General features: G+C 40.6%; 2 protein-coding genes and 1 long non-coding RNA gene across 8 annotated transcripts; 2 read left to right on the forward strand and 1 right to left on the reverse strand.

The window, feature by feature from the left end:
- Nucleotides 1-258,334: 258,334 nt before the first annotated feature.
- On the reverse strand, nucleotides 258,335-875,605 carry LOC146399572 (uncharacterized). Of its 6 annotated transcripts, XR_014818092.1 has the most exons (14): nucleotides 875,506-875,605; nucleotides 867,174-867,263; nucleotides 765,257-765,374; nucleotides 731,355-731,467; nucleotides 719,398-719,603; nucleotides 689,667-690,321; nucleotides 517,355-517,633; nucleotides 479,083-479,186; nucleotides 478,578-478,756; nucleotides 464,593-464,689; nucleotides 427,477-427,695; nucleotides 426,092-426,298; nucleotides 425,458-425,618; nucleotides 258,335-261,469 (listed from the first exon to the last, which is right to left on the reverse strand). XR_014818092.1 is itself a non-coding variant. In XM_084980513.1 (7 exons), the coding sequence occupies exons 2-4, from the start codon at nucleotides 867,206-867,208 to the stop codon at nucleotides 690,059-690,061; spliced, it is 411 nt and encodes a 136-aa protein (XP_084836639.1). In that variant the 5' UTR covers nucleotides 867,209-867,263; nucleotides 875,506-875,605; the 3' UTR covers nucleotides 476,785-478,756; nucleotides 479,083-479,186; nucleotides 517,355-517,633; nucleotides 689,667-690,058. The 6 variants fall into 6 exon arrangements, 1 of the variants encoding a protein (XP_084836639.1); XR_014818095.1 differs by lacking the exons at nucleotides 258,335-261,469; nucleotides 464,593-464,689; nucleotides 719,398-719,603; ... (2 more) ...; nucleotides 867,174-867,263; nucleotides 875,506-875,605 and having other exon boundaries at nucleotides 425,396-425,618; nucleotides 689,667-690,173; XM_084980513.1 differs by lacking the exons at nucleotides 258,335-261,469; nucleotides 425,458-425,618; nucleotides 426,092-426,298; ... (2 more) ...; nucleotides 719,398-719,603; nucleotides 765,257-765,374 and having other exon boundaries at nucleotides 476,785-478,756.
- On the forward strand, nucleotides 673,103-688,012 carry LOC146399573 (uncharacterized). The gene is made up of 4 exons (XR_014818096.1): nucleotides 673,103-673,228; nucleotides 673,629-673,723; nucleotides 676,440-676,556; nucleotides 687,880-688,012. It is a non-coding gene; the product is annotated as an uncharacterized LOC146399573 (long non-coding RNA).
- On the forward strand, nucleotides 833,539-834,149 carry LOC146399574 (large ribosomal subunit protein uL16-like). Its single transcript, XM_084980512.1, has one exon. The coding sequence runs from the start codon at nucleotides 833,811-833,813 to the stop codon at nucleotides 834,147-834,149; it is 339 nt and encodes a 112-aa protein (XP_084836638.1). The 5' UTR covers nucleotides 833,539-833,810.
- Nucleotides 875,606-924,211: the final 48,606 nt, after the last annotated feature.

Below are 924,211 nucleotides of genomic sequence, written 5' to 3' on the forward strand. Positions count from 1 at the left end.
CCTCGAGAGTTCTAATTCACTTGGAGTGCCGTGCAGTTGGCCAGGCCCGAGATTTCTGGGAGCTGTAATTGTGTCTCATTAATTCGTACAGTAATGGAGGGTAATTCTAAGGAACGTGCAATTAGTGGATTGGTCAATGAACAGAGCAGTTAATCAGCAGACAAAGGACGGGGCTCAGGGCCCATTAGGCTGAAAGGAAGTGTTAGCGCCTGTCTCGGGCTGAAGGAATGGACGAGAACATGCCTGCCCGTTGGACGGGCTGGAAAGACGATGTTTGTCTTTTTGCTAAACCAGCTCTTTTCTTTTCTTTTTTTAAATTGGTGTGGTATGTGTTTATTCAAACACTCGAGAGATTCCTGAGTATCCTGCCTTCGCCGGCCGTGCATTTTTTTCTCACCTCGTATTAGCTGGCAAAGGCTTTCCCCCGACCGCCACTGTGCAAATAAACCCCAGATCCACACACAACAAAGCAAAAACAAGCCCCCAACCAACCAACCAACCCTCGACAATAAAAAAGGAAGGGGAAAAAAAAAGCACAAGGCTGCTTTAGTGAAGCGTATTAGAGATAAAAGTCCTTAGCTGACCCCTCTGTCATCAGCGAGTAAATGAATGCAGAGACCAATAGCATTTAAATAAGCCCTTGTGTTGTCGTAGCCTCTATATTCATCTCTATGAAGTGGACCTTTATTCTCTGAATGGAGGTGTCTTAAGTACATGTAAATGTATGCAGATAAGCATATGGGTCTTAAAATGTTGCCGGCCCCATAGCTACAAGTTACCTCAATTGTCGTTTTCGGTGAGAACGTCTGGTCAAATTACTTTGGGGCTTTGCGTGCAAGAGTTAACCCATCATTAGAATAAGGGTGCTTTTTCCGGGCAACACGGACGCGGTGTCCTTGCTAGGGAAAGTTTACCGATGGAAACTGTGAAATGTTGTCGCTGTGAAGGGAAGATTATTAAGAAAATGGATTTATCAATAACACATGGCCCTGGGGCAGCTCTGAGCTCAAGCAAACAATTCTTCAAATAGAGCGACGGCTGTGCTCCTCGGGAAAGCATACATTTGGAAGAAAGCAGGAATGATTACATTTGCTTTTTAAAAATGAAACTAGCTTAATAATTAACCAATTTCCTGAGTCAAGTGCAGTCCTGAAGAGAAAGGTAGGGTTTTTTGTTTTTTGTTTTTTTCTTTCTCCAAACCTGTCTGCTGTTTTATCTTCTTGGGATTCAGTTGGAAACAAAGAAATGTTCAAAAAAGGATTCTCTTAGGCATGATGTTGGAGATTCAGCTATTTTTTTGAATAATTAGCTTCATTTGTTAAATATTTGAAAGACTTTTTACTCTGAGGTAAGGAAGAGCCTAGTGGAAGCTGGGAGTTACTCCATGATATGCATTTTTCAGAAGAATTCTTCTTATCAATTAATAAGGAGGAGTAAGCCTATTCCACCCCCTTTTTCTCTTATTGAGAGTTTCTTCTCTAAAGAAGTATTATCTTTTATTCAAAACATCACCAAGTTTCCTCGCTGCTTGAGTGACGTGCTCTGCGTTGTTCCAGAAACTGGAAGCCTAGGCAATGCCGGGCAGCAGAAGGTGGCATTTAACGCTTGGGGTCAGCATGAACGAGCTGTGTGCAGCCCAGAACCACCCTCTGGGCCTCAGTTTCCTCATCTGTAAAATGCAGATTTTTTTTTTTTTTGCTTTTTAGGGCCGCACCCATGGCATATGGAAGTTCTCAGGCTATGTGTCTAATCAGAGCTATAGCTGCCGGCCTCCACCACAGCCACGGCAATTTGGGATCTGAGCCGAGTCTGTGACCTATACCACCGCTCATGGCAATGCTGGATCCTCAACCCACTGAATGAGGCCAGGGATCGAACCCACGACCTTATGATTCCTAGTCAGATTTGTCTCTGCTGCACCACAACGGGAACTCCAAAATGCAGATTTTTAATTTCCATCTCCAAGATTCCTTTAACTGCACTTTTTTGGAATTTTTTTGAAAAACAGTGAAACTATTTTAAGTCATACTTGCATCTGGGAATTTTTTTCTATCTATCTATCTATCTATCTATCTATCTATCTATCTATCTATCTATCTATCTTTTTGGCCACGTCCACAGCATGCCGAAAAACTCCTGGGCTGGTTTTTCATACAGTGCATTATAAACTAGTGGCAAGGGGACCCAAGACCCTCTGCTGGACTGGTCGACGTTGTTGGCCGCACATCGCTTTATACAGCAACCTACTTGTGGATCCAGCTCAGAGCCATCATTGTGTTGCTTCTCATCAGGAAAGGTTTGCTTTCACCTTTAGGAACAAGTTGTTCACACACAGGGCGGCTGACCCCCTCTGGCTGGAATTCCCAGTCCGGCTCAGCCCTATAGTCCACTCCGTCCTTTTCATTCCAGGTCTTTTGCTTTTTCTTTTGTTTTCCTAGGGCTGCACCTGTGGCATATGGAGGTTCCCTGGCCAGGGGTCAAATCGGAGCTGCAGCTGCTGGCCTATGCCACAGCCACAGCCACACCAGATCTGAGCCATGTCTGTGACCTACACCACAGCTCAGGGCAACACCAGATCCTTTAACCCACTGAACGAGGCCAGGGATAGAACCCGAGTCCTCATGGATACTAGTTGGGTTTGTAATTGCTGAGCCATGATGGAACCTCCGGGTTCCACGTCTTAATGGGACCACTCCCCTCCCCCAGGTCTTTGACAGACTTTCAAATTCTTAGGGAGCCTTTCTTCTCATTCGATTGTACTGGGCAAAAAATTCTTAACATTTTTTTCTGCCAGAATTTTCTTCACGATCAGGATGAGCTTTAAAGACCAGGAAAAAAAACCGGTAAATGATAAATGTATTTATTACTTATTTATAGGTCAAGTACAGAAACTCTTATGCTAACATGGGCCAGGCAGATCGGTTAGGGGTCCAGAGAGCCAGACAGGAAATTACAGATGGTGGTGAGGCAGAGCGCCTTCAAGAGTCCAGCCTCTGCTAAAGAGGGAACGTCAATGATTACCATATGGGGAACTGGCTTGGTATTGTCAGAGGTTCTGATATTTAAAAAGAAGTTGGAAATGCATCTTTTATGTCAACTCTTCCAATATTTAAATACTAGTTCATAAAAGTCTACACACTGTCTTGGTCCAATCAACTACATCTATGTCCTGATCAGTTGCTGGGCTGCCAGTTGGTCCCCTTGGCGCCAGGCAACCACTGGGTCTGTCTTCTTCCATTAAGGAGTAGATGGGAAGCTGAGTTATCTGGTTATCTCCTTCCTTCAAGATTCAGATGCTCGACGTAAATGTGTATCTGTTTCACTGATTGAATAAGCCACTTTGATTGAATTCTTGTGAAGAAGTTTGAAGACCCTGCTCTGGAGGAAACTTGCTTTCTCCTATATTTCTTTTTTCCTTTTCTTTTCCTTTCTTTTTTTTAATGGCCACACCTGCAGCATATGGGAGTTCCCAGGCTAGGAGTCGAATTGGAGCTGTCGCTGCCAGCCTACACCACAGCCACAGCAATGCCAGATCGGAGCCACATCTGTGACCTACACCACAGCTCATGGCAACACCCGATCCTTAACCTACCGAGGCAGGCCAGGGATGGAACCCACATCCTCATGGAGACTATGTCAGGTTCCTAACCTGCTGAGCCACAGTGGGACCTCTGCTTTCTCCTATACTTCAGTGGACTTCATCTTTACTGTGAATAGGCTATGGTGGAGAGGACTTGACTTCAGGGTAAACACCAGGGCGGATGACAATTGCTTGGATTTTAGGGAGACCTCCCAACTGGTGTCTAGCAACTCACTTCTCGAACTTATTAGATGCCATGTAATTGCTGAGCACTGCCCGGATGTGGGCAGGAACTATTCATTTCAGAGGTGTCTGTGAAGACTAAATGCATCCTCCTCAAATCATGTGTTGAAATGCTAGCCCCCATGGTGATGGTGTTAGGAGTGGGGCCTTGGGAAAGCAATCGGATCCCATAGGTGGAGGCCTCATGCATGGGATTTGTGTCTTTATAAAAGGGACCCCAGAGAGCTCTCCCGCTCTCTTTCCACCATGAAGATACAAAAATTTGGCAGTCCGCACCCTGGCAGAGGGCTCTCACCAGAACCTAACCATGCCAGCACCCTGATCTTGGACTTTCAGCCTCCAGCACTTGAGAAATAAATTTCCGCTTATAAGCCACCCAGTCTCTGGTACTTTGTTATAGTAGCCCAAATTAAGACAATGCCTCTTGTTAAGTTAATTCAACAAAGAGGCCTACAGCTTGAGGTGGTTCTAATCCCTTAACGCCTACATAAGCGAACCCAAACCTAAGCCAGACATCTCACCCTGCTTGCTGAGCTCTGGTTATGGAGCCTAAATGTTATTCCAGAAAAGGAAGGTAACCCTGCATTAACCAGTCTGCATTTGCCTAGGGTAACTTCCTCATTCCTGCTTACGATGGGCTAGGGAGTGCCTTTCTGTTTTCTAGACTGGATGCTTCCTGACTCATGAAATCACTAAATAAAAGCCAACTAGATCTGGAAATTAAGTGTCTTTGACATTTTCTCTTATCATCTTAAAAAATGAATTTCAGTAGCAGTGTTCTGTTGTTTGGATATAGTTGCAACGATCAAAATCTTCCACTTTGCAAGTCCCCGAGAAAACAGGGCATGAGAGATCATTCGTTTCTACCTATTTTTGGTAATAAAATGTAAAAGAATGCTGATTATATTAAGATCTTTCTGCTGCGAGATTCTGGTTGGGGAGGGAAGGCAGACATCCATTTCTGACATTATTTCCCAGAAAGTTCATTTATTAGGTTTTACTCTTTCTAGAATGTTCTCAATAAACTGACTTGAAAGTCACCAAAGGGAAATAGGTTATGTGATGGAGAAGATATTACTGTGGCCAACATAACGGTCAAAAAGTCCTCGGATTGCCAAGGAGGGTGGGGTGAGTTACCCAGGAGGCCTCTGGAGAGAGACAGCGTCGCACACTAGCGCCTCCTTCAGGGCTCGTGGTTTCTAGCAGTGGTGTGCCAGACACCCCCCTCACACTGGGGTGGAGCCAGACATTATCTGCGAGATTTAATAAAAACGGGGAGAGGAGTTCCGTGGCTCAGTGGAAACGAACCTGACTAGTATACATGAGGATGTGGGCTCCATCCCTGGCCTCACTCAGTGGGTTAAGGATCCAGGGTTGCTGCAAAGCTGCGCCGTAGTTCACAGATGCAGCTCGAAATCAACTCCTAGCCTGGGAACTTCCATATGCCGCAGGTGCGGCCCTAAAAAAGGAAAAAAAAAAAAAAAAAAAAGACAAAAAAAGGAGAGCTGTTGAAGGATACAGTGTGTAGTTTTAATTTGTAAGTGGGACGAAAACGTGAAAACTGGTGCTCTGGCATGGGCCATGGGAAGCAGAATTTCAGGGTGAATTTAGCTCCAGGGAAGAGAGGAACCGAGGGCTTTGGAAACAAGGTCCTGCTGCGTGAGATTCCGCCCTCCGCCTCCCCCTGCTTTCCTCTCTGCAGCTGCCAGGAGCCTGCATGGTTTCAGGTTAGAATGGCCGTGGCGCCGGGTGGGGAGGGCAAGGGCTGGCTCTGACACTTTGGGGTCAGGAGAGGTTTGCAGAAGTTGGCTTGCCCCCCTTCCCCAGAATCGGCCTGGAGAGGGGCCCTCCGCTCTCCTTCCCCGCAGTGCCTCTTCTCCACTCTTTCTGCTTGTTTTGACATCCTTTGTGGGCCTCTGGCCTAAACCTCGGTGGTATCGACTGATACCAAAGATTCATGAAACTAATTTTTAATCTTATGAGAGGAGTTTATTTGGTTTTTGAAAGGGCAAGCGAAATGAGGAAAAGACCTTCCATTTATAGATGAGTTAATTGGTTGGCTTATTTCTTTAATTCTAAAGAGTTGGGAGAAATATTCTCTCTCCTTTGCCCATAAAACATGCAAAATGGTGATGGTGTTGTTTAATTATACCTGGGCTTACTAGGCTGATGGCGCAATTAAATGTCAGGTGTTGGTTTTTTTCCTTTAAGTCTCACACCACCTTGTAATATTCTTAAAGTTTACTCATGTAGAATCCGGGATTTGTCATGGAATTATTAGTAAGAGCCAGGTCCAAGTTCAATACTTCCTTGACTCCAACGTACATGCTCTTAAACCTTCCCTGCAAAGAAGTCTGGTGCCTTGACCTCAAAGATTCTCTGGCTTGACCTTCCAGGATTCCGTATGGGATCATCACCCTCTGGATAACACAATCACTGTCTATGTCCGAAAAGTTGTAATTTTAAGAAATTGAAAGTTTGCTAAATACTTGGTCGAGTGACCTCAGAGCAGGTGTGGACCATTTGGCTTAGTCCTGAGGGAGGTTTTCCCCTCAAGTCTCTGAGAAGAGGAAGCTTGAAGGGTGGAGCTTACTGCCTTAGTTGACAAGTGCTCACACTCTGTATGATTTGCTGGGTTGCCAAGGGCTTCCTGTCGCTTCCAGAATAATTCCATCCCCATGCTCCCCATGATTAGCCATTCCCACCCCTAGAAATCCGTCTCTTTGGGTTAAAATTGCCTCTAGAACTCCCTTGATCATCTACGAGTGGTAGAGACTGGCTGAAATAACCCATTTAAGCTTGAGCCTGAGTGATGTGATCATATGAGCAAAAGTTTGAAATAATAAGAAAAAGATAAATTATAAAGTATTCATTTTTTGGGGTCGCACCTGTGGCATATGGAAGTTCCTAGGCTAGGGGTTGAATCAGAGCTGCAGCTGCCAGCCTACACCACAGCCCAAGGCAATGCCGGATCCTTAACCCACTGATTGAGGCCAGGGATTGAACCCTCATCCTCATGGATACTAGTTGGGTTCTTTACTGCTGAACCACCAGGGGAACTCCATAATGTATTTAATTTAAAAGTATGCAACAGTGTCTAGAATCTAGGGGAAAAAAAAAAAACCCAAATATCCAAATACTGTTCAATGAGTGAAAACGAAGGGTGGGATTTTGGAAAAGGTGGGGAAGCAGAAGCCGGGTGTAGATGGAGTGGTGACCCGGGTGTAGACGGAGTGGTGACCCTGGTGTAGACAGAGTGGTGACCTGACAGGGAACGGGACCTCAGACAGCGGAGGGGAGGGGGAAAGGGAGGAAGGGATTTGACCGGCCACAGGGGCCCATTCAGCAGGTGCCCTCTCTCTGTTATCAGATCCGAAATCAGGCAGAAACTTGCTCGTGATTGGTTCTTACAGGCACTTCCTTGTTCCATGGTCTTAGAACAGTTTGACTCCCTTTGTTTAAACTCACCCATTTCAGACACGACAAGGACACACTTAAGGAAACGAAAGAAAGAAATAGATGTGATACTAAAAACAAAGGAGTAAAAATTCTAAACTTGTTCCTTTGTGAAACAGGAAAGCCCTAAGCCTGTAAACCCGAATTCTGGTGAAATCAGCAACAATGGGTTATTCAGAGAGTGTGAAATTTATGGGCCCCTCACGCAGAGGATTACTTAGCTTCCTGGATTTCCTGTTTCCAAATACTGTTTTAGATTGAAAATGGTAGAAAGAATAAATAATGTGATAATGAAAACTTCCTACTTTATTTATGCCCGAGAACTACTGTTTGCCTCTGTGTTTATGGGGCTTCTATAGCAATAGACCAAATGTTGGCAGACCTCAGGCTCAAGCACCTGAAAAAGCTGAAGCAGATATGAAGGAACCAGTACGAGCAAACTTGAGGAAGAGCAAGAGATATGCCTTGTGAATCTGGATCTTTGCAAAAGGGGCTCGTACAGGGCTAAGCCCGCAGTAGTGCATGAACAAGATTGAGATAAATGGAGCCAGGCTCTCCTGTGGATCATCCAGACGCTGGTCCCATCAGGACCCATCAGGGGCTAAAGGAGACCCGTTGTCCTGGAGGCTCTGAGCCTGGCTGGAGCCTTAGATGGGCTTCCGGAAGTGGTGGCCCAGGGCTGCCCTCTGCCATCTCTCTGCTGGGCGCAAACTTCTTACCTGACATGCTGCCTGTTTAGAGACTTTCCAGAAATTGAGCTTCCATGGTGGGAAGAAGAGTGAGTAAGAGTAGCCCTGAATGACTGACTCAGGATGGTCTTCGAAACCACCCACAGCCCTGCAGACTGATCTGCATCCCGCAAGCCTCAGTGTAAGGTGGGGAGAGCGTGGAAGCAAAAGTCTGGCTCCTTGCTTGTTAGGAACCGTCCACAGTGTGACAGTAACGCCAGGTAACGTCAGGCCAAGGCAACGTGACATCTGTGAGCATCTTGGTCCTTCTGATGTACCCACAGTTAGAAGAAAAACGTAGACAGCTCTACTGTTTGTTCCCAAGGCGGAGGGGCGGCAGAAGGAAATTGGTAGGTAACTCGAGATCTGTTTGGTGATCAAAGAGGAAGTGGATTCCAAATTTGGACCCGATTACAAATATCACCCCCACCTTTTGAAAGGCAAGGCCCAGGGGTGTGCATGTGCATGGGGCGTGGGGACACTTTCCTCCTCCTGGGAAACTGGCGTTGTCCCCTCCCTGAGGTTTGGTGAGCAGCTACTGCAGCGAATGCGCTGTGGGACATAATCAAACCCAGGTGCGCGTTTTTTACCAGGCGTCGGGGTTCATACCTTTGTGATTGGAACTGCCACCCGAATAGAAAGGGGAAGGAAAACCGATCTAGCTTTGTGTGCCTACTTTTCATTTTAATGAGTGGCTCTGAGAGCCGAGCGGCCCGCTAAACCATTTATTTTTCAGATAATACGAGGAACTGGCTAGAAATACATTCCGAAGGAGAACACAGTAATTAATTTGTCACTGAAACCTGAGGGGTCCAGCTCCACTTATAGGTGATAATGAATGTTTTGCATGTAATTAGCAAGAATAATTAGCACATTCCTGGTAACAAATAGACTGACTGGTACTCTGCAAACAAAATTAATTGTTGTGCTAACAGAGGCAATTGTGTCTCTTTATTGTCTGACAATGGCCCTTATTTTCACCGACATCTACTTCAGACCTCTGCGGCTTTGTGCAGATAGGAAGGGGAATCTACACAATTGTACCTCTTCCATCTGCTTCTCAGAAATTTCGGGACCACCAGGGGACTTGTTTGTCAAAACTTGTTAAACAATTTGTAATCTTTGACATGTGTTTCGCTGCATTAACGGATGAACCGTTCACACCAACTTACTGGTTAAGCCGGGAAAGCTACTCTAATCAATCAAATGCTGACATTTTAAACTCTGGGAACTATTTTTTTTTTTTTAAACCTTCCCTGGAAAAGGAACATATAAAAACTCTGAAGCAGAAATGCAGAAAGGGAAGGGGGGAAACGAAGATTTCCTGAGCTGATCTGTGCCATCTGGAGGGAGGGATCTGTATGCAGAAAAGTGCCCTTGCTCCTCTGGCTGCGAGACGAGATGCAGGTTGCTAGGATCCGCTTTAAAGTCCTTTAAACTGTTTACAACAACATGGAAAAAATTTATGCACACGATAGCCTTCTTTCCCTCTAACTTTGAAACCTGTTTTTTTTTTTTTTTTTTTTTTTTAAACTTCTAGAGCTTGTGATTTGGGAACATAATTTTAATGGCTGCGATATTCTGGTGAATCCTTGGATAGTCACAGCAACCGAGACACAGTTTAAAAAATGGCATGTCGGGAGTTCCCGTCGTGGCTCAGTGGTTAACGAGTCCGACTAGGAACCATGAGGTTGGGGGTTCGATCCCTGGCCTTGCTCAGTGGGTTAAGGATCCAGCGTTGCCGTGAGCTGTGGTGTAGGTTGCAGACACGGCTTGGATCCCACGTTGCTGTGGCTCTGGCATAGGCCAGTGGCTACAGCTCTGATTCGACCCCTAGCCTGGGAACCTCCATATGCCGTGGGAGTGGCCCTAGAAAAGGCAAAAAGACAAAAACAAAAAACAAAACAAAAAAAACCCTGCATATTGTGGGTACCCTCAGTAGACGATTAAAGGAACTGAGCAGAAACTGAACATGGGAAACCTTGGCTGGGCTCTTGGTGGGTGGGGGTGGGGGAGGCCATGAGAGTCTCGAGCGGACCCCTGGGTGGGGGTGCTGCTTTCCTGTGACTTCTTCTGGAAACTGTCTGCTCCCCATTCCTGCGACTCTGTTTCCCCCAAGCTCCCTTCCTATCGCCTTCAGCCCTTTTCAACTTCTGCCCTCTTGCTGACCTTGGCTACCACTGTTAGGGCACAAAGGTTGTTGTGTCGTAACTCCACTTCCATTTTGGTCTCACGTTTCCAACTCCTGCTTGGCCACTTTAATCCAGATGCATCCCCTTCCTCCCAAATACCAACACATTTATCTGGCACAGACGTGACTCTCCTCCTTAAGCTTCCCACTGCTGTTCACCAACCCACCATTTATCAGCCGTGACGTCTGGACCTCTCTGGGTTATCTATCTCTGTTTCCTGCAGTTCCAAGCAGGTTCTAAGCCAGAGCCAGTGATTTCTTTCTTTCTTTCTTTTTTTTTTTTTTTTTTGTCTTCTTGCTATTTCTTTGGGCCGCTCCCACGGCATATGGAGGTTCCCAGGCTAGGGGTTGAATCGGAGCTGTAGCCACCGGCCTACGCCAGAGCCACAGCAACGCGGGATCCGAGCCGCGTCTGCAACCTACACCACAGCTCACAGCAACGCCGGATCGTTAACCCACTGAGCAAGGGCAGGGACCGAACCCGCAACCTCATGGTTCCTAGTCGGATTCGTTAGCCACTGCGCCACGACGGGAACTCCTGATTTCTGAATAACGTCTCTTTGTTCTTCCTCATTCCATCTGCCGATGCCCGGCTCATGGTGCCCTTGGGCAACTCTACGTACCTCCTCCATGCTGGGAAATTGGGTTTCCTCCGATACAGGATGTATCTCTGCTCACACTACTCTTCCTAATGAACTGCTTTGTATCACATCTTCTCCTGGCTCAAAAATATCCAGTGGGCCTTAAAGTTCAGAACCCAAACTGCTTCCTTGATGTTCAGGATTCCCCATAGTTTAAGCCAAGCGGTTCCTGGGTATCAACGTGCTCCAGCCACAAGCTGCGTTCAGACACCTTTTGCACATTCTGACTCCATGAAGCCTCCTGGGCAGCCGTGCCCTCCCTTCCTCCTCTCTTCGAAATCTACCCGCCCTCCCAAAGCCCGGCCTGCTCTCACTTCCACGAAGCAGCTTCCCTGACCTCTGGAAGCCCCGGTGAAATCCTCATCTTCTCTTTTTACCACCTTGGTCTGATTGCTCAGTGAGGATTCAAAAAACTTTGCCACGGTTGGCATTTAGCTTTTCCACATGTAATTCTTATCTCTACAGTCAACCTTCTCAGGGCCAAGGACTGTGTCGTGTTTTAAAGTTATTGATGATTCAGTTTTGTATCAATCGTGTTTTTTAAAAAAATGTTTTTTTATTTTTAATTTTCATTTATCTATTTTTACTGAAGTATAGTTTGACTTACAACGTGTGAGTTTCAGGTGTATAGCATAGTGATTCAGTCATATGTATGTTCTTTTCCATTATTGGTTATTATAAGATATTGACTATAGCTCCCTGTGCTATTCAGTAGATCTTCGTTATGTATCTCTTTTATGTCATGATATGTTATGTTATTTTCTGGCCAAAACCCGGGAGTTGCCGGGTCAGGGATCATATCCAAGCTGCAGCTGCAACAAAGCTGGATCCTTTAACCCACTGCACTGGGCTGGGAATCAAACCCTTGCCTCCCGAGTGACCTGAGCCTTGCAGTTGGATTCTTAACCCTCTGTGCCACAGCGGGAACTTCTCTATTTTATATACGATAGTATGTATCTATTAATCCCAATCTCCCAATTTACTCCTCCCTTTCCCGCTTTCCCTCTTGGTAACCATACATTTGTCTTCTATGTCTGTGGGTCTGTTTCTGCTTTGTAAATAAGTTCATGTGTATCATTTTTTTAGATTCCACATCTAAGTAATATCATATGAATCTGTTTGACTCTTCACTTAGTAGGAAATCTCTAATCATGTTTTACTTTGATTTCAAAACTAATAATATCATAAAAATTGTCCCTACTGTCTAGCACATGGAACTACATCCAATCTCTTGTGATAGAACGTGATGGAAGATAATGTGAGAAAAAGAATGTGTATATATGTATGACAGGGTCACTTTGCAGTACAGCAGAAAGTGGCTCAACATTGTAAATCAACTACACTTTTATAAAACATTTTTAAAAATTGTCTTTGAAGATAATTTTTCCCTTTTTTGCGGGGGTGCTGTTTTAGGCTCTGAGTCTTGCTTCATCTTTTGCTTTTCCAGACACTGGGAGCTCTTGAGCAAGTATTTTCATTCATGCAGGAGAAAGGCCATGAGACCAAAGCTGTGTGTCCTGAGCTTCTGATGAGGCAGGAGTGGTTTGTTAGAGTGAGCAGGAGCTCTCTCGTTGGCTGGAAGACTTCCCAGGTCACACTGCTGGAGAGTGGAGAAGTGACTACCTGCCCGGAAATGGGTTCTGTTCCTCTCTTGCTGCTGACTGGCTGTGTGACTCTGAGAAAACTGCTTTGCCTCTCTGAGCCTTGCTTTCTCACCTGCAAAATCCATTCATTCAGTCATTCCCCCAGTATTCACCGGGCTCCTACTGTAAGTCTTTTTGCCTTGGGGGTTCTCCTATACTGGCGCTCACAGAATACACGATTCATACTTAGATAGCAACTTATATCACACTGACCTAAAATTAGCTCTATATTTGTTTCTCCTCTCAGATAAGTCAAAGCCTTAAGAGAAGAGGCCACATTCAATTATCCTCATATTTCCAGCACCGAGCAAAGTCCCCTTGAACCAGTGTTTTTTGAATGAATGATCATGTGACCGCATTGGAGCCAGTCGTTCCAAAGTGATGGAGTGTGGCTGTAGAAAGACAATCATTTTCCTTTTCCTTATAGGAACTGGATTTTTGAGCTCTTACTTTTGAGAGGTGAAACAAACATTTTGTAGAAATTTCCCGCCCTGGTAAATTGACTACCAACTTTACGCAGAATGAATTCCAGCTCGTTTTCTGGCCCTTAAGCTTTTTTCTCTTAGGTGAAAGCACCCTTGGACTTGTGCAGTTAGGTCACAGATTGACCACGTCTTCCACGGATGTCCCATCTACCCCCGAGATTCCCATTAATCTAGTTGAAATGGTCACATGCGTTTTGGAGGGCTGAAAACAGATAGCAATGGGGTTTATGTTCTTCCGCTGTCAGTCAGGTGGAGGAAGAGACCTCCACAAGGGAGAAAGCTGCATAAGCCAGAAATTCAACAAGTGGGAAGGAAGATTAACTCAAGATCGCTTCCTATGGTCGACAATAGGTTTAGTTTCCAGCTGGGTCTTGAGCTTCCAGACTGGAAGTGACTTCTTGTTTTCTTACACAGCTGGAATTTGCATTTCCTGTCTCCTCACAAACTTATTTGTAATCCTGATGAACTGAGAATGTGGCATTGACTAAATTCTTAAGGTAAATATGGAGATTTTTATCAGGCTAAAAATGAAATTATTTTACTTTTAGTGTTCAGGCAAGATGAGTGAATCAAGAAAGCTTTCTTTTGCATGGGAATAATCTCCAGTTAGGCTCCTACTGGGTGTTCAGGAAAAGAAATGTTTGGTTAGAGCTTTTTGATACAAGCCGTAGGAAGTTGAAGGGTTTTGAATATCTATGATAATAATATCCTAGAATTCAGCATTTTCAGGGGCCTAGGTAAAATGGTGTGTTTAGAAGTGCTTCCAGTTTGACACTATTTGCATGTGACCTAGCTTGGGTATGGATTTTCTTCTTCTTCTTCTTCTTCTTCTTCCTTAGTGGGCCACTCTTGTCATTTCCCCGTTGTGTGCCAAGGCATGAGACTGTGAGTGTAAGCAGCCTTCTTGGGTGAGAGGCTGTTTCTGGCTGCTCTGAGTTGCTGGGGCAGCTGGGGGACAGTTTTCTGGCTAGGATTTTTGCACAAGTACAGCAGGAATCCTTTACACATGCTCAACAGAAATGAAAAAGTTCATTTTTATGAGAAATAAGACACTATGGAATTTTGTCAGTTGAGAGGAGTATATTCAGGGCCTGTGCTTCAGAACTGAAACATCTCTCAGGCGAGGGTTTCTGGAAGGATGTGGATTAATCAGATCATCCTTAAGCTGCCTGCTATTTTATTTTTTTCACTCATGTTCAGACTTTGAGTAGAAGAGCAGAGTGAATGAGTAGAAGAAGGAGTTACGTGTAGAGGGTACAGACAGCAGACAGGGGACCTACTTACCTTTGGTTCATTTGAAATAAAACATACACGTCTGTTCCGGAAATTGGTGCATGTGAGGGAGGGAACCTTGAGGTCGAAGCAATTAGGTCTAAGAAGTTAGAAATAGCAGCTGACTTGAATTTGAATCCAAGAAGCTGCTGTTTTACTATCAGAATCCTTGTCCTACGAGAAAGGGCTTCATGGCGAAATTTTCAATGAGTTTCCATTCAGGGCGTGCATTTTCGGTGGCTTGTACACAGGGAATGCTCATTCCTCCCATCTGAGTTCTGATGAATGTAGTTTTAAGTAGGTGAACTCTTTGCCACGTTGTGATGGGGTGAGCGTGCTCTTAGGTTACGGGCGTGTGGCCCCGGCCCCCTTCCCTTAGCCCTTAACAGTGTCTCGAACTTAACTTATGAGTTTGACTTTCCCTGAACCAGAGCAGTGAACTCATAGAATGATTTTAAGGTTGAGTAATTATGTCTGCAGGTGTTTGACATTTAAACCTTGACACTGAAACAGGAGTCTGGTCTCTCTGTATCCACTTATGATGAATGTCCTTGAAATAGTCCACTTACATACTCTGCTGTAGTTGGCTTGCCCATCAGCTGTGGACATCATTAGGAAATGGAAAAAAAAGGAGTCTTTCTTCATTAATAATGGGGAGGGCAGCCCGTCTCTGGCAGTGGAAAGGCTCTCTCTGGAGCTGGCACAGTCCGATTTTTCCCCTTTGCACTCCTCTTTCCGAGACGCCGTCTCCAGTGGACCCTGGTGAAACCCAGCAAATGACTTTCCTTGCTGACGTTGCCCAAGTGTTGACGGGTATTTATGCACAATCACAGTGAGCAAGCTGCCAGGAGTAGCCCTCTGTGGGCTTCTTACTGGCCCCAAGGGTAGCTCAAATCTCCTCAAGCCCCGAACTGCACATGTAGTCACACCAATGGGCAGGTCTGTCTATTGCAGTAAACGATGTAATTTTTGAGGCAGGTTGAAATAAATATCTTAACAACGACAAGGCTGACTCTAAAGGCTGGTCCTTCCTTTGCTTCTCAAAGCCTCAAGGGACTGATTTGTTCTGACTGGGCGAATCTCACTGTCCAATTTGATAACTAGTTAATTTGAAAAATTTTCCTATGAATGGCAAAATCCCTTCCTTATGGCTATATTCATCCTCTTCTGAGGAGAAACACTTTTTTTCTTCTTTTGGCAATGCCCATGGCACTCAAAAGTTCCTGGGCCAGGGATTGAACCGGCGCCATAGCAGTGACAATGCTGGATCCCCAATCCGCTGAGCCACCAGGGAGCTCCGAGAAACACTGTCATCTCAAGGATGTGAACTATATCCTGTGGTGGTGCCTTCACGTACATCAGGCGAGAGGCTTGGTCTGAGGATGTGTGGCTCGGTCAGTGTGACCTGACCAGCCAGCCATGGAAAGGGTGGGAACAAAACGGAAAGGAATGGCTGAAGCTGCCCCAAAATCGGTTTAGAAGAAAAATATTAGTTTAGACGTTGAAGTCATAGCATCAGCACCAAGCTTCCAGGTGACCAGCATCTCCTTCATCTCATGTCTGTGTACCCCTGGGGTGTTGCCTTGGTTTCACAAGTGAGTTTGGACCAAACACTCGGCCTGCTTACACTAGATGGATGCCACTGTGAATCTGGAAGCACTTTTCAAAGTCTCCTCTTTAGCTTTAACTTTACAGTCGCCTCCCAGGATGGTGCTGTGCACATCAGCCATGGCACCTGCCGGGCACATGGACCCCAGGAGCTGTGCGCTAACCCGGCGCCCCTCCCCTCCCCCGGCTGCTCCAGAGCAGCCCCAGGCGTGGAGCTGTAATTGGCAAAAGGTGGCGATGAATGTATATTTTCATTTGATCCCCGCAACAAGCCTGAGACGAATGGGAGCAGAGATGAAGAAACCCAGACCCAGAGAGAAGGATGTGTTGCCACCAGCCACGGTGGGGGAGGTTGATGGAAACCGAGCCTCCAGTGGGGGTCATTTCAAGGCACTCCTGATGCAGAACTGTCATTAGCAGTTTAAAGAGTTGATTAAACAAGCGTGCAGGATGGTCTGGGAAAGGCCCTGAGTCTGCTTTCCTTCTTGTCTCCCATCCTCATTGACGGCGTAGTGAAATCACAGGCGCTGACCGGGAGGATGTTTTCTGCTCGTGGACTTGTTTATTCTGGCCACAAGCCAGGGAGGTGGGTGCAGTCGTCACCCTCAGGTCCCAGGTGAGGCAGCGAGGCTCAGTAGGGAGAAGACCTGGCCCAGGCGTCCTCAGTCAGGGAGTGGCAGGGCTGTGATGGGCGCTCAGGGCGGCTAGAACCTGTGCTCTTATGTTGGGCCCGAGCGCTTTTAGCCACGGGGTGGGGTCCATGCGGTGCTGACTTCTGCTGCCTGTGCCTCCCGAAGTCCGCTCGTAGCAGGACCCGAACACCCGCGGTTGAGGCTTTCTCAGGGGATCCTGACCTGGCTGGGAGCATCTATCAGGACGTGGCCCCTCCTTCCATACCCAGCACCCACCCCCCTTGAGGACTGTGCACAGAGGCATGGCCCTTGTGAGACCATTGCGTCTCTGCCCATGGTCCGCTGCCCCAGGCCCGCCGCCTTCACTTCGGTCAGCCTTGACTCTCTTCTGAATCCCCACCTGTCTTCCCGGCCCTCTGGAGGGGCAGGGACAAGAGCTGGACACAATGCCTTTGAAAGTCCATTCGCTTAAGCCCATCAGAGCCCTGGGCTGCTCTTCCCTGTCTTTCTCCTCTTATCACCTCCTGGGGCGGGGCCACCAGAGATGAACTCTGTTCCTCTACGTGTCCTGTTAGCATGGCCTTCTTTTTTGTTTTATTTATTTATTTTCTTAAGGCCGCACTTGTGGCATACAGAAGTTCCTAGGCTAGGTGTCGATTGGAGCTGCAGCTGCCGGCCTCTGCCATAGTCACAGCAACACCAGATCCGAGCCGTGTCCGTGACCTACATCACAGCTCGTGGCAACGTTGGATCCTTAACCCACTGCCTGAGGCCAGGGATCTAACCCGCATCCTCATGGGTATTAGTTGGGTTTGTTACCGCTGAGCCGCAAAGGGATCTCCTGGGCTGCTTATTAGCGACCTGACCTGCTGTGCTGATGTGGCTCATCCAGCATTTGAGAAAGGCTTTTTGACAAAAGATGCAATCTCAAATACATTTATAAATTATGTTATTTGGTATAGAAACCTAAACAAAAATGCCGAGACTGTACACTTTCTTGGGGAACACACACACACACACACACACACACCCACCCACACACCACACACACACATGGAGACACACAGAGAGACAGATGGACACACGCACAGAGATAGGCAGACAGATAGACAGACACACACACACACATACACACACACACTGGAGAAGGTTTTTTCCCACAAAGTCCAGGGTAAATTACAGCAAAATCTATATGCAGCTTTGTTTTCTGCTCTGCTACCAAGGGATGTGGTGAAAAGCCCAACCATTTGAGACTCACGACTGAGTTGGGAAAATACTAGAAAGGACAAGCAATTGCTCTGTTTTGGCATAAAGACAAGCAGATAATTCAGAAGGTTGTTGTGGTCTAGTCTACAAGTGTTGCATTCTTTGTGCCAAAGATTTCCTATTCAAATTTAATAGTATTCAATGGCCTACACAGAAATATGTTTTTTATTATATAGCTATAATTTGACTGTAAGTATGGTATAATAATGTGATAAAATGTTTCACTGTCTGTTTAGAGAGAGAGAATTTTATACTTACAAAATCATAATCATTGTATTCTCAAGGTACATAAATGAATTCATTACTCAGGACAGATTCAAGCGTAGAATACTGTTTGAATAATGTGAGCCCTTAAGAATATGCTTAATTATTTCTAAAATAAATTTAACATTGATCCAGCTTGTTTTCATGATTCAAAAAGTAGGAAGAGTGCAAGGAATATGAATATAGAAGTAAAATACAGATACATTTTGATTGTTGTTAATTGCTATGTTCAAATAATTATTTTGCTAGGAGGTGTGTTTGTGCATGTGTGGTGCGTGTGTGTGCATGGGGTATGTGTGTGCATGTGTGTGGCATTTGGCTGGCATGGGCACATGTAACCATACGTGGCATGTATACATATGTGTACAACCATGATGAACGCAAATATGCATGTACGTGCATGCGTGTGTGTGTGTGTGGGGCAAGTGTGGTGTGTGCCCGGTATGGTGTGTGTATGCACCTGAATGTGCGTGTGTGTGTGAATGTGTGTGTGTGTGTAAGTGTGTGCATGCCTTGTGAAGCCAGAAACAATGTGAGTTTAGGCATCTGATCTGGCAGTTGGCTCTGCCTTCCTGGCTCTTGCAGTGTTTTGACAGTGTCTGAAACAGAAGCTTTATTGCCTGAGGGCTACTAATTGCACAGACCACATTTTTCTCTCTGGATTTCTCATGACATTGCTGGTGACACACAACATTAATGTCCAAACTCTGAAAAAAAAATTTTAATGAGACGAATGCACATACAGCTGTTTCAGATACAGATGTTTTCTCATGGTGACCATTGACTCCCAGCAAGACATCCTGGAGAGGCAGGAGAAGTGGGAGGAAGTGGGATACTGAAGGGACCAGAGTTCCCAGCCAGCCTGACTGAGTCCCACCCAGGCCAGGTGCATCTCATCTTCCTAGTTTTGTCTCTTTGGTTTTGCCAATTTTTCTGGTTTTTTTTCTCCTTCTTATTGTACACGGTCCCTAATTCCACCCACCAATTCCTCAAATTCAAGCGTTTTTATAGTATAAAACCTGCCACAGCCCCTCTAGGCCACATTAATAATTGCTCTGTGTCCTTCCTGTGTGCCAGGCACTGTCACATGTACTTTCCATATTTTATCTCATATGATCCTCAAAATAACTCTATGAAGTAGGTACCATACCCATCTCAATTCTATTGCTTTAGAAAATAAATGCTGGCTAAATATTTGCCCAGGATGACATGGTATTGAGCAAGAAGATTGTGGTCAAACCATGTTATGTCTGCTGGCACTGCATCATGCTCCCCCCTCCCCCGCCCTGCACTCTGGTAGCATCTATATTAGTGATGCATATTCTAATTTTTGCCTTAGGCCATTCTGCTCCCTGGACCTTGCTTTTTTTCCTGTGACTAGATCCCATTTGTCCCATGAGGTTGCTATTGTCCTGTGTCTCCTAACTGGTGAGTTTTCCTATTCATCCTTGGATATTTTTCTGCCACTTTGGTTCTTGTTTGTCCTGCTTTTACTATGCCTCATCCACCCCAGTCCTTCTTGCTGTTTTTTATATGCCTCCGCAGACTCTATTTCATCTCATCACCTACTGTGCGAAAATTAAATTTTATTTCTATTATTTATTGGTTTCCTTTGAAGTTATGTAAAGTAAATGGAAAATGTAGAGTAAATCAGTAAATTTCTTCTTCCTCTGGAAAAATACAAGGACTCATAACCCCTTACATGTCCCTGTGTTATTGTTGCTCAGTCTTTGAGATTCATCTTCTATTTTTAAACCTCACAAATTAGTTGTTGCCAGTGTTGTTTTTATTGTTTAGAATTCTTATGTTTCATCTTATACATGTTCACTAATTTCTTTGCTGGCTATTTCTTTTTATACCATGGATTTTTTTTTTCCCCTCTGGAATCATCTCCTTTATTCCTAAAGCTCTTCCATTATATGTTTTTCCAGGTTTTTTGAAATCAGAAAATGTTTTGATGATTATCTTGTTCTTGCAAGAGAGAGTTTCACTTGATACATTGTTTTATTCTGACAGAAAATGTCACACCCGTTTGAAGATATTCCACTCTTGTTTTTCTCCCACTGTTGCTGCTGGAAAGTCTGCTGTCTATCTCACTGTCCTTTTGTCCTGATCTAGGTTATCTCTATGGGAGCTACTCAGCTCTTTTCTCTTCTCTCTCTCTTCTTAAAGTTGTTCCTCAATTTGACTATGTTTTGAAGAAATTAATGTTCTTGTTTTGCTTACTTTCTTGGTATACTTGTGTTTATTTGTGGTTTTGTGATTCTAGAAAATTTGAGCTGTTGTCACCTATGTATTTCTTGTACTCTATACCTTGACTCTTTTGCTAAGACTCCAATTAAATGCATATGTTGGAGCTTCTCATTCTTTCCTCCACATCTCATAACGTCTCACATTTCCCCCTCTTTTTCCTCCTCTATACTATATCTTGGTAATTTTTCAGTTTTATATTCCAGCCTGGCTGAGGCATATATTTAGTTTTCCAGGGTATTTTTTCATTTCTATTTTCTTATTATCCCACTTGTGATTTTCCTCTCACATTTTAACCTCTAAGCTTCACTGGCATGTATGTATGTGTGAGGCTGGGAATGTTGAAATAAATGCAGCTGTTCTGACTTCAATAATCAGGCATGTGAATACTGGCCCAGATTTTCATCCTATGTAACTTCATGGGAACTCTCCCAAGACATGATTCAGATGACTGACCTTAAACAACCACCTCCCTGTTCATCCATCAATCATTTACAAATCCATCTGTTTCTGAGTAGGTTACTGCAATTGCACCAAAATACCTAGAAACTACAGTCCCAGGGGAAATGTGTTGCAATCCTCATCAGTGGTAATTTTCTTTAAGGAAATGTTAGTGCAGAAACAAGCCTTTCATAGTAAATTGTAAGCATGACTTCCATCATCTACACTGCCTTCAGCAGAGCCAGGGACCATGACTTTGGTGATGACTGCCCACAATGGAGCTGGTAGTTCACCCAATTAGGAAAATATTTCTTGAAAGGAAAGAAAAAATTCCATATTTCTCATCTGCTCATGTGTTGACCATAAGTGCTTTGCCAAGTTACTGTGCTCATCTCAGGTGGCTGAGTTGCCAATTGTTTCCTTCAGTTGGGTCCACGTATCTTCATTCAGAAGAAGCCTTTGGATGGAGATATTTAGAAATGTCCATAATGTGGGAAGCTTTTGTTTAGGGGTGTGTGTGGTGTATGTGTGTGTGTGTGTGTGTGTGTGTGTGTGTGTGTGTGTGTGTGTGTTGAGTATTTAGGGACAGTGAAGGGCACAGGAAGAAAGAAGGAAAAGATGTGGCTTCTGCTGTTTTCACCTTCACTTTCATAATGACGTGGAATTCCATTTTGAAAATTAAATACAGCCACAGTCCCAATCACAGCACTGGATACCTCACAGGAACACAAGAATCCACCATTTCCATAGGTCTCCTTGATTCCCCTTCCTCTATTATCTCTTTGAGGATGGGACACCCCAAAAACCTTTTGTATTATTTTCTTTTTTTTTTTTTTGTCATTGTTGTTGTTGCTATTTCTTGGGCCGTTCCCACGGCATATGGATGTTCCCAGGCTAGGGGCCGAATCAGAGCCGCAGCCACTGGCCCACGCCAGAGCCACAGCAACGTGGGATCCGAGCCGCATCTGCAACCCACACCACAGCTCACGGCAACGCCAGATCGCTAACCCACTGAGCAAGGGCAGGGATCGAACCCGCAACCTCATGGTTCCTAGTCGGATTCCTTAACCACTGCGCCACAACGGGAACTCCCCTTTTGTATTATTTTCTAGCACCTCCCTCTACAGTCTGCCTCCCTCAGGGATATCATTTTATTTTCACAATTTTCAACAACACCTTTAAGCTATTAATTTTCAAATATGCATGAACCTAGATGCCACATTGCACATGACTAACTGGCCATCTTCATCTGGATTTTTTTAGCTGCTTCAAGTTCCAGAAGTACAAAATTGAAATTGTCTTCCTCTTCAAATTAATTTCTCTTCTTAATTTCCTCACTCTTTTAATCATTTAATAATTTAAGACTCTTATCTTCCTTTCTGCTCCTCAGCTAGGACCAATATATCCATTAGGGGCAGTAAACACAATGCCTAGGGCCTATGATAGTTTTCAGGGTCCATGAAAATGTTTAATTTCTTTTAAAATATGAAGAAAAAATTTAGGTAAAAAATCTTTTCTAATAAATAATACTTATATGTTCATCTTTATTTTAAAATATGAAGAAAAAATTTAGGTAAAAAAATAATCTTTTCTAATAGATAATACTTATATTTTCATCTTTATTTATGTATAGTTGATTTACAATGTTGTGTCAATTTCTGCTGTACAGCAAAGTGACCCAGCCATACATATGTATACACATTCTTTTTCTCATATTCTCTTCCACCACATTCTATCCCAAGAGACTGGATATAGTTCCCTGTGTTGTACAGTAGGACCTCATTGCTTGTCCATTCTAAATCTCATAGTTTACATCTACTAACCCCAAACTTTCAGTCCATCCCACTCCCTCCCCCTCTATGTTCATCTTTATACCAGTGAAGTCATTCTATTCACATAATGTACTATACATATAACACATTTTTTTTCTTTTTCTTTTCAGGGCCACACCTGCAGCATGTGGAGGTTCCTAGGCTAGGGGTCGAATGGGAGCTGTGGCTATCGGCCTCAACCACAGCTCACAGCAATGCTGGATCCTTAACCCACTGAGCAAGGCCAGGGATTGAACCTGCATCCTCATGGATGCCAGTCAGGCTCGTTTGTGCTTTGCCAGGATGGGAGCTCCCATATAACATATGTTTGATGAAAGAAGAGTTCCATGAAGGCAAACGTGTCTAGCCCTCAGTGACTAATCAGTCTTTGAGTCTTATTCTTTCATTGCGTTTATCCCTTTCTTTTTCATTTTTCTTCATTGTGATCAGCTTAATTTAGCCTCTCATTGCCTCACTTCTGAGTAATGCCTGTGTCCTTTTGGATCCCTAGGATAATGGGTCCGGCAGAGAGGAGATCTTCCATAACATCCCTGACCCAGAGAAGTAAGCAAGAGTAGGAAGAACACTGGTCTTGAAATCAAGGAAACTGGTGGCTGTAGTCCTGATACATCTGAGTTCATTTTCTTGTATATGGGTTTAATATTTGTTCTACCTTTCTTACAGTGTGGTCATGGGGCCAGAAGAAAGAATGGAACTGAAGTAATGGCGTGCAGTTGTAAGCGCCATCCTGTGGTTGTGTGGCTTCATGACTAACCTCAAGCTCCACTTCTTGGCTTCTCCCTTCTTGCCCCCTGTTCCCTGCAGACCCCCCCACATGCCTAGCTCTCCAGCCTGGGTCACCCCTCCAGCCTGGGTCACCCCCAGGTCCACACCTCTGCTCACAGCAGCCCCATTGCGGAGCTGCTCTCTCTGATCACCTCTATGTCTGCAATGCATCTCTAATTCTGAGTGTATTTTTCCAACCAGTCCTACTCCTTAAGGACAGATTTTCATCTCTCTGTTTATCCCACAGAACCTGGAGCAGCATCTTGCATCTGTTTTATGTAATGACTTGATTCCCGTACTTTGTCTGTGCTGTTTCTCCAGCCACAGTTTCCTCTCCTTTCCAACCACCTCTCTATAGCCCACTTATCTTTCAGAGTCTCACTCAAGGCCTGAATTCTTCATAAAGCGTTTCCATGACTGCTCCCCTGGGATGTCTTTCCTCGCTGAACTTCGGTTGCACTTCCTGAATAGTTTAGCACCTGGTTGCACAGCTAGAGCCTTTCTAGAAGTGAAAGAAGAGAATGTGCTTAGGTAACAGCACTGTCCACATTGTAAAGAGATTAAAAAAACATCTTGGATTGGCCTGTTTTGAGGGCAGCATATATTTTTCATGATGGAAAATGACCTGTGGAAGGTTATCTTCATTAAGAGATGCAGCCTGATGGGGATCTTGGAGACCCCAATGCAGATTCAAATAGCTTTTTTTTTTTTTTTTTCCCTCCGTGGTTACAGAGCACAGCAGCTTGGTATTTAAATTAAAATGAAGGCATCTGAGCTACAATCCGACCTTAAAGAGGCTGACTACATCAACATTCTGTGTAATCCCTGTGTGGTTACCTAACACGGCTCCAGGAACTGGGAGCCTGCCTGACACCTCCTTTCCCTGCCTAATTGCTGTGATTAATTTTTGCACTTGTAACACAATCCTTGGCGCTGCACTGTGAGAGGGACCCAAAGGTCTCAAAACGGTTCAGTTCCTGAATAAGGAAAGAAATTCACGAGGGACATGAAGGTGCGGGAATAGCTTTACGAATAGCAACTGGCTGTTTGGGTTGAACGTGAGATGTTTCTGGATTCCTGATGGTAGAGGTATGATGTTTGAATTCTTTCCGTGGTCCGAGGGAAATATCTAATGACAGCAAATTGCTTATTTTGGACTGTTTTAAGCCTGGTTTGAACATTAGGGAGAAAGACACACCACCTCTGCTCAGTAAAGAGCCAGACGAGGTGTTTCATTGCGTCTGGTCTGCGGGGTGGGTGAGTGCCATGGTCCCCCAGCCTGGGGAGCAGTGATGGGAAAGTCGCATAGAATGGGTTCTCCAGGGCACACTTCGGCTCGGGGCCTGGGAACTACAAAAGCCAGGGGAGGGAATACCTGCTGGAGGGGTGTGGAAGGGGGCACAGTTGAACTCATCTAAAGATAACTGAAGGGTAAGCCAAGGGGACTCTGGAGGGTGAAGCTAGGGTCCACTTTCCTGGAAAGACTTGGCTCTTGGGATAGACCACGATGGAAGATAATACAAGAAATGGAATGCATGTGTATGTGTGACTGGGTTACTTTGCTGTTTAGCAGAAATTGGCACAACATTGTAAATCAACTATACTTTAATTAAAAAAAAGACTTGTCGGGAGTTCCCGTTGTGGCTCAGCAGTAATGAACCCGACAGATATCCACGAGGACATGGGTTCAATCCCTGGCCCCGCTCAGTGGATTGAGGATCCGGCATTGCCGAGAGCTGTGGTGTAGGTTGCAGACATGGCTCGAATCCCAAGTTGCTGTAGCTGTGGCGTAGGCTGGCAGCTACAGCTCGCATTTGACCCCTAGCCTGGGAATCTCCATATGCTAAGGGTGCGGCCCTAAAAAGACAAAAAAGTCAAACAAAAACAGACTGGTCTATGCCCTCCCCAGTTCTCAAATGGCTGTCTCTTGAACACTTTCCAAATAGGCTTTCATTCCTGCTGCCCTCACTGCCTTGTTGACGTGTTATTATCAGAGGCTCCGAGAAGTGGTACCCACTGGGTGTCCATCAGTGCTCATCTCGCCTGACTCACCAGGCCCTGGCTCAGCTGATCACTCTCTGCGCTTGGCTTCCGAGATGCAGCTGCTCTGGCCTCCTCCCACCCACGCCCTCCCTTTCTCAGGCTCCTTTGTCAGTTCCTCCTCATCCTTCCAATCTCTCCCGCTTAGGACTTAGTCCTTGGACCTCTTCAAACCATTTAAAAAATTACTGTCTGTACTCACTTCCCAGGACAGCTCATTCAGTCTCCCGGCTTTAAAGCCCATTTACATGCTGATGAAAAGGAGGAAAGATTTTTGAGCAGCTGCTAGGAAAGCCAAGGTGGGCTTCCTGTCACATTGATTGATTGATTGGCCTCAAAGGCTGGATGAAGGTCAGGGGTTCTTTTTTTTTTTTTTTTTTTTTTTTTTTTTATTTTAACCTTTTAGGGCCACACCCACTGCATGTGGAAGTTCCCAGGCTAGGGGTCGAATCAGAGCTACAGCTGCTGGCCTACATCACAGCTACAGCCAGGTGGGATCCCAGCCACGTCTTCAACCTACACCATAGCTCACGGCAATGCCGGATCCTCAACCCACTGATTGAGGCCAGGAATTGAACCCATGTCCTCATGGATACTAGTGGGATTCATTTCTGCTGCACCACAGCGGAAACTCCAAAGTCAGGGGTTCTTAACATTGGCACTATTGAGTTGAGGACCAGCCATTTCTCTGCCATGTGTGTAAAAGGATGCGAGGCAGCATCCTTGGCCTCTAGCCACACCCCACCTTCCCCAGATTGTGATAATCAGAAGTGTCTCCAGACATTGCCTAATGTCACCTGCGGTGAGTAATTACTCTGGTTGAGAACCACTGGCACAGACAATGAAAGAGGAAGGCTGGAAATAATCCCCATAGAGAAAGAGGAAAGTATGGCCACCAGTGCTCAAGAAATTGGGCCAGTTAACAAATTAAATATAAAGAATATTCCATCTAAAGAAACAGGAGGATCCTGAGGTGGGGTTGTTAATCTGACTACAAAGAAACATTTTTGTGTATTGTTGTTCCAAACACCCTGAAAGGTCTCCAGGGGCCAGGCTGGCTGCTTATTTATTTCGTACACAGTTTCTGTGTCGGTGAAGGGAGGGAATGAGTTAAGTGGGTGTCGAGAGGAGTCATAATTCTAGAGGTTCATTTGCTTGATTGCAGACTCTCTTACTTTTTCCATGTACTTTGCCAAGTGAAACTGAGTATTCCTGATGGACTCATAATACATAAGCCCAGGCCTCTTTTCAGTTCAGGTGATATTTCTCTAGGGCCAGTCAATATGGTCAATTGGACCTGCTTTTAATGCATCAATCACAAAATGGTCATTTTAGGTCAACGCTGTAGGATTCACTGAGTCACTTACTGAGCAAAGCAAATCAAGGGTTGAAGGTTAATTACACAGAGTCACTAAGATTTGAGGTTTCCTCCTTTCTGCTTGCTTCCTTCATCGCTCTCCTTCTCAGCCCCCATTAATTTCTCTTCCTCTTTTTAAAATAATAATATTATTTTATGGATTCAGAGGAAAAGGCAAGGAGTGGATAGTTAATATAAGGTGAGGGCAATATATTTTTGGCAGAAATTTAGAAGGAATTGCAGTGTTTTAAACAAACACAATCTTGAAGCCTCCAGATAATCATTGGTCTCTTATGAAGAGAATTCTTTCTGGATTAGAAAGAGATGACAAATTCTTGCTGCTCTTAATATTTAGCTTTCGTAAATCTTGTATTTGACAGCCTGTGGTCTTATTATAGATTTTTTTTTTCCTTCGTGCGCTTGGACCAACTACTAAAGCAATCTGAATAATCTTGCGACTTGTTCAAAGTTTCGGTGCCTTGTTTTACGGGATATCCTGTAATTAAAAATCCACAAAATGCCTGCATTTTGCAGTTTTTTTTTTTTGTTGTTGAACCAGTGATTACTTTTATTTGAACTCACAAATATCAGAATTCAACAATATCAATCTGATTTTGCTTTATGTTCATCAGATGGTCTTGAAATAAAAGGTAAGATGGAAAAAATGAATGTAATGCCACATTTATTATGATGACATTGCATGAGAATGTTGAAAAGGAAGCAGGAAGTTTGAAAAAGTCTTGATTATGTTTCCATAAATATTTGTTCTGAAGATGCAGCAAATTCCAATATGCAAAAGCTATTAAAATAAATCTTTTCTTTTTCTCCTTCCCCAGGAGTTTTGCAAAAATTCTGACTACCTTTCCCCACCTCCGTTCAGTATTATACATCTGCATGTTTTGAGGCTAATATTTAATAATTTTGTAGAAGTAGAAAACTGAAGGCAACATTTTATGCCACAGGCCACAAGCCTTGTATGTCTCAAGTTGCTGATGGAATTGGAAACACAATGGGTTAGTGTCTTAGCCCCATTTGCTGCACCCTGATGACTTCCAAAAGGAAGTGGTCCAGACGTCACGAATTCTCATCGAAGACAAGAATCTATTTCAATTCGTAAGATAAAAATGAGCCTCGTGCACATTTATATTTATTTTGCTTAGGAGAACTGAGTTGTGCTTTCAAAGATAGATTGAGAATCTTTCCTGATGATCAAATTCTTAACCTATGGAATTTTTTTCGGGGTAAGACTTTACCCCGAAAAAAGTCTACATCGTTCAAATAACTTGGCCAAACTCCTTTGACCTTGCTTATGTTTTCTCTCAGTTAAAATCCACGAGTTAAAACATGCTCTGGAGATGCAGCTGGACGTTTCTCTGATGGAGGAACCGTCTTCCAGGAAGGCAAGGTTCATGGTGGAGGGAAGATTCCGAATCACAGCTCTGCCCAGTTGCCCTGGAATCTCCAGCTCCTTCTTAGGAAAGTCAGTGGAACTTCCACTGGCCCTTCTGGTGTCCCACGGTGACCTACTCTTGGAGTCTTGAAGTGGGATGAGTACCGCAAACCAGGGGAGGTTCTGAGGGCAGAAGAAGCTTTAGATCTTTGGGTCTAAATCTTAGACCAAAAAAATGTAGATCCCTTTGCTTTAAAGCTTCGTTCTTGAAACTTGTATTTTTAAAGTGGACTTGTATTTTTGTGACAAATTAATTTATGCCTAGGAGTGCCCATCTGGGCTCAGTGGAAACGAACCTGACTAGTATCCACAAGGCTGCTGGTTCGATCCCTGGCCTCGCTCAGTGGGTTAAGGATCTGGCGTTGCTGTGAGCTGTGGTGTAGGTTGCAGATATGGTTGGGATCCTGTGTTGCTGTGGCTGTGGTGGCAGCTACAGCTCCAATTCGACACCTAGACTGGGAACTTCCATATACCACACCTGCAGCCCTAAAAAAAAAAAAAAAAAAGGAAGAAAGGAAGAAAGGAAAGAAAAAGAAAAATTAGTTTCTTCCTCTGCCAAGGTTCCTTTGGGAACCTAAGTTCCAAAGCAAATCTAAGTTCTCTGCTTTTTTTCCCCTCTAAATCCTTCTCCTCCTTGAATTTTTCAGAAATGATTCTGATCATCATTTACTATTTCAGCCTTAGGGCAGAAGTGTAACTAGCTGAATAATGAGAATTTCATAAAAAATCATTGTCTCGTTGATAGATCTTGTTGCTACATTTTCTTGCTAAAGAGATAAAAAGTTTGCGGCAAAATGTGGCAAGAGTTAGCATTTTGGCATAGGACACTTTTTTTTTTTTCTTGTCCTGGGTCAGGGGCCGAATTGCAGCGCACGCCTATACCACAGCCACAGCAGTGCCAGATCCAAGCTGCATCTGTGAACTACGCCACAGCTTGTGGCAATGCCGGATCTTTAACCCACTGAGCAGGGCTAGGGACTGAGCCTGCATCCTCATGGATAATATGTCGGATTCCTTTTTTTTTTTTTTTTGTCTTTTTGCCTTATCTTGAGCTGCTCCCTCAGCGTATGGAGGTTCCCAGGCTAGGGGTCTAATTGGAGCTGTAGCCACCGGCCTACACCAGAGCCACAGCAACGCGGGATCCAAGCTGCGTCTGCAACCTACACCACAGCTCACGGCAACGCCAGATCCTTAACCCACTGAGCAAGGCCAGGGATCAAACCCGCAACCTCACGGTTCTTAGTCGGATTCGTTAACCACTGCGCCACAACGGGAACTCCAATATGTTGGATTCTTAACCCACTGAGCCACAGTGGGAACTCCCATAAGACAGATTTAGTAGACTCCAAAAAAAAAAAAAGATGTTTGTGTCTAGCTCTGAATCCAAGCTTCCGACGGAATGGATGAGGGAATATAAAATAGATTTTCGATTTGTCCATCCATTTCATCAATGAGCTTTGCCTGGCACAGGATATCTTCTTGTGGGTGACCACCGTCCACCCGCCTGTGTTCACCTTATTTCTCTGTGTCATCACCTAGACTCCTACAACTCCACCCACTTCGCAAAAGCTTTCTCAGCCAACTGGGGGAAGATGGGTGCATTCCGATCTCCTCTCCTCTCTACTCCCCTTCAACCTTTGTTTTTGATACAGGAACAGAAAAAAAGGGAATAGTATACTCAATAATACGCTCATTTTGCTTTGAAGAATTTTCATTCACCCCAATGCTTCTGAAAGGTTAAAAACCATTTTTGTGCCTATTCTGCTTGGAATAGAGTCTCCCTAAAGCTGAGGAAAATGTCCTGGAATGTTTTTAATTCAATTTTCCAAATGTGCGTTCTCCAAAATGAAATCCACCAACTCTCTGTTTTTCACCTTATTCAGTTTTCATCTACATATAAACTAGAGTGTGAAGAAGAGACTCTTTTCCCCCCATGCAGTCATAAACCAGACAGCACTGGACCGGATGTGACTAAATAATAACCACCTCAGTAACTGCTGGAGGAAGGATGCTTATGCTGCAAAAATGGAGGACCAGCTTTATTTATTTTTTTTATTTTTAATTTTTTTTGGCCACGCCCTCAGCATGAGGAAGTTCCAGGGCCAGGGATCCAACCCAAGGTACACAGTGACAATACTGAATCCTTAACTGCTAGGCCACCAGGAAACTCCAGAGGCCAGTTTTAGTTTTCACTTTTAAGCAAGAAGCAAGTCTTCTCTAGAAAACGATGTTGACCACCCCATGTCATGGTCCCCACCAGCCCTGCTGCCCTGCCAATGACCATCTGTGAGAAACTGATTTGATGGAGGAAACAGACTCATCCACTTTACATTCCCCTGCTAGAGGGACAGTCAGCTGCAGCAACACAGGCTCAGAATCTTGTTTTCCTTTTTAGGGCGACACCTGTAGCACATGGATGTTCCCAGGCTAGGGGCTGAATCTGAGCTGCAGCAGCCACAGCAACACTATATCCGAGCTGCATCTGCAACCTATGCAGCAGCTTGTGGCAATACCAGATCCTTAACCCACTGAGCAAGGCTAGGGATTGAACCCGCATCCTCATGAATCCTAGTCCAGTCCTTAACCCAATGAGCCACAACGGGAACAAAACCTATGTCTTCTTCTGAGCTGCTGTAACAACATGCCACAGTCTGGGCACCTTCTGAACAACAGAAATTTTATTTCTCAGAGTCTGGAGGCTGGAACTGGCGGAGGGGTAGTGGGGGCAGGGTGCCAAGCAGGGAGAGAGGTGGGGTGAGGGCCATCTCCCCAATAGCAGACTTCTTGTTATATCTGCAAGTGGTGGGAGGGAAAGGGGTCCTCTCTGGGGCCACTTCTAGAAAAGCCCTCATCCCAGTCCCAAGGGCATCCTGGAGACCTCATATCCTAATACCATCACACTAAGCATCAAGATGTAACAGGAATGTGGGGGGACACAGACCACAGCAGCCGGTGAACAAAACAGAAGATGACCCCTGAAAGTCAATCTGAAAGTTTTCTTTTCCTTAAGCCAGAGACAGGAGAGAGTTGTTTTTCCTTCTTTTCTCTTTATCGTTTTAGCCAGATACAATGCCGGCGACTACTACCGTTTAGGGATAAAGCCAATGCTAAGGGCAGAAAAATGGAGAAACATAAAGGCTGCTGCGTCTACCTGGAAGTTTCCTTACTTCTGAACTTCTTTTTTTAAATTTTTTCGTCTTTTTAGGCCCACACCTGCGGCATATGGAAGTTCCCAGGCTAGGGGTCGAATCGGAGCTGTAGCCACCGGGCTTACACCACAATCACTGCGATGCCAGATGCAAGCTGTGTCTGTGGCCTACACCACAGCTCACGGCAACGCCAGATCCTTAACCCCCTGGCCAGGGATTGAACCCAAGTCCTTATGGATACTAATCGGGTTTATTACTGCTAAGCCACAACAGGAACTCCTGAACTTTTTTTTTAATGTAAGAAATAGTTAAAAAGAGGAAATCCTAGTGTGATAGCTACTTTGTGTCAGTTTTCTATTATTTCCCATCAAAGTAACCCTTATACAGAGCTTCCTTTTTGTGGTGAAGAGCAGAAGTAAAATTTGAATAAATAATTCTTGTTTGCAGTCACTGCATGCAAGAAAAGCACTGGATTCTAAAAGGTGCGGCAACTACGGGAAAGGCGGGATTTGGGGTTGTTAATGAATTTCCAGTACATTTGAGATGAGCAATCTGGGATGAAAAGTGGCCGAGACTCTTCATGTTTTCAACAGCCCTCTGACACCGACGATTTCCTGTGAGCTACTGTTTTGTATGTTCTGATCTCTGTATTCAAATTTATCTTTTTGGTTTATTGCTGGGAGTTAGCTACTTCTGATGGTAAGAAAATATATGCTAGAAATGAAGTTGGAATGAGTCCAGGCCCTTTTGTCCATTTTCAAAATATCATTTTCCAAGAATATTTTGATATTTGCATGTAAAGAATAACATGTTTGCTAATTACAAACTCACTGTGCATCAGGCATTACTTCGTAGTCTGCTGATATAGCTGCTAAACAAACTTTTTTGCACATTTTTTTTTTTTTGCTGTAAAGAAATGAATTTGGAGGCAAATTTGCAACAATTCCATTGTTTTCTCCTTCCTTTCTATGTTAGGAGCTCATGGGTTGGAGCCAGTGATTGGCATTTATTGCATTGTTTTTTGCTTTTTTTTTTTTTTTTTTTTTTTTTTTTCGTTTTTACAGCTGCATCTGAGGGATATGGAAGTTCCCAGGCTAAGGGTCCAATTGGAGCTGCAGCTGAGGCCTATGCCACAGCCACAGGAACACCAGATGTGAGCCACCTCTGTGACCTATGCTGCAACTTGTGGCAATCCCGGCTCCTTAACCCACTGAGTGAGGCCAGGGATTGAATGCACATTCTCATGGACACTATGTTAGATTCTTAACCCAATGAGCAACAATGGGAACTCCTACTGCAATTTTTGAATTTGAGGCTTTCCTAGAAGCAGACGGTGACTGTGGGAATTCCAGCTCACAAACTGAACAGACCCCAAGTTCAGCCTTCTTGGCCTAATCTTTGATGAACTTGAGCCACAGGAAGCGCTGTTGCTCGTGTTGTCTTTCTTTAGAAAAGGACATCATCGTAAGGTGAGTAGGGATTGCCTGTATCCCTTCCTCCCCCGTAAGAAGTTTGCTTTCAGAGTTAATTCAGCATCGACTTCTTGCTGCATGAACCACATCAGTCAGTTTAGTGATAACGGAGAAATGCTTTGGGTTCATTCGTAGCCATTTGGAAAATTCCCAGAGTCAAGAAATGCAGCACTTCTTATTATGATTAACCTATAAAATGACCCTTTCACCGTTTAGAAATTGTGCAGACCATTACGAGGAAGTTTATTCCAGTTCAGGGCTTGACTGCCATCCTGCCTTCGGCAGGAAGAGTTTCCTTGTGGAACTCAGACCATGTGGTCCTTTTGCATGGCCTTTGCGGCACTTAGAGGACTTTGTTGGAGAAAATGGCCAATTAATCTCAGTTGCAACACTTCAGTTGAGTTCATCACTTCACCACCACGACGCAGCCGTAACACAATGCAGATGTTGCTGTGACCCTGGAGATGCGGGCATTCTTTATCCCGCAGTCTTCCAGCTCACTCGTGAATCTCATGCCTTTGCCAGAAAATTATATCATTCATGACATTTATTTTTATAGGCATTTTCCCTGTTCTTCAGTGTGCGGGAATTAGATAAATGCCTCTGTTTTTGGTTTTGCCGTGGATGCTTTTCTTGAGCCCAATATGAGAATAAATTCTTTGTTGTAGTTTCACCTATAAAATTGGGCAGTGGAGTGGCGGGGCATTCATTCGATAAATATTGAGGACCTGTTATATTCCGAACACTTTGCTAGGTTTCAGGGGACACAGAGGTGAGCCCAAGCAGGCACAGGTCTGTGGGATACTTAGATGGTCAGAACAGGGAAAAGATTGCCTCTGAAAACATCTGTGGTTTCTTATAATTAGCTCTGGTTCCCAGAAAAACGTAACGAAATTGATTAGCTAGATATATCCTAGGAAAAATGACGATGAAGCAACCCAGTTAAGAGAAGGAACGTTTGGCTGGTGTCAACTGGATAACATGGGACTCTGCTGGTCTCATCATGCATCACTCAGTCAACAGAAATGATGCAGCCTCTGGCACATGTCAGGCACTGTGCTTTCTGCTGGGGGTAAATAGACACCAAGACACAGCCCTTGCCCCAGGGACAGTCACAGTGTGGCCAATAACCAGACAAGTCAGCTTTGTGATGAGAGCTACAGTCAATGCAAGTAGGAAGAGATTTGGAAGTGTCAGCTCAGTCAGGTGGTAGGAGATTTTTTGGAAATAAGAATGTTTCAATTCAATCCTGAAGATGAAGAGGCATTCCCTGGGGGAAAGACCCTCTAGGCAGAGGGAATAACGCAAGCAAGGCACAGAGAGAGACGAGAGAATGTGACAAGTTTTGGTGAATGTCCAGAAATTTGTACCAAAGACATTCGTAAAGGAAGGTGTGTGTTGAAAAGTAGTGAAATTGGGGTTAGGAATGTAACCAGGGCAGGATCATTATACATAATGAAAGGATCTAGGAATGGTTGCCCCGAATGTGATGGGGAAGTGAGGAAGAGTTTCACGTGGCAAAGAGATGCAGTGGACTTTGGAAAGGCACGTCATAGTTCTCGTCGTGGCTCAGTAGTTAACAAATCTGACTAGGAACCATGTGGTTGTGGGTTTGATCCCTGGCCTCACTCAGTGGGTTAAGGATCCGGTGTTGTCGTGAGCTATGGTGTAGGTCGCAGACGTGGCTCAGATCCCATGTTGCTATGGCTATGGTGTAGGCCGGAGGCTACAGCTCCCATTAGACCCCTAGCCTGGGAACCTCCACATGCGGTGAGTGTGGCCCTAGAAAAGACCAAAAAAAGAAAAAAAAAAAAAAAAGGAAAGGCATGTCTCTGAAATGGTGGGATTAGAGCTGGGGGAACACATGGGGTTCAGGCACTGACATTGGCACCAGAGTTGGTGGACAGATGTGAGCGTAAGAAGGAGGCCAGAGAGGGTCCAGCTGCCCTGGTTAATGAGGATGGGAAGTGGGGATGGGGAAGGGTTAGAAGACAGGAGGCAGCTGGGTGAGGACTCGGTAATACAGATTTACAAGAGGTGGGAGGGACCAGAAGTGGGCTGGGGCTGGGGCTGGGGCTGTGTATTCCAGAGAAGGACCTTGCTCTTGGTTTAACTCGCTGCTTTCACTGCCTTGACATTCTTACTAAGTTATCTTTGAACTTTGTGTTATGGACGTGAAGTCTGATGGGACAGGGGAGTGCGTGTGTGAGGACAGGGGATCCTAGCAAGTCACTGTGGGCTGGTGCCAAGAAACTCCAGTTTTCTGATGACAGCTGCAGGGTGGGCTATCAACCTGCAGAGTGAAAAAGTCCAATTCCTCCTGGGGACACAGATGTCAGTCTCCCCTTCTCACAGCTGCAGCCTCGAATCACAGCAGATAGACATGCTGAAGCCCACCTCCTGTCTGCAGGGACACACTTGTACCTGGATGGGAGATGGGTAGAGTGCTCTTGGCTCTCCCAGCCCTGGGCTGGGGGCAACTGCTGCTGGACCCCATCCCTGAGATGCCATGGGGACATTCCTGATGTGGGAGCAGAGGTGGGGATGCTGAGAACTAGTCTCAGGGACAGGAGGCAGTGAGAGGGAGACCACGCTTCATTGTGGTCTTTGTTGTTCTGAGGGATTTCACTTACAAAACAGACTCAAAGATGTAATTGTAAAGAACTTCAAGGTGAAGGGCAGAGCGCTGTGACAGCAGAGAAGCCACCCCAATGGGGCAGCGGTTTCTTGGACTCTTCTTTTGTTTAAATGACAGTATGGCAATTGTTCAGTCTGTTAGCCTTTTCCCATCAAAGGAAAAACACAACACAGAAACATTCTTCCGCTACTGTTTCTCTTCTTTTCTTTGTGGAACAAGAGAACCACGAATAGATTTGAGAGTCTTGAGATCATATCTTCTTCGCTCCTCTAGGTAGGTTGTGGGGGGATAGGAGTTGCAGTAACACAGAGGTTCTCAGTCTGGGGCAATTCTGACTGCCCAGTGGATGCTGGCAACATCTGGACACACTTTTGGTTGTCACCAGTGGGGGTGAGGGTTGCTCCTGGCATGTGGTGAGTGGAGACAAGGATGCTGCTAAATGTTCTGTGATATGGTACCACCTTCCCAGCAAAGAATCAGTTAGGCCAGAATCTCAATAGTGATGAGGAACTTGTGCCACTTTATGATAACTATTCCAAAGGTTTATCATTGCCGAACTGGCACTTTTGTTTTGAACACTTGGATATTATGGAACTGACAAGTGGAGACACTTCTGCAGGCTCATAGAATTATCCAGAGCATAAGGGCTGGAAAGAACTTTGAAGATCAGCCAGTAGCGGTTTTCTTTTTTAACCTCCCCCATTAAGATGAATTCTTATGATATTTTTTGGTGCCAAATTCCAAAGAGAAAGGGGTGGAGCTCCTCTTGTGTTCTCAGGCAGTCTCTGGGGCACCTTTCTGAAATCCTAGGGTTCTGTTTAACATAGTTTTGAAAAATATTCATCTAGTTTAACAGTTCCTCAGTCAACCTACAAGCAAATGAAAGGTTAGAGAGACAAAATAATTTTTCTAGCATCTCATTGCTGGCTGGGGGCAGACTGAGGTCTTCCAATTCAATGCTCTTTTCACATAAAGTAGACAGACAAAGAAATCATGTATTCTCTTTTTAAGAATACAGTGCATCAAACTATACCTGGATGGTCCATTATAATAGATGATAAAATTATCTATATTTTTGGAAGGGCTGCGATATTTCTTCTGAAGTCTCTCTTTGGCATGCAGCTGCTCATCATCTTCTTGTTTCTTCATTTGGTCCTCCCTCTGGTCCTGTGTTCAAATTTCTTGTAAGGACATCGGACATACTGGATTCAGGACCACACTAATGACCTCATTTTAACTTAATTATGCCTTTAAAGATCTTGTATCCAAATGCTAATTGGAGGGGGCACAGGCCAGCCCATAATAACATGTAGGTATCAATTTTGTGTTTGTTGCAAAGAGTCACCACTTTACTCAAGTATCTCAGCAGAGTGGCTGCTGATCGGCCTCATTTGTGAAATGGGAAAAAAGTCACCTACCCTTTTTAGCCAAGTCACTGTGAGAGTGATCCATAGGAAGAATTGTGAAAACCTGATATTGGAAAGTCATCTAAAGAGACTTAATGTGCGGTGAGCTCCTTTGATAAAACTCTTGAAATACTTTTTGCACCCTGGCAGTCCTGAATTATAATTATCTTGCATTATCGTTCTTGCCATGAGCACATGGATGACAAAGCTGGGAACTCCCCAGGCACTTTCCACGTGCCCGGGATATAGAAAGCTGACTCGAGGAAATGGAGGGAAGGGATTCAACACTCATTAGCTTTTTGATTTGATCAGAAATGTGAGCGTTGAGATTCTATGCCTGCCGCTTTTTGCCTTCAGAAACCTAGGAGCTTATGTTCAAACTCCATGTTTGAACTTTGGAGAATGGGCTTTTTTCTTTTTCTTTTTTTTTTTTTTCTTTTTTGTCTTTTTTATTTGTTGTTGTTGTTGCTATTTCTTGGGCCGCTCCCGCGGCATATGGAGGTTCCCAGGCTAGGGGTTGAATCGGAGCTGTAGCCACCGGCCCACGCCAGAGCCACAGCAACGCGGGATCCGAGCCGCGTCTGCAACCTACACCACAGCTCACGACAACGCCGGATCGTTAACCCACTGAGCAAGGGCAGGGACCGAACCCGCAACCTCATGGTTCCTAGTCGGATTCGTTAACCACTGCGCCACGAAGGGAACTCCGAGAATGGGCTTTCTAATCTTGAACTTGAACTGTGTAGTTGAGAGCTTTCATGTAAAATATCTGTATTCAGTCGTACTGTGTGGGGTTTGTTCAAAGCCAAGTGATGCCTCCTAACATTGGGAAGATGTAAAAATCGAGCCTGGGAGAATTCTCTACACCAGAGGAATAAAATTTAGTGGTATTACTTCGCTTATGTCCTAGAAAAAGAAGGCCCCTGTCAGGTTACCATATTGACCTAAATTGACAAAATGGCTCTTTGGGAAATAAAGACTTTGTTGGACCTCAGAAGAGAAGTTTCTCTTGCTGGAGTCCATCTCCTACAACTTCTGTGCCTGTTTTCACTGTCCCAAGCTCTAGCCTGGTCACTGCTGAAGCCCTGGTCCTCCTGCCCACTCTTCCAGCCACATACTCTTCCCCTTGTCTCCTTGGAAAACTTGGATTGACTCCCCACTTCTTAGAGATTTAGGTTCCTCTCCTCTTGGTGTTCAAATTCCTCCATCTTTAGGCTCCCCCACCCATGAGCCATGAGATTTCACCCTATTGTTCCGCTCACTGTTGCTCTGATAACTTTTGTTCATCCTTTCCTCCAGCCCATTGTTCAAGTGGTCTTCTGTTCTTGGAATACTCTCCTTTCCTCCTTATAACCTGTCAGATCTATTTCTTTAATTCCAGACTCTGCTTCTCCCCGCCAAAGCCTTCTTGGTCCCCTCAACATGGCTGAACCCCATCCACGGCCATACAGCTCTCCATCTGCCTTGCATGTGAACACTCATTTGTGTGCAGTTTTCCTCCCTAGGCTGAGACCCAAAAGGATGGAAAGGCATCTCATTGGTTACCCTACAAGACCCAAAGGGCTTTGTGCAGAGGACACCCTCAACAAGTATTAGCTGAACAAATTGAGCCACTTCTAACTATAGATGACAATTCACATCATCTGTAAAAGCTTAGGATGCTGTGTGGTCAGAAGACAAAGTGAACTAGGACCTGAGTGAGCCATGGAAGCACTGAAACGTTAACTTGCTTCTCCAAGTAGATTTCCACTTAGGCTGCTCAGCTTGTGACTCATTATGGACTCTATATTTTACTTCCTTCCTCTGCAGTATATAGAATAAGGCTTTGGATTGAATTAATGTTCTCTAATTTCTGTTGTATTCATTATTTTACACAAACAGCATGTGTTAATGAGCTATACAGTAGGTCCTTGTTGCTTATCAAATTTATATATACTAGCATGTATCTATTAATTCCAAGTTCCCAATTTATCCTCCCCCCTTTCCCCTTTGGTAGCTGTAAGTTTGTTTTCTACTCTTTTGGTCTACTTCTGTTTTGTAAATAAGTTCATTTGTATCATTTTTAAAAAGATTCTGAATATAAGTGATATCATATAATATTTGTCTTGACCTTACTTCACTTAGTATGATAGTCTCTAGGTCCATCCATGTTGCTGCAAATGGCATTATTTCATTCTTTTTTTTTTATGGCCGAGTAATATTCCATTAAATGTATGTACCACATCCACACTCTTCTCCATAGTGACTGCACCAATTTACACTTCCACTGATGCTGTAGGAAGGTCCCCTTTCCTCTACACCCTCTCCAGCATTTATTATTTGTAGACTTTTTGATGATGGTCATTCTGACTGGTGTGAGATGATATCTCATTGTCATTTGGATTTGCATTTCTCTAATAATTAGTGATGTTGAGCATGTTTTCATGTGCCTGTTGGCCATCTCTAGGTCTTCTTTGGAGAAACGATTATTTAGATGATAGACCAAGTCTCGATGACATTATTCTACTGGCCCTGAGTCTGGTGTCCCTCCTGATGTCTCCTTTTTTTTTTTTTTTTTTTTTCCTTTTTGCCTTTTTGCCTTTTCTAAGGCTGCTCCTGTGGCATATGGAAGTTCCCAGGCTAGGGGTCTAATTGGAGCTGTAGCCTCTGGCCTACACCACAGCTCATGGCAATGCCAGATCCTCAACCCACTGAGCAAGGCCAGGGATTGAACCTGCAATCTCATGGTTCCTAGTTGGATTTGTTAACTACTGAGCCACAATGGGAACTCCCCAATGCCTCCCTTCTGATATGACTAGTACATCCTCTCTTTGCACTGAGGGTGGCTGGAGTTGATCTCAATTGGTTACAATACGAAGAATCCTAAGATGTGTAGCATCCAGGGAACCCAGGAATCTCAAGCATTTTTGTGCCTCTACCATGTTCCAGTGATTCTCACAGAAGGAGGATGGAAGCAGGCCAGGACCTGTGCATTCAGAGGATGTTGTCAGGGTGCTCTGTGGCCGTGTAGCAGCACACCTGGGGATTATTAGATCGGAAAACGTGTTTCCTTTAAAAAACATTTTCATTTAGAGGATTTTGATCAGTTCCATCATCCTGGAATGAAGTATGTACTAGAAGATACATTAAGACAAGAGGAGGAACCCTGTGTTTGGAGGAGTGGAGGAGAGGCAGGTGATGCCGAGGTGAGGTGCATCCTCTGGGTGGGGCTGACTTTCTGGTTCTGTACCCTGACTCTTTGCACCCCAGTTGTGGGCGGGTTCAAGCCTCAACCACCTGCTCTGTGAAACAGAGGTGATGGCAGTGTCCATTCATAAGGCCACTGAGAATAAAATAAGATGGTACCTATGAGGCACTGGGATCTGTGCTGAGGACATGGAGGTGTGCAGTAAATCTTAGCAATTTTATAATTTTTTAAAACAGGTAGCCTGAGGGCCATTTCTGTTTCATATTAACCGAGTGCTCTGAGAATGCTGGCTGGAACACAGCATTCGGCAGGGAGCTCTTAGGGATCTGAATTTCACAATTCTTCTCCTTGGAAGTCAAGTTCCCCTCAAATTAATATGAACAACCTACATGCATCTCCACATGCTTGTTACTTGCATGGACTCCTTTTGCTGTGAATTACCTAGAACAACCTACATGCATCTCCACGTGCTTGTTACTTGCATGGACTCCTTTTGCTGTGAATTATCCAGGAGAGACCAGAGCCTGACCTTGGAAAAAGAGGGGCTGATTGCTTAGAAACTAGTCTGAAGATGAAGCTGTTGACCAAGAGACACTTGCATGACTCTTGTCCACTGGGAGTCTTCAGTCCAGCCAGGGAGCCAAGATAGGGCCAGTGAGATGACACTGCAGAGCCCCGCAAGGCACTGAGGGTCAGGGCTGGGCTAGGCTGAGCTGCAGTGGGTGGTGGGAGAGGTGGGTCAGAGGAAGGTGAGCCCCTCCAAGCACTCCCCAGGCAGGGAGGGCTGGCTGGCTGGAAGGAATTCCTTAGTCACTTGAATTTTCTTGAAAACATTTAAGAGCCTGGGCAGATGCAAGAAGTCTTTATCCTTCAAATTAAGGAATGTATTCAAAAGGGGAAACATGATGTTTTGGGGAGGCTGGCTGGTCGATAAAAGAGAAGACAAATCCTTGAAAGTCTGGCCCAAGTTTTGGGAGGTCTGCCGCGTACCTTCAAATGCATTCCATGGATCTGGGTTTGGCATTTTCTCCTGGTCTGGTCCGCTCTCTGGTGGAAAAGAAGGAAACATTTTCCAAGAGATCTTTTGCCCCCAGAGGAATTTCTGTGGGGAAAGCATAGGAGAATCACTGAGAGATCATTGCTCTTGAAAAATTAAGCGTTACCTGGGCTTCGGAGCTACCAGTGTATGGATTCTCCTCTTTCAGGGGAGTTCTGGCTTTTGGTTCTGCAATCGCTACTCAGAGCAGGAAACTGGGAATGGAAGGAACTGGAACACTCTCCTTCCGAATATGCCCTTTGCTAGAATGCTGACCATTATAAATAAGCATATGTTAAGGGAAGGTGGGAGTCTGCCTGTGTTCTGCTCAGTAATGGGTTTTCTTGCTGAGGGGAAAATGATTTGTAATTAGGGAATTGATTGCATGGATGGAGTCCATAGTTAGAGTCTAAGGTTATTCATTTCAAATATATGCATCTTCTCCACCCCCCCAGTACTGGTGAGGACTAGTATGTTTATGCTTCTTGTTGGCTTAAAATGGTAATTGATGTCTACAAGCCACAAACTTGAGCTGTTTGTGATGAGCCAGTCAGGACGCTGGTCTTTCATGGGGGAACCCACAACTCCTCTGGTCCCCTCATGTCTCCAGTCAGAGATGCCAACCAGGTTTATGAGGAGAATGTTTTACTCGTCTTAGACCACTGCTCCGAAAAAAGGACTAGACAGGGTGGATTGTGCCCAAACCCATTTCTGCTGTGGACCAGGACAGACTTAGGACACATGAAACTGATAGAAGGATGAAGGTCGCTGGAATAATTAGTCCATCAGTCAAGAGTACTTTTTTTTTGGCCATGCTGGAGGACCCCTGGGCCAGCGATCAAATCCATGCTGTAGCGGTGACCTGAGCCACAGCAGTGACAATGCCGGATGCTTAACCTGCTGAATCACCAGGGAACTCCAGGAGTACATGCTAATGGATCATATTAAGTGTGTCTTAAGCGTTGTGATTATAACCCAATGGTCCTGTCTTTAGAAAAGCCTATGATTTGGTAAAAGCTCTTGAGGAACAGAAAGCAAATGAGGCAGGTTCTGGCAAAGGTGGTGCTGGCACCACAGTTGTGGAGTAACTGCCCTGAAAAGCACTTGCGGTGGGCGTTCCCATCCTCAGGGTGTTTATAAGTGGTGTCTGGGGGAGCAGACAGTAAGAATGTAAATGATAAAAATCTACCAGAGTTCTAAGTGGGGAGACTTACTCTGACCTCGTACAATGGGTCAAGTTTTCAGTGAAAATGTTGGCGTTTTGAAATTGCTTCTTGAGGTAAGAGTATAATTCAATGATGTGGGAAACATAGGCTCTTGAGAGTCGTGGGAGGTCAGGTTAGTCTCTGAGGGTGTGTTAGAATTCAGGTGCGCTGGCCCCAACCCCCTTTCTTGTCTCCAAGAGCCTGTGGGCCCCCCTTTTATGACAATGGCTGACAAGGTGTGTGATACAGACTAACATGGCTGGTAAGGCATGGTGAGGCTGATGAAATCTGACGGATTCCAGATAATACCAGGGGGCAGGTGTTATAAGATTTATTTCCCAGAGGCCTCTGTTAGTCAAGACTTGACTGATTCAGTCATGTTTGGTCTTCTGTGAAAAATGAGGATGAAGCTGCTTTAAAAATGTCTTGGCCAACAGAGCTGGGTAGGCAAACTTCTGACACGGTTTGTGGAAGATTTTATGCTCAAGGTCATGTAAAAGGAACCCCTGTGTAGCAGCAATTTTATTTCCCAAGCAATAAACAGGGGCCAATTCATGGGTCTGCTTGGAAAGAATTACTCAGTAAGAATAGGAACCTTACCTGCTTGCCAAAAGCAAAGAGAAAAGTGCAACAGATTCCATGGAAATAATGTGGCTCTGGCAGGAAATTCATCTATTTGAAGTTGGGTGAGGCAGCCACAGCAGAACAGCCTTCACCTGGGAAGCAGGTGAAGCCAGGCTGGGCATCCACACTGACCCGGTAAGGCCTCGAAATCTATAGGGACTTGCAGGCTCCCTGGGCCATTCAGACCCCTGTCCTGCCAGTCTCAAGACCAGCTGACCGCCAGGGTTTTTATTGTGTTAAGGGTTGAATTCTTTTGGTAGTAAATGGTTAAATTGTGCTGATAAATTCTCTTTGTATGGAAAAAGTCTAAAAAGTCAAAAGGAGAAAATAAACTTGGCGCCCAGTTGTGTCGAATACGTGGTCTCCCAACCCTTCTGAGGTTGGGGAAGAGAGGGAGAGGCGGGAAAAAAGGAGGGAGGGGGATTTTAAATTTCACTCCCCAAAACACCAAATACCAGGATGTAAATGTTATTATCACCTGAGGTAGTAAGTGGAATTTTCAGGACCCCCCCCCAAAATGAAATGTTCTGCCTTTTCCAGTGCAAAATGGATAACATCTATGACCTGCGTTTATTGGCTCCCTTTCGCACTTGTATTCCCATTGCAGTTCCACTTCTGTCACCTTTGCTCTCATGAATGACCTTCTCAAGGTTCTCAGTGGTTCCTTTGCCGCCTTTCTGCAGCCTCATTCTTCTTCCTGCTCCTTCCAGCATTTCACACCACCTTCTTCCTGAAACCCCATCTTCCCATCACTGCTAGGGCACTGCACCGACTTTTCATTTTTTCAGGCAGTTCCATCATCCTTTGTTATTTCTTAGTGAACCATCTCCCTCTGCTGCCCTCTAATCACTGAGGATTAAATGACATGATGTTTCTAAAGACATTCAGGAGGCTGTACAGATATCCAAGTGTTTGTAACTTGATAATGTTCTGACATTTGTTCTGTGTCTTCCCTTCTTGGCAAAGTCAGCCCACTTTTCAACTCCCTTTGGGTATCTGGCTCTTTCTTGTGCAAATCCACCCCCCCCCCCCATGCTGAACTGACCACACTCTCTCATGTTGGCCCCTCATTCTGCTGTATCATCTGTGCTCACACTAGACCAGGGCAGAGGTCCTGTGTGTCTTTTCCAATTATAGTTTGGTTAGGATATATGTCCAGGAGTGGGATAGCTACGTCATATGGTAACTCCATTTTTACAGTATCAAAATCATGAGCAAAAACTAGGATTCCTATTTTAAAGGTAAAGAAAATTGCTGTAATTCCAATGGTCAGTAGTGAATTAGAAAGAAGAAATATGCAGTGTTCACAACAGGCAAGTGTAAAGCCACAAAATTCTTAGTGCTGGGGAAATACGCTAATACATTTAGATAAAAACATTAAGGACCACTACCCCCCCACCACAGTCTATATCCTTGATAAACATAGATGGAAAAATTTTCAACAAAATACTAGCAAACCAAATTCAATAGCACATAAAAGGATCATAGAGCTTGATCAAGTGGGATTTATCCCTAGGATGCAAGGATGGTTCAATGATCCAAGATAAGGAAACACCCTAAGTGTCCATCAGTAGATGAATGGATAAAGAAGGAAAAGCTGCCATTTTTGACAACATAGATGAATGTAGGGACATTATGCTAAGTGAAATAAGTCAGACAAATACTGAATTATCTCAGTTATATGTGAGATCCAAAAAAATCTAAAATCTAAAGAAGTCAAACTCTATCTGGGGAAGCACTCCTTCCATTAAGCCTACTCATTGTTTGCTGTAAACTTGATTCAGGTCTTTCTTCAGTCTGGGGATTTCTTCCTCTCAACTCTTTAAGCCCTTCCTCTTTTTTTTGTGTGCCGGTTTCCCCTTCTGGGGTACTTCTTACCACTGTGAACTTTCTGTCTTTGTGGTTTTGGCTATCCATCATTGACCCTAGCCTGATTTCTTTTTGGGGAATTGCACCTCCCCCACTGGTTGCAGTCTGGGGGACTGTTTATCTGGGAATTCTGCCCTCCCTCAACTGAAGAATGTGAGTCTTCTTCTCTGGAATTCAAATTTTGAACAGAGTGATAAAAAGACCGCTCAGGGCTGGAGTTCATTTTCCTCAGTGATTGTGTCAGTATGAAACCATTAAGCTTCCCTGACCCAGGCAAGTACTCTGCTTCTGTCCAGCCTAGATCTCCAGCCGAGCTTGGATGACCCAGTGAGTTCCCTGGATCTTGCCAATAGCTTTCCTTTGGGCTTAAGTTAGCCAGAGCTGGTTCCGGAAACTTCAGCAACCAAAGCAACATAGCTGATACACTTATGCACAGGATGCATCTCTTTTTCTGTCCTTCCTGTTTATTTTCTAATTTTCCTGTCTTTATCTTTCATTTATAGAGTTGGTCTGGCACTTCAATCATTTTTTTTTTAGCTGCTTCCAAAACTTTAGTATGTTGCTGTCATGGGTTCAACATACTATTTTTCCCCACTTTTTAAAGTTTTATCGAAGTGTAGTTGATTTACAATGGTGTGTTAATTTCTGCTGTACAACAAAGTGATTCAGTTGTACATATACACATATCCATTCTTTCTCAGATTCTTTTTCCATATAGATTATCAGTGAATATTGAGTAGTGTTCCCTGTGCTATACAGCAGGTCCCTGTTGACCATCCATTCAATATACAATGTGCATATTGTGTTCACCACAATTTGGTCCCAACTTATTTCTTTTAGCTTCATCTTTAGCCATGGCCCCTGCTGCAGCCCATATTCTAGCCACAATAAATGAATTTTCTTCATAATCCTGCCATTCTCACTTTAACCTTCCTGCCAGTTGCAAGGGGGTATTCCCTTGTCCTAAAATATTCTTCTGCAAAATTTTGTTCAAACATCATCACCTCTTGGAAGCCCATCCTGGTTCCCTATATGAAAAAAGACTCCATTTTTCATGCTTTTCATTTTCCATCTCTAATGGGATCCTTTAGCACTTGGTCTTTTTTTGATCTGTCACTTGAATTAAAATTGTTCTCATCGTGTCTGTCTTTTCCAATAAAGTGTGAGCTTCTGTGCTTACCTCTCTCTCTGCATTCACTGTCTTGCACAGTGCCCAGCATTTTTTATGTCCTCGACAAATGTTTATTGAGTGCTGGAATGACTGAATGAATAGATGAGGGTTACTCACAGAATATCCATTCCTGGAGTGGAAGGCAGACTCATTCATTGGTTGGGTGCTCTTAGCCTATTGTTTTGCATGGAGCAAATTTGCTTGTTTAGGTGTGTGGCTCTTCTTGCGTGAATTGTACAGCAAGACTGATACTTGACCTTTGGATGGCTATTGGCTCTGGACCTCTGGCATCCCAATATTTGTTTTGCTTCTAACCTTACCAAAAACAACAAAACACTGATACACGTGTCCATCTCAACAATATTTATTGAGTATCTGCAAAGTGCAAAGCTGGTTATTACCTAGGACACAAAGATGCATCTGACATAGCAAAGTCCTCAAGGGAGACCCAGTTGAGTAAATGTGATATCACAGATGACCACACCCTAGGTGTAAAGAGTTACAACAGAGATATGCCTGAGGTGTTTGACCAGAGCCTTGGCCCTTGGTCAGTGCTTTAATGCCAGGAGATGCGAAGGAGGCAATTCTGAAGTACTTATTTACAAAGGGTACCTTTACAAAAAAGTAACGAAGTGTATGTTTCTGGAATTATAAAGATTCTGAGAGCAGAGAGCAGATGGTGAAGACACTGCATGAGGCTCTGGTGAGCTTTCTGCTCCAATGGGATTGCAGACAAGACACTGAAGGTTTGGAGCATGAGTGCAATGTAAAGCCTGCACTTTTCTTAAGTATGCATGTCATTACTGTCATAAAACAACACAAAACAAAACAAATTTAAAGACATGTTCGGAAGAAAGGCCAACCTATCTGAAAAGATTTCTCTAAAATATGCAGAGTGTCTGTTAGAAATACAAGGGCATTAGCCATTTGATGGCAGAGGGTAAGGAAATCATTTGAAAATGGTGTTAACTGGAGTATTTAACACAGACCTACAGTTTGAATGGTCAGGTGGTTGGAAATCTGGCATGAAGTAACAGAAGGTTTCTGTAAGTCAGATGCTCCTTGTTTACTGAAGCTGTTTTCATTTTCTGTTGAAGGGTGGACAGAGTTGCGTGGGTTTCCATTTCTTGTGGGTTCTGCAGCCCTCTTCTTCCTTTCTGTATGAGTAGAACTAATTTCTTCCATGTCTACTCTAGGTGGACGCTATGGGATCCACTCCTACTTCTGGATTATTTCCATAAGGACAGAATGCTTTCTGGGATTGTTTGAGTCATTATATAATGAGTGGAATTCTGGCATCCTCATTAAAAATAGCTATGATTATCATTAAGACTATTTTTTTTTTGGTTTGTTTTGCAGAGGTCATCCAAGCAATAATAAGAAAGCAATTAGAAATATAAAATCATGGAAACTCTCATACCATTAAGAGGTCATAAGCTTGGCAAGGATTGCTGTATCCAAAATTTTGGTCTCATTCCTTGGTCTTTGGATTACATTTTAAGAAAAGAGTGATTACATAAATTTTAATACAATAAATGATGTTTGGCTACATCTTGTCTTTCTTTGGGGAAAAGACAAAATCTTGTGAACCAAAGATGGAGAAGCCAGGTTGATTCATAATTGCTATTTGCTATTGTTTTGAATCCAATTTTTAACCACCAGAAATGATCTATTTTTGAGGGGATTGGAAGCTTATACAATTTTGGAGGCCCCTCTTTAAATTATGAATATAAAGTTAGGTATGAAATTGAGTATTTCTTTAGAATGGAAAAAATCCACACAACAAATCTCAAATTTGCAAAAACTGACAAAAGCCACAAACAGTACACATGCAGAAACAATGATATACTTATTAAGCGAATCCATGGGGAGCAACTAGAATGTTTTCTCCCCTTCATTTCCTTAATTTACAGTTTTCACCCTTCAGGTGGTTTGAAGGCTTGTCCTCCATCAGTTTCAAATCTTGTTTCTCATCTTCCATCACTGAGCACTGTGGGGCTTAGTCTTCGAACAATGAAACTTCCGGCCCTGATGCCAAGTGAGTCTTAACAGGTAGATGGTAGGATTATTCCTGGAAACCATTCCTGCTCTAAGGCAGGACATGACTGGAACTCTATAAATATGCCCCTTCTAGATCCAAATTAAATGTACCCTCAACTCATGCCCTTAACCAGAATCCTGAATGCCCATGATCCCTGAAACTCTGCCTGACATTTTGTGAGTGTGATGGGAGGGTTGGGGAAGCTGAGTAGGAAACAGAAGCTGCAACTGATTTGTTGAAATATCTCACCTGGTAAGGTTACCCAAGAGCCCATGCCCTTTTGAATGCACTTCTAGGGCACCTCCCAGGGCCTGGGGGGCCTGTGCAGCTGAGAGGTCCAAATGATGCAAAGCCGTCTCTGCTAATATTGTTTACCTTTCCAGTGACAATTTTTTTTTTTTTGCAAGAGTAATGTCAGCCAGCCTGCTGTTGGAAAGTTATCCTTGTCCCCTTCTGTGTCCCCCTCCTCCCAGAATCTAGCAGCTACAGGGAGGTGTTGGGCATTGGAGCTCACAGTCTTCCTTTCTCTGCTTCCATCCTTCTCCCAGATCCCGTCTCAGTCCTGATGACCTCAGAGTCCAGAGTGGTCCCTCCCTCACCTTGACCACTCAGCCTCCTCAGCAACAGCTTTGTCCACTTGACCACATTTACTGTGTATTTTCCCAGACCTGGACCATTCGGAACTGCTCTGCTTCTGATTTCTGCCATCTGACCACAATTTCCTACCCTCCCACTCTTGCGCATCTTCATCCCACGACCCCTGCTCTTTCACGCTGTAGAGCGTCCCACACTCTTGAGTCCTTCTGCTTCTCATTTACAGCAGCCCTTCCATGATCTCCATCTTTTCACTCTGGCAGCCTAGACTCTGAGTTCCACCACTTCAAACACTTTCAGTGCCTATCTCTTCCCTTTTAGCCTCTGCGTCCATCACAAACTCAGGGATCAGTCACTGCCTCGCCCCTTGCTCCATGCATTCTTCACCAGCTCCTTCAGGCCACGTCATGGTGTCATGTATATGGACATGAGCTCAAGTTTCCTCCACGTTAATCACAAGCCTTTATCTCAGTTTGGTCTCTCTCTTTAAGCCTCTGAAACATGGACATTCTGTGCCATTCCAAAAATTTACTCCGGCTAAAATCAACAATGACGTCTTAATTGACAAATCTCATGGACGCTTACTGTTTTAAATTATGAAATATATCAAACATTTTGAAGAACAGATAACAGTAGGTATTGTTTATTGTTATCAGATGCAGCAAATGCTATGTTTGCTTAGAGTATTTAAAGTTTTTATTTGTTTATTTGTTACATAGATGTGTTTGAAAAACTTTTTATTCATCCTTCATCCATTTCCTTCCCTCCATGGCAAGTTATTTGATATTATGAAGTTGGCATTTATTCAATATGTAGTGTTATCTTATGTGTTTTAAAAATTTGCACAAATGGTAATGCTTACGATCCATATTAATACAATGATATCTTTATTTTAATTTCTCTAAAGTGATCTGTTTTATGAACACACTGCCATTTATTTATCGTTTCTTCTATGGATGTTCAGATTGTTTCTAATTGTTCAATATTCAAGCAATGCAATAAAAATCAATACTAATTCTTCTAACAATATTCACAAGTCTTCCAGTATCTGCACCTTTACTACACCTTATTCTCCAAAGCGGTGTACCAATTTACACAACCATTAGAAACATGGGGATTTCTCTTTTCTTGCATACTTGCCAAAACTTGGAATTTAAACACTTTAAAATCTTGCTAATATGGGTATGAACTATTATCTCTCCTCAATTTACAATGACTTCATTATTAGAGGGTGTGAGTGTCTTTTTGTGCATTTCCTGTCGATATTCTTTATCTACTTTTCTATTAAGTACGTTTCTTTCTACGTCATGACTACTAATCTTTGATTGCACTGGAGTATTGCTCTTTCTCTTCAAAAATATTTTATCTATGATTCACATGCATATAAATACAGGAATGTTTCAAATCATGACCTTACAATGCTATCTTGACTAGAAGTTCTGCATGTGTTTTCTACTTCATGTTTCAAATAACTTTCAATCATACTTACACAGAAAAGTGTCAGGAAAAAAAAATATTGCCCATCTCTGGAGTAATCACTGATAATGTTCTGACATATTCTTGCCTATTTTTTCTTTCAGGGTATGGTTGTCTTTATTTATGAGAGACTTCTTTTTCACTCCATTTACTGACTGAGGCTCATGGACATGTTTTCTTTTGTTTTAGTGACTTCCTACTTAAACAGGTTTTATCAGCAAGGGAAGGCAGCTTTTTGGAAGGCAGATGCATAGTGATGGCTTATTTTGATTCCTTCATTGATTCTTTGTGCCCCCACATGGGAGGAGAGGTGCTGAGTCCCTGGATGTCCTGGGCTGTGTGACTCTCATCTTTCTTAGTTTGACTGGATATAACAAAAACTCAAAATGTTGTTCCAGAAAGTGTCATAGAGAGTGGCTAGAGCTTTCCATTGTGTCTTCTTTGAGGACTTTACTTACTAAGAGAATCTGGCTAAAAACACGCTTGCATTTAAGACACAAAGGCAGCCTTTTAAGCATCTCTTCAGATTCAGAGATTTTGTATCCTACAAGTAAAAATACATGAAGATATAAGCCAAGAAACATCTTCCCAAATATAAAAACATCACCGCCATCTCAAGTTCAAGTTCTTGAATTTGTTTTGTTAAAATTGAATTTTTAAAGACTAAATGATTCAAATAATTTAAAACCTTATACTCTTTTTCAGTAAGAGAAGTAAGATGTTATTCTGTTAGAATGGTTGTCCTGTGAATGAGTGGACCAGGTCTTAGAGTATGTGAGGAACATGAAAATCTTCCTTCAGCAGTAGCCCTCTTTCTGTCAAAGATGCTTTGTTAGCTGGTCCTATGGGAAACTGGTCCACCAGCCTCTTCTGTTGACATAGTCTTCTCTTGTCCCAGGAATCTGGGTTTCAGGAATATGTTGAACTGATTCTAGAAAGATTTGAAAGCTCTTTGTAGCCCAGGGCTTCTAGGACAAGGTTTGCTTTTTTTTTTTCCATTTTTTAATTATGACTGAAACAAGGAACTTAAGTAATTCCTTGAAAATGGAAATTGATTTGAAGTCTGTATGTCAATTGTCTTATTTCACCTTATTTGTAAGGTCCCCATAAATACCCATCTCAGGGAGTTCCCATTGTGGAGCCGTGGAAATTAATCCAACTAGTACCCACGAGGATATGGATTTGATCCCTGGCCTTGCTCAGTGGGTCAGGGATCTGGCTTTGCTGTGAGCTGTGGTGTCAGTTGCAGATATGGCTCAGATCTGGCGTTGCTATGGCTGTGGCGTAGGCCGGCAGCTGTAGCTCCAATTAGACCCCTAGCCTGGGAACCTCCATATGCCATGGTGTGGCCTTAAAAAGATAGGGAAAAAAATTTACCCACCCCAGTGGTTACTTGCCTACTGTGATCTTGGACCTTTATCACCACTCCCCAGGCAGTGTAGCTGAGTCAAGAGAGAAAATTTTGGAAGAACACCTAGATGCTGAATTGTTCTCTCCAACTTATTTTAGCTACTGATTGTCATCTCACTGACATTTTACTTTATTTTATTTTATTTTACTTTATTTATTTTTGCTTTTTAGGGCCTCATTTACAGCATACGGGAGTTCCCAGGCTAGGAGTTGAATTGGAGCTACAGCTGAGGCCTTCACCACAGCCACAGAAACATGGGATCTGAGCACAATCTGTGACCTATGCTGCTGCTTGTGGCAACACCAGATCCTTAACCCACTGAACGGGGCTAGGGATTGAACTCGTATCCTCATGGGTACTCTTCAGGTTCTTAACCAGCTGAGCCACAACAGGAACTCGTGACTGGAATTTTATATGGAAATCAATAATTGTGTTTCAGAAAATCTACTTTTGACCCTTTAGAGACATTGACTGAGCTTCCAAGGCAGCAAAGCTGAGTCTGATTTGGAGCTCACTTTTCAAAAGAATCTGTTCACACATTGAGCTTTTTTTTTTTTTCTTTTAAAAATGAATACTTTATTTATTTTATTTTTTTATTACTCAAATGAATTTATCACATCTGTAGTTGTATAGTGATCATAACAATCTGATTTCAAAGGATTTCCATCCCACGGCCCAAGCACATCCCCCCACCCCCCAAACTGTCTCCTCCAGAGACCATAATTTTTTCAATGTCTGTGAGTCAACATCTGTTCTGCAAAGAAGTTCAGTCTGTCCTTTTTTCAGGTTCCACATGTCAGTGAAAGCATTTGATGTTGGTGTCTCATTGTATGGCTGACTTCACTTAACATGGTAATTTCTAGGTCCATCCATGTTGCTAAAAATGCTGGTATTTCATTCTTTTTAATGGCTGAGTAATATTCCACTGTGTATATGTACCACCTCTTCTTGATCCACTCCTCTGTTGATGGACATTTAGGTTGTTTCCATGTCTTGGTTATTGTAAATAGTGCTGCAATGAACATTGGAGTACATGTGTCTTTGTGAGTCATGGTTTTCTCTGGATAGATGCCCAGGAGTGGGATTGCTGGATCAAATGGTAGTTCTATTTTTAGTTTTCTTTTTTTTTTTGTCTTTTTTTTGCTATTTCTTTGGGCCGCTCCCACGGCATATGGAGGTTCCCAGGCTAGGGGTCGAATCGGAGCTGTAGCCACTGGCCTATGCCAGAGCCACAGCAACACTGGATCCGAGCCGTGTCTGCAACCTACACCACAGCTCACGGCAACACCGGATCGTTAACCCACTGAGCAAGGGCAGGGACCGAACCCGCAACCTCATGGTTCCTAGTCGGATTCGTTAACCACTGCGCCACGACGGGAACTCCCTATTTTTAGTTTTCTGAGGAATCTCCATACTGTTTTCCACAGTGGGTTCACCAACTTACAATCCCACCAACAGTGTACTAGGGTTCCTTTTTCTCCACATCCTCTCCAGCACTTATTGTTTATAGACTTTTCGATGATGGCCATTCTGGCTGGTGTAAGCTGGTACCTCATAGTGGTTTTGATTTGCATTTCTCTAATAATGAGTGATGTTGAACATCTTTTCATGTATTTCTTGGCCAATTTTATGTCTTCTTTGGAGAACTGTCTGTTTAGATCTTCTGCCCATTTTTTGATGGGTTTGTTGTTTTTTTTTTTTTTGGTATGGAGCTGCAGAAGGTGTTTATAAATTTTGGAGATTAATCCCTTGTCAGTTGATTCACTTGCAAAGATGTTCTCCCATTCTGTGGTTTGTCTTTTCATTTTGTTTAGGGTTTCCTTTGCTGTGCAGAAACTTTTCAGTTTGATTAGGTCCCATTTGTTTATTTTTGTTTTTGTTGTCAATACTCTAAGAGGTGGATCTGAGAAGATGTTGCTGTCATTTATGTCAGAGAGTGTTTGGCCTCTGTTTCCCTCTAAGAGTTTTATAGTGTCTGGTCTTATATCTAGGTCTTTAATCCATTTGGAGTTTATTTCTTTGTATGGTGTTAGGGAGTGTTCTAATTTCATTCTTTTCCGTGTGGCTGTCCAGTTTTCCCAGCACCACTTATTGAACAAGCTGTCCTTCCTCCGTTGTATATTCTTGCCTCCTTTGTCATAGAAGAGTTGGCTGTAGGTGCGTGGGTTTAATTCTGGGCTTTCTATCCTGTTCCACTGATCTATATGTCTGTCTTTGTGCCAGTACCATGTGGTTTTGATGATTGTTGCTTTGTAGTATAGCCTGAAGTCAGGGACCCTGATTCCTCCAGCTCCATTTTTCTTTTTCAGGATGTCTTTGGCTATTCTGGGTCTTTTGTGCTTCCAAACAAACTTTAAAATATTTTGTTCGAGTTCTGTGAAAAATGTCCTTGGTAATTTGATAGGGATTGCATTGAATCTGTAGATTGCCTTAGGTAGTATAGTCATTTTGATAACATTAACTCTTCCAATCCATGAGCATAGTATATCTTTCCATCTATTTGTGTCATCTTGGATTTCTTTCATCAGTGTCTTATAGTTTTCAGAGTACAGATCTTTTGTCTCTTTAGGTAGGTTTACTCCTAGGTATTTTATTCTTTTGGATGCAGTGGTAAATGGGTTTGCTTGCTTAATTTCTTTTTCTGCTCTTTCATTGTTAATGTATAGAAATGCCGTCGATTTCTGTGTGTTAATTTTGTATCCTGTGACTTTGCCAAATTCATGAATGACCTCTAACAGTTTTCTGGTAGAGTCTTTAGGATTCTCTAGGTATAGTATCATGTCATCTGCAAATAGTGATAGTTTTACTTCTTCCTTTCCAATGTGGATTCCTTTTATTTCTTTTACTTCTCTGATTGCTGTGGCTAGGACTTCCAGAACTATGTTGAAGAGTAGTGGTGAGAGCAGACATCCTTGTCTTGTTCCTGATCTCAGCGGGAATTCTTTCAGCTTTTCACCATTGAGAATGATGTTTGCTGTGGGTTTGTCATATATGGCCTTTATCATGTTGAGGTAGGTTCCTGTTATGCCCACTTTCTGAAGGGTTTTTTATCAGAAATGGGTGTCGGATTTTGTCAAAGGCTTCCTTCCATGTCTCTTGAGAGGATCATATGGTTTTTATTCTTCAGTTTGTTAATGTGGTGTATCACACTGATGGATTTGCAGATATCGAAGAACCCTTGCATCCCTGGGATAAACCTCACTTAACCATGATGTACAATCCTTTTAATGTATTGTTGGATGTGGTTTGCTAGTATTTTGTTGAGGATTTTTGCATCAATGTTCATTAGTGAAATTGGCCTGTAGTTTCCTTTTTTTGTGGTATCTTTGTCTGGTTTTGGTATCAGGGTGATGGTGGCCGCATAGAATGAGTTTGGGAGTATCCCTTCCTCTGCAATTTTTTGGATTAGTTTCAGAAGGATAGGTGTTAGCTCTTCTCTAAATGTTTGATAGAATTCGCCTGTGAAGCCATCTGGCCCTGGACTTTTGTTTGTTGGAAGTTTTTAAATCATGGTTTCAATTTCAGTTCTTGTGATTGGTTCATCTTTTCTATTTCATCTTGGTTTAGTCTTGGAAGATTGTACATTGAGCGTTTAGTTGCTCTTTTTCCCTGGAGTTCACTCACCCATCCCCTCCCCCCAAGTCCCTGTTTGGCTTTTTGTTAGTATGTGTTATTCATTTTCCACAGGAAAATTCAGCTTTGGAGGCTGGGACAGATCTGATGCTGTGTATTGATGATGAGTGTACATTTCAGTTGCTTCTCTTCTCTGCAGTGAGGGTGAGGATGTAATAGCAGTGAGGCCCAGACTAAAGGCCTTTTGTGATTCTTTTAAGGTTTCAGGAAGTGCGTTTGTGTCATGTAGCACCGTTAAGACGAAATTAGATTTGTTTCTCTCATGCTAAGACATTCATGGGTCTGCTTGTTGCTAAACCACTGAACCATCCCAGGTCCTGATAAGGTCTGGGTGTGCTGGGCAGAGGTGAGAAGCTCTCCCTTCAAGCTTGTGACATTTTAACCAGGCATGGCCCAATTAACCTCTGACCTTTCTCAAGTTCATCAGGAAATAGACTAGGACTCATTGCTTAATGCTAGGTTTGTGGTTAAAATGACACATGACCAAAAGAAAATCTACTAACAGGAAATGTGTGAGAACTAATCCATAGAAACAAAAACAAACCTTTGACTTACCTACAGTTTTATTGGCCTTTCCCTCTTGACTCCATTTCCCTTTAAGTCAATAAAAAAAAAATGAGGGCTGCTTGTTAAAACTTCTAGAAGGCTTTGCCTTTCTTCAGGGGACTTTCCTGAGCCTAAGTGATCCTGGAAAGCTACTCAGTAATGCTTATGATAATCACTGTGGATGCTGGGTTTTTAAAATTTTTTTTGTGTTTTTTTTTGTTTTAACCCTGATAAGAACTCCCTAATGTAATGATTTTTACTTTAATGGTATTCCAAACAGTGTTGGGTCTATAAACAAATTGATCAGATCCCGTTTTGATATGGAGGTTTATCTCTGGCAAAGACAGATGCTTGCTGGTAGATACAGAACAAATGATAAAACAAAAGCAAACAGCACAAGAGCACATGCCTCACTGAGGGAGATGGAGAAATGTGTGTAGCTTCCTTCGTGAAGCCCTGGGTGACACCTGGGGATATGTTTCTATCCATCTTCTGCATTAATTTTAGGGTCATCAACTTTAGGTCCCCAGGTCTTTGCTTTTGAATTTTTCAAATGGAAATCATAGAGCATGCTAGCCTCTGAATTTGCCAGGATGTTTTGAGAGAAAGTAAATAATAGGTTTTTAAAGGCAGTTGCTAATCAAAAAGAGGTTCAAAGGCATGGTGGTCAAAATCCTAGGCTCTGGGGAGTTCCCGTTGTGACTCAGAGGGTTCAGAACCCAAGTAGCATCCCTGAGGATGCAGGTTCGATCCCTGGCCTCGCTCAGTGGGTTAAGGATCCGACATTGCCATGAGCTGTGGTGTAGGTCACAGGTGTGGCTCGAATCTGGCATTGCTGTGGCCACGGGGCAGGTCAGCAGCTGCAGCTCTGGTTCGACATCTAGCCTGGAAACTTCTGTGTCCTGAAGGTGAGGCCATAAAAAGAAAAAAAAAAAAGAAATCCTAGGCTTTGGAGTTAGACAAATTTGAATTTGATTTCTCCTTCTCTTGTTTACTGGGCTCTGTGTTCTTTACTCTCCTAAGCCTCAGTTCTAATGGGTAGAAGGCAGTCAGTCACATAGCCATCAGCTGGCAGGTAAAGCATCCAGGACGGTGTCTGCCATGCAGTAGGTATCGCATGCCTGGCAGCCAGTTCAAGTGCGTGGTGTGGATGGGCTGCTGATAGAAACAGTCTGTTAGGAGAGGAACTGCTGCTCTGGGGCCTGTGGCACAGGCTGTGTCCACCCCACCCCTCCTCTCCGCCACCCTGAGACGGGTGACTTTCTCCAACCAGTGTCCCTCCCTGCGTCCCCAGCACCACAGGCTGGGAAATTCCTGTCCAGGAGCCTGAGGTCTAGTGCTGAGCAAGGTGGCCCCGAGGCAGCAAGGCTCTGCCTCCTGCTCCAGGCTGTCACAGCCTCTTCCTCTGTCCCCAGCCCTCTCCTCCGGATACCCCCCTTCTCCCCTCCCGCCAGCACCCACCTAGTCACATTGCTGTCAAGCTCTCACTCTCAGCTGGTTGTCAACTAAGGTGCTGCCTGATAACAAAGCTATGAACTGATAAGGCTTAATTTCTTCAAGTGCTGTTTTAAAAGGCCAGGAAGCCTTGGAGAGCTAAAGAAATAATGAAATAATGACAGGCATTAAGTGTGTGTGTGTGTGTGTGTGTGTGTGTGAGAGAGAGAGAGAGAGAGAGAGAGAGAGAGAGGGAGAGAGAGAGAGATGAGAGAGAGAGAGAGATTGCTAATTTGAACTGGAAGCCTTGATTGTCACTAGAATAGGCCCTACAGAGGCTACCTGTGCCACCCTGGTCACAATAAAGCAGGTTTTTGAGTCTAAAACTGAACCTGATCCCACTTAGGAACGAATGGAAGTTGTGGTTTTTCTATTTTGGATTTAATGCATTCTCCTCTTAGCCTGGGAAGCCTTAGGACAAGCATGACAAAACTACAATTAATTAAAATGTTAAAATATGTATAGGCCACACTCTCCGTGACTTCACAAGAGACTAACTCACCCCATGGTCAGAAATAGGATCATCACAAGGAAGAAAATAAAAAAAGAAATTATTCTCTTAAGAATAAATGGGGAGTTCCTGTTGTGGCTCAGTGGGTTAAGAACCCGACTAGCATCCATGAGGATTCGGGTTCAATCCCTGGCCTCACTCAGGGGTTTAAAAATCTGGCGTCACTGCAAGCGACAGCTTGGACCCAGCGTTGCTACAGCTGTAGTGTAGGGCGGAGACTGCGGCTTCGATTTGACCCCTAGCCTGGGAATTTACATAGGCCGCAGGTGTGGCCCTAAAAAGAGAGAGAGAGAAAAAAAGAATAAATGACTTACCACGTATTTTAAGTGGAAGATGCCCAAGTTAACAAACCGGTCAGTAAAAGAAGGCAAGAAGTTCATAGTTTTCCTTGATTGGAATTTCCTCTCCTTCTTGACGTGCAGAAACCAAGTTGGATAAGAAGAGATAGCTGCTGTCTGCTCTCAGCTAAGCCATGAAATGCAATAATGTCACAGTACAAACTGGGGGAAAAGAAAAGCCTGGGGGGAACTCTCTTGTAGAGGATTTACAAGTCTGCAACTCATTTTGATGCAGGATAATTGCTATTGGATGTTGGGCAAGGACCTGCTGATGACAATGTGGCCACAGGTAAGCATGGATGCGGCCCCCTGTGTATGTGTGTATTGTCTTTTATATATTGATTATTATAGTGTTTTAAAGGTTGAAAGTAATAGCATTTTTTTCCTCTTTTCCACATTGCTCCCAGCTTTATTTTTCACCATTCGAAGCATGAGTAAGAAATAATGCTTAATGTTTCAGTGTGATTGAGGAAAATACCAAGATTTGTATTTCAAATTGTGGTTTAAAGAAAAAATGGCGCTCCAAGCATTAATTAATATTAGAGCCATGGAAAGATCAGAAATGAATTTAACCTCCTGGTGCAACTAATGGTATTTTGAGTTATATTTTGAACAATGAAAGTGAGGTGACGCTTGAGGTTCTGCTAGAAGAGAAGGAAAGTTCCTGTATCTCTGAGGACTGTCAGAAGGTTTCTCATCCTGGTGGAAGCAGCAGAGGTGAATTAGGAGAGGCTGTGGGAGGAGTGATGCCACAGGCCACTTTTGTGTGTGTATGTGTGTGTGTCTTTTTAGGGTGGTACTGGCTACATATGGAGGTTCCCAGGCCAGGGGTTGAAACGGAGCAGTAGCTGCTGGCCTACACCACAGCCACAGCAATGCCAGATCCGAGCTGTGTCTGCAACCTACACCACAGCTCATGGCAACACTGGATCCTTAATCCATTGAGCGAGGCCAGGGATCGAACCTGCATTCTCATGGTTACTAGTCAGATTCCTTTCCCTGAGCCACGACGGGAACTCCCACACGGGCCACGTTCAACCACAGAACAAGGTCCATCCATTCATTCATCAAATGTGTGGCACTTGCAGAGTGGGAGCATGCAAGGCACAGTCTCCATGCTCATGGGTACATGCTGCTCAGGAGAGGCCCCTGGGGCCGTGCTTATGACTGCCTCCTGCTGGGAGGTTCAGAAAGCTGCCTTGGGGAGACAACACTCTTAATAGCCTAGGGATGAAAGATAGTCAAGGAAGACAGGAGAGAACAGAGTGCCCCTTGCAGAGGAGAGAGCAAGGGGGCAATGTGTTTGGAGCAAGAGAAGGGCAGGGGCTGCCAGTGGGGGTGGGGGGACCCAGAGACTGGGGAGACCTTCAGACCCCTGGAGAAAACCCATGATTGCAAGAGACGAGTTGGAATCATCTTTCCCAATCCAATGGGAAGAGGGGGGCTAACAGGTACATTTAGAAGGGGAGATGGGGAGCTCCTGTTGTGGTTCATTGGGTTAAGAACCCAACATAGTGTCCATGAGGTTGCAGGTTCGATCCCTGGCCTCGCTCAGTGGGTTAAGGATCCAGCATTGCCATGAGCTGTGGTGTTGGTGGAAGACACAGCTCGGATCTGGTTTTCCTGTGGCTGCGGCTGTAGCTCTGATTCGACCCCTGGCCTGGGAACTTCCATATGCTGCAGGTGTGGCCCTAAAAAAAAAAAAAAAAAAAAAAAAAAAAAGGGGAGCTGGGGGTCAAAGACCATTATGGTAACCATCCTGGTTTCATTATCTGTAAAGCACCTTGAAAGGCCACTGAGAGGCACAGGAATTAATCTGCACTGAGGGTTTGGAGCAGTGCCTTGCATGGCGTAAATGCTACAGAATCACTTCTCATCCTCATCCCTGTGCTTGGCACTTCCCCAAGGATACTCTGGCGGGGCACGCACGCACCACGTCTGGCAGACTCACTCACAAAGGGTAGGTGTTTTTCACACATTTCATTTAATTCCATCATGGTTCCTGGAAATACATATTATTATTTGCATTTGGAGAAAAAAACTTGAAGTTCAGAAAGCACATCAAACATTTCACAACTGGTAGAGGCCAGATTTGAACCAAGAACTGTCGAACTCAGAGTCTCTGCTGCCTCCCAGCTAAGAGCCCTCTGAGGATTCACTACTGACTATCATGGGTTCTATATGCAGCCAGCTGATGATTAAAGGACCGTGGTCATGGGCTTGTGTTAGAGGAAACGTTTGATTTTCCCAGATTTCTGCTCGTTTTAGGGAATGAGGAAGAGAAGGGAGGTGAATGCAAAATACAATTTTCACTTTAATTATAGTGAATTTTTTTCCCCTTCAAGAGATGAAGCACTTCCCAAATAGTTGAAAAAACAATGATTTTCTTAGAAGGATGTCTGCTCTTCCAAGCTGAAGCATATAAAACCCAGAAGGTGTGCTCTCAGCTGACTTGTGAGCTCTCTACAGCTCTGAGTGCAGTAGATGGGTGTGTGTTGTTCTGCAAATAGTTCTTTGTGATGGAAGCAGACAAGTAGGGCTCTACGTCTGCTTTGCTTCCCCAGAAGCTTCGGAGTTATTGTGCTAGTACAAAAGTGGCTTCCAGAGAAGAACAGACTTGTCCTCCAGCTGCTCCCAGGTGGCCCACTCTGCAGCCAGGTGTGAAGGGCTGGCGAGTTCTTCCTGCAGTTGGAGATGCAAGACAGTCGAACATCAAACTATGTCTTCCCCATTTGGCTACGGAGGATGCTTCTGAAGGAGGAGCAGATATCGACTGAAAATTTCACAGAAGACAAATGGATTCACATTTCCCTGCAGATTTCTTTCTCTGTGGTCAGAGTTGGAGTTGAGCTGCCCATTCCTGTCAATCTCCTTGAAGCCCCATCCTGATGCTTCCACCTGCTGGGGAGCCAGGCATTCCACATGTCACCTGTCCTGAGGCTGCAGGAAACAACCACGGGCAAATAAGTCACAGGTCATAGATATACCATGGAAGTGCTTTCCATGGAAGGTTTTTTTTTGCGGGGGGTGGGGGGAGGTTGGGCTGTGCCATGGCATATGGAAGATCTTGGGGCAGGGATCAAATCCGAGCCTCCGCAGTGACCCAGGCTGCTGCAGTGGGATTCTTAACCCACGGGGCCACAGCAGGAACTGCCTTCCGTGGAAGTTTTGAAGCATTTTCATTAGGGTAGCTTGGCATGCTGGAAAGGTGGCTGGAAACAGAACTGGAAGATGCACCTGCTCTTTGCCACCATAGGGGCCCTTGTCCCCGTCTCTAAATGCAGGTGTCTGATTGGACAGTGGGAGGACCCTATGACCTCTCATGCCGTTCTTCTCTCTATGGTCCTTGCGGTACCCTGACCATCTGCTTCAAGGTTACTCTCACTTTGAAAGCCCAGTTCTTCCATCCACTTTTTTTTTTTTTTTAATGGGGAAACGCAGGCTCAGAGAGATTAAGGGGCTTGCCCCAAATCACGCAACCAGGTTGAGCAGCAGTAGTTGTACTAACATGTTGAGCCTAAACATTAGGTTACATGTCCTAGTAGGACAGTCATGCTCAGCAGTCTTTCTTTCAGCAGCTGCCTGACTTCAATAACTTTATTTCTTTCAACAACTCTTAATTTACCAATGTGGTTGGGACAAGCACATGGAACACCAAAGGAAGTTACGTGTGGACAAGAAATGTGCTCTTGAAAAGATCATTTTTGTCCCCAAAGTGATTCTGCCCAGGGTGGAAATCACAGGTGCCTTATTTATCCAGGAGACACTGATGTTTCTGAAGGCTTCCCGGCAAAGATCAACCTCCAGATGACAGAGTCTTAACTCAGCCTCCTGTTCTGGTGTCAGAATTCCTTCTGGGAATGGCTTCTTAGATGTTCTGCTCTGATGTCCCGCTGCCCTCTGCAAGCCTCCAGCTTTCTCTTCTCCCATCTAGAACCATCTCGATCGTGTCCCTCTATGCTCTACTGAATAAGTTTTCATCCCCCTTCCCTCACAAGCTTCTCCCCCCCCCCCCCAGCTCATCTCTCTGGAATTGTTCTGAACTTCTAGCCTGTGATGCTCCATCTCATGTTAGACATGGCAGTCTGTTCTAGGAGGCTGCTTCCTCCAGAATTAACCTTCCTCCATCTGCGCTGGACTCATGGGTCTGATGGAGGCTTTACTCTCTCACAGTCTAGTTGATCCATTGCAAGGGACCTGACACATGAGCCCTGCATCTTCAGACTCTCTTTGGATACGATGAGCCACAGGAGTATCCTCCTGGGTCCCCGAGGGGTGAATCTACCTCTGTCCTGGGACCAGAAGGGGAGATAGCAACATGTGTGTGGGAGTTTTGGGTTTCTAGTCCTTGGGCTGGAAGAATATTACATCAAGCGGGTTGTGCCATGAAAAATGATCACCCTTAGTTCTCACTGTGGCACAGTGAGAATCTGTAGTGGGTTAAGAATCGGACTGCAGTGACTTTAGTTGCTGAGGAGGTAAGTGCAGGTTCAATCCCTGGCCCAGAGCAGAGGGTTAAAGGATCTGGCATTGCAATAGCTGTGTGCTGCAGCTGTGGCACAGGTTGCATCTGTGGCTCCGATTCAGTCCCTGGCCCAGGAACTTCTAGATGCCACAGGTACAGCCATTAAAAAAAAAAAAAAAAAAAGCAGACATGGACAGGATGTTGTAAACCAGCTATACTTTAATAAAAACTTTTTTAAAAAAATTAAAAAAAGAGCATCCTTAACCTACACAGGATTTGTTTCCAAAATTAGTCTTGCAGACTCACGCTGGAAGAATTCAACAGAAGACAGATAGGTTTTAAAGGGCCAGCATTGTTCCCGGCAGGAGGAAGAGGGCAGACCTGCTGGGGTTGAGGCTGGGGTCCCCCCCAGGGGGGCGGGCAACACTCAGGGGAGCTGTGAGAGCTGAAGGGGAGGGGGAAAAGGAAGAACCGCCAGGGAAGAGAGGCACGAGGGACACCAAGCCAAATGCTTCCTTTCTAAAGACATATCCTAGAACGAAACCTAAGTGAAAAGACTGCAAGGTTTTCACTGGTTCGTATTTGTAGGGATGAAGAATCCTTTGCATTTGCAGAAAGGGGTGGGCGCCTCTGTTTCAACTCACTTCTCTGACCCCAGTGGCATGAGGTGGGACTGAGGATGCGAAGCCAGGCACCTCCTTAGCCATGAGGATGCTTCGTTTTGCACCTTTGCCAATCAAATCCTCGCAATAAAAACAGATCTTTGAATTGCGTTGGGAGTAGTGGCTACTCGCAGAAAAGTGTGGGAACTCTGTTTTCGGTAAAGTGGACAATCTTAAGTGCTGCCTGGCTGAATGGGCCAGGGCAGTTGGCTGGATAAATGATTCCTGACTAAGCCCTTGTGCAGGGGCTGATCAAGGCACTGTGCACTAAGCACCATACCAGCACTGACGCCAGTCATCACCTCTTCAGGAAGATGCTCCTGATGGACCTTTCATTTTTTGCAGTTCATGCTAGGACATCACCAGGATGTATGGTCTGCGTTTGCAAAACAGCCTCATGCGGGCTTCTGTTCATGTTTATTTACGTGGAAGCCCTTCACACCAAGGTAACGGCGGGTCTGGCAGAACGAGAGAAACTTTTCTGCTGAAGATACACCATGGACGCCGGAACTTGAAAGACTCTCTTCGATTCTTTCTTTGACTCGACATTGCCAAGAAAGCAGGTTTGGGGAAAACAATAACTTGAACAACACGGATAAAGTTAATCCTTAACTCGAGACCATTAAAGCCAGGAAATGGAGGTGAATTTAAAAGTCCTGTTGGCAGGGATTCTGGAATCACACTTGTAATTACTTCCCTTCTTCTCCATCTTCTCCTTTCTTCCAGCAAATACAGTGCCGGGGGGAGGGGAAGAGCTGAGAACAAGGTTTAATATTGGTGAGCGGCATCCTCATCTTTAAAGTCACTTTGCCACTGGCTTCCCTTCGGTGTTGAGTTCAAATCACTTTTGCTTGAAAGGTTTGGCTTGCTTTCTGTTAATTTCCCCCCCTTGCTCCTTTATTCTTCTGGGTGTATTCTTCTGCAAATCTCCCTCTCAAAAGAGGCCAAAGTAAAACAGTGGGCAGGCGTCCACATGGAGAAAATCCTGAGCTCCATCAAACCCTTCCCACCCTTCCCAGTGCGGGAACAATGATTCAGCATTCATTACAACGTGACTCATGAGCAATCACGACCATGTTCAGGGCAAAAGACAATGATCAATTTCATAGACTCCTACGTGACCAGGACTACTTTCAGGGACTTAGCAACGATCAGTGACCCATTCTCTAATTAATTATGAGCTTCATCTTCCCACCCATATAACGTAAACAATAGTGCACTTGCCAAGCTGCCTATTCTGTTTCCTCCGGACAAAGACTCAAGTGAGTGGTAATGGGAAACTCAGACCTGCCGCTCTAGATTTCTTGCCTCTGGAGCCAAATATAGTCAGCACGGCTCAGAACTCACAGCCTCTCACGTTTGCTCTGAGCTGAGATAATGCCCTTTTGCACAAAGCCCACATTGAACGTGCTTTGTCTTTGCGCCTCAGAAGCATTACTCTTTTCCACATCTTAACAAATAGCGAACAAGACAGTCTGCCGAGAGGGAGGAAAGTTCCCAGGTACCAAGCAAGGGTGCGGGTACTGATGCTTCCCTTCAGAGCATGGCTGCTGGTGCTGCCTTTCCCTTCCACCCTCCTCTCCTGCACGTCGGATGCTGAGGCTGCCAGGGGAGTGGGTCACCGTGGTCGTCCTGGTGTCACCCCTTTCAGACTCTCCCTTCCTTTTCTCCAAAGCCACCAGATTTGGGGTCCCGAAACCACCCACACTTTTTAGTCATCACCCCCTCCCCCAGCCCCAGGGGGTCCCCCTGGCTCATGGAGGGGCTTACCACCATGACTATTAGTGACCCTCTTCTTGGTGATTGAAATATCTGTGTAACGCCATCCTTTCAATGTTCTGTTCTCTCAATTCCTTGGCCCCTTCTCCATAGATCTCACTCCAGACACTGCCTGGTCCCTTCGTGCAGCAGTCACAGCCTACAGGAATGGCCAGCTTCCTCCTCCCACGTCAGGCATCCGCTCTCTAGCCACACCCTCCTCTCATCTCCTCCTTTACTGCCTGGGTCAAGATACTTTGACCAGCAGTTCATTTGTCCCGTTTCCTGCCTTGTCCTTCATCCCCTTCCAGCTTCGTTACCATCACTTTCCCCATATCACCATCTCTCCTTTCCCTTCTCTCTCTCTATTGGCTGTGCCTGGGGCATGCAGAAGTTCCTGGGCCAAGGATCAAACTTGCACCACAGCAGTGACCACACCAGATCCTTAACCTGCTGAGCCACCTGGGAACGAATCCTTGTCTCTTCCAGTCAGATCTACTTTGCAAAACCCAAACACTGGTTAAATCCACTTTCCATCTACTCTGTGTCTGAACGAGTAACAAAAAATAGGGCTGGAGAAAAAACAGGGGCTAATTTCACTCCCATGAGCCTCCCATGGGCCTTCAGTGCACATGGCAGGGAGAGCACGCTCTCTGAGCCACTCTGTCCTCCGGGCCCATGTCCATGACTCTTTCTCTTCTCTTCCTGCCTGTTCCTTCATCGCTCAATGGATGATCTTGCTCCCTGTCTCACTAGAGAGCGGAGCTGACCAGAGAGAACTCGTACATTTTTTATTTTCTCGGCCCCCCTTCCTGCATCTGGTTCAGGACAGCGTGTCTTTCCTTCTGCGGCAAAAAAGGCAATTGGCCAGGACTCCAGAGGCAGAGACAGGAGGATGCCTTGAAAAGCCAGGTGGGACCAGAGCCTGAGCCCTGATGGGCAGAGGCTGTGAGGGGGCAGCCAACATGTGCCTCCTTAGACCTCTATCTTCTGCCAAGAGGAGGTCTTGCTCATCCCCCCAGACCCCATCTCAGAGAGTTTAAAAACTTAACATTGGCCCAGAGTTACGGAGTTGTCCAAAAGAGATGACCTAAACCAGTACTGAGAGGGAGCTGAACCGTGAGTTGATTACTTATCTTAAAGATGATATTTATATTCCAGGAGGCTGTGCTCTTTTTAATTAGAAAGTTTGTTGTCCCTACTACCCAGGTGGAAACTCATGAGTTATAAAAAAAGCAAGGGAGCTACACTTTTTTTGACCTAGTTGGGGGACAATGGGTCCCTTGGTTCCACGCCTTTTGGCCGTTGCCTCTCCCTGGACATCTTCTCAAGCCCACTCAGGACATCATGATGGTCTCCTGCCTGCCTTGCCCTCTGGTCCCACCCACTCCAGGGCATCTTGCAGGGTGCTGCCAGCCCCTTCTGCTTAGGATACCGGTCGGAATGCTCTACTCCTTTGTTCACAATCCAGCCAAGGCGACTCTTCAAGCTCAGGGTTAAAGCCTGCGTGTCCAGCATGGCATGGAACTCCTGACAGGGCTGGCTCTTCTCCCTCACCTTTGTACCTCACTGTGGGCATGTGACACTTCAGGGGCCACGCCCTTCGGTCCTTGAAAGCATACACGTTCCCATGGGTCTCCTTCCACTGGCCTGATTCACCTTGCCTTTGTCCACCAGGCGAACTCCTACACATACCTCAGCATCCAGCAGGTCACCTCCATCATCAGGCTTCCATGAATACCCTGGATGGAGCTGACTGCTTTCTCTTTGGGACCTTCATGGTACCTTATCCACATGCTTCTTTGATAATGTGTCCTTCTTTCTGTGTCTTACCTGCCTCTGAGGGCGGGACCAATCCTGACTCATTACGGAGCATCAGTGGCTGGCAGGGGGTTTTGTGATGTTTGGTAATGCTCATGAATATTTGTTGAATGAATCAATGGACAGCGTGTTTACCTTTTTCTAGGTCTTGGCCTTACAGATCGAAGAGATAGTAAATGTAGCAATTTAAAAAAGTAAACAGTAAACAAACACAATGAAATGATAGCAACTCAGTGACATTTAAAATGTCACCCTTTTTAAACGTCTGTTTTTAGAATCAGTAGAATATGGGTAAGGCTTAACCAAGAGTGTTCAAAAACCCATAACAAAGAATCAGAGTGCCATTTGCAGCAACATGGATGCACCTAGCAATTATCACACTAAGTGAAATAAATCAGACAAAGACAAATGTTGTGAGATATCGCTTATATGTGGCATCTAAAAAAATGATGCAAATGAACTTATTTACAAAACAGAAGCAGACTCACTGACATGGAAAATGAACTTAGGGTTACCAAAGGGGAAAGAGGGGAGGAGCGATAAATTAGGAGTTTGGGATGCACAGATACACACTGACATATACAAAGTAAGGGAACAACAACAAGGACCCACTGTATAGCACAGGGAACTAACTCGATACCTTATAACAACCTAGAATGGAAAAGAATCTGAAAAAGAATATATCTATGTTTATATGTAACGGAATCACTTTGCTGTACACTTGCAACTAACACAATATTGTAAATTAACTATCCTTCAATAAAAAAAGAGTGTTCAATAACCATTGAAAACAATACCAAAGATTCGAACAGCAAGTTGTGCAGCCCATTAATAAATGAACAAAAAGCAAGGAGCCGTCACTTAGACGCGGGGATGTGCACACTGACGTGGTTGAAAGAGTGAGCTTCATCATCTCAGGCAGTAGCTGTGACCCAGGAGGGTACCGCCAGTCTTGCTGTAGTTGAAATTCTGCACTTGCTTGGCTGCGAGCTTGAGTTCTGTTCCACTGGTGTCTCAGATGCTTGTTGGAGCTGTTTTATGTCATGCCGCAGCTGTGTGGGGAAGAGAGCAGAGCGTGGACTTTGGTTAAATATGGAGAAAGCCCTTCTCTTGCTCCTGTAATAAAACCCCTCCACATTGTATTCAACCTGATATTATCTTATTCACTTCACTGACTATAGAATTGTTATACGTATTTTGCTCAAGTCCTATAAAAACTCAATCGAGCAACAGCTATAAATAATTAAACTTATCCTAGCTGGGACTTGCCAGTATAAAGATGTTACAAATTCAAAGCCATACCAGGGCCAGTAGAAAGTGATTTATCATCGCGAAGCCTAACAATTGCAGCTTCGGGGTCTGCGTTTCTCATTAGCTGGCTTGTGGCTGAGTCCTGCAGTCATTTGCAGCCAGGTGTCTCCATAGCTGGGGACACAGAAGGACTTGCAGTGGTTTCTCCTAACTGTCCTGTAAATGTGCAGGGGACTGGGAGATGCTTCAGAGCCAACACCAACTTATATTTCTGGAAGGTTCTTCACAATTAGAGTCAACGCGTTGCTCCTGCCTTAGTAGCAGAAGCCCACACATATGCCACCAGGGGACGTGGGCCTCGCCCAGGAGTGGCCCCTGCTTACGGCAGCGGATACACCTCTGATCTTTCCTATTTTCAAAACCTGATGGTTCACCATCAGCTAAGTTCACATCCAAAGGCGAGCACAGGTGTTACCAGATCCGGCTCAAACCCTTCCCTCCCGTGACAGGGCATAGTGACCATCTCTGCTCTGGAAAGAGCTTCTGGATGGTCTCTGTATTCATTCTTCTTAACTTGATTACCAATTCCGCAGGAGAATTCTTGGAAGGCGCTGCTCACGAAAGTAAACATGAAAGGAGGAACAATAGCCTTGACAATGAAAGTATCACCAGAGAGAGAAAGGGTGTGTGTCTATGGTTTTCCCGAGCGTGGGGGGCACGAAGCTGAGGTGAGCTGCTAACATCCCCTGGTGCCAGCTGTAAGTGACTGTGGGTGTCAGAGAAGGGGGCGCCAGCCGCATTCGTAGGACTGGATCTCATTTTTGCCTGAAACCAACCTTCGCCAGTGGCGACCCAGCCTTGCCTGTGGTTGAAGTGTCAGCTCCAAAATCCACTTTTTCCAGAAGACCCACTGTCTCCAGGGGCGAGGCCTGCCAACTTGGCTCCGGGTACCAGTGATGGCTAAGGAATGACAGCTCTCGAAGGCAGCCTCTTACTGGAAGGACATGCAAGCCCTGTGGACACCGATGCCGGCGTGGTGACTAATCCACCAGGACAGCTGGCTTCTCCATTCTCTTCTGTGAAGCCCTCTGGGGATGGAGAGTCTAGTGGTCCAGCACCGGCAGTAGAGAAATTTTTTTTCCTGCTTCAGTTGACAACTGTACCCATGGTTTTTCCTCCTCTGGGTGTGATGGAGCGACTCATCAAGTTCTCTGAAGGAAAACTTGCTTATATTTGGCATTATTAAAAAGCCCTTAGGTCACCATATCTGAGAAATTCCATTCTCTTTGCATTTCCCCTACGATTAAGGAAATTTATATTAAGTAAAAGGCATTGTGATGAGTAAATTACATATAAACACATCTTGCATCTGTTTATCAGCCACTTATCCAGGGCCTGCTACACATGATTACAGATGTCAATGGAAACAACCCGCTCTGGAATCAGTCGCGGGCTCCCTGGGGGCTGAGGCACCAATTTCTGAACTGCTCTCTGGGTCTCCCCAAGTTGCAAAATGGCCATGCTGATACTTACAGCCACGGGAACGTGGGGTCCGAGCCGCATCTGTGACCGATGCCGCAGCTTTGTGGCCACGCTGGATCCTTCAGCCACTGATCAAGACCAGGGATTGAACCTGCATCTTCATGGGCACTATGCCAGGTTCCTAACCCACTGAGCTGCAGTGGGAACTCCCAGTAATGATACCTAAATGATCATGGTGAGAACGAAATGCTTAAAGTGCATGACATGTCAACTACCTATTAGACGTATAATGAATTTTAGGTTTTAATTCAGGTGCAAAGGTTCGGAGGAAACCATGACTCTGACCCCGCCTCCAGGAGGGCACTGTGTCCCCAGGCAGAAGATGGATCTGGGGGGTGATCAGGATAGGCTCCCCAGAGGAGACCCCCTGTCTTATCACCTTCTTGTCACTTGTCCTGACGTTGCCTCGGAGATGACCAGCTGTCACCTGTCCCCATCCTCTCTGCGTGCACATCCCCAGGTGGCCCCAGCTCCTGCTGGGGTTCATGTGGACTGTGGCTGCTTTCACTCCCACTTCCCCACAACTGGCTGCTAAAGTAAAATTTCAGTGATCCTCCAAAGTTACCGTGGCCCAAGGGAGCCGAGCCGCGGAGATATTGAACAATTTAATTGCCAATAATGTCAGTGTCTGTAAGTCATGGTGTGCGAGCCATTAAAAAGCCAGGAGTTGCTGAAACTCCTACACTCCTGCAGATTTGTTGCCTTTCCGGGCCTGTATGACAATGTTTGCCCCCCCGCTGTCACTCTGCACGTCCCCGCGCCTCTTTGCATGGCATGTCATGATTTCTCCCTGCAGCGATGATGGAAATATGTCAGGGATGTCTAAGGCAGTGGCTCTGGCGGAAGAAGGCAGCTCCAAGCAGGCTGTGATCCCCTCCCCCCAGGACCTCCCCCCACCACCCGAAGATGTGGTTTCAGAGTATTTATAGCAAACCAAGAAGTTTTTAAAAATTGGGTAATTATTGGGGGTTCTCTTGTGGCAAAGCCGTGATCCAGGGTTGTCACTGCAGTGGCTTGGGTCACTGCTGTGGGGCAGGTTTGATCCCTGGTCCAGGAACTTCTGCATGCTTCAGGCTTCGGCCAAAAAAAATTAGGTAATTATTTTAGACAGGAGCCAAATACTTTTGGAGTGGATGAAACCTGTTAAGTTACAGTTCTTTAGGAGAAAACATATGTTTACTCTCTGTTGGTGTAACACTTAGAAAGTTCATCTCCCCCCTTACCCAGGCGACCTCCACAGTGACAGGTTGCACAAGTGTATTTGTCACATGCAGCTTCCTTCAAATTAATACTAGAAATCTCTACCGGCATACGAATAATGAGCAGCTGCAGGCGAGCTGAGGTGATGGGGTCGGGGGCAGTAATACCATGAGACCTGGTGCAGCACAGCTGCCTGTGTCTTTGCAAACCGTCCCGGAGACAGGCAGTGATGAGATGAAACCCATTCAACAGATGTTTGACTGAAGAGCACTGGCCCTGGGAGGGCAGGATGCAAGGCTACAACCATAAGGAGGGAACAAAAAATGTTTTGAACAAGTTGAGAGGTTTGTATGTACTGTTGGCACCCCAGCACCCTTGATGCCCCTAAAGGCTTTCTCTCAATCGGGCCCTTGGACCCGGAGCCACAGTAAATTGGACAGATGCTCCAACATGCTTTGGTTTGGCGTGTCTGAGGCAGGTCCCTAAAGGAAGCAGGGGGTTCTTAAAATATGCATCGGCAAGTGAAGGGAAGGCCCTTTCCCTGGGTTCTTCTCTCCATGCTGCCCATGGTGACTGTGGAAGAATTCGAGTTGACGTCACCGTGGGAAATTCAGGGTCAAAAATCCCACCGCAGAAGGAAGCGCGAAGCCCTGTGGGCCCCGCTGTTGCCCTTTTGATTCTGTGTAGTAGGGGTGCAAGGGCAGCCTCCTTGAGCAGTTTTGCTATTTCTTGACTCTTTTTAAAAATAATGTTGCAGTTGACTCGTTTATTTAGGGGGCGGGCTGAGGGATGGAGAGAAGAATAAAGGGAGGGGAAGAGCCACAGTACAGGGGGAGGAGGGCGGCTTTGGTAAAACCTTGCTATGAATTGGTGATTGATGGTGATGGATGCAGTTTGATGAATGATGGTGGTGGACCTGCTTTGACTGAAGGTCCCCTTGAAGTGGGTGTCATAACAGGGCCAGGATAAATGTGTGTATATTATTTCCTAGTTGAATTATGTTGACTCTTTGGATCATATATTTTATAAAAAGTCATATCTGCTATGTCTACTCTTTAATATTGGCCTACCTCTATCTCCTCAACAAAACCTTTTCTAAGCATCCCAGCCAGATAAGTTATTTTTTCCTTTTAGGGCTGCACCCAAGACATATGGAAGTTCCCAGGCTAAGGGTCAAATCAGAGCTGTAGCTGCCAGCCTACACCAAAGTCACAGCAATGCCAGATCCGAGCCACATCTTCGACCTATATGACAGCTCATGGCAACACTGGATCCTTAACCCACTGAGCGAGGCGAGGGATTGAACCTGCATCCTCATGGATACTAGTCAGATTTGTTTCCGCTGAGCCACGATGGGAACTCCAGCCAGATAATTTTTAGTTCTCTTTACATTTTTGGATCCTTTTATTCACTTGAATCTAATCCCGTGGAGCTCTGTCCCACACAATTATTTCCACGGATATGCGTCTCTCACGTCTCCCAGTAGCTGTTGTTCTTTGGGAGGGAGAAACCACGAATGCTTTATGCGTTTTCCTCGTGAGCTTCCTACACTGGGCTCTATCCCAGAGACGCTTGGTGAGCATTTGCCAGGAGCCTGGTATTTGGAAAGTCTGGCTCATTTTCAAGGCCATGCATTGTAATGGCACTGACAGAAAGCCAAAGTTATAGATTCCAATTAGGTATTTCATTGTCCAGACTTTATTTTAATAGGAAATTGACTTAGCGTTCAGTATATTATTTTCTCTTTTCTAGTGTGGATGGTAATAAACTAACTCATGCAAACGTTTTGAAAAATCATGAATGAATAAGTTTTGGCACCCCCAAAATAAGTACAAAGATGTATCTTAAATCGTGGTCATATTTGTGGAGATTGCTCAAATATACCATCCGGTAGGGATGTGTAAGTGATGAAATTGAAGTCACATTTAAATTCATGATGTGGGAGTTCCCGTCGTGGCGCAGTGGTTAACGAATCCAACTAGGAACCATGAGGTTGCAGGTTCGATCCCTGGCCTTGCTCAGTGGGTTAAGGATCCGGCGTTGCCGTGAACTGTGGTGTGGGTTGCAGACTCGGCTCAGATCCTGAGTTGCTGTGGCTGTGGTGTAGGCCGGTGGCTACAGCTCCAATTTGACCCCTAGCCTGGGAACCTCCATATGCCGCAGGAGCGGCCCTAGAAAAGGCAAAAAGACAAAAATAAATAAATAAATAAATTCATGATGTGAATAAAGACTTCTGCCAACCAAGTTTCCAGGGACTATGTGAAAATTGGTTTAGATGAAGTAGATGGAATTTTGTAGCTAATTCTGAGGTATAAGGGAAATTTTAAAAATTCTGAGGCCTTATGATAGGAATCTCTAAGACTATAATCCCCTCAGCCTCTTGCCCTGTGTTTAAATAGAGCAGAGACAAATGTTGTTGGAAATTTTATTTAAATATATATATATTTTGTCTTTTTAGGGTTGCGCCAGAGGCATACGGAAGTTCCCAGGCTAGGGGTCGAATCGGAGCTGTAGCTGTCGGCCTCCACCAGAGCCACAGCAACGCAGGTTATGAGCCGCGTCTGTGACCTACACCACAGCTCATAGCAAGGCCAGATCCTTAACCCACTGAGAGAGGCCAGGGATCAGACCCACGTCCTCATAGATACTAGGTGGGTTCGTTACACTGAACCATGACGGGAACTTCCCAAACAATTTTTCATTCGATAAGGCAAGTGCCTGGTGAAAAATTCATTGAAATGGAGTTTTTCTTCTATTCCTGTCTCCTCGGGAAATGACTATTTCTTGCGGGTTTTTTTAGACTTATTCTCTGTGGATACAAGCATATTTCTCCATGCACCTTTTCGCTTTTATGACATAAATGTTGGCATGCTGAAAAGAGAGTCTTATGTCTTGCTTTCTTTTCACTTACCAAGCTATCTGGAGATTGATCCACCTCAATGCATGTGGATGTACCTTGTTCTTTTTAAAATGGCAAATTCTTTGTTATAGATGCAGCATCATTAGTCAGGCGGATAAATCCTCAGCTTAACATTTTCAAGGCTGTTATACAATACAGATAATTTTTCGTGGGTATGTCTTCTTCAGGGCCGGTCTGAGCTTTTGATGTGCCGTATGAATTATTGCTGGAAATTTACAGCTGTGTTCTCTAGAGTTTCATTCGTATTCAAGGTCTCCATTATAACATTACCAATTATATTCCTGGACTCTTCTTCGCCTTCATGCTTCAATTTAGACTGGTTGTTATTCAGCCCCCCTCTACCACTATCAGCCTAGAAACTTCTTTGAGCAACTCTTGTTTTTGGATTTCTTATTTTTAATCCCCCCAACAGCAATGTATGGAAGAGTTTGTGGAAGTTAAATTTTTTTGAGTCCTTGAGTATCTGAGTATATCTTGAGTATCTGAGTATATCTTGATTCCATTCTCGTGATTGAATTGATAATTTGGTTATAGGTACCTAGGTTAAAAATAATTTTCTCCAAAACATTTTAGGCATTAATCAAGCATCCATTTTTTTTTTCTATTGAGAATTCTTATTTTTTTTCTTGCAATTAACTTATTGCTTAGATCTAGAAGTTTTAGGAATCTCTATCTTATTTTACAAAATACATCTGTTAGCTCATAATAGCCCAGAGATTAGATGTGGCAACTCTGATGGTGCTGATTCTGTAGCTGAGGAAGTCCAGTTGGGGTCACACCATTAGTAAGAGAGGAAGACCTGTGGAAGCCACTCTATAGGTCTCCTCCGTATACCATTCTGGTGTTTTCTTAGGTGTCAGGACAAAGAGGGCAAGAGCATCTCTGGCTGCCATGAGTGGGGACCACTGCTGGACTGAGACCGGCTGGGATTCAATTTTATGGTCCGAGAAATGAGACATTGGGGCAGCATCTCCAGTTTCCATGGGAGCTGGCAATTAGGCTGGCTGAGCTGAACTAAGAAAGTGCTATGCCGGTGTCCTGAGACCTTGATGGAAGGGCTGGGCTAGAGAAATAGTCTGTCCATTGAACCAGTAGTGACCAGTAGTAAATTTAATGGATTTAATTTAATCCATTAAAAGAAGATAAGATGAAATAGCCTCAAGTCACACCAGCCACATTTCAAGTGCTCAGCCGGGGGCCATCATTTTGGGCAGTGTAGATATAGTTCCATCACCTCAGAAGGTGCTATTGGACAGCACCACCCTGGAATGCAGACACCTTCAGCAGGCACTCAGAGTTAAGACCGATCACCAGCTACATGTGGTGTCTGGTCTTTGGTGCTGTGGATGCCAAAGCCTATATGACCTAGTCTCTGCCTTCCAGAAACTTGAAAAATCTGAAATCACATGAGAATCCATTAAAAGTACAAATTGTATTATATTTCATCTGCCAAAATACACAATACCATGTGCTATTGATTTGGGGGGTTCAAATATAAATGTCAGCAAAGCTTGACAATGAGAAGGAAGTGGATGAGTGGAAGAGACAGATTTGTTCATTAAAAGATGTTTCTTGGGAATCTACCACAGGTCAAATTTTTATCTAGGCACCGGGGATGCAGCAGTAAACAAAACAGGCGTTGTTCCTAACTCCCCCCTTTTTCTTTTTATGACTATGCCTGCAGCATATGGAAGTTCCTGGGCCAGGGATCAAATCAGAGCTGCAGCTGAGATCTATACCACCGGATCCTTAACCTACTGAGGGAAGCCAGTGATAAAACCCACATCCTCACAGAGACGACATTGGGTTCTGAACCCACTGAGCCACAGCAGGAACTCCTGTTCCTGAATTTATGGGTATGTGAGGACAGGGAAATAACAAGTCTTACTCCAGGGACAGTGAAGAGGTGCCTTTGCCCAGAACAGCATCCTCCAGTATGGTAGCCATTTGCCACATGTGGTTGTTTAAATTTGATCCATTAAAAGAAGATAAGATGGAATAGCCTCAAGTCACACCAGCCTCATTTCAAGTGCTCAACCCACAGCCGGGGGCCATCATTTTGGGCAGAGCAGATATAGTTCCATCACCTCAGAAGTTTCTACTGGACGGCACCACCCTAGAATGTAATTTTGGGGCTGAAAGCTGGCTTTAAGATGAGAAACCTGGTCTCAGTGGATAGACTGGGTTTGGGGGAGAAGAGGCTTGGCCTAGGGAGACCTTTTTTTTTTTTGTCTTTTTGCTATTTCTTTGGGCCGCTCCCGCGGCATATGGAGGTTCCCAGGCTAGGGGTCGAATCGGAGCTGTAGCCACTGGCCTATGCCAGAGCCACAGCAACGCTGGATCCGAGCCGTGTCTGCAACCTACACCACAGCTCACGGCAACGCCGGATCGTTAACCCACTGAGCAAGGGCAGGGACCGAACCCGCAACCTCATGGTTCCTAGTCGGATTCATTAACCACTGCGCCACGACGGGAACTCCTAGGGAGAGCTCTTAACCAGGGCAGTGGTGTGGGAACATCAAAGGGCTCTGCCGAGGGCAGGGTGGACAGAACCACATGTGACGGCCAGTGATGACTCAGAGTTCCAGCCTGAGTGACCAGAGAATGCAGGCACCTTCAACAGGCACTCAGAGTTAGGAAAAATAAAAAATAATAATTAAAAAAAAAGAGTAGTTGAAATACCACGTGATGAGAACAGTTTTAAACAGGGCTCAAAACCAACAAGAAAACAAGGGTGCCTATTTAACAGACAGCCGATGGCAAGAGACGGGAGAGAAGCCGGCTAAGTGGGATAATTGGCTTCTTCTGAGTCATTCACCCACATGTTGGACCGAATTGCCAATACAATCTAACTTCCCTAATTTTCTAGCTCCAGTGGTATTAAACATGAAGGGTTTGGAAAAAAATATTGAGCCCCATTTTTCAAACCTAAAAATAAGCATTAAAATGATGTCTTTGAGTCCTCATTAAGATGACCGTGGTAACGGAGTTCCCGTCATGGCTCAGAGGGTTAAGAACCTGACTAGTATCCATGAGGTTGCAGGTTCAATCCCTGGCCTGGTTCCATGGGTTAAGGATCCAGTGTAGTTCTCAGATGTGGCTCGGATCTGGCGTTGTTGTGGCTGTGGTGCAGCTGCAGCTCCTATTTGACCCCTCGCCTGGGAACTTCCAAGTGCTGCAGGTGCAGCCATGAAAGGGGAAAAAAAAAAAAGATAACGTGGTAATAAGTGCCTGGTGCCATTCTGGCCCTGCATGGGGACAGGTCCATGATGGCAACCCCCTTCCTTTCTATAGGTACATACGGCACCCCATCCCCGGGGAACACCTGACAGGATTCTGCAGTTATTTGTCTTCAGTGGGTGTGCCAAGCCTGGGGCAGTCATTCCTGATGGAGGAGCAGCCACTCCCCATCAGCCAGAGAGGCATCAGGGGCAGAAAGAAAGGCGCAGGGCTCCGTCTGTTTCCCTGGATGCTGGGCTGGCTGGCTTGGTTGTCCCACGTCTGTCAAGTGAAGAGTCTGAGCTGACTGATGCCAGAGGTTCCTTCTGATCTCGATTCTGTGATCTCAGAGCCCACACCCAGGAAGGGTCTGATGTTTGCTTTCAGAGTGTCAGCTACCAGATGGGTCTTATTTGGATCTGAGATTGAGAAGGCAGCTATGCCCATGGAACTTGAAATGCCTCTAATAAAAAGAAAAAAATTATTTATTCATCTAGACATATTGGGCACTAGACATTCAATAATGACAGAACCAAGGCGGAATGAGAATTGCCTTGTGACCTGGTGAAGCTATGGCTGTGCTCTCTGTTTATGGAACTCCTAAAGTGGACACTGATGAGTCTGTCTGTCTGTCTGTCTGTCTTCTTTCCTTCCTTCCTTTTTTTTTTTTTTTTTCTGCAACCATTGCATATGGAAGTTTTCAGGCCAGGGATCAGATCCAACCTGCAGCTAATGACCTACACCACAGCTGTGGCAATACCTGGTCCTTAACCCACTGTGCCATAGCAGGAACGCCTTTTTTTGGCGATGAGTTCTTTTGAGAGGCAAACATTCAGAACCTTTGACCGCTACAGTAGCTTCCTTGATCCAGTGGTGGAAGACGGAGGGGAAGTAAACCAGGTGCTGGGGAAAGGACCAGAGAGGCCCCTCGCAGCTTGGGTACCACACAGAATCTGGACTCTTTTATCCTAAAGCCCAGGAATCTAAATTATGATGGGGGGGTGTGGTGAGAAAAAAAAGTACATTTTGATGAAAATCCAATTAAAAGCACGATTAATTGGGCACTTACTACTCACAAAGCACTTTGCTTGATGACTTTAAGGAGGCGAGGATGAATCAAATCGGCTCTGTGCCCTGAAGGAATTTATAACATAAGGGAGTGGGGGTGGGGAGCTGGGCACAAAATCAACAACAAAGGGATGAGTCCAGGTTTCTAGAGAAGATTAGATGGGATCAAGACTCTGGACCTGCAGGTAATATCTGAGCTCGGTTCCCCCGGCTTGGACCAAGGAGACTCGGGGAGAGGGGGACAACGGGAGGTGCCGAGGTACCACCCGCCCCACCCCTCACTCCAATACACTTTGCTGCCCCCCAAAGGAATTGGAAAACTTGGGTAAGTGGTGACTCTCCTCCGTAAATCATATTTAAATGAGACAGCTGTATTTTTCTGCTTCATGCTTAGCCAAATCCTATTTAATTAACCTACTTAGACTTGTTGATTGAGGTTAATTAGACCCTAGGATTGATGTTAATTGCCATTGTACACTGCCAATGCTATAAGCGGTACATTCTGGATTAGCTTTAAAAAAATGGAGGTAGAGGTTTATTTTTCTTCCCTCACTGACTTTTTGCCTCTCCCCTTCCTTTAGATAAAAAGCCCCCCCCCCCATTGTATTGCCCTTTGTTTTGGTGGTGGGTGGATGTCTTATCGGAGGGGATGATTCATTTTAGTCAGTCATTCCTTGGGTAGAGAGGGAGTCTCTTTCTTTCTCTCCATCCCCCTCTTCTGATTTTGCCCCCCCAACACATGCACACACGCGTGTGCACACACACACACAGTCTATATGCACACACGCAGGCACACAAATGTACACATACCGCATGACCTACCCCGACTTTTCTCCAAACTGGCATGAATTTCTCTCCAGCAGCCTCCCACCCTTGTTCATGGCTGGGGAGATTGATGGACAGCCTCTGGCGATTTGATGGAAGCTTCAACGGACTGACAAAGATAATTAACTTTTTCTGTAACAAGTGCATATATGGGGTGGGGCTGGGGGTGGCATCTAGGGAGGCTAAAAGGGAGGCGCAGGTGGGTAGCCAAAGAGGAGAGGGAAGAGGCAGCCTTTTCAGAGTCAGAACATGTGAGGGGCTCGGTATTTCCCCTGTCGGATCTCGGGGAGAAGAGGTCAACATGCAGGGGACAAATTCCTGGGCCAGCGGCGCCTCCTCTTCAGCCTCGAGGTTTTCTTTCCCGTAAACTCAGTTGAGCTGAAGCTGTCCCACGGAGGGCTCTCTCCTCGCCCATGGGGTAGACATACCTACGTGTGTGCAAGGCTGGGTGGATCTGTAGATCTCCAAACACGTAATTACATTTGGAGCTTAGTGCTTCGGAAAGTGAGCAGCACTGGAGCCATTGTGATGTGCCCACAGCTTCTTCCCCCACCTGCTCTTCTGTTGGTGGGTCACGGTCCTCCGCCCCGAGCTCTGCCTCCATCCCTCGGCAGAGGTCGGATGGGTCCCGTGCCTCCCCTGAGGTGGGCACATCTGGCAGACGTATCAGTAAAACAGTAGCAGCCGAGACGGCAGGCTAATTCCCATCTGCTCTACTCCTCTCATGACACGGATCTCAACTCAGGAACGCTGTAGTCGTGAGACTGGAAGTGAGACCTCAAAACCGGGCAACGTGAACTTTCACAATGGGGGGAGACAGAGGGCATGTGTGTATATGTGTATTTATATGTTTCTGTCTATTGAAGTTGCCATTTTTTCAACAACTGGATGAGTTTGGAAATAGACATCTATGAACCATCGTTGCAAACTCTGCCGCACACATATACGTCACCTCCAAACATTTCCTCCCACCTCACCTTCTTTAGTTACTATTATTATGGGATAAGAACAGAACATAAAATTGAAAAAAATAGCGGAAATTGACAGAACATTGTAAATCAATGACAATAAAATATTAAAAAAAAAAAATCCCACAACGTAAGAGCTATCCTCTCAGCAAATGGTTAAGTATTTGATTCAGTATTGTTAACTCGGGGCTCTATGCCACTGTACACAGCTCATCCTGTATAACTGGAGCTCTGCACCTTTTGACTAATACCTCCTCATCTCCCTCCCTCTGGCCCCCGGTAGCCACCATTCTACTTCTATGAGTTTGACTATTTTAGATTCCACAAGAGGTGGTATCTGTGCCTGGCTTATTTCACTGAGCATAATGGCTTCTAGGTTCATCCATGTTGTCACCAGTGACAAGCTTTCGTCTTTTGGAAGTCTGAATAATATTTCGCTGTGTGTATAGACCCCATTTATCCACTCACCCATCAGTGGACAAAGAGGTTGCTTCTCTGTCTTGGCTACTGTGAATGGCTAATACCAAAAGCTTGGGAAAATGGCTAGAATCTTAGCATTTCACCTCATTCTCTTAACCATCTCGCTCTTCTCCCAAAGCCCATTGGCTCTTCTTCTTGTGTGTATTTTCATCAATGATCAAAAATTCTTGTGATTTTTCTGGGTAACAGTAGGGTTACCTGGGTAGTTCTACATTGGCGCTTAGTTAGATCACCCTTGGCCAAGGTTATACATCTTAAAATTCTCAGTGAGTAAGGTTCGGGCTGTCTCAAAGAATCCAGCATGGGTATTTTCTTTTTCTTTTTTGTTTGTTTTTTAAACCACAGACATTTATTTGCTCACAGTTCTGGAGGCCACAAATCTGAGATGGAGGTGTTGATAGGTTGGTTCCTCCTAAGGGCTGCTAGTGGAGGGCTAATTTCTTGCTGTAGTTCTTCATGCCATCTTCCTTCTATACATATTCCTATGTACAAATTTTCCTTTTTGATAAGGAAATTTGTCATATCGGAGTAGGGGCTCACTCCAGCGTGACCTCAACTTAATCGCATCGGCAGTGATTTTACAAATAAGGTCACATTCAGAGATACTGGAGGTTAGGATTGCAGTGTATGAATCTGAGGCTGGGGGATGCAAATCAACCCATAACATGTGCTCAGTCTCCCTCCCACCTCTCCAGCCATATGTACACGTCATGGCATGATTGTCTACATTTGGTTTCTGCAGAAGGCTTAAATTTTTTTTTACAGTATTTTCTAAATGAAACAGACAATCGTGTTTAAACATGCATTTTTCTACTTAGAGGGTTCTTACCTTATGTCTTTGATAAATGCGGATGCATGTGGTGACAGCATTGGTTTAAAACTATTTTAAGAGTGCACGGCTTAATAATCATGCCAATTCTCCTTTTATAAGGAACGAGATTGAGACGGATGCTGCGACAACATCCAAAAGAGCTCATTTATTTCAGTGCATGACTTAATAATTTAAGTTTCAAAGCCAGACTTTTGGTCTCATCGTCTTGACAAAGTTGCTTCCTGCTGTTAGGCGAAGTGGTGTGTTTCCATATTACTCTATAGCACTTTTTATGTCATTACTGACCCAATGCCTAGCCTGGGTGCTGAAACTTCAGAGCTAAGACACAGCATCTGGTCTCAGGAAGCACACAGGCTACGGTAGAGAAAGTTTGGGGTTGTGACAGACTCCGCTGGCTGCAGGGCAAGGGCTCCAGCTATGGCTAGAGTTCTGGAGAGTCAAAAAACTTCCTGGAGGTGAAAACTCCAGAGATAATTCTTGAGTAAAGAATAGAAACTAATTGGGAGTAGAAATTAGAAATTAGTCAAGTTCGGGTTCTGGGTTTGCTTTCAGGAGCTGCTGAAGACATTTTTAACCCAAATAATGTACATATTACCCTATGTTTTCAGGCCTTGCTATACCGTGTATAGGAAAGATTTGGAAGTGTAAGATCTATTTATTTATAATTTATTTTTTAACCTATTTCCAAAACCCCTTACATGGATGATGACGACGATGTGTGTACATTTACACACCGTACTTATATTTGAATGAAAAAACAAACAGCATAGGGTGAGAAAGGGAAACGAAATTAAAATTGCGGGCTAAGTTTGTGTACTTCAATACTAAATATACCTCAAATTGCAACGAGGCTAAGACATAGATGTGTCTTATGCTTTTATTTCCTTGATAAAATAATCAGTCAAACAGGCTTCTTCTTGGCTCTGAATTCTGAAAGGAATGGATTGTGTCAATCTCTATGTAAGGGACTTGAAGCCATTCTTTTTTGCAGTAGCCTTTGTTTCCATGGGCTTTTAGCAACACCAGGGAGAGTTCCAGCCTGTATTCTTTGGCAAGTGCCTGGAGGGCAGAGCCTCTGCTGCTGATTGGAGGTACATTCTAATTCATCAGACACCAGACACACAGGTGGCACAGCTGACATTTCTTTGTGAAGGCTAGAGAACCCTAGCTGAATAAGTCCTTGTTGGGAAAGCCATTTGCCCCTCAGCGTGGAACCCGACTGGGGCCACATTTTCCTGATGTATAGCTTTGGATCCGCCGCCTTGACTACAACCTCAATGTTCCATGACTGGGGCCTGGACAACGTCAAGGGCGTTGGTGTTGCTAGTTGGCCACCCTGACCATGGAAGAGCCTCGCCATGAATTCCTGCGGAACAGTTGATCTTGAGTATCCTTGCCTCCCTGAACTGGGAATTAGATGCACAATGTATCACAAAGGAACTAAACTAGACTCTAGGGTGGAGGGTTTTTTTTGTGATGGGGAGGGTCACACCCGCAGCATATGGAAGTTCCCGGGCTAGGGGTCGAATGGGAGCTCCAGCTGCTGGCCTACACCACAGCCACAGCAACATGGGATCCCAGCCACGTCACCACAGCTCGTGGCAGGGCTGGACCATTAACCCACTGAGCAACGGCAGGGATCGAACCCACATCCTCATGGATGCTAATTGGGTTCCTAACCCACTGAGCCACAATGGGAACTCCCAGACTTTTTTTTTTAGCTTTTGTAATATTTTTTTAATTGAATTATAGTTCATTTTCAATATCATGTTAGTTTTAGGTGAATGGGACAGTGAGTTGGCTATATATATATAATGAAATGGCTATTCATTTTCAAATTCTTTTCCCTTATAGATTATTGCAAGATATTGAGTATAGTTCCCTGTGCTATACAGTAGGTCCTTGTTGGTTATCTATTTCATATATAGTCACGTGAATGTGTATCTAACGTAATTAGATATTGATCTATTTTGTGATGAGAGAAAGTATTTGTGAAGATGCTCTTATGTCCTTGGAAACCATGAAAAGCTTTAGAGAGCACTTCAGGACTTCTGCTCAGCTACAACAGCCATCCTGTTCTCTCTGCTCCAGGAAACATGGTACCCAATGATGTCCCCTCAAGGAGTACATCTGTAGGGATGCGGTGGCCCTGAAAGAGATGGAAATAAATTTCCTTGGTGGCTTTATGGGTCAGATTCCCTGTGTCTTCCATTCCAGCAACTCTGGGAATACTTCATAATGTCACTGAATGTCAACAATCACCAGAGCTGTGCCCCAAAGGGACCAAGTATGCTCTCTTCCTGAAGACAAGTCAAGACATCCCTGTGCTGAGGTGTGATGAGCTGACAGAACAAAACCTCCGCCCTCTTACTAGAGGCTCCCCCTCCCGCCCACTGACTTCACTTGTAGATCATCTGTGTTTTCAACTGGTGTCAAAACCCCACGAGCCTTTTATTTGTCTGTCTGGATTGTTGATTCATGCTCAGCATCACAGAAGGACTTTCTCCCTTGTTCCTCCCTGCTCACCTTCCCTTCCCTGTGAAGAAGAGCTGTCACTACTTCAGGAACTATAAGCCACAGATCGTTTTATACTTTAATCCATAAATAAACATTTCTTTCTTTGAACATCATCAAATTTGGATGCGTTTTCACTTTGAAACAATCTGGCCTCCCTATCATTTAGACATATAAAACTCTAAAACTAGCAATTAATTTTTGTCTTTCAGAGCACTGGTGGTCTAGAAAGAGGGAGTCTATGCCAGCAAAACAAGTGAAAACCTCAAACATGTAGACATCACACTTAAATAAGAAAATCACACAGTGTCATGCTCAGTAGATGAAGGAGATTATATGCAATGTGTTCCTGATGGTTCAAAATTCCCGGCTTGTTTAAAGACTATTGAAGAGGGGCATTCTATTTCCTCAAATATTATTTGTCTGAATAAAAACAACTGTTCAATGAAAACCTGAAAATTAAGTTATGATTTGATAGTGTTTACCAGCAAATATCTTTCTAGGAATTGTGAATGCATTTAAGATCTGAGGGCTTCCTGGATACAAGCACGGTGCCAGATCCTACAAGGAAGTTATGGCAGTTTCTTCTTTCAAAGAATGTATAAACTGGTGAAAGAGAAGACACCCAACTGAAAGCTGTTATCTATTGACTGTAAAGCTAGCTCCCTAGACAAGGCATGCCTTCCAAACCTGGGTCATGGCAGCATCTGCCTTGGTGCCTTGGAGTCAGGGAGAGAGAGAGAGAGGTAGGATGATGACAACTGCTTGTCTTGGGGAGCTGGGGAGTAGCTCCAGGAGGAGGTGGACATGAGGGGGCTTGGAGGCCAGGGCCCTCCAAAGGATTCGGATAGGCAGAGCACAGGGGGAAGGGCACCCCAGGTAGAAGGAGAAAAATAAACAAAGTGGGAACAGCCAGCCATGCGTAGCATGTGGTGAGTGAATTGGCTGGGGCAGAATCGGAGGTGGGGTAGGGGCAGGGGGAGAAGCCTCAGGCCCTGGGAGAGAGACTTGGCTGCCTGCCTGGGAAGGTCTATTCCCGGACAACAGAAACCGTTGCAGATTTTTGAGTTGGTGTGGGGCTGTACAGGATTTAAAAAGTGGCTTACCACTTCCGGGAGGATTTATGAAACACCTGCTCTGTGTCTGCCGCTCTTGCCAGGCGTTTTGGGGACCCAATTAATAACAAACCACCTTTGTCCTCAGGGGATGTATTCGCACTGGAGATACAAAGTATGTACACAAGAGACAGAGCTTTGTGTCTCTGCTTAAAACGAGAAGGTGAAGTTCCCGCTGTGGTGCAGCTGGTTACAGATCTGGCATTGCTGCAGCTGTGGCTCAGATCCGTTCCTGACCTGAGAACTTCCATATGCTGCCAGTGTGGCAGAAAAAAGAAAAAAGAAAAACAGCAAACACACAAAAAACCACGAGAAGGCAGCAACCACTCAGAAGATCACTGTAATCCATGATAATAGCAAACACTTCTATTGTGCCTACTATGCGCTAAAGTCTATTCCAGGACTTTGTATATATTAATTCAATTAATCCAACACCTACACGGGGTCGGGAACATTAGTATCCCCATTTTACAGATGAGAAAACAGAGACATGGAGCGTTAACCCACCGGACATCTGAACCAGTGAGTAGATGAAGGGATTAAATCCAGACCATCTGGATCACAGGCTGTGACTAATCCTGCCCCTCAAATAGTAGGGAGACCTTCTGACGACTGGAATATCCCAACCCTTTCCATCCTCATTAACTTGTTTAATTTGTCGTCCATGTGAGCTGTTATTCGCTATCCAGTTTGAGGGTGTAGACCTCATATCAACTCTGCTGAACTCTTGTTTCCTTTCATGATGTGGATACGATGCCACTGTAATTGCTGTGGAACATTCTAGAAGTTGATGTAAATGTAGGCTGCTTTTTTTAGTGATTCATGACACACCTGTATAAGTTTTGTTTGTTTTTTTGCTTTTTAGGGCTGCACCCGCAGCATATGGAAGTTCCCAGCCTAGAGGTGGAATCGGAGCTACAGCTGCTGGCCTACACCACGGCCACAGCAATGCCAAATCGGAGCTGTGTCTGTGACCTACACCACAGCTCACTGCAACGGTGGATCCTTGACCTACTGAGTGAAGTCAGGGATCAAACCCGAATTCTCATGGATCCTAGTTGGGTTTGTTAACTGCTGAGCCATGACGGGAACGCCATATAAGTATTTTTTTTAAATGGTACGTATTGCGTTGGTATCCACAGTGTGGCAGGATTGATAGGCTATATGGAGCGTATATGCACAAAACTCAGACCCAGGAGTCAGAACCCTGAGCTCTAGTCTCTGCCTCTTGTTGGTGGTGTGACCCTGAGGGAGTCACCTTCTTGACCCTGGCTCACGGTGCCTGTGGTTCCCCGTGCCCAGGTGACTGAAGAAGGTCCCAACTCGGTCTCTTCAAGAAAACCACGAACCCGGGCTGGGCCCTTAATTCCCTGTGAAAAGGATCCTCTGTGAAAAGGAGAAAATCTCTTTTTTCACAGGCTTGTTTGGAAGATTCAACGGATATTATGTGTGAAACGCAATTACTGAACCAACATTAGCTACACGTAGACGATCCAACGTTAGACAAATGCAAAGTGGTATTATTTTTATTTTTCTTGGTTGTGTCTTACATTTCTCTGAAGTTTTCAGGCTGACCTGGGAAAGTTCTGGAATATCACAGTAGGGCTTGTCTAGTGTTTTCTTTCCACCCACTTGTTTTGAAAGCAGAAGTACTGGAAATATTGCACAAAAACCACGGGCTGGCGAGATTTCAAGCCCTATTTCTAGACCAGAGTGGCTTGGATCTGGTTGAATAAGATTCTGAGCATTTGGATGTGGAGACCAAACCGAACCTCAGCAAACTGAGAAATGACAACCCGAACATTTTCAAATTATGGGATGGTTTAGGGGTGATGGGCCAATGCCCATTAGCAACTAGGATGCAATTATCAAGCATGTTTTTAGACTATGTCCAAAGGACTAGTTTTTGTTTTCAGTTGTTCTCTTTTGAAGTGAAATTTCTGCTTGCCTAGGACTTGGCAGCAGTAACCATTAGAAGAATAACCTATTTTGGTCAGTTCCCTGTTAAATTTTTGCTTAAAAATTATTAAACTGGCAATGACTCGTTTGTGTTCACTTTATAACAATTTTTCTTTTTCAAAAGTTATAGTCATTGATGGACTAATCATCATCATATTTTCTTATAAGAGTTATGCAATTCTATGCATTCATGAATGATTCTAATTACATGTAATTATTTCATAAAAAGTAAAAGTTGTATCGAGGGACTTACCGTACCAGACAATGTTGAGCTGTGAGGGTGGAGGTGAGCAAGACCACAGCCCTGGCCTCAAAGAGCTTGTGCTTTGTAAGGAAGAAGCACAAACTGGTGGCCGATGGTGACCGCTGTGTAATTTGCACTGTGTTGCAGAGGCCACTGAGCCCTGCTCCCATGACGGAGGTGATGGAGGTGATGGAGGATGTCATTGAACATCCTTGAAGCCTCAAGACCTCATCTCTAAGCTATTCCCAATCCTTGCACTGTAACTCTGTGAATTTTGCAGAGGAGAAAACCGAGGCTCACAGAAGTGAGCAGCAAAATTGCAACGTGAATCCATGTGTATCTGTTTCCAACTTCTTCCCTCTCACTGGGTTTCAAATGTGCTCCTGGGTTCCCTGGCTACCTCTTTCTCTGGAAACCACGAAAGAGCTGGGCTGCCCACCTGGAAGACCCCGTACAGGGTTTGGCAAGGGGTGTTGATCCTTTTTGTACAAAGTGATGCTCCCGGGGTTGGGGGCGGGGGAGCGTTTCCATTAATCCCAGCAGGGGCAGCCCTGGCCCAGCGGCCACCTCTGTCCCACTCGGTCCTCGCAGGAGAGCAACGTGTTACATAGTCCCATGAATTTTTAATGACTTGGACTTGAAAAGTAGTTTCAGAAGGTGAGCAAAATACTAAGTTAATTGAGCGCTGCCACTCAGCCTTCCTCTCCCCATGTAGTTTTCAAGGAAATATGGCTGGAATTATCCGTTGTCAGATGATGAATATTTTAAAGAAAATTCTATTATGCATCCAAGGTTCACTCAGCTCACTAATGAGAGTAATGAGGACAGTTACCTTTAGGAAAGGAAGTGAGCTCACCCCTGCCACTTACCGGGGGCGGGTTTGACAGGCATCTGCTCTGAGCGCGGGGCTCTGTCTGGGGAAATCACAGCTGCTTCACCTGGCAGGCAAAACTCCACCTTCCAATCGTCTGGAGCTCTGTCTGTGGCAGAGAGCTGGCTGCAAACTATTTTTATTCCCTCGGCTGATCGTTGAGGTGGAATCCATCACCTGATGAATATTCAATGGATGAAGGTTAAAAAAAAAAAAAAAATCTCTGCTCTCCTGCAAAACCCTCTGTGGCCCAAATGGAAAGAAACCCCAAAGGCAGGAGAGGGAAAGCCAGGCAACACCCGCTTCCTCTTCAACAGTGCTCACAGCCATGGACTCCAGGAAAGGGCTGACCCAGGAGAGGCCAGGGAAAGGGAAGGCGTTGGCAAATTATTTCACAGCAACAGCCAGAGAGAAAAGATGACAGCCTGGAAATTAGAATACCAGGAAAGGTGGGAGTTCCCCTTGTGGTGCAGCAGCAACCGACTAGCATCCATGAGGATGTGGGTTCAATCGCTGGACTTGCTCAGTGAGTCAAGGATCTGGTGTTGCCGTGAGCTGTGGTGTAGGTCACAGATGAGGCTTGGATCTGGCGTGGCTGTGGCTGTGTCTGTGGCCGGCAGCTGCAGCTCCAATTCAACCCCCTAGCCTGAGAATCTGTATGTGCCATGGATGCCGCCCTAAATAGAAAAAAAAAAAAAAGAATACTGTGAAAGATCAGCCAGTGTATCCCCATTATAGTATAGTTGCTCCCTGTGATCCAATAGAGGCTTTCTGGTTTTTTTTTTTTTTCCCTAGAGTTTGGAACAGGGATTTGAGCACCTAGGGGAGAAAGAGAACTGCATTGTGTTGCAGCAGAGAAGGCAGTACCACTGGAGTCGGTAAATACCATACGATACATTGTTACAGAAAAGCTGAAGAGAAGTCTTTCTCCATAGGCTGGGTTAGGAAGTCAGTTTTGCTAGTTGTGCAACCATTACTTGTCAGGCTACCGTGGAAGGAGTTGGTATTTTTGCTCAGGCTGTTGCTGAAGGTTTTGCAGAACCGTGTGGCTGCAGAGTGACTGTCACCAATTCTGGATGAAAGGGTGAGGCGGGCCCTGTCTGTGTCTCTCACTGTCCTCCCTGCTTTGGCCATGCCGTGCTCACGGCTGTTCCCAACTCATCCCGCGTTATCCCTGCAGTTCCCACACCTCACTGTTACTACCCAGCCATGGTTCGCTTGTTGTGAGAGCAGCATGAAAAGGAACTGAGGGATAAACAGCAAGGACCTACATGTTCAATGTCCTGTGATAAACCATAATGGACAAGAACATGAAAAAGAGCACACACACACACACAAAACCGAATCACTTTGCTGTCTATCTGAAACTGACACGGCATTGCAAATCAACTGTACTTCAATACAATTATTTACTTATTTATTTATTTTTCTTTTTAGGGCCACACCAGTGGCCTATGGAGGTTCCTAGGCTAGGGGTTGAATCAGAGTTATAGATGCCAGCCTATGCCACAGACATGACCACGCCAGATCCCAGCCGTATCTGGGACCTACACTACAGCTCGCGGCAATGCCGGATCCTTAACCCACTGAGCGAGGCCAGGGATGGAACCTGCGTCCTCATGGATACTGGTCAGATTTATTTCCTCTGAGTCACAATGGGAACTCCCAATACAATAAATTTTAAGTAAAGAAACTGATAAGCCAGATATCTCTTGTGGGAGAGTGTAGAATATTCCTTTTCTTTTTAGGGCCGCTCCTGTGGCATATGGAAGTTCCTGGGCTAGGGGCTGCAGCTACTGGTCACCACCACAGTCACAGCAATGCTGGATCTGAGCTGCTTCTGTAACCTATGGCCCAGCTTGCTGCAATATTGGATCCTTAATCTGCTGAATGAGGCCAGGTATTGAACCTGTATCCTCATGAGTACATTGTTGTGTTCTTAATCCATGGCACCACAACAGGAACTCCTGGAACATTTTGATAATAAATTCATGGGTACTGTGCTCGCTAGATGTTATTATCTCTAGATGTTAACCTTTGGTATTATTAGACATATTACCGTTTACTGAATCCTCTCTGAAACACAATAGCCTATTTACAACCTTCTTTATTTTACAAATAAGATAAATGAGGCCCAGAGAGCTCAAGTACTTTGGACAAAGTCACACAGCTTTAAATGGAGCAGCCAGTATCAGACTACAATCCGTAGGCTCATTCTCCCTTCCTCCCAGCTTCTAGCAGCCGTCAGCCCAGTTTCTGTCTCTATGAATTTCAGTTATATGAGTATCTCATATAAGCGGAATCACACAGTATTTTTGTTCTTTTGTGATGGGATTATTTTACTTAACATGTCCTCTAGGTTTACTCATGTAACAGCAGGGGTGAGAATTTTCTTCCTTTTTAAGTCCAAATAATATTCCATTGTATGTTGATGCCACATTTTCTTCATCCATTCATCCTTTGATGGACACATGGGCTGCTTCTGCCTCTTTACTATTGTGAATAATGTGCTACAGGTATCTTTTCAAGACCCGGCTTTCAATCCTTGGGGTTTATAAACACAAGTGGTGCTAGATCTTACAATGATTCTGCTTTTAGTTTCTTGCAGACTTGCCACACTGTTCTACAAACTGTTTTGGGTTCAGTTGTGATAACAGAAGGACTCGGCGTATGGCCCTTTCTGACACAAGGCTACAGAGTCTCCCTGGATGGGCTTTCCAGAGAGCCTGCAGGAGCTGACACTTCCTAGAATGATCCGGTAAACTCACTGCTTATCAATGAGATATTACAGCTGGTAACTCACAGCCTTGTGATGTTCTGTTTTCACAAACAGAATAAGAAGCCCTTTAATGATAGAGATCAAGTTAGTATTTATTTTTTTCCCTTGCCATAGGATAGTCATTCATTTAAAAGAGGCAGATTGGCAAGAAAGAGCACTGACCCTGAGAAGGAAAACCCGTCTGTTTTTCCAGTGTTGGTATTGAGTCTTTTCTTTCCCTGATAAGGAAATCTGGGGCAATTTCTAATCCTTCAAACTACAAAAGTTCTATCCAGATTTTTCAAGGATGATGTGTTGTTCACATGCCACAGTTAGGAGTCCATATCTTATACTGACTGGTGGTTTTCTGAAGGAAGAGAAAGTGGGACTTCTTGATTTGTATCCTGATATATGCTGCCCCACACCCCTTGTGGTACCTGGGCCCATTTCTCCAAGTCACACTGAGAGACGACAGCTCTTGCAGGACAGTTTGAGGCAGAAGCCCCCATCTTTTGTTCTCAACTGACCTGGAGATTTGATGGGGGTGGGGCAGGGGAGGCAGGGGAAGGAGGTCGGGCCAGCAGAGGTAGGTGGAGTCCAGTTTTCCCTTCAGATTCTGGGATGACAGCTCCAGCTGCCACCTCTGCCTGTCTCAGCCACTTAGCACTTCACTGCTTCACCTCACTCTCCAATTAATGGCTCTAATCTGTGACTTAAGCTTGTATCAGATCAAATGACAAAAACCAGAGCCTTGGGCCCCACCCGACAAGCTGCAGGCCTGCCCTGACTCTGACTAGCATTTTTTTTTCCTGAAAAAAAAAAAAAAAAGACATCTCATCTTTGTTTTTAATTAATGCAGTCACCAGTTTTTCATCCCAAAGTGTCACATGCAGAAAATGAAAGAAGCCCTTGTATAAATGATAAGGAAAAAAGGTTCTGTCTATTAGTAATGGAGAACATTTGTGAGGAGAGCTTGACAGAGCTCTGGTGGGTTTGCTGCTTCCTTCAAGTGAAATCTCTCAAAAATCATAACATACATTATAGATTTGTCCAAGTCTTTTCATGATTAGATATTAAGTGTCTTGTTTTAATACTGTCTTAAGGAAAAAGAAACAGAAAACGTATAAGGACCTCTTATCTAGGTTATCACATGAATCCTCCTGACCCAACTAAAAATGTGAAAAACTTTTAGCTCTTTCTTTTAATTGGGTTTGGTTTTAGCTTAGTTTCAGGCTGGAAATGGATTCTGTGGAAAAGATCATTCTAGGGATTTTATTTCTGTTCTCCCACCAGTTTCTCTGGAAAACTTGATCAGGAAGGAAGAAAGCGTGATTTTTGTTGCATTTGAGCTGTCAGATCTGAATCCTCAGCCAGCGATGAGATGGAGGCCCTGAGTGTCCTCCAGCAATTTGTTAGCCATCAGTCACAAGGGTGAGGAGCTAGGAGTTCACACCCCTTTGGGGCTGGTTTGCCTCCTGTGTGTCTGCGGTGGGTTTTTTTTTTTGTTTTTGTTTTTGTTTTTTGTCTTTTAAGGGCTGCACCTAAGGCATACGGAGTTTCCCAGGCTAGGGGTCGATTTGGAGCTACAGCTGCCTGCCTATACTACAGCCACAGCAACGCCTGATCTGAGCCACGTCTGCAGCCCACACCATAGCTCACCACAATGCCGGATCCTTAAACCACTGAGCAAGGTCAGGGATCGAACCCTCGTCCTCATGGATATTAGTCGGGTTCATTAACCACTGAGCCACAACAGGAACTCCTGTGTCTGTGGTATTAAACCCACTGAAATATGCTAGCCAGAGCCCAATCTCTTTAACTCCTGGTCTCACTGTGAAGTTCGTCCTTAAGACTTATCAAGAGACCTCAGGTTGATTTCACTTCCCTTGGCAGCATTGCCTGATCACTAGTTGCTACCCACATCTTTATTCTTCCAGAAGAGGTTTCCTCAATCCTCACCCTCACCCTGCCATCTTACATCACCAGACCTGGCACTTCACTGAGTTTCCCACCTGTGGTTCCTCTCTTTACTTAGCAGGTGTCTAACCAAGCAGGACCCTGGGAGGCCCTCCCAGAGTGGACCCCGCAGATGTCCTCCACCTGCCTTTTTATTTAGAGAAAAATTTAAAGAATCAGTTTAACAGTAAAGTGAAAAAATACAGAGAGAAAGGAAAAGAGTCAAGCAAGACAGAATAATAGATTAAGCCATTCAACAAAGTCAAAGACCTTTGGTTAGTTCTTTTTCAAAGACTATAGATGATATTCTGAGCCATGTCCTTGGAGCTGTTTTGCAGGTGCTAAAGCCCCACCAAATGGAAGAAGACAACTGTATGTGCCCTCAAGTGCATAGACCCCAAACTGGCTGGAACCAGAAGGTTGATGACACTGACTGCCAATGACCTCCCCACCCACCAATCAGGAAAATGTCCATGAGCTGACCACGCCCTGCTTCTCAAACATTGTAAGATTCCTCACTACCCCCTCCAAGGAGGGGCACACAGTGCTTGAGGCACTAGGCTGCTGTGTTCCCCTCTTTCCCTGGCAATTAAAGCTACCTTTTCTGTTTCCTCCAACTCTGTCTCTGCGTTTCTAGTTGGCATCAGTGTACAGAGGCAGCTGAGATTTTGGCAACAGGTTTGGGGATAGTCTTGAAGCAGAAAGAGTAGTGTGGTCGGCAGTCAGGTCACAAACCCACCGGAATCCATTCTTAGCTTGGAATATTGTGCCTTGACATACATCAGCCACGTGCTCACTGCAGCCATAGGAGGCTGGCAGAAAGGGTGTGTTTTCTGCTACTATATTGGGCTGAATGTTTGTATCTCTCCCAGGTTGATATATTGAAACCCTCCCCCCATCCCACCCCTCCCCCATGTGATGGTATTAGGAGATGGGGCCTCTGGGGAGGTGAGGAGGACTAGAGGAGGTCATGAGGGTGGAGCCCTTGTGAAAAAGATTAGTGCCCTTACAAGAGTCCTGGGAGCTGGCTTCCCTCTCTGCTCCCCACTCTGTGGAGCTGGCAGTCTGCACCCTGGAAGGGGGGGTCTCCCCAGAACCTGACCGTCTAGGAACGCTGAGCTCAGATGTCCAGCTTCCAGAATCCCAAGAAATAAATTTCTGTTGATCACAAGCCTCCCAGTTTACAGCATCCTGTTACAGCAGCCTGAGCTGACGGAGACACCAACTTCCCATATGGAGGCGTTGCTGAAGGTCACTTGGCCAGCAAATGGCCAGCCCAGCTGTGAATGAGGAGAGATTTCTGAGTCCTGGTGTAGGGTCCTTTCCCGATGTGACATTACCTCTTGGAAATCAGTATCAGAAGTTTTGAGTAACAGATGGTCAGTGTGGACTCAGAAGACACAGGTTTGAGCGCAGTTCTGGTTCTCCTACTCCTGGGTCCTGAGCCCTGTTCTATTTTCTGTCCTGTGGGAAAGTCCAGGATCACTAGAGGGATTGGATAAAAAACGCTCGCTGACAAGCTCGTAAAGACCCCTGTGCCCCTCCGCAAACCCCACAAGGCTATTAAAAATATTTAAATTGGCTGCATTTTGCATCTGATAAGTTTATTAATTAAGCACTCTGTACGAGGGGTGGTCTGGAAGAACAGAGGGGTAGAAAGCCTGGGTTCAAGAGCTCTGGGAATGCTCTTGCCTTGATCTTTACCGTTATAGCAATAACCAAAAAAAAAGCAGCACATTCACCTAGAAAATAAAGCAATGTCCCAAGATATTGGGAGTAGTTCCTTTATTTGTGAATGAATGGGTGGAGTAACTAAAGAAAAGAGTCACAACTGCTTTCTTTGAATGTGAATTCAGTGATGATTTATCAGCAAATACTTAATGATTATGCAATATATCCCAGCCACCAGGCCAGGGGCAAGTTGCAAGCAGCCAAAAAATTCCTTTCTTTTCTGGGTCTTCCGTTCCAGTGAGGAAACAGAGACAGTAGTGAAGTCAAGCGAGAGTACACACGAAATCATGAAATCCCTCGCATTACGATGAGGACGAAACGGGGAAATCCCAGCTAGAAAGATGGGGAGGCTTCCTTAGCTTGGAAGGCTAGAGAAGACTTCTGCAAGGACGTGAGGTTTGCACCACATCCTGAATAGGAGGCAGCTCTCAAGTGATGGGGGGATCATGACAGCTGGGGAAGTCGGACAGGCATCTCAACTGTAGATGCCAATGGAGAGGAACATTGAAATGTGCTTTCCATACTGTATATAATACAGGTGACCAACAAGGACCTACTCCATAGCACAGGGAACTGTACTCAATATTTTGTAATAACATATAAGGGAAAAGAATATGAAAAAGAATAGATAAATATATGCATATAATTGAATCACTTTGCTGTATACCTGAAACTAACACAATGTTGTAAATCAAGTATATTTCAATTAAAAAAAAGAAATGAGCATTCTAAAATTGTGGCTAGTTTGCAAGTGATAAATATTTGTCCTTGAGTATATTGTTGAAGATACACATCCTGAAGGCTGATGTATATGTCCCCCATGGCATAGCTGCACTTGTATTTCAGAAACTCAAGTTTGGTTCACAGCTCCTGGTCCTGCCTTGGCAAGTGCAGGATGGGGGTGAGGTGTCTGTGGATAGACACGATTTTGCACCAGGTACAGCCAGAGTCCCCAGGAGTGAGACTTGTAAGGCATTCTAAAGGGTTAGGCTTCCTGAAGGGGTGTGTTATTCTCTGGAGTTAGGAGGCGAAGGACAGAGGGGCTGAGAAGGTAGCTTGGGCTGAACTAAGACCCAAGTTTGGCTGTAGCAACAGGTAAACAAAGTTGGGGGCTGATGAGTAGATTGGAATGTCTGAAGCAGGAGGTTTTCCAAGGGACCAAAGAGAAGGGGCCGTAGTGAGAAAGAGCATCCGAGGGTGAGCTGAAGCACTTGGTTTCGGGGTGGGGGGGGAGGCAGTGGAGAGCCTTGGGTAGTGCTTAGAAGTGAATTTGCTACCCGGGGGATACTTCCACAAAACCATCTCTCTGGAGGAGGATGCCCAGAGTCCTGTTCCCTCCCTCCCACACCCATCCCTCCCCTTCCTCCTTCCTCCACCAGTCTGCCCAGTCTGGGAGACTGGGCTCCTGCCTCAGTTGTCTGGTTAGATATTCTCCTCCTTCCAGAGGTAATCATCCCCTCCCCCAGTGCCCAGGTTTATAGCGTGAAGGTTTCTATGACAACAGCATAGCAGATATATCCAATAGAATTTAAACCCAGCCATGCCAGAGAAAGCTGATGTTTGGAGTGGCCCTACATGAATGGAAATTTGGGACAAGGCTCACGTTCCGGTCAGTCTTGCAAAGTAAACAGGAGCTTCCATTTGACAGGAAAAAAAAGCATCAGTAGCCAGGCCAGCACGCAGCCTCTGGTGGACATTGGTCAGGAAATTGGTTTCCTTGTTTATTCCCTTTCCAAAGTAAAAGTTGCTCTGTGGAGCTCCTCGCTGAAAAGCTTTCTCATTTCTATCCTGCTTTGCCCTCACTCACTCTCCCTCTTTCTCTGTATCACGCTGTCACCATTTCTCCTGGGATGAAATTCAGCCCATCCACATTTGCTAAGCCACTCCAAGCTCACCAGAGGTCAGGAGGGCGAACTGGGCTCCCCTCTCTGGTCTTCTTTGGTAGAGATGGGAATAAGCCTCAAATCTAAAATGTGGAGAGAAAGAATAATTCTAGCTACAGTTATTTTTCTAATTTCTTGGCAGGTCTCCTCCCTCTCCTCTGTCACTCATTCACAAAAAGAAGGAACTTGCTTTTAAAATTCTTTTGCCTCGTGGGCTCTTTTCAGGACTTTGGGGGAGCTCCCGCTGTGGGGCAACAGGATCGGTGGCCTCTCTGGAGCACTGGGATGCAGGTTCAATCCCCAGCCTGGCAGAGTAGGTTAAGGATCTGGTCTTGCCACAGCTGTAGCTTGGATCTGATCCCTGGCCTGGGAACTCCATATGCCCCCGGGGCAGCCAAAAAAAAAAAAAAAAAAAAAGGAGGGGGGGTTTGGAATTTGGCTCTTAAATGGTACATCTAAATTCTAATTACTTCGCTATGCTTGCCATGCAGCTGCAGGTGGGTCATGATTCTTTAGAGAGGAGAGGGAAGGATGGAAGGTTGCAGTGTTCGAGGGTTGCTGTGGTTTTGTCAGTGGCTGTTGAGGGAAATGCACACCATCGGCTGTGATACTCAGCCCTATGTCTCTATGTCTGTAATAAAGCGACTCACACTGTACTAAATGGTCGCCAAAGGGAACACATGCTCGATTTCTGCTATTTTACAGAAAAGTAACCTCAAGTGAATTATATTTGATTTGAAAAGTACCTAAAGATTTCATGTAAGCATATATCTCTTAATCTGCTGATAAGGCAAAATTACAAACCAGCTAGTTATATATCTTCATATCTCCTCTGTGAGCCCTCCTTCCCAAAATTCAATGCTGAATCTCCCTTTTTGGGCCAAGTAGTTTCATTCTGCCCAAATCTGTCTGGGCAGAAAATCAATAAATGATTAATTTAACAAATGGGCAAATGCGTATTCTGAGCTAGGTGATCTGATAAAATAATCCAGTTCACCCAGAAGTGAGAATCAATAGTAAATTTATCTATCCGAGAACTATTTGTATGCTAGAAATGGTACCTTGTTATAATAATATGTAACTATTATTGAGACTAACAAAAGAAAGAGGAGGATACATTATTTGCAAAAACAAAAGACTGAAAATACAAGTACTTATCAATACAAGGCAGAACTAGTTGAAAATTGTAATATATCTACATAATGGAAAATTATAGAGCTGTAAGAAGGAATGAGAAATATTTTACACACTGTTGCGAATTAATCTCTAAGATATTTTAAGTGAAAAAGTAAGATGAAAAAGCCCCTGTGTATACTATATCACCTTATAATCTAAGAAGGAGGAATAAGAATATATGTATTCTTCATATATATGTATGAGTGTGTGCATATATATCCATAAATATGTATGTATTTATATTTATATATAATAATCCCAAACCTAACAAAAATTCACTCAAATGGGAAAGAAAAAAGAGAATGGAAGAGATAGGGAAGGTAGACTTCTCTGAAAGTATTTTGTTCTGTAGCTATGATTTAGAAACCAACTGAGCGTTTTATCAAATTATAAAACAAAATTAAATTTGGTAAGCAATTCCTCAAACCAAAAAGAAAAAAGAAAACTTGAAATAAATGAGTGAACCCAACCATCTTTCAAATTGGTGGCATAACCACACTGAGAAGAATTATTTCAGGGGCTTTAAACTCAGTAATTTGTCTATACATCTGTAGAATTATAACCTAGAGACAAAACGACAAACCTAAAATCAATCTTGAGTGGTTTTTAGTAACGTGGGATCTGAGCACAATCTGTGACCTATGCTGCTGCTTGTGGCAACACCAGATCCTTAACCCACTGAACGGGGCTAGGGATTGAACCTGTATCCTCACGGGTACTCTTCAGGTTCTTAACCCACTGAGCCACAATTTTAAATGGAAATCAATAATTGTATTTCAGAAAATCTACTTTTGACCCTTTAGAGACATTGACTGAGTTTCCAGGCAGCAAAGCTGAGTCTGATTTGGAGCTCACTTTTCAAAAGAATCTGTTCACACATTGAGCTTTTTTTTTTCTTTTAAAAATTAATACTTTATTTATTTTATTTTTTTATTACTCAAATGAATTTATCACATCTGTAGTTGTATAATGATCATAACAATCTAATTTCAAAGGATTTCCATCCCACAGCCCAAGCACATCCCCCCACCCCCCAAACTGTCTCTTCTGGAGACCATAAGTTTTTCAATGTCTGTGAGTCAAACCTAAAATCAATCTTGAGTGGTTTTTAGTAACTGTATTCTTAGTAATCACATTGGTGCTGCTAGTCTAAACTTATTAAAGACATACTATCGGGTGGAGCGTTCACATTAATTTTGTTAATGTGACTAGGAACTAATCTCAGGGTAAGAAAATATGTGTACAAATATGTAAGCATAGGGATGAAGTAAAAACCTTGGAATCCTAAATGTGAACTGGTAACCTTGGTATGACCTCATGGAGTAGTTTCTCTTTGAAAAAAAATGTATCCCCTGGTGTAGCCCTGGACCTAGAAATAATGAGCAGCTCGTTATTAGCAAGTGCCTCTCGTGAGCTGATTGTGGTCTCTAACACCGCGTCGCACATTTGACACCCAGCATTTCTTAGATAAATGGCTGATTCCAGGTCTGGGCCAAACATATGGAGGGGGAACCAGGAGTGAAACTATCAAAAGTTATATCAAAAGGAACTCTGAGGTGACTTGAAGAGGTTACCAGCGGTAAAAGATAGGGCAATCTGAAGAGTGCAAGAGTAACGGTGGCAATGGATTGGAATATAGAAACGTACGAATCGATGAGATTGCAGTAACTCTAACAAAGGATGCTTTTAGAGGGCTGGTGAAACACCGGAGGACCTAAGAACGGGTAAATAAAGAGGTCTTGTCGTGGCGCAGCGGAAACGAATCCAACTAGGAACCATGAGGTTGCGGGTTCGATCCCTGGCCTTGCTCAGTGGGTTAAGGATCTGGCGTTGGCGTGAGCTGTGGTATGGGTCACAGACTCGGCTCGGATGTGATGTTGCTGTGAGCTGTTACACGTATAGGACAGCAGCAGTAGCTCTGATTAGACCCCTAGCCTGGGTACCCTCCATAGGCTGTGAGTGCAGCCCAAAAAAGCAAAAAAAAAAAAAAAAGAAATTGGTAAATAAAGAAGAATCAAGAACATTAGGCTCCTCAGAGGCACATTTCTCTTGTGTCTTCTACCTATTAGATAAAACAGAAATAGTAGAACTAGAATATGATGTTGAGACTCTGAATGCAGTCATGGATCCAGACAAGAATCTTCCGTGAAAGCTCAGATCACCACGTGAAAGGTAATCTGATATTGTGTGTCTCTGGATGGAAGTACGCAACATCACCTATGAAGTATCTTTGCCAAAAATGGAACCCGAACTTGATCAGGTATTTAGACCTTCAGACCAGGAAACCGAGGGAACAGGGAAGTACATTCAATGACACCATGTGGATGCAACCAGCAAACCCCCAAACAGACACAAGCAAAATGACTTAGACATACCAGCCATTTGTCATGTGTGGTCCTTATTTAAATTCTACTTAAAAAAAAAAAAACTGTAAAAAGTCATTTAAGACACTCTGGGACATTTGAACACTAATAGGATTTTTGATGATGTTGAGGAATTCTCGGTCGGTTTATTTTTGGTGGGATAATAGTGTGATGTGTTGAAAAAAGAAATCCTTCAGGAGTTCCCGTCGTGGCACAGTGGTTAACGAATCCGACTAGGAACCATGAGGTCGCGGGTTCGGTCCCTGCCCTTGCTCAGTGGGTTAACGATCCGGCGTTGCCGTGAGCTGTGGTGTAGGTTGCAGACGCGGCTCGGATCCCGCGTTGCTGTGGCTCTGGCGTAGGCCGGTGGCTACAGCTCCGATTCAACCCCTAGCCTGGGAACCTCCATATGCTGCGGGAGCGGCCCAAGAAATAGCAACAACAACAACAACAACAACAACAACAAAAAAAAAAAAAAAAAAAAGAAATCCTTCAGTGTGCCTGTCGTGTCTTGGCAGGTAAAGGACCTGATGTTCTCTCTGTGAGGATGGGGGTTCAATCCCTGGTCTTGCTCAGTGGGCTAAGGATGCAGTGGTGTAGACCTCAGCTGAAGTGCTGATTTGACACTATGCCACTGGTGTAGCCATTAAAAAAAAAAAAAAAAGGAAAAAGAAGTCTTAGAGATTCAAACAAAAGTGCTTAGAGATAAAATCCTGTTATTCTGCTTAGGGAGTGCAGGGCTGGGGCAGGGGCGGGGGTGGAGGCGAGCAAGGTTGGCGGTGGGTCAGAAAATGTTGCAGTTGGGTGATGCACAGGTGGGGTTTTGTTATATTATTTCCTCTGCTATTGTATATGTTTGGAAGTCTCATAATTAAACTGTTAAAAATAGTGTAACTGAGAGAGAGAGAAAACAATTTGACCCAGGGAACAGATGGCAACCCTTTCAGTCTGGGAGTCACGGGGAAGTTCACTTTCCTGGGGCCCTCCAACCCTACTAAGTGACCCAATAGTCTGTTTTTGCCTGGCATCCTTGCTCAGGAAATAGGTCTTCGACAGCTGTATTTCACCATGAGGTTCTGTGCTACTTTTCTGATTCCCTCAAATGTGGTGTCTGACCCTCTGCACAGCCCTGGGCCAACCCCACGCTTGCTGTTCATCAATTTGCTGAACCGTCACACCGTCTAGGGGTCTCTGAACGCCCCCTGCCCCACCCCCACCAGACTCTGCTCAGTTCTATTGATTCCTGCCTTCTGCCCTGTGGTCTTGTGACCTCCCACGGTGCCCTGTGGCCTGTTTCCTGTCCCTCCAGGGGAACTCCAGTGTGCTCCGTGGTTTCCCTTGCCGCGGGGAGTGCAGCATGATGCTTAATAAAAATCTCCGGAGCAACAGCAGGGTTCAAGGTTGGCTCCTCCTGCAGAGGCATTAAGCCTTAGCTGCTCTCGGCACCACTCTCCCCGCGGTACTTTGCCAGACTTGGGGAAGGTTTTCAGAGCCATTGGTTTGCAAGTTGTCCCTGCTAACCCTGGCTCTAGCCCCAGAGACGACCTTTCTCCAGGCTGGATTATTTCTGTGTATCCTGCAGCCTCACCAGGGAAGTGTGTTTTGGCCCCCAAACAAAGATTTCAGTCTCCTCTATGACCTCAAAATATTTCCTTGCACACAGCCGTCCACTGGGATGCTTTGCTGAAGTTTGCTGACTTTTTACTTTCGTTGCTTGAGATTGTTTCATTCCTAAGGTACCAGCGGCATCCCTTTGCAGACTGACCATACCTCATACAAATAAGTTCAACAATACGTGCTACGGACACGGGTGCAATTTTTCAAAGATGAGATCCAGACGTCTCTGGAACAGCAGACACTAGCACTGACCAAGATAAAGAGGATAGAATGCATTTTAGGATTTGGAACTCGTATGGCATAGTGTTTAGGGTCATGGTCATTGGCCAGCCTGACCTGGGTTTGGTCATCGCCTCTGTGATTTTGAAAAATCAACTAACCCTGTAAAGCTTGAATTTCCATAGCTTGATTATAGTACCTACCACAGGGGGTGTTGTAAAGAGTAAAAGAGCTATGATAGGTACACCTGCCACACGGTGACTGCTCCTTACCTCATAATTATTCAGATATCAGTGCAAAATTCATTAACCATGTATAGTCATAATTCATGACAGCTTTCAAAGCTCATAGTACTTCATACACACATCTACTATAATTTAATATTTTGCACTGTAATTGCTTTATTGAATAGTGTCCAAGCCTACACTAAATGGCAGACATGTGCTCTTATTTTTTTCTCTGTAGTTTTCAGCACGTGTGTTGGTACCTAACAGGTACTCAATATTTGTTGATGGAATGAATGGTTGCCATAGTTATCAGCAAGAAGTGAAACTGCCTGTTTTTTTTTTTTTTAATGTTTTTAATTTTTTTTTGTCTTTTTAGCACAGCACCCGCAGCATTTGGAGGTTCCCAGGCTAGGGGTCGAATTGGAGTTGTAGCCGCTGGCCTATGCCACAACCACAGCAATGCAGGATCCGAGCTGCATCTGTGACCTGCACCACAGCTCACGGCAACGCCAGATCCTTAAGCCACTGAGTGAGGCCAGGGATCTAACCTTCTTCCTCGTGGAGACTAGTCAGATTCCTTTCTGCTGAGCCATGACAGGAACTCTGAAATTGCCTATTTTTAAGTCATCAGACACAACACATGTGTGTACCCGCTTGTACCTCCACATCCGTGATAAAAATGTTGACCATCCCCAGACATGGGATTCGTGTCACTTCGCCCAGAAGTGGCTCTAGAAGGCGACTTTGAGGATTCCTATGATTCTCGCTCCTTCTTCTCTATCCTGGGAAGAGTAGTCTAAAGTGTGGCCATGCAAAGGCTCAGAGGAGAATGAGCTGCTGTTTTTCACATCTATAAAGGCTACTGAACCGTGGTCAGAGGACACGATTTTGTGGGTTTCTCTGTATTGTGGGCTTCCAAAGTTTTACACTGGCCTAGGATTTCCCTGGATTGTTCTCAGATGTGCTGACTTTTGCGTTTTGCCCTTCTGGGGTGGCAGAAAGGGAGCGTGCCTGTGACGGTGTCATTAGGTCAGTGGAGAATCTTACAGTGGGCTCGGATAACTGAGACAGGGACAAAGGCAGCTTGATTAGGCTTTCTCTACCAAAATCTCTCTTTTTAAAGAACATACCCATCAATAACACAACCATCAATCCTTAATTAACTGAAGTCACATAGTAGTTTTTCAGTTCGAGTGATCATACTATTTGAAGCAAGATTTAAAAAAATACATCTACTTTTTTTTTTTTTCTTTTTACACCGGCATATGGAAATTCCCAGGCTAGGGGTCAAATCAGAGCTGTGGCTGAAGCCTATACCACAGCCATGGCAGCACAGGATTGGAGCTGCCTCTGAGACCTATGCTGCAGCTTGTGGCAACGCCAGATCCTTAACCCACTGAGCAAAGCCAAGGATCAAACCTGCATCATCGCTATGTCAGGTTCTTAACCTGCTGAACCACAACGGGAGCTCCTACCCTTTCTTCTTGACTCTTAAGGCTTACCCACTTTATTCTCTGGGGGTTGGACATCTTCTAGATCATGCTTCTCTTCTGGGCAGAGGCCCTCTGTTGATTGGACCAGGTCACTCTGCAGTGAGCAGAGCCTTCATTGCACTTGAAGTGCTCTGGGGCGGGGGGGGGCGGTCTGGGTGTGAGTCAAATTCTCCTGTCTACTTACTGTAACACTACTACAACACAACAATAGACAAAACACAAAATACCTGCATAGCCCTTTATTCCAGGTACACAGGAGAAGCATAAAAGCGTACTGCCTCAAACTACCCTTGTCCCCCTACAGGCATAACACCTTCTTACACTTCATATTTTTCTGGGAAAAATGTAATTTCCCATTGCAATCTTTTTCCACTGTGCATCTATATCTTTAAACATGCGCCAACCCCAGTATAATAACTAGACAGATTTCGATCTTTTCTGGCATTTTTTAAACTTTTAGTGTCCACATTACTCTTTTAAGGAAGGAAGCATCTCTGAAGGGTGCAGACACTTGGCCCTAGAATCATTTCCTGCTGATGCAAATCAGGATCTTGTTGGATGGAGACAGATTTTCCTGAAATTCAGAAAGTCAGCAGCTTCCGGAGTTCCCGTCGTGGCACAGCGAAAATGAATCCGACTAGGAACCTGGAGGTTGCAGGTTTGATCCCTGGCCTCGCTCGGTGGGTTAAGGATCCTTAAGGATCCAGCTTTGCCCTGAGCTGTGGTGTAGTTCGCAGACCCAACTCGGATCTGGTGTCGCTGTGGCTCTGGTGTATGCTGGCAGCTGTAGCTTTGATTAGACCCCTAGCCCGGGAACGTCCATAGGCCACAAATGTGGCCCTAAAAAGCCAAAAAAAAAAAAAAAAAAAAAGAAAAGAAAAAAAAAGAAAGTCTGTAGCTTCCAAGTTTCCAAGTTCTTCTCTTCTGGAGATCTTACTCATCCAAGTTGCTTCCATGTTTTCTAAAGAAACACTCCTAGTATATGTAAAATAGACAATTTATTTTTTATTCTTATTTTTGCCTCTTTTAGGGCCGCACCTGTGGCATATGGATGCTCCCAGGCTAGGGGTCCAATCAGAGCTACAGCTACCAGCCTACACCACAGCCACAGCAATGCGGGATCCAAGCCGTATCTTCGAACTACACCACAGCTCATGGCAACGCCGGATCCTTAACCCACTGAGTGAGGCCAGGGATCAAACCCGCACCCTCTTGGTTACTAGTCATGTTCGTTCCCACAATGGGAACTCCAAAATACACAATTTGAAAAGCCAGTTCCCACAGTGCAGTCTCCAAAGACCGAGATATTCTCTGTTCATCTTGCCAACTCCACCACGGTCGCATTGATTCTGGTTTTTCCAGGAAAATGAGGGGAAATGAAGGAACAGGAGCCTACCACCGCATGATTTAGATGCAACCCTTACTGACAAGCCAAAGTGACGACTTCAAGGCTTTGCAGGAGAAAGTCCGGGGGCAACGTCCTGATGAAACATCCTCAGCTGAAGTCAGAGTTCGGCATCAGTGCTGTTAGGGGGTCCCTGCTGGTTTTCTCCTTTAGCACAACTGAAAAGAAATTGCTCGTCCTGTGCCCGTCGTTCGACCTTGAATGGGATTCTTCCAGGGTCAGGAATACCAGAGGGAGGGCTGCCTGGCCCCGTGAAAATATTGTGAAGGAGAGAAAGTTTATTTTTGCTCCCATCTTACCATCCCTCTCCTCTGTCCTGGTTTCCTGGAGTCATTCCTCAGGCTCTAGCCTGTGTCCGATTCCCAAGGGCCTCCTTGCTGACAGTTAATAATAGCTTTCCATGCTGTTATTCTTCTCAGAGTTTTTTTTGCATTTTAATAGGGCCCCCAGGGATTAAAATGCCTCCAGAACCAAAAGAGTGAATCTCTAATGGTGGAATTTTAGGTATCTATGACAGGCATGGTGGGAGATTTTATGGGGAGGGTTCTCTCAGAAGGCAGACGCCCTGACAGCCTTCAGCTCCACTGACTTGATAGCGCTGGCCCTACAAAGGAGCAGGGGGATGTGAATTTATCAGCAAGGAAGCACTGAACTTTATTGAAAAGAAAACATGAAACCTTTGCAAAGGATAACACTATTTTTTGTTTGTTTTTTGTTTTTCTCTTTTTAGAGCTGCACCTGCAGCAGATGGAAGTTTCCAGGCGAGAGAGGTTGTATTGGAGCTGCAGCTGCCAGCCTACACCCCAGTCACAGCAACACCAGATTTGAGCCCCATGTGTGATCGTCACCACAGCTTGTGGCTTCGCTGGATCCTTAACCCTCTGAGCAAGGCCAGGGATCGAACCTGTATCCTCATGGATGCTAGTCGGGTTCTTAACCTCCTGAACCACAACAGGAACTCCTATAACAGTGTTTTAATCACCCTTTCAATAAATGAATATGTGGGAGGCATTTTCCAGCTGGTAAAATTATACGTGATCTTTGAGAAACTCTCTTCAGTGTTGGGACAATAGGAAGTCGAGATTTTGGGGATGGAAAGGTTTAGGAACCTGTGTTCCAGGTCTTAGCCTCTTCCTGAAGGAAGTAATTATGTTGTCACAGCATAGAACCCTGGGATGAACTCTTAGGTACAGGCCTGAAATGATAATAGTGCACCTCAGCCTGGACTGTTGCTGCCAGCTTACATTTTGTATGTGGACACCGCCCCCGTCCCCGACCCCCCAAGAAGCCAGAATATCCTGCTCACCATTGTCCAGCACAAGAGGATGTCAGATTCTTGCACTTTATCTGGACCGCTCCATCACCCTTTTTTTTCTCCCCCTGCTAAGTAAACAGTGGCGCTTCATCCATTATTCAGCTATCAGAGACTGTCAGGCATTTCTGGCGGTGGGACTGGGGAGTTCTTACATTTCTTTAAAAATGTGGAAAAATGTATTTGCAAAACTGCTGGAAAGGGAAATGAAGAAAGATATCAACTCCTACAATATAATTAATCCTCATACCTCCCCCAGAGGGCTGACTTGAGTTTTCCTTTAGTAATGGGAATTTAGTTTTATTTCTTTTTGGGGGGGAGAGGGTTTGTCATTATTCGCACTTAAATACCTGTGGCAAGTACGGGAAGGAGAGAGACTCTTATAAACAAGTTTGGGGCGCAGAGGAAGGAAGGGCTTTGAAATGATGCCCCGTGAGAACCGGCACAGAGCAGCTGTGCCAGGCTCTACTTTAGAGCTGTAAACACACCCCCTCCCCACCAACCAAGGGTTACAAATTCTCCTTTTATAGCTCTGGGAAGGCTTCCTGCAATGTCTTCCATGCTGAAGGCTGCAGTTTGAGGTCTTTTTTTTGGAGAGCTTTTCCAGGTCATCAGCTGCAGGTATATGACTATTGAAAGGAATGTACAAACTTGGCCATGTCAATATGTGTATTTTATTGCGTTCCTCTGTGCCATCAGGAATGATGACCTCTGTACTTGGGAGTACAGGAAAGCCTCCCAGGGAGGGGATAGAAAGGCCACGGGGATGGGGAGATGATCGCAGCAGCCTCCCCAGACGCTTGAAAGGGGGCCCAGTCTCCACTTCCAGGGGACGGCGTCTACCTGCTTCTGAGAAACCACAGCGCCTGAGTTGCTGTCTTGCCTCCACGTTGCAGCCGTGGTGGGTGCAAGGGGCTCTGGACGTACAGACTGAAGACCTGGTTTAAGTTCAACAGTTCCATTTTCCGTGTCTTTTTCTTCTTCTTCTTTTTTTTTTTTTTAAAAAAAAAAAAACAAGGAGTGTAAATTAGTTAATGAAAATGATAATGGCTGAGTTGATAAAAGCATATTGCCCAGGTCGAAGAAGGGACAAATCCTTAGAGCTCAAAAATGACCAGACCCTAGATGAGGGACTGTAGCCTTGAGAAAGGTGATGAAGGAGAAGCATCTGGGGCATAAAGGAAGGATTCGGAAAGGATAGGGTAACAGCGCTAAAGGGGTCAATCGGGCATCTCAATGACTGTGCTCATTTGACTAGTTGAGTGATTGGCCACCCGGGCCAGGGATCAGCTCTGAGCTGCAGTCAAGACCTAAGCCACAGCTGCAGTAACACGGGATCCTTAACCCATGGTGCCGGGCTGGGGATCAAACCTGCATCCCAGAGCTCCCAGATGCTGCCAATCCCATTGGGCCACAGTGGGAGCTTCTCATTTTAATTCATAGAGGTGATCTAGTGGTAACACAGAGAGGCTACCGAGAGTGAAAGCAGATTTTCACTACTTACAGTTCCTGGGAGAAGGGGCTGGCATACCGTGCAGGGCCATGTGGGAAAGCACCAGTGCTGCTCAGGATGCTGCAAAGAGTGAGGGAAAGCCTTGGTCACAGCCTTTAGTGTGTCTTCCATGGGAAAGGCAAGGCAGAGCCGAGGAAACAGCTTGGGGCTGTCTAGTTTGAACAATTCCAGTAAGTTTGGGGGCCTGGGTGTGTCCCTAGTTGTCTGGTACCTGGCCTGGCCTCAGGTTGATTTGGGGCAGGGGAAATATTGGCTTGGTAGGTGGGAATTAGATAAAAGAGGTTGCTGGAGGTATGGACTCAGCATCTGTTGGTTTGTGTATGAAAAGCATGTGGAATTAGCCAGCTCTGGAAGGGGCAGTCTCTTCCTCCCACCCCCAGCCAGCTAGCTCCCCAAGATGTCAGAATGTCACAAAATATAGAAAATAAAAAATATGATGCGTACATCGGGATCCAACCTCTAACTGCAGGGTAAGAACTAGGAACCATGGGGAGAAGTTTTGGGGAGACAGGTTTTAGGGGAGAAAAGAAATCTTTCTATGAAATAGAGCTGTCTAAAAGTGGGAACAGCTTTTTTTATCAAAAAGGGAATGCCTGAAATCCAGATATATTTTGAGATGGAAAAACCAAGTTATTCATGCTGTAGGTGGGATTTCTGCTTTGGGTGGTAGGAATAAGTCCCAACTCACAGATTCTATGATTCTGTAGTTAATTGCATGCTTTGTCTGCGAAGGCAATTGCAGGGCAATTGTTTCTCTTCATGTTCTACCCCTTTCCTTCTCGGGGATAGAACTAATTTAAAAAGATGAACATTTAGCAGTGGGAATAAATGGCATTTTTTTTTTTTACATAGTTGTAATAACTGGGGCTCTGATGGGAAAGCTTGGAACCAAGCCACTGGAAAAAGAACCCCTATTTTAGTGCCAGTTAAGTGGAAGCCAAGTGGCCAGACGCCTTAGTTAAAAACAATGGGCTGACCTTGAGTTCTCTTGAGAAACCAGGGATTATAAGATTTGTATTGGCAACGTCTTTCCATGAAGTCATTCTTCCACGGAAGAAATTTGTAGAGCCCTTGCTTTGCCTTGTCCACCAGGGGGGACTTTACTGTGTATCAGACCCTCTTTTGGAATCAGTTTATTTATTAGTTCTCATTGAAATGTGGTCCCATCAAGTATTAAAAGATTTTAATGGATCGTTAAGATTCTCAGTTTCCTCTTTCTTAAAATGAAAGAAGGGTTGTACTAGGATGATCCGTAAGTTTCCTTTGATCCCCAAATTCCTTGACTGTTCTTTGAGGTACTCTGAAAATTCTGCTCCTTGGATCGACTCAAATCACACAAGCTACTCTTTGTTTTTGGCAGGAGACTCTGGGTCTGTCCAACCTTGTTTGGGTGATTTATGTGTTCTAAGGTAGGTAGGCTCTGATTTATAACCAAGGAAGCTGAGATTCAGGCAGATTAATCAAGTGTCCCAAGGTGTTCTTGTTGTGGTTCAGCGGGTTAAGAACTCAATATAATATCCATGAGGATGCGGGTTCAATCTCTGGCCTCTCTTGGTGGGTTAAGGATCCAGCGTTGCCACAAACTGTGGTGTAAGTCACAAATGTGGCTCGGATCAAGTGTTGCTGTCTGTAGCTCCGGTGTAGACCTGCAGCTGCAGCTCTGATTTGAAACCCTAGCCCGGGAACTTCCATATGCCCTGGGTGTGGACACAAAAAGAAAAAGAAAAGAAAACTCGAATGTACCAAATCATGAAGCTAATTAAAACGAATGAAAGGTATTTCTTTCATTTTAATGGCTGAAGGGAAAGGTTGGAAGAAGCCGGTGTTGCCTGTGTAACTCTCCCTGTCTCATTGCAGAGTTCTGTGTTACAGGATGAGCATCAAAAGTGGTCAGTGAATGAGGCTGGTACTGCTATTCTTTGCTTGACAGTAAAGTCACTGCCTTGTGGCTTGGAAGGCTTGATCATTGCATCTGAGATCTGAGAATTGAAGGTGGCGACTGGTTCTTTTGCTATCTTCCCCAATTAAGAGTTTATTTGTTGTTGCTGTTTTTCTTTTTCTGGCCCGGGGAGGGGGGGAGGAGAAAGCTGAAAGGAGAAAAGATATATTTGAAAATTCAAAGTATCTGGATTTTTCTTCCATTTCATTATGATTTTTCTCTCTGTTAAGTTTTACATCATTTTGTTGTGTGCTTCAGTTCTACTTAAGGTGAGAAGAAAACTCACTTTCACGTCTAAAATTCAACGTTTATATGCATGGGCTGGCATCTGCCTTGCTTTAAAAATTCACGTCAACTCAGGATGCCTTTAAAATTGGCTATCTACGACTATGAAGTCTGTTTGAGAATCCTGGAAATGCAGGATTCAGTTAGGGCATTTGAATTCCTACTCAACCCTGGGAAACAGGCTATTTCTATTTGCAGGGCTTCTGATACTCATAGAAACGGTAGAATATTAGCTTTTCCTCTCAGACATGGTTAGCTGTCTCTCCATTCATTTTTATGATTCATGTGGTTCCCATAATTGAAAATGTCATTTTAGTGTGTCATTGCCATGAAAACCTTCAACTCTACTGATTTTGCAGGCGACAAGTCAACTCTAGGGGGCTTGGTTCTCTGTAACACACAGAAGATGGGAGTGGGAAGCTCTGATAATGCTCTGGGTTGGTGCTATTTAGGCACAAATATCTGTTGAATTGTCTGGATATTAGAGACTCACCAAAGGGATTACACAGTTTGTGCAGCTGCGAGCTCAGAATTAAACAGGGAGCGGGAAGTTAGATTAATCATCCTAGAATCTGGGGAAGTCAGTCCTCTTTGACTGTGTCTGCATTTACTTTCAAACACTGTCATGAAAGCTTTCCACATCTGATTTCTACTCTATACTTGCGAAAATGAACTCTGAGATTGGGCGTGTGCGCGTGACACAGTTTTGGGGGGAGCAGAACGGGGCTGGGGAGACAGCGGGGTGGTCAGGCATCTAGGTTTTAAAGTGAGGTAACTTTTGAGGAGGACTATCTCACTTCTACTAACTGCAACATGGAGGGATAAAATTGCCTATTTCATAAGGTCTTAGAAGAATTAGGATAATTATTGCATGTAAAGTACTTAGTATCATGCCTGTCACCAGAGCACATGCCCATGTTTGCATAATTAAATGACCTGCTAGTCATTCTTCTTTATCAATATTCTTACCATCACCAGCATCATCATCTCCCTTCTTATCGTGTATCCCAATACGGAAGAAAGCTTTGAAATCAGTCAGGAATAGCTTTCTCCTTTAAATTCATCTTCTAATAGGTATTTACTGCATGAGTAGCCAATGAGGAGGTGGCGTGTCTATGAGTAAAAGTGTGTGTGTGTGTGTTTGCAGATCCAAGTGTTAAAAACTCTAGTCTTATTAGACTTCACTTAAATTAATTGCTTCCTAATGCCTGGTATTAGGAGAATAATATCTTTTCTCCCTTGTACATATACGAAGACACTATTGCATATGTTATGACAGTGATTGCTAAAATAATGACTAATACACAAGGGGCCAATTTAGCAGGAACCCTTAATGATGGCTTCCTGCAACCGGGCCTCTGTTGGAAACATATAATTATAAATCAGTGATTATAGATAACAGAGCGCTAGAGAAGGCAGGCCAGCAGAAACCAGCCCCCGAGCTCTTCTCCATATAGGTTTTAAGAAACTGAAGGTGTCTTGGGTATAATCTTGCTTTGTCTTTTCTCTTCCACGTCTCTTGACTTACAGTCCAACCTGCAACTGGCCAGAATGCTCAGTCAATGAATGACCACTCTCTCCCAGAGGTTCAATGCCTAGCAACCTGGGTTTCAGGAGGGCTTCTGTTGGGGGACAAGTTACAGCAAAACCACACACCACCTTTCTTTTTCACAAGGTCATAATCACAGGATGCAGCTCTATTTTGTGTGATAATTAAAAGATATGAAACATAACAGTTTGTCAGAGCAAAATATTAAGTATCCACCATCAAAATGGAAACGTTTTGCTTATGGTATATACAGAAGGGTGGCTGAGTGGACCCATCCGCTTGTACACTTCCAACAAACACATTGCCGGGTCAAAACCTGCTTCCAGTACCAAAGCGCTAGCTGATAACCTGGTTGGGTGGAATGAGCAGATCTTCCACCTTGGAGATCTGGATTCAAGGACCGTTTCTATCAGCCTAGGGGAATAGGGTCTGGACCTCTCGAGGAGCCTCAATTTCAAAATCCAGAGGTTGATGGCTAGATAATCCCTACCGATCTTTGATAACACCGTGGCTTGCCCGTGGCATTTTCAGGTGTTTATAATGGTCTGTGTGTAGCCGGGGAGCTCCGCTTGCGGGCCCCTCCTCCATCCCTTGCTCCTCCCTCCTTCCCGGCCTCCTTCCTGCCCTCCCCTCTTTCCTTTTTTTCCTCCCTTCGCTTTCTTTCAACACGTCGGCTGAGCAAACGCTATGTGTCAACAACCCTTGCGCTAGATCTCAGTGAACAGAACACACGTTTCCTTTGCTCTCATGGGCTTTACAGAGCAGATGTTTAAAAAATCATATAAATAAAATAATTTTATGTGTGTCGGGGCAACGAAAGAGAAGTTCACAGTGCGCGTGAGTTGTAACGGGGGACCTAACTTGCTCTGCGGTGGTCGGGTGAGGACAGTGGTCCAGGCAGGATGGCGTTTGAGCTTGAAGTTGGCCGCGGAGTGAGCTAAGAGAGGGTGGTGGGATGGGAGGCGAGCATCCTAATTAGAGGGACCAGCGCTTGTGATAGGAAGGCCCTGGGGCAGCGGGAAACTCAAAGAGCCTGGGAAGAAGAGGACCAGGAGGAGAGAGGGGGATCCAGGTCCAGCTTGGACGTTTTATCTTTATTCCAAGGGTGGTAACAGCAACTAAGTGATCTTTGAAGTGTTCGTGTTGAGATACAGTATCTCAAATACACAGAAAGTTCTAGAAGGTAATAAACAAAGATCTCTGCATTGGCCATTCAGCTTTATTAAATTTGGACAATCTGCCGTAGTTTCCTCTTTTAAGAGGGATGTGACGCTGTGGATGCACAGGACGCCTGCCTGTGTATTTTTCTGATTTCACTCTCTCTTTCCAGAGATCATCACATCACCCTGTAGCATTTGTAACCACCATTCCTATTCAGGCTTTTATGTTCCTGCTAAAACTTCCTGTAGCCATAAATAAAATACAGTATGGTTTTGCAAGGTTTAAAATTTTATATAATTAATGTGATACTCTATAATTTTTGCAGTTTGCTTTTTTTAAAGGCTCCACCCATGGCATATGGAAGTTTCCGAGCTAGGGGTCGGAGCTGAAACTGCTGGCTTATGACACAGCCATGGTGACACCAGATCTGAGCCGCATCTTGGACCTATGCTGTAGCTCAGGGCAACGCCAGATCCTTAACCCACTGACTGAGGCCAGGGATCAAACCTGCATCCTCACAGAGACCATGTCAAGTTCTTAACACACTGAGCCACAGCGGGAACTCTGCACCTTGCTGTTTTCCTAAAACTAAGTTTTTTGAGATTTATACATTTTGGCATATCAAGTCATTTATTTTTGACTGTATAATATTTTAGTGTGTGACTATACTGTTAATATCCCACCATTAATTTATACATCTTCCCATTAATAGACACAGGAATTTTTCCAACATTTCGCAGATATAGACAATGCTATTAAGAACATTCTTGTATGTGGCTCGCTGTGTAAACAAACAAGAGTTTCTCTAGGAAATATTCCTAGAAGTAGAATTGTTGGATTGAACAATATGTATTGACTGCCAACAAATTAGTGTCCATTGTCTATTTGTCAATCTCATTGCTATATAATGTTTTAATAATGAAAAGATACTGAATTCCATCAAATGCTTTTTCTTTAATCTGTTCATCTTCATTAATAAGTTTTTCAAATGTTGAAATATCCTTTAAATCCAGGGATACCTATTTGATCTTGATCATGGTTATATTATCATATGATATGTTATTTTCATGAACATCTAAACTTGACTTACTTTTTAAAGATTAAAATTTTCCGGACTTCTGGGGTTCCTGCTATGGCACAATGGGTTAAGAATCCAACTGCATTGGCTCAGGTCACTGTGGAGGCACGGGATTGATCCCTGGCCCTGCCCTCTGGGTTTAAGATCCACTGTTGCCACAGCTGTGGTGTAGGTTGAAGCTCTGGCTCAGATTCAATCCCTGGCTTGGGTTCGATCCCTGGTCAGGAACTTCCATGTGCCCGGTGGGGATGGGGCACGGCCATTAAAAAAATACAATTTAGGATTTCTGCAGGTGTGTACATACATGAGATTTATCTAGTTTTCATTTATGACATTGGTTCTCTTTTAGGTACTAAGGCTTTACCCATACCCCCAAATGAGTGCGTTCCTTTTCCTCCTTACCTATGTCTTGAAAAGTCAGTAGAAAAAAAATTATTTATTTCGTGAAAGTTTGGTAAAACTCTCCCCTAAAACACTGGATCTGATGACTTTTGAAGATGGAAATTTGACTACTAATTTAATTTTCAAATGGATTATTGATCTATTCAGTTATCTATTTCTCTTTTAAAATGAAAGCTGCTCATTTCTTTCACTGGGTAACCAAACATACCTATGTTAAAGTTTGGCCAGATGGTTCCACAAATTTCATTTCCTTGGGGACATATTCCTGTTTTGAATGCTGATTTTCTTGGCTGTCTTTCTCAGTATTAGATTTCACTCTCTGTTTTGGAATTTTGCTTTGCAGGCTTATTTTGAGTAGGAGGCTTTTGTTTTTGTTTTTCTTTTTTCTGTTTCCTTTGCAGTCACCCCTCCTGGGCCAGTGGTTTTGTGGCTACTTTTGCCCAGCTGCTCAGAACTCCCTGCCCCAAACCTGGCGTTACAGACCTTCTGTCCCACAGCGGAACTGGTGATACAGTGACTTGCTTCCTGACTTGATGGAAGACTACATTTCTAGCTTCTTTTTCCTTCCTGGGCGGGTAGCCTGATAAAAATGTGACACATCCCCCACCCCAGGAACAGTTAGCTACAGCTTTTTTTTTTTTTTTTTTTTTTTGCTTTTTTTAGGGCTGCACCTGCAGCATATGGAGGTTCCCAGGCTAGGGGTGGAATCGGAGCTATTGCTGCCAGCCTACAACACAGCCACAGCAACGCCAGATCAGAGCCACATCTGTGACCTATACCATAGCTCATGGCAACGCCCGATCCTTAACCCACAGAGCGAGGCCAGGGATCGAACCCATATCCTCATGGATACCAGTCGGATTCGGTTCTGCTGTGCCACAAAGGGAACTACAGCTACAGCTTTTAGTTTCTTGTAGGAGTGGCTGTTGGGGATTGGGATGGGAGTTGGTGACTGACACTGGCCTGGACTCCCACTCTCGAGTGGAGTAAATTCATCCTCTTTATTCCACTGAAATCCAAATGCAGTTTGCCTCCTTCCCAGATGGGCTCCAGCAGAGCCCCGTGACTTGGGCTTCGCTTCTGTTGCTGGTTCGTGGAGAGACTTACCTTGATTTTTGAGCCTCATTAGCGCCTTGAGTTTTCTGTTTTTCTATTTTATCTATTTTTGCTCTGCATTCTGATGGGGGGAGGTGTATCCATTAATGGATCCTAATTAGGGAATGACACCGATAGAATTATGCTTAAAAAAAAAGAAAGAAAAAGCTTTCTAGTTGTGGAAAACGATTTTGAGAGCATGGCTGGTGGGCAAGAAGACAAGTCAGAAGGCCGTGTCCTCATCGGGCAAGGTGACCTGGACTTGGACATGGGGTCAGCAGGGAGAAGGGGAGACGCTCGCTGATGCCACTTGTATCGTCTGCTAGAAACCATAGGAGCTTTTCATCAAATGAGGTGGAGCAGCATCTCCACCCAGATGTCCCTGGCAGGCATTACCGGCTCTGGTGAGAGGTCTCCCAGGTGAACCCCTCTCTCATTTTGCTCTTATTCCATCGCTCCTTTTTGAATTCCTCAGGTTTGATTTTCCAAATTCCCTCTTGGCTGATCTTCTTCTTCTGCACAGCCCCTGTTCAGCACTCATGGGCTGGTGGAGTCCAGGCTGTGTGCTCAGAAACAGGGTTTGGGCGGAGGTCCCCTGCCAGGTCTCTTCTCCTGGGGTGGGGAGGGTTAGGGGTTTGTTTGCAGCTTCTCCTACCCCCACCCCCTCCAAGCTTCCTTTGTTCTCCAAGGCTAAGTGGACTCTGTGCTGCAGGGCAGGTTCAGGAGCGGAGGAGGAGGAACTGCCCAGAGGCTCCTCCTCCCGTTCTCACTCTTTCTAGAGCCAGAGAACCTCCTAGGTGGCAGATCTGTGATGGACAGTTTGCACTCTCCCAATGTGACACGTGATTTCCTAGTCAACCGTCCTTCCAAGGAAACTCGGGGTGTGAGGGCTTCTAAACAGGTGCAGCTGCGGCAGTAAGTGAGGCCAGGGTGATGGTCAATGGTGGCAGCAGAGGACCCCAAAGGCTTTGCGTCCCCTTGTAGATCCCAAGAGAGGGTACGCTGAGCCTGAGGAAGCACACTGGCACAAAACGTGGCCTTAGAGCAACCTCTCTAATTTACTACAAAATCCCAAATCTTTACCAGTTGCAAATGGACTAAGAAACAACAATCCTGTCCCCTAGGGAGTCAGTGACATTTACAAGCCCCGACACACAGGTCAGAGTGATAGCAGGAGACGGAAGGGCACATGCTGTCCCCTTACTTTCAAAAGAAAACTTGAGTTGTTCCGAGTCACAGACCTAGAAAGTGTGCGTGATGGGGGAACAGTGCCCCCGCCCCCTGGAGAATCTTGCCCCCCGAGACTTTCAGGTCCATCCCTGGCTTTGGACAGGCTTCAGTGAGTCAAACCTGGGAGCATTTTAGAGTGAAAGAAGATCCAATTCTTTTGCTCAATAGCAAAAAAAAAAAAAAAAAAAAAAAGAGAGAGAGAGAAGAAAGAAAGAAAAAAATTAAATGCAAATAATTGTACCACTGAGACTTGAATCTGTGCCTCTGCCCCCTATGCTGGCCCTGAATATGTGTCTCTTGGGACCACTTGAAGAGGGGTTGTGAGAAACTCTTAAGGGTTTTCCATCCAGGTAAAGTCAGAGAGAAAGGGATGAAGGGAAAGAGAAATTGTCAACGACCAAAGTGCAGCCCAAGGGACAGGGGAACATTCAATGCCTGCTCTGTGCCCTCTGTGTGCAAAGTCCAAGGATGCGAGCAGAGAGAAAGCCCTTGGCTTCTCAGGAGAGCCCTCAAGCCTGGGAAGGATGTGGCGAAGAGAAGGTATGGAGGGAAGCACCTGCCCCTGGAGGTGAAGGAGCTTCAAGGCTGGGGAGGGTACCACTTCCAGCACCACTGGCCAGGGACCCCATGTCCATTCTTCCCGCCTCCCTCCCAGCGCTGCCAGCAGGGCATTCTGGGACCAGGCACATTTTGGCTCTGAGCCCACAGTGGGGAGCATCTGAGAATGATGCTTCAGCTGGCAAAGCTTCCCATTGATGACCAAAATCATATGCTCTGGGAAGCATTTCTTTTTTGCTTTTCTCTTTACAGGAGGGAAAAGGATGAGGAAGTTGAGGGAGGGCAGAAAAAAACCATGGCACTGAGTCCGGCGGAGGCTGGAATCCAACCAGCTCTACAGAACTTGCCAGTGTCCCTGACACTGACACTGATGACAGGTCTTCTGCAGAAGCCAACACTGACAGGAGCTGCAAGAACACTGGCAGAGACATAGATAAGCCAGAGCAGCAAAGAGCAAAATAGGTGCTTCACAAAACACAGAGTGATGGAGTCAGAGCAGGTGCAGGAAGCGTACTGCAGGAGCAAGTTTTCCTGTATCTGTGCTCCTCTCCTCAGTATCACGCCTCACGGCTGCGACCATCTCTGAGAATCTGTGTCTAATACTGATAATTCTGGTTCCAGTCTTTATGAAACTGCATAGGTCATTTGAAGCCTTCTGGTTCCAGTGAATATGGACACGCTACCAAACGCCAAGACTATCAGTGGAGGTTAGGCTTTCAGGGAGAAAATTAAATAATGGGAATGTTATTTATCTGTAAATATGTCAAGCCCATGATGAGAATGCATTTTATGAAGTGAGGAAAGAGCTCTCGAACTTGGCTGCTGCCCAGAGGGGTCTCTGCTCTGGGAGCCCCAAGGACCAGGCGTGTCCACTCACGTGCAGCCTGGACCATCAGACCTTGTTGGATTCCTAGGTGTTTACGGGGCTCCCTTTCAGCTTTGTGCCCTGCACATCTTCTCACGGGGGTGAGGAGAATATGCCCTTCCATGGACGTTATAGAAATGCCATCAGACGTGAGGAGTTAATGAGCACGAACAGGTGTGCTGAAGATTACAAAGCAGGCTGCCTGGCTGCGCTGTGCTTATTACTGCCCATGTCTAAAGCTGCTGAAACAAAGCAAGACATTCTACTGCTCAGGCATTTTTCTAAAAAAAAAATTTGTTCTTCTTCCCTAAAGCATTTTCTTTTCTTCCCCATGTACCTAATAACTCATTTATTAGCAGCTTTCCTTTAGGATCAGTTTCATCCTCGGCAGCTTTGCAGAGGGTTAAAATTGCTCATACATGAATCTCATCCTGGTCAAGCCAGACTCTGTAGTCAATGGCCTCGCTGAAAACCAGCCCCATCAGCTCGAAGTGATTTACAATCTCATGTTTCCGACCGGTGATTTACAAGGGGAAGCTTGCACAAGTGGTGGAAACGTTTCATGAGTCTTGTCCCTTTTAAGAAGCTACTGTGTGGACAGGAGCTGGTACGTTTGGAATGGATGGGCATTGGGGTTCTACCGAACAGCGCAGGGAACTGCGTATGACTGGGTCACTTTTTTGTACAACAGAAATTGAAGAAAACTTGTAACTCAACTATACTAAAATATTTTAAAAAATTAAAAAAAGAAGATACTGTAGATTAGTCTCAGAATTCTCCTACCTGTTTTTTTGGTGGTTGTTAAGGTGGAATTCCATGGTTGTTACGGCTGTTAAGGTGGAATCAGCCGTGGGATGACACTGCCTAATTTCTCTGCGTCACGTGTAGGACACCAAGCTGAAGACGCCTGAGGTTGTGCCCCTCCCACTGGGGGACCATCTGTAAAAAAATGTCTGATGGGATGTGAAGTGTGCAGAACACTGCTTTTTATTGATTTGATTAACCAATGGGGACGAATCTGTGTCACGTACAAGGTGCTAGGGATGGATGGGAAATGCATCTTCCCTTGAGGAACTTGCATTCAGAGGGGCAGACAAAGCCCTATTGTGCAAGGAATCCTAAAGAATTTCAGCATCTTCGTACTGCTGGAAGCATATGGGGTCAGAGGGGGATTGGCTGCTTTTTGGTGCCCCCCCCACCCACCCCAGGTCCGTCTGAGCTCTGACTTGGCTGATTTAGAGACTCCATTGGCACTTTCTCCCCTGGGAGTTGTCAGCTCCTAAATCTTGAGTTCGAGCTCCCCCAATTCAATTATGCCAAAAGTCAGATTGCTAAACTTGATGCTGAATATTCATTTATGGTGAGAAACTTGCATGCAAAGAAGACCAGGGTGCCATTTACAGAGCCTCACCTGGCACGTTTTCGCAGGACGGCTCTTCCTGGGAAAGCGGGCGATCGTCAGCCTTGTTCTCAGAAGGGAGCCTGTCTCCTTCATCCCAAGGACCCTCCTGTGTAAGCTTCAGGGGGTACCTCCACTCAGCTGATTCCTGACAGGTGCGGGGAGGGGAGAGGGGCTCCCAAGGGACTGGATGTTAGATTCTCAGAACATCCTTGACCTCAAAGACAGCTTTCCACAGCAGCAACTGGGTGAGGTCTTTTATCCATTGCAGGCAGCCAGGAAGGAGCACTTCTGGGGGTTCACTCCGAACCCTCATATCTGCCCACATTTCTTCTAACCTGCCTGTGAGGCTGGAAGCAGCGTTTCCAGACTTAGAACTTATAAGATGTAATCACTGGTCGAGGTGACACACAGTCATTCATTCCCAGTGACTTAGACGCATGCTGTATGTTGGGTATGAATGGGTTGCAGCCAATTTGCTTTTTAAACTCTAACACAGGGAATGCTAAAGGCAAAGAGTCTGGGCGGGGGGGATCTGGGCATCTGAACTCAGGGAGAGGAGTCACCAAGGGGGAAGTGGAAGATAAACTTCACCTCCAAGGTGATGATGGCGCTAGCAACACTTACTGGTTTACCTCCTGCCAGGCACGTGTTAGGCCCTTATCTCTGCTCAGTGCTTCCAAGAGTCCTATGAAGTAGATGTGGCTCGCTCCCATTTTATAGATGAGGAAGCTGAGGCTTCAGAAGCTACACAGTGAAAGCCCTCAGATTTCCAGGAGGCTCCATGGAGCATTTTGTCAGGCCAGTTACAGACCTTTGCAGCACAGCTTCCACAGTTAATACCTTTTTTCCCCCTTACTACTCTTGTACTTTGATTTAGAGAACGTTGCACCCCCAAAGCCTTAATAATTGAGATCTTTCTTTGTACTCAAGCAGTCCAGAGTTCACAGCAGGAAGTGCTAAGGGCCCAAAGCGAGTTGCTGACAATCCACGAGACGGGATACAGGAGCCAGGGAGGTCAGCTCCGGCCGAGGCTCCCACGAGGCATTCCGGAAGGCTTCCTGGAAGGGGAGAGGAGAGAGGACAAGCCCATCCATATGTGGGGGGGGGGGGGAATAAATGGGATACGATGACCAGGAACAAATAAAGAAATTGGTGAGGATGAGGGACAGGAGGGCTCCCCAGGGACAGAGGAGCTGGTGGTGGTTGATTGGAGAATGGTTGCAGTCAGACTGCAGCTGTAAATCTGCTCTTTAACCACGGCCACCACCGCTGTCCTCCCCTTTCACACTCCTTGTCCACGGCTTGCTCTCCTGAATCATTGTGCGATGTGGCATACTTCTGTATTTCATTAATTGCCTCCAAGGTCCCAGAACAGGGATAATTGTCATTTTGGCTTATCACTGTATCCTTAGAATTTAGAACAAAAAAGGGCCTAAATATTCTCTGTCTCTTTCTCTCTCATGTACGCATGTATATATCAATACATAGTGTGTGTTTATCAGAACGTTTAGTGGTTTTATATTTTATACGTATTTTTCCTTTTCAAAAAAGGAGGACATTTCCCTTGTAAGTTGATGGCTAACTGTGCGCATCATCAATACTTCCAAATCAATGTTTGGAAAAGAATGAGGGGAAATAAAAGGGTTTAGGGCCAGGAGAATAGACAAACTGACAAGCCTGTGTAGGTCGGGCTTGTCTGGGGCTGCCTGGGGAGCAGGGAGTCGGGTGATTTCTTGAAGATTTCTGGCACGGATGCCTGGGGGCAAGAATCCTAAGGAGCTCAGCAAGTGAAGCTGAAGAGCTCGTCCTGAGCTGGTGCCTTGTTGCTAGATGGGAGCGCGGTGCCAGCAAAATTAGTCATCTCACAGAGCCTTGATAGAATGATGGAAAAGAAATACTCCTAGGAACGTGAAGCTGCCAGTCTCTAGACGAACATAAATTGAGATCTTGGATAAGGAGAAATTAAAAAGGTTGGGTGTCTCCTTAAATCTCCCTGCACTGAATTAAAGCTATAGAGAAAAGCTTTCAGGACAAATAAGCCCTATAGTTACATGCACTCTCAGAACATGGGTAATCTCATTTTCTCTCTCTCTTGTTTGCTGATAAATATATTTGGAATTATAAATTGTAAATTTACTTTTGGAATGATACGTTTCCTTTTGAGGACTGCATTTGTTTTATCACAGACATAGGGACAGGAGGTATTTTTTATTATTCAGTTTTTAATATTTTAAAATTTTGTATAATTTCTTCTTCAAATAAGATATATTTAGCGGTGTTTTTGTTTCCAGACATAGACTTTTTTTTTAGCTAGCATTTTTTTTTTCGTTACTGATTTCCACTTCTATTCCACTGTGATAAACAGTCCCTGAGAAATGCATTTTTCCCCTATAATTTATTAGAGATTACTTTGTGGTCTGTACTAGATCAATTTTTGTAAATATTATGTGTATGCTTGAAAAAATAACCCCTTTTTTTGTTACATGGCTGTAAGATTCTACATGGATCTAATATTTCAAGCTTACTATTCATGCTGTTAAATCACCTGTGTATGCTTAGTTTTGACAGCTTGATTTATCACTTTCTGAAGAGTGTGTTAAATTTATTTATTTATTTATTCATTTATTTTAGGGCCACACCCATGGCATATGGAGGTTCCCAGGACAGGGGTCAAATGGGAGCTGTAGCCACTGGCCAACACCATAGCTCCAGCAACACAGGTTCCAAGCCTCGTCTGTGATCTACACTGAAGCTCATGGTAGTGCCAGATCCTTAACCCACTGAGCGAGACCAGGGATTGAACCCACATCCTCATGGATACCAGTTGGGTTTGTTACTAATGAGCCACGAAGGGAAACCTGACATTTATGATAAGCTATATTGTCAGATGCATATACATTCATAAGATTAATCAAGTATTTTGATCTACTTTTTTTCCTTTAAAAAAGTATATATCATTCTCCCCCCATATATGTATATATGATTTTTTCATTTTGATTTGTCTTTTGTCCAATACTAAAATTGGTACCAAAGTTTAGCCCATATTCATCTGACTTGTTTTTCTTTTTTTAATAAATTTTTTATTGAAGTACAGTTGATTTACCATGTTCTGTCAATTCCAGCTGTAGAGCATAGTGACCCGGTCATACACATATATATGTTCTTTTTTTCATACTATTGTCCCTCATATTCTAACCCAAGACGGGATGTAGTTCCCTGTGCTGTACAGTAGGATCTCATTGCTTATCCATTCTAAATGTAATAGTTTGCATCTACCAACCCCAAACTCAACTGACTTATTTCTCATCTCTGTATTTTCAACTTTCATACCCTTAAATTTTAAGTGGAGAACATGATCACCTGGTCTCTTTAATTTAATCTGTACAACATGTTTTTTGATTGGTGAATTGAACTTATCGACGTCTTAGCTATACCAATAAATACTTGTGTCGTGCTTACTGCATACCGCATACCAGGCAGGGTTCTCAGGATGTTACATATTACACAGTTAATCCCCCATTCACCCTGTGAGGTAGATGAAACACATGCTCTTTACAAACAAGGAAACTGAGGTAGAATTAGGCTAAGAAAGCTGCTCAAGGTTACACAAGTTCATGGAGAGGATATTGCTCAGAGAGTCTAGTTCTGGCTTCACGTTTTTTTTTAACTGTTATGCTATTGCATCTCCGGGTTATAACAAGGGCTTGTTAGGACTTACTTCTCTCCTATTCATGTTTTTTACTTATCTCTTTTTCCTCTTTTAATGCTTTCCTTTAAAGCCGTTTGATCAATTTTCTTCTCCAGTTTGATGGCTGTCAAACTAGAGAAGCCCCCCTTTTCTTCAGTACCTTTTGTGTTGCATTCAGGGTGAGAACCAGTAGCCCTCGTTAATTTCCATCCCATAGGAACCTAGGCGCCACCTTGTGCGGGACCTTCCTTCCGTCTTATTTCTGCATCTCTTCACCATCAGCTCTCTCCTCCGTTATAAGGAGTACTCACCGACGACTCTATTTTCTGCAAGTCTTTTTCCCCCCTGCCTTTTTTTTTGTTTGTTTGTTTGTCTCTTGTCAGCTGGAATTTCTTCTCTCTTTTTTCGGTTATTCAAATTCTACCCAGCTTTCAAAGTCTCAGCCCCAATTGCTTGTTTTCTATAACATCTTCCTTGGTTTCATGTGTCAGGGTTCTTTGATCCTTCTAGCTAATTTAGGCAGAAAGTGATTTAATAGCGAGTATTCCATGACTTAGATCAGAAACCAGGTTTGGATGCTGCACAGCTAGTGGCCACAGCAATCTGCAGATATCGGCACAGCCTCAAGCTCCTTCACATTTCTGACCAAGGGAAAGGGCACAAGAGCTCCAAACAGCATCACCCCAGAGGTGATGTGCTGGCAAGAATCCCACTGTGTGTGTGATTGCTTCCTTGAGCAGACACCTCCTATTGGTAGCACCTAAGACCATATCCAGAACCCATAGCTGCACAGGCGTCTGAGAAATGCAGGTTGCAGCTCTGGCCTGGGTGTTCAAGAAGTCATTTAGAAAGATAGTTGGGTGGTCAATCCATAGTATCTGTTATATTTGCTTATCTTGACCTGTGTGATTTGTGCCTCCTGTACATTTCTGGCTATCTTGTGCATCTTTTAATGCATTTTTCACTTATCACCTTTCTTTGGTCTCTAGCAAAGCTTATTTTTCACTCTTTTAACTAGACTGTTGGAAATAAAAAAAACTGAGGACTTTTTGACCTTAAAGAACTTGGGAAAATATCTTAAAATATCATATACACAACAAATATCTGTTGACTGAATAATGCCATTTCAAGAGGTGGGCTCTGTAAAGCTATGTCCTGACTGAAGACATTTTTTGAAGGCAAAACCAGGAATTTATAAATCTGAACACACATGAGAAGAAGGTGATTATTTGTTTTACAAAAGAATTCTTCACTTTAACAGACATTTACAGATGGTGTAGAGGACACAGAATGTGAAATGGGTGGTTGTGATTTATAGAAAATCCCATCACACGTGACATGGAAGTGCTGCATCTGGGACATCCAGCGCCCCACGCCACTGGACTGTCTGGTAACAGTCCTTAGACGTGACGGCGGACCACGTGTCCAAGTTCTGACAATGCCAGACCTGACACACCTCAAACAGCATTTTGCAATGATCTGAAGTCCATCTTAAAGATGGGTGCTCATGTAATTCAGAGCACGGTCCTGTCTGATCTCTGACACACATTCAGCACGGTTTTTCTGAGTATTTAGACAGGGAGATGATTTCTACCCATCATTTTGGCTTCGTCTGGCTGGTGGGACAGTGAAGTGTTTACCATTCATGCAACATATGGAGACAAACCCACCAGCATTTGTCCCTCTCTGTCCTCCCCCTGTCACAGCCAATTATGCACATTAAGGCATTCTCTCTCTCTCTCTTTTGCTTTTTATGGTTTGGACAAAAATGATAGTCTGTTATGTCTCTTTGATTCCATTCTTTTTCCCCTTAGTATGTTTAGGAAGGCTTTGGGCTGTGAGTGATAGAAACCCTTGGCCTCAACAGACTTAAACAAAGGAACGTTTATTATGTTAAATACCTGGGAGTCCAAAATCAGCCTGGCTCATGGTGCAGCATCACCAGTAGTTGAGCCATAAGAAGAAGAGCCCTGTCCTTCCACTTTCTTGCTCAGGATCAGCTTTATTATGGTGACATCTGAGCTGACTCACCGCAATGGGAACATCGCATGTCTGGGAGGGCGGGGCGTGTGTGTCAACCACTGGACCAAGAAGTGTTGTCAAGGGGATGCCATGTGCTGACTGGCTTAGACTAATCAGGACAGCCCTCCAGATGTGGGCATGGGGTGGCAGTCTCCATAGGAATCAGATGGCACAGTCAATTCTGAGAGAATTAAGTAAAAGGACAAGGAGTTTCCGTTGTGGCTCAGTGGTAAGAAACCTACTACTACTAGTATCCATGAGGATGTGGGTTCGATCCCTGGCCCAGCTTGGTGGTTTAAGGATCTGGTGTTGCCATGAGCTTCAGTGTGGGTCACGGATGCAACGCAGATCTGGTGTTGCTGTGGCGTAGGCCAGCAGGTGCAGCTCCAATTCAACCCCTAGCATGGGAACTTGCATATGCTGCCAGTTTAGCCCTAAAAAGACAATAAATAAATAAATAAATAAATAAATAAATGGACAAATGACTGAGATGGGGCAGGGTTAAGGGGGCCGAAGCTGGCCCCATCCCGAATCAGAGGTGCACAGAGAGGAAACCGTATCACTGAAACAAACCAAGAGCCGTGGCTGTGGGCAAGCCCAGCAGACAGGAGCTGTAGCCAGGATGCCTCCCACACAGAAGCCCAAGGGCAAGGAAGGCCAGGTGATGTGTAGAACGGGGTGACCAGGGGTCTTCCCAGAACTAGGAGGACCAGAGCAGCCTACGTTGCATGTTCCTGGAGCAAACTCTGTTGGGGACAGGGCTGGGGGATGTGAGAGGTGGTGGCAACCTCCATGCAGCCTCGAGTCCATTCTCCACCTTTCGGGCGGTGGGGGGGATGGGTGTCGTCTTAAAGGCAAACGTATCCAGGTCATTTCCAGGCTGCTCTAGGATCAGGGCTTTGGTGTGGGTGCCGGCGCTGCCTCCCTCCACCTCTTCCCTTCAGGTGTCCGCAGCTTTCTTCTCCCACGGGAGCTCCTTTGGGATCTGCCCCCTGTCCCAGTCGCCCACCCGCTGTTCCCTTAGGCCTGGTAAACAGTCCTCCTTTTGACCCTAAATGAAGATGAATAAAGCAGCCTTTAGCTCCACCTAGAAGAGCACAGCCTGCGGGGGGGGGGGAGCCCACATGACCTTGAGTGAATTCTTTACCTTCTGAGTCTATTTCCTCACTTACAAAATAGAGATTTAAAAACAAAACAAAACAAAAAACCCTTTTAGGGGATATTTTGAGGCAGTAATTATAAACCTTTTCCATACCTGCTGCCAGGTTCCTAATTCTTCCACCATCCAGTCCCAAACTACCCCCATCCAGGGTTCCTGCCAGCCTTTGACTATAGCCTGCCTTGGCTCCTAGGCAGAAGCCTTGACCTTGGCCCCACGGCCAGCCCTGCCTCCCAGCCCCTTCGGCCTCCCCCACCAACTTCACCTCCCTTTCTCTGGACTCCAGCTGTCATCAGGCTCACCCTGGAGGGAAGGAGGTCAGGAAACCCGCTTAGAAATTGTATCTAAAATAAAGGGGGCTCTTTTTACCCAAAGGTGAGATGTTGCTTGACCACCAAACCTAGTTCTACCACTTCCGGAAAGCAAAGGAAAAAGTCTCAAGCCAAGACATTTTTAAAAGCTAGTCATTGTTATGACAAAGCGATGCCCAAAACAGTTATCATTCTGTATATGAATTTCAATCTGACATAATCCACCACGCTCTCGAAATGAGAGTAAGGGCTTGGTTCTTTTTCCTCACCGTGGCCAAGAGCTGCCTGGTGTAATTGCTACAGAGCGGCACCAGCCCCCATCGCCCCCAGCCTTCCTCTGGCCCCCCTCCCCATTATTGTCAAATCATCCCCTTGCCCCCTTTGATCTTGCTCCTTGCAGAGAAGTAACTCTATTTAGGGACTGTCAGTCCGTATAAGATTTATTGTAAAACTGGATGGTAGCACACAGCTAAAGTCTCATTCTGCTTCAGCCTAAGATTTAGAAAATGGAGCAGAAATAAAAGATTCCAAAGGTATGAAATATTTGAATTGAATAAGGCCCTCTCCTCTGACCCCATCTCCCCCTCTCCCGCCCCCCTAACCTTCCAACTCAATACCTAGCCAGCAGCCCAAGCTGGGCTTGTCAGGCAGCAGTGCCCAATCCAGGGGGCTGCATAGTGCATTTACATAATTGCACAAATTAGAGATACTTGGGAATGAAAGGTTTCCTGGTGATTTTTCTCTGCCCTTTCATTTGCTGGTCGCAAAATTACCAGCGCTCCCGCGGCGCCGCAGCGTCTCCTCTCCCTGCCCGGCTGGGTCTGCCAAGCGCCCACGGTAGGGGGACCCTCCGGCGCCGCCCGCGCGCGCGCAGGTGGCTCCCCGGGCCAGGTGCGCGCCCTCCCTGCGCCTCCACCTCCGCCCTCACCTCCAGAATCTGCACAGCCGAGGTCGGTCAGAGTCGAGGGACCGGTTTTATTAGGGAGCTTATCTTTCCCACCTTGGGATTACAAATTACCCTTTAAAAAGTTCTGGGAGGTTAACTGCTCTTGAAATGATTTGCTGGAACCGCCTTCTGTAGATGGAAAGTAGTTAATTTTTGCAAGTTTTTAGGGCCTGGGGACCTAATGGAAAAACTGAATTCCATCTTGGTTTAAGGAGGAGTTCGTTTCTTGGTGACGAGATGCAGGCTAATTCTCCAGACCAGAACAGAGGTGAAAGGCTGCCCACCCAGTGCCAGCTGTTGTGCTCCCAGCAGACCTTTGCTGGGGGGCTTGTTTCCCCGTTTTTCTTTCTTTTTTTTTTAAGATTTTCATTTTTTCTATTATAGTTGATTTACACTGTTCTACCAATTTCTGCTGTAGAGCAAAGTGACACAGTTCTATATATACACACATTCTTTTTCTCACATTACCCTCCATCATGTTCCATCACAAGCGATTACAGTTCCCTGTGCTATAGAGCAGGATCTCACCGCTTATCCACTCCAAATGCAAGAGTTTCATCCCACTCCCTCCCTCTCCTCCTTGGCAACGACTTCATTTCGAAATTGCAAGACATCATGTCCACCCTACCTGCTCCATGAGATTGCTGTTAGAATCAAATAAAATAACTTTATGTGCGTGATAAAAGAAATTTATATTAACGCAGAAGTATAAAACCGTGCAGAAAAACGAGCATGAACTTGGGAGTCAAGAACCCTGGATGGAAGCGAGGGCTTTGCCATCTGCTTCCTGAGCCAACTCGGGTCAGTTCATCCATCTGATCCAAGCTTCATTTTAATTTGTAGAACGGGGGTGACCAGAATGCTGGCCTCGCCTGCCTGGTCTTGACATTGTCAGGATCATCTGGGCTGACCTGCAAAACTGTAAACATAGTAAACGACATAGAAATACAAGCCTGGTGCCAGGAAGGGCTCTGCTATGTCAGGTATTCTTTATCCTCACAACGACCCTTTCAGGGAAACACTGCTATGTGCCCATTTTCTGGTTAAGGACCCTGAGACTCAGAGAGGTGGAGCCAGGATACAAACCCACCTCTACCTGACCTCTGAGCTCTTTAAAAAAAATTTTTTTTAATTCGCTGTCCACACAGCCCTGTACTATTTTGCTGCTCTTATTGTTTCAGTAAATGACAGTGATGTGATGAGAGCACGTTGTTTTCTCAGGGAAGGGGCGCCCAGGGGGAGAGCAGCAGGGTGGGGGAACCCAGGAGAACTGCTCTGCCATGTGGCTCGCAGTCTCGGGTTTTAGGGGAATGGGGTTCTTTTGGGGGTTGTCTCTGGCCAATCGGCTGGCTGGGCCTGTACTTGGTCTGGCCCAGGGTCCTTCTTGGAGGCGTGCACATCTATAAGCCAGGGTGGATTCCAGCACCAAGGATTCTGGGAGGCTGGTCGTCTCCTCCCTCCTCTTGGCCTCTCGCCAGTCCTCCTGGTTGGTTTTCAGGTCAGTACTGTGTTGCTTATTGGGGCCTCCTGCTGTGAGACAACTCATGCAAGTGGCTGTTATGGTGCCTGGCTAGGGCGGGCAGTGTCAGTCAATGGTCCCCTAACCCTTGGGGTTGACCCGGTAACACTCCCTGAATGGAACAACTTTTATATCCCTCAAAAGCCATCATACTTAGGAAGCGATGTTAAGTAATACCTCCTCAAAAGGCCCCGAGAAGAAGGGAGACGACTTCAAGAAATACCCTCATTAACTAGCCCTATCACTCGGGGGGCCATTATGGCTAAATATGTGGATTATATTTTGGATCTAAGTCAGATCTTTGGGAAATGAATTGATCATGTAAAATCATCCTAGTCCAGGGAAGCAAATGATATCTCCTTTCTGTGTCCCATGGTCATTTGTAAACGGAGGAGGACATCGAGGTGTGCATAGCTAAGTTCTGCCAGAAGCTCAGTAGAAGATTTTTTTTCTCATAGTGCTGAAGTTACTGGTCAAACGTGGCTGCTCATGACTTATATGTGCATTTGTTCATTTTGGGTTGGAGCATCCACTTTCTTGTCATTAGATGAGAAATTTGTCACTCCTTCTGGTTCTTAGTTTACTTTCTCTTATGCCTGATGGCTTTTTGGGGAAATAGGGGGTGACCATCTACGTAAAACAGACCTGATGATTCTGAAGAGAGAATAATAATGACCAGAAAGAGGAGGGCTGGAGAGAAGAATGAGGGGATTTTAATATCTAAAATGCAGCAAACAAAAGGACCTGCTGTAGAACACAGGGAACTATATTCCATTTCTTTCTTTCTTTCTTTCTTTTTTTTTTTTTTAAATGGCTGCACTTGCTGCATATGGAAGTTCCTGGGCTTCAGGTGTGACCTATGCCACAGCTGTGGCAATGCCAGATCCTTAACCCACGGTGCTACATTGGGAACTCCATATATTCAATATTTTGTAATAAACTGTCATGGAAAGGAGTCCCCCCAAAATAAATATATAACTGAATCAACTTTGCTGGCTACCTGAAATTAACACAACATTGTAAATCAACTATTCTTCAACCACAAAAGAAAAAAATAAGGGGCCAGAGAAATGAGGTGACTCACCCAAGGTTACTAAGTTAAGTAAGTAGCAGAACTAGTTCTGTGCCCCTTTTATTACTTCACGGTCATCTCACACATCTCTGCTTACCCACCAGCAACCGCTGCCAAGTTTTCTATCATAGTTTACTGCCCATGAAAATACTTTTAGCCAAAGGGTGGAGACAAAAATTAAGGAGCCTTAATTGGATATAAAATTGCAGCGCGGGTTTAGGTGAAATGAGAAATAATTGATAAACAGCTAAAAGTGGTACCTAAATGAAACTCATGACCCTTTTCAACCATCTTTTCCTCCTTTATATTTTTTAAAGTAGAACTGAGTGGGTAAAGCTCTAGCAGGCTTCCTGCTACAGAGTTAAAATCTGTAGACCTGTAAACTCCAGTGTAATTCAAAATTGAAATGACCTCAGTGTTTTTCCTGGAAATAAAAAGACCTCATGAATAAAGAATTACTATTATGCAAAAAAAAAAAAAAAAAAAAAAAAAAAAAGGAGAAAAGGGTTTTCATTGAATAGAAGTGCTTCACGCTCTGGGGACAAAAACAACCTCTCAGTCATTTACGTGCACCTTCTCTGAACGTTAGGGACTCCAGGGGCTCCAGGCTGGAATTCCCTTTCTAATGGGAAAACGGTCTTGGATGAGGGGTGGGCGGTCAGTGAAGGGGTAGAAATTGCTCACTGGGGCCAGAGGGAGAGAAATGACTTTTGGAAGAGAAGAGAAATGTTCACTGGGTAGAGCTGTCAAGTCAGATAGTTTGAGAAGCTGGAAAATGGCGGTGACCTGCAGGGTGGCCCCCAGTTAGTCATCGGCCCCTCACCCCAGGATAGACAGCATCCTGGGTTGTTTTTATAGAAGCATGCAATTAATTCGCTGGGAAGGAGTTCAAGTTCTTGTAAGCTCCTGACGTCCAAGAAGTGCCTTTACCTTACGATAGACCTAAGGTATAATATTTTATATTTTATAACATTTTACAATACAAATATATTACAATATAAATATAGATAATGTATTAATATAATAATAATTTATATTTTATAATATAAAATTGATTCATAATAATATAAAATATAATACCTTATGTTATTATAAATAAACATAAGCTATTTTCTTTGGTTCTTCCTTGATTGGGCTTGACCCAATTTGGGTAGAAACTGAAGAAAATGCCCAGCGAAACTCATTTGAAGATCTACCTTTTTTTTTTTTTTCCCTCCATTTTTTAGGGCTGAACTTGCAGTGTTGAATCAGAGCTGCAGCTGTAGGCCTACACCTCTGCCACCACAGCAACTCGGGATTGGAGCCCCGAATATGACCCACAGCACAGCTCGTGGCAATGCTGGATCCTTAACCCAGTGAGCAAGGCCAGGGATCAAACCCATCCTCATGGATACTAGTCGGGTTCGTAACCCACAGAGCCACAACGGGAACTCCCTGAAGATCTGCCTTTTAATATTCTGCAGCTGTCTCTTTGCTTTCCTATACTCTCTCCAGCAACGGAAATGCACTATCGGCTTGAATGACGGGCCGTCTCCCTTCAGTCTCCATTTGGGTTTGTAGTTGACTCATGACCTCATGCTTAGGGAAATCCTTTCTCAGGCTATCAAGTCCCTGCTGACTTTTCTCACGACGGAATGAAGGCAGCAGAGCCATCAGATTCAGCGGGTTTTTTACGGAGACTTCCAGCTTGTAGCTTTCATTTCCTTACCTGACCTGACTTCACACCTGGGTCGGTTGTGGCAACGCTGTTTTCTGAAGCCATGAGCGGGTGATCCCCTTCCTCCCCACGAGCAGAGGTTTGCTGAGCTGACCCCACAAGCAGGTGGCTTCTGGCTGCTGCCCCCTCGCAGCCCCGGGGCCCCACCTCCTTGTCTCCCACCGCTGGTAATCTCAGAACCTAGCCCCCCCCGCCCCACCAACTCAGCACTCCTCCCCCAAAAGCAGCAGAATTAGGGGAAACCTGAAGTAGCTCTTCACCAGGAAAAGGGCCTTAAGTTGAAAGGACACGGGTGGAGGAGAGGATAAAGACCCTCAAGGCATCAGGAACTTCCAGCTCTGGGGTGGACCACTTGGAGGAAATAAATGCTCAGAGCCATGGAAAGCAGTGAATTTCAACTCCTGCCCTTTCCTGTCCCTGTCTTTTCCTTTCCCCTCTCCCTCTCTTCCTCCCCTTCCCACTTGTTAATTGCATTGGATGGTCCCAAAGTAGGACCCCAAAGGAGTGCGTGTGTTTTTGTCCTCTGTGTTCTGCAAACAGAGGTCCAGGTATGCATTCGCATTAGCGTTTTCCTTCTCTGCCTGGGCTGAGCATCTGTATCTTGTGGTTTATTCGTGGATTCGCACATGCTTTTCAGGTACTGGGCACATACCTTGTTCCAGTCCTAGTGCTTTCAAGAGAATAAAAGCAATGCTGCCTAAGATTTACTATTTTCTATTAATGGGCCCTCTACTAAGTGTGCAGCGTTCAAAAGGCTGAACGCATTCACTGAACTGTCCCTTATTCCTGCCTGTTTTCCAGATGGAGGTTGGGTTTTAAGGGACATAAATAACTGGTCTGTGGGTCTGCACCCAGCAGCTTGATGACAGACTTGAGCTGTGCTTCCTCTGTTTAGGCCAGTGGTTCTCAAACTTTAGCTGCATCAAAAAGACCTAAAGGGCTTTTTATTGCACACATTTCTGGCCCTAATCCTAAAGACTCTGATTCATAAGTCTGAGAATTTGCATTTCTAACAAGTTCCCGGATGGTAATAATGGGGCTTCTACCTTGAGAACTGCAGCATTAGGCTCCACTCCCCCTCGGTGGCCCCCTCTGTGGCCCAGTTACTTTAGCAAAGGTGAAATGTGTGCTCGTAGTTAATTTGCAGCTCACGTTCACTGCACCCATCAGTGGAAGGGCCAGGGCCCGAAAGTGCTGCTTCTCCTCGGCTCTATCCATATCTGTGCCGTGTCTCGGGGTCTCTTTGTCCCTCGGTGCTTCTGGGAGAAAGCAGTGATGAATTGAGTTGCTGGTTGTTCTTAGTGGCTGGCCAAAGAAGTTATTTCCTATGTCTCAGGATGTCCCTGTGTGCTGAGAGTGGCAGTTTTACCAACAATATAGGCAGCTGAATAGGTAACATCCCCTCGAGTCACTTCTGCTCCATCTACTGGGCCAGAGTCTAGCTACTCTGGAGCATCGGTCCGAATCTTGAAAGCCGATAGTAAAAACAGCAGCTGTACCGAGACTGTTTATTTATTTAATCCCTCGGGTAAACACAGCCACGATGACGGATCATCACTTGGCTCGTCAACAGGACCGAGCTCCACCAGGGGCCTTGTCCTCATGTGAGTCCACGGGCCTTTTCCTGTGTCTGCAAACAGTGGCAAAGAGGAAACGGGGGGGAAGTCGGGGTGAGGAAACAGCGTTGCATTGCAAAACTCGGATAACACAATTGGCATGGCAGTTCCCAGGACACACGGGACCCCGCCGGATGGCGGAGGTGCAAGCCCCGGAGGGGCGGCTCTGTTCTCTGGCACCGCGGGTGCGCACGTTTCGCAGCCTTGGACTTGCCCTGCCTCTAAGGAAGCTATTTACAGTGTTGCACAGTGGGACAGTTTTATGAGCCAACCCACTCATTTTTATGAGGGTCCCCGGGGTAAAGCAGTTATACAATCTTCCCCCAGCACACCCGGCATCTGTGAAGTACAAACAATATAAAGTAGGCCATCCAGGCCCGTAAAGCAGGCACTGCCCAGCCGTCGTGATTTAAGTTCAGTTCAGCGGTGACCTGGCTTATTACGATAAGATAGAGGAGTGAATGGCGCCTACGCAGGGAGAAGGCAAGGGAGTGGGAAATAAAGAATTCCCTGGGCTCCTTCCAGAAGCTGTGAGTTGAAGGGATCGGACTCTCGTTATCGGAAAAAGGACCCAAACTCAGTCGCTAGGATGTTCTTGCAAAGGACGCTGCAGATTTGTTGGTGGAAGGAAGTGACACCGCCTGCTACCAAATATTTGGTCAGCTCTCCATCACCAACTTTCTGATCTTAGTATGGCTTTCCGTGATCAACCAACTTTTCCCAGCGCAATGAGGTCTCTGGCTGCGCTTGTATTTCCAAACGAGTGTGCTGACCTTGGACTTCCTAAGGGGACAGGGTTAATTATGAACCAGACCACGGATCTTCAATTTATCAGCGGGCTAAGTAGCTGGTGACCGCGCCCCCATCGGAGTCAACTTCGAGGAAATGAAACGGGACTTATTTACATTTAGAGCGATGCTCAGCTTCTTAATCACCTCAAAGCATTTAAAAATTAACTTTCCTAACCAGCAGCTCGAGAGGCAAAATGAACCCTGGGAAAGCCTTGGCTACCCTTCTCTCTCTCCTCCTCTGGGGCTGCCTATTCATTATTTCAGCCTGTGTTCTTTGCCTGTGTTTTGTTGTTGTTGTTGTTGTTTTTGCTAAACCCTGGAAACTCTCTTGTGTTTGCTACGTCTCTGATAAAGCAGGTTTCTACGACCTCATCGGAATGGCCAACAATTGCCGGGAGAGCTGAGTGCATGGGCACCGGAAGACATGGGACCCAGTCTGTTCAACTTTGTGGTATAGGCAATGTTTCAGTGAAATTGGTTGGTTATCAAAGGGTTATTATGGATTGCATGTGCCGGACAAGAGGGGTAAGCCAAGATTCCAAGCGCTTCTCACCAGGCCGTGGGGTTCCTTTTAAGTGAATACTAGGAATGATTGAATCAATTGTGGATTAGAAGTTGCTAGTCAGCCAAGAGAAATGGCCAGAGGACTGGCCATTGATAGATGATGATCAATGCATGCATAAATGGCAGTTCCGTCACATTTTATCTATTTATTTCTTTTATTTTTTTATTTTTTTGTCTTTTTGCCATTTCTTGGGCTGTTCCCGCGGCATATGGAGGTTCCCAGGCCAGGGGTCTAATCGAAGCCGTAGCCGCTGGGCCTACACCAGAGCCACAGCAACACGGGATCTGAGCTGCATCTGTGACCTACACCACAGCTCACGGCAACGCCAGATCCCTAACCCACTGAGCAAGGCCAGGGACAGAACCCTCAACCTCATGGTTCCTAGTCAGATTTGTTAACCACTGAGCCACGACGGGAACTCCGGTTCTGTCACATTTTAGTTTAACGCAATCTATGATTCAGCTTAAAATTCTTATATTTAGACCTGCCCTCTCTACCTGTTTCATAGTTTTGAAGTCACAGAGGGATTTGCTGGGGGAAGGTAGTGACGGATGTCCCTGCCTTCCTCAAAGAGCTGTTGTAAAGATTGCTAAGATTTTTGTCAACTGAGGGGGAGCTGTGCACACCTAAGATAGTTCAATATTCCATTATTTAATATTTAATAACTTGTACCCACTGTTTGCTCCAGCTTAAAAATTGAATTATATAAAATAACATCCTTTTAAAATCATTACTTTTTTTTTTCTATTTTTTTTAGGGCCTCACCTGCAGCACATGGAAGTTCCCAGGCTAGAGGTTGAATTGGAAATACAGCTGCTGGCCCACACCACAGCCACAGCAAGGCAGGATCCGAACCTCGTCTGCGACCTACACTGCAGCTTTCGGCCATGCAGGATCCTTAACTCACTGAGCAAGGCCAGGAATGGAACCCGCATCCTCATGGATACTAGTCAGTTTCATTAACTGCCAAGCCACACTGGGAACTCCAAAATCATGACATGTTTCTTTTTATGCAATAACCTGAAATGCAAACATATTTTATTTGAAAGAAAACTATGGTTTTCTAGAGGAGGTGAATTTTAAAAAAGAAAAGGACCTAGCTGAGGCCTTGTCAGAGTGCCTCTCTGGTTTCAGAGGAAAAATGAAATATTTGTATTTAAAGGACTCGTGTGCTTTATATTCAGGAATTCGAAGCGGTGTGGATTCCGGTAGAAGCAAGGTCCTTCCTTCCCGTTAATTACAGCAGCTAAGAGGCCAAGGGGCATATTCTTGGAGTTTTCTCTTTGACCACGGAAGCCGGTTACCTACTATGGTGAAAGGAATGCTACCTGGGTTCTAAGAGGCCATTCTTGAAAAATAAGCAGAAGCCAAGTGACTCTGGATCTGTGTCTTTATTAGAAGCAGAACGCCCTGTACCTTCTGTTTGCCTTGTGCCGAGTCTGCAGAAGGAAGATTGGCGGCTACGCCTCTTGGGTTTTCCCGTAATAAGATCTTCATCTCTTGAGGCTCTCCCGGTGAGCCAGGCCGCCCAGAAATCCATTCTAATTAAATATGCTGCTCTCGAGGGGGGAGATGCCTTCATTATAGGACTTATTTCAGGGGATTATAGATATGTGCATATCTATATTTTTAGTGACAGACACCAGGGTCTGTCTGCAAGCACGTGGCTACACCATCCCTCCTTTCTCTCTCATCTTCCGTCTTACTCTCTGGAGACACACGCGGAACAGATCCCCTGGGATTGAACGTGCCTTCAAATACAGGAAGTTCAACCCTTCTCAGACCCAGGCATCTTCCCATCATGGGTACAATGAGAAGCTTTCTACAACTCTGCGTTTCTTGGTGCCATCTCTAATTGAAGCACCTGGCCCAATTAGGGCTTAATGAGTGCTTTCTGATAATAAAGATAATGAGAGCTTGCAGCCACAACCAAGAAGCGTGACTTTTTTTTTTTTTTTTTTTTTTTAATATGGTCCAAAGAAGGAAAGGAAACCTACAAGTTAGTGGTCAAAATATTTTTCTCCTCTTGCTTGTTTTTGTTTTTATTTATTTATGTACTTGTCTTCTTGTCTTTTCTAGGGCCGCACCCGTGGCATATGGAGTTTCCAGGCTAGGAGTCCAATCGGAGCTGTAGCCACTGGCCTGCACCACAGCCACAGCAACGTGGGATCTGAGCCATGTCTGTGACCTACACCCCAGCTCACGGCAACGCCAGATCCTTAACCCACTGAGCGAGGCCAGGGATGGAACCCACAACCTCATGGTTGCTAGTTGGGTTCATTAGCCACTGAGCCATAATGGGAACTCCTTGCTTGTTTTTAAAAACACAAATTACTGTCAAGTCTTAATCAAAAAGTTGTACTCAACCCACAAACTGACGCATTAACCAGACTCTGCTTCAGAAATAGAGGCGAGGTGGTGTTCCCATTGTGGCTCAGCATGGCCGTGAGCTTTGGTGCAGGTTGCAGAAGTGGCTTGGATCTGGTGTTGCTGCAGCTGTGGTGTAGGCTGCCAGCTGCAGCTCCAATTCCACCCCTAGCCTGGGAACCTCCATATGCTGCCGGTGTGGCCCTAAAAAGACAAAAAAAAAAAAAAATAGAGGCGAGGAGAGAAGACCCAAGAAGCACAGAACACACTGGGGACGAGTTTTGTCTCTTCCCTCCTCACTCTTCTGGAGCCATATTTAGACGTGAGCAGGATCTTGGGCAAGTCCTGGCAGAGATGGTCAGGTCACGTGACTTCCCTTCTCCCCTTCATGACATGATGCGTCAGCAAACCTCCGAAAAGTGCTGTCATCCTCTAATTCAAGGATTTAGTCATTATCGGATATGAGACGCCTGCCAAGACCGAGAGGCAAGCACAACACATTCAAATGATTTGTACATGTAATCACATTCGTAAGACTTCTGAGTAAGGCAAAAGCGGACTTGACTTTGATGTGGAAAAGAGTTAACTTCTGAAATTTATGTCATTGTTAATTTTATTTATTTATTTATTTATTTATTTATTTATTTATTTTTTTGTCTTTTTGTCCTTTTGTCTTTTTGTTGTTGTTGTTGTTGCTATTTCTTGGGCCGCTCCCGCGGCATATGGAGGTTCCCAGGCTAGGGGTTGAATCGGAGCTGTAGCCACCAGCCTACGCCAGAGCCACAGCAATGCAGGATCCGAGCCGCGTCTGCAACCCACACCACAGCTCACGGCAACGCCGGATCGTTAACCCACTGAGCAAGGGCAGGGATCGAACCCGCAACCTCATGGTTCCTAGTCGGATTCGTTAACCACTGCGCCACGACGGGAACTCCTGTTAATTTTTATGTTGTCAAAGTAACTATGAATTCGGTCAGAGGAATGTTCCCTCAGATGAAGAGAAAAATGATCGCTGCAATGAGCTCTGCGAAGGACTGAGTGGTCCGTTTAGTAGAGTGCAGATTTGCTGGTGCAGGATTTTCCTGTGTCTCTGGAAGTTATAGCTGATTTATTTGTCTTGTATTGATGATCTTACACTCTTTGTACCAGATCGTGTGCAAAGTCTCTGGATTTTTCCCTGAAGACCACACCCAGAATCCCATGGTCATACTGGACTTTACCAATGTTCTCCTGTTGGGATTAACTTGGGCTCATGAAGGACCTCCCTTTTGATGGACAGCACAGGTATTTCTGGGTCCTTGACAACGAAGAGGCATCCAGAAAGTCTTTTTCAAATTGAGATAACAAACTTTTAGTCCTATATGCATTTTTACTTTACTTTTAAAAAAAATTTGACTTTCACGTTAGGGATAACACCTCTTGTCTTCAATTAGAAGAGAACCTTGCAGTAATTTTTATTTCCGAACAACCAAAGTCAAGACCAAAACAACTCTTATGAAATGACTTCCCTGGGAATTTAAGGGGATAAACCTTTTGATCAGTGCTTTGTGGCGTTGCTAATTTCTTTTAGTTTATTGATGGTATATTAAAACTTATCACACCCTACTCTAACATTGCAATGGCATGTCTACTTTTTGGCGGGGGAAAATTGGAGGATCAAAAAGTCTGTTTTTGATCTGTGGTTTGAATTTTTTGAAAGCACTCTATGTGCCTTTGCTGAATTTTTTTTTAATTGATATGTTATTGACATGTAACATTGCATCAGTTTCAGGTATACGACGTAATAATTTGATATATGTATATACTGCAAAAAGACTACTGCCATACATTTAGTTGAAGTCTATCACCACGCATAGTTACAGTTTTTTCTTTTTTTCCTTTGAGGAGAATTTTTTTTTTTTTTTTTTTTTTGTCTTTTTGCCTTTTCTGGGGCCGCTCCTGCGGCATATGGAGGTTCCCAGGCTAGGGGTTGAATCAGAGCTGTAGCCACTGGCCTACGCCAGAGCCACAGCAACGCGGGATCCGAGCCACATCTGCAAACTACACCACAGCTCACGGCAACGCCGGATCCTTAACCCACTGAGCAAGGCCAGGGATCGAACCCAAAACCTCATGGTTCCTAGTTGGATTCGTTAACCACTGCGCCACAACGGGAACTCCCCTGAGGAGAATTTTTAAGATCTATTCTTGGGGGTCCTGTTGTGGCTCAGCAGGTTAAAAATGAGATGCTGTGTCTGTGAAGATTCGGGTTCAATCCCTGGCCTTGCTCAGTAGGTTAAGGCTCCAGCATCGCTGCAAGCTGCGGTGTAGGTTGCAGATTGTGGCTCGGATCCTGCGTGGTCTGGCCTGTGGTATAGACCACAGTTGCTGCTCTGATTCAACCACTAGCTCAGGAACTTCTATATGCCGCCGGTGCAGCCTTAAAAAAAACAAAACAAAACAACAAAAAAAAACTACTCTCTTAGAAACTTGCAAATATACAACACAGTCTTAACTATGGCCACCATGCTGCACATGACACCGCCAGGACACATTTGTCCTATAACTGGAAGGGCATCACTTCGGCCACCTTCATTTGTGTCACTCACCTCCTCCCCGACCTCTGGCAATTACCAGCGTGCTCCCTGGATCTATGAATTCATTTCAGTTTTAGATGCCACATATAAATTAGATCCTGCAGCATTTACCTTTCTCTGACGTCTCTCACTTAGCCTAATACCCTCGAGGTCCATCCATGTTGTTGCAAATGGCAGGATTTCTTTCTTTTTTCTTTTTCTTTTTTTTTTTTTTTAAAGGACTCATGTGTGGCACATGGACGTTCCCAGGCAGGGGTCAAATCAGAGGCAGCTTTGGGCCTACACCACAGCCACAGCAACATGGGATTCAAGCCGCATCTGTGACCTACACCACAGCTTGTGGCAACACTGTATACGTAACCCACTGAGCAAGGCCAGGGATCAAACCTGCATCCTCATGATACTAGTTGGGTTCATTACTCCTGATCCACAAAGGGAACTCCCAGGATTTCCTTCTTTTCTGTGGCTGAATTATGTATCACATTTTAAAATTCCATTCATCCACTGAGGGATACTTAGGTTACTTTCAGATCTCAGCTATTGTAAATAATGAACATGGGAGTGCAGCTATCTTTTTCAGGTAGTGATTTCATTTCCTTAGGATAAACACCCAGGAGTGCAATTGCTGAATCATATTGTTCTATTTTTAATTTTTTGAGACACCTCCGTATTTTTTGCCGCAGTGGCTGTACCAGTTCACCTTCCCACCCACGGTGCACCAGAGTTCCCTTTTCTCCGCATCCTCACCAGCACCCGTTTTTCCGTCTCTCTTTGATAATAGCCATTTCAATAGGTGTGCAGCGATATTTCATTATGGTTTTGATTTGCACTCTCCTTATGGTTAGTGGTATTAGAGCACCTTTGTATGCACCTGTTGGTCGTCTGTATGTCTTCTTCTTCTTCTTTTTAGGGCCTTGGCATATGGAAGTTCCCAGGCTAGGGGAAGAATCAGAGTTGCAGCTGCCAGCCTATGCCACAGCCACAGCAATCCAGGTCATATCTGTGATCTACACTGCAGCTTGTGGCAATGCCAGATCCTTAACCCACTGAGTAAGTCCAGGGATGGAACCTGCATCCTCATCGGTACTAGTCAGATTCTTAACCTATTGAGCCACAACGGGAACTCCCTGTATGTTGTCTTTAAAAAAAATGTCTATTCATATCTTCTGCCCATTTTTAAATTAGATTTTAAAAATTGAGCTGTATGAGTTCTTGGTATATTTTGGATATGAACCCCTTCTCAGATATTGATTCTCAAATATTTTCCCTCATTCCATAGATTGTGTTTTCGCTTTGTTGAACGTTTCCTTTTTTTGCAAGGAAACATTTCAGTTTGATGTAGTCCACTTGGTTATTTTTTGCTTTTGTTGCCTTTGCTTTTGGTGTCAAATCCAAAAAAATCCTCACCAAGACAGACGTCAAGGAGCTCACTCAGTATGTTTTCTTTTAGAAGTTTCATGGTTTCAGGTCTTATGTTCAAGTCTTAATCCAATTTGAATTGATTTTTTGTATGGTACAAGCTAGTGGTCCAGTTTTCCCAATAGTATTTATCGAAGAGACTCTCCTTTTCCACATTGTATATTCTTGGCTCTTTTGTCATAAATTAATTGACCATGTAGATGTGGGTTCTTTTCTGGGCTCTCTGTTCCATTAATCTGTGTCTGTTTTTGTGCCAATACCATTCTATTTTGGTTACTATAGTTTTGTAATATAGTTTGAAATGAGGAGGTGTAATGTTGCCAGCTTTGTTCTCTCTTTCTCAATTTCTTTGGCTATTTAGGATGCTGTGTGGTTCCATGTAAATTTTAGGATTGTTTGTTCTATTTCTGTGAAACATGCTACTGGAATTTTCATAGGGATTGCACTGATACTCTAAATTGCTTTGGTTATTATGGACACTTTAGCAATATTAATTCTTCCAAACCATAGACATGGACTATCTTTCCACATATTTGTATCCTCTTCAGTTGCTTTCATCCGTGTCTTATAATTTTCAGTCTAAGGGCCTTCACTTCCTTGCTTAAATTAATTTATAGGTATTTCATTCTTTTGGATGCAACTTGAAATAAGATTGTAATGACGAATATTCCTCTTGAAGGATGGGATGGGGGCCAGAGTTATGGGCTAGGGTGGACAAGTGAGGCTGGCAGGATCTGCTTTAGGGGATGTCCCAGAGTGGCAGCCTTATTTCAGGAAAAATGCATTTCCATAGAGCTCACCCCATAGGGGTCTCCCTCAGAGAAACAGCAGTCAGGGGGCCTGTGGGGGGTTGGGCAGGGAAGGCGTTGGGCCCCGTTTTACCATGATCTGACGTCAGCGTCAGCGTGAGGAGAACTCTTCCACTGTTTGTTTCTGCTCTTGCCCTCTCTGGTTAGACACTAAATCATCTTGGCAGGAACATTCTGTTCCTGCTTGTTTTCTAGGGCACTGGGCATGCAGAGCATCCTTGATAGGTGTTAACCAGCGATACCATGACAAAAGGCACAGACTGTGGCCTGGGGGTGGCAGGTAGAAAACCAGTGGGAAGTAGGAGTGTGACAATATATACAAACTTATATATGAAATACCTACATATACAAAACACTTACCTTGGCCATTAAGTGGCTTCCAAAGTCTACTGCATTGTGTGACAAATTTGCATGGGATATTATTCATGAGTGGTAAAATTGGTGCACATTGTAGCAAAATCAAGCCATGAGCACAGGAAATAGCATCCAGAGGAGCCCAGAGCACCAGGGAGCTGCCCTGTCACCACCCCCATGACCCCACCACCTTAGCCCAGCACCCAGGGAGGCTGTAGGTGGAGGATAGACCAGGACTGCAGGCTGGATACTGTCTTTTCCAGGCTGCCCTTTGTCTTTTGTCCTCATTCCTGGGTGAGGGAAGGTGGCTTTTGTTGACCAAAACACAGGATAAATAAAGAATTTTTTTTTTTTTTTTTTTAGGGCTGCACCCAAGGCATGTTGAAGAAGTTCCCAGGCTATGGGTAGAATGCTGCCAGCCTATGCCACAGCCACAGCAATCCCAGATCCTTAACCCACCAAGCCCACGGAGCCAGGCCAGGGATTGAACCCTTGTCCTCATGGATACTAGTCGGGTTCATTACCACTGAGCCACAGTGGGAACTCCAAAAGAATGATTTTTAAAAGAACTCATTCTGATCAGCTGCAAAAGTGGATTTGCTGTCATCAAAGAAAGCAGTCATTTGAAAATGTGTTTGCATCCCTTTAATACCCCAGCATGGCTCTTTGGATGACTTGCCTTTGGGAATTGAAAACATCAGGTAACCAGGAATTGGGGGCATGGTTCTCCAAAGCCCTGAGCAGTACATTCTCCCCGGACCCCTCGGCAGGGTGTGACCAGGACCTCCCATGTGCCTGGGGAACTTCAGCGTGGCTCTGCCATGAAACAGATGGCACCTCAGGGCTGATCCCACCCCGTGAAGGGGACAAGCACGTGGCGGCCTGCAGACACTGCAGGGGCTGCCTCTCATCCAGCTTCCTTGGAGACCACTGGGAGCCCCGGTCCCTGGCCTTTCCCGTGGGTGCCCATCCTTGGGGGGCTCTCTGGAGGAAATGAAGGGCAGCTTCGCAGACGTCTGCAGCTGGGCAGCTTCCTGGCTCATGGGGAGGCCTGCGCAGTGGGACTCCCTGTAGGGGTGGTGGGTGCCCGACCCCAGCCCAGCTCCCACCAGGCTTCCCCAGTGGCCGATCGCCTCCTGGAACTGAGCGCCCCCTGCAGCAAAGTGACCTTTCCCCATGCTCCTTCAGCCCCTTGCTTGGAGCTGCCGCACATTGCCTCACCCTGCCGTGGGTCATAACCATTCCTTACACTTGAAGAGAGAGCTCTTGAGACTTTTCCGAATCCCTTTGCACAGTTATTTGTTCTCTGTGGCCACCTGGAATGGTGGGTTATGTCTGTGTGAAGATGAGGACGCTGGGAGAAGAAGCAGAGAGCGCTTCCTTGGCGTGTTTGCTGTGGACCAGGCTATGCTTGCACCCAGGCTCCTCGCATCTGGCCCACTGCCTTGGGTCTGTCTCATCTCAGGGGTCCTGCACTCAGGGAGGCCCCCCACCCCACCCTGCCCCCATCCAGCCCATGGGCAGCGCACAGTCGGGGATAAGGACTGGCTTTGCGGAGTGCCTGGCTCCACTGCAGACCAGCTGTGTGTTCACCTATGTGCCTCAGTCTCTATCTATGAGCAGGGGTGGTGCCCGCGTCATAAGGTTGTGTAACACACACTTGTTACTGCAAGTAAAGTGCCTCTAATAGTGCAAGCAGTATTTTGGTGCTTGCTATGTGTTGGCATGAGGCTATGTACTGTAATGGGCATCATTTCATTGCATCATCATAACAAGCCTCGGGGTAAGTAATTATTCTCATTTTAGAAGAGAGAAAACAGGCACAGAGATGAAGCCGTTTCTCAGTGGTAGAAATATGGGAGCCACGCTCTTAACCACAGCACCAGGCTTCCTTTTAAACAGGGCTTGGCTCCCACTAAGTACTCAACACTCATTGGCCATGAGGGGGTATGAGATCAGGGTCCAGTTACCAGATGCCTCTACAGCTTTGTTCCCCGTGGCTGGAGCACTGGACTTCAGCTGCTTAATGTCCCCTGTTGAAAGGCCAAGTCCCTCTGGACCACTTATGCAAAAACTTAACTTGCTTCTAGCCTTGCTGTCGGCGAGGCCGGTGGCTGTTTCTGTTAACCTTTTGTTTTTTGGCTACACTGGCATGGGAAGTTTCCTGGGCCAGAGCTTGAACCCTCGTCCATGCTGGATCCTTAACCTGCTGAGCCACCAGGGAACTCTGGCTGGTGGTGGTTTCTGAAGTGGGTTTGATGGGGGAGAGGCAGAGAAATTGGACATGGCTTGGCGAGGTCGAGGTAATGAGGTACATTGTTGCCAGTGGGGTCTTGGCAGAATGAGGTAGACATTTTATATAAAGGGGGCCGAGGACTCATCTATTTTAGGATTTTTCCCAGCTGCTAAAATGCAGGACCTCATTAGAGTTCATTTCGGAGTACTCTTTTCATGATTTGCTTTAATGCTGCTATGTGATGGGAACCACAGACTAATAGGGCTTCTTTGACAGAGGAGGAACTCAGAGTATGGGGAGGTCATACAATAGACAGTAAAATCAGCGCCAGCACCCAGCATCCTGCCTCCCATAGGAATACAGTCTGCTTCCCAAGGCACCACTAAACCTTACAGAGAGGCATTGCATTATGACCCTGGCAATAAATTGAACACTTCCATGTTGAGTCTCCTCCTTGGCTCCACGTGGGGGTCCGAGCTCTTCCTTGCTGGTGTTGGCACCAAGCTGAGTCTTTCTGGTGGTGGTGGGGGGGGTGGGGGTTGCCACTTACCTGTAGCTTCCCATCTCCTCAACTGAAACTGGGTTCAAAGATGCTTCCCTGCCTTCCAGGTATGCGGGGAGGGTTAATTAAGGTAAGGCTTGCATAGGGCTTTGAAGATGAAAGCACCACACAACTGCCACCACAGAGCATCTCTTCCAGAAACCAGGCATGCTTCTACCTTGGGGACACTTAAATGTGTCTTCACATGCACAGCTCCCTTTAGGATAAAACTCATCTGGCGTCGCTTTACTGATGGTACCATGTAGAGCACGGAGGCTCGAACAGTCGAAAAGAAACAAAAGGCACTGAGAAGCCCTTGTATCACCAAGGAGCAGCTGCCAGCGCACTCATGATGGCGAGAAGCCCGCCCACTCGGTTGCCAACTGCCGTCAGGCTTCCCATCGCCTGGCTCAGCACAGGGAACGTGGACCAGTAAGAGAACGTCAGGACTCAGGAGGCCAGACCCAGGGAGGTGGGACATGACATTGGAAGAGCTGGGGATGGGGGCTGTCACAGGAGGAGGGGTTACGTGGAATGATGGACCTTCCTCACTCTGTTTGAACATGATTTCAGGAGTCCCCACCGGTGTCCCTGCCTCTCGTGTGAATCCGGTTCATGCTCCTTCCACGGCCGGGCTAATTGCCCTTTGCACCGTGGGCTGGGCCATGGCTTGTAGACTTGCGGTACATTCCTCTTGCCCGGAAAGCCAGGTCTCGTGCTGTCAAGCCCTTTCTATGACCTTCAAGACCCTTTGTCATCTGCCTCCTGTTGATTTGCCCGCTCTGTCCTCGCACACACTTCCTTGGACGGGAACTCTCCCCGAAGAGTGCATGGCACCCCACCCCACTCAGGATAAAACGCCTGCCCCTCCCGGCAGCTGTACCCATGCGAATCCTGGACATTTTGCACAGTTCCTGGTTCCTTCCTGCCTCTTTCTCTGACTGTGCTGGTCCCCTAAGAGCCCTCTTCTTTTTGTCAATTCTCTTTGCTGTTCAAGCCCATGACACGTCTCAGTATACATTTCTATTGGCATCTATTTCCTATTTGCTATTTGCACAGCAAAATCAGGGAGACCAGGGGTGGCTTCTTATATTCTCAGAGAACACTGGGTCAGCACGTTGTGAACTCCACAAGGCGGGGGAGCATCCTCAACACCTAACCCAGTGCCTGACCTACGCTGGGGACTTTTCTGACCTTCCATGGCTGAGCAACAAATCACCCAAACTCAGTGTTCTAGAACAATAACAAGTCTGGTGTGGGAGTTGAGGAAAAGGAGGTGTTGAGATTAAATCTGAGTTTTCTGTCTCAAGAGTTGGGGCGGCTGATGACACCAGTAGCAGATCTGGATGCCTGGGAACAGAGGGTGTCTCTGGGGAAAAGTCAGGGCTGCCCGTGACAAGTTGTACCCTCTTCCAGGAACACAATGCTCCTGAGTAAAGGACGTGTGCAGGTAGTCACTTTACAGCATCTTTCCCCAATCATTTCGTCCCATTAGAGGATGGTGGTTTTTAATTTTATTGAAGTAGAGTTGACTTACAATGTTGTGTTAATTTCTGCTGTACAGCAAACTACTCAGGGGATTCTTTTTCATATTCTTTTCCATTATGGGTTTCACTGGATATTGAATAGAGTTCCCTGTGCTGTACAGCAGGACTTTGTTGTTTGTCTTGTCTATAGATTATAGTTTGCCTCTGCTCATCCCAAAGGCTCATCTGTCCCTCCTCACTCCTTCCCTCCCTTGGTAACCACAAGTCTGTTCTCGTTTCTGTGAGTCTGTTTCTGTTGCAGAAGTACATCCGTTTGTGTTGAATCTTAGATTCCCCATATGTGATATGATATGGTATTTGGCTTTCTGACTTACTTCACTTAGCATGATCACTCTCTGGGTCCACCCATGTTGCTGCCAATGGCAGCATTTCATTCCTTTTTTAAGGCTGAGTAATATTCCATTGTATATATGTACCACATTTTCTTTATCCATTCCTCTGTCAGTGGACCTTTAGGTTGTTCCCATTTCTTAGTTATTGTGACTAATGCTTGTATGAAAACAGGGGTGCGTGTATCTTTTTGAATTAATAGTTTTGTCTGGATATACACCCAGGAGTGGGATTGCTGGAGCATATGGCAATTCCATTTTTAGTTTTTTGAGGAAACTCCATTTTCTTTTCATTAGTGGCTGTTCCAGTTTTATATTCCCACCAAGAGTGTAAGAGGGTTCCTTTTCGCCACATTCTCTCCAACACTTATTATTTGTAGACTTTTTTTTAATGTTTTGAGTTTTTACTAACAGAAACCACTGTTGCTACATACAGTATCAGTATACTGAGTGCAGTACAATGCATACAGTATGAAATTTATCTTTACAACAACTTGGTATGCTGGTCATAATTATCTTTCTTTTTATTATTTGTAGACTTTTAGATGATGGCCCTTTTGACTGGTGTGAAGGGGTCCCTCATTGTGGTTTCAATGTGCACGTCCCATTGGAAGAGTTTTGGCATCTGTCATCTCCTTTGGCTCTTTCCATCATCCCTTTAAACTTGGTCACTCAGACTGACCCTCAGCTCGGCCCATACTGGGGGGCTGGCTGGAAATGCACTCTCCCTGGGGCCCAGTGAGAAACCTGCACAGCCTGGGACCTTTGCCCTCTCATCTGCCACCTCCTTCTCTGCTCGACTTTTGGTGAATGTCGAAATCCCAGGCATCTTCTCTCCCTTTAAGAGGTCTGGGCTGCTTGCATGGGAAGGAGAAACCTACCTCGGGCTTCTCTTCCTGCTGCTCGGGTCGGGGTGGCTCCTGGAGGGAGGGGAGCTCTGAGTGGAGATGCTGGGACATCGAGCTCTCTTATCTCTTCCAATGGTGCCCCAGGGGCAGGGGGCCCTGCTCAGCCCCGTAGGTGGGCTTCCACTAGGAACAGCTTTGCACCTCCAAGACTTTCTTCCCATGTATCCTTGTATAATTGGGGCAAAACTGCTGCTAGGAAACCCCCTCATTCACCTTATGTTTGTAGCTCACAGAACCAGCACTTTTATTTCTCTGTATCTTCAATAACTCATCTCACCAGGGGGTGGACTAAAACCTGCTAGCTTCAATTTTCAGGCAAACTTACCCTTTACTCAATTTGGTGGTTTTTTTGCTTTTTTTTTTTTTTTTTTTTTTTCCTTAATGCTTCTAGGCTGTTCTTGCCTCACATAAATGGATGTATCACTTCTTATCAAGGAATGACTGCTTTTCTCAGTACTGACCTGCGGGCCAGTGGAGGAGTAGGATGATTTTATTTTGACTGTCAGGGGAAGCAGTTGTGCAGTCTGCTGAGTGGAGCTGGCAGGACGGATGGCCGTCCCCAGGACTGGCTGGGCTGCAACCCTGGCATTCTCTCCTGCAGTACAGCCGAGGGGGGCGGTGCCCTCTTTCCAAACACTCCCGGAATAGCTGGATCTGAGATGCTTTGTATGTCAGTCACATTAGGCTTGGTTGTTGAGGCTCGATCGTTATTCTGTAGCATAGCTGGGAGGACACAGGAACTTTCTAGCAGGGAGTCTGGCTTTTTCCTTCACAAATAATGGCAATGAATGTAGCAGTTTCTCTCTTGCACCAAAGATCTGGATATAAGTGATCTACCGGTTGGCTTGCAAAATTCCAACCAGTGTCTTCTCCTGTGTCCAGAACTCCTTGTAATGAGTAGAAAATGGGTTCTACATCATTTTACAAGTTAAGAATTGAAAAAACACATAATGACAAGTCCGCCATGGAGATGACAGCTCTTCTCTTTGGCACTCCATGCCCAGCAGAGGCCCTTTGCCATTCTAGCTTTTGAAGAAATGGAGTTGTCTAAAAAATAAAAATCCCAGTGGCGTTTATGGTGACTCAGTGGGTTAAGGATCCAGCATTGTCACTGCTGTGGCATAGGTTTCATAATTGGCCCTGGGAACTTCTACATGCCACGGCAAAGCCGGAAAAAAAAAAAAAAAAGACCCCAAATTCTGATTTCCTTAGTATCATTCCATTCAAGACATGTTTCAAACAATTCCTCTGTATATGACATATCCAGCTATTGGAATTTTAGGATTACTTTGAAAACATTGGCTTAGGATCATTAAAGCCAACAGCATTAAAAATAGCTTACACCATTAACAAACAATGAAAAAGTTGAAGCCCTCCTATCCCCACAACACACAAACAACAAACACACACGATGTAATTCTGCGCAGAGGGTCAGCTGGCTGTGTAGCGATTTAGCAGAAGGACCTATTCTCAGGACTGTTTGCACTGAGTTCATTTCCTGGAGCTGGAGCTCTTAGCTCACATGCAAATACCTGTTTCCAGGGGCTGAGGCCCCGGCTGCTTTGGGCCTAAATTGATTGCTGAAGTTACAGGATTGAAATGCCTCAGGTAAAAAATGCAGTCAAAAGAAAAACATTAAGTCGACAGCTCTGTAAAGCCTGCTGCCTGACAGCCGGGGACGCTCCGGGGATGGAGGAGCTGCAGCAAATAAGGTCAGCGGAATTAACACTCAATTACCCCTGACGCTGAAAGGGATGAAAGGCTACTGACGGGGGTGCCCCTCCCCCAGACCAATTTCTGACTTCAGTGAATTTCAGGTTAACCCCTTTCTTGACGCTCACCGTCCATACATGAAAAACAGGTCATTAATTTTTTTCTCCCCATCCCATTTAAAACGGTTCTCTTTATTAGTTGTAACTATTCTGGCCTCGAAGCATACACAATTGTATTCATGCTGCTCCCTGGTTTGGGTCCATTAAAAGAATTATTCCAGCCTCAAACCTTTTCATTGTTTGCCTTTGTCTCCCAGCTGCACCAGCTCCCATAGGTGCTCATTCCAGTAAGCCTCTCTCCTTCTACGTATGAACTTCAATGAAAAATGCATGTTCTCCCTATGCTCTGAACTTGATCTAAATACGATTGGACTATATACCAGGTTGAAAGTATATATATTTTTCTCAACATTGTTTTCCAGCTCTGTTCTTGGTAATGAATCATTTCTGGACCCCTGAATAGCATGTATACACAAACCCCACTTAGAAAAGACTTTCCCCTTATATTGCTAGTCTAGCAATCTTTATCCACGTCTCTGTGTTTATTGAGTTTTCTGGAGGCACGTATCTGGAAATTCCTGAGTTATAGGGCGTGTGCTAACACAGTTTCACTATCTACTGTTAGTTAGACTGCTCACCAAAAACGGTGGTGCAAAGTCACTACACGTGAAAGGAACTATTTCCCTTTATACTTTCTGACATTGGCTATTATCTGAAGGTTTATTTATTTATTTTTTTGGGTCATTGTGGTTCTAAGGTGATGTCTGTATTTTGGAATTCTCTGGTTACCCACCGGTAAGGACAAGCATCTCTTCATATCAGCTAGCCCCTTCCCACCTGAGCAGCTTGAGCGTTTTTAGCCTTTGTGCATTTTCCCATGGGGTTGGCCCTTGTTTTTACCGGTTCATAGGAGTTCTGTAAATATTCTGGGTATCAACATTTTCTTGATTGTATACATTGGAAATATCGCCTCTCATCATCTATCTCTTATCTTTGCCTATGGTATATTTAGCAGAGCAGAAATCTTTGATTTTGGTGTAACCAGATCTTTCTTTTTCCCCTTTTATAGGTAGTGCTTTTTCTGACACACTTTAAAAATCCTTCCTAATTTCAGGGTCATCATTTTATTCTCCTCCTTTCCCCTCTCCCTTTTACTTGTTTTAAACTGAGGTTTAAAATTTTTTTTACTTTAATTTTTTTGAAGTATAGTTTATTTACAATGTCGTGTTCATTTCAGGCGTATAGCAAAGTGATTACTTTTATATACTATATATATGTGCATATACATATATATTCTTTCGAGATTCTTTTCCCTTATAGCTTATTACAAGATATTGAATATAGTTCCCCGTGCTGTATAGTAGGTCCTTGTTGTTTATCTATTTTATATATCATTCCCCCTGCCCACTTTGGTAACCCTGTTTTCTATGTATGTAAAAAAAAAATTCATTTGTATCTTTTTTTAGATTCAATATATAAGTAATATCACGTGATCTTTGTCTTTCTCTGTCTGACTTCCTCCACTCAATATGAGAAAGACCCACGTACTGAGGTTTTAAGCCCATCTGAATTTATTCTTGCTTGTAACATGAGGTAAGGATATAACCACATCTTTTCATTACAACGAGCTACTCTCGCCAACCTTCCTGAACGCCGCCCTTGTTTCCTCTGCTCGTGTGTGATGCCACTTCTATTACAGCCCTGTCTGATAGGAGCCTGGGTCTGTTTTTAAATTCTCCATTCTGTTCCATTGCTCAGTTTTTAAATAACTGGACCAGAAATAGAATCTTTGAATCGTTATGGCATGTTCCATGTCTTAATATCTGGTAGAGGCATTCTAACGGCATGGCTCTCGTTTTTCAGACTCCAGATGGAATTTTGGTTGGGGCTGCATTGGTTTAACATGATCCTGGGTGGCTCTTGGCTTCTACGTCTGCTCATGTAGGATGTGGTCTCCAAAGAGCACAGAGACTCTGCAAAGTGCATTTCCAAAGGTCTGCATTTCTACAGAAGGAATGAATTTCTGTGCTGAATCAAGCTTTCCGTTTTTTTTAGTTGAATTCCTCTGAGGATGCTTTTAAAGTCCTTCCTTCACAGGTCCTCATTCATTTCTACCTGTATTCGCCCACTCGCCAAACGACAACTGAGCACCTTCTGTGTACGTAACGTATTATTAAGCATCATTGGCAAACATGTCCAAGCTTCTATTTCACTCACATGTTTTGGACAAGCCAGCTGTACTCCTTTGTCGTCAAGGGAGTTACTGCCTGCTTGGACGATGAGACTGGGGCATCCGTGTTTTGTATTAAATAACTCTGCTTGTGAATTTCAGTAATAGACCTTGACATCGTCATGGCTGAATGCTGTCCGATTTGGATCCAAATGTTGGCCCATGTTTACAAGAGGTTTGGGCTTCAGTCTCCATGCTGCCACCAACTCACAGATCAAATAAATGATCTAAGCCTCCATTTCCTCATTTGTAAAATTAAGACGTTGAGAGTTCTCGTTGTGGCTCAGTGGGTTACGAACCCGACTAATATCCATGAGGATGCATGTTCAATCCCTGGTCTCACTCAGTGGGTTAAGGATCTGGCGTTGCTGTGAGCTGTGGTGTAGGTTGCAGATGAGGCTCTGATCTGGTGTTGCTGTGGCTGTGGTGTAGGCCAGCAGGTGCAGCTCCCATTCACCCCCTACTGTGGAAACTTCCACATGCCATGGAAGCGGCCCTAAAAATAAACAAATAAATAAATAAATAAAACTAAGACATCAGACAAGGTAGTTTCTATAATCTTTTCTTCTGCTCTCAAATGGGCTTATGCGTCCTTGGCAAGTGGGGCATGGAGGCTGTTTGATTGCACGTGCAAAGGTGCCTAGGGTCTGGGGAGTGAGGTGACGGGCTTGAGGGGGATGCCATTCCAAGGGAGCAGACATGGAGCTGAAGGCTGGGGGGATTGAAGAATCTAGGAGGCGGGATGAAGGCAAAGACATGGACCACGTGGAGGGCGAATACATTTCAACAAGTTTCCTGGTTGAAATGTAGCTGAGCTGAGGTTGACATTCAGTGAGAGAGGGGAAGGTGTCAGTTTCGAATAGACCTGAAAATCATTAATATTCATGATAAGCTTCTTCACAACGATGCATGTCCTCTGTGTCCTTACACGGGGTGTGATCCATTTGATCTTCAGAATCCCGTCCTTACGCATGAGAAGAATTCTTAGCTTTCTTTTGCGCACGAAGCAGCAGAGGCAAAGAAGTTCAAGCTGTCTGTCGGCTTGTCATGGTGGGGCTGGCTTTCAGCCCATGGATTTTCTGATGCCTGTAATTCCACTTCATCACAATGCGCGGACCAGAGTTATCATTTGATGAGATAAGCATCTAAAAAGGGCCTAGGGCTTCCATATCCAGGGTCTCAGTATGAACCATCTTACACCTGGTGGGTTTCTTTGACCACCTTCAGCAACAAGGGCTCCAATGGAAGCCCCCTGATTAAGGAAGAATATACCCCAATCCCCTTTCAAATAGATCTCTGCATACACCTGTGGTTGAGATAGACCTGTCACCTCCACGTGTCTCCTGACTCTAGGATAAGGTGGGCATTGGGAAGGGGCAGCAGGAGAAAACAAAGCCCTGAATTCCTTTCTTCCTGCTTATGTGTCTGTGCTTTGCAGCTTCCTGATTTCAGAGCATTAGGAGAGTTCTTTTAGTTAGCATATAATTGACACATTTTCCAGTTAATGGTTACAATGGGCTCCTGTTCTTTAAATAGCATTGTAATAATAGGCGGAGACAGACTCAGAGCCTGGAGAGGCTCTCCTAGCGTTGGAGAAGCCAGGCAGGGAGTTGGAGATGGCCACATCCTGGAGCCTGGTCCCAGGATCTGGGGCTCGATCTGGTGATTCACTGTCCAGGACACATAGGGAGGTTGTGTGGGTCTGTGTTTCAGAACGTTCCGAATGGGTATACCTGGAGCGGCAGGGATTCTGTCTGTACTCCTCAGAATGTTAAATTATGCTTTTTTTTATATAAAGAGATTTCATTTTTTTCTTCCCTAATTCAAACTCTCTCTCTCTCTCTTTTTTTTTTTTTTTTTGTCTTTTAGGGCCATGCCTGTGGCATATGGAAGTTCCCAGGCTACGGGTCAAATGGAAGCTGTAGCCGCCTGCCTATACCACAGCCACAGCCACACCAGATCTCGCAGCCTCGTCTGCGACCTGCTCATGGCAACACCGGATCCTTAACCTGGCCAGGGATCAAACCCACATCCTCATGGAGGCTAGTCGGGAGTTCGTTAACCACTGAGCCATGACAGGAACTCCCAAACTCCTTTCTTTTTAAACCACCCTAATTGTCAATATCCTAAGAAAGAATTTCCCAAGAAAATAAAAGAGAAATACAACAGGAGAGAGCCTGTAGTTTGCTACTTTAAGTTTCAGTTGTTAGGTTGGCTAGAGTCTCTGTCTTACTGATCTCTATGTTGCCAGAATCATTGCTGAAGCCCCCAGGTACCCTAAGGGAGAAAGAAAAAGGGAGCAACTTTGCTTTCTACTGTGAAAAAGAGACATTTCATGCTGATGACAAAAGGTTCAACTTTATGATTTGGTTATATGGGATATTTTTTTTTTCTGTTGGCAAAACTAGATTTTTGGTAGTACGACAGGGTGTAAAAATTTTTTACCGATACCCATCAGCAGAGATTCGGATTCATTGTTATGAGAGTGCATCAGGGGATCTGAATGCACGGCAAGGTTGAGAGCCTTTAATACCGAGACGTCCCCATCCGCAGGAGCTTGTTTTGTTGGGAGCTCAGTGTGAAAACGAGACAGACCAAGGGGGCATTTTTGTTTACTCAAAACTTGCTCTGAGTCTTATGGTTTATTTAATTTATTTTTTATTAATGGAACAGTTTTAGATTTATTTAAAAATTGAGCAGATAATGTAGAGAATTCGTATCTACCCTGTACCCAGTTTTCTGTATCATTAACATCTTATACTTGTATGGTATACTTTTTTTATAATTAATGAGCCAATTTTGACATAATTCACCAAAGACTATGGTGTACTCAGATGACCTTCATTTTATCCAATGCCCTTTAAAAAAAATATCTCCGAATTCCATCCAGGATACTGCATTGCATTTAGTCAAGTTTCTTAGCCTCGACACTTTCTTAGACGTTCCTTATTTTTGGTGATCTTGACAGTTTTGGGGTGAACTGAGCCGATACACTGTAGGATGCCGGATGCCCTTCTGTTGGAATGTCTCTCTTCCTTATGATTAGACTGGGAATATAGGTTTTGAGGAGGAGATCACGGAGGTAAGGTGCCACTTTCATCACATCGCATGTGGGCTTCATACTATTCATGGTGGACGTTGACCTTGACTGCCTGGCTGGAGTAGCGTTTGTCAGATTTCTTCATTTTGAAGTTACACTCCTTCTGCTCTCCAGACAGTAAGTAGTCTTTGGAAGGAGGTTATGAGGCACAGCCCATGCGGAAGGAGCAAGGACTTATGCCCCGTCCTCTGTGGGGTGAAGGATCGACATGATTTCTTTGTTTTTTATGTATGAGATTTATCTCTATTGCCCCATTTATTAATTTATCCAGTTGCTTATCTATATCGATAGGGACTTAAGGCTATTTATTTTAGACTCTGGGTTATAATCCAATACTACTTACATTTTTTTTAATTAAAGTACAGTAGATTTACAATGTTCTATCCATTTCTGCTGCACAGCAAAGTGACCCAGTCATACATACATATACCATTCTTTTTCTCATATTATCATCTATCATGTTCTATCACAAGTGATTGGTATAGTTCCCTGTGCTATACAGCAGGCCCCTATTGCTTATCCATTCTAAACGTAATAGCTTGCATCTACTAAGCCCAAACTCCGCATCCATCCAATGCTACTTTGCTTCGTTGTTCAAATTGTACAAGATCATACAGCTGGTTGATGGGTGGATCCTGGTAGTCCTGGCAACTCAACGGTACCCTAGACCCAAAATCCAGTGATGAGTTTATCATGGCCATAGATCATCATAACATGAACCATCACGTTATGATTATCACTGTATCCCTGGTGCCTAGCATGTTGTTTAGCATCTTATAAATATTCAATGAGTATTCCTTCCATAATCAACTGAACAATGCACCCTGGGTGGCACTGAGAACGTCTAGGGTTTAGCAAATATTTCTTCGTAATGGAACATCCAACATCTATCTCTGGAGGATCACCGAAGGCCCAACACATGTCAAACTTTGGGCCAGCTGCCGGGGCTGCTCCTGCCGGCAGACGTGGCTAGGGCCTCTCCCAAGTCTTCACAGAGCTCGAAGCAACAGAAACACTCAAAATACAGAAACAATTATCAAAGAGATCATTGCTGTGAGGTGGAGAGACCGCCATGACGCAGGGATCTGACGGGTCGGGGAGGCTGGAGAGGGCTTCCCGGAGAAGGAGGCTCTGCTCGAGGTGTCAGGGAGGAGGTCGTGGCTGGTGAAAAAGATGGAGGCTCCTTTCACCATGTTTGTTCACGCTGGGAGTGAAGACGATCCCTGAAGGAATCGGGCTGTGTGTGCGTGTGTGTATGCGCGTGCATGCACCTGTGTGCGCCCAAGAGACAGGACCCGGACTGACTTTTACAGAGGGTTCTCTCCACTGCGGGGGTGTCAGTAGTTCTGCGGGGAGTGTGTGTGGGGGGGAAGCTAAATGGATCAGAACCTCAAGGTCACATTCAGGCCCAGACAGTGGCTTTAGAGGTCATTCAGGAGGCCGGGGACAGATTAGAGATGGAGGATGAGCCAAAGAGAGGTGCCCAGGTGTCCTCCCTCTTCCTACCACGAGCTGACCGGTGATTTTCAGTGCTGAGTCTTCTTCCAAGTCGAGATGACAAGAAGGTCACCAGGTCCACACACCAGGGTGGCGGGCCTAAGGCGATGGGTGGAATTGACGATCATATCATTAGGATTTAAGCATATCTTGAAATAGTACTTTCAAAAATTTTGGATTCGACCTTAAGGTATTGCGAAGTATTTTACAGAGTTACATACGAATTCTTCGCATTTAGATCAAGGTCACTGTGTGCGAGGCAGTGAGGTAGAGGGAAGAGAGAGCGTCTGGTGCATTTTATTATTGTTTCTTAATTTTTAAATTTTATTTTGTTTTGCTTTTTAGGGCCGCACCTGCGGCATATGGAAGTTCCCAGGATAGGGGTCTAATTGGTGCTACAGCTGCCAGCCTACACCACAGCCACAGCCACAACCATGGGGGATCTGAGCAGCATCTGCGACCTACACCACAGCTCACGGTGACGCTGGATGCTTAACCCACTGAGCGAGGCCCGGGATCGAAACGGCATCCTCATGGAAACTAGTGGAGCTCATTACCACTGAGCCACAGTGGGAACTTCTGCATCTTGTTCAAAGGAGAAGGCCCAGGACAGAACATACAGAAGTTTCATTTGAAATTTCGTGGATGTCTGAACGTGCCTTGAGGATTCTTGCTCCGTCCAAGGGCAGGAAACCGAAGCCAAGGAGCTAATCTGACTTAGGCTCCCAGCACATTATTCCAACCGCCTCCTAATTTCCTTGTTCTTGTTGCGAATATGATGTTTTTAACATTCAGTTGAGTTGAGTTCAGGTTTGGGAAAATTCTACGGAAAAAAAAGAGAAAGAAGATTCCTTTTGCCCTCATTTTTCCTGGTCATCCTTAAGCCTCCCTGCGGATCTAAAGGCTGATGAGGATCTTTTCATGCCAACCAACCAGCTCTGTTTGGGGCCATAAGACTTTAATGAGAAACCAATATTTTATCTGCTGTTTCAAATCCACACTCCAGAAATGTCTCGTGTCAGCATGTGGCCTCCAGGCTGGGCTCTGAAACACTTTTTTTTTCTGCTGTGGAGGAGCACTTAGAAATGTTCGATTTTTCTAGTATTGTGGAAATAGATTTAGGGTCTTGAATTTTTAAAACAGTCTGACCATATGATATTTGCATCTTTTAATCACAGGAAAATGATTCTGCTGAAAAGACGTAGATATTTTGGCTCTGTCTAGAAAGGCAGTGTGGGGGAGGAAGAGATGGGACACAGGTACTTGGGTAATTCGGTGGAAAATGTGTTTACTTCCCCAGTGGTTGACATAGCTCGTATTTATCGAAAAGAAAAACCGCATGTATATATACTTTTACTCTTATTTTCTCATGTAGGTTAAATGTGTTGGGTAAGGGACTGTGCTTATTAGCACACACTAAACAGTCAATTAATGCTATTTTTAAGACATAGAAAAAAAAGTACATGGTAATTCTAGTCTTTTCCCGTAGGAGTATGTATTAAACCCATGGAGTCAAGCCATGATAGCGCTGGGCTGATTATTTAAAAAATGACTTTAAAGTGGATGGGTCGAATTTGGTTATTCACCTATGGAAATTTAAAAAGTCACTTGGACAATACCTGAATTTATTATGCTTCTTTTACCTCAGCCCAAAGGAGAAGGCCCAGGACAGAACACACAGAAGTTTCATTTGAAATTTCGTGGATGTCTGAACGTGCCTTGAGGATTCTTGCTCCGTCCAAGGGCAGTCAGGGCCGTTTACACTGCAGGCTGAGAGGCAGTCATCCAGCGAGGTGGACTGAGGGGGGCCTAGAGAGGTCCTGGCTGCCCCCAAATATCTTAACCCTCTGTCCCCAGTGTGTGTGTGTGTGTGTGTGTGTGTGTGAACACACACATGTTTTTTGTTTGTTTTTGCTTCTTACTGGCACACCAGAGGCATATAGAAGTTCCTGAGCTAGGGGTCGAATTGGAGCTGCAGCTGCCAGTCTATGCCACAGCCACAGCAATGCTGGATCCTTAACCCACTGAGCAAGGCCAGGGATCAAACTGGCATCCTCAAGGACACTGTGTCAGGTTCTTACCCAGTGGAGCAGGTTCCAGGAACTCCATGATATATATTGGTTTCATAGTACCAAATAGATTGATAATAATTTTTTCCTATTGTAGTTGATTTACAATGTTCCGTCAATTTCTGCTGTACAGCAAGGTGACCCAGTCATACATATATATACATTCTTTTTCTCACATTATCCTCCATCATGTTCCATCACAGGTGACTGGATACAGTTCTCTGTGCTAGACAGCAGGGTCTTATACATTCTTTTCCATATAGGTTATTACAGATATTGAATATAGTTCCTTGTGCTATATACTGGAGTCCCTCGTTGGTTGTCTATTTTATAGATAGCAGTGTGTATCTGTTAATCCCAACGCCTCTTTTGTCCATCTCCCTCCTTCCCTTTGGGTGGCCGCAAGTTTGTGATGATGAGAACTTTGAATTTCTTTCTTTTTTTCCTGTCTTTTCTAGGGCCGCACCCACAGCATATGGAGGTTCCCAGGCTAGGGGTCGGACCAGAGCTGTAGCCACTGGCCTATGCCAGAGCCACAGCACCGTGGGATCCGGGCCGTGTCTGTGACCTTACACCACAGCTCACGGCAACGCTGGATCCTTAACCCACTGAGCAAGGCCAGGGATCGAACCTGCCACCTCATGGTTCCTAGTCGGATTTGTTAACCACTGAGCCACGATGGGAACTCCTGAATTTCTTTTTTTTTTTTTTTTTTTGTCTTTTTGCTATTTCTGGGGCCGCTCCTGCGGCATATGGAAGTTCCCAGGCTAGGGGTTGAATCGGAGCTGTAGCCACCGGCCTATGCCAGAGCCACAGCAACGCGGGATCCAAGCCGCCTCTGTGACCTACACCACAGCTCACGGCAACGCCGGATCCTTAACCCACTGAGCAAGGGCAGGGACCGAACCCGCAACCTCATGGTTCCTAGTCGGATTCGTTAACCACTGCGCCACGACGGGAACTCCGGGAACTCCTGAATTTCTTATTCATTTTTTTTTCTTAGCAACTCTAGAGTGTCTCATTTTATGTTATGTTTGCAGTGATCATATATTTTTTCCAGCTTTATTGAGGTGTAATTGACAAATGAAATTGTCAAATAAAACCAAAAACACAATTGTATATACACACACATGCACAGAAGTGCATGACTTAATATTTTAATATCCACTGTAAAATAATTACCTCCACGGAGCTAATTAGCATATCCATCACTTCACAGAGTTACCATTCCTTTTTCCTTTTTTTTTTCCTTTTTTTAATGTGGTGAGAACACTTAAGATCTGCCTTCTTAGCACATTTCAAGTATACAATACGGTATTGTTAACTGTAGTTACTGCTGTAAAAGAGACCTCAGACCTCCAGAATTACTCATCTGGCATAACAGAAACTTTGTACTCTTTGGCCAAAAGGGAGCACATGACTCAACAGCTGGTCTCCTAAGAGAAGAGCGTATGTGAAATACCTGGTAAGAGAATGTATTCAGATGTGAGCAACGGAACTCAACTCAGATGACTGAACAACAGTGGAGGTTATCACCCTCCTAAGAAGCTTAGAGGAAGAATGGGTCCCCGGGCAGTGAATTTGGTGGCTCTGCAGAATTGTCAAGGGCCAGGTTCCCTTCATCTCTCCTCTCTGCCCTTTGTCCTCAGGCGGCTCACTCAGGACCGTAAGGTGGCGGATTTGGCTGAAAGTGTCCTATGCTCAGATAACAGTGTCTTGCGGCCAGAGGGCCAGTGAGAGCTCCTTTCTTTTTTATGTCCCATCCTAAGAGGAAGGAATGAGTTCTGGAAGAACTCGCAGAAGTCTTATGTGTCACCGGCTGGAGCTGTGACTCACTCCCTTGCTGAGCCCTCAGGGCAAGGGGAACAGGGCACCAGGCTGGTAGGAGGCCCATGGTCCCTGAGCTGACTGCGATTCTGGAGGGAGGAGGAGGTGGAGGGCGGCAACCAACAGCTGTCTACCCCGTCCTTCCAGCCCTAACCTCTCTGAGAAGTCCACCCTCTGGTCAAGCTTTTCAGATAATTGCGTCACTGCCGAGAGCTTCCATTCTGCATTGGGGGAATCCACTTGAGAATGGAACAAGGGCTTAGAGGTGGGACCGTGGGGCCCCCTCTGCTCGTGGGGTCTGATCCAAGCCTCTCCCGACCTTACGTTCTGTTTGGGCAGATAGATGCTTCATGTGTGACCTCTGGCATTTATTCCAGGACTATCAGGGGTCTCCCCTCTTGTTCAAATGAGCTAAGTGACCATGAACCCAGCTAGAGGGGGCTTCTCAGGGACCAACCCACGGCAGCTGGTGTGGCTCCCATCCCGGGGCTGCCTGGTGTCAGGAAGCCAGATTTTCACTCCCAGGCTCTCTGGCTCACCTTCCAGGCTGCTTCGGCTTCACTTTGACCTTCCTCAGAGAGTCCGATGTGAATAGTACTGAAGACCCACTAATAATTTGAGGTGCATGACCCAGGGGGAAAATCTTACTGAATTTAGTTTCATAGAGGAAAGGCTTATAGAATAAGTTGGGATAACTCAGGCTCATAGGCTAGAAAGAGGGTTAAATCTGGAAAATGTACTTTTTTTTTTTTTTTTTTTGTCTTTTTAGGGCCACACTCATGGCATATGGAGGTTCCCAGGCTAGGGGTCTAATTGGAGGTGTTGCCACCGGCCTATGCCACAGCCATACAATGCAGGATCCGAGCTGCATCTGCGACCTACACCACAGCTCACGGCAATGCCGGATCCTTAACCCCCTGAACAAGGCCAGGGACCGAACCCGCAACTTTGTGGTTCCTAGTCAGATTCGTTTCCACTGTGCCACAACAGGAACTCCAGGAAAATGTACATTTATGTAAGAGAGCAGACCAGTAAAAAGTACAAAATAAATGTGAAGAAAATACTTGGATTTTGAGTTTTAGGATGTATGATGGATCGCATTCTAAATATGTAAATGCAATTAAGATAGAAATAGACTGTATAAAATTTTTACCTTCTCTCATCTTTTTTTCCTATAAGGGAAAAATAGTCTAACACAATGGAAAGCAAACAAATTCAAACAAAATTTCCCGTAAAGGAAATATGCACGAAGTATTTACAGAAATGCCCATAACGGTTTTAATTTTTCAGGTTTATGACACACATTCCCAGACACATTGCTTAATAATGATTATCTTGGACAGGCTCAGGTTTTTCTTGTCACTGTTTGCTTCTTTCCATGAAGCAAACATCTGGGGGAGACACCTCAAACTGGATCCTTTACTTCCTAAGAATAGTAAAACAGTTTCACGTCTGTTTTCACTTCTGATACTAAGAAATGGGTCCTTATACTGCATCTGTAGTTTGACTAGGGCTGTATCTCTTAGATAAACATTTCGTTTGAAAAGATTATCTAATTAATCTATTAATAAATATTTGAGCATTTAGTAGGATGGAAAACAAACATCTGGTTACATGCACCAAGCTCGAGACTTGCTCTGGATGCTTGCCACTGTGTAGATCTATACAAAATGCAATCGATAACAAAAATAGTATGGATTTTTAGCATAAATCAAGCCTAGCCTACAAATGCCACTTCTCAAATGGGTGACTAATAATTTCAAAGAAAGAGGAGCTTCATCAAAGTTGTCACGAATATGCGGCCCTGTTATTATTTCGGTCTACTCATTAGAATATTGGCTCAAGTTTTGGGGAAAATTTGAACCATTTGGAATCGGTAAGTTCCAGGTGAAAAAGCAGATATTGCTGCTATGTTACGGGCAGAGGTTCTTGGCTGCCCATCTGAAGACTGTCTCAGCTGCTAGTTCTTTGGCCCCTGCTGGATTTCAGATGGCCTGGCAGAGATGCTCAGATGAACTGTAGACAGATTTTACATACAAGCAGATGTTATATGTAACAAAACCGCAAGCCAAATCAAAGCTATGACTTGAACACAATTCCTAAATGTTGCCTTTCTGTTAGCTAATCTTGTCTACGCTCTGCTTTACGTTGCTAGGGGGCAGGGTTAAAAGTTCTGTAACATTCATTCTAAGTCAACAGCTGGAAAAGGCTTGAAAATTGATAAGGGGATATACTTTCTTTTTAGTGTCTTATTCAATAAATAACTGATGAATGTTCTAGGTGGTGAAAATATAGAATTGTTCACGATGCTATTATTAGTCAATAACAGTATTATTATTAGCCAAAAATATTATTTTAGTTGGAAAACATTTTATTCATCTTTTCTGGGCTCCGTGGTAATTTACTAGAGCAGGTAGTTGGAAAGTAAAGGACGATAAAAAAGACAATACAATTCTTACTCTGTCAACGCATCATTCTCCGTGAGATAATGGTTGTTTTGATGCTGTGAATACGACATTGAAAAGGCAAAACATTGCCGTACAGCAGAAACTGGCAAAACGTTGTAAAGCAAATAAATCCTAATAAAAAACTTAAAAAAAAGAAAAGAAATGAAAAAAACCACAAATTTTTAGAGACTGTGACGAGCCACTCCTTTTCCATGCATCCAGTGGGGTATGGAAGTATTATCTTCATTTGCAAAAAGAGGAAGTTTAGGCTCCGTGTGGTTAAATTGTTCGCCCCAATTCTCCCCACTAACTAGCACCAGTCCCGAGTTTTAGGCAAGCCACACTTGCCTAACGCCAAAGCATATGTCTTTGACATGCCATCCAGACAGGGCATGAGAAAGATTTCCTCTGTCATCAATGTTCTGAAAGGAATTCAGCGAAGTCAAATGTAAGCTACTGTGCATTCCTTTTCTTCCAGGAATCTCAAATTACAGATGCACAATCTGGTGTGATTGTTGCGATCTCATGCTCATTAAACAGAGTCACACAGTCTTCGGCCAGTCAAGAGAGGAACAGCCTGGAGCTGGGGGCACCTTCCCAGACAGCCTTAACGACCTTCTCAGAAGTGTGTTGAAAGGAAGACCGCGCAGCCTCCTCTGCTTCCCAGGAGGAAGATACAGTTTCTAGGGACTAACAATCACCCCTTTCAGACTTTTCTGAGGCTGTGCTCAACTCCAAAATATGAAAAACTGTATAATGCAGTGAGAAATAGTTTACTCTTTCTTTATAAACTGTGAAGGTTTCTTTTCAAAGCTTTGTAGGGTCTTAGGGGCCAAGGCCCAGCTGCCTAATTTCAGCACATGTGAACGTTTAGAAAGTAACAAGACAAAATATTTGTCATGTGTAGGTTAGACCACACAATAGAACGTTTAATCAAGCTAGCATGAACCCTGCGAAGCCAAGTCTCCTCTGTGTTTCTATGACTCAGGTGCAGTGTAAATAAATTCAGTAATCTCACACTTTGAGGCTTCATCTTTGAACATTTAATTTTTTTAATTAACAATGTTTGATTTACAATATTACATTAGTTTCAGGTGTACAGCACAGTGATTCGTTATTTTTACAGATTATACTCCTTTAAAAGTTATTACATGGTAAAGGCAATCATTCCTTGTGTTACACAAGGCTTATCTATTGTATATATAGTTGTTTGCACCTCCTTAAAAATTTTATATTATTGAAGTAGAGTTAATTTACAATGTTGTGTTAGTTTCTGGTACACAGCAAAGCAATTCAGTTACACACATACACGATAGTTTGCATCTGCTAATCCCAAACTCCCAATCCATCCCTTTCCCACTCCCCTCTCTGGACAACTATAAGTCTGTTTTCTATGTCTGTGAGTCTGTTTCTGTTTTGTAAGTTCATTTGTGTCAAACTTTAGATTCCACATGTAAGTGATATCATGTAATATTTGTCTTTCTCTTTCTGACTTCTCTTAGTTTGATAATCTCTAAATCCATCCATGTTGCTGCAATTGGCACTATTTCATTCTTTTTATGGCTGAGTAATATTCCATTGTATATATGTACCACATCTTCTTTATCCTTTCAACTGTTGATGGGCATTTAGGCTGTTTCCATGTCTTGGCTACTGTGAACAGTGCTGCTGTGAACATTGAGACGCATGTATCTTTTTGCATTATGGTTTTGTCCAGATATATGCCCAGGGGTTGGATTGCTGGATCATATGGCAATTCTATTTTTAGTTTTTTTGAGGAAGCTCCCTATTCTTTTCCACAGTGGCTGCACTGTTTTACATTCCCGCTACCAGTGCAGGGGGGTTCCTTTATCTGCACACCTTCTCTAGCATTTGTTATTTGTAGACTTTTTGATAATGGCCATTCTGATTGTTTGTTTGTTTTGTCTTTTTAGGGCCGCACCCTTGGCATATGCAAGTTCCCAGGCTAGGGGTCGAATCAGAGCTACAGCTGCCAGCCTACACCACAGCTCACAGCAACAATGGATCCCTAACCCACTGAGTGAGGCCAGGGATCATGGATAATAGTCAGATTAGTTTCTCCTGCACCACAGTGGGAACTCCCTCATTGTAGTTTTGATTTGCATTTTTCTAATAATTAGTGATGTTGAACATCTTTTCACGTGCCTTTTAGCCATCTGTATGTCTTGGAGAAATGTCTGTTTAGGTGTTCTGCTCGTTTTTTGATTGTGTTGTTTGTTGTTTCTTGTTATTGAGTTGTATGAGATATTTGTATATTTTGGATATTAAGCCCTTGTTGGTAGTGTCAGTTGCAAATATTTTCTCCCATTCTGTAGGTTGTCTTTTCATTTTGTTTATGGTTTCCTTTGCTGTGTGAAAGCTTATGTTTGATTAGGTCCTATTTGTTTATTTTTGTTTTTATTTCTATTTCCTTGGGAGACTGACCTAAGAAAACATTGGTATGATTTACGTCTGGGAATGTTTTGCCTATGTTCTCTTCTAAGAGTTTTATGGTGTCAAGTCTTATATTTAAGTCTTTAAGACATTTTAAATTTATTTTTGAGGTGGTGTGAGGTTGTGTCCTAATGTCATTGATTTAAATGTGGCTCTGCAGCTTTCCCAGCACCACTTCCTGAAGAGAATTCTTCATTGTATATTTTTGCCTCTTTTGTTAAAGATTCATTGACAGTAGGTGTGCGAGTTTATTTCTGGGGGCTCTCTATTCTGTTCCATTGATCCATATGTCTGTGTTTTTTTTTTTTTAAACCATACCGTGCTGTTTTGATTACTTTAGCTTTGTAGTATAGTCTTAAGCCTGGGGGGGGGTGGTGAAAACTCCAGCTTTGTTCTTTTCTCTCAAGATTACTTTGGCAATTTAGGGTCTTTTTTGATTCCATATGAATTTTAGGATTATTTGTTCTAGTTCTTCAAAAAATGTCATGGGTATTTTGGTAGGGATTGCATTAAGTCTGTAACTTTTTTTTGGTAGTTTGGTCATTTTAACAATACCAATCCAAGAGCATGAATATCTTTCCACTTCTTTGTACTATCCTTGAACATTTTAATTGTCTATTCTATCCGTTGCTGTGCATTTGTGTGTGCATGTGTGTATGTATGTGCATGTAGGTGTGTAGGCATGTACATATATGTGTATGTATGTGCTCATGTATATTTTTATAGGTGTGTGTGTAGGAGTATGTGTCTCTGTGTATGTATGTGTTTGTATTACATAGGTGTGTTTTTTGTATGTGCATGTATGTATATATGTATGTATGTGTATGTGTGGTGTGTATGCATATGTATGGATGTAGGTGTGTGTTTGTATCTGTGTGTATGTGTGTGTATAATTACCCCACTTTGTTTTACTCTGGCTCCCTCTTAAATTCAAATGACCTCACAGATCTTTTCCTACACCTTTTTAAACCAATAATTTCCTGACGATGATCTGGCTTCTTCTTGCGTTAGGAAGGCCATTACATAGGAAGCCCTAGAACCTGCTGTTTTCCCATGAATGGTGAAAATTCCAAGCACACGTGGATGGAGCTCTGGACCCGGAGTCAGAAGAGCTGAGCAGACCCTCATTTCTACCATTAACTCAATGTGTTAACCTGACAAAGGTTTCCTTTCTCAACCACAATTCAGGAGGACTGGATGGAGACTGAAGGGCTCCCTCATGTGAGCATCTCATCAAATATCTTTGCGAATGGCTGGGGGGAGAGAGAGAGAGGAAGCTGGACTTCAGAAGAGCAGTGGTTGTGTTAGCTTTACAATGGCTGCTGGATTTGTACCTGGTGATCTTCAGGGCCTCTAAGCAACTCAGAAGTCAACTCTAATGTTACAAAACCTGCACATTTACAAAAAGGACCCGTAATCTCTTCTGCTAAAATTGAGACCCTGTAATCATATCCTAAAAAATTGCACTAAATAAATACACTATGATCTGTGAATTTCAGGTTTAGAATTATTAAAAATTGAATAAGTCAATAAGTTATGAATTATTTATTAAGTATGAAAAACTACTGGCAAAATATGACATAATCCAATTCCTAAAAATACAAACTGGATATATGTGGGGCCATTGAGTGCCACACGGAGAAGACATTTCTGTTATACAATGTCTATTGTTACAACTTTTCCTGGATTTCCAGACATAGTGAAAGTATTTTTTAAAATTTCAAGTTCTTCACAGGAAAATCAAATCACATTGAGATTTGCTTTTTGGCCACTCTTGGTAACGAGATAACTGGAAGCAATAAACCCTTTTTCTTTAGCTCGGTATGGCTCTGACACATATGTTAATAAAAAAAAATCTTAATAGAATATAGAATTTTAAACTTTCTGAGTAACCTTGCTATAGCAGGTGCTCAAGAAATAGTCAGATTCAGATTTAATCGTTTCGAATTTAGTCAGTGTTAGACACCAGATGAGAAATGTTTGTACCCATGCTTGTCTAAAAATGTAGGTGTATTTTGTGTTCCAATTTTATAGATGAGAGTTGAAGAAATGAAATCTAAGTGATGGTGTTTCCTCTGTTCATTAAGAGTCTTAGCATCTAATTTAAATCCTGGTACCCATGGTAAAGAGGCTCTGTACATTGTTTATTTTATTCATCTTTTCTTACATTTACCTTATCCATGGTCATTTTTATCTTGTTTTATGGACCTCTGCAAATAGCTTCAGTTCCTTGTTTTTTCTTTGTTGTTTTAATTTTGTCTTTAAATGCGAGAAAATCAAATTGATGGCATAAATGATATAGAATGGCAGTGTTTGCTTAGCTTCTGATTTGTGTCTAGTCCTCGAGAGAGTCAGGGCTGGAACTCAGGCTGCCTGGTTCCCTTCCTTGAGGGCTAGATTCTGAATGATCACAGGAGTATCTGGTAGCTTTGCTCTTTTAAAAACTGAGAGTTCCTATCATGGCTCAGCGGTTAACAAATCCGACTAGGAACCATGAGGTTTTGGGTTAGATCCCTGGCCTCGCTCAGGGGGTAAAGGATCTGGCATTGCCGAGAGCTGTGGTGCAGTTTGAAGACGCCGCTTGGATCCCAGGTTGCTGTGGCTCTGGCGTAGGCTGGAGGCTACAGCTCCAATTGGACCCCTAGCCTGGGAACCTCTATATGCCCCAGGTGTGGCAGTAGAAAAGACAAAACAAACAAACAAACAAAAACCAAACAAACAAAAAAAACCCTGCAACTCCACCCTCAATAATACAGGAAATGGTTGGTGAAAGAGAGAGAAGAGGGAAACTGCCAATAGAAAACAAACATGCTGATGAGCCAAGAAGCCTCTCTAGTGGCATTCAAAGCAGAGAAGCTACCATTGCAGGCTTGCTTCCTTCTTCCCCTTCCCTGTTCAACTCCTTGAAGTGTCAGCCTTGATGCTGGAGACCAGATCCAACTTCTGAGGAATCATGGGAGAGAAGGCAAGTCTGGCCATGCAAGGCTCCCAATCAGGGGTCATTTCTTTCAAACGTGGCAACTGTTTTAACAAGTGGCACTTCCCTAGACATCAAAAGGCAGACAAGAGTGGAAAGAAAGTGCCAAATGCACTTACTTAACCTAACAGAACATAAAAGTTTTGTCAACCTGCTATCGTGATGCTGCTCGGGTTCATGCTGCCCTGTGCTACACAGTTGGTGTCACCATTCGCAGCTGCGCCTCTGTAACTGGCACCTATGTGTTTATACAACTCTAGGTAGACCGGACAACACGATTTTCAGTTTATTGACATTCCCCAGAGTGAAAAAGACGGAGAAATGAATTTCAAAACGCCTTCCCCACAGGTGTTTATAAAGTATCTGCTGACCATATACATAAGTAAATGGATGAAAAATAAATGATGAAGCAAGTAAAAGAGATTTTCTTGACCAAGGACCTGATGAGAGAACATGATACAACTTTCTCTAGAGAGAGAGGGTCCCAATTTATTCAGAGATAGAACTGATCCTTCTAAGGCAGAATAACAGGGCTTTAGGGATGTATTAACTTGGAAAGCTATGTTATTTTATACTAGAAAGACACAACATGATAGGGGACAAGTTATGGTACTAAGAATAATCCTCTTAAAAACAGAGCTCGATCTATGGTTTCCACAGGAAGGCGAGGCAGTATTGCTGATAATAGTGTGTGCTAGCTTGGAAAGAAGTGTAAGACGTGAGATTTGTGCTTGAGCACTGACAAAACCGAACCTTATTAAATAAACAGAGATGAGGACAGAGCAGCACGTGCATAGGGTATGCGTTGGACGTGTATCATCTGAAAGCTCTAGAACCTCAGAAGAGGTTGCTACTAGATGGATGGACCGTGAGGGCATTATGCTAAGTGAAGCAATTCAGACAAATGCTGCATGATCTCACTTATATGTGGAATCTAAAACAAACAAACAGACAACTAAGCTCATGAATACAGAGAACAGACTGGCGGTTGCCAAAGGCGGGGGTTAGTGGATAAAGGAGGTGAAGGGGGTCAAAAGTCTAAACTTCCACTTACAAAATGAATTAAGTCCTGGGCATGTGATGTACCCCTGGTGACTCCAGTTAATAGGACTGTACTGCAGATTCGTTTAGAGGAAAATGGCATCAACAATGCTGAGTTTTCTGATCTGTAAACACTGCGTATTGTTCCATTTATTGCGGTCTTTAAAAATGTTTTTAAAATTTGTTGTATGTTCAGGGGAAAGATCTTTCATTGTATTTATTTTTAGATATTTAATTTTCATACTATTTTAAACATTGTTACTAGTATGTAAAAATGCAAAAAAGACTATATTTACATTTTCAGGAAAACTGTCAAATTCTCTTGTTAATTCTAATGTTCTCAGTGAATTCTTTTGGAATTTTATGTGTACATAAACCATGCCATTTGCAGATAACAACTGGTTTAATCTATATTTTCAATATTCATGAAATAATATTAGATGGATATAGGATTCATAAATTTCCTTTTGCCCTACTGTACTGATTAGGATCACCAGTATAACAGATATTCTTGTCTCATTTCAGACTTTAATAAGCAAAGCGTTCACTATTTTACAATTAAGTATTCAATTAAATATATTAAATACTTAAAATAATAAAATAGTACTGTACTGCATATTTGAAAATCACTAAGAGCATAGATCTTAGAAGTTCTCGTCACAAGAAAAAAGGTTTGGTGCATGTGACACTGAGGATGGCAGGCAAGAGTCAAGGACCCTTACCGTGAACGACACAGCAGCTGATTTTTTCTTTTGTAACAGAAATTGGAGAGAGAAGCGAACTGAGTGGAGCAGACCCCAAGGCCTGCTTGAGTCTTAGATTACACAACCTTTTTTGTGTATTTGACCAAATTTTTAAGACAGGTGTGAGCATCAGACTTTTGGCCATCTCTCTTTGACGAGGAGAGAAAAGAGTCAGAAAGGAGGAGGGTTCAGGACTTGGGAAGATTAGGACCCTGGACAGATGAGAAGCCGGGGGATGTACCCTTTCCTATAACATCATCATCAGGGAGTTTCTTCTGGCCGGTGTGTCCGTTTCCACCTTGGCTTTGGGAATGCACTGCTTACTACCAATCAGGGATCTTTTGGTGTTCCCGCTGTGGTGCAGTGGGTGAAGGATCTGGTGTTACCACAGCTGTGGGGCAGGTTGCAGCTGCAGCTCGGATTTGATCTCTGGTCCAGAAACTTCCATATGCTGTGGGTGCCACCGAAAATAAAAAAAGAAAAATCAATAAATGCAAACTACTGTGTTTGGGGTGGATAAGCAATGAGATCCTGCTGCATAGCACAGGGAGCTGTATCTGTATCTAGGCACTTAGGATGGAACATGATGGAGGAAATGTGAAAAAAAGAATGTATATATGTGTGTGACTGGATCACTTTGCTGTACAGTAGAAATTGACAGAACACTGTAAACTGACTATAATGGAAAAAATAAAAGTCATTAATAAAAATTTTTTTTCCCAGACAACAAAGAGAAAAATCAGGGACCTTATGATGAATGAAGGACCCCCGAGGGCTAGGAACTGTGGACAACAGAGATCAATTTACTAATTTTTCTGGACCACAATTGTCTTTTGAGTGAATATAGAGTCACTATTTGGTAGGTGAACAGCCAGCAGTGGCAGGCATGGAAAACCCTTATACGGGAAGTTAACTAGAAGAATCATAGATAAAATACTGAGGGATTGGTGTCCTTGTAGGGCCAGTAAAGTCAGGAGTGTGGATGGGGGCTGGGCGCTACCAAACCCCTTCTCTTTTGTTGTCCTGGTTGCTGAATTTAGAAGAGAGAGTAATGAGGACTTTGAAGGCTTTATCACAGTGGGCAACCGGAACTACTCCACTTCAGCTGTGGTCCTTTCCCATCATTTTTAAAATTACAATTCTTTCCCTTCAGATGGACTTTGATCTTTTTTCCACCTTGTCTTTGCAAAAAAAAAAAAAAAAAAATGCAGTCTGCGTAATTTGTATCTAGTCTATATCCCATTGATGCAAAAGGCAGGTGGACATACATCCGCTTATTGGGTCGGCCTAATTTATCATTAGATGCTCGCGTCTGGCCTGGGGCCGGGTTGTAAGAGAGACAAAGTACTTCCACATTTCCTTCGGCTTGCCAAACATTTCTCTGTGTCCTATTACTTTGAGTCTTGGATTTTTTTTTTTTTTCTTTTTGCCGACCTTGCTTAACTTTATTTGTGAGCCGAATTCTTTTTGCATGTTTATTTCCATTTTGTTCTGAAAGACATGTTAGAAAATGTCTTCACTTTCTAGACATACTCTTCATTTCAAAGGATCCCTTATTTTTTTTCAGAATTTGCAAATTGTTTTGTTTTTTTTTTTTCTTTAAGTGACGAGAGGGCAGTTTTTTCTTATTGTGTTTTATGAAAACATTGTATTGTCAAGGGAAAACCCTAATTTAACCCCCATTCTATGTCCTAGCAAACTCTAGTTGAACCTTTATGCTTATTAAGTAAAGAATATGTAATACAACATTGTACACCAGCTGTACTTCAATTCTTAAAAGTCTAGATGATGCTAAACAAACAAACAAACAAACAAAAACACATAGAAGGCTTCCAGCTCCCAGTCCATCTACAGTGGAGGAAACTGAGAAACTGATGCTGGGAGCAGGTGTGTCTCTTGACTCCCTCCCATGTGCCCCCATGTCCCTCTTTCGAAGGCTGCCCCATCATCCTCTTTATGTGACTGCTGCAAGTTCCGTCCTGCTTTTTCTGCTATGCTGGTCTGGGTTTGTTGGATCTGCCTGGCTCTAGATGTTTGATCCTGCTCTGAGGGGCTTGAGAGCTTTCCTCAGGCTTTTTCATAGACAACGGAGATGCTTTCCGAGATTGCAGCTCGGTGCTGCGCTGTGCTTCCCACTAAGGTGGTGCTATCTTGGGCTACAACCAACACTCCATAAACATCCATTCCTGGGGCCCGTCTTTATTTCCTGTTTGCACTACAGTTCCCCGCTCAGATGGGGGATCCTCGAGCCTGCAGAGGAGGCACGTGTGGACATGCTTTTCCCTGAAACTTACTGGCGTCGGGTAAACGGTCAAATGGTTAAGTGCACATCTGATTTATAGCCTGGCTGATGCCGAAAATGTTGGGGGTTTTCCAGAACTGTGAATTATGCTTTGTGTGTTTGTTTCCCCGGCAGTGCTCACTTTCCTGACTTTATTTTTTTTGTCTTGATTCTGTCTCCACTCTTCCCGGGGTGACCTCTCAGTCACCCCGACTCGCCCTTGGTGATGCAAAGCCTCGCTTCCTCACCGTGGGGAATAGCATCTCTGCCTCTCATCCAGCGCCGTCCATCCTTCTCACTTAGGTTAACTGCCTTATTGATTCATCCTACAATTAAATGTTTTAGATTATTTTAAAGATTAATTGGATATAACTTTTTTTTAACAGCTGCACCCTTGGCATAGGGAAGTTCCTGGGCTGGGGACTGACTCCAAGCCACAGCTGTGGCAACGCTGGATCCTTAACCCACTGCACTGGGACCAGGGATCGAACCCGTGCCTCCACAGTGACCTAAGGTACTGTAGTTGAACTCTTAACCCCTCTGTATCACAATGAGAACTCCAAGTGGATATAATTTTAGTAGAAAGAAATCTTACAAAGCTCTGCATTTAAAAGCAAAACAAGGAGTTCCCATCGTGGCTCAGTGGTTAATGAACCTGACTAGGAACCATGAGGTTGTGGGTTTGATCCCTGGCCTTGCTCAGTGGGTTAAGGATCCGGAGGAACACTTATTCCCCACATCCTTTGTTTCTGGGAGGGAAGGTGTTTCCCTGAACACCCCGCTTCTTTCCCTGAAGGGTGAGCCTGGGGTGAGAAACCGGGTGGTCCCAACCTTGGCCCCTCCACCTCTATCCTCCCCTGGGGGCCAGGCTCTTCCACACATAATTTCCTGCTTCTCTGCTTGAAAGGCTTTCTGGGGACAAGGTCAGCATAAAGCCCTGTGGATGTCCTGTGGGTCTGTGACGAGGTGGTTTCATCTAATTTTGGCTGCTTATTAGAAAGCCCTTTTCTGCCACTTACAAAGGGCATGTTTTCCAGCCCAGCCTTCCATGGTCCTGGAACTAGTATTTTGATCTTCATTTTCCTGCTCCTTTCCTGTTTCATAACTGGTTCCGTATATGGTTATGGTCACCCCCAAATAAATATTTAACCTCTGTGAGGACACCACACACCCAGAGAGTGATGATAACAGGTATTCTATTCCCTCTTTGGTGCACTTATGTGTTCACTTTCAGTGAACATTTGTGGGTTGTGCAGCAGGACCTCTGTGGATAGATGCGTTTTGGTTTCCTCCATAGTATTAGGGCTGTACAATAAAAATGTTAGGGACTCAGGAGTTCCTGTGGTGGCTCAGAGAGTTAAGAAGCCAACTAGTATCAAAGAGCCAAAAAAAAAAAAAAAAAAAAAAAAAGCTAGGGACTCAAATATTTGTTGATAAGTTGAGCAAATCTGAGCTTCATTCCATGGTCCAAGCCAAGTAATCAAAGATATATGAGACAAAGTCTTCCTCCCCCTTCTCCCCATCTGATATCAGGTTTAGAAGCCAATGGAATACGGATCACACTGACTTAACTGCCCATGTATATGCAAAGACCTGGTCCTTTCCTACATACAGGATTTGCTTGGATTAAGGTAATGATGCCATGAAATAAATATAAGGAGTCTAGGGGGTGAGGAGTGATGGGTGGGTGCAGGAAAAGTTGGTTGGGAATATTTGAAACCTACTTAGGTCTCACTGAAGCATGGTGCAAGGCTTAGGCATTTTAAGTGATAAATAGGTCTTCCATAGGCCTGCCCTTTGCTGCTTCCTTATCTCCTTGTCAGGAACCCTAAAAATTATGATAAATAAACTAAAAGTGTTATTGATTTCTGCAGCCCTTTTCTCTTTCAAGCTGAAGTACTGGTCTCACCAGGCTATTCATCTGGACCAGCTCTCCCAAAAGAATACATTTAAGACTCTAGACCTGATCTAGAGTCTTAAATGCATTGTCTCAAGATACGGGTTATGACACCTGATACCTTGGCAGTAAAGTCATTGCCTGGAAGGCTCACATCATTGGGCTTATTTACAACAGGGAAGGCAACGCGTCAAGTCGTTACCTTTCAGATAAGTGGAGCTGGTGATGAGGGCGAATCACCTTTTCTCTGCCTGGGAAAATCTTAGCCCTGCTGGGTCTCGTCTGGGAAAAGATTCTCTCGGGCTTCCCTGCTGCTAGGAAGATTGGCCCAACCTGGGAGGGAATTCAGCTCAGAGTATGTGCGAGCCGCATAGACAGATTGTCCAGGCAGGGTCCCAGGGATTCCACCCCACATCCAGAGTCAGATGGCACAAACTGCTGAAAAACAGCTCCTTTTGACCAGAGGCATTTCGTGTAATCAAAACCACAGGCTTTGTGGTTCTGTTCGGAATGGTGTGCGACTTGTCACAATGTGTTTGCCAAGGCAGAGGGAGCTTGAGTGAACATGTGCGTGTCTAATCCCCAGCCACGTCCGCCTGCACAGCAGGGGCTGGAGCTCAGGGTGATATTGGTTTTCGCCAGCTGTTGGAGAACGAGACACCTAACAGGTGGGCAAGGCTGGCAGACTCAACAGCTCGCTTTCTGATCACCAAGAACTGGATGGGCCAGCCACAGACGGGGCTGGTCTGAGGAGCCGGATGCTTTTTTCTTGGCAACAAAAGAATGGCCACCCTGATAGAGACACTGACATGTCCTGGGAGGGCCTGGGTGGTCCTCAACCACTGCAGGTGCTGTCAGACCATGTGACCCACCTCTCCATCCCTGTGTTCTGATTCCAGGGCGCACCTGTGGGTCGACTGATAGGCCATGAGCAACCGTTCTTTCCTCCAAGTTGTTTTTAGTTGTTACAGATCTGAAATTCATCATTAAGAATTTGATGCTTGGATCTGGAAGTCTTTTGCAAAATGTTCCGGAGCTTCCATTAAAACAGCTGACTTCCTGAGTCATGACTAACAGAGGGTAAAGCTCTCGTTAGGGTTAATGGTACCAGAAGTAGAAGAAAAGCCATTTAGAAGTCTTGGCTGATGGGGCAAAGGAAGGAAAACTCAATCTCAAAGTCTATTCCATGGCTGCACCTAAACTAGGGCCGTTCTAGTTTCTTTGTCGACCTCACTGAGACAGAGTATACAAGCTTTGTTATTGATATAAAGCAAGATTTTGTATTGTTTTGTTAGAAACACTGTCTACTGTGTTGAAAAGTGCTAGACCGTCTGTGGTGGCTTTGACATTAGAAAAGCGCGAAGGCTCCTTGTGATGGAGACAGTGATGGTAAGATCTCCAAGCCCTAAGGGCCAGAAAACAAGAAGAGACCAGGACCATGAGATAGCACTGGTCACTGGTAGCACTTCATGTTGACTGTGGGCTGCGGACATTGCAGGAAAAAAAAAGAGCCACCTAGGTATCCATCCCTTAATTGTCACCATGCCACTGAACCTGCCCTTGCTGCTGCCTCCTACTTGCCAAAACAAACAAAAGAATTTCAGCTCTTTTCTTCAATGAACTTGCTGAGAGAACGATGCCCCTTTCTAATTCTCCTTCTACTGAAAAGATTACTTCTCACCAGGCTTTTGCACTGGCTTCCTTCTTGAACTCTTTGCATATTGGCATTCCCTGGGGGATTTTATTGTCCCTGTTGGTCCTCTTCCTTTCCTTGCTACTCCACTGTCCTGAACAATCCCACATGTTCCTGTGACGTCTACCTTCTGCACAAGGCTTGAGCCCCTTGACAAAGGCAAGGAAGGCTTCACATTATGTCTTTTTGTCTGACTTTCAATTTTCTCTCTCCCCATTCAACTCCGCATGTCCCAAACGATGGTGCTTTTGCATTATGTGCTGTTCTTTGCACAAATCAAGCTGCTCCCGCCCTCCGTGCTCTTGTCCTGTGTCCCCACGGCCTGGAGTCACTCCCAGCTGGCTTCGAGTCCTGGTGAACTCTGCCTGAAGACTCCTTCCTTTGACATCTTTTGCTCCTTCTTTGAGCTCTCCCCACCTTATGTTAACCTGTCGTGCAGCCTAAGTGCCAAATGCAATTTTCATTTCTCCTATTATTTTTGTATCTCCTGGCACTACAGTAACTATACTGACATGTATAAGAAACTCGACACAGCATTGTAAACAGAATGCATGAAGAGACCCTTCACTCAATGAAATGGCGACATGGGTCATAGTTGGTCTGATTTTTCTTTCTCCCATCTTATATCCCCCAATTTTAAGGACAATATGGCATTGTTTGAGCAGTTAATTGTGAACCTGCACTAACTAATTTCAGATGCATTCAGTCAACTGAAGAGAGATTGACAAGAATGGTTGGCTCCAAGTCCCCCCTGTTTATTTTGTAAATTGGATTCAATTAGATAGACCCCGTCTTGTCACACGTCATCAGAGGCATATAGGTTCCCTTTCAATATATCCCATGTGTTTGATAATCCAGATAAAACTCTCACCCCAAACCCTAACTCTTGGCTGATAACCACACTTTTTACTTTCCCAGGAAAATACAGCGTCTGCCCAATGTTCCATCTTTTCCTCCTCTTCTGTTGAAGAAAAGGTGTGAACTTCTCCTCTGACCCTTCTCCTCCCCCTCCCTTTTTTCTTTCTCTCTGTCTCCTCTACCTGCTCCATCTCCTCCTCCTCCTTCATCTAAACCTGGGCTCACTTCTTTCTACCTCTCCAGTTGTCCCTGGCCTTGTATTTTTTTTTTTTTCATTTTCAATATAGCCTTCTTTGCTGTTTTTTTTTTTCCCCTAGTCTCAAATATGCTCTACTCTGTCCTAAAAATACTTCTCCTCAAATGCACCTGCCTTTATGGTATCAGCCTGACAACCACCTCACCACCTCCATGTCTACCTCTGACCCTCGGCAATTTGCTCTCCGCCTCGTCACCTGCTATAGCTGTTTTTTTGGAAGATCTCTTAGCAATTACCTTTTTGTCAGGTCTCACCATTTTGGTCTTCCTGTGGAATCAGACCCTGTTGATGGTACTCTTCCTGCATGTTTTGGGCATGTTTTCTCTTATTCCTAGTTCTGATCTTTCTGATACTCCATCTCAGCTTCTGTATTCACTTGCTACGGCCACCATGATGAAGTACAACAGATCAGGTGCCTTAACCTTCTTGTAGGTCTGGAGGATAAAGGTTTAAGGATCAAAGTGTCAGAAGAGCTGGCCTTTCTCCTTGGCTCATAGATGGTAGATGGCCACTTTCTTTGAGTGTCCTCACCTGGTCACCTTTCTCTCTCTCCGTGTGTGTCCTAATCTTCTCTTCTTATGGAGACACCAGTCATATTGGACTAGGGCTCACCACACATGACCTAGTTTCACCAATTACCTCTTCAAAGGCCTTATCTCTGAATATAGCACATTTTGAGCTATGGGAGGTGGGACCTCCACATATGAATTTGGGGGGTTTCACAATTCAGCCCTGAGGAATTGTTTCAGACTTATGCTTCTGCTCTGTCTACATCAGTGTCTCTCAAAATATGGTCCCAGGAATCATCTGTCCTTCTGGCTACAAATATTTATCCCTGAGCCACAACCCCACCTCTTGGATAACAGTCTCTAGGGAATGGCCAGGGGAGCATGTCTTCTAAGAGGTTTTTGGCTGATCCTTAGTCACTTGAAAGTTTGAGGACCCTTATTCTGCATGGTCCCTGGTCCATTCATCTGCCACCCTGGCTTTAGCCCCTGTCTCTTTTTTGGTTTCTTTCTGTTTATGGTTCTTTACTATTTTTAAGCTTCAAGTACACTTTCCAGCTATCAGTGGGACAGATCCACTTTGATGTCTTATCGATATCTCAAATTCCATGTCTAAGGTGAAACACTTTATCATCTATCATCTGCCCCCAAATGGATGCTCCAAATACTGGGACTTAGCTGATGGCATTCTAGCTATACAGACTTCCAAGGGAGAAACTTCCAAATTACCCTCTGTTTCTCCTCATTGACCTCACCTCTTCCCTATAACATTCAGGCGATCCTTCCACGGAAAGCTCTCTTCATTCTCCCTGTAGAGCCGTATTCCGGGATCAGACCTTCCTTGGTCATGGCAACTCTTCCAGCAGACTTCCCTCCCCCTGCCACCACTGTTTTCGCCTCCATACTGCTTCTGCCATCACCTTTTCAATCTCCAAGCGCAATCACATCCCTCTCTTTATTTAGTCCCTTATGTGAGCTTCCCTGTTAGGTTAGGACAGTGCTTCCCAACAAGGCTGGTCATCACAATGATTGGGGTGGTTTTTAACAACTCAGACTCCCAGGCTCCACGGATCTCCTGATTCATTTATCTGGGCTGAGATCCTGGTGATTCCAAGGATCAGCAAGTCTGGGCACACCTCACAACTGGATTCTAGCCCGCAGGATGAAAAACAAACTTCTCAGCTTAGCTGCTTCCCCAGAGGACTTAACCTACTCTCCTGCCTCCCCCTCTGAGCCCCAGGTCCACGTGGACCGGGACTCAGGCTTTTCTGAACGTGACTGAGGTTCTCACCATAACCCTGCAGTTTCCTTCATCTGAAATGGCTTGCTCTACCATCATCAGCTGGCAAACTCATATTCATCCGTTAGAATCCAGTTTAGAAGGGCCCTCTTTGGCCAAGTTTCCCTGAGACCAGGGTGCCCATTAGCTTGTCATTCATATTTCTAGAGCACAATTATTATATTACAGTGCAATTTACCTGCACACATATGCGTCTCTCCAAAGCATCAGAAACTCAAGTGTCTAGTGTCTGATGATGCATAGCAGAAGCCGAGTAAGCATTTATTGGATGACGATCTGGGCTGGAATTTAACATTCTGGTGTCTGATCTTATAAGTAAACTTCTCCACAAGAGCTTCTTGGCATGACTGGAACGTCCTTACGTTTGGAACAGGATACCAGCTAGGGTACAGCTAGAGGGACAAGGCGCAGCCACAACCCAATAGGCTGAGGCTCAGGATAGGACTCTAGACCCAGAAGAATAATCAACGTCCATCAGAAAATGGCTTCGGTATCACAAAGGAAGTGGATTATGTAGCAGAGGGTATTCTTATGTCGTGAGCATGTTGTAGTGGATTAAACATGTTCACAGATTCTTTGCGGCTCCTCCCACCAAGACATGGGGTCTATTTCCCCGCCTCTGGAATCTGGATGGACCTCGTGAGTGGCTCTGTCCAACAGGACACAGTGAACACCACGCTGCGTGACTTCTGAGCCCTTGAAGCTTCTGCTCTTGTCCTTTCGGGATATTTCCACCAGCCTGAAAAAGAGCCCCGTCTAGCCGGTTGGAGGATACGAGGCCCCTGGAAGAGAAGCAAGGACAGTCCCAGACAGCTGTCAGGTGCCAGTGATGAGCCAGTCCCCAACTGATCTGCCAACACCACACATGGGCAGAGACCAGCCAGCCCGGCTGTAGCCCGCCCTCCCCATGAACCCCAAGAATTGTGCCCAGATAAATGGGCGGTTGTTCTAGACCACCAAGTTGTGGGGTGGTTGGTACGCAGTAGGAGATAACAGGTGCACAACTTGATGGGCGCGGCAGTGGCGTTTTCGAACATTGAGTTCTGAAATAACAGACATCTTCCGAAATTTCCACCTGGAGCAGCTCTGATGTTCTGTAAGTTGTGGGCAGCCCTGGCTCGGCGAGGGGATGGGGTGGAGCCTGAGGCTGACAACCAGGCTGCAGACTTGGCAGCCGAGAGACACGGGGGAATATAGGCTGACAGGAAAGGGGAGGGAAGAGCAAGCATCACGGGGCAGCGTGGCTGGTGGTCAGTGACCTTGTATGTGGACACCTGTGCAGAAATGGATGTTGTTGCTGCCAGGTATGTAAAACTGGAGCGACTCTAAAGGGCTCCTGAGAACTCTCTAAAAATACTTGCTTTTCAAGGTTGTCTTCTTCCTAATTTCTTATGTATTGTCTTTTTGTTTGTTTTGCTTTGGTTTTTTTGCTTTTTTTGTTGTTGTTGTTTGTCTTCTTTTAGGGCTGCACCTGCGGCACCTGGAGTTTCCCAGGCTAGGGGTCCAGTCAGAGCTGTTGCTGCCGGGCTACACCAGAGCCACAGCAACGCCAGATCCGAGCTTCGTCTGCAACCTACACCATAGCTCACGGCAACGCTGGATCCTCAACCCACTGAGCAAAGGCCAGGGATCGAACCCTCAACCTCTTGGCTCCCAGTTGGATTCATTTCCACTGTGCCACGACAGGAACTCCATTTTTTGTTGTTGTTGTTGTGTTGTTTTGTTTTTCTTTTAGGTATTGTCATTTTAAATGTCCTTCCTAATGCCACCTACAGCTGCAGTCTCATCTCTGAAACGGTGTCCTTCTGAGTGGCCGGTTCTGCGGCTCCATAGCTGACACGTGTCGTGGACTGGTGGCTGGAGACACAGGCATTGGCAGTGCCCCTGAAGGGCTGGTGGCCTTCGGCACCCAGGGCTGTGTAGCTTCCGAGGTGTGTAACACCCGCTGTCCTTGACCCCACCATGGCTTTTGTCTGTCAGCATGTCTGCATGCTCTTCAGAATTCAGCTTCTGTTGTAATTTTTTCACTCCTCTCTTTTAAAAGATTTCATGACATTTTCCATGTTTTAATCCAAACAGCCAATGCCAAAAAAAAAAAAGAGAGAGAGAGAGAGAAAGAAAGAAACTACAGCTGTGGTGAGTCATTAAAGTGATTCTTCCAGCTGTTTAACTATTATGTCTGGCCCCTCGGCAGCCTCTAAAGGCGAAAAAAAAGTCCTGCTTAGACTTTCTAGGGCTGAGAGTTTACAGATCACTGATTTTTCTTCCATTAACAAACCCTTATTAGCACCTCTCGGAGCAGTGGACCAGAGGAACGGGGGGAGGACACAGGATAAAAATATTTTAGTACGGTAATAAAAATCTTGAGCCCTGGAGTCAAAAGATGTGGGTTTAAATCGTGGGTCAGCTGCTGATTCGCTCAGGACACTGAGCAAACGCTTGAACCTCTCTGTGTGGTTATCAGTCAGGCGAGGATGTTATCTGCGATTGAATGCGTGGATATAAATTAGAAAGTGTGTCTAGGCAGTCACAGAGCCGTCAGGGATCCCACTGCAGCGGCTGTGACTGTGATTATTCTGCTGGTCTAGAGACTCTGCCTGCCCTCCTGCCCGTGTTCCATTTCTGTCCAGACCCGGGCTGTGCATTGTGTGTCCCCAGCAGTGGAGGGATCCGGGGGCAGCACGCAGCAGGCTGCAGTGTAGGGCCAGATGGCCCAGGTGTATTGCTTTCATGAAATGTACAACACAGGGGTCTTTACACCTGTCACAGCTGTCACTCATTATAGATGGATCAGACAGCGTTCCCTGAGAGGCATTCATGGATCTGTCACAATCCAGCTCCGCGGAAAAGCCTGGTCTCCTCCCAGCCACCTTGCAGAGGTGGGCACGTACCTTCCTGTCTTCCTTAGCAGCTGCACTCACCAAAAGGAAAGCCCACTCTGCACTCTCACGCTGTCTCCTGCCTTCCTTGGGGATTTAGGGGTTTGGAGGAGTTTCTTCCTTTAAGAGATTGCTGGATCTGTAGGAACAGAATCCTGGAGCTGGGACGCAGGGCAAGGCGCTGGGCTGGTGCAGGCTGGAGCTGCTGCTGGTTATCGATGGCTCCTCTTGGGATTGCCTTGCCTCTCCAGATGACAGCTCCTTTCTGGAAAGAAGAAACAGTAAAAGGTTTTGTTTTGTCTTGCTTTTTAGGGCCACACCTGTGGCATATGGAAGTTCCCAGGCTAGGGGTCAAATAGGAGCCGTACCTGCTGGCCTACACTGCAGCCACAGCAATGCAGGATCCAAGTGGCGTCTGTGACCTACATCACAGTTCACAGCAATGCTGGATCCTTAACCCTCTGAGCAAGGTCAGGGATCGAACCCCCACCCTCATGGATACTAGTCAGGTTCATTTCCACTGCGCCACAACGGGAACTCCTAAAAGTTTTGAATGTGAATAATGTCTAAGAAATCTACCAGTGCTATATACCTCTGACTTACATCGGAAAGAACTCACTGAGTTGCTAAATTAAGATGCCAGAAAGGAGAAGAAGGGGGGGGAGGGAGAGGGGGAGGAGGTGGAGGAGGGGGAGGGGAGCGGGAAGGAGCAGGTGGAGAAGAAAGGAGATCTCAGGAATACATTAACCATTCGGTTTCACCTCATTCTTATCTCCAAAGTTATCATCATCTTCCTGGCCTCAATTTAGCAAGAGCTTTTGGTTTGGAATGAGGGAATAGAGAGAAATCCCAATTAAGAACCGCTCTTAACAGGAGCGTGAATTCTTTTCTCCGCAAGTGTGAGGCAAAACGTCCGGATACAGATGAGAGAGAAATATAACTGGTGATGGTATATATGTTAGGAAAAAAAAAAAAAAAAGGATAAGGTTGTTTTACTAGGTGGTAGCTGGATATTAACAAAAGGGAGGAACACTTCTTGATTAATTTGAAGACCAATAAGCTCATGTTGTTTCTAATTTCGAATCGTTATTCTTAATCCTTGCTTTATCTCAGAAGAGGACATGTTACAGAAATGTAAAAACCTCATGTTCCCCCAAATTCTCGATCAGTGATAAATATTTGGCAAGGTCCAAGTTACCCATTCACTCAAATATTCATATGGTATTGGGGATTTTGACCACAGGAGGGGAGCGAATTCTGGCTCCATTGGGATGATACTTGATATTATATTTGATATCCGTTAAGGAAAGAGGACGAAAGTCATCAGTATTACATAAAATAGATGATTAATGAGAGCCTACTGCATAGCACAGGAAAAGCTACTCAATGGTTTGTAATAACCTGTACAGGAAAAAAAGATGGATATAGTTATATGTATGACTGGTTCACTTTGCTGTACAACTACTACAAAATTGTAAATCAACTATGCTCCAATAAACTCCAGTTAAAAATAAAATAAAATTTAAACGCTCTCAAGATTATTCATCAGAAGCAAATGTTGACGCTTCAGTCTTCCTAGAAGGTGAAGCTCTACTGGTTTGTGGTGTCAACTTTCTGACCTCACGGATGGCGGGGTGCTATGTTCATGAAAATGAACGGAATGCAGAAAATGTTGGTACGTGAGTAAGATGGCATCCTTCAGAACGTTAGGCCCTGCCTTTTCTCATTTCTGTTGGGCTGGGGCCTGATGACAACTGGCTACAGTCCACCAAACAGCATGGCTATGACCTCATCTAGCAAGCCAATCGGAGGCTTCTCCATGGGGCTGTCACAACTTCACTGCCGCCCTGAAAGCATGCTGAAATGGCACAGATTTCTTGTGGGTCCTTAGCTCCTGCATGAGGGACACGTTACGACTTAGAGGTTCTCATGAAACCCCCTTTCATCCTAGAGTCACTTTTCATCTAGTGCAATGCTAATACACCCCAGGGGAATAATTCAGCCTGCTCTGACGCCTGCTGCTTCTTTCATTTTTCAGGCTACATTAAATAAAGTTACTTACGTAACAGTACAATTGCTATATTTGTGTTACTGTATCCTTAGGTTTCCTATAAAACAAGGTATACACAGGACGATCAATGGAGAAATAATTAACAGGACATTTGGTCGGTGATGACTGCTGTGAATGGATGCATGATTCCCTCAGATAAGTCTATTAATGGCACATTCCCCTACTTTTGAGGAATGTTTCATTTCATAAGAATCTTAAAGTTGGAGTTCCCATTAGAGCTCAGTGGGTTAAGGACCTGACATCTCTGTGAGGTTGTGTGTTCGATCCCTGGCCTTGCTCAGTGGGTTAAGGATCTGGCGTTGCCACAAGCTGTGGCATAGGTTGCAGCTGCAGCTTGGATCTGGTGTTGCCCTGGCTGTGGCTTAGGCCCCAGCTGCAGCGCCAATTTGACCCCTGGCCTGGGAACTTCCATATGCTGCAGGTGTGACAATAAAAAGAAAAAAAAAAGAATCTTAAAGTCAATAAATCTTGAAATAATTTGAGACAATTCTCACCACAGACTTCTTTCTTGAGGATACTTTGAGATTGCAAGGTTTTTTAAAGCTAGTCATTTGATGACTTTGGAAGTGACTTTAAGTGACTCTGGTATAAATTCATAGAAGCAGATGGCCTCTGTTTCTCACGAAGCCGTAGGATAGCTGGGATCTTCCTGCACGGGGAGAGGTATCTCCTCTATTTTCACCAGTTCTCATATCCAAGTGGAGTTCGATTAATTAGTGACATAATTTCACACTCCAGAGACAACCATTGGTTCTAGGGAGATTTTCAGTTTGGGGACCGGCCCTTTTCAAGTTGGCAACGAAGTTGTACCTACTGGAGCCAAGCACACAGAGCTGCCGTCTCAGTTGGCCCTGACCTTGTCATGGTGCGTGTTCAGTGTGCGTTACTCTGTGCCTGGTTCGGTGGACTCGTAGATTTTGGCTTGGTCTATGTGCTGCTTTGCAGATGGTTGCTTAGTGATGTTTAGTTTGATATTCTTGTTTTTGATAAATGGTTTATTATCTTAGTTATTAATTAATATGCACACACAACTATATGTAACGACGGACTTTCTTTATTGTTGAAAGTTCTCCAGGAAAAGAGTAAATTTGACCTCGCACATATGGCAGTCAGGATCCCACGACACTGCCTTCATTTACACCAGGATTTCTCAACCTTGGTTCTATCGGCGGTTCGGGCTGGATGATTGAGAGAGGCCGTCCTGTACACGACAGGAGAGGCAGCATCGTTTCTGGTTTCCAGGCACCGTGGGACATGCCTTCCTCTGTTGTAACCACCACGATCTTTCTAAGCACTGCCAAATGACCCTTGGGGGAGAAAACCACCCCTGGTTGAGGAATACTGATTTAAACAATTGCGTTTCTATTACCATGCAATCACACGCAGTTTCTTAAAGATTCAGGTCTCAGATTACAGCAGCACAGACTGTGATGCTTAGAGACAGATTTTAATAACATGGACAACTTTATCATCAGCACTGTCAGGAAAGTAAGGTGTTATTTTTAAATATTTATCCAGATTTTGACTCTGAAACTCAGCACACTCTACTGCTCTAAAACCTTAAAAATTGAATGTTCACCAGTCAAGAAAATTAAGGCTCATGGTGTCAGATCACTAGGCTTTTTTTATTTTTATTTTTAATTTTCTTTCTTTCTTTTTTTTTTTTTTCGGCCTTTTCTAGGGCCGCTCCCGCGGCATATGGAGGTTCCCAGGCTAGGGGTCCAATCAGAGCTGTAGCCGCCAGCCTACGCCAGAGCCACAGCAACGCAGGATCCGAGCCATGTCTGCAACCTACACCACAGCTCACAGCAACGCCGGATCGTTAACCCACTGAGCAAGGCCAGGGATCGAACCCACAACCTCATGGTTCCTAGTCGGATTCGTTAACTACTGAGTCACGGCGGGAACTCCCTCATTGGGCTTTTTTGGTTTTGCTCTTTCCTTCTTCGGTTTCAATATTATCTAGGAATGTGGTTGAAGTCCATTGAGCAGCCTTTCCCATTCCTTCAATGTACTAGTCACTTCCATGAAGATGGTCTAATTTATTAGAGTTACCTTCAGTCACAAAGTCCAGAACACCCTTCACGTGTCAGAAGGACTGCAGCTCAAGAGCTCATATAAAGGAAATGACCCGGACCTGGGGGGAGCATGAGGCTCTTACAGGCTCAGAGGGGGCTCAGCCTGACAGCCTGTCGGCCAAGGAAGCCGGGGAGGATGAGGTGTCGTCTCCTTCGTGGTAAAGGCACCTTAATGGCTCTTGGGGACTCTCCATAGGTTTTCCTTGTTTTAAAGGTATCCGCATTTCAGTTGCTACCCCTTGGGGGAATGGCATTCCTACAAATCGCACTGTGTGAGGAGGGGCTGCCTCGTGAAGGGGATGAAGGCGAGTGCCAGCTAAGAGGGGTTCTCCACTTCTTTTTTCCCCAGTGGATCACCCAAGTGGTCGGGTCCAGGCTGGCTCCCTCGGGTGCCCCACAGCATATCCTATGACTCCTTCCCCTGGGTTCTCATCACAGTTCATTCCAGCTGGCACGGTGAGCTCCCTGGACGGCGAGCTCAACGAGGCAGAAACCGGACCTTGTTCACAATTAGCTTTTGGAACTCTTTTTGGCACTTAGGAATCTCTCGACCAGATTTGTAACATGAATGAGTCCCCCCCATTTAAGTCCAAACTTCCTTTTTTCCTTGGAGGCTGCTGCTGGAGCAGTTTCTGGATTTGTACATGGGCTGAGGGTGTTGTACTGATGGGTCACTTGCCCAGGTACCATGGGCAGGCTTGGGGAGGGGGTGCAGTCCCTATGGCTGAGCTGGCCACCATCGTTGCCCTTTGTAGGTCGACGTGTTTCAGCTGGCAGGCTCCAGTCGCCAAGTAGCACACTGGTACCTGACCTGTTTGCAAGCGGTTGGGGCATGTGGCTGCGTTAGAGACTGAGGGGTGTCCACGAGGCTGGATGATGGGGACTTTACACCCCTCCTCCCTCTTCCCTTCATTTCTCTCTTCATTCTGAGCCAACTGAGATCAGAAATGCCACCCAGCTGAACTCCGTCCCTTTTGCCTAAGCAGGTCACGTGGGTATGACTTTGCCCCTCAAAAATTAACTTCCAAGACTTAAAGCACCAAAGAACCTGTCCACTGTGAGCTGGGAGGCAGGTGCTTCCCTCCCCCACCCCAATGAAGCGGGATTGTTAGAGGCAATGCTTTGCCTTCAAGACAGAGTGACGGTTCAGTATATTTCTATCAAGCACATAGGACGCATTCACACAGACACACAGACACACACAGAGGCTAAGTCCTGAATACTGTCTCTCAACTGTTTGATTCAATGATTGTTGTTACGCAGTAAACCCACACCAACTGCGCAGTCATTGTGCTTCTAAAAACTATAAATGTCACTTTTTTGGTCTTTAAAAATTATTAAGCAGAGAGAAAGATAGCAATTTCCAGTGTTTGCTTGGATGGTAAGATGCAGGAGAATTAGCATTACTCTTGAGAGCTGCCATTGGTTCGCTGGAGGGAAAAGGGATATCAATTATACATAATCTAAGAAGCCTCTGCATAATAATCAGGCCCAGTAGGGGCTTTGGGGCAGCTTCGTTATTCTCTTGTAAACACAAGAGCCCAGATCGACATGTCAGTCAGGAGTAGGGGAGCAATTCTTCCTTTTAACACCTTCACTATCTATCGCTTCAATATGCAAACAAGGCTGTTTAGCGGAGGGTAGAGCCTTGCTAATGAGCTCCCTGCACTAACCCTGAAGTAAAAAGGTTCTGTTTCACAGCTGCTCCGAGACAGCTCCTCTGGGCATGCTCAGGTATTGGAAAATAATGCCTTTTACACAGCGAAATGCCAATCAGGATTTTGTGCATACTTTCCTTTTTTCCTATGTGCTAATGCAATTACCTCATAACTTGTGAACTTCCAGTCCATTTGTCTGGTGTTTTCTCTCTGAATGATATCTTTGGAATGTGGCTGCGGAGAGAAAATGCTTGGAAAAAAAAAAAAACACAAAACGCGGTAACTGTAAAAATAAGCCCTCCCTCTCATTCCTGGAGTGTGCTACCTTGAGTGACGCTCACATTTCTACCTTAAAAGTGGACTGTTCTTTTAGCTCATTAAAAAAAAAAAATATATATATATATATGTATATATATATATATGATACATATATGTGTGTGTGTGTGTGTGTTTACATAAGTGTGTGTGTGTATACACACACATGTTATTATTCCTCTTGGTCTTGGGGTCACTTGAATGACCTGAATGGACAATGCAGATCAAGAGAGGCTTCTCAAGCCGGAGGGTTTGCGCCCAGCCTCTGTGATTTGGGAACCATCGTGGGCCCTGGGCTCCGGGCACCACTGCAGCCGGACGACTCCCTAATTGGCTGAGCAAAGACACACGGGGCCGAGGCGAGGGGGGCCTGGAAGGGGGAGGGCGGGGGCTTTCACATATCCGTTGACAGTTTCAAATCAAGATACAATACATGATGGCTTTTCAATATCCAATTATTCTCATGAATAAAGAAATCCTTTGCCCAGAAATATTCCCCCAATCCCCACCGGGTTAATTTACCAGCTACAGAAAACACTCAGCTTTGCTGGCTAAATAGCATAGTATGTGATTTCTTGTGTAATTATAGGCCATCCTCCTTCTCTCCATTAATCCAATCTCAGGGCCACGACTTCCAGGTGCCTGACACAGCAGACAGGGCCTGTCCATTGTGCCTGATAAATGATGTGAAGTACAAGCACGGCTATCTTCAACTCTTAACCAGTGTTTTAACTCTTTTCTCCATGAAAAGAGGCGCTGTAGTTCTCATGCCTTAGTTAACCAATCAGCGGGCAGTTTCCTAAGCACCGTCTCCATTGGTGACAGCAAGGCCAGGCAGGACACGGTCAGCAAGAAAGCCTTTCTGCTGGAATATTTCGGTGTTTAAATTATTTATTACGTTAGCTTTATGGCATATCACAACCTATTTGAGACAGGTAGAGTGAGCTCCCTTCTGCCACAAGGAGGCTCATTAAATGGCCATCATGACTGGTCAGACTTAATTGCTTTACACCGGGTATTTCTCTGTCATGATTCAAATCCCTAGCAAGGCAGCTGACCCCAATTCTCAGGGTGATTCGCTTCCCCCCGAACTTGGAAAATGAGAGCAGGCTAAGAGTTTGCTTTTGCAGGTTTTAGCATCTGGTTAAAGAAAAATGTGCAAGCTGGTAAGGTGCTACAGGAAACAAAGCATTGGCAACTGCATGTGAGTCCAGTCAACTGAAACTTAAAATAAGTTGTTATTTTGTTAGTTTAGTTAAATTATCAGAAAATGGTTCAGATTATTTTTGAAGGCAAGCATGTTTATAAAACTGGGTTATAACCATTTACGAACTAATTGCGTTTAGGATTAGGACATGATGTGAAGAACAGATTGTATTCGAATTCAAACTCGAAGTCTGTCCTTTGGCTAGGATTGCTTGTACCTCTAATATTTTAACGCTATGCCACTGGTTCTGAGTAAAATAACGACACCACGGTGTAGAGCTTAGACTTGCTTCTGCTTTCTTATGAGAATAGTATAACATATGGATAAGAGGGCAGACTTTGAAGATGGACTCTCGGAATTCACAGGAACTAGCCTGTGAATTACTGGCTATGTGGCCAGATTCCTCAACTTCTCTGTATGTCAAAGTCCTCCTCTGTAAAATAGGTGCAATAATACTACTTATCGCAGGGTTTTTGAAAAGATTAAATGGGTGAATATATATAAAACTCTTAGAACTCAGTACACACTAGCTGTATTATCATGCGTTGCTTTGGTGCTTTGCCCAAAACCAATGGGAGAGGCATCTAGGTCTGTCTTTATACATGGCTATCACAGGGTAGTATCTGTGTGGACTTTTACCTTGCTGGCCAAACGCAAGTCAACAATTTGTCCTTCTGACGACAATTTACCCAATCGCATTTCTGTCTTTAATATCGCTATTTAGAAATCTGGACTGGATTAAAGTTTCTACCACTATGAAGCACCCACTGATGGATCCATCCATTGTTTCATGATAAGCATTTTGCAATGGCTAAAAAACCCCAAACTCTTCCTGCCTCGTTCTCATTTACATCATTCATACGCCTCTGACACTGCTGGATACTCCCCACAATGCACTATTGATATTACGAACAAAGAAAGAGTGGGGCTGTTTCCATGGCTTAATTTCCCTTGTACTATAAAGTGAATTATATTTTGATCCTATGTTCTGATTGGAAGACACGCTTAGCAGAAGGGTAATTATAACAACATAAATAAACACCCAAATCTGCTGGGCAGGAAGCAAGAGTTTCTCAGGACTATGCAATTTGAACGAGTTGCAGCATTAGCCTCCTTTTTTTGTCATATCCTGCCTATGAGTAGGAGGAACAGATGAACCCAAGAAGTTGGTATAAGTCGTTGTTAAAACATTGTTCTCATTCTTCTTTAAGCCACCACTTGCTCTGTAATTTGAGGGGTTGTTATGCGCAGATTGAGTCTGGGAAGCCCAACAACCTTCTCCACAAAGAGGGATCTCTGACAGCCTTGTAATTAACCGGATGATAAAGTAAAGGGGCGCCAAGATGAACATACTTTATTCCAAATATCAAAGGGAGAGAGGGAGGAAAAGGGGGAACCCCTGATGTTTTGCATTTTGATTGGCTCAGGGGCCTCCCTTTAACTGGAGGATGGATAGAACAGGAGGGTTGAAGAACATAGAATGCAAATGACTATTTTTGAAAGACAGTCTTCAAAAATAAAACAGTTATATTAAACAATTTAAGGATTTTTTCCCCCTAGCATCTGGAAGTTAATCATATGTAAAATTCCACAGGTTGGTTCCTTTGATTTTTTTTTTCCCTCCATCAGATTTGGCCACAAGTCTGGTGGGTAAGGGGATAAAGGTTACCTTCTAGTATGACTGCCATCCGGGCTTGCTTTGTGTTCTATGCCGAGACTCGCAAGGGTCCAGCCGAGATGAAAGCTCTGCATCACTATCTTCAAATTCGTAATAGCATTTTGAACCGGGGCTCCACAAGCTATGTGGCCAGACCTGGGGCAGCACTGTGGCTCCCCTTGTGTGAGTATGATGTGCGCAGGGTCCAGAGGTTTATGTGTCCCCGGAGGGATGCTGAGCTGCTGAGGCATTATGGGATGGATGGAGGCTGAGGTCAGAATGAGTCCCTTTCCAAGGGACTCTGAGATTGGAGGCTGAGAGTCGGGACCATAGACTCTACTCCTGGGAGCCAGAATGTCACTCTGCACAGGCAGACGGCACTGAGCCACGTGCCTCGTGGTGACGGACCAGAGACCAGATCAGAGGTGGCCCTTCCGGCAAAGGGCACCAAAGGTCCAGTGGGCACACATGCATCCCACACTGTCGTCTTCCCCATGATCCCAAGGACCATGTCAGCCAAGTGCAGGACCTTGACAAAGAGATTAGCTTTGCATGTTGAGTCCTTGTGAGTTTGTCAGGTTGTCTAAACACATCTGCTGGATCCCCTGTCCACACCCTCCTTCAACGAAGGTGCTGAAGTGGAAGATTAGGTCTGTCATAGAGAATAAAGGGAAAAGAAAGAAGGAAGGAAAGGAGGGAGGGAGGGAAGGAGAATGAGAGGGAGGGAGGAAAGAAGGAAGGAAGGAGGCGGCTCTCTCGATTTACACTTTGTGAGACAACATGCAACTCTGAAGCCTTTGTTTTAACTAATGACAACATGGTAAGCTTTGGTCTCTGCTGTATTTTATACTGTATTACATTATCCATCTCTCCTTTCCGCTCTTCTTTTTCCTTCCTCCTCCCCCATCCCCAGTTCTGGGAACTAATCTGGATGCAAGTGAGAAACTCCTAATCTTCATTGCCTCCTCATTTTAAAGGGACATCAGCTTCATTGTATTTGTTTGGACTGTAGTGGAGGGGGATTTGCATATGGAAGTTTTTTTTTTTTTCCTTCCTATTATCCTCTGAGTTATGCCTGCAGCGTTTTCCCCCCTGCACACCTGGGGTGCTATCTGTAGGGTCTTACACAGAACCATTGTGCTGCATGTTAGAATCACCTGGGGAGCTCTTAAAAGCACAGATGTCCAGGACTGGTTCCATTTCAATTAAATCAGAACCTGGGGTGGGAGTGAGGGGCAGGCACAAGCATCAGGAATTTTTAAAACTTCCCAAGAGGGCCTCACATGCAACCGAGACTGAGAACCAGAGTTCAAGATACAGTTTTCCAAACTTGCTTGATTATAAGAATTACCCGGGTCCAATTTAACTACACAAATTTCTTGGCCTCTTCCACAGGAATTTGGATTCAGCAAGTCTAGCTTTGGAGCTAAGATCGTATATTTTGAACAAATAGACAAAAGATACTGAAGGAAGAAGTTGTTTTGTGTGGATGAGAGAGCGTTTAGGGGGTTGGTGAAAACTTCTGGAGTGTTTTCTGTGTTTGTTTTGGAGAGGGACTAAATAATTAAGGAAGTGAGGAAAGAGAAGTATAATAAGGGCAGGGATAAGACATACGTCTATCTTCCCTTTTTATGCTTGAAGAGACATACAAGTGAAAGATGGTACTTACTTTCCAATTTCAGGCTGTGTTTTACTGAGTAAGACATCCCGCCTAAACTGGACCACATGGGTCTCAGTGTTCACCTGGGGCTATAAGGAAAAAGGAGGCAGTTATCTTAGGATGAAGGATATAGCGGTGGAGCTGGGAGCTTAAGGAACACAGGACAGTTTGAAGTAACTCCTGAGGAGATGGGAAAAGTTCTCACCAGAGATGTGGAATAGGGTTGTTCAGCGCACGAGAAAATGGTTACTCGACACGCTAGCATCAGTTTCTAGCAGCCCCCGGAGGAATGGCTCTGTCATTTTCTCCAGGAATGCTTAGCCATGCAGGTGTAACAGCAGAGGAAGCAGAAGCCAATTAATCAATGGATGGAATTTACCAGGAGGGTCATGTAGAGCATGGGGGCAAAAGAGCTGAGGGTGCAGAAAGAGGACAGTTACTTGGGGGTGGCAGTTGCTTTAGTATTGACACAAAAATGCTACCCGACAAACAGCCACAGTCCTCAAAGACAAGCAGCAGTAAGCTTTCATTGCTCCCGTGCCTGGGATGTGAGTAAGTGCTTCTGCTGGCCTTTCTGGGCTTCTTCACGTATCTAGGGCTTGCCGGCTGCTGCCAGCTCACCCTGGATGCCCTCAGCCGGAATGATAGAGACAAAGTGTAAGGACAAAGTTACATGGCAGAGTGTGGACCCTGGGCAGGTGAAGAATGGAACCATCTTTGCACATGACCAGAGGAGATGTCAATGAGTTATTAGCATCCTTGGAAATCATAAGGAAATAAATGCTTTGCGCACATAGGACAAAATATTGTGGAACAACCATTCAGATCATTTTTCTTTAAAATGTTTGCAATGACTCTTACCCCTATCTAATCAAAACTCATTTAATCACCATAAATGACTCTGACGAACTAGACCAAAAATACTAATTTTTCATTGTTCCTTTATTATAGCCCACGATTGTGCATATATATTTCACTAATCTCCATCAGAATTCATTAAGCATTTTCAAGATATACAATGTGAAGGTTAAAATTAAATTCTGCCTCCGTAAAATCATTCCTGGTATTATGTTTCCTTCAGGACATTCATTTTTCAAAAATGCATTAAGACTTGCAAAAGAACTTTGTATTTTGTCTTCACTGTAAAAGTGCCTGGAGTGAACTTTTTCTCAACTCAAGCTAAATTGTTAATTAGTTCAAGGTACACCAGAGATGTGAGCTTGGAATAGTCTGTTGGCAAATGTTTATTAAAATAGTAGTCCTTGGCCTTGCTTGGATTTACTGGGGGAAGAAGGGAAGGTTAGAGTGATTTTCCTCTTTTTTTTAGGGCTGCACATGTGAAAGTTCCCAGGCTAGAGGTTGAATTGGAGCTGCAGCTGCCGGCCAATGCCACAGCCACAGCAACGCCTAATCCAAGCTGCATCTGTGACCTGAGCCACAGCTTTTGGCAACACCAGACCCTTAACCCACTGAGGAGGCCAGGGATTGAACTTGCATCCTCATGGATACTAGTTCCGTTCTTTATCACATGAGCCATAACAGGAACTCCCAGAATGATTATAATTATGTCCTAAGATCAGTGCTGATGCATTTGGCTACTTAACGAAAAACACCAATACCATTGTATCAGAGTATCTAAAAAGTACCGTCTCATCTTAAGACATATGCTTTTTTTTGGCCACGGCTGGGTGCCCGAGATCCAATGCGCGCCACAGCACAGCAGTGACAAGCTGGATCTTTAACCGCTAGCCAAGAGGGAACTCCCTTAAGACACGTTCTTTTTCACTGTCATAGGTGCTGACACTTCCAGGGATGCTACTGTGTGCTCTTCTAGCATCTTACCCCTGTTTCCCCATAGAAATCTAGAATTTGCTTGTGGGTTTTGGCTCCATGATGTGGCAAGTTCCCCTCCCTCTGCCTCTTGAGGTCCTGGTCGGCGGAGCCCCGCCAGCATCTTGGCCTGCATCTCTGCAGGTGTGGAGTGGTGGGTGCTCAGAGAAGGTGATGCTCAGAGAGACCCAATAGGTAACTGCCTGCCTTGAATGATTCGAAGTTTTTTAAGGCGTACATGGGGCCCCTAAATATTTCTCTCGCGTGACCCCCACAAAGACCTCTGTACCGTTAAGAGCAGAAGAGCTGCTCACAGATTCCTGAAAGAAATTTTTTCCTCGGGCCCCAGGTGCTCAGCTGACTTTTCTTTCCTCCAGCTCCTGGTGCTTTGCCCAAAGGAGACTGGAAACCCCACTGACGTCTTGCCCTCGGCTCATATCTCTGAGGGTAGGTGTCTGCACAGCTCACCTTCCCTGCTTTGAGTTCTGGAGATCCCGTTAGAAAGGAACAGCGGCAGGTTGCATCTCTGCTTCCGTAAGGGGTGCGGGCCTGTTAGGAGCCTGGGCCTCTGGGGTGCCCTGACTGCCCGGCCTCTCCCAGTCCTGCCGGGCTCAGGCTGGGGGCTCTGTGCCACGGTCCTAGGGTCTTCATGTGCCCAGCACAGCCTGGACCAGAGGTAAACCCCACAGCACCAGGGCTTTTCCCAGGTTTGTTTGGACCCTTTCTTTGCAAAGTAAAGCAAAAACCTTTTCTGGTGTAGCTTATATAAATACAAAAATATATTTATATTATATAGTATTATATAAAATTATATAGAAATTTTACATATTATATAAAATTATATATGAAATTTCCATATAATTTTATATAGAAATTCCATATATAATTTTATACATTATACAGAATTATATGTAAATTTTATATATTGTATAAAGTATATAATAGATTTATACCATATTATAATTAAATCTATTATACATTAAATATATTATATATAAATATATTAGCAAACTATATATATTAAATATATTTATTTAAATAACTATATAACCTGTACATATATAATATATATTATGTATTAATGTATTAGCAAACGATATGTATAAATATATATTTTTGTTGTTGCTGCCACATTTAAAAGAAGAGATCAGAGTCATCCTTTTCCATATTCTTGTAGCTTGTCCAAAGGGCCTTCTTTATACCCTTGCTTCGAAAAAGCTGGGGAAACATGCACCCCTCCTTGGAGCTTTTCTAATTCTCAGTTATCTCCTGTTCACCTGCCTCCAGTACCGGCCTAAGCCCCCAGCAGCCCTGAGTGACCAGCTAGATCTGGCTCCAGCTAGATATGTGTCCACACCACTGTTGGGATTCTGCCTCCCTTTGAGCCGTAAATCAGCCACTGACAGATTTGCCACACAATCATGAGTAACTCTCCCAGGTATTTGAGCCGGGAAATAAATGAGATTAACACCAGACAGCAACTTTGGAGGCTGATGCACCATCCCAGGCTAAACTGGAGTCCATTTGGGTGAGTTTTCCCAGGGCTTTGGCTAATGATTTGGAGAAAAAGGCCAAATATTCTCCGACCAGTGTGTTTTATTTTCTGACAGTTGTACACAGGCGCATCCCAATAGGTGAGTGGGTTAAGGGGACTTCCTGTCGGCCGTAACTGAGCCAAAGAGATGGGTTGGTATTTCTGTCTCTCACTTGAGTTTTACCCGGATTCACTGCCTTCCATGATGAAAGGCCCAGAGAGAAATGTCATCTTTGTGTGTCATTGGCCCAGGTGGTGGAGTGAAAGAGAAACAGCCTTAAATAATATTAATATTATTATTAATATTATTATTATTAGCTTCTGGCCAGCTCCTTGTTTCCCCCCCATATCATCTTATGGGAGGGGGTTGTTGGGGAAGCTTGCTTTTCATTTAATTAAACCTGTCTTTTGTGGTGATATTGTTGCCAGAATCGGCCTCTGTCTGCTGGTGCTGAATTGAAATGCAGAGACAGAGTTTTGGGTAAAGGAGAAAAAAATAGCTTTATTGCTTTGCCAGGCAAAGAAGGGTCACAGCAGGCTAATGCCCTAAAGATGGTGACTCCCCCTCACCTTGGGAAGGATTTCGGTAGGTTTATGGTTAAAAGGAGAAAAACAGGTTTTCAGATAGGAATCAGGATTGGGACAAACATGCATTCTTTTTTCTTTGGGGGAATCTTAGTCATCCAAGCCGGAGTCAGCAGATCTCGGCCTGATGGTGATAGTGTTCTCCTGGGTTATTGCCCAGAAGAACAGCACTTGCAAAAGGGCACATTGATCAGAGATCAGAACAAACTAGGGAAGTTCCTGAAAAACCTCATGTGCTAATAACCCTGAACCCACAGGCAATTGTGCTGCAGGTGCCTCATCTTCAGCTTAGGGATGATTGTGTTTAGGGTGCAAATAGGGCCGCATCCGGTTTCAGTATCAATAGCAATAAGCAAAAAGAGTTGTCTATTAGGTACCTTGCCTGACATGAATTCATTATCCTGAATATCTTGTATTGTAATAAAGAGCACTCGTGGTTATCCACTGATGAAGTATTTATTATATTCCTATAATCTTTGCTGGGCCTTGTAGGGAGTACAGAAATGAATAAAATACAGTCTCCTGCCTTCAGGAAACTTCTAATTTAGGGAAGACAACCAAAGCATCTGTAAAAAAAAAAAAAATAACGGTACCAAGACAATTAGAATGCCCCGAGTGGTCCAGACAGTGAGTGTGGTTTAAGGGCAGCCCACGGACGCTGCAGGCCTGCTGACTCTTTTTCTCTGCTTGTGATCACCAGCAGTCTGAGGCCTGAAGCTTCTGTAAAAGTGTGAATCCTACCTCTCAGATCGCTGTTTGTAGCAAGGCTGTGAAATTCTGCACTAGCGAAGTATTTCAAAGTTCCGCAGGAAATCCCTTGAGGGGCCGTGTGAAAAGGACCCATATTTGCTATGGCTACTTGGAGTGAAATTCAGTGTCTGGCCAAAGATCCCCTCTGGGTGAAATATGGAAAGTGCTCCCGTCCTCCCTTCTCTCTTTTATTCTCCTTCCCTTTTGATCTCACCTCTCCCTCATTTCCCCTGACCCTTTTGCTCATTTCGGTAGATTTCCCAGTCTAATTGGGATCCTCTCTCACGGAGGGTCAGTGAAGCCTGGAAGAGAAAGGACAGATATTCTGAAGGCAGGCAGGACCCTATTACAAAGGCAATTTGCCCAGGAGTGAAATTTTATATCTAACAAATGTACTGCCCTATTTCGAATTTACTGCAATTAAAACTCAAGTACATCATCGAAGTGCACTAAGCCAAGGAACTCTTGGGATGTAGTCTTGAGTGTTCCCATTATAATTGCTAAATCATAAAATCAGTCAATTCACACTGGGTCTGCAGAGCATTAATAGCTAATCGTGAAATCCCACCATGGTGGGAATTCCACTCCTTCCTCCAAAAAGCAAAAGCCACTTCATTAACCCTTGTGGAATGAAATACAGAGGGTCACAAGGAGTCAGATTCTGCTGTTCTTCTGGATGCTGAATTCATTTGGATATGGAAATACTTGATTAAGATGATTGGGCGATGCTTCTGTAGGAGAGGAAGGGGCTGAAAGGAATCCACAGCAAAAGCACCAAGTTGCCTGGTTGTGGGCACGTGGGTAGGTTCATTTGATGTTAGAATCTTGCAAACAGCATCCAGCTGCAGGAAGGGTGGGGCATCTTCTGGGGGGGACTTTTAATAGGTAACAACAAAAGTTAGAGTTAAATTTTAGAATTCTGATATCTCGTCATGAGGCCAAGAATGGGGCAGTGAGATCTGAAACGTGACTCTTTTTCACACTATTGGTAGATGTTGCAGATAAAACGGAATCTGGTGTTTGCTGCGGAGATGGTTCATGTAGATGCTGGTTTTCGTTATGCAGCTTTTCCTTACATGTGTTCACAGCTATGGGATGAGAAGGGTCTTTTTTATTTTACAGTCCAAGTGTGTTACAACCCTCAGCTGCCCCGGGAAGGGGGTGGAATCTTAGTTAGAGAGGAAATCACTCTTCGTGTTTCTGGTTATTTCCAGAGTCCCCGGGGGTGGCAGATGCCACCACGACCTCAGAACCAGGATGGTTGACTCTCCCCTGGAGCCTGAGCCTTCGCCTTCGAAGACGGAAAAAGCTTTATTTTGCTAGTGGAAACCACAGCTTCACTTGGCTGTAAGGTCTTCAGGCAAACAACTGTGGATGGACTATGTGGGTGAGTGGGAGGCGGGTTGTGGGATGGGAGGCAGGATCAAGCTTGTCCCCAGGAGCTGTTCAACTATGACCAATATCTCAGGCTGACTACCTCCCTGTTTACTAGAGAGGAATTTTTTTTTTCCTTAGGGCCTCATCTGGCGGCTTGTGGAAGTTCCCAGGATAGAGGTCGAATTGGAGCTGCAGCCATGGTAACACCAGATCCGAGCCACATCTGCAACCTACACCACAACGTGTGGCAATGCCAGATCCTTAACTCACTGAGCGGCGCCAGGGACCAACCTGCACTCTCACTGACACTATGTCAGGTTCTTAAACCTGTTGAGCTACAATGGGAACTCTTTTTTTTTTTTTTTTTTTTTTTTTGGGTGTGTGAACTGCCCAGGTGGGTTGATTCCAAAACGAAGATTCAGGGAGTTACCTGGCCCGAGCTGTATTGTCCAATCCTGTGCAATTGGATTTGTGGATTCTCGTAGAACTGATACTAACTGGGATTTCTCTTTGTTTGTGTCTGTGCACCAAAGATCCCCACCAGGAGGAAACAGAGTGGCATGCCAACCCCAGACGCCTCCAAAGTGCTCAAGGAATGCTAGTTCTTTCCATCCAATCCTGGCTTGTTACCTGGAGAAGTGAAGAGATTTTGAAAGATGTGCCTGTAACCGTATAAATGCCAATGAGAACACCTGTTCATTTAACCTAAAAACGTAAAAAGGCACAGAGGCGCGATGATGGAAAAGTCGCTCATCTTGCAAACCTGGAATTACCAATTTATTTTCAGTGGCCTGGCTTCTTCACCATGCTTGTCACAGTGAGACCCTGGATAATGACTAATGGTCTCAGCAGGTGAAAAACGCCTTTATTCATGAACAAGAGTTTCATGACACTGCTCCTGCCTACGCTGAAAATTTTGCTGGCTTCAAGGAAAAGATTCGCTGCGGATAAATCCTACGGGTAAAAGAAAAAGTTTGTGTTCTCCTAATGTGCTGGAATTTCACGACACATACATTCCACAGCAGGACACGAGCTCTAAAAAGAAAAAAATAAAATAAATGTATGTACCCAGAAAAGTCATGTGATATTGCAAAATGAGTCTGGCTTTTCATTTCTTTCTTTCTTTCTTTTTTTTTTTTACCTCCCATTTTAAGCTGGTCCTTATTGTTGCAGCGTGCAGCCGTTTAACACCCCAGATTCATCCATATCCTGCTTCCAGTAGCACCCCAGAGAGTATGCTGCTTACTGAGGGGCTCAGGTTATCGCAGCCTCATCTGCCATGTGCACCATGGCTGCTTGGGGCCATTCACCCAGTGATTCAACAGACCTGTCTTGGCTGCTGCACCTGCTCAGACACTGCGCTCAAGTCCTTGTTCTTACCTAAGAGCTGGCATTTTGCCTCGCAGACGCTCTCCCAACCCCATGCAGAACCCAGGCTCTTGTTTTATTCTCTCGGTCTGTGCTCAGCATCTCTGCTTCCTCATGGATTGGTTCCACCTCGGATCCCCTCATCCTTGCAGAAGGGCGTCTGTGTGTGTGTGTGTGTGTGTCTGTGTGTGTGTGTCTGTGTGCATGCTCACATCCAGTTCCCTCCCTGCCGGGGCTGCCACCCCCCATCCTGGACCATTTACAGACTGTGCCACTGGACTCCTTGATGCCTGCATTTTCTTTGTTCATCATGGGGTAATTGTGGTGCAGGAGGAGCTCAAGGCAGAGGAAGCTTGTCAGAAGAGGCGAGTCCTAAGCGGACTTTCTCCTCTTGCCTCCTGTTAGCTGTCCTGGAAGCGAACCCTCTCTCTGCAGAAGCTTGGACACAAGCTTCTGAGCGGGGCACTCAAGGACCTTCATGGTTTGATGCTTTGAGGCTCTGCTCCCAGCCTCATCTCCCCCTGCTCTGATGCTTCTTCCTAAGCCCTGAAGTTCAGCTGAACTGAACTGCTTGTCATTTCCTGAGCACATCGTGCTCTTTTTTATCTCCTTTCAAGGGATAGTCAGTCCCCAACCCATCACCCATTTGGGGGGGGGAGCTATAGATGCTATACAAAAATTCCGTCCCTGGGGCCTTTCTGGGCTCTGGGTCCTGGCCACTGCTGCTCTCCCCTGTTTGGATCTTGAGCAAGCACCAGCAGTTAAAATCACCTGTCTCTTTAACGCTAGCCTACTGATCCCTCACTTTCCCAATGATAATAGTTGTCTCGACTGCAGATATAGCACTTAATTAATTATATGCCATCTTATTATTCTGTGGTAGTGTTAGGAACACTTTCTGGTGGCATGGATGAGGGCCTGCACTTCATTTATAGTTGCCTAAGACATAGAAGAACACAGAGTGAAGGCCTCGATAAAGACATGAGTAAATTATTTGGTACAGGAATCCCATTTTCCCTTCTTTTCAGGGATGCTTTGCTGGTTTCTGGAGCCCCTTTGACCTGGCATCTGATAATCACTGACTCACACTCTCTGTTTGCAACTTAGTATTTCTCATTATTACTGTTTTGCTTTTTTTTTTTTTTTTTTTTTTTTTTTTTTTTAGTCTGTTTCTGATGTGATTTGATGTAGCTTTTACATTTTTCTCCTTTTAGTTCACATTTTGAAAGTCAACTTTTAGGACTCTATTTTTCATTCCATTCTGAAGTTTTTTTTTCTTTAATCCTCTCTCTTTCCTGGGGAATCCCATTACACCTGTATGAGGCCACTTCCCCAATATCACTCATGCTCTGTTCTAATCTCACCATCCTTTTTCTTGATGTGTTCTTTTTTAGATAGTTTCTTTTGCTGTGTCCTCAAGTTCACTGATCTTTTGTTCTGCAGTGTTCAATACATTGCTACTTCCATCTAACTAGTCTTCATTCCAAATAGTTTAGTTTTCATCTATACAAGTAATGGGTATTGTTTATACTGCCTCTTTCTTTCCTTAAGGTATGCTTCTCTTTCTTTTTTTGAGCATACAGAGTAGATTTTTAAATAGCTATGCTAATGCCTTTGTCTACCAATCTATCACATGGGTCATTCTTGGTCCACTTCTATTGTTTTTTCTTTTTTTCTTTTCTTTCCCTTTTCCTTTCTTTCTTTCTTTCTTTCTTTTTTTTTTTTCTTTTTTGTATGCCTAGCAATTTTCAGTTGGATGTTAATTTTTTTGGTATTCCTTTAAATACTTGGGTTTTATTCTGGGACCCAGTTTTGATACTTAGAATTAGTTTGATTCTTGGAGTTCCCCTTCGGTTCAGCAGATTAAGAAACTGACTAGTATCCATGATCCCTGGCCCCACTCAGTGGGTTAAGGATCTGGTGTTGCCATGAGTTGCGATGTAGGTTGCAGATGTGGCTTGGATCCCGGGTTGCTATGGCTGTGGTGTAGGCTGGCAGTTGTAGCTCTGATTCAACCCCTAGCCTGCGAACTTCCATATGCCATAGGTGTGGCCCTAAAAAAAAAAAAAAAAAAAAAGAATTTGATTCTTTTAAAGATTGTTTTAAAGTATTTTAAGGTGAATCCAGATCAGCCTTTTATCTGTAGCTAATTTGTCCCAATTACTAAGGAAATAACTGCTTTGCAGAATTGACTTGATGACCCATATGGTTCATAAGCTTTTGCTATGGTGCAAATGTGACCTATTCCTCATCCTGTGTGTGCTCCAAGGAGTGTTCTGGCTTTTTGGTGGTTCTTTCTCTGGTGGTAATTTCCCTATAAGCGTGTGTAGATAGTATTTGGGCCAATGACTCAAGGGGACCCCTTTTCAAATCTCTGGAGCTTTTATTTTACGTAGTTCTCACCTCTTTGTTACTCCATCCTGTAAATTCTGTCTATATCCGTCTCGTCAAATTCTGAGCTCTGTCTCCTTCAGTTAGTGAGATGGATGGACTATATTTTGGTTCCTCCTTTTTGCAATGACGTCTGGCAACTCTCCATGCAGTGAGCTGGGGCGTTTCCAGAACTCCCTTCATTTGTTTCCCTTCTTTCAGGAATCACTGTCTCACCCTGCTGTTGTCCAGTGTTTGAGAACTGTTGTTTTATACATATTTTGGGTCATGTTTTCTAAGTGGTTAAGGCAGAAGAGTAGGTTAGTGCTGTTATTCCATCAATTCCATCATGGCCTAAAGCAAAGTGCTATCTCTCAGCATCTTAGTGTACATTCTTTAACTCTTCCTGGCTTCCATTGTTCTATTTGTAAGAATATATATATTCTGTCACATTGGGGTAATTCCATGCAGACTTTTAATTCTTTTCCCTCAAGTATGTATTATGAGCACTTTCATTTTTTTATTTTTATTTTTAAATTTTTTAGTCTTTTGTCCTTTTAGGGCCACACCTGCGGCATATGGAGGTTCCCAGGCTAGGGGTCCAATCAGAGCTGTCACTGCAGGCCTACACCAGGGCCACAGCAACACCAGATCTGAGCCGCGTCTCCGACCTACACCACAGCTCATGGCAACGTGAGTTGCTCAACGCACTGAGTGAGGCCGGGGATCAAACCCACAGCCCCATGGTTCCTAGTCAGATTCATTTCCACTGCACCACGACGGGAATGCTCATGAGCACGTTTATATGTTCTATTCTTATCTTTATGTATTTTCATTCTTCTTACCTGTTCTCCTCATAAGATATCCCCCCCTTCCTGTGACCATCTCTTTTTCTGGCTGTGCCTCTGGATTCTCGAGGTTATATAGGAGCCTGCTGTTCTTTCTGTTACTCCTGCTCTCTCCTTCCCTCCTTCTCTCCCTTCCTCTCCTCCCCCGCCCCCCCCTTAAGCAGGGATCTCTGCCAGGCCACGCAGTGAATATTGTTATGCTACTGATGAGGGGTATCAGCAGGGCCCTTACATCTCTGTAATTTCTCTTAGCTCTTTGTCAGGTAGCTTGGTATTTTCCCTGTATTTTAGTTGAGACTGTGACTTAATGAACTTAAGTTGAGAGGCTGTACAGTGGGGCGAGAAAGAGTGTGGGCTCTGTAGGTTGAATCTCCCCTGGTTTGATTCCTACTTCTGCTATTTCTTAGCTTTGCAATGTTCAGCACATTACTTAGCCACTTTGTGTTTTAGCTTTTTGGTCTAAATGAGGCTAATAAGAATACTTGCTTCATAGGGTTATTTTGAGTGCTGATGGCATCACGCACGCAAAGTCATTAGAGTAGATGAGTCTTCAATAAATGTGCCTTATTTACTGACTCTTCCAGGGTTAGGCTGGAGTAAACAGCAATCTAAGTTCAACCTTAGCTCTTCTAACTTGAAGCACATACATTTTCCTTATCATAAAGGAGATGTGACCATATACGCCATGGTCATTGAAAACCTTGATGAATTCTTATTCCTTTCTTGGTTGCTGAGCTCATAAGCTCAGTTTGAACTGCGCCTCAGGCTGTGTCATTCAGAGCTGTTCTCTGCTGACAGATTCCTTGCACACCTCTCCATCAAACATCTCTGAAATCATTTGTATTTTTGTTGTCCTAGGGATATCAAATAGTCTTTTCTATGTCTTTGATACCAAATCCATTCCCTTTTCTCACATGATGGCTGAGAAGGTTACTGGAGGTAACTAGAAAAACAATTCTTACACCTCCTGGTAGAAATTAACATTCAGGGTATGGGTTCAGCTATAGAGGAGAAATGATGTCAAGATACTCAGGATGGATTTGAGAGTTTTAAGCATCTCTGGCTTTTCATACCCACCCACCCCCAAATCAAGACAGAACTATCCATTACGTGTTCTATGTCTGGACAAAAATCTAATTAGTTAAATTGAAAATTTAACTTTGCTGGGGCCTAAAATAGTTTCCATGATGTTCTTGAATTGGACTGGTTTAGAGAGCTAAGCAATTATCCAAATTGAAAAAGGAAGTATTGTTTGAATTATATCTGACACCAACATTGGCTTAATTTTGGACTGTGGGTATATTTAGAAACTGAATTTACTTCTTTTCTCTCCTTTTTAAAAAAATTTAATCAAGAAAAAGGATATCAATGCCTTCCATATTAAAGGATGTAGAAAGTGAAACTTAGTCTACATCCATCATCTCTTAGCTCCATGGTTTTTTCTTCTCCTTAAGACTTTGCAAATAGTTTTTAATTGTGGAAGATACCACATATTGCTAATTTTATGGTGACAGAGAATCTTATCAATTGTCTCCCTTTAGAAAACAATAGAAGAGGATTTTTCTCTTTTTGCTTCAGAACAGGGTCTTCATATGTCAGGATGAGGGACCCTTGTAGACCTGCTTCTTTTCCTTCTCTTCTAGGGTAACAACTGCACCAGCAAGGATGGAAAAATGAGAGCCTCTGGTTGCCTTTGTCTACTTCCCCTCTGTCCACTCTATTTCCTACTTCCCTAGAGATGGAGCTGAGAATTTTCCTAGCCATTGTCAGTTACATCTCTGCTGAGATATGTAGAAGTGTTCTCACCCCCACTATGGTGTCTTGAGTATAGGACAGACAGTGCAGGTGAGCTGGAAACTTCTGCAGGATGTGCAAAGGCTTTGCTCACTCCCTGCTGGTCCTCTTGGGTGTGGACATTCTCGCTTTGGTTCCTGCACAGCCTCAAGCATATACCATGACCCATGAGCTATGGCACACCCCCACTAGACATGTACACCTCTTGGAATAAGACAGGGCTCATTAGCTCACTGTGATATGTGATACTGGTGATATCTGGCTTATTGCCCACAGGGTCATCACAACCTCCTGGGGTCAGTTCAAAACATCAAAGCAGAATGTAGCTTGTAGTTTGAAAACTTATCTGGGAGGATCACCTTGGGTTGTTCAGTAAGAGCAACAGCTAAGGAACAAATCTCTAGAAGTCATGGGGTCAATGGTCTCAGCCAAGTTTAGGAAGCATATGATCTCTTTTAAACTGATTAATTTTAGGAGTTCCCATTGTGGCTCAGTAGGTTAAGAACCTGATATAGCATCCCTGAGGATGTGGGTTTGCTCTCTGGCCTCCCTCAGTGGGCTAAGGATCTGGCATTGCCATAAACTGTGGTTTAGGTCACCGATGTGGCTCAGATCTGGTGTTGCTGTGGCTCTGATATAGGTCGGCAGTTGCAGCTCTGATTCAGCTCCTAGCCAGGGAACGTCCATGTGCTGTAGGTATGGCTGTAAAGAGGAAAAAAAAAAGATCGATTAACTTTTTGAAAGACATGCATAGATAAGTAGAACAGAGTCCCCTGGTGGCCTAGCGGCTTAAGGATCTGGCATTGTCACTGCTGTGGCTTAGGTCACTGCTGTGGCATGGCTTCTAACCCTGGCCCAGGAACTTCCAAACGCTGTGGGCACAACCAAAATAAGGAAAGAAAAGTAGAACAAAGCAGAAACTGGTTATTGAAACCACCGTGTGCCATGTGCCAGGACCTCCTCACGTCTGGGGACAGTGAGTATAAATCAGACGTGGCCTCAGTGTTCCTGAACTTCATAGTGCAGTGATGGAGAAAGATGTGTATGCAAGCTGGATTCTTTGCCCCGCTCTGGGCAGATGTGCCTCTGGGATGCTCCTTCAGCTTATGGGGGGAGGAGGCTCTGACACCCATCAGGCCTTAGCCTGTAGCTCTACTCAATAAAGGGTGTGTATGAGCGTATAAACGCTGATCCACGGGGGCAGGTCTGCAGGGGAAGCGCTAGTGCTGTTCATGGGATTTCAGATAGGACTCGCTTGGGACCAAGAGTCAGGAAGACTGCTGTTTGGCTTCCTTCCTCCTGATTCAGATGTTATATTTGCCTGTGGTTTGGAAAGCCCCCCACCCCTGACGATACCTGGTTCGTGCTGGGAGTTTCCAAATGTCCCGTCCTTCACATTTCCAGAAGAATTATATGGAGGTGCGGCCACTCTCCCCTCTATCCTGTACTTCCCTCGCCAATTAATTTGGGGTTAAGCGTTTTACCTCTTGACAAAGTTTTATGTATTTTGTGAGACTAAGATTCTAAATTGAGGTGGAAATATTTTTCTTCTATGGGAAATTACTCAGGATGCCATAAAAATCTGTTTTGCTTATGGCAGAATTTGCAAACCTTGGCTCCATGAAAAGGCCTTTTTTTTTTTTTGCTCCGTGATGAAGCTGGCAAAAAGTCAGATGTATCTGTTTCTCTCCACAGGGGTGATTTTTGACCATTTGCAAACCATTCGCTGCATGTGCTCCTTTTTCCTCTGGGGCTATAATTAGACCAACAGGGGTGAATATTTTAGCAGAGACATCAAGATTCAGGAAGCTAAGTACCCCGGAATCACACAAACCTAAATCTGGGGTGATTTCTCTGTGCCCTGCCTTCCTCTCTCCCACTCTCTTTCCATTTTAAAAGTGTGCACTTTTTAGTAGATTTCTATAAGTTACACGGATAATTTGAGCACTTGCGTTAAAGTGTGTGGTGACGTTCAAATCCAGCTGATCCTGTCTAAGAGCCAGTTGCCATCCCAGTGGATGAGGCAGCAGGCAGGTTAAAATATTAATGTTACAACTGCCCTAACTTATCTGGAGAAATGAGAAGTCTTCTTAAATTCAGACTGCTGCTAATTAATTTGCCTTGCTCAACTCAATCATAAAGCAAAAGCAGAGTTCCCGCTGAGGCTCAGTGGAAATGATTCTGACTAGCATCCATGAGGATGCAGGTTTGATCCCTGACCTCGCTCAGTGGGTTAAGGATCCAGCATTGCCATGAGCTGTGGTGTAGGTTGCAGACGCGGCTCAGATCTCCTGCTGTTGAGGCTATGGTGTAGGCTGGCAGCTACAGCTCAGATTCAACCCCTAGCCTAGGAACCTCCACATGTCTCAGGTGCAGCCCTAAAAAGATTTAAATAAATAAATAAAGCAAGAATTAAAATCATCTGAGGCAAATCTGACAAAAGGAGTTAATATTTCATTTGTAGGCTTCAAAGTAATGTTTCTCCAAAATTAAACAATCTATTTTGTGGAACAATTTGCCTAGCCACAATTAGTAGTTTTAAAATATGATTGGGGAGTTCCCGCTGTGGTGCAACAGGATTGGGGCATCTCTGCAGTCCCAAGACACAGGTTCAATCCCCGGACCGGCACAGTGGGTTAAAGGATCTGGTGTTGCAGCAGCTCAGGCATTGCACCTGTGGCTCGGCTCTGGTCCCTGGCCCAGGAACTCCGTATGACGAGAGGTGGCCAAAAAAGAAAACAGAAAGGTGTTTACAGGCTGCCACAAGTTAAAAGTAGTATTTTTTTCAGGCCCATCAACAAGAGAGCCAACATGTAGTTAGGAGCAGGGGACTCGGAGGTGGAAAAATGACTAGGAGGAACTCTGGCAACTGTGCCTTTTTCTCGGGAACTGCCGAGATGAGGGGGGTTTCCTTTCCAAGCCAGCCATTTCCACATTCGAAATAAAGAAAAAGGAGAGACCTTGGGTTTTGATTGGTTTTTGATATTTCAGACGTTCTGAATTGGGTGTGTGTGTGTGTGGGGGGGGAGAGAGGTACACACACATTCTCCGTGATGGTGTGTCTGTGGATGGGTGTTTCTGGAATCTCTCACCTTTCAGAACTGCTTTAAGATATTTAAGCAGTCTTTCCACTGCTCCTGCCAGGCTTTCCATCCTTAAAGAGGACTCTCATTAAAGAGAAAAGTTCCTATGGCTGAATCTTTTCAAGATTGTGTGTGTGTGTGTGTGTGTGTGTGTGTGTGTGTGTGTGTGTAAAAATGAATATGATGCTAAGCCCTTAAAAAAAAAAAAACCCTTATATTCAAATGACCCTTGAAGTAAAACATGGGGTAATTTTGACATTTTTGCCCACCTACGTTCTTCCCTGTCTCCTTAAGCATCCCTGAGAGTCTCAACAGCCTCTGTTTCCAGCCAGCTATGCAAACAACAAGGATGAGAACCTTAGGGATCAAAGCATAGCTCACACGGCTTCCCCCTGCGAGTTCAGAACCAGCGAAGACCTAAGAACCAGGCACTTCATTACTGATAAAGCCAGTTGAAGAGTGTGGCTCTCGAGTTGTAGGTGAAAGTGCTTGTGGACACATCCCACCTGCATGGAGGGTTTAAGCCCCTGGTCCCTGGTGGCTCTGGCATCTCCAGGCTGCCACCGCCAGGCAGGCCTGACTGCTAGGCAGAGAGAGAACCAGCATCGTGCCCTTTGCAGGCAGGCTGGCTCCCTGCAGTGCCAGCAGAAAACACTGATGTCCATTTCCACTACTGACTCATTAGGTAGCCAAGTCCCAGGCCACCTGCGGCTGAATGAGGCAGGGGACAGGGAAGAGGGGCAGGGAGGGCATGTCCTGCTTAAGTGCCTCCTTGTGGAAGCCGAAGGGTGGGGAATAAATGCTCCTTTCTAACAGCAAGGAGAGTCAATGAGTCTTGGACCCGCAATATGCGGGAGGAGAGTGGTTTCTGTAGAGCCTGGGCCTGGCCGTCAGGGCCTTTCTCCCGGGTAGGGTGCCTTCCTTTGTCCCAGCCGTCCTGTTTATACCTGGTGGCAGATGGGACTGCTCGTAGAGCTGCTTCGACTCTGGGACCTGTCTCAGTGAGGCTCTGCCGCAGTGCCCGCAGCTTCTGGATGTCAACGGGTCTGTAGATTTCACCTCCTTGCCCAGCCTGCCCGTCAGCTCAGGCTTCTGTTCTTCCAGGATCTCCATTGGGTGGAATTTCATCTGAGTAAGAACTGAAACTCCTCCCCGGCGTGAACAATACCAACAGTGTCTGCAGCCAGGCGACACCACCGCTTCCTGTGCCACCTGGGCAAAGATCTTTACCAACTGTCTATCATGAAGAGCATTTTTTTTCCTTTCAGAGATGGTGAGTTAAAGTGGATTTCCTCCCTTGCCAGGAGCACAGCTGCTGCATTTATTGACAGGTTTTGTCTTTTATGATATAAGGATTAGGGTGGTATTAAGTCTCCAGAGAGCACAGATTCCGGGGGAGGGAAACCTAGGAAATAAACTGAGGAGTTGGGGGGCGGGGAGAGGGCGGTGGACCCCCAGATGACTTTATGAGCCATCCCGGAGAAGTGACCCTGGCAGCAGGATGCAGGAAATGATCCTGGTTGCAGCCTCGGTGGAGACGAGCTGTTGTCAGCAGGACTGCATGTGCTCATTCATATACATGGCCCCTGGAGGACAAATTTAGACTGTCTCTTAGAAATGTGATTCAAGGTCAGGATCTGAGTTTCTACAATTACGCTGTCAGGAACCAGGTCTTTATCAGGGCTCCTAACTTTTTTTTTTCTCTTTTCTTTTTTGCTCTTTTAGGGCTGCATGTAGAGCATATGGTAGTTCCCAGGCTAGGGGTTGAACTGGAGCTGCAGCTGTGGGCCTACATCACAGCCACAGCATCGCAGGAGCCTTCACCCACTGAGCGAGGCCAGGGATCGAACCCACATCCTCGTGGATTCTATTTGGGTACCTTACCGCCTAGCCATGATGGGAACTCCCAGGCTGATCCTCTTAGGGATCCCCACCCCGACCTGCTGTGCTGCCGTGTTCGCGGCTTACCTGGCGTTTGAGAAGCACTTTGACCGCAGTGAGATCTTCTCTCACTTTGAGGTTCTCTCTAGAGGGAACTGAGGGAAACGACAAGGATTTGCACCCCGGGCGTCTCTTTAGAGGATGTGACACTTCCTCTACTTACGGAGGGAAGTAAGAAGAGAGGACGCGGCGGTCATGAGTTTATTTGTGTATGATTTGGGGCTCAGAGGCTCCTACCACTAATCTAGTCCGACATCATTTTACTGATGAGGCAACAAGATCCGAGACGCAAAGAAAGAGCAGGCAGCAGCCCCAGGGAGGAGGAAGGGGAGCCCCGAGGTGAAGGTGGCAGGTCGTGTTGAAGGAAAGAGAGAAATTGGATATGGTTAAAACAGTGCCCATGAGGGAAGCTGGTGGTGAATCTTCCAAACCTGGGGGTGTACAAATCTCTTAGAAGCCACAGCCGGATTTACGAGGTTATCCTAAAGGTGCCTGGGAACAGGAGGAGAGAAAGAAGCAGTGAGAGAGGGGCCTGCGTCGGGGGCTATCTGAGCATGTCACTCCCACCGCACTCCCTTTTAAAATACAATTTAACGCTGTAAAAAGAAAATAGTTTATGATATCACTTATAGGTGGGATCTAAAATCCAGCACCAATGGATTTGTGCAGAGCAGAAACAGACCCACAGACAAGAAGAGCAGACTTGCGGCTGCCAAGGGGGAGAGGGGAGGGAGGGATGGACAAGGATTTGGGGTTGGGAGATGCAAACTCTTCCATTTAGAATGAATAAGCCATGAGGCCCGATACAGCACAGGAAACTCTATCCAGTCCCCCGGGATAGAATAGGATAGGAGATAGCACGAGAAAAAGAATGTATCTCCATGTACAACAGGGTCACTTTGCTGGACAGCAGAACTTGGCACAGCGCTGCAAATCAACTATTCTTTCATTTTTAAAAATTTTAAAAATTAAAATAAAAAAAAAGGAATTTCGATAGAAGAGAACCAGATGGTTGGAGAGCAAGTTATCATTGGACCAGAGCTTGTGAGGAGTTCCCAGAAGCGAGAAAGGAAGCCAAGCCTAAAAACATGGAGAAGCAGGTGGCGTGAAGGATGGTCAGCGCTCATGTTCGCAGAACGCATTTTGGGAAAACGCCGCCACCCAACCGCAGACGAGACACAGGAAAGTTCCCACCCACATGAACCTGGGTCACCTGGCTTTTCATCACAAAAATAACCAAGGGTTATTAGATATTCCAGGAAGACCACCATCACAGATAAGGAAAAAAAGACCAGCCTCGTATGGAAAAAATGGAATGATTCAGGAAACAGGACTTGGGGGGGGGGGGAACAGTAATTTATTGAGCCTTTATTATGTGCCGGGTAATTTTCAAGAGCTTGGCACGAATGAACTCCTTCAGCCCTCAACAACTCCAAGACACAGGGACGAGCCATGAGCCCTGCTTTTTGTTGCTGTTGCCGCTGTTGTTTTGTTTGGCTGCATCCAAGGCATGTGGAAATTCCCCGGTCAGGGATGGCACCTGAGCCAAGCAGCAGCCCAAGCTGCTGCTCCACTGTCATGTGTGGTTAAACTTGGGAGTCAGCCTAGGCCAGGAATCAGATCACCAGGTAGAGAGACCCCACTCCAAAGACCTGGGTTCAAATCCTGTCTTTCCTTTCTGACTCTCGTCCTGTTTGTAGGAAAGGGGCAATGATGTGTGTTGTCCTGGGGGCAGGGAGGTTAAATGTGATGCATTTTCTAGCACGGTGCCTAGGGACTCTGTCTTCCTTTGGATGATAAAATGGGGGTTTCTAAGATTCTTGATGATTCTAATGTTCTGTGGCTCTTTTGAAGCTGGCGGGTGGGAAAGTTCTCATTTCTGTCAGGTACGCAGAGTGTTTGCGAGGGGAGCCTCTCCCTGATGCCTGCTAGATTCGATTAATTATTTGCTCTGGATTAAACTGGATATTAATTATGGGCTCAAAAAAGATCCTGGTGTGTTCATCCAAGGTAATGTTAAGAGTTCCCTTTTTTCCTAATGGTTCTGAGAAAGAATGGGGAAGGTTATTCTTGGAGCATGAAAAAGGCATAAATAGCCACGGCTGGTTTAATTACAACTAGGACAAGATCAGAGGGAAGAAAAAAGAAGAGGTATATGATCCCGTGATATGCTAATTAGAAATGTTCATATATGTTGCTTTGCAAAATGCTATTGAATACCTACCAGGTACTTTTGCAAAGACCTTGAAGAGGAAAATTGCATTTTTTTTTTTTTTTTTTGGATAAGTTTCTACTTTCTCTAAAGAGAGTAACTTTTCAAACTGCACAGGTCAGGGTGAAAAAACAAATGGACTTTTCTGCCATTGTTCTTGGCAATCACGGTGACTGAAGTGAAAGTGCTGATTAAGGGCTCGGCAGGAAGGTGACACGTACAGAATCGTAATAGGAAGGTGGCAGCGATTCAACCGTTGGGTCATTTACTTTGGCAACTCTCATGAGCGGGTGACAAGGCTGTGGTGGCAGGAAAGTGGAGGCATCCCAATTATGTTCCAGTAGGCTTTGCTTATTTCTCCAGTTACGCTCCTTATGTAATTTTGCTTTTTACTATGGTTGATTGTGCACCCGTCTCTCTGATAAGATTTGAAGCTGTGTGAAAGCATCAACTGGACATGTGTTAATCACTGATGCCGTCCACATGTTGCACAATATTTTGCAGTAATAGTTGCTTCATAAATGCTGACTGAATTGAATTTTCAAATATCTGGTGCTGTGTCAATATATACCATGGTTTCTAGTTTTTGGGGGCAGGTGGTTTTTTTGGTGGGGCGTTGGGGTTTTGGCCACCCCTTGGCATATGGAGTTCCAGGGCCAGGAATCAAATCTGAGCCGCAGTGGTGGCCTACCCCACAGCTGCAGCAATGATGGATCTTTTAACCCACTGTGCAGGGCTGGGGATCAAACCCTCATCCTGGTGCTGCAGAGACATGCAACAGTGGGAACTCCATCCACAGATTCTAATTTAAACAGTTGGCCCTGCGCACAGGCAGAGATGTGGGATGGGCTCTGGGCTTGGCTTGAGAGAGTTTGAAATGAACCCTTCCTTTAGCAGATTGACTCTTATTTTGCATTTGACAGAGTTGCTTGAATGCACTTCAGGTCAGGAGCTATAGTTGGGAGTGGTACCCAAACCAGTCTGATCCTTAAAACCCCCAAAGGAGCTGTGATCTGCTCTGAGGAAACTGATTCTAATTCTGAAAACCTCTTGGTAACAGTAAATACTTCTTTCTGTCTAACTCCAATCTCACAAGATGCATTTTAATCCCCTTTGTTCTTACCTATTCTCAGGGGAGAGATGGATTTAGGCCACTTTGCTACATTATGTGGAAGAACCGTTTACACTCTTTAGCACAGGCGTGATCTTACCTCTCAGCCCTTAGTGAGGCTGGCCCAAATCATTTGTTGGTCTGTTTTTCCCATTAACTGGTCAACTGCAGAGTTAGGACTCAGCATAGATTCCATTTTGAGACTTGGTCGTCAGTACACGGCTGATTCATTTCTTTAGCTCTAGCATTAGTCCAGATGCATCAAAAATGTTAACTGCCTCCTTCATTCGGGCTGATTGACTGGTGGCTGAACAGAAGGCATTTCTTCTGGCCCCAAATTAATGGAAATTCCACTTCAGATGCTCCCAGTGAAAGCATAAGCTTTGTGAGACTCATGCTAGGAGGGACCAGATCAGGTTTCTTCTTTTCTTAACCGTTCTTAACAGCTTTTTCAGAGTCTTCATTTTCTCCTTCTCCCCTCAGCCGGGAAGGAGAGCTGGTGACAAGGCAGTGACTTTGAATTGGGGGATGGGATTGGAGGCTGCTCCCACTCCTTCCGCAGTCAATGCATTAATAAACCGCTCAGAAAATAACATGTCAGCTCAGATTTCCTCTCTCCACAGAGAAGAACATTTCAGAAGCCTTCGGAGGTGCTCGCAACGGCAGCACATTATTTGCAATTGGTCCCTACTTCCCTCCCTAGCAGGCGAGTTCATTTCCTCTTCCTTTTCCTAAGCCAGAGTGGTCATGTTTCCTGCTTGCCCGAGTATCATTCTCTCAGGGAGGGAATCAGATCTTTGTGCTTGGGTTTCAGCTCTGCCATGTTCATGCTTGATGGAAGCATTTAACAGGACTGAATTTTAACCATTTAAATCTTGGGACCAAACGATGAAAATCACATTCAACCCACCTTTTTGTTGTTGTTGTTGTTGTTCTGAATGACAAGTTACCCAATAGCTATACTATCTTCTAATATTATTTTTTTTTTGGCCTTTTTTTTTTTTAGGGCTGCACCCACAGCATATGGAAGTTCCCAGGCTAGGGGTCGAATTGCAGCTGCAGCTCCTGGCCACAGCAATGTGGGATCTGAGCCACGTCTGAGACCTATGCTACAGCTCACGGCAATGCCGGATCCCCAATCCACTGAGTGGGGCCAGGGATCTAACCCCAGTCCTCATGGATACTAGTCAAGTTTGTTACCACTGAGCCACGATAGAAACTCCCTATTTTGTTACTCACATGTCAAGCTGAGTCTGTTTCCTGCTACTAATGCTGAAACCAGAGGTACTGAAAGGAATGGTATTACTTTATATGAAGAATTAAGCTTGGAATCTGAACTGAGGTCAATGTATAATAAGCATGGCTCACATTTATCAAGTGATTATGAACAAGGCCCTTGGTAATTTCCTTATGTGCATTATCTCATGTAATTCCAACAACATCCCTAAGTGGTGGGGGCTATTATTATTATTATTTTGCTGTTGAGGCAACTCTAGGTTAGAGAGTTAAGTAATTTGTCCCAAGATTAAATAGAGAAGGACATAGAGAAGTTAGGACTGAAACTCCTTGAGTCTCGATGAATATAGTACGCCTCGCACTGTGTCATGTTTTCTGGCAGACTGAGAGAGTTTGGAACAGACCTCTGTTGGCTGGCTTATCACCAGCTCCTGGGACCCTGTTTTCTCACTGCTGTAGTTGGTATAAGGACTGCTCCTCTCATCTTAACACTTGCTTTCCTTTATGTTCTACAATGTTTGCAAATAGACGTATTTCAGTCAAGGGGTAGGTGATTGTTTTAGCAGAAAAGGACCCTTTCACTTCCTGGAAGGAAGGACAGGGGCTTCAGATTGGTCTTGAAGAATGGGCGGGATTTGGAATAATTAAAAGGAGAGATGAAGAGTTGCAGTACCTGCTGCCCCAGGGGACAGTCAAGATGAACGGAGCCGTTGCAACATCATCTTGAAAAGACAGGGAGCAGTTTCCTTTAGCGAATGGAGAGCACTTTTCATTTAACCCAATGTAATGCCTTGAGTATAATTTTTATTTTCTTAAATTTTTAAAATTTTTTTGTCTTTTCTAGGGCCGCTTCTGAGGCATATGGAAGTTCCCAGGGTAGGGGTCCAATCGGTCCTATGCCAGAGCCACAGCAACATGGGATCTGAGCCTCGTCTGCAACCTACACCACAGCTCATGGCAACGCCAGATCCTTAACCCACAGAGCGAGGCCAGGGATTGAACCCGAAATCTTATGGTTCCCAGTTGGATTCGTTAACCACTGAGCCATGATGGAAACTCCTGTAATTTTTATTTGTAACCTTTTCTGGTATTGAGGTTTGCATTGTACATAGCGGACATATGCCAACTTTTGGCTCCAACATTTGAGCTCTTCTGTTAGGGGCCTTCATTGTGCAGATGTTGGTGGCAGAGAGAGCCAACATCCCCAACAGAGGCCAAAGAAGGGGGCAAATCCACCCCCTACCTCCACCTCTTGAACTGGCATGACCTGAACTTGGCCAGTCAGATGCCCCTGCCCAATGGTGAGACGCTGTCTGCAGAAATTTATAGCAATGGTGAGTGTCCAGGGGAGGCAGCACAGTACTGGGGCCCTAATCAGACTTTCTGGTACATTCTGAGCTGTCAGTCTCTCTCTGTTCTCTGTCAATATCCTGAGAGTATTCCTCAGACTTCTCAGAATTTTTTCCCACTACCCAATATTGCATACACATATATATTTAATAACAGCATTCTTGAAACATCATTGAAATACCATACAGTTCTCACAATCGGCTTTTGATACATGTAATAATGAGTCACGACAACATGAGTCCCCTTTAAGAAATGCACAACTGGGAGTTCCCGTTGTGGCTCAGTCAGTTAAGAACCCAACTAGGATCCATGAGGATGCGCGTTAAATCTCTGACCTCAATCAGTGGGCTAAGGACCTGGTGTTGCTCTGGCCTTGGCACAGGCCTGCAGCTGTAGCTCTGATTCAACCTCTAGCCTGGGACCTTCCCTATGCAGTAGGTGCAGCACTGAAAAAAAAAAAAAGAAGAAAAAGGAATGTACAACTGGATTTTAAATATATAATGGAACAGTAAAAAAAAAAAAAATACAAATCACAGTACAGAAAAGTGAAACAGAAAATTATAATCCACCATTCTAGTATAATTATTGTGTTTATGGTTTTTAAATTCCCTTTTCGTCACTAATACACATTCCTGTAGTTATGTTCATGTCTTATTCAGCTTTAAAAAAGATGCTTACGGACCATAATTCTTCCTGGGACCATGGTTGGTCATGCGATTCTGGGGATCAATCTAAAAAGTGTTGAAAAATGAACAACCAGGGTTGATAGGCTCCCTTCTCCAGTTAGCATTCATTGAGCTACTCATCAGCCCGCTTTAAAAAGTGATTTTTGTTTGTTTGTTTGTTTTGTCTTTTTAGGGCCGCTGCCGCTGCCAGCCTACACCACAGCTCACAGCAACATGGGATCCAAGCCACATCTGCGACCTACACTATAGCTCACGGCAATGCCGGATCCTTAACCCACTGAGCGAGGCCAGGGATCGAATCGAACCTGCATCCTCATGAATACTAGTCGGGTTTGTTACCACTAGTGAGAACGCTGAGAAAAGTTGTTGCTGGTAGATAAAGAATAATTGCATATTGAGGGCTCCTCTTTTAGACAAGGTTGAAAAATGCAAGAGCCATGAGAGAAGATGTGTTTCTAAGGGAGGTGTGTGGCCTGTTCGTGACCTGTTTGAATGCCTACATTCAAATAGGATGATTGCATTTACATTCAGTGATGCAGATATGTGTCCATGTGCTGGGTATAGGAAGGTAAAGAATTCCCTAGCGAAGACTCTTCTTCAAGTTGGCGTGATGGGACGTAACGTCAGACAACCAGATAATATAACACAAAGCATGGGTATCTGGAAGCACTGGAAGTTGAGGACCAGAAACTGGGAAAGATTTATTACATGGTTTAACGTAACAATGATAGATTCTTACAAGTTAAAAGAAGTAACATTTTCATGAAAAAAAAATCTACTTTCTAAAACAAAACATTTGAGTGAGAAGAGTGGCAATGTTTTTGCACATCTTTTTTTTTTTTTTTTTGTTTTGGCTGCATCTGTGGCATATGAAAGCTCCTGGGCCAGCGGCTAAATCCTAGCCATAGCTGCAACTTGGGCTACAGCTTCAGCAAAACTGGGCCCTTAACACACTGCACCAGGCCAGGGATAAAATCCATGTGTCAACATCTACCCAAGCCACAACAAAGACATTGCCAGATCCTTAACCCACTTTGCCACAATGGGAACTCCTTTTCTGCAAATCTTAGAAGACAACTGGTTTCTTTTATGTTCTTCTGCATTCAATCTGTTGTGATATGTTGTTTTGGTTGAAAGAGCTGGAGGAAATTTGGCCTCAGGTAGATAGGTGATTAGAAAGGGGAGAAATAATTTAATAACATTTGGGAGTTCCTGTTGTGGCTCATTGGTAACAAACCCGACTTGCATCCATGAGGACACGGGTTTGATCCCTGGCCTTGCTCAAGTGGGTTAAGGATCCAGTGTTGCTGTGAGCTTTGGTGTAGGTCACAGATGTGGCTTGGATCCCATGTTGCTGTGACTGTGGTGTAGGCCAGCAGCTGCAGCTCCGATTCAACCCCTAGCTTGGGAAATTTCATATGCCTCAAGTGTGGCCCTAACAAGACAAAAAAAAAAAAAAAAAAAAGTTAGTTGCTGTTGCAGAATTTGAAATCTGATCAATAAACTTTTCATACTCTGCTATGTAATAATCCACTGGCCCCTTTGCACTGTGGTCAGATCTTTTAACTGTGCGTGATTTTGTACCTTCATTCATCGGTTATTTGGAAAATATTGGTCCATCGAGTTGTGCAGATCTTCCAAATGCTGCCACTAAACAATATCCAAAGATCATGTTTGTTGCATCATCCATCCACCTCATTAGCAACGTCTCTAAATACTGGGCACCTCCCAGGCTCACAGTGGCAGACACAGTTTTCCAGCATCCTCGTTTTCACCTGAAAGCTAGAATTTTATCCTTGGCAGCACGTCCTGGAAGTAGTCTTCCTTGAAGTGACAAGGTCATGCCATTCTCTTTTCGAGACAATGCCTCACGAATACCCAAGTCTGAAGGCTCATCATTTGTCAATAGTCCTTTCAGTAAAACTATATCCCATGAAAAAAGTGGCTTGTTTGGCTCACAGTTCAAAGGATTGCACGAGGACTACTGGTCTAAGGGCTGTTTTGTCACACTGAATACCAAAAATCTCTGCATTCAAGAATCAAAGTTTAATGCAATTAATAAATGATTTCTTCGTCTCATCAAGGACATTCTTGAATTCTTATGTGGTCTGACTTTTCTTCAGTGACAGTGAAGCCCCCCAGGAAGGACCACCCTCACCATTGGTGTCTTGATCCATGTGAAGGCGTCCGTGGTTCGACCTACCTTTGCTGTTACCCTCTCAGTGCAAATGTCAGGCAAATACTTTCTTAGTGTTATTATGAAAACAGTTTTGGGAGTTCTCATTGTGGCTCAGTGAAAACAAATCTGACTAGCATCCATGAGGAGGTAGGTTCGATCCCTGGCCTTGCTCAGTGGGTTAAGGTTTCAGCATTGCCATGAGCCGTGGTGTAGGTCACAGATATGGCTCAGATCTGGTGTTGCTATGGCTATGGTGTAGGCCAGTAACTACAGCACTTATTTGACCCCTAGCCTGGGAACCTCCATATGCTGTGAGTGTGGCCTAAAAAGATTAAAAAAAAAAAAAGAAAGAAAAAAGAAAAGAAAAGAAAATAGTTTTGGCCCCATGACCCCTCTGCAATGGTCTTGGCGGTCTATGGAACACACTTTAAGAATCATTGACTTCGTTTTGTAAAGTGTGTCTCAGGTACCCGTCATTTTTCTGTGATCTAAACATATTAAATCACCTAGTTCTCATAACAACTCTCTTTAGGAGATGCTCTCTCCTACTTTCCCTGGGAGGATGCTGAGGCCCAGGGGTTGCTTTTCCAAGGTCACACAGGTAGGTCGTGGCAGAGGCATAATTTCTGAAGGAATTGTAGCGACTGGTTCACCATTTCCAGACCCCAGCTGCACATTAGAAACCCCTGGGGAGACTAAAAGTGCTGATTCCCAGGCCCTGCTCCCAACCAATGAAGAATCTGTAGGGTGTGACGCAGCACTGGGGTTTTAAAAGCTCTAGGACTATCCGAGTGTGCAGCCAGGGTCAAGGACCCGTGAGTTAGGTGGCCTCTGGAAAGAGGCAAAGGCAGTGCTGAGAAGGCACAAAGGCAGCTTCTCTTCCTGGGGCATCAAATGCAGCCACCTGTAAGGGACAAATTAACCAGGAACAATATTCACGCTGATTACACCTCTTCACCCCTGGCATTCACTGCCAGCTCACTGGAACTTTCAGTTTCAGGAAACCTATAATTTATGGAAGTCTTTGAAGATGCCTCTGTGAATAATGCATATCTGTCTACCGTCCATCAAATGATTTTGTCATTCTGAGTGGGTATGGCCAATATGAATAGTCGGAATGGAGCTCCTGCCGGACTTGAAGGAGGATCACCCTCTATTCATAATTACCTTGTGTCATTGGAAAAAAGAGCTCTGCCCTGGATTCACAAAGACATTGGCTTGACACGTTACCTTCCCTTAACCATGGGCTACTGTGCAGGCTAAAAAAAAATATAGTATCTTTTGAAACTGACTGGAATTACATTCATTTCCCCCCAAGATAAATAGACTCTGTGGAACATATTCATTTTTCAAAGCCCATTCAGTATCAAGAAATGTGCACCTGATCCTTAGGTGGGTGGTGCTGCCAGAGGGAGATGAAGTGGGGGAAAGCAAATTAGTGGAGGTTGTGCCCCAGGATGAAGCTCTCCTTGGTCTGAAGGGCGGTCCCATTGTTGCTGCCCAGCTTCCCTCTGCTAGAACCTTGGCTCTTGACCCTTGTCCTAATTTATTGAGGTGAAGCTTGGAAGCAGAGCTATTTTTTCTTCTGGGCACAATGGCAGGCAGCACCACGTGGAGACTGAGGGTGCCGGGGAGCAAAGTTGCAAGGGAGGTGAGTGTTGGCTTTTGTTCTCTGCCCATAGCGTTTGCTCCAGTGGACATTTCCCACTGCAGGTGAGGTGCCAGGCTGGGAAGGTGTGTGTACAAACACTTTGAAGCCGCCGTGTGCTGCTGTTCCCCTTGCAGCAATGCAACCTTCCACTTGCCACTGTCCTACCATACCCTCCGCCTGCAACCATGCTACCCCTTTGCAGAGTGTGGTCACCACAGGGACCTCATGCCATTCTCATTCTATCCAGGCAACTAAGAATATCATCATTGGGAGCAAAGGAAATTATGGACATCCAGTCCTGTGCCTGTCCTAACACAATTAGGGAATGGCAGCTCCATGGCCAGAACCCTGAACTACCTCCTATTTCAACCTCTTATAAAGATGCCATGAGAGCATCCAGGGTACTTTGCAGGTATTTACAGGTATTTCAGATTTACTTTCTGGGCTGGTCTTTGTGTTCATCGGGCAGTGCGAGTCTTAGGAGGGATACAGAATCAAAGAATACAGTGATCCAGACTCGGGTTTGTGCTTAGGCAGGGAGAAAGCTGAGCCACAGAGGACGATGACATTGGAACGCTTAGGAAACCACGACGCCCTTTGCTGGTGAGGTGGAGGGGGAAGAGTTGTAAGAAGTCAGTGGGCAGCAGAGGTTTTGGAATTCCTCTCAAGAGAATCCTTCCAGGCAGAGGGCAGATCCATTACTTTGATCTGAAATTGGACTTTAATCAGCCTCAATTGTTAAAACAGAATCGTAATATTTCATAGGTCATTGTTGTTATAAGGATCAAATCTACCATACAAATGCTGGCTCCATTAAATTTCCATTGAATAAATAAAGACTTCTCTTTCTCTTTTTTTTTAATGAGTGAAGGCACCATGGTGGGGGGTGCGGGGGAGATGATAGTTCTAGAAAGGCATTCGGTTCCTTTCCCTGTGCCGGAAAGGCTCTGGAGCCATACTGCACATGAGCCACAGAGCCCATGTTCCAATTCTTCTTCGTGTCCAACACTGTTTGACAAATTCTTAAGTCTCAGTCTCACCTGGATCATCTGGCAGGTTCCTGCTGCACATAGGATCTCTTCACATTTCTAAGGCTTGTTGTCTATAATGAGATTTTGTTGTTGTTGTCTTTTTGCCTGTTAACTCTGAATCCGCTGTGAAATTTCAAGCATTTGCCCTTTGTCTCATGAAACAATGAGCTGGTCAGAAGCACCAAGATCTATCTTGATGGAGAAAGACTGCTTCGCCTTGAGGTCTTGGGAGCAGGGCAGCCCTGACTTCCTCACAGTCTGTCGGATCGTCTCCGGAGCCCACTCCTCCTTTGGCAGGAAAGGGAGAGAAGGTCATCCAGGACACCGTCCTGCATCCCACTCTGGAATTCTCTTTAAGTGTGGAATTGCTGGGGGGAGGGGACATCAAGGTGTCTTAATCCCTTTTCTCTCCAAGGTATTGCGTGAGCATCAAAACGAATTAGCTAATAGGTCAGGGGACTGGATTTTCTGGCAGGGTCTCTCTGAAGCTGGAACAGTGTCCAGTCACTAGTGATGGAACATGATGAAAGATAATGTGAGAAAGGGAGTGTGTATAGATGAACGACTGGGTCATTTTGCTGCACAGCAGAAATTGACAGAACAATGTAAATCAACTATAATAATTTTTTTTAAAATCTGAGTTCTTTCATTTTTCCGGAGCAACTGGAGACTGGTTCTGCCATGGCTGAGGGATGGATGCTTCACCAGAGCACTGTATTCCTACATGATCAGCTCTCTCGGGAAGGGAGGCAACTAGACCGCTGGTAACAATCCTGTTTCGGGGAGCTGAGGTGCCATTTTTTTCCGGAAAGATTGGAGTAAAAATATCAGTGGAAAATAATAAACACAGGAAAACTGATGGTTTAGAAGACCTGTCAGTGTGTTTACTTTGACTGAAGCTTTGAACTCAGATGGTATACTAGGCTTCTTCTCTCTTCTTCAAGAAGTGTTTTCTGGAAGAACTGTCAAAAGATCGTAGTCTGAGGGGACAATGAAGACAGACCCTGGGGAGCAGGTGAAGCTCTTGTGCCCCCTGGTCCATCATACCTGCTAACCCATCACCGACGGTGAGATAGCAACGTTGCTGACAGACAGGGGAGGCAGGAAGTTGCTTATAACACCACTTAGCCCTATGCATGGAGCGCTCTGCCTTTCGTTTCTTTTTCTTGACTATGAGTCTGACATGGCACGAGAAGGGACCATGGGGTGTGGGAAGAGGAAATAATTACCAGATTTGAGCAGAAGTGAAGTCATCTCTGTTCGATCAAATGAAGAGAGGCTGCCGTGTGATGTCCACCATGGGGCAACGTGGTCTACTGTCTGGGAAGATGCCAACAACCGGAAGTGGGAGCTAAATGCTGTGCAGAAGCGGGGTACTTGGGGCGGGGGCGGTCCTGGACCTGGTGCTTGTGGTGGCATCTTAATGAACTGTGGAAGTCAGAATAATCAAATCTTTAAGCTGTGTCCAATTTCCCTCAAGAAGAGAGAGTGCCTGAGGCAAAACACAGCGGGCTTCAGGAGGAAGCAGCGAAGCTGGTACCTGGCACGGAGGTTCATTATCATCAGGGAAGGAGAGGTGACACTGAGCCTGTCACTTGCCCTGCCCAAGCAACCTGGGACTGTGTCATATGAGGGAGGGGAAATGAGCCTTTTATCTTCGAGAAGCTAGCCAAAAACTTTCTTTCTTTTGCCCAAAATATCCTAAAAGGAAGTCAATGCTGAGATGAGGAGAGCATCAGGGTTTGAGAAGCTTATACTAGTTGGGTAGTTGAACTAATTATCCATTTGACTTCGGGGCTTGAGTGTGTGTGTGTGTGTGTGTGTGTGTGTGCACGCGACTGTGTGAAGTTTAGCTTTAAGATAAAGCATACTGAGAACGTACTTAGGGAAGATTCTTTAAATTCAAAGGACTATATGCACAAATTTGCTCCTTTAATGGGTACATAAATTGAATATTAGTTCTACTGTATCTATATTGCTTTCCCAACTTTTATATTCCCCAATAGATATTTTTTGCTTAAATCAAAATCTATGCATATATGAAATACTCTCACATGTAACTCACACTCTACCTTTATTTGGGCAGAATAAAAGTTTTTATAATAAAATCATCAAAGAAATGATGTTAAAATGCTAAATGTATTAATTTCATATTACAATGGAAATGCATTAATATATTTATATAGATTTATGAATCACATTTTGGTGAATTTTGTCATTTCATCATTTGTAAAACATCCCTCTCTGGTTAAGGTTCAGCTTTCTTACACTGGGTTCTATTTTGTACACTATTATGTATATTATGACAGTGTGTTTTTTTGTGTGTGGTCTAGAGAAATCCACATTTTTCCTGGTTGATTTTGAGAGATAAACTTCTGATCCAGTCTCTAAGTTATATAAAACATGCCCTCAAATAGGTTTAAAAGTATCAAAATCAAAAGAAGATTTTTAAGAAATAGATTGAGTTCCATCGTGGCTCAGTGGGTTAAGGATCTAGAGTTGTCACTACTGTGGCTATGGTCATGGCTGTGGGTTCAGTCCCTGACCCAGGAACTTCTGTATGCTGTTAGTGAGGCAAAAAAAAAAAAAAAAAAAAAAAAAGCCAAATTAAAAAATAAGAAGATGCTATGTCTCTTTTCTTTGAATTAATACATATCACTAAAATCCATGTCAATGAATGTTTGATTATGCTCTTTAATTTACTTGATTAAAGATGTCATTTTCTTGATAAGCCAGGATGGAATGTGGAATTAGGAATTATTTATACAGACTTATAATAATGATTGTCCCCTCAGCTGCCCTGGATAACACTCATATCATGAAGCTGAGCCAAAGGAAATAAGAATATTTGGAGTGTCTCAGATTAGCCTTTCGAAGACCTTTTAGTGTCAAGGGCATCCAAGTGAAATTCGTTTTCCGCTGAATAATCATCCATTTGTTTTCCCACAGCCCACGCACGTTCCTCCACAGGGAACCCCCCTCCGCTAACCTCAGCGCCCAAGCACTCAGCCTCTTGGGTGCCACCCTCTGTCCTGACAACCATCCTTACCAGGCGAGAACAGGCCTCTGCTGCCCACTTTCCTCAACGTTAAGGTCAAACTTCAAGGGGTCCACCGTCTACAAGATACTTTCCCGTTTACACATGAGCGTAGCTTCTTTTTGGTCCCATTCCTGCAGAAATTGAATTTGGTCACATGACCCCCAGCACGCTGTATGTTTCTAGGGGAGAATTTGCACGGTTTTTACATTCTGTACATGGTGAACATGGCGAAGCTGGGAAGCCCACCGTTCACGTAGGGCCATGCTGAAAAGCCGTGGTTTTTGGAGTTCTCCTTGAGTTCACCCTAACCCTAACTCTAACCCCTAAACCCTAACCCCTAATCTCTAACCCCTAACCCTAACCCTATGAATGAAGCCAACCAGGACCCAGGAAGACGCAGGTTTGATCCCTGGCCTCGTTCAGTAGGCTCACAGTGTTGTGGTGAGCTTCAGCGGAGGTTGAAGAAGTGGCTCGGATCTGGTGTTGCTGTGGCTGTGGTGTAGGCTGGCAGCCGCAGCTCCGATTCAACCCCTAGCCTGGGAACCTCCGTATGCTGCGGTTGTGGCCCTAAAAAGACAACAACAACAACAACAACAACAAAAAAAAAAAAAAAAAAAAAGGAAAAGAAAAGTGGTGATTTTCCTATCTCTCTCCCACCCCAGCCCCTCACATCTGTGCACAGGTAAAACCAAGAGCCTTGAGCAGCTTAGAGGGGACAAGGGGTCTCACACGGATTGCCTGAAAGACGATAGGAAAGGGGGTGGCAACTCCTTTGGGGCTTATCAGCTGATCGTGCCTGTACTTGCAGCCCTGGTGGAAGCTGGCCTCCGCCCCCACGGGCTGCCTCTACTTGGGCTCCTCAGAGAGAGTCACCCTCCAGCCATAGGCAAGAGACAAAGGCCAGCATCCCCTTGGCCGGGCTGCTTCTCGCCACTTCTTATCCTATGGCCACTTCCGATGACAGGCTGCCATGCAGCAGAATTTCTAAAAATGGCACTAGAGGAGGAAGGAATGTGCTGTGGAATATTTAATAATTTAGGATATTCTATCTAAATCTGCGGGAGCTTATGAAAATCGTTGGGCAACTCCAAAAGGCAACGTCCCCAACTTCTGTAGGGTGGTTTCTGAAATGACACCATCACCTGGTGTTTGAGAGGGTGGCGTAGACAGAGGAGCAGGGACATGCTGAGATTATTGGTGCAAATTACAAAATGCAGCTGTGTCCTGTTAGTCTCTGAAACACTATGGGTTCTGCAAAGAATATTTGGTTTGAAGTCAAACATTGCTTTAATTGCCTGCTGTCGGATTTGGTACAAGTCAGCCAACTTTTCTTTTCCCCTGTCTTCCTGTCTAAACAATGGGGTGAGAATAGGACCTGCTCTGGTGAAACAGTAGCTAACATTTTTTTAATGCTCTTGTGACATGTCAGGCACTGTTCCAATAGTTTAGTACATATGAACTCCTTTAATCCTCCAGCCTACAAAATAAGGACTGTTCTTATGCCCATTTTACAGATGTGAAAGCTGAGGCACAGAGGGCAAGCCGCTTGTACGTGATAGAACAGATCCTCGGCTTGCAAAGCCACAAAGATCCACCTCATTTCCCAGGACATGTCACAAGATTGTTACTTCCGTCAAACCACTTCTTTGGCTCGGATGGAAAATGCACATATCAGATGTCGCAGCACTGAGGTCAATGTTGATATTAACGCATAGCGTGTATACCCGGCTTTCATTGGTTTGTGTGTAGTTGTATTTTGAAGGGTTTGATTTGATCCGTGTTCTATTCAAATCCATGGAATAATGAGGCACACAGTAATAGGATTATAAGCTTCCTGAAATGTAGAGCAGAAAGAGCACAAGCGATCTGTCTGCTGGAGATCAAGTTTAAATCCTTTTAGCACTCAGTTCGCGCCTCCTTCGTGCCAGCCAGTGATGACTGCGTGCGAGGCCGCTGGGGCCAGAGCTACTAAGCATGGGGATTTGAACCTCGGCTTTTCTGCCAGTAGTTCATGGCAGTAGCTGCATCACTTGATCTCTGTTCCTTGGTTCTGTATTTATAAAATGTGGGCAAGAGAGTTCCCTTCCTCATGGGGTTGAGTGCGGATTAAGAGAGTTACTGCTGTTTGACCAGCACTTGGAAACAGGTTCCGCACATAGTGAGCCCTTTCTGTAGATGTGAGCTATTAGAAGTCGGCATTTTACAGAATAATATCCCCACCCCTTTTTTTTACATGTTTTCAAACTTTCATTTTTTTTTTTTTAAGAATTTACTTTCTTGATGTATAGTAGATTTACAATGTTGCGTTAATTTCTGCTGTACAGCACAGGGATTCAGTTATACAGATATCCATTCTTTCTCATATTCTTTTTCATTATGGTTTATCATAGGATATTGAGTATAGTTCTCTGTGCTCTAATAGGGACATTGTTGTTCATCCATCCTATGCATTAGTTTGCCTCTGCTAATCCCAAACGCCTTTCAAAAGGAGGAGATACTGTATCTAACACAGGCAGAGAGAAGCAGATCTTTCCCTAATTGTGTGTGTGTGTGTGTGCGTGTGCATGTGCATGTGCACATGTGTGTAAGGAAGGTATGAGAGACGGGGTATGAGAGAAAAAATAAGAGAGAAAATATGAACTATATATGAATTAGGTAAAAATTCAGGGAAAAGAGAGAAAGAGACTTGGCAGAAAAAAAAAAAATGAAAACACATTCTAGGGAAGAGAAGAAACTTCCAGTAGGAAAGCCTGAAAGGACTCTCAAAAGTCCCATGGGCTGTCCCTGGCCTCTCCCAGGCCAGCCTGGGCCTCACTCAGACATAAGCATGAGACGATTTCAAAGGCAGGTGCCTACCACAGGCTAGGGACTCGGGGGAACATCTCTAACTCCTTGTCTCGGGGCTATGGAGCCTCTATTCCAGTGCATTTTCCTCTGTGACAGCTGGCTGGTGCAGGACAGATGTTCGGCATCCTCCAAAAGAAGCTTTTTTTCAATAGCGCATTCTGAGCAAAGCACATCTCAAAATCAGCAGAACTGCTCCTGCTCCTGTGCAGCATAGCCTGTGTTTCTTAGCATATTTACAAGCGTCAAAGGTACCCCTAGAATGACGTATCGTGATTAGCACCCTATTTTTAAGAGTATGGATTCAAGGCATTGAGATCTCCTCAATCATAACACACAAATAAAAATATGAAAAACATAAAATCTAAGACTCCACATGCCTTTGCGAATAAAGAAGAAAATCAGCTGGAGACAGTGAACTAGTGAAAATGCCTGTCTTATGGGAGATATTCACATTAATCATTTCTGATCCAAAGAGAGAGACATTTTCATCAAAGAAGCTTTAGGTCACATGAATTATTATTTTTTTTTCTGCACCAATGCCACGTGGAAGTTCCCTGGCCAGAGATTAAACCTGCACCACGGCAGTGACCTGAACCATTGCAGCAACAACACAGGATCCTTAACCTGCTGAGTCACAGGGGAACTTCATAGATCATGTGAATTTTGCTAAGCCTACTTTAATAAAAATATGGTTTTGAATTTTGTGAAGCCAATGCCTATGAAAATGATGGCATTTAAAAAAATCTTATGTATCCCCTTAACTTGGTTAAAAAGCTTAAATGATGTCATAAGCCTGAATGATTATCACGAATTCTAAATAGCAAAGTTTAAGTTAATATAATCTTATGTTTGCAAGAAAGGGGCCATGGTTTCTGAGTAGCAGATGGTTGAAAACAAACAGGTGGTGCATTACGTGTGATCAAAATGCCAGGCTTTTGCTTAAGGTTCTGTGTGTGGTTTGGGGAAAGGGAGAAGGTCAGCTGGTCGTGGGGCCAAACAGAAACCACTTTGGAGTCAGAGTTAGATGGACTGTATTTAAGTGCTGGCTCCGCCACTTTCCAGTCTTGATACTTTGACAAGTCAATGAACCATCAGTGCCTTGGTCTCCCCATCGGCAAGATGCAGGTTTGAGGATGAAGGTGAGAGAGTGTATATAACATAGCACAGAACTCAACACCTGTTAGGTACCAAAAGCTGGTCATTATCATCAGGGTAGTGCTGGTGGCTTTAGAGTATTCCCACAAAAATCTTCCCACAAAATTTCCCTTCAGGAGGTAGAATCTGATTCTCCTCTCCCTGGATGTGGGCTGGACTTAGTGACCCACTTCTATTAAATAGACTGCAACTAAGTGATGCTCTGGGACCTCCAAGACTACATCCGGAAGAGGATACAATGTTTGCTGACAGCTGCCATGTTGTAAGGATGCTCAAGCAGTCTGGTGATGACAGGTCCATGTGGAGGAGGCAGCCTTGGGGACAAACAGAGGCCTCTTGCCAGCGCTCAGCCCCAAAGTACCACTGTACAAGTCAGCTACCTTATAGGTGGGTCCTTGAACTCAGCCAAGCTTTCAGATGCCTGTGGTCCCAGACATATATTGTTGGCAGCCTGATGAGAGGTACTGAGTCAGAACCATGTTTATTGTTTTCAGTCACTACATTTTGGGGTAATTTCTTACCCAGCGATAGACAAATAAGTCAGTGAAGATGGCAGTGAAACTCACCCTAGAGTGAAATGAAAAAATCTGAATTTGTTAGCAGCCCATGCCTGTGTCAGGGCAGTTATAGTTTCTGTTGTACAGCAGAGTGACTGAGTCAAGCACATGTATAAATTATTTTTTTTCCATATTATTTTCCATCATGTTCTATCACAAGTGATTGGATACAGTTCCCTGTGCTATGCATCAGGAACTTATTGCTTATCAGGCCACTACAACTGATGCTAGAATTCAGTGAGGTAATTAATTTGTTAATGTAATCATTCATTCACCAGAGATCTTAAGTGCTAAGAAGGAGGCCCCTAAAGGTCTCGGGCACCAGCTGAGCTGCTGGAACCAGGATGTGTTACTGGACAGAGGCTGAGGCCTTATCCCCAGGGCTGCCTCCTAAAGGTCTTCTATTCTCCACTTTTTTTCATCTCACTGCCACCCAGGATCTTGGCTCTACCATGCTCGTCCTTTCCCAGGACCGACCACTGGCTTCCTGCTCACCTTCTTGTCCTAATTTGTGGTTGTGACTTACAAGTGGCCGTTAAGACCGAACCATGCAAACAAAATTAAATTATTTCCCTGCTCGAAACATGATGGTGTCTCTCCATCCACTTAGAAAACGATCGGACCTTTCCTGGCCTACAACACCCTGTGTGCTCTGAACCCTCCTTACTTCCCCTTTGACTGTATTACCTCCCACCACCTGCTTTGGTTGGTGATGCTCCCACCACATTTATCTTGGGATGTCCTTAGATGTCCTCTCCCAGGGGGTTCCCGCCCTGTGTTGACCCTGACTTGGCCATGAGACAAGAGCCATGTGGCATCAGAGGAAGCTTGATAAACACCACCCAGTGGGGGTCTTTCTCTGGCTGCTTGTGGAGGAAGCCTGAACCACCTACTCTTTGAAGAGTGGCCCAGGAGTTCCCACCGTGACTCAGTGGAAACAAATCTGACTAGCATCCATGAGGATGCAGGTTCAATCCCTAGCCTCACTCAGTGGGTTAAGGATCTCGTGTTGCCATGAGCTGTGGTGTAGGTGGCAAATGTGGCTCAGATCCCGAGTCGCTGTGCCTGTGACATAGGCTAGCAGCTACAGTTCCCATTCAGCCTTGGAACCTCTGAGTGCTATGGATGCAGCCCTAAAAAGACAAAAAAAATTTTTTTAATTGAAGAGTGACCCTTGGCTCCATTTGTTTCATCATCTCTGCCAACCTCCAGATGCACAGTGAGCTAAGCCGTCCTGGGAGGAGCCGCCACAGCCGAGCCCAGGCCAAACGGCTGAGCTATTGTGACCAACACACGATGTTGCTTTGTCAGTCGGTTTTGAGGTGGTGGGTCATTGGCACTAGATGGCTGGTCTACACCAGTCTCATTTCCGCCTGGTCCTATTGTCCCTCTGCCTGGGCTGACCTCTTCCTGCATCCCGTTCAGAGGGTTCCCTTTGGTCCATCGGATCTCAGCTTGGCCCCACCCCCCTGACCACTGGCCCGGCTGAGTCTCAGCTCCCCTCCCTGCTGTGCCATCAAGTTGGCCTCACATCAGAGCGCTTACCTGAGGTGCCTCGACCACATTTTTCAAAACAAAGACACCATTAGCTATAACGTATCCCCACTTCAGCAGTGTTAAAATGTGAAAAGAGATACGTTTGTGGCTTAGATGACATGCAAAATTCAATTGTTCATTTTTTGTCTTTGCCGAGAACACATATGCTCCACGAGAGCCGGAGGTCTTGCCCTCCTCCGGTCATTCTCCATACTGCTGTCAATATTTCTAAAGTGCTAATCCACGCACACCTCTTTTCTACTTGAAAGGCCTCTTTGGCCCCTCGTTCCTCACGGGGTGAACTCCAAAATCCTTGCATGGCTCACCTGCCCTTTGCGTCTGGTTTTGCCCCCAGGTCCCTCCAGATCCAGGCCTCCCTCCGCTTTGCTCATCCCCCGGGCAGCAGCCACCTTCATTCGGGTCCCAGGCCACGGATTCCTGGCCTTACAGCCACTACCAGGATGGCACTTGGCCTGATGTGCCTTCCCTGCCCCTGCCACCCCTCGACAGGGCTGATCCCTGCCAATCATCCATCCCCAACCCACACATTCTCTGCTCCCCCACCTGATTTAACTTCCTCCATCATGGAAGTTAAATGCCAATAACTATTTATTGCAATTATGAAATATCTGCACAATAGTTCATTTAATATATATTTATTGAGCACCTTCTAGGTACACAGTGTTGGGCACTGAGTTCACTGCAGTAAAGGAAACGGCAAAACCCCTGCCCTAATGGGGCTTCTGCTTCAGTGAAGGCAAACAGACGTTAAAGAAGATGAATAAGCAATATGGGGAACACGGGCTAATGAGCAATATGGGGAAAGTTAAGACCAAAAAAGGAAAATAGGAAATGCTGGTGGCCGAGGGGCTATAATTCTACGTGGAAAGCCCAGGAAAGGGTCCAGGGAGGGCCTGACAAGCTGGGCTCTGATGTAGGCCCTGTGGCCTGAGACACAGCCTTCTTCCTCTCCCCCGCGGACCGAGCCAGATGTGCTCTCAACTGGCTCACCCCTGGTGAGAGCGGCCAGGTGTCAGGGGCCAAATCACCCAGTATCATCTCCAGGGACCACAGAGGTAGGGACTGAACTGTTTTTCATATCAGTGGGGTCTAAGCCCTGAGGCTGAGGCGGCCGATGTGAACACAACCCACCGATTCTTTTAACATGTATAACCAAAAGCCAACCGCTCACATCCATTTCAGACATAGCATTAGTGCAGGAGCTGCTGTATTCGAAGCAGGATGCTTCAACCCGCTTTACATCTTAGGCCCATAGGCAAGACTTTGGAGTCTGATGACCAAAGAGGCGGACTACAAAGCAGAAGGAGATTATCGGAGCTGAACCTCGCCGAGACACCTGGGACGGGGAACAATGAAGGGGATTCATGTCAACATGGACATGACAGGTATCTAATACTTTCCTGAAAGTAGGTTTTGTAAAAGTGGGAGAGAATAGGAGAGCCTTGAGTGTTTAAATGTGAAATGGAGATGGGGGAGGGGGGGATGCAAAGCACACCTCTGTCAATGTCTACACTTTATTCAAGCAACTGCCCCGTTTGGCTGTTCCTCTTCTCAGCTCAAAGGGGATCTTGGTCCATAATGGTCATGTCAGTTTCTTATTTACCATGACTGCTGATGGATTGCTTTTCCTCCAGGTACGATGTATGATGTTTTTATGATGCTGTTCAAAACTGCCTGCATTTATTCATATGTATTTATATTTATCCAACACAAAATCAGTGCACTGTGATAAGGTCTACAGAGATGGATAAATGAGGTGCTTGGCTTATAAATCACTGGCTTCCAAACTTGACTGTGCATCTGAAAAGGCAATACATACAGTTAATAATAATTTAACCATCATAATGTTTATGTAATTAAAACACAGGAACACCTGTAAGTTAATAGTTTGGCGACCATCTTTCCAGAAACATTGATATTTTGCATGTTTTCTCTCTGTTTTTCGTACATTGATTTATTATTTAGATAGTTTTAAAATACATTTCAGGAGGTTCTGAAGCAGCAGGTTAAGGATCTGGCATTGCCTCAGCTATGGCACAGACTGAAACTGTGGCGTGGGTTCGATTCCTTGCCTAGGAAATTCCACAGGCCATGCGTGTGCCCCCCCCCCAAAGAAATACATTTCTGATAGGAAGATAAAGCCTTCTTCATTATAAATCTTAAAAAATATGTAAGATCATAGTCATAATCAAAATTTCTGAACCTTTGAACAAAGCACGATTTTGGTAAATTCTTAATAAAACTAAGCGATAGGTGCTTAGCTTTTAAACTGTTTTTGCTGCATTAAACAGTGCCATGTTTAGCATCTTTGTGTATTCATTTTCCAAATGTGAAATTGTTACACTACCCTAAGGCAAGGCTGCGCCCACCAACATTACAAAAGCCTCATCATGGTGTTTTGTGGTTCAAGTACAGTCGATTATTGTTGCTGTGTTTCTTCTGATTTTCTGTATATGTTCACAGAAATTGGATGTGGCACTGGCTAGAGGAATAATTGTTTTCTATTACAGTATGCTCTTATTTCTAAAGCAGCAACTTCGTATGAATCGACGATAGAAAGAAGGAAAATATGTCTAATTTGGGGCATAGATCCATGCTCAGTTTTGAAGCAAAGACCCTAAAAGTGAAAAGACTACAGACAGCAGCTAATGGCATGAGTGGGTCTGATGTCTGTGTGGTGGGGACGGCCTTACACTTTGTTTTGCTAATGCAAATAGCACGAGCAACCAAAAGAGCAGCTAATGCGGCTTTAGGCTAAATACAGCAATTCCTCTTCTTTAACAGGAAGTACCTTGGAGTAAGAGAGAAGTAACTTGAATTCACCAGTGGAACCAGGGTTTGATCTAGGTTTCACAGAGCCATGCTCTTGACCTTAGTTACCTTGACTTTGATACTTTATAGATGTGAAAATGAAAACAAGCTTTTAAGGGTGTATTAAACAAAAGGAATTTTTTTGTTGTTGTCTTTTGTCTTTTCTAGGGCTGCACCTGATGCATATGGAAGTTGCCAGGCCAGGGGCAGGGGTCTAATAGGAGCTATAGCCGCCGGCCTGCACCACAGCCACAGCAATGCAGGAACCGAGCTGTGTCTTCGACCTACACCACAGCTCACAACAACGCCGGATCCTTGATCCACTGAGCGAGGCCAGGGATTGAACCTGCAACCTCATGGTTCCTAGTGGGATTCATTAAACACTTGGCCACTCCAGGAACTTCTGAAACAAAAGGAATTTTATTTGAGTAAGATACTAAGGTATTGATACCTAGACAATCTTTTTTTTTTTAATTTAAAGGACATATGCATTAATTGCTTATTTATTTATTCAAAAATATGTGCTTTTGCTTCATATTTGCAGTCACCTGAACATGTGCTGGTGATTGAGACAGATGTGGGCCAGGCTTTCACAAAAGTGTTGGCCTGAGGAAGGGCCAGCAGGGCAGCAGACCGCTGTAGAACCACGAGGAGAAGGCTCAGGTGAGATTTGAACCTTAAGTCCAGGATTATCCTTAAAGCAGATGAAAGCTAAATAGAAGTGGTTAACTTCACATCTTGAAAACAAAATTGTGGCGTTCCTGTGGTGGCTCAGGGGGTTAAGAACCCAACTAGTATCCATGAGGATGCAGGTTTGATCCCTGGCCTTGCTCGGCGGGTTAAGGAGCTGGTATTGCCATGAGCTGTGGTGTAGGTCACAGATGCGGCTCAGATCTGGTATTGCTGCGGCTGTGGCGTCAGCCTGCCACTGCAGCTCCAGTTCGACCCCAAGCCTGGGAACTTTCATACGCCATGGGTGCCATTCTAAAAAGACAAAACCAACCAACAAACAAACAAACAAAAATTGAGTCTTAACTTAGAATCCTACTGGAAATACTAGACAACTGTGACATCCAAGGTTCATGGATAAGTTATTTTTTATTTTCTAGCTGGCCTCCTGGTATGAGCAGAATTTCAGATAAAGCTTAGGAAAATATGCAGCTTTTGGGAACTTGGCAGTTTTCTTTAGTTTAATGTTTCTCATAATTTATGGATCTCCTGGGAAAGTTGTTTCTCTCCGGTTTCTGGGATTTGCTAGAACTTTGTAGACATCTTCTGACAGGCAGCTTTCAGAGAGATAAAAATTTCCAAAAGCTATATTTTAACCTTTTTACTGAAGTCCCTTGATACTAGGTTTCCCAGCTGCTGAGCCAGATGCATGTAAATGGGCTTCACTGTGCAGACTGGGTGTGGCCAGTGGGGATGTTCACGGCCAGCTCTGCCTCCTAAGAGCCCCTGGGGAATGGCCTTGTCCCTTGGGTACCAGTGATCTCCTAGTGAAAAGGATTAGTCCTGTTTTTGCTGGGGATGTCCACTGTCTGACAAAGTGGCTGCTCGATGATTCTGGGTGGAATGAGGGACATGTCTATCTGAGAAGACTTTAAAAGATAGAAAGTTACAGCAGAAATCATTACAACCTTTGTAAATCAACTATACTGCAATAAAACTTGAAAAAATGAAAGAAAAAAAAAAGATAGAAGGCATTCCCGTTGTGGCTCAGCAAGTTAAGAACCCCACTAAAATCCATGAAGATGTGGGTTTGATCCCTGGCTTCGCTCAGTGGATTAAGGATCCAGTGTTGCCGTGAGCTGCAGTGTAGGTTGAAGATGTGGCTTGGATCCCACGTGGTGTAGGCCAGCAGCTGCAGCTCCAATTGGACCCCTAGCAGGAACGTCTATATACTGCAGGTGCAGCCCTGAAAGGAAAAAAAAATGAGAAAAAAAGAAAGTTACAGAAGAAATGTTCACAACTTTGTAAATCAACTATACCTCAGTAAAACTTTAAAAAATGGAGGAAAAAAAAAAAAAAGGAAAAAATAGAAAGGCGTTCCATGGTGGCTCAGTAGGTTAAGGTTAAGGATCCAGCATTGTCACTGCTGTGGAGCTGGTCACTGCTCTTGGCTGGAGTACGACCCCTGGCCCAGGAACTTCCACATGTCACAGGCCGAAAAAATTGTGTAGAAAGAGAACGGGGATTGATATGAGGCTGTCTGTTAAGGCAGCCTCTTCTCCATGCTACAAAGTCCCTTTGTCTACTTCTCTTGTACAACATCTGGCCACCTTGGGTGAACAAAATATGTTGCAAGAGCTAAAATTTCCACAGCTTGTTCTGTTCCCCGGGCACAAGCCACACCTCTCAGTCAGCAGCCTCACCATTTCTCGAAATACCCTGGAGAAGCACTTGGAACACCTGCTTTGAGGAAAGGAGCTTGTTTTCAAAATATGAAGTGTGTTTCTGCGTGTTTAGTCCAGCAGGATAACAGAGGGAGTCTGGCCTGTTTGCAATGCGCACGCGTTTCATCTCAATCTATTGTCACTGAAGGGAACGTGGATTGTGGGCTCTTCCGCTGTGAGCTGCTGACCTCAGAGGCAAAGCGCACAGCACGTGCTGGGTCTCAGCACCCAGCCCTTGCATCGCTTCAGCAATAACAGGTGGTATCCTCAGTCAAGCTAGATGATATCCACCACCTAATTCCTTTCCCTTCTTTTCGGGAAGACCCTGAAAGAACTGATTATAATCTGAGGATACCTCTTTCAAAGACATCTCAAGAGATTTCCAGGAACTAGAGAAGCTGAAAGAGATGAAAGTCTTTGTTACAAGCGGGAGAGCTTTAAAACAATGTAGGATAGGAAACGCGCACCTGGCGACCTCTCCCCGACCTCGGAAGAGAGTGAAAAGGATCTGATGGAGGTGGCGACTGTCACTGAGTATGGATGTGAGACTTACTGTCTAATGGAAGGACCACAAAGGGAGCAATCGGTGGGTATTCAGAGATCAGACACCACCGTCCAGAAGCACGAGGGTCCTACCTGAACATCGGTTCAAAGATGTGTTCTAGCGCCAGGAAACCCTTAACACCATCAGAGAAAGGAGGCTTGCATTGATGTTGGGTTGACTACCTAAAATGATCACAGGAGAGGTGTAGACGGAAAGTGATTCTGCACATTATTTTTCCCCCGGCAGTGTGGTATGGATTTTATAGGGCATGTTTCACTTAAATGTTTAGAGGGCACCTGCAAAACTATGGATTCTTTCATCCAATCATCTTACGTCAGGAAGCTTGAGCTTATGGTGACACCAGGGTGTATACGATACTTTCTAGTTTGTGTATGTGAGTCTGTGTGAAATTTTTAAACTATTAACTTTAATTCAGTTGAGTTAAAAATTATAAACAAGGAAGTGCAGAATGTACACATGTGTGTATTATGTGTTTGTTAGGAAGCTAAATAAGTTACTGAACATGAAACACGTTGTATTCACTATGAAAGCTGCCATTGTAGGAAACAGAATAAGCGAAGCTTATATGTCACTTGATTTAAATACTTAAAATTTGTGTATAGTAGATAGCTTTATTGGTGCCATGTTATTTGTGGTTGCCAAGGGAGGGAATGGGATGGACAGGGAGTTTGGGATTGGTAGATGCAGAATGTTCCAGGGCCGGCGCAAGGTGGGAGGCTTGGCTGGTGCTTAGTTCAGAAAATGAATTTATTTAACTTACCCATCAGTCCCTCTTTGACTTGAATTGGGTCTTAGACCCCTCATGTATAATTAGTGTTTTGCAATGTGATCCTTTTGTTTTTATTTTCTAGAAATTATACAGTTTCTGAAGCATCAATATGATCTTGTTCCCTGTATTTTTTCTAGTGCTATAATGCATGTGTGTGTGTGCGTGCGTGTGTGTGTGTGTGTGTGTGTGTGTGTGTGTGCCCTCTCATCATGTGCACACAAGAGAGGTACCCATCAATGGGACTTGGGAAAATGGGAAGATGAGTGTGGACTTGTCCTGAAGCAGAAGCCATTTACAAAGTTTCATTGTGTTTCGAGGAAAGATATGTTTAAATTAGAATTTTTTTCTCCGAAGCACATGAGATTATAAAATTAACAATCATAAAAGATCCAAGTAAATATTTAAAATGTAAAACACATTTTACTTTTAGTCCTGGATGTTACAATGTTAATAAAAATATCAAGAAGCATCAAGTCTCCTGAGTCATTATAGCTACAACTGTGTAAATAGCTCACTTCAGATGATATCAAAGGAAGAGTTAACCTCATTAGATGTAGTTCCAACAGTAAGAGAGCCAAAGGCATGGCAGCAATGGTATCTGAAGATTGAACTGGAAGGATCCTGTCTTTATACAATTCAGTGAAACTTGGTGAAATTTTCATTTGCAAGGTGATGTTTATTCTTACTAATATGACTATTTGGGGACTCCATAATCAATTTCACTATTCATGTTACAAAATAAAAGCCGTTAAAATACCAAATTTAGAAAAGCAGTGCAGTTGACCATAGGGACACTCTGGAATTGATCATATTATTTATGAGGCAACAGATGCAATGAACAGAAGGGAAAGGAGGCATATAATTTTGTGCATACTAAGCTGGGAAAAAAGGTGACAGAGCAAAGTCCTAGCCACTGTGCTTCGATACTAAATAATAGTATTCAATTTAGATTTGAAGTCTTTTCCATAATTAACAATCCCACTCTTTCAAAAGCATGTACCAGACTTTAGCTGGTTTAGGGAATAAAATTGAATTGCTCTCCCAGCATTTTTGAAAGAGGTTACTGATAAGACAAAAAAAAAAAAAAAAAAAAAAAGGAGGATCTAGGAGTTTCCAATGTGGTGCAGTGGCTTAAGTACCTGCCATTGCCACGGCTGCAACGTAGGTCACAGCTGTGGCTCAGATTCAATCCCTGGCCTCAGGAATGTCCACATGCTACGGGTATGGCCCCCAAAAGGAAGATCTACAATATATAGGTATTGAATATAGCAAATTCTACGAGGCTGATGGTATCAGTATTTCTGTGCCCGAACCACACTGTCAGCCCTCAAATGGAAACTCTGAAGCTGTTCTCAGGTTGGACGAGGCATTTTTATATAAGTAGCAAGATCTTTTGGCACTTTAGTCACTGAGTCCCTCTGAAAAGGATTCACATCCAGGCTTCTCCCAATATCTTGCCTACTGCATAGTAGTTTTAGTGAGTGACCAGGGAGGTATGCCATGCTAGCTGCTCCCTCCTCCCTCCACCCACTCTTCTCTGCCTTGCTCGGACCAGGCCGGCTGCCCTGATGGACCACACAGCCTGAGCGCCTTTGCCACTGGCCAGGAGGGAGGAGCAGCCGGGGGAGCCATCAGCCAGGGACAGCAGCAGGAGGAGCTGGTCTGTTCCTGTGTCTTATTTGGAAGCAGCCATGTCTCTCGGTGGCTGCAGCTTCTTTCTGTCCCCCTCCAGAGTTCCAGCTTGCAAGGGGTCTGGTCACATCGCCCACCACCCACCTTTGCCCCCTCTGCCCTGAGGGTGGTAAGAGCTTCCCACTGTTAAATATTTCTGGGTGCCTCCACATCCTTTGTATGTACTCTTAACCCTGCACACACCCCTGAAATTGTCTCATTAAAATCTCTTCAACTGAGTCATCAGAGCGGAATGCTTTTCCTGCTGTGACCCCGGCTGACAGAGGCACCATGACCCTGATCTCACGTGACAGACCAAATAGCGTGAAGCACTTCACAAGTGCTTACCTGCCCATCCGGGCTGTAGGCACGGCGGAGATGTGAAGCCATCCTGAGATCACTTTGGCAGCCCCACTCACTAATAGCATCTCAGTTATTATCACAATTATAAGGTGATTACAAGGAGCCGTGCCTGTTGAGAGGAAATGGGGTAAGGATGCCACAGATATTTATTCCATGTTCAGGCAGTAGCCTCAGGACAAAGGGTAGGTTGGGACCTCTGGACCAATAACCCAGCTTCTCCGTAGAATGGATCGTTCCATCGTTTCATTGCAGACCCCATAGCAGGAATGCTAATGTGTCTGTTACATTGTCTGAATCTCTTTCCTGGGTCATTTTAATGCAGAGTCTAGGTAACTGGAGGATGACAAGAGAAGAGTTCTTCACTGGACATGAGCTTATGAGGCGATAGTAAAGGGAAATAGGGATTCTATCCAGCAGTGGAAATACGTTTTTTTTTTGTTTGTTTGTTTATTTGTTTTTTTTTTTTTGCAGAAGAGCTGAAAATGGGCAGGTCCATCTGGGCTTGGATATCTGGTGCAGAGACATCTCTTGAGGTTCCTGGGCTCCCTGTTCCTAGTACGTGGGTAGTTTCGTCTGCCTCTGCCTTCACAGGTGAATTCCCCATTCTGGACGTCTCTCCATTGGAACCAAGAGGGTTCATTCGCTGGGATCTTTGGCTGGCAGTTTTTGCTTAGATTTGCCCAGTGGGAGACAATCGTCAGACGTCAGAGAGCAGAGGAAAGAGGAAGGTCTGGAATGATCCCCCTTCCCCGTCCCTCTCAGTGCTTGGAGCTCTTCCTGGTGTCTGTGCCCTGCAGGCTGACACCCGCCCTGGGCTCTGAGAGCATGTTTCATCCCCTGAACTTTCAATCTCTTGCTGTTAACAGTTTGCTGTTTTTCTTTTTGCTTTTTTAGGGCCACACCCATGGCATATGGAGGTTCCCAGGCTGGGGGTCGAATCAGAGCTGCAGCTGCCAGCCTACACCACAGCCACAGCAAGGCAGGATCCGAGCGGCATCTGTGACCTACATCGCAGCTCACGGCAGTGCTGGGTTCATAACCCAGCGAGCAAGGCCAGGGATCGAACCTGCATCCTCACAGACACTAGCTGGGTTCTTGACCTTCTGAGCCACAACGGGAACTCCTGGTATTAACAGCTTAAACCCAAGTTCCAAGTCTAGGTGTCTCAGCATTCCTTGCCATAACTGTCCGTGTAACTCCTTCCTTAAAATATTTTGTATTTCAAACTTCTGTGCTGGGTTTGTTCCTGTGCTCCTCTACTCTTTCTTGAATTTGTATTGTTCCTGTACCTTTAGCTCTGAGATAATAATGCAATTGCCTTTACTGTTACAGTGTTGGTCAGAGAAATGCTTAGCACGTCACTTTCAGAATCATAAAAAATAATACCATCAGAGGGGGAGTAAGCTTAGTAGCGTGTACACATGAGTTGAGCAGTGGATGCATTTTTGGTAATTGGAATAAAACAACTCCGAAGACCATAGAAAGCCAAGAACAAACCCAAGGAAGCCCTCTCAGTAGCTGAGAACATGCTGAGCAATGGTTCGTGGAGAAAGTCTTTGTAGCTGTCCAAAGACAGGAGACGGCTACCTTGCAAACACCTGTGCTGCCTGTAGCTTCACAGGCTAAATCCAAACAGGCTCTTTTCCTGGTTTATAAAAAGACAAACTATGTGACCTTTTGGATTTATGCTCTTTTTTTTCCTCCCAGCTCCTTTAGTCTAGTCTTTCCTTTTAGTCTAGGGCTCTATTTTAATGTAACACCTTGCTAAAAAGTACACTGTTAATCATGAATAGAATTATGTAACAATTTCACATATGTACATGATTATGCAAGATATTAAAATTTTAACACTTTGTTTTAAAATACACATGTAAATATATGCAATAGAGAGAAACAGAATTGGAAAAATATGGGCAGAGTGCCCTGGAAGATTGACTGAGAAAGGAAAAAAACTCAAGGCAAACAGGATGTGAGGCTTTGGCTGGCAAAGCAGAAGGATAAAGAGAAGAGAGAATGATTAGGTTTTGGGGTAAGACAATTAACGCACTCTTTCCTCCATAAAACCAGTAGCCATCTAATCGTGCTGAACTGTGGATTTACGAAAAGCTGATATAACGGTCGGCAATGAAAGAACAGGTCGTGGATTCTCAGGAGGTGGCAACAATAGCTGTTAGCAGATCAAAAATTCAGGAGATGAATTCATTGCAGCAAAGAGGGCAATTCCATAGCAATGTGGGGCATTTTGACAAGGCCATTTTAAACAATCGGTTTTGACATAACTCTATGAAAATGACCTTATCAAGGAGTAAAGCCATGTTTTAAAGTTATATAACCCTGCCTCTTTGCCTGCCCCCACTCATCAACACTATGGGGCACTTTTATTCATCTTTGTATTGTTATAGCTATTGTTTTTGTCTCTTTTAGTTTAAACTGCATTTTATTTATTTTACAGATATTTTGAACTATTTTTTATCATTATTCCCACTACTGAATTATGTAACATAATCACGATATATTATAACTTATAATTGGAAAAGATAATAAAGATATTTTTGTAACCCAAACCCAGGGACATGCCACTGATTGTTTTTCAATGGGCTGTAACAAATGAAGGCAGTTTCTCACTTTAGACACAGGCTGAAGATATCAGTGGTGCTTCGCTATCGAATGATAAAATGTGACAAGATACAAAAGATTTGCAACTATGCCACTGTGAGTTATGCAACTAGGTTGCTTTTCCATTTTTATTTATCGCAAAACTATTTTCTAATTTCCTTCTTGATTTTTTTAGACCTCTGCTTATTTAAGAGTGTGTTGATTTGCGCATATTTGTGAATTCCCCAAATTTCTGCCCCCCCAATTTCTTTTTTTTTTTTTTTCATTTTTGTTGTTGTTGTTGTTGCTATTTCTTGGGCCGCTCCCGTGGCATATGGAGGTTCCCAGGCTAGGGGTCGAATCGGAGCTGCAGCCACCGGCCTACGCCAGAGCCACAGCAACTCGGGATCCGAGCCGCGTCTGCAACCTACACCACAGCTCACGGCAACACCGGATCGTTAACCCACTGAGCAAGGGCAGGGACCGAACCCGCAACCTCATGGTTCCTAGTCGGATTCGTTAACCACTGCGCCACGACGGGAACTCCCCAATTTCTTTATGTTATTGATTTCTAATTTCTTTTCATTGTGGTAAGTAAACATACTTTTTACTATTTCTATCCTTGGAAATTTACGGAAGTGCTTTTTATGGCTTCGCATATGATCCATCGTGGAAAAGCCCACTCTATATGCTGGAGAAGAACGTGAGCCCTGCTGTTAAGTGGTGTGTTCTGTGGACGTCTATCAGGTCTGGGTTGTTTATCGTGTTGTTCGAATCTTCTGTCTCCTTCTTGACCTTCTCCCTGGTTGTTCTATTGCTTTTTGAAAGTGGGGTATTGAATTCTGCAGTGATTGGTGTTGAGTTGTCTATTTTTTCCCTTTTCTATCACTTCTTTGCTTCATGTATTTTGGTATTTGTTTTGTGTGTATATGCTTCCAAGATCTTCCTTATGAATTGATGCTTATATTGTTCTAAAATATCCCACCTTCTCTCGAGCAATATTGTTCCCATTTGAAGGTATATTTTGTCTGACATTAGTATAGCCACAGCAACCTCCACGGCTTGTGAGAGTGTCCTGAGGCTTGACCTTCTGTTTTAAAAGAAGTCAGTTCTCTGGGAAGAGAATAGAAGCTCTTTAGGGCCTCCTTTTCCTTGCTGGCAAAAATCTCTGAACCTTGGCTCAGGGCCTGGGACAAGACAGTGCATGCTTTTCTCTGTGTGACACCATGGCTTTGGGAGCCTAGCGTGCAGTGCTGGAGGCAGGGCCATAGCTTCAGCTCTTGCTGGCTTCCCTCTGAGAGTAGATCCGCCATCACTCCAGCGGAGACAAGGACAGTCAAGACGTGTGTGTGTGTGTGTGTGTGTGTGTGTGTACACAGATATCATAAAATATAAATTAATAACTTATATAATTATAAAATAATGTAATAACTTAAATAGCTTAATATATACTTAATCATGTGACCAGTTTTGCTGGGGTGTGGGGCTCACGCTGACAGGCAGAAATGGAATCTCATTTTAAAAGTGGATTTGCCTCCATGGGTGATGACCCCTAGTCTCCAAAGCCAAAGATGTTTTCTCAATGAACCATGTTATTGAGAGAAATGCTGCTGCAGATTTCTTGTGCAACCTGAATGGTGTATTTGCTTTAGATCATTCCCTCTAATTATTAAATAGAAGGAAGAAATCTGAGCAGCTGTGATAGGGAGCATTCAAAACATAAATGACTTCTCAGGGAAAAAGCAGACAGTTTGCTCGGAGCAGCTGGCAGTCTGTTTTGGGGGGAAGGGCTGTGGCTGAATATGACTCTGGGTGACCTGCAGTTTGTCCACCCAACTTCCAGCCCATCTCTGACTGTGCCTCCTTGACCCACTCCTCTGGCTGATGCCCACTTTCTAGGCTATAGGTCTGAAACAGGTGCAGAAGGCTCAAGGCTAGGGAAGCTTTGCACAGACATGACTAACATAAGAGCTTATCTTATAATATCTTATTTTTTGAGGTTGAGTCAAAATGTGGGGGTTCAGGATCCTGTGACAGGGGCAGAGAGCTTGGTACTGAAAGGGCTGCAGTGGAAATACCAAGTCAAAAAGCTACCAGCATGTTCCATAGAGAGAGTGCTTGGGGCAGCCTCTAGATTTTGGTGGTTTGGATGAGGGAGGAGAAGGACGGAGGAATGCATGCCAACGAGATGCTTGTGACAGGGGCAGAGAGCTTGGTACTGAAAGGGCTGCAGTGGAAATACCAAGTCAAAAAGCTACCAGCATGTTCCATAGAGAGAGTGCTTGGGGCAGCCTCTAGATTTTGGTGGTTTGGATGAGGGAGGAGAAGGACGGAGGAATGCATGCCAACGAGATGCTCGGAGTACCTTGCAGAGAGAATCAACTTCAGGGAATCCAGGAGAGTCTGGGTCAATGAGGAAACTGAAGCCTGTGTCTCCAGCGTTACACACGTGTTGAGGTGCGAAGACTTTTGAATTCGCAGCGATTCTTTGCAGTCCACACTAAATATTAGCAGATTGTGGCATCACGGATTTCTGTTAATAAGATCTTTCTATGTAACTGTTTACAAATTGTAAACATTTCCAGGAGGGATGGAAAAGGAGAATATAACATACCATGGCAGTATTCCACAGAACTACTTGCTGAAAAAATATAACACTGAAACAATATTACGCTATCTATTTATTGCATAAAATACCAGTTAACTGCCAAATTAGAATGTAACTGATGTTAACTCCTGAAAGTTTCTGCGTTCATGTGCAAGTCCAGGGGTTGTAATCGTCCAGTAAATTCTCTGTCCCCTTATGTTGGATGTTTAACAACATTTTATCAATGTAACTGTGCAGAGTCTTGCAATTTCCCAGCACTAAACAAAGATAAATGCTTAGAATTAAGTGGGTTTTTTTTTTTTTTTTTGGAGGTTTTAACTATACACAACAGAGGGGATAGATATTCTTCCTGATGTGGTTAGAGATGCATCAATGTCTGTTTTAGAGGAAATGGTTCTTCTTAATATAGCCCACAAATTGAAATGGAAATGGCCAATTTATGTCCAATATATACCTATACCCTTGTATGCATACACATATGCATATGCATATGCGTAATATACATATATCTGCATGTTTGTATCTTAGCAAAAGGCCAACAGTCTCTACTAAATGACTCCATTATTTTATAGGTAAAATACTCCCATAATCTTTTCCATTATGTTTTGTACCTCTCAGGACCCACAGAGACCCTGTGAAAGTTTATCCAGCACTTTCCACCCTGCGGTTATAGCGGTGGCTCAATCAAGCTAAAGGATGTCAAAGTGAGAATACAGGAGAGAGCGGAAAGGGCTGCAGCCTCTTCCACATTCATTTGTCCAATTGGAAGGCCTTGAGTTGGCAGGTTTTTTCAAATAATAGGATAATTTTAGGAATCATTTTAATGATCAAATCACGGTAAGGTGTCAAACATTCTCCTACTCACCGTTCTCTCCATGGTCACTTGCGAATCAATTTTTACTTTTATAATAATGTATGTGCAGCATATATTTCATTAGGCAGGACATTCAGAGAGGTTTTCAATGAGGATAAAGTGAATTCAGGCTTTTATTCAGAACAAGACCAGATGTTTTCCCAGGAGTCTTGCATTCCTCACCACAGGCCAGATTTGAGTGTTAGGTCTCAAAAACTAAACACACTGGGCTTAATGCAAATTAAATTAGAACGAGAAAAGTAATTATCCGGGACTTACAATGGCCAAGTAAAGAAACGAGATGACTGTCCTTCTTACCGGGAGGTGCTATTAACAAGGTATGTTCCTCTGAGATCTGTTTCTTGGGTTGCAGTTGTGAGGCGCTGTGCTGAGCTGGCCATGTCTTCCCAGGCTTCCTGTCCTCTTATTCCTAAAGGTACACTTGAGAAAACAGCTGGATGGGCTTAAGGGCTAACTTCCTTCACCAAAACTGCCTGACAGGAGATGTAGCTTAATACAGCCACAAAAATAAGCATCAGCTTGTGTGCTGAAAATAGGTCTGCTAGGTGGGAGGGCAGGCAGGTGGAGGCCATGCTGATAAAATGTAGGACAACCTCAGTCCAACAAATCATGGAGTGGGAGTGGGCTGAAAAGATTTGCTGCTTTCCTTTCTCTTTTGACTTTTTTTGTTTGTTTGTTTCCATAGGAATTTGGCAGGGAGAGGAGACCGAGGAGAGGGAAGCTGATGATTTACTGCATTTGCTTAACGTTGATTCATTTATTTATCTGAGCAAGCACTGATCTCACATCCTGAAGATTTACTGCACAGTTGGAGAGGGTGGAGGATAATCCAGGGCATGCTGGTGGGAACCCGTTGTGATGCTGAAATCTAAGGCTAGGTCTAATTCCCATGTAAATCGAGCTTGCTCTTGACATTGTTTTTGTGCTGTGGGAGACTTGATTTTGTTTGGGTTATATTTGAACTGACTGTATTGTAATAACAAACCAGTCTATGGCAGAATTAAACTTCATCTTCAAGAAAGCATTTGTTCAGGAGTTTCCCTTATGGATCAGTGGGTTAAGAATCCAACTAGTTATCCATGAGGATGCGGGTTCAATCCCTGGCCTCACTCAGTGGGTTAAGGATCTGGTGCTGCCACGAGCTGTGGGGTAGGGTGCAGATACAGTTGGGATCCAGAGTTGTCGTGGCTGTGGCGTAGGCTTCAGCTGCAGGTCCAATTCGACCCCTAACCTGAGAACCTCCATATACTGCAGGTGTGGCCATAAAAAATGTGAATTTGTAGGTGCAGAGTTAAGGAGTCACCAGATAAAGCAATGGCATGCCTTTCTATCCCTCCTCCGAAATCTTCTGCTCTATCTCGGCGATTTAATGAGTTTGAGGCAGGTAGAAATTGATGGGTAACTCTGCTCCACCTGTTGTATATTATACTAGCACTTATGGGCAGCTTTCTATGTACCTGACACTCATTTTTGCCACGAGAGGTTACTAAAAATCCAGGCTGAAAGGAGGGGAGTTGAGTTTCCAGAGCCATAGACCTTTCGAGCAGGAAGGTGCATTAAAGATTATCCATACGACGTCTCTATTGGGAAGTTGAATGATACAGACATGAGGCCACTTTCCCAGGATGTGGAACTAGGATTAGACTTTCCACAGGTCAGCCCGTGATCCTCCTCTCACGCCAGTGTCTTCTTTATTTGGTGCCTTCCTGGGTGAAACAGCGATTTCATAGTTAAGGATTTAAAAAGTTTAGGAGAACTATAGCCAATCTCTGAAAGAACATGATGGAAGATAGTATGAGAAAAAGAATATATATATGTACAGTTGGGTCACTCTGCTGTACAGCAGAAATTGACATAGCACTGTAAATCAACCATACCCTAATAAAAAAAAAAAGTTTGGGGAAAGTTCTATTGACGTGGGCTTTTTGGATACAACCAGCGTTTACATTCATACATGGCTGGTAGATGAGCTTTCAAAGCTGAAAACCTTGACAGAGAATAGACGTATGGATATGCGTGAGTCATTTTGCTTACACCTGAAACTAGCACAACATTATAAATCAACTATACTTCAATATAAAATAAAAATTTTAAAACAAATAAAAATTTTTTTAAAAACCTGAAAATGTATCTTTTTACTTCTCTAAAACAGAAAATATGGAAATAGTTTGTATCAACTTGATTTTTTTATAATAAAGCATTTGAATTGAATAGATAAATTCTTATTCTTCAGCAATTTGACAGACCACCAATTCTGGAGTGTTTCATTAATTGAAACTTTCTTCCTTTTGTTTTACCAACGAAACAAGACATCTATGCCTGCAGTGTTTTGGTTGGGTGGTTTTTTTTTTTTTTCATTTAATTTTTATTTTGTATCAGAGTATAGTTGATTTACAATGTTGTATTAGTTTCAGGCGTACAGCAAAGTGAATCAGTTATACATATACATTCAAATTGGTATTAAGGTAAAGAAGGTCATGATAGTATCTTGTAAATCCACTTCCAAAGAGAGTGAAGAAACACAGAAACTTCCGTGGAAGATTCTGGCTCTTTAGGACTTTCCCAGTGGACTTGACCCCTGAGTATATATGGGAAAACCCTTCAGTGTGGGATTGTGGGGTAAGACCCAGCAGCCATCTCATTCCTAATCCTTATTTCACAATGAGGATGATGGTGCTAAGAGAGGAAGATTGCCCGTCACCCAGCCTTTTCGTGCTTTAAAGGCAAAGCTCACTGACACTTCTGGTGTCCACTCAGCTCTCCACTCATGTGCTGTGTCCCTGCTCTAGTCAACGATTCCAAGATTCTCAAAAGTATGATCCAGCTGAACTTGTCTTGACGTAGACATTTTCTTCCTGGATCCAAAGACTAGGGGCACAGCCGTGTAGTTAGAAGGTAAGGTGGAAAGCCGAAATCTGTGGATGCCTCTTTTGAGTTCCAGGCCGAAGTTCCCAATGGACTGTCCTTGTATTGAGGCAGGCCGTCTTCTCTGAGAACCCAAACTTTTAAGCAGGAGTGAATGCATTTAATTGCTATTTAGAATTGAGTCTGAGTCCTCCAAGGATCCCGAATCCCAGCAGGTACCTGGACCAAACTACAGTCTTTGCCTAATCGAAGCTTTCATTTAAAGTTTTTCTATAAAATATGAATTTGTGAATGGGAGTTGATGGCAGGAGGCTGGGGAGTTACAGGATATTGAATGAGCTGTCACATTACCATAACCTGATTTAGAGCCCCAGAAGGCAATTGTGACTGGAATTTTCTGGGCTTAAATGATGATGGGAGAGTTCTACGCAGAGAGGTTATGACAGACTCGGCCTCGGGAGTGACTGTAAGGGCAACGAATTGTGACTGGAGGTGAGATTCATGGGGACATAAAGGAATGCTTGCAGGGAAGGACATGACTGGGGCGAAGAGGGAGAGTTAAATTTGGAATTTTAAGGGCATAGAGAATTTCAGGATCAGAATAACTTGTAGCGGGTGCACTGAATCATAAATCATGAATTAAAAAAATACAGTCACACGTCAGTCATTGCAGTAAAGTAGCTGAGGCGTTGATTTCAATGATATGTCTTAGAACTTTTTAGGAGGAAGAGCTTCAATTTCCAATTCCATGGGCAATCTTTGGCCAAGACTTCACATTTTCAAACTAAGGGAGCGTTCTGACCACTAGTGAGTAGATGTCTAATGATTGAACTATCTGAGTCAGCAGCTCAGCAACCTCCCTGGTTAATAGGAAAATGCTTGCAGCGAATTGCATATAACCTGCCTCACTTTAATCCTATGCTATGGTTCTGAAGAGGGACAAAGACCCTCCATTTACCCCCCCACACACACACCCCCACCCCGAGGGTCACTAATTCTGCTTGGGGAGCCTGCCTCACTCATCATCTTGATGGGGCAAATGGAATCTGGACACTTTGACCGTGGCCTCCAGCCTATGTAGGTGTGGATGAAAAGCTAACACTGGTTGATGGCTGGCTCTATGCCAAGCACTTTTCTAAGTCCTTCTATGCACAGCAACAAATTGAGGTCTCGGGATGCCTCTCTACAGTGGGCACCAGAGCTCCTGCTTAGAAATAAAGAAAATGTAAATGGCCTGCCTGAGACCCACAGTAGGACGGATGGGCCTGGGGATTGAACCCACGCAATTCCACTGCATAGCCCTAAGTACACAGTGTACTACTGCCATGTTTCCCAAATCCGTCTACACTCAGTTCCTTTATTCTGATGGGACATCTTTGTCCCTCCCTTCAGGCTGGGTTGGGAGGGGATCATGGTTCAATTCATACTTGTCTTGTTCTCCCACATGTAAATCATGCCCTGGAAATATTCATTTCCCAGCAGGCATTGCCTTATTCATAAGTATTTCGGAGCTGCTGCTTCAAAGAGCTCAACTGACGAAAGATCTACCATCACCTCCATTTGGATTGGAAAAGCCAAAACTAGACTGAAGGCCAATCATAAAAACAGAAGATTTAAGTTTTTGTTTCCCCCAAAGTTCTAAAATTGTACCATTTTGTCAACATCTTAGCTACTGGACTGAATTTGACTGTTTTTTTTTTTTTAATTCTTAATTAATGATATAATGTTCCCTCTACATCTTTTTTTTTTTTTTTCTTTTTAGGGTCGCACCTGTGGCATATGGAAGTTCCTAGGCTGGGGTTGAATCAGAGCTGCAGCTGCCAGCTTACACCACAGCCACAGCAATGACAGATTCTTAACTCACTGAGCGAGGCCAAAGCTCAAACCTGCATCCTCATGGATAGCTGGGTTCGTATCCCTCTGAGCCACAACGGGAACTCCCCTACGTGTTTTTCTGATGCTGAAATTATCTAAGCTCTTAACATCCCAACCTGGACTTTTCATTTTGGTACTAGGATTATTCCATTCTTCTCAACTCTACAGTCAAAAGAAACTCTGGAAAAGATAAAGACAGGAAACCAAAAGAAGGGAGCTAAAAATCCAGTAAGATATTAAACATTCATGTCCAGATTGTTCATTCTAGACCAACAAATTATGCTGCACGTAGTTGCTTTTGATTGACCTTTTATTGGCAGCCAGGGCCAGCCCATGGTCTCCCGTGGGGTCTGGTCTGACAAGTACGTGCATACGACTGTATTACTGAGTAGGCCATTTTGATTAGGCTTCACTCAGTCACATTTATCAATTCACTCCATATGTTTCCTGAGTTCCTAGTGTGGCTGGTGCAGGAGAGTCTGCTTGAAGAGGGTGTAGTCCAGCAGGGCCAGACGTCAACCGCAACCGCGATGCAATGGAATGCTTGAGAAAATTACAAATCAGGAATTATTTCTACAGTTTTCATTAATGTATTCACGTAACTGGGGAAAAAAACCCAAAGCATATGCATACTCAGCTTGAGAACAATGGTATCTCGACAGCTCCATTATAAATCTGTTATGTGGAGTCCCAAATGCATTGTCTTAGATCACAGAAACTGCCATTGAAGGACACCGTCCTCTACATTTAAGTCCTGGTGGCCATGAAGAGGAGGGTGGTAACGAAATAGAAAGCGGGGCATAGAGGAGAACAGAGGGACACGACACGGGGGCAGGAACAGGGCCTAACTCTGACCCTGGGCAAGTGATCCCTCTCAGCCTCCGTGTTCTTACTGCGCCAAGAGACGGTATTCCCCAAGTCTTGCGAGCATGCAGCATCTGGCGCAAGAGATAGTGTTCCCCAAGTCTCGCGAGCATGCAGCATCTGGTGCAAGAGGTAGTATTCGCCAAGTCTCGCGAGCATGCAGCCGTACTTCTTGAGCAGAAACTTTCTGCAGCTGCTCCATTTTCTAGTGCTCTGATTTGCAGACCTCCAAACTTCTCCATGGACAGGAGCCAAAGTTAGCCCATTCCAAAAGTCCATTAGCCCATTTTCAAATTATCTTTCACCAAAATTACCTGCCTTTCCTTTCCAGCTATTCCAAACTCTGATTAACTTAGGCTTGTTGATCTCAGCTAGCCATTAGGAAAAAAACAATCTGATTGAATCAAATCACACAAATGCATGGAGGGCTTCAGTCTCTCAACTCTCCTGGAGTTAGTTGCATTAAAAAAAAAAAAACACCCACCTGCTTGTTATCCAAAGAGTGTGTCTCGGTGAGGCAATTTCAGCCAGCAGCCCAAGTGAAGTCAAAACTCCAGGCACAGTGGGGGAAAGATATTTTTGGGCTGGCGAAGGTCAGCTCATTCTGTGCACCTGTCCCTGGTCAGCTCCATGCTGCATTTCCTTTTTCACAGTCTCGTTCCTTTCTTTGCTTCTGAACCTCCAATTTCTCTAAAGCTTTCTGCCTGCCCGGAATGGCTTTTTTGGCGATAGCGCCAGGGGTTCCAGAGGTGAGGAGAGGAAGGGAGGAAGGGGCGTTTGCACACGCTGTTCGTTTTTCTGAGTCATTTATAGGTAGGGGTTGTCTCTCCTAAGCACTTCAGTTGCCCTTTATGATTCTGCGATAATAGCTCTGAGATTGTTCAGATGTGGGTTTGGATAGCAATGTTCATTGGCAGTGAAAGTACAAATTAATGGAGCCTCTAAAGACTCTCCAGTGGCCTAAGAAGTAAGTTTTGTAAGAGTGATTGGCTTACAAATATTTTTCCCAAACTGCGAACCTTTCATGTTTGCACTGCTGTAGATCTTGGAGAGAGATTTTTGTCCTAGGTCCACATTTTAAAGGCAAGGAAACCAAATCCCAGAGACGTAAACAGGAAGGGACCCTGTCATTGCTCCAATGTCACCTTTCCTCTGGCCCTTCGCAGAGCTGAGCGAACAGAGCTGGCATGACAGTGGTGAGGTCAGTCCATGGTACCCACTGGAAAACAGGTGTCTCCCTCCCCACCCCCCGGTGAGTAAAGAAAAGCAGACAGCTGGATATGTGGCCAGCTGTCTGCAGTGTGAGGCGAAGCATCAGAAGAGAAATGTCCACATTTGCTCAGACTGTTAACTAGAGGGCATCTCAATAGTCAATACAGTCACTCACCTCCCTGCTCATGGTTGGAAGTGGTAGAAATGCCACGAGAACAACTGTTTGGGGGTGCTCGCCCCATTTTGTACAAGGCTGTTTCATCACGCCACGACATTCCCCATTCATATGCTAATTAAGAGGAAAGAATTGCAATTTGAAAAAAAAAAAAAAAGGCTAGAAATCCTTGATTCTTTAACTCACAGAGTGGCTGGGATTATCAAAGGAGATTTCTATGGAAGCATATTTCATAAACCGGAAGTGTACCTAAATGCAAGACCTCCTGACTCTGCTGACCGTCTTACCCCGTGGCTTCTCGCTCCATCAGAATTAAGTTTTCCTTCAGGCTGGCACAAGTCTCACGATGTCAATCCACTCGTGGAGGTTCGGTTTTTTATGGCTAGGACTTAAATGCACTGCCAGAGGGAGTGTGGAGGGTCAGAATCAAAGCTCGGTGGATTTCTAGTTATCACCGCTGCTTCATATTGCTCTGAAAAGTGCAGGTCAGTGGGCAAACGCGCTAGTGCCTGCTGGGGGTATCTGACCCTGAAAATCGTGAAAAAAAAAATTAAATTAAGATTGTTATTGTGCCCCCGGCAAAAACAGTTCCTGAGCCAGTCAAATGTTAGTGTGACCGAAGCCCGCAGTCATGAGCACTACGCCAGGCAAGTTCTTCGCCTTCCTCTTAATAAAAGTGTTTTAATTATATCACATAATTCTTGATCTTCCATGGAAAATGCTCTCATTTCTCCTAGTGAATCCTTGAATTTCCTCTTCTCTCTTGCTTGGCATTTTAATTGACTCAAAGAAAGTCACGAAGATCAGAGCGCTTTTCATTGCTTTGTCCTTCCGCGTATCAGTACTTGACCTGCGCTGTCCAAAACAATGACCATTTCTCCATTATTTGAAAAGTATATAGATGTATGACCCAGTCAGTTATGGAAACGATCCAAGAGTATATTCATTTTGTAATTACCCAATAATGGAGAGAGCGTATTAACTTATTTTCTAGTGTATGTGTGTTCAGAGATTTAAAAACTAATTACAACCATTTGTCTACTAGGTTGCTTAAATATATGTCAAGGCTTTATATAAGTAATTCATAATGTCTCTAGGGACCTTGATGATGCATGTGGCAAAAAAAAAAAAATCACAAACATTTTTAACAACTCATAGAACAGGAATCTTCTTATAGTAGGGTAGGGTTTGCCAGTCTGATGGAAGCGTGGCTGGGCAGAAAATAGTCAATAAGATCACAGAAGGATAATCTACCAGAGCCCAGAATCCAGGCCAAGACAGGCAATGGTGAAATGTGTAAAAGAGCCAGGGAGCAGGAAGATCTCGGGGTCAGACAAAGCCTGGCAGAGACAAAAGGTTAGCTGTCAGAGAGGCAAAAACAGAGCAGTCCTGGTCAGGACCGCTTTGAACATCCCGCTTCATTAAAGTTGAATTTTTTTTTTTTTTTTTTGCTTTTTAGGGCCACATCCACTGAGCGAGGCCAGTGATCAAACCAGCAACCTTGTGGTTGCTAGTTGGATTCGTTTCCGCTGCACCACGACAGGAACACCCATTAAAGTTGATTTGAACCTCCCTTGTGGTATTTTTCAAGTTTAATAAGTGCTATGGAGCTGCTCCTGAAACATGTCCACTTTTCCTGCAATTTGAGGGCATTCATCATTCGCTGATGGGAAGCTCTAAACACCTAAGTGCCCATGGACCCCACATAAAAATCATCTCCTTTGATGCCAAGTCTCTTTGAGCTGGGAGATGGACATCTTGCTGGATGGTTATGGGCAAAGGTTACTTGTCCTGTACTGAGTTTACCTGATCCTTAAGATAAATCAGACAAGGTCCTAGCTTTGTGGTTCCCTTACTGATGACAAATTTTCATAACCTCTTGCTGTTCCTTTCACTTATCTGAAAAGATTCCAAACAACACAAGACAACAACAAAAGACAACACCACAAGTGAGACAGGGAAAGACGGCTAAATTTTCTGAGGTTGTCCAGATACAAACTCTTCTTCATAAACCCGTTTAGCAGTTTGGAAGGTGAGTGTCTGGAAAGCGTGTCAGGAAAGTGAGTGGCATTTTTAGATTATTTGACGTGTGTTTGTACTCAGCCTATGTGATGATTTTGTAGAAACCTTCCTGTGCATTCTGGGCAGCAGAAAAGCAGTTCCTTCCATCACATGAAGTTCACGGTTCCTTACATCTGGGCTTCAAGGTGGTCTTAAGCCTCCCATCGGTTGTGTTTTGTCAGCACTGATTGGCCAGCCCTGGATTTCATGTGATATTACATTCACCTGAATAAGAGCAACTTTTTTTTTTCCCCCTGACTATCTCCCTTAAAAGAGGGGGCATTTCAGGACCCAAACTTAAGCCTGTCAAATTGCAGAGCCCGCATTCTTTTTAATTAATTTTGACTGTCAAGTACATTGTCATGGTCCTCATTTAAAGCTTCCCGTGCCAAATTCCAGTCTACTCAGATCTGGGAAAGACTGCCTTTCTCCTGCTGAGTCAGGGTAACTACAAGGTGATGCCCTTGCAAACACCCTCCTTTGGGAATTCGGTCTCAAGCACAGCCCTAGAGTCAGACCCACTCTGGTTAAGTCATCCTGCTCTAGTTCTTAGAAATCGTGTAAATCATCTAGTCCCTTTCAACTCCACTTCCCACCTCCGGATTCAGTGAGATAAGGCCTGCTGAGCCTCGAAGAGATACAACCACTCAACAAATATAACCTAATGGTTGAATAACATTTCGTTAGTAACTACTTCCCTTAGGTTTTATGTCATTGTCCATCTCTCTTATCTATGCTTGTTGTTGATTTTTTTTTTTCCAAATGAATCACCAAGAGTACTTGCCAGGGAAGGCTAGCTTATACGGTGACAAAACCCCCCAAATTTCCTTGGCTTTAGCAGAAGAGACAAAAGCCCTGTATCGGTCGGCAGACGCTCTGCCCATTCAGCCGTTTCGACCTACGTGGTCTCCATCCCTTCTTGCTGGGAGCTGACTTTGCCAGGAGAGGAGGACCCTGAGCATCCCACGTGGGGCGCCCGTTGCCTCCACCGGGAGCATTTCCCACAAGCCCCTGCGCGGAGGAGGATGGCTGTGGTGCCACCTGCAGCCTCCCCGGAGCTACATGCCTTCCTTCCATACCCACCAGCTGTCTTCTTAACCTTGTTTTGATGTCGTTTGGCTCTTTGTGTGTGTTTGTAAGCCACTTTCAATCTTCTTCAGGAAGAGCACTCGTGGAGTACAACCTCCCACGGGCTTTGCAGAGAACATCAGATTTGCTGACCCTTTTGCTGTTTCTACTTCATCGTATTATGTTATTTGAAGATAATTCTTTGACACTTTGAGAATTTACATCTTGAGGGCTTTGTTAGTTTCAAGGGATTTACGCCTGGAGTCATCTTCTAGAACTATTCCACCAAAACCACATCCTCCTATCACTTAGTTATGAGTACCGTTTACATTCTTTTTGGAATACTTTCTGGATATAAAACTTAACGGGAGAAGATTAATCTACATAGCGCAAGGGTGATAATGCATTCTTTTCTTGAAGCCATTATGCCAGACATTTGTGTATCCATCAAAATCCAACCTATTTGAGTTGTGGCTAGGCACTGTGAAAAACAAACAGGCGTAAAGCCCTGAAGAGAGCCGGTCCTAGAACATACACTTGAATGGTGCCAACAATAACGAGGAAATCCTTGCAAGTTTAGGATTTCGAAAATGGAAGTAGTGTGGCTCCGTTTGAAAAAGGATTCAGAACATCAAATACTTAATCTCCTTCTTTTTCTTTTAAGAAGGGGTCTGTAAACATGATGACTCTCGGTTTTCTTGTTATTTTTGCCTCCGTGTGATCTGAAACAGAAGAGATGTCTTATTTCTCAGGATATTTTGAAATGTCAGTTTCAAAATCCTCCTGAGAAACAGACACAGTGGAAGCAGATAAAAACGGAGGGCTTTGCTGTTATGCATTGTTTAAAAATGGTTTTCTTTTAACTGTAAGAATGATTTGATCTTGCACTCCATCTGAGTTTGGGTCCTCGGGAGCTAATTAATAGTCGTTGCAAGGCATTAGGTCCTGGAAAGGGGGACCTGTACCTTCACCTCCAAGCTCGGTGCTGCGCCTCTTTCCACAAAGGGGGTCTTGCAGACACAGCAGGAGCCTGGAGGCCAGTGGGGAGTGGATCAGTTATATGTAAACACCCGAGTCCCCTACACACACAAGGCAATTTGTCTACAAATCTGTTGATTCAGCTTCCAAAGCCACTCTCGAGTTGCTCTGTCCTCCCTGCCTGGAGTCAGCCACCAAGTTCAAGTTCCCTGTGGTCCTGTTCATTCTGCTTGTCTGCTAGGCAGCCCTGTGGTCTCCTGTGGACCTGCTCAGAGCAGCCTCCACCCTGAGGTCTGGGAGATGGCCGAGAGATGCTCCCCCACTGCTGTGCTCCCGGATCCCACGGGATAGGGTCTGCCATCCTCAGTTGCTGTGGCTGCGCTGGTCCTGCCTCCCTACCTCTCAGTTTGCAGCATCCCAGTCATGCTCCTCCCCTCGCCCCCTCCCAGCATCCCAGCTCTTCCTCTGACCTCTCCCACAAGCCACCTGTTCTGGTTGGGGTCCATGAGGTCAGCAGTCCAGGGCAAAGAAGAGGAACTAAGAGGATAAAAGTGAAAAACTTAAACTCTTTGGGTAAAGACACCGTGAGCTAGTGGACCATGACAGCAAAAAAAGTCAAACATTATTTTCTCTCAATTTCCACAAAATTCACCTGTTCGTTTAATCTGGTAGGGTGGAATAAGTCATTTGGGGCATGTTTCTAACTTGGGCGGTCTCTGTTTGGAAGCAGGGCGGCTCTGTGGAAAGCAGAGGGAAGACGTTTGACTCAGTTGCCGTGTAGAATGGGTTGCTCTAAATTCCTGACTTGGTTTCCACGTTTTTGTTCATTTTAGGTGGAGCTCTCAAGAGCCTTCTCCCTGTTTGTAAGGCAGGCCAGGTCAGGCTGGTATAGACAAGCCCAGAAGTGTGAATGGATCAGTCCCTGACCAATTAAACCCCGATTCTTAAAAAGTGGCCACCATCAAGGGCACGTCTGGCATTTATATTTGTGGATGGTGCAGCTGGGATGACTCAGTGGTTGGAAGCAGAAACCCTGGGACTCACCTGGAAGCTGCATTTGCACTGCAAGCACTCTGTGTCTTGTGTAGATTTTGTTTGTCTTCGGTGACGTACCAGGGAGCAGAAGGAGACGACAGCCCCCGCCCCAGCCTCAGCCGTTTCTCCATTTAGCAAAAAGCTTAGACATTTCCCCTCCTGTGCACCGTTGCTTCCGTATCAGGTTTTATCTCCTAATTGTACAACATTATGCTTTCTCATTTGAGGTCTGTCTATCTCAGATCCCTGTGCGTGCTGCCAGCAACTCCTGGGAGGAACTGCAGCTTGCACCTGCCTGTTTCTTAGCATCTGCTACGGTGTTTTATATCTGGCTGTATTAATAGTTCCCTAGCAAAATGTCTACTCAGTGGGAGAAACTGGCCTGTCCCTGTGTGCTGGGCCAGGGGTCTCAGAGCCAAAGAAAGTCTGGGAAGGGGAATTTAAATAAAATTTATTTCTGATGGTCTTGTTTTGGTCATTTAATTTTAGGTTTTTGGCCATATTACAGAAGTCATGTGGATTAGTTGCAAATCATCCTGACAGTTGAGAGCTGGAGGGATCTTAGATGATTCATCACGTGTGCAGATTCAGGGCTGGGGTAACTGGGCAGGTAAGTCTGGTCCCAAGGCCCAGAGTTGAGTGGTGTCTTGCGATTAAGGACCTGGACTCATTGCTTCCTCCCTGGGGCTTTGGTATCACATGGGAAATGAAAGTGGGCGCAGCTGAGCCCACCTCTTCTTTTAGTCCTGGCTCCATGGTGGCTTTTTTTTACTGGAGGTAGCTAGAAATATTATTTTGTTGTATTTGACTGTATTTTTAAAGTATCCTGTTTTGCAGAGAGGATCATTTGTGCCATATTTTAGATTCCACGTATAAGGGACAGGGCGAGCTGACTAGTGGTTACAGGAGAGGAGAGGGGAGGGAGTGGGATGCATGGGGAGTTTGGGGTTGGTAGATGCAAACTATTACATTTAGAATAGATGAGCAGTGGGGGCCTACGGTACAGCACAGGGAACTATGTCCAATCTCTGGAGATAGAACATGATGGCAGATGGTATGAGAAAAAGAATGTGTGTACATATGTCTGACTGGGTCTCGGTGCTGTACAGCAGAAATTGGCACAACGGTGTAAATCAACACTATACCATAATTTTTTTTAGAAGTATACTAATTAAAACCTCAGACACGATGAGGTCTATACTGGGAGAATCTGAGTGGTAGGACCCTTTAACATCCGTGTGTGCATTCAGAGCTCATGGCCTGTTTGTTTTCATCCTTCATATGAGAGACCAATAGGTCCAACCTGCCTCTAACCTGTGGAGAACAGGAAAGAATACATGTGGAGGAAATACCTTGTCTTTAAAAATTAATTAATGTTATTAACCCTAAAAGGAAGAAGTTTACACATTTAGTATAGTTGGCCATTTGACTCTGCAGTGTCTCTTTTGCTTATTTCTAAAGCAAAACTCTTTGCTAAAACAGTTCTTACCTGGGGTTTCTGACCACAGGCTTGACAATCTCCATAAGACCTGGCACTACTTTCTCAAGGCGAGGTGGCGGACAAGGATGCCTGCCTGCCTGCCTACTGTGAGTCTTCATTGCTCAAAATATTTTGATTATTTTTGGTATGGTGACTATTGGCAAATATAAAGCACATTTACCATGGAGAGCTTCTCCCTTCTGAATTTCTTGATCAGATTTCCTTACAGAAAAATGTGGAAATGACCTGAGATAATAGATCAGTACATGGATTCCGTAACAGATGGCAAGTGTCACCTTCAAAAAAATTCTCAGCATGTGCGTTTTCCCTTTAACAAACGTCTCTTAATCTGAGACTGGTCTTATTTTCAATATTTCCTGTCTGGTCTTGCTACTCTTTTTTAGAGGTCTAAGTTTTAAGCTACTTGCAAGAAGTCCACCATCATTCTTTCTGGGAGAATCATGGACAGGGTATAAACATTGGCTTATGTTTCTTCTTCTCTGAGGTTAGTGGGGTTTTTTTCCCCCTATTGTCACCTCTTTGGGGACATTTGGGCTAAAGTTTCATTATTATTCAAAAAGAAGGATTTATAAAAAAAAATGATAAAAGCCTAACATGCCCTCGAAAAAAAAAAGTGAGTTTTGCTAATTAAAAGGCTCTGATTCTTAGTCAGTGTTAACACCTGTCGAATACCAAACAAACATCTTAGTGTTAATCCAGGTGGTGGCATATCGGCTGATTGCAGAAATATTTCATGAGGCATAAACGAGAAGGCAAACATTAATTATTACTTACCGGGGTTGAATGAATAATTACTCTAGTTTCCATCAGCTTCAAATTAGAATTATTTTCAAAGTCAGACTGTTCAGAAAAGTGTCTCCGTGGGTTAGGGATAGTGATTTTGTAAAAGAATGTAGAAGGATGCTTATTTTCAACATCTATCATTGTACCCATGCTTAGAATTGTGAATAATACTGCTTAAAGCACTACCCTTTATCACCGAAAGATAATATTCAGAAGAACAGTGAAAGAGTGGCACTTGGGGTTGAGAACATTTTCTAAGCCATCCCTCTGACAACTTTATGAACATTTCATCCACATATTTATGTGTTTATTCTATCTATTTAATTTATTTATAGCTCTCCTCATTTTCCAAAGTATTTGCCCAAGAATTATATTAGCATCTAATACAAAAATAAATATGACGTCTGTGTTTTAAACTTAAAAATTGTAAGGAAGAAACATCTGTACCTGCTATTATGTTGGGTAAAACACATCCAATAATTATGAAGATCAGTCGTTATAAGGCGTAACCATGGAGATGATGTTAAGACACATCTGGGAGTTCCCGTCGTGGCGCAGTGGTTAACGAATCCGACTAGGAACCATGAGGTTGCAGGTTCGGTCCCTGCCCTTGCTCAGTGGGTTAACGATCCGGCATTGCCGTGAGCTGTGGTGTAGGTTGCAGAACGGCTCGGATCCCGCGTTGCTGTGGCTCTGGCATAGGCCGGTGGCTACAGCTCCGATTGGACCCCTAGCCTGGGAACCTCCATATGCCGAGGGAGCGGCCCAAAGAAATAGCAAAAAGACAAAAAAAAAAAAAGACACATCTGGAAATTCTTTGCACACCACCTTTGAAAAGATGGAGTCTAATTCCTATCTCCTAATGAGGGCTGAACCAGTGACTCAATGCTAATGATTAAAATGTGAGGGACGTGATGCCTGAGCTCCCGCCCTCACATGGAGACACACCTCCGAAGACTCCAGCCGACACCTGCGAAGTCCTGCTCCTTTGAACATATGCCCTGCTGGAGAGAGATCCAGGGAACAGTGCAGAGGAACAGGAGTGGACACCAAGGAACGCAGCTGCTTGAGTCTTCCCAGCCCTGGCACCAGATAGATGAGAAGAACCCGATGATGTTCCATCTTGAGCCACCACCTGACTGCATCCTCAGGATACACCAGGATGGGCCAGCCAAGCCACTCTGGAGGTACCAACTTCCAGAAACTGAGATAGTCAACGTGTTGTATTAAACTACCATGTTTTGGATGATTTTCTGGGCAGTTTGGTTCCCTAGAACAGCCAGCCCACTGAGTTGGGTAATCGTAGAAGGTTTTAAAAGCCAAAGTCATGCATGCTCCCACCCTGCAAAGGTGAAATCATCAGGAATATGTCTTTGAAACTCCATAGATCTTTACATGCCCCTTTGCTGGGGCTAAAGAACAATTTGGACTGTGTCAAGTAGAGTCTTTTCAAAGCCTCTGGTGACAGCTATTGGCAGGGTCAAGGTCAACCCTGGCCCAGTTTAATTTCAGAAAACTGCAGCAACTGGCCTTCTGGCTCAGGGCCTGGCCAACACTGAGCCCTTGATCAGTGACTGTGTGTGTTTGCGTCTGTCTGTGCTTATGTGTGTCTGTGTGTGCATGTAGGTGTTTTGTGTATATTCCTATTTTATCTGAAGGGATACATAATAGCACTGTGGTTCCTTTATGTATAAAGAGCCAAGTTCCTAGGAAGAAAGTATTGTTTATCAGCTGAGCTTTAAAACAGATGTGGGAGAACTCTGAAGAAAAGAATAGAACCAAAAGAAGAAGAAAAAAAAAAAAAACTCTGCCATTTCCCCCCTTTATCACATGCATTTTAAACTGAGTTAAAAATAATATTTAGTGGTCTAAAGGCCTAACTGAAACTTGAGAATAAATTGGTGGGAATTGTCACCATTACTCATAGAACTATAGTGTAAACTAAGATTGTAATAATTTAAAAAATCTGATCTAATTGACAATTGTCACAGAATCATATTCCTTCCAGGACAGGTTCGTCTGTGTTATGCCTATTAATTCGCTCTAAATTAAAAACAAAACCCTATCCCCCAAAGATAAAATTATTTATAGTAGGAGTAAAAGCTTGTTCTATTTCCTGAGTTGTGTGGGATTTCTCTCACAGTTTTAGTGCCTTCTGGGAAAAGATCCACAGAGCTCGATGGCAGAAATCTTTCCTTGTTCTAACTTCCCTTTCTCACTGGGGAATACACGTGTTCAGGCATCAGTTCCATTGCTTCCTTGTTGATTCACGGGAGCAAGAAAATGGGCTGTGTTAGTCACTGTTCAAAGATGCGTATGTTTGGAGTTCCTGCTGTGGTGCAACGGGATCAGCAGCATTTCTGAAGCCCTAGATGCAGGTTCGATCCCTGGCCAGCACGGGGGGTTACGGATCCAGCATTACCAGACCTTCAGCAGAAGGTGCAGCTGTGACTGAGATCTGATCACTGAGCTGCGGGGTGGCAAAAAAAAAAAAAATTAAATTAAATTTTAAAAATGTAGATGTGGATGTGATCAAGAAATTACTACGTTCCCAAATAGTCAAATAAAAATATTGTCATTAAATTGTTATTTTAGGTATAAAGGTTAGTACATTTATTATAAACCATGTATTTTGTAAACACATGGAAGGTTCCGTAGAGAACTGTAGGTATTCGCTAAATATTTGGCAAGGTGACCGAGCTGCATGTGCATGAGGGAGTGGCTGTCCTGCCCAAATGTGGCTCAGGAGAGTCGCCTCCAGAAAAAAGTACGCCCTTTCTAACGCTGGCTGCCAGATGGTGGAGGGATGCCATCCCAAAGCCCCTTTCCCTAAACCCACCTCTTCCTGGATGGAGCAGCATCTCCATTTCCAACTTTAGGAACGGCAAAGAAGTGCTTCATGTTGGCTTATAATTGAAAATACAATAATTTTAAAATCAAATACTGGCAAATTTTGACATAGAGTTATTAGGTTGATGTTTTCAGAGATTTGTAGAACTTTTTTCTTTTTCTTTTTTGGACTTCCCAGGCCAGGGGATCAGACCTGAGCCACGGTTGCCACCTATGGCACAGCTGCAGCAACGTGGTGGGATCCTGAGTCCACCATGTGGGACTGGGGGAGCAAACCTGCATCCCAGCACTGCAGAGATGCTGCTGATCCTCTTTGGACACAGTGGCAACTTCTATGAAACATCTTACTATGAAGACTTTTCACTGCAAGGAACAAAAGAGGGTCATTGGTTTGTTTCACAAAGACCATGGTTTTAGGCACAAGCGTGGCTGGATTTAAAGATGCTCTTGACACAGTGGAGTTCCCGTCGTGCGCAGCAGAAATGAACCCAACTAGCATCCGTGAGGACGCGGGTTCCATCCCTGGCCTCGCTCAGTGGGTTAAGGATCTGGCAATGCTGTGAGCTGTGGGTCGCAGACGTGGCTCAGATCTGGCCTTGCTGTGGCTGTGGTGTAGGCCGGCGGCTATTGCTCTGCTTCAGCCCTTAGCTTGGGAACCCCCATGTGCTGCAGGTGCGGCCCTAAAAAAGCCAAAAAATAAAAATAAAAAAATAAAATAAAGATGCTCTTGACACAGAGCCTCTTAATGCTTAGGGGTGGTCAGACCCGCAAGGTTTGAAATCCTGTGTGTGAGTGAGCCGTTGTAAAAGAGGCTCTGAGAACATGCTTTGGGTGTTTCTATCCATGATATTGGCTCTTCTGTATTGATCTCGATGCTGGGTGTTCATTTGAGAACCTGACCCTTTGTTATTTCCTTTGACCCTCGGCAAAGCCCGGAGGTCGTTATTATTATCTCCATTTTATAGAGGATGATAACGGAGGCACAGGGACGTTAGTGGATTTGCTAACTGTCATAGAGTCGCCTGGGAGCTTCGGAATGCCAACCCAGGCGACTCAACTGCAGACAATGTCGCCCCTGTATTTTCCATCTATGGGGGAGAGTGATGACTTCGGGAGGTAGTGATGGGTTGAGGAGGGAGGGGGAGGAGCTTGTAACTAAAACCAAACACAAACAGGAGGGCTTGGGCTCAGGTAACTTTCAGACCTTCTTTTACACAGACTAGGGGAAATTCATCCTGCTTCTTACTTGGCAATACCGACCCTGTGTGAAGACATCCTTTAAATCCCAATTTAGCAACAGCCTCAAGCTGTTCCTAACTAGAGAATACGGCTTGCTGACTCAAACTGAAGTGATGAATCTATTTTGGCTGACACTTTACCAAAATTGGGGTTATTTATCTCATTAATTTTTTTTTTTTTAGGCAAAATCTATTTGCAGTGCCCTTCCTATGTATAAAGTGGAAATGTTTCCTTTCCTGGGTCCAGTGACCCTCCGTGGCAGACAACTGAGACGCAGAAGGCAGGTGGTTTGGATGCTCTCTGAACACAGTTGAAAAAAAATGCCATTTCTTTGTCAAAAAAGATGTAAGTCTGATCTGGGGCAATGCTCCCTGTGTACCATTTTGGTTTTCTGAGCCGGAGTTGCCTGCATTTCTAAAGCAGGATTCCTGCCCGCACACCGCCATTCCAAACACAGCTCCTCAGAGCCGGGAGGAGACCAAACTGTCACAGTGGGTTCCTTTCTACAGACCAGGCTTCCCCAGGTGTGAGATGAAAGCTACAATCCAGCCCTGAAACAGATTGGGGCTCCTGGTGCTGAAGCTGTTTCATTCTTTTCTTCTAACTCCCCTCATGGGCTGCCTTCCTGAGAATCTTGTAAATAAGCCATATCTGGGGATAGATCCCTTTCCAGCGAGAAGATTCAAATACACTGAACATCCAGAGATGAACTCTGCATAGATCTTTTTAAAAAATTCTGAATATAACTTTTAAAAGTATTCTCAGGGCAGATGTGGACCGCAGACCCAAGTAGGGGCTTGGACATCCTGGTTGGATCATGTCCAAGCAGACGGAAGAAGCTGGGGGAGATGAGGTTCAAAAAAGTGAAACAAAATCCTTCATGAAAAGGAACATTCCTAAAGAGGAAATTCATGGTGAGGCCTTAAGAAAAGCTGAGTTGTCAAGAGGTCTCACACCGCGAATGTCAAGTTGATCTCTGTGGCCTGGATGGGTTAGCCAGGAGAATTTTGTACATCTGAAATCATTACCTCACCTTCACTTTGTTTCCAGGTAAACACTGACAAACAGAGACCTGGGGAACTGCTTTCCTCAAGTGCTTCCCCAGCGCTATCAGATGGCTCTCCCTCCCAGCTTCTAGAACACGGCAGAAGAGCCATCGCCATCCTTGGAGGTGTCGTCATGTTATGTGGGGATCCAGAGTACCTAAATGATAGGAGTTATGTCTTGGGCATTTTGATGGAGCCCGGGAGGAGGTGTGTGTGTTTGGTCAGGCACCTTCCTGGGCCCACTGTGTCCTGTGCTCAGACACAGACACACAGGATCACAGCACTGGCTGCAGTGGCTTTGCTGGTGTGTCAGCATCTCAGAATATGGCGGACCAGGTGGGGGGAGCGCATCGAGTTTGAAGGGTGAGGTGCTAAGATTCTGTGGGAGGGAGAAGCAGAGGTGCAGGAACATTCCAGGGCTTGTGATGAAGGTAGAATAGGAGAGGGAAGGTGGGGTCTTTGCAGGGGGGTCTCAGGGAGGCGTGTTGGGAGATGAGGCCTTGTGAGTGGGTGGGGGAAGGGACGGTCAAAGGTCAGAGAGCTTAATGCCTTCACCACCAGGTGAAAGTGAGGTTTTGCAAACGGGTGACGTGTAGGGCACCATGGAGAGTTGACAGTGGGAGTGTCAGCTATGGAATTTTAGAAAATCTTTCTATCATGGTTACGAGGCTTCAAATATGTAATTTGCAAATTTCTTTTTTGTTTTTTGGTTTTTTTTGGCTGCACCCATGGCATGTGGAAGTTCCAAGGCCAGGGATTGAACCAGCACCACAGCAGTGACAACCTTGGACCCCTAGCTCCTTAATCCTTAATTCCTTAAAAAGGAATGTGTGGAGTTTCCTGGTGGCTCAGCAGAGTTGGGATCTGGCATTGTCCCTGCTGCGGCTCTGGTTACAGCAGCGGCTCCGGTTCGATAGTGGATGCCAGTCCTTAGTGGATGCCAGGCCTGTGCTGAGTGATTTATATAGATTTGGCTTTGTGGCCACATAAATAGCTCATTGCGTTTATAAAAGCAATGGGTTAATTTTATTCACAGGGGCCCAAATGACCAGGTTTTCCTGGACCCCTGCGGGGCCAGGGGGACAGCGTGGTGCATCTCTTTACGCCCATTTAACCAAAGCAGTAAATTTTGTTCCAAAAGCCATGTGGCTGCAGAGAGTGTGAGCAGCAGGAAAGCCTTTTCACAGCTCAAGGGACATTGTTGCCTGAAATGAGAGCTGCTGAGGATGGCAAAATATCAAGCATTTCTTTCCGCAACTACTTTTTATTCAAATAAACTTGCCAACAAACCCGTCGCCTTAGCATCCCAATTAATAGCCTGTATCTTCATAGTCATGTGCAGGCAATGCTGTTTGAAAAATTATATTCTACCCGATTTTACATTCTTTTGTATCCAAGTGCACCAAAGGGAGGTTAAAATTCTAATTGGAAATGTTTTCAGTACAATCCATTCTCACTGATGAAATTAGGTAACCTTATTCTTTTTACAGACTATTTTTCTTCAAGATCACACAGGGGTTTTCAAATATACCGTCTTGAATGTCAAGTTTAATTCTTTGGTGCTGGACTAAAGACGAGATGATAGCAAATGAGAAGTGTTCAGATAATAACCAGCCACAAGAAGACAAAAGGATTGGCTTTAAATTGAAAAGATTAAAGAGTCTATATTCATTTAATCCCGAGAGAATGGTTACTTAATGATAATCTTCACATACACCTGCATGCTTGCTACACAGGAAATGGCCAGTCACTGTTTTCTATCTTTATTTGAAAAAATAATATGAAGAAACGGAATTAAGCGGCTGCATAAAGGATTGAATTCAGACTTTGAAAAGGACCTTGACAGAGGGATTATTGAATGTGACTAGAAGAGACTAGAGTGTCTCCAGAGGTTAAACAAAGGTAGGATAGACCGTTGTCCACTTGCTGAGTTCAGATATGGTCTTGTCTGATGGCGACAAGGTTAATTTAGAAAATTCAAAGATTTACTCAGGCTTCCGATACTTCAGTTTATTCTATTTTATGTTATTTTGCAATTTCAATTTTGTGAAACATAATACTCTTAAAAAACATTGGAGCATGGAAAGTAGATGGTCAGTGAGAATCATTTAAAAAAAATTCGTTTTTTATACATGGCTGATCTGAGATAGTCTCTTCCGTTTATAGGAGGTAGGGTAAACCCTGAGCTAAGTGGCATTTTCAGATGTTCATTTGAAATGATTTTTTAAAAATTGATCTCCTAAAAGTAATTGGAAGAAGATGAATTAATCTCATCACTGTAGTTGACTCCTTAAAATAAATACTCCTTCAAAATAGAATTTTGGATAGTGGTCTTTAGTACTACAGTGAAGTACTTGGAATAAAATTTAAAGATAACATGCCATTAGATACTTTTTTTTAAATAATTTTTTATTTTTTTATTTTTTTAATTTTATGATTTTTATTCTTCTCATCATAGTTGATTTATAGTGTTCTGTTAGTTTCTACTGTACAGCAAATTGACCCTGTCATGTATGTGTGTGTGTGTGTGTATGTATATATATGTATATAAATTCTTATCCTCTATCATGTTCCATCAGAAGTGACTGGATATAGTTACCTGTGCTATATAGCAGGATCTCATTGCTTATCCACTCCAAATGCAATAATTTGCATTTATTAACCCCAGACTCCAGTCCAACCCACTCTCTCCCCTTCCCCCTTGGCAACCAAAAGTCCGACAAGTGATTAATTTCTAAAATATACAAACCACTTATACGACTCAACAGCAAAAGAACCCAACAACCCAATTGAAAAATGAGCAAAAGACCTGAATAGACATTTCTCCAAACAGATACGGAGATGGCCAACAAACACATGAAAAAATGCTCAACATCACTGGTGATTAGAGAAGTGCCAATCAAAACTACCATGAGGTACCACCTCACACCCATCAGAATGGCCATCATTAACAAGTCAACAAATAACACGTGCTGGAGAGGGTGTGGAGAAAAGGGAACCTTCTTGCACTGTTGGTGGGAATGTAAATTGGTACAACCACTATGGAAAACCGTATGGAGGTACCTCAGAAAACTAAATATAAAACACCATATGACCCAGCAATCCCACTCTTGGGCATACAAATGGACAAAATTTCATTAATAATTTTTTAAAAGAAAGCTTTAGATTTGCAGAAGAATTGTGAGGATAGCACAGAGAGTTCCCAGAATTCTCCTCTATTAAAAATGTCTTAGATTAAGTTTGGGATTGGCAGAAGCAAACAATTGTATATATACTATGGATGAACAACAAGGTCCTACAACATCCTATGATAAGCTGTAATGGAAAAGATTATACATATATGTATAACTGAGTCACTTGGCTGTATTGCAGAAATTAACACAACATTGTTGAGTCAAACATCCTTCAATAAAATTTTTTTAAATGTTTAATGTTAGTTGGTGCGTTTATTACAATTAATGAATTAATACTGAGATGAAGATTGTCTCTTATTTGGATTTTCTCAGTTTTCATCTAATGTTCTTTTTCTGTCCCCAGATCCTGTCCAGGATACCATATCACATTTAGCTGTTAACAGCTCCTTAGGCTTCTCTTGGGTGTTGACAATTTCTCAGACTTCCCTTATTTAGATGACCTTGACAGTTCTGAGGAACACTGGTCAGATATTTTGTAGAATGACCCCCAAACAGGGTTAGTCTGTTTGTTTTTCTCATGATTAACCCAGAGTGATGGGTTTTGGGGAGGAAGGTCACAGAGGTAAAGTGCCATTTTTATCACCCCACACCCCCTACAGTCACAGGCCTAATTGTATTGTTTTGTATTGTCTTTCAGTAATTAATCCATTCTGAGTTGATTTTTGTGAAAGGTGTAAGATCAGTGTCTAGGTTCTTTTTTTTTTTTTTTGTAATTGTGGCAGAACCATTTGCTGAAAAGACGACTTTTTCTCCATTGGATTTCTTTTGCTTTTTTTTTCAAATATCAGTTGATTTTGTCTTTTAATTGAGAAGTTATATCAAGAAATATCGATTAGTGCTTTCATACATTGTAGGTTATTGATCATGTATAATGAAATTTTATTAGGTGTTTCGACCACCTGCTTTAGCATTGGTGAAAACAAAATGATGACGTGAAATAGGAAAAGAGAGATGTATAAAAAAATTAAACCAATCATGTCATATCAGATCTCTACACTTTTAGGTTAATAACTAGGTTTGTGGAATAAAAGTGGATTGATGTGACACCAAGTTGAAGAAGTGTGAAGAAAGGAAGCCTTTCTACACATTGTGAGTAGGAGCCAGGAGTGGACCAAGTGGACCTAGTCAGATTCGTCAAGTTAATTTTAATTCTCAACTTGACTGGGACATGGTTGTCCAAGTATTCAATCAGATATTATTCTGGCGTTTCTGTGAGGGTATTTTTGAATAAGAGTAACATTTAAATTGATAGAGTAAAGCAGATTCCCCTTCATAATATGAATGGGTCTCATCTAATCAGTTGAAGGCCTGGATAAAGCAAAAATGCTGACCCTCTCCTGGTAAAAGAGAATTTCCTTTGCCTCATGGCCTCCAAACTGGGACCGTGGCTCTTCCTGGGTTCTCAAGTCTGTGGGCCTTTCAACTTGAAGTGAAACACTGGCTCGTCTAGATCTTCAACTTGCAGACTCACCCTGCAAACTGTGGGACCTGCCAACTGCCATGACCATGTAAGCTGATTCCTTATAATAAGTCCCTATATCTATCTATCTACATCCATCACCTTACCTATCTATCTATCTTTCTACCTTATCCTATCCTATTCTGCTTTTGTTGTTGTTTTTACAGCTGCACCTGTGGCACATGGCACTTCCCAGGCTAGGAGTCGATTCAGAGCTGCAGCTGCCAGCCTACATCACAGCCACAGCAATATGGGGTCTGAGCCACATCTGAGACCTAAGCTGCAACACTGGATCCTTAACCCCCTGAGAGAGGCCAGGGATCGAACCTGCATCTTCACAGACATTATGTGAGGTTCTTTTTTTTTTTTTTTTTTTTTTGTCTTTGCTACTTCTTTGGGCCGCTCCAGCGGCATATGGAGACTCCCAGGCTAGGGGTCGAATCGGAGCTGTAGCCACTGGCCTACGCCAGAGCCACAGCAACGCAGGATCCGAGCCGCGTCTGCGACCTACACCACAGCTCACGGCAACGCCGGATCCTTAACCCACTGAGCAAGGGCAGGGATCGAACCCGCAACCTCATGGTTCCTAGTCGGATTCGTTAACCACTGCGCCACGACGGGAACTCCATATGTCAGGTTCTTAACCTGCTGAGCCATGGCAGGAATTCCAGTTCTGTTTCTAACAAATACATCAGGTTTACGTTTACAATCCTGTCCAGTAAACATGCATTTCTACTTTTTTAGAGCCCACTTATCATGTTGGAAGAGACAAGATTGGCAGAAGAAGATTCTTTCTGGTCCATTGGCTGAAGCCTACTGCCCTCAGCATCCTGCTTGCTAATATCTCAGGATCAGAAGCCAGAGCCATGCTGCCTGGCATTGCCCAAGTCGCATTCATGAGTCCATTTGGTTTGCGACCACTGAGCTGCCCGGGCTGTGTTCACTCTTCGGTGGTAAGTAATCCAATGAGGTTGTGCTGAAAAAAAAAACACGCCCAGGGCTCCCCAGGGAGCAGCACAGAACTTCGCGAGTAACACTTCACCCCTCTCTTGCTCAGGAACAGTGGATTTGACTGATTTCCGAGCTGCTACACGGGTAGCACACCTCTGCAATTAAACAGAATTTGAGCCTGGGAAGTGAAACTCGCTCAAGGCCGAGATCCAAGTTTTCCTTCTGCTTGAACGGAAGAGGAAGATTCAAAGAGAAAAATGGCTGCCTTGAGGACAGAAGACAGACCTTCATTTCACCCGAGTCTGTTTTAGCAGTTAATTTCTTCTCAAGAGGGACATTAAGTCTTTATACCTGGCAGACAGACGCTAGCTGTTTAAACCCAGTGTGGGCTGTGGAATGGAGTGAATGATTAGATTTTTGCATTAGTCATAGAAAGACAAGGTGTGTATTATTTTCCCCTGCATTTCGTCTTGAAATATAGACTCTCCTTCCACTGAGTATTTGCTTAACCAGGTCACAGGAATTCTTAACTCAGAAAGAGGAAGGAACAGCATCTGAGAACCAGGACCAGTGCATTTTAGGCATATGCAGGTGTTTCTGGACAACAGGAGATACCTGTCTCCCTGCCCTGCCCGACACCAGTATCTTTACTCACTTTGATCCACTGCCCTGGGCAGTACCTACCTTCAGCTTGGAAACCAAGCCTGTGACAAAGAATTATTGTGACTTTTTTATTTGTTTGTTTTGGAAAAAGACTCCATTTTTGTAGACAGTACAAGTGCCGTTCATTTGTATTTAATAAGCTTCAAATTCAGTCATTGAAGTGATGTCCTATGAAAATAACTGGAAATTACTTACTAAATGTTTCGGTTTTTACTTATATTTAAACTTGTCAAAATTCAGTGACTTAAAAATACTGTGGATTCAAGGAATGTCCTGCAATGTCCCCAACTCTTGCTTCCAGGAGTTCCCGTTGTGCCTCAGCAGTAATGAACCTGGCTCGTATCCATGAGGATGCGGGTTCAATCCCTGGCCTCGCTCAGTGTGCTAAGGACTGGGGTTGCCCTGAGCTGTAGCTGTGGTGTAGGTCACAGATATGGCTCAGATCCCTCATTGCCGTGGCTGTGGTGTAGGCCGGCAGCTGTAGGTCTGATTCGACCCCTAGCCTGGGAACTTCCTTATGCTGCACATGAGGCTCTAAAAAAGAAAAAAAAATTACTCTTGCTTCCATACTAATTTTTACATGTGGAAACACATTTTAATATTTCTGATACATTAATATGATCATAGAGCCTTACTGAGAACATTTAATTGTGTCACTCACCTCATTTTGCTAATAACTGTCCATTTATATTTTGCTTCAAATTTATACTGTACCTGAAGTAATACAACTTGTATTTCAGAGAATAGAAATATCTGGTCCCAATTAAGTCTGTGACCTTCAGTGTAACCTTGGTGTGGAGTTGATATGGCCGTGTGCCTAGTCATAGTACTTCATGCCTAAAAACATATCGGAGCAAAAAGAATCATCAGTAAAAACCTGTTGAATGAAGCTCTTCACCCCACCCAGGCCAGAATCCAGCGGAAAAATCGTAACCACTTTTTCTCTACTTAGAGGAAAGATAGTCTGGCCCACATTCCAGGAAAAGGTGCAAAAGATGGTTTTAGGAAAACGGTGGTGGTACTTTGTAAAATGGGAGTCCATTTTTGAATGTTAGAAGTGAGAAAATGAGCTTCGATGAAAAGGCAATATTCTGTCATTATTATGTTAGTGTCAAGAGAGTTTTTCTAATTTAAGTAAAACTCAGAAATGCTCACAGTCTTAGCATGTATATAAGAAAAAAGTGAAAAGAGCCCCCCTTATTTGTGGCATTCTTTTTAAAATGTCCTGTATGTTGCATTTTCTGTATTGACTACTTGTTCTCATTTTTACAGCCACACCTGCAGCCATAAAGGGGTCGAATCAGAGCTGCAGCTGCTGGCCTACACCATAGCCAAAGCAATGCAGGATCCGAGCTGCCTCTGTGACCTACACCACAGCCCACAGCAACGGTGCATCCTCAACCCACTATCCAAAGCCAGGGATTGAACCACATCCTCAAGGAAACTATGTTGGGTTCTTTACCCACTGAGCCGCAATGGGAACCTCTGTATTGACTACTCTTGATACCAAGGGTAGTGAATGTGTATGAATCTTGCATCCTCGAAGTCTGTACCTTTTGATGAGTTGTTTCTAGATGAAATTATGAAGAATCAAGAGGTTTCCTAAGGGTCCTTTGTTGAAGAGAGATGCTCATCTCATAGAAAGCAAGGAAATACCTCCTTTACAGAATATGCATGGGACCATTTTGAGATTTATAAAGCATGAAAGTCTCTATAAACATCTATAAAGCATTAACAGGCAAAACTATTTCTGGCGAGAGGCTTATTCAGTCTTGGTTTCAACAGGCAATGTAGTTGTTCATCCTGGATCAACACACAAAACTTCGCATAATTCCTGCAAGGTACATTCATTCATTCAGAGCATCGCCTCTTGTGACTCCCGACAATTTTGAGATGCAACGGCTGGAGTTTCAGTTATGCGTGATCAAATAAATAATATTCTCAGGTAACGCATTTCAGACTGCCTCTTAATTTCCTTTCCAAGTAGGCATGTGATTTTACATTTGGCTCCATATCAGTCTTGAAGGACAGTATTCATACGACTGAGCCTGTCCCTGCCCGTGACATTAGCCGGGGATGTCAGAGGAACAGTGCACTGGAGTGCTTGAGGCAGGGTTGCTTTTTAGAGCATTATTTGATTTTGGTTGTTGGCGCAGAGAGCTCATCTGAGATTTGCTATTTCCAGCTGCACTGCAAGCTGTCCCACGGTTTAATTCTCTGCTTATTTTTTTTAGAAATCCTCCCACCAAGCACCTCAGTTATGTGCCAAAGTATGAGGATGACTTCACACCTCAGCTAATTCCCATCTGCAAGGAGAGAAAGCAATTTGCAACTGAATCCAGCCTCACTAATACCGCCTAACAAACTCCTTTTGCTTGTCAGCCACCCTGCAGACTGTGGGGCAGGCCCAAAATTGTCGTGAAAAGCAAGTAGGAAGTGATATGAAAATATAATAAGCTACATATTTATTGATTTTTATATTGACATGTTTAGAGAGAGGTTATAGACAGCTCAAGTATTAAATCAAACCTCGTGCTAAAAAGCATCTAAGTAGAAAGATGATGCATATTTAACATTTATGCTGTACGATATATTCACCTCGGATACGCACATTCGTATATTCCTTAACCCCTATCATTGCCATGTTAACTCTTCAAAGACATTAGAATCAATGCTGTTTATATTAGCTGGTGTTAATATTTAAAGATATTCTTAAATCAACTGTCCTATTGAAAAATATAAATATTTATCAAGGACTCAATATAGAACAGTATAGAACCATCTAGAACAATATAGAACTAATCTAGACTTTGAAGATATAGTAGGGGACAAGGCAAGATAAGCAGAATCTTGGCTTTCTTGGAGTTTGGGTGTGTGTGTGTGTGTGTGTGATAATAAACTGAGTGAATCTTTATGCATAAAACTAGATGGTGATAAGTGCTGTCTGGATAACTAAAATTGCATTATGCAACAGGGAGTAACATTGTCTCCTTAGATTGGGTGGTTAAGGTTTTTGTGGCTGCATTTATACTCATTCAGACCAGAAGGAGCTAAGAGCATGAGGATCTGGATCTGGATCTGGAAGAACATTCTGGGTGGGAAGGACAACTAGTTTAAAAGTTTCAAGACAGCAGTGAACTTGGCTTCTTCCAAGAGCAGACAAAAAGACAAAGTGTCTGGAGAGTACCTGGTGATGGGGAGAGGAGGAGAAAGAGGATGGCATCCAAACATTAACCAAGCATTTGTGGCACGGTGGTAAGCATTTTGCACCTATGCACCTGTCATCATGACAGCCTATACAGAGGGCACCTGTGCATCCTCATTAACGGGGAAGATGAGGGAAACCATGATGCAGAATGTATAATACCTGGACTTAGGGCACCCTGTGTCATCTGGCTCCATGTTCTCCATTCTTAGACACTCCAAGTCAAGTCATGAGTTTGGATTCTATATGATGTGTGAAGAGAGGATTGTTCTGGTAGGTTTTACAGGATCACCATTTAATCCGTCTTACATTTAAAATGGACAGGCTCATGGAAACAACTTAAAGCCCATTGACAGATGAATGGAGTAAGGAGATGTGTTACATATACACAATGCAATACTACTCAGTCATTAAAAAGAACAAAATAGTGCCATTTGCAGCCACATGGATGCAACTAGAGATTCTCATACTAAGGAAGTCAGAAAGAGAAAGACAAATACTATACGATATCACTTATATGTGGAATCTAGAATATGGCACAGATGAACCTATCTACAAAACAGAAACAGACTCAGACATAGAGAATAGACTTCTCCCAGAGGGGATAGGGGAGGAGTGGGATAGACTGGGAGTTTGGGGTTAGCAGATGCATTTAGAATGAATGGGCAATGAGATCCTGCTGTATATAGCACAGGGAACTCTATCCAATCACTTGGGATAGAACATGATGGAAGATAATACAAGAAAAAGAATGTATATATGTATGACTGGGTCACTTTGCTGTACAGTAGAAATTGACAGAACATTGTGAATCAACTGTAATTAAAACAATTTTTTTAAAGACAAAAACATAAAATGGTCAGGCTAATGGTGAGGGGTGGGGGTAACCAAGTGTGGCTGCAGAAGGACTTTCTGGGAGGCAGTGGTGACAGTTAAGCATGAAGTCACAGAACTGGTCCCAGCATGGCACCGTGATAGTGGTGCATATGTGATGGGATTTGGAATACGTCTTGGAACAAATCCAACAGGATTTACTGAGGATTCAGTGTGAGGGTAAGGGAGAGAGTCAAAGATAACTCCTAGCTGTTTGATTTAAATAATTAGAAGAATCTGAACAAGACCAAGGATGAACATGATAATACTAAGTAACATTGATATGGTGTTGACTATATGTGCCAGGCACTGTTGAAAACACTTGTGCATATACTAACTTGAATCCTCATCGCACCTCTGCAAACATACTGTTATTTCTTGTCTTTACAGATGAGGACCCTGGGACACTGAGGGTGTAAGTCATTTGCCCGAGATCACGCAACCAGTAGAGGGATGGATTTGAATGCAGGCCCTGGGCTGTATTATCTGTACACGTTGATGCCGATCTATATGGCCTCTCATTCACTGCCATTTACCAGGTCTATTGGCACAGAGCTGGGCTTTTCTCTCAGGGAGGGGAGGAAATCAAGGGTCCTGTTGTTGCCTGTGTTAATTTGGAGCTAGCTGCCAGACATCCATGTGCAGACGAAATCTGTCTATTAGAAATACAGACTTGAAGTTCTTCAGAGAGGTAAGGACCGGTGACCTAGACTTGGAAGTTATGAGCAGGTAGCTGTCACTGAACACAATTGGGTCCAGATGACACAACCTATAGGAAGAGCTAACATTTCGGTAGCACTTTCTATGTGCCAGGCCTTGTTCTCAGGACTTTGTATGCATTTTCTAACTTAGTTTTTCATAACAATTGCTTGAGTTAGAACTATCATCTAACTACTGTTATTCTCATTTTTCGTAGATTAGAAAATTGAAGTACCCGGTTATACCTGTGGTTGTATAGCTAGGAAATGGGAATTTCACTGTGAGAATGATAAGAGGTGATTTCAGTTTAGTGCTGAGAACATAGCAAATCTTCAAAACTGGTAGCTGTTATTACTAGTAAAAATAGCAGTCATCTCTATTATGATCTATTATTATTATGTGTATCATCAGAGCCTAGCACAGCACCCAGGAAATGAACTGTCAACTGTGGGAAAGTCTCAAGAGGGTGAAAGAAAAGTAACAAAAAAAGAGCTCATCATTCACTATGTCTTGGCTGCTAAAAGACCCCAAGGAAGTAAATCTTTGAAGAAGGATCATTCTGGGATAGAGAAGCAGAATTTGGTAAAATAATAATAATAATAATAATAATTTAGGACCAGATTGTTTTGCAAATCATGATATTTATATATTCACATGGAGATGATTAGAAAATAATATTTTCTTCTCATTTTCTCATCTTCCTCTGTACCTTGAGAAAGTACTTTTGCTGATTTTTCCTTAAATCCCCATTGTGTCATGACCATCCTTTAAAAAAAAAAGTTTATTGGAGTATAGTTGATTTACAGCGTTGTGTTAGTTTCAGGTGTACGGCAAAGTGATTCAGTTGTACATATACATATATCGACTCTTTTTCAGATTCTTTTCCCATATAGGTTATTACAGAATATTAAGTAGATTTCCCTGTGCGGTACAGGAAGTCAGTCCTTGCTGGTTTTATCTATTTTATATATAATAGTGTGTATATGTTAATCCCAAGGCAAAATGGCACAAAATTTAGAATTGGAAAAAATAGGTTCCTTATAGAGTCCAGGTCTTTTTAATCCTGGGAAAATACATGGCGTGCTGGTGTCAAGGGATACGTTTTCAGAAACTTGTTTCCCTGTCTCCCTCCTTCTCCCCAAAGAGTCGTTTCTGGTTCTTCGTCCATCTGGCCCATGGCCTGATGGTATCACTGCAGGTGTTCTGCTGCTGACACAAAATAGATTTCCCTGGGTAGCGGTGCTGAGTGACTCCCTTCCTGGACTCATTCAAAACAAGACAGGCTATATAAACCCACTTGAGAATACACACTGTAGGAAGCAAGATTACATAATCATCTGTTGCATCTCTATTTTCTGCTTTTCCTCAAATGGCTGGTAACATGAGTGCTCACAGTTATGGATTACATTTTTTTTCAATGTATCATACTTACCATTGGGTTTGGATTTCTCAGGGAGTGAAAATGATAGTTTTTTTTTTTTTTAATTATTTTGATGTTTTGGGATTTTGCAGCCAAGAGTTCATTTGACAGAGGGACTATTAGTTTTCTGGATAAATGTGGATGGTAACACAAGCATGCCAGAGAAGGGAAGGTGCTCCAATGGTAGGTCAATGGTAGGTATAGCTTCCATTGAAGTTACAGGTTCTGCTCTGCATGAAGTTTTAGTTTTTTAAATTAAAATTTATTTTTATTGAAATGATATGCATATACTTTAAGACATCTTAAAACTCATATTTTAAAACGCATATTTTAAAACGCATATTTTAGCAGTTCCCATTGTGGCTCATCGGGTTAAGAACCCGATATAGTCTCCATGAGGATGCAGGTTCAAGCCCTGGCCTCGCTCAGTGGGTTAAAGATCTGGCATTGCTGCAAGCTGAGGCTTGGATCGCAGATGCTGCTCAGATCCGGTGTTGCTGTGGCTGTGGTAGAGACCGGCAGCTGCAGCTCCGATTCAACCCCCAGCCCCGGGAACTCCCATATGCCTCAGGTGTGGCCCTAACAAGAGAAAAAAAAAAAAAACCCTCATATTTTAAAGCACATATTTAAAAACGGTTTAAAACTCAGTCCTCCAAAGCTTGTCTTTCAGAGCATCAGTCTTCTGTCCACCCCTTCAAACCCCTGCCTCTTGCTTACCAGAGTGATAGTCTCTTTCATCACTTTTATCTGATGGTTCTTGTATTTTAGTATTCCTTAAAAAATGTGGGATTTTGATACTCTTGTTTAGGTTGCCATTATGAAGGATGATGATTTAGCTCATCTACACACATTCTTTGCTACACAAGTATGTCCATTCTCCATCTTCTCAATAAAAGCATATTATATTGAAAATTTTGCAAAAATAACATTCAGTGCTTTCAATTACGGCACTGCAGAGCTAACGGATAGGTTCTCTGACATAGATCATGGTGATGGATTCAGGGGTGTGTACTTATCTCCATACTCATCAAATTGCATGTATTAATTGTGTACACATTTTTGGTTATCAAAAAAAGAAATGTGATTTTTTCTGAAATATGCTTTCCTATAATAGCATTATAATTAAGGATATGTGTTCTGTACTATAATAGTAAATACATTGTGCTCAAGATCATTTTCCATTTCATTTTGTGGCTGGCTGTTTCTTAGGTTGTTGCTCATTCTATTTGAGACAGAGAGCATAAGAAATATATTATTTTAATATCTAAATATTCGCAGAATTAAGTTTACTATACAAGGTGAAAAGCATGTGCATGTACTGTGTTTTATATCCTTTGCTTCTGGTAAAGATATTGGTGGGTACCCGAATCTCTTGGGGGGAATAGCCTTTAGGAATAATATGAACACCTCTTTTTAAAAGCTGATACATTTTACATGTTTTTGATACATTTAAACATCGCAAGGTCCCGCTTTGTAATCAAAATAGAAAGTGTCCAAAAATGAATGAAAAAATAATGGCTGGGTTCTTCATAGCCAGAGCTGTGAAGAAAACCTCAGGATTTCATCCTAAATCGCCACCTCTATCTTACAGATGGAGGTAGTTAAAATTATTGGGGTAACTCGAGGTAAACAGCTCTCGGCTTAGATGCTTCCTGGAAATGAGCCTTTGCATCACAGACAGCTCCACGGGAGGAACACCCCTCCTGGTGTCCGGAGCCTCAGCTGCAGGTGCAGCCTTAGCAGCACCCAGCGTCAGAAGCTGGGAGGAGGGAAGTTCACCAGATTTCCTTGAATATATGTTTCAGTCTCATAAACATCATTTTAAATAACTCCTTATTAGGAAAAATACAGATCTTGGGGGAAAAAAATCAATTTCTTTTTTCTTGCTCAGAGCATGACACACATAATTTCCCCATCCTCTAGCCTGGAACATTTGATCCAAAGTAATGATTGTCATGACCCAAGCCTCTAAAAGTTAGTGACTTTTCCTCTTCTCATTAGTGATCCTCAGGTAGACCAGTCCACAATTCCAATGAATATAAAAAATGTAAGTAGGAAGCAATAACTGGTCAGTAGCTTTCATAAATGATGGCAGGATCTTTCAGTAAGAACGAAACAATACTTAGGAAAAACAGAGACGGAGGCAGAGGAGGACATAGGTATTTCGAGAGTGTGAAGGAAAAGATAAGGCTAGTCAATGTTTTAAAAAGCATTCTGAGTATATCATGTGAGCTAAAAGGGTTAACGGGAGATGGATGGATTTTTACTGGTATGAAAGGAAAAATGTGTCCTACAGAGGAATGTTGGCACCGCTTACCAATTTCACAGCGCTTTTCATCTTCAAAGAATTTTGCATGTTAACTAATTAATCCTTCCAACACCCTTGTGACGTAAACGTGACAAACAAGGACAGACGTGAGTCTAATATGACTAATCTACCAAGCTCAGGGGTGGAGAAAGAATTATGAAAGCATGCCAGTTACTAATGAGGAAGACTGTAGGTAGAGATTTCATACAGGATTGTGTTTGTGTGTGTGTGTGTGTGTGTGTGTGTGTGTGTGTGTGTGTGTACTTCCCAAAATTTGTTTCTGGAAACATACAGCAAATGATAGAAGTTGAAAGAAAGATGTTATCACTACCTGAGCTCAGTTCATGCTGGACTAGTGTGAAATTCTCCAATAATCCAAATTTAAACCATAAATATTAGCAGCAGTTAGGTATTTGCTTTTAATGCCTAGAGTTGACAAATTATTTAGACAATGAGCACCAACTCTCTGGAACTTCATTGGTTTAAAAGGCGTTACACTTGTTGTGGGGTTATTTTTCTGCCCAATTCTGTAATCTACATTTTTTTTCCTATTATTCACACACCAGGACAAACATGCAATGCCCAATTAAATGAGAGATATGACAATTTTAAGCTCTTATTCACTAGCCATGTATTTTGAAAACGTATAACTGTGACTATGGTTATTTTTTTAAAGACCTAAGTCTGTTTCCTTTTGCTCTGCCTGCTGGTGTAATACCAACAGACACCTGTCTGTTGTTACCCTGTTGCGACAGCAGAAAAACTTGCAAGAAAATAGCAGAGCTCATGACCACCCTGGAATGCTAATGGCAATGCTGTGCTGTTGGCACCCTGAGGTGATTGTAACAGGGAGATACATTATCCACTTACAGTAACAGCCATTCCATTCCAGCTTCTCGGGATAACAACAGTGCGTCTGATTACAAACCTGCTAACGCATGCACCATCCTTCATTCCTTTTGGTGATGATAAATATCATTGTGTGCATTATTGGCCTTACTGTGTTGCTCTTAATATTGTTACTATGACTTTGCAAAAAGTATTGATCTACAAATAGTCAATGGCAGATTATTCCAGAGAGAAGCTTGACTGCCTTTTCTGCACCACAGCTGCATTTTCCTTCCAGCGTTTCAGGACTGGAGGGCACAATAGGGTTGAGCCCTTACTCTTCTCTTTCTTCGAGTTCATTCCACAACATTATGTGAATTTCTCCCTCTTCCCTTCCTGCCTTCTGTCTTTCCCCCAAAATAAGCTTAGATTTTCATCTCAGTCCATAATTTCCTTAACAGTGTGTCTGTGTACCTAGTGTCATGTCGGTTATCGCCCAGGGGTTTCAAATATGGTACAAGGTTGTAGACACCGTGGATTTGGTCATTCAATTATCAAATATTTCTTGAGTACTCACTATCTACTAGTCACCGTTTTAGTCACCAGTGATACAGGAGTGAAGAAAAGTTCCCGCCTCTAGACACGACACTTACTGAGGAGGCTGATATGGGAGCATTCACAATGAAGAGCTCTCCTCCTCTATTTTGTCGTAAAATTCAATCATTACACTACATTGCAATCACTCAGATACATTCTGTTGTTTTAAATTTCTTCCTGCATTTTTGGGTTGCTACTAGCTGGGATCATTTTCTTTCTGCCTGAAAAACAACTATTTGTTTAGTTTCAGTGTCCTGGCAACAAATTCTCTCAGTTTGTGTATATATGCATTTTATATATACATATATATATATAAATTTGAATTTTATATGCTTTTAGTGTTCCCGACCATTTCATTTTTAAAAAATTGTTTTATTATAGTCGATTTACAATGTTTTGTCAATTTCTGCGGTACAACAAAGTGACCCAGTCATACTTTTATAGGCATTCTTTTTCTCACAATATACTTAACTTTTTGAAGATTTTTTTCTAGATATAGAATCCTAGTTTGGCTGTTGTTTTCATTTATCGCCTTAAAGATATTCCATTGTCTTTTTGATTTCATATTCTATAGAGACATCAGCTGTATGTCATTATTGCTCCTTGAAGGGTAATATTTTTCTTGAATGTCATTAACATTTTTTTGTCTCTGATTTTCAGTAACTTTTCTATGATGTGACTAGTTGTGGGGTGCATGTGCGTGTGCGTGTGCGTGTGCGTGTGTGTGTGGTTATCCTGCTTGGGGTCCACAGTTTCGCTATGATCTCTATCTTGATTTTTGTCAGTCTTTTTGAAATCTATTATCTCTTCAAAAATTTTTTCCTTTGTTGCTTCTTTTTTGTTTTCCTGAGTCTTTAATTGCATATATTGTAGTTTTTATTCATGTCAATTTAGTCTTAATCAAGTCAATTCCTGGTTGTTCCACACTCCTAGGGTATACATTTCCAGTTTCCACTGAGATTCTGAGGTATTCGCTAGGATTCGCCTCTCTGCTTCTTATTCCTAGATTCTAATTTCTGCATCTTTAGCCTGGTGCTCTTTAGTCAGTGGAACATGAGAACATCCTAAAATTTTAAAACCCTCTTTCCCTTGGGAGTTTCATTATCAGGACTACATATGGGAAGATAGAGGGAGCCTAATTAGGAAGTTACAGTAATAGTTTTGCTATGAGCTAATGGAGACTGATCCAGGGAGTTGGCAGTCTGAATATGTATATGAAAGGACATATATGGATGCTCTCATGAAAGAACGGGTGAGGAAACTTCTTGATTATGTGAAGGGTGATGTGTCAAAGCCTCTTCAAGATTTCGAGTCTACACAACTGACATACATGCCAAGGACTACAGGAAAAATGAAACCATAACTTAGAATTTAGAGTTGGAAATACATACCTGAGGGTTATACACATTTAGGAGGTAATTGTAGCCTGGGTTAAGAGTCTTCAGAGGAGGAAGAGAAGAGGATGGGGAACAGAATCAGAGTGCTCACATACATGTGGGGATGAATCTGGTGCCAGAGGAGTTCTCTTTGCACTTACTGTGCCCCTTAATAGCTAGGGCACAATTGCATCAAACGAAAATGCCTTGCATGTAAGGGTAGACAGAGTTTAGTACTCATAGTGGACTGCAGATGAAATTATACATGAAATCATTTAATTTTGGGTCTTTACCTCTTCTCTTGTGCCAGGAGAACTAACTAGTCTATCAGCAGGGAGAGAGCGCCATCAGTCCTTCATTATTAATGAAAGATGTTGTTAACTCTATCCCTTGCAGGATTGAGATAACAAAAGCAACTTGTTGGGAAGTATATATGGGATCCTTAATCCCGGAGAGTTTAGGGTACACGGGGGAGCAAAGGGAATGTTGTCAGTGTTGAAAGTAAATAGACCCTGTGTCAAAATGCACTGTGGAGCCAGTGGTATATGGTAAGATATGGAAGCTTGCTCCGGAACCCTTCTTGGGAGTGCTAGGATTGGGGGTTTAATAACATAACAATTTTTTCAGACTTTCTGACAAGGAAGGGTTGAAAGTAGGCAGCATTGCAGTGGGCTTACCAGTCAACTTCCAGGACAAATACAGCAAGAATGAATGCTTCTACGTTCACCTTCAGGCAATGCATTATCAGTTACAATTACAGAGAAAAACTAACTCTAGTGATCTTTGCAACATTTAGTAAGTTAAGAGCCCACTGGAATTGAAGGATCCCATCATTTGAATTAAAAGCAGTGACTCTGGGAGTTGCCATCGTGGCTCAGCGGTAACAAACCCAACTAGTATCCATGAGGACATGGGTTCATTCCATGGTCTCGCTCAGTGGGTTAAGGATCTGGTGTTGCTGTGAGCTGTGGTGTAGTCACAGACCCGGCTTGGATCTTGTGTCATTGTGGCTGTGGCGTAGGCTTGCAGGTGCAACTCCAATTCGACCCCTAGCCTGGGAACCTCCATATGCCGTGGGTGCCGCCCCAAAAAACAGAAGAAAAGCAGTAAATCTGGCTGGGTCTATTGGTAGTTTTTCAGCTGGCACTGATAAGTAATGTATGTGGCAAAAACAATAATGGGGAAATATGTACTTGAAATCTATACTTTGTGACTTCTCTGATGTAAATGTAAAATATACATGACTCCGTGTAGTTTTAATCCCTTGATTAAGAGCACAGATTTGTGGGTGTTTCCCCTTCCTAACAGTTGTGTCCATAAAACCCAGCCTGACAAACTTCACCAGGCTCCCATATTTGAAGATGGAGACTTTTCAAAACCCTTCTCATCTTCACTATTTTTCTTTAAGTTTTGTTGCAGTATAATTGAGTTACAAGGTTGTGAGACTTTCTGCTGTACAACAAAGTGATTCAGTCATACCTATACACACATCCATTTTCTTCCAGATTCTTTTCCCACACAGATTATCACAGAATGTTGGGTTGAGTGCCCTGTGCCATACAGCAGGTCCCCGGTGGCCAATCATTCCATAGACTTCAGAGGGCATAGGCCAATCCCAAATTCCAGTCTCTCCTGCCCATCACCCCACCCCCACCTGTCCCCTTTGGTAACTATAAGTTTTTCAAAGTCTGTGAGTCGATTTCTGCTCTGCGAATAAATTTATTTGTACCCTTTTTTAAAGATTTCCGCATACAAGGGATATCATGTGATGTTTATCTTTCGCCCACATCACTATTTCTTAGCCTTTCATTTATCTCCCATCAACCGCTGGAGGTGAATGTTCTTTTTTTCTTTTTTTTTTTGTCTTTTTTTTTGCCTTTTCTAGGGCTGCTTCTGCAGCATATGGAGGTTCCCAGGCTAGGGGTCAAATCAGAGCTGTGGCCATCGGCCTACGCCAGAGTCACAGCAACACAGGGTCCGAGCCACGTCTGCGACCTACACCACAGCTCACGGCAACGCCAGATCCTTAACCCACTGAGCAAGACCAGGGATCGAACATGCAACCTCATGGTTCCTAGTTGGATTCGTTAACCACTGCACCACAACGGGAACTCCTGGAGGTGAATCTTCTTATACGTCCGAAGCAAGAAGGAGCAAAAGCAGCCAAGCTTTTGCTAACATGAATGTCACTCAGCCTGGAAGCAGTAGCTCCATTTTCATCTTTTGTTTTCGTGATCACAGGGTAGCAGGTTCTACCAATCAGTCTAGAGCTGTGAGTCTCACCCTGGTCGCTTAGGATTCACTGTGGAGTCTTAAAACATGCAGCTGCCTGGGTCCCACCCAGAGGTTCGGGTTTAATCGGTCTGAGCTGCAGCTTGGCTTTTTAAAACTCCCCTGAGAGTTATAAAATGCAACCTAGAAGAAAACTCAGGAAATTCAATTCCCTCAAGTAACTCTTACAATTAACTTCTTAGAAAACCTTGCCTGGATTTTCATCTCATAAATAATACTTAATCTTGATGGTTCTAGGCATAGGTATTGGCTAAACTTCTTCAAATATGAATTCAGTGTGCTCTGGGGACTGGGAGTATAAAAAACACACGCCCTCTTTTATAGGTATTACAGGTAAATTTGCCAGATTTAGCGAATCAAAACAGAGGGTGCACAGTTATATATAAATGTTGTATAAACAGTGAATAATTTGGGGGGTATAAGTATGTCACCAGCAATATTTAGGACATGCGTATACTAAAAAATTTTTTTTGTTGTTGATCTGAAATTCAAATGAAGCTGGTGTCCTGCTTTTTTACTTGACAGTCCTAATTACAGGAGGACAGGCAGCAAATGTTTAGCTGTTCCATTTTAATCACAGCATTTTTGTTGACTTGTAACCAATTACCTATGAAATCATCTTATACCAGTCTAATCACAGTTAAGACACACAGAGCAAGCAATCTCGCCAGCGTGGCTGAACCATTTCACCCAATTCACTAAGCCCCTTGGCCTACTTGCTCCTTTTTAAAAAATCACTTTGTCTAAGATATTTATAGAAGACATCAATTTTAATTTCCCTTACCTCTTGAGGACACAGTTCGTAGTTCCTCCAACCGAGCCTTATCAGCTCTCTAATACAGTTCTGGGGTGAGACTGGGGTGCCAAGGGGGTTCACTTCTACCCCAGCCTAAGTTGTCCGAACTCTGTTAATCTGAGGGCCAATTTTCTCTACAGCCCCCTAAGGAAGGAACTTGTTGATTTTGGCCGTGTTTACCTTTCCTGCAAACAAATTCAACATTTTCCAGACCGGCTGGCTCTTAAAAGTCACATGAGAGCCGGGGAGAAACTGCCTTTACTCAGCTTCAGAATTCTCCCCAACCCCCCCTTCTGGGGAAAGCTTTGTGTTCCTTGCAGCTGTGGGAAGATAATCTGTAGAGTCAGGATTATTTAGAATCTGGGAAAGGGCTGTACAGTTCGCTGAGTTAGGTTCTTTTCTAGAAAGAGAATGGAAGGATCTGTCCGATAAGAAGATGCAATGTTCCAGCCTTAAAGAATGATATTAGAGACTTTTACAGGGAGAAAAGGGGGAAGAACTGATTTCATGTTTGTTTTCTCCTAAAAGTGAAATATTTCACAGTGTCCCGTGAAACACAAAAAAACAGCATGTAGTATATCATGGGCCCGCATGTTATTGGCTTTCCCTGAGTATCGTTACTCCTCGTTCTTTGGGCAGCTTGAATGGTATAGTGTCGTGTCTTTGCATCTCTTTCCTTCGTTAAGACCATCACGGAGTTCCCGTCATGGTGCAGCAGAAACGAATCCGACTAGGAACCGTCAGATTGCAGCTTCGATCCCCAGCTTCGTTCAGTGGGTTAAGGATCCAGTGTTGCCGTGAGCTGTGGAGTGGGTCACAGACGAGGCTCAGATCCGGCGTTGCTGTGGCTGTGGCGTAGGCCGGCGGCAACAGCTCCCATCAGATCCCTAGCCTGGGAGCCTCCATATGCCATGGGCACAGCCCTAAAAAGACAAAAGACAAAAACAAAAAAAAAGACCATCACCTCCTGTCCACCTCCCCAGGCACCTTCAGCCACCCCTTCCTGTACCTTAGACCAAAACCCATTTAGCATCACGTGACAGCAGGAGTAAAACCTTCCCCCATGAAGTTTTTCTCTGCAGGCACTGAGCGGAGGCTGGTGTCACTATTATTAAGGTAGTCCTACATGTTTTGCTAAAAAAAAAAGTGCATTCCAACTCCCTCATATCTGCCTTGTACTTATAAAAAATTTCAGATTTGATGGACTATTCTCCTAGGTCTGTGAGGGATGTGTTAGACATTATCATTTTCTTTAGCAAACTTTTCTTGAGCTGGCAAGTGTAATTTGCATTTATTTCCCCATGATCTAGTTCACTGGACTCTCTGGTGAAATGAGAATTATTTATCTATTTAACAAATACGTTTTTTTCTCCAGATGATCTCTTCGTTGCTTCTGATGTTTAACAACGGAAGGGTTAATGTCTCTGGCTCTCACAGCTCTTCCTCAACCTGCCAGAGCCCCTTTCCCAACCAGCACCTCCCACCTTCCCCAGCAATCTCCTCCTGGGAGCTTCCACTTCCAGGGCCCCGCAGGAATGCCCTTTGCCCCATTTTGTGTCTTATCTCTTCTGTTTTCTCTTCCTCCATTAATGTTTTTTCCAAGGTCAGAGCCCTCTACCAAATGCCTCTTACGATTTTGCCAAATTTAGGGGGGTGTTTAAAAAAAAAACCCCCCTTTTTTTTCTATGCCTGCTCTTACTCCATAATTTTGCACTGAAATGGCTCTTAACTTTCTCTTCCCAGTGTCTTCTTTGTTGGGTTAATTCCTTTCCTTCTTCAGTGCCTCGTCTTTGCTCCGAAGAGTTGTTAACAATGAAATTTACTGTTCTAATTCTTTGGCTTATTTTTGCCATTCGGCCCGGGTCCTGGCACGGCTTTGCTGCTGTCACCTAGATGAGATTGATTAAGGGGGAGAAAGGTGACTGATTTGCAATTCACTACTTGGGCTGTTCTCTAAGTTGGAACCCAGCCTGTAACATGTTGATTTAATGCTTCAGAATGAACTTGAATCTTGGCCAAACTCACCAATTATTTGGCTTCGTTGCACAAACCTGAGCTGCATTTAGCCTCCCCTGCGGTCCCCAGGGTCCTGGAGTGGAATCTCTGGGTGAAAGCAGAGCTGGTCTGGGCTTGGGGCTCGGCGTGGCTGCTTGTCATGGTTTGCGGTAAAGGCAGAGGCAGGATGGGGAAAGGGAAGCTATACCGTCTCCTCTGACGCTTTCACAGAATCCCTCCTCCTGCTCTCCTTTTTAAACAAAGCCTTGTCAGCACTGAAAGCTCCAGATTTTTAGTTTTTAAATTATGGGTAGTTGAAGTTAGGTAAGCTCTAGTTTGCGTCATGTTTTTTCAGCTAGTTTTGGAAAGATGGGACTCCGTTCAGGTTTGAGCTTTTGTGCTTGCTTGATACCAAATGCAGATCAAAAATGGTATGTCCCTTCCCACTCCTGAAAACTGTACAGTGGCGATCTCCTAGGCATATTTAGGAACTGAGCTTTCAAAATTCTTTCTCAGGTCCCACAGCACCCTTGACTTCAAATGTGGTCATGGGATTTTCTATGACATTTTCCCCCATGGAGGATCTCCCATGATGACTCTGGTGGTTGCCAAGGAGGAAGAGGAGGGAGTGGAGTTGACCGGGAGCTTGGGGTTAGTGGAGGCAAACTATTACATTTAGAATTGATGGGTAACGAGACGCTACTGTACAGCGCCGGGAACAATATACAATCTCTTGGAAAGAACATGATGGGAGAGAATATGAGAAAAAGAATGTATGTATGTGTATGTGTGTGTGTACAGCAGAAAGTGGCACAACGTTGTAAATCAACTGTACTTAAAAAGAGCTGTCTTGGAAGGCATACATCAGGTCCCTACACACTCAGGGGTCTGCCCTCTTGTTGGTGCATGTCTGAGGCCACAGACCTACTGGCTGCCAAATAAGTCAGAGGGGACAGTCTGGCAGGTTGGCAGAGATTTTTATGTGGAAGGATATTAAGAGCTTCCCAGACACAATTAACTCAGACCAGGAACCATATTCTATTCTGCCAAATTTATGTTAAAGTCAACTAGGTGATTGCTCATTCCTTATCATTATTTTATTTTTTTGTAAAGCTAAGTCAAATGTTTAAGAAAAAATTGTGCCCCTTCCTCTCCTTCTCCTACCTTTATTGCCTTTGTTCCAACAAAGTAACATTGATTTAGAATCTACCAGGCTAACGAGTTGCTTCTTAGCCAAACTAAAAGTAATCCTGAGCTGATTTTATAAATTGTTAGTTACAAAACACGTTCGACAAAACCCATGAATTTCCATAGAGAGACTCAACCTCCCCGTATAGATGCTTTGACCCATATACAGAAGCTGGCTCTTTGTAACAAATAGCCTTGTATCTGGAAAGTTTTAAACAGTCTGGCCAAATGTGGGGAAAAGTTAAGCATCAGTTTAAAAAAATTAGTGAAAATATTGAGTTCACTCACTTTAAAGAACATATGTGGATGGCAAGGTAAAGAAAGCTTTACACATTATATACATAATACACAAAATACTAAAACCCTGTAGAGGCTAAAAGTAGACATGAAGGCTTCAAGAATTTGTATTCATTCATTAAGAAATGCAAGGCCGTAGAAATATTTATTTGATGTATATTCTAAGAATGTAAATGTTGGATATGGCGGGTCAATGTCGGGGCAGCCAGGGGAGGGAATAGAAACAAGGCTTTGAAGGAAGAATTGACTGTAGGCACAGGTCCTAGAGAGGCACCATATGAGATGCAGGGCCACAGGGAAAGCACCAGTCAGAGAGAAGATTTTAGGTGTGAATAACTATGGGGACCCCTGAGCTATCGGATAGGCTCTCGGTGGTGGTACCCAGCCCAGGGATGAATTGGAGCTTGATAGAGAGATAGACAAGGGTGTGTCCAGGGCTCTGCACTTGGACTGGTTGGTTTGTGCATGAAAGATGGGCTCCATGCTCAGCCCTTTGCTGTCTCTAAGAAAGGGTTTGTCTCTTGGCCAGAAAGCTTTTGAAGGTGTCAGGACATCATACAACACGGAAAGTGAAAAGACAATTAATACGGCAGCTTCAGTAGCTTTCATACTAAATTAGATGCTATGCATGTTATAATATGGATAAGCCTTGGTCTCTGTATTTCACAATCCCAAACTGTATGGAACAAGGACATGGATAAGGAAAATATTAATCATATAGGAAAGGAAGAGATGACCCTATAATACATTTCTTGATTGAGTAGGAGGGGACAGGATCCATAGCACCCTCATGGTGAGGTTTGCAGTTCCAAGGAGCTGTTGCACCACTGCTGTACCCACTGCTTAATTTAATAAAATATTCCTGAACAATAAAATAATAAAATAAAAAATAAAGGAGTTCCCATCGTGGCGCAGCAGAAACAAATGTAACTAGGAATCTTGAGGTTGCAGGTTTGATCCTTGGCCTTGCTCAGTGGGTTAAGGATCCAGCGTTGCCATGAGCTGTGGTGTAGGCCAGCAGCTACAGCTCCGATTAGACCCCTAGCCTGGGAACCTCCATATGCCGCAGGTGCGGCCCTAAAAAAGGACAAAAGACAAAAGAAATTATTACCAATAGTTTAAAAACCTTCCCAAGTTCTCATCCTTAATAACATTCTTACTTTGACTCCCAGAGGTAAGTAACTTCTGTTACTCTCTTTCTTTTTTTCCCCCAAAGAATCTATTTTATTTTATTTTATATTTATTTATTTTTCTTCTTAGGACTGTACCTGTGGCATATGGAAATTCCCAGGCCAGGGGTTGAATTGGAGCTGCAGCTGCCAGCCTACACCACAGCCACAGAAACGCTGGATCCAGGCTGCATCTGTGACCTATGCTGCAGCTTGCGGCAAAACAGGATCCTTAACCCACTGAGCAAAGCTAGGGATCGAACCCACATCCCCATAGACACTTTGCTGGATTCTCAACCTGCTGAGCCACAACAGGAACTCCATTTCCATCTTTTTTTTTTTTTATTTTACTTTATAAAGTCTGAATAGGTTTTTTTTTAGACATTTTTAAAAGAGCAGTTTTAGGTTAACAGAAAAACTAAGAAGCTCCAGAGTTTTTCCATATGTTCCTGGCTTCCGCACTTGCAGAGTTTCCCCTGTTATCAGCATCTTCCACTGGAGTGGTGCATTTGTTATAACTGGCAAGCCAGGGAGTTCCTGTCTTGGCTCAGTGGTAATGAACTAGTTAGTATCCATGAGGACACGAGTTTGATCCCTGGCTTCATTCAGTGGGTTAAATATCCAATGGATCCAGCGTTGCCGTAAGCTGTGGCTGTGGCATAATCCAGCAGCTGTAACTCCTATTCGACCCCTAGCCTGGGAACTTCCACATGCTGCAGGTACGGCCCTAAAAAGCAAAAAAAAAAAAAAAAAAAAAAAGTCAAACAAAATTTGACACATCAGAATCACTCCATCCTAAAGTTAGGATGTACATTCTAATCTTAGGTTGTACATTCTGCAGATTTGGACAAATGTATAATGACAGGCCTTTATACTATAGTATCATACAGGGTATTTTCACTTCCCTAAAAGTCTTCCGTGTTCTGCTGCTACACTCTTCCCCCTTCCTCTAACTCTGCCATAGTTTTTTTTTTCTTTTTCTTTGCCAGAATGTCATGGGGTTGCTCTTGTGTAACAGGTGGGCTTTGCAGGTTGGTTTCTTTCACTAGGTCACAGGCACATAAAATTCCTTCCACCATTCATCAGATATAATGGATTTAGCAACAAGTATCATAAAACTCTGGTTTACCAACCAAAATGTAATGTATTATTTCTTGTAATAAAAAAAAAGAAAGATAAGGTACCCAACGCAACAGCTCATTCATTTTATCAAGAGTCCACGTTCCTTCCACTGAGTCTGCAATTCACTGTCTCCACTTTTGCCTTCATCCTGTAGTTGATTTTCTCTTGTGATCACAAATGGCTGTAACCCGGAGACAGTAGTCACTAGTGGCCGAAAGGGGCTTCCCCTTCCTTTTCTCGTGTCAGTAAGAAAGGGCAGCTCCTCAGGGTTCCCACCGGGTGCAGCAGGTTAGGGATCTGGCCTTGCTGCCGCTGTAGCATAGGTCACTGCTGCAGCTCCCATTTGATTACTGGCCCAAGAACTTCCATATGCCACCGATGTGGCCAAAAAGAAACAAGAAAGGGCAACTTCTTGTACTTGAAAAAATTTTCTCCAGTGGCTCGCTGGCCTGATTGTGGCCGCATTTTTTTATACCAGTCCTTGGCAAGGGTTAGCTGTATGTCCCCTGGGCTCCTTAGACTCCTCCAGACCCACTGCATCTGATGGGGTCAGCTTCCTTAGAGACACATGGCTACATGGGGGAAGGCTGGGTATGTTAAAACATGTACTCAGGAATTAGAGGAAGCGTTGAATAGGCAACCAACAGGTCACGTTCACACTCCTGTTTCCATTTATTGCAACTCCTGCTTTTTCCAGTCACTATCGGAAGTCATCCGTGGCCATGCGGATGAGCACAACTGAACAGTTAACAAGACAGAGCTTGTGTGTTCATGGTCCTTGTTTGCCTTGGGGGCAGGTCAGCGTAATACTCAGGGGTGTCGGCTCGGAAGCAAATGCCAACCTCACACAGCTGTACGATCTTGGATTGGTTACACCTTGTCTCTCTCAGCCTCCATTTCCTCGTCCATAAATTGCAGATAATGATAGAAGTAGTCACCTCCAAATATGTACACAGCAACTACGAAAATGCCTATCGTATTTTAAAGACTCAACACATCAAAGAAATAATATTTTTGTATATTTATTTTTGCACACAGTAGACTCTTAGTATGCACTGCTGACTGGAAATACTAAAACAACCACAACAAAACTGGCATAGAATAATATTAGCAAGGAATATCAAAAAGCGTTCTGAATCCAGGGCAAGAATTGAATACCACATAAAACCACCCACCTAAAGAAAGCTATTTTTTAATTTGACTACATTAAATTTGAGACTTTTTTTTTTTTTCTCACGAAAAGACACCGCAAAGGAAAATGTTGCCCCAAACTCATGGAGTTGCTTAATCTCACTAACAATGATGGAAATGCAAATTGAGTTGTAGTAAGTATACAAATGGCATTTTCTGATGCTTTCTAGGTCGAGTCAGAATAATGACTGAGGAGAAATGGCCAAAATTCTGCCAGACAAGGGATATATGGGGGTGGGGGCCACATACCTGTGACCTGAGGACAAAATTCAGCCCCTCCCCCACAAAGGGATAAAGCCTTCAGAGAGGCATTCTCTCTGGTCGCCTCAGGCTCACTAATTTATGTCACCCCGAGGGCACTGAAGGTTTGTGCTTCGTGGTGTTTCGGAATTTCCTAGGCTGAGGAAATTCATTCTGTCTCAGGTCACTTGTGTCATACTGCTGATTACAGGGCTTTCTGCCACCAGGTTCTCTGATACATTGATCAGGTTCTATTATGGCGTCTGGGAAACCCTCATTCACCATCCTTCCGTTGATGAAAGGTTTATTTCAGTTTTCCCACAGATACTTCAACATGCATCAAGTCAAGAGCCTCTAATGATTCATAATCTCCAAGGTCAAATTTGTTTCCCCCCAGCTCATCTTCCTTACAGCAATCTTCATAGGACCTTGAAGCATATGTAGGTTCATGCCTCCACGGAGCTTACCCATGGCAAACAAGCCAATTCTGGATCAACACACGTATTTGTCAGGATGTATCCTCCCTGAAAGTTTTTCATTAGCTTCCCTTACATCTCATAAGGAAAAATAATGATCCCATCTGAGGGTAAAAATTCTGGTCAGTATCTCCCCCTGACGGCACCAGAATTGCTCTTGGGTACATTTCCACTTTAAATCGGATATTATATTCAAATTATTATTTTGGATATTAATATTAAAATTAGCTTTTTTTTAATTGTTTAAGAACATTTAGGATATTTACCACCTCGAGGGACAAACTGTGCAATGCTAGCAATGACACTCTAAGGAGGGGTTCTCGCTGAGTCATGGGGTGGCTACTGCCAAAGACAGCGTGTCTGTGGCCTCGATGTCCAATGACTCCCCTGTAGGTTGTTTCCTATCCATGCAGACACCTGTCCATCCTTCAAGCGAATACAAGACTGACAAATAACTCCCAGAAGTATTTGTCTGGTTACAATTTTTAAAAGAAAAATGATTAACATTTCAATGAACACATCTTCATGGATAAAATCATCATAAAGATGGTAAAAAAAAAAAAATCCAAAACCTAATCTGAATTAATTACCTAAGAACCTAAAATCTGTCAGCCAATTCAATTTTGATTGGGGGGCACTTGAAATTGCATTATTTGGCAATGATGTGTGAGGAATGTAATTTTTTCTTTAGCTTTCCTGTCTCTTTTCATCAAAGGAGTTTTTTTTTTTTTTTTTTTTTACTATCAGAAGAATAGGACTTTACCTCATTTTCTCTTATTTTGTAAGCATCATCTTTCAAGGTAATTCTGAAATAGGTTCATCAAACAGATCTCAAGCATTACAAATGTTTTTGTTTGATTTGCTCTCTTTTTAAACTGATTCTAGCCCAGACCTCTCTCTTGCTTAGCTGTAAATAATTTGTTGATTTCCTTTCAACATGTCCATGATTTTTGAAAAAAAAAACAAAAACAAAAACAAAAAACCCCGACAATTTGATAGAGTTATTCTTGCCCAGAGCAATTCCTTTTCCTCCTCAATAACATTACTCATATTTCATGTAAACTTGGAAGCTCACCTTACGATACTTGCTGCTTGGACCACCCTCACGCTCAGGTACTGGCATCTCCCTGCAAGTGCATTGTGGTATCTGTCTCCCTGGGCTGATCCGGACCCCTGACCTTCTAGGTACCAGTACTGCACTTAAAACTTGCCATCTTTATCTGCCAATCCCATTCTCACTTGAAACTACGGTTTTCAAAGGATGTCATTTTAAAGATGTCAAACGAAGAATGACATAAAAGTCACAAACCTTAGAATTGCCCATAGTTTTTCCCTTTTCTTTTTTTACAGCTGCACCTGTGGCATACGGAAGTTTCCTGGGGTTGGGGCTTGAATCAGAGCTGCAGCTGCGGACCTACACCACAGCCACAGCAATGCCGGATCCTTCACCGACTGAGCGAGGCCAGGGATCAAACCCACATCCTCACGGACACTATGATGGGTTCTTAACCTGCTGAGCCACAATGGGAACTCCAGTATTTTCCACAGTTTTGAGTTACTGAGTGTCATCTGAATGTCATCCTGGGGTGAGAAGTGAATTATTAAGCCAATCAATATGTATTTTGTTCATCAGCTATAAAGTTGATGTGGATCCTTATGAAATTTCATTAAGGCATTAAAATTAAGATGGCTTTCTATTTTTTTAATTTTTTTAATTAAAAAAATTTTTTTTAGCTTTGTAGGGCCGTACCCGCAGCATATGGAAGTTCCCAGGCTAGGGGTCAAATTGGAGCTGCAGCTGCCAACCTACACCACAGCCACAGCAACACCAGATCTAAACCATGTCTGCAGCCTACACTGCAGTTCATGGTGATGCCGGATCCTTAACCCACTGAACAAAGCCAGGGATCAAACCCGAGTACTCATGGATGCTAGATGGATTCACTACTACTGCATCATGATGGGAACTCCAAAAAGACTTATTTTAAATTCCAATCTGTGATCCTCCCCCCATTTTCTGAGACAGCAGACATGTCAATGTCTCAGCATCAGCTGTGCAAACCAGCTCTCCTTCAAGTCCTCCACCACATATCAAATGCTTTTGCTTTCCCAGTTGGACAAGGTAACAAACATTTATATTAACTGGAAATAAAAAGTGGGAATTCCGCAGAAAGAGCTTTGATAGACGATTTCAAAATTTCCATTGCTTAAAATGCTGACTCTCCAGCTACAGTGAAATTCGGGGAAGTTGCACCACGTCTAGCCTGATGGAGGTGCATCCTGGCCCGTGAACAGATACCTCGAGGAATGTGTCCCCCTTACTGAGAGCAAGCATTGGGGGGAACGTGACCTTTAGAATGAAGCTGTCAGATTTCCTGTGGTGGCTCCTGGGAACCCGACTAGTATCCATGAAGATGCGGGTTCGACCCCTGGCCTTGCTCAATGGGTTAAGGATCCGGCGTTGCCATGAGCTGTGGTGTAGATCGTAGATGCGGCTTGGATCCTGGTGTTGCTGTGGTTGTGGTGTAGGCAATCAGCTGCAGCTCCAATTTGGCCCCTAGCCTAGGAACCTCCATGTGCTGCTGGTGCAGCCCTAAAAAGATACAAACAAAAAAGAGGAAGAACCACGCTGTTGATGCCGCTTCCTGGATATGTGATTGTAGGCAGCACACTTTGGCTCTTTGGGCCTAATGTTCTTATTTTTTTTTTAATTTTTTAAATTTTTGTGTTGTCTCTCCCAATTTCATTTATTTATTTACTGTGATTTTGATTTTGATTTTTTTCCTTTATGGCTGGTTTATAGTGTTCTGTCAATTTTCTACTGTACAGCAAGGTGACCCAGTCACACATACAAATAGACGTTCCTTTTTCTCACATTATCAGGCTCCATCATAAGTGGCTAAATATAGTTCCCAGTGCTATACAGCAGGATCTCATTGCTAATCCATTCCAAAGGCAATGATTTGAATCTGTTAACCCCAAGTTTCCACTAATGTTATTTTTAAGAGACTGAATGAGACAACGTTTGTCAAGTACTCAGTGATTTCCCTGGCATATAGTTGGTGCTCAATAAATTTAAACCATCTGCTTTCATGCAATTTATGTGTTCTGGAAGATTCCTCTTTTTAATCCCCTTCTGATTCCCCAATACATTTGTATTATTTATTCCCAATCTGGGCAAATCGTTTGAAATGGGTCATTCTTTGAAAAATTAAACGTAATTGCCATGATCGAACATGACCCATCTGGTGCTAGGTAGCTGTCACTGTTTGGAAACCGATGTCATTAGGTTCGGGGGTTGAGTTGGTGGCTCTCTTTCCTGCGCTTGCAACAATCTCTCAGTGACCCCCCACCCATTCGCAGCATCACTGATCCATTGACAGGGAGGCAGCACAGTTGCCTTGCAAGAAGTTTCGCCGCTGATGAAATCCCCAGTAAGAACTGCTGACAGCTGGAGTGGGCAAAGGAAAACCCTCTGTGAAAAGGTGGCTGTTTGATTTGACCGTGGCATCTTCCCTTCTGGAAGTGTCATGACAGACAAAGGATGGGATATCTGCGCTCAGGTTTTGTTGTATCCTGTCTTACAACTGACATAAAATGACATCTCTAATCCGTGTGCACTTTGGGTTACAACCCCACATGTCAAAATAAAAGCCGGCAGGGAGTCTAGGAAGTCTAACTAAATATCCTCTCTCATCCACCTCCCTGCAGACCGGCCAGTCCACACCTGTGGCAGCAACGTTCTGAGAGGTGAGAGCAGCTGGTTCCCAGCACGAGTGAGCCCAGCTTGGGCTTGTGTGGATCCTTAATGAGCTGTCAAGAGTCACAAGAGCATTTCAGCAAGAAAGAAATATATGTGAATGTCATAGTTCCGTGAATGTTAATACTGTGATAACTTATTGAAATTTTTGTGATTTTCACAGGCAAGTGGGGGGAAAAAGTTATTTTCTTGTATTTTTGCATATCCACACAATCAAAGGGAGCAGCATGGAGAGCATTCCAAAGAGTCCATGATACCAATGTTATTTTCACTTGGCTTTGGAATGCTGCTGGTAGTTTTCTTTGGGCTGCACATTTTTTATTTTTTTGAGGAGAGACTTTTTTTTTTAAGTTGTTTCCATTTTCTGAGCTTGGCTACTGCCCTGGGCTGGACCATAGCAGCAAACTAATCTGCTCGAAAAAATTTTGAAGGCTAACCTGCATGGAAATCACCAACTAGAAATAATAATGTGGGCAGCGAAGATGCCAGCAAGCAAGATCTATGGGTTGGCTGCTCACAATGGGCCTGGACCTTTCTAAGTCCTCTGCTTCCTCAGTTGTCCAATGAGGAGGACACAAGAGTGTGTTATCGCAAGGGTTTGCCGTGGAAATTGAGTGAAGACCCACAGGGCACCCTGGGTACAGGGAAACACGTGAGCTGTTGTGTGTGAGCTCTTTCCATCCTCATGGCCACTCTGTAAGGACCATCTCACAGATGAGGAAGCTGGAGGTCGGATGAAGTAAGTTGCCCAAAGTCACAGCAGTGAGTGGCAGAACCAGAAGTCAAATCCAGGGGGCCTGAGCCTTGACTACACCTCCTCCTATAGTTTGGGTCTCTCTATTTTACTGGACAAGCCCCCCAGTTCCAGAAATTAAGGACTTAGAACTGTTTGTAAGCAAGTCCTACTAGCTCTTCACATAAGGGGTATATAGACCATAAAATTGGGGAAGTAAGTTATATTTATATGTCAGAAAAGACTATGGCTATGATTTTAATCAAAATATATAACAGAATTCCAAGAGGATCATATGTTCTCAGAAAAATTGCAAGCAGCTCTGAGCTTAAACAAAGGCTCTTTCAAGTAAGATAAAATTCGGCTTTGGAATAATACAGATTTATGGTACCATCTTTTCATGTTTATTAATAAGAAGCAATGGAAATAAGTGGGAAATATATATGTGTGTGGACTTATGTTTCTTAAAAAATGGAAATACAAGTATTTGGGTAAATTTGGGTTTATTTTAAATGAACATATTTCTTTATCTCACTAGCTGGGATGTTAATGGCTATACCTGGTATAAGAGACTCTCTCTAGGTTTTAATCACTGTAACTCAAATTGTATTATTCTTGATTATGTTCAATGAACTCCCGTTTGTCTTATTCTACCACTGCCGCTACTGTGATTAATTTAAATGACTTGTAGAAACCATGGACCAAAACCTAAACACATTGTCTTAATAATTTCTTTAAAAAAATTTAGCAACCAAAGACATTAAAAATGTCTCTCCTGTACGTTGATCCACATCCCATATTCTGTGATTGATCTTCCCATTCCAGGCCAGGCTGACCTTGGCCATGGTAGGGTGAGAGCCATCTCTTCTCTCCATAAAATGAGAAAATATTCCATAGAGGACCATCTTGCTTCTTGGTCTAGAACTCTCCACCAGTGTTGCGTTCGGGCTACGTATTCTGAGGCACCAGAACGCACTAGTGTTACCTGGAAATGTGACATGTTAAATCACCACGGGCCTCTTCTTGCCACAGTGTTGGATTTGACAGTATGGACGTGAGATGGAAGGAAGGGAGCAGAGGTTCCTTAAAAAAGATGCAGTGGGCAACTCACTTTATTTCTTGAGCCACAATTTCCTTGTCTGAGAAGCAGATACCGTGGTATTTAACCTGCGGTGTTTTTGTGAACCAGGAACAGGTGTAAGAGGATGCCTGAGAAATAGCGGATAAGCAAGATCAGTGCTTTTTAGTTTTTCGAGGAACCTCCATCCTGTTCTCCACAATGCCTGTACCAGGTCACATTCCCACCATCAGTATGATGATCTGTTCTTACCATTACTCTCATTTCTCAGCAGAATCAGCATTTATTGAGTTCCTAGTACTCCATATGTATTCTGAAATCCCCGTGGCTTCTGACATGGCTTACTGAACCCTCTGAGTATTGTGAATCTATTCAATCCTGGAACCAGGTCCCCGCATGTTTTTATCAGAGCAGATGTAACCTGGGGAGGTGGCCCAAGATGGTTGCAGCCTCTTAGGAGACCTTCCCAATAGCAGGCTTGAGTCTCTCGCCGTTGTTTGGATGCATTACTTACCCTCTTCACATCTTCCTCTACTCTGGTCCCAAATCACCAGCTTGTCTCCCATGAGCTGAGCCCAAAATGAATGACCACTTAATATAAGTCGTGGTTTTGTTGGCTTTTTGCATTTCTAAATTTGTGGTGATGAAGATGGCATTACAGCTATTTGCATCTCCATTTATTTGCTTCCAAAATACCATCGATGCCGTCATTCCTGGGAGTTCCCTTGTGGCAGAGTGGGTTAAGGATTTGGTGTTGTCACTGCAGCAGCTCAGGTCACTGCAGTGGTGACAGTTCCATTCCTGGCCCAGGAACTTCCACATGCTGTGGGCACAGCCAAAACACAAACAAACAAACAAAAATACCATCAAAATACCATCGTTAGGAAACTTATTACATGATGCTGAGTTGAAACATCTCGATAATTTTGTGTAGTGTCTGATAAAAGATCGGTGTATGTAATCATCTAAATCCAAACTTTATGGCATCGTGTGCAGATATTTTAAAGAGATCGTATTTATTTATGATTATTTCATGAAAGTCACAACATTCTTGCTTACTGATTCTGAAATGTTTAGTTAGTTTGTTGTAAGAGCAAATGGTAAAGAATCCTATGGTTGCTGCTGTCTTCCTCATGTCTGTGTCACTCATACTTTACAGATTGCTACTTCCCAAGAAAACCCTGTAAAATTTCCACCCTACCTCTCCAAAGATACCCTGAAGTGTAAGGATTCCAGCAGAGAGATGGGATGGCAGGACACTCATGGTAAAAATCAAATACCATTGAATTAATTTAAAATTAATGTTAATTAATTAACATTAATTTAAAATAATTAAATATTTCAAGATTTAAATAATTAAATCTTTGTTCCAGGAAGTTGGACTTACTCAGTTGAGCTGGCTTGTGTGTATGAAAAAACCCAAATGAGGGCCCTGTAGCAAACCCAGGATGATCCCCCCACCCCACCACTGGCCTTTGTGGGTTGTTCGTTTGTTTTTTGTCTTCTTAGGGCCACTCCCGAAGCATATGGAAGTTCCCAGGTTAGGGGTCAAATCTGAACTACAGCTGCCAGCCTACACCACAGCCATAGAAACGTGGGATCTGAGCTGTGTCTGCCACCTACAACACAGCTCATGGCAACGCCAAACCCTTAACCCACTGAGCAAGGCCAGGGATCGAACCTGCATCCTCATGGATACTAGTCAGATTTGCTACCGCTGAGCCATGATAGAAACTCCTGGACTTTGTGTTTTAGACAGAAAAGCAAGTCATCAGCCCCCTGATTCCATGGGGTGGGTGGGGTGACTCCGTGGTCACCAGAGTAGCATCCAGTCGCCATGGCTTTGTCCACATCACACAGGGGCCACGGCGGGCAGTCTGCAAAACCTGCTTCCCCAGGCAGTCCTTAATACTTAGGGGTTTAAGAACGTACTCTTGTTTTGCTCTCTGTATTGCTGTATCCTCATTTTAATTAATTCCTTGCTTCATTTTCCAATCCTTCTAATCCCAGATTCATAACTGATCTGAATAAGCCACAGACTATAGCTCTGGGAGGTAAATGAGTGCTCAGACATACCAGCTTTTCAATGGAAATAACATGGCTTTGAATCCAAGCTGTATTACATTTAATTCCATTCACAAGGAGGCTAAAAGGAGAGTTTTGTGTCACCTAGAAACACATAGAAAACACAGAAGACACAGGATTGAAACAAACCAGGCCGTAAGCTTCCCTTGAGTTTCTGGAAAGCCAGCTGCTATAATTCTGCCTGGAAATCTTGTATCTCACTTGCTATTTTCATAAACAGCAACTCTTTAGAAACACTGGTTAGTACACATACACATGAGCCTGCCTTGGTTTCTGAACCTATTTAAGAGAGTTGATATCTGGTTAAAATAAAGCATACTTGTAAATCTTCATAAAATCTAATAGCATTTCATGTTTTCTCTTTCTCCTTCTGTCTCCATTCTGTGCTCCCTATGCCTCTGTGTGGTTGGTCATAGGCATGTAATGCCCCGAGCAGCACTAGAAACATGCCTTGTCGATGTGAACTCTTCAGGAAACAGAAAAAACATAAGGATCATGAAAATTTTCTTATGAGAGAATTAGAGTGTAAAAGGAGTACCCCCCCCAGATCTTATCATTATGATGGCCCCATTTTGTGGTTTTTAATGTGCGCAGCTTGTTGCCCTGGGTCCTTTTGCAAAAGGGCTGCCAAGGTCAAGAGCACTGAGGTCACCCAGGCAACCAACCTTCAGAAAAGAGCTACTCAAGAGGGCAGTTTGCTAATGCAGCCGAACTGGGGATGGTTAAAGGAGGGAAAGCAGAAAATGAGTCTTGGGCCCTGATTCAGTGGCTAGAGAAATAAAAAAAAAAATGGGGAAGAGAACATTAATTAGCAAATCTAGCAGAAGATGGAGCCGGTGCTGGAGTAATTAGCCTTTTGCTCTAAATTCACTCTTCCTGCCTCATGTTGGCTCTGCTGTGCTGTCTGGCTAATGAATTCTGCTGACCTCCTGCCAGATTCCTGTTTCATTCCCAACAGACTAAGGAATACTCCTGCTATATGTGCAGCGTTCCCAAGCCCATTGGGTTTCCTTGAGCTGCCATGACTTTGACTGACCTGGGCAAAGAGACAGGAGCGCTGAGGTGCAGCTTTTAGTGTTAGCATCTGAGTCTTTGCAGGGAGGCCTGCCCCCCAGTCAGAGGGCGCAAGTCAACCAGCACCAGGAGAAAATCACAAAACATGTGCGGTCCCATTTCCTACCTATTTTGAAATTGTCATAATTTACACTTGTTTTAAAATTATTTTTAAGACCTTAGGGTACTGATTATACAGTTCAGCAAAATCTAGATTTTTCTGGAGTTCCCATTGTGGCTCAGCAGGTTACAAACCCAACTAGTAACCACTAGGATGTGGGTTCGATCCCTGGCCTCACTCGGTGAATTAAGGATCCAGCATTGCCATGAGCTGCGGTGTAGGTTGCAGGGACAGCTCAGATCTGGAGTTGCTGTGGCTGTGGGCATAGGCTGGCAGCTGCAGCTCTGATTTAACTCCTAGCCTGGGAACTTCCACCTGCTGCAGGTACCACCCTAAAAAAAACAAAACAAAACAAAACAAAAATCTAGGACTTTCTTTCTGTGATTTGCTTTGTGATGAATAGATACCTTCTGAGGTGTCCATTGGAAAATAACATTCTACCTGCATGTGAGAAAAGCAGGGGAAGAAACCTCAGGATTCTAAGATCCATCAATCATTTTTAGAACAAATTTGTTCATGCTTATTGCTCGCATGACGCACTTGGGAGTTTATATTCAGAAATGACTGTTTTAGTAATGCATCTAGCTAGATAAACACTGACGCCCTTCAGTCAACAATTCTAAAAAGAATATTACATTGTGATGATATATTTTTTCAATAGCCCTTTTTTGAATTTTTCTAGTTGTCTGGAAGAACTCTACTTACAAGGAAGATTTATCTTAGCCATAAAGCAGAGATGTAGCCAATAAAACTGTTCAAAATTCTCCAAGCCCTTCCTTCACTGAGAAGTCATTAAACTCCTAGCCATCCGTGGAGGACATGAAAAGTGGGAATCCCAGACCTGAAGTTGATTTGAGTCAAAAGGAGGAAATTCACTTAAACCGGACATTTTACCATCTCGTTCCTCTCCATTCTCTCTCTGGGCAGATTTTAATAAAATGCATTTGCTTAAATTTACCTGTTTAGTTTGGTTTGTCCTAGAACTTGGTCTGGATATGAATGATGGGTATATTTTTATCAGGCAGGGGGAAGGCAGATGAAAACAGGTCCAGAAACACTGATGGCCATGCAAAGGGCTGTGATTCTGTTTTGCCAACTGATGCTCAGTGGATGCATGGACCACAGTGATGACAGCACTCAGAAACGTTAAACATAGCATCAAGCACTGTCTGGGATCTCACAGCCACGTATAAGCCTCTTCATTTTCTAGAACCTTGGTTGGGTCTGTATATCTATCTACTGAGATAAAGACATATAATCCACTGCTATTACAGAGGAATTAGAAGGAAATTACAAAACTATTCTTCTACTAGGTAAACCTGGGAGTTTTTCTTAGAAATGGTCCTGTTGAGAGTTTATCATTATGTCAAAAAATAATTTTCATTTATAAATAAATTCTTATTTCCTCCACTAGAAGTAAAACATACATGATCTTCCTATGGTATAGATCGAAGGTTGACAAACCATGGCCTGTACACTTAAACGGCCCCTACCTCACTTGTAAATAAAGTTTTATTGGAACACAGGCAGCTCATTTATTAACATACCATCTACGATAGCTTCTGCACCACAATGACAGAGCAGGTGTGACCGAGATCTTACCACCCAAACATATTTACCATCTGGCCCTTTATAGAAAAGGTGGCTCACTCCTAACTGTGAGTGATTTGGAGGAAATAAATTAGGTTTCTTTGCTTTTTATAAAACATAAAGTCAGTGGGTTTTTTTTTTTTTATGAATTGAGTCCCAATATCATAAAAATCTCAAACAATACAAGTGGGAATTATGGTTTTTTTGAAAGTAGAAAATGGAAGACTATGAAATGTTTCCAGAACTTGGTATTTCATGGACTTTTTTCTCTGTGTATGCTAAACCCCTCTTCGCTGCTTGTTTTCATGACAGGATATCTTGCTGATAGTTTAAAGCCTATGATGATGAGACCAAATCCAACAGTGTCCTATTTTTTGACTTTCGTTTTGTCGCCAAATCAACACAGATGAAGAACTAGACTTAGTTGATCAGCGGTAGATGCTGCAGCCTTCACCCTGGACTTCACTGCGGGTGTGAAACCTCTTTAGGGATTCTGTGGATAGAGACACCCTTCTGAATGGCCAATGTGATCACATGCGCACCGCTAGACGTAAGAGGACACTGCTACATCCGGTCTGTGAGGCAGCTCTTCCTGGTCCTGCCAGGTCCCCAGGTTGGAAGAGTGTGGTAGCAGGTGCCGGCACCTCATTCCTGCTACCTCAGCTTAACATGCTGCGGCTCGCCAGGCCCCCAAACCGAAAGGCCTGAGTCAAGCAACCTCCTGGTTAGGTCTTGATCACATCACTTCATCTCTTGTGTCCAGTTTCCTTGCCTATGTCAAGAATAATAACGATGCTTCTCCTACTGAGCAGCACAGGGAACTATGTCCAGTCTCTTGGGATGGAACATAATGGAAGATATTATGAGAAAAAAATGTGTGTATGTGTATGACTGGGCCACTTTGCTGCACAGCTGAAACTGGCACAACATTGTAGATCAACTATAGTTTAGTTTAAAAAGTTAAAAAACTATTTTATATATATAGGGTGGATAAACAATAACATCCTTCTGTATAGCACTGAGAACTATATCCAAAGTCCTATAATAAATCGTATTAGAAAAGAATATGTAAAAGAATACATATACAGAACTGAATCACTTTGCTGTACAGCAGAAATTAACACAACATTGTAAATCAACCAGATGTCGACCAAATTTTTTAAAATGCACAGGAAAAAAAAAAAAGAAGATGCCTCCTCAGAGGGTGAACATAAAAAACCCAGCACAGTGTCTGGAATATTCCAAGGATGAAATGTTACGGTGACTATCCTCTCAATGACCTGTCAGAAGCAAGTATGCGTCTTTGCAAAGTAATAAAATCAATTTCTGAAAAAAGAATTTTTCACATTTCTATATGGATTATAATGAATTCATCAGAATACACTTAGGATTTGAATATACCACTTCTGATAACAGAACATGCCTTGCTCTAATTTTTTTGGTTTTTAGGAAATAGAAAATGTCACAAGTGCAGTTTGGGACTTTGTACACTGTCTTAGCTGCAGCATTATCGGCCTTATTTTCCTCAAATTCACAGAAATGTATTTCTTGGCAGAAGTGGGAGATCTAGCATGTCAAACATGGCCATGGAAACCTGGCTGAGGTTACCCTGTCACTAGGCATGCATGTTTTTACCTGTACTATCTCTCTGTAGATGTGCAGGCTGTGCATTTGGCCATAGCTTTGGGTAACATAGGTAAAAAGAACATTTCAGCCAAGCAAATTAACATGACCTAAATATCCATCAACAAATGGTTGGTTAAAGAAGATGTGGTATGTGTATACAATGGAACATTACTTGGCCATGAAAAAGAATTAGATATGCCATTTGCAGCAACATGGATGGACCTAAAGATTATCATTCTAAGTGAAGTAAGCCAGATAAAGACAAATATCGCAAGATAGTGCCCATATGTGGAATCTAAAAAAAAAAAAATAAAAATGATCTTGTTTACAAAAACAGAAATAGACTTACAGACATAGAAAATAAACTTATGGTTAGCAACGGGGAAAGTGTGTGTGTCGGGGGGACAAATTAGAAGTTTGGGATTAACATATACACACTGCAATATATAAAATAGATACATAACAAGGCCTACTCTATAGCACAGGGAACTCGAGTCATTATTTTGTAATAACCTACAGTGGAAGAGAACCTGAAAAAGAAAAAATATGTATACATGTGTAATGGAATCCCTTTTCTGTACACCTGAAACGAACACAACATCGTAAATCAACTACTCTTCAATTAACAAAGAGAAAGACACATTAGAGCAAAAAAAAAAAAAAGAATACATTTGTATTGTGGGCACAGAAAGGCAAGTGTTAAACGGGCCAAAGTGTGCGGCGTCCAGAGGAAATGAGAGCATTGGGCAGAGTGATCTCTCATCAGGCCTGCATGCTTTAAGCATCACTGAGAGGCCAGCTTCCCCATGGGCTTTATTTTCCCAAAGAATAGTTTTGATCTGCAAATGTGAATTCCGCAGGAAGCGTCGGACGGCCAGGCTGCAATATAACTTTAAATCGACCCACAATTTAAATATACGGTGATGAAGCTCCCAGCTGGGAAAATGAATAGTAGAGCAAAACACCAATTTTGAGGATCAATTTGGAAGGAAACGCCAAAAAATGTTTTTAAAGACATACTTCCTGCCGCTTTTGTCTTTCCTTTTATATTACAGCGCGTTTCTTTCCTCACAGTGGGATTTTAAATTAATTTATAATTATACACACTTGCAGGGGATGAGAGAGAAATGACCTAATTATAGACCAAATGGATACCCTCTGGCCATCCTGCAATTAGAGCGACTGGGGCAGTCGAAGGGCTTTATCCTCTGGAGTGAATGCAGGGGGGAACCTGGCAGGGAGTGTGGAAAGTGGTCCACGCAGTCCACAGCATCATGTCGAAATCTGGGCAAATTATTTGGAAGAAAAATAAACAGATAAAACTAAACTTGCAAAGTGACTGTAGAACTGAAACTTTGCCTGCCTTGAACAAGCAGAAGCGCCAACTGTGACCATCAAGGGAGCAAAAAACAAGCAGAACGTTTTAACGCTGTCTCTGTATCTAACTAGATTCTAATTAGTTACAATTAGGCTGCCAGGGAATAACGGCTACAGTGACACTGAAGAAGAAAATGCCCAGTTCTAACATAATTCCCACCGTTTCTTTAGATTTCTCTCTCTCTCTCTTTTTTTTTTTTTTTTGCTGAGATTTTGTTAGAATCGGGAGAGGAAGCAAAAGGTCTTAACAGGTGTCTAACGGGGTCACCGAAGCAGCAAATTCCTTTTTAGTAATTCTCTGGCCTCCCTGCCTCTCTCTCTGTACACGCTACGGCACGGGGGATAATTGCTTGTATAATGTGAACTCAATTCTGTTCCCTTCTTCCAGCCAAGAGGCCATTTCCCCGCCTGTGCTTTCTGAACCAACCAGGATGCCTAACCTGCCATTTGAAAAGAGCCATGTTCTTTGTCTAGTTAACAAAAACATTCTGGCGAAGACGGAGCTCCTAAAACTCACGTGAAACAATGAAAATGATAGAAATGACAGGTCACTGAGGGGGAGGAGAGAAAGAACCAATAACCCACTTTGAATGCGTTGGCAGAAAAGCAACAGATCCTTGGCAATATTCAGTATTGTCCTGGAGTGTTCAATGGCTGCACTGTGTGTATCAGTGAGGGGAAGAGGTGGTGGCCAGGACAGGTGTACTGAGACAGATGGATGAATGGGGTCAGCAGGAGGCAATGCTTGCACTTCAAATAATTAATCATTTTGTGCCTTTTCTGTGATGCCTTCTATGTACAGTGGGAGCATTTAAGGCTGTGGAAATCCATGTTAAAGGGATAAGTATTTTCCTATCGCCATTGATACATTTACCTGGTTTTGTTAGACAAAATCATTTAATGAAATGATACATATTTTAGTGAGAGCTTTGGGTTCACAAATAATTTGTCTCTATATATCCTTTTTCAGATTCTTTTTCATTACAGGTTATTCCAAGATATTGCGTATAGTTTCCTGTGCTCTACAGTAGGTCCTTGTCATTTACCTGTTTTATCCAGGTAGTGTGTATATGTTAATCCCAACTCCTAATTTCTTTCTGCCCCTCCCTCCTCTGCCTCCACTGCTATCCACTTTGGTAACCATAACTTTGTTTTCCATGTCTGTGAGTCTATTTCTGTTTTATAAATATGTTCATTTGTATCATTTTTTTAGATTCCACATATAAGCACTATCATAGTTTGTCTTTTTCTCTCTATCATGTGTGTAACTGAATCGCTTTGCTGTACACTTGAAACTAACACAACACTGTACATCAACTATCCTTTGATAAAAAATTAAACTTGAAAAGTTGTCTGGATTTTCCAGCTGTAATTCTTGCGGGACTCTTTGTTTTCTGACTAACAAAAATTTTTTTCAAATGTTTACCCAAATCTCATGAATGACAAGAATTTCTGTTCTCAGATCCCTGTATAAGGGATGTATTCGAAAGAGAGGGATCATTCAAGCAAAGCAGACACATAGTTTCTTACTACAGAAAATGGGAGAGATGTTGAGTATTCAAATGGTGCTTTTAACTGTTACAAAGTGGAGTGACCTGAAAACATGGAATAGTAAGAGGAAATGAACATATATGCAAGGAACTCGGCAACTCAACAGAAGTAATGCAGATGGAGTTGGATATTTCCGAAAACCAGAGAGTAGATCTGATGACTATGCGTCTATACAACATTCACAATTATTTGTTGTGTGCCAGTGTGTGGGGGAAAAGAAAGAGCATAGAGCTTAGAGTCTACAGGGTAAGATGGCTTCAGAGTCTCCCACTCATGGAAATGAAGACAGTGATGGAAATTATAAGAGAATAAACACAGATTCTGCTTCCATTTTCCTGTAACTAAAGGTAAGTACAAATAGGTTTAGAGATGTGGGATAAAGCAGAGGATGAACTTCCAAATCAGAGAGAGAGTCCTGGAATCAGACCTATGCAGTCCTGCTTCCTGCCTCCATCATTTGAACTATTCCCCTTGGGTGAACTCTGAAATTTTTTGTGCATCAATTTTATCCTCTTTAAAATGGGTATGATAATGATACCAACGCATCTGTCCTAAGTATTAAATGTGTTAATACATGTAACACCTTTGGGGCTGTACCTCTCTTACTCCTTTAATAAACGTTGGATATTGATGTTGTGGTTACTAGAAGAAGGACAAATTGATTGGACAAGAATAATGGTGCTTGGCATATAGGCGCTTAATACATATTTTGAATTATTTAATGCATGATTATGGAAAAGTATGCTAATGTAAACCTGACAGTTTAATAAAGAAAAATGTGAAAATACTGAAAAAACACAACGACTCAAATAGTTGTAAGTAGAATATACTTCTCTGTTAAAAGACATGGACTTTTCTAGTAATAGAAAAGAGTTTAGATGTATTCTGTTTCCAAGACATGGCTCTTCCAGGAAAAGTGGAATAGCAGTGTTAAAAACAGAGGCTAGGCCATGCTATGCACCACCCCATGAAGATCCACAGAAAGCAGGTAAGCTGGTCAGTATGGGACTAAGAAGAATTCCAAGTAAACATATGGTAACTGGCAGAAAAGAATGCTGTCTTAAGTTAGATGTGCTTTGCAGTAAAGATGAGCAGATACATTACCACTCTGAACTAAAGCTTAATACCATATTTATGAGTAAAAACTCATATAAATACAAGGAGAAACTACAAGACCTTATAGTAAGAAGATATAACATGCTTGTCTTATATTTTTACCAATCGAGTAGCCCCAGATGATGATTAAGTGGCAATTCTTATAATTTAAAAAATCAATGCTGGGAGGGACCTGCAGTGCAGTGGCAATGAATCCGGCTAGTATCCATGAGCATGCCAGTTTGATCCCTGGCCTCACTTGGTGGGTTGGGGATCCTGGGTTACCATGAGCTGTGGTGTAGGTTGCAGATGTGGCTCAAATCCTGAGTTGCTGTGGCTGTGGCATAGGCTGGCAGCCGTAGCTCCTATTTGACCCCTAGCCTGGGAACTTCCATGTGCTGTAAGGTGCAGCCCTAAAAAGCAAAAAAAAAAAAAAAAAAAAAAAAAAAAAAAAAAAAAAAAAATCAATCCTCCCTTTTGATGAACATAAAATCGCAAACTCTCAAAGATTATTATAATTTTCTAAATAAATTGGACTATTATTAAAACAAATCAAATTGATGGTAAATATAATTTCTTCAAATTATAGACCTCATACAGTTTGATATACCAAGCAGGGGTTGGTAGCCACAAGCTGAAAAGTCACTGTTATAGAGTATCTGAATAATATAGTCAACTAAATTAATTTGATAAGCATACAGATAAACTACTTCACCAAGAAAACACATTATTTTAAAATATGTATGAGACGTACAAAAACTGGTAATAAGGAAAACTGAATACGTCTCCCAATGTATTTTGAAACATGCAAAACTGCTGTTTTCACACATCACAAAGCAACTTCACATAGAAAAATCTAGGCAGACGAGCCCAGGCTGGGTTCTCTACCATGGCAACAGAGCTGTAAATTCACAACTAAAGGTGAAAATACCTCTTCCCTTAGAAAATCCTTTTTAAACATCCTTTAAAAGTATATCGATTCGATGAGAACACAAAAACTAACATTTCAGTCCATTTAGATATTCATAGTGGGTGTAGCATAAAACACTCTTTGGTATTTGTTTCCAGTCTGTGCTGCCTTTGATCTGTTCCACTCTGTTTTTACTAGCACATCCATACTTTTTTTTTCTTATATTAAAGTTCTTGATAACATTCTGTTTGAATAGAAAGTTCTACTGCGAAGAATCAACTCCAGAACCTAGAGAGGACAATTTGTTCATTTAAAAATGAGTAAAACACTAAGTACAGGAAAAAATGAATTACAAAGGAGACTACAGTAGAACTTACAGCTAAAATCCAGAGCTAGAAAATCTAACAAGAAAGCCAAATGAAAACTCATGTTTCAACAACATTAAGAATGAGATTAGGAGTTCCTGCTGTGGCACAGTGGGTTAAGAATCTGACTGCAGGGGCTTGGGTTGCTGCCGAGGTGCAGGTCTGATCCCTGGCCCAGTGCAGTGGGTTAAAGGATCAGACCTCCGCTGCTTCAGCATAGGTTGCAGCTGTGTCTCGGATGCAGTCCTTGGCTCAGGAACTTCCATGTGCCGTGGGTGTGGCTATTAAAAAAAAAAAAAAAGAATCAGATTATATAGAGATCATCAATAAAAAGCACATATTATTTTAAGTTTAAGGCTAACATATTGTGAGTGTGTGTCGTACATATGAAATGTGTACCACTGAAAGTGAAGCAATCAGAGATAAAAAGAAACCCCTCAAACAAAACAAACCGTAACAAAAGAAAACACTCCTGAATAGAATCAAAACTATAGAAAATGAGAAAATTCATGGAAGAACCACTGTAAACCTTTGGTTTTAAAAATGAGTTCTCTCAAGCCCTCCAGGAACAGATGAATCCTTTGATATTAGAATAATATTGAAAGCTTTTCAATTTCCTGAGGCTTGATACTTCTAAACATCACTAAGATAGCATAGAGAAGAAAACTATAAACTATCTTCCCATAAGAATACAGATGAAACATTTCAAAAAATCATTAGCATGTTCAGCCAGAGACTATGTTTGAAGAATAGTGCATGATATATGTTTGAAGAATAGCACATCATGCAGTTCAGAGTAGTGGCTGATTTGGTGGGATAAAGTCAGGGGACCGACACATGCAGGTAGACAGAAGATACTGGAAATGCCCTTATTCCTAGAGTGGGTAGAGATGTGCGAGCTCTTTTGGAAGGTATGTTATATAACTTACAGATAAGTTACTTGTATTCTTTTGTATATATCAAATATTCCCTTAATGAACACAATGAAGAAAAAAGGAAAGAAGATTATGTATAACATGATTTACTTGGTCCAAGACTGTCAGGCTCCGTAAACACTGGCAAATACAGTCCACTGTGACACACTAAAAACAAGCAAGCACACATTGGATGTCATTCAGCATCCATTCCTATACTCATTTTTTTTAAAAAAAAGACCAAATCCATGGCGAACGAGGAACAGCTCTGTGATAAGGTGCTTTGGCTACGCCAGTAGCAGGTGTCGTAGTGAACGGTGATGGGCTTGAGAACTTCCTCTTAATGAGAGAGCAGAACACCAGCCAGTCCCACAGTTAGTGGGTAGCAGGGGTCTGAAAGTTCCAGCAAGTGTGAGAAGAAAGCAGAGAGAAATGAGGTATTCGCAGAACAGAAACAGACTCACAGACAAGGAGAACAGACTTGTGGTTGCCAAGGAGGGAGAGGGGAAGGAGAGGGATGGCCTGGGAGTTTGGGGTTAGTAGATGTAAGCTTTACATTTAGAACGGATAAGCAATGAAGTCCTACAGTACAGCACAGGGAACTTTATCCAATCTCTTGGGATAAAACATGATGGAAGATAATATGAGAAAAAGAAAAATATATATATACGTATATGACTCAGACACTTTGCTATACAGTTATGCAGATATTGGCATAACATTGTAAGTCAACTAAACTTTAATAAAAGATCCTAATGATAAAAAAAGAAAACAATAGAGCAAAAAACATGAAAAAGAAAAAAAGAAATGAGGTATTCACTTTGGAATGGACTTGTCACTACTTTTTTGATTATTTTTTTGATATTCTAGAAAACAGGAAATAAACAAATGAAGATCATTTGAACCAATACAATAAAAGTAGGTGGCTATTTATTTAGAAAACATACCAACATTCAATAGCTTTCTTATATACCAGTTAGAAAATAAAATAGAAAGCCAAAATTACACGTACTTTATTTTTTATTGAAGTGTAGTCGATTTATAATGTGTTGATTTCTGCCGTACAGCAAAGTGGTTCAATTATACATACTTTTCCATGTTCTTTTCCGTTACGGTTTATCGCAGGATAGTGAATACAGTTCCCTGTGCTAGACAGTACGTCCTTGTTCTTATCCATTCTGTACATGAGCGTTTGTATCTGCTGCCCCCAAACTCCCAGTCCCTCCTCCTCCATCTCCCCTCCCCCTTGGCGACCACAATTTGTTCCCCGTGTCTGTGAGTCTGTTTCTATTTGACTGGTATTGGGGGAGAGGGGTGGTCGGAGTGGAGCTCAGAAGAGATGATGGAATTAACATGAAGCCAGTAGGCTAAGCCAATCTGATTGACATCCTGTAAGAAGTAACCAAACCTGCCCACCTCTTGATCTTGGACTTCTTGTCTCCAGAGCTGTGAAAAAAGAAAAGTAAGTTTCTATCGTTTAAGCCCCCCACTTGTGATTATTATGGTAGCCTTTGGAAATCTAATACTATATGTACATGTATATGTGTGTATATATAAAATTTAAATGACACATATAATTTAAATTATAAGCATGCAACTAGGTATGTATTAACTATGTTTATATATAGACATATAATATTTTCCCAAATATATCTGAGAGGCTAGAATAATATATTGAACAATGTCAAATGAGTTTATTTCTAGACATTTTATATTTTAGTACATTTTTATAGATATTTTTAATTAGCATGTGATTTATAATAACAAAAATAAAGTCATTTTAATTTCAAAAAAAAAAAAGAAAATTTCGGTACTTGACTGATTCTTATTTTTTTAGTAGTATCCAATCCATGCCTTATGCATAGAAAAGGCGCAATAAAAATTGAGTGATTAAAACCATTAAAGACCAAGAGCTCCAGTCATGTTGCAGTGGAAACGAATCTCACTAGGAACCATGAAGTTGCAGGTTCAATCCCTGGCCTTGCTCGGAAGGTTAAGGATCTGGCATTGACATGAGCTGCGGTGTAGGTCACAGACACGGCTCAGATCTGGTGTTGCTGTGGCTGTGGTGTAGGCCAGCAGCTGCAGCTCCTAGTAGACCCCTAGCCTGGGAACCTCCTATATGCCACGTGTGCAGCCCTAAAAAATAAGTAAATAAATAAAATAAAATAAAATATAAACGTTGCAATTCTCACTTAAAAATATGTAAAAATAAAAACAAATAAAACCATTAAAGACCAGGTCGTACGAATCAACAAGTTTTTTGTTAAATGACTCTCAAAACCACAATAGACCTTCATGTGACACAGCATCTCCGGATTCTGTTTCCAGGCATTTGGGTCCCGTTTCCACGGTGCTTCCCCCCTTTTCCTTGTCCAAGAGGCAAATGCGTAGGACCAGAATTTCAATCTTAAGTATGTTTCTTCCTATTTTCCTTCTGAGCAGTTTCAGTTCTTCACCAGTTATAGACTCTATTTTAGGCTTGATTGTCATCCCTTTGATTTTTTTTTTCTTTCCTGACATTCGATTTGTCTTTTTTTCTGGCCTTGCATTTCGGCCAGGCCCCGTGTGGGCTTGTGAAATGGTCCCGACTGGCAGGTTCCTCTTGGTGGGGCCCACTGTCTCCCTGGTTCCAGCTCTGAAGCTACCAGGGCATATTGACAAGTGGGAATGGATAGAGCCCCAGCGTCTGACACAGATAAAGCTATCAAAAACACCCTGCAGGGGGAGGCCCCAGGTCCAAATAGGTCTTGTTAGATCTGTGGAGACACTTTACAGCTCCTCTCTCTGAATACACATTTAATCATTGCACAGATGCGAGCCGTTTTCCCTTTGCCCCTAAACTCTGGATCCTGAGATCACAAATCTGTACCTCCTGCAGGCATATATCTTTTATTAATGGAAACATCAAAATTCTGGTGCAGCTTTGGCAACTCGGTTTGCAGAGAATTATTAAGCTCTTTGGAGGGCTCCAGAAAAGGAAGATGCATATCTAGCATTAAAAAATGTCCTGCAGAGGAGGGAAATCTAATCAAATGTATTTTAGATGAAGGAACAAATAGCCTTTGCGTTTTACGTAATTAGTGGAAATACTTAATAGAAGCCAATTATGCCTATGTGTGATAGAGACATTATCAATTCATAGCTCCTGGGTTTTCAGTACCTTCTATCTAAAAAAAAGAAAAATCCTGTCTTTGGATCTAGACATCTTAAGTGTCAGAATTTTTTTTTTCCTCATTTTTGGCTCAATCATTTAAGCTTCCTCAAAAATACATTAAGGTAATCAAGGCAGTCCAAGAATAAGGGAAAAATCTCAAGCTTCTATGGCAGTGGAAAAGAGAAATTGTGCAACTAGTGTTAATAATCCAATAATATCCATCATTGAAGTTTGCAGACTGAGGGCTGCTGGATACAACCAGAAAACTGAAATGGAAGGTCATCCTGTTGGGGACATGCCTTGCTTCTCCCAGCCGGGCTTCCCAGGAGTCTGAACTCAGTACTTGATTGAAAAGGAGAGGTTTTGCCTGTACTATGTGCAACTGAAGGCACGATGTTGTGAAAAGTCATATTTCTCCAAGTAGGACCTTAATTTGTCTAATTTCCCACGGGCTGCCTAGGGGTGGTTTTGCTGCGCGCACAGTCGTTGTGGCTTCAGGGGCAGCACTGATAGGGTTTGGGTTCAGTGGCTCACTTTTGTGGGTCCTGTCGCACTGGATTTGCCGCCCCTATTGACTGTAATTAAGGAATTATAGACTTCTTCTGTTATGTGAGGAAGAAGGACGATGGAGCTTAAAAACTCAACTGCTGTTATTGACGACCTGGGAAATAGGCAATGGAACACATTCGTTTGAAGTAAAGAGGGATGTGCTAAATGGGAACTGTATTAATAAAAAGAATTCCTTTAGAGATATCCTAGGAAGGACATGGTTAGGCAATTTAAATCCAATCTAGTGAAGATCATACTCAGAGAAATAGGACTTTTCAGAACCACAGCTCTAACCACAGCTTTGTTCACTACAAAGTTGCGTGGTTTTCTTTAATTATGAAGGAATGGGAGAGAGATTTAATCAAGGCTGTGAGTCATGAAAGCACTCTCCGGTTTGCAAGTATCTCTTTTAGACCTGAGAGGGCTTTGCCGAATAGTTTGTGTCTTATACAATAATATTTTGGTCAAATATGCAAATACATATGGAATTTTCGGTTTGTTGTTAACAGGGCAGAAATTAGCCAAAGGGAACATTATTTTTTTAATTTAAAGGTAACTACATTCCTAATTCCTTCCTTTGTCCTTCTTTCCCTTCTTCCCTTTTTTATATTCTTATATTTGACCTTTATTCCCTGGCTACACAAAATTTAATTCTCTATTTCGCCAGTATCTCTAAGTCTTTAAAAAAAATTATTAGATTCTATTTTTAAGGCAGTATTAGTATACAGAAGAAAAAAAACTGAGCACAAAGCACAATTTCCACATGACCTCCCCTCTCCATCCCCAATTTCTTCTGTATTTAACATCTTGCCATTAGTTTTGGTACATTTGTTACAATCCATGAGCCAATATCGATACACTGTTATTAACCAAAGTCCATGATATCCCTTCTTCTTTAGTGTGGAGTGGGCACAGTGATTCACTCCTAAGGAGATGAGTGTGGACGTAACCGTGTGTGGCTTCTAAGACTGGGTCATAAAAGGTGTTGTAGCTTCTTCCATGTTCATTCTCTTGGATCACTTGCTCTAGGGGAAACCAACTGCCATGTCACAAGGACACTCTATGGAGAGACCCATATGGCCAACAGTCAGGTGAGTGTGCCATCCTGGAAGCGGATCCTCCAGCCCTAGATAAGCCTTCTGATGACTGCAGCCCTGGCCAACATTTTGATAGCAACCTCACGAGAAAAGCCAAGCTAGACCATTTACCTAAGCAGCTCCCAAATTCATGACTCACAGAAATGATAGAAGATAATAAACGTCCATTGTTATGTAAGCTTTTGATTTCAGGATAAATTTTTTTCAGTGGAATAGATAATACCCAAGGAGAGATGATTCATCAGAAAAGTCCCCTCCAACTCTTGAAACACCATTACAAAGGGAGAAGATGGGACGAAAACAAAGAAGTGAGGTCTACAGTGTATGGAAACACGAGAGGAGATGGAGCTCTGGGCTCAAGTTTAGATCACATCACAAGATCTTGAGAAATAGTAACGTTGATACTCTAGGAAAAATACTGTGATTTTAAAGATATAATATATACAATTTTAAGAATTTTTTTGGGGGGGGCAAGTTCTGTTGGTGTTTAGTTTTGTCTAGTGAATACATCCATCCACCCAACTTCCAAGCTGGAAACCCGGGAGTCAGGTAGACTCTGTCCTATAAACGTCTCCTTTGCCAACTGGACACAGAGGTGCTATGGACTTCACAGCTGAATTATTTTCAAGTCCTTCTACTTATTCCTTACCTCTGCCAGCTGCTTTATTTCTGGCCCTTCCTGCTTGCAGGAAGTAGCCTCCTGACCACCTCAGTGCATTCTTCACAGTGATGTCACAGAGCCGTTCTAGAACACAAATCCAATCTTGTCCTTCTCTTAGGGTGAAGTTCAAACCCATTAACTCTACACAGACTCTTCAGGAATTGGCTTAAAACTGCCTCTTGAATTTCATTTTATGATCGTCTCTCTGACCTATTCTCTCTTGTGTCACCAAAACTAAAAAACTGGCAGTTCTCTTAATGCAATTAGGAGATTGTTTCATATATCTTTATATCTATATCAGTGCAAACCCTAGCTCTGCTACTGAAGTGTGCCCTAGCCTTCTCGAAGCCTCCATAGCCTCATCTAGGAAATTAGGTCAATCATAGGATATTGATCTATGATCAGTAGAGGTTTTTTGACAATTAATGATTCCATGTATAGTTAGCATTTCATGAATATCTGCATGAGATCGTCCCTCTGCCTCTGCCCCCCTTCTTTGTTATGACTAACTCCTACTCTCTTTCAAGATTAATCAGGACGTTAATACCTTAGGAAGCTTCAGTCAACCTCTGGGTTGACTTTGATACTTCCTTTTTGTGTTTCTACAGACCCACTGCCATGGTACCAATCTATTTATTTTGTGTCCTTATTGCTTTGTTTGTCAAGCTCAGTCCCTCTAATCTTAGTCTTTACTGTATATTCACTGCCTAGCGTCTGTCTAGAGTGTATTTAGTAAAAAGGTCTACCAAATAAATGAATGCACCCAAGACCAAATAAAACTGGAAAGTATCTACACCTGAAGCTTAATGTAATTGTTCTTTTGTATTTTTGTGTTCTTAAAGTAGATGAAAATCAGTGAATACTTACCAAATTATGTATAACTTTGTTTTGAATACATATCTAACATCAGTTATAAGACTTCATAGTAATTATTATTAATCCAACCTGTATGACATATTTGACTTAGCAAATGCATTAAATAAACAGATAAGCTGGATACCAGTAGTCCATATTTGAAGGAAATTAACAGCCAAACAAGGATAAAAGTTTTTCTGTTATATGTACACCATAATATTAGACAAGGTAGTGTATTAATTTATCCATAATAGAAATGACATTATCAATGTTTTATAATGTGTATCAAAACTATTAGATAAAAACTTAATGTTTGATTTTTTTTTCTTTTTTTAGGGCTGCATCTGCAGCATATGGAAGTTCCCAGGCTAGGGGGCCAATTGGAGCTACAGCTGGTGGCCTACACCACAGCCACAGCAACTTGGGATCCAAGCCATGTCTGCAACCTACACCACAGCTCATGGAAATGCTGGATCCCTGGCCCACTGAGCAAGGCCAGGGATGGAACCTGCATACTTATGGATACTAGGCAGATTCATTTCTGCTGCACCACAATGGGAACTCCCAACATTTGATTTTATTTAGTATGATTTCACTCATTATATTTTTTGCCAAAACGTTTTTTGACTGATTCACTTTGCTGTACACCTGGAACTAATACAACATTGTAAATCAACTATACTCCAATAAAATTAAATTTAAAAAACAAATAAAATAAAATTGGCAAAATAAAAAATCTCCTACAAGCAATCTGTCAAGTATAAATCCCTACTACATATGTTTATATGCAATTCAAATCTACTTATTCCATAAACACTGGTAACTGTGGCACCCGAACATATTGCATAGATGCGATGATGTGCTACCTACCCCACCCCCCCAGAACCAAAACATCAATTCACTTTGCTGTCAGATCTCTCTAGGAATTGCCCTTGGTGGAGGAGAGCCACTTTTCCCAAGGTCATGGCCCCTCCCAGGGAGCAATCTGCATTCAGTAAGTCAGGGGTCAAATGTCTCAGCTCCCTCCTTTCAACTCAGTTCCATTTGGAAGGACCCTACCAGCCTCAGAGCAACCAGAGGGCTCTACGGAAGCTTTTGCTGTGACTGTAACACACCCAGATCTCCTGTGGCATCTTTCCCTCTCTCAAACCCTTCTTAATAAATTCTTGCATGCAAATCCATGTCAGGATGTCATCTTCACGGACAGCCTTTTCTATACCATGTATTAAATTCTCAGTTGCTAGTATGATTGAATTTCCAAGACAACATTTTTGACTTTTTATACCACACGTGCACTTATTAGAGCACGCATTCCATCACTCAGTCACTCATTCACAAATTCATCGAATATTAGTATCTCTTCACTAATTCATCTGGTTTTTTTTGGTGATACTACCTTTTGTGACATTTCTAAAGGTATTTAGATAACCATGAAATACTATTTGGTGAAAATGCGAAATCAACTCTGTTCTTCTTCCCCCACATTGTACCATCTCTGCAGTAAGGATGTTTCTTACAGTTGATAGAATCTTACTGCCTCTATTGGCCAGATTAAGTCACAAGGTAGTTATCTTGCCTATGAAAGTTCAAACCTGGTTGTTACTGTTGGCAATAGACTGGACAATTGAAACCCTCTAATAATTTCATTGATGTGTCATTTAGAACTATCGGAGTTAATGTGAATCCTAATTGTTGACCTAGAAACTTGGTATTTTTTGGTAAGATTAGGAAAACACCAGTATCAAAACTTACAGAATTATTAATTCTAATGTAATAACTGATTTAAATAGAGGATAATAATGAGAAATAAAGCTATTATGTAATAGGTTATTGGAGAAATGAGATATTGATAAGATCCTAGAGTATTTCTTAATAGAGAGTAATAAATTTTAAGGGCAATATTATCCTCTATAATAAGAAGTATTAGCCATTTGATTAACCAAGTTATTAGGATCAGCAATACTAATAGTGGAACAAACTGCCCATTTGTAGAAAGAATAGAATGATTAAACCCCAGTACATCACCTAGCTTTGACAATCACTAATATTTGTTCACTGTCTACCATCTCTTTTGAAATGATTCAAGAAAGTCAACTACTTATAGAAAATGGCAGGTCCAGTCCATCCATAGATGAATGGATAAAGAAGAGTGGTATATATAAGCAATGGAATACTACTCAGCCATAAAAAAGCATGTGATAATGCCATTTGCAGCAATATGAGTGGACCTAGAGATTATCATGCTAAGTGAAATAAGTCAGACAAAGACAAATACCAAAGGATATTACTTACATGTGGAATCTAAAAAAAAGATGAGTGGACTTACTTTAAAAATGTATTCAGAGACACAGAAAACAAATTCAACATTACCAAAGGGTAAGGGGGGGATAAATTAGAACTTTAGGATGAGGAGACATAGACTACCATATATAAAATAGATAAACAACAAAGACCTACAGTAGAGCACAGGAAACTACACTCAATAATCTTGTAATAAACTATAATGGAAAAGAATCTGAAAAAGAATATATATATATCATATACATATATATGATTCCATTATATATACAACTAAATCATTTTGTTGAACACCAGAAACTAACACAGCCTTGTAAATCAACTATACTTCCATTTTAAAATATTTAAAAAAAAATTTAAAGAAAATGGTAGAGTTCAAAGACTTCTTCGGGTTTCTTCTGGATCTATGAGTTTTCCAGCTTGTTACTTTAGTGAACATTGAATGAGTATGTATTCAAGATATATGCATACATGCCTACACATATGTTTGTATGTTTGCACTTATATTCTATGGGTCCTGTTTCATTGTGAGGAGCCAAAGAATGGAGCTGACATATACTCTAGGGAATTAAGGCATCTAAATGAGATTTAGGATTCTAACCATTCTAAGCTTTTATCTTGAATTTCCTGAAATCAAAGGCAATGATGACAATTCAGAGACTAATCTTACAAGTAAATAAGAAAATGATTAAAATAAACGTATAGGAAGCACAGCTTCTGTTAGGATGTAGTTTGGGAATCTGAAATAAACACGGGTTATTATTCCTTGTTTGAAAATGTAGAACTCTGGTAAATAAATGCATCATACTGTTGAGGACATCTGACTCCAAACTGATTTATATACCTATTATCTACCTATCTATTCACCTCTGCCTTGCATATCACGGTCTATTCGGTTAATGTGCATTCTTCTGTCTCTAAGGATTTATCAATTTGGATGTAGCTGGACATCTCCAATGTGAGTCAGTTTGAAAATGCTATTTTTACTCAGATTAAAGAATTTGGAATTCAACAAGTCAATAGCATATGGAGGCTGTCAGGCTGATTCACTCCCTGAGTAGTCTTTTCACATACCCTGGGGTATGGGATAAACTATGTATATAGATTATTCAGGCAGGTCTTACTGCACAACACTCTATTTTAACTCCATTTTATGTTAATAGCCATGTGGAATGTCTAAGAGCGACAAATCAATTGAACTACAAGGGATTTATTGAATCATTGATTTTGAACACAGCAGTCACAGTGCTTTGCAAGATATAAAATATTGATTAAAACAAACTAAAGCAATTTTTCTATTTTCTTTATTTAAAGTCATTTAACATTCTGATTTCACTAGTTAGATGGCGATATGCAAAAATCAGGAGAAATATTTGAGACTATTTGAGACTTTTTCAATGTTCATCAGTAAGAACCTATGAGGCTTTTATTAATATTTTTTTAAAAAAACAACTTTTTCTAAATGTTCAGCGTTTTGTTGATGAGTTTTTCAGAAATAATTTGCCAAATGATGCTTATTTGGCTCTGAGTCTTGGCAGACTGGGGTTCTGTTAAGGTTATATTAAAAAAAAAAACCAAAAAACAGAAATTGTCACATAGTGTCACTTAGAAAGGACAATTTTCTTGACAGTTTCACAATGCAATGAAAGAGACTGATCATTAACCCTCTTTACATGTTAATAGAGAGGCACATCTCTAAAATGCATAGTTTTTAAATAAAATTGAAATCATGAAAAGAAGCAGACACTATCAAAATAACTCCAAGTGCTTTAGAGAAGTTGCACAAAGGTTAAGGCCCCCAAATTATTTCAGCAATGATAGTTTCCTCTTGGTCCAATTAGGAAACCCGAATGCGGTTATGCTGTTGTGGTTCTCGGGGCCCTAATTGCACATAAAATCTCCTTCCAAATCATAACACATGTGCTGTTCCTAAGTCTCTTTCCATCCTAAACAAAAGACGAATTATTAAAATGTGGTGAGATTTCATGCAGAATTGGCAGTCAGCTTAGAGGGCAATAATGTAACACTTGCACCGTGAAATTAAAATTTACCTCCTCTCAGTGTAATTCCACTGACCAGCAGCAGGCAGTTGTATTTTTATTTTATTTTACTTTTATGGGAGCAGAGAGATTTAATTACTTCGGTTTAAACAGAATGGCCCACCACTGCCTGTTGACAGGGCCTCTGGTGCGCGAATTATGGCAGATAATGTTACTGTTCCAGCGAGCTTCCTAAGGGGCGCCGGTCTCTGCTCTGGGCTCAGCTGCACAGGGGGCCCCAGAGGCAGCAGCAGCTCAGGGTCTCCTGCCAAATGCTCACCTTCTTGCTCAAGAGAAAGATGCTTTGAGGATCAGACTTGCCGCTCAAATCCGCTACCTCTTGTAATCTCTTGCTCTTCAACTTTTGTAAAACCTTGCTTATGACTGAAGACAAGGTTTGGTCCCCTTTCTTTGTTTGTACAGAATAACAATAGCAGTAATGTGTAACTTCCCCTTCAAGGAGGAGAATGGACAGCTAAATAGGCATTTTGTTGTTATTATAGGAAATAATCGTAGCTTAGCTTTATTTAGGGTTGGAATGGTCAAACTCTGTCCCCTCAAACAAACAAACAGATTTAGAGCAGTGGATTTTAAATATTCCTTTTCCCCCAGTGGCAGTTCCTGGAGCAAAGAACACTGTCTTGATTCCCAGCTAAACAATACGTCCAGATTTTATTGCTGTTGAATTGAGGTACAATTCAGATTACAGTGTCTGAGCAGAAAAATATGGAAAGAATTAAACTGACTGGAAGTGTTCACTATACAACCAGATGCTTAAAAAAAAAAAAAAAAAACCCAAATTTAAAATGTATAGAATGTATCTCATTCATCTTTACACTTTAAATGCATGATGCCATGATAGCAAAATATGGATGATGGAAATTTTTTCCTTCTATGGGAGGCAATGCCATTTCATTGCATCTTAACGATTCAGCTCTTTAAAGGTACTCCTAGGCCCAGCTTCATGGTTTGTGACGTGTGGTTACCCAGGGCCCCACGGGAGAGGCTCTCACACTTGGTTTAGTGCTGCTGTCCTGTCTTGGAATCCTTGACCATTTTTGAACAGGAACTCCTTCATTTAAAATTCTTTTTATTTTTCAAAGTTTCACTGTAAGTCTAGTTGATTTACACTGTTGGGTGAATTTCGGCTGCACCTCCTCATTTGGTTATACACTATACACATATCCATTCTTTTACAGATTCCCTTTTCTATATAGGTTATCACAGAATATCGAGGAGAGTTCCCTGTGCTCTCTAGCAGGTCCCTGTTGACCATCCATGCCATATACGATGGTGTGCACAGGCCCCTCCCAACGTATTTTCATTTTGCACGGGGCCCTGCAAATCCCGGACCCGGCTTGGGTTTCCCTAACTGCGCAAGCGCTGACGCTGTAGTTGACTGGTTTACTTTTCCCTTCTTCTTCCTCCCCGTGTGTTGCATGGTTCTTGTCTGGGTTATGGGGTTTAGCCTATTTTTACCTTTCTGCACTGCTTCTTATGTTCCATTTTCATGGTGTTTAGATTATAGCAGACACGAACTTCCTGTGTCTCAGCGCCGGCCATGAATCAGGCTGGGAGCTGGGACCACAGGGCTGTCAGAGGAGCTGCCTGGTTCCAGCTTTAAAATAACAAGTGCTTGACAGCTTAGTTTACATAACTGCAAAATTGTGGCTCTATGCTGCGATGCAGTTCCATGTGACATAATAACTAGGGATTTAATTTATTTGGACTTTTTCCTCGCAATATAATTTCCAATAAATAAATCTCCCAGGGGAAGGAAGACATGACATTTCACAATGCTCACATTTCCCTCCTTCAGTTTGGACCTGCGTTCCGTTCTTGGTAGTTAACAAAACAAATACCACACCTCATATTTTGCCTTTCCCTTACTTGCAAAGGCTAATATGCAGGTCTTGCGAGGATGTAGGGAGATGCTGATGGGCTTTCCTAGAACAAGCTGCATTTCATTTTTAATGTCTTCTTTTCTGTTTTGTTTTTTTTTTCCCAATATTTTTCCTCAGTATCCAAAGCAGTATGGCCGATGATCTTCCAGAGTGTAACAGAAATTAGAATTTGTTGTTAAGGCACTAGAACAATATGCAGAAAATTAGATGTCATTTGTACATGCCTATTTCTCAGTTATCTTTAAAAATTAAAGGTTTCAGCTGACACATGTAAATAAAAAGAGAGGAGGGTGAAAGTAAATAGTGGAAAACATCCCCTTCCCTCCAGAAGAAAGAACAGTCATTGTCTTGCTATTATTTAATATTTATGTAAGGGCAGAGACATCTAGGGTCAAGCACAATGGATGAAATTGTGCCAAAGATGAGCACAACCCCAGCCTTGAGGAACTGTCTGCCCAGGGCTAGGTCAAGAGTGCATTCAAGGGAAGGAAGTGAGCTGAGGATTCTAGAATTCCACCGTGTGGTAAGTGCCAAGACACCTGCGGGCTTTGAACAATGGCTTTGGATGGGAACTGTTGGAGAAATTCTTCCAACATGTAGGAAAGCGTATGGTAAGGCACGAGGGTGAACAACTGTCATGAGGGTCCACGCCTGGGGACGAGTGGACACGGATGAAATTGCCGGTAGTATTTGCCAAGTGCTGATTATTTAGGTAGGAAGTGCTCAGGACATGGAGAGACAGATGCTGTGGATAACTATGAAGATCTCAAGGAAAAACTTCACCAAACTGCAGTTCCCAGCCTGAATGGCTGGTCAGAGAGAGTATCAGTGAGCACTTTTAAGAGTGAGGATTTCTCTGTCAAAGGGATTCAGTCTCAAGGATTCAGTCTTCTCAGATTATAGCCTGGATGATTCTATGTGCAATGAGTTATGTTAGACTGAGGAAAATTTATCCTTTCTTGGCTCCACATTTATAACTGTGTAAGTGATACAGTGGATGAAAATACTGATGGTGGGAAGAGAAATAAAGGCATACAAGGATGGTTTAAATTTTTGTGCAGCTCCTTCCATGTTTATTTTATTTTCATTGGGGAGACTTATAAGCAATAAGTATAATATGTCTCATGATGCAGAATTATATTAAGGGAGTCAAAGGCAGAAAACAGTAAGAGAATCATTTTTGGCTGTGTAATTGTCCTCAAAAAAATTAAGAAGTAATATAGGAAGAGCAATAGGATTCAACTCTTTAACCCAAGGGTTGGGTACTTGGAGACTTTCAATAGATTCTTATAGAGTTATTCATCTGGAGAGTCCCTTCCCTATTCTTTCCAGTCCATGAAATGTACCCAGAGCCTATTCTGGGTATTCTCCTAGGCAAAAAGTAAGACAGGCTCTTCCCACTACTTCACTAGGTCTGCATCTCTTTAAGTTTCAAATTTTTCTCTATTTGACCTCCTCTTTTCCACAGTGCAAAGTACCAGTTTATGTAGTTTCTTGGTACATAGAAAATAGTTTAAAAAAAAAAAAAGATACAGGTAAAATAGAGAGCCCAGAAATAAACTCTTGTATGTATGGTCAAATGATTTTAATGAGGCTGCTGAGACCTACTTTTCAATGAAGAAAGAGCAGTCTTTTCAACAAATGGTACTGGGAAAACTGGGTATCTCCATCCTACCCATCTATCTGTCTGTCTGTCTGTCTGTCTATCTGTCTATCTATCTATCTATCTATCTATCTATCTATCTATCTATCTATTTATATCTAAACCCTTAAAGGTAAAGGTTGTACATTATATACAACAATCAACTCAGAATGGATCAAAGATCTAAGGAGAACTAAACACTGTAGAACCCTTAGAAGAAATCATGAGGACAGTCTGCATGACACTGAGTTTGGCAATAATCTCTTGCGTACAATGACAAAAGAAAAAAATCAGGAAATTGGACTCCATCACAATCGCAAGTTTTGAACATGAAAAGGCACTACCAAAAAGATGAAAAGACATTCCACAGAATGGGAGAGAATATTTGCAAATCACACGTGATACGGTATTAACAACCAGACTATGTAAAAATTCCTACAGCTTAACAATAGCAAAACAAACAAACAAACAAACAAACAAAAAACAGAAACAAAACAAACAAACAAAAAAAAACAATTTAAAAATAGCCAAAAACCTGAGTGGATACTTCTCCAAAGAGGATATAAAAGTGATCGATAAGTACATAAAAAGATACTCACTAGCCATAAGGAAAATGCAAATCAAACTACAATGAGATACTACGTCACATCCATAAGAATGGGAATTATAAATTTAAAATGGGAAATAAAGTTTTGACTCGCATTTCTTTGATAATTAGCGATGTTGAGCATTTTTTCATGTGCTTATTGACCATCCATATGTCTTCTTTGGAGAAATGTCTGCTTAGGTCTTCTGCCCATTTTTCAGTTGGGTTGTTTGTTTTTTTGCTGTTGAGTTGTATGAGTTGTTTGTATATTTTGGAGATTAAGCCCTTGTCAGTTGCATCTTTTGCAACTATTTTCTCCCATTCTGTAGGTTGTCTTTTTTTTTTTTTTTTAAATGGTCATCATTACTAAGTTCACAATAACAAATGCTGGAGAGGTTGTGGAGAAAAGGGAACCCTTCTACACTGCTAGTTGGAATGTAAATTGGTACAACTATGGAAAACAGTGTGGAGGTATCTCAGAAAACTTAATATAGAACTAAAATATGATCCAGCAATCCCACTCCTGGGCATATATCTAGACAAAACATTAATTGAAAAAGATACATGCACCCCCATGTTCACTGCAGCACTATTCACAATAGCCAAGACATGGAAACAACCTAAATGTTCAACAGCAGATGAATGGATTAGGAAGATGTGGTACAGACACACAATGCAATACTACTCATTAAAAAACAACAAAGTAATGCCATTTGCAGCAACATGGATGGAACTAGAGACTCTCATAATAAGTAAGTCAGAAGGAGAAAGACAAATACCATATGATATCATTTATATCTGGGGTCTAATATACAGCACAAATGAACCTGTCTACAGAAAAGAGGCAGACTCATGGACATAGAGAACAGACTTGTGTTTGCTGGGAGAGAGCAGGGAGAGAGTGGGATAGACTGAGGGTTTGGGGTTAGTAGATGCAAACTATTGCATTTGCAGTGGATAAGCAATGAGATCCTGCTCTATAGCCCAAGAAACTATATCTGATCACTTGTGTTGGAACATGATGGAGGATAATGTGAAAAAAAGAATGTATATCTGTGTATAACGGGGTTATTTGCTGTTATTTGCAGAAATTGACAGAACATTGTAAATCGATTACAATAAAAAATTTTTAAATGGGAAATATAAAGTGTTGAGGAGGATGTAGAGAAACTGGAACACTTGTGCATTACTGGTAGGAATGTAACGTGGTATAGCCACTGTAGAAGACAGTATGGAACTTCACCAAAAAGTCAAACCTAGAATTACTGTGGGATCCAGCAATTCCACTCCTGGGTATATACCCCAACCAGCTGAAGGCAGGAATTCAAACATACACTTGTACACCAACGTGCACAGCACCATTATTTACAAAAGCCAAACGTTGGAAACAACTTGCATGTCTATCCACAGAAGGATGGATAAACAAAACGTGATCCATGTATACAGTGAAATATTATTCGGCTTTAAAGAGGAATGACATTTTGATACTATATGGATCAACCCTGAAGACAAATGCTAACTGCAAAAAGCCTAACACAAAAGGGCAAATATATATATATGTATATATGTATGTGTATATATATATTTATGTAACTAACGTACCTAGAATAGGAAAAATCTATAGAGACAAAGTAGAATGGTGGTTGAAGTGGCTGCCAGGGGCTGGAGGGAGGGAGAAGCGGAAAGCTACTGTTCAATGAATCTTTTCAGTTTGGGACGATGAAAAAGTGTATAATGGTGATGAGGGCACGACATGGTGAATATACTTAGTGCCACCAGACTGTATACTTAAAAATGGTTAAGATGGCATAAAAAAGTAAAAACACAAAAAAGTATACTTGGGAAATTTTCTTGGAGATATATTCTTTTTTCTGGCTTTGGCAGGCAAGGCTGATCTATCCTCTTTCTATTGTTGTGAGTAGGAAACAGGAGTTGTGTATTGACCGTGAGACTCTGCTACCTGCTGGAACCACATTGGCTTTATTGACTAACTTACCAATCAATAACCTACTTTAAAATAAAGTGAACCCAGTTAAATAATTAATTCCTACATTTAGATATAGCCTGCAGATCATGACTGCAGTTTTAGAACCAATTAGGTCTAAGTATCTCCTAAACCTTAACAGCATGTTATTCTTATCACCTTATCAAAATTGGATTGAAACAGTAAGATCCTAGGCAATGCACTGGGTAGACATGAAGGTTGAGAGAGATGAATATATGAAGCTGTGTGACTGTATGTCCATGTCTGTCCCCAACCAGATTGTGTGCTCCTGAGGGGGCTTATGACACTTTGGATCCCTCATAAATCTTAGCATAAAGCTTCGAATGATTAAATTCCCCCCCCCACCTCCTCCATCTCCCCACCATCTACCAAATAATGTTCTGCTTAAGGTATTGAAGGAGGGCTAGAGAAACGAAGATGAGAAAAACAGAAACTGAAACACACCACCACTAAAATCTCTTGCTTTACTAGCAGGGCCAAGCAATCATAGCCCTGCTGGTCCATTGACGACCTGGGAGAACGCTCCTCCATCAAGAATATTTGGGGGTTCCCGTTGTGGCTCAGGGGTAACGAACCTGACTAGTAACAATGAGGATGCAGGTTCGATCCCTGGCCCTGCTCAGTGGGTTAAGGATCCAGCATTGCCGTGAGCTGTGATGTAGTTTGCAGACGTGGCTCAGATCCCGTGTTGCTGTGGCCGTGGCATAGGCTGGCAGCTGCAGCTCCGATTCAACCCCTAGCCTGGGAACTTCCATATATCGTGGGTGGGGCCCTAAAAATCAAAAAAATAAATTTGGATAAGAGTTTGGGAGGATGTCACACCCAGACACGTGCCACAGGATCAGTAGGAGCAGCCAGACGAGTGATTGTCACGAAATGGAGCCACAGAACAGTCTGGGCCCCCAGGCCTCCAGGAGAAACCAGCCTGAACACTGGAAGGACAGCCTTGCCCCAGATTTTCTTCTATCTAGTCCACTCCTGATTCGTCAAAACTGTGTGTATCCAACAATAGTGGCGAAACATGACTTCTACACATATGTTACACGTATAAGGTGTTGTCAACTTATTCTCAGAAGTCCTTAGTTAAAGCTGCCCTTTCTCTTTCCTCCCTCTGACTTACTTCTTGCTCTGAACGTGTTTTCTAGGCTGCATGGTGCCACCTGGTTGCAGGTGACAATCAGAGTGGGGGAAGGGAAGTAAAGGCAGCCAATCGCGGATGAACAGACAAGACAGAAGACAGTGCGTCGTATGTGATTTTAATTATATTTCCCCAGGGCTTTCATGACGCAGGCTGTATTTCTTCTTAACTTATTATTTTGTAATTAAGAAATAGTTACCAGATTACCAAGATGTCTGCATCTCCAGAGAGGAATGGACCAGGTCTAACTGTAAATAAATCAGTGTTTTCACCTGAATGGGAGTGAACAGCTTCATTGAACAACACACAATTATATTCACACACTGTTCCATAAAGACCTTCCATTGTAAATATTGAGTATGATGGCATAAATCTCTTAGATAAGTAACTGAAAGCAATCTGAAGTATGGGTGGGCGCTGATGAAATTCCTAGATAGACTGTGATGTATTTACACAGGCAAAATGGATGTGGAATTTACGTGTCACTACCTTGAAGAACGTATTGCTTTCAAAAATAAATAGAAATGAACTGATTAAGCTGATAGACCATGTGAAGAGCATATGGATACCAAATATGGACTTTGCGCCCCTGGCCTAAAACAATTTTATGTTTTTATTTTTATGCATTTATTTGATACATATATTAACTGAATATATATACTCAGCTACTGCTGAAATCACAAATGTGAATGAAATATACCCTGGATTCTGGGACGGACATATATTAGAGCATAGGATGAGTGAAATAAACACAGTTCTCATGAGAGGACAAAGCTCATTTGGTGGGTAATCCAAAGGAGATTTATCCAAGCCTGTGACTTTGAACCATGACGTCTAAGAAAGAAAGGAAGGGAAACACATCTGGAGTAAGTGGCTTTTAAGAGTGGCCATTAAGAAACTGTAGCAGTTCATACCTAAAGGATGCTGCTGCTAATGTTCATGCTTGTAGGTCATTTCCTACCTGGCAGACACAGCTCAAAATATTTGGTGACATTCATTTTTTTGATTAATGTATAGTTGATTTATAATTTTGTGCCAATTTCTGTAGTACAGCCAAGTGACCCGGTCATACTCATATATATATATACACATTTCCTTTTTTATATTATGCACGGTCTTTTTTTTTTTTTTTTTTAAATCTTTACAATACCTCTGTGAAATAGATTCTTGAATCAGTTTTCTGTTGTGTTCTACCCCCAAACTCAGTGGCTTAAACGACCACCATTGTGGTCGTTCAAGATTCTCTGTGGGTTGGTAATTCAAGCTGGAAGCATTGGGAGGTTTTTCTGGTCCCTTGGGCTCCCTCGTGAGCCTCTGGTCAGCTGCTCGGTCATTTGGGGGCTGGCTGGTCTGGAATGTCTCGGCTCCGTGTGGTGTCTGGTTTTCAACATTCCAGCCTAAGCTTCTTCACACAGCCGTAGGGCAGGTTTTTAAGAAGAAGAGTGGACAAAAATTCTTGAAGTCTACATTCAGACTGGGCACCTGATCATTTCTTCTCCTTCTCCGTGGCCTGAAGCAAGGCGCGGGCACAAGAAGCCCCATTCAAGAGGGAGGGAAACTGACTCCACCTCTTGTGATGGGGAAAGTTGTAAAACCACATATCAGTGGGGCACAGATCCAGGAAGAGTATCGTGACCAACACTGCAAATAATCTCCCATAGCACTATTTTGGTCTCCACTTAACAGATGAGGAAATGGGAGACTTAACCTAAGAGACTATTATTTAGGCACTGAGCTGCCTCATGCCAAAGCCTCAACTCTGCTTTGCAATTAAAACAAACAAACAAACAAGCAATACAGGCTGGTGGATGGCCAGAGAGATGGGTAAATGGATGACAGTTATAAAGTTAATTGAAGAATCTAGTTAGCTAGTATCCCCACTACAATTCTTTCAACCTTTCTATATGTTAGAAAATGTCCATAGTAAAATCTTAGAGAACAAAATCTTGGACTCTGGGATTTTGAAACTAGGATTCGACATGAGGCTCTGAGGTTGAATCTGGGCTCTGCTATTTACTAGTTGTGTGACCTTTTTAATTAACTTATTTATTTGTCTTTTTTGTCTTTTGAGAGCCACACCCATGGCATATGGAGAGTCCCAGGCTAGGGGTCCAATAGGCGCTGTAGACACTGGCCTATACCGCAGCTACAGTAATGCCAGATCCAAGCCGTGTCTGCGACCTATACCACAGCTCAGGGCAACACCAGATCTCCAACCACAGAACAAGGCCAGGATCAAACCCCAAACCTCATGGTTCCTAGTCGGATTTGTTTCTGCTGAGCCACGACGGGAACTCCCTAGTTGTGTGATCTTGAGAAGCTTCCAGAAAGTTCTCAAGTCTCAGTGCCCCATCTGTAAACTGGAGGAGAGACTGACATCTAATCACTAAAACTGTGGATTAAACAAGCATGAACATTCAAATAACATGAATATGTAAAGAGCTTTGTACACTGTGTGGCATGCATAGATCTTAGCATTTCACATGCAAATATTTCAATAAATAATGCCTTCAATAAAATAATAACGTTCATGTAAGAACATAAAATATGCTTGAGATCCTTCCAGAATATCTATAATAAATAGATAATAATAGATGTCTCTTGGAATATCTATAATAAATCTTACCCTGATACATTGTAATCCTGTTGGACAGTCATGTCTATTTTTTACTGAACATTAGTTCTTTGCTGATTGATTTCAGAATGAGAAGTATTTTTCTTGACTTCCAACGTTATATTAGCAAGACACAGAAAAATCTAGAATCTTAAAAATTTTTGAAGAATATATTTTTTGAAGAGCCACTGTATACCAAGATGAAAGGATGCTCATCAGAATTTGATTTGAAGCCATTCAATAAAGAGGCATAAATAATTCAAATCTAGATTCTAAAAAAGTCTTTTGTTCAGCCTTTACAAGGAATGAAGTACTGATATATGCCACAACATGGATGACCCTGGAAAATATTATTCTAAGGGAAAGAGGCAGATCATAAAAGACCACATATTACCTGATTCTGTTGATATGAGACGTCCAGAATAGGCAAATCTATAGAGAAGCGGGAAGGAAGGCGGGAATGCAGAGCTAAAGACACAGAATTTCCTTTCGAGGTACTGAAAATATTCTAAATTTAGTTCTGATGATGGCACTTATCCATGTATATGCGCATATACAATAAAAACCACTGATGGGGGGTTTGGGAGGGAAATACTACAAAACTAGGTTGTGATGATCATTGCACAACTATCAATGTCACCAACTTCTTTGAGTTAAAAAAATAATAAAAAATAAAAAGATAGAGCCTGAAAAAAATATATAATTCCTAAAATCCAGCTCTTGCGGATGTTAAAAATGAAAAAAATAAAAAACCATTGAATTGTACCATGTAATTGTACACTCTGTGACATATCGCAATAGAGCTGCTCCAAACGAGAAGCTTTGACCAAGTATATACAGCAGTGAACACTGTAACATGTAAATGCTCACAGTATTTTTTAGCTCACAGGGTTTTTTTCCTGCAAAATATGCTCTTATTAATACAATATTTCTCTGTGAGACTCGTTTTTTAAAGTATTTTAAAGGAGATGACCTTTGTTCTCTATTTCACGAATATATTTTTCTGTAGTCCAATATAGTATTCTAACAGCTTATCAACTGAAATTAATCTATAAGATCATTTAAAAATTCCATAAAGTTTCTCATGAAAAATGACATGATTCTGTGCCATTAAAATGGAACTACAGGAGAAAAAAAAAAAAAAACAACCAGTTAAAAGAGTGATTTGAAATAACTTCCTCTTTTAAATTAGACACATTTCCCTAGGAATCACGGTGTTTTCAAGTATAAACCTCTCAACGATGTTGGCTGATAATATATTCTTATAATTGAAGGTGAAATAAACCTAAGCATAGTTTCTTTGCTTTTCCATATCATAATACAGAAAGTGCCCATTTTGACAAAGATATAAACAAGGAAACTCTGCGAAGGGAGAAAACCTAGAGCAAAGATAAAATTGGGTTAAATTATTAAAGTACTCCTCAATAAAGAGACTAGAAATGTAGGTGGGAAATAGAGAATGGAGATTTCTGCAAAATTCATCAGCATTAACTGAGTCTACAAATATCCCGGGAGCAGTACTCCAGACGGTCAGCTTGGCCTCCACTCTTTCCCCTGGTAAAACTTTTCCAAGTTTGCTGAGTGATGTCAATGCAAAGTTTTCCCAAACTTCCTGGAAATTTTACAGGCAATTCACTGGAGATACAAAAAATATCTGGGGCCGTAGCCAACAGCATTCCTCTGTGAATACTGGCTCTCAATTTGCTTTTTATTTTTCTTAATTGGGGTTATGCAATCTTAAAGATTTACAGTTAAGGAGACAAGCAAAATATAAAATTTAAAGAAGAACTAACAACTATGAAAATGATTATTCTTTTTAACCCTACTGTGGACAGGATTTTCTTTTATTCTTACGTAGAAACAAGCTGGATTTTTCTACGCAGGCATCCTTTTAATCAGCTCTAGTGTGTAATAAATTCTCAGATGAAATCTTAGCGGAGCTTATTAAACGAATGTTTTAATTTAATGGGTTAGTGAGTAAAGTGTAATTAGCATCCTTTAAGAAAAAAGGCATATGTTCTGAACTGGAAGGGGAAAAAGACCAAAGAAAAAATCATGTCTTTTTTTAAAAATTCAATTTAAAAATTTTTTTTGATCATCAGCATTTGATTCACTGGTTTTTCCCTTTTATATCCCCCTTCTAATTCCATTGTCTGGACATGTCTCAGTGCGAGTACTAAATATGAGATCGACTAGGCATTCGCTGCACCTCAGACAAAATCTTATTCTGGGTTTTTAGACAGTGTCTGATGGTGCCGACTTCTTCTCTCGGCCTGAGCAAGCACAGTCTCCAGGAGAAGCTTTTTTGGGGAAAGATTGGCCAGGAAAAAATGCGTGTCCTTGACAGCCGTTCCAGGTTGGGTGTCCGCGAACGTCTACGGGGTGGTGTCCCTTTAAGCACAAGGAAAGGGCAGGTCCCGCTGTTATCCTTGACCCTCTGACAAAATAGTCAGGCGCTGTTTGTAAAAGAGCCAAGTAATTAAAAGTATCCCAGGGTTATGGTGAAATAGGACAAGTAAAACACGCTCCTGGATACCAGCTCTCTTTCAGGACCAGCTCTTTTGTATTTTCTCTCTATTTTGTTTTCTTCTTTATTTCAATTTTTCATGGCACAGTTTCTCCTCTCAGACACTGTTCTCTGCCTGTCAGTTGGTAAAATGATAAGTACCATTATTCCTGCTCATCTAGCTTGAGGTCTAGAGCCGTTTGCTTCCAATCCCCAAGTCACCCCCAAATTCCAGAACTGCATTTTCCCCTCTCAGTTTCAGAAGAAATGATTAATTATTAAATGGACACTAGGAAAGGGTACAGAAATAGAGTGTTTCGGTTACACAGAGAAAGGATGAGACAGTTTTCAGAACTTCTTTATGGTGATGTTTCTAGCAGAGAAGAAGGCCTGGGGTGCTTCCCTTGGCTTCCTCTAGGTTGACCATTTAACCCAAACTGTCTGGGTAAGGGCTTGTCATGTTGGCTTAACGATTAGCAGGGTGTCTCTCCACTCTCAAAAGTGTTCTGACTGAGGGGATAGACAGTACAGACACCCCAGCCATCTCTTCTGCCGAACTGTTTGACTGCTCAAGAAATAGAGAAATTAGTTTGGATTTTGTTTAGAGAGTTCCCAAGCCATTTTGCAGCTGGTCGCTCTTGCTCCCGTTAGGACACAACTATGTGTACCGTTAGACTTTGGAAGGGAAACCATTTGTGACTATTGAGATATCCCCCAAATCTCTAAATGGCCATGCTATGGAGTAGTCAAATACCAAATCCAATGGACAAGGGCTGTGTCACTTAGGGTGGGTTTGAATCTCCTATGCCACCCAGTAACTGTACGACATTGGCCAACTCATCTAACTTCTCTGAGCCTAAATGTCCTTTTCTGTCCTGTGCACATAGGAATGGCTGCCACCCTGGACTGTCATGAAGATTAAATGATAGACGGTTATAGCTACATAATTATTTAATCTACACATCTGTCATCCATCCACCCATCAATCCATCCAGATATTTTATCCTTCTACAGATTATTAATTTTTTTTAGGGCTGCACCCATGGCATATGGAGGTTCCCAGGCTAGGGGTTGAATCAGAGCTGTAGCTGCCAGCCTATGCCACAGCCACAGCAACGCCAGATCTGAGCTGTATCTGTGACCTACACCACAGCTCACGCAAAGCTGAATCCTAACCCACAGAGCAAGGCCAGGGATCGAAACTTCGTCCCCATGGATACTAGTCAGATTCATTTCTGCTGAGCTGTGATGGGAACTCCAGATTACTTAGGCAAGATGCCTGATACTACAATTTGAAGTGGCTTAAAATAACAAGAAGGCATGATCTTGCTTAGACAAAGCTCTACATTTAAATAATGCAAGGTTAATTTACTTCTTAGATTGACTTCATCCTAAGGCTGGTTCCTCAGGATTGCAACCTGGCTGTAGCAGTTCCAGCCATCACAACAACACTCAACAACATCCAGAGACAGAAGAACACAGAATCTTGTGTCTCGAGCCTATGTCCTTGTAAGGAAACTTTATGCAGAAGCTCCACGTCACATCTCCTCTCCCTCCCACTTGGCCTGAATTATACTGCTTGCCAGTGCACTTGTCTGTTACTGGTAAGGAAAATGGTATCTTCGAGGTGAGTTGGCCAAGACAGCCCTTCCCAGTTGGAGAGAATTGGGTTCTATAAATTGGGGATCTTTGTGCCTATAGGAGGGTGTGCATATACCCAGGGTAGACGGATATCGTGTAGGCATCTGGATAGCTGAATTCCAGCCAAAGAGGTGACATCAGATTTCTTCATGAACCCGAGAAATTTATTTTCCCACCCAGTCTTCCATTTATGTCTGGGTAAAGATGTGGTATTGACTTCCTAGTACTAGAAGGTCCCTTCAACCACTAACAAGCTGCTGGGTCTACTCAAAACCACAGTCCGAAATCCACGTGGACACTCTCCCTATTTCATGGTCCAGATTCCCACACAATTTGTAGATATTGATGAACTGATAAGAATAAGAAAAAAAAAAAAGAGTACTAGAATAAGAATTAGAAGACCTGGTTTCAAGCCCAGAGTCACTGAATAAAGCTGTGACTGCAATTCATTAAAGTAAAAGCCCTTTGTAAGCTCTAAAGAGCTGTACAAATCCAAATGACGGTTAGAGTGCATTTGACAAACTGCTCTGATTAAAAAACACCCTTTCTTTTTCTCCAATTCCAGGTCCCTTTTGGAGTTAGTTTGCATACCTAGCTTGGGGAAGGTAGATCACTCAGGACTGTACCTTGAACTTGTTCCCACCTCTGCTTTTGGTTCCTTCCGGAGAGGGGGCAGGGGAGAAACAGACAAGTGGGGCTTTTGCTTAATCCACTCTTCCCAACAGGCTCACAGTTTACACGTGATTTTCATATACCGAGTTTAACCTTAGAACACAAATACGTTTGCATGATTTACATAAAGTTATAAAAGCAACCATTTGCCAACAACCATACTCTCTCTACCACACTTTGTCCTTGTCCTCTAGGGTCCAGGTTTAGACGTGGCCTTTATGAAGTGACCACACAGACTCCATGTTTCCCTGGAAGACTTCCTACAGGAAGACTACAGGTGTGAGGGGTGGTGGCTTCTTTCCAGCAAAACAAGAGTGAAGGGGGGAGGAGCCAGGAGGGGGGAGGATGTGTAGTGCCACGTGTCTCCCTCGTGGAACTCTGTTGCCGGGTGGGGCTGCATCTCCAGCTCCTTAAGTTTTACCATCTTCAGGAGATGCACATGGTGGGATGGACACTGAGGCACCAGTGCACTGACTTGGTCAAGATGCTGCGTTGTCTTGGAAGCTCGGCTTCCCCATGGAAAAATGTATGTGTGTGGTTGCGAGTGCACATGTGTGCATGCTGGCGGTTGATAGGGCTTGGGGCGGGACATGAGAAGTAAGTAGATCTCTAGCTTCTTTCCAGAGCCAGCCTTCTCATTCCAGGTCCTTGGAGAGCCACCGTGCAAGGGGCTACAGATTCAGGGAGAACTGCATAGGGAAGAATTACAGCTTCAGGATGTAGGAGACCAAGTGACAGTTGGAATGAGGGACGGGTGCTCAGAAAGCTGGTAACCACAACCAGTGGTGCCACCATGGAGCTGTGCCATGGGTGACTGGGCAGCTGCTGAGCAAAGTCAGTGGCAGAGAGGCTCTACGGGGCCCACCTGCCCACAGAGGGTGCTATGGGGGTCATCTTTGGGACTGTACCTGGGACTGTCACCGAGGACAGCAGGTTGACCTCATGCCAGGGAACAAGCCTGCCATGACCCTTCTACTCTCTGTTGTCTTTCTAGAACACGCCCAGATTTTTCTTTCTGCTTTGTCTTCCTTTCTTCTGATGTTGGATGTCTGAAACCACTTTAATAAAGGATCATGTTTTACATTTTTTTTTCCTATCCTGGGGGGTGAGGGTCTTGAAAAATAAATCTTGTTAAAAAATTAAACCACATATATTTATTCAGGAAGTTCCTTGAGCAGGTCAACAAGTGGCAGCCAGTTCTCAGTCGTCAACGTTCTTTATTATCTTCCTAGTAACTTGTTTCTTATCCTCTTTGTGGTCATTTTTCTGCTCATTAGCTACTTGAGCTTAGGGTGAGGAAGAAATGAGATGGAATTTTAAACCTGTCAAATTGAAGTCTGGTTAACAGCCATGTGGATCCACAATGAGCAGAGAGGAGGGAATAGATTCTATTATCTGCTAGGAGTCGTTAAGTGTGGTAGGAAAATTAGTTTTAACATTCTTTTCTTTCCCTGATGTTGGTGACTGGTTGTGGCCGAGTCTCCAGTATGTCCTGTGGGTGAGCCTGACTTTTCCTTTGTGTGTGGTTTTACTTTCTTAGCTGTGCCTGTGGCATGCAGAAATTCCAGGGCCAGGGAGGGAACCCATGCCACAGCTATAACCAGAGCCACAGAAGTGACAACGGTGGATCCTTAACCCACTGAGCCGCCAGGGAACTTCCTTGTTTTACTTTTTAATCAATTGCCTACACAAAATATAGATACGAGAGCTCCAAGAAGGCAGTGCTATCAACCAAACCTCTTGATTTACAGCAAACGAAACGATGATCTGAAGATATAAAGCGCTTACTTTTAGGATTAGGACCTTTGCCATTTAGGACAGGCTAGTGAGGATGGAGGCCACGGTCTAAAGCCCCAATGCGATGGCCTTTCCACCGGGATTGGCTAAGGGTCAGTGTGCCTGGGACAAACCAAGACCCAACTGGAGCACGTTTATCAAAGACCTTTTAAAGCAAATTTACTGTTAAACCTTTTGTAAGTCATAATTTCCCTTGAAGTAAAAAGGGTATCTTTTTTTTTTGCAACTTTGGTCTCAGTTGCTCTTTTTTTTTTTTTCATTAAAATAAAGTTGTTTACAATGTTGTGCCAATTTCTGCTGTCCAGCAAGGTGACTCCGTCACAGATATATGCCATACAGACATATATATGTCATATGCATACGCATACTTTCCTATCGTGGTCCATCCAAGGAGACCGGATATAGTTCCCTGAGCTATGCGGCAGGACCTTGTGGTTATCTATTCTAAACGTGAGAATCTGCAAAAACGGAAAGAATACAGCAATACTAAACCTCTCCTTAAAGAAATATTAAAAGGTCTCCTCTCAATAGGAAAAAGGAAGAAGACAATGGGATGGAGGAAATCACAACTGGAGAGGAAAACACTCGTTTCTAGCCGCCCTATTTCCAAGGCCAACCGTGGTTCTGGTACAGAGGAGACCCGCAGTAACTATTTGGTTGATGAAATGGATATTTTACTTCTTCTCCAGTCAAAGATTTGAAAACCTTGTATCAAAAGTTCAACGTTAAGGGAGTTCCCATTGTGGCTCAGAGGGTGACGAACCCGATGAGTATCCATGAGGATGTGGGTTCGATCCCTGGGCTCCCTCAGTGGTTAAGGATCTGGCCCAGCCGTGTGTCACAGACACAGCTCAGATTTCATGTTGCTGTGGCTGTGGCGTAGGCCGGCAGCTGCAGCTTGATTCGACCCCTAGCCTGGGAACGTCCATGGGCCACCGGTGTGGCCCTAAACAAAAGAAAAAAAAAGTTCATAATAAAGTACACATGGAATTTGAAATATTCATATTTTTAGTACCCATAAAAGTCAAGATGTTGATGTGACTGTCATTTTTGGAGATGTCATTTCACTGTCATGTGTGAGGCTGTGTCCTTGGGCCTTCCCGGTTACCATGGAAGCGCCAAGATTTCTCAATGCACAATAAACATCACTAGTACAGCTTTCTTTTCTTTATTTTTATACCAAATACTGAAAAGGTAATTATTGAATACGTAACTGCCCATGACCTTCACTGCCTGCTGTTCTTGGGATTATGTCACCATCGTGATTGTCGTATTTATCTGACATTACAACGCAGTGGAACAGTAACCTTAATTTCCCCCCACATCACTCTGTATGCTGCCTTAAAAGGATCTTGGTGAGCTAGAAATTGCACAGCCTTTGAAATCAAAACAAACACGGCTTCAGGGGTCCCTGGTAGCTCAGCAGATTAAGGATCCAGCTTTGTCACAGCTGTGATGCTGGTCACTACTGTGGTGCAGGTTTGGTCTCCGATCTGGGAAATTCCTCATGCTGCAGGTGCAGCCAAAAAAAAAAAAAAAAGAATAAGGACAAAAATTAAATTATGATGGAGGGTAATGTGAGAAAAAGAATGCGTGTATATAGAGAAAACTGGGTCACTTTGCTGTATGGAAGAAATTGACAGAACATTGTAAATCAACTGTAATAAAAAATAAACAAACATACCAGGCTGCAGATATGTGCTCTGTCACACTCTGCTGAGTGGTCTGAAAGAGCCTTAGTTTCCTCTCTGTAAAAATGGAGCCTGAACCATCCTTGCCCAGGAGAAGAATAGAGTATTAAGGATTAAATTGAAAAATCACATGAAATCTTAGAAACATCCCATAAGGCACACCGTCTGGGGCACAGAAAATGCCTAATCCATGTCTGATGGATAAACAATTGGTGCTCAATAAATATTCTTTGTTTCCTCTTCCTCACTTTCCCAAAGTTCTTAAAGTGGGGAGCACTGTGGCCGTAGCAGAACCTGCCAGCTTAAAGTGCCATCTTTTTTTTTTTTTTTTTTTTTTTTTTTTTTGGCTCTCTGCCTCTGCCGAGGTAGGTGAGCATCTCTGCCCAGTCAGAGAGGAGAGGAGAGAAGATGGGCAGGAAACACACTGTCCTGTCCATTTAGCCCTCAGCCTGTTGCAGCAGGGTTGGGTGAAAATGCAGCATAGCTTCTGGGGTTTTTGTTCTTTTGTTAGACCCTGGAGGGAAGAGATGAATTTTCCATCTGTTGCTGGCTGGGAATATTCGGCTAAGGAGGTGCCTCTCCGCTGGGGACACTGAGGTGGCCTGGCTCTGGGTCAGCACAGCTCTTCCTCTGGCCGCTCGGCTTGAGCCCGAGACTCCCAGGTGAGACATGGGTTATTGCAGATGTGAGAGTGAGAGCAGCTGATAGAAGCAGCAGAAGGCAGAAACGAGAGACCCCACATCCACACACACTCTCCTTATGTGATACACAACAGTGGTTCAGCCGGTTCAGGATCCCTGCATTGTTACTAGGAGGGGCTTGGGTCATCGCTGCAGCGCCAGTTCAATCCCTGGCCCTGGAACTTCCACATGCTGTGGGTGTGGCAAAAAACTACTGCTTTCTATTTTTTTTTTTTGTTTTTTGTTTTTCCTTTTTTTAATGGAAGGCTCAGTTTAGTAGACCTAGCTTGGAACTCCAGGGGCCTGGCAGGGACCCCTGGCCAGCTGGGCAACACTCAGAAGGGCCCAGACACTGCTCTAGACTTCAGGGAACAAACAAACAAACAAAAACAAGCAACCACCACCACCTCCCTGGTCGCTGCCCCAAGCCTCTGAGGGTTTTTTTTCATAGGGATCTTTCGGGATTCAAGTCAATGCAGTGAGAGTGGAGCAACGCGGGACTAGCCTTTCAGAAGGAGTGTCCTGCTCAGAATGGAAGGAAAGGGGACGATCAGGGCCCCCGCGCCTCCCACCCCCTCCCCATCCAAATCGAAAGCCTCCCTTCGCCGGGTTTGCAGTGCCTTCCCCGCTTGGAGGCTTGAAGCTGCCTGGGGCGGGAGAGAGGTAATTCCAAGAGGCAGGCTCGGGCTGCCGACGGCGCCTTCGGTTGTATGAATCCCAGCCCCCCGCGGAAGGGGTCCTGCTACACAGAGAAACAACGACGAGGATTGTTCAGGAAAAGCCCGGCCGGCTGGGGATGGGACCCTCTGTGGCAGCGCTTGGCGGATGCTGACAGCTCCAGCGTTCCCAGGGTGCCGGGATGGGATTAGAAATCCTTCTCCCGGCCAAGATTGCTTCCAACAGCTGGAGCGAGAGCCCCTCCCCGCCTCCCCGCCTCCCCGCCCGGCTCCATTTCTTGCTGGAGAGCATCCGAAAGCGGAGTTTAAAATGACTCAGTGTCTTCTGGGTAAAGAGCTTTTACTTTTCCAGACTGAACTGCCAAAGACCTTAAGGCAATGAAAGAAAGAAAGAAAAAGTGAGATGCTATGTCTGGCAAGTGGCATTTCTCTCCTTCGGTGGCTGTGTGGTTATTAAGCCAGAGCCGTTGGGTATTCTGAAGTGTTATTTATTTACCTTGGCGCCCAGGGTTAGATCGCGGAGCCTGTGGAGTGGAAATATGGTGACAGGATAAGGGTAATGAGAGGAAGCAAACCCACTGGAAGATAGCTGGGTTCTGAAAATCGGAGAGTTTGTTTTCCCAGAGGAGGGAAGCAGGAATATTACCTCATTGCAAAACAGTCATTAAAACATAATTGAGTGCTCCACAGACGACCAAAGCGCCCAGCTAACACTAAGTTCATTTTCAGTGAAAGTTAAAATCAAAATCAATGCCCTGTTGAAAAGCAATAACCCAAATTAGAGAACAATACAGAAAGCTTTTCTGGGAGGAGTTAGACTCTGCTTTGGTTAAAGGAAAAAAAGAAAGCAAAAAGGAGTCCTTCTGATCCTCTTCGGAGCGAGTTCTTAGAGTAAGAGCAGCTGCAAGGGACTCATTAGCCAGAGGGTGTTCTTGGAGAAACGGCGGAGGTGGGGTGTTGTGAGCAGAAAGCCTCTGGCCCCCTTCTCTCTTTCCTGAAGATCCACACATGCCCCTCCATCTGCGTTAAACCAGAACAACATGGAAGCCGCACCAGTCCGACGCATCCGCACCTTCGCACCAGCACTTCAAACTTTTTCAAATGCATATCAAAGAAAAGAGGTTGAAGATATTTTTCAGTAAATACATATTAAACGCGACGTTCAGAGGTAACTTTCCTGGATATAGTTGGGCGGGTCGAGTGGATGGACAAAGTCGTTATCCTGCTACCAGCCGTAGAGGATTAACTCATTTGAAGCTATTCTTTTCATGGTTTTCCATGACCCTGCTTTTTTTTTTTTTTTTGGGTGGGGGGGGGCTCACTCAGGAAGTTCCCAGGCCAGGGACTGAACTGCGCCACAGCACTGACCAGAGCCACAGCCGTGATCTGAGCCACAGCAGTGACAAGGCCAGATCCTTAACCCGCTGAGCCACCAGGGAACTTCATATCCTTCCACGTTTAATCTATTTGTATCTTTATATTAAAGTGGACTTCTTGTAGACAACATGTAAGTGTCTGGCATTTCGATCTATTTTAACAGTCTCTGTCTTTTAATTGGTGAATTTAGGCCACTGATATTTGAACTAATGATTGATAAACCTCAGTTTTTTAAAAAGCAAGGTGTTTTGAATGCCTCAAATATGACTACTTTTTCTTTCCCTCTGTTGCAGACAACAGACACAGGAAATGGTCAACATTGCATTCAGTGTTATTGAAATATATTTATTTGCCCAGTGAAAAGTTTGCTCAATGTACTTTCTTTGATTAAATAATGTATCAGCAGTATTTTGTTTGGTGAAGATACTCACCTACCTCATTTAAGGTCTAAACTGTTTCTGCCAATAACCATATAAGTAAATATTCAGGGGACAAATAAAATGAGAAATACTGATATTTCAGCTCACGGAAGTTGAAAGGCAAGATATTTAAATGCCTCTGGGAAACTGTACATCTAAAAAATGCCTTTTTTTTTTTTTTTTTGTCATGCAGGGGGAGCTTGAGGAACTTGGATAAAGAATAAAAGGATTCTTGGGGTTCCCGTCGTGGCGCAGTGGTTAACGAATCCGACTAGGAACCATGAGGTTTTGGGTTCGGTCCCTGGCCTTGCTCAGTGGTTAAGGATCTGGAATTGCCATGAGCTGAGGTGTAGGCTGGTGGCTACAGCTCCTATTAGACCTCTAGCCTGGGCATTGCTGTGACCTGTGGTGTAGGTTGCAGACTTGACTCGGATCCCATGTTGCTGTGGCTCTGGCATAGGCCGGCAGCTACAGCTCCGATTTGACCCCTAGCCTGGGAACCTCCATATGCTGCGGGAGTGGCCCTAGAAAAGCCAAAAAGCCAAAAAGCAAAAAAAAAAAAAAAAAAAAAAAAAGTGAAAGGATTCTCACACTACAATTGTACGTGCTTTCAGAAAAGGTACATTGTAAAGGAAGGTTTGCAGGGATGCCTTGAAGGGAATTGAAACTCACCAAGGTGTCTTCCTAAGGTCACTGCAAAGCAAGCTGATGAGAGTGATCAAGAGGGTGCCTCCCTCTGTGTCCAAAGCAAACTGAGAGTGTGAACCCCCAGACATCCGCAGGGCTTGTGCAGTGTTGGCTCTCATGGGATGGAGAAGGGTATTGCAGGCGGATCCCTGCCCCCAAAGTTCTAAAGCCAGGCCGACTCATTAATTTTACAACTTTGGAAAGTCACTGAATCTCCAGATGTCCTCACGTTTTCATCTTCGAGTGTGTGTGGTGGTGATGCTAGTGCGGGTGGTTGTGGTGGGTGATGAGGGTGAAGGTGGTTGTGGTGGCAGGGGTTCAGGTAAACAACCATCCAGACCAGTTTTAACCTGTAGCTTCTATGAGTGTATGGCATATGTCACAAATCAATTATTTCCATGAAGTTGTTTCTATAAATGATTATAAATTCTAGAGACCCTTGTTTGATGAGTCTTATCTGGTGTTCTCGTAAAGTCAAGTCCAAGAATGAAGACAGGGGAAGTGACTACCTCTGGACAGCCCTGAACATCTCCTCTTGGGTGCTCCTGTATTCCAGTTTGTTCTGCCAGAATTTAGGACTTGAGTCCTGGTTGCAGGGGGAACACCCGTGAAGTTGTTACCAAATTGTTAACGTCACTCAAAAGCCAATAATTCAAGAGGAAAGTACCAATAGAAGGGAAAGGTGCTTTCCTCAGAAAAGCGAGCTATCTGGGGAGAAGGTGTGTCCTGAGACCAGTTCTGAAGATTCTGCTCAGCCATGACAGTTTTTAAAGGGGAAAGGCGGGGGGAGAATCTCAGCGACTCACTGAGGCAGGAGGTTGGGTTTGCATCCTCCTCCATTGCCTGGCTGACTCCTCAGATGTTATGCTGCCTCCATGATCTGCCTGCAGGATTGCTAAGGGGGCTGTTGGGCATGGCAAGCTAGTCATCCTCTTAACTGCTTAATTCTTTATTCTTATTTATTTTTATCTAGGAAAAGAACCGACAGGTTAGGCAAGGCATAGTGTGCACTCAGGAGAGCCCAAGTCAGGAGTCAGGGAAGACTGCCTGGGATCTCGTTCCTATAATTAGCTTCTTTCAAGGTTAGAGGGGAGCAGAAATGGACAAACAGGAAAGAGCCAGAGGAGCGGCTTTCAAAGGGAGGTTCACTTGAGTTTTCAGAAAGATGTATTAGATAGGCAACTATTTTTAATTCTTAAAAAGCTACATATATTAGGAACATTATCTTATTGGTGTTTCCTAGGGAATCAAAATAGTTCATTAAGATAACTTTTGATTAAAAGGTGTTTATCATCTTTATATAAAAAATGAACCAAAATCTTGGATTCATGAACGCAGGCAAGATAAAATTCAGCGGGACTGATTTGCACATACATATTTAACCACTCAGTGCCCTCTTCAGTATTTCTTTGGTCCTTCCTTTAGTCCTCTTTGTGATCTTTTTATTTCTAACGTGGTGGAATTTTATGCGAATATGAGAAAGTTGAAGTCTACTGGCAAACTTAGGCCTACAGGCCAAATCCAGCCTACCTCATGTTTTGTAAGGCCTATAAGCTAAGAATGTCTTTGACATTTTTTAATAGTCAAGACAAATCAAAAGCATTCTATTTCATGGAATATGAAAATTATATGAAATTCAAATTTCAGCATCCATAAGCAAAATTGTATTGGAACGCTGCTCATTCATTTCCAACAGAATTGGGTAGTTTGAACAGAGACACTGCACCTGCACTATCCACTAGCCGGCTCTTTACAGGAAATGTCTGCTGACCCTTGGGGCCTTTCATCTGGGTTTCTCTCCTCCAAATGGTTAAAAACAAAAAATTTAGCATTGGTTTGCAAAATAATTTGCTTTATTAACTACACACAAAGACTGATATGCAGAATGTAGTATGTGGTATGCTGGCAACCCAGCTAGCAGAGGGCAGGGGAGCAATGCTGGTTAATATTTAACTTGCTGCAGAGAGATGGCTTCCAAGCTGATGGGACCCTCGTGTTAGGCTATTTTACAAAACATTCTATCCACCTCCCTTAAACATCCAAAGTTGCTGCTGTGTTGTCACCTGATTTAAAATACAGCTTGTAATTGACAGAACTACTGCTCTATATTTTAAAATTCATTCATATTTCCTACTCATTTAAACTAAGCATTCCTCCTAACAATGAGTGGGAATTAACTATATTGGCTTTGCATGGTTTTCTGACTTCGTTAAATAAAGGCAAATTGTTTTGATTCATTATTGTTCTGAAGAAAGAGATTTAAAAAAAATAAAGCAATTTACCCAAAGTTACTATGAGGTTACGATTTGTGTACCCCTTAATTAACTAGGTATGGATCATTCACTATTGCTGGAGGAAAAAAAAAACAAAACCCTGAGAAGACAGGGTTTCAGTCCTTGAGAATGAAAACCTTCCTTAATGGACAACAAAAAATTACATTAAAGACACAAAAGTGAAACTATCAAAAAGACCTATAAAAACAAACCCACAAAAGATGCCAGTTGTCCTAGTTGGCCAGAGCAGTAGATAATTCTAAGTCTGTAGATGCCTTTCCTTGTTTATACCAAATGGTCACAGTGGAAAATATTTTACAACTTGCTTGACTTAGATAAAAATTTAAATAAGCGTTGGCTTTGGAAATATTGATTAGCTATCTCACACAAATGTAATTTAATTCTGGTGGGGTTCATAGCCAAACATTTGCTAGTCAAAAAATGCAGACATGACCTTCTCACCCCATTTGGGTCAAGACAAGAGTTGTTCCCATTGATGAGCGTTCCATGATTCAACGCACGTGTGGTTGCAGTACGTTAGTCAACATTTTTGAGTACCTCCCAATTGAAAAGAAGCTTTCTAAGTCCTCAGACTTCTCAGGAAACTACTTGGCCATTAAGAAACACTCATGCCAAGGTTTGAATGAAGAAAAGAAGCCATCACACTTTTTCATAAATAACTTTATCTAAGTATTAGAACAACACAATCTGTTTTCTGATATTTTGAAAGTTACTCATGCTTTCAGTTCACTTAAGCTAGAAAACCTAGAGGTATAAATCTTTTATCTCTAATCCCCCAAGATACCCAACCCCAATAAAATAATAACTTTGGACTTCTGTTTCCTGAGGCTTTTTACAGATTTGCACTGGCAGTCACCTCTGTTGAGTTCATTCCTTGGGCACTATTTTATTTTACGGAACACAATCATAGCCCTGTTTGTTCTGCTGAAGTGATTTGACAGTCTGTGGACTATGTCTGCTATTTATTTGTAACACAGTAAGATATATTGTCAGCCTCTGGGTGGAAGTTATTAGGTTAGTGCCAGAGCCTGGGCCGGGAATAAGATAGGAAAAAAATTCAGAGCTCTCTAGGCTTTTACTTAGTATTTCTGTTTTGTCTACGAATGAGTCAGATTTGTGTTATCTAGTGTTTTAAGTGGAGAACTCTTGTTTTTCCACAGTGTTTAGAGTGCTCATCTTGCCACTCAGTCTGAAGTAAATGTCCTTTCACTCTTGGGGCAAGCATGTACTGGATTGAGTCTGTGAGTCGGGATGGGCCTAAGATCCTATTGATTTTGAGTGACCACCAAATGGAGTAATTTGTCTCTGGTTATTTACTGCATGGTAGAATGGAGAAACCACTTGAAAAGACAGGGCCAGAAATTCTGGGGAGTAATTAGCCAGTTTGATGGAAGATGTTTGTTCAACATAATGTAATTATATAGTCTGGGAGGAGTTCTGCCTCAGTAAGACTTATAAAGCTACCCCACATTCTTGTGTGAATTATCACTTTGTACCATCTTGATTTCTTTTTCTTTCTCTTTTTCTTTTCTCCATAACTTTATACCATATATATAGGTTTTTTTGGTCTTTGTTGTCTTTTTAGGGCCACACCCACAGCATATGGAAATTCCCAGGTTAGGGGTCAAATCAGAGCTGTTGCCACAGGCCTATGCCACAGTCACAGCAATGCCAGATCTGAGCTGCATCTGTGACCTACACCACAGCCCACAGCAATGCTGGATCCTTAACCCACTGATCAAGGCCAGGGATAAAATCCCTGTCCTCATGGACACCAGTTGGGTTTGTTAACCACTGAGCCATGATGGGCACTCCTAAGCAGTATATTATTTAATTTGTGTTTTTAAATTTGTAAAGATGATATCATACTGCAAGTGTTCTTTGGCTGCTTGCTTTTTAAGGGTCATTCATGTTAAAACTGTGTATCAGTCAGTATTCTGGCTGAAAACAAAATTTATCAATTTAATTTAAACACAAAGGGAGTTCCTGTCCTGCCACATGGAAATGAATCCGATTAGGAACCATGAGGTTGTGGGTTCAATCCCTGGCCTTGCTCACTGGGTTAAGGATCTGGTGTTGCCGTGAGCTGTGGTGTAGGCCAACAGCTGTAGCTCTGATTAGACCCCTACCCTGGGAACCTCCATATGCCGCATGGGTGTGGCCCTAAAAAGACAATAAATAAATAAACAAACAAACACAAAGATTTTAATGAACACACTAGTTGCAGCCATGGGGCAATGTTAAGAAGACAAACAGAATGATTTTGGGGGAGCAATAAGGAAGTATAACTTATTGCATATGTGCAGAGAGACAGCCAGGCTGCCTAAGTTCACATCTTGTCTCCACTCCTTACCAACTGTTTAACACTAGGCTCATCACATATTCTCCCTAGGGTGGCTCTGTATGCTCATTTGTAAAAGAGAGGTATAATATTTACTTCATAGAGTTGTTGTGAGAATTTCATGAGCTAATGCCTATAAATTACTTAGAATAGGGCTGGGTGAGGAGTGATATCTAAATATTAGCTGTTCTGTTGTTGCCATCTTTGTCATCATCGTCATCATCATTGCCATCTCCATCAAATAATACTGTTGTTTTAATCTCTGCTATGTGTATAACGTTTCCTAGATTTATATCTAAGTGGTTCATATTTTTGGTGCTATTAAAGATGGTCCTGTTTAAAATTTTTCTTTATATATTGTTCACTGCTAGTGTATACTAAAACAGTTGATTTTTGCACCTTAACCTTATATCCTGTGACTTTGTTCATTTCATTGATGAGTTCTAGGGACTTTCTTGTAAATTCTTTGGGACTTTCCACCCAGATCATACCCCCCGTGAAGTTTTGTTTCTTCTTTTCAAATCTATGTGTCCTGTGTTTGTTCGTGTTGCGTTTTTATACTTGTTAGGACTTCCAATAAGATGTTGAATAATAATGTGAGTTTTGATATCTTTGTCTTGTTCTTGATCTTACGATGTTAGTTGTAGGATTTTGTAGAAGCCCCATTAATAACAATAAACTCTCAGTTTTTGCTTACTTTCCTTTTGGTTTTGAATAATTTTGTTTTGAGAATGCAGCTCTAGATTGGCAGTTATTTTTTCTTAATATGTGGAAGATATTTTACCACTATCTTTTTTTTTTATTACTGCTGTTGAGAAGTAGGTTATTAAATTGTTTTCAATTCATTGCAGGTAAACTATTTTTCCTCTGGATACTTAAAAATTTTTTTCTTTTGTTGGAGTGGTTAATGAACCCGACTAGGAACCATGAGGTTGTGGGTTCGATCCCTGGCCTCACTCAATGAGTTAAGGATCCGGCGTTCCCGTGAGCTGTGGTGCAGGCTGCAGATGTGGCTTGGATCCTGCATTGCTGTGGTGCAGGCCGGCAGCTACAGCTCCAATTTGACCCCTAGAAATTTTTTTTGTCTTTCATGGTTTGTACTTAGACAAAAATATTCTGGATGTGTACGTCCTTTTATTTATGCTACTTTTAATATTTTGGACATTTTAATGATGAATACCTGTCTCTCTTAAATTCTGGATAAGTTTCAACCATTATCCATTCAAACATTGCTTTTTCCTCATTCACTGCCACAAAGCTCCATTTTTCTTTACTGTTCCTTCAGGTCAAATATATATATGCATATATATTTTTTACTAGGCATTCTATTTTGTTCTGATCTTTCTGGTAATTTTGATATTTTGGTAGCCTTTTTTTCATGCATTTTCAGTTTGAGTAGGACCCAGTGGGAAGATCTCATCTCCATCTCATCTGACATTGGCTAGATGAATGTCAGTGCAGTAGTAGCTACCTTTTTTCTGATTACAGATTTTTCTTCACATAGATAGCTCTGTAGAGCCATGTGACTTCCTCAGAGCATTACGTCTGAGTTCCAAGAAAGAGTATTCCAAGATATAGAAAGTGGTTGTCCCCGTTGCCTCAAGCCTGGCCCAGAAACTGGCATACCATCAACTCCACTGGTATTGCATTGGTTAAGCAATCTTCTAGGAGAAGATTTTGATCCCTGCTCTCAGTGAGGGGAAAGTCAGAGAACTTTGGGATGTGTTTCACACTTCTAAAGGTGTGCTGCCATCACCTGACATGTACTAATATCATATGACACGATACTATTCATTTTAGACTTTGAAAAATCAGAGAAATATAGAATGAAGAAATATCTTTTTAAAAGTTTAAAATGGGCAATTAGAATTGCTAAAAACAGCACTATTTATTTGGCATAATGGCCTTGAAGATTCACTTTGGGCTAGATACATAAAGATTGATGTATATAACTCTATGTAGCTTCATTTTGCCAGAATGCCCCTCTCCTCTTTTGTCTTTATGTGATACAGTCTTCTCTTAAAACATAACAAGTGTTTATACACTTGTCATAAGGATATAACATTTTCATTTTATCAAGAAAATTTCAGCATTTCTAGGGCCTTGGTGAATGTTTCTGATTCATTGGAGAACCAGCAAAGATAGTACAATATGACCGTTCAAGAAGGAGATCCATTGCTGAATGAATGGAAAATAGCAATAAATCCAATTTGACAGTAAAGCTCATTTTTTAAATCACGAAATACTTTAAAAAATTTCTGTAGACCTGCCATAAGAACTGTTTGATATTTAAGAGTATTGATATTTAAGAGTACTATTAACAATTTTAGAGCTACAGTTTCTCGCAGTCATTTTAAGGTCTTTGGAATGAATGGTTTTATGTACAGATAAATTTTCTAATTTTCATTTTAGTCAGTCTTCCTTTACAATGGAGTCTCTTTTGAGTTGGGAGTTTCAGTGCTAAATTTCATCTTGGGCTTCATGTTTTTACTAGACTTAAAGATGGTTTTGCAGTTGTCCTGCTGACAGGGCTTCAGAGACACAATTATAAAAAGGCAGGCAGTTGGTTACATGATCAGGGGAAGCAAGACAGGCTTTGGTGCAGTTTAAGGCTGAGCATCCTGAAAAGAGCACTCTAGAAATGACTCATAAATAGTCTCCAACAGGGCTCCAGTCGAAGGATGACAAAAATCTTTTAAGTCCCAAATATGTGCAAATGAATCCCAATTTGGCTTTGAATTATGCCTTTCCTTTCATTCGATTCATTTTGAAAGTCAGCATAGTGTCATCATTGTTTCAGAAGTAGCAAATACCTCTGAACTTAGACATATGGAATTATTGTGCTTCTGGTGGATGAATTAATCCCCCCAAAGCTTGAAAACTTAAAAGCCAAACTTTTGGCATATTTTCAGCTAGACTCAGAGGCAGCAGACTAAGTGGATCTTAATTCAAATGCATGGATATAAATCTAATAGAGAAGGCTATTTATGCATATTATAAATTACTGATGAACAGTGCATGAAATGCAGCCTGAATTGTCCATTGAAAATCCACATTCAGGTATTCGGAAGGAAATACTGTGACGTGTGATGTATTCACTAAGTGTTCTTGTTCCATGGGAAAAGAAACACACGTTTTCCATCTGCAGATCTAACCAGGTAGAAAATTATTTTGCAGACATGCAGACAGATGAGGACTGTTCCACCAAGCACCGTGACACCACTCTTCGAGCATTGTTGCGAGTTGTATTTAGCCTCGTCCACTCTATCCTCTTAACATAATTCTTTGCTAATCTGATATTGTAGGCTGATTGTATTCAAAATAAGACTAGTCTCCTCATTTCTGAAGCTCTCACTTAAGTTGGAACACTCAGAGATGGGCTTTGAATCCTCTTTCTTCCTCTCCTCTTGCCGATGCATCCAAAATTCTCTTGTCTTTGCCTCCTAAGTGTTTTTCTTAATTGAGCTCCTACTGTGTGCATTTTTAATTGAAGTGTAGTTAATTTACAATGTTGTGTTAGTTTCAAGTGTGTAGCAATGTGATTTAGTTATATATATATATATATATATATATTCTTTTTCAGATTCTTTTCCAATATAGTTTATTCCAAGACATTGAGTGGCGTTCTCTGTGCTATACAGCAGGAACTTGTTGTTTACCTATTTTATGTATAGCAGTGTCTATCTGCTAATCCCTAATGCCTCCTTTAAGTGTTTTAAAGTAGTCATTCAGTATCAGTTTCTTCTAAGACGGACCAAGTTCAGTCTGTTCTCATCTTGTGCTTGGATGAATGCAATAGGTTTCTTGCATGTCTCCTGGCATCCAGGTTTTCCTTAGTTTTCTACCTTTTTAAATTTTTTTTATTTAAAAAACTTATTAACCAGAGTTCCACGTGGCACATCAGGTTAAAGATCTGGCATTCTCACGGCAGCAGCCTGGGTCGCTGCTGTCATGTGGGTTTAATTCCTGGCCTAGGGAGCTTCTGTATGGTGCTGGTGTGTCAAAAATGTATTGACGTATAGTTGATTCACAGTGTTGTGTTAATTTCTGAAGTACAGCAAAGAAATATCCATTCCCACATAGGTTATGGCAGAAGAGTGAGCAGATGTCCCTGTGCTCTGCAGTAGGTCCCTGCTGTATACGTTCCATATACAATAGTGCAGGTATGCCAATCCCAAGCTCCCAATTCATCCCCCCACCTTCCCCTTTGGTCACGGGTTTGTTTTCAAAGTCTGTGAGTCTGTTCCTCATTGTTCTGGAAACTGAGAAGTTCGGGATGCAGGTGCCAGCAAGGTGGATTTATTCTGAGATGTCTCCTCTTGGCTTGTAGGTGGCTACCTTCTTGCCATGTGCTCAGACAGAGAGCAAGCTTTCTCCTGTCTCTTCTTATAAGGGGGCTAATCCCACTGGGAAGGCTCCACCCTCATGATCTCTTTACCCTGATTACCTCCCAAATGCTTCCTCTCCAGACACCATCACGTGGGGGATTCGGGCATCACCATATAGAGCTGGAGGGAACACAAGCCTTCAGTCCATAGCACACAGCAGCCTTATTCTACAGGTGAGGGAACTGAGGCTCAAGGAGTGTATACATGTCACACAGGCAGCATGTGGCAATTCTGAATCCAGAACCTACAGTCTAACTGTTTGGATATATTAGACCCATAACTCCTTTGGTACACCTCGTCTCCTTCTGCTCATTTCCAGGTGCCTAGCACGTATGTGATCATTGCCGTAGGCCAGGTTCCTGGGTAAAAAAATCTTAGTGACTTGTGTGCAGAGGTTTATTGGGGAGGGCTTCCATGATCAAGAGCGAAGGGAAAGAAGAAGGCAGGACAAAGTGAGGAACTGAATTGGGATGCATCTGTGATGCATCTACAGCAAAAGCCTCAGCTCATCCCTCAGTAGCCCTGGAGCTAAGATGGCTCTGAAGATTCATCTCATCTTGAGGCAAGCAAGCTGGACATTCATATCCCTGCTTTGATCAGCTATGGGTGTGGGTTGTCACCAGAGAGGGGGTGTCAACTTGTGCACGGTGGGTGTTTCATTTCAAGAGAGGGCCATCCACACCCAGGGCTTTCAGCACCTGAGGGAGGGAACTCCCCAGTTCTGGAAGGGCCCTGGGGCTCCCCACAGCACCCACAGTAGTTCCTCTGGCTCTCTCGTCTCCTTTTATACTTCCTGATGGATTGATCAAGTTCCCCTTTCCAATTTTATTTCCCCCTACTAGCTGGGAAGTTTTACATTCAGTATTTTTAGTGGAGAGGCTGACATTTTGAATATGCCGACTTGGCTCATTTGTGTTTGAAGTTAATCGCTATCTCTTTCCCAAGTCCCAGCTGACACAGGGACCCCAGAACACTTACGTCTAATCACCTCCTATTGTCTTATGTGATACTGTCCAGCACTTTCCTTCCGCTGTGTTCTTCTACATTTGTGACATGTCATCGTATTGCTGCTGTATTGGGTAGGGTCTCTAACATGTTTACCATTCCTCAGTTCTTGTATCTCACTCTTTTTTTCTGGATTCAGTTTTCATTTTCTTGACATATCTCTTTTAGGTGTTGTTTCAGAGAGGATCTGTTAAATGGACTTTGTCTCAGTCTTCACTTATCTGAACTTCTCTGGTTTGCCCTGCCCTTGCGGAGGCATTTAGCAGACGGCAGGATTTTAGCATGATGGTTATTTATGTTCAGCCCTGGAACATGTCCTTCCATCTGTCCTGGCTTCTACTGTTGCCTTTGAGATCTTCAGCTGAGATCAATTCCTCAAGAGGGATTCGGTGAGAGCTCTCAGCCTCAAGTTCCAAGTAGCTGGTGGGGAAGAATGCCTCAGTTTGGGGGTTGGTGGCGGGGGGGGGGCGGGAATCCCAGTGGCATAACATACCATCCACTAGGGTAAATAATATATTATAGGGAGGAAAGTAGGGAAGGAAGGAGAGATGGAGAAAACTCCCAGCTAATTGTTTCATATTAAAATTAGAGCTTGGGTGATTCTGAAAAGGCCCATCTTCCAGGAGACTTAAGTTCAGTGGCCAATATAACTAAGTTTTAAAATTCGGAGTTCCAGGTGTGGCTCAGCAGGTTAAGAACCCAACTGTTATCCATGAGTATGTGGGTTCAATCCCTGGCCTCGCTCAGTGGGTTAAGGATCCAGCGTTGCTGTGAGATGTGGTGTGGGTCATAGACGTGGCTTGGATCCCACGTTGGGGTGGCTGTGGCGTAGGCCAGCAGCTGCAGCTCTGATGTGACCCCAGCCTGGGAACTTGCATATGCTGCATATGCGGCCCTAAAAAGCAATAAATAAATAAATAAAAATAAAATTATTTCATTTCTAGGAAGTCCAATATTTCCTCCTCCCTCATCTCTATTGCTTCAATCAGCCCTTGAAGCAGCACAGGAATTAGTTATTTATGCTCTGGTTTAGCAGAGGGTAAACTGTATTTTCATATGAACTCAAAAGGGGAAGGCGTATGGTAACACTTGTAACCCCATTATACTCAAATAAGTTTAGACTTTAAAGAGAAGACCAGAGTAGTTCCTCATTAGTGAAACCTGGATAAACTCAGCAAACTCGGTATATTTAATTATTCCATTCGGTCCAGGAAATTTCCTTAGAAGAATCTCTGAGACTGTTATCTCATTATTTCTGCGAGGCAGAATAGGAGGAAATGCTTCCTCAAATAGGCAGTGCAGTGGATGCCCACAAGGAAGGAACATGACGGAGATTGCTCATACGCTCTTATTCCGGTTTGGTGCTTGTTCACATATTCTGTGACTACCAACCATGAATATGTATTGAATGTTACTGTAGGTAGAATATGTCTTATAATTTACACCCCACTGCTTCCATAAAGGATTTGAGACAATTTATATAAACACAAGATGATTTTTTAAAACTTTGAATAAACTTAAGTGAAAAAAAATTGAGTCAATTAGTGTGAAAGTTAACACACACAAATACCTACCCCACAGCTTGACACAGTAAATACAGGTGGACCTCATTACAGCTCTAGGCTTCCTAATGACTTATGAGAAGAGAAAGTCTAACAAGTACAAAATTACATTCATGCTTTAGATAATGACATGGAGCTATTTCTCTAGCAGAGATGTCTGGAAGAAAACCTTCCATGGATCTCCCGTCACCAAATAACATTTCCAAAAAATTTTTTTTAGAGGTTAATACTATACATTATCTAAGGTGCTATACTAGAAATATACATTTCTAAAATATTTCTGCCCGTAAAATAGGAACTTCAAATTTGTTATGGTAGGAAGTTTAAAAAAAATCAGGAAAAGATAGATGAGAACGTTCACATCAAAATGGCAAATAAATAAAAACACTAATTCCCTTTCCCATCACCTGCCTTCAAAAACCTTATGAAGGTGTTAAAATGCAAACTTACACCATAAACGTTGAGTACATACTGAAGGTAGGTGTGGCTGCATTGACAGGCCTTCTAGTTCTGTAACCCAAGGAAGAGCAGAAGGTGATAATGGAAAGTCTTGTTAATCCATTGTCACTATATATATTCTATCTTATAAAAGCATTTTTCTACATCAGGAAAACCTGATTGCTACTTATTTTTTTTGACTTTTCTCAAAACTATCCATCCATCCATCCATCTCTAACCACAGCCAGTCCTTAGGTTATGTATTGATCTCACTTCACTTTGCTGGTCTTTGCCTTTATTACCTGTACTTATTATGTAATGCCCTTATTACTGGCAGGACTGCACCTTTCAAACAGCTGCTGAGTAACTGTTTCCAAAATCCCAGGTCAAGCTGAAACTCAACATGGCAACCAAAACTCTTTTCTAACCTCATCACCTAGGATTATTCTATTGGAACTTATGCTACATATGAATTTTCATAAAGACGTTCATGGCTCTGGGGCACTGCATATGCTGTTTTCTCTCCCTGGACATGCTTCTCTTCTGACTACACGGCTAGCTTCTACTTGCTCTTCAAAGTGCATGAAAATGTCCCTCCCAAGAAGCCTTTGTGACTTCTGCCTCCCCCATCAAAATCAGCGTTCTTCTGCACCGCGGTGCAATAGCTGTCTACATACACACCTCTGCTACCGTTCTCACTGTCCACAAGTATGCCCGTCAGACCACGACCTTCTAGTGTTTTGAAACTGTTGTCTACTCCATAAGAATTTGCTAAATCCATGAAGAAAAGAAAAAAGTAAATTCAGCTTAGTGTTTTGGCTCTAATCAATGAGTGGTGGGAGAAGGATTCAAATGGGCCCAAAGCAAGATATAGGATTGAGTCTAGATTTGATTATTGCAAGTATTCCTTAAATTACCTTTATTAGAAGTAGTTGAAAATAAACGTATTCTCTCGCAGATGACCTTTCCATCATTTCAGGCAACATTTTCAGGTTTGCTTCTTAGCGATTAACTTGTATCAATTTTGGCAAGTCAGTGAAATTCCCTCCTTGTTCATCATTAAATGAAGGGGTCCTGGGAGAGTTCTTCTGTTAAACCTTTTTTTCCTCCAGCTCTAACAGTATCCAAGTCTGTTTCTGTAACATCACCCTATCAGTTTGTGCCCTTTTATAAAAGGATTTCAACGGAACTGCCTTTTTTTTTTTTTTTTTTGGAACTGCTTTTTAAATTCCCCCCTCACCCTGAGCCTGCCTTAGCCTAGGTTTAGTTTGATGAAACGTCATGTGTCTGCAAGGACTGTCCACCTGCATTTCAGAAAAGCATGATACAGGCTCCTGGGGATTCCAGGCTGCTCTCACAATGCCCTCCTTGTCCTGAGGTGTGACTGGCAGCAGGCACAAGGCAGTGTGGTTAATATCTGCAAAAGGTCGACGTCTCTTCTTAGCACTTTGGAGTCACTGAAGGTTAAAAATATTTGGTTTTCAATGGTTGCCATAGAGCTATACTGAGATGAGGTAATGTATATCATGATTTCTGACAGTTGACCCAACGCAGACTAAATAATTAAATATCCTTTTTTTATCAGTGAAAATATCTTAGAGTAGAAAGGTAATAATTCAAGTATAGCAAGAGTTAATGCAGATGGGATACATCTTACTTTCCTTAACACACTTCTGACTTCTGTTCTGGCCTGGATCATGCTGGCCTCCCAAGATGAGACGGTTTTTCTTTCTTTCCTTCTCCCCCCTTCCTTTCTCCCCCTTTCCTTTTTTTTTCTATTTTTTTCTTTATTTTTTATTTTACTTCTGTTCTCTTTCATGTGAGCTTGATGAAGGACATTTTTCTTTTGAATTAACCAGGCTCTTAGGGTGTGAAATGAAATGTTACTTTCTCATGAGCCTGCCCATCTCATATAACTTTTGTCTTTTTGCCTAAAGAAATAACATCGATAAGACTATTTTAAAAAGCACCTGGGTCTAAATATTTACTCTTGTTAATCTAAAAGATTCTTTAAGAGAAAAAAACCTCAAATACGGATTTACTTTATTCTGCCATCTCAAAGCAGTCTAGAAAATAAAGCAATAAATTGTGTATGTGGCTAGAAGAATCTAGGTTTGCAAATTAAATACCACGGAATAGCATTACAGATGGGATACTGACCCATCACAGTTTATGCATTTTTCTCCTTTGGAATAAATGTTTTCTGAAAAAAAAATTGTACTAGTGACTGACTAGACATGTGGGTAAGGAAAAGAGAATGAGCACTTGTTGGGCATCTGTTACCTGCCAAGTCGGCTAGACATTCACATTTAATGTTCACAACACTGATACAGTAGGTGTTTTTTAGGCACATAATTTAACTGAGGCACCAAATAAAAATGGAAGTCTACTTCTCTGTTCGCCTAATATTTTTCATTAAATATTATCACATTAACAATTTTGTGTGTATCACTAGGGAAAATAATATTTTTTGTATAAACCAGTGTACATAATATACTTTTAATATTCTCAAATAAAACCACACTACTTCCCCCACACTGCACCTTTATTTTTCAACTATTAAGTAATAAATGTTAGAGATGTTTTAATATCAGCATACATAGCCCTATCTCATTCTTTGTAACACAAAGTAGGATTTTATTTTATGAAAATAATATATTTTATTCAACAATTTTTGTACTGATGTACCTTTTGGTTGCTCTGTATATTTTCCGTACTCTAGGTTATACTATAATAAAATTCGTGTTTACATAGCTTGAAAAACTTTTGTAAGTATGTGTGTGTGTATATATATATATATACATGCATACATATTTTATATGTTTATATTTATAAAACCAAATGTTAAAAGTGAAATTGATGGATCAAAGGATATCTGCATTCAAAATGGGTGCTGTCAACTTGCTTTTCAAAATCGGTATAACAATTTTATGCTTCCAAATACCATTCCTCACATGCTAATTGACTCTACATCCATATTCTAATTCTATACCCATTTTATAGATGCAACTCCAAAAGCTTTTTGAAGATAAGAGATTGAAATAAGCTGATAGGAACCCTGCTCAGTATGACTGAAAACCTCTGGACACATCAAAAGATATACCTCAATGTAGTTTAGATTAATAGGATTTGAAAAAAACAAAAGGGGACATAATTAAACAACAGTATCAATGTGCTAAATAAACTAAATCATGTCAGTTTACAAATCCTACATTTGATTTTTAAAATTTCTTAAGGAGATTAAAAATCTAAAGGCAAATGAACACTAGTGGAGAAATTTTCCTCCCAGGAGAATGGAGAAGAAATTGAATGGAGAAACCATGAAGAAAAATAGGCCAAAACATGAGTTGTTTTACTTGCATTTAATTTTAACTGAGGCACTACATGAAGGGGCCTAGAAATCACAAGAAGCTAGAAGAGGGTTGTGATTCTCCAGGAGTTTACAGTACACATTCAAGAGTCATACTAAGTGAAGTCAATTAGACAGGGAAAGACAAACAGCGTATGAGATCACGAGTATGAGGAATCAGATAGGATAGATACAATAGAACTTACAAAACAGAAACAGACTCAAAGATTTCAAAACCGAACTATGTTCACCAAAGAGGAAATGCGGTGGGGGGCGGGGGGACAGTGGGGAGGGATAAATTAGGAAGTTGGGATTAACATATACACACTACTATATATACTATATATATATATATACAGGTAACAAGGACCTACTGTATAGCACAGAGAAATTCACTCAACACTGTGTAATAACCTATATGGGAAAAGAATCTGAAAAAGAATGGATATATGTATAACTGATTTACTTTGCTATATGCCTGAAATTAGCATAATTTTGTAGGTCAACTGTATTTCAGTAATTTTTTTTTTTTCAAAGAGTTAAAGAACTAGATTTCCCATTGTGGCTCAGCAGGTTAAGAACCTGACTAGCATCTTTGAGGATGTGGGTTCAATCCCTGGCCCTGCTCAGTGGGTTAAGGATCCGGCATTGCTTTGGCCCTCAAGCTGTGGTGTAGGTCGCAGATGCCGTTTGGATCTGGCGTTGCTGTGGCTGAGGTGTAGGCCTGCAGCTGCAACTCCAATTCGACCCCTAGCCTGGGAACTTCCATATGCTGCAGGTGTAGGCCCCCCGCCCCCCAGAAAGTAAAAAAAAAAGTAAAAAGAGTCTAATAAATAGCTTAAGAAAACACTGGAAAAGACTCTATGAATCAGTATGACTGTCAAATAAATAGGACCATAAATGAATGCCCTGGAGTTCAGATTTGAGATGTCTCAGATAAGGGAAGGCTTTACATACAAAGCAGCTAAGGTATGAACGGGGCTTGAAGAGCCTCTAGACTCTGAAGAGGCCAGGCTGTCAGGACAGTGTTCCTGGGACAAAACAAATCCAGTTACTTATTCTGACTCTTTCTCAACAGTATTATTTAATAGGCTAGATCCTTCAAAGTGAGTTGCTTCAAAAAGCTCATGTTTCTGTTTTTAGCTTTTTTGATTCTGCCTGAAGCCAGCTGCAGAGGGGGTTGGTTTGTTTAGTTTCTTTTCAGGTGCAAATACAATTTTTGTGGACAAACATTACAGGGAAGACCTGGCAGAATGTAATAAACACTCTAAGTCTCTTATGATCATAATACATTGCATTATATTTTGCTACATTACGTGGTATAGTTTATGTTCCGGGATTTCTTTTTTGTCACAGGAACATGTGACTTTTATCAGCAATGTTAGAAAAACACAGCCACACGTACTTGGCTGATGAGAACATAAGGTCAGCCTGAAATAAAGATAGACATCAAAGACTATTAAAAGGGCTTCATTTATCCATGTTATTCTTCATGGCAGGCCAAATTTTTATCACTAGGATCCTTTCTTGCTTGCTTGCTTGCTTGCTTTCTTCCTTTCTTTTCCCTCCTTCCTCCCTTCTTTCCTTGCTTGCTTGCTTGTATTTTCAGGGCTGCACCTGCAGCATATGGAAGTTCCTGGGCTAGGGGTCAAATGGGAGCTGCAGCCACACTGCACAGATCCTATGACACAGCCACAGCCACACTGGATCTGAGCTGCATCTGTGACCTATACTGCAGCTTGCAGCAATGCTGGATCCCTAACCCACCAAGAGAGGCCAGGGATTCAACCTGCATCCTCACAGAGACTACGTGGGTTCTTAACCCAATGAGCCACAATGGGGAACTCCTAGACTTTTGTATTTAAAGTATGGTCTGCCAACTATGGCCCATGCTCCAAATCTAGTCCACCACCTATTTTTGAATAGCCTGCAATTTAAGAATGTTATCCAAATGATTGGGAAAGAAATTAAAAGACTAATATTTTGTGACACACAAAAACTATAAAATCCAAATTTCAGTGCCTATTAAAGTTTTTGAAATTTACTTGCTACAATGGAAGAGTTGAGTAGCTATGATAGAAATTGTATAGCCCACAAAATAGAAAATATTTACTCTCTGGCCTGCGTCAGAGGATGGACTTTGGAAGGTCACAGTAAAAGTGCTGCCTGGGGAGTTCCTGTTTGTTGCCTGTGATAAAATTTGAGCTTTTCAAGTGAAAATTAGAATTTTGAAAAGGGTGTATCAGCTGCCACAATCTTGACAGCTTTCCAATACTTCAAGACTTTTCTAACAGGATCCATGATGATATTGATGAACGCAATTTTTTAAATATTACATTACGAATTGTGTTAACATTCCAAACAGAGGCATAGCTTAGTGAATGGGTATATTCCGTATAACCAATACTACAAACCATGCATGGATCAACTATTCTTTCAAAGTTCAAGACCAATGAATTTTGATGCAACCAACCAAAAAATGCATCAGTATAATTTCATATTACATATTGCAACTAACCTTTAAAAAACAATTGTCAAGATGTGCTGTGTTGCCACAATTATCTGAATACTATTAAATTATTACTCATTTTTCAACTATATTTCTATGAGAGAACAGGTTTTAATATATTTCAACCAAAACTAGCTATCACTACAGATTGAATACAGAAACAGATATGAGAATTTAGCTGTTTCCTATTAAGCCAGACATTAAAGAGTTGTAAAAATATAAAACCATGCTACTTTTTAACTTCTTTTTTGTTATGTTTTAGAAAATATAGATTTTTTAGAATGTTCTATATGATAATATGTTTATTATTTGGAGTTTTATTATGGCTCTTTCTAAATAAAATAATAAATAAATAATAAAAATATTTCTATTTTAATTTCCAGTTTGATAAATACCAATAGATACAATCCACATCTACAAAGTACTTTGGGGTCTGCAGTTATATTTAAGATTGTAGAGAGATCTTAAGACCACAGAGGTTAAGAGGTTAATGACCTAGTGGCCAGAGAGAGAAATTGGAGTAAGAAGAAACTATAATACCATGTTCAGAGCCAAGGTGTGGTAACTCAGCTGTGGTGGAAAGGAAAGGTTAGGATTGGCCTTAACTTTCAGGATATAAAGACCTGGGGATATAAGTGGAAGGCGAATTTAGTGACCCTGCCAGAGGAATGAGGGCCAGGTTTGGGAAGGGTAGGCTCTATGTCCTTCTACAGCTGCTTAGAAAAAGGTGGTTGTAGATTTCTTTTTAAATTGAGATATAACTGATGTATAACATTCTTTTGCATGTGCCTGTCCAGTTTTCCCAGAACCATTTATTGAAGAAGCTGTCTTTTCCCCATTATATATTCTTGCTTCCTTTATCAGCAGATTAATTGAACGTATAGTGCATGCATATATATCTGGGCTTTCTAGTCTGTTCCATTGATCTGTGTGTCTAGATTCGGGCAATACCATACTGTTTTGATTATTATAGATTTACAATATAGTTTGAAACCAGCACGTGTGATGCCTCCAGCTTTGTTCTTTTTTCTCAAGATGGCTCTTGGCTATTCAGGATATTGTGTTTCTGTACAAACTTTAGGATTATTCGTTTTTGTCCTCTGAAAAAATGCCATTGAAATTTGGGTAAAGTTTGCACCAAATCTGTAGATTGCCTCAGGGAACATGGGTGTTTTAACAATATTAATTCTTCCAATCCATGAGCACCATAGATTTTTCTATTTATTTGCATCTTCTTTAATTTCTTCCATTAATGTCTTCTAGTTTTTACTGTATAGGTCTTTTACATCCTTGGTGAAATTTATTCCTAGGTATTTCTTTCTTTTTGTGTGTGTGTGTCTTTTTTAGGGCTGCACCTGTGGCACACGTAAGTTCCCAGGCTAGGGGTCAAATCGGAGCTGTGGCTGCCAGTCAATGCCACAGCCACAGCTGCACAAGATCCGAGCCACATCTGCAACCTACCCTGCAGCTGATGGCACTGCCGGATCCTTAACACACTGAGCAGGGCCAGGGATGGAACAGGCATTCTCATGGATACTAGTCTGGTTTGTTACCACTGAGCCACAACAGGAACATCTATAATTTGATATTTTTGTTTCAACAGTAATATATATGTATACACATACATATGATGGCTAAAATATTAAAAGGGAAAAAAATACAAGATCTTTCATGTGAAAGTAATAGATTTTGGCAAACAGAACAGCAACCTATTAGTACGTAGTAAGCACTTATTAATCAGCCTTTGGGTTGTGAACTTCTCTTAGTAAAACCATTCAGTGATGTATTGAAGTTATGCTGAACGTGAAGCCTGGCAAAGGAGAGACGGTAAGGCACAGGCTCATCAAGCCACCAGAGGAGTAAGGCTGGGCAGTTATAAGCAACAAAAAAGTGGGTGAGTGCCACCCTCACTTTGCTCATTTATTTCTCCCTTCCCCATTGAGGGGAGGACTGAGAAGATGATGACGTGACAAGTCCTGTGTATGAAGGGTACTTGGAGTAGAAAAGGACAGGTGCCGTTGAGAGGGATTTCGTATTCCTTTTAGGAAGAGGGCCAGAAGAATAAGATCTACAAAGATGACTACCTATGTAGATGTGGCTGCTATTTGTTTAGCCTCACTATTTAAACTTCAAATTTTTATGTGAAAAGTGCATTCTTTTCAAACAGATTTCTTGTGTTTCCAGGCCCATTTGTAATTATTCTTTGCCAGTTGAAGCTGAAGCCCTGGGAAATGAATCAGAGCCTGTGTTTTGGGTGGTGTTTTGCACAATCTAGTAACCCACCCAGAGCCAGCCTTTCTGGGAACTTGGGGTGCTAGGAAACCAGGGGATTTTTTTTTTTTCTCTTACATTAAACAAAGTTTGTAGTGCTAGGTCAGTCACATACCTGCCATATACACATAGTCAGTGCTACATAATGCCAACACAGCCATGAAGGCGGTGAAAAATTGGATCAAACCACTGATTTATTACTTGTTTTATTGAATTCAGTTTTTTCCCTTCACATTTTCATTTACTTTCACTCTTTCCCTTAAACTCAATGAAATAGGTTCAAAGACCTAGTTTTTGCAATGGAGCTTTTTTTTTTTTTTTTTCAGGTCACTGGTAACATGTTTTCCACTTTTATTTTTGTTTGCTTGCTTGTTTGCTCTTTGGTTTTGGCCACCTGCAGCATGCAGAATTTCCCAGGCCAAGGGATCTAACCCTTGCCACAGCAGCAACCCGAGCACTGCAGGGAAAACGCAGGCTCTTTAACCTCTTAAGCCACAGGGGACCTCCATATGTTTCTCACTTTTAAGATTTTAAGGGAATAATTCAGTTGACTTTATTTTTGCACTTTAAATGATGTTTAATGGATGTACATTATGAGTTCAAAAACTGGTTTATCTTCCCAAGGGTGTCTAACCTAACTGAATTCCTTTCTAAAATTCAAATAAAATGTATATGATTTCTGAATGTGCAACAAACACTAGGTATGTCACTTTTGCTTTCATTCAAGCCTCCTGTTTACGAACAAGGTTTTGTCCCATGGGGGTGGGAGGTGAGAAGTTTACACTCCATCGCTAATGACTACCTGGCTACGCTGTGGGAGGTAACCCAGACAGAGACTGAAAATCTACTTAAAAAAAATACAGTTTAAAATCTCCTACCATTTTTGAATATTTTAATAGATCTAAACCATAGAAAAATAGACAGAAATACATCTGAAATCTCCTCCACCTATTAAACTGTGTTTTGTTTCACTTATTCCAATGGTATTAGGCTAGTCTCAATGCTTAGCTGTCTGTTACATGCTATGAAGGTATTTGACACCAACTTTTAGGAAAAACTACAAATGTCTGGTTTATATCATTAAAATGCCCTTACATCACGCCCAGCGCTGAACTGAACAACTGACAGGTACGTAATTTAACAAGGAACTTCCCCTTCAGGACGACTTCACATGTGATTACAGACACTGGCTTCGTGTCTGTGCTCCACTGTATAACCAAGGACTGTTTCTGTCTGGCTCACCAACCTATGGCTAGTGCTGCCTCAGCAGAGAGTAAACAATCAGTAAATGCTTATTTAAATATACAAACGAACAAGGGACTGAGCCCACGTGTGGGTGGGAAGAAGAAGGTGAAGCAAACAGTAAGACAGAGACATTAGGGTGTTTCTCAGAAATGTGGATGGGGTCACATGAGTCTATTGATTTTAGTCCCCCTGGGATCCACTGCACACATTTCCAGGGTGCCTGGTTGATGGCGTGGACTTAGAGTCTGTGGCCTTAGAAGATGGGGCAGCAGGACAGAACCCAAGACTTTATCTTCATCAGGACAGTGTGTAAGGCGACTGGAACACATATTTTTTTTTTAGCTTTACTGAGGTGTATACCTGACATTTTCACTGTTTTTTTGTTTTTTGTTTTTAGGGCCATACCTGCAGCATACGGAGGTTCCCAGGCCAGGGGTCGAATCAGAGCTGTAGCTGCCGGCCTACGCCACAGCACAGCAATGTAGGATCCGAGTCGTGTCTGCCACCTACAGCACAGCTCATGGCAACGCCAGATCCCTAACCCACTGAGCAAGGCCAGGGATCAAACCTCATGGATGCCAGTCGGGTTTGTTAACCACTGAGCCACGACAGGAACTCCTGCAAATTTTTAATCAGTGCAGTGTCTGTACAACTTGGTGAGCCTTATGCAGAAAAGCATTACTCTGTGCAAGGGTATTAATAAGTGATTCTTGATGATTACTGTTGCTAGAGTAGACTGCCCAGTTCTAATACACTGCAAAGAAAGGTTCAAGAATCCTTGATATTACCCCAACTATTTTAGTAAGTTAATATTTTTTTCTTCTCCATTCTATGGTGCTTGCCAAGAGCAGGAGTAAAAAATCTGAACTACTTGGCATTTATTGGGTAAACAGCATTTCATTTTTACACAAACGTTGACATTAATTAAGTCTTCTAACATCTGGGATGTAGGTGAGTGGTCTGCTAATTTTGCAGAGGAGGAAATGAAGTCACAGGGGCTGGCAGATGGCCAAGGTCACTACGCAAGCCAGAGTCAGAACTGGGAGTGCTACTCAGGAATTTCTGGCTGTGAATCTTCTGTTCGACTAAACTCATAAGGGAAAAGCACACTGGGGATATATTCCTGTTTTTGTGTTTCCTATCAACCCTGGAAGGCTCAATCATCTCATGAGAATTTCTGTTTCCAATCTCAGTTTAATAAGTAAGTGAACCACAGTAAGCCTCACGCAGGCATTTCCAATGTCCTACATCCATGTGAATTTGCATTTTGAAACATTTTTACGCTCTACTCTTTTTTTTTCTCTATATGATATTATTTGATTATGTTTCTGTTCCCTAAAAACTTATTTCCACCCATGGAAAGCAACACTTTAAAGAAAATCATTGATTATAAAATGAAGGCTATCCAAATAAACGTCACACTTTTTTATTCTAAAAGCCATTTTGTAGAGTGTGCTAATAGATCATCTTGCATACATCAAAGCTAGGAAAGAAAAAAACACTTACCCCTCTTGGAGAGAAATATTTCATCATAACTGCTTAAAAATTTAGAGTGTTAAGATGTATGAGTTTCTGTTGTGGCTCAGTGGTAACAAACCCAACTAGTATCCATGAGGATGTGGCTTGGATCCCTGGCCTCACTCAGTGGATTAAGGACATGGCGTTGCCATGAGCTGTGTAGGTTACAGATGCAGCTCGGATCTGGCATTACTGTGGCTGCAGTGTAGGCTGGCAGCTGCACGCTGGCAGCTGCAGCTCCACCTTGACCCCTAGCCTAGGAACTTTCATATGCTGCAGGTGTGGCCCTAAAAAAAAAAAAAAAAAAAAACAAGTATAGAGTATGAGACCTAGATAATGGAAGTCAACTGAAATATAAAATAGAGCCGTCCTCTTTTCCAATAATTCTTTTTGCTTAATTTGAGTCTATTGAAGACAGAGGGAAATTGCCATGGACAGTAACGAAAGGACTGAAGCAGCCTAGACTCTTGGGTGTGACCACCTGGATTCAACCCCAGTTCTGTCTGTTGCCAACACAGAGAGTGACCCTAGGCAAATCTTTTCCCTCTTTGTGCTTCAGTGTCCTCATCTGTAAAATGGGTACTCACAGTACCCACCTCATGGGTTAATGTGAGCATTCAATGAATTAGGCATGTAAGCCATTTTATTTAAAAAGTTTTCAATTAAAATATAGTTGATTTACAGTGTTGTGCTAATTGCTGCTGTACAGCAAAATGACTCAGTCAAACATATTCTTTTTTAATGTTATTTTCCATCATGGTCTATCCCAGGAGATTGGATCTAGGTCCCTGTGCTGTACAGTAGGACCTTATTGTGTCTCCATTCTAAATGTAATAGTTTGCATCTACCAAACCCAAACTCCCAGTCCATCCCACTCCCTAACCCCCGCCTTAGCAACCACAAGTCTGTTCTCTGTGTCTGTGCGTCTGATTCTGTTTTATAGATAGGTTCATTTGTGCCATATTTTAGATTCTGCCCATAAATGATATCACATGGTATTTATCTTTCTCTTTCTGACTTAGGTCATTTAGTCTGAGAATCTCTAGTGGCATCCATGTTGCTGTGAATGGCCTAAATTTGTTCCTTGATGTGCCTGAGTAGTATTCCACCACATCTCCTGCATCCATTCCTCTCTTGATGGACGTGGAAGGCGTTTTAAAAAGCATTCACACTTAATAGACAAAATGCATTTAGGAAGATGTCTGGCACACAGCTACACCATGTAAGTATCAGTTATTAATGTTGTTTGGGATGTAATCACTATGTCTTGCATTTCTAAAATTAGCCCCAGATAAATGTTCTAGATGCTGGAGAACACATTAAGTGCTGAAGAGGGAAAGAAATATTGTCAGAGCAGAAGAGCGAGATGCAGTTGGGCAGAAGGCCAGGTTTCCATTCGCAGCTTATTTCTGCAACATGTCCATAAACTTCCCCTGAGTACAATGAGAACCTGTAAAGCGATCCTCCTGGCTTTGAATGAATCCCCAGCACAAGGGAATTTTCACAGTAAAATGGACGAGGCCGGCTAAGAATGTTCAGCTACTTTGCCTTCATAAGAATGAATTCAGGAAAATGCGGGTGAATCATTTTTAGCATATTTTAAAACTGCTCTCAGACAGTAGCCAATTTTGATAAACATTTGCTAGGGGAATGGCAAGCGTGACTTTTCATTGTGTTGGGCTTCACCAAAGCCTGGTACCTCGGACAGAGCAGACTTCATTCTGTGACTGTGGAGATAGGTGGCGAAAGGTGTTCCTTGATAAATAAGAAAGTGTTTGAAGGGCACAGGCTTTCAAACTACAGCAGGAGGCCCCAAGACAGAATTTAAGATGGGGAAAACATCATTTCTTAATTTAGTAATTATCTATAGGCATTATCATTAAAAAATACAGTTCCAAATTCGGGGTTGCTATTTTAGACAGCACTTGAAAGAAAGTATGAAAACAACTAGAAATCTGCAAGTATCCAATGTGCTTGTATATGTTACCAGGGTAGAGGATCATGTAAAAATGCACTGAAAAAAATTCTATAGTATAGACATCAAGGTATAACCTTGTACCACATTAGAGAAAAATCGAAGCTTGGAGATACTCTGATTTAATCTCAGGGACAGATTAGCTAGTGTCTCCTTGAGTCTTTTACATTCCCCATAATGGCTGTGAAAAACATAGGTTTTAGGATGCTAGAACACAGAGTGGTTTTTTTTTGTTTGTTTCTTTGTCTGTTTTTGGTTTTTGGTCTTTGGTCTTTTTTAGGGCTGAACCAGCGGCATGTGAAGGTTCCCAGGCTAGGGGTCGAATCAGAGCTGCAGCCACCAGCCTACACCACAGCCACAGCAACGTGGGATCTGAGCCACATCTGTGACCTACACCACAGCTCATGGCAACACCGGATCCTTAACCCACTGAGTGAGGCCAGGAATCGAACCCACAACCTCATGGTTCCTAGTCGGATTTGTTTCTGCTACATCACAACAGGAACTCCTAGGATAAAGAGTATTTGGTATAAAAAAAGGCATAACTCATCAATCTAAAATGAAGTTGGCCTGTGCAACACAGGGCTCTATTTTGATTAGCTGGGTGGTTTTGCAGCATCACCCATAAGCTGGAAATAACTGTGCTATACTCAGCATTCATTTTAGGATTTTGAAAATTTCAACAGAGTTGTCTCTGGGTATGGACGTTTAAGTGCTGCATGAGAAATGTGTCAAATCATTCCATGCTATCTTCTCTGGGGTTTTGCTGTACAAACTTCACCTTCCAGATGGAAAACTCTTCTTGTGAAACTTCTGCTGAGTGGATCTGTGCTTTCAGGAAATACAATAGTTTTTTTTTTTTTTTCAAATATGACAATAGAAAAAAAATCCTTTAATAACTGTATGCAATTTTTAGAAAGCAAACACAATGTCAGGGATTTAAGCACCACTCAAATTTTAGTTGGCAACCGAAGTTGAATAGAGGCAATTGCCTATACAGGAAGAAAGTAGACCTTCTCACTTGATGTGGTCCAGAGAAGGCTTTCCCTGCTAATAGTTTGTTAATAGTTCGATAATGATTCCATGCAGCCTAAAAAGAGAACTCCATTCAGACTTTCCCACTCATTTAGTCGAGCCTTTTTTTCCAATAATGACATTCAATGAGCTACGAAAAATCCAAACTTCAATGGAAAATCTGACCCTGTTTAGAGTCTGCTCTCCTCTCCTATGTTCACAGCGTTGAAACTGGGACGCTGGCACCATCTTCCCTTAACTTCACGTGGCAGGTTAGGTGGTCTGTGGACCAGCACTGGTACCATCACCCCTTAGGAGTGCTGGATCCTGGGCCACCCCCTGGATCCCGAATCAGAATCTGTTCTAACAAGTTTGGGAAGTGCTACTCTAAGTGACTGGAGCCCAGACAGTTTCTACAGAGCTGATAGGTTGGCTACATGAACAAACAATTTCACAGGAAACTGGCCATTAAGAGAGCTTGAGGCAAAAAATAAAATAACAGCAACATACTCCCATGGAAAATTCTAATCAGTGCATAAAACCTGGTATTTTAATCCCAAGGTAACCTAAGGAGGTAAGATGTCCATTTCCAAGGATAATATTTAAAACGATTTCAGGAGTTCCCCTCATGGCTCAGCAGTCACTAACCCAACTAGGATCCATGAGGATTTGGGTTCAATCCCTGACCTCACTCAGTGTTTAAGGATCCGGTATTGCCATGAGTTGTGGTGCACATCACAAATGCAGCTCGGATCCTGTGTTGCTGTGGCTGTGGCATAGGCTGGGGGCTGTAGCTCCGATTTGACCCCTAGCCTGGGAACCTCCATATGCCATGGGTGTGGCCCTAAAAAGCAAAAAAAAAACACAACAAAACCAAAACCAAAATTTCATCATGAATGAAGCAGGAGTTCTTTCATCTGAGACTGAAAATTCATCATTTTCTAATGACTGGTAGGAGAGAAAGAAGGAAGGAACCCTAGCTAGGCCTTCAGAGACATCTTTTTTTTGGCAGCACCCGTAGCACATGGAAGTTCCTGGGCCAGAGATCGAATCCGAGCCACAGCTGTGACCTACACCACAGCTGTGGCAACCCTGGATCCTTAACCCTCTGTGGGTGGGAACTCCCAGAGACATCTTTTAAGTGCAACTTTTACCTTTATAGTTGTGAGACTGACACCCTGCCTCAGTGTTTGCATGCTTCTTTCTCCCAGGAGTGGTGATAAATTCTGACCATCGATTATCTGATGATAATCCATGTAGTAAATGAAGATGAATGGATAGTGTTGGCCTGTAACTCGAAAATGACCTTCCCAAACCTTCTTTAGTAGGCACGGACTTGGAACAGCTCTTCCCATGGAGAGAACTTGTCTATACCAGGCAAGCCTCCTCTCTCAGGTACTCTCTTGTGACACATGACCAAACTTGGGGTGCCGTCTGGTGGTGGACCAGCACACAGCCTGCTGGTGAGGGTGGGTGTTGATGCTGGGGCCCAGGTCTCTTTTTTTTTCAGACTTTTTAAAAATTTCCTTTAATTTTTATTTTACATTGGAGTTTAGTTGATTTACAGTGTTGTTAGTTTCAGGCGTACAGCAAAGTGAATCAGTTATACTTACACATACATCCCGTCTTTCAAGATTCTTTTCCCATTACAGACCATTGAGTAGAGTTCCCTGTGCTCTACAGGAGGTCCTTGTTGATTGCCTATCTTATGTATTAGAGTACGTATGTTAATTCCAAACTCCTAATTTATACCCCACCTACCTTTCCCCTTTGGTAACCAGGAATTTGTTTCCTATATCTGTGAATCTGTTTTGTAAATAGATTCATTTGTATCATTTTTTAGATTCCACATATAAGTGATATCATATGATATTTGTCTTTGTCTGACTTACTTCAGTAAGTATGATGACCTCTAGGATGGGTCCACATTGCTGCAAATGGCATTAGTTCATTCTTTTTCATGGCTGAGTGGTATTCCATTGTTTATATGTACCACATCTTCTTTATCCACTCCTCTGTTGATGGACATTTAGGTTGTTTACATGTCTTGGCTATTGCGAATAGTGCTGCTATGAATAGAGGTGTGCAAGTATCTTTTCGAATTATAGTTTTGTCTGGTTATATGCCCAGGAGTGGGAACTGCTACATTGTTTGGTAGCTTTATTTTTAGTTTTTTAGGGAACTTATATCCTGTTTGATTTGGGGGTTAGTCCTGACTGTGAAGAAGAATCTGGGAGTTCTTGGAAGGAGATGGGCCACTGGGCAGAAATGCTTGGCTTGTTGTACACAGTACTTATAAGGATGGTACTAGTTGGAGCCGATTCCTGAATTGCAACAACAAGAATTAGATGCTAGTTGATCTTGTCTCTTTCTGGGACCTCCCCAGGAGTTGCCCTGCTTTTGTATACTTCAGAATTCAGCTGCACACCTGACTGAATTCAGCTGCCATTCAATCAATGGCCTCTAAGGAGGGAGGAGCAGAACTTGGGGGATCTGAGAGAAGGGATCTTTCTCAATTCATTTCTCCCACATGATTTTATCCTGTTTACATAAAGGCGATAGATACTAAGAATTAAACACCAGCATCTGTAAAGACGCTGGTAAAGCCCAGGCTAAGCCTTCTACGGCAACATTGCATTTGATTCCGTTAGTAACCCCATGGCAGAGCTACTAGATTTAGCTCCCATTTTCTGGGAAATGGACTCGCAGGGAGGTTAACAAACACATCCAGATCATGCAGTTTGTCAGGAGCAGAGCCGAGGTTTGAGCTGCAGCCTGATGGAGCGTTCAGAGCAAATAGCTTTTGCTGTCTCCCTTGGAGCTGGCTCTCCCACTGTCTCCAATCACCTGGTAGCAGGGCAGCAATTACTCAATATAGCTAAAGAGACAGCAAACGTCCCTGTGAATGTTTGGATGGTACGGAACTTGTTTTATATCGTCATCACTTTCACAGAGTTGTGCCCCCTTAATTTGGTTGAGCTAATAGAATTCAAATAACATTCAAAGGAACATTGGCTACAGTGGATGATGTATGACTTTGTCCAGGTTTCTTAGTTTACAAACTGGAAGCAGCCCTGCACTCACTCAGAAACCTTTTCAGTGTTTGAAAAGGGGTATATATATATAATGCCATTACTTTTATCCCTTTAAGTTGTCTAATCATAAGTGAAAATAACCAGGGTGAGCTTTGATAGAACAACCCATTTCAGGCTTAAAACAGGACACTTGGGAGCACAAAGTTAACCCTACGGACACTTCACTCTCCCAGCGTCTCTGGGGCACTTGCTGGCTTAAATTGTAGAATAAGAGTGCCAAGTTCTTAAATTTCTATCACTGGCTTTCTGGAAACTAATTTGGATCAAATAAGAACACTTTCATGTGTTTTCCCAGCAGGCAAAAGTTAGATCCTAACTACTTACCTGACTTTCACCTTTATATTTGTTTTAAAAGTTATTTTTCCGGAGTTCCCATCATGGCGCAGTGGTTAATGAATCCGACTAGGAGCCATGAGGTTGCAGGTTTGACCCTGGCCTTGCTCGGTGGGTTAAGGATCTGGCGTTGCTGTGAGCTGTGGTGTAGGTTGCAGACTCGGCTCAGATCCCGCGTTGCTGTGGCTCTGTTGTAGGCCGGCAGCTGCAGCTCCGATTGGACCCCTAGCTTGGGAACCTCCATATGCTGCGGGAGCGGCTCTAGAAAAGGCAAAAAGACAAAAAAAAAAAAAAAAAAAAAAAGGTTATTTTTCCAAGAAAATTTGTTTCTTATATGTCCTCGGATAGTTGCCCACAGTTATTTGATCAAAATGTAGCAGAATTTAAGAGGCAAAATATTTGGAAGCAGAAGGTGCAAATGTTGGATCAGAATTTTCAGATTTTTGTTTCTCTTCACTGCGCTAGGATGTTTCTTTCTTTCTTTCTTTCTTTCTTTCTTTCTTTCTTTCTTTCTTTCTTTCTTTCTTTCTTTTTTAAGTTATGACAGTCGTAAAAGGAAAAAAAAACATCATGTAAGCTTGAACTTTATGAATGCCTACGGAAAATGTTCAGAAAATGCAAGCCTCTTCTTTAATCCAAGAACACAGCTCCTGTTATATAGACGTCACGGACTGGATTGACCAAAAGGACTTGAAGAAAAATTTCCAATATCTTGTGTTGCTGGGCCACTTGAACCATAAAGACTAGTAAGAGTATTTGTTGGCAAAACAGCCTCAGAATGACCTAAAGTGATCTGGCCTAAGAGAAAACTAACCCTTCAGGACAGCCTGTATGATGTATTTCAATATTAAAACCAAACTTTAGTCTATTTCTTTAAATGGACAAAAAAAAAAAAATCTATGTCCATTTAAAAATTAAACTTTAGGTTTTATCTTGCCACAAGCTCTCCCGTGATCTTGGAGAGTAACTCAATTTTCTGCATTTTCTACGGTTTGTCTCATTTTCAGTTCTCTGAACCGATGGTTATTTAGTCCTGAGAAGGAGGCCCCATTATTACAGAGATGTAGCCTGGATATTTACTTATCTTTAAATTCACCCTGTACTTTAATTGGATTCTTCTTTGGAAACTTGCTTCAAATATTGCCAACATCAAACTATCTTGTCGGGAGGTAAACACTGCCTTTGTAACAAGAGGATCAGTGGCTTTGATCCCTCATTGTACTTCCTTACGGAAAGTGGCTGGCATGCTTTCAGGAGTGGAAGGTGCTTAATATCTGTTTTGATGGGTGGAATAGAACTCTTTACATTCTCACAAAAGGAGGTTCAATAGCTCAGTTAATCTAGGGTTTGTCCTATAGTCCTGAATCTACAGACTCTGCCAATTTTGAATATCATACGTAAATAAAAGACTGAAGACATTCTAACTCTCAAATAGTCGGAAGCCAAGACAAAGAACAAAGCGAGAAGGAGCCAAATGCAAACATAATTACACACCAGGGTTCCCCGTGTACATCACGACATATCCAGGGCTCTCTGTGTACACAGTGTGTACATCACAATAGATCCAGGGCTCTCTGTGCACACAGTTGCACACCAGGGGTTCCTCCTGTACATCACAAACTATCCAGGGCTCTCTGTGTACACAGTTGCACACCAGGGGTTCTTCCTGTACATCACAAACTATCCGGGGCTCTCTGTGTACACAGTTGCACACCAGGGGTTCTTCCTGTACATCACAAACTATCCAGGGCTCTCTGTGTACACAGTTGCACACCAGGGGTTCCTCCTGTACATCACAAACTATCCGGGGCTCTCTGGGTACATCGTGACATCTCCAGGGCTCTCTGTGTTTTAGGTGTGGAATGAAACTGCTGCACGACTCACTCAGGGGAACTTTGTGGTTCCAAGTCAGTCTCTGGCACCATTTACTATTTCTATTCTATGACACTCTACCATTTTCGGCTTAACTGGGAGAGAGAAGTGAGTTTCTGAACAACTTAATTTTATGCTATATTTCTCATCTACCAATCAGAAACTTGACAGCCATGACAAGAACTTCTTCCCCGATCTACATTTTTATTCATGTCCTTTAAGAATAGCTCTGCCACATTTAAAAACTTCTCAGCAGCAGTGAGATATACAACATACACCTCTCCCTCTCCTTCTCTCTCTCTCTGTCTCAACTGTTCATTCACTCTCTAGATAATTGAGATTAAAAACATCTGAAATCAGAAATTGATGAAAAGAGACCATATTGTTTGTCCTCAATTTATAGAAATAAAACATTTTATGCTGAACATTTATGAACAAAGATACTCAATTGATACACATTCTTTTTCAAAATTCATCTTTATTATCTGCAACACTAATACTCAGGGACAGTCTCTTGAGAGGTTAACTATATTATCACCATAATATTGCTAGACTCTACACCAATTTAAACAGAGTTCTGGTTAAACATGGGGTATTGACATGTGTCAATCTCCTCTTCCTACCAAAACCAAATTAAAATGACAGCAAAGGAATTTTTCAAAAAGAAAAAAAAGTACGAACCCATAAAGACAATGAGATTTTAGCAAACTTTACACTAATTTTGGACAGAGCAAGAGTGACATGTGACTTAGCAGGGCAGGAGAAATTATAAAAATTATATTTTGCGTCTGTAGAGGTCAATTTGTTCCACAGAAACTCTGAAAGAGTCATCATTTTGAGAGTAAGATGACAGTAAGAATAACATCTTTTTCTCACTTGGACTTAAAACCATTCCCCCACAGACAGAAACCTGGAAAACCCCACCCTAGAGAAACTGTGTAGTTAAACAAACAAACTCTCAACAGATATTTGGGGTTCCCCTCAAGGAAATGGCCTGTGTCCTTTTGGCTACCCTACAGTGGCTCCTAGCCAACAATTTCTAGTTATAGGCTCAGGGCTTCTGACCAGCTCTTAAAACCTCACTCTTAAACATGAAATGATAGCTCAAATCACCAGACATTGAAGGAATGCCTCAAACTGGAAGGAGTAAAACCTAAACAAATTATGAAAAAGAGGGAAAGAAGGAAGGGAGGGAGGGTGGATGGAAGGAATGAAGGAAGGAAAGGAAGGAAGAAAATAGGTTACAGAGGGTTCAGAACAACAGAAAATTTACAATCACAACCTTGATATCATAACCTGACAAAAACACACAAGAAAAAAGTTGTTTTAAACACACAGTATCGCTCATGAAAACAGATCAAAAGTCCTTAATAAAATGCTAACAAGTTGAAGACAAAAATTATAAAAATAAAAACATCGTGACTTAGTGGACTGTATACCAGGAATGCAAGTTTGGTTTAACATTTGAAAATCAATCACTATAATCAATTACATTAATAGACAAAAGGAGAAAATCTCAAAAGATGTAGAAAAAGTATTTGACAAAACAATACCCATTAGTAGTTTTTTTAATTACAGAAGTAGACATAGGAGGGGTCTTCCTCAGTATTACAAACTAAAGGAAGCCATCTACAATTGAAATTAAACTAAATGACAAAAGTCTGAGCATTTTCCCTTTAAGATTGGGAATAGGCTTAACTATTGAAACAAGGTCCTAGCTAGCACAAAAAAGCAAAGAATAAAATAAAAAACTTCAGAATGGAAAGGAAGAATTAAAACTATGTCTATTTCCAAAAGACATATCTGTTTACATTAAACATCTAAAGGAATCTGCAAAGTGGCTATCAGAATTAATAATTAAATTGAGCAACATGACAGGATAAAGGATCAGTCAATAAACTTAGAGCAATTGTATTTATAAACTCCAGAATACTACATCAGAAAAAAATGTTAACTCCACTTTCAATATCTTTAGAAGACATAAAATACTTAAGAATAAACTTAATGAAAGTAGAGTAAGACCTTTACAATGAAAAGTGTAAAACCTTGATGAGAGAAAATAAAGAATATCTAATCAAATTGAGAGGTAAGAATTTTCATGAATGAAAAGATTCATTATTGTAATACTTGAATTCTTCCCAAGTTTGCTTATAGATTCAATGCAACACTGATCACAATATTATGGTAGGAAATTCCTTTTGTAGAATGGATTAAGAAGATGTGGTATATGTACACAATGGAATAGTGCTTAGCCATTAAAAGAATAAAACAATGCCATATGCAGCAACATGGATGGAACTAGAGATTCTTATACTAAGTGAAGTAAGTCAGAAAGAGAAAGACAAATACCATATGATATCACTTATATCTGGAATCTACTATATGGCACAAATGAACCTATCTACAGAAAAAAATAAACTCATGGACATGGAGAACAGACCTGTGGTTGCCAAGTGGGAGGGGGAGAGGGAGCGAATGGGATGGACTGGGAATTGGGGGTTAGTAGATGCAAACTATTGCATTTGGAGTGGGTAAGCAATGAGATCCTGATGTATAGCACAGGGAACTATATCTAGCTGCTTGGGCTGGAACATGATGGAGGATAATGTGAGAAAAAGAATGTATATATGTGTATTTATATGTGTGTGTGTGTGTGTATGTATAACTGGTCACTTTACTGTACAGCAGAAATTGACAGAACATTGTAAATCAACTATAATAAATATTTTAAAAAGGCAAATTGATTTTAAAATTTATACAGAAAAAAAGAACTTAAAATAGTCAGAGGAGTCTTCAAAATTAAACGGAGTCTTCAAAATTAAACGGAGTCTTCAAAATTAAACAAAGTCAGAAGACAAAATACCTGACTCTAAGGCTTACTATATAGCTAAAGTAATCAAAAATAAATAAATAAATAATCAAGACAATTTGGTACTGGGGTATGGAAAATTAAATAGTTCAAATAGGACAGAATATGTAGCCATAAATTTACTTACACACATAGGGTCAACTGACTTTAAGGGAAGGTATCAGAACAATTCTACAATAAAAGTTCTTTTAGCAATTAGAGCCATAGCCTATACGTCTACTATTAATAAAATTCCTTTGAAATGGATTATAGACCAAAATATAAATGCTGAAATTACAAGTCTTCTAGAATAGAGAAGAATCTTCTAGTTACAGAAGAATCCTCTAGTTAAGAAAGCTTCTAGTTACAGAAGAATCCTCTAGTTAAGAAAGCTTCTAGTTACAGAAGAATCCTCTAGTTAAGAAAGCTTCTAGTTACAGAAGAATCCTCTAGTTAAGAAAGCTTCTAGTTACAGAAGACTATCTTTATAATTCTATGTAGGTAAGTATCATACAGGACATGGAAAGAAGTAAGCAACAAAAGAAGAAAAAATATTAATTAGACTACTTTAAATTATAACCATCAAAAGACCACATTAAGCCATTAGCTAGAAGAAAATATTCTTAAAACGTAACTGACAACACACACACACACACACACACACACACACACACACTTGTATTCAGATAAAGAACTCCTGTACCTCAATAACAAAAAAAAGCAGCAAAACCATTTTCTGCAGTAGTTATAATGTTTGTTTGTTTTTGTCTTTTTAGGGCCACACCTGTGGCATATGGAGGTTCCCAGGCTCGGGGTCTAATTGGAGCTGTTGCTGCCGTCCTACACCACAGCCACAGCACATGGGATCCAAGCCACATCTGCAACCTACACTATAGCTCACGGCAATGCCAGATCCTTAACCCACTGAGCAAGGCCAGGGATCGAACCCGCAACCTCATGGTTCTTAGTCAGATTTGTTTCTGCTATGACACGACAGGAACTCCAGTAGTTATAATGTTTTATACAACCACAAGCAATGCATCCTCAGCCATATTTGTTGTCAGTCTTTTTTTGTTAAATCCATTCTAGAGGACATGTAGCTTATTGTGGCTTTAATTTGAATTTCCTTAATTACTAATGATTAAGCACTTATTCATTGGTGCTTAATGGATACTTGTATTTCTGTTTTTGCGAAGTGCCTGTACTAATCTTTGTCTATTTTCTGTCTGCTTTTTTTGTGTGTTGGATTATAAATTAGACAAGAACTCAAATAGTGTAACTGATATCAAACAAATGAAATGTCTCTAAATGAACATGCCATGGAAGAGGGGGACTTCCTAAAGTTTGAAGGCTTCTTATCTTCACAAAATTGTGTAATATGGCAAAGATGAACCAAATCTAGAGATTTATGCATCTCATTTTCTTGGTGAGAAAAAACAATAATCAGTTATTTTCTAAACGCTTCTAGGGAGTTCTAAACGTTTCTAGGGAGTTCCCTGGTAGCACAGTGGGTAAGGACCTGGAGTTGTCACTGCTATGGCTGGAGTCACTGCTGTGGTGCAGATCTGATCCCCAGCCCGGGAACTTCCACATCCTGTGGGCGAGGCCAAAAAACTATTTTAAAAAATAAATGAAAGCTAGCTTCTAAATGAAATCATATTAATGCACTGTCTTTACATTTTTCGATTCTAAAATCTCTCTACAAAAAATATAAAAAATAAAGTATGAACTTTTACTATTATACAAAGTTGTTCCTTCTAAAGCGAAGAACATATAAACACCTATAAAGGGAACAGTAGAATTTGGAACGTAATAGAATGGAGATTTTGAGGTTTCCCTGTATGTTGATATATATTATATCAGCAAAATGTGAAGCAAAAATTGAATGAAACTGATACATTCTTTAAATAGTTCTGGCAGTAGTCAGGCTACCCACAGGCTTGCTTATATTGTAAAATAATTTTGATTCTAGGTTGCAAAAACAGAGAGTAAATGTGCCCTCTGCTCTACATGTGATGCACTGGTTTGATTCAGGAGGCCCTGGGCCAAGAGAAGCTTGACCTGGGCTGTGGATCTGGTCCACGCTGACCCTGCTGACACAGCGAACAGGAAGCAGAGATGGAAATGCTGCATTTCCTCAGGCCACACACATGACCCAGCCTGCAGCCATCAGAAATGCATTCGGACAGGGCGTCTGGGGAGACAACAGCCAGCTCTTAGGTGGCGGGAGGGAAACTATTTCACTAGCAATCCAAGATACTCTTACTTACTCTTTTTAAAAAAAGAGAAGAAAGCAACAATAACAACAACAACAACAACAAAGACAAAAAGACAAAAAAAAAAAAAAAAAAAGGAGTTCCCGTCGTGGCGCAGTGGTTAACGAATCCGACTAGGAACCATGAGGTTGCAGGTTCGACCCTGCCCTTGCTCAGTGGGTTAACAATCCGGCGTTGCCGTGAGCTGTGGTGTAGGTTGCAGACACGGCTCGGATCCCGCGTTGCTGTGGCTCTGGCGTAGGCCGGTGGCTACAGCTCCGATTCAACCCCTAGCCTGGGAACCTCCATAGGCCGCGGGAGCGGCCCAAGAAATAGCAACAACAACAACAACAAAAGACAAAAAAAAAGAGAGAGAAGAAAAGTTATCTACTTCCAAGAGGGGAGTCAACACTTGCTGTCTTGGTTTATCAGTTTTGTAGCTCTAATGGCTCTACCTTAAAAGAGCTTGAGTACGGATCCAGAGACAGACTCTACAGCATGCGGCACACTTCAGAATGCCTGCCAACGTAAAGATCAGTTTACTTTGGGCACAACATTTCAAAGAATCTGTTGGTGAAGCTAAGAGAAGAACATTGACATTTGCTTAGGATATAAGATGACTCTGCCAGATGATCCTATAACAGTTTTATATTTTACTATACAATTCAACATACATAAAAACACTTACTTGCAACTGAGAATGCTGCATGAAAGAAGCTGAAACAACACAGCAAGTGGACAGGGGCTCAAATCTGGTGCTCCGCCCTGGTGCCCAGCAACCATGAGCTTGCAGCCATGGCTTCCAGCACGAGTGAGGAGATGAACAAAGGAACTAAGGAATTAATGCAGACAGTCTATGAAATGCAAGGGATTAAAACAAAAGAGTATCTTCCCATCTTAAAGAACATAACAATGGATCAGGGCACGTGAAGAGAAGACACATGCAACTACACAGGATAAGATAAAGTGTCTTAAGACCAAACCTCTGTGAAAACTCAGGGAACAAGAAACCATGTCAAGCCAAGGCTATATATGGGAGACGATGGGTCTGGGCTGGAGACCGATGAAAGGGAGCATTTTAGGAGGCATTTCTGGAGGAAGAAACCTAAACATGGAGGTTCCTAAAAAATCATACATCACATTTCTTCCAAGATAAAAACAAAAGTACTAATTTGTGAAAAAGGCATTAAAATGTTTAATGTGTGTGTATATATACACTTATATAGATCAGATTGTATAACGTACAAGGCACACAGTGAGACAGAACTGACAGGGACAGAATCGACACTAATAAACATGTTAGAAAGGAACAAATATCTGGTTTTCATGGAGGGAATGGTCATTTCATTTTTGGCGTTATTGGTACAAATGGTAGCAAATATTTGTCAAACTTTATTATGTACCACAATATGTAAGCAGCTCGCTTGTATTATCTCATTTAACCATTGAAGTGACCCTCAGAGGTTAAGTATTAACTCCATTTGACAGAGAAGACAGAAGCTGGGAAAGTTAAGTCACTCCTCCAGAGTCATACAGGTAGGAAGTGACAGAGCCATAATCAGACCCCTTGCCAAATGTCAAGGCCCAGGCAGGAAAGGATGGACGTTGGTCTCTGAAAGTTAAGAGCATAGAGATGGTTTGTGCTGATCTGTCCACATGGGGGAGATGAAGAGAATGAAGCCCTAAAGTTGAAGGAAAATGTTTAGTTTGTTGAAACATTAGAAATATTTTGATGAATAGTGGGAGAGATGTTGAAAGTGTGGTTTGGAATAAAAGAAACAAACAAGAAACAATGACAACAGCAATGAGAGAAAGAGAGAGAATGGAAGAAAGGAAGGAAGGGAGGGTGGGAGGAAGGAGAGAGAGAGGAAAAAAAGGAAAAGAGAGTATGAAAAGAGAAGAAATAAAGGAAGTTCCTGAATCTGGTCCAGGAAGTTGGACAGGCATGAAGCAATGACTAGAAATTGGATTAGGTACTGGGGCACAGTGGCTGTACCTTTCTTCCTACAGTATCTAACAAAATGCTTCAAATAGTTTGCATGAAAGTAAGAATTACCATTGGAATTGAATTTTAGAAAGGTTAATTTACAAGGGCCATACACATGGACACAGAAAAACAATTTTTAGAGACTATTACTTTAAACACTTTAAATGCTACTTTCACTTTCTTAAAATTTTTCTAGGCCAGGTTCATATTTCAGTTCAGAGAACAGCAAATTGTTCAGTAAGTGGTTTGTTGTCAGAAGATGGGGCCCAAACTGGTGTGCTTTTTGTTCATACAATTTTCCCCCTAAGTTTCAATCATTATTCCTGATCTTATAAAGATGTAGTTTTGCTTAAATCAGTCCTTAAACTGTGTTATTCAGTCACAAGTGATGGGTCATACAAAAGGTTACTGGAGCTCTGTTACTGTCAGGCCTGTGACCTCAGCATGTGATTCTGAGAATCTACTGTTACTTCTGGTACCTACCTCCCTACATCAAAATCACATCACTTCCTGCATTTCGCAATTGATGAAAAAAGAATTTTTTCAATTTCCACACGTCCAACAGGCCACTGGGCTAAATAGTTCCTGAGTATTTATGTTTCTCCCACTATCCACCTTTCTGGGCTGGAATTGAGGGGCCATCTTTCAACGTTCCTGACTCCTCCGTGAGTTCAGTTCTTCCAAAGTGACCTAAAGTGTCTTGTGCCTCAGGCTGCAATCTGGAAATGACAGTTGTTCCTACTTTCTGGTCATTACGGCTTAGAGAGATGTGCCAACATACCTTTATAAAGATGATTTATGTTTTTCAGGTTATGTTCTCCAATTACATATTTTGAATTCAAAATATTAATCAGCATTATCACTTGAGTCTACTGGAAATTTTGATTCATACTTTGTTCAAATATTTTTATAACAATTACAACTACAGTTTATGTTCTTCCAAGTGTATTTGAAATAAATGAAATTAAATATAAATTAGGAACAAAAATAGATTGATGTAGTTTGAAGGGAGCAGAGACGAAATATATGATCAGATGCTCAAATGGGCTGATTAATACAGTTCATTACTGAATCCAGTTCTCACTTTCCTGGCTACTAAGTGAAAGAGAAAACATGTCATATTGCTTGGGTTCTACTTCCTGTCGGATGCATGCATTCACATTTGGCTGCAGAAACAACATTTTTCCTTAACTTAAACACAAATAGAAAAATCTCTGTTTAGTCTTTATAGAATGACTTTTGAGTGTGAGAGTAGAAGATATTTTCTACTAAAATTTAATAAAATTTTATCAACAATCCTCTTTATTGACATAAATAGCTTGCATTACCTCAGAGGAATGATGTGGGGAGTTTTTTTTTTGTTTTTTGTTTTTTTTTCATGTTGACCTACATGTTTTGGTTTCTTGCTCAGGGGTCCAAGCAAGGGGAATCAGAATCAAATCTGTTAAGTGATACAAACAAGACAGGCCACCAAAGATCAGGATTTCTAACGCCCACCATGTGGGTTCAGCCACAGTATAGACAGTAGGGTGGAAGAGGAATAGGCAAAGCCAGTCTCCTCATTCAGACATGGAAAAACCAAGGCTGAGAAGATGGGCGTTTGGTTGTCCAGGGTGCTGGATGTGCCACTTCATCATCTAGACAACCTCACTCCCATCTCAGAACAGAGGATCCATATTTCCCTCACACTCCATCCTTACCACCAAGCCTTTATCTTTCAACCACTGAGAAGAGATTACACATCAAATTCTGAAAGAGGTATGAAGCTCAATATAGTTGGTAAAATCCAAAGCGTGCAATTTTGCTTTAAGTTAATACGACCCAAGTCTTTTATAATCTTGTCATATTACATGTTCATAATGAACTTTGGGAACAGTCGCAATGTAATATCATCTTTTCAGTAAAGGTGACTTATATAGCATGTAACTAAAGGTGATTTACTTTTAATACTTATCTCACAAATCAAGTTAAAAGTATCAAACCATGTGCCTAATTCTACGACACATATTAGATACTAGACATAGTGATATTTTCTTCCAGTTAGTCACAAACTACTTAAACCGGGTGCTCTTTCTCCCACTTCACCCAGCTTCAATTTGTCAGAGAAGTGATCTAGAAATTTCAGAATGAGGTTCGAAGGAATCCATGCTTGTATTTTCCCCCTTTCCTCCTTCTTCTCCTCACCTCCCACCTCACTCCAGTGCAGATTCCCTACAAAGCTTGTTCTCATAGAAGAAGCCCATGAAAACACCTCTTCATTACCTCGCATCTACTGACTGAACAACTGGAAATGAGCGAGTTCTTGACATTAAGATTCATTCCCACTTTTTAGAGCATTCTGTCTGCACGGAGTATAGCACTTCTTGTTCCTCAAAAAAAGCACGTGAGAATTACTAGTTTAGTTAAAAGCGTGACACTGAGCAGCTGCGCCATGAAAGCCCCCAAAATAGACAGCTCTTGTCTGTTTGCAGACACTCCTTTCTTCTTCCCTACCCTGCTCCTTGGCTTGCCAAGACACAGATGCTGGGGTTGGTTATTTAAACCACTATTCAGAGGGATTATTAAAATTCTCTTGAGCCAAATCTTCCAAAAAGGCAAATGGGTTTCCTAAATGTATATTAATCTGTTTAGCTTCAGATAATGACAACACAGTACTCTGGTAGGAATCAAGTGGCTGGTGAAGCCCGAACCCCGCCCCCAGGAATGTAACTGTAGGCTCTGAGCTATTGGAATGTGGCCTTGGTTCTTCCTGGGAGGTATTTTGAATGCGAGAAAGAACAGATCCAAATCAGAGACCTTTTAATTTGGGAATGGAAGCTGTGCTTCCTAAAGGACAGGAGAGGACAGCCTGGGTCGTGCCTGAATTTGCAAACCCAGTCTCCCATAGGACGGAATTTGAGGAAAATGCCCCAGCCCCGGTGGTTGCTGAATCACAGTGAGACTGTGGGGTGTATGTGTCCTTGGTTGGCCCTCCCTACCTTTCTTAGAGGCTTGCTGGACCCCTGGTGACCACCACACACATCATCGGAATAGAGCTGGCCCTTGGTTCCTGAGCAACAGACTTAGAGTCTATTCTAGAGAGTTCTCTGCAGAATCAGCCCAGGCTCTGGCTCCGAGAGTAAAGTCAGGCTGGGACTAAGTCAACAGCTCACTTGCTGAAGACACAGGACAACCAGTGACCCTGCCTTGGCCCCAGCCCAGCTACCTGGCCATCTTGAGCAACTGACTCGATCTCCAAGAGTCTGTTTCTCCTTCTGTCAATAGAGAAAATGACTATGGTCCTACACACTTCACAGGACTATGCTTTTAAAGTAAACAGAGAACCAGATCTCAATTAATTTGCAAGTATTAAAGCTGTAGGAATTTAAAGAAAAGATTATACATGAAACACAAGGGAATCAACCTATATAGTTTAAAAATACAAAAATTAGAAATTGAATATTTTAGATAGTAAATGGATTTGTAAAGAGATGGATATAAATGGGAAAGAAAATTATCTCAGGTTTATGATTTAGACCCATAGGAATATTTTAAAATAGGCTTATTTTTGCTGACTTGGAACCTGAAATGATGTACTTTTCACTAAAATACTCTAATCCTTCTATGTTTTGCACAATTGGACCACGTGTAATTGCTCACAGATCTCTCAAACTGGTTTACACAGGAATTTCTGGTTTTCTACAGCCTCATTTCCCCCTTTGGTTTATGTACAACATCTGCCGTCCATGAACCCTGGGGCAGCCAGGTCGCTGGCTGATAAGACAGACAAATCTGAGGCCAAATATAAATCAGACTGATCCTTACCTAGGATAACCTCTCACAGACAAGTGACCTTTAACCTTCTGGATGGTGACTCCGTCCAGTTCTCTCCATTGCCCTGGAAATTAATCCAAACTGACCTGCGTGCATGCATTTCAGAGACTTCCCAGGGAGCTATTTCTCTGTTGCTTATGTTGGAATGAGAACTAACCTCTCTGCTCTGGGGAAGGTCCCCTCGGTGAGCTTTAGAGGAGAGAGCTTCGGGGTGCAGACCTCACACCAAGTGATTACACAAGCGAGACGCGTGCATCCATTCCTCCCACCCGGCCGTCCAGGCAGGCAGTTGGATTCCGTCACTTTGCCAAGAACTGACTTTAGAACCCTTTGCAAAACTGAAATGCACCCAAGTGTATCTTTGCCGATTCTTTCAGAGTCACTGCTACAGGTTTCAATATTTAGGGTCCAACGTGTTTTCTCAAGTGGAACCTGTGTGACCCGCGTCATACTGCTAACATTGTCAGTAGTAGAAGTGACAGTCTTGGCTTTAAGGACAACAGGGGGAGGAGGGGCAGTCACTACCCGCCACATGCCAGACACCATGCCCAGAGCTCGAGTGGATTACTCATAATCTAGGGAGAGTATACAGATTGATTTCATCATCTTCCTCTTATTAATGAGAAAACCATCACTGATGTGAGCCTGCATTTTCATCGACTCCAAACCCCAGACTCCTTCTGCCTCTTAAATGCAGCCCCATAATCACCGAGGAATCATAAAAATGTATCTGGCTTGCCTGGATGGAGGCAGAGAATTCTAAAAGGCTTGTAGAGATGATGAAGGATCTTGCTGTCACGGACCTCTGCATCTTTCCTTGCGCTTCTGTGTGATCCGAGGCTCTTTCAGGTTGTATTTGTGTGTGGCATTGAATAACAAATTATTCTAGTGGCTGGTGGTTTGGTAGAGTCTAATGCTCAGGCCAGAACTATTAGAATGTGACAAGCAATGAGCTGCATGGTAAAGGCGGTTTCCTGTTCTTGCTGGGGGGCTGCAGCCCTGCCTCTGTGGGCCTCTTCTCTGGGTTTGTGTACCTTCTCCAATCCCTTCATGTAGCAATAGACATCTAACATGCTCATCAAGTGTCCTCCAGGGCAGAAGGCCCTGGGCACTAACAAAGCTGGGATGAAAACGATGCTAAGGAAAAAGCATGAGGAACACAACTCTGCAAACGGCACTGGGACCTTTTCCAACCCTACTTGCCTACCTGCCTATCCTCTACACCCGGATGGAATGGGAAGGGAGGTGGGTTGGTATGGGCTCTAAGACACCCAAAGTGTCTTAGAGGCTTGCAGCTCCAACCCTCGCCAGCTGGTGGACAGTTGTTACCCAACCATAGCTCTCTGAAGGCACTGATCAGATTACCGTCGGGACAGAATGCCACGAGTAAAGTCAAAGCCAATTTTTATCTGGGAAAAGAAGCCAGGAGAAGAAAACAGAAGGCTTCCTGACGAGAATGTGTTAATTATCAAAAGAAAAGTTAGGAGTTCCCATTGTGGCTTAGCGGGTTAAGAACCTGACATAGTGTTCCCGAGGATGCTGGTTTAATCTCTGGCCTTGCTCAGTGGGTTAAGGATCTAGTGTTGCCGTAAGCTGAAGCAGATGTGGCTCAGAGCCAGCATGGCTGTGAAACTCTGATTCAATTCCTGGCCCGGGGAACTTCCATATGCTGCAGGTATGGTCCCAAAAAGAGAAAAAGTGAAAAAATAGAAGAAAGGAAAGATAATCTAGCCCTACATACTACATGAAGGACATTACGTTTGACTCATGTCCTATTTATCTTCCATTCCACTCTTTAGGAAATAACTAAGAATTAAAAAAAAAAAAAAATGAGGGACAATCTGAAGTAGCCTCCTTGAGGAAAGCTGGAGAAGCAACTTATTCAAACACCAGCATCTTTGAAAGATTTCTCCCATACATGGCCTTGATGGGACATGGAAGGATGGAAGGCCAACGGCAAAGTCACCAGGAAGACTGACAGAGCTCCTCATCAAGACGTGGGACGGATTCACACTCAGGCGTTCTCACGTCAGTGGTGAAGGCCGAATGTGATGATTAATCTCACTGGGAAAGCTCTACTTCAATCCTTAGTCACTCTGAGTTGTGGGGACCAGAGAATGTAGGATGATAAATTGTAGAACTTTGTTAAAAAAAACAAACAAAAAAATCCAACTCCTTGATTCAAAGACAAAAGCAAAGTCATTAAATTCTTACTTAAATGGGAGAAGACATGGTTTCCATTAGTAAAGAAGTAAACAATGAGATGATATCAAAATAAATGCAAGTAAACTCTGCTGGATTAGAAACAAAGCAAAAGTGAGAAAGGAGCAGACAGTGAATAATAATAAAAAAAAAGAATAGTCTGAACTGAAATGGACACAAACACAATTTTCTAAGGCCTTATATGGAGTCGAATTGCAAAGTCAAGCTGTGTAGAAAATAAATCAGCAATAAAGATGTATTATCTTTATTTACAGAAAGCGTAATGGGGTAGGTTTAGCCAACCAGCTTGGTTCATGTATCCTTGACCTATGTTGTGCTATGTGACTGGTGTTTAAATCTGGTGGTTACTTGATCCACTTCTTCAGGTATTTCCTTCACTGTAGCTTAATACTAGTCAGATTTGTTTCTGCTGAGCCATGATGGGAACTCCAACAAGGTATGGTTCTAAACAAGATGATGAATGAGTTAAAGGAATACCATTGTGGGCAGAGAAAAGCTCTTTGTGGAGTGTTAGCCGCCACACTTGTTTCTCTTGGCAAAAGCAGCCACTGATTGTTTGCTGAAGTGGAGTCAATTTGCACTAGAAATAATTTTTACTTGTAGTTTACATATACGTTAATCAGCAGCAGATTTGAAAAAGGGCTGGCTCAAGACCAGTCTCAAAATTTGTATAACATTTTCTTAATTTAAACTCAAAATAAATTTTAAAACGTCCAGGCAAAGGCAGAAGGTAAAATGCACATACATAATATTTTCCCATTTTCAGCGTTCTTTATTGGGTCATCACACCAATCTTGATTATTAATCTTATTTTTGGATGTCCCAGTTTCTCAGCTGCTTTTTTTCCACTCTTTCCTCCCACATTGTCACAGGTATAAAAACATCCCAGACTCATTTCTGAACTGAGCTGCCAAAGAAAGATCTTTGAGTGGAGGCTTCGGGCTTTTCTCCCAGCCCTGGATGTGTCTCCTTCTCATAAGAAGAATATCAGCGTTTTGCTGCTCTGCTTTAGTTCTTATTTTTCTTCTCTGTTCAGTTATTGTTTATAGTTTTTGTGGAAAACAAAATCAAAATAAACCCAAGGAAGTCTTATGATGAGGCTTTAATATTGACAGAGACAGACTCAACCACGATATACTATAGATGTTTCACCTAAAAATCCTTATTTCTGAGCTTAGTCATAACTAGACTTAAGATGGTCACTCGTCTTCTGTCTACTCTTTCAAAAGTGGAGGAGTGCAAATCATACTTTTATTAAATCTGTATCCACAGATTTTTTTTTTAGCAGTCTAATACATGCCATCAAGTTTTCTTTGAATTAAACTGTCCTTCTCGAAATAATTTAAACATCTACAGATACTGTAAAATTAACTTTACTTGATCACCAGCAAGAGGGGATCCTAACCAATTTTCCTCCTTTCCAAGCCATTATTAGTACTATTCTACTGCAAACAAAATACATTTTCTATTAGCTTAACCCAATTCTATTCAAGAAATTAAAGATCTAAAAATCAACCTAGTCAGAAATTCCCTTGATTCTCAAATCCCTGCTTTACCTACACCTGTCTCTCCTCGGGGGGTTGAGATTATGTTGGTGACATGTCTGCCTGCTGTCCTAGGACTGGTGTCATAGATGATGGTGTCATTTTAAGGTCATATACATGGTACAGTGGGCATAATATTTCAGTGTTTCTAAATCCCATACTAGCAGGACCAAAGTACTGGAAAAAAAAATGATTCCCATTGTTAAGCAATGCTGAGGATCCATAAAAAAAAGGACGTTTAAAAAGTTATTTATTCATTTTAGATAGATAATTTTGGATCCTACTAAGCATATTTTAAGTAAAAAGCTAAGGAGGATACCACATCTGTGGAATTCCATCTGCTATAACACAACCCACCTTATGGCTACTTTTACATGAGGAAACATGTAAACATAGCATGTTTCATGCAGTGGTAAACTCTAAATTTTGAAACGAAGGTCCAGGTGAGTAGTATGCAGTTACGACAAGCAAGTGGATATCATACAAGAATGAGTAACTAACATGTGATGATTTTATAGTTCCTGTATCCTACGGATATCTCAGAGAGCATTATATGACAATCTTATCATTCAGAAGGCTACAGATAAAATATGATTTAAACCTTGAAAATTAGTGTCCAATTTTGAGGGTTTTTTTTTGCTGTTGTTGTCAGAAACTAGTTTGGATAACCTTTAATGCTGAGATTAGATGGCCTGCAGAATTTCTAAGAATTGAAAAAGAAAATGTCATAGGTAACTTTAGAAACCAGCATAGCATATCTGGGGATAAGAATATTAAATAAAAGCGTGTGCATCTAAACGAAAACATGACAGATTTTTGTGGAATCGGCCTCACTGTTTTAGGCAGATTCCAAAATGGAAAAGTCTTTCAGGCCAAATGAAACTAAGTCACAATGGTTTTTAAATGTGTGGTTAGGTTGAAGAATTCTTTGAAAGGAGGTATCCAAATATTATATTCTGTATCTTTCCTTTGCTGATTCATCACTATCCAATGTCCTCTCATGCAATGACATGGATTTCTTTACTGACAGGTTACATTTGCGTGGCTTTGGTCCATATAAAATATCACTGTCTCCTTTAAGCAAAATAAATAAATAAATAAATAAAAGTAAGAAGACTGCTTTACTGCCTTGCTGAGCCTACTTTAACAAATATTGGTAAAATAACCATGTAACAACATTACTTACAAAACCACTCATACTTTGAGGCAAGGTAATAGCCTAGTTGGTTGCCAAAGCTTAGGACCTACAAAATCCATGGAAAATGTCCTGATTTTCTGGTGATAAATTAATAAAATCTCCTAAATTATTAGTATATTACTTGGTCCACTGAATACAAATTTATGATAAGGAAAAAAGTAAGCCTCTCTATCAAATTCCAATGATGTCATCTAGGTTAGACATGCCTTTGTTTCTTCTAAGTAAAAAGTTTTTAATGGCTAAGACCCACCACAATTAACATTATTCTCAACTTACTATGTGTCATACCTGGTAGTCTCTTTGTGGACAAAAATACCTAAGAATGAATCTTTGCTCTCAGGATGCTCTAAAGCTTTGGGGATGATGATTCTTTCTTCTTTTCCGGAATACTTATCCCTTAATAATGATAATGACAACAATAATAACAGCAAGATCAATAGAAACAGCAGCCACAACAAACATACTTTTTACTTCACCTTTCATAGCCTGATGACAAAGATATTTTTGTAATGAGTGTGTGCACACAGGGGTGTGTGTACGCGCACGTGTGTGTGTGTGTGTGTGTATAATCCAAGGAACTGGACGTGACTTGTAATTCTCCAGATCTGGCTCCTAGTGCCAGATCTGGAACACAACACAGCAAATTCTGGGGAATCTTGAGCAAGTTACTTGCGCTCCATGTTTCTGTTTTGTACTTAATGAGGATGTCTTTAACAGTTAATTCCCTAAGATCTTACCTTCTTGGCCTGTTTGCCAGCTCTATTCTGTTGATGTCTTAAGGTCAGTCTCTAACTGATATCTCTTGCAAGAATTCAAAGAAAGGGAAGATCTTTGTGGACTAACTTGGGAAACTACACCAAGGACAGCAGGTAGATCTCATCTCTGTGCTTGCATAAAACAGACGGTGTTTTCTCCACACCCCCGACAGAAAATAATACTACTTAGCCATTCCAGTCACATCTTTCTTTTAAGAAATTCCTTGAAAGTCCCAGAATAATTGTAAATGAAATTCATAAAGAGGGGGCCACATAGTTATGAGGCAGGCGTCCATCAGCATGTGGGCAGGATTTAGCAGAGCCCCTTTTTCCTATTGAAGAACTGATCAGACGACTTGACAGCTGGAGTTTACATGATTGTTGTACAATAAAACAGGACGACTGCTACCTTCTGCTCGACTCCAAATGCCAAGTGCAATTTTAAATACTTCTTCTCTTTTATAAAAATGTGTTCACTTTGTAAAAAGAGGGGATAGATATGTCTTAGAAACGAGTGTGCTCTTACCGAATCCAATATGCATAAAAAATTACAGGGAAAGTAAACCTGTGACATATAATTAAAAAAGAAAGGAAAAACCTATTGAAGTTTAATGGCTGGAATTGTCAGAGAAGCCACACACACAACATAGTGGTCCCTATGAGGTCTGAGGTAAATGGACTGCAGGATGTGTAGCTGGAACTCAGCTGTGAACACTGTGATATTTTGAGAAAAAAGGATTGAATGCACATGGCTTTGTTGAAACTGTCTCAGAAATCCTAACAAATCTGACCATTTCAGATGCCAAAGATGGCATTAAGATGTGCAAAATACAAAATAGAGGTAATATCCAAAACGTCTAATGTAACTGAATCACAGCCCTTCCTTAGATGTTTATTTTACTCTTGTAAAAAGTAAACTCTTTTTTAAAAACAAGAGTTTACTCTTGTTGTTTGGGGTGGATTAAAAGAGAAATCTGCCCCCCCCCCCATTTTCCCTATTTGTATAGGGCTGTGATGGCATGATTTGGAACTTTTGTGAAATTGTGAGTGGGATAAATATATACTTTTAGTCCAAAACCAACTGGAGCTTAGAATTGAGTTTAAGTTTTTTCCTGGGTTCTTAACTACTCCAAAATATATTAGAACCTATTTCCAGTTAAGGCATTTTGGATTCAAGAAAATAGTGATAAGTTACCTAACTTTCTCAGTCCCTTTAATAATATGAGTATTCTCGAATTTATTCACTTGTTAAATCAGTACTTTTGTAGAACCTACTATACCAAACACTGCTTTAGGTGTTAGGGATACTTTACTGAATAAAACATATGAAGATTTTGATTCCATTCTTTAAAGGGGTTAGAAGGTTTAAAAATGGGAGTGGGTGGGATGTAATGATTAAATAATGTTAAGGGTGAAAATAAAGCAGGGGAAGGGCATGAAAGGTTAAAAGGGGGAGTTAAAATTTTAGATTTGATGACTAATCACTGAAGATAACTTTTAAAGGCACAGGAGCTAGCTGCATGTACATTTGTTGGGAGGGCACTCCGGCAGTGAGACAGCATGTGCTAAGGGCCAGAGGCAGAAGAGTGCCTAGATTCTGAGGAACAATAAGAATACATGTGTGGTCAGGTTTGGTCAGAGTCAACTGGAGGACGAGGGATATGGTCAGAAATGTAATATAAACCAGGCTTCAGAGGGCTTGTAGTTTATGGTAAAGACTTTGGTTTTGACTTTGGAAGGGATGGGACGTCTATGCCATTCTTTAAGTATTGTAACTTCTTCTAGGAAGAGCCAGATATTCCAGCATTGTGGGACACACACTCTTTATCAAACTCCCAACTCTGCAACTGTAGTATGAAATCAGAGATAATACACAAATGAGTGAATATGGCTGTATTACAATAAAAAATTATTTGCAAAAATAAATAGTAGAGGGGATGCTGCCAGCAAGACGGTAGAATAAGAAGCTGAGACTCTCAGTGAATGACAATATATAAACTATAATACTTCCGAGAGAAGTGGACAAGCTACAGCATCCATTGCCATTACAAAACCAAGAGGGGATTCCAATGAAAGGGGTAGGGAAATTTGTGTCATTTATTATATGTCTGTGCCCCTCTCCCAGCAGCCTAATGCAGAGCAACTTAAAGGAAACTCTTTGTAGGGAGTTCCTTTCTTGGAATGGAAACAAAAGAGTGGTCTGTGTACCCAACATTCTGCTAGCCTGGGGGCTGTCTGAGGGGCTGGTTTCTGTCCCACCTGATTGAGCCAGTGCCAGAGTTTGAGGGCTGCTGAAAGCAGAGGTAAGCATGCAGCACATTAGAACTGCTGTTCCTCAAGCAGATACCAGGGGAGTAAGATGTGAAAAAAGGCTTGAGAGAAACCTCTGGCTGGGATCATGGCTGAAAAATTCTTTCCCTGCACAAAGAATTTTCTTTTAAATTCCCAGATCCCAACAAAAGCTCACAAGGCATAGAAAGAAAGAGTTTGGCATGGCCTAAACAAAGGAACAAAATAAAACTCCAGAAACTGACACTAAAAAAATAGATCCATGAAATACCTGACAAAGAACTCAAAATAAAGACATTCATAAAGACATTCACTGAGCTAAAAGAGAACACATACAGACGACTAAACAAAACCAGGAAACAATGGATAAATAAAATGAGATTATTGGAGTTCCCGTCGTGGCTCAGTGGTTGGCAAAGCGAATCCAACTAGGAACCATGAGGTTGCGGGTTCCATCCCTGGCCTTGCTCAGCGGGTTAAGGATCTGGCGTTGCCGTGAGCTGTGGTGTAGGTTGCACATGTGGCTCAGATCCCGCGTTGCTGTGGCTCTGGCATAGGCCAGCAGCTACAGCTCCGATTCGACCTCTAGCCTGGGAACCTCCATGTGCTGCGGGAGCGACCCAAGAAATGGCAAAAAGATCAAGAAAAAAAAAAGAGAGAGAGAGATTATCAACAAAGAGGTAGAATTTATGTAAAAGAACCAAAGAGAAAATCTGCAGTAAACAGTACCATAACCAAATGAAAAACTCATTAGAGGGGTTCAACAACAGACTTGACAGGCAGAAGAGTCAGTGAACTTGAAGATAGGTCATTTGAAGTCCTCAAGAGAGAGGAGTAAAAAGGAAACACATGAGAAAAGTAAAGAGACCTATGAGACTTCTGGGACACTATCAAGTGGCCCTAACACACATTATGGGAATTCCAAAAGAAGAGCAAGAGAAAGGGTCAGAGAGCTTATTTGAAGAACGAATGGCCCCAAACTTCCCAAATCTGGGAATGAAATGTACACACAGATTCAGTAAGCTCAAAAAAATAAAAAATAAAAAAATACCCAAAGAGGACCATGCTGAAACATAGTATAATCAAACTGTGTAAAGTCAAAGACAAAGAAAGAATTTTGAAACCAGCAAGAGAAAAGCAATTCATTACATACAAGGAACCCCTATAAGACTAACAGTGGATTTATCAGAAGTGAAGAGACAGATATACTCAGAGTGCTGAAAGAAAAACAAAAATACTGTCAACTAAGAAAACTGTATAGGCAAAACTAGCCTTAAAAATAACTTAAAGAGTATTCTTGTGGCTCAGTGGGTTAAGGATCCAGTGTTGTCACTGCAGTGGCTCAGGTTTTCTGCATGCCACAAGCGCAGCCAAAAAATAAAAAATAAAGAACTTGAGACTTTCCTGGATAAACCAAAGCTGAGAGAGTTCAGGACCACTAGACCTGTTCTGCAAGAAATACTACAGAGGATCTTCCAAGTTGAAATGAAATTGTGGCAGGCGGCAGCACGGAATTGTATGGAAATATAAGATTCTCTGGTAAACTATATCTAAATTTGGACTGGCCACATTTCAACTGTTCAATAGCCATAAGTGACTAGTGCTACCATATTGGACAGCATAACTCAATTTTTACATTAGAAAGTCTAATCTCTTTCTTCCTTGCTTTCTTCCCTCCTTTCTCTTTCTTCCTCTCTCCCTCCCTCCCTCTCTCTCTCTTTCTTAATTGTCTACTGTGAAAACATGCACTTATGTTTGGACTGACAATCATGAGAGCTCAAAATAAATCCAGATTAAATCAGTGCCTCTGTGTCTAAATTTTAAAAAGTAGTACAGGGTATCCATGGACAATAGTTTGCCAATTCTTCTATCAGTTAAATGTGTGATTTCAATTGACAGATGAAATAATCAAGTTCCAGAACATGTAAGAGACATTCCCCAAATAACCTAACTAGTTAGAAATGCTGCTGGGACTCAAATTCTCAAGTCTTTATGATTCCAAATTCTTTCAACTACATTATATTTCCTTCATAAAGACCTTTTTGTTTTTGTAGACCAGTGGTTCTTAAACTGTGGTCTATGGAACTCTTTCAGTGGTTTCATGAGGTCAAAACTATCCTCATGATAATACAAAATCTTTGTCTTTCCCACTGTGTTGACATTTGCCATGGTGATGCAAAAGCAGTGCAGGGGTAGGGAGGTATGACCCTATGGGCACCCAAGTGCAAATCAGGGCAGCAGCATGAAACTGTACTGGTCCTCATTGCACTTTCTCCATCACATACTCACTGATGTAAAAAGCCAGTTTCATCTAAACATGCCCTTGATGTAACTGTGATAACTATAAATTTTATTATATCGCAACCCTTGAGTACACGTCATTGTAATATTCCATTTGACCAAATGGAAAGTACTTATAAAGTACATATGCTGCCTAACACAGAATGATGTTTTTCTTCCCGGAAAAGCACTTAAGTGGTTGAGACTGAGCTGTGAGCTGAACTGGCCATTTGTGTGTGGCTATGAAACAACATCCTACTGGAGAGGATGACTGTCAAACCATGATTATTTTGGAGGCAGAATTTTTTCAGCTTTATTGAAGTATAATTGACAAATAAAGTTGTAAGATATTTAAAATGTAAAATGTGATTATTTGATACCTGTACACACTGGGAAAGGATTCCCCTATCAGGTTAATTAACACATCGACAACCTCACATTTGATTTGGTATTTGGCTGACATTTTGGGGGGGGGGAAGAAATGATGCTATTACTTCAAGAAAACAGCTGCCAGTATTTGTGGCTAATGACTAAATTAGAACTTCCAAGTAAAAATCAGAATTTTGAAAAGTTGGTGTCTGCCACGGTGAGCTTGACAGCTTCCCAATATTTAAGACTAGTCTGATGACATCAGTGGCAAATTTAACAAGGGTAATTTTAAAATATCAAATAGAGAGCTATGTCAACAGTTGGAAGGTCCGTATAACTCAGCAATCAAATATTTTCCAAATTACCAGTGTATGATGTTACAAAATCATGTGTGAGTTTAAAGATTCCTGCAAAGTGTGAGACAGCCCACTGGACGTTAATGTATATGAGGGCAGAAGCTGACTGAAAGGGCTTCAGTCTACTTTGCAGTGAACATTTAAGCAACTACCACTCGTCAAGTTTTAACCCAACAGCTAAGAAAAATTTCCATAAAGATTCTTCAATAGATCATTCAATGTGCCTCCCTTTTAAAATTATATTTATATGTGAAACTGGATTTTTCATATGCTTTAAACAAAACAACATACTACAACAGATGGAATGCAGAACTAGATATGAAAACTTTGGTGTCTCCTACGTAGCCAGACACTGCAAAAATACACAGCGATGTCATTCTTCTTCCTAATACTTTCTATTTTGAAAAATAGTTGTTTTTCCTAAAATGCATTGTCCATGTAATGTATTAATCATTTTATTTTAAATGCATTAATATAATTTTTAAATAATACAATTTTAATTTCTAGTATTGTAAATATTAATTGCTATAACACACATAAATTCAAGCTTATTGTGTTCCTCAAGAATCCTTAGGGTGGTAGGGAGAACTGAGATAAAAAGTTTGGGAATTACTGTTGGGGACAGTTACAGAGGGTGTGTGTGTGTGTGTGTGTGTGTGTGTGTGTGTGTGTGTGTGTGTGTGTGTGTGTGTGTGTATGTGTGTTTGTGTTGCATAGTAAACTCTCAATTAACTGGAGGAGAGAGTGAAGATTGTCTATCAACTGCCTGTGTTTTCTTGGATCAAATTTTAGAAGAAAATGGAAAAAATAAACCAATGTTAAATGTCTTAATATAAAATCAACATAAACTGCTATGTGTACAACTATTTGTAATCAACTCTGATACAATATAGGACAGCAAAACATGTCTTTCCTACTTACAGGGATTGTCGTAAGGATAAATAAAGGACAAAGAAAACTGAGATATTAGACATAAAATCTTTTGTTACACATGAAAATGCAAATTTAAGGCAATATTATGTGTGCTGAAACCCTTCACAAATGTTGGCCATCAGAAACATGTAATGACTTAACCTGATAAGCACCTACTGTTTGCCGGTACGGGATTAAACTCCACGATTGTCTACACTCACAGACGATTAACACATATATTCATCATGTTGTTCTTATTTATGAATGATTTCCAAGCACGGTTTAAGCAAAATAAAGGTCTCTATTTAGTCCTTGGCTACTCAGGCAATTTTACGTCTAAGTCCTTGGGTTAAACACTTTTCTGCCTCATAAATTGATGTCAGTCCTCGCACGGTCTTTAAATTTTTAACCATCTAAACTTGTATATTTAGTGTCATGAAACAAATTACATACATTAGCCCCTCTGAAATCCTGAGTTCTTTTGCCATTTCTCTTGGAAATAAATGGCTCCTAAACAGGAAGCTAAGAAATGAAAAAAGTGTACTAAATGACCAGCAACATTCAAGCTATAAAACTTCTTTCTTTACACTCGGACCTGGACGGAGAGGGTGCTTTTTACTGTAGATTCATCCACGGAGACTCGGTCCTCTTAACACATGGGGGCCATGCTCTCATTCTGCCTCTGTCCTACTAGGAAAGAGTTTGCTTTGTTTGAGATATGGAACTGAAATTTCATAGTTAGCCCAAAGGAACAGATATTCTTTTGCAGAATCTTGTTCTGTCTTTCCTCCTCTGGAGAAAAAAATTCAGGTTTGGGGTTACACTTCATTTTGCTTTTAGAAGGATGCAGAGAAGCACTTTTTTTCCTTTTCTTTTTTTTATCACCCACAAAGCAGAGGTCTGGCAGATGCAAATATTAGAAAGTGAAAACTCCTGGGAATGATAGGAGAGTTATAAAAGAGCTCTAATTTTGGAAAGATAGTTTTAACATCTTTGGTTGCAGAGGTTTCCAGAACATTCAGAGACTTATTTGAGTAGGTGAACTATCATCTATCAGTTCAACCCATGGCCCCCAAAGCAATGAGTAAAAATCACAACTTCATTCACGGTAAGAAACCTGCCTGTGTCAGAAGACTATAATAGAGCAAAAATATCATTCTTGTTAGCTGTCTTAACTTTTTTTTTCCTTTTTTGGCTGATCCCTGGCACATGGAGTTCCCTGGCCAGGGACTGAACCTGTGTCTTGGTGCTGCAAAGATGCTGGAATTCCTGCTGCACCAACAGCGGGAACCCCTAGCTGCCTTAACTTTTGTTAGCATCTTCCAAAGCAGTAAAGCCTACTCTGCATTTATTAATTTACTTTAATTATAGCACTCGATTGCAAAGAAATACTTTGCAGACAGGAGAGAACTCTTACTAAGGACCAGGGCAGAATCAATCAGGAAACATTTATTACAGCCCAGGAAAGAGAAGCCATAGGGTTCCTGATGAGTAGATGAAATCTTGACCACAGCTGCTTTTCTTTCTTTTCTGTGCTGAGAGCTCATTAGACAGATGAATTTTCCCCATGATGATGACACCCACAAAAGGGCCAAAGCAGAGAGAAAAATCCACCTTTGCTCGGTTTCAAATTAATCTGCAACCCTTTGGGCCTCAGTAGGTGCCCAAGGCACAGTCTCACCCATGTTATTTTTAGTGGAGCGCTATTCTTCTGCTCCAGGCAGCAAGACTGAAAACTGTCCTGACTCTGAGCAAACCTGGTTATTTCAGAATGCAGGCTTTCACAGCATTTCCCTCTAATGGCCCAGATTAGAAAAGAAAGGTTGTTTATACGTTTAAAAGGCCAAGGTCTCCTGAACCATCAAAGCAGTGGCTTGTGGTTTTAGAGCAATACAACTTCCTGCTGAGTGTAATGGGTGAGCGCCTACAGTCTGTGCGGGAGCTGGGCTGCCACTGGGCACTGATGCTAATTGGCTTCTGGGAGGGACACTCAAGCAGGGTATGCGTCTGAGTACTTTGTTTCTTTTGGAGTGAAACATACCCTAAGTAACAAAGGACAACGCACACCTTCAATGCCTCCCATCTGGACATTTCTCTTTTTGGTGGATGGACTTAGAGATCAAACGCCATCTTGAAACCTCCCATTTCTAAACTGGCAACTCTCTCTAATATTTAAGGAATAATAATCACACTGACGATAGTTCTTGGTAATTGGAATTTCACTCTCTGGAAGGACTCTTAAGAGACACAGAATATGTCGATCGAATGTGTTTTAATAATCAAACTTTTGCTGAGGGAAAGACTGCAGGCAGGCACATCCTCTCCCATGCCTGATGACCTTTCTGACCTTATGGGCAACTTGGGACTCAGCCATGGTGGCCCCTAGCCCCCTCACCCTCTGTTTGTCTCTTCTATGCTTTGAGTGTTTGTGGGGAAGGTTAATTACCTGTGGGTTTGGGGATTGTTCTACAATTCATGCTCTGCTTACTTCCTTAAAACAAACATCTGTCCAAAATGATGTCATAAATATTGGGTAAAAGAAGAGTATCCTTCTCAATGCATCAGTGTGCTAAGCATCCATGAGAGACTTTTGTCTGAAGAAAGGAGGAGAAATCACAATGAAAAAAGGGATTGCCACTAATGTTAGTCTTAATCAATTTGTAAACTTACAGGGCTCCTTCTTTTCTTTCTCTCTTTCTCTTTCTTACTCTTTCTTCCTCCTTCCTTTCTTTCTTTCTTTTCTTTCCTTCTTTCTTGAGCTGCCCCAGTGGCATATGGAAGTTCCCAGGCTATGGGTTGAATCTGAGCTGCAGCTGAGGCCAACACCACAGCCACAACACAGGGATTCAAGCCGCATCTGCAACTAACGCTGCAGCTTGTTGTAAGGCTGGATCCTTAACCCTCTGAGCGAGGCCTGGGATCAAACCCACATCCTCATGGATACTAGTTAGGTTCCTAACACACTGCGCCACCATGGGGACTCCTGCAGGGCTCTTTGTATATGAAGCAAGAGCACAAATGAAAAAGCTATGACTGGAAACTAAAGCTGGGCTCTAAATATGGTCTCATTGGTGAGATAATTAACCAATAATGAGCCTGCAATATTAAAACTATGTGTAGTTATTTATCTCACACTTAGCACTAATCATTACTTTTTTTCTAAGAATTACGACTTTGGGCAAGTCATTTACTCTTTCTGGTCCTCACTGTCTTCGTGTGCAAGGGACAGAATGCTCACTAAAGCATCTTTCTGTCCCAATTATTGTAATGGTTCTATGATGTATACGCCATGTTAAAAATATTCCTATCATGTTGGAATTCTACTAATGTTAAGATTTAATTTGTGTCAGTTTCTGTTCTCAAATGTTAAGGTAAACCTAGATGATTCTTTCCTTAGAATAAAATACAACTATCCCGTTTCAAAAACTATCACCCCTCTCATCTTTGCTGCCACATGTTTCAAGGGTTGGGATGCTCACCTCAGCTAAAATTACCTTTAATTCATGTATTTAAAAAATTAGTCATATAGTATATTTTAGGAAAAGGAAGAAATGTGTCATAAAATTAAGAATCTGTTTACCAAAATGTTAGCATGATTATAAAAGGAATAATTTTCCATCACGGTCCATCCATGGTCCATCTAGCTTACTTAGGAATATAAAAGCCTGAGGCATTGAACTTCCTCTGTGTGGTTGTAGGGTTGGGATTCTCCAGAGCTGATGGCTGCCTTTGTCCTGTATGAGCTGCATTTTCAGCAACTTTCCTTGCTGTCTCTTGGCCACCTTCTATCAATGAACAATCAATTTTAAAGAATGTAGATTTCCTCATGGAAAAAACAGGGCATATGTTAATAAGCTTTAAATTTTAACATGGGGAGTTTCCGTTGTGGTTTAGCAGGTTAAGAACCTGACTAGTAGCCATGAGGATGTGAGTTCGATCCCTGGCCTCACTCAGTGGGTTAAGAATTGGCATTGATGCAAGCTGTGGCATAGGTTAGAGATGTGGCTTGGATCTGGTGTTGCTGTGGCTGTGGTGTAGGCCGGCAGCTGCAGCTCTGTTTGGACCCCTAGCCTGGGAACTTCCATATGCCACAGGTGTGGCCATAAAAAGACAAAAAATAAATAAATAAAATAAGTTTTAAAATGGGATTATATAAATACAGTGTGTGTGTATGAATGGATTGAGGCTGGGTAATAAATAAACAGAAGTAAAAAGCAGTGAAGTAACTTCAGTAGAGGTACGTGGATTCTAAGCAATGGAGTGTGTGTTCAGACTCTTGGCCTGGTGCTGGCCCATAACTTATTTATGATCCTCTTGGACCCGTTTTTGATTCGGACATCAAAGAAAAGCAAATATTTCATCACAATAACATATTTATTACCTTGTGGCCTCACTTATCCATACACAGTGTATCTATAGGGAAGCCCATTAAAAATTATGAGATGTGACCTCGGTGGACAAGGAACTTGGGAATATATACAACTCCATGCAAGAGACGTGGGTGCTTCGGAAAAACAGTGGGTTGGTCACGGCACAGCGACCCAAGGAGCCCCGTCTGCCATCTTTAATGTTTGCATTTCACCCTCTCAAGCACTGAATGTCCTGGTAAAACCCCAGCTCTGCAGGAGGCTTACCCAGTAAACACCAGATGCCCTGCCACTTCCCACTGAAAAGCTGCTTCAGTGTTGCCCACCTCGGCCTGTGTAAGCTCCGCTCTCTGATCCCCTGCATGTTTTTTAGATAGTTCTCTGCATCACTGTTTTCATTTCCATGCATTTGCACTGACACCATCCCCGCAGCAGGACTTGGCCCCACCCCTGCTGCCTGCGCTCTCAATAGGATCAGAAGAGCTCACATTGTCTTCCCCGGCTCCGGGGCTTTCAGCATCTGGCACTCCTGACTCCTCTCCCCAGGCTCTCGCCTGCGGACTATGGGACACAGTCCTCCTGTGTTCGGCATTTACCTTTCTGGGTCCTCCTTCTCATTCTCCTCAATGCCTCCCCAGCTCAGTGCCGAAGAGAACAAAGGCTGATTTCTCAGGGAGGCTGTGTAGTTGTCGTGTTGTCTCATCCGCTTCTGGGAGCCGGGCCACCGGGCCAGCCTCTCTAAAGCATGCAGGTCACAGTGGCAGAGGGAAAACTGAGCCCAGGAAAGAACAGACTGGCCACTAGAGCCTCTGCCACTTCATTGCTGTCACACGTCATTGGCCAAAGCGAGTCCCATGACTGAGCCTGACACCCACGGGGCAGGGAAGTACGACTCTCATCCTGGGAGTGGAGGGGAAACAGATGTTGGTGATGAATACCTCCACGGGCGCCTGTGGTCCCCTGACTAACGAGTTTTTAGGCCTCATGTTTCCTGCCCTCAATCTCCTCTCTTCCTAAGGCTGTGATCCTCACGATAGTTTATCCACAGAGGGGGCTGAAATTCTCCAAAATCTCTACTTACAATCGTCATCTCTTTTCTGAAGTACAGTCACTTTGTACAAGTGCACATCCATCCAAGATCTAGCCATCCTTCGTGCTTCGAGGAAGAGTGAGAAAGGGGAATAAGGCTGAGCTCGGGGTGGGCAGGCGGGGATTCCAAGGTAATACAGATCAAGCATTCAGACATTTGGCAGATTTCTCTCCAACTGGATGGTTTGTTGTAACCCTTCTGTTTATCTGTAAAATGGTAATAATATAATTCCTACTTCTGAGGACAGAGTTCAGATATGAAATATGTACAATGCTAAGAATGATGGTTGGCTTACGTAATTTTTTTTTTTTAACCTTGGAGTTTTAGCTTTGAGAGGGAGCTTAGGCATTACTTAATCTAACCCTTTACTTCTACAGATGAGAAAACGAAGTCAAGAAAAAGGACAAGATTTGCACAAAGTTGACAGCTGGCTGATGGGGGGACGGGCTGGCAATCAGCTCCCCAATGCTCCGCTCATCCACGTTTCTGGGATACCATATTGCCATTTTTTATAGGAACCATAAAAACTCAAAGGCAGAGATGCAGACCACTGTCATTGAGTCATAGCCTAGGTTTTTTTCTGACTGTCCTCCAGAGCTAGAATTTGACATGTCTCATTATAAGTGCCACCCCAGAGAGGAGTCATGTGCTAGAAACTTTGCAATCTATTGAGAGAAGCCAAGATCTTGTGGCAGGATTTGGTCTATTGGTTTAATTTGGAAAGCTGCACATAACTTTCTGGTATCCCGCAAATTAAAGTAGAGTTACTATAATTTAGTTCCTAAGTGTACTATGTAAAATCAAATTATATTGCATTACTCTTGCTGTAGCCATCCTTAAAAACATTCTTATTTTTTTAAAACCAATATCAATATATGGAAAAAGTCAGAACTAGTCCAACGCAGCCAAAGTTTCTGTTTGTCATAAACTGAGAAGAATGTCTTGAATGTTGGGCAAATCTGTTTTTGTCTGCTGTGACCAACTGTCCATTATATCCGTGTCCGTTATGGACAGCATATAATTTAAGAGTAGTGGTTTGTGAAGAATGAGGCAAATGCCAAACTTGGGAGGGAAACCAAGTTATTCTGTTAACCAAGTACATCTTAAAATACTTTTAATTTTTCAAGAACCTACTAATTTCTACATACTTGGCTTTGCAATGTTACAAAATCAAAATACTTTATTCAACTAAGATATATACTTTGTAGGGGTAAAAAGAAGATTTTTTTTTCCCCTTAGGCATACATAGCTTAGGAATTCTGTGTTGAGAAGATTTCAGAGAAATGTATGGGAACCCGCAATCAAGAATACATACCTAATAAGTGATTTAATTGAAGACTGTAATTGAAACCATGAGAATATGGAAGGAAAATATATTGAGATGTTAATATTTGTTTTCTATTTATCCCTGTAGAATTAAGAATAAAAGCAATTTGTACTTTTTTTCCCTATATTTTGACTTTTTCATTCCAAGAAAATCTGTCAAGCTCTTTTATTCCTTTGCCTCTTGAAAGACATAACAAGGGTTTATTGGAGAAAATCTCTTATCTTTCTGTGAAAGTATAGAAAGATTATCTAAAGTGTGTGGGTGTGGAAAACAGGGATGGCATGGACAGATGAATGGATAGAGAAGATGTGGTACATATATACGATAGAATATTACTCAGCCATAAAAGATGAAATAATGCCATTTGCAGCAACATGAATGGAACTAAAGATTATCATAATAAGTCAGATGGAGAAAGGCAAATGCCGTATAATATCTCTTATAATAATGTGGAATCTAAAATACAAAATGGACTTATTTATGGAATAGAAACAGACTCATAGGCATTCCAGATATGAGTGATATCATAAGGTATTTGTCTTTCCCCTTTTGACTTACTTCGCTTAGTATGAGAGACTCTATGTTGCTGCAAATGGCATTATTTTTTTCCATTGTGTATATGTACCACATCTCTTTAATCCATTCATCTGTCAATGGACATTTAGGTTATTTCCATATCTTAGCTGCTGTGTATAGTGTTGCAATGAACAGAGGGGTGCATGTATCTTTTTCAGTGAAAGCTTTGTGTGTATATATGCCCAGGAGTAGGATTGCTGGGTCATACGGTAATTCTATACTTAGTTTTCTGGGGTTGTTTCGGCATTATTTATTGAAAGACTTTTCTTTCACTCTTGAAGTGCTTTAATGCCAGTGTCAAAAATCAATTGACTGTATCAGTGTGGGCCTATTTTTGGAACCTATTTTGCTCCATTGATTTATTTGTTTATACTTATATTAGTAACACACTGTCTTGATTACCGTGGCTTTCTAGAAAGTCTTGAAAACAGGTAGTGGAAGTCCTCCAAATTTGCATAAAATTGAAAGTATATTTCTGGGTAAGCGTATAGCAATATTTGGATAACTGATTTTGAAGTATTAGCAGTGGTTATCTCTTTGTGGTATAATTTTATTTTATAGTTTTGGGGGAGTATGTTTATTTAAAAATTTTCTTAAACTGAGTGCATATTGTTTTGTCACAACCAGTAATGCTTTAAAAATACATATTGTATCCCTTTACTTAGTATGTAACTTACCAAACTCCTAAAAGATCTCTTTTTTGGCCCATTACACTTTGTAATGTAAAAGAGACAGAATCCATGATTGTCCAATATTTGAAGCAGTGTTCTTTCATCAGGAGTGTGAATGGATGGTAGTTTAGCAGTTAGCAGAGTAAAGGATGAAGCTGGAAATTGAGTGTTACATGGGAGTGGCAGGGAAGACAGGTGTGTCTGTGTTTGTGTTCCAGTGGGGCGGGTGTATCTGCAATGCATAAAAGAGTGAGAATGAAAGAAAGTAAAAGTGTTGACAAGTGTGTTTCCTTTTCTGAAATTCCAATGATAATGACACCCTTGTCTGAGCAAATAACACTTGTATTAAAAACAGAAAAGAGAACTAAAAGAATAGACCAAATTTGTTTGGCTAATTTAAAGCAGCTTATAGGATAAAGTACGGATCTGTCAATATCATGGGATTTCTTTTTCCTTCTCTATACTTTTATAAAAATTGGTTTAATGAGGATATAAGATAGTGCCCTACAAAGCCAAGTAGATCCGAAAATACACACACACACACACACACAGAAACGAACACTGACTACTACTTTTAGTAAGAATAAAAATTGTGCTTTAAAAATTATGTCTAGTAGGTCAATGTAAACATATATGGAGCAAGTTGTAAACTGCTTTGAGTTTTCTGGCAGTAACGGAGGACAGAAGTAGCAGCTTACCAGAAATAACAGCCGTCAAGTTAATAACCAAGGATCAAGCATTCAGTTAGGAAAGGGGCCCCAGCTGTGAGAGATGTGGTCTCAGAAGTAATACTCTAAAATATATCCTCTCCTCTTCCCTCGTAATTCCTCTCTACATGTGAATTACTTAATTTCTCATGGTTATTAAACTTCATTTTAATTGTCTTGAATGAATAGCTGGATGTAAAAAAAAAATAATTTGTTATCTTTCATGAAAAAAAAAAAAATCCTTGCCTAGTTTCCTTTATACCTTGTGGTACAATGGTGATTTAAAAGGTAAAATCTACTCATAGATTATTGTTGTTGTTGAATTTGGTGGGAGACCAGAGGGCGGAGAGGATTTCCTATGACCTCGTATAGTCTGTTCTTTGTAAGAACCCCAAGCTCGAAGTATGCATGCTTAGTAACAAGAAGAGTTACAAATTCTGTTTACAAATTAGGTAAAAATTATCCTATTTAGGAGTTCCTGCTTTTGCTGCAGCGGGTTAAGGATCCACTCTTGTCTCTGCAGGGGCTTCAGTGGCTGCTGAGGCATGAGTTCGATCCCCAGCCTGGTGCAGTGGGTTAAAGGATCTGGTGTTGCTTCAGCTGTTGTATAGGTTGCAGCTGCAGCTCAGATTCAATTCCTGGCCCAGGAACCTCCATATATCATGGGTGCGGCCAAAAAAAATTTATCCTACTGACTTTGAACTGTATAAAAGCAACATTTCCCTTTTCTTTGGTTCTCTCGAGCTGACAGCCAGGGATTCAGCTCATCTGTGGTGCCAGTAAATGTTTCGCAATTAGATTTCTTGGGGAAAAAAAAAGTTCTGATTTGTGAAAAGTTCTGATTTGTAGTATCTGTCAATCTCTCAGGTATATATTCTTCCACTAAACTGATTTTGAGATACCAGGATATTATCATAACAAGATAACACACAGCTGGATTTTTTAAGGTATGTGAACCAGCTTCAGTGCACTGCTAAACCCATCCACTGGAGCTATGCCCTAATCATAGGTGCTTCATGGCTTCTCCTGGCCTCACTTTTTCTGTCCTTATTTTTTGTTTATTTGTTTGACTTTTTGTTGTTGTTGTTGTTGTCTTTTTAGGGCTGCACCTGTGGTATGTGGAAGTGCCCAGGCTATGGGTGGAATCAGAGCCTGCAGCTGCCAGCCTACACCACAGCCACAGCAACGCAGGATCCGAGCCTCATCTGTGACCCACACCACAGATCATGGCAACGCCGGATCCCTAACCCACTGAGCAAGGCCAGGGATTGAACCTATATCCCCATGGATACTAGTTGGATTTGTTATCACTGAGCCATAACGGGAACTGCTAATTCGTTTGATTTTTGCACACCACATTTTTATCACGTTACTTTATATGGTTTGTATATGTTTAAACTACCTGAAATTCTTTCTCAAATACAACACAATAAAATAAAAACTAAGTGACATTAACTAATTAGCAGAAAGATTCATTCATACATAACTTCTGTGATACCCGTCCAAATTGAACATTCACCCTTGGTTTCAGTAGCAGTAACCATTGGAATGTATTAATTCCCATGAAGGATTCTCTCTAGTCCTTTTCTCCAGCTCTTTCTTCAAAAAAGAATATGAAAAAAGTAGCACAAAGCCTACTATGTGCATTAATTCATTCATCTTCCCATAGAAGTCCCATAAGCCAGAAAAGGAACATACTACTGTCTTCATTTTGTGGATGGAAATACTTTAAAAGTCTAACGACTTCACCTAGATTCATTGATCTTTTAAGTAGCAGAAGCTCCTTCCCTGCTTTGGGGCCACTGAGACCCCAGAGAACAAATCCTAATTCCTAGGAGATCAGGGAAGAACAGATGCTATTTCGGGTGTGGTTATTTTTCACAAAAAGTGAAAACTTTTCCTGCTGCTGAGTTTTAAGCATTGCTAGGATTATGAATCCTCAAGATAAAAATGCTTACCTAGTTTTTCAATTCCAAAGTATACTGTTGCTTTTAAATTATAAAATAATTAATTGGAGGAGAACCATGGAGCTGAGAGATGCTTTTGCAAGGAAATGACTGCCAACATGGTTGATAACTGCATAGTGGCAAAGTGGACCTGATTAGTATCTTCCAAAGTGCTAATAAATTCCACAGAACTCATGAAAGCTGTGGAAGCCACAGATGAAACATAGTGAATGAATGCAGATGAGCATTCAGATAGAACATCTTGAGTTAGTTACATCTTAACAGAAACCCAATCTTAGTATCCTCCATGGGGGGCTGTGAAGCTTTGTGTGCAGGGGGTGGTCTGCTCACCTTCTTCCAGGCCACCACAGCTTAATGGCCTGAAAACTACTCTGACCTGGGCTGCTGAACTGCATTTTCAAGTGTGTTTACAGCTCCAGTATTGATTGCTCGATTCTGTCCAACTACCCCTTGCAATAAACAACCCTGCCAGAGCCCTCGCTGTTGGGAAGTAGTGATGCATTATTTAACAGTAGCTAATCAATATAAAACAAGCCTACCCTTTGTTACGGCAGGGCTATTGATAGACTGCTTCTCCGTTTTAATTTTTTATTATTTTGCATTGATTTCTGAAACTCAATTCTGCAGCTTACTTTTTTTTCTTCCATCAGCAACTGTGAGCAGAGTCCTACCTGACTGGAAATCTAACATCCTTTTTGAATCACAAATTACCCAACTTAATGAAGAAACAATTAGCTGAGAGTTTTTAAAAATCATTCAACTTTGTGCTAATCAAATTTAATGAGTGTGACACATGAAATACAGGATTGGGGGGAGGATATAGACAGAAAAATCTGAAAAGACAGATTTTTTACTGTTGTATACATTCTAGCGAAAAGGCTTCTCAAATTTTCCCATTTAGTCTGGGTGAACGTGGGGGAAACTCAGGCGTGGAATTACCATTCAAACTAGTGGGAATCTGACCTCTCAGTCCGGCTCCATCAATGGAAGAAAGGGCCATTAGGGGGATTTTTTTCTTCCTTACTTCATTCTTCTTTTTCTTTTTAAATCTTAGCTGAGTTGGCTAGAATAAAACATTAATGGCAGCTCCACGGGGCACTGCTGTACCTGAGCACTAACCCCTAATCAGGCAAATATAAAGTAAGATCTTACCATCTATCTATGTAAACAGAGTGAGAGAAGGGTCAGGTGCAAGGGGGGGGTCACAGGTGCACATGGACTGGGCAGCTGGGCGAAGTGGCTGGAAGTAAACAGAGAGATGCTGGCAGCCCCACTGGCTTACTTCAGTGTGTTTATTTATCCTTTTTTCCCTAGTATCAAGAAATGACAAAATAAAAGTTGGGTTTCTAGATGATGCACAGAAGCTGAAGATTTATTTGCTAAAGATACTTCGCTGGGGTCAGCTATATCCATCAATAAGTATTTGTCTTTTAATGTGCGCTTTCTGATTACAAAAGAAATTCAAATTCTTTGCAAAATCTTTAGAAAATGCATGAGCATAAAAGGAAAATACCAACTGCGCCTACTCCTATCTTATCAGATAATAACTAAGTTGTTAGAATTTTCTAGTGCATAGCCTGAAATTCACTCATTCTCTCTCTTTTTCTCCCCATCTATAATTAATCCATGTTACTCGGATTGAAAATTATACTGAATATCATATCCGAACCCCACAGAATGTTGTGCAAGGGAACAGAGGCCAGGTTATGAATTATTTTAGTGGTGTTTCATTTTTGGTCACCATTATTTTAAAAGACATGGTAGTGTGACATACTACACTAAAATTTCATTGTGTGTTGGTTGTAAGAGTAAAATTATAGTTAATGTGCTAAGGGACAGAGTGTTGCCAATATTTATTCCCCAGTATAGGGCACGGATTCCAAAGCCAAATTATTAAATACAAAGAATAAAACAAGCCAGAAATGGAAGTGTGAGCTCTGGGTAATTGGAAGCAGGAAGCCAGGAGATCAGTAGCAGGTGGCTTAGGAACCAGGAGAGTTGAAACTCACAAATCAAAATAAGCTCTGAAAAGAGAAATCAAAAGTCCCTCAGAAAGGGCATGAGTCTAGGGGTAGATTTCCAGGTGTCCTATGTTGCCGCCATCCTAGCCTTCATTCAGCCACAGTCAACGTGCAGCACTAGCATGTGCCCAGCATCAGAGGTGGTTTCTAGAAAATGCGCAGTCTCTACGAAGTACACCCTGCTCTGGGATGTGACTTTTAAATCTCACGTGTTAATGCGTTCATCCTCGTGTTTAACTCTTAGTCATCTTTAAAAATGAACAATGTCCTCTATATCGGTGGCTAAATCACTGTAATAAGCTGTCTTACCTCCTATGGAATGGGGCTCAGTGGAGAAAGCACAAGACATACCTGCTCTTGATACGGAGGAGGTGGTTTCTCTTCACAAAGGAATGAAAGCCTCTAGGAAGCCTAACACGATGGGTGCTGGGGTCGGGGGGAGTGGTGGAGTTGTAACTTCCCCACATGCCTTCTGATTCTAACTTATTCCTCTCCTCCAAACATGCCTAATCGTAATCACGGCCAACGAGCTGTTTGGGGCAGCACTGGGTCATTTGCTTCTCCTTTGCGGAAGGGGCTTTAACAAACCTACTTGCTTAAAGAATTTCAACGGTTAAATTTTTTTAATTGAGAGAATTACGACAAAAATGGAAATGTAAGCGACGAGGAATGCAGTGGGTCTTTTAAGAGAACCATCAAATGCATCATCAGAGCTTAATGCCAGGTTTAAATGACTTGAGCGGAATTCTTAGCCCTTTAAGAGAAAATAAATGAGTTTAGATGAGCTAAAACTCTTAGAGGTGAAACTATTTCACCTAGATACAAGTGTAGTTAATTACCACATGTATGAAATAAATGTGGTTGTGCTTAATATCGTCTCAGTAGGCAAGGAGAAAGCTTAACATGCATGTGTCTAGAAGTAAATTTCAACACAGCTCAGTTCTCTTGTGAGCTGTCTGCTCCTTGAGATTCTTGTGTCTCCCTGCTGGTTGGCAGCGGGAGCTTCTTGATTAAAATTGTCTTCCTTTTCATTTGTTTGTTTAAATTCTGTAAGGTGTAACGTGCAGAGGGGAAGGTACACAAATCTTAAGTGTACATCTGAATATATCTTTACCCCGTCTAGCACCTGTAAACCTCCTTGTAGTTACCACCCAGATCAATACATCAAATATCTCCAGACTCCCAGAAGCCTTCCTTTGTACTCTTTTCCATCAATATTCCCTGATAGTAACTCCTATTCTGAGTTCTAGCCCCATGAGTTTTGCTTGTTGTTAAAATTAATACAATGGAATTATATAATATGTACCTTTATAGGTCTGAATTCTTTCGCTCAATAGGATTTTTGTGAGATCCAGCCTTGGGTGTAACTGTTGTTCTTTCTTTCTTGTTCCTGTATAGTAATTCTATATGCTGTAAATCATTCATTCATTCTGCTCTTGATAAATATTGGAATGGTATCAAGTTTTCAGCTGTTATGAATGTCTTGTCAGATTTTTATGTGGTTTTAATTTCACTCATTCTATCGTGTGGGTATGCATTACTTTGGCATTGTATTTTTCTTTTTTGAAAATTTATTTATTGACTTATTTACTTTTTTATTGAAGTACAGTTGATTTACATCATCATGTTAGTTTCAGGTGTACAGCCAAGTGATTCCGTGTGTGTGTGTGTGTGTGTGTGTTTTCTTCTTTCAGATTATTTTCCCTCATAGATTATTATACGATATTGATAGTTCCCGTGCTGGGCTTGGGTCCCTGTTGATTGTCTACTTTGTGTATCATAGGGCACCCTCCCAACGGGTCCCTCCCCACCTTTTGCCCTTGGGTAACTATACAGTTTGTTTCCTCTGTGGGTCTCTTTCTGTTTTGTAACTTCCTTGTATTTTTCTGATGGCGAATGATGTTGAGAAACCCTCCGTGTGCCTCTTCTGTGAAACGGCTGCTTCTCACCTTCGCCTGTGTTCCCCCTGGGCTGTCTGTCTCAGTGGTTTGTGTATGTTCAGTATCTGACTATCACAGAGCTAGAATCTGGTGCTTCATCATGTACCTTCTCTCCTCACGGCATAGCTGCCATCTCTGCTGCTGCTGCTGCTGCTGCTGCATTTTTCCCTCAGGTCTGTTGCTCTTATTCTTTCCTCTCCTCCCCTCCTGCAGCGATCTGCCACGACTCTCTGGTCATGGGGCTCTTGTGGCCACTTGCCAAACTTTCCAGGCTTCCGGGGGAACTCCACTGTGAGACTGCAGAGCCCAGGGCTGGTGACCCCTCCTCAAGTTCCATGGGTTGGTCTTCTCATTTTGGGCTCTGTGAGTAGCATCAATGGTTTCACTGCTGATCACACTTTTTGAATTCACTGACCCCGCTGGCTACCCAGGCCCCCATCGCCACTGGCTGATGGATTAACATATCTTTTAGATTTTCCCAGAATTCTAGGTCTTGATGTTCTGATCCTCTGCCCTCTATGGACTGAGCAGTATAACTGTGGATAGTGGGAAAGAATCTCTAGAAGAGTCCAACAGACACACGAATAACCACATAGCTTTACATGAATTGCTCTTTTACCCCTCTTTCCTCAGCCCCCTCTTCATTAGAGGTCACTCACAGCATTTCTATGACACATATCAGAGCTTCTTCTGATAGGAGAGATTGGTGACAGCCTTTTAAATGGCTGTACCACTCCCACCTTCCCTTACTCAGCAGACTGTACACAGATACAGAGCAAATGTAAGTCACGCCTTCCAACAAGGATAAACTCCATTCGTGACAGTAAACTTGGACCAAAACGATTCCTCTTCAGCAGAGAAGGCTGTAAACATGGATAAGCAGGGGAAACCCACCCAAGCATACAGGCGTCCACTCACATCCCGAGGGCCCACGATGGCTGGTTCGTTGTGCCAGGCCCTGGGGAGGGTTTTCAAAGTCTATGCATCTTTCTGTTCTGCAAACAAGTTCATCTGCATCCTTTTTTTTAGAGTCCACATATGAGGGGTATTATATTTTTAAAAGTTGCTCATTTCGCCTCCCCGGCTGCCATCATTTACCCCCTACAAAATAGCTGTTTTGATGATCATTTTTTGTCGAATTCATCCAACTGAAATGCCTTGATCCATTCAGTTAAGGTTTGAAGAGGTTTGTGTGTAGAGTCAGGGGTTAATTTCCAGGGACGTCATTTACAGTTTTCTTCACTGGAAGGAAATCTTCTCAGTGCTTAGACTTAACCTTATAAAGTACCTGGTTAACAGCTTTGCTTAATGAGCTGACATCTAGTTGTCTCTGCTGTGCCCTTTACCCACGTTTTCATCCTGAAAGGCCATCCCTTTGTTTTCGTATGCGTGTATATGCATATCTATTAGCTATGTGGAGTACTACATATATGTGTATAAACATATAACTACATCCTTATATAGTATGTTTCCAAGGAGCTCAACTTTTCTTCTTCATGGGTCATAAAAATTAAATCACATTTATCAACAGCCATTAGATTTTTTTTTAAGCCTCAGGGTTTTTCATCTTTTTACACGTTGGAACTTAACTCACAGGACGTCTGTTAGGTAACCTATTTTTTAAAAATTTCTGCGGTCTGTATCATGAGTGTTGACTCTTATTTTCATGATAGAGCCTGAAGAGTAATTTTGAAAAATGTCCAGTCTGATTAAAATATGTTCTGTGCCTAGCCTAAATATACAATCCTCAAGGAATAATAACAGAAAAGGGGGGAAAGACAAATGAAATAGAAACTATGATACCGCTGAAGAAAAAGCCCCACTTAATGGAGCCTGCATTACTACAGAATTCATGATAAAAGAGTGAACATGTGAAATACCCTTTCTGAGGCTACTTTTTGATGTGATAAGAATATATTATCGCATCTTCTCCTAATTCTAACAAAAGCATATTTCAGTGTCTTCACTTTGAGGGCTGGGAAATGAGGAGGCTTGGAGAGCTTATTCGGGTTGTAATCTACTTAAAATGCAGATTATGTGTCAGTTTATCAGAATTTTAATAGGACTATGAGATATAATAGAAGTACATCGAATTTTTTTTCTTTTTTGGACACCCCATGGCTACACTGCAAATTTTATAGGCCAGAAACGAAGCATATGTTTAAGATGGTTTTCTGCATAATCCTCCAGCCCACTTTTCACTAGTGCCTTTGATTTTTCTGAAGTTTTGTGTTGTTTCCAATTTTAATACTTTCTATTAAAATAGAATTATGCAGTTGTATACAGATAGAACTTTTAAAAAATTATCTTCAGACTTGATTTCCTTTTTCCTCCAAACTTTTCCTCTAGAAGCTATAAAATACTTCTAAAAATGCACATATTACCAAAGAAAACCTTTAATCAACTTCTAAACCAATTGATTGCTTAAGCAAATTCTCAACCAATGTATTCCATTAAGAAGTCTAACTAGAAGGAGTTCCCACTGTGGCACAGTGGGTTAAGGTTCTGGCATTGCTGCAGCTGTAGCATAAGTCGCAGCTGTAGCTCATATTCCATCCCTAGCCTTGGAACTTCTATATGCCATGGGTATGACCAAAACAGAGGAAAAAAAAGAGATCTAACCAGGTAGACACAGGTAAATACACAGCCAGGAAGTGAGAGGTGTTAGTAAATACACATATTATGAAGAGACAGGATTTATTGCTTAGTTACCCCAAATGGCTTCATAGATTAAAATACAAGTGAAGGAATACTACTCAGCCATAAAAAAGAATGATATAATGCCATTTGCAGCAACATGGATGGAACTAGAGAATCTCCTACTGAGTGAAATGAGCCAGAAAGACAAAGACAAATACCATATGATATCACTTATAACTGGAATCTAATATCCAGCACAAATGAACATCTCCACAGAAAAGAAAATCATGGACTTGGAAAATAAACTTGTGGCTGCCTGATGGGAGAGGGAGTGAGTGGGAGGGATCGGGAACTTGGGCTTATCAGACACAACTTAGAATAGATTTACAAGGAGATCCTGCTGAGTAGCATTGAGAACTATATCTAGATACTCATGTTGCAACAGAACAAAGGGTGGGGAAAAAATGTATACATGTAGGAATAACTTGACCCCCTTGCTGTACAGTGGGAAAATAAAAAACCAAAACAAAACAAAACAAAAACCACAAGTAAAAAACCGAAAGCAGATTGTCAAGTTTTCTTGAGCATCTTTTCATAGCCTCCTTTCTCTAGGGATAGTATGGCTAAGCCTTCGACATGGGGAAGAAGCCCAGGCACCTCCATCCTTGCTGAGGTGGTCAAGATATTCTGTCGCCTGGGGAAGACTGAGTTTACAGAGGCCAGGGAAACAAAGACGGCAACTCTTCCACTTTCTGTGTACATGTACCTTCTGCTTCCTACCAAGAACAAAAAAGGGAAAATCCCTTCCCTTTGCACTAAAACTAAACCTTTCAATGAAACATTTATTTCTTCTCTCAAAAGCATGCATCTGTTGGCTCTTCTTAGCCAATGGAGGTCATGGATCCCTTTAAGAGTATAAACTTAGGACCTCTCTAGCCAAATGTTATTGGCAGGTTCCATTACAATTAAGGCAGTTACAGAAAACGCTACGAACAGAAAAAAAAAAAAAATTCTCCAAAAAATATAATTCCCTAGTCCTGGTCGTAATCTAAAGTACATACAATCATATTTTGGACATAATTAGAGTTGATTGTAATGTGATTTTATCTGTCAGAATAATACACCCTGACAGAACCTTAGACAAATGAAATGTTTTATGCTATGGAACAAGCCAAGATTTACATGCATGGTTAATTGGCTGGTAGTTATGCACAAGGACCAGACTTTAGGATTCCTTGGAGAAACAAATCTGCTTGCATGTGCCCTTGAATTCATATTAAACGTCCTTTGGGGAGTTTGTGTATTTCATAGGCATTTTAAATTCTCTTCCCCAATTCTTTTCTCGAAGTGTTTTTACAGAGTCAGCAGAGCAACCATCCCCTGAAGCACAAAGGGACAGTGAGACACATGACTCGTCCAGGGTCACCCAGTGAACCCCACACAAAAGTGAGGGCAGAACCAAATCGCTGGGGTCAGAGAATCAAGGCCGTTCTGCTTTCTCTTACCCACAAAAGAAAGTGTTTCAATAGATTTAATAATAAAATTTGACCTAAAAGCACTCGTATAATGATCCTGAGCCAGGGAACAGCACATTGAACATAAAATTAGCCTATAACAAACTAATTATTTCAATTCCATTTCCCTTTCTTTGCTTTTACAATGGAGGAAGGACTAATCAACAGTAAAATTACCCAAGTGGACAAGAGGAAGGAAATACAGAACTCAAATGGCCATGTGAATTGTCAATGAGTTGGCTGTGTTTAGAAGCAAAGACAATGTAGCCTTTACCAAGCAAACATTTAAAGGAAAGACGCACTAAATAAAATATATATTCCAAAGCAATTTCCTTCCTTGCAGAGGCCGAATTTGAACAAATTAATCTCTTCCAACTTACATCCTTTTCAGAGCCAGTTGGCATTCCATATCTGTGAGCATAGGGGCCCCCTGTGAGTTTGAGCACTACGATTCTATGGCAGGCCTTGTAGGCTGGTAGTTCCAAACAAGATTTCAGTCTTCGCCTTGCTCTGAAAACTTCCTTTTTCCACCAGCGTCACTGCGCTTGCCAAGAGTGACATAACCTTGAAATTATTTGTTACATTTTCCAATGAACAAACCCAGCTTGTTAAGGAAATGGGCAGCCTATATCATTAGCAAAGAGTACAATAGCGGACTCAGAATTCAGCCTTGACTGGTGGGCCCAGAGTATTAGTTGTTTCTGGGAAATCTCTCCGATTTTAGAAACAATTCAGAATTTTCCCTGTGCTGGGGCGGGTGGGCTGGCCTCTGGAGGTTGTTAGGGAAAGCATGCCCCCTCCTGCACCGCCTGGGAGCAGAGGTTCTCATGGTCTTCAATACACCCCCTTCTGAGTCACATGTATGCTCATTTTAATTGCGCTTGTCAACTATAAGCAGTCTTTCTTTGAACTGGGTTTGTTGGCAATGACATAAAATCTTGACGGCCACTGTTAATGATTTTTTTTTCTGACCATAAAATTAATATACCCCTTCAGTAGACAAATGCAACATACCCTCAAGGATTAAGCAGAAAACCAAATCACCAACTCAAGAGCCAAAAATACAACAACGAACGCACACATGCACAGAATTATCCAACTAGAAGTAATGATCACACGCTCTCTGTGGTTTGTTTCAGGATATTTATAAAAATGATACAACACCTACTGGCTTCACAGTATTGACAGTTTAAACGGAAGAGTCAGTCCATTCATAGTCTCTCTGTGTATGTGGATAGCCTGTATGTGGCCAACAGATTCATCGAGGAAATACCATCATGAAAAACTCTGATCTGAGAAGGACCAAGGTGTGGAGTTAAGCAACGGAGAGGAGGGGCCTTCTGTTTTTCCTTTAAAATGCATATTATATGGGAGCTTTTGATGTTAATTTTGTTTTCGAGCAGGTCACAGTGCATGTTCCCCACAGAGAAAACTATATAAGAAGGAATGTTCTGAAATCACTTCCTTCCATTTTTACCTCTGCCATCTCATTATAACCCTGCCCTCTGAAGAAATGACCTTTACTAGTTTTGCAACTACTTTTTCAGTTTTCTTTATGCAAATATAAATACACATGAATAAGCTTATTTCCTCCCTGCTCTACATTAATAGTAGCTTACTGTATTGACTTTAAGCACTCCACAGTTTCTGCAGAACTTTCCATATAAGTATATAGAGAACTTCAACTGAATATATATGCAAATATTCAGAACTTCCATTCCTGTGCGTGGAAGTCATACAGTTTAGTTTAGTTTAGTCTTAGTCATACAGTTTTGATTTCCTATAGAAAGGCAATTCCTGTACTACATTTGGTGATTATAAACCTTGCTACGACCACAATAACTTTGTGCAAATGCTATCTGGTATTTTTGTAGCTGGACACTTAGGATATATTCCCTGAGCAGGATTACTGGGCCAAGGAGTAAATTCATCTATAATTTCGAAAGATATGATCTTTCATAAGGATTTCAAAATATGGCAATACCACCAGCAATGGAAGCATGCCGTCCTGCAGTCATACCAACATGCTGTGTTAGCAAACACTTAAACTTTTGTGATTCTCACAGGTGAGAAATTATACCTCATGGCAGGTTTTCATCTGCATGAAACTTTTAAAAGAGACTGAACATCTGTTTTACATGGTCACAAGTGCTGTGTGCTTTCTCTGGAAAATTATTTGCTCTGATCTCTGCTGATTTTCCCATGGGAGTCTTCCTCTTAATGTTCAGCTTATCACGCATCAGAGAAATTAACCCTTTATGATATGAATTGCACATTTTTTTGGTCTTCTCTCTTTATTTACTTATAGTATGTGTTTTGCAGTGTGAAGTTTTTCTTGCTTTGTTTTTATTTTTTCCATGCACTTGGCTTGAGTTTTTATGTGATCAAATTTATCAGACTATTCCCCCATTGTCCCCATTCAATCTTAACCAAAATTCTGTCCACTAGACTATATTAAATATTTTTAGTATTTTCTCTTTCATAAAGTATCCACTTAGAAAAAGGCCCCTTTGATGAAAGATAATGCTATCTTATCCTGAAGAGATGCACTGCAGATCTCTAATTTATTTAAAATTTAATATCATATTTCCTCTTACATGGAAGTGTTAACACTGCCAACTCCTGGGATTTGGCTATTTCAGTGTCTGATCCCGCATGTACAGTTCTGGGTTTTCTATGATCACGAAGAGTTGATGAATTTATATGCTTCTGCATTATGGAGATAAAGATCTTAATATCAATTCCAAAGGGTCTAAAATAGCTCCCTTGGAAGATTACTCTAACTCAGAACTTGTGATATTGAATTAACTGCAGAAAACCATCTGGGGATATACATAGATACATGTCTCATGTCGGCTAAAAACATAAAAATGACAGTCATGTCTTTGAGGTTAATGCCTGCCTCCCTTTGCGTTCAATATACAACGGGTGATACCTTGAGGTCGGTTACAGTGGAACATGCCGTCGGCTCTGGGCAGCTGGTCCAAGGGTGTGATGCTGTTTGTGATGACAGTCACTCAGTTTGCTTAGTCAGCATCAGCTGCCTTGGGTAAAAGTCTGAACATGTCTTAAGCTCTGCACGTCAGGGGTGTTGAGGACAGCTCAATCATTTATTTAGCTAGTACTGATGCTGCTCCTTGGCGGGTGGATTCAGAGCTAAGCTCCAAGGCTCCAGCTCTAATTGGAGAAATCTCTGATAAATTCCCAGAGCATTCCATCTGGATGCGTATTGCTGTTCTGTTATGAATGCTCTCTGCTCCGCCCCCACACGACAGCCCCGCTGCTATAATCCTGGGCTACAAACCGCTGTGGTGGACAGTCTATCTTTGGACTGATTTGATGGAGTCAGATTTTTCTTTCCTAGTCTCAGTGGAGATATTCTGCCAGTTCAGTTTTCCTCTTTTGCAGGGATAATGACAAGGCAAAGTGGTGATAAATGTTGATGGTAAGCCAAGTTACATTTTCTTGTTAACATGAAAATACTCATTCTAAAAGCATTTTTTTTTTTTTTTACTCAGTATTTTAAATTACTTGAAGAAAGCATTTCTACCCAGATGCTACCCCTGGGTCTCCTTTATCACCTCAAGGAGCTTCCTTTCTCACAAAAAGCCTCTTCATTAATTCCTTACAATGTGTGACGAGCTCCACGAATGTAAAACTATCCTACAAATACTTCATCTCTTCACATTAGTTCACAAACATAACTTCAACCTCTGCATGTCCTATTTTTTTGATTGCCTTGATGGATCTACCTACTGATTCATTAGTTTATTCACCAATAAAACATTTGCTATGTACCAGGCACTGGCCAGGTTCTGTGACTACTTGGAACATAAGACACAGGTCCCAAAGAGACGTGAATACGATCCCAGGACAGTTCAGATCGGTGGATGGTAGTTCTCCAAAGTCATGCTGTAGTATTGAAGTCGTTTGTTCCAGAATCATTTGCTTGATTATTCTGCAATCCTGGAAACCGACCAAAATCCATCCTCAGCCAGTGGATAGGGATCTGGCATGGATTCACTCCTGGAGGTGCTCCTGGGCCTTTCCTGATGTTGCTTTGGGTGGCTGGGGGTCCACTGGGAGTCGTCCCTAATAAGAAGCCTTGCACTCATTGCAGGCCTGTATCCTAAAACATGATCGTATTTTTATCTCCACTTTTCATGCTTGACCTTCTCTTCCTTGGGCCGCTAGTTCTTGGTTCTGTCCTTCTGCATTTGTCTTAGTTTACAGTCTTGTGAGTCGTTCTTGTCCCTTGGGGGACCAGCACATTGCTATAGAGGGACTAAGCCTTGGGTACTTGAGAGACAGGCATTGGGTTAATCACACTTTGATTTCAGTCCTGGGCCTGTCACTAGCCATGTGGCTTTAGGTAACATAAAAGGTCGGGTCCCTCCCCCTATTATATTGTTACTAATTTATTAATATTAGCAATCATAATTGCAGTCTTTTTCATTACTGAGGAGATACTCTAGTCAAGATGCTTTGTATGTACTTGCTTTTTCTCATGATGCTAGTAGCTTTTGATAAAATCACACATTAGCTTCCATCACTGAGTGCACAGTACACACCCTGCAAAACAGTCCACATATATTTTTTCATTTAAGAGTCACAATAATTCAGAGTTCCCACTGTGGCTCAGTGGGTTGAGAGCCTGACTATCCTTTTTTTGTTGCACCCATAGCACGTGGACGCTTCCAGGCCAGGGACTAAACCCACACCACATCAGCAACCCAAGCCAGTGCAGCGATAACACCAATCCTTAACCCATTGCACCACAGAGAACTATTTTTTTTTTTTTTTTTGGAACAGAGTACGATTTCAGTGTGAGCTGCTTTTCTCAATCTATGGAGCACTAGGAGAGAACGGTGTGGGTTAGGCCACCAGATTTGAGGGTGCAATATGAATTCCCGCAGTTAAATACATAAATGTAGCGAATCACTCTCCACGGAAAAAGCCAGCAGTATCATGCACCCAGGAGTTAAACTGCAAAGTGCATGACTGAAAATCACTCCTAAAAATGAAGAAAATGTTTACAGGGCATATCATCTCTAGCTACAGGTAATTCAGAATAATAATAACACAAAATTCTTCTCTAGCTATATTAAAGAATCATATAATGGATTCTATAATATATAAGAAGCAAAATACAATGCATTAATTCTCTAACATGTTTAGAGATGAGAAAAAGAAGATGCAGTGCAATAGGAGTAGTAGAAATAATATAATAGCCACAAGGAAAACTTATTGAGTACATAGTATGTCACAGACTCTGCTACAAGCATGTTGCATTTGCTAGCTTATTTCATTCTGTTAATGACATGAGGCCAAAAATATTATCATTACATGGAAAATCTGGAGCAGAGGGGTTAGGTGACTTGCCCAAGCCACACAGCCAGGAAGGGACAGACGGGTTTTGAATCCAAGCAGCTGGTCTCCAGAGTACGTGGGTTTTTTGTTTGTTTGTTTTGTTTCTTTGTTTTTAGGGCCGCACCTGAGGCATATAGAGGTTCCCAGGCTAGGGGTTGAATCGGAGCTGTAGCCACAGGCCTACACCACAGCCACAGCAACACCCAGATCCAAGCCACATCTTCAACTTACACCCCAGCTCACGGCAATGCCAGATCCTTAACCCACGGAGCAAGGCCAGGGATCAGATGTTCATCCTCATGGATGCTTGTCAGATTCGTTTCTGCTGAACCACAACGGGAACTCCTAGAGTCTGTGTTCTTAACCATTACATCACACACACGTGCGCGTGTGCTCCTGTGTGTATACGTGTCCATATGCATATATATTTACTACAGTTCTGATGTCTTCAGTCTGTGCCCCAGTCCTTAAGATTTCTGGGGTCACTCTCTTTAATATTAAACAAAACCTGCTGGACATCCCCCCATCATATATACCATGGAATAAAGCTTATCTTAAAAGAGTTTCTATTTTTTGAATCAATAAATTCCAGAATGCTTTGAGTTCCTAGGAACTGAAAGACCCATGGTCACCCTCATCCTAAGAACATTAATATCACTCACGCTGTTTTCCTGTTCCTTTCCCTTACTCTCTACCTAAACTGACGCCCTTCAAGACTGAAGAGGGAGTCAAGGTACTGTCCTAACATGCAGTCATCTTCAGTACACGTGAAATGACAGATTACAGAAAATCACTGCAGGCTGCCGTTTATCGTTGCTTAGGACCTATCTCCCCTCCTTGTCTTGCCCTCCCCCTCCTACCCAACCTCTCTGTGGCAGGCGCTTCTTTCTGAACCATGAGCAGTGTGTGTGTGTGTGTGTGTGGTATTTTTCCTGCCCTATGGTGGGAAGATTTGACAAAGCGATCTTGTAATGTCACACCAGAGGTGGCACGTACAGGTTACTTGACAACACAGAGTTCCCTCCGCCTCTTTCTATCTGCTGGTGCTCTGACTAGTGAAAAAGAACAGGTGTTTTCTCCTTCTTGAGTACAGGTATGATCCTAATATTTGTAAGGAGAGATGGAGCCAGGGCACCCCACCCCTTCTCCTTTGTTCACCTCTGCCTCTCTTCTGCACCCTAACTGCCAACCAGAGTTGCAGTATCCCTTTCTCCCACCAAACAAATAATGACCAATTAGCCAACCCCTTGCACCTCCATGTTGGTGGAGAGAGAGGCTGCCTCTAAAAAGCTGACCTGCAGATGAGGACAGCACTGCTTCTGGCAGTGGGCCCAGGGACATGTAGGAAAGTGTCCTGAAGCAGGACATCATAGCACAAGGACACGCAGCTGTAAGTTTATGCGACTACCTGGCTAACTTGGTGGGGCTTGTGAGAGTACCATTCAGACCTTTACTGGGAGTCCTATTTGGACGTGTTCTCATCCCCACCTTTTCAGATCCCCTACTGACACCCTCCCCTCCATGCCCACCAAGCCCAGCTAATCCTGGCAGCCCCACGATTTTTCACTATGATTTGTGTATCATAGGGTCTCCAGCCCTTCCTGGGACTTGTAACTTCTGCCTTTTCAGGCCCAAGTCCCATGCTAATATAAAGTTTCTTCCATACATATATGGAAATACATAGAGGGATATATATGTTATATATCTATATATATATTTCTTCCACACATACATGGAAATAAATATATTTATATATTTTATATAAATGTATATATGTACATATTTCTTTCATTTTGGGCTGCCCCACAGCATATGGAGTTCCCAGGCCAGGAACCAGATCCAAGCCACAGTCACGACCTAAGCCACAGCTACAGCAACGCTGGATCCTTAACCCACTGTGCTGGGCCGAGGATCGAACCTTCAACCCAGTGCTCCCAAGACACCACAGATTTATATTTATAAACCCCATAAAGTACAATAGCAGTAGTAGAAATAATAACAATATAATACCCATAATAAATTATATAACTATATAGCCATAATATATTATATAAATATAGATTTATATTTATAACTCCCCATTTATATTTTTACGGCTCTGAAATGAGGTCAGGAAAACCTGTTGCTGGTTTTACTCGTCATCGCTGCCGACTCCTGTGAACCATTTTTTCCTGAAGAAAGTCTAATATACCCTTCCATGAGGAAAGCATAGCCTTTTTTCACATAACTTAATCCAACACTTTGTTTAATGAGAGCCCTTGGATTACTACAGGTAATGTGCTTCTGCCTTGAACTGGCAAGACTACCTGTTGCCCCACGGACGTGGGCTAACAGTCTCAGATTTTTCACTGAATGAAAAGAAGGGGTCTCTCAGATCATCCCACAAGGGACATGCATGTACTCACACATGACAAACACAGATATACCCACATTCACAAATATATGAACATATACATGCCCTACATTTATATTCCCAATTTTATATTCAGAGGAATGGGGGTTTGCATCCCTTCAGCAAGAACAACTTATGGTGATAAATTGGAAATGTGAGATGGCAAGGAAGGTTCAATCTCATGATTAAACAAACAAACAAACAAACAAAAAAACAAGTTCCTAAATGAACACAGTAAATTGTAGAATGTTTTCTTGTTTAAGGGGGAATAATAGTCACTTGCATGTATATAACACATTGTCTTTATCCAGTGATCCATCAACATTTAGGTTGTTTCCATCCCTTGGCTAGTGCGAATAGGGCTGCAGTGAACACGGGGGTAGAAATCTCTGTCTGAGATAGCAACTTCATTTCCATCGGATACATGCCCACAGTGGAACTGCAAGATCATATGGTAGTTCTGTTTTTAACTTCTTGAGGAACCACCACCCTGGTTTCCACAGTACCTTTACTATTTTACTTTCCTACCAACATTGTACAAGGCATCTCTTTTCCCCACTAATCCTTACCAGCATTTGTTATCTGAGTGCATGTGTTTTTGATAATAGAGATTCTAATAGTTGTAAGGTGGTATTTCATTATATCTTTCATTTCCCTAATAACTGGAGAGGTTGAGCACCTTCTCACGTACCTGTTGGCCGTTTGTGTGTCTTCTTTGGAAAAGTGTCTATTCAGTTTCCTTGTTCTCTCTCTCTCTCTCTTTTTTTTTTTTTTGGTCCTTTTAGGGCCACACCTGCAGCATATGGCAATTCCCAGGCTAGGGGTTGAATAAGAGCTACAGCTGATGGCTTATGCCACAGCCACAATAACACAGGATCCATAACCCACTGAGTGAGGCCAGGCATCAAACCTTCATCCTCATGGATACTAGTTAGGTTCCTTACCACTGAGTCATGATGGGAACTTCTCCCTTGTTCTTTTTTTTTTTTTTTTTAAGGGCCCACAGCATATGGAGGTTCCCAGGGTAAGGGTCAAATCAAAGCTACAGCTGCTGGCCTGCACCACAGCCATAGCAATGCAGGATCTGAGCCTTGTTTGCATCCTACACCACAGTTCACAGTAATGCCAGATCCTTAACCCACTGAGCAAGACCAGGGATCGAACCCCACAACCTCGTGGTTCCTAGTTGGATTTGTTACTGTTTTGCCACGATGGGAACTCCTCCCTTGTTCATTTTTAGTTGAGTTATTTGCCTATTTTTTTTGAGTTATATGAGTTCTTTGTATATTTTAGACATGGCCTCTTATTATGCATGCAGTTTGTAAATATTTTCTTCTATTTCATCACTTACCTTTTCATTTTGTTGATGGTTTCCTTTATCGTGCATAAGCTTTCTGGTTTGATGTAGGCTCACCTGTTTATTTTTTTTGCAGGAAGGTCAGTAGGAGAAGCTGGCCCACCATGCAGGTACATCTGAGGCCCATACATTTTGGACCAGGCTCTGAGCTGATGGTCTTTCCAAATGAAGGCAGGGGACCCATCATACAGTCCTTGGTCACTGTACATACTTCTTTTCTAAGGGAGATTTAATAAAAGGGAATAGAAATGTCATTTTGGAAATACTAGCCTTTATTTAAAAGAAACATTCAAGGGGTATTATTTATGATTTACCATCTTGTGTTCTAGATATAAAGTATTATTTTTATGATTTATTTATTTTTTCCTTTTAGGGTGGCACCTGTGGCATATGGAAGTTCCTGGGCTAGGGGTTGGTTGAATCGAGCTGCAGCTGTTGGCCTACCCCACAGCCACAACAATGTGGGATCTGAGCTGGATCTGAGACCTACACCACAGCTCATGGCAACATCAGATCCTTAACCCATTGAGTGAGGCCAGAGATTGAACTTGCCTCCTTATGGATACTAGTGGGGTTCTTAACCCAATGAGCCACAACAGAAACTCCTGAAGTATTCTTTAAGGAAAAATATACATGATTAGGAAGCCATTTTAATTGTCATGTTTGAGGTCTTAGTCATGATTTGTTGTACCTTTTTCTGTCACTAAGACTCTGGGGGTTCAGTTGCTTCTTCTGATCCCTCTCTTTCCCCTTTGCGACTTCTTGCAGTTCAGTTCCCTGGGGGCAGCACTGGCATGTCATGTGTTTACCAGCAAAGAGGTCTTCTTGACAGCTTCCCTGAGCAAAATGCGCAGCTCTCTGGTCTGGAGGCTGCTTGATCCTATCACAGCCGTGCCATCTGTTGAATAAACACAGGCTACTGAAAGTTCAAAGTATAAACACATGTGAAAACATGCAGGGCTGCTCTATATGGACCCCTGCGATTCAAATGGCTCGAGTAATTTTATGCCATTTGAAAACATCTGATTAGACATGAAGTCTAGCAAACATAGTATTTTAAAGTTTGCTTTTCTAACTATTTTCTCTGACAGTAGGAGTAATATTCTTGGCAAAAGCTCTTACTGTCCTCCTTTCATTTTTCCTTATCTTGTCTGTAATCTCAGTGATGCCTCTTTCCCTACACCTTCCCTTTCCTAAGTGGTGTATTAGAGAGAAGGAAGGAGGGAAGGAAAGAAGGAAGGGAGGGAGGGAGGGAGGGAGGAAGGGAGAAAGAAACTTTAGGAGTTTGGTCCTCGATACCAGGGAAACAAGTCACATCTAAATTGGACATTTAGGTCCCATTCCTTGAGTAGAAATTTGAAGATCTTTTCCTGGTTTCTTGATTTTTTTTTTTTTCCTCTACTGTTTGAAAGCCACATTTTCTATGTGCCTAGAGTAAGGATCTTTCGGGGAGAAGTTAAACACTGCTTACGAACATGGGAGCCCAGGAGACTCACTTTTGGTAAAATCTCCGTAATACTTTTGCTTCACTGCTCAATGTTGGATACATTTTGGGGGCATTTTATTCTCAAGATGCATCCTTAACCAACCTTCCTGCCCGCTCCCTTGCTGGGCTGTCAGTGTCAACAGCAAATGACGAGTCCAGTGAACGGTGTGAGCCCAAGTAACCACACTGAGAGTGTGTTAACATCACCTTCCCTCCCAACGTACTGCTACACTTTTTCAAACATCTTTCTCATGTGACATGTGAACCAAGAACAAAGTCTTTTAAGTCAAGTAATACAGACCGGCAACTATATCCAGTATCCCTTTTATTTTTCTGAGATTTGGCCTTTGAGTTGTTATTTTCTCTTTGCATTACACGTGAAACATTTTACAGAAGAACAGTCTATCGGCTGTTTTAATATCCCTGGCAATCAGATACAGTGTTTAGTACAATAAAAACACGGAACATTTTGTGACTACTACTCTATGCCAGGCACTGTTTTAAGCACTGTATATCCATTAAAGCACTTAATTACCACAATTTATGAGGTGGGTAGTAATATTAAACCAAGGCACAAAGAGAGAACTTACTTGTCTTGGGTTCCACACCTAATAAACGGTAAAGTCAGAATTAGAACAGAGGCGATGCCGTGGAGATAGGAGGCTTGCTATTTTGTTTCCTCCCCAGGAAACATATTTTCAGTGCTGCTGGTGAAGTCCATCGCATCCTTCCCCTTCGCCATCCTCTCCATCACATTTGCCCTCATTTCAGGCTGCGCTGAAGTAACCCTAGATATTCTGGAGATCTGCCTAAGGAGCAAATGAATTGGAGAAACATTTAATTGGGGCTTTGGTGATGTATGTACATGATGTACGGTTACTTTGGGGCATAGTTAAGTTACTACTAGTTCCTCCTGGTTTAGAAATGAGTTCTAGAAATAATCTTATTGCCACTCTGCCAATTCACTTGGCAGGGCAACACAGAGGACACAGGTCAACATCTGCTTGACCTACTGGCACTCATTATGTAGCCCTAAAGCAGGTCACATGGGCAGGGTTTGAAATGTTCATAGACAGATGCTTGTCTTCCAAACCTTGCAGCTCATAAATGAAACTTAGTAGAGTTTTTCCTAAACTTGACAGCAATCCTAAAAATTTACGTTACGCTACTATTAACAAGTTGTGAAGCTGAGATACATTTTTCCTAAAACAGTGAGAAACAAGAAACACGTTTATCAACCAAGCCAGGAGGAAGACTAATTTATCCTTCTATGCTCTGACGGGAAGATGCTATGGCGATAATAAGCAATCAAGGGTACATGGCAGAAATACAGCCAAGGGAAAAAGTATTCTGAAAATGTTTCAATTAGAAAATAGAAACACACTGCTTTTCTAGATTTTATGTTCATAAACTTTTGTAAATGTGTAACTTATGGTGATTTCATTTTACATTTTAAAGAAGTATTGAGTTTCATACCTACTTTCGTAATCTTATTCTGTGTGTGTGTGTGTTTTAAGAGCCTCCAAATCTCTAGTAGCTTCAGGTTGGTAGAATACAAAATAAATTTGCTGGGAGGATCGACATTCACTCATGTACACACGTTTCACGGCACGTGACACAGGACAATCATTAACTTTTGGACCTCTTATTCCTTTTGTTTTCAAAATATTACTTAGTGACATAATGGAGTTTCTTTAACTGACTAGTCCCAAGGAGAATCTGAAGAAATTCTTTCAAAGTGAATCTTTTTAAGCATACAAAAGATAATTCCCTAGTTACCTAGTAAAATATGATAACCCCGTGGCATCATATTTTTCAGTGAGATTTCTGGGATTCAGGGGTGGCACCACAGGTAAAGAGGAAGAAGGGAATTCAACTATGTGGGCTATGGACTACATAGCAAATACTCAACAGACCCATCTAAGTGTTAAACTGTTTAGAAAAGACTTCATCTAATCTTGTTATATTTTTCTTGGTTTATCTATCCGAATAGGCTCTGTATCTACCCAGACATTGTAGAAATGGCCTGGAATAATATTTATTCATTGAAATAATTATTATGTGCCTATTAGATACAAACATTGTTCCAGGTGCTGGTGATGATGCATCAGTGAACAACCACGGAAGGTATCTCCTGCCCTGGAGCTTATATTCCATGAGAAAGGGTAGGCAATCAAGAAGGATCCCTTATAGGAGGAACGGGGACAAGGTCCTGGCTCCATGGACTCAAAGATCACCAAACGTGAACTACCAAAAACATCCTCAGATGGCCATCCATGTAATAAACAAGAAGCGGGAAAATGTTCAAATGAAAATACACACACTTGGTCATCAGGACCAGTAGCAAACACAGAATCTTGCCGGGACGGTGAAGAATGTCATGCTGTGAATTTTGTACTTTGCATCACCTAGGTCCCTCTCAGGATCCTCTCCACCTTTGAAGTCGCCTGTGGATTCACAGCGCTATGTTGAAAACATGTCGGATCTTATACAAAATCTCAGTTTTCCTCTTACAATTCAAAAATAAATGAGGAAGTTCCCTAGTGGTCCAGCACTTAAGAATTCAGCATTGTCACTGCTGTGGCTTGGGTTCAATGCCTTCCCGGGGAACTTCCAGGTGCTGCAGGCATGGCCAATAAATAAACAGATAAATAACTCAGACCCTGTATCTCTCTCACCTTATCATTTTTCTCTAGATTATCTAATGGGAAAATGGAGAAAGCACAGCATCCATTTTAAGCCCAGATCAACTACAAAGGGAAGATTCCAACATCTAAAATATGGAGGTATTATCACACACTGAGATAACACAACTGTTGTCTTATGCCAGCCTCTAGTCTTGTTCATGGGATACCCTTTTGGTGATAGAGACTGTGCCCTCTGTCACGGCTTATCTGGGTCAACTCAGCAAGTGTAGAAATGTCCTGAAGTTGTTATTGGCAGGGCAAAGTGAGAGATACAGGATAAACCTAAATTATTTCTTTGAGTTACATGTATGTATCAGCCATCTTCTTTTTATGTATTCTTCCACTGATGATAAAGTGAACACGTGGCACTGCAGAATGAATGGGGATGTAGAATAAAATCCTTTCCAAAATTTCAGTTCTTAGCGACAAAGTAATTCTCAAAATTAATAAAATGCGAAGAAAGAGGAAGGAAGGAAAAGAAATAAATTAAGAAAATGCAATTGAAAAATGCAATTAAGAAAATGCAATTGAAGCCACAATGACATACCATGTTCTACCTTTCAAACTGTTGAAAAATTTAAACACACACAATATTCTAGTCAGCTATTGCTTATAAAAATCCACCCCAAATTTTGTGCCATAAAGGAACCATCATTTTATTATGCACATAAATACTGTAGGTAAAGAATTCAGAAAATGCAACAATGGACCCAACTTGTCTCTGCTCCGTGGTGTCTGGGCGCTCAGCTGGGAAGACTCATAGTTCACATGTCTGATGGCTGACCTCAGATTGGATGTCACCGAATACTGAGAGGTGGCCTCCCCATGTGACTGGTTTCCTCACAACAGGGCAGCTAATTTCCAAAAGCAAGCGTCTCAGGAGAAGTCAGATGGAAACTCTTTCTTATGACCTGGTCTTGGAAATCACATTGCATCACTTTGGCCATTCAAGATTCCACCTACATCCAATGAAGGAACAAAAGACTTTACTTCCCGAGGGAAGGAGTGCCAAAGGCACATTCTAAGAAGATTATGGGTGATAGGAGACTTTTGCAGACTTCTTTGGAAAATACAATTGGCCACACACACACTAATAACCACTTTTTTTCATGAGGATTTAGGAAAATGAAGCACAGTAGTCCCAGAATACCATGGGGGATTCCAGGACCTCTTCCATACCAAAATCTATGGATGCACAACTACGTTATAGAAAATGGCATAGTATTGGCATCTAACCTACACACATCCTCTTGTGCACTTTAAATCATCACTTGATTACCTATAATACTCAATATAAATGCAATGTAAATAGGTGCTGGTGAGTGGCAAAGTTAAGTTTTGCTTTTTGGAACTTTCTTTTCTTCTGAATATTTTTGACCTGCTGTTGGTTGACTCCACAGATGCAGAAACTGGGGATAAGGTAGACCAATTCGTAATTACAGTTTTGTGCTATCAGTCTGGTCACTGGCTAAACTTAATAGAAGACTTAAAACACACATATCCCTTGACAAACCAGTTCAAGGTTTTCCAGCACAAAATCATGATTGTTTCTATGGTCCACAGGTGCCCCAGCTCACCTGCCTGTGCACAGCTGACTTTTCCCAATCATATCTGAATGACTGTAGCACTGTAGGGCGACTATAGGAAGTTAGGTGCCCTCACATGTCCCAGGTCCAAAGGTATGGCCCATGCTGTGGTCAGCATCAGCTCTCCATTCTGTGCCTGATCTTAAGACGCATTAAGTGACACAGAGTTCCAACACCTGGTAATGATGGAGGTGGCATTATGGACTGTTATAATTATTTTCTATACATTCTAAATTTTCCATGGCAAATTCGCTTGTAATCAGAAGAGGGTTATGAAAAGAAACCAAAAATTTTCAGTTCTTACCTTCTGCTAGTTTGTTAGGATAGAACATATCTTGGCCCCATACCGTACAATGATTTTGTTAAAGGAAGTTTAGATGGCTAGACAGCTAGATAGAAAGACGATAAATGAATAGGTAGATGATAGATGGATAGATTTGTATATAATCACATATACTGATGTATAAAATGTCATTTATAATATGTAATATATATAAAGGAAGTTTAGATATATAGATAGGTGATAAATGGATAGATGAATAGATCTTATATATAGATTTATATACAATCATATATATTGATATATAATGTCACATATAATATGTAATATATAGAATATATAATATTACATGATGTATAATATGTTATATAATATGTCATAAGATATACATATCTTAAATACTGCAACAACTTTCTAACTGATCCCTTTGGCAACAACTCTGCCCACTTCAATCCATGCTTCAGACTATATCCAACCAGAAAGAACTTTTGAAGATTCAGGTTTGATCACATCATTTCCTCTTTGAAATTCTTCATTGCTGTTAGCATACAGCATACATTTCCTCCCATAGCTTGCATGTGCTGGTAGAATCTGGTTCCTCTTATCTCTTCCAGTTACTGAATCTAAGCTCCTACTGCTCATTGACAGGCCAATAAATAAAGAGATGAGTTGTTGGGGCAAAGAGTAGCAACTTTATTTGGAAAGCCAGCAGGCGTGGAAAATGGTGGACTAGTGTCCTAAAGTACCATCTTTCCCCGGGTTTGGATGCTAGTTTCTTTTCTAAAACAAGGTGGGGTGTGGTGAGGAGGTAGTGTAGAAAAAGCGATAAGCTGTTGCAAAGATTTCATGGTTCTGGCCAGACTCTGGAAGAGACGGGTTAATTTCTTCTTGCCTACAGCCATTCACAGGTGGGCCTGGTCAGGCTGTTTGCTGTGAGCTAAACAAGGTATTTTAGTTTAAGGCTCAAGCATGGGAGGCCTGGTTCCTGGAGATGGGCCATTATGTATACTTTAAGCTATAGACAACACCTGTTTAGTAATTAACTTTTAGTGAAAGCAACAGAAAACAAAGATGAAGGAAAAGAAACAGATCCAATATGGAGTCATACTTGTTCTTCCCTATTACATTCCGATTACACCCGCCACCATATATAATCCTTGCTTTAAATATTGCTACCTTCCTTTGGCCTGTGGATATGTTTTCCTTGGCCTATGGTACATTTAAAAAATAGTTTTATATGTTGCTAATTTTTACTGTAAAAATAACCTGGGTTTTCAGATTTCTTTCAGATCTGACACAGTATGCTGACATTATGTTTACATTCCCGGTACCACCTTGGGAGGGCAAGGGATTTATCCGTTGCAAAAGAGGTGGCCCCTTAGCAGCTTGCTGATCCCTTACTAGTTCCCTTTATAAACATACACCACATTCCTCCCCCATACACACTGATGTTTGTGACTCCCGCCAAAAGGTATAACTAGCAAAACCCAGATAATATGCAACATCATTGTACTTTTTCACCTGAATGTTTTGACATCATTTAGAAGAAACGTAAATACTGCATCTTCTCTTGGTTAAGAAAGCTGAATTCAATTCAGTCCCTCAATTCCAAGGAGTTGTAAGATTTACCGATTAAACTGTGTTTTCTTTAGCCATTCTTCTCTGCCCTTCTTACAGCCTTTTAAGTGCTGCCTTCCAATTGAGCAATTTATTATACCCTTTCTCACATTGCTTGCTGTTTTCTGAGCATTAGTTTTGATTCTTCTACCCGATTCAAAACTCATTGAAGGTGGGAGCCATGTCAAGAAAAGCTCTCAGTATATTCTTGTTGATGATTTGATAAAATCTTATCATTTTTGGCACCGGAGAGTTATTTTGGGAGAATGTTATTCTGGTCACTGACAAGGCTGATTTAGGCCAAGTCAGTCAGTCCTATACGGCACTTTGGGAAAGGTCATTTTTCATTCCCCAAAAGGAAGAGAGAATAAAATAAGTCTTTATATAGGTTATAATCCAAATCTGCCTTCCTGCATTCATTTCTCAACCCAGGAGTTTCTCAGGATAAAAACAGCACTGCAGCTCCTTTCCTTCCATGGGGAAAAAACCCCAGTGAACAGCTCTCCGTGGGTTCCAGCCCTACGTCTTTGTCTTTCTGATGTCACTGTGATCTGCATGCCGAAGGGAAGCCTGCGGCAGAGTGGTCCTCTCTGGGGGTGGGTGTAGCCCAGAGCTGGAGACTGAGAGCTATTGGTTTCTGCACAGAGAAAGGCTGATTCTGCCAGCATCCCTGGCACTGTCCTCCAAAAGGCTAGATCCCCAGGGCAAGCCAGGAGCTGGAGGTCAAGGAGGCTGCTGGTTGCAAAGTGTAACTAAAGGCAGAAATAGTTTCTGCTCTAGGAACATTAACTTGTGGAGGGGCTGATAGAGTCATTAAATGCCTCTTCCTTGTGCCTTATTTTCTAACTGACACAGGGTACTGTCACTCTAGAGTCAGTTTCTGCTCTCAGAGGAAGATATGGTGAAGAGCTTGCTGACAGTTTTCAATGAAAGAACCTTTCCATAGACAATACTAAGGGACTCTGTGTAGCTACCACCTAAGAAAAACATATTGGTCCACATGATAGGTCACTAAATGGACTCAGAGGCACCTGAGTGCAGAACCTCAGAAGGGAATGCAAAGGGCAGCATCAGCCTCACCGGAGCAGGCGTCTACCTCTTCACGTTGGCTTAAAGGAACACACTGACCTAGAACAACGTACCTCAACCCACGAGTGATGGAAAACTCTGTCAAAATTCACGACAAACAAACGAGGAAAATGACAGGATGCTGGCCAGAAATTTCAGAGATCTTTGGTGATGAGTGATAAGACTTACAGGGTTTTTAGAAGCGATCCAAACGTTAAATGATAAGCCTTTTCAGTTACTACTCTCCTGATGCAAAAATCACCATTCTCCTTCTAGAATAACCTCTCAAAATAGCCTCACAAACTGACCGGTATATATGCCTGTGCACCTCTGTCTTTTGAACACACGCATACACGGGTGAACTCCTGGTGGGGCTTTGAGAGATGAGTATATTGATGGGCAGGTAGCAGCAGAGGAAGAGGGAAGAAAGAGCTCAGATCAGGGTTTGTTGGTGTCAGCGATATCGACCTTTTAAGCTGGCTCACTACTTGTTCTGGGGTCTGTCCTACGCACTGTAGAATATTTAGCAAATTTCTTGTCTCCACCCACTAGCCACCAGTAGCACACCCCCCCTCCCAGTTGTGATCATCAAAAACGCCATCACACAAATGAACTTATCTACAAAACAGAAACAGAGACATAGAGGAGGCTCTGCTCATTTTTAACTCTCCCCACAGTGTTCCTGAACCCTCAGGAAACGGCAATTGGAGATATTCACTTGCAACTCGCCCCCTCTGGAAGGGGGTGCATCTCCCACCTACTGCTCCTAGAGGGCCTTCCAAGGCCTCTGTCTCCTAATTGTGCTAAGACTTACTTGGGGAGCTGTTAGGACGCAGCTGTTGAGCCACCATTCTTGCTTCAGCTTTCCATGAATGCTTTAAAGCAGAAACCAAAAACAAATGTTTGAGACCTCCTCAAGTCTCTGACTTTGTCACCTAGCTCCACGTGGTTGCCAAAAGCTGTGCTGCTTTCTCTGTCCCCTGGAGCAGCTGCAGCCTCTGGGCTGCTGCACACGGAGTCAGCCAATGCCCCCCCCCCCTGCCCCACCCCAAGACACCTGCATGTGTTCAGTCCCTTCTTGAAGCTTCTTCTCAGGTTGGGCGGGGGGGGGGGGGCGGTTCTCCTTCTAGTCTTGACTGTCCATTCTCCAGATCCTTCAAGTAGAAGAGTTACTGGTTCCTAGCGGGTGGGAGCACTGGTCTGCTCTGGACACTCTGAATACGAGTGAATACAAGTCCAGGTCAGGGTCCTTAACTGGAGTAGACTGAATGGATTTCTGAGGAGAAATTTTTATGCATAGAAGACAACTTTGCTGGGTAGATGCTCAGACCTCTTTCTTGTTATTATTAATACTGACAGAGATTACTCGCAGAACTTAGAAAAAAATCAATACAAACTTTCATACAGCTTACAACCAACTCGAGGACTCATAATTTAAGAATAAGAAACCCTGCACGACTATATACAAAATAACCAATAAGGATCTACTATAAGCAGAGGGAACTATCTATGTTCAATATTCTGTGATAACCTAGAAGGAAAAAGAATCTGAAAAAGAATACATATGTATTCTGAAAAATAAGTATATCTTCTGAAAAAGAATACATAAAGTATATAAATACATATATACAACTGAACCATTTTGCTCTACACCTGAAACCAACACAATATTGTAAGTCACCTATACTTCCATTAAAAAAAAGGAATAAGAAACCTCTGAAGGGAAGCTAATTCTTGTGGAGGAGAACAGTGTGTCTGTGTCACATAGTGTGATTTAGGGAGGAAGAGCTTTTTTAACTTGGACATGTAGCTGCGAAGGAAATGACAGTGTGCAGGGAAAACAACTGAAGAAGGAGTGAGTTGAGAGGGAAAAGGTTTGGTTAATTCCTTTTTATCAGTATGTTGGGTAAGAGAGATAAATGCTCTGGCTACCCATTGTTCAGGTCCAATTTCCTTTCCGAGCGTCCTGGAAACGCTCTGTGAAACACTTACAATTGATGGAAGTTAAGAAAGCAAGCAACTTCATTTTTTGATTTAGAAACAAAAATCTCCTACCGTTTGAACAATATTATTCACTGGATTTCCTCTCTGCATCCTTAGGTCACATCCTGCATGCCCTTACCAGCCAGTGCCGGAGCTGTGTCATAGTTTGTTTTTTTAAATAGTCACTTTCATTGTTTTTATTTTTAAAAATTTTTATTGACATATAGCTGGTTTACACTGCTGCATCGATTTGTTGTACAGCAAAGTGACAGTTATCAATAGATACTCTTTTGCATACTCTTTGCCATTATGGTTTATCACAGAATGTTGACTATAGTTCCCTGTGTCATGGTTTTGTTGGCTCCTACTTGTTCAGTCGGAGATCCCATCTGTGCAACCAATCCCTTGCTTGGACAACATCAGTCTGAATCTGGGGGGAGGGGGCACTAAATAACCATACTATACGTTTAAAGTCCATCATATTTTTCACAAAGGAACCAAAAATCAATTTCACCCATGAGACAGTAGCCAATGGAATTTTTAAAGGTTCAGAATATCTAAAAGAAATGTACCACTACATCTTTAATGGTTTAAAGGTCATCCTGAGAGGAAGACAAGTGGGATAGCACTAAGGCATGTGGTTTACTTTATTTTATTTTTTTTTAATTTTTGCTTTTTAGGGCTGCACCCATGGCATATGGAAGTTCCCAGGCTAGGGGTCAAGTTGGAGCTGCAGCTGCTGGCCTACACCACAGCCACAGCAGCTCTGGATCTGAGAGTAAAAGATGGTAACAAATAGAAGCCAAAACATAAAGGTTTATGTCTAATCATCAACTTTTTAGAAATTTGTGCACAAAAGATGACAGAGACTACATGCAATATCCCCAAACCGGAGGGGAAAAAAAAAGTGTCCATGAACAAGTGGATCATGTGTCTGCAATGGGATAAATAAGTCAGACAGAGAGAAACAAATATTGTATGTTTTCATTTATCTATGGAATCTAAAAAATAAAGTGAATGAATATAACAAAACAAAAAGAGACACACAGACAGAGAACAAACTAGCAGTTACCAGAGCAGAGGCGCCAAACAGGCCAAGGGGATTAAGAAGCACAAAGTGCTAGGTATAAAACAAATAAGTTACAAGGATGTTACGTTCAGCACAAGGAATACAGTCAATAGTTTATAGTAACTTTCCATGGAGTATAATCTATAAAAATATTGAATCACTATCTTCTACACATGAAAATAAGATAATATTTTAAGTCAAATATACTAAAAAAATAAATTTTATAAAATTTTTTTCCTTATGAACATAGATGCATTAAAAATTATAATTTTAAATTCGATTTTTCCCATTGGATTGGAACTAATTTTTAACTTTTTCTTTCTGATTTTCTATTTGCTTACCCTCAAGAGTATGTAGGGCACTTTCACTCCTTTAAATTGGGGGGGAACCTGCTTCCACAGCAGCTATGGGCATCCCAGGCTGCAGCTTCCCTGCTTCCCACAGGCCCTGTGGCTGCCTGCAGAAAAGCTCCCATTCAAAGCCTGCTCTCCTATTTACAATAGCCAAGATATGGAAGCAATGTAAATGTCCATCAAAAGATGAATGGATAAAGAAGGTGGTATTTTTAAAAGTACTCAGCCATGAAAAGAATGAAATAGAAAATTACTCAGCCATGAAAAGAATGAAATAATGCCATCTGCAGCAACATGGATAGACCTAGAGATTATCATACTAAGTGAACTAAATCAGAAAGAGAAAGACAAATATCAGATGATGTCACTTCTACGTGGAATCTAAAATATGACAGAGGAGTTCCCACTATGGTGCAATGGGTTAAGAATCTGACTGCAGAGGTTTGGGTCACTGCAGAGGTGCAGGTTCAATCCCTGGCCCTCTGCAGTGCGTTAAAAGATCTGGCATTGCCACAGCTATGGTGTAGTTTGCAGCTGATGCTCAGATTCAGTTCCTGGCCCAGGAACTTCCATATGCTGTGAGTGTAGTCATTAAAAAATAAAATATGACACAAATTAACATATCTATGAGACTGAAACAGACTCATAGACAGAGAACAGACTTGTGGTTGCCAAGGGAGATGGCGGAGGGAGAGGGAAAGATTGGGAGTTTGGGATTAGCAGAGGCAAACTACTATATATAGGATGGATAAATGATAAGGTCCAACTGTACAGCACAGAGAATATAGTCAATATTCTGTGATAAACCATAATGGAGAAGGACATGAAAAAGAATATATGTGTATACAGAATCACTTTGCTATACAGCAGAAATTAACACAACATTCTAAGTCAAATACTCTTCAATACATTTTTTTTAAAGCCCTCTCTCTCTCTCTCTCTCTCTTTTTTTTTCATTATAGCAGAAATAGCTATATAGTAAAATTCTCCAGGATGTTTTTTTCTGGAGATGGAGAACACAATATACTCTTAGCATGCCAACTGTGGAAAACACCGCTCCAGATGACTTAAAAAATTTTCAATTGTATGCAAGGAACCCCCAGATTAACAAGGGGAGGTTACACATCACTTGAAATGTCATGGGTATGGTGGAAACATATGTGATTGTCTTCTTTCCAATTGCCTCATCGGATTCTTATTTTACTATTATTAATTAATACTTCATAAGGCTCATAACTTCCTCCTCCTCCCCCTGCCCCCTTCTCTTCTCCTTCTTCTCCTACTCCTCTTCCTCCTCCTTTTCATTATTATTATTGTCAGTTAGCTTTAAGATAGGATGCAATGTTTGGTCACTCTTATAGGAAGCTTTCAGTCTCAAGGTTCTGGCTGACATTACACACACAACTTGTCTGGTATGGTATTTTATGTCCAAAATGATTATTGTTGTTGTGTCAATTGGAGGTAGACATATCGAACTCAGTTCTCCATAATATGAATTTGAAAGTGTATTCTTGGGGAATTCAATTCAATGCTTTACCCTCTGCTTCTCCTAATTTTTGCTCAGACCAGAGAGGTATAGGAAAATCTGACAAATGAATAATGCATTTTGGGAGGAACCATTTCCACATTTCATTTGGCCTACACAGTAAGCAGATGAAAGCACAAGGACAGTGGTGATGTCCTTATTTCCAGGGCCTTCAATGAGGCCCAAGCATGCTGAATTACTTCACCAAAGTCACCAATTAACCTAGAGAAGACCCAAGGATTCCAGTTCAGATTTTTCTAACACTTAGTACTTTGCATCTTTTTCAACTAGATATCTGAGTGGGCCAAAAAAAGGTAATCTCCATGTAAGTAAATTATTTGTAGCATTTTATCCTGAGTACAGAAAGGTTCGACGGAGCTGATATTTCTTAACCTTGTAAATGCCAGTGGTTATTTTATGGAATTCTTACCACGGCATGTGAGATAATTATCATGATGTCCATTTTACAGATGAGAAACCATGATATAAAGTGACTTGTCTGAGATTGTGCAGTGTTTGGACAGTAAGGATGGAACCAGACCCACACCACGTCCTGGGTCATTTACCCCACAACACTTGGAGGCAATGCCAGTGATTTTATTGAGGATCATCAGAGTTAGGAAGGATGAGACTGTGTTACTCACCACTCCCTGCTATAAATCTTCAAGTCTCAAGTGCTACAAACACAGGTGTGCATGTTCTAATAGAAGCATTAGTGGAACTCAAGAACCTCACAGAAACTGCTAAAAGATATTCCTGCCAACCCAACATCCATTCACAGTCTTTCCCAAATTTGAAATTCCAAAGTTTCCCTCAAAATGCCTGAATATTAACATCTTAGGATGTACTCTCTTTCTAGAATGTATGTCCCGGCTTGTTGGGTCTGTACTACTGCTCAATAACTGTTGGTTGCTTACATGAATGAGCTATTTTTCTGAAAATAGAAAACATCAAAACTAACACAGTACAAAGAGTATGTCAAATCTAGTTGCTGAAGTCAAGAACCTTACCTACAATTATACAAAAAGCCATTGTCAGATCGGAGTATGAACTTCAGATTTTTAATTCCCTGGCTATTAGCACTAACATAGAGAGTACTTCCACTTCTGCTATTTCACAGAATGGTTTGTATGTGATAAATGGTCAATATGCACATAAACATGAATTAAGTAAAACGTCAGTCACAAGCCTCATATGGTTTTCTTTAGAAAAAGAGAGATTCATATGCAAGATCATTCTGGGTCAGATCTCACTAACACTCTGGCCATTCATGCCTGTGTCATTTGCCCCACAACCTGTACATTTTCATTGCTGCATTCAGGACATAATGAACAGACTTCCGTTTCACAGATAAGTTCCCAAGAGAAAACTGCACATTGTTCATAATGCAATGTTTGTTCCAGTCAATTTTTAAAATCTTTCTCTTTCTTCCCTTTCATAGCTTTCTTAAGTAGCTCTGTGAATAGAGTCAGAATGTTCTATATATAAGGTCATCATGTAATTCCTGCAAGCACTTTCTGGATAAGAACCAAGATTTAAGTGCTATGAAAACAGAGTATTTCAGTTTATGTATGGATTATGTAATATAATCTTTAATAGGATACAACTAAAGGCCAAACTTGTATTTTAGTCCATGGCTAAAGATACACAAAATAAGTTGTAATAGCTACAGTTCAGTAATTTTTTTCTGGTTTTAAAAAATTATCTTTCAGGAATTCCCGTCGTGGCGCAGTGGTTAACGAATCCGACTAGGAACCATGAGGTTGCGGGTTCGGTCCCTGCCCTTGCTCAGTGGGTTAACGATCTGGCGTTGCCGTGAGCTGTGGTGTAGATTGCAGACGCGGCTTGGATCCCGCATTGCTGTGGCTCTGGCGTAGGCCGGTGGCTACAGCTCCGATTCGACACCTAGCCTGGGAACCTCCATATGCCGTGGGAGCGGCCCAAGAAATAGCAAAAAGACCAAAAAAAAAAAAAAAATTATCTTTCAAACGTTTACAAGGTAATATTGAATTTATATACATTGGCTTAAATTGTACTCATCCTTTAACTGAAAACTTCAATTACTCCACAACATTTAGCACTTCCAACTTATTTTTCTAATGTATCATATTATTTTATCAGGTGCATATTCTTAAAACTTATTTAGAAATTTACTTATGGTCCACTATGTATAAGACCAAATACTTGACACATGGACTCAAAGCAGATACTCTTTGATTCTAAAGGCAAAAAATATCTCTCATTATTAAACAAAGAAAAAATTCCAGGTGAGAGGCAAGATGGCAGAAGAGTAGGGGGACGCACTTGCCCTCTCCCACAAACATAACAAAAAAATACATCTACATGTTAAACGACTCGCACAGAACAGCAACTGAATGCTGGCAGAAGAACTTAAACGTCCAAAAATGGCAAGAATCTCATGACATAACTGGGTAAAACAAGAGAAGAGACGAGAGTGAGAGACGGGGAATCAGGACCGGACTGGCACTCGCGAGAGGGAACTGTGAAGGAGAAAGGGAACCCACACCCTGGAAAGTCACCTAACCGACGGAAAGATCAATGGAGTTGGAGGGATCTCCAGACGCCGAGAAAAGCATAGCAGTAGGTCTGAGATCTGAAAAGCAGAGTGAGAGCTGAACAGATCATCTGAACTACTGGCACAGTCACCAAAAACCAAGATGCTCGGGTTGGGGCTCTGGGTACCGAGACCTAGGCTCTGGAAGTTAGTCCCCAGGAACGGCCTGGGGTTGGCAGTGTGGAGACAGCCTGAGGGACTAGGAAGTGGTGAGCCGTGGGTGGAGGGAGCAATACGTTAAGGGCTGGGGAGTGGAAAGCCACAACAGAGGGAACCTGGGAGAAGGTCTGGACTCACAGGAGAGACAAGGTGCCAGTGTTGGGGAGGGGAGAAGAGGAGGGGCGGGCCACTGTAGAATACTCCTTGCGCCCCAGGGAGCACACCTGCCTGCCAGCTAGCAGAGAGCAGTGCTTCCCAGTTCATGCCCCCTCCCCCACCCCGAGTGTGCCTGACTTGAAGCTGCCCGCCATCCTGGAGGACTGGCCTCACCACTCGCAGGAAGGCAACCACTTCCCAGGCTTTCCCCAGCCTGACCTGCCTGCCCTCAGGAGGCACTGAACTCCCATGGAGCAGACGCCCAGCACCACCTGCCCCCAGGAAAATCTCCGTGGCCCAGAAGCACCAGGGCAAGCCCTGCCCCGTCAGGGGAAGGCTGCCTCCATTGCAGTGTGGACCTGCCAGTCCTGCCCACCCTGGGAAGTGATCCTTTGCCTCGGAGAAACCAGGGCTAGCCCCGCCTGCTCTCAGGAAGCACTGCACTCCAGCAGAGCAAGCCACCAGCACCGCCCACCCTCAGGAAGAGCTCTGAAGTGCAGGAGAGCCAGGGCAAACCCTGCCCAGCCACAGGAAGTTTGCCACCACCACAATGTGGTCCTGCCAGTCCCACCATCCCTCGGGGAAGTCCTACTTTGCTTCAGAGTGACCCTGAGAGCCCCACCCACCGTTGAGAAATGCCCCACTGCCTCAAAGAAGGCCGGCCGACACCACCAGCCCTTGGGAAACACTCCACAGCAGTGCCAGGACAAACGATAAAGAAAATAACAAGGAAGGTGAAGAAGCTCAGAAACCATTCCCAGTTAAACCAACAGGAGAACTCACCTAAAGCAGTCAACAATGAAACAGACCTCTGCAGTCTGACAGACTTAGAGTTCAAAAGGGAGATAGTGAAAATACTGAAGGAATTAAGAGACGATATGAACAGTAATGCAGACTCCCTCAGAAAGGAACTAGAAAATATAAGGAACCAAGAAAAACTAGAAAATTCATTTGCAGAGATAAGAACTGAGCTAAGGGCATTAAAAACCAGAACGAATAATGTTGAAGAACGAATTATTAATGTGGAAGATAGAATAATGGAAATCACCCAAACAGGACAGCAGACCGAAAACTAAATGAAAAAACACGAAAGCAATAGAAGAGACCTGTAGGATAATATAAAGCAGGCCAATCTACACACAATAGGAATTCTAGAAGGAGAAGAAAAAGATAAGGGGATTGAAAATATATTTGAATAAATTATTGCTGGAAACTTTCCAAATCTAACAGATACTGATTTCAAGATACAGGAAGCACAGAGGGCTGCAAACAAGTTGAATCCAAATAGACTCGCACCAAGATATATTATAAGAAAAATGGCAAAAGTTAATGATAAGAGAGGATCCTAAGGTAGCAAGAGAAAAAAGCAAAGTGTAACTTATAAGAGAACTCCCATAAGGCTATAATCTGATTTCTCTACAGAAACTCTACAGGCCAGGAGGGAATGGCAAGAGATATTTAAAGCACTGAAAGGAAAAAAAAAAAAAAAATGCAACCTAGAATACTCTATCCAGCAAGAATATCATTTAAAATAGAAGGGGAAATAAAATTTTTTTCCAACAAACCAAAGCTAAAAGAATACAGCTGTACAAAACCTAGGCTAAGAGAAATATTGAAAGGGCTTCTCTAAACCAAAAAGAAAGGAGGGAAAGTAAGGGAAAAAAAATAAATAAAAGAGGGAGAACTAGGATGGAGGAAACCACAGAGAGCAGTCACTCAAATAAGCCAGCATACAGATCTAATCATGAACGTGTTTAAAACAAAATAAAATTAAAAAGAAAAAGAGACAACAAAATCACAAAATGTGGGCAAGGGAAGTAAGGAAATAAATAGATTCTTTTTTCAATTTTCTTTTTTTATTTATTTTATTTTATTTTATTTTATTTTATTTTATTTATTTATTTATTTTTTTTGTCTTTCTGTCTTTTGTTGTTGTTGTTTGTTGTTGTTGTTGCTATCTCTTGGGCCGCTTCCGCGGCATATGGAGGTTCCCAGGCTAGGGGTTGAATCGGAGCTGTAGCCACCGGCCTACACCAGAGCCACAGCAACGTGGGATCCGAGCCGCGTCTGCAATCTACACCACAGCTCACGGCAACGCCGGATCGTTAACCCACTGAGCAAGGGCAGGGACCGAACCCGCGACCTCATGGTTCCTAGTCGGATTCGTTAACCACTGCGCCACGACGGGAACTCCCCAATTTTCTTTTTTTAAATTTTATTATGGTAATGAAGTATTTGAACCTACAGGACTATCAGGCTAAAACACACAACTATAGCAAGGTGTTAACATACTTAAAAAACAGGGCTTGGAGTTCCCGTCGTGGCTCAGTGGTTAACAAATCCGACTAAGAACTGCGAGGTTGCAGGTTTGATACCTGGCCTTGCTCAGTGGGTTAAGGATCCGGCATTGCCATGAGCTGTGGTGTAGGTCGCAGATGCGGCTCAGATCTGGTATTGCTGTGGCTGTGGTGTAGGGCAATGGCTACAGCTCCAATTAGACCCCTAGCCTGGGAACCTCCATATGCCACAGGAGCAGCCCTAGAAATGGCAAAAGACAAACAAACAAACAAAACAGGGCTACCACAAATAAAAACCAAACATTACATTTGCAAAAAAATGAAAAGAAAAACACTCAAGCAGAAAATAATTGGAGACTATCCAACCAAAAAAAGAAAGAATGGAGAATCATAGAATCAACTGGAAAACAAGGTGTAAAATGGCAATAAATAATCATCTATCAATTATTGCCTTAAATGTCAATGGACTGAATGCTCCAATCAAAAGACACAGAGTGGATGATTTGATAAAAAAGAAAAAACCTTTAATCTGCTGCCTACAAGAAACTCACCTTAGGACAGAGGACACATATAGATTGAAAGTGAGAGGGTGGGAAAAAATATTTCATGCCAATGGACATGACAGGAAAGCAGGAGTTTCAATACTCATATCAGACAAAATAGACTTTAAAACAAAAGACATAAAGAAAGACAAAGAAGGACACTACTTAATGATTAAGGGATCTATTCAAGAAGAGGATATTACTATTGTCAACATATATGTCCCAAATATAGGAGCACCCAGATACATACAACAAATATTAACAGAAACAAAGGGAGAAATTGATGGGAATACAATCATAGTAGGAGACTTTAATACCCCACTCACATCAATGGACAGATCCTCTAGACAGAAAACCAATAAAGCAACAGAGGTCCTAAAAAAAAAAAATAGAAAATTTAGACTTAATTGACCTCTTCAGGACACTACATCCAAAAACATCAGACTACACATTCTTCTCAAGTGTGCATGGACCATTCTCAAGAATTGATCACAAATTAGGGCATAAGGTAACCTCAACAAATTTAGGAGCATAGAAATTATTTCAAGTATCTTTCTGACCACAATGGTAAGAAACTAGAAATCAACCATAGGAAAAGAAATGAGAAAAAAACCTACTACATGGAGATTAAACAACATGCTACTAAAAAACCAATGGGACAATTAGGAAATCAAGAAGGAAATTAAAAAATACCTTGAGACAAACAATAATGAAGGCACAACCTCTCAAAATCTATGGGATGCTGCAAAAGCAGTGCTCAGAGGTAAATTCATAGTAATACAGGGCTTTCTCAAAAAAGAAAAATGTCAAACTGACAACTTAACCCACCACCTAAATGAATCAGAAAAAGAAGAAAAAAAAAGCCAAAAGTCAGCAGAAGGAAGGAAATTATAAAGATCAAAAAGGAAATCAATAAAATAGAGATTCAAAAAACAATAGAGAAAATTAATAAAACCAAGAGCTGGTTCTTTGGAAAGGTAAACAAAATTGACAAACCTCTGGCTAGATCACTAAGAAGAGGAGAGAAAGAACCCAAATAAATAAAATTAGAAATGAAAAAGGAGAAATCACAATGGATACTGCAGAAATACAAAAAACCATAAGAGAATAATACTATGAACAATTATACGCCAACAAATTTGACAATCTGGAAGAAATGGACAACTTTCTAGAATCTTACAGCCTGCCAAAACTGAATCAAGAAGAAACAGACCAACTGAACAGACCAATCACTAGAAATGAAATTGAATACATCATAAAAACGCTCCCTACAAATAAAAGCCCAGGACCAGATGGCTTCATGGGCGAATTCGACCAAACATACAAAGAGGATTAGTGCCCATCCTCCTTAAACTTTTCAAAAGGTTGAAGAAGAAGGAACACTCCCAAAGACATTCTATGATGCCACTATCACCCTAATTCCAAAATCAGACAAAGATACCACCAAAAAAGAAAACTATCGGCCAATATCTTTGATGAATATAGACACAAAAATTCTCAACAAAATTCTAGCCAACTGAATCCAACAACATATCAAAAAGATCGTACACCATGACCAGGTGGGGTTCATCCCAGGTTCACATGCAAATAAATCAACGTCATACACCACATTAACAAAAGAAAAGTCAAAAACCACATGATCATCTCAATGGATGCAGAAAAAGCATTTGACGAAGTCCAACATCCATTTATGATAAAAACTCTCACCAAAGGGGGTATAGAGGGAACATTCCTTAACATAATCAAAGCCTTTATGACAAACCCACAGCAAATATAATACTCAATGGAGAAAAACTGAAAGCCTTCTCACTCAAATCTGGAACAAGACAGGGATGCCCACTCTGACCACTGCTATTCAACATAGTACTGAAAGTCCTAGCCATAGCAATCAGACAAACAAAAGAAATAAAAGGCATCCAAATAGGAAGAAAAGAGATAAAATTCTCACTGTATGCAGACGATATGATACTATACATAGAAAACCCTAAGGACTCAACCCAAAAACTACTTGAACTGATCAACAAATTCAGCAAAGTAGCAGGTTATAAGATTAACATTCAGAAATCAGTCGCGTTTCTGCACACCAACAATGAAATGTTAGAAAAGGAATACAGAAATACAATACCTTTTAAAATTGCACCCCCCAAAAATCAAATACCTGGGAATACACCTGACCAAGGAGGTAATGGACTTATCTGCTGAGACCTATAAAACATTAATCCAGGAAATTAAAGGAGATGTAAAGAAATGGAAAGATATCCCATGCTCCTGGGTTGGAAAAATTAATATTGTAAAAATGGCCATACTACCCAAAGCAATCTACATGTTCAATGCAATCCCTATCAAAATACCCATGACATTTTTCACACAACTAGAACAAACAATCCAAAAATTTATATGGAAGCACAAAAGACCCAGAATTGCCAAAGATATTCTGAGGAACAAAAACCAAGCAGGAGGCCTAACTCTCCCACACTTCAGGAAGTATTACAAAGCCACAGTCATCAAGACAGTGTGGTACTGGTACCAAAACAGATATACAGATCAATGGAACAGAATAGAAAACCCAGAAATAAACCCTGACACCTATGGTCAACTAATCTTTGACAAAGGAGGTAAGAACATAAAATTGGAAAAAGACAGTGTTTTCAACAAGAATTGCTGAGAAACCTGGACAGCTGCATGCAAATCAATGAAACTAGAACACACCCTCACACCATGCACAAAAATAAACTCCAAGTGGCTGAAAGACTTAAATATGAGACAAGACACCATCAAAGAGAACATAGGCAAAACATTCTCTGACATCCACCTTACAAACGTTTTCTCAGGTCAGTCTCCCAAAGCAACAGAAATAAAAGCAAAAAGAAACCAATGGGACCTAATCAAACTGACAAGCTTTTGCACAGCAAAGGAAACCAAAAAGAAACAAAAAGACAACTTACAGAATGGGAGAAAATAGTGTCAAATGATGCAACTGACAAGGGCTTAATCTCTAAAATATACAAGCAACTTGTGCACCTCAACAGCAAAAAAGCCAACAACCCAATTGAAAAATGGGCAAAAGACCTGAATAGCCATTTCTCCAAGGAAGATGTATAGATGGCCAACAAGCACATGAACAAATGCTCAACATCCCTGATTATTAGAGAAATGAAAATCAAAACTACCACAAGATACCACCTCACACCAGTCAGAATGGCCATCATTAATAAGTCCACAAATAACAAATGATGGAGGGGTTGTGGAGAAAAGGGAACCCTCCTGTACTATTGGTGGGAATGTAAGCTGGTACAACCACTATGGAGAACAGTATGGAGGTACCTTAGAAATCTATACATAGAACCATATGACCCAGCAGTCCCACTCTTGGGTATATATCCAGACAAAACTTTCCTTAAAAAAGACACATGCACCCGCATATTCATTGCAGCTCTATTCACAATAGCCAAGACATGGAAAGAACCCAAATGTCCATTGACAGATGACTGGATTAGGATGAGGTGGTATATATACACAATGGAATACTACTCAGCCATAAAAAAGAACAAAATAATGCCATTTGCAGCAACATGGATGAAACTAGAGACTCTCACACTGAATGAAATAAGTCAGAAAAAGACAAATACCATATGATATCACCTATATCTGGAATATAATATATGGCACAAATGAACCTTACCACAGAAAAGAAAATCATGGACTTGGAAAACAAACTTGTGGTTGCCCGGGGAGAGGGGGAGGGAGTGGGAGGGATTGGGAGTTTGGGGTTAACGGATGCAAACTATTGCTCTTGGAATGGATTTACAATGAGATCCCGCTGTGTAGCACTGAGAACTATGTCTAGATACTTACGTCACAACATGACAATGGGAGGAAAAATTATGTATACATGTATGTGTAACTTGGTCCCCATGTTGTAGAATGGAAAAATAAATAAATAAAATTTTAAAAAGATGAAAGAAAGAAAGAAAGAAAGAAATCCTAAGTTTGTTATGTTCTGTATTCATATGTATCTGTGTATATATTGTGTGGTATGTATACACTAATGAATGCCACATTTTGAAAAAACATTCTTCCATATGAACCACTAAAGTAACAAAATACAAGAAGGAAAATATGTTCAACTTTCTTATAGTTTGGGATAGGAATTTTACTTTTTTACTTTGAAGTCTTAGAAAATACTCACACATTCAGATTTAAAATAAATTGGTTGGGTAGACACACCAACAAACTGTCAGACAGATAAGACCATTTGATTAAAAAACTCTCTTCTCTATTTTGCGTCTCTAAGGTTAAAGCCTGAGATTTACACTGCATCATTAAAAATGTACTTCTCAAATGAGAGTGACATGGTTAGGTGTGTAATTTTGAAAGACTCCTTATTTCAGAATATAGAATGGAGGTGACCACGACTGAAAACAGAGGGAGACATGAAAGGACTATGTGATAATGGGTGCAGATATGTCATTGGCTTAGACAATGAAAGTAGCCATTTGCTTGGAGAGGAGGAGGCAAATTTAAAAATTATTTAGAAGTCACATCATACAGAAAAATGAACTCAAAACAGATCACAGCCTTGAATGTAAGAATGAAGATTCCAAAAATCCTAGGAGAAAATAGAGTAAATCTGCATGACTTTGGATCAGGCAAAGTTTTCTTAGCAGTGATGCCACAAGCAACAAAGAAAAATAGATACATTTAAATTTGTCAAAATTAAATCTTTTGCACTTCAAAGACTACCATCAAGAAAGTAAAAATTCAGCTTATAGCATGGGAGACAATATTTGCAAATCACGTATGGTCTGAGACTTGTAATTAGACTATATAGAGGATTTTTACAAGTTAACAATAAAAGTTCAAATAACTCAGTTTAAAAATGGTCAAAGTATCTGAATATACGTTTCTGTAGAGAAGATATATAAATGACCAGTAAGTCCATGAAACCATGCTCAACATCATTACCCATCAGAAAAAAATGCAAATCACAACTACTTTCTGAGATAACACTTTACATCTTCTAGGATGGCTAAAGAAAAAAGAAAGATGGGAGTTCCCACTGTGGTGCAGTGAGTTAAGAACCCAGCTGCAGCAGCTTGGGTCACTGGGGAGGTGTGGGTTTGACTCTCGCCCCAGTGCAGTGGGTTAAGGATCTGGCATTGCCACAGCTGTGGCACAGGTTGCAGCTGTGCCTTGGATTCGATTCCTGGACTGGGAAATTCTATATGCTGCAGGTGTAGGCAAAAAATAAAAAAAAGAAAGAAAAGAAAAAAGGCAGATAGTCACCAGTGCTGGTAAGACTGTCAAGAAAATAAACTCTCATACACAACTGGTAGAAGCATATCATGAAACAGCTACTTGGAAAACAGTCAGGCAACTTCTCAAAAGGTAAAAAATAGAATTATATATGACCCAGCAGTTTCACTCCTAGGTGTGTATCAAGAGAAATGAAAACAGATGTTCAAAAACTTGTACAAGAATGTTTATCATGGCATGATTTATAATGGTCAAAAAGCTGAAACAGTCCAAATGTCCAGCAACCGATAAATGAGGAAATATCCACACAATTGAATATTATTTGGCAATAAAAAGGATGAAGTTTTGCACATGCTACAACATGGATGAACCTTGAAACCTCTATGTTATATAAAAGAAATTGGTTATCAAAAATGAGTATTGTGTTATTCCATTTATATAAAATATCCAGAAAAGGAAAATTTGTAGAGCCAGCAAGTATGATTGTGGTTGCCTAGTGCTGGGGAGCTGGGGAGAAATAGGGATTGACAACTAATAGGTAAGAGGTTTCTTTGCGGAGTGATTTTAGAAAATGCTCTAAAATTGATTGTGGTGATGATGGCACAATTTTGTGAATATACTTTTAAAACATTGGGCTGTACACGGTAAATGGATGAATTGTGTGGTGTGTAAATTATATATCAATAAAGCTACTATGTGAAAGCGACTTAGTAAATTAATAAATCTTGATTATTTTTATTATGTGAAGTAAAAATAAGGGAGGGGGAAAAGGCCTATTGGTCAGTCACTGTGGTAGATGAGAGTGATGAGGAACAGAAAAAAGACCAGGTTCATAGGGAAGATGATTAGCTCAGCGTGGGACGTGGCAGTTTGAGAAGGAGAAGAATCCTTGGCACGGAAGTCCAAGAGCAATGTCTGGGCTGGACACTGTAAATTTGGGAAACCGGACCATTTAACTGGTAACCGAAGTCATTACTGGAGGTGGGAAAGGGGCCCAGAGCATAAAAGCCTTTGGACCCCCAGTGCTCAGGAGGCATGGCTGGGCAGAAGCATCAACTAAAGAGACAGGCGAGTTCTCGAAGTAGTTCATGTCCACAAGCTGTAACATCTGATACACGGAAAGCATGATCTCACGGAAGTCGTGTGTCACTGATATACTTGGCTCATCTTAATACCAGTAATGAAAATTAAAATAAGGAAAATACTTTTTTTCTTTCTCTAAGTGACTGACAGTCCTTCGTAAATGTGTTGTTTTGGAATAAAAACCGTTTTAACACATCAAATCAACATCATTTCAAAACCTAACTGTCTTAATACCTAAAACTGTCCCTTAACCGAACTTGTCACCACATGTGTAAGAGCTACTAGCTTACTGATTCCATCACTCTGCTATAAACTCTTTGGAAGAAGGATGCTACATTATTTTCCCTTTAGTATTCTGTATCTTAAAAGAGACAGTCTATAATAAATATAATTTATATCTGTTATTAAAGCAGTAATTTCCCACAAACTGGTTACTTTTCTAAAGGAGGTAGGTTATTGTAAGGTCGTCTATTGCTGGATAACTCAGATTGTCCCTGCTCGTTAGTGTTTATAATGTGCTGCCTGGAATGACCTAGTCCTCAGGATGAACTCACCACAACTATTGACTTGGCAGCCAGTTGCTTTCTAAGACTAATGCACAAACGAGATAAGAATAATCAACTTAAATATTTACTTGAAAACTTTCCAGAAGAATTACTGAAAGCCTCAAACCAGAACAACACAATGTGAAAAGCAACTACCAATACACTTTTTTCTCACATACTTTTGAAGACAAAGGACAGGGAATCCTAATATATTGGTCTTAGCACTGTGGCAATATTGCATAGACTTTTAGAATATATGTCTTGAGAATGGATGTGTATTTCTGTTAACTTATTTCCCAGAGGGCGTTTTAACTTTGCTTCCAGATTTTTAAAAATATGCTCGGTGCTCGAAATGGTTAGAGAAGAACAGTTAGAATGAGGAATGCCAGTATGGTGATATGGATATTGAATAGGAGATCATAGGTTACAAATATTTTCAGAATGTGATCTGTATTAGGACCTAAGAGGAGGAGGTTGTTAGTTACAAATTATAATTAAAATATCCCTTCCCCTTCAACCTCAAGCAACCTAACTGAATGTTTATTTGTCATTATCCTGCAGCTTATGTAACCCATAGTGTTTCTGAGTTCAAAATACTGATCTGGAATATTACTTGGAATTTCACATTTGCTTCTTTTGTAATCTTAAGGAAGGTCCTGAAAGGTTCAAAGGCATAACATATGAGAGAGTCATCAAGAGTCACTGGAGTGTGAGCATGTTGACAAGAGATGGAACTCTGGCTTGGAAAGGTGTACCCTGGAGTATTTTGGGCTCCCTTGACATTGGAGAGAGAAACTGAATCAGAGCAGATTTCAAGATGATGTGAACAGCAGGTAGCTTGATTTGTCCTTCAGGAGGGAGAGATTAAAGGAGTGTTTGATGTTTTCCCTGTGTTGTGTCTTCCTGGTCAGTAAGAGAAGGAGCACCCAGTTATGGGGCAGAGGCTGGAGTGTCTGGAGGCAGGGTTTCAGTGGGGAGGCTGTCTCAGCCACAATGGCTGCAGTCTGAGGTCAAGCAAACGTTGTCCCACTTTAATGGTAAGGACTTGGAAGGACATTCAACTGAATACAACAAATTTGAGTTTCTCTTCTGCTGGATGTGGGAATAAAGGAGTGGAAGGCTTCTAGGACTTTTTCTTAAACATAACTCTCTTCACATGAAGCAGACTTCTTGATTCATGGCTGAAACATATACCACTAACATTTGTTAGGTTGGTGTGGCTCTATGTTCAAATTTAAGATAATTTAATTTAGTATGGAAAGCTTTAGCATTCAGCATTGAAGTCAGTGATAATCTGAAGATTAACTATTATAATTTGCATAGTGGCCTATCTTCCTTTTGAAATACTTTGGAAGGAAAAGATGATAATGAAATACATCTTTAAATTATATGTGAAAGTCCATATAGTATGTACAGATTTGAATGATTGATTACATTTTTATAACATATGCACAATACTGTGCAGTTATTTTTAGCTGCTTTTTTTTTTTTAGTTCAATGAGGCAATTATACTAAGCTAAAGAAATAATAGTCTAGATCTTTCTCCTGTGCAATGTTCTCTTCACACACCAGACCCAGAGGCATTTGGGATTAAATACCCATTGGCTTTGCCATAGTTATCTCACACTTGCCACTTTCTTTGCTCATCTGTAAGAAGCAACTCTCATTTGTTTAAAGTTTCATCATGACATTGCGGCAGTTCAGTCACAGCTTCAGGCTCTTCTTTTTTTTGCCTTTTAGGGCCATACCCACAGCATATGGAAGTTCCCAGGCTAGGGGCTGAATCAGAGCTACAGCTGCTGCCCTATGCCACAGCCATATCAACACAGGATTCAAACTGCATCTGCAACCTACACCACAACTCATGGCAACGCTGGATTCCCGAACCATTGAGCGAGGCCAGGGATCAAACCCGCATCCTCATAGATACTGGCTGGATTCATTTCCACTGTGCCATAACAGGAACTCCCAGGCTCCACTTCTAATTCTAGTTCTCTTACTACTTCCACATCAGCAGTTACTTCCTCCGCTGAAGTCTGGAACCCCTTTAAGTCATCCCTGAGGGTTGGAATCAACTTCTTCCAAACTCTTTTAATGCTGATATTTTGACCTCTTCCCAGGAATCATGCAAAAATGAATGTATTAAATAATAAGACTTGAAAGTGGAAATTACTCCATGATCCCTGAGTTGTAGAATGGAGTTGTGTTTGCAGCCATGAAAACAACTTTAATCTCTTTGTACATCTCCATCAGAGCTCTTGGGTGACTATGTGTATTGTCAACAAGCAGTAATATTTTTTTTAAAAATCTTTTTTCTAAGCACAAGTCCCTTCCATTAGGTACAGCAAGCCTTCCATAGTACAGCAAGCCCCCATACCAACTTCAGCCACAAGGGGAGCAGACATCAGAAGCAAGAGAGGCTGCAAATCTATTGTTGGCAAAAAGGAGACCACACCAAAAAACTATACAAAATGAAAAGACAGAGAATTATAACTCAGATAAGGGAGCAAGGGGAAAAAAACAGAAAAACAGCTAGTGATCTGGAGATTATCAACCTCCATGAAAAAGACTTTAGACTGATGATAGTAGAGATGATTCAAGATCTTAGAAATAAACTAGAGGCAAAGATTGATAAATTACAAGAAACAATGAGCTAAGAAATACAAGATTTAAGGATTAAGCAAGCAGAGATGCAAAATTCAATAAGTGAAATAAAAAATTCATTGGATGCACCCAACAGCAGAATACAGGAGGTAGAAGAATGAATAAGTAAGGTGGAAGACAGACTAGTGGTATCACTGATGTGGAACAGAAAAGAGAAAAAGAGTGAAAAGTAATGAAGACAGTCTAAGAGAACTCTGTAATGATGTTAAATGCACCAACAACCATATTATAGGGGTGCCAGAAGGAGAAGAAAGAGAAAGGGCCAGAAAAAATATTTGAAGAGTAATAGCCGAAAACTTCCCCAACATGGGAAAGGAATCACTCACTCAAATCCAGGAAGTTCAACAAGTACCATATAAAATAAACCCAAGGAGGAACATCCCGAGACACATATTAATCAAACTGACCAAAATTAAAGACAAAGAGAAAATATTGAAAGCAGATAGGGAAAAAAAACAAATAACATCCAAGGGAACCCTGATAAGGTTATCAGCAGCTTTTTCAGAAGAAACTCTGTGGGCCAGAAAGGAATGGCATCATATACTTAAAGTGATGAAAGGAAAAAAATCCCAACCAAGATTACTCTACCCAGCAAGGCTCTCATTCAGATTTGAAGGAGAAATCAAAAACTTTATAAACAGGCAAAAGCTAAGAGAATTCAGCACCATTAAGCCAGCTTTCCAACAAATACTAAAGGAACTTCTCTAGGTGGAAAAGAAAAGGCCACAACTAGAAACAAAAATATTACAATATGACAAGGCTCACCAGTAAAGGCATACATATAGTAAAGGTAGGAAATCATTCACACACTAATATGCTACCAAAAGTCAGAAATCGTGAGAAGAGGAGAGTACAAGTGCAGGACATTGGAGATGCACTTGCAACTAAGAGAACAACAACTTAAAACATTCATATATATATGCATTCCTATATCAAAACTTCAGGGTAACTGCAAACCAAAAATCTACAATAGATACATATACAAATAAGAAAAAGCAATCCAGGAGTTCCCGTCATGGTTCAGTGATTAGCGAACCCAACTGGCATCCATGAGGACAGGGGTTCAATCCCTGGCCTCGCTCAGTGGGTTAAGGATCTGGCATTGCCATGAACTGTGGTATAGGTTGCAGATGCAGCTTGGATCCTGCATTGCTGTGGCTGTGGCATAAGCCGGTGGCTACAGTTCCAATTCAACCCCTAGCCTTGGAAGCTCCATATGTTGTGGGTGCAGCCCTAAAAGACAAAAAGAAAAAAAAAGAAGAAAAAGCAATCCAAATACAACAGTAAAGACAGTCATGAAACCATAAGCAAAGAGAACAAGAAAAGAAGAAAAAGGACCAACAAAAACAAATCCAAAACAGTTAATAAAATGGCAATAAGAAGATACATATCAATAATTACCCTATAATGTAAATGGACTAAATGCTCCAACCAAAAGACACAGACTGGTTGAATGGATACAAAAACAAGACCTAATATATATATATATATATATATATATATATATATATATATATGTGTGTGTGTGTGTATTGTCTTCAACAGATTCATTTTAGTTCTAGGTACACATACAAACTGAAACTGAAATTCCATGCAAATAGGAATCAAAAGAAAGCAGAAGTAGCAATACTCATATCAGACAAAACAGACCTTAAAATAAAAAATATAACAGACAAAGAAGGACATTACATAATGGTCAAAGGATCAATCCAAGAATATATAACAATTGTAAATATATATGGACCCAACATAGGATCACCTCAATATATAAGGCAACTGCTAACAACCTTAAAAGGAGAAATTGACAATAACACAATAATGGCAGGGAGCTTTAACACCCCACTTATAGCAATGGACAGATCATCCAGACCAAAAATCAACAAGGAAACAGAGACCCTAAATGACTTAATAGATATTTATAGAACATTCCATCCAAAAGCAGCAGAATACATTCTTCTCAAGTGCGGAAGGAACATTCTCTAGGATTGATCATATTCTGAGCCACAAATAAAGCCTTGGTAACTTTAAGAAAAGTGAAATCATATCAAGCATCTTTTCTGATGACAACACTATAGGACTGGAAATCAACAAGAAAAAAACTGCAAGAAACAAACAAGTGGAGACTAAACGTCATGCTACTAAACAACCAATGGATCACTGAAGAAATCACAGAGGAAATTAAAAAATACCTAGAAGCAAATGACAACAAAGACACAACACTCCAAAACCTATGGGATGCAGCAAAAGCCATTCTAAGTGGGAAGTTTATAGCAATACAAACACACCTCAGGAAATAGGAGAAAGCTCAAATAAACAACCTAACTTTACACCTAAAGCAACTAGAGAGAGAACAGACAAGACTTAAAGTTAGCAGAATGAAAGAAATCATAAAGATCAAAGCAGAAATAAATGAAATTGAAATGAAGAAAATCATAGAAAAGATGAATGAAACTAAAAGCTGGTTATTTGAAAATATCAACAAAATTGATAAACCCTTATCCAGACTCATCACGAAAAAAATGAAGACTCAAATCAATAAAATTAGAAATGAAAAGGAGAAGTTAGAACAGACATCACAGAAATACAAAGGATCATAATGGACAACCTAGAAGAAATGGACAAATTCTTAGAAAAGTACAATCTTCTAAGATTAAACCAAAATGAAACAGAAAAGATGAATGGACCAATCACAAGTACTGAAATTGAAACTGTGATTTAAAAACTTCCAACAAACAAAAGTCCAGGACCTGATGGCTTTACATCTTTCAAACATTTACAGAAGAGCTGACACTATCCTTCTGAAACTATTCCAAAAAATTGAAGAGGAAGGAACACTCCCAAACTCATTCTATGAGGCCACCATCCTGATAACAAGACCAAAGATACCACAAAAAAAGAAAATTACAGGCCAATTTCACTGATGAACATAGATGCAAAAATCCTCAACAAAATACTAGCAAACCAAATCCAACAATAAATTAAAAGGATTGTACACCATGATTAAGTGGGATTTATCCCAGGGATGCAGGGATTTTTCGATATCCACAAATTAATCAGTGTGATACACCACATTAACAAAATGAAGACTAAAAACCGTATGATCCTCTCAATAGATGTCTTTAACAAAACCCATGCTTTCGACAAAATCCAACACCCATTTCTGATAAAAACCCTCCAGAAAGTGGGCACAGAGGGAACCTACTTCAACATAATAAAGGTCATTAATTATAAACTGACAGTTAACATCATTTTCAATGGTAAAAAATTGAAAGAATTCCAGCTAAGATCAAGAACAAGATAAGGATGTCCTCTCTGGCCACTACTATTCAACATAGTTTTGGAAGTCCTAGCCACAGCAATCAGAGAAGAAAAAGAAATAAAAGGAATCCAAACTATCACTGTTTGCAGATGACATGATATTATACCTAGAAAATCCTACAGGCACTACCAGAAAACCCTTAGAGCTCATCAAGGAATCTGGTAAAGTTACAGGATACAAAACAATACACAGAAATTGACTGCATTTCTATATGCTAACAACAAAAGATCAGAAAGAGAAATTAGGGAAACAATCCCATTTACCATCGCATCAAAAAGAATAAAATACCTAGGAATAAACCTATCTAAAGAGACAAAAGACCTTTACTCCGAAAACTGCAAGATGCTGATGAAAGAAATCAAAGACAACACAAACAGATGGAAAGACATACCATGATTTTGGACTGGAAGAATCAATATTGTCAAAATTACTATACTACCCAAGGCAATCTACATATTCAATCAATCCCTATCAAATTACCAAGGACATTTTTCACAGAGCTACAACAAAATATTTTAAAGTTTGTTTGGAGGGCAACAGACCCAGAATAGCTGAAGCCATCCTGAGAAAGAAAAATGGAGCTGGAGGAATCAGGCTCCTGGACTTCAGACTATACTGCAAAGCTATATTTATCAAAACTGTATGATACTGGCATAAAAACAGAAATATAGATCAGTGGAACAGGATAGAAAGCCCATAATTAAATCCACACACCTACAGTTGACTAATCTATGACAAAGGAGGCAGGAATATACAATGGAGAAAAGACAGACTCTTCATTAAGTGGTGCTGGGAAATCTGGACAGATACATGTAAAAGAATGAAATGAGAACACTTCCTAATACCATACACAAAAATAAACTCAAAATGGATTAAAGACCTAAATATATGACCAGATACTATAAAACTTTAGAGGAAAACAAAGGCCAGACACTCTCTGATATAAACCACAGCAGTATCTTCTCAGATCTAACAAAAATAAACAAATGGGACCTCATTAAACTTAAAATTTCTGCACAGAAAACGAAACCCTAAACAAAATGAAAAGACAAACCACAGAATGGAAGAAAATATTTGTAAATGAATCAACTGACAAGGGATCAATCTCCAAAATTTATAAACACCTCCTGCAGCTCAATACCAAAAAAAAAAAAAAAAATGGGCAGCATATCTAAACAGACAGTTCTCCAAAGACATACAGATGGCCAAAAAAACACATGAAAACATATCACTAATTATTAGAGAAATGCAAATTAAAACTATTATGAGATACCACACTATACCAGCCAGAATGGCCATCATCAAAAAGTCTACAAACAGTAAATGCTGGAGAGGGTGTGGAGAAAAGGGCACTCTATTACACTGTTGGTGGGAATGTAAATTGGTGCAACCGCTATGGAAAACAGCATGGAGATTCCTCAGAAAACTAAAAATTGAATTACCATTTGATCCAGCAATCCCATTCCTGTGCATCTATCCAGAGATAACCATGACTTGAGAAGATACATGTACTGCAATGTTCATTGCAGCACTATACACAAGAGCCAAGATATGGAAGCAACCTAAATGTCCACTGACAGAGGAGTGGATAAAGAAGATGTGGTACATATACTCGATGGAATATTACTTGGCCAAAAAAAGGAAATAATGGCATTTGTAGCAACATGGATGGACCTAGAAATTATCATGCTAAGTGAAGTTAATCAGACAGTGAGACACCAACATCACATGGTATCACTTATATGTGCAATCTAAAAAAAAAAGATACATGAGCATCTTTGCAGAATAGGTACTGACTCACAGACTTTGAAAACCTTATGTTTTTCAAAGGAGACAGGTTGTGGGGTGGGGGGGATGGCATGGGGGTTTGGGATGGAACTGCTAAAAAACTGGGTTGTGATGATCATTGTACAAGTATAAATGTGATAAAATTCATTGAGTTAAATAAATATCTTTTTTTCTGAGCAGTAGATTTTAACAGTGTGCTTAAAATATTCAGTAAATCATGCTGTAATAGAAATTGTTGTTCCATTTATAGAGCACAGAGTAGATCGAACATAATACGGGCTCTAAGGTTGTCAGAATGGCAAGTGAGCACTGGCTTCAATTTAAGCCACCAACTACATTAATCCCCAACAAGAGAGTCAGCTTGTCCTTTGACGCTATGAAGCCAAGCATTGGCTTCTCCTTTCTAGCTATGAATATCTTAGATGGCATTTTCTTCCCAAAGGAGGCTGTTTTGTCTACACTGAAAATCTGCTGTTTAGTGTAGGCACCTTCATGAATTATCTTAGCTAGATCTCCTAGATAACTTGCTGTAGCTTCTACATCAGCACTTGTACTTTTGTGTTATGGAGACAGCTTCTTTTCTTAAACTTCACGAACCCATCTCTTCTCACTTCAAATTTTTCTTCTGAAGCTCTTCACCTCTCTCAGCCTTCACAGAATTGAAGAGAGTTAGGGACTTGATCCGGATTAGGCTTTGGCTTAAGGAAATGTTGTGGCTGGTTTGATCTTCTATCCAGACCACTGAAATTTTCTCTACATGAGTAATGAGGCTGTTTTGCTTTCTTATTATGTGCGTGTTCACTGGAATAGCACTTTTGATTTCCTTCAAAAACTTTTCCTTTGTATTCACAACTTGGTTAACTGTTTGGCCCAAGAAGCCTAGCTTTTAGCTTTTGGCCTATCTTGGCCTTCACCATGCCTTCCTCCTCACTAAGCTTCATCATTTCTAGAATAACAGACTGACTTTTACTAAGAGTGAGTGGCCACTTTTGCAGACTCAGCAGGTTTAAGGAGCATGGGCATTCAAAGTTATGTGCTGTGTCTACTCAGATATTTCGATATCAAGTCTCCAGATTTCACTAATCCCCTGTGGACCTTCGCACTGGCATCTGAAACCTGGCAGGACTGAGAACTTTCTCTGAAGCTTTATTATTTTGAAAATAAAACCCTGAGCCTAGTTCTTGGCTCTGTTTGCCCTCTGGCTCTAGGACAGTCATATCAAGGAGATCCACTGGCTTTCATATTTAGCCTAAATTAGTAATTAGCCCCCGTAAGTCTGATATTGTCTCTTTTAAGAAATCATTGGTGCTTAGCAACAGCTATGAAATCCTCCCATTCTTACAGTTATCATTTCCCTTCCACTGGTCGTACTACCTCAGGCAGCACATCTCCATTTACCTGTATTCCCTCTTGGCTTGCACTTTGAATGTTTAAAGCGTTAGTCTGCTACGGCACAGCAATAATTATCCATGCACCACCAACCTCAAGTGACAAGGGCCCCATTGCCAGACAGGCAAGTATAAAATCACATTTTAGAGTCTGCTTCCCACAAACACTCCTGGCAGTTCAGCTGTGCCGTGGAGGCTGTGGGGTGCTCCTTGGTCCTTCCTCTAGGCTGAGACACTTGCTCCCTCGGAGGCTGAGACTGGTACCTGCCGGTGGGCCATTCCAGCTCCTTGGAGGTTCCCCATCAGTGTGCCCAAAGCTACATTTAAGAATGCACTAAAGGTCAATTCTCCTCTATCCAGTCCTTCCTTCCTCACCCTCTTGGAGCTACATGTCCTCAGAATGCATCCCAACCAAGTTAAGGTCCAAGTTAGTCCCTGCCACCAAGCCCAGGATGTTCCTTTTTTTGAAAAGGAAAAAAAAAAAAAAAATTATTCCTCACTCAAACTTATGGGCACTTGTCAGCAGCAGCCTGCATTCAATGACAGTTCCTTGTGGATCTGGGAACAAAGGAACAGATCCTTTGCTTCAATTTAGGTCAACCATGAAAGTCCACCTCTGCTCTGGACTCCCTGTGGGTTTAGACAAACCTTTAAGGGCAACTGGATCACAGTTCAACTCTTTGGCCTGCTATTACTCCTTTCAAGGTACTGTTACTCAGAACATTTACAGAAGTGTTTCTGCATGCCAGCCTCTGGATCCCGTTAATACAGACCTGAGCCATGGGCCCCAACTTAGACATATAGCTCTAAGGGGATGAGAAAGGCCGGACTGGACAGAGGAGAAGTTGGCCTGCAGTGCATCCTCAAATGTAGCTTTGGGCACACCAGTAGGGAACCTCCCAGCAACTGGAATGACCCAAAATTGTAGTAAAAGAATGAGGCCAGTCATTGGCCATGGTCTGCCCCTTGGGAGAGGTCACAAACGTGAATGAGGCAGTTCCTGAATTTGGAAACACTTTTCAATGACGGACACTGCTGTGGGCCATCAGACACATTTATAGAAGCTGGGGGCTGACTCCACTGGCATCAGAGGGGATTTGGGAAGAATATCACAATATTCACTATGGTGTGTGAATGTGCACATTTGAGTATTCCTATATTAGCTAACAAAATATTGAAATCTATATACACTATTAAAGAGTATAACTTAGTATCAGTTTCTTGGCTTTCAAGTACTAGCAAGCATCCATTATAGTGCTTGTGAAAAACCCAATGATCTGAACAATATTCCTTGGGATGGAGTGGAGCATGTTCCCTTAGTGTATGATGGTTCTGCTTTGGCTTCTGAGCCATCTCACCGTGTCCTATGTGATGGTTAATTTTATGTGTCAACTTGTAGAGTCCGTGACACTCAGATATGCGGCTGGACATCAGTCTAGATGTTGCGGCAACAGCATTTTTAGATGAGATTAACATATAAACCAGTAAACTTTGAGTAAAGTAAATCATTCTCTGCAGTATGACTAGGTCTCGTCTAATTGATCGAAGCCCTTAAAAGAAAAACTTAAGGCCCTCTGAGGAAGAGAGAAGTCTGCTTCTAGATGCTCTTCAGACTCCAGTAGCAGTATTTACCCTTTCCTCAGTTTCTAGCCTATTTACCTGACCTGCAGACTGCAGACTTACCAGCCCCCACAAGTGCATGAGCCAATTCATTTAAATAAATTGCCTTCTCTCTCTCTCTCACTGTTTATACAAAATACACCACATCAGACCAAACCATGTATCCCCTTTCAATGCTATATCCACTGAAATACAGAACTGAGTCTTTTGCCTTGATTTTCTCATGCATCCACAACACACACATTCACATGAGGCCTCTGTAGAAGTAGCATAGTTTACTAAAAGTCCCAAAAGAAATACAGTGTGTTTTTTGCAACACAAATAACTTTAAGTAGAATATTGGAATTGTCTCTAAAATATTTCATATGTAATGTTTAATTCAATAAGAAAAATTATAATTGATCAATTTTTAAAAAAAGACAGGAGAAACAGACTTACAGATAATTCAGGGTTTTTTTTTTTACATTATCTATGACTTATGGTCAAGAAATACAAGAAGAATTGCATCAGAGAATTGGAAATTATAAAAATAAATCCAATGGAAATTTTTGAGCTAACAAATGTGGTAACACACGTTAACCAACAGTGATTTTAAAATCAGATTAAATAACTGAAAAGAGAACTTGTAAACTGAAACACAGGTCAGAAGAAATTTCTGAGTCTCTAGCACTGAGAGGCAAATGGAGGGAAATTGTGGAGAAAAGCATAAGGAATGTGTGAGACATTGTGAAAGATCTAATATTATTATAACATTAATTATATAACATTAGCATCTAACATTATTATAACATTATAAACATACATATAATTTGAGTCTGAGGGGAAGAGAGAGAAAGGAACAGCAGTAAAATGTAACAGGACCATTTTTTTAATTGGTAGAAAACATTAGTCCACAGATTTAAGAACCATAGAGAATCTTAAGCAAGATACATACAGAAAAGGCCACATCTAGGCAAAAACTGTAAAACTTCTAAGCAGCAAAGATAAAGAATTTCTTAAAGTAGCAGAAAAACAAAGATACATTAACTTCTGAAGAGCAATATGTCCAAAAGCTGACTTCATCACAAAAACAATGGAAACCAGAAAATATGTGTTTGGGACTAAAAGAACAAGCTTTAGCCTCCTTGCACACTCCTCTCCCCCATTAGAAGTATCATTCAGAATTATGCCTCTAGATGGGAGGGAGGGATGCATGAAGGAATCAAATTATGGGACTATATGGGGAAATCTGGATGAACGTCACTGTATAAAAATAATTATGTCTCAGTTAAAATATAGAGGGAATACAAATAAGTGAAAAACAACAGCCCAAGAATCCTGAGAGGGTACATACAGTTAGAGTTATAAGGTTTTTTTTCATTGTTTGGGATGCAAAGTATTGATTTATATTAAGCCTAATAAATCAAGAATGCAAACTATAATGCCCAAAAGAGCAACTGAAATAACAGCAGAGAAGAACATATAACTAACGAGACAGCACAGGGAAAATCTAGATCAATAAAACATATACACTAATCTACAAGAAGATGACAATGGAGAGCTAAAGGAACTTGAAAAGGTGGTCCAGTAGGAGATCGATGGCAAAGGATGCATTTAAGTCCAAATTAGAAAGTGAAATGATAGAAAAAGATATGCCATGCAACAGCCCCTTAAGGAAAGGAGGCTAGCTACACTCATTGCACACAAAAGTAGACCTCAAGGAAAGAACATCTGTACTGATAAGAAGGATGCTTTATAGAGTTAAAAGTATCAACTATCAGGAAGACATATAATTCTACATTTCAATGCTTCTAACAATATAGCCTCATGATACATAAATCCCAAATTTTCAGAAATAAAAAGGCAAATCCACACTCATAGTTGGCGACTTTAATACACTTCTCTCAGTAACTAATAAAACAAGTAGACATTAAAATATATACATATTCAACCTCATTAGTCCCCAGAAAATGAAATTTAAAACCACCACGTAAAGGCCTACACACCCAACAGCTTACTTTAAAATTCAACAATAATACATTATTTTAAATTGATGGAAGATGTTGGCAAGGATGGAATTCTCATGTGCTGTTGGCTGGGGAGAGACCAATAATAATCACTTTGGAAAATCTGTGTGGCATTAGTCATTAAATTTGAATATACGCACCCTATGGCCCAAAGAGTTTCACTCCCAGGACACAGTCAACAGAAACGTATGTGTATATTCATCAGCAAATATGTACAAAATATTATAGCAGCAATAGCTGTAAAAGACAAAGACAGCATGTAATTGAAGTGCTCATCACTTCAATGAGAATAAGGAAATCAATTCTAGTAAATTCAAAGAATGATTATCATTAGCAAGGAGGAATGATTAATACCATGCCCAGTAACCTAAATAAATCTCAAAAACATAATGGCAGGTGAAAGAAACCAATTCCAAATAATTCAAATCATACCATTCCATGTATATAAAAATAAAAAATACAGTGTTGTCAGTCAGAATAGCAGTTATCTTGGGAAGGAAAGAAACAGGAGTTAATTGAAGAGAAAACAAAGGCAGTTACTCAAGTGTAGACACATTTTTTTACCTGAATGGTGCTTTAATGGTGATTCATCCTGTGCTAAGCTATTGAGCTGTACATGTAAGAGTTTTGCATTTTATTATATATATGTTTTAATTTAAAAACCTATTTAGGAGTTCCCGTCATGGCGCAGTGGTTAACAAATCTGACTCGGAACCATGAGGTTGCAGGTTCAGTCCCTGGCCTTGCTCAATGGGTTAAGAATCTGGCGTTGCCATGAGCTTGTGGTGTAGGTTGCAGACTCAGCTCGGATCCCATGTGCTGCTGTGGCTGTGACGTAGGCCAGTGGCTACAGCTCTGATTAGACCCCTAGCCTGGGAACCTCCATGTGCCACGGGAGTGGCCCTAGAAAAGACAAAAAGACAAAAACAAAAAACAAACAACAACAAAAAAACCTATTTAGAGGAGTTCCCGCTGTGGCACAATGGGTTAAGGATCCAGTGCTGTTGCAGCTGTGGCCCAGGTCACAGCTGCAGCTTGGATGTGATCCTTGGCCCAGGGACTTCGATTTGCTGTAGGTGTGTCCAAAAAAAAAAAAAAATCTATTTACAATATTAAATACATAATGTTGTCCTAAAATTGATTTTCTTGATTAAATGAACTTTTTTTACTAAATCCTCCCATCTGAGTTTATTTCCAGGTCCCTTTCCTGCATCCTTGCAGAGTGTTCCCCAATATTGTGTAGTAAGGAAAGTCAAACTGAAGACTCACTGTCAAAGCCTCCCAGAAGTTCTCTGGATGACTTTCTGAAGAGTCGTACAGTCAGTTTTGCTTAAATGTGTAAGTCCTATATAGCATGTGTTACTACTTAGCAGGTTGTCTGTCCATATTTGACTGTCCAACAAAACATCTTCTGGGCTTTTTCAGGATTCCAGCCTTTTGTCTACACGATGTGACTTTAAGTTAGTAGTGAGGAATTATTCGTTCCTGCTTTGATACCTGAAATCTATTCGTACATCCTCTTAAAAAAACCCACCTTAAATATTGTAAGTTCCTTCTGCCATTCACTAACAGGGGCTAAGAAATCTGTTTGTCTCCCATCTTTGATTATTTCTCTCCTATCAACTTTTCCCTGCTGTCCTGTCTTATCAGACTTTTCCCAAATCTAGGATATAGGGTGTACGCTTGTGTGTGTGCGCATCCATGTGAGAGTGCACACAGGCTCACGTGTGCGTGTACATGCACGGGTGCGTGTGGTTTCCATGCAGTCAGAATCTCTCCTTTAGCAGAGATTCTGGCACCCTTGAATTTCTTTCTGTTGTATTAGAAATGGTCAGTTTCTGCTTTTATGGGAACCACTCCCATTTAAAAATACGATTTTTCTATTTATGTTAGTTTTTTTGGTCTGGTTTGTATTGGATACAACATTTATTCTCTTTCACACAGACATGTATGTATATGTGTATGTATTTTATTGCTTCAAAGACTTCATTCTTCATTCATTGTCAAGGATAAAGGAAGGTTTAACAGATGTTTGTTTTACTGCTCTGTCTGCAGAAACTATATTCAGGAAAGGTCTAAGTTGGTGATTCCTCCTAGTATAGAAACAAAGTCTTTGCAAATTTCATAAAATGTGGACTGTAGCTTTCAAAGTACTCTTCAGATTTTGCACAGGTCTGAGTATGCAGTCCAAAATTAGTTCTCTTCCAGAGCAAAAGAAAGAGGGAACGTGTGAGAAGGAGAGGGTTCTGGAGATGGGAACATTTTCAACTCCTTCCCGGGGGGCAAATATATTTCAAGAACTTGCTTATAGAATCTATTCTTATAGTGGGGGGCCTTCCTTTGGCTTTACTACTTGTTTGAGAAATGCAAGGCATGCAGGCTCTTAAAGGAGGTGATAACGACCGACTTGTTCCTATTTAGACATGCAAATCAACACTAGACGTTTCCCTGACAGGCCCACGTCCCTCAGCTGCGGAGCCAGGATGTTTTGGAAACCAGGGAGAACGCTGAAGGAGGGGCAGCCAGAGCTGGCTTATTCACAGGGAGTCTCCCCCTTGTTCTGGATTCTGTTTCTTCTAGTCCTTAAAATCCCTCCCTTGCTGAGGGTTCTTTTTCACATGAGCATGTCTCCATACAGACTTAAGATGCTGGCATCCTGCTTTTAAACAACAAACTCTGCAGCATAAAAAGAAAATGAAATGAGATACAAACAGGCTACCCTTCTCAGTTAATGTATGGGTATTTCTTCCAAAGTGATCTGATCTGCTTTCTTATTTAAAGAGAGCTTCCTGGCGCTCAGGCGCTGTCTAGTATATCTGAAAAAAGCACCTGATCCTGTTCCCAGGGTTTGATCTACAGGACCTGAATTTTTGCAACCTGTATCAGGTCCGCTCTGGTGTAATAGGATATGCCCTGGGGTCCTTTTTCTGATCTCTTCCCCCTTTCATTCTCCCGCACTCTGACTTTCCCTCCCTTGTCTCATTCAGAACCACAAGAATGGATTTTGTGTGCCGGCCCAGCATGAGGGTTTAGGTGCCAAGCTGAGCGGTGGCTTGCAGTCGCCCCAGCTTGCAACTAAGCAGGAAGACCCTGTCCAAGGCCTCTCGTGTTTGGTGGAGGAGGCCAGTGTCTACACACTAAGCGTGGGTTTGGGACCACAGCCTCAGGGCCATATCGCAACTGCTCCAAGCTCAGCTCCTGGGAGAAAAGGAAGTAGAGGCCTGTACGCAGGCCCTCGTTTTTCTTAAAAAAAAAAAAAAAAAAATTAAAGTATATTTGATTTACAGTGTTGTGACAATTTCTGCTGTACAGCAAAATGACCCCGGCATATATATATACATTCATTTTCTCATATTATCTTCCATTATGTTCTATCCCAAGAGACTGGATATGGTTCCCTGTGCTGCCCAGTAGGACCTCATTGCTTATCCATTCTAAATAGAATAGTTTGCATCTACCAACCCCATCGATCCATCCCACTTCTTCCCCCCTTCCCTTGGCAACCACGAATCTGCTCTCTGTGTCTGTGATTCTGTTTTTGTTTTGTAGATAAGTTCATTTGCGCCTATTTTATTATCTTTTTAGGGCCACGCCCACAGCATATGGAAGTTCCCAGGCTAGGGGTCCAATTGGAGCTGTAGCTGCCGGCCTACCCCACAGCCACAGCAACACAGGGATCCGAGCCATGTCTGTGAACTACACCACAGCGCACAGCAATGCTGGATCCTTAACCCACTGAGTGAGGCCAGAGATCAAACCTGCCTCCTCATGGATGCTAGTGAGATTCGCTTCTGCTGAGCCATGACGGGAACTCCCATTTGTGCCATATTTTAGATCACGTGAGCCCCTCTCTTGTTTGTGGTTTACAACCTGATTCCCCCCACGTGTGGCCTCCTGGTCAGAAGCCCACCTCCCCTCCAGACCCCTTTTTCTCTATCCTAAATTAAATGTGCTTCCATGTCCCAGAATATTCTCTACATCCCTCCACTGTGCTTCCTTCCATCTTCACGTATTTCTGTCCCTTCTTTTATGATAAAACACATGATGAGGGTTATGGGAGCTCATGTTGTCCACAGGGTTAGAAAACAGAATCTGAGACTAAAATTCAGGCCTTCTCTCCCTTCACCCAGCAGGCTTCTTTTTGATCAGTGGATGGGACGTTCCTCTACAGTAATTCTGAAGGTCCTTTTTCTTTTCTTTTCTTTTTTTTTTTTTTTTTTTTTTGTCTTTTTGCCTTTTTTTAGGGCCACTCCTGTGGCACATGGAGGTTCCCAGGCTAGGGGTTGAATCGGAGCTGTAGCCGCCAGCCTACACCACAGCCACAGCAATACGGGATCCGAGCTGCGTCTGCAACCTACACCACAGTTCATGAAAACGCTGGATCCTTAACCCACTGAGCAAGGCCAGGAACCTAACCCACAACCTCATGGTTCCTAGTCGGATTCGTTAACCACTGTGCCATGATGGGAACTCCAGAAGGTCCCTTTTTTTCATCTTACCCTCTACAGGAATCTGGAACCGCTCCCAGGCCCATTTTTGTTGTAGGTACTGATTTGGAGTGTAATTTACTTGGGCAGTACGAAAACTGTGATCTTATTCTAAAAATGTTCTATATCATCTTTAAAGGGTAAAACACGAGGTGGAGAAAAGCTGTCAAAAGTTTGCCTGTTTTCCATGTGATCTAGACAGTTGCTACCTTTACCAAAAACATCACCACCAAAGAGAGTAACCAACCTTGGAACTGAGACATCAGACGGGTGTTCAGAAGAGCTGTGGAACTAGATTAACCTGGAAGAACAAGGAAGTTGTATGGGAGGGGCTTATCTTGAATTTTAATTCTAGAATTTGGTCACCCCTAGTTATGTCTGTCTTACAGTATCTCGGGGACAGCAGGTTATCATGACCAGACCAGCAGAAGAGTTTGTTGCATGAGCTCATGTATAAAGAGCAGCTCAGTGATGCTGGGGACATTTATGAGGCTTATTTTGTTTCAGCTCTTGTTTAACGGCAAGGCCCTCCTTGGGCAGTGGAATCCTGCTGATTTACGACTTATCAGGAATAAATTACAGTTTAGAATTTGGATTTTTCATGGTTTGCTTTGTGTCAGCATAAGTAAACTTCGCTAATAGGGCTATTTCTCATTGCTTATTAGACTGGCTGTTAAGTACACGGCTCCCTGGCTTGTGAAGAGTATCGGCGAGCTGAGAGGATGGGACCATCCTACCTGAGTGTGTTTGTCCGGTCGAGGGCTCTGGGAAGTAGATGTCAAATGCCACACAATGTCCGCATTTCCTAACTTGTCCTTTGAGCTTCTTATTTCTTTAATCCTTTTTTAATGTTTAATTTTTTTTTTTTAGATTTTAATTTTTTCCATTATAGTTGCTTTACAGTGTTCTGCCAATTTCTACTGTATGGCGAAGTGACCCAGTCATACATATACATATTCTTTTTCTCACATTATCCTCCATCATGCTCCCTCACAAATGGCAAGGTACAGTTCCCTGTGCTATGCAGCAGGAGCTCACTGCTTAGCCACTCCAACAGTTTGCATCTATTAAGCTCAAACTCCCAGCCCATCCCACTCCCTCCCATCTCCCTTGGCAACCATAAGTGTGTTCTCGTTAGCATAGTACATAGTGCTTCAGTCTCACACTTTGAGCTTATATCTTTTATTTTTTCCATCAGCTAAATAATGTTAGTATTGAAGACGCCATTAGCCCTGGGCAATGAGAAGTCATTCTTTTTTTTTTTTTTTTTTTTTTCTTTTTCTTTTTCTTTTTCGGGCCACTCTCATGGCATATGGAGGTTCCCAGGCTAGGGGTCCAATGGGAGCTACAGCTGCTGGCCTACATCAGAGCCACAGCAACGCCAGATTCGAGCCGCATCTGCAACCTACACCACAGCTCATGGCAACACCGGATCCTCAACCCACTGAGCGAGGCCAGGGATCGAACCGGCAACCTCATGGTTCCTAGTCAGATTTGTTAACCACTGCGCCATGACGGGAACTCGGAGAAGTCATTCCGGATGAATTAAGGAGACAGAAATGCCCACTCATCCTGAAAAGCGGCCTAGGACCACCTCCATCTCTGCGTGTTGTTCTCCTGATAGACTCTAGAGTGATGCCTTTGTCAGCTTTGAGGAGAATTTCCCAGTTTTGTACTTACTGAGAGGGAAAGTGGAATGCCATCTCTAGGTCTTCATACAGAGTGACTTCTTGGCTCCAATTCCCCCATTTCATTTGCAGAGACAGCGTTTCGGTCTTAGTTAACATTCAAGGAATAGTTTCAAGTTTTACAACTGCAAAAGGGTCATTATTTTTATCAGTGTGCTGGAGGTTATTTTGAGTCTGACTACGGAGGGCCTGATTCAATAAAATCTCAGCCTGAGCCTCCCAGCAGGATGCTCAAGCCACGGGAATTCAACAGGAGAGCACACATGGGCTTCTATGATACTGAACCAGGGCTGAATTTCCATTTAATCATTCTCAAGAAATCAAAAGGCACTTTGGGATTAAATGGCAAACCTTTTAACTAGGAATTCCTCAGCCAAAATGGCCAATTAGCATTTAAACTGCAGAACTGCATTTATGTCAGAGGGAATGAATAACTGAAGAAATAAAATACCTTCCTTATTCGTTAAAAAGGTAAACCAGAAATAAGCATTCTCTTCCAAGACAGGGAAAGTAACATAGAAATTTTTGCTGCAAAGAAAAATAAAAAAGACCTGAATTATTTCTTTATTCTCCTGCTTTTAGTCTTAATTGGCAAAATTAGCTCAAGTGAATGATATTTGAAGCTGCCCACTGATTATATATTTTTACATCACATACAGCAAATGACTCAACAACTCAGTTTTGTTTTGTGTTGTCTTTTTTAGGGCTGCATCCACAGCATTTGGAGGTTCTTAGGCTAGGGGTTGTATCAGAACTGTAGCTGTGGCCTACACCACAGCAACGCCAGATCTCAGCCACATCTCCAACCTACACCACAACTCCTGGCAATGTCAGATCCTTAACCCACTGAGCGAGGCCAGAGATCGAACCTGCATCCTCATGGATACTAGTCAGATTCATTTCTGTTGAGCCATGACAGGAACTCCTACAACTCAGTTTTTATGTCTTAAAACCGATTTTAAAATTAAATTCTTGTCTCAAAACCGATTTTAAAATTAAATTCTTGTATGTACTAGAAAACAAAAATAATACATTATATTTAGAAATGGCCTAGATTCAACTTTATATATTCATAAAATCTTTGGCCCATTGAAATCTCCTTCCCAATCTTCCAGTATGCATTTCAGGGGCTTGGAGGCCAGAAAGAGTAAGAATTGGCCTAAAGGAAAAAAACACTCATTTCTAGCATGACTGCATATAAAGGAAAACTTAAAACCTTCCAGAAATGTAGTTGACAACATCTCTTAAGCAACTGTGTGTTCTGCTACTTCAATGAAGCGTTGTATATGTGTCCATTAGGGCAAGTCTGCGGGTTGATCTCTTCTATATTCTTACTGTTTTTCCTTCTACTTTTGGTTGACTTTTTTCTATTAATAACTGGGACAGAAGGATTGATATCACCAACTATCATTAGAGGATTTCTCTATTTGTCCTTTAATTCTCTTAGTTTTTCACTGTATGTATATTTTCTTTCATAAGGTGCACATATACGTCTCTATGCGGAACTGACACTTCTTTGATTATGAAGTGTCTATTTTGGGTAATATTCTATGCTTTGAAACATACATCTTCTAGCCACTCCGGCTTTCTTATGGCTAATGTTTGCACGGTACATGTTTACTCTTCGTTGCACTTTTAGCCTAGATGTCCTTGTATGTAAAATGAAACTCTTGGTAAAAGCATATAATGGGGTCTTGTTTTTTCTGTTTTTTTTTTTTTTTTCTTTTTTTTCCAGTTTGACAGTTTCTACCCTATATTGGAGTTTTTCATCCACTACATTAAAAATAACAATAGAAGTTGAGTTTACTTCCATTATCTTGTCATTTCCCCCCCTACTTGTCCCATCTATCTCTGTTTCCTTCTCCTTTCTTCTTTGCCTCTTTTGGATCAATAAATGTACCTTTAAAATCTTTTGTTGGGGTTCCATTTTATCTCGACAAGTATCTCATTTTCTGTATACCTTTGCTTAGTTTTAGGAGTTGCTCTGTGGTTTGCACCATGCAGTAACATATCAAGGTCTACTTCTGTATGAATGTTTGGCTAATACCACTTCCCAGATAAGGTGATACATTCATAGCAACATACCTTTACTACGCCTCTCATTCTTTATGTCATGATCGTTTTATAACTTGCTTCTTCATCAGTTAGAAACTCCATAATACCTGCTCTTATTATGTTTTAAATATAGCAGTCCCTTCCCCCCCACCTCTTATCTGCAGTTTCACTTTATATGGTTTCAGTTACCCAATGTCAATCGTGGTCTGAAAACATGAAATGGAAAATTCCAGAAACAGACAATTCATAAAATTTAAGTTTATGCGTAGCTGTTCTGAGTAGTACCACGAGTGCTCCTCCTGGCTGACCCCTGAATCATCTCCGTGTCCATGCTGTCCACGCTCCCTTCCCTTGGTCACTTAGTAGTCCTCTTGGTGAGAGTGACTGTGGCTGGACTGTGGAGGATTTGTGTTCAAGTGACCTTTATTTTACTTAACATTGGTTCCAAAGTATAAGAGGAATGATGCTGGCAAGTCAGATGCGCCAAAGAGAAGCTGCAAAGTGTTTCCTTAAGTGAAAAGGTGAAAGTTCTTGACTTAATAAGGAAGAAAAAAAATCATATGCTGAAGGTAGTTAAGATCTGTGGTAAGAATGAGTCTTCTGTCCATGAAACTGTGAAGGAGGAAAAACAAACTTGTACCAGTTTTGCTTTGATACCTCAAACTGCAAAAGTTACTGCCTCGGTGCTCAGTAAGTGCTTTGCTAAGATGGAAAAGGCATTAAATCTGTATAATAAGATATGTTGAGAGAGCACATAAATTTATTACAGAATGTTGTTATAGCTTTCTATTATATTGTTAGGTACCATTAATTTTTTACTGTGCCTAATTTATAAATTAAACTTTATAAGAAAGCATGTACAGGAAAACACCTAGTTTACGCAGAGTTCATGCCGTTTCAGGCACTCACTGGGGGGCCTTGAACCACATCCCCCCCCAGACAAGGGGGAACTACTGGATGAAACTTCTTCAAACGAATTTTAAAAAGAGAATGTCTTTCCTGTTTATCCACATATTTCCCATTTCTACTGCTTTCGTTTCTAGGTGTAATCCCAATTTCCATCTGGCGTTATTCTGCTTCAGCCTCAAGAACCTCATTTGACATTTTAGAGCAGGTCTGCGGCGATGAATTCCTCTAGCTTTTGTTTATTTTAAAATGTCTTTATTTCAACTTCATTTTTGAAGAATGTACACTGGTTACAGAATTCTAGTTTGACATGTTATTTTTTCGTTTCGTAGTTTTAAGATCTCATTCCAATGTCTGCCGGCTTGCATTGTTTCTGATAAGAAATACCATCCTTTCTTTCACTGCTTTTTCCCCCCCTCTACTTGTGATATCCTTATTTTTCTCCCACTGATTGTTTTAAGGTTTTTCTTTTTATCACTTTTTTTTTCAGCAATATGACTATGATAGCTCTCTAAGTGGCTGTGTATGTGTGTGTTTAATATGTTATTGAAGGTTTTTTTGGATCTCTGAGTCAGTATAACTTGAAGTTATTATTTCTTCAAGTATGTTTTCCTCTCCAGTTTCTCTTTTCCTCCTAGGACTCCACTAACATATCTGAGGATAACTGTTACTGTCCCACATGTCAATGAGACTCTGTTCATTTAAATTTTCTGCATTTTTATTCCATGTACTACACTTTGGGTATTGCCTACTGCTCTATCTTCAGGCTTTTCTGATACTTCTTCTACAGTATCTAGTTTACTACAAGGCACATCAGGTCATGATTTAATTACAGATATTTAATTTATTTATTTATTTATTTTTAGGGCCGCACTGGCGGCATATGGAGGTTCCCAGGCTGGGGGTCGAATCGGAGCTGTAGCCAATGGCTTACACCACAGCCACAGCAGCACGGGATCCAAGCTACATCTGTGACCTACACCACAGCTCACCACTACACCAGATCCTTGACCCACTGAGCAAGGGATCGAACCTGCTTCGTCATGGATGCTAATCAGATGCATTAACCACTTAGCCACAATGGGAACACCCAGATTTTTTTTTTTTAACTCTAGAAATCCATTAAATAGTTTCCACAGTTTCAATTTTTATGCTGTGCTGCCCTATTTGTTTCCTCATTCTGCACATCATTCCCTTTGTCTTTGTTTGCTGGTTAACAACCTCTCTGTCATCCCTCAGTTTATTTCAACGGCTTTTTAAAATAGAATTTTGACTATTATGGGTCACATTCTGTTTCTCCTTTGTGTGTCTAGTAATTAAAAACAAAATTTGGGGGGACATTGTGAATGCTACTTTTGTTATGTGCAAAGGGTTTTTGTTTTTTGTTTTTCCACATGAGTATTAGTTTTGTGCTGGCAGAGAGTTAACCTGCTAAGAGTTCTGCTTCAACTTTTCCTTGATTTTTAAAGATTTGGTAGGGTGCATATAAAGTAGCTCTTAAAGATCTGAATAGTCTAACTTCTAAATTGAGGCTCTGAGACCTCAGACAAATGCCTGGATTTTTCAGTGTCACCTCCGTGGGCCACTTGTTCTTCATCCAGCAACCTAACGGGATTCTTAAGTAACTTTCTATGCTGTCTTCTCAGCACAGTTCCCTCCTATGCTTTTCCCTTTCCCACAAATCCCAGCAGCCCCTGCAGCCCTGAACTTGATCTCTGCCATCTCAACGTGATTGCTCTTCTCTGCTGGGAAACCATATTTCTTGTCCAGAAAGTGTCTCCAGGTAAAAGGCGGGAGCAATCACGGGGCACACTTAACATGTTTTCATTTTCTACGGGAGCACAGTCCTGCACTGCCAATGTTTCGTCTTTGTAGCTGCTTATGCTGGCAGGGCTATTCCGACCCGAGTTACTCTGTCACGGTGAGAAGGACAGGATGTTCTTGAGCAGATTTTACTTTAGACTGTAGTTATTCTTATATATACCTCAGCACTCTTGCGAGACTGAAAGCATTGCAAGGGCAGAGTTTATGCATTATTCATTTTTGTTTCTCCTCTGGAGCACTGCATACAGCCTATATGCTATTTATTGTGTTAGATATTTAATTTGATTATATGTAATCAGTTAATATTTTGAGTGAATAATTGAAATGAACGAAATAAAACATAGCAGGAATTTTAGGGATCATTTCAAAGACCTTGAAATTCATTACACACACTGATTTTCTTTTACTTATCAGTCTTGTTACATTCTGCAATAACCATGTGGAAACCTGAGTTTCTAATTATCCTTTCTGCCTCCTCCTGATTCACATCTTTTATTCTCATCAGAAAGTATGTGAAGAACTAAGAAACACAGAGAAAACAATCACTGACAACTCTTTGGTAGTGTGAGTGTCTATCAGGTGCCAACTGGAATGTTTCTTTTCATTTGGGGGTTACTTTGTAGACTGTTATTCTCTATAGCTGCTAAAATCCACCTGGAAACATTTTTCCCAGTCACACAAGGCAAAGTCAACATTATTGACGACTGAGATAGCTTAGCGGTCAAGGAGACCCTGATGAAGAAAGGTCAACACAGGAGAACACCATTGTTCCACGTAACACGTGCCCAATCAAAAATGTGCTGCCATGAACAAAGATTTTCTTTTAAGCTGGGAAACTTAACTTCACATTCTTTTTTTAAGACTTTCAATCTCACCAATAGACAAGACACTAGGAGAAAAGACTGCAGCTTCACTTGTGTCATTTCTAGAAAAATGAGCTATTGCTAAGGAATTGCATTAGTGAATTTAAATGGTTTCATGCAGTTGAATTATTTAGACATTTCTTTTCCTGTCCTGTGATTCTCTCTTTCATCTATCTGAACACTTGCCACCTGCTAATGCTCATATCTGTATAACTCCGAAGGCTTCTTTTCTCTTCCTTTATTCCAAAAAATACAACAAACCCTTGGAGATCGAGCCTACTCCATAGGTGCCCTAACTTACCTGGGTCCTTACTTCCATTTTTTCAGTCAGTTCTTGCCAACTTTCTTGTAAATCCCACACAGCAATCATCTTTTATGCCTGAACTATCTCCTGAACCCCAAAGGCACATTTTTCTGCTACCTACTAAACTCTTCTACTTGGTTTCCCAGGAGAAATTTTTCTTATATGTGTCAAGTCACAAACGAAATGGAAACAAGCAATATAATGGTTTTCTTTTCTTCTTCTGCTCTTCCTTCTCATTCTATAACTAAGAGGTGAGCTTTGTAGGACTGGAACTCCAGAATCATGCTGACCCCTTTTCTTCCTCTCTGCTCTCATATTCTAGTGACTTTCCAATTCCTAAAGGGTTTCTGCCAAATGTCCTGGATACCCATTCTCTCCACTGATATTCATTTCCTTTCGAACGTTGGACTAAACCATCCTTCTCAGCTTCTATTGCATCTCATGGGTCCTGCTATCTCTCTAGGTCCCTAAACCTTTATGTGATTTCCATCTGGGCAGAGATTCCTTGACAAGTTCTAATGATGCTATTTTCTGCTTAAAAAATTAAAAATTTCAGTGTGTTCTCATAGCCAAGTCCAAGATCCTGATTCTGGCATTCAATGATTTCTAATTTTCCCTCCAAAATAGCCTTTTTCCTTACCCTCCTGTGACATAAACAAAGTGGACTATAGGCAGGTGCCTAATCTCCCACCCTCAACGACTTTCCCATCAATGTTCCACAGTTGATGCTTTATCTTTACCAGATGTGTCCTCTCTCCCCTTCCTCCTTCCTTCATAACAAACTGAGGTCTTACCCAGCCTTTAAAAATGCCTCATTTACTACAGTGAAGTACAACCTCATACGGGTCAGAATGGCCATCATTAATAAGCCTACAAATTACAGACACTAGACAGGATATGGAGAAAAGGGAACCCTCCTGCACTGCTGGTGGGAATGTAAATTGGTACATCCACTTTGGAAAACAGTACATAAGTTCCTGAGAAAACTAAATATAGAACTAAATATGATACACCAATCCCACTCCTGGGCACATATCCAGACAAAAGTACAATTCAAAAAGATACATGCACCTGTATGTTCATAGCAGCACTAATCACAATAGCCAAGACATGGAACCAACCCAAATGTCCAACAAGAGATGAATGGATTAAGAAGATGTGGTACATATACACAGTGGAATACTGCTCAGCCATAAAAATGAGTGAAATAATGCCATTTGCAGCAACATGAATGTAACCAGAGATTCTCATACTAAGTAAGTCAGAAAGAGAAAGACAGATACCATATGATATCACTTATATATGGAATCTAAATGAACCTATACATAAAACAGAAACAGCCTCACAGACATAGAGAACAAACGTGTGGTTGCCAAGGTGGAAGCCAGGAGAGACTGGGAGTGTGGGGTTAGTAGATGCAAACTATTACATTTAGAATGGATAAGCAATGAGGTCCTACTGTATAGCACAGAGAACTATATCCAATTTCGTGGGACAGACCATGATGGAAGATAATATATATAAATGAATAGCTGGGTCACTTTTCTGTATAGCAGAAATTGGCATAACATTGTGAATCAACTACTTTAATAAAAATAAGTTAATACTTTAATTAATAATAAATAATACATATAACATACAAAAAATTCCTCATTTTTCTAAGGTCCTTTGGTGACAGTACGGATGGGTAGATTTTCACCCTCCTTTGAAATTCATTATTCCATTAATGGCACTTTTGCTGTGGTACATCCTCATTTGAACAAATATTAACTTCGTACAAATTTCTGTGCTTTTATTCCTGGTATTGTGCTTGTATTGTATGTGTTGTACTTGTACTGGCCTTCTCTCAGCTCTTTGAAGGTTTATACTAGATTTTACTCATCTTTTAATGTGAAATTATAGCCTATATCATAGTGGATGTTGCACTATGTTGTTGTAGGTCTTGCCTCTCAGAGACGGTTTTTATCTTGACATCCCTCCCGACGGCATGGTGCTTACCTTGACCACCGCGTCCAACCATCGCTTTCATTGCAATTACACACGTTCCTTCTATAAAATACTTCACTCCAGGCTGACACCATATTTGGAGTCCCATAGATCTGCATCCATCTGGAATCATGCGTAGTGCCATCTGTACCTTTCCTTTAAAGTCCTGCTGGCTGTAAAAGATGTGAAACCTAATAACGGGTTAATATGTTAACTTCTCCAAAAGTAAAACTGTTGGTGTTCAACAGAACTTTGGGAAGATAAGGAGTGACTCTCCTCCAGAGAATTTCTGACTGAGTGGCATGCTGATATGGGTGATATTTTTGGTCTGGTACAATTTTCAATCCCCACAAATCACATCTTACAAGTGGCTGACAAGTTTATCTATGTCTGGGAGAGGACACGGACCCCTCATCTAAACAGGCACCCATGCACTCACTCACACATGTACCACGGCCCTCAGATCACGTGACAGCGAGATTCCCAGGACAATGGAAACAAGAGCTACAGGGCTCACCTGCCTTCAGTTCCACAGGAAGCTGACAAGGGCTCAGCAACTGCAGGGGTCTCCATCATACAAGATATTTTTTTTTCAATCCAAATCACATCTTCAATTTTGTCCTGTTAGGGGTTAGTAGATGCAAAGTATTACATGTAGAATGGATACGAAATGAGGTCCTACTTTAGGACCTCCACCCCCCAATACAAATGAAGAGACAGAGTTCCTGTTGTGGATCAGCAGTTAACGAACCCAACTAGTATCCATGAGGACACGGGTTCGATCCCTGGCCCTGCTCAGTGGGTTAAGGATCCGGCATTGCTGTGAGCTTTGGTGTAGGTCGCAGATGCAGCTCAGACCCTGCATTGCTGTGGCTGTGGCATAGGCTGGCAGCTGTACTTCCAATTCGACCCCTAGCCTGGGAACCTCCACAGGCTGCAGGTGTGGCCCTAAAAAAAAAAAAAAAAAAAAAAAAAAAAAGAAAAGAAAACATTTTTGTATAATATAATTACAATAATATAATATAAATATAAATGTATATTTCTCTTTCTACAAACCGCCCCTGACTTACTGTTGGCACTTCACATATTTCATGAGATAACCTTGGTGATAACCAGGTAATTCAAAAAACAAAGTCAACTTTTCCTTTAGAACTGTTGAAGGCTATTTTGCATGAGAATAACATTGTAAGACTTTGATATGGTAGGCAGGTGGTGACAATCAAAGTTTTATAAAAGGTCAAACAAATATAAGTTCACCTTATTTGGCCATAGTCTTAAATCTTGGGCGAGTTTTACTGAAATTAACAATGTTGGGCTAGTGGGAGTTTACTTGTGGCACAGCAGGTTAAGGACCCAGTGTTGTCATAGCAGCAGCTCAGGTAGCTGCAGTGGCACTGGTTTGATCTGTGGCCTGGGAACTTCCACATGCACAGGTTTGGTCAAAAGAAGAAAAAAATAATGGATTAATGAGCCACAGATAGAAATTTATATATAATAAATCTCTTAAGTAAATGATTTTAAAAAATCTTTGTCTTAAGAATATTTTGGGGAGTTCCCATTGTGGCACAGTGGAAACGAATCCGACTAGGAACCATGAGGTTGCGGGTTCAATCCCTGTCCTCGCCCAGTGGGTTAAGGATCTGGCATTGCCATGAACTGTGGTGTAGGCCAGCAGCTATAGCTCTGATTCGACCCCCCTAGTCTGGGAGCTCCCATCATGGCTCAGCAGTAATGAACTCAGCTAGTATCCATGAGGATGTGGGTTCAATCTCTGGCCTCACTCAGTGGGTTAAGGATCCGGCATTGCCGTGATCTGTGGTATAGGTCGCAGACACAGCTCGGATCTGGCGTTGCTGTGGCTGTGGTGTAGACTGGCAGCTACAGCTCCCATCAGACCCCTGGCCTGGGAACCTCCACGTGCCACGGGTACAGCCCTAAAAAGACAAAAAAAAAAAAAAAAAAAAAGAATATTTCGGAAAGTTATTGTAGAGGCTGAAAATAGAAATGTCTTACCGAGAACTAGTACAAGAAAAAAAAAATGCCCCATGATATGGAATTAAACTGTATAAATAAATGCCAAGACTAAAAATGAACATGCACCACTCACACGCACAGAGGTGCATGTGTCTATACAGTTTTTAATTTTAGTATGACTTTGGAAATATTGAGAAAAGGTTCAGCAACATTACCAGAAACATTCTTATCAATATAGAGACAGTTTGGGTTTTTGTTGAAAACAAAACCAAAAAAAAAAAAAAAAAGAAAAAAAAAAAACTGACATGAAACTACAAAAGAATACATACACATCCACAAATGAGAGAAAGGATTTCATTAAGACACATAATTCCATGATCATTCAGATATTAGTTTTGTATATCTTTCCTACCTCTCCCTCTAAGAAGAAAATGCTTAATACCAAAATGTGAGTAAATATAAAAAAGAAGAAGAAAATGAAACAATCAAATGGATCATTGATTCACTCATTCAACAGGTAGTTACTGAACACTCATTATATACCTGGCATTTCATAGTATTATTATAGCACTTAATATAAATTCTAAATTGCAAGGAGTTCTTAATTGTTTATTTTTTACTGAAGGAATGGCTTTCTTTGTTCAATTCACATCTTTATACGATTGTAAATTCCACGAGGAAAGAAAGTATATTTTATATACTGCAAAATGCTGCTCTTCTAGGGAATATATAAACATAAGATATGACTTTTTATAAGTAGTGTGAAGGCAATTTGGATAGATAGGATTAGCACAATTACAAGAGAAAGAAGAAAAAGAAATGAGGGAGGGGGAAAAGAGGGAGAAAAAGAGAAAGAAAGGAAAGGAAAGAAAGAAAGAAAGAAAGAAAGAAAGAAAGAAAGGAAGGAAGGAAGGAAGAAAGAAAGATGGAAAGAAAGGAAGGAAGGGAGGGAGGAAGAAAAGAAAAGGAAGGAATAAAGGAAGAGGGGAGGAAGAGAGGAGGAAAGAACATTCCAGGGAATGACATTTAAAGATCAAGATGTATAGCATAGATTCTACACTGTGCCAGAGCAGCCTGAAATCTTGGGAGAGGGAATTTCAAAAAACAAGTTGGATGTGAGTTGAGACTTAAAAATGAACTATAAAGTGGATGCCATTCCAACGTGGAAGAAAACGTGTGTAATAAATCTGGAGGAGAAAAAAAAATTGGGATACACTGAAAAAAATTAGTCTATTTAAAGAGTGGAGTGATAAATCTGGCAAGAAAAAAATGTGTTATAACTTGTATGACAGTCTTAAACAAATTGAACTTATCTGAGAAAAATCTTACAAAAACATGCAAGCTAGATTTCAAAGGAAAACCTTCCAGTTTGACATTGGCCTATTGGCTAAGGTAGAAAATTAATGCTCAATGGCCTCATAACAATATATTTTGTGAACAACAAAATAGTTGGGGTTACATGGGGTTAGCAAAGTTGGGCAGGTTTCTTTACTGCAGAAATTCCCAGAGCCCCTACTTTTTAAACACCCACTATTAATTAAATCTCCAACCATGGAAAACGTATGCACCACTTGGATACGTAATTGAGCACGGGACATGGGAGTGCAGTTCGTGAAATGCTGCTCTAGGTCTTCACTGAAACACGAAGGTTCCTAGGATCTCAAAATCATTTGGTGTCATTACCCGCCGCGGTGTCAGGGCCAGAGGGTCCTGTGAAATGCACCTGGCATTTTGGACAGACGACTTCTTCCTCTCCAATGGCAACTGCGAGTTTCCTCCAAGATGGCCCGTTCTGTCGTGACACAGTTCTAACATGGGGACCATCTCTGTATGTTATCTTTCTTTAATTCGATGCTCTGGTTCTACTATGTCCCTTTTTTAAGAAAAATTATTTGGTTTCATAATATTAACATTCCCGTTATTTCATTTCAACTTCAGCTGGATACTTGCTAGAAAAATTGTCCTGAGCAGTTAAGTTTTGGCCAGATTAAGGAGATGTGGTATCCTGGCCCGACAATACAGCGTGAAGGGTCATGTTATCCAGGTGTTTGCCATAAAATATATAGTTGGAACTTCTTGCTTGCAATTTTATCGTTATGCATTTAGACACTGGCGGAAAGTTTGTTTCTAGTGACTGCTGAAAAATTGAGCAATTCCAACTCCCAGATTGGGTGGTGAAGAGTACTGTGATTTAGCAATAATTTTATCCCCAAAATAGACTCTGTTCCATGGCATCCGACTGGAGTGTGGACAAAGTAGGTCGTGGTGTCCCTCCTCGTTGCTTGCGAGGTGGACCGTGTGAGGCCAGGTCCCTGGAGGCCTTTGTATGCCACTTCTCTGGCCCCATGGGAGTTTCAGAGATAACCTGATTTCACTTCTTTTTGCTCGGAAAGATAGAATATTTATCCACTCTCTGCATTTGAAGTTTCATTTCTGTTTAAGGCGACTGCTTTGACATCTAGACTCTGCACAGCACAACTGGGATGGAACTAGGGATTATCCAAAACTAGGATGTGCCTCAGAAGAACTGACAACCATTAACTTCATAAAACGGGCTGCTTTTCGATAACACTGTTCTGAATGATTTCAGAATTTTTCCTAAACTATTACTGTTACTATCTCATATGTAGATACATGTTTTGTCATGTGGTGATTACAATCTGTGAAAAGATGTATTTTGTAACCAAGGGGTTGGAGCTATAATTCATTTTAAGAGTACCAGGTTGGAGGTAAAACGAAGGATAATAGCCATTTATCCTGACATAACCATGTGAGTAAAAATATTTTCACAGCAATTTTGTTCACAGTATTCTGAGATTCGGGTTCCTTGATTTCCTATATTGTATGCATAACATACATGATTATATATAATATCATCTAATATATAGACAAAGAGAAAAAGATGGTTTCACTTCAAGAATGAAGAAAACTAGAAAAAAAGCAAAGTCCAAACTCGTGTGGAAGTTCTCTCGTGTGAAGGGTCCAGTGTTGCCACTGCTGTGAATTGGGTTGCTGCTGTGGTCTGGGGTTTGATCCCTGGCCCCAGGGAACTTTCACATGCTGCAGGGCTTGGCCAAAAACCAAAACAAAACAAACTAGTTTTGTGACTTCATTCAACACCAGAGAGAGTTCCATGGGTACCCTCATGTCTCAGCGGAGTGCCATGTGTGGAGCCGTGATACAGCCCAATCTGTTTGGATCCCAGGTTTGTTTATTATCACACACTCCTGCTTTTCTGAAAAGGGGAAACTTTTTAAGTCATCATGAAAACAGCAAGAAGCCAGATAATTATTGTAACGATAGCAATCGTTGGAAATCCAGTGTACAATATCATTTGAAATCAAAGTCAGAGTATTTTTTGGCCTGCTTTGCTAATGCCTTCTGCAACCGTAAAATCTGGCTGCAACAGGGCAATACAATACTGGTGAGAAAACACTGGGATTATTCCTGCTTTTTTTTAAAGGAGAAAAGAAGAGCCAAAGGAACATAACCAATACATGCAAAGCGGTGAATATTTACTCCCATCATGATTGAAGTATCGCAGTTACTTTGGGCTGGAACCGCAGCCTGTAGTCAGCAGTATGTCGTTTGTGTTAATGACCTCAGGCGCTGAAAGGCCTCACCTGGCAAGTGTCCGCAGGGCCAGCAGGCCACGCTGCCTGTGCTCTTGGCAGTGACCGCCCTGGCTCGCGTTCAGTGTAGAGCTCCTCGTTACCCTTCTTTGGAGGGGTGGGGAGCAGGAGGCATCGAAGCACATGTCAAAACAAAATAAAACAAATGCCCCGCTTCTCTTCCTGATGCAGCTCCCTTATCCACTCTGAAAGCCTAGGACTCACAACCCTGATGAGGGTCCCAGGGCCTGAAGTTCTGGAAAGGAGCCCTCCCTTGCAACGTTTTCTCTTCTCTTTCTTGGCCCCTCTCTTGGCTGACACAGTAATGGTTTATTTCCATGAGAGACTCTAAAAAGAACTTGACTTTAAAATATTAAGTTTGTTTTCCCTCCTGCTCTCCTTGGATTTCTTTTCTAGGAAAATAGAGAACAAAAAAATATATATGCTTGGTGCAAACTCATTGTTTCCTTGAGTCTAAAAGCCCATGTGGAAGTTTGGGGATGAGCAACCAATTTGATTTAAACAAATACTTTCTTATTTTAAGGTATATTTTCTCTTCAATAGAATTAATCTTGCCACCGTTTCCCCCTTCATTGGCTTGTGAAAAATGTGCTCAAAGTCTGTTTCAGGGACAATTTTCTCTGTCATACATTCTGCCAAAGTCCTCTGTTTATAAAGCTGGCAGAGGATCCCAATCCAGGGCTCATATGAACAATGAGGCGGATCCAGAGGTTTAAGCCCTTGGGAGTTACATTCTTTTGAATTTCATGCTTTGAATTGTTGTTTTCAGAAACAAGTTGAATTTTGGGTTGTTTTGTTTTTACCTTCAGTAAGTATGAGGTCTTTTAGAGCAAGGGTGGCTTTTGTTTCTACAGAAAAGTTAAGTCCTATCTAGTGGCTGCTTTTCCTGGAGTCAGATGAAAGGTCATCGCCCTCAAAACTCCGGACTGGGAGTTCCCGTCGTGGCGCAGTGGTTAACGACTCCGACTAGGAACCATGAGGTTGCGGGTTCGGTCCCTGCCCTTGCTCAGTGGGTTAAAGATCCAGCGTTGCCATGAGCTGTGGTGTAGGTTGCAGACGCGGCTCGGATCCCGAGTTGCTGTGGCTCTGGCGTAGGCCGGTGGCTACAGCTCCGATTTGACCCCTAGCCTGGGAACCTCCATATGCCGCGGGAGCGGCCCAAGAAATAGCAACAACAACAAAAGACAAAAAAAAAAAAAAAAAAAAAAAAACTCCGGACTGGCAATTGGGCTCTGTGTCATACATACCCTTGTTCTGACGGCTTACCTCTGTCTTGGTAAACCTAGCAGCACTTAAGGGCACCGTGTGGGCATCTGCACACAGGGCACCTCAGGGGAGGTGCGTGACGGCACGTTGCTAGAATGTGTGGGGAACTTGAGTGGCCATTTCCCTATACACAGCGAGCTTGTTGGGCCATTTAGTTGACAACACATCAGCTGTGTTCGAAACAGAAGGATAGGCATCTAATCATGTGCATAAAGGAGAGGCCAAGATCGCAACATCTGGTACTCAGGTGTGTTCCTGAATACCTGACATGGTCTTTCTCAGCGGAGACCATTCTGGACACGGGCACGGGGACACTCTCAGGGCTACAGTGACAGGGCTGAGCAGGGACACGGATCTCCCTGCCCTTTTTAGTCCTCAGGACTCAGGAGGCTGCTCTTGCAGTTCATGTGCACGTTCCTTCTCAACTTGTGTACAATGAACATCTGCATTTTTTTCATGTCCTTTCTTTCCAAGCTGAGCTGGCACCGAGGTGGCTGTGTGCAGAGCCCCTTTCCCGTGGCAATGATGCTTCCCTTTCCTGGGGTTTGTTGTCTGACGGGTCCGAGTTTCCTTCCCACATCCCACAGCCCCTTTTCAGGATGATGCGTTTATAAGGCCAGAAGGGTACTGGAGGGGCTGCCTTGAGAAAAAGGAGCTTCCACTGGCTGAGCCACGCCAAGAGCTGTGATTGGCCCATATGGTTACTCAAATTCTCTGATGACCCTCCTGCCCCGGGGGCGTCTAGACTTGGGAAACCTTGAGCTAGGAAGAAACGGAACTGTAGGCCAACCCAATTCTTCTGTGGTAGTCAAGGGGCCCAAAGAAGGGAAATCATTTGCCCAAATTCCCACACCTCCTTTGCTGAGCATGGAGAGTGAAACCAAAAAGAAAAAAATATATATAATCATCCTCCACATCAACCTGTTCCTCTGATAGAATAAATGCTTTTGTATTTGCAGACACATCTCTTTAGCTGCAACAGAAGCGAAATTCTATTTTTACATTCAGTAGCCAACTAACAGTTGTTCCCACCTGAAAGTCCACACATGACATCCTTTTAAATACATAGCTGTCCCATCGCAGGGGTTCCCCATACCCCCCCGCGCCCCCTCCCCCAGCCAAGTGTGTTTAGTATTAGAATTCTCTCCACTGTGGGCTCAGCACACTTTCTGGAATGACCCAGATTCCAATCTGTTTTCTGTTCACTGGACAAGGCTACTCTGAGACAGCGTGGGAGGTGAGCAGAATGGCAGGCAGTGTGGAAGCTGTTTGCATCTTGGCCCTGTGGCCTCTGCTCAGTGAGCCAGAAGGAGCTGCATGCATCAGTGGGAAGAAATATTGAATTACTTCTAAGAAAAGTATGGGAGAAATTAGTGGACAAGACGCTGTGGTAAGCAACACAGGGACTCTGACACTATCTTGGAACAGATGCTTAGAGACTTCTGGTGCAAGGAGGGGGAGGGGCAGAACAGTCTCTAAATTTCTTTGAACCCTTCTATTTTCAACACAATGGAATGAAAAATGTGGTCAAATATCTTCTACCCACAGGATACCACAGGGACACAGCAACATACCACATTTCCTAGTATTCTTTTTTGCTTAGTAAGTTCTCCTCTATGGTAAATTATTCATGATTTTGTCCTCCCTTTTTTTTTTTTTATAAATCATCCATAATATTTTCCTCTCTTTTAGGCTGATTCCAGGTCCACCTAGTCCAGGAGAATAATTTGCTATCCTTGATCACAATTTCCTCTTTCCTCCTAGTTAGCTTTTCTAGAACACCATGACCCTTAAACACACACAATCTTCCTTATTTGTCTCTCTCTTCCAAATTTGCCAGTATTTAAATTTTACCTCTCATACTGTACTTTCATTTTTGCATGTACTGCTGATTTGTGATCTGTGCTCAGATGTGTCTCTAGATTTACCTCTAGAGAACTAGACTGCAATATCCTGTGAGCTTTGTGACATCCTTTGGGCTGCATCTGTACCCAAAAGACTCAACATAGCACCCTGATGTAGTATCGTTCCAGAATATGTTGCAGAACAGATAAGACTGGTTAATTAAATATTTTTAGGGGCCAGCTCACATTTCCAACAAGATTGCAAACTGCAAGAGCTGTGCATTTGACTCTCTCTGGCACTTGGCAAATGGTAGATATTTAAAATAAATGTAAACAGGGGAGTTCCTACCGTGGCTTAGTGGTAATGAACCCAACTAGTATCCATGAGGATGTGGGTTCACTCCATGGCTTCGCTCGGTAGGTTAGGGATCCAGCATTGCCGTGAGCTGTGGTGCACGTCGCAGATACGGCTCAGATCTGGCGTGGCTGTGGCTGTGGGGTAGGCTGGCAGCTGCAGCTCTGATTCAACCCCTAGCCTGAGAACTTCCATATGCCGCAAGTGCAGCCCTAACAAAAAAAGACTAAAATAAAATAAAATAAATGTAAACAGGTTGACATAAGACAAGAGATGATCACAGTGTGGAATCATCTGTGTCGAGCATGTCCTGCTCTTACTACCAGCCACTAACATGGGCTAGACGGACTACTTGTTAAGACACCGGCTCAGGTAGATTTCATGCATCACATCATTTAACTATTTTTTTCTACCCTATGATAGAATGTAATTATTACCCCAATCGAGAGGCAAGGACATTGAAGCACAGTAAGTAATTTGCCCAAGTTCACAGTGCTCAAAACTGATAGAGTTGGTATTCGAACCTCACATTGTCTGATTCTAAGATTAAGCCATTAACCATAAGTACTCCAAGTAAATAATGTCTTAGAGAACTCACTAATAAATATTCACATTTTGTATTGTTAAAAATTACATGTATCTGGGGGAAACTATGGCTTGAAAAGATACATATACCCCAATGTTCACTGCAGCACTACATACAACAGCCAAGACAAGAAAGCAACCTAAATGTCCATCGACAGAGGAGTGAATAAAGATGCAGTACATATATACAATAGAATATTACTCAGCCATAAAACAAGAAATAATAGCATTTGCAGAAACTTGGATGGATCTAGAAATCACCATACTAAGTGCAGTTAGTCAGACAGTGAGAGACAAACATATGATATCACTTACATGTGGAATCTAAAAACAGGATACAAATGAACTTATTTGCAGAACAGAAACAGACTCACAAACGCTGAAAAACTTATGGTTTACCAATGGGGACAGGTGGGGGGAGGAAGGAGTGGATTGGGGGTTTGGGATGGAAATGTCCTAAAATTAGGCTGTGATGACGGTTGTTCAACTATAAATATAATAAAATTCACTGAAATATGTGAAAAATTTACGTATGGTAAAATTCAATCTTTTAGGCTATAATTATGAGGGTTTTGACTAATGCACAGTTATGCAACTCTCAACAGAATGAAGATGTAGAACAGTACAATCATCCAAAAGTGCCTCCCTGCTGCATTTTTTTTTCAATTGGGCCAATTTTTATTTTACTAAGACACAAATATTCTCAAGAAAATGAATGCAAATTGCCTAGCACAAGACTTGGTACCATATTACGTTAGCTTTCTTTCTCACCATCTTCTATACTCACTAGAAGCAGATGTACTCTAAATCAGTGAGAATACTTTTGGCTACAAGCATTAGGAAACCGATATGGCTAAAGATACTCTGTGTTGCTTTGAAGCCAGCCTTTTCATACATTTTCCATCCCTATGACTGTACAGTTTTCAAAATGGACCTATACAGTACGCATACTATATATTTTGGATCTCGCATCTTTCACTTGGAATTCTTTTGAGACTCATTCATGCTGGGGCTCAGATCAGGAGCATGCGCCTTCCTGTTGTTGATCAGTACTGCACTGTACAGACTGCCACCATCCGTCACCTCACCAGGTGAAGGACACCTGGGTAGATTCCAGTTTTTGATGATTATTTTAATAAACCTTTACTTACAAAAACAGGCTGTGGGCTAAATTTGTCCTGGGGACTGTACTCTAGTCCATTTACCTGTGGATCTGTTTTTATGCTAATACAATGCTGACTGGATTAACATAGTTTTGTAGTAAGTCTTAAAATTAAGTAGAGTGAATCCTTTAGTTTCATTTTTTTAAATTGCTTGACTCTTTGCCATTCCACCTACATTTTAGAAACAGCTAGTCAATTTCCACAACAAATACTCCTGGAATTTTGACTGGAATTATGTTGAATTTACAAATCAACTTAGAGGCAATTGACATCTTAGCAATTTTGAGTTTTTCCAACTCTAGACATGGCATCTCTCTCTCTCTTTTTTGTCTCCACATATGTCTTTAACATAATAGATTAGATTTATATCTGCTCCATATTTTGAATACTTTCAACTTTCAATTGTTCATTGTTAGTATACATAAATATGATTGAGATTTGCACACTGACCCCATATTCTGTGAATTCAAAAGCTCAAACATTACTTTTCATAGCTTGTTTATAGATACTTTAGAATGCTCTGACGAGATAATTATATCACTTACAGTAGATAATTTTCTTTCCTTCATGTTAATTTCATTATTATTATCTTCCTTATTGTGCTGGCTTGGACTTCCACTACGATGTTAAGGGAAGTAATAGGAGTACACAGCTTTGTTTTTTTCCATCTCATGGGAGAAGAATTCAATCTTTCACCAATAAGTATGATGTTAGCTATAATTTTTTTGTAGATTCATTTTCTCCAGCTGAAGAAGTATCCTTCTATTCCTAGTTTGAGTTTTTATTGTGCCAAACTTTGTCAAAATTTTTTCTGCACCTATGAAATTTTCATATTTTTTTTTTCTGATTCACTATGCTGATAAGGTGAATTACATTAAATTTTTAATGTTGAACTAGTCTTTCATTCTTGGATAAGCCCTACTTGGAATTATGTATTATCCTTTTATATGCTGCTGGATTTGATTTACCAGGCTTTTATTGAGGATTTTTTGCTGATTCTCTAAGTCTCATTTCATTTTCCTGTTCCTAGTCAGACAGAAGAGCTTTCTTTCCCAACCTCCCTTGTGGTTATTTTTGGGCCAGGCAATAGTTCTGGCCGATTGGACAGAATGATAAGATACCATTTTGAAGTGAAACATGAGGTCTCTTACTCTCTTTCAACCTCTGCCAAGGTGACTACGATGCTGTCATGGACCCTCAAGATGGAAACAGACTGGATTCCTGACAAGAAGGCAGCTTCTCCTGAGAGCCCTTTCACCTGCACACGTTTTTAGGGAATGGATAAGAAATTCTGTCAATAAGCTTCTGGGATTTGGGGGTTACTGTGTTAACCCAGTATAAACTAGCCTATTTCATAAATGTAAAAATATAGGATTTCAACTGATTACTATGTAAGAAGGAATAAAATAAAGATGACTATTATTTTAGGTAAAACAACTCAGTTCAAGATCATGTATCTGTTGTCCTGAATTGTAACCAAACTCAATTTAACATTTAATTTAACTGTTGGGCAAATATATATAAATAATATTTTATATATATAATATTATATATAACATATATTAATTTATCATTGCCTTCAAGACTTTGACAAGACTAAGAAGAGTATTTCCCAAAACTTTAAACTTTAAATTTAGAAAGAACTTTATTCTATTAGAACAACTCCTAGAGCAGTTGGTCCATTTCCAAGAGACGGAAGATTACAGAATTAAGATTTCCAACATAGTATATACCAGAGAGATTCAGTTAGCTAAAGTTAACCCTTGTCAGATCTCAAAATCAATGAGCATCTGATTATCAGATAGTCACTTAAGAAAAATGAACTCTCTCCAAACAACTTACATGAATCAGTTACTGATCACACCTAACAGCTGGAAGGAACAATAGGCAACTGTACTCTAGTGGACTTATCTTTCCGCCCTGAGTGAATTTTTAGCTTAAATCTGTAACATTTGGCCATTAAATGCCATATAAAAGAAGCAAGCGAATAAGTAAGCTTAACAAAGTGCCAACAATCCTAAACTGTTTATTTTGCATTAGGAAAATGAGAGTTAATGATAACCACCTTTTTATAGTTATACGCATTCCATTAAAAAAATAGAGTTAATGTACAGGGAAATTTCCGCCCAATTATCAACTGGCAAGTAAGATATTTTTCTTAATATATGTTTAAAAAATTGAATATGTGTAAGATGGAAATCATTAAAATCTCAAAAACTGGGATTTCACATAACATGCAAATTTCATTCTGTCATACAATATTACCTTTATCTAAGTAACTTAAATTCCAGCACTATTCACAATAGCCAAGACATGGAAACAACCTAAATGTCCACCAACAGATGAATGGATTAAGACATAGTACACATATACAATGGAACATTACTCAGCCATAAAAAGACAAACTAAAGCCATTTGCAGCAACATGGATAGATCTAGAGACTCTCATACTAAATAAAGTAAGCCAGAATGAAAAAGACAAATAAGATATGGTATCACTTATTTGTGGAATCTAAAATACGGAACAGATGACCCTATCTAAAAATAATTAACAAACAAAAAACAGAAACAGGTCCTGGCTAAGAAGAGCAGACTTGGGGTTTCCAAGGAGGAAAGGGGAGGGAGTGGGATGGATGGGCATTTGGGGGATTTTTTGGATGCAAACTGTTATATTCGGAATGGATGGGCAATGGAGCCTACCTCACAGCACAGAGAGCCGTGCGTGATTGCGTCACTTTGTTGTACAACAGAACTTGACAAAACACTGTAAATCAACTGTACTTTAATAATAATAATAATGTTTTAATTAAAAAAACAAAGTCCTAGAAAATAGATCTACATGTGATCATTGCAAAGATTTTTTTTAATAACTACATAAACATCGATATGACGGAAATTTTTTGACAATTCTATCCATTTTATTTCATCTCTCAGTGGATGAAGCTCCTACATATAGTCAGAACAGTCTTTGGGGTAAGTAGAGTTCTCAAACTGTCTTGGAGTTTCCCCCATAAAATGTAACTTCAATAGCAGTTCCATTGGGCATCGAATACATCCTAAGGAGTATGCAGCTTCTAAGGAAATCGGTGTGATAAGCACTGTTCTTACCTACACACACCATTTGGGAATACATAAGCAGATGTTGAGCTTGTTTTGGTTCAAAACTGTAAATCTCAGGCGTGAGAGTCAAGCCCTAGTCCTCAGAAGGGGTGGGCCTGTGACTCCCCACTGGACACTTTCCAGATGCTTCCCCCTGTCTGCCATTATCACCTTCATTCTGCCAGGTTATATTTCTCTTCACTTTCTTCCCCCAGTTTCAAGTAACTAGGAAAACTGTCCCCCCAAATTTAGACTTTCGTATGTTCTCTTCAAACTGATATGTCTTCAAACAACAAAGAATAAGATGTAGAGTTATACAAAGTCAACAGGGCTGGTGAGAATTTGATTGGAGAGGAATATGACGAATTTCCCCTCCTCTCCCATCCAAAGGGGAATTTCACAAAGTCCTGGGTACTTGAGTCTGTTAATGGATATCCACAACGTTCACTGTAAAAGCTTCCTAGAGATTCCTAAGATGAAAAGGCAGCTTTTGCTGGTGGTGTCAGGGAAGTCAGGTCAGACCTTCCTGAGCAGTCAAGTTACCTCCCAAACTTGTCTTTTTCTCCTTCCTGCTCTCTCTTCCTCTCTTCCATCTAATCCAAATTTGGAGTCAATGAAGCTATTGATCCCACACGACATTAAGGTGTGATTAGAGGCAGGGTAACCTATGGGATTCTATAATCCTTAAGAATTTGTTAAGCCAAATAAATATGGACCTTTCTAGAAAGAGATGGTTACGAAGTGAACATGCTGATGCTTACATTCGGCATTCCATCTCCCTCTCCACTGTCAGCAGGAAGTCAGTTACGATGTCAGCATCATTCAGTCACAGAAAGAAATATTCCTGCTTAAAGGTAATGCAAGTTATGAAGTGTTGTGAATCAAAAGGCAGTCACAGTACATCAGGGATGTTGGTGGGCGTGGACTGACATGAAGAATGCTCCACCCCCTGGGAAGAAGGCGGACACTGTGGGGACACTGTGGGGACACCGTGGACACCATCAGGCTCTACCCCCACGTGACACCTGTGACCACCTCTACCACTGGCGCGCTGCGCTCCTCACCATTAATAATACCTGAACAATGTGCGGCACGGTATGATTTGTTTTTAGAAAACACGAATTATTTTATTTAATATCTAGTTGTTTTTAAGTGACATAGAACTAAAAGCAGGGAGGCAGGGTTGGGAGAGTCCAAAACTCAAGAGTGCCTTTAATTTTCCAGTAGTGAGAGGGGAGAGTTTTTATGCTGCAAGCCCGCTGGTGGAATCGTAGCTCAATCATTAATATATGGTCTCCATTCTGGTTTTAATATCAAAACAGCAAAAGCTCTGAGCAGCTAACACACATTTTATACAAACCCCACAATTAGGTACATTGACTTGTCTGGGTGGTGAAAATTCTAAGTGAAAGGCCAGTTTAGAACTAATGCAATTAAAAAAAAAAAAATCACAGTTTCGATTTCAGTACTTGTGATTGGTCTGTTCGTCTTTTCTATTTCATCTTGGTTTAGTCTTGGAAGATTGTACTTTTCTAAGAATTCGTTCATTTCTTCTAGGTTTTCCATTTTATTGGCATAAAGTTGCATATAGCAGCCTCTTATGATCCTTTGTAGTTCTGTGATGTCTGTTGTTATTTCTCCTTTTTCATTTCTAGTTTTATTGATTTGAGTCCTCTCTCTTTTTTTCTTGATGTCTTTCCAAAGGAGACAGTTTGGGGGTTGGGGGAATATGCAGAGGGTGTGGGATGAAATTACTATAAAACTGGATTGTGATGATCATTGTACAACTACAAATGTAATAAATTCAATGAGTAATAAAAAATTACAATAAGAAGAAAAAAAAAAAAAAGAGCTAATGCAGTTAAAACAGCACAGTCGAAAACCCAATTGTACCTTCCATAAACAATTCTTGATTTGTCTCTGGTCGGATTTCTCAAAACCATGACTTGCCCTTACTTAATTCTGCCATTCATCAACGTCAAAGATTTTTCAGAGACTCCATATGCAGCTCTTTCAAAAGACTCTTGGCATCTCTAGCTCCCTGCTTCCCTCTGCCTCGGTGACCAATCCTTGCCTTTCACCCCAACCGTATATTCTCTTCATCCCGTTCTTCCAAAGTTATGACTGCAGTCTTTTTGTCTTCTCTAGACACACTCTCCCTTTGAAGATTAAGTTTTATCCTTGTCAGTTTTCAATATCTATTCAATTATGATATCCAGTTTAATCTACATTTCTGTACTTTTAAGTTTTCCTCCAACATTTCCGATGCATGCCGCATCATTAAATATTTATTGAACATACGCTATAATTATGGGAGTCATGGAAGAAGCATAAAACATAGACCTTAGCTTCCAGAAGCTTACTACACTTTCAAGGAGGGTTACAAAGGACAGATACCTGATATGTTTATCTTAATAAGCAATTTTCTACTCAGAACCAACTTGTATATAAAAAAGTAACTTGTCATCTCCCTATATTCACTAAAATCTCCATTCCCCAGGTGGTCTACTAAACTGGTTTGAGAATTACCTACTGCCTATTTCCTCTTCCAACTATTTAACTATTTATTTATTTACTTATTTGCTATTCAGGGCTGCACCTGCAGCATATGAAGTTCCCAGGCTAGGGGCTGAATCGGAGTTGAACCTGCCAGCCTATGCCATAGACACAGCAATGTAGGATCTGAGCTGGGTCTGCGACCTACATCACAGATCATGGCAACGCCAGATCCTTAACTCACTGCGTGAGGTCAGGGATTGAATCCATGTCCTCATGGACACTAGCCGGGTTCATAACCTGCAGAGCCACAACAGGAACTCTTCCTCTTCAAACTGTTACAGAAAATCAATATCTGATGTTCTGCTGATACTTTTTATGAAGTCTACTTGGAACCAACATTTTATCTCTACTTAAGCTGCTGTCCTCACACCTGGATTCTTGACAGAGCTTTCCAATAAATCGCTCAAGTTTTCCATCCTCCTCTTTCACACCAGCCTGTTCACTGGTGCTAAGTCAGTCTTCTTCAAAGTTTCTGAAACATCAGGAGTCCCTCCCGTGCAAAAGCATTATGCCTCCTTATTTTGTTGTATCATCTTATATACCAAAATCTGTTTGTTAAACATCAGCTTACTTATGTCTTTCGTTGTATTCAAATCCTATGTCTTTCAAAACTTGAGCAAGATTTAACTCCTCAAGAAAGATTTCTCAGGTGGTTTGCAGACCACATGGTCCTTGTCAGATCCTGAGTGATGATTTATTCATATTGATCTAAATGATCTCGAGTTATTTCACATAAAACTGTTTTGTCTGTCAATCTCCATATTATGTTCCTTAAAACTACACAATGTCTTTTCATTACCCATAAAATAGGTATTTATCCATTCCTAGATCGTTTTATCCCCTCCTGTTTAACATTTTCTTTTTTAAAATTTGTAATAACATAAAAAGAAAACGCTTGATATTAGCATGATTTCTTTGCTACGCTGATTTGTAAAGAGGTTTTAAATATAAAACACCTAAATAATCATTTACTATAATTTACTAATTTAGCATAAGTTATTCAACATACCCATATTGGCCTAGTTTGCTCGGATCTTGGATGCTATAAAAGTTATCTCATAATCAATGTCAATTCTGCAGGCAGTAAGGTATTTTCAACATTAGGGAGGCTCAGATTAGACTGACAGTGAGATTCATTTGTGAAAATCATCATTTGCATTCACATTCTATTATGAAAACAGAAACCACACATCTGCTAAAATTGGCATTCTCGTCTTAACTGACTCATGCAGATGGAGTGAAAAACTACAATTTGCCAACAGGTTCATGCATCAATTTGTGGCCTGGGTTGAAGTCACATGATCCTTCTCCTGTCTCAGTCTCTGGCGCATGCATCTCATGGAATGCCAGCTGTAGGTCAATGGACATTTCTGAGAAGACGAACATGGTGTCAAAGATCCAGTTCTCAAAATGTGTGAGCATAAAACACATTAAAAATTGATGAATGGGCTATGTTGGGTCAAATTAATCTCTGGCTTATGAATTCCTTTTTCTTCCCCAAATGAGTCAGTCAAGATAGGAGTCTTATTTCTTTTCCAGCAGACATACATCATTGCTACAGAGAAAAACAATTGTTGCTGTACTGAAACGTACCATCATAAATACCACTGTTAATAAACTGATTCATAAACGTGCTCCTATGTCTAACTATAAATACAGAAACATAAAATACAGAAATATCTGTCTAAATATAGAATGTCTCAGTATATTTTTCATTTGTAATTTATATAATATACTTTAATGTAAAAAAAAATCATGAATATACTCAGGTTAGAAAACTGAGGCCTTATACTTAAGCTCAAAAAGCTGCAGGTTGAAGCCATTTGGTTGCTCTTCTAAACGGAGGCAATTCACAAACAGGTGTAAAAGCAGACTACTGTCTTTTCATTATAGGGTAAATGGCGCACTCTGAAAGCTTCTCTGTAGATGACAGAGAAAGGATGGCCTTGGAGCCAAGGCAGTCCCATGGCACTGTTGATTGGGGTCTTATATATGGTAGGGCAGGGAAAAAAGGGGGGAAATTAGAAAAGAAATACTAGAAAGTAGGAGACAACTGTGATAACGGGGTGTCTTGGCTCAGTGACTACTGTAATGCTAATAACGTCTTAAGCCCTTTTAGTAAATTATTTCTTTTTTGGAACATGGTTGCTTATGTCTTCATTTTCCTTGACTCTATGTTGGTGTCTGCACTTTGGTCCTAGTCTTCAAGGACTGGCTCCATACAGGAAACAACCCCCACCCATCAGCACAAACAGATGTTGTGGGCACCTTTACCACTTTTTTCCTTTCCAGGGAGAATCAAGCAACTGTGTATTTTGTTCAGACACTGTGGGGACCTGGTAGAGTGCGCTATGGCATCTACCAGTCCAAGCTGCCATTGCTTCTCCAGGCTACCCCACCGTGGTGAACCCATCTGAACTCCAAGACTGACAGAACTACGGTCAGTCCCCCAGGTCTGCCTTGAGGAAGCTGGTGCACAGTGTGTGCTCCTCCTGGGGGAAGCTGAGAGCTGGGTGCACTCATTGACCCACTTTGTACTGGGGAGGAGCGGGGCTGTGGTATCTGTGGGCACAAACTCCTGTCTCATCCTTCCCCAGGCTGCTAGGCTGTGGTGAACCCGTCTGAGCTCCACAACTGGAAGAACTGAGGTCTCTCTGGTGAGCCCCTTGGAGATGCTGGCTCGCTGGATGCGCAAACCAACCTCCCCTCTCTATGGTAACAGCCAGGAATGTGGGGGCCTTTTTGGTTGCCTGGTTCTGTGCTAGGGTCAGGCCCTCCTGTGGGAGGGCCTTCCAAATCCCCTTACCTGCTTATGTAGGTCTGGTGTCACGGTTACCTGGAGGGCAAGAGTCTTTCATTTGGTCTCTGGATTTCTCATAAAGGAAATTTGTCTGTGAGTGCTGCTTAATTCACTGGAGGAGGCTGCTCCAGGTCCTTCTACTCTGCCATCTTGCTGATGTCATTCCATACCCCTTTCAATGAAAATATTGAGGGTCTATGTTTTTAATATCAGCCAATTATTCAGATCCTGTCTTACTGATGTATAATGAAATGTTGAATTAGCTGCCACCCGCTCTGTTTACCATAGCAGTTGATATCCACAGATCCCCTAAGCCCAGCCTGGATAGAAAGACAGTCTCACAGTAAGAGTGTGTGGTAGGCAAGGTTGATACCACGCATCTTGCCACCTCTTATTTCAGCCACTCTTTCCAATGTTTTGTATTTCAACATGTTCTTCCTGCTCATAGTGCTCTTCATCAGGGCTTCATTTGCTCTGTTTATAGAAATGATTTCTAATTTTAGTAGCATTACCATTGCAGAGTTTATTACTTGAAAACTTCTCTGTGTTACACAACACACAGTTCACTGTGTGTTGATGGGTGGTGATTTCCAACATATGAAAACAACATGTTCATAAGTAGTGAAATGCCACTCCCACCCCTAAATCCTAAAATCAGCAGCACCTATGTTATTAAAATGTGTCCTAGGATGACACGGAGATGTTCAAGTCACAATGTATACACACGGAGCTGGCAGGAAGATGAAAGTGCAAATTGGAAATCTCTGAAAGCTTTGATGAGTTATCGCTGGGAGCCTTGGCAACATTTTACATTTTTAGGAATTAGATTTTTATATTCTTTGTGTGAAAACAGTAAGCTCTGAATTGTCTCTCTATCTTCTCAAGAAGGGAACTCTCTGTTATCTCAGTTGAATTTTTTAGTGACCACAGTTTGAAAAGAATTGATGTTCTCAATAGCTCTTAGGAAATCCATGGAATTGACCTTTTATTTCCCCCTTTGCCTGTAATCTTTAAGAGAGCTATCTTAAAATTAATGTGAAATGCAGCGGAACCACAAACTGAAATCTGGTCACAGTTCCACATTACATGTGACATTTAAGGAGGTAATCATCAATTTACCATGGCAACACAGGGGGCAATCAGAAAATGGACATTTGAGGAGTTCCTTTTGTGGATCAGTGGGTTAAGAACCCAACTAGTATCCATGAGGGTTTTATCCCTAGTCCCCCTCTGAGTTAAGGATCCAGTGTTGCCACAAGCTGAGGCATAGGTTGCAGATGCAGCTCGGATCCCATATTTCTGTGGCTTGTGGTGTAGGCCAGAAGCTGCAGCTCCAATTTGACCCACAGCCTGGGAACTTCCATATGCTGCAGGTGCAGCCACCACCCGCCCCGCCCCCCCCAAAAAAGAAAGAAAGAATAAGGACATTTGAATGGTGTAAAGGGTTGAAAGTGGGCAACTCAATATATAAGATTTTGACAATTCTAAACAATAGTTGGTGCATAAAATAATTTTGAGATTAAAAATCAAAAAATTCTGACTAGTGTAAAACAAAAATAGCCAAAGACAAATAGCTTACTTCAAAACAATCCAGGTGGTTTTAGCTCAAAGGAGCAGCTCACTTGGACAAGATTCCCACAAGGATTCAAGAACTCTCCTCTTTTCAGTGGCGCCCTGGCTGCTGACCTGGATGAATTTCCTGGACAAAAACTAGACTGTGTCTTGCTACAGTATGTTGATGACCTCTTGCTGGCCAGCACCACGCAGGCTCAGTGCCTAGAGGGAACAAAAGCCCTCCTTTCCCTACTAATGGAAGCTGGGTATTGGATATCTAGGAAAAAGGCAAAACTCTGTAAGAAACAAGTCAGGTATCTGGGCTTTAACATCATGCGAGACCGATCAATGTGGAGACTGAAACAAAGCACGCAGTTTGTGCCATTCTGGTCCCTACCACCCATCAGAAGGTTCATGAGTTCCTAGGGGCAGCGGGATTCTGCAGGATATAGATCCCTGGGTTTTCAGACTTGGCCAGACCTCTATATGAGGCCCTGAAAGGAGGAGAAAAGGCTCCCCTGGAATGGGGACCGAGCCAGGAGGCAGCATTTCAGACAATCAAGACCAAACCCACTGAAGCTCCGGCCTTAGGACTTCCCAGTGTAACCAGAGAATTCAACCTCTTTGTTCATGAGAAACATGGAATGGCCTTGGGAGTCCTTACCCAAGAATTCGGGCCTTGGCAGAGGCCGGTGGCATATCTGTCTAAGCAAATTGACTAAATTGCTGTTGGATGGCCTCCCTGCCTCCAAGCACTGGCAGCTACCACCTTGTTAGTAAGGGAGGCTGACAAGTTGACTCTAGGACAGAACCTCAGTGTTCAAGTCCCGCATTCAGTCGTAACCCTGATGAGCAATCGGGGCCACCATTGGCTCATGCATTCACAAATGACCCAATATCAGGGGTTACTATGTGAAAATCCACAGGTGAAGCTGGAAGTTGTACGAACTCTGAACCCAGCTGCCTTTCTACCAGATGAAGCAGGGCCCCTAGACCATAACTGCTTAGAAGTCCTAGATGAAATATTTTCCAGCAGGCCTGACTTAATCGATAAACCACTTCAAAATCCAGACTGGGTTTTATATACCGATGGCAGCAGCTTCATGGAGGATGGAAAAAGGATGGCAGGATATGCTGTGGTGTCTGACTCAGAAGTGATAGAAACAGAAGTGTTTCCTCAAGGTTGTTGAGCACAGAGAGCAGAATTATGGGCCTTAATCAGAGCACTAGAGCTCAGCCGAGGCCAGCGAGTTAATATCTATAGTGACTCATGATATGCCTTTGCAACTCCACACATCCACAGAGCCTTGTATGAGGATCAAGGACTCCTTACTCCTGAAGAAAAAGGAATCAAAAACCAGGCTGACATCTTAAAGCTCCTAGAAGTGGTATGGGAGCCTAAAGAAGTGGCAGTTATCCCACTGTAATGCCACCAAAAGGGAGGCAACCTGGTGGCAAAAGGAAACCTCAGCACTGATACAGCCACCAGACAAGCAGTCCGGGGGCAACTGCCAGACAAACCCAAGGTCCTGCTGGCCCCAGAAGTGCCGACAGTCCCCAAGTACTCTCCAGCAGAAGAAAAATGGATAAGGGAGGAAGGAGGAACCAAAACTAAGACAGGATGGTGGGTCACATGGGACCACCGGCTTTATGTTCCAGAACAGCGGCCTACAAACTAGTCTACCAACAATACGAGTTAACCCACATGGGCAAAACTGCCTTAGAGACCTTACTGGGCTGGTACTATCTCATTGCACATCTTCCTGCACTCTGCTTCTCTGTCTCCCAACAGTGCATAATTTGTTTGCAAAATAATGCTTGCCAAGGGCCTAGCAGACCAGCTGGAACACAACACTGGACTGTCCCCATTTGAGGATATGGAAGTGGACTTCACTGAAGTCACCCTGAGCAGGAGATACAAATACCTGCTAGTTTTTGTCTGCACCTTTTCAGGATGGGTAGAAGCTTTCCCAACCCAAACTGAAAAGGCAAGAGAAGTAACCAAGGCACTCCTGGGAGACATCATTCCCAGATACGAAATGCCTCTGATGATCAGGTCAGACAACGGACCGGCATTTGTGGCTGAGACAGTGTAGTAGGTGGCAAAAGCCTTACATATCCGATGGAAGCTGCATTTGGCCGATTGCCCTCAAAGCTCAGGGAAAGTAGAATGCACGAACCAAACCCTTAAGCAGACTCTAGTAAGGTCATGTCAGGAGACCAGTCTGCCCTGGGTAGACATGTTGCCAGTGGCCCTCCTAAAAGTGAGATGCTCCCCCTGAGCGGAAATGGGATTCTCCCCATTTGAAATCTTATATGGGAGGCCACCTCTGTTGATCAGTTTGAGAGGAAACACCAGAGAACTCGGAGACTTAGATTTACATAAACAACTGCAAGGATTGGGGCTATCTCACAAATACACAAATGCGTCACAGATAGAATACCTGTGTCTTTAGACATAACAGTACACCCCCACAAACCGGGGGACCAGGTGTGAATAAAGGACTGGAAAAAGGAGCCTTTAAAGCCAGTATGGAAAGGGCCCTATACTGTAATCTTAACCACCCCCACTGCTCTCAAAGTAACAGGAATAGACACCTGAGTCCATCACTCCAGAGTTAAACCGGCTGGCCCAACTGATGACTGGGGAATGCAGAGCTGCCCTTGATCCAGAGGAACCTCTACGCCTGATAATACAGAGGAGGAGAGAATGATCTCAAAGCCCTGCTCTGACCACACTGGAAGCTGGTCAGTCAACGCACAGCCGAAGCTTGAGGAATCGGCGGCCCAGTGATGTTTGTTGGTTGCTGTCATTAACCCGGTCCCCCTTGACCCTGTCAGGATCCATTCGGAAGGGTGCACATGCACCCTGAACGTCAAGAGGGGGGAATGAAGTAAGAGTTTAAACTAGAGAAACAACCCCTCCCACCCCAGCTGAGGAGGCAGCTAAGGTGCCTGTCAGCAGCTTTTCTTACCACATACCACCCTTCTTGTAACCTTGTAGCAACAACGTCCCTTATGTCCTTGCTAGCAGCCCTGCTAACCATGCTCCAAGCATTGTTCATCAGTTTCACTTTTGTAATCTTGTTTGCTTAGCTTCTTAGGCAGGAACTGTGTCTGCTCAAGGAAGGGGGAGGGCCGGCACTGCTTGCCCCAGAAAACCTTAAGACCGGGAAGTCTGTGTTGTATAAAATCTACCCAGAACAAAGACCTAGTGCTCAGACTCTGGAGGCGACTCCTCTGTGCCTGCACCGGTGCTGAATAAACCTGGCTATTTGGCATCTCCGAGTGCCGCTTGTCTCTTCCCACTGCCGTGGTTTCTGCAACAGTATAACTGCCCTTTACGTGTCTTTTACAGATATTTTCTCCCCGTCTGTGTCTTGTCTTCTCATTCCCTTAACATCATGCGTTGAAGAGCAGAAGTGTTTAATTTTAGTGAAGTTCAGCTTCTCTCTTCCATGGATTGTGCCTTTGGTGTTGTATCTAGTAAGTCATCATCATACTTAAAATCATCTGGAGTTTTTCCAAGGTTATCTCCAAGGAGATTTACAGTTTTGTTTTTTAAGATTATAGTTAGTTTTGAACTCTTTTGCATTCAGAAATGCATTTAGGAGTTCCCGTCGTGGCGCAGTGGTTAACGAATCCAACTAGGAACCATGAGGTTGCGGGTTCGGTCCCTGCCCTTGCTCAGTGGGTTGACGATCCGGCGTTGCTGTGAGCTGTGGTGTAGGTTGCAGACGCGGCTCGGATCCCGCGTTGCTGTGGCTCTGGCGTAGGCCTGTGGCTACGGCTCCGATTGGGCCCCTAGCCTGGGCCCAAGAAATAGCAAAAAGATAAAAAAAGAAAAAAGAAATGCATTTACATAGATGTTATTCCTCTGTTGCTTCCTTTTAACTTCTTGCATCCCATTTTTCTTTTGCTTTGGGTAATGGATTAAGGACAGGAGTTGATGTGGACATATGTGGTATTCCCAACACCAAAATAATGGAACCATGTTTGTTGTTTTGAGGGCAGAGAATGGGGCCAAGATCCTTTGGCCCCAGGCAATGGAGGCTGAAACTTGCTGATGTTAGGGGCATATTTGGGTGTATGAAAACAAAATAACTAAAGGATAAGCCAACTTCTGGTCATGATTTGGGTGAAGGAAGCAGAGAGAAAACTCAAACGGCAAATGGAACCAAAAACGCCGATCTCTTCCGTGGATGTTAGCAAAAAGAAAAAGATCAATTTAAAAGTGGCCAATCTCAGTTCTTTCCTGAGCCCTAGAAAAAGGCTTGAGTTTTCAGGGGAAGGGAAACTAATAAAAGCTCAAGGGTTGTAGAGGGATAAGCAATTTAGTAAAACAGAAATCTGGAGTAGGAACCAAATGAGAAGCAATGTCAGATGTACTGTGATCCTGGGGCAGAAGTGATAAGTCTCGGGAAAAGAGATGGTAAGAAGAGAGAAGATGAGAAACACACTTTAAATATTTATAACTGTAAATCATGTATCTACAAATGGAAGCAGCTTTCTGTGCTGAAACAGTGACAGGAAAAATGGAATTCTAATGGGCCCAAAGAATTTAAGAGCTGCCTAAGTGCCTAACATTGTACCCAGGAGTGATTTTGGGAATACAGATTATATTTAATCTGTACTTTTGATCTTTCTTAATTCAAGAAATTGAGCAACAGAAAACTCACTTTTTTTCCTATTTAAAAAGTGTGCTTAAAAAGCATTAGTTGACAGTTATCTACTTGAACAGAGAAAATATCCTTTTAAAATTATGCCAGAACTCTTTTCCCCCCTTAAATCTTCATTATCCTGTAAGTATAGCTCACCATCCTGGCTTGCTTTGGGCAAAAATGACTCATACCTCAGGTGCTGAGAAGGCTGTTCATTCTACTGCATATATATATATATTCCATATTATTGCATCTATTACATACATATGGAATTGCTAATTAAGCCAACTCTGCATGCATGCATTTGGAAACTTAATTAGTAGGGTTGATTTTTAAAACAAATTATTTCTTCAATCACCTAGTCCGTAATAATATTTGTCCCTGTGGGCTGCAATGCTAAGAATTTTAATCATAATCTCTCTTTCAAAGACTCTGTCTCAAGTCTCTTTTCATTAAGCCAACTATTTATATAAAATGCTTGGCAAGCAAGAACAAATCCCAAGCTCTACTTAGTAAAAAAATAACAACAACAAAACACCTTTAAAGTCAGAGTTCATGCTTTTCAACACTTGTAAATCCATAGTTCACGTTTGATGTGCATGTTTGTTCCCAAACACAAAGGCTGGGATTTGGTTTGTTTTTCAACCTAGAGACATCAGGCCAGAAAGAAGGTGGAAAAGTGGGAATCAATGGAAGATGGTGACATACTTTCAATTCCAAAGCTCCCTTCTCTTTAGTGTCTTAACCGTCTACGATGTGATTGTAAGTGTGTTTCTGGCGGAGCTCAGAGACAGAGACATCACCCCCGTTTTGGCCACTCACTGGACGCGTCCCCTTGGTTGCGGACGACATGAGGAGTCTGAATAATACAGTCTCAATTTCTAGAGCTCGATGAATCTTAGATGCTCGCTTCTACTGAGCTGTGAACATGGGCTTATCTACTGAAATGGTTTCAGCTCCATTTATAAAGGTTAATAGGGTAATGTCTATAAAGACACTGAACTGCTCAGAGCACATTCTCCACTCCTGGCTTATCTCTTACAAGTTAAGTACGGTATAGACATCAACCACCTATGCCTGGTTATCCTAACCCCCCTGAACACACAGAAGACAAGCCCTTCCAGCCCTCTTACACAGAGGTAGAGGTGGTAAGAAGCCTATTCTCGCCCTGCAGCAAGAAAGGCCTTTGCGGTGACAGTGGAACCATGGATTGGAACTACATATTACTCACTGAAGAAGAGCTGCCCTGGACTGTCAACAGGCTTACAGTGGACAGGTTCTCAATGTCAAAATGCACATCCAGAGATTCATTTAGTTCCTCCACCCTGGTCTATGCGGTTGTAAAGAGGAAGGCGTTCAGAATGTTCTAACAGAACACGCCCTACACAGGTGGCTTAGAAACATTTATTTCTCATAGTTCTGGAGGCTGGGGAGTCCAAGATCAAAGTGCCAGCAGACTTGGTGTCTGGCGAGAGCCCACTTCCTGGTTCACAGATTGCCACCTTTCGGCTGTGCCCTCCCGCAGTGGAGGGGCAAGGAAGCTCTCCCAGGCGACTTTGACAAGGGCCTCAATCCTCTTTGTGAGGGCTCCATCCTCCTCACTTAATCATCTGCCAAAGGCCTCACCTCCAATACCACATCACCTTGGTGGTTAAGATTTCAACATATGAATTTGGGGGGACATAAAAGCTTAGCTACAATGCTCAAAAGGAAACTGTCACTGACTGAGTGACGGTAAAGTCATGACGCTATGTGAGGACTAACCAAAGAGAACAAAGTGCATCCAGGCAGAAGTTCCCGTCGTGGCTCAGTGGCTAACGAATCTGACTAGGAATCATGAGGTTGTGGGTTCGATCCCTGGCCTCACTCAGTGGGTTGGGGACCCGGCATTGCCATGAGCTGTGGTGTAGGTCGCAGACGCGGCTCTGATCTGGGGTTGCTGTGGCTCTGGCGCAGGCTGGCAGCTACGGGTCTGATTCGACCCCTAGCCTGGGAAACTCCATATGCTGCAGGTGTGGCCCTAGAAAAAGACAAAAAGACCAAAAAAAAAAAAAAAAAAAAAGAAGAAGGGATGAGAGGTCTGGCTGAAGCACCAAGCTTGTGAGCCACACTCTCCCCTGCACTCATCTGGCAACCTGGACACCACGTTCGACACTTCACTCATTCTCTTCTTTTATTAATTTCTTTCTTTACTCAAAATGCTGTTCATAGATTATTAAGTATACCTTTCTCTGACCTAGAGCATGGATGAAAATTGAAAATTTTGTCAATATCAAAATTCCTTTGTTTAGAAACCACTGGTTTAGAATTGGGAGTTCCCACTGTGACACAGTGGGTTAATGATCCAGCTTGCCTCTGTAGAAGTGCCAGTTTGATTACCAGCCCAGCACGGTGGGTTAAGGATCAGGTGTTGTTGCAGCTGTGGCATAGGTTGCAGCTCCAGGTGGGATTCAATAGATCCATGGCCTGGGAACTTATATATGGCCACAAGTATAGCCAGAAAAAAAAGAAAAGAAAAACTGTTTAGCATAAGCTGTATATTTAACTTATTTGTTTTAAATTTTGATTGTATTTGTTTTGGGGTCACCAGGACATTGTGACAGCATATTTACAGAACTAGAAACCCAGAAGTTAAATTTTAGCTTTTACTGTTTTTTTTTTTTAATTAATTAATATCATTGATTTTTTTGGGGGGGGGGTCTTTTCTATGGCACATTCACAGTATATGGAGGTTCCCAGGCTAGGAGTCTAATAGGAGCTGTAGCTGCCAGCCCACGCCAGAGCCACAGCAGTGCAGGATCTGGGCCACATCTGTGACCTACACCACAGCTCACGGCAATGCCGGATCCTCAACCCACTGATCAAGGCCAGGGATTGAACCTGCAACCTCACAGTTCCTAGTCAGATTTGTTAACCACTGCGCCACAATGGGAACTCCATATCATTGATATTATTATTATTATTTTTTTGACTGCTTTGGTGACTCCAACCATTCCCTTAGTCATTCTGTTCCAGTTATCTATTGTTGCCTAACTACACAAAAGGGAGAGGTGAAAAATTACCATTTTATTTTTACCTCACAATGTTGTGTGCCAGGAATTGCGATAGGTCTCACCTGGTTTTTCTTCCCTCTTGGGTGGTACCACCTCAGGTCACTCAGTGGCGGGACCCATCTAGAGAGGTCAAGAGGTTTTTGTGCACAAGGCCTGGTGCTTCCGCAGAGGCATCTGGAAGCCTGGATTTGCTTAAGCCCTTCATATATTCTTAGGACCATGTCATGGGTCTCTCCAGCAGGATGGTAAACAGGGTGGCTCAGGGCTCCAAAGTCCAAGGCAAAAGAGGCTAATCCTCTTAATGCCCAGAACTGTCACAGTGTCACTTCTGCCACACCCTAATGGTCAAAGCTGGTCCAGGTCAGCCCTGGGGTAGGGATGGGGTAGGGCAGAGAAATAGACTCTACCTCTTACTGGGAAGCTGAGGAGAAGGCATCAAAGAATCATGGCCATCTTTAATGAATCATGGCCTCAGACCACACAGAGAACCACAACAAACATGGAAGCATAAGCCCGAGTCACACTTGGAAAGCCTGAAGAACTGATTTAATTCTACAAAATACAGCACTCAAATAAACTAGTCCTTTTGTGCATTCCACTCAAGAGCTTTAAGTGTCATGAACAAATACAACATTAAAATTTAATGCTTTGTTATCAGAAAAAACAATGAATTCAATCTTTGAATCCACTTGTCCTTCACATTTATCTTATCATTCCTTTCTGTTCTCAGAAATAGTTTACAAGTATTCTGTTGCCATAAAGGGAAGAAATAGCATTAGCCAACACGTCTAAAGGTATGATGAATTCTGATGTCAAAGAAAGGACTAACATACTAAAGTACAATAATGTCAAATTAAAACAATCTAAAGAAGTGAGGGTGAGGAGTTTCTGTTGTGGCTCAGCGGAAACAAATCTGACTAGCAACCATGAGGACGCAGGTTCAATCCTTGGCCTCGCTCAGTGGGTTAGGAGTCTGGTGTTGCCTCGAGCTGTGGTGCAGGTCACGTAAGTCTGTACATGGCTTGGATCTCTGAGGTGCCGTGGCTGCACTGCAGGCCGGTGGCTGCAGCTCCAATTCGACCCCTAGCCTGGGAACATCCATGTGCCGCGGGTGTGGCCGAAAAAGTCAAAAAAAAAAAAAAAAAAGAAGAAGTGCGGGTGAAAATCCACTAGTACCTGCTATATCAGAGATTCATATTAATTCACTAATTAATAAAAATCCCTTTCATTACACCTTTGTCATCTTTCTCTAGTTCCGAACCCTTGTGGCATGTTTTGATGCCATATTAAAAACAAGAGGGAAATTTTAAGGTTACAAATAAAAATAGATTCTTTATGTTTCAAATTTAACAAAATATACGTATGCACACACATACACACAATAAATCTGTTCAGTATTATCCTCCTTCTATGTTTTATCATCAATATCACCATATTTTTTTGTTGTTTTTCAGGGAAAGTTAATCCCTAATTTCCATTCTGCACTATATGATGATGGAGCATACAGGGGAAAAAAGTTATTCTTTAAAACACACTGCTTATGTGATATAATAAGATGAATTCTACATAAAATATAGGTTATGATTTCTGAGAACGGAAATAGAACATTTGAAACTCACACGATGGATACTAAATATTACTGAAGATTATTTTAAAAATTCTGGTTATTTTTCTTATTATTTCAGCCTTACTGAAGAATCTGGATCATGCATTGATTTAAGTATTAAATAGACTATTTCAGAAATGTAAATTTAAGACATGCAAATATAAATATGTGATATATATAATTAATAAAAGGGGATTTTATTAAATCAAAAAGTACTATAAATGTAAGCATTTATTTATAGACTCATTAAGTGTTCTCCATTGCAGATTAATGAGTGGTGTTTAGTTTGAAGCTACAACATTCATATATATATTGCTGTGAAATATCATACAATTAATATTTTTAAAATGCATTTGAAAAGTATGGTATCATAACTAATCAAGTTGCTTATATACATACATAGCCATTATTTTTGATGTGTTATTCCTTCCTGTGAAGTAGGAATAATTATCATTGGTCATTTTATAGAGCACAGAGAGGTTATGTAACTTGACCAAGGTCACAGAGCTCGGAATTGCTGGTGCCGGGTAACAATATTAAAAACAGGGTATAAAGTTTTAAATACAGTGCCATAAAATATGAAAAGGCACAAAAATCTCTGACATAACTCTTTTACATAAGGCCTATGATCAAAGATTTGTTCATTTTCTTATTAAATCAGGATGATAAATGCTTCCAGAATATCACTCACTCACATTATGTATAGTAAACTTTAATCTGAATCACGCAGGTAGGACCAGGACCAAACAGACTTTAATTTCTTTCCTCTATTAAATTCAAATATCTTTTCACTTTTACAAAGGAGAATATTGGGAAGTATATGTATAAAGCTTACATTCTTTAGGATAATACAAAAATACATTGATTAATAGTAGAAGATGTAATCTTTGAAGGTTTTCCACCAAGTACAACATATGTGAAAAACCACTGATATTCAGAATGATTCTCCTTGGAGACAACCATAAGATTTTAGTTATTTCTTAGCAAGTACTTACTGAGCTCTGACAGTACCAGTGCTGGTTCTAAGTATTTTCGGTCAAGAGCTGGTTAAGACCCACTCTTCTAAGTAAGAGCTAGCCTCGGGAACAAGTCATTTCCATATTGTTACTACTGAGTGGAGGCAGGCCTTCTGTGACAGGATTATCATTCGGCTTTTATTTCGTGATACTACCTCTATTATAAAAGACTCCAAAGAAGTGGAGCTATTTTACCATCTGCAGTTAGAAGAAGGAGATTCTTCAAAGGTGATTGAGATTTTTTTTTTTTTTTCCTTTCTCCTCATTTAAGTAGGTTAAGGTGGATAAAGTAGGGGCAATAAATAAAAACTCTTGAAAAAAAGATAACTTTTATAGATAACAAGACTGGACAATAGCTTATTGTAGGAGGAAGTCTAAGCCATTCTTTTGTTTGTTTTTAATACTGGAGGAGACTTTAAGATATTTGAGAACTATGGGAAAGGAAACTGGGAGTTTCTTCAAAAGGGAAATATGGGATAATTAATAGAGCAAAGAAGAAAGAAGAGGTGAGAGCTGGAGCCTCTGAAGATCTCTTCTTAGATAAAGATAGAAATAGTTATTACTCTGAGATAACAGAGATACAGACAAGGTTGTAGTTGGAAGAGATTATCCTTTTAAGAGATAAAATATTCACTGAGAATGAACCATTTCTTCCCATGGCTTTAAAATCTAAGGGAAAGGGGAATTCGGGAAAGAAAGCAGGGAACACGGAAGCTGATTTTCCCTGAGGGCACCTGTTTACCAAGGAAAACTTGTACTCACAGTTTTCATGGCAAGGCAGACAGAAGGGATGCTGGCTGTTCAAGCTGGGAGACTGTGCTCACGCTGGGCTGGCTCACCATGGCTCCACGCTCGGGTCGAGGGAGTCTAAAATCTCACCCTCCATCAAGGGGGTTTCAGGGACTAACGAAATGCGACAGCTCAAAAAACTTACAAAGTCTGACCTTCTTATAGAAGAGAAAGGCTCCCAGATGAAAAGTCTCAGACCCCGTAAGGAGTGGGGAGAACAAAACTGACAAATATGTGATGGGTAAATAAATCTAAACAAATATTGGTCGTGCCAATAATGGTAAAGCTCTGTGAGATGAGCAGGAAAATAAAGGATGTTGAGAAGAGACTAAAAGATTTAAAGTGTTCTAAAATTCATGTGCTGGTTCTAGAGGATGGTGAAAGTATTAAAGTTACATTTTAATAAATAAAGGTTGCAAGTTTTCTGGTAATTGATATAAAAAAGTCAAATTTACAGATACTAATTTTTAAAACGTGGAATGATTAAAAATAGCAAATTCCAAAAGAAAGCATTACAGGAGAAGAAAGGAAATTGAACAGATATAATAAATATGTCAAAATGTATCATTAAGAGCAAAAAATATCAGTGGATCCAATCCTCTATGTAAAGGACAAACATTGTTTTTTAAAGATTCTACTTCTGTCTTATTTAAAACATAATGATACACAAATGCTGAAACAAAAAGGATTTTAAAAGAAATAGTAGCACTAAAATAATAACCATAAAAAGCTGGTGAACTTTTATTAATAGCAGACAAAGAGACTTTGAAGAAAACAAAAATATTTCTAGAAATAAAATAAGGAAATTATTAAAGATAAAATTTAATGTATCTCAAACCAGAGCATCAAAATGTATTAAATGAGATGTCGATATAAAACAAACAAAACAATGCAATTAAAAGATGTTAGCATATTTCCATCAATAGTTTTGAGAGCAAACATTAATAAAAGAAATTTGGATAACACAATTAACAAACAATGCCTAAAACACATTACTGAGCAGACTTCTTCATCCAGCAACTGTAGAATACACATTTTTTGGAACATACATTGCACAATCATAAAAACTGACCATTTCCTGGACCACAAATCAAATCTCAAGAAATTTCAAGTTGAAGTAATAGAGAACATATATACTCTAAAAATAATGTAATTAAGATGAAAATCAATTATGAAAAGAAAAATAGAAAACTTCTCATACAATTGAAGATTAAGAAATACAGTTCTAAAAATTGATTGATCCAAATAATAAAAATGACAATATTTTGAGCTGAACAATACATACAATACATACCTAAAGTCATGGGATGTAACCAAAATTATAGGCTTGGTGGTGGATATATTAAAACAAAATACAATGAAAAATTAAAGAAATACATATCTCAAGGTATTAAAAAAACTTAGAAAGAAAAGCAAAATAAACTCAGTGAAAGGAGAAGAAAGGAAATATCTAAGGTCAAGACAGAAACTAATAAACTAGAACTTGTACAATTAATAGGTAATGTCCACAAAGTGAAAAGATGGGTTTTTTTGAAAAGATTGATAAAAGTGAAATAACTCTATCAGTACCATTCATGGACAAGTGCAGGCAAAACAGCCTGTATCAGAAATTTATAAAGGAATACCCCACAAATATTGAAGATGCTAAATAGGTAAAGAAAGGACATCAAGAAAAGCTCTATGTCAACATTTTACAACTTCAATGAAATGAAAATATTCCTTAAAGAAAAAAGGAAATAATAAACGTGCAAACACACACACACACACACACACACACACACACACAATTTAGCAAAACTGACGCAGGAGAAAACAGAAAACCTGACTAGTCCAAAAACCATTAAGAAGTTTGACTCTTCCCTCACAGAAAACTCCAGGCCTAGATGATTTCATCATAGAATTTTTATAAACCAGGAAAGCAGAAATTAATCAAATTCAACACAGACAAAAGAAAAGATGAAGAGGAAACTTTCTGTGGCTAATTTTCTAAGGCTATTGTAAACCTAAAAACCAAAAATGCAACCAGGGAATAAGGGAAAGGAAATTACAAGTTCATGCCATTCATGAGAATAAAGGCAAAAAAGCATAAGTGAAAGGATAGCAGACTTAACTTAGTAACCTATTAAACTAAAAAACAAATATATATATATATATATATCATGACAAAGCCGGGATTACCCTAGGAATGTATAATTTTTTTTTCATGTTGGAATATTAGTAGATGTACTTGTCATTAAATGTTTAAAGTAAAAATCAATGTTATCTCAATATATACAGAAAACATTCCTGATAAAATTCAAAATCCATCCATTGGGAAAGCAAAACTCAAGTCCTCACAATAAATAACTGAAAGTCATGTCTTCCTATAAAGCATACCTACACAAACGTCACCACTGACATCACACCTACTGGCAAAACACTGACAGTGTTCATTTTGGGGATTAAGAACAAGATAAAGATGCGCAAAGCCACCATTTCAGTTCAATATTTTATGCAAGTCTTACATGGTGCAATAGCTTCCACTTCCTCTAGGGAAAAAGGAAAAAGGAAGAAAAAGGAAAAAAAGCAAAAATGTATAAGAGAATCCGCAGAGGTATTATACTAGCATTGGTAGATTAGAATTAGAGATTATAATTATTTAACTATTAAATCTAGAATTAGAAATCATTAATTTTAATAAGCTTGCTGGAAAAGAAACTAATAAGCCCAAATCCGCTCTGTTTCTATGTATCTACAAACAATAAAGGGGCAAAAACTATATAACTTTTATAATAGCAGCAAAATTTTTAAAGTAATAAGTTATGTATAATACTTCTAGAGAAAAAATTACAGAACATCATTTACAGAAATTAATTAAGACATATAAATTGATATGTAAATCATATTCACACTGGAAGTCAGATAATAATTAAGTTCTTGATTTCTCCCAAAAATACATTACGGAGTCAAAGAAATTACATTAAAAGTTATCAGTAGTTTTGGCTTATTTTTGCTTTTGCTTTTTAATGGAACTCGAGAAACATATTCCACCATTTTTATGGAAACGCAACAGACCAAGAACAGTTAAGACATACTTAGAGAAGAAAGCATGGAAGGACTGCCTTTTCACACATCTAGTCTTACTATACTTACAAAGTTTAGTATACTTAAGCAAGTGTAGATTTGCCACAGAGAATGAAGAATTGAAGAGAATACTAAATTTCTATTTGAAATTTAGACATCTCTCTGTTACTCAATATATCTAGTACTGGGCTTATAATTATCCCCCTAAAACCCACATGGACTCACTCTTATTCACCGCCCTTTTCTTTTGTACAACATACCAATCTATGTGTATACTCTGTTGGCTCTACTCTTAAAATATGCAGCACTTGACCTTATTTTTCTACCTCTCTTGGAACAACCTGGTTGGAACTATAATCAAATGTGATGTGTACTAGCACAATATCCTCCTAATTAATCTCCCTGCTTCTCTTCGTACCCCCGCCAGTAGGAATTCAGAAAAATCCTCTCGAAGAATTTCAGTAAAATATAAGAAAACAGGGATAGACAGCTAAAGGAAATTAAGAAAGCAATGCGTAAACAAATTAAGATGTTCAACAAAGAAACAGAAACCATTAAAAAAAAAATGAGAAATCCTAGAGTTGAAGAATACAAGGACTGAACGGAACAATTCAAAGAGAACATATGACTCAATAGCAAAAAAACAATAAAATATGATTAAAAAAATAGGTGGAGGATCTGAACAGATTTTTTTTTTCCAAGGAAGACACAGAAATGGCCAATAGGCACATGAAAAGATGCTCAGCATTACTAATTATGATATAATCACATATCGGCACTAATTATATAGAAGTATATATAAAACACAGGGCATATACATGTAATAAAGTATTAATGATCAGCAAAACACATATTAAAGTCCCAATTACATGCTACTGAAAGTTGCCTGGGATGTAAAGTAACTCATTACTGCTTGTGAATGTTTAAATAAGCAGGAGCACCTTGGGAATCTCTTTGTTATTATTCAGGAAATGTGAAGCTATACTCTCCTGAGTTAGCAATTGAACTTGGAAACAAACCCTGGAGAAACTCTCACATACGTACAGCATGCATAACAGAAAAGAACGTTCACAACTGTAACTCTCATAAGCAAATTGGGGGAGGATAATGCACGTGGGGACATTATTACTGAAGCTTCTTGAGGGTGACAGTGGTGATTAAGTGGCGGTGGCTAAAGCTTCAGCCATTTGTGATCCAGCAAAACTGTTTCTGTGGCAAAAGCTACCACATTAAAAAACAGGGCATCTACTACGACATGACATTTAGGTGTAAAGTCAGTGGCATTAAGTATATCACATTATAGTCTAACCAGCACCGCCACACACCTCCAGAACTTTCTGTGTTCCTGAACTGAGACTCTGCACCCACTAAACAACTCCCCATTCCCCCCGTCCCCTCTTTGTGACTCCTAAGAGTCTGAGCACCTACGGGATGAGTGGAACCGCACAGTGTTCGTCCTTGTGTCTGGCTTACTTATCTGTGTGGGTCAGAATGACCTTCCTTTTACTTACCCCACGGTGTGTCCATCCCTCATTTTGTTTATCCCTTCTTCTCTCAATGGACGTTTTGGTTATTTGGGCTATTGTGAATAACGCTATGAAACTAAGTGTACAAGTAACTGTTTGAATCCCGGTCTTCAATTCTTTTGGGTACACACCCAGAAGTAGAATACTGGGATCGCATGGAAACTCTACGGGTAATGTTTTGAGCAACAGCCGTCCTGTTTTCCATAACGGCGGCACCACTTTACATCCCCATGGGCCGTGCACGAGGATTTCCGCTTCTCCCGTCCTCACCAACATTTGTTATGCTCTGTGTGTGTGTGTGTGTGTGTGTGTGTGTGTGTGTGTGTGTGTGTTTTAGACAACAGCCATCTTAATGGCTGTCGAGTGGTATTTCATTGTTTTTGTCTGCATTTTCCTAATACCAATTATTTTTGAGCAGCATTCATCAAGCCCTAACCCTTGTACCCTACTCCTTTCCTTTTTTTTTTTTTTTTTTTTTTTTTTGTCTTTTTGCTATTTCTTTGGGCCGCTCCCACGGAATATGGAGGTTCCCAGGCTAGGGGTCAAATCGAAGCTGTAGCCGCCGGCCTACGCCAGAGCCTCAGCAATGCGGGATCCGAGCCGAGTCTGTGACCTACACCACAGCTCACGGCAACGCCGGATCCTTAACCCACTGAGCAAGGGCAGGGATCGAACCCACAATCTCATGGTTCCTAGTCAGATTCGTTAACCACTGTGCCACGACGGGAACTCCCGCCTTTCCTTTTTTAAAGCAAGTAACACCGTCAGTAACCAAATAACTCAGACTCTTCGCAGTAGATTTTCCCCTTAGTCTATGGAACTTCACCCCCCACCCCCAAAAGGCACTGCATGCCCAAAGAAAAAGTTTCAGTTATTCATATAATTTCACAGTACATAAGGTAACGCTGCTTGGATCCCTCCGCTAAGGTGTGATACGCCATCTACTGAAGTGAGAAGAGTAACCCCTTTTTACTTCAAGCTGTTATCCTGCACACAGAGCAAATGAAAGATACTGGAAAACCTCTAATGGATTCAAGGTTCTTTTGACCTTAGCTTGAAAATAAAAAAGAATTAGAAATTATTTTCTTGCTGGTTCAGAGCCAAAGACTCTTGGCCAGAACAACTCTGTGGAGTTCCTTTCAGCTGAATGTGAGGCTGAGCCTCCAGTGGAGGTCCCCGGGAGCTGAGGCCATGGTGAACCCAGCACCTCTCATCCGCTGGGCACCGGGGACCGCAAGGAGGCTGTCGCCTTGAACTGGATCCAGTTTAGAAAAGGTGACTGAGCATGGAGCTTAGGGAGAGTTTCCTCTCTCAGCCCGGCAGGCAGGGCGTGTGAGCTGTAACCTTCCTATCGGTTTATTAAAAACCAAAAAAAAAAAAACCCCAAAAAACAAAACCCTGATAGAAGTCAGCACATATTTTAAAACATTTAAGTCTATTGTTTCCTTCTTGGGGGAAAAAAAAAAAAAGTGCTAAAGAATTTTAAGCTTTTCTAGCAGCACCCTAACTCATAGCCAGATTAAATTTCTTTCCTTCATAGATTCCCTGAGGCATCATTATAATGAAAAAGTAGGCACCAGAAAAACACTTAACCTAGTCGTGTCTGGAAAAAATTTCACTTTTTGGATGACCCGTGTAAAAATCTCCACACATTTTACTCTATCACAGCTCTGCAAGCCAGTCTCATCTCCAGTGGATACTAGTGAACTACTGCCCTCTAAAGGTCATGACCTCAGGCATCCGTTGAGTGTTTATCATCAAAAACAAGACTGAAATAATACTGGCGGCTGTTTTCAGAAGTCTGAGCCCGAAAGCTGCAGAAGGGCCCCTCGTGCTCCCCTCTGCAGATTTACTCATGAGTTTTACTTATTTAATCTTCTCTATTGTCTATTGCTAGGTTGTTAGAACTCCTCTCTCTTTGGCCTCCTTATCTCTTGGGTTTTCTCATCCATTCTGGACTAATCCTTTTCTTCCTTCTTCCTGTCTTCAGCCAGGAGAGGAGATACACATTAATAGGGTTTTGAGGGTGACCTAGGATGGGGGTGATGCTATCATTTAATTTAAGTTCATTGACTGCCTCCCTCAACCGAAAGGACTGTCATATTTGCAAATGTCTCCTCTGAGCCAAGACCAGGGTTTGGCATGTATTAGGCTGCTGATAAATTCTTAAGTAAATTGTTTCTGTAAGACATATAAAATGTGGTTCCATTTTCTTGTACTTTTGCCATATAGTTATTTACTTACCTGTCTTTGTAGGCTTTTTCTATTCAAAGGTCACATTGGGTTTCTTCTTTTTTCTTCTACTACCTTCAAGTGCCTCAGTCTTCTCTCCTCTTCAGATCTCTGTTTCAGCTGATTCCTTGCTTTGGCATTCCTTACCCTGTCTTATTTTCACATTGCCTGAGAGTCTCCTGGGCACCACCACACTTGGTAACCATTTCTGATTTGTAAATTTGTCTGTATTGGCCAGCTTCCATTTCCACATGGTTAAATAGGCAAGCAGCTCAGTTGTAGACTTCCCCTCTAGAAGAAAAAAAGTGAAACAGATACAGATGAGAACAGAAAAGAGATTAAAACCTCTTAAACATAGTATTGCCTGGGGAAGGCCGCGCGTCTATGGGAACTGACTCTGACACTTGAAATTAGATGTTGAAGGACATGAATATGATTCATGACATGGTCACAGAGTTGCTTAGCAGTGAAACACTTTATCCTAGGACACCTTGTATTTTTCAAGAAACTTCCTTTTAGATTTCTTATTTTGCTTTTCACACCGGCTCTGTGTGGTAGCTACAACAGGTTCAAACATTCTTCTTTCACGGTAAAGGTACTGAACACAAAGACGTAAGTGTATCTCCTCCGTGGGCAGCTGGTATATTGCCTTATGTGCAGTAAATATTCACCATAGCCTCCAAAGGTTTGTTCATATATCAACAAACAGTGGTTTAGCTCTCTTGTCATACCAGGTTTCTTGCTAGGTGTTGTGAATATATATACACAAAAACAAATAAACACATTATCACTGGCTCTTAAAGTGATCATAGCTTATAAGGAAATTGATAATAATAATGACATCATAAGAAAGCTATTCAAACCACTATTATTCATTACATTTGTTGTTGAATACGGTGGCTGTTTAGGGAAATCATAAAGATTTTGTTGTTGGGTTGCAGGTGGTAAGGAAAACCCAAGTTGAAAGCTGAGAGAACAGTGTGCAAGGCCTCAAAAATATTCCATCACCTCAACTGCACTCAGCTAATGCAAAGACATCATCCCCTACAAAGGTCAGTCGTGAGGGATGAAGGGATATTATCCACGTGGATAAAGAGAGGTCCATGAAGAAAAAAAAAATTCTCAATTTTTACTGTATTCCAGATTGCTTCATTTTGGTGGGGTCATTCTTTTTCTTCTATTTGTTTTCCAAATACTATCAGGTCTCCCATCAGCCCAACATGACCTAGTTTTGTTCTTATTTCTTTGGCCGAATAGCTCACAAAGTGATCTGACTTTTTACAGCAATTTTTGCCACCTCTTTGAGAAAATCAAGGGTGAGCTCCATCTCTCAATAAAATACCATGTTGCAATTCTTTTGTTGCCTACTAAGGGTGATTATATCTAACCACTTATTTTGTAAAAAACGGAGCTGATATTTCGGAGAGGTCAAGTCTCTTCTGTGGAAAACTGCTAAAAATGCAAACTCACATCTCACTTCACCTAGAGTCAGAATGTCTCCTCCATAAAAACCCAGACTGTAAAGGATCCAAGTGAAAGTGGGCTTCGAACCAGGAAAAATGTTACAAATCTGCCAGGCAAGCCACTGTGAGCATGATTCCTATGAGTCATTAAACCAAATAATAATAATAGAACTTTCTTTTGGTAGAACTCTTAATTTTTCAGTGCCCTTTTATATGTTTCTAACTTGTTTTCAGATCTATTGTTCAAGGGAGGTAAAGTAGATACAGGGATATTAAATCGCCAGACAAGAAAACTGAAATGATTTGCATAAAAATCCAACATTCAGCTAATAGCGGGACCAGGACTATTTTCCTTTCAGGCAATATCTGTGTGGGCTTTTTTTTTTTTCCCCCTTTTCCACTTAGACCAGTTGGAGCCAGGAAGCTGACATCTTATACCAAACTCTCTCCCTTTCGGTAACTCTACAAAGTGGTTTTGGCTTTTTTTTTTCCAGACTCTTTAACAAAAATGTCTATCTACCCTCTTCTACTTTAAACAGTGAGATTATGAGCAAGTAATTCAAATTATATTTCAAAATCCGGATAAATACTGCTTTTTATATTTAATTCTTAAAGTTGCCAATTATACAATTAAGATCTCAGGAGGAAGAATGACCATGTCTGAATTCCTGAAGTCATATGATACACTGAGACACGACAGTGACCCTGCACTTTTGGAATGTATGAATGGTCCATAAATTTAATTTTGAAAGAACTCAACACGGGAAAATATGTTGCTTATAAGGGTGTTTTTCCCACCATTAAAATATATAAAATAGCCTTTCTATCATTGAGATTGGTATCTGATGTCAAAGTTTTAATTTTTACTGTGATAATGAACAAATAAATAAAAGTCTATTTCCAGGGAAGAGGAAACTCAAGATGGCCTATCTTCATTGGTTGATTGAGGCTGGTTTCAAAAAACTAAGTATATGCCAAAATGATGAAATTTCTTTCATCAAACGCCATTTCTTTTAAAGCCAATATCCAGCCTTTTCCTTCTCTCTCTCATTGCCAGCCTCTAACCTTCTCCCCAACCTGATTTTCCTTAATAATAATAATAAAAAAAAAACAGTAGGAGCATTAAAGGACTTTTCTGAAAATATACTTGGCATTACCTCCATTCTCAGAGGCTGACTCTCCAGAGCTGAACAATTATTCCCCTCTCATTCTTTATGCCTCAGCAAAGCTCTGTTTTCTGACCTGCTGGCTCTGGCATTGTCCAAACACATCAAGGCCTGGTGGTCTGGCACTCTTGCCTGCAATAGAAATTCTTATGGAGTGTGTTTTTCCACTTCCTTGTTCCTCCTGTAGGTAGTTCTTACCACGTCTTGTTAAAAGTACTCCTCAAAATGAGAAATGTGTGTGTGATTTCTCCATCCTTAACTACATGGATGTGAAAGAAAAGGATTTGAGACCTATAAGCACTGCTAGTATCCAGACTGCTGCTATAAAACAGAAGGGTAGTGGCTGAGAATCAAGGGAAACTTTCCATCCTCTCCAGGAGTCGGCCCTGCGAGTGTCTTCTCGCTAGGGAGTACCTGTTGCAGCCCTCCTCTTAAGAGTTTGAGATGATCGCTGTGAGTTGTGAGTGGTCCATTTTAGACGAAGGAAGTAATAGGTCACTGCAAGCAAACCTCTCTGAATTTGCAAATGTGCTGCTCTCCGTTGATGTATTCCTGAACGACAGCTGCTCCTAACCTCCAGATAATTGAACCTCTGTTGGCCACACAATCCATTTTCCCTTCATACTCTCCCTGCTTGAGTTTGTACCTAAACTCTCGCTTCCGTTGTTGTTGCTAAAAATCATCGTTCTCTCATCTGTCTGCTGCCTGCCTCCCCTGTGCCCTCAGGGGTCAGGCACGTGCGTGACTCAGCGTGGAGAGTCTCTGGGTTCCCACTCATTTCCACGGCAGCCTATGAACACTGCCTCTGAGATGGCCCCGTTTCCACACCCTTGAGATGCAAAGGCCTCATTGCCTCGCTTAAGGGCGGTGGGCTTTGAAATGTAAATTTCATAATTTTAGGTTCGTATGCTGAGATATAGGAAAATAGTTTCCTGCAGAAGGATTTAATGCGATACAAAGAAAAAATATACTCTCCAGGGGAGAAAGGAAAATTACTATCCTCATTTTAAAGAGAAGAGGACTAAGGCTTAGATAACTCTAGACATGATTTTTGACGTTGACTTTATACTCTGTCTGGCTACTTTCCATACAATCACACGAGTTTTACTCAATATCTGTGTGTAACAGTGAAGAACCTTCTGTTTGGCTTGACTTGTCTTCCCCAGAACAAGGATGGTGGGAGGCACGTGATCCGGACGGCAAGAGAGCGGAATCCAAGATGTTGACTCTCTAACATCTCCTGGCTGCTCCCAGGGAAACATGCAAACTGCAAAAGGGTCTCTTTGGGGAGAGAACATAATAAAATGTGACACGGTGGCACTTTGCTCCATAGTGGATGTGGCAGAAAAGACAACCAAAATTAATTTTCAGCCAATGTCATGCTAGTCTCTTGTACATCATTTCATTGTCTTCCTACCCTAAATTTATAAGTAGATTATTAGCCCCGGTTTTACAAAGGTATGTGCTGGTGCTCCATGAGGGAGGTATGCTTAAGGGCGCACAAATAATAATTGTCAGGCCCTGGATTTGAACCCAGCTCTTTTGACTCCAAAGTCAACATCTGTAGGAGCATCAAAGACATAGGCAGAGCAGTCTAGAGCAGCCAGACAAACCGTGTGGATGACAGAGAGGTCTGCCACTGCTTAAGGTCCAAAAAAGTCCCCAGTTCCTCTCCTTGGAAGTGACACCTATGAATGCCATCAGCATGCTCATGGCACACATCCGTGAGAGGAGCTAATAAAGGGTTTCTCTTGACGTTTCTATCCTTTAAGTATATATATTTTACTTCCTTCTGGTTAGAGACTCTCGTTAGAATATCTTGGACTCTTCTCAATACTGGACCATAGAAACAACAATTTAGCCATATTTTTGGTTCTCTGCCTATTTCTCTCTTAATTCCAGCTCTTAGTTAATTTTTACTGTATGCTGAGAGGAAAGTAAACATTAAATATTTATGAGGATAGGGATGCTTTGAAAGCAATAATATTTATAGTAGAACTGGAAGCATCAAAATGAAGTTAGAAAAAGGAGGTATTTTGAGAGCATGAACTAAATAAAAATCAAGAAAAACTTGATGAGATACTGTGTATGTTGGTAGAAAGACTACATAGACAACATGGGAGATCTTGGCTTCTGTAATTTCCATGAAACCAATGAAGTTTTCACTAAACTGTCAAATGGAAACAAGAAAATCTCTCAATTCCAACGAAAATCCATCTTTTTAAGGAATGTTGTTGCAGCAACTTTAGAGATTGAAATATTTTCCAACAATTTCTCCTGTGAACTTCCAATACCTTCTCAGATAAATTATGAGCTCTGTATCCACCCAGAAATAATAACAGAAAGGGACCAAAAGTTCATGCTACTAAAAGAAAAAGAAATGGAATCCCTTTCTCCATGAAAAAATCTCTTGCTAACTTATGTCTCTGTGGAAAACATTCATCTGAAATAAACAATCTCTAATATTTCCTTAAACATATTTTATACCTCAATTATAATGTCAAGCATTTCAATCCCAAAGAATGCCATTGATTAATTAATTTCCTAAATGTTTACTGTATGTAATATGCTAACAGAATTACTTCACTGAATTGGACATCTTAACAATGATTCGTTGTAAGGCTTTTAGAAGCTGCCCAGGATTATATCTGTGGAGCCCTCTGCTTCACAAGGCTGTTTTCCTCCACCAGCTACGCTCTCTAAATAATCTGTCATAAACAAGCTTTGGAAGAACACATTGTGCTGCATATATATTCAGACTTTCAAAATTTTAGGTTCTAAGCTTTCCATTTTAAGTTGAATTTCTTAGTACTGAAATCAGTGTGTTCCAAAGCATTCCATATAGTCTTGATGAAGGATGCTTCAAAATTTGAGATAAAGTCAGTAGTCAATATTTACTGTTCATTGTTAATGTGCAGAACCATGCTAAATGCTTCATGTGTGGGTTTTTATTTAATCCTCCCTACAACCCTATACAGTAGGGATCATCTTCATTCCTTTTATACCTTCAAAGAAAGTAAGAGTTCAGGAGTTTAACAAAGTTACCTAAGGTACAGGGTAGAACAAGGATTTGGACCTATGCTATTCTGGCTTCAGGGGCTAAGTTCCTACACATTTCAAGAGATCACCAGAAGGAAAATTATACTATAGTTTCTGAATAAGGAGCAGGTCCAAAAAGCATAAAGACACAACTATAGAATATCATCACCATCAACTGAGTGCTCCATTCATCTGGGTCCCTCTATGTAATTTTTATAATGTCTTATGTGGAGTTTCTCCAGAAGCACAACCTGAGATGATTTGGGGAGGTACATGGAGTTTCTTCGAGGAAGTTATGCCCTGAACTAGAAGGGGAGTGAATAAGTAAATAGGAAAGGAAAGAAGCCTTGAGAGGATGGGTTAATGTATAGGTTGCTGCTGAGAACAACTAGAGAATCCATACTGCTGGGATCTCAATGAAATGAGAGCAATTATTCCTCTCCAGGAGCCAGAAAATTTTTACATACTGACCAGATATTTACATACTGACCAGAAACTCTCACGAGTTGAGGACTATGTCCTGGACCCTCTAGTCTGCAGGTGCCAGCAGGCTCCAGGGGCCAAAGAAATATTTTGGACAGACAGTCACGCCTGACTGCCATAGGAATATTATGGAAAGTCGAGTGAAAGGGGAATATGATTGGACTAATAGCATTATCTGCTCACTGTATGACTTTCTAATTATTACAGATATAAAGTAACACTTCAAATGGATTTCAGATAACCAAAAACCTCAGAACCATGAGTATTTTTTGTTTTTTTCATCTTCCGTCACATTATTTTAAATCCCCATAGATTATAATACTTTAAGGGGTGGGACTTTGTATTATTTTTCTTTGTATTAGTTGAGTATAATAGATCCTTGGTAACTATTTATTGATTTTGATAAAATTTAATGAGCAGATATTTGTTAAGTATCCACTGTGTGCATTGATGGGTACACAGATTATTTCTTCACACTTCCTGCACACTCCAAATGTAGCCTTGAACTTAAAAAGTGAGTGAGGCACACAGAACTAAATTACAATGAGTGTTCATAGCTAAATGTAATAGAAAAAAATCAGCTGACTTGAGTTAACGTGTGCGGTAGGGGCTTCGAGCACTGGGAAAGACACCATGGAGGAAGCAGGGCTTTCTGAAAAGAGAGGTTGATTTCATATGGATGGAAAGAGTGGGTGCCTACATTCTCAGTAAGAGGTAGGGTAGTGGTCTATAGAAACACTGCTCGGTTCGTTCTTAAGGAAAGCACGTTAAGCTGTGGACGCTCACTTGGAATAGAGAGCAGCTATTAACAGGTCACTTAACATTTCTGAGTTCAGTGATCTAGGATGAAACCAGTATTTTAAGAAGTAATTTGACAACAATATACAAGGTAGGTTAGGAGAGTAAAATATATAATTTGGAAGCCTATTTAAGTGGCTATGATATTTTAAGCAATGAGAGTAATTAGGAAAGAACAGTAATCAAATATTTTTCCTTTTGATAGATGATGTGAGACGTCCTCATTTCTGCTAAGAAAGGGTATGAAGTCAGCGGCATGTTGAGTTTGAAGGAAGGATGAGCCCTCCAGACAGCAAGGGCGCTGGCGGTTGATTTGTAGAAAGTAAATATGATCTGCAGATACACATTTAGATGTTAAACAGGAATGAGTTGTGAAGCTGAAAATATAGATAAGTTATAGAAGGGAGGATGTACAGAGGAATAAGCTTGGAGTAGAGAGTCGGGATCTCAATGTCAGGTCTTACTTGTAAACTGGAAGCTTGCAAAAAAACCAGGGAAGGAGAAAAGGAGGGAGAATCTGACAATATAGTCATCCAGTCATCAGCTGAAATCAGTTTCAAGAAATACGAGATGGTTCTCAGTAATCGTTCATACTATGAAATATTTTGCTTTCTAGGATTTAAAATCATTAGTAAAACAGTAAAACGAACAGTACAAACATTCGCTGTAATTTAGACGAAGTAAGCAGAAAGACTCAAAGTTCTATTTCTGGTTTGATCCCAATCCACATTTCAACTCATCCCGTTTTCTGGCGGGCGGGCATCCGCAGCCATCCCCCAACATCCCCCACCCCCAATTCCCCTCAGCACCCTGGAAAGCAATCACGTTTTCCCTCTGTTGGGAAATCTAAAGCCTTCCGGATGGAAATCCTGTCCACCCCTTTGAAACTCACAGCGGCTGTGACTGCTGAAATTCATTCTGACTGCAAGAGCATTGAGATAAAATTGTCTTTTGACAAGTCTTTTGTTTACTTAAACACCTAGGTGAGCTAGGAGACAGCTTATAATAGAAGGCTGACTAATATTTTTTAATAGCATTCTAAAAAGCCTTCTTTAAAGGTGAGAGGTTCAGTTGATTTTAAAAAATAATTTTCAGATTTCAGGGAGGATTAAAAGCATTCAGAAGAATAGCTCTCACACTCCCCATTGAACCAGCGGTGTTATTCAGAAGTGTTTGCTACTTAGGGAAAAACAAGAATTACCTAGATTCAGTCAATGTGTCTCGAATTTTATTAAACTTAAAATGATGATTCTGTTGTAATCCTGGGTCCATTCTCTTTTAAGGATAATGCAGAAAAATACTTTTTCTTACAAACAGGATAGGGACTGAAGACAGTAAACACTATTTTCTGTTTTTCATTTTCTGGTCAATGTATTGACGCAGCATATGAAGAAACCACTGAGATTGAAGAATATTATATTTTGAAGTGAAGCAATTCATGCTGAGCTGTTGAATGCAAACTAAATATTGACTAAGTAGTTTGGGGGTTATTAAAAAAGCAAAGGAAGAACCAAAACAGTCAAGATTAATAATCACTAAAGTGGAGACATATCCTAATGCATACATTGCGTATGAGCAAACTAAGCCTCTTTCTCTCTACAGTCTTGTTGATGTTCCCTCAGCACCTTTTCCTCCTCCTCCATTCAACAGAGCACTAAGCACCAACTTCACTCTTGCTATGCCCCTCTGTTACCTGTGATTCAATCTCTGCCACTTGTCTAAAATCCACCCATATTCTTGCTGTCCCTTCCCCTTAATTTCTCTATTAGAATAACCTTTTAGAGGTCAGTCTTAGAGGGAAAAGGCACACTAATAGATAAATGGGTGCAGTTAGACAGCAAGTGTTGAGAAAATTTTTGAGTGATGGAATTGGATTATCCAGTGAATTTTGCTAAGACTGAAGAAGGATGGTACTTCCCAAATCATTCCACCTGAAATACCCTTTGCAGTCTGTCTTCTATTTTTTTTTAATTAAAAAAAAATTTTTTTTTGGCTGCACACACAGCATGCGGTAATTCCCATGCCAGGGATCAAACCCACACCACAGCATTGACAACTGCTAGGTCCCTTAACCCACTGAACCATCAGGAATTCCTTTAGTTTTTAAAATTATTTTTATTTTTTAAATTTAATTTTATTGCAATACAGTTTACTTACAATGTTGTATTAGTTTCAGGTGTATAGCAAAGTGAATCAGCCATGCATGTAAATATATCCATTCTTTTTTTCTCATATAGGTTATTAAAACTATGGAGTAAATTTTCCTGTGCTATACACTAGGTTCTTGTTAATCATCTATTTTGTACAGTAGTGTGTATATGTTATTCCCATCCTCCTAATTCTTCCCTTCTCCTAATGGTTTCACCTGTGGTAACCTTGATATTGGTTTTGAAATCTGTCAGTTGGTTTCTGTTTCATAAATAAATTCTCTTGTATAATTTTTATTAGATTCCACAAATAAGTGATATGTGATATTTGTCTTCGTCTGACTTCAGTATGATAATCTCTAGGTCCATCCATGTTGCTGCAAATGGCATTATTTCATTCTTCTTGTAGCTGAATAATACTCCATCGCATACATGTATATCTTCTTTATCCAGTCCTCTGTTGATAAACACTGAGGTTGCTTTCATGTCTTGGCTATTGTAAATAGTGCTGCAATGAACACTGGCATGACTGCATCTCTTCAAATGACGGTGTCCTCCATATAGATGCTCAGGAGTGGGATTGCTGGGTCATATGATAGTTCTATATTTAGTTTCTTAAGGAACCTCCAAACTCTTATCCACAGTGGTTGCACCAATTAACATTCCTACCAAGAGTGTAGGAGAATTCCCTTTTCTCCATACCCTCTCCAGCATATATTGTTTGTAGACTTTTTTTTTTTTTTTTTTTGTCTTTCCTAGGGCCGCACCTGCAGCATATGGAGGTTCCCAGGCTGTAGCCGCCAGCCTACGCCACAGCTCATGGCAACGCCAGATCCTTAACCTACTGAGCAAGGCCAGGGATCGAACCCGAAATCTCAGGATTCCTAGTGAGATTCGTTAACCACTGAGCCACGATGGTAACTCCAGTTTGTAGACTTTTTGATGTTGGCCATTCTGACTGGTGGGAAGCGACACTTCCTTGTTGTTTTGACTTGCATTTCTCTAATAACTCGTGATGGTGAGCATGGGTTCATGTGTTTTTTGACCATCTGTCTGTCTTCTTTGGAGAATGCCTATTATGATCTGCCCATTTTTTTTATTGGGTTTTTTGTCTTTTAATAAAGCTCCATGAGATGTTTGTGTATTCTGGAGATTAATCCCTTGTCGGTTGCTTCATTTGCAAAGATTTTCTTCCATTCTGTGGGTTGTCCTTTTGTTTTTTTGTTTGTTTGTTTTTGAATGATACTGACAACGGTTTTAGAGGAACAGAATTTTAACGATGTGTTTCTCAATTTGTTCTGGGGTTTCTAGCTTTGCTCTCTAATATAATTTGATTTAAAGATGCTAACGACTCAATTTCCAGTAGTAAAGACAGCTCTGATAGTGCCGAGGGTGAGCTCTTACAGAGATGGGTAAACTACCTGCCTGCGATCCTCCTCATCAACCATTTGTAAGAAGCAAGGAGTTGGGTGACTCTGTATATGCTACTTTTGAATATTTTGGGAAAATTAACGAGTATAATGATGTTGGTTGTTTGCTCTAATGTTGCTGGACAAAGTGGTGAAAGAAAACAATGAGCTCAGAGATTCGAATTCCTGGCTCAAATGCCTTCTTCACCAGTGGCAGAGCTCTTCCCACCCCTAGCAGGAGTAGCCTCCTCCCCTCCAGGAATACTGACCTCTCCACCCAGTGGTATCAGCCTTTGCCTCAGTCTAAGGTTCCTAACTCTGCTTTCCTTGCCTCCTGTGATGGGTGCCATACAAGGCAAGGCTTGCTTTCCTCAGGCCCCTCTTTTCTTCCACACCTATAATTCAAGTGCCAGCAAGCTCCTAAGGTGAGGTACAAGGTGAAACCCATTAGAACCAGTGTTATGTTACAAAAGAATGGCTTGAGTTTTCTAATTTGTACAGACAGAAAACCAGGGACCATGTCTGGGAATGGATATTCAGCATGTCAGATTATAGTAGCAAGAACCTAACATCAGGCTGAATTTGTTAACATGGGCTCTCTGGGCAGTGATGCAACATTGAATACCGCAGCGCCTTGGATGGGGTGTGATGGATTAGGAGTGACTCTGATGGTTGGTTGTTTGGTTGGTTGGCTGAAACCTGGACCAGGGGGAGCCAATGCCTGGCAGAGCTGGGCTAGGTTCTCCCAAAGACTGTATAAGCTCCGAATCAGCTCCACTCTATGGCACTGTTTCTCTGATAGCCAGGATTCACTAGGTCCAGGAGTCAAGGGGTAGAAATGGGATAAGCCATCCACTATTGCCCTTAGTGACCCATCAGCAAAGCCAGATTTGCACCTGACCTGGGAAAGCTGAAGCGGAAGGACCAGTTAAAGCTAAAAGAGCTGGGAATCCAAACGCTGTCCCTTGTCAGCCAGGTGAGCCAGGAGATGTGTCAGAACCTGTGTGAGATGCAACGGCACTTTGTGTCCTGCTTCAACCTCTGGAGTCTAAAAACCAGTAATCCCAAGTGTCTAGAAGCTTGAGAAAAGCCTGTTATTTTCCATTTCTTGGCATATATGACTTCTTCTATTTTGAAGTATACCTTATAATTTTAATGTTCTTCTTCCAAACCCTCTCTCTCTTCCTCTATTTTTTTCTTTTTTGGCTGAATCTACTGGCATACGGATGGTCCCAGGCCAGGGACTGAACCCATGCCATAGTAGCAACCTGAGCTGCTGCAATGACAATGCCAGATCCTTAAGGCACTGAGCCACAAGAGAACTCCTAAATCCTCACTCTCATTTTCAGACACACACACACACACACACACACACACACACACACACATCCTGAGGCCTCACACTTCCTTTAAATATTGCATCTCAACTAAAACACATCAAGAGGCTTTGGGTGCCATTAAGTATTAGCCATATCACTCCCCATGTTGAATAGAGATGTTTTATTTAATAGGGAAAGAGCAAAACCTCAGGCAGTGCCCTCCCCTTTCTATGGTTGCCCGAATTCCTGACAGAAACAGAAACATTATGGAAGAAGGAAGATAGATCAGGTTAAGAAGCAAGATGGGTTAAGCAATCTTTTTTGTTGCTGTTGTTCTTTATAAAAGAACATCCACGTTGTTTTCTTTTTCCAGATGCTCATACATAGAACTTGTGGTATCAGGCCTCATGCCGCAGGGTCAGAGAAGTAAGTTTTATAAAAACAATTATCCAATAAAAATTATAAGAACTCTAAGTCCGACACTTGTGGAGCCACTGAAACATTGTGAAGAATTACACTGAGAAGTAATGCTTGAAATCTGCTGTGCTGGGAGATTTTGCCAATGGGATTACTTACCCTACCTTGAAGAGGACTGTTCTGGGCTCTTTATCAGAATAATTTAATACCTTACAAGCTAATTTTAAGCTAAATGTAAGCAGCAATGAACTTAAGCAATATATCTCCGATAACAGAATGGCAGGCACTGCTCTGAACTGGAGAGGAGACATTTACTGACTCCAGGGGATTTTCTGTTACCATAAAACTACACAGATGGCTGGATGGCCATGGAATCCTATGATATCCCGTATATGTAAGTAAGAGTAAAGGAAACATGTGCAGGGAAGGTCACATAATTACTGAAAAATAAGAAATTATTTTGGAGAAAATCAAGAAATTATCAATTTGAAAGGATGAAATATCCACATACACCAGGATTACTGCCGAAGCACCTCATGCCAAGAAAAGTAATTATCCACTGCTTAAAAATCATGTGTTAGGAGTTCCTGTCGTGGCGCAGTGGTTAACAAATCCAACTAGGAACCATGAGGTTGCGGGTTCGGTCCCTGCCCTTGCTCAGTGGGTTAACGATCCGGCGTTGCCGTGAGCTGTGGTGTAGGTTGCAGACGTGGCTCGGATCCCGCGTTGCTGTGGCTCTGGCGTAGGCTGGTGGCTACAGCTCCGATTGGACCCCTAGCCTGGGAAACTCCATATGCCGCGGCAGCGGCCCAAGAAATAGCAACAACAACAAAAAAAAAGACAAAAAGAAAAAAAAAAAAAATCATGTGTTAAATTACTTGCAGATCATCTAAGAAAAGGTAATTCCAGAGGGAGTTTCTGACACCAAAGAAATAAGGATATAATTCATTGAGTAAATCTCAGTACATGTACCAATACTGACTTCTCCAGTGTGTGTGTGTGTGTGTGCGTTTTTTTTTCTTTCTTTTTTTTTTTTTTTCTAACAACCAATACCTCAAATCTCGGCACTACACTATGTCCTCAGCTTATTAATGAGTTAGCTTCTGAAAACTTATTTGTAAAATCAGGTGTTTTGAATTTTCATCAATTTTTCTTTTTTTCTCTTTTAAATGATGTTTATTTTTTCCATTATCACTGATTTACAGTGTTCTGTCAATTTTCTACTGTCCGCAAGGTGACCCGGTTACACATACATATACACATTCTTTTTCTCACATTACCCTCCATCATGCTCCATCATGAGTGACTAGATATAGTTCCCAGTGCTATGCAGCAGGAATCAATTTTTCACTAGAAACAATGTTAAGTGGTACTGAGATCCTCAGGCTGATTCACTAAAAAATCACCTATGAAGTATCTAAGATCAGGTATAGAAAACAGCACTCTGAGAACACTATCAACATTCAGCTGAGCGCTCTCAGTGTCTACATGTGCTCCCTGGGGAAGTGGGTTTGGGTGCTCTCATATGTTGACCTAGGAACGAACATGCCCAAGCTTTGCTGAGAAAAATAATTTTTTTATTTACAAAAACTGATGACTTGACATTATCCCATAGATTTGTTCTTACAGGTAGAGAAGTATGCTCATGCCAGAGTTTTCAGTTAGAATATATGCACCATACTTCTCAGGGCCTTTGTCCTTGACCCCCACTAAAACACACAAACCAGGAACGTATCCTTTCCTGCATTCCGACTCTAACTTTGCCCTATTCTTCTTTCCCAAACCCATTCTTCCTTTGCTTAAGTCCGACCAAGCCTTTCACCTAAATATCTCTCCCATTACCATCAATTTGCTCTATATTTTAACTTTTTACTGCATCCTCTGTCTCTTTTCTCACCTTGGCAGAAGTCTGGCTGTTCCAAGGGAACATTTCCTTCCCTGCAGCTCTTTCCAATTTAAGTTACTTACTGTCTTACTTTCCAAACAGTAAGACCAAGAAGAAGACCCAGAGCTGTCACTTTCCATGCTTACATTTGCTACTATGCAGTTATTTACTAGGATGCTTGGACAAAATACAAAGGGAAAAAAAAAAGAACAAATAAAACAACCTCTTATATTTTTGTCTGGGGTAAAAGCATCATTTTTCTTGCCATGTCTCTACTTTCTGGCCTTTTCTTCCATTCTCCCTGGCTCAGGGATGTCTCTCCAGCTTGATAGAGCTCTCAGGCCAATTTCTATCCAACCCCCTGGTGTAACCACTGAAGTCCTCCGTGGGGTGGTACCCACCCACTCCCTGGACTTTAACGCCATCTGGAATTTTTCCACCCCTGATATCTTATACTGTCACGCTCTGTGGTTATCTTCTTACAGCTCATTTACTTCCTCGTGCCCCAAAACCTACTATTCAGTTGCTCCAAAACCTTCTCTAACACACAGCAGAGAGAAATTAAATACAGTTCCCAGAAAACTACCAACTACATTTTACTCCAAACTGTCAGACTCACACTGGCTCCCCGAGTATGTTAGGTACTGACTGTCTACCCATTGATCTGATGTCTTGAATTTTCATATACAGTATCTCTGCAAAATATAATAGCTGAATAATCTAACATTCTCCTTTCCACTTGCAACCCAAGGCTACTAAGAAACAATCAAGTAATCAATCAAATAATCATGCAGACTTGCATTTGGATCAGGGCAAGCTCCTTCATGCATTTCTAAATTTCAACTTAAATGAATCCCTTTTTCTGAACGTAACTCATCTCCCTCTCTGCCTTAGATATTGTTTGCTACCTCGCTGAGAACTTATCAATCAGCTGCCCTGGTCCATACAAATAGGGTTGATTAACCTATGAGGCACAGTGCCCAGAACCCCACAATATTTTTAGAAGCCCACCAAAATACCTTAATTTCTTTTAAAATAAGAAAAAAAGAGAACTTTTAGGTTGAAGGACATATTTCATTGTATATTATCAGTATATTCACCTTTATATCAAATGTAATTTTTAAACATCTTTTATGGGGCCCATGAGGACAAAGTTCCAAGGCCTGTGAAAGTCCACGCCTACGGACTCTGGGCTCCGGCAGCTGGTTGTGGCACGGCCCCCCCCCCAGTGTAGACGGTGATCACCTTCAGGGCCCCATCTTCATCCTCCACCTGTGCTCCAAGCCTGCCTTGGTTTCCCCTTTGAAGACCTTCCAGAGGCCTGAGAGTTCAGCATTTCTGCTCTGTCAGCATGGACCCCTCAGCATGCACAGTGGGGTGTGTGCAGTAGTTACAGCAGTTGTATGAAGTCACCACCCACACGGAATTAGTGAATCCTAAACCACTGCTCCTAGAGAAAAACAGAGCTAGGCTCCTGGGAGCGTGTGGACCTAACACTATGTCAACTGACCAATATATGATCTGGTTTTATATGTGTTTTCATTTGAAGACCCAGCATTTAATATATCTTGTTGATTCAATAATGCTGAAATCATGGCCAACAGCACTGAAACGCAGGACTCACATAGTTGATCTAAGACGCATCTTTTCTCTACAGGGCACATCACAGCCTCATGCTCAGAAACACCAGCCCTTCAGCACTTTACATGGGCCATTTTAAACAGCAAATCACTACCAAAAAGCATGAACACAGTGGCATTGAATAGACCAAGAAAAGAACACTTGCTTATGGTATGAGAGCTGAAACAAGGCCATGATGCCTTGTTGGGACTCGGCTGGGAGCACAAGCTTTGAGAGAGTTAAGTTTTCCCCTGCTCGGCACTGATGCACAAATGGCCAGCGGACTGAAGTGTGCCTAGGCTTTGGGTTAAACATAAGTTTTTGATCATTATACAACTACAGATGTGATAAATTCATTTGAGTAATAAAAAGTGTAAAAAAAAAGATATTTCCATAAAAAAGAAGCACACTCTATGTTAAAAGCCAATACATACATAGACATATAAATAATAAATATACTCAAGATAAAAAGAACATAAATTTTTGTCAATAGGTGAATGAATAAATACGGGACTTCAGATTTTGGAACTGATAATGTGGGTGTTACGGACTGAATTGTGTTCCTCTGTAATTGCAGGTTGATGCTCTAAACCCCAGCATCCTGCGATGTGACTGTATTTGGAGAAAGAGCCCGTAAAGAGGTAATTAAGTTAAAATGCGGCTGTTAAGATGGGCCCTAACCCAGTCTTACCTGTGTCCCTATGAGAAACGGAGATTAGGACATATGGGGATGCAGGTGCACAGAGAAAGGGCCTTGTGAGGCCACAGTGAGAACAACACAAGGCAAGGAGAGAGGCCTCAGGAGAAGCCAGATGTGCCCACACCTTGAACTTGGACTTCTAGCCTCCAGGACTATGAAAAAATAAATACGTTGTGGAAGCCACCCAGCCTGAGGTTTGTTATGCGAATGCAATAGACCCAAGTCTCTCCTTTTTTTTTTTTTTTTTTTTTTTTTTTTTGGCATTTCCAGGGCCCAGGAACAATCCTATGTGTTTATTTTATTTGACTTCTCATTGGCATTGGATACACTGGACCAGTTATTTTCTTCTTAAATTATTTCCTTTGATGCCTTCTAGTTTTCCTTCTACAACTTTCGTTTTTGCTTTTCTTTTTGAGAACATCTGTATTTATTGGGCTCCTAAACATTGCTGTCATTGGAGTTCCTGCTGTGGTTCAGGGGTTAATGAACCCACTAGCATCGATGAGGATGCGGGTTCGATCCCTGGCCTTGCTCGGTGGGTTAAGGACCTGACATTACGGTGAACTGTGGTGTAGGTCGCAGATGTGGATCGGATCCCACATTTCTGTACTCTGGTGTAGGCCGGCAGCTACAGCTTCGATTGAACCTTTAGCCTGGGAACCTCCATATACCACAGGTGCAGCCCTAAAAAGACAAAAAGATCCCCCCCAAATTGCTGTCACTTAAGGAACTAGGTTCATCTCTCTGCCCTTTGGATGCTGCACACTGAAACTGCAGACTGTGGATCACAACCTCTTCTGAATCGGCCACTTCTCAGACTTGACCTTGGAGCACTTGCCCCTGCTTAATGATGACTGAACCACACAGGCAACTCTGTCCTTCAAGCTGGCTATTACTCCCTTGGGGCCTCTCTGCCCTGGGCAGTCACCCCAGGGTGTGCAAGGCTGACTCTTCCAAGGGGTGCTCAGCATCCCCCTTCTTTAACCAGACCCTCTATCATTTACTGGATTGAAAACTATACACATTTATTCCACTTATCTGTTTACTTATAGAGTATCTACCTAGAATATTAGGTCCATTGTGAAAAAGGGGTTTGAAAGAAGGGAGCTATGAAACTAGTTTCGAATTAAGAAGCTCTATCCTTTATGTGTTTTAACTTCTAGAACAAATCCAAAGCTTCAGTATTTTACACTGTTATTCTTAATGTGTGGTATAAAATAATATCACAAAACCCATTTAAAAATACTAACGAGAAGTAAAAATGCATGGAATTTACAGACATTTTATGCATGTATTTATTCATGCCATATAGGCGTACCAAATCCCTGTTATTTTCTGGTCCCAGAATCCAGCCACTCCCTTCTTACTTCTGTGAGATGTGACTAGACTCCCCCTGACCAACTTCAGCCAGGCTCCCCTAGCCTTCTTCTCCACAAGCCCTTGACTTTGGGCTTCTGTAATTATTCTTGCAGAGTCCAAAGCTTGCAAGAATCCTGCTTCTACATCAGTTTCAAGAAAACCCACCTCCCATCCTTGATATCTAATCAACCTTGATATTGGATCAAATTTCTGACACCCACCCGCCAACCCCACAATCCTCAGGTGAGAGCCGATCACCCCTGCCTGCCTTCGACAAGAATCCTATTAGGTAGGTCATCTAAATTTCCCTCATTTTTGCCTCCGAGTAACTGTCTATCCATCAACACCCCACCCCCCGCGTGCTCCTTGGCTACAAATCCCCACTGTTCCTGTTCTATTTGGAGCTGGGCCTGATTTGTTGCCCCTACTGCGATAGTTTGACACCTATCTCAACAGTCCTGAATAAAGAGGGCCTTACTGTCTTAACAAGTGTCCACAGATTTTTCCTTTAACAGATGATAAAGTTACACGTAAAAACCCTGATATATAAAGATCTCTTTTAAAAACATAATCCTTTTTAGTGTTTCAGTGAACTGATAATATGCGCTTTTTAACATTGCACATACAGTTATACTGAAGATCGATTCTTTGAAAATCTGCGTCAGGAAAATTTAGACCAAAAGAAGTCAACACATTCCACTTGGCTCAGAGGTGGAGGAGCTAGAGTGCTTTTTCTCCCCTTTGTGTCTTTGTGCCTCTGTGTTTTCACGATTCTAGAATTCCTGGCATGAAAAGCCAATCACCATGTGTATTCTTTGGGCCCGGGTATGCTGCAAAACACTAAGTTGAAAACACTTTTCTTTTGAATGAATGTGGCCTAGCTAATGGTCCTGTGTGGACATGAGTGTTATGTCCAGGAAGGAAGTGGTACCTCTGACCCAGAACAATAGGTTGGCTAAGAGCCACTGAGCCCTTTCTTGGAGATAGAGCTCTGCTTTCCTAAATTTTTATAGGTAAAGGCCTCATGGATAGATATAATGAGGGTCCTGACAGTTGCTTCTATTTTTAAAAAAAATCTAACAAACATCAAAAATTTTTATATTTTAATATTTATTCATATTTTGTTTTATTTTTTTCCTAAAGCAAGCACTATTTTCCAAATAAAGTTTTGATATAGTTGCTAAAAAAGACTGCCCAACACCAGATTAAAAAAAAAAAAAACTGTATTGTTTCTCCTCCATTCTCAATGGGTCATGTGGGTAATAAGCCAGAAAGTAGCTATTTTCCCTAAAAAAGGAGAGAGTCGGTCCACCTTCACCTAATACTGAAGGGATTCCTGGATCTAGAAATCACTGTTCCTTGCCATGTGTACATGAATTTCCTACAGTTTAACTTTTAAAACAACAATACATCAAAGTGTCTCCTTATGATCACCTTCATCCCGTCATCTTAAAATTCTGCATATACATGAAACAATATTTTCCTTTTTTGTATAGAAAACCTACACTGATCTCATGGTGTCCACAGTTGAATACACAGCTCTGAATATCTAGCCATGATGCTTGAATCACTAAGGCTTTAATAAAAATAGTGAGTCCTGGTAGATAAATTCGCAGAACATTTTAACAGTGTGATTTCTTTTGTGTCATTAGTTGTAAAATCGCCTCCAAGTGTTATTAAATGTTTTAGAAAGTTGCAAAATGCTCTAGGTTTAATGACTTAGGCAAAAATCAAGATCCACTTTCATAGTAACCTATCTTGCCATCATTTTTCATAAGCACTTACTGAATCTACTTAATTTTAACTCACTGGAAAAGGATCAGCAGAGTTTCTGTCTGTCTCTTCTGTCTCACAGCATTTTTCCAGACCATGTGTTTTAGAGCAACCTGTAGGAGGCTAAAGCCCTCACAATCATTTTTCAGTTGTGTTAACAATTTGTATGGTGCATCCTGAATGATTTCCTCCTAGTGGAACTGTTACAAGTTAACCTGAAAAATACCCAAGTTGTAGTTTCTGTCCTTTAAAAAATAATACAGTGTACACTGTCTTCTGTGCTGCAGAAAGCCGTCCTTCTGCCATATTCTAATCGGTTCATCTTCTTGAAAGTGAGCTGTCTACTTCCCCACAGAGCTTTCCTTGATACACACATTTCAGCAGGAAACAGCTACTCTCTCGGGGCAGATCATCGTGTCTTCAAAAACTAGGAAAGAATGAGAAGTGCGAGGCAGTTTGGGACCATTCACTGTGCAGACACCTACAAATGTTTGCAAAAAGGAGCTCAGTTGGAGTTCTCCCTATGGAAGCGCATAGAACATAGGGCAGCCTAAATCATGATGGCGTGTGGAAGATAAAGACATTTCACCTCATGAACAAACCCTAATTTTTAATTAGTGCACCTAAGAGTGATGAGTAGCCATCAACAAAGGGCCCGTCGGAGTTGTGGTTCTTCGTTCATTCTGCGCTTTGCTAAAGCTTGTGTATATTGAAGGAAAGGAGAGCAATATATTAAAAAAACAAACGAAACACAAAAAACACTTTTTCAAACTTTTAAAAAATGAAGTGGTACTATTTCTTCCCAACATCCAAGGGCCTTCAACACAGAAAATACACAGCTAACTTTCCAAGCTTAAGGAAAAATTTAAATAATGTGAGCTATTTTGCTATTCCCTTTCTCAGAACTTAGATCTTATTTTTTTGTCTTTGTGTGGGAGAGCTTCTTTGGTGGGAATCTGGCTTTTTATCACTTTGTATGAATTTGCTCTTGCATTTCAATTCTTGTAACTCTTAATTGTGACTTTGTTTGCCATTTGCTTTAATCCCTATTTAACCCAGGAAAAAGCCCGAGAGAAAACCTCCTGTTATGCAAGTCCTAGAACTTAAACTAACTTAATAAGATATTTGTCTTAAGGACTGGTTTTCAAGGTTGAAGAGGCAGTCTTTCCTTTGCTTGCTTACACGATTTGCAATGCTTGGGTTTAATTAAGTGACAGAATAAATTGACCACGGCCATCAGGAAGTGTTTTGATCCAGATTATTGGAATGGAAATTTTACTTTGCTTTCCCAGTAAGTTAGAAGCCAGAATCTTTCACCATTAGATCTGACAACAGGAATTTACTCCCTGTCCCCTGATAGAGCTTGTAAGGAGCAACAGGCCAGGGTGTATGCGACCAGAGGTTATAACATTCTGATTCATTATGCCGTAGTCATGAATCTGCCCTGTTAGAGACAAGCTCCATCCATCCATTTAGCTGTCATTCCGACCATGAATGTAATGCTATTATTGTGAGGGCCAAGTCCACTGCTCATGCCAGATGTTGTTAGGAATTCAATCCATCCTACATATGAACACTGGCTCCTTCAAACAACAAGATGTTGAGTGAATTACATATCAAGTTGTGAGTTTTCTTGGCATTTAATTATCCAGCTCAAAGAAACATACTCCCTAATTGTTCTTGAGGTTACTGCTCAGCACATAAGAAAAAGGGATTTTGTGAAGGAATGGTATGATATTGGCAGCTGTGAAAACATTGCCAGTTATTGTAACGTCTCTTTTTTGGTTGCTTTTATTTATTTGTTTTGCTTATTCCTAATTCCTGTATGTCAGGAGAAATTAGCCATCTTTCAGATGTGATACCACTGTTGGATAACATTTTAGGGAGAAAGGTCACTCATGAATTATATGACAATCCTTGCACACATATTAATAATATATATTACAACATGACTGCAAAGATAGAAGGTAACTTTTTTTAATTTGAGTAATCACAGCTAGAAGTGGTTCTCCTGGCTCATGGTCTATCTCAGAACGTACCAGGAATTAATTTTTCCCTCTCAAAAGTTATCGGTGAAGAAAGGACTGCATGGTTACTGTTTTTCTATTGTTCAGATGTTTCTCACTTTCATATAGGAAATGGGCAGCTGGAAGGACTACATGCTTTTATGACTTGACCTGTTCTAGCTGATCTTCGGGAACAATTCAGCTTCCTGAGCTAAGGATAATGAGTTCCTCCAGTCTGTTCCTAGGTTTTCTCTTCAGCTCGACTGACAGCTCCACACTCCGTCCACTTGAGGTGCCAGTTTCTCAGCATCCTGTGCTGACCTCTTCCCCCTCCTTAGACACTACATGTCTCAGCTGCTGCTGACATGTCCCCTTTGGATGCCTCCCTCCTGTGTCTCTTGCCACTGACGTCCCAACATCTCACATCTCAAGTTTTCACAAGGTTTTTCCTTCCTTTTTTTATTGAAATATAATTGACACACAGTATTGTATGAGTTTTAGGTTTACGATATAATGACTTGATATTTGTATACACTGCATATGTTGTGACATCATCACAATTAAGTCTATCAGCACACAGAATTTTTTTCTCATGATAATAACTTTTAAGGTCTATTTTCGTAGCATCTTTCAAATACATAACACCGTATTAGTAACTCTAATCACCGATCTACACATCACAGCCTGCGCACCTATTTATCTTACATTAGACTTTGTACCTTTTGACCACTTCACCCATTTTGCCCACTTCCCACCCCTTGCTTCTGGCAACTACCAACCTGTTCTCTGTATCTATGAGTTTTGCTTTTTTTAAGATCCCACATATAAGTGAGATCCTATAGCGTGTATCTTCTCTGTCTGACTTATTTCTCTTACCATAATGTCCTCAAGGTCCATCCATGTGGTGGCAGAAGGCAGGATTTCCTTCTTTTTTAATGGCTCAACAATAGTCCATGGTATATTATTTTTATATAATAATAATTATCATCATTATTTTATCAAATATGTCATAACTTCTTTATCCATTCATCCATGAATGAATATTCAGGTTGTTTTCATATCTTGGCTTCTGTAAATAATGCTGCAATGAACAGGGTTGTGGATATCTTTTTGAGAGAGTCATTTCATTTCCTTTAAATAAATAGCCAGAAGTGGAATTGCTGGATCATATGATAGTTCTAGTTTTAATTTTTTTGAGGAACCTCCATACTGTTTTCCACGGTGATTGCACCAATTTACCTTCCCACCAACAGTGCACAAGGGTTCCCTTTTCTCTACATCCTTTCCAACACTTGCTAGTTTTTATATTTTTTATAATAACCATTCTAACAAGTGAGAGGTGATATCTCATGATGGTTTTAATTTGCATTTCCCTGATATTTAATAATGTTGAGTACATTTTCATTTAACTATTGGTATTTCTTCTTTGGAAAAATGTCTATTCAGTTCCTCTGGTCATTTTTTTTGATGAAATTGTTTATTTTCTATTGAGTTGTAAGAGTTCTTTTTTATATCTTGGATATTAGCCCTTTATCAGCTACATGATTTCCAGATATTTTCCCCAGTCTATAGGTTTCTTTTTTTCATTTTGTAGATGATTTCAAAACATTTTAAAAAAATAAACCTGTAGCTCTTTTTAGAAAGGATTACAAAACCCCAAAATTGTAACTAATTCATAGGAGCTTGCTTGAGTCATCCACGTAACAATTAACGAACATTCCAGTTCATTTAAAAAATGATACCATCTAGGAATACCTGTTGTGGCTCAGTGGAAACAAACCCAACTAGTATCCATGAGGGTGCAGGCATGATTCCTGGCCCCGATCAGTGGGTTAAGGATCCAGCATTGTGGCTCCAAGGCATTGCTGTGGCTGTAGTGTAGCCTGGCAGCTGTAGCTCCGATTTGATCCCTAGCCTGGGAACTTCCATATGTGGTAGGTGCAGTGCCCACCCCCCAAAAAAAACTCAAAAAAAAAAAAAAGACACCATCTAATATAATGTGGTTTTATGTAATGCAAAATTCAAAATGGGTTGTCAAAACTGCCTTCTATCAATCTAAAATCCCATCAAAATTCCATCAGTTACAAAATAAAAATATTTATTCATTTTTAAAAAGAGAATGTCAAGGTCTTATAAATTAGGATTTATTTCATACTGTAATTGTCAGTCATTTTAGTAATAGCTTAGTAATAGTTTTATTTTTATGTCTATCAAACCTCCAAGGCCATCATTGATTTTCCTACTCTAGTTCATATATTTGCTACTAGAGTTACCAAAAAAAGCGGAAAAAAATAATATATTCATCCATTCTGGGAGTGTATTTGTGCATTCTCTAAACTAAGTAGTTGACAAATTCTTGAAGGTTCTTTCCTCTAATAACTAGAAATAACCATGCTCCTTGGAGGTAAACAAGTGGATACATTCTTGACTCGCCGCAGACAGCAGGAGGAATGATGGAGCACTCCTGCCTGAAAACATTTGGGAACATCACACATTCTCATCAGATACTGAGTAGGCTTTTACAAAACACACGATCTGGTAGATGGCTTCTTCGTGCGATTAAATAACCTTATCAATTATGTGGCAGTAAAATTTTCTGTGATCTAAATCATATTTAAAGTGTTATTAGTAAAACCTTTCATGAATTCAATTGGACATGAAACATAATAACTGCTAGAATCCAGGTTACTTCTGGTTTCACCTTCCAAATGAAAAGATGCTCAACATTATTTGTCATCAGGAAATGGCAACTAAAACAAGACTGAAAAAAATACCACATGCCTACTAAAATGGCAAAGAATCGAAAACAAAACAAAAAAGAAAGTCTGACAATGCCATTTCTGTGTGACTGTGAAGAAACAGGAACTTTCTATTTGTTGCTGATGGAAATGCACAAGGCACAGCCAGTATGGAAGACAGTCTGGCTGTTTCTTACAATTTTAATCATAACCATGCCTCACATTTCTGCAGTCATATTCTTAGAGGTTTACCCAACTGGTTTGAAAACTTAGGCATAACCTGCACAAATATTTATTGCAGCTTTAGTCATAATCACTAACAACTGAAAGCAACCAGGGTGTTCTTCACTGGTGAATGGGTAACTAAACTGGTACATCCATACAATGGGTGGAAAACAGAATGTTACAAAATAATTTACATGCCTCACAAAATCAGAAACAGCTTTACTGAAGCCAGTATGGGAAGGTGTGCTGAGCAAAGTGACTTTGGAAATGAATGTATCCTGTGAGACTATGGGCCAAAAGAATTGGACAAAACCATCCTAGTCTAGTTATTGAAGTCGGCTCCTGCAGGGTTACAGGTTAACAACTCAAACTATTACACTTCTATACTGAAACTTAACAATTAAGTAAACGGATGGTTGGTGGTGCGTTTTCTTCCTCTTGTAGCTAAGCAATGAAAAGAGACTAGAATGATCTCTGATGAATGGATTGGAGTGGAGACAGCAGTATGAATTCATGCTTAGCTTAAGGTAGATACAGATTGGTTACACACAGACATGTTTAAGATGTCTGCATAAATGCAGATTGGTATGTACGCATCTAATCCCTTGCTAGGTCAACTGAGAAGGCCTAGAATTAATGCTCCCCGGGAGCATTGAGTACACTGAGCACCCAGATCTTGGTTTCTCTCTTTTTCTTTAGGGCTGATGGTGTGGCAGAGGGAAGTTCCCAGGCTGGGGGTTGAACTGGAGCTACAGGTGCTGGCCTACACCACTACACCACAGCCACAGCAACAGTGGATCCTTAACCCACTGAGCAAGGCCAGGGATCAAACCCGCATCCTCATGGATACTGGTCAGGTGTGTGTCTGCTGAGCCACAATGGGAGCTCCAAGATCCTGGTTTCTAAAGTTATTCTGCAAAGGAAGAACTAGGTCTCTTTGGAGAAATGACTTATTCTGGGACTGGGGCAGGTAACACAGAAGTTAAGCCTGGAGCATGTTGCAGTGCCATAAAGAGAAAAGGGCTCAAAAGAAGGAAAAAAGAAAAAAAAAAAACCACAGTCATGGAGATATGTCAAATAGATACCAGATCCAACGGAAGCTAGAACAATTTGAGTGAGAAAATAAGTAAAATAGCATTGTACTATAATCCAAAACATAAAATAAATATCTCTGAGAGTCTTTATTGATAGAAATAAACGATTGAATACATTTAAAAATGGAAGAGAATAGGAGTTTCCTGGTGGCACATCAGGTTAAGGATCCAGCAATGTCACTGCTGTAGTGTGGGTTCAATTTCTGGCCCATGCCCTGGCATGGCCAAAAAAAAAGAGACTAGACAAAGCTCTTGTACAGAAGGATCCCAAGTCATTTGTGTAGATATTCTGCCCTGCATTAAGTGGAGCATGACTCTCCACTCCTTTAGTGTGGGTTGTACATAACGGCTTTCTTCCAAAGAGAACATTATGGAAATGGAGGGAAAAGGACTAACTTTAGGAGTTCCCATCAAGGTGCAGAGGAAACGAATCCAACTAGGAACCATGAGGTTGCGGGTTCAATCCCTGGCCTTTCTCAGTGGATTGGGGATCCAGCGTTGCCGTGAGCTGTGGTGTAGGTCGCAGACGTGGCTCGGATCTCACGTTGCTCCGGCAAAGGCTGGTGGCTACAGCTCCAATTAGACCCCTAGCCTGGGAACCTCCAGGTTGGGTGGGTGTGGCCCTGACAAAAAGCCAAAAAAAAAAAAAAAAAGACTAACTTTACAACAGAGAAACCTGACAAACAACCCTTGGCCAGGTGATCAAAGTTAACTTTAAATTAAACTTACATATGCCATTCTAATATAAGATGTTAACCATAGAGGAAACTGTGTGAGATATAAAGGAACTATCTTTATTATCTCTCCAATAATTCTGTAAACTGTTTCAAAATAAAACAGCTCTAAAATTTTAAAATTACTAAAAATGATTCCAGATATACCTACTTAATCTAACCATTCATTACTGCACTTTAACTATGGAAAAATCTGATGAAAATCCAAAAGTACATATTTTCTAAAAGTACTGAACAATAATGAAACAGAAGGAGTAAAGTTTATTTCAAATTTATGGAACTGCCACAGTGTTCTGTTCAAGTGGATGACAGGTATCCACACCTACTAGTTACCTCAAAGTATTTGGGGGATCTTTAAAACCACGGCCTACTCTAAATTTATTAAAGACTATGCTAATAACATTCTCATTTAACTTTCTGGATTATAAATAAAATAAAAGGCAACTGAAGTGTAATCAATCTCCACAAGTGTCTTTTATGCAATAAATAAGTGGTGACAACAAGGTTTTATACATTTTTAAGCATAAGCACAGTGACTGCACACTTTGATCAGAATTAACACGACTTTTTGTAAAACAACATTCATATTCACAAATCATTAATCACAGTTAACGTTATATTACTTTGGCACAATTAACTTGAATTTCTGAGTTGAATGAAAGCTCTAGAATATATATGACCTTCTAACAACCAACAATTTTCCTGAACCGGAATTCAGAAAAATTATGCTGGAATGAAACTCTTTTAAAAGATTTCTTGGAGTTCCCGTCGTGGCGCAGTGGTTAACGAATCCGACTAGGGACCATGAGGTTGCGGGTTCGGTCCCTGCCCTTGCTCAGTGGGTTAACGATCCGGCGTTGCCGTGAGCTGTGGTGTAGGTTGCAGACGCGGCTCGGATCCTGCGTTGCTGTGGCCCTGGCGTAGGCCGGTGGCTACAGCTCCGATTGGACCTCTAGCCTGGGAACCTCCATATGCCGCGGGAGCGGCCCAAGAAATAGCAAAAAGACAAAAAAAAAAAAAAAAAAAAAAGATTTCTTAATAAGTAAATATCCAAAATAGCCAATGAATACAATCTCCCAATCTCCCCTGGTCTTGGAATGAACATTTAAATTGTAATTAATAATGAAAAGGCATTGCTGTTAGAGTGAAAATACCTCTAATTTTATGCATTTGAAAATGAGATTCCAGAGCTGGTCAGGAGATTTGGAAAGCCTGACATTTTGTGATTTTACAAGGATACATGTTCCTCTTCCTTTGCTCTCTCTCCTTCCTTCTTTTTTATCTGTCCTGTTCCTAGAGATCCTAGTTTCCAGCAGGTGATGGTCATACTGGGTTGACAGTCCTGTATATTAGTAATGGGGCTTTAATCATTTTATCAGTTTCAGGGACAGTCTCTTCTGGCTTATAGAACTCAACCCCTGACTTGTGTGAAACAATAAAGTTGGCAGCCACTTTGTGACCTTCTGTCAGTAACGGTTCAACCAATCCTGCTCTCCCCTAGCGATACAATTTCTGAAACAAACAAGCATAAGGATGAATGGAGGTCTGTGAACTCTCTCCATGTTGCCTGGTCACCTTACTAGAGCATAGCTGATCTGTTAAGGGTTAGGGATAGGTATAGGGGTCTACCTCCTGAGATAATTATTTTCAAGGAATGGTTCCGGTCTGGAATATGTTCTTTCAGCCACCCACAGCCCCATCTCACACAGACTAGCTGCTCCACTGACTCACTGCTGCCATTTTTCCTTTAATCCTGCCACCATGAGAGCAGTTTTCTCTTGGCTGTGCCATGATCATTCTTGCTTTCCTGTCCTCAACAAGGATCTATTATGAGGAGAAAGAACAGAGGGAGGAGAGGATTTGAGCACCAGTGATCTGCAGGTTAATCTCATTTGGTGTTGCTATTAACCTCAGTTCTGCGGGTGAGAAAGCTTTGACTTGGAAAGGCTTAATAACTCATCCAAGGTGACCAACTTTTATGTACTTTCCCCACATGATCAATACAGACTGATTTCCTTATATGTTTTCCCATTTGAGGATGTCACTGAGATGATAAGCTTTCAACTTTTCAACAATTTTTTTTAAGTACCTTCAACATACCAGGCAATGGGAACAAAACAAGCAGAAACCCCTGCCTCCTTGACTTGAAGTCTACTAACCCTAGAAGCAAAAGCTAAAAACAAAAAGAACTCCATTCCTGCCCTGGTGCAGTGGGTTAAGGACCTGGTGTTGCCGCAGCTGTGGCTCAGATTCAATCTCTGTCTGGGAATTTCTATATGTCCCCTGAGCGTCCTAAAAAAAAAAAAAAAAAAAAAAAAAAAAAAAAAAAAAAAAGACCTCCAAATTCTCGGTTTTAGTTACTATACTTAGAAAAATTCATGATCAGGAAATAAGTCAAGGATGATGCTTGGATTTCTGGCCTCAGTGGCTGGACAAAGGGTGTCACCATGTTCAACAAAGAAGGGATGAAAGCACTCATTTTAATCTTTTCTGCAATTTCTTGATTTGGGTCCTTATCTCACTGTCACTGTATTTTTTGAGATCAGGTGAAATGCTCCTTCGTACTTCAGCAATCAGATCTTCATTGAGATAAATCAAATCCATATGTGATCTTTACTTTTCAAATCCATTCACTTCTATAGAAGACCTAAATTTGTCTCATTTAAACATTGATTTTTAAAAATGTTATTATTTTTCACAATGGTCCTATATATTTTGTAATTGAAAAAAGTAGACATAGAATGATTTTATTTCCAACTCTCATCTCCCAAATTCTCTGTATAGCTGATCTCATTCTGACCCTAAACTTATGTTTGCAGCTGCATCTCCACAAGTATTTCAATTCTCAAACCAAATATAACTTCCTAGAGTTATTGGCTGGATAACCTGCCAGAAAGCAAAAGAAAAGAGAAGTGGAGGAGAGGAAACTAGTCCTATGAGATTATTGATTCCAGATGGTCCAGTTACTCCTTTTGGGGACTTTATTGACTTAAGTTATACAAATCCTCCTCTATAAATCTTTACTCAGTCAGGTTGGCAAAGATTGTATTCTGTGTCTCCCTAAACACCTTTATAAGCCTTTAGTAGAGTTCACACCTAATAGAGGAGGAAGCATAAATGTCCCGGCAACATTAAATCTTATGGAGTTTTAAAAAGACACAGTTAACTGATTTAATTCTTGTCCACTGAGAGTGGGAGGCATGTCAGTACAGCCCAGCATTCAAAGGCATTTCATGTTTTTCACTTTTTCATAGAGCAGTAAAGCACCGAGCAAAGTAAACTTGATAGAAATGATGAGTCCTAATAACGTCTCCTGTCTTAAAATTCTTACACTTTATCTCAAGATCAGCCTCCTACATACTCTCCTTGACTGAGCTGAAGAGAAATTGCAGGAAATGCAGAGCCTACACATTTTAAATAATGATCATCAGATTTATTTGAAATCAAATGGATCAGTTGCATCAATCCTGCATTTTTTGTGTGTAATTAAATATGGGGCAATAATGTCTTAAAATGCTACCATTTTGTTGTTTTTGTCTAAAAATTCTTGATGAAATGGACCTGATTTTCAAATATTTTCATAATGTCATCCTATTAACTATAAATTTCTGAAACAAGATTAAAAAAATTCTGAACCTAGTTAATACAGAAGTGTAACAAATGATTATCCAATGTATCTTCACCATCCAAGGCATATATGTATCATGTACTTAACAATACATGTATAACTCACAGGGAATGAATGACAGACCTAATGTGTAAGTTACTGAAGGTCTACAAAAGTATCCAAAAAAAAAAAAACTATTTTTGAGAAATTGAAAGTTCTTACCTCAGGGCAGACATTCTCTAGCCTGCTTCTCTAAGGTCAAGAGAGAGCTTACTGTTCATCTAGTTGGAGATAATGTGAAAATTGAGAAAAATAAATACTCTTTCTCCTTACAGAGTAACAGCAGCCCTATGAAGTGTGGGAGCCTCAGCAAAGATCCACGTTCTGCAACACTGGACAACCCGTGGGAAGTCAGAGAGCTACCATCATTTGGAATCAATCTATTCCAGGTGGAAATACCAGATTATTTGATTTAAAGTTCTCATTTGTCTGAGGAATTCGAAGCCTTCAATTACATTACTGAGTCTGGGGAAGGGCAATGAAGAGCAGCAAAACGAATAGCGTTGTTCCTTCATCATCCAACTAAGTGGAGACTGGAGACAATGAGCCTCCATGGGACCAGCACCTGCAACACCAGCTGAGTTGGGAAACAGTTGGTCTTTTCGGGAAACTCTAGCAGAACTTCAGGTGCAGAGAAGGAAGCTGGCAGGGCTGCGGTGTTGTTCTGAATACACATTGACAAGGACATCTCTTGACACATGAAGAAGACAAGGGAGTAGAGATAAGCGGTATTTTAAGGGTCTCTTTGCAGGCACTACTGAGTGCTGCCTAATAGGTCAATTAAATATAATCGAAAGCCCAGAAACAGATTATAAAGCCAACTGATTTTTGATGAAGGAGCCAAGGCAATGCAATGGAGCAAAGACAGTCTTTCTTTTTTTTTTTTTTTTTTTAACAAATAGTGCTGGAATAACTGGAGATCCACATGCAAAAAAAAAAAAAAATGTATATAAACATAAACCTTGTGTCATTCACAAAGATGAACTCAAAATGAACCATTAACCTACACATAAAAGCAAAACTATAAAACTCCTGAAGAAAACATAGGATGAAACCCATATGACCTTGGGTAAGGCTCAACTTTGAAACATAATACTAAACGCAAGATTTATGAAAAAAAGTGATTATTTGGACATGATTAAAACTTAAAACTTCTGCCGTGCAAAAGACACATTAATATATGAGAAGACAAACTAAAGACTGGGACGAATTGATTGTAAAAGGCATATTTTATAAAGAACTCATACTTTTTATAAAAATATATAGAAGTTACCATCACGGCTCAGTGGTTAACGAACCCGACTAGCATCCATGAGAAGGCGGGTTCAATCCCTGGCCTCACTCAGTGGGTTGAGGATCTGGCATTGCCATAAGCTGTGGCATAGGTCGCAGGCGCAGCTCAGATCCCACGTTGCTGTGGCTGTGGCATAGGCTAGCAGCTACAGCTCTGATTTGGCCTGTAGCCTGGGAACCTCCACATGCCACGGGTGTGAGGTAACAGGAACTTTCATTAATTGCTGGTTAGAATGCAAAGTGGTATAGACACTTTAGAAGACACTCTGGCAGTTCTTACAAAACGAAACGTACTATTATGATCCAGTGATTGTGATTCTTGGTAATTACCCCAATGAGTTGAAAACTTAAGTCCACACTAACACCCACTCATAAGATTTACAGTACGCATAACTGCCCAAACTTAGAAGCAACCAAGATACCCTTCAGTAAGTAATGGGTAAATAGATCCTGGTATATCCAGACAGTAGAATGTTACCAATCCTAAAAAGAAATGAGTATCAAGGCATGAAAAGACATGAAGAGCCTTAAATGCACATTACTAAGTGAAAGCAGCCAATCTGGAAAGACCATCATGCTATGTGATTCCAATTACACAATATCCTGGAAAAGGCAAAACTATGGAAACAGTAAAAGGATCAGTGGTTGCCAGAGGTTGAGGGGCACAGAAGGATGAATATAAATAGAGAATTTTTAAGTCAGCAAAACTATTCTGTATGATAATATAACGTAGTGGATACATGTCATTACACATTTGTCAAAACTCAGAGAATGTGCAACACCAAGAGTGAACCCTAGTGTAAACTACGGAGTTGGGGTGATAACAATGTGCTGAGCAGGTCAGGGGTTGATACAAATGTACCATCTGGTGCAGAGTTCTGACGGTGGAGGAGGCTGTGTGTATGTGGCCTTCTACTCTGTACCTTCTACTTCGTTTTGCTGTGAACCTAGAACTGTTGTAAAAAATAGTCTCTTAAAAAGAAAACCGAAAAGATCATTCTCAGCCTGAGGTTTGATCTAGTACAGGGTGCCTCAACTGAAACAGTGAAAAAAAGTTTAGAAAGTTATATTGAATTCAAATTATGGTGGTCTTTTGGATACCAGAAAAAGGAATTTGACTTTTCACTCTGTTTTTTTTCTTGGTTTTGTTTTTGTTTGTTTTTGGTTTTTGGTCACACCTGTGGCATGCATTAAGTTCCCAGGTCAGGAATTAAACCTGCACCACAGCAGTGACAATACTAGATCCTGAACTGCAAGGCCACCAGAGAACTACTGATTTTCCATTCTGTAAACAATTAGGGGCCAATGAATGAACTATTTGTGCAATGGCCTCCTCTAAGATAAATGAAGTAATCAAAGTGATCATGTAATCTATGAATCCCGGATTCATACTTCATTTGCAAAAGGATTATTTTTAATAATATATTTCAGAATGAATTTCAGAATGAAAGTTTACCTTGGTTCCCTGGCAAAAATCATGAGTTGATTAGACAAAAAAGCTTACTGAATAATGCTTCGATTATTTGGATTTCTCTGTAGTAGCCAAAATCAATTCTGGACAGAACTGAATCAATGTGTTGTCTCCATGTATATGGGTATTTTTCTCTTTCTATTGTAGTCATGCAAAGTTAATCTTTAAACAGTGTTTTTTATAGTTTTCTTCAAGACTTGCTACGTATATATGAGGCTTCAGACAATTAGAGCTTTAAAATGCCTTTAAAATCATATGACTTGTTCACATAACAATTGAGAAAATTATAGGTACTTCATAAAATTGAGCCATTTCAAATGTACAGGACCTACAGCAGGCATTTAACAAATAGCTGTTGATAATTTAATTGGATAACCAAAGCAATCTCCATTTTTAAAATCAAGTGCTATTTCACCACCAGTCAGTGGAAGGAGAATGTATATCCAATAAATCTTAGATTTTAACTTACTTTATAATTGGTACATTATTTTTTTGATGTGATTATCATTTCTTTTCTTCTTCTAAATTTACATTTAATTTAGTCCTGTAACTAGGGTGTTCAGTTGTAAATGATGCAATTCCTGTTTCATCAACCCATAGGATGTTAACTCTCTGTGCTACCGACATTGGCTTTGTGTAGTTCTCCTAAACAAGACAAAACAACCACTGTCTGGTGTGCCCAGGTGTGACATCATCATTACCAAGTCACTTGTCACTTCATCAAGATATGATGTCATCATCACCAAGTCTCTTGCCACTTCATCAAGTGCCAGCTGAGCTTTTCCAGAGTTTGAGAATGGTGACTAAACATGCCTGTGTTGAAATGTTCAGCCCATGGTATACCGTACAGCGTCCACTGGAAGGAAGCTCTAAGGCAGAGAGAATAAGGGGATATTATGGGATACATAAGGATTAAATGAAATGATGTATGTGCAAGTGGTTCACATAGGGCCTTTACATACAAGATACTCAGTAGGCTTAGTTTGTTATCCTTTTCCTTTTTCTCAAATAAGAGGACAAGAAAGCTCTTTTACAAGATGTTTGTATGTTTATTGGTGGAAATTGGTCCCATTTGATTAGTTACTTGACATTTTAAACATTTATTACTTAGCAATGCTAAGGTTATGCCTACATGGTGTCAAAATACAGAAAGAATGTTTTCAGAAACTTAGTCCTGTATAGCCAGGGTGTCGTCAGACAACTAATGATTTGTTTTATCCCACCAAATTATCATATGCATATAAAAAGTCTAATGTAACATGGGAACCAGAGAGTCTATGACAATGTTGCCATCTGATGTTTAGATTTATGAAAGGTTTTACTGGAGTTGGAAATATCTCCACAGTGAGTAACATTTATACCAAAGCAATTAGTTTATGACTATTTTGAACCTAAGGGCCACCTAGTCATAAGTGCCACCCCAAGAGTGCAGGTGGAGTTCTGCCTGCTCCACTTGGCTGTGGTGGAGAGAGAGCCCCTTCATTCCATACTGCTTTGGTCCACCTTTTCCAAATAAGAGTTAAGAAAAAAAAATTCACATGCAGAGGTGAACTTTCTAAGGGTCAAATGTATGTAGCTCTCTGTGTCTCTGCTTTGAAATTTTTAAATTCCCAAGGTCTAATTTAGGAGACCATAGGATGTCATAGTACTGACTCAAGACTCAATACTTTACCTATTCTAAGTCCCTGTTTCTTCACGAAGACTCTATTTATTTATTTATTTATTTATTTTTACTACTCAATGAATTTATCACACCTGTAGTTGTACAATGATCATCACAATCCAATTTCACAGGATTTCCATCCCACAAATGAAGACTCTATTTAAAAACAAAGTATGTTCACTTGACAATTGAATTTACTTCTGCCTAACCACCTAATCAAACATCACCTAAGGATCTAAAATATTTCCTGTGTGTGTTATTTTCAGGAGTCTAGAGCAACACAACTCCATTACTTTAGCATTCTAAACACACAGTTCACTGCCTGAAAATTACTTAGTTGAGTAATGGAATTGTCTGATTTAGCTGGAAATTTGGCTTTTCTCTCATCATTCATATGTGACTTGGTTGTTCAGCACTTCTTATTTGTACATGTCTGACTTGGTGAACAAACCTGATACATAGGGAGGAAAAACACTACCTAGAATTCTAAAACTCATTTTACTTGAGAATTTAAGCACATCTATGCTACAACTATTGCAATGGTGAGAAACAGCAGCACTCTCCTGCTCATTTCCTTATTATTAGCCAAGTAAAACAGGCTTCATGTGTTCTAATTAGCAGACACACAAAAGATTCAAATTTCTGCTGTAGGAGCAGCATGTTTAATTAAGTTACAAAAGACAGTTTGCTATTAATTATATTCAGCCTACCTTATGGTATTCATTTAACAGTCAAAAGGCAAACAAAGCTGGTTGTCTAGTTTATCACTAACCTGAAGCTCAAAACAAGTACGTATCTTCCTGAGTGAGGGGGGTGGTCAAAGTTCGTTCTCATTATATTTTAATCTAATTTGAATTAATCAATCTGAGATAAGGTAAAGTTCAGTTCTAATGGCCAGGCCTAAGCATCTAGCACATATTAGGTATTCAATAAATACTGGAAATAAGAAAGAAAGGAAGAGAGGAAGGAAGAAGAGGAGAGAGAAAATCGAGAAATAATGAATCAAGTGAATAAATAATGGATCATTTGGTCTTCTTGGAGTGTCTTCTAAATAAATAAAGAGATTTTCAGAAAATACTCGATTGCAGATTGAGCCTATATTCTAGGTAAATAACATGTCTCGAAGCATAATAATATACTTTATATAATATTGTACAAGTCACTTTACATTTCCTAAATTTAATTTTCCACTGAACTTTTTTGGTTGTTTAGGTAGAACCTGAAACTCAATACATTCAAGGCTTTTCTCTTTCTTTTTAAAGCAAACCCCATTGCTCGACTTTCTATTAGTGAATTATTCTGTAGTAGATTCTTCACAAAAATGGCTGCACTTTCTCTCCTCTAAATCAGTCATCCAGGGGACAGGACTCTGCAGCTCCTTCGGTCAGAAAGCAGTCTATTCACACCTTTTGACTTGCTTTTTGTTTGCTTGATTTTTGGCCTTGTGATTTGCTTTAACTAACAGAATGTGATTGTGTACTAGGTTCTGAGCCTAAGGCTTACACTTTGTGCATGCCTCTGCTAATTATCTTAGAATCCTGCCTGGATTTCACATGGATTTCACTCCATGTGAAAAAGCCTTGACTAGCCTGCTGACAGACAAAGACCACATGGAACAGAAACTAGGCCTCTGAGCTCGGTCCCCAGCTGAGGCAGCCGCTGAGCATAGTTACATGAGCCGAGTTTGGAAAATGTGCAGTTGACCAAGATCTACGTGAGCAACAATAAATTACTATTGTTTTAAGTAATTTCGTTTTGGTGTGTTTTGTTACTCAACAAAAGCTAACTAAGACACCACCCTTCCTGAAACATGAGGCCATCCTTCACTCCTTTTCCTCTTTGATCTCTTCAAGTCAGGTACCGAACCCGCGTTATTTATTCATTTTTAAATTTATTTCCTTGTTTTACTAAAGTATAGTTGATTTACAATGCTTCTTCACCTTCTGTCAAACCCTCTTTATTTTAATTCAAATGTCTGTTAAATACAATTTTTCTTGCACTTCCCTGATAGTCTCCTAATTCTGGCTTTCTATTATTTATTGCCTGCTGATGTCAATGGCTTCTTACTGATTTTATTGCTTCCAATCTCTTGCTCCTCTAATTCAATCACTTAGATACTGTTTCAATCTACAGATCAAATTATGCGACTCCTTTTCTTAAAGCATCTTCATGGACTCTCTACTTATACGTGGTAAACAAGTCCAAATTCCTAAAAATGGTACATAAAGCCCTTCCTGTTTCTATTTCCACCTCTCTTACCAGACATACACCGTATTACTGTCATCAATGTCCCATACTCCAGCAACACAAAACCACTCTTTGACTTCACAGCCACAATTCTGAAGCTGCTGCCCGCGTTGTTCTTTCTGCCTGAATCCCCCCATCTGCCTTGTCTACGTGTCAACCTTTTACTTCTCCTTCAACATGTATCTCAGAGATCATCTACTCTGGAAAGTTCTCCCGATTTCTTTAAAATAGAGGGAATTACATCCTCTGCATTTCCATAGCACATCTTCCTAACCAAGAACTCTTATTCTCTACTTCCTCCCTTATTTCTGTCCTATCATCACTCAGAATAAGTGAGTTCTTTAAACGCAGAGATTCTACCTCAATCACCTTTAAATCTTCAGATACCATCACAGCGTCTTGCATGTAACAGGCATTTGACAGCTGTTTTTTTTTTTTAATATATATAGTAAGCAATATTAAGTCAACTCATCTAAAATGTAAAAAATCTGTTTATGAAGTTATTTTATAGATGTTTGAAATTTGCACTTGTCTTCAAATCTTAGAAACACTATTAATAACAGACTTTGCTATTAAAAAGAAAAACATGTGTGGATACTAGCCTATAGCCCTTCACTATAAGCACAGAGTTTAATAACAACAGATCGATATTTGTGTTGTAAGTAAAATGTCAAACTATAAGATCGTGTTTCACAGATGGACATTCTTTAGATCTTACGGCATCTGAAGAAGTCTATTTTTCCTTTAACTGATTTCTTGTTGAATTCAGATAAATCATCACTATAGTATTTCTTTAATTCAACAAATATATCATAAACACATACTCTCTAACAAACACTGTTCTAATTTTTCAAATCGTTCTCCAAAAAAGTAATCTTATCTAAATTAATTTATAAAATAAACCACACATGAGTCTTCGTTTTTCCCATGTTTTCCTTTTTCTTTGTTTCTTCTTTCTTTTTTTCTGTCCTTTCCTTTCTTTTAATTTTTTCTAAGAATACTCAAGCTTCCATTTTATTTTCAGAAACTCAGAATATTCTCAGATGATATTTCCAAACTCTCCATCATACATACTAGTTATTTTCTACCCAGGATTTTAATGCATGTAATTTTTAAGAGGGATAACTGCTTCAGAAGTCCGATTTCAGTAGCTATAACTCATATCTATTGTTAAAATGACACATCACTCATCATTTCTAAATCCTATGGTTGGGATTTTCAAAACATCAGGATCATTTATAATTCCCACTGAGAATATGAGTGTCTTCTAGGGCAGAAAATAAAATAATAAAATAAAATAAAATAAAATCTTTACATACTCATTATTTATAAAATTAAAATTATCATCTTGAAACATAGATGTTTTGTTTTTTAAAAATTCTTCCAAACAATTGGGTCTTATGTTAATAAGTTCTAAAAGCAAATCACATTTGTGTTTTTTTTTTTTTTTTAGTCTTTTTTTTTTTTTGCTATTTCTTGGGCCGCTCCTGCGGCATATGGAGGTTCCCAGGCTAGGGGTCCAATTGGAGCTGTAGCCACCGGCCTACGCCAGAGCCACAGCAACGCGGGATCCGAGCCGCGTCTGCGACCTACACCACAGCTCATGGCAACGCCCGATCATTAACCCACTGAGTAAGGGCAGGGACCGAACCCGCAACCTTATGGTTCCTAGTCGGATTCGTTAACCACTGTGCCACGACGGGAACTCCACATTTGTTTTTTTTTTTAATATTTGTTTTAGAAAAAGAAATCTGTATTTTTTTAAAAGAATGAGAATTTAAGAGTGAATTGTTGAGGAGAACAGTATGATTCAGTTAAGAGTTATTGAATACTAGACATATTTAAAATCAAACCAATGTCATGGGCAATTCTATTAGTTAATCATCAAATGAAAGTGATTCAAGCATTTATAAGGATTCTGACTGGCATATAACTGTATCAAATTTGTCAAAAGTCCTATTTGGTAAATCATGTCGGTCTCACCCTGACCAAAGAAAGCAAGACCAACATGCTTGGTCATTTTAAGATCAGTAAAACAGCCACAGGAATTAACCATGATTAACGATCTAATTTTTTCCTGAGCAAAATGTGTTTGAATTATACTTCAAATTTTTTTCATCTTTGATAGAATTACCCTATACATTCGTATGGGATTCAAATTGAGACCCAACAAAATAGTGTTTGGTTTAATCTGGGAATGGAATTCCAGAAGCATATTTTTGTGTTGAGGTTGATATTTTAAAATATTTTTATAAAACATCATAGAATAATGTTATAAATTCCTTTGGCCTTTCATCTTTCACATTTAATGTGAATGAAGATTCTTAAGAAGGGCAATTCAATACAACTGAATTATTCTCAAATTACTGTGACTATGTAGTTTGACTTGTAGTTAAGCTTGAGTCTATTTCTGTAATGTTTCTGACCCCTCTCTCAAAACATCAACACGCTCAGAGATTATAGGAAGAATCCACTTTAAATCTGAATTTGGCCTGAGTTTTGCACAGTTTGAATATACTCCTACTATTTGAAGGCATTAAAAACAAACAAATCATTATTTTGCTGTCCTTTTGGTGTTTCTTTCCTGGAAGCAATGTTTAGGATCAACTGTGATCCTAAATTCCCATACAGGCCTATTAAAAAGAACAAATTTATCAGTGTTTGGCTCAGGGACAAAGTGCTAAAATAACAGATGGAATCAATATCAAACTTTACAAAGAAACTACATAGGAAAATCAACAGTTCTTTGTAATGATTGATGATGATTGTGTAAATGCCTTTTTATGCTCTTAGCATTTTCTTCTTTTGAAAGAGTCTAAATAGATGCCATAAGTGGTTGTTGTGAAGTAGCTCCAAACAGGCATTAATTGAGTTCCATTCCAGGCTGTGATCAACTATAAATCAGCATTTTCTAAAACAGTCACAGAAAAAAGTAAAAACAGAAGTAATAACCTGGCTATTTTAATTACCCTCTTAAGAGAGGATTCAGCATTCTTACAATCAGACCTCCCCCAACAACAGACACACACACACACACCCACACACACCCCTTCCCTCAATTTCCAAGGATTGCTATAAACATATTGGTTAAATCCATGTGTTCAGTGGTCATGTTTATGACGACGAAAATACTGTTCACATCTAAGCCATATAATGCACTGTGATTACATTTCCTTTCTTGTGTATTTATGCCTTTTTCCAGTTACTAATTTGTTCATTTATTTGCTTAATTACTTTTAAACCAAACACTGTGTCAAGCTCACGTACATGTGGTATGTATATAGTTCATCTGAAGAAACATCTCCTGCCTTCTCTTTCCATTCTCTAGCCCCAATTTTTATCTTGTCTAAATCTAATACATCACCATTATCCCAAATTTCTTTTCCCTGTCATCCAGGTTCTGCCTTTGCTTTTTTAATTCTACATGTATTGGACTGATGGACTATATAAATTGTTATATTTCAAATTGCTCATTCCTTTTTTTTTTTGGCTGGAACTGTGGCATGTGGAAGTTTCCGGGCCAGGGAAGTTCCCGAACTCAGAACACAGCAGTGATACTGCTGGCTCCTCAACCCACTGAGCCACCTGGGAACTCCTCAGATTACTCATTCTGATAAAACCTATCTTCCAGGAGTAAAATTTTAGAGGGCTTACAAACTTCTATCAGTTAATGACTACTGAATTTGTAGCATGGCTTGGTACAGAATTCTAGGACAGAAAACATTTTCCCTCAAGTTAAAAGCTGACAGAGATCATTCCGTGGCAGCAGACAAGGCCAATGGTTACAAGTTGTCCCTTCTTCCTCCCAGCCTCCTCTCCATGAGATTCGACCGTGTGGCTTCCCTAGTTTAAAAGATGAACATAGAGAATTCAGTAGTGGATTCCAAGCTCCTTAGGATTAGCATAGCCTCCAACTGGAGAAGCCTGGCTTTCGGAGTAACTGGCCATGCTGGAGTGCCACCAATTCCCACACCTATGACATGCAGAAGAACAATCTTCATTGTTGGGAGGAACTAAGATTTTAAGAATCTTATCACGCTAAGTTTATTCCTGACTCACATGACATTACGTAAACTTTAATACTAGTCTCCGACAGAATCAGCATAGGAGGTAACTGTACTTCTAAAAAATCCTTTGGATGAAAGACAAATACACTGGCTTTCCCAAAGAATTCATAAAAAGTGGAATTAATTTCACTTTATTTTTATTTTATTTCTATTGTGAAATATAATGTATATACTGAGATTATAGATATGTAGGGTTTAATAAATGACTGTAAAGTGAACACCCTTATAATTCCCACGTTGGTCAACATATGGGACAGTAACACCCCAGCAGCTCCAAGCATACATCTTCCTTATCCAGCCATCTAGAGGTAACGACTATCCAGACTTTATTAAAATCTTTCTCTTTTTTAGTTCTAACTATTGCTTGTATCCCTAAACAATACAGTTTTGTTTAACCTTAATGTTTCATCGCTGAAACCCTTCTTTTATGTCTTATTTCTTTCAATCAACATTAGGCTTTACAAGGTGTGAAGATCAGTCTATATACTGGCATGTCTGTTCATTTTCATTGCTATTTATTCAGACATAATGGGATTTCTAACAATCCAGTTATTAATTTGCAGCATAACTATGTTTTGGGTAGAGAGCATTGTCAGCAAAAGAACTGGAAATTTATTAAGACTTGCTTGATAGTTCAGTATATGACTAATCTTGGTAAAGGTTCTATTCATGCTTAAAAATAATATGTATTCTTCAGTTATCTGCTGCAATGTTCTAGACACATTTACAAACACAAGTTTGTTAATCAACTTGATTAACTCTTCCTGGTTTTGTATTGTCCTATTAATTCCTGAGAAAGGTGGTTAAAATCTCTCATTATGGTTGTGGATTTATATATTTTGCCTTAAAGTTTGTCAAGTAGTACTTCATAGACATTTTGAGTAGCTGACATTAGATTCATATAAATTTAAAACTTTTCTTCTCTGTGACTTAAAACATTTCATCATCATTTTATGACTGCTATCATTCCATGATAAACATTTTATCATTTATCATTAAAAACTACATCTTATTAAATTTTGATATTAAAATAAAGATGTCATACTGTTTCCACTGTTTTGCTTTCATGTTTTCTGTATCTGCACATTTTATGCACTTCTGAACAGTGCACATTTGGTTTAAGAAACGTCTGTCTACTAACTGAAATATTTAGTTATTTTAACTATATGTTTAAGTAAACATTTTTATTTTGTCCTTGCAATTTATTTCACCTAGTCTACATTTCTTTTCATCTTCCTCCTTTTGGATGATTGATACATATTTCTTCATCAGTTTGGATATTTTTATACAGTTTACATATCTAATTTCCCTTCCACAGATTTTATAAATTAAAATTCTGCTTCTAAACGGATTAATTATCCCAGAAATTAAAACCTGCATTCATAAGTGCTCAAAGTCAAATTTTTTCCAGCTTTTCTGATATATAATTGACATATAACATTTGTGCAAGTGTAAGGTATAAATATGAACTGATATATGTATACATGTATATGTGTGTGTGGGGGGGGGTGTGTATATCAAAATGCTCACAATACAATTAGTTAACCCATCCTTCACCTCACATAATTACAATTTTGTTGTTACTGCTGTGGTAAGAATATTAAGGCCATATGCCATAACCATGGCATGTAGAAATTCCCAGACAAGGGATCAAACCTGTGCCACTGGAGCAACCCAAACCACAGCAGTGACAATGCCGATCCTTAACCTACAGAGCCACAGGGAATTCCCTTAAAGCTAAACTCATAATAACTTCCAAGTACACAATACGATTTTGCTAACTGTAGTCACCATGATGTAAGTAGATCCCTAGAACATACTAGTCTTATAACTGAAATTTCGTACTTTGAACAATATCTCCCCACCTTCCCCGCCCCTCAGCCCCTGGCAACTACCATTCTATTTTTTGTTTCTATGAGTTTGTCGTTTCTATAAATCACATATAAGTGAGATCATACAGGATTGGTCTCTGCTGTGTGACATTTCACTTAGCTTAATGTCCACAAGGCCTATCCATGTTGCAGTGGCAGGATTTCCTTTTTTATGGCTGAATGATATCCCATGTTATTTACATACATATGTATGCGTATGGCACATATATATGTGTATATATTTACAGAGAGGAGAAAGCACACACACATCACTTTATTAATTCATCCACTGATGAACACTTTGGTTATGTCCATGTCTTGGCTATTGTGAATAAAGCCACAAAAAAACCAGGAGGAGAGATATCTCTTCAAGGGAGCGATTTCATTTCCTTTGGGTATATACAGGAGTGGAATTGCTGGACTGTACACTAGCTCTATTTTTAATATTCTGAGGACCCTCCCTACTGTTTTCCACAGTGGCTGCACCAATTTACATTCCCACCACATCCTCTGCAGCACTTTTATCTCTTGTCTTTTGATAACAGTCCTGCTAACAGGCATGAGGTGATATTTCATTGTGGTTTCGATTTACATTTCCCTGATAATTAGTGATGTTAAGCACTATTCCATAACTGTTGGCCATCTGTATGTCTTCTTTGGGGAAATGTCCATTCACTTCCTCTGCCCATTATAATTAGCTTGTTTTGGTGGGATGGATTTTTGTTTTTGAATTATATGAGTTCCTTTCATGTTCTGTAGATTAACCTCTTGTTAGATACTTGGTTTGCCAATATTTTCTCATTCTGTATGTTGCCTTTGTTGTTAACTGTTTATTTACTGTGCAGATGCTTTCGGGTTTGAGGACTGGTGTTAATTCTTCTTTAAATGTTTTGTAGAATTTACCCATGAAGCCATCTGGTCCTGGGCTTTTCTCTGGTGGGTTTTCTGATTAATGATTCAATTTCCATAAACATTATTGATCTCTTCAGATTTTCTACTTCTTCATGATTCAGTTGTGGTAGGTGGAGGCCAGCAGCGAGGGCCAGTGTCAATCTGAAGCTCACTAGCAGGTGCAGTGGTTCTGCCTGTAAGCATGTTCTCCTGTGGCTAGATTTCCTCATGTGTACACAGAGGGCAGTGGAGACCAGTGGTGGGAGTCAGGCTGGGACTCTGTGTATGCTACAGTATTACTACATGCAATCAACATCAGGAATTAAGAGAACACTGTTTCACTGCAGACACTAAAACATACATCCTCCCAAGAGCAAGTACACTGGGCCTAGGTCCACCTTCAGCTCTGCACCACCTGCATTTATGGTAATTATTCGCTTTGGTTAAGGATGGTGCATAAGCTCTTAAGTAGATCAAGTTAACCAGGCCAGACTGGACATCTGTATGTATCCTGGTAGATCCTAGTTACTACTGCCTTGTCTATGTGAAGACACAAGTGTTACCTTCATCCTCTGCCATCTGAAGCACATATGTAACATTTTATCAAATAAGAAACAGAAAACACACTAGCAATGGCACTTTTGTATTCTGAGAGACCACCTGTGAGGCCAAGTGAAACATACAAGTGTTTATTTTTCTTAGTTACTCCAGGAACAGAAATTGAAAGATGCCTAGGGCAAGAAACTGTTTTTTATCCCTCCTCCCCTCTTTTTTCCATTTCCTTGTCCCTTGAGTCCACATGTCAGGAGTGATTTTTTCAAAAGAAATATTATATTATACTAGCCAATTTCCAAGAAATTAAACATAGACACAACATCATAAAATCACAGTATGAGGAAAGGAAGTCTTTTTCAGAAGCAAAAATGGAATGGATTTTTTTTTCTCTTTTCTCTTTCCTTTAGCCACCACCAACAGTAAATTTCGGGGGGGGGGGACAAAACAGGAGGAGGAAAGAAATAAAAGTCACAGAAGAGATGAAGAAAGAACTGAAGCAGTAGCTTTGTGTCCTCAGAACACTGCTTCACTGCAGACAATAAAATGCACATCCTCCCAAGAGCAAGTACACTGGGCTTAGGTCCACCTTCACTCTGCACCAGCTCCATCTATGGCAATTATTTGCTTTGGTTAAGGATGGTGCATAAACTCTTAAGTAGATCAAGTTAACCAGACCCGACTGGACATCTGTATATATCCTAGTAGATCCTAGTTGCTACTGCCTTGTCTGACTATAAGCAGCTGCCTGCATAGAAATGGCAAAGGTGGAGAGGAATTCTGGGAGAATTACAGAGAGAACATAAGCACATTTCTTTTCAGGGGGCTGTGAAACATGCCTTCTCTTCACTCTACCCCTCGCCCCACTCCAAAAAACTAAAAATCACAAACTTCTATATATACGGCAACAAGAGGCTTTTCGGAGACCTGTACTAATGTAATTGGAGACAACAAACCTGACAACATGTTAGATCTGTTTTTTACTTTAACCTTTTTGCTCTGTTGCCTGTGCTTAGTCTTGCTGGTTCTGTAGTATCTGTAAAAGAATGTTGCCTATAGCCTGAAATATATAAGCTAGCCCATTCTCAAGGCTCTGGCCTTTAAAGGTGTTAACACTCTTCCATTCATATAGACAGAAAAAGTTGAAGAACAGAGAATAACATTTGTCTTGTTGGAGGTTTACAGAAACATCATGGACAGATGCAAGAACAGAAGGATTCTGACACCAAAAAGTTTGTGACAACCAACCCAAACCCCTCCCCTTTTAGTATAAAAGAAGCCCGAATTTTAACTTAGGTAGGGGTGGTCCTCTAGGACATTAGTCTGCCAGCTTCTCAGTCCGCTGTCTTTCAGAATAAAGTCACTGTTCCTTGCCCCAACAACCCATCTCTCAATTTACTGGCCTGTCATGTGGCTAGCAGAACTCGGTAACACTAAGAAATTCTAATTTTTGTTAATGTGATTGCTGATAATATTATCTGTTACCTATTCCAGCTATCTTTATTTTAATGCTGGCTTTCCAAAGATACTGTGTGTAAATATAACTTTCCGCTTTGCAGAAGGTTGTTGCTCTTAATTAGAAAAAGCGGGTTCATTATCAGAGGCACTAAAGTTTGTTTTTCATACCAGAAACATTACCAAGAGAGATTTTTCATTAGTATTTATGTAGTATTAAAAACAACTTTTTATTATCGTGTTTGGAAATTCCCCAGTTGTTTGGCATATGAAGAATGTTTAAATTACTGTTTAAAAAATTCACCTTATGTTTTAGTGTCACACAGACATGACCCTAAATACTCTGTATTTTAAATTGTTAAAAGCTTCTTGGAGCGAATACCACTTCCTTCTTCTCAAGTGGTATTTGATGACTTCACTTAAAGAGGAAATATAAACCCAGAGTGTTTTGTTGTTATACCTTCATCCTTTATTAGAATATCTGCACTTCAATTCTGAAAAGTAAAAGCTCAAGTGACAAAGGTTTTAATAAGCATTTCTTCTGTTCATATTTGAGATCCAACAGCTTGCAGAGAGTCATCCATTAAAATAATCATGACATTAATGCTCTATAAATTTGGACTTGGATTCTAATGAGAATTTTTCTCAAGCAAGCCATTGGATCTTCTTGTTACAGAGATTGCAGAGATGGGCTGGGAGGCTTGGCAGACTTGGGGTCTTAGAGTTGCTATCCTAAAAACAGTATCAATTATGGAGAACCAAAAAAGACAGACATCCACAGCATCATTCTTTAACATGCGGTTTTTGTCTGCCACAGCTGTGTTCTATACATCAGAAATAAGAGGGTGGATACAGTGACAAATTCAGTGTGTTTTTACTCCTACTTGCTAATCTAAGCCAAAGTGGAATTAAAGCAATAACTGGCATCTTGCATTTGTCAATTTATTAATGAATGCCTTGTAATATTCTGTCTACTGTTGAGTCACATTATAATTAACTTGTGCACTATTCAACTTTTCCATGTTTTATGATCTCTTGCCCTAACTAAACTGCAAGTACTTTGGAGTTCCTTCATGGCTCAGTAGGTGAAGGATCCAGCATTGTCCCTGCTGTGGCTCGGGTTCAATCCCTGGTCTGGGAACTTCATGCTGTAGGCTCAGCAAAAAAAAAAAAAAAAAAAAAGCAAGTAATTTGTAGGCTCTGGAGACTCTACTTCTTGTATTCTCTATCTTCATCTTGTCTACAAATTTGCTTGGGCTTAGTAGTTCCTTGAACTTATTTGTTAAGTCAACTAAACAATTATGTGATTTTACAGGAGTAAAGTGGATCATGTAAGAAAAGATATCCCAGATAGTAGCCTCCCCTTAGGGTGGAGATGTTGCACTTAAGTGATTTTCTTCCTTAATAGGAAGACCCTTTAATATTTATAAATGATCTGGCTTGCATAAATTGTTCATTATTTGAAATACCAGAAATTTAAACTCTGAACCTCAACACAGACACTCATTTCCTCTATTCCAGGAATGAGAGTTGCTTTTATCAATGTATTGGAGCAATCAAGTTGTCTGAGAAGATGGGGTTTGATTGCAGTTTTAATAGCGAACAACTGCACTGCATCGAGCCAACATCACGATAGAAATTATAATATTTATTGGGTCTATTAATCATATTTTTTCTTACTCTCCTAATTTTAGCATCATCAAATGAATATCCCTAACTATGAAAAGATTTGGGCTGGCAAAGACAAAAATCACTCCCTACAGAACGAGCAATTACACACCATAACCTCATTTCAGTGGAATAAAATGGGCAACAAGAACTTAACCACAGTAAGCAGCAATGACAGCAGCATCAGTTATGCCACCACAGGCTCTAAAGTGGCAAAGAACAAGAAAACATCAATTTTTCAATCTTTATCTCTAGAGTCAAGCCGCAGTGCTCCTTGAATGCATAGACAATGTGTGTTAAGTTGGGTGTTCTGTTCCAAATCACAGACTTGCTTGAAGCATTATAAAATAAACCGTTAAGAAGTTGCTGTGTTTATGACCACAGAGCAAGGGTCAGAAAAGGAATTCTGGGAGCTGCTGAAAATTTACTTCATAATAATGCTTAAAACTGGCCTCGAGGGAGAAGAGAAAATGGAAAATGGCTCTAATTTCATCTTTCTCACTTGAAATTATGGGCCAGTATTTACAGTCCCGTCTCAGTCAACTGACAGCAAATCTTTTCCCATGATTGCAGAAGATTTCCTGACTTAAGTGAAGTGAATGTTTTAGGGGAACACATGGGATAGGGTGAGAGTTCAACACGGAGGAAAATGCTTCCATTGATACCAACTCATGACAAGACTTGACGATATGGCCGTAAAGCAAGTCTGAAACCCCTGAGACCTAACACACGAACTTGTAAAGTGTGAGACTTTAGGATCTGGTGACAAATGTAGTCATCAAGAAATTCTGAAATTCAGTGAATTCTGTCATCATGGCTTCAAAAAAAGGGCTACACAAAATAGATTTATTAAATGTAGGACTATATAAGAATTGTTGTGATGGGATGAAAAATCATTAAACCATTTAGAATTCCCTAGCACAGCTAATAGAAAGCTGAGATTTACTTCATATGAGAAAATCATGTAGAGTCAAGATCTGAGAAAGCAAGAGATATTAACTAAAAACAAAGAGGCCATATCACATTTTTATCACTAGGATATTCTTTTTTAAAGAATAACCATGATGGAAAAGCAGAAAAGACAGGGACCCAGAACATCATTCTCGTATTTTGGCCATACCCATGGCGTGAAGAAGTTTGTGGAGATGGATCGAACCTATACCACAGCAGTGACAATGCTAGATCCTTAACCCACTGAACCACCAAGGAACTCCCCATAACATCATTCTTTTTTTTTTTTTTTTTTTTTTTTTTTTTTTTTTTTTTTTTTTTTTGGCTTTTTGCTATTTCTTTGGGCCGCTCCTGCGGCATATGGAGGTTCCCAGGCTAGGGGTCCAATCGGAGCTGCAGCCACCGGCCTATGCCAGAGCCACAGCAACGTGGGATCCGAGCCACGTCTGCAACCTACACCACAGCTCACGGCAACGCCGGATCATTAACCCACTGAGCAAGGGCAGGGACCGAACCCGCAACCTCATGGTTCCTAGTCGGATTCGTTAACCACTGCGCCACGACGGGAACTCCACATCATTCTTTAATATGTGTTTTTTGTCTACTATAGTGGTGTTCTTTGTATTAAATATATAGTTGATATGGCTAATAAAATTACAGTATTTTCCTTAAACCACAGAAATTAAATGTACTTTACTATTATTAAGGAATTATTGAATGTTAAAATAAATCATATGGAGGGTAACAGCTTCCTTAAGGAAGAACCATTAGGTAAATCTGAATCATGGTGGTCTTATTCTTCTGATAAAAGGTTTAATTATTCATTAGTTTAAGTAAAACACTAGGCATTGAACAGAAGTATCACAATGAACAAATATTGTTTAATATTGGATTCTTCTGTGAGATGTATAAAATTTCAAAACTCTTGAAAGGATTAAAACATTTCAGTCACAAAAATATTTACTATATATCAAAAAATATTGGAGTCCCATGGTGGCGCAGTGGTTAATGAATCCGACAAGGAACCCCATGAGGTTGTGGGTTCGATCCCTGGCCTTGCTCAGTGGGTTAAGGATCTGGCATTCCCGTGAGCTGTGTTGTAGGTTGCAGACATGGCTCGGATCCCGTGTGGCTGTGGCTCTGGCGTAGGCCTGCAGCTGTAGCTCCGATTGGACCCCTAGCCGGGAACCTCCATATGCCGCAGAGAGCAGCCCTAGAAAAGGCAAAAAGTCAAAAAAAAAAAAAAAATTTAACTTGTAGGAGTCTATCCATTGAACATGCTGATTCACACCCTTTGTTGGGGACACAATTCTGTATTTGCACAATAGCCAAAACATATCTTAAAAACAGACTAGCCTGTAATTATTCCTGTGTTTATCATATTTGTATAGATTGGCCATATGATGGTTTATCCAAAGGTATTTCCAGATATACCCCTAGATGCATATCCATCAATATGCAACTCTTAGTCTTTTTTCCCTTCTTTTTACAGCTTCACCCATGGCATATGGAAGTCCCTAGGCTAGGGGTTGAATCAGAGCTTCAGCTGCAGGCCTACAACACAGCCACAGTAACACCAGATCCAAGCCACATCTGTGACCTATGCCACAAGTTGCAGCAATGCCAGATCCTTAACCCACTGAATGAGGCTAGGGATCAAACCCACTTCCTCACAGACACTATGTTGGGTTCTTAACCCACTGAACCACAACAGGAACTTGGCAATTTTGAGTCTTAAGTATAAAAGCTTCTTTAGAAATATGGTTTCTGTTTTAGTTAAAAGAATAAGACAGTATTTTTAAGCTCTGCAATTCATTTTTTATAAGATACTCTCACATATATTCTTGTCAATATTTATGGAAGAGAATAATTACATTTGCGAAAATTATCAGGTGACAGACCTGTCATCCAGCACATGTATGAGAGATCACAGGTGGTATGGTAGTGTTAAAGAAAGACTATGTGGGTAAGTTCAATAACACTGAATTTTATGCAGATAAGAATATAGAGCAAGCTGTGGAGGAAATGCTGATTGATTTTTTTCCCCCTTATATATAGAATAAAAAGTATTGTTGAGTATAGTGTGGACTGGCTTGTTCTTCCAATCCAATCTTGTTGTAATACAAGTGTTTCAAACTTTTTGACTATTATCCATGGCATGAAAATGCACTGATACACACAATAAGAAATACACTGGAACTTATTACCTAAGGAAGCAAAAGATTGGTACTCAGATAACTGTAAGATGCTGATGAAAGAAACTAAAGACAACACAAACAAATGGAAAGATATACCATGTTCTTGGATTGGATGAATCAATATTGCTAAAATGACCATACTACCCAAGGAAATCTATAGATTCAATGTAATCTCTGTTAAAGTACCAACAGTATTTTTCTTAGAATTAGAACAAATAATTTAAAAATTTGTATGGAAAAGCAAAAGACCCTGAATAGCCAAAACAATCTTAAGAAAGAAGAACAGGGGTGGAGAAATCATGTTCTCTGATTTCGGACTATACTACAAAAGCTATAGTCATCAAAACAATATGGTACAGCACAAGACCAGACACATAGACCAAGGTATCAGAATAGAGAACCCATAAGTGAATCCAATTAATCTATGGTGAAGGAGGTAAGAATACACAATGGTTTTCATAAAAGGCAACCTCTTCAATAAGAGAATGAAATTAGAACATTAAGAGAATTAAATTAGAACATTCTTTAACACCATTCTTTAACACTCAAAAATAAACTCAAAATGAATTAAAGACCTAAATGTAAGACCACATACTAAAACACTCCTATAGGAAAACATAGGCAGAACATTCTTTGACATAGACTGTAGTAGTATTTTTTGATTCATCTCCTAAGGTAAAGGAAATAAAAGCAAAAATAAACAAACAGGACCTAAGTAAACGTAATGGTTTTTGCAGAGCAAAGTAAACCACTGACAAAACTAAAAGACAACCTACTGAATGGTAGAAAATATCTGCAAATGAAATGACCGATAATGGATTGATATCCAACATATATAAAAAGCTCACACAATTCAACATAAAAAAATGCTGATTAAAAGATGAGCAGCAGAAACAATTTTTCCAAAGAGGAATGCAGATGACCAACAGGCATATTCAAAGATGCTCAACGTCATTAATCATCAAGGAAAGGCAAATCAAAACCACAATGAGATATCATCTCACACCTGTCAGAATGGTGATCATCAAAAAGAACACAAATAACAAATGCTGGCGAGGATGTGGAGAAGGGGAACCCTCATACACTGTGGTGGGAATGCAGGCTGGTGCAGCCACTGTGGAAAATAGTATGGAGTTTCCTCAAAAAAAACTAAAAATAGAACATATGATTGAAAAGACCCAGAAATTCCACTCCTGGGCATATATCTGAAAAAAAAAAAAAAAAAAGCAGTAATTTCAAAACATACATGCCACCTTAATGCTTACAGCAGCATTGTTTACAATTGCCAAGAGGCAAAAGCAACCTAAATGTCCATTAACAGATGAGTGGATAAAGAAGTGGTATATATACAATGAAATAATACTCAGCCATAAAAAATAATTAAATTCTACCATTTGCAGCAACATGAGTGGACCTAGAGAACATTACGCTTAGTGAAATAAGTCAAACAGGGAGACAAATACTGTATAATATCACTTATATGTGGAAAGTAAAAAAGCACGACAAACTAGTGAATATAACAAAAAAGAAGCAGACTCACAGATATGGAGAACTAGTGGTTACCAGTGGGGAGGCCAGGATGGGATTTAAAAACTACTGGGTGTAAGACAGGCTCAGAGATGTACTGTAGAACACAGGAAATGTAGCCAATATTTTGTAATAACTGTAAATGGAGAGTAACTTCTAAAAATTGTATAAAAATTAAAAAAAAATTTTTTAGACCTTGGCCAAAAGCATTGTTTAAAAGTGAACTTGAGGGAGTTCTCTGGTGGCCTAGCAGTCAAGGATCCAGCCTTGTCAATGCTGTGCTGCAGGTCACTGCATGGCATTGGTTCAATCCCTGGTCCAGGAACTTCCCATGCTGTAAGTATGGCCAAAAAAATTTAGAAAGTGAAATAGACATATTCAGGATATAAAGAATAACTGAATTAACTGAATAAAATAACTGAATTAAAAGAGGTTCTATCATCAGGTCTCTCTCTTCTTGCTAATGGCCTAAAAGACAGTGTAGCAGTACCTTAAATGTGAAGGAACTTATGAAAAATAAAGTATACAGCAAATAATACAAAAGGAACTGCAAATGAACTATGACCCAATAAAAGCTCTTTGTTAATGATTTAATTTTAATTTTAATTAATTAATTAATTTACCTTAGGCTGCAGCATACAGTGGCTTGGTGAGGGATCTCAGTCCCCAGACCAGGGATTGAACCCAGGTCATAGTGGTTAAAGAGCCAAATCCTAACCACTAGACCACCAGAGAGTTCCCTGATAATTATTATTTTTAAAAAGAAATTCATTGGTCTTTATTAAATCCAATAAACCCACATACACACAATTTAAAAGAGTTAGAAATATCAGAAAACTATACCTATGGTATGTAGAATCATGTTTTCTGTAGTATAGTTTACTATAAAAAATAAGGCATTCTCTACATTTTATTCTCATCTATATATGTTTTTAAAAGATGGATTTTAGGAGTTCTCATCGTGGCGCAGTGGTTAACGAATCCGACTAGGAACCATGACGTTGCGGGTTCGGTCCCTGCCCTTGCTCAGTGGGTTAACGATCCGGCGTTGCCATGAGCTGTGGCGTAGGTTGCAGACGCGGCTTGGATCCCGAGTTGCTGTGGCTCTGGCATAGGCTGCTGGCTACAGCTCCGATTCGACCCCTAGCCTGGGAACCTCCATATACCGCGGGAGCGGCCCAAGGAATAGCAAAAAGACAAAAAAAAAAAAAAAAAAAGTAAAAGATGAATTTTACAATTCTCTAGTATGTTGTGCCCTACACAATGTGAAGCACTATCTAATGCACTGATTCTCACCTGGGTGCATTTTGACCCCTGGGGGACCCCTGGCAGTGTCTGCAGACATTTTTGACCACCAAGTACTAACCCACAGTGGATATAGTTTACTCATCCTACAGTGCACAGTATGGCTCCCCAAATATTCATGCCACTAATGTTGTGAAACCTTGATTTAATGTACATTGCCCTGCAGAGCCTAAAATATTAATGCTATATTTCTTAGACCTCCTCTCATTTAGGGTTCTGACTGTGGTTTAAATTTCATTGATATACCTGGGAGAATTGAATTCAAAACTGGTTAAAGCAGAGAGAAGGAGGAAGGTCACAAAGCAACCATATTGAGAAAAAAAAATCAACCGGCAGAGATTGTGAATTTGCAACCAGAAGCTTCCTGACTTGGCAGTGTTCCTCCGTGATGGTGCATGACGTCCTGTTCACAGAGGCAGTGTAAATAAGGGTGTGGGAGCCTTCCTTGTAAACCAAGCATGGGGCTGATCCTGCAGTCTCTTCATCAATTATACTTTGCCTGGTAATGACTAGACAAGGGTCTAGTCAACAGACAAGAGCCCACAAAAGTAACCATTAAGTAAAAATAATATCTATAATTCTCCAAAAATAGAAATATACACATTTTATCTACCCCCAAAATAACCAAATGAGTTGACCAATGTGTAATCGTTCAATTACTATAGTATACAAAGATACTGGTACAAATGGAGAACATTTTGAAGCAGGAAAATATTGGGATAAAAAGTAATTATTTTGAGTTATAACATTTTTAGATGAAAAACTATAGCCAAAAATGGATATAAATAAGATATAAGTAATTAAAAGGCTGAGGGTTTTTATGGCTGCCCTCGTGACAGGTGATAGGTTCCTGGGCCAGGGATTGAACTTGTGTCACAGCAGTGACCCAAGCCCTAGCAGTGACGACACTGGATCCTTAATCTGCTGCACCGCAGAAGAACTCCTAAAAAGCTATTTTTGATGGCACGTCACTTAGCATCACCTCAGGTGAAGTGATCCCAAAGTTTCATCATCAGATATAATCTTCCTTTTAAAACGTCAATTTAAAAAATTAATGAAAAGTGTGTATCACAACATTTGTAACTTGTCCTGATGGTTCAAGATTTAACACTTTTGAATGTATAAAACACTGTTTCAACATCATATTAAGCTATAACTGTGCTTGGCAAAACAACTTTATCCACCCCTGGTGGGCGAAAGAGGCATGAAATGCCCCACTGGAAAGTGCTTTCTTAGGAGGGTTGCATATTTCTGGACATTTCCTTAAACAAATCTGAACGAGAGAGATAAACATCTTTTCAGAGTGAAAGAAGATATGTGTAAGTGCACAGTCTCTTGCTTCATGAAAAAAGGAAACGACCTGAGGCTCAGAGACATTGAGATATGCTTTCAGCCACACAACCAATCACCAAAAGGAAGATGTCATTCAAACACACCCTCTAACTTTCAGCCCAGGGCTCTCTTCAGCCAACCGGCACACCCTTCAGTGACTAGTGTCTGGAAGAGAGAAGCACCAAGTCGACCTTGGGTCTGAGGAGGTCCTTCACCCCCCAAGGATCCAAGTTGCCCCCTCTCCAATTTATATGAAGTAAAATTTGCCACCTCGGAGTTCCTGCTGTGGTGCAATGGGATCAGCTATGTTTTGGGAGCACTGGGATGCAGGTTTGATACCCAGCCCAGCACAGTTGGTTAAAAATTCTGCATTGCCACAGCTGTGACCTAGGTTGTGGCTGCAGCTTGGATCTGATTCTTGTCCCAGGAATTCCATATGCCTCGGGCAGCCAAAAAAGGAAAAAAAAAAAAAAATTTCCATTTCACCTTGATCATTGTGTTACTGCTTAGGATCTGCTTATGCATTTAACATGCAATTATGCTGGTGGTGCTAATGGTGACCTCAACTAGTTTTTCAACTTCTAGAAGCCTCAGTGTTGCATCTCTAAACTGGTGGTAACAATGCTATGAACCTTCTGATCCTGCTTGAGGGATCATTTATTTATATATACATAAATTTTGTGTATACAATATGCAATGATAACCATGATATACACATGAAAATATTTAGAATTACTTACAAATAAACATATAAGTGTACATGTAAGTTACACATATGTATGACAATATATGTAATGTGCTTATCACACAGTCAAGCCCATGGTAAAGACGGTATAAACATCATCTTCTGTTAATAAATCGTATCAACAATTTGCCTTTTGGCTGTCTGAGATGCTAGCTGGCTAAGATTTTTCACCAGGCGTAAGTAGTATATAAAAGCCACTGACCAGACCCTGAGAGTTTGCAGGATAGAATAAACAACTACTGACCAGAAGGATCAGCAGTATCCTACTCATGGAATACAAACAGAGTTTTATTCTGGGCTTACCAAAAGGACACCATTACCAAAAATACACTTGATCTTAGCCAAAAGGCCGAGAAGCGATCCATTACCAAAAATAAAACAAGGTGTTTGTAAATTAACAGCAAAGTGAGAGATGCAATTGTATGATAAAGGCAAAAAACTCTGTGTAAAATGTAAGAAGACACACATTAGAGAAAAAAATCATCAAAATATTCTTAGCTGCCAAAAATGAGAAAGTAGAAAAATTATTATATTTGTAATATTAGTCAAACTTTTAAAATACATATTTTAGGAACGTCTCTTTTAACAAATATTGGAAACATGTTGACAATAAATGAGGTTTGTAAAAACAGCAGTTATGAAATTGCACCATGGTGGTATTTTTCTCCTATATTAACCATTGTATTGAAACAGAATGGTATGTTGAGTATTTTCAAAATGCCTAAAATCAAACAGAGCAAAAGAAGAAAAACACAATCTCTGCTCTGTGAGTTCTGATATTCCTCCTATTGCAAGGTATCTTTTTGGAGTTTAGTCATCAGATTCTGCAAATCTGAGAACACTGAGGACAAACACTGAGAATACTCAGTATAATTTCCATTTTAGATAAACTAAAACTTTTAAAATATAAATTGTGTTCCAAATATTGTATGGGACATACTTATTTAGATTAAAAAAATTTACTCATTGCTTATCTGAAATTCATATTTAACAAGGTATCCTGTAGTTTATTCCAGGAATTTATTTGGTGGATGTTGTTTGATTTACAGTAATTCCAGCTGCTGTAGGTGATCACTCCCATTTGGGCAGCTCTCCACTCAGAAGGAACAAAAACTCCCTCTACAATGTAGTTCCATTTCCAAAACCTTGACTTGCAAATATAATCTGGGGGTGTCTCCATCCTAGACTCCTAGACAGGGAGCCTCGCTCTTGGCTGAGCAGGTGAGGCCAGGACAAGACTTACATACTTTTTGCTAACATTTTGTTGCCTAGAATTCAGATGCATGCCCCCACTTAGCTGGGAACCAGTCTATCCTGTGGCCCCAAGAAAGAGGAAGCAAGTGGAGTTGTTGCCTTGCAGTCTCTGCTGCCATGCCAAAAACGGTACAGAAAATGAGAATTGTATCGACAGAAGATCATTGCACCATTTACACATTCAAGAAAAGAAAAAAAAATATTAATGGGAATTCTAACAATAAAAAAAATAATTTATATAAAAGTTTAAAGATACATTGAGGAGTGAATTACTATTTATAAAAATAAGTCAATTAAGACAGATATGTGCTACATAGAGTTAATGATCAGTTGTGTATAAATGTACACAATACATATGCTCTTATTCTATTAATTTATGTCCTTAAGGACTTTTAGTGGAAAATGATACTAATTTCCCAATAACCCACTTATAAAGTTGCTTGTACTACCAGTTGTATTTGAAAGTAAGAAAACTGCTTGTCTTTAGTTCTCCAAAATCATACTGAAATTTTTCAGGTAACTGCAATTTTGTTTTTTATTGTTTTGTTTTGTTTTTTAACTCCTCCACAAGTATGTGAAAAAACGTAAATAAATACATAAATAAAATAAGGATCAAAATAAGAGACCTAAGATAGGCAACTAAAAATCAGAAATGATGAAGTATAGAATAAACTTTATATTCAGGATTCATCAGTTTAAAGAACAGAAGTTAAAGAGCACTTTCTATAAGTGATGTTTTAAAAATGTGTGTGGAAAGAAAAAGGTAAGAATAAAAAGTCAATAAAGAGGCTAAAAAAGGAGGATAAAAAAATCTTCAAAGCAAAGGTTAGAAAACAGTGGGAGATGAGACAAAGAGTCAAAGGAAGAAGTCAAAGAAATAAACAAAAACTAGTATTGAGGTTCCTCAAATGTATAAGCAGAGAGAGAAATGGGAATGACTTTAAATAATCTTTAATATTAAGCTGCTGCTTTTCATTACTTTTAAGTATGAGGAAGAAATTCAATTTCAAATTAAAAGAACAGCTGAAATACAAAGCTAGATAAGCCTTGAGTAGAAATGGATGAGAAAAAGGGCATTTTTTTAAGATACAGGTAATTAGCTTCCTGTAGCTTATTTGATGTAACTTTAACCTTAACAAGAGCTTTTGCAGTTGGCGCCATTATCTAATAACCTACTATTATCGATTTTCAGAGAAAACACACAATCTGCAGGAAAACTTTCTGAAAGTCACAAACAAGCATGAAGAGCCCAGAGGCAAAAGATTTGTAAAATCTTTAAAAGATAGCTAGAGGCAAGAGTTAGAGCAGTGGGAACAGATCACCAAAAAACTCGTCTGCCTAATAAATGTTCCACAGAACAAAATCTATTCAAAGCACAGCCCAGAAAACAGTATCAGCATTGTGCCACTGCAGAGAAAGCTGCGACCTTGCTAGAGGAAGCCACAGGTCTGCCCCAATACAGAATTATTCACAAACAAACAGTCTGCCTGCAGGAAGAGCAAAAAAGCACTTTAATAATCAAATCCAGTGACAACATAAATATTTCACCATGTCACTCTCAAGGTGCAAGCTGGTTTGTCTTCTAGAATAATTTAGGGAACAAAACATGTTTCTGTATAACAGAAAATATATTGGCCTAATGCTGTATTTAAAAAAACAAAAAACTATAACTGTTCCCATTGAAAGATACAAATTGTTCAAGACCTGTTCCTCATTTGCAACTTAAAAGCACACCTCCAAATACTAGCATACAATCCTGACTCATTTCCAGCTTCAAGAGTGTAGTCACTGTCAGATGTACAAGCCTCCATGTCTGTCCATTTGGGATGATGTTTTTTGTTTGGTTTTTTTTCCTCCTGGTGATTCTGAATGTAATCTCAGGAGAGACAAGGTGAAATGAAGCAAATACAAGAAAATTTTAAAGGTAATTTTACGCAATCTTCCATTATCTATACCCAGTTCAATGTTAATAGCAAGACAGCATATTGTACAAAATGTAAGTAGAAAAGTCTTCTCATGTCCCTCCTTTTCTTCCCCTCTCTCTCTCATACACACATACTCAAAATTCAATGATCCTGTCCTATTACCTTTAATTCAAGAGCTTGTTCTAAGCTGATGGAACAAGATGGCTTCTCTTTGGCTCCCAGTTTCCTCATTTTTGTGCATTTCATTCCTATGAGTCTTGCCCCTTTGGCTGCCTGCTGTCCTCCATTTGACCTATATTATCTGTTAATGTTATTTCTTTTGTAACTTCCCTTAATCAAACTTCATTGTTCTGAACCTCACTTTAATTTGAATTATACGTTATGATGAAAAGAAATTTGAAAATCATGTAATAAGCCAGAGTTTCATCATCAATTAATGCTAACTCCATGGAAACAACTGCATTCTAACTGGAGATGTCTAAAGAGACAAAACACTAAAGAGCAGGATATGTATGACCAGATATAATTTTACTCTTTTTAACACCAGAATTGATCAGTCTTGTCCAATTTCTTAGACTAAATCTGAAGAGAGAATGGCTAATCACTGCCTGACAGCTTACAAGTTGTACAGAAAAGTGATACAGGAAATAAATTGTCAGCAACTGTTTTATACTCTAATTCTCAGGGTTTTGGAAACTTGGTTATTACTGGATAAGAACATGGATATAATCTGCCAAATTTCCTAATTTTGCAGCAGGTATGAGGTAAGATATACCAGCCATGTGTCAACAATTACCCTAGGTACTTTACCATTTGATTACACTTTTACTACAACTCTTTTGAGATATTTACTGTCCTCATTTTACAGGTAAGAAAACCCAGGTTTGCTTGCTGAGTGCTGGAAAGTGCAGAGCTAAGATGCAGATGGAAGTCTACCTGACAGGCTCTTTGTCGTTTGCTGCAGTGCACACAGCAAGGGTGACAGAAGGCCAGTGGTTGGCATGTACCCTTGGCCCTGGTACGGAGCTCTCCCCCGCTGTTTACCATCCAACTTCACACCAAGGAGGTCACTTGGCTCTTGTTGTGTCTGAGCACCAGATTAGGTCAGTGAAAATCCACTCAGCTTCTCAGATAACAATTATCCTCTTGGGAAACAGAGACCCCACTTTCTAAAATTCCAACTGCCTTCTGAAGAGGCGTGAGTAGGGGGTCACATAACTGTCCTCGGGATTGTTTACATGATGAGCATCAGGGGTTATTTTGCATCATCAACACAGAAGAATATTCATATATTGAAAAGGCAAAGATTAGGTAATTTTAAAATGGCACGACAAATTTAGTTTTCTTCTGTCAAAACAATTACCCTAATGAACTATTTTAACCATTTAACCACCTGAGTTTATCTTGCTCAGGTAATAGAGATCTTATATGAAAAACATTACTATATTTAGGTACCTTTTCATTTCTGCTGTGACTGTTATTAAACTGTCAGCCATACAATCCAGGACTTAAAATTTTTACCTTCTTTTCAGATGGAATTTTTCTTCCTTATGTTAATCACCCCCCCCAAAAAAAAATCCACCAGTAGAATCTATAGATTGTGAAAGCACATTTTTGCAAATGATACTCAATTCAAGTTTCTATTTTTAAAGGTAAATGTTGTGAGGGTCTCTTAGTGGCAACACTATGTAAACAGTAGCCATCCTGCAATTACAAATCTAGTTCCTTCATTACTGCTGATGCCTCAAACCTTAGGGGACACCAGGGAAAACAGACAAAACAAAACACAAACAATCCATTTCCTTCAACCCTTCCTGCTGAATAATTACTTCCTGTGCTTATCTGGTATCCGCTTCCTTAGGCCCATGTCTATATGTCTTGCCCTTATAAATGGCCAATGGAAACACCAAATGGAAAGAGTTACACTAATTGCTGGCAAATCCTTTCATTGGTCTCATTTAAAAATGGAATTAAAATTAGAAAGGTAATACTACCCTTTACCTTTGGTTAAGTTAAGTCATAAAGTTATGATATTGGAATGAAATACGTTTTCAAGAAAAGTCCACCTAAATATTTAACTTACATTTTTTCTTTTGTCTTCGCAAGTCGAGGCATGCGTGTTTATCTGATCGTCTTTTTTGTGTTTGCATGCATATACATGTTCATATTCTTACCCATTTATTCAGTAAAAGCCTTTATTTTCCTTCCTTTTTTGAAATAAATCGATAAACCATATCTGACAATGTCTTTTTAAGAGTTATGAAAATACTATTTTTAACACATTGGTATACTTTCTGTGCTCTCTTTTTATTCAGAATGATTAATATAAGCAGAAAAATTAACTCCAAAATGTCTTGTTGTTGAAGTGCCCATTTTTCAGTGAGATGGCCCATGGGCCTCCTCTTTCAATTACTGATTTGGAATCTAGAAGTGTTTGCATTGAAATCATGCCCTCTCTTTTGCCAGGGGTTTTCTGGAGGCAAAAACTGGACACAAGTCAAAATCCAAGCTTCCCAAATGCTCTGGAGCCATTGCTCCTCAAAGGACTGCATACTAACACATGGTTACAATGACTTATTAAAAAGTTCGACCTGGTTTTAGTGCAGAACTTCTTAGCATCTGTAACACAGTAATGACATGCATGTAAATTTCCAAGTACTATCAGGTAAGAAGTAACAAGAGGCCTTTTCTCCCCCTACATCCTCATCCACAAATCACTTTGTGGGGCACATCTCTAAACCATCCTGGTTCTTCCTAAGCTAAATGTGGAAACAGTTCACAAAATGATAGCTCTTCAAGGACAAAATGGGACGCTTGGCAAAACCTCAGGAACCGCAGGCAGCCAGCGGCTGGATGACCCAGGCAGGAAAGGGCGTTAAGGGGGAGGGCAGCAGGCATCTTCCCACTGGCTAAGCATTTCTTCAGCACCTGCAGAATAAGTGGTCCATTAGCAATAAAGACGTGCTTCTGAGGATGGCATCATTCAAGCAATATGCGAGGGAAGGCTAGTGGTCATTTCTATTTGTGTATTAAGGGGGGAAAAAAACTTTTCTGGCAATTGTATAATGTTTTACAGCACAAATCAGAATTTACAAGCTAATTAATTAGTGGCCAATAACATTGGGGGTCGCTACTGGGAAAGAAGTTTATTCTTTAGCAGTAATATTAGGGGAGAAGACAAACCACAGATAACATTCCATTGCACTGACTGCATATCAGTGTAATCAATAGGAAACATCGTTTCTCCGGACACATGAATCTACTCCTCAGCATGTCATCACTTTTAAACCTTTTCCTAAAGTGTAATTAGAGATGGAGGAACAATCAATAAGCAGCCATTCTGGAAATCCTGGAGTTCTTCTTCTGGGAGGGCAACACTAATTTCATCACTAATGAAGTTATTAGTCTTCTCAAGTATAAATCACAGGTAACAGCTCTCTTTCAACTTAAGAAATGGGAATTGTCATCAATTTCAAAGCTTAATTTTATTGAAAAGCTCAAGGAATAGTTCCCAGTAAAGATCTTTTACTTTGAAGGAGAATTAGCTTCATTGTAGATGTTGAATTCATTTAAGCTCAAAGTATTATTTTTCCTATAATTTTATTAAAATGTTTGGTCTTAAAATATATTTTTAACTTCATATCTTGGAGTCAAAGTTAAATAATAAAACAGAAGCCATAATATCTTTTTATGAACAGAAAAGCTTTGGAGGACTGATATCTTTATATTGCTGTACAATAAAGGGCAAATTCCTAAGTTTTTAACTGCATGGCAATCGCTGCTTAATAAAAAGGTAGTTTTCCACTTTTAAAAAAAGGATATGAAAAAATAAAAAAGTATATGGTGATACATTTGATCATTTTAGTTTAATTTCTTTATTTTTAAAATTGCCAATATTTATAAAATTTCCATTGATATTATAGCTAAGTGCTCTGCATGGCTTACTTAACTTTGAAATTACCTTTAAAGTAGATATTCATGTTATCCTCATTTAACGAATGAGGAAATCAGGACTCAGTTTACTAAATCGGTAAGCAGTGGAACTGTGATTAAAATTTGGGTGGTTTGACTGCGGGACCTACCCTCTTAACTGCCCTGGCATTGTCACCATGGCCAGGTAATTCAGGTGCTGCTGGAAAAGTATCAGGTCTTCAGAAATCTGTATCTCATTCAAAAACTAGCTTGTCTCAGGATCATACTAAATTTTAACATAAATTAGCCGAAACAACACACAAAAAAATTAGCCTACATGACATATCACATCTTCTCTGTATTGGATCCCTTAAATGGCAAACAGCGTTAAATGTGCTATAGAGACAAACCCCTTCCTCCCTCCCTCCCTTTCTTCTTTTTTCTTCCCTTTCTTTCTTCTTCCTTTTCTTTCTTTCTTCCTCTTTTCTTTCTTCTTCTTCCTTCATTTCTTTCCTTCTTTTTTTCCTCTTTCCTATTTTCTCCCTTCCTTGCCTCCATTTTGTCATTTATTTTCCTTCTTTTAACATATATTCATTGAGCACACAACCTAGCACCAGAGCATGATACTAGGACAGAACTGAAGTTAAAAACATTTTTTAAAAAATTACATTTAACCACAAAGAAGGCATTGTCTGTTATTAGAGTACAGAGCCATGAAAAATAAGTGAAAACAAGTATTTATGTGCTATGACAGACTACTGTAGAATGGGTACAGGAGGCACCCAAGAAGGAAGCATTCACTCAACCCTACTGAGGAAGCAGAAGGTGAGGACAGGAAAGAATTCAGCAGGAAGAAACATCCCAAATAAGGCTTGAAAGATGAGGAGGTATTCTATAGAAAAGAGAGAAGGGACATTCTCAGCAGAGGAAAAAACATGAGCAGAGGTATGGGACCATGTATTGTAACTGCAGACAGGCGACTGGCTTGGTGGAGCAGGAGAGAAGGGAGAGAGAAAAAAGGAGAACAGACCAGAGAGGTAGAGACGGCAAGTTTCAAAATGGTCTTGTTTGGATAAGGATAAGAAGTTTAGCCTTTGTCCTTCTGGCAAAGGGAATTCATTAAAGGATTTCAAATAAGGCAATAGAATGATCAGATTTTTCTTTCTAGAACACAAACTACGGCATGAATGAGTCAGGACTGGAAGGATTGAGAACAGTTCACAACAGATTATTGCAATGGGTCAGGTTAGAAAGGATGAGGGGCTGTAAGGCTGCACCAGTGAGGACAGAGGGGCAATGATGGAATAGTTTGCAGACTGGATGTGGACAGTAATGGGGCGGGAAGTCAGTCATTATGTCATAACAACCATGATGCCTCCATACCTCGTCCTTCTGCCTTATTAAGGGTTACCGAAGGGTGACTAAATTCTTGGAAAAGAGGACATTGAGTGTTCATGCAGGACGTTGTTAATAAACATTTACCATATATACAATGAAATATTACTTAGTCATAAAAACGAATGAAATAATGCCATCTGCAACAACATGGATGCAACAGTCCCTGGCCTAGGAACTTCTGCATGCCACAGGTGCAGCCAAACAAACTAACAAACAAAAATAGTGAGAGATACACATGACTATATATATAAAATAGATGAACAACAAGGACCTACTACTGCATAGCACAGGGAATTGTACTCAGTATCCTATAATAACCCATAAGGAAAAAGAATCTGAAAAGGAATAAATAAATGTATACATGTATACATACATGTGTGTGTATATATATATATATATGTATATATATAAACTGAATCACTCTGCTGTACACATGAAACTCACTATAAATCAACTATATGTCAAGAAAGAAATGAAAAATAAATAAAAATTCACGATTAAAAAAAGAAACATTTACTATATGTGCACTTTGATAATCAGACGTAGTCTGGGGTCTCCTATCATATTAAATAGGTCCAATAAGGCTTTGACTGTATTTGTGGAAGCCTCAGTACAGCAGACACATGGTATCAAATGTAAATAAGCGCACTGGTGAATAACCTGGAGAGTGAGAAGGGACAGGGACAAGAAGAGAGCCCATGGAACTACCACCTTCAGCGCCACATAGGAAAACCTGGCCTCAGAGTCTGAGGTCAGCAGCCACGGAAGCCTGCGATCGGAAGCAACACGAGGGAGTAGCTTCCGCTACCTAAGAATTTTCCCGAAAAGTGAAAAGGAGCCCAGTCGAGTGGGATCAAGATGTTACTCTGCAACTTCCGCTAGAGCCGCCTCAGGGGAGGCGGGGAGTGAAGCTGAATCACAGGAATGCACGAGACAAGAAAATGCAGCCCGGAGAAACAAACATACCAACAAATGAAAACCTCCACAAATATCCGACCTACATAAACTTCAAGACTAATACTTGAGAAAAAAATAAAAATAAAATCTTTTGCCAGTACTCTGTAGCCTAGCCCTAAACTTATTTTATTGCAAAACTATTTTAAAAATGATTCTTGGAAAAAAGAGATGAAGAGAACGGTACAAGCCACAAAAGATGAATTTTTAATAAAAATAATTTAGACCCAATATAAATGTATATTGACAAGATTTCTGATTCTTAAATATATAATGATGTATCAAGCTATATTACTACATATTCTTTGCTTCAGCGCTATAAATTCTCTCATTTGATCAATAGCTCATTAAACAGTATGGCTATTTAGAGGCACATGGAATAGTTGTTCTAGGCATTAGGATTTCCTTGTAATTTTAGTTTAGATAGACGACTGTGAGATTGTAGTGAATGCCACAGAAACACATTTACAAATGACCTGGACCCCTGCCAGTCTGGGGCTAATGGATTATTAACTGGGGTGAATTCCAAGACAATTGCTCTTTCTTGTGGGAAAAGCAATGAATAGCATCCTTATCTTATTCTTTCATAGATATCAGTGTAATTTTTCTGTCCATGTTGGGTTTTTAAACCTTTTGACAAGAAATAAGAGCAGAACTCCTTGATGGAAGTGTTTGGTGGAATGGTTATCTCATAACTATTTTTCGGGGACACCAAAAGGTATAATACACTTTCAAGAAAAAGTCAAAAGAACCAGATTTGAGAGAAAAAAAAGTCTTCCTTCCTTCCTTCTTTCTTTCCTTCTTGAAAATTCAGCCCCAAACTCTGAGTGAGAAGATTCTGGGCAAAGTGTGAGAGTGCTGGGTTCACAATCCCAAGAGGAGGGGGACCAAGCCACCAGAGAGAGCTTGACAGGTGGGGCAGCCCAGGCGAGGAGGGCAGAGTGCAGGGAAGGAGCCCAGGAGAAGGCAGAGGCCTGGAGTAGTGACCCAGGTAACAGCCATTGATTACAAATGGGCAGCTAAGAAAATAGTAAGTATATGGAAGATATAGGAGGCATGTTTCTCACTGCAGGAGAAGGGAGTTACAAATGTGGAAAGAGCAAAACAAAAATGGACACTTTGCTGCTGAACTGGAGTTACGAGCATCAGTGTGAACTCACAGTTTTCAATATACATCTATAGATATAAAAACGTAAAAATATAAATGCTAATTATGGTATACACACACTTCTAAATGAGGATTTTGCTTTCTGAATCTTAGTCTCCATTAAATAGAACCTGGGTTCCTTAAAGAAATGGATGATTCTAGGGCTGAGGCACGGCAAGTGCAAGATCCTGAAAATCAAGAAGTGCTCCAAGCAGGCTGGAGGTATGGCAGAAGAATACGTTTTTGTTGGCCAAATCTGGGATGATTGGAATATCAAAATAAATACTGATAGCAACAAATTATAACTAGAGACTAAAACAGTAATCTGGAATTTCATACTAGCATGAACTAGATGAAGGAAAAAAGTGGGGAAAAGAGAAAGCTCTTCCTGGGATTTAATGCCAATTAATACATGTAAAATGAATAATGAAATTGGAATATCACAACTTGGCAACCATAAGAGTGATAACTGATTCTAGTAGGATGTTCACATTTCTCAAAATATATGCCCACAACATGCTCCTTGAATGAAATGGAAGAGTGTAGTGGGAACACCAGTGAGGCAACACTTCCTCAGGTCACTGAAATTCATCACTGTAACGGAACAAAGCTAAATCAGGTGCCACCTACAGGCAATGAAAAGAGCACCATAATCCCTTGCATGGTATTTCTGCCCAAGTGCACAGCCCGAGGAAACATGAGGAAAGATCCATACTGGAGGACATTCTGCAAGGTATTTGGCCTCTACTCTTCAAAGACGTCATGGATGTGAAAATTAAAAAAAAAAAAAAAAAAAAAAAAAAACTGAGAAACTGTTTCATACGGAAAGAAACTGAGAAGACATGACCGCTAAGTGTAATAAATGATTCTGAGTGGGAACTTTTTGCAGTTAAGGATATGGTTGACAAATCAGATGAAACTTGAACAAGGTTTAGATTGGTAGATAGTAAGGGATTTGTGTTTAACTCATTTTGATGGCTATGTTATGGCTGTGTAGGAAATGTTATTTGTTGGAGATGAGCACTGAAGTATCTACGTAGAGTGTGACATCATGTCTGCAATCTGACTTGGGATGATTCAGGAAAAAAAGGTTACTTTAAGCACTATTGCAACTTTTCTGTGGCTTTGAACTTCTTAAAAAATTAAGAAAAAATAATTCCATGGGTCTGTGTGTTTAGACAGTGCAGTACGGGAGTGAGTGAGGGTGGAAGGAGGCAGGATAATAAAACACAATCAAAAAGTAATCATCGTCGAAGCTGTATGAGAGGTACATGTGAATTCATTATAATATTCTATTCATTTCTGTGTATGTTTTTATAACCATGGGCAATTTGTTTAATCTTTCTGAGCCACAGCACAATGGAACAAATGTTAATTAGATATATTCAAAGAGTCCAGTGTTTTTAGTTCTGTAGTATGCTTTATTTTATTTTATTATCTTTTTTCTTTTAGGGCTGCAGTGACGGCATATGGAGGTTCCCAGGCTAGGGGTCGAATCAGAGCTGTAGCCACCAGCCTACGCCAGAGCCACAGCAACGCGGGATCTGAGCCGTGTCTGCAACCTACACCAGAGCTCACGGCAGTGCCAGATCCTCAACCCACTGAACAAGGCCAGGGATGGAACCCATGTCCTCATGGATGCTAGCCGGGTTAGTTAACCACTGAGCCATGACGGGAACTCCTGCGGTACGCTTTATCTAATTGATTTTGGTTAATGGGCTTATTGTATTTAGTAACCTGATGGCTTCTTGCTACATTAAACAAGGTAGTCATGGCAGATATGGGCTACTGGAAGGTTATAGGAAAGCTCTGCTCTGTGCTGGAGACCAGCCAGAGGGTACCACCCTTGGGGCCAGAGCTGTGTAGTCCAGAAGCTGATGACTTCTCACCATCCCTACCATCACTACTCTGGTCCAAGCCACCATCACTTTTGCTTGAATTATCCTTACAGCTTTCTAAAATTCTGTGTTGTGACTCCCCAACACATGCAATTTGCCTTGCTCTCTACAGTATGTTTTTAATATAGTTGGCCATAGAATCAACTTAAAACAGAGATGAGCTCCTTCGTTCAGAATGCTCCATTGGTTCCCCAATTACTCACAGGGAAAAGGTGTTTCTACAGGACCACCAACCTTCCACACACACACATCACTTTCAGGTGGCATCTCTTAATGTTCCCATTCCCTGTTTCCTCCAGCTACACTGCCCCTTTGCTGCTGAACACACAAGGCAGGCTTGGGCCTCATCCCCCATGCCCTTGTGGTTCTTTGCCTGGAACACATTTTCCATTTGATCTTTTTATGACTCCTTCACCTTCTTTAGGTCATAATTTCAATATTTTTATTCCCAAACTAATTTATTTGAAATTATTCCCTATGTTTTTTTCATGCTATTTATGTACCTATAGAACTTATTACCAATAACATGACATACTATATGTTTGTTTCTTTATTATCTTTCTTCCTTTGGCATAAGCTGCATGATGTCAGAGAATTTTTTGGGGGGGTGAAAAGGGAAGAGTCTGTTTTGTCCACTTTTGTATCAACAGCACCTAAAACAGTTCTTGACACAAGGTAGCTATCAACAAATCTGATAGCTTCGAAGAAAGAGAAACATTTTTTTTTTTAAGATGTATTGTCGGTCTCTATAGTTTTTTTTTTTTCCCACTGATTTTTTAAATTAATTAATTTATTTCTCCACTGTACAACATGGGGGCCAAGATGCACTTACATGTATACATTTTTTTCCACCCTTTGTTCTATTGCAATGTAAGTATCTAGACATAGTTCTCAATGCTACTCAGCAGGATCTCATTGTAAATCCATTCCAAGTTGTATCCGATAACCCCAAGCTCCTGATCCCTCCCACTCCCTTCCTCTCCCCCCCAGGTGGCCATAAGTCTATTCTCCAAGTCCATGATTTTCTTTTCTGTGGAAAGGTTCATTTGTGCTATATGTTAGATTATAGCTATAAATGATATCATATGGTTTTTGTCTTTGTCTTTCTGACTTATTTCGCTCAGTATGAGAGTCTCTAGTTCCATCCATGTTGCTATAAATGGCATTATGTCGTTCTTTTTTATGGCTGAGTGATATTCCATTGTGTATATATACCACATCTTCCTAATCCAATCATCTGTCTACGGACATTTAGATTGTTTCCATGTCTTGGCTATTGTGAATAGTGCTGCAATGAACATGTGGGTGCATGTGTCTTTTTCAAGGAAACTCTTGTCCAGATGTATGCCCAAGAGTGGGATTGAAGGGTCATATGGAAGTTCTATGTATAAATTTCTAAGGTATCTCCAAACTGTTCTCCATAGTGGCTGTACCAGTTTACATTCCCACCAGCAATGCAGGAGGGTTCCCTTTTCTCCACAACCCCTCCAGCACTTATTTGTTATTTTTTAAAAAAGCACAACTTAACAAAATTGATAAGAGGTAAAATTAAAAATATGAACAGCTCTATATCTAGTAAAAACACAGTTTTGGTTTTTTTTTTTTTTTTGGTCAACACCCTTGAGATTAAAAAAAAAAAAATCGAGGCTAGGTAAATTCTATCATATTTTTAGTGAAGAATTAAATCCAATATCACGTGATTTTTAAAAAAAAAAATACAGTACTAAGAAAGCACTTTGCAACTTTTTGTATGGAGTAAGTATAATGCAAAGACTTTACCAAAAAAGTGGTCCAGCTCCCCAGTGTCTGTGTTGGACAATGGCCGCAGGAGATAGTAGTTAAGAATATGTTGCAGTTGCTTTCCATGCTATTAAACTCAGAAGCCTAAGAATGTTCCTAGCATACTTTCTTCATACCTATCTCCTCTCAAATAAAGCAGGCCACATTCTACTTTGGCAAATACCTTTGTCATTTAAATCATGACGAAACATTTTTGGAGCAGGGCTTAATTTACAGTTTTAATGTGCTGTTTTGATGATTAATTTCTCTTCCTCTTTGATTTAAAAGTAAAAAAAAAAGAGCACATATGATTTCAAAGGCTTTAGGTGTATGAATGGTCCACTCACTTTAGTTCACCAACACAATAAGCCACAGAACTGTATTGTATGGATCATTGACATGGCCAGCGATACTGCCTCCCACGGAGCTACTGTGACCCGTCTTGTCGATGGTGGCTTCCTCATTTTAAAAGCAATGCACTCTATGTGGCCGCTGGTCCAGAATGTGTCTCAAAGAACAATAGGGGACCATGGATTGACTCTGACTTTTTTATGCCATTGTGACCATCAGAAACTTTTAAAAGTCAACTCCTCCTATTAGGATTTCATAGTCTATAATAGCTATGCATTTGAAGCAGCTCTGTTTAAACTCATATTATTGAGCTTTTCCTTAAATGCGCCTATCAAAATTAAACAGAAAACCGTGGTTACATAACATATAAATACTATATTGGATACTCAATTCTGAAGATTAAAAGATCAACTACAACAGCAAGAAGACAAGCCAGTGTTTCTCCATTTATGTTATCAAATATAAAATCATTTACACTTGTTGGCATGTTAGTAATTCTTACCTAGTTTGGAAAATTTACATCAGTGGTTCACCAGAACAGCATCTGGAAACCTGTTAAAGTTCAAATTCTTGGGCCACATCCTAAGATCCACTAAATCAAAAACCCTACCTGTGCAGCCCATCAAACTACGTTTTAACAAGGCATGCAGATGGCTCTGCTGAACCCCCAGCTGCATCCACATGGAGACCAAGTTTAGGGTGGTATGGAATGCTAAAATAGCTGTATCTTTGGTGGAAAGATATGGTTGCAAGCATTCTACAGTAATTCTGTTGCCAATTTTTTTTTTTAGAGGCCAGTCACAAATGCATTGATTAACTGCTTATTTAAACCAAGAAAGAAAATCTCTAGCCTTCTTCTTCCCCATGGTAGATGGGGTGCTTAGCTTTAACTCACCTCCCTCATTCTACAATGATTATCCAACATCATTTGGCCTGGTTCTACATGGATAATAGTGTGTTAGTTGGCTGCATTTAGGCCTATAGTGGAAACATCATACTATGAAACAACTGCATATCCAGCCCCCATTTGTATCCACCTTACTCATTTCCTATGAGCCTCTAATTTCCAGGAGCTACAATTATGAGACTCCATTAAGCTTTATTTTTTCCTCTATCACTATATGTTTTGGAGTCTCTTCTTTCCAATAACTCAAACTGGTATTAAGTCACATCCCCTCTGTATCCTAGAAAGAGATCGGCCATTTCAAATTAGCGTTAATGGCTAAGTTTTAACGCATTATCCCAAAGCAATAGTATCTATATCTTGTCACTTTATATTACCTCAAATCAGTGCAGTTATGAGAATCACAAGTTGTAAAGACCTTGTAAAGACCTTGGAGTGAGATCACCTAGGCTATTAACCCTCCTGTCATAACACATAAGTGTCTTTATCATTCATTCAGTGAGTATATATTCCAGGCATCATTCTAGAAGAGACGACAGAATTCAGTAGTATATGAAGGAAAGAAAATATAACTCTCCTTGTGATCAGACAATGGTGGTAACAGATGTGTTCCTAAATCTAAAGTAATACTCCAATATACGGAAAGATTTATGTCAGTCACACTAAGCAGAATCAGACAGGTGACTTTAAAAAGAGCCTTTAGAAGAAAATAGAAAATAGTTCCTGAGTCATCCCATCTCTCAGAATACCATCACAGTAATTGCCAAAATTAGACCCTGTGGTTACCTGCATCGTCTTTGAGACTTGGCTTACATGCACTGTGTTTCCACTGATGAAAATGCAACTTCAAATATGTTTCAAAACCAGTGTTGGGATGGGTTTCTATGGAGTCATGTCAATTCCAATAAAAGCACATTTTTCAGCTAATAGGCAGACAAGAGGACAAAACTTGGAACAAAGTACACCCTATGTCCTTTGGTGTCATTAAAAAAAGATTTGGCATCAATTACTTCTAATAAATTTTAAAGCAAATTATGTAAATTTGATGATGGAAATTTTTAATAATTATCGGAAATGTCAGCAATTAACCAATAAGCAATAAGGAAACTTTGAAAAAATATTGTCACATTTTTCTACAGATATAGTCCATACTTTGTAATTTACCCATATCAATATAAATATTACTTACGTGATATTTTATAATATTTTAACACTATAAAGAGACAAGATGCTTCCATCAATAACACTTGTAACAGGACCATTTCAGAAAAAAACAACTAACAATTCATGGTCAAACTCAAATAAGGACACAGAATTTCAGTAAGACTGTTACTTAATGAAAACACTGCCAAAACAGTCAGATAGTGTGAGTGTAGATGAAGCAGCTCTCATATGAGATCAGGGGTGTAAAGAACCCCTTTGTCCCTATAATGTTCTTATTATTGACCACGAATAGTACAAAGTAGGTTGTTTCAAAACTAGGCATAATGTACCTAGCCATTATGCAGCTTATTTTTCTAAAATTAAACTACTGTTGAGGCCCTTTAGTTTCAGGACTACTAATTTCCTGAAGTACAGTGATGAGAAAGGTAAACTGAGTATCTCAAGAGGTAAATTTTTATCCTGAATCCCTGTTATTGCCTCTTATTATAATGTTTATAGACCTTAAATTATCTGGGCTAGTGTTTAGTTGTTTTGTTTTGTATCAGTGAAGATAAATTCTAAAGATTTAAGTTATACGTCTTACAGGCAAAAGAAAAAAATGTATGCTTGAATGAAGTTTGTGTTATAAAAACTTTATTTGAATAAAAGCTCGTATTGGAATATCCATGTACACTGTCATGGAGAGATTCTTTGATGATGGTAAACGAAGGTGAAGGATAATGAGTGCTTATCAAATATCCAGGCGACTGACTTCATGTTTCAGCCTCCTTTATAGGAAGTTTTCAGAGATAAGACTCTTTCTAGCCAATGGACTGTAAGTGAAAGTGATGTGTGTCACCTCTGAGCAGAGACAGGTAAGCGCCGATAATGCCTCTTAGGCATCAGAAATGCCCTAGTGCAGTGGCCTTTGAGGTCATGTATTCCAGATGGTCTCAGTAAAATATGGAAGAACATCAGCTAAACCACAGCAAATTGTGACATGATTGAGAAATAACCAATGGCGCTAAGCCACTGAGATTTCAGGGTATGTGTCTTGTAAAAGCTGATACAAGTTATCCTTATAAATATTAAAATGAGTGAGTCAAGTCCTGGGAGAGTATCTAATATATGCATCTATGTGGTATAGTATAAAGCCTGGAAATGGTCTTAAAGCACCAATTTAAACCAGTAAGCAGCGCTGAGCACTAGCCTGTGGAAGCCAGCGGTCAGGGGTAGAGGTGGATGAAGGGCAGATGAGGGTGAGGATGAGAGACTTCCATTCTTAACTCTTACCAATCAATGCATCTTATTTTGGTTTACAATAAACACAAATTATTTGATATATAATCTATTTTTAACAGTTTCTTGTCATCATTATCATAATGACAAAAAATTCATGTATCATGTGACGAAATTGCACTCTTCAGATGCGAGATATTACTAAGTTTCTGTATAAAAAGTCTAAACAGAATTAAACAACTTGATTAAAGACAACTATGGTCTACATGTAACAGAGTAAATCTAATCAAGAAGCAGAATGCTGAGACTTTTGAAAAAGTATTCTGAAATTAGAATACTAGAACATCTACAAATTCAAAGATAAGGTATATTTTCTGAGCCACAACACAGACAGTGAATGACTATTGACTAAATGGCTCAACAAATGATGAATACAATCTGTTAGATTTTATATTCCTCAAACTCAGATTTTATATTCCTCAAAATTCCTAAAAACATGTGAAGAAGCCAAGAAGAAAATGCACATATACTTATCGAGGGGAAAAATGTGAAACGGACTTGCTTGTCACTTGACAAATGTCCCAAATCCATAGGGAACTGGTGGGTAGGAGACATCCAGAAGTAGGAAAGGCCCTTTCAGAGTAGAGGTAGTGAGATTTGACCTGTTAGATTTCAAGACTTAGAGCAAAGCTATTATAAAACTGTATAAAATAAGACTGTATGGAATGACCAGAGAAAGACAAAGACACTAATGAACGTAATACAAAATCCAGAAAATATCTGGGAAACACAAAATCTGGAAAATATAAGCCCTCTTAAAAATCTGGCTTTGAATGAAGTAGGAAAAAATATGGACAACAAATTAAGTGGTAATAAAATAAGTGATTTCCCACAGTGATGAAAAAGAAACTCCAACAGGTGGAATAAAAACTTGAATGGGGAAGAAATATTTTCAAATATTGCCCCCCAAAGTAGGAAACTTTGAGTATAGGCTAATTACTTAGATAAGAAACATAATTAATATATTTTGACTGCATTATAATTAAGCAACTATTCAACAGGCACCACAAAGAATTATCTTCACTATATAAAGACAAAAGAAACTAATGCAAAAGTGACAAAAACATAATTAGTCATTTTTTAGGAAGAAATCATGATTTTCATAACCAACTATGCAGATGTTCAGTCTTAATAGCCATCAGGATCAAGTAACACTTAGTAATTCCATGGCTTGTTATAAAATGTAGAATAACAGCATCCAGGAAAAAAAAAATTGGGAAAAACTAAAATACACATTGACAGAAAAATGAATAAATGACTGCACTACATTTGTAAAATATTCTGCCGCAGAAAAACAAATGTACAATGTGAAAGGAACAAATATACATTATTTTAAACAAAAAGACACATTCCACCAAAAGGTTTAATCACATCCATTTAAAATTTTAAAACATGCAAAACTACAGAACATTCTGTTCTGACATACATACATCATTATAAGTATGAAGGGAAGCAAGAGAACTATAAAATGTAGTTGAAGACAGCATTTATCTCTAAATTAGGAGGGATATAATGCACTTCAAAGATACTGGCAATGTTCTGTTGCTCACATTGTGTGTTATCATTATTCTTACTCCTTATATAGTTTTGCATTTGCAAACTATTACTATTTAAGATTAACATCTTTAAACATAAAAAATAAAGTGATTATTTCTAATTACTCTCCAATGGCCAGAACTCATCATATGATCACACCAACCCACAGGGGAACTTCAAAACTTAGTTTAGTTTTGCATCTCAGAATAGGAAAGAGGTTTGCAGTTCCACCATTAGTCTCCACAAAAGTCTGCTCTTCTTTTCATAAAATATCAATTTAACCACTTCCCACACACAGAACACTCTGATTCATTCCCCAACTGATACAACATAAAGTCCTATCTAATCGCTGCCTCTGGTTCAAAACCGGGCTCTTTAAAGCACAGTTCTCCCCATCAGGAGGAGGGGTTAAAAATCAATAAATGGAGGGAAATGTCTCTGAAGGAAATTCAAACCCTCCATATCTCCCGAAACTTCTAAAAGATAGCCAGGACGTGATTCTTGTGCTTTGGGGGCCCATTTCACATTATTTCTAATTATAAAAATTTTTTAAGTATATAATATATACATACATAATGAAATGTTTACTTCACTGAAGCTATTTAATATATCATCTTCTCATATAGTTATTTGTGTGATAAGAATTTACCTGAAATACACTCCCTAAGCAAATTCCCAGAATTCAGTACAGTATTATTAACTAAAATTATCATGCTGCTCATTAGATTTCTAGACATAATCTTCCTATATGACTGTAACTCTGTGCACTTGGATCATATCTCTCTTTTTTCTCATACCTGATAACCATAATCCTAGATTCCACACATAAGTGAGATCACATGTCTTGATTAGGGAATTTTTGTCCAATTAAATCTAAAGTAATTATTGAGAGAGATGGATTTACTATTGCCATTTCCTAAGTGCTTTCTGTTCGTCTTGCAGTTCTTTAGTTCATCTTTTCCTTCCTTGATGTTTTCCTTTGTGTTTTGTTGATTTTTTATTGATATATTTTGAATATATTCTTTTTCTTTTTGGTAACTTGTATAGGTATCTTCTTTGTGGTTACCATGGTGCTTCTATATATCTTATAGTCACTGCAGTCTATTTTAAGCTGCTAACAACTGAAATTTAACTGCACGCAAAACTTAACACTTTTGCTTCTCCCACCTCCACATTTTAGTGTATTATATAATCCACATCTAAATATTGTATATTTATTAACGCACTTTTAGCTATGGTTATTTTTAATACTTTTGTCTGTAAACTTTTATATTAGAATTAAAAGTGATTTACTCACTGCTATAGTATTATAGTATTTTGTATTTGTCTAGATATTTATCTTTACTAAAAAGTTTAACACTTTCTTATGCTATCCTGTTGGGTTTTTTTATTTTCTTTTGTTTCATTTAGCATCCTTATTTCTTTCAGTATTTGTTGTAAGGCAATCTAGACGTAATAGACTCTCAGCTTTTGTTCGTCTGAAAGTCTCTCTCCTTTGTTTTTAAAGGACAGTCTTGCTGGGCATAGTGTTCTTGGTTGGTAAATCTTTTCCTTCCCAACTTTGAATATATCATCCCACTCCTTTCTGGCCTGCAAGGTTTCTGCTGAAAATCCACTCAATACATTGTGGGCAATCCCTTGTATGTGACAAGTTGCTTTACATGTAGAATTGCTTTACTTTGATCCTTTTAAAACTCTGTCTGTGACCTTCGGCAACTTGATTATAATGTATCTTGGTGTAGATCTGTTGGATTCATCTTATTTGGTATGCTTTAATTTTCTGGTTCTTCCCCTCTACCTTCTCTTGCTGGGACTCTCATAATGTACATGTTGTGGGGTTTTTTGGGGTTTTGTTGTTGTTGTTGTTTGTTTTTATGATGAGCATTAATTTAAGCTTTTTCTACTCTTTTTAATTATTTTTTTTCTTTTTGCTCCCCTCACTGAATTATTTCCAATGATACATGTTTTAATTCACTGTTCCTTTCTTTTGCTTGGTCTAGTCTAATTTTTCATTCCTCTAGTGAATTTTTCATTTCTTCTTGTGTTCTTCAGCTTCTTGAATTCCCTTTGGTATTTTTAAAATATTTTCTCTGGCTATGAGCTATGGTGTAGGTCACAGACACAGCTCAGATCCTGTGTGGCTGTGGCTGTGGTGTAGGCCAGCAGCTACAGCTCCAATTCGACCTCTAGCCTGGGAGCCTCAATATGCTTCAGATGTGTCCCTAAAAAGACAAAAGACAAATAAAATATAAAATAAAATATTTTCTCTGTTGAAATTCTCAGTCTGTTCATGTATTGTTTTTTTTGACATGGGTATGCATCTCTATGACAGTTGTTTTAATTCCCTCTTATAGTATCAATTGATTTATTAATATCAATTTCTGGAAATTTATCTTGCTCTTCTGTCTGGAACTTATGTATCAATTTTTTCATTTTCCTTGATTCTCTATGTTAGTTTCTGTGCTTTAGACAAAGCCATCACCTATCCTGATCTTCACAGACTGCCTTCTCTTTCTGCCCCTGGGAGAAGCTAGAAGTGAGGGTTTTCTTCCTGATTGTATGGTATTGTGCCAGCAGTAAGGATTCTGGCAAGAGAGTGTCTTTTTATTTTCCCCTGCTGGCTTCAATGAGTCTATTTTCATGTTTGCCTAGACTACTGGAGCCTTTCAAATAGTTTTTGGGTTTATCACAAAGGGAATTTGTCCATGAATTGTTGCTGAATCTGTGTGTTCACTGAAAGAAAGAAAATTCAGGGATTCCTAATACACCACCTTGCTCATGTCACTTCAATATTCTATAACTTGTTTCATTCAAACATCTGAAATACCATAAAAATGAAAATTTACAAACCAACTGCATTAACATTCTGTGAATATTTATCATTGCCATGATTGAAAAATAATAAAATATAAGAAAATACTTTAATATTAAATAAAAAAGCATGACAGAAATGTTATACAATTCTATCATTCTAATTTGTGCACATTAACTTACATATGCAATCATTTTTATTTTTTTATTTTTTGGCCCTGTCTACAGCACATGGAAGTTCCCAGGCCAGGGATCAAACCCATACCACAGCTGTAACCAGAGCCACAGCAGTGACAATACCAGGTCCTCAACCCACTCTGCCACAGGGGAACTCATGCATTCAGTTTTAATGCCACATTCATAGTACACTCATTCCATATACTGTACTATTTTAACTTAGCAATCTACCATATTCCTTCAAAATTTTTTACACATCCCTCATAATTTTCATTTACAATCACTGAATGTTATTCTATCAAATTTCAACTATTTTATGTGGAATATTTGACACAGACTATGAACCATCCCATGACATGAAAAATATAGCTCCTCTTCAAGGTATGGTACAATTTTAATTTTCATTTCTGTGTGGGTGATATAAACATTGTAAAGTTACAAAATTATTTTTCCAACTAATTGAAACATGGTTTATTTATTTTTTTCATTTTCTATCATGGAAACCACCCCTATTTTCTTAATGAAAAGGGGTGATCTTAGTAATGCAAGAAGACAGAAATTATACAGTAAGTGTAGGCTATAGGAAACATCACAAAGTAATATAAACCAACATGTATGATGCTGCTTTACCTTTAATGCTTGTCACCTACTTACAGAATCCAAACACTGTAGCTTTTTCTTCTCCTATGGTTATCAGTGCCTATTTCTTAAACAAAAGAGAGATGTGACTCTCAAGGTGCTGAGATCTGATAGAAGCAATCGCAGTAGAAGGCTACTTGAACATTTAACTTTTCAAGGAGTGTTACCTACTATTACAAAAAAATGTTCTTGCAAGAGGCATACATTTCATGTCTGTGGTTGTAGAAAGAAATCAAATCTAGAAACATAATACCTTCAAGGGGAATAAACTCACATTTTAAAAGTGGGTTTTGGTTTTATATTAACCATATATCATATTATCTTGTTGTATTCATGAAAGTCTAAGAAAGACCAAAAGAGTATTCAATTCTGATATTCCCAGACATAGCTCAGTATACAGGTCTCATCCTCTCCACCTCAGACATTTGTGTTTTATAGCTGTGGTATACGACAGCCAAAACAGTGTTCTTTTACCAGAAACTATCATATTTTCTCCCTCTGTGTCCCAAATTATAATATAGACTGTAAAATGGAAATCTGAGGGTTCTCATTCATCAAAAATGACTGCGTGTCACTTATCTTCCATATCCTCTCACAATGGTGAATCACTTCACCTGCTGTCACAATCTCACTCTGTCCACCTAATCCTGGCTTGCGAAACAGACCAGCTCTGGCTGAGTAAGTGGTATAGCTGGAGTCCTGCAGAGAAGCTGAATGCCATGGAGGCTTCAAGGTAACTTTGCTTTTACACTGCAATTCATTCTGGTTGCACGGCTAGATAGTTAGTTCTGAGGCCCAGTAAACCAAAGTAAAATAACTCAGAGCAAATGATAGAAACGGAAACCAAATCTCAAACCTTGACACATACTTATCTCTTGTTTCCTCTAAGGACAGATTTTGTCAACGTAATCTTTAATATAAAAATAAAGCAACATATTCTAGTACCTAATTCTATCAGTGCTTTCTCATTTTCCCTTTTGCTCTTAAGAACCAAATTGATTTGACAGTATGCAAAAATGTCCTACAGTATGTGCCTAGAAAGCTGAAAAAGTATCTGTGTTTCATTAGTCTCTGCAAACTTAGATGTCTGTTTAATATGTCCATATCTGTAACTTTCTGAAGAGAAACAAGTCAGCCTTAACCTAACATCTGTCTAAGACATTAGCTACTTTATAAATTACATGTTATTCAAAAAAGCTTACTGGATTATATTTCTCAAAAAAAGACACAACACTCCTCTTGAAAATGAATGTGTGGTACTGGTATTAAGTGGACTGGACAGCACATTCACAGATGTGTTTGCTAGCGATCAGGGGAAAGACAGAGGGCAACAAAAGAATCCCCAGAGCATGTAGGAGTTAAACGTTTATCGGTAAGTTTTATCTAGCCCCTGGGCCCCTGCCTCTCTTCATATCTTGGCACGTATACCATGAGCAGAGTGAGACTCTGAACAAATCTTCTGAAATCATATTTGCAGCTTATTACGTTTTTCTAAGTTATTACCATCACCGCCTGGGTCTGCCTCGGGAGCAAAGGAATGAGTCTAGACTCTGTCTCATACTCTGGTGAGCCATAAGGCAGAGCCTTGCCCTGGTAAGCTCAGACGTGGCCGACCAACAGGGGAACTGAAATGTGATGGAAGGCAAAAAGGAGCAACGAGCTTCTGCCCTGGGGAATCCTAAAAGTAGGTGGACAAGGAATAACGATTCAGACCCGACTGTCTAGAAAATAGGACGGCTACTTTACTACGATTTAGAAAAACTTGTCTCCAATTCTGCTTTGGTTTTCCAAGGCTGCTACGTTTACTCCATCTACTAATGTCCATTTACAGAATGTAAGCGTTCTATTATCTTTGCTCACAGTAGTTTTTTTCCATAACACTGTTTCTCTCAAAGTACCGGTGGTGCTAGTAGTAATTAATACCCTGTATTTTTTAACTCCTGTAGTTTTCAAATGGAACAAAATAAATTCTTTATTGATAGAACATATTAATCATATCCTAATGGAGTTTCAATATAAGATGCTATGATCACTGCATTACAAGATAAATAATATAATCTCTCTGAGTACATTTGCCAAATTATTATATTAATACATAAAAAGCACTAAAATAAAAACACAAGACTTTTGAAATATATGATTTATATCTCTATATATATTTATAAAAATATATAATCTTCAATTAATATAAAGCAAGAGTTATGAGACATGGTCTCAAATTCTGTGTCTTTCAACTAAACTTGACCTCGATAAGGCACTTAACCTCTGAACAGGTACCTCACTCACTCTACACATTCTGAGGGTAAAAGTGTGTGCTTCATAGGACTGTATTGAGAATTAGATAACGAACTCAGAAACAACGGCACATGGTACATCCCTAACCAACCCACTGAAATTCCTGATTCACAGAAAAACATGATATAACTAAGAGAAGGTATACACTAAAAAAGATAAAGTGAAAAAATGAAGTGAATTAGAGAAAGGACAAAAGATTCATAAATTTCACCATTCTGAATCAATGCTCTATCCATCCACATATCAAATGATTCCGTTTAATTTATCCTTGAATCCAACTCTCTCTTTTTTAAATCTGAAGTTCACTCCAAAATCACTTTTAAATCATTATGTTTTTCCTGAGTAAGCAACTCTATGACTCTTCTCCCTAAAAGGCTGACATTTCATTTGTTTACATAGGAAGGCTGTCAAGACCATTACAGTGTTTATAAAAGGCTGAGTTTCCTTTTGGTTGATATATTGACAGCATAATGCATGCAATGGTTTTGTAGATTTTTTTTCCTACCCACAAATTTTCCTTTTCCAAATCTAATATGGATTTTGGATCTTGTTTATCTTTCAGTGTTTTTCCGTGGGGGGAAAAAAAAAAAAAGACCACTATACTTTATAAGATGGATGTTTATGAAAACAGCACTGTCAGGAAGAGATTGAATACCTCTTTCTTTTTATTTTCCATTGAATAGGACCAGTCTTTCTGCAACATTGTGGAGGAGAACAAGAGGATAAAAGCAAAAGGGAACATTTTAAAAGTCTACACCAGTTTTTAGTATTCAGGTTGAACCGTATCTTATTTGGAAGACTTACATAAAAGAGGACCACCCCCCGCCACCTTGTCTTCTGTAACACATTCCTGTAACAGCACAACCCACGTAAAATCTCTTCCTTAAAAGAGAGCGTGACTTCTCTAAGCCTACAAGATTCTTCTTGCTAATTTGTGAGGCAGACATGTAGTAAGTATAATATAATGTGATAAGTGTTGTGACGGAGAAATAACCAGTGAAAACTAGATCACAAAACAGAGATAAAAATGCAGTCATCTTATGCTTTACTCCCATTAAAGGAATACTGGTTTGGGTCCACATCTTAAAATTGATGCAAACCCACTATCTCTGTATAGAATTCCTGCGTCTTCTAAATGCATCAAAAGCCAAAGAGATTTGCACGGTCCTAATGTTGGGGTTCAGTTGCACTTTACAGTTACAGGCAGAGACACAGACTGGTGGACCTGCAACTGCTGTTTACTTTTCAGCAAAATGACATCCCCTTTGACAATGCGCCCTACCCATTTTGACTACTGATTGTTTTATCCATGCATTTAACAAATGTTACTGGTTGATGTTATGTTCCAAGCCCTTTTCAGACGCTGGAAATAGAAGAGCTAGGGGAAAAAAGTACGTATTTTTATAAACCTCGCACTCCTGTGACAATCATAACTATTTAATAATTATTTAATGCTTATTATGGGTCAGACACTACAAATATACATAAACACATATACTGATTTACTGCTTTTTTCAAGGAAGAAAGCATTCATACTATTCCAATGTCATGAATAAACAGAGTGAAACACAAATAGCTTAAAGAAAATTCCCCAACTTTCCATAGCTAGTAAGAGATTGATTTGAACTCACACAGTCTAGTTCTAGAGCCAACGATTATAACCTAATTTATCACGTTATTCTGCTACTAGTTTCAGTTGAGGAAAAACGTTTCCTTTGAGCCCAATTATCGAGGGACGACAGTCTGCTGCCCTGGATCTCCCAGGGGAAACAAGCCTCCTCCTTCTAAAGGCCAAAGGAAGACCAAGAGCAAGCCGATGAACAGCACTGGGTCTCCTACTACTCCCTCCGAACAGCGCCAAGCCTGCCAAGACTTGTCGGGTCTAGATTTTGGAGGGCATCCATCCATTCCTTGTGGCTCTTTTCCTACTAGATTATCCACACAAATTCTCCCTTCCAACCCTTTAAGTAGAAGAAACTCTGGACAACAGAACACCCACCCACAGCACTTAAGGTTGCTCTCCTGGTTGTCCCTAAGAGGCCCCAACATAAACAATATAGCCTCTCTCATTTTCCAAACAGTAATCCATCTTCAGCACCTCAAGGATATTTTATTTTCTTATAGATTAGCCAATGACTTGAATTTTCTTTACAGAAAGATAAACACATAAAAATTGTAACAAAACATTTGTGTAAAGTGCTGTGCAGTATCATGAGCAAACATCAGGTTGATGACAACATCAAGATAAAAACTCACATGGAAAGAAATGTTCAACCTTGGACTTGAAGGATAAGTAAGAGTTTTCAATTTGGGGAAGTAGAGAGAGCAAGGCAGAGGGAGGAAAGCACATGAGCCGGTCATGGCTGGCCAGCAGTACGATGTTATATCCTCGCCATTGGCCTAGACCAATGCCAGGCACAAAGCCATGCGGTAAATGCTGGTGTTAAGGATGGCTAAATGGACGGACGTTGTTAAAGAAAGCAGACCACGGTAGGAGGTACAGAAAGCACATGGGTGGAAAGAGGTCTAACAGTGAAGTCCTGAACAGGTCGTGAAGTACATTTTAGCAAGAACTGTCGTCTTCTAAGCCAGTGGTTCTCAAAGTATTCTTCGTGGTACCCTGGGGCTCCTTGAGACCTTTTCAGGGCATTCATGTGGTCAAAACTATTTTTATAACAATGCTAAGACATTATATTCATCTTTTCTCTCGTTGTCTCCCAAGCACACAATGACATTTTCCATAGTCCACACGACATACAATGACGTTATTATTTTAACAGGAAAGGGTCACATATTCATACATCCTTGTCTTAAAAAATGGCTTATTTGAATAGGTAGTATAGCAAATGGAGAGAGACCCACATAACCCACATAGATCAAAGTGCCTTTGAGCTCCTCAGTAGTTCGTAGTCGTATAGCATGTTCCTGACACGAAAAAGTTTGAGAATCATCGTTCTAGGTAAACCATTACATTTTTGACATGGAGTGATGGTACAATCATATCAGTGCAATTCCGCTATGCAGTTCACTAGAGGTAAGACAATTAAGTCTGATGGGTCTAAAAAGCCATTATCTATTTGTTCTTATGTCTCAACGAGGCAGTTACGTTTTAATTTTTTTTTTTTTTTTGTCTTTTTGTCTTTATAGGGCTGCACCCACGGCATGTGGAGGTTCCCAGGCTAGGGGTCTAATTGGAGCTGTAGCCGCCAGCCTACACCACAGCCACAGCAACGCAGGATCCTTAACCCACTGAGCGAGGACAGGGATCGAACCCTCAACCTCATGGTTCCTAGTCAGATTCATTTCTGCTGCACCATGACAGGAACTCCCCATTTTAATTTTTTTAAGGGAATTCTATATGGCTGCCATAGGTACAGCTTGGAACTATCACTCATGATCATAAACTCGAGTCAAGAACATAAATGTTCAGCCATTATCTACTCTGCCCTTTCAGGAATAAATTTCCCATTACGAAGGAGACTCTGGGTGAAGGTGATAGTCTTCAGCCTACAGTAGTCAGTTCTACTTTAAAGTACAAATACTTTTGTAGTAACAGAGAAGGCTATTAATATCTTTAGCTTGAAACCTCCTGCCCATACTATGGCATACATGGGTCTTACCACCTGGTCTCCACAAATTTAAAGTATTTTGCAACAATTATTCCAAAGTGCTTTATGCCCTCTGGTGACCATTTGAAACTTTGTTCTTTCTTTTGATCAATTCCTTACCTCAAAAATTTTATATTTGCTTAACTTTGAGTAAGCAAAATCTAATTTTGAGGGCTATGGCATATTTTGGCTGGAGTTTGGGAACTCCTTAACCTGATAACAATAGGGTGCTTGCTATGTAAAATTCATTTCCTGAACTCATTTTCACCTCACTTGGATACTTTTAATTTTCCATTTTCTCTTAATATATAAGTCAAAGGTGCCATCCAAGTCAGTGTCGGAAAGGGGGCACAGAAGATGTCCTGCAGTGCGGATTTTTTAAGGTTAGAGAGTGTATTATCAAATACTTATTACATTCATTTATAATCGTCTTCCAAAAAGAAAAAAGGATAATGAACATTGTAGTAGTAATTATACTGGCACAATCCGTTTATCGAGGCACTGATTGAGGTTTATGATCTCCACTTCTCTGGGTGCAACAGAGAGAGCACTGACCGCCAAATGCTCCCGTTAACAGATGTCAGAATCTGCTTTAACTGTGAGCGCGTCCAAGCAGTTTACCAACTTTACCGAAGAACTTACAAAGAATTTACCTACAAAGAATTTACCAATTTTGTTTCTTTCAAAACAAAAGTAACAGTTTGGTCTCTTTCTCCCCAGGATGTCACTGCCATGTGCATGGAATCACTAAATATAAAAGAATATGCTTCAAGAGCTTTTTCTGATTAGAAAATCATAGACCTAGGATTCAAGGCTCTTCTGGTAAGAGATTAGATTCACACTCAAGTCACCATCGATAGAACCATGAAGTTTCTCGACACTACTGATTTTTAACCAATCGACTGCTTAGTGAATGTGATTTGGGTTTAGCAAAGATTGCAAGTAGTTTTCTATCGCCTACGTAGATTAAATTTAATATTATGAGAGATCTGTCTCTCATTCATTTCCCCACTTGCTCTCGGCATGGTTCCTAGTCAGATTCGTTGCCACTGAGCCACGACAGGAACTCCTCAGCACTCTTGAAGTAAAAAGAAGATGAGCTATTGAGTTAAACGGAGGTCATTTAGTTTTTAACATCTAAGAGTCCTCATATATTTTATAAGTTTGAATGGAATTTTCACACGTGACAGATACAGTAAAATGCAAAAGAAGTACCTAGGATTATTCCTGAGAATGAAGTCATCCTGCTTAATTTTTCCTCATAAATTGGTAATTATGGAGTTCCCACCATGGTTCAGTGGTTAACGAATCCAACTAGGAACCACGAGGTTGTGGGTTTGGTCCCTGCCCTTGCTCGGTGGGTTAAGGATCCAGCGTTGCCATGAACTGTGGTGTAGGTCGCAGACGCGGTTTGGATCCCGCGTTGCTGTGGCTGTGGTGTAGGCTGGTGGTTACAGCTCTGATTAGACCCCTAGCCTGGGAACCTCCATATGCTGTGGGTGTGGCCCTAAAAGGACAAAAGACAAAAAAAAAAAAAATTGGTAACTACAAAATTTTTTTGTCCCATTTTTGATCAAGACTGTTTCATTACATACAATTGTGTCATTATTATTCCTATTGTTCAAATGAGAAAGTAAAGGAGAAGGAACTGATTTTCATTACCCAATAAATTAGTGGTGAAGCATGAGCTAAGGCCAATTATCCTTTAAATTTGGCTTTATATTGGCTCCATATATACACCTCGTCCCTTTCTTCCTCTTCAATAGGAAATCACTGTGTAAAGATACTGTGGCCTTCATTTGGAGAAAGAGGGTCACCTGCCTATAGTTCTTGTTCCCAGGTGTATGCTGGGTGTATGACAATGGGAGGGGAGTTGGAGAGTTGTCACCAGATTGTCCTGCAGGGGCCCAATGATAAAGCCTATGACTTCTTCCCCAAGTCTCTCAGAGCCAAGTGGTCTCCAGGCTCCCCCAGTCCTTCCCGTCTTGACTGCTGATGAGGTGGACCTCAGAGAGACTGTTCTGTGACTTCCACTTGCCCTTCTAAGCAGGCAGCCATTTCAAGAGCCTTCCACATGGAGCCACCACCACACTGTGGTGGGGACTCTGAAAAGCCACTCTGTCTGCACTTTGGCATCTGTATCTTGGATGCATGGCCAAATTTCTAAGACTACCTATGCCTAGAGGGACTTGGCAATAGCTTAGCGGAGCCAAAATCACATCCCCCCCCCATACATTTTATACATTGTATCACTAATTCTACTTTAAATGTCATCAGTCCCTGGGGTGTCTGGGGGACAGGAGGACAGCTTTCAGGTAATCTTTTTTCTAGAGTACTAAAACAGAAGTAAAGCAGAATTAACTCGGCCCCTGGTCCTACCCTCAGCCCATCTAACCCATCTCCCCTTTCTGGGGCTTTGGGGCTATTACTGAGACATGTACATTGGTTTGCCTCCCTCACTTTGTCTCATATATCCTCCTGCTAACTTGATCTTCTCTAATGAACAGCTGTATTTTTTGGAAAGTATGGTACCAAGAATAACTGATTTTCACTCCACCAGGACGATACCACATTGGGACATACGTACTAGCAGGGAAGGAGAGCCAACAAAATGCTTTGAAGCTATGCCACACTTCGGATTAAGTTCCATTATCTCTGCAACAAAACAAACAAAAACACTCCATCTCACAGATCTGGCCAGTAGTTATGGGTTGTGTGTGTATGGTGGGGTGGAGGGGGAAGTGGTTTCTTTTTCAAATATTACAACCAGTACTTTTTTAGTATTTTTTTAATAAGGAGGCAAAATGAAACGAGGATTTATTCCATCAATGTAGCAATGGGTTAGGCTCCGTAAAGTTACAAATTTTTCCCACATAACTTGAACCCCAGAGAACTAAATCACAATGCTGACTGGACCCCAACACTACAACTAGCCTTTCTTTCCCCTCTGTGGTAACTGTGCTTTGTATCTGCTGTGTTGTTCCAACACAGTTTGAATATCCACGTTGTCGGGTCAGGAGAATGTAACCAACCCGACCAGGGAGCATAGCTGTGCACAGTAGAGCGGTAGGTTTTGGTTGCTAGTATGTGTTTTCTAGGCCTCAACCATAGGCTCTGGTTATTGTATTCATCAATGGAAACACTGTGCCAAACACTGTCACATCAACTCTAATGAGTCATTTTTTAACCTAGATGGTTTAGCTATTTGAGAATACTCCCACCCACATAAATTAAATGAATGAAGGCCATTCATTTAGAGTTTTGTTTTGTTTTGTTTTGTTTTGTTTTGCTTTTTATGGCAGCACCCAGGCATATAGAGGTTCCCAGGCTAGGGTAGGGATCTAATCAGATCTGTAGCTGCCAGCCTACACCACAGCCACAGCAAGGCACAATCCAAGTCATATCTGCGACCTATACCACAGCTCATGGCAACACCGGATCCTTAACCCATTGAGTGAGGCCAAGGATTGAACCTGCAACCTCATGGTTCCTAGTCGGATTCATTTCCACTGTGCCACAAGGAAACTCCTTAGTTACCATTTCTTGAGATGAATTCTTGCCATGGAAGCAAGAGAGAAGCAAACACAGGCTAGGGAACAGTATGGCAAAGCAGAAAATGAGACATTTCACAGATGGGTTTGTGGGGGTGAGGAAGGTAAGAACACAGAAAATACTTTTCTGTAGATTTAAAGGGATGTGAGGGTAAGAAAATGGTCAGGGAGGCCAAGGTTTCAAGTTCTGTAGCTGAATTATACTTTAAAAACAACTGAAATTTACTTTTTTTTTCTTGTCTTTTTTGCACCCGTGGCACATGGAGGTTCCCAGGCTAGGGGTCTAATCGGAGCTGTAGCCACTGGTCTATGCCACAGCCACAGCAACTCCAGATCCGAGCCATACCTGCGACCTACACCACAGCTCACAGCAACGCCAGATCCTTAACCCACTGAGTGAGGCCAGGGGTCAAACCCGTGTCCTCATGGATGCTAGTCAGGTTCGTTAACCACTGAGCCAGGATGGGAACTCCTGGAATTTACTTTAAACTGCCTTACTACAAATATAACTCCAAGTGCATATCTCAGGCAGATACAACATAGTAGATAAAGAAAACATAGTTGACTCTTGGCAACTAACTCATACTAAACGTTTAAAAAAAAAAAAATTGGATTCTCTGAAATCTTTGAGTCACTCCTAGCTGGTTACTTGGGTCTGTTTACTTGGTTCTACTCTGAATTTAACCAACTGAATTGTACCCTACTAAATCTTCTAAACCTTCCACAGTAAAGGGAATTATCTGTGTGTGTATATATTAAGAAAATATTAGCCACTCACCTGTTCTGCTAGTATAATACGTTTTTCACAATAGCATATTTTGAATGATTTTCATTTTCAGGATATCATAATACTTATTCATGAGCATCTAATATGACAAGTATTTCACTGAGAACATTATCACCAATTTTCTCAACAATATCCTGAAGTGACTGTTATTATTCCTATACTGTTATTACTAAGTAAGCTCAGGCTTACTTAGTTTAGGTAGATTTCCCAAGAATATAGACTTAGAGACAAATTCAGAGTCCATAGTCCATTCTGAGTGTAAACACTTCAGATTTTTCTGCCTAGAACTTTGTTTCCTTCTTTTCCTCCACAGAAAGTAAATCAAGTCGATAGATTATTTACCAAGGAAAAATACTTCCGTTTTGTAAATCATTTTGGTATCATGGCAATTTCACCTTGCCAGCATCTCCACTGACTTTTCAAGTGGACATCCCAAGGGTTCTAAAACACTGTGGTTCTCATTCTACACTGTTTCAATGTCTGTTGTCAGGATCACTGTTCCCTATTTAAATTTCCATGGTCATAGAATTTAAAACCAAAGTTTTCATTTGATTTTCCTGTCTTTCCGTTTACATTAAGACCTTAGCCTGGTCTTCATATGCTTCAGGTATTTCTTGAATCTTTGTAAGCATTTTTTCCCATTCCAAAGTGATCTTCTATATTTATCCTATTTATGACTTATGGTGATTCCTCAGCATGAAGTTGATAAAAACTAAGAGTGTACAGAGAGATGAATAACAGCAATCCCAGAAATATGCCTTCCTATCAAATCACAAATCCTCCTTCATTTTCATGGACAATGAAGCTCTTACTATTTGACTCCGGATTTAATGCTAACATTTAGCTTTGTTAATTATTTCATACTTCTAGATCAGTAATTTTTAGTTCAGTAAAATAAGAAAAGAGAGGCTCAGGAACTTCCCCACAGAAATGAGACTCCAGGAATGCCAGTGGCTCAAAACACATACCTAATAATATATCTTTCAATATAGACATAGTTTATACAAATGTATATTTCATTTGTGTCTATTTTGATAAGTTACATTTTCTTCCCAAGGTTTGTCTTTTTCACTTTTTTCTTGGCTAAAATTGCTCGTTGATTAACATGTCAGCCTTTTTTGCTTTATTCCTTAATATATCTAGCACAGTTTTTTTTAATTTCCTGTCATAATCCCAATTTTTGAATAATGCATGGGTCTGCTTCTAATGACTATTTTTCTTCTTAAAGACTTAGGGAGGAGGATTTGGGTGTGGGTTGATTGATTTTATCAATTGTTTTATATATAAATAGGTTTCATCAATCTCTATTCCAAATAAATCTGAATTATCTGTTACAATTATAATCCTCCTGATTTACATGCTCTTTTCCAAAACTCCTAAGTCAAAAATCTTTATGAGTTTGTCCAGGCATGTGTGTAAAAATAGGAAAAGCAAAGCTTTATAGATGATTTTGATGAATACCAGTGGTTGAGAACCACTGTGCTAAATTAATAAGCATAAATGACTTTTTAATACCAGTATTTGTGCAGTCATATAAGCGATCAATACGTATAAGAGGAGATTTTCTACTATAAAGTTCCATCCCTCTGTAAAGACAGAAGTTTTCATTCTGATAATAGGTTCCTTTAAATTCCTTTCTTCCATTTAAAAATAAATTTTTGAAGCAGTTGATTTTACAATGTTGTGTTAATTTCTACTATATAGCAAACTGATTCAGTTATACATATATACACATCCATTCTTTTTCAAATCCATTAATTTCTTTATTCTAGACCAACCTCCTCTGGGTTTTGACTGCTATAGCAAAATTTTACGTAAATATATTTTAAAATCCAGTTTTGGGGGGAAAAAACTGTAACTGCAATGTATACATCTAAGGATGACCTGACCCCCTTGCTGTACAGTGGGAAAATAATTAAAAAAAAAAAAAAAAATGATGGGAGGATAGTTAACATACAATTTAAAAAAAAAAAAAAAATCCAGTTTTGGAGACTCATTTAAATCCCCTCAAACCAGAGAAATTGTCTGAAAAAAATTATACTTGAAACAGTTAATGACAGCTATATTTTCTGTTTCTCTGTAAAGTCCCATGAATTTCTTTTTTTTTTTTTTTTTTTTTTTTGTCTTTTTGCCATTTCTTGGGCCGCTCCCGTGGCATATGGAGGTTCCCAGGCTTGGGGTCGAATTGGAGCTGTAGCTGCCAGCCTACGCCAGAGCCACAGCAACGCAAGATCCCAGCCGCGTCTGCAACCTACACCACAGCTCACAGCAATGCCAGATCGTTAACCTACTGAGCAAGGGCAGGGATCGAACCCGCAACCTCATGGTTCCTAGTCGGATTCGTTAACCACTGCGCCACGACGGGAACTCCTGTATTTTCTGTTTCTAATGAATATAGGGGAAGAAAAGTTAAGAAAAAACAGGGCTAATTTCAACTGCAGAAGTAATAATGGTGGTTTGGCACTGTCAAACATTTTTTTCACTTTATTAATTGAAATGACTTCAAAAAATATAAACGATGACTTCTGAGTTATGGACAGAATAAATTCTTTAATTTGAACAAATGGTAAGTTACCACCAGTAAATTGAGTTTAATGTTCATAATGCACTAATAAATTCCACTGCTAAATAATGTTGAAAGAGCCTTTATTTCATTATAATAGCAAACAATTCAAATTTAAAAACTTCAGTGTGGTTTCTCTGCATATGTGTGCATGTAATTCTAGAAGCATAATTAAAACCATTTGTATTTAACAAAACAATTAAATGCAGCTATTATCTCATTAATATGGGAAAATTTCAAAACAGAAAGCTAAGTATGGGAAACCTGTACTGAGGGAAACAAACAGCTGAATAACAGCCAGCAATCTACAGTGCTAGAAGTCGAGGGCACCTGGGCTGTGACTGGCACATGTGATTAGCGGAGATGCACTGTCCCTTAAGGTCTAATTAGCTTCTCTACACTGGGAGACAGAACTCAATGCACATAATGATCCATTGTGTATTAATCTTCTCTGTTTTGAATATTGCTTTTGTTGAATTTAATTATGCCTGGAAAAATGAGAAGTGTTATTTCATCTGTGTGATCTTATCAAGTGATCATCAGCCAAGAAACACCAATATTTAAAAAGAATTGAAAAGCTGGTGTAAAATTAGTTTTCAGAAAAATGTGATCTTTTGATGTCACAGTGTTTCAGCCTCTCTCCACTTCTGTCACCTTTTCTTCTTCCTAAGACCCCCTCGAGTGAGTGATCCATGTGTTTTGATCATTCGTTGTTTAGAGTTGGAAACTTCAGTGTATGGCGATTCTGTGATCCAGTATTAATGGAGAGATATAAAAATTCTGTCTATAAGTGCTATTGTCTAATACACTGAGACACTCTTTGTTACTAACTAGCTTCTGAATGAACCATGGTTTAAAAATTAAATGTCCTAAAGAACCGAGGGCAAAAACAGAAAACAATAAAGTTTTCTAGAGTGCCAAGCAAAACAATGGCAGATTAATATTTCGGTGGAATTTTAAAAATCTCACTAAGGAATTTTCCTGCCTTAGGGTGTTAAAGCTTGTCCCCTCACTATCATCTTTTTAAAAGAATAAACTAGAAAACATTAAAAAATGTAAAAACAAAATTTATAAGTAGCAACCTCCAAGACTGTTCCTCAAGTAATAGGGAAACAGCTACCCAGCATTCAACTCCTGTTCCATTTCTTTTTTTTTTTTTTTTTGTCTTTTGCCATTTGTTGGGCCGCTCCCGCAGCACATGGAGGTTCCCAGGCTAGGGGTCTAATCGGAGCTGTAGCCACCGGCCTACACCAGAGCCACAGCAACGCAGGATCCGAGCCGCGTCTGCAACCTACACCACAGCTCAGGGCAACGCCGGATCGTTAACCCGCTGAGCAAGGGCAGGGATCGAACCTGCAGCCTCATGGTTCCTAGTCGGATTCGTTAACCACTGCGCCACGACGGGAACTCCCCTGTTCCATTTCTATCAGAGAATGGCCCATAATTTTTTTCAGAGAATGTCTATCCATACAGTCAACAAAAACCTCTACCTTTCCAACTTCGCGATTCCAGAGAAACAGAACCAGATAGATAGGTAGGTGGAGAGATAAATAGATAATTTTTAGAATGGACTAGCTCACGTAATTACAGAAGCTCGGAAGTCCCATGTTTTAGCAGTAGGCAGCTGGAGACCCAGCAAAGCCAGTCAGTCTTGAGTCTGAAGGCCTGAGAGCCAGGGGAGCTAATGGTGTTGTGTGCCTGTGAGGACAGAAAAGAACCGATGTTCCAGTTCAGGCAGGCGGGCAAACATAGCCAACCCTCCCTTCCTGGCTTTTTTCTCTTTTCAAGCCCTCGATGGACTGGATGGGGTCTTGCCCACATTGGGGAGGGAGTTCTGCTTTACTCAGTCTCCAATTAAAATACCTAATCTCCTCTGGAAACATCCCACAGACATACCCAGAAATAACGTTTAGCTGAATATCTGGGATTTCAAGCTATAACTATAATCCAGGCAAGCTGATGCATGAAATTAACCATCACACTTGACAAGCAAAACATTCAGTCAAATGGTCAAACAACAAAAACTAAAGCAACTTCACTTTAAATTCTTGTGTTTCATCAACCAGTATACAACCTGGAAGGTTTTCTTACAATTATATCAATATAAAATCTATTGTTTTGTATATATTTTCTCATCTTATCAGCCTACTGAGATTTGGCATATGATTTGTGGGAGTTTTTTTATTATATATATTACATATGTATTTATTTACTTACAATAAGCAGTGCCATATCTTATCTTTTCCGTAGAGATTATGTTGAGAAGGTTAATCTAAAAATCCAGTGAGCTGGTTGTTTTAATAAAGCGTGGAAGGGTTCAGAAATAATAAATGCTGTGCTTCTTATTTTTAGATCCTATATTATAGCAAGTGAAGTAGAAATATTTAATAGGCTTTTAAAAACTATTTTCCTTATCACTTGTATTACATCAAACTGTCTAAACTTGATAGCGTCTGCCCCAGTGAGGCAATCAGTCTTGAAGTCTGGACCTGCTCACTTACATCAACTCAGTTGATGTCTGCAGTCTATCTGCAATGATTTTAAACCCTACCAAACATCTGCATGCTATTCACGGGGTTACCTTCTTAATCTTACTGCACAGCATGATACTGGAAACAGAAAGAAAATGACAGACACATCAGCCTAGAGATGGATAGTACTCGCAAGTGCTGGGCTTATGGGTTCCTAAGCTGAATTTGGACATTTTGACTATTAGAATATGTATAATAATTACTAACCTAGCAATGGCCAAACAAATCACATGAGAAAAAAAATTCATTCTAAGTATTATATGACTCGTCTTTCCCTCACACTGTTCTAAATGCCAAGTGCTAAAGAAGGGTTAAAGAGGATGTGATTGATAATCTATCTGCTTATTTGATAACTTATACCTCTCTTTTCCAAACAAAGATTATAAAGGGCTGACATGTAGTTTTAAAATAGTTGAAAGTAAATTATAATTTCAAAACAATTAGAATCGAAAAAAACCTTAAAGTTAGAATAAAAACAATGAAAAGTTAGAACATAAATTCCTATGTACTGGTTGGAGCTAGGCTATATTCAACTTATTCTTCTATTTATTTTGTTACAATATACTAGTATTTACTGAGGGATGTATTATAAGGCAGTTATTTATTATAATTCATTATAATGTAGCACAAAATATTCCCAAGGTATCTTAAGAAAACAAACAAACAGAAATCCATTGAACTTTCTCCTATCAGGATGCACAGTTAAACAAATATGTATTACTTGGTTTTTAATCTCTAGAAGGATTATAATTCGCAACTACTTTGAAAGTTATTATTAGCCCAACAGCTTTTAAAATCAGTCCATTAGGAGTTCCCGTTGTGGCTCAGTGGTAACGAATCCAACTATTATCCATGAGGACACGGATTCAATCCCTGGACTTGCTCAGTGGGTTAAGGATCCAGAACTGCCATGAGCTGTGGTGCAGGTCACAGAAGTGGCTCGGATCAGATCTGGCGTTGGACCCCTAACCTGGGAACTTCCATGTGTTGCAGGTGTGGCCCTAAAAAAAAAAAAAAAAAAAAAAAAAAAGAGAGAGAGAGAGAGAGATTAAAAAAAAATCATCCTGTCATTATTATATGCTTAATTACATGTTAATTTTTTACAATCCTTTTAAACATCCTTTCAATTCACTTTTCTCTCTTCACTATACTGTGAAGTTGTCTTTGCCTCTCCTTTGCTTACAAAGATGAGCTGTGTTTCCTCCTCCAGGCCTGAGAATGAAAAAGCTCCAATATTAATTTTGTGAATAACGAAAAGTAGGCAAAATCCACAATAAAAGTAATTGCAATAGGAGAAGATAATAGTCAATTATATTGTTATTCATGATAACTACTCTAAAATTTATTACTTAACTTCCTCTGGGAAACAAAGCTTATTTGAAACAAAGAAAATCATTTGCACTATTATTTTGTCACTCTTATTCTGTTTTCATTATCCTGAAAAACAGTTGCTTTTCTTCTTACACATTATAGAAATTACATATTTATAGCTATGCCTCTGGCATCAACTATCTCACTGACATCAGTGATATAGATTCACAAGCTATTTCCTACCCAACACAGGTAGTGTCAGATTTTTTTCTTTGGAGAAGTGAAAACACGGAGAATGATCTCCTTGAACCTAGTGATTCAAGAAACTGAAGTTAATACTAGTGAACAGGTCAGGGTTTCACATATAACAGTCTTAAGCAGAGCCTGCTTGAAAAGTTCAGATTTGTTCTAAGTGTCCTCACTGATATCATATTGGTTGTCTGTTTTTACTTAGTGATTTACAGTCCTGATAATCTGACTCTGTTCACATTGAGAAAATTTTAAATTTTATAATTTTGAATCAGGAAAAATATATAGAAAGCAGAATATCTTATCCTTTGCCAAGCTGGAGTCCCCCGTTCTTGCACTCAACCACTCTTGCTGTCAACACATGTTATATTTCTATGGGAACTATCCAAAAGCCTCATCTCCTGTTCCAGCCTTCAGGAATAGTGTGAATTTTTGTCTTTAAAAAGAAAGTGAAAAGGTAATTTATTCTTTCTTCTATGACTTCAATGCTTTGTTCTAAATGAACTTTGTCCCAGTTCACTTTCTAACCTACCCTGAGATCACCAAAGACACTTCTTTAACTATAGAAAATTCTTTTTTCATAAAAACTTTCCCTGTAATCTACATAGAGTAAAGCCTACTGTCCAAAACCCCATGTCATCTGACCCAGTATACTACATTTTCCTCTGCTCTCTGGCATACCTAATGTCACTTTATGTAGTCTATTTTCAGATTAATTTTGAGTATATATGTATTTTTTTCTATGAAATGACTGCTACAAAATATATTATTTATGTTGTGAGCCATGTGGTTTAACCATTTAATTCATAGACATTTATAATTTTTAGTTGATTTATATTTATCACTCCAGCTTGGTCAAAACTCTGTGGTATAGAATGGGAGACTACAAATTTTTCCTGAAAAGAACCAAATAGAAAATTTTTTAGCTTTATGGCCAAGATGCAAAATCAAAGATATTATGTGGTTACCTTTATAATAACCATTTTAAATGAAAACATTAAAAATTTTAAAATCCATTCCTAGCTTGTGGGCCATAAAAAATTAGGCAGTTGGCTGGATTTGATCCATAGGCTACAGTCTAAAGAACCCCCACATAGACTCTCATAACACTGTGTTCCTCTCATTTACATATCTGTCACACTTACATGCGATTGTCATTAATGACTTTCTTTCCTTGCAGGATTTAGTCTTCATGAACTCAGAAGTTATATCTGACCCCAGCACTCAACACAGTACTTGGTTTATAGTAAATACTAGTCTAGACAAATACAAAGAAGATTTATTTTAAAATTGTACATGGTTTTTCTATTTTCCTGTTTCTTGTAAATATGTACACAGCTCATGGGCACATATATTTATAGCTTGATCCTTGTTTGAATTAGTGAGTTTTATCATTTCATATTATTAATGTCCTTACCTATTTGAGCATTACCAAAAAAAAATGACTCCTGGACCAATGAAGAGCAGATGGTTCCACTGTTCGACTGCTTGAAATGTAAATGATTAATTTCAAATGCATGTATATTTCCTTCCATTACATGTAGCTAAGATCCTGGGGGCATAATTGTAGGTTTCTGCTCAAGTATTAGGGCAGATGTAATTTACGCAACATTTCCTGATATTGAGTTGAAATCCCTACATTTTCTGTAGGACTATGTTGTATTTTCCAGTGCTTGTTATCTGTGTCTGATTTGATTTGCATGGTCACATTAAAAATTCCTGCACTTAAGTATCAGAAAGTCAAATCAAACTAGCTTGAGAATTCACTGGTTTACCAAACTGAGAGGTCTAGGAGAAAACCTTGAGGGCCAAGGAAATCCAGGAACTAAAATAATACTGTTAGATCTGCCTCTTTCTCTCAGTCTCTCTACTCTGCTTTTTCTCTTCAGTCTATTTTTATGTTTGTGCATGTAGACAGCTGTTGGCAGCCCCAGACTGACACTCCTAGGTACCAAGTTCAGCACACAGATTCTCTCTCCTCCTACCCACTTTCTCCCACTCCACTTTCTCTCTCTCGACGTTTTTTGTTTGTTTGCTTTTTTTCTCCTGCTCAATTCTTCTAGGCAATTCTAGACAAAAAATATGGGTTTATTTCTCCTTAGCCCACACAACCCTCTCTGAACCAGCTGTTGACAGAGTTTGGAGATTGTCTGAATGGTCCAGCATAGAGTATGTACCTTGCCTTATAGTCAACCAGGACACCAGGGAAGGGGATAATTAGGTCCTCCAAAGAAGGATGCTTTGACATGCACATTTTCCACATATATACCCTTCAAAAAATTGTCCTACCTAATAACAGATACACAGTAAGAAATGCAATGTTTCTCTTAGCTTTCTGGTATTCTGCCTAAGTGAAGATATTGGGTAATACACATCTTTCGAGTCAGCTCTGGATGTGGCTTCCCAAGGTCTAGTAACTTGCAGCTAAATGACCCAGTTAACATAGGAAGGAGAGTAGGGGAAGGTAGTTACCAGGTCTTTAACAACACAGTGATTTCCTGGTTAACTAATTTGACCACCCCACTTCTACCCCTACCCATGCCCCTACTCACATACTGACAGTGGTCTTAACCACACAGGATGTTCCTGTGGCTGTCCAAGTGTCAGGGTGTATCAGTCAGGTGGGGAGTGGGCAGCAGGCACTGCACCGTTTAGCTTTCCCCCTTTCCTTTATTTAACCAAAGATGTAGTACTCTCTGAGTTTGGATTTACTATCACTCAGCCTTTGTTAGTATCAAGATTCCTTGGCACAGAAAATTCATCTTGTGCAATTTCTCAACTCACTGGATGAAGTCAATGAGGAATATTTAGGCTACCATAACTATTTACCTTTCAATAATGTATTGCATAGTATGCTGTATGCTGATATACATTATCTAATGTAATTTTAACATACTATACTATATTATAAGGTAATTTTCCAGGGAAAACAGTGCTTTGTGTTTTAGATACGCTGAGGTGCCACATTTACACATTTCATGTCTTGTGGTTCATGATCTCTCTGGTGCATTTAATAGTGTTCTTCTCTTACTCCTTTACATAAAGTGCCTGACACCCTCCTTGGTTTTTTGATACTACTCTCTTCAAATGTTTCTCCCAACTTACCAGCCACTGTTCTTGGTCTCCTTTGCTCATTTTTCGGTGTTTCACGCAGCTCATCTTTAGGGTGCTATTCTAGACCTTCTCTACTCAGTCTATGCAATCTCCCTCAGTGATCTCATAAAATAATGATTCCCCATCCCCACCCCACTGCCCGAAATGTGAGCTCTGAACCACAGAGCTAACTTTCAAGTGGCTGCTCCAAAGGCTTCTCAAATGCAGCAAGTTCTGCCACTCAGAAAACACTGTCCAATTCATGCAGCCAGAATCCTGGGAGCCAAGCCAGTCTTCTCCCCCCACCACCCGCCTCCTCCTCGAGCTACAAATCTGAATAATCACAAAGGGTTGCTGATTTAACCACTTAAACCCTCCTGAACTTTTCAATATCTTTCCAGAGCCACTGGAACTAACCTTGCAGTTTACTGTTTGAATGCAAATCTTATCATAACATTTCCCTAAATTAAAAAAAAATGATTCAAGGGGCAGCCATTCTAAGGATAAAATTCAACCCCCAACTGATCCATCAGATGAACGTTATGTCCATCAATGAGCCCAAGTCAGATGTCACAAGGGGACAGCGACGCACGTTATCTTCCAAGTGGAAGGAACTCACAACGGTGGGCAGAGGATGAAAACAAGACACCACACTTCACAGTACCTCAGCAAGAAGCGGCGTCTTTTCGTTCACTTCTTGGATCCCAGGCTTATCCTCATGATTTGGTTTCACTAATATAACGGGCCAGAAGTAACTCTGTTGAACTTTTCAGACTGTGGCTTCAGTGGTCAGAAAACCTCCAACTACACTAAGGTTGGGTTAGGAATCCCAATTTTTTGCCACCATGTTATCTTTAAGTTACAAATTCCTTGGAACAGCCAACATAACCTCAGCAATGTGTCACTGAAAAATTTATCAAGACATTTGTATGGATAGCTGTGCTACAAACCCATTAGTATTTTATCCATGTTAAAGAGAAACTTAACTTTCATTCTTTGAATCTAGTGGGGGGTTTTTTGTGGAGGCAAAACCTAAGGTCTAGTAAATTATAAAGAAAATCAAGTCACTCACCACAAGCAAGAAGGTGTCTAGTATTTTGTTACATAACTCTCTTTGTGGATTTCAACAAAGAAACACACATTACTGACACTGTTAAACACAATTTAAAGGATTTTCTTTCAAATAATTACATTGATTTTCTAAAATTAAACTCTAAAACATCCTTATTTTGAAATAAGGGCATATATGGATTCATTTTTTTAAAATGATACTTTGGGAGTTCCCTTCATGGCTCAGTGGTTAACGAACCTGACTAGGATCCATGAGGATGTGGGTTTGATCCCCGGCCTCACTCAGTGGGTTAAGGATCTGGTGTTGCCGTGAGCTGTGGTATAGGTTGCAGAACTGGCACTGCTGTGGCGATGGTGTAGGCTGGCAGCTGCAGCTCTGATCCAACCCCTAGCCTGGGAATTTCCATATGCCACGGGTGCAGCACTAAAAAGCAAAAAAATGAAAGTAAAATAAAATGACACTTTGGGTCAACTGCTAAACAACACCTCATTTATTATAAATTTGTATTATATATCATTAATGCTAATGGTCATTAGCAGCCATTCTCTACTCTTCACAAGCTAACCCTGATGTGAAGAAAGTCAGCAATACAAACCGTTTTCTTAAGGGCTACAGCAACACAAAAGGAAAAATTCTGCATCTGAAGATATTTGCCTGTGGTTTAAAATCTACTACCTTCAATCCATTCATCATTATACAGTTCTACCAGCTGAGATTTGGAAGGAATGTTTTTTATCATGACTACAGTAAAGCAGGAAGCAGTAAATCTTTCTAGTCGTTTACAAGAAGTCAGCCAATAAAAGTAGGCACACGATGGGAAGGCCCAGCATGTACAAGGACACTGTCCTGTTCCTGCTTTTACGACTTCTACCTCCCTTGGCCATCCTCCATTGTCACCACTGGTTCCCTGACAATCCAAGCACAGAGTGCTCTCCTGGGGGGCAAATCATTTCTCTTCTTCTTTGGGAAGAGAATTGCATATGTATGTAAACTCCTCCCAATATCAAAATTAGAGGGATCAGAGCTATGCTTCTTAAAAAATAGTGATTATTCATTTGGAACACGCACGGGGATTTCAGGAAAGCCTAGTAATAGAAGGGAAAGCTCAGAAAGGATCAATGATTTAAAAAAAGTAAAATGCTTGAAATTTCCAAGTCAAAACAGTTGGAATCATGAAAATTTATTTACCCAGTCAAGTATTCTTCAATTAATTAATGAGGACTACTTAGTGCTCTTGACAAGACAAACCCTTAATTAAATATTTTATTGAAGTATAACTGACACAAAAAATTATGTGTCAAGGATTCAAGGTAATGATTTGATATTTGTATATACTGTGAAATGATCATCACAAGTCTAGTTAACATCCTTAACCACAGAGAGTTACATTTTTTTCTTGTGATGAGAAAGTTTAAGATCTGCTCTCTCAGCAACTCTTGAATATGCTCTACGTTCTATCCCTGGGACTTAGCTCCTTTATAACCGGAAGTTTATACTCTTAGATCCCCTTGGCCCATTTTGCCCACGCCTGCACTCTACCTTTGGCAATCCCAAATCTGTTCTATGACCTGGGTTTCTTTCTTTCTTACTAACAGGAAATTTTCCATCTCTTTTCAGCTTATGCTAAATGGTCCACAGCATACATTTGAGGGGGTTGTATCAGTAAGGGTAGGGCCCATGAGACCAATGTTTTAGACTACCTGTTCATTTATTGGTCTTCATCTGCTTCCAAAAAGTCAAAGGACTTATTTTTTTTTAAGTCAAGGAAAAGGAAAGTAAAAAAATATATAATAATTGAAAAAAAAAGAGAAAGAAACCTTATAGGAAACAGTGGAAAATACTTCCATGAACCTGAAGTTAGATGGCTATTGAACTGTATGTTTTAATTTAATTCTAAAGTTTGTAGCAGCACCAGCAAAGATGGGAACACGAAACAGGCTCTGTCATCTCCACTGCCCAGTAAAGATCTGCTTTGAGGGAAGAAATCCTTTTCTAGCCGGAAAGGAGGACTCATTATTCTTATTCTTTATATGCTCTTTTTAGGAGGGACACCTGCTTGCAACAGGTGATCTAACAATTTGGGACTGTTTTCCTTGCGCTGTTCTCCCTCCGCTCCACTCACAAGGTTCCAACGAAGGCTGCTCTGTTTTCCCTTGATTATCCCACGTTACTGGTCTAGAAGGAACCTGATCAAACTTATTCTGGGTTTTGAACTTGGGTAATTAGTTTGGTGGTTCAAGCCATAGAATACTGAATTGAGAATAATCAGTGATCATGTTTCCCACAACTGAAAGGAAGTAAGTGTGAAAAAACTGGAGCTGACATGCTGGGAGAAACTAATCCAGAAGAGATGAAGACAGCACTGCCGTCTTTGAGTTTCTAGTTCAAGTCTCTCCTGAGGTTCTGCCAACCCCACTTTCCTGCTCTTGGCGGTTCAACCCTTCTTTTGGACTCAGCAAATGAGTATGTGCTCCCTTTTGCCTAAAGTAGATCTATTTGAGTTTCTGTCTTTTGCAACCAAAGATGATGGTAATATTTCTATAAACAACGTTTTATATAGCTTTGAATATATGGTTCATGTTTTAATTCCCAGCCTGCTATTTCTTTCTGCCTTCTAAAAAGATACAGACTTTTGTTTTAGCTCTTTCTAGCTTCTTAAAAAATACGCTGATTGGAATGGTGACTGGGCATAAGCAAATATAAGAGTGTAAACTCAACTGGAAAGCTTCTTTTGAAGTACATGTTCTAGCTCTGGAGAGTAAATAGTGCTGACCAGGGAGTACCTAACACATCACAAATCTATAATCAGGCACTGTTGTTTGGTGTCATATTTGTTTTTCCTATGAGGAGTTTTATAATGCTTTGGGTGGAATAATTTTTCCTTAAATTCTTGCCAAATGAACACGCAAGTGAGGCAGGCACTCATTATTCTAACATCGGAAGCCAGGAAGTTAGTACTGCCCATCAGACCCCTCAGGTTGGATATACCAACAACAACCAGGCCTCGTGTGCATCTTCTGTGCACCATGTCTGATTATAGTCTTCTCGTGGTAGAAAATTCTTCTCATCCTATCTCTCAGTATTCTGCAAAGGAGGGCGCGAACTTAACGACTGATGCTGATTTCATCACCTTTGCATCTGAGTCGTGCCATGCTTTCCACGTGCACTTGGGAAAATTCACCAAGAGCCTGTCTCCTCAAGAGCACTCAGCAGTCCTCATATCCAGGCTGCCTTCACTTACCCTCCCATCCACTCTACCCCAGACACAACACACACCGTCACGTGTTGTATATGACCTCTGGGCATCCCTGTTTTGTTCTTCCAAGAGAAAACCATTTAATATAAGTGAAATTCTTATCATGAGAAAGAATTTCTTTAAGATCCAGAAAAGAGCAGGATGGCCTGGCCTTCAGTCAGATTAACTGCATGAACAAGGTAGCTTTTCCTTCTTCCTTTTTTATTTTTTTGGCTGCTCCTGCAGCATGCGGAAGTTCCTGTGCCAGGAATCAGACCCATACCAATCAGTGATCCAAGCCAGAGCAGTGACAATGCCAGGTCCTTAACCTGCTGGGTCACCAGGGAACTCCAACTTGGCATTTTAGTGAAGTCAAGGGAACTCCCCAGAGTAGCTTTCCTTTAGTTATTTTTAGTAATTCTAGGTCAAAATAGGAAATAGAAACGTGTGAACATGTTTATCAGTTTGAAAAAGGAAGTCGTTTAACATCAGACAATTATTTCTTCCCCTCTCTCGTTGTGTGAGTCCTCTTGTTGGGACTCAAGATCCCAATTCCCTTCCTGCCTGCAGTCTCTTCAAGGTGACATGCATTCTCCCTAAGGGATGAAGTGCAGGTGTAAGGTTTCTCGAATGGAAGGAAGAGAGGAAAGAAAAGCACATGTAAGATATGCAGAGTCCCTGGACATATTCGAGCATTCGCATGTGGTTTCTGTATTTAGATGAAAACTGGGTTTTTCTACTGTTTTAAGCTCCTAAAGTTTGTCATTACTTCTTTCTACTTTGTTTAACTAGTATTGTCACTTGTGTTACTTCTTTTTGAATTATTTCTGCAAACTCTGAATGTTTTGGAAAGACTTTTTCAGACACACCTAAAAGAAAAACTAATATTTTTGTTCACTCCGAACTTGCAATATTTTAATGCATATTTTCTCTTTATTAATTGAGTTATTTCCAAATTTCAAACGATCTAAATTTTCATATATTTGAATTCTGTTTGCTTTTTTTTTTTTAAGCCAGGTGATGTCACCAAAATGGCAGATTAGGAGACCCCAGCCTCCAGCCCCGACAAAAATCAACAATGAGGCAGTGATTCACAAACAAAAACAGCTTTGCGAGAGTTCATGAACCCACTTAAGAAACATGAGTGGTATAGTGGGACGAAAAACCTGAAAATAACCACCCCAAAAGGAAGAGAAGAACAGCTTCACTTCGTCTGCATCGCACTGCTCAGACCCAAGAGGGTGCTCCCCGGAATGAATGAGATCCCTTTGCTAGAAAAGGGAGCCTGGGGGCGCGACCAGCTTCCCCAGTTTCTGCACAGACCAACAGGCTGGAATGTACAGGAAGGGAAAGACCAGGGAAAAAGAACACAGGCTGTCGGTTTCAACTACACAGCAGAAGCAAACATGTTCAGGACCCAAGGAGACTTTGCCACGGAAGAAACCAACGGCCAGCACAGCTGCCATGGACCTTCTGCGGATGTCACTGGCTTGTGGCCCACAGGATTCATGTTCACAGAAGTCAGCCACCCAGTCCCTCCCTGCTCTATCCCCACACTTGTCTGTCAGAGCTGGGGATCCACACTGGCAAATAACCAGGACTCTCTGACCCCCATGGCTTACCTGCACCCCCTTCAACCTGACTCCTGTCAATGGACTCCGTTGCTGTGAATGCCACATGGGAAGTCCCTGCAGCCAGGGGCCCTCTGCTGTCAGTGCACCTATGGTTGACAATGGCCCTTGCTGGCACTGGCCCCAAACACTCTGCATATGTGTGCACCTAGCACCTGCCAGCATTTTCCAGACAAGTGCAGCTGGTCCCCACATCTAAGCACGTGCACACTACAATTCTGACTACCACCACTGCCAGCCCTGGTCCGTAGCCACTGGACCTGGAGGCACTGCTGAGGGCTCAAACACCCTTTGTGGCCATGCCAGACATCCCACAGGCTCACCAAAAAGACCACACAATTTTTGACACTGTGAACATTGGTGGCCTGACCCAACAACACAGGATGCCTTCCCAGACCTGGAGACCCCACCCACCACGTTACGTGGTGCACTATGGCACTAGACCCCAGGTCACTGGGTGCTTCAGGGTTCCCCACCTGCACGAGAAGATATTTCCCTTCACAAGTCAGTACAGAAAGTCTGGAAGAGATGAGTGCTTCTTCAGAGGCACAGACACCAAGGCAAGGCTATAGGGATCACAAAGAATCAGCAAAACATGACACCCCCAAAGGAACACAGTCAACTTTCAGTGACTGGCCCAGAAGAAATGCAAATCTGTGAATTACCCCATAAAGAAGAACAAAATTAAAAAATAATGAAAAGAAAGGAAGAAAGCCTACAGAAATTATAGGACACTATGAAAGAAATAGTCTAGGTACTATTAGAGTCCCAGAGGAGAGGACAGGAAGATGCAAAATGTATCTGTATATCTGTATGTATATATGTATACACACACACACACACACAGTATAATATGACTCAGCCATAAATAAGAAGGAAATTCTGCCCTTTGTGACATCCCGGATGGGTCTTAAGGGTATTACACTCAATGGAATACTTCAGATGGAGAAAGACAAATACGGTTTGATGTCATCTATTTGTGGAATCTAAATACACTGAATTCATAGATACAGAGAGTAGAGCACTGGTTGCCAGGGGCTGAGGGGGCAGGAGTGAGACGATGCTGGCCAAAGCATACAAACATCCAGTAAGTTCTGGGGGGAGAGGGGGGGCTAATGTACAGCATGGTGACAATATTTAAGAACACTTTACCGTATGCTTGAAAAGTGCTAAGAGGGTACAGCTTTAATGTTCTCACCATCCATTCTGGCAACAAAACGATAATTATGTGAAGTGAAAAATGTTTATCTAACCTAATTTGGTAAACATTTTGCAATATATATGGGTATCAAATCATACTTTGTACACCTTAAACTTACACGATGTTATAAGTCAACTATACTTCAAAAAAAAAAAAAAAAGAAAAAGAAAGAAAGAAAAAAAAGGAGGTTCCCTTCATGGCACAGTGGAAATGAATCTGATTATGGGTTCGATCCCTGGTCTTGCTCAGCGAGTTAAGGATCTGGCGTTGCTTTGGCTGTGGTGTAGGCCGACAGCTGTAGCCCCAATTGGACCCCTAGCATGGGAACCTCCATATGCTGTGGGAGCGGCCCTAAAAAGTGAAAAAAAAAACAAAAAACAAAAACAAAAAAAAAACAACGCATACTTCAATAAATCTGGGAAAAATTCTTTTTCTCTCAGAACAATCTATCTCAAGTATATTATTTTATTCTCAAGTGGGATAAAAGAACAGCATTTTGGGAGTTCCCTGGTGGGCTAGCGGTTAAGGACTCGGCAATGTCGCTGCTGTGGTGTAGGTCTGATTCCTGGCCTAGGAACTTCTGCATGCCACAAGCAAGGCCCAAAAAGAAAGAACAGAATTAAATGAACTATAGTAATAAATCCTGAAGAACTTTCTCTGCTTAAAAACAGCAGCAACAAGATTGAACTCTCATGTAAAATGGAATAGATTTAGGTGATGAAAGTTGACGGTGGGCAGTGTGTGGGGGGGTGACTGCTCCTGTGCATGCCACAGAATTCATTCAAAGCACTATGGTGATCCTCTGTTGTAACAGGCTAGTGCTCTAAAAAAGCACAGATCTCTCACCGCTCCCATTCGCTCCTCTGGAAGAATGTCTCCTTTGCCTCATCCCTTCCTCTGTGCAGTAGCAGGGAGACATCACGCTGGAGTAGAAACAGCACTGAGTGGAAGACTGCAGACAGGACTCTAGCGGCGGCTTGGTTACACCTGTCTGCGCAGCCTATGTCATTTCGCTTTTGTTGGCTCCTTTAAATAAGAGGAATGGTACCTGTGATCTGTTCATTCTTCAGGTATTCATGATTCATAAGAACCAGACACTGGGTGTCCTGCAGTGAACAAGAAAGTCCCTGTCCCCAAGAGCATATACACAGTAAGAGAGATCAATGCTTTTAAAAACTGCCAAAATACTCTGTGTAATAAAATTCAGAGACTCTGATAACATGGCGATGCCACAACTATACCGGGAAACCTGATATGGTCTTCCTGGAGAAATGGTATCTTGTAATTAAAATCACCTTAGAGTTAGACAGGGATGGGTAAAGTGGGAGACACAAGAATGGATTATTTCATGCATAGTGATTATCATGTGGAAGGGTCAGAGGCAAAAAGAAGCTAGCCGCTGTCCCAGGAATTACACTCCTTTCAACTTCCAAATTCTGTTAGGTCTTATAGATACAACACTAGTTCCATGTTGTTCTTCCTAAAAGTTACCCCTAAAATCTCTAACCTCCATTGACCTTTCTCCTTCCAGAAATTCCAGTGACATTTATCAGAATCATATACTTTTAGCATATAGTTGGCTTTTGCTTTCCCTTAACAAATCATGTCACATGTGTACCTCTTGCCTTCCTGCAGATATTTTTAAGTGCAGCATAAATAGGACTGTTTTGCCCTGCTTTGGTTTGTATTACAACGTCTAATCACACGCTGGGCACCCAGGATTCACTAAGAAAATGCTAAGTGAATTCATTGTTTTCCTTTCCACTTAAAGTAGGCCTCCTGTCATGACACTGAGGCCAAGAATAATCCATGAGGCGAAATGCTGGTGCAGGAACAGTAGTAAATGTCCTACCAAAGTTTTGGATCCTGTCGTTCTTCACCTGGATTTAGGAAATGAAAAGAGCCCTGACGATACCACCAATTTCCTCTCGCAGCATTTCTAGAGGAACTATTCTACTGTCCGTAAGCATCTCTGACTGATGACATTAACATCCTGAGCTCCTCAAGAAAATTAATCTCAAGATACTACAGAAGGTTCTGCTGAAACTGCCAAGAATAACAAGAGTTTTTATTTGGGTAATACTCCCCTTTCAAGATATTCAGAACTAAGTGTATAGCTACTTCGTCATGCCTAAATCATTTCTCCATGCTAGAATAAAGTACTAACTGAGATAGGAAGAAATTTATATATAAAGGACACAAAGCACTTCTTTAGGTCTTAAAACGAAACCAGCTGGCTGCCAAAGAAGGAAAGATATACTAAAATGCATAGTGTCAAATTAACTGTATTATAATGTTTTATATCCCTCGTACTTTTGCTCCTGGTAGAAGCAGCCAAAACTGACGGCCTTAGGATTAGCAGGACAGAATTTTATTTTATTTACTTTATTTTTATTTTTGGCCACACCCCTGGCATGTGGAAGTTCCCAGACCAAGGATCGAACCTGCCCCACTGCAGTGTCCCCAGCCACAATGCCAGATCCTTAACCCACTATGTCACACAAGAACTCTAGCAGGACTGATCTAGCAGGACTGAATTTTAATCTGAGTCACTTTTCTGTCTCTCAGTCTATATGCAAACACTTGGTGCAGCATTTTTAGCACCTCTACAGAACAAGAATCTGATGCAAGTATAGCTAAAAACTGTGACGCCCAGATGTATCTGCCATTTTACAGTTCAAGCCTTCTTCCCTCACCTGTTACATCAATGTGCTGCAAATACATGTGTGAAATGTACTAAATAATCTGTAGCATAAAGTATTTTTATAGAGAAATAATCATTCCCTCCTACCATCCCAGCTTAATTTGCTTTATACTGGGATTGTTATAATCAAATTTGCCAAAATAAAAGATGAAAGATTATTTTGAAAACAGAGCAAAGCACATATGGTATTTTACTTTATTATTATTAAGTCAGTTGTAATCTATAAGCTAGGTGTCTCAAAGCTACTGACAAAACTGTCTAAAACTTTTGGACGAGACAAAGCTCACCTAAGTTGGATTCCATACTGCTAAGAAAAAAGAAGGGGGAAATAGTCCTTGAGGATTCAGATGCCTGAGAAAGATTTAAGGAGACTTTTATACTTTGATAGAGCTTTCAAGAAATGTTTATCTATTTTTCTTTGCTCTGGCCACATACTAAGACGGCTTGCAAACTCTTTACTTAAGAGTATGGATTTGTACATTTTTTTTTAAGTAAATTAGTCCCTGATTTCTAAACAGTCTCTGCGGTTGGGATGTTAAAAAAAAAAAAAGAAGAAAAGAAAGAAAAATAACTTTCGGAGTTCCCATCTTGGTTCAGTGGTTAATGAATCTGACCAGGAACCATGAGGTTGCGGGTTTGATCCCAGGCCTTGCCCAGTGGGTTAAGAATCCGGCGTTGCCATGAGCTGTGGTGTAGGTTGCAAACACGGCTCGGATCTGGCATTGCTGTGGCTCTAGTGTAGGCTGGTGGCTTCAGCTCCAATCAGACCCCCAGCCTGGGAACCTCCATATGTCGCAGGTGTGGCCCTGGAAAAAGACAAAAAAAAAAAAAAAAAAAAAAAGAAAAGAATTAAAAAAGAAATAACTTTCACAGTAGTAAGTTATCAAAATCTACTTAATGGAATCATTTGTGAACAATGTTTTCCCTTCTGCTCCAAACTCAGGGTTTTGCCGCCTGCTAATGGCTTTCCTATCTAGAATCGCTTCGTCTTGCACCATCTGAAAAACTAAAATGTAGAGAAGTGTTCTGTGGGTGGCAGATTTGAAATTATTTACTGTGCTTGAAATGGGGAACATTACAATATATTATCTCCTCCCACATTCATCTTTGAATCTACTCAGCAGCATTTGACTTAATAAAGCTTAGAGCAGATGAAATCAAATTTGATTTGAACATGATAGAGGGGAATGCATGACAAGGGCTGAGACCTCTCCCTTTCTGTCCTTCTGCCCCTTACCCCCTCTGTCTTATTCTTTGAGAGAGAATACTTTTGAGGTGATCAGCTAGACAGTTTATTGGACAGTTTATTGGACAGTTTAGTAGTTAATTGTTCCCATTACCCAGGAATAACTAAGGGTACGTCCTCAAGTAGATTACGTTAAAATTTACTGATGGGAATGAGTACATGAGGCTATGCAACGTGGAAATAAAAAAATATTTTTTCACTAAAAATTTAGAAATATGAAGTTTAAAAACATGAATCCCCTTTTGTGGATCTGCAGATTAGAACTCAGCTGATAGTGGAAAGCATAAATAACTTTTTAAAAATATAATTAAGTTTTAAGTAAACATTTTTACGTCAGGCAAAACTTTAATAAAACAACGTGCGTTAAGTTATACTGCAAAGTTCAAAGATTTTTTACACAGTGACACACCTGCACAAGCAGCACAGAGCAAAAAACTGCATCAAGTTCCCTTCCCCTACTACCCAGCATCAGTCTCTGCCTCACTCCAAAGCTATTTTTTAATTTCTAATACCATCAGTTAGTTTTATTTTTTTTTAATTTCTTAAACATAGGATCTTACAGTATTATCCCTCCAAGCTGACTTCTTTCACTCAACATGTGAAATGCACCCATGCTGAACAGTTCCAGTGTATTCATTTTTCGTGGTTTTATAATATTCCACATGACTATAGTTTATCCATTGTCCTGTTATGAACATTTGGGTAGTTTCTGGTTTGGGGTGACACTAGTAGTTCTTTAATGATTACTTTAATATATTTATGGCGAAAATATGCACACATTTCTTTTGGGCAAGAGAAGTGGTGAGTCATAAGACATGTTTAGAAAATAGTTCCAATTATTTTCCAAATTTGTCTTCCTACGAGCAGTGTATGTGTATTTCAATTCCTCCACCTCTAAACCAACATAGTGTATGTTTTTTAAAAAAATATTCGCCATTCTGATAAGAATGCAGAAATGTCATGTTTCAACTGGCATTTTTCTGGTAGCTAATAAAATTGAACATCTTTTTGTATGTATGTTGGCTCTCTGAACATCCCATTTGTGAAGTACCTCCCCACATTCCTGGTCCATATTTCCATTTTGATCAAATATATTTTACTGAATCCTCTAGCTATTCAATATCTACATATAAAATAACTTCTTACACGATTTTGCTTGCAATTTCATTATCCTAATAGTGCCTGTGATGAGCAAAATTTCTCAATTTAATATATTTCAGTTTATCAAATTTGTCCTGTTATAGTCAATTCATTTATGTCCTATTTGCTTATGAACTACTTATCCCAGGAGAAAAAAAGCTGTATTTATTTAGGTATTAATTATATGTCTCAAAATATAGAAAAAGGAGGTTTAATTAGCTAAGTAGTCTATATAGTACTATCACTACTGTTCTAAGTGTCTATAAAATTTGAGCAGGGCAATGTGCATTGAGAGAAGTCTATAGAACTATGAATTAAATATACTTTCCTCTAGGGCTTAGCCTACTGGAATTTTATAAAGTTCAATGTCAGTCATTTTAGTTTTTTCTCATCTCCTGCAGAGAATCTTATCTGAATTCCAATTTTAAGTAGAACAAGAGAAAGAATACGAGTGATACAGCCTTTGTCCATAGGTGCACTGTTCCGGCTTTTGTCTCCCCCGCGAGCAGGTGTGGTGAGTGCTAGGCCCAGCTCCCCATCCTTGGCTGCTGCTGCTCAAGAATCACACTCTCACTTTCTGTCTCTGAGACATCAATCGCTGCTACTTTGCTCCTAGTCTCTCTCCAGTCTCAGGAAAAGCTAAAAAATATCTCAATTCCAGCTGGCTTCCACCTCTGCTGGGCAAAGTGCTTTCCTTCATACCCACATACTTCAAGATAAGGCAACACTAGCTCCTTCAACAGATGTTAAGACACGTTTAAGAGAGACTGACCTTTCTTCCAGAGTGACATGAAAACAGTACGATAACTCTTTTTTCTTTATAATATGTGCCCTTAAAAAGGAAAATTCAAACTATGAAAAGATTATAAACTCACACATAGGAATAAAATTAACTACGTAAGTATTCAGAATCTGACGTTTCTTTTTGATCCTTCCAAAAGAAATAATATCTAATATAATGCTAGTAAATGAATAAAATACATAATATATAATCTAGATACAGATAGATAGATAGATAGATAGATAGATAGATAGATAGATAGAATGTAAAGCTTAAAATCGGATTTTCTTCCTCATCCCCTGACCATGGATATCACCTTTGAACAAAATCAATTTTATGGCGTTCCCATCGTGGCGCATCAGAAACGAATCCGACTAAGAACTGCGAGATTGTGGCTTCCATCCCTGGCCTCGCTCAGTGGGTTAAGGAGCCGGTGTTGCTGTGAGCTATGATGTAGGTCACAGACACAGCTCGGATCTGGCACTGCTGTGGCTGTGGTGCAGGCCAGTGGCTACAGCTCTGATTAGACTCCTAGCCTGCGGATGAGGCCCTAAAAAGACCGAAAAAAAAAAAAAAATCAATTTTACTGGTTAATTAAAAAAATTTTTTCAGAGTATTTTTATTTGTTCTTTAGTTATCAGGCAAAGGTTTAATTAGAAAATACAATGGCATTTTGACTTTCATTTTTAAAAATTTAACTCCTAAAAGCATGTCTCAAACTAAAAATAGCCAGACAATCCCAAAAATGCAAGATGAGATGAATTTAAGCCTGATCTGTTGACTCTTTATTACGCAACACTGAAGAATCATGCTATCACTTAGGAGAAATGCAATTCCACTACAGCTTCTATCCTCAGTAGCTGACACCTTCCATTACTCTTGTTCTCTGTTATTCATGGCTTTTAACTCCCTGGATTCTTGCTTGAAAGAAAAAAAAAAAAAACTTTATGTTTGCCTTCTGTCCATCCATGACTCAGATCATTTTATCTCCCCTCCCTGCTACCTTCTTCAGTGATTAATTTTAGATACTCTTATTAGCTTATTTTACACATAATGAATAGTATTTTCTAGAAGACCTTGATTGAACTTTTTAAAAACTTGACTTGATAGATAAATTGAATCTAATTTGATAGGTCTTATAAGTAAGACATAGAATAGAAATGAAAATCCACCAAATATGCAGAGAAGATAACCAAATATGCAGATAAGACATAGAATAGAAATGAAAATCCACCAAATATGCAAAGATAATACATTATTTAAAATACTGTTTTCAGGGTAAAGCATAATATTCCTTGACTTGTCCCTTTCCTTAACTCATTTGCTACTTCAGACAAACAGAAAGAATTTTTCAATTACAGTTGATATTCGGTTTATCGTTGAAGAAAAATTCAAAATAAATAGGGTATATGTTTTAGATTTGTTCCTGAGCAATCACTGGCTAGCAGCTAACACACAAAAAAGATGGCATATATTTGGGTGATTTGTTTGTATGTGATAAGTCATTTTTCTTCTTTTTCTGCAGTTCCCAAGCCTATGACCTTTCTTTATCCTCACTCTACTCCCTCATCATGACAGGCAGAGCAAATAGGACCCTGTGGTGGTAACAGAAAGGACACTAAGTGATTTTAAAAGGTTATCTCCACCTCCCTCTGTGTTTTAAACAATTCACCATTAAGAGCTGGATTTAAACACACACACACACACACACACACACACACACACAAAGAGCAATGTTGCTTCAAAAGCTAAAAATGTGGTGTGCACAGCGATTATTTCCTCCAATAATTCGCAGAAGTGTATCAATACACTCTCATTGTTCTTTTATGTGCCAATTACAAGGTAAAGTGCCAGAAGAAGGCAAAGGAAGTAAGTGTAATGAACTAGAATAAAGCAAGCAGTCTGGTGACCTCTCTTTTCTCAAACTTCCAAAACAGTGGAAAATCTACGGAAAACACACACCTGGCATTACCAAGATAAATTAAAACCATACAGCAATGTCAGAATCAATCCAGCGCAGCCAAAAGCCAAAGATGGGAGATTATTCTTTCTTTATCAGCTAGAACTAGGCTTTAAAAAATCCTAATAATATACATTTATTTTCAAAAAATCATAATATATACATTTATTTTCAAAAATTTTATCAAAGTTGGGACTGTCTTTTATAATCAGTAACCACAATAAAATCACACCCTGTTACCAAGGAATAGAAAGCACTCACTTTTAAAACATCAACATAAGGAAATATCCCCCTTCTATGATAATAAATAAAATATTTTCTCTTTTAAAATACCTTCAATTAACCCAAAGGAAAGGTAAATTTTTCCATTTTTAGGTAATCTCAAGATGGACAACAAATAAAGGAAGCCTCCACCATTTGGTCTTGGATTACTTTTTTCATAATTACTGGCCACAAACCCTTTTACGTATCCTGGAGGAGGTGGGGGGGGGAGCAGTCACACTGACCTTCAGCCATTCCTTGAGAATTCTTTCTCCTTTGTGTAAGAAAGTTCTCTCTTCCAGAAATAGTCTTCCTTCTCTCTTTTCTATGCAAAAACCTTTCATATTCTTCAAGGCCAAATTCGTCTTATCCCATATAAAAATGTTTAAATATAGAGGAAAGAGAAAACAGCTTCCCCTATGAATTCATACAGCAATCTGCTTCTCTTTTGACACACAGTCTATTACCGTTTCAAGGGCACTTACACTACAGTGACATAATTTTCTTATTTTCTTGTGAGTGTTCATCACTGATGTCATACCAATAATTACAGTGATTAAAAATCCTCATATTCTAATGTTCTCCTGTCATGAAAAATACCTTGTTCAGTTTTATCAAATCTTCTCACACTTTTGGTGACATCTTTCCTGCGCATCACAGAAGGAAATGATGGAAGAGCAAAGCTCTAAACACTATTCTTTCAGGCCTAGATGGGCTTGCACTGCTGGTACCCTGATGTGTTCCCACAGTGAATTTCGAGGATGTTGCTCCTTCTAGCCCCGGATGCCATAATACACTTCTAGCACCACTTCTGAAAATGTGTTTATTCCTGCCTACTGCATCACTGCAACACTGAAAGCGCCAGCTTTGTGGTTTAATGACTGATCACATATTCCTGAGATTTATCTTCATTTATAAATTTGCTTTTCTCTTTTTAAATTTTCATTCATTTTCCCGAGATCTTGATGATGTTATAAAGTAGCCTCAAAGTTTTTTTCATCTTGGCAGAGTTATGGTTTTTGGATTTTTAAAGATCAGTTTCAGCAACTGTCTGATTAAGATACATTCCGATTGTAAAAATAAAATGAAAGGAAAAGAAGGAGGGAGGGAAGGAGAGAAGGAAGGAAGGAGGGGAGGGAGGGAGGAAGGAAGGGAAAAAAAGTGGGAAGGAAGGAAGGAAAGAAAAGAAAGAGAGGAAGAGAGAGAAAGAAAGGAAGGAGGGAAAAGACAGAAAGTAAGAGGTGTGGTGGATTTTTCTATACACACACATCAAATTCACCAAATAATCCTCTTCTCCTTTATATACCCCACAGAAGTAAAATATTAACTTCTGTGTATGTATTTGTACCAATGAAAGTCTACCTAGACTCCTTCCCTTGCCCTAATCAAGAATCACATATAGTCCTAAAAATACGTGAGAAAGTATACTTAAAAGTATTTTTCAACAAATAAGTGTTTGAGTATAATGCAGTGAGAAAAGTGCCTGTTTCAAAGCCAAGTAACTATAAAAACTAATTCCATAAAATCATATATATGGTATTATTTAAAGATGAAAATTAAAGAGAATAAATCAGCACAAGAATTAGTACTGGCAACGTGGAGGAATTAAAATGTTAACAGCCCAAGCACACACAAAGCAACAAACTGATTTGCCACCTACCACTATTTTGAAACACACACTGACCTAGCGGAGGCAAAAGAAGCTAGAAAAACAATAAAGTCCTGTATGAAGCTTTAAAATAGGAATAAACAGTGAACTTGCAAATTACTGTCTTACAAATCAGACATTAATACTTTTTGAAATAATAGAACACATATTAACAGGATATTTATGAACATTTTGAGAACAATGGAATCCTGAACTGCACACAAGGTGGGTGATAAAAAACAAACAAACACAAACACAGCTTGTAAAAAAATGATAAGCTATGACACAAAGGAGAAGTCATTCATTTAATGAGAAAAATAAACATATAAATGAAATATAATCTCAGATATTTACAAAGCACTTTCCCCCCAGGAATTCAAAGCATCCTCTTCTTTAATGTGTTCTACGCCTCCATAGTTTTGTGAAGGAGAGTTTCATTGTTTTTGTTTATTTGCTTGTTTTGAACTGTTTACAGAAAACACTTAGGACACCTGGGACATCTGACACTGAGATTATGCTTAAGCAACTTTTTTATCTATTCATTGAACCACAGGGAACAGCCACCCTTTCTTCTAAGGTTCCTTCCATTCAAAATACCCCTTCACAAAGTCACTGGGATCATCCTGACTCCACAGCAACTCCTCACCTCCTCTCCATCTGACCTTACTCTGTTGTACGTATTTGGCGTACAGCGCTTTAATTCATGTGATGCTAAACAGACAATAAAATAAAAACTACATAGGAAAACTTAATGAGTGGCACAGTGCAATCTGTGACTGAAAGAGATCATTGATTCCTAATGAATCACAAGACTTTTCACTGAAATCATTATTCATACTAATTGGTTTAATGACACGCTGTAAGAAGACTGGACTCACAAGGAACAGTGCATGCTGGTCCCAAGCCCAGTCTTGAAAACATTCAAAGGAAGAGCATGAAAAGCATGGAGGTAATTCTTCACATGGCAACTGCAGTGCTCATAACAGAGTTGAATGGAAAGGAAGGTATTTCCTGCGATGGAATCAGCTCCCTTAAGTCCTAGCCCATGGGCTCACATTCATCTCAGACTCCACTGCCTGCATCTCAGGAGAGGCCGTGGCCCTTCTCTTCAAGGCAAGTCCCTCGACCTTTACTACTGATTTGATCCAGTTCTTCTCAAGGACTTTGATCCACTAGCACTCTTTCACTCACACAATTTAAGTTGCTCCTTTTTACAGACTCCATCTGAACAGTCAATAAAAATGTCCCTGAAAGAGTTATCTACACGTGTCCTTGCTGCTTCTCCTTTACTTCAGTCTTTATCCCTGAACACTCAGGATTTTAAACTGCCTGGCCAGGGTCACTAGTACCTTTCAATTGATAATCCAATTGACTCTTTTTAGTTCTTATCTTCCATAAGTTGCCTGCAGCATTTTTAAAGTAAATGTTTACTGAAGTAAAATTCATGTACATATAGAAAATGGCACAAATGACAAATACACACCGAAAAGAGTTTTCAACAGAGTGGGGGAGGAGGGAGCTACATCTACCTTCTTTCCTTCCTTTCTTCCTCCTCCTCCCCCTCTTCCTCCTCCTCCTCCTCCATCTTCTTCATCATCTTCTTCATCTCCTCCTCTCTCATTTAGGGACTGGATATTGCTGACTGTGGTCAGGATTCAAGACTCAGCTCAGATGTCATACTGCCCAAGATGTTTGCTCCTTTCTTCCCTCACTGTATCCCAAGGAGACGCTAACAGACATAATGGCATTTGTTCCTTCCACAAACTAGTATGTGCTTGGCACATGTAATAGGGAAGAAAAAGTCAGACTCCATACTGTTGTGTTTCCTTTACTTTATTTAACCTTTGTAGTCTACTGCCTTTGCTCAGAGTTAAGAATGTTGCCTGTAGCCTGAAATATACAGGACAGCCCATTCTCAAGGCTCTGACCTTTAAAAGTATAACACTTTTCTATTCATACAGAGACTAAGAAGTTGCAGAACAGAGAATAATATTGTCTTGTTGAAGGTGTACAGGAACACTGTGACCTGACCTACCTGGATAGTTGCAAGAACAAAGGGTTGCAACATCAGGAAGGTTACAGGAACCAACAACACCCCTCCCTCACTTTACTTGTTAAAATGTTTTGCTGAAACCCTTCAGGGAGTTCAGGGGTTTGGGGGCGGGGGTGCATGAGCCACCTGTCCCCCTGCACGGCTCTGCAATAAACCTTTCTCTGCTCCAAATTCTGATGTTATGGTTTGTTTGGCCTCGTTGTGTGCTGGGTGCACGAACTTGCATTGAGTAACACAAGGTGCAGGAGACTCAGTACACAGGTGAGGCAACAATCCTGGTGGGTGGGAAACTGGCCCTTCAAAGGTTTCACCTCCTAGTCCTTGGACTCTGTAACCTTAAATGATGAAAGATGTGACTGGCCTCCAGAACTGTCGAAAGAATAAATTTAGACTATTTTAAAATCAGCAAAGTTGTGGTGACCTCTTACAGTAACTCTAGGACATTAATACAAAAATGTAGGAGGCCAGCCTGCAAACCCTAAATGAGGTGGAGAGCTGGAACTGGTCAGGAAGATGCCTCAGGGGAAGTGCTGACTGAACTGAAACTCTCGACTTGAATACAAGGAGCTAATAATCAGGTGGAAAAGAAGGAAACACATCCTCTAAGACCTAAAGGGAGGCAAGACAGTATGAAGCGTTCAGGAAACTACTGAGCTAAAATTCTGTATCAAGAGTATCTACCAATGAGGCTGTAGGCAACTTTTAGAATAGATCGTGGGGAACAATTTTTCCTTTCATAAAGATTTGGGACTTTATCCTATAGGTTACAAGAGCCACTGACACTTCTGAAACAGTACTCTATTTAAAATGGTAGTTGTATGGTGGCTGCAGGGCAGCGGGACAAAATAGGATATGGAGAAACCACTTAGAAAGTTGGAGAGGAGGGGACAGATTAAAAATTTTTTACTATATATAATCAGTAGGACTTAATGATTATTTAGCTGGGCTGGAAGGAGCACAGAGGAAGGGGAGGAAGAAAGACACTTAGGTTTCTAGCTTTAGTGACTGCTTGGCGAGGGGTGAGGAATTATAGGACCTGCAGGTACACATATTTAATATAAAAGTTTGAAATCAAGGTAGAAGTCTAGGCTGAAGATGTAGATTTGTGAGTCGCCAGAATTTATAACACATTATTATATGCATATATTTAAATGCCTTTCTCTCCCTCCAAACTAAAATTTCTTATGGACAGGGTCTTCTTCATATTAGGTTTAACAAGTGAATTAATATATTGATTTGAATATTGGTGGTTTTTTATTGGGTAGAACGAGATGTATTTTGAGTAAAATACTGCTCAGTAGAACCAGTCTTTGTAGAAAAAAAATCCAAAATAACCCATTCAACCTCAATAATCAATAATGATGCCATCATCAGATCAAACTTTTAAAAATATAATCATTATAAATTAAAAAGGGAAATTACATAGTGTACCTACTTTTTTGAAAAAAGTATAGGAAATTGGAAAGGAATATTTGATGTCAAGGTAATTTTTACAGAGACAAGAAAGAAATAGGAGGTGCAAGCAAACGTTTCCAATACGGAGCTATCTTCTACCTTGCACTGTTTCAAACTATAACACAAGGAAATTTTAATAAAGTTAGCGTCTGTACTAACAAGGGATGGAAAATGAAGAGTTGGTTGTTTTCAGGTTTGATTTCTGGGATGCTAGGGATTTCTTGCTTTGTTTTCCTTTGTTTCTAAAGACAGAGCATTTAATAAAACACTCCGCCAACATCAAGCAACACAAATAACAACAGTTAGATCAGGATGATTTTCTTCAAGGATTAGGCACAAATCAAAGATTTATCTGAAATATATATATCTTTTAATTATATCCACTCTTTATTGGCCCAATCATTTTCTGTTAATAACACATTTCACACAAAAAAGGGACTTTGAAAAACATATATACATTATTAGACTTAATAATTAGCCACCCACTAATTGTGCTGATTAGTTAGATTTCACACTTCCCATGTGCCGAGGTCAAGGCTTAGCAAGGAGAGATGTGCTCTAGACGGCAAAGAAAGAATGGGAAACAACTACTATCCTCCAGCAATCAAACCAAAGCAAAATGATGTGGTTTAAAAATATTTTTCATTGCCGGTAGATTTTTACCAATTTTGGTGAACTTTTCCTTCACAGGTAACAAACAAAATGGAATAGCGGCACCAGCGGGCATTCTGAGCTCCCCAAGAGGGGAAGTGCTCTCAGAATCCTGCAATTTTTGAGCTGCCCTACAGTAAGGATTGTGTGCAGAAACTTTTCCTGGAATTGCAGCTGCCTTGATTAAAGTTCCTGGTAAAAATAGCAAAGCCCAGCATGGGAAATATGATCTATTGAATATTTGTTGAATGATACAAAGGCATTATGGTTTATTACTTCACAGAACCAGCCTAGAGAGAACTTTGAGAAATGGCATAGCCATACCCAGGAACTTAAGCACTGAAAATAACACATAAAGGCCATGACAATAGCAGAAACACACAAGAGGAGTGTACATTTTTCCTACTCAACATTATTAAAAGGGTTTTTTGTTTGCTTGATTTTCTCCCAAATGATTTTTTTTAATTGTGGTAAAATCACATACAATTTACCATTTTATCCACACTAAAGTGTACAATTAGTTGGTATTCAGTAAATTTACAATGTTGGCAACCATCACCACTCTCTCGTTTCAGACAACAAGACAGTTTTTACTAGACTGTGTAGAGCAGTTTTAAGTTCACATCAAAATTAAGAGGAAGTTACTGAGATCGCCCACGTAACCCTTACGCCATCCATGCATTTCGCCCCCATTATCAACACCTCCCACCAGGGTAGTACATTTTTGTCAAGTGACATCATTACCACCTAAAGCCCATAGTTTACCCACTGTAGGGTTCACTCTTGGCATTACACGTTCCATGGGTTTGGACAAATGTAAAACAACAGGTATCCACCACTGTAGTTTCCTACAAAATGGTTTTACTGCCCTAAAAAATCTTCTGTGCTCCACCTACTCAGCTTTCTCCCTAACCCCTGGCCACGACTCATCTTTCACAGTCTCCAGTTTTGCCTTTTCCAGAATGTCATATATTTGGAATCGTATGGTACATAGCCTTTTCAGACTGGCTTCTTTCACTCATGTCTTTCATGTCTTTTTATGGGTTGACAGTTTCATTTCTTTTCAGTTCTGAATAATACTGCATGGTCTGGATGTGCCACACTTTATCCCACTGGAACAGAGGAGTGACATGATCTGGTTTGAAGAGCATCACTTCTGTTGCTGTGCTGGGAACAGGCGACAGAGGGTAAGGGTGCTGGGCTACACACTGCACAGTCCAGGCAGGAGGTGGCAGTGGGCTGGACTAGAACACAGGTGGAGGAGGCAGTGCAAATGGTAAAATGCTTAATGTTTTGTGGGTAGAGCCAACATAATATGATGATGAATGATAACTGAGATATAAGTGAGACCATTTAATTGAATTTTTTTTCCCTAAATAACATTTTCTGCTTTCTCCAAGGTAGTTTAGGAATTTCTTGAAACTGAAACTGTCGGCCTTTTATTTTTTCTTTTAATAATAAAAATTTATACCACTGTATACAAGGTGATGTGTTCTTTAGGCTCCACCCATGATCCTTGCTAAAATGATCTATACCCTACTACCTGATAGTTTAATATTTACTCCATGAATTGTCTTCATTCTTACCCATATGTAAGCGGGACACAATGAAGAAAGGGAAGGTAATAATCTCAGGGTAAAATCTGCCTGGGTCAGGGACACCGGATTTCTTACAGACTGAAGCCGGGTACTTTGCCACCTCACCGTGGTGGGCAGGAAAGTTCACCAACTGCAACGTCCATGTCTAAGTCCACCTCGAAAAGGGTGGGCACACTTAGAAAAGTCAGGTAACCCTCCATCTATGTGTTCATTTTCCTAAATTATGAATTCAAGGAATTAAAATTGATATATCTCAGTTTCATTGACCCTCCTTGCGTCTTTGAAAAGTCTTAAGAACGCACCCAGCCAGCTCTGGGAAGGGTGGTGCTTTTTTTTTTTTTTTTTCAAAAGGGGGAAGTCCCAGAATACAGACTGCTACTAGTGGAGCGAATCCTTGGGCCCATCTGGTATAATCGCTCCTCTCACAGGCTTGGGTAACTTGCCCAGGCAGGTCGGCTCACAGTGGAGCCCAGCTTCTGACTCCAACTCTGGGAATTTTCCAAGGCTAGAAAGAATAAGCACACTCAGAGGGGGCTCTGAGCAGTCAGAAATGAGAAAAGAAAACCAGATCGTTTTTTCCATCTTAAAAAAACTAAATCTCCCACCACATCCTGGCTTCAGTAACTGGTCTTTCTTCTGCCATGAACGTGGGTAATTTTATATAAGGTATTACTATCATGAAACACCAGGCCTTCAAAACCAAATGAGCTGCAATCTTTGTTAAAATGCATGTTTCTGTGATAACCAGCTTTCATTAAAAACTTAAAATGAAACAGTAAGTCCCAACTTCTTTCCTCTCTCTGAACACACAGAAAAATAAAATTCAAATAGATTTTGTCTTGAATAAATCACCAGAGGTTAATTTTATTGCATTTTACTTACAAATAAAAATAGGGTGGGTCCTAGCTACTTTTTACTATATTTAACTGGAATTCTCTACCAGATTTTTTAAATTATATTTTTAAACTGTGTCATCTAAAAGGTTTTGTGGGGGAAGTAAGCAAAAACACAAATTGATGTCCATTTCCTCTCATTTTCCATGTGTTTCCTTTGGTTAAATAAATACGCTAAAAATATAATATGCTTCATGTGTTAAAAGAACTCTCTGGAAGGCACACATTGTTTGCACTCAATTACTTCACCAGCAGATTTATAGCAGTAACGGCGGGGTTGATAAATCCTGCTGAAAGGATGAAAATGCAACCTGACTCTCCCAGAACCCAGGAAGTTAATAAGAAGCTCTAAATGCCCTCGAATTCCAGACCCTGTTCCCTATAGGTAAAAGATCATACTTTTTGCTGTTTTAGGGCTTGCTTTCTGCTCTGTACAAAACTTTGTGGAAGGGGAAAAACAGGCCCCTGAGTATGTGCCTCTATGCTTGAAACTTCTTGAAACTGCTCCTAACTGCTTGTTTGGCTTCTGTAAACCTGCTTGCATAAGATAAAAAGAGGAGAAGTCAATCGCCTAACCGACCCCAGTAAGATCGGGCGTGCCACAAAATGTTGAAAATCCTGATAAATATATCTTGGTGACAATATGTCTCCCCCACCCAGAGACAGGCACAAACATGTAACTCCAGAACAACTTAAAATTAATTGGTCCACAAAGCGCGGGCTCTCGAAGTTTTGAATTGACTGGTTTGCGATATTTTAAAATGATTAGTTTGTAAAAGCGCGGGCTTTGTTATGAACCCCATAAAAGCTGTCCCGACTCCACACTCGGGGCCGCAGTCCTCTACCCCTGCGTGGCGTACGACTGTGGGCCCCAGCGCGCTCGGAATAAAAATCCTCTTGCTGTTTGCATCAAGACCGCTTCTCGTGAGTGATTTGGGGTGTCGCCTCTTCCGAGTCAGGACGAGAGGGATTTTAACTCGACTGGCCTTTCAGTTTGGTGCGTTGGCCGGGAAACCCGCGACTACCCCTCACACCCGAGAACCGACTTGGAGGTAAAGGGATCCCCTTTGGAACGTGTGAGTGTGTATGTCGGCTGGCGTCTCTGTTCTGAGTGTCTGTTTTCGGTGATGCGCGCTTTCGGTTTGCAGCTGTCCTCTCAGACCGTAAGGACTGGGGGACTGTGATCAGCAGACGTGCTAGGAGGATCACAGGCTGCCACCCTGGGGGACGCCCCGGGAGGTGGGGAGAGCCAGGGACGCCTGGTGGTCTCCTTCTGTCGGTCAGAGGACCGAGTTCTGTTGTTGAAGCGAAAGCTTCCCCCTCCGCGGCCGTCCGACTCTTTTGCCTGCTTGTGGAAGACGCGGACGGGTCGCGTGTGTCTGGATCTGTTGGTTTCTGTTTTGTGTGTCTTTGTCTTGTGCGTCCTTGTCTACAGTTTTAATATGGGACAGACGGTGACGACCCCTCTTAGTTTGACTCTCGACCATTGGACTGAAGTTAAATCCAGGGCTCATAATTTGTCAGTTCAGGTTAAGAAGGGACCTTGGCAGACTTTCTGTGTCTCTGAATGGCCGACATTCGATGTTGGATGGCCATCAGAGGGGACCTTTAATTCTGAGATTATCCTGGCTGTTAAAGCAATTATTTTTCAGACTGGACCCGGCTCTCATCCCGATCAGGAGCCCTATATCCTTACGTGGCAAGATTTGGCAGAGGATCCTCCGCCATGGGTTAAACCTTGGCTGAATAAGCCAAGAAAGCCAGGTCCCCGAATTCTGGCTCTTGGAGAGAAAAACAAACACTCGGCTGAAAAAGTCAAGCCCTCTCCTCATATCTACCCCGAGATTGAGGAGCCGCCGGCTTGGCCGGAACCCCAATCTGTTCCCCCACCCCCTTATCCGGCACAGGGTGCTGCGAGGGGACCCTCTGCCCCTCCTGGAGCTCCGGCGGTGGAGGGACCTGCTGCAGGGACTCGGAGCCGGAGGGGCGCCACCCCGGAGCGGACAGACGAGATCGCGACATTACCGCTGCGCACGTACGGCCCTCCCATACCGGGGGGCCAATTGCAGCCCCTCCAGTATTGGCCCTTTTCTTCTGCAGATCTCTATAATTGGAAAACTAACCATCCCCCTTTCTCGGAGGATCCCCAACGCCTCACGGGGTTGATGGAGTCCCTTATGTTCTCTCACCAGCCTACTTGGGATGATTGTCAACAGCTGCTGCAGACACTCTTCACAACCGAGGAGCGAGAGAGAATTCTGTTAGAGGCTAGAAAAAATGTTCCTGGGGCCGACGGGCGACCCACGCAGTTGCAAAATGAGATTGACATGGGATTTCCCTTGACTCGCCCCGGTTGGGACTACAACACGGCTGAAGGTAGGGAGAGCTTGAAAATCTATCGCCAGGCTCTGGTGGCGGGTCTCCGGGGCGCCTCAAGACGGCCCACTAACTTGGCTAAGGTAAGAGAGGTGATGCAGGGACCGAATGAACCTCCCTCAGTTTTTCTTGAGAGGCTCATGGAAGCCTTCAGGCGGTTCACCCCTTTTGATCCTACCTCGGAGGCTCAGAAAGCCTCAGTGGCCCTGGCCTTCATAGGACAGTCAGCCCTGGATATCAGAAAGAAGCTTCAGAGACTGGAAGGGTTACAGGAGGCTGAGTTACATGATCTAGTGAAGGAGGCAGAGAAAGTGTATTACAAAAGGGAGACAGAAGAAGAAAGGGAACAAAGAAAAGAGAGAGAAAGAGAGGAAAGGGAGGAAAGACGTAATAAACGGCAAGAGAAGAATTTGACTAAGATCTTGGCTGCAGTGGTTGAAGGGAAAAGCAATAGGGAAAGAGAGAGAGATTTTAGGAAAATTAGGTCAGGCCCTAGACAGTCAGGGAACCTGGGCAATAGGACCCCACTCGACAAGGACCAATGTGCATATTGTAAAGAAAAAGGACACTGGGCAAGGGACTGCCCCAAGAAGGGAAACAAAGGACTGAAGGTCTTAGCTCTGGAAGAAGATAAAGACTAGGGAAGACGGGGTTCGGACCCCCTCCCCGAGCCCAGGGTAACTTTAAAGGTGGAGGGGCAACCAGTTGAGTTTCTGGTTGATACCGGAGCGAAACATTCAGTGCTACTACAGCCATTAGGAAAACTAAAAGATAAAAAATCCTGGGTGATGGGTGCCACAGGGCAACAACAATATCCATGGACTACCCGAAGAACAGTTGACTTGGGAGTGGGACGGGTAACCCACTCGTTTCTGGTCATACCTGAGTGCCCAGCACCCCTCTTAGGTAGAGACTTACTGACCAAGATGGGAGCACAAATTTCTTTTGAACAAGGGAAACCAGAAGTGTCTGCAAATAACAAACCTATCACTGTGTTGACCCTCCAATTAGATGACGAATATCGACTATATTCTCCCCTAGTAAAGCCTGATCAAAATATACAATTCTGGTTGGAACAGTTTCCCCAAGCCTGGGCAGAAACCGCAGGGATGGGTTTGGCAAAGCAAGTTCCCCCACAGGTTATTCAACTGAAGGCCAGTGCTGCACCAGTGTCAGTCAGACAGTACCCCTTGAGTAAAGAAGCTCGAGAAGGAATTCGGCCGCATGTTCAAAGATTAATCCAACAGGGCATCCTAGTTCCTGTCCAATCTCCCTGGAATACTCCCCTGCTACCGGTTAGAAAGCCTGGGACTAATGACTATCGACCAGTACAGGACTTGAGAGAGGTCAATAAACGGGTGCAGGATATACACCCAACAGTCCCGAACCCTTATAACCTCTTGTGTGCTCTCCCACCCCAACGGAGCTGGTATACAGTATTGGACTTAAAGGATGCCTTCTTCTGCCTGAGACTACATCCCACTAGCCAACCACTTTTTGCCTTCGAATGGAGAGATCCAGGTGCGGGAAGAACCGGGCAGCTCACTTGGACTCGACTGCCCCAAGGGTTCAAAAACTCCCCGACCATCTTTGACGAAGCCCTACACAGAGACCTGGCCAACTTCAGGATCCAACACCCCCAGGTGACCCTCCTCCAGTACGTGGATGACCTGCTTCTGGCGGGAGCCACCAAACAGGACTGCTTAGAAGGTACGAAGGCACTACTGCTGGAATTGTCTGACCTAGGCTACAGAGCCTCCGCTAAGAAGGCCCAGATTTGCAGGAGAGAGGTAACATACTTGGGGTACAGTTTGCGGGGCGGGCAGCGATGGCTGACGGAGGCACGGAAGAGAACTGTAGTCCAGATACCGGCCCCAACCACAGCCAAACAAGTGAGAGAGTTTTTGGGGACAGCTGGATTTTGCAGACTGTGGATCCCGGGGTTTGCGACCTTAGCAGCCCCACTCTACCCACTAACCAAAGAAAAAGGGGAATTCTCCTGGGCTCCTGAGCACCAGAAGGCATTTGATGCTATCAAAAAGGCCCTGCTGAGCGCACCTGCTCTGGCCCTCCCTGACGTGACTAAACCCTTTACCCTTTATGTGGATGAGCGTAAGGGAGTAGCCCGGGGAGTTTTAACCCAAACCCTAGGACCATGGAGGAGACCTGTTGCCTACCTGTCAAAGAAGCTCGATCCTGTAGCCAGTGGTTGGCCCGTATGCCTGAAGGCTATCGCAGCTGTGGCCATACTGGTCAAGGACGCTGACAAATTGACTTTGGGACAGAATATAACTGTAATAGCCCCCCATGCGTTGGAGAACATCGTTCGGCAGCCCCCAGACCGATGGATGACCAACGCCCGCATGACCCACTATCAAAGCCTGCTTCTCACAGAGAGGGTCACGTTCGCTCCACCAGCCGCTCTCAACCCTGCCACTCTTCTGCCTGAAGAGACTGATGAACCAGTGACTCATGATTGCCATCAACTATTGATTGAGGAGACTGGGGTCCGCAAGGACCTTACAGACATACCGCTGACTGGAGAAGTGTTAACCTGGTTCACTGACGGAAGCAGCTATGTGGTGGAAGGTAAGAGGATGGCTGGGGCGGCGGTGGTGGACGGGACCCGCACGATCTGGGCCAGCAGCCTGCCGGAAGGAACTTCAGCACAAAAGGCTGAGCTCATGGCCCTCACGCAAGCTTTGCGGCTGGCCGAAGGGAAATCCATAAACATTTATACAGACAGCAGGTATGCCTTTGCGACTGCACACGTACACGGGGCCATCTATAAGCAAAGGGGGTTGCTTACCTCAGCAGGGAGGGAAATAAAGAACAAAGAGGAAATTCTAAGCCTATTAGAAGCCTTACATTTGCCAAAAAGGCTAGCTATTATACACTGTCCTGGACATCAGAAAGCCAAAGATCCCATATCCAGAGGGAACCAGATGGCTGACCGGGTTGCCAAGCAGGCAGCCCAGGGTGTTAACCTTCTGCCTATGATAGAAACACCCAAAGCCCCAGAACCCGGACGACAGTACACCCTAGAAGACTGGCAAGAAATAAAAAAGATAGACCAGTTCTCTGAAACTCCGGAGGGGACCTGCTATACCTCAGATGGGAAGGAAATCCTGCCCCACAAAGAAGGGTTAGAATATGTCCAACAGATACATCGTCTAACCCACCTAGGAACTAAACACCTGCAGCAGTTGGTCAGAACATCCCCTTATCATGTTCTGAGGCTACCAGGAGTGGCTGACTCGGTGGTCAAACATTGTGTGCCCTGCCAGCTGGTTAATGCTAATCCTTCCAGAATACCTCCAGGAAAGAGACTAAGGGGGAGCCACCCAGGCGCTCACTGGGAAGTGGACTTCACTGAGGTAAAGCCGGCTAAATACGGAAACAAATACCTATTGGTTTTTGTAGACACCTTTTCAGGATGGGTAGAGGCTTATCCTACTAAGAAAGAGACTTCAACCGTGGTGGCTAAGAAAATACTGGAGGAAATTTTTCCAAGATTTGGAATACCTAAGGTAATAGGGTCAGACAATGGTCCAGCTTTCGTTGCCCAGGTAAGTCAGGGACTGGCCAAGATATTGGGGATTGATTGGAAACTGCATTGTGCATACAGACCCCAAAGCTCAGGACAGGTAGAGAGGATGAATAGAACCATTAAAGAGACCCTTACCAAATTGACCACAGAGACTGGCATTAATGATTGGATAGCTCTCCTGCCCTTTGTGCTTTTTAGGGTGAGGAACACCCCTGGACAGTTTGGGCTGACCCCCTATGAATTGCTCTACGGGGGACCCCCCCCGTTGGCAGAAATTGCCTTTGCACATAGTGCTGATGTGCTGCTTTCCCAGCCTTTGTTCTCTAGGCTCAAGGCGCTCGAGTGGGTGAGGCAGCGAGCGTGGAAGCAGCTCCGGGAGGCCTACTCAGGAGGAGACTTGCAAGTTCCACATCGCTTCCAAGTTGGAGATTCAGTCTATGTTAGACGCCACCGTGCAGGAAACCTCGAGACTCGGTGGAAGGGACCTTATCTCGTACTTTTGACCACACCAACGGCTGTGAAAGTCGAAGGAATCCCCACCTGGATCCATGCATCCCACGTTAAGCCGGCGCCACCTCCCGATTCGGGGTGGAAAGCCGAAAAGACTGAAAATCCCCTTAAGCTTCGCCTCCATCGCGTGGTTCCTTACTCTGTCAATAACTCCTCAAGTTAATGGTAAACGCCTTGTGGACAGCCCGAACTCCCATAAACCCTTATCTCTCACCTGGTTACTTACTGACTCCGGTACAGGTATTAATATTAACAGCACTCAAGGGGAGGCTCCCTTGGGGACCTGGTGGCCTGAATTATATGTCTGCCTTCGATCAGTAATCCCTGGTCTCAATGACCAGGCCACACCCCCCGATGTACTCCGTGCTTACGGGTTTTACGTTTGCCCAGGACCCCCAAATAATGAAGAATATTGTGGAAATCCTCAGGATTTCTTTTGCAAGCAATGGAGCTGCGTAACTTCTAATGATGGGAATTGGAAATGGCCAGTCTCTCAGCAAGACAGAGTAAGTTACTCTTTTGTTAACAATCCTACCAGTTATAATCAATTTAATTATGGCCATGGGAGATGGAAAGATTGGCAACAGCGGGTACAAAAAGATGTACGAAATAAGCAAATAAGCTGTCATTCGTTAGACCTAGATTACTTAAAAATAAGTTTCACTGAAAAAGGAAAACAAGAAAATATTCAAAAGTGGGTAAATGGTATGTCTTGGGGAATAGTGTACTATGGAGGCTCTGGGAGAAAGAAAGGATCTGTTCTGACTATTCGCCTCAGAATAGAAACTCAGATGGAACCTCCGGTTGCTATAGGACCAAATAAGGGTTTGGCCGAACAAGGACCTCCAATCCAAGAACAGAGGCCATCTCCTAACCCCTCTGATTACAATACAACCTCTGGATCAGTCCCCACTGAGCCTAACATCACTATTAAAACAGGGGCGAAACTTTTTAGCCTCATCCAGGGAGCTTTTCAAGCTCTTAACTCCACGACTCCAGAGGCTACCTCTTCTTGTTGGCTTTGCTTAGCTTCGGGCCCACCTTACTATGAGGGAATGGCTAGAGGAGGGAAATTCAATGTGACAAAGGAACATAGAGACCAATGTACATGGGGATCCCAAAATAAGCTTACCCTTACTGAGGTTTCTGGAAAAGGCACCTGCATAGGGAGGGTTCCCCCATCCCACCAACACCTTTGTAACCACACTGAAGCCTTTAATCGAACCTCTGAGAGTCAGTATCTGGTACCTGGTTATGACAGGTGGTGGGCATGTAATACTGGATTAACCCCTTGTGTTTCCACCTTGGTTTTCAACCAAACTAAAGACTTTTGCGTTATGGTCCAAATTGTCCCCCGGGTGTACTACTATCCCGAAAAAGCAGTCCTTGATGAATATGACTATAGATATAATCGGCCAAAAAGAGAGCCCATATCCCTGACACTAGCTGTAATGCTCGGATTGGGAGTGGCTGCAGGCGTGGGAACAGGAACGGCTGCCCTAATCACAGGACCGCAACAGCTGGAGAAAGGACTTAGTAACCTACATCGAATTGTAACGGAAGATCTCCAAGCCCTAGAAAAATCTGTCAGTAACCTGGAGGAATCCCTAACCTCCTTATCTGAAGTGGTTCTACAGAACAGAAGGGGGTTAGATCTGTTATTTCTAAAAGAAGGAGGGTTATGTGTAGCCTTAAAAGAGGAATGCTGCTTTTATGTGGATCATTCAGGAGCTATCAGGGACTCCATGAGCAAGCTCAGAGAAAGGTTAGAAAAACGTCACAAAGAAAAAGAGGCTGGCCAAGGATGGTTTGAGGGATGGTTCAACAAGTCCCCATGGGTGACCACCCTGCTTTCTGCTCTAACAGGACCCCTAGTAATACTGCTCCTGTTGCTTACAGTTGGGCCTTGCTTAATTAATCGGTTTGTTGCCTTTGTTAGAGAACAAGTGAGTGCAGTTCGGATCATGGTACTTAGACAGCAGTACCAAGGCCTTCCAAGCTAAGGAGAAACTGACCTTTAGCCTTCCTAGTTCTAAGATTAGAACTATTAACAAGAGAAGAAGTGGGGAATGAAAGGATGAAAATGCAACCTGACTCTCCCAGAACCCAGGAAGTTAATAAGAAGCTCTAAATGCCCTCGAATTCCAGACCCTGTTCCCTATAGGTAAAAGATCATACTTTTTGCTGTTTTAGGGCTTGCTTTCTGCTCTGTACAAAACTTTGTGGAAGGGGAAAAACAGGCCCCTGAGTATGTGCCTCTATGCTTGAAACTTCTTGAAACTGCTCCTAACTGCTTGTTTGGCTTCTGTAAACCTGCTTGCATAAGATAAAAAGAGGAGAAGTCAATCGCCTAACCGACCCCAGTAAGATCGGGCGTGCCACAAAATGTTGAAAATCCTGATAAATATATCTTGGTGACAATATGTCTCCCCCACCCAGAGACAGGCACAAACATGTAACTCCAGAACAACTTAAAATTAATTGGTCCACAAAGCGCGGGCTCTCGAAGTTTTGAATTGACTGGTTTGCGATATTTTAAAATGATTAGTTTGTAAAAGCGCGGGCTTTGTTATGAACCCCATAAAAGCTGTCCCGACTCCACACTCGGGGCCGCAGTCCTCTACCCCTGCGTGGCGTACGACTGTGGGCCCCAGCGCGCTCGGAATAAAAATCCTCTTGCTGTTTGCATCAAGACCGCTTCTCGTGAGTGATTTGGGGTGTCGCCTCTTCCGAGTCAGGACGAGAGGGATTTTAACTCGACTGGCCTTTCACTGCCTCAGCCCAAGACTACTGGTCAGACTATAATTTGATTGTAAAATAAAACATCATAAAAGTAAATTGATAATAAATGTTTCTTGTCAGCAAACATGAGTTTTCCCGAGGTGGACAATGAGCACCCAATTCATATCACCCTTTCCACCCCTGAACCTGCCCACTTGGGAAGCAACCTGGGCAGGGAGGGCCCTTTGGACAGCAGAGACTTTCAGCAGTTGTCTTGCACTACAGGGACATTAATTTAAGCCCGTCATTGCAGTGGATAAACAAGAGAGCAACACATGGTGACCTATCAAGAAATGCCCATCTTGGTCACCAGCAGTATGTTGCAATTACTAGTTTTAAAGAGTCCCACTGGCATATCATACTGAGAGTGACTGCTGCCATCAGGTTTCTTCTTAGAGTCAGGGGCTGATTAACAGAACAACTCTGAAGAGTGAAGTGCTGTAACCTTAGATGTGGCTGAATGTAGATCTGATCAATGATAATAAAAAACCTTTACCCAGCCTATCAACAGAAATGTGATCTAGAACATTGCTTAAAAGCAAAGCTGCATTTAGCAAGTTGGCTTGTATATGTTCTACAGGTACTGGAGGAGCTGTTTGTCTGGGTATGTGGTATCTCTAGGATGCTAGGGTTCATTCAATCCAATCATCTGGCTGTACTACAGGCATCTTCTAGGACTACGCCACTGAGCTCCAGATCTGCTGGAGCTGCTCTGTCCTTATCGCCTATAAAACTAAACCTCGAGACCAAGAAAGAGTCTTCTTTGTAGATCAGCAGGATAAGGGGCTTTATCCTGCCTCGTTTAATAGCCATGTAGTAATCCACTTGTTTAGAAGCATTTATTTGGAACTTTCGGAAGACGCTGTTGTGACAGGTCTGGGAACACAAATACATTTACTGCACAGAAGTTCGTAACAGCCTTGCAGTGGGAGTGAGAGGGAGAAAAGATTAGGGAGAGAGATGAGAATGGCCCGCCAAAACACACGGGATAAAACCCATGTTCTGGAAAATATCTTTGTTGATCCAATTTATTTTTACAGGTGGTAGTGAAGTAATAGGAAAAAAGATAAGTAATCTCAATGTATTCATTGAATGGAGACATTAAGTTATTTAAAAAAGAAAACCAGGTTAGTAAGCTACTCATCTACTTTTTAAAAAGTATTGTATAGTCATTTCTTCATGTTGTAAATATTTTGATTCAACTTTAAATTTTCTAAAGAAAAACAAAATTTAAACCAATTTTTTTGTGCTTACATTCAGCTAGTTATGTAATTATCATATAATGATGGTGATAATATTTATTATGTGCTGGTCAGCAGGCTGAGCTCATCTATATTTTCTGACTTTGTTCTCACAGCAACCTTATATGCAGATACTATGATATTCAAATTACATGGATGAGGAAAGTGAGTCTTCGAGGGATTATTAACTTGGGACCACTAAGATGAAAACCCAACTTGACCCCAAACCATGCTGGTCATCACTATACCATAACATCTTTCCATAGCTGTGTAACACTAGCTGTGAAAATGCTGAGTCCACAGAAAGTCTCACAGCGGCCTAGAATTCCAGATTTCAGAAGCAGCAGTGACCTTAAACTTTACTTCTGCTGACCTATTCCAGTAATTACCTACACACTCACTTGCTGAAGCTAGAAACTAGGGACTTTCCCTCATTTTGCTCCCCTCCACGAATGTCACCAATCTTACTAATCTGACCTACAGAAAAATTTCCAATCTGTTCATATTTCTTCACCTTCATGGTCATTGCCTTAGTCAAAAACGATACTATCATCTCCAAACTGAACTACTTTAACAGCCATTTGACTTGCTCCTCAATTTCTCTCACTCTCCTCAACTCTGCTACACAGTGTGCTCTGCAGACCAGCATCAAACTCATCCAGGAGTTTATTAGAAATGCAGAATCTCAGACTCTCAGGCATGGAGAATTGGAATTACATTTTTCAGGTCTCCAGGTGATACCTCTCCACATTGAAGTCAAGCAATTTTTCAAATCTCTTTGGCAGTTTGCTAGAGATGGGGGTAGGATGCATGGTGGAGAGGGTGAAACCCTATATTTACTGAAGTTGGTTAAGAATAAACCAGTGTGAGAAAGGCAGGTCTACAATACCACCAGAAGCTTTTGAACCAGCAGACTCAATTTAACCTTTTAATTCAAAAGATCAATTCTTCTTCTCACAATACCATCTTTTATTAGAGGCACCCACCTTGCCCCAGGGGAAGTAGCCAGATTGTATTCAGCTCTATCCTTAACGACTCTTTTCTTCAGGGTCTTTGGTTCTTTTTCTTTTCCTTCTTTTTTAATCATCACTACCAAAGTGTGGGACTTCACTGTCAGGGCAACCAGTCTAGGTATTTTCACAATTTCTCCAACACTGTAATTTCATTGGTTTCCCTTTGTTCTCACTGTTGAAAGAACATTGCCCTACAGTTCCTATGGCTATCCTCTGATTTGTGTTTGCAAGTTTTCATTGCTCTTCTAAGTGTTTACAGTAACCCATCTTCTCGCCACTGGTCAACCTTGTTTCCTTACCCCCACCCCACCCCAACCCCCACTTCTAACAGAGTCCTCCTTTGAATTCCTCTTCTGACTTCTGACGTTCTATTTAAAAAAGTATTTGGATCATCACACTTTCCTGCTTCAAACTCTTCCAAGGCATTGCACTGTGCTTACATTTCAAACACTCGAACTTGGCTCATCATAAACTTTGTAGGAATTCATCCTGTCTCCTTGCTGCTGGCAACATTGTTTAGTTTTGCTTTGCTCTCCTGTTACTTATTACCTCTGAATGCAAAGGTCTCTTAGTTCCTCCAACTCACCAATATATACGCTCTTCTTTCCCCGCCTTCCACCTTCTACACGTTTGTGCCTCATTTTTGTCCTCTTCACCTTTCTGTTTAACCATCACTTCCTTAGGGCTCTCCTCTCCCTCTGTTAACCTTTCACAGAGAACCCTCAAGGTGACACAGTAGGTAGGTAATCCTGCATGTATTTGTTTGTTTAGATTTGAGATCCTATCAGGCACAGTCCATTTCTATTTAGTTCACCACTGTATAGCTGCCATGCAGATTGTACTCCTATCTGTCTGTCTGTCTGTCTGTCTGTCTGTATTGTCTAAGGAAAGGATCCACTCCAGTTTCTTCATTTGACAGCTGAGAAAACTGAAGTCCAGAAGGCTTAGGTTGAATAGACAAAGGCCACAGTTTGGGGAGTAGCAGAGCCAGATTTCCTAGCTCTCAATGCAGCATGTTCATTTGCACTGCGTACAAACGGGCTCAGGAACCTAAGCCGGGGCCCTGCTAATTGGCAATGACTCGGGAGATGTCAGCTTTGATCACTCTGCAGTGATCATGGACACTGCAACAGTGTGAAAACGGCTGTACGTCACTGACTGAGGCCAGGGAGTCTGAGATAAATAAAGAAGGAACTCTGGACAGACTCAGGAATCCACTGCAGCAAAGCTGGTGGAAGTGAAAGGAATGGTGGGAAACTCAACTCTCACTCACTGGCCATCGACTCTTACTCTTCCTACTGGGGAAGACCTGCTCGCAGGCTCCCCAGCCCCACTTCTCAACAAACAGAGAGATCCAACCTCTGATGGCCGCGGATGAGGTGCAGGAGGAGTGTGCCTCTTCCTCCATATGAAGGGGAGGCAGAGCCAACAATGCAGGAAAACAGGCTGGAAAAGAACATTTTTTCCTAAGAACAAAAAATAAAATAGTTTTTAAACACCAAACTGATGGATGCACTTAATCTTATTTATGAATGTGTTTGTCAAATTAAGAAAATTCCTTTGTCCTAACAGCCTGGATGGGATCAGGTCAACAGATACCTATTTCTCCAGGAACCAGCATCCAAAACAAAAAGGCAAAGAGAATAAGAGAGGCACTGTGCTCAGGAATTATAATGCCAACACCACCACTCAGTAATAAAATCAAGGAAAATACTTCTCCTAAAAGGGCCCAGTTTATGATTTTGAGAGCCAACATAGAACAATGAAGACAGTATTTGGAGGCTTTTGGCAAAAGCAGGTAAAGAGTCAGCATAAAACCAGTTCTACTGCTAACCTAATTCATCTAGGACATCTCTTGTTCTTTCTGCCGAGCACCATGATTTTTCGGGGTGAGGGTCTAACCTGGCATTCAATAAGCATAGTGGTTAAGTGGCTGCAGCTGGGAGAGCTGGTCCATCACAGGGGCAAGCAGCCAAGCTGGAAATGGCATCACTTGCACGTTGTGCACCTCTGTTGTCCATCTTCTGTGGCTGAAGACAGTCTGCTCCACTGAATAGGACAACCACCCTTTCTCTAAACCAAAAGCATATGTGCCAGACATGTCGTACATTACAGCAGTGATAAGGATGTTGCTTGTGTCAGGAGACTAGCCATTAACAAACTGAACACATTCGGGGGTGTCCCTGCCCCGGGCAGGCTGTGTAATGAGGGTTAATTGTGGGGTTAACAGAATGATAAACTTTGCTATTCCTCAGCAGCTGAAGGTAATACTGTAGCAAAACCGTTCACACATGGAACTAATTTAGGGGCTGCCTCAACCTAGGTACCTCTGAGCTACTAATAGAGGGCACATAATTGCATGTGTGGTATAAACAGCCTTTTAATTATAGCTCCAAAACACACTTCTTCCTGCTACGTGATACAGCGCACTCATGATTGGCCAGCATATTATTTCCGAAGAATTAAAACCAGATTAGGAAGAATATTGCAGCTGACCACGCTCTTCTATGATAAAGTCTAAAGAAGGTTAATTTAACCTTCCTGTTTGCCAAGTAAACTGTGTGCTTAGCGCTGTGAGAGAGAGAGAGAGAGATTGCTGAGAGAAGGCTAGACAGCTCTTGAAAATGCTAGCCAGATATATACTGTTGTTTCAGTTTGAAAGATGACACCATTACTAGCTCATTCTGAGCATCTATGGGAACCCATTCAAGAACAGCAGTTTTCACTGCAAAGCACAAAAATACACAGGCAGTAAGAGCTTCAGTTTAGATTTCTTTTCTATGAATGCCAAAAGCCAAGAAGTAAACCATGGAGACGATAAACAGCTTTCCTTGGCACTTTCCTGACTGATCACTTCAGGATGGTAAACAGATGCGACGGGAGGCGAGTGGCCATGGAAAAGGCTCTCCTGGCGGTTGCATAGTATGTTAGTGCACTTCCTTCCCCAGATGACACAGGTGGGCGGGGCCTGAGGAAGGACGTGGCTGAGCCTCCAGTGGTGCTGCTGAACATTCTGTACAAACAGCAGGTGGTAGCATTTGTCCCACCAAAGAGAAGACACTATGTTGTGGTCAAAAGACAATGAACTTGGTGGAGAGAGAGAAATTCTACTACAAATGGGGTCCACTCCCTACTCCCCCCGTTAATTTGCCAAAACACTTGAGTTCTTTGGATTTAAGGTCATAAGGTCATTCTTTAGATTGACTGCATGATACAAAAGCTCTCCCAGATTTTCAGGAAAATGATTCAGTCATCGGCTTTACTGCAGACCACAAAACACTGAGACAAAGGAATGGAGTCTCTTCATTAAAACTCTACGAAAAAAGACATCCCTTTCGTGTAGGATTTACTAGTTAAATGTGTTTAAGCCAAATCAATGATTTTACTAGCTGCCTTACTAGGATGTTTCTTTAGGCAATTACTTTAAATGAACATGGCAGTTTTACAAAAGCTAAAGCCTATTCTTTTCAACCATATTCAACAAACACTTGAAACATGCTACTGTTTCTAACTCAATTCACTATCTAAATGGAACCTCCATTTCTTGCGTCTGTGATTTTGTTTTAAATCTCACAGCAACATCTGGAAATATTAAATAATTTTTGAACTTCTATGCTCAGATACATTTATTACATGCTTTCCCACACACACAAACTAATTCATTTATTGACATACTGTTTATATATATATATGTATGTATATATTTTTTTCACACTGTTATGTTTGGCACTATTCCAGGAGCTGGGTGACCCAGAGGAAAACAAAATAAAGTTTCTGTTCTTGTTAATAGGTAGGTTGAGAAAGGAGATTATATACATAATAGTAATGTACAGGAGCTCCCTTTGTGGTTCAGCAGGTTTTTAACCCAACTAGTATCCATAAGGATGCAGGTTCGATCCTTGGCCTCGCACAGTGGGTCAAGGATCCAGCATTGCTGTGAGCTGTGCTGTAGGTCATAGATGTGACCTGGATCCTGGGTTGCTCTGGCTATGGTGTAGGCCAGCAGCTGCAGCTCCAATTTGGTCCCTAGCCTGGGAACTTTCAAATGCCGCAAGTACAGCCCTAAAAAGCAAAATAAGAATAAAAAATAATAATGGACAATCACTACACATATTTACTACCTAACTTCACATTTGTGACTATTGCTAGGCCTCTGTGAAATTTTAAAAAGTTTTCCTTTTTTGGCAAAAGAGCTTTAAAAGTGTTCTCAGTGGACTTATCATGGAGCTGGAGGACAGGGCTTGGCCACCAGGGCCCGGTCCCTGGCCTGCCTCGGGCTCAGGCGCCCCTCTGTCAGGAGAGGGGTCTGTGGGACAGTGCTGTTTCATCCAAGGTGGGCAGGGGAGGACTCCTGGTGAGGTGATATTGCAGCAGAGAGCCAGGGGATGAGGAAGCAGGCCCTGCAGATCTCTGGAGGAAGCACACTCCAAGCTGAGGAAGGTGTGTTCTCTGAAGGGGCGAGGGAGCCAGTGAGGCTGGGTCACACCGAGGGGGAGGGAGAGGGGAGTGCAAGTCACGAAGAGACCATGAGAAGTCTTGGGATTTTATGTTGGGTGACATGGAAAGCCATGGACAGGTGTGGGGCTGAGAAATGACAGAATCCCCCTTGTTTAAGAGGATCGCTGCATAAAGAACAGACTCGGGCAGTGGCAGGCGGAAGCAAGGAGGTTGGAGAGGAGCTGTCACAACAGTGCTCACGAGACGTAAGGGCATGAACAAGGATGCTGCTGGAAGGCCTGATGATCACTGGTCATATTCTGAATACACTGTGAGGAAAAAACTAAAGAATGTATAAACAGGAGAAAGGGGAGTCAAGGAGTTTCGGGGTTTCTGAAGAAACAGCTGAATGAAGAGAGTTGCCAGTGATGGAGATGAGGGATGCTGGGTTTAGGAACACGTTTTGAGGGGAAATCCAGAGTTGGGTTTTGAACATACCAAGCTGAACTGCCTCTGTAGACACCCCCCTAGAGATATCACATAGGCAATATCTAGAGTTCAAGGAAGATGCTGTAGCTGGAGAGAACAGAATGGCCCCGTGTTGTTACCACGTAGGTAGCTGGCGTCTTTCAGCCGGTTCTAGGTGACTCTGTTCTGGAAGATTTTGTTATCTGGAATTTATTCACAAACATTGGGTAGCATTTAAGAAAACCACTTAAGTAACTGATTCTGTTTGTTTAGAGAACGTGGAAGCTCTAGAAGGTTATTTTGCCTTCCTTCTTATTAAAAAAAATACCACTATTCTATCAGGGGTGCAAGTGAGCAAGTGCGATGTGATGAAAACCTGCTCCCAATTAAGAGGCGCTGAAGGGGAGCTCCCGTTGTGGCTCAGCAGTTAACGAATCCGACTAGTATTCACGAGGATGTGGATTTGATCCTGGCCCTGCTCAGTGGGTCAAGGATCTGGTGTTGCCGTGAGCTGTGGTGTAGGTCGCAGACGTGGCTCAGATCCCATGTTGCTGTGACTGTGGTGTAGGCCAGCAGCTGTAGCTCCGATTTGACCCCTAGCCTGGGAACTTCATATGCTGCAGGTGCGGACCTAAAAAGACACAAAAATAAAATTAAAAAAGAGGCACTGAAGGACCTTCAGAGAAAGTGTTTCTCTTCTTCCAGGAATGGGTCAACCTCCATAAGGCCTGCATCGGAAGGAGTACAACACTGCCTCTTCTCCGTCTCTCATCTTGCCGGCACACCCATTTTTGGTACATGGTCCAAAGCACATCTCCTGCGTCGATAATGCCTTGGACAGTCACATTAATCATCAAGTCTGTTTTCTGCTCTGATCTCCTGCATCACCTAGTATATGAGCTTAGACTTAAAAATGAATAATTAAAAGAGAGACCATTTTGGAGGCAGTTATATATTACCTCAAAAGAATAAAATATATTCTTTTGAAATGGAAACTTACTTGGAAAATTTTAGAAGACTCACCAATTTGGAAATACCTATGCTGTATCCTGCACCCCCGCCCCCAGCCAAAAAAAAAAAAAAAAAAACAAGTAAAAGCATTTGAAGAAATTAACCTTAAGGCTTTTTCCTTGAATAGTAGCTAAACTTACATTTTTAAAATGCATTAGTCAGAATGTATAATAGTAAAGGAAACTACAGGCAGTTAAAATATAAATCATCAAATTAAAAATAAAAACAAAATTGGAAGCTAAAAATTATTTTCACTAAATGGCTTAGAAGGAAAAGATGCATTGGTAAATGAATTTTCCTTCGTAAAATAAGAAAGACAAGGCAATTTAAATGACCCCTCTCTTATAGTATACCAAGACGCTTAAACTGACCTTCAAAGAAGGCCAGACTTAACCTGAACCTAACTACATTTTCATCAGAGCTATGCTGCTCTATTACCTTAACCATCATTCATCGTCTAAGTCAAACAGTTTATAGAGAGAGAACATGAATTCTAACCCCAAGTCAGGGCTGCTATCAATGAGTTTGGAGGTTTACATTCTGCTGGTGTGAGGTCACTGTTTGCTGTCACTAGTGATCAATGACCCAGCCCTGTGCTGTCTTACTGAGTTTAGCAAATTTCTCATTTGAACGGGTTTACTTACAAATCTTAGAAAATGATTTTCTGTTGAAATTCACCAAATCGCATTTGGGGGACTCAAAATCGCAAACCAGTTTCAAAAGCAGTAGTCATCGAAATTGCCATACAAATGGTTGGTATTTTACAAAAAGTGATTGATGAACCAGATGGGAAAGGATTATTTCCATAAATAAACAGAGACTTAAAACCTTTTAGCAAGATCATTGGTATCACCCAGTTTAATCTCTCGTGGCAATTGTTCTCCTCTTCTGGCTATTTGACAATCTCTTCCAGTGACTGTGAAGGTATTATTTTCTTCCCCACATTTATACACAAAGAACCGGGAGTACTATGGTTAATATTTTACTGAATTGTGGGAAAGTTTTAGGTTTTTCTAAGTCCCAGAGGGTACTGACATTTTAACCCACTTATCTCTGATTTATTCAAGCTCTTGACAGTGCCCAAAGAAGGATGCATTTTGCCTGAAGGATCTATAGTTAAGGCAACCTGACATATGCTTTTCTTCTCTCCGAGGGGGTGGTTCCAGTTGGACAATTGCCATTTCATGGTGCAGCAGTCACAAGATTGTTTCTCAGATGGTGAAGTTTTGTGCTACCACAGAATTTTGAAACTTTACACAAAAAGTAAAATGACATTTCTACATTAAATCCCCAATTTTGTGGAAAAGCACTCAAAAAGTTCAACCTAAAATTACAGTCAGAGATTATCCAAAGGATAAATTGGGGGAAACGCCTGACAATACAGGGTAGGGTAAATGTAACACCTAAGGTGCTTATTTGATAGGAATCTCTCTTGTCATTGCATTTCTCAGACTGACTGAATTTTTTTCTTTAAGCTGTTTTAACTATAAGAATGGAAACTCCCACAGAATTTTACTTTAGACAAGACAAGCTAATACGAAAATCCATGACTACCTGATAGACATGAATTTATGAATTCCTGATCGACATGATAACCCGGGTATCCCTAAGTTAAAGGATACCAGAATCCCTCCCTGGCTCTCTTATTTGGTCACCAGAGTAGCATCCTGGGAGGGGAAGCTCCTGCACGTGGTCCTACTGAAGAGTGATGGACTTTGTTTTCACAGATAGCCTCATAGAAATGGAGTGCCAAACTGTTGCACAATACTATGCTGTTCAACCTACAGTGCATGTCCCAGAGCTGTAACACATACTCTTCACATTTCAGGGAGCTGCCTGGCAAATGTGAGCTGTAGGTTATAAAAGAACAGGACTGAGAGTTTGAAGGGGCTGGGACAAATCCATCACTGATACTGGAAAAACTGCTCAGAGGCCAGGCCTTCTTGACAAGAGAGTCAGCACCATCAATTTTGTGAATAAAAGGACCAGTCTATGGCAATCTTTTTCTTTAAGTTATCATTGGAAAGTGTTGAAAGTTCTTAAAATGATGTTTTTCAGCCTTAGATGCCGAATAAATGGCACATGCTAAGAGTTCAAACAAAATGGATTTTTTTTTTTGCATGAGCTTTTTGATTTATAATAAAAAGAACTGGAAATATAATGTTGTGTCTTCATTTTATTTATCATCCTCAGGACCCTCAGGAAACATCACATGAATGAATTATTTTTCTTTGGAATTGTGTCACTAAAATGAAGTGACTGCATTAACTCCATTCTTTCTCCAGCTCGTGTGCGTGTGTGTGCGCGCGTGCGTGCGTGCATGTGTGATTAAAAACTAAAATATAAAAACTGAGTGTGGTTTTCATTCCCCCACTGTCAACATCACTTCTTAAAAAAAAAAAAAAAAAAAAAAAAAAAAAAGATACTTTTTGAATGAGGCATAAACTAGGAAAGTTAGAGTTCCCAACCATTCTTATTACATATACCCACTCCTTTTCTGCTACTTCATCATCACACTTCATGCAATTAATTTTTTCATAGACCTCAAAGGAATATTCTATTAAATGCTTTATTTTTTTTCAAATGTCTTTTCTTTCAAAATATGTAACAGTGGAGCATATTCAAAGAATTTATGTTAATCCTTAATACATGTAACAATTTCCCATATACCAGAGAAGAAAACTGCCCATTCAACATTCCTTTGAGGGAGCTGTGAGAGGAGATATGAGGAGGGAGATTAGAAAGAAAGGGCTTATTTATTTTTATATCATCTATTTAACATCTCAGCTAAAATATAATTAAAGTCATGACAAATTAAGTTATATTCTAAAGAAATAGTATTGCTATTTTTTTCCTATCTTTACAAACATGTATATTTAATTTCTTTTAAAACAGATTTCTCATTTTTACTTTTTAGGGGGAAAAAAGTACCTTTTAATGATTAATATTTATGGAAGATCAATCTGGAATTTTCAGTGTCCTTACTACTAAAGTAATTGTTAGGTCTTTGATATTGGTGAATCACAGTCCTTTGATTAATGAATTTGGGAAACACTTTCTCATATTTTCTAATAGTTTAACATTTTAGATAAAAAAGAGTTTAGTCTTTAGGAGGTTTTACACTTGATGAAAGTCTTCTTTTTTCAATTTTATCTTCTAGTTAGGGTAACTGGCCTTCATTTCTGTATTAGCCACTAGGGAAAGTGAGCGGTCATGACCTCTTCTAGACGTTACTTTAGTACATCACACACCTACTTCATAATCTATGTAATTGCCAGTGTATGTACCCAAGCTTGTTAGCATGTTTCCAAATGTCAGGTTCAAAGTTCCTTTTAAAAGGCTACTAATTGCGACATCTAGTGAATACATTTACAGACTAGGGAGGAACAATGCTTCTGAAGAGTAAAAGAACGCTGAAGCTGGATGAAAGCCTAGAAGCTGGCAAAGGTGCCTCTGCTAGTTGATGAGAGAACCAGGACCAGAGCAGCAATACACATCTCAATCCTTCTAGAAACCATTCACTAGAACTGTACACTACTTAATTCTTCATTCTTACTTGTTTTTATCTAGGAAAAGAATCAAGAGGTTAGGCAAGGCCTGGTGTGAATTCAAGACAGCAGAGGTCAGGAGTTTGGTTAAATTGCCTCGTGATTTCATTCCTACACTTAGAGGGGGAAAGAAATGGGCAAACAGGAGAGGTGCAAAAGAGTGATTTCAATGTGAGGACCCCGAGTGGAATGAGGCCGAGAAGTATACGTGGGGCTGGAAATAACGGAGGTGACCTGAAAAGCAGCTTTAGTGTCATGCTCAGAAGGGAACGTGGCACACCTGTAGGTTGAAGGAAGTATGGGAAACTCCTCCAAAATAAAAACATGAAAGAAATCAAGAAGAAAATGGGCACCAAGGATAACCATGCTGGTTTACAGAAAATGAGATCCGAAACACCTATGGGAAACTAAAACATGGCTCAACCTCAGTAATGCAGGGCACAAATGAACAGTGAGACAGCACATGACTTCCATTAGCTGGGCTGCTTGGGGGAGAAGGGGTGTCTACAACAACAGATGCCGGGAGAAGATGAGAGAGAAATTCTCATTACTGTGCTACAGCGAGTGTAAATTGCTGTAATTTGGCAACCAATTTGGCAACACACTGAAAATTCAAAATGTGCCTGTGCCATGACCCAGAAATTTCTCTGCTAGCTCTATTCCCTAGAGAAATTCTTCCACATAGACACCTAACAAAATGCAGCAAGTTCACTAAAGCACTGTAATAACACACAAGGAACAACAATCTTTGGGAGAAGAGATTTTCAGATTATCCTGCCACTGCCCGATTCTGGTCCCAGATGCAGCAAGGCAGAAACCTCAGCTCTCTCACCAAATTTTTGTGTTTTGGATCTATTTCTTGGCTGTGGAGATATGTGCCTTATATTTAAGGGTAGCTATGTTGTTTTGGTTTTCTATTTTTATATTTTATTCATCACTGCTGATTTTATCTCTACCTAGAAGCATCAATGTATTTTAAATATATAGCTTCGCTCAAAAATTGGGAAAGCATCTCTGTGGACTAAAAATGGAAGAGAGACAAACAACAGTACGTGGAGGTTGAAAGCGAAGATTTACTGTGCTGTGGGCCTAGGGACAGGAATCAGGGCTGGGAATTTCATTGCGGTGGGAGCGAATGATGGTGAGTGTGCCTCACACAACTGCACGGCCCACTGGCTCACGCTGTGAAACTGGGATTCTGAAGGGCGTCCCACCAAGAAATGGAGGCAGACTGTTGCTCAGGCTGGGCCAGCAAAGACTTCTCTCTGGAGGTAAAATCCAAGAGAAACCCAGACATACACCCTCACCCACACACATGCACAGTCAGAATCTAGTCTAAGGGCAACAAGACCGTGTGGAGAGACTCAGGAGGGAAGAAAAGAACATCAATGTTCTTGGAAACATTGTCAAAACAATGGGAGATGTCAAACCCTAGGCTGAGTTTAAAGGAGGGTTTGCCACGGGCACAGGTAGCTGGCTTTCAATGGAAATGGGATTCAGTGACTTCGTTTTTCTCTGAGCGTTCTTCTCTTAGCTTGGGCTGCAACAGAATACCACGGACTTGTTGGCACAACTGTAAACCAACTGTACATGAATAAAATAAAAAATTTAAAGAAAGAGAAAAAGAAGGAAAGGAAGGAAGGAAAGAAGAAAGAAGAGAAAGACAGACACAAGAGAAAGGAAGAATGAAAGAAACAATGAATACCACAGACTGAGCGGTGGAAGCCACACATTGATTTCTCATCCTCTGGGGCTGGGAAGCTCTCTGAGGGAGCTCCTCCCACCCTGTGCACAATGGCCTTCTCACTAGCTCCCCACCAAGAAGAGAGAAGACTCTCCAGCGCCTCTTCTCATGCAGGCACTAACCCTGTCAGCCCAGAGGCCCGCTCTCGGGATGTTACCTAACAGAAAACACCTCCCAAAGGCTCCATCTCCATTGCACTGGAGGTTAGGACGTCAGCATGTGAATTTTGAGGGAACACAAAGAGTCCATTACACTCAGTTTGATTATATTTTATATCCCAAACCTACCAGATATTGAGAAGTAAATTTCAATCAATTTTGCATAATCTCTGCCAACTAATGGTATATCCCCCATTATTGTGTGCTATGTTCAAATCCCAAGGGCTAACACAGTACCAGGGCTGAGAGATGGCATGAAATGAGCACGAACTCAAGTTTTCACTAACAGCTCCCTGCTCTTCCAAATGGCTTCATGACTGTACGTAATCTTCAGGGCGTGGGTAGGGACAACAATACTTATTCTTTCTCCAGAGGACATCTTTGAAATCTCCTTATTCTGATCATGTCCCCACGGTAGGTGTCTGTGGCTTCATTCCTCATTCTTGTCTTCATAGTACCTCTCAGTCTTGTGTGGGTCTCCTCCCACCACCCCCAAGCTACTCAAGAACTTCTTACTCAATACTCTCTTCGTTGTGCATTTCACCATCTGTCTTCGTGGCCCCCCACCTTCAATGTGAAATATGAGAACCTGCCACTCCCTAGACCCTTCCTCCTGAAGACTCCCTGCAGCCCCCCTGCACCCTGCTCTCTATCTGCCCTGGGCTTCTGCTGCAATTCCACGAACCTTGCCTCCCACAGAGCCCACCCCGGGAATCGAGTTCCTTGCTCTTATAATTCCTAGGAACAGCTGCACAATTTGTAGAGGATAATACAAAATAAAAATTTAGAGTCCCTTGTTTTTAAAAACAATAGAAATTTCAAGACAGCAACAGCAAGTCATTAAATCAATTGTGGAACCAGAGATATGGGAGGTCTCTGTACTTTGGGTGACAATGACCCATCAGTGTAGGATCATCGTTTTGACAAACATACCACCCTGTTGGGGGATGCCGACAGTGGGGAGGCTGTGAGTGTGTAGGGCTGAAGGTATATGGGAACTCTGCATTTTCTGCTCAATTTTGCTAAGGAAATAAAACTGCTCTGAAAAATAGTCTATTTTTTTAAAGTCCTAATTTTGTAATGTGTTATAATGACAAATGGTTATGAAGAAAAATGCCCCCTCTTAAGAGATGGATAGTGTAGTATTTAATGGTGAAATATCAACATGTCTTTAAAGTTACTTTGAAATTTTTCAATCTTTTTTTATATAAATAAATGGAACAAATATGGCAAAATTTAATCATTATTAAGTCTAGATAATGAGTATATAGTGGTTTCATTATATAACTCTACCTCTTTTATGTATTTTGACAGTGTTCATAATTAAAAGTAAAAATAAATACTTTACTATAATTACACACACACACAAGTAAGCCCAAGTGTGTGGCCCTTCTTAGAGCAGGACTCTATGCAATTCATGTGCATGGGATAGTTCTGGTATTTCTACTGTTTTTCCATGTACCCTGCCCATATCCTTACACACAGACACACAGACACACACACACACACACACACACTCAGTGTGACTCAACTTTGAGGAAGAGGACATAACTCAAGCTCAGGGAACTAACAGCATTTAAGTTTCTTTCACTCCTCTCTGCCACCATTGCAAACTAAGGACTCAGTGGGTGGTCAGGGGTAGGGGGTTCACATGGATTACAGGGAAGTGGGCAAAACCACCACTTTCTTCCAAAGGTTTTGTTTGTAAGTGTGTTCCACGGCCATCATAACTGAAGAGTTGAGATATTTTAATTTCTTCTTTTCTGCTTTGTTATCCCTCCCTAGGTTAGAAATCTGAAAAGTCTTAGAGGGTAAAATCATGGTAGACAAGCAAGTATTGGGAAGAGAGCTTCGATTAATAACTTAAGATATCTCTTGCTACACTTTCAAACAGTAAGATAAAGACAGAAAGACAACTTGGAAGTTGTCTTTCTCATCTGTATAATGAGAGGAAAAGTTGAACTGAGTATCAATCACTTTTTCTTGGACCCACCAGAACAGAAGGCACAGGCGGGGAGGCACCACTCTGAAATCTGGAGAGATGGAAGCATCTCTCAAAACTCAAGGCTAATATCTGTTTCTGAAGCCGCTGAAGCCATAAACTGATAGGACTACTCAGAAGGTCATTTTAAAGAATTGCTGGAGGATGTGTGGACTGGTGGGAGAGTGAGAAATTCCTGGAGCTGCAGTTTCATTTAACTGGGCCCCACATTTACCTCCCAGTTAGTTCCTTCATCAACAGGTTCACAAGAGGAGAAACCAGGAAAATTCCCTCTCGCCTCTGGCAGGCGAAGGGAAGAAAAATCCTTATGAAATGCACCAAACTTCCATAACAAAAGCTTTCCCTCAGCAGGAGAGGACTTTGCTAGAGCCTCATTCCATTTGGGGAATGGAATGGGAATTCTTCCTAGTCTAGCCTTCCTGTCTCATCTAAGAGAAAAGCAGCAGAACAATTAGCTAACAAACAAACCCCCCAAAAATATAGGACTTCTGCTTCTGTGACGATGCAGTAGAGAGTAGATGTATGTTCTCCTTCCTGCTAAATACCTCTAAAAGTTTTGGAAATTGTATACAAAACAAATGTAAGAAGACTGAAAAGTAGCAAGAAGCAAGCCAATCAGTTAGGGAGCTTGAGACATAGAAATGACACAGTGCTGAGTTCCTAGGTTTGCTTTTTGCCTTATATAACCAAGACTTGGACCTGAAGAAGCCAGGAAATGCCAAGGGTCACAGGCAACAAAAGCTCCAACAAAAACCTGCTTTCCCAGCCAGAGGACCACAAAAGGACAACACAGCAAGACTGGAAATTTTCAGACAACATCCTTCTGTTCCACACAAACACAACAGGAGAACAAACAAACAAACATCTGGCCCCAACCCCAACAACACCAGCAAGAGCCAAGTGGAGGGCCCAGACTTCCGCCCACGCTAGGCTGTGGTGAGGTGTTCCACAGCCCTACCCTGTGGTGTTGGTGGAGACCACATGGGGAGCCTCTGTCCTCATCCAGCACTAGCAGGATAGCCTTTTCCCTCCTGATGGACTGGGAGACCCGCTGGGAGACCCCAGTGTAATCCAAGCCACCCCTCCATTGTGTTAGTAGGGACCACATGGGGACCTAGACTTCAGCCCTACCTCAAAGTCATGTAGCAAGCGCCCCTCATTTCCAGTGTAATGGTGTCCGAGTAGTAAACCTGAACTTGTCTCCACCTGGAAGTAATGAAGTGGTGCCTTCCTCTCCCCCAGCTCGACTGGTGTTAGAACATCTACTTAAAACAGAAGTTTGTCTGTTTGTTTCTTTTTTGGTCTTTTGTCTTTTTTAGGGCCGCACCCACGGCACATGGAGGTTCCCCGGTTAGGGGTCCAATCGGAACTGTAGCCGCCGGCCTATGCCAGAGCCACAGCAATGCCAGATCCAAGCCATATCTCCGACCTACAGCACAGCTCACGGCAATGCCAGATCCTTAACCCACTGAGCGAGGCCAGGGATCAAGCCTGAAACCTCATGGTTCCTAGTCAGATTCGTTTCCACTGCACCACGACGGGAACTCCATAAAACAAGTTTTAAATAAAGTACTCCTTAGCAAATATAAAAGAATAGGTATCACACAAAGTACATTCTCAGGCCATATGAAATTAAACTGGAAATAAGTAACAGAAAGATGGCTGAGAAGTCCCCAAGCATTTAGAAATTAAATAACATACTTCTAAATAATCCACCTGAGACCTCTTGAGTTAAAATTTTAAAATATTTCAATTAATTTAAAATTAAAATATAACATGAAAATCTGTGGGATATAGCAAAAGTATTGTTTAGAGCAAAATTTATAGCATCAAAGGTCTATATTAGAAAATAATAAAGATTTTAAGTAAATAACATAAGCTTCCAACTTAGGAAACTAAAGAAAGAAGAGCAATGTAAAGAACAAAAATATAGAAATAATAAAAATTAGAAGGGAATCCATGACATCCAAACCAGAAAAACAATGATAAAAGCAACTAAACCAAAACCTGGTTCTTTGAAAAGCTCAGTAAAGTTGATAAGCTTTTAGCCAATCTAACCAAGAAAAATGAGAAGAACGAGCCACAAGATATTCGCTAGATGTTGAATTTTACCTCAACATCAATGGGAAATGTGAGGGAAGAGGACACGTGGGTTGACCTCCTCAGCGACCCCACTCCATAACATATTCTGCCCTATAGCCAGGAATCAGCACTGGGGACGCTGAAACAACTCGTTTGGTACATGATCCTTTAACTGGTGGCAGAAGTATGGGAAGCTGACATCTACCTATAATTTCACGAAGAGTTTGTTATTCTGAAGAGTTCGGAGAAGAGGTCAGCAAGTAATTGTGAGAAGTTGATGCTGAGGATAAGAAATGGAACAGGGAGGAACACAGGCATCATTGAAGCAGGATCCCTGTATTTCACAGAGGTCACAGTTGAGAAGGACATATGTAGGCACAATTTGATAGAGAAAAAGTTGAATGCGTGAGTCAATCTAATCATAGATAAAGGTTTTGGAGCCAAGTGGTAATGAAAGCCAAGAAGGGAGGATGGGACTGCCTAAAGAATTTGGGTAAAAGTGGGAAAAGAAAGGGGGAGAGCTCTAGGTAGCTGGGTTCCATAGAAGGGATACAGGATCATGGAATGAATGGAGTGACTTCCTCCCCCAACACACAGAAGACCCTGGAGAGGAGCATCCCCCAGTCCAGTGACTTCTGGGTACTGGGATGACTCTGGAACATTTCCTTGTCCCTGAATAAACTGCTGTTATTTAAGATGTGCTACCATTTCTTCCATTTATCTCCCCTCCTTTCCTCCCATGGGAAAGAGCGGTTCATCAACTCTATCAGAGAGGCTAAAAGAAATCATTAATGTTAATTCTGTTCAAAAGATAGAGAAAATCCTTTGAAAAAAATTCTGGATGCTAATGCAGTAAATTTATTTTAATTTATTTTCACCTAAAGGATTTTGTTTCTTTGGATTTTCTGAAGAATTTTTGTGTGGTAAAGCATTTTTTCCCCCTCAGCTTTACATGAGGTATAATTGATGAATAAAATCATAACACATTTAAAGTATAAAATGTGATGATTTGATATATGTATACATTGTGAATGGTGAAGCATTCTTGACTGAGATTAAATACATGGAGTGATCAGTTTGACTTCAATCCTTTTTAGCTTCATCTCTGTTTTAAACGCCTCACTCTACCTGTTCATGAAGGTCTATTTTTAGTTAACTCGGGATTTTTCACGACTCTTGCTATCTAACAAAAGTTTCTAAAATTCAGAAACTTTCAAAAAGTTAATGTGTCTTGTTACTATGCATTTAGGCTTAACAAATTCTTTAAGTGTATCCATTTGAAATTTACTCTGTCTTTTAGTGAATGTACTAAATAATGAAAGTGTCATATAATTCTCCACATACTGTCACAAAGTTTGAGAACTGAACATTGTACCCTTAGCAATAGTAATCAGGATTTCGATTCTCTTTGAATGAAATGAGGGATCCACACTCCTTCGTGACTAATACAGAATTTGGAGCTAGATACCCAGACGTAAACGGGAAATAGTTCAGTCTACTGATCTTCTTCATATTAATAAGTGAAGCAAGAAAAGGAAGGATTGACTGTGCTTCTCTTACAGGAAATGAAGCAGTGGGAATTAGCAGGATTCCAAGCATGTGTAGAAAGACTGATAGAGAAAAAAATTAAGCAATATATTTGCATTATCTACCAGGGTTTGAAATCTAAGGCAGGTAAGGAAAACATACGCAAAAACAGATTTTGGCCACTGCAGGAGTGTTAGCTTTCAATAAAGCACAATTTATTGTCTATTTTATAACAAAATAGATTTCCTCTGGGGGGGGGGAAGGACTTTCTAGGGCATAGTATGTAAGAGAAACATTTTAATTTTAACTCCCTCAGTGACAGTGACCCCTCTGCCCTCTCCATTTTATAAATTATTGACAAAGCGTCAGGAAGATTCCAATTGTGCAACAGCTAATTGGCCCCTCTGGTCATTTCTCAATAGCCCTGAAGAGTTCATTGGTTTTAGATAAAGACTTTCCCGGAGTTGGAGGCTTAGGCATTCCAAGAGTTTGAATAAGTTTGTATTCTTTATTTGCTTTTTAAATACAACATTTGAGGCTAAGGCTTGGCAAAGAACTATGAGGTTGGGATATTTGCTTGCTAAGGAAAAAATGAGAACCAGAATTGGTATTTTAAATGGAGTTAAATTTGAAATATATATTTTAAAGCAAAAATAGACTTTAGCTAATTTTAAAATAAGGGAAAATGATTGTTGACATACAATGGCTGTAAACAAAATTAAGTTATTATGCGGAAAGATTTAAAGGTAAGAATAGTTAAAAACAATATTGTCATTCTCAAGCAATATTTTAAAATGTATTTTAGAAGCCTTTAACTGCTATCAAGATTTTGGCTGTCATGATGTGTTATTTCTATCTATGAAAAAATTTTTTAAAAAAGGTTTTGAGCTGTGACGTGGTTGGATATAAGATGAAAATACAGCTTATATATGAAACAGAGTGTTTTCTATTCTCTTTTTGGCATTTTTATTTTGGTGGAGAATTGCAGTGCCAAACAAACACTTTTCCTTCTAGCCCTCTGTTACCTGTGACCTCTGCACTGTAAGAAGCACATCCATGCACATGCAGTGGGCTTTTCACACAGAATGCAGTTATTAATCCAAGCCGAGGGGTGTCTCAGTCCACACACTGGACCCATCCACAGCTACGACTAAAGCCGAAATGCAGTTATTTGCCAGGCTCTTGTTTCCACACACATTGTTTTTCCATTGCAGTGCTGTTTACCAAATTATGGTTTGGGGGTGAGGGGTGTGTGCATTGATGTGAGTGTACAAAGATGAGAAGAGGTCAAAGCAATTTACCCCTATTTCTCACTTCTTCAAAGTTCTGTGTTTAAGAATATTATTTCAGTTGTTTATAACAATAAGGTTGCAGAAGCTGTATTCGATACTTTCTTAGAGGAGGACATGCCTAAGAACTTTCTGCTTATCTCAGTACATGATATACTGAGATGTAACAATTTTTTTCTGTTTTATCTTTCTTAAACCTTGTGTTTTGGTCACACGTTATGTTTCTGTTAACTGATAAGAAAAAATTTAAAAGAGGGGGAGAAAGAATGAGAGGAAGAAAAATATTTGAAAATTTAATAAAATTAGATTTCCTTTCCGTTCAAAATTTTAAAAGACTAATATTTCTCAAACATTCTTCCACACAGTATGTTTTCAAAGCAACCATTTTCAGAAAAGAGGAAAAGTAAAAGGAGTAAATTTTATACTATGCCAACCCCAATTCAAATGAAGACTTTTTTCTGAAATGCTAAAGAATATCAACACATCTGAAATTATGTTTAGAACGTTTATAAAGGAAAACCAAAGGCATCACTCACAGTCTAATTAAGAGTTAAAAATGGAAGTATTTAGGAAATAAAGGCAATTACCCAGTTCTAACCTAGAATTCAACTGTCATTTGGGAATCTTCCCACCATTTCAGCTGTATTGTGCACTTCACAGAGCAATGTTATACACAGTACACGGTTTATTATTTTCATTTCTCTGATATCTGTTGCACACATTTGGGACATAATAAGAACACTTGTATTTTTTTATCCCTTCTTGCATTTTAGAACTTTAATTACTGAAAACAGACGTTTATACTTATTTACTTTCGCATTCCAAAACTTTCCTAAGATGATGATGAAAAGGCATACTCATACTTCTATATTTTTAGTAAAAAATCAACTCCTAAATGTCCTGGTTTGTTCACTGAGGGAATTTTGTTTTGCACCTGGTATGGCCCAAAGTATCACAGCTCACCACCTTTCCAGACGCCACCCTTATCCTCATTATAAAATCTGGTGTTAGAAGGTTTGTTTTTCCATGCTCTGGTTTATAGGATCTCTGGTAGCCAGAGATCACAAATAAGATTCTATGTGCTTGGTATCTATTGTCCTCAAAAGTCAAGTGGTCAGAAAGGCAGACGGTCCACAAGAAAAACCACAGGAGAGCACCACACATCTCTGCGCATCAGGGCATGGGCCCCAGCGCTGCTCTCAGGGCCACCAACGCACATGGCCACATGCACAATGAGCAGCCATGTCAGTGCCTAGAGGGCTCATGTCCGGTACCACCCAAACGTCATTCTGCTTCGCACCCATTTATGCAATTTTCAATGTTGGAAAATCATACCTATGACTCACAGAACATCACTAGATATTGTTGCTCCTTTACTTTGAGAACAAAGCTGCGAGGTCATTACTAGCCAAAAAGTAGTAGGAACACACAAATTTAACAAATCATTTAACTGTATCTTAAATTGCACGGCAGCACCAATTACTATAAAGCAAAGTGTCATTACAGTAGAACATCAGTGCATCTCTGTGCTCTAGAAACTATGAAGGTATATATGATAAACTGGAAAAAATGCAAACTCCTACGTGCAGTATTTTTGCATCTCTTTTAGTAGCAGATGGAGAACTTTTAACCAATGCTGCTTCTCTATACACCACCAACACCTAGATATCGGTTTTAATGCTATACTGCAATAAAAGAATCCCAGACTCCTTGAGGCCAGGTAATTCCATATTGTGAAGCGAAAAAATCACCACGAATAGGAAACATTTTGTTGTTAAAACTTCAAAGGTACTATGCAAATCTTAGGAGAAGGCTAGAAAAGTGTCAATTTAAAGACTGTCTGTCCTACTAGTCAATGCGTAAAAGTTTGAACATAAAATAATAAACAGTAGATCAATTATGTTTCATTTGATAATGATATATTTTGTTAATTAAACTGAATGAGAAAAGTTGAACTTTTTAAAAAGCATGAGTTCATAACAGTCCTCAAAAGAAATAAAATGTATAAATTGTTCACAAGAGAGTTGTAATATAAAAGAAAAGTCTATATAACAGAAACATGAACTGGAGCATTCATTATATTTCTTCTGTAAATTAAATGTTTATAAAGGCATTATTCACTATTAAACAATTCCTAGAACTCACAGTTAAATACTTTTTTCTCTCATGTCACAGTTCAAATCTATTTTCACTAGCATTCCATTAACTAGAATTCAACTACCTGATCACAACTAATTATAAGAATGAAAAATATAGGTTAGCTTTGTGCTCCACCAAGAGAATAAAACTGTCTCTGAAAAATCAGCCATGCCCTACCCTAATAACATACTATATTTCTTTTTTCTTTTCTTTTCTTTTCTTTTTTTTTTTTTTTTTTTGTCTTTTTGCCTTTTCTAGGGCCGCTCCTGCAGCATATGGAGGTTCCCTGGCTAAGGGTGGAATCGGAGCTGTAGCCGCCAGCCTACACCACAGCCACAGCAACTCGGGATCCAAGCCATGTCTGCAACCTACACCACAGCTCACAGCAACACCAGATCTTTAACCCACTGAGCAAGGCCAGGGATCGAACTGGCAACTTCATGGTTCTGAGTCGGATTCGTTAACCACTGAGCCACAATGGGAACTCCACACTATGTTTCCACCTTTGTAAACAAGAGGGGGAAAGCAGAGAGGGACAGTTAAGTAACCTAAATAATTTCGGAAAAATAAGTCTGTCCCCTCAAGGAGGGTTTGGCAAAAATTTCAAAAAAGCACAATGTAGGAGCAGTGAGTTTCCATTTTATTTGGGGACCTTACTAAAGGACTAGCCTAGGAGACAGCCTCTCAGATAGCTCTGAGGAATTGCTCCCAAAAGGCAGAGAAGGAGCTGGATATATACAAAGTTCAATTTTTTTTTTTTTTTTTTTTTGTAGTTTTCACCAAAACCTTTCAGCAGTTAAACAAGCTATTAACAAACAGCAACACACACAAAAACTACCAAACACAAAAACTTTATCATGAAGTAAATGTACAATATCTTCAGAAAAAATAAAAAAAAATTTAACTGTGTCTTGGCAATTAAACAGTTAAATATTTTAAAATCCTCTCTGTTTACCAATAACACTCCGTCTATAGCTTATTTGCTGAATGTTGAGGATGGTTCTTCTTTAGCATTTTTAAGCACTCAGTATACTGAATGGTATTTTAAGTACCTGATTTCATCTAAATCAACAAGTAATGCCCAGAGCAGTTCATGGGGTTAGAGGTTGTCTATGAAATGATTTTCTGTTCTTCATTTATAAAATTGATGATAGGTTTAAGGCAACAATGAAAAAATATTTCCCCATGAAACAGAATAGCTGCTACTCTGATTACATCTGCTGCTGTTGAAATTATTACCCGAAGGACAGAAATGATATGTAATTTGACTAATTTTCTATAGTGCACATCTTATCATGCACTAAAATTAACATAGGGAGAACAATATAGGTATCATAAAAAATAATTTTGCTTTAGTTTATAGTTTTCTGTGTTTCAACGTAAATATCAGAAGATGTTGACATCATCACTCCATCCCCCGACCTAAGAAGTTTTAAAATACTGAATGAAGCTAAGAAAAGACACAAGAGAATTTCTGATCTATGTTCAATTCTATACCAGTGCATATCACACACTAATTTTCTGACATTTTAAAATTGCGTGTTTTAAGATGATCTGATGGCGTTTTGGTCAACTGCAGATGTTCATGGTAAGGTGATGTTATGATTTTATGTGATAGAAAACTGCCTTTTGAGATAGACCTAATCCAAGGCACTTCTCTACTCTGTTCTTGACAATCCCTAACACGATAAAGAAACAGCCTTTATCCCGGGGATCCACAGATGAGGTGGTTATTGCTGTCTCTTAGCCCTGTTAGATCAGGGTTTTCATGAGAGGCATGGGTTATTTAACTTAAAATAGTTCATTACTAACTTACACTGCAGTAACAAGGCCTCTTAGGCATTAGAGATAAAGAGCATAGTTCAGTGTCACAAATTCAGGGACTACTAAAATGAAGTGATGAAATCATGAGAAGGATGAGCCTTGAGTCCTCTCTAACTGTTCTTATTTTTAGACGCTCATGAAGGTCTTTGTCAGAGCATTTTATGCAGTGGCTCATTTCCTGAAAAATGGGTCCCGAAGATCTTCACAGGGAAGCTGCAGTTCCTGGGCCTAATACAAATAAGGAGAAAACCCTACTAAGGAAATGTAAGATGTTTTCCATTAAGATTTTTAAGAGACATGAAGCATTTCAAAGAATTATGCAAATACATCATGCTGTGTGCCATTTAGCACATTTTATTATCACAGATTAGTGCAATTTAGTACTTGAGCAGTGAACACCACTGTCAGAGTTGCTGAAAGCATGAGGCATCTGTAGTCAGAATGCTGACATTAGCAGCCTACAAAATGTGGACGACTGTAACCATAAATTAGAGAAATTACCAAGGAGATCCTTCCAGAGGAAGGCAAAGATTTGATGAGACCCAGATGTCTCCAGAGTTCCCTCATATGTGCATAATCTCAAGGCTACACATTCTGATATTCTAAAGATTTTATTCCCATTCTTCCGGGGGACTAACGTTTTTAATGCTTCTTTGGTCAACAGGTGGAGATGGCAGTACCCAGATATAAATCATTTCAAACATGGTATTAAAAACTTATCTTCGCTCATTTTAATCAATGGATCCAGGCTTACAAGAGGTAAGACTGAAATACAGGTATACACTGGCATAAGAGAGAAAAAATAAAGGACTGTTTCCTTGCAAATATATGACATATTCTGCACCTACCTCTTCAATGAGTTACAATTTAAAAAGAGGGAGAGGAAGGAGAGCTGAAGTAAGTATTTAGTCTGTTTCTCAGTGTTTCCTGATCCAGCGACCAGGCAGAGGGGCAAAGGGTGTGTGACCTGTGACGTTACACAAGACCGGACCCTTGGAAGGCCTTTGCACTTGGTCTGAGCTCTGCTGATGCAAATCATTTTCGAAGAAGGGGTTCTTCATTTTCATTTTTCAGTGACCCCACCAACCCACAGTTGGCCTTGTCAGTGGAGTTTCAGATGCCCTGGACCTGTGGAAGTCTCTGTCAGAGGCAACCTGCTTCTAAGAGGGAGAAAATTTATCAGAGATTCATCAAGGGGACCATTCTGAACAGAAAAAATTCGATGACAGGCCTGTTGAGGCAGCCAGATTGCTCGTTGTGTCCACTTACAATTTTGGCTGAATTCTAGGCTTGGACCAGATGGATGCTGCTGGCTGTGGGGCTTGTAAAAACGAAACAAAACATTAATTAAGAGACTCAATGGAGTCCCTGTCGTGGCTTGATGGTTAACGAATCTGACTAGGAACCATGAGGTTGTGGGTTCGATCCCTGGCCTTGCTCAGTGGTTTGAGAATCCAGCATTTTCGTGAGCTGTGGTGTAGGTCACAGACGCAGCTCAGTTCCCACATTACTGTGTCTTTGGCGTAGGCCAGCAGCTACAGCTCCAATTCGACCCCTAACCTGGGAACCTCCATACTCTGCGGGTGCAGCCCCAAAAGGACAAAAGCCAAACAAAAAAAAACAAAGAGAGATTCAAGGTCCTCCTCATAAGACTAACTTTTCTCTCTCAACACTTGACCGAAGTCTGAAGCTTGAGGGGCTGGAAGGATAAAGAGTTAAGACGAAAGTCTCTGTAAATCAGAATGCTATTTCTCAAAGCCTAAAAATGCAAAAGAAACAAAGATTCACTAGGTGGAAGGGCAGCTCAGGAGTCACTAGACAAGGACAGAAAGGCCTCTGAGGGACACCTGCCAGGACAGATCTCACAGAAGGGCTGTAGATGGAAGTGTTTCTTTCTGCTCAGCTACTGCCTCTGTCAGACCCTGAGTCCACAGACAATTTCACATTGATGCTTGGACAGCTCAGGTTTGACAAAATTTCGCCTTCCCTTGAGACAACTGCTTTCCAGTTTCCTCATCCTTCCTAAAGGAGAATGACCTGTGTGCCAGCAGGACAAAGATCCAGAAATGCATAGTAAGCCTCAGTCTTTAAGGGACTCAACTGCCAACTCAAAGTGAAGAGAGGGTGTGTGCAGAAAGCAGGAGGAAGTCATTACGAATCACCAGCTGTGCTTAGAGCTCCTTTACCACGAATTTAACAGAAAGATTTATTATTGTCACAATTTACACTTTTGAAAAATCATTTCATCTTCACATAAATGGCTATTTGTTTTATCACAGAGTAAATTATAGGTAGTCAATCAATATTTTATTCTGGCAAACCTGTACCTTACAGCTAAGGTACTTTAAAAGCAAAGTCTTGTTTTAAATTTAAGTTTTTTAAATTAAGGCAACATTACGTAAAGAAATGACTACAACACTTAATGACTCAATACTTTCTCTGCCCACTTTTGACTTTTAATATTGATAGGCTGTTTTTCTGTGATAAGCTTTTCAAGGAGAATTAAAACTTTATTTTCTTTGAAAATTATGATTTGACTAATTAAGAACTGACTTGAAATTTATAGCTTCCAAGTCTGGAAATGCTTTGAAGTTTCATTTTCCTTTATCAGAAGTGAGTGGGATATTTGCTGCTGCTGCTGCTGTTTTGTTTTTGTTTATTGGTCCTAAACGAATTAATAGAGCCCCAAATTTCTTCACTCAGTCCCCTTTTGGCAATAGGACTTTCTCCCATTTCTAGATTTCACTTGACATCTTTAACACATAAATATAACATAAATGTAGTTATAAGAGTATTTAGCAAAAAGCATCAAAAAAGCAAAAATAAAAACTCAGAATTCCATTATCTAAAATTAACACCAATACTATTTTGTCATGTTTCCTTTCAAAATGCATGTTAGGATGGTTTAGTTATATTTCAATGTTATTTTCTTTTTCTTTTTTTTTTTTTTTTTTTTTTTTTTTTTGTCTTTTTGCCTTTTCTAGGGCTGCTCCCTCGGCATATGGAGGTTCCCAGGCTAGGGGTCTAATCGGAACTGCAGCCGCCGGCCTACACCAGAGCCATAGCAACGCCAGATCCGAGCCTCGTCTGTGACCTACACCTCGGCTCACAGCAACGCCGGATCCTCAACCCACTGAGCAAGGCCAAGGATCAAACCTGCAACCTCATGGCTCCTAGTCAGATTCGTTAACCACTGCGCCACGATGGGAACTCCTTTCAATGCTACTTTCTATGTGTGTCAGTAAATCATTTCTCTAAAAAAGTTTAATGTGTCAACTATATTTTAAGTCTTATATACTTGGCTGTAGTTAAATTACCGTGTTGTGAAGCATTTAAATTATTTCCAACTGCCCAGCATCCTAAAACACTGCAAGAAATGCCCTATTACTCATTTAATCTGAACTCATTTGTGCACGATGATGCCATGAACTTGGAATAAAACTGATCCTGCTTTAATTCTTGAATTTTCCTCTAGAGATCATCCTCACTTTGGATTAGAGGTGGAAAGCCTTTTCCTGGCTGATAATGCTGAACTCAGAAATTCCTTATTTACGTGTTTTCCAAAGCCAAAAGTAAGATGGAGTCACGGCAGGTACAGTCAAGACCATGTTTACTCAATGTCGAAGCAGTCTGTACACATTTTATTTATGGTCTAGCAGACCACCCTTGAGTCTCTGCTTGTCTGAATACTGGGGGTGGGGACTGAAAAAAATCTCAGAAGGAGAATGAGCTATGTGGTGGATTCCTCCAATAATTAACACGTAGAAGAGAAGATAAATTTCTTTACTATAAAAAAGAAACATGTGAGTTTCTCTATGACACAAGGGATAAGGAACAAATTTTCCTTATTTTTTCATTTCTAATCATATCTGATTGAGACACACTACTTGCCAAAGTGAAAGAGAAACTCAGTATTAGCGCATTTAAACTTTCAAGTTAACTCTGGAAGTTTAAGGATCATTCCTCCCCAACACTGGGAGAACTCCCTTTCTACATCAATCTTCATCTCTGATCCAGCCTTTGCTCCTTATAGTCATGAGCTCACTATGGAGCCCTTGTCTTTACAATACTGTGCAGTGCTGCTGCTTGTCCAGGACCCCTAAATCCTCTGTGGAATTTGAGCCAGTCATTCATGACTTTCTCCTGCCACTCGCCCCGAGTCTTCCCTTCAATGGGTGCTTCCTAACTGGTGTCCACTGCTGATGTCATGACCAGCATTCATGACTGCATGCTCTGAGCTGGCAGAGTGTCATCTTTGAGTAAATCTTTTCACTTCTAGCAGCCCCGACTTGGTCAAGTAACTGATTCTATATTCCTCTTGTTTCTCGAAGGATCTCAGAACTGAAATTCCATTCTTTGTAGCACTACAGAAGAAAACGACTAGCTTAAATTCTACAATTCTCAGTTCAAAATGTGGACTGAAAAAGCAGAGGCAAAAAATAAAATGAATAAATAAAATAAATTAAAAATAAATAAAAGAAAGAAAAAGAAAAAGCAGAGGCATTCGATGACTGTGTTCAAATGTTTTTTTTTTCTCCTGTAGACAAGGGTCAGGCTTGTAGAATACAGATTCTGTTGATTACAGAAATATTAACTTAATATATATGACATTAATTTGATTAATATTTTTGTAGTAGCACTTAATATTTATGAATTTTTGGCATAATTCAGCTAATGCTGAATTTAGAGAGGACAGAGGAGGATCTGACCAATTTAGGTTCTTCTAACACCTGACCCCTTTGAGTCTGCCCTTCCAGCTAAAGTAGACAATTAACCCTGTCTGATGTTGTCCTTGAGAATTTTATGTGACTGTCCTAACTGACCATTCTGAACATTTTGTATCTGTTCCCACCTCCTTCTTGCAATTTTCTTCTGCCTTGACTTCCTCAAGCCCATTCAGTGGCAGCCCCCCTGCTGTCTCTCTAACAACATTCTCTCCTTGCCATCTTCTACTTGTTCCCACCATGTCAATTCTGGTCTTGATAGGCACTTATTTTTCTGCACCAGTGTTTCCCAATCAAGAGTAATTTTCTTGAGATATGTTCATGAACTACAATTCTCTGATAAGTTTAGGAAATGCTGTATACCACATGCCTGTAAATATGATAGAAAAGATTTCAAGGAATGTTGCAATAACGAAAGGTTATTAACTTTGTCTAACCAGAGGTCTCCTACATCTCTTCGACCACCAAGTGTGTGTGTGTTGAGGGGGGGTGCGTATGTACGAAAATTCCATCACACTGGAAACAGATAACTAAACACTTCCTGGGCTTTCTGATCCATTCCCATGTTTCCAACATTTCCTCTGACCTATGACTGCCAAATTTTTACTCCAGATACTTTTTGTAGGTTCCAGATGCATTTTCAATTGCTGACTGGTTCTCTTCATCTCTATCTGCATTCACTACCTGCACCTCAAACTTAAAGTAATCACAAACAAGCTTTGTTATTCCTTTAAGGCACAGCTCACCTGCTGCTGACACTATCAAACCAGTCACCAAGAGAGCCCAGAGAGAGTATTTATTCCTTGACCCTTCCTTCCAAATAAAAATTTTTAATTGTTGTGCTACCTTCAATTATTTTTTAAATCTGCCATTTCTCTTTTGTTTCACTGCTGATGTTTTAATTCAGACACTCATGGCATTTTGCCTATACTATTGGAATAGTCTCAACTATTTGCTTCTTCTTGTAAATGGATCCCAAAGAGACCTAATCCAAAGGCAGAAGTATTACATAGTACCCTTGAGAAAACTGTTTACATATTTTCCATCCTCTGAAAGTAAAATACAAATTCACTGATTTTCAGGGCTGTTTTCCTCAGTTACCTCCACTTTCACCCACAAACCCACACTGCAGTCACACACAGTAGTGGCTATGTTTCCCTCAAAGATGTACTTTTTCATAACAGCTCTACTGTTACTTTTTTCTAATTTCTATCCCATTGCTTTGCCCATTCTTCACTTATTCTCTATCAATAGGTATTCATTCTTCAAGGTCCACTTAAAATAGCTTCACTTATATGAAGACTTTATGTCTGATTAAAAGGTTGAGATCATTTTTGCCTCTTTGTAAATGCCTAGGCTATGCTGTAACGTCCTCTATTGCAGTGCTTACTGTATACAATTGTAACTGTCACTGGAAAATAGTAAATGCATAATCGTAAAAATAATTATATCTTAAAAGTACTGATATCAGCACCTATGGATCACGACCTCGTCTCACACTAAAAGTGAGCTTGCTAATCTACATTATTAACAATAAAGTTCAATCATGAAAGAAATTATTGACGGAATTTAAAGAAAGTCAGTTTTTCTAGACCTTCATCATTATATTTGAAATGGTTAACCTAGTACAAATGTTTTCAAAATCATCATACCAAAAATCTCAAGTTAAAAATCTACTGAATTATATTTAATTTCTCTAATGACAAAATTAATATGAAAGTAATCACCTGGCATTCACTAGTCAATACATATTTAGAGAAATTAAATGCCATAGATTTTTTTTTTTTTTTTAGTTTGCTAAATCCTTCTTCTGCTTTTCTTCTCTTGACATGGTTGTGGTTCATTGCTTGTACTGAACACAGCACAAGTTAGTTCAGTCCCTCTTCTGGCTTTCTTATATAAACCTTAGAAATGAACAAGCAGACAAGTTTCAGCTTGTTTCCCAGGTCTTTTATTAAAAGTTACAAATCCCTTTACTTTAACTTCCAAAAAATCAGAGAGGAGGATATTTTGTTTTTATGTTTGCTACATCTTTGACAAAGAAGAAAATAAATCGCTAATGAATTGGATGTGGGAGCCAATTTCCTAAAGGATTAAGCTACTTTTGTTGAAATCTGTGTGTGTGGGTGGCATGGTAAATCCTTTAACAGAGCTGGCACCTACACCTTAGTCTAGAACATGTTTTTCTCCGCCCGCCTCTTTAACTTCTGTTTTAGCAGGTGTGGGGTGGTTTGTGGTTGAATAAAAATAAGAACGATCCACAAAAGTCCCTTGTAATTGACACTGAATCTGTCACACGAATCACCCTTACATTATGAACTTGACTATCGACCAAAAGTTTCAGGTAGAGGACATCCCAATTTGCTTTACCTGTCATGTTCTCCTAATTAAAACAAACAAACAAACAAACAAAACAGAGAACTTAATTAAAGAAGATTTTAAGTGTTCCATATCCAACAAGAATTTCAGAAGCAATTAATCTCAGAGATTTTTAATTTGCATTCAGGTGTCCCCTCTAGTCTGGTCTTTAAAGGAATGTGCATTGAAGTGATGGCATCCCATTGATATCCCAGTGAGTGTGTACATACACACACACACACCAAAAATTTGTTTTTTAATATTTGTTTTACCCTGTTTGACAATAACCCTATATGCTTCTTTGTTGATGAGAAACATTACACATATATAAATATACTTACCCAGTGAAAATTCTAGGTTTTCAAGTAAATGTCATTGGAATTGGACTAAGCCTTCTTTTTTAAAAAAATTTTTTTTGAATTAAAATCACATAATATTGGAGTTCCTGTCATGGCTCAGTGGAAACCAATTTGACTAGTATCCATGAGGATACAGGTTCAATCCCTGGTCTAACTCAGTGGGTTAAGGATCCAGTGTTGCCAGGAGCTGTGGTGTAGGTCACAGATGCGGCTTAGATCTGGCATTGCTCTGATTTGACCCCTAGCCTGGGAACCTCCATATACGGTAGGTGCGGCCCTAAAAATAAAATAAATAAAGTTACATAAGCTTTTTAAGATGCTCATCAATACCAATTATTAGACAAATGCAAATCAAAACTACAATGAGGTACTACCTTACACGGGTCAGAATAGCCATCATTAAAAAGTCTACAAATAAATGCTGGAGGGGGTGTGGAAAAAAGGGAACCCTCTTACTCTAGTGGTGGGAATGTAAATTGGTGCAGCCACTAAGGAAAACAGTATGTAAGTTCCTCAAAGAAGTAAAATTAGCACTGTCATATGACCCAGCAAATCTATTCCTGGGCATATATTCAGATAAAACTGCAATTCAAGAAGACACATGTACCCCTATGTTCACAGCAGCACTATTTACAATAGCCAAGACATGGAAACAACCTAAATGTCCCTGGACACATGAATGAATAAAGAAGCATTTTATAATGCTCTAATATTTCAAAATTTCAAATACAGAAAGGATAACTTTTAGTCATCTTAAAAGATTAAATTTTATAAGATTTACATATACAAAAGTACTACAAAAAAACAAAAACTCAAAGCCTATGTAAATAAATGTATAAAACATTTACCAAAATGCCTGTTTTTAAAGGAAGTCTGCCAGAACTAAAAATCCACACTATAGAATGAATGGAGTGCATATCTATTTAAAGGAAATACGTCTTCTCCCCTACTTCTTATTGCTTTTGCACTTGTTTTTCTGTACATATTTTTGAAAATGATCCTATTCATGCAAAGTGTTTAGCACACTGCCTGGCAGACAGAAAAGCTTAGCTACTATTTTTATTCCCTCACAAATGTTCAGTTAAAACTTTCTAAAATTCAGAAGTAATTTTCCAACTTTAGCTAGTTATGGTGATAATATGTTGAAACAGTTGCCTAAAAAAGGCACACAACTGAGGCCTGACAAAGACAAGGACTGCAGTTCCACACAGAGAGCAATAATCCTGCTTGGTCCTAGATGATGCCTTTCAAACTGTGAATGTGGAATTGTCAAAATAAATTATTAGAGGAGGAGGTTTAGATACAGTGTATTCATTTATATATTATAATTTAGGAATGAAAACCTGAGTGTGAAACTCAGAGTTTACAAACAAGTCAGCTGTAGGATACAAAGTTGGGAACAGGTAACAGTTTATTTAATTTCCAATATTATAATGTCATCTTATAGATTTCATGCTTTTGTTGGCACTGATTTAAAAAATCTTTATTTTATAAAATTTAACTTTGCTGTAGTAAATAACTAAACTATACCTTCATTAAAATCAGTCAACAAAACTAGAAAATGAGAGGAAGTGTAGTAAGTTGAGAAAGAGAGACAAATAAGGTATCTTGAAGAAAATATGAAAAAATAAATGCTATACTCTATAATTAAAAATAACAACTATTGGAGCTCTTGCTGTAGTGCAAGAGGATTGGCAGCATCTCTGCAGTGCCAGGACATGGGTTCGATGCCCCGCCAGCACAGTGGGTTAAAGGATCTGGCAGTGCCCGCAGCTTTGGTGTAGGCCACAAGTGCAGTTCGGATCTGATCCCTGGCCTGGGAACTCCACAGGCCAAGGGGCGGCCAAAAAAAAAAAGAAAAAGAAAAATACCTCTTAGGTTGTTAAAATATTTTCTATGTTATACTCTAAATGAGATATAAGCATATGAAGAAAACATTTAATTAGAATAATAAACATGTAGCTGTGATTGTAGAGATATTAAACGAAAGAAGAAAGTTTTCATTGAGTAAATGTACAACTTATAATTATAAAAATGGTGTTTTTAGAAATATATCTATTTAAATAAAAATATTTAAAAATTGTAAAAAGGCCAAAATAAATATTTCTGTTTTTTAACAGATTTTGTGGGAAAAGAAACATTATTAAATTATAAATAATTGTTGTTTTGATTTAAAAAATCTAACTGTACCTTCTAAATTACAAATACCCTTTTTTAAAAGCAAACAAAATATAATTACACTTCAATTTTTTAAAATTTATTTTGAAGGCAGAAATTACTATAAGGAAATAAAACTAGAATTTAATAAACAACTTATAAATAAATAATGTACCACTGGAAAAGCTAAAAAGTTCCAAAACTTTATAGGATTAAGAAATATAACAAAACACACACATAAACACTATGGAGTGGTGCCAAACCTTATAACACAAATTTCAAGGCTTCCAATATTTTTTTAAGTAAAAAAAAAATAAATGGGCTTATTATTCATCCCAAGAAGTGAATAAAAGATCAGAAAACATGTCTAAGGAAAGGAAATTAATAAAGAAAAAGCAAAAATGGTGATTTAGAAAATAAAAAATATAATTTATTTCACAATAAACTAACATAATTTCTTGTAATTTTTATTACAATAAATTGTAATACTTTAAAAAATATTTCTTAAAGCAACAATCAATCTCAAGCTAGAATAATGATGAAGAATGAAAGAAAACATACAGGAGAAAACAATGAAGAGGAAGATATGAATCTTCTTACTGCAAATTAAACCTTTTAAGGGACTTTTTATAAACATTAGTAAGGAGTATTATCAATGTGTCTGAATATGGATTCATTTTTATATCTTCTGTTCAGCACTTGTTTTATACTTTCAGAGGCTCAAGTATTTCTTCAGTTTTTGGAAATGCTGAGGCATCATGTGAACATTAAAATTAGTGCTGGAATTGTCAGTTTTTCTCGTTTAGATATTCTCTATGATTAGAACAGAAACTTATCCTAGTAGCCCCTTAGTAAACATTTACTGAATGAATGAACTTTCTCTTTTTTTCTTCTGGACGATTTGTTTTTATTTTTACTGGGATATACAGAATGGGTTGGGAACTGTGTCTGCAAGTTATCTACTGAGGAAACATCCATTCCAAGCTTTCTGGGATAGCTTTCTGGGCGTTTCTTTTTCCTGGAGCTGCTGTTTTGCTGGAAGCAGCCTCCTCAGGTCCACTCCTGAGTGGCCCCTTCTTGGAGGAGAATTTCCTCATTTTTGAGGGGGTCACTCTTGTTTCCTGGCTCTTCAGGGTCACTAACTGGTTCCTCGCTGGGGAAGAGTTCAACCTCTTGGAAGGATTTCCATTGCCAGCTGTCTCTTGAAGATCAATACTAACCAGCTCCTCCTTGGAAACAGATTTCTTGTTCTTGGGTTTGGAGAGAGATGGGTCTTCCCTTCCATTCTCCTGTGGAGCCTCCTGGGGCTTCTGCTTTTTCTTCTTTATGGTGAAACTTCTCTTTCAATATGCTTCTCCTCATTCTCTGAACTCCTTTTGGAACTTCTATTAAAGGTGTTAGAGGCCGTTTTAACTAGTCTTTTTGATTTTTCAATCTCTTTATCTGGATAAATTTCCTTATTACTATCATTGAATTTACCAATTCTCTCTTTGATTGTATTCCTTCCTGTATGTTTCTTTTGCTTATGTAATTTTTATTTCTAGAGCTCTTATTTATGTCCATCTGTACTTTATTCTTTTGTGTGTCCTATTATTTCCAAATCTCCTGTCTTTTGCATGTGTTGTATTCTTTTAAAAAATCCCATCAAGAAATAACATACTCACTTTAAAGTCAAATATAGACTGCTGTAATATTTTTAATATTTTTTCTGGTGAATTCAACTCCAAAATGCTTGTTTATATGACTATTTTATTATCTCTCACAGTTAATTTTCCTCATATGTTTTGTAAATTTTGTACACTCATTTTGAACGGCAGGTACTGCACTCATTCTTAGTCATAATGTTTCAAACAATTCATAACCCACTGGATTCAGATTATTTCCGCCAAGGTAGTGCTCCAGCTGTGTCTTTAGTGCACTTTTCTAGCGCACTGTGAGTGTTCTTTTTTGGGATGTGGTGTGGAATCTGAACAGTAGATTCCCCACTAAAGTGGGATACCTGGTTAGGAGCTATAGTGTGTATGAATTCACACCTAAAGATGAAGCATTCTGTAAAGCTTCAAACAGCCAAATAACAAAATAGGCAAGAGATCTGATTAGAAACCCATAATAGAAGACACATGAAAGACCAATAAACATTAAAAAGATTCTAATATCATAAGTCATCAGATAAAGGAACTTAAAGGCGAAATGCAATAGCTCTACACCAAAACTATTAAGGATACAAAAGAAAAATAACACCTAGTGTTTGAGAGGACATAGTTCACTGCTGGTTGGAGTACAAAATGATACAATCAATTTAGAGAGCAGTTTGGCAGGGACTGTTGTTGCTTGTTTGGTTTAGTAAAGTTAAAATGCAGTTACCATTTGACCTAGACATTATATTTCTAGATATTTATTCAAGAGAAACGAAAACACGTCTACATAAATGAACACAGCAGCTTTACCTGTACTAACCAAGGACCAGAAATATGTCCAGATGTCCACTAACACCTTAAAGTATAAACATATTGTGACATTTCCATACAATGGGATATTAGTCAGTAATAAAATGAAAATAACTACTGATTTATGCAACAATCTGGATGTATCTCTAAAACATCACACAGATAGTGACACAAAGTGTACATGCTGCACAATTTTATTACTATGAAATTCTGCAAAATCAATTTATAGTGGAAGGTTGCTGATAAGTGACTGCCTGGGACTACAGGTTAGGATAAAGACTGCCTGCGAAGGAATACAAAGGAACTTTTAGAGTGAAAGAAATCCTCAAAGTCTTGATTGTAGGGGCAATTACACAGCTGCACATATGGGTCAAAACTCACCAACATCTCTATTTAACTTGGGTGTATTTTACCGTATTCAAATTAAACTTCAATTAGGTTGATTTCAAAAATTCATTAGATTCTTAAAAAATTGCTTTAACCCACTATTTTTTTTTCACAAATTCTAAAATAATTTGTTTTGGAAGATCTAAAATAGGAACAAGAACTGCCAAATTCATAAAGAATGTTTCCTTAAGGTTTTGAAGGAAAATGCTTGAAACAAGTAGATTTGCACCTTCTATCATAATTCACACATAAAGATCTGAAGTATATGTATAGCAATAAACTATTAGCTTTGTTTGCTTTTCACGTGAGTGTTGATTAATTATCTGATTATCTCCCTGTGTTAAACTTGTATTGCTTATGTTGTCATGATATGCAATCATATATGGGCTACAATTTATAGCTGAATTGCACAAGCTGAATACTCTTCCATTTTAAAGGGGGGATTTATACATGGACAGAGATCTGAACTAGAAAAACTATCCTCCAATTCCCTTCCAAATTCTGGATACAATAACACTACTGAGAAAAATGATTCTACAGTACTGTTTCCCTTCACTCCTCATTTAGACCCAATGTGTTTAAGTGAAACTCTTAACCATTTCTTGTGTTCTGAGAGAAGTCTTTGACTGGAGATTTCTGCCCTTCAGGGGAAAAAAAAAAAAAAAATGTCTTCAAACCATGATTAAGTCTTGTCTGGATGGAACAGAACTAAGGCAAATGAAGAGTAGCTTTTGCGACCTAGGCAAGCTGAAATAATTTCCTCTTTGATGACTCAGATGACACAGTCATTGCCTATTTCAGGGGACTCTGTAGGCAACATAATTCAACCCTAATACATTGATATTGTTTCAAATCAAACTTCATAACATTGTTCTTTATTAGGATGAGTTTTTATAAGTCTCAAAGTATTTTTAGGAACATTTTTCTCAAATGAACCCTGAAATCAACACAGGAGATAATCATAGGTGGGACTATTACCCCATTTTTCAATTAGGTGGAGTCCCAGGGCTGTTAAATTTTTTGAGCTGGATTTTGGTCCATTATTTCATGTAACCAAGCATTGATTCACTGTGCACTTCCCTATCAATTTTGGAAAGAATTTAATGATGGTTCTAACATGTAAAATAATTTATTTTTCTCTTTGCTTGAAAACAGAAACAATGGGAGTTATGTGAAATACATGTGGAGTATTTACAGATAATTCTGGCTAGACAAGCGTGTATCTCTGAATTGATGAACTGAACTGTTATGTCCAGTTACTCTGCCAAGTTTGTTTCTCTCCATATTAATAAACCATAAAATTGAGAGAAGGCAATTTTAACTTATAATTATTTAAGAATGGAAATGTGAAGCTCAGCATTTCCTTCCACATACATACTTAAGATTTCCAGCTGATCACCAAAGATTGTGATTTACAGCTTCTGTGAAAATAAAGCTCCCTAAATAGAAACGTCTACCAAAAATATATCACTGTATTTAGATAAAGCACTTTCTCAGACATCATTCCAAGAACTAAAGAACTAAAGCTACATTATAGTGCTTTGGGAGGTAAAAGAATGTTGCTGCATGTTTTTGGATTTTACCTACTCAAGCTACATTTTAGGAGATGTTTTAAACAATGGAAAAAGTGTTACAGTCAAAAAATAATGAACCAACCCACAACTTTTCAAGGATATCTGAAAGAAATACTCTAAATACAGCCTCCTAGATGTGATTTTTTTCTTACCTAGTTTATTGAATGTGTCAGCTTACAGTTTTCTTACTTACTCTATCTACCACCTTTTAATTAAATGAGCTGATAAAATTTCATCTTAGTGCAGAATTTCCCTTGCTTGGCACTGATGCTTTGTTCTGTTGCATATCACCTGCCTTGGCTTTCTATTGTGCGAGTGTTTACACAGGGACGTGCTGTAACTCAAGAATAAGCAGAAGGTGCTTTCATTGTTATAAATCAAATTGGTTTAACCTGTGATTAGGGTAAAGGTGGCCCCAGCTTTCCAATGACTGTGCTCCCTGCTGAAAATTGCTAGGTTGCTCTTTTTCTCTTTTTTTCCTGTCACCTTAACTGGGTTTGGAGGCCTTTACAAGTCCAAAGCATTATTACTTGGGCAACCACAGTTTTCTAGTGTGAATTAATAGGCCAAATGTATTTAGCAGAACCAACCTTTGCTTTTATATATAATGCCATTGTAATTGATGTGAACTTCTTTATCTAGGTTGCAGGTATTAGATTACTTCATAGTTCTTTATTGCAATCAGCAGGGTGTTAATTTGATTTTTTTTTAACTTCTGAATCCTGTCATTCTCATTACTGGTCTCCTAATGAAGATCGATGGATAAAATAAATGAAACCTAAATATCATAATCCTAAAAATCCTACTAATCTGGAGCTCTGCAATCATTTGCTTTTGGTATTCATTGAACCATGTGTGGCTTGTAGCAGGATAATCAAGTTTTTTTGTTTTTTGTTTTTTTTGCAACAGGTATGGAGGACAAAATACAAAACCAACTGCCAATTGTGTACATGCTCAGAGTCAGTATTCACCAAAAGACATACTACAGAGAAAACTATTCTACAGAAAACATATTCTACAGAGAAAACTAGGCATATGGAAACTATTTGTAGCACAGAAAATATAACTAAAGTTTAGAAATACATTAAAGTAGCCGAATGCTAACTAATATTTCTAATGAAAATTTGGGCCTATTGTGAAATTTTTTTTTTAATGTTTAAGTTTAATTATTCCTGTAATTTTCTGAGACAAACATTTTCAACAGCTGCTTTTAAAAACTGGAGAATTGGAAGGGGGGAAAAGTGCTCTTATAATTGCTTCCTGAGAAGCATGTTTACAAAATTCTCTGTTCTCTCTTCAAAATAAATATCTGGCTTCCTACTTTAATTCTGGTCATCAGAATTACCTAAAGTTTTCACTGATAATACCATCAAGCCTTGAAGGAAATTCAAGATAATACAGAGATAGCCTTAGCTGAAAACAATATAAGACTATGATGGCTAACCTTGCAAATTTAAAAGTAAGAAAAATTATCCTGTGCAAACAAACAGCAAAGGTTTATGACATTCATATATCTTATGTAATTTAGAGCACTTACTTTAGGTACATGGATATTTGTATGAAAGACACATTTATTGATCCAAAATTTTCTTGAAACTGATGAATGTTGGCAAAACCACATCCTTTAGTCAGCTAAGAATCAGTTCCCACCAAGAGCAGACCAAGAAAACGAAAATGTTAACAGTAATTGCACACTCAGTATGTGTGAATAAATAAGAGGGATGTTCAGACTTTCTTACAACTTACACCCCCCATTAATACCCAAATATTTATTATGTTGAGTTTATATGTAAAAATTAACTGATATCTTGCACTTTCAGGACATGTTTAATAATACTACCTTGATTTTATTAATAAAATTATAATACATACTAACAGCAAATTTTTATGTGCCACATATAGTTCCTTGACTCAAATGGACAGAATTTTAGCTGCTGATTTCTAACTAGGACTAGTCATTCAGGCCAGACATTAAATACCTGATAGTTATCAAAGAAGAGTGGGTATTTATTCAAAACTGCTTTCCTTTTCTTTCGTTTAATATTGTTCGGATGTCATTAGATTTATAGAGCCTGTGGTCTCAGGATAAAATCACACCCCGCATTTCGAGAAATTTATTTTTAACAATTCTAGTTACCTAATGCTTACATTTTCTCACCAACAACTATTTAGGTTATTTCAAAGCTTAACCCTTTTATTTTTAATTAGACATGTCACATAGATGATTTCTGGCTAGGGGAGATGGTATGCCAGGTGGGGGCCTAAGGCTGCGGCTTTCCCGAGGGGCTCCCGAGCCGCCTCCAAGCAGAGCCTCCAGAGAGGGGCCAGGCTTGTCGGGACAAGGCCTGCCAGGTCCTGCACACTTGCAGGCTTGCCTGCCACCCGCAGGGACGCCTTCCCACCCCGCCAGGTTGCGCGCAGTGATGCCATAAGGATGCCATAGCAGGGTTCCCGTGTATTGACAAAAAAAAAATGTGGCAAGTGCACCGTGTTCCCATTCTCCACCCCAACTTTCACCCAGAGCACTAAGCGGAAGCCTCTGAAAGCTGAGACTTCGGAGGCTGCAAATGCACCTGGCTTCGCCCCGGGGTAGGGGGTGCTCCCCTGCCCGCTTGGCGTTCCCAGGTTTAAGGTCAGTTGGCGGGTCCCGATAGAGTACCCGCCGGCAGTTACTGGAGTGGCTGAGTGGCACTTACCGACCAGCTGCGTGGGACATCGAGATCCTCAACCCAGGCCGCCTAAGGGCACCAGCTCCAGAAGTGGGCCTCGAATCCTCGGTGCCTCAGCCATCGCTCCGGGCCGCAAGCGGTGCAGCCAGCCGGGTGCACAGGACACTGTGCCTCCTCGCTGACGCGAGGGAGGCCTGGGAGCCTGCAGTCCGCGTGCTCCTTTTTCTCTAATCCCCTCTCCGGTCTTTACGAGTATCTGATGAGGGGGTGCGGTTCTCAACGCAGAAGTATCCATTCCCCTCGGTCAAAGGCGACGTGGGCGCTCTTCTCACTGCATGCCTCGACCGCAGCCCCACGCTGGGCGGGCTCCGAAGTCCAAACTTCCTCCCTCAAATTTCTTGCGGTGAAAGATGGAGGAACTAAAACAGGCTTGTCCTTAGAGCTAGAAAGGTGGCGTTACCCTTGCATCCTGCCCAGAGCCTACACTGGGACCCCGGAGCGCAGGCCCAAGACAAAGCCGGCACCGGGGAAGGCGGGTCCCGGAAGTGCACCCACGCGCGGGCCCCTGAGGACTTGGGTAGCAGCCGGTAGTGGCTTCCGGTTCCGGTTTCAGCTCCAGGCCTTGTCTGCTGGCGACTGGAGAAGCGAGACACGCTGCATCCGGTACGTTTTGACCACAGGCCTAAAATGAATTTTGCGTTAGAGTTTTGAACACTAAGAATGCACATGTAAAGTTTCCTCCCGAGTCCTTATTGACCATTAATCTAAACAAATTTGATAAACATTTGAGTTATTTTGGTTGGACATTTTAAGCCATTCTTAATGGCTGTGGAAGCAGTAAGCACCTGTTTTTTTTAACAGGCGGCAGATATTTTGGGCCATTATATATACTTCTATACCTAACATGTAGATGTGTAGATCCAAAGTGAAATGACTTAGTTTCGGAAAGAAGAAACATGTTATAGTTTTAAATTTTAATTTGATCTTAGTCTCTTATTGAAATTCATTTTTCAGTAGCTCTTGCAGATTAAGTGGATTCTTTTTTAAGTTTTAATGTGAGCTGGCTACTGGAAGCTTTAGAAGGCAAACAAAACTGAGTCTGTTTTTTAATTATCTTTTACCAAAATCTTAGCCTTCTTTGGTCTCTAAAATTGGTCATACTCTAACACCCTCTAATTTTGAGATGGAGGAGAAATGGAAAACATGGTACATATAAGTATTCACCATTTTCAAGGACAAATAATTGGGTTGATTAAACCACTAATCTTGATTTCTTCCCATTTTAGGAGGGCACATTGCTTTCTACTCCCCTTTTTTTTCCCCTTTCTGTATATGTATTGATAAAGATGTGGGGTATATACTCTTATTAGAAGTTGCCTGAGCTGATATCTTTTGCAGGAATTCCTAACCTCTGGTTCAAGTATCCTTGTGAGTTGTCCATGGAGAGATTTTAGAAAATGGGTGAGTTCCCTCAAATGTATGACAATTTCTTTGGTTTGTGTGTTGTTTATTTTTTCTGAGCAAAAGATCAGTAGCTTTCACCAAATTCATGGAAGGGTTTCTGACCACTCCAAATTAAGAACTGTTGGTTTTTATGATGCATAGGTTGTGAATGAAGGGTAAACTTGGAGACAGAAGCTTTTGTAGTTCTTGGTAACAATTGGACAGGATGGCCACCTTATGCAATTTAAATCTTAATTTTTAGAAACCTTGAATTTTCTTTAAACAAAATAATCTTAAAAGACACTTTTATTTCTAAATTCTACCTAGTTAGGCCTAATATGAATTATTGTCCATGAGTCTTTTTATGTATAACACATTAACTTAAGAAATGAAGTGGCAAGATTTATTTTAATAGTAACTACGCATGAAATGTCAAGTAGAAAATTTAAGCAACTATTTTAATGATTCAGACCCCAGTGCCTCTTTAATCGAAACAGCCAACAATAACAATAACAAAATATTATCCAGCCCTAATTAAATATTTCAGAAAATTTGTTGTGAATTGGTTCTCTCTCTTTCTCACTCTGCACATACATAATTGTATGTGCACATCAATGATGCCCTGGTTCCCCAGTTTTTCTGTTAATAAGTTTTTCATTTTCCTTAAAGCTTGATGATTGTCAGAGGTGGGAAAAACAATGAATAGGGAGATGGGACCTTCTGACTGAGTCAGAAGGAGGTCATGACTATACTATCCAGAAAAGGAATTCAGGATCATGTGGTATAATCACTAGTAGGGGACCCAGAATAAAATTTATGTTAAATACTTAGAGGCTTTTTGTCTTGCCTATTTCCTCCACCCACAATTCCCCAGCTTACTTCCAACCTTGTCTAAGAGGATATCTTCCATTAATACAAGAAGATTTAACATTGATCTTTGCACAGGGGCTTCCATCTAGAGTAACCATTTCAATAAAGATTTGGATCTGGCCCCTCACCTCTCCTGAACCAGGTGGCCTAAGACAAGTAGATATAAAACACTAGCACTTTAGTTCATATCAGCTCCCAAGTGATCACCAGATGATAAAAAACTTTGGACACTGTTAATCTTTACTTGACTCAAACTGGAAACCACAAGGTAAAAGGCAGGGCATTCTCTCAGAGGAATTTGTGTGGCCTTCCACAGACTGCCAGTTGGGTCAATATAGTTGAAGCCTCTTCTCCAGGAGTTACTTTTAAAAGTTCATATCCAAAGTCTTTGGTCTTTGCTAGATTGGAAGGCAGAACGGCTTTTATCAAGGAAAATGCCCAAAGGCCAAGGTGTGAGAGCTTAGAATCTAATAAAAATTAGAAAGATTGAAAAGGTAACAGTGTGTGTTCCCTGCCCAATAAACTCTAAACAATATCACTGTAACTGTGACTAGAAAAAGCCTCTGGAAATGCATGTTTTTGCCAAACAGTAGAGGGAAAATGCATCTTAAACATAAGTCCTATCTAAAAAATGAAAGAGAATTTACTTCACAGGAATATCTCTTTTTATCACTTTTAAAGGAACATTTTAGTTTCATATGTAGTGGATATATGCATGTATGTGTTCTCTATAAATATAATATGTGTATATCTACTTATTTATATATACCACTAAGTGAAAAGTTATTTCTATGAATGGGATGAGGCTGGGGCTCCCATCCCAGCACGCTCTCCATGTTGGGACGGCCTGAACAGAGCCGTGATGATAACCTCAAAACCATCACATAAGCTGTTGTCCTAGACCCAAGATGAAAAATTTCCTTAAAGATCAAGAATTGACTTGACAAGCATCATTTTTATTACAATAAAATTTCCTATTATAACAAACTTAAACATACATAGTTTTAATTCTATTTTTCTCCCACCTGTGAGACTTTTGCTTCTATCTGATGAGAACTTTACGTTTCTTTTCAATGATTCTAATTAGAAAAATTGAACTAAAAAAAAAAAAAAAAAAGGCAGTGACACAGCAGAGAAAGTAAGGGACTGCTACAATGCACTGTTTAGATAGCAAAAGGAAGCAGACAGAGGGGCTTTCTTCTGTCCAGTGGTGAGAATTGCTGAGAGGTGGGTCAGTGTTACTGCCAAAGCCAGAGCACCAGCACCATCCTGCTTTTCTCTGTGTTCTCTGCATACATTGAGCATCTTCAGCACTAAGACCACATGGCCTTTTGTTTTGAGGAGGGTTGAGGAACACCTGCTAGGTCTTTGGCAAGTTGAATACGTTAAAATGTTCTGAAGCTTCTCTGTACCATTCATCTAAAACATCTTTAACATATTAGGGCTATCATGGAATCCCTAAATTGTGATAAAAATAACTCTGAGTCACAAAAGTCAGGAAAGAGGGAAGTATACTCACTAACTAGGATGTCTCATTTCTTTTTACATGTGAAGATATACTTTATTTTATACATATATAACTAGGAACAATTTTAGATCTCTAAATCTGGGAACAACTTAAAAATACTTTTAAAATTTGCGTTAAATTTGTAATTCAACTTTAAATCATAACATTTTTCGGTATGTGTCATGGTATTGATGATTCAGTAAAGGTTTTTATTTGAATATTATTAGAATATGAGAGTTTTAAGTTCTATGCCCAAGTCTGAAGTATTTCAATTCAATTTAATAAACATTTATTAATGCTCCAGTAGGAGCCCTTCACTAATGCACTACTCCGTGTTTGAGGATGCAATATGGTCCCTGCCTACAAAAGCAGACATACAGGCAAATAAGGTACCATATCTTAAGGTCAAGAACACAATTTTGCTCTTGTCAGCTAAAATAACAGCACAGCTGAGGGAATGGTTGACTTTTCCAGGAATCACTAAAATTGGAAACGGTTTGATACTCAGGTCAGTCTTGGATGATTAGTAAGAATTCACCTGAATCAGAAGACTTTTTTGTAACGGAAAGCATGGTATGTGCAAAGGAGTACTTACATAAGGTAGCATGTAGATTTTTAAGGCAGTCAAGTCACGGTAGGTAAGTGGCAGATGATAAGGAACAAAAAGTAGATTAAGAATGGTTTCTACAAAAGGCAAGTAAATAAAAAAGAAAAAAAAAAAAGAATGGTTTCTGGGGAGTTCCCACTGTGGCACAGCAGAAACAAATCTGACAGGTATCCATGAGAATGCGAGTTTTATCCCTGGCCTTGCTCAATGGGTTAAGGATCTGGCGTTGCCATGAGCTGTGGTGTAGATGGCAGATGCAGCATGGATCCAGCATCCAGTATTGCTGAGACTGTGGCCCAGATTCGACCCCTAGCCTGGGAACTTCTGTATGCCTTGGGTGCAGCCCTAAAAAGCAAAGTAAAATAAAAATCTTAAAAAAAGAATGGTTCCCCAAAACTGGTATGTTTTCAATATTAATATTATTATTTTAAAAATAATAATTTTATAGACTGAATGAAGACTTGAATGGAAATATTAAATCTTCAGTTAATGTTAGAACTTCTCAATGGAATTACAAAACTGGCTTAATTAACTGAACCAGCTAGCAGAAATTCTCTGTGTGATAGCACTAGATACATTTGAAAGAGTACAGAAAAACTGGACCATGCATCAACAAAAGTAGGCTTATAGTCAGAAACTCTGGGTGTGAGGAGTCCTAGCCTTCCGGGCCCTATTTCATTCTAGCTATGGGATATAGTCAAATCTCTTAGCTTCCCAGATACTGACTGTTCCACATCTGTACAATGGGATAATGATACCTGTTCTGGGAGGTTCACATAGTTTCAAAGGGGTCAAGTTGATATGCATGTAAATCATCTTATAAATTCTTAGCAAGTTTAATATATTTTTATTCGACAGTCAAGGAGATTGTGGGCCCTAACCAATTATATATTTATAAAAAGTTAGTTTGGGGAGTTCCCTGATGGCCTAGCGGGTTGAGGCTCCTGCGTTGTCATTGCTGTGGCTCTGGTTGCTGCTCTGTGGTGTAGGTTCCATCCCTGGCCCAGGAATTCCCACATACTGCCTGTGTGGCAAAAAAGAAAAAAAAAAAATACAAAAAGAACCCCCAAGAGAGAACCTGAAATAAACATTGCAACTCTCACTAAAAAACAAAACAAAACAAAAAAATTAGTTTGTACTAACAGCAAGGACTGACATTGAAAACCATAAACTTGGTATTCTTATCCCTGTGCTTTCTCTTTATTCAACCAAAAACTTATAATTCCTACACACCTAACTGTCCACTGCAGGAGAAGGCACAACCACACTTAGTTCCAATTCCTATGGAAAGCAGGAATGCTCCCTACAAAACGCAGCCAGGACCAAACATTTTCTATACCCAATACATTTTGGTTTCAGAATAGCGTTTATATTTGTAAGGCATTGGGGAGTGAGAGAAAAAAATGTTCTTCCAAAACAGTCATGTTTGTATATTTGGGAAAAGTTATAACAAAAACAAACAATTAACTATAGTCAAGTTTCTTCAGGCTTCTTTTAATAATGAAAAATGTTGACTTCCCTATCCCATACATACTTTGTGGCATTCAGAGCCTTCACCAGTATGCTCTGCGAGTTTCTTGATGTTGTCAGTCAGTCTTGGCCTCTCCTCACTCCAATGGTGCCTGACTTCTTTCTTCCCCAGAGCAATTTTGAGTTTTTCCACCTCGATTCTCTGGCAGGGAGTTCCTTTCCTCTCCCCTCACACCCCAGGCACCATTCATTCATTATGTGGAGGGGACAAGAGAGAATTACATCAAATCAGGGTAGGGAAATAGTCTTATACACATATGTATGTACATGCTTATTGTGTCATCACTGTCATAAATTTCCTCATTTATTCCCATCAGAAGGGGTTTCTCTGGCCCCATTTTAACAGTCTATTCTTGGAATTGCTTGTCTAGATTCTCCTCACATTTTCATTGCTGTATTGGGTCTGCCATCTTCCCTCTCCCAAGCCTCTAACAATAATTTGACATTACTCTTCACTTATTATGCGGAGCTATAGCTGGTTCTCTCACTTTTGTGATCCTGGTTATGTCTGAGTGAATGTGGTAACATCACATATGATTAGAACTGTCACACTATAATGGGGACTTTTAAAATTTTTAGGCCAAACCCTGAGCCATTAACCTGAAAAAAAAAAAAAATTCATTTTTAAGAATTTAAGTTAATCATAAAGTCTTCTGAGTTAAGATGTTTTTAGATTTCCAATTCAAAGATAATAACTGAGCATGCATTTGTCATTTTATCCGCATCTATCCATTGCTAATTATTGTATCTATGGTCTCCGATTACTCATTACAAAACTGAACTCCCATCTATTCAATCATGGTTTTTTTAAAATGCATCAGGAAGGAGAACTACATATAAATTCACAAATTTTTTTGGTAACTTACTCTACTGTTAAACAAATCTTCCTGAAATTTGACCTAAACAATTCATCATGCCATATTCCTTCACAAGAGATGAAGTCGAACTAGAGTGTCTCAGTGTAATTGTCTTGCCGGCAATAACAGATTCTATACTTAGTATGGTACTCTAGACGAACTGGCCCTGATTTCTTAAACTGTCTCTTTTGACGGGTTTAGTGCTTAATTTCTCTGTTTCCTTTACTCATTTCAAGTGTCTCGTAGCTCGGTTTTTTTTGTTGTTGTTGTTGTTGTTGTTGTTGTTGCTATTTCTTGGGCCGCTCCCGTGGCATATGGAGGTTCCCAGGCTAGAGGTCGAATCGGAGCTGTAGCCACCGGCCTACGCCAGAGCCACAGCAACGCGGGATCCGAGCCGCGTCTGCAACCTACACCACAGCTCACGGCAACGCCGGATCGTTGACCCACTGAGCAAGGCCAGGGATCGAACCCGCGACCTCATGGTTCCTAGTCGGATTCGTTAACCACTGCGCCACGACGGGAACTCCCGTAGCTCGGTTTTAATTTGAGTCCTAAGTTGATACCCAAGATCCCCATGAGGACCCTGCTGCTTTTTTTTTTAATTTTATGTCTCTGTTTTAATAAAAAGAACTATATACCTTGTATATGTAAAAAGTATATATTTGTATAGGTACCATTCTTTTTTTTTCAATGTTGTCTTCAGATATGGCCTTTAGGGATACTCAAGCAATAACTGGAAAGATTCAGATAAAAGGAAAAATTCATTTTGAACACGTCTTGGGATGTGCATGTATGTTTTATATGTGTCTGTTTGCCTTTAGTGTTAGAAGTTAGAGAGAATCCCTTATATTGTTTCTTTCTGTTCATCTCTCACCTTTTATAATCAATATTTTTTTTAAATTTTAGGTTAATTTATTTTGTTTTTCATCATAAATCATAGGATCTTAGAGCCAGAAAGAACTTTAGAAAGTATAGCAGAATGATTAATAGAGACAGCACTAAAATTAAATTAAATCCTTTTTCTCACTTTCTAGTTATATGATCTTAAGCAAGTTACATAAATTATCTATGTTCATTTTTGTCATTCATAAAATGGGGGGAAATAAAGGTGCCTGTATCTAAGATCAGATTGTGGCGACGGTAAATAAATTGTTTGTGTAACAAAAATAAATCAACACCCGCGACAAGTAACTATTTTCTCTCTTCTCTACCTCTCTCTGTCTCTATGTTTTTGTCTCTCTGTTTCTTTCTCTGTCTCTTTCTGTGTGTGTGTGTGTGTGTGTATGTATACAGTTAACCTTGAACAATATGGGTTTGAACTACACAGGCCCACTTATAGTTGGATTTTTCAACAAATATGCATCACAGTTCTACATGATCCTGGTGGCTGAATCCACAGATGCAGTACCTTGTATATGCAGGGCTGACTGTAAAGCTAAACATGGATTTTCAGCTTTGCAAAAGGTTAGCACCTCTAATCTCTACATTTGTTGTTCAGGGGTCAACTCTGTGTGTGTGTGTGTGTGTTTGTGTGTGTGTGTGTGTGTGTGTGTGTAAAATCTTCAGTCCTATGAAGACCTCCTGTTACATACCTGTCTTCATTTCAAAAAGCAATTAGCATTTTTCTTAAACTTATATAATTTGTAAAGCATTTTATATATGTTACCATATTCTTCTATTCTAAGGAGAATTTTGAAATTTGTGGGCATAGAACATTACTCCTTAGGGTAATAATATAAATAGTCTGATAAGTGAGTGTACATTATATATTTTGAATATATCACTAAACTGGGAGTTTTTATGAGGTTACCCTGTGTCCTTCATAACTCATAATAATATTTTGACTGAACTCAATATTATTTGAATATTGTACATAAAAGTTATAACATAGTTTATATAAAACATTTGTTTCCACATCCTACTATGTTGCTCCAACTATAAAAAGGTAGCCTAAACATATCATTTTTTGAAGGCATTGAAGAGCTTTGGATGCAAACAAATCTAAGGAAATAAATTCTAGGGGAAAACAAGCCCTTCTAAGAGCGTTAGCAATCTAGGGCACCAAGGAGTGTTGCCACGTCTGAGCATGTGTTGGCAGAGAAACAGGACTTTCATGGGTGAAGGAAATTTGTTTCTGTCAAGAGAAATCACTCGTAGGCTTGGAATTCATAGAATCCCTATAGTCAGAGTTAGTTCTCCCTGACTACTTACTGGTTCTCCATAAAGGATAGAAATGCATGTTAAAAAACGAAAAAGTTCCTGTTGTGTCTCAGTGTGTTAAGGACCTGACATAGTGTCTGTCCTTGAGGATCCAGGTTAGATTCCTGGCCTTGCTCAGTGGGTTAGGGATCTGGCATTACTGCAAGCTGTGACATAGGTTGCAGATGTAGCTAGGATCCCATGTTGCTGTGGCTGCGGCATGGGCTGGCAGCTGCAGCTCTGATTTGACCCCTAGCCTGGGAACTTATATATGCCATAAGTGTAGCCCTAAAAAAATTTTTTTTAAAAGGTTACTGTTTAAAGTAATTGGTAATATCAATATATTAAAGCATTTATAGTATATGTAGAAGTGAAATATATGCCAATATTAATAAAAAGGATTGAGGGGTATATAAAATTGTAATATTGAAAGATTTCTTATATTATTCATGATAAATTTCTAACCATCAGAAATAAGCTATAAAAATTTATAATTAGAAAATCAATAAAGAAGATAAAAGGAAGGAATAATGAAAACTTGATTACTCTAAAAGAAGGTAGAAAAAATAACAAAGAACAGGATAAGCAGATACCATGACAGCACATAATTCCAGCCAAATAAACATTTATATTAAATATAAATGGACCAATATCTGCAACTAAAATAGAATGATTTTCAGACTAGATTGAAAAAGAAGACCTAATTTTTATAATATTTACAAGGGATGCACTTAAAAAAATAACACATGTAGACTGAAAGTTAAAACATGGAGACTAACATGTAAACCATAAGACAATTGATGTGAACCTAAAGGAAATGCAAACTGAAACCACAATGACACATGACTAAGTATCCATGAGAATGCGTAAAATTAAAGAAGTAGACAAAACTCTGTGTTGTCAAGAATATGAATCAACCAAAACTCTCATATATTTGTAGTAGGAGTGCAATATGGTACACTCATGGTCAAAAATTGCATGAAGCATAGTATAATTAAGCATATTCAAGAAAAATTCCCAGGTTCACAAGGATGTTTCAACATATGCAAATCCATTAATGTCATACACCACATTAACAAAAGAAAAGTCAAAAACCACATGATCATCTCAATAGATGCAGAAAAAGCATTTGACAAAGTCCAACATCCATTCATGATCAAAACTCTTACCAAAGTGGGTATAGAGGGAACATACATTAACATAATGAAAGCCATTTATGACAAACCCACAGCAAATATAATGCTCAATGGAGAAAAGCTGAAAGCCTTCCCACTCAAATCTGGAATAAGACAAGTATGCCCACTCTCACCACTGTTACTCAACATAGTACTGAAAGTCCTAGCCAAAACAATCAGACAAACAAAATAAATAAAAGGCATCCAAATAGGAAGAGAAGAGATAAAACTGTCACTGTATGCAGATGACATGATACTATATATAGAAAACCCTAAGGACTCAACCCAAAAACTACTTGAACTGATCAACAAATTCAGCAAGGTAGCAGGATATAAGATTAACAGTCAGAAATCAGTCGCATTTCTGTATACTAACAATGAAATATTAGAAAAGGAATACAAAAATACAATACCTTTTAACATTGTACCCCCCAAAAATAAAATACCTGGGAATACACCTGACCAAGGAGGTAATGGACTTATCTGCTGAGACCTATAAAACATTAATCCAGGAAATTAAAGGAGATGTAAAGAAATGGAAAGATATCCCATGCTCCTGGGTTGGAAAAATTAATATTGTAAAAATGGCCATACTACCCAAAGCAATCTACATGTTCAATGCAATCCCTATCAAAATACCCATGACATTTTCCACAGAATTAGAACAAACAATCCAAAAATTTATATGGAACTACAAAAGACCCAGAATTGCCAAAGCAATTCTGAGGAACAAAAACCAAGCAGGAGGCCTTACTCTCCCAGGCTTTAAACAGTATTACAAAGCCACAGTCATCAAGACAGTGTGGTACTGGTACCAAAACAGACAGACAGACCAATGGAACAGAATAGAGAACCCAGAAGTAAACCCAGACACCTTTGGTCAGTTAGTATTTGACAAAGGAGACAAGAACATAAAATGGGGAAAAGGCAGTCTTTTCAGCAAGCATTGCTCGGAAAGCTAGACAGCTGCATGCAAATCAATGAAACGAGAACATACCCTCATGCCATGCACAAAAATAAACTCCAAATGGCTGAAAGACTTAAATATAAGACAAGACACCATCAAACTCCTGGAAGAGAACATAGGCAAAACATTCTCTGACATCCACCTTACAAATGTTTTCTCAGGTCAGTCTCCCAAAGCAACAGAAATAAAAGCAAAAAGAAACCATTGGGACCTAATCAAACTGACAAGCTTTTGCACAGCAAAGGAAACCAAAAAGAAACAAAAAGACAACTTACAGAATGGGAGAAAATAGTGTCAAATGATGCAACTGACAAGGGCTTAATCTCTAAAATATACAAGCAACTTGTGCACCTCAACAGCAAAAAAGCCAACAACCCAATTGAAAAATGGGCAAAAGACCTGAATAGCCATTTCTCCAAGGAAGATATATAGATGGCCAACAAGCACATGAACAAATGCTCAACATCCCTGATTATTAGAGAAATGAAAATCAAAACTACCACAAGATACCACCTCACACCAGTCAGAATGGCCATCATTAATAAGTCCACAAATAACAAATGATGGGGGGGTTGTGGAGAAAAGGGAACCCTCCTGCACTGTTGGTGGGAATGTAAGCTGGTACAACCACTATGGAGAACGGTAGGGAGGTACCTGAGAAAACTATACATAGAACTACCATATGACCCAGCAATCCCACTCTTGGGCATATGTCCTGACAAAACTTTCCTTGAAAAAGACACATGCATCCGCATGTTCTCTGTAGCACTATTCACAACAGCCAAGACATGGAGACAACCCAAATGTCCATTGACAGATGATTGGATTAGGATGAGGTGGTATATATACATAATGGAATACTACTCAACCATAAAAAAGAACAAAATAATGCCGTTTGCAGCAACATGGATGGAACTAGAGACTCTCATCCTGAGTGAAGTTAAGTCAGAAAGAGAAAGACAAATACCATATGATATCACTTATATCTGGAATCTAATATAAGGCATAAATGAACCTTTCCACAGAAAAGAAAACCATGGACTTGGAGAATAGACTTGTGGTTCCCAAGGGGCGGGGGAGGAGAGTGATTGGGATAGATGGAGTGCTTGGGGTAAATAGATTCAGACTATTGCCTTTGGAATGGATTAGCCATGAGATCCTGCTGTGTAGCACTGGGAACTATGTCTGGTCACTTATGATGGAGCGTGATAATGTGAGAAAAAAGAATGTATAGATGTATGTGTAACTGGGTCACCATGCTGTAAAGTTGAAAGTTGACAGCTATAATGGAAAAAAAAAATCGTAAAAAAAGAAAAATTAATGCATGTACTCTGAAGAAATACAGGTAGCTGTACTAAATGGTTCATGAGAGCTTATTCACAGTAGCCCAGCACTGGAAAAAGTCTGGATGTTCTTCAACAGGAGATGGGAAACAAATTGTGTTATAGTCATAGAATGAAATATCACACAGTAACATGAAAGAAGAAAGTGATATTACACAGACTCACATAGATTAATCTCAATACAATATATTGAGTGAGAAAACCAAGCCAGAAAATAGTATAAATTGTATAATTCCATGCTTAATTTTTTAAAAGGTGGAACTAATGTATAATAAAAGAAATTAGAGTAATGGTTGCCTGAGAAGTTGTGTTATATACAGAGAAGAGACAGGAGGGAATTTTCTGTAGCAGGATTAGAAATACAGCTCCGTGGACACAACACACACATTAGCACAAATAAAAAATTATCACGCCATATACTTAAGATTTACATTTTTTACTCTGTGTGAATTATAACTTTAATAAAAATGTAAAAGAAAATAAATATTTTCCAAATGTCAAATCAAAAATAAGATTACTCGTCCTCAAAATCGCCTTTATTTTCATGTTTCCTATCTGCAAAAGGCATCGGTAGCCCAGATTCCAAGCCTTAGTATTCTGTTAAATTATTTTATTTCCTCACTTCACAATTTTATTTGGTTACAAATTCCAACCAGTTTTTCCTCTATGACAGTTGTTAACTATATCCCATCCTTTTTCTTAGAAAAATAATTTCGTTTAAGCTTTTAGTTTAATCTATTTTAAAAATACTTCTCTTGGAGTTCCCATAGTGACTCAGCAGAAATGAATCCGACTAGTACCTACGAGGTTGAGGGTTCAATCCCTGGCCTTGCTCAGTGGGTTAAGGATCCTGCATTGTCATGAGTTGTGGTGAAGGCTGCAGATGCAGCTTGGATCTGGCATGGCTGTGCCTGTGGCTGTGGCCTGCGGCTACAGCTCTGATTCGACCCCTAGCCTGGGAACCTCCATATGCCGCGGGTGTGGCCCTAAAAAGTATTAAATAAATAAATAATAAAAATACTTGTTTCCCTCTTTTTGTTAATGTGGTGTATCACAATGCTTGATTGTGTATGTTGAACCACCCCTGTGACTTTAGGATAAATCCAAGTTGATCATAGTATATGATCCTTTTCATGTATTGTTGAATTGGTTCACTGATACTGTGTTCAGGATTTTTGCATCTATATTCATCAAAGATATTGGCCTATAATTTTCCTTTCTTTTTCTTTATTCTTTCCTTTTTTTTTTTTTTTTTTTTTGGTAGTGTCTTTATATGGTTTTGATATTTGGGAATAATGGCCTCAAGAATAAATTTGGAGGTGTTCCCTTCACTTAAATTCTTTTGAAAAATTTGAGAAGTATAAATTCTTCTTTATATATTTGGTAGAATTCCTCAGTGAATCCATCCAGTCCTGGACTTTTTTTGCAATGAGTTTTTTTGGTTTGTTTTTTGTTTATTTGTTTGTTTTTGCCTTTTGTCTTTTTAGGGCCACACCCACGGCATATAGATGTTCCAAAGCTAGGGGTCTAATTAGAGCAGTAGTTGCTGGCCTTCACCAGAGCCACAGCTACGCAGGATCCAAGCCATGGCTTCAAACTATACCACAGCTCACATCAACGCCAGATCCTTAACCCACTGAGTGAGGCCAGGGATCAAACCCACAATCTCATGGTTCCTAGTCAGATTTTCCGCTGCACCACTATGGGAACTCCTGCAATGAGTTGTTTGTTTGGTTGTTTTTTCCTTTTTTTTTAATTACAGATTCTATTTCACTTCTAATGATCAGTCTGGTAAAATTATCTGTTTCTTCTTGACTCACTCTTGGCAGGTTGTATGTTTCTAGAAATTTGTCCATTTCACCTAGGTTGTCCATGCTGCTAGCATGTAGCTATTTATAGTATTCTTTTATGATCTTTTTCTTATTTCTGTGGTATCAGTTGCTATTTTTCCTCTTTCATTTATTATTTTCTTTATTTGGGTCCTCTGCTTTTTCCACCTATTGGGCCTGACTAGAAGGTTTGTCAATACTTTTTATCTGAAGTTCCCGTTAAGGCGCAGAGGAAACAAATCTGACTAGGAACCATGAGGTTGTGTGTTCGATCCCTGGCCTTGCTTAGTGGGTTAAGGATCTGGTGTTGACATAAGCTGTGGTGTAGGTTGCAGACATGGCTCAGATCCTGCATTGCTGTGCCTTTGGTGTAGGCTAGCAGCTGAAGCTTTGATTTCACCCCTAGTCTAGGAACCTCCATATGCCATGGATGCAGCCCTAAAAAGCAAAATAAATACTTAAATAAATAAATAATTTTTTTCAATCTCTGTTTCATTGATGTTTTCTATTGCTTTTTGATCTCCATTTTGTTTAGTTCCTCTCTGATCTTTATTATTTCCACTCTTGTACTTACTTTGAGTTTCATGTGTTCTTCCTTTTCTGATTTTTTAGGTGGTAGATTAGGTTAATTACTTGATATTTTTCTTATTTCTTAAGGAAGGTCTCTATCACTGTGAACTTTCTTCTTAGAACTGCTTTTGTTCCATCCTATAGATTGTGCAAAGCTTTGGGGTTTGCTTTTTTGGTGGTTTTTTTTTTCTTTTTTAAACTAAAGTATAGTTGATTTACAATGTTCTTTCAATTTCTGCTGTACAGCAAAGTGACTGAGTCATGCATGAGTGTGTGTGTGTGTGTATTTTCTGTTCATACTCTCTTCCATCATGTTCTAACCCAAGAGATTGGACATAGTTCCCTGTGCCGTAAAGTGGGACCCCATTATTATCCATTCTAAATGTAATGGTTTGTATCTACCAACTCCAAATTCCCTACCCATACCACTCCCTCATCCCCCTGGGAGTCACAAGTCTGCTCTCCCTGTCCATGATCTGATTCTGTTTTGTAGGTGGGATCATGTGTACCATATTTTAGATTCCACATATAAGTTATATTATATGGTATTTGTCTTTCTCTTTCTGACTTACTTCACTTAGTATGAGAATCCCCAGTACTCTAAAGTTCCTCCTCTGTCCTGGCTGATCTCTTCAATGGTGGGAGAACTTCTCAGGGTGCAGGAGCTTTTCCTCTTTCCCATTCCCTCCTAGGGCTGCAGGTCCCATTAACTTCTTTTCCCTTCTCTCTGTTTCTTCTTTCTTTTGTCCTATCTGTTTTTGTGAATTTTTTCTTACTCTATCAGAATCCTGAGGTCTTTTGTCAGCATTTAGCAAATTTTCCCTTCGAATATTTCCACAAGTAGATGCATTCTCAATATATTGTTGAGAGTAGTGAGCCTCACGTCCTACTATCCTACCATCTTCCACCCTCCTAAGTTTGTTTTTTTCATTTTCATTTGACTTGAGGAATTTTCTGATTTCCTCTTCGATTTCATCATCTATCCATTGGGTTTTTTTTAGTAGCATGTTGCTTAGACTCCATGCATTCTTCCTTTTTCCATTTCTTTTTCTGAGGTTGAATTTTAGTTTCATACTGTTTTGGACAGTAAAGTTTCTTGAAATAATTTCTGTCCTCTTAAATTTATTGCTACTTGTTTTGTGACCTAGTATGTGGTCTATCCTAGAGAACATACCATGTGCACTTGAAAAGAATGTGTATGCTGGGGTTTGTTTTGTTTTGTTTTTGGATAGACCAACTGGTCTATTGTGTCATTTAGGACCTCTGTTGCCTTATTGATTTTCTGTGAGGACAATCAGTTTATTGATGTCAGAGGGCATTAAAGTCTCCTACTATTATTGTATCATTATCAGTTTCTTTTTTTATGTCTCTTAGTATTTGTTGTATATATTTAGCTTCTCCTATATTGGGTGCATATAGGTTAATGACTGTATATCCTCTTCTTGTATTGATCTCTTTATCATTAGGTAATGCCTTTCTTTGTGGATTTTGTTTTGTTTTAAGACCTCACCTGCAACACATGGAAGTTCCCATGCCAGGGATTGAATTCAAGCTTTAGCTGTGACCTAGACATACATCACAGCTGTGGTGACACTGCATTCCACTGTACTGGGCTGGGGGATCAAACCCTCCACAGTGACCCGAGGCACTGCAATCAGATTCTTAACCCACTACATCACAGTGGGAACTCCATCTTTGTGTTTTTTAAATGCCTTTGTTTTAAAGTCATATATTGTCTGATATGAGTATTGCTACCCCTCTTTCTTCTTGTTTGCATTTACATGAAATAGCTTTTAACCTTCCCTTACTTTCAGTCAGTGTGTATCTTTCATATTGAAGTGAATCTCTTGTAGGCAACATATTGCAGGGTTTTTTTTTTTTAATATAGTATGCAACTCTTTCTTTTGATTAGAGAATTTAGTCCAGCCACATTAAATAATTACTAATTATTGATACTGTACATATTTCCTTGTTTTTCAGGGGTTTTTTGTAGTTCTCTGTTAATTTTATCTTCTTTTTGTTTTTTTCTTTTATGGTTTGATTTTCTTTTGTACTGCACTTTAATTCCCTTTGTTTTTGTAACTCTATTGTATGCTTTTTTATTTTATTTTATTTTTTATTTGCTTTTTAGGGCCATACCCGCAACATATAGAGGTTCCCAGGCTAAGGGTCAAATCGGAGCTACATCTGCTGGCCTACACCACAACCACAGCAACGGCCAGATCGGAGCCATGTCTGTGACCAACACCACAGCTCACAGCAACACCAGATCATTAACCCACTGAGCTAGGCCAGGGATCAAACCCACAACCTCATGGTTCCTAGTTGGATTCATTTCTGCTACGCCACAATAGGACGTATTGTATGCTTTTGATTTGTGATTAGCATTGAGTTCAAGGATGTTGACCTATATTTACTTGCTTTAGATTGATAGTCACTCAAGTTCAAAAGGAACTAAATTTTTAAACCTCTTCTCCAACATTTTGTGAATTTGATGTCCTATCTTACATCTTCACATTTATCCTTTTACTGTTTATTATAGTTATAATCACTTTTAACTTTTTAAGTTGCTTTTTAATCTTTCTATTGGCTTAAGTGATCTTTAGCCCTAATTATATATTCACCTTTCATATCATGATTTCCCCTTTCCCTTAGATTTTTGCACTTTTCTATTTAGAGAAGACCCTTTAATATTTCTTTTAGGTTAGGTTTAGTGCTGCTGAATTCTTTTAGTTTTTGCTTGTTTGAGAAATTCTTTCTCTCTCCTTCTATTCTAAATGATAATCTTGCTGGGTAGAGTATCCTAGTTGCAGATTTTTCCCTTTCAAGGCTTCATAAGGAAAGACAAAAACACTTGATCATCTCAATAAACACAGAAAAAGAAAATGACAAAAATTCAACATCCATTCATGATAAAAACCCTCACCAAAATGTAGAGCGAACATACCTCAACGTAATAAAAGCCATTTATGACAAACTCATAAACAACATAATACTCAGCAGTTAAAAAATGAGTCTTCCTTGCTAAATTCAGGAACAAAACAAGGATGTCCACTCTCACTGCTTCCCTTCAGCATAGTATTGTAAGTCCTAGCCACAGCAATCAGAAAAGAAAAAGAAATAAAATGTACCCAGATTGGAAGGAAAGAGGTAAAATTGTCATTATTTGTATGTGGCATGATACTCTGTATAGAGAATATCAAAGTTTCTACACAAAAACTATTAGAACTAATTAATAAATTCAACAAGGTAACAGGGTACAAAATTATAATACAAAATGATAGACAGAAATATATTGTGTTTGTTTACACTAGTAATGAAATACCAGAAAGTAAAAATACAATCCTATTTAAAATTACATCAAAAAAAACCCCTAGGAATACATGTCACAAAGAGAATTAAAGACCTATATGCTGAAAACTATAATAATATTGATAAAAAGAATTGAAGATGACTCAAAAAATGGAAAGATATCCCATGTTCTTGGATTCAAAGAATTAATACATTAAAATGGCTATACTCCCTAAAGCAATCTATAGATTTAATTATTCAATCCCTGTCAAAATACCCATGATATCTTTCATAGAACCAGAACAAGTAATCCTAAAATTTATATGGAACCACATAAGACCCTAAATTGCCAAAACAATCCCAAGGGGGAAAAAAAATCAAAGCTCAAGGTATGATCCTCCCAGATATCAGACTATATACTACAAAGCTGCAGTAATCAAAACAGCATGATGTTGGCACAAGAACTGACATATAGATCAATGGAACAGAATAGAGAACCCAGAAAGAAACCCACACACATACAGTCAATTAACCTATGACAGAGGTGGCAAAAATATACAATGTAGAAAAGAAGATCTCTTTAACAAGTGTTTTTGGGAAAACTGGACAGCTGCATGTAAATAAATGGTATTAGAACATTCCTGGAGTTATCCTGTGGTGCAGCAGGTTAAGGATTTGGCATTGTCGCTGCAGCAGCGTGGGTCACTGCTATGACACAGGTTTGATCCCTCGCCCAGGAAATTTTATATGCCATGGGCACAGTCCCCCTTGCAAGAAAAACTTCCCTCACACCATATACATAAATTAAAATGATTTAAAGGCCTAAATATAAGACATGACATCATAAAACTTCTATAAGAGAACATAGGTGAAACATTCTTTGGCATAAATTGTGGTTATATTTTCTTAGATCCTTCTCCTAAGTCAGATAAATAAAAGCAAAAGTAAATAAGTGGGTCCTAACTAAACTCAAAAGATTTTTTTCACAGCAAAGAAAACCATGAACAAAGTGAAAAGAAAGCCTACAAAATGGGAGAAAATATTTACAAATGTGTGACTGACAAAGAGTTAATATCCAAAAATGCAAACAGCTCATACAATTCAATATCAAAAAAAAACCCAATCAAAAAATGAGCAGAATACCTAAGTAGATGTTTTCCAAAGAAGACATAAAGTTGCCAAAAAGGCACACAAAAAGATGCTCAACATCACTAATTATTAGATTTATGCAAATCAAACTGCAATGAGGTGTCACCTCACTCTGGTCAGAATGGCCATTATCAAAAAGTCTGCAAAAAATAAAGGCTAGAAAGGGTGTGGAGAAAATGAAACCATTGTACATTATTGATGGGGCTGTAAATTCGTGCAGTCACTATGGAAAACAGTCATGGTTTTTCCTTTAAAAACTAAAAATAGAGCTGCCATATGACCCAGCAATTTCACTCCTTGGTATATATCTAAAAAATATGAAAATTCTTGTTGTGAAAGATACATGCAACTCAATGTTCATGGCAGCACTGTTCATGATAACAAAGACATGGAAGCAACCCAAGTGCCCAGTAGATGATGGTCTTAAGAAGATGTGGTATACATATATGCAATGGAACATTACTCAACCATAAAAAAGAATGAAACATTGCCACTTGCAGCAGTATTGATGGACCCTAGAGAATATTATGCTTAGTGAAATACGTCAGACAGAGAAAGACAAATACTGTATGCCATCACTTATATATGGAAGGTGAAATATAATGTACTCATCTTGGGTATAGCAATATAGTATTCCCCTTACTCTGATTTTTTTGGTTGTTTTTTAGTTAGTGACTCTCTCCTATCAAACAGTATTATCTTTTAAATATTGCTGTTCCCTGATGTTTCACAGAGCACTGTCCACATATAAGTTGTAAATTAACTTTAAATTGAATTAATCTTATTGGTGAATTCACCTTATCAGTTATCCTATTCAAGTATTTTCCTTTAGAAATGTGCTTTCCTTGATATACTCTAATTTCTAAAAGAAAATTGATTCTAGTTTTGATCATATTTCAAAACAAAATCATAGAAAGTACCATGAAATTCTAAGACTGCTTATGGGTAGCATTTTTAATGGTATATCGCATGTTTAAAAACAAAAGAAAGAAACAATTCCCATGAAAGCTGAGGGAGAAAAAAAAGTACTAGATAATGCTACAACTAAAAGCAGAGAAAATTAATACAATGCCCAATATTAATCCCAAGGTTGCCATTTTTTCCCTTGGCTTGAAGGCGATCTTATTACGTGTATTAACCTTTTCTTCTTATTTTCCTCATTTTGACCTTATACATAGCATACTGTGCAGCTAAAACAACAAAGGAACGAAATAACGTGTATTAAAAATCCACCATTTTCTTGTAGCAATTCCTTAAAGTGAATTTTAAATTGAAATGGCACCATTCTTTAATCACTATGAGTGTGCCAATGTTCCTTTCAGTTCAGATAAACATTGATAAGATCAAAGCTGACTCTAAATTATCTGCCTTACCGTGCCTTGACTGAATCTCAGAATGAAATCGTGCAGTTTTTCTTTATTTTGGTTAAGCCTTTGATCTTTTTAAAATAAAGGCATGTCTGGCTAAGAAAATAGCTATAAAAGGCAAAAGGACAAGCAAAAGAAAATGTCTACCACCACTTGTCACATGGATTCAAGTTTAGGGTTTTGACAAGTATTTCAGGTAAACATGAATTCAGCTTATTTCCTATGGAGCATGAAATCTCTGGGCATTTATTTGGGTTGAAGTAAATATCTAAATCTATTTAAATTTTTTAAAGACCTCAGTAATGTAAGTAAATGGTGTTCTTTTTAGTTTGGACTTCTGCATGTGGTTCTATGTGGAATCTTAGGAAATAAAGTGAAATAATAAAATTAATGGCAATTTAAATAACAGCTCAATCTGTATCCTAGGCAGAAACATAGGATCTGTAAAGTTAAGTTAGTATTCTTTTTTCTTTAGTTACTAATAATCATTTCTCTTTTCACTTAGTTTATTCCCAGTCCCATATATCACTTTTGTATTTGGATCTAGAGTTTGGGTTTAAGGAGAGACGAGCAAATCAATTACAGCTTATTTTTTTATCAATATACATATTACTCAAAGGGGTGGCCTTTAACTCTTAGTTAAAAAACCCATATCAAGCTAGATGATTAACAATTTTTTATACAAGCAAGTGCCTTACAATACTTATACAGTTAGAGTGTTGTACTCATCCCATCTTTAAAATCTGGTAATCAGCATATCACTTGACTTTTCCAAAAGGATAAAAGTTACTCTTTTTTATCATGGATCTGTCTTTTCTGACTACCAGATGAAACAGTTGAGTGTAACTCACCACCTGCAAAGTAGATGCTTTAGTCTAGTCTCTTTATTTGCTTTTGTTAGGTTTACTTCCCCCCTTATATCAGTAGTTCTATTCTTTATACATCTCTAAAAAGTGTGCCTTCATTTAAATAGGAAACATATTTTTAAGGGAGACATTTACTCATACCTAGATCTGAGGGGTTTTTTGTTTTTGTTTTTGTTTTTGTTTTTTTTTCTTTCCTCAATTGCTGATCTGCCCCGAGGAAATGAATGTTACTCTACTCACTCACGACGCCGCTGTTCTTTTGATTGGCTGTCTGCAGTTTATGACAGCTGGGGATTTTGTAGATGTCCACATTAAGCCTTTTCCTTGGGAGCTGAGATTAACTTGCCCAGTGCGTTGCTGGCACAGATACATTTTAGAAATCAACACAATATCTCAGTATCTCTCTGATTAATACTGATTTGTATCCACTGTTCACAAAGAGAGATTCTAAGTTTGTCTCATGATCTGAAAGCTTTAAATCATTTCATGAAACCCTACTGCAAATACCACCACAAAACACCTACGGAGATATAACTGGCTTTTTCACATTGCATTATTTTAGCTTTTATACCTCCTTGAGATCAAGCAAGTTATCTTTAATCATACAGACAAAAACTATCAGAATAAAAAATGGGCATAGTTATGTACCTTGGCAGAAAAGTGAAGAAAGAATAGACACACATTCTCTGTCAATAAGGACTTTTTGTTGTGCTTTGTTTTTTAAAATCTGTCTACTGCCCTAACCTACCAATGGACAATGGTCACCTAGCCCCGTGTGATAGTCCAAATCCCACAAATCCTCTTTACAGCAAGAGAAGAAATTAGGGTATTCTTCAGTTAATACAGTGTGATATTTACAAAGCCAGAGTGTAATATTCCAAAAAGCTTCATAATAGAACTCTCTCCCAAAAATAAAAAACCTGTGTCAAAATTTGTTTTACGCATTCATAAGGGAGCCAGTGACATGGGAAAACTGGTTCCAAGTACATATGAGAAAGAAAAATTGTATAGACATTTTTTTTCGAAAGCAAGTTTTAGAATAACTACATTAGAGTCAAAACTGGTTACTATCTTTCCACAAACGGTACTGAGAAAACCCAGACATCCACATGTGAAAGAATAAAATCAGGCTTTTACCTTACACCACACACAAAAATTAGGCATCAAAGGCCTAAGTGTAAGAGCTAAAACTATAAAACTTTTAGAGGAAAATGTAAAAGAAAAACCTTAATACAACTGGATTTGAAAATGATTTTTTGAGTATGACACCAAGAACACAGGGAGCAAGGAAAAAATTGATAAATTGGACTTCATCAAAATTATGATCTTTTGTGCATCAAAGGACACTATCAAGAGAGTGAAAAGATAATTCACAGAATGAGAAAATATTTTTAAATGACATATATATGTATATCCATATATATATATTTATGATTATATCTAGAATATATAAAGAACTTCTACAACCCAACACAAAAAAAGTGTCAGTTAAAATGTGGGCAAAGGAATTAATAGGCGTTTCTCTAAAGAAAACAGACAGCTGGCCAGTAAGCACACAAAAAGATGTTCAATATCACTAACCCCTAGAGAAATGCAAATCAAAACACTGTGAGATTCCACTTCACACCCATTGAGATGGCCATTGTCCTTAAAAAACAAAAACGAAAACAAAAACAAAAGCATTGGTGAGGATGTGGTGTCATCAGGACCCTTGTGCATTGCTGATGAGACTGTAAAATGGTATAGCTGGTATAAAAAAACAGTCTGGGGGTATCTACAATAGTTTAATGTAAAATTACTAGATGATCCAGCAATTTCATGTCTAGTTATATACCCCAAAGCTTACTGAAAATAGAGACAAATACTGAATACCAATATTCCTAGCAGCAGTATTCATAATAGCCAAAAGGAAGAGGACCCAAATGCCTATTAACAGATGAATGGATAAACAAGATGTTTATCCATATAATGAGATATTATTCTACCTTGTAAAGGAATGATATTCTGATAAATGCTGCAACATATATGAAACTTGAAAACATTATGCTCGGTGAAATTATCCAGAAACAAACAAAATAGTATATGATATACTTAGAATAGGCAAAAATCATAGAGACAAAAAGTGGAATAGACATTACGAGTGGTTTTGGGAGATCATATGTTATTGTTTAATGGATACAGGGTTTCTATTTGGGATGATGGAAAAGTTCTGAAAGTGGGTAATAGTGATGGTTCTACAATATTGAAAATATACTAATGCCACTGAATTATCAACTTAAAAACGGTAAAACTTGGAGTTTCTGCTGTGGTTCAGTGGGTTAAGAATCCAACTGCAGCGGCTTGGGTAGCTGTGGAGGTACAGGTGCAACACCCAGCCCAGATCCACTAGTTGCCGCAGCTGTGGTACAGGAACTTCCATATGTTGCGAATGCAACCATAAAATTAGAAAAGAAAAGAAAAAAATAGTAAATTTGGTAAATTTTATGTTAAAAAAAAAACCTTTCCAATTACATTGTATTTGCAATGACTTAAGGTAAGTGCTAAATTTTATTAGGAAAAGGGAATGAGAATTTGATTCAATGCAGTAACTCTCATTGAGATGTATTAAGAGCAACTTTTCTGTATGTCAACAAATTGCTATCAGCTGTGGAAAAAAACTGATCAGTATCCCCCAGGGTGATAACCTCAGGCATTGTCTTTTCTTACTGGTGAGAAACCTGTACATTAACATGTAATTTCTCAGTATGTCGTATGGAATCAAATAGTACATAGTCAAGTCAAAAAAGAAATAATCCTTTGGTTCTTCTGTTAATTAATGCCCCAATATAACACTTAAGGTGCATGTCTTATATCAGAGTTTTGGTTGGTTTTCCTTAAAAGTCTTCTATCACAAAATATTTTCAGATAATACTAATTTGCAACTAAGTCTTCTTACTAGTTCCTTATTTTGATCATCAGTATTCTCAAAATGTTATTCTTGGAGTCCCCACTGTGGTGCAACGGCATCGGCGGGGTCTCAGGAGCACTGGGACACAGTTTTGATCCCTGGCCCAGCACAGTGGGTTAAGGATCTGGCATTGCCGCAGCTGTGGCTTAGGTCGCGACTGTGGCCTGGATCTGATCCCTGGCCTGGGAACTCCATATGCCTAGGGGAGGCCAAAAAGAAAAAAAATGTTATTCTTGATTTTAAAAATGGTCTTAATATGTTTGTCTTTGATTATTTATGTATGTATAGAAAGAGATTCTTAAACTTACGGCTCAAGCTTTCCCTTCTCAAGGTTAAAGTATGCTAAACTTCATGGCTTTCTAGAAGTGACTTCCTCGTTCCTTTGAGGCTGGAACAGTAGAACAGATATCAGCCTTTTCTTGGGAGGACCTGTTATGCATGGATGAACATTTAAAGTGCAGTTCTTCACTCTTAAGAGTGAGTTTTCATGTCTGATAAAGAAAATGCGTAGCCTTGGATGTCCAATTAAATCACAGAAAAGAGAGTTTCCATTGTGGCTCAGTGGTGATGAACCTGACTAGTATCCATGAGGACTCAGGTTCAATTCCTGGCCTCACTCAGTGGGTTAAAGATCCAGCATTGCCATGAGTTGTGGAGTAGGTTGCAGATATGGCTCGGGTCCCAAATTGCTGTGGCTGTGGCATAGGCTGGCATAGGCTCTGATTGGACCCCTAGCCTGGGAACTTTTCATATGCCACGACTATGGCCCTAAAAGAAAAAACAAATTAAAGAAAAAAGCAACACATTATTAAATGAAACAACATGCAAATGATATGTTGCCATTAAAAGTAAGGAGATGCAGTAAAATGCATTGTTTTGAATTCTCAAAGAGCAGTGAAAATCAGATGCCATTTAAGTAATGCGTTTCATTTATAAAAGCAGTCTAGTAAATTGAGGATCAGAGGAAAATTACAAGGAAAGGACTCTGTCACATGTCCATCAGAAAATAAAACACTGAAACCACCGTGCTATTCTAAACAATTGCTATCCACACAATAATTTCCCTCATGAATTCTTTCAGTCCTCTCCTTTATAAATTTATCTGCTTCTGAACCAAAAAGAGAAACCCTTGAAATAACAAGACTTAAAAATAACTGCTATGGTCACTACTTTATAGCAGAACTTTCAAACAAGTCTTAGAGGAAAGCGAAACACACCTGGAGATGAGACAACACGGCTGTGGTTAGTTTACTGCAGTAACAAGAGAATCACAATAGAGGAGCGTGAAGTTTGGGTTAGGGGGCAGTACTTCATTGTTTTATCAAGACTTTGTCAGTGTTTCTTTCACCAGAGGGAACAAACATAGTATGGCCGTGACAATCTCCAATCTATTAGGCACCATATACAATCCCTGAAACATTTATGTCAGTAGTACTTTATCTCTGTAAAATTAACCAGGAAGGCTGAGCTTTTTCATTTTGACAACTGTCTTATATAACTTACATCTTCAACTCATACAGATGTAAGAAGCTAATAAAAAATATGCCAAATAACTCTAGATTCTTTTAATATCACATTTGATCTAAAAGAAACTTTTTATCTTAAATCCTAAAAAAATTTATTTTTCTGAATTCGGTATATAATTTGGGGGTAGGCAAAAATAAAAAAAGCTATCACATCATATCATATCTCCTCTGAGACAGTTTCCCAATTTTAAAAATGAAAGTGTCTGGATGACTTTTGGGCTCTTAAAATTTTTTTAAAAATTCTTTTATTAGCTGAGGTTCTTGAATTTTTAAATTATATACACTGAACAATCGTTAAGCTTTTCCATTTTTTGACCTTTTTAGTAATCACAGGGCTTTATGTTTGAATTAGGCCCATAGCTTTCCCTTAGAGAAGGAGGATAGCACTGACGCTGTGTTCAAGTCAAAGCCTAAGGAGGAAGCCTCGCCCTCTTGGTTAAAGTGTCAGGAAACAGCCCAAAGGCAATCCAGCCCTCTCACCCAGCACCACCCTCCCCCTTCCCCCTCTGCACTTTCAAAGACACCTTAAGGCTGTAAAGAAGGAGTTTGAAAGGCACCGATCTGGAGTTTCCCCTTGTGGCACAGCAGAAACAAATCCGACTAGTAACCATGAGGTTACAGGTTCAGTCCCTGGCCTCGCTCAGTGGGTTAAGGATCCGACGTTGCCTTGAGCTGTGGTGTAGGTCGCAGACAAGGAACAGATCCCATGTTGCTGTGGCTGTGGTATAGGCCGGAGGCTGCAGCTCTTCGACCTCTAGCCTGGGAACCTCTGTATGCTGAGGGTGCAGACCTAAAAAGCAAAAAAGTCACTGATCTATGCAAAGCTAAGTATACAGAATGTGTCATGGCACAAAGTATAACTCTGTCCATTCCATGAATCTAAACAGATTTCTGTTTACATCGGTCTTAATTCAGTAATTTGCAAGCTCCTCAAAATTATTTGCTCTCTCTCATCCTCCCTGTCTTCCTTCTTTCTTTCCTGCTTTCCTTCCTTCCTTTTATTGAAGGCAATCATAAATATAATGCAATAATTCCATACCAGGAGTTGCCATCGTGGCGCAGCGGAAATTAATCTGACCAGGAGCCATGAGGTTGTGGGTTTGATCCTTGGCCTAGCTCAGTGGGTTAAGGATCCAGCATTGCCATGAGTTGTGGTGTAGATCACAGATGAGGCTCGGATCTGGTGTTGCTGTGGCTGTGGTGTAGGCCGGCAGCTACAGCTCCGATTCGACCCCTAGCCTGGGAACCTCCATATGCCGCAGGTGTGGCCCTAAAAAGACAAAAGACAAAAAAAAAGAGAGAGAGAGAATTCCATACCACATTGAAGCTAGAATTTCATTGTATTCTTTCTGGTCTTCTCGGGTAGGCGAATTGGACAGAGAAAAGTGTCTATTAGTTAGACATATAGACCCCATGCTGCTTTTCTACTCCTCTATCCATTCTGTGCTGTGAGAATAAACAGGTCCTCTCTGCAGTGTCTACAAGTCCAGGGTCCAAATATGAAACTGTCCTGCCCTGAACTCCTTTGGTAGAATCCTGACCAGATCTCTACCTAAAGTGACCTCATAAAACTTGGTGCAGAAATAGTAATATGCTGCTTACAAGGTACTTACACCATATTGATGAACGTGGGTGCAACCCGCATTCTCACAGAAACGACCTTGGATTCTTAACCTCCTGAGCTACAGTGGGAACTCTGTTGTATTTTCCTTAATTTTTATAAAGAAGGCCCCAAAAGTAAATCCTACTTTCTTTATTCTTATTAATTGTGAGCTCTCTTTCATCCTGGAAGACCTTCTTCCCCACAAAACCCAGTTTATGAGAAGAAATATTTTTTATTCAAGGTTGTAGCAAATAGATTTAGGTGTTGCAGTTATACAGATCTGGGTTATTGAACTTAATCTTATAACATACTGGGACTTTTTAAAAAAAGTATCTTCTTTAAAATAAGTCTAATAAAACCCAAAATATAAATTAACCTAATTATTTCCAATAGCCACCTAATTCTCCAAACACAGGTAGAAGTTGGTGTAATCCTAATTTGTCCCTTAAGTACAGAGGTATAAAACATTCTTTCCTCCCTGTAATTTGGAGAAGAATTTACTGAATAAGTTACAGAGCTTCTCAAACCTATGCCCAAAATGCCCAAATACCATTTATTGTGGACATGGCTGCCCTGCTGGTTAAAATTCTTGGGGAATGAGTAAAGAAAACAGGAAAATTGTCACTGGAAAATAAAGGGTTTCTTTCCTCAGTTAAACAAAGTGAGAAATCAGACTCTTTAAAAATTAAAGTTCCTAGAAAATATTTTTCCTAGAATATTATTTCTGAAAGCAGCATTAACCTATTTAATTTGGATTGTAATAAATATCTTCAGTTACACCTTAAAAGTACTAATGAAATAGTATGAGGCCAAGGTTGATCTACCAACACTAATAACCCCCCCACCCGGATTGACAAAAGAGATCTCATAAAGAGATCCCAAAGAGATCAGGCCCCAAGCTGAACTCGTTTTCGTCTCTTTCTATTTCTCTCTCCATTTAAAATTGTCCTTGGATAATAATGTCACTGTCCACTCGGGTTTCCAGATTAAAAAGTTTGAATTATTGAGTTCTAGCCTCACTAATGCCCAGAAAATTTGTTCTCCTAGTTATTAAGTCCTTGCAGTTTCATTTTAAAAATGTCTTTCAAATTGGCCTGTCCCATCCGCCACCACTGCTTTTGTGAATTGAATCGGAGCCTTCATCTTTTTCTCACCTAGATATCAATTGTCTCCAAATATTTTTCACTTGAGACTAATTTTCCCATATTCTATAAGACCTTCAATTGACTCTCATTTGGCATCTTCACAGCTTACTAGCTGTGAGAAGCTGGGAAAGTTATTCGATATCCTTCTGCTTTAATTTCCTCCTCAGTAAATGGGAAAAACAGTAACTAGCTTCCAAGGTGGTTATGAGAAGGTTATGAGAATCAAATGAGTTGCTGGGTTAGTAGGTAACAAAAAGTGACTGTCACATGGAAAGTGCTATTATTACTGCTCATCCAAAGAGGGATGTATTTTAAAAGTTTATGGAGTTTCATATAATTCAAAGGACAGGTAAGTATCAAACTTTCAGGAAGAACAAGTGTCAAAGTGCCTGGCAATAGGAATATGGGCTTTTCTGTTCCAAATTCAAAATACCCACTTATTGGTCCAGTTTAAATGAAATGCCTCCTTTTGGATTGAGCGGCCATACCTGTGAAGGAGAATCACCAAGAGGGCCATAGCCACCAGCAGCTCACGCTGTCATTATCAGAGAAGAGCAATCATAGGAAGCCATGCAGACATCTCACAAGTCATGACTTTTTAAAAAATGACTAAGGAAAATGAATTGCCATTAGTTGAAATGTTATAAAAAGAACATTTTAAAGTAATAGTGAAGGTTACTCTGAAGATTATATTGATTCCATGCACAATTTGATATTTAAAGTTGTTTAAAAGTCCATCCCCCAAATATCTATCATTGTAGAGTTCTAGACTTTCTAATACAAAGGCACCATTAGAGCCACAAAATGTAAAGAACTTGAATACTCAATATCATCCTTACTACAAGAAAAAAGCTGAAAAATTGGAAAATCGGTAACTTTTTTGTATCCTTAAAAGAACTGATGCCAGAATGAAAACTATGTTCCCAAATCTGGAGAGAATCCAGAGTCACAAAGAAGACATGCTTACCTGAAGAAGTCACTGGTACCAGAAAGTGGTAGGAAAACTTAAATAGTAACTTTGACGAATTGATGCAAGTTGAGAGTGAACTAGCTGGAAAGAAGACTCCTGAGGAAGAGTCTTGGGGGAGAGGTTTCCAGCCTCCATAGGTTTTTATCTCCAGAAACACCACCAGATTCTCATGGAGAAGAGCCAAGTAAAATGCCCTCGTGGATCTAACAGAGAAAGGGAAAAGTAAACATTTTGAAATTTTCCCAGAATGTTCTCTATGGGAAGACTTTTTACAGTCCCATCACTCTTGGAAGGGCACTTCCCCGACTCTAGACCCCTTTATGCTTCTAATCTTACCTAAGGGACTGAAAGGAAAGTTAAGAAACACTTTTGAGAGTCACAGCCCTGAGACACATGCCCAATCACAGACTGAGTTGTAATCATAAGATTATAGAGTTTTTACCACCATACCAATAGGCTACATTATGAAAACAGTGGATTACAGCTGAGATAGCTATATAATTCATGCTCTGTCTCAGGATGAGTTCTTAGGGAAACTGAATGACAACAGGGGAGACAAAAACAAGGACCACAGAGGAATTTGAAATCTCTGGCAGCTAAAGCTATAGCAAACAGTAAAAACTGGCACCCAACTCCCAGCCAGATTAACATAAAACTTCACACTAAATATTTATCTTAATTCCTAATACCTGATAAATTGCATCTGGATTTCAACCAAAACTACAAATTATGCCAAAAGGAAAAGAAAAACACAGTATGAAGAGATAACACCAAGAATCAAAAGCATACTCAGATACAACACAAATTTTGGAATTGTCAGACAGAGAATATAAGGTATCTATAATTAGTTTATTAAGGGCTTTAATAGAAAAATTAGATGACATGAAAGAACACATGAGTAATATAAACAGAGAGATGGAAACATTAGGAAAGTATGTTTTAAAGTGCTGCAAGTCAAAAATACTAGTATAGTCTTCAGGTTTCCAGCTCTATCTTAGAAGTTAGATAGAAACTTAGAAGTCATCACAACAAGAATGAGCCGAAAACCTGAAAATCAACAACTTTTTTTATAGCCATCAAAGAATTGAGGTCACAGGACAAACCACCTCAATGAAAACTGGAGCTACAGGAAGATACAAAGATGCATGGTTTACTCAGAGCAGAAATGCCCAGAAATCACTGATGGAGCTAACATCACTTTTTAATTAGAATAGTGTTTTTATTTTCTAGTATTGCTTTTTTTTTTTTTTTTTTGTCTTTTGTCTTTTGTCTTTTTTGTTGTTGTTGTTGTTGTTATTGTTGCTATTTCTTGGGCCGCTCCCACGGCATATGGAGGTTCCCAGGCTGGGGGTCCAATCGGAGCTGTAGCCACCGGCCTACGCCAGAGCCACAGCAACGCGGGATCCGAGCCGCGTCTGCAACCTACACCACAGCTCATGGCAACGCCGGATCGTTAACCCACTGAGCAAGGGCAGGGACCGAACCCGCAACCTCATGGTTCTTAGTCGGATTCGTTAACCACTGCGCCACGATGGGAACTCCTAGTATTGCTTTTTGATCTTAGGATTTCCATCCCTCTGCATACATTACCTGGTAGTATATCTTGTAAATTTTTTTGCCTTTCAACAGGAAATTGCAAGACATTTTCAAAGGTAAAATCAGTTTGAAGAGGCTAGAACAATCATCAGACCTGGACTCAGAGGCAGCAGGAGTGTTGGAATTACTGGACTGGCAAATTAAAGTAACTTTGTGAATGGCTCTAATGGAAAACAATATGCAAGAGCAGATTGATAATGTAAACAGAGAGATGGAACTTCTAAAATTAAAAAAATTCTAGGGGAGTTCCCGTCGTGGCGCAGTGGTTAACGAATCCGACTAGGAACCATGAGGTCGCGGGTTCGGTCCCTGCCCTTGCTCAGTGGGTTAACGATCCGGCGTTGCCGTGAGCTGTGGTGTAGGTTGCAGACGCGGCTCGGATCCCGTGTTGCTGTGGCTCTGGTGTAGGCCGGTGGCTACAGCTCCAACTCAACCCCTAGCCTGGGAACCTCCATATGCTGCGGAAGCAGCCCAAGAGATAGCAACAACAACAACAACAACAACAACAAAAAGACAAAAGACAAAAAAAAAAAAAAAATTCTAGGAAACAAAAATATTGTAACAGAAATGAAGGATGCCTTTGATGGGCATTAGACTGGAAATGGCTGAGTAATTTGAAGATGTATCAGTAGAAACTTTCCAAACTGAAAAGCAAAGACTGAAAACAAAAACAAAAACAAAAAACCCCACGTAAAACAAAATATCCAAAAACTATGGGACAATTACAAAAGGTGTAGCATAAATTTACTGGGGATACCAGAAGGAAAAGAAAGAACTAGAATAAATATTTTGAAGCAGTGATGATTGAGAATTTCTCAGGATTAATGTCAGATGTCAAACCAGATTCAGGAAGCTCAGAGATACCAAGAAAGATAAATGCCAAAAAATCTATACCTGGGCATATCATATTCACACTTCAGAGAATCAAATACAAAGAGAAAATCTTTAAAGAAACTAGCAGAAAAAAATACCTTAGCTATAGAGAGGCAAGATCAGAATTATACTTGACTTCTCTTCAGAAATTTTGTAGGAAGAAGATTGTAGAATTAAAATATTTAGGAGTTTCCACTCTGGTGCTGCGGGTTAATGATCTGGCATCTCTTTGGTGGCACAGTATCGATCCCTGGCCTAGCGTAGTTAGTTAAGCATCTGGCATTGTCACAGCTATAGCCTAAGTTTCAGCTGTGGCTCAGATTCCATCCCTGTCCCAGGAGCTTCCATATGCCATGGTTGCAGCTGATAAAGAAAAGAAAAATTAAAGTGTTGAGGAGTTCTCTTGTGGTGAAGTGGGTTAAAGATGCTGCATTGTCAATGCAGTGCCTAGGGTCACTGCTGTGGCACAGGTTCAGTCTCTGGCCTGGGAACTTCCACATGCCGCTGGTGCAGCTAAAAAATAAATACATAAATTTAAGTGTTGAAAGAAAAGAAATCCCAACAACCTAGAATTCTGTATCCACTGAAATGACCTTGTCAATCAAAAATTGAAGGAATTTGTTACCAGTAGAAATACCTTGCAAGAAATGTTAAAAGAAGTTCTTCAAAGGAGAGGAGTATCATATAGGTCAGAAGCTTGGAACTGCATCAGAAAGGAAAACTATGAGAGAAAGCATATGTCAAGATAAAATAAAAACTTTTATTTTTCTTATTTTTAATTGATTGAGCATAACAGTTTGTTCAGTACAATAAAGCAACAATGAATTCAATGATTATAGCTTATGAATAAGTGAAGTGAATGACAGCAAAGAAATAAGGGACAGAAGAGAAGAATTAGGAATACTTTTTTATAAGACATTCACATTGCCCCTGAATGGGATAGTGTTGTATGAAAGGGCACTGTGTTAGTTTAGATGCATATCACAAACTCTAGGCTAACAACTAAAAAAAGGCAAAGTAAGGAGCGTAATTGATATGCTAACAAAGTAGACAAAAATGGAACCATATATTATGCTCAATTAAAGCAACAGAGGCAGAAAAAAAGAATTAAGGGCAGTGAATAGAAAATAATATTTATATCATCATTGATATATTTAAATATCAATGGTTTAAATATACCATTAAAAAGAAAATGACTGCAAGAGTGGATGAAAAAATAAGACCCAAATGTATGCTGTATCCCCTAAGTCGATACATATAGGGTAAAAGTAAAGGGATGAATAAAGATATACCAGGCTAACACTAATAAAAAAAAAAAAAAACTGGAGCACCTGTATTATTTTCAAACAAAGCAGACTTCATATTAATAAAAATTATCAGAGATAAGATAGGCATTACATAATGATAAAAGAGGGCAATCCTCTAACAAAACATAGCAATTCTTAAAGTGTATACTCCTAAAAATAGAACATGAAAGTATGTGACACAAAAACTAAAAACCTCTAAGGGAAATGAGCACAGCCACTCTTATAGTTAAAGACTGATATCAGCATGCTTTTAGTAATAAAGAACAGTCTCAGCAGACAGAAAATCAGTAAAGACATATTTGAACCCAACAGCACCATTAATGAACTAGATTTAAGTCATATAGACTATTTTACTTGAGAATAGCAGAATAAACATTCTTCTTGAGGTCACATGGAATATCCACCAAGTTAAACCATGTTTTAGAACTTAAAGAGCACCTTCACATACTTGAGAAAAAAGAAATAATGCAATGTATGTTCTTAGACTAGAGTGGAATTAAACTAGAAGTTAATAACAGGAAGATAGGCAGAAAATCCTACATTCATGAATACTAAATAGCACACCACTAGATAACATATAGGTCAGGAAGTAATCTCAAGATATATTATCAACTTATTAATTTGTGGGATGCAGTGAAAGCAGTGCTTAAGGGGAAATTTGTAGCCTTGAAAGCATATTTTGGAAAAGGAGAAAGATCTAAAATCAGTGAACTAAGTTTTCACCTTAAGAAAGTAGAAAAAGAAGAGTAAATTAATGCAAAATTATCAGAGAAAAGAAATAATAAAAATTAACTCAGAAATCAATGAAATTGAAAGCAGAAAATTAATAGGGAAAATCAACAAAATAAAAGGCTAGTTCTTTGAAAAGATCAATAAGATTGGTAAATCTCTAGCAGGCTAACTGAGAAAAAAAAGACTTAAATTAGTAATATAAAAAACGAAATGCCATTACTACCAATTTATGGGCGTTCAAAGTATAGGAGAATATTATGAACAGCTTTATCCCCACAAATTTGATAACGTAGGTGAACTGGTTTAATTCATTGAAAAACAGTCTGGCAAAACCCACACATGAACAAATAGATGATATTATTAAGACTATATCTATTAAAGAAATTGAATCAATTTTAAAATTAGAAAGAAAAGGAAGCAAGGAATAAAAGAAAGAAAGCAAGAGAGAAAAAGAAAGGTAGAAAGAAGAGAGGAAGAAAGGAGGGAAGGAAGAGTGGGAGGGAAAGGAAAGGAATTGAAGAAAGAGAGAATGAAGGAAAGAAAGAAAAAAGAATGAACCAGGCTCAGATGGGTTCACTAGTAAATTCTATCACACATTTAAGGAAGAAAATATGCCAATTCTCTATAATCTCTTCCAGAAGACAGAAGCACAAAGACTACTTCATAATTTATTCTATTAGGTCAACATAATCCAAATAACAAAACTAGTATCAGATGCTTGACAAGAAAAGAAAACTATAGACCAGTAGCTCACACGAGCATAGAAGTAAAAATTCTCTACAAAAGTAGCTATAGCAAACCAAACCAAACCAATATTATATGAGTTAAACCCACAGTCGAGTAGAATTGACGTCAGATGTGTAAAACCACTTCACCATTTGAAAATTAATTACTGTAATTCAGCACATCAACAGACTAAAGAAGGAAAATCACATGATCATATCAAGATGCTGTAAAAGCATCTGATAAAATCTACTCCCATTCATGCTAGGAATAAAGGAGAATTTCCTTAAATTTATAAATAATATCTACAGAAAGTGTACAGGTAAAATATATATGTTAAAAAGGAGAAATACATAAAATCAATAACCTGGATACAAAATAAATACACAGAAATTGATTGCATTTCTGTATACTAACAATGAAAGATCAGAAAGAGGAATTACAGGAACAATCCCATTTACCATTTCATCAAAAAGAATAAAATACTCAGGAATGAACCTACCTAAAGAGGCAAAAGACCTGTACTCTGAAAACTATAAGACCCTGATGAAAGAAGTCAAAGATGACATAAACAGATGGAAAGATGTGCTCTTGGATTAGAAGAATCAATATTATTAAAATGACCATACTATCCAAGGCAATCTGCAGATTGAGTACAATCCCTTTCAGGTTACCAATGACATTCTTCACAGAACTGGAATAAAATAATTTAAAATTTGTATAGAAACTCAAAAGGCCTTGAATAGCCAAAGCAATCTTGAGGGGGGGGGAAAAAAAAAAAAAGAAAAGAAAAGAACTGGAGGAACCAGGCTTCCTGACTTCAGACTGTATTATAACGCTACAGTAATCAAATCAGTATGGTACTGGCACAAAAACAGAAATATAGATTGGTGCGACAGAATAGAAAGCCCAGAAATAAACCCAAGCACCTAACGTCAACTAATCTATGACAAAGGAGGCAAGAGCATACAGTGGGGGAAAGATGGTTTCTTCAATAAGTGGTGCTAGGAAAACTGGTCAGCTCCATGTAAAAGAATGAAATTAGAACACTAACACCATACAAAAAAATAAACTCCAAATGGATTAAAGATCTAAACGTAAGGCCAGATACTGTAAAACTCCTAGAGGAAACATAGGCAGAACAGAATACTCTTTGACATAAATTGCAGTGGTATCTTGTTTGATCCAATGCTTAGAATAACGAAAATAAAAACAAAAATAAACTGATCAGACCTAATTAACCTAAAAGCCTTAGCACCATAAAAGAAACCATAAATAAAACAAAAAGACAACCTGCAGAATGGGAGAAAATCTTTGCAAATGAAGTGACCAACAAGGAATCTCTAAAATGTACAAATATCTCATATAGCTTTATACTAAAAAAAAAAAAAAAAAAAAAACCCATAAAATGCAATAAAAAATGATCAGAAAAATCTAAATAGGCATTTCACCAAAGAAGACAGAAAACTTCCCAAAAGATATGAAAAGATGCTGAACATCATTAATTATTAGAGAAATGCAAGTCAAAACTACAATGAGGTATCACCTCACACCAGTCATAATGGCCTTCATCAAAAAGTCTAAGCAAATGCTGGAAAGGCTGTGAAGAAAGGGGAACCTTCCTACACTATTGGTAGGACTGTAAATTGGTGCAACCTCTGTGGAGGACAGCGTGGAGGTTCCTTAAAAAGCTAAATGTAGAACTACCATATGATCTAGCGATCCCACTCCTGGGCATCTATCTGGAGGAAACCATAATTTGAAAATATACATGCACCCCAATGTTCATTGCAGCACTATTTACAATAGCCAAGACATTGAAGCAATCTAAATCTCCATCAACAGAAGAATGGATAAAGATATGGTACATATATACAGGAAATATTCAACCATAAAAAAGAATGAAATAATGCCATTTGCAACAACACGGATGGACCTAATGATTATCAGGCTGAGTAAAGTAAGTCAGACAAAGACAAATATCCTATGATATCACTTATACATGGAATATAATAAAAAGATACAAAAGAAATTACTTATAAAAAAGGAACCAACTCACATATTTCAAAACCAGTCTCATGGTTACCATAGGTTAAACCATTGGGGAGACGGAAAAATTGGGAGGGTGGGAATAACATATACACACTACTGTATAAAATAGATTATTAATGAAAACCCACTGTATAGCACAGGAAAATCTACTCAATAGTTTGTAATAGCCTATATGGGAAAGAAGAATGGATATATTTATATGTATGACTGATTCACTTTGCTATACACCTGAAACTAGTACAACATTGTAAGTCAAATGTACTCCAATAAAATTAAATTTAAAAATGAAATTAAATGAAATCAATAGCCTAATTTTCACCTTGATACTATAAAAAGAGAAAATAAAAAGTAAGCAGCAGAATAAAAGGAATAATCAAAGCAAGCAGATATTAACGGGTTTGGAAATAGGAAAATGATCAATAAAATCAGTGAAACCTAAAGCTAGTTCTTTGAAAAGACCAGTTAAGGTGATCTAGTCAAGCCAGGAGAAAAAGAGAAGGCACAACTTGCCAATATTATAAATGAAAGAAAGGTCATGACCACTCATTTTGTGAACATTAAAAAGACTTGCACCTGGAGGGCATTATGCTAAGTAAGTCAGACAGCAACAGACAAATACTGTATATCACTTATTTGTGGAATTTAAAAAATACAACAAACTAATACAGACTCACAGATATAGAGAACAAACTAGTAGTTGCCAGTGAGGAGACAGATGGGGGCACTAAAGGTGTGGGGGATGGGGGATATAAACTCTTGGGTGAAGATCGACTCAAGGATGTGTTGTACAACACAGGGAATACAGCCAATGTTTTATAATAACTGTAAATGGAAAGAACCACTTGAAATTATATAAAATTTTAAAATAAAAATACAAACAGATTTAAGGAGAAAAAAGATAATAAAAGAACATCATGGGAGTTCCCGTCATGGCTCAGTGGTTAAACAAGTCCAAGGGAAGCATGGGGTTGTGGGTTTGATCCCTGGCCTTGCTCAGTGGGTTAAGGATCTGGTGTTGCCGTGAGCTGTGGTGTAGGTCGCAGATATGGCTCAGATCCCACGTTGCTGTGGCTCTGGCATAGGCCGGTGGCTACAGCTCTGATTAGATCCCTAGCCTGGGAACCTCCATATGCCATGGGTGTGCCCCTAGAAAAGACCAAAAAAAAAAAAAAAAAAAGATTATAAAAAACTCTCTGCCCATAAATTTGATAACCTAGATTTGAAAGATGTAGGTAATCTGAATCATCTTACATCTATAAAAGGAATAATAGTCATTCATTATAAAATTAATAACCTTCCAAAAAAGAAAGTTCTAAGCCCAGGTAAATTTTGTCAACTATTTAAAGAAAAAAATTACACTAATTTTCCACATTCCTTTCAAGAAAATAGAAACAGGGAATACTTCCTAACTTATTCTATGAGGTAAACATTACACTGATACCAAAACTCAGTAGAGGCTTTACAAAAAATTAAAACTTAGATCAGGATTTCTCACGAGGGATAGATTTAACAGTCCTTCACAAATCTTGTAGCAAACTGAATCCAACAATGCATAAAAAATAATAGATCACAACCAAGTGGGATTTATTCCAGGTTGGTATGGCTTGTTGGGCTTTAGAAAATGAATCAGTGTAATTCACCAAATCAACAGGCTAAGGAAAAAAATCATGTGATCACATCAATTGGTGCAGAAAAAGCTTTTGACAAAATCTATTATTCATGATATTTAAACTCTCAGTGAACTGGAAATAGAGAAGAATTTCCTCAACTTGGTAAAGAACATCTATAAGAACAAAAACTAATATATCTAATAGTGAGAAACTGCCTTCTTTTCCCCAAAGATCAAGAACAAAGCAAGGATTTTTTTTTTCTTTCAGAACATTTGTAAAATGATACTGCCACTTTAGAGGACAATTTGGCAATTTCTTACAAAGCTAGAGTTGTACCATACAATATAGCGATTGTATTCTTAGGTATTTTCTCATCATATTTGAAAATTATATTCACAGTAAAACTTCCTTGTGGCTCTGTATGGCAGCTTTTTTTCATAATTGCTAAAAATTGGAAGCAACCAGGATATTTTACAGTAGATAAGGAGATAAACTATATGGTACATCCATAAAATGAGGTATTTTTTAACCACTGTCAAGGGTTCAGTGAAGAATTTTAATAGGTAAAGGGATTATTTGGGTCAGTGAAACTATTCTGTATGATACTATAATTTTGAAACATGATTCTATGCATTTCTCAAAGCCAAAGAACTTTATTGCACAGAGAATGAACTTTAATGTATACAAATTTCAAAAAATTTAGATGGCCTAGGGAACCCCAGGATAAAATGCAGAATGTGATGAACAATCTAGCTGTTCTACAAATGTGTGAATCAGTCTCACTGAGGGAGGTGAGGCAGGAGAAGATGTGCTAACCTAAGTAACTGAAAATGAATGGAGACTGCAAGATCGAAAGCAAACGGACCTGCTCTTAGCACTACTGTAGTTGGTAAGTTGTTTGCCATGGTGGAACAGGATGGCAATTCTCATACTTATAACATGTACACTGGCTGTATAGTTAAGTAAAAGCCTGACAAGGACTTGGTATTTTTGATAGGCAGTCATCATCATTCTGCTAAATAGATAACGTAGGAGTTGTCAGAATTTTATGTATATTGCATTTTCATACCCCAATCCAATGTCTCATCAAAATGCCAGCCCATATAATTGCCTAAATTTAAAGTATCAAGTTGTTTATATTAATAGCCATTTTTCTCTTATACAGAATACAAACGCAAGGTAATCAATTTTTTGTATTTAAAATTCTCTTAAATGTGTATAATTCCAGCTTTGAATTTCTCTCAAATTTCAATAAATCTCTAACAGCTGGCACATCCCATGATTTCATTAAGAGTTTCTTCTTTTATTGAAGTAACTATTAAAATACCACTTTCCCAAGCAGCCATCTGGAATATGACATAGGAGATGACAGACTCCTCCCATGAAATCCAGAAGAAATAAGAAACTCAGTGTCCTCACAAAAGCTGTGCAAAGATTGTCTAGATCTTTACCTGCATTATGCATTGAATTACTGACAAAGATTAAAAAAAAGAAAAACCTATCTAAACACTTAATTTATAATAATAAACTTCTTGAGGACATTCAGGGTCCATGTCAGCACCATTCATGTTGTCTGCTTTACAGCAATCTTTCAAGGTAACTAACCCTACTTCAGAATTGCACATGACAAACCAGCATCCTGAAAGTAATCTATCCAAAATTACACAACCAATCTACCCAGGTTAGGGGTGGACGTCTGTCTGATTTCAAAGATATATTCTTTCTGTCACATGGCACTGCTTTACAAAGATAATTAATTTTTAAAATGTTCCCATTGTTTACTTTCTTTAAGAATCTTCTCATAGTACGTATGACTTTCTCTAAACTGTCTAATGAGTTTAGAGATCAGGGGAAATTATAACAATTTATAACTTGAAATTGCAGGGTTGTTTGGGTAGGCTCAGCTGCTGAAATGACCCAGAGTGAGATCGTTGGGGGCAGGAAAGGGCACATTTTCTTTCAGACTGATCTTGATCTTGGGCAGCTGGGGAGCATGTTGGTTCTAGCCAGGGGAAGTCTTGTATGGGATTTCAAGCAAAAACAGATTTTGTACATCAGTTAGTGAAGAGATAATGTCTTATTATTGAAAATATTTGAAGATGGAGACTCCCAAGCCCTTTGGAGAAATGATGACAAGAGGACCCGGGGCAGGAAGTGGGATGTGGCGGTACCTGAGCCAGAAGGGAGACCTTCCTGGAATGTGTGCATCGAGCACCAGTGCGCCACATGGTGTACTGCTTGTCTGGAGGAAAAGCACGTCTGCAGTTTGCACTGTGATGTGTTCACACACTTACTTTTCAGCAGACACCAATTTTACTTGAGAGTTAGAGTTAAGAAAATATGCAGATGCCTAACCCACTGGACCCTGCCATTTCCCTGTACTGCTCACCACCTGCCTTCATGATAAACACAGTGTAAACCTCAGGCAATAAGACGCTTCTCAGCCAATAGAAGATGGATATTTCTGAGGAAAAAAATCGTCAACTATATGAAACTAAATAAGGTATTCTTTGAGATTTTCTTGTTTTCTAAGTTTCTTGTATACTAAATCAACTTAGAGCAAAATTAGGAGATAAATCATGTTTTGTCTTGTGTGCATGAGAAGGAGTTTGGATTTTATCCTGTTGGCCTTAGGAAATACTCTTAGGTTTCAATAGAGGATTCATGTTGAAAAGATTTGATTTTTTTTTTTTTTTTAGAAAATCACTCTGAGGATCAGACAGATTGAAAAATCTCCTAAAATAAGTTGACTTAACTACTCCTCCCTCAGCCTGAAACTATTTCTGCATTCCAGAGGTTTCTGGAAGTGGTAGCTTCAATGGAATCACAAAAGGTACTCCCTACTCCTCCAAATTGTAATAGGACATTTTTTGTGTGTATGTGGGGAAGGATAAAATTCAACTACCAGCCTCCTGAAATACAAGCTTGTAGGAATAGCCCAAAATAAACTTAACCATAGTACATCATGGTACAGTGTCAGGGAAAAACAATTAAGTTTTGAAATAAAACTGTCCTGAAGAGAGAGGGAAGCTAGAGGTGGATCAGTCACAAAATCAGTTACCATCTTGTGGCTGAATCGGGAAGTTCCTCAGAATCCTGAAGAGGTCCTTGTGAGGAGTGGAGAATGGCGAAGGGTTGGTCTCATTCGGAGCTGAGCAGAGCTTTCCCACTGAGCTGAAAAAAGGAGACAGGAGATCAGGAAGTGAAGAATAGGTTAGAAAGCAGGTGCATGAATAATAGAAACAAAAAAATCAAGAGTAGGGAGTCATTTGTTCCCTGGTACTGGCGACAGGGCGTGGAGATAGCCTGGGAGCTAAGGGCATAGGGCTGCATTAGACGTAGTTAGCACCCCGTATTTCATGAATAGAAGACACTGTTATTCCCTGTGAAGCTGGCAAATGTCAAAAGGCAAAAGCAATACAAAAAGTGATTCAAGTTGTATTCCTAACATATGAAAAGAGTATTAGATTGTACTCTAATATGTGCCAAAATGCATGGATGCAAAACTGATTGTTATTGTTAATGTACTAATAATCTTAATAAATATGTAGGTAACACCATGCTAACGTGTGGGTTTTATATGTTTTGTAAACATATAAAACAAACAAGCTATATCAGTTGAAATCCATAATGTGTGGGAGGGAGTCTACAGCACTTCTTGTACTAAAAATACAGGAAACCATTGGGCATTTTAAATCGTGGGACACTATTTTAAGAGTAATTTCTGCTCATGTAAACATTTGTAATATGCTATGACTTTCTTCTGAACTCTTCACCATCTTGGGATATTGATACTGGTAGAAAAAAAATCTAACTGATTTTATCAAGATTTTGAATTGCATGTGTTTAAACATTTTTTCTTTTCTTTTTCTTTAAAAATTTTTTTTTCTAAAAAAATAAAGATTCACATTGTGAATTATGCAGCTTACTGACAGAGTCATCTATAATAAAACCAACAAGTGCTTCTCTAAACTCTTAATGAAATGAAACACTGAGATATTGAGATAAACAAGAAGCAAGGATTGGGACCACAGTGATATTAGGACAAAGGGGCGGTCTAAGAAAAAATAAATGTGTTTGGTAAAAACTGCAGTTACGTTAATCTGTAATGCAAGACAAACAGGTCAAAGGAGTGAATGTAGGCATAGTTTAAATGGTGAAAATGTTGAAGAAGATGGAAAGGGAATCTTGAATGGTTCACCTCTAGGCATTTTCTATAGACCAGATAGACTTAATAGTGATTCTGTTTTCATCTAAAGTATCTGAATAAAAAAATAGTGCACTAACATATAGAAGGAAGTAAAACTAGGCAATGGTGAGATAATTAGTATATCATTTAAGAAACTTAGAAAACCCTGTGGTTTTTTATTTTTAGCAAAAAGGCAATTATTTGCTTTTAATCATGTGTGTAAAAAGTAGCTATTGTTTCATTAGTAAACTCATAAAAAACACTGAACTGCCACCTAAATCTATAACGCAGCATGTAATTGAAGTGCTTCCCCACAGAATGGGTGGCGTAAGTGAGGGTTGCTGCTCCCGTGAGCACAGCTACCCTGTCTCCTATGGCTGGTGGAAAACACAGGTCTAGAATTTACTTTTACCTCTCTGTGATTATCTAAATTTTAGATAAGTAAGCACAGAAAATTAAAAGATAACCAATTGTTGACAGTGATTTTCTGTGTATCTTATGAGTGACTTTATTTTTGTCGTCTCAGTGTGTTTCCAAATAGTCAAAATGAATATATATTTATATATTCAAGCATACACACACACACAAACACACACACAATGGAAGAAACAATATATAAGAGGAAACACTGTAAATTGATAATATAAGAATCCAGTATCCGTTTCTAGTAGAGCAGCCAGAAATCATGTTGATCACATTCAGGAATCTCGTGGCTACAACATTCTCAGGTGCTGTGCTAGGACCCACGCCTCTTTTTAAAGTCAGGTCAGGATATCTATAGCTTATTAACCCTTTGACATACAAGTTATTAAAGGTTTTTTTTGGTTTGGTTTTTTTTTTTTTTTTTTTGCTGTTTAGGGCCGCACCTGCGGCATATGGAGATTCCCAGGCTAGGGGTCCAATCAGAGCTACAGCTCCTAGCCTATCCCACGGCCACAGCAACCCAAGATCCAAGCCACGTCTGTGACTTACACCACAGCTCATGGCAATGCCAGATCCTTAACCCTCTGAGTGAGGCCAGGGATGGAACCTGCAACATCATGGTTCCTAGTTGGATTCGTTTCCTCTGTGCCACAACAGGAACTCCTACATTTATTTTTAGAAGATTAAAAATTCACTGAGTCCTTTTATTTCTCTGATATATCAATATTCTCAAATTCCTTTATCTTTCTTTTGTAACCACATCATTTACATGACAATTTGAAATTACTTATTGCTTAGTAACTTGTCGTTTCAGGGAAACAAAATTCACTTAGAAATGTACTCAGGGTCAGATTTATAAGATAATTACCATATAATCAGGAAGTATGTTGTTCAGTTATGGTACAAGTTATAGATTGATATATTTCAGTATTTTTTCTTGCTCTTAACTTCATTTCTTCCCTTCACTTTTCTCGTGTTCCTCTACTTCTCATCTCTTCTTCATTTCCTTTTTCTATTTATTTGATGCCATATAATATGATAGGATAAAAATGTAAGATTACTTTTAAAATGGACAAAAAGGAAAATATAAGAGGAAATGATATTAACATTTAAGTTATGTTTTCTGTACATAACTAGTCATACTAGTTATAACTACAATAGCGTATTGGCTTGAAATAATGTAAAAAAATATAGGAAGATAGGAAATGGGCAAAAATTTGAAATATATGTTATATTAGTTCTAGAGATGTATAAGCCCAATAATCCTTTTGGAAACTTACCGAGAAAGAAAATCTAAAATAAGAAATTATTCATTCTAAAGAATGCATGGACAGATGCATGGGTCAGAACCCTTTGATTTGTCACAATAACAAAAGGAGATTAATTAGCTAAACAAACACGTCTTGAACTACATTGTCCATGTCAGGCTCTGATCTAGGCATTGGGGGTAGAGCAGTGAGCAGAAATAAACCCCTCTTCTCATTAATTGTACATTCTTTGGAAATATTGTAAATTTGATAGTGACACTATCTCAGTGAATCTCACGAATCCCAAACTTATTTATTGACCTTTACCCAAATTTGTCATCCCATACTACCTGGCACACAGTTGATGCTATATGAGTTGTTGTTAATGAAATACATGTCATAAAAATGGCCAAATGGAATTCCTGCGTTGGCCCAGCAGGCTTGCTAGCGTCTTGGGAGTGCTGGGTCGCAGGTTTGGTTCCAAGCCCAGAGCAGTGGGTTGAGGATCTGGCATTGCCATAGCTGCAGCTTAGGTTGGTCATGACTACAGCTCGGTTCTGATCTCTGACCTGGGAACTCCAAGCTGTGCAGTGGCCAAAAATAGGGGAAAAAAATGGGCAAGTAAGCCGTTTTATTTTTTCATTTCAGAACATTAGGTCTTCACCTCCTTTACTCAGAATCCTACACTATGAATTAAAAATAACTATATTCTTATATATATGCTGCATAGTTACGTCTGTAGGAGTTTGTGTTCATCTCAGTGACACAGTTTACAATAAGTTAAATACTGCTTTCAGCAGAACTGCACAGGATTAGAGAATTTGAAAGTAACTATTTTGTCTGTGGTTTCGTCTTGTTAAAAATGCCAAGTTTTGCTTGACTTCAATTCAAAACCATACATATTTTTCAAAATTTCACATGACATTTTTCTCAAATACTTCCCTCCTAATATGCCAATTCTTTTTCTTAGTTTCTTTACATAGTATAAATGACTATCCTTGAGAAATATAGCAATGTCCAAATCTAGAACACTTTACTCTTTTCTAAGGACCTGTGTTAGCATAAAGACAATTTTCTGTTCAGCTACATTAACGTATAACCTAAAGGTTTTAGCAGGAATTAATAGGCTTTTAAAAATTCACCCAGATTCTAAAATTTGGAAAAAAAAAAAAAAAAAAAGATTATATCCTTGCCTAAAACTCTTTCCTGGAATTTTGTGTTTGAATGATCCTTTTTACAATTAGAAGCAAATAGAGGAAGCATGGAATATTGGAGAAAAGTAAAAGGACACATATTTCAGCACTGGGTGAACCTTTCGTGGTTTGGGAAATTTCGAGAATGACTTTTTGGAAACTTACCTGGAATTTTAGGAATGCCAGTAAATGTTCTGTAAAATAGTAGGTACTCCATTTTATTATGATAGAAAACTTTTTGAAATCTTTACCAAAGTTAGAGCAAGCTCAAGGTCACAGGCTGCCTCCAAAGGGGGGACTGTGGGACTTAGATCTCTTACAGAATTATATTTTTCTATAAGGCTTAGGAGAGAGGACACATTTTAAATATAGTATGCAAAAGAAAGCTGCATCCTTACATTCCCAAGTATCTTTTTCCACCTAGAGTACTTATCTGCAAAGCACAGTGTTTCATCTCAATGGAATATTTGACACATGGACTCAATAGGTCTCCGGCTTATATTTTACTTTAATTATGATGCTTACAATGTACAATCATTTCCTTCACTTATAAATAGCCTTTTTAAGGGAAATCAAAGTCTGACAAAGTTTAGATTGCAGTGCGTTTTTAGTATTAATGATGACATCAAACATTTACTCTTTATGCTCTGTTAACCCTTCAGTCACAAATCCTAGCCATTATGGCCATACGTAACCTCTTTTCCTGATGTGCAAACCTAAACTAAGGTTGACAAATCTAAAGAGAGCCTCCTTTTGCTTTAAGCTCTGGGGCCTACATTGTGTTTCTGTCATAGGAGTGATGGTAAGAGGGACTAATTAAAAGTCCAATGAATGTGCCAGGGTTAAAATCACAGACTCTGCTCATTAACAGTCGTTTACCTAAGGATATTTCCAAAGAATTCTTTCCATGTCTGAAAAGAACAAAAACTGAAGGGGGGAGGGAAGAACAAGTTGAAAGAATCATTTATAAGTATTTTATATTAGAAATGTGATTTAAAAAAAAACATTCAGAGATACCATTAATGGAGGAATCCAAGTATAAGTAGATCTTCAAATACTGTTCTTTTATTATGTGTGCATGTGTGTCTGTGCGTACATCTGAGTGTGTGTGTGTGTGTATTTTAAAGGGGAATATCCTCTCTAAAGAGTAGAAAAAGAAATAGGAAAAAAATCAGAGCCATTTTGTTAATTGTCTTTTTCCTGCTGTTTCCATGGTAATACTGGCTGCCAGACTTCTCTGCAGAGTGACAGTCCAACAATTCACACACTACACCCTTTCAAGCACAATGAATGGCCGTGAAAGAGGCCGAACAGGCACCATTCAGGAAACATGTGATATCTACTCAATGCACTACCTTTCATCCACATTTTCCAAATTGCAGTTAATTTAATTCTAAACAAATGGCTAAGGGGGACAAATGAGGATTAGAAGGAAAAGAACATCTTGAGCTCTAATGGGGATGGTTTGTGTGAAGAACAATATAGCACTTTCTTCTGTTGCCAAGAAGGCTGGATGTAAAGATGCACGTTCCCTCTTCGTCTGAGGCCTTGGTTTAGATGCTATATCAACAATGAGAACCATGGCAGAAAATTTCTTGGCAATGCAGTGTTTATGGAGGTTTGGGCTTTCCATTTGGAAACCCAGTTGATACAGTATGAAGTAATTTCATCTATTAGGAAATAAAATATCACATCAGACTTTATACTGACATTTAGGAACTACTAGTTTTTGTGAGATTATATTTTCCTGTATTTTTAACATTTTTTAAGATTCAGGAGAAAGTTTTTGTAACAAAATACAAGGAATTATCTTTATTCAGTCTAGAGTTGTATGTGATTTCTGTGTTTAAATGTCAGCAAAGTAGGCCGCAGTTATTTAAAAATCAAAACAGACCAAGAGAAGGTTAAAACTGGGTCCTTGCAAACTATTTCGTGTTATTTGAATGAAAGAATCATCTCCCGTGTTCATATAATTTTTCAGATAAATGCCTCGGAAAACTTAAGAAAATTCATTTTGAATACGGCATATATAAAATCCATATTTCTAATTAAAATAACTTAAGGTAGTATTTTTCTACTCCATTGATGAGCTTTATGTGTTACAATACCATGAACAATTTGGTTAGAGGTACACGAGTCAGATACCAACCTCAAAATTCCATAGTCAGTATCACAAATCCACCTGTATAATCACATTTGTGTTTCCTTTTTTAGATTTAAGTTTCTAAGAGACCATTCTTATTTATGTTTACTGATCCAGGGAAAAGAATCCAAATGAATTTGCTAATAATTCTTTGTCTCCATTACCACATAGTTCTGCTTGAAATATGAGCACATCCATAAACTTAGCTTCACCACTGTGATGATTACATGATGCACTTTTAATCCAAGTGAGTTATTTGAGAGGTACCACATAGAGTTTTTGTGATTTTTGACTCTAGGGTAGTTTTAGAAGAACACACTTTGAATAAAAGTTCTGATTTGTCTGCTATCAGATAATCTATAAAGAAATGAGACTTGTAATGACTTTGGTTTCTGAGTGGATTAGTCTTAGGGCTTAAGTATGAATTGTTCTAAATCTTTTCAGAAATTTAAATGATACCAGGATCATAGTATTTCAGATGTTTGACCAAAGTCTTAAAATTCTTCCTTCTTTACTCATTTTTTCAATTTTTTTTTTTTTCTCTAACATTTAGGACCCTTAGGGCTGACAACCCATGGTTGTTGAAATGCATAGGACAAAAGGTCATTTTCCTCATGTAGAGGGGCCGGTATCAGATGTTACCTTGGGAAAAAGTAGTGTTTGATGCAGAGGTTCAGTTGGGGAGCCAGGCCTCCTGTTATTTCTGAAAGTTTTGATGTGCTCGATAGAATCTTGTTGGTTTTCTTGTAAAGAGGGGTAGAAATGGATACTTTTAGTGAATAGTGACTTTTAGTGTCTAGGAGCCTGATACTGTCATTTCAAGACTGAGACTCACAAGCATCCAGCACTGAGTAGAGGTAAAAGACACCCACTGTTGGAATGTGGGAGACAGACCAGCCTTCACTCAGGTCCCACTCACCCTCAGCTTTGCTCACTTGTTTTCAAGCCTAGATTTCTATGAGACGAAAACACACCTTGGGGATTTCAGCTGCTGAGAGATATGGGAAAAACCTGTGTTTAATCACTGCCAAGTCCACCCCTGGGTGTCATGGCACATCTAGGGGGAGAGTCACTGCACTGTTAATATTCTTTTTTAAATCTACAAATTACAAGCAATCCTACTTTTTTTGTAAGATTCCAAATAGGAGAAAAGCTTATGTTAAGCACTTAGAAGTGGGCTATAGAAGTGGAAGCACAGGTGAAAGATAGTTATGACAAAGAAAGTGTTACAATGCCTGAAGGAAACTCACTGTCCACAGTGAGTGGAATAGATGACTTTGTGATGGTGCTTCTCTAGCTACACTCTGTCTATCTGTATGCCTCAGTGATATCTCTCAGGGCCCTTTCCCTTTGGGAAAGAAAAATTTCCTGGACCAGGATTCAAATCAAAAAATAATAATGACATCATGTTGCACAAAATGTGGGAGAGAACAACAAGACAGCACCGGGAGTGACCAGTGGCAGGTCGTCACATGCCCCACTCTTGTTTGCAGTGGTTCATTCTCTCCCAACAGAACAAGTCATCAAATTCTTCTACAGAGGTTACCAGTGTCTGAGGATTCCCAGAGACCCATGAATAGATAAAGAGACCAAGGAAACTCTTGAATAGTGTGCCACATGGAGTGAATATTTGTCTAACTGCATTTCTTCTAAGGGGATGGTCACAATTTTACCCAAATCTCAGAAGATAATAATTACCAAAGAGTGGGGCCATCCCTGGCTTGGAGGGTATTAACAGCATCGGTGCTAAAACCATTGTGAGTTACGAGAGATTTCCTTAATTTCATTTCCCAGAGGGCCTGAAAATGCTCTCACCATAAAAATGAACAAACTTCCACTCAGTCCAATAAGTTCCTTAAAAACAAAAACACATGGTGTTTGTCATGTATTTGTTTGGAACGGGTGTCGGTGACCTCTTTCTCACACTTGGTCCAAATAAAGAGAACAGTCATTAAATTCAGAAGCTTCTGCAAGAGCTGGTAATTCGCAAGTGATTTCAATGTTTTTATTAACCCTATTGAGGCACACAAAAGTGACATTGAGAATGAAGACATAGTGTCTTTTTTTTTGCTTCGGGACACAGATATGTGCCTTTAATTTTACAATGTCACTATTCTCCAAAATGGACCTTCTGGCATATTTAAACCTGATTTTTAGACTAATAAAGAACAGCTGAAAATCTTCATCTTGATATGCAGAAAAAACAGGAATGAATCAAACCAGATTGTCATTAAGGGGATATTAACTCCCTATAACAGGGAAATACGGCTCCCTTGGATCATCTCAAAACTTCAGCAAACTCTGACCAAACAGCAGATGTCTGTGAATTTAACTTGTTATCTTTAAAGACAGTATTTAATTATTTCCCTTCGTTCACGCAACAAATGGCTCTTTTAGCAAGGAAGGTCAATGTTATTCAGATTGTTTCTACCAACGAAGTGCTGATATTCTTACTTTGTTTTAGAGGAAGATAGCAATTACCATTGGTCTTGGCAGCTATGTCTAGTCTGAAAACAGTCAGGATAGCAAGAACTGTTGGTGATTTTTCTCTTATCTGAACATCCAGTTACTCAAATGATACTTTCTTTCAACAGAGACATGGGGTGAAGAACCACAACCTCCAAATCTGCCTTCTTGGTGATGAATGGTTTTGAATATCTCCATACAAAGCACAGTCTCTAAAATGACTAGTCCAGTATTAATTTTGAATATTTTTTCTCATTTACCAATATTCTACTAGTCAATTCTTAGTTTCTCAGGTTTGCATTTTCTATGGAATTTGTTGTTCTCAGCTATTCAGCCGTTCTGCCATTTTTAGAGGATAAAACAGAATGAAACAAAAATCTGTTGGGGTTTCCATATTGCTTAATTACTTATGAAAAGCAGATTTGAAAAATAGTCTAAAGTGAAAATTTTACATTATCAATTCACTTTATCAGTGGTCTTGATTCTTTTACAAAGCACAGACATGGGTTTGCCCTTCCCCAGGCAAGGTTCTAAGCTCTTTCTTTGCACACATGAACTCAATTAATATTCATGATAACACCTTGAGATGGATGCAGTGACTAACCATATTTTTCAGATAAGTAAAAAAGGATTCACAAACCTTATTTAAGAGTGCAAAGCCCATGAATGCTAAAATTAGACAGTGTGTCTCAAAATTTCTGAATTGTTAACCCAAAAGTTCTGTTTTCCTCCTGTTTACTCTTATGATGGCTTTCTGTCTTAATATTTGGTTTTCAGCAAATTAAGATATTTTCCCCAGTTTTCTTTGGTTTATATTTGTTTGTGTATCTTTTCTCATCATTTAATATTCAGCACATCTTTGTTATTATGTTTAGATATATTTTTTATAAATACCATTTTGCTGAATTTTTTAAAACAAATCTGATAATTTAGGTATTATAGTAATAATGGGAAAATTTAGCTGTTAACAATTATGATGATTACTAATTTATTTAGAATTATCTTTACTTTGAGCTTTATATATGACTTGCTTTCCTTAGCTTTGTTTTGTTTGTTTTTTTGTAAATTTTGTTTTTGCTTTGTTCTTTATTTTTTGTTATTTCTTAACCCTGTTTTGCTTGTTTTTGTTTTATCTTTTTAAAGAATGTAACAATTTATACATTGTGATTTTTAATTTATGTGAATATTTACTTTGGTCTACTTATTATTGTCATTTGCTTTGCTCTCTATTCTTCCTCACATCTGTTCCTTTTTTTTGTCCCTCCCTTTCTTTTTCCTTCCTTCCATCTTTCCTTCCTTACTTTCTCTTTTTTTTCTTTCTTCCTAAATACATCACTCAGAAGTTTTGTGTTGTTCTGTTGGTGGTAAACACTCTCAGTTTTACCATTCGACTTATCTTCTCACTTTTGTTGTTGTTGAGAAGTATTCGATCAATTTGCTTTAAAAAGATGTGATATACATTAACACACACGAACAGCTTTGAGTAACACATAACAATACATAATTGGAAGAAGCTATTACTAAATATCAGTGTCTTAGAAGAATGATACATTATCACACACTTTTTCTAAATTAGCTTACCAGATAATCCAGTTAACTTACATAAGGGAAACTTGATTATAAGTAACACTGCTAATATGTAAATATAATAATAATAAATAATATTAATAATAACTACAATGGTTGGGTGGTTCTTTTTCCAGGCATTCTTCTAAGGCCTTTTTAGAACTTAATTTAAACTTTGCTATGAAATGTCTAAGTATACTTTTCTTTGTGTTTTTTCTGTTTTGGTTGTGAAGTCTTTCTTGAAGTTATGGGTTCTCATCTTTATTTCTGTCATTACTTTTCAAATATTTTTTTCTGTCCCATTCTTTTCTTTAGCTCCACAAACACAAATGCTCAATCTTTTCTCTGGGTCTCATTTATCTCATATTTTTTTCCCAAGTTTTTCTGCCTTTTAGGCTTTTTGAATCTCAGTCTACATATTTCTTCTGATCTATTTTTGAGTTTACCAATCTCTTCAACTGTTTATAATCTCTCATTAAATGCGTATACTGGGTTTTTAAGTTAAATTTATTGCACTGAAAGCTCCAAAGTGTCCATGAAATTCTTTTTAATACTGTCTAGTTTTCTGTCTCTCCTGTCTTAGCATTTCATTTCTTAAACATATTAATCATAGTTATTTTCAAATCCTTGTGCAATAAGTTCTAACATCTGAATTTCCTGTGGGTCTGCTTTAGGTTTGTTTGTATTACCTATGTCTTTTCTTGGTTTTAAATTGTGTGAAGTTAAAATAAATAAATAAATAAATTGTGTGAAGTTATGTCCTGATGTGATTGGGAATCTTATTGAACTTTAGACATTGTCTATGAAATAATTATAATATACAGATTTGAATAATGCTGTTTTCTTCCATAGAGGATCAACTGTTACTTTTGGTGAGCAGTTAGGGTTAGGGGCAGATTAACTTAAGGCTAATGAGGACCAGTGCACAGCAGGGCTTCTGAATTTGTAATAGCTGATCTATTTCTGATTCACCTCAATTATGCATATAGTCCTTTGAGGGGTCCCAGCTGATGGCCTGGAGTGTTAAAATGTTCCCTTCTCCTTCTTGAGCTCTGAACTTCAGTTTTTGTCCGTATAGCTGTGTATGATTTTTCGAAAGCAATGCCAGCTTCTGAGTCTTTCAGCAGCTTCATCAAAAGTCAAAAATATCTCAGGAAGAAAAACAACAAAGAATGCAGGGCTCACATCTCTGAACTGAACTCCAGAATCTCGTCCCCACAGTCCGCAGGTGTTCACTAACTTGGTAATTCTCTGACATTTTCAAGCGCACACGCACACACACTATTCTGCATCTTGGCCTGCACGCGTAATTACTGTACATAATTTAATGCCTGGCCGTGTCTGGATAATAGACAATCAATACACTGTGAAGAGAAAGGAAGACAAATATATTTCTAAAGAACTTACTCATGTTTCAGGAACTCTTTTAAGTACCTTACATATATTATCGCACTGATTAGTAAGATCCCTAGGAAATTACATTTACAAATGAGAAGACTCTGTATGGAGACATTAAGCAACTTGTCAGAATTTGCATATCTTCAAATGATAGAGCTAAGATTAGAAACTAGGCTTGTGTGAAAGAACACATTATTTTTTTCACCATCTTCTTTATATGAATACTCTCTGTTCTTTAGCTTTCTTTTTCACTTCTTCCCCTCTCTCTTGCTCATTCTCTCTCCCCTTCCCTCCCCTTTCCCTTGTTTTCTTTCTTTATAAAATCTAAGGAGAAAAATATGATCCAAAGATGTGCTCAGCCTGGATTCTGATTAGCACAGGTGAGGGAAGACATGATGACACTGGCTATCTGGTGCATTAGGCACGGGGAGGCTGGACCTGTACCATCTCAGCTGTTCCCAGTGTGACCCCTGAGTGACACACAGCCGCTCCTGTCCCTGATCTCCTCCTCTCCAGTTTGCCACAGATCTCTCCACTTCTCACTGTCCTCTGCTCTCAGACCTTAACCATTATCTTTGATCGAGAACTACCTCCATTTCCTAGTGTGTCCGTAATTTCAGTTGTGCTGGGCCCCAATCCATTCTCCAAACTACAGCCAAATGGATCTTTGTAAAATGCAAAACTTTTGATGATGTTACACACCTGCCAAAAGCCTTCAGCGACCTTACATACCCCTTAGATTAACCCTCAGCAGGGAACTGAAAGCAATTCATGGTCTACACCCTTCTCACTTGTCAGTGGCTCTGCACATTTTCACAGCTCTTTAACATGCCATATGTCCTCTTTTTAATTTATTTTTATTTTTTTCACATAATGTTTTCTCTCTCTGAAATTGGAATGTCTTTACCTCTCCCTGTTTTATTGTGTGCGACTCCTCCATTTTTAATATAACTTAGTCAGGGCCTCTCCCAAGAAGACCTTTTTTTTTTTTTGCCATTTTGTGGGCCGCTCCCGTGGCATATGGAGGTTCCCAGGCTAGGGGTCGAATTGGAGCTGTAGCCACTGGCCTACGCCAGGGCTACAGCAACATGGGATCCGAGCTTCGTCTGCAACCTACACCACAGCTCACGAAAATGCCGGATCCTTAACTCACTGAGCAAGGGCAGGGATCGAACCTGCAACCTCATGGTTCCTAGTCGGATTCATTAACCACTGAGCCACGACGGGAACTCCCAGGAAGACTTTTCTAATGACCAAAGGCAGGATCTGTACATGCTGCTGTAGATCTCCATGCAGTCCATATTATCAGCTTCCTGGTCATGTCCTAGAGTTTCTTGTTTACTCATTTGTATATTAGCAGTGTACCTCACAATCAGCATGATATGTAAAGGGTTCTCATTAAATGTTTACCTAATAAATGACTCAATAACTGAGTGATAAGAAAATAAAAGTGCAGCAAATTACCAGAAGTGTGACCTAATATATGCAAGAAAATCTCTTACACATATATGCAAATAAACATGCATGCTAGTAAAATAATTAGGTGGTGATATAGCATATTTATAATATAATAAAAATGTATTCATAAATCCCTTGCATAAAATAAACTGTCACATAAAAGATTATAAGTGCTACTCCCAATTTTATTACCTCTACATAGAACTTCATAGCACCTGGAATTTCAGATAATTTTGCATATCACCTTCTGGAGTGGCATTGTGCTACATGGATTTGAACCTGCATTTGATTTCATAAATTATACTAAACCATTATATATTACATTCCCATTATATTGTCATCCCTAGACTTGATACATGGTAGAAAGGAGTGATTTTACAACTGTTTTTTAGTTGCTCACAAACTGTTGAGAGAAAGAATATTAATGTATAGATAAAACTTCAAATTTCTCTACCAGGTAATCAGGAGGCATATATACTTGTTTGTAAAATACTCAAAGGTTGGATTTTGTGTGTTTTAATCCCTCTCCCTTCTGTTCCTCTCTCTGAACTGATTTCTTCTGCTTTACCATATTTATTTTTGAGGCATAGAATCCTACACTTAAAAAAAAATGAAATAACTTCAAGAGGCAAGTTCTTGTTTGCCTGAATATCTCCTGAATATCTCCTTATCATCATGTGGTCAGCATCTTTCAGACTTGAACACCTCCAGCAGTGGTAACTCAGTGCTTCTCAAGATTTGACTGTTTTGTGCCATCTCCTTTGCTCTCCAAGCACAATGTCAAGACCAAGTCCAGTTCCTCTTCCCCTCTTGACCAGACAATATCTGAAGATAAATATTTTGTTGCTTTTGAATCTTTTTTTAAATTGCCGTTTTAAAATCCCTAATCAATTCTAGATAAGAATTAGCCAACTTGTGGGGTTGGCCTTTTGAAACCATGTGCAAGTGCATATATCATCACCACAATAAAATTTTTCTTCTTAGATTCTGCCTTCTTGACTCATCAAAATCACACACACACCACACACACACATATATATATACACTCATGTATATATAATATATATATATATACACACACACACACACATACATATATTCACTTAATACCAGAAATGGCTCAAAAAGAAGTATTGTTATTATCCCCATAGTCCAAACAAAGAAACTGAGGAACCAAGAAGTGAAATGACAACTGTGCAATGATGGAATTGAAATTTGAGACCAGAACATTTGGCTCCAGAGTCCCTCCAGATGATACAATGCCACTCTGCTCTCTGATGCTGTGAATAGTTATACACTGAAAATATAATCGCAATGAGAAGCCTGTATGTTATTTTTTTCTCTTCATAATAGGCAAAGTTTACCACAAAGCTAGAGCAAACATCAAAAGTTTCTTCCAGCAAGCTGTACTGCACAACACACTACTGTGACCTAACTCCTACTTATTTAAAAAACTCTAATTCAACTAGACCATGTCTTGCAATTATTTTTGCATTTTTCAATAAGTTACTGTCATTCAGTAATATACTTTATATTTAAATCTAAAAATATATATTCTTGTTTTAAAATATAAATATAAAAGGGAACCCTCCTGTGCTGTTGGTGGGAATGTAAGCGGGTACAACCACTTTGGAGAACAGTAGGGAGGTACCTGAGAAAACTATACATAGAACGGTCATATGACCCAGCAATCCCACTCTTGGGTATATGTCCCAACAAAACTTTCCTTGAAAAAGACACATGCACCCGCGTGTTCTCTGTAGCACTATTCACAACAGCCAAGACATGGAAACAACCCAATGCCCATGGACAGATGATTGGATTAGGATGAGGTGGTATATATACACAATGGAATACTACTTTCCCATAAAAAAGAACAAAATAATGCCATTTGCAGCAGCATGGACGGAACTAGAAACTCTCATCCTAGATGAAGTCAGAAAGAGAAAGACAAACACCATATGATATCACTTATATCTGGAATCTAATATAAGGCATAAATGAACCTTTCTGCAGAAAAGAAAATCATGGACTTGGAGAATAGACTTGTGGTTGCCAAGGGGGAGTGGGAGGGAGTGGGATGGATGGGAGTTTGGGGTTAATAGATGCAGACTGTTCCCTTTGGAATGGATTAGCCATGAGATCCTGCTGTGTAGCACTGGGAACTATATCTGGTCACTTATAATGGAGCATGGTAATGTGAGAAAAAAGAATGTATACAGGTATGTGTAAATGGGTTACCATGATGTACAGTAGAAAAAAAATAATGTATTGGGGAAATTAAAAATATAAATATATATAATAAAATATAACTATATGTTAAATTATAAAAATCTATAAATATAAATATATAATAAAATATAACTATATGTTAAATTATAAAAATCTATGTTTAAAAATATATAAATATATATAATAAAATATAACTATATGTTAAATTATAAATATATATATTATAAAAATATATATATAATAAAATATAACTATGTTAAATTATAAAAATCTATATTTGAAATATAAATATATATAATAAAATATAACTGTTAAATTATAAAAATCTGTATAAATATATATAAACTATAACTATGTTAAATTCATAAAATCTATATTTAAATAATAAAATATAACTATATGTTAAATTATAAAAATCTATATTTAAATATAAAGCCATATTTACATAAACACTAAGGAAAGTTTAGATGAAATGTCTGAGTGTCTGTAATGAAGTTCTAAATGTATTTGGGGAATATTACTTTTTAAGTCTATTAATTTGGTGAGGTAGCCTGGGGAAGCAAAGTAATATACTTTCTACTTATGTTACCGTGCTGTCTGTTTTGAAATTTGAAAGAAATGAGAGGCAATTAGGAAATTTTATCATACTATTTCATAATGAAAATTGGTATTTTTTCTCCATAACTGTGATTGAAAATAAATATAATGCTTTTCCTCCTTAAAATCCAATGGAAGAAAGTTAAACAAGTGAACTGGAGATAATTGTTTCCTTGACAGGGACAGAGTGACATCGTGTGGAATAAAAGAGAACAGAGTTGCCCCACAAGGCAAGCCAGCTCTCCCCAGAAGAGCACTGGCTGAAATAGGAGACTAATGGCTGACTTTTCAAGTTCAGTCATTTTATTTCCCTAAATTCACCTTAGATTTCTTCAGGGAGAATGTGAACTAGTTTCAAGTAGGCCAGCAGCAAGGAGAGTGTGTACAGTTAGACTGAGATATGTAAGATTTTATGAGAAATATTTTATACTTTAAAAAGACATAAAACCAATGACAAGACGTGATCCATATACTCCTCATCAAAATGCATAAAGAAGCTTCCCATTCTTCCCCCTCACCTCCAACACACGTACCATATTTTATCCATGCTTGTGTCTGGAAACCTCAGTGACCTAAGGGCATTTAAAATATAACACACAGCTTAAATAATTACTGAATGAACTTTCTTCTCAATTAAATACTCTTCAGAGAAAATAGCAACAATGTATTTTTTCCCAAGTCCACTAAATCAATTGTTTCACTAAGGAGAAGCCAGAAATCACTGGCAAACACACATTTGAGATTGAATTTGGGGAAGAAATGAGACAAACATTTTTTAAAAGAAAAATGTATGCAACAGGAATTATGCATGTGAATTTTTTCATTTATTCAACAAATATTGATAGGGTATATATTGCATTCTAGACACTGTGGGAAGTTTTGGAGACACCTCTGTAAAATAGAAGTCCTTCCCTTCACTAGTGCCCTTCTTCATATACTGCCCTTCTGGCACTCTAATGAGATGTCAGAAAATTAATTGAGAAATGTTTAAAATGTGCGTCAAGTACCATTTTAACGTTGGTGGAGATGATCACCGTATTTTTCTCCAGACCTAGTAACAGGGTAAATGACGCCATTCATTCTCCATAAAGTCTTCAGAGAGAGCCATTTAAAACCCAAGTCATATTATACCTCTCCCCTGCTTAAGAGGTTCCCATCACACGTTTCTATCAGTTGAAATTCTTACTAGGTCTTCTGTTGGCCACTCCCAGTTGGCCGCTCCCAGCCCAAGCCAGTCTCTGTTGGCCCCAGGCCTCTGCACCAGCTCTGTGCCACCTGAAATGTTCCTTCCACATTTCTGCGCTTCTGGCTCTTATTTTTCAAGACTAAACATGACTGGTTATTCCACATTCTCACAAAGGACATTCTCTGATTCTCCAATCTAGCATTTCCCCCTAGATTCCATATTTCGCCTCACTCCATTACTAGTCGCTATTTTAAATTTTATGTGTTTATATTTTTATGTGGCACCCCTAAGTAGAATGTAAGCTCCCAGATTTATTTTTGTTTTTTGTTGTGGCTGTCTATCTCTATCCTTTGAAATGAAGCTTGTCTACTTAAAGGTGCTCAACAAGTATTAATTGAATGAATAGTGTTTTAATCCTTTTTATTTAGCTATTCATTACACACAACCTCTTCCAGAGAAATTTCAGGGCACTTTTTATTCAGTTTTCTCCTTCCTTCTCTCTTTCCTTCCTTCTTTTTTTCTCTCTTTCTTTCTCTTTTCCTTCTTTCTTTTTTCTCCTACCTTTTCTTCCTTCCTTTCTTCCTACCTTGCTGCTTTTCCTCCTTCCCTTATTTTCTTCCTCTTTCCTTCTATTCTTATTTCTTCCCCTTACAGAAATATGAAGATTTTCATGCTTAGCATTTAAGGAAAATTGACAACTTAATGCCAAATCAAATGTCTTTGTATTGGCTCAGTTCTTCTTTAAAAATTTTATTTATCTTCTTTTTAGGGCCGCAGGTATGGCATATGGAAGTTCCCAGGCTGTGGGTCAAAACAGAGCTGCAGCTGCCAGCCTATGCCACAGCTACAGCAACACCAGAACCAAGCTGCACCTGTGACCTATGCAGCAGCTCATGGCAATGCTGGATCCTTATCCACTGTGCAGGGACAGGAATTGAACCCATGTTCTCGTGGATATTAGTCAGGTTCCTTACCTCTGAGCCACAATGAGAACTCCTTGACTCAGTTCCTAAAAGGAGTAATTTGAAAGTGAGTCTCCAATCACCATGATGAACTGCTGGAGCAAGTAGCTAAGATAGCATATATGTGTACTAAATAAGACTTGCACAATCTTTTTTTTTTTCTAGTAGTCATGGAGGAACAGGGATGTTTGATTTAGAACAATACGCATATATACTATTTATGTGAAATTTTTAAGATTTTCAGATCTTTAATAGAGAAAGCGAGTTGGGTTTATTTTGTGATCAATTAAGCAGTATTTATGAGGTGACAGCTTTTAGCAAAATATGAGAAAAAATAAATTTTACAGATGTGAAGGACTTGTGTGAAATTTAAATTGTCTACTCATACAGTGCCAGCTGTAATTAAGTGGTGATAGCTCTGTGAGTACTATGTATCTAAGGATTCTGAGGTCATGTTCAGGCTTTGTGAGTAGTTCTATGATTGAATAATAATGCCTATATAAGCAGCTCCCTGAATTGAATTATCTCAGTTGAAATACTTAGAATGATTTTACTTTTCTTTAAAGGACTTTGGCTAATACTAGGGCACATCCCCAGGTGTTCTGTTTATATAAACAATAGTCGAAAGCACAGTTTTTGGAGTTCTTGTTGTGGCTCAGTGGATTAAGAAACTGACATGGTGTCCACGAGGATGAAGCTTCCACCCCTGGCCTTGCGCAGTGGGTTAAAGATCTGGTGTTGCTGTGAACTGTGGCGGAGGTCACCTGTGTGGCTTGGATTCAGCATGGCTGTGGCTGTGGCTGTGGTTGGCAGCTGCAGCTCCAATTCGACCCTTAGCCTGGGAACTTTCATATACCGCAGATGTAGCCCTAAAGAAAAAAAAAAGCATTGATGAAGTTCCTTGATGGTCTAATGGTTAGGGATTTGGCATTGTCACTGCTGTGGCTTGGGTTCAGTCCCTGGTCTGGGAATTTCTGCATGCTGCAGGCAGGGCCAAAAAAAAAAAAAAAAAGCACAGGTAATGAAAATGCATTGAGGTACCCTACACAAATGGTACTGGGCCCACAGTGAAGCACTGAGTTGTTTAAAGTGGATGGATGCATCCGAATTTTGAGTTGCCATGAAGGGAGACTTTTCAACTCTCTGGTTGTATAGAGATAGAAAAGACCAATGGCTGCTGCATATAGATGAACGTTTCTTTGGTCCCATATTCCTGTACAGATATAATGAGATGCTTTCTTGGCCAGCACACCACTTGACCTTGACTCTGATGATTGATTTCTGCTATGGTGCTTGATAGAAACATTTGTAAATAATATTATCTGATGTGAATGTGGGCAAGCGGTCAGAGGTATTTTGAAATGAGTTGCCTTACAATATTTGTAAAATTAAACTAAATAGCTAAGTAGTCTATAAATTCAAACATAGTACTTGAAATGAAGCTTTCATTTATTTACAGGCCATAGCAATCAAGCCAGTGTCTGGTAAGTTAAAGTTCATAAATGTTATATAAAGAGGTAGATGAAATCTGTATCCCAGATCTACGTTGAACTTCACATTTGAGAGGATAAATTTAAAAATGATTTATCTCTGTGATCCAGAAATTGTGAAAATGTGTGTATTTAACATGAAAAGTTGTTGAATAGCTCTTACATATTATAATTCAGGTCTGATACTTCTACTCAACTATCTTTTTTCCATTGTGTTTAGAGAAGGAGTGGGCCAAGGAGGAAGTGGAAGGGAGGGAAATACAGGAAATGATGGAGAAAACTTTAGGAAATATTACCCGCAGACAAGAGAGGTCTATGGAGCCTTTTATTTTAGCTACTTAATGCATGGAATTGATTCTTAAAATTGGTCTGTCCTCTCAAAAGAACCTTAATAGCTTTGAAAACCAGTGTGAAATAGAGTATATTGGCAAGGTTTTGTTTCACCATCCCTGGAACTTTTCATTACCAATTTTTTTGGTGACCTAAAATTTTCGATGAAGACACTTCAAGAGCTTGAAATCTGAGAAAAGATAAACCTGGATCTAGGCTTGCCCCAGAGAAACTCTATACCCCAGAGGAAGAGAGGAACTAAATGAATGTTTGCAATTTCTCTTTATTCACAAATTGCATTTGAATTACATCAACATGTTTATTATTAATCTTTAAATATTTTGAAATTTTTTTTTCAAAAATAATCTAATCCCAAGTAGTGGTTAATAAAGAGAATCTGAGCTATAGTACATTTTTAAGACAGGAAATTGCCTTTTTTTTACTTGATAAGCTTCTCTAAGTTTGTAGCTTTCTTTTATTCTGGGTCATTTCTTGTTGACAGGGAAAATAATACCCAAATTTGTGTAGTTTTGACTAATTTATGCGGTCTCTTCCTATAGTGCCAAGTAACAGTAATAATTTTTTGAAAGAGAAACTTTAAGGATATGTAAACAAGAGATTTGTAACATTTAGATACACATTTACTATAATTGGAGGAGCAAGGATTTAATATTTGTGGTCTAGAGATTCAGAGATTTGAGGGGAAAGAATTATCTGTAGACATTTCTAAATATTTGCAAATATAGACAACTTTAAAATCTTACTCTTCAGCCCATTCTTTAGGCACAGAAAAACTCTCCCAGTTTCTTAAAGGACATCTCAATAACAAACTTCTGAATTTGAGTACTGGTACATTGTCTTCATTAATTAACAGATAAGCTGCAAGAAATCCATCAGTTATGCTTAAATAGCTAATCCCCAAGTCTAGGAATCTTAACCATCCATTTACAAGCCTGAATAAACTGGTAAAATTTGTAAAAACTTTATACCCATTTAGTAATATGGCACTTTACTTTGCAATAGAATTAAAACAAGGTTTTAGTAAAAAATTAGTAAATCTAATGGAGGCTAATTAATTTTATGTAAATGTATGGATTAGTATTATTTCATTAATTATACTAATTTTAAGATATTGGCTGTTTACAAAGTTTTTCCATAACAAAATTTTCAACAATTCAGGAAATAGAATGTTTTTGATTTTGAATTCATCAACAAAAGGCCATACAAATTACCTTTTAAGTGAATATCCAGTATTTTGTCTTTTTATTTTGTCTTTTTAAAGTGGGGTTAAGACTGCAGAGAAACAGTAGGTAGTTCTTTCCTTGGTGATTATCAGGGGTAAAGCACTTTTCTTCAGTAAAGAGAATCCTGTCCACTGTTTTCAATGACATTTTCTCTGTTTAGAGCAAGAATGAATTGCACTTCCCTGTCAATAGTGTCTTCCTCAAGCACAGCTACTATTATTTACTGAATTAGGAAAATCATTTCTACAAATTTTTACGAAGGTTAATAAGTAGAAAAGAAATTCTGATCCCTTAGCATGGAACATTCACTTAATATGCTATTAATTTAAAATTGTAATTAAGACACAACAGGAGTTCCCGTCGTGGATCAGTGGAAATGAATCTGACTAGGAACCATGAGGTTGCAGCTTCGATCCCTGGCCTTGCTCAGTGGCTAAGGATCCAGCATTGCCATGAGCTGTGGTGTAGGCATAGGCCAGCAGCTACAGCTCTCATTCATCCTCTAGCCTGGGAACCTCCATATGCCACAGGTGCAGCCTCAAAGGACAAAAGCCAAAAAAAAAAAAAAAAAAAAAAAGGACATAACAATTACTTGGAGTAATTGAGTAATATTATTACCCCGTGTTATGATAAAGACTTGTATTCAGGTGTATGCATTTGTCAGAACTCATCAAATGGTACATTTAAAATTTGTGCATTTCATTGTGCCCACTGGAAAAAAATGCACAACCTAAAATTTGAGAATTATGTTTTGTTTGGGGTCTTACTAAGGACTATCGCTGGGATGGCAGCCTCTCAGAGAGCTCTGAGGGAACTGTTCCTAAAAGATAGAGGGAGGAGCTGGTACATATTTTGCGTTTTTGACTACAGAAATACATAAATCAAGCATACATCTTTGTAAAAGATTACTGCTAATCACACCAAAAAAACAGGTAACTCAAGTTAATGATTTTAGTGCTTTTCTCTATATAATAAGATGCAAGCTTTGGGCTTATTGAAAGTATTCCTTTGCTATGTACCTTAACTGCTTAGGACCAGTGTCCTGATTTTCTGCGTCTTGAATTCCCCTCAGGACACGCCCATTGGGGGCGGGGGTCAGGGGGCAGCTGCAGCGGCTGATGGCTTGGTCACCATAATATTCTTTGTTTATTGAAAGGGCAGGCAACATTCCTTGTCTACAGTTGTATATCTTTAACCTCCAAAGAAAGAAATAAACAGCAAATAATTATGGATTCTTCTTAATGATAAGTATGTTAAAGTATTTAGGGAAATGTGTAATATTGTCTACAACTTAGTTGTATCAGAAATGCATTAGGAGTTCCTGTCATGGCCCAGCAGAAACAAATCTGACTAGCATCCATGAGGACCCAGGATTGATCCCTGGCCTCTCTCAGTGGGTTAAGGATCTGGCGTTGCCATGAGCTGTGGTGTAGGTCGCAGATGTGGCTCAGATCCCACATTGCCTTGGCTGTGGTGTAAGCTGGCAGCTGTAGCTCCGATTGGACCCCTAGCCTGGGAACCTCCATGTGCCGCAGGTGTGGCCCTAAAAAGACAAAAAAGAAAGAAAGAAAAATGTGTTAAAGGGGTTCCCATTGTGGCTCAGTGGGTTAAGAACTCAATACGGTGTCCCTGAGGATGCACGTTTAATCCTTGGCCTTGCTCAATGGGTTAAGGATCCAGCATTGTTGCAGCTGGGGGGTGTAGGCCAACAGCTGCAGGTCTGACTTGACCCCTAGCCTGGAAACCTCCATGTGCTGCAAGTGTGGCCTTAAAAAGAAAAAAAAATGAATTAAAAGGGTGAATCGATTGATGGATATAAAGGGTCATGATAAAGCAAATATACTATAATCTTATCAGTATAATCTAAGGAGTAGATATTCATTGGTGTAAAATTGTTTAAATTTCTCCTCTACACTTAACATTATTTACAGTAACACTTAACTTTTTGAATTACAAAAAAAAAAAAAAGTTGCATATATATATATATATCTTCCAAAGAAGGCTGCTTTGGAGTTCCCTGTGGCTCAGTGGGTTAAGGATCTGGTGTTATTACTGCTGTGGCTCTGGTTAGTGCTGTGGTGTGGGTTTGATCCCTGGCCTAGAAACTTTTGTGTGCTTTGAGTGCAACCAAAATAATAATAATAATAATAAGACTGCTTTATTCATGAAGATTATTTATTAAAGGCATCCAAATAGGAAGAGAAGAGCTAAAACTGTCACTGTATGCAGATGACATGATACTATATATAGAAAACCCTAAGGACTCAACCCAAAAACTACTTGAACTGATCAACAAATTCAGCAAGGTAGCAGGATATAAGATTAACAGTGAGAAATCAGTCGCATTTCTGTATACTAACAATGAAATATTAGAAAAGGAATACAAAAGTACAATACCTTTTAAAATTGCACCCCCCCAAAAATCAAATACCTGGGAATACACCTGACCAAGGAGGTAAAGGACTTATATGCTGAGACCTATAAAACATTAATCCAGGAAATTAAAGGAGATGTAAAGAAATGGAAAGATATCCCATGCTCCTGGGTTGGAAAAATTAATATTGTAAAAATGGCCATACTACCCAAAGCAATCTACATGTTCAATGCAATCCCTATCAAATTACCCATGACATTTTCCACAGAATTAGAACAAACAATCCAAAAATTTATATGGAACTACAAAAGACCCAGAATTGCCAAAGCAATTCTGAGGAACAAAAACCAAGCAGGAGGCCTTACTCTCCCAGACTTGAGGCAGTATTACAAAGCCACAGTCATCAAGACAGTGTGGTACTGGTACCAAAACAGACAGACAGACCAATGGAACAGAATAGAGAACCCAGAAGTAAACCCAGACACCTTTGGTCAGTTAGTATTTGACAAAGGAGACAAGAACATAAAATGGGGAAAAGGCAGTCTTTTCAGCAAGTATTGCTGGGAAACCTAGACAGCTGCATGCAAAGCAATGAAACGAGAACATACCCTCACGCCATGCACGAAAATAAACTCCAAGTGGCTGAAAGACTTAAATATAAGACAAGACACCATCAAACTCCTGGAAGAGAACATAGGCAAAACATTCTCTGACATCCACCTTATGAATATTTTCTCAGGTCAGTCTCCCAAAGCAACAGAAATAAAAGCAGAAAGAAACCAATGGGATCTAATCAAACTTTTGCACAGCAAAGGAAACCAAAAAGAAACAAAAAGACAACTTACAGAATGGGAGAAAATAGTGTCAAATGATGCAACTGACAAGGGCTTAATCTCTAAAATACACAAGCAACTTATACAACTCAACAACAAAAAAAGCCAACAACCCAATTGAAAAATGGGCAAAAGACCTGAATAGACATTTCTCCAGGGAAGATATACAGATGGCCAATAAGCACATGAGAAAATGCTCAACATCCCTGATTATTAGAGAAATGAAAATCAAAACTACCACAAGATACCACCTCACACCAGTCAGAATGGCCATCATTAATAAGTCCACAAAGGTGGAGAGGGTGTGGAGAAAAGGGAACCCTCCTGCACTGTTGGTGGGAATGTAAGCTGGTACAACCACTATGGAGAACGGTAGGGAGGTACCTGAGGAAACTATACATAGAACTACCATATGACCCAGCAATCCCACTCTTGAGCATATATCCCGACAAAACTTTCCTTGAAAAAGACACTTGCACCCACATGTTCTTTGTAGCACTATTCACAACAGCTAAGACATGGAAACAATCCAGATGTCCATGGACAGATGATTGGATTAGGATAAGGTGGTGTATATACACAATGGAATACTACTCAGCCATAAAAAAGAACAAAATAATGCCATTTGCGGCAACATGGATGAAACTAGAGACTCTCATCCTGAGTGAAGTAAGTCAGAAAGAGAAAGACAAACACCATATGATATCACTTATGTCTTGAATCTAATATAAGGCATAAATGAACCTTTCCACAGAAAAGAAAACAATGGACTTGGAGAAGAGACTTGTGGTTGCCAAGGGGTGGGGGAGGGAGTGGGGTGGATGGGGTGCTTGGGGTTAATAGATTCAGAATATTGCCTTTGGAATGGACTAGCCATGAGATCCTGCTGTGTAGCACTGGGAACTATGTCTGATCACTTATGATGGAGCATGATAATGCGAGAAAAAAGAATGTTTAGATACATGTGTAACTGGATCACCATGCTGTACAGTAGAAAATTGACAGGACACTGTAAACCAGCTATAATGGAAAAAAGATAAAAGTCGTTATATAAAAACAAAAAACCAAACCAAACCAAAACAAAAACATTTAAGGAGTGTGTGGTTAAATACATCAAATTGTTTAGTCAGTCCAGATACCTTACATTGTTGAGTAGACATTTTGCATGACTAATTTTTTTCTTAGGAAGATAATATACAGATGAGGGTTTTTACATTTAATCTATCTGTGTAGCTTTGACCTTTTGGACCCAAACTGAGTTAGCATTTTGGTTTCTCGCCTTTCCTTTGACCCCGATTTTCAGAAGTTTAGAAATTGGCTGCAGAATTGGTTTTGGTGCTGAAACTTGGCACTAAAACCAAAAACCCAAGACCAAGTTGTCATTTTCAGTTTATTTTCAAGCTTATTGGCAAGACGTCATTAACATTCATCTCTTTGCCTTAGACGATGCTGCCGGGGGATGTCAGGACACAGAGTGTCCCTCAGATGACGTATCAGGAATGTCTGAAAATATGTGCAATAAGGTGATGGCCTTCAGAGTCCAGGAATTCAGAAATAAATGAGAAGGTAAGAAGAGTTTAATTCTCAAGTATGAGGTATCATTCTGCTTCATTCTTATTAAATTCTGTGGATGTTTGAATTTTCCAGCCAAAGACTCAATATGTCAGTAAGTTGATTTACCATCTTATTATTTTTCTGTGTGAACATTTTAAAATAAAGGGAAAATTGAAATGTTAATCATTTGTGGATTCAGGTGAAAAAGATAGGTTAAATATTTCTTCTGATTCACTTTTCTTTTTTCATATTTTTTATTTATACTTTTTTTCATATTCACTTAACACTTTGTATTTCTTAAGATTATCCATCTATGTTACATCTCAATATACATCTCAAAAGCTCTGGAAAATTTTGGAGGTTAAAATGCTTTTGCCTTTGGTAACCCTGGGCTGGTTTTGAATTGTGTAGGAAACAAGATACTAAGTCAGCAATAGCTGAATGTCCCTAAAAGTTGACCCAGAAAAATAAACCAAAGTAAAGACAAAAGCTAGAGAGAAAACAATAGGAAAGGAGTGAGTTTGGTGGGCCTATTCATTCAATAAATATCAAATTAGCACTTCTGAATAGCTAGCTCTGCATGAAGTGCCTTGCAGGGAAATGCAGAAATAAAGATATAGTTTCTGTCTTTGAAAAACCAATAAACATGCTGTGAAAATTGGATAAACAAGTCTTCATACTCAGGAACCATACCAGGGTTGAGGTACACACTTGTAAGTAGTCAGCCAGCAAGCTGACTGCACAAGCTTGTCTAGTAAGAATTTGTAAAATGGTGAGTAGTGAATGAAGGAATGAAGAGGAACCAGTAATGGGGCAGAGGAATGAAGACAAGGAAGGAGAAGGGCCAGCAAAGACCACTGACTGACAGTACCTGTTAACTTACTTTATATCTGTTAAGAAGTATTGTGCATACATCCTCTTGTCTGATACTGAAACAATTTCATGTAGTAAGCGCTGTAATTCTGTCAGTTTTACAGTCAAAGCAGCTGAGGCTTATGGAATGGAGTTAAAGTAAACTTTCTCAAGGTTGCATGGTTAATATGGGTGGAACAAGAATTCAGAAATGCCTGCTCTAGTTTCGGAAACCAGACTCGTAAGACAATCAGCAGTTCCAGGTGCTCTAATAATGCTGCATCCGGATGGACTGAAAAATGGCTCTTGAATCTGACAGGAAGAAGACATATTGAGTTGGCATAACATGAAGAAGAACACATTATAATAGTGTAAAGACACAGCACATGAGATAAAGTATTCTGTGGTTATAACAGTCCTAATAAAGAGCAGGCTCAAGTCACGAAACACTGCAACAGTGAAGATAATGTCACTTCCTAACAGATAATCTCTAAAAATGCTTTAAAATGACTAAGTGAAAAATAAAATCTTAGAGGCTTAGTAAGATAAATATTCCAAGCTATGCTTTCTCTCCACTCTTAAATAAATTGGTTTATTTAAGAAACAACATCTTTCTCATTATGTAGTTAATTCAGGATAATCTAGTGAATGGCAATGGTCGTCTTTTAGTGGAAAATTTGTACTTCTCTCTACCCATTGTTTCACTTGATTGGCCCAAAGTTCATCATTTCTTTCTTTTTTTTTTTTTTTTTTTGTCTTTTTGCTATTTCTTGGGCTGCTCCTGTGGCATATGGAGGTTCCCAGGCTAGGGGTCGAATTGGAGCTGTAGCCACTGTCCTACGCCAGAGCCACAGCAACGTGGGATCCGAGCCGCGTCTGCGACCTACACCACAGCTCACGGCAACACCGGATCGTTAACCCACTGAGCAAGGGCAGGGACCGAACCCGAAACCTCATGGTTCCTAGTCGGATTCGTTAACCACTGCGCCATGACGGGAACTCCCAAGTTCATCATTTCTTATCTCTCTTGTCTTCCTCTAGAGTTTTTATCCCAACTGGTATGATCATGTTTGGAGAGTCCCCAGTACTTAAACCAAATATGATAATTCATTTGATCTCAAATGCTATACATCTTCTAATTGATATGTAGAGGAACTGTAAAAAAATAAAAGCACACAAAATATGCTGTTATCATTTTTCAATTATTTGTTCATTTGGATACTTGATTGCCAATTCCAAAGTATTTTGGCTAGTAGAACTTTCATTTGTCTCCTGTGTCCCTTTGTCCTGTGCCCATCAATACTTTTTATTTTTTTACTCTTCTTCCTTTCTGGCACTACATCATGCCCCAGGCCCACCTTATCTGTCCTCTGCCTTACTCCTGGAATCAGCCATTTCTCCAAGGAATCTTGGTTCCTTTGGAGGATGGTGTTAGACACCAAGATCTGGGTGCTAGGTGTGCCCATTTCTACTGGAGTGTCATAATCATCTCAGCTGATAGAGAAAAGAAAAAATTTGTATGTATACTAAGTCATATATATATATGTATATATATGTATATACACACACATAAATACATGCACTTCTCTGTGTAACCATATACATGCAAATTAAACTAAACATGAGTTCATTCTGATATCTTCAATTCTAATCTATTATCCATGGATCACTCTAGCCTTCCCCCTTCATATATCTTTATCCCAATCACTTTATCAACTTTATCAACTACAGTCCAGTGCTTGTGTACAGCTTCTTTTACCTTGGATTTTGAGACTTACTCATTTCCAAAGTTATTTAAGTCAGCAACTTTCCCTAACTCTTTTAAGTGAGGTTGTTTTGTGCATTGGTGGTACAGGCAGATTGTTTTAAATTATTTTGTTACATTCCCAACATTCCCTCTTAAGATCCATTGAACTCCTAAATAATTTTTTTTAATTTGCATACATTAAGGTTCATCATCTGTATCAATGCTTTTAACAAATGCATAACATAACATACCTACAATTATAGTATCGTGCAAAATAGTTTTACCCCATTAAAAAGTCCCATGTGCCTCACCTGTTCTGCAGCTTAAGTCTTTTTAATAAAATCTCCTTCTCAAGGAGTACAAAATATTACCTTTATTTTGGCATCTATGACTCTATGGCCTTCATCATCTGACCTATGTTTACCTTTCCAGATACATCTTTAGAGTCATATTCGAATTTAACCAAACATTGTGCATTCCATGCAAATCAAGCTATTTGTATTTCTTAGACTATATCGTCTTGATAATTAATTTACATGAAATACTTCTCTCTCTGTCAAAAATGTTCTTGTAGTCCTGAAAGCCTAGAAAATTTCCACACATTCTTCAAAAATAACCTCAAATGTTACCGTCGGAAAAATACCTCCTTGATCGCATAAAACAAGTTATGTAAAACACTTTATGTTTTTCATTATAGTTACATATTGTTGTATTTCTATTATTTTTACCTCCCTCACAAGAATTTAATCACCTTGAAGAAAAATAATGCTCTTCATCTCTATATGCCTGTCACAGTCATTTAGTTTTTACATAGTCAGTAAATGTAAGTTGAATAGAAAAATAATGAATACACAAACAAGTGGGAGAATGAATGATTCAACCATATTTATTTCTGATTTGAACTTCCAGAAATTGAGTTTTTTGGAAGCTGAGGCAAGTATAAGGCTAAAATGCTAATGCTCATCTTACAAGGCGAGTTCAAAAGGATCATAGTCTAACCACCTGAAGATCACCAGGTCTAGTTATGGAAGGCTTGGGCTGTAAGCTTGATATAAACTGTGTTCCCTTATGGTTGCTGCACAGTTTCCTTATTGCATTCACTTATTGCACTTAAAAATGTGCTAAATATCCCCATATGACTGCTTAACCTGACTTTTATGGGTAAACAGGTATACAGACACAATTCTAAGAATAATTCTTTGGCCAAATGGTGGATTTGGGCAATAAAGCTGTGCTATTATAACTCCTGCCATGGGATTCCTTTTGTCTTTACTTCCATACTCTCGATTCACAAATTTGGTAAAAATATCACCATATTAAGTATAAATTTCACACTGAAATTCTATATTCCACAGGCTCCAAAAAAGTCATTAAAGCAATTTAAATTCTTGCAGTGAGAGTTTCCATCATGGCTCAGTGGAAGCGAATCAAACTAGGATCCATGAGGATGCAGGTTTGATCCCTTGCCTCACTCAGTGGGTTAAGGATCCAGCATTGGCATGAGCTATGGTGTAGGTCCAAGATGCGGCTCAGATCTGGCATTGCTGTGGCTGTGGTATAGGCCAGTGGCTACAGCTCCAATTCAACCCTTAGCTTGGAAACCTCTATATGCTGTGGGTGCAGCTCTGAAAAGATAAACAAACAAATAAATTCTTGAAGGGTATCACAAGACCCCCTTTCCATGTCACTTAGAATCAGCACCTAATTTCAGTATGAAGTTCAAGGGCTCAACAATTGAATATTTTTTCAGTGTGAAGTTCAAAAGCTCAACAATTGAATATTTTTCTAATGAAAGCTAGCAAATGCAGCTGAGAGGAGAGTCCAGCTTTCTTTATTAGATCCTCCAAATAAAGGAAGCAATCACGCAAAATTAAACCAGGTATTTCTATAGACCAGAATAACACCTGCCTGTGGGGCAGGTTAGGTGTTACTTACCCTCCCTGTGTTGAGCTCAACAATTAGCTAGAGAATGAAACTGTGGTTGGAAAATTCAATCAAATAAAATGAATTGTTTAACCTAATAATGAAAAGAATGATTAATTCTAGGGTCCATTCTTAGAAGATCAAGGTGCTTTATTTAGGGATAATTGAAGATCTTCCCCTATGACTTCTAATCATTAATCCTCTTAAATCAATCTAAACATTTGCTGTGAACTTCTTGAATAGGAATATAAGTTTTCCTTTTGTTGTTCTCTGAAATGGAACTGATTAGAGGTAGCAATTTCAAAAAGAGTAATGAAAAAACATTTTGTGAGAGAACCTACTCAAGTGTTTTTCTTAGGACATCCATTCTCACTTCATCAAGTCAGCAGGTTTCACATCAAGAACTGAGTTTTCCATGTTTGTCTGAACCAAATTTACAATGTACTCTTTGAAGTTAATTCTGGTTTTGTTAATTTGACGGTAATCCACAAGAGCAACAATATAGAAATAAAATCAGTGTTTATTGACTGACTACACATGTTCTGGGTGACATAGGTAAACAAGAAATTCATGCATGTCCTTAGTCAGAAAAACACCAGCTAGTGGTCACTAAGGAGTGAAAATGCCACAGCCTCTGACCTAGGTGTTAGTCACTTAGAAACAAAAAGGACAGTCTAGAGGGAATATGATCTTAGGTCTCAAAGAGTCCACGGATTGGAATCCGAAAGTACAGAATTCTCTCTAATAAAATGTTCTAGCATGGACCTTTATAATAATCATGAATTTCCAAGGGTAAACTTTGCAGAGCTAGGATTTATTTATTTTTGGTTTCAATTTGCATTCACCTACCCCTGAGAAGAAAAAAAGGAAATTATTTCTACTCATGCTCTGATTTGTGTAAGCTCCGATAGGTATGATGAGTCCTTTTGAATTAGGCTTAAAAAATAGCATTCCTTGAAATAGAAAAGACTTAAAATGAATGTGATGAGACAAAATATTAACAGAGGCTCAGATTTTGAAAAGTTAGTGGAAAGAATATGGCAAGGTAAGGTTTAGGGAACAGCTATAACAATTTTGTTAGGAATAAGTAAATATCTTCACCATTTTTGAACTGCTAATCTCCTCGATCCTTTGATAATAAAGAATAAAATAATCTTTTACTGTCTTTAGTTGATTAAAGCAGAGCACTCTGACAGTGATCATTTCTGTATCAAGCACTAAAATATGTATTAAAATATCTATGTCAAAGAAATACAACAGGCTCACTGGTTAAATGACTTTTTTCCCTTTAAAAATTAAACTAACTTTCATTCTCATTTTAACACACATGTGGAAGATAAGATTTTTGCAATTGCTCTAACACAAATACTGCTAACCTTTGTTACAATAACATTGCTCTTTTCTTTGGAATAAATGAAGCCTCAAAACCAGTGAACCATTTCCTGCTATGTGTTATTCTTACAGTTTCATTAGCTCCAGTTCCACTGCCAGTTTGAAAGCTCCTGTACATAAAGCATTACCAGGCTTGAAAGTATAATAAACCTTCTGTAATATTCTTGGAAACCAAAGACACTGAGCTCAGTGAGTGAAGCATTTATATGTTTAAGTCGGGTATTGCAATTTCCTAATTACATGAGATTCTAGATAATCATGGGCAGAATAAAGCTGTTTTCTGCTGACAATGGAATTTCACCCAAGTCTATCAATATAAGTAAAATGAGAGTCTCCAAAGTAGAAGGCAGGGTTTGCATTCTCAGAAAAGTAAGAATACTTGAGTGGTGTCATGAGTGTTTGAGGACAGACGCTCATAGGCTGGGGTCAGAAAGCACAAACTCAAAAGAGTTTTAGTAAAAAAAAAAAAAAAAAGAAAGAAAAAGAATTTTGAGCACACATTTACATGAGACAATTTTTTTTTTCAGGGATAAATTCTATGCTTTTGTGGTTCCTTTTAGTCACTGAAAAATATTTGGTTTTCTGACACAATCTTCCAGTTTGAGTAAAGGAAATTGAATAATATAGAAATGTTTATCTTTCATTGTTAGAAGTGTCTGGCATTGATCATAAATTTTCTTACTATTATAATTTGCATTCATTATGGCTCATAAATAATTCTACTCACTAGTCAAGTATGATCCAACTCTCAGACCTTAGACCAGATATGGAAAAACTGATTAAGCAAGCCTGAGTCCCTTCCTATTGCAAAAAAATATCAGAGTTGAGGTTAAGGTCAAAATTGAAGCCAACGGGAGTAAGAGTTTAGATGTCCTCGAGCCCCTAAATCATCGTCTGGCTTTTTTCCTGCCGCTGCTGAGGCAGTGGTCAAAAAGGCACAAGGATCCAGAAGACACTTCTGGAAAAGCCAAAGTAAGAATGTTTCAAATAATAGACATTATAAGGCCTGAGGAAATTCTCCCTCTACAGAAATACTCTTTAACCTTATTCCTTTTTTGAGAATGTCAAGCCAGCTTCAGAAGTCTAAGAAAGCACATGCATTTTATTCCAACAAGATGCCTCACGTGTATATGAGTACTGGTACTGTGTGGGGTTTTCATCGCCGAATTGATCTCTGCCTGCCTCAGTTTCCTGTTCGGTACAAAGGGTGTAAATCTCCCCCCAGGAAATTAGTGAAAGACTTAGCTCCTTTTCTCCTATTCTTGGAGAAAAGTAGCCCCAGGTACTGTTTCCCAAACCCAGCCTCCTTTCTGAGCACACCTGAAGTTTCATTTCCATCCACTGTGAACTGATTCTGAAGGCTGGTAAAGATACTGGCCCTTCTAACCTAAAGATCTATGTTAAAGCTGGTCATGGACAAGCTGACAATTAAAAGGAGTGGTGGCCTGTTGGAAGGTTGTTATTTTTCCCTCCCCCATCGTCCTTCCTTTCCCTTTTCTTCCCTTCCTCAAATGGCTTGGCTGTTGCAGCGTGAGACAAATAGTTGAGCTGTCTGCTCTCTGCATGAGGTGAGGTGAGGAGGGAGCTGTGACCGCCAGGCACCAGATTGATGGTGTGTGGAAACCAGAGCCAGAGCTGCCGGCAGCCAAGTGCTTCTCCGCGGGGATCCCACATAATACACTTTCCAGATTTCTGGGCCTCCATCCAGCCACACACTTCTGTGCATGCATCTCTCCCTTCATGAGAGAGGGGTGGAAGGGGGGGTGCCTGTGTGTGCACTTGCTTACTTATTTACAACCTTAATAAATGTGTCTAACATATGTTGCTTTAAGAAGCATCCAGGGAGAGGAAGGCAATCTGACTGTCTCTTTCCACAAAGCCTCCCCTCATCCCCTTCTGGATGGCTTAAAGTTAGATAAGAGCCAGCCTAAAAGGATGATGTCTTCCAGGGCTGACAGCCGCTGAGGTAGGCTCATGTGAACACAGTGAAAACACTACTGATAATGTCTCTGCCACTGTCAGCCCTGCTGCCACAAGCAATTAGAATTCCTCCTCTAGACCGCCACTTCTGTGCATAACTACTGTTGTCTGAAAACACAGTGCTTCTGGAACATGCTTCACTTTGGAGCTCTCCAGAGGGCCCTGCAGCTGGGAAAAGACTTACCTCCAAGGCCACAGGGGGACTAGCATGTGTCCCTAGGAATTAACTGAGAATATCACTTCTTCCTGGCATTACCTGGTGTGTAATGCCTTTCTCTTCTCCAAAGTTCTCCAAGTCAAAGCTGAAGCAGGCAAAATAAAAGTACACATCAGTGAGAAGTGGCTGAGTGAATAGAGTTCATTGAAAACAAACTGCTTTTGTGCTCTCAGGTGAATTTTAGCTATCAGTGTAATCAGAAATACAGAGACATTACAAGCTCAAAATCATGTTTTAAAAAGGTGTCTCTACAGAGCTTAGGTCTTCTGGCTCAAGGTCTCCAACTCAGCATTTACATGTTCCTCACCTCTTCTGAGACACTACCAAAATGATAGTTAATTAGTTAAACTCTCCAAATTCATAATAACAAAAAGAAAAAGAGAGAAGGGATCCATGGAGAAGATGGAAAGTAGATAAAAGGATGGAAATGATTACACCAAAATGAGATGCAAAATCTATAACACAAAAGCCTGGGACACATAGACAAATCTACATGTTAAATGAGACTTGTAGAGAACCACAGAGGGTGGGAGTGAAAACACTGTGAAAGGAGAAATTAATTCCTTCAAAGTATAGTAGAAATCATAGTTTCCCTATCAATTCCTACCTCATCCCAACTTGTGCAGACCAGGAGTTTACTGCCAGGAAGCACGTTGGAGAGTTATTCTCTCAAACACTGTCAAATAGTTTGGGAAATTAGGACCCCTAAGATGGATATTGTCATCCTAGAAGAAAGCACTGAAAATGCTGGCGTCTTTGAGAACCTCAAGGGTAAGGCCAGCTTTTTGCTCACTGATGCTAAAGCATCTTTTGACCGTCTTCAGTTTTCCTCTGTCATCATAATCTCTCAATGTAAAATATATAAAAAAAAATTAAGACAACTAGATATTTGAAGAAGGCCTCCAGCATGACAGATAAAGACCTTGATAAAACTGACTTCAAAAGAAGCAAGTATTTATGAAAGTAAAAAGGACATTTTTAAAAAAAATCAATAAAACCCACCTCTACTTAGAAAGGTTTCAGTAATATGTGAAAGAAGAAGAATCAACAATAAGAAACAACTGAAAAAACTGCATGAAGAAAGGTTAGAATTGTTTTAAGCATTATTTATTTTATTTTATTTTATTACTCAAAAGAATTTATCACATCTATAGTCGTATAACGATCATAACAATCCAGTTTCACAGGATTTCCATCCCATAACGCAAGCACATCCCCCCACACCCCAAACTGTCTCCTCCGGAGACCATAAGTTTTTCAATGTCTATGAGTCAGTATCTGTTCTGCAAAGAAGTTCAGTCTGTCCTTTTTTCAGATTCCACATGTCAGTGAAAGCATTCGATGTTGGTGTCTCACTGTATGGCTGACTTCACTTAGTATGATAATTTCTAGGTCCATCCATGTTGCTAAAACTGCTGGTATTTCATTTCTTTTAATGGCTGAGTAATATTCCACTGTGTATATGTACCACTTCTTCCTGACCCACTCCTCTGTCGATGGACATTTAGGTTGTTTCCATGTCTTGGCTATTGCAAATAGTGCTGCAATGAACATTGGAGTACATGTGTCTTTGCGAGTCATGGTTTTCTCTGAATAGATGCCCAGGAGTGGGATCGCTGGATCAAATGGTAGTTCTATTTTTAGTTTTCTGAGGAATCTCCATACTGCTTTCCACAGTGGTTGTGCCAATTTAACAATCCCACCAACAGTGTCATCGGGTTCCTTTTTCTCCACACCCTCTCCAGCACTTATTGTTTGAAGACTTTTTGATGATGGCCATTCTGGCTGGTGTAAGTTTAAATAGAACGCTGAGAAAATAAAATGAGGACCTCAACAAGAGCTTACGGTAAAGGACATAAAATGTTAAAATTCAATATCTGACTAGCTAATTTTCAAGAGAAAAAAAAAATGTAGGGAAGAAAACAATAAAAATTATAAAAGAAATAATTGAAGAAATTTCCCCAAATCTGAAATAGATTACTTTAAATATGTTTTTACATTTAAAGGACCCTTTAAGTGCCTTTTAGCAGGAATTTGTGAAAGACATACGCCTGGAAATATTATAAGTTACTAAAGCACTGAATATATCAAAATAAGATCCTACAAAGTTTCACGGAGAAAAACAAAACAAAATATTGCCTATAAAGAAACAAGAATCAGTCTTGCATGTATTTTTTTCACAAAAATAATATATCCTATAAGACAGAGGACAATATTTTTTAAAGGATGGAGGGAAGGGTATATTTAATAAACTGAAATCATTTTTAGCCAAATCATGAATCAAGCATGAGTGTGAAGACAGGGGATTTTTTTTTTTTTAAGATTTATAAACTTTATCTTACAAGCATCCTCCATGAGGAAAGTTTTGAAGGTATAGACTAGTAAAGCAAGGCTGGGAAATAAGAAAGAAAAAGATGTGTCCAAGAAGTGCTAGACTTGCTTAAGAGCCCAATTAAAAAAAAATTCTTAGCCATGCAGAAGGCCTACAATTAATCCTACCAAATTTGATCTGGAAGCCAGTTGCTTCTAAGAAGAATGTTTTCAATATAAGGGAAGAGTAGAGTACAAAAGAAAGAATTTGTAGAACTTGGAAGATACTAGAAATAAATGTGGTATTGATTTTGTATCTCAATAAGAAAAATAGAGAGCAATCTCAAATTCCAGGAAAAACAAAAACATGTCCAAGAAAAATATGATCTAGGTATGAAACAAAAATAGAATATGAACTATTATAAACACTTGATAGACAAGAATGGAAGGGAAATACTTTTCTTTGATGTTAGAAATACCAGTTTTTGTGTATGGCATAAGGCTCATAACAGCACAGCAGAATTGAAGGAAGGAAAGGTAAAAATAGCACACTGCTTCATCTCCTGTAAAAATTACTCACCTGGTCATCATTATGCAAATGCTGTTTATTGGCTATCAACTTTTAGAATCAAGGTGAAGAACTTAGAGAACAGAAATAGGATGTGACAGGATTTGGAAGTAGAGCTTGAGTAGAGGAGAGGTTACATTTTCAGAAAATTAGTGTTCTCCTCTTACAAAGCAGCAAATCAAAAGACACGATGAATTTTTGATGAATTGAACTCTAAGTAAACGAAGTTATGCATGTGGTTACAAAGATATCCATTAAAATAACTAAAATCAGTGACATAATCAAAATACAGGAGTAGAGGGAAGAGTCATTAAGGTATTTGAGGAAACTAAATTTTTATCTGTTGGAACAGGAATATATGAACATCAGTAAGTGGTGATATTTTTGTAATTTGAAAATAATCACATAATACTGATAACAGAAATATTTTGAAGTAATTGTATTGCCTGTAAGAGTCAGTTCTGTCATTAAGGGGCTGGGAGAGATAGTTACTCTTTTCCTCATCCCTTTTGTGCTCTTCCATTTTTATACTACACAGCATGAATTCATTTTTTTTTTTAATGTACTAAAACAAGAGTATTCTGGCAGCCTAGCAGCTAAGTATCCAGTGTTATCGCTGCTATGGCTCTAGTCACTTTTGTGGCACAGATTTGATCCCCGGCCTGGAAAGTTTCGTGTGCTTCGGGCATAGCCAAAAAAAAAATGTAATAAAACGTAAGTAGGGAGTTCCCATTGTGGTGCAGTGGAAATGAATCTGACTAGACTCCATGCGGATGCTGGTTTAATCCCTGGCCTCACTCAGTGGGTGGGGATCCAGCCTTGCTGTGAGCTGTGGTGTGGGTCGCAGAAGTGGGTTGGATCCCATGCTGCTGTGGCTGTGGCATAGGCCCATAGCTATAGCTGTGATTCAGTCCCTAACCTGGGAACTTCCAGATGCCATAGGTATGGGCCTAGAAAGCAAGCAAAAAAAAAAAAAAAGTAGTATGGAGTATTTAAACAAATAAGCAAATATATGAAATGGAACATTCAGCCATATTAACAATACAATTTTGTTCAGCCACTTAATTTTTTACCCTTGACAACTTCACAGATGTCAGTTAGCAGTAGAAACCTTCCAACTGTTCCAACATCCTGCAAATGATTGATTTTTTTCATTTTTAATGACTTCCAAGGGAGACAATAGATTTTTAAATCAAAATTCATGTCAATATTTTGGTCATCTTATTAAGCACAAAAAAACCTCCCACAGAATCTATTCTCTTTCTATCACACTTTCCCTATTCTTAAACCGTTTTTGTCTCTTAAATAATATAATACTATTTACCTTGCCTTCTACCTTTCTGAGGAGTGTCAGTAAAAATCCATGTCCACTCTTGCAATGGAACTTGAATGCCTTGTTGACAGGGGCTGGCATCATATGTTGATACTAAGAAGGTAAAATTCTTAAATATATAATAACCTTCATATTTTACATCATAACATGTACATTTATTCTCTGCTTTATTTGTTTTACCTCAATTCTAGATCATTTGGGCTCATCTTGAAAATTTTATTTTTATGCCCTTTAGCTAAGTCAAATTTATATTTCTGGAATGTAGTTCATTAATTCTAAAACACTGTCAATTTTCAGAAGTGTTTTTGACATGTCCTAGTGTTATGGGAAATTGTCTAGGGGAAAGCTAAAGGAAAAAAACAGAAAACATACTTGGAGTGGATTTTTTTTATTACTTATTATGGTTAATCATTTCAAAGTTTTTACGCTTTAATCAAACAGGAAAGCATGATTTTATTTAGACTATGATTTTTAGTTGCTCCATTATTTATTATAAAAGAGGAATACATGGAGAATTCTAAGAGCTATGTACTTTCTGTGTCAATTAAAAGAAAGCATTTTGTTTGCTTAATTTAGAATAGATATTAATTCATTAAAGTATTGAAATGTGAGTATCATAGTTTTGTTCCTTTGGTAAACAACCTATTAAAGGGAAATGAACCTAAATCCTGAGTGACTGAGAATCTGTCAGTGGTTTTCTTTCCTCGAATTTTGAAAGTTAATTATTTTTATTTCCCACTGGTTCTTTTTTAAAACTGCTGTACTTCTTTCCACGATTATTTTACTGAGAACATCATTCTTCATTTTAAAATCCCTTAAGGGAAAAAAGACTCCTCTATAGGGATTGTTTTAAATTTAGTATCTTATATAGATGGAAATGAAGATTTGGTGTAAGGACGTGAGGACAAAGTATGAGAAAACAGACTTTCTGTTTCCTTTATTCTAACATCCTTGTTTAAATGGTATTCTGCCCTGCCCTCTCTAACATGGATTGTGGCAACAGACTCAAGCTACTAAGTAGATTGCCCACTGCCAGTGCCTTCCCAAACATGGCCTACCCACTTCACGCTCTTACCAGACTTAATTATCTATTTTAAGAAAACAACTATATCATACTCCTGTGTAAAAATGTGTTAGCTTACAATGAGAATGGGGCAAATCCCCATTTTTCTAGCAAAGTGAACAAGGCCCTATAGGGTCTATCACCAGCTGCCTCGACGTCATTGCTGTTTCCACTCACACCAGCTTTCTCAAAAGATCTGTGCTTTCTCCTCTTCCTTACCATCCACCCATTGCTCAGCACACAGCAATCTGCCTTCCTCGTTGGTTATTATACCGAAGTGTCACCAATGACAGTTTTCCTTCCTAAAGCACTTTCCTCTGCCCCTGACTTTACTGGCACAACTTCCGCCTGATTTTTCCTTTTTCCCTGAGATGCTTCCTGTGTGTCTCCTTTGGGTTTATTCAGTTGCAGGCAGCCATTTAAAGGTTGACGTTTCCTCCAAACTGAGGGCTCAGCTTTCTCCTCTTTTTCTTCTCTGGTCTCTGAGCTCTTCCGAGTTGATTGAGTTGATTGCTTTTTCTTCTCTGGTCTCTGAGCTCTTCCGAGTTGATTGTATCCACATCTACAGAACAATGACCATGTTTATGCAGATGAGTCAGAAATCAGTGTCTGGACACTACAAATCAAACTGCCCACTTGATACAGGTCCATGAATGTTGCAAAAGGTGTTCAAACTCAACTTGTCCACAACCCAAATCATCAATTTCAAAGTCTAGTCTATTTAGTGTATGTTGCTACTTTCTATCATGTTTTAAAAAGAAAAATGCTTCAGAGCCAGGATTGATACATTTCCCTCATCATGCCCTACTCCCTGAACTAGTAAATTAAGGATTTTATTATCATTCATAATTATCTATCCAGTCATTCGCAAACTGCAGGTCTCGAGTTTTGATGTAAATTAAATGGGCCAGTACCATCATTTCTTTTCTTTTAATGAAAAAGAATGTAGTGAACTAAAGCCAAAAGAGATCAGTGTCAATTTTAAGTCACAAAAGTGTATTTTCAGTGTAGATTTATATGTGTATGCGCACACTGGGTTGAAATGTAAAATATATATGTCTTTATTCTAGAACATGATCAAAATTTTGTTTCTTCTCCTGCACGCTTCTGTCCACCACCACCATTCTAATCCAAGTTGCCAACAGATCTCTTCATAGACCAATAAAATAACCTCATAGATTTACACTATAATCTTAGCACAGCGCCTGGGACATACGATCCACTCACCTTCACAGGCTGTACTTAATCACATGCAGCTTATCTCCATTCTGTAAATATTTGTGTCCTGAGTTGTTGCCAGGGGCTGAAGTTGGACCCTTTAAGGGCCTGAAAGTAGGTTCTTGTCTAACACTTGGAAATGAATTGTCTGAGGAGATGTATGTACTGACAAGGCAAAAGACTTTATTGAAAAGGGGCACTGGAGCAGAGGCAGCAGGATAAGAGAACCCAGGAGGACTGCTCTGCCTCACGGCTGGTAGGCTCAGGTTTTGTGGAGGTGGCGTTAGTTTCTGGATTGTCTCTGGCCAGTCATTTTGCTTGTGCACATATTTGATCCGACCCAGGGTCCCTCCTGGTGGTGGGTGCATTCCTCAGCCAAGATGGTTTCTAGTGCAGGATTTCGGGGAGGTTGGCGGGACATACTATGGGCTTGTGTCCTCCTCCCTCCTTTTGGCCCCTCCTGAATTCCTCCGTTTGGTTTTGGCAGCAGCTTGTCAGTGCCCTTTTCCTTATCGGGCCCTCCCATCTTTAGACAACTCATGCAAACAGTTGCTATGATGCCTGGCCAAGACAGGCAGTTTTGGTCAACTGTCCCCTAACAAATATACTCATCAATGCTGTTTCTGCAGTTTTGCTTTTTAAAGTTTTTATTTGTTTATTTATTTATTTTTTAGAGTAGAAGTTTTTTTTTGTTTGTTTTTTGGTTTTTTTTTTTTTGTCTTTTTGTGTTTTTCTTGAGCCACTCCCTCGGCATATGGAGGTTCCCAGGCTAGGGGTCGAATTGAAGCTGTAGCCACCAGCCTACACACCAGAGCAACAGCAACGCGAGATCCAAGCCGCATCTGCAACGTACACCACAGCTCACGGCAACGCCGGATCGTTAACCCACTGAGCAAGGGCAGGGATCGAACCCGCAACCTCATGGTTCCTAGTCGGATTCATTAACCACTGCCCCATGACAGGAACTCATAGAGTAGAATATTTATTCAGGAAGATACACACTCCATAGACAGAGTAAATAGGCCATCCCAAAAGGCAAAAGACCCCAGAGCATGGGGTTGTTAGTTTTTATGGGCTAGGTAACTTCGTAGCCTAATGAAAGGGAGGGGTTATTCCAACTATTTGGGGGAAGAGACAAGGATTTCCAGGATTTGGAAATTTTTTTGCCCTTTATGGTCCACCTCAGAACTGTCATGGCACCCATGGTTGTGTCATTGAGCACGCTGATATATTACAATGAAAGTATAATGAGGCTCAAGGTCCACTGGAAGTTGAATCTCTTGCCATCTTGGTCTGTTTCTTCCATTTTAAATGCCAGGTTCCCTTCTTACATGACTGAAAATCTGTTAGGGCAAAACCCAATCTGGTCCTGGTCAGCAGTGTATCTGGTACAACATCCACCAGAGAATAAATGCTTCACGTGTAGCGTTTGAGTGAGTGTACAAAGGAATAAATACCTGAGTAAAGTGGTGTTAGAATACTGAAATATTTGAAGAGAGTCACAACTATGTACTTGACAGCACAATTAAACAGCTGGTGGTTTGATGGTCGGTGTGTTTTGTTTGAATTAAACTGATTTGCTCCAAGAGAGTTTGTATGTCTTGCTAATCTACACCTAAAATTTAAAACTCATGCTTCTCTTGGAAAATCAACTGATTTGCTAAATACCTCAGTGGAAAATCTTATAAATGCATAAAATATTTCTCATGTGATTTTATAAATTTTCTTATGTCAAAATTTGATTTGTAGTACTTTTTTCTTTCTAAAGACAATATGTGTGTCATTCAAAAGCTTTTTCTTTCTCCCCTAAAAGATCTTATATTTCTGTTTTACTTATATTCTGCCTTTCAAAACCATTACATTAACCTTCACGTTTTAATAACTTTTAATACTAAGACTGAGTGACATAATTTGAGCGTTAGAAGCACATAGTATTCTAGATGTTATGATTTTACCACATAAAAGAAGGAATAAAGTATCCTGAACAATTTTACTTTTAGTCTAGTTCTAAAGCAGCCTTCCTGGATTGTAATGAGGAAGGGTTCAAAGACACTTAAGGCCAAGTTTGATGTCACTTAAACTTCACGGATTTAAGACTGAATTAAATTCAAATCTTCCCATAGTAAATTATGCTTTTATTTTGCCACTTCAAAAGTTACTTTATATATTTAAATAATTTTTTGCAGATAGGTATATCAAGGTACATTTAATTTTTAAAATAACTGTAAAAAATTGAGAAATATTTCTGAACATTAATTAGCTCTTGCAAAACCAGTTGTTAGTTGTAAATAAAGAAAAACATATGTGTGTAATTTTCCTTATTCTCTACATGGATTTAAGAATAATTATTTTATTACACTATGTTATATATCATGTCCTGACAGTGATCCTATCATCTTAGGAAGTCTACAACAGACTGAAGAATAGAAGAATCTATTTGTACAGTAGTGGTAACTTTCAGTGTGTCTGTTTTGTCTTTGTGTCTGTTCTTGTATCCACAAAACAGTAGTGATTCTAGCTTAAGTGAACAATAGGAATTCAGGAACATTAAGCAAACTAATGGACTCTTTGTTTACCATGTGCCAGTTCAGTAATTTGGTCAAATGTGTTTCCAACCTTTATGCTTGACCCATTTGTGTCTACCTCCTGCTGTATCCCAAGTGCCCTCTGTTTTATTATTTGCTTTGATTTTGTCTTTTAAATAAAATGCTGTCTACTACACTCCCTTTTAAATTATCCAGTGGCTCCCTAAAGCTTCCATGATCAGGTTCAAGTTTCTTACATGATATATAAAGTTTCTAACTGTATGGCCCCAATTTTTTATCTCTTACTAATCCTCATCATACATTCTGTATTCCTTTCAATGCAAATCCTGCTTATCTCCCCAAAGAGTTCTTTGTCTTTGCCTTTGTACATGGTCTTTGTGGAATGCCCACTCCTCTTCCACATTATGCATCCTGCTTAATCCTCAAGGGTCAGTAATGATCTTTCCTCCTCTCTGGACCTTTTCCATTTGTCTCCAGCAGCCAGGCTCCGTGATTACAAGTTCTTCCTCTGTTCTCCACAGCCCTTTACCATCAAATCCTGTACAGCATACTCATTGCATTATGTGTATCCATGGAATTGCCCCACATTACAGTTTTGTATCAATGTGTCTTTCTGTTGCAAATTCCTTGAGGGTAGAGAATTTGCTTTATTCATTTTATATCTAAAATACCCTGTTTCTTTTCGTGTAATGATGAATAAGTCTTTAGTGAGTTGAATGATGAGAGAAAAGAAAAAAACGGACTTGAAAAGTACACAGGAGTATATCTTATTTCTCACCATTTTTCATAACTTCTGCCTGTATTTTATCAATAACCTGGGCCTTGAATATACTTGACTGGAAGATATGAGTGTGACTCTTGGGGAGGCTTGAAACAAATTAAACTTCTAATTGTTTGTTTACATTGTTCTATTTGATCATCACAATTTAGTCTCCAACATGGAGAAAAAAAGGAATTTCATCTATGTGACAAATGATTAAGCAAGAGATAAATGGGATTTGTTAATAATGAGATTTGTTAATAATCTGTTAAAACATGATGAATTTTTACTGTCTGTGATAGTAACAAAAATGAAATAAGTTGTATTCCTAGGGTTTACTTATAAATTAAACACATCATTACCACTTTATTTTCTTATCTCATCTCTTTAAGAAAAACGTGTTACTTTAAAATGATCTATCAGTATGATTTTATATTGAAAGAACAATAAAATTACTCTTAATGCAAATAGGGTTTTCATTGTAATGGCTACTATAAAGACCGTTTCTCATTCACCACAGGGTGTGTGGCGCAGACTTTTAATACAGCCAGTGTCACTAAGAAGTTGAAAATGTAGTACTACAAAATCAGTGGAAAACAAACAGAAGTGTCTATCCTCTTTTCTTTGTCCAACATGTCTGGGTATTAGTATTGAAGAAGCTCTATAACAAGTTGCAAATTATGTGTGAAACGAATCAGCTCTGCTCATCATATAAGCAGAGAGTATAAAGTTACTTATGCAAATATAGTTCTGCTGTGTTAATTGCCATAGGACTCAGATCACATATGGCAGAAAGATGACCCAATTTAGATGACTTACACACTGATGTCACACAGAACTCCCTCTAGATGTCCCTATAATATGGGGATTGTTATTAGTCTCAATTTTAAAGATGAGGAAATTGAGGCCCAGAAAAACTAAATAACATGGCTGAGCTGATAAGAGGCACCTTCAGGGTCAGCCCTAAGCATGCTGCCTCTGGAGCCTGTCCTCCACCGACTGTCACACACAGCTTCTGACCACCTCTACAAGATGCACCTTTCATGATGTGTGAGGCAGTGGGTGCAGTGGGTAGAGACATATCATGATGGATGCATTCACACCTACCGTATTCTAACAGATTGGCTGTGGAAAATACCATTAATAAATGAACCCAGTTGGGACCCACCTTGGAGCAGATCGCTCATATCTTCAGAGAGCAGACAGCCATGCCTCACTCCAAGTTTTGCCTCTAAGGAGACTGTCCAGCTGTCGCCCAGATGTACCAGCTTCTAAACACACACAATTTGTATACTCTATAAAAGGGGATTTTTCTCATTTCACAGAATCGCTATTTTTTAGTCAGATCATCCCAAGTACCCCTCAAAATTGATGACAGTCTGTCCATCTATGGACACGTAACTTCAGAGACAGAAAGAAAATATATTTTGTATGTATTGTTAAGACATTTCCTTTCCTCCTGCTACTCTCTCTGTAGCCCAGGGAGCCAAGAGCAACTGCCCAGAGCACTTTCCTCCGCACTTTTCATCCGAAGCAGTGTCCATCCTCACAGCCTCGTCTAGAGTCTCCCCTCTTTTGGTCATCCAACACCCAGTGTCCTGCTAAGTACCAAGAAAAAGAAAAATCTTGCAACCTGCCATGTGCTAAATAGTTTCACATACTTTGAGGAATCCAAATATTGAAAAGCTTCTTGATTAACTCAATAGCACACTTTGGCAGAACCAAATTGGAATTCAGGCCAGCCTAACCCCAATTTGCTTTCCATAGTTCCACGAGAAATCACCCTTTAAAGGTGGGCAATTTATATAAAATATGAAGGATTTATAGGTCAAATTTATTTGTTCTATTAAAAATAAAAACCATTCCATTATGTTTAATAGGAAAACCTGTATATTCCTTCAGTTTAGATTTACCACTGGTATAGAATAAAATAATGTGTATTAGTTAGTCAGCACTGCTTTTTAGCCTCTAGCATGTAAATATCTGAGATTATTTAATATATTACAACTCAGAGTCTATTTTCTTATCTTTTATTTGTCATCTTTGTATAGCAAATTCATAGAATGGCCTCTTCATTTTTTTTTGGGGGGGGGGGAAGACTGTCAAGATAAGGTAATTCCTCCCATGTTACAGACAATGAATTTGAAGCAAAACATTGGAAATTGCTTGTTGAAGCTGTAGAGCAGTGACTAAAGGTAGATGGTGGCATCCATTACCACACACAGCCACCAGTGCTGGGGCATGCCAGCCCGCTGGGTGTGGGTCTAAGGAGATGGTAAGGATCTCGTGGCACTTGTCTTTACCCTATAAAACGTTCCTTTCTCTTGGCTAAAGAACCACCTCTCTTTTGGAGTTAAACCGGGAAGAAGTAAACCTTAGAGCAGCCAAATATTGACATTTTCTCACAAAAGTCTCTAGGTGTTCCAAAGAGCAGTCTGCTGTGCTGAGTGGCCTGAGTTGTGGGCCCTGGGGTGCCAACCTCATGCAGACATATTGGGCAGCTCTTAGAATGAACACCCTCCAGAACCCACGAGCTTGAGTCTGTAGCTTAAGTTGCTTAAATAAACACATGGACCTAGAGACACAGATCATGCTTTCCTCCTGCTATGCCAGTTAGATAGTGATTCAAGTTAATGTGCTAATGATAACGAAGACTTAACATTTCATGGTGTTCAATAATGTCCATATTTTTACAGGGATTTCTCTGCTGGGGGGAGGGGGAGGGAGTGGGATAGACTGGGAATCTGGTGTTAATAGATGCAAACTATTGCCTTTGGAATGGATAAGCAATGAGATCCTGCTGTATAGCACTGAGAACTATATCCAGTCACTTACGATGGAGCATGATGGAGGATCACGTGAGAAAAAGAATGTGTGTGTATATATATATGTATGTGTGACTGGATCACTTTGCTGTACATTAGAAAATTGACAGAACACTGTAAATCAGCTATAATGGAAAAAATAAAAATCATTAAAAAAAAATAATGTAGAGGTCATGTGGGAGGCCAGGCTCTGCCATTTTCAACTTTATATATATTTGATGCAAGAGTTGATTCTAGGAGGTGATGGTGTCCATGTGTGGTTGACATACGTACAGAATTCAAAATTATGGCCACACATACACACACACTTCTTATAATAACCAACTCTTTCTTAAAACCCCCTATAAAATATTGCTCAAAATAATGTATGAAGAGGTAGGTATGTAAATGGAAGTAATCTAAGTGATGGTAGAAATAATAGAAATAATAGTTGCTGCTGTTATTATGTTATTAGAAACACTTCTCCTTTAAAGACTATACAAAAGGATGCTATAATTTTGTGCGTATTTTAAGTCAAGGCTTTTCTTCAGCATAGTAAGGTGCAGACCTCAGTGGTTAAATTACGGCATCTCACATGGCTGGATATACATCACAGGGAGAAAAAAAAGATCCATGAAGTTTAATGCTAACCAATAATATTTGTATCACATTATCACTTTAAAATGATTTTATTCACAGTAATTTAACAATAACATATTCAAAAATATTTCAAGCATGCTTAAAAATATAGGTAGGCACCAATATAAAAAGTGATCAGATCCGTCCAATTTCAGTGGTTTTTTTTTATGATTTCAAGCTTTACATGTAATACCTTATAAAGTATTGAAATATATAGGTGTTCTACCGGAAATGTCATAAAGTATGATTGCTATCCTGAGATTCTTAGTGCTTGAGTTTGGGAGAAATACGCATAAAAGAGAAAGAAAATATGCATAAAAGAGATGGGTATGTAATTCATCATGAGAGGGATACAGTGGAATATTAGACGTATGTACCACGTGTAGCGAGGCAGCATGTGAGTTGCAGTCTACTCTCCTCCATCAACAATGAAGAGTAAATGACTGAGCAGGGTGTGAAAGGATTTGTAAAAGGTCATCTGAAGGTGTAAAGAGAATAAACCTTTCATGTATTTCAGAGGTAGTAGCATTGCTTTGATTTGTGAAGCAGTGTGCCTAAACTGAATGAAATAGTATATAGTTCAAAATAATTGAACCACTGAGTACGTGAGGTGCCGTGGGGATATGAAATTGATCATGTAGGCTGGGGCTATTCTCTGTTTTATGATTGTGATTACTAAAATAAGGTTTGAACTTTATCTCATAGTGGGGAGCTCTTAAAGACTTTTTTTTTTTTTTTTTTTGTCTTTTTGCCTTTTCTAGGGCCGCTCCTGCAGCACATGGAGGTTCCCAGGCTAGGGGTCCAATTGGAGCTGTGGCCACCGGCCCATGCCAGAGCCACAGCAACGCCGGATCCCAGCCACATCTGCGACCTACACCACAGCTCACGGCAACGCCAGATCCTTAACCCACTGAGTGAGGCCAGGGATCAAACCCGCAACCTCATGGTTCCTAGTTGGAGTCATTAACCACTGAGCCACGACGGGAACTCCAAGACTCTTAAGCAGAGGAGTGCATGATCACCTTTGACTTTAGAAGGACCATCCTAGTAGCTTGTTGGCAATGATGAAATTAGAGAAGAGACATTTCGTTGTAAAGCAGAAAATGAGGCATAGAGGAAGAAATAGATTGTGTAGATGTTAAGGAAGTGCCCTTGAAACCTTTAGCAATTATCTGTCTTAAAAATTTATGGCAGCCTGGGGGGGGGGGGTGTTTGGCTAGACTAGAAAAAATAGAAATGCAGTAAGTGTGGGAAGAAAATGAACATTGGACTGGGTGTGAAAATCAGTTAGAATACGTTGTATTTGAAACAACATTCAGTGGAGAACCTGGTAGAGCTTTGGGATATATGGATCTGGAGTTAAGGAGAGAGGTTTAACCTGAAATCACAGTTTTTGAAATCATAAGCATCAGTGGAAATAAACACTAATGCTTTTGTCAGGATCATCCTGAGTGGATGAAATGGATTCAGCCGTCCTGCTCCGAAACAGTCTGAAGCACTTTGGTTGATAGCTTTTAGTTGATACATGAACTTCTTGCCTCAGATGTTGGAGCACCCAGCGCCTCAGCTGTCTCCTGCTTTCACACTGAGTAAGAGGTGTTCTTTTCCTTTGTTACTTTGATACTTAATGTGTGTTCTAAGATTGCATCTCCTCTTTGAATCCCTTACTTGATTAATGTGAAAAGTCTTCTTTGACAGAGCAAGGATTTTAAACCAAATCCAACGCATCTTATATTGTTGTCTCTCCAGTCATGTCTGAGACTTTTTCACTTGTAGATTCCTCAGAAAGAACCCAGGAGAAAAATATTCTCTGATATTTGCAATTTCATGATAATTCTTAATTGGGCTAACTGTAAGGTCCAAGTAGAGTTTCTTTTCTTGAGTGTCTTAAATATGTTACACCATTGTCTTCTGGCTTCCATGTCAAAAAGAATGGTAACAATCTGATTTTCTTTCACATTTAACTAGTTTGGTCTTTTCTGCCTAAGACCAGAGGATTCTATTCAGCTTTCTCTTTGAAGTTTAATTATTTTGCCGTAACATTTTTCAGTGTTGGCACTAATAGATAAACATTCCCAGGAATACAGTGTGTCCTTTCATTGTGAATTTTCAAGTCCTCTTTTATTTTTGGTAAGTTTTTGAGTTACAATTATTAGCATTTATCTTTATTTACTGTTATTTTTCTTCTCTAGGGTCTTCTATTGGACATGTTTGTCCTTGTCTGTCTGTCTTTATTTCTAACACTTTTGCCAAGCCTTTTATTTTGAGTTTTAAAGTTTCCTTCTCTTCATATGTCTCTTAAGACATTATCTGTTGTATTACTTGTTTTCATGTTACTTCTAGTTTACTTTTCAATTATGAGTTTGTTTGTTTGTTTTTTGGTTATATTCTTTGTACTTTGCTAATTTTGTTACCACTTTTTTCTAGTCTTCTTTTTCTTTAAGCAGATTTTTATGAGTCATTCTAATTATTATTTATGTTCTTAAATGTCTTTTAACATTTTCTTCATTTCTTTGGGATCACTTGAAAATATTAGGTTACAGTTTTCACCATTTTCAAAAATACAGGCTTTTTTTTTTGCTGTTTCTACAGAGGTATTATTCTCTCTCTCTTTCTTTTGTGTCTTTGTGTGTGTGTGTTTTAGGGCTGCACCGGCAGCATGCGGAGGTTCCCAGGCTAGGGGTTGAATCAGAGCTGTAGCAGCTGGCCTGTGCCACAGCCGCAGCAACACTGGATCCTTAACCCACTGAGCAAGGCCAGGGATCTGACCTGTGTCCTCATGGATACTAGTCTGGTCATTAATTGCTGAGCCATAACAGGAACTCCTCTCTTTTTCTTATATAATAAATTTAAATGTAACTTACCTAAAATCTGTATCTATGGACCAGTGTTTTAATGAAATGAGTTTTCCTTTACTTTCAGAAGAGGAGAAGGGACCAAAAGACAATTTTACTTTTATGTTTCTGGTGTTCCCTCTATAAATCACTCTATTTGAGAGAAATGCTTTTGTGAATTTCACAATTCTTTTGTGAAATTTGATTCCCACTGTAACACTTTTATCTGAAACTTCTTTTTCCTTTGACTCTCTTTCCTACTCTGTTCAATTTGTGTTCCATTCCCAGCAGTTTCTACTCTCTTAGAAAAAAGATTGCATTAAACGGTTTCTAAAATCCGTCCTGTCCAGCAACATCAGATATCCTCCATTGCCCCTGCATGCTAACTTGGAATTTGTATACTGCAAAAGCCCCTTCTTCTACATGTGTCTGTGTTTTCAGATCAACTGGCTTTACTTTCCAGTTAAGTCCCTAGTGGCAATTTTATTGTTTATTGTCAGGACCGTTTTTTTTTTTTTTTTTTTCTGCTTTTACTCTCATAGATGATGCTGCTAAATGGTGTTGTAGCTGTTGGTAGTTTGTATCTTTAGGTTCAGGAGAAATTCTTGTCCCTGGGGGTTTTTTGTAGATGTTATTTATAGGTGTTTGGTTTTCATTACTCTTACTGTGTTACTGTTCATCATCTTCCCATAATCCTTCATTAAAAAAAATTTATTCATTTGATTCTGTTTAAGAGTTAAATTTATACATCTGACCAAAGCTGTTTAGCAGTCTAGGAACAGAAGTTTTTAAGTATTATTATTCTTTTCTTTGTAAGCAATAATTAGAATTCGAAATAACTCCCACAAGGGAAAAAAATCATTTTAAAAAGAATATTTTATTCAGTTTTTTACTGCAACTATGACTAAATGGCCCATTTAAATCATTTTAATACAACTAAAAAATTCCAAGAAAAATAACCAAAGGAAAAAATGGAGGTAGATTACCCTTTGTAGTGATAAGGTATTTCTTCTGGGACTGTAAACACTTTAAAATCAATTCTTTTAAATGTCAAAAAATTATGCATTATAGCCTGAAAAAAAAATGCACAGTACTACAAGAGTCATTATCCTTTACATTCCGCATAAAACCTTGGCTTTGACTGTCATGGTTGCAACCTAAGTCATACTTTCAAAATAGCCATATAAGTTATAAATAGTCCTTCATAAAAGCACTTTTTTTTTTTTTTTGTGGGACCAGAAAATGAAAACCCAGTTCTCTCCAACTCACCTCTATCCTTTTTCTCTTAATTTTATTAATAGCCCATAGTGGGGATTAATGGAAAGTTTAGTATGGCTCCATGATGGCAGTAGACATTTGTTTTCTATGAGGTTAATTCTTTTTCCAACAATAACAAAGCATTTTCCAATAGTAGAGCAGGAAAACAGAGGGGTTCTTTATATTCAAGCAGGGTTTTTAGGTCTGTGCTCCTTTTAGATCTCACTGAAATTAATATTGCCTGACAGCTTTAAGACTTGAGTGGTGATTAAGCTAGACAAGTTGTGGGAATAACAATGAGTTGTTCTTTGTGGATAATTGGAACTGTGGTAACTTTTTCATTTGACATTCAGCATAGCCCTCTGGATGGAGAGTGACTGGGAATGGAATATTTGATCTCTTTGAGGAAAGTATAGTATTTTATTCATTTTCTAATGCTCAGTACCTAACACAAAGCCTGGCATGTAGTAAAAGCTAAAAATATTTGTTGCATTCAGGACTGAATAAGTAAATGAATGAGTGAATGAACTAATAAATAAAATTCACTTTCACCAAAGCAGTATTATTGTCTTCATCTATCCAGATATTAAACATAGTCCTTGGAAAATTTGCTATCCAATATCCAATATATGATCACTTAAAGTAGAGTAGTTCGTATTTAGAATGGTGAACTTTGTAGTCGAAATGAACATAAACAGTCCCTATAAGGCACTGTGCCATGAATAAAACAGAAAACAATAATGTGGAAACATACTTTTCCCTGAATGTTTCCTGTGCCCGTGTTCTATTTTAAAACATGATTGATGACCATTCCTGCTGAAGAACCCTTAAAATAGAGAATTTGACATTTCAGTTTCTCGTATTTCTTTGAACACATGGCTCCCTTTCTGGTTGGAGTGCCATCATTTCTTCTTTGTCAGATGAACTGCTTTGGAGAGAGAAAAGCCTAGATTTCTCTTCTGTTCTCGTGACTTTTAGAATTACTAAGGAAAAACTCAATACATAGGGAAATTTTGTTCCAAAATAATGATGGCACTATGTTTTAGTTTAATTAGGGCCATACTCCATTGAGAATGGCAAGCAAATGTTTTGCATTTAAAACCAGCTTTGTACAGATCCAAATGACTTGAAGGTGAAGACTACATGAAATAATTACATTCACTAAATATCCCAAATCCCATTTTTGTTCAAAAGTTCAGATATCTCACAAAAGCTGTCAAAAAAAGCACAGGACATTGCAAATCTAAAATCTTGGTTTTGTTCACATCGTGCGCTAGAAATAATAACTGGTACCAAAAAATGAATAAGAAAAGGTAACAAAGTAAGTAGATTTTTTATGTGCATAGCAAATAAGCTAAATACACACAAGTGTGAGGATTTTTTTCTAATGAGTAATAACTTTAGCATTATGTTCTAAAAATTATATGTTTATGCTTTAAACTATATAAGGAAGAAAGAGGGAGTTCCCGTCGTGGCGCAGTGGTTAACGAATCCGACTAGGAACCATGAGGTTGCGGGTTCGGTCCCTGCCCTTGCTCAGTGGGTTAACGATCCGGCGTTGCCGTGAGCCGTGGTGTAGGTCGCAGACGCGGCTCGGATCCCGCGGTGCTGTGGCTCTGGCGTAGGCCGCTGGCTACAACTCCGATTAGACCCCTAGCCTGGGAACCTCCATATGCCGCGGGAGCGGCCCAAGAAATAGCAACAACAAAAAGACATAAGGAAGAAAGAGCAACATCCATAGCAATAGCAGTATACCAAACAGGTTAACATTTAACCTACATAATTTCACCCTGCCTTTGATTTTATAAAAAAACCATCTTTGTTAATCTTCTTCTGAAACTCCTATTTTATGTATTCAGCCATGTCAGAAATTCACTGATTTCTTATTAATTTTTAATCTTTTGATTACTGCAATAAGTTTAGTGAATATCCATCATCTCATCTAAATACAACATTAAAGATACAGAAAAACTTGTTTTCCCTTGTGATGGGAACGCTTAGGATTTACTCTTGACAAATTTACTGTACAACATAGAGCAGTGTTAATTATGTTTATCATGTTGTGCATGACATGCCTGGTACCTATGCACCTTATAACTGGAAGTTGGAACCTTGGACTGCCTTCAGCCAATTCTTCCTACCCTCTATTCCTGCATCTGGGAACCACAAATCTGATCTCTTTTCCTGAGTTTGTTTGTTTTTGAAATATACAGAACCTACAAGACTGAGTTAGTTTCTATCACATTCACTATTTCTATACAATTCAAAATGATCACTATCATAAATGTAGTTACTGTCTGTCACCAAAGATATTTCATAATTATTGACTCTTTTCCTCACACTGTACAATTACTGCTTGTAACTCATTTATTTTGCAGCTGGAAGTTTGTACCTCTGAAATGCCTTATCTGTTTCTCTCTCCCAACCCCCTCCTTTCTGGCAACCACCTGTTTGTCTATATCTATGATTATGTTTCTGTTTTGTTATGTGTGTTTATCTGTTTTTTTTTTTTTTAGATTCTACGTATAAGTGAAATCATGCAATATTTGTTTTTGTCTGACTTATTTCACTTAGAATAATACACTCTATGTCCATTCATGTTGTTATAAATGGAAAGATTTTATTTTTTATGTCATATTACATATATATCACATTTTCTTTATTCTATATGTTCACCATTATAAATAATGATAGAATGAACATGAGAGTGTATATATCTTTTCTACCTAGGGTTTTCATTTTCTTTGGATAAATATCCAGGAGTGGAATTGGTGCATTGTAAGGTAATTTGATTTTACGTTTTTTGAGAAATCTCCATACTCTTTTTCCATAGAGGCTGCACCAATTTACATTCTCACCAGCAGTACACAAGGGCTCCTTTTCTCTCCACATCTTCACCAACACTTTGTATTTGTTGTCTCATTGATAATAGCCATTGTAACACATGTGAGGTGAGGTCTCATTATGGTTTTGATTTGCGTTTCCCTGATGATTAGTGATGTTGAGCATCTTGCATGTACCTGTTGACCAAATACATGTCTTCTTTAAAAAAAAGTCTATTCATAATATCTGCATTTTTAATTGAATTGTTTATTGTTTTTCTTTAAATTTAAATTTCTTTAAATTTCTTTTCAAATTTAAATATGATTTATTTTTATATTTTGGGTATTAACCCTTTATCTGATATCTTGTTTGACATATATTCTTCCATTCAGTAGGCAGCCTTTTGTTGATAGTTTCCTTTGCCATGCAACAACTTTTTAATTTGATATAGTCCCATTTGTTTAATTTTTGCTTTTGTTTCCCTTGCTTAAGGAGGCATATCCAAAAGCATATTACTAAGAGTGATGTCAAAGAGCATGCTGCCTACGTTTTGTTTTAGAAGTTTTATGGTTTCAGTCATATTTATATTTAAGTCTTTAATCCACTTTATTTTTGCATGTGGTGTGAGAAAGCAGTCCAATTTGATTCTTTATTGTAGCTTTCCAGTTTTCCCAATGAAATTTATTGAAGAGGCTGTCTTTTCTCCTATTGCATATTTTTGCCTTCTTTGTCATAGATTAATTGCCCTTATAAGTGTGGGTTTATTTCTGGTCTCTGTATTCTGTTCCATTGATCTATGTATCTGTTTTTGAACGAGTATCATACAGTTTTGAATAATGTGGCTTTGTAGTATAGTTTGAAATCAAGGACCATGATGCTTTCAGCTTTGTGTACCACATCAACAAATTGAAAGTAAAAATCATATGAACACCTCAGTAGATGCAGAAAGAGCTTTGGACAAAGGTCAACATTCACTTGTAATAAAAACTCTCAACAAGGCACGTGCAGAGGAGAAAAAAAAACCTTAACATAATAAAAGCCACATATGAAAGATTCGGAACTAACTTCATTCTCAACAGTGAAAACATGAAATAAAGCATTTATTATATGATCAGGAACAGGAAAAGAATGCCCAGTCTGGTGCCTTTTATTCAACATAGAATTAGAAGTCCTGGCCACAGAAGATTAGAAAAATAAAGAGATAAAAGAATTCCACATTGGAAAGAAAGGAAGGAGGAGGTGAAGATGCAGAGTAGGATGATGCTGAACTCACCTCCCCTCAAAAACACATCAAAATTACATTTACATGTAGAGAAATTTGCACTGAAAACAAGCTGGATACTGGCAGAAAGACCATTACATAACAAAAACTGTAAGATCCACAAAAAGTCAGGTATGAAGGAAAGAGAAGTGATCATATCAGGACCTGCAGCCTTGAGACGGTATACAGAAGAGAAGAGGGGTTATATAGGCTCTGAGATCCTCCTTGTGGCTAAAACCACATATTGGGCATCCACAGCAAGGCCTGGAGTCTGACACCAGGAAGAAGTTTCTTTGGCTGTTTTGAAAACCAGTGAGAGAAAGGGTTGTGGGAACATTTATGCTCTGCTCATGAATAGTACTCACACACTATCTTGCTCCCAAAACAAGGCAGAAGATATATAAAAAACATATAAGGAAGAGCTAATACCATCCCTCTCAAACATTTCCAAAAGGTCAAAGAGGATAGAACACTTCCATTTTCATTTTACAAAGCCACAATATCCTGATAGCAAAACAAGACAAAGACAATACCCAAAAAGAAAATTACAGGAGTTCTTGCTGTGGCACAGTGGGATTGGTGATGTCTCTGCAGTGCCAGGACACAGATTCAATCCCTGGCCCAGCATAAAGGGTTAAAGGATTCTGTATTGCTGCAGCTTCAGTGGAGGTTGCATCTGTGGCTCAGATCTGATCCTGGCCTGGAAACTTCCTATGCCGTGGCATGAGAGAAAGCAAGCAAGCAAGCAAGTGAGGGAGGGAGGGAAGGAGGAAGGAAGGAAAGAAGGAAGAAAGGAAGGAAAATAGGAAGAAAATTACAGGCAGATATTTCTGTTGAGTATAGATGCAAATCTTCAACAAAACACTAGCAAACTAAACCCAACAATATATAAAAAGGTTCATGATCAAGTGGGGTTTATTCCAGGGGTATACAAGGATGGTTCAATATCCCTTAATCAATCTATACGATACATCACATCATCAAAAAAAAAAAGATAAAAATCACATGATCATCTCAGCACATGCAGGGAAAGCATTTTACAAAATTCAACATCCATTCACAATTTAAAAAAAAACTCTCCTCAAATTTAGTAAAAAGGGGAGTTTCTCCTGTGGTGCAGTGGGTTAATTATCTGGCTTGTCTCTGCAGCATTGTCTGTTCAATCCCTGGCCCAGCACAGTGTGCTACAGCTGCAGCTCAGATTTGATTTCTAGCTGGAAACTTCCATATGCTGTGGGTGGAACCAAAAAAAAGGGGGAAAATTAGTATAGAGGGAATATCATAATATAACAAAAACTTTTTATGACAAACCCACAGCTAACATTGTAGTCAATGATAAAAATCTGAAAACTTGGAGTTCCCATCGTGGCGTAGCAGAAATGAATCTGACTAGGAACCATGAGGTTGCAGGTTCGATCCCTGGCCTCGCTTAGTGGGTTAAGGATCCAGCATTGCTGTGATCTGTGGTGTAGGTCCCAGACATATCTTGGATCTGGTGTTGCTGTGGCTGTGGTATAGGCCAGCAGCTATAGCTCTGATTAGACCTCTAGCCTGGGAACCTCCATGTGCCACAGGTGTGGCCCTAAAAAACACACAAACAAACAAAAAAAACTGAAAACTTTTCTGCTAAAATCAAGAACAAGACAAGGATGCCCATTCTCTCCACCTCTATTTACCATAGTATTAGAAGTCCTAGCTACAGCAATAAACAGTAAAAAATAAATAAATAAATAAATAAAGAGCATCCAAATTGGGAGGGAAGAAGTTAAACTGTTATTATTTGTAGTCAACTTGATACTATATATATAAAACTCTAAAGTCTCCCCCCCCAAAACTATTAGAACTAATAAATGAATTCAAGAAAGTAGAAAGATATAAGATTAATATACAGCAATCTGTTACTTTTCTATACTCTTATAAAGAACTATCAGAAAGAGAAAGTTTTAACAAATACTGTTTAAAATCATATCAAAAGAATAAAATACCTAGGAATAAAGTTAACAAAGGAGGTAAAAAAGGAGGTTAAAAAAAAAAAAAAAGACTTCTACTCTGAAAACTATAAGACATTGGTGAAGGAAATTGAAGATGATACAAAGAAGTAGAAAAATAGTCCAATTTAATGGATTGGAAGGACTAATATTGTGACAATGTCTATACAACTCAGGAATCTATAAGTTTAATGCAATCCCTCTGAACTTAAACATTTTTTCATAGAACTAGAATAAATAATTCTGAAATATAAATATATGTGGAATCACAAAAGACCCCCAATAGCCAAAGCAATCTTGAGAAAGAAGAACAAAGCTGGAAAAATCATGCTCCCTGACTGCAGACTATATTATAGAGCTAGAATAATCAAAACAGTATAATACTGGCACACACACACACAAAAGATACATAGAGCAATGGAAAAGAATAGAGAGCCCCAAAATAAACCCACACATTTATGGTCAATTAATCTGTGACAAAGAAGGCAAGAATATATGATGGAGAAAAGACAATTTCCAATGAGTAGTGCTGGGAAAATTGGACAACTACATGTAATTGAATGAAATTAGAAAATTTTCTTACACCATACACAAAAAGAAACTCAAAATGGATTAAAGACCTAAATATAAGACCTCAAAGCATAAAATTCCCAGAGGAAAACATAGGCAGAACACTCTTACATAAATTGTAACAATACTTTTTTGTATCTGTCTTTTAAGGCAAAGGCAACAGCAGGACAAATAAACAAATGTAAACTAATCTAATGCTTTTGCACAGCAAAGGAAACAATGGACAAAACAAAAGACAACCTACTGAATGAGAGAAAATATTTGCAAATGATGTGACTGATGAGGTAATATCCAAAATATGTAAATAGCTTATACAACTCAATATTTAAAAAAACATTTAAAAATGAGCAGAAGGCCTGAATAGACATTTTTTTCCAAAGAAGACATGCAGATGGCCAATAGAAGTTGCTCAAAGTCACTAATCATCGGAGAAATGCTAATCAGAACTGCAATGAGATATCACCTCACACCTGTCAGAATGGCTAGCATCAAAAAGACCACAATAGCAAATGTTAGCAAGGATGTGGAGAAAAGGGAACCCTAGTACATTCTTGGTATGAATGTAAATTAGTATAGCCGTTGTGTAAAACAAGGTGGAGTTTTCTCAACAAAATTAAAATAGAACTACCATATGACCCAGAAATTCTACTGCTGGGTAAATATCTGAAGAAAACAAAAGTACTTATTTGAAAAGATACGTGCACCCCAATATTCATAGCACCATTATTTACAATAGCCAAGTTATGAAAGCAACCTAAGTTTCAATAAACACGTGAATGAATATAGAAAAAAATGGATATAGAAAATATATATACACACACACACACAACGGGATATTGCTCAGCCAAAAAAAAATAAAATGTTGCCATTTGCACAAACATGAATGGACCTGGAGGTTATTACTCTTGGCAAAATAAGTCAGAGGAAGACAAATACCATATGTTATCATATATATATATATGATATATAAATAATACAACAAATGAATAAATATAACAAAACAGAAAAGTACCCACAGATGTGGAGAACAAACTAGTTTCCAGTGGGAAGAGGTAGAGAGAGGAGCAAGAGAGGGGTAGAAGATTAAGAGGTGCAAGATTGCAATTTGAAATTTAACCATCTGCCTTTGTAGCTCATTGTCTTAATTTAAACAGTAATTACTTATAATTTGTTGTAGAATTAAGGTGCATCTAGAATTATTGATGGCTGGAATATAAAACTAAAAGCAGTGTCTTACTCTTAGTATGTGAAAGGATGATTTTTGTTAGGTGAGGTCCAAATCAGGTAGAGAGTTGAGACTCGCAAATATCCAGGGTTGGGAGGAAACCTATTCCTGGAAATCCAAGCTGTTTCTGAGGCTGAAGGAAAGCATATATAAGGAGAGCATATGACAAGTCTAGCAGTGAGAAAATGAGTTTAGCAGTGCTTTGAAATTTAGATTTTACATTGAAAACAATGCAAAAATCTTACAATTTGAAACAGGGCTGTGACATGCTAAGATCAGATCATTGAAAGAAAAACAGTTGACACTTTTAAAATACATGTTGACATGAATAATACTGTCCATTGGCAACCTAATGCAGTAATTAAGAGAACACATTTTTATCACTTATAACAGCAATTAACTGGAACAGATTCATACTTTAACGTCTCCCTGAGGTGGTTATGATTCCCAGAACTCTAAAGGGCTCTGTCAAGTAATTAGAATAAAATATTTTGCCTGACACCAAAACCTGGATCGCTTCTCTTAGAGTCAATTAGAGGTGTTAAATAAACTTTTTCCTTTAGAATTGGTCTGGGAGTGCGTCAGATTACTATTTTCAAAGTGGATAATAGTAAAAATGTCACTTTCTCACCTCTTTTAATCTCTTGTGTTTGTTATCTGAACCTGGTATCAATGCCCTGTACATGAAACATCTTCATTAAATTTCTTTTGAATTTAACTGCTTACAAAATATAATCCCAGGATGTTTTTATGCAGTGAGTGATTTCACCATAAACATTTTTTTCTCCCTTCTCTGTAGGATAAGATAGAAGCTAACTCATCCAGATGATAAATTTGTATAAATACTATGTTTACTATGAAGGAGTAGTCTTCATTATTATCAAATGTTGCAAGCAAGGTGACAAAGTTTTCTGAAAGGTTTTAAAAGAAGATTTCAAGTTAAATAGAAAATTTCATATCAGAATATTATGATATAGTTTTGAATTCTCTTTTCTATTAAAAGAGAAAATTCGACAGGTCAAGAAATAGTGAAAATTTATTTTTTTAATTCTTCTCTGTGCTTCAAACACATAGCAATGATACATAACATATTTTAAAGTAAATAGCATAGAACAAGCAAAAATAAGATTAATATCACGTTGGATCAAAGGTAGAACAGTATTACACAGAGAAAGGGGGGCATTAACTATCAACAGCTAATTAAAAATAAGTAGAGGGGAGTTCCTGTTGTGGCTCAGTGGTAACAAACCCAACTAGAATCCATGAGGACACGGGTTCAATCCCTGGTCTTGCTCAGTGGGTTAAGGATTCAGTGTTGCCAGGAGCTGTTGTGTAGGTCACAGATGTGGCTTGGATCCCATTTTGCTGTGACTGTGGTGTAAGCCAGAGGCTGCTGTATCTCTGATTTGACCCCTGGCCTGGGAACTTCCAAATGCCACATGTGCATCCCTAAAAAGCAAAAAAAAAAAAAAAAAAAGGTAGAGAATGTTAAAAATCTGACTGCTTGCAAAGGCATGTGCAACCCCCATGTTTATTACAGCAATATTTACAGTAGTCAAGTTATGGAAACAATCTAAGTGTCTATCAGTGGATGAATGGATAAAGAAAATGTGGTGTGTATATATACAATGGAATATTATTTGGCCATAAAAAGGATGAAATCTATCCTGCCATTTGCAACAACATGAATGGACCTTGAGAGCTTTATGCTAAGTAAAATAAGACAAACACCATAAAATCTCAAAAAATGGGCAGAAGATCTAAACAGACAATTCTCCAAAGAAGATATATGTATGGCCAAAAAACAAATGAAAAGATATTTAGCATCACTTATCATTAGAGAAATGCAAATCAAAACCACTGTGAGGTAACACCTTATACCAGCCAGAATGGCCATCATCAAAAAATCTTCAAACAATAAGTGCTGGAGAGGGTGTGGAGAAAAAGGAACCCGATGTCACTGTTGGTGGGATTGTAAATTGGCACAACCACTGTGGAAAACAATATGGAGATTCCTCAGTAAACTAAAAATAGAACTACCATTTGATCCAGCGATCCCACTCCTGGACGTCTATCCAGAGAAAACCATGACTCGCAAAGACACATGTACTCCAATGTTCATTGCAGCACTCTTTTCAATAGCCAAGACCTGGAAACAACCTAAATGTCCATCGACAGAGGAGTGGGTCAAGAAGAAGTGGTACATATACACAATGGAATATTACTCAGCCATTAAAAGGAATGAAATAAGGCATCTTTAGCAACATGGATGGACCTAGAAATTATCATGCTAAGTGAAGTCAGTCAGACAATGAGACACCGGCATCAAGTGCTATCACTGACATGTGGAATCTGAAAAAAGGACAGACTGAACTTCTTTGCAGAACAGATACTGACTCACAGACTTTGAAAAACTTATGATTTCCAAAGGAAACAGTTCAGGGGGTGGGGGGATGTGCTGGGGGTGTGGGATGGAAATCCTATAAAATTGGATTGTGATGATCATTGTACAACTAGAAATGTAATAAATTCATTGAGTAATTTAAAAAACTTTAAAATCTCAATTATATGTGGAAATCTAAAAACAAAACAAAAAGAAAAATAAAAAAACAAAATAATAGATACAGAGGACAGATTAGTTGTTGGCACCAGAGGCAGAGGGTGGGAAGTGGACAAAAATGGATAAATAGAGTCAAAAGGTACAAACTTCCAGTTATAAAATAAATTTAGTCACGAGAATATAATGTACAGCATGGCAAATATAGTTAATAATGTACTATGTTATATATGAACATTGTTAAGAGAATAGAGCATAAAATTTCTCATCACAAGGCAAAAATTATATTAACTATGTGAGGTGATGGATGTTAACTAGACTTACTGTGCTGATTATTTCACAATATATACAAATATCAAATTATTATGTTGTATACCTAAAACTAGTATTAGTTTGAATAGTGGTATGTCAATAACATTTCAATAAAAAAATCAACACCTAGAGTTCCTGCAGTGGTGCAGTGAGTTAAGAATCTGCCTGCAGTGGCTCAGGTCACTGTGGATGTGTAGGTTCGATTATTGGCCTGGTGCAGTGTGTTAAAGGATCTGATATTGGAGTTCCCATTGTGGTGCAGTGGAAACAAATCAGACTAGTAACCATGAGGTTACGAGTTTGATCCCTGGCCTTGCTCAGTGGGTTAAGGATCTGGCATTGCTGTGAAGTGTGGTGTAGGTTGTAGACAAGGCTCAGGTCCCATGTTGCTGTGGCTGTAGCTCTGATTCGACCTCTAGCCTGAGAACTTCCATATGCCACAGGTATGGCCCTAAAAAGCAAAAAAGAAAAAGAAAAAATCCAGCTGCAGTGTAGGTTGCAGTGCATAGCCTGAGAACTTCCATATGCCATGGAGGCAGCCATTAAAAGAAAAAAAAAAAAAAAGGACTCATGAGCTAGTGAGGCCCTATTTATGGTGGGGAACTAAGAAGGATCCACTCCATAAGATTAATAGGCATTTTAGTCAAACTTTAAAAACTTTGAAAAAATATAAAACTCTATGTGATTTCTCTGCACTGTAGGGTTTATAAAGCTGTGAGACAGAGATGAGATTAGCACCCAGGGTATTCTCCTTCTGTGCTCAGTGACTGTAATGTGACATTCCCTAAATGCTAGACAGAAACTCCAAGGTCCTGGTCCTGGCCTGGTTATGAGCTAGAGGAGGCCAGGTGGAGCAATTATAATCCTTATTATGAAAGGTGAATTTGGAGAGAAAGTGAGCACTCCCACACAAGAAGCCCTTTAACTAAAATTCTAAAGTGCATAATAGACACACAATAGAGAAAATCAGCAAATAGAAGATTCTTTTCTTATAACATGCATTTAATTGAGTAATCAAAAATTATTTTCAAATAAATATTATACATACACAAACATAAGGAGACACCAATGAAAAGATAAAGGAGTGTCTTGACTCACCTGAATATCTAAATTTTAAAAGTTGTTGAAAAAAAGTCTACTTGTAATAAAAACATTAAGTAATTAGTTTACATATGCATATTTAAAATTACATATTACACAAATATATTAATTTGTAAATATTACATTCTCCACTCATTAACTAATATGATTTAATACAAATTAGTCACATGTGTCCTCAAATATATAACAAAAGAGTTTTGTCTACTTGGAAATATATAAATGATTAGACATGTAGAAGATAAAAGTCAGTTTGGATGTTTTAATCTTTCCATATTTGGTAAATTCATTACTTCTTTAAATCAGCTTTCTGCCCCCTTTCTCTCTTTTCTTTTTTTAGATTACAATAATATGCAGATGATTTCCTTTATGCTGTCCTGTAAGCAGTGTAGTTTTTTGCACTCTTTTCATTCATTTTTCTTTGTTTTCTTCTGACTGGATAATTTCAAATGACTTCCCTTGATTTCATATTTTCTTTCTTATGCTTGATCAAATCTGATGTTAATGCTCTTTATTGCATTTTTCTTTTCATTCCTTGTATTCTTTAGCTCCAGAGTTTCTGTTTGATTCCTTTTTGTGGTTTCTGTCTCTCTATTAAACTTTCCTTATATTTGTATATTTTTCTCCTGATTTCTTGAATTACCTTTCTTTATTTTGTATAATTCACTGAGTTTCCTTAATTCAAGTCTTTTGAATTATTTATCACATATCTTGACTTCTTTTGGAGTTGGTTACTGGAAAAATTTTGTGTTCCTTGTATGGTGTTATGTTCCTTAGAGCCCTGTGTTTCTGTCTTCACAGTTGAAGAAGGAGCTACATCCTATAGTCATTACTGGCAGCCTTGAAGACAGAAATACCTTCTGTCAATCTTAAGAGGGATTCTGAAGCTTTCTCAGAACTTTTCTATGGATACACTCTTCTTTTTCCCTGTTGGGGGAGAAGTATTAAGATTAAATGCCTTCTCTGAATCCTAAAATACAGACCAGGTGCAGAAAACCTCCCATTTGCTTTCTCCATGACAGTGTTTAATGCTCAAGTTTATGTGCTTTCTCTCAGTCCTACAGATTTGGGTTTGTTTTCTTCACATGCTTACTAGCCATCTGCAACAGCTTTCACTTTCCTCCCTTGGCCCCCACACAAGGAGCTGGCTAAGGTGTGGGGATCTGTGTGGGTGAGGTGTGTGGAATGCAAATGATTGCCTTGGCAAGTTGAGATCCATAGAGAAGGCATTCCAGAAACTCATAGGAGGACTTTCTTAAGGAGTCCATGAAAAGATTAGTAGGATCCTCATATTTATCATGTTCTTTAAGATCCCTGGCTGCATATTTCTCAGTTCCTCTATATCCCCCAATGTTACAACACAACTCAGTATTCTGAATGGATTGAGAAAGAATTGGAGTTCATTATCACCATCCAAGACAGATGAGGAAGACAGGCCCTCACTCACACAACTTAATTTTCCTCTGTGGGAGAAGTCTCATGCCAAGTTCTTGGCACTGAGCTATTGTCCCTTGGAGTAGGGCTGACGCAGGTAATTTGAAACTGTTCCTCATACCCTCTTCAATGCATCAAATCTCTGGGGTTTTGTTTTATACATTTTTTTGCTCCAACTCTGTGCTGGATCACCATCACAAAAATCCTGAACTTCCAAAAAGTCACTCTCATTCAAGAGTTTTTGTCAATATTGGTGTCATTTTGGAGGAAGACAGTAGGAAACTCCTATTTTGACATTTTTCTGATGACCCTCTGGACCAAGAAGTTCAGAGAAGAACAGAATAAAACTCTGAAAAATTAAAATGTAATTATTATAATGAAAATAGGAGTTCCCGTTGTGGCGCAGTGGTTAACGAATCTGACTAGGAACCATGAGGTTGCGGGTTCGATCCCTGCCCTTACTCAGTGGGTCAAGGTTCTGGCGTTGCCGTGAGCTGTGGTGTAGGTCGCAGACGTGGCTCAGATCCTGCGTTGCTGTGGCTCTGGCATAGGCTGGCAGCTACAGCTCCGATTCGACCCCTAGCCCGGGAACCTCCATATGCCGCAGGAGTGGCCCAAGAAATGGCAAAAAGACAAAAAAAATAAAAATGTTAAAAACTAAATGGATGAACTTCAGAAAAGATTATATATGAAGAGGGAATTAAGAGTCTCATGCTCTAGTGACTGAACTAGCCAGGCAGCTTGAAGAGGGAATTAGAGAGCAAAAGAAATAAACAAGCTGACAAGGATAAAACACCATATAATTAAAAACATAAAATACAGCAGACATTAAGAAACATAAAAGATAATGAGAATATCTAATATAAGTAAAATTGGAGTTCTCAAAGAAGAAAATAGAATATGGGAGAAATATATGAAAAAATATTTTTATGTCAGAGCTTAAATCAAGCAAGGGTAATGAAAGGAAATAAAATTTTGGACATTTTGGAGGAAAATTGCAGAACACTAAACACAAAGAAACGTTAAAAGTTTCCAAAGGCAGGAGTTCCCGTCGTGGTGCAGTGGTTAACGAATCCAACTAGGAACCATGAGGTTGCAGGTTTGATCCCTGGCCTCACTCATTGGGTTAAGGATCTGGCATTGCCATGAGCTGTGGTGTAGGTTGCAGACATGGCTTGGATCTGGCATTGCTGTGGCTCTGGCATAGGCCGGTGGCTACAGCTCTGATTTGACCCCTCGCCTGGGAACCTCCATATGCCATGAGAGCAGCCCTAGAAAAGGCAAAAAGACAAAAAAAAAAAAAAAAAAGTTTCCAAAGACAATCTTAAGCTAAATAAAAGAAATTTAAATTAAATGACTACATATTTCTTAACAATAATGATGGGATAAAAGGAATACAATGAAATAATTTATGCAAAGAGCTGAGATTTAAAAAAAAGAAATGTCAAAATAATCCAAGTGGAAATCCAAAAGAATGCAATAATAGTACTGAAGAATTCAACAGAGATCTTCGATAGCAAACTTGACTAAATAGAATGAAGAAAAAGTGAACTTAAAATTAGGCCACTTGAAAATATACATTTAGTAGAACAAAAACAAACAAAAAAAAAGAATGAAAAAGTATAAAGAAAGCTTATAGGACTTATGGGACGAGAAAGAAAAGAAAGGAAGGAAGGAAGGAAAGGAAAGAAGGAAGGAAGGAAAGAAAGGAAGGAAAAAAGAGAAAAAAGACAGATAAACACTATGGGAGTCCCAAAAGACAAAGAAAAAAAAAGAAAATATATTTAAAACAAAAATGGCTGGAAAATTCCCAAACTTGGAGGGAGAAATGGGAGTACAGATTCGTGTGCCTCATAGGACCTTTAAAAGTTTGAGCCCAAAAAGAACTACACAGAGAAACATTATTATTAAATTATCAAAATTCAGAGACAGAGAATTAAGAAACCAGCAAGAGAGTAGTTACACATCACATCCAAAAAACTGTAGCAGGATTTCTCAACAGAAACACTGCAAGTCAAGAGAGAATGGGATGATATATTCAAAATATTGAAAGAAAAAAAAAAGCGGTCAACCAAGAATACTATAATCAGCAAAGCTGTCCTTCAGAAACAAAGGAGGGATGAAGACTTTCCCAAACAAGCAAAAATTGAGGGAGTCCATCAGCCCTACTCCTGTCTACAAGAAATGCTACCAAGGGTTCTTCAAGTGGAAAAAAAGGATGCAAATTAATTTTATAAAAATATATGAATGTATTTTAAAATTCACTGGTTATGGTAAATGTTTAGTCAACATCAAATTCTCTAGTACAGTAATGTTGGTACATATTTCACTTATAACTCTAAATGTTAAAAACAAGCTTGTTAAAATAACCATAATGACTGTAATTTGTTATTTGATACCCAAAGTAAAAATACATAAATTGTTATAACTTAAAATGTGAATAGTGAAAAGCAAGTGCAATGTTTTTATATACTATCAGTGTTACACTGTTATCAGTTTAAAAGAGGATGTTGTAAATGTAAGATATTTTATGTGGGCATCATTGTAACCACAAAGGAAAAAGAAATAGTAATCACATAAAACATTATGGTATAGGAATCAAAGCATACAGCTACAGGAAATCATCAAATCACAAGAGAAGAGAGCAAGCTAAGAAGCAAGGACAAAGGATCTAATCAATCAAAAAACAATTAACAAAATGGAAATAGTAAGTCCTTACCTACAAAAAATACTTTAGGAGTTCCCATCGTGGCACAGTGGAATTGAATCCAACTAGGAACCATGAGGTTGCAGGTTTGATCCCTGGCCTCACTCAATGGGTTAAGGATCCAGCGTCGCCATGAGCTGTGGTATAGGTTGCAGACATAGCTCAGATCCCACGTTGCTGTGGCTGTGGCATAGGCTGGAAGCTGTACCTCTGATTAGACCCCTAGCCCAGGAACCTCCATATGCCACAGGTGTGGCCCTAAAAAGACAAGACAAAAAAAAAATGACTTTGAAGGTAATTAAAGATTATACTCCCTTATCACATGATTACAATAGAATAGAGTAGCTGAATGGATTAAAATAAACCCTAATTTTATACTGCCTAAAAATTAAGTCACTTTAGCTATAAAGACATGCAGAGACTCAGAGTGAAGGGATGGAAAGAGATGTTTCCAGCAAACAACCTAAAGAATGCAGGGGGTAGCTATATACTCATTATATATAGACAAAATAGACTTAAAGATACAAATGGTCAAAGAAAAAAAGATCATTACATAATGACAAAAGCGTTACCCATGTAGAAGATATAACAGGAGTTCCCATTGTGATGCAGTGGAAACGAATCTGACTAGGAACCATGAGGTTGCAGGTTTGATCCCTGGCTTCTCTCAGGGTTAAGAACAACAAACTAAGCCCCGAGTTAGCAGAACAAAGGAAATAATAAAGATTACAACAGAAATAAGTGACATAGAGAACAGAAAAAGAATTTAAAGAAAGATTAAGAAAGCTGAGAGTTGGTTCTTTGAAAAAATAAAATTAACAAAACTTTAGCTAGACTAACCAACAACAAAAGACAGAGGACCCAAACAAATAAAATTGTAAGTTCTGATACCACAAATACAAGGGATAGTAAGTGACTGGAAAACCATATGCCAGCAAACTGAACAAACTGAAAGAAACGGATAAAACCCATGAAACACACAATGTATCAGACTGGCTCAGGAATAATAGAAAATCTGAACAGATGTAATGAATAAGGAGATTAAATTAGTAATAAAAAAAAGCCTCCCAACAAATAAAAGATCAGAACCATATGGTTTCACTGGTGAATTTTACCAAAAATTGAAGAGTTAATTCCAGTTTTATTTATTTGGGAAATAAACCCTTCCAAAAATTTGAAGGAGATGGAATACTCTCAAACTCATTCTATAAAGCCAACATTGCCCTGGCACCAAAGCCATTTAAGGGCTCTACAATAAAACTACCACATCCATGATAAATATACCTTCAAAAATTCTCCACAAATACTGACAGACTTTTCAGCATCATGTTAAAAGAGATGTACCATGATCAAGTGGGATTTAACCCTGGGATACAATAATGTTTCAACAAATACAAATGAATAAATATCATTCATCACACTAATACAATAACAAAAATCATATGATAGATGCTAAAAAAAGAAGGAAAAAATCAACATCCATTGATGATTTAAAAAAAAAAAAAACCCTCATTCAGTTGGGTATACAAAGAGCATACCTCAGTAAAGTCCCTATGTGACAATTCCACAGGTAACATCATACTCAATAGTGAAAAGTTGAAAGCTTTGCCTCTAATATCAGGTATAAGTGTGCATCTCTCACCACTCCTAGTCAACATAGTATGAGAGGTCCTAGCTGGCATAGTTAGTCTATAAATATAAACAAAGAACATCAGAATCAAAAAGGAAGAAGTAAAATTGTCTCTATTTGCAGTCAAATGATTTGTATATGTAAAATTGTAAAGACTCCACTGAAAAACTGTCAGATCTTATCAGTAAATACAATAAGGATGCTGGACACAAAATCACTGTGTAAAAATCAATAGTATGTTATGCACTAACAAAAAACATGTGAAATAAAGAAAAACCCCATTTATAATAGCATCGGAAACAAACAAAAAATCTAGGAATAAATTTAACCAATGAGGTAAAAGGTCTATATACTGAGCAGTATAAGACATTGATTTTTAAAAATTGGAGATATGAATAAATGAAATGTATGCTTTGTTCATGTTTTGCAGTAATAAATAATGTTTAAATGTTCATCCAACTCATAGTCATCTATAGATTCAATACAATCCCTATCAAAAATCTGATTACATTTTTTACAGAAATAGAAAAAATTTCTAAAATTTGTATAGAACCACAAAAGACAAATAGCCAAAGCAATCCTGAGGAAGAATGAAGCTGGAGGCATCACACTTCCTGATTTCAAACAATATTATAAAGCTATAGTAATCAAAACATTGTGGTACATGCATAAATACAGATACATAGACCAATGAAACAGATTTAAGAGCCCAGAAATAAGGCTGTGTATATATTTTGAACTAATATTGATAAGCAATCCAAGGAAACTCAATGGAGAAGAGATAGTCTTCAATGAATGGTGCTGGAGAAATAAGATATTCACATGCATAGTAATTAAACTAGACTTTTAACTTAAACCATACACAGAATCAAGTCAGAATAATGAGCTGAACATCAGATCTGTGAAACTGAAAAATTCCTGGAAGAAAATAAGTCAGTAAGCAACTTGACATTAGTTTCGGCAATTATTTTTTTTTTTGGATTATGATACAAAAGTTCAAGCAACAAAAGCAAAAATCAAGAAGACAGTTTTGGAGGTCCAAGAAGAAGAGGTAAGCAAAAAAAAAAAAAAACAAAAAAAAACAGATAACGCAAATATTGATAGGTTGAAAAATAGTACGAAATTGTAAGCAATGGGATTAAAGTTAAAGATGAGAGATCTGAAATTTATTTAAAGAGAATCACAGAGTCACTGGAATTAAGTAGAGATGAATTTTTTTAATGGAGGAGGATGAAAGAGCTATTAAAATATGCACTGTAATAAGTAAAAACAAGTCACTTAAATAATTAAAATAATTATTCTACTCAGTTATATTTCCAAACTATAATTTGTATAATTTCCCAAATCTTAATGTCTACATAGTATTATAAACTTTATACAGTACAACTTTTAAATCTATAGCTTGAAATTAGAGGTATTTAATATTAATTATTGTAATAAGAATCATCCAAAAGAAAGATAAAAAAATTTTAAAAAGTGGGACAGAGAAAAAGCAAAAAGTAAAATTATGGAAATATATCCAAACATATCAATAATCAATGAATTAAATTCATAATTTAAAATATGTAAAGGAGTTCCCATTGTGGCGCAGTGGAAATGAATCCGACTAGGAACCATGAAGTTGCGGGTTCAATCCCTGGCCTCACTCAGCGGGTTAAGGATCTGGCACTGCCGTGAGCTGTGGTGTAGGTTGCAGACGCCACTCGGATCTGGTGTTGCTATGGCTGTGGCGTAGGCGGCAGCAACAGCTCCGATTAGATCCCAAGCCTGGAAACCTCCATATGCCATGGGTGCCGCCCTAAAAGGACAATAAAAGAGAGGCGTTCCTGTCATGGCTCAGTGGTTAATGAACCCGACTAATATCCATGAGGACACAGGTTTGATCCCTGGCCTTGCTCAGTGGGTTAAGGATCCAGAGGTGCCATGATCTATGGTGTAGGTCACAGACTGCTCAGATCTGGCATTGCTGTGTCTGTGGCATAGGCCAGCAGCTACAGCTTTGATTCAAACCCTTGCCTGGGAACCTCAATATGCCACAAGTGCAACCCTAAAAAAGATAATAAAATAAGATAAAATATGTAGAGACATTTACAAAAGACGTAAATATAGGGACACAAGATAAAATCATGGGGAAAGAAGCATTCTGAAACATAGGGATAGGGGATTAAAATGGAACAAATGTAAATTCAGAAAATACTAACAAAAGGGAACCTGTCATACCTATATTTATACCTGGCAAAACAGACCTTAAGTCAAAAAACAGCAGAAGAAAAAAATAGTGTACTATATGATAATAAATGTTTAGTTAAGCAAAGAAATAACTTTTTAAAAATAAAAGGGATTCAAGATATTTAACATAGTAGTTAAGATAAGTGAAAAACATAATTGAGACGCCTAGCATCATAATAGAAGATGTCAAATCATGCCTCATGATCGTATTGGAAAAAAACTCAGTTAAGGAGCTCCTGTCGTGGCGCAGCGGAAATGAATCCAACTAGGAACCATGAGGTTGTGGGCTTGATCTCTGGCCTCGCTCAGTGGATTAAGAATCTGGCATTGTCATGAGCTGTGGTGTAGGTCACAGATGCAGCTCAGGTCCGGCATTGCTGTGGCTCTAGCATAGGCGGGCAGCAACAGCCAATTGGACTCCTAGCTTGGGAACCTCCATATGCACAGGGTGTGGCCCTAAAAAGACAAAAGACAAAAAAAACAAAAACAAAAACCACCTCAGTTAAAAACAGATGTAATAGATACCTACAGGATCCTATACCCTATAATTAGGGAACGTATAATTTTCACATGAAAAAACTGAAACTGACCACACTCCAGGTCATTAAACAACCCTCAATAATTTCCAAAAAAATGATATTACACAAAGTATATTCTCTGATAACAATGCATTTAAGACATAAGTAAATGACCTTAAAATACATTAGGAAAATAAATTATACATCAAAATAACATATGGTTCAAAGGAAAAATCAAGGAAGAAGTTTTCAAATAATAATAATTAGAAATTAATAGAATGAAATGCTATATATTAAATACTGTGGAATGCAACTAAAACTGTATTTTTAGCAATTGATGCTTAGGTTACAAAGAATGGCCAAAATATACTTAAGTTGAAAAAAAGTAACAAATAAAATTCAGGGAAAGTAAAAGAACACAGCTTAATAAAGAAAAGAAATAAAAAGAAAAACAAGATATAATAGAGAATATTTTTTTTTTTTTTTTTTTTTTTTTTTCAGCCAAGACACCAGTCAGCTTTTTTTTTTTTTTTTTTTTTTTTTTTTTTTTTTTTTTTTTTTTTAGCACATCTCAAGGCCTTTCCGGTTTTTTTTTGTTGTTGTTGTTGTTTTGTTTGTTTGTTTGTTTGTTTTTTGTCTCTTTGCTATTTCTTTGGGCCGCTCCCGCGGCATATGGAGGTTCCCAGGCTAGGGGTCGAATAGGAGCTGTACCCACCGGCCTACGCCAGAGCCACAGCAACGCAGGATCCGAGCCGCGTCTGCAGCCTACACCACAGCTCACGGCAACGCCGGATCGTTAACCCACTGAGCAAGGGCAGGGACCGAACCCGCAACCTCATGGTTCCTAGTCGGATTCGTTAACCACTGCGCCACAACGGGAACTCCCTAATAGAGAATATTAATAAAACAAAGCAAACAAATATTTCTAGGTAGAGCAAGAAAAAAAGAGAAGATGACTATATTATTCAGAATGAATAATTTAATAGTTACAGATGCACAGAGATTTTTAAAAATGAGAATATTTTCTCATTTTCATTTGCTACGAATAAAACCACCCATGTGCCGTGTGTGTACAGGTTATCTGGATCTGTTAATGTGATCTGTACTTGGCTGCTTTGGGCTGACCTTGCTCATGCACCTAAGTGGTAGGTTGGCTAGCAGCCAGCTGATTCTAGGATGCCAGCTGAGGCTAGGAAGACTCAACGATTCTTCCCATTTCTTCCACATCTCTGTAACAAGTTAGACTTGACTATCAGCAGTAGCAGGATCTCAAAGAGGTTGCAGAAATGTGCACGTTCTTTTACAAATCTCTGCTTACCTCAGGAGGGCCAGACTTATGGTCATGTTAGCCAAAGCAAGTCACAGGTCCAAAGTACACAAAAGTCATGAGAAATTGGGGCCTTTAATGAAATTAATCAGTCTCAAATCTTATGGAATACATTTTGCTATTTTGTTGGAAATAAATGAAACGGAAAAATTCCTAGAATTTAAATGACTAAAACTGAGAAAAAGAAAAAAAAGTTTAAATAATTCAATAACCATTAAAGAAATTGAATAAGTAGTTTAAAATATCTTCATAAAGAAAACACCAGACCTAGACATTTTTATAAACAGATGATTTATAAAATTGAACAAGATCCTGGTAGTTCCACATGCACACAAAAATAACCAAACACTAGAAAAATAGAGAATATTTTCTAATTATTCTGTAAATCAAGTATGATTTTTAACAGACTATAGTTGATTGAAAATACTATGTTGTTTTCAAGTGTAGGATATAGTGATTTGACTTTTACATAAATTATGAAATGATTACCATGATAACCCTAGTATCCTTTTGTCCCCATACAAACTTATTGCAATGTTGTTGACCATATTCCCTATGCTGTGTGTTAACATTTCCGTGACTTATTTATTTCATAGCTGGAGCTTTATATCTATTAATCATCTTTACCTATTTTACCCCTGCCTCATCCCCCTCCATTCTGGGAAACACCAGTTCATTCTCTGTGTCTGTGAATCTGTTTTCATTTTGATTTCTTATTTTGTTTTTTAGAATCCACGTATAAGTGAGACCACAAGGAAAATGCCTTTCTCTGTCTGACATTTCACTTAACATATATATATATGCACGCACACACACCACATCTTCTTTTTCCAGTTGTCTATCCATGGAAACTTAGCTTGCTTCCATGTTGTAAATAATATTTCAATCAATATTAGAGTGCACATATCTTTTCAAATTAATTATAATCTTTTTATTTTCTTGGGGTACACACCAAGACGTGAAATTGCTGGATCATACAGCAGGTCTATTTTTAATTTTTGAGGAATCTCCATAACATTTTCAATAGTAAATACACCAGTATAAGTAAGACTGTACTTATAGCATATTTGTCTTTGTCTGTTTGACTTATTTCACTTAACATAATGTGCTCTAGGTTCATATGTACCTCTAATTTCATCCAAATGACAGGATCCTCTTCCTTCTCATGGTTAAGTTATATATGTATGTCTCACATCTTCTTTATTTCTTTATGTGTCAGTGGATCCATAGGTTGTTTCCTTATCATGCCTATTGCAATTAATGTATTGAACATGGACATACAGATTTCTCCTCGAGATACTCATATCATTTCCTTCAGATATAACCCAGGAGTATGATGCCTGGATAATATGGTAGATATGTTTTTAGTTTTTTTCAAATCCTGCATCCTATTTTCCATAATTTTATCATTTTACATTCCCACAGTGGTGCGTAAGTGTTCACTTTTCCACCCACCTTTTCTTTATCTGTTGTCTTTTTGATGATAGGCATTCTAACAGGTGTGAGGGGATATCTCACTGTGGTTTCAGTTTGCATTTTACTCATGATTTAGTTTTCATGTGCCTGTTGGCCATCTGTATGTCTTCTTTGGAAAACTATTCAATTCCACTGCCCATTTTTTAATTGAGTTTGTTTTTTCAAGGCTGAGTTGTGTGTTATTTGCATATTTTGGATATTATTAACTCTTTGTTCAAAGAATCATTTGCAAATAGTGTCACCCATTCAGTAGGCAGCCTTTTCATTTTGTTGATAATTTCCATCACTGTTCATTTTGTTTATTTTTGCTTTCGTTTCCCTTGCCTGAGGAGACATACGTAAGAAAGATTGCCAAGACTGATGTCAAAGAGCATATCGATTGTTTTATTTTAGGAATTTTATAGTTTTAGGCCTTATATTTCAATCCTTAGCCTATTTTGAATTTGTTTTTATATATGATTTGAGAAAGTAGCACAGCTGCTGTACTTAATAGCTTTTGACATCTTCATTTGTTTTCTTTTCTGTTTCTTTTTTTTTTTTTTTCTTCTCTGATTTCTTCAAGTGATCCATTGGTAGTTTAGTAGCATATTATCTAGCCTCCACTTGTTTGTGTTTATTTCAGGTTTATTCTTGTTAATTTCTAGTCTCAGATTATGGTAGTCAGAAAATATGCATGATATGATTTCAGTCTTCTTATATTTATTGAGACTTATTTTGTGCGCTAGCCTCTGACCCATGCTGCAGAATGTTTTGTGTTTACGTGGAAAGAAGTTTATTCTGCTGGTTTTAGGTGGAGTGTTATGTAAAATTGATCTGGCATAATATATCATTTAAGATCAGGGTTTTCTGTCTGTATAATCTGTCCTTTGATATAAATGGGGTGCTAAAATTACCTACTAATATTGTTATTGATAACCTCTCTTTGTGATTATTAATATTTACTTCATGTATTTAAATGCTCATATGTTGGGTGCATAAATATTTACAATTGTTAAATTTTAGTCTTGGACCAATAGCTTTACCATGATGTAATGCCTTTGTCTCTTATTAGTCTTTTATTTTTTTTTTAATGCTTTTTAGGGCTGCACCCATGGCATGTGGAAGTTACCAGGCTAGGGGTCGAGTCGGAGCTATAGCTGCTGGCCTCTGCCACAGCCACAGCAATGCAGGATCTGAGCTGCATCTGAAACCTACACCACAACTCACCCAACACCAGATTCTTAACCCTCTGACCAAGGCCAGGGATCGAACCCTCATACTCATGGATGCTGGTCAGGTTTGTTACTGCTGAGCCACAGAGGCTCTTCTTGTTAGTCTTTGTTTTAATATCTATCTTATATGATATACTGCCACCTCAGCTCTCTTTTCGTTTCAATTTTCATGCAGTATCTTTTCCCTTCTCCTCACTTTTAGTCTTCTTGTTTATTTAGATTGAAATGTGTCTCTTATAAGCAGCATACATATGGGTCTTATTTTTGTGTCCAATAAACCATTCTATGCCTTTTGATTATAGCATTTAGTCCATTTGCATTGAAAATAATTATTGATAGGAATGTGCTTATTACCATTTTGATAATTGTTTTCTGATTATTTCTGTAGTTCTTCTTTGTTCCTTTCTCCTTCTTTTGCTCTTCCCTTGTGATATAATGACTATATTTAGTGTCATGTTTATATTTCTCTCTCTTTTTTGTGTGTATCTATTATAGGTTTTTGGTTTGCAGTTAACATGAGGTTCATATATAACAACATATATATACATGATTATTTTAAGTTGATGACCTCTTAAATTTGAACTCATTCTAACAAACCTGCATTTTTACTCCCTACCACGTTTAAAGTTTGTTTTTTTTTTTTTGTCTTTTGGTCTTTTGTTGTTGTTGTTGTTGCTATTTCTTGGGCCGCTCCTGCGGCATATGGAGGTTCCCAGGCTAGGGATTGAATCGGAGCTGTAGCCACCGGCCTACGCCAGAGCCACAGCAATGCAGGATCCGAGCCGCGTCTGCAACCTACACCACAGCTCGCGGCAACGCCGGATCGTTAACCCACTGAGCAAGGGCAGGGACCGAACCCGCAACCTCATGGTTCCTAGTCGGATTCGTTAACCACTGCGCCACGACGGGAACTCCACGTTTAATGTTTTTGACATCATTCTTTACTTTGTGTATCTCTTTACTACTTGTTGATATAGGTGATTTTGCTACATCTGTCTTTTAACCTTCCTACTAGCTTTATAAATGGTTGATCTACTACCTGTACTGTATGTTTGCCTTTACCAATGAGACTTTTCCTTCAGTAATGTTCATATTTCTAGTTGTGGCTTTTCTTTTCCTCTTAGAATAGTCTCTTTAACATTTCTTTTAAATCTGATTTAGTAGTTATGACCTCTTTTAGCTTTTCCTTGTCTGTAAAACTCTGTATCTTTCCTTCAAATCTGAATGATATCCTTGCTAGGTAGAGTATTCTTGGCTATAGTTTTTTTTCTTTCGTTGTTTCAATTATGTCGTGCCACTCACTTCAGGCCTGCAAAATTTCTGCTTAAAAGTTATACTATCATTGTAGAGGTGTTCCCCCTGTATGTTACTAGTTGATTTACCCTTGCTGCTTCTAAGATTTTTATTTCATCTTTAATTTTTGCCATTATAATTATGTCTTGGTGTGGAGCTCTTTGGGTTCATAGTCTTTGGGACTTTGCTTCCTGGACCTGGATGTTTATTTTCTTCCCCAGGTCAAGGAAAACTTCAGCTAATATTTCTTCACATAAGTTCTCTGCCAATTTGTCTTCCTTCTGGAACCCTCTAATGCAAATTTTAGTGCACCTGACATTGCCCCACATTTCTCTTAAACCATCCTCATTTTTTAAAATCTTTTTTTGCTTTCTAGGACCGCACCTATGGCATATGAAGGTTCCCAGGCTATGTGTCTAATCAAAGCTACAGCTGTCATCCTATGCCACTGCCATAGCAACACCAGATCCAGGCTGCATCTGCCACCTACACCACAGCTCATGACAACACTGGATCCTTAGCCCACTGAGAGAGGTCAGGGATCGAACCCACATCCTCTTGAATACTAGTCAGGTTTGTTAACCGCTGAGCCACGATGGGATCTCCAAACCATCCTCATTTTTTAAAATTCTTTTTTCTGGGAGTTCCCACTATGTTGCAGTGGGTTAAAAACCCAACTGCAGTGGCTCAGGTTGCTGTGGAGGCACAGGTTTGATCCCCAGCCTGGTGCAGTGGGTTTAGGATCCTGCATTGCTGCAGCTGTGGCATAGGTCACACTGAAGCTCAGATTCAGTCCCTGGGAACTTCCATTTTTATAGGTGTGGCCATAAAACTTTTTTTAAAAAAATCTTTTTTTCTCTGTTTTCTCTTCAGTTTGGGTGATTTCCACTACTCTGTCTTCTAGTTTAATGATCCACTCCTCTGCATCATCTAATCTACTTTTGATTACTTGTATATACTTTTTATTTCAGTTATTGTGTTTTAAGCTCTGTTTGATCATCCTTTATATTTTCTAATATTTGATAAAATTCTCACTGTCGGTATCCCTTCTTCTCCCAGGTTTGTTGAGCATCTTTATGATCATTACCTTGGGTAACTTTTTCTCAGGTAGATTGATTATCTCCACTTTATATAGTTCTTTTTCTGAGGTTTTGTCTTATTCCTTCTTTTGGAACATACTCCTCTATCTCCTCATTTCACATAACTCTGTGTTTATTTCTGTGTATTAGGTAAGTTGGTTATGTTCTGATCTTGGAGAAGTGGCCTCAGATAGGAGACAGTCTAGGGGATCCAGCAGCACAGTCACCTCTGGTCAGAAAACTACATGCTCTATGTATGCCCATTATGTGGGCTGCGTGGGCTCTTCTGATGTTCCAGGGATACTATTGTGTGCTTGCTGGTAGATCGTCACCCAGCTTGGTTAGCTGGCAAGCCATGCCTGATGCCAGTCCTGCTTGTCTGCTGGTTGTCAGGGCCATATCCCAGCACAGCTGGCTGGGGACAGGTGTGTGTGCTAGAGCTGGTACCAGCTGATGGTAGGCAGGGCCATGTGCCAGGGCTGCTGGCCATGGAGCCCATGGCTGTTGCCAGCCCACTGGTGGGCAGTCAAACCCTTAGTACTAATAGCCTAGAGGGCCAACTCCAAAATATCAGTTGCCAGGACCAGTGTCCCTGCTACAGTACAACCTCCCAAAATGACTGCTGCCAATCATCCCAGTTGCCTCCTGCCTCTCCAGGAGACTCTCCAAGTTCAGCAAGTGAGTCTGAACCAGGCTCCTTTCAAATTACTGCCTCTGCTCTGGAACTCAGAGCAGATGAGACTTTGCATGTACCCTTTAAGAGTAGAGTTTCTGTTTCCTATGGCTCTCCTGCTCTCTCATATTCAAGCCCTGATGGCCTTTAAAGGCATATATTCTGGGGTCTTGTTTTCCTGGTGCAGGATCCCTGGGCTGGGGAGACCGGTCTGGGGCTTGGTCTTCTCACTTCTTAGGAAGAACCTTTGTGATTGTAAATTATCCTCTCATTTGTAGGTTCCCCATCTTGGGGTGTGAGTCTTGACACTCTCCACACCTCCCACCCTTCTCTTTGTGGTTCCTTCTTTGCATCTTTAGTCCTAGAAAATCTTTTCTGCTAGTCTTCAGGTTGTTCACATGGACAGTTACTCTGTAAATAATCAGAAATTTGGTGTGCTCATGGGAGTAGGTGAGCTCAGGGTCTTCCTACTCTGCCACATTAGCCATACCTGAAAATGAGTATAATCTTAATACCAAAACCAGATAAATACCATTCCAGAAAATAAAATTACTGGCTAATCTCACTAATGAAAATAGATTAATAAATCTTAAGGAAATTTTTTTATCAAACTGGCTTCTCCTCCTGCACCCCTTTAGGGTCTCAGCGGCAGATGGTGCTATCACTGGCATGTCCTGGCTCCTTTGGAGTCTTAAGGTTTCAGGGTCTCATAGGGTCTGTTTCCACTCTGCACTCATCTCATACGCTGACAGATGTCCTCATTACCTTGGTTTGCCATGGAAGTGAGTACTGAAACAGGTATTCTACAGGCCACCAAAGGTCTCAGAAAGACTTTCACCAGGAATATGTAGAGAAGGCTTGAAAGTGGCCTTAAAAGTGAGAGGGAAAAAATGACAGGACTCCCACTGGCAGTTCACAGTACGACTTAAATCTCTTTGATGTACAAAAATGATCATACCAACACAAAGACAGGAGAGGAAAGAGAGAAAGAAGAGCACCTTCCAGGTGAAGAAAAGGCAAAATGGATATGAGTGAAAAAGAATAAAAAGAAATGAGGTTGACACTATATGGAGAATGAAGCTGAAAGAGACTTTCAGTTCCATGCTCCTCTAAAATTAAAATTACCTTTTGAGAGGCCTCCAACAAGTTCTTTAACCAAACAAGAAGGAAGAAAATACACCCTACAAGAAGCCTTAGGTCAACTTATAAGACAGTGACAGAGAAAGAACCTAAGAGCCTTTCTTTTCATTTCCAGGTAGATTTCTCCATGCAGAAAATAAGCTCCATTTTAATAGCCCAAGACAACTCTTAGACTATGTGAAAATGCAGGTGGCTAGTATTTGCATGAATATACTTATGTGCTCTTTAATTGCTTGTCCTGAAACATTTACAGAACTGAAAAGATTTCCCTCAGATTCTTTGCCCACAGCGTTATCTGAGTTAACGTCTTTTTGGTCCAGAGTTTCTGCCAGTTGGTTTGACCTCCCAGGGAATCATCATGTTGACAGCATCCAGGATCATCCTCCACAGGAGAGCTTGTTAGAACAGTGCAGACACCAAGAGCACACCAAAAGACAAGGCCAGGCTGTAGTGGGAATGACAGTGGTTTGCATAATCTCATTTCCCTTCTGGGAAAAAACAAATTCAACCTCATGGATAGAATCTCTTTCCCCAAAGAAATTCCTGGATATTAGATAAGTTTATTCACTAAAAATGATGACTGCAAGCACAGAAATGCCATTTAAGACCTACAGTAAGGCCAAGGAAAAGACACCATCTAGTTTATTTTCAGGACCATTATTAATTCCTGCAGAATATGTAAAGCAACATTTTTATAACAATGTAGTTTAAAGGCTATGGCATGATATTGCATTTTGGACTGAGAGGGTAGTAACTGCTTGCTTTTAATTCAGTGTTCCCCACAATGCTAAGGTTAAATGTTATGGCATATAATATTTTTTAGTGTTAAAAATTTTCATTTGCAAAGAATTTTTAATAGATTGTAATGGTGAGAAATCAGTATTAATAAACTGAAAGACTGATTGTGGAAGGGGAATATTTACTGTGTGAATTTGCCTATGTGTTTATAAGAATATTCAGTGACATGAATTTTTTTTCCACACTGAGATCTAGATTTCATTAGAATTTCTTTTTAAAATCATTTATTTATATATATATATATATATATATTTTTCTACTGTACAGCATGGTGACCCAGTTAGACTTACATGTATACATTCTTTTTTCTCACATTACGTGTTCCATCATAAGTGACTAGACAGAGTTCCCAGTGATACACAGCAAGATCCCATTGCTAATCCATCCTGAAGGCAACATTCTGCATCTGTTTACCCCAAACTCACAGTCCCTCCCAATCCCTCCCCTTCCCCCTTGGCAACCACAAGTCTATTCTCCAAGTCCATGGTTTTCTTTTCTGTGGAAAGGTTCATTTATGCCTTATATTAGATTCAAGATATAAGTGATATCATATGGTGTTTGTCTTTCTCTTTCTGACTTACTTCACTCAGGATGAGAGTCTCTAGTTCCATCCATGTTGCTGCAAATGGCATTATTTTGTTCTTTTTTATGGCTGAGTAGTATTCCATTGTGTATATATACCACCTCATCCCAATCCAATCATCTGTCCAAGGACATTTGGGTTAAATCCATGTCTTGGCTATTGTAAATAGGGCTGCAGTGAACATGCAGGTGCATGTGTCTTTTTCAAGGAAAGTTATGTCCGGATATATGCCCAAGAGTGGGATTGCTGGGTCATATGGTAGTTCTATGTATAGATTTCTAAGGTATCTCCATACTGATCTCCATAGTGGCTGCACCCGCTTACATTCGCACCAACAATGCAGGAGGGTTCCCTTTTCTCCACACCTCCTCCATCATTTGTTATTTGTGGACTTATTAATAATGGCCATTCTGACTGGTGTGAGGTGGTATCTTGTGGTAGTTTTGATTTTCATTTCTCTAATAATGAGTGTTGTTGAGCATTTTCTCATGTGCTTATTGGCCATCTGTTTATCTTCCTTGGAGAAATATCTATTCTAGTCTTTGGCCCACTTTTCATTTGGGTTGTTGGCTTTTTTGCTGTTGAGTTGTATAAATTGCTTGTATGTTTTAGAGATTAAGCCCTTGTCAGTTGCATCATTTGACACTATTTTCTCCCATTCTGTAAGTTTTCTTTTTGTTTCTTTTTGGTTTCCTTTGCTGTGCAAAAGTTTGATTAGATCCCATTGGTTTCTTTCTTTTTTTTTTTTTTTTTTTTTTTTTTGTCTTTTTGCTATTTCTTTGGGCCACTCCCATGGCATATGGAGGTTCCCAGGCTAGGGGTCTAATCGGAGCTGTAGCCGCTGGCCCATGCCAGAGCCACAGCAATGCAGGGTCTGAGCTGAGTCTGCAACCTACACCACAGCTCACAGCAACGCCGGATCCTTAACCCACTGAGCAAGCCAGGGATCGAACCCGCAACCTCATGGTCCTAGTTGGATTCGTTAACCACTGCACCACGACGGGAACTCCTGGTTTCTTTTTGCTTTTATTTCTGTTGCTTTGGGAGACTGACCTGAGAAAATATTCATAAGGTGGATGTCAGAGAATGTTTTGCCTATGTTCTCTTCCAGGAGTTTGATGGTGTCTTGTCTTATATTTAAGTCTTTCAGCCACTTGGAGTTTATTTTCGTGCATGGCGTGAGGGTATGTTCTCGTTTCATTGCTTTGCATGCAGCTGTCTAGGTTTCCCAGCAATACTTGCTGAAAAGACTGCCTTTTCCCCATTTTATGTTCTTGTCTCCTTTGTCAAATACTAACTGACCAAAGGTGTCTGGGTTTACTTCTGGGTTCTCTATTCTGTTCCATTGGTCTGTCTGTCTGTTTTGGTACCAGTACCACACTGTCTTGATGACTGTGGCTTTGTAATACTGTCTAAAGTCTGGGAGAGTAAGGCCTCCTGCTTGGTTTTTGTTCCTCAGAATTGCTTTGGCAATTCTGGGTCTTTTGTGGTTCCATATAAATTTTTGGATTGTTTGTTCTAGTTGTGTGAAAAATGTAATGGGTAATTTGATAGGGATTGCATTGAACATGTAGACTGCTTCGGGTAGTATGGCCATTTTTACAATATTAATTTTTCCAACCCAGGAGCATGGGATATCTTTCCATTTCTTTACATCTCCTTTAATTTCCTGGATTGATGTTTTATAGGTCTCAGCAGATAAGTCCATTACCTCCTTGGTCAGGTGTATTCCCAGGTATTTGATTTTTGGGGGGTGCAATTTTAAAAGATATTGTATTTTTGTATTCCTTTTCTAATATTTCATTGTTAGTATACAGAAATGCTACTGATTTCTGACTGTTAATCTTATATCCTTCTACTTTGCTGAATTTGTTGATCAGTTCAAGTAGTTTTTGGATTGAGTCCTTGGGGTTTTCTATATACAGTATCATGTCATCTGCATACAGTGACAGTTTTACCTCTTCTCTTCCTATTTGGATGCCTTTTATTTCTTTTGTTTGTCTGATTGCTATGGCTAGGACTTCCAGTTCTATGTTGAGTAATAGTGATGAGAATGGACATCCTTGTCTTATTCCAGCATACCCACCATAGAGTAAGCATGAGTAATTCATGAATTAAACTCAACTTCCTGAATGCTTACACTATAGTGGGTATGAGCTAAGTATTATTTTTTAAAAAATCCAGTCCCTCACCTCAAAGAGATTTATCATTTTTTCTGCTCTCTGGGTACTTGTGGCATATTGGTTAGATAATGTGGACTTTAGTTTTCTTATCTGTGAAATAAGAAAATCAAACTAAAGTTAGAGAGAAATAGTGTAGGCATTTTCCCTAAATTCTATATGCTTACGTTTCTATTTCTACAGTCAGCTTCTCTTTTATTCTAAACCTCATTAATAAGCCAGAATTCTAATGAAACATTAGAAACCGTCTGATGGAAATGTATGTGCACAGATTGCATCACCCTGTTACAATTTGATCACTTTGTAAGTCGTTCAGTTGCCAAAATATGGCTTACGTGGAAGTCACACAGACTCAAAACTTATTATTAGTTACATTTATCTACACTACTAATAGAGAAGTATCCACACTACTGTGTTTCTTTGGAAAACAGCCAAAAACCCCACCAGCTTCATTTTTTGGACCTTCCACCTGGAGATGATTTTATTTGTGCTCCAACTTAGACATGTGCTAAGGTCAAAAGAATAGTTTACTTGAAAAATTCTAAGGAGCCCAAACCAATAAATTAATAGGTTGTGCCTAAAAATATAAAAATTTTTTTTGTTTTATTTAATCAGCCCGATTAAGCAATTCTAGTTGTCCAGATGTACAAGGTATTGGATCATCTTGAACAAAACAGACATTGTAAAACTTTGTCTTCATTGCTAAAAATGGAAAGTCTGATGATTGGAAATTTGACCTAATATTGGCCTCAAATGGAAGCAAATTCAAACCAGAACACAGGGATGGAAGACATCCATGATGTCACCACCACTTCCAAGGTTATTGTGAAACTAGGAAAATCACCTCCTGATCTCGGCTCAGTGCCTGAGGATATAAAGTCCAAGGAGAGGCCTAGTTTATTTCTTTATCAATGCTTTTGTGTTTACCTCAACCTAATCTGAACACATTTTCCAAAAGAAAGAAAGAGAGAAAGAGAGAGAGAAAGAAAGAAAGAAAAAGAAAAAAGAAAAAAACCCCACAAATATTGTTTCAATGTTCTAACAGGTAATAAAGGGAAAGAAAAGGACATACACATTAAAGGGACCAGTGTTTGAAGCCTATTCCTACTTACTTGCTATGTGACACATATTTAATTTTTCCCAGACTTCATTTCCAAATGTGTAAAAGGGAGATTTTTGCATAGGCAATGTCTGACACAAAGCAAAGCTGTCAGAAATCATTGCTTCCTCCTCTCCTTTCTATTCTGCCACCTGCTTCTACACTGCTACGCAGTGTGGTCCCATTCCTAGAACCATCTTCTCTAGTGCCCTGGCACTAGTGATAATTGCTGTGCTTTGTTACTCGATTAATATTGTACAGTCATAAATAATGTATCCACGTATTTGGAGATTGTTGCATTCCCAGCTGCTGACTTACCTTGAGAGTCACAGACAGCACAGCCTCTTTGGGGTCAATAATTGTGATGAGCTATCAGGTCCTGGGGTAAGGGGGTTGTGGGGAATAGGGGTGGAGCTAAGTCCACATGAATTGGCACTAGAGACAGTTGTCACCCAGAAATTAGAGAGCATTGGAAGAAGCAGGTGACATGTTGCAATAGAGTGAGCGGAAATGTGCATACGACAGGAGATCAATGTGAATATATTCTCTTTTTGTGTGGATGGTATAATGAGAGGCTAACTCTGCATTACCTGTAATTCCTTAATGAAACTGAATAAAAAGGAGCTGTAAATTACTACGTCTGGCTGGAGATTAATGAGTCAGGAGGTTCATACTGGCAGAAGCAGCACTGTGCACAGAAGTGGACTCCCTTGTCATAGTCCTGCATGAAGAAGCCCGTCCTGGAGAAGGCTGCTGAATCTGTGCGCTTGTGTTCACATCCAGTCTAAGGTGGTATCTTCCTGTTCTTCCAGGATTAGATATTGTTTGGGGGGTAACATGAGTTTATAGGTAACTTGATATATGACTTTCATGAGTACAAATCTGCTAGGGATTAGTTTCAGTTGGCTTTAGAAGTAAAAGAAGTGGGGGGAGTATAAAAGGAAAATGGACCTTGGCTTTCTGTAGCTCCTTCACAGTTACAAGGCAGTGATTTTCTGCACATTCTTTAGTTTCTGCAGATCAAAATGTATGTTACAGAAAGTGAAAATGGGATCTAGTAATTTGGGGTTCCAGCATTCATGCTATTATGACCTGGCCCAAGTGGTGAATAGGCAAGAGTTGCTCTGGTAAACTTGACCCAGGAGAGTGGGACTTCATTGTGAGTGGTCCCGGTTGCAGATTACGGCTAGTTTTAGAGCCCACTGGTCTTTACTGGTGAAGGAAGTGTACATTCTGCAGTTATCAACAGCAACGAAAACTCTATTTTTACGTTCCTTAGGAATTTCAGTTTAGTTTAGTAAGAGAATGCTTACATTCCATTGATACTGAGGATCCAGGATAAGTCAGTTATGTAGCAAAATCCCAATTGATGATGAAACGATATAATACTTGTATTGACTTTGGTGACAATATTGTTGAAAAAAATAAAAACAAAACCATAAGGCACATGATCCCTTGAAATAATGGCACTGTGTTTCATCAGCAGTATAGTTTCCCAAATCATTAGGGAAAATTTAAAATAGATGGGAGGGAGGAAGGTTTACTGCAGGACAGTGTCTACTGTATAAAGGGAAGATTAATTGAAATAAATTATTTAACTCTTCAAAGAGTATAGAGTATTATTCTTAACTATAACTATAAAGTTCACATTTATTAACCACAGTTTAGAACACAGAGCAAAACCCATCTTTTCCATGATTCTTTCTTAGACATTTTTTTTAAGTTTTTTAGGGTCACACCCACGGCATATGGAAGTTCCCAGGCTAGGAATCAAATTGGAGCCGCAGATGCCGGACCACACCACAGCCACAGCAATGCCAGATCCAAACTGTGTCTTCGACCTACACCACAGCTCCCAGCATCACTGGATCCTTAGCCCACTGAGTGAGGCCATGGATCGAACTCATGTCCTCATGGATACTAGTTGGATTCATTCCCACTGCATCCACAACGAGAACTCTTCTTGGACTTCTTAGTCTTCCATGGCGTTATTTCAATTATGGCATTTTTCATAATCTAGTTTGTAATCCTACTTAATGATTTATGATAATCTTTTTTTTTCCTTTAGAGCAGTGCTATCCTGTGGAAATACAATGTGTATCACATTTGTCCTTTAAATTTTTTAGTAGTCATATTTAAATGGTAAAAAGTGGGAAAATTTTTTTTGCTTTACTTCAGTAAACATTTTAATGAAGTTTTTATTGAAGTTTAGTGAACATTTTATTGAAGCTTATTGTATTATAAATGTTATAAAGTTTTTATATACATGTAGAAACATCTACAGTCTTAAGTGTGCAGCTTGAGGAGTTACTCAAGCAGACATAGAAGATCTTGGAAGCGCTTCTTATGTCCCTCCCAAAAATGACCCTCTCTCTTCTCCCAAGAGGTAACTCTTTCCTAACTTCTAACACCACAGGTTGATTTTACCTATTTTTGAACTACATATAAATGGAATCATACAGTACCTATTCTTTCATATATACACTCTTTCACAAAACAGTCCGTGAGCTCCATCTATGTTTTTGTTGATTTTCAGGGCTGTATGGTGTGGCATTGTGTGAATATACCACCATTTACTTATCCATTTTAGACTGTTTTGAATAGTACTGCTAGAATCACTCTTCTGCATTTCTCTTGGAGCATGTATGTAGGCATTTCTTTGAGTATTCACCAAGGATCTGAATGAATACATACTTCAGAATTCTTAATTTCAGTTGTCATGTTTTTTAGGTTTTGTAGAATTTCCATTTGATATTTTTATAGTGTCAATCCCCTCAGGTCAAATTTTCTTTCTCATTATTTCATTTCTCAAATATATTAATACAACTTATTTGAAAGGCCATGGTATGTAATTTCAATATCTTACTCTCCTGTGAGTTGTAGAAATTTTACTAAGATTTCTCTAAGTTTCTGACCTATTTTTTTCCTTCCCTCTCTCTCTCTCAAAAGAAACCACTTATTTTAACATTTCTTGCAAGGCACACATACTGGCATCAAATTTCCTGTTTTTGTTGTCCGAGAAAGTCTTTACTTCTCTTTCACTTTTAAAGGGTAATTTCGTGGAGTACAGAATTACAATTCTAGAGTGGTGGGATTTTTCTCCCAACATTTTATTTATTTATTTATTTATTTATTGTCTTTTTAGGGCCACACCCGTGGCATATGGAGGTTCTCAGGCTAAGGGTCGAATCGGAGCTGTAGCCACTGGCCTACGCCAGAGCCACAGCAACGCAGGATCCAAGCCACGTCTGTGACCTACACCTACATCACAATGAGACCAGATCCTTAACCCACTGAGTGAGGCTAGGGATCGAACCTGCATCCTCATGGATGCTAGTCAGATTCGTTTCCACTGAGCCAAGACAGGAACTCCTCCCAACACTTTAAATATTTCACTTCACTCTTTTCTTACTTGCATAGTTTCTGAGTTGAAGTTGGATGTAATTTTTATCTTAGTTCCCACTAAAGTATTTTGTCCTCTGACTTCTTTCAGGATTTTTTTTTTTTTTAATCTTTGATTTTCTGCACTTTTAGTATGATATACCTAAGTGTAGTTTGGGTTTGTTTGGGTTTTTTGGCATTGACACTGCTTGGTATTTTCTGAGCTTCCTGGGTCTGTGGTTTGATGTCTGACGTTAATATGGTGAAATTCTCAGTCATTATTGTTTCAAAAATCTGTTCTATTCATTTCTCTCCTTCTTTGGAACTGAGCAGAACCCTGTGGGGCCTTTCCCAAATACAAAGGTCCTTCTATACCTCCTGGCTCTTTTTTTTTTATAAAAAAGCTGAGGTCTCCCAGGCCTTCCAGAGTCATAAAAGAGCAGGCTTGAGCTGACTAGGACCATAGAGTCACAAATTCACTCCTTGATGTCTGATGAAAGATTGAGATTAACACTATTGCTCTGTATCTTCATGCTATTAGAATAATTATAGCTTGTTCTGCATATATATGTAAGCAGATGACTAAAATTGTCAGCAAAGAGATGCTACAAACCCATGTCAGCATCTTTCACTCTGAAACTATGGCTCCCTGTGTCAGCATGAAGAGGTACAGAAGATGGACCTTCACCTCTAATCTTATAAAGATGGAATGATGTCTGACAAGTGGGGATTTTTAAGCAGCCCTTTTGCACTTTTTCTTTCTCTATTTCTGTTCTCCTTAAATCTTAATTATAAGAATAAGATCACTAGGCAAATTTTAACCTAACTTCTGACTTGTCCTCTACTGAAAGTACAATGCTTGTGCTAACCTGTTAATCCCCTTCCTAGATTAAAAGGGATAAGAACAAAGAGTTCTCCTGGATCAAGTATCTGGTGTTGTCACTGCAGCGGCTTGGGTTGCTGTTCTGGCGCAGGTTTAATCCCTGGCGGGGAACTTCTACATACCACAGAGGAAAAGGAGGAAGAATGAAGTCATTAAAGACTGCCTTTCTTTCTTCTTCTTCTTCCTCTTTTTTTTTTTTTTTTTTTTTTTTGCTCTTTAGGCCCACATTTGAGGCATATGGAGGTTCTTGGGGTAGGGGTCAAATCAGAGGTGCAGCTGTCTGGCTACACCACAGTGACAGCCACGTGGAATCCATCTGCGACCTACACCACAGCTCATGGCAATGCTGGATCCTTAACCCACTGAGTTATCAAACACAGGGATTGAATCCACATCCTCGTGGATACTCGTCAGGTTCATTACTGCTGAGCCATGACGGGAACTCCTGAAGACTGATTTTCTGCTCTCAGCTTCCCCTTAGCAAATCTTCAGGCAGACCACCTGGGCAAAACAGCATCCAAAGGAAGATCAGGAGAAGTCAGCATCAGCATACACTATAAAAGTGAGGAAGAATCTGACCTCCCACCTTAATGATTAACTGAGACTGTTTCACTTTTTTCTTAGACATTTTTCTTAGTTTTCTTAGAACTTCCATATCTCTGCTTACAATACCTATCTGTTTAATTGTGTGTTCTCTATCCAGCTGAGTCCTTAGCGTACTAATCAGAGTTGTTTTAAATTCTCAGTCTGATAATTCCAACATCCCTGCCATGTATGGTACTGATGCTTACTTTCATCAAATTTGGAGTAGTATTAGACATTATTCTTTTAAATATTTTCTGTCCTATTTTTCTCTCTATGCTGCCTCTGAAATTCTAATTACATGGATATTGAGGTATGTGGTATTATCTAACAAGTTCCTGAGACTCTGTTCATATTTTTTTTAGTCACCTTTTCTTCTGTTCTTCTCATATACTGATCAGTGTTTAAGTTCACTTACTACTTCCTCTGCATCTCTGCTGATTATGATTGCACTCACTGAAATTTTTAGTGTAGATATTATTTCTTGTCAGTTGTAGAATTTATCTTTGTTTCTGTTTTTCTGCTCAGATGTTCTACTTTCAAGCATGTTACCTCACTTCATTCACTTCCAGTATTTGTTACATTACTTCATTTAGGGTAGGTAGAAGAACATTTAAAATACTTATCTTCTAATTCCATTTTCTTACTCATTGCATTGTGGGATAGGTTAATTTCTCTTGAAAGTGTGTTCTATTTTATTGGTTCTTTGCCTAGTAATTTTCAATTGTGTCCTACACACTATTAATGCTTAATTGTAGAGAATCTAAGTTGTTTGTTTTTGTTTTTATTTTTATTTGGTTTTTAGTGAGTGTCGTATTTTTTTTTCTTCTTTTTAGGGCCCCCCCCTTGGCATATGGAAGTTCCCAAGCTGGGGGTCAAATCAGAGCTGCAACTGCTGGCCTTCGCCACTGCCACAGCAACGCCAGATCTGAGCTGCACCTGCTCCTCATGGATTGAAAGTGGAAAGAGGCCAGGGATTGAGTCTGCTTCCTCATGGATATTAGTTGGGTTTGTTACCATTGGACCACAACAGGAACTCCCGAGTGTCGAGTGTCGTATTTTTTGTTTCAATAAGTAACTTTGCAGGATTTGAATAGAAAACTCTATTTATTGGGCAACAACTCTAGAGTCAATTCAAATCTTTTCTCTTTAGCTGAAATAATTTAATCTTTTCTGCAAATACGTGGTTCAGGAGACAACCATAGATATGGGTAGATCAAATTTTGGAATATCTTTTATGGATCTTTGTCTTCCATTATTTCCTTACTCTCTTAAGCTATCATGGTTTCCCCTAGCAATATTTGTTTTATGAGGCTCCTTCTGATGCATTCAGAAGACTACATATTTTCCTTTGTGTCTTACCTCTCCAGTGGACTTAGCTCCAAGCTAAAAGCCACAGCTAGGAACGTATTTCATTCACCTCTCTTCCCCCCTTCCATAGAGTCTGTTTAGTTCTGATTATTCATTGTCTTCAGATTTTTAAAATAATGTCTGCATGTTACCGCTGCTTTCTATGGGAAGAGTGTTTTGGTAAGGTCTTAGACCATCATCACCAGAAGCAGAAGTCCATCCACATATAATTTCTCTTGGATTGAGCCCTTTCTACAGGTTAAGCAGTGTATACTTTGTGTATAGCAGCACCTTTAGTACAGACCACATTTCTGTAGTACAGGTAGATTAATCCCATTTTCTAGATGAGGAAACTGAGTCTCAAGTAAGGCAACTTACTGAATACCATGCATTTAATAAGAGTTAGAGGTGGATTTGACACTTGAGTTCTCTAAATTCACTGTTCATGTTCTCACATTTCACTGTGATGTGCTGGCCAGTATTCTAGCTGGCACACTATTGCAAGATGATATTCAATACATGGTACAGATGTATAGTAGCAGAGTAAAAGGGATGATTCTTCTTTTTAGTGGTAGAACTTGAAGTTACAAGTGAATTGGCTTTGTTCTTTTACGTAGTGATTGGAGCTTGGGTGTCTATAAAATTTCAGGAGGAAAGCATATTTCCGCTGGTTTATATGGAAGTGATAATGAGACAATTTTTATTCTGTTAGGGGAAATAATTTATCATGCAAGAATTCTCTATATTGTAACTGTGGTTAAATTTGCCCAGGTCTGAAGAGAGCAGTTATGGGCTGTCATTGTTCACCCTTGCATGTGTTATTTCCTTACAGACAAGAAAGAAGATGGACAATGTCAAGCAATGTCTTTGCCCCAGCAGAGCAAAGTTCCTGAATAGCCAGTACTTCTTGGTGTTCTTGAACCTGCATTAGTGTGCAGATCATAACCAGTTCATCTGCAAGGCAGAATCAGGTCCTGAAACAGTAGGATTAAGACATGATGAATTACAGGAGTCAGGCAATAGAGCAAAAATAGTTGAGTGAAGCTTCCTGAAGGCATATGTTATCCTTGGACCTTATGCCTAAATGATTTAAACAAAACTATTCATTCTTTTGAAGGAGTTCTTCATTCCTGACTCCACTATTCACAAAAGCTTTGCATTTGCTGATGATGAGAAATTTCCTTCAGCGTATTTGTGTATCTCAAGAGGTTGCTTATGTTGTTAAAAATGAGAGGCAACATCATTAAATAAGAGGGAATAGCATTCACCATAAATACAGTTTTAAGAGAGATACTAGATGGAACCTATTTAAACTTATAATGAGCTAATTATAAAAGATGCTGGAGTATTGATAATAGTGTCTAGTTTAAGATGACATATGGTAATTTTTTTTCCTGTAGTGGACAGGTTGATTTTTTAACAGACTGGAAGTTTGGCAACAATATCAATACTCAATAACCTCAGCACCACCACACACACACTTTTTCCTTCTTGGCAGCACTGCCATCAAATCTCAAACTTATGACAAAATTATTTTCTTATTTTGAGGATATCTGGACTCCAAGATCTACATTTGAACCTGCATCATAGGCTTATACTAAGCATTTTACTTCATCTCTGAAGTAAAACCCTCTGTGGAATATTCACTTTCATTATTCTCCCTGATCATCTGTGAATGTTGCATTTTCAAAGCAGATAAAGTGAGAATCTCAAGGTCCCTATTCTGTGAGGCCAAATTCTCACTGTAAGCCAGTGTAAATGCTCAATCAATTTTATTATTATTTTTTAATCCACTATGGAGATTCAGTTATCAGCTCATTTTAGTCCCACAATGTTCTGAGATGCTGGTGTCCATTTCTCAGACTCATCATCCAGGAGAGATTGCTAATCCGTCTCACTCTGCTTTGTCTGCTATTGTAATTTCTAGTTTGGGGCTTACATATCATAACTTTACATAACATATGAAAACAAAATAGTATATACTTGCAAAGGGGTTTATGTACATGCAGTCCAATAATAATGCAAGCTACCCTGTATCTATGATCTGGTTTGAGAAATAGAATATAACAGTATGTTGAATTGTGTGATTGTGTGATGCCTCCCCCGAGATTACCATTATCCTGGGTTTTGTGCGTATTTGCTTGTTTTTTAAAGAAATAATTTTAACATCTTAAATATACATATATTTTAAAAGTTCAGTTTTGGCAGTTTTGAACTTTATATGTGAGTTGGTAGTAATATTCTGTAGCTTGCTGAAAATATTAAAATAATGGTTAATATTTTTAAAGATGTTTTCATAAAAAGATAGGCATTTAATTGCTATTTCCTGTATTATCCCTCTCTGGGTGTTATGTTTATACAAACCTCCTAAGAGTTCATCCTCTCTTCATTCATGGAGATGTGAATCCTCTTTTATTTTTCCTTCTCTATTTTAAGAGTTTGGTTAAGATTTAATAATGAATTTCTTATGTATTTGGTAAACATACTTATAAATTCACTTAAGCCTACAGTTTTCTAGGGAAAAAATATTTAACAATTAATTCAATTTCATATATTATGGGATTTTTAAATTTATTTCATATGGAGTCAGTTTTTGATAATTTATATTTTACCTGAGACTTATTTATTTCTAATTTAAATGTTTATCACTATAAAGTTTTTACATGATTTCTTTTTTCTTAATATATTGCATCTACAGTTGTAGCCCTCTTTTTTATCTCCTAATGTTATTTATATTGTCTACTCTCTTGTTTTATTTTGGTCTTACTTGATTTCTCTAAATTATATTAGTCTTTTTAATGAATAAATTTAGCTGTTTTCTCTTCTTTTGTAGCTTTGTACTCTATTTCCTTAACATCTATTCTTAATTTAAAATTTGTCTCCTGTGTCTTTGTGCTATTTTTGTTGTAATTTTTCTCTTTATTCATTTCCTAGCTTATTAATTTCTCCTTTCCTCTTTTTTCCTATAAGATTATGTCTGAAAACTTTCTAATACTGTGAGTTTTAATATGTGTATATTAATTATTTCACTTAGTTGCCATAATAATTTTATTATGAAATTGTTAGAAATGTTCTAAAATTTTCAAATACGAGGTTTTTAAGATTTACCTTTTTATTATGGATTTCTAAATTAATTACATAATACTGAGTTTTTAGCACTATAACCTAGTACAAGATTGACTTTAAAAATGAAGTATGAGGAGTTCTTGTTGTGACTCAGCAGGTTAAGAACCCCTCATAGTATCCATGAGGATGCAAGTTCAGTCCCTGGCCTCCATTAGTGGGTTAAAGTTCTAGTGTTGCTGAAAGCTGCAGTGTAGGTCACAGGTGCAACTCGGATCCCACATTGCTGTGGCTGTGGTGTATGTAGGCTGGCAGTTGCAGCTCCAATTTGATCCCTAGCCTGGGAACCTCCATATGCCACATATGCAGCTGTGGGAAAAAAAAAATATGAAGTATTAAAAGAATATCTATCATCATATATCAAATATGATATTCTAGACATGACTATTAAAGCAAGATCATTATTTATTTATTTATTCAAGTATAGCTTTCTCATTTGAAGTTTGCTTGAATTACAAATTAGATACACCAAACTGAGACATGTATTTTAAACTCACTTAAGGTGTTGAATTTCTCCTTGTTGTTTTTGCTTCCATTATGTTTGCCTTATATATTTTAAGAAGTCATATTCAGTACATACAGATTTTTTTTGTTATCTTCCTACTGTAATTTATCATGTGTGTTGGGCATACTTATATCTAACAATGTTTCTCCCTCAAAACCTATTTTGTCTAATATTAAAACATGTGTTTGGCTTTCTTGTATATTATATATGACTAGTATTTTGGTTTAATTGCCTATCATTTTCTTTCAATCATTATATATCATCTTAATTTTAGTTGCATCTTTTATAAACAACACATAACTCATTTTTGTTATTACCCCACCTAATTTTTAAAAAATTTTAACTAGCAGGTTCACAAACATGTCCTCTTTATTTTAATTTCTATTTGTTTTGCTTTTCCAATGTTTCTTTTGGTTCTTCTGACTTTTTTTGGAATAATTATAAGTTTTATTTCCCAATTCTGAAGATTCTAGAAAATTAGCCATCTTTTTTATTCCTTAAATTCTATACCTCTCCCTGCATTCTTTCTTTTCTCCTAGAACTCTAATCAGAATCATGTCAGGTACTTACAGGTCTGTTTATCCAGGACTTTGGCCTTTCTTCCCTACTGTACTGTGTATATGCTTATGCTTCTTTCTTCATATTTTCAGCTAAATACTTCACTTCACAGATTTTCTCTTCAGCAGAGTCTAATTTGCTCTGCAATCTAGCCATTATAATTTAAATTATGTTCTCACATTACCAGAACTTCTCTGTGCTTTTTTTTTTTTTTTTGCAAGCAAGCAGAAAGAAGTCTTTATTACAGAAAAGCAAATAGCTTCCAGCACAGGCACTGGGAGGGAGAGACAGAGTCCCCCTCTCTATTTTCCTGTGGGGGTTTTATCTCTTAAAGACAGGAGTACCAAAGTGGGGTCCAGATATCAGTGCTTTTTCCTATTGGCCTTGCCCAGTTTACTCTATCAGTCCTTGTCCAAAAGGGGTCTTAGAGGTGAGTGGATACATCCTGTAAGTATTACGGTTCCTTTGTTCTTCTCTTCCCTAAACTGGGAGTCGCCATTCCTCTCATTCCTTCTCTATCATTCCACCTGGACGTAAAATAGATATGCTCCCTGTAGTAAACAAGGCCTGTGGGGATGTTACTCTCTGGAACCCTTAGGGTACGGATGTTAACCAATGACCATATCAAAAAATATATTGAAGCCCACGTTCCTACAGTAACTACCTGAATTATTATTCTGCCTCAGTCCCCCCTCTGGAGTTGGAGACTCTAACTGCGGGGAAAAGGGGCGATGACCGCTCTGCTTCCTGCTGACAAGGGGCATCATTAGGGGAAAGCAGTTAGGTCTCCACTCATGGGATGGTCGAGTGGGCTTCTGTATATCACATTTGGTACCCCTTCTCTCATCTGAAAATTAATAGCTTCTAATCAGGATGCATTGAAGCAAGAAATGCTATTAATCATACAAGGTCTGAATAAAAGAATCAGGATTACAATGATGATTATGTTAAGCAAATATTTTCACCAGGAGGCAGAAGTCTGCCAGTTCCAGAGGGCAGCTGCAAAAGCTGGAGTTGAATTAGACAACTTGGGGATCTGTTGCCAGAGGTCTCGCAGGGAGTCAGACACATTCTGTGAATAATCAGGAGTATAGACACAACAGTCAGATTTTTTTTAATAGAACAAGTACCTCCTTGAGCTGCATGTCTAAGGCCATTCGGTTTTGTAGCACTGCTTTTCTTATTTGTGGATGTTCCATATTTAGGGCAGAAAAAGCTGCTGCACTATCATTAGGTGCTTGTTGAGTAAAATTAGTTAATGCTTTCACCCACAGCGTTTTATACATGGGGCGTGTTACCTCTCCTTAGCCAGGAATCCATATCCTACAGTATCCAGTAATGCCCAGGAATCCGGAGTTGTCAAATGGGGCTGAGACGTGGGTACTGCAGGGTAGGTCTGATCCTCTCCTCACTTAGAGTTCTAGTTCCATGTGATAGTTTTAAACCCAGATATTTACTTCGGGTTGACTTGGAGCTTTTGATTTGGATCCCTTATAGCCCCTTTGTGCTAAGAAGTTAAGGAGATCCCAAAAAGTTCCCTTACATTGTTCTTCAGTATCAGCACAGAGAAGAATGTCGTCCATGTATTGAATAAGTTTAACAGGCTTAGACGCCTTAACGTTTGCCAAATCTCGGGCTAATGCCTGTAAATGAGGGCTGTCTCTAAATCCCTGAGGCAGGACAGTCCAGGTCAATTGTGTGGATGAGTCAGAGGGGTCCTCAAAGGCAAATAAAAATGGTGAAGCCTCAGCCAAGGGAAAGCAGAAAAAGGCATCCTTTAAATCTAACACAGTAAACCAGGCTGCTGCTTCTGGAATCTGTGAGAGTGTCAGGGTTGGGCACCACTGGATGTAATGGGACCACTGCCTCATTTGCTAAACCAAGGTCTTGTCCTAGGTGCCAATCCCCATTAGGCGTTTGCACTCTCAAGCTAGGCGTTGCAAGGCTCCTGCATCCAATTAGGAGTCCCTGTTCTTTTAGATTTTTTTATAATTGGGATAAGTCCCTGTTGTGCTTCAGGCCTCAGAGGATACTGCTTTTGGCAAGAAAATCGGGTTTGATTCTTAAGGATTATTTTCACTGGTTGAGCATACTTTGCTCTTCCTAGCTTTCCTCCAAAGGCCCAGACTTCTAAGTCAGCATTTACTTCCACCAGAGGCAGGCGTAAGTCTTGACTAGGTTCCATTGTCATGTGGATTGCGGCTTTCACCTTTGACAAGATGCCTCTTCCCCAAAGTGGAGTTGGACTCTCCGGAATGATCAGAACAGCGTGAGGGAAGAGAATGGACTCCCAGTCACAACTCTGAGGTTGTGTAAAGAATTTTGCAACCAGCCTGCCAGAAGTACCACTAGAGTGGCAGATTTATTTGAGGGAGGCCCAGGTTTGGAGAGGAGGGCCAAGAAGGTGGCTCCTATATCCAGGAGGAAGTCGATAGGCTGTCCTCCTATTTTCAGAGTCACCTGGGGCTCCTGGGTGGTGATAAGGACAGGAGCCAACGTGGAAAGCCCCGGGTCCTATCAGTCTTGATCTTGGGCCTGAGGGGTCGACCCTGGGGACCTTCGTCTTCGGGGGACTGGGGGTAGTCCCTCCTCCGTGACCTCCTCCACGTATGGGACGCAGCTTAGGTGGCACAGTCTGAGCCTTGGGGCATTCCCCTTTAAAACGTCCCTCTTTTCACAGAGGAAACAGGCTCCAGGCTTGGGTCTCTGCCCTAGTCCTCTCTCCTAGGATCCCTGCTGCTTTTTCAATTGCCTCATATCCATGTACAGGCTTTCACGTCCCTGCTTTATTTCTTTAAACATACTATATGCAGCTATTTTATATTTGTATTCACTAATTGTAGCATCTAAAGCCCTTAAGGGTTTCGGGCTTCTGGGTGTTTCTGGCTGTCTCTCCTTGGTGGTGTCTTGCTTTAATGTATTTTGTAATTTTTAACTGGGAGCTTATTTTTTGTGACTTTGAGAAGTGGAATCTTGAAGTGCATGGGTGGGATAGTGACACCTCTGGAGATAATTTTCCTGCATTTGTTCTTTGCACCTGGCCTACATTAAATATGTTTCTAGGCTGGAGGTTTACCAGAGCATACAGATGGTGTCAGTTGGTATCTCAAACCTTTGTGAGAGTAAGACTGTCATTGTGAATATTCAGAGCAGATACCTGGAATTTTTTGTTTTACACACCAGAGCCAAGGTGATCGGCACGGCTTAGAGAATATTTTTCTGCCTCGTCCTTTCATCAAGGGTTTAGTGTTCTAAACTTTTTGTGTGTGTGAGTGTGTGTCTTTTTGCCTTTTCTAGGGCCGCTCCCATGGCGTATGGAGGGTCCCAGGCTAGGGGTCTAATCAGAGCTGTAGCTGCTGGCCTACGCCACAGCCACGGCAACTCAGGATCCAAGCTGCGTCTGCGACCTACACCACAGCTCATGGCAATGCTGGATCCTTAGCCCACTGAGCAAGGGCAGGGATTGAACCTGCAACCTAGTTGGATTCGTTAACCACCGAGCCACAACGGGAACTCCTGCGTGTTCTAATTCTATGAGAGTCTCAGTTATGATCCCCGTTATGTGGACCCAAGTCCTTGTCTCTTGTTCCCTTTGTGGTCAGTGAAGCCTGTGGCCCCAGAAAAGCTCTTATCGAAGAAGTGGTTTCAGTGCCTCATTAGCACATTGATATGCAGCTGCCTCTTCGTTTTGAGACATGTATATTTTCCTAACATTTTTAATGTTTAGAGTTACGTTTTCCTGGGTTTCAGCCCAAAAAATTTAAAAATAAAAAATGAAGTTATCTTTTTGGTCTTCTATTCAGAATCCTTAGATCTTTTGCGGTGGGAATGTTTTTCTTTGTAAATCTCTACTCCGTCATTGCTTGAATGGAAATACAATAAGTGTTGAGCCACCAGGAGATCCGACACCTGTTTTTCATCATGAAGATGCCACTAGTGTTTTGCGAGAGAAAAAAAGACTTTCATTTCCTACAGCGCTGTTGTGTCCTCAGCGCCCGGCCTCACTTCCTGCCTTCCTTTTACTCCCTTTCCACTGCCACTTGTCTCCACAGGATTACATTCAGACACATCAGGCTGACATCTCCTTACACACAGACGCACAGACAGACACAAACACAATACACTCACCCACACTCCTTCAAAAACTAATACTCATGTCACAACAGAGAGAAAGCCATTTCCGTTCTTTCACTGGCCTATTGTAAGGGTGCCACAGTGACTTCAGATGAGCCAAGAAACTTTGTTTTTTCATAGTATCTCTGTCCATATTAGCTCTGTGGGAATCTAGGTCTGTGATCCAACCCATCTAAGCCGAGGTATCCTTTTCTGGAAAAATGAGGAGGAGCGGACCTGGGCAAGGAGGTAGCGAGGAGTTGTTCACTCCTGTCCAGTCTGCATCGTGAAGGGCAGGCGCGTGGGCTCTGGGATCTGCTGCAAACACTGTGGTGTAGTTGGCAGTGTTGCACTGTACACTTGGAAGTTGCTGGGCAGGTAAACTTCAGTTATGTGGGGGTTTGTCATGAGAAGTAAAGCAATAATAAAAATAAATTTAAGAAATGAGGGGGACACTTGAAATAACCTCTGAAAATCCTTTCAAGGGTAAAAGCCATTGAATCTTTAAACCTGACTACGCTTTGGCATTGAACAAGTTTGAAAATTAGGCTTCATGTGATCTGACAACTTGTACGAGTTGGCTCCCCGGTCAGTATTTGTTATTAGAAGCCTTGCTGAGTGAGAAGCACAACCTCTCGAAAGCAGAAGTGTTGAAATGGATTAGCTTTCTGGGCTTCCTTTGTGGCACATCCCAAGTTGAAATGTTTTTGCTCAACTTCAGAAGCTTTTTCCTTGGGAATTTCTATTTGAAATCTTTCACTTAAAGATATCTTCATCTGATTAATCCACTCATAAACACTGAGTCCTGGATTCTGAGTTGGGCTGGGCATTAATGACTGAATTAATTGTATAAGAATGAATGACAGTCTGTTCAATAGAGTGCTAAGGACATGAAGCAGAAATATTTATGGAAGGAACGTGTAAAATGCTTGGACGCGTGAAAACCCAGAAGATCTGTCTGTATAAAGCATGCCATTATTTTGCAGACGAAATACCCAGTTTTAAGACCAGTGTACCCTGGAGCATTTGGGTTACTCCCTTTGCCCCAGAGCTGTTGCCGAGTGGCGCCCCACATCCTCCCCTTGATCTGCACTTTCCCTCTCATCTGCTGCTCTCCACTAGCCGAACCTCTTCCAGAAGGGCTCAGACTAGACCTAGGCCAGTGGCTCTGAGTGCTCAGACAAAGCCTCCAGGTTGCAGCCCCCGCCCCCTGCGGGGAGGCACACTCCATCCAGCACAACAGCAGCCAAATGGAAAGTGGGAAAAAGCAATCTCCCTTGGCAGGAGCAGTAGTGCACTCACTGCCAAGTCTTATGAACTCATGTCAGTGGAGACTGGCATTTCTTGAAACTCTCCAGACAAATAAAGGGAAAACCTAGCTGCATCTGCATGCACAAACATATTCAGTCCAGACGAAGGCTGATTTTCTTCCAAGATTCAAGACCCGGGGTTCTGACATCTTGCAGATTAGCCCCTTGTCACACTGCTTTTCTCTGTCTTGTCTCGTATTTATTCCAGTGGTAGAGAGGAACCATATTTTGCTTTCCTAAGAAGCTACTCTCCTAAAATCAGAGCCCATTCAGAGAAACATTCCATAATGAACTTGCAACAGGGATGTGCCTGCCCCAAGACCATCACTGGCAGAAGGCATTCAGGAAAATAGGTGTGGGTGAGAAAGCCTTCGTTAGTGCCCAGACGCTATTACCCAAGGATGGCTTCTGTGTGCTTTTCTTCCTGCTGCTACAGGTTTTAAAGACAGGCTTCAGGTTATACAGTACCTGGAAAAACACACAGTAAAGTCCAGATGCTCATGGCATATAAGAACCTATGCATTAGCTTTTTAAAAAAACAAGTAATTAGGACTCAGCTTCACTCTCTGGTTACACACTGGATCTGTAAGGTACTCTGCAGAACAAATTGGCCCATCAGCATAAAACCAGGAACCCCAAATCAGATATATTAAGCCAGAAGAGATAGAGTATAGAATTTTTTCGGAAAGGAAAAATGGTCATATTTATACTAATTTCGATCAATTGCTCTAATAATCAGATAGTCTGAGAAAAGTTCATGTACCGAATGGTGGCCTTGTACAGAGAATACCAGAGTCTGGAGAATGAAATATCGGAAGCAGAAGTAATTTCTTGATCATCAGTGTCCTGTCTTTCATCATTGATGCTAAACTATTTCTACCAAACAATGATAGGGTATTTGTTTTAAGACTTTCACTGCTGGAGTTTCCATTGTGGCTCAGCGGTAATGAACCCAACTAGTATCCATGAGGACGTGGGTTCGATCCCTGGCCTTGCTCAGTGGGCTAAGGGTCCAGGGTTGCTGTGAGCTGTGGCGAAGGTTGCAGACACAGCTGGGATCTGGCATTGCTGTGGCTGTGGTGTAGGCTCCTAGCCTGGGAACTTCCATATGCCGCAGGTGCAGCCCTAAAAGGACAAAACAAACAAACAAAAACGGAAAAACAAAAACTTTTACTGTAAGCATCTTGTGTGTTTCAAATATTTACACTACTTTTTACTTTTTCAACCTGCTTTTAAGATGAATACTTCTTACATGCTTATTGTAAAGGCAAACCACAAATATTCTACTGAGCATGCTTATATATGTTCAGCACTGCATTAGGTACTGGGGAGAAAATGAAGAATAAGACGTACTTTCTAATGTTAATGAGAAGCCAGCACTGATAGTGGGGGTAGGGGCACACTATGAGTGGTCACATCAGAAGAGCGATTAACTGAAGGAAATCTGGCAAGTTTGGAAATCTATACACAGAGCCTAGTTCAGAAGAAGGGTTGGGTCTTGCTAAATAGAAAATATTCCTTTCTCACAAGTCTCACTATAATCTTTTCCCATTGTGGCTCATCAGGGTAAGAACCCAACCAGTATCCATAAGGATACAGGTTTGATCCCTGGCCTCGCCCAATAGATTAAGGATCCAGCATTGCCGAAAGCTGCACATGGTCACACATTTGCTGGGATCTGGCTTTGCTGTGTCTATGGCATAGACCAGCATCTGCAGCTCCAATTTGACCCCTAACCTGGGAACCTCCATGCGCCACAGGTGCAGCCATAAAAAGAAAAAAAAAATCTCACTCTACTTATATATAAAATATAAGAACTAGTTTTAAATTTTAATGAGCAGTTTTTCCCTTCGGTGCACCCCTGAGGATCTTGGTGTTGCCATGGGCCACCACCCTGCCCGGTGTTACCGGTATTGTAAGAACAAGCCATACCCAAAGTCTCACTTCTGCTGAGGTGTCCCTGATGCTAAGATCTGCATCTTTGATCTGGGGCAGAAGAAGGCAAAAGTGGATGAGTTCCCACTCTGTGGCCACATAGTGTCAGATGAGTACAAGCAACTCCCTGGAGGCTGCTCGTATTTGTGCCAACAAGTACATGGTGAAAAGCTGTGGCAAAGATGGTTTTCACATCTGAGTGCAGCTACACCGCTTCCACATCCTCCACATCAATAAGATGTCCTGTGCTGGAGTTGACAGGCTCCCGACAGGTATGCGTGGTGCCTTTGGAAAGCCCCAGGGCATGGTGGCCGGGGTCCACATTGGCCAAGTCACAATGTCCATCCACACCAAGCTGCACAACAAGGAGCATGTGACTGAGGCCCTACGCAGGGCCAAGTTCAAGTTCCCTGGCCGCCAGAAGATCCACATCTCCAAGAAGTGGGGATTTACTAAGTTCAATGCAAATGCATTTGAAAACATGGTGGCAGAAAAGAGGCTTATCCCGGATGGCTGTGGCGTCAAATACATCTCTAATCACGGCCCCCTGGACAAGTGGCAGGCCCTGCACTCATGAGAGCCTTGGTGGCATTGTCCCCTCCTTAACGCCCATCAATAAATCCTACTTTCCTGTCCAAAAAAGAAAAAGAAAATTTTAATGAGTGATTGTGCAACTGAACACGTATTTGGAGTTCCCCAAACCTATGTAACACATTAGTTTTTATTTTCATAACACTCTCCCTAGTGTCCTGCATAAGAGGGAGAGAAAATACCATCAAATATTAGCACCTCTCCAAACCTTTTAGACTGACCGTCATACTCTGTGCTTTATTTAAAAGACTTCTTTGAGGCTCGTGCCATTCAGCTATGCTGTTTTCTGTTCTTCCTTGTCATGGTCATGTCTACACATATTAGCTTTTGCTGTGTAACAAACTACCCAAAACTTTGTGACTTAAAACAACAATCATTTACATAACTCATAATTCTGTAGCGCAGGGATTTGGACCCTGCTCATCTGGGTTTTTCTTCTCATCTCAACTGGAGTCATTCCTGCTGCCAGGTTGGCTGAGGGATGGCTGGACCAGGCTGACCTCAGATGGGACAGCATATTTCTGGGCCAGCTCCATGTGCTCTCTTATCCCCAGCAGACTAGCCAAGGCTGGCTCTGGGGTGTTGGAAGAACTGTGAGGGAACAGTGGAGGCAGGCAAGAATTTTGAGGCCCATCCCCAAACCATCATTTCCCATACACTGCATACATCCACTGATACAGGTTATGAAACCAACACAAATCCAAGGGTAAGGGAAGAGGTTTCTCTTCTGGATGGAAAAGTGGCAAGGATTATCGTCACCAACGGCACAGATACAGGGAGAGAGGCATGTCTGCATCTCTCTGACCTGATCTTCTGGTTCTTCCTTCTCAGTCACTAAAGACTTTTCCTTGAAGTCACAGTCCACGTCACTTTCCCACAACCGCCCATCCTCTGGCTGACTTCAGGATCTTCACACAGTGTTCACGTTTCAGGTTCTTAATCTCTTCATCAGCAAAGATCTGTGTATCCCACTCTGTTCATCTGTTGTCTTGCTACGCCTTGACCTCGTTACACTGAAACACATCTACCGTGGAAATATTAGAATTAAACACCCCTTTTCCCGACATAATCTCAACCCTTTGGGCTCTCATCATGACCTGACTCTTGTTTGTGGACATTCTTGGCCTTTCTTCTGGACATTTAACCCCTCTCCCCAGATATCAGCTCCCTTCCTGGTCATTTCCTGTATTGTCAGGTCTGTGCTAAGCATTTTAATCACTCTCCTGTTTGTGTCTTCAAGTTCTTTCAAAAACACATCACAGCCACGTTGCCATTTAGGAGCTGTTCCCTAAGTAAAACAGATGGCCACAACTCACCCCAGTATTCAGTAGAACATTAGAGACAAGCCTGAGCCCACAAACCACACATCTCACACTCAGGCCTGTGCGGAGTCAGCCCGGCCTGCTTTGAGTTCGCATCCTTTGACCTCTGCCACAGTGGTTGTTATTGTCTGGAGTATATGGAGTCCTTACATGTGTTCCTTGTTTACTGTGGTATTTTAGCTCAGCCAGGACATTAGTAAAGCGAAGGAAGACCAAGCATATTTACAAAGGGACATAGAAGCTTTTTTCCTATGAGCTTTTGGCAAGTTAACTTGAAACGGCACTAGGAAAATTTGATGGTTTCCACTCCACCCTCCAGAGCCTCCCACCATCCTAATCTCACCTCACCTACCTGATCAAGGCTTCACATGGTAAAGCCTTGGCTACTTCCTGAGCCAGTGCTCACTTTTAACTTCTCAGAAATAGAGGGACAAAATACTAACAATATATAAAAAATCATAAACACCGAAATTGAGTTTCTATTCATAGAGGCCAAGTGGTAAAATGTGGCATTTGTTTAAGAAGGACCGAGTGAGTGCCCAAGTTACAGTGCCCGTAATTGAATGTGTTGAAATCCTCAGACGGGTGAAACCTTCTGGTTGTACAAGGGCAAAACCTCTTTGTAGAGAATGGACTTCATTTTCTCCCTCTGACACTAACTGCTACCAGGCGTTCATTTCACTTTAAAAATAAATACACTGTGTTCTTTTACCTCAAACTTCACTATTTTATTTCAATTTTTTTATAAACAAATAGAGCACTGAAGACAGAGGAGAACACTTAGGTTCATGGAAATGATCCTTTTTTCCAGGTCACAGTGCTAACAAATTTTATACTCAAGCTGAACACAAATCCAGCATCCACTTCAGCATCTTTTTCCTATACTACAAAGTCAGAACAAACCCCGTTATGTATTACTTTTTTAATGTTCTTTTTTTTTCATTTTTTTATTTCATTTGATATTCTCTTTTTTTAATTTTTTTTTTTATTTTCCCACTGTACAGCATGGGGGTCAGGTTATCCTTACATGTATACATTACAATTACATTTTTCCCCCACCCTTTCTTCTGTTGCAACATGAGTATCTAGACATAGTTCTCAATGCTATTCAGCAGGATCTCCTTGTAAATCTATTCTAAGTTGTGTCTGCTAAGCCCAAGCTCCCGATCCCTCCTACTCCCTCCCCCTCCCATCAGGCAGCCACAAGTCTCTTCTCCAAGTCCATGATTTTCTTTTCTGAGGAGATGTTCATTTGTGCTGGATATTAGATTCCAGTTATAAGTGATATCATATGGTATTTGTCTTTGTCTTTCTGGCTTATTTCACTCAGTATGAGATTCTCTGGTTCCATCCATGTTGCTGCAAATGGCATTATAACAGATGATTGGATTCGGAAGATGTGGTATATATACACAATGGAATACTACTCAGCCATAAAAAAGAATGTTCTTTTTTTTTTAATTGCCTTTCTTAGTAGCTGTATCCCTAAACATTATAGTCTAAGACAAACTGAATCAATAGGGAGATTAAAACAAAACACTGTTTCTCTTCCTCTCTTTCACTTTCACTACATTGGTCTGTACCCCTTAATGGATGCAGTCCTGCTCAGCCCCCAAGAAGTAGAGCTGCCTTAAAGGAAGATGATCACAAGTGAACCCCTACTCTATCACCCTTTGATGACTCATTGAAGGGTCAAGACCCAATCAGTGGAAACACACCATTTTAAAAATAACTAAGATGTGACCAACAAATGAGTCTCCAATGAGAAGTAGAAGGGGAATATTACTGGCAGCCACTTGCTTAAAAGCAGGCTACACTCTAAACCTCTGTGCTTTAATTAGCTATTTTAAACAGAATTTTATTTTTCAAATTGTCCACTGGGGTGGGGAGGCACAGCATGAGAGTTGTGAGTTGAGTTTTATTTGGGGCAAAATGAGAACTTTAGCCCAGCAGACAGCATTTCAGAGATGCTGAGGAACTGCTCCAAAGAGGTACAGAGAGTGGTCAGCATTAGCTATGATTTTGGTGAAGGGGGTCCGTGGAGTCAAGCACCCATTTTGGCAGAGGCTTGTTGCTAGGCATGAGGAACAGATGTCAACATTAGTGGTTGTAGTGCTTTTTTAGATATGAGAAGATGCAAGAATTGAGCTCATAAAATCTTCTGAAAATATCTATCTGAAGACCTGTTCTGCCAGTTTTTCCCAGTGCACAGAGTGCCTCATTGCTAATTTCCACCCTGAATTCCTTTCAGGGGGTGTTGAAGGCCAGAGGCTGAAATGGCTGGTGACCAAATCCTGGTAGAGGCAGATGGCCAGGGCCAATTTTTGGTTGGCAAAATGAAGAACCTTTTCAATCATACTGGTTCCCAATATCAGCCTTAGAACAATATCCGCAGAGATGGACAGTATTTAACCAAACTCTTATCACTGGAGTGGCAGTTTTCAAAATCAGGTCCGGGTACCACTTACCTGGATACACTTGCAGAGGAAGTTGCCCAAGAGGACCAGGTCACATATCCTGTGGGAAAGCCTTGGGGAGGGGAATGGTGTGGGGCGGGGTGAGAAGAGAAAGTGTGGAAAAGTACTCACAGATAGCATCACTCTAGGTCACTTGCATCTCAGATATTATGGGGATTTTTCCGAGAGATGGGATTGCTAAGTCTAAAAAGACCTAACCCTCAATCACACAAAGGATGCATTTATCGTTTGAATACTCACAATTTAAGTATTGCCTTTGCATGAAAATTTAAGTATCTTTTAAGGAGCACATCCAACTTCTTCAACACTAGTTACTAGTAGCTTATGCATATTTAGAATCTAAGTTTTAATATGTGTAGGAAACTTAAGGTAAAAAACTTTGAATCACAATTCTCAAAGAAACAGGGCTATGAGCTCTAAATGACTCTGACAAGAAGCTAGTACTAGACTTGGAAATAATGCCTCAAACAACCTCCAGCTTGGGGCAAAGAAAGAAATTTTCCACTGGCATAAGCATTTTTCACACTTCTTTCCTATCTATACATCACCATCTCTCTAAACCCAACCCCCACCTCAACAATGGCAGCTTTATAGAGAGAATCAAAATGCAAATTCAAATCATAATTTAAAACATTGGGTAGTTGCAGAAAACAAGGATACTGCAGAGTCTATTATAGCAATGAAAAAATCATACTGAGAATATATGAAATAATTATAGAATGTAGGTTATCTGCTTAGAGTTAGAAGTAATAAAACTATTAAGTGTAAACTAATATTTTTGTTGGTGAAAAAAGTGAGGTTCAAAAAGTTGATTTGCTACACTACCAATAATACAAGTCTTTAGTGGCAGAATTTCACCTGGAACCTATACCTTTTATTTATTTATGTTATTGATTTTTAGCACTCGTGGCATATGGAGGTTCCCAGGCTAAGGGTCAGATCAAGAGCTATAGCTGCTGGCCTATGCCACAGCCACAGCCACAGCAATGCAGGAGCCGAGCTGCATCTGCAACCTCAGCTACAGATGCAGATCAGAGCAATGCTGGATCTTTAACCCACTGAGCGGGGCCAGGGATCAAACCCTCATCCTCATGGATCCTAGTCAGGTTCATTAACCGCTAAGCCAGGAAGGGAACTCCAGAACCTATACTTTTTAATAAATGGTAACTTTCAGATGTATAAAGGCATCTATTAAATAAATATTAAATCATTATAAATAATGAGTATAAATAAATTATTAAATAAATGGGGAAGATATAAAGAAATCATAAAATAGAGTTCAGCAAAAAATATAAATTATGAGAAGGGTGATATCCTAATTTGCTATCAGTTCTGGTCATTTGAGGGTGGTTAAATTGTATATTTTATGAAATATTTAATGAATACAAAATTGGCATTAATACATTGGTATACTGACTATTCAAAAACTATTTTTAGAAATAAAATTTTCTAAAAGTGAGCTATGCACAGTTATTAATGCAAAATTTTAAAAAAGCTGTTATTTTATTTGAATATTAAAAAGAGAATAATGAATAATTACATATATTTATACTTTATCCATATCACTAGTATTTTTCTGAAAAATATGTTTTCTCAGTATGACATTTTACATACTATCATTTGCTTTTTTGAGAAATGAAAAGCCGGTTTTCACTTTATTTTTTTAATTAAAATGTACTTTTTAAGATCACTTCTATTGCAGGTGGTTATTGTAGAAAGAAAACAAGTTATAAACAATAAAATTGTTGCAGATTTAGTCCACACAAAGCCACCATAGCCAGATCTCCTTAGCCTTTGTTATTTGTTTTTTAACACTTAAACTATAGTTTCCGAAGTTTCCCTCTGACCTTGTGTGTTTCCCAGGCCCCTAGAAAGGACTGTGCACAAGTTGCCAAAGTGAGCTGATGTGTTAACACACACCAGGGACAGCAGCAAAAAATGGGAGGATTCCTCCACCGCAGATTTTTATGTCAGCACACAACCTGCTTACAGTTGTTGGCCATCAGCATGCTGCTGTCCCTTAAACTGAGCTGTTAGATCAGATTCACAGAAGAGAAATAGGCTCTTGTTGGCCCGCTTCAGATTTAACTACATAATTTTCTTGTGTGCTATGAGACAGCTATGGCAGAAGTTGGAAGTGAAAAGCGGACTGTAGCCAAATCCACTCCAGATTATTATAATGCAACAATTAAATGTTATTTTCTTTAAAATGATAAAGCATCAAGATTTGTGCTAAATGGACAGACATAGTTCAGGAGGCATAAACCAACACTGTCCAGAACATCCTAACTGTGAGATTTCTAGGACTAAGACCAGGAGAGGTCCTGTCTCTGCCTTCTTAAGGTGCTGATATGGTAAATGGTGTTTCAACAAAGCATGCAATATTTGGTATTTGTCCCATAGCCTCTTTGAAAGAGCCTCCTTCCACCCTTTAAGTATCCCCTTTAAGAATGAATCTGGCTTTGACTCTAAGGATATAAAACCTTAATGTGGTTTCCTCTCAATCCATTCATCAGAAGCCACAACTTACCTGATATAATCACCTTGGAAGATGACCCTAAACTTCAGACAAGATTGCAGCCCCAACCAATATTTTGATTTCAGCTTAGGGCAACCCTGAGCGAAGACCTTGCCAACCTGTGCTCAGATTCTTGACCAAGGAAAACCATGAGATAATAAAATCTGTGTTGTTTTAAGCTACTAAATTTTGAATGATGAAATAAATACAATTTTAAATATGAGTATAAATTTGAATAAAATTATTTTTATTTATACGTGTGTATTAATGTATGCATATATTATATATATACATGTATAATAAATAGATTGAATGTACGCAGTCTACCTAGATGCTCATGGCCCATTTGTGAGGACCTTGATAGCATGTTGTAGCCTATGTATCATGTGCATACATAGATACATTACATACTGGAGAAGTGTAGAGTTTCCTATGAATTTACCAGGCACAATTTTTTTTTAAGGGCTTTTCCTACAGCATATGGAGATTCCCAGGCTAAGGGTCTAAACAGAGCTCAGCTGCCAGCCTCTGTCACAGCCACAGCAACACAAGATCTGAGCCACATCTGCAGCCTACACCACAGCTTACAGCAAGACTGGATCCTTAACCCACTGAGTGAGGCCAGGGATCGAATCCACAATATCTCGGTTCCTAATTGAATTCATTTCTGCTGTGCCATAATGGGAATTCCTACCAGGCATAAATTTTTAAGACCAACCTGCAAAAGGCTCATTCATTGCTCATAGACAAGGCCTGGCAGGTATCTGCTAGTGCAGGATGGTGATTTAGATTTAATTGCATAGTCTAGCATTTAGCCTTTCATGAAGAATTTTTAAAATATACATTGCATGTTCTACTCTATTTTGAATAGTACATAAAATATAACCCTTTTCCCACATAACAGAATGAATGTAATTCAGCAACAAATTGATGTGAATACAACTTTTAGGACCAGGCAAAAGCCTTTGTATTCTGCTTCACTCGTCTGTAGAAGAGTTAACAGTAAACTAAATCGGTGATATAACAAAAGTTTTCTAGAAGATACACCTGCATAAAACATTGCATAGCGATGTAACTTGGGAAAAGACAAGGCTCTTTTCTTCCCTCGGAAATTCCTTTCTAATATATAGCAGCATTCTAAAGATTCTGAGAAATCTTGTGAATTAACACGAAGGATGAGAGTGTTATTTCAGACACACAAATCGGACATCTTTTCTGAGCGTTACTAATAATTCCATAAAAGTGGTCAGTGGCACAAGTGAAGCAGGAAGAAGTCCGGGGCACAAAGGACGACACCCCATGTGCTTCCTTCCCACATCACACACGTGCTTTCTTCGCTGGTTATATTGATAAGCTTTTAGAATCAGATACACATATTAGTACCTCACAAACCAAGAATATGTAGATTGTAAAATGATTCCATCTTATCTACCAGGTAGTTACAGTCTTGTATGACATTTCTGGGGGTTGAGCTTTTTAAACCCATAGTTTCTAGGTTTGTTTCCTATAAGCAGTTCTGAACCACAGACTTCCTGCTAAAAGCCTTTCACAGGTAAGAATTCTACTCCTGGTAAAGACTATGCGACTATTTACCAGGCGGTTTGTTTTCAACCATGTTAACAGAAAAGTTGGAATGAGTGTCCCACTGCAGCAGTAAGGGAGAGAAAGAGGTCACAGCCCAGCTGCCTTAGTTCCTTTTGCTCCACCCTGAAGTTTAAAAATGTCTGTTTAATTTGTCTAATCCAATTTTCAACAACTCATTTAACTAAGGAATCATTTTCTAAATATTAAAATCCAAGAAACACATTTTGGAAAACATTAGATAAACAATTCTAAGCTTCTTTTTAGTTAGTTATAGAAGTTATTTGAAACCTCAGACAAGATACGTAAGCTTTTTAAACCTCTTTTTTCATTATCTGTAAAATGGAGAGAATGATACTTATTTTTTACAGGATTATGGTAGGTGTTATGAATAATTCCAGTTATAGGTTAGGGTTAGGGCCTGTTATATGTTGGCATTAAATATATAGTAGCCTTTTGTTCAATGGAATTTGAGTTCAGGTATCAATTTTTATAAGTTTTAAATTTAAAAATCCTCCTTATTTAACTCAAATTCCACTCTCTAATGTCATGGTTCCATCCTCTGAGACATCCTTCCTTTTTTATGGTAGGTAACCGGGGCTTGCATATGAGTGGTTTGATCAGCCTGCTCCCTGCCAGTAGAACTTGAGGGATCTAACAGCTTCTTTTCATTTTGTACTGTCTCTGTTCAGTTTAGTCCAAACAGACATGTTTCTGCTGGAACGATTTTCTCATAAACCTTGTGGGTCTTCCATGTATTTCACAAGAATTCACACCACTGAACAAAAACAAGGTCCAAATATTTTTTTCAAGATAATCTCTTCTCCATCTCGGTACCCTGCCGAGAGGGTGGAGCAACAGCACCCTAAACCGTCCCAAAAGATGAACACTCTGTTCTGGGAAGAATATTTTAAATCTCTTGAAAGTGCCCTTTGTGTGACTGTGTGACTAAGCACTCTGATGTTTTGAAGTGTTTCAGCACAAGGCTGTAGCATCGCACATGCAATCTCTTCTCTGTGCCATATTTTTGGCCACTCTTCTGACTTTTAGCATCTTTCGTTATATAAAAGTTATTTTCAAAAGCCTTTGTTCCATTTTGTTTAACAGTTTTCCCCTAAATTTATCTCTTACCTTTCACGTTTTACCATGTGTAGCAAAATGAAACCTGATAGTGCTGTCAACAAAATTGTTTGGAATTTCCTTAGCTATTTAACAGGTTACTTCCATCCACATAACTGCAGAAGACAACCCATTGTGTTTTCTGACACTCAGTGCATAACAAGGATCCTTCATTCCTTTAGTTTTCCATAACATACGCCTCACCTCCTTGTGAACCCTCATCAAGGTGTCTGGAAGTCCAGCTTTCTACTAACAACCTGTTCAAGGCAATCGATGCTTTCACTATCATGGGCCTCAAAATTCTTCCAGGCTATTCAAAGCTACTGCAACATTTTTAGGTATTTGTTACAGCAGCACTTCATTTCCAAGTGTCAAAGTCCATGTTAGTTTTCATTGATCCATTACAAATTGCCACAAGTTTAGTGGTTTAAATCAACAGAAATGTATTATCGCACAGTGTCCTGGTCAGGATAGGTCAGGAATCAGAACTGAATCTTGGTCTCAGCTAAAATCAAGGTGTTGGCTGAGACTGCAACCTTGTATGAGGCTTTGGGTCCTCTTCAGGCTCACTAGCTATTGACAGGATACAGTACTCACGGCTCTAGGACTCCTGGTGGTTTTGCTTCTTCAAACCGGAAGATGACTGTCATAGCAGTGGGCTGTGCCAGAGCTGACCTTACAGAACAAAGTAACCCAGTTGAGGGGCAGCTAATCCATCATAATCACACATCCCATGACACTCAAAGGGAGAGAGCATATACGCTGCGGGGCAGAAACCTTGGTGGCTTTCTTTGATTCCTCCTTACAACAAATATATTTGTATTTTTGTGTCTTTTATGTGTTCCAATGCTGAGCTCTCTTGTTTCCCACAGTTAGTGTGGTTTTATCATGTTATGTTTTCGCATTAGGATAATTAGGATTAACTAGCATTCAGGTAATTCTGCTAACCTAGAGACTCATATCTACTCTCAGTTCAGATAAATCTGTTCTATCATATCATTAACTATTTTCTTTTCTCCATCTATGTGATTTGTTCCTAGTGAAAGTATCTTTAATATCCTGGGTCTAACCTTCATGGTTCTTAAATTCTATTTTATAGCTTTCTCATGTTTGAGAAGAATTTCTCAAGTTATATTTTTTAAAAATTCTGAAATTTCACTGAGCTTTTAATTAGAATTGTTTTAAATTTCTTTTAGAAATTTTCTTCTGACACTCAGTTTAATCAGTTATAAAATGGGTAAATGAATAATTGTAGAGATATGGTATGGTTTAGATATAACACATTTAAAGCTGTGAGATTATGGCTTGCTACAAAATAAGTGTTCAAAAATTCATGTTATCACAAAATAAAGAGAGGATTGGAAAATATTAGCATTTGATCTTTATATTCAGTAACTGAATAAATATTTATTGTGCTTAACACATTATTCTAGTACCTAAGTATCCATAAGTGAATAAAAGAAATTTTAAAAAGAAAAACATTTTAAATGAAAAAAAAAATTCTGCTCCCATAAACTCCCATTCTAGAATCATTTTAGGATATTTTCTGTAGTTGTACAGCTTGGCCCTTCTCTTTTTTTGCTGTAATTTTTCTATATCTCTTTATTGATTATTTCAAAAATAAGCTGGCAGCAGTTCCCACTGTGGCACGGTGGATTAAGAATCCAACTGCAGTGGTTACGGTGGCTACAAGAGGTGTGAGTTCAATCCCCATCCTGGCACAGTGGATTAAAGGATCTGGCATCACTCTTGCTGTGGTGTGTGTAGCAGCTGTGGCTCAGATTTGATCCCTGGCCCAGGGACTTCCATATGCTGTGGGTGCAGCCATTAAAAAAAAAAAAAAAAAAAAAAAAAAAAATTGGAAAGAAAAAAAACCAACTGGCTTTGAAGATCAGTGAAAAAGGTAAATTTAGTTAACAAGTCATATAGGATTTTCTTATTCACAGAAGGCAAGTTGGTTTCTTCTCTTACATCATACAAAAAAGTAATTCCCTGTAGATCCAGGACTTCAATGTGAGATGATATAAAATAATAAATCTCTTAGAAGAAAATAGAACGTAATTATTTCTCTGAGAAAAGAAAAGTTTTCTTAAGAGCCAGAAAGATTAAACATAAGAGTCAAGTAAATGTAAAATAAAAATATTCGATTACACTAAAATTAGGACAAACTGTAAGAACATAATTACCATACATGTAACCGATTATGGGTAAGTACTTGGAACAAAGAAATCAAATAATTTCTTTGAATCTGTAAAAAAATATATAAACACGCTGGAGATATAGCCATTTCATAGCAGAGAACAAAGAAATGGCTAATAAAGGTATGAAAATTTCCTCAAGTTAATTTATAATCAAGGAGAGTAAAATGAAGCCGCAATAAGATACAAACTCAAGTGTTAGACTGACATAATGAACAAGTCAGACGGTTTTGATGAGTGTATGAAGCAATGATATATCTCATGCACTGATGAAGGCTATGTAAATGGGCATAGCTTTTTTGAAAACAGCCTGGCGTTATCTAGAAAAAGGGAAGATATGCACACCAGAATTTAAGTTTCACTTCTAGAGTAGCTGAGAAAAACAATGCATTTTCAAGATGTGTGCCTATCAGCATTGTCTGTTTTAGAATGCGGATGTAAGCAGTCCCAGTGTACATCAACAACAGAATGGACAGAGAACACGCGGGCTGGTCATACAACGGAATAACATCTAGCAAAAAAAATGCAAAACACTAGAGCGATAAGGAACCACTCTGATGCATCTGAGAAAACCAATCACTGAGCAATAAGAGCAAGTCAAAAAAATCATACAGCATGTTTCTATTTGTATAATTTTAGAATAGGCCAATTAAGCATGATTTTGTTTGGGATACATTTCTGTAAAGAAGAGAAATTGACTGCTTAATAGCAAATGACAGGAAAACATAGTGGTTTTAAGCACAGATTCAGGAATTAAACCACTTTGGTTCCAGCTCTGCCACTAATTCATGGGTGACCTTGGTCAATTGGCCTACCTCTCTGTGCCTCAGTTTCTTCATCTAAAAATGGGATAATAGGAGTTCCCGTCGTGGTGCAGTGGTTAACGAATCTGACTAGGAACCATGAGGTGGCGGGTTCGGTCCCTGCGCTTGCTTAGTGGGTTAACGATCTGGCGTTGCCGTGAGCTGTGGTGTAGGTCGCAGACGCGGCTCGGATCCCGCGTTGCTGTGGCTCTGGCGTAGGCCGGAGACTACAGCTCCGATTGGACCCCTAGCCTGGGAACCTCCATATGCCGCGGGAGCGGCCCAAGAAATAGCAAAAAGACAAATAAAATAAAATAAAATAAAATAAAATGCTTATAAAAATTTTTTTAAAAAAATAAAAATGGAATAATAATTGAACCTATTTCATAAGATTGTATATAGACAGATAAGTTTGTATTGTTCTCCCTTTTTGCTCTCTCTTATTCAGACTGAATTCTGTATGGGTCACCTTTAGTGGGGATGTGGAGGCAGAAGGGTGCCATCTGAAAGGAGCCCACAGGGGCTCCAAATGCATTCATCAATTATTGACATAAGGTGGTTAGCATATTCCCAGTGAGATTTTATTTCATTCTTTAAACTGCACATATACACTGTGTCCTCTATCTTGTATGTTTAAAGATATAAACGTAAATATTTTGGACTCTAAAACTATTTGCCCATTTCTTTATCTTAAAAAGTACAATATACCATTTAAATGGCAAACTCCAGATTAATGGTCTATTTTATTTTTTCTTTTTCCAAGAATGGTATTCAAATATTGCTCGCTAAATTGACTTCGTTCTAGATAGCACTTGGCGCCAGCACACGCAGATTAGTTTGTAATCTGTGTAATTGATTATGGTGAAATTTCTGAAGAATAAATGATTTCCTCTGGGCAATGAGTCATTTGTGAGACTGTAAATCTATTAATTTACTCCAAGAACGTAGTATAGGTTAGTAAATTTGTAGCTGGAAGGGACTTTAACTCATATTTAAGGAACTGAAGGCCGGTGAAATCAAGTTAACCAAAATGGCTTAGTTTCCATTACAACTCCTCCCAACACAATGTTAAAATCTCAGGAAAAGTAAAAATTTCTTGCTGCTCTGCTCAAATGACTGAGGAAACACAGGCAATTGATCTCTGCTTTTGTGTTCTACCTTAAATCAATCCTCAGCCTTCTACCACTGGTCTGCATTAACCAAAATCTTGTCCTGCTATTTCATCTTTGAACCCTCATTTTCATATTGATACTTCTGTTGTCACCGCTGTCTGTTTTAGCGATTTTTGAACCTGGGATGCTGCTTATTGGCCTCTTTGGATGCCATTCTCTGAAGCTTTCCTTCCAGCTTTGTGTAAACCTGAACTCAGGCCTGACCTCTAAACCCCAGAACGAAGAGCTCAAGCCTGTCAAGTGTGGTTTAGACAATAAATATTGACAGTGATTTCATCAGCAATTATGCAGTTAATGAACAACAGAGTTGAGCATGGGACCAAGCTGAGCTTTTGTTTCATTTAGTGGAATTTAGTCGATCTGAGTGTCAGTATATTTGCATTAATCTGCCCTTGTCTACTACCTCTCCCATTTAAATAATAAATTTCATCTGATAAGCAGCACGCCCTAGAGGCTAAATATAAATTGGCTTATGGCACAGGGTTTTGTGGCAACTGGTCCTGTTGATTGATTACCTTAGCTCACCCACTAATACTCTGCTCCAGCCCATGCTGTTCAAACATGCTGGCTCCAGATTTCCCCAAGGACAATCACAAGTGGTCCCACTTCAGGGCCTTTGCTCTCACTGCTTCTCTGCTTGTAGTTCTGTTCATAGATGTCCAGATGGCTTATTCCACCACCTCCTTTAGAGCTGAGCTTAAATATTACTTTACAGATGAGAAATAATCTGATTATTCCATATACGGTAGCAACCTCTTCCTCTCCCAGACACTTCCAGTCTTCCTTCCCCTGCTGTATTTTTTTTTTCTCTCCATAAACTCTTCCCCACTTGACAGTTTGTATTTTAGCTGTTTGTTGACAGTATGTCTTCATCACTGGAAACATATGGTCCATGAAGTCAGGTTTTTTCTTTTAATCTGTTTTCTCTGCTTCTAATTACTCTATACCCAGTGCTGAGAAGGCAGGACTTGCTCAGCAGACAAGAATAAAGAAAGGGAAGAAAATAACAGGTAGAGGTCAGCAGAGCGCATAACCATCTGACACACAACGTCATGACCCTGCCGGCCATGCCGTGTTAGGGCTGGCCAGCTTACTCCCTTTCACAGCTGCCTCAAATACTATAAATAATTCCATTAGTTGGCTTTACCAAAGGGGACAGAGGGGCAGAAGTAAAGAAGTATGAAGAATAACTTGTCTGTGTTTTCTGTCTTCATTCCTTTCGTCTCTCTGCATTTCTCTCTTCCTTCGTGTGTCTACCTCTCCCTCTTTTACGCCCTCTCCTCCTTCCTCCTTCTCCTGTTATTATGGCTAAATGTGTCTGTGGTAATAAGCAAGCTGAGAGACAGAAATTATTGGGAGGAGTTGAGGCACATAGCAGATGCAGTTAATCTGCCCTAGGGAGTCTTGAGGGAGGAAGGGGCCCTTGTGGTGAAATTGGATAGGGTATTTTATAAAGTGACAAGCTCCAATAAGCACTTGATTTAAACCAAGCAAGATATTGTGTATTACATTGTTCTCTGTTTCTTAGAAACACCTGCTGATGAGGAAGCATTGTAATGAATTATTTTTTAAAAAACCTGAAAGTGTTTTTCAGTTAGCTTTTCTTCTTTTATTAGGATTAGTTTTCCTTTCTGAAAAGCATTTAAGAGTAGATGAGAAAAAGTAAATAAGATTCCGTGTGTAAGGAAAAAGTTAGACCCTTTTAACGTTGGGTGATTGCCTGTCAGTTTGCACATTAGGCAGATGTTTATCATGGAACCAAGTATGATGTTTGGGTGTATCATTTATTAATCTTCCTGCCTCCAATCAGATACACGCTAAGTGATCCCTGAGCATTCTGCAGCTAAATCCCATGTGACATAAATTCCATGGTGCATAAATTTACTTCATAAATCCAGAATCCCTTGAAATGAAAAAAATGATTTTTAATGAGTGATTTTTGAATGAATTGTTGATCATGTCCCTAACTTTCAATTCAAACGTCTCACCTGGAGTTATGAGTGTGAACAGGGAGTACAAACTCAGAAACCATTGTCAAACTTTAGTTGTAAGTGCAAACTAGTGTCAGAAGCACTATTTGTGACAGACAAGAATCGGTCTGCGTACAGTATGCCCTTGGATAAGAGGCTGGGAAATATAAGATAAATCCTAAAAAAAGTATTTCTCTATTTCTTTCCTTAAAATTTTCTTTAAAACATTTTATAACATTTCACCCCAGAAGTTTTGTGAACTATCTAAAATTCTATGTTATTTTTTTTGTGGAATGTCAGTCAGTAGTAACCTTAGATACTTAGATAATTGTTATGAACCACCCCTCCTCAACAAAAAATAAAGAACTACTGCTCTATAATCTTTTGGAAGTTTAGAGCAATGTGAAGAGGAGTATCTGGCTCTTTTTTCAGTGTGGTATTTTTATTTGATAGAAATCCAAGGGCCTGCCAAAGGGAAAGTTCTTTGGTGTAAAGAGACAAGCCTAAATGACCCAGCTGAAGCTGTTCTAAGATGCCTGATTGGCAAACAACAGAGAAGCCAGTTGTTTTAAACAGGAACTTAATTTATGGGATGAGTATCATGGAGTTCCTAGAACTGACTGGAAGGTTAAGGAGCCAGGTTTTAACATATGGGCAGCAACTGAGGCAGGCAGCTGGAGCAACGTCTAAATCCAGACGTGGAAAGAGCACAGGGAGGCCCGTGCTCTTTCCAGTACGGATCCCTGAAAGATGTGGCAATGCTTCTGGAACACTGGGCATCACCAGTTCTGCAGAGACTTGAAAGAAAAGAGAATGGCCCCAGTTTTGAATCACTTGATTCTTTTCAAAATCAACTTTTACATGATAAAGGTGTATAGAAATGGAAATATTGATAGACGTCATTGACAGAAATGGAAATGTTGCTTATCAATATTCTGACAGTATTTTCTGCATATTTGTAAACTGATTGATAGTTAAGGCTGTTCTTCAAACTTATAGACTGAAATTCCATGCAGTTTGAATTTCTGAATAATGCGACCTGAGCTACTGCAGTTGGATTCTTAACTCACTGCACCACAGCAGGAACTCACTTTTTTTAAAGTTTTTTTTTTAAACTGAAGTATCATTGATTTACAGTGTTGTGCTAGTTTTAGGTATACAGCAAACTGATTCATTTGTATACATACACATAAATATATATACACACACACATACACATATATATTAATTATTTTCAGATTCTTTTCCCTTATATGTTGTTATAAAATATTGAGTACAGTTCCCTGTGCTATATAGCAGGTCCTTGTTTGTTACATATTTTATATATAGTGTTGTGTATATGTTAACCTCATACAATTTATCTCTCTCTCTGCCCCCTCTTTTCCCTTTGGTAACCATAAGTTAATTTTCTATGTCTGTGAGTCTATTTCTGTTTTGCAGATAAGTTTATTTGTATCATTTTTCTAGATTCCACATACAAGTAACTCATATGATATTTGTCTTTTTCTGTCTGGTTTACTTCATTTAGTGTGATAATCTCTAGGTCCATCCATGTTGCTGCAGATAGCATTATTTCATTCTCTTTCATGGCTAAGTAATATCTCACATCTTCCTATCCATTCATCTGTCAGGGAACATTTAAGTTGCTTCCATGTCTTGGCCATTGTAAATAGTGCTGCTATGAATGTTGGGGTGCATGTATCTTTTTGAATTGTGTTTTTGTCCAGGTATATGCCCAGGAGTGGGATCCCTGGATCATATGGTAACTATTTTTATGGGCTATACTTTTTTTCTCGCTCTGCTTTTTAACAATGTACAAGTTAACAGTGTGCTGCAAATCATAACTAAATCCTCCCACAAACATTCATATAACTAAGAGGGAGCCTCCCACAAACATTCATATAACTAAGAGGGAGCCTCCCACAAACATTCATATAACTAAGAGGGAGCGTGCATATTTTCATCTATCCTTCAGAACTGCATAAAATAAATGATAGGCACTAAGAATTTGGCTAGGAGCCGTAATAATCATTCCACCCCTTGGTTTCAGGTCTGAAATGAAGATTAAAATAGTAATCAGATGAACAATAACTGGAACCTACCCAAGGAGACTGTACCTATGCAATTTATTGTTAATACCAGGCCTAATTCATGTCAAAGATGAGTAACAGACAAAAAAAAATTAAAACAATCAAACAACAAAATAAAAAAACAACTTTTGGAATTTTAAAAACATTCTATGGCATAAATAGAAAAGAATAGTTCAGAAGAAAACTATACTTTTAATAAAAAATAAAAAGGGGAGTTCCCATTGTGGTGCAGTGGAAATGAATCCAACTAGGAACCATGAGGATGTGGGTTTGATTCCTAGCCTCACTCAGTGGGTTGAGGATTTGGCATTGTCATGGGCTCTGTTGTATGTCGCAGACGCGGCTCAGATCTCGGGTTGCCGTGGCTGTGGTGTGGGCCGGCAGCTATAGCTCCGATTTGGCCCCTAGCCTGGGAACCTCCATATGCTGCAGGTGTGGCCCTAAAAAGCAGAAAAATAAAAAATTAAAAAATAAGTAGGAAAATTTTAGTCTAAGAAGTGCAATAAAACTTTAAAGAACAGGAGATTTTCTTTCAAAAAATCAAGAAAATATTGTCTCTGTTGATATGAAAGATGAAAATTATGATGATCCAACAGAAGGAAAAGTAAAGGAACCTGAGTGAAAGGGGGGAGCCAGCTGACCTGCCCATGAACATTTGGGCCAGAGCCCCTGGAAGTGATAGCACAGTAAGGGGAGTGGTGACCTAAAGGTCAGACACCGAAGGAGGGATGGGTCCTTGTTGGTGAGGATGCACTGACCAGAGAGTAACACCCTGCAAGGGTCAAGGGTAATGCGGTGAAAGATATAGGCCAGATGGGAGACCTGCTCCCGGGAGCTGACATCCAGCATGTTTGTAATGACAGTGTTCAGAGGCACTGGTTTTGAAGATTGCGATCTTGAAATTGGCATTCCACGTCATTTTTAATGAAGAGTGGGAGAGCAGATATTTTATTCAGATCTCTCTCCTCCGTTCTCTCTTCCTCTCCCTCTTTCTCTCTCCTTTCTTACTGCCAATCCTCTGTTTGCAGTATGAAAGTTTAAAATCTAATCTCACATCAGTTCCTTTGAAGACTATAGTGAAAACCTTCATGGAACACAGGACTTAGTACACCTGTGTGATCACCTGGTTTTTGCTGCCACTTGGTGGTGAGAAGAAGCCATGGGTCTGACTAAGACACTACATCATTTATATCAAGGCAGCAAACCATAAAAATGGTTTCCAGATTTACTGAAGAGTATTCCATTGTAATTCCTTTTGATATTTTATAGACAAAGAGCTTTCATTGTTTTACACCCAAAGTTTCATATTATAAGCATTGTATAACTTTTAGTATTAAATGGAACATAATTTGAAAGAAGTTTGGGCTACTTTTGGTTTGTTTGTTTGTCTTTATATTCTGGATGTGAAATTGTATTGGAGGTTGCTGAGCATAAAGTAAATGCACCCTCTTCTGCCTACAGATTCATTTCCACAAGTGAAGCTGCACATTGCGGATCATGAGGGCAGGGCTGTTAGGTCAATGAACCAAGTATATGAGTAAAGTTCAGATACTGGGATCCAGAACAGATTTTTCTTGTCATGACAGCCCATAGAAGTCCTTGATTTCTAGAGCATCTTGTGGAAAATGACCCTTTATTATAGTTCAAACACCATGCTCCCCTCCAGCACAAAGCATTGCTTACATTCCTTCATTAAATTTTTAAAAATATTGTTGATTTACAATTTTGTGGTAGTTTCAGGTGTACAGAAAACTGATTCAGTTCTATTATATCATATATATATTCTTTTAAAAATTCTTTTCCATTATAGGTTATTTCAAGATGTTGAGTATAGTTCCCTGTTCATTTTTATCATTTTTTAAGATTCCACATATAAGTGATATCATATGATATTTGTCTTTCTCTGACTTATTTTGGTATGATAATCTCTAGGTCCATCCATGCTGCTGCATATGGCATTTTTTCATTCTTATTTAATGTATGAGTAATATTCCATTGTGTATATATACACCATATCTTCTTTATCCATTCATCTGTCAATGGACACCTAGGTTGCTTCCATGTCTTCGCTGTTGTAAATAGTTCACTTTTGAACATTGGGGTGCATGTATCTTTTTGAATAGTGGTTTTCTCCAGATATGTGTCCAGGAGTGAGATTGAAGGATCACATGGTAACTTTATTTTAAGGTTGGTTTCCTTTTTTTTTTTTTTTTTTTTGTCTTTTTTTAGGGCTGCACTAGTGGCATATGGAGGCACCCAAGCTAGGGGTCGAATCAGAGCTACAGCTGCTGGCCTATAGCAACAGCCCCAGCAATGCCAGAGCCGAGCCACGTCTGCAACCTGCACCACAGCTCACAGCAACACCAGATCCTTAACCCATTGAGTGAAGCCAGGGATCGAACCCTCAACCTCATGGTTCCTAGTCAGATTTGATTCCACTGTGCCACAATGGGAACTCCTGTTTTTAGTTTTTTAAGGAAACTCCATACTATTCTTCATAATTGCTGCACCAATTTATATTCCCACCAACAGCATAGGAGGGTTTTTTATCCACATCCTCTCCAGCATTTATTAATTGTAGAGTTAATTGTATTGTAGAGTTTTCTATGACAGTCATTCTGACTGGTGTGAGGTGATACCTCATTGTAGTTTGGGTTTGCATTCCCTAATAATTAGCAATGTTGAGCATCTTTTCATATGCTTTTGGCCATCAGAATGTCTTCTTTGGAGAAATGTCTATTTAGATCTTCTGCCCATTTTTTAGATCGGGCTGTTTGCTTTTTTGATATTAAGCTGTATGAGCTGTTTGTATATTTTGGAGATTAATCTCTTTCAAAATATTTTCTTTCAGGCCATAGCTTGTCTTTTCTTTTTGTTTATAGTTTCCTTTGCTGTGCAAAAGCTATTAAGTTTACTTAGGTGGCATTTAATTTTTGTTTGTTTTTTGTTTTTGTTTTTTATTTAAATTATTCTAGGAGACAAATGCAAAAAGATATTGCTGCAATTTATGTCAAAGAGTGTTCTACCTATGTTTTCCTCTAGGAGTTTTATAGTATCTGATCTTACATTTAGGTATTTAATCCATTTTGAGTTTATTTTTGTATATGGTGTAAGAAAATGTTCTAATTTTGCTCTTTTACATGTAGATGTCCAGTTTTTTCAGCACCCCTTATTGAAAAGACTGTCTTCTCTCCATTGTGTATTCTTCCCTCCTTTGTTATACAGTAATTGACCATATGTAGGTTTATTTCTGTGATTTCTATCCTGTTCCATTGATCTGTATTCCTGTTTTTGTGCCAGAATCCATACCGTTTTTGAATACTCTAGCTTTGAAGTATAGTCTGAAGTCAGGAATCTTGATTCCTCCAGATCTGTTTTTCTTTTTCAAGATTGTTTTGGCTATTCAGGGTCTTTTTGTTTCCATACAAATTTAACAATTTTTTGTTTTGGTCCTGTGAAAAATACCATTGGTAATTTGATAGGAACTGCATTGAATCTATAGGTTGCCTTGGGTAGTATGGTCATTTTAACAATATCAACTCATCCAAACCAAGAATATGGTATATCTTTCCATCTGTGTCATCTTCAATTTCTTTTATCAGCATTTTATAATTTTCAGGGAACAGGTCTTCTGCCTTCTTAGGTAGGTTTATTCCTAGGTATTTTATTCTTTTTGTTAAGATGGCAAGTGTGATTGTTTCCTTAATTTCTCTTTGGGCAGTTTATTGTTAGTATATAGGAATACAATAGATTTCTATATATTAATTTTGTATGCAGCAACTTTACCAAATTACTCTAGGAGACAAATCCAAATCTAGTGGTTTTCTGGTGATGTCAGGATTTTCTGTGTATAGCATCATGTTATCTGCAAAAAGTGAGTTTTACTTCTTTTCCAATTCAGATTCTTTTTATTTCTTTTCCTTCTCTGATTGCTGTGGCTAGGACTTCCAAAACTATATTGAATAAAAGTGGCAAGAGTGGGCATCCTTGTCTTGTTTCTGATCTTAGAGGAAATGCCTTCAGCTTTTTACCTTTGAATATGATGTTAGATGTGGGTTTGTGATATCATGGCCTTTCATTATGTTGAGGTATGTTCCCTTTGAGTGCACTTTCTTTCTTTTTTTATCTGTCTTTTTAGGGCTGCACCCATGGCATATGGAGATTCTCAGGCTAGGGGTTGAATCGGAGCTATAGCCCCTGGCCTAGACCCGAGCCACAGCAACACAGGATCCAGGATCCAAGCCACGTCTGCAACCGACACCACAGCTCAGGGCAACGCCGGATCCTTAACCCTCTGAGCAAGGCCAGGGATTGAACCTGCAACCTCATGGTTCCTAGTCAGATTCATTTCCACTGTACCACGATGGGAACTCCCCCCTCTGTGTGCACTTTCTGAAAAGTTTTTATCATAATGGATATTGAATTTTATCAAAAGCTTTTTCTGCATCTATTGAGATGAGCACATGATTTTTATTCTTCAATTTGTTAATATGATCACATGGATTGATTTTTGTATATTGAAAAATCCTTGCATGCCCAAGATAAATCCCGCTTGATCATGGTGCATGATCCTTTTAAAGTATTGTTACAGTCAGTTTGCTGGTATTTTGTTGAGAATTTTTGCATCTACACTCATCAATGACATTGACCTGTAATTTTATTTTCTTGTGATATCTTTGTCTGGTTTTGGTGTCAGGGTAATTGTGGCCTCACAGAATGTATTCAGAAGTGTTCCTTCCTCTGCAATTTTTTGGAATAGTTTAGAGGATAGGTGCTAACTCTTCTCCAAAGGTTTTGTAGAATTCATCTGAAAAACCATTCAGTCCCAGGCTTTTGCTTGTTGGGAGTTTTTAAATTAGTGATTCCATTTCAATACTGGTAATTGGTCTATTCATACTTTCTATTTCTTCCTGGTTCAGTCTTGGGATATTTATCTTTTCTAAGAATTTGTACATTTCTTCTAGATTGTCCATTTTATTGGCATATAGTTGCTCATAGTAATCTCTTACAATCCGTTGTATTTCTGTGGTGTTGGTTGCAACATCTTTTTCAATTCCAATTTTATTGATTTGGACCCTCATGCTTTTTTTCTTGATGACTCTGGCTAAAGATTTCTCAATTTTGTTTATCTTTTCAAAGAACCAGCTTTTAGTTTCATTAATCTTTTCTATTTTCTTATTTTTTAGCCTCTATTTCATTTATTTCTTCTCTGATTTTTATGATTTCTTTCTTTCTACTAACTGAATTTTGCTCGTTCTTTTTCTAGTTTCTTTAGGTATAAGGTTAGGTTGTTTGAGATTTTCCTTGCTTCCTGAAGTAAGGTCATATCTCTCTAAACTTCTCTCAGAATTGCTTTTGCTGCATCATAAAATTTTTGTTTTCATTTTTTTCTAAGTATTTTTTTTAATTTCCTCTTTGACTTCTCCAGTGATCCACTGGTTATTTATTAGCCTGTTGCTAAAGCCTTAGTGTTTGTGTTTTTTTGCAGGGTTTTTTTTTTTTGTGGTTGATTTTTAGTCTCCTAGCATTGTCATAAAGGATGCCTGATATGATTTCAGTTTTCTTAAATTTACTGAAGCTTGCTTTGTGGTCCAGTGTGTATTCTATCCCAGAAAATATTCCATATGCACTTCAAAAGGAATGTATTCTGCTTCTTTCAGATGGAATGTATAAATTATGTCTCTCTGGTCTAATGTGTCTTTTAAGGACTGGTTTCCTTTTGATTTTCTCTCTGGATGATCTGTCCATTGATGAAAGTGGGGTATTAAAGTCCCACACTATTTTTGTGTTACTGTCAATTTCTCCTTTTTTGTCTGCTAGCATTTGCCTTATACATGGAGGTGCTCTTCTGTTGAGTGCTTATGTATTTACAGTTGTTGTGTCTTCTTCTTAGACTGATCTTTTAATCATTATGTAGTGTCCTTCTTTGTCTCTTGTAACAGTCTTTAAAGTCCATTTTATCTGATATAAGTATTGCTGCTCTGGCTTTCTTTTGATTTCCATTTGTGTGGAATAAGTTTTTCCATCCTTTCATTTTCCATCCATATGTATCCCTAGGTCTGAAGTGAGTCACTTGTGGGCACCAAATACACAGGTCTTATTTGTGTATCCATTCTGTGTCTCTTGTTTGGAACATTTAGTCCATTTATATTTAAGGTAATTATCCATAGGTATGTTCCTATTGCCCTTAGTGAAATTTTTTGGGATTTGTTTTTGGAGGTCTTTTTTTCCCCCCTTTCCTTTTTTTGCTCTCTTCTTTTGTGATTTGATAACTATCTTTAGTGCTAGATTTGGATTCTTTTTACATTTTTGTGTGTATATCTATTACAGATTTTTGTTTTGTGGTTCCATGAAGTTTTTGCATAGGAGTCTATATTTATACATGATTGTTTAAGTTATTGATCTCTTAATTTCAATTAAGAGAGTATAATGTCTGCATTGTACTCTCCTCCTTTCATGATTACTGTTTTTTATGTTATATTACATCTAATTGTTCTGTGTATCCCTCAACTGCTTATTGTGGCCACAAATGATTTTACTGCTTTTGTCTTTTAACCTTTCTACTAGCTTTGGGTGTGGATTATTTCCTACCTTTATTATATACTTGTCTTTACCAATGAGCTTTTTAATTTGGTGATTTTCTTGCATCTAGTTGTAGCCTTTTCTTTTCTGCCTAGAGAATTTCCTTTAGCTTTTTTTGTAAAGCTGGCTTAGTGGTGCTGAAGTCTCTTAGCTTTTACTTGTCTGTAAAGCTTTTGATTTCTCCATAAAATCTGAATGAGAGCCTTGTTGGGTAGAGTGTTCTTGATTGTAGGTTTTTCTTTCACCACTTTAAGTATATCATGCCACTCCCTTCTGGCATGCAGAGTTTCTGCTGAAATACCAGTTGATAAACTTATTAGAGTTCCCTTGTATGTTATTTGTTGCTTTTCTTCATTGCTTTTAATATAGTCTCTTTATCTTTAGTTTTTGTAATTTTAATTACAGTGTGCCCTTGTGTATTCCTGTTTGGGTTCATTCTGTATGGGAGTCGCTCCTGGACTTGGGCAACTGTTTTCTTCCCCAGACTAGGGAATTTTTCAGCTATTATATCTTCAAGTATTTTTCTCAGGCCCTTTTTCTTTCCCTTCTCCTTCTGGGACCCCTATTGGGGGGAGTTGCTTATATGTTTGTTTATTTTTATGGCTGCACCTGCAGCATATGGAAGTTTCAGGGCCAGGGATTGAATCTGAGCCACAGCTCCTAAAATGCACATATTAGCATGCTCAGTGTTGTCCCAGAGGTCTCTTAAACTTTCCTCATTTCTTTTCATTCTGTTTTCCGTTTGGCAGCTGTGATTTCCATTACACTACTAGCTCACTTATCCATTCTTCTGCCTCACTAAATCTACTATTGATTCCTTCTAGTGTATTTTTAATTTCAGTTTTGTACTCTTTAATTCTACTTAGTTGTTCTTTGACCAACTTTAAGATCATTACTCTGAACTCTTTCTCAGGTATCTTGCCTATGTCCTTGTCATTTAGTTCTTCTGGAGTTTTGTCTTGTTCCTTCATCTGAAATATATTCCTCTATTGCCTCATTTTTTCTAAATTGCTATTTGTGTTTTTATATATTTGATAGGTTGGTTATGTTTCTCAGCCTTGAAAAAGTGGCCCTCTGTAGTAGTCATTCTGTGTATCCTAGCAGTGAACTCCCCTCTCATCACCCAGTGGTCAGGGGCCAGTTGGTCCCCAGGATAGTGTCCAGCCTGCATTATTGGACTTGATCTGCAGGCTGTGGGACTGTGGTTTTCTTGCTTCTGGTGTCTGCCCCCTAGTGGGAGAGGCTTGTTTAGAGACTTGTGCAAGCTTCCTGGTGGGAGGGGCTGGTGCCTGCCCTTTATTGGGTAAAGCTGGCTCTTGGCCTACTAGTGGACAAGGCCATGTTAAGGCCTGGTGGCTGAGAGCTCAGGAAGTCTTTGGGCAGGCTATCTGCTGGTGAGTAGGGCTGTATCCCCATCCAGTTTATTGTTTGGCCTGAGGCATCCCAGCACTGGAGCCTATAAGGCCCCTGGGTGGGGCCAGATGTTGGTGCGAAAATATCAGCTTTCAAGAGAGTTCACACAAATGAATGCTCCAGAGACAGGATTAAGATGGCAGAATAGGACTGGAGCTCAACTTCTCTCCTAAAAACAACAAAATTCACAACTAAAGACTGAGCAATCTCCACCCAAATGGACCAGAAACCTTAAAAAAGATACCCTACTCCAGAAGAAAAAGAGGAGGCCACATCAAGAGGTAGGAGGGGTGATTTCGTGATATAAACAACCCCATACCTCCCGGGTGGGAAGCTCCACAGGCTGAAAACTAACTGGTTCACAGAGACTCACCTACAGGAGTGAGAGTTCTGAGCCCCACATCAAACCCTCACATGCGGGGATCCGGCACTGGGAGAAAGAGCCCCTGGAGCATCTGGCATTGAAGGCCAGTGTGGCTTATGCGCAGGAGCTCCATAGGACTGGGGGAAATGGAGACCCCATTCTTAAAAGGTGCACATGGACTTTCACGTGCACTGGGTCCCAGGGCAGAGCGAGGTCGCCATAAGAATCTGGGTCAAACCTGACTGCAGTTCTTGGAGGACATCCTGGGAAAACAGGGGTGAATGTGGCTTGTTGTGAGGGAAGGACGTTGAAGGCAAAGCCCTCAGGAATATTCAGCAGCTGCCTTTCTCTGGAGGTGGCCATTTCGGGAAAATCTGGCCCCACCCATCAGTCAGGGCTGAGAAACCCCAGTCAAACAACAATCCAGGTGGGATCACAGACCCGCCCCTCAGTAAACAGACTACCTAAAGACCCCTCAGGCACACAGCTGCCTCTAATCCCATCCAGAGACTAAGCCCCACCCACCAGAGGGATTAGAATCAGCTCCACCTACCAGTGGGCAGGCATCAGCCCCTCCTATCAGGAAGCCTACAGCAAGCCCTCAAGTGACTTCAGCCACAGGGGGGCAGACAACAGAAGTAAGAGAGGCTACAACCCTATTATCTGTAAAAAGGTCACCACACCAAAAACGTATAAAAATGAAAAGACAGAGAACTATAACTCAGATGAGGGAGAAAGGAAAAACCCCAGAAAATCAGCTAAGCAATGAGGAGATTCTTAGCCTCCAGGAAAAAGACTTTAGACTGTTGATGCTGAAGATGATGCAAGACATTGGAAATAAAAGATGGATAACATTGGAGGCAAAGATGGATAACTTACAGGAAACACTGAGCAAAGAGATACAAGATATAAAACTTAAACAAGAAGAGATGCAAAATACAATAACTGAAATAAAAAATTCACTAGAAGCAGCTAACAGCAGAATACAGGAGGCAGAAGAACAAATAAGCGAGGTGGAGGACAGATGCAGAACAGAAAAGAGAAAAAAGATTGAAAACAAATGAAGAGAGTCTCAGAGAACTCTGGGACAAAGTTAAACGCACCAACATCCATATTATAGGGGTGCCAGAAGGAGAAGAGAGAGAGAAGGGGACAGAAAAAATATTCCAAGAGATAATAGCTGAAAACTTCCCTAACATGAGAAAGGATTCACTGACTCAATCCAGGAAGCACAACAAGTACCATACAAAATAAACCCAAGGAGGAATACACCAAGACACATATTAATCAAACTAACCAAAATTAAAGACAAAGAAAAAATCTTGAAAGCAGCTAGGGAAAAGAAACAAGTCACATACAAGGGAACCTCGATAAGGTTATCAGCAGATTTTTCAGCAAAAACTCTGCAGGCCAGAAGGGAGTGGCATGATATACTTAATGTGATGAAAGGAAAAAACCTCCAACCAAGATTACTTTACCCAGCAAGGCTCTCATTCAGATTTGAAGGAGAACTCAAAACCTTCACAGATAAGCAAAAGTTGAGAGAATTCAGCAACACTAAACCAGCCTTACAACAAATACTAAAGGAACTTCTCTAGGCAGAAAAGAAAACACAGCAACAGGAAACACAGCAACAGGAAACAAAATTGCCACAAATGACAAGGCTTACCAGTAAAGGTATATATACAGTAAAGATATGAAATCATCCGTGCACAATTATACCACCAAAATCAGAAATCATGAGAAGAGGTGGGTACAAATGTAGGACACTGGAGATGAACTTGCAATTAAAAGAACAACAACTTAAAAACAATCTCATATACGTATAGACTCATATCAAAACTTCAGAATAACTGCAAACCAAAACTCTACAATTGATACACAAACAAGGAATCTCTGGAGAAGAAATATATCTCATAGTAAATAAGTGCTTAATCCACCATGAAGGGGCTCATTTGACATCATTCTTGGAATGCTGAAGTGTTCTTACATCTGATTCTGATTTTCTCTCCATCAATGAATTTATGATAATTACAATTAAATAATGCAACTGTACAATTAAATAATACAGTTCTACAATTGTATTATTAATAACCATTTCTCTCCATAGTGCAATGTAAGGTCTATAATGTCTTGTTTATCACATCACCTAGAATGGTGTAATGCCTATATTGAAGAATCAATAAGATGTAACAAATTGTGAGGACATATTTATATAGTTACACTGTTTTTTTAACCAATTTATGCATTTTATATTTTACTTATTTTCAGAGGGTGTATTATTTTTGTTACTCTTACCAGTTAAATTATTCTTTTTATTATGCTATGTAAAATATTTAATGGTACATAAGGCTTTCTTCTTTATAGATTTTAGTTGCATAATAGACACAATTTTAATATGATGCTAATTTTTAAAGAAAAATTGAAATGTAATAGATAATACTAAATAGTAAAGATGAAAGCCATACAAAATGCAATAAAGTATAGAATAAATTTCCTATTTGTCTCAGCATATTTTCCATTCCACTTCTCCAGAGGGAGTCACTTAATCTGTTTCTTAAGATCCATGATATAATAATCTGTGTGAATGTAATTGTGTTTAAATATATGTATTTTATTCTGTAAAAAAATAAATAAAATTTCAAAACAAAAACAAAAACAAAAAACAAATGAATGCTCCATGACATATAAACCACCAGTGACTCTGTCTCTAGAGTGGGCCACAGCTGCCCCCACCCCCCCAAGAGACTCTCCAAGACCAGCAGGTAGGTCTGGCCCAGGTTCCTATCAGATTACTGCTTTTACCTTTGGACCTGGTACCCATGAGACTTTGTGTGAGCCCTTTAAGAGTGAAGCCTCCATTTCCCCCAGTCCTGCAATCAAGCCTTGCTGGCCTTCAAAAACAAATGCTTTGGAGACTGCTTCCTCGTGCCAGACTCTGGCTTTGGGGACCTGATGTAGGGTTCAGAACTCTCACTGCTGTTTGAGAACTTCTATAATATAGTTATTCTCCAGTGTGTGGGTCACCCATCCAGGGGGGTGGGGTATGGAGTTTTATTATATCACGAGTCCACCCCCCATCTGTATACCATTGCCTCAGAAAAGCCTGGACTTTGGGAGCTGGATTTCCTTTCTAAACAACAGAGCAGAGTATGATTTCACCTCACACTACTGATGTTTAGAGAGAGACAAGGAGAGCAAGTACAGCCTTTGCTCCCTTGCAGTTGTGCTGAGAAGCACATGCAGGAGACAGAAAAAGGGGGTGGGGGCTCTGTTGGGATGACTTATGCATTGTTGAAGATGGGATAGTGAAATCCCCTACCGTTATTGTATCATTGTCTATTTCTTTCTTCAGATATGTTAGTATTTGCTTCATATATTTAAGTGCTCTGATGTTAAGTATGTATTTGCTAGGTATAGCTAATGTTATGTATATATTTATGATGGTTATATGTTCTTAATGAGTTCAGCCATTTATTTTTATATAACGAACTTCTTTGTCTCTTGTTACAGTTTTTGTTTCAAGTCTTTTTTGTTGAATATAGGTATAGCTATCCATGTTTCATATTGGTTCCCACTTGCATGAAATAACTTTTTCCTCTTACTTTGATCCTTTGTGTGTCTCTTGTAAGCAGCATACAATTTGATACACAGAGCCACTCTGTGACTTTTTTTTTTTCTTTTTTGCTTTTTAGGGCCACACCTGTGACATATGTAAGTTCCCAGGCTAGAGATTGAATCAGAGCTGCAGCTGCTGGCCACAGCCACAGCCACAGCAACGTGGGATCTGAGCTGTGTTTGCAACCTATGCCACAGCTCACAGCAACACTGGATCCTTAACCTACCAAGCATGGATACTAGTTGGGTTCATAGTCCACTGAGCCACAAGGGGAACTCTCTCTGTGACTTTTGATTGGTGAATTCAACCCACTTACATTTAGAGTTATTGTTGATGAGTATGGACGTATTAATCCATCTTATTACTTAATTTCTGGCTGTTTTATTAGAGTCCATTATTTCTTTTTTCCTCTCATGCTGCCTATCTCTGTGGATTATTGATTGTGCAAGGTGGTATGCTCAGATTCCTTTCTCTTTATCTTTTTGGAATCTCTAGGTTTTTGCTTTGTGGTAACCATCAGACTTACATGGAATATCTTGTAGACAAAACAGTCCGTTTAAGGTGTTATCAAATGGACTTTCAATATATACAAAAACTCTACCCTTTACTCCCTCCTGCTTCTATTTTTAACATTATTTTTAATTCACCTATTTTAATATATATTTATGATATAAATATTGTTTTTCTGGGAAAGTCGTTTATTTTTTATTTCTGAAGGATAATTTTTCTAGATAGAGTATTCTTGGCTGGCAGTTTTTTTCTTTCAATACTTTGAACATATCACTCCCCTCTCTCCTGGGCTATAGGGTTTCCTCTGAGAAAACCACTGATAGCCTCATGGGGGTTCCTTTGTAAATTACTATCTTTTTTCCTTTTGTCTTTTTGTCTTCTCCAGGGCTGTAGCCACAGCATATGGAATTTCCCAGAGAAGGGGTCTAATCGGAACTGTACCTGCTGGCTTATGCCAGAGCCACAGCAACGCCAGATCCAAGCTGCATCTGCGACCTATACCACAGCTCACAGCAATGCTGGATCCTTAACCCACTGAGTGAGGCCAGGGATCAAACCTGCCACCTCATGGTTCCTAGTCAGATTCGTTAACCACTGAGCCACAACAGGAACTCCTCTTTTTCCCTCTTAATGCATTTTGCATTCTTTCTTTGTCTTTGATTTTTTTGACAGTTTAATTATAATGTCACTTGGAGAAGGTTGTTTTGAATTGAGATGATGGGGTGCTTTTTTAGCTTTAGGAACTTGAATGTACAAATTTCCAAAGGTTTGTAGTGATTACTGCTTTAAAAACTTTAAAAACAACTCTCTGCCCCCTTCTCCCTTTCTTTTTCTTCTGAAATTCCAGCATCTCTGATATTGGATTGTTTGATGCTTTCCCATTGATCTCATAGGCTTTTTTTCATTTTTCATTCTTTTTCCTGTATGAGTCAATGATTTCATAGTTCCTATCCTCTAGCTCACAATTCTATCTTCTGTTTTGTCTGTTCTGCTATTGATGTTGTCATGCATTCTCCATTGAATTCTTCAGTTCCAGAATTTCTGTCTGTGTTAAATTTCTCATTTTGTTAATGTGCTGTTTTTCTGATTTCATTCAGTTATCTTTCTGTATTTTCTTGTATCTCATTGAGTTTCCTCAAAACAACTATTTTTAATTCTTTATAAGGTAAATCACAGGATTCTGTCTTTAACTTACTGATGGAATATTAAGTTTTTTGGTGATTTTATCCCTTAAAGTTTGTGTTGCTATTTTTGCATTTAAAGTAGAGGTCGCTTCCTCCAATCCTTACTAGTTGCCTTCAGGCAGGAGATACTTTTTGTTGGTTCTGCTTATATCTGGGAGATTCTTTGAACTTGAATGGATATACCTGATCCATGCTTCTTTCTCCCTCTGGTGGCATGATTCTCAAGCTTTTATTTCTTCTTTTGATATTACTACTAACTAGGCTGGCTGCTGGAAACCTCTCTTGTTTTCCAGAAGGTATCCCTATAGCCCATGTTTGTGTGTTCTTTTTGCCTTTAGACCCTGGCCTGTTTATGTGTGAACTTTTTTCTGCTGATGCTGGCTCTCACTGTCACATTCAGGAGTATCCACAAGAGCTGGCTGCATGATGGGTTTAACATGTGGTGCCGTGGGGGTGTCTGCAGGCCAGGTAGGGTGGATCCTCAGCTAAGGTTGCCCAGCAGCTTATTGGAAGGCTTCCTGCTGAAATCTTGAAAGCATTCAGCAGGGACAGTGTCCTTTAACTGTCCTGTAATATTTCTTACCTATCCTTTTCTGGATGTCCTTCCTCCCCATAGTTGTGGAGATGTACCTCAAACCTCTGGGCACTGAGAGAGAAAAGTGGGTTTCTCCAGCATTGCCTTGCACAGCTGGGAAGTTGGGTACTCACTCACCACTCTCTATTTCTTCACAGGAGAGCTCACTGCCAGCTCATTCAGCCCCACATTGTTCTGTCTCGAGGAGGGTCAGAGTTCCTCTTACCCTCTCCAGTGCTTTGAAGCTTATTTTTTTTTCTCCAATGGCAGGCTGAATCATTCTCCAGGAAGCCTGGATTTCCAAAAAGCCTGTCCCATCTGTGGGTGTCTGCCCAAATCAGTGCTCTCCAGGTTTTCCCCAACTATGGCTGACAGGCTGGGGTTGGTTCGCTGGCTCCTGCTGTTTCTACAGCCTATACCAAGTTCTATATGGCTGTTACCTCGTGCATAGGTAGGCAAGACTCCTCCTGGGACCCTTGGCTTATGGTGCCAAATGCACAACTCCCTCAGAGGCACCTTTGTTCATGGACAGATACTGAATTTTAGTTGTCGGAGTCAGGGAACAGCAAAAAGGAGGATGGTGTGTCTTAGATGCTAACATCATTCCATTACAACTATTATTTTTGTTTTATGAGTTTTGATATATTCCAGGTATGGAAATTTTACATTCTCCAGATATGAAAAACCACTTCTCACCTTTTATCTTTCTACAACATTGTTTCTGTCATTGTTTATTTGTTTGTTTAATAGGAAAGATAACCCACATTTTAGGACTGCAAGATAATGTTTTTAAAATTTTTATCCTGGAGTTCCTGTCATGGCTCAGCAGTTAAGGAATCTGACTAGCATCCATGAGGATGCAGGTTCAATCCCTGGCCTTGCTCAGTGGGTTAAGGATCGGCGTTGCTGTGAGCTTGGCATAGGTTGCATATGCAGCATGGATCCTGTGTTGCTGCGGCTGTGGCATAGGCTAGCAACTATAGCTCTGATTTGACCCCTAGCCTGGGACCCTCCATATGCTGAGGGTGCAGCCCTAAAAAGCAAAAAAAAAAAAAAAAATTATCCTAAGACAAGTTTTCTTTCTTCACAATAATACAAAAGCATTGATTTATTGGATGATATCTGATATCAGGTATCAAATTGATATTGTATTTCAATCCTGTATCCTCCAGCCAAATTTATGACTCAGTTTAATTCCATGTTTCTAGAATATCTTTGTCCTTTCTCTAAATTATTTGAATATTTTTATAAAATCTTAATTTGAATCACCTGGTTGTGTCTTCTTATAGGCTACTTCAAATTTCTTGAGGAAGAATTACAAGAGTTTAAAGAATTTAAAAGCAGAACAATATGAATGCAAAGAGATAAACACATAAAAATTTACTGATATCAATTATAATGGAATAATTATAACCTTAAAAATGACATTAAAGTACTTTACATATTAATACATTTTAAAATATTACCATGTACACATGATAATGAGGGGCAGGGCTTTGCTGGTGGGAACATACCTTGATGGTTCCTCCTTGGATGGCAGTGTGACCATTGCAAAGCTGTGAATGCAGTTACCTTTGATACAGCAGTTCTTGTTCTTTGCAGCACTGTGTGAAGTAGAAAGAAAAATAAACTTTATGTTTAATGTACACATCTCTTCTTTCCTTTTTCTTCTTCCCTCTTCCTTCATTTTCTGCCTGAGTTAGGCTTTATAATTTCTTATCTGAGACATCTGGGTGGAGAAGAAAGCTGAAAGGAGCCTCCAGAAGACAGCCTTTTCTAGTTCTTGGACCCTATTCAGTGAAGGACACTAACTGGACACAAGAGGGCAAAGAGAGCTGAGCTAGAGATCAGGAGATCAAGGTGGAGTCCTCTCCCTTAGCACCTGCAGTGCTATAAGTGGGGGTAAGAGGGGGCTGTTGCTCAAGTCTGATGACTGCTTTGTCCTCTGGTTTGAGAGGAGCCCTCTGAGAGGATTCACAGTCTTCAGGAGGATGTCCTGCTCCAAGCCTGGCACAAAAGCAGCAGAAAATTGATAACTGGGAAGATGAAAAGAATAGAGAAAATTCACCATCAGTTAGTGATAAGATTTGCCTGGTTGGAATGAAGTTGGTTCAGAGGAAATTATAATATTTTAAATGCACTTGAGTTCTGTATTCTGGAGTATATACACATGAATTTGTATCCTAGAATTCATTTTGTCTATATGCTTTAAATTGGAAGAATAAAATCTTAAAGAAATTATTGAAACATCCGGAGAAGATATACTATGCCACTTGTAAAATCCATGTGGTATATCTATATTTACTGATAAAGTGTTCAGGACCCCATGCTCAGTGAAAAAGAAAGGTTTAAGATTTGATGACTACACTGAGCAGAGAGAACTCAGGCTCCCAGGAGTTTAGGGAGCAGTCAGTTATATAGGGAAAGGGATAATTTCTTTTTTCTTTTTTTTTTTTTTTTTTTGTCTTTTTGCTATTTCTTTGGGCTGCTCCCGCGGCATATGGAAGTTCCCAGGCTAGGGGTCGAATCGGAGCTGTAGCCACTGGCCTACGCCAGAGCCACAGCAACGCGGGATCCTACACCACAGCTCACGGCAACGCCGGATTGTTAACCCACTGAGCAAGGGCAGGGACTGAACCCGCAACCTCATGGTTCCCAGTCGGATTTGTTAACCACTGCGCCACCACAGAACTCCAGGGATAATTTCTATTTTTAGCACAAGTTCCCATGGAGGATGAAACAGGAAAGATACAAATTATGTTGTTACAATTTAACAGTTTCTCTGACTATTCCTGTCTTACAGCTTTGTGTTTCACTTTGTACCCTTACCACCTGACATGATAGACTATGACAGAAGATAAGAAAGGGAATGCGTGTATGACTGAGTAGATCTGCTTTTCAGCAGAAATTGACACAGATTATAAATCAACCATACTTTAATAGAAAATTTTAAAAAAAATTTTTGGAGGGAAAAAAAAAAGATTTGATGACTATAGGGTGTTCCCATCGTGGTGCAGTGGAAATGAATTGGACTAGGAACCATGAGGTTGTGGGTTCAATCCTCGGCCTTGCTCAGCGGGTCAAGGATCTGGCATTGCCGGGAGCTGTGGTGTAGGTCGCAGATGTGGCTCGGATCTGGCGTTGCTGTAGCTGTGGCATAGGCCGGTGGCTACAGCTCTGATTCGACCCCTGGCCTGGGAACCTCCATATGCCATGGGTGCGGCCCTAAAAAGACAAAAAAAAAAAAAAAAAAAAAAAAAAGATTTGATGACTATAACATGCACACACACACACACTTCTTTATATCTATTGATATGCTTGATATGCACTTGGAGTATATGAGAAACTTCACAGTGATGACTTGTTGAACAGGGCAGTGTCTCAGGAGATAGATTTTTTTTAATGTGGATGATGTGAGATTATTTTTATAATATACATGTCTTGGTTTTTTTCTTTTCTAAACTAGTTCATTGTATGAAGCAATATGAGAAAGTCATTTTTACATTTCCTTAAGTAGGCAAAAATTTTAGCAATAACCTTTTTTATAAACACTATTTTTAAAGTCATTATTCTCAAATAGAGCAAATTCTCAAATTTTAAGTCAAATAGATTACTATTTAGAATATGCTTTACCTGAGCTTTGGAAATATTTTGTGACCCTGTATAGATGAGTAATATGAGTTATTTAGAAACCACAATTGAGGAAAAATAATTGTGTAATGATTACATAAAAATTACAGATATCATACTTCATTTTATTGTGCTGTTCTATCTTGTGCTTTGCAGATATTGCATTTTTTAACACATTGAAGGTTTGTGGCCACCCTGTATTGTCAGATGATTGTTAGCATTTTTTATCCATAAAGTATTTTAATTAAGGTATGTACATTGTGGTTTTTTAGACATAATGCTATTGCATGCTTAATAGACTACAGTATAGTGTAAACATAACTTTTATATGCACTGAAAGACCAAAATATTTGTATGACTAGTGTGGTGGTCTGGAGCCAAACCCACAGTATCTCCTAGGTGTGCTTTATATGATAATTAGTTGCAATATTCATCCTAATAGAATCCTGTGGACCTTGTAAACTGGCTCTTCCTGCCCTCTGGTGGCCATTTATCAAAGTGCAGACAAAATTGTGTTAAAATGAGAGTTTAAACTGTAAATACAGTACAGGATTAAATTTTTAGGTATTTAATGAGTCTGAGAAATCATCTGATTCAGTTTTCTCATTTTGATTTTGCTACATAATCAAAATATCTCAATTACATAGGTTTACTTGGGATTTCTGACATAAAGTTGAAATTTGCCATCTCTTGTCTGTTCAATTTAGATATTAAATCATCCATAACTATAGTAATTTCCTTAAAATGTTTACAAGTATAGTATAATCTTAGGCCTTATAAATATCTCACAAGGCATGTTTCCTACTTTAAGAAATTATATACTCTACCATTCAAATTTCACAGGTAAATACAGCAATGCTGAGGGTGGCCAAATTAGTGAGTGGCAGACTCAGAACTTGAAAAGAATGTGACTCCTGACTGTGTGCCTTATCTTGCCTTTTCTTTTTCCAATATGTATGGTTAATTAATAGATTTTAAATTATCTAATTAGAATAAGTTATTAGTGCATAGCTTGTAATATGTTATATAGCATCTTACCTTTAAGTCAACATTTGTCATATTTATCATGTGCTAATATTTACCAGCCTCAACAACCTGGGTTTTTCTATAAAGTTTAAATACCAGGCTCTGTGATTTTAAAGAAGCTGAGTTTTTAGAATATCTTAAAAGAGCTATTTTTCATTTTTTAACCAAAGAATTTAGAAGAAGAAACTAATGCTTAGAGTCCTTTTAATAGAAGGTGCCACATCGATGCTTCAAGTGCACCTGGAAAAAAGTTACATTGTACAGAATTAAGTTTGATTTCAAATGCAAATGGCTATTAGCTTCAAAAAGGATTGTCATTTACTATGGCATTCTAGACTAAAATTTCTTAAGGATTTCTCATCTAAACTACCTTCTTTTAAAATCCCTTGGATGTTCCACTCACAGCCACTGCTTCAAGTCACATCATTTCCAGTTAAGCTATTAGTTACGTACATACCTATCACTCTGATCACTCTAGCCCATATTCAGCTCCTCCCTTGAATATCTGTATTGCTTTTCATAAATAAGCATGCTCAAATCTGGCCGCTTGTTCTATCACCTGTATAAAAAGTGTATCTGAATAATCATGTAACTGATTTTATGCTAATTTAATAATAATAGCTATGCAAAATCCTTAAAACCCAACTATCCTAAATTTTCCTGCGGAGAAATAGATTTCAAATTCAAATGCATACAAATGGTAGATAGTCCCAAAGTTATGAGGGAAGAGTTGGGAGGGAGAAAATAACTAGACAGGGCCCCTGAAACACTCTACTAACGTGAATATTTAAGGGATAAGCAGAAAGTGAGAAACTTGACCAGTTTTGCTGAAGAAACTCCAGTAGCAAGCGGTTAGCAGGTGTTATTGGCTGCTCCCTTAACAAACTTCCCTCTCTCTTGTTGCTGCAGAGCTCTGGCCACTCCTTTCTCACTTGAATTGGGAAAATTCTGATTTCTCTAAGCCCATCATGCTGATCTGTTTCTTATGAGGTTGCGGCATCTGTGAGTGGCCATGGGAACTGAATGCTGGGAATATGAGCCCCAGGAGGACCCTCTCTACTTAGCACCCTCAGAGCCACGAGGGTCTTTTCCGTCATTTATGGTGGTTATATAATGTGTGGGAAGAAGGGACTGCTGGGGTTTGGTTTTGCTTTGTTTTGTTTTGTTTTGTTTTTTTTCAAAAGAAAGCTGCTTGGAAAGAAACAGTCTCCCTACTGGTGATTGATGTTATCATGTCTAGTTTTCCTCTTGCCAAACGCATGCAACCTTAAGTGGAATAAGCCTTAAAATAAGCATAGAAACTGAATGTGGCGAAATTGAAAATGAAAAGCAATTCTGTCTTTGATGATATGCGAACTGATTAGTGATAAACCGTGGAAACCCAGTAAGTTGGGATTTCTTCTGACAAAGTTACATATAAAATTTCCTTTAAAAATGGGGTTATCTCAGAGTTCTTGTAGTGGCTCAGTGGTAATGAACCCGACTGCTATCCATGAGGAAATGGGTTCAGTCCCTGGCCTCGCTCACTGGGTTAAGGATCCAGCATTGCTGTGAGTTGTGATGGAGGTCACAGATGCGGCTCGGATCTGGCGTTGCTGTGGCTGTGGTGTAGGCCGGAAGCTGTAGCTCCGATTCCACCCCTAGCCTGGGAAGGTCCATATGCAGTGGGTACAGCCCTAAATAAAAAATTTTTAAAAAGCAAAAAAATAATAATAATAAATAAATAAATATAAAATAAAATGAGATTATATCATTTTTACATGGGTTTTCTGAAACTTAACACCAAAAATAGCCCTACTTTTTTAGAGTGGTATCACAGACATCCAACTGAAGAGAAGAAAATAGTTTAACTTTCAGTTATTGGTGACTTTCATATGAGCAATTTCAGTGTAATTCACATGAATACAAGATAAATTTCGGTAGGTTTGGGATGAGTGAAAGTTGGAAGGTAAGATGGGGAGGTTTAGACTTCGTATTATTCTTTATGGATGTGGAATTTTGACTGTGAATAAAAGAAATTGGGTTAAAATCTAGATGAGGGTTATAATCAAGATATTTTGTTTTACTTAGGAGATTAGATTTGTTGTTGCTGTTTTATTTTTGTTGGTTTGCTTTGTTGCATGTTTGTTAATAGGCTACCTGAGCTCCTTTACATGCAGAGGGAAAAGTTTTGCTAGAACTAACTTGACATAAAGAAGAAATGGGGTCTAATTAGTGGAAAATGGCAGCAGGAAGGACTGACTCCAAAAGGAGAGGTGAAAGGATTCCATCCTCATAAATCTATGCTTTTTCTTTTTCTTTTTTTTTTTTTTTTTTTTTGCTTTTTTAGGGTCACACCCGAGGCATATAGAAGTTCCCAGGCTAGGGGTCGAATCAAAGCTACAGCTGCTGGCCTACACCACAGCCACCACAAGAGGGATTTGAGCCGCATCTGCTCAAGGCAACACCAGATCCTTAACCCACTGAGCAAGGCTAGAGATTGAACCCACAACCTCATGGTTACTAATCAGATTCATTTCCGATGTGCCACAACAGGAACTCCCTAAAACTATGCATTTTGGATTAGCTCCTTCTCACTACAGAATTGCCCTGTAACCACACAAATACTCCTCAGAACACTATTTTTTTTTCCTCAAAGGAATCAAGGCTCTTGTTACTATCAATTCTTCACCTCACGCAAAACTCTAAAACTCTAGCCATCAGTGAACACCTGGAGGACCTGTAAACTTCTCATGATAGTCTTCTGAGGCACCAGTGATAACTCTCACAAACGCTGCCAGAGACAGTCAAGATGGTACCCTGAACTTCTTCTCCTAGCGTACCTAACCAAGCATCCCCACCCGAAGCTGAATAGCACACTCTAACCAACCAGTCCCACCTGAAGCTGAATAGCACACTCTAACCAGCCAGCCCCACCAGAAGCTGAATAGCACACTCTAACCAACCAGTCCCACCGGAAGCTGAATAGCACACTCTAACCAACCAGTCCCACCGGAAGCTGGAACAGAACTCTCTGGGTTTATTCAAAGCCTTCTTTCAAGTCCCTTCATCTATGTATGCCCACTCTATCTTCCATTTATTCCTGGTTTGCCCAACCTTGTTGGACACTGTCGTAATTATACTGAACAACTCAGAGCAGAAAACCTCCGCACATACTGGGAAATGGGTGGTGGTAAAGAGTTCTGTGAAATCAAGTACAAAGTTTGGTGTCTGTGGGTGTAGATACTACAGATTCAGTGTGAGTTCTATCAATACTTCAATAGCGTCTTTTACAGAAGTAGAAAAAATACCCCTAAAGTTTACATGGAAACACAAAAGACCCCCAAATAGCCCAAGAAATCCTGAGAAAGAAAACAAAGCAGGAGGCATCACACTTACTGATTTCAAGCTATCCCATAAAGCTGTAGTCATCAGAACACAATCATATTGGCATAAACACAAACAAATAGACTAAGGAAAAGAACTGAGAACCCAGAAGTCATCCCAAGCATATACAGTCAAATAATATTTGACAAGTGAGTGAAGAACATGCAGTGGAGACAAGCAGTCTTTTCATTAAATGGGGCTGCAATTATGGGATAGTCACAGGTGAACCCATATCTTACAGTACTTACAAACATTAACTCAAAATAGATTAAAGGATTAACTGTAAGACCTACCACTCCAACACTCCTAGAAGAAAACATAGGAATAGGAATAAAGTGCGTGGACATGGGTCTTGGTAATGATTTTTTGGATATGACACAGCACAAATAACAAAGTCAAAAATAAACAAATGGGACTACATGAAGCTAAAAAGCTTCTGCGCAATTAAAGAAACCATCATCTAAGTGAAAGACAGCATAAGGAATGGGAAAAAACTTGCAAAGCATAGGTGGATTTATTTGCAGCAAAGTATTCTTTACATTAATCCCACGTTTAAGGTGATCTGTGAATTGAAAGGACATTAAGAACAATTTAAGTATATGATGATTATCTCTCATCTCTAATCTCTGTTCACTCTTGACTAATGCTAGTGCTTGTTTTCTTTAGCCAGGTAAAGATACTGGCTAAAGAAATATAAATGATAATCGTATTGTATCTTTCCTCAAAATATTTTAAAGATCTGCCATACGACATCATGCTTGTAGAGTATAAAATACTGTACTTTGCACTTAAAAATTTCTTAAGAAGGTGGATTTCCCATTTTGTGTTTCTGTCACAATCATTTAAAAAGCAGTATACAACCATTCCAATGCCATCTTGCTCAGAATAGTTAAAAACTATTGGGCACTTGATTTGGGACCATAGACTGAGCTTGATGCAGGAGATGGAAATATAAATAGAAAGCAAACCTAACTGTACTCCAGGATCCTAGTCTTACAAGGAAGCCAGATCTATGAATATATACTTAACACTTTCTTATATTTGTGTATATATACATCTATACATAATGAATATCTGAAGTACATACTAAAACATAAATAAAAGAAGAAAAATTGCCTCCACTTTGAGAATCAGAGAAGGTTCCTGGATGACAGGTTGTCTGAGTGAAAACATAAAGAAATCTGTTAAAGCAAATCTTCATAATAAATATGGTGAAAATTTTCAGGTAAAGGTATAATGAGAGCAATGCTTTGAAATCATAGAAATACAAGTAATCTGGCTTTCATAAGCCATAATTTGCCAGGAAAAGAGTAAGAGGAGATAAAACTGAGGCTTATGGTTGAGGTCAATTTTTAACTTGCTAAAGAATCTGTATACTTACAACTGGAAATGGAAGAGTCTATAAAACCTGTTACATTACAGGGAACATAATCAGTATTCTGTTTTCAATAGATGATGGTGGAGAGAATGGATTCAGGGGAAACAAGACTTAAAAGAAGAAACTAATATGGCTGTAATGCAAATATTTCATAAACTACTTAAAAAGATTTGAATTATTCTAAAAATAATTTTGGAAGCAAAATTCCTATTATTTTTCCTGATTATAATCAGATATGGAACAAGAAGTTTAGCAAATGGACCTTAGATTTCTTGGTATTGTAATCAGTGGTATCGTAAATAGAACAGGAACCATAAGGGACAGGGCAATAGGAGAAAAAAAATAATTCTACTGGGACATATTAAACATGAATTGCTCATAAGACATCCAACCCGAACTATCCAGCAGACATGTAGGTAATGCTCTGAGACTGTCACAGAACTTACATATAGGGAGACGGGACACCAAGGCTTATTTCCGGGAAGCAGAGTTTATTCGTGCCGGCGCTGGCTCAGCGGATTCATATCCAAAGGCTAAGGCTGAGCCCCGGATGCAGCAGGGCACTGTCTTATATACCCTCAGTTATTTTTTTCTTTTACACTTTGTTCCCTCTGTCTTCCTTATAAGGTAACATACATTCTGTAAATTCTGGTTGGATGGTCTATGCTACAAAGTTGCACGTGGATACGGATTATGTCATAACAGCCACAAAGTTGCACATGCGCGCATAGCTGCTGATTGTGCAAGTTGCCTTCCCTTTGTTCTGGGAGGGCCCCTTCCACAAGACCAGGTGATAGCATTCTGTCACTGTCCTACATTTCCTCCTCAGCGACCTCTCATTCTTTTTTGTACTAAAAATCTCTTAATAAACATGTTACAAATAGTGAGCAAGAAAGGATTTTCATTATTTTAAAAATGGGCTTTTCAAATTCTGGAGATTAGTGATACAGTACACATTGGTGCTTTTTTTCACCATTATGCATTTTCCCATTTTTTTAAAAACCAAAGTTTACATTAACCCTGGAACCCCAATTCTTTCACGTGGCTGGCTAGGAGAGGGCAGTGTGTCGCTCCATCAAAAAGAGGGCAGGAGTTCCCGTTGTGGATCAGCGTAATGAACCCGACTAGTATCCATGAGGACGCGGGCTCGATCCCTGGCCACGCTCAGTGGGCTGAGGATCCAGTGTTGCCACAAACTGTGGTGTAAGTTGCAGATGCAGCTCAGATCTGGCGTTGCTGTGGCTTGTGATGTAGGCTGGCAACTGCAGCTCCAATTCAACCCCTAGCTTGGGAATTCCATATGCTGCAGATGAGGGCCCAAAAAAGACAAAAAAGGGGAAAAAAGAAAAAGAAAAAAAAGAGGTTTGTATGTCGCAGAGGCTCAGAGAGGTGGAAGTTGAAAGCACCTAGTAAGAGAAGAAAGAGATCCGTAAGAGCTGAAATTGGGGAGATTGATGTCAGGAAAATGGACAGTGGGGAAGCGTTGAAGTCAAGTCAGAGCTCTGTGCACTTAGGTCGAGTGTCTTAGGAGCTGCGCATGGGAGCTCGGAAGCAGGTGGAAAGCAGTGGGAATATTCCAGGCTGTGCAGTCTGCCTCAAGGCTGTTCCTCATGATCAAAGCCAACGCTCCTAAGAGATTCTCCAGATTGTCCCTAAGGAGAGCTGAGCGACTGTCTCTGCCAGCACTCCTGAGTTACTCAAGCTGAACAGGAAGGGCAGGACTCACCACACCTCTCACTAAGGAACACTGCCAGCCCCACCTTCACCAGAGAATCACAGTATCTGCACCGGGTGGGTCCTTCATTCCTTTCACTTTTCAGATGAATCACCTGAGGCATTCAGAAAGGGAGCGTCAGACCCCAGAGCCTCCTGTGGGTAGCACCTGTGTCAGGACCAGATCCAGGCTTTCTGTCCCCTGGGTGGAAATAAGTCATAGTCTGCTTACTCCAGCGGGAGGAATATGGTTGTTTTACTAGATCCCAGCAGCAGGGAATCAGTTAAGTTTAGAAAACAGGTGCTATTTTAGACCTGGGGAACTCCCCTGGGAAGGAATTTAAAAAGAACTCTTATTGTTTTCATTCCTTGCAATGCTGTTGTTGTGATTTATAGCAATATGAGTTCAACTGGCGTCTAATCTGTGGTTTCTACATGATGGGTGTTACTCCTATTTTTTTTTTTTTTTTTTGCTTGCCAGTTTTCTTTTTGTTTACGCAATCAGAGGAACTCAACAGTTGCAAAAGCAACCACAGTAGGAAAAATAAACATACAAAATAAATATCTGCGAGTTTTAACAGTTTGTTCATGAGGACAGTATGCAGAATCCTACCCAATCACATGACAGCAATATATTGATTTGAGCAGACCAGAGATTATAAAATGGCCCCTGAGTACTTCTCTGTGGCTCTTAATCTGTTACTGGTCATAGACCTCTTTGAGAATCTTATAAAGTTAGAAGCATGTTCCCTAGGATAAATACATAGATGCATATCTAGCCAAAATAGGAATACAAATTTAAAGGCTGTGTGGACCTTTAAGGCCCAACCATGTTGCCCAGAGCATCTCATTAAGGGCTTTCAAACTGTATTGTATGTTGGAATCACCTGAAAGCTTGTTAAAAAGCGTATCCATAACCTTGCCCCAGAAAGGAGCAAGATGGGGTGAGGGGACCTGCATTTTGTGTAAATTCTCCAGGCAATTCTGAAACTGGTGAGTAGTCACGCTTTGTCAGACTCTACGTAGGGGGCTGTGAAGGAGAGAATTCCAGATCAAAGGGTCAGAGAGGTAGAGATTGAAAGCACCCAGGAACTCAGAAGAAGGAATTAGATCCTTAAGAGCTGAAACTGAAGAGATTAATGTTGGACTGAAGAATGGGGAAAAGCAGAGGGAAAAATCAGAGCTGTGTACACTTGGGCAGATGTATTAGGAGATGGGCGCTGGAGCTTGGAAGCAGATTGAAAACAATATCGTAAATGTGGTTATTTTTATTGCATGTTTAATGCCTGCCTGGTTGATGTTTTATTATGTAGTTCGTATTATATAATTTGTTCCTAAAACCAAACAGACCACCAGATATTGATGCTCAGGCAGACACTGGTTCACTTTCCAGATGAGAAAACTGAAGCTCGCGGAGGTCAAGTAACTTGTAAACAGTTAGTAAATGGTGCTGCACTGGGTGGATCCTTCATTCCTGAAATGGACTGAAATGCACAGTGCCTTCATTCCAGGACTGAAATGCACAAGGCTTGGTCTTTTTTTATTTTTATTTTTATTTTTTATTTTTGGTCTTTTTAGGGCTGCACCCATAGCGTATGGAAGTTCTCAGCCTAGGGATTGAATCAGAGCTGTAGCTGCCGGGCTACACCACAGCCACAGTAATGTAGGATCTGAGACGCGTCTTCGACCTACACCATGGCTCCCAGCAGCGCCGTATCCTTAACCCACTGAGCGACGCCAGAGATTGAACCTGCATCCTCCTGGATCTTAGTTGGATTCTTAACCACTGAGCCACTACGGGAACTCCCCACAATGCCTGGTCTTGATGTATTCTTCTCGTGTAATCCCTGGGCTCATCTGTGGTCATGATAATAATGGGGATGATATAATAATAGGTGGCATTTGCTGAGCACACACCTGTGACAGGCAATCTACATGCACGATGTCATTTGATTCTCAAGTCAACTCTCTGAGGGAGGCAAAGTTATTATCCCAAGTTAAAGGCCAAAAATGGAAATTGGGAGAGGTTTAGAAGCTGGTCAAAGTCACAGAGTTGGTAAGTGGCAGAAACAGAATTGAATTCCGCATCTGTCTGGTATTAAAATCTGGATTCTTAAGCACTCTGTGATGAAAGGTTATGACCTACTCACAAGTGTGTTATAAGATTGAAAATAATATAACAACAGTGATGACAAGGAGAAATTCTTTCACCTGTACATCATCTGATAGTTCTGTAAGTGATTTTACAACTACTATGTAATTTTATGCTTGACTCTTTTGTGGAGTATGCAGATTTTAACTCATTGGACAGAGAAACAGACGATTAAGTGACTTGCAGAAGATCTCACAAATAGCAAGCAAAGATGGGACTGGACCTACAGGTCTCTGATTCTTGACACTGAATCAAGTGCCCTTTGGAATGAGGCCAAGGATCCAGACAGTGAGGTTGGTGACGTGTGAGGTCCCTTGAAGGTTTTGGCTTTGCTTGGCGGTCTAACTGATTTAGGAGATTAAAAGCCATGGAAGAGTGGCAGTCAGCAGAGAGAAATGGCCTCCCCTATGGACCCTGGTGCCAGGATGAAGTAGGACCTTTATCTTTCCGATTTATTGTAGTCTTACAAGTAGTGTTGGCAGATTTGGTAGATAAAAACATAGGATACCAGGTTAAAGTTGAATTTCAGATAAACAATACTTTTTTAGTGTAAGAATGACCCATGAAATATTTAAGACATTTTTAAACTCAAAAAATTATTTATTGTTTATCTGAAATTCAACTTTAACTGGGTGCCCTGAATTTGATCTGTCAATCTCACCATAAAGTTTGACTCAAGAAGTCCCAACTGGAGTTCCCGTCGTGGCTCAGTGGTTAACGAATCTGACTAGGAACCATGAGGTTGCAGGTTCGATCCCTGGCTTTGCTCAGTGGGTTAAGGATCTGGCGTTGCCGTGAGCTGTGGTGTAGGTTGCAGACATGGCTCGGATCCCGAGTTGCTGTAGCTCTGGTGTAGGCCCGTGGCTACAGCTCCAATTCGACCCCTAGCCTAGGATGCTCCATGTGCCGCAGGAGCAGCCCAAGAAATGGTAAAAAGACAAAAAAAAAAAAAAAAAAAAGTCCCAACTAAAACAAACAAAAAAAAATGTGATGTTTAAACTTCATTATTTAGCTTAACATATTCCTTTTTAAAGTTACAACTTTGTAATTATTAAACTTTCATGTTCTATGCCAAAAAAAAAAGTCCCAACTATATACCCTGTGACTCTGAATGGAGCTAGAATCAGCTTTTGGTGTGGAGGCTATCCAATTAGTTAGAAAAGATGCATTTATGTTATATCCTAAAATAGAAGTATGGCTTTTAATTCTGCAAACATTGTTTACTCTGCTGCAACAGAAGATTTGCTAGGATCACCACCAGTCTGCGACCTAGAGCCAAGATCAGTATATTTACCACCAGGTGTTCATTCATTCAGCTCTTGGTTTTCTCATTCAACGGGCAATTTTGAGCCTAGTATTACAGTCATAGCTTATACTGAAAGTGAAGGCAAAAATGGACATTTATGGACATGACCCTCATATAAGTGCAGGACAACTACAGTGACCAGAAGTGCTTTGTTTTCTTTACAGGAAGGGGAAGGAAAAGCAGGCCTATTTGTGATGTGCAGGTACTGGAATGTACTTTCATCCCTATTCAGTTCAGCTACAAGATTACAGTTTTACAAGAAAGAAAACAGATGCTCAGAGAAATTGAATGACTCACCTAAAATCACCCATCTAGAAAGTGGTTGAGTCAGATTTTGAATGTACATTTCTTTTTAAGTCTGGAGAGTGTGTTATGATATAATACTGCCTTTGAACAGTTGTCCCCTGGAGACATTTAACAGGTGCAAGCTAGAAATTCCTCGCATGAAAAGGGGTTCCTTTTTTTCTGTGTTCCTATCTGCCAACTTTCATAACAAGTTAATTTTATTGGCTTTCTACTTTAATATGACACTAAATGCTAACCTTTAAATGTGCAAGGAGCCCTGGGCTAGAGTATGTGTGAAGCTTGAATCCTCGGCCCCAGTGCTTGAATCACATATATAAGGAGAGGTGTTAGAGTGTGGTGGGTCATGTGTTGGAGTCTAATGTACCTGAGTTTGAGTCTTGTCTTGAACAAAAGGTTTGCCATGTAATCTTGAAAAAAGTACTTAACTGCTCTCTCTCTCCGTTTTCTCATTGTGGTGTTGTCAAGATTGAAAGACACTTCATGTATCTGAGATATATATCATATATGTGTATATATGCATATATATAATATATATCCATATTGTACAAACCACTTATCAGAGTACCAGGCCTAACATGAGCCCACAATAAGTGCTTATTGTATTATCATTACTACTATTAATAATAATAGCAACAGAATGATTAAAGTAGCTTTCTCTTCTAGTGCTTAAAGAGATGAAAATTTCAAAATGCTAAGAAATTTGAGAATGTTGAAAAATAATAAACATTAAGAAATTTGACATATCAGAAACTAATTCTTTGTGTGTGTGTGTGTGTGTGTCTTTTGTCTTTTCCAGGGTCGCACCCGCGGCATATGGAGGTTCTCAGGCTAGGGGTCTAATCGGAGCTGTAGTCGCCGGCCTACACCAGAGCCACAGCAATTCCAGATCTGAGCTGCATCTGTGACCTACACCACAGCTCACAACAATGCCAGATCCTTAACCCACTGAGCGAGGCCAGGGATTGAACCGGCAACCTCATGGTTCCTAATCAGATTCGTTAACCACTGAGCCATGATGGAAATTCCCAGAAACAAATTCTTAAAGCCAATGATTGAATGTGTTCTCCTTTCAAATATCATGTGGGATAGCCTTTATTTACATTAACTATCTGATTGCGTTTATTGGTCAGTATAATCACAAAAATTCTGTAATGCTGGTATTTATACAGCTTTTATAGTTTACAAAGTGATTACAAAAGTATGTTCATTGGACCCAGTGAAGCTGATAGTTGTCCCATCTTAGGATGAAGAAACCGAGGTTCAAAGCATTGAACTGATTTAATCAGGTCAGAGTTTGTGAGAGACAGAGCTGGGACTGGTCTCTAGGACATAAATCTCACCTTTCACTTTACCACGGCGGTTCCTTTAGGAGCAGATGGACACGGTGGTCTCGGAGGCCATCCCTGCAGTGACTCTGCTGGGTGTCTGCCTGCGTGTTGTGCTTCTGGACAGTGGGCGGCCCAGGTGTGAGTTTTGCCGAGTTACATTTAGAACAGCTCAAAAGGCTCTGTTACTAAATAGCTGCACTGTCTGTCTGCGTTTTCTCACCATCCTTCTGAATGAAGAGGAGTTAAGAGCTCTTCTGTCTTCAGATGAAAAACTACTTAATGAGAATTCTGCTTGCTGCCTGTGGTCCTCTGGATATTTGGAACAGCCATGAAAGAAGTATATGCTTTATAACAGAAAGAACAGAAGGACTTAGCTTTCAGCCCCGGCATGCCACATCTACCTGTGTCTATGTCCAAGTCACATTCCCTCTGCAAGCTTGGTTTATTTACCTGCAAAAAGGGAAATGATGATGCGAATGGATTATGAGAATCAGGGAGATAATACATGATAACAATAACAGTTAATATTTGTTGGGTGCTTATTAGGGACCAGATGCTTTTCCAATATGTTTTGTCTCTTTAATTTTTATGATGACTAAATGAGAAAGTTAACTTTTTTTTTTTTTGGTCTTTTTTTTTTTAGGGCTGCACTCGTGGCACATGGAGGTTCTCAGGCTAGGGGTCAAATCGGAGCTGTAGCCGCTGGCCTATGCCACAGCCACAGCAACGCAGGATCCGAGCCATGTCTGTGACCTACACCACAGCTCACAGCAACACCAGATCCTTAATCCACTGAGCAAGGCCAGGGATCGAACCTGCAACCTCAAGGTTCCTAGAAGGACTTGTTTCTTCTGCACCACAATGGGAACTCCAAGAAAGTTAACTTGATATTTCTTTTTTTAAGTGTGAGGCTCATGGGGGTTAACTAGCATGCCTACAGCCACATTTTTTTTTTAATCGAAGTCTGGTTGATTTACAGTGTGTTAGTTTCAGGTGTACAACAGAGTGATTCAGTTGTACCTATACATGTATACATTCTTTTTCATATTCTTTTCTATTATGGTTTATTGCAGGATTTTGAATATAGTTCTCTGTGCTACACAGTTGGACCTTGTCGTATATCCGCTTTATATATAATAGGTTGTATCTGCTAATCCCAAACTCCTAATTTATCCCTCCCAACCTCCGCTTTCCCCTTTGGTAGCCATAAGTGTGTTTCTATGTCTGTGAGTCTATTTCTGCTTTGTAAATAAGTTCATTTGTATCATTTTTTTATATTGCACATATAAGTGATGTCATGATATTTGTCTTTGTCTGGCTTCACTTAGTATGATAATCTCTAAGTCCATCCATGTGGCTGCAAATGACATTATTTCATTCTTTTTCATGGCTGAGTAGTATGGCGGTGTGTGTGTGTGTGTGTGTGTGTGTGTGTGTGTGTGTGTGTATCACTTCTTTATCTGTTTCTCTGTCAGTGGACATTTAGGTTGCTTCCATGTTTTGGCTATTGTAAATAGGTGCTGCAGTGAATATTGGGGTGCATGTATCTTTGGAAGTATAGTTTTGTTCATATATATGCCTAGGAGTGGGATTGCTGGATCATATGGTAATTCTATTTTTAGTTTTTTAAAGGAAACTTATACTGTTTTCCATAGTGACTGCACCAGTTTACATTCCTACCAACAATGAAAGAGAGTTCCCTTTTCTCCACACCCATCTCCAGCATTTATTGTTTGTTAACTTTTTGATGATGGCCATTCTGACTGGGTGTGAGGTGATATCTTACTGTTGTTTTGATTTTCATTTCTCTAATAATTAGTGATACTGAGCATCTTTTCATGTGCCTGTTGGCCATCTCTGTCTTCTTTGGAGAACTGTATGTGGAGGTCTTCTGCCTATTTTTTTGTTTTTTTGTTTTTTTTTTCGTATGAGTTGTTCATATATTTTGGAAATTTAGCCCGTTGGTTGCATCAGTTGCAAATATTTTCTCCCAGTCCATAGGCTGTCTTTTCATTTTGTTTATGGTTTCCTTTGCTGTGAAAAAGCTTAGCTTATGTTTGATTAGGCCTTATTTTTTTATTTTTGCTTTTATTTCTATTGCGTTGGGAGGCTGACTTAAGAAAATGTTGCTACAATTTATGTCAGAGGATGTCTTGCCTGTGTTCTCTCCTAGGAGTTTTATAGTGTCATGTCTTATATTTAAGTCTTTAAGCCATTTTGAGTTTACTTTTGTGTATAGTGTGAGGGAGTGTTCCAACTTCATTGATTCACATACAACTGTCCAAATTTCCCAACACCACTTGCTAAAGAGACTATCTTTTCTCCACTGTATTTTCTCACTTCCTTTGTCAAATATTAATTGACCATAGGTATGTGGGTTTATTTCTGAGCTTTCTAGTTCCATTGATCTATATGTCTGTTTTTGTACCAGTACCATGATGTTTTGATTGATGTAGCTTTGTAGTATTGTCTGAAGTCTGGGAGGGTTAGTCTCCAGATTTGTTCTTTTTCCTCAGGATTGCTTTAGCAATTCTGGATCTTTAAGGGTTCCATATAAATTTTAGGATTATTTGTTCTAGTTTTGTGGAAAATGTCATAGGTAATTGGATAGGGATTACATTAAATCTTTAGATTGCTTTGGGTAGTGTGGCCATTTCAATAATATTAATTCCTCCAATCCAAGAGCATGAGATATCTTTCTACTTCTTTGAATTATCTTCAGTTTCCTTTATCAGTGTTTTATAGTTCTCACCTCATTGATTAGGTTAATTCCTTAGTATTTAAGATTTTTTGGATGTGATTTTTAAAGGAATTTTTTTTTTTACTTTCCCTTTCTATTATTTCATTGTTAGTGTAAAGACATGCAACAGATTTCTGTATGTTAATCTTATATCCTTACTGAATTTGTTTATCAGTTCTAGTAGTTTTGGTGTGGAATCCTTAAGGTTCTCTATATATAGTATTATGTCATCTGCATATAATGATAATTTTACCTTTTTCTTTCCAATTTGGATGCCTTTTATTTCTTTTTTGTTTTTTCTTTCTTTTTTTTTTTTTTTTTGTCTGACTGCTGTGGTTAGGATTTCCAATCCTATGTTGGATAGAAGTGGTGAGAGTGAAAGTTCCCACAGTGGCTCAGCAGTTTAAGGACTCACTGTCGTCTCTATGAGGATATGGGATCAATCCCTGGCCTCACTCAGAGGGTTAAGGATCCAGCATTGCTGCTAGCTGCAGCATAGGTCACAGATGTGGCTCAGATCCAGTGTTGCCATGGCTGTGGTGTGTAGGCCTCAGCTGCAGCTCCAATTTGATGCCTGGCCTGGGAACTTCCATATGCCACAGTTGTGGCCATAACAAGAAAAAAAAAAAAGGGTATGAAGAATGGGCATCCTTGTCTTATTCCAGATTTTAGCAGGAAGGCTTTCAGCTTTTCACCATTGAATATTATGTTGGCTGTGGGTTTGTCATAAGTAGCTTTTATTTTTGTTGAAATATGTTCCCTCTGTACTCACTTTGGTAAGGGTTTTTATCATGAATGGATACTGAATTTGATCAAATGTTTTTTTCTGCATTGATTGAGATGATCATGTGGTTTTCGCCTTTTTTGTTGCTGTTGATGGGGTGTATTACATTGACTGCCTTGTATATGTTGCATATATCCTTGTGACCCTGGGATGAATCCCACGTGGTTGTGGTCTATGACCTTTTTTATGTGTTATTGTTTGTTGCTAGTATTTTGTTGAGAATATTGAATCTATATTCATCAAAGATATTGGCCTGTAATTTTCTTTTTTGGCAGTGTCTTTGTCTGGTTTTGGTATCAGGGTGATGGTGGCCTCACAGAATGCCTTTTGTAGTGTTCCTGCATCTCCAATCTCTTGGAAGAGTTTGGGAAGAATTAACATATGTTCTTCTTTGTATGTTTGGTACAATTCCCCAGTGAAACCATTTTGTCCTGGCTGAAGTCACATTTCTGATTAATTGTGAAGCCAGGCCTAGGAATCTTATACCAGACTCTTCACCTTTGAATATTATTAGTTATAATCATCAAAAAATAAACACACATAGTCCTCAAGGAATTTATAATATAGTAGTTTAACAATATTCCATGAAGATGTAATAAAAAAAATCATTCCAAACTTCATACATTCACTGTGGATAGATGCTGTCACTGAAGCACATTTGAATAAAAATCCTACTTTCTTTTTGTTAGGAGATCTGCCTGTTGCCTCCCAGTCCCGTGCTCTTTCGCTCCCTTCCCTTTCTCCTTTTTATGTCAGTGCCATTGACTTCTTCCAGTCGTTAACTGCAGCACAGTACATAAGCTGTGATCAGAAGTACTTAGCGACCTGGTGAGTCAGGATTAAGACAAGCAGTCCCCAAACAACTGGCCAGTCAGAGCAATGAGACAGCCATGTTGTAGCACTGGATAGCGATGCAAGTTGTTCAGATGCACCCAAAGCCTTGTGCCATTTGTAGGGCATTCGTAGGTAGCATCATCTGCTCTAGAGTTGGGGTTGTTGCATAGGATATTGACACAGCTTGCTTTTGGATCTCTACTAATGAGCCCTACCCTATCTTTCAAACCAACAGTTTTTCAGATAGGGAAAGAAAAGCCCTCTTGGCTTTTCTACTGTGTGTTTATAAACGGCCCTGGAATAACTCTTTCAGAAGTGGCCCACTCACGTCTTGTGCACTCTGCTGCTTTCCCAAGCCCTGAGCTGGTGACTTGTCCTCGCATGGGCACACTTGTTCACGCCCATGCCTTTGCTCAAGCCCCTTAATTTTCCTGGGATATCCTCCCAGTCATCTCCCCTTGGTGCATTCCGACTTACTCCTCAGGCTCAGGTTCAAACGCCCCTTTATCTGCGGGACCTCTATCATGGCCATTCCATGCTGTCCAGAGAGCCACTCCATCACCTGCCAGCTACCACCCTTGATCAGCTGTCTGGAATTAAGCACTTTAAAAGCTCTCTTCTCCTTTTTCCCGCAGCTCTCTTAAGGGCAGAGTGTTTTATGCACTTTGGAATTCTCAAAGAACCTAATCTAGTGCCTGGCATTGGTCTCAGCTTTGACTTCACTTCCAGAGTTAAATATATTACTCAAGGCATATAGCGCACATTAAAAAAGAGAAAAGAAACAACATTAAATTATTTCACTCAGCGAAATTGGATTTGAGATGTTGGTACATACCTCAGGTATAGAATACCCCTCCTTTTTGATCCAGACATTCAGGGGATAAAACTGGGTTCGAATCTAGATGATGGTGGTAGTCCTGAGGAAGGCTTAATAAAACAGTTGCCTGGGATGAGGGCTTGGGGGTGGCCCTAATCTCACAGACTGACCAAAACCCATACTTTGTAAGTGTCCGAGGGCCCTTTTAGTAGCTGGTGAAATTGGAGTTCTCTTGTGGGTTAAGGATCCAGCGTTGTCACTGCTGCAGTTCAGGTCACTGCAGTGCTGTGGGTCCCACCGTGGCCCAGAAACGTCTGCATACTGCAGATGCAACCAACCAACCACACACACAAATGCTGAGATTAACCAGGATGCAGAAAAAGGAGGCCTGTCTGGTGTCACAGGGCCAAGGCTGGAACATGGCCCCCTTTCCCTTGGTTACTCTCTTTACAAGGCACCAAACTATACTTGAAAGCCATCGGGCACCTCTTCTTGGATCTTTCCAGGCCTCTCCAACCTACCCTCTCAAGAAGACTCTGGTCCCGTCTCTCCTATGCAAGGGGTTGTGATCTGGATAAAGTGTTCGCAGTAGGGGGCTTTCAGCAATTAGATTTCTGCCGTTAGGGTCACCACTTGGAACTGGGCACTAAGTCCAGGGGGCTTGCGGGAGGTAACATCCAAGGGTCCTCTATTACCCGGGCAGTGGACCCTGACATGTAGCTCGATTTCCCTGGGAAAGGCTAATCATAGTACCTTTTACTTGCACCCGCTTTGAGCCCTCAGGGCTTAATCAGCCCAGAAGAGGGCATAGTTTTCTGATGCACCGTGAGAACGCTGAGGAGGCCAGCAGCGAAGGCCTAGGAGAGAGGCCTGCTGGCTTCTCAAGGATATCTGCTCAGTGGGGCATGCAGACAGGTCCTGAATCACCTGCTCTTGGTGGCCTGGGGCCAAGGAAATAGCATCAGCAGAGGGTCAGGACAGCCGACGTCTGTTCCTGTCAGTTCTCCAGACTCCTCGGGTGACACTGATTACACACCCCCCTGGCCTGACACTCCGTTTTCTCTGCTCCGTTCTTATCACTTCTCTTCTCTTGGATTTCTTCTTTTCAGCTTCAGATTTCAGCTAAAAAGTCTCTTATTTTTGGTGAAAACTTCTATGACCCTCTAATCCAACTCAGCTCGCCCTATTATAATCTTTTGTATACTCTAATTTTCCTTCTGAACACTTAATTGTTATTTTTGTTTGATTATTTAATGTCCCTCTTCCCAAGAAATGTTAAAATCTGGGTCCACATTGTTCACTAAGATAGCTCTGGTGTCTAGAATAGTACCTTACATGTAGAAGATACACACCAATACTGAAGAAATGAATGAATACATAATTTTGAGAAGAGAAGCATAGACTCATGTAATAGTGCTGTCAGTTATATCTCTGAGTTTCCGATTCCTCATCTGTAAAATGGAGACCTAAGTTCCTGCCTGTGTATCTGTGCTGTCTTAAGGATGTAAGACATGACAGATAAAACGCCTGATAAACTGTAAAGAACCTTTCATGAGTACCATGTTAATTGTAGTTAAGAAATTGTGACTTACCCTTCATTGGCATAAGCAAATGAATATATATATATTCATATATATATATATATGTATATATGAATGAGTGGGTCACTTTGCTGTATAGCAGAAATTGGCGTAACATTGTAAGTCAACTGTACTTTAAAAAATGTAAAAGAAACCCATGCACAGTATCCTATATATACTAAGTAAAAATAAATGCTAGACTTGTTACTCTGTTCTATCCCATCCTATCCTCACCTGTTCTACCTTGAATTGTGCCAGAGGGAGTGACGTTAGCCATTCAGCCAGCATTAGGGATGATTATAATAATGACGAAGGTGGCAGTGGGCTACTGTTGTTACCGCTGGTCAGGTATCAAACTAGATGAAATACATCAGCAAAGCCGTCAGGAGACTGCCATTTTTATCTCCGTTTTATATAAGGACATTCGAGCTTGGAGAATCAGGTAACTTATCCCGTGTTACAAATCATGTATGAGCCAGGGCAAGGAATCGAACTCACAAACAGGTGACTTCCAAGTGTGCCCTTGACTGTTATCACATATGTGCTCTGGGATGTTCCTGGTGAACAGCCAGGGTGGGTCCAGCAGGGAGCCCGGCCGTCATCAGCCTGTACACAGACTCATCTGTGTCTGCTCTGCTCGCCCCACTCGTCAGTCTCGAGATTTCCTACCAACCCACATCTGTCCCCGCTGTCTTAGCCCAGGCTGATAGACCAGAGGTGCAACGTGGAGCGTGCCTTCTTCATCCTTGACGGGAAGTGAGCTGGAGACAGAGCTGCGGAAATAAATACAGGATGCCGTGTGAAACTTGAATTCCAGGTAAGCAGTATTTTTTTCATAGAAGTACGTCCCAGATGTATCACAGAACATACTTGACAACAAGAAATTTTGTCGTTTAGCTGAAATTTCAATTTAACTGGGCATGCTGTTATTTGCTGAATCTGGCAACCGTACCTGGGGAGCTTCTCGTGTTTCCTTCCATTAAACCTCAGATCCGAGAGTAAACAACTGGGCTGGGGTGGAGAAGCCAAGAAATGCTGAAAAGGTACTATGTGAGGAGTTAAAGTCACATACGGAAAGGGGAAGTCACTGCAAAGCCCCTGCTCCTCTTTCTAGCCCTGTTCCACCCCGGTACTCCTCCTAAGACCACTGGCCCCCTCTTGCTCTTGGGCCATTCCACCTCAAGTTCAGAGCAGCCCTGGAAGCCTGCAGGCAGGGCTCCCTTCCCCTCGGCATCCACGTGCTGAGGGCTAGAGTCTTTGTCACCTGAATCTCACTTCTACACACAGTTTATAAACTAGTTAATCCTCATGCCACCCATCAATCTGTTAATTTCTTCTTTAATGGACATTTCCTGAGCTTGTGCTCTTTGCCAGGTGCTCTGCTAAGCACTGGGAACAAGAAAATGCAAAACACCAGGCCGTGACCTTGCCTTTGTTGAAGGCAAGCATGTAACCAAACAAGCGCAATTTAAATTTGAGAAGTGTTGGGAGTTCTCAGCGGTTGATGAACCTGACTAGCATCCATGAGGATGCAGGTTCCGTCCCTGGCCTCACTCAGTGGGTTAAGGATCCGGCGTTGCCATGAGCCGTGGTATAGGTCGGAGACGTGGCTAGGATCCCATGTCGCTGTGCCTCTGGTGTAGGCCGGTGGCTACAGTCCGATTTGACCCCTAGCCTGGGAACCTCCATATGCTGCAGGTGCAGCCCTAAAAAGACAAAAAGATAAAAATAATTTTGAGAAGTGCTAATGGAGGCATGAGCAGATTCCTATGGCAGATTGTCAGGGAGGGGTAACTGCCTGGAGAGGCAGTCCTGGAAGTATTGCGCGTTTGGGGCCTCAGAAAGTGGGTTTGTAGGTGTTCACTATGCCAGCAAGGCATGAAGAAGACACTCCAGGTAGGAGGAATGGCATCTGCAAAGGCCCAGAGGCATGTGAGAGCAGAGCATGTTTCTGAGAATGAGCCCTCAAATTCTTGGTGTTGATATTAGAAGTGAAAATTAAAGTGAGCTGAGCCTTGAACTATGTTTTAATTAATAATCATGCAAGGAAGAGATAAAAGAGAGAGGGAGGGAGAAGAGGAAGCAGAACACGCGGGGCGGGGTGGGGGGGGTGCGTAGGAAAGCCCCAGTCACTAAGTGTGAGGGCTCAGAGCCAGTTTTCCCTCTTCGCGTGTTTCCCTGTTCCAGCCTCAGACAGGCGTGCTGCCATCCATCCAAATGCCTGCAATGCACGTTTTCTTTAACTCTTTTTTCACCACAGAAGCCATTTGATCATGCAGTCCCATCAATTCTCCACTCAAAAATCCTTCCAATTTATCAAATTCTCTTCATTTCCACAGCAAGTGTCATAGTCTGGGCCGCTGTTGTGACGGCTGCCGTAGCAGCCGTCTCGTCTTCCTGATGCGTGCCTCCCCCATCTCCTCAGCACTGCTGTCACTCTGTCTAAGACATAATTACCTTTGCATCTTCTGTCACTTCCCATCTCTCATGATTTCCATGGCTCCTCCTGCGTATACACAGCCCTGCATGTTTTGTTCTCAATCAGTAATTCCAGTTTTATCTTAGCTGTGGTGTAGACTAAGTCTTAGAGCCCAGGGTCTTCCGTCAGATGGCCGGACTCCGCTTCTGATTTCATCAGGGCTGGTATTTACCTGGCGTGCCCTGGATGCGCACACTGCTTGTTTATATCCAGTCCGCTCTGAAGGGTCAGTATTTGTTCTCTCGTTGTTGTGTCATATAGCATCTTCCCTCGCAGTTCCTTATGGTGTGACTTGGCAGGTTAATAATACTCCCCAAACTTCCCTTCTCCATCTTCAATATGGAGACAGCAGGAGTGTCAGCCTCATAAAACTTTTACTGCACAAATGAGATCATGCTGCAAAGAGCTTAGCACAATGTGGGTCTATACATGTTACAATTTGCATTATAACCTTCCCCCACTCTCTAGGCACATAGCTGCCCTCCTGCCTGACCAGGCACACTCCAGATGGTCCTTATTCTATCCTGTTGTTTTACCTGGACTACCTAATCCCTTCCAACTCAACTTCAGATATCACATCCTTGAGGAAAACTTTGTGATCACATCCCTGACCAGGGGTGAATTTATCACTTCTGCTGTCAACTCACACTGCACACGCCTCTATTATAGTATTATTGCATTGAATCCTAAGGTTTTGGTGGGTTTTTTTGTTTTTTTTTCTGACCCCTGCATTAAGCTACAGGTTCCTCCAGCTTGGGCCATGCCTTATTTATCCTCAAACATCCTTTGCCTCCAACCATGACTAGCAAGTGACACTGACGAATAAATGCAAAAGTGTTCAGTGGTTGCTCATTAAAAGTGTTCGCAGGCAGGGAGTTCCCTTCCCTTAGCAGTCACTAAGATCCATGAGGACATGGGTTTGATCCCTGGCCTTGCTCAGTGGGTTAAGGATCTGGCATTGCCATGAGCTGTGGTGTAGGTCACAGACGAGGCTTGGATCCCACGTTGCTGTGGCTGTGGCGTAGGCCCGCAGCTGTAGCTCTTATTAAACCCCTAGCCTGGGAACTTCCATATGCCGCGGGTGTGGCCTAAAAAGTGGGGAAAAAAAGTGTCAACGGGCAATTGGGGCAAGTGGCAGAAGCAGCGAGAGGGCAGTGTCTGCCCCATCAAAAAACCGGCTGGGGGAGGGCTGTGTACTGGTCCATCAAAACAAGCCTAAAGAGCGTGTGTCACGCCTTCCAAACCCGGCAAGGGAGGGCTGTGTGTCCTTCCATCAGGGCTGGCCAGCAGAAAGCTTGTGTCACTCCATCACAACAGGCCAGGAGAGGCCAGAAAAGGGGTGTGGCTCCATTAAAATGGTCTGGGGAGTGAGGCATGTGGCTCCATCCAGGTTGATCAGGAGAGGACTGTGTGTCCATCCATCAGAACTGGTTGGGAGAGGGCTCTGTATTTCTTCGTCAAAACCAGCCAGTAATCCCAGCAATCCCACTCCTGGGTGGGCATATATACAGAAAAAAACTATAATTCAGAAAGATGCATGCACCCCTGTGTTCATTGCAGCACTATTCACAATAGCCAAGACATGGAAACAACCTAAATGTCCATTAACAAATGAATGGCTAAAGAAGATGTGGTACATATTCACAAAGGAATACTTCTCAGCCATAAAAAAGAACAAAATAATGCCATCTACAGCAACATAGATGCAACTAGCCATTCTCACACTAAGTGAAGTCAGAAAGAGAAAGATAAATACCATATAATATCACTTATATGTGGAATCTAAAATATGGCACAAACTTATCTACAAAACAAACAGATTCAGATATAGAGAACAGATTCGTAATTGGGAATGGGATGGACTGGACATTTGGGGTTAGTAGATGCAAACTGTTAAATTTAGAATGGGCAGATAATGAGGTCCTGCTGTGCAACATAGGCGACGATATCCAATCTCTTGGAATAGCACATGATGGAAGGTAGTATGAGAAAAAGAATGTATGTACATGTATGACTGGGTCACTATGCTGTGCAGCAGAAATTGGCACAACATTGTAAATCTTAAATTAAAAAAATCATTTAAAAAACCCCAGCAAATAGGAGTCCCTGCTGCGGTGCAGAGGATTAAGAATCTGACTGTAATATCTTGGGTCGCTGAGGATTCGATCCCTGGCCTGGTGTCGTGGGTTAAAGGATCCATTGGCATAGGTGGCAGTTGAAGCTTACATTCAATTCCTGACCTGGGAACTTCCATACATTAAAAAAACAAAAAACAAAAAACAAACCAAAAAATGGCCAGTAGATGGCAGTATGTCCTTCCATCCAGGCTGGCCTGGAGAGTGCTGAGTTCTCTCCATCCCAGTGAGCAGGGCTGTGTATCCCTCTATCCTGGTTGGCAATGTTATGCCAATTTCTGCTATACTACAGCAAAGTGACCCACTCATTCATATATTTATTATTTTCCTTTTCTTGTATTTTCTCCCATCATGATCTAGCCCAAGGGATTGGATATCGTTTCCTGTGTAGCACCTCATTGTTTATCCACCCTAAATGTGACAGTTTGTATCTACTAACTCCAAACTCCCAGTCCATCCCATTCCCTCCCCTTGCATGCTGGGAATAAATCCCTCTTGATCATGGTGTATGCTCCTTTTAATATATTGTTGCATTCAGTTTGCTAGTATCTTTTTGAATATTTTTGCATCTACATTTATCAGTGACATTGGCTTGCAGCTTGCCTTTTTTTGTGATATCTTTGTCTGGTTTGGGTATCAGGGTGATGTTGGCCTCACAGAATGGGTTCAGAAGTGTTCCTTCTTTGCAATTTTTTTGGAATAGCTTCAGAAGGATAGGTGTTCACTCTTTTCCAGATGGTCGCTACGATTCACCTGTGAAGCCATCTGGTCCTGAACTTTTGTTTGTTGGGAGTTTTAAAATTCCTGATTCAATTATAGTACCGGTAATTGGTCTGTTCGTATTTCCTATTTCTTCCTGGTTCAGTCTTGGGAAATGTTACCTTCCTAAGAATTTGTCCATTTCTTCTAGGTTGTCATTTTATTGGCCCAGAGTTGCTCATCGTAGTTTCTTATGATCCTCTGTATTTCTGTAGAGTCAGCTGTAACTTTTTCATTTCTGATTCTATTGATTTGGGCCCTCTTCCTTTTTTGCTTAATGAGTGCAGCTATCTTTCCAAGAACCAGCTTTTAGTTTCATTGATCTTTTCTATTTTTTTCTTAGGTCTCAATTTCATTAATTTCTGCTCTGATATTTTTCGACAGATCAAAAAACAGGCGGGCAACTGACTTATCTCTCCATCAAATTTGCTGGAAGAAGGTCGCATATTGCGCTGTCAGGGGACCAGGAGAGAGCAGTATGTCTCCTCATCCCAGCCAGCAGGCAGCTGGTGGTGCCTCTACATCAAAAAAGGCCAGGAGAGGGCTCATTCTCTCTCTCTCTCCCTCTCTCTCCCTCTCCCCGCCACCCCTCTCTCTCCCAATGAAAACTCATTTGAAGAGGGCTGAGTCTCGCTCCTGCCTGGTTGGCCCGTGGAGGGCTGTGTATCACGTCATTTAAAAAGTCTGAGTGAGGGCTGCGTATCACTCCATCAAAACAGGCTTGGAGAGGTTGAGTGTCACTCCATCCAATCTGGATGGGATTGGGCAGGAGAGTTTTTGCTCCATTTTGGTCAGACAGGAGATTCAGGTGTGTGTCTCCATCCCATTTTTCAAGGAGAGGGTTGTGTGTTCCTCCTTCAGAACTGACTGGGAGAAGTTCCTGTTGTGGCTCAGCAGAAACAAATCTGACTAGTATCCATGAGGATGCAGGTTCAATCCCTCGCCTCCCTCAGTGGGTTAAGGATTTGGCATTGCCTTGAGCTGTGGTGTATGTCCCAGATAGGCTCAGATCTGGCATGGCTGTGGCTGTGGCATAGGCCAATAGCTACAGCTGTGATTGGACCCCTAGCCGGAAAACCTCCATTTGCCATGGGTCTAGCCTAAAAAAAACAAACAAAAAACCTGACTGAGAGAGGGTCTGGTGTTGCACCATCAAAACTGGCCAGTAGATGGCAGTATGTCCCTCCATACGGCTGGCCAGGAGCAGGCTGAGTTAGCTCCCTCCCAGAGAGTAAGGAGAGGGTTGTTCTCCCTCCATTCAGTCCACCTCTGAGAGGGCTGTGCTTTGCTCTATCCCGGCCAGCTGGCCAAGGGGCTGTTTTTGATCTGTCGAAAAATATCAGAGCAGAAATTAATGAAATTGAGACCTAAGAAAAAAATAGAAAAGATCAATGAAACTAAAAGCTGGTTCTTGGAAAGATAGCTGCACTCATTAAGCAAAAAAGGAAGAGGGCCCAAATCAATAGAATCAGAAATGAAAAAGTTACAGCTGACTCTACAGAAATACAGAGGATCATAAGAAACTACGATGAGCAACTCTGGGCCAATAAAATGACAACCTAGAAGAAATGGACAAGTTCTTAGGAAGGTAACATTTCCCAAGACTGAACCAGGAAGAAATAGGAAATACGAACAGACCAATTACCGGTACTATAATTGAATCAGGAATTTTAAAACTCCCAACAAACAAAAGTTCAGGACCAGATGGCTTCACAGGTGAATCGTAGCGACCATCTGGAAAAGAGTGAACACCTATCCTTCTGAAGCTATTCCAAAAAAATTGCAAAGAAGGAACACTTCTGAACCCATTCTGTGAGGCCAACATCACCCTGATACCCAAACCAGACAAAGATATCACAAAAAAAGGCAAGCTGCAAGCCAATGTCACTGATAAATGTAGATGCAAAAATATTCAAAAAGATACTAGCAAACTGAATGCAACAATATATTAAAAGGAGCATACACCATGATCAAAAGGGATTTATTCCCAGCATGCAGGATTTTTCAATATATGCGAATCAATTAATGTAATTCACCTTATTAACAAATCGAAGAATAAAAATCTTATGATCTCAATAGATGCAGAAAAAGCTTTTGATAACATTCAACATCCATTATGATAAAAACTCTTCAGAAAGTGGGCATGGAGAGACTATACCTCAACATAATAAAGGCTATATGTGACAAACTCACAGCTAACATCATACTCAATGGTGAACAGCTGATAGCATTTACTCTGAGATCAGAAACAAGACGGAGATGCCCATTCTTGCCGCTTTTATTTAATATAGTTTTGGAAGTCCTAGCCATGGCAATCAGAGAAGGAAAAGGAAATAAAAGGAATACAAATTGGAAAAGAAGACGTTAAACAGTCATTGCAGATGACATTATGCTATACATAGAAAATCCTGATGTCCCCAGAAAACTACTAGAGCTTATCAGTAAGTTTGGTAAAGTTGCTGTATACAAAAATTAATATGGAAACCAGTTGCTTTTCTGTGCACTAACAATGAAATATCAGAGAGAGTAAGAAAACAATCTCATTTACCATTGCATCAAAAAGAAAATATACCTAGGAATAAACTACCTAAGGAGGCCAAATATCTATACTCCAAAATGATAAGAGGCTAATGAAAGAAATTGATGACAACACAAACAAATGGAAAGATATACTATGTTCTTGGATCAGAAGAATTGATACTGTTAAAATAACTGTAGTACCCAAGGCAATCTACAGATTCAATCCAGTTCCCATAAAATTACCAATGGCATTTTTCATAGAACTAGAAAAAAATTAAAAATTTTGTTGCAACACCAGGGACCCGAATAGCCAAAACAATCTTGAGAAAGAAAATGGAGCTGGAGGAATCAAGATCCCTGACTTCAGACTACATGCTACAAAGCTACAGTAGTCAAAACAGTATGGATTCTGGGACAAAAACAGAAATACAGATCAATGGAACAGAATAGGAAGCCCAGAAATAAAGTTATGCACTTATGGAGACTCAATCTATGACAAAGGAAGCAAGCGTACACAATGGAGAAAAGATAGTCTTTTCAATAAGAGAAAACTGGACAGCTGCATGTATAAAAACAAAATTAGAGCTTGCCAAGAGAGGTCTGTCTATCAGTCCATCAAAACAAGCCAGGAAAGGAGCTCCCACTGTGGTGCAAAGATTTGGTGGCATCTCTGCAGCGCCAGGATATGGAGTAATTCCTGGCCCAAGGATCTGGCATAGGTTGAAACTTTGGCTAGGAAATAAAGAGAACAAAAAACAAGCCAAGAAAGGGATGAGTGTCACATTTTATGTTTTGGATGTAATCAGGAAGGTCAGCAGTTTAAAAGAGATCAAGCAGGATTCAATATTTTCAACTGTATTTTTTTCAGTTTTTAAAATAATTAGTATGGTATTTTATTTTTAATTAATTTTAAATTGATATTGTTTATGTACACTATAAGTCTACATCATAATGATTCATAGTTTTTAAAGGTTATACTTCATTTATAGTTATTATTGGAGTTCCCACTGTGGCTCAGCAGAAATGAATCTGACTAGCATCCATGAGGATGCAGGTTCAATCCCTGGCCTTGCTCAGTGGGTTAAGGATCTGGCATTGCCATGAGCTGTGGTGTAGGTCACAGCTGCAGCTCAGATCCAGCATCGCTGTGGCTGTGGTGTAGGCCAGCAGCTACAGCTTCAATTCAACCCCTGTCCTGGGAACCTCCATATGCCACAGGTGCAGCCCTAAAAATAAAATAAAATAAATATAGTTATTATTAAATATTGACTATATTCCTGGTGTTTTACAATGTATCCTTGCAGCTTATTTATTTTATATGTAGTAGTTTGTACCTTTTAATCCCCCACCCACTATCTTGCCCCTTCCCACTGCCCTCTCCCTACTGGTAACCATTACTTTGTTCTCTATATCTGTGATTCTGTTTCTTTTTTGTTATATTTACTAGCTTATTTTTTTTTACATTCTGCATGTAAGTGATATTATACAGTGTTTTTCCTTCTCTGAGTTATTTCACTTTGCACAATACCTTCCAGGTTCATCCATATTGTTGCAAATGGCAAAATTTTATTCTTTCTTATGGCTAAGTAGTATTCCATTCCAGGTACGTACATACCGCATCGTTTATCAACTCATCTGCTGATGGACACTCAAGTTCCTTTCCATATCTTGCCAATTGTGAATAGTGCTGCCATGAACATTGGGGTGCATATGTCTTTTTGAATGAGTATTTTGGGGGTTTTTTGTGGATGTATACCCAGAGTGGAATTGTTGATCATATGGTAGTCCTTTTTCCTATTACTACATACTGGTTGTCAGCTACTTCCTAGTGGTATTAAACACTTTGGCATTTTTTTTTTTTTGCTTTCCTTCTTAGAGGAAAATTTTGTTTGATGGTATGTTTCTATTCAAGTTCATTTTCTGAAGTGTCTCCCCAAGTGGCTCCAATTCCAGGGCATCTTAGGTCAAGCAACCATGAGTTAGATATGAATGGTTACTGCAACATTTTGATATTATTTTCTTTTTAAAATGATAGATATTTAATAGAGGTGTAATCATCATGTAACATTGTATTAGTTTTAGGTATACAACATAATGATTTGATATATGTATTTATTGCGAAATGATCACAACAATTTTAGTTAACACTCATCACCACACATTATTAAAATTTTTTTCTTAAGATGAGAACTTTTAAGATTTACTCTCCTAGCAAATGCCAGATACACAATTTAGCATTATTAGCTGTAGTTACCATGCTATTCATTACATCCCCAGGACTTACAATTGGAAGTTTGTACCTTTTGACCATCTTCACCCATTTAATCTGCCTCTCAACCCACTGCCATTGGCAACCACAAAATTATTCTCTGTATCTATGAATTCAGTTTTTGTTTTTTAGATTCCAGATATAAGTGAGATCACATGGTATTTGTCTTTCTCTGACTTGTTGACCTAAAACAATAAAACAGCCAGTTATTTTACTAGCAGAGTGGTTTATTCAGAAACAGCAAAGAATCACAATTTGGGACTTGCCGTCTATAGTGAACCACTAGCAAGTCTGGGGAACAAAGGAGAGAAACATTTTTTTATAGAGGAGAAAGGGTAGTTGGAAGGGGCGGTTATAAAAAAGACCCCACTGGAGGAATTGAGTTTAAGGTGTAGTGGCTTTTTAGTGGCTGAGTTGTGAAGGGTCTTTCATTGGCTGGGCTGTTGCCAGGCAAGGAGAAATTCTTCCTTCCTTTTGCTGTGTAGTAAAGTAGTAAGTAACCTTCTTCCTGTGGGAGATGAAAAGATACCTCTCCTCCTGTGGGTCTGCAACTGACATTGAATGGTAGGGTGCAATAGCACCCCCTTGTGTCCCCAAATCCATTTTAAACGAGACTTCTGTTTATCAGTTTTCACAGACTTATTTCACTTAGCATCATTCCCTCAAGGTCCATCCATGTTGTCCCAATGGCAGGATTTCCTTCCATTTATGGCCATATAATATTCCATTACATATTTATCACATTTTATTTAATCTATCCATCTGTCAACACACCCTTAGTTTTCTTCCATATTATTGCTATTGTAAATAATGCTACAGTGAATATGAGGTTGAAGGAAAAGAATCTGAAAAACAATGGATGTGTGTATGTGTATAACTGAATCACTTTACTGTACAGCAGAAATTATCACAACATTGTAAATCAACTATACTTCAATAAAACTTTAAGGATAAAAAAAATAATAAAGAGAAATAGGGAAAAAACCTATGAGAATGCACATGTGTTTCCAGATAGTGGTTTTTTTCTGCTGAATAAATACCCAAAAGGAGATTACTAGATCATACGGTAGTTCTATTTTTAATGTTTGGAGAAACTTCCATACTATTTTCCATAGTGGCTGTGCCAATTTATATATATTCCATCGACAGTGCACAAGGATTCCCTTTTCTCTCCATCCTCATGGACACTTGTTTGTCTTTTTGATAATAGCCATTCTAACAGCTAAGAGGTGATATTTCATTGTGCTTTTGATTTGCATTTTCTGCATGATTAGTGATGTTGAGCATTTTTCCAGGTACCTTTTGATTATTTTGTATGTCTTTTTTTGAAAAATGTCTATAGATACGCTTGACGTTTTTAACAGGATTTTTTTCTATTGAGTTGTTTGAGTTATTTATACATTTTGGATATCAACCCTTTATCACATATGTGTTTTGCAAATATTTTCTCAACTTATTATGTTGCATTTTCATTTTTTAGATGACTTCCTTTCCTGTACAGAAGATTTTTAAATTTGATGGAGTTTTACTTGTTTATTTTTTGCTTTTTTCTTTTTGCCTTTGCTTTTGGTGTCAAGTCCAAAAATATCATTGCTAGGACTGATGTCCAGGAGCTTACCCCCTGTGTTTTCTTAGGAATTTCATAATTTCATGTCTTACATGCAAATATTTAATCCATTTTGGGTTGATTTTCATGTATAGTGTAATATCAAGAATCACTTTTTTTTTTTTTTTTTTGCATGTGGCTGTCCAATTTACCCAGAACCATTTATTGAGGAGGTTGTACTTTACCCATTGTATATTCTCGGCTCCATTGTCATAAATTAATTAACCATATATGCATTGGCTTATTTCTGGGCTCTCTATTCTATTTCATTGATTTATGTGTCTGTTTTTATGTCAATACCATATTGTTCCGATTACTATATTTTTGTAATATAGTTTGAAATCAGGAACTATGATATCTCCAGCTTTATTCTTCTCAAGACTGGCTATTCTATTCCATGCAGTTCCATTCTATACAATTTAGGATTATTTGTACTATTTCTGAGAGAAATGATATGGTAGGGATCACAATAAATCTGTAGATTGCTTTGGATTGTTAAACATTTAACAGTATTAATTATTCCAGTCCAAGAACATGGAATGGCTTTCTGTTTGTATCTTCTTTAATGTCTTTCATCGATATCTCATAGTTTGCAATGTACAAATCTTTTACCTCCTTGGCTAAATTTATACCTAGGTATTTAATTCTTTTTGATGTAATCATAAATGGAATTGTTTTCTTAATTTCCTTCTGATATTTGTTCATGTAGAGAAATACAAATGATTGCCATGTATTGATTTTCTATCTTGTAACTTTACTGAATTTTTAAATTAGTTCTAATAGTTTTTGAGGAGTCTTTAGTGTTTCCTATATCTAATGTCATGTCATATGCAAATAGAGACAGTTTTACTTTCCTTTCTAATTTGGTTGCCTTTTATTTCTTTTTCTTGCATAATTTATCTGGCTAAGAGTTCCAGTACTATTTTTGAAAGTGGTCATAATTGGCATCCATGTTTTTTTTCCCTGATCTTAGAGGAAAAGCTGTTTTTCACCATTAAGTATGACATTAGCTGTGGACTCGTCATATATAGCTGTTAGTATTTTCAGGCACAGTCCCTCTATATTCACTTCATTGAGAATTTTTTATCAGAAATGGATCTTGAATTTGGTCAAGATCAAATTTTCTGCATCTATTGAGACATTGATATGATTTTTATCCTTCATTTTTTTTAGTGTGGTGTCTTATATTAATTGATTTGCAGATGTTGAACCATCTTTGCATCCTGGCATAAATCCAGTTTGACCTTGACATATGATCCCCTTAGTGTACTGTTGAATTCAGTTTGCTAATGTTTTGTTTCAGATTTGTACATCTATGTTCATCAGGAATATTGGCTTCTAATTTTCTTGCAGTGTCCTTGTCTGGTTTAGGTATCAAGGTATGATGGCCTTGTAAAATAAGTTTGGAAGAATCCCCTTATCTTCTATAATTTGGAAAAGATTGAGAAGGATTTGTATTCATTCATCTTTAAATGTTTGATGGAATTCACAAATGAGGCCGTGCAGTCCTGGACTTTTCTTTGTTAGATATTTTTCATTATTAATTCAATCTCTTTATTAGGAGTTGATCTGCTCAGATTTTCTATTTCTTCATGATTCATTTTTTTGGTAGGTTGTATATTAATGGGAATTTATCCATATCTGCTAGGCTATTAGATTTTTTTGGCATATTAACTGTTCATAGTAGTCTCTCATGATCCCTTGTTTTTGCAAGATAATTGCTTGTGATGTCTCCCCCTTCCTTTATTATTATTATTATTACTATTTTCTGTCTTTTTGCCTTTTCTAGGGCCGCTCCTGTGGCATATGGAGGTTCCCAGGTTAGGGATCCAATCGGAGCGCAGCCACTGGCCTACGCCAGAGCCACAGCAACACCAGATCCAAGCCGCATCTGTGACCTACACCACAGCTCACAGCAACACTGGATCTCTAACCCACTGAGCAAGGCCAGGGATCGAACCCACAACCTCATGGTTCCTAGTCGGATCTGTTAACCACTGCGCCACGACGGGAACGCCTCACCCTTCATTTATAATTGTATTTATTGTAGTCCTCTCTTTTTCTTGATTAGTCTAGCTAACCATTTGCTATTTTGTTTATATTTTCAAAAAAATCTCTTATTAGTTTCATTGATCTTTTATATTTTTTAGATTCTCTTTTATTTCTGTTCCAACCTTTATTGCCTTCCTTCTACTAACTTGAGCTTGGTTTGTTCTTATTTTAGGTTTTTGTTATGTTGTTTATTGACATTTTTTTTCCCCTCTTAGTGCGGCCATTTACTGCTGTAAACTTCCCTCTAGAACTTCTTTTGCTGCATCTCATAAGTTTTGGTATGTTGTGTTTCCATTTTCATTTGTCTCAAGGTATTTTTTGTTTTTTCATTTGACCTGCTGGTTGTTACATAGTGTTTAATCTCCACATATTTGTGAGTTTTCCAGTTTTCTTCTTGTAATCAATTTGTAGTTTTACACCATTGTGTTTGGAAAAGATGCTTGATATGATTTAACTTTCAAATTTATCAAGACTTTCTTATGGCTTAACATATGATCTATCCTGGAGAATGTTCTATGTGCAGTTGAGAAGAATATATATTCTGTTTCTGTTTGTTTTGTTTTGTTTTTCTTTTTAAAGCCACACCTGTGGCATATGGAAGTTCCTGGGCTAGGGGTTGAATTGAAGCTATAGCTTCCAGCCTACACCACAGCAACACTAGATCTGAGCTACATCCACGACCTACATCATAGCTTGTGGCAACGCCAGATTCTTAACCCAGTGAGCAAGGCCAAGGATTGAACCCATATCCTCATGGACACTATGTCCCACTGAGCCACAACGGGAACTTCTCTATCGCTGTTTGATGGAATGCTCTGGAAATGTCTCTTAAGTCCAAAGAGACTAGTCTAAAGTGTCTTGTAAGTCCAATAGATCTTCTGCCTGGATGATTTAGCCACTGACGGAAGTAGGGTAATGGAGTCCTCTGATATTATTGTATTGCTATCTGTTTCTCCCTTTAGGCCTGCTGATATTCATTTTACATATTCAAGAGCTCCTTGATCTTCTTGATATTTTTTAAAATGCCTTTGGATTCCTTAACATGAATCAAACATTCAGAATATGCTTGGTTCATTGGAATGTATATAAACATGATATGTTCCCTGTCCTTAGCAATCTCACAGATCTAACCAAAAGGAAGATGTTGAACCACAGGAAAGTTGAAACTTTTTGAAAGAGTCACAGAGGATAGGAAATCTGTCTTGGCAAAGTGTTTTTCAAAGATATTCCCATTCATTCCAGAACCAAGTTGAGACTTGTCTTCTATTGTCTTCCTTACTAGGTAGTGTTCCTTTCCTTTTGTTTAGCTGCTGAGCTACAAAACCCATCACAGGACTCATGCCAAAAGTTGAATTTCTTTTGTCTGGCTTTCAGGAAGTTATCAAAAAAGAAAAATAATAACGTAAGACATGCTAGAGCAAGACAGGAGCAAGAAGCACTGACGCCATGCAGAGGCCACTTCCATCTCGTCAAGTCCTCAGATGTAAAGCTGCCATCCAAAAATAGAGCAATGGTGCTCCCTTCATGAACACCCTGAAACAATCCCAGGATTTGGGTTTTGTGGTGGTTTCCTCAGTTCCTCCCATTTTTAACCCAAATGGATCTCATGAAGCTGGTTCCTGAGGCAGTATCAAAACAACTTTCTTTATGTCACAAAACTTTCTGGAAGTTTGCGACTTCAAAGTGGAATCTGTGGTGGGGCAGTGGTATCAGAGCACACTGCAGGAACATGCAGGAGAGGCTGGCATCCCATGAGCCTCCCCTTTCATCCTTAAGCACACACCTGCACATCTTGTTTAGTTGTAGAAAAGTTACTCTAAACCAGAGAGAAATCTACCCACTATTAGATCATGCAGTGATCCAGTCAGTGTCTGTTAAGAGCTAACAACATGGCCACCACTTTGTAGGGTGCAGTGATGTGGTGGAGACAGAGACACCATGCTTCCTGTCATTTGTAGTCCCGGACTATGTCCTGGACTGTGTCCTTTATAGTCCAGCAATGCCTGGAGTAATACCTGATTTGTAAAGAGGCAGAAACTTGGTTTTGGTGGATTTGACTCTCAGGAAGGGAGACAGTAACCTTTGGATTTTTCTTCCCTTCTGTTTTCTATATCTGTGCTTTCTACCAACTTATCCTCCTAGGACTCTAACTCAAACCAATTATTTCATGCGTGTGTTGCAGAAACCAGTAGTAATCTACAAATTGACCCTAATACCCTTTTTTTTTGGTGGGTGAAATTATATAATATGCTAAATTCCTAGAGTTTTGGTTCTGCTTTGTTGTCTCTGAATGTCCTATGAACTACGAATTAGAAAAAAACAGAAGGAAAACAAATTTGAAATCCCAGTAGGACTGTTCGGGTAGCTGGGTGGTCTGGATCACATGTGTTCCCAATTCTGTTCTGAGCTGTTCCACTGATTCGCGGACGTTGAGACACTCTGTCTTGTGTCAACCTGGCCATTGTAAACCAAAGGGTCCTGGCCAAACATGGCCAACAGTCTAGTGCAGAATAATGATATCTCCCTAAAAGGAGATGTCAACCAATGTTAGATGTAAACCAATGTTAACCGTGGTTTCCATGACTAATTGAGAAGAAGGAATATGAGGTTTAAATGCTGGTTCCAGCATCTTCTAGCTATATGACCATGAGAACTTGGGCAAGTTAATATAACATCTCTGAACTACTGCTTCAGTTTCTTAGTAATGAAATGGGGCTGATAATATTTACCTTGTAGTGTGGTAGTGATTAAATGATAAAATCTTCAGTAGAGGAGTTCCCGTCATGGCCCAGTGGTTAAAGAATCCGACTAGGAACCACGAGGTTGCGGGTTCGATCCCTGGCCTTGCTCAGTGGGTTAAGGATCCGGCATTGTTGTGAGCTGTGGTGTAGGTTGCAGATGCGGCTCAGATCCCACGTTGCTGTGGCTCTGGCATAGGCCAGTGGCTACAGTGCCAATTAGACCCCTAGCCTGGGAACTCCATATGCCACGGGAGCAGCCCTAGAAAAGGCAAAAAGACAAAAAAAAAAAAAAAAAAAAAAAAAAAAACCTCAGTAGAGCAATGACATATACCATGGACAGGTGGTGGCTGCTCAGTGCTCATAGCTGCGCTTCACTTCATGATTAGTGTTCTGGTGCAGTGAGAAGTCAGGAAGAAAGGGGACAAAGAAGAACACTTTATATTATGATGGGATGTGAACACTCCTGGTAAATCATACTGAATAGGAACCATTTCTTTTTTTTTTTTTTTTTTTTTTTTTTGTCTTTTTGCCATTTCTTGGGCCGCTCCCACGGCATATGGAGGTTCCCAGGCTAGGGGTTGAATCGGAGCTGTAGCTGCCAGCCTACACCAGAGCCACAGCAACGCGGGATCCGAGCCGCTTCCGCAACCTACACCACAGCTCACGGCAACGCCGGATCGTTAACCCACTGAGCAAGGGCAGGGATCAAACCCGCAACCTCATGGTTCCTAGTCGGATTCGTTAACCACTGCGCCACGACGGGAACTCCAGGAACCATTTCTAAAAGGAACCACTGAGTCTCTCGCTCATTAGATTCTTTAAAATGAAACAGTATCCATCTGTTGAAAGAGGTTACCATAGAGTGGATTACCTCCTGAGGTATACTTTGGGTTCTGGGAAATATCTATTAGCAGAGGAATTGCCATTGAGATTCACCCATGAACCCAGACCTGACCCTTCGCATAAACTCACCCCTAAAAAATGGCCCTACCCTTCAAGCTTGGTTATATCTCACTGGCCCTTGGCAGTTTTATTTCGAGTTTGGCAGAAGCAAAGCTAATACAGAAGCAGCATTTATAAGTCCCTTAAAAAAGACTGAAATTTCCATGGAAACTGAAGGCAAAACTACAAAACTTCAAGGTGGGAGGGCATCCTTTGTTAATTGCTTATGAAGTTATATGAAAAGAACAGAAGGTTCTGGCCTGGTAAAATGATAGATCTATTCAAGAGGAGGAAATGAAAGAATAGGTAACAGCACCCTTGGGGAGTCCCCAGTAGACCTGTTGAAATCATTGGTTCTGTGGAAGCATTTGATTAGAGAGTTTCAGTTACATTACCTCTCAGATTCACGCTGGGGTTAAAAAAAGAAAAAGAAAAAGAGAAAAGCTTGTGTTACATTGACTGCTCTGTGATTAAACTCAGAATCTCTGGGGAGAAAAACAAAATGGTCAGCGTACATGCTTCTTGGGTGGGTTTTAAATCCCTTAAAAAAATTACCTGTCATTTTATCAAGGATTAAATAAGAATGTAGAATATTTCCTAAGTTTCAGTGAATTCAAACACTTCAGATTTTTTTCACTCTCTCTATATAAAGAAAACACATCCAGGTATTCAATACTAAGTGTAGACTGCACAGCATTATAAAACATAAAGTACTCTTTTTCTTTCTAGTAACCTTGAAACCTTAAACATATATCAGAGAACAAAATTAAACCTCTTTTAAAAATACGCCTTTGTTCAAAGTGTTCTTTATAAAGGGTATAAGCCGTTCAGAACTGATTTCTGTGGAACTCTCATACTGAAACAGCTTGTAAGAGCTATGGGTTATTAAGACATGACAAAGAAAGTCCTACTGTATATATTTTCAAGCCGCACCTAGTTATCCGTGTCTAGTTAGAAAGATGGTGGGAAAGGGACCATTTAATTCTTCTTTATGAGTAAAGTTAAAAATATATATATATGTCAGAATGAGAGGTAATGTTTTGGTGCTATTATGATGGTATTATTTCCAGGGACCAGCAATGCCCAAATTCTGTTCTGTGACTCACTCCTCTGCAAAGGGTTCTTGATCCAAGAGTAAGACTCAAGGCCCAAAAACTAAATGGGAAACAAAATACAGGACTCTTTATATCCAAGGATAACTAATACTAGAAAAAGGCCACTCAGATGGAATCCACTTAAAGTGGGGACCAAAATGTCATAGTAGACAGTGTAAAAAAAGGTGTGATAGGTATGATTTTTGACAAATGAAAATTTAGAAAAGAGTTTTTTTATCATTTTAAAAATGATCATATAATGAGAACTGCACACTAAATTATTTGCTCAACCAAAAATAAATCAAGAGTTGATTTGAATGATGTGAGAGACTGCGATTTTGGTGGCCCTCAGTGAACCATACTTCTTTTTATTTGTACCCCTGGTGTTCTGGGCTTGACCATGTGACTAGCTTTGACCAACGGAACCTTAGCAAGCATGGTGCAAGTGAAAGACTGGTAAGTCCTTTCAAATTTGGCCTAGTCTTCTTAGAATGCTTCTTCTTGAACCCATCCACCATGCTATGAGAAAGCACAAGCATCCATGTGGAGAAGAGAATTGAGGCCCTCTAGTGAAATCTAACTGAGCTCCCAAACTATAGCCAGTACCAATTTCCAGCCATGTATGAGAGTCCATTGTAGATCTTCTGGATATCTCAACTCCAAGGCTAATAATCTCCTGGTCAACCAGGAGCTGTAAGAAGTAATGATAAATTGTTATATGCCATTAAATTTTGGGATGGTGTATTATAGAGCAACAGATAGCTAAAACAGAAACTATATTACCTCAAAGTGGGGTCCTACCATCATATATGGCAGTGATTTTAAGTCTAATAGAAGAATGGAGAAGTTTGGAGGAATGACAAAGCAACTGAAAGGTAGTGGGGAATATCCTATTGGAAGCTGAAGAAAAGAGAACCTGAGTTCTGTGTTGGCAGAACAATTAGCAAAGCTATTTGCCTGTGGAAATATGGGAAACAGAGTGGGTACCTCTTGAACTTGCAGATCTGGCTAAGGAAATTTCTCAACAGAATGTCAAAAGTGCCATCTGGTTTCTTTGAGATGCCTATGGTAAATTACAGGAGGAGCCAGTTGAGCTAAAGAAGGAAATGCTTAGATTTTAAGCAGAATTTAGAAGAACTAAAAAGGAACTAGAACTTGTGGGCTTCATAATAAAATTGCTTTCATCCCTAGTCTCTCTAAGAAAAAATTTCTCAAAGTAAGAAATGGCCTTGATTTGAAGATGAGATACAGGGTGCTGTTAGTAAAATGCAGCCTCCGGCTCAATGTCTCTGTTAAGGCATGAGAAAGATTTAAGGCATATCTCAATGATGCTCTCAGCTAGACAAGAAGACTTCAAAGACTCTTAAAGGTATTTTCCCATAGCTTCCTGATTCGCAGCCCCAAACGGAAGAAGGGTTATCTTGAAGACATTTGTGTGATTTATCTAATGGAGTGGATTATAATTTGATAAGTAGGAAACTACAAAGTTTGTAATGAAATTAAACTAGCATAGATTAAAAATACAGAGGTTTTTAGAAATAAAAAAATACCTTAAGACTCCCATACTCCTGTAAGGAGGAGGTAAACTGGCAAGTATATTCAGCTACAAACCTGTATCATTTCTCTTTGAAAAAGGATATCCCATAACAGAGTGTAGAGCACATGGGGTGGAGATAAGAGCCACAGAGATTCACTCCAAAGGAACAGAACTGGACCCTAATCGAGAAACTGGCTACATGTGCCTGGCTGGATTTCAAAACTGCTATATACCAGTAACTGCTGTGTGCCTCCCGTTTTCAACATTTTAAGCAGTGTCTATGGCAATTTTCCTCTCTATGCCTCTTAACTGTATTTTGAGTTGTGAGGGCTAAAAAACTTGTCTTTTTAGTTAACACTTCTTGAGTTAAGAAAAGCTGTACTCAGGAGACCTTGGTTGCATCTGGACCTTCTTTGAGTGATGAGATTCTGTACCTGATGCCATAATGGTATAAGACCTTTGGAACTTTGAAGAGGGTAAGTGTATTTTGCATGTGTGAAGGATATGAACCATTAGATGCCAAGGGGCATACTTTGATGACCCTCCATGAACCTCATCTCCTGGTATTCAGACCTCTGTGTGGTTCCCTCCCTCTGACTTTGGAGTTGGCCATATTTGGAAAATAGGAGTTTGGCAAGTGTGATGCAACAGAAGGCTTGATAAGCACATACATGTTAGGATTTGTTCTCTTGGAATAGTCCTTCTTGAAACCTAGTCACTAAACTATTAGAAAACCCAAGAAATTAGGTGAAGGAAAACTGAGGGCCCAGCAAACACTTAAGGCTAAGCTTCCAGCCAATGGCCAGCATAGACTTCTAGCCATGTGAAAGAGGCCATATTGGACTTCCTTGTCATTCCAGCACCCCAACCAATACTCTGGGAAGCAGAAGAACTACCAGATCATCCACTAGAATTGTAAGAAATGCTACATTGTTATTGTTTTGTATCATTAAATATATGGGTAATTTGTTACACAATAATAGATAAGGCAAACAGGAAGCTAATGATTTTTAGATGCAATTGTATAATGGTAGGATAAAATATCTTTGACTTCACATTTGACTTTTGCCATATAATCAGAAAAAGGGCTGTTTTTGCAAAAAATATTTAAAGGTTTTTTTCTAATTTTTCCCATGTACTTTGTATCTTTTGTGTCAACATCCTTGTTTATTTTCTCTTCTTCAATTATTAACTGGTCACATTTTGCTAGATCCCCATTTATTATTGGTTTGATGTATATTTTAAGCAGTTCTGCAATATTGCTTTCATAACCTTCACAAAATCCTGCATCTTTTGTAATAGTTATAATTTCTTTTCACTTCACTGTATTTGAATTTATTATCTGCTGTAATGTTGGTAGGAAGGATACTAATGTCTTGAAAGAAAGTGGCTTTGGTTTGATATTAATTTTACAAGTCGTCAGTCTATTAATGAGTAATTTTGCTTTAAGATGACTTTGCTTCTCCTCAGTAACCCAGACAGTGGATGCTCATATAATGAGAGGCCCCCGTACTACTCTATTTATAGCTGAACAGGCCCTGGTATCAGGCAATGCTTGACTTTCTGGTAAAAGCTGAGTTGAAGCATGTGATTTAGGCTCATGATCTAAGAGGAGCTTCTACTTTTCAGCTTGTTTTATCGTGTCAGTATAGGTGTGGAAGAAGTGGGGGGAGAGACGAATGTTCTAAGAAGACAGCTTTGCGGAGTCTGCAGGAGGAGGCTGATGAAAGAGGTCTGCCCACCTGTTTTGTCCTAAAAGGCACCAGGAGTCTGTTCACTTGCAGGTGTGACCTGATGAAAGTCCCAGGCTCTCACCAATAAGTCAATCTTCAGCTCTTGAGGGAGGATGGAGGAAGGAGCGGAGGAGGAATAGAAAAGTAGGAAAAGAGAACCAAGGAATCCCATCCCTCTACAGTGTCTGTCTTACTGGAGAGCATCTATCCATTGGGTGATGGAATGTTGGAAAGTCATAAGAGAAAGGAGGCAGGTGTTATACTCTGAGGGCAGATCACTCAATATTTCTCTCTTAATTTACCCCTGTGGAAAGGAAATAAGAGAACTGAGCAGAGGAAGCCACGCCTCTGGGCAGAACTGCTTTAGCCACAGACTGATAGCAGCTGGTAACGGGAATGAGCTCTCATCCAAGTGGAAGTTTAGAACTTGGGGTGGAAAACTGTAAGATTTCTTTAAAACCAATTTCTCCCAAAGTCTGTTACTAAAAATTGGAGGGAATTAACTCCAAGGCAGGATTGAAGTGGAGTGAGAAGCTCTCAGACAAAGACCTGGAGATTAGTGCCAAATTAAGCTGAGACTGAAAAGAGAAAAAAGATAGAAAGGAACCTATTGTACTTTGAATTGGTTTAGAAAAGTTATTCCAGAAGGGTCATCTGCTTTTACTGCTAAGTGTTAAACTTAGTTATTTCCACAAAGAACTCAGTTTTGTAAATAATAGGTAGAACATTCACAGCTATTTTATAGCTATAATCCACAGCCCATATTTTTGACTTTGAACTCACAAATGAAGTAATGATAAGAGAACATTTAAAGTGAGTAAATGGTTTTAATATTAAATAAACTTTCAGCTGATGTTTCCCACTTACTGATACAGAGCATGTGCACCCTTTCATTCGTTTCACAAATACTAAGTGCCTGCTCACTGCTAATCATTACATGCTGTCTTTTTATTATTAATGCAGGTTTGGAAATTTTATTTTTAAAAGCTATAATGTATGAAGTGGGGTCCTTGGCACTAAGTCATATATTTTTAAATGGAACAAAATCAGTAATGGGAAATTTAGAAAAAGCAGATATTTTTCAGCAAAGTACTTTACCTTGCTGAAATACTGATCACATTATGCTTTCGTAGTGCAAGCACAGAAAGATTAAGACATACAGAATACAAGTGAAAAAAATCACTTCGGGGAAAAATACTCTAATTGTAATGCCTTTTGGGTTTTTTTTTTTTTCTTTTTAAATAAATGAACCCACTGGACTTTTTCCAGATACCAAAAAAAAAGGGCTGCAATCTAGTTTTATTTCTGTTTCAGAGCCATATTTATTAACCCTTTTAATGCAGTGCTTTCATAGTAACAAAATACTGGAACTTCTCCCAAACTTTCTATTCACTTCCCAACGGTCATCACAATGTCCCATGAGCCAAACATCCTGAGATCCTTCCTCCGGAGTAAGAGTTTCATTTCTCCAGCAAGCTTTTCAACAATATTTTAACTCTTCTATGCAGCTGGCAAAATTGAGCCAGCAAACCGAAAACACGCAGTAGTTTGTACGTTTGGAGTCTTTATAAACTTTCCCGGGTGTGCTGTCCTACGAGCTCCATATATTCCCGGAGCAGGTACTGTTGAGCCAAGCTGTCAGGCAAGTGCTAAGAGGTAAAAATTGGTCCAGGCTGCAGTGCTTGGATCTAGTCCATTGACTGTGGGTCTTCTCTTCTGCAGGCGGGCTCTTTCCTTTTAAGAACTTTGTCCCACTCACCCGCCACGGCTTCTACCACCTCCCCAGGAGGCTTCACTTCCTATGGGAAAGAACCACTAGTTGGTAACCTCTCAGGGAAAGTCAGAGCGACTTTAGGATATTCACACAAATACCCTCTCTCCACTCCTCCTCAACTCTGGCTTATTTTTTCATTTCATTCCAAGGACGCCGATGTGAAAGCAAACGATGTGACACTGATGTCAATGAAACCCATCCCACTCTCAGTCTGAGGGTTGATGGTGCTCTGAAACGTGGCTTCTCAGAGACTCATCTGAGACCCAGCGAGTGTTGGCTTAACCTTGTCAGTTCCGTGCACCTTTAAATGAAGGTGCTTCAGAGGATGTTGAACAGGGATTTCAAGCCCTTCTTCCCCCGGTAACGACTGTGTCTTCAAGGCAAGCCTTTCTCTCCCCAGCCTGTCCATGGCCTCACTTCGCCTTTTGGTGGATGCACAACCCCAGGAGGGTGGGGTCTCTGTTTTATCCATTGCTGTATCCCCAGGACCCAGAATACTGCCTGACACATGGTACTTGGAAGGTTAAATGTTGAAAGCTATTTGTTGAAACATACATGCTGGATGATGGCTAGAGAATGTCCAACTGCTCAATCCATGCCTCGCATTTCCATTTACCATCGAAAAACTGACACAAGAGGATGTTGGTAATTTGGTTTGATAGACTTAAAATTACAAAAGAAATTCTTAGAGCCACAGCTCAGTTACTTGAAAAATCAACCAGTCTCCCTGTTTCTGTTGTGCCAACTGTGAAAAGGGGGCTGGCCAAGTCTTCACTGTGACAGCAGAGTGACGAAGCAGAGTGCTTAACACCGAACAAAGAGCCGTGCATTCCAAAGAGCAGTACTTGTCAACCCCAAACTTAGCTCACTCTTTTTCTGAAATGCAGATGCTTAAAATGACATAGATTAAGATGTCTGTCAAGACTTCAGCCCTCTTATTTCTGTCTTCTCTTGACAGAATTGTCATGGATCCAGCACCGGAAGGGTCATTTAGGCTAAATATTAGTCCCCAAATTGGATGAATTTTGGACAATGGCTCTATGTCCCAAACCTAATGCTGAAAATGTCCTTCACATGAACGTGCAGGGGAAGAATAATGTATGTCGTGCCTAAGCAGTCCCATAATTTGCTTTTTATAGAACCAGATCCCCACAGAGTTTTAACACACAAAAGTTATCTCCTAAGAAGGTCCCATGTGGGGGCCAAGGAACCCCAGGCAGGGATTCCTAACGCCAAGCCTGGTTCCCAGCACCCTCAACTGTTCGTAGTTATGTGACCCCGGGCAAGGAATTGAACCCCTTGGGGCTCTAGCCACTTTATCTATGAAATAGCATTGGCTTCCTGCCTCCCAAGGATACCAGAAGGAAGAATGAATTCATATTTACATTGGGAGCCTCCAAGAAAGCACCATACAACTGGGAAATATGATACAATGGGAAGAATGCCTTTTATTTTTAAATTGGTGGTCTTCGGTCAGCCGTTCTGGGTCTATTCCATATGCACAATACTAAAATAACAGGCAAAAGTAAAAGAAGGCTCTGAACCTGCTTCAGGCAGGATAACTCTGACTCAGAGCTGCTGGGGGTGTTGTTCCTTCATTTGTTAACTTTCAGAGGAGGTGAACTGCAGGGGGCTGATTGCTGTTGGGAGAAGTGTCTGACTTGGGACTCTATTTAGGCAACAGTAGGCACTCCTACTGGAGAATGGCAGTAGATGCGGAGCAGCCGCCTGCACTGGGGTCCATCAGCAGGGTAAGCCCCTAGAGGGTAGGAATTGGGTCCTCTGTGTCATATCTCCAGGATCTTTCCAGTGCCTGACAGGCACCTGCTGCTTGGTTTGTGTTTACCCAGTGAATGAATTGACTAGGATCTGAATTGCAGCTTCATTTTTTTTTTTTTTTTTTTTTTTTTGGCTTCTCTAGCGCTGCACCTGCAGCATTTGGAGGTTCCTAGGCTAGGGGTTGAATTGGAGCTGTAGCCTCCAGCCTACGCTAGAGCCACAGCAACATGGGATCCGAGCCGCATCTGCGACCTACACCACAGCTCTCAGCAACACCAGATTCCCAACCCACTGAGCGAGGCTGGGGGTCTAGTCGGATTCGTTAACCACTGAGCCACGACGGGAACTCCTGCAGCTTCATTCTTTACCAGCCAAGTGCCCCTTTTCCCTAATCATTAATTGGGAGTAATAACACCATGCCTGCAGGGCCGTCGTGGGGGTTAAAGGAGCAGTTTGTGTATGAAGTGCCCAGCACACTTTCGGACACGCTCTGGGGGCACAGTCACACTAACTGTTGTGATGAATGTTGGCTCTCTCACCACTAATACTGGGGACATAGCACACTGTTGTGGCTAAAGACAGACGGCTCTGTATCCTGGCCTTGTTCTGTACATACCAGCTCCTGGAGATTGGTGGTTTTATTGTTTGTTTGTTCAGGAGAAGGAAGGATTTAGTACTTGCAGCAACTAGGGACAACATCGGGGATCTTCCCCAAAGCTGTGTCTCTGAGAGCAGTGGCTTCTTTGTTTTGGAATTTGATTCCTCAGCTATATAAGAGGGTGATAGAATTTGATTGGAAAAGAAGTAAAACTATTTGCTAATGACATGATATTTTAGAGAAAATCCTGAAAAATTGGCAAAAAGTATTGGAGCAAAAAAGAGAGATTGTCAAGGTCATAGGATCATTTTTAAAAGTGTGTATATACATGTATGTGTGTGTGTGTGTGTGTGTATACATACATATACACATACACATGGGGGGGAGAGAGAGATTTTTTTCCCTGAGCCATTTGAGATTAAATTGTACACATCACGTTTTTTTTTTTTTAACCCCCTGAATACATTATTGTGTATTTCTTAAGAATAATCTCTGACAGAACCACAGTCCTAGGATAACTGTCAACCTGAGGAAATTTAACATCGACAAAATACCTTTGCATAATCTATCATAGTTCATTGTTTTCAGGTGATCCCACACTACCTTTTGCAATTTTCACTGCACCTCAAATTTGAATAAATTTGAATAAATTCCTAAATATATGTGTCACATGTTTACATGAGCAGAATTCTTCATAAAAACTTTCAGCAAGAGAGCAATAGACGGGAAGTGAAAATCTTCCTTTACGACTTCACCGAAAGGACCAGAGGCGATTTACTAGGATGTGCACTGGTCAAAGGAAATACGAAGGTCTTTGAGGGATTATTAGGCACGGGCTCTGAAACGGTGTTAATCCCAGAGGAACCCAGAATACCACTGTGGCCCTAAACCAAATGTGTTCTTACCATATTCAGACCGCACATGGGTTTTTGGCTCATCCTAATTCCACACTGGGCCAGTTTGTTCCCGAGATTCCACGAGTGGTTGCATCCCCAGTTTCTGAAGGTGTAGCTGGAATAGACACAATTGACGAGAGGTAGAATCCCCGCATTTGGTCTCTGACCCTTGGGTGGTGGCCACTGTGGTAGGAAGGACTACGCAGAAACTCCGTGTGTATCCATTCATAGCAAGCATGTAAATCAGTTCTGTGCGGCACAGGGAGCTCTATCCAGTCTCGGGATAGACCATGATGGAAGATAGTATAAGAAAAGGATTGTACATATGTTTATATGACTGGGTCACTTTGCTGTACAGCAGAAATGGGCACAACACTGTCAATCAACTATAATTTTAAAAATTAAAAATTTTTTTAAAGAGGAATGTAAATCAGGAGTTCCCACTATGGCGCAGTGGGGTCGGTGGTATCTCTGCAGCACCAAGACATAGGTTTGCTCCCCACCTGGCCCAGCGGGTTTCTCCAATCTGATCCCTGGCCCGGGAACTCCATATGCCTGCCCTGGGGGGGCTAAAAAAAGGAAAAAAAGTCTGTCAATCAGAAACAGCATTGCATCCCCGGGAGGTTTGCAAAAATGATGCAGCTGTCAAAGCGTCAAAAGCAGTATGAGTGGTGATGTGCAGTATAAGCCCTGACAGCTTTTTGTTTTTGTTTTGGGTTTTTTTGTAATGCATGTGCTGGATTTAAGCGTTGATTGCAGAGGCATTCATGTCAAAGTCAGCCGTCTTGAATAAACACCATGCCAGCCCCGAGTGGCTGCCCTCCCCTGTCCCCCAGTTTGCTTTAGAGGTGTTGATAATGGTCTTAATAGCTGACCATTTAGGCCACAATTTTTCTCTTCTTTTGCTTTCAATTCCTGCTCTTACATTTTTTTTCTGTTTGTTTCAGAAAATTGTTTTGTTTTTATTTGAACTTCCCACCCAGTATAGCAGCCTGTGCTTTTACTGTTAACTTTTTTCTATCCCCTAAGGATGACCTACATAGATAGCCAATCAAAAATATAACCAATATATCAATCAACTGTATACCTCTTGACAATTAAAATGATTTCTGATTAAACAACTAATTTATTTCCTATAAGGTCCACTTAGAAACCAAAGCCCAGCCCTGTTTATGGGAAGTCCTGTTTCGGCCTCGGATTCCATTATCACTAAGTGGCGGGGCTTATTGAACCCCCCCCCAGCCAAGGTTGTGTTTTTATTCTTCTAGTCTTTGTAAAATATTTAAAATATCGTTTCCAGTTGAACACCAACACCTACCGATGGGCAGGATTTTCTAGGGATTTCATCAAAAACTTTTCATCGGGCCCAGGATTTCCCAGGGCTTTCCACTAATGGGGTGACCTTCTGCAGCCCTGTCGCTGCCAGGAGGTCGTGTGGCCACAGCCACTCCTCTCACAGGTGGTGCAGACAAGGTACAAAGCATCCTTATCCCGGAAGCCTGGACCAAGTGTCATTCCTCTTGCTCTTCCCTGCATCTTTGCAGTCCTAAAAAATGCCTCCCTGGGAGTTCCTGTCATGGCGCAGTGGTTAACGAATATGACTGGGAACCATGAGGTTGCGGTTCGATCCCTGCCCTTGCTCAGTGGGTTAACGATCTGGCGTTGCCGTGAGCTGTGGTGTAGGTTGCAGACGCAGCTCGGATCCTGCGTTGCTGTGGCTGTGGTGTTGGCCGGCAGCAACAGCTCCAATTAGACCCCTAGCCGGGAACCTCCATATGCCGCGAGAGCAGCCCAAGAAATGGCAAAAAAAAAAAAAAAAAAAAAAAAAAAAAAAAAGCCTCCCTGCAAGGGCCTCATCAGCACAGCGTCACCCAGTTTCAGAAAGGTTCTCAAGACTGAGAGACATTACTTGGCCTTTTCCATTTCATCCCAGCCAGCTCTCTCTTGCCCCAGGGTGTGCTCTGGCTTGGTGGATTATTCGGGTTATTTGCTCCGTCCCTTTCCTCTTCTATTGGAAGCACCTTGCTGTGTCAAGTGTGCGGGACTTTGCCAGTGTGCCAGAGCAGAGCCTGCCCTTACATATTAAATTCACCACTTAATATTGAGCTTGCAGAACCCGAGACACCCCAATCTCAACCCCGTAAAAGCAGAACTCCAGGCAGATGTGCTCTGCCTCTACCTGCGATCTTGCTATAGGGCCCCAGGTGTTCTATGTAATTTCTAGGACTTGCAAGTAATAAAGCTTTCTTTTTTCTCAATGTTTCCTGACAGTTAGGGCATCGTGCAATCATAGTAAGAACCACAAAGGCTGGTCCAGTCACAGTCCTGGTCATCAGTAGGCTGAGACCTGCACAAAACATGACGCTTCTCACATCTCCATGGACCTCCCCGGTGTGGCCTGTGCAGGAGTCACTCTGATCTTGAAGAATGAGTGACGCCTGCTCTAAACCTAATGGAGTGGTGGCTGAAACTCCAGCTGCTGCCCCAGATGTAGCATCTTTCCTGGAGCAAATTGGTAAGTTCCTGGGCACTTGCTTTGTAGCTACTGACCTTAGGGTATGCCTTTTTCTCCACACCAAGTTGTAGAGGCCACCAGAGACAGTGTGCTTTTCCTTGTCGGGTTAACACGTCACTTGCCCAGTCCCGCCTCAGGGCTTTACCAGTTTGACTTTCGGTCATGTTATTCTGGACAGGTCTTGATTATCCTGACATTCCATAAAGCATTATACTCCAAGCTCATGGGATGACATTACGATGATTAGATGTGATGTTCATGAAATAGCAGGTACTTCAGAGGACTAAGTCATGTGTATGTGAATTACAAGGTGGAAACCGGGTCCCATAAAAATTTAGGCTCCTCTGACCTCAGTGAAGTTTCTAGGGGGTTAATCGTTATATTTCCAGAGTGAAAGTAAAGTTATTCCTGGGACCACCTGCAATGGAAGAAGACGAAAACTACTTGGTAAGACTTTTTGTATTGGAGGCACAATACCAGTGATCCCTGAACAACACAAGGTTTAGGGCCACTGACCCCCCTTCACAGTTGAAAGTCCAAGTACAACTGTAGAGTCAGCCCTCTGCAGCCACAGTTCTGCATCTGTGGATTCAACAGACCATGAATCACGTAGTCCATAGTCACTGAAATAAATCCACTTGTAAGCGGGCTCACGCACTTTAAACCCCTGTTGTTCAGGGCTCATCTGTCTATATCAGCTTTGAACGTGCTACCTGGACACATTCACCTGCATCTACGGAATCAACCATAAGCCTGGTTTACAGATCGTTCTGTATTGTATGTATCACTCAGGGTTGATCCGAAAGGATGCTGGTGAGGCAAAGGGCTTCCAAGGGTAGAACTCTGAACAACACATTTATCTGTACACAATGTCTAGACTGAGAGATGGCCGGGAGTACAGATGGACGCTAACTCCAGGGCAGTTAGTTGATAGTGGTTTGGTTGGATGGTGTGTTAGGCAAAACACAGATGAATATATATTATATGTATATAATATGATACGTGCATATATATATATAAATATATATGTGTATAGTATATATGTGTTAGGCTATATCTACTTTTTTTTTTTTTTTTTTTTTTTTTTTTTTGTCTTTTTAGGGCTGCACCTGAGGCATGAGGAAGTTCCCAGGCTAGGAGTTGAATTGGAGCTAGAGTTCACAGCCTACGCCACAGCCACAGCAACTTGGGATCCGAGCCACATCTGTGATCTATACCACAGCTTAGGGCAACACCGGATCCTTAACCAGCTGAGTGAGGCCAGGGGTCAAACCTGTGTCCTCATGGATACTAGTCAGGTTCGTTACCACTGGGCTACAACAGCAACACCTACATTTTTATATATTTAGGATACATGTATATAATGTTTCATTACACTTCACTTTATTTTGCTTTACAGATATTAGGATTTTTTCTCAAACTGAAGGTTTGAGGCAATCCTGTTTTAAGTAAGTCTGTTGGCTCCATTTCTCCAACAGTATTTGCTCACTTTGTGTTTCTGTATCACGTTTTGGTAATTCTCAAAATATTTCAAGCCCTCTACCAGCCAAAAGATTACCACTTGCTAAAGGCTTGGATGGTGATTAGCATTTTTTAGCAGTAAAGTATTTTCTTGTTTTTTAGGGCTGCACCTGCAATGTATGGAGGTTCCCAGGCTAGGGGTTGAGTCAGAGCTGCAGGTGCCGGCCACAGCACACAGCCACAGCAACACCAGATCCGAGCCCCATCTGCAACCTCTGCTATGGCTTGCAGCAACCTGATCCTTAACCCACTGGGCCAGTCGAGAGATTGAACCCTCGTCCTCATGAATACCAGTCGAGTTCTTAACTCCCTGAGCCATGATGAGAATTCCAGCAATAAAATATTTTGAAATTAAGGCATGTACATTTTTTCTTTAGACATAAAGCTGTTACTTAGGAGACTACAATATAGTGTAAATATAATTTTCATATGTCCTGGGAAACCGAAAAAATCATGTGATTTGTTTTATTGTGATATTTGCTTTATTGTGATGGTCTGGAGCTGGACCTACAATATCTCCAAGGTGAGCATGTATAAATACACATACATGTAAAAGGAGCTGAATTGGTTCACATGACCATGGAGGCTGCAGGGTCCCAGGATCTGCCACCTGCAGGCTGGAGACTAAGGAAAGTCAGTGGTGTCATTCAGTCTGAGTCCAAAGGTCTGAAAACCAGGGTTGCTGATGGCATAAATCCCAATCTAAGGGCAGGAGAAGACGAGGTGGAACGTCCCAGGTAAAGCAGTAAGGCAGAAAAAGCAAAGGGAAGATTCCTTCTTCCTTCAGCTTTTACTGTATTGAGGCGCTGCGTGGATAAAAGGATGTCAACCCACACTGGGGAGAACAGTCTGCTTTACTGGGTTCATCCGATCAAATGCTCATCTCATCTGGAAGCACCCTCCCAGACACACCCAGAAATAACACTTCATCTGGGTACCCAGCGGCCCGCTCACGTTGACACATAAAGTTAAGCATCACAGATGGACTTGAAAGATCTAGGATCAGAAAACTGGTGACAAGGACATCTGGGGACGAGATATATGGATGGACCTCTTGTCAGATTGTGAAAATATTTGTGTCCCATCTGACTGGTGACCAATGGGCATTCCCTGAAGAGAAGCTCTTGGTAATTAGGCAGACAAGTCGTGTACTCTGTGGGTGTCTTGTCTCTTTTCCCAGGCACCCCAGTACTTATTCAGGGGGCCCATGCAAGAAATGGCCATGGTGGTAGGGATAGCGGAGAGAGGCTGTGCACCTGCTTGAAACACGAACTTACTAAGACTGACCCAGACAGTGTCATTGCTGAGGGTCTATTATGTCAGCACCAGAGACTGATACTAACATGGTCCCCTTCACTGGGGTAAACAGCCAGCCACCTGGTGGCAGGTTGACCCCACTCGACCTCTCCTATCTTGGAGGGAGCAGAGACTTGCCCTCCCTGGAACAGACACATCCTGGGTATGGATGTGACTTCCCTGCCCCCGCAGTGCTTTTGCCGGGATCACTATCTATGCGCCCCGGGAACACCTTATCCACCATTGTGGTGTTTCCCATAGCATTGCTTCTGGTTGATTTCCATAGCATCTCTTCTCTCATAGCAAAGGGAATACAGCATCAGGCTCTGGGCCACAGAATTAACTGATCTTACCACATACTCCATCACCTACAAGCAAATGGGCAAATTTTGAAAGCTTATTGATACAATGTAATGGCTTATGAAGACTTATTTCCTGTGTCACAGAGGGAGTTGACATCTTGCAAGGATGGAGCACTATCTTAAAAGGTAATGTAGGGAACTCCTGTTGTGGCTTGGGGCTCAGCAGATTAAGAATCTGACTAGTATCCATGAGGATGCAGGTTCGATCCCTGGTCTCGCTCAGTGAGTTAAAGGATCTGGTGTTTCTGTGAGCTGCGCTGTGGGTTGCAGATGTGGCTCGGATCTGGTGTTGCTGTGGCTGTGGTGTAGGTCGGCAGCTGCAGCTCCAGCTGGGGAACTTCCACATGCCGTGGGTGCAGCCCTAAAACAACAACAACAACAAAAGGTATTGTGATGCTCTGAAGGATATTATGTACGTTTGAAACAGAGGACATACAATTTGCTGTCTCCCCCACGACTAGAACATACAGGTTTGGAATCAAGGGGTGGAAGTGCTTGTCCCACCACTGAACCCACTAATTCAGTCATAGGGTTTTGGCTTCCCATCCTGGTGAGCTTGAGCTCTGCTTGTTTGGAGTTCTAAGTCCCTAAAGAGGAGCTGCTCGCCAGGGATGCTCACACCCAGGGCTCCAGGTACAGAAGCCCAATCAGTGAGGCACTTTGCCTGACCTTATGGAGAAGAAAAGCATGACTGATGGGTCTATAAAGAATCCAGGAGACAGACAACCTCTCAAAGGCCCTCGCATCTGGAAAATACATTCTGGAAGAGTTTCGATTCTGTCAAGTTTATACAACAAGAGAGACATCAGCTATGTGTACTGATTTTTATTTATTTCCTCCGCTAAATGGAAAGAAAAGTCAGTTCTGTAAGGTCTGTAGAAATGGACAAACCTTTCCCAGGCCTCTGAGGCACTTGATGATGCCATTACAAACTTCCTTACTCTCCTGTCTGCGTGAGTGATAGCACAGGACTGAAACAGAGCAGGGCTACTAGTTAAAACAAAATGAATGTGAGTCCAATTACACCTTCATTTTGCCATTGCAGGTGATTCTGCTAAAGTTATTACTATTTGTATGCTCTACTTTTTGTTTGTTTTTTGGCCATACCCATGGCATGAGGAAGTTCCCAGGCCAGGGATTGAACCCATGCCACAGCAGCAACAGTAACAACACCAGATCCTTAACCTGCTGTGTCACACGGGAACTCCTCTACCTAACTTTTTGATAAAGGGCCCACTCATGCCTTTAAAATATTGCTTATTTTGTCCACATTTTAATGTTGTGGTTAAGTGCCTGGACTCTAGAATCTGATGCTGGGGTTTGAATCCTGGCTTGGTCACTTTCTAGCTCTGTGATCTTGGGTCGGTCCGTTGACCTCTCTGTATCTCTAAAATGAGGATGGGAGCAGTACTTGCTCTGAAGTGTTGTTTAGAGAGTTAATTAGGATAACATGGACAAAGTACTTACACTAGTGCTTGGCCCATAGCAAGCAGTGAATAAATATTCACAGTTGTTAATGTTATAATTCGGCGTGTGTACTCTAAGTAGGCTTGCCAGGAACATAAACCATTTTATATCTTCGCCCTCCTTTTCCTTAGCAAACCTGCACAACACCTGCAAAGAGCTGTTACGAACTGAATTGTGTCCCCTGTCCCTTCCCCTCCTTCCTGCCCCCAATTCCTCTGTTAAAGGCCTCACCCCCCAATAGGACTGTATTTGCAGATAGGACCTTTAGGGAAGTAATTAAGGTTAAATGAGGTCACAAGGGTTGGGCTCTCATCGGATAGGACTGGTGTCCTTGAGAGGAGGACGAGACACCAGAGGTTCCTCTCTCTCTACCTGTGCACAGAAGAAAGGCCACGTGAGGACACAGAGAGAACATGGCCTCTACCAGCCTGGAAGAGAGACCACACCAGAAACCAGTCCTGCTGACACCTTGATCTTGGACTTCCAGCCTCCAGAACGGTGAGGAATAAATGTCTTGTTTAAGCCCCTCAGTCTATAGCATTTTGTTATGGCAGTCAGAAACACCTAAGACAGGGAGTTCCCGTCGTGGCTCAGTGGTTAACGAATCCAACTAGGAACTATTATGAGGTTGCCGGTTCGATCCCTGGGCTTGCTCAGTGGGTTAAGCATCTGGCGTTGCCATGAGCTGTGGTGTAGGTCGCAGACGCAGCTCGGATCCCACGTTGCTGTGGCTGTGGTGTAGGCCGGCGGCTATAGCTCTGATGAGACCCCTAGCCTGGGAACCTCCATATGCTGTGGGTGCGGCCCTAGAAAAGACAAAAAGAAAAGAAAAGAACCACCTAAGACTGGGATATTGTGAACTGTTTTAACTTGTATATTCAGTAGGAGACAAATGAGCTGTCCTGAGGTATAGTGTCCCGTGGGGTGAAAGTCTGCTGTCTGCCATGGGGTGGGGGGTGCCCTGAGGAGGCGGATACCTTCAGGTCGCAGGTCTGCTTGCTTTCCCAGTGTAACTAATTGTTCTGCAAAACTGATTGAGACCCCAGGCTGCTCACTAGCTCTGCAGGGGCTAGTTGTTATCTGTGAGGAGCACAGATTTCTCTTATTTCTGTGTTCTGTTAGGCCCTTCACAGATGATTTTATGCAAATAAAAATTTGGCCCACCGAGTCCCTGATCAGATTCTAGACCTGCATTTTTATATAGTGTGAACGCGTGTTGGCTGGAGCCTTCTAGTCCCACCAGAGCTGAGCAAGGGTGGCTGGAGCCTGGGTCTTTCCACTCCTTTGGGAAGCCCGAAGCTATCGCCAGGACGCCTCCTGGGTCCCCCTCTTTATTCTTCATACTATGTTAGGAATAGTTAAGACAATTTGGAGATTAAAAAGGAACAGCTGAGTTCGAGATAAAGCATTGTGAGTTTGGGTCTCCAGAGATTCACTCGTTGGCTTGTGTAAAGCTGTTTGGAATGTACCTCTGATTTATTCCTCAGGTGTAGGTTTTCAGAATTTGGAAGTAGAAA

This window comes from Sus scrofa, chromosome 10, assembly GCF_054392235.1.
Source record: "Sus scrofa isolate SSC_HxYL_T2T_F1_AM1 chromosome 10, Sscrofa_HxYL_maternal_Yorkshire_Landrace_v2.0, whole genome shotgun sequence".
Classification (NCBI taxonomy): Eukaryota; Metazoa; Chordata; class Mammalia; order Artiodactyla; family Suidae; genus Sus; species Sus scrofa.

Excerpts from the sequence above, each read along its gene's own strand:
- LOC146399574 (XM_084980512.1), top strand. The coding sequence starts at position 833,811 with ATGTCCTGTGCTGGAGTTGACAGGCTCCCGACAGGTATGCGTGGTGCC.
- LOC146399572 (XM_084980513.1), bottom strand. The coding sequence starts at position 867,208 with ATGGTCACACTGCCATCCAAGGAGGAACCATCAAG. Across the intron at positions 731,468-867,173 it reads TCCAAGGAGGAACCATCAAG|CTCAGTGGGAAAGCTCTGCT; the intron begins GTATGTTCCCAC and ends TCCTTTTTTCAG. Across the intron at positions 690,322-731,354 it reads CCCGATTCAGCCACAAGATG|GCCTGTGGTCAAAACGTACC; the intron begins GTAACTGATTTT and ends AATTCATTTTAG.